Genomic DNA, 1,153,433 nt, shown 5'->3' with positions numbered 1-1,153,433 from the left:
ACGCATATACATAAACAAACTGTGATTTCAACAACACTCTTGGATGAAACAAAGTAAACTAGAAAGATTAGAAGGAAGGAGATGGCAAGTGGATAAAATACAAATGTAATAAAAATAAAGCAAGGGTTCCAATAACAATATGAAAGTGGAGTTCAAGGTAAGCTTTTAAGTAGGTAAAGATGTTCTTTGTTAGAAAACATACAATCCACAAGCATAGAACTTTGATGAGCATCTGAGAAGTGAAAACCTGTCCATGTACATTATATAAAATAAGTGCTTGGACTGATAAGGAGAAAGAGAAACACAGTCATAAACTTATTAAATATAACCTGCCAGCTTTTGATGAAGTAAACAAAAAAGGATGGAATGAATATATGCATATATGTAATATATATAGTTCATATACATATATTAAAAATAGAAGCCACAGTATGCAGAAAGTTGAAATAGTAGTAAACCTGTAAGCATTTAACATAGGATTTAAATACTTACAACATACATTTAGAAATAGAAATAGCCAGAAACACAAATTTAATTGAAAAATTTTTACATGGTTTTTGGTAGAGAAAGCAAACAAAACACTGGTCTGAGTAATATATTAACAGGATATATTTTATGTGTAACTGTATTTCACATCCTAAATCCTATATAAGTACTGCTCCTTCTTTTCAAGAGCCAATGGAACATTTTAAATGATTGCTCATATATCAAGCCATAAAAAAAAAACCAATAAATCCCTAAAAGTAGAAATAAATCCAGCCACATTCACTGCAATTTACTACTATACAACTACAAACTAATAACAAAAGTTATATCTTAACTTGATTTATTTTAAGGTATATACCTTCAAAGCAATTTTCAAAATAAAGAACATGCTCCTGCTTCTGTATATTGTAGTTATTGCACAACACAAAATATGAATTTTGAAAATAAACCTAAGAAAAAGAAATTCAAAAAGAAAAATAGGCATTCACCATTGCTTTTAAAATAATATATTTTACTTTCTCTAGGTTGACTCTTTGCCTTACCCAAAAGTTGATTCTACTAGTAATGTAAACTTATTTTTTCACAGATAAAAATAATGAAATTACTTAAAATGATTAGACTATCTGATTCTGATGAATCTTCTACCAATTTTGATTAAAATACTTGGAAGGCTTTGAAAGTAATTAATACTCAATTTTTAAAATTCTAAGACAGAAAGTCATTTTATTGCCAAGACCTGAAAGCTTGGTTTAGATCCAAATTCCTTCTAAAAGTTTGGTAGGTCTAGGATGGGGGATTAAATTATAATCATTTATGATTCTATGATGGTCAAAGAATAATGAATAATTTACCTTTCTTTATTACCTAGGTTAAAAAAATCTATACCAACAAATAAGACTTAGCCATTGTCTTTCTATCATATACAGAAACATCTATAAGCATCCCATGATTAAATACCCAAAAAATAAATAAACAAATAACTGTGCAAGGTGAGGGTATCTCTGAAGCCATTTTGAATACTGGGAAACACAATCTTATGAATACAGTGCTGGGCATCCTGCAGGGAAAATTAAAAAATCTTCCATATATAAAAAGCGTGGCTGGGAGCCAGACTGGGAGCAAGATAACGATCTTAACTCAGTCTAACATAGAAGCACTGGAATGATTGGGAACACTGTACTTAGACAAGTCTGTTACTTAGCAAATGGCAAACTGCTTGCTCTCCCATCCTTTTTGGATGAGTCAGCTGTAAAAAAGTCCAACATGGTATCTGTGAAAACAAAATGCCACAATATACAAGAAAGGAAGCATTATCTGAAAACTCACAGAACAGAAGACCTCTCAGAATGAATTACTAAGGAGTGTTCAGTAAAACTGGCCTCATCTTTGGCTATAGGTAGACACACTCAAAGAAAGAGTAGCAGCAAGGGTTTTCAGAGTATAGATTGAGCTGAAATGGGAAGTGGTGGGGGAAAGTTTTCGGGAATGAACATGCGATAATAGAATTTGAACTGGTGGCTGAAGAAAATAAAATTAACAGTGTGGAAATAAAATCAGTGACTTGGAGAACCATCTTCCAAAGAGCCACTGGAATGCAGAGTTAGGACAAAGAAATTTAGAATAAACATTCACTAAAAATAACAAAGTTCACTCATAAATCCATGTGCTGTGTGCTCTAAAGTACACTATATATATGAAAACAATGAGACTCAAGGAATCTAAATCACTACCTTGTAAGGCATAGATCTGGGATTTTGAACCCAACTTCATAATTGAATGGAGGGAGGGAGGGAGGAATGGGTGGGATAGAAAGATACTAACTATGTAAAATGGGTAATGATAGTTAAAATCTAAGAAATATTCTTGTTCCTAAGTGGAAAAATGAACAAGAACATTTGTAAAATGAGCATCAATAAATGTTATTATTAAAGAAAACCTACATGTGCTGGGGAAAACCCTAAATCACAGATCAAGATGAAACCATTTATAAACAAAATCTCTCCTAAGTAAACGGAAAAAAATTTTGAATTAGATTATTTCGGGTTTTGTTTTTGATCTATTTATTTTGTAAAAAAAAAAAAGTAAACCTTAAAGGTTAAGAGTAATATAATACCTATATACCCTTCAACAATTTTTTCAATGCATTTGCTATATGCTATCTCTCTCAGTCTCTCTCAGTCTCTTTTTCTGTCTCTAAAAACCAGGTCATTCATTCCCTTATATAACCAAGGTGAAATAAATGATCAAATTCAGGAAATTTAACAGTAGTAATAGTAATAATAAATTTCTTATTCAATTTCTCAAATTACCTTTTATAGGACTTTTTCACACATTTATGAACTAATCAAGGACCATGCATGGCATTTAGTTGTCTTGGTTCTCCAGCCTTTAAAATGCAAGAGTCTCTCATTCTTTTTTTTTGTATTTCATGGCATTGAGGTTTGAAAAGCACAGTTCAGTTGTTCTGTAGAATGTTCCTCAGTTTGGAATTTTCTCAGGGAGCACTATGTAAGCAATGCTGTGTCCTTCTCAGTGAGTCATATGAAGAAGTGAATGTTATCAGTTTGTCTTATTATTCATGAGGTAAACTTTGATCTCTTGGTTAAAGGTAGAGTCTGCCAGGGGCGCCTGGGTGGCTCAGTTGGTTAAGCGTCTGACTTTGGCTCAGGTCACAATCTCACGGTCCGTGAGTTTGGGCCCCGCGTTCGGCTCTGGGCTGATGGCTCAGAGCCTGGAGCCTGCTTCCGATTCTGTGTTTCCCTCTCTCTCTGCCCCTCCCCCGTTCATGCTCTGTCTCTCTCTGTCTCAAAAATAAATAAACGTTAAAAAAAATTTAAAAAAAGGTAGAGTCTGCCATATTCCTTCTTTTAAAGTTACCACTGTCCCTTTGTAATTCATAGGTAAACTGGGCATAGATATTTGAGACTGTGTAAATATCCTCATTTACTGGTTGTCATCCTACTATAGGAAACAGCTTGTCACCCCTCTCAACTTTATTGATTTTTTAATTTATTTCCTAGTAGTTTCATGGATCATTTATATTTAAAGGGTTATACTCCATTACTCTTTTAATTTTGTGGTTTTCATTGTCTCAGTTTGGGCCAGTGGGAGCCCAGTCAGCTACGACTTTCCTGGCTTTCTATTTATTTATACTTTAAGAATTGTATCCATGCTCCCATGCCAAAATTGTGGGATTTTTTTTAAGTTTATTTATTTTAGAGAGAGAGCATGCACTTGTGTAAACCAGGGAGGGGCAGATAGAGAGGAAGAAAGAGAATCTCAAGCAGGCTCTGTGCTGTCAGTATGGAACCCTATGTGAGGCTCGATCTCACTAACCATGAGATCATGACTTGAACCCAGATCAAGAGTTGGTTGCTCAACTGACAGAGCCACCCAGGCACCCCAGTGGGATTTTTTAATGACAATTTTTAGTTTTGAGGAAATCTAATTTATATATATTTTTTATGATTTTGATGTTTGTGTCCCAAGAAACTTTTGCCAACACACAAGTTACAAAGATTTTCTCCTACATGTGTCTCTAAAAGATTTATCATTTTTGATTTTATGTTCAAGTCTGTGATACATCTCAATATTTGGGCTTAGTGTGAGGTAGGGGTCTAGGTATATTGCTTTCTTGAAGGATATCCAGATTTCCCAGCCCCTTTTGTTAAGACTATTCTTTCTCCCATTGGATTGGTTTCATATCGTTGTCAAAAATATCAAGTGGATATATAAGTACATATCCATTTCTTAGCTCTCTATTAATTTAACCCATTTATTGATCCCCCTACCAGTAAAATAATTATTAGATCATCACATGCTGTAGTTAATCTTAAAGTAATGCAGTGTAAGTCTTCAAGCTTTGTTCATTTTTCTCAAGATTGCTTGGATAACGTAGGTCCTTTACATTTCCATATGAATTTTAAAATCAGGTTTTCTGGGATTCTGATAAGGAGTACCTGGAAGATATAGATCAATTTGAGGTAATATTGATACCTTAATAATATTTGGTCTTTTAAACCATGACTGTAGTTATGTTTCTCCATTTCTTTAGGGTTTTTTAATTCCTTTCAGTAGATAAATAAACTTGGCACTACATGTATTTTGTTAAAGTTCGTCTCCTATGGTGGCATCTAAAATTTCCTTCATCCTTAGCAGAGCTACTAGTGGTGTGCTTGCTTTATATATGTAGATCTGGGGGTTCAGCCAGGGATATCAGTAGAGTCAATACACAGGTTCAGGGGCTCCCCTTTCTGAATATCTCATTTTCAGGGCTATGTTCTGACTTTGGGGGAAGTGGTTGACCCAAATTTTTGCTTTCACTGCTTCTTGGCAGAAAGACTGTGGGTTTTCTTTTGGAGTTTTAACAAGGCTGTGTGACACAGATAATGACTTAACCCTCAGACTTAAAGCTGTAACCTCCAGAAACTCACTTTGTGCTCTTCTCTTTCTTCTAAACATCATTTTCCCTCTAGAATATGATTGCTTTTGCTCACTGCTCAGTGTCTTCACGTCATTGTTTACATTTTGTCTAGAGTTCATAGGTAGGATCTGCAAGAGCATTAGTGCTGCACACCTTACTTGGTCTTGCCACTTGAATTTCATGTTTGAATTGTGACCCTATGAACACTCAGGAGAAATGTAAGAGGGTATCTAACTACAAGTGAGGGCAAAGACCAGTGTCCTCAGGCTTCTCTTCTACAAAACAGAAAAGGATTGATCTCAGAATTTTCCTCAAATACCACATAGACCTAAACATGCATATCTAATCTGAATGTTGTTTCTGGATGGCAACAATATCAAGTTTACTTTGACACACATGGACTTTTACTATATCTACCACTGACACATTTAGGGAAAAAATCACTCGCACCTTGCTACCAAAGTGTGGGGCAAGCCTCAGTGGCATTAGCAGCTTTTGCCAGGTTGTTAGAAGGCAGAATCTCAGGCCTATCTCCACCCTAGTGAATGAGAAATTCAATTTTACAATATCTCCAAATACTTCACACACACTTTAAATTTGACAAGTGCTACTCTAGCTGTATCATATTTTAAATTTTAGGATGTGAATGTCATTTTTTAAATATTAGCATTTGTTTACCCAGTTTAGAAGTCAACTCAAAATAATCTGAAATGTAAAAATTATGCACAGATGCAATGTTTATCATAAAAATTGAGAAAAATGAATCCAGCATTAGGAGAAATGATGTACAGTCAGTCACTGAAATTTTACTTATGAAGATTGTGATGATATGGTAAAATATTTGTGATGTTATATTGAACTATAAAGCAGGAAACAGAAAAGTATATACAATAAAAATCTTAATCCCAGAAATAAATAATAATCATAGAGAAAATATCAGATGTAAATATTCTTCATATAGTGTTTTACTTTCCAAATAGTCATGCATTTTGAAATGGAAAATACATTTTTAGTAACTAAGGAAATGCTATCAATGAAATTTGCTAAGGGTAGATAATGTGCATATATTTCTTTAAGCCCTTTACTTCATGCAGATTATATCATTCTTCTTTAGGTGCTACATTCTTCCTGTCTACCCAAGGACATAGTACACACATGACTCAGTTTTAGTGCTGGTGACTAAAGCTTTCTATGCATTTCTCGATCGCTTTGTGATAAAGAGTGAATTCCACAACCACTCTGTGTGCCATTTCTCATGTTTGAGTAATAATAAAGTTTGATATGTACAACAGAGGCACATTATAAAAATTAATGAGCCCGGGACCCATGAAACCCTTAGAGCCTGAAAATGGGAAAGAACTGTTTGAATAAATGCAGCAAAGCTGTAGCATAAGTCCCAGTGTTGTAGAAATTCCGTGCTTAAAATTATTTCTAAAACCTCTCCAAAGCAAGGGTAAGTTTGTACTGCCCCACAAGGATCATCTATAAGCATACTCCTTATTTTTGGAAGTTTATAATCTTAGATAGATACTAAAGATTATGTTTATAAGGTTTGTGGCTTATGCCTAGTTTTCTAACCCTATTTTCTACGTTAACATATTGTTACTAATTTTTATTATGCTCACAAACGCAGTCTAAGCCTTTGTCCTGTCATCTACTCTGTTCTCCTTTGGAATCATGGACATCAATTACAGCCTACCCCACTGTCAATTACAATTATTGCTTGATGCTATGCAAGTACAAAAGATCTAATTGTTACCAATTTGCAGTTCCAATTACCTGGCCATGTCCTTGCCTTAAGGTACTTCATCTTACTGTCAGCTATGCAGTTGGCAGGAAGAGGGCATTTTACAGGATTTTTCCTAATATAAATATGAAAGGATGAATCATTGCCACGGGATCATACTGTTGTGATATTCCCAAATGTTCAATAGTTCAAGTCATTAAATGTCCTCATAATCAAAACCATCCAACTTTTTATCCTGAGAAGCTCTCTGATCTGTTTTATGGATATTAGCTATATAGCTGCCAAGTCCATTTCTAGGGAAGCCATATTGCTTAGTGTTTAAGAGGACAACTTTGGAAGTGGGCAAATCCAGGTAACATATACTGCCTGTGTTGTGTGAGGCAATTTAGTTAAACCATCTGTGCCTCAGTTTCTTCATTCTTTCTATCCTCCCGAATTGCCTAGTTCCTTCATGACCCCAGGGACGTGCTCCAATATGGATCCCCCGTCATTATGCGGATCTCAGCTCCAGTATTCTCTACTCAAAGAGGTCTTCCCCAAGACTTCTTTCAAATGTAGCTTCTCTTCTCACCCCACTCCACCTCCATTGTGTTCTATTCCGTGTTCCTTTTTTATTTTCTTCAGACATATGGGAAAATATTTTGTAAAAATGATGAGACACAATACTCTCTCCAAGTATGTTATGAATAATTTACTTGTTTATTTTCTGTCCCCACCACTCACTTCTCATGTTAGTATCATGAAAGTAGGAACTTATGTATCTTTACTTTGATAACCACTGCCCATTCCACTGAATACTAACAGGGATATAGCAGATGCTCAGTCAATACTTTGACTAAAGAATATAAAATGAGTAACAATTTTACCTACTTCATAATGTTGCTGTATTTTATTAGTTTTTTTTAACTTCTTAATAAAAACCTAGTACATGTTAAGCACTTGCAAAAATGTCATCACATACACACACACACCAAACACTTACGAGAATACTTATATATATTTTCTGTTTACTAGAATATATGCTTGAAGTTTCTAGTTATTAATAGAGAACCAGTTTCCTGCTGCATTTGCTCAGATATAACTCTTTTCCTGCCAATTCTTGGCTAAACAATCTAGGTTCCTAATCCTGCTTACAGACTTCAAAAATTTACTACAAAATTAAGATGGAGAGAAACACTGTATTGTCTGTTTTGGTTATAGACTGGTGTGTCTATCCCAAGAAGATGTAAGGAAACTTGGAGCTATTCTTCCTGATTGTGTGTGTGTGTGTGTGTGTGTGTGTGTGTATAAGCTACAGAGACACTCTTCAAATGTTTAGTCTAATATTTTTTAAAAAATGAATCGGGGCACCTGGGTGGCTCAGTCAGTTAAGCATCCAACATTGGCTCAGGTCATGATTTCATGGTTCGAGGGTTCAAGCCCTGCATTGAGCTCTGTACTGACAGCTCAGAGCCTGGACCCTGCTTTGGATTCTGTGTCTCCCTCTCTCTCTACTCCTCCCCTACTCACACTCTGTCTCTCTCTCTCTCTCAAAAATAAGTAAATATTTTTTAAAAAAATTTTTAATGAATCTTGTATTTACTGGGCTAGAAACAAGAGATACTAAGCCTGCCCACTGCATACTTTCTCCAATCCTTTCTAGTTCTTAAAAATATCCCCAGAGCAAACCCAGTTTATAAATCTCTGATTTAATGTAACCTTTCCACTTTACAGAGAAAGAAACTGTGGCCCTGAAAAGGTTATCACTTGTCAAGGTCACATATGATTGGTAAATAGATCAGGATTATTCCCAGAGTCACTAATTCCCACACCAGGGCTCTTCCTATTATGACTAGGTATGACCCTTATATTTCTGTGTATATATGATTTATTTTTTCATTCATTCAACAATTATTTATTGAATGTTCACCACATGCCAGGTACTCTGCTTGGCTTGGGATAAAGTGGTGAATAGGCAACCATAATTCTTTGTTCTCGAGGTGCTTTCAATCTTTTGGGGGGAGTGAGTCATTCAAAATATATATATTCACATATAAAATAATTTAATTAAATTCCTGACAAGGAAAGTAGCAGAAGATTCAAGGTCAGTGGCAACCTCAAGTTAATTTCTGAATTCGCCTCCCTCACACAACCAATAAACAACAAGAAAAAGTAACCACAACATCTTGTTGGAACCTCTAGGCAATTGCAGTGCATGTTATATGTAGAATTCTCTAGTTTTTTCTACCAGAGGTGAGCACAGGGTAGTTTAAAACTCCAAAAAACTTTTTTTTTTTGTTTTTGGTTTTGTTTTGTTGAAGAAAAGTCCAACAGGTTGCTGCTGATGGTGCCTATAGCCAGGGAAAAGAATCCTGTAGCCCTGGGGCTGCAAAGAGGCTGTGGGAAAATTAGTTAAGGTTTCTAAGTCCTTCAACATCTCCATGATCTTCCTGGGCTTCTTTTCCCAACCGATACCCATTGTCCTGGAGACAGAGCAGTTATTTCTGCTGTACTGCTCCACAATGACAAACTGGAAGTGAAGGGAATTTGGAATATCATGCTACCATAGGGTCTGCTTGGCTTTCATTTGCAGACTCAAAATCTATCTGATTTTCAAATCAAATCAAAGCAAATCTTTCTGATTTTCAGCTCTTTCTGACACTATCACCCCCAAGAAGAAGGCTAAGAGAATTTGAGGTGTACTGGTCGATCCTTGGGGACCCACCACTAAAACATTCACTTCATATCTCATTCTCTCATTCCAGTTCATGGAATAGGCATAATCTAATGGTGTGGCAGGAGAGGATGTGGAGAAAATGAGAGGTGCCTACTGACTATTTTCAATTTTTTTTTCTTATGTTTCTCTTCCCTCTGATGCTTGTAGAATTCTCTGTTCATCCATTCTCAGGGTCATCCCTTCTCTCAGGCAACAAATGTGAAACATCAGCTACCTTGATAGTGAAGAACAGCGAGCTAAAAATTCTTAGGGTTATATACAGAACATTTTTTTCATAACACATAGTATCTGATAAACATAGGGAAAAAGTGTGATTCTGCCAAAAGTTGCTCTCACTATAAACAAGTAGACATGCTGGAAACAAGCAAACAAAAAAAAAAACCCCTATTTTAATAGGAAAGCTTTGTTATCATGCAATCTAGCTAATAATTCTTAAAATAACATCAAGTAATTAAAAGATTATGGTGATAGTGGGGAGGAGTAAAATAGAAAAGAGGGGAGAGAAAAATAGACCAGATGAAGCCACTAGGGAGCCAAGAAAAATGTACTAAATGTATGGGGATTTGGGATAGCACAAATCTGACATTAAAAAAAAAAAAGCTATGAAAGAATAAATGATCCTGGGACAATTGGCTATTCATATGGAAAAAAGGAAAAATGGTATTCTTCTCTTACATAATACACAGATATAAATTCTGGGCAGATTAAAGCCCTAAAAGCCAACAAGTGAAGTTTTAAAGCTTTCCAAAGAGGATATAAAAAAAATCTATTTACAACAGGTAAAAGAAGAGAAAACATGAAGATGAGAAATTTGAATACATTAAAATTACACATCCCATAAACAGAGTAAGAAGATAAGCTACATACTAGATGAGATATTTATAATTTAAATAACCAAGAATAGTGAAAAAAACAATGAAAAAAACTAATGACCCAACAGAAAAATAAGCAAAGGCTATTGCATGAAAAAGTAAAGCCAAATAATCCATCCACATATAAAAAGATAGCATATCCTCAATAATGTTCATGGAAGCCAAACTAAAGTTATAATGAGATACCATTTCATGCCAAGATTGGCAAACATTCAAATTTCTGTACATGTACAGTTGTTAGCATGCAGGAAAGAGGGAAACCTTCAAGCTTCATCAGTGAGAGTGTCAACGGATATGGCTAATTTATAAAATAATTTGATTTGTACCTAGTAAATATGAAAATACATTTCTGCTACAACTGAGATAGTGTATGTTTTTAGATCTGTGCCCTAAAACAACTCTTGTATAAGGACTTATGGCGACATGGACAAGAATATTCATTTTAGCTTCCTTTTTAATAGCAGAGTAATTTACATAACCTGAGAATCTTTCAACAAAAGACAAATAAGTAAAATACCATTTAGTCATAATGTTGAAAAACATATATAAATTAAAATGAATTAGCAAGAATTACATGGATTAAAATGGATAGATTTCAAAAGCATAATGAGAAGGGGAAAATGAAAGTTGCAAAATAATGTGTTCGGTGTAATGCCAGTTTTGTATATTCAAAAAATACACACAAAACAATAGCATATATTGGTTATGGATGTGTACATATGTAGAAAAGTACCAAGATTTATATGAGGGTGCTACCCTCTAAGCATCCAATTCTAGGATTTCTGTCTATCCTCATTCCCCATGAACAGGTCTGTTCTGAGTAGGTCCACCAGAAGGAGAGACTTTACAGAGCAGGAATGAGGAGGTTAATGAGGCAGAGTAGGCAGAGATGGGGGAAAGCTCTGGGCCTGAAATGTTAGTGAACTTGTAATGTTTTATTTCTCTTCAAGCACAAAGCAATGTGATGCAAAAATATAAAAATATTAAGACTTGTAAAATCTGGACAATGGATAATTTGGCATATGTTTTCACTTTAACGAAAGTTTAAGAGCAGTTACTATATGCCCAGTACTAATTTGGGCCCTTAACCTATTAACTCAATGATCATTAGTTTTTTCTTATGTTTAAAATATTCTCTATTTAAGAATTGTTGTTCTCCTTTCCAAATCTTGAAGGATATTCTTGCATGATTTCCACAAATGGGAAGGAAGTTGAGGAGGGGAAGAAGAGACTCGTATTTTTATTTTTCTGTGTCTTTTGAATGGTTACAACTGGTTTACATTTCTTGGGAGTTTAAAAATAGCAAAAAAATTAATGTAATTGCATTTATGATAAATATTATTGAGGATTTGAGAATTAAAACAGTGATAAGGAAAACATTTTGTAAGAAAACCAGAAAGAAGGAGAGCATGACCAGACCCTATTGTCTGAAAAACAGTATGGAATTGTGAGAGACTTAAAAAAAAAAAAAAAAGAAAAAATGCAGATAGATGATCCCATGACATTATAGGATTATAGGTAGATGTGAAATATGGATAGCTCTACAATTCATAAAAAGTTTACTTGTCTTTTGAGTTGTATTCATGATCAAAAAGGAAGAAGAGTCTTTAACAGAATGTTTGTTTGACAAGAAATGGAGTTTAGAAATTTCTAGAGGGTAAGTAGGGTAGAAGTAAGTTAATGGAGCAGTCTTTTATATTTTGCCAAGCAACTTGAAATAGGTCCAGTGGGATTGTGGCATGGGATTCACACTGGAAACCTAGATTATCTTACCCGTTGGAATCCCTCCTAAATGACATGTTCATCAAGGAAAAGAGTTGACAAAATCTTTATTCCCAGCCCTGCCGTGATGATACTTGGACTCCCACTGAGCCAACGTGAAGTGAAAACTCTGAGAAGGAAATCTGTTAGCATCAATTAAGTGATAAAGCAGTCAAACTTACTGATAATGTGTGTGAGCATGTCTAACACATTCCTTCTTAATGAGGTGATCTTAGTTAATGCATTAATTACTTCTTTTAGGTCTTGTGTTGTAATGATAACAATATCCCCCAGAGAAATGCTTCTCCTTGGTCCGTGTAGGGTGTTTCCACAATAAAAGCAAAAATAATCAAAGCCATCTTCTCAGTCTATCAAGAGATACACACTTTTTAAATGATTTTCATTCAAGCGATATTTTCCAAGGTTTCTTCACAAATTTGGATTAGTCATCGAAGATGATTTTTTTTTATTAGAGAGAGGAGAGAGAGCGAGGGCTGAAAGAGAGAGGAAGAGAGAGAGAGAGAATCCCATGAGGGGCAGAGAGAAAGAGAGAGAAAGGGAGAGAGAGAAGTGGGGCTCACCCAAAGCAGGGCTCGAAGTCATGGATGTGGGACTTGAACTCATGAACCGTGAGATCATGACGAGCTGAAGTCACATGCAAAACTGACTGAGCCACCCGGGTGTGCATTGAAGATAAATTTTAGTTTACTTGTCAGCAGCTGTCATGCACACTGTTGTTAGTCTGCCAGGTGCTCTTTCTCGTTTCCTCCATGCTAACAAAGCCTCCTTTTATTGAGCTATTTATTTCTTACACACTTTGTTCATGTGCTTTATGACCGCTGATACCTGCTGTAGTTCTACCCTCACCCACCATCTCCTCAGCAACCTGTGCACTCCTATTTGGTGCAAGAGCACACTAACCATTTGTCTTAGACACCAATGTCTTAGTCATTCTTTCATCTGCTCCAGCAGGGAGCCTGTAAATGTCATTTCTTAGACTGTCATGTTGGGTGAATATTTCCAGTGAGAGCCACTAGATGGGAAATAAGGAATGGGAAGTTTCTGCTTTTGGTTCTAGCAAAGGAATTGGTGGCAAAGGGAATCTTCTTGAGACTATGTATTCTAGCAGGGTAAGTGGGACAGAGGTCTCTTAGGTTGTTTTTACCCAGTGTCAGAGACGCAATTTTATCAGGAGCAGCCCTGGGTTACACTGCCCTTCCCCTTTTGGTTCTCCAAATACAGGGCAATAGTGGCTTCTTACAGTTACTGGCCTCTGGGTCACGTCCCTGACCCCACTGCTCACTCTGCCTTTGTAACAGTTTCATTGCCAAACAACCTATATTTCTTTTTCCTTCCAGGGTGCTGATTGATTCTAGGAGTAATCCTACCCCACTTGACAGTGATAGGCTCAAGCATGGCCTCTTGTACATTTGTACCAGTGAGAATACAGGACACATTTGCGAGTGAAGTCTGGGTTAACTTTTAATCTATTTTTGAAGCAGTTTCTTTCCTGTAGCTTCTCTCTCTGGTTATTTCTCTAAACACTGTTGTGTTCCATTACTGTAGTCATTTCATCGCCCTCCTGAGTATTGAATGCACACACAGATGAGAAAACAGGATTCAAAGAACTCTAGGGAAAGGACACCTGACCAAGTGAATTTTGTCATTTCTGATATGAACCTGACTTCTGGATCTCCAATTATGAGAAGCCATAAATATCCTTATTTTAAGTCAGTATGAGATGGGATTTCTGTTACTTTCTGTTGGCTTACACAGCTGTATTCTACTACATGGATGTCTATGAAAACAGGATCTAGATGGCTCAGTACTTTGACATGTTACGTTGCTCTCCATGTCTTACGGCAAATACACAAGAATTGCTGTGCACTCCGTCTCTGGGGTTTTAGAACCTAGAGTGAACCTGGGGGCTTCTTTTGGAGTTCACTTGAATTCTAAAGATCTTTCTTATAGAAAATACCTTGAGAAAACTCAACTGACTATATTTGAAGGTTCAGGATAGCCAATGCCAGATAGTCCATCTTTTGGGTAAAGAAGACTGTTCTAGAACTTTCGATTCGGTGGCCCAGGAAAGGTCTCAGACATGTCATAGAATACCTAAGAAATTTAGAGACAAACTTTTTTTTCTTATTCTATTCTGGGTGACTTTTGAGAATTTAAAGTCCAAGTTTTTAAACATCTCACCCTGAAATATGTGTTGCATTAATGGCTCGACTTTATTTCCAGGCCCCCTTCAAAGTCCAAGGTCACACTTCTAGTCTATATCTCTCTTCGAAGCATCTCCTTGGTCTTATCGGTCCCTAATACTCCTGATTTCACTTTCTGAATTTCCTTCTATTCAGTCACTTCCATCCCAGTCATTGGATTTGTGTTAGCCAACTTCATCTCATCCTGGGACTAGCTCACTTCCTAGATAATCTTTGGCCTGATAATTATCTTTCTACCAATGTAGCCCATGTCTTGATGTTCATCCTATCCCCATGCTGACTTTGAATCAAAGTCAAATCCAAATCATTTGGAACCAGACTCCAGCTTGCCTTTCTACTCTTATCTCTCCCTTTTCCTGACCTCTCCTCCAGTTCTAATCCTTACACTCTATATATTTAACTGTGGGAATGCTCATTTATCATCAGACAACACATTCATACCTCTGTGCCATATCTCCTGCTGTTCTAATTCTCTGGAAAGCTCACTTTATTACATCCAATGAGATGGTGTTAATGTATACATTTAAAATCAATTTATTGAAAACTCTCTATGCTGAACACAGTCAAGGCACTAGGCATTTAAAATGGTACCTGCTTGTGCGTAACTCCATGGGAATAAATAACTGTATACAATTAAATACAGTACAATCCTAAGTACTGTGATAGAGCTGTGTTTGAATCCATAGAAGAGTAGGCATCAGGTATCAATTTGTCTTTCAGAATTAAATCTAAATACTACCCCATCCTTTGTAGGTAGTCCAAACCTCAGACATATTTCTCCCATTTCTGTATTCTCAGAGCATTTCACCCACTGTGCTCTAGCTTTTAGGGATAAATACAATTCCCTAAGCATCAGTTTCTTTATCTGAAAATGAAGATTAGAATAGTATATACCTGATAGAAATGTTAGGAGGATGAAATTGAACAATCTGTCAAAAGTACTTTAAATAGCATTTAGCATATTACTAAGTACATGTTCAATACACCTTTGAAAATACTATCTCTCAGTCTACATTGTAAACTTCTCAGGGGTAGAGAGTGTCTCATACACATTCTGTATTCCCCATTTTATCCTAGAGCCCACAAGGAGTAGTGTGAAAAAGAAAAATGAATGAAGGAATAAATGAATGAACTAATGACTCACACTGTAATGTATACACTATAATGTATACAGAGCAAGCCTTTTCAAACTGGTCTAGCTAAACTGTTCAGTGTCTGAACTATTGACATTTTATTTTAGTATGAGAGTTCTTTTCCCATTAATCAACTCTTACAGTAGAAAATGACTCTGACTTCAGGGACTGCTAGCAGGGGAGAATGTTAGCAGACCTTTCAGTAGCTGCAGTTTCCTTGTTGCCCATTAATGGATCAAGAGCTAATTCCCAAACTATTTTCAAGCCAACCTGGTAAGTACATAATATTTACTCAAGCGACACTAAGCCATTTGGCGTGATTTCAGCAGAAAAAAAAGGGCACTTTGTGGAAGAACTTGTGGTATGGATAGGGTTTGCTCATAATTGTATGGGTAATGCTTCTGTTCATCTCCTGATACAGAAACTAGGAAATAGTTCTTTAGAACTAACTCTGTTTAATATTTTGCTTATTCTTTCTGCTACTCTAAATGCAGATCTGAATGACAGTATAATCAGACAGAACCAAAGTATAATCCCAGCCAAGAAGGAGCAGAGGCGATTAGGCTGTGTAGATAAAGCAAATGAATTCTAGTTCATCTAAGAAAAAAATTCTTTGGGCTGCAAGACAATGACCACTTTTTTTGACAAGCAAGTGGAAGGTTTATCAGTGACAAATCCTTGCTTAGGTTTATTTTCTGAATCCATTTTGTTGCATTCATAAAGGGGAAATGCTGAGAAATGGAATTCCTATATTCTGTTCATAATGGCTTTCAAAGACGTTTCCATTCTTTAAAATCCATCCCCCGATGGGTGGAAAACTTTCACCACCCTTAGGCGTCTGAGTAAGACAGCAATTCCTTTTTCAATGTTATGAGAGCAGAGAAATAGTTTTAAATTAGAGCTTGCTTCATTTCAAAAGGAAATTTGTTTTGAAAGAGAATTTGTTTTGAAATGCAGTAATTTGTCACTTATGTGTCGCACCATATTTCTTCCAGTGGTGCAGGTGACCAGTGAAAGGGTGCTTGTCCAAAATGACCATTGAATTAAACCTCAAAGAATGGGAGTCTGAAAGTGGGAGATGACATGATTTGACCCCAAGTCTATGAAACGGACATGGGAGAACAAAGAACTGGGCGCAGGCGGTACAAGGGATGGTGGGGAGGACTATGTTACATGTTTACTCCAGTCACATAGTATCATAAATGTTTATGACAAGTCAGTGTAAGTGATGGTTAATTGCTTATGGCATTCAAACCAGAACCAACCTTACAGTAATCACCATGTTATTTGAAAGCTGCCTAACCATGAATAAAATTCTTACTTTTAAACTTTACTTCTTCGTTCTCATTCTATTTGTACATATCTCAGGATGTATCTCTAAAAGATTAGGACAGTTAAAAAAATTTAGCTGTAATAGTATTACCAAACCTGAATGAAATGACAATATTTCATAACTTCAAATAGCTAGTCAGTGTTTAAATATTCCCACGTGTCTAATAATTTTCTATAAATATGTTAGAATGAGGATCGGAGCAGCTGGGTGGCTAACTCAGTTGAGCGCCCAACTTCAACTTCGGCTCAGGTCATGACCTCGTGGTTCATGAGTTCAAGCCTCAAGTGGAGTTCTGTGCTGACAGCTCAGAGCCTGTAGTCTGCTTTAGATTCTGTGTCATCTTTTCTCTCTGCACCTCCCCTGTTCACGCTCTCTCTCTCAAAAATAAATAAATATTAAAAAAATTGTTTTTGAATGAGGATCCAAGTTATGATTGGCTAATACATCTCTGCAGTATCTTTTAAACTATAAATTACCTCAATTCGTTTTGCTTCCTTTTAAAAGATCCTCATTGTTGTCCCAGGCCCTGCCCGTGGTAAGGATTAACAAATATTTGTAGAATAAAGGATATAAGGCACCAAAAAAAGAAATCCTCCATTGCCCTGGCTTACGTTTTGAATATAATTCCAGAATGATTTTTTTTCTTTCTCTTTCGCTTTCCTGAACCCTCTCATTCACCTCTTTTACTCTGTTCTGTATGCTGCAGAGGCAAAGGAGGCCCCTCCATGCATGCTCACCAAGCTGATAGATGGTGAATCTCTACTCTGTTCCTCTTACGCCTCTCCCCCTGTCATAACTGACTGAATAAATCACTTTGTGTTTTCCGCTAACAGTAAGGACCCTGTGAACAACTTGAAGGCAGTAACCCTTCTTAATCTCCCTATCTCCAGCCTAAAACACTTTCCATCACAGAGTACACACGCAATGAACGTTTCTTATTGTTGATTAAAATCATAACTAGTGCCAATCCTTGTGGACAGATTTGAAGATTAAGGAGAAATGGCCATAGAAAAGTTAGCATTTTTCCTCATGTGTAGATTCTAGTTTTCACTAAATCATCATTGCCTGTTTGAACGACCATGTGCTTTCAGTTAAGAATGGCTGTGATTCCTTTTGAGTCTGGGTGCATGCAGCCATTTCCTAGCACTTTTTAATTAATTAACTCCAGTTTTACCTTTTGCAGAAAGGATGGTATTGTTGAAACTAGAGCAAAATAATACGTTCCCAGAGTGAGAATGAGCACCAGTACCTCAGAGGACAAAGCCGAGCTATGACTGCAGTTCTAAATTGGAGTTAGCTACAGGACTGCGCAGGAGTAAAAATAAATTCGCAGTCTGAGAAGTAAGACTACAATTCCATTTCTGATCAATAGTGAGGAGCCCTGCCAAAGCATGACTAAGGAGTCAAGTTACTGTTTTTAAACATATCCTTCTCTCCAGTCACTGTTCTTAGTGAGAAGCTAGTACCAGAGACACAGTGGTGACAGGTCACTCTTCTGTGGACCTCTCTTACTCCAGCTGTAAACTCCCCCCAAAATTTTTTTTTTACACTTTCTCACTGGAGCATCTGAGATAGGCACTTATAATCACAATTAATACATAGATTTCTCAAAAACTAAAGCTTTAAGGCATAACTTTTATTTATTGTTAGCTGGCCTCAAGGGTAAAAATAGAAGTAGATAATCCATCTAGATGACAAAAATGGAATGATGGTACAGATTCTAGCAAGTGCAGAGCTTAAAAAAAAAAATGGATGCTTTAGTTGCTCAGAGATGGCTGGCATGAAATGAATTGGGATTCAGCCTAGGAAAGTAAATACTAATGGACTTGAACAAGAAGGACTGGGAAAAAATAAGTATTTAGTAGTAAGAGGGTAACTGAGAAAGGGATGAACTAAAACCCTTTTAGATGCTAATAGAGTTAAGAATCATTTGTTGATCTTTCTTCTCTTTTTCCTTCCAAATATCTACTTTGTTTCTTGTTCTTTATTTTCACAATTATTCAGCCTATGATGTGGAAATATTCACAGTCAGATTAAATATATGAGCATTAACTCATTACTACCAATTCCTCCCACACCATTTATAAATATAATCTCGCAAACAAAATGGGAAATAAAGAGAATTGGATTCCTGTTGATTCAATCTAGCTGTAGAATAGATAGTTTGGTTAATAAATTTACTTCATTTAAACTATATTGGGATGAATATTTTTTCCCTAATTAGAATGTAATAATTTTTTTTTTAATTTTTTTAACATTTATTTATTTTTGAGACAGAGAGACACAGAGAATGAACGGGGGAGGGGCAGAGAGAGAGGGAGACACAGAATCGGAAGCAGGCTCCAGGCTCCGAGCCATCAGCCCAGAGCCTGACGCGGGGCTCGAACTCACGGACCGTGAGATCGTGACCTGAGCTGAAGTCGGACGCTTAACCGACTGAGCCACCCAGCGCCCAATGTAATAATTTTTTTTAAGACTCTGGAAAATAAATCAAGTATCACTGGCCATTTAAAAGCCATTTTAGGGGCGCCTGGGTGGCGCAGTCGGTTAAGCGTCCGACTTCAGCCAGGTCACGATCTCGCGGTCCGTGAGTTCGAGCCCCGCGTCAGGCTCTGGGCTGATGGCTCGGAGCCTGGAGCCTGTTTCCGATTCTGTGTCTCCCTCTCTCTCTGCCCCTCCCCCGTTCATGCTCTGTCTCTCTCTGTCCCAAAAATAAATAAAAACGTTGAAGAAAAAAAAAAAATTAAAAAAAAAATAAAAGCCATTTTAAATCAATTCTATAGCATTTAGAGCAACGTTTGAAGCAGATGCTATCAGGGCCTCTCTTATCTCTTTGTCTATCATGGAGGTCAAGGCCAAAGTCGAGGCCAATTTCCTGTTCTCTGCCTCACTTGGTCCACTCAGGGCAGAACAAAATTGGCAGAAGACTGGGGCGCCTGGGTGGCGCAGTCGGTTAAGCGTCCGACTTCAGCCAGGTCACGATCTCGCGGTCCGTGAGTTCGAGCCCCGCGTCAGGCTCTGGGCTGATGGCTCAGAGCCTGGAGCCTGTTTCCGATTCTGTGTCTCCCTCTCTCTCTGCCCCTCCCCCGTTCATGCTCTGTCTCTCTCTGTCCCAAAAATAAATAAACGTTGAAAAAAAAAAAAAATTTAAAAAAAAAAAAATTGGCAGAAGACTAATTTCCCCAAGAGTGACCATTAGCCAGTGATAAATGGGAAGTTGTGGATAAATACCCGGGCTTCCTAGCCCTTCACTGGGACAGTTCAGTGCTATGTTCTGCACCATCTCTCAGAATGATCTGGAATTATTTATAAGCTCAATGCCCTGGATTGCCTTCCCCCCTTCCATGTCTCTCTTCCCCACTCCCTTCCTGCACTCTGGAATCACCTCCAAATAAACCACCAGTATCCAAATCCTTGTCTTAAAGTCTGATTTCGTGAGAACTCACACTTGGATAATGGTTCTTCACTATTTTTGGAATCTCATCAGAAATGGCAATTCACTAAGTTTAAAACAGTGCTGTCTGGCTTCATTTATTCACATAAAAACATCATAGTTTTGCCCTACCAGCATTAGCATCTGCACTATGATTTACTCAGTAACCATTCTGAGTCAGTTTAAAATTGATTCACTTTTTAATTTAGTCTCTACTGTGGTAAAATTATGCATGAAATCACATTGTAATATGAGAGCAATACATTTTTCAAATGTTTGCTTATGTATCATCTAAAATGATACCAAGCTTTGCAAAATTCTGGCCTACAGTACAGATAGAAAACATTCATGTCTTCTCTATTACTGACCCATGACACCACAGGTGAGAATTCTGAGATAGAATACATAAAAGTTTTTGATGAGACGCTTGCTTCTCTTGGAGTGTTTGAGAATTCTGCATTTCTTATTGGATGATTTCATCTAGATTAAAAGTGTCTGAGTTATGAACTCCTACTCATCAGGAACCCTCTATGGCATTCTTTCATATTATCATCCTGTTCAGTGGCATCAAAAGGAAGAGATAAATGGGGTGATAATAGTAGTAATTGACACTCATTTTGTGTCTATGGAATTTCCTTAAGAATATATAAAATATAGAAAGACAGAGAATGCAGATATTTTGGGTGTATAGTCAAAAGACAAAATTTTCTTCTGTCATCTAGCAAAAGTCTTTATTATTTGGAAGGAGGGTTTTGTGTTTAGGAAGATATTGGTCTTCATAATACAACTCAGGACCCAAAGCTCATAAAACCACTTTTCCAAAGAGAATTAGTCTCTCATTTTTTTCCAAAGAAGCGCTCCAAATTTCTTTCAAGTGGTACAATTTGTATCTCAGTGATTTAATTGTCATTACTAAATTGTGAACCACATGTTGCTTGTTACCAAGAAATCTAATCTGTTTAATTCATGTAAGATTTTATGGCTCTATTCCTGGAGAGGAGTGTGTGTGTGAGTGTGTGTGTGTGTGTGTGTGTGTGTGTGTGTGTGTAAGAGACAGAGAGACACAGACACAGACACAGACACAGAGACAGGGTAGGGGAAGGAGAGGTGGAAATATATAATAGAATAATCAGTATTCATTGAAGTTACTGTGTGTGTACATGAGAGACAAGGAGAAAGAGAGACAGAGGGAGAAAGAGAGGGGGAACAGGAAAGGTAAGTGAGGAGAGAGGGGGATATCTAAGAGAATCTTTAGACATAATACATTGAAGTCACTCTGTGTGCAGAACTACAGAGATATGTGCAGACAGGATATGAAATTGTATAGATTATGAACATCTCTGGTTGATTAAATGGAATTGAAATACATTTTCTCTCTCATCTTGGAAGAGGCTTAACATTAAAAAACTAATCTTTTCTGAGATAAAGTTCATTAACACAATGATTATTCATTTGGCTTTTATAATGATATTGCTGCTTAATCACCAGAACATTGCTTCCTGTGCTCCGCGGGAACCAGCAGGAAGCACTTGAAGAGCAAGTCTTGCCGTTAATGTGACGGGAGAGGCACTGGTATTCTCACTGCTCTTTATTTCAAAAGTATAGCACATTCCTGCTCAGAAGTCTAAAACCTCTTGTCCAACAGCATGAGCTTTAAACTCCACATTACACACAGGATAAAGTTATATAACCCTGAAGCCTAAATCTTTGCCTCAGGTCTGCTGTTTCTCTTTGGGTTACACATAGTTTCTCTGGGTGGGGGGGATATTTTTATTATAAACCACTGTTTGAGATGGTTTAATCTTGGTCATTGCAGATACTGTGGTACAAGATTTGATATATCATTTGACTGTTTAGCTCAGTAAACAAAGACATGTACAAGATAGGACCAAATTATAAATCTTTAAAACTCTGTCGTCCTTGATGCACATTGAACCCACAGTGCACCACTAAATCTAAAGACTGGTATCTTTGCAATGGAATCTAAATGAAAATATAATCATAGGATGTCATAAAGACAACTGTTAGAATTTTTGTTTTTATTCACTAAAGATGCTTTTGAATGTAGGAATTGATAAACTCCCTGTAGGGCGCTAAATTATCAACAAGGTGTAAAATGCATAATTATCCACTAATACGCATTGCACAGTGTAGCAATAGTAGTCAGAGTTGTAAATTGCAAGCAATAGAAACCAACTCTGGATAATTTAAGCAGACAACAAATGTATTGAAAGGAATTTAGCTAATTCACCAAATTGTCCAGTGAATCAGCTTCAAAAGCTAAGCATAAACAAGGTGTGGTGGTAATGGTTATAGCTAAAACCAATATCACACTACAGAGCCACTTAAAAGAGGACAATGTGGAACTATTTCAAAGAGGACCAAACACTGGACTTCTCAGACTTACACTGGATGCCCACATAGAAACATCCTGGAAATGTGACATAATGGCCATGAAGACTGCCATGGACCACCATACTGGATTCTCCACTGTCTCTGCTTCTTCAGTTCAAAAGCTGAAGGGTCTAGTTCTGGAGGAAATGTGCTAGCCAGGCTTGACTATGTAATGCACTCAGGTACTTGCAGCAAAGAGACCAAGTGATCTCTGGCCTTGCCAAGAATCCCAAGACAGTGAATTTCCCCCAAAATATAAGGTTAGTTCAGACTTGATCAGCTAAAAGGTAACATCTCCATTATCCACCACCAAGTAAATCTGATACAATTACACATTTATAACAAGGAAATGCTTAACGAATATACTAATACTAATACTAATACTAATACTAATACTAATGCTAATGCTAATGCTAATGCTAATACTAATACTAATGCTAATGCTAATGCTAATACTAATACTAATTTAATCAGATTATTCAAAGCCTAGTTTACAATTTCTCAGGCAGCATAACTTGCTGGCCCACAAACTGGCCATATGTTCCTGCCGGACACTATATAATGTTCTTTAACCACATTACTCTTTTGGTCTCCTTCAGTCTGTCCACAGCCTTTCAGATAAGCAGAGTTGTGTAAAGAAATAAGAAGAGTTGAACAGGTACAGGTAGCATAGGAGATTGTTAAAGTACATTTCTGAGGACTCAGGTGTACCTTTACAATCTTAATTCAGATTTAAAAAGAGGGAGAAGATATATCCTTACCACATTGGTGATGTAGGTTGATCCTGACTTCACTACCCCTTCACAAGAAGAACTAACACCTTTTCATAACAAGACACCACTGAGAGAATTCTTGGTCCTACCCACCTTGTTCTTATGGGAGTAAGACTGAAGCACCTCCCTGCACCATGGAGACCAAGACAGACTGCTCTAGAAAATTAAGAGAAGCAGCCACACATTAGCCATTGCTCCTTTCCCCCCAGAACAATGCAGCACCACATGGAGAGGTCTCCCCTGAACTTCTGGTTCCTTAAGTAGGAAAAGAGAACCCTGGGAGAACAATCCCACTGGCATTGTGGGTAGCTTTGCGGGAGCCCCAGCTATGACCCGGTTCCATGGTAATTGCAGCAGATCCTGCACTGGTTCTACTGGACCACTGGAAATCAAACTGGAAATCAAACTGTGAGTGAGAAGGGCATGAGGCTTGCAACAACCGGTACATGGATCTTGGCAGATCAAGTTGATATCTGCAGCCCAAGAAGTAATCCCAACCAGCAGTTTTGCTCATCTACACAATCGAGTCTGACCAGGGAACTTGGGGAAGTGGGGGCAGAACTGCCTGATTTGGTTCCTCAAACCAAGAGTTTTGACAGCCCTAGACCCTCATTTATACATGCCAGGGAAAGGAGCTGAATCACAGCCCCACCTACTGTTAAGAATGTCTTGTGGCATGAAAAGATGCCCAACATCACTCATCATCAGGGAAATACAAATCAAAGCTCCACTGGGTATCACCTCACACCAGTCAGAGTGGCTAAAATGAACAAATCAGGAAACTACAGATGCTGGCAAGGATGTGGAGAAACGGGAATCCTTTGGCGCTATTGGTGGGAATGCAAACTGGTGCAGCTGCTCTGGAAAACAGTGTAGAGTTACCTCAAAAAAAAAATTAAAAATAGAACTACCCTATGACCCAGTAATAACACTACTAGAAATTTACCCAAGGAGGGGCGCCTGGGTGGCGCAGTCGGTTAAGCGTCCGACTTCAGCCAGGTCACGATCTCGCGGTCCGTGAGTTCGAGCCCCGCGTCAGGCTCTGGGCTGATGGCTCGGAGCCTGGAGCCTGTTTCCGATTCTGTGTCTCCCTCTCTCTCTGCCCCTCCCCCGTTCATGCTCTGTCTCTCTCTGTCCCAAAAATAAATAAACGTTGAAAAAAAAAAAATTAAAAAAAAAAAAAAAAAAAAAAGAAATTTACCCAAGGATACAGGAGTGCTGATGCATAGGGGCACATGTACCCCACAATGTTTGGAGCAGCATTTTCAACAATAGCCAGATTATGGAAGGAGCCTAAATGTCCATCCACTGATCAGTGGATAAAGAAGATGCAGTTTAGATATACAGTGGAATACTACTTGGCAATGAGAAAGAATGAAATCATGCCATTTACAGCATCGTGGATGGAACTGGGAGGTATTATGCTGAGTGAAATAAGTCAGTCAGAGAAGGACAGATATGTTTTCACTTATATGTGGATCTTGAGAAACTTAACAGAAGACCATGGGGAAAGGGAAGAGGGGGAAATAGTTACAAAGTGAGAGGGACAGAGCCAAGCCACAAGAGACTCTTAAATACAGAGAACAAACTGAGGGTGGATGGGCGGGGTGGGGGAGAGGGGAAAATGGGTGATGGGCATTGAGGAGGTCACTTGTTGGGATGAGCATTGGGTGTTGTATGTAAGCCAATTTGACAATATATTCATAAGAAAAAAAAAGAATGTCTTGTGGCTCTATATAACCTGAAGGGCTGCTGACAACTCATAGAAGCAATGCAGCCCAGCAGTGCTCAAGCTGAGAGGAAGTTGGGCAGAGCCAATAGTTTTCAGAGCAAAGCCAATGGCCCTATTAGTCAGGAAAATGGGCTGTGTTGCCTTGATTTAAGATAACAAACAGAGAGCTCTACCTTCTTTAGAGCTGCTTCTCTTGCTGTGCCTGGGCAGGGAATCTATTGCATAGTACCACTCCTTGCTGAATACAGCTTTCAATTCAGCCTGTCTGACCAGGGAACCTAACCAGAGCACATGGTAAACTGTGTAGCCCATTTAACAGCCCTATGAATAGTAGCACTTGAACAGAGAACGCAACCTGTGTCCTCCCCCAACAGGAGAGCAAATCTGTGAAACTTACCTAATGAAGGAATTCAGTGCACACTCTGGCCTGATTTAGGTACCCAAGCAAGGAGCTGCACAGGCTCCTGTTGCCTGGCCAGTGTAGGGAAGCTAATTCATAGCCCCTTCTATTCCTGAATATAGTACCCAGTTCCCATCATCTAGTAAGCCTGACCAGAGATTCCAGGCAACCATGGAACCCATCCTCACTTGGCTAGGGAACCAAGCCAGCAGTCCTTTCCAACTATTCTCAGCCAGTGGCACACACCCTACATTCCCAACCTCAGAGCTGAAACTGTTGCCTTGCCCCAAAATTGACTGTAATAGTAGGTCCCACCTGCCCGAGGACATTACCAGTAGACATACGCAGAAACCCAAACTGAGTGACCTCGTAAAGAAGCGTCTGTGCCAAAGCAAACATGTAAAGTCTGGAAGAGGAGCCCGATTACTCAAATGTGCAGATACCAATGTAAAGAATAAAGGATCATGAAAAATCAGGTAAATGTGACACCACCAAAGGAAGCTTCTAACTTTCCAATAACTGGCCCTAAGGAAATGGAAATTTATGAATTGTCAGACAAAGAATTCAGAATAATCGCGTTGAGGAAATTTAGTAAACTACAAGAAAACAAGACAGACAACTAAATGAAATTCCAAAAACAATGCATGAACAAAACAGGAAGTTCAACAGTCTTCAAAAAAACACCAAATTCTACAGTTGGAGAATACAATAACTGAACTGAAGAATTCAACAGAGCGTTTCAAAAGTAGACTCAATCACACAGAAGAAAGAATCAGCTACCTGGACAATAGGACATTGGAAATCACCTGTTCAGAGAAACAAAAAGAAAAATAATGAAAAAGTGAGGAAAGACAACAGGAGTTAAGAGACACAATGAGAAGGAACAATATTCACATTGTGGGAATTCCAGAAGGAAAACAGAAGGAGAACAGGGAGCGCCTGGGTGGCTCAGTCAAGTAAGTGTCTGATTCTTGATTTTGGCTCAGGTCATGACTGCACGGTCATGGGACTCCCATGTTTATAGCTGCATTATTTGTAATAGCCAAGACATGGAAACAACGTGAGTGTCCATCAATGACTAAATGGATAGAGACGTTGTGGTACACTCCCCACCCACCCCCCACACATATATATGCACTCACACCCAATGGAGTAGTATCCAGCCATAAAAAATGAGGAAATCCTACCACTTGTGACAACATGGATGGACTGTGAAGGAATTATGCCAAGTGAAATAAGGTAAACAAAAACAAATACTATATGATCTCACTTATATGTAGACACAAAAGCAAAAACAAAACAAAACAAAAATAATAGGAAAAAAAGATCAGATTTGTAATTACCAAAGGCAGAGGGTGGGGCCGAGGGAATTGGAGGAAGGTGCTCAAAAGATACAAACTTCCAGTTATAAGATAAACATGTTCGGGGGTGTAATGTACAGAATGGGGACAATAGCTAACACTGCTGTGTGATATACTGGAAAGTTGTGAAAAGAATAGATCATACATGATTCTTATTACAAGGTGGAAAATTTTTTTATGTTTCTTTTTTTTTTTCTTCCTATTGTGTTCATATGAGCAGATAGATGTTAGCTGTACCTATTGTGATAATCATTTGACAGTATATGTAAGTCAAGCTATCATGCTTTATGCCTTAAACTTATTAGTGATATATATCAATTATTTCTCAGTAACAATGGAAAAAATTTCCGTCATAAAAAGGGTGACATTTTAGAAAGAGGTCATTTAGAAAGGAGTCAGTATCTGTGTGTGTGCTGATCCCCATTTGATCATATTTAAGGCACTTCCAATTCTCAGTCACTGAACCTAAATGATTTTGGAATTCATGAAGAAACCTGACACCAGGGACATGCACTTTCATTATGGTGTTCCATTTCATTATTTTGCAAAACCCTGGTGAATGCATCTGACTCCCACAGAGATCTGATCTGAAAAACTCACATGGAGATGAGAGTGTATAGGCTGAAAATCAGAGAGAGGTCACTGGTGGGATATGAGAAGCTATGTTTTGACATTTGTCAAATGTTAACAAAACAATCCACATTAATCTGACATCTATGGATAGTAAAAGGTAACAGCAGGAGCAAATGAGGCATGGATAATCCAAAGCATGAGCTAATGTAAAATTAATTTATATTTGATTAGTAGAGACAGTATGTAATTTCTGCAATATCTATTTGCTTTATGTTTTCTTCTGCTTATGTTGTAATTGGGTGAAACTCCCTGAGTACACCCTAGCTGGGTGATGTGCAGTTAAACATTTTCAGTGCATAATGATTAACAAAAATTTTCTAGGTAGTGGAAATCGTATACTGTTTGAAATCATAGAAAGTCTCTTGACTAAGAAAATCTTTTGAGCAGAGACACTTTCGAAATAAACAGCCAGCAGTATTGGAAAAGCATGTGTATTAAAAGACTTGGGAACATGGTGTTTGGTGATAAGGAATCACTAAATTTAAAAAAGAATTTTGATGACAATTTTAGCTGGGAAACAGGCTGTTATTTGGTTGGGACACATTCCCTAAACTAGTCTGAGGCAAATATCACTGGCAGAAATTGCTGCCCTGGCCCTGGGGGCCAGCTTGTGGGAGACGCTGCGGTGCAGAGCGCTTACTTCAGCACCACGTGCACAGTGGACGCTCAATAACTGTGGAAGATGATGAGGTTCCATATTGATTTTTCAGTCATATCCAAACCCCCAGATAATAAGGAATGGAGCCGTGCCATCGCCTGAGCTTAAAGGACAAATTAGTACTGACAGCTGCAGGATTTACATGTTAACGTTTGTTTTCCCATTTACATGGAATCTTCCTTTGAGAATATTATTCATAGTAAATTTTCTGCCTATAATTTCAGATTAGCTAAACTTTAACATGACTTTGGCCCTCACTTTCAAATATGAAACACGGACACACATTCTGCTCTTGACTCGCATAGAACACTTGTATGACTCCAATCAAGTCACTTAGTCTTTCTTGGACTCAATCATTTTATTTGGTTAATGAATGGTGGGTAAGAGATAATTTCATCTAAGATCGCATTCAGCCATTTGGATTCCTCATTTAGAGTGTGATATTTTGGTCCTTTGGTATCACAAGAGTTTCAGACCAAAGGAAAGACTTTATTTTTAAGAAGCATCTAGATGTATTTAACTAAAGGTCAGAATTCTCAGCCAGATCACAGAATCACCCTCCCAAAATAGTACATGAATGTAACTCTCTATCCTGAAAAGCAGGTAACTAAACTCAATGAACTTCTGAGATCCCGAGGAGATCTTGTTATCTCAGTGTTGCTTTTCTTTATAGAAAGGGAGATGTTTATTTGCTGTGATTCATGCATTTAAAATTATTTGGAGCTAATATCCTTCTGTTGCTATTATGAAGGATTAGAAACTAAAATTTTTCATTTTAAATTATACACATGGAGTAATTCAATTAAAACTACTGACACTGTAGAAAGCTTGATAATACATATGGATAGGCCCATATATTTAACGGATTGACTACTCATGGATTATCAGAGTCATCCAGACTTTGTGTATCTAAAGCCATCTCTGCGTTCTTCCTGTTTTTTGTATCACCTTGGTACAGAAGGGGAAGTGCAATATGGCATATGTTATGTCCTGGGGAAGCCAGATATTTCTGGCAATAGCACAAAAGTTAAAGTTTCTTCATTCTGGGCTCATAGATGAGAATCTGAATAAGTTAAAAAGCATAATTATGTATACTCTCTAAAATCAATTAAGAAACACAGCTTATATTATTTGTACAAGCCAACAGATGATAACATATATACACTATGGGAGATCTGGGAAATAGGGCATAAATAGCAGATGCTTTGGGCCACAGTTGCATAGAAAATTCATTCTTCAGAGCAGCACTCAATCTGTAAAATCTTTGATGTCAGATTATGAACCTGCTATGTGCAAGATACTATGATGGGAAGGATATTGGGTTGATATCAAAGAAAGAGACAGGTTTGGAGAAGCTTAGAGTCTAAGAGAAAAGAGTAAAAGAAATTCAAGTCAGGATTTCCTGAGCTCTTTTCCATCTAACCCAGTCTCTGTAGGATTCCTTAAACACCATGCTGTCACCTAGTTTTTTGTTTTTTTGTTTTTTGGGGGTTTTTTGCTGGTTTACTCTCTCTAAATTATCAAGTCACTGGCAGTGGGTCAGTCCCTTCAGGCCTCTTCACACCGTCGTCTCATTACAAAGCCTTCCCTGACCACCTCACGCAAACTAGTAAAACTCATCACTTGCCTAGCCCTGCTTTTTCTCCAAGGCTCATATCACCATCAGTCAAACCATGAACTTGCTTTTTGATTTTTTTTTTCTTTTCTGTCTCCTCACTCTAGAATATAAATCGTATGGGTCCATGGACTGTTCTCTTTTGTTCACTATCCTCAATGACTAGAATAATGACTAATCCTTAGAAATTGCATTATCAGTATTTGCGGAAGGAATAAATGTATCTATGGTGAAATTCATTAACTAATATGCTTGCATTTATTGACATGGATGTAAAACATTAAAATATTCAAAGTTGAACTCTGATATAGGATTCCAAGTTCATTTTATTTTATTTTCAATAGTTTGTACTGTTATAATAAGCACACTTTATTTCTATGATCAAAAATTTTTGAAGTATTTCTGTTAAACAAAAATAAAGATCAATGCACTGCCTTGAAATAGAATGACACAGATGACCCACAGAGAGATTCACTCACATTTTTAATCATTTTCAGAGAAAATAATTCTGTCTTCTCCACCAAAGTAACCTATTCCAGCTTTAAACATCTCTTGTTAAAAGGAAATCTTTTACCTCATGTGCGTTTTCTCTGTTTTATTTTCCGTATGATCTGTCCTTTTGGTCTCTAATAATAGAAATAATCCTATCACAAGAAAATACTCCAACAATTTACTCTAAAAATATGTTGGTTGTATATGAGTATGAGATATGTATACATTAAAACCATCCAACAGTCCATAGTAAGAGAAAGATGTGTTTCATGGGGGAAAAAAAGAGTTTTAATTCAAATGAAAATATCATGTATGTGTTGGGAAAAACAGACATTTTTTTTTCATTTCTGTGAACGAATGCACAAGTGGTTGTCAGATTTTCTCTGAAGTCTAAGAACTAGTTCCTATTTTATTAGGTAATATTTTTCATAGAAGTTATTTAACAATACAGATGTGCATATGTGTATAAAAATTTTAAATAGATACTGGCTATATTCTTGTCTCTACCTTCAAGGAAGATAATGGTGATTTTTCATGATATTATTTTACTTTAAACAGAACAGGGATATTAATTATGTAATTACCATGTTTTCACCACTTACTTTTTTAAAGTAGTGACAGCTTAAAGTTTGAATTGTACATATATTCAAATCAAAACAAAATGTTGCTCAAAGAAATTACATTCCTTTTTTCTTCCTTAATGGAAGAATTTTATTTTTAATGGTATATTCCTTTTGGAATATTAAACCACTATAATAAGAAGGATGACTAGATAGGTAGGTAGATAGATAGATAGATAGATAGATAGATAGATAGATAGATAGATGATATATAGGCAGTCAGTTAATTTTCATATCTTGCTAGAAAAAATATAACTAATGGAGAATATTTTGATTGGTAGTTAAGTAGGTACATAAATAGATGATAGATAGATGAAAGACAGAGTTATCGCTAGAGATATATAGATACATGAAATCTATACTAGATTTCTGAGAAGATAACAAATTTTGAGTAGAAAAGAATTTATAGTATTATCTTCAGTATCTTAATCAAATGGAGAAAATATTTCGAGCGAAGTCATTAGAATAGATAGTGGATTAATGCTAGAAATAAGATATAGGGAAATTATATGATTATTTGTAAATGGTTGATATAGCTAAATTTGAAAATAAATGATTTCACACTGTGCTATGCCTAGCTCTCTAATAACTGAAACTCTACAGCAGAAATTCAAATGCAAATTATCCTTGATGCTTTTTGATTTTGTATTAAAAAGTGAGAACTGCATGAGTCCAGCTTTTATTTTTTTTTATTTAAAAAAAAATTTTTTTTTTAACATTTATTTATTTTTGAGACAGAGAGAGACAGAGCATGAACGGGGGGAGGGCCAGAGAGAGAGGGAGACACAGAATCTGAAGCAGGCTCCAGGCTCTGAGCTGTCAGCACAGAGCCTGATGCTGGGCTTGAACTCACGGACCGTGAGATGGTGACCTGAGCGAAGTCGGACGCTCAACCGACTGAGCCACCCAGGTGCCCCAGGAGTCCAGCTTTTAAATTAGCAAGATTTTTCTCATCAAACATGCAGATATAATAGCCAAAATTATTCAACTACCTTGTAAATTATTTACATATAAAGAAATTATTCTAAAAATCTATTCCCACCAAATGGGTGCTTATTATTTTTTTTATCTTTTCTTGTGCTGCTAGATTTTACAAATCAAAATTGATTGAATAACAAATAAATATTTCCTGCTAAATGTTTAGAATGTAGATTTGCAAGTGATTCCCCAAAACATTGACTGCACATAGTCCCCTTCCCAAAGACATTATTTCATACCTCTCACTAAGACTTGCCACTGTGAATGTAAATTTCTCAGGGTGTAATGACAGAGTACAAAATATACATATGAATATGGAGTCATCATTTCAACTCTGCATTGTATTGTCAGAAGTGTTGTCTTGGCATTCTCACTCACTCCCTATTAAATAGCTGTGTTACCATTGGCAATTGGTTCTCTCTTTTAAGGTGGATCCTGTGAGTGGGGGCAGCTAGTGAGATCTACCTTAACCATCGCTGCGATAATTAAGTAAAATAGCACATGGAAACCATCTAACATAATGCTTACACATAGCAGTCATTCAAAAAATTGTAATACTTTTCTCTACGAAGTTCTCTCCTCCAATCATACTTGTGAGTGATCCACCTACAAATGAATGCTGGACGAACTATTCAAAAAATTTTTTTAGTCTCACTTTGTTTATTGGTAAAATGAGGATAATTTTACATGCCTTTTTATGTGATATCAGGGTCAAATGAGAAAAAATATATGCATATACACGTGTGTGTCTGTACATCTATGAAAACGTTCTAAATAGTATAACAAACCATGCAACTTTTGAATCATTGAATGAGGTGATCTTTACGATTTTTTAGCATTTAGATCCTCTAATTCCATTACTTTTATATTATGATGAAGCTTGCTATTTTTGGAAGTTTATTTTTAAAATGATTACCTATTTTCTGTAACTTTACATTTATTTGGGGCCATCATTTTGTGTTTTATAAATGATTCCACCTCATCTTGACCCCATTGGGGCATTTAGGTATCTTGTCAGTTACATTAGAACTTCCTGACCAGTGTGGTTAATATTGATATCTTGGTAGTCCTTTCTTTGGTTCCTCCCATCCTCTTAATGAATACGCATTGCTCTTATCAGATGACCTGAAGAGATATGTACCCCGTGGATGCATCACCACAATTCTGTTTTAACTTCTGGAAATGCAGTACACTTGTGTAAATACATGAGTGTGTATGTGTTCGTATAAATGTATGAACATATTGTATACGTGTGTGTAATCCCGTGTGTCTGTACATTATTTCACTGATGTATTCAGCCTGAGTTTAATTATGCTGGTGTGTTCCTACCCAGACTGTATGGGTTCAAATCCTTGTTCTGTTACCAGTTACGAAACTTAAGGCAACAGCTTAGACTCTTTGTTACCCAGTTTTCTCATCTGCAAAATAAGGACAATAGTAGTAGCTGTTTTAGTCCATTTGTGTTGTCAGAAACCAACTGCCACACCTTGGAGCCAAAATACAATGCGAAGACAGAGTTTGGGATAAAGAGGAACAATATCTTCATTGCTTTGCTGAGCAAAGGAGGCTGCAGCAGGCTGAGGTCTTCCAAAAACTTCAAGCCCCCGGAGGAAGGGGCTGGGGGTTTTATAGGGAAATACAGGATCTAGCTGGTTTTGACAGGAATTGTGTCCATGCTGCCAGCCTCCTTTGTCCTTGTCATGTTTTCAGGTACTGGGTTCCTGAAACAAAAGGCTAAGAAGGGACAAGGAGAAGTTTGTGGAAAAGAGGAGAAAGGTTACTTAGTTTATAATCTAGTTGTGCTGGAACATTAGTGCAGCTATTTTGATTTTTGTTCAACTTCATGCTTTTAAGTGGTTTCATTTGCGCAGCTGTAATGAACTACTATCGCAGGATTTTTTGGCTCAATGCCCAGGATTCGTTGTCTTGCCACTTCGAAGAATTAAGAGGTGGACACAAGGTGAGCAGTGGGCAAAAGTTTATTAGAGTATAAGATCAGAAAGGAAGAATAGTGTGAAAGCTCTCTTTACAGAGAGGGCACACTTGAAAGTGAATGCCCATGACAATAGGCAAGGGTCTTTGTTTTATAAGTTCTGGTCGATCTTCCCTTCCCTTTCCCCTTGTTCCTTCTCAGGTCCTGCCTTTATTGGCTTGATAACTCTAGGTACTAGTTTGTCCATTCCTGATTGGCTTGATTCCATTATATGAGGGGTGGTCTATGGCCATATCATTTTTTATGGTCTACCACTTATTTTTAGTTAGATATTTTGATGGTCAAATTCCTGAGGGGAAGCTGAGGGGGAGTAGGTGGTGTCTGTTATATTCTTTAGAGGAACCTTAAGCCCAAAGGGGTTGGCTGTGGTCAGACCCTCCCAGCATTATTCCAAAATATGTGTTTCTTATATGGTTTATAAGCCACCCAGGGACATCAGGTCCTAATCTTTCCCTCTCTGCCTACTGAATCCTATCTTGTCCTATCATACTATCCTAGACTGAGTGGCTTATAAGCAACAAAAATTTACTCCTCACAATTCTGGAGACTGGAGGATGCAAGATGATGGTGCCATACAGGTTTGGTGTCTGGTGAGGGCCCACTTCTTCAAAGATGGCTGTCTTCTCAATGTGTCCTTACATGGCAGAGTGGGCAAGCTAGCTCTCCGGGGTCTCTTTAATAAAGGAGCTAGTCCCATTCATGAGAGCTCCATTTTCATGACCTAATCACCTCCCAAAAATCCCACACCTCCTAATACCACCACTGTGAGTTAGGATTTCAACATGAATTTGAGGGTGACACAAATATCCAGTCTATAGCAATATCTAACTCACAGGGTTGTTGTCAGGAACAAATACATTAATACATACGAGTCACTAAGGACAGTGTGTGCCTGGCTTATGGATCCAGTCAATATTAGTTTTGTTTTTTGTTTTTTGTTTTTTGATAATTATCAGGCACCTAATTTTTGCCAGAACCTCTCTTCCACATGGGGGAACAAAATAGACAAACTCTCTGCTTAGCTTCCAGTCCAGTGGCCAAGGTGGAAGGATACATAAAAACTAAACAGGTAAATAAGATAACTTCAGGTGTCAATGAGTGCTATGAAGGGAAAAGAACAGTCACACAGAAGTCATAAAGGCCTCTCTAGCTAGTATGGTCAGCAAAGGCTTTTCTGAGACTGGCACTTGAGTTGAATTCTGCTTGAGAAGAAGGAGCAGTCATGCAACAATCTGGCGGAGAAGTAATTTAGGGAATATGAAAAGCATATTCAAAAGTCCTGTATCCAGCACGAGCCTCAAAGTTAAAGAATCAGGGAGGAGACTATGGTGGCTTAATTAGGTAATCAGTAGATAAACTAATAGGAGAAGACAGGTCATACTGACTTAGAAGCCAGGGCTTGAAGTTTAAATTATATTCTAAGTAGAATCATGTATGTGTTTGCATCTATTTGTAAATACTTTTCCCATGTGACGAGAACACATCTACTAAGTGGTATCCAGTGTAGATTTGTTGTAGATCTACACGTGACAGTGACCCTGTTACAATGATTCTCTGGTATAGTATTATTTTGTTGTTGTTTCTATGCTGTGACATGCGTTGTAATGAGCCATCTGAGGAAGCTGGCCATCATTCTTTGCATATAAAGTTGAATCTCCTGCAGAAAATTCCCCCAGCATCTTAAGACACTGTAGTCTGAATATGATTTAAACCATTTTTTTAAACCTATAGATCGACAATCATCACTTTTAGCTCCTCAGGGTTCAGGCCGTTTGCCAAAATGACAATAGCTCTAAACTTATTGCTATTATTAGTATTAATAGCTCTAATAATATCTACCTGATGACTTCAGTGCTGAATTACCTCAGGGCTAGTGAGAAGTAATGAGCTAAAATGATCATAAAGCCCTTTTCAAATATTTCAGGTAATGCTAAATTATTACAAATGGAAGAGTAGATGTTACACATTCCCTATGAAACACCTGGTGTCGGCCAGATAAGAAGAAAGCAACATTAGCTTTGAAAATGGCATTGGAGGTCCGGGGGCTCAGATTATCCCGAAGTTTATTTTCAAAATCAGTGTTACCAGCTCCAGATTCAAAAATGAAATGAGAATCATTTATCTGGAGATAAGAGAGCAAGATGTTGCCATTCCAAATGTGAACAATGCCTTATTAGTTTTTTTCTTTCTTTTTTTTTTTCTGGCGGCTCTTACCATCTTCAGTAATTCTTCTCACCTGCCAAACAGCATGGTCAAGGTGTCATCACCAAATGCTCTCAAATAGGCCTATTACTAATAGCTCAGCCGGCAGCTAGCTACTAAAAGTAAAGTGTAATAGCACCCTGGTTGAAAGCAGGAACTAAAAGCTCTTTGCCTGCTAGATAGGGTAATGAAACAAATAAGCTGCCAGAGATTGGGGCAATAGAAATCTGGAGACTTGGTCTTAGCAAAACCAATTCCTGAATGTGGGGACACTCTACAGCTAAGGCTCTCTGTAAGATGGAATTAGTAATAGCTTCCTTGTCCATTCAGTTCTGATGAAAATCAAAAGAGGTAATGTAAGTAAACACCCACGTAAGGAAAAACTCACTGTTTCTTTTGAATTCTCACACTGCTTACTACCACACTGACAACCCTCTGACCCCAGATGAATGGGTTTTCCACGGCAAACAATTTTGAAACTAACTGCCTGGAGTTAGTGTAGACCCCACAGGTTAAGACCTTAGTCCCACCAGACAGCCCCCAACTTGAGATGTCAGTTGTAAGTAGTGGGTTCTCAGGTTACCCTCACTTCTGTCTGACTTGGCTACAAATCAGGGCTTCCCACAACTCCCTCCTGTTTCAGTCACTTGCTGAATAGCTCACAGAACTCAAGGGCACACTTAAGTACATTTACCAGTTTATTATATAATAAAGGATATGAGAAATGATGCAAATAAACAGCCATATGAAGAGATAATAAAGGCAAGGTCTGGAGGGGTCCGTAGTGCAAGAGCTTCTGACCCTGTGCACCACCCCCTGGCCTATAGATGTTTTCACTATCCCGGCCGCTGTCCAATCCTCCTAGTTTAAGAATTTTATGGAGGCTTTACCATGTAGGCATGATTCATTGTTGTCATATTCCTGCCCATCTCCCCTCTCTGGAAGAAGAAAGGGGGCAGTGGTCCTGAAAGTTCCATGTAGGAGCCCACTAAGAACCACCTCATTAGAACAAAAAATGTTCCTATCATCCAAGAAATTCTAGGGATTTGGGAGTTGTGTGCGAGACACTCCTATCACCCAGGAAATGACACTCATTTGGGAGCTCGATATCAGAAACGGGGGTCAAAGACCAAGTATTAGCTAGGTGTGTGTGTGTTTCTTATTATTTGCAGAACCCTTTGCAATTAGTAAATTGCTAAGTGTTTTTAACTATAAATTTTTACATGGAATATAGCATTTGAGAGTGTGTATGTTTTTAGGAGTCATGCAGTCCTTGCTTCCAAAGTTAGCTGTCCTTTGGATTGGCTCTTAGACCCTCAACAGTTTACGTAACTTCTCTCACTGTCATTTTTCTCATCTATAAGTGAGAAAAAAAATTAGTAGATGGGCCATAGTGTTTTAAGAATTCAATGAAATATATAGCGCCTAGCATATCTGGACTATAGTATACGATGGCAAACATGTAACTTGTTTTTATTATTGTTGTTGTTATAGAGACTTAAAGCAGAGGCATGACATCCTGATTACAGCCTTCAGCAGCTCACAAAACATTGTTAGTAACATGCATCAACTATTAGTGCTGAGGGCTCATATTTGAGTATGCATTAAAAATGCAAAAATTCCTAGAAATCATGATTCGTTTGTGTGGAGGAGCTTAAAAATCTTCGCTTTTAACACATACCACAGGTGATTCTGGTGTTTTAGAAACTATGTCTCAGAGTAAATGCCAAACTTCCCTTCCTACATCCTTCCTAAGACTTTCAGAGCAGACTCCTTACCATCAGGATATATTTTAGAAGAAGGGCTTGGCAACTAGGCTTGAGTGTGAATGGCATCCTCACTATTAACTCCAGAAACTTCATCTACGGCTTGTTTCTACAGTTCGTACACATTTTTAGCTTGTGGCTATCATGACTGAAGTACAAAACCGACCAACTTAAAAGCTTCTTGAATTTCTCTGAAGACAAGACCTCTGATTCATTAGAAGATAGAAATGATGGCTCTTTGACAAAAGGGGACTGGGAGAGAGGCCAAGAGGGACATATATTTATGTAGAGTTTTGTGTAAAGAAGCAGGGAAAGAGACCAAAAATAATGAATTTCAGCATCAAGTGTTCTCCACCCATCCAGCTTTGGGCTATACTTTGTTTACTGGTAACAAGAATGCCAGAGATGGGAAAGAACTGTGTATAGAAAGCCGCTTGGCATGGATACTGTCAGGTTTTACCATGGTATAAAGCAGTGGAGGTTGCAATTTTACTTTGTATAGATTGTGACTAAGGCAGGTGGACCCTCAGTTTCTTGCGATCATTGTCTTCCCCACACCATTCTGCACTGAAGACGAACATGTTATGAGTGTTGATGTGTAGGGGATTAAAATATTTTGGTTCTGTATAGTGTTCAGAAAAATGTTGTCTTTTCCTCGTTTTTTTGTGTTTTGTTTTATTGCAGGCAACATTCATCTGTCGTTTAATAATCATTTTTAGGACCTTTCTTTTTGAGTTTTCATCAGTAACTTTTCGTGTTCATGAACCTCAGTTGAACACGCTCACTTATCAGGAGTCATCATGTGGATACACCTTTGGACGAAAGATAGGCACCGGGCCCCAGCCGTTCTGTACCTGTTCACTGAGCCAGCCCGCTGCACTAGCTGCTACAAGACATGCTAAAGTCCATGGCTCTGCTTCCTGAAATTGTTAAGGCAGCAGCCTAGCATAGAGCTGGCTTTAGCTTTGGACAAAACTGGTCAAGCCCTGAACTGGCCTCATGCTAGCTTTATGACCAAGATCAAGACACCCATTTCTGTCTCAGGTTGCTCACCCATAAAACATAATAGCAGCACCCAATTCCTATGACTGCTGTAAGGATTAAATTAGATAATGGTAAATACATTTTCAAAATCACTCGTAATGTGTAATAGTGATTATTAGAAGTGCTAATAGTGCTGAGCATCTATAAGTGCTTATTAAATGTGCATCTTCCTGAGCCCCATCCAGACAAAAGGATCAGGACCTCTTATAGTGATTTCTACATGCAGTGTCGTTGAAGGTCATAGTGTCTATGCATACTATAGTTTGAGGTCATGATTTCTATGCACACTGTGGTTTGAGTTCATGGCTTCTGTACACACTATATAGTTTGAGACCAACTGAATTTTAGTATTTTTTTCTGATATAACACTTACATATCTTTCATGTCTATAACAGTGCTTGGCACATAGTAGTCACTCAACAAATAATGAATAAGAAATAAACAAATGAATTAATGAATAAATGTTAGTATTAGTATTAGTATTTCCCTTCCTGTTTTATTTGTGATTGCCCCTTTGCGAGTGACTAGACCACAAGAATTTAGATACCCTCTGTGTAGTGTTAGTGTGTAGAGATAGAGGGAGAGAGAGAGAGGGAGGGAAGGAGGGAGAGGGAGAGAGAACTAGGCAGAGTGGGAGAGGGAGAGGGAAAAGGAGAGAGATTATACTTATCTTTTTTTAAAATTTTTTTAATGTTTATTCATCTTTGAGACACAGAGAGAGACAGAGCATGAGTGGGGAAGGGGCAGAGAGAGGCAGACACAGAATCTGAAGCAGGCTCTGGGCTCTGAGCTGTCAGCACAGAGCCCGATGCAGGCTCGAACCCACAAACTTTGGGATCATGACCTAAGCTGAAGTAGGACACTCAACCAACTGAGCCACCCAGGCGCCCCGAGATTATACATACCTTAAAACCCGCAGGGGTGAATTCTTCTGTGTTTTTCTGGCTCCTTCTTATCTATCATATTTATCTCCCTTACAGCCACCCAGTACACTGAGAGGTTAGTACTCTTACCATCCCATTTCACATATAAAGATACCAAGGCTTGGAAACAAAATGGTCTTTCACAGGCTTTCACATACATCATTGAAATTCACAGCCAGGATTCTGACCCAGGCAGCCTCCATTCTGGATCTGTGTTCTAACACATTGCAAACTAGGATGCAGTATTTCTCCTTCCATAAAGACAGCAATAGAATGGTGATTGCTTTTCACTACCAAAATGAGAACAAAAGAATCCTAAGTATAGATTCTACATACTGTCAACTCACTTGTTCATTGAGTATTTTATGAGGAAGTACTATTTATCTAGCTATTCACAGAACTATTAAGCTTGACAGCTATCTGTTAGGCCCAGCTAGAAATACACAAGATATAGAAGGTGTCTGTTCTCACAGAATTGATGCTCTACTAGACAGTAGAGTGGTGTTGATCAGTACCCATTTTTAGTAGCCTTTTCATATATAAAGGACAGAGTGATACCAATGGTACTATGTTAATATTTTTTACCTTCATTTTGAAAAAAATATCAAAATGTCAGAAAATTTCCAAGAACCATACAGATAACCTCCACATAACCTTCACCTTCAGAGCTCATTTATGTTTCATCAGTTTTCCCAATGATGCCTTTTTTTCTTAAAATTCCAATCCCAGATCATAGGTTGCACCCATTTGTCATGTCTTTATAGCTTCCTTCAGTCTGGAATATTGTTCAGTTTTTGACCTATTTGACTGAGGCATTTCTAAAGATGAAAAGTATTCATTTTGGAGAATGCTTCTCAATTTGGGTTTGTCCAGGGATTCCACATCATAGACCCAGGTTATGCATATTGGCTGGAAGATCACACAAGTGATGCCAACTTGTCACTGAATCGTGGGTGGCGCAGCAGTATTGATCTGTCCCATTAGAGGTAGTGTTAGCTGTGATCACTTAAGACAGTGCCTGCAGGCTTCCTCACTGTAATATTACCCTCTCTGTGTAAACAATAAGGATTGTTGTGAGTAGAAACTTTGAGATTATGTAAAATCCCATTCCTTATAACACTTTCACCTACTGGTTATAGCATCTAGTAACCATTCTTTCCTGAGTTATCTTTTATGATGATAGCTGTCATGCAGTGACTTTCTATGTATGTCATTTCTTCTACATTCATTAACTTGGCATTCTACTCTAAGGAAAAACTTCTCCACTCCCTTTATTTATTAATTTATTTATATTTTGTAGAACCACTTATTCAATTGATCATAACCCACTGCTATAATTATTTTTATTGTTCATCAAATTGTCCCAGATTTAGGCGCACCTGGGTGGCTCAGTCGGTTAAGCAACTGACTTCCACTCAGGTCATGATCTCACAGTTTGTGGGTTCGAGCCCCACATCGGGCTCTGTGCTGACAGCTCAGAGCCTGGAGCCTGCTTCAGATTCTGTGTCTCCCTCTCTCTCTGACCCTGCCCCCACTCACACTCTGTGTCTCTCTCTCTCTCAAAAATAAGTTTAAAAAATGTTTTTTAAATTGTCCCAGATTTAGTTAGTGGCAGAACCTTAAATCTGGCTTTTATGTCTGTTTGACATGTCCCCATTTTCACTACTTTCTGGAACAACAAAATGCTGCAGCCCTGTAATCAGCCATTTTCCAAGAACCCCTGATCATTTTATTTTATTTTAAAGTTAATTTATTTATTTTTGAGAGAGAGAGAGAGAGAGACAGCAAGCAAAGGAGGGGCAGAGACAGTGGGAGACAGAGAATCCCAAGCAGGCTCTCTACTGTCAGCACAGAGCTCAACACAGGGCTCCAAGTCACAAACTGTGAGATCATGACCTGAACCAAAGTCAAGAGTAGGACGCTTAACCAAGTGAGCCACCCAGGCACCCCTCCCCTGATCCTTTTAGTAGATAATTTTTTTTTTTTTTTTTTTTTTTTAGAAACTAAATGCTAAGTAGGCTCATTGCTAGTGAGGTATTGTAGCCAGGGCCTTCCACTGGGCACAAACATTTATATCTATATTTATTTTGATATTTATCTTTATGTACTGAAATCAGGAATTCACACCAATAGTTTTCATTCACATCCGACAAAGAATATTCATTCTAGTTTTTTCCGTTTCCGTATTTGCCTCTCCCTTCTCCAAGTGAGAAAAGCACCCCTCCCCATTATCTCTCAATATATGTATTTATTTGCTCAATCCCCTGCATAAAATTGTTAATTTAAAAAATAAAACTACCAGTTATTTAACCAGCAAAGGTGGTTTTATTTGCGAATCGCAGAAAATTGCAATCTGGCAAAACCATAGGCGAGTCCAACAAAGGAGAGGAACATTATTTTATGGAGAAAGAGGAAGTTGGGAAGGATTGTTTTGAATGAAAGTCCATTGGAGAAAAGTAAGAGTTCAGGGGGATAATGATTTCTCATTGGCTGAGTTGCAGGGTTAGTCAATTTCCTGTAGAAAATGTGATGCGTGTCTTTCTCTCTGGGGGCCTGTAACTGAGGATTCTTTCCTGTTGAGGATTGTTCTCTAGGGGTCTGTAATTGACAGTTCTTCCTGTAATTCGCATTGAGTGGTCTGGCTCCCCCTTCCAGCCTCCCCTTCTAGCATTCCAAGTCTACTTTACTGAAGTTCCCGTTTATTAGTTTTCACACAGTTAACCTTCTGACCCCATTGGGCTGCTGCACAGCTGAGACACCCTCTTCATATGGGCCTTGACACCAGATGGCTGCCACTGGAATCTGATACCCACTTCAGCTGGGCCCAAACCTGGCTGCCTTTCAGGAAGAGGAGACGGAAAGAGAAGAGAGTAATGAAACAATATTATTGTTTATAAAAACAAATTATCACTATTATTTCCACTTAGGCAGAAAAACAAAAGAACCTAAGGGGTAAACTTTTATGACTGCTAATCTGGACCACCACAGCTGTCATTCCAGTAAACGCTTAGAAGTTAGTAATCTCTTCTTTGCCTTGTAGGCTCTATAAGGAGCTTTATGTGGGATGACTAATATAAAAACAAAGCATATCATTGTCCCAAGAGTCCCCCAAATGCTTAAAAGCACAAATGTTATGGGAGGGTAAATTTTAATCCAATTCATTACAATCTGGTAAATCATCTGATCTGAATCTACTAATTACATGAGAATCAATTTGTTGTAATAGTTTTCAGTAATTTCCTTAAAAGACACGGGAAGAGAGTACAAGGGTTGACTTAGGAAGAATAATGGGGCCTCTGTAATTAACTACAGACCACATAAACAGTCCCTTCACTACATAATTATATTTGTAATTATTCCCCTTATTCTTTAATTTTAAGTGAGAAAGTACAAATGTTGGAAAGCAAAGTGGTAAAGATGAAAGTTAGGCGTGGATGATGAGTTTGAGATTTATGTTTGGCGAGTGGATAGAGAAGTTTTTTGAACCAAACAGGAACTTAAGACTCCAGTGGTCAACTAATTGGCACGAATTAAAGAAAACCTGCTTAAGTTTTGCGTCTGTTTACAAACCATTTTGTTTTTTCCTCTTCCTTATCTTTTTAAATGAAACAAATAGCTGTGGCTTAAAGTGAATGAGATGGCTCCCGGGTGCAATTGTCTCCCGAGAGAAGAGAAAGGAGAGTCTTCAAGAAAATAAAAATGTTCATGCCTCCCTTTCATCTTTTGAAAGGTTATTTTTAAAAGTTAACTCCTGAAGAGAAACAGATGTGTCCAGAAATTAAGTATTCAAAGCCAGGCTGGGAGAAATTCTCTGTGCCTCATATAGAAATGGAAGAGGAGGGTTTAGTTCCGGGAACAATTTCTAAGAATTATTTTGAAGGAGATGAGGGAAAGGAGACGAGGGTGGGAGGGCTAGAGCTAGGACACAGCTCTTCAGTATGGTTTGCTTTCAACCACAATTTCCTTGATAGACTGTTAGGTTTGTCAGGACAAAATACCTGCTTTCTCGAGATAGTCCCATCATGACATACCCTAATGAATCTCTGTAAAAAATGTGGTTTCTTTCTGCTTTGTTTTCTTTATTTTCTCGAGCATATGAGATAATTTATTGCGAATATATCTTCTTATTATGTAGATATTTCCTCATTTTTAGCCAATGTCTCCTGGAAATCAGAGCACAATTTTCAGTGGAAAATTGGATCGGTTTAAGATGAGCTACTTTGAAAGCTAATTTAGAAGCGTACTTCTATGAAAATATAATCAGAAAAAAGTGATGCTTTTCTGTCTTAACAAAAGCAGCCATATTTAATCTACTTCATCATGCAGCATATGTCACAGAAGAAGGCAAGCCATAATTTGCCCATTGACATTTTTAAGGATTTCCTTTTGCTATCCCTTTATATGTCGCCATTCCCAAAGGTCCCAGATTCTATTTCCTGGTTCTTTCCTCCATTTTGTATCTCTTGTTCCACACTTGGGCTCACACGTATCCTCTGGCTTTCACCTGCGCACTGGTCATTTCTGCATTGTGGCGACCTCTCACCATGCTCCAAACGTGGAAGACTTCTCCAGAAAAATACGTCTCCTGTATTATTCCCCAAGAATGTAAACGTCCAGGTCAGGTTGGATGTTCTTTGAATGTCCTGTCAGTTCCTATAAAATTCTCCAAATTCTTAGTCAGCCTTTTTAGACTATTTTTTCTGATTGCATGCTAATTTTAACACTACACATCTCAAAAATACTTACTATCTTATCTTTTCTACATTCTTTCTACTTATTACCTGTGAGATTTAGGGCAAGTTGTTCAAACTCATTGAGCCACAATTTTCTCCTCAGTAAAAATGGACTTTACTGTAGCCCTCTATATTATTTAGGAGCACAATCAGCTGTAACAAAACTGTGCATAAACAAGTAGAGAGGTGATTGTTCCTACAACTCATCTCCCAGTTGCTAAATCTGTCATATTTACTACCAGAAGTATGTCTTTTTCCTAAAAGATTAATGTGGTTATTTTCCACAACTGCCAAAAAAAACCAAGTCCTATCTTTATGCTAAAATAAGATCATACTTCGGGCACCTGGCTGGCTCAGTCATTTAAGAGTCTGACTTGAGCTCAGGTCTGATCTCACTGTTTGTGAGTTCAAGCCCCACTTTGGGCTGTGGGCTGACAGCCCATAGCCTGGAGCCTGCTTCAGATTCTGTGTCTTGCTCTCTCTTTGGCCCTCCCCCACTCACACTCTGTGTGTCTCTCTCTCAAAAATAAACATTAAAGAAAAATTAAACTAAGACCATACTTCTTAATGTTCCTAGGAATAATCTAGTATGTCTTTACAAATATTCTGCAATTCAGTATCCACAACAGCTAACATTTGCTGAGCATTCTCCCATCTCTTGTTTGTTCAATCTAGAATGCATTTCATTCCTATCCCTACTTTAACATCTATTTGTGCATAATGCGTTCTTTCATCTCCAGCTCAAAAGATGATACTTCCATAAGAAATTTCCCTCCCTCTGAGCAGGAAATCATATGCATCAATTATATCTTTATTTAAGCCTAACATTAAAATAAAATAGAATCTAATGTTATATAAGAAGAAAATACGTGGTAAAATAAAATAAAATAACCTACCTGTTACTTACAAGATTTCACATACATAGGCACTCGTTAACATTTGTTGAATCATTAATGTCTTAGATTCTACCATATCTTCAAATATGAAATTATAATCATAACTATCTTGTGCTTCCAAGAGTGAGGAAAATTTGAAATGAAGATACTTTAAAATTAATTCATTTTTTAATGTTTATTTTTGAGAGAGAGAAAGAGAGAGAGAGAGACAGAGCATGAGCAGGGGAAGGGTAGAGAGAGGGAGACACAGAATCTGAAGTAGGTTCCAGGCTCTGACTGTCAGCACAGAGCCTGACACAGGGCTCAAACTCACGAACTGCGAGATCATGACCTGAGCTGAAGTCAGACCACTTAATCGACTGAGCCACCCAGGTGCCCCAATTCATTTTTTTAATTTGGATAAGTGTGGTCAGGTTTCTGAAAACAAATAACTGATATGGTATGTGTGTATGTGTGTGTGTGTGTGCATGTACATATTGGGGGGGGGGTTGTTTTCTACTTGAATCTTGGCATTAAATAGACATATTCTAGAAGGGTTTCTCTTGTAAGTCACAGATAAACTCTAGCGGAGGACTTTGTTTAACCCACAGTCAGGTTGGTTTTCTTGAAAACTGCACAGTATTTTCCTGAATGTCACTGTTATATTAATAATATAGTAACTAGTATTTTTAATGCTTTAAATGTGCCAGGCATGCATAAGTGATTTTCACATATCTTTAAAATATGAACCATAGTCCAACAACCAATAAGTAAATAAAATCCATCTAAATCATTATCACAGTCTCTCTAAAGGAAATACCAAAGAGAAGGTATATTTACAATAGAAAGCAAAACATTTAAAAAATTTTTATTTTCCCACAATATCACTCTCAGTATCTTATGCAATCCCTAGAGATACTCTCCAAGTGCTCTCCTCCCCCAGGGCCAGCTTTAAAATTCAGCTATCCAAGTCATTCCAACCAAGCACCCTCATCACTCTAATCTCCACCTTCTACCTTGTGTAATGTTGGGCAAATTATTTCAACTCACTGTGACACAATTGTCTCATCTGTATAGTGAGAATGGCTACCAGTTGTAATGAGGAATGAACTCAGTTGCAGGAAAAAGTAATCCATTGCTCATACGATCTGATTATCTATTTCTCATACAGCAAGAAGTCTGGTAAGAAGTGGTGCTTGACCTTCATTTGGGAAGTCAGTACCAGGGCCTATGCTCTATAATTTTATGGACGCTTCTCTCACTTTTACAAGATGGTTGCTGCATCTTCAGCCACCATGTCCATCTCGCAGGCAAGGGAAGAGAAGAGGAAGGGAAGGGGATTCCCTGTGAATCCCCAGTTGAGGTCCACTTATACCTCATTGTCCAGAACTGCAGTATGAGAAGATTGTAAGGTCAGTAGTTTCAATTGGCACATTGCCCCCAAACAAAATTCAAGTGTTCTCAATGAGAAGGAAGTGGGAAATAGGATGCTGAATAGAGGAAAGATCGTGTCTCCTACACTACCTTCAGGATTGTCATGAAGTTAAATGAGCTAATTTAATACCCATGCAATATTTATAAGTGAGCCCAGCAAATAGTAGCTGTTTTTAATGATACACCCTCTCTTCCTTCTCTTTCTGCCACAAGTAAAATCTTCTGCTGTTTTAAATGTAGATTGCCTTCTGATCTGTTTCTTTTGTTCACCCTTCATTTTTTTAGCAGTGTGTACAATAAGGCCTAGAATGGATAGGATACAGTACAGAGATCTTACAAGTAATTCTTTTCTAGGAAGGGCAAAGGAGTTTTTGAAAACTCTTTGCTTTTTTCTTTTTTTTTTTTTTTTTTTTGTTTGTTTCTTTCACACACTCAAAGGGGGAAAAAAAGTGACCTAGGAAACATCAATTTAAAATGCTCGTTTATTTAATACCTTGAGCTAGCAGATCAGAGTTAAAATTTGTTCTTCCCCAGTGGCAAGGTGAGGTAAAGATATGCATAATAAGACATATTAAGGTCATCAGCAGTGCTTCTAAACTTTGAAAATAAAAGCTTTTTGAAGTCTATAATTAATAAGCATTATGTTAATTAGGACACTTCAGTCTTAAAGGTTCCCTTCTTTACTTGAGTGAATCTTTGATGTGGTGGATCCCGGGAGTTCTTCTTGACTATTTTTTATTGTAAATTCCAGTTAAGCAAAACGGTTGTCTGTCACTACACAATCAGCTTATTATTCAAATCTCTCCCTTTTAATAAAAAATCAGACTACCCGCTATTATCAACTAAAAACAAATCTCCTATAGTCCATGGCCGTGCCTTCTTAATCATTCAGAACTGATGCCACTTGATCCTTACCTGTGGAAACAATGTCAGGCTAGGCCTCAGAATCATCCAGGTGCTTATGGGGAATTGAAGAACCACTACCCCCAAAACATGAATGACCCCACAGTCAATTGTAACACGTTGATACCAGAGCATAGCCACATTCTGATAATTGGGTTTTGGTCTTGTTACTGAGGCCAAAGAAAGCCCTGCCCTAAAATGGAGTTCCAAAAATCTGGTCGTTTTTTCATGTTTCTCCCATTTATAAGTCATTGTTTTGTTAACCTGACAAGAAATAAATCTGTTTAACTGTTTGATTTTTCTGAGACTGTGTCCATTCCTTTTATTTACCAAGTTAGCCATAGGAACAGAGGTCTTCCATTCAACCTCATCCCCGTGACCTGCTGGTGAACATCTTAGAGGCCAAGAGCTAGCCTGTCGACTTTCTGTCTGGCTTTGACAGACTAGCTGATTCAAACTCATCAGTCCATTGTAAGCAGAACTAAAAACTGGAAACACGGATAGAATGCCTATAATAGGTATTAGCAAAGCAAAGTTACACAGTCTTGTTAAAAAAAAAATAAAAGAACTAGTTTATCTGACTAGAACTCATATCTCCTCTTATCACAGTCCCTGTGATTATATTATGGTAATTTATAAAACCTGTTTTGTTCTGTTCCTTCCTATTATTACAGACCTGCCTGCCTTGATTATCTGTGCTCTGAGCACTATGTCCTTCATTATTTATTGGACAACTTCCAGGGTTTACCCCCAAGCCTGGGCTACCTTGAGCCGTCCATCCTAGTTTGGCTGGTGATAAGAATCCTTAAGGGATGAATGTTAAATATATTGCTTACCCCTAGAATTCATATTCAGTAGGTTTCAGTTGCAGCCAGTAATCTTTCTCTTTTCTCTATCAAATGCTCCAGGTGATTCTTATCTTTAGCCAAATTTGGAAGCAGTGCCCTAGGTGGTATGATTAATTACTGGTATGATTAATTACCATATCCTGACTTGTCCCACTTCTTCACCTCTCTAAGTCTACCAAGTATCCTACTTATTTTTAAGGCTGAAAGTTTAAAAAAGAGGTCAGAGAAAACATTCAAGATAATTTCAGTGATACTAAAAGTTTTATTGAAGAATTGATGTGTTTTTTCATCTTCAATGAAGTAAGAGTCATGCTATAAGGAAGTAGACCTCTCCAATGATCTTAGTGTTAAGATTAATACGCACTTTGTAGACTCAGCATATTGTCAAACGTTTAATATGTACAGTTTTCTCGGATTTGAAAACCACAATATTATCATCATGTTATCTGCATTTATGTAATGTTGTTATGTGTCAGCTCTGGTCTCATAACATCTGTGACGATAATCTGAAAACTTTGCAAGTGCTTGATTTTTCATCTCTCTATTTTCATGTAGAAATGAAGGTATAAAAGGGAAAACGTAGGTAAAAATGAGCCATGCTGGTAATATATTGTTCTTTTATTTTGCAAACATTTATTGAATGCATGTTGTATGTCAAGCACTGTACATATCTATGGTTTCACAGAAGTAAATAAGAGAAAACACAGTTTCTTACTAGAGTCCCCATAAGAATTTACACTCTCATATGGAAGAGAGAATTTTAAAAACTTTCTTTTTAAATTTATTTATTTGGGGAGAGAAATCATGAACAGAGGAGGGGCAGAAAGAGAGGGAGGGAGAGAGAATCCCAAGCAGGTTTTGCACTGTCCATGCATGGCCCGAAGCAGGGCTCAAACTGAACTGTGAGATCACGACCTGAGCCAAAATCAACAGTCAGATGTTTAATCTACTAAGCCAGTGCTCCCTTTTAAATGTTTTTTTTAAGTTTTTATTTATTTATTTTAATTGTACTTAATTTTTATATCAATATGCTAAGTTATATTAAGGGGGAGTTCAAGATATAATGATGCGATATATAATGGGGGGAAATGAGGTAGGTTAGGAGTCAGCGAAAGTTTCTAAGTAATACTTTGAACATATATTTTATCTCTGATTTTTACTTTTTTTCCTCAAATAAATAAAGGGGTTCTATTTTGTCACAAAATGGAATTAAGAAAAAAAAACAGGTTTGCGGTAACATGCTGTGATTGAGTGTCTCAGGAACAGGGCGGTTAATGCACAAGGACAGCCTCCAAAGCCAAGATGCTTTCAGTGTCACTGACTCTGCTGTAACAACTGTGGCAAACCCAGCTCTTTTCTTCCTTCTGTTTTGAAACAAGTGGCCAACTGCAGTCAGCTTCTTCACAGATAGTCAATAGAAATAGATATGAAAACTTTAAAAAAAGAGAATGAGAATGTCTAGGTAGGCGTATGTGTGATTTTTTTTTCATTTTTATTGGCTCTGTTCTAGATACGTGACTCTAGAGAACATCAGAAATAGCATGGTTGATCAGACAGTACCATTTCTGTTTCTACATGAATCCAGGGAGAGAAGTTACATTTTTTACATTTCCAACTGGACTCAGCACCTCTATAAGAGCATATGACTATAAATAATATTCAGGAAGAAGTAAAATTACTAATAAAATTACTAATAAAAATTAGTAATTAGCAATAAATTAGTAATAAAAATTACTAATAAAATTACTAATATTTTCTCATGTGCAATGGTCACTGGTTCCATTTTATCAGACTGTCTTGGACTGGGCTGTATATTATAACCAAGATGGGTACATATGCAGTTTGATAGCTATTAAGATTGGTCAGGATTTTATTTTTTAACTACCACTTCTATTAAAAGAAATCTATAACCAAACACAATTGTTTTGGGGGAAGAAGAAATGTATGCTCTTGTTCCTGAATTTAATTTCCAAAGTCAAAACTCTAACATGATTTAGAATATGAGCATGAACCTGCAAGTTTGTGATAGCTCTCAGAACAAGTTCAAGTTCAAATTTACATAACTACTACTTAACAACAACAGAGGACAGTGACTCCAAGTCTGCAAACCTGCCTACCTGGATTGATATGTCAGCGTAGTAATTTAGCTACTGAATTTATTTATTCACCAACTGGAGGCTGCTGTGTTTTAGGCACTGTGTTAGGAAAATGTGAACACAAATGAGAATAAAACTCAGATCTCTGCCGTGATAACATTTGTATTTTTGTCAGGAAAATGGATAATACACTAGACAAAGAAATACATATGCTTAAATAATTTGTGTGCATGTTATAGAGGAATTCAATATAGACATATTTGGAAAGGTTTGGAAGGGTCACGTAGAAAGGAAGGGAAAGGAAGGGACAGGAAGGGAAGGGAAGGGAAGGGAAGGGAAGGGAAGGGAAGGGAATGGAAGGGAAAGGAAGGGCACCATGAGACATCATAGTGCCATGGGTTTGAGGCTCATTGAGGAGATCAGTGTGTTTGGAGTTTAGGGTGGAAGAAGATGGTAGAAGGTCCAGCAGGGAAGTAGCCAGGAGCCAGATCACTCAGTGCCTCTGGATTTTATATAATGCAGTGTATTTCAACTGTGTAAAATCTTCTTAGCTGTTTGGGATTTATATAAGATAAAGTAAGAAATGATTATAGAGGTATGGGTTTATAAATAACTAAGAAACATGATAGTAGGTGCTATCAGTTGGGCTTCAGTCAAAGAAGTAACACTGCTATGATGCTATGAGTGATGGAGTTACTATTGAGATTAGACCGTAGGCAACTATGGGAACTGGTTAAGAGAGCTATGCAAAGTTGTAACCTTTCTCTCTGGGGTTGAGCTTAGGGTGAGGGAGAGCAAGGCCAAACTGGACCCTCTTGCACTGGTCTTTCACTGCCTCCACTTTTGACGATGGAGGGAATCTGTTAGATGAGGTGCATTCACATCTGGCCCAGAGCTCAGAAAACCCAGCGGAGAAGAGGTGGCAGGATCTAAAGAGGCCGAGGGGCTGAGGGCTGCCCCTCACCAACAAAGTGAGTTGGTAAGTAAGCAACAGTATCCATGAGCTGCCCTAGTGGCTAGCACCCTACCCTGACCTTCAGAGTGTACAAACTGGCTGCTGCTCCATTCAACTTCCTACATCTCCCAATAAATGTCTTCCTTTGATCTGGAACCACACAAAGGAAATTTGGGAAACGTGGCTACAGTTTAACTAAAGGTTATAAAAAACTGTTATGGAAATCCCTTTTAGTGATATGGCGAAACTATCTGGTGGTGGTGGTGGTTGTATATGAGGGTGTGTGTTTCAGGGAGCTTGTTCTTATAAAAAGAGATCTGATTCTTATGTGCTCTTTGTTCTTTCATTTTATTAGATGATAAGCTTTAATATTCATATAAACTTTTGTTTTGATAATGGATTGCACTATGAATAATCTAAAAAATGACTTTTCTACCAACTTTGCTTTGATTTACATGTAGCTCCAAGGTATCGAAGTTAAAATTTTAAAGTTTTTTTTTTTTTTTAACGTTTATTTATTATTTTTGGGACAGAGAGAGACAGAGCATGAACGGGGGAGGGGCAGAGAGAGAGGGAGACACAGAATCGGAAACAGGCTCCAGGCTCTGAGCCATCAGCCCAGAGCCCGACGCGGGGCTCGAACTCACGGACCGCAAGATCGTGACCTGGCTGAAGTCGGACGCTTAACCGACTGCGCCACCCAGGCGCCCCAAAATTTTAAATGTAAATTGTGGAAGACTGTTTATGATCACAATTGCATGATATTCAAGAACACACAGAATTAGATCTCAGAAAGTCTCAGAGCTGGAGGAATCTGTAGACCCAGTGGCTTTCAAATAATATTTTTTATCATAGATGAAAAGCTTTCTTTATGCAGAACCTAAAAATAAGGAGAAAGAAAAGGCCTAACAATAGTTTTGATTGAGGCAAAGGTAGGAAATTGAGTGACACCTGTCCTTTCCCCACTGTAGTCCCTGAAAGGGCTGCTCGGTAATAAACAGTTTAAATATGTGATCTTTCAAGGCTGCTTCTGTCTCATTCTCTCTCCATTTGAAGCAAAACTCTGCACCTCTATTGCAGCCTCAAGATACATGCAACCACATAGCACATAGGTGGGAAATGGTGGTTTCATTGAAAATTTTAAGTGGAGGGGCGCCTGGGTGGCTCAGTCAGTTAAGCGGCCGACTTCGGCTCAGGTCACGATCTCACACTCCGTGAGTTCCAGCCCCGTTTCGGGCTCTGTGCTGACCGCTCAGAGCCTGGAGCCTGTTTCCGATTCTGTGTCTCCCTCTCTCTGACCCTCCCCCATTCATGCTCTGTCTCTCTCTGTCTCAAAAATAAATAAACGTTAAAAAAAATTAAAAAAAAAAAAAGAAAATTTTAAGTGGAGAAGGGGAAGGAAGATCACTAGCCCTGAACACCAGTTTCTTTCTGCCATAAACCTCTTTCATCATTCCCAACATACCACTCCTCAAAATTTCTCCTATTGCACTGAATAACAATCATTATTAACAACTTAGTGACATAAATACTTTCAGTTAGTTTAAGCTACCCTCCTAAATAATAACAGCAATCATTTATTGAGTGCTTGGTATATTCTAAACATAGTGCTAATCACCCTTTTTTATTTCCAAAACAACTCTATTAAGAGGTTACTGTTTTGCGGGAACATGGATGTCTCAGTTGGTTGGGTGTCCGACTTTTGCTCAGGTCATGATCTCACAGCTTGTGAGTTCAAGCCCCACATGGGGCTCTGTGCTGACAGCTCAGAGCCTGGAGCCAGCTTTGGATTGCGTGTGTGTGTGTGTGTGTGTGTGTGTGTGTGTGTGCGCGCGCGTGTGTGTGTGTGTGTCAAAATAAATAAGCCTAATAAAAGAGATTACTATTTTTTAATATTTTTTGAGAGACAGAGAGAGAGAGAGAGCAAGCACATGCATGCTTGTTCATGAGTGGGGAAAGGGGACAGAGAGAAGCCCAAGCAGGCTTTGTGCTGTCAGTGAAGAGCAAAAGGTTGCTGTTATTATATCCTGTTTTATAGACAGATAAGCTGTGGCAAAGAAGGAGTAAGTAATCTGTCCAAGGTCATTCAGGTAATAAGTGGTAGAGGGAGGATACAAATCCCAGCAAATCTCAGGGTGACTTCTCCTTAAGAAAGTTAATTACCAAGAGATGTATTGTTACCAATCAGAGTTTTTGGAGGCCTTATGTTCTGTCAACTCAAGAAGACGCTCAAAGTATTTACCAAACAAAACCAGTCACCTCCTGGGGATTGGGAAAGAAGGGAATCATAATGTCTCTTGAAGAAAATACAATATTCCCTATGATGTTACAGCTGTTTGAAAACCACTAGATCCTCTGACTTTCATGTGTGAAAGTCAGAACTTTTCTTCAGCCAGTCATCAGCAGTCATCTGCTAAACTGAAGTGCACTGTGGAGAACTGAGTTTTCCAAATATGCTGCCAGCAACATCTACTGTCCCGTAAGCTTTCATTACAGTGCAAATTTGGCATCCCTTCTATCAAGAGATGTTCCCACCTCTTGAATCCCAGCAGGCTTGTGTGACTTTGGTGAAAGTAATACCAAAAGTCTTTCCAGGATAGCTTCCACCTAGCTCTCTTTTGGGACACTCGCTCTTGGAACTCAGCAGTCATTCTGTGAAGAAACCCAAAGTAGCCCGCACAAAAAGGTCACGTAGAGAAGCCATATGTAGGTGTTCTGTCCAACAGCCCACCTGACAGCCCAATCAGCAGCAGGTATCGACAACCAGACACATGAGTGAAGACGCCTCCAGATGATTCCTGTCCTGAGTGTTGAGCCATCCCAGCCTTTCTGACTAACCAGCCGAGGCCCCAGTCATTGCTGTACAGAGACAAGCAATCTGGGCTATATCCTGTTCAAAATCCCAGCTCTGTCTATAAGCAGGATACCAGGGTGTTTCATGCTACTAAATTGGGGTGGGGGGGTTGATATACAGTATTAGTAACTGGAACCTACGGTGAGGAAGCAGGTCCAAGGAAGAAGTGAACTCCCACCGTTCCTAGAACACATACTCAGTATGCTCTCAAAATGTTCACTGAATTTAACTGCAGCATAGCAACAAAGCCAGTATATCTCGGTAGCACCCTGTCTGCTACACCACAGTACTTTCTCCAATTAGGCTTAAAAGTAATAAAAAATAAAAAAGGAGATTTTGCTATGCCAGTTATTAAAATCCATGGTAACCAGGACCTTTAAATATATATACTATATGCTGCTAAAGTACTTGAAAATTGTTTGTTCTCATGAATAAGTTAAATACTTTTCCAAATATTTAATTTATGTTTTTAAAGTATTTCTTGGCTTTTTGTTCCCACTCTACATGCCTCCTACATTGATTTCTCACTCTATATTCTATATATTCCCTCTCTCCCTAGTCAAGAAGTTTTATCCAGCTTTCCTTTCAGGCTTATGTAAGAAATAGGTATAGTGAATATACTTTTTCAAACCTGGCATGCTTCTTGGTAACAGATTCTGCTATAGCTCCCTATCCCCACTGAGAATCACTGCCTTATGGCACTGCTTCAGAAATCATTTTTATACTTGTAAAAAGATAAATACTAGCTTACTCCCTATCCAAATTATGATGATTTTCTAATTAGTTGGGTCCAAATTAGCCATCCATTATTCTCTCCCAGATTCCCTGCCATCCTCTACTATTTCTGAACAAACACCAATTGTGCCAATGTCTTGAGTAGTGTCGATCTAAACTGAAATGGGTCCAGCTTCCTTCATATCATCACCAACTGTCTTATTAATTAATTAATGATACTGTGAATAATAAAGTACTAGTGTTGTTAAACCAGGAAAAAAGCAGTAGGCGGCAACAGCAGCAATTGCTGTGGCACCAGAGTAACTGTCAACTGGCTGGAAGGAGAAGGTGAAAATTGTCCGCAAGGCATTGCAACAAAGCAAGCAGGGGAATATAATAGCGCTTAATCTCAACTGGGGCGCAACGTCCTTGACTGGATTCTTTGGAGGCGAGATGCTCCCTCAAGTTGCTCAAGTGGAATTTCTTCATCTGAAACCCAAGGTTTTCACCATTCGATAATCTAATGAGGGAAGAGCTGGTTCCACTTGTGTTTGTGCAGAACACCTTTCAGAATTGGGGAATAAATGTAATTCATTGGGCAGGCCACACGATGAATTGGTTTCACAGCCTGCTCTGTCAGCTTTATGATGCTGAAAGTGAAGGTGGAACAAGAAGAGTGAGTATTCTGGGTAAAATACAGTGAGTAATAGGAAAACAACAAAGCCATCCCTGTTGAAAAGAGCTTTTACTCTAGAGTATTGAACAGCCACTTATTTTTTCCCGCCTCTAGTCCATGTGAACACAATCTGAGAAGACAGTCATTGCCTGAAATGATTGATGTTATTTTGTAGAGTTTGTCACCGTTACCACAAGTATGATCTGGATTACTTTGTTTGCTCAGCTGTTCCTGGCCCTGTTCCTCTTGCCTCAAACCAAGCAAAATGAGAGGTGCAGGGATCACAGGATCCATCAAGTGCCTGATGGAGCCCCACGTTCAGGCCTCCCCCCGCCTCTACTCATCAATCTTCATTGTCCTGGCAAGAGGATAAGGTCTGCGGCAGTACGTGCCACCCTGAAGCTGTGCAATATAGCGGTGCTTTCTGAGGATGCTCACTTACTGTGATTAAACATCCGTGTTTGTTCAAGGAGTGGGGTGAGGATGGGTAAGGGAAGGTAGCTGGCATTTTTAGTATCTCTTTTGTGAAAGGCACTGTGCTCTTTCTTTACATGTTTCATTATCCTGTTTAAACCTTGCAACAGTTCTTCGAAGTAGGGATCATTTTTGCATTTTACAGATGAAACTGAGGCTTAAAGATGCTAAATAATTTGACAAATGCTAATCAATTCCTAGTAGTTGAACTCTAATCTCCAAGAATATAGGCATCTTGCCAGCTTTTGCTCACCATTTTGTCCTGAGTGCCTAGCTTGGCACACGATAAGCGTTCAGTATTTGTTGCGTGATTAAGGAATTGATAAATAAATGAACAAATTAATTGGCAGAACAGGCATTTGTGCCCAAGGCTCTGATTCCATGATAGATCCATGTGACTGACAAAGCAAAGAAACAACATAAACTACATAATCAATGTACCTTGTGAGAGAAAAAGAGAAATAGAATTCATTATGAGTTGACCCCATTTACTGAACTTTTTCAGTTTGACATACTTTTAAATTTTTTTTTTCAACGTTTATTTATTTTTGGGACAGAGAGAGACAGAGCATGAACGGGGGAGGGGCAGAGAGAGAGGGAGACACAGAATCGGAAACAGGCTCCAGGCTCTGAGCCATCAGCCCAGAGCCTGACGCGGGGCTCGAACTAACGGACCGTGAGATCGTGACCTGGTTGAAGTCGGACGCTTAACCGACTGCGCCAACCAGGCGCCCCTACTTTTAAAATTTTTTAAATGTTTATTTTTTTTTTTTGAGGAGGGAGAGAGAAAGAGAGAGAGAGCGCATGCACATAAGTGGGAGAGGGGCAGAGAGAAAGGGAGACAGAATCTGAAGCAGGCTCCAGGCTCTGAGGTGTCAGCACAGAGCCCCACACAGGCTTGAAGCCACCAACTGTGAGATCCTGACCTGGGCTGAAATCAACAGCCAAATGCTTAACCGACTGAGCTACCTGGGTGCCCATTATGCTTTCCATATATAAACCACTGTGATCTTTGCAGGGTCTTCATTTATCATTCTAGTGGACTATGTAGTGTACCAGGCGCCCTGAGTTTGACGTCTTTTTGATGTGCAGAAAAAGTGCATGAGTTGTCAGTTTTTGATTTTATCTTTTGAGGTGTTGTTTTTCTGTGTGAGGTGCTATGGCTGGATGTTCATTATCTGGTCAGAAGAGTCGAGCTAATGTTGTAAGTAAAACATTTAAATTAAAACTTCAAATATCTCCTCAACTTATAATTAAATGTACCATATGGTTCTATTTTACTGAAAGTCGGGGCCTAATTTAATGTTTTTCTTTTTCAGCAACAAATTTTATTGGCTTGTTCTCAATCATTTTTATGTCAAGAAAACAATTACAAACAAGGCAATATTTTAAGATTATTAGACAGAAACAATCACTTACCTAGGGATAAAAATATTGGTTTTGGTGTGGATACGTCATTATTTAAGCTCATCCAAGAATAAGAATTCGTTGCTTAGCTTAACAATTGTTATGTCGTTGTAAGAAAGGTTCAGACTTTTCTCCAGGTTTCATCATCCTACTTTTTTAAATTTAATTTCAATGCAATCTGAGACAAAATGCTGATTTTTACAAATTTTAACAGATATGGTTCAGCATTATTTGGGGTGTCTTAAATGTCCAGCAAGCAGTTTATAAATACAAGGCCAACTTTTATCATCTGAGAAACTTCATATCTTCTTGTCAACGTTTCTAAGTGAGAAAGCGTGATGTGGAGAGTGCTAATTAATATTTAAAGAAAATAGTGTTTTATACAGGCAATTCCAATTATCTGCCCACTTTTTTCTAGGTCTGAAGATATGTTCAATGACCATAGTCAATCTCTTTCTAAGATCCATGTGATTAAAAATTATAATAATAAATCACAGTTTGTAATCTTCCCCACCAAATATATTTTAGGTACAATTCTTCCTCCAGACATTAGTCACCAACTATGTAGGTATATGTCAATATGCTTTATTGCCTAAAGTCCACATTTGTTCCAAACACTGTTGTAGCTTTTCTATCAAAGAAGTGAATATCCCAATCTCTGTCCTTCAGAAACACATAATCTAAGGCAGACACTTTCAAGGATCTAATAACCCCAAAAGATACAATGTGAAGGGGGCAAAATGACTGTCTTTCAGATACAATAAAAGTCATTGTGCATAGAGAAAGATTCCTATAAAATAGTTACTTCAACTTGTAAACAGAAAGTAGAATTTTGAGTGGTGAAATAATTTATCTTATACCCACATTATAGAATACTGTGCATATGTATTTAAAAAAAGGAGGTAGCTTCAAATTCAGGTACTAACATGGGATAGTCACCTAGACATATTAAGTTGAAAAAGCAAGTTATATTCACCCAACAAATAGGTAAGGACTTACTATGTACCAAGTACGTCTCAAACTTCTGGATATTTCAAAGAGCCAACAAAGTCCCTGCTCTCATTGAACTTATTCTACTTTAATCCAATATATGTAAAAAATAAAAATAAGTGAAAAGATCTATGTACATAAATCTGTTTATGTAACTGAGTAGTAAGGGTGCTGGAAGGACACACACCATATGGGTAAGTGGTTACTTCCAGAGAGCAAAGTAGGAGTAAGGAAGTGATGATGGGAACTTTAACACTATTTGTGTACTGAGGTATTATTTAAATATTTTAAAGACTGTATTCAAGTCTTACTCATACCTAAAAATAGAACAGTAAAGAGAAAAGTAAAACAAAAGAAATAAGCAGATAGGGAGTATTTTGCACATAGGGGATAATTTGAACAAGAGTTGAAGATGAAAATAAGAACAGGCAACTTTTCGAAGTTTACAAGGAATATGTCCCGAGAGTTCCCAGAATCCCGACATTTGCCAACAGAGGTAAGTTTGTCCTGAATCATGGATCCATAGAGAGTCACACAGGGTTTCCACAGTATGTAACATCATATCCCTAGTTTGCCACCATTTCAGTTTTCAGTATTTTATATCTCACTTGATGACTTGAAAAAGAAAGAGAGACTGTCATCTTGAGAGGCAGTGAGAAAGGTAACTCACTGAGTTACTGAGACATTGCAGTTAGGCTCTTGACCAGTTTTGTTACTGGATAAATGACTGGCTTTGACCATCAGCCTTGTAATGTTCGATTGGAATGATTCAGATTTGTACCTCAACAAAATGACCTATTACCACATATTAGAGTTATCTCAGGAATAGTCCCAACTGTGAATGTTGAATATGCCAAGTCACACACACTTGTCTACTCTTTAAAGAAGGAAGGAAGGAAGGAAGGAAGGAAGGAAGGAAGGAAGGAAGGAAGGAAGGAAGGAAGGAAAAGAAGAGAAGAAAAGAGAAAAGGAAAAGAAATAGAAGAAAGAAAAAATATTAAAACAGATTGTGTCTGGAAAGTATATCAATTCTGATATGGAAAGTCTCTTGTAGGGCCTGGCAGTAAAATGGAAGTGTGCAGGTACAATTGATAAATGGCTGCATGCAAAAGCAAGTTAAAAAGTGAAAAACATGTCAGTTACCCAGATGATATTGCTAGACCATGCCATGTGTGAGAACACCTTCATATTAGTGTTGGAGAGCAAAGACCTCTATTTCTAGCATTATGGTGTTGATGTCGGCCTTTTGTTTTGGCATTCTTGAAGAGAAGCATAAGACAAAAGATCAGATGGCAGCAATAAGCTTCATATGTACCCGACTAATGCAGAATTCTTTCCAGCAAGCTCGTGTTCAATATACAGAACTTGGTGCCATGGTGTGCAGAGTGAAATAGTATCTCTGTAGTTAAGAAGGTCTGTCTCAGGGCTCATTCCAAAGTGCTTTGCTTGTGGGAGAAATGAGCAGCCCTGGTAGAAAGCCATCTAGTTTCTGAGGCTGCCCCAGGACACAGAGGCTATGATCTACTCAGTGAGTCAAGTTACATCACTGTTATTCTGTGTAAGGCAAGGGCCTCGTATAAATATCCCGAATACATGTTTCTAGTCGTCCTGTGTCAAAATAAAGGTATCTGGAATGTTTTCTAAAACTAAAAGTTACCATTTAGCCACCTTGTAAATTTGCCTTTACAGGAATCAAGAATTTATGTGTATTTCCTCACTTAAACCATTATAATAAACACATTTTAAATTTTGTTCATTTTGGGGGAGATGCTTTTATACCATGGGATAAAATGAACAGCATTTTTGTAAGATGATTTTACAATAGTATCCCACATACGGTATATGGACAATTGAAAAACTGAAAAGGAAGCATTGGAAAGGCATTTGGGGATGTTGGAGAAATGACCTTAAATGGCATTTTAAATTTTTTTTTTCAACGTTTATTTATTTTTGGGACAGAGAGAGACATAGCATGAACGGGGGAGGGGCAGAGAGAGAGGGAGACACAGAATCGGAAGCAGGCTCCAGGCTCTGAGCTATCAGCCCAGAGCCCGACGCGGGGCTCGAACTCCCGGACCACGAGATCGTGACCTGGCTGAAGTCGGACGCTTAACCGACTGCGCCACCCAGGCGCCCCTTAAATGGCATTTTAAATACTCGTTCAGTGTATCGCCAAAACTGGTACTTTATGAAAAGAAAACCAAATTTTAAAACATTATTTGTTTTTTCATTTCGTCCTCTCACTTGTACTGTGCTGTTCCTAGAATATAAGGTAATTCTTTACCAGTAATGTGTTGTTGAATATGAAACCATTTCCTAATACTTTTTGTTCATATTATCAGCTCCAGCAATTTGACTCACCAACCACATATAACTAGATGAGAGAAGAGAATTGGAAGATATTTATGTGCGTTGTTAGTATGGGAAGTGCGGACGTATAGGTCCACGATCAAAATAGACTGGAAAGCCACAGTAGTGCACTATTGTGAAAGCCTCCAATGTTCCATTAAAATATTTCTTGTGGCTCAACCGGCCTTCTCCTTCCAGATCAGATTTCACATCATTGATACACAATCACCCTCACACAGCATGCTTTCTTCCAGCCACAGGAAACAATACTCACCTTACAACTTTTCTTATAATAATACTTTTCCCCCACAAACCTCCACAGTAATTTTTCAAATGCTTTGAATCTTCTTGGTGTTGTTGCCCTGGTAGAGAAAAAGTTTGATAGCATGTGAAAAATAGAAAGTTAATGGAATAATTGAAAGGTCTTTAAAATTTGATGGTATAAGTCCTCAAGAAAACTGAAACATCTCCTTAATATTATATTATAAATCATCGAGACCATACTACTGGGGAAAAAATGGTAGTAAATCTCATTAAATATTCCTTTCTAAGATGTGACAGAATGTTAATAGGATATTTTATTTGTTTAAAAAATCAGAACATTAAACAATAATTTCCTCTCCAACGACTAAAATATTTCAACAGCAGTATTGATATTATTCTCTTAATGTAAAGTAGAATTTCAAAGCACTTTATCCTTGCATTTATACAGGACAGTATGCCAACTAATGAACACAGTGATACAGAAAATGAAAACCATTACATTTTCTTGATTTTACTAGGTTAATGAGAGTAGCAATAAATATTTGTTGTAAGTCATAAAACAGATTGTCTTTGTTAAAAATTTCTCGTGAATTAGTAGTGAATTAAGCTAAGTATCTGCATGTTCAGTCAAGGGGAGAGATCAGACAATTTGTCCAATACTTTTGGCCCCTGCTAAAATGAGAATACTCACTTTGGGCATTCACTGATTAATAGTGCCAGAGAATCTTTCACAACTGTTATTTCAGTTAATCCATAAAAATAGATGTAAAGACATAAAATAAAATAAAGCAAGTATGTCAGGAGCCTGACAAGTGACTTGCGTTGAGCTCTTTTCTTTTTCCATACGTCTTCTGACTTGATTTAATCATCGGAAAATAATTTTGCTTGTCAAAGGAAGTTTGTGCATAATTATGTTTAAGTCTCAGATAGTTTCCCCATTAGAGACACATAAAGATTATTTATTAGCGCATTTCCATACTTAAAATGGATTAGCATATCAAAAGGACAGGCTGGCTATACAATGACTTTTCAGAAGCATTGTGTAATGCCCTCTTTTCATTTAAATATGCGTGTGTCATAAGCATCTACTGTGTGTAACAAACATGCCGTGATAACATGGGACGAAGGAAGGAATAGCTAACCATAAAGATGAATAAGACCTAACACTGGTCCCGACATAAAGGTGTTTTAAAAATGGAATAGTTCTGAGAATAACAATGGTTGCAAACTCAGTTTTTCTCATGAAGTAGAATTTCAAAATGTAAACTCATTTTCCTTTAAGCTGTATGTATGCTTAACAACTTGCGAAGAACCCTGCTAGTTCCGTGGCTTGTTAGCTAACTTTCTTGAAATAAAGACTTTATGGAAGAAACACATCTGTGCTCTCTTTAGTCTCTGCAACGCTTCCCATGATATATGGAGTGAAAGTATTAATACAGCAGCTGTGATGATTGATCGAGTCCCCATATTTACTGTGCACCTACTGTGTTTTAGGAACATGGTGTTCAGTTTTCAGTTGACTCATTTGCAACCTGTAATTTTTCTACCACTAATTAACTCTTTGAAATTAAAAATAAATCAACACACACAGGATATCCTGTTGTTGCCAGTTTCATTCTTTCCAAATTAATGAATATTTGAATATACCTAGATATCACTGAAATAATACATTGCAGTTCTTATGTTATTGCAAGTTACATCATTTGATAAAGCAATCTTGGGGGGAGATGTGAATTAGATTAAGTTGAGGAATGCATCTGTTTGCAGTAGGAGACTCAATATTATTTGAATACATTATTGATATTGTTGCCGATCACATAGTTGTGATGATTACATTGGGCAGTTGGACTTGTTCCAATGCTGTTATCTTATAAACTTACTGCATCCAAATCTAGTTACTCTGCAGTATTTCCTTTAATATACTATAATGTGTCTTTTCCTCTTTTTAACAGCTATGTTTTGTCCCAGTGTGAATATGATCTAAAGATCAATTTTATTAATCCAACCCCTTTCCCATTTTGAATGCTTAATTAAATTATCATGAAGTGTACTGTTTTCCTGTGAGAATCAGATTCATTTCCTTAGCCTTTCTCCTCAACGTACTAAATCTCTGAAATAGTCACCTTCATAGTATTTCCAAAACTGTATGTTTTCCAAATCTATTTTCTTTTCCTTAAGGAATTCCATAGCACATAATGACCAATCCAATACTTACTCTATGGTAGGTCAAATTGGTAATGATGCCCTCAATTTGATTTATTTCCTTTTTTGCTAGAAACACAACCAAAAATCCCTTCTTTACTCAGTGCCACCTCATATTGCATTGCATGTTTTGGAAATGTTCCCAAAATTTGGTTTTAGGTTACCTTTTTTTTTTTTTTTTTTTTTTTTGGTCATATGCTGACTATCCAGATGAATACCTTGCCTGATTGCACAGTGTTATAAATATGTTGGTTAGTTCATGGTGATACACAAGTGATACACATCTGTGGCTCTCTTGAAGCCCCCATTTCTCACTCAGAAAAAAGTATGACCTAAGCAGAATTAAATGACAACATAGAAACCACGGCTTAGTTTCATTTCTGAAGGAATGACAGGTTTTCATTTATTTGTTTTTTTGACTCGCACTTGTTAAGCTTTCTTTTTATAAACCTAATCACTGAGTCCGTTTAAACAACAAATAACAACAACAACAAAAAACAAATCAGTCATCTCACGAAGAAAACTGGAATAAATTAGCAATTATATTATATTTAAATATAGTAGTCTTTTGTGTCCTATATTTATCAACTTAATATCTTTTATGTAAGATCTATAGAACTTTCTTTAGTGATGGAAACGTTCTATGCATTATTCACTGACCCATATGTTTCTATTGAGTGCTTGAAATGTGGCTGATGGACATGAGAAACTCAAATTTTAACTTAATTTTTTTAATTAAGTTTATTTATTTTTTAATGTTTTTATTTATTTTTGAGAGAGGGAGAGCATGAGCAGTAGAGGGGCAGAGAAAGAGACAGAGACACAGAATCTGAAGCAGGCTCCAGGCTCCATGCTGTGAGCACAAAGCCCACTGCGAGGCTTGAACCTACAAACCACGAGATCATGACCTGAGCCAAAGTTAGAGGCTTAACCAACTAAGCACCCAGCCTCTCGGCCCCCGCCTTTTAAATGTTTTTCTTTATTTTTGAGAGAGAGACAGAGTGTGAGCTGGGGAGGGGCAGAGACAGAGGAAGACACATAATCTGAAGCAGGCTCCAAGCTCCAAGCTGTCAGCACAGAGCCTAACACTGGGCTGGAGCCCATGAACCGGGAGGTCATGACCTGAGCTGAAGTAGGATGCTTAACAGACTGAGCCACCTAGGTGCCCCTAAAATTAAATTTAAATGTCCACATGTGACTAATGGCTACTATATGGAATGAGAATATTAATATAATGGGTAATTCTGAAATTATTCTAATTATAATTTTGAAGGGGATTTTTATTTGTCTTTTAAGGAGGAATTATCTTAATCATTCTTTAAAATAATCACAGTCTCCCTTATAAACTTGTCTTAAAAATATAAGTGTTTAAACATTTGTAATACTAGAGCTTTCCTGTATCACTAAATTCTTATAACAGCCCACTAAGGTGTGTATTCCTTTAAACCTATTTTACAGATAAGCTAAGATAAACTAAACCAAGGCTTAGAAAAGTACTTTTCGTAAAGTCACATAGCTTTAACATAGCAGCACTTATCTGGAATTCATGTATTTCTGATTCCAAATTGTACAGCTCTTAACAGGTATTTTAAACTGCCTGCTGTTTTCCAAGTTTTGCTTTGTAGACAATCAAAAGACTAGAAATCACATCTTAAAATTTCCACTGACAACTCACGTGAGGCCATATATAAACACTTGCTATAGCTTTTTTAGAGTAAGGCTATCCACAGGTCTAAACCAAAACAAACGCACAAACTCCAAGTCTATATACATATACTTCTATGCAAAATCTTAAACAAAATAATAAATAAGCGTGTTTTAGAACTTTATTCTTTAAAATTTTTTTTAGTAAAAAAACACTTAAGCCTGCTCAATTAAAAGAAAAAATTGAAACATCTTTTAAGTCCATAGATGAGCTGGCAAGAAAGTAAGAAAAATCTCCTCCTGTTCAAACACAAAAGCGACAGAGCTGGGCAAGCATGGAAGGGACAGCTGTGCTAGTCACATATGCCAAATCCCAGTCGGCCCAGAGCTTTGCTACTCAAAGCGTAGTCTACACAGCATCACCAACCACATTAATTGGTTAGAAATAAAAAAGTCTCAGACCCTACTGGAGACCTGGAGAAACGGGATCTGCATTTTTCACATAATCTCCAGGGCATTTGATAGGAATCCACTTAAAAGACAGAGGTTACCTCTGAGGTTTTTGGAAGAGTGTGATAGAACTCTAACATTTATATACATGCATAAATGCATATGAAGGAAGGAAGCAAAGGAAGGAGAGAAGGAGTTATCACAAAGGGTAAACAAACAGAAATGATATCTGTTACAAGAAAACAAAAGTTCAACTGAACACAGCTGATATTTTATAGTGAACTGACTTAGAAATCTTTATTGTTTTCAATTTAGTTATGTTTCTTGGTTTCTTGGTTAATAGTGATGAACCTTCAGTGTGCTTTTGTAATCAATGTAATATAAAGATTAATGAAAGTCAGTTTCATCCGGAGGACTGAATAGAATAAACATTTACCTATCCCCTCTCTAAGCTTCCCCCAGTATCATTACCTCATCACTAAATAATCTGACAATATTGGCTTATTTTTCACTATATAAGTGTTTATTGCCTTTGTCAACTCAGTAATGTGCTCCACTATTAAAAACATAATGGAATACCCAAATTGGACCATCTTGAGTAAGATTTTCCGTGTATCACATGAACATAGAATTTTTCAATGGTAGTAAGAGCCAGAATCACTGAAAATGTTTTGCTTGTTTTTTAAAAAAAAATATTATGTAGGGGCGCCTGGGTGGCGCAGTCGGTTGGGCATCCGACTTCAGCCAGGTCACGATCTCGCGGTCCGGGAGTTCGAGCCCCGCGTCAGGCTCTGGGCTGATGGCTCAGAGCCTGGAGCCTGTTTCCGATTCTGTGTCTCCCTCTCTCTCTGCCCCTCCCCCATTCATGCTCTGTCTCTCTCTGTCCCAAAAAAAATAAATAAACGTTGAAAAATTTAAAAAAAAAAAAAATATTATGTAACTTTGTGATTTGTGATTAACCCCAGTAAATATGGTATTTATAATTCATATATCTTCATATTTTTCAATTTTGGAGATGAGCAGATTTTTCAAATGTAGTAATTGGATATTCCTTGACCTTTAGACATTGATTGATTCATAATACTTACCTGATTCATAATATTTACCATCAAGATTCTTTCTTCCTCTTTTACTTTTCAGAGGTTTCATACAATTCAAGGCCTATTTTAAACAGCCACATCCCAGGTTGAAATGATTTCTGTGGTCTGAATTCTTATTAATATGCATTATATCTATTATCATTTGGTCTTATGCACATACTACATAGGGGCATCCTTTCCATTGTCATCCTTTTTATATGATTCTGGTGAGGTTAGGTTTAGTGTTTATATTTCATTTCCCTCAATAGATTTATTCTAAAATGCACAGTTCTCTTATTGGGCTTTGAAGTAATGCAAAACATATAAGTCCTTCCCTCAGTCATTACAGGTAAATTATGTATAATTCCATTGATTTTTTCACTTTTATGCAATAGAACTGGGGAATTCTTACCATTAACCTAATAAATGTGCTCTTAAATGTAGCTAAGATTTGGTATTCTTTTTTTCTTTTTTTTTCTTCAATATATGAAGTTTATTCTCAAATTTGTTTCCATATACACCCAGTGCTCATCCCAAAAAGTGCCTTCCTCAATACCCATCACCCACCCTCCCCTCCTTCCCACCCTCCATCAACCCTCAGTTTGTTCTCAGTTTTTAAGAGTCTCTTATGCTTTGGCTCTCTTCCACTCTAACTTCTTTTTTTTTTTCCTTCCCCTCCCCCATGGGTTTCTGTTAAGTTTCTCAGGATCCACATAAGAGTGAAAACATATGGTATCTGTCTCTGTATGGCTTATTTCACTTAGCATCACACTCTCCAGTTCCATCCATGTTGCTACAAAGGGCCATATTTCATTCTTTCTCATGGCCACGTAGTACTCCATTGTGTATATAAACCACAATTTCTTTTTCCATTCATCGGTTGTTGGACATTTAGGCTCTTTCCATAATTTGGCTATTGTTGAGAGTGCTGCTATAAACATTGGGGTACAAGTGCCCCTATGCATCAGTACTCCTGTATCCCTTGGGTAAATTCCTAGCAGTGCTATTGCTGGGTCATAGGGTAGATCTATTTTTAATTTTCTGAGGAACCTCCACACTGTTTTCCAGAGTGGCTGCACCAATTTGCATTCCCACCAACAGTGCAAGAGGGTTCCCGTTTCTCCACATCCTCTCCAGCATCTATAGTCTCCTGATTTGTTCATTTTGGCCACTCTAACTGACGTGAGGTGATATCTGAGTGTGGTTTTGATTTGTATTTCCCTGATGAGGAGTGATGTTGAGCATCTTTTCATGTGCTTGTTGGCCATCTGGATGTCTTCTTTAGAGAAGTGTCTATTCATGTTTTCTGCCCATTTCTTCACTGGGTTATTTGTTTTTCGGGTGTGGAGTTTGGTGAGCTCTTTATAGATTTTGGATACTAGCCCTTTGTCCGATATGTCATTTGCAAATATCTTTTCCCATTCCGTTGGTTGCCTTTTAGTTTTGTTGGTTGTTTCCTTTGCTGTGCAGAAGCTTTTTATCTTCATAAGGTCCTAGTAGTTCATTTTTGCTTTTAATTCCCTTGCCTTTGGGGACGTGTCGAGTAAGAGATTGCTACGGCTGAGGTCAGAGAGGTCTTTTCCTGCTTTCTCCTCTAGGGTTTTGATGGTTTCCTGTCTCCCATTCAGGTCCTTTATCCATTTTGAGTTTATTTTTGTGAATGGTGTGAGAAAGTGGTCTAGTTTCAACCTTCTGCATGTTGCTGTCCAGTTGTCCCAGCACCATTTGTTAAAGAGACTGTCTTTTTTCCATTGGATATTCTTCCCTGCTTTGTCAAAGATGAGTTGGCCATACGTTTGTGGGTCTAGTTCTGGGGATTCTGTTCTATTCCATTGGTCTATGTGTCTGTTTTTGTGCCAATACCATGCTGTCTTGATGATGACAGCTTTGTAGTAGAGGCTAAAGTCTGGGATTGTGATGCCTCCTGCTTTGGTTTTCTTCTTCAAAATTACTTTGGCTATTCGGGGCCTTTTGTGGTTCTATATGAACTTTAGGATTGCTTGTTCTAGTTTCAAGAAGAATGCTGGTGCAATTTTGATTGGGATTGCATTGAATGTATAGATAGCTTTGGGTAGTATTGACATTTTGACAATATTTATTCTTCCAATCCATGAGCATGGAATGTTTTTCCATTTCTTTTATCTTCTTCCATCTCCTTCATAAGCTTTCTATAGTTTTCAGCATACAGATAAGATTTGGTATTCTTAAACTAAAATTGATGTACTGCTAGAGCTTATTGAAGACTTCAATTCAGTATTCTGTTAAGAACTTTAGCTGCCTCATGACACGTGGCATCGTTTTGAACAAGGAAAGTTGGAATTCCAGCAATTCTGAATTTTGCTTTGCTGTCATTATACTATTAGTGTTGTCCCAGGTTAGTTAATGTTTTGTTTTCTGCTGTTCTTGCTTCTCCATTAATATATTAAGTTTTATATTAAGTTATAAGTACATCATTATCAATTTAGTTTATTAATGTTGTTATATTTAGTTGTTATATTAATCCTACCATGAATAGTGTTACCTGCTACCAATAACAGGACTTTTAACACATTATTCCCCAATAACTAAACTTTAAAACATACAATACATTGCAGTTCAAAGTAGAAATTATTAAACCCAGTTTCTTAAACAAGTTTACCTGCAATGTCCCAAATTTTACTGGATGGACATTGTATGTCCTGTGAATTTATGCTATTTTAATATCTCCCAAAATATTTTCAAGGTAAGCATAATAAAAAATACTGGGGCATATTTACCTTTATAGGTTTAATTTATATTCAAAACATATAGAAGCACAGATTCTGCTCTCATTGAGATATGAGAGAAGATTCCTATATGATGCTAGCAACAAATGTATGGCACTTTATCTTTTTCTTCTCCGATTCTTGGCTACCCACAAGCCTATTTTTCACTGGAAAGCTCCCATGATCTTTTGACCTAAGGTGGAAATGAACAAATATCTTTGAGAGCCACGTATATCAAATTACATGAAGGGATTATACTACAAGACAAGAACTAAGCTCAAGGTATTTTCTTCATAATATCTAAAACTATACTGTGACCTATCAGGTGCTCCATAAGTTTGTGCTGGTGATTCAATTTGATCTCAAATATAGGAACAATACCTGTTCATATATTATCATTATTTATAAATTAATTCTGTGTTTGAAGAACTTAGAATCAAACCTAATTTTTTACAGTTATCCAATACACTCTTAGAGAGTAAAATTATAAACTTTGATAGACTTGTTTGGTTAGGTCAGATGTGGCAAATGAAAAAAAAGTGGCATAATTTCCTCTACAGAAATGACAAATGATAATTGCTTAGATCCCATTCATTTACTGTGTAGATGATACGTCCTAAATTTATACTATATGTTTATTCCATGGGATTTAAGTTGGAACCTTTTATAAAAAAAGAAAGAAAAGAAAAGAAAGAAGGACAGGAAGGAAGGGAAGGAAGGGAGGCAGGGAGGGAGGGAGGGAGAGAAAAAAGTGAGGGAAGGAGAAGCTTTATATCAAAAACACAAGATCCTTTGTTTTCTGCTTATCAGAGTCACAGATCTACTTAGGAGTGTAGTAAAAAGGAAGTGACTCATAGTTTCATTCACTCACAAAATGGATATCAGAAACATTTTATGTTTTACACTTTAATCCCAATTTTATTTGAAACTAAGATAAAGAGTAAAGGTGTGGACGCATCCCATGGAGACATACATCTTTTCCCTGGTGTGTCTTACCAATTAATGCTACTTGGCTTCATTAAACCACTGCAGTGCATCTCAAACTGACTTGCTTAAGAATCACCTGGACAGCTTGTTCATATAAATTCAGGTCCCCATCCTTAGAAATTCAGAAGGGGTTCGGTGGGGCCTCAAATATGCTTTTATAACAATTTCCAAAGTGCTGCCACAGGTAGTCAAAGAACTACATGTAAGTAACATTAAAGTCCACTGACACACAAGATGCTATAGATTATAATTCTTGGGGCACCTGGGTGACTCAGAACCTCTTGATGTAGGTTCAGGTCGTGTTCTCATGGTGCATTGAGTTTGAGCCCCACATCGGGCTCTATGCTGACAGCACGGAGCCTGCTCGGGATTCTTTCTCTCCGTTTCTCTGCCCCTCCTGTGCTTGTGCACCCTCTCTCTCAAAAATAAATACTTATAAATAAATAAATAATCTTATCTAAGAAACACTTGGCCATGCAGAACACAATGACTAGTTTATCATTAATAGTGATTGCTGTTATCAAAGATATTATTCTTGTGTAATCGAAAACAAGAGATGACCATTTATAGATGCATAAAATAGTAAAGAACAGAAAGAAAATACCCCAGTTTTCATTTCAGAATTTGATGTTACTGAAATTGCTTTTCTACCCACATGCTCTCAACATATATATTTAAGTATTTAATATTTGCAATAGCTATTTGGAAGTGGAACATGTCATATATTTTCTATAATGGTATAAACTAGAAAAAATAGAGATACTTTTGGTTAGATTTTCGCAACAATTTGGTTAATGTGCTACTTTTTAGAATTTAACAGTGCTATTTCATAAAAGAAAAGAAAAAAATATGAGTATTAAACAGTTTTCCCTGGCATATATCTCACATTTTTCCTGGAAAATGGCACCAGTAGCATTTTCCCCAGATTATGTTAGGAATTTAAGTTTGTAGATAGAAGGAAAGAGTGCCATCTACTGAATAAGCCGAATGCTTACTCCATGACAGTGTGCACATCTTGGCTGCCCTGACTTAACCTTAACACCTTAAGAAAAAAGTGGTTCAAATCTGTCCATAGGACTTTAAGAACAAAATACCCAGAAATAGTAACTATTTGTAATTTAGTCCTCTAAAGGACTCAAAATTGTTTATTTGTTTAAGTCATTGTGGAGTAATTATGTGTTATCATTACACGAGAATATTGGGATGCCCCACCTGTTGAATCCAAGACCAGAAGAGAAGTGAAAGTTAGGACTGTATTCTCCTGAATTTGTAGAAGGAAGGTGGGAGAACATATCCAAACCAGAATAAATCCTGTTTATTTTTTATTGGAAACTGTAAAACCACTTCATCTCCTCAACCAGGTGATAGTTTATAATATTCTATTCAAATTTAAACCCATTTAATCACAAAAATCCTCCAAACCTACTCTTAGTTCAGTTAATTAGTGGGATTCAGTAAAAACAAGTTTCTTCACCTAAAAATCTGATTTAACATATAACAAAGGCACTATAAAATAACTTTCTAGAGTATACATTCTGGAAATATTGCATGGATTCAAATATAGATCTGCCCCATGTGACCTACAAGGCTTTGCGTGATTATTTGTACCTCAGTTGCTAATCTGTAAAAGGCGGATTATAACTCAGAGCTATTATGAGAGAAATAAAATAATAAAATAAGTGCAAGTACCTTGAGTAAGCACTGGATAAATATAAGTTGCCACTAACATGTATCAGAATCTCTTACAAGTTATGTAACCCTGAGGAAATCCCTAGGGCACAACGCTGCAAAGCAAGATAACTGGAAGTCTATTCAAGTGTAATTCAATTTTGAAAATATAATAAAAATTTTAAAGGCTTTTCTCCACATTATATACACAGTTACTAACACTAAATTCAATAGTTTTTTTCATAAAATCTTGGCAGATATGTTGTCAGTCAAACTGGAAAAACCATTAATCATTTAATATGTTTATTTTATAATGTCAAATTAATATAACTGAATGAGAAACTTTACAGTTGCTATTCCTCCACCCCAAAAGTTTTTTGCACGGGGAGCTCTTTTCTTTCAAACACTGAAGTCAAACTGAATGATCTACGTAATATATTCTGAGGGTATTTCCACATTTCCTTATAGAGTTTTTTGTTTTATTTTGAATTGTTTATATAATATTCTACTCTGTTAAACCGATCAAAATTTAGCTGAAAATTCATTAGATAAATTATAAGAATTATTTTGCTATTTTATGAATAATCATGTTCAAAAACAGGGAGATAATTTCAAAATGGAAATATTAGCCTTTAGCGTAAATAATTGCTGGCCGTCAACAATCCAGGTTCTTTCCAAATAGCAAGATCAAGAGATATCTACGACAGTGACTAAGATATTTATTAGATTTCAGGCTGTTTGTAATGATGGCTAAAGCTGCTTAACATGAATCACCATGGCTTCTTATTGGTTTATTCTTTATTATCTGTAACTTAATACAGATATTTAATAATAACTTAATAGCATAATTATATAGCATAAATAATAGCATAAATTCGCATGGACTCTGTATGTGTGTGTGTTTCTGTATATCTAAATACAGATAACTGAATGAGAAATACAATCTTCCTGGGGCACTCTCACATTTAGAAGCCTCCCTCCAATGAAAATTCACACACCAAATGTAGCTTCAGTAAATAGGATATTTGTTCATTATCATGTAATTAGCATAAAGGGTGTTAATGGTGGCCTTTCACTGGTTGAATTGTTGGGATTCAACAAAGGTGGTCTGTCTGGAAAATTGTCAAGATGGTCCCATCCTTGCACAAACATGGTATAAGAACCTACAACTGTTGGCCTTTCGAACAGTGTCCTAACCTTGATACCTAACTGCTGATTATGACACTTTGGGTTACCTTGCTCTGACCAGATGTTTACATTTCTCCTGCCATTAGAAGATTGCTGAGAACATGATGTCATGCAGGAATGGTTGGAATACCTAACTGGACAGAAAGCTAGGACTTCATTGACCTTACTGGAAAAATGGGATGGGAATTATTGTGACTCTTTGCTATAAACATTTGAACAGGTTTGCTCTGAGTCCTGGGAAGGAATTTGAGGGGGATGGGATCTTTTTAGCTCTTGTCTCTCTTTCTCATAGTTGGGTAATATGGACTTTTACCAATCAGAAGAACCTTGTGTTTCTGAATTGCCACACTTGACTAAGCCAGTTATATATTATAATGTACAACTATCTAAGATTTAGGTTCTTGGAGGAATTTCAATGATCTGAATTTTTTCATAAGTGCTTACTTATTAAATGGAACTATAAATCTGATTGCCAGTTTTAGTTCTGAAAGATATAAGTCCAATTTGAGATTTTAACTTGATGAGAAGAAAAGTTTGTTTTTATCATGTGTTCTTTGAATTAGCTTTACTAATAATAATAGGTACACTAATAATATCTTTGACATTTCATCTATTATTGATTTTATTTTAGATTTTAAGAGTTTTGCTTTCTAACACATGAAATGCTTCAACAATGGCTTTGTGTTTCAATAAGAACATCATCTTTACAAAGCATCTTAACTACTGGTTCTTTCATCCATGTACAGTTATTTGGTTTGAGAGAGGTAGGGGAATGGATAGGAGAGGGAGAAGGGAAGGAGAGAGATTGAGAGAAAGATTAGTTATAGATAAACATGTCTAGGTCAAGGTGATTATGGATCACTTGGATCATTTTGGGGTGGATTCTCATGAGAGATATAAACTGAATACAAGAGACAAGACTGGTGGGACCACACCAGCTCTATATAGACTTTGTTAGAAGCTACAGGCATTGGTCCTGTTCTTTTAGTACCTATACAATAATGATATCTTATATCTCTTTTATAATTTTCAAAGGACTTTTTCAGTAAGATACTACTTGTTTTTTAATGATCTTGTAATGAGGACAGTTCAAAGATTTTTATCTATCTCCAGTGTCTAGAAGAGGACACTAAGTCACTGAGTAACAACTACATGCTAGAACTGGATCTTATATTAAATTTCCTGAATGTACCTCAGGGATCTTGATCCAATAGGTATGAACTGGTGTTCTTTAGGATCTTTATGCTTCTGTTGCTATTGAGCTAGCCCTATTTCCAGCTTTATATTTATATAGTCATTAAAGAAATAAATTAATCATGCCTTATTTCAATTCAGGATTCTGTTCTGAGAAGACCTAAAGATTTTCTGGTTTAATAACATTACCTCTGTGTAAATGTTGTCTACATTGTAGAGTTAACTATTTTGAAATGACCACAAAAAACAAACAGATCAAATCATCTGTGCACTCAAAATTATATTTATTCTTTTATGTTCAGTGTGTTCCAGCAACTGTCATTTGATGAGTGTATGGCTGTTCAGCTGCAGGAAAATGAATACTACTGATAAAAAATACATCACTCTTTGGATGTCTTTACCTGTCAGACTAAACTTTGTTAAATCTAGAAGTGTTTGTTTTTAATTAGGATATTCTGTATGTCTCCTGGTGTGCAGCCTTTTTGCTAAGGTCATGAAGAATAAGATAATGAAACGTCTAAAACGCTCATTATGTGTGCTAATTCCATTCATAACTCAAAGAAGTATTCATTATAATGTATCAAATGTCGTTTTTCTTCTTTTAAGAAATTGTTATATCTAGCATTTCATTCCCAGAAGTTCTTAACCCTTTCTATATGATTTCAAAGTCTCTTAAAAGGTTGATTACACAGAATAAGTGTCCCTGAACTCCATTGTTTGATCGAAACTTTTTTGTTGTTAGAGTTGTGGTAGAAACCTGAGTAATTTCTCAGCTTGCCCTTTTTCCACATTTCCTGACTGCCTTCCATTCAGAAATAAAAGTGTTTTATTTAAAAAATTTAAAAGACAGTTAATATTCAGTCTTCTGGTAACTTGAAGCATTCTGTTATATATAGCAAATTACTTCATCTATCAGAACTGAGTTTCCTTTTCCTTGTCTTAGTTGTATCTGAATCTCATTCATCTTTATAATTGGATTTTTTTCCTCTCTTTTCTCTTGGGCAAGCTCTTATGGAAGGGAAAAGAGGAATATAGTTGCTAATCAAGGCCATAGGATCCCTACACAGGCATCTTGTCCTGAATTGAGGATTGCTGACACAGAGAAAGTCCAGCCTAATGGATGTGGACTTCCGGATCCACCATTTACCATTTGAGTGACCTTGGGCCAGTTATTTTAAACTTTTCTGTGCTTCTATTTTCTCATATATAATAAAGAAGCCATAATAATATTTACTTCATATTAATATTCTAGAAATGTTTCTGGAATAACATTTAAAAAAGCTAGCCACATAAAGTTCTTAGAACAAATATCTGGCACATAGTAAGTGTATTAATTCACGTTAGCTAGTTTTACTACCATTGTCACTTTGCTGCTGATGAATTCTCTGTATCTAATTGACTTTATTTTCTAAACCATTCATGATACAGTTTATTGTGGCACCATTGAGAATGCTGCCGTCTTCTCAAACAGAAAGTAATTGAGAACAATTCAGAATAAATTAGACCTCTGAAGATATGTCAACACCTTCACTGGAAACTCATTTTCAAAACGCCTGCTACCTCTAGGGGGCTGCTGCCAGGTTAGGAGGCATTCTTTGGAAATCTATTTGTTTTTACATTCTTATTTTCTTTTAACCTGTCTGTTCAAATATTAAGAAGATTTTTTTTTTAAGCACATTAAATTTACCATCGATTTAATGGGTCAAGCCCATTGCAAGGTAGAAAGTACTTCAAATGTTGGAGTAGCATTAATTCCTCTACCTAGCTTTTGACAAGGCATCTTGGCCTGACAATTGAGTTAAGGGTAAAAGAAAGCTTTGGAATTCTGCTGTGTGGGTTCAAACATTGGCTTTACTCCTTTCTAACTGGGCCACCTCGGTTTCTTCATCTGAAAAATAGAAATAATAGTAGCAGTTACCTGTCTTTAGGATTATTGTAAAGAGGTGATGCAGGAAAACCACTTAAAACAGAGTGTGGCACACAAGAAGTTGTCAATATTTGGTGCCCGCAGTTATGTCAAGGATGATTTGTACTGTGCCAAATCTCAGTGAGGACTAGTGGTTCACAATTAGTGGAATATGCCAATCAGACCACTCTACATAGAGAAGAGACAGCCTTGAGACTTTCTGTCACCAAATCCACTTACAGATTGAAAAGAAAAAAGGAGTCCCAAGAACTGAGAAGAATGGCCCAGGGAGTATAGTAACTCTAGTTTGACCACAAATAGTTTTCTCACCTATCTCACTGTATTATCGTCTGTATGTGTGCTGCAACCATATCTGATTTATGTCAGGCTGCTTTAGACTGCCATGCAGAGCTGAGATTATGAAAGATGCAGGTCTGAGATTATGAAAGACTAAGAAATTTTGGACAAAAACCAATTTGAAGATAGAATGTAACTGTTTTTGCAAGGTAAATATTTTTCCAATTTCATTTTTTAAATATATTTATTTATCTTGAGAGAGACAGAGATAGCATGAGTAGGGGAGGGGCAGACAGAGAGGGAGAGAGAGAATCCCAAGCAGCCTCCTCGTTGCCAGCGCATAGCCTGACTTGCAGTTCAAATGCATGAAACCATAAGATCATGACCTGAGCTGAAACCAAAAGTTGGAGGTTTAACTGACTGAGCCACCCAGGCACCCCTCTTTTTCCAATTTTAGAAATCAGGTAACTTGTCCCCAGATTTTCTGTACTTTTTTTCCTATGATGATTTTTCAGAAATGCAAGAATTAAAATAAGGTTCTCCTACATGGATGGTTAGTGGAAGGTTCAAAAATATAGTAACTAGACTTTAATGAAATGAAAAAGTAGATTGTCTACACTGCCTTTCATCTTTAAAAAGTATAGGGTAAAAGAATTCTCTAGATCTGTGCCATCCATTATAGTAGCCACTAGCCACATGCACTTATTTACATTTTACTTTAAATCAATTAAAGGTTTAAAAGTTTAAAAAATCAGGGCACCTGGGTGGCTCAGTCGGTTAAGCATCCAACTTTGGCTCAGGTCATGATCTCGTGGCTCGTGAGTTCAAGCACTGCATTGGGCTCTCTGCTGTCAGTGCAGAGCCCACTTCTGAATCTCTGTCTCCTTCTCTCTCTGCCCCTCCCCTGTGCATGCTCTCTCTCTCAAAACTATGAAAGAAACGTGTTTTGTGTTTTTTTAAAGAAAGGTTTAAAAAGTAATTTCCTCAGTTGCACCAGCCACATTTCAAGTGCTCAGTAGCTGCAAGTGGCTAGTGGCGACCATAGTGGACAGTTCAGATGTACATACCCACCGTCAGAGAAAGGTCTGTTGGATGGTGCTTCTCCAGAGCATCTGAGAAATACTTACAATGACAACTAGTAGAGTAGGTTGCACAGTCAGAAGTACAATAGAGAAGTGTTCTCACAAAATGTGAAAATGGGCTTGCACCATGATAAACAAAATAATAGCCCCAACTCTTTAGAGAATTTAGCCCAATCCAATCATTCACTATGCAAAGAAGGGTCCATAATTTGTGATATGAGAAACATCTCCTAGGAGGAAGGAAGGAAGGAAGGAAGGAAGGAAGGAAGGAAGGAAGGAAGGAAGGAAGGAAGGGAAGGAAAATACTGCAGACTCCAAGGCGGGGAGAAAAGAAGGCAAAGATTAAAATAATTCTGATGTAGGCTCACCTGATTTTCTAATTTATTTACAAGCATCTTTGAAGTGTTTTCCACTTTCAGAGTCACAACAGGGGCTTTTCCAATCAATATTTATGTTACTTACATTACACTTGGAAAACAGGTAACACTTTCAAATGCTGATATATGTGGAACAAGATCATGTTGGCTCAAGACCGAGGCTATCCATAGAAAATGTCCATGTTGATATAATTCCACAGTTCACCATGATGAATTTTAAACAGGAGATACATTTTTATCTGCTTAGATTTTATTTTGGCAGTAAAATATCTAATGATTATTCAATTTGGTGTGAAGTATAAAATATCATTAGGAGTTCTGCATAAGTGCTTAGGAATTCAATCATTTTTTTTTAATTTTTTTTTTCAACGTTTATTTATTTTTGGGACAGAGAGAGACAGAGCATGAACGGGGGAGGGGCAGAGAGAGAGGGAGACACAGAATCGGAAACAGGCTCCAGGCTCTGAGCCATCAGCCCAGAGCCCGACGCGGGGCTCAAACTCACGGACCGCGAGATCGTGACCTGGCTGAAGTCGGACGCCTAACCGCGCCACCCAGGCGCCCCAGGAATTCAATCTTAACTCTGTCTATTGCTCTTTACTGTGGATCTAATTAATAACAGTAGTTTCCAGCCTTGAAGTCAAGAAGAAAGGTTGGGCACTTTGCCCTCACAATTCTGACCTTTGATAATAACGATAATCCTTATTTTGGAATTGTGCTTTAGAGTTTGCAAAATGCTTTCAGGCAGTGTTTTCACAAAAAGTGGTCAGTCCACTTACTTCTGAAACAGGCTCATCAAAGACAGGAGTTTCACCACCATTCTTAGCTTAGAAACATGGAAACTGATGTGTACAGAATTAAATTATCTATCCAGAAAACTCGTGGATATGAGCAAAACTCAAGTTTATATCTGCTCTGCCATGCCGCTTTCCTAAGCATCTTATAACCTGCACCAATTGCTACCAACATATTTTGGCCCAAACATGGATGAAGAGTAAAGAATAATGGGGGAAAGAAGCAAGAGAGGAAATGGGCAAAAATGAGAGACAAGCCATAACAATGTATACTCTTAAAAATAATTAGCATAAGGAGGGCTGAGTGTAAAATGCAATGTGATACTCTGAATGGGACCCTGAATCAGAAAAAGGGCAATAGGTAAAAACTAAGGAAAACTGAAAACGTATAGACTTCAGTTAATAATGATATATTAATATTGTTTCACTAATTGTAACAAATGAACCCTATTGTAGAAGATGTTAATAATAGAATAATGGGGTGTAGGGTACGCTAACATTTTTTGTACTACTCGTGCAATTTCATGTCACTCAAAATTTTTCTAAAATAAAAAGAGTATTTAAAAAAAAGTGTTTGGTTGGAGTATATACCCAAAACCTGTCAAGGTTCACAGCGCAAGTCTACAAGTTGCACTTGGCTCACTTTCTTGATTAAGGGAGGTAGTTTTCATTCCAGTATGTGATGTTTTCTTTGCTGATACTGTAGAATAGGTTTCTTGAACTAAGACCTATGGGCCAAACCCAGCCCATCTCCTCTTTTCATAACTAAGTTTTTTTGGAACATGGCCAAGCTCATAAATTTATATAATATGCCTGGCTATTTTGGGCTGCCCCTGGCAGAGGTGACTAGTTATGAGAGAGATCACATGGTGCACAAAACCTAAAATATTTACTGTCCAGCCCTTTATAGAAAAAGTTTTTGAAACACTGGTATAAAACATTAAATTCTCTGCTTTTCATTAACAGCTATTTATTTATTTATTGAGTGCCTACCGGGTGCCAGGTACTCTTCTATATGGATGGTGCTCAAAACAAAAGACTCTACCTTTTTTTTTTTTTTTTTTTTTTAATTTTTTTTTTTTAACGTTTATTTATTTTTTTGGGACAGAGAGAGACAGAGCATGAACGGGGGAGGGGCAGAGAGAGAGGGAGACACAGAATCAGAAACAGGGTCCAGGCTCTGAGCCATCAGCCCAGAGCCCGACGCGGGGCTCGAACTCACGGACCGCGAGATCGTGACCTGGCTGAAGTCGGACGCTTAACCGACTGCGCCACCCAGGCGCCCCAAAAGACTCTACCTTTGATGGTACCTCCAGAATAATGAAATAATGATATAAACAAACAGCACCACTGACAAATCATGCAAGATTAGTTCCAATAGCTCTGATACCAAATAGCTCTCAATAGCTCCAATAGCTCTCACTACCAAAACAGTAAAATGAACATAGCTGATCTACAGACTATTGTTGGGGGTTAAACAACTCATTTAGTTTGGGTCCTTGAGTCAGTGCTCTGAGATAGATCCTGAATAATAAGAAGGAACCAGATATGGAAATATAAAGGGGAACAGTAGTCCAAGCAGAATAACTAGAAGTGCAAAAGTTGTAACACAGAAACAAGCTTAAAGTTTAGAGTAAAGAAAAAAATTTTTTAATTTATTTTAATGTTTATTCTTGAGAGAGAGAGAGAGACACACACACAGAGCATGAGCAGGGGAGGGGTAGAGAGAGAGAAAGACACAAAATTCGAAGCAGGCTCCAGGCTCTGAGCTGTCGGCACAGAACCCAAAGCGGGGCCTGAACCCACGAGCCGTGAGATCATGACCTGAGCCGAAGTCGTACACTTACTGAACTGAGCCACCCAGGCGCCCCTAGAGCAAAGAAGTTTTGTCTTTAGACCTCAACTACTTCCAAAATTAAATATAACAAAATTAAAATAAATATACATCCCATATTTCTTTTTTCAATACATTTTTGAAAGGATTTTTCAATGTAAATAGCAAAGATTTTCATATTCTATGAGAATTTTGCTAATGAAATGAATGATTATTTTGCAAATATTCCCCATGAGAAAAGAGTAGCAATGGATGTTACTTTTTTTTTTAATTTTTTTTTCAACGTTTATTTATTTTTGGGACAGAGAGAGACAGAGCATGAATGGGGGAGGGGCAGAGAGAGAGGGAGACACAGAATTGGAAACAGGCTCCAGGCTCCGAGCCATCAGCCCAGAGCCTGACGCGGGGCTCGAACTCACGGACCGCGAGATCGTGACCTGGCTGAAGTCGGACGCCTAACCGACTGCGCCACCCAGGCGCCCCTGGATGTTACTTATAAAACGTTTGGCGTGTGACAATTTTCCATTAAGCCTTTAAATATTTTTCCCTCCTTATCCATGCTGGATAATATATGTATGGAGAATATATCCGTGTAATGAAAACATATCACTTTCCTTCCAAAGGAAGCTTCAAAAGTTTGACTACTATAATCCCAGTATGAAATACGGTTCTGTTCCCTTTCTCTGTTGGACTTGAAGACGAAAGAGCTAGAATGTTTCACAAAGGATGATTCATGCGACAGCAGTTCTGAATGATGCTGTTAGGTAAATATCCCATCACCTAATGATATTGGGCATTTCCTGATACCAGGAGAAACTAAACAATCTTGGTCAAATACAGTTTCTTTACTAGACCTATTAGCATCCTTAGCTGCTAGCATATGTTGTGAATCTACAAGCTGAAATTTTAAAGGTATAGAAAATACCCAGTTGTCTAGAACTCTGGAGAACATTATTTGAAAAATGGTGTTTTTGAGATTATCATTTGCATCTTTGGAGAACCCAATGAAATGTGATATTTTTACTGTGGTTTTATATATTCTGTTTATATTTATATTTATGTTTATGCTTATATTTATATTTATATTTATATTTCTGGTCTGAAATTCCAGACACTTATTGGCTAAAAATAAACCTGCCCCTTTAGTGTGAAAAAAAAAATCAGCAAGAGAGTTTTTTTCCCCAGATTTATTGGGATAAAATTGACATATAACACTGTAGGTTTAAAGTACACATGTGTTAATTTGATACACTTATATATGGCAAAATGATGACCACCACAGCTTTAGCTAACACCTCCATCATGCCACATGATTTGCTTTTATTTTTGGTGGTAAGAACATCTAAGAAATACTCTATTGGTAACTTTCAAGTATATAATACACTATTACTAACTATAATCACAATGATGTACGTTAGACCCAGAACTTATCTTGTAACTGGAAGTTTATACCCTTTGACCAACATCTCCCCACTTATCCCACCACCCAACCCCTGTTAACCACCATTCTGCTCTCCGTTTCTATGAATTTGGCTTTTTTAGATTCCACACATAAGAGATCTCATATAATATCTGTCTTTCTGTGTCTGATATATTTCAGTTACCGTAATGCCCTAAAGTCTATCCATGTTGTCACAAATGATAGCATTTCCTTGTTTCTCAGAGCTGAATAATATTGCATATTAACACACACACACACACACACACACACACACACACACCCTACATCTTCTCTATCCATTCATCCACTGACAGATACTTAAGTTTGCTCCATATCTTGGTTATTGTGAATAATGTTGCACCGAACATGGAAGTGCAGGTATCTCTTCAAGATCTTTTTTTCATTTCCACTGGACATATATCAGAAGTGGGATTGCTGAATCATGTGACAGTTCTATTCCTGATTTTTTGAGGAATCACTATAATGTTTTCCATAACAGCTGTACCAGTTTGCATTCCTCCCAACAGTGTACTTGGGTTCCATTCTCTCATCCTCTCTGACATTTGTTACCTTTTGTTTTTTGATGATAGCCTTTCTAACATGTCTGAGGTGATTGTGGTTTTGATTTCCACTTACCTGCTGAATAGTGATGCTCAGCACTTTTTCATATACCTGTTGGCCATCTGTATGTCTTCTTTGGGAAAATGTGTATTCATCTCCACCATTTTTTTTAATTGGATTGTTTGTTCTTTGCCAAAAGGGTTTTTTAAAACATTGATTGTGGGGGTGCCTGGGTGGCTCAGTCACTTAAGCATCCGACTTCAGCTCAGCTCATGATCTCATGGTTCATGGGTTTGAGCCCTGCATCAGGCTCTCTGCTGTCAGTATAGAGTCCCCTTCAGATTCTCTGTCGCCCTCTGTCTCTCTCTCTCTGCCCCTCCCCTGCTCTCTCTTCCTCTCTGTCTCTCCTAAAAATAAATAAACCTTAAAAAAATTTTTGAAACACTGTGAATCCCACTTACAGAATTTCTGATGCAGTAGGTGTTAGTGAGGTCTGAGAATGTGTACTTCTAACAAACTCCCATGCATTTTGAGATCACATTTTGAGAACTACTGATCTAGATACCATTTCTACTTCTAGGGTCATATTAATACGTGCAATTTTGGGGACGTGGAACCATTAGGAATTGGGATGTATCAGCAATTTTACCATCCTCTTTAATATCAGTTTCATTTTCCCCATGTAAAAAGTTAATTATCAAATTATGTGTTGCTTGCTTTAAATCAACCATAGATGAAGTAGTATGGAAGATAAAAAAATAAACAAAAATTGAGATGGCCTATGACACTAAGGGGTCAGACTTCTTACCTTAGGTATACAGTCTTGCTCGTTTTTCCTCCTTAGATATTCTCAGTTATAGGATGCTGAGGCTTCAGTGTTACTAAGTTGAAAGTGATACCAAATCCCCCTCAGACACTCTTGTCTCTAAAATATACACTGTGCTGTCTAAGTGTAGAGCTTGGAGAGGCAAGTAACTGTTCCCATACTCCAACCTCAGCCAACAGAAACATTCCACATTCAGCCTCCTGTTTTCATTTGTTCTATTCTCTCTGCTGGGTACCATCTGCTCTATCCCAATCACTATATGTATTTATATATGTTCCTGATGTTAATGAACAACTCATGCCCACTTGAGAATAGTTTTCAAATACAAAAAAGTGTCAGCAAAATAAAACAATACCAAAAATCCCACAAATTAAACTCAGCCATATTCTCAACACGCAGAGAGGACCAAAAGTAAGATTTTGGTATATTCCCTTTTAATTGCTTTTTAATCTAAAATATGTGTTAAGTTGAAATGTTTTCTATATTTATTGGCCATATCTGTTTCTTCTAGAAATGGAGTATTGTCCTTCACCTGTTTTGCTACTAGTGTGTTACTGTATTGATTTTAATTTGTAGATTTCTAATCAATCAAGGTTTAGTTTAATTTTCATGTTGGTTAAACTTATTCCCAATTTGTTCATATGTTACCCATACTCAGCCTTGTTAACCCACAAAAACAGTGGTTCCATGTGGCTCAACCTAATTTTTGGCTTTTAGTTTTGTAATGTTTCTGATGTTTAGAAATCTTAAACTTCTCACGCAGTTAAAAGTTCCTTTTGTAATTTTCCCTCATTGTTTATTAAAAGAGTAATTTACTAGTCCTAACTACCCAAGGTCATTTAAATATTCACCTTTAATTTCTTTGGTCTTTTATTACATCATTTTTATACCCAAGCAAATATATCCATTCAGTGAACTGGACTTAACATTTTTATCTAAGATGTATTTTTTCCTTCATACCATTTATTAAATATTCTACACCTTTCCGGTCAGTTTGTTAGATTTCGTTTATGGTGTCCTATTATAAATTAAAGTTCTTATGTACTCAATTATGATATTATTCATACAAACATTTTATTTCAAGGTTCTGTGAGCCGTCACATTTCTGTTTACGGATTTTGTGTCTGGTGTAATGCTGTTTCAATTAGGAAAGCTTTACAATAGTGCACTTCACCAGTTGTAATTAGCACACTTTTTCATATGTAAACATTTCTGAAATAGAGATGATTTTTTAAATTTTTTTAATGTTTTATTTATTTTTAAGACATAGAGACAGAGCATGAATGGGGAGGGGCAGAGAGAGAGGGAGACACAGAAACTGAAGCAGGCTCCAGGCTCTGAGCTTTCAGCACAGAGCCCAACGCAGGGCTCAAACTCACGAACTGTGAGGTCATGACCTGAGCCGAAGTTGGACACTTAAGCAACTGAGCCACCCAGGTGCCCCTGAAATAGAGATGATTTTTACAGGATGGCATAGAAAATCATTTTTTTTCTTTTTAGTGGTACATAAAACAATGGTGTATATTACAATAAATGATTTTTGTATTTGTCATCATACAGAGTATTTTCATATATGGCCAGACAAGAGTTCTCTCATTACTTCTTGTCAAATTGTATTTGTGTTCACTTATATTTTTATTCATTTCCCTTTGCTGTAGAGTCTCTTGAAGTTCATATTATTGTGAAAAGATATTTTTAATCTTGTATAATGCTTGTGCCTTCTATTTTACTGAAATAGTTTCTCACTGCTTTATTTTCATGTGTGTCTACTGGATAAATTGGTATCATTTTTATTTTTTAATATTTTAATATAATTTTATCTGTATTATTTTCTCTTGTGTGTGGCTCATATAGTTCTAGATTGGATTGTCAGCCAAATCCCATTGTCTTTACTTTTTAAAAAATTTTTATTTTTTTAAATATACATCCAAATTAGTTAGCATATAGTGCAACAATGATTTCAGGAGTAGATTCCTTAATGCCCCTTACCCATTTAGCCCATCCCCCCCTCCCATACCCTCTCCAGTAACCCTCTTTTCTCCATATTTATGAATCTCTTATGTTTTGTCCCTGATTGTCTTTACTTTCTAATAGAAGAGTTTAATCCTTTTCATACTTATTTTCATAAGTAAATCTTGTTTTATGCTTTCTGGCATTTGACTCTATTTTCTACCTTTTTCTATAGTAAAGTATTTTTTGTTCATAATCTTCAAGGATTCTGAAGTATTTCCTCTGGTTTTAAATTCCTTAAACAATTGCTCTTTGTTTTCATGATAACCTCCATTAATTAGTCTCTGTTATTTCATGAAATTATTCCATTTTACTACCTTATTATCTATTCACAAAAGGTGAGAATTTTGACAAGCTTGGACTTCTCTACTTTTTTAAAATTTACTCCTGTTCATTTGACAAAATTTGATTTTAGAGCCAAATCATGATATTAAATTATTAATATTTTAAACATCTCCCTTCATCACAAACTTGTGACTTTACAACATTTGATATAGTTACAGATCTTCCTTTACTTATGATGGGGTTACGTCCCAATAAACCCATTGTTAGCTGAAAATGTCATATGTTGACAATATATTTTATATGCATTAAGCAAGCTCAGAACACTTCATCAGCCTACAGTTGGGCAAAATCATCCAACACAAAGCCTGTTTTATAATAAAGTGTTACATATCTCATGTAATTTGTTGAATACTATACTGAGAGTGAAAAACGGAATGATTATGTGGTACCAAAGGGTTATAAATGTGTTGGTTGTTTACCCTCGTGGTGGGGGACTGACCAGGAGCTGCAGCTGACTGCCACTGCCCAGCATCATAAAAGTATCATACTGTATATTGCTGGCCAAGGAAAGATCAAAATTCAAAGTACAGTTTGACCAGGGGTGCCTAGGTGGTTCAGTTGGTTAAGTGCCTGACTTCAGCTTGGGTCATAATCTTGCAGTTCACAGGTTCCAGCCCCACATCAGGTTCTGTGCTGACAGCTCAGAGCCTGGAGCCTGCTTTGGATTCTCTGTGTCCCTCTCTCTCTGCCCCTCCCCTGCTCGCATGCTCTCTCTCTCTCTCTCTCTCTCTCTCTCTCTCTCTCTCTCTCTCTCCATGTGACTTTTGCAGGATTGTAACATTAAAAAATTGTTAAGTCAAATCATTATAAGTTAGGGAGTGCCTGTATTTAAATGTTTTCAAAATTTCTTAAATCTCCTAGATTGTAATTTTCTTCATTCCTGAGTTTTAAATTTTTAATCCTTTCTCAATAAGCTGTAATATGTACTTAAATCAATTTTAAAGAAATATTTTTAAGAGTGTGTGTGTGTGTGTGTGTGTACATTTTAATCACTTCTTTATCTGAAAAGATCCTCTTGTTGCCTTAACATATGGAGGGATATTTGATTTACATTTTTAGGTTTCAAATTTACCACAGCAAAATTCTGAGGGCTTTAATGCAATAAATTTACCTTTATGGGATAACTCTTGCACTGAAGAAGTCAGACCAATTGAAGTTTTTCCTCTATGCATAACCTACTTCATTGTCAGGATACTATTAAGAATATTTATCTTAATTATTCTCATTAGAATTTTTGGTTTGGTGAGGGTCCTTTTTATTTCCATTTTTTGGAATATTATGAAGCATTTTTTTATTTTTTTAATATTTCTTTCTTTTTTTTATTTTTTTAACGTTTATTCATTTTTGAGAGAGAGAGACAGAGCATGAGTGGGGAAGGGGCAGAGAGAGAGAGAGACACAGGATCTGAAGCAGGCTCCAGCCCTGAGCTGTCTGCACAGAGCCCGATGCCGAGCTCGAACTCACAAACTGCGAGATCATGACCTGAGCCAAAGTCGGACACTCAACCAACTGAGCCACCCAGGCGCCCCAATATTTATTTCTTTTTGAGAGAGAGAGAGACAGAGACAGAACGTGAGCAAGGGAGAGGCAGAGAGAGAGGGAGACACAGAATCAGAAGCATGCTCCAGGCTCTGAGCTGTCAGCACAGAGCCGAACCAAGGGCTTGAACCCTCAAGTGGTGAGATCATGACTGGAGCTGAGGTCAGATGCTTAACCGACTGAGTCACCCAGATGCCCCTGAAGCATTTTTATTAGAAGAGTCATAGTCTTATCAGCTGGGGACATTTTTCATCATTTTTTTTTCCTTTAATGATTACTTCCATCCTAATTCCTCTGGCTTCTTTTTTGAGAAAACCTCAAATACACATTTTGTATTTCCATTCGCCAACTTCCATCTGCTTCACTTTTTCTTTAATAGTTTTTTTTTTTTTTTTAATCCCCTGGTCTTTCTCCTTTGTTTCCAGGAATGAATCTCAATTGTGGGCTTCACATGAATGGTTTTATTTGCTGCAATAGTAGCTCTTATCTCTACTGTCTCTGATGCAAATTTTAATTATGCTTTCCTGATTTAATTTATGATACCTTATTTAGATCAGCTTCTTAACTTCTCAGCCTTTGGTCTATGTGTTTCATCTTGTTTTCTTTTCAGCCCACCCCCCTTCTGTTTCATATCTGACTGCCTGTACTCTCAATACTTGCTGCTCGCATATGCGTTGACACCACTTTTTCTTGCATCTTGGGGTTTAGTTCAAGGTGAAATATTTTAACATTTTCTTCTTTTTCTTTGATAAGTCATTTTTTAAAAATGTTCTTGGGGCGCCTGGGTGGCGCAGTCGGTTAAGCGTCCGACTTCAGCCAGGTCACGATCTCGCGGTCCGTGAGTTCGAGCCCCGCGTCAGGCTCTGGGCTGATGGCTCAGAGCCTGGAGCCTGTTTCCGATTCTGTGTCTCCCTCTCTCTCTGCCCCTCCCCCGTTCATGCTCTGTCTCTCTCTGTCCCAAAAATAAATAAACGTTGAAAAAAAAAAATTAAAAAAAAATAAAAAAAAAAAATAAAAAAAAAAAAATAAAAATGTTCTTCAAGTGAGCCTTCATAATGATATTCAGTTTTCCCCTTTCCCTCTGTGGCAATTAGATTTTAATAGAACACATGTTGTTTTGTTTTCCTTCTTGTATGAATGGAGATCTATCCTATTTACAGTGTTTACCAATTAGTAGGATGCCCTTGGCCCCAGCCACTGTCCATTTGATTATAAATTTAATCATCTTTTCAGATCTATATATAAAAAGTAAATTGATGTGCACAGTTCTTGGCCTTGTTCCCAGGGTCTTTTCTGTTGAAATTAAGAGGGGTGTCTTTCATCCCACACACAGGAGTTCTTATTAAATTAGAGATGTACATGAAAATCTACTGCATATATTTCCCACACAGCTTTTCTATCCTCTGCCTTAAACTACACTGCTTTATTTCTGAGAGCTACACTTCTCAGTACGCATGCATCCCTGTTTAAGGGCTCTCATACTCCTACTTTCTACTCCATTGTATTCTTGCTATAGGAAAGAAGACACAGACATTATTGAGATTACCTGTAAAACCAACGACTGTATTGAAAAAGGAAGAATGGATGTCTAAGATCCTAGAAGTTAGATATAGAAAGCAGACGGTGTAACTAAGAGAGAAAGAAAGAAGGAGAGAAAGAGAGAAGGATACTTAAGGAAAATAAAGTATCTTCTGATCTTTTTCAGTAGTGTGAGGATATTTTCTTTCATGAAGCCACCATTGTTTTTCTCAATTCAATTCCATCGACTTTATAGTTAGCAGAAATTCCTCCCGTTTTCTAGCAATAGGTTGTCTGTCAGTCTTCATTTGTTGTGATGCTGTGAGTTTTCCTGTGTCTTAATAGGTATTTTAGAGAGAAGTTCAGAGACACTGCCTGTAGGACGACTAGCCAGATGCCATTTTAAATGGAAGCCTGTTGTTTAGTTATAAACACAGGGGAGACAATTGCCCATGACAAAACATTGGATCCTTGTTCATTTTTCCCGTTCTGGGTTGATAGGATCCATACAGTGCTGTTTGGTTCCAGGGTCAAACATTGAACAAAATAAATTATGTTAAATCCTTGATAAACTCCTAAAAATCAAAATTGCATTGATTTAAATTTATTTTATATGTTACAAGCCTTTGACTAATATTGGCTCTAACTTAATATATTTGTGTACTTAATTATTGATGCTAAATGTTCATATTACTATAATTATATTTTGAACTTTTTCCTTATCCCCCTGAGATGTCAAAACCCTTGATTTCATTCTAAATCATTTTAAATCATCTTCCACATGTTTCAACATTCACCCACGCCATGGTTCTAAAACCACATTGTGCATAATTTTTACGGGGGGCTCTCATAAAGACATTCAGGTTTCTGGACATTACCTCTATAGATATAGATTGTGTAGGACCTCAAAATCTTCATTTATAATGAGCACACTCCAATGATATGAATGTTTGCTCCACTTACACTTTGATGGCTGTGGATGAGAATCAGGGAAGAGATTAAGGTATGATTTTTTTCTTATTTGTCTTGATATACTTTACCCTCACAAATGCATAACTATGCATTTCCTCCAGTGAAGACTATCTGTCCTTAGACTAGATTTTGTATGTAAAATCAATATAATTATAACTTCAAGAATTTGTGAAATATACACACAGATATCTCCTGGTTAGCTAGAGGATTTGACAGTTTGTTCTTACAGAAAAATAAACCCTTCATAATATTCCTCAAATGAGCATTTTTTAAAGTTTATTTTATTTATTTTGAAGGGGTGGAGGTGGGGAGAGAGAGAGAGAGATGGAGAATCCCAAGCAGGCTCCACACCCACCAAAAAGCCCAATTTGGGGCTTGATCTCACAAACCATGAGATGATAACCTGAGCCGAAATCAAGAGTCAGACGCTTACCTGGCTGAGTCACCCAGATTCCTCCAATATGCCTCAAATTAGTCTTATTAACTTCCTATAAAGAAACTAATTATCTGGGGACGCCTGGGTGGCTCAGTCAGTTAAGCATCCAACTTTGGCTCAGGTCATGACCTCACAGTTCATGGTTCAAGCCCCACATCAGGCTCTGTGCTGACGGCTCAGAGGTTGGAGCCTGCTTCATATTCCATGTCTCCTTCTCTGTCTGCTCCTCCCCCATTCACACTCTGTCTCTCTCTCTCAAAAATAAATATTTTTAAAAAAAATTTTAAAGATACTAATTATCTGATGAGCAGAAAAAGCATACTGCAATTTTAGTGTATTTAAGAGTCAGAAAAACTAAATTAAGATCCATCTATGTGAGCTTGAACCCACTCTGTTTTTTCATTTGTCAAATAGGGCTAATTTTACCTGCTTTACTCACCTAAGAGGTTTTAGGAAGGTCGAATAATACATATAAGTGAAAATACAAAATACTTTATGTACTGTAAATATGGAATACGTGAAGAATACTGTGTTAAATGAAAAGTACTTTATTACCACATCTACATAGCTTCAACAGAAGTTTCAGTAATTGTTATTTTTTTGAAACTAAATGATCAACATGGATTTACTGAGGATTATACCAGTAATAAAAACTAGGTATCTAGTATATAATAAGGAAATGTCTTCTTTGCTTTTCTACTTTTTAATTAATATATTGGTATTTAATACTCTAAAGTGTATTATGAGTTTTTCCAGAACTATTAAAATTGCATGCTTTTATTTCCTAGATAGGCTAGACTCATTAGGCTAATCGAATGCAACAGGTAACCATTACCCCTTGGATTTTTTTTCCTTTACTATCCTTGCACCATACTTCACTCTTTCAAATCTACTTTAATGACCTGTAGACTTTTACTCAGGTACTTCCTAATTAAATGTATTTTCAATAGCTATAGTTTTTATTATCAAATCATTCTTGATTCAGACTTTAGGCTGATAGTTGTTTCTTAATTGCTCAGGTTTTTTTATTTAATTAGCTTTAGATAGCAGAACAGATGGTCTCAGAATTTGTTTGTGCTATATCTATGTAGTAATATATTTTGGTTCTGTCTAATGGGGTGACTCTTCCTTTCTAAATTTTCTCATTAAACAGCACTCTTAGTTTCTCATTTTCTTTTTTTTTTTATTCAATTTATGTCAAACTTAATGTGAAATAAACATAAATTTTTCAAATTATAATCTTGGTCAAACTCAGAATCCAGTATGATAGCTTTTGATTGAATAGATTTAGATTCATATATTTAAGGTTATACACACCCAATAATATTAAGTCAATATAAGAGGAATCTTCTCCCAACCAATATGATACAATCAAACAATTTCCTAATAAATATTGGTAAGCACTTAATGAGTGCTGGACTCCATGCATAATATGATGAATCAAAATAAACAGTGCTCTGCTCCTCCTCTCTAAAGGGGCATGCAGTTTATGGATAAAGGGTGAACACTGTATATTAAACTAATTATCATATTACTGATCATATAATTACAAAATGTTACAAATGATCTGAAGAAAAGGAATATAATTGTATGAATGAATGCAATAAATAAGTCTAAGTAATAATAGAGGGTCAGAGATTTCTAGTTCTGGATCATCAGTTTCAATAAACTTGGTTATTGAAGAGGGTATGGAAAAATGTTCCAGACACAGAAGGCACAGCATATGTAAAGAATACAATAGAAGAGCATAGGGTGCATTTAGAGAAATGAAAGAAGTCCAGAGTGGTTGAAGCAGAAAAAGCAAGAGAAAGAATTTTATGAGATAAGTTTTAAAAAATTGAAATAGCAAGACATTTCAGGATAGAGTAAAAATTAGAGCCAATATCCCAAAAGTATAGCAAAGTTATTAGAATAGTTTAAAAGAAGTGCAATGTTGCCATAATTGCTTATGAAAAGATTACTTGGATAATCTCAACGTATAAATTAAGTTAAGCTGATACATCTATCACTACACACATATAAAAATGTTGGATAAATATAATACAAACTTCTAAAAAAAAAAGAAAATAAAAGAATATCTCCAAGATCCAGTAAAGAAGAAAGATTTCTTCATAAAATCATAAGAGGAATAGTAGCCTAGAAAAGAAGATCAAAGAACTATGGTTATTAAAAAGGGTATTGAGGAAACAGGTTGTCCTTGAACCTATGTGAGTCAAGGAGCTGGAATTTGTATAAAGGAGGAACATTGGAAGCCCTGCCCTCCTTATAAAAGGGCCTAGAACAATTCTAATTCCTGGTTAAAGAAGCTACATAAAAAATTAATGTAAAACTACTGATCAGACATTTCCACAAATACCATTGACTTCCATTATAAAAGATATAATCCCTGGGATGCTTGGGTGGCTCAGTTGGTTAAGCATCAGAGTCTTGATTTCAGCTCAGTTCATGATCTCAAGGTTTGTGAGTTTGAACCCCACATCCGGCTCTGTGCTGATGGTGCAAAGCTGCTTGGGATTCTATCTCTCCTTCTCTCTGCCTCTCCCCCACTTGTGCTTTCTCTCTCTCTCTCTCAAAAAAAAACACATTATTTTTTTTTTAATAAATAAATGAAAGATACAATCCCAACTTAAAAGGAACTTAATTAAAAAAAAAAAAGCAGATAACCTCTAATGAAGGAAAATTGCAACAAACTTGATGAGACTTAAATAGTAGAGTTAGGGGCGCCTGGGTGGCTCAGTCGGTGAAGCGGCCGACTTTGGCTCAGGTCATGATCTCATGGTCCGTGAGTTCGAGCCCCGCGTCGGGCTCTGTGCTGACAGCTCAGAGGCTGGAGCCTGTTTCAGATTCTGTGTCTCCCTCTCTCTGACCCTCCCCTGTTCATGCTCTGTCTCTCCCTGTCTCAAAAATAAATAAAACGTTAAAAAAAATTTTTTTTAAAAAATAGTAGAGTTATTTGTAAAAGATAACAAAATGAGAACATTAAATTTTTAAAAAATTTTTTTCAACGTTTATTTATTTTGGGGACAGAGAGAGACAGAGCATGAATGGGCGAGGGGCAGAGAGAGAGGGAGACACAGAATCGGAAACAGGCTCCAGGCTCTGAGCCATCAGCCTAGAGCCCGACGCGGGGCTCGAACTCACGGACCATGAGATCGTGACCTGGCTGAAGTCGGACGCTTAACCGACTGCGCCACCCAGGCGCCCCTAAATTTTTTTAAATATAGATGGAATAGAAATCATGACAAGAGAATAGAACACAATGGAAAAATAACACATGTACTCAAAAATCAATGGAATGTAGCTTCTAAAAAGAAAAATAAAATTACATTTAAAACTTAAAAATATTTAAATGGCAAATTATATGCTGTAGAAGAAAGGATTTTGAACAGGATAAATCACAAGATCCATATAGATCAAAGATAGAAATTAAAATATAAAATGTGGCAGACAAGGAAAATAGAATAAGTAGTGATCCCAAATAGAAAACAGGGAGAGAATAAAGAAGAAAATAATTGAAGAGATAATTGCTCTGAATTTTCTAGAATGTTCACGGAATAGATATTTAATTTAATGAAGAATGGCAAAGCCACTTAAAGAAATTAAAATCAATCACATAACCAGAACATGAGAGTGAACTTGAAGAACACTACAAACAAAGATGACTATATGGTATGTGGCTTGCCCAATATGATAGATGACGTGGCCTTTCACTGACACCAAGAACAATGGAAGTAGAGGAGATTACGGCTGGTAAGGTCCTCAACTCAGTCAGTTTTATGTGCCTGAAAGCCACTCATGTGGTGAAGCCTAGTAAGCAATTGAATATGCAGGTATGGATCTGAAAAGTGAGATCTAAGATAGAGATACTTAATTTTCACATGAATACATGCTAAATCAAGTTGTTTCTATGGGTCTAGCTGCCTAGGAAGAGGATGGAGATAAAGTCCAGGACTTTTTGGAACTGCATATAATAACTGATAGAAATAGAGACATCTACAAAAGAAACATGAAAATTTTTCCATAATGGAAGAAAATAAAGAAAGGGGATATATTTCCATAAAAGCCAATGCAAAATACTTAGAGAAGATATCCTTCTTCATTTTCCTATATTTGCGATGTTTAAGACCATCTCTGCATACCATAACATCATATTAGTCAGACATTCTTCTCTTGGCATTAAACGTTTAAAGGAACACACATTCTTAAATATATTACCATATGCGGATATCAGGGATTCTTCAGAAATATTGGGTATTGCATATGTTCACCTTATTTCTCTAGAGGTTTTAATAATGGCAATCTTCTAAAGCAAGGATCTTCAAGGTTTTCCTGTAAAGGAGCAGACAGTAAGTATCTTAGTTGTTGGGCTTCATAGGTTTTTGCTGAAACGACTCAATTTTGCTTTCGTAGCATGAAAATAGCCATAGACAATATATACAAATACTGAGTGTAGCAACTTTCAATAAAACTATTTACAAAGACAGCATTACTCCAAAGACACAAACATACGAGAGCATTAGCGTTTAGTATGGGACAGACCCTGAGCTTTCTTATATCTTCTTACTATGTGTAAATAACATTTGTATGCACAACGTCTGTTTTTATTTCCCATATTTCTGTTAGGTCAGAAAAATGTTTTGATATTAAACAGAAAAAAAAACTAAACAAAATATTAGATATAAAGAATGTGATAGGAAAAGATGGCTTTAATTAGAAAATAAGTACAAACCATATAAATAGTAACAAGAGAATATAAATAGTAATTTTTCAATTAAGGAGTATGCTGTATATATGGGAAAAGGGAATTGACACAGAAGGTCAATCTAATAAGAGCAACTATGAAAGAATTCACGATCCATGCAATAAAATTAAAGAGTCTTTTTTTGGAAGTGTCAAGACATTCAGAAGAATACTTATGAAGAGTTACGTAGAGGAAGAATAATAACAAAGAAGATATCCCCCCAAATAAAAAAGTATGTGCCTGCATATACGGGTACACACACACACACACATACACAACTGTAGTTTGGAGATATTGGAGTGGCTTATGAAATCTCTGCAGGACAACACAGTTAAAAATTAAAAATAAAAATGGATGGTTATGTTATTATTTTGAATTTTTTCAAATATTTATGTTAAAAAAGGCTAAATACATTAATATATCTTGTTTTGTCTCCTGTAATGAAATCACTAGAGTAAAATCAGTTTTTTTTTTAAAAACAAATTTCCAGGAAGAAGAAATAGATATACAGTTCTCTATTCCTCCCAGTATGTACAATTAATATCTTATGAATTATATGTAAAACATATAAAAGGAGACTTTCAAGGGTAGAGAGAAAGACAGACTGGCTAGGGACCTCAGGACCAAAGTGATAACATCAGTTGTCAAAAAAATCACGATAGTGTGTTTTCTAGGCATTCTTTTCACATCATATAGCCCAAACTTTTACAGGCTGAATAATCTAGCACCTGGAAATGACAAGAAGTACAAACAAATAAAATACAATCAAACAAAAAATAAAATCTACTCAAAAGCTGAAGGACCAGGGTCAGCCTAGCAAAACAGAAAACCTTTGGACAACGCGCTCTACTGTACCCAAACACCACAGTAAACAGTTGGGGCTCCACACATACCTACACCAGCAAATATGGAGTGGGTGTTCCATGCTCACCAGACATGGCACCCCAGCACCCCTCCCCCAACACCATCAGGATAGTGTCAGAAAAGTCTGAGGAAGGAGCCAGTAATTTCACCTCCATTGGGTGGTAAGTGGGTTCACTGCTTTCCACACACTGAAATGTCAATAGAGACCATGTGGGATCTATAGACTTTTACCCTGAAATAATGAGGCACCCCTCCTCACTGGGCTTGGGTAGAATCAGAAGAGTCCTACTGCACAGGCAGTGTTAAGAGGCCATCTCCCTGTGGTTTTAGTGGAAGCTACATGGGAATCATTAACATGGGACTTCTATTTATCCCAGCCAGAAAGGTATCAGTGGACACCTAGAGGGAAATTGGTACTCCCGCCTTAACCCGAGAGTAAAGATGCTTCCACTGTGGGTATCAACAGAGACCAAGGGGGAACCTAGATTTCTACTTCTCTTGGCTGAAATAAAGAAGCACTACCCCTTCTCCTGCAAATACAGTGTCAGAGGAAACCAGCTAAAATAGATTTAAATCAGATCCTGTCCCATAATCTAATAAAAATATGTCAAGGTTTCAGTTGAATATCACCCAACACACCAAACCTGAAAGATCTCAAACTGAATGAAGAAAAGCAATCAATAGATGCCAGTACCTAGATGACAAAGTTGTTAGAATTACCTGACAAAAACTTAAAGAAGCCCTAATGAAAATGTCCCATTGAGTAATTACAATCTCCCTTAAAACAAAGGAAAAAAAATAAAGTCTCCAATAAAGAAAGAGAAGACATAAATAATCAAACGGAAACTTTTGAAGTGTAAAATACAGTAACTGAAATATAAATTCAGCAGATAGATTCAACCAAAATGGAAAAAAAACAGAAAATAATCTATAAACTGAAAGATGGAATAGATATTAAGCCATCCAAAACCAAAAAAATATATAGACTGAAAAAAAGTGAACAAAGCTGAGGGGAAAATGCCAAGTGCAAAATGTTATACACTTTGTGATTCCATTTATACAACAAAAGATGAAAAAAATTATAGAAATGAAGAAAAAAATATTGGCTGCCAGAGGTCATGTGTGGGGTTTGAGAAGAACTTGTAGGAAGGTGTAACTATAAAAAGGTGACAGTGTATATTCTTGTGGTTGGAAATGTACCTGGGCTGTATTAATGTCCATATCCTGGTAAGAATACTATACTGTGATTTTGTAAAATGTTACCATTGAGGGAATGGAGTGCATGGTACACAGGATCTATCAATTATGTTTACAACTACATGTGATCCTGCAATTATCTCAAAATAAAATTTTCTCATAAAAACTCATTGGTGTCAAAATGATATACAGATTTGATGCAATCTCTACCAAAATCCCAATGTTTTTTTTTCCAGAATGGGAAAATATATATTAAAATATATATGGAATTTCAAGAGAGCCAGAAGAGCCAAAATATTCTTGAAAAAGAACAAAGCTGAAAGACTAACACAGAATTTAAGACTTATTCTAAAGCTACAGTATTCAAAATAGTGTGATACTTACATAAGGATAGAAAAATATATATCCATGGAATAATTTATTAATTTGGGAGCTCAAAAGTAAACTCTTACATCTATGGTCAACTAATTTTTTAGAAGGTGCCAAGACCACTTCCTGGGGAAAGAACACCTTTTCAATAAAAGGTGCTGGGAAAACTGGGAAAACTACATGCAAATGAATGAAGTTGGATCCTTACTTTGCACTCCATATAAAAATTAACTCAAAATATATCAAAGATCTCAATTTAAGAACTAAAACTAGAAAACTCTGAGAAAAAAATGTAGGGGCAAATCTGTATAACATTGGATTTGGCAATGGTTTCTTAAACATGACACCAAAGGCACATGCAAGAAAAGAAAATTTAGATAAACTGGACTTCATTAAAATTTTAAAATTGTATCAAAGGACACTCTCAAGGAAAAGATAAGATAATCCACAATATAGGATAAATATTTGCAAATCCTATATCTGGCAAGGGATCACTATCTAAAATATAGAAAGAACTACCACAACTCAACCAGAACAAGACAACCCAAGGAATTGAATAGGCACCTTCCAGTGTAGATATCCAAGTAGCCAGTAAACAAATGAAAAGATGCTCAATACTATTAGTAACTAAGGACCTGCAAATCACAATGAAATACTATTCATACAGCTTCAAGCCTATTAGAATGGCTATGACCCTCCCCACACACACCCCCCCAAAAACAAGCAAACATTAGCAAGTGAAGATATAAGAAATTGGATGCCCTATATGTTTCTGGTAGGAATGTAAAACAATGCTGTGGGGAAAGTTTTGGGATTCCTCAAAATATTAAACAGAACTACCCTATGACCCAGTAATTCCACTCCTAGATATATACCCAAAAGTACTGAAAACAAAGCCTCGACAGATACTTGTACACCGGTGTTCATAGCAGCATAGTTCACTGTAGTCAGGAGGTAGAAATTATGGAAGTGTCTGTCCACATGTGAAGGGATAAAACCTGTGGCGCAATCATAAAACAGAATATTACTCAGCCATAAAGAGATATGAAGTTCTGAAATGTGATACAATATGGATGAACTTCGAAAACATCATGCTAAATGACATAAGCCAAAGACAAAAGAACAAATACTGTGTGATTTTACTTACATGACATACTTAGAGTAGCCCAATTAATAAAGACAGAAAGTAGACCGAGCTTACCAGGAGTTAGGAGAAGGAGAGAATAGAGAACTATTGCTTAATGGATACCGGATTTTTGTTTGGGTAATAAAAATTTTGGAAATAGATGATAGCGATGGTTGTACAACATTGTGGATGTAATGCCGCTCAATTGTACACTTACAAATAGTTAAAATGGCAAATATTATGTTGTATATATTTTACCACAATAAAAAATCATAAAAAGAAAAAGGAAATTATGTCATTTGTAAATTATAACTATCACATGGGTTCTCAGTGCTGTTTAAATTTATTTATTTTTTTTTTCTTTTAAAATTTGTTTTTTCAACGTTTATTTATTTTTGGGACAGAGAGAGACAGAGCATGAACGGGGGAGGGGCAGAGAGAGAGGGAGACACAGAATCGGAAACAGGCTCCAGGCTCTGAGCCATCAGCCCAGAGCCTGACGTGGGGCTCGAACTCACGCACCGCAAGATCGTGACCTGGCTGAAGTCGGACGCTTAACCGACTGCGCCACCCAGGCGCCCCAGTGCTGTTTAAATTTAAAAAAAAAAAAAAGATACTCAGATTGACCAAAGGCTCTGCATATTCTCGCCTACTCTTGCATTATGCTCCTTCGTTTCCCACTACACCAGCCAGTTAGCACATGCAATCTACCAACCTCACTCCTGCTACTGGGCTCTATGTCTGCTATTCTCTATGCCTGGAATAAGAATGCTTCTCTCATTACTTTTATTTCTTCATATTTTCCTTTATATGTGGCTTGAAGAGTTTTACAACCCTAAAACTAAGTGAAGCAGTATTTATTTTGGTGGCCTTGGGAATTCACTGGTAACACTTGTCACAGTCACAATTTTTGAAATCTATTTGTGATCATGTAATGAATATTTGTCCTCTTTCACAAGAATACAAAGTCCATAAAGGAAAAAACCATGCCAGGTTATGTTCATTGCCAAATCCCAAAACTAGCACCCTGGTGGCTTGTAATTTAAAATAAATATTAGTGAAGTGAATGAATATAGTTTTTGTTATTATTTTTATACAATAATCTGCCCTGAGAAATCCCGTGCCATACCTAAGAATCCAAGGAAGTCAGACAAGCTATCATGTGATGCTTGAGTAGTTCACTTTGAATTGCACACTGATAACAGAGTCAGTATTTAAAATCCCACTGGTCCACTATCCTTCTACATTACAGATCTCACTTTGCAATTTACCAAGAATATTATAAATATAATACATCATAGCAGTGCCTGGGTGGCTCAGTCAGTCAAATCTCTGATTTCAGCTCAGGTTTGATCTCGCAGTTCGTGAGTTTGAGCCCCACGCAGGCTCTGGGCTGACAGCTCAAAGCCTGGAGCTTGCTTCAGATTCTCTGTCTCCCTCTCTCCCTGACCCTCCCCTGCTTGTGCTTGCTCTCTCTCTCTCTCTCTCTCTCTCTCTCTCTCTCTCAAAAATAAATAAACATTTAAAACTTATAAAATGTAATATAGGTCATACATTTTATATTGATATTCTCTTTGCTATAGTGTACCTGAGCAAAATAGTTTGTTTTTTATTACATGGGGTAAAAATTATATTAAAAAGAGACTTGATTCTGCATCCAGAATTGAAGTTGGGATTGGAAATGTTGTTTGACATGAAGTGTGCTAGTGCTATAAATGTATACTGTGTCTACCACTCTTATTCTCACAGTGTTGCCTCTTGACCCTTAACAAATAAAAAAATAAATATTGCAAACTTTGAAGAAGTGCGTAGTCAAATATTAAGTTTTAGTAATGGTATTCCAAATCCCTAAGTTCAGAGCTTGATCTCTTTTTTTACACTACTTTATCCTCCAAACCCAAAATAATGCCTAGAACAATGTAGGTGCTTCAAAAGAATGAATGGAGGGGCGCCTGGGTGGCTCAGTGGGTTAAGCATCTGACTTTGGCTCAAGTCATGATCTCGTGGTTTGTGAGTTCAAGCCCTGCACTGAGCTCTGTGCTAACAGCTCAGAGCCTGAAGCCTGCTTCAGATTCTGTGTCTCCTCCTCTCTCTGCCCCCCCCCCCCTGCTCATGCTCTGTCTCTGTCTCTCAATATTAAATAAATGTTTAAAAAAATTTTTTTTAAAAGAATGAATGGAAAACCAAACCTCAGTCTCAAGTAATCATTACTTTCTTTTCACATCCCACACTATACATCATCAAAATATTTCAAGATCATTCTTTCCAATTTATGAAGACATGAAGTTCTAAGATTCTTTATTTATCTCAAATGGTCCTCCAATTATGGCATCTTCTTTCCCGACTTAATTCAAGGGAGTTTGTTGCCCTCCAAACTCTTTCATTGGTCTTCTGAAAAACAACCTTCAGTATCTTCTGTTTATTAATAGGAATTTTCATTAAAACTATTAAGGTAGCGTATAGATTAGACTTGAGCTCCATGAAAAACATAAAAATCAACCACCAATAATTAGCAACCTTACATAAGCTTTGAGTCTCATCTAATGTATCTAATCCCACATCAGTAGGCTTCCCAAGACTTTGCCTAATGAAAGATTTTATCATAAGTCCATCAAAATGGACTGTGAGAGAGTTATTTTTTCCGTCATCCCTTCTAGGCATTTTAATCCTTTTCCTTTTTAAGAAATGACATTTTGCTTTGTTCTTTGATATTTTTTCAAAATTATGACCATTAGCGAAACTAGACAATAGCAGGAGCTAAGGACAAAATTAAGTGCTCAGTAAATATCCCAAGTGATATATTGATTTACTGTAGTCTTAATTACTCTGCACCTAACTACTGCTTTTCTCTTTCCAGTTGTCCAGAAATTAGGAAACCTTTAAAATAATAGTGTCTATGTGAGAAATTATTTCATCTAAATGTGACCTACTGTGAAAATTCAGTAATGTTATTATGCTTCCTTTTTAATATTTTAAAAATTTTAATAACTTTAATTACATTTTGTATTTCCAATAAATACATAATGAATTCTAGCATAGGGTAAATGGACATACTGTGGTCTAAAATAGGGGAAAAACTAATTTAGGAAGATCACATAATTTAGGAAACTGGTTATAATCCAATTTCTAGATAGCAATCTTTAATCTTATAATTATTTTTCTTTCAATTATTGTTTAAAGATCTGCTCCTATTGTGGGATATTGAGACAATAGCAGTAATTCAGAGAACAACCCGAGGGTTATAGGGAATTCCTGCATACTCCATGAATATGGAGTGAATATGAAAGGTATGGGAGCAAAACAAAAGATATAATAAAACACAAAGTACCATATTACTTAATTTGTTATAATAGTAAATTAGGATATCAAGAAGTAAGCTTGCGTAGGTACAATGGTAATATATCTAAATATCCAAAAATTTTCAATTTTATTATATAACAGATGGATCCCATTATTTTTTAAAATTGCAGATAAATTTGTTTTGTTTCTCCCAGTGGAGATTTTTGAGTATTTAATTAAAGGCCTCATTGCCCCATCATTAAATTCAAAGAAGCATATCTAATGTGAACACTTAAATGTAATGTCACTCATTAGTCTTTAATGAAGAGAAACTTATTCTTTCTCTAAAGAACAGCTGTAAAAATAGTATCTGTCACCTACAAAATTATATATTCCCAAGATTATTAATGTGCATTTAATGACTTTGAAATATGTCTTTGCAACAGTTATTATGCATGTTTCTTTTTTTTGGCTTCATCTGTAAAAGAGGTTAATTGAAGTCAGAAAGCCTGGAATTCTAACATACCCCAGGATACCACACTGAAGCAGAAGTTGAATCTTCCCAGATACTTAGAACAGATTTGGCGTGAAGCTGTCTGGCTTTCTATACCACACATTCTCTTATTGGTCCTGCACCTTGATGGCAGTTTTTCAAATTCCTTGTCATAAAATCTGTCATTAGACAGTTAAAATTCATCTGGAGCTCTTTTTCCTAGGATCTAGTCAACAAGAAGATTGATTTTAATGTCTGTGCCATTACCTGACTCTGCAAGATGGAACTCAGAGTAAGGAAGGTGGATTGCAGTTGATTCTCCAGTGTGATGTCATGCTCATTATCACCATTACCATTATCATCAACAGCAGCATCACATTCAGCACTAACTCTGCTATTCTTGAAAAGTGTACTTAGGTCTATTATATACTGAATTCCTAAAGTCTAGGTACTTGATTCACTGGGCCATGTTAGCACTCTAAATCTATTCTTTTTCTTTTTAAAGACAAAGCACTAATTCATTCTCCTGATACTCAGCCAAATACCTAGACAAAAAAAAAAAATTTTAAGGCAATCAATTGTCCATGCATATCAAATAGCCTTACGTCTGGCTTTAATACATTGAACATCTATATTTTTTATTGAACTTTATAGGTTTTATCTAGGAAATTTAGTGTCATGTAGGTACAACTTTGTTATGTTTTCAAGTATATTGCTACCTTGTTAAACACAGTTCATCATGAAGCAAAATCCAACATTAAGTACCACCTTAAAGTGCATCCAACATGCTTTCATTAGAGGAGCAACTAAAATATTTCATTGTAGTCGAATTTGCATATATACTTGTTCCATGGCATAACTCCAAGAATGACAAAATAGCATTATTCTGTTTATTTATTCATGCAACAAATATTTACTCAGTCTCTCTTGTGCCAGACATAGTGCAATGTGCTAGGAGTATAATACAATAGAGTCTCACATTTGTGTATATAAATACATGTATTTCACAAGTATAATTACGTGTCCTTCCCTTTGTTGGAAAAATGTTCTTTATACTCGAAATACTTTATACATTTTTTTACAACAGGAATGTGAACCAAAATAATATAAGCAAATGCATTGCTTCTGAAACTATTACCCACATTGAACAAAACTTAGATGTCATACATGGCTTTCATAATCCAACTACTGTGTACCACATTACATAGACATACATAGTGGGTATCCCAATACCCAATAAAAGGACTAAAGGAGTAAGATGAAGTCCCTTTGTTTTTAAAATAATTGGAGTATTAAATTTTTCTTGAAGCCACTTAGACACATGAAATTTTCCAAGACAAGTTAAAGTTGTATAGCAACCTTATTTAATTTAATTTATTAAATACTTTTGAAATAAATATTCTTTGCAAGACTGATCATCCTGAAAGCCTTCGTTCCAGTATCCTTCTCTGCCTTCCCCATCTTCCTAGACCTAATCAACTTACATCAAATAACCTAACATTTAGAAAATACATCTCATCTTTTCAGGGTCTGCTAAAAATTCACTTTCCCTATTAAACTTCCCTTGAACTACTGACTACACTTTATTTTGTCTCTTGTCTCTTGTTGTATATTGTATCTTGTTTTCATTTTAGATCATAATAATGCCTTCATTTCATTACATATGTTCATATTACATTTCATATGTTCATATTACATTTCATTACATATATAAAAGTGTTATTCTGATGCCTCAAATGTAGTTTTATTCAAAATATAATCCTACGTATAAAAGATAATGAAAAGCAATTCACTTGGTACTAAAGAAGTGTCCAAAAAGTTATACTTGTAAGCCATATAGAATTTTAAAAATCTTTACCCTAATCTTTGTAATATTGAGAGTTATACATATAGGATTGACAATGTAAAGGAACTGCGCTGGTCAAAAGTCAAATAAGTAAGCCATTGTAGGTTGTTAGAGATGATGAGATCATAACTGAAATGACTCACAGTGGGGCTGCCAACTAGGAAGGTGGCTGACAAAATACAATGAATTTTTATGGTTTGGAAAACAGAATCTCAAAAATCTTTATTAGCAAATAAGAGAAGTTTAATTCAAACCGACTTGGCCACGTCAGTGAGTCTAGGGACAGTCCTCCATCATGGCTGGATCCACATACTCAATGTTATCCAGAATTACATGCTGGTTTTGTGCTCAGCAGGGCTTTTCCCTTATGGTTGACCGTGCAACTCAAGATCTGTATTCAACCAGCTTAACAACCTCGGTAAAAAGAATCCTCTTTCCCAAAATTTCCAGCAAGAGTTACAGGATTAACTCTTATTCCCAAACTTGGGACACCGAAATTAGGACTAGAACTAGCTACGTTAAGTCTCCTGGGTATCCTAGAAGGTGGGGATTTGATCAGCCCCCTCTAAATGCAGGACTGAGAGTAAAGGCAGAAACCAAGGAGCTGTCACCAGAAGGGAAAGATGGAGGCTGGTCAGAGAAAACAACAAATGTGTCCTACCCATGACATGAAATAAAATATACCGTGGATGGATATTCTTGTTTTACAAAAGTTTTCATGCTAAAATACCAAATGGAGACCATAAGCTAAAAGGATACATCATCAATCGTCTACAGAAACTTTTCACGTTTCAAATTTCAGAAATTCACTTTCCCTTCTATTATATTTTCATATCAGCAGTATGAATTATATCTTTTGAAACCTTAGTTGCCCTGCTCTATTGACTAAAAAGAGAAACTAACTCATGTGAAGTAGCTTTTCTTTCTTTGTCTTTCTGTACTCTACATCCCTATATGCATATAGATCATATATATGGTGCATTTCAATTCTTCTCAGAGTGCCCATGAAGGACAGTGAGTATATATGGCATCACTTCAAAGAGCTCAGTGAATTTATTGAACTTTGCACTTGGCCTAATTTGTTTTCCATCTCTTACTTCCTCAGTGCTCTTCCCAGAATGAATGTGTGTGCACATAGAGCCTTGTATGTGTAAACATTTCCCTCTGACACCCCTTATGTGTGGAAATTTCTTTGCATTTATTTGTTTTCCTCCTCTCCTCCCCTCCTCTAAAGTCTGTCTCTACTGGGGCTCTGTTCTACAATCTCAGAGACATTCCTAAGTCTTTGCCATTTGTAAATGGACTCCAATTCAGCCCTGCTTCTTCATAAACTTATGGTTTTCTCTTACCCTCCTGCCATCAAAATCCTTTAAAGAGAGTCTGCTGTCAGTGTCTCTTACATCTAACTTCATTCATTTTTAAAATCTACCTTACAGTCTGACTTCTGGGCCCATCCACTCTGCTGAGTCTGTGGTCTTGTTAACACTGATTACAAATAACCTAAGAATAATGCCTTCATCTCTGTAATAATGTAATGTTGTAACAACAATTCCAACACCAGTAACTAACATTAATGCAACACAGGCTCTGGGACCTATGCTAAGTTTCTTACAAGTATTATCTCAGTACTTCATTTAATTTTCAAAACATCTTTAATAGGTAGGCCCTATTTTTTTTATTTTTTTTTCAACGTTTTTATTTATTTATGGGACAGAGAGAGACAGAGCATGAACGGGGGAGGGGCAGAGAGAGAGGGAGACACAGAATGGGAAACAGGCTCCAGGCTCCGAGCCATCAGCCTAGAGCCTGACGCGGGGCTCGAACTCCCGGACCGCGAGATCGTGACCTGGCTGAAGTCGGACGCTTAACCGACTGCGCCACCCAGGCGCCCCGATAGGCCCTGTTTTTAATCTCCACAGAAAATTGATGCTCAGAAATTTGAAGTAAACTGTTTAAGAGTGGCACAGCCAGGCTCAATCCCAGTCTCTTTATCCAGCCCTGTACTTAGCGCCTGTGTTTCTGCTCAGTACATTCTCTCTTAGTAGTCACCTTCCAATCACCTCTCTGGTTCTACCCTTCTAAAGAGGATATACCTGGGGTGCCTGGGTGGCTCAGTCGGTTAAGAGTCCGACTTAGGCTCAGGTCATGACCTTGCCGTTTGTGAGTTCCAGCCCCACCTCAGGCTCTGTGCTGACAGCTCAGAGCCTGGAGACTGCTTCGGATTCTGTGTCTCCCTCTCTCTCTGTCCCTCCCCTGCTCGCGCGCTCTCTCTCTCTCTCTCTCAAAAGTAAACATTGAAAAAATTTAAAGAGGATATAATCTCAGAAATTTTCAGTGATAACAAACTGCCAAGTATAATGAGTATTCTCTGTCCCAACCTGTCTACTTTTTAAACAATAACAACAGCATTGTAAAATTGTATCTATTGTGGGAAACATAATATCTGTTAACATGTTTCCTTCCCTTCAGATCAGGACACGTGGAATCCAAGGACCATTTCTTATATACTTATGTACATCCAGCCCAGGCACAAGTCTCTCAGTAAAGAATAGCTAAAGGAATACAGTGAATAAATGTTTTGTGTGGCATATCCTACAGCAGAGTTGGTTGTCAATACATGGGAGTTAGGTATCTGCATAGGCGTCTCAGTCCCAGTGCTAATTCTTGCTGTTCCACTCACCTTGTAAATAGCAATATAGCAATTTATTAGTCAGACACAGGCGTGTGACCAGTTATGTGATGATTGTTTTACCTATGAAACAACTTATGAGAAAAGAGAATGCAAACCTTGTGCTGCCTTCCTGCTACCAGCATTCTGCTAAGATTAAGGAGGCATTTTGGGAATTCCTATAAAGAAAATGATACAGGATTAAATGAGAAGGAGAAATATTCTCCCCCAGCAACTACTGTACTTTAAAAATGAGACTTCATTCGCAATCTCTTGGGTAACCAATATCAGTAAGAGTTGGAGTATGCTGTAGGACTTAAACTAATTTCATTCGTGTCAGAGATGTGACTTATTACGCAAGATATACCTGCTGTGTCGTTCTCTCTCTTACTCACTGATTTACTGTACAAGTTTATCAGTTACACTGAGGAGCCTGATCTCGCTTTCTACTTAAAACACACAGCAAGTCTGAACACTCAGAGGAAAGTACCCTGCAATTTGAGCCGCCACACTTTCCAACTGTACACAGTTACTTGATCTTGCTTAGATTCATAAGTCAAATGGAAGTCAAGAACAGAAGAGGAAGGAAAGGAATCAGAAACCATTCCTCACTGAACTAACTTCTAAGATCCTTTCCACATTCTGTGGAATATTGAAGTCCTTGAAATATAGTCACATTCATTTCTACCCAAACCAATAGTCTCATTGAGCTGAACATTCTTAACAACCTCTGGTTTCATTTTTGTGACACTGCACTGATAATGCCCCATTATGCTCCAGGTATCTGCTCTATTAAAATTTATATTTGCTTCTACTTGGAAAAAAAAAAGGCAGCAAGGAAAGGAAATTTGAGTTGTGTTACTGAACTTTGAGATGTGTTATTATTCATGATTAACTCATTTGTGTGGAGTTTAACTGAATTGTGTATCTTCACTCTAAACCTGCAAAGTCCATTTGGGTGCCAGCCCTCATTTTTGAGGTAAAAACAAGGAAATCAGTTCATGCATGCATTGCTGAATAAACAAAGACTTGTTTCTAAATTATTCCTAAGCAGATTCTACTTCTGGTTCTCACATTCACCTACATTAGTAATATGACCCTTTTACTAAGTACTGACAGCACGTAACTAGTATGGTAGTGCCTGAAATTCTAACGGATCGTCTGGTCTCTGCAGTGTTGGAAAGGAGGCAAGAGGTTTACGTTCTCTTTATTAAGGGGTTGCAATAGTACTGTACTTTGTAAATTCCAAGATTAGCTGCTCTAGAAAAGATAACAGTATTCCCAGTGTAGCGAGCTTAAATTTCTATTTGTCATAACTTTGCCGTGGTGGTCTGGTTGTTCTCAGCAGTAGATGACACGGGACATAGATGTACTGAGTTGAGGTGAGTTTCATCATTGTATTACTCGGAACAGAGTGTACGTCCCTCCATCCATCAATCAGCAAAGTACTGAGCATACTGCACTATGGGAGTTGACTAGAATGCAAAGATCTTCCCTACCCTCTGATAGAATTGTAATTGTGTTGAGAAGATGAGCAGTACACATATAAGAAAGAAATTCGGGGTTCCTGTGTGGCTTAGTTGGCTGAGTGTCTGACTCTTAATTTTAGCTCAGGTCATGATCTCATGGTTTGTGGGAACAAGGCCTGTGTTGAGTTGTGGTGCTGACAGTGTGGAGCCTGCTTGGAATTCTCTTTCTCCCTCTCTCTCTGTCTGCTACTCCCCCACTGTTTCCCCCCTCATTCTCTCTTTCTCTCTCTCTCTCTCCCCCCCTCAAAATAAATAAGTAAACTTCCAGAAAAAAAAGGAAAGAAAAAAGAGGGGCACCTGGTGGCTCAGAAGGTTAAGCCTCTGACTTCTGCTCAAGTCATGATCTCACAATAAGTGAGTTCAAGCCCCACATTGGGCTCTGTGCTGACAGCTCAGAGCCTGGAGCCTGCTTCACATTGTGTTTCTCCCTCTCTCTCTGTCCCTTCCCCTCTCATGCTCTGTCTCTGTCTCTCTCTCTCTGTCTCTGTCTCTCTCTGTCTCTGTCTCTGTCTCTCTCTCTCTGTATCTCTCTCTCTCTCTCAAAAATGAATAAACATTAAAAAGAAAAAAGAAAAGAAGAAAAACTCAGTAACAACATTAGGCAACAGATTATGTGCTGAGAAGTGATAGAGAGTAACAGTTATTGGACTTCCTGAGAGAAAGAGCTAGTTTTGAATATGTGGTATAACCAGAAAATGAGTCTAAAGTCAGGTTCAAAGTACAAGTCAGACCTTGATTCCTTAAAAGGAGTAGAATGTCATAGGTGCATGAAACCGTATGAATGAAAGGAAAGAGATGGAAATAGCAATTCTAACAGCTAACTTTTGGAGTGTTGAGTCTGTGCCAGGCTCAGTAGTAAATGTTTTGTGTAAACTCTTTCAGGGGGAAATTTGAGATGTAGTTGAAAGCGTTAAACAGTCAATAAGGTGACCCAGCTTTTATTCCTTGTTCAGTCACTATGAGATCTTCTACCACGCCAAAACCTTTTCTTCTGTGGGCCTCCATTTTTTTCATTCAGCAAATTAATAGCATGCACTGGGCAAGCATTCAGATTCCTCCTGCTCCAAATTCTATGTCATAAAGTCAACATAGGAAAAATAATTAATATTAGAATGAAAACAGACTGAAAAGTATTATTAGATGTTGAGTTTTGCACAAAGACACTCTGATCACTTAGTTGTTACATACTGCATTGAAGCCATTTTGCCACATCACCTCATTTTCTTTACACCTGAAATTTGTAAAAACTAAGGTACTGACCAACACTTATTTATGACTTTACCTAAGGGTAACCTTAGGTTACCTATAAGGAACAGGTAGCTAATGTAAATGAATAAATAATATTGCAGAGTGAGGATGGTTGTCTGGAGAGAAAATGCTCTGTCTAAACAGGGAAGTCACTCCCAGTCCCCAAAATTGTTAGTTCTGTGACAAGGATTTTGTGTCATCTGCTTTGCCATGATGAAGACAGGATTCAGAAGGATGAAGGCTGGATTAAGCTGTTCCTAATTTTAGGTTCTCTTCTAAGTACTTTTTTTCATCATCATATGACTCAATGCCGGAGATACATTTCCTATTTCCTATTTCAGGTACAAGGGACTTGAAGCTCAGAGAAGTTAAGTAACTGACCCCAATTTTTTATTCGCCTTGAGAAAATGAGAACGTGATGACAAATTTCAAACTCAGGATCATCTAGCTAAAAGGCCCTTTTCCCCCACCAATATCCAATGCTGCCCGGACAGGAAAGGAGTGAACAGACAATAGGAAATATAACGTTTGGCCATATTTCTCTATTCAAATTAAATTAAATTCTTGAATAAAATCTGACCGTCTTGTTCACATCAAAGAAATGGCGATATTATAAAAATGTATCACATTAAAGCTGAGAGGTGGCTATGGGAATGAATAAACCATAGTTCTGGGTCCCTCAGGTGGAAAAACTGACGTCTGTGGGTACAACACGATTCAACCTATGATCAGGATCTAGTTCATCTACTTCCAATTGCTTTTCCTCCTTAGGTACAGTCACTTGCCTGTTCTTTCCTTGTTGTTGTTCAGGTTGGTTCATGCATTTCTATATGAAACATTTGGTGGGATCATCAGAGTCTTGGTTTCAGGGTTACCTTTTTGCTGGCATTTAGTACTTACTTTTCTACATTTTAATGATTGTGTATTCCTTAATCTTTGTTTTATTTATGTGGCTTCCTGGCCTGCTGCCCATACCAGTCCGTGACCACAGCAAACCTTCCCACCAAGCCAGGGCCCCTGCTCAGTCTCATCCAAACCCACTTTACGTGACGACTTCTGTCCAAGCACCACACAGTCCAAAGAGAGTTCCACCTCCAGTAGGCTCCCAGGTGTCTAGTTTATATCAAAGCCTGTGACGAGAAAAAGAAACATTTTTATTTTCAAGACATAGTGGAAGCAGTCTCCAAAGGTGTATGAAGTTAATCCATCATTAAAATACTGAACTCTTTTTCCCTCATCAGTATAGTTAAGAGCTTTCCAGCATCCAAACCAGCCCACCTGTTAAATATCTCCAGCAGTCTGCTGCTGGGAGCTGATTTTCAGCACTGTAACAACTTTATAATTTGGACAACTTTAATCAAGATTTTTACCTTGGCAGATGCCATCTTTTTGCTTCAATTCCATACTAGGCCTTCTGACAGTCTGTTTGTTGAAGTTTTTGCCCTTTATTTGATCCCCAATGATTTGTTGTTTCCTGTGTTCCTCTAGATTAATATCTAACAGCTGTTTGTCTAGCATGCAAAACTCTTATATAATTAAGCCTTTACTCCTCTACACCATTTATTTTCAAACCTGGACTATATTAATATGTTCGGTAGTTTAGAGAAAGTTTTTTGGTTTTTTGTTTTTTTTTTTTGCTATAATTTCTTATACGTGCTCTAACATAAAGATCTACTTAATGGACAACAACATCCCATGGCCCGTAGGTACTAATATGAGTGCCATTAGTTGAAAGTGGAATGCATTCATTTTTAAATGTTTACAAAGAGTATGAATGCTAATGTATTTTTACATTAGAGGATTTATTCTTAGCATTTGGAATCATTTTACTTAATTGGTATCAGCTATTCTCACATAAATAAATGAACAAATAAAACTCAGATTGCTGGTCCCCAGTGATACAAGAGAAGCTGACTTCTGGCACCTTCCTAGACCGTGTTACTGATTAACACACTCACATCCATCCACTTAATGAGAACAATTTCAGCTGATACAACATGGTTTTGATGTAGAAGTTTAGACAAAAATGTATGAAGTTTGTTTCTTTTCGAAAACATCTCATTAGATATAATTAAGGTATGCAGAAAAAGGGTACTGAAATTCTATAGCTTATTACCCACCAAATATCTTAACCGTTCACAGATAAATCTCAGTAGCTAGGTTAATTCACCAGTCAGTTTAAAGCAGTTGGGATCATGTTGGAATTAGCAGCTTAGAGTTAGTATGCTGTCTCCCACTGGAAGCTTCTGATGTGAAACTAAATAAATAAGTAAATAAATAAGTAAATAAATAAATAAACAAACAAACAAATCCTCTTTAGAAAACAGTATATGGAAGAGGCATCTAGTTAATTATTTGGCAGAAAAATAAATTTGTCATGCTGTGAAGTTTGATGGTTAAATTTATCACAAAAAAAGAAAGTTTAAAGCATTAACAGGTGGGGGAACCTGGGTGGCTCAGTTGGTTTAGCATCCGACTTCGGCTCTGGTCATGATCTCACAGTTTGTGAGTTCAAGCCCTGCTTTGGGCTCTGTGCTGACAGCTCAGAGCCTGAAGCCTGCTCTGGATTTTGTGTCTCCCTCTCTCTCTGCCTGCCCCCCCCCCAAAATAAATATTTTTTTAAAAGCATTAACAAGTATATATTTTGGCTCAGGATTCAATGTGACTATAGTACAAGAAAATCTGTCTAGTTAGATCTTGTGGACTACCTCTCAAACACAGTATCAGGCATTATCAAAGATATTACCCAAATATCAGTCACTTATTCAATAATATAATTACGTGTTTTGTTTTGTTTTGTTTTTTTCTGAGCAGGAGTTAACTGTTTTGAGCCTATGAGGAGGTGATGAGATGCAGTCCTTAACTTTGAATCTTCAGGGAATTAACAAGTTCTTTTTTGGAACCCCTTTCTGAGTCCTCATTTATTTCAGTACTATGTCTCTTGCTACACATGCGTAGGTTACAAACTTGTGAATAGTCCTCCGCTAACGACTATTGCTAGCTATTGGTCATAACTACTGAAGAGACACTGATCACAAGGAATTCTTAGAAAATAGAATAAACTGGTGTATTGGATTTTCTTATTGGAAATATCCATGTGCTACAGAGTGTATACTATATGTGAAGCACTGTACTATGCACATATCATTTCATTTACTCTTTATGGTAGCCCAGGAAGCTGCACTCTCATGAACATCATCACTCCCACTTCAACTGTGGAAACTTGGTCTCAGAGGGATTGCACAACCTGCTCATAAAGCACCTAGAAGGTACTAGAGACAGGTTTTGAAGCTAAGTAGTTTGTCTTTACAGCTTAACCTCTTAATACTGTTCCATTTAAACTCTAGGTATTGGTATGAATAAATAGATTCATTTGAGTCAGATTGCTAAAGTAAATTAATGGCTGATTGCTCTGCTCAACCTACAGAAATAAACTCCATAAATCCCATGTATCCTTTCATTTTTTAAGATTTTACCGAGAGAAAATAGCTTCCAAGGCTAATCTCAGGTGATATGCAAAACTAGTTTCTTTCCTTTTTCAGATTTTTTTTTCTATTTTATTATGAAAACCCCAGGCTTGTACTACAGCGTGGTTTTTGCAGAATATTTAGTGCTCAACAATTATTCCATGTGCTCCCCTGCATTTCCCAGACTTCTTTTGAAATTATGCTGGGCCGATGTATGTAGTTTGGCCCATGGATGCTGACAGAAAGTGACATGTAATATGTCTCAGCTAAGACAGTCCATCCATTCCCCTGGTTCCCTGCAGTGTCCTTAGAAGCTGTATTTTTTGTGTGGCATGGCTACAAGATGCAGAAGGGCTGCCCAGTATTCACTGGAATGAGCTTATGTGAAACATTCTATTAAGTGACTGAGATTTGGGGGTAATCAGACCCTAACCTAATCTGACTAATGCTGAAGTTTAATTGCTCCTGGGTTAAAAATGGAGATATCTATCCATCAATGCATGTCTTTTCCATCACCTCAGAGACACTCTTCCTTGGAAGACAGAATTTTTTTATGTGTTAGCCGTTAGCAGCATGCCCAGAATCGGCCATTAGCCAGTGATTCCTAATAGCATGAACAACCCTCTGGGTTCTCAGTACATAGAAATTGGAGATGATGATGCGTGTCTGATTAGGAAGTGAGCTCATTGTCACCTGTAGCCTTTAGTATGTGGGTGGGCATACTGAAGTCTCTCTGCTCACCTATAATGAAAGGGGTGTGTAAATTTTCCATAGTAGTCACCATTGCCCCTCTGTTGAGACAAGTCATAAAAACCTGTGCTCCTTTCTGGCACAAGTCCAGGAAAACCAAAGACATTTGTTCAGAATCTTTGGCAAGAATGACTTTCTGTCAAAATTTCATCATGCAAAAATGTAAAATGAAAGTCAAGGCAAAGTAATGTTGCCATCTTCCCCCCTCCCCATTTTTGATTTTTTAAATGTTTATTTATTCTGAGAGAGTCACAGCAGGAGCGGGGGAGGGGCAGAGGGAGAAGGAGAGAGAGAGAATCCCGAGCAGGCTCCGTGCTGTCAATCTCATGAACCAGGAGATCATGACCTGAGTTGAAATCAAGAGTCAGACACTTAATCAACTGAGCCACCCAGGTGCCCTTCCCCTTCCCATTTTTATAGAAATAGGTCTTTTTTTTAATATATGGTATTCTGGATCTTATCAGTTTCAACAATCTGAAATGAAGCTACTATTTGAATAAAATTCTGTGCTGTTTGACTTTCTGAAATGTACTGCATCAGAATCAAATGTTTAGATTTAAGGAAGAAAGTTTAAAATATATCTCCTGGTTTTTATGTTATAACCTGGGACTTTACTAGAAGAGTGTAAGAAAGTATCTCCCCATTCTGAAGACCCAAAATTATATCTCCTAGTTAGAAAAAAAAAATCACATATTTAAAGGTCTCAATTTCAGATTATTTCTGAGCATTTCAGATTGTCTCACTACAAATAAATTCTACTTCATATAAATACTACATAAACTTAAAGGAACTATTAAATGCCAAACAACAATGGTATTGGACAAATCTGAGATCATCTATTCTGAGAATGTATCATCATGCCTTTCAAATTACCTCCAAATCCCACCTGCTTTCAGATCCTCAGAAGCTGGCTTTCTGTTTTGCTATGATTGCTCAATAGAAAATAAACAGATGGGGCTGAAAAAAATCCAGAAATACAAATGGGGTAGAAACTGCCTCAGGCTTTTGAACAGCATCAAAGTAAGGGTTGGGGCTTTTATTGTCATTGTTGTTGTTTTTTGTTTCTGTTTGACAAACAAATCTGGAACACAAACCTCGATATGGTTTATTTTCAACCACCATCAAGTGTTTTATTTTGTTTTGTTTCTCCTGAAATCCAAAGCTAATTTGGAGGTTTTCCTTTTCCTTTTTTTTTTTTTTTTTTCAATTCTGATGAGTGAATGATCAATGATTGGTATTTGGAAAGTATATTAAACCAGGGTTGGGGGTGAGGGAGAAATTTGTGCAAGACATTAGGATATATGGATTCACTTATTTCAGCATTGAAGAACTTCAGGGGCACTAATCTCATTAATTAAATTGCTTTCAAATAAAGGCCAGGTCCATTGACACCTGACAAAGATAAATTACGCCTAGAATAGATTTCACTTTTTCCACATAAGCTTGCCCTTTATGTGTTGACTTCCACATATGGGAATCTAAGTTAAACATATTTCTTTGTTTCTAGTACCCTATTTTCTACCTGCGTTTTTGTTTGTGCAACTTTGCCAGATAACTTCAGGTATAGGACTTTGAAGGGGAAACTGAAGGGCAGAGATAGTAAACGCTCCAGCCCTATGGGGGCACAGAGTACAGTTGCACAGGTTGTTTCCTGAATAAGGCACCAGTCAAAGGCATCAATCAGGACTTAAATCCAATCTGAGTTCTGTTCTCTAAGCCCCAGAACTCTTGGTGCTACATTGGTATGAATGAATAAGTTTTCCAATTAGTTCTACCCCTGGCTGTATTTATTTGGATCATCTAGAAGAAGTGTATTTTTCTGTCTCACACAAAGCTACCATATGGTCCTTGCAGTGCCCTGGTTGCTCTAAATCAAAGAAGTGAAAGTTGATGTTTTTTTTCACTCTCCACTTCTAAGGTTAACTATTATGGTACCATTCCAGTTAGTTCAGAAACAAAAGCAGGAAGGCCTTAACAAGTGAGGTTAAATTAGGTGGTTTTGAAATTCCGGGTCCAGTCTAACAGTCTATCAAAAATAGAGAATGACGACTGACACGTTGATAGCTGCGGGAAACTTTAGCATGGCCCTGAGAAGCAAGATAGTAGTTAAGGCCACAGGATTTGGGTTCGGACAATCTGCTCAAACTCTGGTCTTTCCATCGGCTAACTATATGTATGCAGCTATTTGCTACATATTTTTAGGACCCCATCTCTTTATAGGTAAAATTAGCAAGAATGCCTATCTCACAGAGCTAGTCAGTGAAGATTTATAATGTCTTAGTACATTTAAGTGATCCATTAAGGATGCATGGCCATTATACCAGTGTGAATGTCACTGTCATTATTGCAGGCTTGAATCTTGAATTCTAAATATGAATGCTAAAAAAAAGTGTATGTCTTCAGTCCTCACTATTTTAACTTAATCAGAATAAATGGACTTGGGATCAGGAAATCTGCATTTTTGGCACACTTATCACACGATTCTAATTAAACATTGCATATGAAAATGTCATAGAGGAGCACCTGGGTGACTCGGTTGAATGTCCAACTCTTGATTTCCACTCAGGTCATGATCTCATGGTTCATGAGATCGAGCCCCACATTGGGCTCCATGCTGACAGCAGTGAGCCTACTTGGGATTTTCTCTCTCCCTCTCTCTCTCTGCCCCTCTCCCACTCATGCTCTCTCTCTCACACTCTCAAATAAATAAACAAAAAAAGGAAAGAAAAGAAAGTGGCAGAGAGATAGAAAATTTGCCTCAAGATAGATTATGTGAATCATCCCTTTGTTTTAATAGATGAAGATACATACCCCTGTTAGCTTAGTCACTTTTCAAAAGTCACAGTTAGCTTTCCTACTCACCATTCTAAGTATCTTCCAGCATTTTGATGGGCTTCATCATTTAAAAGATCATTGCAGATTTATTCTACCCATCATGGAAAGATAAATCAAAGACAAGGCCAAGTGTGTTCCAGAGATATGAAAAAGCTGTTGAGTTTTCTTGTCCGAATACAACCACGCTGAAACGTGCCAGGCTTCTGCTTACACCTACGCTCCACCTTAATGTCTATTCAAATCTAAACTGCGGGCCACATTCCTGTTGTGGGTAGAACTGTGCCTTCCTCAAGGTCCTGCTCCTAAATGACATTTATGTACAATAGGCCATGATTGATAAGTCTGAAAATATATAAGTAAAATTGGTCAGTGGCCTCCAACTCTGGTTGTCTTAATGATTGATGTCAGGCTCTCCCAAATCTAAAGAAAAAGATCACTTTGCCATTGATTGACTAAGAGGCCAGGAGGCACTTTGTTGTGAAATTTTGTCAGGCCAATTTCTAATGAGCTGTCTGGTATAGAACTGGTATTAAACTATTGTAGATATGGCCCTGAAGATTAGAGATTTATTGGTCAGACTTACAAACACACCAGAATGAAAACAAACCAAATATTATTCTTCCAGTTCTACCAGTTGGAAAAATAAAGCTTAAAAACTGGAAGCAGGCTTAGAAATCATCTGACAAGTTCTTTAATGTTGTAGGAAGGAAACAAAGGCCCTGTAAAGTCAAATAATACATAGAAAGCCACATGGCAATATAGTGGCATATCTAGTGCAATAATAGCAATAATGCCAACTTTCACTCAAACACCTTTCTAGGAACTTTGTATCCCATTCGCTATTAAACTTCCACATTCCATTTGCAGTGAGCAAAGTACTCGGGATTGTTGAGTAACTTGCCAAAGATTCACCTACCTAGTACATCAAGAAGCTAAGATATGCACTATTATATTAGACCACAAACCATGATGCTTAAACCCAGTTCTAACTTTCCCTATACCAGCCTGCCCTCACTGCCCAGACTTCCAGTCTCCTGGTTTAGTGCACCTTTTTCATTCAAACTTTTCAAATTAAATTGATTTTGTATCTGAAATCTGGGTTCATCAAGGCTTCAAGAAACACTTTATTGCCAAGCTGTTTGATGTCAAAAAATGAAAATTGTAAGATGGGCTTATAAAGCCAGTAGACAAGAGTCCTGCAGTCCCAAATGTCACTGCTGTCATTTAGATGATTAGCTGACTTTCAGAGTGACATGAAGTTTAGTACCCACTTGGAGCATTACTTCTCAAAGGAATAGAAGGGGGGAATGAGATAAGGGTGTCTTTTAAGTGGCTGTTTTTGTAGCTGAGGGTTTTGATATAAGATAGAGACAAGTTGATACATACGCACACATAGGTATAAACACAGAGAGACAGATAACTGGCTAAAAGGAAGAGAATGCAAGAAGACCAGTGTAAGAAACCAATGAAATCACATGTGTACTTGCCATGGAGGCTGTAAGGGAAACTCGTTTTCTTCCTTGTACACCAAAAGGTCAGCAGGAGTGCAATCTGCTGCCTGTGTAGAAGCAGTAGCCGTTAAGAGGAGACTAAAACGGAGAGAGTATCTCCTGTAAGGTGCTATTGGAAAGCACCCATCCTGTGGCTGATACATCTGTATAGGAAAAATGACACCAGCAATAGATGCTAAAGAAAGCTTTTGGGCACCTGGAACTAATATTACACTGTATGTTAACTAACTGGAATTTCAATAAAAGTTTGAAAAAGAAGAAAAAAAGAATACTATTGGGGTCCTAACCTTGTGAATACAGGTGAAGTTCAAATACAAATCTCCTACTGATTAAAATTATTGTTGTTGTTGTTAGTGATTATTGTTATTATTTCACACATGTTAAATGTTAAAAATATTTGTGGCCTCAAGTTGCACAGATTTCATTAATTCAATCGAAGACTGTATAAATGCTATGGTCAAACATCAGAATGTGTATATCAAGACTATATTCCTGCCAAGAGTCATCTGACAACCATGTAAGGAAGACTAATGAAGAGAGAATTCCCTTAAAAATGGACGAAATCACAACAAGTGAGGTAGTAAGATGCAAAATGTTCTGGAGGCAGGAAAACGAAGGGTCCAAGTAAGGAAAGGAAGGTGATTTGGCAGGTGACTGTGACACCTGAAAGTAGTCTCAAAGCAATCAGACGATAGATATGGTAAAGGTGGGGTGATGCTGTAGGTAGCTCAGGGCAGGCTGGCTTCTATTCCCTGAGCAATGAGTAACAGTGACTGTTTTGAAGCAGCAGATTGGTAGGAATGAGACATCAAATGAGTTACCAAGTGCTGACCTAAATATTTGCAGATATAGAGAGAGAAAGTTTCAGGAGCACTAAAATCTGGCACAAACAGGAATGGTAATAAGGCCATACAGCATAACGAAAACTTAGGGGAAGATTTCTGAAGTCCTCTTCCTGAAAAATGAGTACCTTCACCTGCTAGAAAGCCAATGGCTACTTTATCAGTCTTTCCCTCACCTCAGTACCTCTTTCTACATCTCTCGAGTGGCCACGGATGCAAAGGGGCAGTGGGAGAGGAAGGGGGCAGTGCTGGTGTGCCCTGCATTCTAGGATGAAGGGGCGGTAGTAGGAAGTAGATGGAAATGACTAAAAGAAGAGTGAATCTGGGAGTTTTGGTATTTTTTTCACCCCCCCAACAAAAGAAAAACCAAGCACTTTTTCACATCAACAAAGAATAAAATTACTTCTGTGTTGTCATGTGGCCAGATAACATCAGACATCTCATCCTTCAAAACAGCACAGTCAGATTAGGCCAACAGTGGTTCAGTACCTGCCATTTGACCAGAGGTTCTACAAACAGATTAGGGGTTCAATCTGAAGATCTTAGTAGCAGCCACATGGCATGAAGCAATAAAGAATCTACCATCCCATTTTTACTTGAAACAGGATGAGAGGTAAACAGCTTCTCATGCAAAGGGAAGTATAGAATTAAAAAGTGGGGGATCTAAGAAAAGTTCGTGTGCCATAAAAAGGCTCATTTGCATTCATAATTTGGAGAAAATATACATATATACATATACGTATATGTATATACGTATATGTATATACACACACACACACACACACACACATATATATATATACACATACACAAGCATTTCATAAAGGAAAGAGAAATGCAAAACCAGGTTTATGTTCTGAATAGACTTTAAGGAGGTATGAAAAAGCAAAAATAAGAGAATATAGATGACATGAAATTACAGGTTAGAAGTATACGTTGATTGGTGAGATAAGAAAAAATGCTAGAATTGGGAACGCAAGCTGGTGCAGCCACTCTGGAACAGTATGAAGGCTCCTCAAAAAAACTAAAAATAGAGGGGCGCCTGGGTGGCGCAGTCGGTTAAGCGTCCGACTTCAGCCAGGTCACGATCTCGCGGTCCGTGAGTTCGAGCCCCGCGTCGGGCTCTGGGCTGATGGCTCGGAGCCTGGAGCCTGTTTCCGATTCTGTGTCTCCCTCTCTCTCTGCCCCTCCCCCGTTCATGCTCTGTCTCTCTCTGTCCCAAAAATAAATAAATGTTGAAAAAAAAAAATTAAAAAAAAAATTAAAAAAACTAAAAATAGAACTAGCCTACAACCCAGCAATTGCACTACTAGGTATTTATCAAGGGATACAGGGATGCTGTTTCGAAGAGACACATGCACGCCCATGTTTATAGCAGCACTATCAACAGTAGCCAAAGTATGGAAAGAGCCCAAATGTCCATCTACAGATGAATGGATAAAGAAAACGTGGTATATATATATATATATATATACACACAACGGAGTATTACTCAGTAGTCAAAAGAATGAAATCTTGACGTTTGCAACCATGTGGATGGAACCGGAGGGTATTATGCTAAGTGAAATTAGTCAGAGAAAGACAAATATCATATGACCACTCATACGAGGACTTTAAGACACAAAACAGATGAACATAAGGGAAGGGAAACAAAAATAATATAAAAACAGGGAGGGGGACAAAACATGAGGGACTCATAAATATGGAGAAAAAACAGAGTTACTGGATGGGGTGTGGGAGGGGCAACGGGCTAAATAGGTAAGAGGCAATAAGGAATCTACTCCTGAAATCATTGTTGCACTATATGCTAACTAACTTGGATGTAAATCTAAAAAAATAAAATTAAAATAAACTCTAAAACATAAATGCTAGGAAACTAAAGTTGAGCAAGACTGCTGGCAGTAAGGAGATGAACAGACATTGCAGAAAATGTTATTGCTGGAAGCAGACTGTGAGACGCTCTCTGAGAACAGACAAAAAAGGACAAAGGAATGAAAATGACAATACAAAAATTGTAGACAGCCAGGACTGAAAATGGGGATTCAGCCTTCAGCTAATGAGTCTTTTTAATCTATACAAATGGAACAGAAACAAGATTCAAACCAAGCAAAGAATGTTTTCCTGAGCTTCTTCTCGAGCTTTCTCATGAAAAATCATAACCAAATATTGGGCTGTAATAAAATTAGGTTGACATTGACTCAGTAATTTAGAATTAGAATAAGGGAACAGAAGAGCACTCAGAAAAATGATCCCCCAAAATAAAAAATTAATTAATTGATAAAGGTGATGTTCCAGGTTAGCAGAGAGAAGATGGGTTATTGGTACAATGGATTGTTTATAAAAATAAAGTTTGAGTTAAAGCCTCATATAATGCTGCATATGAAAATATATAACAGATGGATTTTAAAATTAAAATTTTAAATATTAAATCATATTTGAACTTGAAGAAAATATAAGTGAATACTTATACACTGAAGATATATCTAAATTCAAAAGCTGTTCAAAAAATCAAAAGATGTTACAAAGAAAAAAATTATTAGATTTGACTACTTGCAATCAAATGATTTCTTTTTTTCCCTAACCATTCAAATTTTTAGAAAAAATTGTCTATATTCTCAGGCTTTCTGGTCTGAATACTCTCTCATGAAGGTACTACAGCCTACCTTCCACGTTGATCAATATATCTGATTTTGCTGAGGTCACTAGTAACCAAAAACCTATTGGTAACCAATGGAAAATATCACAATCCTTTTCTTATTTAGTCTTCTGTAATATTTGACACCCTTACCATTCCCTCTATGTTGAAACTTTCTTGGGTTTGATGACTTTGTATTCACCTTGTTTTCCTTCCACTTAGCATGTCGGCTAGCACTGATGTCATTTTTCGGAAATTAGAAAAATGTGATTCTGCTGTGCTAATGCACAGAGCAGAGCACAGTAATTGGGATTGTAGTCACACTCACCCGTTTGAACAAATGCTCTTGTGCAGGACACAACCTGCTCATCTGTACATTACTGCCCTCTTACTGTATCTCTTTTTTGCTTATTTTAATGTCCCTTTGTAGATTTCAAACTACACTGCAGATTCTACACTGATATAATTTAATAATAACATTTTAGAAGCTGGAGTTTTTGCCAACTTTTAGAATTAAGCTATATGCAAAGAACTGAGGACTTGTAGAACAGAATTTAAATTACATAAGCTGTGGCTGATGGGGAGTGGGAGGGTGGGTGATGGGTATTGAGGAGGGCACCTGTTGGGATGAGTACTGGGTGTTGTATGGAAACCAATTTGACAACAAATTTCATATATTTAATAAATAAATAAATAAATAACATAAGCTCTGGAAATATGAAAAAACAGACAATAATAAAACTAACAAAAACTAAAAGGTAGGTAAAAGGAGTAAGTACACTATTTTACTCATGTTTCATGATGGGAAGTCAATATATATTTCATTAAATGTTATTACATCAAGAAAAGAAAGTAATAACTATATTACAGAAATTATAATAGTAACCACCAGGAGAATAAAAAAGTCAAACGAAAAGCACATATAGTAGTTGCTTCAGGGAAATAAAACTGGGGATAGAAGAGAGAAGAAAGATTTTTGCTTTTTATTTTGTACTGTTCAATTTTTTTAAACCATTACTTCTATAATAAAACAAAGTACATATGTCCGATTCTGATATTTATTAAGAAATGAAAAGAAAAGAACGAAGGTTGGATCAGTTGACCTTTAAGGGCCTCTTTTATCTTGAGAGTCTGTGATTCTATGATCAGAGATGCAGTTGAAGAAGATTAATCTTGCAGCAGTGTTAAGATGAATTGGAATGGGGAGACATAGAAGTAGAGAAGCCAATTACTAAGTTATTATAGCACAGAAGGTAGGAAAGTAATGAGGATCTGAACTGAGGTGCAGGCAGCAGGAATAGAAGGAAGGTTAAAGATGTGAAAGCCTTTGTAGAGGTAGATATATGTAATTTAGAAATTGATTGGATGGATGTACAGGGTTAGGAAGAAGGAGGTATTAAATTGACTATAAGATTTCAGGTCAGGGTGATTATATGACTGGTGGCATCATTAGCTGAAATAAGAGAGTCGAAGGTAGAGGGCATATTCCAATGACTAGGCCAAGCTGAGCGAGGCAAGACTGTAATTATGAGAAGCACCTTGATCATTAGCACATGGGGATTTAGGGGAGCATGGTGGTAGTCAAAAGGAATTCAGGCAGCATCTGAATTTGTTGAAGAGCTTTGCTCCTGCTCTCTAATCTGGGAGGACTGGAGATCATTCCTGAATGAATAGGAGTTTATTTGTACTTGGATATGGTCTACACTGAGGAAACCAAAAAACAAAACAAAAGCAAAAACAAAAACAAAAATTCTCTCTATTAAAAGAAACAAAAAGTATTGTGTTGAAACAGCTCGTCAGCATTATTCTATAGGCTTGACCTTATCATGCATAGCTTAAAAAATAAATAATATAATCGTATCTCACTTTTAAAAGTCTGTCAGACTCTGCATGAGTAATAAAAGTAATTGCTGCTGTAATATATCTGGTAGTATCAGAAATATACTCATTAGGCAGATAGATGATTGTCAAAAACATATGGGCACATTTGTAACAGTTACTCTTTCTTACTTTACTTAACTCACCAAAATTGCATGAACTGAATTTCCTGATTTCATGGAAGTAAATTAGACTATCTCCTGAGTTTCATGAATTCACAGCCATCCACTTTATTGGTATGTTTTGTTATATTTATACCTCCCTCTTTTGTATTGAATGAATTGAATGTAGTTTGCACCAAAGAAATGTTAAAATATATCATTAAAAATTATAGTTAACTGAAAATTAGGAAATGAAGAGAAATAATGCCAGCTGCTATTGTAAATGAAAACTGAAATCTCAATGGATTAACAAAACAGAAGTGTATTTCTTTCTCAAGTAAATAAAGGTTGTTTGGAATGGGACTAGATGTTTACTCCAGGCATTTATTCAAGCTCTAGGCTAAGAGAACGTTACCATCTTCAACACATTTTTTGCAAGGTCTCCAGAGTATTAACTTTTTATCAGCAGATAGGGAAGAAGAGAGATGATATTGCACAAGTTTTTATGGGCCAGACTTGGACGTGATGTCCCCTCTGTTAGCATTCCTTTGGCATAAACTCAGTCATGTGGTCACAACTAACTGCAACAGATGTTGAGATACAGTCCAATACCATGCCCTAGAGAAAAAGAAAAAGGAATTGGTTTGAAAATTGTTAGCCAATCTTTGCCACAGTTCACCCTGCTGATCAGTATCTGGTTTACTCGTCATACCTAACATAGAACACATCAGTCTCCTTCCCGGTCCCAACCAGTCTGTGCAGGTAGCTCGGTTTCTGAGGGAAGCACACATACCTCCGTGAGGACCTAGTATGGCTCCACCTATGATTAATCACCTATGATTAAAAAGGCAAAGTATTGGGGTGCCGAGTGGGTACGGTCGCCCGACTCTTGATCTGGGCTCAGGTCATGATCTTGCAGTTCCTGAGTTCAAACCCCACATCAGGTTCTGTGCTGATGACGTGGAGACTGTCTGGACTTTTGTCTCTCCTTCTCTCTACCCATTCCTGGCTTGTTCTCTCTCTCTCTCTCTCTCTCTCTCTCTCTCTCTCTCTCTCTCATCAAAATAAATAAATAACCTTCTAAAAAGAAGGGCAAAGTATCATGTACCACCTCAGCACACACACACACACACACACACACACACACACACACTTAAGTGGAGAAGAAGCAACAGAATGATCTTAATAAAGTCCTTTTACAAAACGAAAGAACACCAAGCAGTCACTGGTGTGCTCTGGTCTATATGTAGGTCATATGGAATGATATATGTCTATAATGCTAGATACCTTTGCCCTAGCAGTGAGTCAGTTTCTTAAGTACAGCCTAATTTTTGCTTTCTGAGGAGCCAGGGGGATTGTCATTGTTGTCTATATTCTCTGACCCTACCCCTACTGGCTTTTCCATGTTTTCTCCTATGCTTGGCCAGATCTGAAGTAGGTGATGAGAATGTCCTTCTCAGAGACTGGTCAATTCCCTCAATGTGCTTTCATCCAATTTTAACACTTAAGAAGTCAAACTTATATTTTTAGTCTAGATTTGCAGGTTTTTTCAAAATGCAGTACCTTCATGATCTTACTAGGCATCTGATTTAACTGGCTCTAGTCAGTTCCATGCTCTGATAGACTAACAGTTTTTTTCTGGGTCATAGTTTTTCAAGTGTGATGTTTTCATTCTTGTTTTTCTTCTTTATCTGCATGCGTCTTTTGCAAATACATATTGGCTATATTGAAGCTTTTTGGTTTAAGTGGGAAGCTCTGTATCAATTGGAATTTTGCTGCATAGTTGGGTACAAATGAATCTTTGTCAGTCTGAAGTTTTTCGATCTTACTTTCTGTTTGGCTTCTACTTTTTCGATCAGGTTTCTCAAATCTTGCAGAACCTTAAATTTCCAGACACTTTCTATTGTTTTTCTTTCTCTGTGAAACACAGCTAATTATCGTTCAATCTTATTTCCTCTAATACCAGGTTTTGCTCAGCCAGTAGAAACCAATCCTCACCAATGATACCATTTTTCAACCCCTTTTCCTATAGCCAAAATTTTTGTATACATATTGTCTGTCTTCAGGTTATCAGAGGCAAACAAATGCTTTGCCACTGAATAACTTGCATTTATATCTTTCTTGCCTCTGACACCAGTTTTTTTCTTGCTAACCACTAATTAACAGCTAAGCAAAGGATAACCTTGGAAGGGATGTTTAAAAGATGGCAGAGCCTATGGGATCCTGAATGTCTTTGTGAACTAGAACTCACTCTGCTACCTACCCCACATCTTACCTCACTAGAGCTTAAAAATGGGGAACAAAAGAAAAACACTCAGTGTTGGTTACACATTTCTTTAGTAATTAATAAAATAGTAGGCCCTGTAATTGATACCCTCTGAAGCCTTAGTGGCTTCAAACATTAGAAGTTTATTTATTGGCCATGTGAGATATATCTGTCGGCAGGGAGGTGGGAATGTGGGGTTGAAAGAGGCGCTCCTCTCTTCAATACACACCTTCAACGATGACCCTTGGCATCGTGAATCAGCAAGCAATTTGGGGAAGGGAGAGAAAATCAACAGTGGGTGGCCAGGCTGAACATGACACACATAGCTTTTACTTACATCTCGTTGATTCACATTAGTTATCTACCTGCAGAAAAGGCTGGAAAATAGCCTAGTTGTGCCCTCAGTAAGAAGGGAAAATAGGAAAAGGATAAAGCGACTGCCACAGATGCTAAATGATTTCTTTGATAGAGCATTCATATTGGATTGAGCTGCCCAACCACCAGGGTAAAAATGAAACATGTTACTTAGAAAAGAAATACAGTTCCTTAGGGGAGAAGAAGCCTTCCCTGAAAATAATTTCCACAGAAGGACTTTCTGTCTAACATGGAAACTTAAATAGGAACTGTTAAATGATATAGCAGGCAACGCTTTTGACAGGAGTCTTAAAATCAATTTAATAGTGTTTTTCATATATTTCACAAGACATTAAGTAGTAATTTGAGAATAGTTTTTCCCTCATTAGCAGGAGCCAAAACCCCCATTTTAAGAAGGATGTATACTATTTTATAGTGGCTTTGTAGGCATTGGAGAATAGCTTTGCCTGTTAATTGTTCTTTTCTAATCTCTTCCTTAAAGAGAATGAAATACTCTAATGCTTTTTCCTTGAGAGCACAAGAACAATGAATTTCTTTGAGCCTCACTTGGTCAGATTTATCTTAGCCACCATTCTGAAATCAACAGTTTCCAACCATGCCATTGACAACTTTGTTAGCATGAAGAAATACTCTTTCCTACCCCTGACTCAGACCACTGGGCATGGAGACACAATGACAACTGCTCAGAGGCCACAGGTGAAGACGACAAGTAGATAGAGGGAGCTTCATAGTGTAAAGAAAGGAAGTTATACTTTGGAATCATGGAGCCAGGGGCTCACAAGTGACCTGCATCCCATTTGACTTGTGTGATTTGGGCAATTCACTTCACTATTTTAAGCACCAGTTTTCTCAACTGTAAAGTGAAGATATCAATATTAGCACCCTCCTCTTAGGCTGTAGGAACCAAATGATTTCTTGTATGTAAACCACTGAGAACGAAGCCTGATAAAAAACCAAGCCTGATAACTCAATAAAGACTAGCTATTATTTTTGTTATTAGTTATTTATTGCTGTTAGAACGTGACTGGAACATTACACCTACCAAAAAATGTTAACCACCTTTGATGTTATTCCTTCCTTCTGATGTCCGTAAATGACCACATGTATCTGTTTCCATCCATCTTTATATATAAATCATATATCCCCAAACGATGCCAGATAGGTTTTGAATTTAGACTAGGAAAAAAAAAAAAATAGGAGAGTGCATTTTATTTAAGGTTCCAATTTGAAAGGAGGAAGTGAGGTGTCGAAATTCTTGAGAATAGAAATAAACATCGTGGTTCTTGAGTACAGTCTATGGGAGAAGATAAGGAAAGATTGTGCTATTACATAAAGCTAATATGATCAGTGGTTACAATAAAAGCACTTCCCAAAATTGCTTGATATAGTTCTCTTTTCAGAATTTCACGCCACTTCTGAAGATGAGCCATGAGTACAATAAAATCAGCTTTCCTGGTCTTGCATACAATTTTATTTGCCCATGGCTATCTGTAAAGCTAACAGAATCACAGTCTATTCTTTTCCTTTCAGAATCTTTGGATTATTCTGTTTTCCTAGTTCTTGTAAGAACTATGAGAAAAGCCATAAATAAGAGGACAAATATGGCAAGCAAACATTTACCATATGCAACACCCAAATATTAAGCCATATGCTATGTTCTGGTAGTATGTTCCATATTACAAATGATTTGTGTATTGTTCCATTTTATAATTTTAAGTACATTAGAATATTTTTTTATTTATTTTGCTATTTTCATACCATGAGACTTTCTTACTCCCTTTCTTTTTTTTTTTTTTTTTTAATTTACATCCAAATTAGTTAGCATATGGTGCAACAATGATTTCAGGAGTAGATTCCTTAATGTCCCTTACCCATTTAGCCCATCCCCTCTCCCACAACCCCTCTGGTAACCCTCAGTTTGTTCTCCATATTTATGAGTCTCTTCTGTTTTGTCCCCCTCCCTGTTTTTATATTATTTTTGTTTCCCTTCCCTTAGGTTCATATGTTTTGTCTCTTAAAATCCTTATATGTCGTACTTTCTGATATGCACATTCCACAACACAGTGAAGTAATTATTTCAAACAAAATAATTGAATTTCTAACTTGAATTCCTAATTTTCCTAATTTCTATATATGAGTACCAAAGTTAGGTTTTCTTAATGTTTTCCGTATTTTTAAACACACATCCAAAATGTGCATTTATGCTTCCCTCTTAAAACAGTATGTATATGTTCATCCAAGATAAACAATATCCAAGTGTATATTGAAATGTTTAAATTGTCTAATTTCAAATAATTCCTGTTTAATAGTGTCTGACTAATTTGAGTCTGAATTTCCCAAACTTAAGAAATAAAACAGTAGAAACTTTTTCTTCATGACATGAAAGAAGAACCTAATGAAATAATTATTTTCTCATCATTTGCGAAGGTCATTAATTAAGAAAGAATTATAAAAACATTTCTTTTGTGGGCCTGTTATGATTCACTAATACATGGTAATAAATTATCAAAATATTAATAAAGATCCTAAATCAAAAAAATTAGGATGTAAATAGATTCTTCTACAAAACATGTACGTGACTTAGGTAATTTATATAATGCCTCTGGGCCTCTGTCCCCTCACTTGTCAAACAGGGAAAACCACACTGTCTGTGGTGGATATGTTGACTGCTCATCTAGTAACTGTGTGCTTCCCCAGATTCTCTGCCCCCTACGCGCAGGCAGGTCATGTGGTAGCCATGGCCAATGGGCTCTTCTTAGTCAATTCTGGGCTAAAGCATTTAAGAGCAGATGGCAGCTCTCCGGATCTCTCTTTTCCAGATTTGGGGAACTGGGAGGCATGTGTTGAAATGGTGTCATCACAAAATTAAAGCACCATGAATCTCTGAGTCACAGCATGCCATAGAACTTCTCTGAAGATTCACCTGATTCTACATCAGAATTTTTTGTGTAAAATCACTGAGATTTGCAGGTTTGTATGTTGAAACAGGATAGAAATAAACTAGCTTGTAGGTTGATTTGAAGGTTAAATGACATGATACAGAGTATGAATTCAATAAATGATGTCAGATAGCAGTAATGGTCATTGTACACCTGGCCTCACCATGACTCTTTGGAATAATCAGAAGCACTGATTATCAGATGATAATGAAATTATCATCTTTGTACCAGAGGAAATTGAGGTTTCTCAGGGCCTTACCTATAAGCATGTGATAGAGCTGGAGTTCTAAGCTGGTGACTTTGTTAGCTGAACCTTGCATTCCCCACTACTACCATAACAGTACTCAGAGTTTAATGCATCATTATCACAATGCATCAAAAATTAACTGCCAGCATGTCTGGTTCTGACTGTCTTCCAACAAATATTAACACAAACTCACGTTGGCTATTTCTGCTGACCAAAAATCTGATGAAATAAAATACTTTACATAAAAAAAACCTTTTGTGGTATTTCAGAGAGGCATCTGAAGATAAACTAGTTAATTTTCTTAAATTTTACAAGTTATTGTTCCAGCCATATTTGCCATCCAAAGACTTATTGAAAATATTTTTTGTTGAGTTCCAAAAATTGTCCTAGGGAACCGACAATCTGTTTACTGTGTTGTTTTTTCCCTCCCAGCAATTACCTGTTCTCTCAGGAAACTTTTTTTTGGAGTACGTCTCCCTAACTAGCATGTCTGGGTCAGAACAATTATAGTGGTTAATTGCGATTGAAGAGCCTTTTTAGGCATCCGAATGGATTTTGAGAGATAAGTATTTGCTAGGTGGATGGGGTTCAAATCTGCTGAAACTGCAGCTTGCATCGTTCCAGGCCGTTATTTTTGGTCCACTGAATAACAGCTGCTGCCTATGGTAGTTGTTGAGTTTTCTGCTAAAGATCCACTTACTGGCACAAATAGTAAATGTTTGCCTGTGCTATTTTGATACATCTCCTGTGAGGCTCTGTTTCCACTTTTAAATGTGGATCACATATGGTGAATTGAAATATCTTTTTGTATGTAAAGCATATGTCCAAGGAGTAAACCAAAGAGACATAGTCTATGGCACTGTCATGTTCCATATGCCGTCTATATAAGCTATAATTTAATGAAAAATAATATAACCAGAACCACATCAGAAAAAAATTAAGTGCCTAGTTATTAACACTAATGAGTGGCAACATGGAAAGTAGACATGTGTAACGTATAGTAAATGCTGTTGCTCAAAATTTCATACAAAGCCTATATAAAATTATAAGACTAAAATAATAAGGATAAAATATATCACTAAAATACTGCAGTAAATTCTAATATACTTGAATTCTTAACAACTAGAAAATTCAGACACTTGACAGCCCTCCTGAATTGACAACTTAATTTTTATGAAACAAAATAATTAATGTATGGACAATAAGTCAGTTGATGCTTCAGATATGGATTCTCTGTATTTGGAGAACTTACGGATTGGTAGGATCAATATCATTTGTAGAAAAAAAAATATATGAATTTTGTAGAAAAACAACTATAATAAAGAAGAAAGAGAAATGTGTACTATGAAACAGCCTGATAGAGTACTTTCAGATTTTACTGACCAAGACTAGGGAGCTTTGGGGCCCAGCTGAGCTCTGCCGATAGTTATATGCCATTCCAGGCTAGTAAATTTGTTCCCTCTCTGAATAAAGCTTTCCCTTTTGTAAAGTTAGTGGGTCCTATGGACTGAGTTGTGTCCCCCATGCCCAACCAAATTTATAGAGTGAAGCCCTAACCCCCAATGCGATGATACTTGGAAGTGGGAACTTTGAAAGGTAATTAAATTTAGATATGGGTGGCACTCCCATTATGAGGTTAGGGTCCTTATAAGAAGAGGAGAAGAAACCAAGATATGCTCTGTTATTCATTCTGTCTTTCCCTCTCTCTCTCTCTTTGTCAATTCCCATCTCTCTCTCTTGCTCTCTTTGCTCTATGAAGACACAGTGAAGAGGTGCCCGGATGGCTCAGTTGGTTCAGCTTCCAACTTCAGCTCAGGTCATGATCTCACAGTTCATGAGTCGGAGCCCCACATTGGGCTCGGCACTGACAGAGTGGAACGTGCTTAGATTCTCTGTCTCCCTCTCTCTGCCCCTCATCCTACCCCCCCCCGACTCTCTCTCTTTCTCAAAAATAAATAAACATTAAAAAAAAAAAAAAGACACAGCGAGGAGGTAGTCATCTGCAGGAAGGAGGGTCCTCACCGGGGAATTGAATTGGCCTGAACCTTGAGCTTAGACATCTTAGCCTCCAAAACTGTGAGAAATAAATTCCTGCTGTTGAAGCCCATGGTATTCTGTTACTGCAATTCTAGCAGACTTATATGGTACATAAATTCAAGGAAGCTAAAAAGTTTTCCATTTGTGTACCATACTTTTCCTGTTGGTATCTAACAGTTTTTTTTCTTATGGCTCTGAAACATTAAAGACTCTAAAAATAAATCAAAATTAAAGTATGTTATATTCCAGTTTTTATTTTTACAGCATTTCATTTTTTAATTTGTCAAATACTTTAAAGTTGAAACCATCTATAGTTTATGTGATAACTCTGAGTAAAATAGAATATTTAATTAAACAGAACCTCTTATTCCCCAGGCATTATGGGATTTACTTGTTACTGAGTTATATAAAACCTAGTGATATCTCACCACAACACTTTGAATTAAGAACATCTTAATATTGTTCTCTCTAGTGTTCAAGATAATGAAGCAATGACTAGCTCAGGTTGTATCTTCTTGGCTCACAAAATTTTCACGCTGAAGTAGATATGTCAAAAAGGTTGGTATTTTTAAATGCGGTATATACATGAAAGAAGTTTTATTTAAACAAAGCATCCTGAACATAAGAAAAAGTTTACATGGGAATACTCTATTTCATTATATGATAGTCAACAATTCACCTTATAATGAATACCAAGGGTAAGGTAAATACTATGAGAACTTGTCACCAAACTTTTACATTCTCATTGAAAACTGTCAAATGATCTTAATTAAATATTAAGGAAGCACCTCAAAATGCAAATTCCTGAGGATCTATTTTTTGACAGCGAAATATTATTCCATTATATGGATATACCAGAATTCATTTTCATAAATCCTCGTTCCTGGTCATTTGGATTTCTTTTTTTCTTTTTTTAAAAAGATTTTATTTATTTTTGAGAGAAAGAGACAGAGACAGAGTGCAAGCTGGGGAGGGAGACCCAGAGAGGGAGGCAGAGAATCCGAAGCAGGCTCCAGGCTCTGAGCTGTCAGCACAGAGCCAGACGCAGAGCTTAAGCCCACAAACCACGAGATCATGACCTGAGTCAAAGTCGACACTTAACCATCTGAGCCACCTAGGCGCCCCTCTTTTATTTATTAGTTTTTTAATTTAGATTTGAGTTAGTTAATATACAGTGTAGTCTTGACTTCAGGAGTAGAATCCAGTGATTCATCTCTTACTTATGACACCCGGTGCTCATCCCAAAAAGTGCCCTCCTTAATGCCCATCATTCATTTAACCCATCCCCCTCCCCTCCAGCAACCTCCCCTCCAGCAACCCTCAGTTCGTTCTCTGTATTTAAGAGTCTTTTACGATTTATTTCCCTCTCTGTTTTTATCTTATTTTTCCTTCCTTCTGCTCCACTATGTTCATGTGTTGAGTCTCTCAATTTCCACACATGAGTGAAATCATATATCTAGTCTTTCTCTGACTTATTTCGCTTAGCCTAATACCCTCCAGTTCCATCCACATTGTTGCAAATGGCAAGATTTCATTCATTTGGATTTCTTTTAGCTTTTTACCATAAAATAAAAAGCTATAATTAACTTTGTTATATGCAAACATTTGCTTATTTATGTTAGCATATATTTTTCTTGAGTAAATCCCTATATTGAGATTTGCTGGATCAAATCCACATGTAGTGATGTTGAAATTTATAAAAGCAACATTGTCAGAAAATGAGTAATTTCATTTTTCAGTAACTGAATTCAACATAGCTCATGAGTTCCCATTTTATTTTATTTTTTTTTTTTTTATTTTTTTTTTAATTTTTTTTTTCTTTTTTTCCCAACGTTTATTCATTTTTGGGACAGAGAGAGACAGAGCATGAATGGGGGAGGGGCAGAGAGAGAGGGAGACACAGAATCGGAAACAGGCTCCAGGCTCTGAGCCATCAGCCCAGAGCCTGACGCGGGGCTCGAACTCACGGACCGCGAGATCGTGACCTGGCTGAAGTCGGACGCTTAACCGACTGCGCCACCCAGGCGCCCCTTGAGTTCCCATTTTAAAGGAGTACTTAAAATAATTACACATTAATTCAAAGTGTATTGGTCATCTGTTATTTAAAACTCAATCACTTTTGGGAAAGTAGTTAAATGTAAGATTCACCCCCTTCCCTTCCTCTCTCCCTCTCTGCCCTGACAGCCTGAATCCAAAGTGTGGGGCAGGGGATTTCTCATCATCCTGGCTTTAGTTCCATGTTGCCTTCGATCCTTTTGCCTATGTTGAGGTGTCTTTTCATGTCTAGTGTTAGGATGCCAACCCCTGTCTTTTCTGTTTCCCATCAGCAAAACTCATGCCCTCTGCACTTCTGGTCTAAACTTCAGGTCTATTTATTTCCAGTGTGCTTCTCACCATTTCTATCCTGATCCTTGTGTGGCTCAGAACTCTCACCTGCTTTCTTCACATCTGACTGAGACTCTGGGTCTCTGGTTACTTTGGAAAGTGAATATTGCAATGATAAAAGATCTTCCTATTTTGTATTTATTTAAGAACTGCTTTATTAGTCAAATTGTACATTTCATAGATGAATAATTTCAGGGTCAGTTTATGAAGGGATCACCAAGAAGAAAAACATATATATATATATATATATATATATATATATGTATATATTTGTATATATTTATATATATATATGTATATATTTGTATATATTTATATATTATATATATGTATATATTTGTATATATTTATATATAATATATATAAATTAATACAATATATATAATTATATTACTTTATATATTAATATATAAGTTAATATAATTATATATAATTGATTTTACTGCTTTTGTATTTTTTAAGTGATTAATCTACTACTTTTGTTATATTTATATGTACCTCTGAAATCTATTACTTCCTTAAGTTTCTTACTCTTGATAGTGGTCTTTCCTTTCCATTCAAAGAATTCTCTTTAACCTTTATTGTAAGACTTGTTTAGTGGTGATGAATTCCTTTGACTTTTGTTTGGGAAAGTCTTTATCTCTCCTTCTAGTGTCAGTGATAGCCTTGCTGCATAGAGTATTCTTGGTTGCAGGATTTTCCTTCCAGCACTTTGAATATATCATGCTGCTCCCTTAAAGCCTGCAAAATTTCTGCTGAAAAATCAGCTGATATCTTTCTGGGTTTCCCTTGTATGTAACTATTTTCTTTTCTCTTGCTGCTTTTATTTTTTTTAAGTTTATTTATTTATTTTTGACAGAAAGAGAGAGCAGGGGAGGGGCAGACAGAGAGAGGCAGATAGAGAATCCCAAGCAGGTTCTGCACTGTCAATGCAGAGTCCAATGCATGGTTCTATCTCACAAAATGTGAGATCAGGGCCTGAGCCAAAACCAAAAATCTGACCTTTAACCAACAGAGGCACCCAGCCGCCCCTGTCTTGCTGCTCTTAAAATTCTCTTTCACTACATTTTAAATATTATGTGTCTTGTTGTGGACGTCTTTGGGTTGATCTTGTTTGGGGCTCTCTGTTCCTCCTGGATCTGGATTTCCCTTTCCTTCCCTAGATTAGGGAAGTTTTAAGCTATTATTTCATCACGTAATTTTCTGCCCCCTTTTCTGTCTCTTCTCCTTCTGGAATCCCTATAATGTAAATGTTATTTTGCTTGATGTTTTGCTGAGATCCCTTATTATGCTTGATGAGCTGCTGAGCTGATTATTTTTTATTCTTTTTTTCTTTTTCCTATTCAGTTTGTTTCCTTTCCATTATTATATCTTACAAAACTATATGGTTGTCAGATAAAATTTAAAACACCCAGTCAAATTAGAACTTCAGATAAATGACAGATTTTTTGGTATGATATTTTAGTATAAATATGGATTAAAGACTAGTTAAACATGCAAGGAAAACTTAATTCAAGACTATTTCAGTGGAGGAGCATTTGAGTGGCTCAGTCGATTAAGCATCCAACTTTGACTCAGGTCATGATTTCACTGTTCATGGGCTCAAGCTCTACATCAGGCTCTGTGCTGACAGCTCAGAGCCTGGATCCTGCTTCAGATTCTGTGTTTCCCTCTATCTGCCCCTCCCCTGCTTGCACTCACTCTCTCTGTCTCTGTCTCTCTCTGTTTCTCTCAAAAATAAATAAAACATTTAAAAAAATTTTAAAGACTATTCCAATAGAGAAATACATTTGCAATATGCGAGAGAGGTTAGACTTAACTATATTGAAGAAAAAGACAAGAGAGTTTTTCAGTGCAGGGTGAGCTACTGAAAAAGTATCAGAAGACATTGAGGGAGGTTGGTCATGTGAATTTATAATTGGTGCTTGTGATAGTTAGGCTACTATCTTCCCACAGAAGCTGGGAGATAAAGGCCCTATCTTTTGTGATGATTATATTTCCAAGAGAAATCTCCCAGGTCCTTGAGAAAGATATTCCTGGGTTTGCAAGATTTATACTTCAAAAGGGAAGAGATAATTTACAATTGCCAGTTTCCTAGAATAAATGTTCTAAGAAAGGGAAGGCAAGGGTCTGAGTCAGGAAGAAACCTGTCTAAAGTTTACTGTACCTGAGGGCACCATTCAGACCATCTGGGTTGTATGTCCCAAATATTGTATGGGACACGATTATATTAAAAATTATTCGTTGTTAATCTATTTGAAATTTAACTTGGAATGCTATATTTTTATTTACTATATCTAGCAACTCTGTAAATCTAGCAAGTTGTCTGAGCTCCTTCAAAGATTATATAGAAAGAAATGTCTTTAAAAAGAAAAAAAAGCATCTAGAGGGGTGCCTGGGTAGCTCAGTCAGTTAAACGTCTAACTCTTGGTTTTGGCTCAGGTCATGACCTCAGAGTTTGTGAATTCAAGCCCCACATCAGGCTCCACGCTGACAGTGCAGAGCCTGCTTGGGATTCTCTTTCTCCCTCTCTCTGCCCCTCCCCTGCTCGCTCTCTCTGTCTCTCTCAAAATGAATAAACTTAAAAAAATTAAAAGAAAAGAGCACCTAGGAAACCTAATGAATTAGCTGTTTTCAAAATAATTTTGTTTTTATTTATTTACTTTGAGAGAAATGGAGAGAGTGTGAACAGTGAAGGGACCAAGGGAGAGAGAGAGAGAGAGAGAGGGAGAGGGAATCCCAAGCAGGCTTTGTGAAGTCACTGCACAGAGCCTGACACAGGGCTTGAACTCACAAAACCATCAGATCATGACCTGAGCCAAAGTTAAATGCTTAACTGACTGAGCCACCCAGGTGCCCCAAAAGAAATGTCTTCACTGAGTGCAATTATGCAGCTTTACTGTGCTACCTTAAAAAGGATTTCAGTCTTTTTTTTTTTATTTCAGTATTTTTATATCAATTCTTTGTTTATAGTTTTTTTGTTTTTGTTTTTATTTTGTTCCAGGTTTTTATTTAAATTCAAGTTAGTTAACATAAGGTGTAGTATTGGTTTTAGGAGTAGACCTTGGTGATTCTCACTTACATATAACACCCAGTGCTTATCCCAACAAGTGCCCTCGTTAATGCCCATTAGTGTTTTATTATTTTATTTTTCCTTCCTTTTTCCAGTGTTCATCTGTTTTGTTGCTTAAACTCCACATATGAGTGAATCATATGGTATTTGTCTTTCTCTGATTGACTTATTTCAGTTAGGCTAATATACTCTATCTCCATCCAAGTCATTACAAATAGCAAGATTTCATTCTTTTTGATGACTAACATTCCATTATATATATGTATATATACATGTATATATATACACACACGTATACCACTTATATGTATAAGTATATACATATATGTATATGTACATATACATACCTCTTCTTCTTTATCCATTCATCAGTTAATGGACATTTGGGCTCTTTCCATAATTTGGCTATTGTTGATAATGCTGCTATAAACATTGGGGTGCATGTATACATTTGCATCAGTATTTTTTTATCCTTTGGATAAATATCTAGTAGTGCAATTGCTGGCTCATGGGTTTAGTTCTATTTTTAACTTTTTCTTTTAATGTTTTGTTTATTTTGGAGAGAGAGAAAGACAGAATGTGAGCAGGGGAGGGGCAGAGAGAGAGCAAGATACAGAATCCAAAGCAAGCTCCACTTTCAGAGCTATCAGCACACAGCCTGACATGGGGCTCGAAACCACAAACCATGAGATCATGACCTGAGCTGAAGTCGGATGCTCAATGGACTGAAGCACACAGGCGCCCCTATTTTTAACTTTTTGAGGACTCTCCATACTGTTTTTCAGAATGGCTGCATAAGTTTGCATTCCCACCAACAATGCAAGAGGGTTCCTCTTTCTCTGCATCCTTGCCAACATCTGTTGTTTCCTGAGTTGTTAATTTTAGTCATTCTGACAGTTGTAATGTGATATCTCTTATGGTTTTGATTTGTATTTCCCTGATGATGACTGATATTGAGCATCTTTCATGTGTATGTTAGACATTTGTATGTCTTCTTTGGGGAAATATCTGTTCATGTCTTCTGCCCATTTCTCTTTTTTTTTTTTTTAATATTTATTTACTTTTGAGAGAGAGACAGAGTGTGAGTGGGGGGAGGGGCAGAGAGAGGGGGAGACACAGAATCTGAAGCAGGCTCCAGGCTCTGAGCTGTCAGCACAGGGCCCAATGCAGGACTCGAACTCACAAACTGTGAAATCATGACCTCAGTCAAAGGCAGATGCTTAACCAACTGAGCCACCTAGGTGCCTCTGCCCATTTTTTAACTGGGTTGTTTGGTTTTTGGGTGTTGTATTTGGTAACTTCTTTATAGATTTTATATACCAGTCTTTTATCCAATAAGTCATTTGCGAATATCTTTTCCCATTCCATAGGTTGCCTTTTAGTTTTGTTGATTGTTTCCTTCAGTGTGGAAAAGTTTTTTATCATGATGAAATCCCACTAGTTCAGTTTTGCTTTTATTTCCCTTGCCTCTGGCGACATGTCAATTAAGAAGTTGCTGTGGCCAAGGTCAAAGAGGTTGTAGCCTCTTTTCTCCTCTAGGATTTTGATGGCTCCCTGTCTTGTGTTTACCTCTTTTCATCCATTTTGAATTTATCTTTGTGTATGGTGTAAGAAAGCGGTCCAGGTTCATTCTTCTGCATTTCTCTGTGCAGTTTGCCCAACACAATTTGCTGATGGAAAAAAATATCTTTTTTTCATTGGATATTCTTTCCTGCTTTGTGAAAGATTAGTTTGCCATATATTTGTGGGTTCGTTTCTGGGTTCTCTATTCTGTTCCATTGATCTATGTGTCTGTTTTTGTGCCAATACTGTCTTGATCATTACAGCTTTGTAATACATCTTAATTGTGATGCCTCCCACCTTGCTTTGCTTTTTCAACTTGATTTTAGCTATTTGAGGTCTTTTCTGGTTCCATACAAATTTGGAATTCATTAGGAATATTGATCTCTAATTCTCCTTTTTAGTAGGGCCTTTGTCTGATTTTGGAATCAAGGTAATGCTGGCTTCATAGAATGAATTTGGAAGTTTTCCTTCCATTTCTAATTTTAGGAACAGTTTCATGAGAATAGGTGTTAACTCTTCTTTAAATGTTTGATAGAATTTCCCTGGGAAGCCATCCAGCCCTGGACTCTTATTTTTTGGGAGATTTTTGATTACTGATTCAATTTCTTTGCTGGTTATGGATCTGTTCAAATTTCTATTTCCTCCTGTTTCAGTTTTGGTAGTTTATATGTTTCTGGGAACTTACTCATTTCCCACTTTGTTGGCATATACTTGTTCACAATATTCTCTCATAATTGTTTGTATTTCCGTGGTGTTGGTTGTGATCGCTCCTCTTTCATTTGTGTTTTTATTTCTTTGGATCTTTTTTCTTTCTGAAAATTCTAGCTAGGAGTTTATCAACTTTGTTAAGTCTTTCTAAAGGCCAACTCCTAGTTTTCTTGATCTGTTTTACTGTTTGTTTGTTTGTTTGTTTGTTTTAATTTCTATATCATGTATTTCTGCTCTAATCTTTATTATTTCCCTTCTTCTGTTTGCTTTAGTCTTTATTAGCTGTTCTTTTTCCAGTTCCTTAGGTGTAAGGTTGGTCTGGGTATTTGAGATTTTCTTGCTTCTTGAGGTACACCTGTATTGCTATATACTTCCCTCTTATGATCACCTTTGCTGCATCCCCAGTGATTTTGGACTGTCCTGTTTTCATTATCATTTGCTCCCATGTATTTTTTTTATTTCTTATTTAATTTCCTGGTTAACCCATTTATTCTTTAGCCAGATGTTTTTAACCTCCATGTATTTGTGGTCTTTTCAATTTTTTTCTTGTGATTGATTTCAAGTTTCATAGCATTCTGGTCTAAAAATATGCATGGTATGATCTTGATCTTTTTGTACTTCTTTTTTTTTTCTTCTTGTACTTCTTGAGGGATGATTTGTGACCCAGTGTGTGATCTATTCTGGAGAATGTTCCATGTGCACTTGAAAAGAATGTGTATCCTGCTGCTTTAGGATGAAATGCTCTGAGTATATCTGCTAAGTCCATCTGGTTCAGTGTGTCATTCAAAGCCATTCTTTCCTTGTGGATCTTCTGCTTAGATAATTTGTCCATTGCTGCAAGGGGGTGTTAAAGGCCCCTGCTATTATTGTATTATTATTATTATTATTAACAAGTTTCTTTTTTAAAAAGTGTTTATATATTTATTTTGAGAGAGAGAAAGAGCATGAGCAGGGTAAGGGCAGAGAGAAAGGGAGAGGTGGAAGCCCAAGCGGGCTCCACACTGTCAGCACAGAGCCCAATGCGGGGCTTGGACTCACGAACCATGAGATCATGACATAAGCCAAATCAAGAGTTGAACACAACCAACTGAGCCACCCAGAAGCCCCTCAATGAGTTTCTATAAGTTTGTTATTAATTGATTTACATATTTGACTACTTTCAAGTTGGCCATATAATTATTTACAATTGTTAGATCTTCTTGTTATATAGTGTCCTTCTTCATCTCTTATTATAGTCTTTGGTTTAAAATCGAGTTTATCTGATATAAATATGGCTACTCCCACTTTTTTTTAATTTTCATTAATATTAAACAGGGTTCTCCATCCCCTCACTTTCAATCTGGAGATGTCTTTGGGTCTAAAATGAGTCTCTTGTAAGCAGTATATCGATGGGACTTATTTTTTTTAAACCTGTTCCAATACCTTATGTCTTTTGATTGGAGTTGGTTTAGTGTTCTCAAACTCCTTTAGTATTCACTTATCTTAGAAACTCTTTACCTCTCCTTCTATTCCGAATGACAGCCTTGCTGGGTAAAGTATTCTTGGGTGTATATTTTCCCATTTAGCATATTGAATCTATCATGCCACTCCCTTCTGGCCTTCCAGGTTTCTATGGACAGGTCTGCTGCTAACCTTATATAGCTACCCTTTGTCCCTACGTGGTTTCAGTATTCTCTCTATCTTTGTATTTTTCAAGTTTCACTATGATATGTCTTGGTGTCAACCTGTTTTTGTTGATTTTGAGGGGAGTACTTTGTGCCTCTTGGACTTGAATGCCTATTTCCTTCCCCATATTATGGAAATTCTCAGCTATAATTTGTTCAAATAAACCTTCTTTCCCTTTTTCTTGCTCTTCTTCTGGGACTCGTATGATATTATTGCACTTTATGGAGTGACTAAGTTCTTTAAGTTTACATTTGTGATCTAATAGTTTTCTTTCCTTCTTTTTTTCACTCATTATTTTACAAAATATTTCTTCTATATCACCTATTCTCTTCTGTTTCTTCCATCTTCATTGTGATTACATCTAGTTAGTTTTGTATCTCAATTATAGCAATTTTTATTTTGGCTTATTTTTTTTTATCTCTTCAGCAAGCATTTCTGTGGTGTCTTTTATGCTTCTTTCAAGCCCAACTAGACTGCTGTTCTGAATTCTTCTTCAGATATATTGTTTATATCTGTTTTAAGTACATTCCTGGCTATGATTTCTTCTTGGTTTTTCTTTTGGGGAGAATTCCTCAATTTTGTCATTTTGTCTAGCTTTCTGTCTTTTGTGTGTTATGAAATCTTGTTATATTTTCTACTCCTGCCACATTCTCTCCCTTTAATTGTGCAGACTGTTCTCTTAATCCTCAGATTGTTTTCCTTAATTAGGCACTTGTAACACAATTTTGAGGAATAAAGCAATAGCCAAATGAACAGTCCTCCAATCTCAATCCAGGCATTTGTCACCCAGACTCTTGCTGGTTCTCATTTTCCTGTTTTCTCTGGAGGGAGGACAAGAGCATAGTGCTGGTCTCCATTCCCACTGCTTTTCCCATGTGGACCTGTGCAGGACACACTTCCTCTTACTGCCTGTGCTCCTGGAGGGGCATCCTGTAATACAAAAGGCATGTGTGGGTGTATGGGAGGTTTTTCAGGATACCAGCTGGTACCAGGTGGCAACCCCACCCTACACACACCCCTTAGGGGCTCTGAGCACCCCTTCAGCTGAGCATCACCCAGGGGATGTGTGGCTTGCCCAGGGTACAGCCTCAAGTTGCCACTGCTAAGTGCTGCTGTTGCTGCCACTGCCATTGTGGGAGGAGTAGGTGGAAAGACACTGATGGCAGTACTCAGTCTAGAGCATCCTCACACTGCAGCTTTTCCAGGATGATTTCAATATTTTAGATTTGTTAAGCTTGTTTCAACAACATGTGATCTATCCTGGAGAAATTTCCAGAAGAATGTGCATTATTCTGTTATTGGGTGAAAAGTTGATTTGGTTTATAGAATTGTTCAAGTCAGCTATTTCTTTTTTGATTTTTCTGTCGAAAGGTTATATCCATTAATGTAAGTGGGATATTTAAGTTTCTTACTGTTACTATATTGCTGTCAATTTCTGCCTTCAAATCTGTCAATATTTGCTTTATATATTTAGGTGCTCAGATTCTTGGTGCGTATATATTTCTAATTGTTTCCTTTGTGTTGAATTAAACTTTTCGTCCTTATGTAATGACTTCCCTTGTTTCTAGAGAAAGTTTTAGACTTAAAATCTAATTTGCCTGACACAACATAGTCACCTTCTGCTTCCTTTTTGTTACCAATTGCATGAAATAGCTTTCCCCATATCTTTCCTTTCAACTTATGTAATTCTTTGAATCTCAAGTGAGTCTTCTGTAGACATCATAACACTGGATCTAGTTTTTATTCATTCATCCACACTCTACCTTTGATGAGTTTAATTCATTTACCTTTAAAATAATTCTTGATAAATGAACACTTATTATTGCCATTTTGTTCATTGTTTTCTGCCCCATTGTGTAGTTGTTTTCTTTCTCTCTTCTTGCTATCATACTTTGTTATTTAATCAATCTTTGTAGTGATTTCCTTTCATTAGTTTCTCTATCTTTTGTGTCTCTATTTTAGATTTTTTTCTTTGTGGTTAGCTTGAGGCTTGTGTAAAATATCTTGTAGTTATAACCACAATATATTTTATATTGATAACAGCTTAACTTCAATTGCATACAAAATCTCTGCATTTTTCTTGCTTCCCACATACACACACTGTGGGTTCTTATGGTTGGTTTGCTTCTTTTTGCATTGTATGTTCATTAACAATTTTTATCTTTTACCTTTTATATTAATGGTAAAAGTAGGGATGCCCGGCTGGCTCACTCTGTACAGCATGTGACTCTTGGTTTTCAAAGTTGTAAGTTTGAGCCCCACATTTGGTGTAAAAATTAATTTAAAAAATAAGAAATTAAAAAATAAATTTTAAAAAAAGGTTAAAAGTGATTTACACACCTCCTTTACAATATTACATTAATCTCTATCTGCCTATATTTACTTTTCTGTGTGAGATATGTGTTTCCATATGCTTTTACCTTGTTTTTTAGTCTGTTTTCATTTCAATTTAAGAACCCCCTTAAGAATTTCTTCTAAGACAGATCTAACAATGAAGAAAGAACTCCCTCAGTTTTTGTTTATCTGGGAAAAGCTTTATCTCTGTTTCATTTTTATTTTTTTTTTTAATTTTTTTTTGAAATTTATTTATTTTTGAGACAGAGAGAGACAGAGCATGAACTGGAGAGGGTCAGAGAGAGAGGGAGACACAGAATCTGAAACAGGCTCCAGGCTCTGAGCAGTCAGCACAGAGCCCGACACGGGGCTCGAACTCACATACCGCGAGATCCTGACCTGAGCCGAAGTCAGACGCTTAACCGACTGAGCCACCCAGGCGACCCTCTGTTTCATTTTTAAAAGATAATTTTCCCAGGTACATTGTTCTTGGTCAGCAGTTTTTTGGTTTTCTTTTTCTTTTTTTTTTTTTTAGTACTTTGAATATATCATTACATTCTCTCCTGGCCTGCAAGTTTTCTGCTGAGAAACTCATTGACAATCTTTTGGATATTCCTTGTATTTACTGAGTCATTTTTCCTTTGATATTAAATATTAAATATAAAAAATTATCTTTTTCCTTGATATTAAATAATGTGATTATAATGTGTCTGAATGTACTCTTCCTCAAGTTGATACTGTTTGGGAATCTTTTAGCATTACGAATCCAAGTATTTACTTCACTACCAAGATTTTGGAAGTTTTTGGTCATAATTTCTTTAAATAAGTTTTCTTCCCTTTTCCTCTCTGTTCTCTTACTGAAACCCCTATAATGCATATATTGAATCCATTTATGATGTCCCATAAATCCCATAGGTTTTCATTACTGTTTTTAAAACTGTTTTTTTTCTTTTTTCTCCTCTGACTAGATCATTTATAATGATGTATTTCTGAGTCCACAGACTGCTTCTTCTTCTTCTTGATCAAGTCTGATGTTGAAGCTCTCTATTGTATTTTTTCATTTCATCCATTGTATTCCTCCACTTAGAATTTCTGTGTAGCTCTTTTTTTATGATTTACATCTCTTTGTTGAACTTTTTGTTTTCTTCTTGTAGACTTTTTTTTTCTGATTTCATTGAGTTGTCTGTGTTCTCAAGTAGCTTTCTGGACTTTATAGCAATTATTTTATATTATATTATGTGTCAACCATTTCATAGATAGTCATTTCTTTGGGGTTGGTTACTGAGATATTATTGGTTTCCTTTTGATATGTCATGTTCCCTTGACTTTTCATGTTCCTTGTATCCATGTGCTAATGTCTGCATTTGAAAGGCAGTTACCTCTTGCAAACTTTATGAACTGCCTATTGTAGGGAAAGATCTTGACCTATGAGTGAGTATATATTTCTGGCTCATTGGGGTATAGTGTCTCCAGCTCTAAAGAGTTGTCACTTCTCTTTTCCTTTTTCCTTAATTAGACTCTTTAGTAGTTTATTATTTTCCTCCCAGTTTTTAAAAATTTGCATACAATTTTTGAAAGTTTCCATAATATTCATGAATTTACCTTTTTTATAGATTTTTAGTTACATTTCCTTCATTTTATGTTATTTTTCTAAACTTTTTTGCATCTGATGCTTTTTTTTTGCTCTCATTTTTCTTTTAAAAAAATTTTTAGTGTTTATTTATCTTGTTTTACTTTTGAGAGCGAGACAGAGCATGAGTGGGGGAGGAGCAGAGAGAGAGGGAGACACAGAATCCGAAGCAGGCTCCATGCCCTGAGCTGTCAGCACAGAGCCCGACACAGGGCTCAAACCCATGAACCGTGAGATCACCACCTGTGCCGAAGTCCGGCGCTTAACCAACTGAGCCACCTAGGTGCCCCTCATTTTTCTTTTTTAAAAAATCAATGTATGTTTCAAGGTTATCAGTTTCCCTCTGAACATGGTGTCCCTTGGGTTCTGATAGATATCACGTTTATTTTTTCTGTGTATTTTCTTCAGTTTCGGTCTTTCTTCTTTGAACTAAGAGTTGTTCAAGAGAGAGTATTTAGGGGCACTTGAGTTATTCATTTAGTTAAGTGTCTATGGGGCGCCTGGGTGGCTCAGTCGGTTGGGCGACTGACTTCGGCTCAGGTCATGATCTCGCGGTCCGTGAGTTCGAGCCCGCGTCAGGCTCTGTGCTGACAGCTTGGAGCCTGGATCCTGTTTCAGATTCTATGTCTCCCTCTCTCTGACCCTCCCCCGTTCATGCTCTATCTCTCTCTCTCTCAAAAATAAATAAACGTTAAATTTTTTTTTTTTTTTTTTTTTTTTTTTTTTTAGTTAGTTAAGTGTCTTACTCTTGATTTCAGCCCAAGTCATGATCTCACAGTTGTGGGATCAAGTTCTGAATCAGGCTCTGTATGAGTATGGAGCCTGCTTAAGATTCTCTCTTCCTCGGGGCGCCTGGGTGGCGCAGTCGGTTAAGCGTCCGACTTCAACCAGGTCACGATCTCGCGGTCCGTGAGTTCGAGCCCCGCGTCAGGCTCTGGGCTGATGGCTCAGAGCCTGGAGCCTGTTTCCGATTCTGTGTCTCCCTCTCTCTCTGCCCCTCCCCCGTTCATGCTCTGCCTCTCTCCGTCCCAAAAATAAATAAACATTGAAAAAAAAAATTAAAAAAAAAAAAGATTCTCTCTTCCTCTTCTTCTGGCCCTCCCTGCTTGTGATCTGTCTCTCTAAACAAAACAAAATAAACTGAGAGGAAAGGATTTAAGTAAAAGAATCTCTTTGAGACTAAGTTCATTATACATTCATAATTTTCTTTCAACATGATCAGGGATGTTGTGATCTGTCTCTCTAAACAAAACAAAATAAACTGAGAGAAAGGATTTAAGTAAAATAATCTCTTTGAGACTAAGTTCATTATACATTCATAATTTTCTTTCAACATGATCAGGGAATACTGTCTGTATAAATTCTCCCTTTACAAATTTATTAACATTTACCTAATGCCCCAACAGTTGTCCAATTTTTATGAATGTTTTATGTGCTCTTAAAAAGAAGGTCTTTTTCTCTTTATAGTAAAATGAAGCACATCAATATATTGTTAGTCAGATCGACCTTGTTAGTTAATGTTTATTTGGTCACCAATGCTTACAGTTTGTAAATTTGATTTGTCACAAGCTGATTAAGTTAGTCATCTACTACTCTATTTACAATACTCTATTGTATTTTCAGTAATTTTATCAGGGGCAACTTTGAGCTCTTGAATTACAGCCAATTTACATTCATAAGGTATATGCATGTATGCATTCACATGTTTATGTTATGCACAACATTTATGATAGGGGGTAAAGTTTTATAGATTTAATTTTATTTTTTCAAATTATAATGTGTGTATTATCAGTGAAGCTGAGTACTATAAAGCCATGTCATTCCTATTGCTCTACTATTTCTTTGAATAAAAAACAGTAAAGTTTTTCTGACCTAGAATATTAGAAAAATCAGGACCTTTTAAATATTTCTGTCAAGTTTGGAGTGCTTTCCACAGGACTTAAGCTTTTTTTTATAGCATTAGTTTTCAGAACAGTTGGCTTTTTCATGAGTAATTTAAGTACTAAAACCTGCCATATTTTAATATTTTCTTAGTGTCTGAAAGTAGGCTGACACTCCTCATACAATTTCTATAGAGAAGGAAACAGAGAGAAATTAACATCTTTCCTGACAATGAAAAATTAAATAGCCACTGGACTGTGAACTCAAATTATTCTGAAGAATTCAGTGTCTCCTCACTATATTTTGCCTTGTTCATCTCTGAATAAAAAGTGTGTAAGCAGAGTTTTCTAATTTTTATTATTCTCTAATTGCTACCCATTCCTAAAATCATACTAACATGCTTACTAAATCTTTAAATTATTTGTTCCTTTTTCAGACCCCCCAGCCAATCAATCTGTGTTATTTCCTTTTTGCAATACTGCTTTCTTTTTTTCCCCTAAGTGAACCTATTCCATAAAGTCTTTATGTCTTCAGATTTTCACTTCACTTCTCAGGAAAAATATCAAAAAAATTTATATTCTATTATTTTCACCCTGAATTTTTTTCTTGTATGATTTTTCCTCATATGTACACATTCTCTCATAAATGTTAAACTACTTGAAGGAAAGGAATATGTATTTCTACACGATGATTAGAACACTTTTTTATCCCAAGGGAACTAAAAAGGAAAACATGTATTGCTTTCATAATTACAGTTATATGCATCAGCTATTATTATTAGATTTTTCAAACTGGAAGAGAGATATCATTGAATCCAGGTGATTTCCTTACTACACAAATCTACAGCATGATTATTCAACAGCTGACTTCATCACAAAAAGAAAATTTTTCTACTTATCACTTATATTTTCCCCACAAAAGGATAATTTTCAGCTCTGTCCTCATTTTTTTAGTCGTTTGAGCTACAGATCCAGAGTGAAATCCATTTCATTTCTTGAGGACTACTGGGGTTTCCTCTGAAGTGGGAGTGGGTTAGGTGGCCTGAGAATGGAATTGTATTTGTATAAATAATGTGCTCTAATGGTGTACATGAAACTAATAAAATGTTGTTGCTTTCAAAGTATGCTGCCTGGAAAGCACAGGTGGGATTTGTGGATTCACTGTTTAAATATTTATGAAGCTATTTAGACATATTTTATTTATTGCAAAAATGTTTATACTATAATTATTTCAAGAATTAAGCTTCCACATGCTATCATGGGCTAAAACTAAAATCTGATTCTTCTCAATTATATCCTTCTATTACTAGATCATATCCAAGTATAATAGGGTGAGAATTCTTCAGTGGGTATTTGTTGCCATAAACCTATTGATCTATCTATTAGTCAATCAACTTATATTTTAAAAGCATCCTCTATGTGAAAGCTCATTGGATAGATCCTGGCAAATTGCAATATAGACTTACATTTACCACTTACAAAGATATAGAAGCTGGTATACATCAACTCATTTAAAACCCAAACCAACTTTGCAGTTAGGCCCTCTTATAATTCCCATTATACAGATAGGGAAACTTCCACTCAAGTCTATAAGCTTAAAGTTAACTTGAAGGCATAAATAAAAACTGACAACTTTTGGTAACCATCAGATAGGATTGAGAATCCATTCAAAATAAATTAATGGGATTTAAAAGAATAAATTATACAGCTAAGTGATTAAAATACAAAGAAATCAGACATCAATAAAGTAACTGACCTGTGGACTATATTCAGCCTTCAAGTAAATATTAGACATCTCATATTTTTTTTTATAAATTCAGTTAACTCTCAACATGACATAATCATTCATGTGAAGTGATCATAATGTGAAATCTTTCACATAAAATTCCAGATGTCTGGCTTTTCTTGCAAAAAGAACAAAACAAACAAAAAAAGAAATGAGAAGGTCTAGAAATATTTGCTTCCCATTTTCAGATGCCCACAATCAGTCTGATCTAAGTACTTGCTATCCACTTAACATGAGTATTTGCTCTCCATTTTACCATAAGCTTTACTCCTCTGTAAATGCCTCTTAGAGCCATGCTGTCGCCTTAAGATATTTAATCACCTTGCTTATGTTGTCAAGTGTGCTAAATGTACATTGTTTCTTCATTTTTTTTATGTCAACATTATTCATTAATACTGGGTGGCAGTAAGTTCATTCAGATGATTTTTGTTATCAGACATATGAAATGGATGGTCTCTCAGTTTTCCTGTCCAGAGGTGTATAGTTACATTTAGGGATGAATAACAGGACTTGTTCAGAGCAGGCTTTCAGTTAACTCCTTTTTTTTCGTTTTCCTACAAGTGTATTCCAATTTCTTTTATTTTAATTTTAAACACTTTATTTTATTGGATCTTTCTTCTTCTTCTGCTTCTGCTTCTTCATTTTTCTTCAGGGCATAGGGCAAGACACTATCTAGTCAATTTTGAAGCAATAAGTTTTTAAAAATGTAAAGTTAAGAAATATTAGCCTCTACTATAGTGTTTATAAGTAAAATAATCTTCCAATACCCCTGTTTAATTTTTTATTTCTTTGCTGTAAGTCACCAGAATAGAAATATAATTGTGGGCACTGAAAATAAATATGACCAAACTTTAAACTCAGTAAGATGACATATTTGATGCTCAAATTGTGAATGTAAATGACATACCACAGGCAGTTACCTTCCTTTCTCCCTGCAGACCACTAGGTAGAAAAGTTTGGGAATTTTAAATTTCAAGCTGCAGGATCTCAGGAAATCTCTACTGTCCATATCCGTCACATATACCTGTTGTAGTATACTTCTTTTCCCCAATCTATTTATGACATTCTCTCTGTGCACTGGTCTTCACATTTTCTCTTTTTGTGCTTCCGGTATGGTGATTTGTTGAGTGCTCACTGAGTTGATTATAAGGCAAAAGAGAATACAGGAGCAAGTCCTTTATCAAAAACTTCCATGGTCTTATTTATAAGCTTTCAGGCCTTATTATCCCTTCCTAACTTTTTTTTTTACCTTCGGCATTTAAGTTTCACAACATAAAAGGTAGCAAACATGCCTTTAAAAGATGCAATTGCAGGTGAAAACTTTAAGAGGAAAAACGCATATGAAGAAAGGGTGATACGGCTTATTTTGAAAGTGTGAATCGCATACTGGAACTGTTATACCACCAAACAAATCATGGAAATGCCCCTTTGGAGGTGAAAATATGATTTTCAGGAACGTGATAATAGTTTCTACAGAGTACAAAGAATATATCATTGAAAATTTGCTATTCCTTTTATTTCTCACTAAATACATTAGAAAATTGAAACTAAGATCATGTCAAAGAAAATAAAATTGATATCAATCTTTGATTTTTTTTGGTCAAAATTAAACCTCTGAATCCTCCTGGAAAAGAACTTTCTACCTACTGTGGCCATTTCTTAGTTAACTACCGTAAGTTGAGTGACTTTGCAATAGAGAAAACGTTGGTGGAGATAGCTGCCAATGAGGTGACTGGAGTAATGATTGTCAAGGTTGACTGCATACCAGAATCTCATGGGAGCTTCAGAAACACTGATGTCTTGGTCCCAGTCACAGACATGCTCATGTCATTGATTTGGGGGATAGCCCAAGCATCAGGCTTTAAAACCCCCAACTGATTCAAATTTTAACCAAGGTTGTGAACCACTGTGAAATGGAAACTATTTCCATTGTAAAAGAAAGGGGGAAAGGATAAAGAAGAAACAGAAGGAAAGAAGTCAGATTCCCTCTTGTCCTTCTGCAATTCACCCATATATATAGGAAAGAGGGAAAAGGTAACTTTGTTCTCCGTTGAAAGGATAAGTATTAAAGAGCATTTATACTTTGCATTAATTAAAATCTTTGATACAGAACAAAAATGGCAATTTCATATTGTTCAGCCCTTTCCATAATTGGCCAAAAAGTACAAATATATTCAAAGGGGTAAATGTATAGTGATATAAAGGATACTATATTAAATATCAAGCTTACTAATGTGAATAAAATATATAATTTTGTATCAATATTTTATAGTGCTTTATAGTTTACACAATGCTTTCATGTACAGTTTCTTATTTATTGATTGATTTTTTTCAAGTAACACAAGAGGGAAAGTTTATTATAGTGAAGGTACACTCTGGAGATAGGAGAGGGAAGGAGAGAGCACTGTGCCCCCTGAGGGTTGAATTTCCATATTTTTTTTAATCTTTTCTTTTTAAGTTTTTATTTTAATCATCAAGTGCCCGTCACTTGTCACATGGTACACTCTTTAATCCCCATCACCTATTTCACCCATCCCCCCAACAATCACCTCCCCTCTGGTAACCATCAATTTGTACTCTGTAGTTAAGAGTCTGTTTCTTGGTTTATCTCTCTCTCTCTCTCTCTCTCTCTCTCTCCCTTTTTCCCCTTTGTTCATTTGTTTTGTTTCTTAAATTCTACATATGAATGAAATCATACGGTATTTGTCTTACTCTCTCTGACTTATTTTGCTTAGCATTATACTCTCTAGCTCCATCCATGTTGTTCCAAAGGCAAGATTTCGTTCTTCTTATGGTTGAATAATATTCCATTTTATGTGTATACCTCATCTTTTTTATCCACTCATCAATCCATGAACACTTGGGCCACTTCCATATCTTGGCTATTGTAAATAATGCTGTTGTAAACATCAGAGTGCATGTATCCATTCGAATCTGTATTTTTTTATTCTTTGGGTAAATACCTAGGAGTGCATTTGCTGGATTGTAGGGTAGTTCTATTTCTAACTTTTTGAGGAACCTCCATACTGTTTTCCAGAGTGGCCGCACCAGTTTGCATCCTCACCAACACTGCAAGACAGTTCCCCTTTCTCTCCATCCTCACCAATACCTGTTGTTTCTTGTGTTGTTGAGGTTAGCCATTCTGACAGACGTGAAGTAGTGTCTCACTGTGGCTTTTTAATCCAGTTTGAATTTATTTTTGTCTGTGGTGTAAGAAAGTGGTCCAGTTTCATTCTTTTGCTTGTTGCTGTCTAGTTTTCCCAACACCATTTGTTAAAGAAACTATCTTTTTCCCATGAAATATTCTTTGCTACTTTGTCAAGGATTAATTGACCATATAACTGTGTGTGTGTTTCTGGTTTTTCTACTCTGTTCCATTGATCTATGTGTCTATTTTTGTGCCAGTACCATACTGTTTTGATCGCCTACAGCTTTGTAATATAACTTGAAGTCCAGAATTGTAATGCCTCCAGCTCTGCTTTTGTTTTTTAAGCTTGCTTTTGCTATTCAGGGTCTATTGTGGATTCATACAAATTTTAGGATTGGTTGTTCTATCTCTGTGAAAAATACTGTTGGCATTTTGATAGGTATTGCATTACATGTGTAGATTACATTGAGTAGTATAGACATTTTAATAACATTTTTTTCTTCTAATCCATGAGCATGGAATGCCTTTCCATTTCTTGGGGTCATCTTCAATTTCTTTCATCAGTGTCTTATAGTTTTTAGAGTACAGATCTTTCACCTCTTTGGTTAGGTTGATTCCTAGGTATGTTATTATTTTGAGTGCAGTTGTAAATGGAGTTGTTTTCTTCATTTCTTTTTATGCTCCTTCATTTTGGTATATAGCAATGCAAGAGATTTCTGTAGATTGCTTTTATACAGTTTCTTATTTAATTATCTCAATAATGCTATGTAGAAAAATGGAAAGTTATCCCCATTTTACAGATAAAGATACCAAAGCCAGGGAAGCTATGTGACATGTCAAAGGTCACACATGCTTAAAGTTGAGCCCGTAGTAGAGAAAGTCCAGTGACCTTATAGATAAACCTTGATCATTTAAACCAGAAATTTCTTATCCTTCAGTGCTTCTGTTCTCTTGGATAAAACTGGCTTCTGGGCTTAGGGATAATATATATTCTAGTAAAAACTCACTTGGATGTTCTCTGAGAATATTGAAGACATTCTGGAGAATGTTGAAGTCTGAAAAGATGTCTCTGTCCTCCATGAAACAGGATAGTACCACTTACATGATCCTTTAGGTAAAGAAAACCATAACTTTGTAAAATAACAAAATACAATACAGTCGTAATAGAATCTCCTTTGTTCCAGACTCATACTTGGCACTTCAAAGGCATTTAATATCTGAATTAATCTTCAAAAGAAACTTATCCCCATTTAACAGCAGAAACTGAGAAGTTCTGAGTTCTAATCTTGGATATGTCACCAAATGACATTGGTTATATGCCTCATACTTCCCAGAAGCTCAAGTCCCCAAGTAGGTCTCATCTAATTCTAAAAGTGTATATGAGCTATAATTAAAAATACAACTCTAAATTGCTGAGAATTTGGTTTCTGTTAATTGAATGCAGTCTGCATTTGCTGTCTTCCATTTCTTTCCTATCCCCAAATTGTCTGGTGTCAGAGTCCCCAGTTGTCCTTCAGTGAACCACCCTTTTTCTCAGTCTCAGCATCAGATTTTCAAGCAGAATTGCCTCCATCTCTGGCCCTCTAACTGCACCTGTGACTTCAGCCTAGTTAATCATATAATCTTTACCACAGTAATTATTCTATAGACAAAAGGTAGCCCAATTCTGGTCAGACATCAGAGGTAAGACTTATTTTTCCACACTTGTCCAAGAGAAGTTTTTTTTTTTCCTTTCCTGCTAAACTTGGAAGCAGAAAGATGTATGTATGGAGCTACTGTTGGCCATTTGGCCACTTGATGGACGTTAAGATTTAGACTAATAGATGTACATAACCAATGTACGGATTTAAAGTGTGACATGTCAATGTTTCTTGAATCCTTAACTCAAATTTTTCCTAAAATCTTCAGTAATATGAGTAATATTTTCATTTAAGTTAACTTGGTCTTTTCCATCACTTGGAAGTGAGAAAGTTCCAACTGACATTTTATACCTTAAAGGCATCCTTTATTGGCAGATGCAAGGCGTTTGGGTGATTATTATGGGTTTAGATCATGGATATCTATCTGACAGAGGACTTATTTTAACCTGGATTGTGGCAAAGCAGATGAATCACTAAGAAGCTATTTGTTATAAATGAAAGAATGTCTCATTCAAGTAGGATTAAACAATAATGGTAGTTAATGGCACAAGTAACTGTAAAGACTAAAGGTTCATCAGGATTAAGCTGGCCACCAATATTACAAAGACCTAATTTATTTCTATATATTTGCTTCACCCTTTGCAGTAGCTGTTTTCATCTTAATGCTGTTAGAAAATAGTCCCCATAAACTATAAGAGTTACATATTTCTTTGCTCTCTTCCTGTAAGTCAAGAGAACAGTATTCCCAATAGCTCGTTTCAAAGTGCAAGGAAGCCTCTTTCTCAGAAGCCCTCATTAAATATCTGCTCATATCTAATTGGCCCCCCTTGATTTTTATGCCCTGAAACTTACCTGTGGCCTTGGGAATTGTATGTGTTTATTGGCTTAAGTCGGGGGTGGGTTCAGCTTTACCTGAAGAGCAAAGGTTGAACACACCTCCAACTCAAGCCAATTAGCACATCAAATTCCTAGCCTACAGGTAAGTTTCAGGGATGTGATCCAACCTGTTTCAGGAATGATTTCTGTCATACTGAGCATTTTGGTTTAAACACAAATGTATATAGCTCAATGTCCACATTAACTACAAGACACGGGATTTCCTTTCATAAAGCATGCAAAATTGTATGAGTGTGTGCTCTGGTTTAGCATTTTCACTTCTTCCTGTAATTATATGTCCATTATGTAAATATTTAGTAGTCCTATTATATGTCAGGAACTATGCTTTTCACTAGGTTATTGCAGCAGGTCCATGGACCAAACTCTTCATTAAGTATCCTACAAAATCTCATTTAATTTTTAGAAAAGTTCTTTTAGAGTAGGTATTGGTATTACCTAGTATTCACATTACACAACCCAGTTCTAGATAAATCAAGCTAAAAGGAATTAATTAAAAAGAGATTAGAGAGACAACCAAATTGCTAGGATCTAGAGAACAGGTGTTGGAGAAGGAGGCAAAACATCTCTAGTGGTGTAGACTGCAAAAATCCCAATAGTCTCCTAAAAACAATGACTGTTTGGTATACCATAGTGCTCCTTGCAATAAAACACTTACAACATTGCAAATACTTTTATCACTTACTCAAGTGATAAAGCACCTGATTGGTCAAGTCAAAGTTATGTGCTGGGGAAGAAAAAGAATATTCAGATTCTATAGTAGGATGGACATGATTTTCTATTGAAAACTTACACAGTCAGGGGCGCCTGGGTGGCGCAGTCAGTTAAGCGTCCGCCTTCAGCCAGGTCACGATCTCGTGGTCCGTGAGTTCGAGCCCCGCGTCAGGCTCTGGGCTGATGGCTCGGAGCCTGGAGCCTGTTTCCGACTCTATGTCTCCCTCTCTGTCTGCCCCTCCCCCGTTCATGCTCTGTCTCTCTCTGTCCCAAAAATAAATAAAAAACGTTGAAAAAAAAATTTAAAAAGAAAACTTACACAGTCAAGCTCCAATGTGAGCTAGAGGTAGGCAGATTTGCATATAGGACATCCAAAGTCTGATAAAAATACCATGCCACAATTATTATCTTCATTTTGCAGAATGGTTATCTCTAGTTTACAGATGAAGAAACAGAGGTTCAGACCAAAAAAGTCATAAATTCCTTTATTCTGATAGTCTGTAAGAGTTAACCAACCTGCCATTGAATCAAATGACCCTAGTTTAGTATGTCTGAATTCCCGAGGTATAGGGCTTATTTCTGTTTGATGTCCTGCTTATTTCAACCTCGTTTTTAACTTCTGTGTTTTAAAGTTATAATGTAAGGATTTTGTTAGATTCATTCTTCTTCATATTTCTACATAATTTTGTTTCATAAGGTTTTTCTAAAGTCTATAAGTCATTAGTCAATTGGATTATCAAAAATTTAGCATATTTAAATCTCAGTTGATTCAAAGGCATGAATAGAACCAATATAGATACCCCTTATTGTGAGACAGGTATTTTCAGAATTAAATCCAAAAATATTTATTTGTTTCTTATTTAAGAATTATTTGAGCACATGTGATACTATACTTGATGCTATAAATACAGTGAATTATTAGAAAAGTGCTTGCAAGAGAAAGTAACTCAACTCATATTAGCTGAAGCAAAATAAACAAAAAATTAAAAATTGAATTTATTGGATTCAATTAACCATCCTGTGGCAGGAGCAGAATGGAGCCAGTGTTGGGATACCTTAATTCTAGAACTCTAATACTTAAAACCTCACTACCTCTGTCTTTATCTCTGTCTGTATCTCTCTAGCTGCTCCTAAGAGGATGGTTCCAGGGCCTTAAACACTTGGATTATATCCTATCAATCAGGAGGAAAAATACTATCTTCCTCACCATTTAGAGTTTTACAACTCCTTTATGGCTCATATGCCACTCTCCAGATTGATTACACTGATGTGAGCAATCTGGTTGAGGCTGTGTCACATACCAAAATCTGTGGCCACAATTAGCATGGTCTCCAAAAGAAATGTAGAAAAAAATAATCAAAACAGATATGTCTCTGTGCTTGTCAGAGCTTGCAGGACAGTATGCAAGAGAAATTGTTAAACAAATATAAATTACAATTAATTACAGTTGAATAAGTGCTACTCATAAGGACGAGACTAGAAAAAAAGTATTTAATGTATATAGTCAGAAAGGATTCTTACAGAAAATGATGCCTAAGATGATCTACAAAAAAAAAAAAAAAAACAAAGGAATTAACTAGATGAAGGGTATAAGAGGTTCCTAGGCCAAGGGGAAAAGGGGAAAAATGGAAGGTATAATGAAACCCCAAAAATATGTCCTGAGAGTCAAAGTTAAGATATTGAAAGGGATCTTACATAAACTTTAATAAGTTTTTTTAAACTTGTTTAAGGGTATGGAATACCTTATGTTTTATTACCTTTTTCATTCACATAGTTTTTAAATACATTTATCGAACAAGTACTATCATAGGCTCTAAGCTACTTCTGATAGTACTAGTACTGGATGACTTTAGGTAAACCATCGCCCTTCTTAGGACCTCCACTTATTCATTGTTATGAGAAAGGAATTGCATTGTACTAAAATATTTTTCCCCAAAACATGTGTCTCCTGCAAATAGTGGAGGCTTTGAGGCCAGTAAGTAGATTATCTGGGGGGAAAGAGCTGATTGGGATTAATGTCAGGAGTGTCATTTGATAAAGGGCTCTGAAACTTCACCAACATTAATATTTGTGTGTGTGTGTGTGTGTGTGTGTGTGTGTGTGTGTATATATTAATTTATACACACACACACACACATTAAATGAAGTGGGTAAAAAATTTATCAGAGTCCTTGTGAGGAAAAGTTCATTTGAAAAGACTAGTTTGAGGAGTTATACAGGATGGAGGTGAGACCTAAGAAATATGATCATGGAAGAGGAGCCTCCAAAGTGTCTTCTAAGAAAAAGCAGTCTATAACTGGAGGGCCTGTTTTTCTAATTTAAAAAAATTTTTTTTTTTTAATTTTTGAAAGAGAGACAGAGAGAGAGCGCACAAATTGGGGAGGGGAAGGGAGAGGGGGACAGAGGATCCAAAGCGGGCCCCATGTTGACAGAGAGCCCACTGTGGGGCTTGAACTCACTAACTGTGAGATTGTGACCTTAGCCAAAGTAGGACACTTAACCCACTGAGCCACCCAGGCACCTGTTGAGTCTTGTTTTTCTGATTGGGATCTGCTAATCTGTCACCAAAGGTGAATTATTTGTTCAGGAAAAAAAAAATCTAGGCTGAAAACTGCCAACAGCCATGCTTTTCCATCTCCATTTGTTTCCTACCCATACCTCAGACTATCTTCTAGATAAATATTGAAGAAATATTTACTGCATAATGGTTTGAAGGGTTGCTAAAGGATTAAGCTCTCTAGAATACACCCAGGCTTGGTAGAGCTCTAGGTGTGGAAGAATGCCTTCTAGATTACTGAGCATTGTACTTCATTTTACCTAAGGTAGCAGACAGAGGTGGGGCAAATCTTGATGCTCTTAAATGTTTGCAAAGTAGTTAGCATCAGATTCCAAGATGTGTGCACAAATCTGTGAGTTATCTGGTAAATGCAACATCATTCCTACACCAAGAGATCATTGAGAAAGAATTGAGATCCTGGCAGCATAGAGAAGATAGATGTGAGTAGGGGCATTGATGACCAAAGGCACCATTGCTGACCCTTGGAATGAATTTGACATCTCAATGCAGTAATATATAACCCAGAAAGTGAGAAGACTGCAGGTATGATCATGTGTTTCTAGGACAGTGGTAGACATAGAAGTGAAATGTCAATATTTATCTTTGCTGAAAGAACAGCAATTTAGGGTGTATCTGGGCGGGCTCATCAGGGGCAGTTGTTGTAAATATCATTTGTACTATTATATGCTTTCTGGAAAGGAGCACACACAGACTAATTTGCTTGTTCACTGCAATGAAAGGAGTCATCAGTCATTTTTAATCCAAATAGATCTCTTGTAAAAAACTTTTCCAGGGATAGTCTAATGACTCAAACTAAAACAGAATCTATAGCTAATTTTAGAATCAGTAGAGAACTCTGTGATTTCAGACATCTTTACTTAGTACCACTTTCCAATATAGTGGTCAGAAAAAAGAAATGTAGTTTGGTTGGTTTTGTTTGATTGCTTTGTTTTTAACTTGAAGAAAAGGTTGAAATCTATTTTAGATATTATCTATATTCTTATTGTTCCACAAAAGAACTTCATTTTGCTGTGTTTTCACAATGTTACCTCTCAATTATTAAAATATTTCAGTCCCTCCCTTCAGAAGAGAATAAATTGATAAGGAACATTCTAGACTATCAGCAGAACTACCTGGTTCTTTGATGCTGGTGTTTTTTTCCTTAGATAAGCTACTTTTACCTGTTTTAAGCCTAGTTTTTTCTTTTTTGTGGAACCTTCCTAATTCTCTGCAATCATATGAAAAATTGAAAAATAAAGTATCAAGTCATGTGTACATTTACTTGGAAAACAATATTGTCTTTAACATCAAAGACTGGATTTTGTATCCATCAATTTCTTATTCACTGTTTTGTATTGTATAAACAATAAATAAATCCTTGATGAAGATAATGATGATGAAGATGGTGATGGCAATAATCACAGTGATTATCAAAATCAGAATAAGGCAATGTATGGGTAATCATTTTCTAAACCATCAAGCTCTACAAAAATGAAAGGTGCAATGTTGAAATGGATCTGAGTTGTCATCAGCAATCATAGATTACTAAATTACTGATGTTAATATTATTCACATGTATATGCAACAATCTTTCATCACCTTATTTTGCAAGTATTCCAGGGTAAACGTGTGCCACCTGAGTTTTTTAGAACAAAAGAGAAGTAGAAAGTCATCAGCAATTTAGCAACCTCAGTATTATTAAAGTTGTTAAAACAATCAAATACAGACTTAAAAGCAGCTAAATCTGCTATGTTTGCAAGCTCAAAATGTTGCCTTTAAAAACTGCATATACAATGCTGGTTTTATTTTCAAAGGTCAAAAGAAGGACATAGTTTGCCCCCTGAACATTATTATTAACAGTTTGGGGAGTAAAATAACTAGAATATGTCACATACATAAATCAGAGTTATTGAATGTGTAATAAGTATTTTCACACCATTAGCATATTCATGCTGTCTGATGTTTGCCAACGATTCATAACTTGGGCTCTCAAAAAATTACCCAAGCATGCTACACAGAAAAGCAATGCAAAAGGTGGCGAGGAAACAAAAAGGTCAAAATAAAGTATTTCTACCAAATGGAGCCAGCATGTCTCAAAGCACTAGATTTGTAACAAGATAATCTGAGTTAAATACTTGAAAATGAATGCAGATGGAAGGACTGTGAATGTGGCCAGGGGCAGGAGATTTCCAAGTGTAATGCTCTCACATTACTTGTTATTGATACTTAACATATCTAAGTGCTGCAGAGCAGCTCCACACATACTCTACTAACATACATGACTCCTCAATCCCACAAATTGTCTATTGCTAAAACAGGGTAACACACACAGACACCCCCTAATAAACAGACATTGATATCTAGGTGAATGAAAGCTAATGAACCCCTTCAGAATTCTAGCAACTACAGGAATCTGAGCCTTAGGGACACTTCATTTATCAACAATTGTATGACAAGTCAATGGAGACCTAATGGTTTGCTAATGATTGCCCTTAAGACAAAAGACTATTGAGTCTGGGGTCCCAGCTAACAACTGTAATATGTATAAAATTTGTCTATACTTGTAACATAAGCCCACTATCTGTCCTGACAGATAGTAGCAGTGAAGCCTGCTGACCACTGGACTGATTAACTATGTTAATGTTCTAATCTAATGATTAGAACTGATACTAAACTGATGAAAAATATTGTTCATGAGGGGTGTTTGACTGGCTCAGTCAGTCAAGCCTGCAACTCTGGATCTCGGGGCTGTAAGTTCCCACACTGGGTGTAGAGAGGTCTTAAAAATAAAATCTTTACGAGTGCCTGGGTGGCTTAGTCACTTAAGCATCCAACTCTTGATTTTGGTTCAGGTCATGATCCTGCAGTTCGTGAGATCAAACCCTATGTCGGGCTCTATGAGATCAAACCCTATGCTGACAGTGTGGAGCCTCCCTGGGATTCTATCTCTCTCTCTCTGTCCCTCCCCTGCTTGCTCTCTCTCTCTCTCTCTCTCTCTCAACAAACAACCAATCACTTAAAAAATAAAATCTTTAAAAAATATATATTATTAATGAATTTAAACAAATTTTTAATGTTTATTTTTGAAAGAGACAGAGCACAAGCAGAAGAGGGGCAGAGAGAGAGGGAGACACAGAATCTGAAGCAGACTCCAGGTTCCTAGCTGCCAGTACAGAGCCCAGTTTAGGACTAGAACCCAAGAACCATGAGATCGTGACCTGAGCCGAAGTCAGTCTCTCAGCCCACTAAGCCATCCAGGTGCCCTGTTAATGAATTTTTTTAACACCTCCACAGAGCACATTTGGGCCTCCCACCTCATTAATAAAGTTGTTACAGAAGCTAACAAGCAGTACTCTTTGTTGTCAGGGTTCTCAACACTGGTAGATTTTTATACCAGTTTTTCTGTCAGTAACAGACTCTAGTGAAAATAACCATCATCAACAAATAAATAAGCCACTGATTTTATCACAGAAGTGAACACAGTCACAGTTACATGCAAACATGCTATATATATATATATATATATATATATATATATATATATTTCATGATATATATAATATTTCATGTTATATATGTATATGTATATATATGTATGTATATATATATACACATATATATATTTTATAGATAATCCTACAGATTCATTCAGGCTTCTCAGAGGTCAAGAGAGACCCAGAACATTTTCATTTTCTGACATCCCTGGCATATTAAAAATTAGGAAACATCAACACCAGGGCAACAAAATTATAAGATGTTTCAAATGTTTACATATAACAAACAAATGTCTGATGAAAGTTTTTCAATTCTGTCACTATTTCTGCAACTACATATTATATCTTTTTTGAAGATAACATTAAAAACTAATTTTAAGCCACTGCCTGATTGTGATTGCCAGGCGTGCCCTATGATATGGGATTTGTCTTTCAAATATGAGTGTAGTAGAAAGAATAATAGACAAATACTTTATGCAAATATTATTATATGGGAAGGAATAATAGATAGAAAATACTGTTTGAAAGTTTGAAAGTCAAAAAAAAAAAAAAGCCGAGGAAGAGGAATAAATATTTAAAGAATTAAGAACATAATATTTGAAAGTGACTTCTCATTTTTAATGATTCTCTAACAGTGTATCATGTATTGTGGTCATTGGAATACACATCCTGCAATTAGAAGGCAAGGACAGTGTATCAAGCACAGAAAACAAATATTGGACTTACAAAGACAAAACAGACATCACCCTATACCATGTCTTAGCACTACCTGGTATGTTGTGGATGCTCAAACAAATATTGTTATATAAATGAATGAATGAATGAATGAATGAATGAACGAACGAATGAGTAATATATGTTAGTCTTATTGCAATGCTAGGTAACAAGGTGATTTGGTTATTGCATTTTGTAGCCACACCTTTCCCATTTCCTGACGAACTTGGAGAATCTCCAGGACAGGCTGAGTCTCTAGTGCCTTTAATAGATTCTGTTTCTGCTGTGGAAGCAGTTCTTGGTTTGTTGGTCTAGCAGGAGCTTTTCAGTAGTAGTCTGAGGCTACAACTTTCATGAGATATGTAATCAATCTTACATCGAATGCACGAACTCTTGCTAAGGATATATATTACACGACCCTCTATTTGAATCCAATGCTTTGGGAGTACTATTCAACTTTCAAGACACAGTGAGCCAAGACTACATCTCTGTAGTGTTTCACTGCCTTCAGCAATGACCCAGTTATTATTCAGGGGTGGGTCTAAGGGTCCCTGAAAATATATTTCCCTAATGCTTGACACGTTTAAGATGATTAGCAGCAGACACATAGAACTCCTAGGAATTCATTGAAGATGGAAGTCAGTTTCCTCTGGCCTTCCTATGCCCAGACAACAGTCTGGGTGAAGAGCTCTGATGTTGATGTACAACATTCACATATCTAATATTCTGACAGATTAGAATAACATATAGCAAACAATATCACATTATTTGATTGAATTAAACTCTTTATTTCTTTCCTCTCTGCCAAGTAGATACTAACAACTGTAGTCCTTCATGCCTTAGGACCAAGCCACCAGACACTTGACACTCTCTCTTTCTCTCCTCTCTCTCTCTCTCTCTCTCTCTCTCTCTATATATATATATATATATATATATATATACACACATACATATTACATATATATTTGTAGTAATAGAATAATCACAAAAATTTAGAAAAATAGAATAATCACAAAAACTAAAACCCGTTCTGTCATACTTACTTCATAAAAAGTCCTTATATTTTAAAGGAAGTATAGTCAATTAAACAGTAGTCTCTGTCACCAGGAGAAACAAATATTAGAGAATTCTATACATACTGAGAAATAGTCTTTCAGCAGTCCCTCTAAGACTGATTTCAGAGGGCTGGGAGATTTCTCTTAGTACAGCAGGAAATGAAATTAGTCACATAGGCCACAGTAAAATATGCTTGTTTAGCACAAAACAGTAAGAAAAGGGTGGCAGTGATTCACCATGACGACAGAGAATGATTTTGGAAAGAATAGAAATGATAAGGAAAGAAGTCTTATTTGAAAGTATTTAAGAAGCAATTACAGACAATGAAGAGTAAAAAAAAAAATCAAAATAAATGATAGAGTAGTATGTAGTTGAAAGCTGATGAATAACAAATAAAGCTTATTCATGTAATAATAGGTTGCAGGAAAGTTGCTGGAGTAGAGTATTCTGTCAATATTAAGGAGAAGGACAAATACATTTATGCTTAGCTATTTGAAGAATAAATCCATGTGTGTATTTTTATCACTTCTCCAAAAGAATAAAAGGGTACACTTAGTAAGCAAGTTAGGGTTTTGTGGTCCTAATCAGGGTCAAATTTTTAATAATAAGTCGAATGCTAACATACACAAAAGGGCCCTGCACAGCAATAACGTGAGTAAAAAATGTGAAATACTCCTGAGTTGGTACAATTTCCCAACAAGTAAGTTATGCTTAAACTGTATTCAGAACTTAAATTACCAAGAGTAAATAGAAAATGCTTCTAGCTAAGGCTGTTTGATGATATCTTTAGTTGTAAATTTCTCAGAAAGAAGTTTTCTAATATGATAGTTTTCATTTTCTTTCCCTTTCTTTCTTTTCTTCCTTCCTTCCTTTCTTTTTTCTCGTTTCTTCTTTCTTTCTTCCTTCCTTCCTTCCTTTCCTCCTCTTTCTTTTATTTCCTTTTCTTTTCTTTCTTTTCTTTCTTTCTTTCTTTCTTTCTTTCTTTCTTTCTTTCTTTCTTTCTTTCTTTCTTTCTTTCTTTCTTTCTTTCGTAGAGAATGTACCATTTTCCAATGACCTAAATAAAGAACAACACTATTCTTCAATATTACTTTAAAACTAGCTCAGAAAATGTGCTGATCTCGACTTGTATATCCAAAATAACTTTAATACAAGAGATTTTAAGACATTGAATTAAAGACTCAAGAGATTATATTTTTTCAGAACTCAGTGTCATAACATATAACCAGATGCTCTGTGTTGTTACTTCCCTAGTGTTTTTAACTCTAAGAACATCTTTCATATGGAGAGTTCAGGTAGTATTTGAGTGCAGTTTGGTTCATGTCCCATAAGTTTTTCTAAGATAACGTGATAATTAACAGCAATCTAATGCATGGGATGTTGAGTCCAGAGTTTCAAATACATTCTTTAACCACAGCCTACTTTTGGTTTTTTGTTTGTTTTGTTTTGTTGTTGTTTTAATCTCTAAGGCAATGTTGCTAAAGAACAAGTTGAAAATCATTCAGGAATTATTTCTACTTCCATACTAAACTGTTTCCTAGCTTAAATAACTGCTATTATATATTGCCATTTATAATCCTAACCATGAAGTAAACTACATGGAACTTTTCTCTGTCTTACTCAATGTATAACAACCACACTGTAATTTTGGAAATAAACTGAGCTAATAATAAGTGTTACAAGCTTAAGGAGACTTGAGAGAATACTAATTACTGTGGTTTTAAAATTCTACATTCTCGGGGCGCCTGGGTGGCGCAGTCGGTTAAGCGTCCAACTTCAGCCAGGTCACGATCTCGCGGTCTGTGGGTTCGAGCCCCGCGTCGGGCTCTGGGCTGATGGCTCAGAACCTGGAGCCTGTTTCCGATTCTGTGTCTCCCTCTCTCTCTGCCCCTCGCCCGTTCATGCTCTGTCTCTCTCTGTCCCAAAAATAAATAAAAAACGTTGAAAAAAAATTTTTAAAAATAAATAAATAAAATTCTACATTCTCAAACCTCTGCAGAAGGGAACAGGTTGAAGGAGGAGGCAGGCAGTTGTGATTTTAAGACGCCCCTCATTCAAAGATATTATCAAACATCAAAATGCACCCACATGAATAAAATATTTGAAATACCTTTATAACTATATTGTTGACATTTTGTGGCTCCAAGAAATTCAGTTAATTTATTGCACGTGATTTCTCAACAATCATAATGCATATTTAGGAATTCTTGCAAATTGAAAAAAGTCTAATCCACACAATGTTCTCATAAGTGATGAAATTTTTATGAATAGTGAAGTTAACAAAATATGTTCACAAATAACCAGTTAAATATTTATTAATTTATCTTTTGAAGGTTTTTTTTTGGAGACTATATATGTTTTCCGGTTATTAAATGTTCTGAAGGTGCTAAAAGTTTATAGGCCCTAGGCCTGTGATTCCTAACAGGTAAAATGGATGTACTCTCATCTCTGCTTTAACAAGAGTAGATCACATTTGAACTATCTTACACATTGGACATTTAGTATAAAGCAATGTTTGGAGTTAGCCAACCACCAGTACAGATCTTTTTAACCTACCAAATGTCGAAACAGAAAAACAGGTCCCATTTTGAAATGAGAATTTAGGAGATCAGAAAAATAAGACATTTATGAAAGAAATGAGCTTATTTTTATGGAAAATTATAAAGTCATCACCTGGACATTTCATTTATTCATATTCAATGCAGTAGACTGCCTTTGCTCCAGAATATGTAAATTATCTTTGGGATTTGAATGCTGGCTAGCTAAATTACTTGGGGTATTTTTTTAAAAATCCAATCCAGACTTACTCTCCTACACTCTGTTCTTTATCATGAGGTTTCAGGTCCCCAAGTCTCCTGACACCTAAGTCTGAGGAGGTATAAGTGCTCTAAGATTAGCACAAGGCACATTTTTATCTCTATTAGAGTATAATTCAAATGCAGTATTTTGCACATAATAAATGCTGTGATTTATATTTTCAGTATTTGCAAGAAGTCATAAAACATAGTGCAGTATGTAATAACAGTTCAAAAAATGACCTGTAAGATGCAAATGATTTCCCAATGAAATCTTCCTTCTTCCTCACCTTAAGAACGTTAACACCCCTCCTAAATTCAGTGTGAAACCTAAAATATGACTTTGGATCATCTCACTCCTGGTTGTATTAAAGTGATACACTTGTGCTTTATTTTTATTTATTTATTTTTTTACTTATATTTTAGTTACATAACATGCAGTGCAATATTGGTTTCAAGAGTAGAATTCAGTGATTCATTACTTACATTCAGTACCCAAGTGCCCTCCTTAATACTCATCAGTCATCTAGCCCATCTCCCACCCACCTCCCCTCCAGCAACCCTCCTTTGTTCTCTGTAGTTAAGAGTCTCTTGTGGTTGCTTTTCTTCTCTTCTCTCCACCCCCCTTGCCATATATTCTTCTGTTTTGTTTCTTAAATTCAACATATGAGTGAAATCATATGGTATTTGTCTTTTTCTGACTTATTTCACTTAACATAATACATTCTAGCTCTATCTATGTTGTTGCAAATGACAGGATTTCATTCTTTTTGATGCCTGAGTTCTATATATATATATATATATATATATATATATATATACATATATATATATATATGTATATGTATATATATGTATATGTATATATGTATGTGTGTATATATATGTGTATATATGTATGTGTGTATATATGTGTATATATGTATGTGTGTATATATGTGTGTATATATGTATATGTGTATATATGTATGTGTGTATATATGTGTGTATATATGTATATGTACATATACACATATACATATACATATGCATATACATATACATACACACACACACACACCACATCTTCATTATCCATTTATTATTCGATGGATATTTGGGCTCTATACATAGTTTGGCTATTATTGATAATGCTGCTATAAACATTGGGGTGCATGTACCCCTTTGAATCCATATTTTGTAAATACCTAATAGTGCAATTGCTAGCTTGTAGGGTAGTTCTATTTTCAGTGTTTTGAGGAACCTCCATACTGTTCTCCAGAGTGGCTGCACCAGTTTGCATTCCCACCAACAGTGCAAGAGGGTTCCCCTTTCTCCACATCCTCGCCAACATCTGTGGTTTCTTCTATTGTTAATTTTAGCCATTCTGACCAGTGTGAGGTGGCATCTCTTCATGGTTTTGATTTGTATTTCCCTGATGATGAGTGATATTGACCATCTTTTTTTTTTTTTTTTTAATTTTTTTTTCAACGTTTATTTATTTTTGGGACAGAGAGAGACAGAGCATGAACGGGGGAGGGGCAGAGAGAGAGGGAGACACAGAATCAGAAACAGGCTCCAGGCTCCGAGCCATCAGCCCAGAGCCTGACGCGGGGCTCGAACTCACGGACCGCGAGATCGTGACCTGGCTGAAGTCGGACGCTTAACCGACTGCGCCACCCAGGCGCCCCGACCATCTTTTCATAAGTCTGTTAGTCATCTGGGTGTCTTCTTAGGAAAAGTGTCTATTCATGTCTTTTGCCCATATCTTAACTGGGTTGTTTGCTTTTTGGGTGTTGAGTTTGATAAGTTCTTTATAGATCTTGGATACTAACCCTTTATCAGATATGTCACTTGCAAATATCTTCTCCCATTTTGTAGCTTCACTGTGCAGAAACATTTTACCTTAATGAAGTCCCAATAGTTCATGTTTGCTTTTGTTTCCCTTGCCTTCTGCAACTTGTCTAGTAAGAACACAGGTCTTCTGTGGATTCGATGGTCTCATGTCTCACATTCAGGTATCTCAATCCATTTTGAACGTATTTGTGTGTGTGGTATAAGAAAATGGTCCAGTTTCATTCTTCCACATGTCACCATCCAGTTTTACCAACACCAGAAACACTGTCTTTTATCCATTAGATATTCTTTCCTGTTGATCCAAGATTAGTTGACAACATAGCTGTGAGTCCAATTCTGGATTTTGTATTCTGTTCCATTGATCTATGTGCCAATTTTTGTGCCAGTACCATGAAGTCTTAGTAATAGACAGTCATGACTACAGCTTTGTAATATAGCATGAAATCGAGAATTGTTAATGCCTCCAGTTTCCTTTTTTTTTTTTTTTTTCTTTTTCTTTTTTTAGGATTGCTTAGGCTATTTGGGATCTTTTGTGGTTTCATATAAATTTTAGGATTGTTTGTTCTAGTTCTATGAAAAATGCTGGTGGCATTTTGATATGCATTGCATTGAATATGTAGATTGCTTTGGGTATGATAGATACATTAACAATATTTGTTCTTCCAATCCATGAGCGTGTAATGCTTTTCTTTTCTACCTTTCTTTTGATGTCCATTAGCATGAGAGATGGTTTTCTATCCCCTTACTTTCAATCTGCAGGTGTGAAAAATGAGTCTCTTATAGGCAACTTATGGATGGATATTCTATTTTTTTAAATCCATTCTGATAGCCTGTTTTATCATTGGAATATTTAGTCTGTTTATAGTCACAGTGATTATTGAAAGATACAAATTTAATGCCTTTTTGTTACCCGTAGAGTTGGTGTTTCTGGTGATGTCTCTGGTCCTTTCTGGTTTTTGTTCCTTTGGTTTTTTTTCCCCCTCTACTCAAAGAGTCCCCCTTAAAATTTCTTGGAGAGCTGGTTTAGTGGTCACAAACTCTTTCAGGTTTTCTTTGTCTTGGAAACTCTTTATATCTCGTTCTACTCTGAATGACAGTTTTGCTGGATAAAAAATTCTTAACTACTTATTTTTCCCATTCACACATTGAATATTTTTTGCCACTCCCTTCTGGCCTGCCAAGTTTCAGTGGACAGGTCTGTTGCTAACCTTATGTGTCTATCCTTATAGGTTAAGGACCTTTTGTTCCTAGCTGCTTTCAGAGTTGTCTCTTTATTTTTGTATTTTGCAAGTTTCACTATGATATGTTGTGGTTTTAACCTGTTTTTCTTGATTTTGAGGGGTGTTCTTTGTGCCTCATTGACCCAAATGCCTGTTTCCTTCTCCAAATTAGGGAAGTGGTTAACTATAATTTATTCAAATAAACCTTCTTCCCCTTTTCCCTACTCTTCTTCTTCTGGGACTCCTTTGATATCTATATTACATCACTTTATGGAATCGATGAGTTCCCTAAGTCTACCTTTGTGATCTAATAGTTTTCTTTCCTTATTCTTTTTAGCTTCATTATTTTCCATAATTTTATCTTCTACATCACATATTCTCTCTTCAGCTTCTTCAGTTCTCATTGTGACCATATCCAGTCAGTTTTGCATCTAAGTTACAGTATTTTTTATTTCAGCCTGACCATTTTTTAGGTCTTTGATGTCTGTAGGAAGGGTTTCACTGGTGTCTTCTATGCTTTTTTCAAGCCCAGCTAGTAGCCTTATGACTGTTGTTCTAAATTTTTGTTCAGATATATTGCTTATATCTGTTTTGAGCAAGTCCCTGGCTGTGATTTCTTCTTGATGTTTCTTTTGGACAGAATACCTCCATCTTATCATTTTGGCTAAGTTTCTGTCTTTTACATGTTTTGAATGCTTGTTATATTTCCTGTATCTGAGAGTAATGCTATATTAAAAAGGGGTCATACACTGTCCAGCGCCTGGCACTTCAGGAGGTGTTTTTGGTGTATGTGGTGCCTTGTGCTATTGCATTTTCGCCACTCTTTCCCACTGGCCAGTCCTCTGCAGAGTTCCTCCTTGTTTGCAGGGAGTGTTTAGACCTTTAACCATGTATGTGTTGATTTGTTTGTCAAAATAAACCTAGAAAAAACTGAAAAACAAAACAGCTTCATTTAAAAGAGAGAGAGAAAAGGAAAAGGAATGAAAAAAAATAAAAAAGAAAATAAAAAAGAAGCCATACCAAAAAAAAAAAAAAAGTGGGGAGAGGGAGGAAATGAAACAAACAAACAAACAAAAAAACTATAAGCCTGCATCCAAAGGAAAGAAAAGAAGAAGAAGAAGTAAGCCTGTTCCTGTTTCTACCAGAACTACAGATGACACTTTGATGCATTCTATGATCAGTACACTTGGTGCATGCAGGTTATTGCCTCTGCTGGTCTTCTGGAGGAGATGCCATCTGTGCTGACTCAGAGTCAGTGCTGCCCCAGTAAATATGTGGTTGCCAGGCACAGGAAGGCAGGGTTTGGTGGAAGCAGTTCCTGCCTCCACTGGGGGCTGCCATGCTGCTCTCTGAAGTCCCACCTTGTTGGTGTTGGTGGCAAAATGGCGCCACCAACTCTCTCATGCCCAGACAGGGGATCTCACACACCCCGTGCTGTTCAGGAAGCCCTCTCAGAATAGTGAGGGCAGTCAGTCTGTCCAACGCCACAGCTGTCCTGCATCTTTTCTTTGGTGCATGGCTGAGATTCAAAACTCATTATCTGAAAGGACCTGGCACTGCACAGACCCACCCCCTCTTCCAGAGTAGAGACTCTCCGACCTGTATCTGATGTCCTTTGTCCCAGAAAAACAGTCCCACACCTGTGTGGTACATGGAATCTGTGGTGTAACACTGTGAAAAGCAGCAACCAGGTTATTTGCCCTCTTTGTATCCCTCTGTCCCCTACCTGTGAATGGCCTTTTGCTGGTGCCTATAGGGTGTTTTGTCCTTGGAGAGGCAATATACCCTCTTCCAAATGTACTCCAGGGAGGGGAATGTTCTTTCCCACTGTGACCCAGAAGATCCCTACAGAATGCTATGTACTCCCAGGATTGGGCCCTCCTTCTCCCCAGGAGTGTTTGCCACAGCTTGCTCCAGAGAAAGTCATAGACTTCCAAAATCTCAGTTTGAGCACTATACACTGTTTAAAAAAACAAAACAAAACAAAACAAAACAAAACAAAACCTGTTAATACTCAGTACCTCTCACTCCCCAGTCGATGGCTTAGAGAGGATTTCTTCCTGTGCTAACCCAATGCTGCACTCTCTCAACCCCTCTCTCTTTCTCTTCCTTTTGTTACTCCATGGGAAGGGTTCCTCCCCTCCAAAGCACCGCTTTTTTTCTCTCCCTGAATTCACTTTCATACACCTCACACTTGCCACACTGTCTCCCTCCAACCCTGGAGATCCTTCTGCCAGTTCTCAAATAAATTTCCTAGGTGTTCGAAGTGATCTGATCTCAATACAGCTGTGTTTGGGGGATAAGGAAAGCCCAGTGTTCCCTTACTCCTCTGCTATCTTAACTCCTCTCATCTCAGTATATTTGTGCTTTAAATATTCCTAAAAGAAAATTAATCCTTCCTAGAGTAAGAGAACATCGTCCAGAGGCTCTATAATTTTTTGTGCTCAATGTTCTGACCTCAGATTTACCAAAATGTTAGAAAAGACAATCAAGTGACAAAACACTAAGGATAAAAATACAGATTATAGAAACAGATCCAATATTGTTGAGAAATTGGGATTGTCACATGGGGATTTTATAATAACTATAATTGGGAAGGGAGGTATTTTGCATCCATTAAGGACAGAGCATGTTCTATCAGCTAAATCTCCCTTCAGATAACAATTATAAGTCGTCTATGAAAGAAGGGCATGACAATAGGTGAACTCTATTTACCCAAGGTTTCCTTAAGTGCACATCCCAGTTCATTATGACAAATACGAGAAGAAATCAGGCATAATGAGACAGGGCTGATGATATGGAAAATGGAGTTTAGGACTGCCAGAGTGGTGTGAAACTGAGGGAAAGGGCACCTGGGTGACTCAGTAATTGAATGCCTGACTTCAGCTCAGGTCATGATCTCACAGCGGTTTGTGAGTTTGAGCCCTGCATTGGACTCTGATGACAGCTCAGAGCCTGGAGCCTGCTTTGGTTTCTGTGTCTCCCTCTGTCTCTGCCCTTCTCTTTCTCTCTCTCTCTCTCTCTCTCTCTCAAAAAATAAATAAACGTTAAAAAAAAAAAAAGATACACAGAGATGGATGGACAAAATGAGGGAATACATGGAGAATTTCAAGAGAAAATGCAAAAGTTAAAGAATATTTTGAAATTCTAGATTTGAAAAATGTAATATTAAAAATGAAAATTTATTGGACATGCTTTACAGATCACTTGACAAAGAGAAAGGATCAGTGAACTGAAATATAGGGCAATAGAAATCATTCAAATTTAATTATAGATAAAACACAGAATTTAAAACAATGGAAAAGATTTTCAATAAATGATACTGGGGAAAAATGCCAAAATATTTTTTAAAAATAATCTAAACACTGATTTTAAGTCTTTGATAATAATCAACTCAAAGTAAATCATAGGTCTGTATATAAAATGAAAACCTATAAGACTCCTCGATGATAACATGGGAAAATATTATATGTTTGTCTAAGTCCATAGAGCGTACAACACCAAGAGTGAATCCTAAGGTAAGCTGTGGAATTTGGGTGATTATGATGTGTTGTTTTAAGTTCATCAATTGTAACAGAAATTTCTACAGAAACAAGATTTGATAGAATTTGTTTCCAGGACCCCCACACCAAAAGGAAATTTTATTTTCAGGTGGTTTGAAATAATTTAAGAATAAAAGTCTAAATAAAATTAAACATTAAAAATAATATTTAGAAGACTATTGTCTGTTTAAGCAAATATTTTAAAATATGTTGTAGGATTAAAAACATATGTAGAAGTAAAATATATGACAAAAAGAACAACCAAAAAGACAGTGGAGAAGAAAGATAAAATGAAATATTAAAAAATACAGTCAATCTAAAATGAGGAAACAGGGGTGCCTGGGTGGCTCAGTAGGTTAAGTGTCTGACTTCAGCTCAGGTCATGATATGCTGGTTCATGAGTCTGAGCCTCTTGTCAGGCTCTGTGCTGACAGCCTAGAGCCTGGAGCCTGCTTCAGATTCTATGTCTCCTTTCCTCTCTACCCTTCCCCAACTCATGCTCTGTCTGTGTCACTCTCAAAAATAAATAATAAATAAAACATTTTTTAAAAATAAATACAATGAGGGGCGCCTGGGTGGCTCAGTCGGTTAAGCGTCCGACTTCAGCTCAGGTCACGATCTCACCGTCTGTGAGTTCGAGCCCCGCGTCGGGCTCTGGGCTGATAGCCCAGAGCCTGGAGCCTGCTTGGGATTCTGTGTCCCTCTCTCTCTCTGCCCCTCCCCCGTTCATGCTGTGTCTCTCTTTGTCTCAAAAATAAATAAAAGTTAAAAATAAATAAATAAATAAATAAATAAATAAATAAATACAATGAGAAAAAAAAAAAACAGAGAAAAGATGGGCCAAGTATATGGTATGCTTAAGCTAACCAGGTATATAATTACATAAAATATAAATAGAATTATACTCCAGTTTAAAGACAGAAATTGTCCAACTGAATTTAGAAAAAGAGCTTTTTGTTTATATGAGATGCAGTTTGAGAATCAAAGACACAAATAAGATAAAAGTAAAAGGATAGGTAAAAATGTATTGTTATGGAAGAAGGAGGAGGAAGAGTAAAAAGGGAAGGTAGGAAGGAGGAACAAGAAAGCAACAAGAAGTGTTATCAGACATGAGTATCATGTTATAATGATAAAAGAATCAACTAAGCAGAAGGAGCTATTAGCTCCAAACGTGTATATATCTCATAGCAGAGCTTCAAAACACAGAACCATAAATGACAAAACAGGATGGATTTTTAAAATCTGCAATCATAAAGATAAGGATAGAAAAAATGTGTACAACACTGTTAACCATCTTGACCTTATTTATATTTATATCCACCAACTATAAAATGATAAAATTGTTTTCTAATACACATGGACCATTCACCAAGATAGACCATATACAGGGATTTATTTTTTGAGTCTCACTCAATAAATTCAAATAGATTAAAATCTTAGTATATTCTTAGACCCAAATGGAATTAAAATCATAATCAGTAATAAAAAGTAATAGGAAAGAAACCTAAATATTTGGTTATCAAACCACACACTTCTAAATAGACCATGGGTCAAAGAAGAAACCAAAATAGAAATAATAATTTTGAACTAAGTGGTAATGAAAATACAACACATCAAAATATGTAGATGTAACTCAAGATACACTTTTCAGGGAAATTTACAAATGTAACCACAAAATTACAAAGGTATATATTAAAAAGACAATTTAAGGGGCACCTGTTGGCTCATTTGGTTAAGTGTCTGACTCTTGGTTTTAGCTCAGGTCATGATCCCACGGATCACGAGATAGAGATCGGGTCCCGCATTTGGCTCTGCACTGACAGACAGAGCCTATTTAAGATTCCTTCTCTCTCTCTCTCTCTCTTTGTCCCTCCCCTGCCTGCTCATGTGCTCTCTCTCTCTCTCTCTCTCTCTCTCTCTCTCTCAAAAAAAAAAAAAAAACAAAAACAAATTAAACTTTATTTTTTTTAATATTTTTAAGGTTTAGTTATTTATTTTGAGAGATGGAGAGAGAGAATTCCAAGCGAGTTCCATGCTGATACAGCACAGGGCTTAACTTGGGGCTCAAACGCACAAACCCTGAAATCATGATCTGAGCCAAAACCAAGAGTCACATGCTTAATGGACTGAGTCTCCAGGTACCCCTAAATAAATAAACTTAAAAAAATATCAATGAAATAGAAAGTAGATGAGTGAAAGAAAAAAAAATCATGAAAGAAAATGTTGGATCTTTGAATAGATGAATAAAATTGACACACATCTATGAAAACTGATCAAAAACAAATAGATAAAACACAAATCACCAATATCGGGATTAAAATAGGGGATATGCCAATAGCTCCAACAGACATTAAAAGTATAATAAGGAAGTAAACATCAAGAAGATGCTACTCCCAACCAAATAATGAGCCAATGCTGAATGAACTACAAAATCATAACTTTTTCTGAGCCCATTAGAGCCCAGTTTTATGTAACTGAGTGAACTGAATCCCTGAAGTGCCAAGTCCCTCCAAGAAGAGATGGAACATGATAAACTATTTCACCTTTAGCAGAGCAAAGAAGAGGTGGCTGCCATTAAGGTGGGTTGAAAGAAAATAGCTAAAATTTTAGTGAATTGTTAAAGACAAAGTGTGGGTTAGCCTATGAGTTCAGATTAGTTTTGGCTCCAATCTTAATGGAAGTCTGTTCTCTGAAAGCTCTTTCCCTTAGGGCTCACTTAAATGCTCATAAGAAAGATTGTGGGCAAAACAAAGACTAGACAGGGAACTTTTAATGGCATACAGGAAGAAAACCTGATTTACACCTCCAGATCCTTTCCTCCACCACGTAAATAAGCCATAATCTATGGTGGCAGCAATATAAAATTTCCCAGCCTCCTGAAACCTGGCAAAGAAGCACTGTTTCAGGGGAAAGTATTAGAAGCAAATGGGGGGTGGTAGGAGACCCTTTCACACAGAATGTTGTACAGATAGAAAGCAAAGGTAAGAAACTGGTGCAGATGGTAGGAAACCCCTCTCTGCAGGAGACAGCCATGAATATAAAGCTGAGTTTGGCTACCACGGGGACATTGGGAAGGAACACGGAGGAAGCCCCAACAGTAGCCCTGGGCTCCCAGGATCTGCCTAATGAATTAACTGCTCAGTGCTGTGGAGATTTCATGTCCTGTAATCCATGGGCAAAAGTTACTCTCTTGAAAAAAAAATTTTAAGAAAATTTAAAGTGCTAATATAGTCTGAGTTTCACAAATTTTCCTGAAACTGCTGTTTTTCCCAAGTTTTAAACTTTTTTTTTGTTTATGCAAGACATTTTGAACAAGTTTTAATAAGGCATTTAAACATCTCTTTTCTGAAATACATATCTCTGTAATAATTGGAAAGAAAGCATTCCTTTTTTTTTTTAACCATTTCAAGTTCAGAGCTACATAATGAAATAAAACAAGTATATCCCTTGAAGATTTCTAGGTAGATGACTTCTTAAAATCTAAATCTCAGTTGAAATTGCTTTGCATTCGTTGATTGGAAAAGCTTCAGGGCTTCCAATTCAGTCTTGCCTTGCATTAAAATGACTGCAAATAATACATTTGTGGGTTACATTGAAAAACCTACAAAGAACATTTTTCCTTAAAAAGAAATATGCACTCATCTTCTTTAGAAGCATTTAGAAATCTTAACCATGAAATGCTGAAGTAAATGGCTGATTTTTTTTTTTTTACAAAAAAAACCCAACATGAATAAGATATATATTTTACATGAGAGATAACATTGGATGGTTTATATTATCACCAAATTCTAGTTTGTCTAAATAATTTTCCTAAAATAATCTCTAGTTTTGAATATACTGAAGAGGCAGCAGCAGCATGGCAAAATGGAGAGTGCTTGATTGGAGGCCACCTGTTCTGGCTTCCTCTCCTGAGTCTGTCACTAACCAGCTGGGTGACCTTGTTTGTCTCAGCTTTCCTGTGTGCAGTAAAGCATTGGGGTTATACATTATCGCTCTGGTTTCCCTCACATCTGAATTTTTTGTGTGTTCCACAATTCTTCTATTTCTGACTTTTCCATGGCCCTACATTTAACCCCTCTACTGCTGCCTTTAAGGGAAGTGCCCAGCTCTAGAAGCTGAGGCTTTCTAACTTACATTTGCATGATAATTGCCTGGAGACATTTATTTTAAACAGACTCCTGGCTCCACTGCCTTCACTAAAATTTAATAGATATGAGGTAGGGCCCAGGCATATGAATTTTTAACTATCATCCCAGGTGATTATGATCCAGTGGTCACAGATTCAAGAACTGTTTGCAAGCAGAATGTAGGGGAAACATAGGGGGCTCAGGACTTTCTAGTTTAGAAAATAAAACTGTTTCTCATCCTCTAACCTCCCAGCTAACAAAATATTCTCAAAGAATTTGCCTCAGAGAAAAGATCAAATCATCCTTTACTGAGATCTCAGAAAGATTTAAGAAGGTGATTAGTAGACCCTTTCAACTACGCAAAAAGAATTCCAAGTAAGGCTTTAAGAAGCCATCTAGCTTCATTGCACAAGAATGAGTGAAGAAGCCAAGGCTAGTCTCCTTGAGAATGGGAATCCACATGAAGGATGTCCAACCAATGTCTCACTTATAACACCAGACACGAGGAAGAGATCATCTAAAAATAGCCATCCCTAGTCAACCTTCTAGCTGACTTCGATCACGTAGTAAAGTAGCCAGGATCAGTAGAAGAAAAATCCAAATTGCTGACACTCAGAATCTGAGCCAAATCAAAGTGTTGTTTGAAGCCTGTAAGTTTTGGGATGATGATTTTATAGAGCAAAAGGTACCTGATAGAACCCCAAGTGTAGCCAGTATATTGTTTACATGTAAAGAAATATGGACATTTTCAGACAAGCAATGTATCAGAGAACTCATTAACAGCAGATCTCCATATAGGAAATTCCAAATGAATCCAGATAAACAAATAAGAGATGCAGAAAAGATGAAAAGAGACTGAAATGGTAAATATGTGGATAAATAACAATGAGTAATGACTGCATGTAATAGTTATAGTGCCTTAGTAGATTAGATAGATATATAGGCAAATACATAAGTCATATTAGATAGATAGAGGAGAGAATTAAAAATCACAATACTAATAGCAGTAAGTTTGGAGAGGGATAAATGGAGTTTAATGTTCTCAGGTTCATAAATTACTGAAAAAAATGTTAAACATTCTAAGGAACATAAACTTCATAAATCAGGGATGCACTTGTGATTTCTAGTGTAGCTTCCCAAAGATGGCTAAAAGATTGGGTAAATATCAAACTAATAGAAGAGGAAATTGATTGATAAAAACAATTAATCCCCCCCCCCCTTAAAAAAGAAGACAAGATGGGGGAAGGAAAGAATATACCAGAGGCAGGACAAATAATGTAGTGGATTTAAACATAAATATATCATTAATTTCACTTAACTGAAAAATTATTCTACTTAAAAGATAAAGATTGTCAAACTGGAATTTAAAAAATAAAATAAATCCCAATTATACACTAATTGCAAGTAACATGCCTTAAATGTAACATTACATAATGATTGTTAGCAGTCAGTAGTGTGGTTATCTTTAGGGAAGAGAAAAAAGTAGCAACTGTAAGGGGGTATTGGGATCTTTTGGGATGCTGGCAATATTCTAGTTCTTGATATATTTACTGGTTGCATAGAAGTCCACTTTGTAACAATTTATTGATCTCTGCTTTTATGTACTTTTCTCTATGTGTTTATTTCATAATTTAAAAAGTTAAAAAACCTATCCCATACAGGCCTTATAAAGATCAAGGCCATAGGGCACATAAGGATTATGCTTATTTTCTAGCACATCAAAACCACTTGATAAATGTGTGTAGATATTATTTTCATCATTTTTTTATACTTTATACAATCCAAGTAATTTTTACTCTGACAAGATCATTCGTTTTAAAAAATTTTTTTTTTCAACGTTTCTTATTTATTTTTGGGACAGAGAGAGACAGAGCATGAACGGGGGAGGGGCAGAGAGAGAGGGAGACACAGAATCGGAAACAGGCTCCAGGCTCTGAGCCATCAGCCCAGAGCCCGACGCGGGGCTCGAACTCCCGGACCGCGAGATCGTGACCTGGCTGAAGTCGGACGCTCAACCGACTGCGCCACCCAGGCGCCCCTGACAAGATCATTCTAATGTATATTCAGAAGAATCAGCTAACAAAAATCGTCAAAACCTATAGTGAAAAAAGAATATAAATGATCACTTATCCTAACAAATATTAAAATATAACATATATAATAATCAGTAAGAATAATACTGGCATAGGTCTCCAAGAATATAATGAATAAATAATCCATATGTATATTTAATTAAATACACGTCATATTTTATCAAAAAAAAACAAATTAGCGTTTCAGATTCATTGAAGAACAGACTTGTTAGAAAAATAGAATATGCAAGGGGTGCCTGGGTGGCTCGGTCTGTTAAGCGTCCGACTTCGGCTCAGGTCATGATCTCGCGGTCCGTGAGTTCGAGCCCCGCATCGGGCTCTGTGCTGACAGCTCAGAGCCTGGAGCCTTCAGATTCTGTCTCCCTCTCTCTCTGCTCCTCCCCTGTTCATGCTGTGTCTCTCTCTGTCTCAAAAATAAACGTTAAAAAACATTTTTTAAGAAAAAAGAAAAAAAAAGAGAAATAGAATATGCCTGAGTTGGTGTTGTATTTATTTCAGCAGCGAATGACTTATTGCCTGATACCCTACCTGGTCTACTTCCCCTGTTGCTCTTTCTTCAGTATGCTCTCATGGAAAGATTCTTTTTTCTCCCCAAGAGTTAGTCACTCTTTTATTTCATATTGGTTCTTCCCCAAAGCAGGATCTTTAAGTTAAATGTTTCCAACCACGTGCTGTAGCTTTAAAATTTTTTAGCATCTTAATTGTGCTCTTTTAATTAGCATTTTGTTTCACATAATTCAAAAGACAACCTAATTTCTTAGGCAAAAGTAGAATTGATAATATTATGGCTGAACTAGCATTTACAATGATATGGGGACAACGGGCTCATCATTTAGTAGATTAAAAAAATAGCTTAAAAATTAAAATCACCTATAAACTGAAATTAATGCTAGATGAACTAAAGACAATTATTTCTTATTTTTATGATTTAAAAAAATTTTTTTAACATTTATTTATTTTGGAGAGACAGAGGGACAGAACATAAGCATGAGAGGGGCACAGAGAGAGGAAGACACAGAATCTGAAGCAGGCCTCAGGCTCCAAGTTGTCAGCACAGAGCCCAACATGGGGCTCGAACCCACCAACTGTGAATTTTTAAATAAAAGCATAAATATGGTAAGAGAAAATATAGTTAGGATTTTATGTTCCCTTGAGATGAGAATAGAGGGGCTTTTTGGTGACAGCTTTATTGAGATATAGTTCACATACCATACACTTGTTTTTTAGTGTATTTACAGAACTATAAACATCACGAGAATCAATTTTTGAGCACTTTCATCATCCCCCAAATGGGCCCTGTAATCTTTCACCACTACCCCGTTATCCAGCCCTATCCTCCTCACCCCTAACACCCAGCCCGAAGCAGCCACTAATCTACTTTGCCTTCCTGGGTTTCCCTGTTCTGGACATTTCAAGTGAATGAAATTGAATAGTATGTGGTTTTGTGACTAGCTTCTTTAATTTATCATGTTTTCAAAGCTCATTTATCTTCTATCATTACTTCGTTCCTTTATATGGCCAAATAATATTCAATTGTATGGATCTACCACATTTTGTTTACTTATTCATTATTTGATGGATATTTGGGTTGTTTCACCTTTTTGCTTATTATAAATAATACTGCTCCAAACATTCATATATAGATTCAGTTACTGTACTTTTCAACTCCAGAAATTCCATTTGGTTCTTTTTTTTAATAATTTTTATCTCTTTATTGATATTCTCTATTTGATGAAACATTGTCCTCGTCCCTTCTTTTACTTCTTTAACCATGTTTTTCTTTAATCTTTTAAGCATGTTTATAATGGCTCTCCGAAGTCTTTTTTGCTTAAATCTGACATCTGGTCACACTCATGGGCACTTTCTATCGCTTGGCTTTTTTTTTTTTTCTTTCTGTTGTATGGGTCACATATTAGTGATTCCTTGTGTGTCATAATATTTTCTTGAAAATTGGCTATTTTAAAGATTTTATTTTTTATTTTTCTTTTTTTTTTAAGTAATATCTACACCCAATACGGGTCTCAACTCACAGCCCTGCGATAAAGAATTGTATGCTCAACTGACTGAGCCAGCCAGGTGCCCCTGAAAACTGGATATTTTACTTTATTTTATTTTTATTTATTTATTTATTTTGAAAGAGAGAGAGAGCATGAGAGAGCACACAAGCAGGGGAGAGGGGCAGTTGGAGAGGGAGAGGGAGAATCTTAAGCAGGCTTCCTGCACACCTTGGAGCCTGACACAGGGCTCGATTTTAAAACTGTGAGATTATAAACTGAGCTGAAATCAAGTGCCAGATGCTTAATTGACTGAGCCACCCAGGCACACCTGGATACTTAAAATGATATAATGTAACACCTCTGGAGGCTCCCCTTTTGCACCCCTGGATACTTAAAATGATATAATGTAACACCTCTGGAGGCTCCCCTTTTGCACCCCTGGATACTTAAAATGATATAATGTAACACCTCTGGAGGCTCCCCTTTTGCCTCAGGTATTTGTGATTATTGTTTTCTTGTTTACTTCCTTAGTCACTTACTGGATTATTATGAAGAAGTATCATTTCTTCCACAGTGTGAAGTATATTTTGCTTCTTACAGAGCACAAGCCTGACATGCACATAGTCACCTTGGATGACAGTGGTTTTAGGAGGGCTTTTTCAGTCTCTCTTTTCCCCTGATCACATTCAGCTGCTAAGCTCTACTAATTACCAGCTGATTTTTCTCTTGTTTTTAACATTGAAGCTTTGTTCCTACCCAAGGAAGGCTCTTCTTTGCTGTCTCTGGTAAACATATTGGCTTATGATTTACCTAATATCCCTCAGGAAGCAACCAACCTCCTCTTGTCACTTTCTACCAAACCTACACTGGTTTTGAGAGCACCCTTAGAATTGAACTTACTCACACTTTTTCAAATAAACTCAATGTTGTTCTTGTCTTTTCTATGTTTGTTTGTTTCCCCAGATACTATAGAAGCTCTCTATTCTTATGGCCTACTCCTCCACCAGGGCAAAATCTCTGAGCCATGGCTTTGGAAATGATTGTGGGGGTCACTGGTATGATTCTCTCTGAGTGACCCCTAGACTTAGAAGAGCTCTGGATGGTGGCAGGGGGTGAGGGGAGGGATTAGCATCTGGTATTCTAGACTTAACTGTCTTGACATGGAAACTCCACCCTACAAATATGTTGGGGCAAGGATGATTTGGTTTCTATTACTCTCCACCTGTCATGCCAGAGGTAGAATGTCTGCTATAAGAGTGAGGTCATGGTAGAAGAAGGTAACCCTGACTTCTCAGCCACATTCACCTGCCTTTTAGCTACTGCAATAGGTAGTTGGGAGTAAGACAAGAAATACTAAAGGCCTGTCCCTTCCATTAAGATACCATATCTTTCCATCAGGAGCTGGGTGGTGAGGGGGTGTTGAGGAATAAAGAGTCCTGTATTCTTAACTCCATCTGGAGTTGAGAGTTTAATCTGAACTGGGGTGTGGAGTGGGGGTGGGTATCATGATTCAAATGGTAGACTCTCACTCTTCTGAGTTTTTTTTAGAGTTTCTTGAATAAATGTTTCTCCATTTGATGTCATCCCTTAAAACCACTTCTAGGGACTTTAGATGTGTTTGTTGCAATCATTTAAAATCACTTAAACATAATTTCACCTCCCCTCTGCCTGTTTTTCTAGGTAGTTTAAAAATACGACATTAAAGATAGAAATGTAAGGAGTGATGTTACCAAGTTGGGGTGGGGGATCCCAGTCTCTGTGAGCTACAAAGATTGACAATTAGACAGCTATCCACAAACAAAAATAGCTCTGGGAGAAGTCAGGAGTCCACTCAGGAAGCTTTAGAAATGCAGTGGAACAAAAACTCTGAGAATAACTATACAAAAACATTTGGAAGAACAGTTTCAATTTACCAATCCCCCAGGCCAGCACTGCTCAGTGGTAAGAGGGAACTCCCCACCTCAAGAGTTCCCCTATCCAGGAATGGGAGGATGAAGTTAGCAAACAGTTCCCCCTAGCTTTGGGGTGCACTGCAGGATGCATCCGCTTTGGTTTCAACTGCCAAGTTGACTCATCTAAAGATAGCTGCAAACAAGAAAGACATGGGTTACTAATAATAGCCACACAAAAGGAATGACCATGGTTCTCTGCTCCTGAGAGGACCCCCGAAGTTTTTGCCACTGGAGAAACCAATGGCCAGCAGAATCACTATGCACCTCCTGCTGATTTTGCCCCACAGGTTTTTGCTGCCATAGACACCAGCTTCCTAAGTCTCTCTCTGCTCCCTCCCTCACATCCCACATAACCTCTGTGGCTGCACATGTAAGACACCAGCTTAGACCTCTCCATGGCGGATTCCCAAAACTGTGTGTGCACCCTTAGTTTTCCCCTGAGGCTATGCACATGTACGCTTCTGACCTAACTTCTATCACTAGCCTCCATTGCTCTGCACATGCCTGTGGTGAGATTGTGCAGCCACAGGAGTACATGCTGATAGCCATGACCCTTGCAACTGTTAGCTTTCCCACAACTGGCCCCAGTCTCTGCTGCTAGCCTTGGCTCTCGCCACTATGGGTATGTCTTTAGCAGGTCCCTTTGACAACACAGGCACCTGGAGATGGCCAGTGCAGCAAAGCACATCATTGGCTCTTGCAACCATAGCTGTCTGCCCTCGTCCTTCGCAGCTAGAAACAGGGGCACCACTGAGAACCTGACAGGCCTCAAACCTTTGCAGAGCCCCTGCAGCTCTCTCTAAGGATCGCACTGTTGGCCATGTAATGGACTTCAAGAGCTGAGTCAGTGAGACATTATGTCCTCCATACCAGTAGCTGCCACATACCGCTGCTCTTGGGACCCTGCGCTACTAGAACTGGGGTTACAGCATGCTCCAGGGGGGACCCAAGCATAGGTTAAAGTCTTTCCTTACTGAAATCAGTCCCTAATGTCTGGAAGACTATTTTTTCAAATGTGCAGACACCTATGCAAGACTTCAGGGATCATGAAGAATCAGGAAAACATGGTATCACAAAAGTAACATAGTAATCTTTCAGTAACTGATCCCAAAGTAATGGACATAAACAAAAAATAAAATAAGTGTACTAAAAATGCTTAGAACGCTACAAGGAAACACAGATACACAATTTACATAAATCAAGAAAGCAATACGAGGGGTGCCTGGTGGCTCAGTGGGTTAAGCATCTGACTCTCCATTTCAGCTCAGGTCCTGACTTCATAGTTTTGTGAGTTTGGGCCCTGCGAGTTTGTGAGTTTGAGCTTGTGAGCCCTTGTGAGTTTGGGCTCTGTGATGACTGCATAGCCTGATTGGGATTCTCTCTCTCCTTCTGTCTCTACCCCTCCCCTTCTCACACTGTCTCTGTCTCTCTGAAAATAAATAAATAAAACTAAAAAAATGTTAAAAAAAAAGAAAGCAATACACGAATAAAGTGAGAGATTCAACGAAGAGATAGAAAACATAAACAGAACCAAACAGAAATTTTGGAATTGAGGCAGAAAGTGGTCAAAGGGAAGAATTCAGCAGGAAGATTCAACAGCCGACTGACCCAGTCAAAGGAAGAATCAGTGAGTTTAGAGACATTATTCAAAATTATTCAGATAGAGGAGCAAAACAAAATAAAACAAACAAACAAAAAAAAAAAGAAAAGGAATGAAGAAACAAAGTAAATCTTAAATGTTCTCAACAGTAACAAAAAAAGGTAATTACATGATGTGAAGAATGTATTAATCTTACTGTGGTAAATATTTCACAATATGTGCATCTACCAAACATCCCATTGTATATTTTAAATTTATGCAATATTGTGTGTCACTTATATCTTAACAAAGCTGGAAAAAAGATAGAAATATAAAGAAAAGGTAATAAATTTGAGTACACAAGAATGTAAAATATATGTATATTTCTAAAGTTGGAAAGAAAACTCAAGGAAATATTAGCAACAGATAAAATAGTATTATCTTAAATATACCAAAAACTTTGGAAAATCTTTAGGATGAAGATTAGTGCTTAAATAATTAAATGAACAAAGCACACAAACTGGCATTTCATAAGATGCAGAAAACAAATGAGTATGTAAAAGTTTGACCCTACAAGCAATAAAGAAAGAAGAGTGAGAAACACTTTATGTCCACAAGTTAGAAAAGATATAAGTAGAATTATATTATTCTGTTAACAAGTTTGCAAGGAACTGGGAAAATATATCACTGATGAAAGAGTAACTTGATGCAAACTTTGGCAAAATAAACGTAATATTAAAAGTGTGCATTACTTTGCTATGTTGCGTTCAGTCTATTTAAAAATGTTAACAGAGTGTGATGTATGGTTAGTGCCTATGTGCATGTGTGCGTGTGTGTTGGTTTTAACGTACCCTCTTGCCAGGGTTAGTTAACTTTTGTAGTTCCCTAATCAAGAATATATATTCCAGACGTGGGTGGGTAGTTAGCATCGAAAAGCCTCTTATCAGAAACCATGTGAGATTCAATTAACTGTATTTAAGATCAATGATAAAAGCTTTGTTCATTGCATAATTGAAGGTAGCAATGATTATTCACTGGTAAAATGAGTGGTGCTCAAGATATGGGTTTGACCAGAAAGATTGCAGTGAATGTTGCTCTGCAGAACATGGGATGAGAATCTGGTGTGCTCAATAGTTTATATTCCTGGGAATGGTGTCCTATGCTTATGCTTGCAATCATTTCTGTGTTGAGCACTTTTCAGAGGATGTTTTGCTGGACTCCAATTAAAATGTTAACTGAATCTTGCCTTTGCAATATTGTTGCATTTGCCTCTAGGGAATCTTTCATTCAAAGAGTCATTGGAGAGCCTATAGGATACAGAGTTGGCACTTTGTTGAGCTCACAGTTGAATGATTGGTTTTTACATGGGCTTGCTCTGTTCTTACATGTGCAGAATTTAGACTTGAATCTTCTTTGATTATAATTTACTACATTGTTTTGAGGGTGTTGAGAATAAGACATAGAGCTGTCACCTACCTTTAGTTTTTGGATATCGTGAATATCTACCCCAAAGAATTTAATAATTAAAAATGAGGGGTCCCAAGGGCACCCGGGTAGCTCAGTGGGTTAAGTGCCTGACTCCTGGTTTTGGCTCAGGTTGTGATCTCATGGTTCATGAGTTTGAGCCCTGAGTCAGGCTCTGTGCTGACAGAGCTGAGCCTGCTGGGGATTCTCTTTCTCACTCTCTTTGCCCCTCCCTCCACCCTGTGCACACTTGGTCTCTCTCTTTTTCTCTCTCTCTCTCTCTCTCAAAATAAATAAACTTTAAAAAAATATTAAAAGAATAAAGAATGAGTGGAGCCTGGGTGGCTCAGTTGGTTGAGCATCTGACTTTTGATTTCAGTAAGGTCTGTATCCCAGGGACCTGGGATTGAGCCCTATGCTGGGCTCTACACTGAGCATGGAGCCTGCTTTAAGATGCACTCTCTCTCTCTCTCTGTCTCTCCTCTTAAATACAGAGAACTGAGGGTTGCTGGTGTGGTGTAGGGTGGGGGGATGGGCTAAATGGGTGATGGGTATTAAGGAAGGCACTTGTTGGGATGAGCAATGGGTGTAATATGTAAGTGGTGAATAGCACTAACTTATATTCCTGAAATCATTATTACACTATATGATAACTTCAATAAAAAAAAAATTCTCTCCCCACCATACTCTCTACTCCCTCCCTCTACTCCTCTCCCCCACTCATACTTGCTCTCTCTCTCTAAAACAAATAAACAATAATAAAGGATTTATGTAAAATATCACTTCAATATGTTTATCAAGGATTTACTTATCATGGCAAAACATACATGATTTAATATTGAACAATTGGTGGATAATTGATTAATTTTTGGCATATTCTAAAATGAAATATCAAGATTTTAAAAATTAGGGCATAGAAAACTAGTGATAGGGAAAAAAATTGAGGACACATTGTCAAGGAAGAAAATGATATTAAAACAATATGTGAAATATGAAAATAAATATTTTAGAAAATATATAATTGTGCTTATGTGGATATAGGATCAATTGTTTAGGACAAAATGAAAGATATATGATTAACTTTCTAATTTCTTTGTAACTCTTTCATCTCCAAACACCAGGGTTTATAAGAGAGTTGTTGAGGAACCACATGCATTAGTATCACTTGGTTTCTTTGCAAAACTCACATACCCCAAACTTATTAAATTTTTTTAAGGTTTTATTTATTTTTGAGACACAGAGAGACAGAGCATGAGCAGGGGAGGGGCAGAGAGAGAGAGTGAGGCACAGAATCCAAAGCAGGCTCCAGGCTCTGAGCCGTCAACACAGAGCCTGAATTGGGGCTCAAACTCACAAACCGCTAGATCATAACCTGAGCTGAAGTCGGACGCTTAACCGACTGAGCCACCCAGGTGACCCACATACCCCAAACTTATTAAATCAGAATATCTTGGGGGTGAATTAGCTATCTATGTAACAAATTTCAACAAAACATAGGATCTTAAACTAATAAACACTAATTGTTCTATTATTATTGTTATTATTAATTATTTTTCTCTGCCATCTAGGTACCTCTCAGTGGGAGTGTTTCTGGCTGAGGGTTTCTCATGAAGTCAAAGTCAAGCTGTTGGCCAGTGATTCATTATTTTAAGATTTCACAGGGACTGGATCATCTGCTTCCAAAGTCACTTACACAGCCATTGGTAAGACTCAGTAGGTCCACCTCTAAACTTATTCCAATGAATTCTGGCAGGTCTTAGTTATTTGCCATGTGGGGTTTTCCATAGACTGACTGATTTTCTTCACCATGTGGAAGCCGGCAATCTGGGAGAGTGAGCGCACTCAAGATAGAAGCCACAGTCTTTGTGTAACCTAATGTTGAAAGTGACATCCATCATTTTAATGAATCAATAATGGTGAATCAGTAAGTCTAGCCAACAGTTAAAAGGAAAGGAATTAAATAAGGACATGAATACTAGAAAGCCTCGATTGGTGGGGAGTATCTTATAACAATTCCTAACATGGGCTGGACCCTTAAACCTAAATTGTTAACAATGTTTATTTTTTTAATTGTTAACAATATTTGTAAAGGATACATATAGAAATCATTTATTTCCTAAATAGTTTTAATAGAACAAAAAAATTTGATAGGTAGAATCTGACTGATTAATTTTAGCCCATGGATTGGTTTCCTCTGCATCTAGCCTTCTGCATGGATAATTGCCAGTCTTATGTTACCTAAGATTACATTGTTTGGGGGTCAAGACCAGAAATCCAGTTTTCTCAATTCCTAAAAAGATACACTTTTCAGTTCATTGAGCTTCATCTTTGTTTCTCCTTAGTTTTGGAAATTATTCTACTTTGTGAACAACTACATGAATTATAATGTTGAACAATAACAAAAATACCAAAATCCACTTTGGAATCAACACAATGTGGCTGTAGTCTGTAAAAACAGATAAGTCCTATGTGATTGTAATATAAAACTTTTTTGAGGAAGCTGGCAGAAGACAGTCTTTGATAGTACAAAATACACCTTTTTCCTCAGAATAATGGGTTCCTAAAACAAATGAGTGTAAATTGAGTATCTGTAAACTGAATCACATACTGTATGAACTAATGTGGCTAGCCATTGAAAAGGGATTTTTCATAGTTATCTTCATTATTCACAGATTCCATATTTGCATATGTAAAATTTATTTGCCCTGCCTACTTGCCAAAATTCATTTGTAAACCCCAAGTCAATATTTGTGACACTTTTCCGTCATTTGTGGACACAGAATAGTGAAAAATTCCAGTTGCCAACTTTCCCCATTGAAGTCTACAAGTCTACAGGGATAAAAACAAGTGGTGCTTTATACCTGAAGATGATGCTGTGCCTTCCTGTTTTATCTCTCCTATTATAAAGCGGTGTCTTTTTGGCAGTTCATCTGCTGCCACATTTTTCAAAATTTTTGTGCTTTTTATGGTTATCTTGCTATTTGAAGTGGCCCAAAGTATAATGCTGAAGTGCTGTCTCATGTTCCTAAAGGCAGGAAGGCCATGTGCTGTGCCTTACGGAGAAAATGCATGTGCTGGGTAAGCTTTGTTCAGGCATGAGTATGCTGCTGGCTGTGAGTTCAATGTTAATGAATCAACAATACATATTAAATAAGGTGTCTTTAAGCAGAAGCACACATAAAACAAGGTTTGTGTATGGATTGTGAAAGGTTTGTGAAAAATCTTATCACCAGAGGGTCCCAGGAACCTATTTCTCCTAGGAGCAATGGTTTTAGTAGTTACTAATTCATTGCAGAAAGTTTATAAAACATAACTACCACACACAACGAAAATCAACTACCTACTTTTGCAAAGTAAGGACGTCTGGAACTTCTATTTTTGCATTTGTATGTAAAGAATCTAATAAAATCTGGAAAAAGTGTGGAGGGGAGCACAGCTGATTCCTAATTTCACTTCATTATGCTTAAATTCAGTGGGAGTCTCACAGCCACGTTTATAAAGGTGTTTTGGCTGGGGTGTCAGGCTTCTAGTTTACTTTAGCTCTGTCAGTGTGTGTCACAACCTGCTATGGCAATTAATGATGCTTTTGTGTGCTAATTATCATTATCCCACTATGCGGCCATTATTATTCTGATGCCCTTAGTTTGAAGCTCAGGCATCAATCAGTCACCTAAAACAATTGCATAGAAGGAAGCTTGGGAAAACTGGTCTCAAAGTCCTTACCTGAGCTCTGTTTTATTATATCTGTTACATAAAACTCTTTGTGACACAGTTCTTTAAAAAATACTGTTTTATCCACTTGATTAGAGTGAATTTGAAGGTAGGTTTTAAAATGGGGATAGGATAGAAGTGGTGCTTTATACCTGAAGATCTATCTAATCATCAAATACATTACAATAAACAAAATGACAAAACTAAGGTGCATATTATCTGAGTGAGGCACCCCTGTCATTGGATGACATTATTCAACTCATTTAGAACAAAGAGGGTGCTGTTTTTGAGTTTGTTTATATCCTACTGGATACAAAGTGTAAGAAGAAAATTGAATCAAATTAGATTGGTCAGAAGAGACATAATTCTTTTCCTGTGATGCTCTTTCTCCTTCCTCCTCCTATATTAAAGCCACAACTACTCCCCACCCCCACCCCCCCTCACCCCCCACTCCCCTGGATGTAGGGGGAAGGAATAACAAGAGCAGACAGGGAGATATCCTATCTGGAGTTTTTAGAACTGGTGCATGCTGACTCTAACCTGATGATGTATTCTGCCCATGTCTCCAAAAAGTCAAAAGCATTTTCAGCGTTGATTTCCCTTAAGAATTATCACACTTTGTTCACATTGGTTTAATGAGTGTAGGAGGTGACCTTGTGTCCACATAGATAGTGCTATATTAAAAGACCTGGAAGTAAAACCTCACATGTGTGTAAGTAATTATTTTAGGCGGCGTGATGGGTGGTGTTATTGTAGTTCTTTGCTTACATGCTACCTAGGCTACTGGGGCAGGAGACATTTTTCACTGCATTATAATGATGATTATTTGCAAATTACATGAGCACCAATAATTCATTCATGCACTGATACAGATAGAGCAGGGGATTCAGTGCAGTGGTATTGAACTTGTTGCTGGCAGCGTTAATTGATTCGTTTGGAACATTTCCCCCCACAGAATCCCAATGACAGCTTCCCTGAGCAAGAAACTGACACACAGCCAGGGTCCCAGATATGCAGGGACACACGTGTGAGGATGTCGTCTTACCTCCTGGCAGGGGCTGGTTGTCCTAAGAAAACTCTCCAATCCTGGGAGCTTCAGTGAGAGGCTTTCTATCTTGGTAGAGGTGTCAGTCTTTCCTGTGGGATTGAAAAAAGGGACTGAGTTATTTGTTGTATTTTAAACTAGCCACTGTTCTTCTCAGGGAAATGTTGGGGATATGGCTTTTCTCTGAAAATGTTGGGGACGTGCTGATAAAGATTAGCATTTGATCTGTGTGGCCCTATTGATGAAAAGAAAAAAAAATGCCTCTCATAATGTTTAACTGACATCCCCTCAACACGACCCAAATCTGTCTCTCCTGATACATAATGCCTGTCTTTCCAACTGCATGGTAAACAGTGGAGCAGATATTAAGTTTTGGTCATTTTTAGTTTCCCAGAACCTACTAGAATACAATGTGTTGCTTATAATAGATATAGAAGAAGGGTTAAAGGAAAGAATGAAAACAAAACTATTTGAATTTGAAATTTGGAAACACCGTTAAGAGACTTTGCCCTAAATCTTAATAAAACTTTGAAAATTGCTTCAATTTGTTGTCTCTGGGAGACTGTAACAGCCTACTTTATTCTTTTCTCATTGAAATTTCATTTCAAGTTTAAAGCATCACTCTTTTTTCTGAACATGTTAAGACTATGCATGTATATATAGGAATATTTTCTGGAGAATTCTGGCCAGGCATTTTTTTTTTTTTGTCACATATATTTTTACTGAAAATCATATGTGTAATTTTAAGTGACTAGGTGCAGAAAAACAATCAACCTAAAAGTCATTACATTATAAGTCGTGGTTCTGGCAGGAACACAAAAGCCTTTAGAGTGAATAAAAACAATTCATCTTAACTAGTTATTTACCATGGAAAATTCTTGCATTACCAACATTCCAGTATTGCAAAAGTGCCTGCATTGGAGAAACGCACCACATGGATGTGGGGAAGGGGACTTACAATATCTATCCAAATTTAAGCAATCAAGAAATCTGGGGAACAGTAACAAAAACCCTTTTCTTTAGCGTTAATCTCAGAAACAAGGAAAACCGAGGAATTTCAAGTGGTGAACACTTTGATCTCAAGAATAACACACCACCAATTCTGAATTTGCCCACTGCCTGAGCAGGAATGAAAAAAAAAAAAATCAAAACCATAAAACACAAAACTGTGTGACCAAGGTAGCTGCATGTATTTGTAGGAGTTGGTTGCTTACTCCAGTAGTTTAAAAATAGTTTTCCAGTTAACATCTTTTCCACATAATGGAGATGTCAGTGTAGGTTTACATGATTGTGTAAACGGTCAGAAGCTGTTTATGTAGCTCTGAACTGCTGAACGACGCACAAGACTGGGGTTCAGCAAAGCCCTTGGGGTTTTTTTTCCCTTCGGAGGAACCCGGGTTTCTCTTGGGGTTGCTGGAAATGCATGCCAATGAGTTTGACCCGACTGGCGTTCCTCTGCCTGTCAGACTCACTTTGCACAAAGTTGGTGAGGGGCTGGGACATTGTTACCCTGAGGTTTTGAGCTGGGGGTGAAGAGAGCCATTTCTGCGAGAAAATACTACAACATTCTGTAGAAATTTCGGGGTAACGTCATTGTCCAAAGCACATGCTTTTGAATAAACAAAGCTTTCAGTGCTTCCCCCCTCCAGCCCCACACACCACAAATTGATCCTTGTACTTCATCGCAACTGTTCTCTCCCCTTCACGCCCCCCCCCCCCCCACCCCCCGCCCGCTTGAAAGCACACTGTATGAGCACACAGGTCGGTAACACAGCCTGTCTGGCCAATGCCCTCTGCCTAAGGACAAGTAGGTAAAACCTTCCAAATGCCCTCTCTTCCGGCTTCTCAAGTTCAGCGTTGTCCCCCCCACCTCATTCTCCACCCCACCCCCCCGGATTCGCCGATTCTCAGCCCCAAAGCAGAAGTGTTTGTTTCCCTGGCTAGAGCGCCTTAAAGATTCCACGAATTCCCGGTCTGCGGGAGGCCCGAGGTTTGTGTACCGCGCAGGTCGCGCCTCCTTGTGCTCCTATACTAGGGTAGCCAAGGAAGGAGGCATCGCGGCTGTTATTCCCCATCGCTCAGCAGGACATCCTTCACACTCCTGCACCGGAACCGGGTTAATTGTCTTCAGGTGTTTCGAGTTCAGGTGAGGCGCCCTTTCGCGGATTTGCGCGCAGGGGCTGGGAGTCTCGTCTCCCGGCCAGGGGCGGGCAGGTGCTGCTGCACCCGGGCTCGCGCCTCCTCGGGCCGCGCGCTGCGCATGCTCAGCCCGGCTGCGCGCCGGCTCCCCCCGCCCCCCAGCGTCTCTCCTCTGCTCCACGCGTCTCCGCCTCCTCGAGGCTGGGGAGCCGGCTGCCTGAACTCCGCGGCGCCAGGTTTTTGGAGGCGCCGCGAGCGCTGGGAGGGAGCAGAGCGCGGCACCAGACCGAGCACCGGGTTCAACATCAGGATTGGTCGCAAGTAGGAAGCTTCGCCACTACAGCGGGACCCTCGGGCTGTGCCCGCGTCGCGCCGGAGGCTGTAGTGGGCGCCGCGCTCAGGTGCTGAGGGTAAGTGAGGCGCGAGCAGGCAGGGTCCGCTCCAGCCTGGGCGCCTGCTGCCCCGGGGCTTTCCGGCTCGCGGATTTTGGGGAAAGGGCATGGTTCTCGGAGGCTGCCTAGTGTAGAGGGGCTCCCTGGGGCTCCCACTCCTGCAGGGCTGGGCAGGGGCTGCGGGCCGTACTGCCATGAGCCGGGCAGCCCTGCGGGCGGGGCGCAGCCGGAACTGAGCGCCCTGAAGCCGGGAGTAGGCAGGGCACCGACGGCGCCACCTTTACCCCACGGCGACCCTTTTTGGTCAGAAAATAAGTTTGTTGCTCTGCCGGGCAGCTAGAGAACAAGTAGCCTAGACCGCATAATGCTTGGGGAATCGTTAGAATCCGCTCCTTCAACTGGTTCAGGCTGTTGCCCCTTCTCCGTGCGCCCTCGCTCCCGGCGCGCGGTTCTTGGCGAGAGTTTCCTTCCGATGTTGATACTCCGGGCTCCGATTGCCCGGCTGTGCAGCCCACGGTAGAGAAAGGCGAACTTGGGCTGTTATTTGAGGCGATTTAGGACTCAGGGGAACAGGGGGTCGGTAGCCGTGGTGGAGGGAGCCCTGGCGAAACAGATATGGACTTTGGAGGCGCCCACTCTGTGCCAGGCTCTGTCTGAGCGCGGGGGGTATAGCGGCGAATCACTCCGTCCGGGTCCCCGCTCTTGTGACACGTTACGTGGTATACCCAGGCTCTGCCCAGGGAGCTTGTCGGGGTGGCGTGAAAATTTCCACCAATTTCAGGGGGATTTGCAGTTTCTTTGCAATGGCAAAGACTACCGCCTCGTCTGCTCCTTCGACCCAGACGTCCACGAGATGTGCGCCGGGCACCCCACGGACACCAACCCGCACTCTGCTTCTGGAACGGAGCAGAGGGCTCAAAACCTGTGTGCATTTTCTCTTTGTGCTTCGTGTATACGTTGTTACTTACTAAAGGTGTGGAGTTGGGGGTAAGAAGACGCGAGCCAGTCAAGGAGTCTGATGCATGGGAACATTCTTGCAGCACAGCGGATCCCCAGCAAGGAGGCAGCTTCGCGCAAAGCGAAGCTAAGGAGGTTGGTTGCTGCTGGCTGGGGTCTTCAGATTTGCAGCGAAATGGCTTGCGGAGGTAGTGTAGGGCGAATCAGTGTGACTGATCACTCTGGGTGGGTGGTCTGCGTGGAGGTGGGGTGGTGGATCTTGGGGTGCGTTGGAGGTTTGTTTGCAAGGAGGAGCTCCTGGAAGGAAAGCTCCTGGAACTTTTTCTAGTTTTCCTGCTGAAATCAACATAGGGGCGGGGACATGTTTGTCGGAATAACTGTCTTTTGATTGCATGGGAAGAGTCTGCAGTTTCTTGTGATGGGAGCTTGATATTTTAAGGAATAATTCCATGTAATTGATTTGTTTAGTCACTCAGAGGAATAATTTGGAATGTGCTCTTATTTTTGTATTTTGAGATCTACGGTTTATGTCCTTTAAGGAGTGGGGTAGATTTGCAGCAGGCAGGTCCACGCAGAAGCATTTACATTCGGGCTGATGAGCAAGTTTGTTCTGTCTCTGCCCAAGTGAGTGAAAAAGAGCACTGTGTCAAGGAGATAGACCCCTCGAGGTGCTTTTTGTGGCATTCATGAGAAAAGTCACGTTTCTCCCATAACTTTATTCTTGCTCTCTTTGCCTTGATTTCATTCAAGACTTAGGTGACTGTCCACAATGCAGGGTGGGAATGTTAGGTTGCTAAGGATAAAAAAAAAAATTGCTTGGGAATATTGTTTTCGCCACCTTATAAAATGCTACTGATTTTTGTTTGTTTAAACCAACTTCAACTGCTCTGGATTGATGAGAAGGAATGGTAATGGTAAACCTCATTATTTTTCAGTGTGGATTCTGCCAGGTTGGAGGTGACCTGCATTGAGAAACTGACCTTTTTAAATTAGGGGGTAAGACTAATCAGGGAAAAGACCTGCTGTTTAAGGGTGCAGGTCAGATGCATGAAAATTTCAGCAGAGGCAGATTTTCTATTTTGCAGTCTTTATGAAAACAGCTTTTAGTTCCTTTAACTTGGGGGACTTTGTCTCCTTGAGTCAGCCTAGCACCTCTTTCTCTAGTCATTTCATATTGGTGGGACATTAAGAGTGAATAGAGAGCAAGCCTTTTAATGTTGGCTTTTATATCATCCACTGATTTTACCTAGTTCACTTTCTTTTTTTCTTTTTTTTTTTATTCAGAAGTAGGTTTTCTAATTATTTTCCCTGTAAGCACTAAATCTTTTGGCTGGAATTTTTCTTCTGAAAGGTACACAGGACATCTGTTACTTGAGTTTATTTCTTAAAAATAAAGGTAACCTGAGTGATTATACATTTCAGAAGAAAACTCCTTTATAGTTCCAAATAATGCCAAGTTTGATAATTGTTTTAACTTGTCGGATTCTTCTTGATTATACTCAGAGACATTGACATCATGTACTTTAGCTTTAATCTTGATTTTTATTTAAAGAATTTAATCGTTTGTGAAAACATGTTTTTATATGATTTTAATTGAATTAGTTTATTTTATTTGGTAAGCAGGGAGATGTCTGTATGCACAGATGTGGAAAGTTTTCTTGTTTTCATTTTCTGTAACACAGTATCTTAAATCTGAGGGGGGAGACCAGATTTATTACCTAGACTTACTGGTCTTTATTTTTTATTATACACTATCAGAAGAAAATTTGACCATACTCATTAAAATTTATTTCCAAGTTATACACATATACTGTTATATTCATATAATTATATTATAAAATATGTATAAAAAAGCTAAAGGATAAATAAGGCAAAAATTATGAGACAGAAGTTCTAATATTTTTATGTACTCCAGTGAATACAGCCCACTTTGGAAATCACTGATAGTTTGGGAGTTTTTACCTTTTCTTATCTCTGGCTTTGCCATTCACCATCTTTGATACAGTAGCCAGTTGGAAAACTGCTAGAAATCTGTGTCTCCTGTAACAGATGGGTTAAGAGCATCGTTTCCTGGTCATGAACACATGTGGATGGAATGAGGCAGAAGAGATGAATGTAATAGAGGGGTCATCCTGGATCTCCCAAATGGGATATACAGATGAAAAAAAAAAAGTTTAAATTTAAAGAATGAAGTTCCAGTGGTTAAAAAAGTGAGGAAATCAGTAAGAGTGAGGAAAAGAAAGACATTTTCCATGTTGCAGTATTGTGTGGAGGGTGGAAAGATGAAAAACCTTGGAGATTAACCTGGATGTGGCCCTACCACTTATTACATTCATGATATTGGACAGGATAGTTCCATAACTTCTTGGAGTTTTCGTTTCCTTAGCTATAAACTTTGATAACATTTATTTTGAGCCATCATGATAGGGATTAAACCTGAGAGTATAGGTATGGAGCTTAGTTCTGTTAGGTTGGGGAGGTTAACAGTTGTAACAAATGAATCAGAAATGTGTACTTCCTCCAATATGACATACTGTCATTCCTGTTAAGTCCCCAACTGGATGATCTTGGCAGCATTCCTCCAAGACTTCTGTCATCTTCAGCAGGGTCACTTCAGCCTTGGAAGGAGAAGGACTTGGAGAATGTTAATTGCTCAGACCTGCAGGTCTCCATATAACTTTTGCTTTCATTTCATTGGCCAGAACTCAGTTGTATGTGGGTGGATCTTACTATAAGAGAGGCTGGGCAATGTGGTACAGCTGGGTTTCCAGGAAGGAGAAGAAATGGTTGGGGGAACAGCCAGCACTTCTGACACTCTATCACTATAGGTGACATTTCCTCCATGTTCAGTAAATGTTACTTCCTTTTCCTTCCCCCAACCCTGGTTTTCCTGGCGGAAAAGCCAGGACAGTTATAAGGAAAAAGATAATAGAAGCAGTTAAAACATGCATAGTACTTATTATTTTTGAGATATTTTTCTAAGCTCTTTGCCCTGCTAGATCGGTATTATTGTTTCTGTTGTATATATAAGGAAAACTTGGTTTAGAGAAATTCAGTCATTTGTTCAACATAGCCAGTAAGTGGGCCCAGCTGGGATTTGAACCAGTTCTTTGGCTCTAGAGTTGATTTTCTTAACAGCTTCATTACACTTCTTGTTTATTCTTGCCTTAATACTTTTCTTGTTGTAGCCATTGGACTACTGTTTTCTTTTGGTGTGTATAAAAAAGCTGGAGGGAAATTAAAAATCCTAAAGAAGAAAAAAGATGATCTCTAATCTAACATTTAATGGGGTATAATTAGATATGATATAGCTTTATCTTGAATACCTACTTGGGTCAGGTATTTAAAGTAAGACTCTCGGGGCGCCTGGGTGGCGCAGTCGGTTAAGCACCCGACTTCAGCCAGGTCACGATCTCGCGGTCCGTGAGTTCGAGCCCCGCGTCGGGCTCTGGGCTGATGGCTCAGAGCCTGGAGCCTGTTTCCAATTCTGTGTCTCCCTCTCTCTCTGCCCCTCACCCGTTCATGCTCTGTCTCTCTCTGTCCCAAAAATAAATAAATGTTAAAAAAAAAAATTTAAAAAATAAAGTAAGACTCTCTATGACTAGGCTTCTTCATTTATAATTAATTTTCAGGATATATGCCCTGAATTATAACCTTTTTCTTAAACTTTCATTGTGGGAATCCTTGATTACCGTTTTTAAGCTGCAGTATATAAAGATAAATTCTTGTTAACTTCTTAGCCTAAGCACATATTCCTTCTGGCAATTTCACAAGTAAAATATTCTCCCCTCATCTTCCTTTTGATCAAAAGCATTGTTCTTCATCAACATCCCCAAATTCCAAGAAAGAAAATTCTTCCCTTGTTTTCTCAGCTTTGCAAAACTTTTTGAGTACTTACTGCATGACTAAAGGGACTTTTACTTGTAATCCTAGTGTCCTGTAAAAGAAAATGATCCCTTTGTTCTCATCCTGTTATGGTGTCCCAGTTATATTAGACAATTTGCCTCTTCTCACCTTTCTTGTGTATTTGTCCTTTGCAAAAATACCTCTTACAGTTTTGTTTACAAATAGCCGCAGTAGAAATGTGAGTTGGTTAATACTGAGAGTGTATTTTTTGCCAAGACCATTCATTTTCCAATATTATGGAGTCATTTTTTCCTTCTTGTTCAGTATGTATTTGTGGCATCTTCCCAATTAATTAATGACTCGTGTTCTCATCATGTAGGTGAACAGATATACTTGGATGCTTCTCAGTCACCTCTTTCTCAAAAGACCATGTTAATTTCCTTCTCATTTTCTCTGAACCTTTTGTTCTAAGAAATGTGCTTTATTTTTTTTTAAATTTACCTTGCATCCAAACTTCTTCACACCCGTGCTATGTATATATACATATATATGTGTGTGTGTTGTAAGTCCCTTTTTATGATTTAATGGGGTAGAAGGACAGAAAGGTTTAAACTTGCTTATTATAATGTTGTCAGAGTCCCAGTGAGTGAGGTCCCACAGGGCCTAGTGAAAAGTGTAACAGGTAAAGTCTAAATTTTTAGTGACTTAAAATACTTTCTACTTCTTGCTCATGTGGCATAGTTCAGTACTTAAGTCCTGATAAAGTGGCTTTCCATTGGGTCATTCGAGGAATCAAGTTCTTTATCCTTTTCCTGGCTTCGTCCTCCTAAGTCCCCTGAGTCCATATTCAGGCAAGGAGTGAAGAGAGAAATGTCCTGGCAAGTTTCGTAGGATGTTTTTATTTTATTTTTTTTGTTTTTTTTTAATTTTTTTTTTTCAACGTTTATTTATTTTTGGGACAGAGAGAGACAGAGCATGAACGGGGGAGGGGCAGAGAGAGAGGGAGACACAGAATCGGAAACAGACTCCAGGCTCTGAGCCATCAGCCCAGAGCCCGACGCGGGGCTCGAACTCGCTGACCGCGAGATCGTGACCTGGCTGAAGTCGGACGCTTAACCGACTGCGCCACCCGGGCGCCCCTCATAGGATGTTTTTATACGTCCATACTGGGAGTGGTTATCATGGCTTTTGCTAACACTGCATTGAGCAGAACTTTTTTACTTGGCCATTCCTCCCTGCAAGGAAAGCTAAGAAATGGAGTCACACTGAGTGCCCAGAAAAAGTGGTATGGTGAATAACTAGCAGATTTTCAACAAATGGTAAGTCACAGATTTCTAATAAATAAATGTGAGATTACTGGCCAATTCTCTATTTCTCTCACTTTAGGTATGGAGAAAGCAGTGTGTGTGTGTGTGTGTGTGTGTGTGTGTGTTATTTGCCTGATAAGTATCTATTCCTTTTCTTCCTTTTTAAAAATGTTTGTTTATTTGTTTTGAGTGGGGGGAGAGAGAGAATCTGGCAGTTCAGCGTCCGATGCAGTTGAAACTCATGAACCGTGAGATCATGACCTGAGCCAAGGTTGGATGCTTAACTGACTGAGCCATCCAGGTGCCCCTCTTTACTTCCTTTTAATGTTGGCCTTTGTTACTATCCCATTCCTTTGTTTTAAGACTTTGTTTTTTTTTTTTTTTTTTTAATTTTTTTTTCAACGTTTATTTATTTTTGGGACAGAGAGAGACAGAGCATGAACGGGGGAGGGGCAGAGAGAGAGGGAGACACAGAATCGGAAACAGGCTCCAGGCTCTGAGCCATCAGCCCAGAGCCCAACGCGGGGCTCGAACTCACGGACTGTGAGATCGTGACCTGGCTGAAGTCGGACGCTTAACCGACTGCGCCACCCAGGCGCCCCTAAGACTTTGGTTTTTAAGAGCAGTTTCAGATTTATGACAAAATTTACAGGGCTGTACAGAGATTCCTCATATGCTCCTGCTCCCAGACATTATCAACATCACTCACCAGAATGGTACATTTTTTACCCAACGTGAACCTAAATTGAAACACCATAATCACCCTAAGTTCATAGTTTACCTTAGGATTCACTGTTGGTGTTGTACTTCTATGAGTTTGGACACATAAATGTATGATGACATATTATCCATCATTATAATATCATACAGAATATTTTCACTGCCCTAAAAGGTCTCTGTGCTCTGCCTGTTCGCATCTCCCGCTCTCTCATTTTTAGTCCTTAAGGATATTCCATCGTTGGGTTCTATCCCATACTTAGTGCATATGGTCTGGGAGAAACTCTCTTGCCTACTGAAGGATTGAAACATGCCCTTCTACTTAAGAAAGAGCATTAGTTCTCCCTATCCACAATAATCGTTGCCAGAAAGGGCCTAGTGCACTGTGAGAATGACTGTAGAAAGGCGAGATCTTTTGCTGCTTATAATAAGTCACTTGGCATTCCCCTACCAAGGCACATATATTCATCGCTAAATCATAAAGTGAAAGCTCTTATTTCTTTAAAGTCTATCTCTGTAGAACTGTGAAGGGAAGTGGAAGTTAAAACCGCATCCTCATGCTTAATTTCTTTTTATAAGATTTATCCTGTTCCTTCCTAGATGATGTTTTCCTTTCCATTTGCACTTCCCTGTTTCCCCCTTTCAGATCTGCAGTCTAGGTGCCCACCCTAGAGCCTGCCAGTTGATTTTTTTGCATGTGTTTGTTTATATTGCCTTTGTGTCTGGTCTACTCTTGACATCTTTCTCCAGGGTGTTTATTACAGTTTGTGTAATGCTCAACTCAATTGTCATTCTGTTTAGCCTCTTTCAATACTATTAAGGCATAAAAAATGATTGCCTTTTTCTGTACAGACTCCTATTTTATTTTTTTTCCATGCCACTGATAAGACACCTATCATGAAAGTAACCAGCCCTCCTGGTTTTCCCAAGACTGAAGGGTCCTAGGATGCAGGAAGGTCAGTGTTAAAACCTGTCAAGTCCTGGGCAAATTGGGACAAATTCAGTGTCCTACATATTACATTGTAGTGTTATCTTGCTTGTCACTCAGTACCATGAGAGTTCCTGGAGACAGTGGATAAGGGCTTGGACTTTGGAGTCACACAGATTTCTTACCAGTCCTAAATCCATTTTGTGTAAAATGTTTATTTATATGAGACATAGAGAAAACTACACGCAAGACAGATAGAGCATGAGTAGGGGATGGGCAGAGAGGGGCTGGGGGAGAGAGAGAAGTCCAAGCAGGATTCTCAGTTGTCAGTGCAAGAGCCCCAGGTGGGGCTCAGACTCAGAACTGTGTGATCAGGACCTGAACTGAAATCAAGGGTCAGATGCCTGACCTACTGAGCCACCCAGGCGTCCCAGTCTTAAATCCATTTTGTACTTTGTGTAATTGTGTGTCATAGCAGGTTATCTACCTTTTCTAGATTTCAGGTTCATCAGCTGTATAATGGGATGATATGCATTTTGCAATTTTCAGATACTTAAAGGATATAATAAATTAAAATCACTTGTTTATTGATGGACAAATACTATTTGGATAGTACCTAAAGGCACAGGAATTTTCTGAATACTATATGTAATACTACTTGCAAAGTACTTTTAGTTCAGTGCCTAAATCCTAGTAAGCTTCCAATAAACATATTTCGATTCATTAATGATATTCATATTTTGATATCACATGCCTAAAACATGGTAGACATCAAAAATAAAATTAAGCTCAGAAAATACATGTTCATGGAGCATTAATGATATTACCAGGAATTTATAATAACTAGAGCAAACAAGTCCATGAGAGTAATTAGAAGATATTTGAGAAAGCAGGAATTGGCTGTGAGATTGGTTCTTTTTTAGACAAGGTTTGCATTTTCTGGTTTATTTAAAGCCAGAGTCAGCAGTTTTCATGTTTTGGAAAGAGAAACTATTTTCCATATTTGGACAAGGTCAGTTTCAGCTCATAGCAGTTAAAATGAGTATTTATCACTATTAACTAAATAAAAGTGATGTATTTCTGGGAAGGGAGTTTGGTTCATGAGAAAATGAGGATTAGGAGAGCAGAAGCCCTGCTGATTCCATAATGGTCTGGAGGTTTAAAAAAATGCATACAGAAGTCTCCTTTGTTCATACCCTGTAAGGTATCCTCTCCACCTTTGACTGGAACTTTTGTGTGTGAAAATTTGTACCTCGCACATTTGTCCTAATGGAGACCTTGATAATTCATATTGCCTGTGCCTTTTAGATTTGTCATGGAAATTTCCAGTGAGGACAGGTGTTACAATTGTGCTTATGCTGAGATCGGTCCAGTTTGGAGAAGAACAGTGAGCAAAAAATGACGTGACTCAAATCCCTAAATATGTATTCTGAGGCATGATTCTAGGCACATTTCCATCATTTTGAATTGTACAGATTTGTATTATTACCTATATTATTATTGCTCTTCAATTATCAAATATAAATATGAGTGGGTTTTTTTTTTTTTTGCCTTCATTATTAACTCATTTGATTAGCTGTTAGCCAGCTATTGATTCTAGGCTTTGCACAAATTAGCAAATTAATTACAAGTCCAAGGACTATTTTTTTACTGTATTTAATTAGATGAATGACATCCTTAAAAATAAAATGTTTACTCACGTCACATTTCCAATTCCTGGTAAAAATTATAATATAAACATGGTTGTCTACAATTCTTGGAACTAATTATAAATAGAGGTTTGTCTTTAATAATAGTTTTTTTTAAATGGGAATCTGTGTAAAAATAGTACTTCACCCTTTAAATAGGTGGCTAAGTTTGATTTACTTCTTGATGACAGAGGATCACCATGATGAACATAGGATAGTAGTCTAGACTAGAGCGTGCATGGGCCTTTGATTCAGACAGACCTAGATTTGTTCTGCCACTTGCCAGCTGTGTGATCTTGAACATGTTCTTAACCCTTCCCAAGGCATTTTTTAAAATCTGTGAAGTTGAATGTGCCTACCTTACAGAGATTCTGTGAACATTAAATGATAATTAAGACTAGTACAGTGTTCATGGCATATTCTAAGCACTAAGTGAATTTTCCTTATACTATAATCTTTGCAGTTTATAGAGAACATAGTACATGTAGTTGCTTTATATATTTGTTGAAATAAATAATGTTATACTGGTCTGTGTCCATAGGATCACATCAAGTGCAGCTGAGATACGGGTACCTGAGTGAACTCTGTCTGCTTTCTGATGCCTTTAAGAGGGTCATATTTAATTCCTTGCTTTGATGAATTAGCCATTTGTTGGCTGTTTCTTACTGTTTGTGAACTAGAAAATAAGAGATATACAAGCCATTCAAACTATATGTAATAATTTGACTAGATTCTGAATGAGGCTCTGAAGGACCTTTTCTTTTTTTCTCCTCACTACCCACCTCCCCACCCCACATCCACCGAACAGACTTTTTTTTTTTTTTGAGTGAGAGAGTAATACAGATGTTTTACATTTTCTGTTTTCTCAGTTTCACCTTTTCCTAGATCCTGACTGAGGAACTGAGAGGTAAAGTGTTAATGCAGTATAGTAGAAATAGAAAATTAACTGCTTTGATAAATTGTGACATGTGTTTGTGATACGCTTTGCACCAGAATCACATTTGTGAAGATTCCTGTGTTACAGGTGTGAAATGTTGACTGTCTTACCTGCAGTACAATAAAATTTGTTCAAAAGTCTGTACTCATTGTCTTTACTATACAAAGACATTCCCTTTTATCTTCTTCGGCACTTTTCCAGGTCTCATTCACCAGGTAGTAGATTCTTACCTAAAATTACTAGTATTTCCTCTCCATTTTCTTGTTTGAACTGGTCAGAGTTCGAGACACTGCAACAATTCTAGATATGATTAAGATGGTGGTAATGTCTGTATATGCACTGTATAACATAGATTATCATGGATTCATAGTTCCAATAACTCTGCTCACTTCTTTTATTAGTAGCAGTTCACCAGCGTATTGTCATTTGTATTCTATACATTCAATAACTGAAATGAAGTTTTTTAAATGTTACTGTGGCTCAGGGGCGCCTGGGTGGCTCAGTCGGTTGAGCGTCCGACTTCGGCCCAGGTCATGATCTCACGTCCGTGAGTTCGAGCCCTGCGTCGGGCTCTGTGCTGACAGTGCAGAGCCTGGAGCCTGTTTCAGATTCTGTGTCTCCCTCTCTCTCTCTGACCCTTCCCCATTCATGCTCTGTCTGTCTCTGTCTCAAAAATAAATAAACGTTAAAAAAAATTTTTTTTAAATGTTACTGTGGCTCAGAGCCACAGTCTTCTGTTGTTCTGAATTCATAAACTTTTACAAATTTTAGTAGTTTTCTTTAAAGTAGCATCTTAGAGTTGCCTGGGTGGCTCAGTCAGTTGAGCATCTGACTTTAGCTCAGGTCATGATCTCATGGTCTGTGAGTTCGAACCCCGTGTCGGGCTCTGTGCTGACAGTTCAGAGCCTGGAGCCTGCTTCGGATTCTGTGTCTCCCTCTCTCTCTGCCCCTCCCCTGCTCATGCTCTGTCTCTCTCTGTCTCAAAAATAAACGTTAAAAAAAATTTAAAAACATTAAAAAAAAAAAGTAGCATCTTAATTCATTGTATTAAGGTTAACCCTTTTTTTTTGAAGATTTTATTTGTTTTAAATTGCTTTTAATGTTTATTCATTTTTTGAGAAACTGCAAGAGTGGGGAAGGGGTAGAGAGAGAGGGAGACACACATCTAAAGCAGGCTCCAGGCTCTGAACTGATAGCACAGAGGCTGAGGGCGGGGTTCGAACCCACAAACTGTGAGATTGTGACCTGAGCTCAAGTTGGACGCTTAACCCACTGAGCCACCCAGGTACCCCTAAAAGATTATATTTTTATGTGATCCCTGTACCCCACTGTGAAGCTTGAACTCTCAACCCCAAGGTCAATAGTCGCATGCTCCACCAAATGAGCCAGTCAGGAGCCCCTATTAAAGTTAATTCCTTAAGAAAAGGAACATAATATAATGCATATCCCAAATGATGAATTCCATGTTTTAGGTTAGGATTCAGTCTACTGTTTTATGTGATGTAAAAGAGAGGCTATAGGTAGACTTGGTGATTCAGATTGCTTTGATGATTCAAATTCTGGCTCTACCACTATTATATATGTAGTATTAGCCTAACTTATATACCCACTCCTAGCTTTATTTTCCCATCTGTATGATGGGGGTATTGTTGCAAGGTTGTGAGACTAAAATTAGTTATTCATATATACACGTAGCCTAGTGCCAGGCACATAATTAGATCATCCCTTAAAATGCTGAGTTTCTTATTATGATCCTGTTGTTTTCATGCCTTTATTTGATAGGACGCCTATGTTGATGAAACATGTGAAAGTTATGATTAATGCACTTGAAATGTCATTCTTTTAAAATACTTAATAAAGTGATTTATGTTTGTTCCTGTGTCTTTATCCATGGATATATCTCTGTTGGCTGTGTAAAAGAGGAAGGCAACATCTCTATAGGATGTTGTTTTATGGTTGACTATTATAAGGAGCCACTGTATCGGAACTGAGATATGATTAGCACTATTTGAGATTTCACTTTGGAAAAAATGGTTTTGGCTGTGGTCAAGAGTCTTGTTTATTAAAAAGAATGAATTACTGAATAGGTTCTCATTTGTATTCTTTTTATTTCAGCTATAGCCCATCTTGCCATGTTGCAAAAGGATATGCTGACATGTGACAGAGTAGAAATATAAAAATGTTTCAAGTTGCTTTCAGTCAAATATGATTGAAAATTTTCAAAAGATTTACACATTTTTTTATTTGTAATAGTGACATTACTGAGAAATGAATTTCAGTGTCTTCTGGAGAGCAGCAGCCTCTCTATGAGTGCTTTGCATTTCAAAACTTAGCAAATGTAACATAATGACTGGTGTATTATTAATATGCCTACAACTAAGGAGTTTTACATATTTGAAGAGAAACGAGTTAGTGTTATTTTACTTCCTATTTGTATAACCATTAAGGAATGAAACATTAAGGTTTGTCTACTTCCTCCTTATACATACACACACACACACACACACACATATGTTTACTATGTAGTTTATGGGATTCAAATAATACTTTTATATAGTTTTGTTTACAATTGATCTTTTAATCTTACTAGATTTCTTAATTACTTTGATGATTCTTTCTGTATTTCTAACACATACAATAAGAACTTGTTTACTGGTTTCCATTGTGATATACATTGTCCCCCTACTATCTACTAAGTTGATTCACATTAGAATCTTAATTCACTGACAGATTTTCATCCATTACTTATACCTTATAGAATCTAAGTTGTGGCTTTGTTGTGGAAATTAGCCTGACTGCAGGTTTAATCATTAATGTCCTGGTACTCTCTGTCATTAGATTATTTCCCGAATGCATTGTGTACTACACCTCTGAATCTTCAGAGGACCAGACCAAGTATTTGTGAAAGTCCTAAAGGATACACTTTGAATGGAAAGGATGGTAGAAATCCTGCCATTTCTGTCTTCTTAGGCTTTTAGGTGTTAGAAAGCACTATAGAAACATATTTACACTGATGGATTACACTATCCCCAATTACTAAAATTACCTGGCTGAGTAAGTTAAGGGGGTATAGGGACGGTTTCTCTTATGTCTGAAAATAATATAATGAATTGTCCATCAGTTATTTCATTTTGCTATTGATCCTTGATGTTTTTTTTTTTTTTTAATTTTTTTTTTTTCCAACGTTTATTTATTTTTGGGACAGAGACAGAGCATGAACGGGGGAGGGGCAGAGAGAGAGAGGGAGACACAGAATCAGAAACAGGCTCCAGGCTCTGAGCCATCAGCCATCAGCCCAGAGCCTGATGCGGGGCTCGAACTCCCGGACCGCGAGATCATGACCTGGTTGAAGTCGGACGCTTAACCGACTGCGCCACCCAGGCGCCCCGATCCTTGATGTTTTGTACTCTATATCTCATTGACTAAGAACATCCATTCTATCAGGGCTTATGTATATAGTCTATAGTTTAGAAAAGAATATCATTCATAGAGGAAGTTTGCGCACAACCTTCATGCTATTGTAGTCAATAGATGGCATTTCCGGGTAACTTGTGTGAAAAATACAGGACTTTGGCTGCCATTCAGGCTTATATTCAGGATCTTCATTTTTTTCAGGTGATTTGTATTCACATTAAAGATTGATAGGCATTGATTTATATCATATTCTTAACTAACTTAAGTGACTAGTTACCTGATACTACGCCTAAGTGTCAAGTATATACTCAGCGTGCTTAATTATATGTTAAGAACCCAATACTACAGGATTAAAGATAGGTACAGTAAAGTTTGGTCAAAGGATGGTCAGAATCTATTAGGGTGGATACTACATACACACACACACACACACACACACACACACAAACACACTTTTTTAGAAATTCAGATAGAATACGGCCAACATGAATGGAGTAGAAAATGCTTTGGAAATCATTGTACGGAAGCTTTTTCATTTCTTGGGAATATGTTCTCATCATGTTCTTTTTGAAGCCCTTATTCGTGGAGTCTCTCAAGCCATTCTTGCTTATGCTGAGTTTAGCAACCTTGAGAACAATAGCTACCATTTTACCCATCATTGTAATTGATTAGCCTTTAGTGAATTTTTACACAGCCACTACTAAGGATAGATTTCTGGTGTAAGCACGCATGCGTATGTGTTTGTGTGAAAAGACATGTCACTTGTGTTTTCAAAAAGTTCTTTGTTTAGTATGAAAACTCAAATTACAATGTGGTGTGGGATATTATGATAGCACTTGTGTAGAGATTATGGGGAAGAATTCATAATTGAGATAAAGTGGAAAGATGGACAATATTTGAATGTTGGGTTTGGAAAGAACACTTAAAGAGGGTGTAGTGTATACAGTGTTATGGGTCATGAGAGAAAATGACAGAGAGTGACAAAGAGAATGACAAAGAGCTGGGTATGATATGAGTGAACCTTAGGGATGTGGGAGCATGGCAGCAGAGTCTTAGCATTATACAGTTTCATAGACTAGAATGAGAATGATGCGCCATGGGTCGGGCAGAGAACAAGTTGTGATTGTCATTTGTGAATCATAGAATTGTACGAACTAGCATCTGTAACCTGTGAGATAATTTGGAGAATAAGAGAAATTTGGACCATATTCTGTAGACCATGGACAGTCATGAAGTATTTTAAAGTGTCAGGATGACATCAGATTGTTAAATTTGAAAGTCTATCTGAATTTTGTGTGAGATATGAATAATGTATTTGGCGTAGTATGTAGAGTGGTATCCATAAGTTGTCTAGGCTTTTAGATGTATCCCTGACCTATGATTAGTTCTTATTTCCTATGCTAGTTCATGTTAATTATGTAGGATAACAGTAAACTGAGTACAAAACTGCATTTTCATTTTATTTATATGAAATATTTATACTTGTTTAATGTATTTTATTTCATATTTAAATTCACTATGCATAGGGATTAATAAGTGAATGGGGCTTAAATTAGAAAACCCAGAAAATGAGCAAACAACAAAGGTTCTTATGCATGTAATGAAAAAAATGCATCTCACAAGGTAATTAAGTGATTTTATATTGCAGTATGAAAACAATTGTCTTATGGATGTAGGTTACCAAGTGGGCAATTTCAATTAAGTATAAGATATTCTTTTCTTAAATACATTTTATTTGAAATATTAGAGGTTTACAGAGCAAGGTGTCCAGTGCCCATCTGCTATCCATCATATTTTCTGGCTTCATTTCATATCTCTCTCCTGTGACTGAGGTGCATTCCTTTGCATTTGCTGTCCTAAGATATTGTTGAAGGGAAATTAACACTGCTTGACAACATTTCTAATAAGTATTCATACTGTAGTGGACATATTTTTCTTTTAATCCACAGGAACAAGTCCACCTTCTCAACAGCAAAATTGCTTCCACTATTTTTGGTCTTGTTGGTTGATAAATCCCAAGTCCACTTCTATCTAGGAAGTAGTTGGGGAAGTTTTTCTGGTGACTTTCTCAGCTAGGCCCTTCCTCTGCCTCAGTGTACCAAATGTGCAGGCATGTGACCTGCACCTCTGAATGTTCAAATTATCAGCATCTGTCTCCTCATGTGGAATCTTGAGCTCAGTGATGTAGGCTGAAGAAATACGAGGGTTTATTTATATATATATTTTTACTTTGTTATTGTCCTGGCCTAACTGTCCAGTGGTATCTGCTCCTGGGGATTTTTGGGGCTGCTTGATTCCTTGTTTCTTTCTTCTGTCCTGTGATCTGCACAGATGCTTTTTATAAGGTCCCCTTTTTCTTAGGCTTTCAGAGTTGGTTATTCTTGTTGCTACCAAAGAAATGTAAAGAAGTTATTCTGGTATGCGCATATGTTTGGAGATACTTTTTATTTGCCACCTGCCTTATAATGTTATCCCATTATCTTTCTGTTGGGAACTTGTACACCACAGACACATAGGTTACCTTTTCAAGATGCATCATTTACTAGTTTGAGGCCTTTCTAGGAATTGGAAAAGTCATTCCCTTCACCAGCCTATGACATTTTCCACAGTTTACAATTGAGTACTCTCATCCCAGGGTTCTGTAGAATAGGGAAAGATGGCTGGAAATTTGGCATGCAAAACTTTCTGCCTTCCTTTTTTCACGTTTGGATAAGTGATATTATCCAAAAAGAGTTCTAACATTTCATGCAATTACAGACACTATGTTGATTCTTCATAAGCCTGTGTCTTTTATGAGTAATTCATGTAACATCATAATTCATAACATCAGCAGCCGCAAGTTCCCACCTTGGCATCTCTGATACTAATAAGTCTTTTCTACATAGGTCTTTCTGGAGGCTCTGTTATCTAGTAAGGAGCTAAAGCTTAGCTTTTGGGGCTTAGCCTGCAAACTTGCTACCTCCAAATATAGGAGTCTTGGTGTTACTATCCTTAGACCTAATATTTCTCCAGGGTGCCTTCTAGTAGCCTGAAAATAAAAGTCTCTGATGTAGCTCAGATCCGGCATTGTTAATTGAGTTGCACCCCAGGCCCAATGATCTTCTAATACTCTTTCATATATAGCCATTAACCACTAAACTTTTACTCACTTTCTTTTAGAAACAAGGCATTGTAGGAGGCCTATTATCAGGTATAAAGACCATTCCATGACCTTAACTTGGAAGTAGCAGAGGGGGCCATGTTTATGGGACTGAAAAAAAACTCTGGGGGGTAAGTGCTACAAAATATGATTGTGAGAAAAACCTTGGCACTTTGCAAGAAAATAAAGATTGACAGCCCAGCTCTAGAGGTATTGAATCAGAGTCTAGGGATGAATTTTAGGAAGCTATATTTTGAATATACTCCCCATGTGATTCTGATGTTCAGCCAGTTTTAGGAACTAGAGCATGTTCTGAAGAACACTAATTCTTCAAGATATAAATAGATTCCCTTTAAAATTTTTTCTTAGGAAATTTTTTTTCCTTAGGAAAATGAGCTTAGGAAGTTCTGGATTTTTAAACAGGTTTTTTTTTTTTTTTTTTTTTTTTTTTTACATTAGTACATCTCAGAATCTTTATGTGCTTTGTGAATACATGTTTCTGAAATTTATTTGAGTAATGTTGTAAGCTGTTTGGGTTACTTTTATCAGAGTACCATAGATGAAGTGCCTTGTAAACAACAGAAATTTATTCCTTATGGTTCTGAAGGCTGGAAAATCCAGGATCAAATTGCTGCCATATACAGTGTGTGATGAGAACCTACTTTCTTGTTCATGAGCAACCAGCACTGTAAACTCTGAGTCTTTTTTTTTAAACAGTTTTTTCTAATATGTATTTATATTTGAGAGAGAGACAGAGACAGGGACAGAGAGAGAGAGAGCAAGCGCACATGCAAGCAGAGGAGGGGCAGAGGGAGATGGAGACACAGAATCTGAGGCAGGCTCCAGGCTCCTAGCTGTCAGCCCAGAGCCCTATGGCTTAAATTCACCAGCCCTGAGATAATGACCTGAAGTTGGATGGTTAATCAGTTGAGCCACCCAGGCACCCTTGGTTGGGATCTTTTTAAAATAAAGACCCTACTCCTATTCATGAGCGCTCTGCCTTCATGGCCAAACACCTCTCAGAGGCCCAACTTTCATTTACCATCACATGGGGGATAAGGTTTCGACGTAAGAATTTTGGCAAACTTGCAGTGTCCAGTGACAGTCCCTGTCTCCTAAACATCTAATGGTTGTGGCTATCAGCCCTGGCAGCTCATTAAAATCATTTGGTTTAGTTGCTGTAGAATAAAGGTGGGTTCTGGGTAATGGAATTTTTTAAAAGCTTCCCAGATGATTTTCATTAAATGCAGCAAGTTTTGAGACCAAAGACAGAGTGAAATAGTCTTTGGAATATCCTTTAGGAAATTTTGTCCTACTGTGTGTTTCATATCATCCAGTTTTTTAAAAATGTTTCATGTGTGGGGTGGCTTTACTTAATTTACATATATATGTACATAAACATACACACTTGTGTATATGTATATATCTATAAATACATAAATTATGCTATAGTTTCCAGGTAGTTATTCAAATACCTTTATTTTCCTGATTATAATAGAAACTTCTTTTTAGGAAGAAATACGCCCAGTTATTGGAGACACTCTCTGAGAAAAAAAAAAGAAAAAAAATCTGTCTATATATCTAAATATATATCCAAAATATATCTATATCTATCTATCTATATATCTAGATATATACATGTAAAACATGTAGAGATTATATATCTATGGGTTGTCTAAGTAAATTCTAATTATAATGAGTAGCATTAATCGAATACTTAGCAATGTACTGGCAAGTTGTTAAATTCTTTTATTATCATTGAAACTTACCATCCTATGAGCTAGGTATTGTGATGAGAAAACTAAGAGATTAAATAACTTGATTCAGGTCATACAACTAGTAAATATCAGTACTTATGTCAGATCTCTAGTATGCCTGTCTGTGACCTAAAGCTTTAAACCAGTTTGAAATCCTGGCTGAGGAAGAGATTTTTATGTTTAATGATCGATATATGGCTAAAAGATGTCAGTATGTACACGCTTTCAGAACTATATTTTATTGGAGGGATGGTAAGTCTTCATAAATTATAAGGGTGTGGGAAGGTATTTCAGATGTTGAGAACCATATGAAAATAGGGTTTTCAAACAGAGATTGGCATATGCAGGTAAACAGAATTTTTGTAGTTACAGTAAATTGATAATTTGTGTAGGTAAATGATATTCTGAATGTGTTTGAATACTCAAAATTCAATGTATAAACATTTTTCATCAGTATAGGCTTTTAGGTATTGCTAAGCTTCTAGAAAATACTGTGTTTGACAGATTTTGTTATTCTGGCCACAAATTTAAACAAAGGGAAAAAATGATTTGACTATTGGCAATAAAACTTAGTGGATTTATGTATGGGTTCAATTGCATGCTTATTAGTCACTCAGAAAATGATGTTTCATTTTAAAAACACTTACCTTCATATGTTGTGATGATATAACAAGTTTTCAGTTTTTTGTCTTTCATTTTGCCAGATAAAATAAATTGGGTAAATGTAAATGACAGTACAGTGTTTTTAATAAAGTATAATGGCTAATCTTATGCGTCAACTTGGTTAGTTAGACCATGGTCCATATATTTGGTCTAACATGTCTGGGTGATGCTATGAAATTTTTTTAGGTGATAGTAACATTTAAATCAGGAGACTTTGAATAAAGGAGATCCATAATGTGGATAGGCTTCATGCGTTCAGTTGAAGGCTCTAAGTAACACTGACCTCCCCCAAGGAAGACTGAGAGTTCTTCCAACAGACTGCTTTCAGACTCAAGCTGCAACACCAACTCTTCCCCACATCTTCTGCCTATAGGTCTCCTGCCTACTCTGCAAATTTTGTACTTGATAGCTTCCATGATCATGTCAGCCATTGCCTTCCTTCCTTCCTTCCTTCCTTCCTTCCTTCCTTCCTCCCTTCCTTCCTTTTTCTTCTTCTTCTTCTTCTTCTTCTTCTTCTTCTTCTTCTTCTTCTTCTTCTTCTCCTTTCTTCTTCTTCTTCTTCTCCTTCCTTCCTTCCTTCCTTCCTTCCTTCCTTCCTTCCTTCCTTCCTTTCTTCTTTCTTCTTTCTCCTTCCTTTTTTTCATGTTTATTTTTGGGAGAGGGAGACATAGAATCCAAAGCAGGTTCCTGGCTCAGAGCTGTCAGCCCAGAGTTCGACGCGGGGCTCAAATTCATTAACCACAAGATCATGACCTAAGCCAAAGTCAGCCAGCCACTTACCTGACTGAGCCACCCAGGTGCCCCTTTGTAAGCCATTTTCTTAAAATAAATCTACTTGCCATCATATGTTTGAAGTATGAGGAGCAACAGATGACACCAAATTCTTCCATCTCCTACATTGGTGATATTTTCGCATGTATCGGGCAATTTCATAAATGCCATATAGAGTAAATAAAATCATAGAAAGTTCAAAATAGAATTTGTTGCTCCCTATGATTTTGTGGCATTATAGGTTTTCAGATGCAGCTTTGGTCTTCTTGTCAAAGTGGGATAATTTAGAAAAATGTGAGTGGGCTATTCTTCTACAATTCACTTCTTTCATCCATGAACCTATCATAATGAGTACTTCTAAGTACTAGGGCAACAGTAGGTCCTGTCAGTATAAAAGAAAAATGCCAGAAATGGACCCTGGCTTCATGGAGCTTTGATTCTAGTAGGGAAGACTATAAAAAAAGTTAATTAATACTTACATTAAAAACAAAAACTGAAATAGGTGTTGTGAAGTAGATGAGGGTTCTACAATGGAGAGTAATGTAGGAAGGATCTACCTTAGATGGCATAGTGAATATGAATTTTGAAGCTGAAACTTGAGAAGATGCTAATCCTACAAATAATTAGCAAAGTTACAGACAGTAGGCAAGGAAGAGGTTGATTCATAACTTGATTTGTTATTATGTGTAAATGATCAAATTGTGGTTGGTCAAGAAAACCTTAGACTAAACTGAGTGAAGGTGGATGTTGGGAGTGAAGGTCGTGAATAGAAGGTTGTAGGAAAATGTAACACTGGTAAAATGAAGTTAATTTAGGTGGACTCAAGTTTAAGAGTATTATAGAGAAAACCTTAATTTCACACTGGACTAGTTTTTAAATATGTTTAGCTTTCATACCCTGTAAATCATACATGAAGCATCTACATAATAAATAGCTTTTTTTTGTTTGTTCTTTTTTACTATGACTGTTATGCATATAGATTACTATCTAAGGCTGGCTTGTTGTTTGTTTTTGTGTTTTCTTTTTTAGTATGACTATGAATGTCATGAACATAGATTACTATGTAAGGCTGGCTCATGGATGCTTGTCTAGATCTTAAATCTTAGAATGTCATATTGTTGACTCGGAGGCTATCTCAATATCTGAAGTGTCTTGAAACTCTAGGCTTACCAACTTACTGAATTTAAAAATATGATTGTCTCTTGTGTTGTCTTTTTTCCTTTCCTCTTCTTTTCTTTCCACCCCTTCCCTTCTTTTGCCTGCCTGCTTGTTTGCTTGCTTGCTTTCATTCATTCATTCATTCATTCATTCATTCATTCATTCTCAAGTCACTACCAAAGGCTAGGAAGTCATTACAGCCCTGAGTATCATTTTCACTCAACTCAAAGAAGTTATATGGCTGTACCTCTTTGTCCTCCAGTCCTGTAGAATTGTTAAATAGGTTACTGTAGAACTTGTGCTATACAAGAAGCCTCTCACTGAAGAATAAAACAAATGTCAAACCTGTAACTTGGCAGAGATTCCATTTCATAGTTTGAAGAATTTAATGTATTGTCTACACTGTTGAAGAGTTAAGGTAATTATCCATATTATTAAAAAGAAAAAATCTGGTACTGATGAAAAAGTAGGGTCTGGGACCTTGATTGATTTGGACTGGCTATTAATGTTGTTTAATTTCCCTGGATAATGTCTGAACTTTCCATTTCAGTTTGCCTTTATAACCCTTTGTATTTTTTTCTTAATTATTTTCCTGTAAAGGTTATGTGTCTGTGAGTATGCATTTTAATAGTATGAAAGGGTATCTGGTCAAAACTAAACTTCCTTTCTGTCATCTTCTGCTAGCTGTTTCTCTGGAGTCACTGTTATTATTATTTGTTTAACTTTCCAGAGATGTTTACTTTTTATGAGCACATGTATGTTACTTCTTTAATTAAAAGGCAATATAAAAATTTATATAATGCATACATTATATATATATATATACACACACGCACACACATATATATACACACATATATATGCACACACATATATATATATATATAATATATATATATATATAATGTATATATACATAAACAGTGAATGGAATACCTTTCTTCACATGAAGGTGAATTTTAGATATCAGTACCCATCAGTCTATATACATAGCTATTTTTTGCTTGCCAATGACTACTTGGAATATTTATTTCCTTGTACCAAAGTTATAATACTGGAACCCTGTTCATTGTCATTTATGTTCTTGACAGGCCTTTGTTACTATAAACATTAGTTTTGTAGATATATGTGAATATACCTGTAGAATACATTCTTGAAGGAGGAATTGGAATTTCGCAGTCTAAAAGTAGTACATTTTGCATTTTTGACATTTATAGTTATTTCCAGATTGCCCTCCAAAGAAATCATCACAATTTACATTTTCCTAACAATGTCTTCATAACTTTTGAATTGATTTAGTATTCCCTCAGTGATTAGCAGAAGTTCATTCCATAATCTGTCAACATTAGTGATTTTCACAAAGCCTTATAAGTGATCACATACCTATGCAGAGCAGCTTATATTAGGCATTCTCGTACAAGGTCATGGTTGACTTCTGTTACATAGCTACACCTGCTTCCATGAGTATTTTCCCTGTTATTTTACATCATTGCAAGTGAGCTTTCAGAATCACATACATATACTGATCTTTACGTGTTAAAGAGGTCCTTGGTGACCAATATCCAGGCAGTTTTAAATGGTGCTTTGTCTAAAGGGTCCCTTTCTTTTTAATTTTAAATTAAAAAGAATTTTAAATTCCTTAATTTTAAATTCCCTAATTTTAAATCCCTTTCTTTTTAATTTCTTTTTAATTTTAATGTTTATTTATGAGAGAGAGGGAGGGAGGGAGGGGCAGAAAGAGAGGGAGACACAGAAACCGGAAGTAGGCTCCAGGCTCTGAACTGTCAACGCAGAGCCTGATGCAGAGCTCAAACTCATAAACCATGAGATCATGACCTGAGCCAAAGTGATGCTTAACTGACTGAGCCACCCACGTGCCCCTGAAGGGTCCCTTTCTTTGATTGATCCAGATACTGTGCTATTACTCTTAGGGGGATGCTCAGATACGTCTTCTTGTCCTGAATCCAGCAGTACTGTGTCCTCTCATACCACCCATGACCTGTTTTTGAAATGACATCTCCCAAGATTTATTGAGATGCTGCAGTTTCCTAGCACTACAATGACTGTAATTAGTCGCTGACATATGATGATTTATTGCTGGAGGTTTCCTTAGAAATTTACTTTGTGTGTTGGGGCTAAGAGATGAGTGTTGGAGTTTCAGATTTACAATTCTTGTCCTGCACCACTTAACACATCAAAGCTACATTTGGGATCACCAGGCAACTTGACACCATCTTGACTCGGTCTCCCAAGTAAAAATGAAATGTACAGCAATTAAGAGTGCTGAAGAAGGTACATGACTAGATTAATTCTTCTTGATTAGGCCCTGGTGAGTTTGTAAATAGATAAACAGATAAAAATACTTTAAGTTGTGGGCTAGTCAAAGCCAAGAACCTAGGAAGATTTCTAACAATTCCACAAAGACAAAGAAGCCAGAAGCCAGAACCTTAGACTATAAAGCATGCAGAGCAAGAGGAATCTCCCTGTGGCAAGGCTTGCACATAGAATACAGATTAGAGGGAAATGACTTAAAATAGTTCAGCAACATATTCAGTCTAAGAGTTTGCCAAAGAAGTCAGGTTAAATGTCCAGCCCAATGAAACATTTTGGAGAGGTGAGGTAGTAAGGGACAGGAGAAGGGATTATCCAAAAAGTATGAACAGTGTAGTAGTGAGAAAATGTCAATGTCAGCTTGCATTCACACTAGTTTTCTCAACCCCATTAACCATGTCATTAAAATCATCTTGGAATGTTGTTAAAATGGGGCATTTTTAGGTAACAGTGGCTTGGTAAATAGAGGATTCTTTTCTCTTTGAAGTCACCCTTTTCTCAAAGGCATTGTCTGCATAGATTTCTATTAAGACTTCTAGATCCCTGAGTTTTTTTTTTGTTAGTGTGTGTATGTATGTGTGTGTGTGTGTTTTAATTTTAAAACTCCCACCATGTTTAGGATTTCTTTCCTGATGGATATATTTGACATTGATTGTCCCTGTGTTGTATCAGAAACCCTTCCTGTAGTGTTATCTTATTATGACTTACTAAGACCTGTTGTCTTATTGACTCTGGAGTTGTGAATATAGCCATTCGCAGGTCTGAGTATTAAACAATTCACTGGCTTTTTTTTTTTAAATAAATAAATGCCCCGCAGGGGCACCTGGGTTGCTCAATCTATTAAGCATCCCACTTTGGCTCAGATATTGATTTCATGGTTTGTGGGTTTGAGCCCCACATCAGGGTCTGTGCTGATAGCTGAGAGCCTGGAGCCTGTTCTGGATTCTGTCTCTCTCTCTCTCTGCCCCTGCCCTGCTCATTCTCTCTCAAAAATAAGTGAATATTAAAAAAATAAATGCCCTGTTGCTTGATTTTTTTCTTTTTTTTATTAAAAAATTTGTTTTTAAATTTTATTTCTGAGACAGAGAGCATGAGTGGGGGAGGGGCAGAGAGAGAGGGAGACAAAGAGTCCCAAGCAGGCTCCAGGCTCTGAGCTGTCAGCACAGAGTCTGACGTGGGACTCAAACTCACAAACTGTAAGATTATGACCTGAGCTGAAGCTGGACACTTAACCGACTGAGCCACCCAGGTGACCCCTGATTTTTTTCTACTTTTTATTTTTTATTTTTTTATTTTATTTTATTTTTTTAATTTTTTTTTCAACGTTTATTTATTTTTGGGACAGAGAGAGACAGAGCATGAACGGGGGAGGGGCAGAGAGAGAGGGAGACACAGAATCGGAAACAGGCTCCAGGCTCCGAGCCATCAGCCCAGAGCCCGACGCGGGGCTCGAACTCACAGACCGCGAGATCGTGACCTGGCTGAAGCCGGATGCTTAACCGACTGCGCCACCCAGGTGCCCCTACTTTTTATTTTTTTAATTAAATTTTTAAAGCAGGCTTCACATCCAGTTTGGAGCCCAATGTGGGACTTGAACTGAGGGCTCTGACTGAGCCACCCAGGCACTCCAAAAATTCACTGTCTTTATGGAGTGTCCACCAATGCATATATGGTTTTGCTTTTGATTTTTTGAGGAGCTCACTGATTTCTATCTATTTAGAACCCTCAGGCTCTTATGAGCCAAAATGGAAAAAAAAATATAATTGACTGTGTTTTTCCTTTGTGTTCCCAAAGGATGACACTTTTCAATGTGTTACGCAGTCCTTAATATTAAAATGCTTAGTAAATGTATGAGTGAATTCTACTTTTGGTTTCTTTATCTGACACCTTTTCTTGTACTTTCTGGGCAGGAAGAAGTAGAGATCTGGGTTTCTAGTAGATTTATGCTTTATAATTAAGAAATATTGATTTAATAATTTTTTTGTCCTTTGGGCTTTGTTTAATCATTAACTAATAAGATTTACTGTGAACCTTGCAGTTCTATAGTCCTATACTTGATGGTGTTAGCTCCTTAGCACATAATTGTTTTGAATGGAATGATAATTAGGTTAATTAGATATACAAAACTAAGTGCTGTGTATGAAAAGATTGAGGGGAGGAGGAGAGACTGTAACTTTAAACATGGTTGAAAACTCATCAAGTAATGGCTTTCTTAATTTTAGATGTGCTTTGCTCTCCTTTGGTTGCAAGCAGTGGAGACTTATTTAAGTTCTATTAAGTAAGGGGAATTTATTGGAAGGTGAAATACAGAAATAAAGAAGAGAGAAATATCTTCCACATAGAAGGTTTGGATGTGAGTTTTGGGAAAGGTACACAACTGTAGTATACATGGACCTCAGCCAGCAGAAGGCAGTTCAGGACTAGAAGGTTATATGCGATTTTTTGACATTGACCTCATTAGGAGCATTAATAGTTGAAGGATCCTTATTCCACTGTTGTACACTGAATAAGATTTACCCATTCATTCTGTCTTGCTCATCTTTCTTATCTGTGTTTTTTTTTTCCCTCGGTCTTTTCCAGTGAATTATCTGCTTTTTTTTTTTTAATTTTAAAAAATATTTATTTATTTTTGAAAGAGAGACAGTGTAAGCAGGGGAGGGACAGAGAGGGAAGGAGACATAAAATCTGAAGTAGGGCCCAGGCTCTGTGCTGTCTGCACAGAGCCCGATGTGGGGCTGAAACTCATGAACCTCAAGATCATGACCTGAGCCAAAGTTGGATGCTTAACCGACTGAGCCATCCCAGGTGCTCCTACCTGCTTTTTTTTTTTTCATGAAAAGACTGGATCCCCCAGTTCTGGGAGCAGTGCCTTTGCTATGGGCTATCTTATCTGGTAGACTACTACCCTATGATCACTTACCCTTTACCGGGTGTCCACCACAGTCCTGTGTGGCTGAGGGTATGGCTTCATGTTCTGAGATAACGGATCAGAGAAGTCTCAGAAGTGTCTTTCTGGGGAATCATCCTTGAGAACCTAGTGGATGCCTTTTCCTCTTTTGTTTCTTTGTTTCTTTGTTTCTTTGTTTCTGTCTTTTCCGTATCTCTTTCTTTATCGCTGTCTCTCTTTCTCTCTCATCTCTGTCGACCCCCCCCCGTTTTTTTTTTTCTTAAGAACTCAGTTGAAAGAACTCAATATTTGATCAAATTAAATGGAGTGAAAGAGAGAGATGTTATATGATCCTAATATAGTGGGAAATTCAGGCTACCTTAACTATGTAATACTCAATAATCCTTTGAGAACAAGTACATGATTGAAACCAGTCTGTTTCCTCTATTCACTTTTTTTAATTGATAAAAATCAAGAACATTCCTAAAATATCAAAGAAGTTGAATGACAGATAATTTGAGTCTCAACTTTTTATACTCGTGCCAAGAGCTCACAACTCCACCAATTATAGAAGGATCAGAATGTATATTGGAAATATATGCTATGTTCAGTTCAGCTCCTCAGTTCCAACAATTCTTGCGCCTATGAGAGATGCTAGAGGTTTGGGCTAAATGGAAATACATTCATCATTGTTGTAGAACTCTGCCAGTGCTTAAAAGGTGCTACAGGGAACTATAACTCATGCACTGAATTAAAAGATTGTAAGCTCCACTGGTATAGCCAAAAGCAAGCTCAAAGTTGACTGGCATCAGATCATGAGTAGAAAATTACTTGACACTGAATTTTGTTCTGCCTCTGAATGCCATTCTTTCAAGCAGGGCAGGGAAAAGTTGAAGTTTATGCCGTTAAAAGATGTTTATTTCTATACACCCTATTTTTTGTTCAAATTGAAAGCTTTTGCAGAGTGTGTTTCAATGAAACTGTTCAAAGAAAGTGACATGTTACTACATGGGAAGACAAAGATAAAGTCTGTTTGGTAACGATTATACAGTCAGGGCTTTATCTACTTGCCGATAATTTGTGGCTTATTTTTAATCCTCTGCCATTTCCTTTCCTCATTGTTCCATTACCTGCTGATTACAACCCTGAGCCAATCAGTCAACGTTGAGTACTTGGTAAATTTTATTTTTTTTAAATTGGCTAAAAGAAAATACATATTTCAAAATGGACATATTGATAGTAGCTAATACTTATTGAATACTTATTATGTGGCACATTCAATATTTTAAGTTTAATGGTCACAGAAACCTCACGATGTCAAGAACTATTGTTACCACTGTTTGACTAATGAGTGGATTGATGCTTAGACCAAGTTAGCTAACTTGTCAAGGTCTCAGATGGTGAGTGACATATTCAGGACTTGGACCTTGGAAAACTGGGTCAATTTTCATCCAGTGTGGACATGATCACACTCTGAGATCTGCGTTCTACACTACTTTTATCTCCCAAACAAGCATATATCATGAGGAGGTCAGTTTGGCAAGGGGCAGCCTCCCAAACCATGAAGAATTTAGGATGGTTAGTTCACAGTGATGGAGACTCAGGGATTCTCATCAAGGGATTAGAGTAGAAGCCTTCACATATACAAAAGACTTTCAAGTGGAAGATCTGTTTTGCATCTGCACAGAGATAAGAACCAAGACATATTAAAGGAACCACAGGGAGGCAACTTAGTGGAATGGTCTTAAAATAAATAGATTGTTTCAACATGTAGTGAGATATCGCTAGAAATACTCAAAAATAGGCTAGATTTTGGTTTTATAGGTATCCTAAATCGATGGATTGATTTTGATGTATTATTGAGAAACATTATCCAAAATACACCGTATGGTACATTCAAGAAGTACAAACCATAATTTTCTAAGGATAAATATTTGAGAAATGCTTTTCTTGTCAATTCATAATATATATTAGAACATTAAAGGCCAATAAATTATTCAGGAAAACAAAATAAAAGAATTTCTCAATTTATCCCTGAATTTCTCAAGATTTTAAATTTATTATTATTTTAAAATAGAACAGAACTCTTCTTGTGGTCCTTGCTCATGCAACCTTGTTCTCAAATACTCATCTAAACCTACACAAAACAGTATTCTTTGGGTATGGATGCAGAGACCTTCTTTGGGTATTGGATGTAGCTATTTGTAATGAGAAACAAAAGAACTTCTGGTTTCCTTAGGGGATTTATGAGAAGAAATCAGTAGTTTTGGACAGTGCAGGGATGGATAAAGAAAGTTATTTTAGATATGCCATTTTGCATTCCCTTATATTCTCAGAAATAAGTGTAGATGGCTTTAAATTTCCTTTAGCACACATGTAAAGAAGAACATGTTTCTGGACTTTGATTTTAATTTCTTATAATGGGTCTTATTTTCCCTAGGTATGTTTCTACTTACTTAAAAACAGATGCTCTCTGAAAAATTCATGAAAACTGAAAATAAACTGGAGACTTTGGAGAGAAGCTCTTCACCCTGTTATTAGGTTGTTTTTAATGAATGGTCTATTGCATCATCTGCTTAGCACTTAACTACATGACCTTGAACACACTTCCTGGCTTTTGTAAGACTCATTTTCTTCATTTACCTACTTACTTAACCAGATTGTACATAAAATGACATAGCACATATCAGAGTTTGTATGAACAGATAGATCCTTTCAACAAATTTATATTGGTGATTTCATGAAAGAATATTGCAGCTTGGCAGATAGACCTGTTTTCCAAAATGAAGGTTTTTTTCACAACTAGCATTACGTGTAAATTTTACCTGTTATCATTTGCCTGCTCCCCAAAACCATTTACACTGTGAATTAAAATACACCTTAAACCTGGAGTGAATGGGTGGGGGATGGGTGAAAGAGGTGTTGGGGATTAAAGATAACACTTCTCATGATGAGCCCTGAGTAATGTATGGAATTGTTGAGTTACTATATTGTACACCTGAAATGAATATAACATTGTATGTTAATTGTACTGGAATTAAAATTTTAAAAAGTTAATAAAAAAATAAGATATATCTTAAGAATTTTTAAAAAGGATCTAAAAAACTACAGTGGAAAAATGATAGAGTACATCACAACTTTACTCACTGTCAGAATAAGGCTCTCCATATGCCCTTCTGGTTTGAATTGTTAAATGAAAATTCAGGTGCGTAAATTTAAAGATCAAATTGGCTTTATGTAGCAATTCATGATTTGGGCGGCATCCCATGTAGTAATAGAAAGGAACTCTGCAGAGTTGTAGAAAAGGAAGGGTTTTTGAAGGCAGAAAAGGGATGGGGAGAGGAAATTATTAGCAAAGAATGCACTGTTTAGGCAAGACCACCCTCCTAAGGGGAATGGAAGGGTCTGCCCTGTGGAATACCTCACTTATGCTGACCAGGTAATTCTGTTAAAGGTTACATTCCTGAAACTGCAGTTACGTTAGATATTTTTAAGTCTCGCTTTGTTGATAGGTGGTTTAACACAAGTGACTGTATTTTTGGCCTGCTTTCTCCTTTTTAACAAGTTAACAATTTTTATTTTTGTCATATGAGGATTTGTACATGTTTATCCTCAGCTTGACATTTTAATTTTGGAAATAGAGCCTCCCTATCTTTCGTATGAAGTTAAAATTTAGCCCTAGAGAAAAGATGCTGCAGTGGCTTAGTCTTTTATTCTGGAGCTCAGAACCATTGAGAGCCACATCTGACAGTATAGGCAAATGTAGCTTTCCCAGGTTGGGATTATAATTCAAATCTCTGATTTTTTCCAATTCTTTATGAGTAAGAGGATATGATATGACTGAACAGCAAGCCCGTGAGAAACCTACAAATGTGGAACCAATGGTATTTAATTCAGGTAATAAAATATAATTCTTAAACACACACTAAATTAAAAAGCCAAGATGCAGTTCTAATTACATGCCTTAACTGGAAGTACGATATTTGTAGAGTAGCTCATTCAATTATATGTAAATTTGTTCCTTCAGCACAATTTGCCTATAGAAGCAGTATTCAGTATAAAATGTTTGTTCGTTTTGAAATTGGCTTCTAGTATAACTTGTGGATGTTGATATAGAGTTGCATTTTGTAGGATCATTCACAGCTCTCCATAGCCACTCATCTCAGTGCATGCAGTTTTTATTTTAAATTCCTTTTTTTTTTTTTTTTTTTTTAGTATTTGAGAGAGAGTGCAAGCACATGAATGGAGGAGGAGCAGAGAGAGAGAGAGACAGAGAGAGAGAGAGAGAGAGAGAGAGAGAGAGAGAATCCCAAGCAGGCTCCATGCTGTTAGCACAGAGCCCACGATGGAGCTCCATTTCATGAACCCTGAGATCATGAGCTGAGCCAAAATCAAAAGTCGGATGCTCAACCTACTGAGCAACCCAGGTGCCCCTAAATTTCTTGAATAATAATAAATACGTCTGTACTCTTTTATTTGAAACCCTTGGGGTCAAGAGTGGTTTAGAATTGTACCTTTTAGAAAGGGTAATATGCTACCTGTGCTATGTGCCATGTGCCATTCCAATAGGGTTTTGGGCCACACCCAAGCATACTGATGTTTCTGCTGTGAAAGCAGAATAGTCACTTGACTGAGGTGAAGATCGCGAGGAGCTCCATTTCACTCAGGTCAGGTTTTGTTGTCAGTGGGTTTGTTTTTCACAGCTTTTTAGATAGAATTGCAAATAAGTATTTATGGACCTGTAATATTGAATGTCTTAGCTAACAATTATTGAGGAGCTTACAAGCCAGACATTGTGCTATACTCGTATCATCTCATGTAATCTTGGCATTTCTTTGAAGATACTGTTAATTTTGTTTTATGGATGAGGAACAACTTGATAGAATTTAAGTTATTTGCCTAAGGATACATACACCTAGTTAGGAAGTGGCAGAATCCTATTTAAACTGAACTAAGTTAGATCCCAGAGCTGGTGATCACAATGACTACAGTGTCCTTCCTATTCCCACCATTACATAGCTAGTGTATCTCACCTGTGAGCCGTAAACTCTGGCTTAAATCTGTACAAAGGGAGTTTATGGCAAAGGCATCACGTAGCCAGACTACCAGCCCCAGGGGATAACAAGGGTAAGGGATGGGTTTCATTAGCAACAATTAGTTGGCATTCTTTCTAGGACATTGCCACTAGAAAAAATGTGCTTCAAACACTGCAGTCCTTTTGCCACTGTGTTTACGATTCATATGTGGAAGAGAGAGGAGATAGTTGAGCATGTGCTCCCCTTAGCTATGGCAGAGCACAACATCTGGAATCCAGTGTGGGTGGAGCAGTGTTTCTGAGGAAAAATTGATGGCTGTTAGCAAAAGAAGGTGTGATTAATGTGGGATAGGAGGCTGCCCTGAAAAATGTCCACCCTATGGACAATTAATTGTAGATGAAATTAACATTTGGATGAAAGCTTAATTCATCTTTTTAAGTGTAATCTATTTTAACATTGTGATCTGACTGGTATGGGCTGAATATTGAATTTGGAATCTGACTACTTGGAATCCTGTCCCATTTTGGATAATTTCTAGGACACAGGTCATAGATTTATAATCAAAGAGCCTATTTCTTGTTTGTATTTTGAAACACTATCTCCCTAGTTACCCATTAGGCATTGTGTTAGCTAAGATGGCCCAAAGAGCCTCTGGAAATTTCTACCCTGTGTAGTTATCTCCCACACTGAATCTGCACTGGCTTTGTGCAATCAGTAGCTGCAGTGGAAGTGATGATGCGACGTCTGCGACCATGTCTCAAGGAGTCTTGCAGCATCCACTTATTTTATGGCATGTTTACTTTGGGGAAAGCCACTGCCATTTTAGAAGTCTGATGAATAATATGCTGTGAGGAAGCTCAAGCTAGCCATGTGGAGAAAGTGACTTGTGGTCAAACAAGTACTGTTCCAGCTGTCCCAACTGATGGGCCAGACATGAATTACCTTGGGCAACCCTGCCCAGCCAACCCATCAGATAATTTCAGTCTTAAGTGTCATCTGACTGTAATTGCATGGAAGACCCCAAGGGATAGCTGCCCAGCTGAGCCCATTTACAGAAATTTGAGAAATAATAATTCATGGTAATAAGTCATAGAGTTTCTGGGTGGTTTGTTATCCAACAGTAGATATTCAGAATCAGGTTTGTTATGAAGAAGAAGGGAGATAATGTGTTAAACTCCTCAAATGAAGGTGAGCAGCTGTTTTATTATAATTGTTTTCACAATCCCGAAACCAAGGCCTTTCTCCCTAATATCCTCAGAGGTTTCATTATAATTTGCCATTGTGATGAGGATAGTGATCATTCTGTATTCCCTGGACAAGTATAGAGAGTGAATATTTGTGGTTGGCTTGTGGCCAAGTTGGTCATTCTTTTTCCTTACTGGAGGAGTTTTAAAAATTCTATCTTTTCTTTATTCATATTTATTCATATTTATTTTTTCATATTATTCTTTATTCATATTATTCATATTTATTTTTTTCATGTGGATTTTTTCATGTGGATTTCCTACAATAACAGATCTTTATTGTTATGATAATAAGTATATGTAAAACATCTGATGGATCCTTCTTCTGGACAATACAGGGCTCATTTCTCTGTTTTTATAGACTATTTGTCTAGGAAACTATAGGGGAAATAAGATGTGTTGGATTTTGAAAAAGTGGCAGCAAGAGTCATAGAATAGTTGCCTGAGCAGCTTTCCAGCAATTGGAAAGGCTGCTAGAGTGAATGTCAAAGAGAAATTGGTTTTTTGGTGGTGTTACATGCAAGCAGATAATGAAATAAAGAAGAAAGAAGTAGGAGGTACACAGAGGGGAAGAAATGAAGGATTTGATATTGGAACACCAGAACAACCTGTAGTAGTTTGAAAGGGAGGGGTTGGAGGAGAGAGAGGAGGAAGAAGTAAGGGTTGGTTGGGACATCATCACCTAATGGGCGCGTTCCCTCCTATCTGATTAATTCTAGCTTTATTTAGTTTTTTTTTTTTTTTCTTTCTGGAAAAAGAAAAAAGGTGACCTGGATTGTTTTCTTTTTGCTGTAGTTGTTTGCAGTCAAAGGGCATTTTCTGCAAAGTCTGTTTTTCCTGGTATTCTTTTTTTTTATTTTTTTATTTAAAAAAATTTTTTTTTCAACGTTTATTTATTTTTGGGACAGAGAGAGACAGAGCATGAACGGGGGAGGGGCAGAGAGAGAGGGAGACACAGAATCGGAAACAGGCTCCAGGCTCTGAGCCATCAGCCCAGAGCCTGACGCGGGGCTCGAACTCCCGGACCGCGAGATCGTGACCTGGCTGAAGTCGGACGCTTAACCGACTGCGCCACCCAGGCGCCCCTGTTTTTCCTGGTATTCTTAAGTGTCATTGTCTCATCAAATATAGAGTCTCCGCACATACAGTGGTTGTTGCTAGTAGAGCGGACTAGAAGAAGATAATACTGTTTTGCAAAGAGTAAGTTACACATTCCAATGTTGATCTCTTCTCAGAAGAGAATAACTCAGAGTTTCTCCATAGCTTTTTAAAAAGCCTCTGATTTCTGTATATTCCTTAACTGTACAAAGACTTTTATTTCAAGGAAAATTTTACATATTGAACTTAGAATCTGAATACTTGGATTCTTATCTCAGTTTGGACAGTTTCTAGGTCTCAGATCATAAACCTAGAATCAAAGAGCCTGTTTCTTATTTGTAATCTGAAACAAGTACATTGTTTACATTATCCTTAATATTTACTGATTCTCTATAGAGTTAAAATGGACAAATGAAAGCCTTTGGGGATGAGAAATTTATATTCTAATATAGCAAAGTAAATATATGTGTACTGCAGCTTGAATTGTTAGATAATTTTAGGAAATTGTATGCCTGAGTTCATGAATTATTCAATTTAGGGTTACTTTCCTTTTCACATTTATCACTGGCTAGGTCCTTTAACAATCTTTTGATTTATTAAAAGTCACTTTCCAGAATTAGATTTAAAACCTTATTATTTTCTTATGATTTTCTTATGAAAATTGAGTATGTGTCTTATAAAGCTTGTATTTCTTTTCTATGACTTTGCCTGTGCTTTGGTTATGAATGATAATTTTTTAAGAACTGATGAGATTAAAAAAAAATTGACCTCATCTGATGCAGTAGCCTACAGAAGTAAAAGAACATTTTATGATCTGTCTTCACTTACTGGAAAGACAGTTGAGTTGGGGCATGCCCATCCTGACTTCCATTAGGAGGCAGAATACTTGCTTGTGTCCAGAGGTGTTCGATCTCCTGGTGGTCATTTGCCTCTCAATCCTTGATGCAGTTTTAGGAAAGTTATGCTTTTACAGGGAAATGTATCAGAATCAGCTATGAAACTTTTTATTAATAGAGATTCCCTGGCCCCACAACCAGGTTTATGAAATGAAAAAAAAAAAATCTCCTGGGCCTCACAGGTGATTTGAATTCATCCACAGTCTGGGTCAGAAAACTACAGACAGAACAGCAGGTTGGTGGATGATAGAATCTAGTCTGAAGCATAGGAAAGCTATAAGAAGAGAACATGGAGGCATCCTTAATTTAAGAAACACTTGGGTATTGTGATCTTTGACATAATAACTGATAAAACCTTCTGATATTTCTAAGACATATTTGTGTCCTCAGTTGTCCTGATGGTGCCTCTAGTTAACTTCTAGCATAGAGGGTCTCAGCCCAGTGGGGCAGTTTTGCCCAGTGAGGCAGTGTTGTCTCCAGGGGATATTTAGCAATGTCTGGAGACATTTTAGTTATCGTAACTATGGGGATGCTGTTGGCATCTAATGAGTAGAGGCCAGGGATACTGCTAAACACACTATAATGATCAAGAGAGTTCCTGTATTAGTCCAAAATGTCAACAGTGCCAAGGTTGAGGAACTCTAATCTAGTGAAGAACACTGAAATCCTTAAATAAAAGTATTGTGGGCTCCAGCATTGAAAATGGAGTTACGGACCAGGCAGAAGAACATTTGGATGGCCTGTGTGGACCTTGAGGAAGCTGGATGAGATAAGGAGAAAGGGAAGGCATGAAAATAGGCTGAAGGCTAGAGACAGAAGGGGGAACGATTCTAATGCATATTAAGATTTTAGAAAGGGGCATATTCTTTGGAATATGATTTCCTCACAAAGTGTCAGATAAAATAAAAAAGATAATACATCTTATAGTCTGAAAAAAACAAGGTGTATTTAAGATCAGCTTTAAGATAGTAAATCTTTTCTATCCTATACACTCTAATGATAATTTTGAACCTTGAAAACCAGAAACAAAAGAGAATGGTAGCATAAGTGAGTCAGAGAGAATATAATGGTAAATTAACATTCTGGGGTTGTTGTCACCAGAAGGACGCATTCAAGTAAGAATTGATAATTGATCAATTGATTATCAATTGATCAATTGATAATTGATGTTGTCTCTCTGGGGCTAGTAATGGGGCGATAGCGTTGGCAGAACTTTTTGTGGGGAGAGGTGGAGCTGGTCATTGCAGATAAAAGAGTAGTATGCGAACCATGTGATTTAAAATGCACTGTTTATTGTCCTTATAACTGCATCTCTAATTGCCTTATCTGTGTCCATTGTTCAGAGTGGATGGGGTTATCTTAAGTATGGGAAATGGTTCCTGGCTTCTTGTAACTTATGTCTAATTGGAGAGAAGAGGCTACTGCTGTGAAACAGCAGTAACCCATTGAAGTTCATAGTCCTTCACTCTTGTGATAAATACCTACTAATTTTCTCTTGGGGGATGTGCTGTCCCCCAATGAGTAGAGGCCAGGGATACTGCTGTCCATATTTGGTTTGTTTGGTCTGAGAGCTCTTGACTTCATCCCTGGCTTTAGGGTTGAGTTTGTGTTGTAGGCAGTATCTCAGAGACATTTGGCCATAATTCTCATTGAGGTATTGATCCATGATCTCAGGTAATCCATTGAGGTCTGGTGATGCTTGATGGTAATTATAAGACTTTGCTTTCTTTACTTCTATATTTTGAAGTGTGAGGATGTAATCTCAAGTTCTTGGCTATTATCTCACCATGCTGAAGGGAAGTACTGACTGAAAATGTGTTCAATTCAAAGGAGAAAGGAGCTTGGGAGACATAATATAGTTTGTGTTTCTAGATGAAGCTGTACCTGAAGCCACTTTCGTCACAGAATTTACTTATGTAAACAATTAGATTTTCATTTTGATTTTACCAGATTGTGTTGTATTTTCCTTTTTGATGACTGAAAAAATTACTGAACATACACTGATACAGGAGAAACTGTACAAGAAAGGGATATTATTGCCAAGTAATAACTCAAGCCTAGTTTTTCATACTCTATTAATTTAGTCTTTTTGAACATATTTATAATTTTCTCCTATCTTTAGATGTTTGTGTTTTAGTGAATTTAACAAAATGCACAGGTTCTCTCTGTTAATGTTTTATTTAAGGCACTTTTTAATATTTTTAGAGAATTATATTTCAGAAGTGATATAGTAATTTGCAAGATTATAATTCTTAAAAATTAAAGGGCTACTGGGGCCCTTGAGTGGCTCCATAGGTTCAGCATCACACTTCGGTCATGATCTTGCAACTCATGAGTTCGAGCCCCATGTCAGGCTCTGTGCTGACAAACTCAGAGCCTGGAGTCTGCTTCAGATTCTATGTCTCCCTCTCTCTCTACTCCTCCCCTGCTCACGCTCTTTCTCTCTCTCTCTTTCTAAAGTCAATAAACATTAAAACAAAAACTTAAAAAAGAAAAATGGCTACATTGCTTCCTTGGTGAAAAAGAAGAAGAAAGAAAGAAGGAAAGGAACCCAGTGTTCTGGGTGTGTAAACAGAGTCAATACATTTTATGAAACTTGTAATTAAAAATACCACTCAACACAATTGACCGTGTTTGTTTGCTTTTTTTTTATTAGTGTACTGTAGGAATTAGTTATAATTTCTGTTCTTAACCAACAACCCAGAATGAGTAAAGATAGAAATATATGGATTATCAGTTTGAAGGACTAAGTGCATGTCATTCTGCTTCATGTGATTGATGAAATGCAAAAGAAAAAAAATAGTCTTTAAATAGGACATCTGTGACATAACAAATTAGAATCTGGGAGAAGAAGAATATTTTCAGTGTCTAAATCCATTGAATCTAAATAATCGTGTAGATCATATTTGAGTTCAGATATAACTTAGATAAATTCTCTAGCCATGGCACCCATCTGTCAAAAAATAAAACGCTAGCTCTCACTTAAAATGGCTCTTTTAGACTAAGGTCATCAAGCTGTATCTAAAATGGACATGAAATGTCAATTTCATACGTTATAGTGGCACATTTCATATTGCTCTACTTAAGGTTATGTCAGCCTTACCCATAAAAAGCAAGTGATTTAGGTCTTACTCTAAATGAAGTAAGCAGAGGTACCAGCAATGGCACTGCTTTCCCACTGCAGACAAAGGGAATGTATGGACAGGCAGCATATGTCTCCAGTGTCCTAACTCTGGGACTGTGTGGTGCTCCAAGAAAGGATGTCTTCTCTTTACGTTTCCGTATTCGAATTCCCTGTGATAATTGTGGGGTGTGTAACTTTTTGAAAGATGTATTCAAAATGAGTTTTGTTGTCTCGAGTTGGTTCACTTGCTTGAGTTTTGTGTTATTTTATGTAACCTTATCATGTTGGGAGGCTCAGGAACATTCTGTACAAGGAAGATTGTGTTTGGGGAGCTATACCCATCATGGTTTTACTCACAAGTGGCAGAAGGTTACCACAGATGATTTAAGTGGAATTAAATGAAGTTTTTTTGAAGTGTATTCAATGTTGGAGAGTCAGTCTTAGAAAATGGCAAGGATCAGCGAGGCCAGGCAGGGATCCCCATAGCTACGATTTCCCGGGGAAACAGTGTTTTGGACACCAATGACTGCTCAGTCCTGGCTGCTACAGTGACATTGGATGTTCCTACTGGTACCACTGCTCCTGCTGTCCTTGAGACTGATTATTGCTGTCTTTGTAGCCACTGTGTTCACACCACTCCTAACATTTTTGCTTCTCTGAATCCCACTTGTAGTCCTGGGAACAGTGTATCTTGTTGGCTAAGCATGTATCAGGCATTTGTTCCCAAGCAGCAAGGAGGCTGGGGATGTGAGTAGTCTGCTATTTTGGTTTCTATAACAGCACTTGTCTCCAAATATATCTTCTTATGGTGGGGACTTTCCTAAAGAGAAGAGGCTTCAAATGCTTGGCAGCCAAAGAACAGGTAATTGTCACGGTATGGTATTTTGGGTAGAGGAGATAAGTTTTCTGGAAAGCGGGAGAGAGAGGAAGGTTTTTCTAGGAGACTTGGATACTGTATCTTTTTTCCTCCAACAGAAGAAGATGTGCCCTTCTGGCTATTGGGTTTTGTTAATGAAATAAGAGAGCCAGATCAAATGACTAAGCATTTATGTCACAACATACCTTGAAAGAAATTATACCAGTTGAAAAAATCTGCACCGATTAAAAGAAAAAGACTTTTATTGCAGTGTTAACCGTAATTGCTTTCAAATAGGTGGTGTCTCCTTGTGCTCTGAATTACATGTCAAATATTGGTATTGGATTTGACACTGTCACCCTATTTCCTGTCCACATTTATTTTCATCCATTGCATTTTGTCACAGCATTGGTATAGACCCAGCTTTGCAAAGATACGACCATCAGAAGGAATGAATGTATTGCAATCTATTGTTGAAAATGAACTCCCTCAAACTATCTTGAAAGTGGAACACAACTTTGGAACTACGGAGCTTCGTTGTTAGTGAAGTTCTGATGGGATGGTGATGGAAATTTGAGATAAGGGAGCTCTTCCAGCACTGCTTGATTGGGAGTGTGACAGCAGCTGGATGGTTCCAGAACAAAGAGATGGCAAAAGCTCTGCTACAGTGCACAGTAAACACTTTTCCTTGGTGTAGCCACCCTCCTTCTGTTCTGTTTCCTTTCCTAAATTGGGCATTTATCACAGATGTGTGCAGCCTTTTCTTGTTAATTCATGAAACTCACCTAACATACTGTAGCTTTTAAAATATATATTGACTCATGAACGGTACATCTTCTTACATGATTAGCAAAAAGATGAGTACCTTTGCTGCCCAGATAAGGCCAATAAAGATTTAGGTGTATCTGAAAACATGGTTCTCTTTTTTTTTTGGTACTGTGTATATTAGTACAAAGTTGGAGTTTATCTGAAAATTTATATTGCATTTGGAAAAAATACTTCCTTTTTTTTTTTTTTTTTCCATAGCTCCTTTTTCATTTGCCCTCTACTTGTCTATGCCTGGGTCTGTTATTTATGTGAGTCGACTGTGTCATTGTGATAAGAGTACTCTCTGTTTTTGTTATTTTCTTTTAAAGTTCTCAAGTTTTATAATTTACCAGCCTGACCAATCTCAGTGTTGAGTCTACAGGGTAGAGGATAACATGGCCCTCAAATTATCACTTATTTGTGTTTCAGCTGGAATAATAGTTTCTGGGAAAGTTGGGGAAATATTCCTAAAGTGTAGAGAACCTTAGCATTATAATACATTTCCTCTATTACAAAAGGCAGCTTTCTATTAAGTTGTCATACAGGGTGTTGTGGTGGACAGACCACTAGATCTTTGGCCCCCACCAAAGATCCAAATGTCCTGATCTCTGGAAAGAGGGAGATAAGAGAGAGAAAGAGAGGTAACCATGTCAGCCGAGGTCAGAGTGATGAGATAGCTGTCTTTGAAGGTGAAGAGGGCTACAAATGAAAGAATGAGAACCCCCTCTAGAAGCTAGAAAAGGCAAGAAAACGTATTCTACAAGACCCCTCAAAAGGAATGCAACCTGTCAACTGTTAATTTTAGCCTAGTGAGACCCATTTCAGACTTTTGACTTCCAGAACTGTAAGATAATAAATTCATATTGATATAAAGCCCTACATTTGTTGTAATTTTTCACATCAGCAATATGAAAGGAATTATAGGTGTGAAGTTGAAGAAACCATAGTAATGCACGCTCTAGAATGTTATGGCTCTCAAAGTGTCAAACTGATAACTATATAATCACCTTTACCATTCTCACGTTTCCCACAAGCAGAATTAATTATACCATGCTTCTGTTCAGGCATGTACTCTCACCATCATATACTTTTTACATGGAGTTCTGATGATTGCCTCCAAAAAGCTGAAAGCCTTTGGCAGATGGATCCAATTTATGAATCCAGCTTCAATAAATGTAAAGACTGAAATGCACTAAATCATTGCCTGTTAGTGCCTTAGTCAAGAACTAAGGGTGGGCATACAAAAATAAACCTTTGGCTAGTGGACCTTGCTACCATCAGTACATATTTCTTCATCCTGTTGTATTTACTTTATGACACTTTGTTTCTGTCATAGACCTGTTAATCATGTACACATAAACCTGTAGGACATTGTTTTGCTTTTCCATGGGGCTACAGCCAAGAATAGAAGCCAGGAATGTTCAGTGTGGATGCATATATCTTCTCCCCATATATGTGGAAGCATGTAGCTCTACAAATGACTACTATGAATATGCTGTTTGTTCATAAAAATATTTTGTAATCACTTCAAAATATACTACCCCCCTCCCTTTTTTGAGAGCTTGGGCCTTGAAATTCCTGCCTTTTGGATATTCTTTCATTTCTCACTTGAGTTTTCTTAATCATCACCTCCCTTACCAGTTTGGAAACTCGCACAGCTACCTTTGCACATGGTCGAGGATGGGGAGGGGAAGGGGAAAGAGTGGATGGGGAATGGCCGGGGAGGGGGATGAGAAAGGCAAAGGGGAAGCAGCAGCACTCAATAGAAATTAAGGGTTTGATTTCATGCATATGATGCATGATCTTAAGAGAGAATCCAGGAGAGGGGTGCCTGGGTGGCTCAGTCAATTAAGCATCTGACTCTTGATTTCAGCTCAGGTCATGATCTCAAGGTTTGTGAGTTTGAGCCTCGCATCGGGCTCTGTGCTGATAGCATGGAACCTACTTGGGATTTTCTCTCTTCATCTGTGCCTCTCTCTCTCAAAATAAATAAGTAAATTGGGGCGCCTGGGTGGCGCAGTCGGTTAAGCGTCCGACTTCAGCCAGGTCACGATCTCGCGGTCCGTGAGTTCGAGCCCCGCGTCAGGCTCTGGGCTGATGGCTCAGAGCCTGGAGCCTGTTTCCGATTCTGTGTCTCCCTCTCTCTCTGCCCCTCCCCCGTTCATGCTCTGTCTCTCTCTGTCGCAAATATAAATAAACGTTGAAAAAAAAATAAATAAGTAAATTAAAAAAAAGAGAATACAGGAGAAAGTTTGCATGTGGTTTTCAGGTTTTGTGGATGAGCTGCCTCTATTTTTTATGATTGTGAGTTAGTGAAAGTGTACTGTATTTCTCTGCTCCCCTGAAGAAACAAGATGAGTACTCTTTGCCCTTAACCTCCTTTTTCTCTTAACTAGATTCAAATGTATGTCCTCCTTTGTGCCTTCATTACATAGGTGGTTAATCTCAAGGTCACCTGAAGTATCAATGCTCATCCCCTCTGGATTGAACTCACCATACTGCAGTATAGCCACATATTTTCTGACCATCTCCTGGTACATCTTCATTGCTTCATTTTATAGACTGCATTTTTTTAAGGTTTCCCATTTTCTTTGTAACTTGGAATGAGCCATGACCAAATTAACAAATGAAATAATTCTGTTTATCTATGTTTTCTTCTTCCTTTATTTGCGGATTTGGTTCACAGTTGTTTTCACATATTTTTAAAAATGTTTTACTTTTTATTTTTTTGATGGTGGGGGGAGAGGCAGAGGGTGGGAGAGAGAATCCCAAGCAGGCTCTGTGGTGTCTGTGCAGAGCCCAATGCAGGGCTCCATCTCGCCAACCATGAGATCATGACCTTATCTGAAATCACGAGTCAGAAGCTCAACCAACTGAGCCACACAACTGCTGGTATTTTCATAGATGTTTTGATTGCTAATGAGGTTAAACTAAAGATTGTCAATTCTAGTTTTGTATAAACTATGTGACAAAACTCTATTAGGTTCATTAATGTTCATTTTTTATTTTGTCTTCACAAAAACTTCTACAAGGAGGTGAAAATATTCCCGTTTTAGAGATGAAGAATTCGAGGCTCAGAAAGTCACCAGCAGAATGCAGTTTTTCTTGCCTGATTGTTCTAGTTTGGACTGCCAGTACTCTGTTGAATAGGTGTGGTAAGAGAAGTACCCTTATCTTGTTCATGATCTTATAGGAAAATCTACTCTATGGCAATGAGTATAATGTTAGCTGTGGGTATATATACAGTATGTAGCTGTACTATATAGCCTTTATTATGTTGAGATATGTTTCTTCTGTGCCTAATTTGTTAAGCACTTTCATCATGAATGGATATGGAATTTTGTCAGATGCTTTTTCTGCATCTATTTAGATAATCATATGATTCATTCATTCTGTTACTGTGATGTATCTTAATGATTTGAGTATTTTGAACTATCCTTGCATCCCTGGATAAATCCCATTTGATCTTTGGGGTGCCTGGGTGGCTCGGTCGGTTAAGCGTCCGACTTCGGCTCAGGTCATGATCTCACGGTCCGTGGGTTCGAGCCCCGCCTCGGGCTCTATGCTGACAGCTCAGAGCCTGGAGCCTGTTTCAGATTCTGTGTCTCCCTGTCTTTGTGACCCTCCCCCATTCATGCTCTGTGTCTCTCTGTCTCAAAAATAAATAAACGTTAAAAAAATTAAAAAAAAATCCCATTTGATCATAGTGAATCCTTTTAATGTGGTACTGAATTTGGTTTGCTATTTATTGAGAATCTTTGCAAGTATATTCATCAGGAATATTGTCTCTAGTTCTTCTTTCTAATAGTATCCTTTTCTGGTTTTATATTTAGATAATGTGGCCTCATAAAATGAGTTTTTTATTTTTAAAAAATTTTTAATGATTTGTTTTTGAGAGAGAGAGAGAGAATGAGAGAGTGAGTGAGAGCAGGGGAGGGGCAACACAGAGCGAGGGAGACATAGAATCTGAAGCAGGCTCTAGGTTCTGAGCTGTCAGCATAGAGCCCAATGTGGGGCTCAAACCCATGAACTGTGAGATCATGACCTGAGCTGGACACTTAACCCACTGAGCCATCCAGGTGTCCCTGGTGTTAATTCTTTTTTAAATGTGTGGTAAAATTACCAGTGATGCCGTCTGGTTCGGGGCTTTTCTTCATTGGGTGATTGTTGATTACGGGATTCAATACCCTTGCTAGTAATAGGTCTATTTAGGTTTTCTATCTGTTCTTGATTCAGTCTTGGTAAGTTGCATGTTTCTAAGAATTGAGAAAGAATTATTGTTGTGTAGAATTATTCAGAGTAGCTTCTTATGATTCTTTTGTAATATCATAAGTATCCATTGTAATGTTTCCTTTTTCATTATAATTTTGTTGATTTGGCGCCTTTATTTTTCCCTTGGTTAGTGTAGCTAAGTGTTTGCCAATTTTGTTTCATTTCAAAGGGCCAACTTTTAGTTCAGTGTATCTTCTCCATTGTTTATCTGTTCTCCATTTCATTTATTTTTGTTCTAATCTGTTTTTTCCTTTTTTCTGCTAACTTTGGGCTTAGTATGTTCTTTTTCTAGTTCCTTAAGGTATAGAGCTGGATTGTTTATACCTTTCTTGCTTCTCAATGTAGGTGTCTATTGCCATGTACTTCCTTCCCTCTTAGAACTGCTTGTTAATGATTCTGGTTTCATGTGTTGTGTCCAGAGAAGATACTTGGTATGAGATCAGTCTTTTTGAATTTTCTAAGACTTATTTTGTGGCCTAACATACGGTCTTTTTCTAGAAAATGTTCCATTTTGCTTGAGAAAAATGTGTATTGTTCTATCATTGGATAAACTGTTCTGTGTATATTTGTTAGGTTCATTTGGTCTATACTCTTCTTCAAATGTACCGTTTCCTTATGGATTCCCTGTCTGGATGATCTGTCTGTTGTTGAGAGTAGAGTATTGAAGTTCACTACAGTATTAAAGTTTATTTCTTCTTTAGCTCTGTGAGTTTTATATATTTAGGTGCTTCATTGTTGAGCACCTAAATATTTAAAACTGTTACATCTTCTTGGCATATCGATCAAGTTATCATTATGTAAGGATCTTCTTTGTCTTTTTTTTTTTTTTTTTTTTTTTTACTAGTTTAAAGTTCATTTTGTCTGGTATGAATTTAACTACCTCTGCTTTTTGTTTGTTTACCATGTGCTTGAAATATCTTTGTTGTGTTCTTTTGTGTAATTACTACATGGTTTTTCCTTATGGTTATCATGAGACTTATATAAAATAGCTTAAACTTACAATACCTATTTTAAACTGACAACCTCATTAGAATTCATAAACTGTACATTTTTACTTCTCCATCTCACCGTTTTGGTTATTGATGTTACAATTTAATGTTTTTTTTTTACAGGGTGTAACTAGTAACAAATTATTATAGATGTTATGTTTGCTATGTTCATTCATTTTTTTAACTTCTAAATTAGAAGTGTAATTATGCATCAGTATTACTTATTATAGAATCTAAAAATGACTATACGTTTATGATTACCAGTGAGATTTATTCTTCCTTTTTAATATTTTTAGGATGTTAATTACCTTTCTTTTACTTTCACTCAAAGAACTATTCAGTTTAGCATTTCCTGTAAGGCAGGTGTGGTGGTAATAAACTCTTTCCTCTTTTTTTTTTTTTTTTTTTTTTAGTTGTTGGGGAAGTCTTTATCCCTTCTTTGTTTGGGAAGGACAGCTTTGCTCAGTCGAGAATTAATGGTTGACCTTTACTTTCAATATTTTGAATATGTCATCCCATTCTCTCCCACCCTGAAAAGTTTGTTTTGGAAAATCTACTAGTAGTCTCTTGGAGGTTCCTTTTTTATGTAACTTCTTTCTTTTTTGTTTGTGTGTTTAAAAATACTTTTTCTCTTTGGCAATTAAGTTACAATGTATCTTGGTGTAGCTATATCGAGGTTCAATCTATTCAGCATCTTTTGGGACTTGTGGATCTGAATGACCATTTCTTTTCCCAGATTGGAAGTTTTCAGCTATTATTGCTTTAAATATACTTACTATCCTTTCTTCTTTCTCTTCTTCTGGAATTTCCATAATGCAGATTTTTTGTTGTTGTTGTCATGGTTGTTGGTGGTGTGAACTCTGATCTTATAGGCTTTCTTTACTTTCTTCCATTCTTTTTTATTTTTGTTCCTCTGGGTGATTTTCAATGTCCTATTCTCCAGATAACTGAGTCATTTTTGTACAGGTCAAGTCCAGTTTTGAAACTCTCTCTTGTGTTCTTTTGTTCACTTACTTTGTTTTCTTTTGGTGGTTGCTATTTTCTGTCAAATTTCTCCTTTTTGATCATGCATTGCTTCCCTAATAATATCACTTAGTTACCTATGTTTTCTATAGTTCTCTACATTTCCTTAAAAGGATTGTTCTGAAATATTTGACAGTTCATAGTTATCCATTTCTTTAGGGTTAGTTATTGTGGCTTCATTACTTTTCTTGGGTGGTATCATGTTTACCTGATTTTTCATGATCCTTGATTCCTCAGGTTGATATCTATGTATTTGAGTAATTGCACTCCTCTTCTAGGCTTTACAGGTTTGCTTTGACAGAGACAGTTCATCACCAGTTAGGTCATTTGGGTTACCCTGTCCTTGGTTAGGCGGGGGTCTGCTGTTAGGGTCTATTTTGGGGTAATCTAGCTGTGAAGACAGAGATGGGGGCTGTGCTACTGGCTGAGAACAGATGGCTTGGTTTCCTACCCAAGTGAGGCTGTAGGTTGTGCTCTGAAATTTAGATTCTCTGGTCAGGCCTACTATTTGGGAGTATTATATTCAGTAGTTGAGAGGACTATGAGTTATCTTCCCTGCCCTTGCTGGGCAACAGGACCAAACGCAGGGCCTATACAGCTCATTGTTTGGGAACCTCAGTCCGGCCAATAGTACGCCCTGCATTCTTTGTCAGGTGAGGCCACTAGTTTCAGTCTGCAAATGGGAGAAGCCACAGGCTGTGCTGCCTGTTCAGAGTGCCACTGAAAGTAGGGCTGTTGAAAGGGCTCTGCAGCTTTCCATGTGCTGGGGTGGTTGGGTTTCCTGGTCAGACAGGCTGAAGGCTGTATTCAGCAATGAGTAAGGGCTATGAATTTCAGTCTCTGCCTGTAGAGAAGCAGGAGAAGCAGCTCTAAAGTCCATAAAACAATCTGTTTGTTGGTTTAAGCTCACCTATACCCCCACTTCCCTTACTGAACAGAGCCACTGGCTTTGTTCTGCTTTTTAGCCTGAGTGCTGCTGGACGGCATAACTTATAGGACTTACCACTGGGCCTTCTGATCAGATGGGGCCAAAAACACTGTCTACAACAGGTGGGGGCTGGGATTCAGCTCCTTACCTGAATGTGGGCAAACTGGGCTGTAGGGCCAGCAGAACTCCTTGTTTGAGGATCCAGATCATTCATAGCTGCACCTTGCTGAGTTTTCTGGTCAGAGTGGATTCCCCACTTGGTTCCGTAGATGGGCAAAAATGCTAGTTACAATTACTGTTTGTTCGCAGATAAAAACTCAGTCTGCCAGGATCCATGTGCTCGTTTTTGCAGGCCCTTCCCCACCTTCTTGGTTACAGTCATCTTCCTAGTGGTTGAGCCCCACATTGCCTTGCATCCCCATGGTGTGAGATCAGAGTAGTGGCTCTCACAAAGTGACCCAACATGCTGGGGGTGGGGATGTTTGTCCCCCACAGGCTCTGTCTTCCCACTAGAGGAACTGGAGGCTCAGGAGCGACCTCTCATCATGGTACTCTGCTGGCCTGGGGGAGACAAAAAGTAGTCAGTGTATATAGCTGCTTCTCTCACCATTCTAATGTTGTCTTTCTCATTCTCTGTGGTGCAGGGTAGGAAGGAATGTTTCAGCCTCACTGCCATAATTTTCAGTAGTATATTGTTCTTGTAGACTTGGTAGTGTTCTTGTGAGGGAGAGTGAAATAAGGGATGACCTAGGTACCATTTTAGTGATGTCACTTTCCAGAGTGTAATTTTGAACCCAGATTTTTTGTCTAAATCTTTATTCCTTCTGTTATACCTCTTTACCAATTTTATTAATAACCAGTATTTATTAAGTACATGCTGTGTGCTAGGCATTGTTCCTAGTCCTTTACTTATGTTCACTCAACTAATTCACAAACCTATGCACTGTTATTATCTTTGATTTATAGGAGGGGAAAATGAGTTCATGGTTGAGTGATTGCCCAAGGTTCTGTTGTTAATAAGTGCAGAATCAGAAACCCAAAGGATGTGCTGTGTCCTTTGGAGTCTGAGCTCTTGCATTGTGATGAGCCATTAAAGGTAAAGGTGCTAATTAAAAGTCAGCCGTGACTAATTTCAATGGGTAATGCAAGTTGATTTATACCATAATATTTTGGTGACTTTTCGGCCTTCTGAGATATCATACTTGAACTGTGAGTGGTATAAATGGGAGTTAGGATTTTTGAGCCCCCTTTTTTTGAGTTACTGCAGTAGTTGAGACTAAGAAGATAAACTAGAATTAGTTGTGAATAAAGCACAATCCTTTTTCTTTATTTTTTAACAACAGCCCTTGTACAAGGCCCTGGGATTGTTCTTAACACGGGAGATCTTAGCCTCCAGCCTTAAAATTGTTATTTTGCTTCTAGATTAAAAAGTCATGAGTTCTTTTTATCTGAAAATGTGCACATAGACAGCTTCCATGATAATCTTGATAGCCTCTCACTTTATTTGTGGCTACCTTATGGGTTTTTGTAGAGATTCTAGAAGGGAAAAATAAGTACATTTCCGAACCATTCGGAAGAATGGTTCCCATTGTAGAAAGTTCATTGACTGTACACACCATTCAAGGAATTGTGGGTAGGTGTGTAAAGGGTGGTTGTGGAGGTAGGTGTGGCACTTGATTACTATAGCAGTTGATTCCCTTCTGCCCACATGGCACTAAGGATTATTGAGGATTTGGGGTTGTATTTTATTGGTCTTTCTGTCCCTAGTTCATGATGCTAATGCTCATTTGTAAACCTGGAATTGGGGACCTGAATAGAAACAAGGCAGCGAGTGGCTGGCTGGTGTGGTATCCACTTGGTTTTGTTTGTTTGTTTATTTGGTTTTGCTTTTTAATATTTTATTCATTCATTTATTTATTTTTAAAGTGAGCTCTACACCTAATGTAGGGCTTGAACTTATGACCCTGAAATCAAGACTTCCATGCTCTACAGACTGAGCCAGCCAGGCAACCCTGGTATCTTCTTGCTAAGAGAGAAAAATCTGCCCAGGATTTCCTGGGACAGATTTCTCAACACTGAAGTTACTCTGTTCATGCCAAATTTATTTTACTTACATAAATAGAAACACATATGCAAGGGAAATTAGACAATACTATAAGGTTTTTGCACCATGATATACATCCCCTCTCCTTCCCCAGGAAAGCACTGCAGATTAAAACCATTTTTTTGGGGGGGTGGTCTCATGAGAGTAGATGTACAGATGGTTATCTCTGATGCTCTGGGTTTATTTTTCATAATTTTCTCCCTTAACAGAGTAGTTCTCAACCTCACATTTCCTGTGCTCATTTGGACATAAAATAGCAGAAAGGTGAAGAGAATCTCTGACCCACAAGTAAAATCTGTGTTCTCTTGTCACTTCATCAAATTAATTCTGGTGTCATTTTGTTTTCCCCCGGAAATAAATCACTGTTAAGCAATTCCTTATAAAGCAGCCCACACATTTATCACACCACCGTGATCTGAACCCATTTAGGGAATTTTAAGGTACAGTTGGTCATGTTGCTGGTCTAGCAAGTCTGGCCTTGTCACAGTACATCTCTCTTCACTACCCGTTCTACCATTAATCCTTCAGAACAGAGACTTCAGGCATTGCTACTTAGAGGCTTGGAAATAATCCTAAAAAGCACAATAGTATGGCAAGGGGAGACAGAGCTTTTAATTTTTCCAAGTTAACAGAGGATGCGAAGACTGATAGGAAAGGGCAGAAAAATTGATGAAACATCAGAAATAATGAGAAAATATCTTCAGAACTTGAGCTTCTGTGATTCATTTGCCTCATGTTTAGTTTGTTATGAGATTTAGTGAAAGAAACAATTGGCTTTTTGCATAAATCAATCATAGCAACCATTAAATATGAAATGTAATTTCAGTCATATTTTTTTAACATTTTCTAAGAGCTTGGTTTTCTTACTCCACACTTGACATATGGAGTATGGTATGGTCAATAGTATTATCATTTCCACTATCATTACAAGGGTATTTGAGGATTAGGAAGGTTAAATAATTTGACTGAAGCCATGGGTTGGGACACAAATTCTGGATGCTTTTATCACTGTACTAGAATATAATTTTTTTAAAAAGGATGCCTTGCCATTAGTTTTTTGTTTTTTCTTTAGCACTTTTGAGATTTGATAACTAAGGAAGTAGTTATTTTATCTGAATTTAGAAGTCATCAAATAGCTAAACTTGCTAAATTATTTTATTTATGATGTTTATTTTAAAAATAAGTAGTAATTTTTGTTTACATTTGAGGATATTCTAGAAATCAAGGACTTGTATTAATTATTGATTTTCTTTATTGTACTTTTGGGGAATAAAATAATAGACTGCTGTACTAATTCAGGCATCATATGACAAACATAGAGTAATTGCTTTTGGAATATTTGATTAGACCAAAAATTTATTTCCAAAAGTAACCTGAGTAATGTCCACCTAAGTCTTGTTTGAAGATCTTGTAGTGAGTACTGTAGCTTTTAAACTTAAATTTGACTCTAATGCCAAAAAAGTATTATCCTTTTGAATACACACATACAATTATATATATGACTAATATTTCAGAAAATATTGATTACCCTTTATATAATCAATGCTCACTGATATTGTGTGTTTTATCCCATTTCAAAATATATGCTGGTCCTGACCCACAATAGTGACTTTATAACTCGACAGTCATGATCTACGATTTGTAGTTTGTTCAGGTGTAGTGTGGTAGGTCAAAAATGAGGTGGTTTTTCATTCAGATACTCACTAGTTATGTGTCACCTATCAATCACATGGTGATACTCAGTATTTCTTTAGGAGGTTGCATGTCTGGGTACTTGGGAGACACTCAGTAAATGTGCATTTCTTTAGACTTTAGAGTTTTTACTTTTGTCTTTAATTATCATTCCATAGTATGGCAGAAAATGTCTTTTTGTTTGGGCATTCTAGCATGCTATTGGAGTTTTATACTCTTTGTAGTTTTAACTGTGTTTTTCATTTATTGGCCTTAAATGAAAACCAATAAAAATAAAAAATAGCAAAAAAAAAATCTTGTAGCAGTCTTAATAGATCAATGTTAAGTAATCCAGAAACCAGAACAGAATTTAGGGGTTCATTAATTTTTATGTGTCACAAATGGAAATGACTACTTGTATTTGTTAGTTATTTTTTTATGACCACTGTTTATAACATCTTCTAAGACTTTTTTTTTTTTTTTTCTTTCCCTTGGCCTCCATTCTTTTTAACCTTCCTGGCCCATTTTTTGAGGAGGTGCCAGCAAGGTCTTTCTCAGTCAAATCTTTAATCATGTTCTTTCCGACCTCAGCAGCCTTCACTGGCTCACTACTGTGTTTCATATTTGTCATATATTCGTCAGCCTGATTTGGAGCTCTCGTGAAACAAGACTAGCCTACCTTTGGAGTTTTATTTCCTTTCCAGTCTCTACTTTATGCATATTGCTCTGATCAGACAAGATAATCTGTCTTTCCCCAAATAGATATGACAATTTCTAGTCTTTGTGCCTTTCCTTATGTTTTACCTGGAGTATCCTTCTCTTAGTCTGTCTCTACTCATTAATAACCCTGCTCCTGTTTTCACATTTCATATCAGAGCTGTCTGTTGGATTGTGATTCTTGTAACTGATTCCATACTCACTCCCATATTACTCCAATGACACTGATTCTTCTGAAGCTCCCTCCTAGGGCCAGCTTTCTTTATTTCTTTTCTTTCTTCCCTCCCCTCCCCACCCCTCCTCCCTCCTTCCTTCCTTCCTTTCCTAACTTCCTTCCTTCCTTCTTTTTCTTTTTTATCTTTTAATCTCAACTTTACCTATAGATGTGTTTATTTTATTGTTTATAATATCACACTGTATAAACACACTTGAAATAAATGAAATGGACATACTCCTAGAAAAATATAATCTTCCAATTAAAAAAAAATATTTTCTTTCTGGCTTTAATGAGATATGACTGACATATAACATTGTATAAATTTAAGATGTACAATGTGTTGATTGGATACACTTAAGCATTGTAATATAATTACCACTGTAGTGTTAAACTAACACCTCCATTCCATCACATAGTTACCTTTTCTTTCTTGTGATGAGAAAACAAGATTTACTGTCCTAGCAACTTCCAAAACATCGTTGCTAACTATAATCACAACACTATGTATTAGATCTTGAGAACCCAATCATCTTCTAACTGGAAGTTTATACTCTTTGACCAATATCTCCCCATCTCCCCATCCCAGCCCCTGGTGACCACCATTGTAGTCTGTGGTTCTGAGTTTAGCTGTTTTAGATTCCATATAAAAAAGTGTTATACAGCATTTATCTTCCTCTGATTTATTTCATAGTGCCTAGGGCCCTTTTTCCTTCATATCGCAAGGCATATATAGTCTGTCTCAAGTTGGAAATATTTCATGGCTCCCATACAGATGATTGGTGGAGAGGTTTTATTTCTGAAGATAATTCACAGAGATCATAGTAGGACTAATAGCACTTCTGCAACTTAGCTTTAAATGCATAAATTTTTTCTTGTGCTATGACGGGGTAAAATTATCCAGTTGGTGTAAATCTTATTAGGCTTGATAAATGGACTTAATAATGATCAGATGATGAAATTAAATGAGTCAGTGAATGTTAATATCTCTCCTTCCATATAAATGTATGTCTTGAGATAGTTCCAGTATGTGGCATTTACATTATACTACGATGAATTAATAACATTTGGGTCTGAGAGAAGCAAAGTCAAAGACAAATGTAATTTTCTGTGAAATATATATTTAATACTTTTTAACATTAAGCCAGTTACCTTTGGGTGCCAATTAAACATTACACCCCTTCCTCCAGTGATTTAAATAAAAATATTTGTGGTGTCTATAGAGTGAGTCTATTAGTTTTCTTATTGCTGCCTCAAATGCCAGAGTATTGTAGATTTTCTTCAGTTCCATTGAGTTAGGTACATTTTATTGATTCTGCTATAATCTGAGAGATTTGGTTTTGAGATTGAGAGTAAACTGGGCAGATTCCACATTATGTCCACCATTGGATTAGTATATCAATGTTTTGTCTGCCTGGCTATGGCCTTCAAGTTTGGTTAAAGAGTACTAGTATTGTAAAAATCCCAGAATAGTATACAGTGGTTTTATGTTGCTCTGAGGGGTGTACACCTTGCATTTGGTTGTTTTATGCATAACACAGAATTGTTATCATGGCAAGTTCAGTGGCAACCTTTAGTCTGTAGAGGAACCTATTGAGAAGTGTGTCACTTGAACTTAAATTCACATTTTGAGATGAATGTATATATACTTCAGATGCTCCACTGCCTCAGAGTTACTGTGTACTTTAAAAGCACCTTTGGGTTTATATGATTAAGATAGAGATCTTCACAGTTAGAATGTAATATTGCCCTAGACCATGAAAAGTGTTGCTTGAAATTCTGTAGCTCTATGTGATTGATACCTTTAAAACAGTATGTTACAGAGATGCTATGATATATCATATGTATTTTTTAAATGTATACTTAGGAATGCGGTTAAGTTCCCATTTTTTTAAAGAACAGTGTAGGTTCTCAGGGAAAATGTGCCCTAAAATGTTCACTTTGGCATAAAGATTATTTCAAGTTATAAGTAGTAAAAACCCTGTAGATTCAGGAAAGGTGCTTTGCCTTTTAAAATAAATTTCTTTCTAATAGGGATATTTTAAACTAAAATTAGAGCCCAAAGATTTTATTTATATAAAGCATTTCAATAAAAGCCTTCTAATTCAACTTTGGTTTCTGTTATCCTTGAATATTGGTTTTCACAGGTCATTTGTAGGGACTAGGAGAAATTTTGGTCCCCTTTTCCTATGAAGGAAGGGTAGTAAATAAGTGATTAACCTTTTAAACTTCTCTGTGAATTTTGTAGGGTCTTTTAAAAGTGAAGATACAGGGGCTTCTACTTTAAAAGATTTTGCTGCTGTCCAAGAGAAACCAATTCTTTTTCAGTGGGGCATCTAGGATACACCTGCAATGGGCATTGCACATGAATGCCCGAAACTGGCAAAGCCTGATTATCAGTGCCTCAAAGATAGGAGCAAAGCAAGCTGATGGCTATTTTCAGGTGTTTTTGTTAAACTCATTTCCTGGCTTTTAGCATTTACATGAGCAGCCTGTATACTTTGAACCTAGAGATTAGGCCTGAGTGCTCCTTGTAACCCTTATAGGGAAAGGTAAATTAGAACAGACGGATGAGGCCAGATTTTAAGGGAAATTTATGTTGGATGTAGACTTTTGTTTCTGAGTCTTAAGCCTAATGTCTGTGATTTTATCTTGTCAAGGAAGTCCCTAAGGCTAGCAGTTAAACTACTAGGACAACTGAGCACTCTTTGAAATATATAAGTATATATACTCTCTCTATATCCATATATATACATATATACATATGTATATTCTATATATACACATGTGTATATGTATATATATATATGTGTGTATATATGTATATATATTTTTTCTTTTAATTTTTTTCTTTTAAATATATTTTACATTTCTTTTAAATTTAAAATATAATTTTTTTCTTTTAAAAAGCCCACTGAAAGGATGCATTGTCTGGCCATTGATGAGTAGGATCTAATAGTGACTCAAACCCGTAAGCCTTAAGGCTTAACCAAAGATCCAAAGAGGGCATAGGTGATACAACCCCACGACCCAATGTCTACTTCCAAAATTAGTCTAAGAAAGCAAAGACCTTTGTTGCACAGGCAGTGATGGTGTGGTGAAAATGGTGTCTCTAGTCTCACACAAAATTGTGAGATGCCTCTGGTCACAAGCCCTCTAGTCTATCATACCAGGTACACTGTACAGGAATGGGACTTTCCAGTACTATTGAGGAACAGAGTTTGAGACGACAAAGGTTCCTATGGGCTAAAACCTCTCATGACAAACACCCCTGAGTGAGAGGACAGAGTCAGTAAGGTAAGGTCTATTTGACTCCCACCAAAGTGCCCCCCCCCCCCCCCATGGTAGAGACCAAAGAGAGTATTCTCTGTCACAAAGCCAAGCTCTTAAGACACAGAACAAAACAGGGAGGGGAGGGGAACATATGCACATCGCCAGTCTTGGCCAAGCCTTGGATCTCTTGGAGCCACACTAATACTTAAGAGGGATATGCTGCAGGGTTGGAGACTTTGTTGTTTTACAGTGTACCTTGATGCATGGAAGTTTTCTTGAGATTGGTGGGTGACTGAGTGTCAATCTCACCCATTCCAGTGACCAACTTAGCCTTTCACAGAAGTCTTTTTGAGGTGGAGAGAGCTCTCACAGCTCTTAAGTGCTCAAGCCTTGCCCACTAATTTTGTGGCTTTGGCTTCCAATATGTCCCTTAGCAACAGCCTGTACCTCATGTGCATATTAAATGACATAGACAAAAGAATACAAGGACTGTATCTGGGAGGAAATGGATCACTAACCAAATAGTACTCTACCAAATTTCACCAAAAAATCACTAGGCCCAGGAAACAAGTTCCACAAATATTTTTTACTGCTAATGTAAATTTAGGAAGAGAGAAAAGGGCTCTCACCATTCTTGCTCTACAGGACTCTGCAGATGGAGGTACTAGGAGGCTTAAATGGTAAGAAATCTCATCTGCCAGCTGCTTGTGAGATGTCCCAAGAATCTCTCAGGTGAAGCAGTGTCTGGGGTCAGCAGTGTACAGCCAGTTAAAGTATCCTGCCGACTATGCCACCTGTCCAGGAGGAACACCTTCCTCTGCCCTGTGGTCCCTCTAGCTGGACTTGGAATCAAACTGAAATGAGACCGATTTCTGAGGAGGAAATCAAATTTAATAGGCGTATGTACAGGGAATCCTCTCAGACATGAAATTCCAAAGACAGGCCGCATGAAGTTTATATGAGCTAAGGAGAAGGATAGGGGAGAAAACTCATTAGCAGGGAGGTGAAAGGAGATGTTCAGAAAAACACGGTTGCCCTATTAAGCAGGTAAGTAAGTTCCTTTGGTAAAGGGGACCCCTGTTAATAATGCTCTTCTTGTTGGAGGTTCTTCTTTCCCATGTAAATTTAGGTAGTTACGGAGGCAGAACACTTTTCTGCCTCTGTTTGGTTTTTATCGCTTTTTTGATTTATTTTTTTATGTTTATTTTAGTTTTGAGAGAGAAAGAGAGACAGACTGTGAATGGGGGAGGGGTAGAGAGAGAGGGAGACATAAAATCTGAAGCAGGCTCCAGGCTCTGAGCTGTCAGCAACAGAGCCTGACACAGGCTTAAACCCATGAATTGCGAGATCATGACCTGAGCCAAAGGTGGCCACTTAACCCACTGAGCGCCCCAGGCACCCTGGGTTATCACTTTCAGCTGGAAATAAACTTTTTCTACAGTGGCACATTTGGGGGTAGACTGCCCTGGGCTTCTACAACAGTAATGCTTAAATTTATGTAAATTGATGCAGTGAGTTTTCCCCATAATATAAAATTTTTTAGTATTTAGTGAAATGGCAAGAACCAGTTGCCTTGTAGGTTACATTGTTGACTTACATGTTTTCACTTTGTCACGGTGACAACATAACAGGGGGCTTGACCCACTCTAGTCCAATAACTGGAAAGGATTTTCACAAGATTGTCAGGCAAACCTTTGAATCTCAGCACAAACTGAATATGGGATGAAATGGAGAAAGCCTTTTATTTTTTATGTTGTAAAGCAGAAGGACATATGCAGGATTAGCTTGGAGAAAATAATGACTTGGTTGATTCACATACATTTACCAGCTAATGTCTACATAGAACTAAGCACCATGCTGACTCATTGTAAGCCCTTCATATATTGGCATTACCCTTGAAGAAGCATGTACCATAGGAGTTAAGACCATGCTCCCTGGAGCAAAACTCTGGGTTTAAGCTAAGTGAGTTCAGATAACTTTTTAAAACTATCTGTACCTCTCTTTCCTCATCTCCATAATAGAGATAGAATAGGGAATTACTGCACAGTGGTTGTGGGAAATAAAGATACTAATGTATGAAAGCATTTATAATGGTGTTTTTAATAAGCAAGAAAACTAATAAAAATACTGGCTAAATGACAGTTATTTGTTACTTGTAAGGTATTCTAAGACTAATTCTTTTTTTTTTTAATTTTTTAACATTTATTTATTATTGAGAGACAGAGACGGAGCGTGAGCAGGAGAGGGGCAGAGAGAGAGAGGGAGACACAGAATCTGAGGCAGGCTCCAGGCTGTCAGCACAGATCCCGACTTGGGGCTCGAACTCAAAACCCACGAGATCATGACTTGAGCTGAAGTCGGATGCTTAACCGACTGAGCCACCTAGGATCCCCTCTAAGACTGATTCTTAACACAATTATATTTCTTAACATTCTTAGAAAATTAGGGTCTCTTCATTTCCTTGCTTTCTTTGGAAATTTGAAATTGCAGGTAGCTACACCCAAGTATAGGACATGTTTTTCTGATTCTTCTCCCTTGTTGGAGAAGCCTGTTTCCCAGGGATAGTCTGGTTATTTGTCTGCAGATCTTCCCCTGGGGATTATGTAGCAGCTACTTCAAAGCTATCTCAGCTTGCACTTAATCATTTGAAACATCAAATAACTTGTTTGTTCATTTTATGCATGTTTTCTTATTGAGGAAATTAGTTAACCTAAAATGAGTACCAGCAGCTGATTTTTCTTGGTTTTCCTCTTTTTATTTATTTATTATTTTTTTTTAAAAATTTTTTTTTTTCAACGTTTATTTATTTTTGGGACAGAGAGAGACAGAGCATGAACGGGGGAGGGGCAGAGAGAGAGGGAGACACAGAATCGGAAACAGGCTCCAGGCTCTGAGCCATCAGCCCAGAGCCTGACGCGGGGCTCGAACTCCCGGACCACGAGATCGTGACCTGGCTGAAGTCGGACGCTTAACCGACTGCGCCACCCAGGCGCCCCTTGGTTTTCCTCTTAAAGTAGTTCTCAAGCATGTTTATCTGGGAAGAGTGGGGCACTCTCCTATAGCTTTTAAGGATGATTGAACTTGGGAACATTCTGCTTAACCACAACACTCTTGTTCCCTCTATTTAATTTCTTAAAGCTCTCCCTCCCTTCTATGCAGTTATCATTTTTCTTTTACATTAGGTGGCCAAGATTTGTTTTTCCTCCTCTTTGAGGGAGGACCTTTATTAAGCAACTGTGTGTGTGTGTGTGTGTGTGTGTCTGTGTGTGTTGCTCTAGCCCACTGTCCACTGCTGAGTTGAGGAGGTGGTGATGAGTAAGAAAAACCAAGGTTCTGTTCTCATGGGGCTTTGAATCTCATGGGAGAATACAGACAGTAACAGGCAAATAAATGTTATTTTTGAAAGTTTGAAAGTATGATGAGTAAAATGAAGCAGGAAAATGGGCCAAAGATGCAAGAAGGGTTGTACTTCAGATGAAGTGACCACGGGCGGCCCCAGTGTTGAAGTGGTCTGTCGGCAGAGAGTGGAATGGTGAGAGGGAAGCTATCTGGGGAAAGAAGATTCCAGGCAGAAGGAACAGCCAGGCAGAAGGAATGATGAGAGGGAAGCTGTCTGGGCAAAGAAGATTCCAGGCAGAAGGAACAGCCAATGTCAGGGCTCCAAGGCAAGAAAGAGCTTGGTGTGGGTGAGAATGCGTATCAGTGACAAATTCATGTTTGTTGCGTTCTGGATTCCAGGGGATATTTTCAAGATGTTTGGGATATATACCAATGAATAAAATAAAATTTATTTTTCCTCTTAGGACATTTACATTGTCAGGCTGAGAAGATGGAAGGGGTTGGACCGGGGCAGAAGGGGAAGAAAATAAGCAAGCCCAACAAAAGGATTAATTATGTAGAGTATTAGCTGATCAGTGATATGAACAAAAAATAATGGGGGGAGGTTAGGAATATGGGGTGGGTGGGCTACAATTTAAAATAGTGAGTGTAAGGTAGCCCTTACAGAACAGGTGACATTCAAGCAAAATACTGAAGGAGCTAGGGGAGTTAGCTACCTGCGCCTAGGAGAGGAAATTGCCAGACATAGATAGGAACTAGTGGAAAAGTCATTAGGTAGCATTAAGCCTAGTTTATTGATAAAGTCTCAGGGAATTTTCTGAGCAGAACAGAGTGAGAGAGACAGTCGTTGAAAACAGGTTTGAATAGGTAATAAGTGGTATTTCATGTAAGGCCTTTAAACCACTGTCAGTATTTCATTTTGACTCTGAATGAAATGAGGTACCATCTGTGTGTGCATGGAGAGGAGTAAGTTAGGCGGCATGGGCTGCGCTGGAGGGTTAAAGCAGGGATACCTGCCTGAACAATAATGTAGTAAGCCAATGGTAAGACTGTCAGATTCTGAATATAATTTAAAGGCTTCTGGAGGTGCAGTGGAGTAGGTTTGGACTAGGTGAGTTTTGGATATGTCAACTGGGAGACATCTGTTACACATGGTGGTTAATGCTCCTTTGTCTATGGGCAGTGTGTGTATCCCCACTGCTGACTTAAGCTTTGTGGTGCAAATGGCTTTGGCCAGTGGGTCCTTAGAAATGAGATGAAATGTGGGATTTAGATGTTGGGCTTAGCCTCATGTGCTTCTGTCTTCATTATGAATAGAACTTCCCCTGGGTAGCTGGTGACCTCCCAGTTGCTTCCCGTGTGAGTGAGTGCAAGAGAAGCAGATCTGTCCCAGCTAAGTGCAGCGAGACCTACAGCTTGAAGCTGCCCTATGAGCCCACTTTAGATCTTCACACCCTTACTAACCTGCAGATCTATGCAAATCGATGGCTGCTTATAAGTCACTGAGTTTTAGGGCAATCTGTTACGCAGAAGTTTTATGGCAGTAACTAACCAATAGTGCATCTAAACAGTGGAGTGAAATAGGGAGTTGGATATAAGAATCTGGAGTTGAGAAGAGGTCTGGCCTGAAGATAGAAAGTTAGCAGTTATTGGCATATTGATGGTATTTACAACAACAGGATGAAATGAGATCACCATGGGAGTGAATGCAGTAGAGAAGGTAACCACAGATTGCATTACTGCATCATTACAAGATGCCAAGAGAGGAGCAACAAGCAGAGAAAACTGAGAAGGAACGACCAGTGAGGCAGAAGGAAAATAAGTTGCTATAAAAAGTTAAGTGGGTAAAAATAATATGGAAGAGGACAAGGTGATAAACTCTGTCAAAGGCAGGCAACTAAGAATTGGTCATTGTAATTGGTAACCTGGGGGCTGTTGTTGACCTTGATACATGCAGTTCCCAGGCAGAGGTGCAAGCCTGATTAGGAATGAGTTTGTGGGTAATAAGGAGACTACATGGAAATGGTGAGTAAGGTAACTTTCTGAGGAATTTTGTGGAAAGAGGATAGATATGAGATTAAATCCTAGCCCCATCACAGAGAGAATGGTATTGGGTTTTATTCTGAATGAGGTGGGAAGTACTTGAAGTGTGTGTAAGTAGTGATCCCTTTGTCTTTTAAATATTGCTCTGGCTGCGTTGTAGGGAAGGATGTGAGAAGAGCAGTCAAAGAGGCTATTTCTGTTTCCTAGATGAGAGATTGTGTTGGCTTCCACTAGAGTTAACAGCACTGGAGATGTATAAGTCATGCATAAATTGTCCAACAAGGTAATTGTATTAGAAAGACAGTGTGGGATCTTTAAGATTTTTAAAAAGTTTTTGGGACTGAATGAAAAATCACAAATGTACAAGAGAATTACTTTGTATAATTTATTTCTAGATGTACCTTATGTGAATAGTGCCTACTTGAAGCAATATGAGGTTATACTGGTTAATTAAATTTACATTCTGCCATTTTTCAAAATGGTAATCTGTTGTCTCCAGAAAAATGCATACAGTCATTGTTTTCTCCCTGAAATTCCATTCCACTCTGAACCATTCCAGTGACACTGGCCTATTTTGCTGGTAACATTAGAGACAGTTTCTGGTATAATGTCCTTGTGTGAGTTTGTGTGCAAAATAACTTTTTTTGAAAGGAAAATATTTCATGATCTTTACTTGGGGAGAAGGTTAAGCAACAATGAAACAGACTTTTACTCACTTATATCTTGGAGTTTTATTTATACGCTTATCAAGAATTGCTCCTATAGAAACGCTGAATAAATTATTTTGCCAATGGTGCTTTCAGTGGAGATTCAGATGATTGTCTGTGATCTGTTTTGCTCTTACACCACGGCTAGAGGTTCCCATGGGAACCACCCCCAATTCGTGGGAAGAGTCAAATTTAACAAACAATACAGAAAAGCCATTTAATCATCTTCTGTGTGATCCTTGAAAGAGCAAGAAATACAGAGGAAATTAAATCACTAGAATCTCTCTCTCTGTATGGGACTGTCCAGGGAAAAAAGTTCTGCTCATGGTAAATAAATTTGATGGATGGCAAAAAAAGCTCATTGTCCCAAATCTGACAATAACAAAACCTCTTCCATCATCTGCCTCTTTCTCAGTTGAAGTACCTTTTCAAAATTTGAATATTTTGGTGTCTTAGACTTTGGCATCTTGCCAGTCGTTTTCATTTAACTTGTTTTTGCCCTGAAAGGTTTGTTTCCAGGAATAGCTTAGGATTTTAATACAGTGAGCCTTATACATAATCTTCTCATCATGTTTAGAGGTTAATTTAAAACCTGGATTTCCCATCTCTCTCTCTGTCCCTCACCCTATCTCTCTCCCCCATCTCTCACTTTCTCTCTCTCCCCCCCACCCCCATGCTTACTTGCCTGCATTAATTAATTCCTGTATAGCGATGCATATTTGCTTCAGATATCTGTCTGGCTTTTCAGCTTCTGAAAGTGGAGGCTCTGTGTCTTTTATAGGGAAGTGGGGCACCGGATGCCACAACATATGCAAGCACAGATTATCTGTCCCTGGGAGGTAATTTTGTGAGTTGGGGTCTCCAAGGGTCAGCTACTCAGAAGAGTGATGATAAGGATAGAGGACACCTTTAAAGTCTCTATGTTATAGGATCCAGCTCCTTTCTCTTGTCACTGACTTGAATGACAACTAAATTTGTTTCTACCAGGTTACTGATGGCCATTGACTCCAACAGAGGGTCATTTGGAAGTGTCTTGGAGACCATGTACTCCTAGGCTCCACTTGATCTGCACCTGACTTTCCTCTCCAGGTTCATCATCTTCTCACTCTCTCCCTTGTTCTCTACTGTGAAACCACATTGGCAAGTGTCCTTGTGTTTGTGGTTTATTTCTCCTTAAATGCCCCTTTATAATCCCCATTCATCTTTATAATCTCAGTTTATGTGCCACTTCCTCACAAGGCACCCTCTAGTCTACATTAGGTTTCCCTGTATTGTTTCCTCACTGCATCTTTACTTTTCTATCAAAATATTTGACCTATTTATAGTTATGTTTTGTAGATGAGGTCCTACAAAAGGGGGCAGGGTTGTTACACTTGGGTTTGCTTCTTCTCTTCTTTAGTGACAGATACTCCAAAATGACTCCCCTTGAAAGCATATATGTGAATTTCCCCATAAGGGCAGGCCAGTAGCATGGCTGCCCCAGAAGGGGGAATATTGAGCCTAAAAGTAAAATATTTGGTATCGTTGAGAGAAGACATGGAATTTTAGATGGTACATGCCTGAACCATTCTTGCTCAGTATTTCCATGACTTGCTGGTGCCCAGGAGGTGGCTGTTTGTGGGAATTAAACAAACAAACAAACAAACAACCGAGCCATGATAAACTGGGAAGCGCAAGTACTGGCCATCTTTGATGAACTAAGCATTCAAAAAAAATGATATTGTCTTCCATACGCCCCGTGGAAGATGTACAAGGATCTATATACCAGGAAAAACCATTGCTGCAATGGCTTAACCTACCAGGCAGCATCCTTTAAATAGTGCCACCATGTGGCCGTACTTAGCAATGGCAATGATTGGATATCTACTCCCTGGGGTGGATGTTCAAGGACTTCCCATTATGTATGTGAGACATGAAGACAGAAATCAGAAGAATAAGAAATAAAACTGTATATGAACCCTGATTTAGGTAATAATTTGTTTCCATTGGAGTGTAAGATTCATTGTAGATTCTTATATAGATGAGGAGATGGAGGCTAAGAGACTCAGTCAAATACCTTATTACAGGATCACAGCATTAAGTGGTGATAGAATTAGGATATGAATATGTTAATTTTCTGGCCCCAGTTTTGTCAGTTCTGTGGTTGAACATCATGAAAAAAACTAGACATATTGCTGTGAACTATATTAAGCAGTCATGGTCCATTCCCTCATTAAGACAGCATGTCATGAATATTTTGGAATAGGTAAGTGTGTGTTCGTGAGGTGCTTATTTCACAAGCCTCTGAATCATTTTTTGGGGGGGGTCATTAAAATCTCTCATCTGTATGTCTGTACATCCTCTTTCCAGTTTCCCTAGTAATCTCCTTCCTTTTCTTTCTCCCTGCCTCTTTGACGCAGTTTTTTATGATTATTTATTTTCGGGGGGGGGGGTGGGTAGAGAGAGAGGGAGACACAGAATCCGAAGCTGTGACTGTCATTGGCAAGTGTCCTTGTGTTTGTGGTTTATTTCTCCTTAGTGCCCCTCTGTAATACCTATTCATCTTTATAATCTCAGTTTATATGTCACTTCGTCCGAAAGCACACTCCAGTGTACGTTAGGTTTCCCTGTCAGCTGTCAGCACAGAGCCTGATGTGGGGCTCGAATGAACCGAAGTTGGATGCTTAACTGCCACCCAGGCACCTCTGATGCATTTTTCTTTCACCACTTTCTTGAATAGACTTTTTTTTCTTTTTAAAATTTTTAATGTTTATTTATTTTTGAAGAAGAGAGAGACAAAGCATGAGCGGGGCAGGGGCAGTAAAACAGGGAGACACAGAATCCCAAGTGGGCTTCAGGCTCTGAGCTGTCAGCCCAGAGCCCAATGTGGGACTTGAACTCCCGAGCTGTGAGATCATGACCTGAGCTGAAGTTGGATGCTTGATGTACTGAGCCACCCAGAAGACACTCTTGAATAGATTTCTTTAAAAAAATTTTTTTAAACATTTATTTATTTTTAAGAGACAGTGAGAGATAGAGCATGAGCTTGGGAGGGGCAGAGAGAGAGAAGGAGACACAGAATCTGAAGCAGGCTGCAGGCTCTGAGCAAGCTGTCAGCACAGAGCCTGATGCGGGGTTTGAACCCACAAACTGAGATCATGACCTGAGCTGAAGTCGGATGCTCAACTGACTGAGCCAGCCATGCGCCCCTTGAATAGATTTCTAAGGAAAGAGTTTTGCTTTCTGATATGAAATTACTATCTTACGCATGTACAAATGGAAGAAAATGTTTTAGAAGTGAGATAAGTGTGATACGCACATATTAATATAAAAAATAGATTATGTGATGCCTGGCAGATAATCAAAGAGAGAATGGGGTAGGAATAATGATGGCTTCTTAGAGGAAGAGGGTTTTGAGATAGGAGATGTAGATACAGATATGAGATAGAAGATATAGATAAAAAATTTGCGACCCAGAGAGAAGTGAGATGGGGGGGAAGAACAAGGTATGTGTATTTGTTGGGGTTGAGAGAAGAGAGTTGGTAAGACTTGGTGGGATTAGTCACAACCAACTGAGGAAAGGATGGCTTAGGAAGAAATCTCTGGAATCAATGGAACCCTAAGCTGCCAAAGGACTGGTTCCTGAAGATCATTAGAAGAGCTTATAAAATTGCAAACTGTTACGGGTGCAGCTGACTGGTAAGGAATCTTCATAGGTTTTGCATGTATAAACTGAGGATTACCTCTGCAAAGTAACATGAGAAAGCTTTGGAATAATGTCTGGTTTCAAAATGTGACTTTATTGTTTACTACCTCGATGATTTTGGAAAAACTTTTTAAGATCTAAGACTCAGGTGTAAAAATTGTTTTTTCTGATGATAAAGTGAAACGTCCCATATGTCCTAGGGCAGCGCTGGTTCAGAGGAGGCGTCCTATAAACACTAGTTTTATATTTCAATACATAGTCCATCCAAACTGTAGTATTCATTAAGGTATAGTTTTGAATGAATGTTTTCAGTTTATCTTTACTTATTTAGTTCTTGACATAAACTTTCCCTTTGGATTCTCTCAGAAATTAATAGTCTTTCATAAGTAGGTGTAGAATAAATCATTGTTTTCATTCAAGAGGCATGATTAAGCACACATTTACATAAAATCACTCCCAGGAATCTATGAAAATGAATGAAAAGAACCCCAAATTAAGGAGGATGATTTCATTTATACTGAAATTAGAGTAGAGTCTCAACTTCATCCCCTAAATTACAAGGACTAGTGCTTGGATTCATTTTAGTAGAAGTTGCCAAGATTTAATTCACATGTTCTTTAATCTTGGGCATGCTGTACTACGTGGGAAATGAAAATGTTTGAAGAGCTTTCTAACAGCTCTGGTAAATTTCATGTTCCAGAAAATGGAGGTTATAACAAAAAGACCAAAGGGGGTATGTTGCTTTCCAGAAGTATTAATGTAAGAAGTGTAGACATGTGTCCAGAAGTCTACTGTCCTTCATTATTTGTCCATTAATATTTTAGTACATACATAGTCAATGTTTCTTAAAATAAAGTTCATAAATAATAAAGAAATAAAAGCTTTATTTAACAGTTTCTTACCATACAAATGTAGTTGTGGTCTTAGCAACTACTGAAAGAATTATGAAGGACAAATGGACCTGTTATACCAAAGACAACCATCAGAAAAGTTTGATTCTTACATGAAAATGGCTGGACAGATTATCCTCATTTTCTTTTCTGTACCACATGTGAAAAGAGCCTAAACTCTAAGTGGAGTGAATCATGACTGATACAGGGAAGTGAAAATGTCTATTCCAGCAGGAGCCACAAAGACCATCAGGCAATCTAAATAAGAGAATCAGACTAGTTACAGAATATATGAATGGCTGAATCTGCAGAGGCTGGAGCTGCTGCAGAGAAGGTATGTATGTGTGGCTGATCACTGCTCGTCCATTCTTGACATTTGTGAACTTGAAGTCGTTTCTTAAGACCTTCAATAGAATCAAGGCATCTTTTGGTTTTTCTTTGTTTGTTTTTGAAGGGGTTACATCTCCAGATTTAAAAATGTGGGGAACCAGCCCAACATTCTTTATAAAGCATGAGACACTGGAGGCAGCACTCTGCAGGCTAGATAGGACATTTCTGTGAGGTATAATTGGCCCATAGGCTTTCAGTTCAAAGCCTCTGAGCCTCATGTATGATGAGGGGATCCTGAGAGGCAGAGTGTAAAGTAGGGATGAAGTCTCAGATCACCGTCAGCAGTCTTGGCATCAAGCCTACAAAATTTCCTGGAGTGCTGATTAACTCTCTTAGCCCAAGACAAAATCTGATCAGGGGCTTGGTTGTGTAACAGTGATGCTCCAGAATTGATACTTTTAAAAAGGATCTTCCTACTGAGACGTCTGCTCCTCAGTATAAACACACTGCTTTCATGAATTTGAACTTTTTTTTGCGTTTTAAAAGAAAATAATATTTTTCAGCATATCCCCAACTATGCCTTCCTAACTCTTCCTTATGAACTTTCTTAATATTAAAAAAATGTATATGTATATGTATTTTTTATATATACATATAAATAAATCAAAGCAGAACACAAAACCATTAGGCATATTTTGCCCCTCTTGTTCTAGCATCTACCTTAGGTTCCTTATGAACCTATGATCCAAATGGTGATACAAGCCATTTTTGCCTGATCATTGGGAGATTGTAGGGGTCTCAGAGCGGTAGGAAATAACAGAAAAGGCAACAGAAGTTTGGTTTTGAGACTGTCCTCATGAAAGGTATCCAATTTCTCTGCCCTGTGGATTTCATATTAAATGGATTATCTATCTGCCAGGCACTTTCAACCTTCCCCCTTCACTGCCTTTCTCTGAGGACTATTGAAGCATTCTGTTTTGTGATGTGAGACATTTTTTTGCAGGTGATTTGTAGAATATGAGATCTGTAAGCAGCCATTAAAATACCCTATTTTATTTTTAAAGCAGTGTTTGAATGGATTATGTTTGTCCTACTATAATCTTTTTTTGTCAGTTTGACAGCTTTTTTTTTTTTTAAATGTTTAATCCTTTGACAAACCTTTACCCACATTTATGTTTAACCTTGGACCACCTGCCCTGGCTGGTATGTATGTGATTTGCTGTTAGGAAATGCATATTTCTTTTCCACTGTTATTTAACGTCAAATCTCCCCCAGACTGTTATTTTTCTTAGCTTTGCTTTCCCCTCTTTCTAATATATTATGCTAGTATTGATAAAGTTATTGAAAAATAATAGTCTATTAAATGCAGAGTTACCTAATTTGCTTGTGGAAAAGCCAAAGTGGGATGGGAAGGACATGTTACTAAATTGTAATTTAGAATTTTTATCATTGCGGGGTGCCTGGCTGGCTCATTCAGTAGAACATGCAACTCTTGATTTTGGGGTTGTGACTTCGAGCCTGATGTTGGGTGTAGAGATTACTTAAAATCTTTAGAAAAATAAAATTTGTATCATTGACCGTCAATCTCATGGTGTTCTGTCTATGACTCTATAAATATATGTTCTGTTGATTGTTAGCAGTGGAGTGCAATTTGGCAGTCATTTGGTCCAAAACCATCCTTTTGCTGAAAAGGCAACTGTGAAACAAGTAGGAGAGCTATCTTGGCCAAGGTCATACAAATGCTAGTGTTGGAATCAGGAGATAGCATTACATAGTGGTTAAGAGCTTAGGCTATGAAGGCAGACAAAACTGGGTTTGTGTCCCGGTTGGGTGACCAAGTATTAATTATCTTGCTGTGACTTCAGGCAAGCCAAATGACGTTTCTGAGGCACGGTTCCAACAATTTTAAATGGAGGTAACAATGGTACTCACTTCAGAGGGTTGTGATGAGGAGTAAGGAATAGAATCCACACCACCTGCATGGCAGTGCCTTGCCCATAGCAAGTCCTCACTGAGTTGTTATTGTTGTCACTGTCATGCTCCATATTCTGACCAGTAGCTAGGGTGATTTTATCACCCAGTTCTAGCAATGCTTCCATACCAGCTGAAGGCTTTCTTGAGGCCGTTCACTTCCTCAACAGACGCTAAGTGTGTGTTACCATTTTTTGAGGCCGTCTTTAAGTTGTTCAGCAATGTATATGGATGTATATTATTAAGTTTGCACCCCCACCCCGATTTCCATTTTTCACATTTGATTCATAAATTCAGTAAGTACGTATTGAGCACCTTCCTTCTGTGTACATGGTTCTGTACTTATATCTGATCATATAGTTGGGAGCGACAGGGCACAACAGCTATCCTCACAGAGCTTATGTTTTGGGGTGGAGGAATAGATTATAAACAGTTGTACTTGATTTATGATTGTGGTAAGGAACAAAAATGAGTATCAGTTACTATGAGTGAGTAAAAGAGGGGGTCAACATGGAGATTTGTAGGGCAAATAGGTTTTAGGTAGGCATTTGTGCAGAAAACTGTGTTTTGCAGAGACCCTGCAGAGGTGCAGGGAGAGAAAAGCACTGTAATTCCAGGAATGGATAGAAATTCATTGTGGCTGAAGCAAGTAGATGCTGGAGGTTGTAAGTGGAGAGGAAGAAGCCTAGATTATGAATTTTTAGGCTGTGTTAAGTTTTCTGGGTTTAATTATGAGGGAATGGAAGGTTATTGGAAGATTATAAGCATAAAATGTCATGAGCAGGTATTTTTAAAAGATCATTTTAGCACTTATGAAGAATAGGTTGAGGGAAGAAGATGAGAAACAGAGCTATTCGGGTTAGATGGTGGCTTGTAATGAGGTTTGAAGAGTGAGGGTAGAGAGAGATCTGAGAGGTGCTCAGAAGTCACAGTGAAGGACCTGGGTTTGTAGTTGGGGTGTTGGCAGAGGTGGGAAGAGGTGCCAAGAATGACTCCTCTTCAGGCTTGAGCTCCAGATATTATGCATATTGATATATGATCAGAATTTTCCCAGATGCAGTCTGAGCATAGAAGAGTGCCAGGTTCTGGCACAAGACTGACTGAAATGATGGACTGCACTGTAGAGAGTGTATAAGAAAAACACACTCCTGATGTGTGTTTCTCCTCCATTTTCACACTACTACCACACTGCAAACACATGTGGCACCAGATGTGTGGGGCTTTTCCCTACAGCAGTCATATGTCTGTGACACCAGTGGAATGCCCCACAGTTCATTTCTGACATCAGCCAGAGTCCACAGAGACCCCTCAGTTCTCCAAGACTGTCCCCTACATCAGACGCCGAATGCAAGGGGTAGTTTCCCAGGTTACCTACAACTTCTTTCCAATTGGGTGTAATTCACAGGTTCCCATGGATCCCTCCTTGGGTTTGGCCATTTTCTGGAATAGCTCCCAGAACTCAGTGACTTACTTATACTTACATTTACATTTAGTACATAATAGAGGATATGATAAAGGTATAGATGAACAGTTTGAAGAAGAGAAACATAGGGCAAGGTCTGGAAGGGCCCTGATTGCAGCAGCTTCTTTCCCCATGGAGTTGGGGTGTCCCACCCTCCCAGCATGGGGGATGTGTTCACTGACTGGGAAGTTCTCCCAAACCCTATACTTTTGGAATTTGTATGGAGGCTTCATCATGGAGATGTGTTGAATCATTCACTCAATCTCTAGGCCCTCTTCCCTTTCCTGAGGATAGGGGTTGGGGCTGAAAGTTTTAAGTTTCTAATAATGGCTTGGTCTTCTTGGTGACCAGACCGCATTCAGGAACTGTTCATTAGACTACCAAGGAATGTGCCATTAGGGGGAAAGAAAAAAAAAAAAAAGATGCTCCTACGATCTAGGAAATTTAGGATCTCTGTGTCAGGAACCAGAATTATAGACCAAAAACTAGAGCAGAAGATACTCCTAGTACTCTTATCAATAGGGAAATTACAAGAGTTAAAGCAGGTCTGTGTGAGGAACCATGGATAAAGACCAAATGTATGTTTGTTATTATAAATCACAGTGTCACAGAGAAAGAAGTAGAAGACTAAGTCATGATTAGAACATATTTCTATTTCAAATATGTTAAGTAATAAGACCATGAAATACAAGGGGTTCATATAGTAGTGCATTATGAGGTTTGTGTATGTTAATCAGAATGGAAGTATTCTTGTTTCATGTTGTTTTGATAGGTACAGTGTTCACTTACAGGAATCCCAGAAACTACTTAGGTCAATTATATTAATTAGTTTTTTTAAAAGTTTATTTACTTAGAGAGTGAGTGAGTGTTGGGGAGGGGCAGAGAAAAAGGGAGAGAGAGAGAATCCCAAGCAGGCTCTGTGCTGACACTGGGGCTCGAATTCATGAACCATGACCTCATCATCCCATGAAATGTGAAATTATGACCTGAGCTGAAATCAAGAGTTGGAAGCTTAACTGACTGAGTCACCCACGTGCCCATAAATCAATCACTTTTAAATAGAAACCTGGAATCAGTTCTTTAGTATAAATTGATTGATTGGAATGTTTGCTTCTAAAATTAAGCTGAAACCACTGCTGTTTGTACATAAGATATTGATTGTGCATCTTTTACCAGTGTCTTAAATTTCTTATTTTTTCTTTAGTTTTATTCTTTTTCAATGAGAACCTAAGCTTCAGACTAAATGTAGTGTAGGTGTGAATGAGGGCAAAATAAAAATACCACATAATTTGGTGTAGTTTTCTTATATACATTTTATTCATTTCAACATATTATGATTGAACTTGATTTGCACATGAATTCATTTTTGTTCATTGCCTTGAGGTTCCTATCTGAGAATTAAGTTTTCAAAATTCTGTTCGTTGTATTCAAAAATACTCGCTTTTAATGTTCACATAATGTACACATGTATATGTATGTGGATTTTTAAAAAAAAAATTAAAAATCTTTCATTGTGAAGAAATTTGAACGTTAGACCACACTGGCACTTCAATCAGGATTTTGTTTTGTTTTATTTGGGACTTTGGTTCTTTTTTAACTCTCTACAACATAATAGGGGGCAATTGTGCCCCACAATTGGGAAATGGTTAAGGGTCCCCATACACTTGAAATTTTGAGGTATATCGAAGGCTACCATTCATGCAAAAAAAGAAGTGTAGGTGAGTTGTTGTGACCTGTTTATTGACTTCACACTATTTGCCAAACTTAGGGAATGATGAAAGATACTCTTGTTATCTACAGGCCAGATGAACTGTCACAGTCTGTACCACCACTGTTTTGAGAAAGTTTAAAGGCACATATAGGAGATGACTAAATTAATAGACCAGTTGAGGTTTCCAGTGACACAAGGGCATGTTGCATTTATCTAACAAAAACAATCATGAAAAAAAATAGGGAAACTTTAAAAATTAATCAACAAAACAAAACAGAGAGAAAGAGAGAAAGGTAGGAAAAAACACAAATCATCCGCCTTAGTCAACACTGTAAATATCAGAAAGGATATTACTGGAAACCAAATTAATTAAGGGAGGTCTGGCAAAATGAGCATAACTACAAACAAAAAGATAGTTTATAAAGGAGATGAAACTGTAAGTCCTGGGGCTCATCTCATAGCTAATCATAGGGGTTTTAGAAATAGAACAGATATGAGGAAGAAGTATAAAGTTATAGATTACCATTTCCCCTAAGTGGAACTAAGTCTTGAATCCTTAACATTAAGTGAACCCACCACAGACTGGTGAAGATTAATGAAAATAAAACCTTTTAGACATATCATGGTGAAAATTTTGAATTCCAAGGACAATAATAAAATTCATAGAATAATTGACACACAAAAAAATAGTTTACTTACAAGGAAATGAGAATTTGTTACCTAATTTGTCATCTCTAACACAAAATGCTGGAGGACAGTGCAACATAACTCTGAGTGAAGAGTTATAATTCTGGTATTCTTTAATCAAACTCTTTGCACATACAGGAAGGGAAAGAGTACATTAAAAAAATTTTTTTTAATCTTTATTTTTGAGAGAGAGAGAGGGGGGCGGGGAGGGGACACAGAGAGACAGAGAAGGAGACACAGAGTCCAAAGCAGGCTCCAGGCTCTGAGCTGTCTTCACAGAGCCCTATGCGGGGCTCAAACTCTTGAACCATGAGATCATGACCTGAGCCAAAGTCAGACACTTAACTTACTGAGCCACCCAGGGGCACCAGGAAAGAGTACATTTTGATACATAACAGGATTCAAAGAATTCTATAAATGAATTGTTCCTAAAGGAGAGGGGGGAGGGGGGATAAGGGGGTGGGGGAGTTGACAAATAAAGAGAAAGAAAAAGAAAAAGAGGGGAGGGGAAATGTAATGAGGTACTATACCCAAACTAAAAATGAGTCAGAATATGTCATGAATGAGGAGGACATGATATAATGGTCACATATGCTGCCCTGGGCTGACTGCATTAAAATTCTGTCATCAGACTTTTAATGCTGATTCTTAGAGTCCAAAGTTAGGGATGAAATATATAAACTTGAGATAAGGCCTGGAAGTCTGTATTTTTAATAAGTTCCCCAGGTGACTTAACACCCAGCCATATATTTTTTTTAATGTTTATTTATTATTGAGACAGAGAGACAGAGCATGAACAGGGGAGGGGCAGAGAGAGAGGGAGACACAGAATCTGAAACAGGCTCCAGGCTCTGAGCTGTCAGCACAGAGCCCGATGCGGGGCTCGAACTCACGGACTGTGAGATCATGACCTGAGCTGAAGTCGGACGCTTAACCAACCAAGCCACCCAGGCGCCCCAACACCCAGCCATATTTGGTAACCTGTAAGAGTCCAGTAAATTACATAACTAACTTACTGTTGATAATGTACTCATGAAATGTTAATGTAATGGTTTAGGGAAAGTATTTAACTAGAAAGAATACAATGTAAATATTTTTTCCTAAAACTAAAATTCACCTTATATCAGAAGTAGGCAATGTGTACAAGTTAGAGTGAAAAGGGGAGGGTAGGGTGAAGGGATCACTGAACAGATGCCATGTGCTGTTCTTGAAGAGGGAGCTCTTAGAGACAGTTTAATGATTGAGCACTGATGTTGCATCTGTTTGTATTGTAAGATAATATGCTTACATATTTTAAGATAACTAAGTATAGTAGAGATAAGATGAAGAGATCTGTATGCTAGAGAATGGAATATAATAAACAAGAAAAATAAGTCTTTGATAATTTGAAAAAATTGGGGGGAAAGAAAGAAGAAAATATAAACACAAAAACTAAAATAAAGTGATAGAAAAGATACAAGTTATAACTGAAGGCAGTTAAATCTTAATTATAAAACAGATATTCTTATATCACATTAAAAGTATAATGCATTTACCATTTAAAAGAGGGCACATTTGAAGAAAATGGCACAAAATTATGAGGTTATTCACAATTACACAACTTACGCTTAGCATGGTTGAGCTTGTGGTTAAAAAATGGTTGTCAACTCATGGAATCAATGGATGTGCAAAGATATAAGAGCCTTCAACCACCATCACCACCCCACCCCCCCAAAAAAAATCAGGGTTAATTATACCATTATCACAGTCCACTTAATAAAGTATTAGATGGCACACATGAATATTTCTTTTTTTTTTTAATGTTTATTTACTTTTGAGAGAGGGAGAGACAGAGTGCAAGCTGGGGAGGGGCAGAGAGAGAGAGGGAGACACAGAATCCGGAGCAGGACCCAGGCTCTGAGCTGTCCGCACGGAGCCTGACACCGGGCTTGAACTCACCAACCATGAAATCATGACCTGAGCTGAAGTCGGACGCTTAACCAACTGAGCCACCCAGGTGCCCCGACGAATATTTCTATTGTTAAAAATTCAACCATTAAGCAAGATATAGTAGTATTAAACCCTTATGCACTGAAAAGCATGCATTAAAGTATGATGAATTTGAAACTTAAAAATCCATGGAAAAATTAACACAGTGCTACCAGTCTGGGAAATTTTAACATACTTCCTAGAATTGTATTAGAGAAATTCAATGTAAAAAGTGTAATGTGATTTTTGTTTTTACAGTTTTAAGCTCATATTTCTTCTTTGATAACACAAACTTCTACATCTTCTAATATCATTCTAATTTTATTTTTTTTTAAATTTTTTTAACGTTTATTCATTTTTGAGAGACAGAGACAGAGCATGAACGGGGAAGGGGCAGAGAGAGAGGGAGACATAGAATCCAAAGCAGGCTCCAGGCTCTGAGCTGTCAGCACAGAGCCGGACGCGGGATTCGAACTCACGAACTGCGACCTCATGACCTGAGTCGAAGTTGGACACTTCAACCGACCGAGCCACCCAGGTGCCCCTAATATCATTCTAATTTTAAATTAATTTAGTAACTAAAAGTAAACTAAAGCATTATAGTAACTTAATTCGTTGTTCACACATCTCTCCTCATCCATTTTGGTATGACCTTTTAGGTTATTGTAGTATGTACAGTTTCACTTTTCTCATTTGAGGATCACTGATTTGAATATTAAAATTAAGATTTAATTCAAAGGCATAATGTGAAAGTTCTATACTACAAGTGTAGCCTTTATAATCCTTAAAAATAGTGTTGTGGAATGTTCATGAAAATTTGTTACATAATAGACCTAAAAGAAGATTCTCATTAGGAGATTTAAGTTTCACTGATTACATTCTCTAATTAGAGCGCACTAGAACTATAAGTTGACAGGTAGAAAAGTAGAATTACTTGGAAATTAAAAGAAAAAAGACAACTTCCGAATGGCTCTTGGGTCAAAGAGGGAAGCCTAACTAAAATTTTGGCTATTTAAAAAAAAAAAAAAAGTTCAAAGATACTGGAGATACTCAATATTCTGATATGTGGTCAGCTATTTATGCATAGATATTTTAACAAACATTATTGCTTTTTTTTAAATATTAAAGATTGAAATTTAGTAAACAAAATATTTAACTCATGAAGTTAGAAAACAAATAGTAAAAATAGGAGAAATTAATAAAAAGTATTAGTAATGTAAAAATAAAAAATCAGTGAATTGTTTACCTACAAAATATATAGAATTAAACATAGCCTGTGTTTTGAAAAGACTGGTAAAATGAACAGCGAAACTTGTCATTTGTGATTCAGAAAAATGAGAAGTCCATAAATAGGTAATATTAAAATGTAAAATGGATAAGACCTTAGATATGTAATAAATTTTCAAAGTCACCAGTTATGGATATATACATGCAATCAGAATTGATGATTTTCTTTGAGAAAACAGTACCATATTTTTCAGGAAAAGAAAAATTCCCAATTAAATGAATAACCTGCAGGGAAAAATGCAAAATACTGTCTTAGATTTACTCTCAGTTCTGCAAAATGCACAGAATCAGCTGGTTTTATAGTTAAATGCAAGAAACAAAACAGATGAACATAGAGGAAAGGGGAAAGAGAGGGACGCAAACTGTTAAGAGACTTTTAACCATGAAGAACAAACTGAGGGCTTATAGAGGAGAGAGGTGGGCAGATGGGCTAAATGGGTTACCGGTATGAGGAGGACGCTTGTGATGAGCACTGGGTGTTGTATCTAAGTGATGAATCAAAATTCTACTCCTGAAATCAGTATTACACTATATGTTAACTATAAACTAAATAAAAAATTGAAACAAAAAGAAATAGTTCAAGAAACAAATCATCTCTAAGTAATTTAAGCACTTCAATTTTAAAACTAAAAGAGAACATTTTCTGTCTGATGTAAATGTTATGTTTTGAGAGGCTGAAATAAATATATTATTTGATAAAGCCTGCACCAGGTAACAACAAAATGTAGACCATTTTCCTTGTGATTGCTGATGTAAATATTAGTGAGTCAAAGTCAATATTACATTAAATGATATAAAGTTTTCAAATTTATTCTAAAAATGTATGAACAGATCAGTGTTCGGAGGAATATTAATGTAATTCATTACAATCCATGAAAAAGATAAATATTCCATATTCCATATTATTATTTTGGTAGATGTTAAAAGACTTTTGATAAAATTGAATAGGCATTCCCAAATAAAGCTCTTAGTAAACTAGAAAAAAATAAAGTAAAATGTCTTAGCAGGATTATAATTGAGGATATTTATGAAAAATAGTAGTAAACATGACAATTTATTATAAACACTAACAGCATTCCTTTTCACAATCAGAAAGGGACAGAAATGCCCCTTATCAGTGCTTAGTCAATAATGCTGTGAACGTTGTAGAAAGTAAAGGGAAACAACATTAAGAATTAATAATGAAGAGGGGTGCCTGAGTGGCTCGGTGGGTTAAGCACCCGACTTCTCTGGTCATGATCTCACAATTCTTGAGTTGGAGCCTGGTGTCGGGCTCTGTGCTGACAGCTTGGAGTCTGGAGCCTGCATCAGATTCTGTGTCTCCTCTATCTGCCCCTTTCCTGCTTACGCTTTGTCTCTCAAAAATAAGTAAACATGAAAAAAATTAAAAAAAAAAAGAATTAATAGTGTGAAGGGACATATTACTATTTTCAGATTATATTTGCATTGTACAACAAAAGTTTTACAGTTACTTATAAACTTTTAAAACTAATGAGTTTTATACCAGGTAACAGATCAACAAAACCAGGAGCTTATAACAATCAGAAGTGTGAAGGAAATAATATACATAGAAAAAACAAATAAAACATAGAAATAAGGGTAACAGGAAATACTCGAGCTGCATGAAAAAAGTATTGCCGTTTATTAAATAATATAAAACAAATGCTTGATTGACATATAAAGCACGCCCATCTTTTTTAAAAATAAATTTTAATTTTGTTTATATTTGAGAGAGAGAGACAGAGTATGAGGGCGGATGGGGCAGAGAGAAAGGGAGACAGAGTCTGAAGCAGGCTCTAGGCTCTGAGCTGTCAGCACAGAGCCTAACGTAGGGCTCGAACTCAGGAACTGTGAGATCATGACCTGAGTGGAAGTCAGATGCTTAACCGACTGACCCATCCAGGTGCCCCCAAAAGCACATCATGTTTTTACAGTCGAAAGAACTATCGTTCTAAGGATGTCAGTTGTGTGCAAATTAATACATAAGTTTATTGAAGTACAAATAAAAATCTCAACAGTTTTATTTACTTTTGTACTTAGATTTAGGGCAGGCTGAACTTAATCAAAATTTGATCTAGAGGAAATGTGGCTAGAAAAGTATAGGATATTTAGGAACAGCATTGTGGAAGAGGCGATATAGGATTTTATTAGATATAAAAGTGAATAAAGTGCTAAATAATTAAAAAAAACTGTAGAGTAAAAAAAAAATTGTGCAGATACAGATTAATAGAAACAATAAATTATAGTTAGAAATTTAAGAGTTAATTAAATGTCAAATGAAATGAATAGTAGTATGGATTAATGACAGATAATACAAAGGGCCCACTTGCTTATTGGACCAACCCTCCAAACAAAAAATTTACATTAGACTGAAATTTAAATATGAAAATAATTACACACTACTAGATGAAATATTAAGATATTTTTCACTTTTGGGGAAGGACCTCCTTAGCTTGATCCAAATTCAGGAACTATAAAAGAAGAAAAAGGTAAGTTTTCTTAAAAACTTAAATTCCGTAAGTTAGAAATTCCCCATAAACACAAAGTATAGGTACTAGGTATGTATGTATGTATGTATGTATGTATGTATGTATGTATGTATGTATGTATGTATTGTTGCTGTAAGTTTTGATTACGTGACAATTTAGGCACCTATGTATCTAACACAAAATTAAATAAAAATAGCACATTCTTACACAAGAATGTGTAAACAATTCTAACTGATGATGAGGTCAGTCTATATGATTGACTTAGAAAATGTTCATTACATTTTTGGAAGTAAACAACAGTTATAAACTTGGAGGTAATTTGTGATATATATATTTGTTTGTAATCTTGTGTCTTGTGTATAGAAAAAAAAAAGATGTGAAAATAAATACCAGACTCTCCAGAATGCAGTAGCTAAAATGACAAGAGTGGAGACTTTTAACATTAGTATTATTTATTTCTAAACTATTGGAAATTTATGATGAACATTCTTCATTTTAATAATTGGAATAAGTAGAGCAATTTCCATTTTAGATAAGAAATTAAGTGGGAAGTTACAGTCTATTTTCTACCTGTTAAGCAAGATCCCTAAGCCAAACTGTGATTCTTGGAGTTGTTCTGAATGACACATCCCAAAGTGCATAGAAGCATGCTCATTGTTAGTGTCTGTTCAGTAATGAGTGAAACATTATATCCAATTGCCTCAAATACTATAAAGGACAAGAACAGATCATATGTATATTTACTTAATTTACTGAGTGTCATATTCTTGATGTGTTTAGTGTTAGCATTGTCTTTGATACTCTTAACGTGACAAGTGTTTTTCAAAGTGTTGCCCTTGGATCAATAGCACCTGGGAACTTGTTAGAAATGCAGATTCTCAAGCTATCCCCCAGACTTTGTGAATCAGAAACTGCTACATCCTACTCCCAGAATCTGTGTTTGAAGAAGCATTCCAGTTGTTTCTGATAAGTATTAGTTTGAGAATCACTCCTGTGGAATGGAGTGATTTCCCCTGCGTTCAGGGGAAAGAATGATTTTTAGCAAGTCAAGTTTTATTATACGTTGATTTTTCCCCTTAGTATCAGAGGATTTATTGACAGTGATTAGAAAATTAATTGCTACAGGCCAGCCCATGGGGACCCTTGAATACATGGTAAGTTGGAGTTTTTTGTTTCTGCTTTCTTTTGGTAGATAGCATGACACCTGTTCTGTAGTAGTGTATAGTGGATTGTGGGGACTGACACTGGGGATAGAGGCAAGTTAGGAAGGAGGCTATTAAATAGATCAAACAAAAAATAACAAAAAACCTGTGTTAGATTTAAAAAATAGAATTGGAAAGGAAGAGGCAAATAAGAAAGATAGTGAATATGAGCAAAGGACTTGGTTACTGATTTGCTGTAGGGGCTAAAAAGAAACAAATAACAAAGTTTGAAATTTTAAGCTTAGGTGACAGTTATCATTGGGACTACAGATTAGAATGACTGTCAGTGATCTCTATATTGGGAGATTGTGCTATTAGTCATCATGAAAATGATTGGTTTGTTCAGATGTGTAAATTGGGGCTTTCAGTTAATCAAAATGGTGGTTAAAATTCCCATTGATTAGCATTAAAACACAAGAGAACACAGATACAGTTGAGTACTTTGCCAGACTCATCAAATATGATGGGCTAAGGACTCCTAATAGGATGATACCATGATCAAACACACCATTTGGCTTAAACAGAAATGACAACACAGGCATACTCTTCTAACTTGCTGATTAGAGATGGTACTAGCTTGTTGATGGATGTCAGCCAACACCTGGAATGGTTGGAAGCCAGTGCAGTAGAGCCTTCAGGAATCTGAATGATCGGTTAGTTTTCATCCCATAACCTAATTTACCTGTATTAGAGTTTATCCAGAAACCTAAATGCTCCTTCTGCAAAGTTTGTATAGTACTTCATTTACATTTTTTTTAAGTTTATTTATTTTGAGAGAGAGAAAGAATCCCAAGCAGGCTCCATGCTGTCAGCACAGAGCCTGGTGTGGGGCTTGATCTCCCAAAATGTGAGATCATGACCTGAGACAAAGAGTCAGATGCTCAACCACTGAGCCACCCAGGTGCCCCTCATTTAGATTTTTATTACAGTGATGATTTATGCATCTTGAGCAGAGCTTGTTACAGGATATAAGAGCTGTTAATGGCTATCAAGGGATAGATTTAATATTCTTGGAAGGTAGATCAGTGTGAACCAAGGTTTGAAGTTTGGATATGCCATGGCAGGAAAGTTAGAGGAATGGAGTAAAAAAAAAAAAAAAAATGTCTTTGCAAGTTCAAAGCCAACTCAAGTGTTTACTTCCTGAGAGAATTTGGTCTGACTTGAACCCTGGTTTGCATTTGTTAGACATAATAATAGTTATATCATAGGGTTGGTATAAGAGGTAAATGAAATCATGCCTATGCAACATTTAACACGGAATCTGCAGAAATAATTTCTCAATAAGGGTAGCTGTTGTTGTTACTATTATTTTCTTTTATAATGAAATAAGCCTTGAGAGTCAACTAGAAGCGTGCAGATTTTGAGGGGAAAGTGTACATCTTCAGTACATTTGACTAGAACTATCAGCCATGAGCTAAGAAAACGTTATTGAGACTATGTTTGTTTGGTGAATAGTTGTGTAGAGGACCAAGAAAGTCTTCATTCTTTTGGTTTTACTTTTTAAGGTAGAAGGGTGCAATGACTTGGTTATTCTAGAATGTACCATGTTGTCTTTTTTGTGGAAAGGGAGGCTACAATTGATCATTTAGATTAAACAAATAATGGTAAAACTATAATAATCCTTGGTGTATGTGGAAGCAAGCACTAGACCATTTCCCCGTATAAATATGTATAGGTCATTTTTTTTTAATTTATAAAAGTAAAGTACTTGGACAGGTCATTAAAAGTACCTTCCAGGTTTACTGTTCTATTTAAGAAGCCTCAGAATGTCATCAGTCTCCTAAACTTCTGATGGCTTCCTTTTCCTCTGGAGCCTTGAGTTTGTGTGTGTGTGTGTGTGTGTGTGTGTGTGTGTGTGTGTGTGTGTGATTTCTTGCATAGACTACCCTCACTTGACATTTCTAAACATAGAAATCTCTAATTCTTCAAGACCCAGTTTACAGTCTTTCTCCTTAGCATAGTAATTTCCCTTGACTGCAACCAGGAGTAAGATCTCAAATTCGGTAGCACTTTGGACTGCTATTATAGCATGAATTTCAAATGGTCTGGTGTTGTATATGTTTGCATATAAATCTCTTTTTATCTTACTACATTGTAAACTCCTTAAGAGAAAGGTGAGAATCAATTTAAGAACATGGGGAAGGGTGGGGCGTCTGGGTGGCTCAGTCAGTTAAGTGTCAGACTCTTGATTTTGGCTCAGGTCGTGATCTCATGATTCGTGAGATTGAGCCCCATGTTGGGCTCTGTGGTAACAGTGCAGAGACAGCTTGTGATTCTCTCTCTCTCTCTCTCTCTATCTCTCTCTCTCTCTGTCTGTCTCTGCTCTCTCTCAAAATAAATAAATAAACTTAAAAAAAAAAAAACAAAAAAAAAACATGGGCAAGGATTTGAAACGGAGGCCCCTGAATGCCATACTGAGGATTTAGCTTGGGTAGTGCTTGATACCAAATGGTGCATCTCACTAACCATGGTTTAACGAACCAGAGATGGCTCCCTGCCGCCACAGGATGGTGATCTTTAAAAAGTGGCTTGGCAAGAGCTCTGGCTCACTACTTTGTAGTTGCTCTGACCAGTCAGGCAAAATGGAAGAAATGATCAGAAAGTGGATTGGATGAAGCTGGAAGGTGTAAAGAGAGGGCAGTTATCAGATACTATGGGCAAACAGGACAGCATAAAGTCAAGGTAAAGAAAGTAGTTACTAGACGCACAGGAAGATAACTGGTCTTCTTTACCAACTTGTTTAGCTGTACAGTAAACCTTACTACTGTGACCTGAAAAGGTTGCTTATTCCTTATATATGGAAATAAAGCACCTAACGCGGCATCATTTTGTAATTTCTGTGATAGAAGGGATTCTCTCTTATGTTTAGTTTAAAAATGCCTCTCTGTAGCTTCCTTGTAAAAGTAGTTGGCATGCTTTCTGAAATCCTATAGAACATGCACTAACCCTCTGGCCAGTGATATGCCTTCTGGAATAGACAGATCTTTCAGCAATGGGGGGATTCCTGTTTTTTATAGGAAACATTACTAAGGACTTCATATCGTTCCTCTTTTACCACTATTCCCCAGTAAGAAATGGTATAAAACTTACTTTTTAAAAAAAATTTTTTTTAATTTTATTTATTTTTGAGAGAGAGACAGAGCGTATGTGGGGGAGGGTCAGAGAGAGAGGGAGACACAGATTCCGAAGCAGGCTTCAGGCTCTGAGCTGTCAGCCCAGATCATGACCTGAGCCGGAGTTGGGCGCTCAATTGACTGAGCCATCCAGGCGTCCCTGTAAAACTTACTTATTGATAGAGTTTTGCTAAGTACAATATTCATACTAACTGGGACCATGGTTATTTTGTGTGGCATATTTTACATTCACTTTTGTTTTAATAGTTATGTATCTATTATAACGTATATTAGGATATAGACCTAGCATGACAAATCCATGGTTTCTTAGATTCTCTTGGTTATGGCAGATAGGAAGTAAGCATTTAAATTTAAAATATTAAGGGGCTCCTGGGTAGCTCAGTAGGTTAGGCATCGGGCTCTCATGGCTGACAGCAGGGAGCCTGCTTGGGATTCTCTCTCTTCCTCTATGTCCCTCCCCTGTGCATGCTTGTTCTCTCTCTGAAAAAATAAATGAATAAACATTAAAAAAAATTTAAAATATTAAGTACATAAACAGCTTTGGTGATGTACCCATATGGTCAAAATAATGGAGGATGTTTAATGACTATAATTAAGAATTATTTGAAGAAAAAGTGTTACAAGATTAGCATGATATACCACAGGCAAACTGGAATAAGATTATCACCTTCATATTTGCTTTCTAAATTTATTGGATATATTCTAAGATATTTTATATACTTTGGGAGATGTATATTTATTTATTTTAAAAAAAATTTTTTTTCAACGTTTTTTATTTATTTTTGGGACAGAGAGAGACAGAGCATGAACGGGGGAGGGGCAGAGAGAGAGGGAGACACAGAATCGGAAACAGGCTCCAGGCTCTGAGCCATCAGCCCAGAGCCCGACGCGGGGCTGGAACTCACGGACCGCGAGATCGTGACCTGGCTGAAGTCGGACGCTTAACCGACTGCGCCACCCAGGCACCCCGTGGGAGATGTATATTTAAAAGTCAGTTTAAATGTGGGGCACCTAGGTGGCTCAGTTGGTTAAGTGTCCATCTTTGGCAACTTCAACTTCTGTCATGATCTCGCTGTTTGTGAGTTCAAGCCCAGCATGGGGTCCTCTGTCATTAGCACGGAGCCTACTTCAGATCCTCTGTCTTCCTCTATCTGCCTTTCCTCAACTCAGGGGTGCTCACGGTCTCTCTCTCTCAAAAATAAATATGACAAAAAAGTTTAAATGTAAAATAAAGAAATTGTAATCTGTACTGGCACTAATATTGCAAGAAGTAAATACCACAGCAAGGTCAGTAACATGAAAATGGACTTTTCTCTGAGTTTTAAGAATTTATTGAGAAGTTACTTTTGTGTTGGATAGAAGTCAATAGAAAATCAACAAAGAGTTACTTTTGTAGCTAGCATCCAAGAAACCTGCAGTCACATATAGATGCATGCAAGAATAAAAATTTAAAAAGTCACTTTCAAGAGAAAGAGGGAGATTTTTTTTCATAAATACCACTGCATACCCATTTCCATGTTGCATGTCAGATAATTACACAAACACAGATAAAAGCAAAATTGTGGTGGTGAGTAATTCTAGGGTGCATACCCATTAAGGGATTATGAAAAAAGAAAGTTTAAAGCAAGAATGAGCAATACTGAGTGTTTTTTCAAAAGAGCTTTTAAGTCAGATGTACAATTGAAAGTGTATAGTTTCATCATCATACCATTTTTATTACAGGAGAGAATTTCAACATTATCAGTGTGATTTTCACAGATTTTATTGATTTGGTAAAGTAACTATTAAATGTTGGTAATAACCTTCTACCTGGTTTCTCTACATCTGGTATCTTTTGTCTCTTTGATCCATCAGGTATACTACTGACATGTGTCTCCCTAAAGTACCTCTTGGATTGTATTCCTCCTCTGATCACACATCTTGAGTGGCTACTTTATGAATTCCTCCTCACATCTGAATTCTTCAGTGTTTGTGTGCTATCTGTTCGAAATCTACTTTGCATTTGTTTCCCTTTATTCTTGTGTTCGTTTACTTTTTATCTTCACATGCTGTATCAGGTTGTCCAGAGAAACAACCAGTGGGATTGTGTGTGTGTGTTAAGGAATATGTTTATTATGTATAATATACATATGTACAGTAAGGAATTGGTCCATATAGTTGCAGAAGCTGGTAAGTCCAAAATCTATGGGGTAGGATTTCAGGCTAGAAACTCAGGCAAGAGTTAATGTTGAAGTCTTGAGGTTCAAATGTGAAGAGCAGACTGGCAGGCTAGATACATAGACAGGAGTTGATGTTGTACTGTTTAATTTGAAATTTGTAGGGAAAGGTGGCTGGCTGGAAACACAGACAGAATTTTTATGTTACAGTCTTGAGGCAGAATTCCTTCTTTTCCAGGAAACCTGTTTGGCTGAGGCCCACCACCTTATTGAGGGTAGTTGTTACTTAAATTCAACTGATTATAGTAGTTGATTATATCTACAAAATACTTTTACAGCAATGTGAAGACTACTGTTTCCAAATAACTGGTCATCATAGCCTAGTTAAGTTGATACATAAAAGTTCACCACCACATATGCCATACTTTTTTTTTTTCCATCAGAATGATTTTTCGTTTTACATTTTCTGCCTTAGGTGTCCTTACTTGACTTTCCTAGACTTTAATACCCTTAAAGCCCTAGCTCATTTTCTTCTTCTATTGCAAAGCCATTACTGTTTACCTCAGCCAGGAATGATATAACTAAGACCTGTGACATTCTGTAGGAGGATGTACCATTTTTAAAGCATGCATTTCATGCTGCCTGGTATTGAATGTATTTGTGTAAGGCTTTTATATTGTATGAGAACTTTGAGTTTCTCGAGGGCCATGGTGGTAACCCACAGATCCTTGCATTTATTATATAATACATTGCTGTATACAAGGTGCTTACTATTTTTTGTTTTCTGAAGTGCCAGGGTACTATTTTAAGTCATTCTTAACCTTAAGGAATTCTAGCCTACAGTGGGAGTGTGATATAGCATAGTGTTTCACAAAGTGTGGTAGGCATTCTGTCACAGAGTATCATATTTTTATTAATCGATGCATACTAATTTTAATATGATTTAGAAAAAGTGGAATTAACATCAAACTAATAAATTTTAAGGTATTAACATTTAGGATGAAGTTAAAATGGAACTGTGTTACAGTTGAATCAATTATTAAGTCAGAGAAGGTCAATGTATAAGTATGGCACTATAATGAAATAGTATGTAAAGGAATTGGGTTTGTGAAATATTAATGTCATGTAATCCTAGACTGAAAATGATGAGATCTAAAATTATTTAGCTCTCTCACACTGTGTAATCTAAGCCATTTTACTTTTCTCATCCTCTGTATTTCTTTTTTACATAGCATTTGATCAATTTATCTTCCAAGTCTAAAACTAATTTGTTGCTTAGATCCCTTTAAATACACAATGCAGATGGTGCATGCAGGGAGAACATCTCTAACTGGTTGACTAACCCCAAATAGGCTATATGTATATTGAATGAAACAGGACCAAAAATTTTGCTAACAGCAGGCGCGGGGCATTCTTTAGCCTCGAACTGAAGCAGGTAGATTTATGATCTCATCTTACTTATTCTGTGACATTCCTGTTAAATGAATGTCCCTGATCTTCCTGCCATCCTACTCATATTTCTAATGTGCTCATAGCACTCCAAGGTAATCATGATCATTTGCAATTATAAATGTCCTGTTATCAATTAATTTGCAGTTCACCAGTAACCATCTGATTATCTCTAACAAAGCTGCAAAGGCATGGTAATTACATTGAAAGTAATTATCATGTAATTGCACGTAATTATTTGTACCTTATTAAGTGCTCACATGATTAAAATATTTCTGGTCAAATACGAATTATCCATGGGACAATTTTTTTTTGGGGGGGGGAATAAGAAAGTTTTGTTCCTTGTCTTCCCTTTTATAGATAAAGATGAGCCATCAAACTGACATTTCCATATTACCCCAAATAGGATGAGCTAGTAAGGAGAGGCGAATGTTAGATTTTATTAATAGGATTCTTCATACATCCAATGAAGTTGAGATAATAAACTTCAACTTTCAGCATGGATGAATGCTTTCCCTCCTGTAACTATAACAAAAAATATTACCCTATTAAGAGTATACACTATGAATGTCATTGAGGACAATGTGTTTTTCATGTCCAATACCTCCATTAGCAATTTTACACTGGACTTTTTTTCACAGAATTTTTTCTTCAGAACTTTTACTATTCATCTACTCAGTGTTTTTTTTTTTTTTTAATTTGCAAAAGCTTTATTTATTTTCTTTAAGTTTATTTATTTATTTTGAGAGGGGGAGGCGCAAAGAGAGAAGGAGAGAGAGAATCCCCAGCAGGTTCCACACTGTCAGCACAGAGCCTGATGCAGGCCTCAAACTCATGAACGCTGAGATCATGACCTGAGCTGAGATCAAGAGTTGGGTGTTAATGGACTGAACCACCCAGGCGCCCCTCATAAGCTTTATTTAGGATGGGGTGAGCTATATGTGTGATTGTAAAACCAATTCCTAAATTTGTCCATTTAGACATCCATAAAGATCAACTATATATATCAGCATGGTCCTTTAGAATAATATGTAAACCACATATCCAATTTAAATTTCTCTTGTAGTCACATGAAAAAAGCAGCAAGAAGCAGGTAAAATTAATTTTAGTCATATATTTTATTTAAAACAATCATTAACTCAAAAATTTTCAGTATAAAAATTATTAATGACTTAACTTTTTTGTAGTAAGTTTTTGAAATCTGATATGTATTTTAATTATAGCACATTTCATTTCAGATTAGTCACATTTTCTAAATGACAGAATATGACTTCCATGACTAGGTCATTAAAGACATGGCAGCTTTTGCCTTGCTCTCTTGGATCACTTGCTCTAGGGGAGGCCAGAGGCCATGTGGAGGCTTAAGGATGCCCAGACAGCGTCATGGAGATGTTCACATGACAAAGAACTACGACATAACGCCAAAACGAGCATCAAGTTGCTAGTCATGTGAGTGAATCCTCTTGGAGGCAGATCCTCATCTGAGTCAGGTGCCTCTCTGGATGACATCTTGACTGCAACCTCCAGAAACACCAGCTAAGTTGTTCCCAAATTTCTGACCCCAAAATTATGTGAAATAATAAATGTTTATTGTCGTTTTAAGCACACTCCCCAATTTATATACATTTCTGTTTCTCATTAGTCACATGTAGCTTGTGACTACCGAATTAATAGTATAGGTATATTGATTATATTGATCATATCTATGTGATAGAAATAGGAGTCATAATGTATAGTTTGATTTCTGATTTATAGGTTTTCTGTCAGTTTATATTTCATAATCTGGTAGAAAAAATACATTTAGCCTAAACAAACTCCTACTTTTTATATTAAAAAGTTTGCTAGAAGGATAGGAATAAAGCCAACATTTATGAACTGTTTTACTAGGTCATATATGATGCTAAGTACATTTATATTTATTACTTAACTTAATCTCATATAGCCCAAAAAGTTGTGTATCCTTACATTGCAGAGTGGAAAAGTGAGGCTCACAGAAAGTTTCACCTTATCAAAGTTGTATAATGAATAGTGAGCTGCGATCCAAAGTTAGCTCTCTTTGACAACAAATTTTGTCTTCTGCTTTTCAAATAAGAAACACATATTTGGGGGCCACTTGCTTATTTGGTAGTCCTAGCAAGAGGATTCTGAAAGACCCAGACTTTGCTAAATATTGTGTGACAGGTTTGATTAGAAAGGAGTTTCTTAAAATTATAATTTGATTGTTAGGTTTACTCTTGACCTTCTTATCCATTGAATTAAGTTCCCAATTCACTCTCTTTTATTGGACTCTCCTGATAGCTAGGCCTGGAACACTTATCTCAAATACAGCATAAATTGTCTTTTGATGGCATTTTAACTGAAAGTTTGTTGACTATCACACACAGTTACAGAAAGCCTACCTTTGGGGATAACTCATTGACTGACAGCAATGCCTTAGCAACCATCTGATTGTAGTTATAGAGGAAATTTACCTTGGATTGAAGAATCACATGCCATTGTGATTGACAGAGTCTGTAAGACAATCAAGGTCAAACCCAGAGTGAATTTAGTGTGTGGCTATAAGCATTGACAGATAAGTCATGTGTCAAATATTGCCTAGCCATCTGGTTACTGCTCATGATTGGACTGGACTCATTGTGTTAACATTTTATTGAGGGCAACTACATGGGGAACTTGTTTGTTTTCAGTTTATCAGTGAAAGATGTTTTATCTGCAACACAAAATGGTTCTGCTTAAAGTGAACCTGAAAATCCATCAGCTATAATGACTCTACCATGACCTTCAAAAAACCTGTATTTGGAAAATTGTCATAACTATGTTGTAAATTGTTTTTTCATTGTTTTTGATGCATTACTTAAAAAATATATTACATGCTGAAAATGGCACTCATGAATTGGTGCATAACTTCTTAAATAGTAATAGAAAACAAACTTGGCCACCCCAGGAGTTTTAGAAACCCCAGAATGTTGAAAGACTGTTAGCTAATCTGTATATTACATGTGTGGGGAGTAAAATGTGATGGGGTATCACTACTAAGTCATGCATAAAGGGACAGGTGACTTGTGTGAAATTCTGAAAATTCATATTCAACAAAATGTGTCAAACATCCTGAAACTCCACCTGCAAAATATTTGGTTTATTTTTGAGTACAAAAACGGAAAACTTAAGGGGGTGAAATCAAATGTTTATTGGCATTTTATACTTAGAATGGGGTTTCCAGTCTGATTATTAATTCAGTGTTATTTCCTTTTATAACTTTGCTGTCTTTGTAAATTAGTAAGTTTCAAATATAGTGCCTGACTGGCTTAAAATTAATGATAGAAAAGCCAAAGTTGCCTTTAACCACTTATGAATTAGTAATTGTCATTCTGTTTTTAACTACCATATTGTTCTAACTAGACTATCAAACAAACAAGCACACAAACAATGTGTCCTGTTGACCACAGGTTGAGCAAACAGATGTGGGCCAATCAAACATAAATTTTCAGAGAAGATAACAATAGCACCAGTTTTGGTGGTTTGGTAGTTATATTCCCATATACAAAATAGAAACTACATAAGCAAGTAATATGAACCAATTTTAGTTGGTGTTCTGTATGTCATTGCTCGTTCCTCTGCAAGAATAGGTATTAAATGCTTCTAGGCATTTACAGTAACCACAGCAAATCCATTCCAACAATGAACAGATTCTTGAGAAAACAGTAAGTTAGAACCAATAGGTTCCAGCAAAGTGTAATGTTATCATCAATTACATGATGTTTCATCATGTTTACACTTACGCTTCAGCATATTTGGGACAGTACTGCTGAGGTTGGAATCTCAGCAAGTATACTACCCTGGCGGGTGCCTGTTTCAGGATGGAGTGAGTGATTGCTATTTCTAACTGGAAAATCAATTTTATCAACTTTACTTTTCTAATTTTTTACACAGATTCATCTCTTTATCTCCCTACCCTCCTACCTACCTACCTTCCTTCCTTCCTTCCTACCTACCTACCTACCTACCTACCTACCTTCCTACCTACCCTACCTATTAGTTATTTACTCAAAGGCAACATCATAAATAAATTCACAATAACATTAAGTAAATAGAGGTGATAGTAAGTTGCTAATCATCTTTCATAAAGTGTGAAGATCCACCATTAGTCGTATCTTGTTTATCCCTTTATCACTAAATAGGAGATCCCAAGTTTTTATTAATAAACAGCCAGTATGTAATATCTACCATCTATATGCATTATGAACTATCTGAATTGGTGCTTAAAATTATTGGGTAGCCAGCCAAAAAAGCCATTTAATATGCAGCTCATTGTATATAATATGAAATATCTGAGTTAGTGTTTAAAATTATGGGTCAATCAGCCAAAAGGCTATTGAATATATAATTCATTATAACATTAGTAGAACCAAAATGTCTTCCTATAATCCAATTATTGGTGATTTGGGAGCTATTTTCCAAGCAAAATTTCCCCCTAAGTTTGTTTTTGTCTTTGTTGAGAACCGGCACTTTCAAGATAAAACCACTAACCCAGCATGTGTGTGTGTGTGTGTGTGTTTTTCCTCCTGAATAATTTTCTTCAACTTAAAATGACTGGTCCTAACAGCAGGTGCTTTCTTCTTTGTTTTGAATTATACTGAACATGCTTTTGGTGTTCACAAATACTGAAAAACCAACTATAAAAATGCTGGATAAAAAAAAAGCTATATACATATGGTTCGGAGATAAAATTTTAGCTCTGATTCACATATTCTAAAGAAGTGAGTCCAGTAAATCACATCACACATTCCATCTTTCAGGAAATCTTTGGATCTACTTTCAGAATATATCTAGAAACAGGATGCAGTCATAACATCTGACTGGTTAGCTCATTATGAGTAAAATAAAGTCTTTAATGCCTGTCAGTCCTATAGCTGTATGAAAATCATGATTTTAACTTCCTAACAATTAATTGTATTTAAGAGCTTTGGAAATCTTCAACTGAGATATTCAGTAGGTTCCATTGTTAGAACCAGCTAAATTTTGTCACCAAAAAATATAGGAATATAGGAAAATATGGGAAATTTACACCTACTCATGTCTTTACTCCTAGAAATAAATCTAAAGAAACATAGAGTTTTGTTGACTTAGTTTTTCTCATTTTAATTTTGTTATCTACTGATTCCATGGTGTGTGTTTGTTTGAGGTTTATTATTGGCCTGATAAGTTCTTCTTCATTAGTGACAAGAATGATTGGGAATTTTGTTTTATGGTCTGACCATTTGGCAGTCTCTGTGAGCTAATTAGCGGTTTATAGAGATCCGTTCTCTGTTGGGTGAAAGATGATAATCTGGTTTATTAGTCTTTAACTGTTGGTGTTCTTATCAATTTTGAGCCTAGATCATTTTTTTCCCCCACTGGGAAGGAGAGTAGCTCTTTGATATCTGGACTGTATATAACTGGAAATAATGACTATGCAACTAAAACCTTGGATGGGATGTCCTATTTGAGAATGATGCTCACTTAATCAGCTGAAGCTACCGAGATTATATAAACCTTGACTATAAATGTAGCAAAGACACTACTCTCTCATTAGAAGAAACCCGTATGATTGGGAAGATTCTTGGAAGGAGAAACTGAGAACAACCTCTTAAGAGAAAGAGCAGTTGAAATACATTTTGTCCACATGGACTGAAAATTTTCACTGAAAGATATTTCCCTCATAGGAGAAAACGGAGGAGGACTTTTCAGGCATACTTGAAATGACAGTCTCAAAAGACAGAGCCCAGAGCAGGAGCAGGAGTGAGCTGTGGTGTCTTCCATCTTGGACAGCAGCTAGTGGGGCTAGAATGGGGACACAGACTTCTTGGGAGGCATGGAAAGAGGATCCTTAGACAAGGTTGACTTTGATTGTTTCTAGGACATCAATCCCTATTTCTGAACTGCCTGCTCCTGCTCAAAAAATCCAGGCCCTTAGAATGTGCTTAAAGGTTGTGGAATGTGGCACTTGTCACTTTGCTTTGGTTAAGGGAGGAGGAAGGTCTGTAATTAGAGAATTGTTCAGCTGTGGGCGCTCCCTGAGCCTGGAGTTCTTTGATGCGTTGTCTGTGCTTTCTTGCCTGAAGTATATGCCTTAGATGCAGTCTTCTCTCCTGGATCAAGCCCATGATTGATGTGTGCTCCAGGCCTTCAGTGTCCATACTACCCAAAAGGCAACTCTGTTTTGAACAGAACCTGAGCTCTGCTCAGAGGCTGATACTGACTTGGCATTCTGCAGGGAACATTGCTGACTTTTCCCTTTTCTTGGATGAACCCACTGAGACAAATGACTCTTCCTTTCTTTGAATTGTTTTTTTGAGGAGCCTGTACCCTTTTGGGGAAGGTACTGTGATATCTCACTCAGCAGGTCTCTGTTGTTCGTCTCTTTTTGCAGAGTGGCCTTTTCTCTCTGGTGTGGAAGGTCCCCAAATCTGTATTACCTCTGGATTCTCTACTTGTTTGGGGCTGCTAGTGTACTGACTTTCTTCATTTGGATCTACATTAATACTCTAGATTTATCTTAGGGTCTGAAACTTAGAAGATCCATGCTCCTGCTACGCTAGAGTGCTTGCCCTCCCCTCCATGTAGTTATATAAAACATGGGAAGGTGCTGTGCATGCTTTGGGGGTGGGGCTGCCAGTAGCAGCCAAACTGAGTCAGGGTGGGGGCACTTTGGTGACACAGTTATGAGCGTGGCTCTGAGGCTCTACTTCTGTTTTAATCTTGAACTGAGAAGAAAGATGGTGTTTACAGTACATTTTCCCTATATTTTAGGTTATCAACAGTAATGGTCATGAGGATATTCCTTAGTTATTATAAACTTTAGATTACTTAGGTTCCCAGTTAGTATTGGGAATTTCTGAGCTCTGTGGCTCTCAGAATGTATCTCTTTCACTCTTCTTTATTTTTTGGCACTGTGGACTCTATAGCTGTTAACTGTACTATCTTCTTGGAACTACTGTCCCTTCTAAGCACCTCCAACTTTATGCCTCTTATCTTCACTCTCTGAGGTACGTCTATGTGATGGCAGGAATCTTCTGAGGCACAATTCCCAATCTTATTCCTAGGTTCAAAGTCTGTTCTTGCTAGATTGATAATCATCTCTGGGATACCCTGTTGGCTTCCAGTTCAGTTCTACTCTGCCAGGTTTTCTCTTTGTTGCAGAGTGTGAGGGTTGGAAATGTATTCGCCATCTTCTCTAGCCTGATGAGATTTTGTAAGATCATCACAAATATGAAAGTGGGACCACGTCATGATTCTGGCTGTGCTCACCCACAAGAGAAGATGGTCCAGGTAATTTAAAAATACCTGTATTCCCCAGCTCAGCTATTGAGTAAATCTGCCCTTGAAACATGGGTGACTGAGTAGGAAAATGTGGTTTGTTAAAAGGTCATATTGAGACCTTTACATCTAATACCATAGTTTTATGAATTAAAGGATCTTGAGAAGTAGGCTCCACTTTTGCCATTCTTGAAAGCAAATCAATTTGGCTTGTAGCCCCAAGCCTTGTTTCTAGAAAGGATCAAGGAAGTCAAAATAATTCTGACTTACTGAGAGTACCAAGTTTCTGATTTAAAGGAGATAATGGGACTTTTAAGGAGAGGGTAGCACAGAATGGCCAATAATCCTGGAAGGATGCTCACTCTCATGGATCATACCCCTCATTGATCTGTCTTTCCTTCTTGCCCAGGTATATGTTCTAGGTGTTTTCAGGATGCTGCTGGTGGAGATCTTCCTAGGGCCACTGGATAAATCCATGAGTGACTCAAAATCCTTTGTCTCCTTCTTAGCATAAGCTTCTGAGAGTGAGTCTTCATTGGATAGCTTTTTCAGCCCCTTCGTAGCTTATCTTTTGGGCCCGTCCCCAAGTTATGGCCTATACCCCTCCTCAGGTCATTTCTTAGTGGGAATTATCTGGATCCTCTAAGTAGAATCTTCCTGGGTGCTTCAGTTCAGTTTCCTTGAGATCACTTGATCCTTCAACACAGAGGGCTATGAGAGTCCTTATTGGCCTTTCAGGCTTGAGACATTTCTGGTAACTTATATTTAGGCTTAATTAGCGCCACAGTCTTTTGTATGATGTGGACTGATTCCTCCCTTCTTCTGTATCTGTTTTGAAGGTGACACAAAAGTTGCTTCCACTTTTCCTTGCTTAGAACAAATCCTTCAGGAAGGACTAGCCTGTAGGCTTGGAAATTCATGCTGTCCTGTGGGATGTTGAGAGCTGGGGGAGTAAAGGCTTTCTGAGATCTTTGGACCTCAGACGGTAAGTTAAGCCCACAAATTGTATAGCTGTTTCTGCCACAAATGCCATTTCAAGTGTAGAATTTCGGATTGGGTGAGAAGCTGCTCCTCTTTCTGGTTTTTACAGTGGTTATACAGACCTAGATCTGATTGGGAGACAGGCTTGAGAGTGGGCCTGGGCTACAACCAGAGTCACATGCATGTAAGAGCAGTAATTGAGGCTGAATTCCAGACAGGCACTGGATCTGGGCCTTAGTGTAGGGCAGAGGCTGCAGCTGAGAAAGCGGTAGGGATTCTTTCGCCTGCATTAGGCTTTGGGTGAAGATAGGTTTTACATTGAATAAGACAAAGGGAAACTCTCCTTAAGTACAGTTTCTACAGACCAGGACTATAGCAAAAAAAGCCTTCTTGTGTCTAACCAAGAGATCCTGGAAGAGCTGGTTCCATTTGTGCTGCAAATTATCACCCAAGTTCCTGGGATTTGGGAGAGGCTGTTTCTATGCATCTTCTCTTGTTTCCCTTCAGCTACTCTCGAAGCTTTGTAGGTCCTAGAGTATCATTTTCATCACATAGCCTTCTAATACAATTTGCCTGAGTTGTTTCAGGAATGGACCTCCTTCTTTACTTTTTTTGCCCAAATCTGCAAATACATTACCTTTATTACTGTGTATCTCTAAGTGGTTATTGACATATAAGCCAAAGATGAGGGGCTTACTGGCTTGCACATTTAGGGTATACCCAGAGAGGTCTGTGATGGATTGGGTAGAAAGGTGCTCTTGGAGTAGAATACAATGTGAGGAAGTGGGATGGAACAAATCCTATGCAGGTGTCCACCAGTAGGCTGATATGGAAGGTGTGGATCATACCTGGAAATAATAGAATGGGAGAAGGAAACCCCCTGAGAAACTCTGTAGAAAATCTCTCCGGGATGATATTCAGTAGAATGAGAAGCATGTCAGATTGATTTAAAGTGTCAGGTGGTGGTGCTGGAATAAGGAGGGCTGGTGTTGAAAGATACCAGGCAAGTCAATAAGTTGGATTCATGGAGGAGGTGGATAGGTGTGAGAAAATGGGATCCTGACAGTGAGGAGTCATGTGAGGCCATTGTCTTCTTAACTCTACATTGCCCCTGAAAGACAGGAAAAGATGGAGGGGCTGGGACCCATTTTCCACTCTATTCTGTCTAGGCCAGCTGGAAATGTTCATTATTCATGAAAAATACATTTTTCTACTTTGAATTGGTGGAGCTCTGTGTTCCTTCTGTTCTTTGAAGAGGATAAAAATTCATTTTTTAAAGTGGATAAAAATATTTTCCCATATTCCTTCTTTGGAAAACTCAAATTATGAAGAGCTCTCTGTAAGTGACCCTCAGGTAAATGTTGAATATCTAGTCTCTAGTTCTCTGCTGAGGATGGGTGTAGAATCTTAGACTTACAGAGACCAGAGCTAAGCTTTTACCATGTAATCAGAGGTTTATAGAGGCTGAGCATTGCTCTCTAGAACAGTCCGAACACAAAGGCTTGGACCAGCATCACTTCAAGTGGGAAGATGAAAATGGTATTCTGCTGTCCTGCTGGTATCTTACACTTCCTTACTAGTCCAATTCAAGGTCACATAATCAATGTTTTCGATTCTACCCTGGAGTCCTCTGTGAGTTCATGCGTGATCTTTGTCTGGAAGCCCTACACGCCACTCCGACCTTTGTCCTGCTCAACCTCTTCCACACACACACACACACACACACACACACACACACACACTCACTCACACACACCCCTTAGTAAAGTTCTGTAAATATTCCACATATATGCAGGTATTAGCTGGGTTCATCTTTATTCCTTGGACTTAATGGGTTTTACTTTACCAGTTCAATAGCCTTGAAAATCTGGATTTTTCCCAGGAATTTTTACTAATCCCTAGCCTTTCACTCTGTAAGAATCTCCTCTATTCTCATCTCAGGCTTCCCAGTGTAATGTAGTTCTTTTTTGGGGGGCATTAGCGTGCATATAGAACTCAATTCCCATGTCCCATTCAAGTTTACCCTGAATAAATATATTTTTATACACACAAAAAAATCAGTAAGTAGTGTAGCCTCTGTATTAAAGATACTATAAGAGGGATAAAACTGGAGAAAGGTGTGAGTATAACCCATAGCAAATAATTAGAAAAACCTCTCTTGGTCATTGTTTGCCATTCTTGTACTTTTTGGACTGCTTTGCCCTGAGGCCTCTCACCCCCCACCTTCCACCCCCCCAGTGCCTCATTAGGCTGGTCCCTCTCTGCAAAGACCTCTCTACTCCTTCAGTATTTAAAACTTTTTTTTCACATATTCATACTGAGCAATTGAGGTATGCTAAGACCTGGCTCCATGTTGCATAAATAAACACCTCTTGACTGGGGGAGTGGCCTAGGCCATCTGTTGGAAAATTAAATCCTTTAGGAGAGCAGTTGGAGTTACTTAAAGCAAGATGGGATTTATTTTGAATTATAACTATGGCTACTTTCTCTGTGAAACATCTACTGATTTTTCTCTTCTACTTTGTAACAAACAGGACAAAATGGTGTAATTCCGTCTTATGGGTTGAATTGTGTCCACTGAGAAGAGCTGCATTGAAGTCCTAACCTCCAGGACCTCAGAATGTGACTTTATTTGGAAATGGGGCCATTGCATACATAATTAGTTAAGATGGGGCACACTGGACTAGGATGGGCCCCTCATTTAATGAGTGGTGTTCTTTTAAGAAGCAGGCCATGTGAGGACACAGAGACATCCTAGGAGAATGCCATGTAAACAGAGGTGGAAATTGGAATTAAGCATCTGCAAATCAAAGAACTGCAAAGCTTTCCTCTGAACCACCAGGAACTAGAAAGAGAGCAGGAAGGATTCCACTACAGGTTTTAGAGCTGACACCTTCATTTCAGACTTCTAGCTTCCCAAACTGTGAGACAATAAATTTCTATGGTTTTAAGCCACGCAGTTGGTAGTACTTTGTTACAGTAGCCCTTGGAAACTAATTTGGTAGGTGAATGTAGGTAAAGGGTTTAGGGGTGTTTTTAACTGTCCTTGCAACTTTCAGTATGGTTGAAATTACTGCAAGATGAAAAAGATTTTTGAGATAGAAATACACACTTGCAACACTCAAAAATGGATGCCATTTTTTACCACCTTCACTTCGATCCCCTTGGTCTGAGTTACCTTCATGTCTCTCCTAGATTACCATAAAACCTTTTAATAGTTTCCTCTACCTTTATGCTTGCCCCACTTCCCAATCACTGCTAGTTTCACCAAGTGGGATGTATTTAAATTGTGTGTCAAATCCTGACATTTCTCTCCTTGAAGTCCTACAGCACTTCCTGTTTGTCTCTGAGTATAAGCTGAAGTCCTTAGAATAACCTACAAATTTTTTCATGATGTGGCCTTGTAATTTCTTCTTTTACTACTCCTTCAATTGCTCTGGTCCTGCCACATGACAGGCACAAACCTGTATTTTAACTTTGTACTCTTTGAAGCCTCTGATGGACTTACTCCTTTACCCCTTTAATTCCATTAAGTATTTGCTCAAAATACCTATCATTGAATTCATGTGGACCCTCCTATTTAATAGTGAATCCTCTCCTTCCCCCCAAATCCCTATATAGTTCTAGAACTTGTTAGCATGTTATGTTACCTTCTGTGATACTGTTTATATTGCTTATTAACCTTATGGATTGTCGTTTCACTGCTCCCATTATAACATAAACTCCTTAAGAGCAAGGATCTTTTGTTGTTGTATTTTGCTGTATCTCACTTGCCTAGCACATAGTGGGTGTTGAGGAAATATCTGTTGAATGGATGACATTTTAAATGTGATTGACTCGGGGCGCCTGGGTGGCGCAGTCGGTTAAGCGTCCGACTTCAGCCAGGTCACGATCTCGCGGTCCGTGAGTTCGAGCCCCGTGTCGGGCTCTGGGCTGATGGCTCAGAGCCTGGAGCCTGTTTCCGATTCTGTGTCTCCCTCTCTCTCTGCCCCTCCCCCGTTCATGCTCTGTCTCTCTCTGTCCCAAAAATAAATAAACGTTGAAAAAAAAAAAAAAATTAAAAAAAAAAATGTGATTGACTTAAGTCATACTACATACATTGGTAGAAAACTTTTAAAGTAAATGTAAATTTAGTCATCTCTTCCTTCTCTAGTTACCTATGAAATAATCTGTCCTTTTGTTTAAAAAATATATAGCTGTATGGGGTTCCTGGGTGGCTCAGATGATTGAGTGTCTGACTCTTGGTTTTGGCTTAGGTCATGATCCCAGATCATGGGATCAAGCCCTACACTGGGCTCTGTGCTGAACATGGAGCCTACTTATGATTCTGTCTCTCTGCCCCTCTGCCCCTCTCCCCTACTAACACTCTCACTCTCTCTAAAATATATAACTGTAATAGCAACTGTTTGCAAGTATGGATTAGTTGCAAATAGCCCTAATTACTTAGAGGAGAATTTTAAAATATACAATAAATACAGAATTCTTACTGCTTTCGGTAGAAAGCAGTTTGGATCTTCCATCACCCTTCAAATCTTGTGTTCTAAAAATAAAATGTCTTTTAAGAGGAGGTGCTTCCTTAGCCCACTCACATCGGTTCCGTTATTTTTTCTCCAGCCAATCTTTTCTTTCTCTGACATTCCTGTTCCAGGATATGGGAATATTATTATTAGGATGTTTTGGCTGCAAGTAAAAGCAAGCCCTAACCCACTAGGCTTAAAAATGTGCATCTTTATTATTTTACCTAAAAAGCTCTCAGTTAGACAGACTTCAAGGTTGATTAATCTGGTGATTCAGTGACTTCATCAGGGGACCGTGTTATTTTCACTCAGATAGCTTCAACGAACAGTTTTTTCTCCTATTAAGGAAGCAAAGAAACAAACAAAAACATACTGCCTAGATTTTATTTACTGTATGCAGACCTATAAATATTGAAAAGAAGAAAAGGGTTTATTTATGTGGGTTCCTCTTGGTCAGCAAGGGTGATCTTTCTAGAAGTTCTTCATAGACTTTTCCACATATCTTACTGGCTAGGATTGTGTCATATCCATTTATTCAAACTGGTCATTGATAAATGAAATGAGATGGTCAGAATCAGTTTATACTAGGGGGTGGCAAACATTTCCTGTAAAGGGCCAGATAAGGAATACTTTAGACTTTGCAGGCAACACAGACTTTGCTGCAGTTACTCAATTAGAGACATATATGTAAAGGAATGGCATGCTTTGTCTCAGTAAAACTTTATTTATACAACATATGGCCTGCTTTGCTGACTCCTGAAATAGACTAATATGGTTGATCCCTTCATCACATCCTCAGGTTTGAGGAGAAATCGTTGAACCGAAACAAAACCAGGGCTCTTTTTCCAATTAAGAGAAGGGTAATGGCTTTTGGATAAGCAACTGTGTGCCCTACAGAAGGTCCCTCATGTTAAGTTTGAGATTTTTTTTTCTATTAAAATAGAGATATGAAAAGATATTTTTAAAATAATTTCTCTATTAAGTAATCTTTACCCTCAACGTGGGGCTTGAACTCATGACCCCAAGATCAAGAGTCACATGCTCTACCAACTGACCCAGCTAAGCACCCCTGTAAAAAATAGTTTTAAAGACGCTAACAAACTTTTGGTTCAGCTTTGAGAACCAGGATGTGGTAGTTTTCTATCCCATTTAGTTCAGTTAGAGATGAATACTCAAGGAAGTAGTTATCAAATTTAATTCCTTTTAATTTTGCTTCCTAGAATATGTGTGTACTTTTTATAATCAGATCTAAATTTATCATTAACTCAGGAGTCACAAAAGGAGGCGATTCTATTCTATTAACTCTAGTGCCATTGGTGGTTTTAATGGATCAAAAGACATATGGTAAAACAATGAGTGCAGATTGCTGAGACAATTTAAAAATTTTTTTAATGTTTATTTATTTTTGAGAGAGACAGAGACAGAATGTACCGGGTTAGGGGCAGAGAGAGAGGGAACCACAGAATCCAAAGCAGGTTCCAGGCTCTGAGCTGTCAGCACAGAGCCCGGCGCGGGACTCGAATTCACCAGCTGTGAGATCATGACCTGAGCCGAAGTCGGATGCTTAACCAACTGAGCCACCCAGGCACCCCCTAAGTGAGACAATTTAAATATTACCACTGGAAACAAGTTATATAGAACGTGAGGAAGTATATATGTTAAGTAATGTTGAATATATTTTCTTTATATTTGCTTGAGCAACATCTCCTTCACTCATGATGCTATAAGAGTTATAGTATATGCATTATAATTTGAAAAAAAAATCTGATTTGTCAGGAATTTGACCTAACATACAAAAAATAAAAGTTTTGTTGTCTTATAATAACATTTGGAAATAACTGTTACTCTGGTGCTATGTATACAGCTTACAAGAAAAAATACTTAAAATAATTATTAAAGTATTTAAAAATATTTACAAAATTAACATCTGTTTAAACATTAGTTGCTAGTATAGAACAGGAAGTTAGTGACACCTTTTAAATGTTTAGCACAATTCTGGTTCCATAATATCAGGTAAACCTTTCACTGATAGGTGTCACCCTGGGGATCGCATGACTCGTCCAACCTGTGGAGAGTTGACTTCAAAAACAATGGTGGGCAATTTTCCAGTATTTCAAGGTAATATTGTAGTGACAGTCAGGTAGTTTGGCTTGAAGCATCCTCAAGCTCCTTATCGACTGACTTATTTTTGGAGATGAAGTGGTATGCTTAGAGACATGTTCAATTTTAATTGCCAGGGAAGAAAATAAGTCAACTTTCTCAGTGATTTATTGGTAACGGTTGTAGTATTTCCTGATGTATTGCTAGGCTTTTAGTAAGTACTCCAATGTGTTTGTTTGATCCTCTTTTGAGTGAAAACTTCTCCCAAAAATCTACAGATAGCATGGGAATAAGGAAGCAGGTCCTGTAATCAGTAGTATCTGTGTCTGATCCAACTTCTGAAGATAGTAATTTACACAGAGTTGCATCATCTATAAGTTATCTCCTGTAAAGGGAACAGGCTGGAATTAACACTATTTTTTTTAATGTTTATTAAAGACAGAGCATGAGTGGGGGAGGGGCAGAGAGAGAGGGAGACATAGAATCCGAAGCAGGCTCCAGGCTCCGAGCTGTCAGCACAGAGCCCGACGCGGGGCTCGAACTCAGGCTGTGAGATCATGACCTGAGCTGACGTTGGACACTCAACGGACTGAGCCAGCCAGGTGCCCTGGAATTAACACTTCTTTGCTGTTTTTCTGGTACCTTGCTTTGATGCTTCATTTAGAAAGAGATAGTTTGGGGGCGACTGGGTGGCTCAGGTCGTGATCTCCTGGTCTGTGAGTTCGAGCCCCGCATCGGGCTCTGTGCTGACAGCTTAAAGCCTGGAGCCTACTTCCAATTCTGTGTCTCCCCCTCTCTCTGTCCCTCTACCACTCCTGCTCTGTCTCTCTCAAAAAACTAAATAAACATTAAAAAAAAAAAAAAAAAAGAGATAGTCTGAGGTATGTATCTGAAGGGCTCAGGGTGGAGAGAACATAAATGGTGCCAGAGTGTTTTTTAAGATGGCCAACTGGATATTCTTGCTCTCCTGTGACCCCTACTATAAATACTAGTTTCTATCATGGACTTTGACTTCTTTCATTGACAGGATACTCTGAGAATATATTTGTCCTTTTATTCATTAGTTGCTTGGTAGACTCAAAGTAACCTTCATTCATTTGTTCAATAGAGAAAGTACTGAGCACTGACTTAATCACTTAATCTCTGATTTCTCTTCCATTATTTTTTGTTGGTATCATTCATTCATCATTCAGCAAATAATAGTGCTTACCATGTGCCAGGCATGAAAGGATGCAGACAACTGATCTTTGTGTGAAACTCTTGGCTTAGTTGACTATGGTGTCTTCTCTATGAATTCATCCTTTCTTCTGTGCTTTGTGCAGTGATCCACCCCTGACCTGTGAAAGACACTTGCCCTTGGAACTTTTCCATTAGTAAATTGAAGCATAGGCCTTCCTGAAGTTGTACCAACTTGTAAGAAATCTTCACAACTTAGCATCACTTCTCTAGTTCTTCCTACTGCAAATTGGCTATTCAGCCTCTAATGTTCTTGGTAGATTTTCCCGGATGCCCTGTTTACCTGGGTTCATCCTGTGTTATGTCATGAAGGTTGATGGTCCATTTTTAAATTCAAAATACTGTAGTTCCCTTTTCATACCTTCTTGGTTTGCTTGCTTGGATTAATTTTTTTAACAAAAGAATAACCAGAATAGAATATATCCGAATTATTCTACATTTAACATCTATTGAACGCATATAATGTACCAGGGGTGCTGATTCTGTGCCATAGTGTGCTACCTTTCTAGTAATCCTCAAAATAATACTTGAGGGTAGAAGTTACTTTCCTCATTTTATAGATGAGAAGTCTGAGGCTTAGAGGTTTTGTCACTGTCTCTTGTTAGTATATTTCATTAATGGTCAAATTTGTATTTGAACTCCAGGCTTTCTGGCATAAATGCTTTTGTCTTTTAAAGCCATCCTAAATAAAGTCTGTTGGTCTTGTGAAGAGATACAAGCTGATAGGTACATAGTTTTTAAAACAGAGGATTTTCTTCAATAATGCATGAATTCTCTTGAGGGAACAGTGTGGCAGACATTTTGGTTTCACCACATGGAGTTCTTGATTAGTGACAAATTCATACTGAACTGCAGATCTGTAATACTGTCATACAAGGTGGAAGACATAGTTGTCTTCTGAATACTCTTTTTAGCTTTGGATGATTTTAGGTTTTTCCTGTTAGCTTGGTTGCTCTCAATTTTATTGTTACTGATATATATATATATATATATATATATATATATATATATATATACACACACACACACACACAATATATACATACACATACATATACATATATATACATAATATATATACATACATATACATGTATATATAATATATATACATACACATATATATATACAAAATATATACATACACATACATATACATATATATCTTCTCATATCACAGCAAAATAAAATAATGCCTTTGAATGATTTATTGTAATGTTTGAACATGTAGAATTCAAACTCGTGCTAGTTTTCAAATTGGTATTATGCTGATTTTAGTCAGCACATGGAGAATATGAAAGTATTTGTAACATGATGATTTTTACTATTTACTAACTTCACAACAATTTAACTATGGTTGTGAAATCATACAGGGGTATGTTATATCAGAATCACAAAATGCTTGTTCTGATTAACCCTCCTCCCCAATTTTCATTTCAAGTATCTAAATTTATAAATAACTTCAGACCTCTGATTTTGCATGGATTCAGTCAAGAAGAAAAAGAGTATAGTCAAAGAAATAAAATACTCTTCCTCTTTCCTCCATACCCCACAATCATCAGGGACTTGCATAAATGTACTTGAGACTTAATTTGCTTCATTTCGAGCTTCATTTTCAGAGCGATTTCTTTTTCAGGCTTCCCATTACACTTTATTTGAAAACCAGCTCTTATCATTTTAGTCATTATTGTCACAGATTCCAAGTTCTTAAATTATGCTGATCACAAAAGATACTAGTTTTATGTTCTCATCTCATTCAGTGGCTGTTGCAATATCCCAGCCGAGGGCCACATTGGCAACATTCAGCACAGATGACAGCTTTTGTTCTGTGCAAGCACACAAAGAAATGGCTGGGGAAGCTGAATCACCATTTCACTCAGACAAGAAAGGAGCATCTCTCTGGGTCCTACAGCCCACGGCCAAGAAATGTCTGAATACTTAGAGCAAACATAAAGGCAATGTAATTAGCTCATAGTCTAGCTGGTAGTTTCCTCTCACTTGGCATCATTAATCCTGACCTCCTAAAGGCCAAAGTGTTAACAGGCTGCAGTTTGCTGAAATATATATTGACCTATGCTTTCTTCAAGATGCAGCTTAAGCTTGCTTCCTAAATGCAGACTTCTGTGATCCCACCCTGTTCTTTCGTTCTTTCTTTCTTTTACTTAATTCCTTCCTTCCTTCCTTCCTTCCTTCCTTCCTTCCTTCCTTCCTTCCTTCCTTCCTTCCCCACTGCTTCATGTCTTTACCAGTGTTTTGGCATTTCTCACATGTGCTTTTTAAAAAGTGTGTGTGCACACGAGCGCTCATACATGCACACATGATTCTGCCATGGATTGTAAGCTTTTCCCTGCAGACTCTACTGACCTTCCATCCCCCTGTCATGACCTTATTTCTATTATAATAATTGATAGCTTTGAGATCACTGTTTTTTAATACTATAATGGAAGAATCATGTGATTTCTGGTTCACAACTTATTAGTCATTAATTGATACTTTGATTCAGTATGCATTAATTGAGTGTCTACTTTGTGACAGATTGTTCAAAATGTTAGGAATATAGTGGTAAACAAACAGTCCAGCTATAGACAAGACATTCCTGTTATTCTGGAGTTTGCATTCTATGGAAAAGACAGAAGATAAATAACAGAGCAGGAGAAACATCAAGTAAGTGGTATGTAGGGAATTAAAATAGGAAATTTTTAAGTTGTAATTTTAGATTCTTGTTTAATTTAGCTGAGATCTGAAGAAATGGACTGTGAAGGTCAGGGAGAACAGTTTATGCAGAGACCATAAGGCAACAATCAAGTTGTCTGAAGAATGTGAAGGAGATCACTATCACCAGTGTGTTGGGTGAGGGTGAGATGCCAGGGAGATGAGGATGAGTGGTTTGGATTTTATATTCTTGGGTGGTTTTGGAGGTTTCAAACTGCAGAGTGGTATTATATGATCAGTATTACTCATGTGGTGTTTGGAGAATGGATTTGATAGAGAAGAGAGGTAGTAGTGATCCTAGATAGGAAATGATGATACTCACCCAAGCATGAGGCAGTTTGTTGGCAGTTATTCCTGGTAATGAACATGGAGATGGACGGATAGATTGTGGGATATGCTTGAGGTAGAGTTAAAGATTTTCTGAAGGTTTGGGAGGTTAATTACAGAAAGAAGTTTGTCTTTGCAAACTTAGATAAGTGGCTTAAATGTTTCTAATGGCAGGCCCTTCATAAAACCAGATTTATAGATACATCATTGATTCCCAGCTCGGGGTGATTTTGTCATCATTCATCCCCAAACTTGGGGACATGTGGCAATATCTGGAGATAGTTTTAATTGTTACCACTGTATATGGTGTTGATGCTACTAGTGACTAGTGGGTAGAGACCAGAGATGATGCTAAAATCTTGCAGTATACAGGACAGCTGCCTCAACAAAGAATCCTCTGGCCTCAAATGTCAATAGTGCCTAGGTGGAGAAATCCTGAAATACATTTACCCACTTCACAAAGAGATTGTGAGGATTAGCTGAAACAATATATTATAAAGCAGGATGAGAGTTTTAAACTCTGTACAAAGTGTTACTGATGCCTCGATTTTACAATGTCTCTTGGGATAAAGACAATAAATTCTCACAGTTAACTAATTTAAGGGACATCTTCTCCTGAATGAATGTGGTGCATTTTTTGACTGTGGTACTTTGGGTATTAGCCCCATCATGCTTCAGTAGAGTAGCAAAGAAGAAATGAAAATTATAATTTCAAAGTTTTTTTTCAACTCCCCTATAGGCACCATTTAAAATTATGTTGTAGAAAGGTTAATTATAAAATTCACTGGAAATAGGTTTCAAAGTAAACTTTTAGTTTTAAGATAAAGTGGTGGGTGGGAGAACAGGAAATGTCAGGAGGATTGTGCCACCTTTCCCCCTAAGAAATGACAAGGAAATTAAAGAGGCTGGAGAGAGAGTGGAGGCATGGATGGACTAGCCAGTTCTTCATTCCTTCTGTCTCCAGCAGTCAGCACCCACCACACCCAGGACTCTGCACCAAGCTGTTGTTAGCAACTTCGCACAGGACAAGACACCTCCCTCCAAGGAGTTCTGCCTCAAAATGAGGGGAACAAGTCTGCTTTACCTGCAATTCACTTCAAGAATACAATAAAAGACAGGTTAAGAAAAAAAAATACCTCAATGAGTTCTTAATTGGGTACAAGATAATGTTGGTAGAAGTTTAAAAGATTTAACCAGCAGTAAATATTCAAGGTAGTCATTTGAAGTAATCAATGGCTAGGCAGATTCATACATTAGCTGGCAGAGAATCACTTAATCAACAAATTCAAATAAATAAGAAGAGAATTAAAAATACAGAACTGAAAATATAGAGAATTAACAAAGTTGCTAATTACACCCAGGTACCTTATTCCTCCAGTCATTGACTGTTTAAACATTTTTTAAAATTGCTAAAAATAACTAGTTATCAAAAGATTCATTTCTTTTCAGAAGACCTCCTTACTTAGATTGATGGCCAGGTCCAGCAGGCAGCTAGAAAAAAGTACTAGAGAATGAAGTACTAGGAAATGACCCCAGAATAGAAAGTCTTGAGAATCCTTCAGCTGGCATATTCTGCTGGGGAGAAAATATTTTTTTTTCTTTTTTAGTCTTTATCACTTAAAAGTTCCAGACTTTTCTCTTTGCATTCAGCCATGGTATGATAGCATCTATCACATAGACAGTGAGCCACAATCATGATAATATGCTAAAACTGATATAATGCATGATTTTCTTTGTTTGAAAGATTCTTAGTTATCTTCTTTTTTTTTTTTTTTTTTTTTTTTTTTTTTAACATTTTTTTATTTATTTTTGGGATAGAGAGAGACAGAGCATGAACGGGGGAGGGGCAGAGAGAGAGGGAGACACAGAATTGGAAACAGGCTCCAGGCTCCGAGCCATCAGCCCAGAGCCTGACGCGGGGCTCGAACTCACGGACCGCGAGATCGTGACCTGGCTGAAGCCGGACGCTTAACCGACTGCGCCACCCAGGCGCCCCTCTTAGTTATCTTCTGATCCCAATCCTCGTCAACCTTCTCTACAGTCTCCTTTATATAAAATAAAATATATGAAAGTGTTTTTAGTCTTAAAGAGGAGGCTATTTTCAGTATTACCAACTAGGAGAAAAAGCTCTTAAGCCATATAGTAGAGTCACTTGTTAGAATGAGACATTCCTACAGGCATTTTTCTTTTGCTTTTTGAAGGAAATACGACTTTTTTTTCTGCCTTCAAAGAGCAGCTTCTATTTCTTTCTCTGGCTTTAGTAGCCATTAAGCAATTCTTCATTTTGAAGGATACATATAGATCCCCAAACATTTTCTGGTTGGAGAAAAACAATGCATGTTTTCAAGACTCCCTGACTTCAAGTTTCCTGGTTCTTATTAATAACATAACAGGATGATCACCACGATGTGTTGTCACCTATGCTTTCCTTAGAAAAAACATGGAAATAGGAGTTACAAGTATTTGTTCTAAGTTTAGCACTGTTAAAAACTACCTCTGTGGCCTTGGGCAAGTCACGTACATTGACTTTCAGCTTAAATGTAGGAATTTTTAAGTAGAAGGGGTCATTTTGTTAGGTGTATTTGAAACCTTCTGGAATGTAAGAACCATACCCACATGGATTTGAAATGAGATGGGATTGTTAGGACTTACTGAGGGTGGGTTTTTTCCAAACTCTCAGGCGATGGAACCTTTCACAGTCAATCTCCCAATATTTTTACATTACTTGTAATTCGTTTTCTTCAATTTGCAGACTATAGAAATTTAAGGTTCAGAGATGCTAAGTAATGTACTCAGGGTTACGTAGCTAGCTGCTGGTAGCACTTGGACTTTAAATGAAATCTGCTGGCCCACAAAATGGCTCCTTCTGCAGTTCATTAGCTGCTTATTTAATCTGAGAATGGCTATACCTTTTTAGTAACATCATTTATTACTAAAATATATACATATCTTACTATATATACGCATAAAAACTCAACAACCTTAGAGGGAATGTGCCTCAACATAATAAAGCCATGTGTAAGAAATCCACACCTAACATCATACTCAGTAATGAAAAACTGAAAGCTTTTTTTCTAAGATCAGGAACAAGATAAAGATGCCCACTTTTACCACTTCTATTCAACATATTACTGGAAATCCTAGCCAGAGCAATTAGGTAAGAAAAAGAAATAAAAGGTGTCTCAATCAGAAAAGTAGAAGTTAAAGTGTCTCTATTTGCAGGTAGCCTGAGAGTATGTATAGAAAACCTTAAAGACTCCACCAAAAAGCTATTAGAACTAATAAATGAATTCAGTAAAGATGCAAGGTACAAAAGCAACATCCAAAAATGAAGTGTTTCTATACACTAACAACAACTACCAGAAAAAGATATTAAGAAAATAATCCCAATTACAACTGAATCAGAAAACAAGAAACCTAGGAATAAATTTAAACAAGGAGGTAAAAATCTATACACTGGAGAGTAGAAATCATTGATTAAAGAAATTAAACAAAATACAAATAAATAGATATTCCTTGTTGATGGATTAGAAAAATTAATTTTGTTAAAATATCCATCAACCTAAAGGCATCTATAGATTCATTGCTAACCCTATAAAAATTCCAATGGCATTTTTTACAGAAAGAGAACAACTCATTCTAAAATTCATATGGAATGGCAAAAGACTGAATTGCCAAAGCCATCTTGAGAAAGGGGAACAAAGCTGGAGGCCTCATGACCTCATACTTCCTGATTCCAAACTGCATTACAAAGTTGTAGTAATCAAAAAAAGTATGATATTGGCATGAAAACAGACAAATAGATCAGTGGAATTGAGAGGCCCCAAATAAACCCATGCATACATGCTCAGTTAATTTGCAGCAAAGGAACCAAGAACAGACAATAGAGAAAGAATAGTCTCTTCAATACATTGTGTTGGCATGAGTGGACAGCCACATGCAAAAGAATCAGACCAGACCCCTATCTTATACCATATACAAAAATCAGCTGAAAATGCAGTAAAAACTTGAAAGTAAGACCTGAGACCATAAAACTCCTAGGGGAAAAACAAAAACAAACATTGGGAGTAAGCTGTTTGACTTTGGTCTTTGCAGTATTTTTGGGGGGGAGGGGGGTGGGGGGGAGGATTTGACACCAAAAGCAAAGGTACTGTAAGCAAAAATAAACAAATGGGACCACACCAAAGTAAAAAGCTTCTGCCCAGCAAATAAAACCACCAATAAAATGAAATGGGAACCTTCTGAATGGGAAAAATTATGTGTAAATAATTTATCCATTAAAGGGTTAATATCTAGACTGTATAAGGAGCTTACGCAACTCAGTAACAACAAAATATTAAATTGGGCAGATGAACTAAATAGACCTTTTTCCAAGGAAGAAATACAAAGGACCAAAAGGTAGATTAAAAGATGCTCAACATTACTAATTATTAGGGAAATGCGAATCAAAACTACAATGAGATACCATTTTATACTTGTTAGAATGGTCATTATCAAAAAGGATGAGAAATACCAATTGTTGGTGTGTAAAAGGTATCCTTGTGCACTGTTGATGGGAATATATTGATGCAGCTACTATCAAAAACAGTATGGAGATTCCTAAAAAAATTAAATACAGAATTACCATGTGATACAGCAATTCCACTTCTTGGGTATATATCTACGGGAAAGTGGATCTCAAAGAGAAATCTGTATTCCCATGTTCATTGCAGCATTATTCACAATAGCCACATTATGGAAACAACGTACGTGATCATCATTGGTTGAATGGATCAAGATGTGGTGCGTGCACACACACACACACACACATATACATACATACATACAGTAGAATATTATTCAGCTACTAGAAAGAAGGAAATCCTGCCATTTACAACAACGTGGATGGACCTCATGGGTGCTACGTTAGTTGAAATAAATCAGAGAAAGACCAACCAGCATGGTATTATTTGTATTACTTTATGTACTTCATATATTTTATCCTTTGTATATTTTTTAAATATATAACCGTAAATGTATATTTTATATATTGCTTTATTTTATTTACTGGTTAATGCTTTCTTATCTAGGACTCAGGGGATGTTCATTTATTGTATCCTTGAAATTAATATTTCCGTTGTATAAAATGAAAGGATTTGGACTAAATGATTACAAAATGACTAGTTGGTTCTTGACTGCTGGAGACAATATGTATCATTACCTACCATTTTAGCAATGCACATTGTGTACAAGATACGATGCTAAGTGCTCTCTCTGAGAAATGGTGTGCTATCATTATGGTGGTATGATGGCCGTGCATGTGGATAATATCCATAGTCTGCTTGTCCACAGATTCTTTCCTTCCTATCATATTTATGAGAGAAATAAATGCATAAAGAGAGGAAAAGAAAGCAAAATTGAGCACTTTATGTTAACCTGGACTTGGGCTAATATAGAATTGAAGTGTTATATTATTAACTGCATGGAAGGGTTCACTCTCCTTAAACTACTTAGTCTATACTTGGCCTAGTTTGGCTTGCTCAGTTCCATTCTGAGTGCATGCATTTCTTTGTTACATAGAGGGATCAGGTACCAAGTCAGCGTATCATCCTAGATGGTCATATTGAGAGAAAAGGGAAAATGTCAGAGCATATCTAGGTGCATTGACCCTCCACGCCCCTTGGAAGCTCTACCCACATGAGATGTGGCCCAATCAGTGCCCTAAAATTGTCAAATTCAGATCAATTTCCCTCCTTTTCCTAGTCAAGAAATAGGATTCTGGGCATAATCTCTTTACATAGGTGACAAAAATAACATAGAAGTTCAAACTATAAGCCCAGAGTTGCCTAGCCAGTAAGAACAGAAGCAGTATGTTGACTTGGTTATATATTAATATATAAAACAAGGTTTCTTCAAATTTCTTTCCTTTTTTCTTGGAATCTCTTCATAAATAAATAATTTATATGAGTGTCAGGCATTTATTTTACATCTGTATATTCAAAAGTTCATCATAAATGTAGCAAACGATTATAATTTTTAAGTTTTTGAATTTCATTGTAAATTCTGTTTTGTAACTTGTATTTTAAGTTTTATATTCATTCACTGTCGTATCCCATGAGGAGTTCTTATGGATACTTGGAAATGCAGAGAAGTGGTTATCTTTCAGGATCGTTGATGTATACACTTGAATAAATAGGTCTAGTATAATTCATATTTATTGACATATTCATTACTCAGCAAAAAATTGCATACATCTTTTTAATTATTCCCAAACTTTGAGTGCCTTCAAATCTTAACAATGAATTAATTCCTTTGATGTTATTATACACATTTAATGAAATTGTATGCAACTACACAAAAAAGCTTCTCTTTTGATCCTAAAAATAGGTAAACTGTTTCTTTTGCAATTGTAGAATCTGTTCACAGATTCTTTTTGGAGTTTTACACTTTTGTGTATTTCTGCTTTCTGTTTTGGTTAAGCAAAGTAAGACTTCTGGATGGCTTTTAAAATTCTACGCAGCCTTGAAAAAAATGCTTTAAATAAATAGTGTTTAATTAAGAAAAAACAATTACTTTTGAACCTTTTTCCTCCTTCCTGATTTAGGGCACAAAAGAAAAAATTTTTTTTGAGAAAAATGTGTTAATTTTTAGGCCAGGATTCTCAAAGGCATCACATTGGATAAAATTACCCTGGTCAGAGGAATATCAACCTGTCAGCTCTTGAAGAACCACTTGGAGTTTGAAATCGTAATTTACTGAGTAGATAATTGAGAAAGTTGAATTAGGGCAAGATTTCTGGGCCTAATAATATACAAATGTATCACAATTATCAGTATAGAATGCTGTGAAATCCACTTTGAAAATATCTCATTTGTATTCCAGTATTTATACTTAAATATTTACATTTATTTTTATTTACTGTTACTATTTTTTTTTAAGAGAGAGAGGGGGAGGGACAGACAGAGAAGGAGAGAGATAATCCCTAGCAAGGTCTGTGCCCTATGTGGAGCCAGATGCAGGGCTTGATCCCATGACCCCGGGATCATGACCTGAGCCAAAATCAAGTCAGACACTTAACCGACTGAGACACCTAGGTCCTTTGTCACTGATTTTTTTTTCTTTTTAATAATCACAATTTTTTTTTGAGTTTTTGGTACGAAAGGGGTCATAACAATGAATTATCTTTAGCAAGATAATTCCACAGTGTTAACTGTTTTTTCTTATGGACTGTTGAGTTTAAAACAGCTTTTTAGCCTTCTCACTGTACTTTTCAATATGTGGATGATTTTCTGTCATATTCAAGATATTATTTAATAATACAAAGTATTTCACATTTTGACATACCACTATTTTTTTTCTAATTATGAAAGAATACCATGAAAATGCAGAAAAGTATAATCGCTGGTTTAAGTGGGATTCCTCAACCTAATTTTAGATTTTTTTGATCATTTCAGGAGCCATACTTTTTTTTTTTTTCCAAGTGAAACTTCTATCAAAGACTTGCAATTTAATTATAGGGACTTCTATCACCCTGGTACCATTTTGGGCCTAAATGCAACATAGGATGTTCTTAATTATAAGCTCCCAGAGGGCAGGGGTTATATATGTCTCGTTCTCAATAGGCTAACACACTGTCAGGTGCATAGTGGCTATTCAGTAATGAATGACAATTATGATTATGCAGTTTAAAAATAGTCCCTCAGTTCTTTTGCCCTGGAGTCCAAATAAGAATATTAGAAACCCGGAATGAAATAGGAATAATATTTGTCTCAGCAAAGTGACATGTACATGGCTCTCAAAACACTGGCTGTTGGTTTTTTCTTTTTCAGAAACAACATTATTAAATAAACTTGTGTAATGAGTGGCTAACATGGTATATCCTATGCACGTAACTAAGGAAACAATGAATCAGCAGTTTTGAAAAATAAAAGTCTCATTTTGAGGAAATGTGAAGTAATTGAATACATCCCATTTCTTTGCATTTAAAGTACAGAGGTGGTGAATACTCAAGAGTATTCCAGCTATTCCATTTCTGTGTCTTAGTAGATAGGTATGTTTCCTGACAGGTGAGAATATTTTGCCTGTACTTGTTTCATAGATAGAAGTTCTCAGGACGTGCTTTTTCCTTGCCTGCACTCTCTTCCCTTCTTTTACTTCTCAAGTCAGTCATTGAAACAGGACTCTTGAGGTGAAATGAAGAAGAAGAGAAGTAATACCTCCCTGCTTCCTCTTGCTAAACAATAGGGAGAGATCAAAGGTAGGGTCGGAACCAGTATTGTCAACTTATAAAAGAGCCCGCTCATCATGTCTAACTTTATTTGACAGTATCTATACAGGCTTCTGTATCTAAAGATGATTTCATTGTCAATATGCAATCAGGCAGGTCAATGTTCATTTCATTTGTGAAGAAAACCACATCAAGCAAATTTCATTACAAAACCTAAAAATCGATATACATTTGCACCAGTGTTTTCTAAAAAATGAGTATGAGTACTGCTTTACCCTGAAATAACATTTTTATGGATTGGGTTTTTGACTAAAAGAAGTAGGAAGCCATATTTACTTTTGGACTATTATTGGACAGTATTTGATATTAAGATAGTGATACGAAGAATGACTTTGGAGCTCATTTTGTTTTGAATGTGTTTATTGGTCAGGCATGGTACCTATACAAGTTGAAAATGACTATGTAAAAAAATACTCCTATGTATCAACTGGTAAATGTCAGAACAGTACTACTACTACTACTTCATAGCTAGTAGTTGTTTAGTGTGCAGTATTTATGGACACTCTGATATGAATTTTCTTTTGATTTTTCATTAATTTTTATAACTCATAAGAGAGTACAATAGTGTAAGCTAAATGCTATATGTAGCACCTGCCACACAATAGATGTTTTTATTTCATCTAAGAGTTTAATACAATTTGTCCTTCTAGGTGTTGCCCACCATTTCACAGAGCTTTTGAGTCCTTTGCTAGGTTCTCTTCCATCTGACACAAGAGGGGGAGACAGAGAGATGGTTTTACATGAGCCAGACCTGGAGGAGGCATCTACCCCTTTAGCCACATTTTGTTGGCAAGAACTTGGTCATGTGGTACACCTCATTGCAAGGGAGCCTGGGAAATATAATCCAGGCCTGTGTGCAGGGGGGAGAGAAATTTAAGTTTGGTGAACAAGTAGCTAATCTCTTCCACAAGGGGGTGTTATTTCTCCTTTTATAGATAGGAAAATAAGACCTAAAGTTCAAATAATATCTGATATCATATACATGGTTAATGGTGATACCACATCTGTCTAAAAGTCTGTGTTTGTAATCATTGCCTTCTCATTAAACCCTGGGCTGTATAGTGAGCTACCTTCCTGTGATTTACCTTGGAATCACATAGTATCTTCCCAATGAAAAGATTAGCCAGGGAGATGCAAACTAAGCTTTGACTTTATGCTCTGTGTAGGGGCCTCCCTTAGACCTTGCTGTAGCTCCATTGACAATGCTGAAATCCTAAAACAGAAGTAATAAGTACAACTTTGGGGAAAATTTCAAGAACCAGCTGGCATTTCCTGTGCTAGCTCATTCTACTATCATGACAACACGTAGTGCTCCAGTTGGGAGCTGTTTTGTCAACCTTTGTCCCTATTGAGAGTGATGAGCAGGGTCCTTCTGCAGAACCATGGCTAGTGTGGAGTACGAGTGACAAGTAAAAATTTGTATAAGGCACTGAGTTTTTATTTTGTGGTGTGATTGTTACTGAAGCATAGCCTAGCCTTTTCTGAATGGTAACATAGTATGTCTGTCTTACAGGAATTTTTTTAGAAGTAAATAAATATGTCCATGTCCCTGTGTCTGTGTATCCAATGATATTTATTCAAGTCTTATTTAATAAGTATGGTTGAAATTTATGCTATAACCACACAATAGAATATATAGAACTCATACAACAGTTACAATTTAAGCCTGTATTTACCCTACATGAAAAGATGTCCATGATCTATGATTATGTCAAAAATGTAAGTTGACAAATACATAAAATTACATATATATGTTATTTCGTAATGTCAATAAGAACTTTATTCCCACTTTTGTGAGACTTCACAGGAAGAGAGCTGGAGGAGGTGATGGCATCTAGCACTATTCCTGATGTAGTTCCACTTACTGCCATCTTTTGCCTGAATCACCAAATAATGGTCTTCCTACCTCTGCTTTTTGGCCCCTCTAATCCTTTTTCCACACAATAGCCAGTGTGATCTTTGTAACAGATGTTTTGTGTATTTTTTTTCTCTTACTAAAAACTGAAAGTTTACCCTCAGTGTTACTATGAAAAGTCCATGTCTTATCCTGGGTTCCTAAAAAACAGAAAGAAGACACAGTGTTAACATTTTACTGGGAGGTGCAGTCCTACAACGGAGAGAGTGAGGACAAAGGGTGATGAGAAAGACAAGACGACACAGCAGAGAGGCGTGTTACCAACGTGGCCACTGCTTTATGATCTGCTTGAGATCAAGAATGGTTGCTTGACAGGGACAGCGTCTTTGACTGTGTGAGACATTCCTGATGTGTGTACACAACAACACATCTTAAAGGAAAGCACATCTCATCAGAAAGAGGAGCTGTGAGAGAATTTGTCTGCTGGCTCCTTCAGGTCTCCTGTAGGTAAACTCCCCCATGCATATGCGTTCCATCATCCAGGCCCTGTGAAGATGCTTAGGAGGTGGATTCCACATGTGCTGCAGTGAATCATCTGAATGTGAACTTAACAGTGGGTAGCAGGGATTTGGGGGCATGTGGCACTTGGCCTTCAGGAGGAAAAATCTAGTGGGCTCACATGAAATTTCACAGCAGCCACACAGGCTGAGGTAGAACAAAGTGGCAGAAGGTCCAGTAATGGGAGGGTAGAAAAAACTTTGAGCATGTAATGTGTTGTGTTGTGATGGATATAGTTGATCATAGTTGGGAACCTAGGTCCTGGCACACTCAAGTCCTTACTGGGTGTAGAAACAGGTTAGTTCTTGTTTCCTTTTCCTATCCCTTACTAATTTATTTAGGTTCTCAACTCTGTTTCCACCCTCTTTTGTTCTCAGTTCTTTCTTACCATCTTTGAATTGTTTGAATCTGCCTACTTCCTTCACCACATCAAAAGCTCAACAGAAGCAAAGCCTTTTTATTGCCCCCCCCAAAGGTAAACACAGAGTAGAAAAGCAAATAGTAGTTAATTGATGAATGACAGTGACGATATTTATTTAACAATTATCATATTTTAGGCAATAATATAATTTCTCTGATAATTGGATTTTCAAAGGCTTCTTGGGTCAGGTCTCCACTATTACTTTAGTTTGTTCTTTTTCTGTAGAGAACTAGATACATGTTTCCTGACATGAGTTAGAATCAACTCTTCTTTTAAATTCCCGTGTTAAAGGCATTCCAAAACCTGTTTGATATAAAAATAAATTTCTATATTGAAGGTATTTCAGATCTTGATTGAGGGGCACCTGGGAAGCTCAGTCCGTTAAGTGTCTGACTTCTGCTCAGGTCATGATCTCGTGGTTTGTGGGTTCGAGGCCAACATAGGGCTCTGTGCTAACAGCTCAGACAGAACCTAAAGCTTGCTTTCGAGTTTCTGCCTCCCTCTCTCTCTGCCCTTCCCCACTTGTACTCTGTCTCTCAAAAATAAACATTGAAAAAAAATTAAAAAGGGTCACCTGGTGACTCAGTTGGTTAAGTGTCTGACTTCGGCTCAGGTTGTGATCTGGCTATTTCTGAGTTCAGCCCCATGTTGGACTCTGTGCTGACAGGTCAGAGCCTGGAGCCTACTTTGGATTCTGTGTCTTCCTCTCTCTCTGCCCCTCCCCTGCTTGCGCTCTGTCTCTCTGTCTCTCAAACACACCCTTAAAGTTCAGTCTTGAACATTAAAATTGTCTGGGGACTTAAAAAACAGGAATGACAAAGGCTGACCCCAGGGATTCTTATTTAACTGACTTTAGATGCGAGCCAAAATGCAGTTTTTTTTTTTAATGCCTATTTTTAGAGAGAGAGAGGGAGTGAACAGGGAGGGGCAGGGAGAGAGAGAATTCCCAGCTGGCTCTGCCCTGTTAGTGCAGAGCCGGATGTGGGGCTCGAACCCATGAACCATGAGATCATGACCTGAACCAAAGTCAAGAGTTGGCTGCTTAACTGACTGAGCCACCCAGGTGCCCCCAAACACATATTTTTTAAATTGACCCTATTTGATGGCTATGTGTAACTGAGGTTGAAGAATTTTGAGAAGAAATCTCAAAGTGTGATCCGCAGATATTTGGGGATTTTTATGAAACTTTGTGATCATTGAAGCTCTTATGATATTAATACAGATTTTATTCCTGATATGAATAAATGAATTTTTCAGTTTCAAAGGCTTCTAGGTATGTTGCCAATATTAGCACCAATTTCATAAACTGTTTTGTTTGGTGTTGGTTAGCAAATTGGGACTCTGACTTACTAACTGAAATTACTGTTTTAAAATATCTGAAAAATCAAAGGATGGTTATAGTGTCAGAATTGAGAGATTTAGTGGTCTTTAGTTAAACTCACTCATTTTGTGGATGAGGAAGTTGAGACCCAGAGGGATGATAGAATACAACTAGTCAGATGAAGAACTGGGACTTTGAAGCTCCTAGCTGACAGTCTGGTACTCTTTGTTTTACCCTTGCCTCCAGGGAGCCTTGTGAAATATCATAGGACTTCAGACTTCAGTTCCTTTTGAGCCAGATCCTAAAAATTCTACCATTTGTTATTTAAACCCCAGTGCTAAGTTCTAATTACCATTCAGTAATTACTTTACAGTGAACAGATGTGTGTTATTTTCTAGAAGAAGAAAAAAAAAACTGAAATGTGTTCTACACCTGTACCTTCTGCAATGTTTCTCCACTGAGAAGTAGCAATCAGCATTAATGTATAAACTCAAGTTGCAGAGGTCTCAGATTTAGCTGATGCCAAGGCAGAGTGCAGTGTAAGGGTTTCTGTTGCCAATAGATCAAATGTTCTCCAGGCTCCCATCAGTGTTCCCAGTTGCCAGTCACCAAAACTATGTTTCCCCTTGAAAAGCAGGTTTTGTTTTTATGTGGTTAAGTGGTACCTTGGTGAAATGAGATGGTCCCTTTCTCATAGGAAATTATTTCCCTGGGAGCATCAGGTAACAAAAGTGTAGAAATTGAGGATCTATTTCTGTTACTATTTTGTTATATTGTACACAACTAAGATTACAGAATTTGGGGTGTGATTAGCAACAAACTACGTCAATGGACTTGAAGTATTCTTTTACTTTTTTGGGTGGAATGGGCTCATTGGCATGGCACAGCTCTTATGCTCAGAAGTGAGTTTAGAAAATGCCAGTAGGCTTGTTTCAAACTGGGATTCATTACGTCATGTCATGTGGCTGAGTATTGTTTGCTTCACTCAAATTTCGTGCTTAAAATTTTGCACTCTTTCAACCTGGGCTTTAAACTGAGTATCTACGATTATAAAATAGTGCTAATTAAAAAACAAAGTATTTGTTCAGTAGGTTTACTCCTAGAGACATGGGTTATATGGTTCAAATACATCAGGCTTCTGAGTGTGGAAATTGTTTTCCTTGTAGCTAAGGGATACAGGTACAAATAGTTGAGTTTAAGTCTGAATATTGCTGCATCCCCAAACAACCCAACACTTAAGATGAATTCATGCTTATTTCTAAATTTGGACAGTTGGTGAGTAGAATATAGTGGAACGTCTTAAATGGTATCGTCATGGCAGTCAGGCGTGATCAGATAGTTGTTCAGATTTATATTTGTTTAGTGTTGAACTTTTATCTTTCTTTTTTTCTTTTCAAAATTAGTAATGGTAGTAAATCAGGCAGTGTCTTAGATGGAAGAAGAAGGAATTTATGCATGACTGAATTTTGACATCATTAGTTGACATTAGAGTATAAATCTCCTAAAGTCAAAATTGTCAGTGTAAAAATTTTCACTCAGAGAAAAAAAAGCACATGAAATGAATCCATGATCCTGTGAACCATCAAAGCCTTAGGTAGGATAGCGTTTCTCCCTAAAGGGAGGGCCTTATGCTGCAATCCAGTAGGTACATAATAAATAAATTTCAATGTGTATAGTCTTCAATATAGTAAAATATAATCTAAGAGTCTGATTTAGTACTAATTTAAACTGTCATTGTCAGTTGAAAAGAGGAAGTTCTGCATAAGGGAAAATAATCTCTTAGCATTGTAATTCTTAAGAAATGTTGTATTTTAAATATATATAGTTATTTGGAAGATAATCCATATCCCACCCATGTATTCTTAACTTCTCTGGAAAACATGTTAATATTTTGCAGTGTTTGATTTACATCCGTTTTGATGACATAGAATCAAACCCTTAAATTACAGATACAAACCACCTACTTGCTCTTTTTCATCATGTTGGACAGAGTCATAGCCCACTATTCTACAACTCATTGGTGTATTATGGATGCTGCTTCTTTGACTTTTGTGACTTCAAATAAGCAGACTTGTACATTGTAGACACTTGGACCTATGTTCTGAAATGTCAATATTTATCCTCTGTTCAAGAGCCTGTCTCTTTGGATTTTACATTAAATGTAGGATTAAGACTTACCTGACTTCTTAAAGTTGCTCTTTCAAGGACTGAAGTTCAGCCCTTGGAATTTAGTCTGCTTCTTGGGACTTTGATGAATGCTACTGGGCTTTCCTGTAACATGATTCTTCATCCCCACGCTTTACCAACCCTCTCTTTTGAACTTCCTTCTTGTTTATATTAGGAAAAAGTTGCCCTTTATTTGTTACCATTCTTGCAGACAGTGTATTTTCTGACTAGGCTCCTTGTCACCTTTCTGGCCTTGAGGGTTGGTGTGGTTCCAAACGAGTTAATCTTGTTCCACTGTGGACTTTGCGGTTGATACCATTTAAGAAAAAGATTGATTGCCTGCACCTCTGGAAGTGATTTCATGCTGTTGGATCTGATCTTTTGTAAACTGTCAATTTTTTAACTTCTATTTTTCCTCCTTGAGAAAGGTTTGAAGGTCATAACCACTTACAGGTTATGATAATCACAGTATCTTCTTCACTGATGGGAACATCTTCTCTGTAGAAGACATATTGATGACAAAGCAGTAAATGACTGCCTTTTCCTCAAATCCCTGGAGTATATCAGAAAATTACAGGCCTAAGACAAACATTATGAAGGGAAAATCATCCTTAGAAAATGAAATTTTTGTCTTGGTTTCACAAGTAATACATGTTCATTTTAGAAAATTTAGAAAATACAGCAGTGCATAAAGAAGAATAAGTTAACTTTGAGTCATTATTTTTTCCTAATTCAGATATAAAGATAGCCATGTATATACTCATAGAATAAATACTTGAGTGCCTACTAGATATTAGGTGTAGAAAGAGAGTAGTAAATAAATTGAATATACATAGTCCACTCATGGAGCTTAAAGTCAGTAGAGGAAAAACCTAACCCATGAATATACACATGAAAACAAATTGAAAAAAAAAAAAGTGTGTGACTATAACAAAGAAGTATAGTGATAGTAGTTGTGATTGCGTGGGAAGGAAGAGTAGATTACAAGGGCTGACAGCGTGGGTGAAAACTAATTAGTGTATTGGGAAATGCCAGTATTTAGAAGAGAGCTTTTCAGCTAAATTTCGCAGGGCAAGGAATCAGGCAGTTGAAGATCAAAGCAGATCAAGGAGATGGAATTGGATGTGCAGAATATGTATGGATGTGAAAAGGTTTGGCATGTGGCTGTGGTTGGGAGGAGACCCCATCACTCTAATTATAGCTTTCTATGGAGGTGTTAAGGGGAGGTAAGAGTACAATAACTAAAAGTACAACACATTTTTTGATATAACCAGTTTGAGGTAAATTCAGAGTTTACAAAAGTACATTTTCAAATCAAATAGTGTGGTATATTTATATTAAAGAAATTGAGAATGTTGAATATACTGTCTTACAACTTTGTTTTAAATCATAAGTTAATTCTTATTTATTTATTTATTTATTTATTTATTTATTTATGACACATGTCCAACTGTGGACATGTAGAAACTAACAGATTTATAGGTCTTTTTCAGTTTCTTTCATAAGCTTTCTGTAGTTTTCGGTGTATAGATTGTTCTCTTTGGTTAGATTTGTTCCTAGGTATTTTATGTTTTTTTTGGCAATTATAAATGGGATCGATTCCTTGATTTCTCTTTCTGTCATTCATTCTTGTTGTTGATTCATTCTTGATTTTATATCCTGCCACTTTGGTGAATTCATGCATCAGTTTTAGCAGTTTTTTGGTGGAATCTTGTGGGTTTTCCATATAGAGTATCATGTCATCTGCAAAGAGTGGAAGTTTGACCTCCTCCTGGCTGACTTGGATGCCTTTTACTTCTTTGTGTTGTCTGATTGCTGAGGCTAAGCTTTCCAATACTACGTTGAATAACAGTGGCGAGAGTGGACATCCCTGTTTTGTTCCTGACCTTAAGGGGAAAGCTCTCAGTTTTTCCCCATTGAGACAGATTTGTAAATTGGCTTAGATATTTAGCATATAATTTTAAAATTCCTTATCTTCAGGGTACCTTGGGTGGCTCATTCGTTTAAGTGCCCAACTCTTGATTTTGGCTCAGGTTGTGGTATCACGGTTCCTGAGTTCGAGACCTGCGTAATGCTCCATGCTGACAATTCAGAACCTGCTTGGGATTCTCTCTCTGCCCCTCTCCTGTTCTCTCTGTCTCTGTCTTTGTCTCTTTCTCTGTCTCTCTTTCTCTCTTTCTAAAAATAAATAATAAATACACTTAAAAAGTTCCTTATCTTAAACTCTTCACCGTACATATTCTGATACACATATTTCTAGTATTAAGTCAAAGGAACCCTTTCCCCTGATTAGAAGGTAGAGTGAGTGTTGATATACAACAAAGAAGGATTGATCTCAATTTACTGTTCTTCTTCCCCAGATTCTCCAATTATGAATGAGGTCCTTCCATTTCTCATAGTACTAGGATTGGCTTATCAGATTGTCCTACAGCAACTTCAATTTTGCTTATCAGGACCAAAATGTGTGATCCTGTTTTCTATTTTTAGGGATTCTAGGAAGCTGTGCTTTGACATGTGAGATGTGAGGAGCATCTGTTATAGAGAATGCTAGAGTTGAAGGTGTTAAATGTTTAAAGAAATGATAAAACTTTGGGCTCAGCTTCCACCTAGGTTTACAAAGGGCTTGCATATACTAGAGAGCTAATTCTCTGCACGTTTCTATGAGACAGATTTAATCTTCCATAAATACCTAGATGCACAGAGATGGTGAGTTGGCACAGTGTTCATCTTTATATGTGTAGCTTGATGTTAACAGTAGCTTTGAAGGCAGAGAGTTGGTGATATGTATTTTAACCAGTTCCTAATTTTGGGCCTTCATCTATCTTGGCTATAGCTTAATACTTTTTTGTAGGGCTCCAAAAATACATAAATGTCTGAGATAATTTTGAATTTTCATACCCCAGTTACACAGAAAACTTCTAGAAATATATGTGAACCAGTCATAGAATCTGTCAGTGACCTGGACTTTATTTCATTTATTTAAATTTTCTTTTTTCTGGTATGCCTTTTTCACCTGTTACTGAAAAATGTCATTTGGCTTGGCTTTGCCAAAATCTATTTGGGTTATGGTGAATCTTCCAGGCCATTGCATTATTTTCATGTATATTATTTAGAGGCCTCCAGTTACCTACTGAATTATCTATTAAAGTACCTTTTCTAGAGCTTTGAAATTTGTGTTCCCTATATTTTAAGGCATCGTTCTTTGGATGATTCTTCAATTTTGGCCCATATCAAAAATAAAAGATAATAAAAATATGACTTTGTTTTAATTGGACAAGGTAATTTATATAATTTTTATTTATTTACTTAGAACTCATAATCATTATTCACATTTCAGTCTGATTTAAACATTTTTTTTTGTTTGTTTTGAGCAGAGTCTTTTTTTTTTTTTTTAATTTTTTTTTTCAACGTTTATTTATTTTTGGGACAAAGAGAGACAGAGCATGAACGGGGGAGGGGCAGAGAGAGAGGGAGACACAGAATCGGAAACAGGCTCCAGGCTCTGAGCCATCAGCCCAGAGCCTGACGCGGGGCTCGAACTCACGGACCGCGAGATCGTGACCTGGCTGAAGTCGGACGCTCAACCAACTGCGCCACCCAGGCGCCCCAGTTTTGAGCAGAGTCTTAAGCCATCAAATATTCCCAAATAAAAGATGGCATTTTTGAGAAATATAGACCTTATAGTTAATGGAATTAGGTTTCCCAAATTCATACCACATCTCTATTTATTTCTCTGTGATAACTTTTTTCTTACATCTAACACATTTCACACAGTGTGTCCATTTAATTTTATCTACCAGGAGACTGTTGTTTTACTGTGTTCAAGATGTCATTTAAATAAGTTGACCAGTATTTTACTACTTGGTTTTGGACAAATACAGGTACTCATTTCTTTTTTTCTGCTGTCACTTAAAATATGTCCCTCCTCTGGTATACTATTGTCTTAGCTCAGGCTGCCATAACAAAATTGCATATCCTGGGTGACTTAAACAACAGGCATATATTTCTCACAGTTATGTATATTATATCTGTAGTTAATAGGATGTTTATTAGAAACCTGGGTATTTGACAGAAAGTTGATTAAGCCAGAGTCGGACTTCCTACAAAATTTTATCTACCACTGTTGGCCTTAAATATGCTTCCTGTAAAAAAAAAAAAAAATGCTGATATGCCTGGAATTTTTGAGAGGGATTTTTACTCTGTCCTCTTGTACGACAAATGAAAACTGGAGTTAAAATGGTCATGTTGGTCCATGTTATTTGTTTTCTTAATCCCTGAAAGCTACTTCTGGAATTCTAAACCATTATAAGGGACTCTGACAGAAGTCAACCATGATGACCTAGGTATAGCATGGGGAATTTATAATGCCAGAGGGCTAATATAGACTGCATTTACACCTTTTATGCCCTCTCTTGCATTCTCTAGATACAAATTTTGGCTATCCTATCCTTCCTGAAAAACCACAAGAAGGCTTCCTACTTTCTTCTCTAGGATTGCTCTAATATTTGAAGCTTCCTGATAAACATGACCCATAGGGAATGGAGAATCAGTACATAAATATTACCCTTTTCAGTATTTTGAATTGACAGCTTTGAAGTTTATTTCACTCTGTGCTGCAGTGGAATTAATCCCCACTTGCCCATGGTGGTAACCAAATTAATAAAACACCCTTGGGGAGCGCCTGGCTGGCCCAGTTGGTAGAGCATGTGACTCTTGATCTTGAGGTTGTAAGTTTGAGCTGCATGTTGGGTATAGAAATAACTTAAAAATCAAATAAGTAAAAAAAATAAACACGTTGGATGAGTTTTCCTTTCTTAAGTTTTCCCTACCTCCTAGCCACCTCTTTTTCACCCCTACTCCTTCTGTTTTGTGGAATCTCTCCTAAAACTAAGTCAGTTGACAAGTCCTATTCTCCATGTACTTTTAAGGAGCCGTCAAGCTAAGACACATCGGCACTTAGAAATTCTAGGAACCTAGATAAGTTACTGAATGTCTCTGTGCCACAGTTACTTCATCTTTGTGGAGTAACAGGTGCTCACTATGCAAGAAAGAGTTGGTACGGCAGTCCTGACACTGAGTTGTTTTTGTGAGATTGGCCCTTGGCTGGTACTGATAGAATTTTTCTTCCTAATGGGTAAAGGTTGTTCACTATGCTTGGACTGTTAATACAAATAATGTGGTTTCTGCTCAACACCTTCTTTCCTGTAATATGGAATTTTGATAATTCTAGGCAGAGAGTATCTATGAGCCAGCTCTCTAACAAACAGACACTGGCACTAAGTCTTTAATAGGCTTCCCTGGGTGGAAATATTGCACACATGGTGATGAATTTTCCATGCTGGGATAAGCCCACCACATGGGAGGGGTAAACATAAACTTGCTTATGGATTCCTTCAGATTCCATCTGTATTTTTTTCTTTTATTCAATTGTGTATTCCTACTACACATTAGTAATAATTCTTTAACCCTAAGTGCAGCTTAGATGCTGCGTCCTGTGAGTGTTTCTAGCAAGTCTTTGAATGTGGGAGTCGTTTTGGACACCCTTAACAGACCTGCTGTGATTTTGTGAAAATAAAATAACAAGCAATAGAAGAGATTTTTAGCACAATGCTTCTAACCTAAGTGTTTAATAAATTAAGATTTGTTAAAGTACTTCCTGTCAGCTCAGTATTGGGTAGCAGTTGGTTTTGGGGTCCCTGGTAATCAGATTGACTGAGTGTATGGGTCCTATTAGAGTCTTAAGAGAGATAACAACATGGATTGGAGGTACTGGAGTTGAAATTCCGCTTACTAATGCTCAATGCAATTGTTTTGAAACCCTAGTTCTCCTCCCTCATCTTTTGTGCTGCTAATAGGAAATGTAGAGTACTAGCTAATGACTTTTCTATTTTTGTCTACACAGCAGCCTTCCCTCCCCGCCCCTCTCCCACTCACCACCTGCCCGAAAGTTTCCATTCAAAGCCATTGACCTGAACTGGTTCTTTACCTCTCTGAGTTGGCACCATTTCCCATTTGCAGTGACCTTTCTCTCCCATTGGTATGTTCACTTCTTCTTTTTTAAGTTTTATTTAAGTGATCTCTACACCCAGTGTGGCGATTGAACTCACAACCCCAAGATCAAGAGTTGCATGCTCTTACAACTGAGCCAGCCAGGTGCCCTAGCATGCTTATTTCTGACCACTCAACAGGACCTGTCTCACATCCTGTTGCTGGGAACTTAGGGCAGACTACTAGAATCCTATGGGTCTCTGCTATAGTTGAAAATTTTGGATGTGAGTGTGAAGATACGGATTCTGCATTATAACTTTGCCTCTATCTTTAAGATCTGGACCAAGTTATTTAGATTTCCGAAGGCTCTGTATGGTAATCTGTAATGCCAGTACACTTTAATAAAATAATACAATAATATTGTACATTAATACAGTTTATTTACTGGGGATTATTTCCTGGATTGGGGTGGGATGGAGGCCCAAAATGAGATAATACACTGGGAAAACACTGGTGACCCTAAGTGTGGCACCTATGTTTGCTGTTTAGTTCTTCCTTGCTGTATGGTTGTATTTTGCTGTTATCTTCTCACTTTTATTTATGTTTTATTTTGTTTATCCAAATAGATTGTAAACTTCTTGAAGGTTAGGGCTGCCATTTCTACATCATGACATTCCCTACGGTCATTAGCCAAGCGGTACAGTACTGTAGGGAGCTCGGTTAAGAATCACATCAAGTTTGTTGATGAGGACCTGGAAGTTCGGAAACAGTAGGTAATAGAGATATTTGGAAGAGAAGAAAACCCTGGATTGAGAGTAACCATGTTACATACAGAGCCAGCGCTAATGAAGGGGCAGATTTTCAGGATGATTATGGAAGAGTCAAATTTTCTACACTGCTGGTTAAAGACTCCTTCATTATTAGCTGCTTTAGAAATAAGTGCCCTCTTGCCCTGTAATTTTGTTCCATTAATTATGTCAGATGTTGGTGGTATTTGAGGCAAACAACCCTTAGATTTCCATTTCACCTTTATCATTGGCAAACATTTATCATAGATAGGACTTTTAAGTTCTTTAGATTTTTTTTTCTCACGGAAATCTAAAAAGAGCCAAACAGTAGTGACCTGTCTAAATGCACTTATTATAAAAAACAGTAATATAGACTACTATGCAATAAGTATTTTAGCCATTGCTTTATTTAATAAATATTTATGTAGTTCTTATGTGTCAGGTAATATTATAAAAACTTTACATGTTAATTATTTTAATCCTTCTAACACTTTGTGGTAACTATTACCATTATTTACATGTTACAGAAAAACTCAGGCATGGAACGGCAAGTAAATTATCTATAATTACACAACTATGCAAATGGCTAAGGATACAGAACCAAGTCAGTCTGGCTTTATAATATGCATCTATGTATTGTCACCTGTGTATTTAACAATTTGTACTTATATCCATCCATGGTAATGTTACTCTTTTGTTAATTGTTTGGGTGCTAAGTTGATATCATGACTCAGAAAACCAACCATCCTGTCTTGTGTATTTGTAAACTTCAGTGGTTAATTTATCTTTGCATTACTGTATTTTCAATTTCCATTGTAATTAAGTTTAAGTAAGCAAATGGGTGGGTTATAAAATATGGGTAGGCTAGAAATGCTTGGTAAATATCTCCAAACTCTAAGTTAATGTAATGAAAACAACTAATAGGAACCTTGAGAACACATCCTTCGGTGCTGTTGTTAGCTTGATATTCTTAGCAGAGCTGACCTGATATTCATTGTCTTTGTTCATTTTGCAGGTAATTCAGCATTGAAAGCATAAGATATGAAAAGGATGAAAAGATTATGCCCCACTTTACATATTTAACTAAATTATTATCCTTTGACCTTTTGACCAAACCAAATTCATCTTCTCTCTCCCCTGCACCTCACCCACTTTAATACTGCAGCACAGATTTAATGGATTGGGAGTCTGTGAGTAAGTAATAAGAACATGGAGAAGAGTGGCCAACATGATTAAGATTTTATTTGTAGCGTAATTCCATTATAATTAACATTATGTAACTGGAGAAATATGGTGTTTGCATCTCTTCCTGGCAGCTGTTTTTAAGTCAGTGGCAGAAAGGAGATTAAGTAGTAAATGAAGACCTATTTATTGAAATCGTGTTTGCATCTAGTGTTGTTGGATTCATTTGTTTGTTTCACAAACCACAGTTAATTTAGTATGGAAAATAAGCAATATGTTTTACAAGCATGCTAAGTAAAATTTGTTTGCAGTGCTTTGAAATACTGGTTAAACTTTTTACATTGGAGGTAAAATACCACTTAAAGGTCTACAAAATGGTAGATGTTTAAATAGACACAGGTTTATTCCACTATCCAAAAATGGACAAGCCCTGTGAAACCGTTTGTAAGCTGAAATGGCATAAAGTGAAGAGTGTCCCCCACTTTCTGAGTTTGAGTTCTGACACTTTGCTTTTACACAGACTTACGTTACTACCTGTTTTTGCTAACCAAAGGGAACCTGAAGAGGATTTTTGCTCTTATGAAAAAGGCCATTAACTACTAATGTGGGTAACTCAAACTTTGGGAAAGCTGGGGATACTTGTAATACTTTTTTCCAAAAAAGATCAACAGAATTTAAAGTTAAGTAAATAAAAATAACCATGGTTTTGTATGTAGAGAAAAACATTTTCAATTTGTTACAGTGATTTTTTTGTCTAAAAAAGAATTGCCAATTAATGATATAATCAATTCATGGAAATTCAGACTCCTGTAGCCAAGAGCTGGACAGTCTAGGGTCCTGTGGTCAAATCTGGCGTACCAGCTCTTTATGTATTGCCCACAAACTGAGACTGTTTGTTTGTTTGTTTATTAAAGTTTATTTATTTTGAGAGAAAGACAGAGTGTGGGAGGGGCAGAGGGAGAGAGGGAGAAACAGAATTCCAAGCAGCCTCCTCACTATGAGCACAGAGCCCAACGCAGGGCTTGAACTCATGAACTGTGAGATCATGACCTGAGCCAAAACCAAGAGCTGGATGCTTTTCCGACCGAGCCTCCCACATGCCCCTATTTTTTTAGATGGTTGGGGAAAAAAAAAAATCAAGAGAATAGATTTCTACATAACATTCAAATTTCAGTGTCCACAAATACATTATTGTAACATAGCCACACTCATTTGTTTATGTATTGTTGACTACTTTCATGTTATAACAGTAGTTGCAGAGTGCTGATACAGATTTTATGGCTTGTAAGGCTAAAAATACTTATTATTTGGCCATTTACGGAAAAGTTTGCAGACCCCTGCCCTAGCTATTAAAGAAAATACAAGAAAACTTGTATTTCTAATGAAGAAAAAACTTGTATTTCTAATAAAGAAAACACTATTAATAGTGATAATAACACTGTGGTAAGTGCTTTATATACATGATTTCTAATAGTCCTGGTATGACTACACTGTAGCTGAAATTACTTCCAGTTTACAGATTAGGACACTGAGGCTTTGATTTACTTGATTATAGCTGGGTTTTGAAGACAGCCTGTAACAACTTTTAATGTATATTGGCTAGAATTTAGATCTATTTAAAAATAGCACTGTCAGTCTTTTGAAAGCAGGATTTGTCTTCTATCATCTAATTAGTAGTTATTAAATAACATTGGGTTGATAGATTTGCAATCAGTCATTCCAGTGTATGGAACTTTTCATATGCCATATATTTATTTATAGGTATCTGCAGGGGAAACTTACTATTCCATCTTGATAGTAGATAGCAGAATCTGCTGTGTCCATATGGATTCTGCTTTTGTTCACCATATATAAAAAATGATTACAAATTAGTGCAACTTTTGAGAAATTCTAATACAGTGGTCTTGCCAAATTGGCCTGTAGGGCCTTTATTTAAAAATTGTTGCTACTCTGTAATTTACTGTAAGAAGAAAATAAATTGGCAAAGCTGATGGGTGCTCATGGTTATAGCTTACTGACGCAAGGTTCTGGAAGGAGGCAAGAAGGTATTGATGTTTTTTTTATTATTTATTTATCTCTTACCTCTGTCACTGAACTAGGGGATCATGGTAAATGATTATTATTATGTTAGAACTTGATGATGATGGGTTTGTGTGTCATTAAAAAGTGGTTTGAGAGGAAATCCATTTAACAGAGTGCTTAGGCTAACTTTAAACCTGGGGGAAGAGGTAACCACTATTTCCTCAAGAGCTTTCTGAAATCCAGTTATGACAAGACTTATTAAATGAAACCTGTTAGGGAAACTATATCTTAGTTTGCAGAAATCCTTGATGATGATGGGTTTCCAACTGGTTTCTGAAATCCAGATTAGGTAAACTATATCTTAGTTTGCAGAAATCCTTATGCTGGGGTGCCTGGGTTGCTCAGTTGGGCGTCTGACTTTTGCCCAGGTCGTGATCTCACATTTCAGGAGTTAGAGCCCTATGTCAGGCTCAGAGCCTGGAGACTGCTTCAGATTCTGTGTCTCCCTGTCTCTTTGTCCATCCCCCTCTTGCACTCTGTCTCTCTCTTTGTCTCAAAAATAAACAAACACTGGGTGTTGTATGGAACCAGTTTGACAATAAATTTCATTAAAAAAATGAACATTAAAAAAATTTAAAAAATCTTTAGGCTTCTTGAATGGATCCTTCAGAGGATCAAGGTTGTAATTACACAGGGCTAAATATTAAATTTTTAAAAATTTTTTAAAATTTATTTTTGAGACAGAGAGAGACAGAGCATGAGCCAGGGGAGGGCAGAGAGAGAGGGAGACACAGCATCTGAAGCAGGCTCCAGGCTTTGAGCTGTCAGCACAGAGCCCGACGCGGGGCTCAAACTCACAAACCGCGAGATCATGACCTGAGCCAAAGTCAGACACTTAACCAACTGAGCCATCCAGGTGCCTCACACAGGGCTAAATATTAGGAAAACAGCCTGTAAGATTCATATAGTTTCCTGGATACTTGAAAATAATTACTATTTAGACTTCCTTAGATACAGCTGATAGATTATAGGTAGATAATGCCTTCAGGACATATTTGTCTTTTAGTATCTTCATTGTCTATAACAGTGACTAAATAATAATAAATGTTATTTTGGCTAACATTTATTAAACACCATGTGCCAGGAGTTATTTTTTTTTCTAGTACATCATTAAGTGTCCACAAAACCTGCTAGTCTTAATAATTTATTCCAATATTACAGGGTTGGAAGGGCCACATAAAACACTCAAGGTGGCTGTGATCTTTTCCACTTTGCTGTATCGTAGAGCATACTCTAAATGTTTGATGAGGGAATGTGTAAGTATATGAAAGAGATCATTGTTATAAGGAAAACACCTTCATGTATTTTGAATCTGTTTTTTATCTAAAGTTTCTTTACTCTTAATTCTGTTACTATTACAGTTAAGTTTTTGAGAGATTCATTCTCTTTTTACTTGATTTGAAATAGAATTATTAGGAATAATCTAAGGTATGACTTGTCATTGAACAAATCAACTGCTGTCTGTTCTACTCAGCAATGTGATTGGCAGCAAAGGTTTGGTATTTCTGCTCCCATTAAGGTGAATTACAAAGAATCAGTTATTCCACATGTTGTTTGTTGAGCTAAAACTAAATGTTAATACCACATCAAATGCCATAGTGTGTATGGCTTAAAGAATTCCCATGTATACCTTAAATGATTTTCACAGGAATGGTATTGGTCACATAGACAGGACTTCTATAACTAAGAAAAAAGTCTCAGAGGATTTAAATGATTCGTCCAGCTAATTGAGCTGAAAACTCAAGCCTTATGACTTTAACACCAAGTTGGGCAATGCCTTTTTTTAAGGGGCAAGATCTGAATCCACATAATGGGAATCAGCAGGTCTTTACATGCCTAATCAAGATAGGATTGTAAAGATAAACAGCTTCTGCCCCTTTAGAAACCTACTTAGTCCCTGGAACCATCAAAGCACAGGTGCCTACAAAGGAACAAATAGAATGTACTACATCATAGATAGGTATGCACTAGTTCTGCACTAGTGGAAATATGTAAGCCAAAGGTATGATTTCAAGTTTGCTAGAAGTCAAAGTTAAAAGTACAGTGAAACAAGTGAAATTTTAGTTAACAGCATGTGTTCAAAAGTTTGTATCTACATGTATCAATATTAAAACAGTTCTGAATGAGATACTCTAAATTGATGATTGACACTACATCTTTAATGTTTACTAGGTACATGACAAAACACTCAATAGTCACATCTGGCCAGTGGCTACCTTATTAGACAGCACAGCACTGAGCAGTAGGATACTGAGACCAAGCTTTCCTGCTTAGATATGGAGAAGCTCTGAGAGAAAAGTAAGGGAAAAAGTTCTCCTGATTCATTCCTCTACATCACCCATAATTTGTCATTCAGACGATCTCCTTTATGTTTAAATTTAAATGTCTTTTCATATTTTTAACCTAACCGGCTAGTCATCTCACTGTTTGATATTCAATCATCTGATAAAAAATTTCTATTCTCAAGAGTTCTCTGAGGAAGCAGTATATCTGTGCAAGGAAATACATAAACATGACTCTAGTGATTGGAACAAAATTAGAAGATTCCTGAGGAAAAATTGCTGCTATAATTTAACAAATGCACCTCAGCAACAGCCAAGGCTCATGAGAAGCAAATTGGTTATTTTGGGTTAATGTCAAATGAATGTGCTTTCACTTAACATTTTTTTCTTTTTCTCATTCAGCTAAAATGAATGGTTGATAATGGTTAGGATGTAATTTAGTTACAGAAAGAGAAAAAAAGCTGGAAAAATTTTAAACTATGTGTCAACTTATTCAATCAATTATGTCCTAATAAAATTATATTAATTTTTATCAAGATTATGAGGATTTTGGATTTTTTCCTAATCTTTTAGACCTTTATTAATTCAAAATAAAATATTCCTAGGAAATTAACACACATGATTACACATTACTGCAAGATTTCCCCAGTTGACAAGGCTTACCAAAGCATTAAAGTACTCTAGATACTTTAAAGTTCTAGATACTGATATATGTAGTATACACATAAGGTTTTTTTTTTTTTTTACCATAATGAATGGAACATTCACTTGTCTGAAATTTTGTAGTGCTTCCTAAAATGATTAATTATATCATCATCTAATGACAATGACATGAACTACGCTACACATTTTGTTTTATATACTTGAAACAAATTATTTCATTTATTCTTCACTCTATAAGTAACTCTTAAAACGAGTAGCAAGTGCCCCAATGACTTTATGTTTCTAGACTGTATAACTCTAGAGAAGATATTTACAAGTAAAAAAAATTGCTTTTTTACTTTTTATAGATATTGGTAAATAACCCTCTACAGAATTTGTACCAATGGATCCACCCACTAAAAATAGGTATGTGAATGTTTTTTTTTTACCCAGTGCACTTACCAACACAGTGTAAATCTATTGATCTTTGCCAGTTCAATAGATGGAAAACATGAGGTGTCAAAATATTCTTTTTTTCAGTTGTATTTTCTGTTGTATTTGAAATTGAACCCTTATCATAGCTCTTATCATCCTCACATCTCAAAACAGCCCTACCAGGGGATTAGCAAGTTTTAAATGAGATGACTTTGTCAATGGAAAGTCATAAGAAAAATTGAGTGAGCTATGTAGGAGCTTCTTCACTTTGGCAGACAGGTTCTCCTTTTAAAAAATGGCTTATTTTTTTCTGAGGTGATTTCAGTGCTTTTGATAGAAATCTGTTCATGTCCTAAGAAGTTAATTAATGAGGCACCTGTTAGGAGCACTCAAACCATCCAAGGATGGCTGGCAAATCTGTCCACTGTTATTATATTTTTAAGGCTAAATGGGGGTTAAACTGAACATTTTGAAATAAGACAGTTATTAAATATATACCCACAGAAACCCCAAAGAGATGCTAAGAATTGATGGACTTTTATTTTTACTTCCCGGATTCTTAACTGATCCAGGAATGAAATCCACTGTTGACTCTTCACTCAATAAAATCATATGAATATTGAGTACTTTATTGTCTGTCAGTAGATGGCATTCTTGACTAGAAACATACTTCATAACTTCACTTCGTGGCCTCTCCATAACCTCTTAAGTACTTGATTAAAAAGCTTCTGCTTTGTTAATTTTTTCCCAGTCTTGTGATATATTCTATATTCTTTAGTAGCTATATGCATTGACTATTATATAGACAGCTCTTGTGAACTAGGCATGTACAATTCAGCATTAAATAATTGTCTTTGGAATAATACCACTTAAGGATTATTTCCAGTGACTGAGGACAGGTGTAGACGGCATGAGAAATGAGGTCTTTTGAGATATGGAGATCATTGTCTTTGGATTTATTCCACTGACCTCTCTGGTAAACCTTTTAATGGAGCAGCAGTATGACAAAATCATCCTGGAAATCATAGTTCTTCTGTCTTGCAGAGACTTGAAGGTCCTCTAGCACACCACTTTAATTTTATAGATGAAAAAGCTCATTTCTTTCCCAAGAAAGTTCTTGGAAGAGTTAGGACTCCTTGATTTGAGCCCAGTGATTCACCTTTCTCAAAATTACCCATGTCCTGTTTGAGCAAGAAGTGAAATATACAGCAAAGGTGGAAAAATTGCAATCACATGGAAAATCCACCTTATTTAGTTAGCGTTGGCAGTATTTCTTTACTGTTCCAGCCATCCCATATGAATCTTTGCTCTCTGAGGTATCTAATAGGCTTTCTTTGTTTGTGGATGATAATTTGCCAGCTAGCTTTTAGATTCTGAGATGGCAACCTTACCATCTGGTAAGAAAACCAGGATTAGATAGGTATTAAAATATCTTTTGTTGCTGTAAATAAGACTTAAAAACTTTATCAGCTTGTGGAATTTCTCTCCTTAGAACTACTCATACATATGCCTTTATTCCAGACCCTAGACCAGGAAATCTTTGACAGGATTTATGCTGATATATCTGATAAGAAAATTCATTAAATGCCATTTTAGAGAGATGAGAAGACTGAGCATGATACCTGGAGTTAGTAAACTATAAAATAAATTTATAAAATAATTTCCTTGAGCATAAGGCCAGATGCATTGTTGATTATGTTTGTCAGAAAGATCAGTGTGTTAGTGGGGTCCTAACAAAGAGCATATTGCTCTTGTCATATTTTTTTCTATTTTCCTTCTGTTGAGTCAGTAGCACCCATCTCGCTGTCATAAAAGCATGTGATTGCATTTTCAGTATTACCTCAGTCACTAATGATTCAGGCTTATGCTAAAAGAGGACCAGATACTTGTTTTCCTTGTTGCTTGAAGCTTTGACAAAATCTGTTCATTTGCTTTGAATAGTATTGCTCTGAGTGTATTTTTTGCTTGGGAAAAAAAAGGCTATAGTTATTTGGAAAAATTGAGTTTTCATCTATCTTGGCCTTTCTGTCATATTAATAAGATCTGCTGTCTTAGAACTCTGAGAACTAACAAAAGAACAAAGTGGTTGAGAACACTTATGAGTCTATACATTGCAGAAACAAAAGATTTACTTTGCTCCATTCTACTTGTATTTTGAATAGAGTTTGAATTGAATCATTATTGTGAATGCCATGAGATTTAATGGTGCTGTTATCAATTTGTACATTTATCCAGGTATAAAGGATTATACTTGCCAGGTAACCTGAAAGCTCCTTACATTAAGCAGCTTATTAATACAGAAGTTAGTTTTGATGCAGTCGCAAACCCGGGACCCTTACTATCTATGTAGAAGGGGAATATTTCATCTGGTATTTCAACATGCTACAGTAAATACTTAAAAAATAACTCAAAATTTTGAACAAATTAAACCTACTATATATCATTTTATTTTTTTTCATTTTTAAAATAATTCCTGTCATGTTTAAAAAAAATTCTTTAACATTTATTATTGAGAGGCAGAGACAGAGCATGAGAGTAGGAGGGGAAGAGAAAGCAGGAGACACAGAATCCAAAGCAGGCCCCGGGCTCTGAGCTGTCAGCACAGAGCCCGAGGTGGGGCATGAACTCAAAAACCGCGAGATTATGACCTGAGCTGAAGTCGGACGCTTAACTGACTGAGCCACCCAGGCGCCCCATTCCTGTCATGGTTTTTTATAAATGTTTGATTGCTTCTATTGGCTTAAAATAATATTTCTTCCTGATGAAAATTGTATAGGTCCTTAACTTGTCAGTAAGAGGAGCTTTGGTATCCTATATGATAAACACATGATGTATTTTGATTAATGGTTATGCCAACTAGAGAACCAAATTTCAATAAAATGGTCTATGTTTTAAATTTTGATGATTTAGAAGTCACAGGATCATGTAACACTGTGTTTATTCTTGGCCTATTTCATTCATTTACTATTGCACACATCCACTCACACCTGTCCCCCAGGGTTTCAGTGACCACTGTGAGAGAGGCACTGTACTAGGTGCTGGGGTACAAATATGAATACCATCTTGCTTCTGGTCCATACAGTTTAGTCAAAAGAGAAGTATCACTAACCAGTGTAAAATGTACTATAGGAAATACTGCGATAGGAGATGCAGAGGTAAGCCTTAATTCAGTGGAGAAAGGCTTGGAAAGTTTAGGTTGGTAGAGTTGAGTTTTGAGGGGTGAGTGCTTCCTTAGTTACGATGTAGTATAGATTCCATATATTGTCATGAAAATTTTGTGTAGCAGCAACATAATCCTCATGGAGTTACAGCATGGTGTCATTAGGAGAACTTGTCTGGTTCACATCATCTGGATCACTGCCAAGGCCCTGTAATTTAGTAGAAAGTACACAGTAGTTGGAGGTAAGAGGTCTCATTGTACCTATTAGTAATGCAACCACAGGCCAAACATGAAACCTCTTTTACCCTACTTCTAAGTCCGATAACTGGAGATAATACCAGTAGATACTCAATACATGATCCCCTTTGGACATTAAGTCAAACATTTATCTGGAAGTGTGCTGTAAATGGAAAAGCTTCATAAAATGAAACTTCTTTTATTCTATCCATATTCCACACCTACTAAATTTTATTCATTGAATTACATGTGAGGAATAAATAATTTTGTTTTGGTCTTCAAGAAGTAATTAATGCTTTACAAGTATCATTATTGGATTCCACCTTTTGTTTTGGGGCTCAGGAATAATCTCAAATATTTTTCTCAAGAATATAACATGTATATGTTCCATTCATACCATCATGCCTTAGTATGAATCGAGTATAGAAAAGATATGCCCCCAAACTATCATTTTTATTCACTTATTTTAATTTCAGTCACTAACACCTCTGGCATGTCAGGCTCTCTGCTAGGCACCAGGGATATGCAACATCGATGCCAGCATCATTTAGTTTACATTGCAGTTAGGGATGTAGTAATAAGTCACATAGACAGTCAGTGTTCAATGCTTTGAAGAAGCAAATGTTGTCCTGTGAGAGTATAATATATTAGGAGGACTTGACTTAGGCCTCTTTCTAATGCCTATAAAGTGAAGTTTAAATGGTGATCTACAGAAAGAATAGGTGGAAATGGGTTAAGGGAAGAATATGCCAGATGAAACAATATTATGTATAAAAACCCTTAAATGGGCAGGATCATGACAGATTTCAAGAACTGAAAATACTTTCTTCTATCTGGAGTGCAGAGGGTGGAGAATGGTGGAAGATACAGGGAATATTTGGCAAAAGCTAGATGATACGGGGATTTGTAGGCCTGTTAAAGAATTTTGGTCATTTTGCATGACTAATAGGAAGACACTGAAGCATCCTCAGAGGGTTGAAATGGATAGGGGCAAAAAGGATAGGCGGTGTCAGTGGTGAATGCAGTGAGAATGTTCTTACTGCTGTTTGAGGTATAAAATGATGGTAGGTGGAAGGGAGTTGGTGACAGAGATGTGGATGAAGTTAAATGGTCTGCATCTAGTGGTGGATTGACTACTCTTCCAATAGGTGAAAGAAAAAGATGTGTGTGACTCCTACCTCTCTGGCTGGTGAATTATGGTGGTACCATTCACTAGCAGCACTGGAAGTAGACCATTTGGGTTCAGGGGAGAGTTGGTATAAGAAATCATGTATTTGTATTCAGACATGTTGAATTTGACATCCCTTTAGAGTATCCAAATAGTGATATCAGGTAGCCAATTGGCTGCATGTATATAGACCTCAGAAAGGAGAATTTGAAGATAAAACATAAGTCATAGAAACGCAAATATAAATTTGTGTTAAGTCCAAACTATTATCAATATCACTTAGAGTTTAAATTTAGAAAAGGTCGGTGTTCAATTTCTGAGGGTAATAAAAGTGGGGGCATTTGTAAATTTTGGATAACCCTCATACCATTTAAAATTTTTGTGGGGTGCCTAGCTTTCTCCTTCGGAAGAGCATGGGACTTTTGATCTCGGATTCATGAGTTCAAGTTGGGTGTTGAGATTACTTAAAAAAATTAAGTCATAATTTTTAATTGTTGCATAATTTATGTAACCTTTAAATTTTAGATTTCTTGTTTTTAAAATAAATTAATTCTGATCTAAAAAGATTAGCAATGATTTTTAAAAAGATGGTGAGAAGGGAGATTTTATGTCGTTTACAAGGAATGAATATTAATTGTTGCTCTCTATGAGCTGAGGAAATTTTTCCTTAATTTCAAATGATGAGTTTTTAGTTTCATATGAAACTCAAATGTTTACTATAATGTGTACAATAAGCAAAACTATTAGTATCTCTTCTTTATTCTAGATATTTGGATATAAATCAGCTCTTAGGCTTTTTTAATAGATTTACTATGATAGTTTTCTAAATTACACAGTTTAAAGAATATCATGATAAAATCAGATCCTCTGTAATTCCCTGAGACACTTTTTTTTTTTTTTTTTTTTAGCATTGAAACATTTTATTCTAAAATCAGCAGTACTGGCATGCCACTAACTTAAAAAAAAAAAAAAAAGACCCAGGTTTATGCTGTATTCTAAAATCCATTTCTTTATTTGTAGGTGATGAGCAGTTGAAGTTGAGATGAATAACATATTTAGGGGTATGTACCCTTTGTTTAAATAAAAAGATCTATATGTGTAAAGTAGTTTATAAATTATCTTTTAGAAGTTGTACAAAAGTTTTGACTGTTGATAATAACTGAGACTACTTTTCCTTTTCAGTTACGGAATTAGTAAGTAGCTCTTTCTGTGTTAGTAATATATACAGAAAGCAGTAGCAATTATAATAAACTATAATAGGTTGTTTTAAATGTAATGTGTAGCCCCAAAACTTCATTTGCAAAAAAAAAATTATTATGAAATTCCATTTGCCACTGTATTATAAAATTCTACAGTTTTGGGGCCGCCTGGGTGGTTCAGTAGGTTGAGCCTCTGACTTTGGCTCAGGTTATGATCTCACGGTTCATGGGTTCAAGCCCCACATTGGGCTCTGTGCTGACAGCTCAGAGCCTGGAGTCTGCTTTGGAGTCTGTGTCTCCCTCTCTCTCTGTCTCTCCCCCACTCGAGCTCTGTCTCTTTATCAAAAATAAATAAACATTAAAAAAAATAAATAATAAAATTGTACAGTTCTTAAAATAAGAAAGTTAACTAATTAAATTTATTATCCAGATAACTCTAACGTACAATACATTTATTTGTTTTCCTATATATATATATAGGAAACACATATTGGTGTTTTTTATGCAAGTTATATTTTGTCATGTTAAATTCTAACATTGCCAACATGTGTATTTTGAAACCTACCTTACCCCTGTAAACGTTATCTCATATGTTGCCACTCTTAGTGATGGGTTGGCCCTTTCTTCAATAGGAAAATTCTCAATAAGCATCTGTTTTTCAATCTAACACCTTTGTATTTTGTATTAAGTTTTCTGTCGTTGCTCCTTCTAACGTAGTGCATGCATGATATACTGGAAAATTACCAGTTTGCTTGTTTTAGCAATGTATATTTTGGTAATTTTGTGGTAATACTGTGACTGGTATTTGCTTACCTAATTGCATGTAATCCTATAGCATTACAGAATTTAATTTACGGAGAAGACTTTTAGACTTAAAAAGGATTACTGGCCATTTAAGAATGATTATTAATCAGTATAAAATTGAGTCTTAACTACATTAATGCCTGTCTAACATATACACAGATATTTGCACAGACACATATACGGTACATACCTGATCCCATAGCAAAGATGTCCAAATTAAAACAAAGCAGATGGTATCCTACAGTCTTGGGCCATCAAAGCCTTGGGACAGGAATTTTCAAGGCAAGTGTTTTGAGGCTAATCTTGCTCTCAAGAGCTGTGAGATCTTAAGCAATTCAGTTTCCCTAAAGCCCACTTTATTTGTATGGTTAGTGGGATAAATCATACATGATTTCTTACATGACTTCTTCCCTAAAATAATTTCATTTCATAGTTGAAAAGCTAACGTTTAGAGGTGAATAATTTTGTATCAGTAACACTGTTATGAACAGTGTACAGGGTGCGGTAAATTTACTTCTTGGGATCGAACAGTGGAAAGGTGCAATTGATTCTTTGGGTATTCAGCAGTATTCTTGTTTTCTTCAATTTTGGGGTGGGGTGGATCTAAGAAAGCAAGCTTCCTTTCTGTGTCCTTTTGTCTTACCTGACATGGAGACGGAAGATTGACTCATATTGAAAGAATCTCTCATAACCTTGTTTGCTGAAGGTTATCTTTTATCTGATTTCTCTCTTCCTGGATAGGTTGCAGGCTGAAGAACATTAAAATATCTATTTTCCTAGTGGTTTCCTTTTCTAGATTTGAATAATTCACTTGATTCTTCTAAGCTACTTAGATGAAAGAGTGTTATCCAGGAATGCTAATTTTAGTTCCTTTTGTTTGAAATTAGAGAAATAAATGCGTTATATTTTTAGTCTAGATTGTAAGTCCTCATATCCTTTAATCTGCTCATTTCAAAAACTCTAAATAATGTTCAGGAACCTTTTATGTTGTGAGGTTAGCTATTTGCTTCCAATAGGTGTTTCTTTTTTGTTTTATTAAAAAAAATTTTTTTGAAGTGGGTAAATATGGGGAAAGATCCAGTTGAGTATTGGGCTTATTCCTCATTGAATACTTCTTTGTGTTCCATTCATATATTATTTTAAGCTCCTTATTACAAACATGACAACAGCTGATAAGAAATGCCTCCCTTTTTATACTAGAGGGGATTTTTATGAACCAGGCCAGAGACCAGTATATATCTTGGACCATTTTTCTTAATCTGAAATTCTGTGATTTTAATCAGATAGGTGAAATCTAAAAAAAATTGTCATCTTTGTAGATGAAAAATGGTAAGATGGTATCTATTTTATATGGATTAGTCTACATATGCAAGGAGTTGTTATTCACTGTGTAGAAAAATATATATATAACTCATCTGTAAAAATGATAACAACAAGCAGCAGAGCCTATTAAGACACTAACTTCATTTAAAATAAGAACGTAGTTTTCATCATGAGTGCCAGATATTAAAAACTATATTTTAAACATTTGTAAATCAAATGGGAATAAAATGTTCTTTGCATATCTAATTTTGTTACAGGCATTTTTTTTCCTGTATTTTATGAGACAAATCACAGGCATTACAGTTTGAAATCAACTTTATTGTTTTCATTGCATTTGCTATGTAGCTGTTGAATATTTGCAGTAAGTTTTAATGACGAATGAAGTGCATGTTTGATTATATGCCATTAGTAAAAATGTCTTTTTATGGCAAAGGGTGGTTTTCAGCATGGCCTTGACAAAGGCAATGTGCAAATGTGTTCTTTCCCATCAAAAGAATAGAAATCAGCATAAACAAAATTTAAAGGAAATATTAAAAAAAAAAACAGCAAATATTCTTTGTTAAATTATATCAACATATAAGTAGAGAGCATAGATCTACTTATTTTCAGAGGCAAGTGTAATACTATTTAGAAAAGTTGTAAATACCATAATTATTTTACTAAATTCCAATTTCATTACCTATTTTATTTTTTTATTTATTAAAAAATTTTTTTAACGTTTTATTCATTTTTGAGACAGAGAGAGACAGAGCTTGAAAGGGGGAGGGTCAGAGAGAGAGAGAGAGACACAGAATCTGAAACAGGCTCCAGACTCTGAGCTGTCAGCACAGAGCCCGATGCGGGGCTCGAACTCATGCACCGTGATCATGACCTGAGCCGAAGTCAGACGCTCAACTGACTGAGCCACCCAGGTGCCCCTTCATTACCTATTTTAAAGCTAAGTATAGCAGGGATTAGGTAGAGAGTTATAATGCTGACATGGAGAATGTTTCCACAGTTACTTTTCAGTTTTTCTAGCCATTATCTCATGTTTCTGAGACTCCTGCTACTTATTGCTTGCTATTGTGCCCAATATTTGATCCAGCCTTTATGCCTTTTACTCAGTTTCCTTTGTCGGGGATACTCCTGTCTTTCAGTCTTTACCTATCAAAGTTGGACTTACCTTTCCATGTCTAGTTTAACTTTTGCCTCTTTCACAAGGCCATCTAGATGCCCGATTGTCAGAACTGTCTGCTCAAGGTCATTGCTATCAACTTGTTCTTCTACTGCAGATCAGCTAAAGCATGTTCCCTTGTGATCAACATATTCTCTCAATGTTCATCTCAATTATCCAACTTGTTTTCTACTCCATTGGATAAATCATCTCACATCATCATGTATTTAACTTTGAACACAGTTCCTTATGTTGAGAAATACTAGAAAAATAAGAATGTCTTCATCTGTATCCATAGTGTGAGGTATTGGGCTAAAGACCTTGAAAAAATATACTGGTGCTGGAAAGAACAGTTATTTAAGGAATTAAATGAATTATATTTATTTTATCAAAGGTCAGGAGGAAATCTTCGATAGATATTATAAGGCAAGACTTGGTTTCTTTGACCCTGCTTGTTCTGCTTCTTCACATCTATCGAATATTAATAACAGCAGAAATGACAGCTATAATGGCCACTGTAGTTTCATAGACCTTACTGTAAGCATTCACACACTTCATCTTTTTTGATCTTCATGTCATGCCATGAGATTGGTGAGGCAGAAGTGAGACATTATTCAGATTTGGCCACATTTACTTGTTATGAGCTAATACCATTTTAACCCTGATGATGAAATCTAACTGTTCTTTTATTAAATGTTAGTCTAATATTTAATGTCTGTGGTCTCTTTGCATAATTTAATAATAAAGTTACTTCTGTAATCCAGAACACAATGTCATAATTTACAATTGTATGTCTTTTAAAGCAGATGTAATTATTTTGATCCAAATTTATGCGCTAGTGTCGCAACTTATAACCATTTCAGTTTCCTCTTCCTCTGGATGAAGGAATTCAAGAAGAAGTAGATCTGTATCCTAAAAGTAGCATCAGAGTGTGGACATTGAGAGTTAGATGCTGTCTATACAGGAAATTGGTTAATGTCCACACAGTTAGGCTAAGCCCAGATACCCGGACAAGACTGAACAGGAGGCAGGGAGAGTCCTGAAATGGTTGTCTTCAGTTCTGTGACCTCAGGCACTGCTTCCTGCAATTTTTCCTTTAATCTTCAGCTACACCCTAGGATAATTAGGAACTATAGGACCCAACCAATTACCCTTTTATATAAGCTAGATTGAGTAGGGTCTTTGTTACCTGCAATTCAGCATCCTGACAAATACAGGATGCTGACAAAAACAAAAATTGATATAACTGTGTTCTTTCTGCTCCAACTTTCCATTCCTGTTTTCCTTTGTCCTCTTCTTCCCTTTCCTTTCTTTTCCCCTCCTACTCTTGTTACATTTCCCTTCATCCCTTGTCCTTTCTCCTTCTTCCCCCCCCCCCCCCCCCCATTCATTGATCCAGGGATCCATCTATCCATGTATTATACTTTAGACTGCTTCCCACATGTTGATCTTTAAGCCAGGTCCTGAGGACAAAAAGATCTGTGACACACAGTCTTTGTTCTCTTTAGGATCAGGTTTCCTCTCCTTGCTTTTGGGAAGTTGGTATTTTGAACAGGGAGTTAGAGCGCCAGCCAAAAATGGGACAAAACAATAAAAAAGGAAATCCATATGTGTATATATATATATATAATATTTCAGTTAAATTCCTTAGTTTGTCATGCAAGTTCCTGAACACATTAGCCACAGTCTAACCTTGTGCTCCATCACCTCAATTCCCCACCCTTCTGTATGTCTTTATCCCTACACCTCAACTAATGTTCTTTCTTTGGATATGTTACTGACCTGTATCTGCCGTCCTCTTAAACGTGGTAAACTCATTTTTTGATACCTACCTCTGTTGAAGGTTACCTTTTTGAAGGCCTACTCCTTGGAAGCTTTTTCCAACTACCTGAGGCAGTGTTTGCCTTATTTGGTAACTGCCTGTATCTTTTTATTATGTCACCAACCACTCTGTGGGTTATTATTGTTATTATATTTTTATTTGTGAAATGAGACAAAGGCTCTGTTAGAGCAGGAACCTTTACATTCATCTTTATATGATCAATTTCCAGGCCCATGCGTGGGGGACAATGAGGGTTAAATGTTCATTAACCAAGTGAATAAATGAAGAAAATGGGAGAATGAGACACATAATCTAGTTCACTGTGGAAGGTAAAAGATAATGCTTTTCTCAAATATAAGGGCAAGATAAAGGTTCTGAGATTCCTGGTGCATTATACTTTTATTCTTTAAAAAAAATTGTTTTAAAACGTTTATTATTGAGAGACAGAGAGACACAGAGCATGAGCAGGGGAGGGGCCGAGAGATGGAGAGACAAAGAATCTGAAGCAGGCTCCAGGCTCTGAGCTGTCAGCACAGAGCCCGATGCAGGACTCAAACTCACAAACCGTGAGGTCATGACCTGAGCCGAAGCCAGACGCTTATCCGACTGAGCCACCCAGGTGCCCCTATGGTGCATTATTCTTAAAACCTTTAAGGTTTTACATGTAAAAACTTTTACATTGTTCAGACTATCATCTGATAAGTAATCATTGTTTCAAACATTTCTTATGACCTACATTCTAAAAGACTGTATAATCAAGAAGATGAATATATACTGGTTGCCCACATGAAACTTCTGGAAACAAAGCTAAAAGCTTTGAAATTCAGGATATTTAATGTTTAAAGTATGAAAAGATATGAACAACCCACTACAATATTTAATTTAAAAATATTCTGAAGTAGGGTAAGAGATGGACTTGATTGGCGATGGGTATTAAGGAGGGCACTTGTGACGAGTACTGGGTGTTGTATGGAAGTGATGAATCACTGAATTGTATATGTGAAACCAGTAATGCCCTGTATGTTAACAAAATAAACTTGAAGTAAAAAAAATATTCTGAAGCCAATTTGAGAAATACTATATATATTTATCTTCTACAGTATCCAAAATGTATGTTTCCATATTAAATACAGGGAGAAGTCCTGCAGCTAAAATCTCTTGTTGCAAATAGAAATGTTCACAAATTCTTTAAAAAAATTTTTTTTAATGTTTATTTAATTTTGAGAGAGAGAGAGAGAGACAGGCAGACAGACAACAGGGCACGAGCAGGGGAGGCACAGAAAGAGAGGGAGACACAGAATCTGAAGCAGGCTCCAGGCTCTGAGCTGTCAGTACAGAGCCTGACGTGGGGCTCAACCTCAATTACCGTGAGATCGTGACCTGAGCCGAAGCCTGATGCTCAACCAACTAAGCCACCCAGGTGCCCCTAAATGTTCACATGTTCTAAGGATAGAATGCTACCCTTTTTCCTTTGATAAGTATATTTCACAGAATGTATTTTGGAAGTTTGTGACCTAACAGAAGATAAAACCATAATCATTTATTAGAAAGGAAACGAGACCGATAGAATCCCAATTTATTTGTGATCTTAAGCTGCCATTTTAAGAAACTAAACCTTGGGCAAAATAGACATATTGATGCAGTGTTTATCATGGCTTAACAAACACTTTCTGAGTAGCTGCTTTGTGCCAGATACATTTCTAGCTATATCAAGAAGAATAAGACGGGAGGTTGGAGAATATCACAATTGACAGGTTCCCAGGTGATGGTTCTTATATTTCCAGAAAAAGGCAATGACAGTGTGTACATTGAGCATGATTCTTGTGCTATAGTTAATTTCCCAAAAGCTCTCACTGCATTGAAACTCATGTAACTATTCTTCAGAAGTATAGACTTTGAAGAATGCTAAAGGAAATAATTAGGAATATTGAGTTTTAGAAATGTACCATGTACATGTCTTTAAAACTCTTACTATTTTAGTTTAAAACAATAAAAATGCACATGTATATTTTTCTTTTCAAGAAATGACTGCATAGTAAAAAAATCTAAATTCAACCTAATACTTCATTTTATTACTTTGAGTCTCATTGGTCCTTTGTCATGAAAAATGATACACCTTTCAGCTACCTTTAACTAGGTATCCTATCATTAATCATAAACTGTCTAGGTATGCTGAAGTTTGCATATTTTGTTGGTGAATCAATATTTATATCCTAGTAGTAAGTAGAGTTGCGTTTTGAGAATTATTCTTTTCCTACCATATTTTCCTCCAACCTTACTAGCACCGGACAGATAGGTGTACATGTGCTTGTGCAGATATGGGTGTGTGCTCGATCTCTCTCTCTCTCTCTCTCTCACACACACACACACACACACACACACATTCTCAAACTGCCATGTGCTCTTACATGAACACCTTGCTGGATGTTAATTTTTCAGAATATTACTGGTCCTAATTATTTTCCTCAGGGACAAATAGGATTCTTAATCTCAAACTTTGTTAGGATTCTGTTTAATCACAGCTTTGATGTATTTTCTTTCCATTTATTCTGTAATTTGTACTCTGCTTCTCTTGGACATTCTCAACTTGCAACCATCTTCTGTCTCCCGAATTTTTGACATTTTGTGACTCAGACATAGTAAAGTGCACATAACCATGCAATCATTTACTTCATTCATTCAAAAACTTGTCATCAAGGCAGTGTGCTGGCTCCTGTGGGAATAATAATGAAAGGATTTTGTACTACCCCTTATCCCAAAAGGAAGCTTTTAATGGGGATTTTTTTGGCCATTTTATGTAAACATTTTTTGAATGACAAAACTGCTATTGTTGACATATACTTTAAGTAACTTCCAGATAGTTATTTTGGTTCTGGCCCTTAGTGATGCTGTGAATCATAGGCACATTTTTAACTGAGGATATTGATTTGAAGGTACAGCATTATTAGGATATACAGTGTTTTTTAATTCACCACATGTCTTAACAGTGTAATATATAAATACTATTTTAGTAAATAAAAATAGGCTGCTATTATAATTGCCAAAATGTTTTTCCTTTGACAGGAGAAAGGGGATGATGGATACAAAGAACTCTAATACAAAATAGAATATAAGCTGTGTTCTCAAAAGAGATATGGATGAAGTCTGATGAGGAATTCAGAGATACCAAAACTTACTTCTCCCTGGGAATCTAGGAAAAGGTTTTGGAAGGGATTGGCATTCATTTTGTTCAGGGGTATGGTTAGGATGGTTACTACAGACTAACTAAGTAATGCAAATTTAGATAGGAAGACATGCCTTGGGGCATGGATGTGTACAGCATATGGAGGGTATCAGTTAAGTACATCATACAATGTGGAGAGAAATGTGCCTATTGTGTGTGATACACAAGTACATTGTATTGTATACATTTAGTCACACGTCTCTTCTTTCTCTAGGAGGTACATTTGTGGAGATGCCTTTTTTTTAAATTAAAAATTATGCTTATTTTCAACAGAGAGAGAGAGAGGCACAGAGCGTGAGTGGGGGAGGGACAGAGAGAGAGGGAGACACAGAATCTGAAGCAGGCTCTGCACTGACAGCAGCAAGCCCAACGTGGGGCTCCAACACAGGAACCATGAGATCATGACCTGAGCTGAAGTCGGATGCCTAAGCTTAACTGACTGAGTCACCCAGGCGTCCATGCACAGATGCCTTTCTACCTGGCTGTCATACACAGTTTGGTTGATTAGTTTCTGCTTGTGTAGTAACTTCAATAATCCTTGAGTTATGCACTCTTCACCAGTCTTGATAGAGTGTTGAATGTTCAAAAGAAAAATTCCAAGAACCTATTAAATCATCAAATGCCATTGCATGTTTATGAAATCAGATGAAAGACAGTTTCTACATTAGAGCAAATCTACTTTCCTATACTTGGTTGAGGTTGTAAGGAGAGATTACTCTGCTTCCTTAAGAAGGTTAAGCTGTCATCTAGTTAAATATGGACTTAAAATAATGCTGCCAAAGCAGCTGCCTCCTGTGATTGATGATGATGATGATGGATGATGATAGTTTTGAAATCAGTTTTTCAGGGGAAATTGCTATTTTTCTACTTTGGCTGATGTTGTGGTCTGGATTGGGGATTTCTTGTCATATTAGGTATCTTTTTTGATTAAAAAAAGAAATTGCTAAGGACTGTATTCTCTATGATAAAATGGCTCTAAAATGGAGTATATGGGGCAAATGATTATAAGTTGTTCTATACGTATTACTTGAGTGACAGTAGTTATTCTGGGCTTCACAGTGTCATCTCATGGTGAATTGTGTTTAGGGGAACATAAAGCAACTCACTTCTAGGCAGAGAAGTGGCAGAAAGTATGGTATTCCAACAATATTCACATATATTGATAACTCAGTAGTCTCTTCATGCTCCTCAAGCTTATGCATTGGTTCCCTCTATTTGGGTTGCTTTTACTCCAGATATCTGCTTGTCTGGGTCCATTATTACTTTGGATCTCTGCTCAGATGTTGGACATATACATCACTTTTCACTCTCTGTGTTATGTGTTTATTTCCTTATTGTCTGTCTCCCCATCTAGGATGTATAGTACATGAGAGCAGAGATCAGTTTGTTCAGTGCTATAAACTGAAAATCTATAAAAGTTCCTGGCTCATAATAGGTAGATAATTAGTAATTATTGAATGATAAGCTGAATGAATTAATCTTTATTTTATACAGAGAGGACAAAGTCTTCAAAATATTTTTAAAAGCTAATTAGTGTTTGGTTGAGAGCCAAAGTCAAGCTTTTTGGCTTATTAACTTAACTTGCTTTTGTTTGTGTATGCACAAATGATACAAACAACAAACAGCCTTGAAAAAAGAAACAGAACATTCAGGGCTTGCTCTCAGGTGGACCATTTTTATATCTCATCATGTAGTGGAGAAAAGGAATCAATTTTGTTTACACAAAAATCGCTGGTTAACCTCTTTTCCATACCATTCCATTGTGTAAGCCTGAACACACACTGGTCTGAAAAAGCTATTTTCAGAAAGGGAAAAAACAAACAAAAACAAAACACAGTACCCCCCCCCCCCAGTATTTTTTAAAGGCCAATAACATTTGTATCCACTGGGTAAACATGATCAATCAAAGCTTTACAAGCTTTATATGGGCTGCTTCCTTAACAAATGTGTTTTTTGCCTTAGTCATTCATCATATCTGGAAGTCTGGATGATGAGCTTGAGCACTCTCTTAGGTTAACATTGAAAATAGCCACTTGGTGGATTTGTAAAGGGAAAAGCCTGTTAAAGTGTCAAACATTCTCTCCTGGCAACCTAAGCAGCCTATTGTAATCTGTGTTGTGTTGGGTTGATATGGTGAATTCAGCTCAACTTTAGGGGAAGGATTTGTTGTAACAGAGAAATCAGGTTATGAATGTGAAGAGCTAACATGCACATGTTGAAGGTATTCCGTTGGACCCTCCAAGTGCATAGGGAGGTATCAAATGAGACTGAAGGTACTAGCTAGCTGCTGAAAGCAGAATCATCTGCTGTGTTGAATAAACTACCCTAAAAAATGGTAGAGTGCCTTAAATAACCAGGTTATAAATAACCAGCAACCAAGTTGCTGCTGTCAGTATATCCCTACTTAGAGGGATTTGATGAACTGTTTACTGAGGGGGGAAAGGAAAGCAATGAAAAACCAGAAGTTGATTCATTGGAAGCAAACATGTGGCATTATATCCAGAGAGCACTTTGTATAAGGAATCTGGTGCAGTCATATGTGGTATCATGCTAAGACCTCTGAAATGAGACACAACACCAATTATATGTTGTTTCATGACTGTAAATGCTTTGTTTCCCAGCTAAGTTAGTGCTTATGAAAGACAGCAGATAGGTGAATATGGAGTTGTTTATCTTTTGTTGTAGAACTGGTAAGGCTTAAGCAAAAGAATCTGGGTCATTCATAGGGGCAAGTTTAGATCTTATTGAGGTCAAATAAGAACTTGAGGGAGAAGAGCAGCTGAAACCACAACATTGGGCAAAGAATTGAATGGAGGGACAAGAGGGTTATGGAAGAACTTGCAAATGAGGTCCAGTAAGTTCAAAAGAAATCAAATGGAAATTTGAGACCCTGAAAGTTCTAGAGGGGTCTTACCACCTTGGTTTTGATTTACACTGACATTACTGTGGTACGTCTTGGCATAGACACTTCCTTTAAAAGAACCCAGGAACATACTTAAACCATATCCCCTACATAATAAGTGTTTTTATAGAGCCCCACTTCTAGATATTTTATTCTTTTCAAGATCCTTGCAGAGGGAGTTTGAATAATTTCAATTCCTTCGTTAGCTGGGATGTATATCAGAAATGAATTTTATTTTTTTTTTCAACTTTTTTTTTTTTTTTTTTTTTTTTGGGACAGAGAGAAACAGAGCATGAATGGGGGAGGGGCAGAGAGAGAGGGAGACACAGCATCGGAAACAGGCTCCAGGCTCCGAGCCATCAGCCCAGAGCCTGACGCGGGGCTCGAACTCACGGACCGCGAGATCGTGACCTGGCTGAAGTCGGACGCTTAACCGACTGCGCCACCCAGGCGCCCCTCAGAAATGATTTTTAAAATAAGCCATCTCTGGGGCGCCTGGGTGGCTCAGTTGGTTAACCGTCCAACTTTGGCTCAGGTCATGATCTCGTGGCTTGTGACTTCAAGCCCCACGTTGGGCTCTGTGCTGACAGCTCAGAGCCTGGAGCCTGCTTTGGATTCTGTGTCTCCTCTCTCTGCCCCTCCCATGCTCATGCTCCGTCTCTGTCTCTCAATAATAAATAAACGTTAAAAAATAATTTAAAAAAATGCCATCTCTTAGTATCTCCTAATCCTGTTCCAGAGATGTGCAAGTTGCCCCAAAATGTTGTTTTCTTTTTTTTTTTAAAATTTTTTTTCAACGTTTATTTATTTTTGGGACAGAGAGAGACAGAGCATGAACGGGCGAGGGGCAGAGAGAGAGGGAGACACAGAATCGGAAACAGGCTCCAGGCTCTGAGTCATCAGCCCAGAGCCCGACGCGGGGCTCGAACTCACGGACCGCAAGATCGTGACCTGGCTGAAGTCGGACGCTTAACCGACTGCGCCACCCAGGCGCCCCTTTTTTTTTTTTTTTTAAAATTTTTTTTTTTTCAACGTTTATTTATTTTTGGGACAGAGAGAGACAGAGCATGAACGGGCGAGGGGCAGAGAGAGAGGGAGACACAGAATCGGAACAAAATGTTGTTTTCTACATGGGTTTTGGGTCTCTTCGACAGAAGGTGGCTCACTTGAAAACCTAAGATACCTTATAACTGACCCTTCTAATTTAACTTTTCTATATAAAAGTGTATTCATTTTTGTGTAGTCAATTAAAAATGAAAGGATTTAATTTCATGAGAGAATCTTAGATATGAAAGGGCTTTAGACCAGAGACAAGAAGGGAGAGTCAGTGTTTCCCTTTAAATGGCATAGCTGATTCACACACAGATTTTAGGATCATGGCCTCAGTGTACTTTGTCACAGGGAGAGTAGAATAGAGTGTTTAAGAACATAAGCTCTGTAGTTAAATAAGATCAGATTAAAAATTCACCATCATCCATGTTAGCTATGTGACCTTAAGCAAGTTACTTACCCTGTATGGCTTCACCATCTATAAAATAGTGTTATTAATAGCTTTTGTCTTATGAATTTGTTTTGAGGATTAAATGGAACAGTACATATAAAACTTAGCACAATACCTGGCAAAGCCTTAAAAAATATTCAGTACATGATAGTACACCTATATTGCATTTGTACTGTTGTGTAACAAATTACCACAGATGTAACTTAAAGTAACCCCACATTTATTATCTCACAAATTTGATGGACCAGACATCGGGCATGTTTTAGTTGAATTATTCACTCAGGGTTTCATAATGCTAAGATGGAAGTGTCAGTGGGCCGTATCTTCATGTGGAGGCTCAATAAGGGAAGTACCTGTTTGCAGACTTTTCAGATTATTGGCAACATTCATTCCCTTGCAGATGTGGGAATGAGGTCTCAGATCCTTGCCTTACTAACTGTCAGCCAGACTCTGCCCTCAGGACCTTGCCATGTGGTGCCCTCCATAAGCACCTTACAACATAGCAGCTTACTTGTTCATAGCAGAGCAATTTTTATCACTTCAAGCCTCTCCCTTCAGGAAGGGAGAGAGTTTACTTTAGTTCAAAACCATCCAAGAGGATATCTTTTTTGAATAACTCAGAACCAACAGATTGGGGGCCTCCATCTAATCACCTGAGTCATATGAAATAGTCTAACCAGGGGTTTGAAATCCATTGTATTCACTGCCACACCCTCATTAATAGGGAGGGTATCATATTGGTTGTGTACACCAAGGGACAGGGATCTTGGGGCCATCCCAGAATGCTGCCTTCTTCAGAGAAGTTTCATTGTTAGTTGTCATTAATTCTTGCTCTTATCATTATTATATTCTTGTATTTATATTCTATGTCTATTTATGTACCTCATTATATACTTTCTGAGCTTATGGTTGTTATGAGCTCTAAAGTGAAAAGTGTGTGATAGTAATGGAAAATAAAGGATACTATTTGGGAATCTTTGCTTATGAAGGAATCTACATTGTCTCTGTTTTGTACTGCATAATGATATTTAAAACATACTAAATGTTGTCCCCCCTGAGAATATGTGTATTATAATTCTTAAAATATTAGTAAGTTGTGAATGAAGACAAAAGTAGACAGTGATCAGGGAAACACAGAACATAATATTGAATGTTCAGTATAATACCTAGTAATTTAGAAAGTTTCACTGATTTTGCTCTAGTTCTAGTCAACTTAAAAAGAGGAGAGATTACTTTAAAAGAATAATTAGTAAAGGCACTTGAATATTTTACACATAAATATGAGGAAGAAAAGTTCTGCTTTAAAATGCTAATGTGTTGTCATCTATTTACACATTATATGAATATTTTCAGAATTCCTAATAGGAATATCTTACTTCTTGCTCTTGAAAAGAAGCTAATGAAAAGCCAGTCCTCCTGACCAGTTATGAAAATGTATTTCCTGTCCTATAAGCTATAATTAATTTCCTGATACACCTGGAATATGCCACAAGCAATTTGTAGTGGCATCAGTTAACATTTGGGAAGTTGGGCATGGCCATCTAGGATGTTAAATATTTGCTCCTGGAATAATGATAAAATCTATTGATAGTATATTCTCTAAGTATTTGTTAACAATAACAGCAAAGTTCAGGGGTACTCGATAAATGACAGAATATCTATTTAGATTCATTTTCCTCAATTCTTCTGATTTTTGTGTTTTCATTTGGTTCTGAACACTCACTTCTGTGAAATTTTGGAAATAGGGCTTTCAGGGCTCTATCACTAAAAGTCCCTTAGGAAATAAGTTTTTGTATCATCAAAGTCATTCAGAAGACTTTGGTAATAAAGTCATAGGGTCATTGCCTTTTCTCTATTTGGGATTAATGGACAGCAAGGAAATAAAATAGTACTTTAGCCTTTTACTCAGGGTGGCATGCTGGCAGAAATAGGTATTATTCTATTTTTAAAAGTTAGTTATTAATGTTTCTTGATTCACAATATATTATGTAGACAGATTCCATATTTCCCTGTTGTCATACATCATGGATTACATTGAAAAATAAAGTTGGTATAGTTTCATTGAAGCTATGCCACAAAGCATAAATATTAAAAAGAAAAGGTTGTTTTCCAATTTGATGAGTTGTCCAGTTGATACATTCTTTTTCCTCTGCTGTATTGTATATAGTAAAAACAACGGTTCAGAAAGTGAGTATGCCAAAATCAATTTCATTGATTCAAATGCATTTATTTTATTTTGGCCTAAGTGTATTCCAATCAGCACTACATATGTGGCAGTAAACTGTGATGTTTTCTATTCATACTGTACATTCGCATATACAGGAATTGGAAGACTGCTTTCATATAATAGGTGCTGGATACATAATAACTTAATGAATGAACAGATTATAGATATTAAAGCCAGTAGTGTCTAATGAAATGATTGACTTTATTTTTTCCTCTAATCTAGTTCAACTATAAAAATACTCTGGGTAAAGTTTTTGATCAAAACTTAATATGTAAGTTCCATTGGAAGTGCACTGGACTTCATTTTCAAATGAATCTTTAACAAAACATTTAAGTCTTTAAGTCATCTTTATTACATTTTTTTTAGTCTCTTGGGACCTTATTGCTTCAATAATTCATGACGTTTAGATATTTTTTAAACATGTTTCCACTTTTTTTTAGAATTCATGTGTCAAGAAAAATGAAAATTACTCTTCCCTGTTTTCTTACTTTTCTTGCATTCCTATTAATTATATTTTCTATATGTAAACAAGAAAAAGGAAAAAAAAAAAGATTGGAAGACATTCATTAGAAGTGAAATGGTACTGCTTGAAATAATGGTCAAATCATAGGTAATCACTTCTGTTATTCTCCTTATCTTTTAGAATAAAATATGTCCTTATTTTCTGGGCTTAATTGTAGATTTCTTATAGCTGATGATTTAAAAGCCCATCCACTAGGAAATGTAACTCAAATGGTTAAGTGAGGTAACTTAAATGCTGAATCCTTTCTAAGTAGCTACTGGCTTGATAATAGTATTTGATGATCTGGTTGGTTTGTCATCCAAAGTACAATGTAATATTTAGTTCCTTTTGAAGTCAATACCATTGTTGACTAAAGATGTCAAAAAACAAGATTGTCTTGAAAACTATTATTTCTTTGTCAGGGTGTTTTATCTTCATTTAGTCTTTAACCTTTTATGGTAATTTAGCATATTTTAAATTTATTTCTTGTCCCTTAGAGACCATTACATTCACAAAAGAAAATCAGACATAATGTGCAAAGCACGCGTGTGCACAGACACACACACACGTGCACACACACAAGTACACACACCTACCAGATTTAGTATTTGCATGTGTACTTTGAACCGTTTAAATGGCCATTGGAAGTAAGATCCAAAGAGCATTCTTAGAATCTAGTCTTACTAGTTTGGCTTTCTTTTAATTGAAGTTGGTCAAGGTGACTAGATTATCCTAAATCTCTAGTATACTTTGTATTGTGTCATGGTTCTAAGCACATTGAAGAATTCGGTCTTTGGTCAATGTTTTAATGTTTTTTTTTTTAATTTTTTTTTTCAATGTTTATTTATTTTTGGGACAGGGAGAGACAGAGCATGAACGGGGGAGGGGCAGAGAGAGAGGGAGACACAGAATCGGAAACAGGCTCCAGGCTCTGAGCCATCAGCCCAGAGCCCGACGCGGGGCTCGAACTCACGGACCGCGAGATCGTGACCTGGCTGAAGTCGGACGCTTAACCGACTGCGCCACCCAGGCGCCCCAATGTTTTAATGTTTTAAAAAGTGTTTGAACTACTTGCATTCCTGCTGCCTTATTTTTTTCCCCATTGGAATGAACAGCAACTTTCTTTCTGGTAGAAGTATCCCTATTTGTTTAAAAAATTTTATATGGGTGGATGCTATATTATTTATGAGAAACAAGATAAAAAATTAGAAAGGGATAATATATTCTAAACAAAGCAGAAAAAATATTCTGCTGTGTGATTTAGACCATAATTCTAGAATTTCTTTTATCTATCCTTTGATAAATTCATTGCTGGAGAATTCTGTTCACTAATTTTTCTTTATTTTCTTGAAACAAAATACAACTTCCTACCACTAATCTTTTCTTTAATGGAATTAGTTTGATCATAATCTGCCAAGATTTCTTACCAATTTAACATTTTCAAATTATACCTGTACAGTTGATATTGGTCTTGTTACTTTTCTGATATTCTGACTTGAGAAATTTCATTGAGGAACACCACAGATTGCCTTATTTTTCTTGTCTCAATAAGCATTTAGAAACTTCCTAATAAATAAGCTAGACATAGATAGTTACAGGATGAAATATATTATGTTAGAATGAAATCTTGCCTAAGAAAACAATTGGAAAATGCTTTACTCTGGTTTTAATCACCTACTCCTGCTAGATGCACCTTATTTGCTCACGTTTATGAACCCACCACCCATGCCATAATTGGCTTTGAACTTCCTGGATCACAAATCCTGTATGTAATAATTCCACTCACATAGTCTGTTTCTCGCATTTCTGGAAACTAATCTTTATCTTCATAGATACTTTGAACTACTATCTCATGTCTAAACCTGAGTTCCTGACCTTTTACAATTTTTATTTTTGATTTTTTGTTATTCATATATTGATTTGCTGATATCCCCCGCTGAAATGTGAGATTTATGACACCAGGAACCTCATCCATTTGAACTACCACTATTTCCCAGTCCTTACAGCATAGCTTGGCATAAGAGAGATTCTTGATAAAATAAAAGAAAATAAACAAGGATGTATGTATATACATATACATACATATACACACATATGTACACACACATACACACACATTTAAAATATGGTTATTAACATGTCATATGTGATTATTAATATCATAGCAGGTACGTGTGTACTCTGACACTGTTCTTTTTCCTTTATTATTTCATTTAGTGCTTGCAGCCTTATGAGGTTCAAGTACTATTATCCAAATAAGGACATAGAGACTTAGGTTAAATAATTCACCCAAAACTATATTGTACTAGTAAACTGATATTTCAGTGATAAGTCTAAGTTTCAGACCTTTTTTTCTTTTTAATTTCAGCCTTTCTTTTAACTCCTCTTCTGCACATGTCCCCTTTCTCCCCAACAACTTTATGGGGTTCAGCCATATGTTTGTTTTTGGACATCAGCCTAGTTTATTTAGCCAATTGTAACACAAATTTCTAGTTTACTAACAAAACATGATAACTGAGAAGGGAGATGTTAGTGAAAGTTGTCTTTAAAGTTAATGATAGCATACATTTGGACAGTGCCTTACCTTTCATAAATAGATTTTCATATGAATTCTTACTTATAATTGTATTACCAGTTGGAGAAACTGCTTTCACAGTTAAAAATGTTAAATGTTGGGGTGCCTGGGTGGCTCAGTTGGTTAAACATCTCACTTTTGCTTTTGGATCGGGTCATGATCTCACTGTGAGGGAGTTGGAGCCCTGTGTCAGGCTCTGCATTAATAGCATGAATCCTACTTGGGATTCTTTCTCTGCCCCTCCCCTTCTCAATGCTATCTCTCTCTCTCTCTCTCTCTCTCAAAATAAATAAATATTTAAAAAAATCTTTTTACATGTTAAATGCTATAGCCAAAGTCTGTAGGTGGTGGCTGAGTGGCAGACTAGGATTCATATCTTGTTATCTTTGTTTTACTTTCCATAGGTTACAGGGTGGTACTTGCAGAGAGTTCCCTTTTGTATAACTTACAGAATGTTTGGGCTTCCGTTTCTTGTCCAAAAATGGTGATAACTGTTCTTTTACTTTCTATTATATAATGCATCTCTAGGATGAAATCAAGGTTTCTCAACCTCAGCCTATAGACGTTTGGGGCTAGGAAAGTCTTTGCTGTAGGAGGCTGTGCTTTGTGGGGATAGCAACATCCCTGACCTCTACCCAGTACCATTCTCCTAGTTAGGAGAACCAAAAATGTCTTTAGGCTTTGCCTAAGTTTTTGCCTCCCAGAGGAAGCAAAATTTAAAAGTCTACATTAAATTAAGGTAATGAATGTTAAGATGTTTTGTAAATTTCCAAACATTCTCAAATTCACCATCATTTTAGGTTGAGCTTGGAGAGCAATAAAAATGCACTTCCATGGATTAAGCAACCAGGCAGAAGAGAAAGCAATGTATAGATATTAAGGACAAGAGCTGGCCACCTACTGTTTCTGCCTTGTGAAAGCTCACTCATCCGGATTTCTGCTATAAATTCCTTGCTTTTTGCATTATTCTAAGTCAATATTTAATGTTGCCTGTTAATAGGACTTCTCATTATAGATTTAAGTTTTCATTTCTTTATGAAATATTCTGCAGCATATTCACTACCATATGAATAATTAAAACTAAATTGTACTTGTCAAAATAAATGAACATAGCACATTTGGGGATAGAAAAATTCCCTAATTTTTTCCCACATGGTTTATTGCCTATTATTCTTATTTGTGGGATTTGATGCTATGTAGTGACTCAAAGTTATTATTCAGAGTTTCAGCACTTACGCTGTATTGGTTTCTGTTGAATTGAGAACATAGAAAATGCCAATTAAATTTAAAGGCCTGCATTTTGGTTTGTCTGTTACTTACAGAGTAAAAATAAAAAAAAATCTTCGGAGGCAGCCGCATCTTAATGAAGAACATGTTATGATCATGCTGCTAATAACATCTGTACTGATATTCATGAATGAGATTTTTTTGAAACGACACATTTATACATTATTTATATTATAGGCCTTGGTGGTGGAGCTTTGAGAAAGCTGTCCAGGAGATGAGTGTGAGCATCTTCTCTGTCACGAATTTTCTACTGTTTTATTTTGATGCAAGTTGCTACATTTACCATCTGGGATAGAAGTTTGAGGATCAACACCAGCTATTCCAGACTGCAGACATTCAAAAATTATATGGAATAGAGCAAATAGTGTAAGACAGCTTTGCCTCATTGCTTTTCCCTTTCAGTGGCATATCGCTCAGATGTAGAAGTTAGTTGTTTAATTTTCAGACAGAACTGTGTACCTTGAGAATGGCTGGACATCTTCCATTTGTACTACTTTTTATTATTGTCAGAACTGATCAAATAAATCTGCCTGAGTCCTGAGTGTGGGATGCATGTTGAAAGTGATTTTATTTTTGCCCAATAAGTCCTAAACATGCTGTCGTCTTCATTTTATTTTCCCTCTCCCATCTTGGAGTGCCTTTTGCAACTTGCCTCACAAATCACATTGTCTCTACTTATATTACTCAGGCCTTCTCCAGCTGGTAAAATGCATTTTTCCCCCTCAGCAAGATTCAGTTTTCCCTATTCTTATTCCCTGTATGTTTCCCTTCACTTTTAATGTGAAAATTGCAAACATATTTCTAACCCCTTCTGTGTGACACTTTCCATTTATTGAAAACTTATGCTACATGAAGTAATGTAGAAGAGATATCTAAAATGCTTACATCCATTTTCCGCTCTGTATCCCCAACTGGACCAATTTTTCCGGATAATTTTCCCTTTCTTTCCAATTTCATCTGCATCATATAATTCAGGAAACTAAAAGCATCTTGTTTTTTCCAGATTCATTCTGTGCTGCAGACTTTTCTAACAAAAACCTGCCAGAGACCACTTAGACTTCTGTGCAGTTTTATATAAGAGGATAAAAAATCGTCATGCTGGAGTAAGGCATGCAATCTGTTTGGGTACTGAATGAGAAGAAGAGTAGGTTTTATAATCTTGGGCTTGTCTTATAACCTCTCTGTGCTATATTCTTTTGTATATAATAAGAATTTGTTATCCTTTTCCTGCCCAGAGGATTTTTGAGGTTCCCAAATGTGAGGTAAACAAAGAGGTAAAATAGTTTTGAAGCTTCATAGTATTTTACTTCACAAATGTACTTTTTTCCAGAAACTTTCCTGATAACTATCCCATCAGACACATTAGAACTTAAATAACATTTCTGTTTTCATACCAAGTTAAGTGGAATTAGATTTGGATATAAGAAAAAGAAAATCTATGATAGCAGAGTATTAATAAAAGTTACTTGTTCTCTTTCAAGTAAAAGTCAGGGTAGTTAATCCAACATTGCTTTGGTGTTGCAGGATGTGAGGGATCCAGACTTTGTTATATATTGTCCTTGTGTGCATGCTCATAGGAGGAGCTTTGGTGTTTAGACACATTCTAAGCAGCAGAATGGAGAATGAAGCAATTATTTTCCATTAATGAAAGTAGTTGCCATACGGCTTCTCTCGTTAATCCCATGGACTTAGATTGCTACATGTGACTGTATGTAAGACTAGAAGCAACAGAGTCATTCTTGTGGCCATGTGCCCAGCTAACATTTGTCTTAGGAAAGAAAAGATTAGCACTATTTTTCTCATAAACACTAATTTTAATTTAAAAATACAATCTTTCTGAGTAGACTATGAAATACATATGGGCAGGGACTAGTATAGTACAATAATTTGGTGTTGGCAGTCTTTGTGGCAACAAATACTCATCAATAAATCAACAAATATTCATTGAAAATGTACATGGAGGGAGTATTTCCCTAAATGTGAATGGGACAAAAACTGAGGCTGATTTTCAACAAAATTGAAAACAGTTGTACCCAGCCATTCCTTTTTTACTCATTAATCACTGAACATCTTATGTGCTAAATACTGTAGTTAGATTAGTATAGTTTTCCTTACCCTGGCAACTGTAATACAACCATTTATCAAGACATGTTTTGGATTCCTCTTTGGAAATGACTTTCAGACTAATGTTTCAGGACACATAAGGGAAACATTCTCTTTATTACTAATTTTAAACCTTTAAACCTGCTTTTTTCATATTTTGCTCTGACAGCTTTTTGACCTCCTCAAAAAAATCCCATCTACTCCTATAGGATTATGATTCGGTCCCCTTGGAGGATTTTTAAATAAAGGCTGTTAGCTGTGATTGAGGCTTTCATACTTCTGAGACATGGTGTCTTAATGTCCTGGGATCAAATTAATTAAGTGTCTCATTTAGTGAGCACTGTTGTTGAAGAATTTATAATGTGTTCTCTGCAAACTGATTCATTGGTAAAGAACAGCATTGCTATTTTGAGTGTTATAGAAATGTCACAATATTAGACGCTTCTCAGAAGGATTGTTGAAGAGTTTTCACAAGGGGAAGGTCATTGGTAGTAACAATAGCTGCCATCACAGTCAAATGGTTTGCTTGGCTTGCGGTTTTAAGATATCAAAAGAGTATGGGCTGGTGATGAGAAGGTGATGAAATTGCCAAAGTTACTTTAATGTCTCTTCAAATAGAAGCACACAGTGGTGTGTGATCCACTATATTACTGAATTTTAAGAGGACCTCAATTAAGAATTAAGTGCATTTATTGGCATGGATCTGTCTTGTCTCATAGAAACAAAGATGGTACCAGGGGAATTTCCCTTTCAGAAATGTAAAGAACTACTGATGAGTGAACTTTGCCTGTGTCTAAAAGAGAGTATTGACCTCCTTTCCTGCTTCCTGTGCGAGACATGACTGGTGGGGGTGGGGTGGAAATTTAGTGTGACGGACACTGAAATAACCATTTCCTGAGGTGATACTGTCTTTCACTTAAGCAATGAGTAGGTTTTCTTTGAATTGATCTGTATGTGTTTGTAAAGGAAGCATAAATATCTCCTCTTCTCATAGGAAGAAGACTTTCAAAGGGCCATTTTCTTTTCTGACAAAGAAATTCATACTGGAGACAAATCAGCAATTTCACAGCTGGTTTGTAAAATCCTGAAATGATGTATACAAATCAAAGCAGGAGAGATTCATTTGGAATGAAAGGAATATTTGAATTGCATCCCACTTTCTAATAAGATATCGTTTCATGGTTCTACAGTATTATAAACATGCTATGTGTGTTATACATGACAATTCTGTCTTATCTGTGACTCAGGAACTTTTTGAGAATGTGACAGTTTGATAGCATAAAATCGTAGGAATTAGATGTAACTGTATCATCTAATCCATGTATGTCCCATACTTTGCTCACTAGTAACTGACCATGCTGATCCTCGCCTAAAACATTTCTTAAAATCTATGTGAAAACACTCATCGTTTCCTAAGGTAACCTGTTATATTTTTGGAAAGTAGTGGATTTTCTTACATAGATTGAAAATAATACCACTTTGTTTTGAATATGCCACCTCAAGTCGTATCAGACCAAGGCTTTCTGTCTTACATTTAATAGTCCTTAGGTGTTTCTGTACTGTGATCAAATCCTTAGAACCTGTTGACTCTTGGGGGAGGGTTGTAGCAATGGAGGTGATGAGAAGTGATCATATTCTGAATATATAGCAGCAGTAATTTGAAAGTATAATGCACAGGAATTGAACATGGAATCAGTGTGAGCTGTGAGAAAAAGAGGAGTCAGTGTTTTTAGTCTAACAACATTTCACTATGTGCTCAATGTACTGTGCTGGCTATTAAAATACAATCAAATATGCATTCTGATTGTTGTTCCATGCTCCAGATTAGGGATTTTCTATAAGTCTAAGATAATGTTTGCCAGACTTCTCTTATGGCCAAACCGGGGGTTCCCTTTCTTGCCTCCCCCAAAGCTTTAACTTGAGAGAGCAGTCTTACATACTCAGTATGGTTCAAGATTAGAGATTTAATATCAGTTTTATTTTAAGTCTAGAAATATACTTTGGAATATGCAATATTTACATTAACATGATTCTGGAGTACTTAGAATGAGGAAGTCTTTGATAAATTAGGAGGAGAATCATTTTTAGTCCAGAAATACTATATATACCTCAGTTACTGCCACAAAATTTTAAACTACCTTTAGAGCAGGAATTTGATTCTTCTATGCAATACCTGTTGTATAATAGGAACTTAGTACATGCAGGCTGAACTGTTGTTAAACTACAGCCAGAATTAGTAAGTGGACTTGTTATATAATTTAGATTCTAGTTAATGTATATCTGTGTCTATATCTATATGTATATATCTTCTGGGAGGAAAATAAAGAACTAGCCCTGAAAAAAACCTTAGTTCTTTATATTTTGCAACTCTTTTATCTACCTACTTTATTAGCTATGTTCATGCAAATAATGTATGCCTAAAGTCAAATGTGTAGGTTATGTGGTATTGGAGTCAACTGGTATATTTCAACCTTAAACTCTAATCTCTAGGATAAGGAGCAGTTGCTTGTCTCTAGTTGATACATGGAGAGAGGAAATTAGGTGGGTAGATATCTTGTGATAAACAGGTTTCTCCACCCATCCACAAAGTAGTAGGGAATTATTAGTGCAAATGTAACAGATGAACTAAATAGGCTTCTGTCTAAATGTGGATGCATTAGTTGCCCTGCCTATACTAATGCCAGGCTGTCATGGGAAATAAACCCAGGCTGAATTCTGCATGTGTATGTGTCCCTCAAACTAGCAAAGTTTTCAAAGGCGTGCCCTTCAAACAAGAACAGAAAAAAACCGCACATTGAAAGAATTAGCACTCAGAGGCCTTTGTTTAATCAATGGTTAGTATGGTGGTGATTGCACAAATTTACTACATTAAATTTAATCAGGAATGTTTCTGGCATGTGGGTGGCAAGCCTACTGATTAATTCATTTATATTCTGGAAATAAGATATGTTCTCCTGGATGAATTTCCACAGTTTGGCGATTCCACAGTGTGCATTTCAGCATCTCTAAATGGCTTCTTTGTTCACAGTCTCAGAGCCGAAGTCATGCTGGATGCTGTGTGCTTATTAGCTCACTATACCAATAATGACAAACAGGAAATGGCACCATTTTAGTTCATCTCTGGGAAGAACATCAAAGGAACAGTTTAGATGGCGTTAAACATTTCAGGATTTTGATACCACTCATTTGAATTTCCTTAAGAAACCCATTAGGAGAGGTAGGAGAGATCATGATAGACACTTAGGAAGAAATAAACATTTTTCACTGGGGTTCCTAAATTGGTTAGAAATGTCTGTAATGCAGATTGTGTTAAAACTATAGGATTTGGGGGCGCCTGGGTGGCGCAGTCGGTTAAGCGTCCGACTTCAGCCAGGTCACGATCTCGCGGTCCGTGAGTTCGAGCCCCGCGTCGGGCTCTGGGCTGATGGCTCAGAGCCTGGAGCCTGTTTCCGATTCTGTGTCTCCCTCTCTCTCTGCCCCTCCCCCGTTCATGCTCTGTCTCTCTCTGTCCCAAAAATAAATAAACGTTGAAAAAAAAAAAATTTAAAAAAAAAAAAAAAAACTATAGGATTTGAAGTAGAAAAAAAAACTAGATGGATCAGAGAGTTAACCCTGATTTAAATAAATAGAAAACAGAGAAGTGACAGTTTTTTAGGTGAAAAGTTAAATTATAGTAGCACTTTGAACTCAGGACTCCGATTTTGCTTACTGATCATCTTCATAGCCATTATAAAGCGTGTGTGTGTTGCAGGGGGTTGTTTCTAGACATTTGGGAACAGAAAGAAGTAAAGAATGTGTGCATGCCATATACATGAGATCACACTCTGTGAATAGTCATTTGGCCATCCCAGTGACGATGGGTCTGGAGTACTTGTTAGGCCCTCAGGGTCCCCTGCTTTCCTCATTTTCAAAGGTATTTCACAGATGACTCTGGGCAGGATTGCTGGAAAGGACTCTTAGTGTGTACTTTGTTTATGCTCCAGACAGTGACCAGGAGGAGAAAGAACATGGTTCATTATGATCATTTTCTGGCATTAACCATGTGATTTGCTTGAGGAAGACTGAAGTAGGCTGTGCTGGAAAATGTATCTGAGGACAACTCAGGGTAATTCCATTCCTTTGGACCTTTCCAAGAGGGAGTACACCATTCCCTCTTGGAACTCATTTCTTTTAGTCCAGCAGGCTCCTGAAGTGCAATACATACATATTTCTGTTTGGTATGCAAACCAGCGCTTATTAACATATGTGGGGTATTAGCAGCTCATAGGTATGTAGGCTATATCTGTTCTCTCTTAAAACAGTCTCTCTGAGGTTGGACATCAGTTTTTCTTCTTAGAAATGTGAGCGCTAATTAGGCCAGTTCTTACGAACTTCTTAGGAATCTATCTGCTTTTGGTGTTCAAGTGTACCAAAAAGAATGCAGATGATAGGAAAAAAAAATCTGGCCATGGTCTTGAATGTAACTCCTGTATCATGGCTGTGCTTATAACTCTGAAGATAGTTACATGGTTTTTGCAGCCACAGTGCTGAGTTCCCTGTCTCTGCAGTTACTCCCTATGTCATCTTACTCTACTTACATAACCTCTCTACTTCGATTTCTTCTTTTGTTAAACAGGGATAATAATAGCACATATATCACACATCAAATAGATAATAAAATAGAAAACTGAGAAATATATATGTATGTGAATGTTTCCTGTACCATAAAAATGGTATTAAAAATTAGTAGAGGGGGTGCCTGTGTGTCTCAGTTGGTAAGTGTCTGACTCTTAATTTCAGCTCAGGTCATAATCTTACAGTTCGTGAGTTTGAGCCCTGTGTCTCTGCTGAGTGTGGAGCCTGCTTGGCATTCTCTCTCTCTGCCCCTTCCTCACTCCCACTGTTAATCTCCCTCCGTCCCTCCCTCCCTCCTTCCCTCTTTTTAAAAATGAATAAATCAACTTAAAAATAAATTTAAGGGAAATAATTATTTAATAGTGAAGGAAAACCATTGTGGAATTTAAAACTGAAATAATCTAACTTACACTTGGTACAAAATAAATTCTAGTGGGTCTAAATTGTTCATGAAGAAAAATAAAGTGCTAGAGTTAAAACTTAAAAAAAAATAATGTAATCTGTATTACAGGTTTATCAAGAAAATGCAGGGAGCAAAAATTTATAATGTGCTATGTAATTATTCACCATTATTACTTTAATAAGAAAATCATTGCTTGGATTTTCTTATGTTAAGGAAAAGAATAGTTTGATTCCAGGTAGATAGCTAATTTAGACATTTTGTTCCTAGATTGTCCTGTTTATATCAGTGCTTCCGAGCATGGGCATCAGATTCTCTGCAGCAAAATCACCTAGTGGCATCTTGCCTCCAGCAAATGGCTTATTTGAGTCTATGTACCATGAGGCAACTATGCTTAACTTGAGAACCTGACCTTATATCACTGTCAAAGATTCATTCTTCAGTGAACAACTTTTTGTAATTCATAATCATGTCCTGAAATTGCTTTCTGTGTTAGAAGCCTAAATAATAGTTAAACTAATGTATTATACATTGAGTACCAAAAAAGTTATTAAAAATCATATTTTTGAAGAATATTTGAAAATACAGGATCATATTCACAAGATGCTAAACAGGAAAAAAAGCAGGTTACCAGGTTGCAAAACAGTATTTAAGTATGGTTCTAAATTAGTAATCATCAAAGAATTTTATAATCATGGAAAATGTTATTAAAATATTATAATCTATGGTAAATTTTAGTGAGTACTTTCTTGATTTGGCCTCAACATTTTCCAAAATGAAAATAACTTCATAGGTTTATTTTCCCTCAGTATAAAAGTAATAAAGTTCATTGTAGGTATTTCAAGCAAAACAGAAAAGCATACAAAGATTGTTAAAATCTTAATGATGTTACCTCCTCAAAATGACCATTACTGATCTTTTAAAAAACATTTGACGTGCAGATATTTATGAATTTCTGTATGCACCACTTCTTTCATTTTACCTAAATGCAGTTTGTCTTATCTACTTTTTTCCATTCTACAATGTCATGTGCACCTTTCCATTGCCAAAATACACTCATGTTCATTATTATTTGAACAGTCTAGTGCACTAAATAGATGTATGACAATCTCTTACTGATATATGTGTGTGCGCACACACACACACACAATTTCCTTTGTTTGCATTTTACAATTGGTACACTAAAACTCTAGTAAACGTTGTCAGTACTAATTTGAAGTATCAAAAAAGGTGTATAGGGGCGCCTGGGTGGCGCAGTCGGTTAAGCGTCCGACTTCAGCCAGGTCGCGATCTCGCGGTCCGTGAGTTCGAGCCCCGCATCGGGCTCTGGGCTGATGGCTCAGAGCCTGGAGCCTGTTTCTGATTCTGTGTCTCCCTCTCTCTCTGCCCCTTGCCCGTTCATGCTCTGTCTCTCTCTGTCCCAAAAATAAATAAACGTTGAAAAAAAAAATTTTAAAAAACAAAAAAGGTGTATAAAAAGTCTTTTTAAAAAGCCTCCTTAAAAAATATTTAATCTATTTAAATATTAATTAGGAATACGTTTAAAAGTGTATTTGAGCTCCTCAACTAGACAGTCAGATTTATAATTACTCATGGTACAACTATAATCACTCATTTATTGATTTTTTGGAAGTAGTATTTTAAGAATCTCAAAAACACTTAGTGAGCTTTTTTAAAACAACAACAATAGCACATTCCTATCTGGGTGATTCTGGCCTCCTTCCCATGAGGATGAGGTGATGACTGAATTGGAGGCTTTATTTTGTAACATTACCTGGTCCAATCAGAGGAAACTCTTAAGGTTACAGTCCTACCTGTTATAGAGGAGGAAGTTGCCTGGTACTGATGGAAGTCTATCAGAGTATCCTGTTATGGATCCTCAGAGATAGACTATGTGTGTGTGCCTAACACCAGATAACTCTCTACATATTGTGGCAGAAACTGGAATTATTCATTTTTATTTTTTTAAGTTTATTTATTTTGAGAGAGAGAGTGTGTGTGCATGTGAGTGGGGGAGGACAAGGGACTGAGAGAGAGAATCCCAAGCAGGCTCTGCAGGGTCAGCATGGAGCCTGATGCTGGGCTTGAATTCATGAACTGTGAGATCATGACCTGAGAGAGTCATGACTTCAAGAGTCAGATGCTTATCTGACTGAGCCTTATTTTTTAAGTCTTAAAAGAATTTTAAAGATTTTATTTTTTAAGTAACCTCTACATCCACTGTGGGACTTGAAGCCACAATCCCGAGATTAAGAGTTGTAGACTCCACCTACTGAGCCAGCCAAGTGCCCCAGGAATTATTTTTTAATATATCAATATAGGATATGAAATTTCTCTCTTAGATTGGCTGAACTAAGAAGGACAAATAAAAATTAAATTAGCCCGGAAGCTGTCTTATCCAATTTTTCTGCTGTATCCAATGCTGGAGTTCAAATACTGACCAGATTGTGAGATGCTATCCAGAAGTTGAAATTTTATTAAGGATCTTTTTAAAATGAATACAGTAATGGTAATAAACCATAATCTGTTAAAACGTGTATTGTTTTGCAATGACCATTTAAAAAGTAAATATTTTTCTGTTGGGCTCTTCTTTTATATTTCATAATTGCCTTTAAGTGTAGTATTCTGAAGACAGTATCTCCGTAAGTCCTGTTTTATATATTTGTGTTAATGTATATGTGTATGTTTATATCCCAAGGGAGATCATAAAAGGTTCAACTCAGCCTTCTTTGAAATGTAAACCAAGGGATAGATGTAGCAATAGGATGTATCCTTTAATTTGGTTTTCTTGCACTGTTGATGTCTTACGTGGAGACGTATAACTTTACCTCTTGGTCTCATTAGTGGTAATTACCATGACTGATGAGTGAGTTAAGTTGGGGACCGTGGTATGTAGATGAAAACAGGATTCCCTTGGTTGGAAGTCACTTACCCACATCCTCAAGACTAGCTCTAGGAAATTGTTTGTCTTAGAAATTTGGCTGAGCCTGCCAGATAAAGGAAATCCTTGACACATTTATGTGAAGGCCAGCTTTTTGCCTTAATGTTTTCTTAATAATAACATATATTATGTTATTAAATATGTTATCCAGGTTAATCTCGCCCTTGTAAAAACGGGATAATAATAACTCCCATGGTGTACATTTTTTCAGTCTAGCTATCCAAGATATATGAACTTTTTCTCCTTGCCTTCATTTAATGGACATTTTCATTGTTTTCCTATTCTACATAAACATAGAAATAAGAATCCCCTGGAAACTTGTGAGAAAGAGGAAAAAAAAATTTTTTTTGGAAAATAATCAGTTTGGATCTTAAGAAGGTAGACTTACTTTTCTATTCCTTCTCCAACCTGCAGAGGCCAATGCCATAAATTTAGCAATCAAGGAATCATCCTAGAAATTATTTGTTCTTGAAGTCTATAATTGTTTCAGAATCTGTGTTTGCTTAATTTTCTCCTCACAAAACTTAGATACCATTTTAATTGAGAACAATTTATTTTCAGAATATGTCTATTTACTTCTCTACCTCATCGGTAAATGCTACCAATCAATGAATAACCTCATTTTTTCTCTATTAAAGCTCTCCCACTGATAATCTCAGCACATTAGAAGGTCAATTATATGGACCTTGGAAAAGAAAGTTGAAAAGATATCCAGAGGGAAGGAGAAAAAATAGAGAGGGAAGCCAGACCTGAGAAGAGAGAATTCTATCCTTGAAACTAAGTTTACTGTCAATTGTTGTAGTGAAAATATTAAATATTAGCAGTACCAACCCATGTCCCTGTGGTATGGCTTATTAATTCTTTTGATTAGAACACAATGTTAGGAATTCAGGAATGGGGATTATACCTTATCAGAGTCTTAGTGATTTGTTTTCAAAATATGTCACAGGACACGGGGTGAGAGGTCAGAGTTTGGATAGTGTAGATGAATTAGTGCAAATTGAAGACCCTAACTGGAAAAACAACTCAAAGTGCATGTATTTCATAAATATTCCATGGAGGGATTAACATTTTTTCCTTAGGGAAACTAAACTAAGAATTTAAGAGTTACCTAAAAACTTTGCATCTGCATCATTCATGTTGCTTGTTAATTGAAGTCAGTAATGTTTAGTGTTGTTAAGTGGTTAATTATGAATACATCTACTGATTAGGTTCATATCAACTAGGCTGTGCAGTTGTAACACTGTACTATTTTCTGCACGCAGAATGTGAATAAACCGCTGTTTACATTGTATTTCATGAATTGTGTAGACAAAGCCGAATATTACATGGAGAGTGTGCCATTTATATGCTAATCGGGTTATATCCATTAGATACTGTTTTAAATGTCTTCAGTTTCTTTTGTCTTTAGTATCAAGCAATGCTACTTACCAAAACTTAAGCTCATGCAAGTTTCCCACAATAATGTCCTAAATGTTCCTTTCTCTGACTATTCTATTTATTCCCTTTTCTCAGGGATCAATACTGCTTTTGAACTCTTAGCAGTTAATAGTTATATGCAGTGAATTTCACATCTACTTCATGTTTATTCTTCTGACCAAAAAATTAAAATTTGATTTGAAAGATATGAAATTTCAGCAGAGTATAAAATCAACAATATTCTTAATAACTAAAATTAATAGTTGTAAAAATTCTATTATATGTTCATACAAACTGTGCTTATATTTTCAACTTATAAGAGTAATTAAATTGAATTCATACCATATGTTTGTATAACCTTTTTAACATTTGCATGTTTGTTTTGAATTTCTCTTTGCCTGATTTTAAAATTTAAAAAAAAATTAATTGACCAATGAAATTATAAGTATTTAGAAAATAGGACTTTTCTATTTCTTTGTGATCTCCATAGCATGGTACATGGCAAATAAAAATTCTCAGTAAATATCTTTGTGTGAATCAAATTTGGTTGTCTTCTAAAGTCATTTGTTCTTTTAAAAGTCATTGGTTCTTTTAAAATCTTTTTGGTCCAGCCTGGGTGGCTCAGTTGGTTAAGTGTCCAACTTCAGCTCAGGTCATAATCTCACAGTTTGTGAGTTGAAGCCCCATATTGGGCTCTCTGATTTCAGAACAGAGCCTGCTTCATGTCCTCTGCCCCCCTCTATCTCTGTCCCTCCCCCCTCTCATTCATTCATTCTCTCTCTCTCTCTCTCTCTCTCTCTCTCTCAATAAATAAACAAACTTAAAAAAAAATCTTTTTGGTCCATAATTATGGTGATACAGTTTAATACAATTGCCTTTAAAGAAACCATATACCTTATGGTGGTAACGCAAGGTGGAAATCTACCACTTAAAAAAAAAAGATTATTATACAAATAAATAGACCACAGAAGTGAAAATTTTTGGTAGGTTCAGTAAAAACAAACTCAAAAAGCAAGAGAGGAGGAAGGAGCTATGTGCTCTAGAACCCACTCTTTCACAGGGGATTTTGAAGGGCTATGAAAGTTCATAAAATCGCGGTATGCAAGTCACTTGAGAATATGATATACATCATTTAATTGTTTTTCTATACCTGTTAGAGAGGTGCAGTGTAAACATTTTGGCAGACTACCAGCCAGGTTAATAATAAACAGAATGCCTGTTGGGTTGATTTTTTAAATATGAGGAGAGTAGAGTGGCTTTTAAAAGTTAAAGCACATATAAGCTGTTGCTTGGTTCAAAAAACTTTCGTTGGAGTCAAACAAAAGTTCCCACTCAACACCTTACAGAAAAATACAGAGTGGAATGTGGTTTTAACACACTCTTTCTGCCATAAAATATTTTTATTTCTTATTTTACTTTTTTTTCCTGACTACCCCGTTTTGCCAGTGTTCATGGTATTACTGTATATCTTTCAGGGACTTTGTGTTGAATATTCCCATATAGAACACACGTGTATAATTATTCATCTTCCCTCGCAATCTCCTTTGTTGGTAGAATTCTCATTCAAGGTAGCATTATATACTTTTACTTTTCTCCTCCTCCTTGTTTGTCCTTTTCTCACTTGGAGCTTAATGATTATTCTCCACTTAAGGTGGGATGCACCTACATGGCTCATTTGTGCTTACCTCCTTTTTGTTTGGAGACTCAGCAAGTTCAGCACAATGCTATTTATTGAATTTATTTGTCAATTTCTCCTTCCTTGCATGGCTGAGTAATTCAATGGAATCAGCACAATAGCAGAATGCACAGGATAATGACATAAATTTTTTTTGACCAGAAAATTATAAATTAAAAAGAAACCAGATTTGAAGACCACATGAGAAGGTGGCAACTTTTACAGTTTGTACAGGTCTTTCTAGACGTATATGGCAGCACACTTCAGTTGTTTGATGGGCTACCTCTCAACTTTTCATTAAATGTCTAAAAAGATACACAGAAAGACATAAATTGGAAGCAAGATTATAAAATAAAAATGGGAATAGCCTATATCTAAAGCAGAAGTTACCCTTTAAATATAAACAAAAAAGATAACCTATAAAGAAAGAAAATTAAAAATGGTCTTAACTTTGTCATGTCACTAAATAGTAAAAATCAGCCTGAGCCCGTTTCATTCATGGCTTAATCTTGAAATTGGTTTAACAAATGCTTTCATAGTCTATGTATGCTAGAGAACACCAACATAGTAGCTGACTACTAATAAAGTAGAAAAATAAACTGGCCCAATATTAAATCAATCTGTTATATGCTGTAAGAAATTAGCAACCCTATTAGAAATAGGCAACTCTTCCTGAACAAGGTACTAAAGTCAGAGCTAGAATTCCACTGGCTTCTGTCCCCACCAAGGTCTGCTCCTGTGTGTCTATATCACCAAAGAAACTACATATCTTAGAAGACATCATGTTTGAGATAAATGATATAGAGAGAGGCATACGTGCTTAGCTGTAGAAATAGAAGTACTGTGCATTCTATATATATGTGGAAGTTTCTATAACTTCAAAGAAAAACTTTAAAATGTATAGCATAAAAGAAAGGATGTTAAATAGGATGGTTTTGAATTCCAAGACCTTGTGGTACTATTTAACTCAAGAAAACATTTTCTAACTTTGTGCCTTAGATTCGCAAAACACTTCACAATATTATTGTGAGAATTACATAAGTAAGAACTAAGTTTGGTGTTTGGTACATATAGTAAGCACTGGGTAGAGTTGTCACTGCTATCGTTTGTCCTTAGTTTAGGCTTACGAGATAATGAATCCCTGATAGCTGTGAAGATTGAGTTAATAAACCTGGCCCATCAAGTTAAAATTCAAGTTTAAACCTGACAATTGAAGTTGCTGACCTCAAGTGATGAACTCCTTTGTGAGCCAAATGCCTGGCCTAAGTAGATCTCTCCATCTTCAAATTTAAACAAATAAAAACAATCAAAAAACTAACTGAAATGAACAACATCCAAATGAAATTATTGGTTGAGGCAAGGGTCAACAATATTTAATGCATTGGTTTAAGGGGAGCTGGATAATTTTATCATGGCAAGGCACAACTACACACATGACTTTTTAATCAAAGGAAAAAATGGAAATTGTTGCAGTGAAGTAATGAGACACTTTTCATTGTAATACAGTAGTTAGGTATTGTATGTCCCTGATATGATGCAAAATATAATAGATGAACTCCATGATGTACTCAAGGCAAAAATGTTTTACTAACCCAAGATCATCACCAGATACAGGGAATAGAAGAACATTATCACAGAGACAACCAAATGACAAATGCGATGCTTTCTCCATGACAGTGGGCCAGAGCCCTTTAAGTTTGTGTCTGAAAAAGGGACTCCACTGTGTTATAAGGAACCAAAGGAACATAACAATATGTTATTCTGTGTTCTGAATGAGATACTTACTTGGTCAAACCATATTAAAAGGACATTTATGTAAATAGAGCCTGGTTTTGTAAACCATGGTATTCATTATAATAAGCAGGACTTTTCATTAAAATATCTGTAGGCACAATTGTGATAGATATTTTTTTATGACCTCCAAAGTTTCCCTTCCTATCTTCATATTTTCTTGATCACCAGAGAGAATATTCAACTAACCAATAGGCATTTATAAGCATAGTTATGAATCTAGGGCTCTTGACTAAACGAATATTTGAACAATTGCTTATTATTCTCTGAAAGGCTAGTATTAAAGAAGCAAGAGAAAGAGAGTGAGTAATCTCCTTGTGCCTTCCTTCTCACCTCTATCTTTTGGACCCACATTGTAAAATCTTAATTTGCCATCAAGGCACAATTGGAGGGTAATGTTCCTCCCTTGTCCCAGGTCCCATGTTTAGTGGCATTTGGAATTTAAATGCAGGCAGTCTAATTCCAGAAATCATGCTTTTAGCCAGACTCAGAATCTTTAGCTATTGACTTCATGTGAATATATGGCTGTAACCCTCAAGAACAGGGTGAAACACCAAAATAAAAAACAAGAAAACAAACTTTATTGTTTGTCGTGGAAAAACTCAACCTCTTTTACCTACTTTCTTTTTCAGCTTATAAGAACTTCTGTATGAAGTTTGGTACTTAGAACCCCAGCTCTCATAAAATTGTTCTCAAAGCCTCAACACCAGTTAATTTAAGTTCCTGACAGAAGTAGGAAATACTATGAGACTGACACACATGGTTTTTGTTCTATCACCTGGGGAAGGCACGTCACACTGGCATCAAACTCCAGCAGTGTCTGGGGAGTGACAGAAGCAACCTTTCAGACGTGGCACCTACTTGCTCGGTTAGTGAAAAGTTGAGATTTGGATGGCGTTTTCCACACTCTTGACAGTTCATGACATACTGATGGGATAAAACAGGAAGACTGCCTACTAAAAGTTTGCTGTGACCTAACAAGGAAAGTTAGAGAAGTCATTTTTGGTCACATAAGTGATTTCATGGCTTCGTTTTTAAAACTTGTCTAATAATTTCTAGCTTTTGTGATTATTTGGTACACCTCTACCATATTTTGATGCTTTCTAGTCCGACAACATGCAAAGCCAGTGTTGAGCTCAAGATCTGAAATCAGGCAGCAGTGTGATCTTAACCAAATTATTCACCTTCTTTGAGCCTCAGTCTACTAATAAATGAAGCAGGGGTGATGATAGTACATACCATATCCTGCTCTTGGGAGAATGAATAAAATTTCCAGCACTATAATGTTCAGTACATACTTACCACAACTACAGTGCTGGTCATTCCCCATGACGCGTTTATCTTAAGCCAAAAACATCTTCAAGAACATAGCAGTATAATGGTGTTTGTAATTTCTTGTTTTCTGTGTACATTGTAGCCTCCTATCTCTTCTGGCCACTAGCTAGCTATGTCTAAGGGAACACAGAAATCTTTGAGCCATCTAAAGCCCTCTGTCATACTTGACAATGCCATTATCTATCAACTGATAGATTTTTATTTTTCCTAATTCTTGATGAGCTTAGTTTTTTCCACATACTTACTTTGAGAAAGGTTTGTCTAACAACTTTATTGTTAGCTCTTTTCCTTTTTTTCTTACCTGGTTCGTATGTTCAGTGTAACTCTGTGAGTTGCTTCACTTGTTATGCCTCATTACTTCTCTGTCTAGCATCATCTTGCTCTATGGAGATAAAGGTTGATTAACTTGGAGCCTGATTCTAGTTTGGTATTCTTTTTGTTGTTGTTGACTGGTATTCTTGACTAACTTATTTTTTTGGCTAACAACTCTGACTCAAAAAGAATGATTTACATGTGTTTTAAATTTTATTAAGCCATCAACTTCAAACTCCCCACAGTTCCCCTGATAACCACTCATTTTTTCCTTTAGTTTTACATAAATTTGTGCTCCATTTTTACAATCACCCTTTGAAATTTTCTTATTTTCCCATACATTACAATATGTTAGTATGTTGAAGATAACTATTTATACCTTACTGTGTGGCAGATCATCTATATAAATTTTTAGTTTGCAATTTATTTTCTTGTGAATGCCTCTTTTACATTACCAGATGATTGGCCTGAATTTTATGAGGCCAATTAAATATAGCAACCATTAATGAAATTACTGAAAATGTATCAGTGTTGACAAACATTTAATTATTTTATTTAATAGCTGATTAATTGTAGTTCCATTTGTGTTTAAGGTATTTTCCTAAAAATATATAAAATGATATATGTAAATAATATATATCACATATAATAATATATATATATATATATAATGATATATAAAATGACTCCTTAAGCACGCAGTATGTATGTTTTTATGTTCTCTGGCAATGAGAGTAAATGCACACTGTTGTGATCCCTGTCAGCTAATCTGTGCTGTAACATGCTTTCTTGAGTTGTATTCTGTAGTATCTGTTGTTCACTAGTCTATGGCCTCTTTCTGGTGCTTTTTTTTTCCTCCTCTTCTTCTGTTTTGGAGAATAGTTTGAACAGACATGTGCCTGTGACATGATGAAACAAAGTAAGGCTAACACAGTGCTATTAAAATGCTGGTTTTAATAACATCTTGAGTTTCTTTCAAGGTGTTATATCCAAGAGAATTGGAAATATTTTTACAGAAAAAATTGTACACAGTGTTCATAGCAACATTATTTATAATAGCCAAAAAGTGGAAACAACCCAAATGTCCATCAGCCAACAAATGGATAAACAAAATGTGACATATCTATGAATGGAAAGTTATTCAGCCAAAAAAAAAATCAGCAAAGTATTCACACATGCCACAACATGAAGGAACCTTGAAAATATGCTAAGTGAAAAAAGTCAGAAATGAAGGCCATATGTTGTATGTCTTTATTTATGTGAAATTTTCAGAATAGGGAAATCCACAGAAACAAAGCAGATTAGTGGTTTCCAGGGCTGTGACAAGGGGGAATGGAGAGTGACTGCTTAATGGATATGAATTTCTTTTGAAAGTGATTAAAATGTTCTGGAATTATATAGTGGTGATGGTTACACAAGCTTGTGAATATATAAAAAGGAACACTGAATTGTACACCTTAAAATGCTTAAGTAGTACATTTTACATTATGTGAATTTTATCTGCATAAAAAATGAAAAAGATGTTAAGGTAGTTGGAAGATATAAAAATAAGAAGCCAATAGAATTAGTGGAAATGCTTTGACATTAGGAAGTCTAGATTTTAGGAGAGCAGATAAACATGGATGTGTAGTTACAAAATAGTAATACTAAATGTAGTATGCTTTTGGATAAGAAGCACTTATTACAAACCTTTGTAATGCTAACTCATTGTCCCAATTACCACAAATAGACTCTCTCCCCCTAAAAAACACAGTAATTATTCATTGCTAGAGTAGAAGAATGAAGTAGTGAGTTCTCCAATCTGTCACTGAAATAGATTCAGAGTGTAACAAATGCTCTGTTATGAGGAATGGACAGAAGAGAGGTTTATTGATATTGCATAGCTGAATTGGATATAAAGAGAGATTTCATTGGAGAGGTTCTATTTCAACTTTATTTTGAAGAATGCATAGGAGTTTTCCATGGTGTAGATATAGAGGGAACATGAGCAGTAAGAGCTTTCATTTTACCTTAACTCCTTTTTCTTTCTGGATTGATTAGTCAGTTCTACGTTGGGCCCAGTCATTCATTCCCTATATATAAATGAAATAGCTTACAATCATTATTTTGGGGTTTAGTTTGTAAAGTTCAGTTTTCCTACAACTTCGGCATTTCTGCTCAGGGGAGGCCATTAGAACATTTTTTTTAAACTACAAAAGCTAAGAAAGCATATTTCCTTGTATGAATTTTTCATATGCTCATTTGATGCATGTGTGCTCTCTGCCCCTTTGCCTGGCCTGAAATCTGCTTCTTACTTATCTAGTTCATCTCTTGCTATTTGCCAATGCAAATGCAAGACTAAAAACAGACTAAAATAGTAAGGGCATGTTGGCAATGTGAAAAAGGAAAGGAAACAAAGGCAAACAGAGTAAGTACTCAAAGAGGGAAATGGGTCAGGGGTGATAGATTGCTATATGAGGTTGAGGTGGAAGAAAAGAAAGGAAATGAGGACAGAGTTTGGAAAGAAATTAGAGTGATGCTTATAGGCTCTAAGTAGTGAAGGAGGCCGTTTCAGTAAGATGCAAAAGTTAAGTGTTTTCTTTTTAATTGAGTTGCAAGAATGCAGAACCAGTTGTCATTTGCAAATATATTTTGATTTAGAGCAGTTTCTACTATACATATGAATACTTAGCTTGTTTTGGGGTTGAGAGTAGCTTTATACTTTTTGGATCTCTTGTCATAATTTCCCCATTAATCCTTATAACCTTTAGGAAAGATGTTTTTTTTAAAAACCTGTCACCATTTTTTCATGAATCTTACTTGTACCGAATCTCTTGTGCTTGCTTAAAATGAAGCAAGTCATTATGTAAAGTGTAGTTTCAAATAATGTATAATGGGTCATCAAAGTGGGGGTCTGTTATACGACCATACTACTGAGGGATAGCTGAATATGCCACTGTAAAATGTGCCACTTTTGCATAAACATTATTTTGAGCTAAAGGTAATTGACAAGAAGCATTTATAAGAAAAACTTCTTCTCCCCCCCCATTTGCGTAAAAGTGGGCCTTAAACTTTCAAAGATGTCTGCTGTCCCCTCTCTCCTAGAACGGACAAAAGTTAATCACTAACTGTAGAACTTAGCAGCCTGGAGATGGCTCCAGAGGAATCTACATAAAAAACTTTATTGACTATATCTTATCTATTGTTAGTTTACCTACCTAGTGTTTCCCTTTGTCCTGTTATTTATCCACGTTTATCATCCTTTGTTTAAGATGCTATATATACCAGAGTTCTAAGCCACCTCTTTAAGTTACTCAGTTTTCCTTGGGTACTCCCCTGTACACATGAAGTATACATGTTAGTAAACTTCTGTTTGTTTTTCATTGTTAATTTGTTATTTACTACCTGGATCTCAGCCAGGAACTTAGAAGGAAATCATTTTCTGTCTCATACACTATTTTAATTTTCTATTGCAGAAAATTTACATAGTTTTCTTTGAAATCTAACTCCTGTAATAGAGCCTCTAAAATGGGCCGGCATCATTTCTGAGGATGTTCATTTTTAACAATAATAAGACTATTTCTGATAGTAGTGGGAGAGTTATACAACCTATGATATCGGTGGACTAGGAACCATGAAAAGTAATCTTTCAGAATCATACTATAATATGCAAAATAATATGAATACGTTTTTTAAGAAATTACATATATTAAAGTGGTTCGGATTATACCATGGAGAAGTCCTCAAAAAGTATATGGGTGCTTCAACAGTTATTATGATGTAGGTAAGAGAATAGTTTTAATTTTATTTTCTTATCTTTACTGTTTTTGCCAGTTTATCTAACATGATGTGCTTTCAATAATAACAAGAGTAGCAATAAATAATACACATTTAAAAATGAGAAGGGCTTGGAATACATAAAATTGAGGTTATTATCTTCCTATTGCAAAGGCAGAATATGGAATTAGGAAGTAGTGCTGACTGAGTAAACAAGTAGAATATGGAGTTTGTAGTTGTTAGGTTAAGACCTAGATCAGCTATAGTAAGATGAGTAAAAAATACATACTTCAAAGCTCATAATTAATGAGTTGTTAGTCTGAAAATTTGATGAATGGGCTGGGTAACCAAATGGTTTAGCTGGTTCAGTACTGTTGATAAATCTGTTTAATGGTATTGCAATTGATTATTCTGTCACATCATAGTTGCTCTAATGACACATTAAAATTATTGAAGTAGAAACATATAAAATTGCATTGGGGCATTAGGGTGCCACACAGCTTTTCTACCTCAGTCCTCTCCTGTATTATACCTCATTTCTTATATTCTGAGTACACTGCTTGATAAAAAATGAGTAACAAAGGAGAGATAGTCAAGTGAGGACTTCCTCATATTAAAAATATCTTTGCTTTTCCTATCCCATACTACGAAAAGTGTGTATTACTTTAGAAAACTAGGAAGCAGAACCAAGGTAATTCATCTATAATTATACCACCAAGAGATGATAACCATTTGGTTTTGTCCTTTTAGGTTTGTTTCTCCTGTGCTTATGTAGTAACATAAATAAGTAATTATGTAGTTTTCAAATGTTTTATGGCCTGTGTTTCCTTTATAACATGAACATCTGTATCAAACAATTTTATTCTTTATGATTTTAATAGCCAGATATTATTCCATTTAAGGATGTACATAGTTTATTTAACGTTTAATCCCGAGGATAAATTCTTTAAGCAGAATTGATGAATCAAAGAATAACTATATATTTTTAGTATTTATAAATTTCCATTAGGAAATTTGTACCAATTTGCATGTATATCTACCTTGCATTAAAGTACTGATTTACTTATGTCCTAAATAATTTAGGGTGGCATTTTTTTCTGTTTTATCTGCCATTGTTAAGACAAAATAAAGTATTATATCTTCTTTGATTCTTTTAGTAATTTAAAAAGTTATATTGCATTTTATATGTGTGTGTGTGTGTGTGTGTGTATCTGTATCTGTGTCCCCCCTTTCTCTATTTATCAGCCTGTACATACATACATACATACATACATATACCCACACATATGTATTAAGAATTTTAAAAACATAGTGAACTTGTATTTTGATGATGTGTTTGGTCTATACATTAATTTTCTTATGACAAGAAAATTGAGCACTACCTTTTCTTCAAATTTATAGTAACTATGTAAAAATACTGTGAAACATCAAAGGAAAATACCACAATCACACCCATCAAAGGTACAGTTAGCTTAAAAATACACAGTTATTAAACAAAGGCTGCATACACACATATATAAGCAGGAAACAGATAAAAATTATAATTTGTAAATAGGAAAACTGTCCTAAAATATATTAGGTGGTGTTTAGGTTAGCTGAGTCTTATAGTCAAAATATCTGATTGATATGTGAGTGGGGTGCATTGTAGCTAACTTGGTAATTAATTCATTTGTGTTTATGATAGAACATTTTGTTCATAGGATATAGTGGGAGGTATAAATATTTTGGATTATTCAAGGAGATCATCAAACATGTTTAGTTTACTCTGAGCATCATAATTTGAAAGGGACAGAAATGAATTAGAGAGTACTTAACGTAAGGGGAAAATATCAATCCAGGTATCATGAGAAATGTTTGAAGGAAACAAGGATGGTCTACTTGGGATAAGATTGAGGAATGGCACCTTTGTATACAAACACAAAGGGGCTATTTATGCAGATTAAATGGTTTGTTTATACATGTAGGCACAAAAAGGATTTGTATTTTTAAAAAATGAGGCACCATGGGGTGCCTGGGTGGCTTAGTTGGCTGAGTGTCAGACTTTTGATTTTGGCACAAGTTATGATTTCATCATTGGTGAGTTCAAGCCCCATATGAGGCTCCATGCTGACAGCTTGGAGCCTGCTTGGAATTCTGTTTCTTTCCCTCTCTGTCTCTGTTTGTCCTCTACCATGTGTGCATGTGCTTGCTCTCTCTCAAAATAAATAAATAAAAAAGAATTAAACATCTTCCCCCCAAAAGGAATGACAAGTTGTAATTGCAGTAAATATCATATAATAATATTCATATTTGTATCAAACATTTTCCAAAGGAAGTTTTTGGTACACTCTCTCACTGGACCTCTTTGTTCAGAGACTGGATATTGATCCAGCAAAGTTATTATAGAGATGATTTTATCATTTGATGATAGTTGAACTAGATTACATTTAAAACTCTTTCCAGCCATAAGATTAAATATGATTTTAAAAACTTGAACAACTGAGGAACTTTATGTTATTCTATCCATTGTAGCTCTAGAATGTAATGTATGAAAAAAGATGATATTTTACAACATATTTATAAATCTGAACTTTGAGATTGTTTGATGAGAACTGGGTTTTTGTCTTAGTGAACGTACTGAACTCTTTTTTTTTTTTTTAATTTTTTTTTCAACGTTTTTATTTATTTTTGGGACAGAGAGAGACAGAGCATGAACAGGGGAGGGGCAGAGAGAGAGGGAGACACAGAATCGGAAACAGGCTCCAGGCTCTGAGCCAGCAGCCCAGAGCCCGACGCGGGGCTCGAACTCACGGGACCGCGAGATCGTGACCTGGCTGAAGTCGGACGCTTAACCGACTGCGCCACCCAGGCGCCCCCGTACTGAACTCTTTATATTCATCTGATGCTCAGATTATAACTACAAGATGAAAAAGGTAATAAAATTTTGCTAAGTAAATTTTAAAATGAATAGGTTGAGAATTCAGATCTCATTCTGTTCTTCTCATATGAAGAACAGAAGATTTCTGACACTGATGGCAATTTGACAGAACAAAGACATTTCATAATACAGTAAGAATATTGATGGCAGAATTAGCAAATAAATTACAGTACATGTTAGTAGAAACAAAGTGGTATTGAGTTGAAAGGAAAATAAGAAAGGGAGGAAACTGGGAAAGATTGCACCATGAGAGATCTTCAGCTAGTTTCTGTTTGTAGTGGAATAGATTTAGCTATATACTAAATATAAAACAGAAAATATTTCATGTCAGTATGTGTCGTCAAATACGTGGAAGGATTGTAAACGTAATTGGAGTCTGAAAACCAGATTGAAAGGAAGCAACTCATTTATTGTTGGAAGATAGTTGGTAAATGTTGGACAAGCCTAGAAATAAGAGAAAGTGGTTTAAGTTATACTCAGTTTACATATTTTAAGTTCATGCAATAATGTAGGGAAGGTAGAGGAACTAGGAATTGCAAGGGATATAGTTAAATGAGGGTGGTCCAAACAAGTATTAAAGCTAAGTGGTGGGGTTGAAGGTACTCAGAACCATGTTAAGTCTAGAAAGGTCTTTAAAATCGTTTACTCCAACCCTGTAATTAATGAATGGAACTTAGCCTTATATTCCTGAGAAGTGTTCTTTCAATATAGACACAAAGGGAATTCATTAGAGGTGTCTGGGTGACTCAATGTGTTGAGTGACCCACTTTGGCTTAGGTCGTTGATCTCACAGTTAGTGAATTTAAGTGCATCGTTGGGCTCGCTGCTGCCTTCTCAGAGCCTATTTTGGATCCTCTGCCTCCCTATCTGTCCTTCCTCTGCTTGTGCCTTCTCTCTCAAAAATAAACATTAAAAAAAAGGGGAATTCATTAATTTATAAGATAATATATTCTATTTTTTTTTCAACGTTTATTTATTTTTGGGACAGAGAGAGACAGAGCATGAACGGGGGAGGGGCAGAGAGAGAGGGAGACACAGAATTGGAAACAGGCTCCAGGCTCTGAGCCATCAGCCCAGAGCCCGACGCGGGGCTCGAACTCACGGACCGCGAGATCACGACCTGGCTGAAGTCGGATGCTTAACCGACTGCGCCACCCAGGCGCCCCAATATATTCTATTTTTAAATAGCTTTTATTTATAAATGTAATAAATTATTTGATATATGTGGTAAATTATAAGCTATAAAGATGCAAAAAGTTATAAAGATACAAAAAGAAAAAGGTAAGTTACCTTTTGGGCAGTCCTACCCATGTTCAAACTCCTTTTAGAAAAAAAAAAACATGTAGGGGCTCCTGGGTGGCTCAGTTGGCTAAGTGTCTATCGCTTGGTTTTGGGTCAGGTCATGATCTCATGGTTCATGGGATCAAGCTGCCTGTCAGGCTCGGTGCTGACAGTGCAGAGCCTGCTTGGAATTCTCTCTCTCCCTCTGTCCCTCTCTTGCTCACGCTTTCTCTCTCTTGATAAATAAACTTAAAAAAATTTTTTTAGTTAGAAAAAAAATGTCTACACATTGATGGGCCAGTGACATCCATTTTTATTAATGTGTTAAAATTAGACTTGTAATCATAAACATAAGTAGGTGAGACAGGTGAAACTGGAAGAAAAGCGCAAAGTTTGGTAGTGGAGATGGCACATAATACACAGTCTGTTTTGACAGGTAGAAACTAGTGCAGGAGAAAGCAGGTGACGAGGATATAAGTGATAAGAAAAGAAGCTCATCAATGAGACTAGCATCTCAGTAGGGAGACCCCACACTGTCATAAACAGACTCAGTAAGCCTCTCTCTGTATTCTCTGGTAATTGCAGACAATTTATGTTAAATTGATTCAGATCCTCTTCTAAGAAATGGTGGGAGCATAGCTGATCTGAAGATGGAACTATTGGAGACAGGAAAAACACAAGGCAAATTGGTGAATGCCTCGGTAGAGGCTGGGTAGGGTAGGGGGACTGGAGACCAGGGCCCTTAAAACATGAGTTGAGTAAATATCATGTAGGACCTTAGCAGAGAAAGATGAGCATGGGTTAGACCTATGTTTTTATTGCTTAGAGATACCTTAGGTAAGTTACTTTACTTCTCTGCTCGTAGTATTCTCATCTATGAAATTGGGAAAATGATTATATCTACATCACAGGATTGGTGTAAGGATTAAATGGATAGGGTATCTAAAGCATAGAGCATTGTACCTGGCAATTCTGTGATGTTCATTGAATTGCTGTTATTAAGAATGAAATTAAGACAGGAAGCATTTGCTTTGATATGTCAACATTTATGAAACATGTACTGTGGTTGAGGGAAGTTGAATGAAATATGATGATGTTCATAGTCTTTCAAATCCACCTGGGATTTTTGACTTTGGGTGGCTCCCTGCCAACCTCCAAACACCTTTCTCTCACTCTATGTAAATATAAAGGAAATAAGATAATGAAGACCAGACTGCGAATGAATTTAGGATCTTCTTGACTATCATCAGTTTTTGTCCACTTTCTAATTGTGTTCTGCTTTCAGCCTTTATAACAAGATTCATACATGTATAAGTTACAGTAGTGGCTGAATAATTTAATAAAAATATTTGATTATAGAACTGTTCTATTTGGATGTTTGGCTAGAAAATTAAACCTACCTAATTTTAGAAACTTCACAGTGTAGTTGAGAGCTTTAGACTTTCATTGTTAGTATTTTTTATATTATCACTGCCTCTTTTGAGGTTTGACCTCTGAGCCAGCTACTTTCTGAGGTCTTGGAAGTTCTTCATCTAACATTGATAGAATAACATGGACTGGATTTACCCTTCTAACAAATACAATAACAAAAGTGGGGAAAAAAGAAACAATGTTTAGGTTGTAAACAGGCAGCATAGGGCAATCCCAGGAAAAAGGGCAGTAAATGAGTTGAGTATAGGATTGTCCTGGCTCACAACCTAGGGAGAGCTTCCAGGTCATAGTGCAGAAAGGTGGAAGCAGAAGGACCCTGAATATATCCACAGTAATTTTATTATACTGAGTTGTGTTTTATGGAGTTCATTTTAGGGCATTTTCATCTTTACACATGTAACACACTTACTGAGTACTTCATAAGTTCCATGGTTGCAGTTACAGACAAAAATCATGAATGATGATTTTGATGTAGAAAGTCTAGAAGAGAGAGGAGGACTATATATGAAACATAAGTAAGTGGACAAATGAATGATACATCCAAGAGACTGAAAAATATCAGTATGAGTGAAATCATGTGTTGAATCAGAATTGGGAAGAGATAACTGAAGAGAAAGAGGTGAGCTAGGCTACACCAGGTCTTAACAGCCGTGTTAAAGATAAAGGTATTAATGTGAAGCCAATAGAAGTTTAAGCAGGATATGATACCATTGTGCCTGTACAACAAATGTTTGAGGATGGCATCTAGGGTAATTGGCATTAAAATAATTATGACTTCACACAGATTAGATTGGAGGAAATAACTCATTTCCCTTTGAGCAGGTGTGAGCTTTAATCAGGTGTGAGCTTTGTTCAGTTTATTCTTACTGAAATAAACAGATTTTCCAGAGAAAAATTCAAGATTCTAATGGAATTTTTGTGTGATTCATAACTTCCTTTTGTGAAAGTTTTACATTGTATAATTAAATCACTATCTCACATTGAGCTGCATTTCTTAAAAGGAAAAGAACTCTGTGTGTTGAGAGGACCAGGCACTTTGGTCCTGACTTACATCATAGCTATGTTTTTGGATAACTGCATCCTTGGTCATTGAGGTATCTGGATCTCATCATTGCAAACATGGTGATTTTCACTCTTTAGTGTTCTTCTGCTTGGATCTTTGTACATGTTTTACCCTTCCCCTGTATATAACTATGTTAGATTTTTCTTGGTGGCCGAAAGTGTACTTGAGTATTATATTAGCTTCTAAACACTAAACATAGAACTTAGGCATTCAGTAAGTTCATTGAAATTTACTGAATCTTAGGGAGAAGTTTCAACCCATATAGGAGGCCTTTCATATTCAAGAATTTATCTCTAAAATTTTAGCATTATTTAAAGATGATAAATAATTTTTGTCGTGCTGTTAGACAAACAGTATCACCCTAGTTACCATTGGTGCCTATCCACTCCTTCTTTGTATATTTGAAGGAAAAAGTGGATTTGTTAAAACATTTCACTATGAACTTTAAGTTATTACTGTTGAATGGATACTAAGCTTTTTGGTTCTTTTTTTTTTTTTTTTGCTGTTGATGAAATATTTCATCACAGGACATCAGCTACTATAAAATCATTAAAGGCTTAATTCACTTAAGTCTTTATGATAAAATATTTGGAGGTCCCTGGAATTTTTCTGGCACTTAAGCGATTCTGTTTGTGTTGATTTGTTTTGAACTCTAATATTTTCATGTCTTTAAAAAAATAAAATACCAACCTTTCACTTGATTAAATGTTACAGTGTCTCGTAAAGGCTTATTCTCTATCTCACTTATAAAAAGTGATATTTGTATTGTCACTTTTTTTAATTTAAAAATTTTTATTTTGGGGTGCCTGGGTGGCGCAGTCGGTTAAGCGTCCGACTTCAGCCAGGTCACGATCTCGCGGTCCGTGAGTTCGAGCCCCGCGTCGGGCTCTGGGCTGATGGCTCAGAGCCTGGAGCCTGTTTCCGATTCTGTGTCTCCCTCTCTCTCTCTGCCCCTCGCCCGTTCATGCTCTGTCTCTCTCTGTCCCAAAAATAAATAAACGTTGGAAAAAAAAAATAAAAATTTTTATTTTAAGGAAAGAGCAAGCACAAGCAGAGGAGAGGGACAGAGAGAGAGAGGGAGACAGAGTATCTTAAGCACCTCAGCTCAGAGCCCAATGTGGGGCTCGATCCCATGCCCCCTGGGATCATGACCAGAGTCAAAATCAAGAGTTTTGTGCTCAACCTCCTGAGCCACCCAGGCGCCTCTGAATTGTCACTTCTATAGCACTTCTTATTTGGCAGCAGATTATTTTTTCCTGGATTTGTCTCTAATTTCCTGGATTTTCTCTAATGTGTATAAGTTTGTCTTTCTCACAACAGAATGAACTTCACAATAGCATAGACTTTCACTAGACTTCCTTCTGTCACTCAGTATTGTTTTGAGCACAGTATTAAGAACAGGGTAGATATACCACAGATATTTCTTAACTTGAATAAGTTGAATTTAGCAAGTTTTGTTTTGTTTGCTTTTTCAGGTATCATTTGTATATAGTAAAATGCTCACATCTAAAGTGTGCAATGTATAGACTTTTTAATACCCATTTAACTACCCCTCAGATAAAGATACAGAACATCTGCATCATTCCATAAAGTTCTCTTGTGTGCCTTTCTAGTTTTAGTGTCCACTACACCCAGTTAACCGCTTTACTGACTCACTATACCTTAGAGCATTTCTATGTGTTCTAGAATTTTTTATAAACAGAAACATACATTAATACTATTCTTTGCCTACCTTCTTTTGCTCAATATAACATTTTCAAATTCATGCGTGTTATTTCATATACTGGAAGTTTGATCTTTTAAAATTCCTGAGAACATTCTGTTACGTGGGTATGCATAGTATATTTTGCCGTTGTCTCATTGGTGGACATTTTGAATGTTTCTGTTTTGGGACTGTTATAAATGAAACTTATGAATATCTGGTACAAGTCTTTTTATGGATGTATGCACTCGTTTCTTTAGGAATAGAATTGTTAAAGGATAGGGTAAGGGAATGCACACACTCATTAGAAACTCTCAAGCTATTTCCCAAATTGTTTTTATAATTTTATAATCATGCCAACAAGTCATAGGAGTTACATTTGCTCTCATATCCTCACTAACATGTGATATTATCAGTTTTTTTTTTTTTTTTAATATTGCTATTCCAGTGATTGTGTAGTGGTATTGCATTGTGGTTTCATGTGGTATTTCATTGTGGATTTTTGTGGTGACCAAATTCTAATGGGCATATGAATAAGTTACCCATTTTATAAAATATTTTTAAATTTACCAGCACAGGATGTACTAGCTTTATTTCTCTGTGCCTTTGTTATTCATTTAAAAATGGAATTATTAGTGGTATGATTTTATTTTATTTTATTTTTTTAACATTTTATTTATTTTCAAGCAACAGAGACAGAATGCAAGTTGGGGATGGTCAGAGAGACAGGGAGATGGAGGATCCAAAGCAGGATCCAGGCTCTGAGCTGTCAGCACAGAACCCCACGCAGGGCTTGAACCCACGAACTGTGAAGTGACCTGAGCCAAAGTCGGACACTTAACTGACTGAGCCACCCAGGCACACCAAGAGTAAAGTAATGAGGAATTAGCATTTATTTAAATATTTTCATTTTAATGTCTTTATAAAATATTAAATTTAATCAAATAATCTGGTTAACCTCAGTATTCATTGAAAGTATTGGCAATATTCTTATTCTTGGGTTTGTGCCAGTTATGTATTGCAAACCCTTAACTGAACCTGGTGACATAAGACAATGACCAATTATTTGGCTTAGAAATTTGAAGATTAGCCATTTGGGCTGCACTCAACTTGTGTTTCCTCTGGTCTAGGATGCACTAATGGTCACAGAGCCGTTTCTAGTGGTTGAATTGCTTCAGTTAGTGGTGGCAACTGAGACACACATGTCTCATCACCAAGCCAATTACCCTTGTTTGTTCTTATGGTGGCTAGTTAGGACTCCAAATAACAGCATACAAAATACTTTGTATATAGTACAGTGGTGTTCCCAAGGCCAGCCCATATTCCAGGGCTGGAGAGCAAAACTCCAGAAGTTTGATGGATGATGTGAGGAACTATGAAGTTACATTGTAAAGGGAGTGGAGTAGAACTGTGATCTTTTTCAGGCTACCATGCCATTGTAAGTTTTCTTTCCTGAAAGCGTTATTCAAATGCTTGTTAAGAATAGGCTGTCTCTAATTCTTTCCGTAGAAGTTATTAAAGAGCATTAACATTTGTCCAAAAGCATGCTGATACCACTTTGATTTACCATCATTTAAAAGTAATAAATATTTGAAGACTAAAAGGAGGAGGCCAAGCTTAAATGGTTCTGTCTGGGAAAAATGATCTGTCTCAGGGAACATAAATACAAATGTTGCCAATTGACCATGACAAAATTTAGTCTAATATACATGGCAATACCAGCTTTTAAATTTCACAGGTCAGAGGGCAGAAGAAAAGTAAAATGGTACACAGATATTACAGCTGACAGGTTGTATATGCAGACTGGTGTTTTGTTTAGTTTATGTTACCACCTTTTGCCCTAAGAAACATATAATTCCAATGAACTAGAAAATTAGACTGTAAGGGAAAACTAACCTTTTGATTCTCTTGGAAGATAGTTGTTTTAGTATTGCAAAAGTTCTGTTGAGTTTATTTTAAACCATGTCACTTCTGTATTTTTTTCTGAAGAGAACTGAGTGGAATTTAACAAAGTTTGGGTAGAGGAATGAGGAAATAAAAAGTCTTCCCTTATTTCTTTGTGTAGTTTTCAGACTGCTTTTATGGTAATTCTCACCACCTAATGATCCTATTGACAAAATGTGGATTTAAATCACAGTATTAATTGGTTTAAGTGTTCTTTAAACATCAACTGTTATGTCTTCTCAATAAAAACATTGGATTTTTCCAAATTTGATAGATGGTATCAAATAATTTATATTATTTTCAGCTATTAGAATACACAGGATGCTTTGTGATTTACATGTAAAAAGAATGTAGGGCAGACTTTTCTAGTTTTATTAAATTTCCATGAGAAAGAAATCAAATCGTCTGTATAAATCATACTGTAGACTATTGTCACATGATGTTAAATATTGTGATGCTTTAATAATTACTTAAAATTTACAGAATATTTTAACGATTCTATGAAGAGTGTAAGTTGCTATTTTAGAAGGGAATGCAGTAAAAAATTCAAATCAGATACCACCTTCCAGGTGCTGCCTACTCTGACCGATTTATGTAAAATTGCAACTTCCCTGCACCTCTGTCCAGTTAAATCCTACCCATTTAATCCCCAAGGAATTTTGGATTTGTAAAATCCTATATCGTTTTCTTAGTTGTTATTTTTATTTCCAGGCTATCTACACATGAATCTAAGCTTCATGTGACCTTTGATTTTTGACTGTTAAGTTGAGGGATATATACTTAGCAGCTTCAACAGTGCTTGGCCCAAAATGAACATTTAATAGATACAGGATGAATCAACAAGTAAGTGGATAAATGGATGCATTTAACTTATCCGTAAAAGATAATATAACTAGTAATAAATCATCTTTAAATATATGTCCTATTTTATATTTAAAAATAGTTATAAATGTATAATTTTAACTTTAAGTGACAGGGCTGCTTCATCTTTTTAGTCAAATTAAAATGTAGTGTCAAACTTTTTCTTGGTATTTAACAGGCTTATTTTCAAACCTGGCTTTTGTCTCTGTAGTTATTACTCAGATAGAATTAGAATGTTATTTTTTTTTATCATATAGAACCTCATCTATTGTTCAACTCAACTAATTATTTAATTAACCTTGCATTCTGAGAAAGTAGTTTCCTAATTACATTCCGTATGTATTAACATGTCCTTGAAACAAATAGGAATTTAAAAAATTTGTTCCCTTTCCTCTTTTCCCTTCCCTCTTTTCTGCTGTCCCTTTCTCAGTCTCTATGTTATGTTGCCTTTCCCTTTATCTTATAAAACTTAATGGAGAATGAATTTCAAATTCTTTTACATTCATATTTAAAAAGCTAGTAATCCAGCAATCATGCTCCTTGGTATTTACCCAAAGCTGTTGAAAACTTATGTCCACATGAGTGTTTATACCAACTTTTTTCGTAATTGCCAAAATGAGGAAGTAAGCAAGATGTCCTTCAATAGTAAGAACTATGGTACACCCTGACAATGGGATATTATTCAGAACTAAAAAGAATGAGTTTTGGGGTGCCTGGGTGGCGCAGTCGGTTAAGCGTCCAACCTCAGCCAGGTCACGATCTCGCAGTCCGTGAGTTCGAGCCCCGCGTCAGGCTCTGGGCTGATGGCTCAGAGCCTGGAGCCTGTTTCCGATTCTGTGTCTCCCTCTCTCTCTGCCCCTCCCCCGTTCATGCTCTGTCTCTCTCTGTCCCAAAAATAAATAAACGTTGAAAAAAAAATAAAAAATAAAAAGAATGAGTTTTGAAGCCATGAAAAGACAGGGAGGAACCTTAAATGTGAGTTACTAGGTGAAAGAAGTCAATCTGAAAAGGCTACATAGTGTGTGATTCTAACTATATGACATATTGGAAAAAGGTAAAACTATGGAGACAGTAAAAAGATCAGTGCCTGGACCTGCAGGTTAGAAATGTTTATGTAAAGGTCTCCAAATTCTCAAAAAGGATTGTTGGAGAAATTTTGCACCTTTTATCTTAAACAGTACTTGTTTCTGAAAGACAGGAACCTTGAAAATAGCAACAACAAGTAGATGTTTATTTCGAGCCCAAATGGTGTAACTAACATTTCATTTATAACTGTTTGCTCTTTCCATTTAGCCCAGGGAAAGGATCAGAGTATACTTAGTCAGTGAACCTTACTGTTAAAAAAAAAAAAAAAAATTATCAGAGAACCTGAAAATTGCATGAGGGAATTGCCTGTTAGGGGGCTTTCAAATAGAAACCTGGTTCACCTGCAGAAAGTAACAACTTAGTGGGTAATCATTTTCAAAATATTGTTGGTCTTATTCCTCAAATCCGGATTTGGGCTAAGCCATCCTTGATATGTCCTTGACCCTTCACTGAATTCATTGCAAATTGAAATATATAAATCTACCAAATGTCTGATACTGAACATTAACTACCTACAGTAGTAATGTTGAAATCTCAACTGCATACAGATGTAATTTTAGTACCCCTTACTGGCAAATAAAAAATAAAAAAACCTTACAAGCAAACACTAATTACTTTTGTGATAGGGAGGAAAACAAAAATCCATACCAATTTAGATTATTATGGTCTGCATTATATCTGTCCGTGAATAATCTGTTTTAACCATTTATTAAGTTATAAATACATTTTTACAAATCTCGTTGACATTTAGATATTTTATAAAACACAGTAAATGCCAGAGAAAATTGAATTAAGAAAGCTTGTAATATGCTTTACTACTAGTTAAAAAAAAATCGTGGCTGTGAATGGTTCTGCTCTATATCGAGTATAAATCTGATCCCAGACCAGAGAATAACTTTTTCTTCTTTTTCATGCTGGAGGCTTTGACCTTTTTGTTGATAGCTGGTTTTTAACAGCTTCACCTTATGTTTTATTCCTTTTGATTTGTAAGAAATTTGATTATCAGCCTTGAGCAGAAGTCATAATCACAGAAAAAGGAGGCAAGTCATTTAGGGAATAATCCAGAGTCCTTTTAACAGCAGTGTGAAGTCTGAGTTTGGGTGACTCAGAGGCACACTATAATAAGCATTTGTATCAGACATCGGGCTTGAATAGATTTTGGCTTCTACAAGCACTACTCTTGGACATGTACTTTAAGCCACCATACTTGTGACTCAGGCTGGCTTTGCCTGTCTTAAAAACAACAACAACAGCAACAACAAAACACAAGTCTCTAAGCCATACAGTAAGCTTTAAAATTCACTTCTAGTTTTTTACAGATTGCAATCTACTTGACAGAACTAACCAGTAACAGCAAAGTATAGTCTGAAATTGATAAGAGGGGTGCAGTTGGAGTCACTAGTTATTAATCCTTCCAGTGTGTATATATTCTAGGTTGGAACTGGACTCATTCCTATTTATAGTGCCCTATGTGAAAGAAATATTATGGTTAAGCACGGTGAAGGAAGGGACTATTAATGTTGACTTTATAAAACTTTGAATGGTTTGGTTATGCAATTATAAATTAGTAAAATATGTTATGGGGAAGTCTTTAGTTTAAGTTAATTGGTATGTCTTTGCCAACGTCATTACAGTACTTATTTTTGGAATGCAATCTTATTTTCTCAGACTAATTCTCCTGTTTGGAAATCTGAGAACCAGATCAGTATAATTAGCTTCTACTCCCATCTAAGATTTCTCCATCTTCATTCCTTTCCTCACTGTAAGTGCATCAAAGGCAAAAAGGCTACCATTGGTGCTTACTGTGAATGCTATGGAGATACGAGTTGCTTTCCCCAATAAGGAGGAGTATTTAATGAAATGTTGGAATATGTCCTCCAAAAGCTTACTAGTCCATCTAGAGTTTTATTTGTCCCTAGCAATGCCAAGCAGACAGTATTTACCCCATTAATATTTAAGACTATACATGTGAATGGAATTCTGGACAATAAAGTACACATTTGTTGACACATAAGTTACATACAGTGGTAGGCAGCAGTTTTCAGGAACCACACTGGAAGAAGATGCTTTGGTTAGCTGTATTAAGAGCTTATATTTATTGTGTGAGACACTGTCCTAAAACCTTTACATATATAACAATTGTTTAGTTGTTAATAGCTTGAAGTATAAATGTTGTTATGATATCTGCCTTCAAAGAATGTACTGAAACTAAAAATAGTTAGGTAATTTTAGCATCACTCTAGAACTCCTAAGTAGTAGAGTCATGAAAAAAAAAATCCATGGTCTTCTAAAGAAAAAAAAACCGGCTTTATTGGAATATAATTTATATACCATAAAATTAACCTATGTGAAGTGTTCAACCTAATAGTTTTAAGTATATTCAGAGTCAATAATAATTATACTTATTGGGCGCCTGGGTGGCTCAGTCAGTTGAGTGCCCGACTTCAGCTCAGGTCATGATCTTGCGGTTTGTGAGTTCCAGCCTCACGTCAGGCTCTGTGCTGACAGCTCAGAGCCTGGAGCCTGCTTCAGATTCTGTGTCTCCCGCTGTCTCTCTGCCCCTCCCCTGCTTGTGCTCTGTCTCTCTCTGTCTCTCAAAAAGGAATACATGTAAAAAAATCTTTTTTAAATAATTATGCTTCTTTATCACCACAGTTTTAGCATATTTTTATGGCTCCATCCAAAAACTGTATTATACTCATTAGCTACCAGTATTTTTCCCCTTAATTCATTATCCTTGTCCCCCTACCCCCCAATCCAAGACAACCATTAGCCTACTTTCTGTCTCTCTCTGGATCTGCTGATTATAGACATTTCCTGTAAATTTACTCAGACAATACATGGTTTTTTGTCACTGACTTATTTTGCTTAGCATAATATTTTCACTGTTGACCCATGTAGCAGCATGTATCTATACTTCATTTTTTTTGCAAAAAATACTTCACTCTATGGATATTTAGTTGTTTATTAGTTCATAAATGTTATTTGATGCTCTTTTAACCACAAGTCTACTAGCTCTCTCACATTACTTATGGTTGTCTCCTAATAACCATCCAAGGTCTTTTGTACCTGACAGTTCAGATGACTCAGGTGAGTGTTTCAGCACTAACAAAAAGGACAGCTCTAAGCTTAAGGTTTCTGAGTCTTAGAGGCACCTCTGGTTCAAGCTAACTGTGAACCTCAGAGAATGGTAATAATAGGCAAGCAAGACTGGGTAGGAGCAGAAATACTTCTCTCTGTCTGCACTTTCAGTTCCTTTCACTTGAATCCTTAGCTCAAGTGCCATACTGTCTGAATTGCACAAAACAGGGAAAATATTTTCAGCAAGTTTTCAGAGCAGATTGGACCCTTGGAATTCTGTATATAAAGTATATTTTGTGTAACAGTAGAATATCACCTTTGGATTTTTCGTTTTCAAAAGATCGATTGTAGCACGTTTCGTTGAGATTAACTCAAATTTTCCTGTAAATATAGATTATATATTAGTAGGTGACATGCACAATGATATTCAGTCTATCTGTCTTTTGATGGCATATTGAAGACAGTATCAAGGCTGGATCATTTGGTGACATGATCTATTTGATAGAGTGCAGTTGGAACCATTGCATAAAGTAGAGAATTTCTCTTTCAAAATATTCTTTGGAAGTTCAGATGTATACACCTATTAATCATTTATATAAAATTAATGTTTTATTTTATGGTTTATGTAAATATTATGTAGCTAAGTTATGATGCTCAATTTTCCCTGTTACTAAAGTGTAATAGTATATTTAAAGAAAGAAATTTTTCCTTTAGAAATTTTCTCATTGGAAAATATTAGTTGGTTTATTAATGTATACTTTATATTGAATGAAACATGTTTAGAGTAAGATTCTATTAGTACTTTTTTGGATTTTATATGATCTTTGACATTGATTATGATTAATAAAGGACCAAAGGTAAGGAAGGGGTGTTGTATTACTTAGGAGCAAGACATTTAACATCTTCTTGTTTGAATTCACACATAATTTAGGTGAAACACTGGGGCCTTGATAATTAGGAAAATAATAAACGTAAAAAGTCAGCTTTATCATAGTGTGTGATCTGACCCAACAATTAGTGTGTCTGATAATGCCCCATAGTTTCAGTATGTGTGTTTGTTTGTTTGTTTTAATTTTGAGAGAGAAAGAAGGAGAGCATGCATATGCATGCAAGCAGGGAGGGGGCAGAGAGATCAGAGAGAACCCCAAGCAAGCTCTGTGCTGTCATCATGGAGCCCAACAAGGGTCTTTGTCTCAGGAACCCTGAGATCATGACCTTAGCTAAAACAAAGAGTCAGACACTTAAGCAACTGACTCACCCAGTTTATTTAATAAAAGTAAGTAAACAGAATAGCCCTTGTCTTTTATAATCTATGGTATGTGACTTTAAACCACTGTATTTCTTTGTGATAATCTGAGATTATATTTTAAAAAACCATGTGTCCCAAAGGAAAAAAAAAAGATGGTTGACCAATGTGGAAATTTATGCAGGTATTTACTTATTCATAAACAGCTAATAGAGGCATACCAGATGTTCTAAAAAGAAGAGGAGACTAATAGGGATGGTATGAGAGAGTTATTTTTAGCTTTATGTTTGCAGGTAGAATTCATTTATAGGACCATTTTTACAGTGCTGTTAGGTCCTTTACATTCATTTTATACCCAGAGCTGTCATCTGTTTCCAAATTTTGACACTTGAGAAGTAGCTATATGAATGGAACAGAATGATTACGAATAACCTACAGTTATCAATGCCAGAAATTCCTGGTTCCACTCTGGCCTGAGTAGTTGACAGTCGAGCATGGCAATACATATTGGGTAATGCACTTCTGTTCCAAGAGAGGAGACACATGTTTGACAGTTGAGTCAAGTGCTCTTACCTGGGAATTAATTGAAAGTTATTTTATACTATGTTTGCTTCAGGCAAGTCTTTAAGAATTTCTTTTCATTTCTTTTTGTGGATGGTTGTGACTGTTTGCTTAATATTTTGCATCAACTTGATGTTGCATTTGTAAGTAATGTAGTTTACCAGTTACTAGTTTGAGTGTCTCTGTTTTCCTATATTAATGTCCAAGTTTCTGAATATTGGATATTTCTTGCACTGTCCCTCCTTTTTATGTAGGCCAATCCACAAATACTGATACTCTCATAAAAATATTTTGAATTGTCTCTTTTAAATTGATATATCATTCATATACCATAAACTGGACTCTTTTAAAGTGTACAGGTCAGTGATTTTTAGAATACTCATGAGATTGTAAAATATTACCACTCTTTAATTCCAGAACATTTTTAAAGCAAAGAGAAACCCTGGATCCATTAGTAGCCACTCAACATTTGCCTCTCCCTCAGTTCCCTGGAAACCATTAATCTGTACTCTGCCTTTGTAGATTTGCCTGTTTTGAATATTTCACATAAATAGAATAAAACGATATATAGAGTTTTGTATCTGGGTTTTCACTCAGCATGATTCTTCAGTGTTTACGTTGTAGCATGAATCACTTCTTCACTCCTTTTTATGGATGAATACTACTACATTATATGAATATATAACATTTTTTATTCATTAACTTCTCATGGACATTGGGGTTGTTTTCATTTTTTACTGTTCTGCTCCTTTGAACATGTGTACTAGTTTTTGTAAGAACATGTGCTTTTATTTGTCTTGGTTATATACCTAGGATTGGACTTACCAGGTCCTAAGGAAACTGTGATGAACTTTAGGGGGAAAAATGAACAAAACTGTTTTCCAAAGTGTTTGTGCCATTTTACATTCCCACTAACAATGTGTGAGGGTCCCTGTTTCACATCCTTTACATTTCCGCAGGCATTTAAGACCAGCTTGTTAATTTCTGAAATAAAATCAACTAAAAATTTGATAGGGATTTGCATATAATCTACAGATAAATTTGGAACTGTTGCTGTCTTAATGATAGGTCTTGCAAACTATGAATATGGGATGCCCACCTTTTTGGTCTTTAAATTTTTCAGTGTTGTTTTAAAACTTTTAGTGTACAAATCTAGGACTTCTTTAATTAACTTTATTCTTAAATATTTTATTTCTTTAAAGTGTATTTATTTTGAGAGAGAGAGAGAGACAGAGAGGTGTACACATGCAAACAGGGTAGAAGAAGTGAGAGAGGGAGAGAATTCTAAGCAGGCTCTTTGCCATCTGCACTGACTGTGAGATCATGACCTGAGGCAAAATCAAGAGTAGGACGCTTAACTGACTGAGCCACCCAGTCACCCCATAAGTATTTTATTTTTAATGGGTTTTTAAATGAGCTGTTTATTTCATTTTAAGTTTGTTCATTGCTAGTGTATTAAATATAACTGATATTCATATATTGATTCTGTAACTTTGCTCTATTTTTTTTATTAGACGTAGTAGTTTGTTTAATGGAGTATTCTATAGAGTTTTCTGTACAGATTATGTGATCTTCAAATAGAGATAACATTACTTTTTCTTTTCCAATTTAAATTTCATTCTTTTGAGTAAGGGCCCTTGCTAGAACCTCCACTACCATGATCAATAGAAGTAGCAAGAGCAGTTATCCTTGTCTTGTTTTTGACCTCGTAAGGCAGGATTTCATTCTTTCCCTAATAAGTATGATGTTACCAGTGGGTTCATTGTGGATGGCCTCAATCAGGTTAAGGAAATAAATGCCTTTTTATTCTTGTTCCTTGAGTGTTTTTATCTTGGGATGGTGTTAAATTTTATAAAATACTTTTTGTACATGTATAAAGTGATCGTGTGGTTTTTGTTCTTTATTATATTAATATGCACTATTGTATTAATTGATTTTCATATGTTGAACCAACTTTGGATTACTTGAGAAACCAAAGGAACAGGTCATAAGTTCTTTTTATATCTTGCAGGGTTAGGTTTGTTAGTATTTTGTTGAAGTTTTTGTGTCTATCTTCGTACAGAGTTTTAGTCTTAGTTTTCATTTCTAGGGATGTCTTTGACTAGTTTTGGCATTAGGGTAATATTGGCCTCATAGAATGGGTTGGGAAGTTCTCTCTTCTCATGTATTTTATTTTTTATTTTTGTATTTAAAAAATTTTTATTTTAGATAGAGCCTGAGTGGTGAAGGTGACAGAGAGAGAGAGACAGAGAGAGAGAGAGAGAGAGAGAGAGAGAGAATCTTGAGCAGGTTCTGTGTTCAGTGTGGAGTCTGACACTGGGTTCAATCCCACTATCCTGGAATCATGACCTGGGCCAATATCAAGAGTCACATGCCTAACCAACTAAGCCACCAAAGTGTTCCAACTTCTTGTATTCTTTTAAGGAATTTATTAACCATTTTATAAAATTTACTAGTGTAGTAAATTCTGTTCCTGGACTTCTTTGTGGGAAGTTTCTTTATTATTAATTAATTTGTTTTACTTGTTGTAGGTCTGTTTAGAGTTTCTATTTCTTCTTGATGAAGTTTCAGTAGTTTATATCTCTCTAGGAATTTGTCCATTTCATACAGGTTATCTAATTTGTTGGCATACAGTTACTCATAGTATTCCCTTATAATCATTTTTTGTAATTCTGTACATTTGGTTGTAATCTTCCCTCTTTTCTTAATTTTAGGATTTTGAGTCTTATTTATCTATTTATTTAGTCAGTCTAGCCAAAATTTTACTGGTATTATTATCAAAGAACTAAATTCTGGTTTAATTGATTTTTCTTTGTTGTTTTTACTTTTCATATTTTACTTATTTTCTATTTAATTTATTATTTCTTCCCTTCCGCTAGTTTTAATTTTAGTTTGTTCTTCTCTTTCCAGCATCTTAGGATGGGAGGTCAAGTTATTGATTGGGAATATTTCTTCTGTTTTAATATAAGCATTTATAGCTTTCAGTTTTTGTCCAAGCTTTAGAGCTTCAGCTGTATACTACAGGTTGTTGAATATTGTGTCATCATTTTTATTCATCTCAAAATAATGTCTTTTTTCTGTCTTCTTGAACCCTTGGTTATTTATACGCATGTTATTTACTTTCCACAGATTTGTGAGTTTCTCATATTTGCTTTCGCTTTTAATTCTAATAATGTCCCTTTGTAGTCAGAGAACATTTTATGATTTTAGTTCCTTTACATTTTTGAAACTTGTTTGATGACCTTTTATAGTCTATATATAGTCTTTAGTCTAAGGTGTGTGTACAGGCTGTAGACCTTTTATAATTGAACTTAGGAAATGTTTCCATTTGCATTTGAGAAGAATATGTAGTTCTCTGTTTTGGAATGGAGTGTTGTATACATACTTCTTAGTTTGTTTATAATGTTATTAAAATCTTGTTGATCTTTGCTTAGTTTTCTTTACACTCTTGAAAGCAGGGAATTGAAGTGTCCAGATATTATTGTTGAATTGTCTAATTTTCCTTTCATTTCTGTCATTTTTCCTTGATGTATTTTGAGTCTTTATTGTTAAGTGCGTATAGGTTTGTAACTATATTTTCCTGGTGGATGAGCCATTTTTTCATTATGAAGTGTTTTCCTTACTTCTAGTAACATTTTAGTCTTTAAGTTTGATCTTAGTAATGCCAGTCTCGCTCTTTTGTTTATTTGCATGGCATGTCTTTTTCCATTCTTTTACTTTCAATCTATTGTGCCTTGCATCAAAGAAGTTTTCCTTACATACAACATATATTTTTGAAATTATTCTGCAAGTCTTTAGCTTTACAACGTGATTTAATGTATTTATATTCAGTGTTATTGATAATAACATGTAGGATTTATATCTTCCTTTTTACTGCTTCTTTAATATATGTCTTATGTCTCTTTTGTTTGTGACTTCTTATTTTTCCATTTCCATTGACATCCCTACATTCTACGCCTTCCTCTGGCAGGGATTCAATAGAATACCCTACCTGGCTTAAGCAATTGTTGCCTTTAGAAAATGGAGTTCTACTGATGCCACATCATTCAATATATCAAATAAAATGAAATTTTAGATTTTTTGAATTTCCTCACATTTTAAATTTTAGCAAATCAGATATTTTTTAACTTCTTATTTAAATTCTAGTCAGTTAACATATATTGTAATACTGTTTTTCAGGAGTACAATTTACTGATATATGACTTACGTTTAATGTCCAGTGCTCAACATAACAAGGGTCCTCAATACCCATCACCCATTTAGCGCATTTCCCACCCACTACCCCTACATCAACCCTCAGTTCTCTGTAGTTAAGAGTCTCTTATAGTTTGCTTCCCTCTCTCTTTTTTTCTTTTCCCATGTTCATCTGTTTTATTAATTAAATTCCACATATGAATAAAATCATATGGTATTTGTCTTTCTCCAACTAAGCCATTTTGGTTAGCATAATACACTCTGGCTCCATCTACATCATTGAAGAAGACAAGATTTCATTCTTTTTGATGGCTGGATAATATTGCATTGTGTGTGTATGTATGTATGTATGCATGTGTGTGTGTGTGTGTGTGTGTGTGTGTGTCCATGCACACACCACATCTTCAAAGAAGAAATATGTGGTATAATTCATTTTTAAATACATTAATGCAGACCCAAAAAGCTATATGTATTGAGAAAATAGAGTAAAAGACAAAAAATTTGCTATCTCTATTTTCCGTGTTTAGTATGTCTCAGGACCACCTGAAGTTTGGTATGCTTCTTTTAATATGTTATCTTCTCACATAAATCCTGCCTAATTGTTAAAAATGTATGAAATGACAATAATAAAAGCTTAGTTGTATTAAACACTTTACAGTATGTCAGGGACATGTATGTCACTTACTCATTTTATCTTATTGCAGGTGGAATATATGAAAATTTTGCCAGACATCATTTAACTACTCCAAGAGTAGATGTTAGAGTTTCTGGAACCAAATGCATGAAGGAGTAAATATCTGTTCTCTTCCTTGACACTATACTAAAAGGGAAGGGTGTTGGAGTAATAATCAAATGACTTGGCTTTAGTGCTGTCTTCAGTTAGTTTACTGGGCGTTTTCCAAGTTTTCCTCTCTTAGAGACTTCAATTTTCTGTTTCATAAAATGAAAGTATGACCCTTGATGACCCAAAAAGTCCCATATTATAGGTTAATGTTATTTGACAATGACTTGCACTCTGGAGCAATGGAGTCTATATAAGAAAATTTTCAGTCCTACAGGAGGTATAAGGGAGAAGCATTTTAGTTGCTGTCATGTTGTGGAATGTCTGTCATTCACTGTTCCTAAAAGCATAGTTCATGCTTGAACAACCACAAATTTGACTGTAAAGTCCACTTATAGGTAGATTTTTTTTCAATAAATACAGATTATAACTGTATTTTCTCTTGGGATTTTCTTAATAACACCTTCTTTTCTCTAGCTTACTTTATTGTAAGAATTCAATATATAATACATATAACTATAAAATATGTGTTGACTCCTTATGTTACTAATAAGGCTTCTAGTCAACATTAGGGTATTAGTAATTACATTTGTAAGTGATAATTAAGAAATTAAGGAGAGTCAAAAGTAGCACATAAATTTTCAACTGCCTGGGGTTATGTGCTCCTAACTACTGCATTGTTTTAGGTCAAGGTGTAGTATCTTCTGATTTACGAAGCTAGTAGAGAGACATTTATAACATAAGGGTTTGCATTCCACTTTTTCTTGGCAGCATATTCTGTCTCATCATACGCTGTCTTTATTTTTAATTTTATCCCATCATCTGTAGCTAATGTCTGACCTAATACTAACTCCATTACTTGGTCCCTTTAAAAATGGCTTCTCTTTACCCCAATGGCACATTGAGCCACTCCTGAGATTTCAGGAGTTCCTTGATATTTTATATAAAATTACCATGATTATCGTGGATATGAAGCCTTTCAACCCTCCACTACCTAGGACTTACTATTTCTGTGCTCTCGCTTGTTTTCCATTATTCTATAGAAATCAAAAGATTGCAGTTGAAATATAGAGAATGTTCTTACTGCAAGTGCTCAAGTGCACAAATCTGGTTAACTCTCAAATGATAGATCTTCAACCTGTCTTTCAAAGCTGTAATGTGTTTTGAAATTTTCACATTTGATTTATAAACAAAAAGCCTTCCTTGACTTTATCTTCCTGTTTTCACACTATTTTTCACCTTAAAGAATGAAAAATAACAGCTAAGGAATGTAGCCTAGGATAAAAACACCAGAAACAGAGATGCACACTAAATAAAAAACACACCTACCATTCCTCCTTGAAATAACATGAATGTCTTATTAGATCTGACAAAATTCAATGAATTTCTAATTGAAGGCTGTTTTTCCCTTCCTGATTGAACCTGTCTTGTCTAGCAATAGCAACAAGAATGAGTCATAGACTCTTCAGAAAGCAAGGCGTTACAGATTGAGTCGGTGATGGATTTTTTCCCTTGATTTGAAATAATACTCTTGCCTCTGTCTCTCTGTCAACCCTAGAGTAGTATTTTGATTTGTAATTTTATATTGATTTTAATTTGCATCATTATTTTCTTGAAACCATTGAAGAAATATATCAAACAGAAACATATTTGACAAGTAGCAGAAAGAAGCCTTTCAGTGGCACAGGAACTGTTGGGTTTTCTTTCTATTGATGCTTTTAAGGACTCTTTGCCAATCTACTTCTTATCATCTGAAGTAAAAGTAGTGCATAGAGTGTTACTTGAGACAGTTTTGACAGAGAGTGCTGCTGTACACCTGTGAGAACAAATGACTGATGCTTTTTTTGGTCACTCAGCAGGAATAGCATTTCAATAGGCTTTCTTCAGTGCGTGAACATTCTAAGGGGAGTTAGTAGTGTTCATTTAATCTACTGCCTATACAGCTGGCTTGTTTTGTCAAAGAAAGGCTTATACACATTTGTAACACTTTGGAAAACTGTGTGATTAGATAATTGTTTGCAAAATTGCTCTTATAAAAAGTAATTGAATAGAAATATGTTTTTAACGCACTGATGTTTCCTTCTGAAAACTCTTTGCCCTTCATTTAAAGATAACGGAATTTCAGGGCGCCTGGGTGGCGCAGTCGGTTAAGCGTCCGACTTCAGCCAGGTCACAATCTCGCGGTCCGTGAGTTCGAGCCCCGCGTCAGGCTCTGGGCTGATGGCTCAGAGCCTGGAGCCTGTTTCCGATTCTGTGTCTCCCTCTCTCTCTGCCCCTCCCCCGTTCATGCTCTGTCTCTCTCTGTCCCAAAAAAAATAAACATTGAAAAAAAAATTAAAAAAAAATAAAGATAACGGAATTTCTCAGTTATTCTGTAGATATTTATCTGATGTATGGAATTCAAAAGATCCTTAATCAAGGATGTATATCTGGTGTATTAGAAGCACTTAATAAATACACATTGAATGAATGTATGAAAACTAATTTTAAAAATGGGAAGGCTTCCAAGACATGAGAAAACACTTTTTTTAAGCTAAATGTAAAAATGAGGAGTGAATTTTGTGGTTGCTTTAGAATTGTTTCTAAATATTTTGGTTCTTACTTTTTCCAGGTAATGATACAGTTGTACTGCTCTAAAAAGTGAGGGGGGAAAAATGAGGGCAGACCAATTACTGTGGTCAATGGAATATGAGTGGAAGTGACATGAATCACAACTGGATGGAAGGTTTAAAAAACAGTGCCTAGATCTCCAGTTTTCCTTGCAGTTTTGTGGAAATTTTGGAAATGTTTATTGGTTCTACATCTTGTTGTATCCCTTTGTGTCATTAAAGTAGTGAAACAATGCCAACCCACATTCGACGTAGATCATATGAATGAAACAAAAAAGCGTTTTAAGGAATGATTTTGATGTTAATAATGAGCTATAACCTAGCTATTCTGGGTGATAGACAGCTCTTAATTATTGGCTAGTTTGTTACAAAAATCTACAGAAATTCTGTATCTCAGTGAGCCAGGAAAAAATCCATTTTGAGTGATCCTAAAATTTGTGCAATACAGTACTCACAATTTTCTGTGTAAAAATTGATGTGACTCAAATGGTTCAGTCTTTTTAAATAACAAAAACAGTGTCTTCTAGAATATTTATGGTTTGTAGTACAGATTACACTGTGAGAACACAGAACATAGTTTTTGAAAAATAAATTATTTTTCTACCAAATGTTAGCAAAACCTGCATTTTCAGATTAGTTGACCTAAGCTAGGTATTTTAGGTTCTTCTGGAGTTTTGGTTCGTTGTATTTGTGTATGTGTTTCTCTGTATTAATATAATAGGAAATAAGATTAAAAACTAGAGTCACATACTATTAAGAACACTAAGAAAAATAAAAGCAGTACATGTCAGACCCTATGAGGTAGGACCAAAATTGTACTTCCAGGCAAACACATAGCTTTAAATAAAATTTCATCACATATTATAAGTAAAGTAAACTAATATTTAACCTGAAAAGTTACAGAAGATAATAAATTAAAGCTATCAGAGTAAGGAACATAATGAAAAAATCATTTAATAATGCAAAACCAGAAAATAAATTATTTAAATCTAAGAGCTGTTATTTAAAAACAAGACTGTATAAACTCATGCAGAAAAAATAAAATACGTTCACTGAATTAGTTATTAATAATGGGACTTAATACACAAAAGGTTTAAAATACTAGAGAAAAGGATGGGTTTTTGAGAATTACAAATTAACGCAAGTGAAAGTTAATAAAATAATCCAGGAAAAAAATGTAAACTTGTCATATTTATCCGTGTTAGGATGACACTGGCTATGATCTTAACAATAAACCAGTTCCAATTAACAATGTGTAATTTCTTTCTTAACAAAATTGTTTCAGAGTACAGAAATAGAAAGCTGACAAATGTCCTTTATGCAGCTGTGTAATCTGACCTGATGCAGAGTCTGGGGTACTGAATAAATCTAAGAGCTTGTGGTAATGGTGGTGACGATTCTGAAACTTCTTATAGACTAGGGGCGTGCACAGTGCTATCATGTGAATGTTTACGTTCCCTGTGACATTTATATGTTGAAACTAAACCCCAAAGTGATGGTATTTGGAGGTAGGACTTTTGGGTGGTGATTAGGACTTTAGGGTGGAATCTTCAGGAATGGAATTAGTGCCCTTATAAAAGATTCCACAGGGATCCCGAATCCCTTTCATCATGTGAGGGTACAGTGAGAAGATTAATAAAATGCTGAAGTAGAGAATTTATTGGGATACCTCAAATGGTCTATTTTAGTTAGTTAGGAGTTTCCTTATGTATTTAAAAAAAGCTTGTGAATCTAAAATCATTAAGCTTGGATTTAAGTTTTGAACTACTAATGATGAGTGTTGGTTGTGTGACTCTTGGAGTACCCATCAGAAAACTATCGGTTATATTAATAAAATAATTTAGAAGATGTGAGTTATATATTAATAAAATAATTTAGAAGATGTGAGTTATCTTTTTTTAGTATTTTATTTTTTAGTGATTTCTGTACCCAACATGGGGCTCAGACTGACAACCCCCAGATTAAGAGGTGCATGCTCTACTGATTGAGCCAGCCAGGCACTCCTGGGTTATCTTTGACAGGACATAGAGTTTCCTTTTTTACGTCATAGTTTCATAATATTAATGGTTAAATCAATTAGCTTTAATAAACGGAAATAACAGTAGAATATCTTTTCAGTTGTCAATACATAGATATTAAGCACTAATGTTTAAAATCTTTCATTCTGTGTGTTCTCTCTGTACTAGTGCATCTGTTTAACAATCATATTTAGTTTTGAACAGGTCAACCCTTTTCAGGATGTATTTGAGGTCTGTCCTCCTACTTACCTATCTTAATTTTAAAAAATTGTAAAAGCTCAAATTAGACTAAATGACTGCTGGGAAAAAAATCTCAAAATGCAGGTTGGTGATAGTGTAAATTTTTCTAATGAACACATTAAAACTTGAGTTTACAATACCCTGACAGCCCTTTTCCTAACGGAATACTACAAAACAGAGGCATAAGCTATAGTCTATTGGGAAGTCATTTTTAACCACTTCAATTCATGCATGTGACATAAAACGTTTGTGTATCATGTCACATCTTCCTAGTAATATGTACATAACAGTTGCCTTTTGAAGGCTTTAATTTATCCATGGTTATCTTTTAAATGCATACTGTTGCAGACTTTTAAAGTAAGTAGCAAATAAAAAAATAACATGCAAATTGAGTTTGATTCAATGTATATCTTCCTTTAATTTTCAGGACCTTTTTCTTCTTCCCCATGCCTTCCTTTCATCTCACAAAAGACACACTATCACCTTCTTAATTACCTCTGCCTTAGGCACTTATTTAAACTGTGGGACTTATAGGTCACTCAACTGTAAATAGGTGTCATAGTATCAGTTTTACCTATTTGCTGGCTTGGTTGTCTGGGCCACATGGCAAATATTTCTCAAGCACACTGTAAGTTTTTGTATAAACGTGAGGAGTAGCACTGCTCTCTGAGTCTAGACTGGTCAGATTATCATTAAGAAGACAACTTTGTATTTCTGAACTCCGTTTAACAGTGGTACTGGTTTGTGAAGACCACTTGGAGTTTCATTTAATTATGAGGTTAACCTCATAAATTTATCTAAAGACCACATATGTTTATTTTTTAGAAGAAGCTAGCAACCAGAGGATTTCATCAAAATAACAACCAAAGTACCCAGAAAAATCAGTAGCACCTTTGCAGCTCCACTTCTTTATTCTCACCTAGACTAAGTGCTGAGCACAGTTGTAGAAGTTATCCTTCCTGGATTGCACCTGTCTCTCTCACAGACGAATCCCGAAGCGTGTTATCATATCCACCAGTTGAAGGTGCAGTGGATCGCTGAGATGTTTCTTTACGTATATTCTTTGGTCTCCTCTTCTGTTGTAATAGGCATAGTTTTCAGTAACTTTGGAGGCTTTCTTGTACTTAATCTGTCAGTTTTTTCGCATATGATGCAGCTGCTGGAAAAGAAATTGGAGCTGTTATACTCTGTGCTTTGATACAGTTTGTAAAATGCAAGATGGGAGACAGTAAACCAAATGCAGCATGCTAGTAATTTCTTTAAAAGGACTGATGTACCAGCTTTCAGACCTTTGGGCCAGGAAGCTGAAATCTTTTTTGCTCTGAGAAAATGAACATTGTTTCAAAGTGTTACCTTACTTCTGAATCAGGAGGATAGATGTCTTTGGTATGAATTCTTGGACTCATTTCCAAAGCCTTACTTTTTTGACTTTCTTTTCCTCATTGTTTTTTTTTTTTTTTTTATTTCTTGTTTTAAATCAAAAAATTTTTTAAATGTTAACCTTAGATGAAGTGATCTGATACAACAAAAGAGAGTGTTTGAGTATATTGGTATGTCATCATGTGAATAGATCCTTCACTATATACATAAAGTAAAGGGTATATGTGCTGGAAATAAACAGTATTGGAAGTATTTTAATCAGAAAGATAGCTTATGCTAGAAGAGCTAAACCTTCCTTCCAACAGGAATTGTCAAAATACAAGGATACAACAAAGTGTCATTGAACACATCAGAATTCTTCTCCCTTAAATAGGATGACTGTTTTCTTTCCCATTGAAGCATTTCTAGGATCAATACAGATTTTTCACATTCATTGCCTATTGTGTGAGAAACATACTCTATTTTAATTGAGAATTCTTAGGGGTGTGTCATACCGTCTCAATGTGCAGGTTTCCTTTTTCTTGTGTGTCTTTACTTTGCCTGTCTGTTTATGTCATGGAGAGGCTTATCAAACAGTTTCTACTGTAATAAAATAATTTTGTCCATCCAAATATGTCAACTTGCCTGTTAGTATTTTTAAAAATTTTATAATTTGGGTGCTCCTGGGTGGCTTAGTTAAGCATCTGACTCTTGGTTTTGACTCGGGTCATGATCTCCTGGTTTGTGGGTTAGAGCCCTACATCGGCTCTGTGCTGACAGTGTGGAAGCTGATTGGGATTCTCTTTCTCCCTCTTTCTCTGCCCTGCCCCAGTTGCTTGGTCTCTCTCTCTCTCTCTCTCTCTCTCTCTCTCTCAAAATAAATAAATGTTTTGAAAATTAAAAATTAGTAATTTTATTATATCTATTCAACAGGAGAGATTGAAGAGGAAAGTAAATTAGTATTTCTCAATATTTATAAAATGTTTACTCTGCTTTAAGCATTGTCCCAAATATTATATATAATATATATAAATTATGTAATTATATTAAGTATAATTACATTTAATATTAGCAAGTGTCATATAAGGGAAATATTATTATGATTTTAGACACCTGAAATATCTAGAAATAATCAAGAATGATAGCTAATAAGTTGGAAGAAGTGTGCCTAGAAACCATGTTTCTCTTGTCTGAAAGTTTATATTGTTTTTGGCTTCTTAAGAGAGAAGAGATTTCTTAAGAGAAACTTTGCAAAAGGAATGTCTTAAAAGAAAGTTGAACTTGTTCAAGCCCTTCATTTATATTAATAAAATAATTTTATAACATTTTATAATTTTCATATAAGTTCTCAACAGCAGTCTGTTCATCTATCACAATAAATCCCTATGTTGGGTATAATTATGTCTTTGGGCTTATTTAAAATGTTGGTCTTCTACAGTCTGTCAGTCTCAAAGAATGAAAGGAGACGATGTCTTAGGAACAAAAAAGTAGCTGGGATGAAAATCGAGTAGTTCGTAGGAGATATAATCTTGTAGTAAGAGTTAGAGTGAGGCTCTATGTCTCAGTCTGTGTGCTCTAGCACCCCTAGATCTTTTTTTCCTCATGTATATGTTATATATATACTTAATTCTATGTATTATATATACATATAAGAAGGTGGAACTTAATTATCTCATTACTCTTCAGGCTCTAAAATGTGCTGACAAAGTTCATGAGATGTGTTAATGGTGTATAGAGAAAGAAACTTAGATCAAAACTACTTGATAAAAGGTAATCCACACAGATTATAAAAAAAAAAAAGAAAAGAAAATCAGTGTTACAGGATAGAGAATCTTTAGATGACCAAATTTGTGACTTGTTTTCCAATCTGAATTTTAATAGTTGGTTTCCTTTACCTTTTCTTTTCCCATGTACATTCCATATCAACATAGAGTTAATGTACATTTGCTGTTTATCCCAGGTGGATAACTATAGTTCTTATAGTTGACCTTCATAATGTAACTTTATTGGCATATTAAGGTTAATGGCACATTAATTTTACACAAGACATGAGTCAGTATTCCATTTTAATTTACCATGTTAATAATGACTAGTGTTCTAAGTTGCTTGTGTCACGTTAGGCTGCCATAAATTATCCTGAAGCAAATATCAGTGTGAACTCAGAACCATGTACAGTGCTGATGTCTCAAATTATTAATGCCAGTGCAGATTGAAAAGAAACACATGGGTATACATTTGGTTGATAATTTCTTTATGCGTTATTATCACTCTTTTTCAGTAAGCAATTAGCATAAGTGCTCTCTGAGTTTACTTGTCCTAAAGGGAACAGCACTTATAATTAAGAATAATTACAATGCAACAGTAGAACTTTGTTTATAACATTCTAGATATGGTATAATTTCTGAAATATTTTATTTCAGTCAAAAGAGCCAACATTAGAATCTCAGGGGAGAGGTCTAAACGAAATGGTAGATAAATCCACGTGGAACCATGTTGGGTTGCTAAATTCTCAGAACGGAGTAAAACCGGGTAATTTGGGCACTGTCAAAAGCTGGCTGAGCAGGCTCCATTTTATAGCTCTCGGGGGACCCATTTTAATTCACAAGGCACATTAATTCTAAACTCCCTCATAAACACGTATTTGTTTGAAGCATTGTCCCAGTTGTGAAATGTGGCTTGGAACAATTGTAGATGGCATAGCCATAAAAAGCTTCAACTCAGGAGTCACGTAGATATGGGTTCGAAGTTCTCCTCCACCATTTATGTGTGGTGTGTCCTCATGAGAGTTATTTAAAACTCTCAAGTTTCCTTAGCTTTAAATGGAAATAATAACTTGTGCCCACAGAACTGCCATGAGAGTGTAATACAATAATCTTCCCAGAGTGACTGAGACTTTGTAAATATCTAAAAAATGTGAAGTTCTGCAAATGAGAAGTACTAATCTGTTTAAATAAGGTTTACAAAATTTGACTCTTTAGCATGCAATTATTATAATTTTTAAGAACCTGTGTTTTCAGTACCATTTTTTTTTATTTCATATTCTTATCAACATTAGTCGCTTTTTTTTTTAACTTAGCTTGTCACACCTAGTTTGTCTTTCAGGTATTGGTTCTATACAATCTAATATCTCAGTTTCCCATTAGTGAAACTACAGAATTAATACATTGACTTGGATGAGAAGGACATCTGTGGTCCCATTAACTTCAGAGTCATGTATGTCTCACTGTATCACTTAGCTGTTTGTGTTGTAAGAGAGAGAAGCATCTTATGATACACAGTAACATGATTTGACCTTGATTTTAACTTAACCACAGTCTGAGCTTCTTTGAAATAGAGTAGTAGTTGTGTTCAAAACCCGTGTTCATGACATGTAGTAGGGATCATGGATTTGGGGAGGCTACCTAGAGGGATGAAAGAATACTGCCAACACCTGTCCTGATGTGCTTTGTATGCTCTGAAAAATAAGTTAAATGCGCTAAGTGGCAGTGTTCATATTTATAAAAACTCTCTCTACCTGTGCCAGAAAGTCGCATAAGATCACATGAAAACATGTTCATTATATATTTTTTTATAATACTTTACAGCTGTCAGGCAGTGTTTTTAAATGAGCATAAATGATTCAAACTGTAAATTTAAAGCAGGGACTCAAATACTTGTATAGCAGTATTCATAGCAGCATTACTCACAATAGCCCAACATTGACAGATAAATAGATAAACAAAATATAATGTATACATATAATGACATATAATGAAGCCTTGAAAAGGAGTGACATTCTGGTACATTCTGTAACATGGGTGGGCCTTAAAAATAGGCAAGTGAAATAAGCCATACACAGAAGGACAGATACTAATATAAAATTCCTAAGTAGCTTACAAGAGCTACTTAGAATAATCAAATTCATAGCAATGGAAAGAAGAATAGAAGTTAACAGGGGCTGGGGAGTTATTTTTTAATGAGTGCCGCCTTTCTGTTGCGAATGATGAAAAAGTTGTAGAGACGGTTGCACTTCATGGTACTGAACTGTACATTTAAAAATAATTGAAATAGTAAATTTTACTTTAAGTGTATTTTACCACAACAACATATACTATAAAATTTTTAAAGAGAACCAAAATTTAGATCTTAAAATTCGAAATATCTAATTGTCTGACATGTGCTGTCATAATGTCTTTTTCTTTTAATGAGTAACTAGCTGTGTTTGTGAAATGTTTTAAGGGGATCTGAGCTTTAAAATGGAGAAAAATTTGAAGTCTCAGATTAGTGGATTTCAGATTAATGGAATACCATAGGATTATTGAAGTTCACTCTCCTGAGCACCCTAGCTCATCTCTGGCTGCTGTCATATGGGTCCAAAATTGCCATCTCAGTGGCGCAGAGCCTCAGCTTATGATAAGAAAAGATATTTTTCGTGCAAGAGCTGTCTTGCCTCGAAGGGAAGGATCTGGAATGACTGTCAATAACGGCAAGCACATACCTGAGGAATCAATCTCTCCCATTTTAATTTCATAGACATGCACCACTGGCAAGATGAGGATTACAGGATGAAGTCTCCTATAGGAATGCTGGCTGAGGTAACAAAATCAAGCCCCATTAGGCTGTCTCTGGAGCACAGACTGTAAATAGCAAGGGGAAAGAAAGACAAGAGAAGGGAAGTGAGTGAAAGCTAGAATCTGGGAGAATGTCCTCGCATGCATGCATGGCCTCATGGAGATTCACGGAACCTGGTAAACGAAAGCTCTGATCACTCTCAAAGTGCCGTTCTGCATTCTGCTTCAAATTTTATTGTATGCATAGAGAGGTTTAGATGTCTCTTTTTCTTCTATTTCTCAGAGCTCCTAGGTTGAAATCATCATTTATTATTTTTGCAGTCAGGGTGTGCCTCAAACCAAATGACCATGTTTTGAAGCTAAACAAATAATCCACCCATTAAATTTAGTTCTTCGATTCTTTGATTTCCTTCCTTCCTTCTCTCCCTCCTTTCTTCCCTCTTTCCTTCCTTCTTTCTTTTCTTTGCCTTTTTTTTTTCCTCTGGAACACTGTGGTCAGAGTAGCTATGGCGTTACAATTCTGATTTGAATAAGCAAGCGCATACATGCTCATGTATCTCTATATACTCTCATGTGGGCTACTTTAGTGCATTGACTCAAATTAAATTACTTTCAAGTGTGAATAATACAATATTAATATCAGCAGCTTTGGGAAATAGTAAAGTTTTGTGTTGTGCTTATAATATTGCCTGAGTGTTTTTGCAAATCTAAGTAGTGCATTGGCAATCCAGGGAGTGCTAGCCTTGGAAAATGGAAAATGATTTTTTGGGGACAGTTTTTATTTAAATTCCAGTTGGTTACCATACAGGGTAATATTAGTTTCAGGTAGACCATACAGTGATTACACTTCCATACAACACCCAGTGCTCATCACAAGTGCACTACTTAATCCCCATCCCTGTTTAACACATCTCCCACTTACCTCCCCTCTGGTAACTAATCATCAGTTTGTTTTCTATAGTTAAGAGTCTGTTTCTTTGTTTGCTTTTCTTTCTCTTTTTGTTTTCCCCTTTGCTCCTTTGTTTTATTCCTTAAATTTCACAAAGACTGAAATCACGTGGTATTTGTCTTTCTCTGATTTCTTTCATTTAGCATAATACTGTTTAGCTCCATGTCCTTGCATATGGCAAAAATTCATTCATTTTTGTGGTAATATTCCATTGTGTGTGTATGTGTGTGTGTGTGTGTGTATATATATATATATATATATATACACACACATATATACACACACACATATGTGTATATATACACACATATACATATACATATACATGTATATGTATGTATACACACATACACACACACACATCCCACTATATCTTTATCCATTCATCAGTTGATGGACACTTGGGTTATTTCTATAGTTTGGCTATTGTAGATAATGCTGTTATAAACATCAGGGTGTATGTATCTCTTTGAATTGGTATTTTTGTAGTCTTTGAGTAAATACCTAGTAGTGCAATTCCTGGATCACAGAATAGCTGTTTTTTTTTTTTGTTTGTTTGTTTTTTCTTTTGTGTTTTTTTTTGAGGAAATTTCATACTGCTTTCCAGATTGGCTGCACAAGTGTATGTGTTCCCCTTTCTCCACATCCTCACCAACACCTGTTGTTTCTTGTACTGTTGATGTTAGCCATTCAAACAGGTGTCAGGTGATATCTCACTGTATTTTGATTTGTATTTTCCTCATAATCAGGGATGTTGAGCATCATGTATCTGTTGGCCATCTGTATGTCTTCTTTGAAAAAATGTCTGTTCATGTTTTCTGCCTTTTTTTTTTAATGTTTGTTTATTTTTGAGAGAGAGAGTAAGCGAGCGAGCGAGTGGGGGAGGGGCAGAGACAGAGAGGGAGACACAGAATCCAAAGCAGGCTCTAGGCTCTGAGCTGTCAGCATAGAGCCTCACGCAGGGCTCGAACCCATGAACTGTGAGATCATGACCTGAGCCAAAGTCAGACGTTAACCAACTGAGCCACTCAGGTGCCCCTTCTGCCTATTTTTTCATTGGATAATTTGTATTTCGGGTCTTGAGTTATATCAGTTCTTTCTATGTTTTGGATACTAACCCTTTGTCAGGTATGTCATTTGCAAATAGCTTTTCCCATTCTGTAGGTTGCATTTTAGTTTTGTGGATTGCTTCCTTTGTGTGTAGAAGCTTTTTACTTTGAGGAAGTCCCAGTAGTATATTTTTGCTTTTGTTTTTCTTGCCTGAGGAGACATATCTAGAAAGAAGTGGATATGGCCAATGTCAAAGGAGTCACAGACATGTTCTCCTTTAGGATTTTTATATTTTAATCTTCAGTCCGTTTGCATTTATTTTTGTGAATGGTGTAAGAAAGTGGTCCAGTTTAATTCTTGTGCGTGTAACTGTTCAGTTTCCCCAATACCATTTGTTGCGGAGACTGTCTTTGCTCCATTGGATATTCTTTCCTGCTGTGTCAAGGATTATTTGACCATGTAGTTTTGCGTTCATTTCTGGGTTTTCTATTCTGTTCTATTGATCTGTGTGTCTGTTTTTTGTGCCATCACCATAGTGTTTTGGTCACTACGGCTTGTAATATAAGTTGAAGTCCGGGATTGTGATACCATCAGCTTTGCTTTTCTTTTTCAAGGTTGCTTTGGCTATTTGGGGTCTTTTGTGGTTTCATACAAATTTCAGGTTTGTTTATTCTATCTCTGTGAAAAATTCTATTGGTATTTTGATAGGAATTGCATTGAATGTGTAGATTACTTAGGGTAATAGAGACATTTTACTAATATTTGTTCTTCCTGTCTGTGAGCTTGGAATGTGTTTCCATTTCTTTGTGTTCTTCAATTTCTTTCATCACTAATTTAAACTTTTCAGAGTACACATCTTTCACCTCTTTGCTTGGGTTTATTCCTAGGTATCTTACTGTTTTTGGTGCAATTGTAAATGGGTTTCATTCCTTAATTTCTCTTTCTGCTGCTCATTATTGGTGTATAGAAATGCAACAGATTTCTGTACATTGATTATCTGGTGACTTTACTTAATTTGTGTATCCATTTTAGCAGTTTTTTGGTGGAGTCTTTCAGGTTATCTCTGTAGAGTATTATGTCAAAAAGTTAAAATTTTACTACTTCCTTGCCAGTTTGTATGCATTTTATTTCTTTTTGTTGTTTGATTGCTGTTGGTAAAACTTCTACTACTATGTTGAATAAAGTGATGAGAGTGGACCTCCCTGTCTTTTTCCTGTGTAGAGAAAAAGCTGTCAGTTTTTACCCATAGAGGATGATATCAACTGTGGGTTTTTCATATGGCCTTTATTGAGATGTGTTCACTCAAAACCTACTTTGTTGAGAGTTTTTATCATGAAAGGATTTTGTACTTTGTCAAATGCTTCTTCTGCATCTATGAAAAGGATCATATAGTTCTTATCCTTTCTGTTATTAATGTGGTGTACTCTATTGATTCATTTGCAAATATTGAACCATCCTTGCAACCTAGAAATAAATCTCAATTGATCATGACAAGTGTTTTTTTTTTTTTTCAAATATATTATTGAATTCAGTTTGCTAGTATTTTATTGAGAATTTTTACATTCATTTTCATCTGGGATATTGGCCTATAGTTCTCTTTTTTAATGGTGTCTTTTTCTGGTTTTGGTACCAGGGTAATGCTGGCCTCATAGAATGAACTTAGAAGTTGTCCTTTCTTTGCTATATTTTTTGGATTGTTTCAGAAGAACAGGTATCAACTCTTCTTTAAAAGTTTCATAAAATTTGCCTGTGAATCCATCTGGTCCTGGACTTTTGTTTTTTGGAAGATTTTTGATTGCTGTTTCAATTCCTTGCTGGTTTCATTCTGTACAAGTTTTCTGTTTCTTCCTTTTTCAGTTTTGGTAGTTTGTATGTTTTTAGATATTATCCATTTCTTCCAGATTGTCCCATTTGTTGGTATATAGTTTTTCATATTCTTTTGTAATTGTATTTCTGTGGTGTTGGTTATTATTTTCTCTCTCATTTGTGATTTTACTTATTTGGGTCCTTTCTCTTTTCTTTTTGATAAGTTGAGCTAGAGGTTTATCAATTTGTTGATTTTTTCCAAAACACTAGCTCGTGGTTTCATTGATTTGTTCTACTGTTTTCCTAGTGTTGTCATTTATCTCGGCTTTAATCTTTATTATTTCCCTTCTTCTTCTGGTGATAGGTTTCTTTTGTTCTTTTTCTAGCTCTTTTAGGTGTAAGGGTAAGTTGTTTATTTGAGATTTTTCCTGCTTTTGAGGTAGGCCTGTGTTGTTATATACTTCACTGTTAGGCTTGCTTTTGCTGCATCCCAAAGGACCATTGTGTTTTCATTTTCATTTGTTTCCATGCATTTTTAAAATTTTTCTTCATTTCCTGTTTGACCCATTCTTTATTTAGTATCATGTTGTTTAACCTGTAAGTACTTGTGATTTTTCTAAATTTTTTTCTTGTGGTTGACCTCTAGTTTCAGAAAAGGTGCATGGTTTGACTTCAAACCTTTTGTATTTGTTGGGGTCTGTTTTTTGACCTAATATGTGATCCATTCTGTAGAATGATCCATGTACTCTTAAAAAGAATGTTTATTCTAATGTAGGATCAAATGTTCTCATCTGTTAAGTCCATCTGGTGCAGTCTGTCATTCAAAGCCATTATTTCCTTGTTGTTTTTATGTTTAGATGATCTGAGCATTGATGTGAGTGGGATATTAAAGGTCCCAAATAGTACTGTGTTGTTATCCTTTAGTTTTACTGTATTTGTTATTAATTCTTTTTATGTTTGGATGCTCTCATGTTGGGTGCATAAATACATACAATTGTTAGAGCTTCTTTTGAATTTTCCTCTTTATGATTATATAATGCCCTTCTTCTTGTTACAGTCTTTGTTTTAAAGCCTAGTTGGTCCCATATGACTATTGCTACTCCAGCTTTCTTTTGATATCCATTTGCATGAGAAATGTTTCTCCACCTCATTACTTTCAATCTGCAGTAATCTGTCTAAAGTGAGTGTCTTGTAGGTAGCATATAGAGGAGTCTTATTTTATTTTCCATTCTGATATCCTATGTCTTGTGATGGGAGTATTTTATCCATTTACATTCAAACTAATTATTGATACATCTGTATTTATTGCCTTTTCATTACCAGTTTTGTCATTGTGGAGATTTTTCTCTGATTCTTTCTTGTCTTTGTCACTTTTGGTCTCTCCTTTGCATTCAAAAAGCCCACTGTAACCAGAAGGGCTGGTTTAGTGCTCATGCACTCCTTTAGTTTTTGTTTGTCTGGAAAACTCATTATCTCTCCTATTCTGAATGGTCACCTTGCTGGATAGAGTATTTGTGGCTGCTGATATTTGCAATTCAACACATTGAATATATCATGCCATCCATTCTGGCTTGCCAAGTTTCTGTGGAAAAAACTCCAGCTAGCCTTAAGAGCTTTCCCTTGTAAGAGACAGACTTCTTTTATCTGGCTGCTTTTAGGATTCTTTTCTTTATTGCTATATTTTGCAGATTTAATTACAATATGTCTTGGTATTGGCCTATTTTTGTTGATTTAGCTGGGAGTTCTCTGTGTCTCTTGGATATGGATATATGTTTCCTTCCACAGATCAGGGAAGTTTTTTGCTATTATTTCTTGAAATATGTTGTGCCCTCTTTTCTTTGTCTTGTTGTGGGACTCTTATAATACACATGTTATTATACTTGATGGCATTACTGAGTTCCCAAAGTCTCATTCTTCTTCTTTCTCTCTTTTATTCAGCTTCATTATTTTCCATTATTTTGTCTTCTAGGTCACTAATTCCTTCCTCTACTTCCTTTAGCCTGCTGTTCATTGCATCAGGTTGTTTCTAATCTCATTTATTACATTCTTCTTCTCTGGTTGATTCTTTTTAAGCTCTTTTATCTCTGTGGTAAGGGTCTAATTTTTGTTTTTTAGTCTATTCTCAGGGCCAGTGAGTATCTTTTTGATTGTTCCTGTATATTCTCCATCAGGCATGCTACTTACATCTATTTTACTTAGATCTCTTTCTGTGGCCTTGTCTTGTTCTTTCATTTGAGATAAATTCCTCTGTCTTGGTATGTTGTGTAAGTCTCTGCCTTCTTTGCTGTATTAGCAAAGCCAGTTTTGTCTCCTGCTCATGAAATTAATGGCCTTAAGAAGAGGAGGTCATATAGTACCCATGCCTGGCACTTGTGGGAATGTCTCTGGTGTGTCCTGCATGCACTGTGCTGTTGTGTTTTAGCTGCTCTGTCTTTCAGGCCAGTTGTCTGCAGAGGCTCTCTTTGTCTGCTGTGGGCAATGTTTGGTCTCTGGCTTGAATGTGGCACATTAAAAAAAAATTTATTTTAGGGGGGAGAGAGAGCGAGCAGAGGAGAGGGGCAGAAGGAGAGGGTAAGAATATTAAGCAGACTCCATGTTGAGTGTGCAGCCCAACATGGGGCTCAGTCTCACTACCCTGAGGTTTTGACCTGAGCAGAAATTAAGAGTTGGACAGTCAACTGCCTGAGCCACCCACTTACCCCTGAATGTGGCACATTTTAGCCGGATGTGCTCTAGTCTGCTTGTGAAATGAGATCTGATACCAACTCTACCAAAACTCCAGAACTAAGACCCTGCAAAACTCTGTGGTTAGGAGATGTGGTGGGGGTAAAGGTTTGTGCTGGTCTTCTGGGTAAGGGGCCTGCTGTGCTGGAACTTAGAAAAACCTGAATGAGAAAAGCATTCCCTCCAGAGCAGAGGAGGGTGGGGTTGGTGTAAGCATCTCTGTGTTGGTAGCAGCCAGTGTTGGTGTTCCACTGCTTCATGCAGGTGGCTCTGTGTTTATGCTTGTGGGCAGGGGAGGAAAAGGGTGGAAAATAATTCCTAAACCAAGGTTATTTCCTTGAGATGGACTTTTCATTCTCAGCACTATGGACATTTTGGAGTGGATAGTCCTTTGTTAGGGAACATATTCTGTTAAATGTAGGATGTTTAGCCTTATCTTAGGACTCTAGATGCCGCTAACACACCCTCTGCAACTAAACTAATGTCTCCAGACATGGTAAAGTGTCCTGTGGTATGGGAGGGGCATAACTGCTCCCAGTTGAGAGGCTCTGTCTAGAGTATGCGATGAATCCCAGGGCCATGGCATTGGTTTGGCTTGGAACGCTTAGATTTTCAGAGCAGAGTATGGGGTGAGAGTAGAGGAATGATGGGGAAAATAGTTAGACGATGTGTCTATAGTATTTTTCCCATGACGGTGCTTCCTGGTTTTTTTTTTTTTTTTTTTTAAGATTTTATTTTTTTAAGTAATCTCTACACCCACCATGAGGCTTGAAATCACATGAGCCAGCCAGGCGCCCTAGCATTGCTTCTTTTAAGGCAGACAGAAACTCCTATTTTATAGTGCACATCCTGTTTGTGTTCTGTGAAACATGAAATTTGTGAACACTATACTGCTTTCTTGTTAGTCAAAAGCATAAGGAGACAACTTTAGATGCGGCTTTCTTTATTTAGGGCAGGAATGTCATTTTTCTGGATACTACCAAGATTCTTTTGGTGTCACTTTTAATTGTATAATTGACAAATCCAGGGATTCACCATAAGCAGAGTTGAATCCAGGGGTTCAGGGTGGACTGTTTGAACTGTATTGGACTGTTTCTGTCTCATTGGACTGTTTCATTGGACTGTTTCTTTTTGTATCTGACCTCTGTTTTCCTGTCTATTGCTGGGACAGAGATAGTTGGCTCCCATGAACCTTGAATGTATTTCCAAAAGTAAAGAACTCACCTTTCCTAAGTCCATGGATTAAACTCAGGAAATATTTCACTCTGCTTGTGGTTTAGATGTTCTCTTGATTCAGGCACTTTTACAGGGGGATGGGTCAGCCTAGGTCAGCCAATACCTATCCACCCTTCCTTCTCCCATCAATTGTGCAACTCTGAAAACAGAATCACAAAGAATGATTCCCTTGCAAATCAGAGAGCCTTTGAAAAGAAAATTGTGCTGAAATTTCTGAATGAAAATCTTTCCCCCATATTTCCTCACATATATTTCCTAGGTCTTTTAATCTCTCTCAGGTGTTCCTTCTTTCTACTTCTAAGGTACCTTCTTAGTATAGTTCTCAAAGTCTAATCCAGGGAACACTGTGGGGTTAACCAAGATTTTCAGGTGGTTATTCATTTCAAAGCTTTTTTTCATAATACCAAGATTTGTCTCTTTTTTCAAGTTTGTTTATTTTTGAGGAGAGAGAAAGCATGTGCTAGCAGGGACAGGGCAGAGAGAGAGAGAGAGAAAGGGAGAGAGAGAATCCTGAGCAGGCTCTCTGTTGTCAGTGTGAGTTTTACTCAGGGCTCAGTCTCATAAACCATGAGAACATGACCTGAGCAGAAATCAAGAGTCGCATGCTTAACCGAAATACCCAGGTGTCACCCAGTATTTGTCTTTGTCTCAGTTTCTCACAAGTTTTCAGTGGACTTTTCCAGAGGCTGCATGACATGTGATATTACATAAAACTAAATGTAGAGAAAAATAGAGGGATCCATTTATCTTCAGTTGAGGCAGACCTTTAAAGGATTTGCGAACGTGTAAAACATGCATTGTAATCTCTCTCTTTGTTTTGTTTCAGATAATACAGTTATTTTTCCTTAAGATGTGCAATTTGTGTAAATATGGAGTGGATTTATTCTCATTGTTAAATGAATGAGTATTTTTAGAAGTTTCATTTTTAGTTTCTGTTACAGTAAATGTCAGTAGACAGAACAGAACCCATGTAAATAAGTTTTTTGACTCTCAAAAATTTAAGAGTGAACCTTTTAAGATCTCACTGGAATACTTAGAGTGCTCCTGATGTGTTTTCCACTCTGGCTTTTGGAACTCCAGTATCTCCAAACCCAGAAAAGCTGTGGAATCTGTTCATTTCAATTCCCCCAGTGGCTCTGCTCTGCTGGGCCTTGTGGAAACTCGCCTGGTGCCCTGCAATGTCGTGTTCAGCCGACAACTCATCTGGACCTCTATGCAAAGGTCTACAGATCCTTCTTTGGGCAGTGCCCTCTTTTTCAATATCTAACCGTGTGAATTCCAAACTGTATTAAATAGCCCCAAACTCCAATTTGTTTCACACAGCGAGACCACTGCTTTTGGTTTGGGCTTCACTTCTCTTTGCTGTGGCTTGGATAATGCCCACAGAAGTAGTCAGGAAAAACTAGGAGCTTACCTCATGTGTGTGCTTTCTCTAAAGGATCACAGCTTTATGCTGTCTGTTGTCTAATGCCTGAAATCAGTTTTTTCATATATTTTGTTCAGTTCTATAGATTACAAGGTTAAAGTAAGTGTGATACCCATTACTCTGAGGCCAAAATTAGAAGTCTTCAATTTTATCTATAGTTAGATATTTCTTTACAAAATATTTCTTTACTAATTTGTAAAGAAGTAGTAAGTCCTTTTAACATAGTAATAGTCCCTTCTTATAAAGAATAGTAAGTCCCTTTTTGCAAAAAAGGACTCATATGTTAGGAAACATATGAGAATTTCTCTTTCTACATTTTATATAATTTTAAATAATTGCTTATATTTAATTATATGTATAATTTAATAAGATACTAATACATGTTTATAGTTTAGAACTAAACATGCATAATTAGAAATGTTATTGTTGTGCTATTTTTTAACAGAAGTGTACTATCGAAAATGTGGAACTTTTCCTATAGTATTTGAACTCTTTTTTTTGAAAATTATAATGGTTCAGAGTGAAAAGAAGAAATATTTATTTTAGGGAATTAACCAAATCATTAAGGAAATATACTTTTGCAGATAACCACTATGAGGAGAAATTGAGCATTGATCCCTAAAACCTCCCTAGTCTGACATCTCAGTCATCAGGTGACTCGGTCCCTTATGAAGAGAGAATGAGACAGTGGGGTTTCAGTTGAAGCAAGAATAGGAATGGCTGCTACTATATTTGAGTTGGTACTATGTACTAGGCCCTGGGCAATAAACGTATCATGGCCTCTATTGTACAAATGCAGAGTTTGACACTAAGAATACTTTGCCTCTGGTCATAAATGAATAAATGAGGTAGTTAGGATTGAACCAGCATTTCTGTAACCCTAAAGCTTCTTTATCAGTTCACCAAGCTTTCTAGGATCTGGACTACACAAGGAACAGTTTTCTACCTACAAAGATGTGGAACACGAATATGGTTTTTCCAAGTGTTTCAAATGTTGCACTGCCTACCTTGGAGTTCAGTTAAGCCATAACCGATTTATAGTGAGCTAGGGAAATTTCAAGTTGGTATGAATTATACAATTCTCAGTAGGTGTGTGTGTGTGTGTGTGTGTGTGTGTGTGTGTGTGTGTGTGTGTGTGTTGTGCTAAGTTTCTTTCAAGAAAGCTAAAGAAATTTCCCACTGAGTGGGAAATATTTGCGTTCTTCACCTACTTGTGCATGGATTTCCAAATTGATGGCTATTTGCTTCAAAAGTAGACAGGAAATCAATCCTGGAAATTATTGTGTGTGTAGCTCAATTCACTACGTTGTAAAATATTATTTCTTTCATCTCCTTTATGTTGCTTAGTTGCTATTTCATTCTTCATGGTAATAGCAAAATATTCGATGATATTGTAAACACACACTGACCTTTAAGATTTGTTCTCAGGTTCAGCAGCCATTTGTTTCAGAGACACTTGGCTTTTACATCAGCAGGTCTCTTCCTCTTTGAGAAAGAAAATGAAGTCATGCTTTATATTTTACATTTTGTTGTGGATGTGTTTCCCTTCAAATATATGTCATTGTGTAATAAGTACTTCTGTCTTTAAAGAAAACCATGTTATAGTTCTCTTTCTGGACCATGAGTAACAGTGGTTATGGGAAAGGATGCACGTTCTCAGGTGCCTGGTGGGAACTAGTAACCCTCCTCCAAAGAACCACAATAAATACTTGTTTCTAGTGAAAATCAGGGGCCATGTTTGTAAACCCCATTCTAGGCTTTTACACCTAATTACTCATACAGAATTTCCCTTTGTATATACTGATTTTCTCCCAATTCTCGACATTTATATACCATGGTCATATTTTTTAACATAGGTACATAGTAGACTATCCTTTATTCTACTTAACGTTTCTGTAAATGTAATGAATTAAAAAAAATCAATGTTTATTTGTTTTGGGGGGAGAGAGAGACAGAGCATGAATGGGGGAGGGGCAGAGAGAAGGAGACACAATCTGAAGCAAGCTCCTGGCTGAACTGTCAGCACAGAGCCTGACGCCAGGCTGAAACTCACAAACTGTGAGGTCATGACCTCAGCTGAAGTCAGACACTTAACTGACTGAGCCACCCAGCACCCCAATCTAATGAATTTTTTAATTACTTAAAATTGTGCATATGAAGAACATTAATATCAATAATATGAATAGAAGAAAATACTATAAATGGAAATTTATATAATTCCAAAATAAATATACACATATTCATACAAATGTAAGTACACATAGATTTAAAATGTTCAGAAAATAAAAATAATAGTATGTACCACCAGAAGTCTTATGGCCACATTTTTGAAAACTGTGACCCCCTTGGGGCGCCTGGGTGGCTCAGTCGGTTGAGCGTCCGACTTCGGCTCAGGTCACGATCTTGCAGCTCGTGAGTTCGAGCCCCGCATCAGGCTCTGGGCTGATGGCTCAGAGCCTGGAGCCTGCTTCTGATTCTGTGTCTCCCTCTCTCTCTGCCCCTCCCCCATTCATGCTCTGTCTCTGTCTCAAAAATAAATAAACATTAAAAAAAAAAATTAAAAAAAAAAGAAAACTGTGACCCCCTATTATCCCTATTTTTCTGGTTTGAAGTTGCACTTCAGAGGCCTTACCATGGTTTCCATTATAGGTTTCCCCTGCTTTGTGAAAGTAGAGCGTTTCTATGAAATCTTTCATGGCCCTAATGGCATAAAGCAAAAAACAGTTACCATTAGTAGTTTTTTTTTAATTTTTTTAAATTTTTTTTTTAATGTTTATTTATTTTTGAGACAGAGAGAGACAGAGCATGAACGGGGGAGGGGCAGAGAGAGAGGGAGACACAGAATCGGAAGTGTGCTCTAGGCTCTGAGCCATCAGCCCAGAGCCCGACGCAGGGCTCGAACCCATGGACTGTGAGATCGTGACCTGAGCCGAAGTTGGATGCTCAACCAACTGAGCCACCCAGGCACCCCTACCATTAGTTTTTATAGAAAAATTTTGAGCATTCTCAGACCCCAAAAATGACTTCTCTCAGACTTTTCTGATAGCTTAGGACACATCTTGTTAACAGATGAACAAAATAAATCAAAGTGAACCACAAACTCTCTCGGTCACAGTTGTGTGTCAAAGCTACCATGGCTTGATGCTCACTGTAGTTCCTGGGAGGGAGCTTGGCGGTGTGCTCAGGGTGTGCACTGACTCCATAACTACCGAACGCAATACAAACACTGAACACTTTGTGCTTTTTGCCGTTCTTTAAATAAAAGCGAAATTCTTCAGATTTCTTTTGGTTAGGGAACACAGGCACTCTGCTAATGTAGGTCTTTCCTAAAAGTGAATTGGTGTAACATGAACTTTCAAAAAGCAGAGGATACCTGTGTGTACAAGTCGTGTATGGCCATGAACAGATTTTCTGTCTTGAGGAACCAGATTGTGAGCCCCTCAGGCCTGCCGGCAATGTTTCCTTCACCCTATGTTCCATTATGTCATTTACTGCATATTGTTATGCACTGTGTATTTAATTCATGCTCACCAAAGTGAGCACTTGCACAGCAGTCTCCAGGAATGAAGTCCACTGCCACTTATGAGAACAGAACAGTCCCCAAGAATAACCTCAAGGAATCAGTGATATCTGGAAAAGTTATGTAAATACATAGGACTTAGATTTCCTCTTCTATAAAATGAGATAATGAACTCTTTTATCTAGAGGTGTTTCTTTTTATTAAAAACAGCCACTTAAGAGAAAGATACCATATGTTTTCACTCTTCTTTGGATCCTGAGAAACTTAACAGAAACCCACGGGGGAGGGGAAGGAAAAAAAAGAAAAAAAAGAGGTTAGAGTGGGAGAGAGAGCCAAAGCATAAGAGACTCTTAAAAACTGAGAACAAACTGAGGGTTGATGGGGGGTGGGAAGGAGGGGAGGGTAGGTGATAGGCATTGAAGAGGGCATCTTTTGGGATGAGCACTGGGTGTTGTATGGAAACTAATTTGACAATAAATTTCATATAATAAAAATAAATAAATAAATAAATAAATAAAACCACTTAATAGCCTTTACTGTCTATAGAGCTCCTGGTAAACGTTAATGTATATAATCCTCATAACAGCTCTAGGAGACAATAAGATTGGTACCTTCATTTAATACATGAAGGAAATAAGGCACAGAGGGAGTAAGTAATTTCCTGATGGTCACTCAGCTAGAATATGGAGAATTGAGTTTTGAAAGCCATAGTCTGTACTCTATCACTACTGTATGCTGTATTTCTTCTTAGAGTATATGAAATTAGCCGTCTGAAAATATTTGGATTCTATCATTGTACAGTTACATGCTGTGATTTTTGCTCCATTTCAGTTGTCTTCCATCTGCTGGGCAGACATCTAGATTTTTCCTTTCCCTGAATTGGTAAAATTCAGATAAAGAGCATGAACTTATAGGAAATATCAAATTCTAAGTGTCCAATATATTTTTTTACGGCGTCACATAATGTGACACATTAGGCTGTTGTGGAATGTCAAGCATTGGCATAATGTATGTCTTGGAAATGCAGAGTGACAGGTTGTCATTATAACTGTTTCGATTTTTTGTGATAATGGTAAACCCTGGAAAATTTCATTTTCTGGTTTTGCACATCACCAACACATTGACATTTCCCCTGTTTTCCCAATGGGAGAGATAGAATTAAATGTAGCCAAACCTGATAATTTTCCTTAGTGGAAATGTAAAGGGCTAAGAAGCCTCCATTTGTATATGGGCTTCAATAATTTGAAGAGAATTATTTTCTTTCTGTATTTCTAGGATGTAGAGGCAGATGGAGTAGTTTTCACAGCACTGAGTCATTGATGTGAACACCTAGTGATACAGATGATTCAAATTATAAGTTAGGTGCGAATAGTGCCTTTGTTTAGAACAGGGTCCTGTGCATTATGGGAAGATTAGCAAGCATCCCTTTCATCTATCCACTAGATGCCAGGAGTAAACCACCCTTACCCCCTTTCCCCAAATTTGTATCACCAAAAATGTTTCTAGACCTTGCCAGAAAATTGCCTCTGGTGGATAGTCACTGACTTAGAGCAGTGGAATTTCTGGTTCTTTGTTGTTGTAAACTCCTAAAATTCATACCTTTGCACATATTTTAAGACTTTAGGTTGTTTTTAGGTCTTTGTCTCATGGGTCACAATGCCAAGTTTGCAGTTCCAAACATATTATGGCAAAGTAACTATTATGTATTCTCCACTAGCATAATCTCTTACAAAGTTAAGCCACATCACTGGCAGAACCTTTGAGAAATGATGCATTTTCACCTCATTTTAAGGTTTATGAAAGTAATCTCTCCAAATACTGGTAATATTAATATCTGACAAATATAGTGTTTTATAATTACAGGGTGCTTTTGAACTCAATTTTTGAATTTAATTTTCCTGGTAATTATTTTCTTAAAATTTGTTTTAATGTTTATTTATTTTTGAGAGAGAGAGAGAGAGAAAGAGGGAGAGAGGGAGAGAGGGAGGGAGGGAGGGAGGGAGGGAGGGAGGGAGGGAGGGAGGGAGGGAGAGGGAGAGGGAGTACAAGGGTGGAAGAGGCAGAGAGAGGAGGAGACACAGAAGCCTAAGCAGGCTCCAGGCTTCCAGCTGTCAGCACGGAGCTGATGCTGGACTCAAACTCACAGACCCTGAGATAATGACCTGAGCAGAAGTCTGATGCTCAGCCGACTGAGTCACCCAGGTGCCCCTAATTTTCTCAGTAATTCTGAAGAAAGTTTTAATTTACCCACTTTGTTGATTAATAAGTGGAGTCTTGAGAAGTAGTTTTTATTTCTTAGGAGGTAGAGAGATCAGAAAGTACCACCATTCTGAGTAATTTTAGGTGAGTTGAGTTTTCTTGCTGAATTAACCTTAAGTAAAGCTCTCCTCTTGTGTATAAACCTTTTTTATTCTATCTTTGAGAACAGTGCTAAGGATGCCTGCCTGTTTCTCCTGCTCTTCTATTTCTAAATCCATATACCACCATCTCCTATTTTGATGTCACTGGTTGTTTGTCTTGGGAGCTCATGTAGACTGGACCATCTGTCTATAGCCCCTCAAGTGAGCTGCTCTAATTATGTTACATAGGGACAACTTGTGAAGCTCAGAATCTCAAGTTTCTAACCTTACAATTGATAAGCAATGTAAGCCATTCTAATCACTATTGTCAATCCTTTCTCTGTCTTAAATAGATGCATAGATCTTTAGGCTGTTAAGCATCTTTGAGTCCTGTTTACTTTGTAGTCAAAACCCCAGAAATTAGTCTTCTAGAATATGGCTCTTCAAGCCAGAGTCCTCAAGGTGATGGTGCCTGTGTAACCTTGATATGAAACCTCCAACACTGTGTAATATTGTCATCTCAGGGAGAGCCACTCTTCATTAGCTTAAATTGTTAGCTTTATGTTTCAGTAGAATAAATACACATTTTCCTTACGGTAATGAGTTTTTTTTTTTCTCACTTTGTGAAAACTGCAGGGACCCTTGTTATCGAGAGATAATCATATGCTAGCAGTGCCACTTATTATGCCCAGTGAAAGTCCCAAGGATATGATTATCTTTTAATAACTCTAAAGCCTGTTATGTATCATGTTGTATTGTTGTTTACTTTGAGTGCGTGGGGGGAACCCATTAGTGATCTCTGTGGTTGATATTATTCATTGGGATAATGATAAAAGAATCAAATGACCATTTGTTTGTTTGTAGCTAGATTGCACAATAAGAAATGCATCCCACTTCCCACTGAAAATGCATATAAATGTAATCTCTAGCTTAGTATTAGTTCAGTAGCCTGGATGTTAATACTAAATTAACATCAAGCAAAGCCAAAAGAAATTTAGAAAATACACGTGGATAATTTAATGTCTTTGTGACCTTTACCTCCCACAGAAAGTTCAGGTTGGGTTTTAAATTCCTGTGGAAGAAGTAAACACCCGTGAGAAGAAAGTACTCGCTAATTCAGTGATGGAAAATGACATCAATAACTTAAATAAAGTAGGATCGATGTAAGGAAAATCCCTTTAAATGTAATGGTCTTTTAGAATATGGAAAATTACTGAATTTTTCCCCTCTCACTACATACCTTCCTTTCATGTTCAAAGAATATAATAATTTTGGTTTCACTTATTGAATACCTGTTAGAGATCAGATAATTGTCATGCTTTCTCTCATTTTATCTTAACTAGAATCTTGCAAGGTAGGTGATATTCTTCCTGTATTTTAGGTGGGGAAACTGAAACTTTAAGGGGTTAAATAATGTGCTTGAATTTATGTAGAAGATAAGCAGCAAAGCCTGTTCAGATCTCATTTCAGAGTCCATGTGTTACCTACTGATTACTTAAAGCCATGATAAGAAGGATGATCACAGTTAAAGGACCCTTGTGGCTGACAGTGGTCTTGTATATGTTTATTATTAGGTAGACACCTGCCTGACACTAACGAAAGGGAAAAAAGATCGCTAAAGTGATCAGACCACTGTCTTCTCCCCCTCCCCCACCCCCATCTTGCAACCAACGTCTGTGAGAACTGAAAGAATTCGGGATGCCTCAACTAGTTTTTTGAACATTTTAATTATGACTATTTTCGTGCTATCAACTGTCACTTGGGAAGGATTGTTTTGTCTTAAATAAATACCCAACACCGTTTTTACCTCTGAAGTATTTGGGAAGGGTCTAGATCAAGACCTTTTGTTCTCTAGAGTAAAGTCATCTGTTTTGACCTAGGCCATCCCAGCTGCTGCCTCTTTCTAGCTACATTTAGCCAAGAAGCTCTGCAGTCATTTGGGGATTTCTGGTTTCTTTGTATTGTAATAAAATCAATGTGTTGCTGATGACACCAGCTGATTTGTTCCAAACTCCTAGACCCATTTTGAACAGGGAGAAATTCATACATTTATTCATGCATTAATTTCCTATCCGCACATGTGACTTTTTGGGGTGTATAATAAAATCCACAAGTAAACTTTACCCATAGTTTAAGACTGTTACAATAGCAGGTAAATGGTATGGACTTAACATTGGAAAATTTAATAAATATTCAATGATGTTTAAAAATAATTAAATATTTTGTGCATATCATAAACTGGGCACTGTGCTTTGCATGGATTATCTCATTCTGCCTTCATGAAAATACTGAAAGGTACATACATAATTATTAGGCTCATTTTATACATAAGGAAGCTGAACTTGAAGGAAGTGAATGAAATGAAAGCCTTTCCTCTGGTTCTTATCCAGCAGAGGCTATTATCCCATTGCCTATAATGGATGTATGGTGTCTTTCCCTGTGTACAACAGCACCAAAGTAGCCAAGAATAATGCCAGGCACCAATACAACAGCACCAAAGTAGCCAAGAATAAAGGTGTATCTTTACACCTTTTCAAGGAATGGCATTGTGTAACTATCTACTTCATTCATCTCTGAGCATGCTGGCACATTTGAGGTGGAAACTTTTAACTAAATCACATTCCCCCCCTGATAAAAGAATATGACTGTTCAACATTTTTTCCAATGAAGAATAAGTAATTCCTAATTATAAAATCAAGAACTCCTCAACCTATCTAGGCATCATTAGAAGTTTCCTTTTAAGAGCAGTCAAGAAAACACACTGGAAATGGAATTAATTTTTAAGTTGCATATCCTTTACTTAGTTTTTAATTTGGATCCATTCATTCATTCAGCACATATTTAAGGAACACTTGTTTTGGACTAGGTTGTACTATGCAACTTCAAATTGAAGAATAAGACAAGATAAAACAGATGCATATTTTCCTACAATAAAAGATAAAAGATAGGTGTCTGGGTGTGGGGTGGGTGGTAAACATACTGTGATTAATGTCGAGCTAGAAACATGCTTTATATAACAGGATGATGAGATTCATTACATTCCTGAAATGCTGTGGTTTTGTAAAGAGGATTATTTCCAAAGTAATATGCTGTGACTTTTTAAAAATTGAAGTATAGTTTGTATATATTAGTTTTAGCTGTAGAACATAATGATTTGACAAGTGTATACGTTGCAAAATGCTCAACATAAGTGTAGTTCCCATCTGTCATTACCAAAAACCTTTTACAATATCATTGACTATATTCCCCTTTTTTTCATCTCCATGACGTACTTATTTTGTAATTGGAAGTCTGTACCTTTTAGTCCTCTTAACCTATTTCAACTAACTCTCTACTCAGAACCAGCAAAACCTAAACATTACCTCTAATAGGATGGCTAGTAACAAAAAAGGCAAGAACTAACAGATGTTGGTGAATAGGTAGAGAACAGGAGACATTTGTGCCCTGTTGGTGGGAATGTAAATTGACACAGCCACAATGGAAAACATTGTGGAGTTTCCTCAGAAAAATAGAGAAGTACCATATGATCCAGTATTTCCACTTCTGAGTATTTCCCTTAGGAAAATGAAAACACTGATTTGAAAAGACATATGCACCCCTGTGTTTATTGCAGCGTTATTTATAATAGCCAAGATGTTGAAGCAACCTAAGTGCCCATCAATAGTTGATTGGATAAGATGTGGTGTGTATATACACAATGGAATATTACTCAGCCCTAAAGTATGAAATCAAGTGAAATATGTCAGATAAAGAGAGACAAATAACATGATTTCATTTATATGTGAATCTAAAGTCAAACAAGAGCAACAACAACAACAAAATGCAAACAGTCTCAAATATAGAGAATAGTCTATTACAATTTTACATTTATTTCGATGATGTTTGTTTGGATGTTGGTGGCTATGTAGAGTAGGAGCTTGATTTGTCAGCAAATACCATGAAGTTAGGAATATTGTTCTGTTTCTTTTCCCAGTAACTATTTTGGAATAAATGAATAAATGTAAATATAAAATCTCTTGGTCTGTAAGAGTAAAGGAACAGCTGAGTATGAATCATATTTATGAGTCACGAAAATTTGTGTATATAGATTTTCTTTCAAATAGTGTTGTGGGGTGATTTCTGTTGTATGTTTTTTTTAAATATTTATTTTGAGGGATACAGAGTGTGAGTGGAGAGGGGCAGAGAGAGAAAGAGAGAGAGAGGGAGGGAAAGAGAGAATCTGCTGACAGCACAAAGCCCAACATGGGGCTCATGCTTTATCTTTTTATTACTCATCTACATGACTTACCCAGTTTCTTTAGGCACATAGCTGAACTTATATATTACGCCCAGAAAGGTTGCCTTCAATGGGCTCATTCCTTAACCAGCAACCATTTAGTTGCAAGTTACAGAAATCTATACTAGTTCAAGTGAAAAGAAGGGTTGTTGAAACCATATGCCAGGCAAAATGATTGTGATCTACATAAGAAGAGAAAACTAGGTAAAACCTGACCTCATAGGGATTTGAAAAGCCAGGAGATGCGGTTACTTGTCACCTTTTATTTAATCCCTTGTTTCTCATGGGGATCAGAATTAAGGGTGTTTATTATGCCAACCCTAGTTTTTTCTGAATGACTGTTTGATTCTCTGATTCTCTCAACAGACTAGTTTCTTTTACAATAATTTCACCTTTACTTGCCTTTATCTCTCATTGGTACAGTTTACAATCTCTAAGAGAGAATCCTATTAGGCTTAATGTGGGTCAAGCATTCCTCCCTGTTCAATTGCTACAGCCAATTAGTTTTAATTACACAGTACATAGGGCAGTCCTTTCCAGGACCTTTGGATGGGGCAAGTTCTTTAAGGTGCAAATATTGATTCAGAGACTTTCTTGGGATCAGTCCCACATATTCCTCCTTATGTTTCCAGCCCTTCCATCCTGCCTTCCATTCCTTTGGGCATTGTTCTTTGCTCCATCATAGCTAACAAGTCTGATAAATGTATTTGTGTTAGGCCATCTAACAGGTAATTTATTTTTGGCCAGTGTTTCCTCTGGGAGTAAATCCAAAAATCAGAGGGGTGAATTTAATGCTAAATATTTTAGACATTGAGAAAATATTTGGTAGTATGTAGTTTTTTAGGTGCTGACTTTCCTTTTTGTGTGTATTGTTCTTCATGCAACCATTTATAATATATGAGAATCTTTTACCACTGTTACTATAATATTACTACTGGTGTGCCATATGCTAGGTAGAAGCCTGAATACCTAAATTGCATTATGTTATTTAATTTTCAGTTGTTCTTTGTGGCTGAATAATGCTATTGTCCCCACTTTACAGGTGAAATTGAGGCTTATTTCAGTTAATGAATTGGTCAAGATCACATGACTAGTAAATAATTGAACCAGCATCCCATCTCAGGCAGCTGTCCTGGACCTTGGGCTTTTAAATAATAGGAACTTGATTATTGTTTCATGAATAAAGTTAGAACCCAATTTTTCATTTCAAATCTATATCCTTCATTTGGACAAATATAATATTACTTTCATTCTGTGAAGAATATGTGTGTGTGTGTGTGTGTGTGTGTGTGTGTGTGTGTGTGTGTGTCAAGTTTTGGTAAGATTTGAAAGGAAAGAATGAAACCTTGACCAAAGTTGTGTTTTTTGTTTTTTTCAGGATTATTATCATTTCAACTGTTGTTAATGATGTGTTAGAGTTGCAAATGATGCCAATAGCTATAAATAAAACTTTACCTTCTAATCAGTGGTTACTCTTAATATAAGAAAAAGTGAGGCTTTTAGGTACACATTGAACTTTGGTAGTCAATTCACATACATGTAGTTGGTGATTGACCAGAGTAAAATAAAACAAATGGTGATTTATTTATGATTCATTATTAACTTGAGTATAGGATTTTTGTCTTTTGAATAGGAAATACTTCCTTTCGTTTGTCATAATCATTTGTGGCACTTTATTTATTTTGAGCAAATATGTACTAAAGGACATTAAAAAAGATAAATTTCTGGATATATTAACAATATAAAAAAGACATGTTTGGTCCTTACCTTCTAGACATTATTGATATTAACTTGAAAGTAAAGGTAGTTAGGTACTTAATATATGATAAATTATTATAATCTTAGGAAGTGATATTGTATTTATGGCTAATCAGGAAAATATAATATTTCTATCCTAATCAATTATGCTACATTTGTATGTAAATTAGGTTAGACTTGTGTAATATATTTCTGAGTGGCCAATCTCTATATATCTACAGAAAATGATGTTTTTAATTATAAAAGAAATAAGACAGTTATTTTGCTCAGAAGTAAAATTATTTACCATAGAAAGTTGGTTAGAGGATGCACATGTTACATAAACATGAAGATATAAGTATATACATTTATTCTCAGTAATATTGTATATCTGTATTTTCCTTAGATGGACCCAGTATTGCTTCAGGGGAAAATACTCTCAGGCACAGAATTATTTCGCAATTAAAGTTTAACTTGGTGGCTTTAAGAGAAGGTATAATACCATATTTATGGAAAGAATGTTTTGTTTTTGTTACTGTTACCCTCATTCATATGACTATCAAAAACCACCAGATATTTCCTAGTTCATTGTTTACCTTTTCATTATTTTATAAGCTTTTGTAATATACTTTCTTTAGAAGTAGTCTTTTTTATTGAATCTGAACACCACAAAATATCACAGGCTCCTAGAGCCATTATACTAACAAAGAAAGGATAGAGTGCTGAACTGACTTTTCACAAGACACATAGCTAGTGGGAGACAAAGCAGAGAAAGGAACCTGGTATCCTGGCTCCTAATGTGGGCAGTTTTATCAAGGTGGACATTTATACCAACCATATTTATTTTTCATTTCCTCCTAATTTAATTTTAGAATGGCAGTAGTTAAGTATCAGCTGCACATAAGCTTATTTATACTTGAAAAGTGTATTTATTTGCGTATTTTTTATTTTTATTCCAGGAATCTTTGACCTACAATACCTCCACATTATGTGGTCCCAAGAACTTCCCTAAAAGGTAAGCTTCCCACAAAGGGAGATTTTCCTTATTTCACCTTAGTTTTTATGGAAACATTGATTAACATCCTTAGTTTTTATGGAAACATTGATAGCCTTTCCTTGCAGAGTGATACCATAAGATCATTTTTAATGTTTTTCTGAAGGTTGAAGTTAATGAAGATATTTACATCATGTAAATTAAGATTGACAATAGGAAATTGAGACCTTTCCCAAGTCTTTCTGGAGAAGATACTTGCGGTAGCTTTCCTGTGGTTCACATTAATTTGATAATTCAAAAACTTCTGAATTTGGGAAGTTTTGAATAATTCAAAAACTTCTGAATTTGGGAAACTTCTGAATCATGGGAAGACTATTGGGAATAAAGTAAAGGTTGTTGCATTTTTGCCAAATGGTTTTAAAGGAATGGGCATTTTATCAGTCAAATAAACACAAATACTTAGTTTCTAGGTTCTATAGATATTCAGGTCTTAAAATTGAAGCCTTTAGGGCTAAAACACAAGCAGTATAACTCATGGTCTGTGATAAATGCATTTTTTCCTTCATAAAATAATCAGATCCAAAAAGTCTCTGTTTTTACTTCCTAACACTGCTGTAATACAGTACCATGAGCTGAGTGGCTTAAGACAGCAGAAGTTGATTTTTTTCACAGTACTGTAGTTTAGAAGTGTGAAATCGAAAGGTAGGTAGGGTCTTACTCTCTGAAGGCTCTAAAGGAGGAATTTGTCCTTGATTCCTCTAGTTTTTGGTAGCTGCTCACAGTTTTTCGTGTTCTTTGATGTGTAATGACTTTACTCAATTCCCTCTTTGTCTTCACATAGACTTCTCCCCTGTGTGCTTGTGTCTAAGTTTGTATTTGTAATAAGGACACCTGTCATTGGATTGAGGGCCCACACTAATCCAATATGACCTTATCTCAACTTGATTATATCTGCAAGAACCTTTTTCCAAATAAGGTCACATTCATGGACCTAAGGGTTGTGATTTCAACATTTCTTTTTTATTCCCTAATATAGGGGATATATTATGTTAAAAGGTATAATATCTATTTCTTGATGGACAACTTATTTTCCAAGCAAGATAAAAATTATAATCTTACTTAATCAGTACAGGAGTTGATGACATTAGGTAAATATTAGCGCATGATTTTGACTCTTAGGGGAAGATTATTTTTAATACACTCAATAATAAAAAAATAGGAAAAAATTAATTTTACTTGTTTTCTTAGATATTTTTCGTAAGCCAAGATTGAGTAAAGTATTTTGACGAGTTAAGTATTGCTCTGTAATAAACTATTCCCAGATTCAGTTGCTAAAAACAGTAATTATTTATTACCTCTGATGAATCTTTTGGTTAGGTGTTTGGGTCTTCTGATATGTAACAGACTCCCCCAGTCTTGAATGGGTGTGTTAGTGTGTATGAGGTCTGTGTATAGGTAAATTAGGGGAAGCCTCTGCTCTGAATAGTCTCTAGTCCTCCAGGAAGAGCCAGTTCTTTTTCTCATTGTTATGGCTTTTTCTTATTCCACAGTATTCTGAATGTTCTTAAACTTAGTATTAGTTTCTGTTTTTATTTCCTTAGACTTGTTTACTTACAGTCCATCCCAGACAAGGTAGTAGGAGTGATCTTCCTAAAGCATTCCCTAAATCTAATCAGATTATCACAAACAGCTATAAATCTTCCATTGTTCCTTGTTTTTCTTTGATCAACTCCCAACTATTCGACATGGCTTTAGAAGGTTCCATATTATTTGACCATTGCTTACCTCTCAACCTTTATTTCTCCCCTACCCCACAGCTTCCTAAATACATTCCACTAACTTGAATTATAAAAAAAAAAAAAAAAAAAATGTTTAAATATGCCATTTTCTCCTGTTTTTACTCATTATATTCCTTCTTTTAGAAATATCATGTTCTCCCCACCCTGCCCCCTTCTCCCATCTTTCATCAACTCTTTTTGTTGCTAACTGAAAACTTAAAATTTGAGGAAATTTTCTATGGTTTTTCTTCTCTAGGTTAGTCTTAGGCTTCTTTCCAATGCCTATATCACTGTGGACAGAATGAAAATCACACTGTACTGTAATTGCTTGTTTGATTAGCTTACTTTTCCATCATGGATTCTACTAAGCCAGTAATGATATCTCTTTTCTACATCATGGTACTCAGTCTTCAGTAATAATCCTTGGGAAGAATGGGATATTTAATCACATCTTTTGTGTTCTCGTTCCTCTGTCTTTAAAGATGTAGAGGTACCTGGTTGGCCCAGTCAATTCAGTGTCTAGCTCTCAGCTCAGGTCTTGATCTCAGGGTCGTGAGTTCAAGTCCCACATTGGGCTCTGCACTGGGAGTGAAGCCTATTTTAAAAAAAAGAGAAAAAGAAAAAGGAAGTTTATGATGTTGACATCATACTCAGTGGCAGAAAGCTGAGAGTTTTACCCTAAAGATTAGAAATAAGATAAGGATGCCAACTCTTTTTACTGAACTTGAGCATAGTATTAGAAGTCCTAGCCAGAAATTAGACAAGAAAAAGAAATGAAAGGCATCCATATTGGAAAGGAAGACATAAAATTATCACTCTTTACAGATGACATGATTTTATATGTAGAAAACCATAAAGATTCCACCAAAAAACTGTGAGAACTAATAAATTGAGTAAAGGTGCAAGGTACAAAATCAATATACAAAAATCTGTTGTATTTTTATTCTCTAACAACTATTGAGGGGAATTCAAGAACACAGCCCCATTAACATTTGCATCAAAAAGAATACAATACTTAAGAACAAATTTAACCAAAGATGTGAAAGACAGATACACTTGAAAGCAAGAAAGAATTGATCATTAAAAAGTCTATACTACTGAGAGCAATCCACAAATTCAGTGCAGTTCTTATCAAATTTCCAATGGCATTTTTCTCAGAAATAGAACAAAAGAACTAAAATGTGTATGAAACCATGGAAGATCCTATATAGGCAAAGTGATCCTGAGAAAAAAGAACAAAGCTGGAGGCATCACACTCCTTGATTTCAGACAGTACTACAAAGGTATAGTAATCAAACACTTGAGTATTGGCATAAAAACAGACCATTGGATCACTGGAACAGAATAGAGGGCCCAGAAATAAACCTCCATGCATATATGGTCATTTTATGTCAAAGCAGTAAAAAATAAACAATGGAGAAAGGACAGTGTCTTTAATAAATAGTGTTGGGAACTATTTATTAAGCAGCCACATACAAAATAATGAAACTAAGTCAGTATCTTACATCAAATAAAAAATTAACTCAAAATGATTTAAAGACTTGGATGTAAGATCAGAAACCATAGAACTCCTAGAATATAACACAGGTAGTAAGCTCTTTGAGATTGCTCTAAGTGACATTCTTTTGGATCTGACTCTAAAAGCAATGGTTACAAAAGCAAACATAAACTATTGGGACTACATCAAACTAAAAACCTTCAGCACAGTGAAAGAAACAACCAACACAATTAAAAGGTAACTTCCATTTGCAAGTCATACATCTGACAAGGGTTAATGTCTAAAACATGTAAAGATCTTACATAATAATAAAAATAAAAACCCAGTTAAAATGAGAGGAGACGATCGGAATAGACATTTTTCAAAGAGGACATACACATGGCCAACAGGCACGTGGAAAGGTGTTCAACATCACCTATCATTGGGGAAATGCAAGTCAAAACCACAATGAGATATCATTTCCCACCTGTCAGAAGGGTTAAAATCAAAAAGACAAAAAGTAATGTTAACTAAAATTTAAGTTAAAAGAAAAAGACAAAAAATAAAAAAAAAACATTGACAAGGATGTGGAAAAAAGGGAACCCTCATGCACTGTTGGTGGGAGTGTAGAATTGTGCAGCCACTGTGAAAACCAGTATGGAGGTTTCTCACAAAATTAAAAAAAAATACCATAAGATCCAGCAATTTCACTTCTGGATATTTATCTCCCCCCCCCCCCACAATAAAGACACTAGTTTGAACAGATACATGCATCCCTATATTGATTGCAGCATTATTTTCAGTAGTCAAGATAGGCAAAGAACCTAAACAGCCATAGATGGATGAATGGATAAAGAAGATGTGGTGTGTATGCGTACGTATATATGTTATACACACACACACACACACACACAATTGTAATTCTCCTTGGCTATAAAAAAGAATGAAATCTTATCATTTGTGGCATCATGAATAGACCTAGAATGTATGATGCTAAGTGAAATAAGGTCAGAAAGAGAAAGACAAATACTGACTGCATAATTTAACTTATAGCTGTAATCCAAAAAACAAAACAAATGAACAAACAAACCCAAACCAAACCTGTGGATACAGAGAATAGATTGGTGATTACCACAAGGCAGGGGGCTTCTGCGAAGGCAAAATGGGTCAAATTGGATCAAGAAGTACAAGCTTCAGTTATAAAATAAGTAAGTCATGGGGATGTAACAGAATGGTGACTGTTGTCATTGATACTGAATTACTGAATTGCAAATCTGAGTAACTAAGAAAGTAAATCTTAAAAGTTCTCTTCACAAACAAAATACTGTAACTTTGTATGATGACAGATGGTAAATAGACTTAATGTGGTGAACATTTTGCAGTGTATATAAATGTTGAATCATTATATAGTACAGTAGAAAATAATACAATGTTGTATCTCAGTTTTACTTCAGTAAACCAAAAAAAGTTGGTGGACGTTTTCATAATTGAGACTGGAAAGCAGGAGGAGGTCAGGTTCTCTCAAATTGTAATGATGCCCTTTTTAGTTGTCCTTAAGGAAGGCCTTGCCACCACCTCCAGGTTCCCTAGCCTTTTGTCTTCCACCCCAAGTTGTAAAAGTGGTACTTATGGGTTAGAACAGCCTCAAAACAGACTTATTTTGGTTCACACATTTGTTCTTGTTTGTTTCTTTTTAATTGCAAAAACAATGTTTAAATTGTTGCCAGCACTTGAAAATTCAATTTCAGATAAAATGATGATTTCCAGATTTTCTAAGGAGAAATCAGAGTATCTTTCTATCCCAGGCTTACATTCCTAGATGGCAGGAGGGCTTTCCTGCAAGGCAGCTGCCTCTCCCTGCCTTCTCCCTTTTATCATGCCACTTCATTTGCTACTTATTTGGCCCTGACAGGCCCTTGAGTTCAGTATCCTCAGCTACACAAAGACTTCTGGATTGATGGAATGTGGAAGGTTAGCCTCCGAGAGTCTGTCTCTGGTGAACCAAAGATCATAGGTTCAGTGGCTGAATGGGCCATTTAGTTGTTCCTGTCATATATCTATCAAGTAAGTGAAAATAATTTTGGCTTTATGTGCAGAGTCTTTATGCTTTAAGTTCCTGCTATAATATTGGAGCCGGGTAAGCTGACTTTTCTGAGACTCATTTTTCCCATCGGCAAAATGGAGACTGTAATATCCTTCAAGGTCTTACAACATGTAAATTTCCTTTGTTAATACCACAACAGTTAGTCTAATGTACACGCAGAAGGAAAATAGTTAGTTTGTATTCTCTGGATTGGTACAAGTGATTTTCATCTTTTGTTAGATATTAATCGATTAAAAATAAGTTAGGAAAATTAAGTACTGATACATGCTACAAAAGGGATGAACTGTGAAAATAGTTTAAGAAGACAACACAAAAGTCCACATGTATGATGTTATTTATCTGAAATGTCCAGAATAGGCAAAATTATAGAGATAGAAATTGTAATAGTGGTTTCCAAGAACTAAGGGGAGAGGAGAATATGAACATACTGCTAATGAGCACAGAGTTTCTTTTTTTGGGTGATAAATTAGATAGTGGTGATAGTTGCACAACCTTGTGAGTATACTAAAAACCACTGAATTATACAGTGAATGGTGAATTCTATATGTGAATTATATCTCACTATAGAAATAGATTATGAAATACATGTTTTAAGATGACACAATTTCTCCTTCAGGTGTGGTGACTAAGGCATGTAGCAAAATAAGCAGACTTCTTAGGTTGTCATTCACATCAATACATACCATCTTCCCTAAAGTCCTGATGTGTCTTCCAAGGCCAAAGACCAAGTCGGGTTTCTAATTCTAAGGATTCATGGTTTAATATCAAAGTTATCAGTGATGGAGTCAGACAGTTGGGTAAACATTTAAAAGTTTTCAGTTTTTATCTCTGTAAGCCTCAGATTCGTCAAACTATAAAGTAAGGGTACTAATAGTCATTTTGCTGGGTGATTGCAAGAGTGAGGAAGAACAAATGTCAAGTACTGATCATAGTGTCAGTTATGAAACAGCCCCTCTATAATTTATACTTTTTAAATGAGTGTTACATGGTTGTAAATATGAGGCTATATTACATTAGGTTATTGGCAGCCCAGCTGTCTCAAGGTTGGTTCTTTTTCCTGTGTTAGCGTCTTGGCCAGAAAGAAAAGAATGGTTAGAATTTCTGCTAGCACTTAATGAATTTAATCAGCCCCTGAGGGACTTTTGATATAGCAGGGAAATTTTTTACAGAGAAACATGATTTTTATCCTTCCTATTTTTCTCTTGAGAGTTGACAGAGCCTTTCCTAGCAGAGGTAACATTACCTGTGCTGAGAGAAGAGTATTAACATACCATGAGGGTAATGTTAGAACAAAAAGAACACATCCCTGTGGCCTTACATTAAAATGTTTCTGTGTCTGTGGTTCTGAATTCAATTTAAATTGCTACCAAGAAAACACACTACTGCCTGAAAATGTACAATTCAATTTTTTGTCCTTTTTATTATTTATGATTTTTTTTTCCTTTAGACCATAGTGTTTGTTCTTTTTTAACTTTGGTTTTGTCTTTGCAAATTAAATTCATAGTCTGGGAATATAGAAGATGATTGAGTTATTCATGTAGTATCTTATAAATTGTAACATTAAGCAGAAACTTTTCATCTTAATTATGAAAAAGGCTTTATGAATTGTGTCATTTGACCCAGTTGCTATCGTATCCTTTTCTTTATGGATAATGAAAAGGATTATGCTATGGTGAATGGGTTGGAACAACTGGAAACTTTGGGGTCATTTGTTTTTTCAGTAAGTAGATAGGGATCAGACTATATGTCAGAATCTATATTAAGGTCTAATGATATGGTGGCAAATAAAATATATATGTACCCTTGACTTTGAGTTTGCTGTATCATAGGGATGGCAAGTAATAAACAAAATACTGATTGTATTAGATGCTATGAACAAAATGAAGAGAATGCAATGATAAACAAGTTATTGAATGAAAGAAAAGACATTGATGAAATAAATTGAAGATGATGTCACAAATGGAAAGATAATCCATGCTCCTGGTTAGAAGAATTGATATTATTAAATGCCCACACTATCCAGAACAATCTACAGATTTAATGCAATTCCTATAAAAATACCAACAGCATTTTTCACAGAGCTAGATAAACAATCCTAAAATTTGTATGGACCACAAAAGACACCAAATGGCCAAAGCAATACTGAAAAAGAAAAACAAAGCTGGAGGCATCACAATTCTGGACTTCAACTTCTATTACACATCTGTAGTAATCAAACAGTATAGTACTGACACAGAAATACACACATAGATCAGTGGAACGTAATAGAAAACCTGGAAATAAACCCACATTTATATATGGTCAATTAATCTTTGACAAAGCAGGGAAGAACATCCAACAGGAAAGACTGCGTCTTCAACAAATGGTGCTGGGGAAACTGGAACGCTGCATGCAAAAGAATGAAGCTGGACCACTTTCTTACACCATATACAATAATAAACTCGTAATGAATTAAAGACCTAAATGTGAGACCTGAAACCATAAAACTCCTAGAAGAAAACACAGGTAGTAATTTCTTTGACACTGGATTTAGCAACATTGTTCTCAATATGTGTACTCAGGCAAGGGAAGCAAAACCAAAAATAACCTATTGGGAATAAATGAAATAAAAACTTTCATACAGTGAAACCATCAACAAAACAAAAAGACAACATACCTAATGAGAAGAGATATATGCAAATGATATATCTGATAAGGGTTGGTATCCAAAATATATAAAGAATTCATACAACTCAACACCAAGACAACAAATAAACCAATTAAAACATGGGCAGAGGACCCAAATAGACCTTTTTCCAAAGAAGGCATATAGATGGCCAGCAGGTATATGAAAATGTGCTTTGCATCGCTAATCCTCAGGCAAATGCAAATCAAGACCACAAGGTATCCCCTGGCCCCTATCAGAATGGTTAGAATCAAAAAGACAAGAAATAACAAGCATTGGTGAGGATGTATAGAAAAAGGGACCTTCATGCACTGTTGCTAAGAATGTAAATTGGTACAGTCACTGTGAAAAATATCACAGAGTTTTCTCAAAAAATTAAAAGTAGAAATACCCTATGATCCAATAATTTCATTGCTGAGTGTTTACTCAAAGAAAACAAAAGCAGTAATTTGAAAAGATATATGCACCCCTATGTTCATTGCACCATTATTTATAATAGCAAAGATGTGGAAGCCACCCAAGTGACAATCAATACGTGAATAGAAAAGAAGATGTGTATACACACGCACAACTCTCTCTCTCTCTCTGCCATAAAAAAGAAGGATATCTTACCATTTGCAACATCATGGATGGACATAGAGGGTAAGCTAATAAATAAGTCAGAGAAAGACACATACCATATAATTTCTCTTATTTGTAAAACAAAACAAATGAATAAACAAAAAGCAGAATCAAAGCAACAAATACAGAGAAGAAACTGATGGTTGCCAGAGGGGAGGGCACCAGAGGGGGATGAAACAAAATAGGTGAAGAGTATGGGTAGGTACAGGCTTCTAGTTACAGAATGATAAGTCTTGGGATAAATGCTGCAGCAAAGGGAATACAGTCAGTGGTATTGTAATTGTGTTGTGTGGTGAGATACTAACTGTACAAGTCGTGAACATAGCATCATGTTTAGGCTTGTCACATCACTATTTTGTACTCCTGAAACTAATGTAACATTGTATGCGCACTATACTGTGTGTGTGTGTGGGGGGGGGGGATAAATAAAGTGGGGAAAAAAGGATGCATGATTATAGTTCTGCATCACTACTAACATTTTGTGTGACCTGGAGAGACTAATTTGATGAATGGATATCATTTCTTTCCTTTCCCCTTCCCCTTTTCTCTGTTTCTTTGTTTCTTGGTGAATTGACTTTTTGATCATTATGGAATTTTCTCTTTTTGTTCTCAATTGTGGTTTTGGACATAATATTTATTTTATATGATTTTAACATGACTCTACTCCTATATATAAATTATCATTTGCCGGGAAATGATACTTCTACTTTGTTCCTTATGTGTCATTTTAGGTGAGTCTCCAGTTAATAGCATTCAGGTATATTTTACCATTTGATTTTTTTCCTGCTTTTATCAAGGGATTTGAATATTTTATATATTTTTTAATGTTGAAATATTTTAACATTTGTTAATATCTAATTTTATGTTACTTTTTTGGTTGTTTCTGCATATTTCTTCTTTCCTACGTTCTTAAGGACTGTTTTTTGTTATTCCACTCTTCTTTCCTCTTTTTTTGCATTTTTCACTCTATGTCTATTTCTAATAAGTTCCCTAAATTTTGAATTTAGCAATGCTGAATTTAAAATCATTCTTAAATAAAACCAAAATTGTTTAACTGTAATCATACCACCCAAAGTTGTAAGTTATTGTTGTATAGATAAATGTAGTATTCAATTATATTTCATTTTCTTTGAATTAGTAGTTATTATGTTCAATATGGTCAAAAATTAACTTACACATATTTTCCTATATATTGTACCAATTTATTGTTGCACATTGCTACCAGCATCCCCCTTCCTTTGAGTTCAAGTTCCTTTTAAGATATCCATTAAATAGTTCTTTTATCAGGTTTTCTTAGTGGTAAATTCTGTAATTTTACCATGAAATATTATTCTTTACCATTATTACTGAATAATATACAAAGTTTGCAATTGCTAGTTGACAATTTTTCTTCTCAGTACTTTGAAGGTATTGTTCCATTGTTTCAACTTTTTATTACTGTAGATAATTACGTTTTCTGTTAGTCAAATTGATGTTCTTTTCTATGTGATCTGTTTTTCTGTGTGTGCTTTTAAGACTTTCTCTTTGTGTTTGGAGTTTTGCAGTTTCACTATTCATTTATTTTTAATTTTTCTTAAGTAATACTATACTTTCCAATCTGAAGACACATTTCTTTTTTTTTGGTCTATTTACTGGAATGTGGACTTATAATTTTTTTGTCTTTTACCCTTTTCTAAATATCTAATCACACATATTTTGCACTGCTTATCCCATCCGTAACTCCTTTCATATTTCTTATTTCTGTACATCTCCCTTTTGCATTCTGGGAAAATTCTTGAGATTCCTCCTCCAAGTTTTAAATTCCTTCTTCATCAGTGTCTACCCTGCCATTTAACTTTTTCTATCAATGAAGATAGCTAGTTTATGCTCCATTTGCAGACAACCCCAAGTCTCATGGGCTAAAACAACGTTTATTTCTCCCCCATGTTACATGACCAATGCAAGTTAACAGGCAATATCTCTTTATTATAATTACTCAGGGAATCATATTGATGGATTTGCTATTGGGGAATGCTTTCCTGATTAGTGAGGCAATTTAAGAAAATCTGTAGGATCATGAACTAGATCTGAGAGTTTCTTCCCAGGATCTGCACATCATTTTTGCTCACATTTCTTTGAAAAAAGAATTCTCATGGCTGTGGGTGACTACATAGAGGGCAGAAAATATAATCTTAATATGTGCCTGGACATAAAGGAGAACCAGAATATTTGTGAAAAGCACTTTACTGCAACCCTAAATGTTCACTGTGATTTAAAAATTTTGACTATACTATTTAAAAATTTTCTATAAGTTCCATTTAGGTTTTCTTTCTGGTTCTGTTTTTAGTCATAATATTCTATTATTTTTATTATGGGTTCACTTCCTTTATATCTGTAATCATTTTAACCAATTTTATTTTCTATTGAAGTTTATCAGTTTGTATTATTTTGAGTGCTTTTCTTGCATATTCTTTTTAATGTGCCAGCATATTCTTTTGGGTGATAGTTTCTTTTTTCTCATATAATTTGTAATTTTCTGTTTTGAGCGCACATTAGATTTTTCTTCCTGTGAGACTGCTTTGTTCCCTGTGTTGTAAAAAGCATGCTCTAAGAAGTGGCTTTGCTTTGCTTTTACCAAGGTCCTGGAATTTAAAGAGTCCTATACCATTTCTTGTGTTAATGTTCTATGTTTCATGAATATTATGCATTTAGATCATAAACTCAGGTTTGACAAACACTTGAGGTTACAATTTCTTGTAGAGGGCACATTGACCCCAGGGCAGAGTGTAAGATTTCCTACTAGTTCTTGAGACCGTTTTACATACCTTTTTTTTTTTTTTTTTTTTTTTTTTAGTTTGCACTTAATTTATGGGGTCCATATTTTATTTACAACTTTCAGTTCTATTTCTCTGTGGCCCACTGTCTAATGTGGCATTAGTACCTGGTGTACCACTTCTTGAACCAATAGCAAGGACCAGTGTGACTCTGAACTACCCCCACAGTAATTGAAACTTACTGTTTATTTAATCTTTGATTCCCCTGCTCCTTTATGATATCTTCAGGATTCTGTTTCATTTCTGTAAGCCTAGCAGAGTTTTTAAAAATACATTGTTTTGGTTATATTTTATTCATTTTTTTTGTCTATGTTTACAGGTGGGCATTAGTCTGCATTAGCCAAGTCCACAATGTTTTTAAAACTGGTAGTTTCTAGAATCAACTTTCTGCTCTGTAACAAAACATATTCAAATTATGTTCTCCATAGTGCTGTTCTGACTCTGTGACACATCTCTCTAAATGAACTATTAGGAAGAAAAAACAGATGAAATGTCCAGTCTTCTGTTTTGTTTTCTACTTCAGTATTAACCAAATGGGTGGTGTTACAGAAATTATTAAACTTTGTTGGGCTTAAGTTTTCCCATGTATAAAACAAAAAGTTGAGATTCGATGACTTAGATAAATGGATTCTCTTTTCAGCTAAACAAGTTTAGAAGAGACATGTTTTTAGGCAAGACCCTCCTTCATTTCTGGTATTCTAATTTTAATTATTTGATTATTTCTAGCTAATTTATTTTTAACATGTTACTGAAAAATTATGTCTTGGCTCCATTTAGTTTGTGATATTTTATGAGTAACTATGTTTAAAGGACCATCACTCTGTAGGTTAAATCTATGGATTGGTTGAAATTAGTTTGCTATTATAAAGGTCTCCGGAGGTGACATTAACATAAAGCATTTGTTGATTGCTATAGTGTAATTTTTCAAGAGACCTTCCAGAGTAAGTCTGTGTTATTTCTATCATCATACAAAAAAGAAAGAAAATAGGGTACATTTTTATCTGGCCATGTTTAAACTAAGACATATGGTAGCTTGTGAAAATTGCAAAACAAAGTCTTTAGAATATTTAGTACTGAATCACCCTTCTAATTGTGTATGTAGTGAAGGTACCCAGTTCACCCAAAACAGTCTTTAGAGTCTCCTACCTAAAAGTGGTCCCCAAACTATAGACTCCCAGGATTTGAGCGTTGCATTCAAAGATGTGCTGACAGATATTATCCAAAGGCCAATGAATTGCTGTCAGTTTCATTTTAGCCACATAAATTTTAAGGAAAAAGTAAAGATGATACATGCATCTGAAGATTGTACAGAGAGTTTATTGAAAACCCAGGCTTGCAAGGACCAATAGACTGTCTGCAAACTGTTAGCATTACTCTGATTTCACAGACAAAGGGACTGGGATAATATTACCCGGTGGAGACATTCACATACAAAGTGGAATAAGATTTCAGATGGTGTGCTGATGGTCCAATATAATGCACCAAGTACATTGAAACAAACAACCAGAAACAAGCTAGAGAAATTTGAGAAGCTTAAACTTGGGGATCTGTGCAGAGAAATTGAAAGGAACAACAGTCGACTTTATCTGCAAATGATGAAATCTCTTGCAACAGGAGGATGTGAACATATGTCTGGTAGGGGCAGGGCGTAGAAGAATTAGAGAAATCTACGTTTTTCCATTATGATCTATTTTGAAGTGAGACAGACTCTGTCTAAAAAGTCAAGGACTGAATGTGCCTTAGAGAAATGGTCGTGGTTATTTTACCTTTTAATCCACCTTTGAAATAAAAGATTAGAGGTAAGATAAAAGCTATCTGGATCCTTGCTGGAAGAATGAAGCTTTTAAAGGAGAGCCATAATTACAGCTATCTTCAAAGTTGGTGTATGCCAAGTCTTAGGGAAGTGCAGGATTAATCTTGTTGATAATGACAGAACCCAAGGTATCCCCAGCAGTGGTTCTTAAGGGCTTGAAAACCAAGGATTTGGAGAGCAGGTGGTTGGACACAGCTGCTGAATAATCCTCTTAACCTCATCTGTACTTCACAGGGAGAAAAATAGCAGGAAAATAAAAACCTCTACCAAGTGGTTGGTAGCAGTGAAGTAAAAGGAGCATCGAAAGTATACAAGGGCGGGGCGCCTGGGTGGCGCAGTCGGTTAAGCGTCCGACTTCAGCCAGGTCACGATCTCGCGGTCCGTGAGTTCGAGCCCCGCGTCGGGCTCTGGGCTGATGGCTCGGAGCCTGGAGCCTGTTTCCGATTCTGTGTCTCCCTCTCTCTCTGCCCCTCCCCCGTTCATGCTCTGTCTTTCTCTGTCCCAAAAATAAATTAAAAAATGTTGAAAAAAAAAAAAATTAAAAATTGGTTTGGGGGGCGCCTGGGTGGCGCAGTCGGTTAAGCGTCCGGCTTCAGCCAGGTCACGATCTCGCGGTCCGTGGGTTCGAGCCCCGCGTCGGGCTCTGGGCTGATGGCTCGGAGCCTGGAGCCTGTTTCCGATTCTGTGTCTCCCTCTCTCTCTCTGCCCCTCCCCCGTTCATGCTCTGTCTTTCTCTGTCCCAAAAATAAATTAAAAAATGTTGAAAAAAAAAAAAAATTAAAAATTGGTTTGGGGGGCGCCTGGGTGGCGCAGTCGGTTAAGCGTCCGACTTCAGCCAGGTCACGATCTCGCAGTCCGTGAGTTCGAGCCCCGCGTCGGGCTCTGGGCTGATGGCTCAGAGCCTGGAGCCTGTTTCCGATTCTGTGTCTCCCTCTCTCTCTGCCCCTCCCCCGTTCATGCTCCGTCTCTCTCTGTCCCAAAAATAAATAAAAACGTTGAAAAAAATAAAAAAAATTAAAAAAAAAAAGTATACAAGGGCAAATTTGTTCTCATGCTAATAATTTTGAACAAAAGAAGCACTTGCTGTAGAGAGGTGTGTACTATTATCAACTAAAGACATAATAAGTATGCCTAAATAAAGAATAAAACCGAGTAGGATTCTGAGAGTAGTAATTTCTTCAAGCACTTCTCAAGCTATTATTCACTGAGGACATAAATCCCTCTTAATATCTTGTCATTAATTTTTTGTTCATGAAATAGCTAGAAATGAATAGCTCTCAGTCAATATTTAATTGATACTTATAAATTGAACTTAATCAAAAACTATATGTGTCTTCTAAAAAAAGCCCAAACAAACTATATGTGTCCCTATCCAACAAAAAATTAGTCAAGGCAGATGTAACAGAAAAATGGGAAGCAAAGCAGGCACATGGCACCAGACTTTATGGAAGAGAGAGATAAAACTTCAATCATTAAGCCATTGACTTTCCTAGAATATTGGAGCAGTGACCAACTAGTTCTGATTAATCCTCCCTTTCCTTCAAAGCATGATGGAGCCTAAAAAGAAATGGACTAATATATACTTGTGTTTTTATGCACTAAAATAGTTCCACATCTTAGTAATCCTGGTTTTAAAAGTTCCTATTTTGAGTTTACTTCAAACATGTTGATTTTTGATGCTCAAGTTCTGTTTATTATGTGGGGAACCATACAGTATAACTCCTACCATGAAGCCAGATCATTTAGTGCTCAAACTGGAAAGAGTAAACTCATAGAACACAAGAAGTAAAAAAGGGCCTCAAGTAACATCCTGACCAGAAATTTCATCTTATGGTTGGGGAAATTGAGGCTCAGAAATATTTTAATGACTTGTCCAGAAGCACATGCTCACACAGAAGTCTCAATATTCATTCAGATGTATGTTTTCCGCCCAGTGCTGGGAAGTCTTATTCATGTGGAGAGTGAGAATTTACTTCCTCACATTTTTTCCCTCCTTCAGGGACAGAAGGAAGATGACCTTCCCTTAAAGACTTGAATGACATTGAGTTTTATTCAGCAGAAACAGGACCGTTTATATGCTTTAAAACATAAAGCAGTTCTCACTTGATGATGATGATGATGTTAACAGCTTACATATTTTGAGTACCTATGAGGTGACAGGCACTTTCCTAATCCTTATAAACATATTTTCTTTAAAATTTATAATATTTGGGGTGCCTCGGTGGTTAAGTCGGTTAAGCGTCTGACTTTGGCTCAGGTCATAATCTCATGGTTCGTGGGTTCAAGCCCCGCATCAGGCTTTATGCTGACAGCTCGGAGCCTGGAGCCTGTCTTGGATTCTGTGTCCCCCCTCTCTCTTTGCCCCTCCCCTGTTCTTGCTGTGTCTCACTCTGTCTCTAAAAAAGAAATAATTATTAAAAAAATTAAACTTATCGTACCCACAGGTAGGTTCTAACATCTTACTTATTTGATAAAAAATCTGAAGTTCAGAGTGGTTAAATAAGTTTCTCATTATCTCATAGTAAGTCTCTGGCAGAGGTGGGATTTAGTCTCAGTTCCATCTCGATACTAGGGCCAGGATTCATAATCACTGTACATACTCCTACAGGTGGGCAGAAACTCAGTGTTCTTAAACCTTAAGTGCCAATTAAGGGATTGTATACATAGGGTTCAAGAGGAACACCCACGAGGATGATGTCAGAATAGCTTGTTGCACCCCAAACTCTTACCTTCCACAAGGTGGTAAAGTACTAATGGGGACTTTGTGTTTGAAAATCTGATATTAACAGGAGACAGTTGTGCTGAGCTGCTTTCGGCTGGCACTGCAGAGAAATCACACTTGGCTGCAAAGAAGCTGTTGATTGCTTACACAGGTTTCTGTGGTATGCCAGCAATTCTTGCCAACCTGCTCTTCCTTATCAAAGAGCCAGTAGTTCCAAGTGAGGTGAGAATCCCACTTGACAAGCAGACATAAGCCATTTGGGGAAAATACAAATTAAAAGGCTCCAAGATAGAAATAGAAGCATTAGCAGCAGGAAGTATCTTGGGGATACATTGTGTCAGATTACATAGGGGAGTTGGGAGAATAAGTGAGTCACAGCCTCCCAGTAGATAAACCCTGCTGTGTCTGTAGTTGGGCAGCCTCAGAAGCTGTATTTGCTATATAAAGGTGCCAGCGCTACTTGAAATGCCCCCAAGCTAGCATCTGCTTAGTAACATCTTTGAATAATGCACAGTTTTCCTGTTTTTCAGGTCGCTTTAGCATTTGTTCTAACTTCTGACCTGTGAGTCAAAGCATTATCATGGAATTTTATCCATGTTTAAGGGTAGGAACACAGAAATGTAGAATTACACGTTTTGCCTTAATATCACCCATTAATCCAGTCGATGAAGCTAAAACTAAAATGTTGACTTCAAAGAGTTTCAGTCTTTAAAAATAGCATAAATATGGAGTCAGGGGGCACATTTGATCAATGTCTTAGCCAAGAAATCTCATTTGTGAGATACAGAAACTAGACCAAGCAAAAAGTTTACTGGTAGAATGGAAGAAATCTCACAGTACCTTCAACTCGAGTGCACAGCTGTGCTGACCTCAGGACAGACAAGTCAGGTACAAAGGTGTTACCTTTCTGTATTTCAAGGACCAGGAGGTCACTCACTGCCTGTGCTCTCACTCTTTCTCTTGTGCTTTCTCTCCCTCCCCCCACCCCCAGCTTCAGTCTTCCTCCCTCTCTCCCTCTTTCTCCCCTCCCCTTTAGTCTTCCTCCCTCCCTGTCTCTCTCTCTTTCTCTCTCTCTGCCATGCTGTTTTCTTTTCTTTTCTTTTTGCAGATACTTCTTCCTGCATCAGTATGTAGTCAGGTAAAATTGGTTGTCCTAGCTCTGAATTAACATAACTCATTGGCTCCCTTGTTCACATCTAGTTTAGTCACTGTGTCCAACTCAGAACTTACACAAAAAGATAAATATGCCTGTTCCAGTCACTTTGTGTTGCAAGGAGACACCAAAACTTCCATTTAGGCTTGACTGTGGCAATTGTATGCTTCTGAGATAAAGGGCTCTAGGCTTCTTATACAACTCAAAGCTTTCTTTTATTCAGCAAATTGTTGCGAATGTTCAGTTCTGATCTAGTTTAAATTCCAGTGAGAGCAGGGCTTATCCCTGGTTCATGTATAATATGAATACCTAGCACCAGAGGAACCACTTCCTCCTTGCCTCCTAGAACTGCCCTCAGTGGTTGCCTGTGTGCTTTTCATCTTGTTTCAGTCACTGCTTCTTGACTGCTCATCTTGAATCAAAGAAAATTTAATACAAGGCTCGGGGATTCCATTTCCTATTAATAATTTACGCTATTCCCAGCTACTGGTGAGGGGACAGATAGGGTGGTTACCAGCTCTGGTCAAAAAGTTATTACAGGCAAAATGCTTCACAGCTTAAAAAAATGGGGGACGATGTAGATTCTCTTCTTTGACTTTGCTTGTGTTGTATTGGGATTCTCATACAGAGTCATGACACTGAGGCTTTTCTTTCCAGGAAGCAACCTTAGTTCGTGTTGGCACCGCTCAGTTGGGTTCGTACCCAAAGAACTGAACCCCAAATGCCACATGGCATAGTTTTTTGTGTATTTCTTCTTTGCCTCCCATATACAATGATACACAAACATGTAGTCTGAGTAAGTGGTCTTATGTTATAAGGTCATGAGGGATGTTGTCACATACGCATATAACGAGGTTGCCTTGAGGTTTTTTTTCTTTTTTTTCTTTCCTTAGGGAGGGGACCCTACTACAGTGTGTGTGCTTGTGTGTCATATCTAGCTCTTAACTAAGCAGAATAAATTTTTGCAAGAGACATTTGAATACAGTTGAAGACTTGCATATTTTTGCTAGAAATTCCAAGACTGTCAACACAATCAGATTTATGCAGGCTATATGGCATGGTGCCTATTTATTATTACAACCTGATGTCTAGACCAGTATTTATCAAACTTAAATGTGCTCACAGATCACTTAGGAATCATGTTAAAAATGCAAACGATGCCCCAGTAAGCCTGGGTAGGGTGGGAAAGTTTGCTTTTCTAACAGGTTTAATGTTATCCTGGTGCTACCGATCCACAGACTGTGCTTTGAGCAGCAATGACATTAAGATTTTGTTTTTACATGCAGACTTACTAGATTTTTCAGAACAAAAGAGAATATGCTAACTTGCTATTGTGGACCTGAACAAAATGAATTTAAGTGTAGTGAGGTAACTTGCTTAAGGACAATCTGGTTTGTAGCACTGCTGGAATTAAATACTGAATTCTGTTGATTCTCCCAACCTCAGAGACTTACATATTTATTGTGTTGATTCCTTGCTCTTTTGTTCACTTCAGTAAAAATACTGCATAGATAGCCTTAATTCATCGTCACTGTCTGGTTTTCAGCTTGAGCAGGTACTTTAAACGTAAACATATACACAGAAAGACAGATTTATCTATTTATCAGCCAGACTTTTCAAAGTAAAGCCTAGGTTGCAGATAGATTGTTGATTGATACTAAAATTTTGACAGCTGGGAGTATATTTTCAGAAACCAAATGAGTAACTTGGGCTAAAGGGAACTCATCAGAATAAAACTCAGATATATTAAGGACCTTTCTAGTGAGCAGACTATGTCCTTTCTCAATGCAAACCTAAATAGCCTGTAATTTCAGTTATATGATCCTGCAACATGTAGTTTAGCTTTGAATAACTACTTTAAATAGCCATCATCTTCTTAATCCTTTATGTATCTGGTATCGTGCTTTAACATCTGTAAATTTAAAATACTGTGATACTGAAAGGATACTGAGTTTATCCTGCTTTACTTAGGGGGTTTTAAAATAACTACAGCTACTTTTGTGTCATAAAATGCCTGATTTCTACACTTAGCATTTGGTCTATAGACCTACTGTGTAACATGATCACTGTTTGGGAACATCTGTTTATCCCACATGTAATATTCTTATTTAATGTGAATGAAGGAAAGTCTTTGGTGGTAAAATCATTTCTTTGGGTTTCTAATAGTTTTCATAAGTTTTATCTTTGGGATACTTGCCAAAAAGAAAATAATATTTTTGTCTATTCAAGATGGTTATCATGGTTCACTTAATAGTCTAAGGAGCATTATGTCTTGGGAGTTGTATAACCTGGGCCAGGCTTACCATTTGAGCCTCAGCCTTTGTACTTGAAGCCATGGCATTTGGTAACGTCTAGCTTACCGGGTAATATGGATGAAGTCACAGCATATTTAAAATTATTTAACCAGCTTTTGGCATATTAAGTACACAGCAGATATTCTTTTCTTCTCATTCCCTGAACATTTAATAAATCTAGGAACATGATATAGCCAAATGATAATTCTCTTTATTTACCTCTGGCACCTAGAATGCTCTTGGATAACTGAAATAAGTCTTACTTATAACCAAAACTGCGCAATTAATAGTGTTAACTTGCTGTGGGAAAAATAAAGGAAACATACTTTCTAGAACCAGTTAAAAATGATTGTCGATGATATACTATTTCAGTTTTCCCACACCATTGCTTCCCCTGTTAGCATGTGTAAGTGAGAGCTAATGGTAAATAATGGTAACACAAATCAGAACTAAAGTACATAGCCATCTTTGATCAAGCAGCTGCAATGCTATTATTAATATCAATTTATTGGTTATATGTAATGAACTAATGTGTTGTAGTTTTGTTTGTGTTTTGTAGGAATCTTGTGGGTTTTTTGTTTTTTTTTTTTATCCTGGTATAGTTACTTGATCAGGGAGTGCAAGTCCTTGTTATAAAAGACAAGAGCATATGCAGAATGAAAAAATATGGCTGATCCAGCATAGGTCATATGTGCAAAACAGTGCATTTTTCTCTTTCACATTTATGTGAGCTCTAAGGAGCTCTATCTTTCAGTTGCAGTCAGATGTCACTGGTGGGTTTATTAATATGTCATATTTGCATCACATCATTTAATCATTTAATCATTCTGGACTTTTTCACCCCATCCAAGTCATCTTCTCTGAGTAAAATATGGTAAATATTTATTGGCAAGATTTTAATTAGCCAATGGAAGCTTTCAGATATAATGGAACTATAATTTTATTAGGTTCTTTGCTACATATGTACAACAGTCAGACACAATACATGATGAAGTGTTAAAACCTTGAAAATGGAGAGATTCTTCTTTAAACACAATAAGACTTTGTGTCTCTTTTATTGTATACCTGTATTAATCCTGCCCACCTAGGTTGGCCACTCAAGGAGAGCAAAGACTGTTTTATTATAGATACTCTATTTCTGTGGTATTCAACAAGGGACAGTTTTGTCACCCAAGAAATATTTGGCAATGTCTGGGCATGCTTTTAGTTGTCACAACTGGGGAGTGGGTGCTATTAGTATTTAATGGCTGGAACCAGCAATAATGGTAAACATCCTACATTGCACAATATAGCCTCTACCACTGAGAATTATTAGCCTAAAATGTCAGTTTGGTCAAAATAGGGAATCCCTGCTGTGTATCATATTCTTAAGTTGTTCTTGTTAACTCATACATTTATGCCTCATTATAAAGGGGAAATTAGTTATCTAGTATTTATGCAACCATGTTGGTATAAGAGCTGAGTAGTTAGGTTGGAAATGACATGCTCTGTATAAAACAGAACTATTTATCCAATAAAATATTTTCAATAAAATAGCTGAAGAGACAGCTTCTCATTTAGTCTTGTATGATTATGGCATTAGTGACTTCATTCAGTAATGTATATTAAACATTAACCTTACTGATAGGACTGGGGATCTTTCAGGGAACAGCATAGACACAGATAGTGCTGTCATTAGATCTATAATTTTATAGGTCTAAGAGAGATGTTGGATAAATATATAAATGCATATTCAATTTATAATTTAGATGAATGTCTTAAGCAGACACACAAGGTGATCAAAGAACTATAGGAGCATCTGAGAAAAGTCTAGTAAAAATTCCCATTTAAGTAGATAAAGGAGAAAGAGTAAGAGTTGACCTGGCCAAGGAAGAATTCCAGGCAAAATGAAGAGCATAGGTGAAGGTGTAGAGGTAGAAAGAGAATGTTGCATTCCAAGAACAGTAAGGTGTCAAATATGACCAATGTGACAATTAAGGAGAGTGCCTTGAGAATTAGGCAAGGCCCAAATCTACCTAGGTAGGATCTATAATCCATGTAAAGAGTTCATAACTTTATTCTAAATATAAGGTTAGACTTTTGAGACTTTAAGCAGGGGAGTGACTATGGTAAGATTTACACTTAAAGTCTAGGTAAGACAACTAGAGTCATTATATTCCAAGTTCCTACAGGAGCATATCTATAATATCTTAAAGATGAAAGTGCTATGGGTATCTGTATTGGAACCACCAAGGGTGGCTTACTCTCTCATATGTAAAATGCCCAAATATCCCCATTCTACACTCTTCCTTAGTGAACCAGGTTTGTTTTGTTTTGTTTTGTTTTGTGAAGTTGTAGAAAGACATCACTATTGTGTTAGTGAAGGAAGCAAGCCCAGCATTTTTCAAATGTCTTCTCTGTAACAGGGGCCAGAATGGAGGAAACCTAACATGCATGGGTTATTTACCAAGTGCCACTTTTAGGTTAAGCATGTCACATCTCTTCTTCCTCCAAGGGAAGTGCTGTTTTCCTCATCAGAAAAACTACATCTCCAGACGCCTGGCTGGCTCAGTCAGGAGAACATATGACTCTTGAACTCAGGATTGTAGGTTCAAACCCCATGTTGGGTGCAAAGATTACTTAAAATAAAAATAAAACCTTTAAAACCAAAAAAAGGAAACCACATCTCGGAAATGTTAAAGAACCCTACTAGTTTAAGACCCCTTAGGTAAATGTGATGAAAACTAATTTCTCTGTCTCCTAAACCTATACTTTTTTCCCCCTGCAACATACAGGAGATAAGTGATTTATATGTTCTGTTTTTAAGCATTACAATAACCATGTGAAGTGGCTGTTATTTTGCCCTCATTTTTTATATGTGGAACCTATCCAGGGTGTCTTGGTTAATAAATTTTGGGAAATGGAAGTTTAGATCAAGATCTGACTCCAGAACCCGATTCTCTTTTTGCTGAACACTGTTGCTGTCTCCAAACATCATCAAAGTCTAATATCTTTCCTCTTTTTATAGACTTCTTTGGAGATAGAGAATAACTGGTCAGCATCCTCATAAGAGAGACTTTGTTATAATTTAAAGTCATCTTCAAGGTAGTATTGATAGCAAGCTTCATAAAGCATGGAATGTAGTAATTCTGCCAACGACTGAAACAATAAATAGTAAGGTAACGCATAATCTATAGCCTTAATGTAGGTGATTTCCTACAAATAGAAAATAAATAATGCGTATTGCATATTTCGAGTTATATGATCGCTTCTTAATGATCACTGAAGAATGGAATATTTATAACAGACTAGGCAACTTTATGTTCCAGCCATCTAAGAGCCAGAGCTTTGCTTAAATGTGGTGCTATAATATTTCAGTGTTACTCCTTACCCTTGTGTTGTGTGGATAACATGGCAGACTTCAACTAAATTAAGTTAGGAAGTCAGGCAGTCCTGGATTTGAACTCTAGTGCTGAAAACCCAACTGACAATGTGACTTGAGCTTTTTGATCTGCTAACCCATCTTCTATAACATGGAAATACTTCTCTCAGAGTGGTTGCCAAGATATTTGTAACGTGCCTAGGACAGGGTCAGATAGTAAGCCAGTAAATCAGGAAGTGCCATGATATTATTATCATAGTTGCTGCACTTGTTCTTTTATTCTATTTTGTTGGTCTTCTTTCTATTTCCAGAGCCCACTAAGTGCTGGCGTGTCAGATGGGAAGGGCTGTTAACTGGAATCTTTGAGTGATGACTACAGAATTTCCATTTTCAAATCTCTAAAATGTTAGCCTGAGTTAGAGCATTTCAAAAGAAACTTCTAGCATGTTTTTGACAATATAGCCACTCTAGATCTCTTTTAATCTGGCTGAATCCCTGGAAGACAGTTAAATAGTTATAATTCAGGCCTAGCTTAAGAAACAAACAAAGTCACTGGATAGTATATTGCCTTTTGTTTTGGAAGCTGCAAATAAAAGGAAAAATTATGCAAAATGTGATCCTATGAATCTTGGTTTCCTGGTTATTGAAAGCAGCTATTAGTTATTCCAACAAAGTTAAAGAAAAAAATTCTATTATTACTATTTTTAAGAGAGACAGCTCCATGGTGAATCTAGGCCATTACCATGACAATACCAAGTCTTATAATTTCTTCGTGTATATGTGTGTGTGTGTTGGCCTGCCTCTAATATACTATTTTCATAGTCCACAAAATACTATGAATAATGGTGCAATTTAACTTTGTACTGTAGACATTTTTCAAACCATTTATTTGTTGTTTGGGGATAAGGAAGTTACAATACAGTGTTTAGTATATTGTGTGCATTTCACCTTGTGGCTTAAACACATTTCTAAAATTCAATTTGGAGAGATGCTACAATGGTTATTTAGTTTAATATTATTATTTTTTATGATGGGAGAAAAGACTGCAAGGGGATTTAAAACAGTTGTTTTAAGTATGTTGTAAGGTAACAACATACCCAGCATGTCTTTTCTCCTCCTCAATGTCAAGTTACCTTGCTTGGTTTAGTCTGGCATTTTCTTTCATCTGTACTTCCTCATTTGTTTCTAAGATGCATCTTCCTAAAACACAGTTATTCTTAGTTGCTTCTGTGGATAAAAATATTCCCCGTTACTTATAAAATAGAGTTTGAGGGGCGCCTGGGTGGCGCAGTCGGTTAAGTGTCCAACTTCAGCCAGGTCACGATCTCGCGGTCCGTGAGTTCGAGCCCCGCGTCAGGCTCTGGGCTGATGGCTCAGAGCCTGGAGCCTGTTTCCGATTCTGTGTCTCCCTCTCTCTCTGCCCCTCCCCCGTTCATGCTCTGTCTCTCTCTGTCCCAAAAATAAATAAAAACGTTGAAAAAAAAATTAAAAAAAAAAATTAAATGGAGTTTGATCTTGGATGTTTAGTGTTCTTCATGATCTTTCTTCACTTCACTTTCTCCCATCTTTCCTTGTTGTGTTTCCACTGCTTTTACTTCAATAAAAGGAATCTTAAGGATGTGGAATTACATTACATTCAGATGTGTGTTTTCAAATTTACTGCCCACTTAATAACGAAACAAGGAAAGAAAGACAAGGGGTAGAGAAAAAGAGTAAAGACGAAAGAACACACAGTGTGGTCATTTCTGTCTTATAACCCCTTAGTGATCCTGTTTGCCAAAGCATGGCTGAGATGAGGAGTGTGAATCTGTTCTCCTAGTCCCTCTGTTCTCATGTTGTGTGAACATCCTGCCATGCCCAGTATGATTCTTAAGTTTAAATAAAAATAATTAAATTGTTTTAAAAATCTTTGTTTATTTTTGAGAGAGAGACAGAGTGTGAGCAGGGGAAGAACAGAGAGAGAGGGAGACACAGAATCCGAAGCAGGCTCCAGGTTCTGAGCTGTCAATGCAGATCCAGATGCGGGGCTTGAACTCATGAACCGTGAGATCATGACCTGAGCCGAAGTCAGACACTCAACCAACTGAGCCACCCAGGCGCCCCATAAATATAAATAATTTTATACATTGTGCCCCTTAAACACAAGTCAAAAGTCAACTAGATATAGTGCTCTTTGGAGAAACAATGATCTATTCCAATGCTAAGGAAAAAAAAAAATTGAAAAATCTGTCTGTTTTGGACCTGTTGAAGGAAGCTAGAGTGTGTCCATCCCCTACATGGTAACTTCTTCATGAATAAAATTAGTTTTGATTGTATGATATTTTCAACTTATTCTCTGAGCCTTAACCCTCAGCTTGACTCTACTTTCTCTACTGGAAGTCTGTCTGTGTTTGGAAAGCCTTTTCCTTTGTTGGCTATACCCTTTCATGAGAAGTAAATTTAAACAGGTGAAAAAAAATCACATCATATAATTAAGTAAGAACTCAGGAAACTAATTTAATAAATGTGTAACTTTGCATGTAAACAGAGTCTTTTTATAAGTGATCCACAAGATATTAAACATTAGGATCTAAATTTGGGGATTTTGATCTGAAATCTATATCCTTTTTTCATTCATAATGCATTTTCCCATGTTACAGTGAAAGATGGGAGGGTTGCCTGGGTGGCTCATTCAATTAAGCGGCCAACTCTTGACTCCTGATTTGGCTCAGGTTGTGATCTGGCTGTTCATGAATTTGACCCCAGAGTCAGGCTCTGTGCTGGCAACGCGGAGCCTGCTTGGGGTTCATTCTGTCTCTCTCTCTGTCTCTCTCTCTCTCTCCCTGCCTCTCTCTCTCCCTCTCTCCCTCTCTCCCCCTCTCCCCCTCTCCCTCTCTCCCTCTCTCCCTCTCTCCCTCACTCCCTCTCTCCCTCTCTCCCTCTCCCCCCTCTCTCTCCCTCACTCCCTCACTCCCTCTCTCCCTCTCTCTCTCTCCCCCTCTCCCTCTCCCTCTCCCTCTCTCCCTCTCCCTCTCTCCCTCTCTCCCTCTCATCCTCTCTCCCTCTCTCCCTCTCTCCCTCAGCCCTCCCCTTGCTCTTGTGCTCTCTCTCTCTCCAAATAAATAAATAAACATTAAAAAAAAAGATGCGAAACAAATTCTACCTTGATAACAATCTCTGTCTCATAACTTGGATTCAAAGTCTTATCTTCCTGAGGTTTTATTGTCAGCATTGTTTTATGATAATGCCTACAAAATTTTAATGTCATAAATAATAATGACATAAATAATAATGACATAAATAATGTCATATTTAATAAGTTGCATTCATAGATTTTAAGTTGAAAGTAGTTATGATTATCCTTAGTTTTTTTTTTAATTTTTTTTTTCAACGTTTATTTATTTTTGGGACAGAGAGAGACAGAGCATGAACGGGGGAGGGGCAGAGAGAGGGAGACACAGAATCGGAAACAGGCTCCAGGCTCCGAGCCATCAGCCCAGAGCCCGACACGGGGCTCGAACTCACGGACCGCGAGATCGTGACCTGGCTGAAGTCGGACGCTTAACCGACTGCGCCACCCAGGCGCCCCGATTATCCTTAGTTTTTAGAAACACCAGATAATAAGGATATATGTACTCCACATGACGTTCCTTCAAATTTAGTATATGTGACCATCTAGCTATGTTTTCTAAAAATATTTATTCAGTATCTGTGTATATAGGGATATCTTGGTAGAAGACTAAATGACATATAATTAAAGAATAGTTTTTTTTTTATTTTTTTAATTTAAAAAACATTTAACGTTTATTTATTTTTGAGACAGAGACAGAGCATGAACAGGGGAGGGGCAGAGAGAGAGGGAGACACAGAATCTGAAATAGGCTCTAGGCTCTGAGCTGTCAGCACAGAGCCCGACGCAGGGTTCGAACTCATGGACCATGAGATCATGACCTGAGCCGAAGTTGGATGCTTAACCAACCAAGCCACCCAGGTGCCCCTGAAAGAATAGTTTTTAGCATAAAAATTAAACAAAAACAAAACCACCATAGAAAAAAGTACCATAGATTTACAGAAGAGAAATTATTGGATTTCTCAGTGTCATACTTTATTTTTCTTTGGGAAAACCTCCTGGATAGGACATGCATAATATTTAAGTTGCCTTTCCAGATTTTCTTTTAAGATATACAAAGGCAAATTATAAAGCCATATTTGAAAGCTTAAATTATCCCCCATCATATTTTTAGATTATTTTCAAGAATATATAACACAAACTACTCTTGAAAATATAACAAGCTTAAATATACTAATGTATAGTAGGTAAGCAAGGGTTGATTATCCTACTACTGGTGTAAAAATCTCACTTGCCCATGGGCTGAGTTGTTCTTTTTATTTTTTTCATAAAATTTTTCTAATGTTTATTTATTTTTGAGAGAGAGAGACACACAGAGTATGAGCAGGAGAGGGTCAGAGAGAGAGGGAGACAGAATTTGAAGCAGGCTGCAGGCTCTGAGCTGTCAGCACAGAGCCTGATGTGGGGCTCGAACTCACAAACAGTGAGATCAGACCTGATCAGAGCTGAAGCCGGAAGCTTAACCGACTGAGCCACCCAGGAGCCCCAATGTTCTTTTTTTTTTTTTTTATCATAGTGAATCCATTGAAATTTTTTTGTCTATAATTACTAAGAATGGTCAGAGTATTTGAGCCTTTAGCCTCCTTAGCCCTACTGAGTATCATTAAACTTACCTCAGGGTCCATAGTACTTATTTTTCTGTAGAACTTCTATAGAACTTGCAGATATGTTTAAGCAAGAACTGACTTAATGATTAACTGTGGTTTTATGATTCAGTATTTAAAAACATGCTAATATAGACACATGACCTCTTTTTCCAACCACCTATAATGAGATGTCTTTTTCATCTGTGTTTTCAGATAGTCTGAATTTATATATATTATATATAATTTATATATTATATATGTACATGCACATGTACATAAGTGGAGTTAAAACCATTCCTTTACTTGAACCACCCTTTTTTAACGTACTTAATCTGTAAGTTTTCGTGCTATTTATTTTGGTACTGTACCACTATATAAGAGCTAATGGATGAGTCACCATTATTGCCAAACCTATACATTATGAAGCCTATTCTCTAATAACTTTGAATTCTACATATTATGGATGGTTACTTAAGATATAAAATATGAATGGACTGGGTTTTTTCACATTTTCTTAAATAACAGAATTAATTGTACAGACTACAAGACTATAAGATCTTTGTATTATGAAATCACTTTTGCAATATTGAAGTGTAAGGTGGTTACTACAAAACAAGAAAACAAAATCTTCTCTGATTAACTTGCAGTCACACCTCAAGCATTATAAAAAAGTAAAGAGGAAAATCCTACTGTAAAATTGCATGGTGAATTAAACTTTTCTCTCTGTGTTAAGCTAATCATAAGGCCAAAGTAAGGAAATATGCCAATAAAAATAGTGTTTTGCTGAGTTTTAAAACATAGGCATTGTTCGCATTTCTTATGGTTTTTGCAAAGCTAGCATTTTAAACTCTTATTCAGAAAGCAGATAAAAATAATTTGATTGCCCCTGTATGTATTCTAATTATACTGTTACTACTGTTCCTGTGTTAAAGAAAAATCAGAGCCATTATTATTTAGCAACCTGTATTACACCCTCTAACAATTAGGTGACAAATGCTGAAATGAAGAGTAAGAGATTCTCCAAGGAAGCCTCAGCTGTGTAGGGATTAGCAAGAGGTTGCAGCAAGTAGAAAAGTTACCAGAAATCAGAAATGTTTCTAATTTTCAGCAGACTGTGATGACCCCTATTACACATAATTTCATTATCCTCTGAATTTGAGCCTATGCAACAGAATGCCCAGGCTATATTAGAAACCTGATACTTCCTTCCTCTTACTTGGAAATTTAAAAAAATGTATTTACATTTTCTTTTTTTTTTTTATAAATTTTTTTTTTCAACATTTATTTATTTTTGGGACAGAGAGAGACAGAGCATGAACGGGGGAGGGGCAGAGAGAGAGGGAGACACAGAATCGGAAACAGGCTCCAGGCTCTGAGCCATCAGCCCAGAGCCTGACGCGGGGCTCGAACTCACGGGCCGCGAGATCGTGACCTGGCTGAAGTCGGACGCTTAACCGACTGCGCCACCCAGGCGCCCCACGTATTTACATTTTCAAGAAAGCACAAGGTCCATCTCTGAGGTAGAGCCCTGTCTAGCATCCCATGGTAGAAATTATAATTCTTATCACAAATTTAAAAAAAAGAAAGAATAAATGCATTGATTTAGAACCAGCTTCCTTTTATCCACCCTAATACTTCTTATTATCCAGCCTTACTTCTTCTAAGTTAAATGATGTTTCCCTCTTGAAAATGTTTAAGTCTATGTATAATGTTGACACTGTTTTGGTACTGGGTGTAGTTGTCCACGTTGGTAGTATCTTTACACACTTCATTTTCCACAGAGCATATGATGTCACTGATATTGCAGCTACACAGTACCCATATACATTCTTACTGACCAAGTGCCCAGCCCTGTTTAATTGACTACCAGTACCTTTAGTTCTAGAACATAGGAATAAGTTGTTATTGTTGCTTGGGTTTTGTTTTTTCTTTCTCCTCCTCTTCCTCCTTTTGGTCTTTACATCCTCTCTGCTCTGTTTAGCAAACACTGGATTCACAGCCTGAGGCCAGTACTGAGGCCAGTACCTAGTACCCACCTCTAATGGGTGCCATAAAATACATATATGGTATTTAGTATCTTTGAAAGCACTTAATACAGGACCAACGTCAGTCATTCTGTGGTGTGCTTAAATGCATTTAAAAAACAAAAATAAAAAGCTCACTAAGAATATTATGTTGGAGAGAACCATTTGGTAACTGTGATTCTTTGATTTACTTGAAATCATAAAATGGGCATGAAAATGAGTGGCCAAAACAAAAACTAAGGTTAGAGTGTACCAGAGTCAAGTTTAATGGCATTCAAAGGAATGAAATGAGCATGTAAAAGAAGAGGGAGAGGTGTTAGAGTGATGAAATGACCCCTACTGCTTCTGTTCCTGTTTGATCTGACAACTTTGGAAGGATAAGTGCTTAATGAGACTATTTGATTCAAAACCATTTACATATTTTTCATCAGAGAAAGTGGTTCTGTAGATTATGGAATGCTTCTCTTAATCTGAACATGGTGGTAATCTCAAAGACAGCAATCCTTTGACATTTTTTAATAAATGAATGGATTATCTGATTAATTGCTTACCAGTGTCAATGTGTTTTTATCATAGATTCAAACAGTCATAGAGTTGTTGGGGGTTTATCCTGTGTTTCTCAATTGGGAGGTGAATATAGACTATTTTTCAAAATTCATGCTGGGTACCACATCTGCCTCTTGCTGTGAAAGAGGATCAGGCAGGCATTTGTAAAGACCCAGCTTCCTTGGCAAGAGTGATATCTGTCTGAAGGCCTGAAAAGCCTTATTTAAAAACAACAAGCTAAGGCATAGAGAATGTTATTGCAGTACTTAGGGATTTCATGATTTCATATTTGTATTGACTGAGATTTCAAATCCAACTCCCTGTTTGTTCTTAAACATAATTTAGATGCAGAAATGGGAAAACATGTGGAATGGTTTCTGATCTCTTCCATATCTTGGATACTGCATTTGTGGAAGAATTGTTTGATACCTGAGTTCATTCCTTCTAGTTCTTTGTATTCTTTCCTAATGCAGCAAAACATCTTGTCATTAATCTTATCAAGCCTGCCATTGCCCTTGGTGTAAAGACCAGCATCCTCTTTATGGCTCATGGATCCCTGCATGTCTTTCAAGCCATTATTTTATAGTATTTATCCGGGGCATTTATTACTTTTTAAGTCTATTCACATGTCACTTTTTAATAAAGCTTATACTTGACATCTTTTAAAATATTTCAGCCCTCATCTTCAATGCTCTATATCCCCTTTGCCTTTCTCCATTTTTTTCTTTTTTCCTCCTTTCCTCCAGTACTTAACACTGTGTCTGTCTTTGTATCCTAGAATATAAATACACAGAGGATACTAATTTTATTTGGTGACTGAAGTAGCTAAAATGTCTAGAAAAGTGCCTTACACATAGTAGGCTCTCAGTAAATATTTGTTAAAGGAATAAATATTTAATGAATGAATATGTTTATTTTATTATTTAATATTTTCTCTTCCACTAGACCAAATGCATGAGAATGGTAAAATGATATGTTGTTCACTTTTTGTGCTCAGATTATATCCCCAGTGTGTTGCATGTAATAGTAATGTGATACATATTTTTGAATGAATGAATTTACCAAGAAGAAGACTTGGAAGAATTTTAGTATTCACATGGCTGTTAAAATTTCCCTTTAATCCTCATAGAAGCAAAAAAGCTATCTGATGCTGACTTCCATTAAATAATTTTCTTTAGCAGGTGGTGATGTGGAGATAAGCTAAATAATCAACTGCCTGCAGTTATAGAATTTACAATACAGCAGTTGGCCAAGTCTTGTAAGCTTACAAATACCTGTATTTTCAGTGGAGAGATTAAAACCAGCATCTAATTTGTGGTATTTGGTTTAGACAAGAAGAATTTAATTTCATGTAAATAAACATCATGTTTTTTGTATCAGTGATGATGCAGGCTCTAGTAGTAAGGGTTTATGTTTCCCACTTAGAGTTAGGAAAGGTGCAGAAATGTGATCATTCTCAAAATAATCTTTTGGGAAATCCTCGTTCGGGGGTGGGTGGTAACAAGCACTTGCAGTAACCTTCTCTATCTGTCTGTCTGTATATTTTGTTAAGGACATGTGCTTCAGAGGCTTAAAACTTAAAAGACTAAAGCAATAATATGAACGAGACATAAATGGTTTTTAATTTTTGCTGAATGCACAGAAATTTGATAATTTTGTAAAGTGTTTTGAAAATAGTGGTTTTATATGATTGATCAGCTAATAGTTCGATGAACATTGTGGCTGGAAATACGTGATAGAATACAGGATCTAAAGGGCAATAAAATGTATGGCTAATTGGTACATTCTTCCTTGGTCAGCACAGGATGTGACACATACAATGCTAAAAGGTCCACAGAGGAAGTGTACCCATTCTTCAAAAACTCTAAATCAGGGACTTAATTGATATTTGACACCAAGTTCCAAGCCTTTATGTTTCTGAAAAACATGAATTTAAAAAGGCAACAATTTCAAAGGCAGTTCCACTGTCTTTCAGAGCTGGCTAACTGGCCTTCAGAGCCTGACCAGAAAGTTGTTTTGTTTTGTTTTGTTTTGTTTTGTTTTGTTTTGTTTTGTTTTGTTTTTTAAATCTCTATCCATTTCTGGAAAAGGAGAAAACAGGTAGGAGAGGACAGGAAGAGCATTTGAATAGAAGTCAGAAGATCTGGGGTCTAATGCCAGCTGGGCTATGGTAAATTGTTTGACCTTGGAGGAATCAGTTTAGTTTTAGGCTTTCCCCACCCCCACCCCCACCCATTTTTTAAGGTAGGGAGAGCATGGAGGTTAGAGGAATTCATGTCAAAGGCTCATTTAGTGATGGCACCTGTAGGAAGCAATGTTTTCTTACAGAATTTCAGAAAAACTGTGGCTTAGTTCCTGCATGGCCTGAGGAGAATCTCACTCCCTGAGGGCAGTAGCTGGTTAAAGACATAGAGACAAATGACATGACTTAATTACTCTGCTGGAAACTGTGTTTTCCTCTCTAAAATAGAAGACTGCTCTTATGTACTTCCCAGCAAGACTGAGTTTTCCAGTGGAATAAAGCACATAGATGTGTTTTGTAAACACTGAAAGCCAAGATAAAAATTAGACAAATGTGGATGTCATGATTATAAGCTAAACACTCTCCGAAGTGGATACATTGCTTAGATACTGCTTGATATCTTTACAAAAAATTTTAATGTTTATTTATTTAGTGAGAGCACTAATGGGGAAGGGGTGGAGGGGGGTGCAGAGGATCTAAAGCCCCGATGCGGGGCTCGTACTTGGGAACCTTGAGATCATGACCTGAGCCGAAATCAGGAGTCAGATGCTCAACCATCTGAGCCACTCAGGCGCCCCTTCCTTGATATCTTGAAGCAAGGTTTCATTTTTGTTTTTATCTACACCCTCCCTTTCCTCCAGACAAGAAGACAATTTTTAATATTAGACAAATTCTCAACTGGTATAAGCATGTATTAAAAATTTTGTATCTGTTAATAGCTTCTAAGTGGGACTTTGATGTTTGGCAGCAGAATGACAAAAATAATGTTTGGTGTCTAAAACAAATACTAAGTTGTGATTTTAGAGCTTTAATAATTATATTTGGACAAATAGATTGCATGTGAATATAAGATGCGGAAGCATTTTAAAGAATTTCAGTTCTAGAAAAGCTCTTTAAAGGTCAGCCTAATTAAGGCAATGTTTTTGAACCTACATAAAGTAGATGCTATTATTGGAAATTCATTGCAACAGCATAGAATGGCATTTCACTTACAGTTTAAACATTTTATGGTTAATTTGGAAAGCAAAAATGATCTTTTTTGGGGTTCCTGATCTCTGACTTAAATGACATTTTAATCAATAATAATGATTCCTCTGCTATGATTAGCAGAACTTTATTCTCTAGGATGTGTGGCACGAATAATTAAGCAGCTCTTTTTCAGCACCCCTAAAGGAAAGGTTTCTTTATCCTCTTCCTTTTTTTGTAAGTAAGTGCCTATCTAATTCAGCGAAAGAAAATGGGCTCCTGAGGCAGAAGGTGGGCATGGACATTTATTTACAACCTCCCATCCATAGGTCATGGAATGAATTGGCCTGTGAGGTAAATCTAGAATTTGCCAACCCTCTTCCCCAGACAGAGCTTTTGTTAGTGCAGGCAAGCTGTGCACTTCAACTCTCATACGCAGAAAGAAGGGTTGTTCAGTCCTGTCAGCTGCTTATATGAAGAGCCGAACTTTATCATATTGCCTGTCTCATAATACTGCCAGTTAAAGATCTGTAACTATGAAGTATTCTTCAGAGTAGGTACTTGTGACTCTGTTGTATCATCATGTAACTAGAAATCTCCAAAACTGTTGCTCACTTTTCTCCTATCTGTGGATAAGGTAGAACATCACATGTTCCTTATGGGCCATTGTAAAGTGGCAAGACTTATTTGAAAAAACAAGGCCGTGATTCTAATGAGAAATAATTATTGGAAGCAATAAAATATTTATGTGAGTCATTACATACGATTGACCATGAGGAAATTAAAAAGTCTTAAATGCCAAAACTATCATAAATGGCATCAGAAAATATAAATGAATGTTTAAATTTTTATTTAATGATTAAAAGAAAGATCACATTTGTCATGCCCTGAGATACTAATCCAGTGTCACTGGTTGAAATATTGATAAAATAAATGAGAAAAAGATTAATGACTTTTCCAAAATACTACGTCTATATTTAGACATAATTTAGCATTTATGCCATAATATATTACTTATTTTAGCCAGTGCAATGATTTGATTATTGTTACATTGAGTGATATAGTTTAAAAATTGAAAAGTCCATCTGACAATATACATAAAATGTGATGTCTTAAAAACTCATTGTGCAAATCTGTTCTAGTCCAAAGAGGTTTTATGAGATCGAGTAGTAAGTTTGAAACTGATCAACCAATTGGTAACAATAGGTGGTTTCTAGTATTTCTAAATATAGGCGGTGTCTTTTCCACAAAATAGAAATGGCTACCCACAGATATTTTCTGAGGTATTATTTTGTGTTGCCGAGGATATCTTTTAGAGAAGTGATTTATACACAAGCTCTGGCTTTCATAAAATGCCATGCTATTTCTATTTTCCTTCTTATGTCAGTCATTTTATCTCTTCCTCCTCCCTTCTTTTCTTTTGCAACCTTTTTTTTTTCCCTGCTCCACTCCCATACCCATCTGCCTAATGCAGAAGGAGATGGGTCATTTTGTAGATAGAAAATGTATTACAGTGGCCTTATTCTCTTCAGGGCCTTTCAATACTCAGTAATATGACTGCCTCAGCTTCTCCAATGAAAAAAGCCACACAGGTACATCAGTTAAGCTACAGATCCTATTCTGCCTTTTCTAGAGATAGAGGAGGCTGGGGATTGCTTAAACACAAAGTTCCTTCAATTGCTGAAAGGGACTGCCGCTGGAGCAAAATTCAACTCATCTTCCCAGGGGCCTGCCCTGTTCTGAACATCTCCAAACTAAAATGATTCTTCTTTTCTTTCTTCTTTATCAGTCTTCAATCACTGTTTTTATGTCATAAAGTGTCACCAGGTTTATGTGCCTGCCCACATTTCATAAAGTGAGAGGACATATGATAAAAATCTAAGAATAGCATCGTAAATCATCCGTGCCTCTGAATTGCTTGGAAATGTTAAATGCATTGCTTTTGGTCCAGATGTTGAACTCACCCCTTTTATACCAGCCTGACATATATCAATTGAAAAAGAAATAAGAGAAAGAGCAGCTGGTTTGACAAAACCTCTGCTGTTCACGTTCACCGTAATATTCGGTATATTTTCCATTCTTCTCTTAGTTGATTGTTTATGGAAGCAAAGAAAGGTGCCTTACCTTATAGGAAAGCTATTTTCTTTTCTTTTTAAAAAAAAGTTTATTTATTTATTTTGAGAAAGAAAGAGAGAGAGCAAGCATGGGCAGGGGAGGAGCAGAGAGAGAGGAAGGGAGAATCCCAAGCAGGCTTTGCATTGTCAGTGCAGAGTCTGACATGGGGCTTGATCTCAGGAACCATGAGATCATGATCTGAGCTGAAATCAAGAGTTGGATGCTAACTGACTGAACCACCGAGGCACCCTTGGAAAGCTATTTTCTACTACTCATGAAAAATAAAAATATAACAGAAGTATCCATTATTGTGTTACTAAGTGATAATAGAGTGCTAATTGTTGAAGAAGATACTCTAATTCTGGACTGTGTTGTGGGTTTCCACTGTGAATTTGAAGATACCAGTTATCCATGAACCGGATAGAAAACAATTTACTGTGTGACACTCTTCTTCTTTCTCTTGAACTATTTAATTACAATAGAATAATTCTTATTGTTTGTTGCCTAATCCAAATCAGAATGTTGACCTATGCGATGTTCCTAGAAAATGCTGAATAAATATTAGTGGTGGTAGTAATGATGATGCTGATGATGTATTTAATGGTGAGAACCAAGAGTTATGGGAGCACATAGAAAGTAGATTGCCTTTCCCTTTGGGGCAGGGCAGCTATGAGCAAATCAGGAAAGGCTTCAAAGAAGTGGTAATATTTGAAGTTGAACTTTGAAGTGTAAGTGCTTATATATCACCAAGCCATCATTGAGATAAAGTATTTCGGATGGAATAGGTGCTGTCCACAGTTGTGTTTTGTTTTGTTTTGTTTTTAAGTCATTTTGCCTTGAGAATTCCTATCTCTCAAGTCTCACATTTTCTTAGGTTCTGTATAATTTTGTGGTAGGGGGCATGTGGAGGTAAAAATATAAATTACATGTTTAACATTTAATATGCGGTAATATTTCCAGTTTCAGTGTTTGCTGTCTCCTTTCACCTTGGTTTTGTGCTGATCATGGATTGCTTCATTATTCCACAGTGTACAGGCATTAGCTGTATTACATACAAAAAAATGACTGAGAGCTCTTACCAGTTTCTCGATGCTATAGCCAGTGATTTTTTTTTAACATGAAGGTGGTATTCGTGCTGCCGATGGCACCTCTCTCTGACAGGAAGCAAATGGCTTGTATAGCACACCGTCTTTAATATAAATGCCATCTTGAACTGTGCTTCATTATACAGAGTATTAATAGAATGGTCGTACATGTGAGGCACAGTCTTTCTCTCTCTCTCTCTCTCTCCTTCACCCAGACACAGGTTGTTAAGTCACTGAGGGATGTGTTGTCCCTATGCACTGTTAAAGCTTTCCTCTCTGGAGATGTGATATCTTCACAGGAAAGGTCATGCAAGTTTCATTGTCTTTGCACACTAATACACAATTTTAGATTCGAGTCTCTTAAAAATAAAAAAGCCACCTAAAGAAGCTAAGAAGACAGTGAAACTGAAGGTTCCCAGAACATTTATGATGTATAAGTTTGCAAAATAAAACAAAACAAATAAACAAACAAACAAAAAAACCAACACAGAGTGGCTTAGTTCCATAAGCATCTGACTCTTGATTTCAGCTCAGGTCATGATCTCAGGGTTGTGAGATCAAGCTGCTTAAGATTCTCCCTCTCCCCTGGGCCCTCTCCAGCTCATGTGTGCACACACGCTCTCTTGCTCTGTATCTAAAAACAAAGGGCGGGGGGGGGGGGGGGGGGGGAGTGGCACCTGGGTGGCTCGTTCGGTTAAACATCTGACTTTGGCTCAGGTCATGATCTCACAATCTGGTCCATGAGTTCAAAGCATGCGTTGGCTCTGTGCTGACAGCTCAGAGTTTGGAGCCTGTTCTGGAGTCTGTGTCCCCCTCTCTCTCTGATCCAACTCCGCTCATGCTCTGTCTCTGTCTCTGTCTCTGTCTCTGTCTCTGTCTCTCAAAAATGAATAAACATTAAAAAAAATAAAAAAATAAACATCAGGCAAGCACAATGGTGGCACAGAAGAATGGGTTCTCAGAAGTATGAGTTCCTACCAGCTATTATGGTCAATGGTTTTTTACATTGTCTACAAGAAATGGAGCCGTTGCTTGATCTTTAGTTAATTGCAAAATAAGTGTGTGTGTGTGTGTGTGTGTGTGTGTGTGTGTGTGTGTGTGTGTGTGTGTGTATAGTGTAAAACCTGCATGCCTCAATGTGAATTGGGGCTTGTATTGTATGATTACCCATTGCATTATTTTGAGGTAAGATAAATGCATGTAATAAATTAGCCCCAAATGCATTGATTCAATAAAACAGAATTTTGTTTCTCAAGTTCCTAAAATTCCAGGGTGGTTCCATGTCCAGGACTGTGGGAGGGAGTTGGTCTTCTGCTCTGCATAGTTATCCAGTGATCAAGGCAGGTGAGAGTTTTGCCTCTTTCCAAAATGATTCTGGACATTACCATTCCAGTCAGAATGAGGGAAATTACTTGGTGTGGCTTGTGAGAGGTTGTGTAGCACAGGCTTTACTTCAGTTCACATTGTTTGGGAGTCAGTCACATGGCCTTTTTGGCTATGCATGACAAGCTGGAAAATATCATCTAGCTTAGGGGCCTGGATCAAGGGAAAAATGGATCTTCGTGAACAGGTAGAAATCTTTACTACTAGCACTCATTTATTTTTTCATGTAATACATTTTGGGACAGTCCATTTGTTAAGCATTGTGCCAGGTGCTGTGTTTCTCATTTCATTGGCCTTCTCCTAGTGCATCAGAGAAACAGCTAGTTAATTTGTGTCTTACATGAGAGAAATGAATTTAAAGATTCAGATAAAGCGTATGGGGACTTGAGACTTCTGGCTTGGCTCCTTTTTCTTTTTGAAAAGGGAAGAGCTACAAATAATTCTGGTAGTGGCATTATTTTTTCTTTTTCTGCCCTTTGAATCTTAATAAGAGGAGAATTTGCATTGTTATTAGTGTTTTGTAAGGGTGCATCTCTTTATTATTGGTTTTAGAGGAATGGAAAGTTTATACTATGGTTCAATAAAATTTTATTATTTTTTTAAGTTTATTTATTTTGAGAGAGACAGAGATAGCGTGAGTGGGAGAGGGACAGAGAGCAAGGAAAAAGAATCCCAAGCAGGCTCCACACTCCCAGCTCAGAGCCCTCTATGGGGCTCAAACCCAGGAAGCCTCAAGAGCATGACCTGAGCCAAAACTAAGAGTCAGACGCTTAACTGACTGAACCATCCAGGCACCCCTATGGTTTGATAAATTTTTAAACGTAAAGTACTTTATTCAGTCACCGACCATACATTAACAATTTGTATTGTCATATAGGTTATATTGTCATATAGAGCAGATGCAGCACTCCTGCTTCTCGTACTTCCCATTAATTGTCACTTTTTCTGACGCAGTAGACGTATGATGCTTGAGCCTTTAAATGGAATCATGGAATAACAACCAAAGGAGCATAAAGGATTGAGAAAGTTTTTCTAGTAATCAGATCATATAGCCTGTTTCTTTTACTTTATTTCTCTTTCTACCCCCCTTTTTTTTACCTTCTCCTCCTTTCTCCCTTCCCCTCCCTCTTGTCTCTCCCCTCTCCCTGTCCTCTTTCCCTTCCTCTTTCTTTCCTCCACTTTTTCTTTCTTTCTTTCTTTCTTTCTTTCTTTCTTTCTTTCTTTCTTTCTTTCTTTCTTTCTTTCTTTCTTCTCTTCCTCCCTCCTTCCCTTTCTCCCTCCCTCCCTTCCCCCTCGTCTCTCTCTTTACATCTCTCTATTCCTCCTTCTCTCCTTCCTTCCTACCAAATGGTTATCAATATGGGTAAAATATTTTAAGAAACATGAAGCTCTTGTGGGTTGAAGAACAAAAAATCTTAAGGCTACACACTGTATATTTTCCTCTCACTCTGGAAACTAACCTCTGATAGTACCTTGGACAGTTAATTTTATTAATGTTGTTGACCTCATTTTCCTAATTTAAAAAGTGAGGGTATTGTATCCAGAGTTTCACAGCTCTCTTTCAGCCTTGTGACTGAAGAAGTTTAGGACAGATCCACCCCCACCTCTGCTGAATATGCATGTGGATTATTTTGAGCTGAAGGCTCTTGAGACCCTGTGGGCTCAAGAGATACTTTGTCTTTACTTAACCACACAGAAGAATCTAAATTGGAGGTCTTTCCCAGAATAAAGGATATTAGCAGAAATAAATTTTATTTGACTGACCCATCTGTATATTAGGGCAAACATCTAATTACCAAATATCTGTTCTTACTGACCTTTGAAGTGTATTCCTTTCCTCTGAAATTCCCAACCACTAGCCTCTTCTCCTTGGTTCAGAATGGCATATATACCTCATTTTGCCTGTCTTGGAATATCCATGTGTATATGGATCCCCAGTATGTGAGCCTATTAAATTTGATTTTCTCCTATTAATCTGTCTCTTACCAATTTGATTTTTAGTTCAGCTACAAGGACCCTTGAGGGGACAGGAGTTCTTGCTCCCTGACATTGCCTAATTGCTATATTAGTATTAATTGTTGGTTAGGGGCATTAAGGTTAAGGCAAATAGGTTAAGACAGATGATTCTAAAATAAATACTGGGTGAGGAATGGGGGGGATATTATTTATTGTGAAAATCTTATCTTTGAAAACAGGCTGCTGGGATTTGCATCTCTTGTCATTACTCGATTGAGCTACGTGACCTTGGGAAAAATATATAACCTCTCTGAGGTGCAGTTTCCTCTTTAGCTTAAAAAATTATAGGTTATAAGATTATCAGCATCAAAGGGTCACAGTGAGAATTTAATTAGATACTATCTGTCACACAGCGTAAGTTATCAAAGAAACATTGATCATTTGAAATATCAATGTCCTTCCCTTTCCTCAGTCCATTGTGTTTTTCCTGAAGCTAGGGAAAGGAAGATGGGGTTTTCCAAAGTAACGCTTCTTTTTTTTATGTGAAATTTGGATATCACATGAAATCATCAGTGTATCACAGCCCTGGTGACAACATTAGAGTTTACATCCATGTCAGTTCCTGGATCTGTTTTTCTCTTTTGATTCTTTAAGTCATTTGGATAAAATATTAGAGAGCCCTAAGATCAGATGTTGAAGATTGGAGGCAGGAAATAGTTGAAGAAAATGAAATGAATCTGTTTTACATTTATATAGCTCTGTGGAACAGGTGAGATTTGGTATTAATTTGAATAGTAACGAAGCTTACCACTCTTGCAGCACCCTATATTTTCAGAACAGTTTTCAAGCTTTAGGTAGTTTATCTAAACATCACTTCAGTGGACTAAGTACACATGCACACTTTACGCCTGTGGACATCTAGAGAGCTAGCCAATTTATGGGAGTCATTTAATACACGGACTATTATCAAATTAAGGACATCCAGATTTTAGTTGCTGATCATGCATGCTTTGTGGTTTTTATTTGTTTATTTTTCTATTCTTAACCTATTTGACATTAGACTGAATAATAAACTCTGTCGATTTTAGTAATCCTATCTGCAAATGAGGAGATCTGAAAGAAAGAAGGGCAGGCTAGACATGTCTTTGTAACTTTAAAGACTTCTGGCAATTTTATGATTTCTAGATTCCTGATTTATAATTGACCAGCTGCAATAGGTATCATATGTGTTTCCTCTTTTTTTATTCATTGCTGTTGTATTCTGGAGTCCTGAGTACCAATTATTTTAGGATTTTTAGAACTTTGCCTTTGTTTTCTTTTATAGAGAGAGATAGACCCCAATATTTTCTGTTTCATAGTTGGTTTCTTGGCTAGACCTGGGAAGCAGAAAATGAAAAGACCTTCTTCATTTAGGTGTCTTAGATGTTACTCACTAGTTGGGAGGTTTTGGGAACACAATTTAAACTCTTGGAACTATGCTTGTCTGTAATATGAAATTAATAAATCTGAACTATGTGGTTATTGTGAAAGTTCTATGACATAAAAAATGTAAAATTGCTTCATGGTGTGTGAGAGTGTATGGCACATGATACATAATCGTTCTTTCTTAGTCTGTAGATTATGATGGACATTTGAAGACTTTGAGATTTATTTTATTCCAATTAAAATAAATATTTAAATCATTTAAAAATAATCTCCTTTAACACAGGCTTAACTATATAGTACCATTTTGATTTTTAACTCAAGACTTCATGCACCCCTTATAAAATATTGCATATTTCAAAAAAAATATATTGAGCTGGTTGGAAATAATGAGAAAACATATAGTATGGTATTTTTCACCAATACTTAGAAATTTTCCTAGCAAAGGAGCTTGTTCTGAAACCAAAAGTTCTCTTTAAAATTGTCTCCAATTTAAAAATATATATATAATTTCAAACTGGCAAGAAAGTTTATTGTTCTTTGTACAGCTTGTGGCAAAGATGATCAAAATGAGGGGACAGAGCCAGTTTCTCCTACACACAGAAAATAATGTCAGTTTGCCTATGGAGATAATATATATATGACTGTGATTTTAGCTAGAGTTAATGTTAAACCTGGGCCACTCCACAGATCTCTTTAAAAAAAAGATGTATCTTTATTGTCAATGGCTTAACTTTCTTTTCTTACACCTTTTGTGTTATGTTGATTTGTTTATCTGAGTTTAGATTTCTCACTTTAGGCATTGTTTACTCTTAACCATAATCAGTAAAACAGGAACACTTACTAAGTAGTACTTCCTAGTCTCTAGAAGGTTTATATTGAATCTTTATTCTGTACTTTTTTTTTTTTTCAACGTTTTTTTTTTTTTTTATTATTTATTTTTGGGACAGAGAGAGACAGAGCATGAACGGGGGAGGGACAGAGAGAGAGGGAGGCACAGAATCGGAAACAGGCTCCAGGCTCCGAGCCATCAGCCCAGAGCCTGACGCGGGGCTCGAACTCACGGACCGCGAGATCGTGACCTGGCTGAAGTCGGACGCTTAACCGACTGCGCCACCCAGGCGCCCCTATTCTGTACTTTTAAGTGATTATTATTTGAGTTCGAATTACTGGTGGATTAGAACCAAAAATAAAGAATGCCTGTCTTTGCTTCCAGATTGGGTACTTTCTAAAATATGTGTTTAAATAACACTAATGTGTTTCAGTTATCATCCAGTGTACAGTGCAAGAAGGATAGCATCATGTGACAAAGCTAAAAACATCTGGGTTGAAGCCAATATACACAGTTTCATTGACCACTGAAACTCTTAATAGACCTGACATTAAGTGTGAAAGTCCAAGAAGGGAATATATTACATAGCATTTCCCAGACTTATATGATCACAGACCCGAACTCACAAGATAATGATAATCTTATCAAATTACCTATCCAGCTTATGAATCTTCTTTATAATATCCTGCCGTGTGCTTGTCCAATCTCTGTTTAAATGTCTGCAGCAGTGAGTAACCACTTACTATTATGATGATGATGTTGATGACCGTGATAATGACAATACCTAAGTAGTGCTTTCTGCATTTCACGTTTGAGGAAACTGAGTCTTAAACTTACTTTCCTCATTTCATGTTTGAGGCACCTGAGTCTTAGAAGCAGTAGATAAACTGTCTCAGCTAAAACAGCAGATATGGAGCTAAATCTGTATTTTGATCTGACACTACCTGGTCCCAAGCCCATGAATTAAAAAAAAAAAAAAAATTAATGCTTATTATTTACTTTTGAGAGAGAGAGGGGCATAGTGTGAGTTGGGGAGGATTAGAGAGAGAGGGAGACACAGAATCCAAAGCAGACTCTAGGCTCTGAGCTGTCAGCACAGAGCCTGACTTGAGGCTCGAACTCATGAGTCACAAGATCAGGATCTGAAGTAAAGTCAAATGCTTAACCACTGAGCCACCCAGGCTCCCCACCCATGAATTTAATCATAACACTATATTCTCTTACTATATGTATGCATACATTACAGTCATTTGGTACCTATGATTGACTATGATAGCTTAATAAAAAAATGCATTCAGATCCTTAATTCACCATTTGGAAAGTTGTTGGTTTTTGAAGTCTGGTTTGAGAATGAGAATAAGATCAGGGCTTGAGGGCGGTTGGAGTAAGATAAGGCAATGAGTTCCTAACTTAGAAACTGTCACAAGATAAGGGCTCTGTAAACATTAGCCCCAAACCATTATTATTAGCATCGTTATTAATAAAATATTGAACAAGACAATCCTAAACCTAAGCCCGGTGTCCTGAGTGACCTATGCAAGTTTGGTAATTCTTAGTACCTGGAGAGTGAGGACTAACAACCCTAAATTAAGATGCTCTAGTCCAGTAGTGTTGTGCTGCCATTCAGTTCTCATCTTGCCTCTTGTAAAGTGATATAATTATTCGGAGCACATAATTTTTTTTCATTAGATTAAATCAGGTAGGGAGGAGGGGAAGCCAGAGGAATTTTCTTCCTGTTTAGATTTAATGTCACAGAATGCCAGGCACAGACACATTTATTATCCTTATTTTAATGGTTTTTTTTTTTTTTTTTTTCAATACCGTAGGTTGGGAAATCATGAGGTGGTCAAAAACATATCTGAAGTCAGAGTAAAATTCAAATGTCCAGCTGAATCAAGACTGAATCAAAGGCAGTCCCTTTGTGGAAATCTCCTGATGCTCTGAGAGTTATATAGGACTCACATCTGCCTTGCTGTTAGGGTAGGCTTTCAAGCAGTCTTACATACAGATACCTCTTTGGCTCCCATACCAGGAACCACTCAACATATTTTTATATGTGTGCACGCATGCCATTCTATGTTACATCCTTGGTTTCCAAATGGAAGGACTAAATTTTACTTTTTCCTTTTTTTGAAGTTTTTTTTTTTTTTTTTTAGTAGCACATTGCCTTACTCTTTTTTTTTTTTTTTTTTTTTTTTTAATATGAGTTACACAAAGCCCCTTTTACATTGCTGTAAGTTTGAGATCATTTGGACTGAAAGTCATTGTTGTTCCCTCGACCTTCACTCATATCCTGATTTCATGTCTGGTTTGGCTTATTACTGTAGTTTCCAAACTGGTCTCTTTCCATTTGCTGTTGCCTAGAACAAATTGATTGTCTTGCTTCTATCAGAGTGATCCATGGAAAATAAAAGGATATGATCACCTCCTTACCTTAAACCATAAATCACACTATTGTTAATAGGATTAACCCCACACTCTTTGCCATAACATGTGAGAATTTTTATGATTTGGTGCCTGCCTTACTCCCCAGCCACATTATCTCACTTTTGTGTACATTAATATCAAATCACAAATCACATACAACTCTCCCTCCACAACAAACATTGCCAATTCATAAATTTGTGTTTTATTTATGCTAGTCTTATTGCCTAGAACAGTCTATGAGCATTTTCCTGGCAGAGTCGTTGTCCTTTTCAGCACTGTTTTCTGACCAATTTTCGTGCTATGTTGTCCATGGTAGATGCTTTATTAGTGTGCTAGGGCTGCTGTAACAAAGTGCCACACAGTGGGTGGCTTAAACAATAGAGATCTATTCTGACATATCTGGAGGCTAGAATTCCAAAATCAGTGTTGGCAGGGCCATGCTCCTTTGAAGCCTGTCTGGGAAGACCCATCCTTGTCTCTTCTAGCTTTTGGTAACTTAAGACATACTGTGACTTGTGGGAACAGAACTTTAGTCTCTGCCCCTGTCTTTTCTTGGCCATACTCCGTCTGTGTCTGTGTGTATATCTAGATTTTCCTTTTCTTATGAAGACACTGATCTTACTGGATTATGGCTCATGCTAATGGCCTCATTTTAACTTGATTACATCTGCAAAGACCGTATTTCCAAAGAGAGCACATTTTATAGGTATTAGGGGTTTGGACTTCAATATCTCTTTTTGGGGGACACAGTTCAAACCATAACAATGTTTTACCAATATTTGGTAAGTTAATGAATATGTGTACGTGTACTCAGCTACCACTTCTGAGAAATCATTTTCTGTGTCCAAAAGAGAGGTGATTTCCTCACCTCCATATTACTGTAATTACATAATACTATACCTTGAAATAGTATTTATTAATTGTCCTGTCACGATATATTTGTTCATATATTTGTGTCAGTGGTTAGATCATGAGTTCCTCAAGAAAGGGCTGTGTACTACTTATATTCATATCTCACTGCCTAGCATGGTCCCTGGAAGGGTCAAACAGATGATTATTTTATTAAATCTCTGCTTTCATTCTGACTGGATTCTTTCCCCTTTTCCCCTTCAAAATTGCATTGCTGTCTGTTCACCCTTTTGTGATGGCATCAGACTGGCCAGGTGGTAAGGTTGTAATACTGAGTTGTATGATTCATAGTCTTTTCCTATGGGCCTTTTGTATTGTAACCACTTGAGACAATAAAGAATGCTTTACCATCAGGGGCCAGTTCATCTAACTGCCAATATCTCATCATACTCCAATAGTTTGGTTTCTTGGGCTTAGTTTCAATCATCGTTTGCAAAGTATGTTTATATTGCATTTAAAATATATGTTGGAAAATATGTTTGCATTTTTAACAATTTTTGGAAAATTTTATGTACAGGGATAACAGTAAACTTTTCACATGCTTAAAGCTAGAAGATTTCTAAGGAGATAGGAAAATTGCAAACCTGTTTCTGTTTGTAGCATTTAGCTAAAAAGGCTGACAGCTAAGGGCATATTTTACTTTTTAGAAACAAAGGGGAAATTTATCTCAAGAAATATTTCATTAAATAATATGTATCCCTCTCAAAAATTATTTGGGGTGGGTTTTAACTAAAGTCCATAAATAGGATAGTAAAAGATAAATTGGGAACTGAAAAATTACACTGAGCATAGGATATAATTGCCACAAGTATTTCAGATGAGAATTAACTACAGCTGAGCATTTACTTTTTTTTTTTTTAATTAAAAAAAATTTTTTTTTTCCAACGTTTATTTATTTTTGGGACAGAGAGAGACAGAGCATGAACGGGGGAGGGGCAGAGAGAGAGGGAGACACAGAATGGGAAACAGGTTCCAGGCTCTGAGCCATCAGCCCAGAGCCTGACGCGAGGCTCGAACTCACGAACCGCGAGATCATGACCTGAGCCGAAGTCGGACGCTTAACCGACTGCGCCACCCAGGCGCCCCCTGAGCATTTACTTTAAAGATTACCTCTTTCCTGGTGGTCAGTAAAGGAGAAACATAAAGCGTATATGAGTCATTCAGGTAGCAAATCCATGAGTAGCTCCCTTTTTCTTTCTCTCGTCTGCATCTTTGCTTCATCTTTATTTCAGTTACGACACAGTTCGTTTTTTGTTATATGTCTCTGAAGGCTTTTGGTGATCCAAGAATTGTGGTTCTACTAGTCTATGGCAGTGATGTCTTGAAAAAGTTTGCAAATCACCTTTAAAATGTAAACCTGGCAAGTAATTTCTATCATTCTCAAGGTGCAAATCTTTATTAAAAGTTAAAAGAAAAATATTTAAAAATAAAATTGGCGTAGAGGATTGCTGCTGTTGTGAATTTATTTTTTATCAAAGGAAACATAATTTCTGTTTTTTGTTTTGACTGTGATGTCAAAATAATAATAATAATAGTGGTATCTTCTTCCATTTTAAGACATTTGGATTAATTATTATTTGATAGGTAGAAGACATGTAATAATGGAAAATAAAACATTATGAAATTTAATTATGAATAATTTAATTATAAATATAAATGTGGATAGCTGGATAAATTTCACTTTTATTTTTATTTCTAAGCCCTTATCCAAAAGCCAGTTTTCAAAAAAGATTCTCTTGTTTTGTTTTGCTGTTTTTCCTGCAAGAGTTGTGATACTAGTTTTAAGGGATACACTTCCATTATTCTTCTTTATTTTTTATGTTCCACACATTATATCTGAACTATGTGTATCATCAGAAGGTGGAAAACAAAGAGCTCGTCTTCCCAAGAACAAAGGGTGAACCAAATTGATTTTAAAATTGCACTGTGCCATGCAAGCTGTTAAGGTTCTAGAAGAGTACAATCAGCTTCTCTGAAACATGGTTAAAATAATACTTAGGATCCATCATTTTTGGTGTAATGAAAATGTAGTATCATTAAGTATGGTGTTATGATTTTGGAAAAGACTTTTATGGTGAATTTAGTCAGAGCTAATTTTTTTTTAAATAAAATGAAACAGGATGTATTTTGGAAAGCAATTAGTTTTTTTCTTTTTTAAAATATTTATTTATTTTGGGGAGAACCCAAGTGGGGGAGGGGCAGAGAGAGGGAGAGAGGGATCTGAAGCCGGCTCTGTGCAGACAGGCTGACAGCAGTGAGCCCAACCTAGGGCTCGGACTCACAAACCATGAGATCATGACCTGAACCGAAGTTGGACGCTCAACTGATTGAGCCACCCAGGTACCCTGGAAAACGATTATTTAAATTCCCTCCCTGCGAAAGGTACTTAAAATGGAGAGTTAAATACTGAAAATATTTGGGACACCTGGTTAGCTCAGTTGGTTAGGTGTGTGATTCACGATTTTGGCTCCGGTCATGATCTCACGGTTCATGCGATCAAGCCTTGTGTTGAGCTCTGCACTGACAACATGGAGCCTGCTTGGGATGATCTCTCTCCCTCTCTCTCTCTGCCCCTCCCCCACTCATAAACATCCTCTCTCTCTCAAAATAAATAAACATTAAAAAAAATCTTTAAAATTTTTTAATGTTTATTTTTAGTGATACATTACTAAATATGGTAGTATATTACAAATCCAAATTCTACAAAAAATAAGCTATAGAAAAATGTGTCAAGTCAAAGCTTCTGTCTCTATAATCAGAGAACAAAAGAGCCGCAAAGAAGGAATTTCCAATACTGATGCACACTAAGTAAAAACCTTAAGTATACTTAAGTAAACACACGATATATATATATATATATATATATATATATATACATATATATATATATATGTATATATATATATAAGCTAAATTGATTTGACAACCAAAGCCTTCTGTTTTTCCTGTTAAAATTATTGTAGGTCACCTGAAGAGCTTATGGGCTCTACTTTGAGTGTAACACACACATTAAGTATATTCCATGCAGTTAGTGGTTAATGAATAACCTAATAACCTAAATAGGATTCAGAGGTTTTTTCCCCCACCTGACTTTTTTTTATTTTTTATTTTTTTATTTTTGGGACAGAGAGAGACAGAGCATGAACGGGGGAGGGGCAGAGAGAGAGGGAGACACAGAATCGGAAACAGGCTCCAGGCTCTGAGCCATCAGCCCAGAGCCTGACACGGGGCTCGAACTCACAGACCGCGAGATCGTGACCTGGCTGAAGTCGGACGCTTAACCAACTGCGCCACCCAGGCGCCCCCCCCACCTGACTTTTCTTGATGTAAAATAATGTTTGTAGAATTAGAATAGTTTTACAAATAATATAATAATAATAATAATAATAATGTTGGACATATAACTGAGACTTTATCAACCCACTTTAATTTCTACATTTTTTATGTATTTCTTGGACTGGGAAGTTTTGCTCAGAGAGTTGCTAAACCTCAGCTTTCACTTGTGTGAATATCTTCTAAATAGCATGAACTCCAAAATGACGTTTCTTTCTTCCAGAAGATTAATATTATTCTTTAAGTATATTCTTTAGTTTATATTCTTTAGGTTAGAGTATATTCTTTAAGTATATTCTTTAGGCTAGTATATTCTTTAGTATATTCTTCATAATGGTTATTATTTGGCTTAAAATTCTAATAACAGGTGTTCCTTACAGATTTTGAATAGCTGGACCCTAATATAGAAGCCAGCTTTAGTTTGTAATGGACTCAGTATTGACCTCCCTGCCACACTACCTGTAGGCTTCATGCTAACGTGATAAAATGGCTGGCATGGAGGATTGACTTTGTTTACTGGGTTGGATACCTCCCATATCTTCAAATATAATAACCAACAACCTATCCAAAAATACTGATGCATAAAAGTGAAACAGAGTGTGTAATAAGAGTGTGTTAGAAACATTTAGTGCATGCTTATATTAAGGTCATTCAACTCGTTTCCTGATTCAATCCATGCTAGCCCCTTTTATGACCATTTTTACAATTGTGTTATCTCAGGCTTACATGGCTGAGAGTCGTCAGTGAATGCCATATGTAAAGTCTCGGCAAACTGTAGCAAAAAATGCAAAAACTTTGGTGTTATATGAAGAATACAACAAAGTTATTGTATGAGGTCATAGAGCTAGAACAGAGCAAAATGAAGTACAAACTCATGCTTCTTAACTTGGGCTCCTGTTCTACACCTCAACTCTACCAATGTGGTGCCCAAAGAAAATACATATCAGGACCAATTAAGCCTCATTTTGGTGGATGGCCTAATGAGTAAAGGATAAGGCACAAGGGATGTTTACCCTGGTAGATTGGGAAAGATAACTGGCTACATAACCATTGCATGAGACTTTTGTATGATCCTAGCAAGGATTTTGATCCTGGGACTGCTTCTCCCATGAACTAATTGTTAAGAATGAAAGATCACCTCTGATCATAAAAAACTTTAGTAGCTAGCCTTTTCATTGATCTTGTGACCCATGAGAGTTTAATGTAAGAATTCTGATCCATCAGTTTTGGAAAAGTGGGAGTGAAGCCCATTTAGCTAGAGATTCTCAGTCTGCTGATTAGGTGGGTCAAGTATAGCTAATAGCTATATACTCCCTCCTAAATAATTGGAGGGAGTTGTGTTTTTTTTTTTTTTTAATTTTTTCATGTTTATTTTTGAGAGAGACAGACAGAGCATGAGCAGGGGAGGGGAGAGAGAGATTCAGAATCTGAAGCAGGCTCCAGGCTCTGAGTTGTCAGCACAGAGTCCAACATGGGCTGGAACCCATTAATCGTGAGATCATGCCCTGAGGAGAAGTCGGACACTCAACAGACTGAGCCACCCAGACACACCATGGAGTGAGTTTTTAATCAACTTTTTAAAAATCAACATGTGAATGCCATTATGGCTGCTTTTATTGAGCTCAGAATAGAACTTGGTCTTCTCCAAGTTGTATCCTACTAGTAATGCCAAGCTAAGAAAAATGTTGCTTCACCCCAAATCAAATCTTACCAGACTGTTTCTCACCTTCCCAGTTGTGTTTGGCTATTTTACCTAAAGACAAGTTGATATCAAGGAAGTATAAACACTTATTAATTTGTTCCTTTTGGTACATTCATTCCTTTTGGTACATTTTTGTTTTTTCATAGACTTATATGGGTTATATTTATTTTTGTCTATTCTTCTATACTTAGATAGAGAAATATAAGTATCTTTACTGGCAGATATGCAGTTAATAAAATATTCCATACTTGTGTGTATGTATGAGTCTGCCTTACTGTGAGATTATATGAGGTGAAATAATACTGAGAATTTCAAATCATATTACCTTCCCTCTTATTATCTTTATATAAATTGTGGTTTATGTAGAGTGTAAATACTATTATCTTCATCATCATTAAAACACATAGGTGATAAATGATCTACTTGAAGGATCAGGTAAAAGATAGGAAAGAATCACCATAAATCCACTCAATCACTCAAGGACAATAATTATAATTGTGAACTGAGGTCCTTTTTAGATTGAATTGTATGAGTCACAAACTGTTACCACCCTGTCACCATCACTGCTCTTGATCAGTTCATATATGTTACATATCAATTACATATTTTAGTTCGTATAACAACCCAAAGAGAACCTATCTATTCTCATTTTACAAATCAGAAAAGCAAGACTAAAGACTTGAATTTCGATCAGGGTTATGTATGGGTATTCATACACCAGTCTCTCTTAATCCAATACCCACAATTCCCATCAATGAAAGCTAAATTCTTAGCTATGCTAATGAGTATGAGTCTGTAAAGAAAGTATCACTTCATATACAGAAAAAGTAATATTATAATATTGAGAATGAAAAAAAAGACCAAAGGGAAGGACATAATCAAATCCAATAAAGGGTGGGGGGTGGGGTTCTAAAGGATGAGTTGGCAGGGCTTAGGGTCTTCATGTTAACAGGAACAGTATTTGATCAAAGATTCAGGCTAGACCTAACTGGGTGAAAAGATAGTGTTTTGTAGATACACTGTTGCTTTTTTTAAAAATGTTTATTTATTTTGAGAGACAGCATGCTTGTGTGCGCACTAGCGGGAGAGGGGCAGAGACAGACAGGGAGAGAGAGAATGCCAAGCAGGCTCCATGCTGTTAGCACAGACCCCCGCACGGGGCTGTATGTCACAAACAATGTGATCATGACCTGAGCCAAAACCAAGAGTCAGACGCTTAACCGACTAAGCCACCCAGACGCCCCTTTAGATGCACTATTTCAAAGACAGCTGAGGCTTTAGGCTTTCCGAAGCTGGAAAATCTTTTTCTTTTCTTCTATTAAGTCAAAGGCTACTTCATTAATTATTAATGAATATTGAGACTTAACCAATAAGCACATGAAACAAGTGCTCAACATCATAAGTTAGAAGAGAAATGAAAATTAAAACTATGATACAGCACCATATACCCAGTAAATGGCTAAAATAAAAGAGATTGACAGCAAAATATATTGGCAGATACGTGAAGCAACCAGAACTCACCTATATTTTGGGCAGGAATCTGAGGTGGTGCAGTTTCTTTGGAAAATAGTTTGACATTTGCATAAAAAGTTAAAATGAATCCACAATGTGACCTAACAACTATATTTATATACAAGGGTATTTATCCAAGAAGAATGAAAACATGTCCACAAAGAGCCTTGTGTTACTCTGTTTATAGCAGGTTGATGTATAATCACATAAAACTCGTAACAGCCTAGGTATCTCTCAATAAAAGAGTAGGTAAGTAAATGATTGCATGTTCACAGAGTGGAATACCATTTCAGCAACAACAAAAAAGCAGCAATGTTAATGAATCTCAAAACATGTTGAGTGAAGGATGCTAAGCACACAGTAATACATAGTGTGTGATTCCATTTAAGTAGAAGTCTAGAATAGGCAACAGAATCTGTAATGTAAGAAATCACTTCCTTTGAGGGCAGGATGTTGATTAAGAGGGGATATAAGGAACTTTTGGCATGATGAAAATATTTTGTATCTTGGTGGGACAGTGGATTGAAATCTATGTTTCATATCTCTACGGTTTGATAAGTACAGCTTTCCTTGGTAAAAATGGCCTTTGAAATGATTAAGTCTTACAGATCATAGGTAGTTTATGCTAAAAGAAACTGCTCTGTGTGAATTATTAAACACATCCAAGTACTCATGTGCAGATGAGCACAAAAACCCAGCACATGTATAGCGACTGGCCCAGCCTGAGCTGTTACCACATATGACGAATAATGAGATACAGAGAAGATTTAAGCCTGAATCGTCTTCTCAGAAATCCTGTTAAAGGCCACTTTTTAGAAACTTTGAGGTGAAATCCCCCCCCTTTTTTGTCCAAAGCACCCCTCATATGGAGTTTACTACCTGCTCCCCAACCTCCTGCAGCATCCTGTATTTTTTCTCTGGACATCCTCACTAGCCAGATGTTCATTCAAAATGATAATGTCATCCCTTTGAAAGGACTCTGCTCAAAGAGATAGAACTCCCATGATGCCATGACAAACGCAGCTTGTGCAAAGGCAGTACTAATTTTAAAACTCAAGTGTTATGTCTGTTTTTTTTTTTTTTTTTTTTTTTTTTTATTAACCTCTCCTAGAACTCTTCTGTGCTGTCATACATAAATCAGAGAATTATGAAAGAACTAGTCAAAGTGGCTGTTTCCTTCTAAGGCTGTAATTTGGCTCCATGAATTATTAATTATTAGACCGGTATGGCATCAGCTCCTCAGAACTCAATATAAATGTAAAAGGCATACCTTATCAGTTAGAATCTAAGGAGCTGAAGTAATGTAATTCTTACCATTTAGTGCTCTGTGGTATGTTACAGGGATGTGGAATATTCAACCCATGAAACTTTCTGAAATAAAATAGGAAGTAAAGAAGGTATCTTTTTTTTTTTTTATTTTAGTTACTAGGTTTGAAATTCAGTATAAGGAAGCAGATGTGGATTGCTTCAAGGGTTTTGATTGTTGTGAAGGATGCAGTTGTTTCATAGATGCTGAAGCAAATAACAGGACATGTAAAAGACTGTGGTTGAAGAAAACTGTCTGAAAGCAAAGCTTTGGAACATCTTGCATCTTTGCTGCTGTTAGGAGGAAATAAATAATGCACCAAGGATTGAAGTTATGCTAAAGATAAGTTCAGTATTTGTTGAAAGCAGACATCCGATTAGTAAGTATGTTATTTTTCATAAACGAATTATAGCTCTTCCAAGAAGCAAGAACTAAGAATATGTGGTCCTTTGGTTTTTGCTAGGATATTTAGCTTTAATACTTGATGAAGCTTTCCAGTCTTCTTTGGTTCTCTCTTAAATATATAATGCCATTTTATTTTAAAACCTTCTGCAGAAAAACATAGGAGCTTAAATTCTGTTCTTTTTTGCAAACACGAGATTAGTCTCATTTTATTTGCAGGATTTTTTTTAGCAATTTCTAAATATTTTAGAAGTTACCTCTACATATACATATATCTATCAAATTCAGACAACAATACTTAATCCATATGACAGATACCACATTGCTCAACATTATAATTTAAAGAAGGAAATTTCACTGAAGCTCTCGTCTATCTAATGATTTTGAATTGGTGGTTTTATCAATATAAATTCTAATATGGTAGAAATCTATGTTGTGGTTAGCTATGCTAAAGTTAATGTGTTATGCTTCAGTAGCTTAGCCATTTCTAAGAGATTATTTTAGAAATAATTATTTTGCTAAATCTCTGCAAACTTTCATATTATTAATAGAAAATTCAGTAGCTTTATTACTTTGAGTTCTCTGCAGTGATCCTTTTGAGTTAAATTGAAACAGACTACTTTAAAAAAAATAATTCTGTGGGGTTGCATTTGGTGCAGGAAAAATAGATAATAAATTCATTCTATAAAAAATGACTTAACTGTGAAAATGACCTGGGAGATAAAAATACCTTGATTATGCTCTGTTGCTTCTCTGTAGCAGTTTTAACAAATTGACAAGTTAAAATTTTGCTTGAATCCTATTTGACGTTCAAGTATTAAAAATAGAGATGCTTTTCTTTTTAGGCCAGAGAGGCTAAGTGTCACACATAGCAGCCCTTGAAAGATAAATGACAATGTATCAGAAACCATGAAAACTCTTATAATTTGAAGTATGCTTGAATGATAGCATATATATCTAGAGAGTTTCCTGAAAGACAGAAATTATATCACATAATTATATGGCACATTAAAACAACAACAACAAAATGATGTTTCTCTTTTAGGGTGAAATAATTCATTTTCTATTTTAAATACATCGTTTTATGTACGCAAAATTAGGGCCAAAAATGTATCAGAATAACAATTACATGCAATTGTTTCATTGTTAATATGCTACTGTTTTAGGCCCATTTACAATATTGGCCATGAACTATGATTAAAAATTTTGATAGTTTTCTGACTTTATTTTCTGTATGAGCAGTTGGCCCTTTATATTATCAGAAAGGGTTGGAAACTGTATAGATTTACTATAATGTGTTTACTGTAACACATAGGATTTTGCTATACAAAGTGTGCTTTGGTTCAATATTAAAGCAAACTTTTCTTTACAACTGATACATTTCCAAGATACACTCTCCGTCCCATCTCTCTTGGCCACTGTATTACCAGAATTTGAGAGTTCCTTGAAATCCTTGGAAATAAGATTGGATCTGGACTTGGTCACAAATAGGGTTCATTCTCCTTGTACTTTTGCTAACCAAATTTGACCCCCTACCTTCAGTTTAACCAGAGGTTTGCATTATGCATTTGGATTTTCAATGGAACTGTAGAGTATAGAGGTCAGACTTTTTCATGGGTCAGTTTTTTAGATGAATCTTAAGTTTTCAGTTATCCAGTGAAAGATGTTAAGTTTAAAATCGATAATAACTTAGCAACAGGACTGCAGTTTGGAGAAAAGCAATTCGCAGAGAGTATCCTTTGGCCCAACCCAGGCATTATTCTACTAAAGAGCTATTGAACTGGGGAAGAAAAACTATTCCTTTGGTTGGAGCCCCTGCTGTTCCTGCCCCTTATCTGTGTCAGTTTTTCTGGGATCACTTTCTGTTCTGATTTTCCCTGGCTCTGGGTTAGTCTGTGGGGTTGGTCTCTAGATTTCAGATCTCTGGCCCTATTCAGCCATGATAAGCATTTTAATATTGTTCACTTGCTAGACCCTGTCTGGTGCTGTCTTTAAGTTTAATTTTACTTATGTAAGTTTTGAGCCATTATAACTTTTGTGGCCACAGTTTCAAGACAGCTCTTTATGTACTGGATGATTTTTTTTTTAAATAAGAGATGTCTTAGAATCCATTTATTATTTCAGCCTGGCATTTGAAAGAGCTGATTTTGAAAATAAGCTGTGCTGCTTTCTAGCAGTTAATAGTTATATAAGTTCTCTGAGACTTTGTCTTTCCCTATTTGTAAATGAAGATATTACTAACTTACCTAATTTGATTATTGAGAAAATTGAATGAATCAATGCATATAAAATACTTAGTACTGCCTTGCATGTAGTAAATGCTCAATAAATTTATTACTGCATTCACGTATTGTACCAGCATGGTTTATGTTTTTCCAAATTCACTGCAATTAATTCTAGTTTAGAGTAATAAGGGATTTGGTCTGTTATATGGATTCTTAGTAGAGTAACCATGAATCTTATTTAAATGTATATTTATTTTTAATGAAGAGTAAAAATCAAATGGTTTCTGTCATTACCAACTCACCACATAATCATGCTGTGGTGGAAATCTACTTGTAAAAAGTAGCCTCCCATTTTTCTTCAAATAGAATCAATAAATGTGAGTGATTTCATTAGTTATGAAATACATCAAGGAGAAATGTAACAGCCTATATCTGGTAATATAATTTAATGTGGGCAGACAAACTGAGACTAATTATGGGGTTAGGTTTCCCAGGAAATATTTATATAATTAACTTCTACACTTCAAAAATCAGTCCTTCAAGGATTTCCGGATTCTGGGCCTTCAGTACAGTAGCACCTTCTCTCCTTCAAGACCTAACTTTTTCATAGAAGTTTCTTATAAATACCACAATGAAGTATTTTTCTTACTTTAAACATTTCTATTGTGACAAAACCAGAAACTCGTTTCTATATTATTTTGAATTTTTCTCCTTTTTTTCGTAATATCCTTTTTTTCCCCCTGAACTTCATTACAGGGTTTTAGAATCACATGTTTACCACTGAATCTTCCCCTGCCACCTGATGTGTGTTTGTGTTTCTCTAGATAAGTAGAAAAGTAATATAGCTCAACTTCTAACTGCTGCTTCAATAAGTTAAATAGATATAACATAGATTTAATAATAACTTGATGTTTCCAAAATAATAATAAAATATTAATATTTTCTACATGGCTGTATCTGTGCGATGGTAGAAAAATCATGTCTATTATAAAAATTAAATAGTTGGTAATATCTTGTGTCTCAAAGCAAAGAAACTATCTTTGTAATGAGTTTTATTCCAAGTTTTTCCACAACTACTTTGCAACTGTTTGAATTAAGCTGTATATAAGAGGATAAACACCCCGTACTCTTGAACTTTACATTTCATCTACTTCTTCTCCTTTTTTTAGAGAGAGAGAAAACGAGTGGGAGGGAGGGAATCTTAAACTGGCTCCACACTCAGCGCCGAGCGCAATATGGGGCTCAATCCCAGGACCCTGGGATAAGGACCTGAGCCAAAATCAGGAGTTGAACACTCAACCAACTACACCACCTAGGTGCCCCTCCATCTTTGCAGTCCTAAGTTAAGATATATTCTCCGCTTTTCTCTTCCTCCACCATCTTAAAATTAACCCCTTCTGAGGAAGCATTATTGAAGTTCTCTTGTACAATTTTTACATGATAGGTGTGAGTGCATCAAGAAACTAGCACAGAACATAGCACATGATAATCAATCATTTAATTTTAATTTTTGTGCCAGGTATGTATACCACATGTTACGATGAAAATGATCTGGCCGTTACCACTTTCATCAGTTTATATTTGGAATTAGTTTATTCTCCAAATTTTCCAAAATCGTGTTTTAAGAATTACTTCTTAGCTAGACTTTGGAGCGTCCGTTACATTATTTGGATCTCTTGATATTAGATTAGAAGTAGACCTTGGGGATCATGTAGTTCATTACACAAATGGGGAGATAGTTATCAAAAGGCCTTGGAATGAAGGTCACAGAGCTTGTTAATGGTGGAGCCAGATACAGAGCTCAGGTCTTCTGCCTTGTTGTTTAATGTCCTTTTTAGTGCAACATATTTCCTCAGAGATCAATAAACAGTTCCTTGCTGATATTCAGAAATTTCTCATATGTTTGTGGATAATGGAGCATAGTGGTTATTTTGAGTATTACCCCAGAAGTTAAGATAACAGAAAGTAGTTTTTACTTGCATATGCTTTTGTGTGTAAATTATTTCACAACTTCCCACCCTTTTCCCCTCTAAAGTAACAACAGGTTTCTGTTATTTCGGTTTTTCTAGTTTCCTCAAGTGGGATGAGGCATGGAGACTATCCAAGTAATTCAAGGGGAGGGAAGCAAATAAGAAAAAGAATGGTTTCATTTTTACTCACCTACCTACTGTGATGTTTTCTTCAGGGATTACAAATCCATTGCTTCTATAGTTAATAGTTTGCTCTTCAGATAAGCTGCAAACTTTGTAGAGGTTAAAACTTTCAACATACGAGTGTGGCTATTTGTTCACCACGGTGCGTTACCAGGTAAACTTTAACTAAAAGCCCAAGAGATTGAATGTTTTAATCCTACAGAAGCGGTTTTGTTCACCGGCAAAATAGTACCTGGATTTTGAGTATTTCTCAAGGGAGCGAGGCTGGGAATTTAAAATATGTTAGAGCTCCTCCAGGGGCAAAGAACATCTGCTGGACTGTAATCTAATAAAACAGAATTGGACAAAGATGAGGTCTCTGACATATGCTGTCCTGGAACTACACTTGAACAGCTCAAGCAGTTTTGCTTTGACAAACTGATTAAGACAACGGGCTTGTGGAAACTGCCTCACCAGGACAGCTGGACCCTGCCTTCCAGTTCTGCCCCCCAGCCCCCTTGCAGTTGAATTTGATGGGACTTTACCTTGTCTCAAACATACAGTCTAAGGGCCGAGCTCCCTTATCATTTCTGTTCGCTAGATTCTCCCATCTGAATTTAGGGATAAATATGAGGAATTGAGCCAAATGGAAATTGACTGAATGACATAGTGAAGGGGAATGTGGATTCAAACTTCAAAGGTTCAAATTCAAGCTTTTCCTCCTCCATCTCGTTGATTTTAAGCAAGCCTTTCAAACTCTCTTACCTCCACTGTTTTCTTGTAAAATGCAGCAATAACAATTCCCACCTTCTTTATGGTTTGAGGGATTTTTTAAAAAGAATTAAATGTCCTCAGAGTATTTGAAAGTTCATACCCTTTGCGGGTTAATGGCAGTTGCAGTAGTTCCCTATGTATCTTATTTCATGAATGGAGGAGGGCCATAGTTTGCTTTGGCTGCCATCACAAAATAACACAAACTAGGTGGTTTAAACAACTGTAATTTATTGTCTGACACGTCCGAGAGCTAGATATCTGAGATCAAGGTTTCTACAGGGTTAGTTCCTTCTGAGAGATGTGGACAGTCTGCTTTGGGCCTTTTTCCTGGCTTCTGGTGGTTTGCCGTCGTGGTTTTATGTTCTTTGGCATATAGAAGTGTCACCTTCCTCTTTGCCTACATCTCCATATGGTATATCCCCTGTGTGTATGTCCAGTATGCCCATTTTAAAAACACACTAGTCATACTGGATCAGGGGCCCATTCTACTCTAGTATAAACTCATTTTAACTCATTAGGTCACATTTTGAGGTACTGGCAATGAGGACTTCAACATACGAACTTGGCGGAGAGGGAGAGATACCTCAACCCTTAATAAGCAACATAGGAAAAATTTTTTTTTTAATTTCCTTACTTACTATCCTTTTCACTGATAGGAACATTTCAGATTGGCATAATGGTAGTCTGAGTCCTTCCATTCCTTCCTTCCTGCTTTCTTTAGAAGTCACAAACCACCTCCGAACACATTCACTTTATAATTTCAAAGTTGGAGAATGTGCAAAGAGATCAGTGTTAAAATGAATGTTTGTAAATCAGCCTTAAAATATTAAAAGTCTAGGCTAATCTGACTGCCAGCAACTATTTAGGTCAATTTCTGAAAATCAGTAATGTACCCAAACCTCATGACAGTTTTTGTACTTTCCATTTTCAAAAACTTACATTTACGTTATCTCAGTTAAACCCACATAAGCTTCTGTTTGCACCCATATTAAAGATGTGGAGATTAAAGTTTGGAGGTGATGGAATGCCTAAGTTCACTTGGCTAATGCCTGGGTTATATACAGCTTGGATTACATTTTATGAGAGATTACAAATCTAAGTCTTGAGTTCTTTTACTCTCTTTAGAAAATGGGTGTAGATAGGTTTGTGACCCATATAGGTCTCAAATAAAGACAAATGAAATTATAGAGTGGATCCTGTAAGTGCGAATTGTTTCACATAATACTATCTCAGTTTTTTTAAATTTTCTCACATCACATGTTTCTGTCTCATATTATCTATCACCAGTTGTCATTATGTCCGGGGCACTATGGCTCACATAGATTATGGAAAGAAATATTTCCTTTTTCTAAATCATTTTTCTTGTGTAGAAACCTCATGTGTTTGTTTTTATTGGTGCTGTAACAAATGATCACAAATGTAGTGACTTACAGGGCACCTGGGTAGCTCAGTCGGTTAAGTGTCTGATTTTGGCTCAGGTCATGATATTACCATTCATGGGTTTGAGCCCCATGTCAGGCTCTGTGCTGACAGCTCAGAGCCTGGAACCTGTTTCGGATTCTGTGTCTCCCTCTCTGCCCCTCTCCCGCTCCTGCTCTGTCTTTCTTTCTCTCAGGAAAATAAATAAACATTAAAAAAAATCTTTAAAAACAAATGTAATGACTTAAAACAGTACCCATGTATTAGCTCACAATTTTCATGGGTCAGGAATGTGAGTATAGCATAGATCTCTGCCAAAATTGTCACAAGGCTGAAAGCAAGGGTTCAGCAAGCCTCCTTCCTCTGTATCTTCTTTCCTCCCTCCTTTCTCTCTTCCTCCCTTCCTGTCTTTCCTTCCTTCCTAAGCTGTAGGGGAAAATCTGTTTCCAGGATTGTTTAAGCTGCTGACAGAATTCAATTCTGTGTGATTTTAGGATTGGGATCTCTGTTTCCTTGCTGGCTGTTGTCTGGAGTCATTCTTAGCTCTTGAAGTCTTCTTATATACCATGGCTCATGATCCTGTTCAAAGCCAAAAATGATGGGTCAGGTTTTTTTCACACCTCTCTCTGCCCTTGCCTTCTGCCTCATTTCTCTGGCCTCATCTTATTCACATACATCTGATGGACTCTTCTACTTTTCTCTTTTGCTTTTAAATTTTTTTTTCAACGTTTATTTATTTTTGGGACAGAGAGAGACAGAGCATGAACGGGGGAGGGGCAGAGAGAGAGGGAGACACAGAATCGGAAACAGGCTCCAGGCTCTGAGCCATCAGCCCAGAGCCTGATGCGGGGCTCGAACTCACGGACTGCGAGATCGTGACCTGGCTGAAGTTGGACGCTTAACCGACTGCGCCACCCAGGCGCCCCTCTCTTTTGCTTTTAAAGACTGGTGTGATTACTATTGGCCCAGTAATCATCCACAGTAATTTCTCTATTTTAAAGTTAGCTGATAAATAATCTTAATTCTGTCTGCAAAGTACATTCATAACAGGACCTAGCTTCATGTTTGATGGAATAATCAGGGAATGGGAATCTTACAGGGACATATTTAGAATTCTGCCTTCATATCCTGGTAAATGTTTTTTTGTATTAAGCATTTTTCAATATGCTCTCAAAATCATGTATTTGAGAATTTACAAAATACCTTCACGTTTCTTACCTTGCATTGTTTTCATGATATGTCTTGGGGCCGGAGATAATCAACCTATTTCACAGTTACAGAAACAAAGGCACTGGGCTTAAAAGTTTTTCTCAGATGTACTAGACTTGTAATTTAAAGCCTATTGGAGTTCCTGGCCCGTGTAAGGAACATCTGCTAGTCCTTAACCTGATTAAAGAGAAGGAGGCCTTTATTTTACTCTTCCTGTTTTAATTATTTATATAATTGACTTATTATTTCTTTATCCCTTCCTGACTTGTGAATCCTCACAGATTACAAACCAGATCCAGAATAGGTGAGGAGATTATTTGGGAGGGTAAAAATGCTTGGATTAAATACCGGGCTCTTTGGGAGTATAATACATATATTTCCAAGCTTTCTTTACTTGAGAGGACTTAGAAGCAATAATACTGCAGTAGCAATGGGCATGCCTAGCCTAGATCTTGGTATTTAAATGCCATTGTCCAAGGAATCCTTGGATAAGTGGCTGATGCCAGGGCTGTAGCAGAAAAAGTACAGATGAGCTTGGAGCAGCTTTGGCACCAAAGAAGTAAGGAAGTACTTAAAAGGATGGGGTCATGTCAGCACACAGGCACAAACATAGAAGAGCTCCCAAGGTCAAAGCTAAAAAACTAGAGCAACCCAATAAACTGGTATAATAGTGAATTGTAGCCCATAGAATCAACTGAATATCCAGGAGCCAATACTGAGATACATAGATAAATAGGTAGGAGAGAATACACAGGTATTTCTCATGGAGGAATTCAATTGTATAAGGAATAAAGAAGATGGATCATCATCATTAGGAAACCATGGGATTAATTGTCATAGGCAAGGCCAACTGATGGATTCTAAAACTGGTGGATAAAAGTTTGAGGAAAAACAAACTTTTCTTACTCCCAAAGGATGCCCCACCCCAAGTATTTATTCTTTATAAAAAGGACAGTTAGAGCTTTACAGTAGAAAAACTTGGGAGACACTATCTGAATGAGGTGGTCATGGTTACATCACTCATGCTGGGACACAGGGACCGTTATATATCCTGACATGATACTCTGAAGGGCACATCACTTTTATTCTTGAGAAAAATATATAGCCACAATCTAATCAGGAGAAGATATCAGGCACTATATAAAATTACTCAAGGGACAGTGTACAAAATTGTTTACTAGTACTCTTCATTATATTGTGTCATGGAACAGGAAAAGGACATTAGGAAAATACTGGTAAAATCTGAATAAATTTTGAAGCTTGTTTCTTGTTTTGATATTCACATTATATTTACATAGTTGACCCAGAGAAGGCTGGATGAAGAATACTTGGGAGTTCTCTGTACTATTTTTGCCATTTTTAGTCTAAAATAATTTTTTGTGAAATCTGATTCTTCTGCTGACTAGCTTTCTAATAACATTGCACACTTGCATAACCTCTTTAAGCTTCATTTTACATATCCTTAAAGTAGGCCTAACAACACAGAGACTGTTAGAGACACAGCATATGAAATATAACTTATATACCATAATCTTTAAAAGCAGTGGCTTCAAACTCATACAGATGTGGTATAAGTACTGATTCTCCCATTTAAGACTGTGTGACCAAGTAAAACTTAACTGTTTATTAAACCTCAGTTTCTTTATTTTTAGTACTTACAGACTTATTGTGAGTTTTGAATATGATACAGCAAGTAAGCATTTATCAGAGTGTTTAACCTATTGCTAATATTATTATATATTATTTTATAATAATACACTATTAACTAGTCATTTATATATTATATAATATTGCCACTGTTACATATTTATGTTTAAAATTCTCTTTAATTAGATTTTAATTATTGTGTGTTGACTCATGCATCTTTTTGAAAATGTGGTAAAATATATATAACATATAATTTGCTGTTTTAATAATTTTAAGTGTACAATTGAATGTCATTAATTACGTTCCCAATATTGTACCACCATCACCACTATTTCCAAAGTTTTTCCTCACCTCCATAGGGAATCATTAAGGAATAACATTCCATTACTCCCACCCTGACCTCCAGATAATGTCTGATCTATTTTCTGTCTCAGTGAATCAGCCTATTCTGTGTATTTCATATAAGTAGAATCGTATAATATTTGTCTTTTTGTGTCTATTCAGCATAGCTTTTAATTGGATTTCAATTCAGTAACTATTGCTCTAAACAGTATTTTCTATACTTGTATGATTTGGATGATCAGGAAAATATTTTGTTAATGTGTTGTTCCACAGGTTTTTGTTCATTTGCTTTTTTTTAGTTTTTAATTTATTTAGTATTTTGAGAGAGAGGGAGGGAGGGAAGGAGGGAGGGGGCACAATTTGGAGAGGGGCAGAGAGAGAGAGAGAGAGGAAGAGATCTAGGATCCCAAGCAGGCTCTACACTGTCAGAGCAAAGCCTGATGTGGGGCTTGAACTCACAAATGTAGAAACATGACCTGAGCTGAAGTCGGACACTTAGAAGACTGAGCCCCCAGGCGCCACTTGGTCATTTGCTTTTTAAATCTAATTTAATAAAGATTCTACCAAGACATTATATGTGAAAAAGTTCATCATAATGTTATTAAATGTAGCAAAATGAATTAAAACCAGAAGGGATTATAAGAAAATACTGCCTAATGATTTCTTGAAAGTAAGATAACGGGTAAATTTTATTTTTCTGTTTTAATTCATGTATTTGTTATTTTGAATATGTATTATTTTCCCAAAAGAAATTTATAAATATAAGAACAAATTTATTTGATCACCTGATCAGAACTGTTATATGTACTTAATTGTATAGCTAATATCTGAGCTAAAATGTTCAAACTACCTCCTAGAGTATTATCAGTCCTAATTTACTTGTGAATCAGCAAATAAATGTATATATGATTATACTAGGAGGTGAACCAAGACTGAGAAAAAAAAAAATGAATCTGGTGCTCTGGATTCTAGGACCTCATGTTAGTTTTTTGTTTTTGTTTGCATAAAGCAGATACTAAAAATCAAACATCTGAAGTGTTCAGTTCATGTGTTTGGTTCATGTGTTAGTATTTGAACCTGGTGGTTATAGATCAGCGTGATTAATCATGTAGCAGGTACATTTGCATGAAGAGAGAAGGCCCATGAAAAAGGAAGTTACTTTTAGTTATAACATGTTTAGCTCAAAACAAAGAGGAATAAATTTTGAGATTAATCAGTTGTCAAACAGCTTCTGAAAAATAATATATATCTAAAGAATCATGTTGATATTTGACATATTTTAGGGTTTCTTTTTTTTTCCTTTGTAAATCCATTTTACACACCACTTGATCTGTGGATCAACCAAGATCTGCTAACTTCTGAAAATAACTGCCGTAAATCTATCTCACTACATGGAAGAATGTCTTAAAACAGAGAAATATCATAAAACAAATACAGAGAACACTGGAGTGAGAGTTTGGTGGTATGTCTATATTTTAGTAATTTGAGCCTCGTGCCTCATTTGACCACATTTGTTGGACTTGCTTCTTCATCTGTCATATGGTATGATACCCCTCTTTTGATCATGAAAAGGTAAAAATAGGGTGATATGTAAAAATTGATACTCTAAATAAGTCAAAATGTCAAATTTTGATGTCTGGTGGGTAACAAAAGCAATTATAAAAAGTTGTCCTTATCTCTACAAGGGAGATTCTAAAAAGAACAAGTATTTTATTTATTAGTTTAATTTAATTTAATTTAATTTTATTATTTTGTTTTATTTTTATTTTTTAAGTTTATTTATTCTGAGAGAGAGGTGAGTGGGGAAGGGACAGAGAGAGAGAGAAGGATAGAAAGAATCCCAAGCAGTCTCCGCACTGACAGTGTGAAACCTGATGCGGGGCCCAAACTCAGGAACTTGTGTGACCATGATCTGAGCCTAGACCAGTAGTTGGACACTTAAATGACTGAGCCACCCAGATGTCCCATAAAAAGAAGTATTTTAAAAACCAGTATATTGAGGGGCGCCTGGGTGGCTCAGTCGGTTGAGCGTCTGACTTCAGCTCAGGTCACAATCTCACGGTTCGTGAGTTCGAGCCCCACGTCGGGCTCTGGGCTGATGATGGCTCAGAGCCTGGAGCCTGCTTCCTATTCTGTGTCTCCCTCTCTCTCTGCCCCTCCCCCATTCATGCTCTGTCTCTCTCTGTCCCAAACATAAATAAACGTTAAAAAAAAATTAAAAACCAGTATATTGAAAGGTTAATCACTGTAAGTGATAAATCTTCATGAAATAATCCATATGTGATATATCTAAATTATTGACTACCACACCACGAATAATATATGTGTGTATTTTATATATTCAATGTATGTATGTATCTGTATACTTCTACATACATAGGAAACATTTCTGATACATTTCTTTAAAATTACTTCATTTCTCAGCAGCGTGATAGCTCAAAAGGATTCAGATGAGCATTTTATAAAAAATACTGTTTTGGTAATAAAATACTTGAAACCAAGCAGCATTTATTTTTTGCCTTATTTTCATTCTGATCATAAGTAACTGTCTTATTTAAATAGTATATCACCAAATAAATATTTTCTGTGCAACCTATGAGGGAGTTTGGAGTAGGGCATTGTTGTACTGATATCCTTAGAGCTACATATCCCTTGAGACCAATTACAAAGGTTCACAAGGTTGTTTTTATTTTGCTTTTTCTTGATGCCTTTTTAATGAGGCCTCCCAGTAAACAGCAAGCATGATACTTTCTTGCTGGAGACCTGTCTGCCGCCTTCAACCATTTATTACTAATACATCTGGGAAATGATTTATAAATTAAATATTAGGAAAATGTACTTTAGGAAAAAAAAAGTAGTAAGAGGTATAATTTATAATTCTCATTTAGGGAAAGTCATGCCAGCAATTTGCTAATGGAAGGACACCGAGAGTCACTCTTGGAAACATGGTTGTGGTTTATATAATAAATAGAGGTTGTAGATGAAGGGAATCTTCAGTGTATATATTTGGGCATATGGTTCACTTCAGTAAATTGTTAAGACACAAGTTCCCAATTTTTCTCAGAATGACACACTGGAAAAGTAAGAAAGAATAAAGAACAAAAGACAAAAATACTGTTGATTAACAGCAAGTGAAAATAGCTTCATCATAGTATCGAATGTGATAATGTCACTGTCATCTCAGTTTGAATTAGAAGAGATTTTAGAGGCAATTTTAGAACAGTCCTGTCATTGTATAGATGGGGAGACTGAGACCATGCCTGTTTATAACTTACTGAAGATTTCATAATGTTAAACACTAAGCTTTGAACGTTATTTTCAAGACTTACTTTGTAATTTATTTTTGCACATATATGGTAGATTTTGTATCATAGAAAACTGCTCTTCAGCTAATCAGTCAGATTAGATCTTTGCATTATGAGAATATCTTTCACATCTCTATCATTAAAAGCAAATGAACTGTACCTGTGTTTACACACCTAAAATTTAAGGGGAGCAAAATTATAGCTTTGGGTTCATCTTCTCAAATCTTATGAATTTCAGGGAATTAAGGCACACTACTCATCTTGTAGATTTTATTTAACAAAAACGTTTTTTTCCTTTTTTTAAAGTTCTGAAAATTTCCAAGTGTCTTTTCATTCCTGCTTTAAAGGTTGCATATAATAATTTTAAATATATATAAAAGAATTCATAACTATGGACTCATAACTTTGTGGTCAACATTTATTTTCAGATCCCATTTCAATCTCTTTTATTTCATTTCTGCAAGAATATTTTGGCTGCATTTCAATATGAATTTCAAAGACATAAACATGTTTCATGAAACCTATTCTCTATTTGAAAGAAGAATGCACATATATTATCTATTTATACATTATACATTTATGAAAAAGTATGCATGTGTTTAAATATATATTTAATTTTTATTTTCTGTATGTTTAAATATTTACAAAAATATTTTTATCTAATTTAAAAATAATTTATCCACATACATTCCTATAGGGGCATTGTCTTCTTGCTCTTTTGACCTCTGAACTGATAGTTTCTGCAGGAATTAGTTCACTGGCATGGCTTTGTCAGCGTCTAGTCACCACATCATGATAGGATTCGATTGGATCACTGATAAAAATTCAAGTATTGGAGAAGGATACACTAAGTTAGCAATATCATAGTTTCATCATTTGGTAGTTTTATGGATAGTCTTTAATCTACTGTTGGCTAATGAGAAACATCAGAAATAAGTACATTTAAACATTTATCTGATTTAAATCATGTTCTTTTTGATAAAATGCTATCTTGGTAAGTGTAAGAAGACAAAAGACCCTCAAATGAACTTTGTGGGACAGACATTGAAAATCTGTGTTGACAGCCTGTCTCTGATTCAACCTTCTGACAACATTTACAGTTAGACGAGAAAAGTATTCTCTAAGAGTCAAAGTTTTTAGATAAAGATTGTTACAGAGGCATAATAATTCCAAAAGATTTCCATCTTCTAACAGTCTCTTGAAATTAATGAATAAAGACAATGGCCTTCTATTCATCTAACTACCACATCAGGCAGTAGAAATAGAAAATGATCTAAAATTAATCCCTTCTCTTGACAGTTGTGAAATGGTAATCTTCCATTTTTATCCTCTCAGAGGATATTTGAAGGTACCTTTCTTACTCTCCTGTTTTCATATTCTCTCCCGTACCCTCATGTATTATATAGCCGATTTCATTGCTGGTGGCCAAAATAAAACTGCTGTGGAAAACAAGGGCGAGGTAACTGGGGTTCTGCAGAATGTGTCAACAATGGAAGTCAACTTCAGATGTATTTTTGATGTTATTACTTTATAATACATGTCCTTTACTGAGATCTCAGAAATCAAAGACTAGGTCATTTCATTCATGTGAATACGCTTAGGGATAAATTAACTCTCTGTGTTTTCATATTTAAGAAGCTGTAATTCAAGATGTAGTGATATCTTGGTCAAACAAAACTAAATGTTGTTTTTACCAATGTGTGGTATTGATAAAGTTCAGAACTATTCCTTAAGTCCCTAATTAGTTTAGCTGTGCTTTTGTAATTTTGGGTGTTCAGAGTAAGCTCCAGTCTACCATTAAAATGGTGGTGATAATGTGACCAATCTCTACCTTATTATTTAGTTAACTTGCAAACTGACTTGGAGACACATATTTATTTCTGTACAAATATTGATTTATTTATTATAATACCTAAAAGCATAAACTAATAAAATCCTAATTAAGTACATTTGTTCTGGAGAAAGACAAGTTGCAACCTTAGATTACTCCGTTTAGTTTTATGGAACACCTTTTCAAAAGGTAATTTTATTTTAGAAACTGAGAGTTCCACAGTGCCCTTTCCTATCATTCACTAAACTAATTGCTTTCTTTTTTTTTTTTAATTCTAATCCTTCCCCCTCCCTCTTCCCTCTTCCCTCTTCCCTCTTCCTTCTTCCTTCTTCCTTCTTCCTTCTTCCTTCTTCCTTCTTCCTTCTTCCTTCTTCCTTCTTCCTTCTTCCTTCTTCCCTCTTCCCTCTTCCTTCTTCCTTCTTCCTTCTTCCTTCTTCCTTCTTCCCTCTTCCCTCTTCTTTCTTCTACTATGGAAAAGTAAGTCGCTTGGAAAAGATACTGAGTTTCTTTACTTTGCATATGTCATATAAATTTCATTGTTGTGTGCCTCTTTACCTTTGATTCTGCAGTAGTTGCATTTTAAGGCATATTTTTCCCTTTTCAATTTAAATACAACTTATACACTGTAAAAAAAAATCTGAAGTGTATAGCTCAATATATGTACTCATTTAACCATCACCCAGATCAAGATTAATCTCAGTTTTCACTGACTGAGGAAAGTTCTCTTTTACCTCTTCCTAGTCAGCACCTCCCTGTCCTGAGACATGTGCTCTTCTGACTTCTGTCACTCTAGTGATTTTGTCTGTTTTTGAACTTCATATACATAGGACCAGAAAAGAATGCATTTTTTTGTATCTGTCTTGTTTTGCTCCATGTAATATTTTTTGAGATTCATCCATGTTGTTACATGTATCAGGTGTATGCTCTTACCACTATGTCCTTACCCACTTGCCTGGTGATGGACATGTCTAAAACATACTTCCACATGTATTTCTCCTCAATTCTGTCAGTTGTTCATACCCATATGGGGTAGTGGTTTACTTTTCTATTTCTCATGCTATGAAAATTATTTTTAAAAACCTCAAAGCTGTGTTTAAATGTTCTTGTAATCTCAGAAACTATCTAGAAAGCATGATTGTAAGACAAATGATTTAATTATCTTGTGTATATCTGCATGGCATAGTTGTACCATGTGGCAAAATTCCCTCCCTTGGTGACCACTCATTTTCCTTTTTATATTACCTTTTATGCCCTACCCTGCCTACTTTCCAAAGTAGAAGTCCTTTGACTTTATTTTTCCTGATTTCTGAGAATCTTGCATATTTTGGCACCTAATAGATACTAAATGATGTTTGATGAATTGATAACATTTCACTTAAGGATTTCAGGTATTTCACAGAGATGTGTTCTCATTAAATATACAGCAAATACTTTATTATTGATTTAACATTATAATGAAAATGCTAATATAATTAGATCTTTTAAACAAAACACCAAAGGGAAAGGGTTAAATATAAAGGATTCCTTTTTTAATTGTCAGAGTTGTTTAAAATTATTTTATATTAAAAATACTATAAAATAAACTACATACTTTGATATTTTCCCAAGTATATGATCATTTTTATGATACTACTGGAAACTGATTATTGCATTGTATTGTTTTAATTTTTACAGCTTTTTGTTGCTTTTCTCTCATACTTCTATCATATCTCATTGTTTTTGTATTTATTTTTATACATATTTTTTATATTTACTGTCACTCAAACCTTCTGATTTTCTGCTTTTGATTTCCTTTTATGACATCCAGTGAATAACCATGTTAGAATCAGCATAAAAATTTCACTCTCTAAGCTGTCAAAGAATCAATTCCATGGGATTTAGTTTATGTAGTATATAAGATGTGTTTAGAGACCATTCCTACTGAACTGAGGTCAGATGTTAGCAGGGAGTACTTCTTTAGCATTTAATTTGAATTCAAAATAATCAACCTGTTCAGTACTTAGTTTAGAAAGAGCATTAACATTGACTAAATATTCACTCAATGCAGTTAATCAGAGACTCTCCATAGATAGTGCTTCTAGAAAGTCCATGTTTTTCCTCTGGAAGTCTCCCCTCATTTCCATATCCTGCTGTTTTCATTACAAGCATACATTCAGTTTCAACTGTAGATCCTTCTATTCTTATTTTTCTCTTTTACGTTTTATTTAATGTATTTACCCTTACTTTGAAGTTTGTACATTCTTTGTTCCAGGTATGTGTGTGTGTGTGTGTGTGTGTGTGTGTGTGTGTGTATAAAATAATAATCTTAAAAAAGAAAATAAATTTTAATATATATTTTATATATATTTTTATATATTATATATAAATAAAATTTTGTATATATATATAAAATATTTTTTAAAATTTTATTTTTAAATAATCTCTACACTTGGGGCTCAAACTTATAACCCCAAGATGAAGAGTCGTATGCCCCACTGACTGAGCCAGCCAGGCACCCCAATCCTTATATTTTTAATATCATATTCATTTTTAAATTTTAATATATATACATATATATATGAATATGTGTGTATAGTTTTTTAAATTTTTTAAATATTTATTTATTTTTGAGATCGAGCATGAGCAGGGGAAGGGGCAGAGAGAGAGGGAGACACAGAATCTGAAGCAGGCTCCAGGCTGTGAACTGTCAACACGGGGCTCGAACCCGTGAGACAAATCATGAGATCATGACCCGAGCCCACATTAGATGCTTAACTGACTGAGCCACCCAGGCACCCCAGTTTTTGTTTTTTTAACATCAAGAAATTAGACTTCTCAAATGTGGGTGTCCTAGGTCTTTTATGTTAAAATGAGAACATTGTACTTTCTCATGACTATACATCAATATTTGGTACAGTTTAACTGAGTTACTAAATAATTGATTACATTTCAGTAACAGATTTTTTCCTGCATTTATACATCTTTAAATTAGTAGTTAAGATGGAAAGCTCTGGAATCACACTGCTTGAATTTGAATCATAGATACTGTACATATTATTGTGTGGCTTAAAGCAATTTACTTAAATTCACTGGAACTTTATTCATTTATAAAAATGATTCTAGAACCTACGTCATAAAGTTCTTATGGTCATTAAATTAGGCTATACATTCAGAGAAATAATAAGCACTCAATAAATGCTAGCCATTATTAGTACTGTTCCAAGCACACGAATCATTTTTCAAAATATGTATAAGATTCCATATGATCATACATATATGTGTATACATATATATATAGTAAAAAATGTAATATGTGAATGGAATATATATATATAGTAAAAAAATGTAATATGTGAATGGAATTAACTTATTGACTATTTTCTGTAACTGAAATTACAAAGGGGCTAAATCTTTTCACTCATTTTGGTTCTTGTATCCATATTTTAGCTGATCCAAGGTGAAATGATAATAACAGCCATAGAAAAATTGCTTCTTGACTACAAATAATGAGATACTACAGTTTAAATTACTTCAACAATGGTGCTGATTGAATCATTTCTCATCTGCTTACTTTCAGAATCCAGATATTACCTCTAAGCATAACAAAAGAAAACTTAAAGCTCCCTTTTTGAAACACTAAACACTAAGCCTTTGCTGTTGGGCGAATGCTTTAGGTGTGAAAGAAAGATAAACATCGAATTTCTTGGACATAGAGGTGTCTCATCCTAGATTCTTTACCTTTGAAAAATAAAGTTTTCTTAATATGTTTCTCATTCTATAATGATTTCTGCATGAAGCTTTGAATATAAAAAATATTCAAATAAAGTTTCTTTTCTTGAGGACCTAGTAATCTTGGCTACAGTTGGGGATTTTGTTGTTGTTGTTGTTAAACATTTCACATTTGTGATGCTAGCAATTCAGCGTTTAGCCTAATCCCTATCTTGCATCCAGAATTATATCCGTGTTATTAAATGGGTGTCAAGGATGTCAGAGACTTACATCTCCCTCTTAACATGAACAATAGGATGGTGCCTGTAACATATTATTGATAAATGGCATGGAGACATGGCTGGCAGGTGGTAGATGTAAGAAAGTCCCAACTTGGGGAATTTCAAGTTTTTCTAATAATGTAGGATAGCTGGTGGGTGCCTTTGACATACCAGAGAAGTCACTTGAATTATTTATATAGGTGTTTTATCCTATCTATTAGAATGGAGCACATTTAGGTGTTAGTTTCTTCTACACTGCTTAGCATAGGACCATGTACTTATGTTCCACGTAAATATTTCTCAAAAAAATAGAATAAGCCTATTAGATTTAAAAAGGACAATGAGATAAAAAGGCTACTTTAAAAGAATATGAGAACAAATATGGCATATATGCATTAAAGTAATAAGTAAAATGATTCTTACTAAAATATTAATGGGCAGTTATGTTGGCTGAATATGTATGTATTCAAATGATTACACTTTTCTTTGTAATTGTATCATTTTTATTGTGATTATTTATTATTGATATTGATACTCAGAAATAAAAGAGTATACTTACAGGAGATTCAAAAGAAAACCTGAGAAACATTAAGTGTAGAAGATATCAATAAAGGTTTTAAAAATTAATTACAAAAAAATGGTCACATCTACACCTTCAGAGAACAACATTTTAAAATATTTAATTTTTCCGGAGTATGGAAAAAGAAGAAAATTCTTATTTTTTTTTTTATAAAGCCGTGATTACCATAATACAAAACCAAAAAATAGGTGCCAAAAACAGCACAAAAAGAACACTTCAGATTAGGTATTTAAGAATATAGATTCAAGAATCCTATTTAGAACCAGCAATAATTTATTTCTACATTTAAAGAAAAATATATAAAGGAAAATAATAAATGTTGAGTGAATTTTGTTAGAAAACTCTTCCAGTATTTTAAAAATGGGAACCAGTTCCCTCTTCATCTAAATCTTTATTGCCAACATGTTAAATGTAATACTAGTATAGATTTAGTCACTTTCTATTTTGGTAACTCGTTTAATGAGCACCCCAATCTTAATCCTGTAGATGAGGTATTCTGACTTCTCAGATGACATAAAAGACTGTCACCTAATCAGACATTTTAGTGTTAAATGTACTCTTCCATCTTTCATACTGAGAGCCCACTGTCTGTTATGTGGCCCCTATCCTTAGCCTTCTCAGTGTGAGTGGCCATTCCAGGATCAGCCATATTTTGTAAAGTATTGATTATGTTGGCTTGTAAAGGCCTTATAATGTTCTCCCCGCATCAAACCTGTGCTTTCTGAATGAGAGAACCATAATAGCTGTGAAGCCTCCTGGTAATCTATATGAATTTTATAGAATTGGAGTTTATGGATCAGCTTTGTAATAGTGCTGAGTTTCATTGGGCTTAACCAGGTGTGGGAAATTGTCAGGTGCTTTTATAAAGTCATAACATTTTCAGTAAAGGGATGTATTGGATCATTTTATAAGAAAGAAGAAAATGGGTTCAACACATCACATTATTTTTAGTCTAGTAATAAGGGAAGTAGTTTTGCTTGGTATACTTCTCCATATAACCAATGCTTTGCTTTGACAGTCTGCTAGACTAATTTCCTTTGCTTTTACCTTTTTCTTTCTTTTTAAAAATTTTATTCTTCTATTAATAACATAATTTCTATGGATTTAATAACCTTCCTAAGCACTGTGAAACTCCATTTATATGTTGTTGCTGTTGGCCTTGTTTACTTTTACCTCTTCTTTGAATTTTGTTTATAACTTATATTGGTATTGTCTAATTAGAGTTTTGGATTTCACCACATTTTCCTTCTTTAGTACCAACTCTGGAAGCTTAATAACCAACATTATAACCTATGTTGGTATTACTGTATTCTTGATATTTTTACTGCATGGATTTCAATAAAAGGTACATTAGGGGTGAGAATTATTTAGTCACTTATCATCTATTTAACAAGCATTAGATTCCATGTTTTGGGACTTTTAAGAGACATATACAATACCAGGATCCCATCCTTACACAGAAAACAATCTCGTGAAGAGACAAATTAAAAAAAATATTAAGCAAATGCTGATTTACATAATAAAAAAGAACTTTTTTTTTCAGTGAGGAGCTGATTCTCTCATAATGTCATTCTTTATCACGAGTCACTTAAACCCTCCAAAAAGAGTAAGATGATTAAATTTAAGAATTTATAGATTATGTCACTTTACATTCTGACTCTACCATGTATTGACTTTGTGACCTAGGGAAAATTTACTTCATTTGGCTATGCCATCAGAGTTTGTGTCTTCAAAATGGAGTAATAGAAATACCTGCCTAATGTGACATATGTGATATATAATGTGAATGTTCAAATGTACATAAATGATAGTTGGTAGTTAATTCACCCATCTTGTGTTACAGATGAGAATATTGACTTATCATAGGTAGCAGGATGCCCACAGCTGGACTAGCTTCCTCCCTTAGTAGATATATTTGTTGACTCTTACATGCTTCCTCATTTGAGCTCCCAGTTGGCTACTGATTCTGAAAAGACTATGTGATTTGTGATGTAAAAGTGGTGTCCTGACTTACTCCTGCATTGGGTTTGCTGCTTTTACCAGAAATCTCATAGTTTGATAACTAACCTGGCAGATGTGTCATAAATAATGGCTTCAGGTGCCTACTGTGTGACATGTTGCCCACTCCCTTTCGTTATTTATCTGTTCTAGACCCGACAGAGGCACATTTTGTTTCCATAAAACATACTCTCCATTTCTCCTCTTCCCTTCTCTTTTCACTGTTAAAGCAACTGTAAGTTTGTGGATATATGAGAATAAGCCCATCAGGAGTGGAGAGGATGTGGCATGTCCTGTCTAGGATTTATTTGTCCATAGTCAGATAGACAGTTGGTGGCAAATCAGGAGTAGAATCCAGTCCCTTGTTAATCCAATACAGTATCTGTTGTACCATGAGTCAACAAAGAACATTAACAACTACATTTTGAGCTGATTTCAGAGAACACACAGTCAATCCCACAATCCCAGTCAAGTTTTGAATTCAGAAATACTGAGTTTGCACTAAGCTCTTTCATGCTTTGCTTTGGGGTCTTGAGCAAGATGGTGAACATCTACTGCCTTGTCATCCTCTCGTGTTAATAACCTGCCAGCAGACTGCTTGGGAAGTGATTATTAAAACAAACAAGCAAACAACTAACAAACTGAGATTTGAGAAACCTCTAGCAAATAATATTTTGAGAGTATTTTCAAATACTAATAACTAAGACACATGGTTTACAACATAAAACTGCTTACAGCTCAGGTAATGAAATTACTACTGAATCATTAGCTACAAAGGAATTTCCTCCAGTAGCCAATGTTGCCTTCCTGCCCTGTAATACGCTGCTTACCATGGTCTAGTGTCAGCATAAAGCTATAGTTTGGCAATTGCATTTGTGTATTTAATAAAGTTGATAAAGTTTAATAAAGTTGATAAAGCTGAAATAAAGAATCAGTAAAGAGATTCTACTTTTGTAAAGCACATCCACTTTTAGCAAAAGGAAATCCTTCAACATTTCTGATTTATAGAAAACAGGATGTACTATATTAAGAAGAAATAACACATGAAATGATACCTGGGACATTGAATTGAGGAAAATAATCAATATCATTTTTAATCAGTGTTGGTCTGGAATGTGAAGGAAGGGAATAATTTAAACTGCATGATGTTTCTATCAGTGTTTAGACAATCTCAGGAGATGAAGGAATCCTTAGACCCATAGGATGAAAGAAGTTTTGAGTCTTTTTGCAAAACAAAGGACACTGATGCCCAAAAAGATAAAGGATTTCCTTTAGATCTTGTGGTAAAAGTAGACCTGTTTAAGTTTGCTTCAGGATTCAGAGGTAGAATTAATAGGTAGGAGTTAAATGGCTACATGGTTAAAATTTTAAAAAGAATTTTTAGAAATTGGATATTTCCATCAATGGGGAAAATGCTGCTTTGAATAATAGTGAACGTTCTGTTGTTGCAAGTGATCAATCACATTACATATAACCTCCTGACATGAACTATGTACCAAAATTCCATTGGATAGAAGTCTCAAATGGTCAACCTGTAAATCCTACTCTAATATAGAGTTCAGTGTCTTAAAATATTCAACTTCATTAAGATTTTATAAACTTTTAAAATAAATAAAGTTAATAAAGATCTTGGAATGTCCTACAAAAAAGTGAAGGTGTGGGTGGAAGGATTACTTCTGGAGATTCTCATGTATTCAGGATATAGCCAGCATTTATTTGCTCCTAGGCATGGGATGGAATAAACTGATCTCCTTAAGTCCCTTCCAGCTCAATGATTCAAAAAATTCTGGCATTTTAGTGAAATGCAATATGGATGACATAATATAACCTAGGAAATAGAAAAGTCTGCAACGAAAAGATAAAGCACTTATATGTCAAATAGCATTGTGTGAATAAATCTAAAACGTAATTTTGAACCAATTTTCAAAACTCCTACTAACAATCATAACATAGTGTCATGCAGAAGATGATGAGGAGCAAAGGATATGTTAAGGAAACGTGCAGATAACCAAATGTCTTCTTGTATTAAATGAATTCACCAAATCTTTAAAGGAATAATCATATGTATCCAAATGTGAGTGGTTTCCAGGATCTATGTCTATCTCCCTTACCCATATACACAAACATAAGCACACACATCAGCTCAAATATTTATTTCCCTTATGGTTTCAGGAAATTAAATGTTTTTTTTTAATCACTGCACTTGATGACCATAATTTTGAGTTGCAGGTTGAATAGTTCTAAGGTGTTGATTTTGCCAAAAGTCATGGTCGCTGGGCAGCATGGTGTTTGGAAGACAGCCTGGTGTGTAGTTTTGGAGAGTTTGTTGATACCTTGCAACAGTACAGGTAGTCATTATATCTGCATGCCTATAGCTGGTGCTGTTGGTACCCTGCCCATATACATCTTACTTTTAATTGTGTTCCTGAAGTCTTCCAACCACTAGTATCTGCAGCCATGTTCGTAAGGTCTCTTTTTTTCCTGGTATGATGCCAGATTGTGCTGCTCCTGTGTATAGCTGAGGTTTAAATGCTGAGGATTAATATCCTCTAGGAGTAGCCCTCAACCAGTGGCTCTAAGTGGTGCTGTATCAGTACCCCAGGACTCTTACTCTTCAGGTGGGATAATTCTTCAAGGTGTGTTTTACAGCATTTCCCAGAGGTTCTCTGTGAGATTGTCCAGTGCACTCACTGCTTTCATGGAATATTCTTTATTGGTTGTTCTCAGTACCCTATAGTGTTTCCTTACTTCTTTTCTGGCATTCCCTGCCCTTCCTAAATAAACTAGTTTTGTTCTAATACTTGTCTTAGAGTCACCTTCTGGAAGAATCCAATCTAAAAGACATCCTGCACACCCTGGTGGTAAGAGTAAGTCCTCCTGAAAGGGTTGATGGAACCAGCCCTTACTTTAGGGTGCATTACAATCCAGTCTCTGTTCAGCCACCTCATATCACCCTAATAATCAACATCTCGTAATAATCAACACCTTGTTATCAAGAGCTAGCAGGGAGTGAGCTTGAGGATATCCTTAAGAGGGTTTTATATGTTAAACTTAATTTTCTTTTTGTGCTTGCTAAAATACACAGCACAAGACAGCCCTTCAAGCCCCTTCATATCTTCACTGGGCATAACACTTGTGTTCTCACCAAAGTCTTAACATCAAAGGAAGAACAAACACAGAGCTCATTTACAGTGTAACTACTGAGTACTGAACATTTGCTAAGGCAAAATGCTAAGGACTTTATAACCTATATCTGGCATTTTAGTCTTTGTCATCTTTGGAGGTAATACTGTTATTCTCATTTTACCGATGAGAAATGATAGTCACAGAGAGATTCAGTAATTTGCTTGATACCTAGCAAGTAAGAGACTTTTAATATTTTTTAACTTTTATTTATTTTTGAGAGAGAGACAGTGAGAGAGAGAGAGCAAGCGAGCATGAGCAGGGGAAGGGTGGAGAGAGAGGGAGACACAGAATCCAAAGCAGGCTCCAGGCTCTGAGCTGTCAGCACAGAGCCTGATGCGGGGCTCAGGCTCAAGCTCACAAACCATGATGAGGTCATGACCTGAGCTAAAGATGGATGCTTAACGGACTGCACCACCTATGTGCCCCAAAGCGTTTGGACTTTTAGATGTCACTTATAAAACCTGGCATGTGAACATTGGTGTACTTGATCAATTTGTGCTCCTAACCACTAACTCATCCTGCCTCTGTAGCTAACTTACATGAACATTTTTTTTTTAATCTGTATTCTGAATATGGTGAAAAAGAGGAAAGGGGAAATAAAGATAGTCACTAGATGGCTCTCACCAAAGATAATGTTAAACAGACTTGGGGAGGGTTATTGTAGTTGAAGATCACTTTCCTGGGAAAAATAGGGAGAGCAATGCTGAATTTTTAGACCAATTTGTGTTACCTACTGAATCCTCTCTGTCCTTTGCTATGAATTCCAACCCCATTTCCATTCAATCATATCCTCTTTCAAACTTCTCCAATATAGAAACAGTTGTAATCCAGGGCCTTTGGTTTCAGTTCTGTTAACTGTGTATGTGTTTATAAAATAGGGAGTCTGAATTTGATAGTGTCCAAGGTTCCTTCCATTCCCAGATGTTGTCTTCTTCACTGTTCTTAGGAAACAGAGACCTCTTTTCATTTAAATGAGTTGTAATAGCGAGATCTATTTGGATTCCTAACAACTATATCAGGAAAACAAAGAAAGATTTGGATCAGTTTTTATAATTTAAAGCCATTGTTCAGCCAACTGGTTTCCCCTGCCAGTGCCACCTTCCCTATAGTTTCTTGGTATTTCTGATCTGAAGTGGGATACAGGAATTTATTTTAGCATTTCATGAACCTCTATACATATTCAAAGTAATTTAGAATTTTAGAGGCACGACTTCAGCTCATTGTCACAATGTTTAGAGATCTTTTGACATAAAGGGAGAGCTGTTAACATCCTGCTGTTCCTAGTATTTGTAAAGTGGTTTCAAAGGAATGATTTATCATGTGAATTGATAGAAGGATCATCAGGTAATGAGATAGATTTCCTGAAAATTAGTGAGTGCTGTGTTGTCCAGGAACTAAACTTGTTTTATCCTTATTTGCCACCTGTCCTGTATTTCTAGTGCCGAATCTGATTTCCTGTTCCAAGCTGGAAAAAACAGCATTGCCCTCTTTTTCGAATTGACTTTGGATTTTAGCATGTAAGGTGATGCCATTGTTTGTACTGAAATGAACTTTGAATGAACTCCTACAGTAATGAACTGATAACCAATAAAATAAATAATTGATTCATCTCAAAACAATCTAACTCCTAGAGGTGGAGTGCCTGAGAAGCTTCTGTTTAACTGCCCTCTAGAAAGCCTCTCAGGTTTTTGCCTTTCCTTCTTACTTTTTTTTCCAAATGAATGATTTTTGACAAACAGACTCCTAAGGGCAGTCAAGTGTCAAATACAAAGTTATGGCTGGTGTAGCTGCCTTTGGGATCACATGCTCCATTTATTCATTTTAGAAAGCTCAGATGCACAAACATGTGGTGCCATTTTGTGTGCCTGTCAGTTTAGTGCATTTAATGAACATTGATCATGCTCATTCAGACACATTTCTCCATCCTGCAAACAAGTCAGTCGTTTCTGAAAGATGTGGTAGAAACTTTCCTTTTCTGCAAACAGCCTCAGTGAAGTACTTAAAATAAATAAATAAATAAATAAATAAATAAATAAATAAATAAATAAATAGACTAAGACATGCCTTTAATTTCACTTAAAAAAGAAAGTTAATTAAAAAATTTATTTTGGTTTTATTAATATGAATCTAGTATTAAAGTTTGAATGACTTTGAAAGTCATTAGATGGCTGTATGATTATTTCACATTTTACAGCATTGTTCAAAAAGTTATTTTTTTGTTCTTTTTAAAGTTATTCTTTCAATTATAAAACTTCCCACTTGTTCATTTTACCATTTATAAATTGTGTTGATTACATTGATGAATTGGTGCCAGATTTATTATCCTACATTATAGTGAGAAAAATACTTTTTTCTTGCCATTTGATTTTTTCATTCTGTCAAAAATCTCATAAAAGGAATAGTGTAGCATCTTATAATTGGAAGACACTGTGTTTTTTTATGAGTGATATTTTTGTTTGCTATTCAGTTATTATTAGGAACAAATTTTAAATACTGTTCAATTACTTTGCCCAGTTAGAGGTGCATTATACTTAGAAATGATTTGTTCATAACTGTTGTGTTGGGAGATGGACCCCTGGGTAGCTCAGTCAGTTGAGCAGCCGACTCTTTATTTCAGTTTGCGTCATGATCCCACTGTCGTAAGAACTAGCCCCATGTCTGGCTCTGTCCTGAGCATGGAGCCTGCTTAAGATTCTCTCTGTTTCTCCCTCTGCCCCTCTCCCCTGCTCACATTCTCTCTTTCTCAAAAAAAAAAAAAAAAAAAATGTTGTGTTGGGAGAATATCCTAATAAGTTTTTGGAAAGGGCTAAGTACATTTACATTATTCTACATGTGTTGTTATTTCAATGTTTATATTTCTTTGGTTGAGTTTTTTTTTTCTTTCACCCTGGAAGAGTGTATAGTTAAAAAGACATATATGTTCAAATTATACTACAGACCCATGTACACAACTTGTGGATTTTCCAAGTTGCTGATGAAAATTAGAATTGAATCATAATGCCAAGAGTCTTAACTATCCAACTTTTAGACTTTGATAATCTTATAAATTAAATTGAGCATTCCATTCAGAATGCAGTATATCTTTAGGGAAAAAAATCTAGCATTTGTTTTTATTTTTATGAAACTATTAAAAACATTAAACATATTCATGATGACATATATTAAGGATCAGTCATTATAGCTTTCTTTGTCATGCAGGGAAACTGCATATAGTCTATCTATAAATAGAGAAAAGTTCTAAAAGTTATGATTCATATCAATAGTGGAATATAAACTCATCAAAAATTATAAGGCAGTATTTTCTGATAGAAGGGATGTATATGCATGTCCACAAGAAAAGCAACATATAGAATAATAATGGATATTATGTTCTTTATGTAACAAGTAAAAATAAAAATATACATATCTCTATATGTGTATGTAGATGCACAAAATAAGTTTTGAGAAAGAAATCTCTTCCTCTCTCTTAGAGAATGAGATGTAGAGCATTGAAAACAAGATTTTGATAAATATGTCTCTACTTTTCTTTACAAAAATAATGCATGAAACTGAATTTTGTGTAGTTGATAATAATTGTTTTTTTTTATTAAAAAAAAAATTTTCATGTTTACTTATTTTTGAGACAGACAGAATGTGAGTGGGTTAGGAGCAGAGAGAGGGAGACACAGAATCCAAAGCAGGCTCCAGGCTACGAGCTGTCAGCACAGAGCCCCACGTGGGGCTCGAACTCACGAGCTGTGAGATCATGACCTGAGCCGAAGTCGGACGCTCAACCGACTGAGCCACCCAGGTGCCCCAATAATTGATTTTTTTAGAGAAGAAAATCCATGAAACAAGAGGAATCATGATTAATCTGATCAACAAATATTTATGGCACCCATTCTGTGTGTCAGGTTTCAAAGTTGCCACTGGCAACACAGTGGAGACCAAAGAGACATCCTGGTCCTGAGCCCAAAGGTAAAAAGATTGATAAAAATGTTATATACATTATTATGTAGGAAAAGTACAGGGAGTTAGAAAAGTTTATAATTATCTGGTCAGTGAATGTTTTCTGAGGAAGGAATTCTTGCACCCATATCTGAAACCTGAATCAGGCCTAAGTAACAAGGCTATTCATGAAGATAAATTAATGGAATACTAAAGAAAAAGGTGAATAAAAATGAAGAGTATAGAGTATTTCTTAAGAAATAGGCCAGATTATCCAGTCTATCCAATTGGCTACAGTTAATCTGTAATGCTTTGCCATTGGCAAACCATCCAGAAAAATCAGTCACTGTAACTCTCACTGCACAAGCAATGAGCCAAGCATTATTGAAGCTAGTATATCTTCATTTGTTCATTTATGATGCACTATGAGACCTAGCCCACTTGAGCTTCAACTCAATGTTATTGGCATTATTTGGATAACTGAACATCTGTCATTGCCCAAAGACATACTAAAACATCGCCTGAATTAACTCACTCTCCTGGTCTTTCTCTCTTTCCTTCCCTGCTTCCATCCATGTGCTCCTGCATTCTTGCATCCAGTAAAAAATATATATGGAGCGCCTTGTATATGCCACATGTTAGATAAAGCAAACGTCCTTATGCTACAAGTTGATATTCAAACATTGGAATAAACACAGAATTAGTAGTAAGCTGCAAATAGAGATTAATTTTGTGAATATAATTACCGGGGAAGAGAAGGCCTAATTCATTTGGTATATTCAAGCAAAGTCTTTCTGAGAAGGTGGCACTATGCTGAGATTCTTCCATTAGAAAGATCAGGTATGGAAAAAGCTAAGGAAAAGTCATGTGCAAAACTCACGAGCTAGGGGAGAACTTGGGAGTGCTGGAGCGAGGAAACAAGGTGGATGTCAATGGAGGAACACACCTTTAGTTACACAGGGATCCAGCCCCAGGGTGGTACAGTACCTTGGGGGAAAATACTACCCAGGCATCCTGGAAGCACAGCCCTTACTGAGACAATGAAATATCAGAGTCTATTTTGTAACTTCCAAGGCCACACTCTTTCTCTTGGAATCGCTGAATCTTAGGTATAGAAGAAACTCTAAAGGTGATCTAATCAAACCATTTCCCTGTTGAATACACTTTGTGTTGGAGGTCTGAATAGCTGAAGTTATCTATCAGTAATTGGTTTTTTCTTCCTCTTTGACCCAATTTTCTGATTGATTTAAAGATTTAGCATTCTTTCCTTCACAAAGATGACCCTGAGTACATTAGAAGCACCATTCATGTTTACCCCTATGTGCTTTTAGATTATGCCTCCAATGCCTTAATAGAAAGCCCTCTTTACACTCAGGGTATCTGAATAGGTGGAAACATTAACAGAAGTTATTATTTTATGTGGCTCTCTTAAACCCTGAGACAAGGGAGATTAACCCTGTCTTAAAGCATTTCACGAAAGGGGCTTTTCCTACACTTTCTCCTGAAATCTATATTAGTGATTCTTCAAGATGTGTGATGTAGAGAGTTAAGCCAATTACCTATATAATTAAAATCAAAGAGCTTAATAGTGAAGTGAAACTCCTGGATTATCCTCACGGATGTTTACACTGCTAACCACACAGTTTCACCAAGTAATTACCAATTCGGTGAGGTCAGTGATAAAAAACGTGTACATAAATATATAGCTATTTACAATCTTGGGGCACCTGCATGGCTTGGTTAAGCTTCCAATTCTTGATTTTGGCCCAGGTCATGATCTCACAGTTTGTGAATTCGAGCCCCACATTGGGCTCTGTGACAGCATGAAGCCTGCTTGGGATTTTCTCCGTCTCTCTCTGCCCCTCCCCTGCCATTGCTGTAAATACATACATACATACATACATACATACATACATACATACATACATACATCTTAAAGAAAACCTAGCAGGTTATTCAAAATGACATATACATTAATATCTGCGTATGTACAATCTTTACAGTCTTTTAGAGAAAACATTTTCTATGTACGGACTCTTGTTTTCTTCTCACAAAACTTGGAGCACTACTATGATTTCTACCCCCTTGTAATTACTTTCTGGTTGTTGACCCAAACTGTGCCTTTACTGGCAAACTAAAAGTGTTGAGGCAATTGAAAAGCTAATGGAGGTTAAAAAGCCCTTATATCTCTATTACAAGCAAAGGCTAAACCCTTAGTAAATGTCTGTTGAGTGAAGTTGAATTGAATTAGTTTGAATTGAATTGCTTTGAGGTAGCTGTAGCTGGAACCAATTATTACTTCATCCTTTGGTCAGTGTTTTCAGCTGATTTTTCAACAATTATTCATTCAACCAACATTTTATTGAGTGCATACCTATTAAGAGCCAGGCAGAAACTCAGTTCAGGGCTGTGGATTCACAGATTAAATAAACACAGACCTTCATTTATAATTGCTCACAGTGTACAGAGGAAGATAATGTGCAAAGTGCCAACAGTTGTGCAAGTAGAGAGCTCTAGGGAGCTGTCGCGGGGATGAATAAATAAGATGGGAAAGGAGGTGATGAGGTAGGAGGAGAATCCTGGAGGAGATGACACCTGAATAAAGTACTGAGGTATCATCTTCCTAATCAGATGAGGCAGTGAATAGCATTTCTATTTAGGGAGGAAGAGGCCGTTTTAGTATTTACTCTGAAGTGTTTTCTAAGCTTTTATTAGCTCATTGAATTTTTCTAGAATCACTTTCTTTTGGTCTCTGTCATTGTGAATTGGACATAGAGTGTTGAAAAGGAATTCTTCTTGACCTCAGAGCTTGGTGAAGACGTTAACTGCAAAATATAGTGCCTTCATCTATTGTGGCTAATTACACATGTGCATGCACACACACTTTGTGTGTGTGTGTGTGTGTGTGTGTTCATTCTCACTGTAGGTTAATATTTCATACATATTTTATTTTAAGCAGCTTCATATATTTTTCCCATTGTGTAAATAAATATGTGCATAAGTTCATAGTTTGTAAATAAAATGTATATATTAAACTGAGAGTTTCTTTCCCTTTGGTGCTAGTTAGAGAATTTTTTTGAGGGGGGTTTGAGGGGCAGAGGGAGAGGGGGAGAGAGAGAATTTTAAGCAGCCTCCACACTCAGGACAAGGTCAACATGGACTTGAACTCACGAACTGTGAGATCATGACCTGAACCAAAATCAACGGACGCTTAACCAACTGAGTCACCCAAGTGTCTCTCATTAGAGATTTTTTAAGATAATTTTTTTGAAATATAAAATGGCGTACTTGGAGTTCATAGGTCCTGATGTTAAATTCCACTTGTATCATGTAGGAGAACAATGTGTTGCTAAGATTAATTTTTGCCTATTTAACACTTAAATGGTGGAAGGTAATCTACGTGAACCCTTAAAATTGAGTTACATAAAATGTGTTTCATTTGTAGATTTTGTTAAATATTTCTTCATCTTTAACATTTTCTCTGCTTTCTACCTGTTTTCATACAAATGGAACAAAAAGACAGAAAGCAAGGTGTCAGTGCACTAACAACATACATTTCCAAAGATGCTTATCTCAGAATATGGTAGTAGACCATTGGCTGGCTGAGCATTTTTTGCAGTAATGGCAGGTAGTGGTAGGCTAACGAATATAGCAGTGGAAAAATGCAGTAATGGCAGCCTAAGGAATTTAGAACACCGTCTGCAGGTCTGGTTTTCATTGGATGCACAGGGTGTTTTAAAAGGGGTGTGAAGACATTGGCGATTTACTGATTTGGTATACCTATGCCTCGTTGTTTCTCAAGGTATGGTTCACAGATAGAATGAGTATATACTGAATCTTCAATTCCACTCTTTAGAAAGTAACTAGATCGACACTGAAACAGTAAGTGTGAATCAGGATAGTTCTGGATAGACTGTGGCAGTGGTCTATTCCTAGACTGCAATCCCTAAAATTACATGAAATGTATGTTAAAATTGCACATCCTTAAGATTTACTTAAAAATTCCTGGGGGTAGAGTGGAAGTCTGCAGTATGTACTGTTCCTGGGAAGTTTAAACAAAGCAAGATAATTGCATATTAAAGCATTAGAACTTCAGACCAGTGGTTCTCAAAGTGTGAACCTCAGGTGGGCAACATTCCCATCATCTGATAACTTGTTAGAAATGCAGCTTCTTATACCCTACCGGAGATTTGCAGAACCAGAAACTGGGTATGGGACCAGGCAGTCTATTTTAATAGACTCTCCAGATTATTCTGCATACTGAGATTTGAGAAACATTGTTCTATTGAATCTAGCAAACCATTACCTTTCTGATTTATTGTTTTCATTACTTAGTATTATAATAATGTGATTTTTTTTGTAAAAAAAAATCAGGTGCTCCTCCCGCTTACATTCCCTCATATAGGTGATAATACAATATTATGCATTGTTGAAAGAACTGGAGAGGAGATAGGAATGTCTTAACTGGGATTATAGTCATCTGACTTTTCTTCTTTATAATAAGTTTTGGAGTGTGTGTGTTGTGTGTGTGTGTGTGTGTCTGTGTGAGATTCTAAAGTGGAAGATGACAAATCTGAATTGGATCACTAGTGAAAAGGAGTCATGGGACTGTGGAGAAGAATGATAAAATAGGGACAAATACTGACATGGTTGTTCTTTTGGAGGGCTTGGTTATGATTCTCCATTTCCAGTGCCTGAGGCGTTTAACACTGAGGTGAGCACAGAGACCCTCAAGTTTACCTGTTCTTTAGCACAACAACCTGACTTTTAAAAAAATTTTATTTTAAAAAATTTAATGTTTGTTTATTTGAGGGGGCGGTGGTGTGAGACAGAGGGAGACAGAATCTGAAGCAGGTTTCACGCTCTGAGTTGTCAGCACAGATCCCAGCGTGGGGCTTGACTCGCAAACTGTGAGATCATGACCTGATCTGAAGTCGAATGCTTAACCAGCTGCGCCGCCCAAGTAAGTGCCCTGGACCTGACTATTTTAAAAGCCATTCCTTTGGAAAAAAAAAATCTGTAGAGGTTAGTTTTTCCATTTTAGCCTTTAGCAGTGCCAAAACTAATGCTAGCAAAAGCCTCTGGCAATAAATGAGATTAACAAACCAAAGCTAAGAGAAATCCACAGAAGTTTTACAAACCTGAACAGCAGTTTTCTTTTCTCTCCATCAGTATTATATTTGCAGAGATATTCTTGGCATTCAGTCACGTTTGTCTATTTTTCCACCTCTTCTTTTCCTTTTGTATTGGCAAAGGTAGTTGCTGAAGAATTAAATGACACATTCCTCACATCCTGGGACTGTACTTGAAAATCACTCCTAGGTCTTTAAATACAAAGTATGAAATTTTGTGCTGTTGTGTGCCATTATTTAATTAGAGAGAATTAAATATTGGTAAATATTGTGAGCAGATAATTTGTGAATTATCTCCTTTAATACTCAGGAGCTACAGTTTCTCACTTCACTTTTAACATGTCTACATAAGTCAGAGCAGGTTATGATAAAGGAAACAAATGATGCATATATATGATGAGTGTGTTTGAGAATACTGTGTGTGTTTCTCTTTGAGTATCTGGATGTCTGTGTTACAAAGCCAAACATTCTGCGTTCTCTTTTTTTATTCCTTCATCCCTTCCGCAGGTAAAAAAGGAGGTTAAGTGGCTAGTTCAAGGCCCTTTATATGATTAACAGTTGATTCAGGATTTCAACTGGTGCTTGATGATACAGTATACCTACTGTGTATTCCAGGCAACATTCACTTGTGTGGGTTTTTTTTTAATTCATTTATAAAATAATACTATTAAAATCCAAATGAGTTACTGTATTTTACATTTGGTGATTACTAAATAAATGAGTGAGGCATCTGAATAAATTCAGGAGAGCAAAGAAGCCCAATATTAAGGTAGGTAGAATATGATTTGAACTAATAAACATATTAATACATATGATTCAATAAGTAATGTTTTCAAGGAAGGGAAGGTGTCTTATTTAAGCCTCCCAAGTGTTTGTGATCTGATTGAATCATTATTGCTTACAATAAGGTCCAAGGGAAATATGGCTGTATTTCCCAATATTATCTATCCCTAAAAGAGACTCGTCTTCATAGGGAGATAGTCTAACAAACTGAAGATAAAGTATAACCTTTGGGGGCCTCGTCTTCCACATATTTTATTCTGCGTAGTAGCAGGTAATAAATAAGGTATTAGGATAGATTTTCAGTTCACATGCAATTTTGATTTCTACAGTGGATTCAGCTGTGGCATTCAAACATAGTTTTGCAGGTGCAGAGAGAGTTATTTCACCCTCCAGTGTGACTAATTGCTAGTAATTGACTATAGGAAGGGGGTTGGGAAGGCTTGTCTCTAGATCTTCCCCATCATGTTTTGTGCAGGGTCCTTAGCAACATGGAACGGCAGCTGGGAACAGGATAGCCATTGAGAAATCATTAGCAAGTGTGCAGTATTCCAAAACAGGTGGGTCTCAGTTCAAAGAACAGCCTTGTGTGAAGTGATTTTTTACATAAATAGAAAACTCTGTGAAAACATGCTCTTCTAAACAATGCTTTATTTTCATATCTGATTCAATATCCATTTATAATTGGCTCTTACCACTATGGTAATTTTCCATCTCATCTCTTGCTTTTTTCCTCTTTCCAGTAACTAATGTTCTATAAACTAGTATTCAGTATGCCATTTAAAGAAATAAGGGGGAGGGGCACCTGGGTGACTCAGTTGGTTAAATGAGTCAGGTCATGATTTTGCAGTTTGTGAGTGGGAGCCCCAGGGCCCACATCGTGCACCTCACTGTCAGTACTTGGGATTCTCTCTCTCTCCCTCTCTCTCTGTCCCTACCCCACTCATGAATTTTTTCTCCCTCTCTTTCTCAATTTAAATAATAAATAAAACTTAAAGGAATATGGGGGAATTCACCAATATATGTAAAGAATAATGTATTTATAATGAAAGTACGTATTGAAGCATTTTCTATAAAATAAGAAGTTCAAGCTTTAAGTCATTTTTGCAACATTGTGAGAGCAGCATTGTGAAAGTATATGCTTCCTGTGTCATTTAAGATTATGATTATGATTATGATTTTTATTATTGTCTCTATTATACTTTTGTTAAATATAATCCAAGATCCAGGATGGGATTTATCAGGTGGTTACATTTTTATGACTGTCTAAAATGGCCAAGCCCTAACAAAAACAACAAAATACACCGTTTATGGACCATGGAGATTGCAGCAGATATAACCCAAAAGATAAGGTGGGTTGTTTCTAAGCATGAAATGAAGAAACCCCAGGTCTTAGCTAATATGGAGAATTATTTTGTTGTCTACAACACATCCTGCTGAGTTTCAGGACACTTTCTTGCATGGAAGCAGAATTACAAAACATTTTTCTTTTCTCTAATTCTTTTATGTCACATTCCTTAAATATTGAATGACTATAAACTTAACATTTATCTTACCCCTGTGTATCCGTTCCCCCCCCCCCCCCCCCCCCGCCCCACACTCACCACCCAATACACATGTAAAGCTTATCTCAGGAGACTTTTAGTCCAAGAAGGAAATGCACTATAATTTAGGGCCTTGGTAATACTTATCTTGGTTAATTTTATTCTATTAAATGGACTTTAAACTACTTGAGTAGTTTAAATAATGCCATCTAAATAGTGATATATCCATTACTACTATTTGTGTGATAGATAAGATCCAGAAGCTTATTTCCAGGTATGTGTATGAGAGAGAGAGAGAGCGAGCAAGCACGAGCAGGTTATGGGGGAAATGGAGAGAGGGAGAAAGGAGAGATATGGGGAATTGTCATACCTGTTTATGGAGGCTGAGAAGTCCCATGATCTGCCGCATGCAAACTGGAGACCCAGGGAAACCAGTGATTTAATTTAGTTCAAGTCTGAGGGCCTAAGAACTAAGTGGGGGCTGTGGTTTGAATCACAGTCCAAGGATTGGAGAAGTTGAAATGAGATGAAGTGTCCCCACTCAAGCCAGCAGGGAAGAACCATAATGAATAAATTACTCTTCCTCAGTCTTTTTGTTCCATTCAGGTCCTCACTGGATTGGATAAGGCCACTTACATTGGTGAGGGCTGTCTTCTTTACTCAGTCTGCTGATTCACATGCCCATCCCTTACAGGAACAGCTTTTAGACACACCCAGCAATAATGTTTTACCAGCTACTGGGTCATGCCTTATACCAACCAAACTGGTGCATAAAATTAACCAGCCCTGTGTGACTGATGGCAATCCTGAATTACAAAACATTTTGATATCCTTAAGGAGAGTGCACCTGTTTCTTTTTCCCAAGTCACATTCCTAAGTGAATATTTGCACTTTGAGGAAATAGATCCTATAGGGGAAACAATACTTTTAACTCTTTTTAATATTTTCCTTAAGAAATAGTTTACATAGAAGTTTATTTATGAAAAGTAATTTACTTAAGAGAACTCTGTAAGAGAGGGATGGTTTTAAAGGACAGCGTTGTAGGAGAGAGTTTCTTCTGACAAAACTCTTCAGTATAATTGATGAGTTGGTTCCATTCTAGTTCCTGGTGACCCATCCAGCACTGAGAAGGAAATGATGCAGGAAATGAATGTTGTGGTCTCATTTGTCAGGCAGGGCCACCAGTTTCTTGTAGGACAACTGACTTTCCTTCCATTTTTTTCTCATGCTTCCCCACCCATCCTTCTCCCCTTCAGTGTTTTTCTGTCCCATTAAACCACTAGAGTGACTGCCCTTTTGATAGCATGTTAGCATTAGTTCTTAAAGATCTACATTTGTGGGGCGCGTGGGTGGCTCAGTCGGTTAAGCGGCCGACTTTGGCTCAGGTCATGATCTTGCGGTCTGTGAGTTCGAGCCCCACGTTGGGCTCTGTGCTGACCGCTCAGAGCCTGGAGCCTGTTTCAGATTCTGTGTCTCCCTCTCTCTCTGACCCTCCCCCGTTCATGCTCTGTCTCTCTCTGTCTCAAAAATAAATAAACATTAAAAAAAATTAAAAAAAAAAAGATCTACATTTGTATTGGCCTTCAATAGCAAAGAAGACAAATTATTAAAAATCACAAGAGTTCAATAAGAAAGAGTATATCTGTCATTTTGATATCATGCCAAAGTATTTCCAGACTTAAACCACTTAAGTCAATTTTAAATATGTATTTAAATGTTCACCTAATTCACTGAGGCTGGCTCTCTGGTCAACTGGAGGACCACCATTTGAGGCCATCTGTAGTGGTAACTGCTCATCCAGAGGTATGGTTCCACCTTGTTGTTATTCTTTTCATTTAGGTTAGCAGTCAGTTTTAATTTCATTAACCAGTTTAATGTATGTATAACTTGATCCATTTGTAGTTTACCTTGTTTTCTTTTAGGTTTTAAGTAATGAAGGACCAAATTGGTTTACATAGTTTATGTGATAAATAAATGTGTGATTAAGTTTTGACATTATTTCCTTAGGAAACTCTAGCCTCTTCCAGGATTGCTCCAATCACTTTATTTTGTGCTCCTATAGGAACATTTATCTTTCCTTCATGGCAGTGTGATTTTGTATATACCTGTGTGCTCTTCATTTTTTTATCAAGTAGTTTTCACATGATGACTTTATATTGATACTTTTACCATGGTGAATATACTCTGAATAAAGTGTATAGAAACCACTGCTTTGTGAAGCTTATATTCTAGTAATCAAGACAAAAGGCTGGCAATGGGTGTTACAATGTCAGGTAATAAAAAGTACTTTACAGACTAAATTAAGCAGGGTAAAAATGGAGAATTGCCTAGGAGGGGCTGCTCTATAAGATTAAGTATGCTAGTTAGGAAATACCCCTCTGAGGAGATGATGTACAGTCAAGAAACTGAAAGACAAGAATCAACCAGTCCTGTGAAGATTAATGGGAATAGCTCTTTAAGCAGAGAGGGGAACCCTGAGGGGGACCCAATTTTAGAGTAAGGCCAGTGATGCTGGGTGTGGGTGAATGAGGGAAAGTGGTAGAAATGGGTATTATAGAGGCTGACACATCAGTCAAGGCCTTGTTGGCTGACGTAAGTTCATGTCTTATTTACTTATTTATTTGTTTTAAAGATTTTTTTAATGTTTATTTATTTTTGAGAGAGAGAGAGAGAGAGAGAGAGAGAGAGAGCATGAGCAGGGCAGGGGCAGAGAGGCAGACACAGAATCTGAAGCAGGCTTCAGGCTCTAGCTGTCAGCACAGAGCTCGACACGGGACTCAAACTCACAAACCGTGAGATCATGACTTGGGCTGAAGTCGGACGCTTAATCGACTGAGCCACCCAGGCACCCATAAGTTCATGTATTTTTTTAAAGTTCATTGGAAATCATGGTAGGATTTTAATTGGTATTTCATCTATTAGACCATCCCAGTTATATGAGGACAGAGTCCGCACTTAACTGTTACAGACCCAAAGCTAACACTTAATTCATATTGGATGGGTGAATGGATGTCAGACAAATGAATTAATGGCTCTCCAACCCTGTGGCTCTTTTACATAAGTGATGCTTTCAAAAAAGTAAGGCTTTTTGCTCATTTGTTTTGCTTTTCCTTTTTAATATCAGACTTACATATAGTGTAACTATTTGGTGTTGCCTTTGTATCCCTTCACAAATGTAAGTTTAAAATTTATTACATCTGGGGGCTCCTGGGTAGCTCAGTCAGTTAAGCATCTGATTGTTGATTTTGGCTTGGGTCACAATCTCAAAGTTGTGAGATTGAGCCCTGCATCAGGCTCTGTGCTGGCAGTGCAGACACTGCTTGGGATTTTCTCTCTCTTCCCCCTGCCCCCACTCACACCGTCTCTCAAAGTAAATAAATAAACATTAAAAAGTAAAATTTATTATATCTAGATAATTAGAATTTACTGAGTCTCACACCTTGAATGTTACATCCTTTTTCTTCCTTGTGCTTGGTTAAACAAAAAAAATCTGATTGGCCTGACGGCTTGAACATGATTGACTGTCCACTTAAGCATACTTGTATTAACATGTGATAACTAATCCTAAAGGATAATGCTAAACCAGATTTCCCAGTTCAGAGGTCAGAGGATCAGACATTAGCTGTTCTAAAACAATGAGATGGGATAGGCAGAATGACCACAATCTAGTTAATCCCCTTTAGGAGGTCTGTGGAGCCTGTATGTGTGTTAATGGGGTTAGAAACAGACTCCTTGCTGGGCAGAGGTGACCTGAGCATCCTTGCAATGTCTCTCTGAGGAAGAACAGTTCTATGAAATCCACGTTCTACTACCTGAAAGTATAAAAATGACAGCCATTTGCAGTTCTTGATCAGTCTGCAATATAGAGGTGAAATCAAAGACTTTATGGAGAATAACATTTTAAAAATCTTTGCCATGGTTGTCTATTCAGGGGAAACAGTGATTTAAAAAGAAAAAGTGAAAATTGGAACTTCTAATATCCAAGAAATGTTTAACTATGCCATTCAAGTATGTTTGAAATTCACATGCTTAAAGAGACTAAATTTAGATTTAAAAAATAAAAACAGTTGTGGCCAATTTCTGTAACAGGTCCATATAATATGCTCAAACATAATATGGTTGTATTTTTTAGTGTACCCAAGTAGACTGCTGTATGTATGTAACATTGAGCCCTGCCACTCTTGTATGAAAATAAACAAATGTGATGTTAATATGACTTGAGCACAGGGTCTGTTTTTCTCTTCCATAGCACTTTAGACCTTCAGAGAATTTTGTCACTGTCCCATTTAACTGGCATCTTTCTTAAAGGGCTGGTTTTATTCAAACCAATTATTTTCTAATTCTCTTCTTGATTTCTTTCCCTTGACTTCAGTAAGTCTCATATTCCCAGACATCATCCTGCAACTCGCTCATACCTTCAACCTCACTCCTTGAATTCAATTCAGAATCTGATTTGGAGCTAGTATCTCTGAGTGTAAAACACTTCCTGCTATAAATAAATTCATGGAGTTTATTTAGGTTTGATACTAGATGAGTCACATCAGCATATGTTTTGCTTCATGCTATCAGCTTCTCGTGGGTTGAGCTCTCTTCATTTTTTACTCTGAAAGTGACAGTGCTAAATATGTCTTGAGGGGCTAAGGCAGGCTCAGGAAACTCTCCTTTCTGTGACTATTGGAGAGAACCAAGTTATAGCGAGCCTAGTGGTTTAATGAAAGAAGTATAATCATTTTCCCTTTTAATTCTCCTTATTTTTGAGTGTCCTAGGTTAATAAACTAGTGGCTAGTAGTTAAGCGAAGATGAAAAATACCAACAACAAAGTAGTTTCATCCTGTTTTATAGATGAACACCTAAGCCTCAGGAGTAAATGACTTGTCCGTAGTCACAGAGCAATACAGTAACAGAATTGGGGTTTTAATCCAGGCTTTCAGTCTCTGAATCTAGAGTTTAAACCCTCCATGAATCTCTATCACTTGGCTTATGGTAAGTAAGCTGCCCATTTACCCATGGTTTAGGCATGTGTAGGACTGTGAGTATACAGTGAGCTGACAGCTTTTCATGAGGAAATAAACAGAAAATCCATTTTAGCAAGTTTGCTTACAGTGGCAGAACCTTTTTGTGCTTTCCCATTTGCAAGTCCTTGAAGAATGATCTAGCACCTACATTCAGAATGTAGGGATTTTTTTTTCCTGGTTTAATTTGGGATTGTGTTTCAAAATTGTAGGGTTATGGAGAGTCCCATTTTAATGTCAATGATTAGCATGTGTTTGAGTGCTTACTATGTACTGATTACAACTTTGTCTTTATCTGTATTAGCTCATTCAAGCATTATCCCAACCCAATGGATGTAGCCAATACTACCATCATTTCACAAATAAGGAATCACTGAGAGGTTAAAGAACTTACTCACGGTCACACAGCTTAATGTGTCAAAGATCCCCTGGCAGTCTGGCTTCAGAGCCTCTTGTAAAGGATTATCCTACACTACAGTGCTGGATGTTATCCTACTACTACAGTGCTGAGGTTCAAATGAGTTAAGTAGCTAGCCCAAGGCCATATATGTAGCAAGAAATAGGGTTGAGATTTGGACCAGCTTCACAGGATTCCTGAACCTGTTCTCCTTACCACTGAATACCTGAACTGAATAAGACCCCTTCAGTATATCGTATGTCACTGTTTATTATATAAAGAGCATCAAGAAGGTTGTGTTTCTGGCCCTTACTTCTCCAGTTATTGTGAATACCATGTACCCAAGCCTTTGTCAAGTTACCTTGAGAAAAATCCTCAATAAAAGAAACACCAAACCTAGAATCTTGGTATGTTTCTTGCTCATGGAAAATAACTGGTTGTCATATTATCTTTGACTTGCCCAAGATCACATGGCAAACTGTAATAAACAGTAGTAGTAATAATAATGACAACAAAATAGTTATTTAGTGCTTAAAATGCAAATAGAATATTCTAGGATTTATATATATATGTATATATGTATGTGTATATATATGTGTATATATATGTACGTATATGTGTGTATATATGTGTATATATAGTGTGTATATATAGTGTGTATATATGTATATATATGTATACATATATATACATATATACACACTATATATACACATATATATACAACATATATGTGTATATATATTGTGTGTATACATGTATTGTGTGCATACATATAAAATATATATATATATATATATACATACACATATATATACAGACACATTTGTGTGTGTGTATATATATATGTGTGTGTGTGTGTATATATATATATATATATATATAACATTTTTGGTATAATATAAACTTATCACATGTATATTATATATACTTATTTCCTTTGAAAAAAGAAATTTTAGACAAGGAATTTCAGTAACTTGCCTGAGATTACTTAACTCAGTAGGAGATGGAACCAGGATTCAAAATTAGATGGTCTGGCTCCAGAAGCTGCTTTTAACCACTAAAAAGGACCTAGTGTACTTTTTACTGCATGGGCACTTAAACATAATTACAATGTGATCAAGTCACTGCTAGTGTTTCATTTATAAAGAGATGCATAAAGCACCAAAAATAATGGCAAATGCAATTAAATGATGGCATCTGTTAATCAGGCACAGATTCTACCATATCAGAAATGGTATTTTACTTGGAGGGACCAATAACACTTAAAGAACATATTACAGCTTTATTAAAATACATGTGAGAGCGGGGCGCCTGGGTGGCGCAGTCGGTTAAGCGTCCGACTTCAGCCAGGTCACGATCTCGCGGTCCGTGAGTTCGAGCCCCGCGTCGGGCTCTGGGCTGATGGCTCAGAGCCTGGAGCCTGTTTCCGATTCTGTGTCTCCCTCTCTCTCTGCCCCTCCCCCATTCATGCTCTGTCTCTCTCTGTCCCAAAAAAATAAATAAACGTTAAAAAAAAAAAATTAAAAAAAAAAAATACATGTGAGAATCTGGCAGTCCATAGAGTGTCCAGCCACTGAAGGGATACTGCTGTCTCTGTGTATATACTATGTGTCTCTTAATCAGTAAACAAGAGAAAATTACTGCTGCCAAAGCTGTATATCTTTATATGACAGGGCAACAGTGTTTGCAAAGCAGTGGTGATTATAATGTTGATTTGTTCACTATCTAGGAATATTTGTGTGTATCTATGGCTGTGTGCTTATAATTTATCTTTGTAGGGTTAAATGTACATACATTTATGGAAGTTATGCATTTATACCTCTCAAGATAATTGTTTTATCCTATTGTGTATTTCAAAATTATTACAGCAGTGGTATAGTTTTAAAAGTAAGAGTGCTTGTCAATTGTTTATTTTCCAGAAATATGAAAACCTTTTAAGCTTAGGGAAAAGTTTGCACAAACACTCTCCCTTCATTTTATTGTCCTGTACTAGTACTGTCCCTGTCTGAATTTCAAACCCCATAATTTATCCTATTGGATTATTGCAATCACCTCCTAATTAATCTCTGTCTTCAGTCTCTCACTCTTAGAGTTGATTTTCTTTATCAAGACCTTTCCATTCCATAACCACAGGTTGAATGTTGTTGATGGTTTCTCATTGGTACAGAATGAAGCACTAATTTTATAGTTTGCTTATGCAGTGCAAGACATGTTGTAATTTAGTCTTGCTGTTTTAATATATTTTTGAGGTTTCAAATGCTTGATACTATCCTCTTTGCTTCACTAGTTGACTTCTGCAATAATGTGTCTTATGACACATCGCCTACCCCCACCCTCAGTCAACACATTACATGTGTCTCCCTTCAACATTGCTTTTGTGTCTAGTTGTTCTTAGGTGTAACTTGCCTTAATATATCTACCTTCCCATCGAAGGAACCTAAGCATAACCTCCTGAATATACTAGATTTTACGTTCATGCCTGACGGGTTGAAATATTGCTCACCAATCATAAATATTGGCATATTCTAATTATCTAGTGTCTTTAAGAGTTAGTGTGGTAATAAAGATATAATAATTATTTTTCTGTCATTCAAGTCCAACCAGTGTATCAGAAGTAGTAACTCCGCAAATACTCCCAAAGTTAGTGTTTATGACGAACTTCCCATACTTTAAAATGTTGCATTTATATGTTTACATTATATATTATTGTAATGTGCTTGTTTGTTTTCTGTCTTTACTATTACAGTTAATATCCATAAGAACATTACATTTTTGGTCTTTTTATGTATATCTCAAGACCTAGGGGAATGTAGGAGAGCTACTTTCACTATTATATATGTAATAATGAGATATATTTCATGAGATATATAACCATATATATAATTATCATATATGTAAAATCTATACTCAGTAAATACATTTGAATGAATTTGTTGAATCCATATTATGTTTTGGGTTTTATCACATGTATTTCAAATGTGTTATCCTTTTCAATTCTCTCAATCCAATATCAAAGTAGATACTATTATTATCCTAATTTTAACAATGAGGAGGTATAGGCTTAGTATAGGTAAATGTCTTGGTGAAGGGTACTCAGGTCATAAGTGGAAGTATCATCACGTAGATCCAGGCTGTTTGAAAGAAAAGCAAATGTCCTTAGCCATTCTTATATACTTCCCCTAAAATAACTGCCTTAAGGAAAATTTTGCATGAACATGTAGGAAGAATTATGCCCAGTGGGATTATGGGCACTAACAGAGTAAGATCAAGCAGCCATATGGTTCTCTATGAGGTGAGCATAGCCAAGCTCACATCATGCAGTGAAGCCTAGTGGTGAAATATAAGCTCAGGGAGATGTAAAAGGATTTAGTACCAAGTATGCAGCAGAAAATGTAGTGATCAGTAGGAAGTGTCTTTCATCAGAATCTGAGTAACCAGAGAACCATGGACCAATGTGTTGAGTTAAAGTGGTTTAATATGCTTATCTCTCAAAAAGGGGGAAACAAATGAGTATACAGGTGGATGGAAAAATAACCCACAGCATTCAGACACTATTTTCCACCGTTGGAGTAATAGAGAGATATATGTAACAACAGGCTTTCTTAGTTGCAAAAGAAAGAAACATGACTCAAATAAATTTGAAGAATTACCCTCCTTCGCTCCAGCATCTAAATTAAACACCAAAAAGATCTCAGAAATTTTGACTGGTGCATGGGGTACTGCCTTCTCTGTGTCATGTATCAGACCTTCTAATTTGACATCCCCAGAGTTACACAGGGATGGGAAAGATGGTTCTCTGAATGGATATTGGGCAAACAACACACGGGATTCTCTGTTTACCATAGTTGTGGCAGCTGTGTCACAATTATCGATCTAATAAATATTACTGAGTATCAACTCTGACAAGATTTAGAATACATCACTTCCTCTGTTAAGTCCATGCTGGTTGTCCAGCAGCCCAAATGTCCTCATCTGTTAACGGAGAATGATCCAATCTAATTTGTATAAGGTATGTAGATTAAATGAGAATGTAATGAAAATATTATTTGAGTGATGAAATACCATATAAATATGAGATGCTATTCTGTCATCAGTACCAAGCCACGCAAGACTGCCTTCCTATCTCCAGATGTCTTTACTTTAAATTCCCAAATCATTTTATATTCTTTTTTCCAATTGTAGGTGTAATTTTCACTTTCAAACAAAAATCACAGTTTTAAAAGAGTACATATTATATGATCCTCTGGTCAAAGAGTGATACGGGAGCTAAGGAAAGCCTAGAACCTTTATACATTGTAGAATGTATAGAATGATGTTTCAGACGTGTCATATTTCAAAGAATGAAAAACTAATAGAGGAAGGCATTGTTCTTTTTAGGATCAGTGCTTAAGGATCGTTTCATTGACTGAGAATAGAGTAGATTGGACTATAGGGAACAGGGAGTGTGGAATGAACCTGACGGGATGGGTCCAGAGATGCTATCAACAGGCCACAGACCAAACAGATGGAGGAAAAGTAGGAGCTGAGAAGATCTGAGATAAATGATAGAAGGTAAGACTATGATGTGCAGCCAAACATAGGAGAAAACCAAGAATATACCTGAAATTTTAGAGTTTGAGTTAGAAAAAACTGACTTGTTTCCAGGCATTCCTACTGTAATTCATTTAAAATAATGTATATTTTCTACATATGTCAAGATATCAGTCAAGTGTGTATGAGGGGTGGAGAGAGGAAATGTGTTTGCTTTTTCAGAAATTTTGGGGGCTATGCTAATTCTTGGTATTGCACATTCAAATAGTAGTTTGCTGACAGATTTAATATGGTAATTTGGCACTGCAATTCCTTGAAGGCATGAAGGTCTTTTCAATCCCACCCTGCCTCCTGTCAAGGTTTTTTTTTTTTTTTTTTTACCTTTACCAGGTAAGGGAACTCAGTCGAATACCACTCACGATTTTATTAATGAAGACTGAGTAACTCCCACAGTACAGGCTCCCTGGTAAAATGGAACTACTGAATTTGGCTTGAATGAAAGCCCTCCACCTCTAACTTTGAATTAAAGGTATCCTGTCCCAGGAAGAGTCTACCTGATTTAACCTAACCAGTTGCAGTCACTGATGATGGAGCAAAGAGAGAAAAGACCTGCTTCACATATCGAGGCTAGAACCACCCTGAGCTCAGCACACAAACTGTTCAAGAAAGAGAGAGCAAGAGAGAGATTCTAGGCATATCTTGGAGATAATGAGGGTTCAGTTCGAGACTAGCACAATAAAGAATTATTTATTGTCATATAAATAATCTTCACTGGGAGTACATTACATGGCAACAAACATTTTCTTTTCTTATCCATAAGAAGCAGCTTTTTATCCATTCAGGTTTTATTTATCATGGGACTGCAGCCCTTCAGTCCCATCCTCAGGCTCCACATCTGGTTCTCATTCTGTTGCTCTTTCCACCGGATCTACAGTTACTTCCTCCGCTTGAGACTTGAACCCCCTCAAAGTCCTCCATGAAAGTTGGAATCAACTTCTTCCAGACCCCTGTTTCTTTTGATATTTCGATCTCTTCCCATGAATCACACATTTTCTTAATGGCATCTAGAATGGTGAATCCTTTCCAGAAGGTTTTCAACGGACTGTCCAGGTTGATTAGAGGAGTCACTGTCTACGGCAGCTATATAGCCTTATGAAATGTATTTCTTTAATAATACTGGAAAGTTGAAATGGCTCATTGATGCATGGTTTGCAGAATAGATGTTGTGTAGCAGGCATGAAAACAACATTACTCTCACTGTGCATCTTCATCACAGCTCTTGGGTGACCAGGTGCATTGTCAGTGAATTGTAAAAGGAATCTTCTTTTCTGAGCAGTAGGCCTCAACAGTGGGCTTAAAATATTTAGTAAACCACATTGTAAACAGATGTGGTGTCATTCAGGCTTTGTTGTTCAATTTTTTTTTTTTTTTTTTTAGTGTTTATTATTTATTTTTGAAAGAGAGAGAGAGAGAGAGAGAGCAGAAGAGGGGCAGAGAGAGAGGGAGACACAGAATCTGAAGCAGGCTCCAGGCTCTGAGCTGTCAGCACAGAGCCTGACATGGGCTCAAACCCACAAACCATGAGATCATGACCTGAGCTGACGTCAGACGCTTAACTGACTGAGCCACCCAGGTGCCCCTGAGTTCACCATTCTTAAGTGGTCATGGTCTTTGGTGCCCTGTAACAATTACAATGGTAATGTCAAAGATCACAGATCACCATAAATATAAATATAATAATAATAATAACGATAATAATAAATAATAATAAAAATTTGAAATAGCACAAGAATTACCAAAATGTGACAGACCCAAAGTGAGCAAAAACTATTAGAAAAATGGCACCAAAAGACTTGCTTAATTCAGGGCTGCCACAAACCTTCACCTTGTTAAAAAAATAAGAAAACATTATCTGCAAAGTACAAGGAAGCAAAGCACAGTAACATGAAGTATGCCAGTACACAGACATTCCTTTCTTTCGAGGTACAAGAGAGGAGAGGCGCCATTGTCTTAGTTCTGTCCCCCAAAGCGTGAAGGCTATTAATCTCTCACATGGCCTAAAAGAAGAATGTGCAGATAAAGAGAAAGGATTTGGTTTGCCCCTTCAGAATTAATCAATTTTTATTTATAAGAATAGAGAAGAAATATCCTTAAGTAGGGAAATAAGAATGACCTTGAAACTAGGTATATTATTATCCAGATATGGATATAGTCTGAATTTAATTTTTATTAATGTAGATAATAGCTTACATGGGCCTTATGGCGACATTACTAGCTCTCTAAAATTTAATTAGATTTTTAGAGCTTCTGTTAATGTCTTTTGTAGGATTATACAATCTGGGACATCACCAGTAAGCTTCATACATTTTATTTTCATTATGATTTGAAGTATGCAGGAATGAGGTATTTTGCATGGTAAAACAGTTTAAATTTAGAGTCTTTACTTAAAATTAACCCCAGAAAGTTGAAATCAGTGTTCTTTTTTTGTACCAAATAATACAAATACGTGCTATTTATATGTATTTGTCTATCTTAAAAATATTTGTTACATACTAATATTACTGTTACATACCAGCATCAGCTACTTTTTTACCTTTTATCAAAATTGATTTTCTTATAATTAGACTGTAACAATATAAATGTATATATATACTCACAACAATTTTAAGATACCTGTTTTTTGATGCAATCTATTTTCTTTAATGTCTATATTTTTCTGAGTTTTTTGTTATGAAATGTTTCTTTTTTTTTTTTTCCTTTAAGTACTGGACCCTTATTGTTCATGTAATATGCCTTCCCAGTTCCAGCAAATCCTTTAAATTAATAGAAATGTCTGTTCAACTTTTTAGAGTCACCACAGCAATGTGCTAGACACTTCAGTAAATTTTAAACCATTTATCTCCTTCCCTTAAAAGCCGAAAGGCCAGGAATTTGGGGCAAGAATTAAACATCTATTTTATATAAGATACGCTCATAAGGGGAGAGAGAAACTATTGGTTTGTTGTCTTCTTAATGTTAGTCAAATTCTTAATTTTAGGTCACCTACTAAAAAGGTACATTTTTAGGTGACATTCTGTGGCAGAGTCTGGGAAAGAAAAATCTATCCATCATTGATAAGAAGAGGCAACATTCTATAGAGGGCCAACAAAATGGAAACAGGAGTCAGAGATTTATGTATGGGCTCTACTGTTGATTAGATGTTTGATTTGGAAAAGTCAGTACTTTCTCTGGCCCAAATAGAGTTCCCTATAACATGAAATAGTTGAGCAGGACATTCCCAGTATCCTTTTGAGCTCTAGCACTATAGAAAGTTAGTTATTGCAGGAACACCAAGTGTTACTTGCTTTGTGTATGCGTCATGCATAGTCACCCAGGCTTTGTGCAGCCATCTTCTGCTGTAATGGTCCTGTCCTTATATGCCTTATGGTGGCTTCAGAAAAAGATAGTTTTGGGATGGGACTCAGTCTGACTTGATTGCAACCTAGTAATTACAAAGTACCAATTAATCATCATCTATAATTACAGTATGAGCTTGTTACTCATTTTCCCTTAGTACATTACATTGGAAATGGGGGCCTTTGGGCAGAGGTTCATAAAACTTAAATGCATCCATATTTTTAGCCTTATACTTTTCATTGAATTGTTTATCTTTAATGATTGTCAGGCTTCTGTCCCTTTAGAATCAGTCATGTGTATTTATGCCCTTGATAGACTTCAAAGCTGGAAGGGATTAGAACATAAGGGAGTATAGAATAAACCATCTTTAATCAAATAGCTTAAATCATCATTTCACTGTGAAGATAAAATCACAACAAATACGAAACCATGGCAGGAAAAGGTCATGTGAAGTCCTTGGAGCTCTGAAACGTTCTCTTTGGTTTAGATGTTATACTGCCCTCGATCATTGCAGATATTCATGGTTGTACTTTACAAGGAATTTTTAATTTTTTTCCTGATTAGATCTTTGAATTTATTCATAGTGTTCATTTGAGGGAAATAAAATGATATACACTGAGACAGGTGTTAACATACTGTAAGACTTGATATATTTTGAAAAGAAATGGTAATGATAAATGACAGTGACCTAATTTGTGGAACAATCTTCTTGCATAAAATAATCTACTAGTTTGTAATTATGTGATTAACTTACCAAGAAAAAAAAAAAAAGTCAATCAAGTCCAAATCGTCAGGTTATAGAATCAAAAAATGTCTGGAACTTTTCAAATTAATCTGATACCAACAGTGAGATTTCATGTCAATTCTACACATAAATATTATTCAAAATATTTCTAGGAGAAAGATGTTCATTTATTTGGTACTAAAATTCAAAAGAATAGTCAGGAAAGAAATAGCAAAAATCTCAAAAAAAAAAGTAAGGTAGCTGCTTTTGGTTAGTTTTAGTGTTTATAAATCATGTCTGCATACATAAAACCCATATTACAAAAAATAAATGACATAGTGAAGTGAAGTGTAATCAAGTACCTTTTAAAGATGAGACACGTCCGTGATCACAAAGCCTTTCAAAAGTACAGCTAACATGTTTATTGTAAGCTTCATGTTCTTTTCACTATATCATTAAGAAAGCAAAAGTGAAAAATCCAAGGGATGTGGGTTCTGAAAGGTTTTTAGTACATTTATTTGACTATGAATTAAATTCAGAATTTACAAATAATACATGAGGGTCATAGATAAGTATGCCTAACTTGAAGGTTGCTATTAAAAAATAGACAAAGCTACAATAAATATGCAATGGGAATTATAGTTTGATTAGCATGCAACATCATTAGGATGATTTGACTTGAAAGCAATAAATTGTATGAGAATATATTTATAAATCCTAATTAAAGTTTAGAAGTTATTTGGAAAAGAAAAAGCACAATTTCATAGAGTGAATATGAAAAATATGGAAAATATTAAGTGATTTATGCATATGCGTTTCTATATCTTATAACATTCTAAGGAAGTATATATAATGAGCCCATATTGTAAGCAAGAAATTTGAGACTCAATTTCTTTACTGTTGCATGGCAAGAAAATGGCAGAGCCAGAATTCAAGTCTAAGGTATTACTAATTTAAAAGTCTATAGGCTTGTTGTCTACTTTATTAATGATCTTATCTGTATGCCATATTAACTGTCACATTAATTTGGTACTCAGTAAATACTTCATGACTTCATGACTGAATGGCTGAATGTGTGAACATTTAAAAAAAGTTATTGGGGGCACCTGGGTGGCTCATTTGGGCTCTGTATTGAGAGTGGAGCCTGCTTAAAATTCTCCTTCTGCCCCTTTCCCCTCTCTCTCTCTCTCTCTCTCACTCACTCTCACTCTCACTCTCACTCTCACTCTCACTCTCACTCTCTGTCTGTCTCACTCTTACTCTCTACCCCTCCCTCCCTGAAAAAAATTAAAACAAAACCTTTCTGGATCATGTTTATACTGAAGTGAGTTTAAAATAGAGCTATTACACTCAGGAGTAGGAGTAGTGGGCCAATAGGTAAGTAAGTAAGCCTTTTGGAAGTAGAAAAAAAAGAGTCTTGAGTATATTTGGTGATAAAAAACTAAAAGCATTCAAGCACACTGCATCTTAGAGACAATAAAATCAGCAAATACAGTGTGGAAATGAATGATCATTGCTGGATTGCTCAGAGGAGGTGTATGAGACTCACCTAAAGGTAGGGGTGGAAAGGGCTGCAGCTGAATGCAGCAGGGGCAGTGGCAGACAAATATGCAGGAACCAGTAGGCAAATTTAATATCAATAAGGAAGGATCATCAACCTGTGTTTGGCTTTGTAATGACCATTACTCTTCATTTGGGGTTATTGATTGTTCTAAAGGCTAGGACAACACATGTAATGACCTGTTACAGCCACTCTAGGTGAATGTCGGCCCTCTAAGATGATCATTATCTCCATAGGGTGATATAAATTATTGAGGTGTTGAAACTACAGTACAAGGAAGAGAGGCAGAACAGAGAGATAGTGAATCCTTGTCTACTTCTTGGTCTGTTTTGTAATGGAAGACACTCTTGCTTGCATGTTTTCCATAATAGGAAATCTTTTCACTAATCTTCATTAAAAAAAAAAAAAAAACAAAAAAAAAAAAACTCTGTGCCCAACCCGAGGCTCAAATTCAGGACCCCAATAACGAGAGTTACATGCTCTACTGACTGAACCACCCACGTGCCTCTCTTCAGTAATCTTTAGTTTAACCACTCTGGTAGTAAGTGAGGAGATGAGTACATTTTACTATTAAAGTTTTACAATTTTGTCAGTGAAGGAGGAGGAAACCTCCAAAAAAGTGTGAAAAATTAAATTCTGTGTTTTAATAAATTGTGTGCTTAGCCTGGCGTGTCTCTCTTTCTTGCCTCTTGAAGTAGTCATTGTTGAAGTGTATCCTTTGGGGTATTACTTTTTGTCCCCAAAGGAGAACTAGAACCACGTTTTGGAGAGAGGGCCATTGGTACAAGGTTAACAAAGTTAATTCTTGAGTCAACATCTAGTTAGCTAGTAGTGTCAAAACATAGCCACTGCGAACTTTAAAACTTCCCCTCTTCCTCTCTCTAATCCCCTCCAAATCAGTGTCAACAATTACATCTACTAAGTTCAGATTATATTTGTTTCTGATAAGCACCTACTGTCTGTTGGGACACTATGCTAGACACAGTATAGGCTAGTTATCTTATTTAATCCACACTACAGACTGGTTCCATAAACATCGCATCCCTGTTGTAAATATCAGTAATTGAGGTGAAGAGAGTATATGGAACTTTCCAACCCGGCCCAGATGTGAGCAGATAGAACTGAGAAATGGGCTTAATAAGTGTATAAGCCCATTCATTGATATTTCATTACAGCAGACCTGCCTGAACATGGAATGGGTTGCCTTATGTAAGGGAGTGAGATACCCATCCACAAAGATGAAGGAGGAATATGTCAACAGCTTATTTTTGTTATTCATTATTATAAATATTACCTTTTTTTCTTTACAAAGGTAAAATTCACATAATATAGAATTAACCATTTTTATGTGAATGATTCACTGGTGTTTACTGCATTCACTATGTTTATGCAAAGACCACTTTTGTTTTCTTCAAAATATTTTCATCCCCTTAAAATAAAACCCAGTATCCCTTAAGTGGTTTGTTACTCCTCATTGCTTCTTCTCACCCTAGCTCTTTGCAATTATCATTCTGCTTTTTGTTCTTTGTTGTTGTTTTTTTTTAATTTTTTAAAATGTTTATTTATTTTTGAGAGAGAGAAACAGAGTGTGAGCAGGGGAGGGGCAGAGAGCGAGACAGAGAATCTAAAACAGGCTCCAGACTCTTAAAAACTGGAGAACAAACTGAGGGTTGATGGGGGGGGTGGGAGGGAGGGGAGGGTAGGTGATGGGCATTGAAGAGGGCATCTTTTGGGATGAGTACTGGGTGTTGTATGGAAACTAATTTGACAATAAATTTCATATATTAAAACAAAACAAAACAAAACATTTTTAAATGAAACAAAACAAAACAAAACAAAACAAAACAAAACAAAACAGGGTCCAGGCTCCGAGCTGGAAATGCAGGGCTCCAACTCATGGAGGGCTCTGAGGCTCCAATGCAGGGCTCACACTCATGGACTGTGAGATCATGACCTGAGCTGAAGTTGAACGCTTCACCTGCTGAGCCACCCAGGTGCCCTGCTTTCTTTTCTTTGGATTTACCAATTCTAGATATTTTGTGCAAATGGAATCTTGCAAGACCTTTTGTGTCCAGCTTCTTTCACTTAGCATCAAGTTTTTGAGATTCATCCATGTGGTAGCATATATCAGCACTTCACTCCTTATTTTGACTGAAAAATATTCTGTATACCACAATTTATTCATCCATTTCATGTCTTGATGGACATCGGAGTTGTGTCTATCTTTTGGCTTTTGTGAATAGTATTGCTATGACCATTCACGTCTAAGTGTTTGAGTAACTGCTTTCAGTTCTCTGGGAGCTACATCTTTTGGATCATTTACTTTGTGCCAGTCACTGAACTGAGTGCTTTATATATAGGAACTCTGAGTTCACACAACCCTGTGAGGTGAATACTATTATTATACCTGTTTTACAGATGAAGAGACTAAGTCGTGGAGAGATTAACATACCTTGTATTTGATCACGCCTTGGGACTCAAAGACAAGCAGCCACATTCCAGAGTCTGTACACTATATTCTTTCTGTTTTGTGTCTTACCAGTTTCAGGCTTAACCCCCACAATTGCTTCAGGTGAACCATTTCTGATACCATCATTGCCTATATTCCCCCATCACCCTCTGATTTGTCATTTCCTTTTAACATGCAGAATCCAGTGTTAGATATAATATTTCAGGAGTAATTATTTCTATTATCATTACCATTGTTGATATTTTGGTTATGTTTGAAAGGTACGTCGGTGTTAGTTTTTGTAAAATACAATTTATTAGCTCCCCCCTTAAATAACAAAAATTACATAATGAAAAAACGAGTAAAAAACAAGCCCTAAATTTCACAGTGCAGAGTATTTCATTAAAAGTAAAGAAAATCAGGACTCCTGGATGGCTCAGTTGGTTAAGCATGTGACTCTTGGTTTCGGCCCAGGATCAAGAGTCGCATCAGGCTCTCTGCTGACAGTGTGGAGCCTGCTTGGGATCCCTCCCTCCCTCCCTCTCTCTCCCTCTTCTTTCTTCCCTCCCTCCCTCCCTCTCTCTCTCTCTCAAAATAAATAAATAAATAAGCTTTAAAAAAATAAGAAAATCACAGAACATTGCAAAGTTAGACATCCAAACAGTAAACAAATATGTAAAATTTGTATTATGACCTTTGTCTAGAAGACGACCTTATGTATGTTTTCAAATACATTTCCAGTTGTGTTCTGACACTGGTAGTATTCAGAGTCTTGTTAATTTCCTCAAGGTTTTGTTGTAGCTTGTATACAAGCTACATAGGTATATACCAAACTAGAACTAGTGAGCTGGTTGTGGATTAAAACTCCCAGGTACTGTCCTTATGATCTCTTGCCATGCCATGAGCACTATTCTGGCATACTGGCTTACGCAGTTGATTTTCTTAATGTAAATGCAAAACTTTCAATATCATTATGTAATTCATCAGGAATGTTTTGTCATGGTGCTATTTTCTCAAGGTAAGTTTACATCCCAAGTCTGATACCCATTTTGCTTATGGCCACTCTCAGTTGAGAAACTACAAAGAACTCTGACTTTTGACCATCCTGGAGATTTTTTCGTTTATTTTAGTGAGTGTATTTGGCATTATTAGTTTGGAGAAGATTTTTATCACCTTAGAAACATGTCTACTTTGCAGTTATTCCTAAAAGATTTCTGCTCAGACCAAACATCTCCAGCAGCCATGGAGTTATGCAGAGTATTGAAGTTGTAGAACCAAGACATCATTTGTAAGGATTTGGTGTGGAGGAATGAAGAGATATTCATCAAGTTTAACTATAGCATTTGAAACCAGAGGTTCTATGCAATTCTCAATTTGAGTATTGAATTGCACAATCTCGTGCTCAGTATAATTTATTATCTGAGAGAGGTGTCTGCATTAGTACCATTTGACCACATTTTAATCTCACTAAGCTGCTATGAATTAAACCAAATGGTAAAGTTATAATGTATGACTCCATTTCATACCAATATAAGTTAATGTTAACCGATAAAATGAAATGTGTTTTTAAAAAGTGAAATGTGTCTTACCTGACCCTGAGATACATATCTTCCTTGCATATAACAGTCCTATAATGTAAATCAAGGTAAGCTTTTTCAATAAACTATTTATATTGGAATAGAAATCCTTAATTATCAGGTATATATACTTGGTGATATCTTCATTAAGTCTGAAGATAGTAATTAAGCATTATTATGTATTCTCTTTTATAAAATGTTGATAGTGATCATTGAGGGGTGGACATGCTTATTAAAATTATGTAACTTACTAATGAGCTTTCCAAGAATAGATTTTTTTCCACCAGGTCAGTGCCCATAAATGTCTGTGGTTTCTTTACATAGGAATAAAGGCAAGCCAAATTGCAGTCTTGTTTTTATTAAGAGTATTTTATATAGGCAGAGATTCTTCTTGGCTTCCTTTTTAAATGGATTTTGTGATAGGAAGAAAATGCAAATGAAGTAATAGTGGTGCTCATAAATTTCTGGCCTGGTGACTATAATGCAGGGTTATTGGCTTTGCTATCAAACTTACCCAAGCACACTTTCTTTGTGTTAGTGACTTATGTAATATTGGATTTTTCATCTGTGCATTAGACTCTATAATTCTTATTCTTCACGTGATGTGGCTTGTATACCACCTTTTCACACACACACACACACACACACACAAACCATTCTATCCTAGCTGAAGCTAACAAGCGTTAGCATCATATTTCCGTTATACATTTTGAATCTAGTTAATGGATACCCTGTGGTTATGAAAATTACATACACTTAATACCTAAGGCAAGTGGCTTGTGGTCTCAGCAAATGCCTAAATGATGATATGCCTCCTTGGTGCTACAAAAGTGGTGTTAACACTTTCCTCGAAGCAATCATAAATGAGGATTGATCCTTTGTACATTTGAATGCACTCCTATATTTTTAACATTAATCTCCCCCCTCCCAATTTTATGAGTCATACCCATCTTTAAAAGGAAACGTTCCATAGGGATTATCCAGATACAGACACATTCCATAAAGCTTCTGAAAACATTCAAAAGAACTTGAAAACTGGAAAATGCACAGGCACTATGGGAATCATTCAGAGATGCCCCTACTTATCCCATTGCATTTGCAGTCACATCATTATTCCATCTGCAGTGTACCTCCAATGCTAAGTATATTTTGAACAAGTTATCTATGGCATTTCAAATTAAACCATAAAATTTTTTAGATGCAGAACTACTCCCATGGTATGGCAGATCAAGCTTTTCATCTTGACGTTACCCTTTAGGATTACTTTGTGATGGTTGTGGCAGAGTGGCGAGCAGAGAGGAAAGGAAACACCTTTGAGAGATGGTATTAAAAACATCTCAAAGCTCAAAAAGTATGTCTTTTACCAGAAACGTTCGGCTGCTACAAAAAGACTAGTTGGCTCCTGTCTGGCTGAGTAACCCAGTCACTGGGTCCACAGGGCAAGAAATAAGTGTCAGGTGATGACTTGATTTTTATGAGTTAACTTCAGTTTCTGAATCAAATAGAGCAAATATATAGTTTGTTATCACTCCCTTGTATTTATGGCAGTCGTCACTAATTTATTGCTGCTACTAATTTGTTGCTAATCTTTTCTGCTAAACTCAGATATGGCTTCATAATATCTCTCAATATAACCCTCAAGAAAGCCACTGTTGCTGGATCAGAGGTGTCACACGATATGCAGCTGCTCTGGGCGTCCAGCTCTGCGTTAAGTTATAGCCAGCCACATTTCTCTTCAGCAATCTCTGATAGGTCAATTATAGGGTTAAAGGTCTCTCACTTTTCATGGTACGTTACCCTGGTAATAGAAGGTCCTTGTATTTCTTATCCTATGTGTAGTTTATCCCCACAGTCATTCAATACAATCTTTTCTGATTTTCCCAGGTCAACTCTAACTCTGACTATTGTTTCTCAAGTTTATAGTCATCTTCCAAAAATCACTCCCTGAGATATTCTGACAATTTCTTCTTTGCACATGTCCTGCGAGAGATCTGGAAAGTCAGTAGAGATGAATATCTGTATTCTGGAACTCCTGGACGTTCGTATCATGGTTCCAACATATGCCTCATGCCATCAGTAGACTGAGGTCTGAAACTTTGCCGTGAATGTGACCTTTTTATGGCTCAAATAGTGAGGAGGAAAGAACAGATCCCTGCAGTCTATAACCACTGAATCTTCTCTATTTTCTTGATGTTCCTTGGAGTTGTCATGATGAAGATTATGGTTTTGTCTTTCTTAAGTGAAAAAAGGTTCATGATTAGTTCTGGCCTCTAGTGAGTGGAATTAATTGACCTTTACAGATTACAGTTATGGATGGTCCCCCAAAAGAGGATTTAAGGTAATGCTTTTCCTTGTAGATTAGACTAGTACATATATTTGGCAGTTGGTAAGAGGGAGAGAGCACTTCATGCATCTTCTGCTTGTAGAGAAAGACAGACATATATCTGTCATTGTGATGTCTCTGAACAAGGAAGATCCTTGTCATACCTAGTGAGCCCATTCCTTTCTGGGTGAAGAGTGAAATCCATCTACACAGTCTTGTGATTATTTATCTGAAAAGGATAGTAGCCCACCTTAGTCATATTCTGAGGACTCTCAAAGCCCTATTCAGATGGTCCTTATCCTTTGCCTTTTGAGGTATCCAGGTAAATAGGCCACTGTATTTACCCAAGGGAAGTCTAGACCTAATAGGGATGAAAGCTATGTAAATACATATGAGTTGGCTTCATGTTTCCTTTTCTACACATTCCACTGAGGCTACTCTTAAATGACTTATTTCGTCTTGCTTTTTGAGTTATTATGTACTTTAAAAGCTAGAAAGACTAATGGTAATAATAATAGCTGACATATGTTGAGGATTTACAGTGTTATTGGCTATTTTAAGATTTTTATCTACATCATTTCATTAATTCTCATAATAACCCCCCTGAGTTTGGTGTTTTATGGAATCAGAACACAAAGTTTCTGGCAAATTCAGTGATGTGTCCAAGGCTAAACAGTAGTGAGTTATGGGTCCAAGATTCCCACACCAGCAGTCAGATTCTAGAACCTGAATTTCTTAGCCACAATACTGCGCTGCATCACTAGTAAATGTTTGGTCTAGCCCCTATTGTATTTATGAGAAAACTGGGAACAAGGCTATTTTTGACTTGCCAAGTGGACATACTATTTAGCTAAAGACTTAAGACTAAAACATATGTCTTCATTTAAAAAAATAATAACAATAACAACAGCTAACTCTTTTATACTGCTTACTATATGACAGGCACTCTCCTAATGCTTTATACAGGTTCATTTACTCAATCACCTCAACTGCCTGAAGGAAGTACTATTATTATTCCCATTTACTTATTAAGAAACTTCTGCATTCTGAGACCAACTTAATTGCTTAAGATCACACAGCTGCCAGGTTAAGAAATTAGAATTCTAGCTCAGCCAGTCTGGTGCTAGAGTTTGTGTTCTAACCCAGTGGTTTGGAATGAGAAGAGGGTTTCACCTCCTCCTCCTGAGACATTTGCAATGCCTCAAGACCACTTTGATTGTCATAACTTAGAGAGGATACTACTGTAATCCAGTGGGTAGAAGCCAGGGATGCCACTAAATATCCTGTAATGCCCAAGACAGCCCCCTCACAACAAAGAATTATTTGCTCCAAAATGTCAATAATGTTATACCTACTATTCTAGCCACTATGCTGTGCTGTCTCTCTTTACCAGTATGATCTGGGTGGAAACATACAGTAGACACACCCTTCCAAATCAGGAAAAAAGACAGTAGCCTCCAGTGTTCATGCTCAGCTTAGTGTGTCTTTTATCATGACTACAATTCTAGGTTGGAATATTACATTTTTTTCAAGTACTTCATAAGGGTCAAAACTAGCATTGTGCCCAGCAAGAACCTATGGGGGCTCATTAATTATTATAATCAAAGCACAAACTGGCATGTTTAGATTTTGGATGTGAGAATGGAAACCCAGTTGGAACAGATGATGACTAGTGGTGATTTTGGCTTCAGTGAAGCAAAGCAACCACATTGTTATTTGAAAAAAAATCCATTATTTTGGAAAGTAAGAAAGCTAATGTTTTGGGCATTTTCTTTTCACTAAAATCTATTTTGCAGATTTAATATGCCTTTTATCAGTAGTACAGCTCAGTTACAGTAGAGGCAGAAAGTTTGAACAAAATTAAAAAGAGGAATAAAAATATTTTTATACCTACATTGTATATTTCTCACAAGATTTCCCAAATGTAATTATCTATGAATTTCACCCAGAAATCTTGAATTGTGGGAATCTAATGTTTGGTTACTGGCTACTCAGGATTCAGTATAAGTCCACTGTATATGTTACTTAGAGAGGTAGTCGTAAATTACAAGCAAGAGGAAATGTCCTTATTACTATTACCCAGGATTTATGTTGTTTATGATCATCCAGGTAATCACACATAGGACTGCCTGCCTACCCAGCCACCCTCCTTCGCTGTGTTTTCATTTAATAACTTTCAGTCTATTTGCTATGTGCTAGCTTTTGTGTAGACCACAAAAGAAATGAGATGCAACCTCTCCTTTCATGAAATTGCTAAGTCAAATAGAATTAACACACCTGACATGTAAAAATCTGTGAACCCTTAGGCTGGTGGTACTGATAATAGCAATTTCAGACAATGACATAGTTAAGAACTCTAGCTACATCTTGAAACATAAAGTGGGTATGTGCAGTCACATGGGCGTAAGGAACTGGATGGTAGGTGGAAAGAACAGCACGATAGAACATGGGGGCATTATTTGGCATTCCACCAGAAATACACTTTGGTTTTCCTTTCTTTTTTCTCTCCTCTCCTCTCCTCTCCTCTCCTCTCCTCTCCTCTCCTCTCCTCTCCTCTCCTCTCCTCTCCCCTCCCCTCCCCTCCCCTCCCCTCCCCTCCCCTCCCCTCCCCTCCCCTCCCCTCTCTCTCTCTCTCTCTCTCTCTCTCTCTCTCTCTCTTTACTTACTGTTTTTAGAAATAGGCCTTATTGAGAGACATTTTCCTTTATGGGTAAAAGCCCACAGTCTACATACAGTCAGAATTGCATTCAAATCCTGGTTCTACCACACAAGCTCTCTTCCTTTAGGAATATTATTTTAATTCTCAACTTTCTCATTTGTGAAACATATGTAATAAGAATATGTCTGATTATAAAATAGGCACATTCGGGGCGCCTGGGTGGCTCAGTCGGTTAAGCATCCGACTTCAGCTCAGATCATGAACTCGTGGTCCGTGAGTTCGAGCCCCGCATCAGGCTGTGTGCTGACAGCTCAGAGCCTGGAGCCTATTTCAAATTCTGTGTCTCCCTCTCTCTCTGACCCTCCCCCATTCATGCTGTCTCTCCCTGTCTCAAAAATAAATAAACGGTAAAAAAAAAAAATTAAAAAAACATAGGCACATTCAGGTAAATCATTGGGTACATTTGCATATCAGCTATTATTACTGCTGTTGACTCCTCACACTTTAGGGTTGATGCGATATAGTTATGAATTTATTCACAGGAGGGGTGCCTGGGTGGCTTTTTCTGTTAAGTGCCACACTCTTTGTTTTGGCTCAGGTCATGATCTCATGGTTCATGAGTTCAAGCGCCATGTTGGGCTCCATGCTGATGGTGCAGAGCCTCCTTGGAATTCTGCCTCTCTCCCTCTCTCTCTGCCCCTCCCCTGCTCACTCTCTCTCAAAGTAAATAAATAAACTTAAAAAAAAAGCATTTAAAAATTTACTTACATGAATCCACATAGTTATCCATACAAAACCATGTACCATTTTCTCTCACATGTCTTCCAGACTATAACAGTATCTATAGCAGTGCTGTTCCACAGAAATATAATGCCAGGAATATCCAATTTTAAATGTCTTAGTAGCCACATTAGAAAAAATAAAAATAAGCAATTGAAGTTAATTTTAATAATCTACTTATTTAATCCATATAGCCAATTGGTATCATTTTAACATAGAATCAATATAAAAATTATTGAGATATTTCATATATTTTTCCTATACTAAATCTCTCAAATTTGGTGTGCATTAATATAGCACATCTCAATTTATATTAGTCACATCACTGCTTCTGAAACTCAGCTATATTTGGGAACCATTCTTTTGCCCTTTGTTCTTAAGGAATGAAATTGCTAGCCTCACATGTCTTTGTAACTTTTTTGGTACTTAGAGATGATGACAAATAAAGTGTCTTGTCTGAATACAAACATCAAAATGTGAAAGACAAATATATAACTGGAGAAATAGAAGACAATATCTGTTAAATGGCCTGACAGTGTTTTAAATGCTTGACTTTAAGAGTACCGATAAATCCTTAGAGTATGCTTGTGAGGTAAAAACACATAATACAGAATAAACCCAATTTTCAGCTTCTCTGTGCCTCAGCTGAAATAAAAGCTTATGTGAGGACCTACCAATTTAAACTATAAAAGTTAAATGAATACAAGCCATCCTTAGGGTACAGGATAAACTTTTAGCACACCAACAGTTTTCCTTCACATAAAAAATAGTGTTTGGTATTTGTGAAAGGTATTTTTATTTTTATTTTTTTGGGGGAAAGGTATTTTTAAAAGAGGAATGAATTGCTTTTTGTTGAACTCTGCTTCTGGGTGTTCAGTACAATAGTGTGACAGTCGTGTGCTGAGGGAGAAGAGCATACTGCCTTTATGTGTGAAACTGATAATTTTATGACCTAGAACCAGGAGAACTCATGAGTTGGCTTCATTTTCCAAGCCTCATAATAGAATGCCTTGAACTGTACCTTATCCTGTCCAATCTTCTTTGAAACTATGTTTGCAACCCTAACTGTAGTTAGCCTTTCTTTTCTTCTTCTCAGACCATTACGTTTAATTGCTACATGAAGTTAACTGTCTCTAACTTATACTGAACCACTTAAGACAACTTCATTACTACTCTGCCCTAGCCATTCTAGGTAGTCGACTAACACTCTGGGTATATCTATTTAATTTTGTCTTTTAGATTGTAAGTTCAGCATTATAATTAACTTTCCCACTATATAGCTGGTTTTAAAAGAAATGCCTTATTGTGTTATTAAAACTCAGAATTCAATTCAGGAACCAAGTTTCTGCATGTATACTGAATGTGTAGTTCCTTAAATTTTTTTTTTAATGTTTATTTGTTTTTGAGAGAGATAGTGCGGGGGTGGGGGGAGGGAAGGAAGGAGGGAGAGAGAGAAAATGCACAAGCAGGGGAGGGGCAGAGAGAGAGGGAGACACAGAATCTGAAGCAGGCTCCAGACTCTGAGCTGTCAGCACAGAGCCCAATGCTGGGCTTGAACTCAGGAACTGTGAGATCATTACATGAGCCAAAGTCGGATGCTCAACAGACTGAGCCACTCAAGCACCCCTAAATGTAAATTTCTAAATGGTAAACTGGATTCAGGACTTGGATAATCTGTGTCTATAACTGGACAAGACACACATATTATTGGAATTTAATAAATATCGGGTGCGAGTGAATAGTCATAAAAGGAATGGATGCCATCTTTTTTTTTTTTTTTTTTTTTTTTTTTGTCTACCCAAAAGGTTAACCATCCAAGAAATAATACATGCAAGTTATAACCTTCTACAGATGACCACATAAACTACTTGGCTGCTTCTGAAAGGGGAGTTTTTAATTATTCCTGAAATAGCTTCTATAATTAAGTAACTTGTCTAATGTGAGAAAGAAAATGAAAGATCTACAGTGAAGGTCAAAACTACAGAAATTCATTGTGCTATATGTTTTGTTTAGTTTTATTTATTTCAAGCATTTTTTAGTACATAAAGTTGTTTTGTAGTTGAAGCTTTTATCTGATATATATATGTAATTTGAAATATATTGAAATATATGTGTGTGTATGTATAAGAATTAATGTGCACACTATCTTTATTCATTATTCTTCTTCCTCTAAAAGGCAGTAGTATACTTGTTTTTGAGAGAGAGAGAGAGAGAGAGAGAGAGAGAGAGAGAGAGAGAGAGATGGAGATGGAAAGGGAGGGGGGAAGGGAGAGGGAAAGAGAGAGAGAGAGACAGACAGACAGACAGAGAGAGAGAGACTGTGAGTTGGGAAGGGAAGAGGTAGAGGGAGAGAGATAATCTTAAGCAGGTTCCAGGCCCACTGTGGAGCCATTCATGGGGCTAGATCTCATGACCTAGTGAGATCATGGTCTGAGCCAAAATTAAGAGTTGGACACTTAAGTGACTGAGCCACCCAGGCACCCTGCAATATCTTTCAACTTTCTGAAGTCACAATAGAAATAAATCTATCAAAAACAAAAGTACAATATGTATCTGCTTCTATTAAAAACAAAAACCAATTGAGTAAGCATGGTATCTTACACATTGGGGAAAATAACTAGGTTTGGAATCAAGCATGGTTGCTAGCTAGCACCTGGTAGCAGAGTTTTTATTATAGTTTTGTCTCATTTTGTTTTGTGTCTGGGTTGGTTAAAGTGAGGTTCAAGATATGGGCTTTAGTATCACTTGATACAAGAAGTCTTCTTGTCCCAGATCTTAGTGTTTCTCTTCTTCCATCAGTAAGTATGTTTTGACTAAGGTTTATGAAAGGTACATAACACATATTAACTCATAGTCTAATAAAGGAAATGCAGCATAAGTGTTGGCAAGGTCTTAAAAACTATTACATCACTCACAGAGAAGGGAGATTGTGATAATGCATGCAAAGCATCTATGTGATGTTCTAATATTCTAGATATACGTTTTCAACCAAATACCCTACAGTTTTCAACCCACAGGCCATTGGGAAAATATACTCGTGAAGTTCTATGCTTGGGTAATTTCAGAGTTTACTTTGTGAGATACTCGGGAAGTCAAAATTTTACTTATTTGTGTACCTCAAGCAGTTCATTATGTTTGAATTCTGACAAACATAACTTGCCACTGAAGAAAACTATTCAATACACATGCCCTCTTCTCTTTTGGTCAGGATTGTCAACATGGCAAGCAAGAGAATTCATAGTTACTTCTTCCTTTGACTAATTACTTCTAAATGTTAATGTGGGACATGTTACATTAGGAAGTAGTCTTTTGGGTTTGTATTGAGACAGAAACTCTTATAATTCCCTTTAATTGAACCACTCTCTGTCCTCACACATGAACAAGTTGTCTTCAAGGAATGTTTAGGAATACAGGGAAGGCATAAGGAGACACTGTACATGGTTGAAGGGGTGGGGTGTGTGTGGGAGGGTCAGGGAGAGGGGTGAAGAGTATCACAAGGCAGACTGGGTTGGGGAGGGAGGGGTTGGGGAGAAGGAGGGAGAGAAAGAGAGGGAAGAGAAAGGGAGGGCAGGAGAGGGGAGTAGGGAGGGATGGCTGAGTGAGGCAAGCACAGGCACCACTATAGTCAGTCAAGCAGTGCTTAGCAAATTTTGCTGTGGATTGCAATCACCTGGGGACTAAGTACAATGATACTTTGGGATTCTACACACTTCCCAAAGAGGCTTGGATTTACTAGGTCTCAGGTTGAAATTGGGAAACTACATTTTGTCAAGAATCCCAGGACGGTACACCAAACTTGAAAAACTCTGCTCTAGAGGCAAAGGAAATATCCTACATTTTATTTACTTGTGAAAACAGCAGAGAATCCCAGGACTGATGGCTATTTTGTGACAGCTGCATTTATTGAACCTCCTTCTCTGGTGTGTAAACCACCTAGAAATGGCATCCCTATTAAGGCTTTAATAACTTTATTTTTAAATAATTAAGAAATATTATTGTTTATTTATTTTTGAAAGAGAGAGGTGCTGAGTGAGGTAGGGGCAGAGAGAAAGGGAGACACAGAATCTGAAGCAGGCTTCAGGCCCAGAGCAGTCAGTGCAGAGCTGGATGTAGGGCTCGAACTCAAGAACTGTGAGATCACCGCCTGAGCCGAAGTCAGCCTGTTAACCAACGGAACCACCCAAACACCCCAGGCTTTAATAATTTTATAAATCTCAAAAGTTGGATCCTGGAGCAGTTAAGGATAAAAGGGGGAAAAAATCTTACTTGTGTTTCCTAAAAAAATAAATAAATAAAAATTATATAGTGGATACACAGTTTCTCTTTGGGGTGACAAAAAAAGTGCCAGAAGTGAATAGTGGAGATATTTGTGTTACAATGTGACTTAATGCCACTGAATTTTATACTTAAAAAATGGTTAAGAGGTCAATCTTATGTATATGTTACTACTGTATATATTAAAACAACAGCAGTTTTGTTTACTCACTAACTGCTATTGAGAATTTTTTAGTAATTTGTGGGCATGGTTCTTGATGAGGACTTCAAAATCCAAACATCCACAAATATTAACTGTTCATTAATATAGAAAAAGTCTTTGGCAGTTTTTTGTTTGTTTTTTTCAGTTTCAACAAAGATCTGAAACATGAATGATGTTCAATTTGGTGTATTTTATTTTATTTCATTTTATTTTATTTTATGAGAGAAAGAGAAACCATGGGGAAGGCGGGGGAGAGAGACAGAGAGACAGAGACAGAGAGAGAGAGAGAGAGAGAGAGAGAGAGAGAGAGAGAGAGAGAGAGAGAGAGTATATCAAGCAGGCAGCCAGACCCACTGCAGAGCCTTGAGGCTGGGTTTGAGGACCATGAGATCATGACCTGAGCGGAAATCAGGAGTTGGATACTGAACCGATGGAGCAACCCAGGCACCCCCAATTTGGTTTCCTAAAAAAAAAATTAAAAGAGGGCACCTGGGTGGCTCAGTCTGTTGAGCACCTGACTCTTGATTTTGGCTCAGGTCACGATCTCAGAGTTTGTGGGTTTGAACCCCACTTTGGGATTAATGCTGAGAATGTGGAGCCTGCTTGCTATACTCTCTCTCTCCCTTTGCCCCTGCCCCACTTTCTCTCTCTCTCTTTCTCTCTCTCTCTCTCTCTCAAAAATAAATAAATAAATAAATAAATAAATAAATAAATAAATAAATAAATATTAAAAAAAATTAATAGGATAGCAATGACAGTGTTTCGCTTGAAACGTCTTCATTATTGGTGAAAATTTGGAAAGTCTCTTTCCGGAATTGGTCAATAGGGTCTTGATTCTTTCCCGATGTGAAGTTCTGTAGGGCTTCAGTTTACTGATGTAATTTAACATTTTGATAAGGAATATTTCACCTAGAATGAAGTATGCAATTCATATGTGGTAAGTTTTGGGTGGAAGCTTTAGTTATTTGAAAGTGACATGGCACATGCATTCACATTGTTATGAGCAAGGTCAAAAGCATCAAGTGTGCAAGTACTTTGTAATTGGCTGTCTGTCGGATATATCAGGAAATTCAATCTATTACCTGCACTTCAGTGCACTATACCAACACTACATGAAGCCATCAAAGCATAGGATGGCCTCACTAATCTCACTGTGGTAATTACTGCAGGTGTATCCTGATCATTTAAAATGGACATTCATATTAGGATGCATCATTCTGTTGAAATATTGAGGCCATTAAAGAGAATTATAAGAGAATTTCACTTTGAGTACTTGATGCAAAAGATAAAATGATTGTCACACAAATATTTCCTAAAAGTTCTGAACATCTAAGACTGTTGTCTTGGAAAAGAAGTTTGCAAATGTGAAGCAAAACTTAAGTATTCAATGCTGCTCTCATCTTTATTTTTATTTTTTACTAAGATCTACAGGAGTTATGGAAAGAATGCTTTAAAGCATTAAATAAAATTAGAAATTCAAAACAAATGAAGACATTTTCATTGGAGGAGAGGGGATTGCATTAATTTTTGACAGTAAATTTTTTGAAGCTCTGAAATGATTCCTTTCTTCAACTTCTTATTTGGAGTTTGCTGCTGTAGCAGAAAGTCTCTTGTTGCTATGGTATCTCTGAACATTGCTTTTGGCATTGCCTTTCACAGCCGTAACTGGTCATTTTAGAAGGGCATTATACATGCATTTTGACTATTGTTTCCATGTGAAGGCTGGGTTGTTTTGACATGTGTTATGTTTCAAAATTTAATTATTTACTTAATGCAAGACTCTACCAAAAATGAACATATTAAGTGAACTAAATAGCATTTATATGTTAATTGTTTTAATATCAGGAAAGGTTAACTATTTTCATTGCAGCTGTTATGTTTATTATGGGAGGAAGTGGAGGCCCCTTTGTTCTTTTGACAAAGCCCTAAATCTTTATTTCTTGCTTAAAAAAATTTATTTTTATTTCCAGCTGCCAAAGCTGTGATCTAATTTTAGTATTCACATATGGAGTAGATGCCAGTCTTGCCTTATTTAAAAATTCTTACAGTATCACCGATAGGTTGTTTCCATTGGCCAAAAGACTGAAGTTAGGCTATTTTTTGAGGAAAAAAAAAATCCTGGTCAGGCCCTGGCTACCAAAAATACCAAGTGTATGAGTATTGATAGGATTTTCCAAATTGGCACAGTTTTACTAATATAGTTACTTACTGAATCCTAAATTTAGTTTCTAGCTAGCACCTCTGTTGGCCCTTTCTGTAGTTTGACCTCTAGGTTCGAGACCTGGAAAACTGTGAATGCTAATTATATTTGCCTTTCAACAGTTAACCCTCCACTTTCCCACCATCTCCAACATATTTTTTTTAGCTAGGTCATAGTGAAATTGAATTCTATGTGTGAAATGCATTTTAACATAACATCAAGAGAAAGATTCCATTGTGGAATAGACTTGAAACCATATTTTTCAGCCTCTCTACTTATGTTTTTGTTACTCTTTATAAGTTAATGTCTCCAAGCTACTGTCACCTCAAATATAGATAATAGGATCTGGCTGGTGATGATAATATAAAATAGTATAGGTAAAGGTGGAATGCCTGCTAATTGGTAGTACTGTAGTAAGCAATACTCTTAATATTATTGTTACTATTATCATCATCTATAATTACCTAATAAATATATAAATCTTTTGGAACAAAATATTCTTTTTTAAAGCACAACAGTGTCATATTTTTTGGCCAAAACCAGACATGAACTTGGTTTTACGTGTCCTGGTCCCTCCTGCATGTAGAGACTATGCCCACTAATGAAACTACCTTTAATTTGCCATTCCCTCAGCTCCCACATGACAACCCATTATACTTTCAAAAAGGTTTGATAAAATTGGTATCATTTCCCCTATTTTACAGATGAGGGACTGGAAATCCAAAATAACCTTGGTCACTCTGCAAATGGGGCAGAATCATGCCCAGACACAATCTCTCCTGAATTCTAGTCCAGAGATATTTCCGTCACGTTGCTGCTCCTTATCAACTGAGCCCCTTCCTTCTTAAGAAACCAGATCACAGATAATTTTGTAAATAAGGCTAACGCTAGTATTTAATTTTTCTTATAAAAGGAAATAAAAAAGAAATAGAGTAAAGAAATACCAAATTATTTAAATCTAGGATTCTTATATTTGGACATCTCTGAAGACCACACCAAGAATTCATGGATGGTTTCCAGGAAGGTCTCCAAACCTCCATGAAATTGTGTGTTTTATGTTGCATGTTATCAATACATTTCCAGGACAGAGGGCATATCACGTTTGAAGTCTGTGACTACTTTTCTATGCATAGAAAAAGAAAAGGATATCACATGCATATGAGATAAGCAGATTGCTAGAGCAAGCCACCAGGGTATCACTTTAGGTAGGGGATATATTACATTAAGAAATGCAGACTTTTGTGGTGTGCTCTTGTGAATGGATTCTGCAGGAAGGACTACATCATTTGGAAATGTGTTAAACTGCAGAATATTTTGCCTTAGACAGTACTTTATTCTCCCTTGCTTGGGAGACAGTAGGTTAGGTGGGTCTAATTTTAGTTCAGAAGCTTATTACTAAGAGCAATGACCTAGGCTTGTTCTTTTTACCCTCTTTGCTGTCCTTCTTTTCTTGGCCGTTAGTTGTCATGCATCTCAATGGATAATCTCAAGATGGCTGTCATTACTCTAGGAATCATATCAGTCTTAAAAACAAGAAAAAATGGGGAAGGGGATACATCCATAGGCTCTTTCATATTCTTGTCATTTTTTATTAAAAAAGGGAATGTTTTTCCAGAAACGCCCCTCCCATATAAGAACTTCCTTATATTTCTTAGGTTAAACTGGCTCACGTGACTGTTTAATATCTGGCAAAGAGAACCAAGATTGCTATAATTCAGCAAGCCTATACATAACCCAGTACTGTGGCTGCGTTCATTGCTGCTCTGAAGAGAAACAGAGTTCTTTTGTCACATAAAAGGGTAGGCTGGCAGTTAGCTCACCAACCACCCATGTCTCACTTTATTTTGATAATTTTCCACAAATCCTGATAAGTTAACCACGTTTTACTTTTTTTTTGTTAAATTTAGAAATACCTTGTCATTCCTAAAATATTTCAACGTGTTAAGTAATAACCGCTTACTTAGTTCTTTGCCTCCTAAATATGGCAATTATTTTCTATATTCTACTTTTTAAGTTGGAACTATTCAGACCAAGAAAACATGAGTGATTTTATTAAGTAAGTGACAAAGTTATGGAAAGCCTTTAAGTGATCTTTTTGATTTTCCAGCAGGTGCTCATTCTAGCCATGCTAATTCGAACAGTGGTATAGCTGAACCTGATGCTATATTTATTACTTAATCTGCTCCCAGTTTTGTAGACTTTGCATCCTTTATGAAACTTTTAGGTTAACTTTTAAAAGGAAAAATGCATAAGATAATCTCAATAGTCTTTTACTTTTCTTGTCTGTCATACACTTAGAGGAATATTCTAACGCTAGGTCAGGTTAGAGCTTCATTTTGGAATTTATCAGAATACAAAATCTGCTCTTTGGAGGTATAGCCCATTTTTAAACCAGTTTTTCAGTTTACAGAAGCTGTATATACCTTGTGAGTGAATAGAAGAATAGACCTTCCATTCTCTTGATCCATCATTTCATATCTGTTGGCTGATGGGCTTAGTGGAAAAATCATTGTTTGAATTCCTGACTTATGAGAATCTAATTCCTAATATCTTTTTGAAAAATTAAGTAAGTTTTCACTGTCTGAATTTACTCATCTAAAGTGTGCTTATTCAGGGCATCTAGGTGGCTCCATTGGGTAAGCGTCAAACCCTTGATTTCTGCTCAGGTCATGATCTCACAGTTTGGGAGATCAAGCCCCGTTTTGGGCTCTGCACTGACTGGCAAAGCCTGCTTGGGATTCTCTGTCTCCCTCTCTCTGCCCTTCCTCACTAGTGCCCCCTCTCTCTCTTTCTCAAAATAAATAAACTTTTTTTTTTAAGTGTGCTTATTCACCTAGTGGAAGTACAACGATGTATTTGTGTTCATAAGTGGGATGAAATTTTTGACTGAAAATTTTTGAAATACATGTTTTTATACAGTTATTCACTAGTTTAACTATATAGCATGGGAGTAATATTGCTTTTCAAAGGAGTATGAAATGTTTTTATGATTAGTTTTATGTTTCTTATTTTTAGAAAACATGATTATTGGGTAGTTATCTTCTCTTTATTGATAAATTTCTGCTTATTCCATTTTTAGTTCCACATTTCATTTCCAAACTCCTGCTGATTCTGGAGTGGGTAGTAAATACTCCTCTTAGCTTCACAACTACTCTCCTTTCTGATCCTGTCTTAATATTGTGACTTTTTTTTTTAATACTCTTGTTCTGCTACCATGAGAGGCCAGCAGGCACTATAGCTCAGTCTCTGTTTCTCCCTGTTATGTTCTTCTGAAGGACTCTATTTTAACAGCTTTGCCCATAAGAAAAATGTGTTACATCTTGTCCACTTGAACTTGTGATAAAAACAGACTTGATCTGGCTATCTCTTTAGGAATATACAATACTCGGGACATTTGTTTTTGCAGAGCCTCTCAAGTGGAACTGTGGAAAATTTACAAAGTTTATCAGCACATTAATGGACAAGTGTTTAGGAGGCCCCTGAAAAGTATAGGGTTCTGGGATAGATGCTTTGAGAAATGCAAAGAAGGTACAATTCAGTGCCCTCCAGACACTGCCACATTTACAGGGGAAAGGATGGCATGTGGATATGAAAGCTAACCTGCATGTAGGACTCATTATGCGTTATTGGTGGAAATCATTTTTCTTGATTGAGTATGGCACCAGTAACAAGAACTCTAAGAATTCATAAGAAGTTCAGACCATTGTGAGCTAAAGACTAAAAGGTTACAGAATGTTTGACCTTGAAGAGGTCACCTATTTCTCTCATCTTACAGATAAAGAAAAGTCTCAAAGTAAGTCCCAGAGAGTAATAGTGATTTTCAGAGAACTACACATTTGTTACTGGCAGAAGCAGGATTTGTTTTTAGAGACCAACAGACTGGACTTATTCAGGAAGGCATGGAAGAAAAAAACAAAAACAAAGGGGGAAAATTGGGGAAGTGGGATAGGGAACATGAGTATGTTAATTTGCTAGCTATATTTGAAGAAAAATAAACATAAATCTCTCCATTATGAGGAGAGAAGGAAGATGGTAGAGAGCTAACTTTCTGCTTCCCATGGTCTTGCTTTATGTTCCCTAAAATGATACATCTTCTACAGCTAGAGGGGTTAATTTTTTTTTCTTAGAAGAGAGTGACATCTGTGTTTTCTCTTTTTAATCAGCAAACATTAGCATTTCCCTTCTGAAATAGTTAATTCTAGGAATAATGCTTGTTTAATCTTGTGATTGTGCTACATAAATGTTAAACTTGTAAATCATCAGGCTTTGTTGAATTGGAGGCCAACTGTCTCTCCAGAGGTGTAATGGTTCACAGTATTCCAAAACGAGGTGATAGTGGCATGTGCCAACATGGCAAATTAAGAAATCTCTCACCTAAGTGTTCTAAGCATTAGTAGGTCATGGCGTCAAAATCATTTGCCGATGAACTTTTGAATAACATTACCTGCATCTCGGGGGCGCCTGGGTGTCTGAGTCACTTAGGTGTCCCACTTCGGCTGAGATCATGATCTCATGGTTCCTGGGTTTAAGCCCCACTTCGGGCTCTGTGCTGACAGCTCAGAGCCTGGAGCTGGCTTCAGGTTCTGAGTCTCCCTCTCTCTCTCTGCCCCTTCCCCACTCGTGCTCTGTCTCTATCTCTCAAAAATAAACATTAAAAAAATTAAAAAAAAATTTACCTTCATCTTGTATTAAAGTCTTGGGGTTTACATTTTGAGAACTTTTATATAATGCATCATTCTAGGCAAAGCAGGATGTAATGCACATTTGAAAATCTAGTTATAAAAAGCTCAGATGTGGCATAAAATGTTTTGATGCCAAGAGTATTAAAGATGTTAAGTATTTCTTTAGCTACTTAAAATTTAAGTAAAAGGAAGAATCTTAAGTTTAAAAGTTTCTCCTTAGCTTGTCAACAGGTAAATTAAGAGTAAGTTTTACCTGAATGGTGAAAGAAATTATTTTGGAAATGGCAGAATGCAATAAAGGTGGTTATGTTATTAAAGCTAAGTTACCATTTGAGATAAAGTTGAAAACAAAGTCAGAGAGAACATAGAGCTTTGCAATGAAAGCAACAACAACAACAACAAAAATAGAAGTGAAGATTTAAACAGGCTACATTGCAGAAGAAATGCAAGATTTCTTCCAGAAACACGTTTGACATTAGAATACCCTAATTCTAATATAAGGAAAATGGTACAGAAAGAAAAATAAAATATTTTAGGTTAAATAAAAGCCTAAGATAGCCTGTTTTAGTCTTTGCACATTCTTTCCACGTTCCTTATAATGTACTTTGTCCTAGTTAATAGAACTTATATACATGCAACTAAAATATTTGTGAATTGTCACAGGTTGGGATGCACACTGTAGGTCCTCAGAAAGTGATTAGATTAATTGTAGTGAAATAATTGCATAGTCAGGTTCTTGAAGGAGAAATTCTTATACAATGAAAAATAATAATAGATAACCTTTATTGAATATTTGTTAAGTGCTGTTTAATTGATTCACTTAAGGAATGTGTACTGAGCATATTTTTAGGCAATTAGGATATATCAGTGAACAGGGCAGATGAATTATCCCTTACTTCTAGGAAGTGTACAAAAAAAGCCTTGTTTCTTGCCATGCCGGAACATAAGGCAGCTGCTCTCAAAGACAAGTGGGATAAGGACAAAGACCCGACACAGAGTCAACTTGCTGGGCTCCCCTGTGACCTCAAATAGAACAATTTATATGACCATTAATGACAATAATGGCTGCAATTGGTTGATGCAACAAAAATATGTAACAAAATCTGTTAATTCATAAATAATATGATAGATAGAATGATGATGTTCCCAACGATGTAAGAAGATAGATTCTGCTTATTATTCCCATTTACAGGTGAGGTGGATGAGATTCTAAAAGGGTAGGCACTTGGCCCCAAAGTGGCCATTAATAATTGGTATAGTTGGAATTCCAAACCCAGTGAGCTTGCTTTGACAGTCAAGGGTATTTTTTTTTTATTTTTTTTTTAAATTTTTTTTTTTCAACGTTTATTTATTTTGGGGACAGAGAGAGACAGAGCATGAATGGGCGAGGGGCAGAGAGAGAGGGAGACACAGAATCGGAAACAGGCTCCAGGCTCTGAGCCATCAGCCCAGAGCCCGACACGGGGCTCGAACTCACGGACCGTGAGATCGTGACCTGGCTGAAGTCGGACGCTTAACCGACTGCGCCACCCAGGCGCCCCGACAGTCAAGGATATTGATGCTATATTCTATATTCTCATGTTTAGTTCGTCATCTGACTTGTTCCTCTTCTGACAGGAAACAAATCACAGATACCTTAATTATTACATTTTCTGGTTCTGCAAGTCTCATTCTGAGTGTCTTCTGTTGAGAATTTCAGGTCAGGTTGAAAATTTCCAAATTAAAAAAAAAAAAAAAGATAGCAGTCACTCAATAGTTATTTTTATTTCTCCAGCTTTAAGAGCAGATCCACACATGCTTGTGTGTGTACATGTGTATGTTTCCTACTTCTGCAGTGCATTCCTAAACCTTGTTTTCTCAAGATAAGTGACGAAGGATGTCATTCAGACTGGATCTACAAGTAGCAATCTTCTGAAAACTGTAGACTAACAAGTGTTTGTGTGAAAATTCATTTGGGACAGTTCCATTTGATTTGAGATATATTTTAACCAAAATAGGTACTATTATCCCTACTTAAGGAAAAAAAAGGAAGAATAAATGCAGAATTTGAACAAAAATACTGCTATCAAGGGAAGATGTTGAAAATAAATGTGCTTTTTAATTTCTTGTTTCTGACATGTCTGATTTATTATAGAGCATAACGTTTTGTATTGTCACACATAAGAATGTACTCTGTGACTTGTGTCTATGTCTGTAGTTTAGTTATATAATTCAGCATATCAAATTACAAAAAAAAAGGGGGGGATCCTAGAGCCCCATCCACAGTCAAAATTGAAGTCATATGAAGAAACATGACACATAATATTATTTTTCAATGATAAATACTTTTGAAAAACAAGTTCTCTTTGATACAAGTGTTTGATAGTAAGTATGCTTAGAAATGTACTCCTAAGATCAGGTGGAAGAAATCTCACCACTCATCTCCTCCATCGTTTTGTTTGACAGAGGAGAGATGTGACCCTAAAAAGTTAAGCTGATTAGAGTCACCCACCTAATAAGTGGCAGAGTCAGGACCCAATTATGGTAGAGTTATCTTTTATCTTAATCTACTATGTTTTCTCATTTCTCCATCTCTACCAGTGGTACCACTGACCACTCTAGCCAAGTTGGAACATGCGTATCACTTTTGAGCATTCCACTACCTCTCTGTGCACATTCACTTAATTCCCCAGTCCTAGCTATTACATTTAGCAGATACTTGACTGTAGCTGCTTGATTTATCCCTAATACGTCACTATTACTATGGTAGCTTCCTAACTAGTTTTCTTGCTTCTAGTCTGGCTTCCTCAATTCCATTCAACAGAAATATTTCTACAGTGCAGATTTGATCATGAAATCACTGCATTATTCTTGTTTATATGTGGCCGTTACATAACAGGAATGAACCAGGAGACCAGAAGCTCAAAAGCACGGCATTCTTTTTTGTTTAGGACATCATTACAAGAGAAATGAAAAATTCAACTGCATGGAAATCTCAGAAATGTATAGTCAAAGAAACACAAACAAAATACTGTCCCTTCCCTTCCCTTCCCTTCCCTTCCCTTCCCTTCCCTTCCCTTCCCTACACACCCCTCATGACTCCCTATGCTTCATTGTATTACATAGGCAAGCTTTACTAGTTTCAGTCTGCAACTATCCAACATATGATTTCAAGGGGGACAGAAGGCAGGTATCTTTGTTTGTAAGTGCCTTGTTGACTGGCTTCTGTAGATGACTGCTCATACTCCTGTGTATAGTGTCTTCTTACACCACAGTTTTGGTGGCATATGCCACATTATATGGTAGACACATCCCTGCATCATCTGGACTCTACTGGCCTTGCTTTTGGCACTTTGCTCCCTCGCTGCTACCCCACACCTTTTGCTCTTACCATAGTGAGCTTATTTTAGTTATCCCAAAGTTGTGTTCTCCAGTAATGTAGTCACTAGCCACTTGTGACTATTTAAATGGAGTAGAATCAAATGAAATTAAAATTTCAGTTCCTAAATCACACTAGTCTGGTGTCAGATACTTAATGTTCACTAGTGGCTGGTGTTTACCCTATTAGATGGCACAGATTTTAGAACATTTCCGTCATCTTTTAAAGTTAAGTTGGACAGCAGTGCTACAAAGATTAGCGCCCTCTCTTACCTTTGCTCCTGCTCACAAGTCGGTTACTAGGCAACTGACTACTCTTATTTTGCTAAGCCAAACTTATTCACCTAACTCTTCCTTAGTTTCACAAGGAGGGGTTCTTTCCTCTAGGGCTATATGCCAGGGAACCTTCTCCTCTTCCTTCCGAAATTACCAGACTTGATTAGGTTCCCTTCTGCCATTCTTCATACATAGGGCTTCCTTTAGCATAACATTGTATCGCGTATGTTCTAAGGGTATGGTTATTTGTCTCTATCCTCTTGAACCCTTTAAACTTGTGCTTCTTGTTCAGTCTCATGTTTGGGGCATAAAGATTAGTGCCTGACAGTTTGCAAGCATTCTATAAATTTTGGATTAATTACTGGACTAATTAAAATATTTATTTTATTTGAAATAGGCAGATACTCCTAACAGAATAAATGTATTTATAATTTTTTATGAATTTAAGCTTTATTATTTGACTTACATTATAAAATTAGAAATTAATCTTCTTAGAAATTGGCCTTTAGAAAGTTACTCTTAAAGATTTGTTAGTTATATTAAAACTACTTAAGCTCCCACCATACAGTGATGATGGTGATGATGACGACGACAGTGGTAGTAATCTTCATCATAATTGTTATCTTCATAACAGGAAATTTAAAGAAAAATAACTATCAGCCTCACCCCCAGTTAAGGAAAAGGAAACTGCATTTAACACAGTCTGCTTTAGGACAATGCACATGAGAAGCCCATTATTTAATATAATTAGAGCAAATCAACTGTTCTCATTTTTCTGTGTTGCCTTCTAACCCTTGACCACATGAATATATAATATTACAGTTGCTTCCATAGCTAGGATAGTTTCTATTTTTAGTTTCCACATTCATATTTCATCATAGGTTTACAACTTGGACAATATAATTACTTTTTTTTTATTTTTTATTTTATTTTTTTTTTTAATTTTTTTTTCAACGTTTTTATTTATTTTTTTTGGGACAGAGAGAGACAGAGCATGAACGGGGGAGGGGCAGAGAGAGAGGGAGACACAGAATCGGAAACAGGCTCCAGGCTCTGAGCCATCAGCCCAGAGCCCGACGCGGGGCTCGAACTCACGGACCGCGAGATCGTGACCTGGCTGAAGTCGGACGCTTAACCGACTGCGCCACCCAGGCGCCCCAGACAATATAATTACTTTTAATGGTTGCACAATATTCTACCCAGTAATGACAATGTAATTTACTTCAAATTTCCCTTATTACTTTTTGGACAGTTAGACTCTTTTCAGTTTTTCTATTTTAAATAGCAGTGTATTTAATATTTTTACCTAAGCAGTTTTTCTTATTGAGAGAGAAATAATTTACCTTAGGCGAAGTTACTTTAGTTTAAAAACCTGTGGTGTTTATGGTATTTGAAAAATTTTACCAAATATTTCCTCCTTAGACTGGGGTCTTGTCACAATTTTAAATTCTTCTGTTAATTTGACAGATACAAAATGGATAGAAAAGATTTTAAAGCTGAGTATAAGGTGGGAAATACAATTTTTTATTGGAACACTATAGTGTTCTTTTAGATAACTACTATCATTTTGAAAAGAAACGAGTTCAAAGAAGAAAAAGGTGCCATTTATTTTACTCAGTTCTTTAAACGAAATCACTCACCTCTCATGCACCAAAGTTAATATCCCTTTTATAAACTCGAGTTCTTAGGTGTTCCTACTCGAGAGGGTAAAGGTGTGACTTTAGTGTCACATCACTATGTGGGAGAGGATCTGGTGAGCTCAAGAGCATAAATGAAGCATGTATTCATAGTTTAGCTTTGATGGAAGCAGTAGACTTATTTTTTCTCTAGAGACATTTTACATTATGTATTATTTTAAAACATGACAAATGATAATACACAGACATTGCAGTTCTCCCATAGACATTCCCTTCCATCTGTCTCCCATATCAATTATTTTTTATCATTACCTGTTTTTGTTTGCTTGTTTAATTGCCATGATTCACCTGTTTGTTGTTCAGGATGTTACTTCTCTGCCTGTTGTAACAATGATAATGTAAAAATAGCAATAATAATACCTAATTTTAACTGCTTTGCTAGTATCAACTCATATACGCCCCCAAATAACACTATCAGGTAGGTACTATTTCTGTCTCCATTTCAAAGAATGGAAAACTGACTCACAAGGTGGTTAAGTACCTTATCCAAAACTTCACTACTATTTAAATCTGGATAATCTGGTTTCTGACTTTCCTGCCTTTAACTTGTATGCTATGCAAAATGGATCAAGTATTTTTTTTTAATATTCCAAGTAGTTTCAGGTGAAATTCTGAAGTATTGGCTACAAAATTTATCAAAAGTGTTCTGGAAGACTAATTTGTAATGGTACTTTTAGAGTCTTTTCCAAATCCCCACAACAGCTAAGTTTGGAAGGCATAGGTAATAAATGGCTTGAGAATCAGTCTGGATTTACTCCAAATAAATCACAAAAAATTAATCTCCTTTTATGTTTGTTACTGGTACCCCAGGCGATTGCTTTAGGATGGGACAGCTGTCATTCAGCAAGATGCAGGGCAGAAATTGTAATAACATCCTTATGGAAAATATGGATAAAAATGAGTGGTTTAGATGATATTATAGGCATGTACTTTCTCAGATGCTTGATCGTTCTCCTGAAACTGGAGGCAGGGTAGGTTAAATATATTGGAATGGAGTTAGCCCATCTGGGTTCAGATTTTGGCTTTCCCACAGCAAACTTAATCTTTGAGTAAATATCTTAGTTTCTCCATGCCTCAGATTCTTGTTTCTACTATAAAGATGTTGATGTGTGGCATCCACCTCCTACATTTGCTGTTAAGTGTTAAAATGGGGTAATGTTTGTACCCTGTACACACAGTATACCCAAACAACAGTATACTATGCAGCAATTAAGAGACTGTTAATACATCTTATGTTATAGATATGCCTCAAAACAATGATGCTAAATGAAAAGACTGAAATGTATTGTATGCTTCTGTTTATATAATATGGGGAGATAAGGCCAAAAGAGAGAAAGAGAAAGTAGATTAGTGGTTGCCTGGGACTGGAGATGGTCATGAGGACTGATTAAGAATGGGCACAAAGGTTATAGATTATATTTCTTTAAGTATATTAAAAATTGTTGAATTGTACTGTTATAAAAAAGGTAAATTTTATGCTGTGTAAATTATACCTCAATATACTGTTAAAAAACGATACCTAAAAATATTTAGTATACTTAATCCTTATTAAGATCTTTTTTATTATTTTTATTAGTGTTTAGGACCCATCACTGAGTCTTTATCATCCACATTAATTAAAGTGAGGGATTCTTGGGGATATGCCATAGGACGCTGTATTTGGCTGGACTACATCAACATTTTATCAACTTTTTGAATGAAGACATACTTTCAAATTTGTGAATAACACAGCAGAGAGAGATAACTAATAAAAAGAACCCAGAACCAAGATTTGGAATTGTGTTGACATCCTGAAAGGCTGAGCTGGTACCAATAAAATGAAATTTAACAACAACAACAAAAAAATGTAAAATCTGGCACAAGCCAGTTTTCTTAGGCAAGCAAAAGAGATATTAGCAGCCGGCTTCTAAAGTAGTTACTACCCTTATAAAAAATGTGTTTGCCTGTAAGAAAGAAATCCCCAGAAAATGTCAGAGGGGAGTCAGGTCAAAATGGAGATTTCACATGTAAACAATACATTATGTTTTTGGTCGATGTTGGGGATATACCGATCTGGATATCCCATGCTTTATGTTCACATAATGATGGCAATAATATTTATAATGTATAATGATAAAATTCATCGCTTAAAATGTTGTAAGATCTGTGACAAATGCCTTATACACATTAGCCCATTTAGTACTTATAACAAACCTACAAACAAAAGAATATTTTTTATCCCATTTTGCACATACAGACCTGATCTTAATGAGCCTTAGTGAAATAGCTAGTGAATGCCAGCTCCTGTTAGGTAGCCGTCAGAATTCAGAGCCCATATTTTCAGTACTTAAGCTCTGTGATCTACCTTTAGAATCCCTTATAAATAAAATATAGTTCTTGAACTTCTAGTAAAGTGAAAATGGAAAAAACAAAGAGATACACAGCACATGCCCTTTGGGGGAGGAATCACTGATGGTTTGGCCAATACCAGGATTGGTTTATTTTGGCTCTGATCCTTTGGGAAGTACTAATTTCCATCACTGTGTTCTAAACTGTGCTACATCTAATGAGCTGTGTGAAAATGCTGAGGTATCAGGGGCTATGGCCATTTGAGCAAGAAGGCAGTAAACTCAGTAGGAACAGCTGCTTAATAAAAGGCTATTAGTAGGCCAGAAAACAAATAGGAGATTTTGCTGAAACGTATAATCTATTTTTAAATTACTTTGAAATAATCGCTTGGGCATTGATATGGAAGAGAATTATCAACAGTTGATGTTTTATAGAAAATACTCTACCTTGAAGTCTACTTTTGGATATTGTGTCCTATCTTATGTTCAGTAATCTGAAGAGAATGAAAAGGAAGTCACCATGTGTTTATGAAAAGTGTAATAGATAATGCATTGACTTGAAACCCTTTCATTTTCAAGAAGAAGGAAAATGCAGCCACACAAAGTTAGAAAAATACATAATTGGTGTTTTCTTATTTTAGAGGGTCATACACACAGGAGATCTAAGATCTAAGTTACTATGAGGTACAGTGTAGATCTGAGGATTGGGGTTAGAAATCCACCTGCTAGCTCTTTTACAGAGTGTATGTATGGCCTAAAAGTAGCTCTCAAATTAATTTTTAAAAATAGTGAATGAAAAATGTAAGTTCCCTGATAGATAGGTATCTTTTCTTATTTAGCTCTTAGTTCTATTTAAACATTAATTGTTACTAAATAAAATCCTTGTTACAGCTTTATCAAGAGGCTTTATTTTTTCCCCTCCATACCAATAAAGGAAACTTATGTTCATTATATATTCTGTCCTTTAGGATTTACCCCCCTTCCCAGCAGGACTTAAGTCTTTGTTCATCCTTTCCATCTTCCTGTTAGTTTGACAACAATCTATGACTAGAAAGCCCCACCTGTTTTAGAAGCTGTTTCTCTGGAATTGCTTTGTCTCTTCTTTTAAATATCCATAATGAACAAAGATTTCCTTCTTCCTCTGGAAAAGATGAAAACTAATACGGTAGTCCCCCCTCCTCCATGGTTTCACTCTCCATGGTTTCAATTACACACAGTCAGTCGAAGTCCCTGAGCAGATGATTCATGTCTGACTATCATAAGAAGGTCAAGAGTGGCCTCACGCTACATCACGATGCCTCTGTTGTTCACCTCACTTCATCTTATCATGTAGGCATTTTATCATCTCACATCATCACAGAAAGAAGGGTGAGTACAAGATACTTTGAGAGAGAGACCACATTCACATAACTTTTATTACAGTATATTGTTATAATCATTCTGGTTTATTATCAGTTGTTAATCTCTTACTGTGTCTAATTTATAAATTAAACTTTATCATAGGTCTGTTTGTATAGGGAATATCATGGTATACATAGGGTTCAGTACTATCCATGGTTTCAGGTATCCAGTGGGAGTCTTGGAATGTATCCCCTGTGGATAAAGGGGAGAGGACTACTATATCCAGATGATTTTACCTGTGGTAGTAATTTCCTTTACCTTTTTATCTTTTTGATCCAGAAAACAAGTTACTTTTAAGCCTTCCCCATTAAATTCTGCAAGTAGACATTTAACAAAATCAATCTGGCTCGTTTCTATAAACAGCTGCTAATTCTAGGTAAAACCCAATGTGTGCTGCTTGCATATAGGATTTTAACTTGCATAATGTGTTTATCGAAATCCTTTAGCATAGGAATGGTGTTTTCAGTTCTTAGTGAATAACAAGCAACTAGTAGCTTATCCTGAACACTCTGTCACATAATGATTCTGGATAATTTGGGTTTGGACCAAAGTTTTCTTGGTGTCTAATGGATGTTAGTAGAATGGGGAAATGGAATTTCTAAAAGACTGCCATCAGTTGCATGACAATTGATGATGGTAGTTATCAGTGCTCAGATTATTGCCACTAAATTCTTAACCTATAGAAGAGTAACATATATGAAGTGACTACTATTAAAAAATAGTAACAAAAATTTTTGTTACTATTGAGGGTAAAAATTTAACAAAATCCTTTTCCTTTGACATTAAATTCTCCCTTTCATTACCCTAGTTGTGTTAACCTGCTAAAGTGGTAAGACAGTAAGTAAGTAAAATTCTGTTGCTGGACAACATTGTTTTTGGTAAAAACAACATGTGGTTTGTAAATTGTATCTGCATTAAGAGGAAATATAAATGGCCTGTGACTACTAGATGGGGATGTGATGCTTTGGGCTTCTCTGGACCGCAGCGACTCTTATAACTGTGTATCCCTTGGAAGCAATTACTATGGAGTTGTTAAAAGAGGTGCTGGCTCCTTTGGGACATGAAACTTTTAGGCCAGGATGATTCCAGCACTTGCCCAATGTGACTCTTGCCTTCTGACACCTGACCTGTCCTCCACATACCTTCTTATATCTCCTGGTGAGGAGATGGGTCCTGGAAGGCCCTTGGTGAACTATTGCAAGGATGTTCACAAAAAGGAACTGCTACTGCCTTGCTGGCTAGCTGTATTTCTGAACTGTATTCTTCTGTGTAGCCTGATGTCATGTGTGGCCTTTCGGTCTTATGAGTCTCATGTCCAGAGGAATCTAAGAGTAACCTCTGGTACATAGTAAACACCTGAATACAACATTATGATCAAATGAGGGAAAAGTTTGGATGTTTAGATGACTTTATATGATGGTACAAAGCAATTGTGCACTTCACTAATTGGAATCACTGGTGCACTGAGCACAGAATCTAACTTAGTTCTTGTGGCTTTACACCCCATATCAGCGTTGGATACGTTAATTGATAAAACACCAAAAACCCAACTTAAAAACTGAAAATTGATACCTCATAATCATGTGCTTTCTTTGAGTACCAATATGGCTTACTGTTTTGTCATTTTTCCATAATAACATTTTCATTTGAGTGCAACTATAGAGGAATGGGTTAGCTTTGATTTTTGATCACTGGGGTACCTTTGACAGATTAACCGTCTTGCCATAGTGGGTCAAAATTAACCATTTGGAGGATTTTGCTGAACTTAAAGTTTAGGTTTTCTCCAGGCTGTTTTTCATGAAATCCCAAGATTATATAAAATGACATTTTTATATTGTTTGTTTTTATTTAAAACAGTTAAGGTATGAGACCCTCTCTTCATGTAAATCAGATACACATGTGTAGCCTGTTTGAAATCGGATACAAATGAGTCGCCCCAAATGCCTGCTGTCTTCTTTCCATTTTCTTCTCCTCTGGCAGCTTTAGAGCACTAGGGATCCATAGAAGACGGTTTTGTAAAAACACTGCTTTATGCAATTATGCAATTATTGGGGTTCTAGCTGGTGTGTTTTTGTTAATGACATTTCTAATCTAAAAATAGTTTTAGTTTATATAAGCATATTATTTCTGAACCTGACCCTTTTCTCAGCTTATTTGTGAGTAAGTGCACTGACTTGTAACGTATTGCCACTTCTTGGTGGGGGAGGGGCATATTGTTTAAACCTAAAAAATTAACAAGAAAGAATGTTACATATTCACACAGCAATTCATCTTCGTTTTCTCTCCCTTCTTACCATCCATCCATCCATGTATCCATTTATGCATCTACTCTGCAACAGTTATTTATGCCAGGGTATTTAGAGATGAAAATACATAGTCCTAATGTTTAGGAAGCTTCATGGTCAACTTTATTGTCGTAGGATAAATATCAACATTTTTGGTTACTCTTTACCATAGATGATTTCGTTCAAAGTAAAATAGTATGTGTGTGTATCTGTGTATATTCATAATGTAAATACATACAAACACATTAAAATGTGTTAGCATTTAATGAAAATTTTCCATTTTTCCCCCTCATACAGTAGATGGTGTGATGTCAAGAAAATTTAAAAGCTTTTGGCTGGATGTTGCTTTGATAGTGATGTCTTCTCCTATATCTTTGTAATTTTAGAAATATATCAAAACTCTTTTTTTACTCTTGTTTCATTTTCCAAATCTATGAGATTTGCCACATACAGAGAGTTGGAAAGAAACAGTATCAGCATTTGGCAGTGAATTCAGTTTTGCAAAAACAAGTGACATGTACCAGTAGGTTTTAGTTGTTCATGAAAATAAATTTATAGATTATATAGATTAGTAATACATTTGCAGTTTTATGGATTATTGAATTGTGATTCAGTGAATTGTAAGACGGCACATACATAGAAGATAGGTTTGACAAACCTGTGGGTCAGCCACATGTGAAAAACACTTCTATTTCCTCCTCTTCTTTGCATGTACCTTGCCAATTAACATCCCCATAGCAATTAAAACTATCTGTAATGATCGCTAATACAGATTTATTTCTTTGGGCATTAGCCACACTGCGCATTTTACAATTACTTACCCTTCAAGCACAACTTTTGACAATTATCTAAGGTGTTTAGATGGAGAGGCTTAACAGTTAACCATCTAAATTCACATTTGCTAGGAATATGTATAAAACGAGTCTGAACTTTGAGAGCTTGTGTAGTAGCATTCAATGCCAATGCTTCGTTTTCTCTCTGCATTAGTGCATTATCATTCTCTTCAATTGAAACGAATGCTTACAAGTGAGAAGAGCAACTAGCATAATGTTATTTAAATTGAATGCAGGCTCCATTTTTAATAATAGATAGTCTGGAATCATAGATAAAAAGGAATGATAAATAATACAATAGGACCCAAATCATTCATCTTTGCAACGTTCTACAGAGACATGTTGATTTCCATCAGATATTTTCCTGGCATCAGGTCTTGCTTTGTTTTTGCAATTTTTTTTTGTGAGTTTTTATGTTGAAATATTTTCCACATTAGCATGTATTGACTCATTTTATTTCTGGCAAAATATTGAAATAGCTCAGTTTAACGGATCGTTTGGGAGCTTTTGCCAATCTTGAGAGGATAAGAAACTTGTTGAAAATTATTTTTGCCCTCTCAACAAAAGACATTAGATGTTTAAGCATTCTAGAATTATCCATAGTGATTAAGGCTGTTCCTAGATCCCACCATAATTTTAGTACCAAACGAAACAGAATTTCCATCATTTGCCTAATTTTCCTTACTTGAGTGAAATTGAGGGGGTGGTGCCAAGGACAGGAAACTCACACTCTTAGAGCCACTGTTTATTTTCCTATCCCCTTAGCCTAGACCTTGGGTTCCCTGCTGGCTGAAATCTCCCATTTCCTATAGCTAAGATGAAGAGAAACACAAAAGTTATTTCTTAATTTCCAAAGTGCCATGTTCTGAGGACTTTAGTGAGTTTAAGGAGTAACTTCATGTGTCCAGTTTAGGGAGCATTATGTATTAATTTGTAACCCCCACACTCCAAAACAATGACAGTTAGTCACTCTTAAGGGTGCCTTTTGTATGTGTTGCTAAGTTTTAAAGATGCGGATAGAACGCATAATGTTTGTGCCTAGAATAACCACATAACCAGCTGTTGGGGAAATTTAGGGAACTTAATCTTCTTTCCCCTCCCTCTCCCTTCTTCACTCCTTTCCAGCTTTCCACTTATGCTTTCTTCATCTTCTCTAAGAAAAACTGGAAACGTTTCTTTAAGGAACAGGGACTATTCTGAGGAATATTGTTTCCATCCATCTTGCCTATTTGACCTTGATTGTAAAAAGAATATACGTGTATGTATCTAAAGTGTACCGTTTGTTCTGCCATTATATGTGTCTATGAACATCAGTAACCACATAGGCAAATGCTAAATAGGGGAATGTAGAAGTCATAATTGATCATATGCTATCTTCCTAAGCAAAGGTTGCTAAAATAGTAGGATTAAATTACCTTCACCAGGAAAGGAAAAAGCTCTCAGGTAACAGCTGCATAGACAAGAGCATTCTCAACTCTGTTTACAGGAAAGACAAAAGACAAGCATCTGCACACAGTGACTTTTTTCCCTAGAAGGGCAAACTCCCATCTGAGGGGAACTTCCTGCCCCTGGCATGCAGCACTTCCTCTGGGACCCACCTGAGCAGCTGCCCGACACACCCAATACCTGCTGCCTTCTTCAGGGTCTCAGCTCAGGAAACCTGCATGTCCCTTCTCATGTTTTTGTGTATTCTTAATCACAATTCTTATCCAGCCATGCTCAGCTGCCTGCATAGGTTATCCAAGATCATTTCTGAGGGAGGCACCAATAATTGTTTTTGTTAATGTGCTAGTTGTGAAGTTCCATGGATTTTTGGTGGTGATCTCCTTCAAACTTGTCTTCCCTTAAGCCATATCTTTAGTGCATAATTTTACAAAGTTTGAGGGTCTTTCACAAACATATATCTTGGAATGGCAGAAATGCCTGCTTTATCCTTTTTTATTCTAATAAAGAAACTTTTTACAGTTTCATATTTGTGTACTAAGCACCATTATCTATGAAAACATGTGGAAAATGCCTTGAACCCTGTTACAGTTAGGAATCATTTTCTCTTTGTGTGTATTAGTAAATGAAAATGGTATTCAGTAGGAAAAATCCCACACTAAAACATGAACATGAAGAACAATATCAAGTTTCCCATTACTGATCTAGACATCAATGCATTATTTTTCTTGGTATGTACAAACTTCTTTCTAAAGAACAAATGACAGGAAAAATTCAAAGCTTCCAAAAGGTAGGATCTTCTACATGAAAAATAGAAATATGCTTCTTCAGAGCCTAAGTCAATGTGGGGAATCAATGTAAAAATATATTTAAGGGTAGAGATTGTGTCTGATATTAACTTTTTTACCCTCTAAACCACCTACTACATGATAAATACTCAGAAAAAGTGTGCAGAAAACAACTTACTGTGGCATGAACAAATCCACTCCACATCCATCCATTCACTTATCATTATAAAGTTAGCTTTAAAAATTAAACAACCAATTAGAAAAATGTAACAGATTTAAAAGTCTCTTTACTAGCATGTCCTCCTTACCAGATGCCTTACTCACCAGTGGGTCAACAAATGAAATTTACACATGTATGGTAAAATGTCAACCATTGTTGAAAGTAGATGGTGACTATATTGGTAATTATAGTCCCTTTCCTGAAATTAAATTTTGTGAATGTGTAAGTACTTTTATGGTAAAATATTGGGAGAAAACAGATAATGTTGCCTAGGTCTAATAAAAGAGATATTGTTGGGGCGCCTGGGTGGCGCAGTCGGTTAAGCGGCCGACTTCAGCCAGGTCACGATCTCGCGGTCCGGGAGTTCGAGCCCCGCGTCGGGCTCTGGGCTGATGGCTCAGAGCCTGGAGCCTGTTTCCGATTCTGTGTCTCCCTCTCTCTCTGCCCCTCCCCCGTTCATGCTCTGTCTCTCTCTGTCCCAAAAATAAAATAAATAAACATTGGAAAAAAAAAAAGAGATATTGTTATCTAATATTTTATAGACCCTCATAGGCTTTTAAAAACATATTTTTAAATATTTTTAATCTTTATTTAGTTTTTAGAGAGATAAAGAGGTAGAGGCAAGCAGGGGAGGAACAGAGATAGAGATAGAGAGACAGAATCCAAAGTAGGTTCCAGACTCTGAGCTGTTAGCACAGAGCCCTATGCAGGGCTCAAACTCACAAACCACGAGTTCATGACCTGAGACGAAGTCAGACGCTTAACCGACTGAGCCACCCAGGCGCCTCTAAAAATCACGTTTAAACTTTGTATTATTTAGTTTGAACTATGTCATCTAATGCATCTTTTCATGTGTGTTTAAGATTTCTTTAGCTGTAGTTTTAGTATTTATGGTTTCTTAGATTCAGTATGATAGGAATGCCTCAAAAGGTATCTTTATTCCCATAATCCAAATCCTTTTGTTGGGAATGGACCTCACTTTGTCTTAAAGAATGAGGAGGTGAATCTTCCGTCATGGAGCAGACTGCCTGTCATGGTGCTTTACACTGGTATCCTCTCTGTGACTATTTTTGAACCATTTCAAAAGTTTATATTTTGTCTCACAAATCTATACTGTAGCTTCTCAGACAAGGGTTATTTTTAAGTCTTCCATACCTTATTTCCTACATGTGAATTAGAAAATGTGACAATTTAGGCTGTATCATGTTTTGGTTTTCATTGTTTTTTAGAAAATCTCTAGGCACCCTTCTAAATTTATTCAACAGTCACTGGATTGAAAGTTCCCTGAGAGAAGGAAATACTGCCTTCTGGGTTCCTGCCACAGTGCCTTGCCTACAGTTGGTGCTTAATAAATATTGTTGGAATTTAATGCAAGAGGTGGCTCATATGCTTTGCACGAGTTTTACATACTCTTTTACTATAACACCTTTTGTATTGCATTTGTGAGTCCTATCTTCTAAACATGTCCCAAATTTCAGAAAGATTATAGGTTAGGATAATGAGTCAGGTGGCTGGGCTTTGTCCTGGAAGCTGATCTCAAATCTGTGGAGGCGGTCTGAAGACACTAGAACAGAGATGTCATGACCAGTTGAGAATAACATGGGGGAGATCTTGTTCAGTGCTCCACGTTGGCAGAATGAGAGCAGATTCTGTTCCCAGGTATGTTGTTTCCATATCCCAGACCTGGGATCGGCCTTTCCTTTCCCTTGTGTTTCCTGTATTTCACAGATACATAGGTGACCATATTGTTGTTCATAGATATTTTTTCTTCTTTGGTGAGATAATTAAAAAGAAAAGTCATAGTCATTTGGCTCATTATTAAATGTTCTACTTAGTTTTCTATTTAATTCCTCTTTATGACACTCTGGGTCCTTCCGTTTAAGAACCTGCAATAAATGAAGGAGAGGAACAATGAAGCAGATAAACTTGGATTAGCTGTCTTCTTTGGTAATGCTCAGAAAGAATCACATGCCGGTACCCTAATTAACAAATCTGAAGTGTGCTGGCAGTTTATAGTTCTACCAATATTGTCTGTAGTCTTTTCCTTTCTGTCAGGTTTTATAGGAAGATGGCACAAAGACTGGTGGTTATATTGTTACACAGATTTAATTCTATAAACGTAAAAAAATTGATTACCCTGGGGGTATTAAGAACTGTTTCTACTGATTGAATATTTTACTTGCATAAATGATAGTTCTTATAAACAGCTGCACATTTTAATGTTAGAGTCTTAAAGTTCTTAAATTGTAAGCATAAATGTTTCATTTTGGTTGTGAATTTCCATTCCCCACCCAAATACCATAGTACCAAGTACCAAGGTGATAAATTGACATACACACTCAACTCCCAAGAAAAAGTTCTCTTTATTTTTCTTTATTCCTTATTTTTCTTTCTTTACTTTACTTTACTTTTTTTTTTCTGTGAATATCTGTTCTAAAATGATTGAACCCATGGGACTACTCTAATACCCTTTCAGAGTCCAAGCTACGCTATTCTCACATGTATGGGTATTTAACATAGCAGAAAATGACATTGCTCAGGGCATGAGGTGATGAGGTAACATTTTAGCTCTCCCGGAACCTTAGTGGCTGGAGGATACCTGAGGGGCACTCTAATCTCCACCTTCTCTTATTTTACAAATCAGGACACCCAAACCACACACAGATCTAGATGATGTTTTCTCATCAACTAGAAATCCTGTCTTCAGAATTTTCCTTCAGTGATTTCTACCACTACAGCTTAATTGTTGCCTTGAGTATTTAGTGTTGGGTTGTGATTAGGGCTCCACTGCTAGCTGTCAACAGTATCCATTCTTCCTTTGTTCTTCAATAATCAAACACTAGTATCATTTAGGGCATGAATACTGTAATTGTTAGTGTGTCTACAACCAACATGACCATGTAACTATGTCTTATGCAGTCTAATATAAGCAGAAATATTTGGAGGGACTTCTGAGAAGTCTCTTCAAGGAGAGATGATTTAGTTAGAAATTATGTTTTCTTGTCCTCCTGTGTACCTCCTTCTTTCCACTGCTGGGAATGCAGACTTGACTGCTGGAGCTCTAGGAAGCTATCATGAACCACGTAGTGATCTTGATTAATGTAATGCTAGAATAGTGGGGGGAAATGGGAGAAGAAACCTTGGCTCCTAATTGATGACTATGGAAATGTTCTAACAACCGTATATTGCTTGTTAGGAATTTTTTTTTTTCCCCTTGTGAGTGAGAAATGAACTTCTCTTTCATTTAAGCTGTTATTTTGATTTTTCTCTCACATGTCATTGAACCAGTTTGGATAGAGGGAATTTCAAATGAATAATGGTAATAAAAATGTAGAATTTCAGCAGATTAAGGAGGTATTACAAGAAACACTGGTCTAATGTCAGGAAAACCCAAAGAAATTCATAATATTGGAAGATTTACTTGCTTTCTCTATATCTTATATATTTTATTTGAAAACTGGGGGCAATGATAATAGCCCTACTACTGCTTCATAATTTTAAGGTCTCTAAAAAGTATAAAATACTTTTTATATGCAATATATTTTTATTAAAAATATTCCCTTGATCTAAAGCAGCATTTCTTAACTGGAAGTCTTTGAATTCATTGATATGTTGTGAAAAATTCAAAATGTGAATACGCTTTTTTTTTCTGCATAAATGGTCCTTTAAATCCTCAACAGAATCTAGATATTAGAGACTGTTGAGAATGGGACGGTAATATTTATTTAGAGGGGACCTCTTCTATTGGGGAGCAGCTAAAATGGATTATTTTAAATCCTCTCTTCAACATCGTAATCAACATTTAGTAACCATCTCTGGATATCTAAACTTGACAGATATTTCAAGTTCTCATTTCAAATACCACTTCTCCCTCAAAGCATTTTTTAAAGTGTCAAGTAGGAAATAATCTTTTCCTTTTCTCAGTTCCCAAAGGACTTTAATAAATACTCTCTTAAAATACTTATGTGTATGATTATACTTCTCCACTGGACTTCAGATTCCTAGAAAGCAAGCATCAAGTCTAGACCTGTTTTAAATCCCCAACCACTTACACGTATTGACTTATTCAGTAAATACTTGATAGATGAATTAATTCCTGAAAATATTTTTGTTTTAGTGGTGTATACAGTACATTTTTTATATAACCCTGCTCTAAAAAGCACACTTCAGCCTCTAAAAGTAATGGGATAGGAGGGCTTCAGATTGGATTCAGAGTTCAGCCATTGGAACATGGCACAGGGAGGATGCAGATGGCGATCCTCAGTGCATGGCTGAAATGGAGATCTTGTCAATTGTCTTCTGTCCCTACCCCTCCAGATGACAATGTGAGTTAGATTTGTGCATAAGCTTGCTCAGAAATTTAGATTTTAAAAGATATGAGCAATTTTCTATCTGGGAGATATGTATCGTTACCATACTATACTCTCTGTGTAGTACTTACAAAAGGAAGAAAACTTAATCACATCTTTCCTGTAGATACAAATTCAGCTTTTTCGTATTATCCAAAAATATATTGGCACTGCAAAATTAAGAAAGAAATCCGTTTATTGTTGATTACATCATATATGCTTTTAGAAAATTTTGGTTTAATTAAACTTGTTTTTCATCAGCTCATTTCATTCTTACTAGGATATTGTACATTCTTAGACATTCCAGGAAAAACCTATTGGGGAATTTAAGAGCAATGCCCTTATTTCCATGCAAAGTTTAGAATCACTTACAAGGCATATTTAGCAATCACACTAATTCAGATAAAAATACAACACTTAATCCTGGTGAAAGGAAAGTATAGCTTAAATATGTTGAAATAGTGACAATAATTCAGCTCTGAATTATACAGATTTTTCCACCCAGTTACTTGTATACCTGGACAACTATAGTTATTTCCAAAGGATGGGCACTGTGCTTCATGTTCAGAAAGCAAAACAGAAGGCACCCTTTCAGAAAGTATAGGTTTCTTTAGAAAGAATATGAGAAGGAGTTGAGATGCTTGCATCCTATTTCTTCTTCCAAACTCAAGGGAAAAGTCCATGTCCCTCCAAATGGGAACATATGGCATGGGTAGTATATGCTTCCTTCTCTTACATATGTATTCCACTGTGTTTCTGTACAACTGTTTAATGTCTCATTTTTTTTTTACTCATCAATAATCCAGAAACTTTAACAGACAGGTGTCTTCCCTTAATGAATCACATACAGCATCCTTAACTGGACATCCAAGATCCCTCCAAACTGGCTCCACGGTACCTAAAATATAGACTCCATTGGTTGCATTCCCATACCTTTTGTACCTTCAAATGACTTAGCTCATCAGTATGTCTTTGGAAAATCCAGAGTTTGGTACATTTTTATATATATCATAAGTGGTTCTCACATTGACAACATGTAGTGAATGACTTAGTGACCTCTGTTCATGAGTGTACACATGTAGAAACCCAAGCCATTTTAGTAAGAAGGGATTTGGGAATTGAACTGGGTTTATTCTAACAAGACCCAGATGAATGTATATACCAGCACTATGGCATATAAAAATTTCACGTTTCCTATTAATGTTGCCTTTAGTGATAACTTCTTTAATACCATTTTTATGATCTCACCAAGCGTATTGAATACTGAAGAGCCAAAACCTGTTATTCTCTGTCTTATGACTCTCTTATTTTTATAGAACACTTACAGAATCTATAATTATTGAATTTACTTGTTGATTACTTCTCTGTTGTCTTTCTCCCTCCCCAGGGTATAAACTCTATAATTGTTGTCATCTGTTTGGCTCACCAGCACACAACACAGTGATTAGTACCTAATAAATAATAAATATAGGTTGGATGAATGCATCTTCTCATTTACTTTCCCACTTGTTTTCTCTCCCTCTCTATACCTTTCCATGCTACCAATAATGAATTGTTCTTTGAATTAAAAACAGGTGAAATAATTTCAAATAATCCATTGAAATGTATTAAGTCAATATTGATAAAATGTTTATATAATGAAATTTGAACATGAAGCCAATTCATTAACTATTCCTAGTTTATTTTTTATTTTTATATTTTACTTATTGCAAGTACATATGAATGTGTATTACGTGGAATTTGATAGATGCTTAGAAAACATTGATTGCCAAAAAAAGAGAGAGAAAACATTGATTGCTTTTGTGGCAACATATTAGTTGCTAACAGTGCTAACAGGAGAGCAAATTTTGGGTTATATGGTAATTATAGTTTTCTTGTTTTGGAAATTAACAAAAGGTTTTTAAGAGTGGCTGTGTCATTTTATATACTTGCCAACAATGCATGAGTCATTTAGTTTCTCTACATTCTCCCCAACAGTGAATATTTCCTTTTTTTCTAACTTTAGTCATTCTGATAGGTATGTATTAAATCTCATTATGATTTTAGTTTGCATTTTCCTAATAGGTAATGAACATCCATTCATAATCTTATCTGTTTATCCTCAGTAAAATGTCTGTTCATGGTGGGCGGGGGCGGTTTGCCCATTTTCTAACCATTATTTCTTAACTAACTGTTTAGTCTTAGAGTCCTTCATATATTATAGATACTAATTCTTTAATGAATATGTGGTTTTCAAATTTATTATCTCAGTATAGAGTTTGTGTTTTCATTTTCTTATTTCTCTGAGCAAATGTTTTTGTTTTTTTCTTTTTTTAATGTGCTAAGGTCCAATTTATCGGTTTTTCTTTTTATTTACCATGCTTTTTGTATCAAATCTGGGAACTCTTTGCCCAGCCCTAGATCCTGAAAATTTCCTCAGTGCTTTTTCTAAAAGATTTATGGTTTTATATTTTGAATTTAAGTTCTCTAAAACATTGAAATTATTTCCTTATAAAGCTTGTAGGAGTAGGGAAGCATTATAGGCAAAGAATATATTTGTACAGAGAGGAGAAAATAGCATGGGGCTTTGAAGGAAGAGAGAAACATCCTGATTGATGAATGTGATATAAAACACAGGTCATAAGGCAAGGGATGATATTAGAGAGAGAACTTTGTATGAATTGGTAGTGTTGGGGTTTTACCAGGTAATTGATAGGGATCCATTGAAAGATTTTAAATGGGGGATAATGTGTTTAGATTTCTATTTTGGAAAGGGCACCCTGACATCAGTGTGGAGAATGGATTTCAACCAGGGCTTTTCACTTTTTATTCATTTCCAGGTGAAAAATGCTACAACAAAATAGAATGGTTTATAGATCAATAAATGGCACAATTTAAAATGTCTGAAAGGAACTCTTTGGCTCCTTAATATAGAGTGCATTCTGAAGAAGTTGAAAGTGATTCTACTCTGAGAAGTGTAGTATTTTTAACTTTCATAGATATGGAGAAGGGTGTCTCATTATTTAACTTAAGACATTACTGTGAAGAGTGATATCCGGGTTTACGCTATAGTTTCCCTCTTTCCCTTAAAAAGAAGTGGTTTATTTCATATTTTACACCTATCTTCATGTTTTCTGGAAATAGTAAGAAATTTTCATGAATAGTTTGATGAGTTGTCATTGGCCTTGGTCTCTAAGAAATCTTAAGAAACTTAGTATTTTCTGAATGGCATCCATTACCACCATTCTGATATTATGTGAGAGGATTGAGTGAGTGGATTAGGATCCTTTCAAAACGAAATTGGCTGATTATTGAGGTTTATGAATCCAGGTGTTTTGTAACCATCATTACAATAATTGATTGTTCAGTGTTCATTGGTGTATGCTAACATGACCTGGTAGAAGGCTCTTGGAGAAAATGATAGACATTCTCAAAGCATTCTCCAAATGCTACTTACTAGTTACAAAAATAAAATGATACCTTTATTTACTAGAGACTAGTCTGGGGAGTAAATTCAATACCATCCATAACAGGACAAACTGGAAATACCTACCCCTCATGCAGTACACTAAGAAGAGATGTCACCTATATGCAGAAAATATAGTAAATGACAGTTTTCTATCACAATTAGATTTCTTGGATTGGTTAATTAAATTGTGGTTATGGAGGTGAAAATCCTTGTTCTTTGGAAAAAAACATTATTTTGTGAATCATCACATCATACACTTCAAATAGCTTACAATCTTGGGGCGCATGGGTGGTGCAGTTGGTTAAATGTCCAGCTCTTGATTTCTGCTCAATTCATGACCTCATAGTTTGTGAGTTCTGGCCCTGCATTGGGTTCTGTGCTGATGGCACAGAGCCTGTTTGGGATCCTGTCCCTCCTTCTCTCTGCCCCTCTCCTGCTTGTGTGCATGCTCTCTCTCTCTCTCTCTCTCTCTCTCTCTCTCTCTCTCTCTTTCTTTCTCTCTCTCTCAAAATAAATAAATAAACTTAAAAAAATAGTTTACAATCTTATTTGTCCATTATATATCAGTGAAGTTGAAAAAGCATTATTTATTGAATTCTTTGGAGAATTATTTAAGGATAAAATTCCCAAATGTCTGCTACTTACTCTTAAATGATTCAGGAAAAGAAAGAAGTATAACAGAATGAGAAGGAAAGAGGGAAACGATGAGGAGAGGGAATAAAAGGAGAAAGCAGGGTCACCTGGGTGGCTCAGTTGATCATCCGACTCTTGATTTTGGCTTAGGTCATGATCTCATGGTAGTGACCTCCAGCCCTGTCTTAGGCCCACCATGGAGCATAGAACCTGCTTGGGATTCTCTCTTGCTCCACTCATTCTTGTTCTTCCTCTCTCTCTCTCTCTCTCTCTCTCTCTCTCTCTCTCTCTCAAAAATAAGCTTCAAAAAAAAGAGAAAGCAAATATCAAAATGTTTACATTAGTTCTGAGTCATAGTCATATGGGTTTTCATTACACCATTCTTTCAACTTCCCTGTAAGTTTGAAATTTTTCCAAAAAAAAAAAAAAAAAAAGAAAGAAAGAAAATCTGGCTGAAGGGCAATTAACATAATCAAGTTTAAACTGAGTATTCTATAATCTTATCCAAAGTTATTACATTTTATATGTTATTTTAGATCATTCCTTCCCAACAATTTCAAGGCTTAATACATTCACTTTAGGCCAATGTGTTTTATTTTTTTAAGGTTTTTAAAGTTTATTTATTTATTTTAAGAGAGACAGAGACAGCCTGAGTTGAGGGTGGGAGTGGGGGTGGGGGGGGAGAAGGGCAGAGAGAGAGGAGACAGAGAATCCCAAGCCAGCTCCACATTGCCAGCGCAGAGCCCAATGCAGGGCTTGATCTCATGAAACTGTGAGACCATGACCTGAGCCAAAACCAAAAGTCAAATGGTTAACAGACTGAGCCACCCAGGCACCCCTATACCAGCTTGTTTTAAAGTTACAAAGTTAGAATGACTGGTTTACTCTAAGCAAACACACCAAGGACCATTTTTGATTGTGAACGTGATTGGAAAAGAAAATATCGTCAACAAAGAAAAATAAATGTTCCGTGAGATAAAGTTTTAGAAAACTCAAAGCTGCCATATGTTAGCTATGAGCCCTCCGACATCTTATTCAGCCTCTTTGGTTTTCAGTGCCTTTATCTATGAAACAAGAATAGTAAAGACCCTTACCTCATAGGGTTGTGGTAAAGATTAAAGTAAATAATCATTGTAAAATGCATAACTGTTTCTGACACAGTCATCCAAAATAATGATAGTGTACGATTGAATATATATATATGTATCTGGACAGAAGTCCTCCTTCTGCATTCTGCACAGCTCAGAATTAAATCTGTGATGTCATTCCCCCCAAATCAGGAAAATTACAAATTTATTTTAAAATTGCAAAGACCTGAATAGACGTATTACTTAGCGTGAGTATGGATTTATACTGTAACATTACATGTGATTATGTGGCTATATCATTTAGATTACCTAGATTTTAGGTTTTTGGAATTAAAGGTTGCTTTTGCTTTATTTGTCATTTGTTTGCAATATTTCTACATCATATTGGTTTGATAGAGGATAGAAGGATATGAATTTAGACAGTGGTTTCCCTGAAAATAACTTTTAAAATTTCTACTTAAAGAGAGACTTGAATTCTGCCTTAATCTCTGATGCATTTTGTTCTAAAGTTAAGCCCGATCCTCTATATCTGGAAATGCATTTGGTGGGGTAGGGGGAAGAAAGAAAGAAAAAACATTAACCGATTTTCTGCAAAGCATGTAGGAAGGAAAGCAGGCATCTTACTCCTCTTTGTCACTCCATGAAATGTTAAGAACAGACTTCGCTTAGTGTAAGCAGTTACTCACTTTTCTTCTAATGTAACATCGTGGTAATCTTAAGAAATAGAGTCCTTTTTGGTTTTGGTTCTCTTACTTCTTGAACACCTTCTTCCTTATCCTGTTTCATCTGCAGCAGATCTAAGGGGAGTTAGTTTCTCTTTAAGAAACAAAGGTGAACTGAGTCCCCTCATGTAAAAGCCTGCAGAAGGCTTTTTGCACTCAGTGGAAGGTATGCCAAAGAATAAAATGAAAAACCTCTGTCATCTACCTAGCGCCTACACTCTCTGGAGGCAGCAGAAGAGCACAGCACCAGAGTTGAAGAGTCTACAGGGCACTACATTAGTGATAAAGCTGATTATAAATAATAATGACCTTAGTGGATGATGAGAAATGTGGTAAACTTTTTCTGAGCCAGACAAGATGATGTAGGGGATACAATATAAATGCATATAAAGTTTGTAAGGAAAGCAGATGCTGAGAAATTTTATTTCTCTCCCCAATAATTTAAATGGACAATGAATTTAGTAGGTGCTCAATAAATTTTTGTTCAATCAATAGACAAAAGGGTTTTAAAAACTGAGTTCCTAATTAAAGCCCATATTTTCATTTAATCCCAACTGTCTATTAAAACTACATGTATTTCAAGAATAAGATCATATTCCTGATATCGGAACATAGGAAAGGTTGTTCATGTGTTTAGAGTCAGAGAGATAGAAAGAAAACATGTATATAGAATTGCATGGAGCTCAACTTGCTGAAGAGTTGTCCCCCTTGGTTCCCATGGCAGGGTCTGGTGGGAGAGGGTAACAGATACCGAATTGAGACTCATTTTTATTTGTTCTCTTTGGTTTTGTGAAAAGGGAGACAGGGAGGAGAGGGCCCTAATGGCTACTTGCTAGGATTTGACTTTTTTACTTAGTGATCATGTCACTAGCCCTTTGTTCTAAGGTCCTGCTTGTTTGTTTGCACTGATAGGCTTTAAATTACAGTACTTTATTGGTTTTTGAACTAGTTTATTGTACTGAATGTGGTAACTTTTGTGGCAGCATATTGAAAAGTCTAAAGTGACTTTCCAGGCAAAACGGTGTTTTCTATTGGTACACATACTGGGTCACATCATTTTTTTGCAGGATTGGTGTGTCCTGTGCATTATAGGCTGGATGGCAGCATCCCTGATCTCTACCCACTAGATGCCAGTAGCACCCACCCACCCCCTCAGTTGTGACAGTTAAAAATCAGTCTTGGAAAGTGTTCTATCTTTGTTAGAAGGAAAATCAGAATCTTCTGAGTGAAATGATTTTTTTATTTTTAGATGATAAGAAAATGTGTGTGTTCTTTAGCCAATCCAATAAGGATAAATCAGTTCTTCCCCAAAAAAGTAAACGAGAAGTTCCACTTACAAAACATTTTTCTACAATTTTTCCCTCCCCCCTCTCTTGTTCTCTCCCTCTCTCTGCACACATACAGGCATGCACATGCACACCTTAAATTAATAGACATTTTTTGCTAAAGATTACTCCAAATGTCTGAGCATTTGGCAATAGATGAATATTGAGGCATATTACATTTTTAATCTAGCTTGTATGTCAATTTGATGTCATTGTGACATAATATTCAAAATGGGCTGTTTTTCTTCCCTAGGCTGTTTTAATTTTGTCACCCTGGTCTATTTGGGTCATTGTTACAGGAATCTGATTACTTCTTGGAAAATAAATTAGGCCATAGACTTTCTTGTGTGAATCTATACTTTTGTTTCGCTTCTCGATTATTTTATTATTGGCTCCATTGCTTTTGATTGGAAAAGAAAGTCCAGTCAAGCTGCTAAGATTATCATTCCAGTGGGTGCCCTGGGCAGTGATTTCTGAACCATTCATTCCTTTGAAATTTTGTTCTCAGCTGGAGAAATGTCACAGTTGTCTTAGCTTTTGACTCTGACTTTGAGCGAGAGAAGCAAGGAATAGGAAATAACACTTTCTAGAAGAAACAAGGAGCAGTTGTATGCACATCAGGCGACTTACTGCTGAAGATTTCAAAACATTAAAACATATTGATTAAGTTTCAACCTGTTGGGAAATTATTGCCATAACTTTCATTTTTCCCCTAGATTTGCTGAGGCTCAGAGCTGTATTTAACTTGCTGAATCTTGTATTTATGGCCAGAAAGAGACCTCAAGAGCCCCATTCCCCAGGTTCTTATTAGCCTTGACAAGAGTGTGTTAAAATTGCAGACTCCTCAGAGTCCCAAAGAGATGCCTTTTCTTGCAATTTCTATGCAAAGTCTAAAACAATCTCTGTGTATATTTTGGCTTCTGAAATAGATTCTGAGGTAATATATCAGATTATATTGTCTTTGTGAAGACACTTTCTTCTGTTTGTAGTTGCTAATCATTTTTCTATTTCCCTTCCTCTTTGCTATATTTATTTTGACATTAATGTTGGCTTTGACCTTAAAGGAAAAAAAAAACTATCAGACATTTCCCAGATTTAGGTTTTTATTATAAACCACTTCATATTTTAAATGATATGTCTCAGGGGAGAAATGTATGAAGAATTGATGGAAGTTAGAAATTTTTAGTTAGTAATTATCACCTACCATTAGAAACAAGTGCAAATCACATGATGTCAAGGTAAATCTATCACATATCATAATCAAAGATGAATCAAAGTAATTACTAGCCAAACAGGGATTGCGTAGAACTTAAAACCAATTTGACTATACCACTGAATAACCACTTTAGTATTTTAATTCGCTCCTATTTTCATTTACTTCAGCAATATGCTTGCTAATATGACTGAGATGCACAATTGGTATTTAACCTGTTTTTGTCAGCACCTCACATGATCTGCATGAAGTATATGTGCTAAAGTCTCAGTAATAATGAGCCAGATGAAAACAACAGACGTGAAATTTATGCCATTTTACATCTTATGCCAAATTGCAACAATACCCAACAAAATGAAGAAACAGGTTATCTTAGACAAATTGGATCGAAAATACTTATAAAAACATGTTTTTTAAATTTAATTTTAGTTTTTAATATGAAATTTATTGTCAAATTTGTTTCCATACAACACCCAGTGCTCATCCCAACAGGTGCCCTCCTCAGTGCCCATCACCCACTTTCCCCTCCCTCCCACCCCCCATCAACCCTCCGTTTATTCTCAGTAAAATACTTATAAAAACATGTTTAACCAACACAAAATTGCTCAAAAGTTAACTAAAATTTGTAAAGGTTTCATTATACTGATTCATCATCTTCCACTTTGTTTTATTGCTAATGACTATTGATCATAAATCTACTTGAGGCCTTATATCTGGTTTGGAATAACTGAGTCGGTAAAGGATATGAAAAGGTCTGGCAGGATGCATTTTACATGAGATCCTGCGTCCTTTTAGTGGGCTACTTTTCTGATTACTGAGTGAAGGATCATAAAAGTGTCCATTTTCCTTTTATTCCCCAAGGCCAGTTCCAAAACCCTAAGATAACTTGAGTTGTTTTGACCTTGATGATACACATTTTTCCACAAAAGATAAGGTAACTGATAATGTGAGAAGCCCTACCTTTCTTTACCTATGAATAGTAGGAGCATAAGAAAGGTGGAATAATCCAGTTAAATATGAAAAGGCTCTTTCCCCAAGAACTCTAGCTATTGGCTCATGAACACAAACATTTACCTGGACTTTTGGCTCTTTGTCCAGTTTTATTTTCAGGTAGACACCATTAATGTAGAATTAGATAAAATTATTTTCTACCTCATCAGTTTTTTTTTCTTTCACACGTTTATAATTTACCCACACTTCACAATCACAATGCCTCCAGTTCTCTAAAATAGCTGCTTATTAGCCAATTGATCATGAGACCCTCAAAGGTAACAGAGACCCCCATTTGGGATATTTTTTTACGTATACTTTTATTTTCATTCCTCTGGTTCTGTTAGAAGTGTAAGCTAATGGAGGTCTACTTTCTAGCTCTTCGAACATATAGAATGTCGTATCTGTGAGAGCCCTCAGAAGTCTGGACCAAGGCCCTGTTATACACATAAGAACACTAGGGCTCAGAAAGGAAAAATGTCATACTGTAGAACACCTGATTTTTATAGCAAGGTGAGGGTTAGAACTTGAGATTTCTGATTCCTTAAATTCCCCTTGTCCCTTTATCACATGGACTTACTAACTACTAGCTGCTATGTGGGTGTAGAACTTTAAATTACCGCATGGGTGCCTTGATCACTGCCTTTCAATGAGTGACACAAGAGAGGAGTCTCCTTTCTCTCACATGGAGTGTTTTACATCCCTGACTCAGATTTGCTTAACTAAAGTCAAACTTAAATAAACAAATGTCTTCAGGGGCTAGTGGGTAGCATATATGAGCAAAAGTGGGGTGGCACCGTTTGGTAAAATGTTCTGTTTAAAAATGTTCTCATTGAAATACTAAAATCTCTGTTTTGCCAAACCAAGCCTCTCCACAGGCTACAACTTTGCAGCTCTTGTCTGCATCACCACGTAGATAGGTAGTGAAGAACATTTTTTCAGTTATGTAAGCACAATCAACATTACAGTTACTTTTACCATACTTGGTGTCCCAAATACCGTGCCAAACCCTCTGCTTTGAATGCACTGGACTTCCAGTACTCAAGGAGAAGCATATCTTTGGGGATATAAAATGCCCCCACAGAGACCAGCTTTCGTCCAACTAGTCTCTCCAATGTCTAGACCTGCAAAAAATATACAAATGTATGTCTCATAAAATCCATAGGGGAAATGAGACTGCAGCCTGTAACCTTCCTGAGAGCAGCAAAAAACCCTAACAGACAAGCCAAATCACAGGGCAAATCCACCATATGTACTGAACAACCAGTGTAATTATGTTCTGTAGTTGAGGAATTACATAAATTGCCCATTGGGAAGGAAACCGTAATCTCTACCCCTCCCTTGAAATCTATAAACAGCTGTGTGAGTGTCTCTGTTTTTGAAAGGTTGAACACATTTGATCGGGGAACCAACTTGATTTCCTAATCAGGTTCAATGTGAGCAGAGCCAGTTAGAGATGTGTGTGATTCTCCCAGTGTGCGTCTTTGATTCATGCGCTAATTATGTCGATCCTTTGGGGAACACAGCCACGAAGCTGGGTCCTCCTTGATTAATGCTGGCTGAGAGCCATGCAGCACGCAGCAGAGAGCAGTTCAGCATCTCTAGTCCCAGCTGAGAATATGGTCCCATTATCTCCCAGCTGCCTAAGCAATCCATAAGGGCCTGTTCTGCCTGGATGATCAGTGTAGTGGAAGCAGGGACTTGCTGAGAGCTGAAATCTCTGTTTGATTTGCTGTAACATGTAAAGCGAAACTGGGACATTTTACTTTACAGTCTGTAAGTACCAGGTTTTCTTCCCCCCTCTTTCTCCCTAAAGCTCCATGGGAATGTGACTTTGCAAGCTGCATTTGATTTGGTGTTGCTCCGCTCTTTGTTGAAACAAGCTGGTGAGACAGAGTGTCATCTGTTTAGAGCTTGCTGTTTCTGTCAGATCTCTTTTATAATTGATTCATACAGGAAAATAAGAGACCTTTCAGAATGCTTTTATAGAAGTTAAAAATTATTGGTTTTGTTTTTAATTTGGAAGCATGGGCACATTGTCTTTTGTGCTCAGGATGGTTAGAGCTTATGTTTATCTTCTGTATCTCTGGCCATTGCAAGAAAAATGTAAGTAAAAGTAATGTGTATGTAAAGAGATCATCTTACGTGCACTTCTGTATCGAAGAAGCATGTGTCAGTATTTGCAGAATTTGTTTAAGAGTTTATTTTGTGGCTCTCTGCTGCCACTAAGAAAGGCAGAAACAGGAAAGTTTCTCTTGTTTTCCAGTTGCATGCTGTTTAGAAACTTTGCCAGGGGTGAGGGGGGGTGGGAGTAAGTATTAGGAATATTTGCAAATATAAACTCTACATCTCCTTTTTCATGCTTAAAGTCTGTGTTTCAAAATAAGAGTCTATTTCTTAGCTCTATTTTGTGTTTGAATGTGCCACTTTTGGTGAAGTAATGTTAATTAAAAAGCCAAAAAATATCATTTCAAATCTCAGTTCATTTATGTTTCATGTGTCTCCCAATGCAGTCTATCAAATTAATACTTGTTATCCATGCAAGAAGAATTGATCATAAAAAATGATATTAGAAATTAATATTGTTGATAATGTTTGCATGGTGTCTCTCAAATGATCAATGGCTTAGTGAAATTAAAGATTGTTATCACTATGGAAAGGGATATGTGGTTATTTTTTTTCCAGGTTTCCCTAAGCTAAATATAAATCACACTTTTCTTCCTGGATTGAACATAGAACAATTGAGCTGTTGTAAGAATAGAATTTGAATATAAGAGGCTTGAACAGTTTGAACCAATAGCCAGAGCTGAGGTGGACCAAAATGAACTTGAAATAATTCATAGTTGAAAAGGGGAATCAGAGTGCCCTCAGTGAGCTTGAGACCATCGAGCTAGAGGATCCCATAATTTCCAGAGTGAAAATACAATTTTCATGAATAGGCAGTAGGTCCCAAAGCAGGAAAACCACAGGCTGTGAAGTATAAAAGTGTCTCACTGGTGGGGACAGAGTATGTTCTCATTAGACTTGGTTGATAGGAACAATGCAAGAGAGAGAAGACGCAAAATAGATGGTTGTCTATGTGGGGTCAGACATTTTCAGGGCTTGAGGTTTGGAGGGAAAAAGTAACAAGCTAATAGAGAACGCTTAACATCTGGCCGGATGGAGCAAAAGCAGAATGGCTGTGTTACCTCTGGGTAGCGAACAATCCCAGGGCTGTCCTTGCAGAGAAGTCTGTTTCTGGAAAAAAGCAAGTGTGTTTAAGGATGTTCAAACACTGAAATCTGAAATGAAGGCAAGTAGTTTTGATGGTCATGTTTCCCCTAAACAAAAGAATGGCTTCATGTCTTCTTCCAAAACCAAGCTGACGTTTAAGCGTTGGTTCCTGAGGAAGCTTCAGCTATATTTGGAAAAATAAAAATGTTGGTGTTTTCTAACTAGTACAAGTATATGATCTTGCAGAGATGTTAACTTGTTTAAAATGATAAGAGACGGTAGTCTTGAATTCTATTTTTTTTTAGATAGTAGGAATTTTTCCCCTTTTTACAGGAGTATTTTACTGAAGTAGTTTAAGTTTGATTTTTTATTTTCCATTCAGACATTTAGAAATTTCATCTCCTATGATAAACATTTTTATGGCTGGTCACTACAAAGCTGTAAGAGGTATTTGCAAGATTTAAAGTGTGCTCCTCTTACTTTAGAAACGTTTTGATTATTTTCTAAAAATTAGGACACTCTCTCCCCAGTTGTGCTTAATCTGTAGAAAAGGGATTGGATGCTCCAGGGGTAGTTTAGGGTCTGGTCACTTGACAGATGGGGAAGCCAGATGGATGTCACATATACCTTGTAAGAGGTGATTTTAAAGCCATGGTGATTTATTTGGTCTTCAAAATAAATGTAAAGTGTTATAAAAGATAATAAAGGAAAAAAAAAGTCTTATGTCTCTGTATGTGTTTGCATGCATGCAAATCTACTCATCACCCTGGTAGGTGGTTTCTATGCTCTTCTGACTACGGTAACCCCTCATCACCGAGAAGGTGCTGATGTTGAACAAAGTGGAAGGAATCCTGACAAGGGACACATCAGTAGAGAGTAAAGCCCTTGGCAGGGTGTGCTTTGGGCCCTTGGCAAATGTTTTGTCTGTGCCCAGAGGTGCAGGGCTAAGCGCAAAGAGAACTTCACAACATCCTCAGCACACTTGTAAGCATGTCCTGTTTGCACACAAACTGCACTCCAGCCTTCCTTGACAGGGTGGATCAGAAAATGTGAGGTGCGGAAGAGACCTCTATAAACTCCCTCTACAATAACTTCAAAGTGAATATGATGGAACAAAAACTGAATTTAATAACCCTGAAAATTTTGACTGATTTTAAATGTTAACAAGCCTTGACTACTATGCATTGTCAAAGTATCCACTCAATGGATTATCAGTAATAACAGTTGAAGCTTGAGTTAAGCTTTTTCAAATTGCTGTGCAAGCTCTAATAAGCCACTTTACCTCTCTGTGCCTCAGTATTCCCCCTGTAAGATGAGGTTTGATTTATTATTTATTTATTTAATGTTTTATTTATTTTTGAGAGAGAGAAAAAGAGAGAGTGAGAAAAAGGCAGAGTACAAGCAGGGGAGGGGCACAGAGAGAGGGAGAAAAGAATCCAAAGCAGGCTTTAGGCTCTCTGAACTGTTAGCACAGAGCCCGACACAGGGCTCAAACTCGTGAACCTGAGATCCGGACCTGAGCTGAAGTCAGACACTCAACCATCTGAACCACCCAGGCACCCCAAATGAGGTCTGATTTTTAAGATGACTTTCGGGGTTACGAAAGTCTATGATCTCATGACACTTCATTCTAATCTCTCCCTCACTCCTGGAAAGCCCTTCAAATTGCCCAGGGACTGAGTGAAATGTGATATAATTGTCATCTGAAGCAAAATGTTACTGGGATTCTTTCCTTTCTTCCTTTCCTTTCCCTCTTCTCCTGTCCTTAATCCCTTCCTTTCTTCCTTCCTTTTTTCTTCTTTCACACTATCCCTACTCCCTCCCTTTCCACTCTGTCCTAGTTCCCTTCTCCCTGTTTTTTTATTATCGAGTTGTTCTAAAATCAAACAGAAACAAAGCTGGGAATGTCTGTTCTTGTGACTAATCTGTTTGCCGTCTACTCTTATGAGAGATCATCGAGGTATAAGGTGTATAATGGTGTCCTGCTCTGCTGTGTATTAACAATTACTTACTCGTAGGCATGTGTATACAGACAGGACCTGAAAGTTATGGATGTGTATCTTTGGGTGTATGGATTGCCCATATTAACTTTTAAAGTAAGAGAATAATTTATCTTATATTCCAAATTGAAGTTGATAAAATAGGATTTATCCAAATGTGTTAAGCTAACAACATTTAATTTAGAAATAAAACAAAATTTTCACAATTGAATGTACACTTTCATGTAGCAGGATACTAAAGAGCTTGATTTAAAAAAAAAAAAAAAAAGGAAGAAAAAATTTGAACTGAAGGATTTAATTTTTCCCCAAGAAATGACAGTCTTGTTTAACAACATGGAAAAGAAAAGCCATAAATGATTTCATTAATAAATAGAGTTGACCCTTGAACAACCCAAGTGTTAGGGGCTCTGACCTCCTCCTGCACAGTCAAAAATCCACATATAACTTTTGACTCCCCAAAAACTTAACTAATTGTCTGCTGTTGACCAGAAGCCTTATTGATAAATCAACATTTCATTAACACATATTTTATTTTACAGGTATTATATACTGTATTCTAACAATAAAGTAAGCTAGAGAAAATAATAGTTGTTAAGAAAATCATAAGGAAGAGAAAATACATTTACAGTACTATACTGTATTTATAAAATATAATAATAAAAACATATATAAGGGGACCCATGCAGTTCAAACCCATGTTGTTTAAGGAACAACTGTATATAACTAAGAAACATAATCAAGTGAGCAACTTTGTGGAATTTAAGTCAGGTAAAAAAAAAATTCGTGCAAAATTTTCTTGATGATACTTTTTTCTGTAAACTCAGACTGTTTATTGCTGGTAAGACTTTCGGTTAAAAAACAACAATCTGTGAAGTTACTAAACTTGCCACTAATGATCCTGGGGCTTCTTGATGTGCTCAAACCAAATTGTGAATAAATTTCCTTTGTGGATCATTACTACAAATATGAGAAGTACTACAAATATCAATTCAGAAATTAATTTAGCTTCAAGGATGGCAGTATTTTTGGGTTTTTTTTTCACTATTTCACTGTGAAATGAACTAAAAATACACATTAGATGGATAGCTGAGTGGCACAAAATAATTACAGACTAATATTCTTCTTAACAGTGGACAATATATATATATATATTTTTAACAACTAGTGTACTTGAAGATGGATGGTAAGTGCCCATTTAATGACAGTAAGAGCTTGGATTGGCTCCACTTCTTATTCCAGAAAAGAGTAGTGTTATGACAGCTTTTAAATGTAACTTGGAATATTACTTTTTCTCTCAAATTTTACCATTAGGAAATCCTGATATATGTGGCTTTCTATTCTCGAGTTTGAATACTAATGTTGCTCCTTATTGAACTTGTAGACTGTGTTTGATGTGATCCATGCAGAGTATAAAATTAATTTTCCAAATCTCTTAATATTGGGTAGATATCCTGGCTTTTGAGGCAGCAGGCCTTGTGGTAAGTAGAATCAGTAATGTGAAACAATTCCTCTGTTTTATAGTCGTGCATCCTTCCATGACCAAAATGATTTGTACTTATGGGCTATTTCTATGCAAAAAATTTAAGGGCGACAGATACGTTTGATAATTTGTGGCTTTCAAACACTTAAATATAAAGTCACCAGGCGGCTCCAGGGGCACTGCTTTCGGTTTTTAAACCAGAGCTTCTGATGACTTGAGATGTTCAATTCAATATCACTTAGTTAATAGCTCCAGTGGTTTATCAGACTGTTTCATTGTGTAGTTAAAAAGGTAGAGTTATAAATTGGATTTAGACATGGCTCTGGGTTTTGTACATGGTTTCACATGTCTTCACCTATCTTCCAGAGTAGGAATAAGAGTCCTTCTGCATATTAGCGTGAAATTTCTCTGTTGTTTCAAGGAAGGAACAGGATGATTTAATACAGAGAGGAGCTATTCAGAAAGAACTGCAAAGGAATAAAGTATTTCTATGGTTAGATATAAAATGCACAGCTACAGATTCTGAGGATATGACAGAATTTAGAGATGCTGCCTGTGCCAGGCAGTTGGCAAAGGGGACTAAAGGAGACAGATTTAAGTCTTGCCACAAGGAAACCCTATATCAAGGGATAGGAATTTGAGTTCTCTGGAAAAAAATGTAAATAGGGAAACAGAGGAATGAGCGTATTATAGTTGAAAGAGACCTGGCTTTCCTATAAAGGAAAATGCTACAAGTGAGGGAAACCTACCAAGTTTAAGGACACTGGGTCTAATTTCAAGATAGTTGGCATAGGTATTGTTACATTACTGTGCAGATGTTTAAGAAATTTAAATCAATGAAGAGATAGAGGGAAGAAGGAATACTCTTAGCTTTTAATGTACCGGCACAGCAAGATTTAAAAATATAATGATCTTAAATGAAGTGGGTATTATGATATCGGAGGACTGTCTTAGTTTAATGAAGATTTTTGGAGGACTATATATGGATATTCTGTTTAGTATGGTAGATGTTGGCACACAAGTGTATACAAATTGTGTAGCTGTTGGTATACTTGCTAGTGAATTTCCTTGATCCTTCTCCCAATGTCTGTGTTTATGATCTCCCCCTCCCAAAATGCACTTACACACCATTTATTTGTGTTACCCCAAACATCTCAGGACATGCAGTAGATGCCTGAATCCCAGAAGGTTGGTTTTGTTAAATCCGTTTGGTGGCTCAGGAGATAAATGTAAATGTAGGGTGTACTACTCCAAAGTAATGAATGGCTTCTTGAAATTATTCGACTTCATTTTTCTTCAACCGAGCATCATATTGAAAGTAAAATGTTTAGGTTTCCCCAACATTCAGGTAAATACCCTTATCTACTGGACATGACCCTATAAGTGAGTCATTCACTTATTTCCCATGGTCATTTGCAAGAACTTTACTTCCAAGCTGCTTAGAATTCAGTGCATTCGTGCACCTTTCAGACTGGGAGAGTTGCTCACACATAGGCATCATGTTTGATGCCAGAGGGGGAAACAACCACTATCTCCCAGAAAAGAACAAATTATGTGTTCAAACATGGTCTCTCGCGTCTTTATGATGTGTGTGTTAAGTGTGAATCTGATAATTTAAGGTGTGTGTCTCTTCCTCCTATCCAGCTTCTGGCTGTGTGCTCAAATTTAGTAGCAAATTTAGACTGACGCTTTTCTTCCCTTGAGTTCACCCTCTACCTCTCCCTGCAGGAATCCACAAGGGTATTCAGTTGATTGCTGTTGTTAACCTCTATTGTAGTATTATATTTCTTGCTGTAAGTACCTTTTGCAGCATGTGAGTAAATTTAAGAGATGTGAAACTTTAAAAATGACTTTACTTTTAAAACATCTTACTGAAATTATTAGGAGAAAAACAGTTTTTCAGGCTAACTGGTGTGTGTGTGTGTGTGTGTGTGTGTGTGTGTGTATCTAAGCTAAAATCTTTGCAAATCTTTATGTTCATCAAGAACCATGGTTGAATGATAACATTGGTTATAGTGGTGTTTTTTCCAAGTCATTTTCATATCATGTGAATAATATTCAGGATGTTTGTGTAAAGTGATGGAGTAAAATATTTCACCTGAGTAACGTTTTTGAGTTTGTACAAAGCAGTTTTCAATCTCAAAGTAATCTGTCATGTAGAGACAGGAACATGTTTGAAAGTCTGGTGAAGGCTCTGACAATTCCTCTAAAGTAACTGTTTTAATAAACTTTAGAGTTCACTTGGGAGTTTTTCCCAAAGTGTGCAACAAATACTTCTGGTGGAATATGTGATGACTTTAAGTACAAACTATGTAACTAGTAAATAAAATACATTATTTTACAAATACAGTTGCTTAGGACAAGGCTAAGGTATTAACTTTTTTTTTGATAAGCAGTTTTAGAAGTCATTCTTGAATGTAGCAGGACTTGTCTCATGCAAGTAACAGTACTGTAGGTTATTTCCTGTGTGCTCGAGAATGGCCAGCCTAGCAAACCAAGGAGACAGGGACATGAAAGAATGGAATTCCCGGTCTGGAAGTTATCTACAGATTGTCTCAACTGACTCTATTCTACTGGTCTTGGAGGCTTACTGAAGATAGAATGGCTGTCTAGTAGTATGACTAGGAATGGATCCTAGTGTTTCCAGAGCCCCATATGGTGCTCTTTCCCTGATAAGAGATTCACTCTTGAGTTATTCTTAAGATTTTACACACATTCAACAATGTTAGAACTCTGAGAGCCAGAGAATCCAAAAGTAAAGGCCTGTAGAAGCCAGATAGAAAACATGAATGAGTGGAGTAGACCAGGTGTCAGAAGACAGGGAATCCACCAGGTCATTTCAGAATAGCACCTAAGTGTCTCTCCTAAATGCTATCATTCTTTAGGATCGTGGGCCCAGTGTTGCCACATGTCACAAATTTTAAATATTACTACTTATTTTTGAAACGTTTGAAGCCAAAACATATATCACACCCATATCTGTCCAGTTTACATACTTTATTATAAGCCATTTGAAAGACTACTCACTGATGGGGGAGAAAACATAGGCTTTTACAACATGAGGTGGGATGTAGTCTACCTAAAAGATGAAAAGTGCATTTGGCAATATATGTGTGTACTTGTAGGGAAGAACTTAAGGGGAGAATGGAGCAAAGCACATTGACATTTCTGGAAAGCTTATTTTAAACTCTACAAATCCTCATGAACTGTCCATTAGTAGGGGTCGGATTTAAGAACTCCTCTTTGGGGTGCCTCGGTGGCTCAGTCGGTTAAGTGTCCACCTTCGGCTCAAGTCATGTTCTCACAGTCCGTGGGTTCGAGCCCTGTGTCCAGCTGTATGCTGACAGCTCAGAGCCTGGAGCCTGCTTTGGCTTGTGCTTTGCCTCTCTCTCAAAAATAAATAAACATTGAAAAAAAAAAAAAAGAACTCTCCTGTTTTACAGGTAAAAGGATGAGTAAATCACACAGAATTCAATATATAAATACATTTTGCTATACCTGAGTAATTTGGTTTAGTATACTACAATTACAGTTTTTGGTTTAATTAACTTGTAGTATTTTTATTTGAATTGGGCACTAACATTACCGCACAATTTATACCGCTTTAAAAGGAATAAGTTGATTATTTCTTTTCAGTTTTTAAGGTTATTTATTTATTTTGAGAGAGAGAGCAGGGGAGGGGCAGAGAGCGGGAGAAAGAGAAAATCCCAGGCCCCACACTTCCAGGTCAGAGCCTGACACAGGGCTCGAACTCACGAACCGTGAGATCTTAACCTGAGTCAAAACTAAGAGTCAGATGCTTAACCGACTGAGGAACCCAGGCACCCTTTTTTTTTTTTTATTAAATTTAACTTTTCTATAGAGTCTGGCTGAGCATGTATCTAATCAGACACGGGGAAATCTGCTGATGTTTTCATCACATTTGAGGGACAAAAAGAAGATGGTCTCATTTCTGGTTGTTTTGACTTCAAGACACAGCCTATATGCTATTTAGTTTCACAGAAGGTACTTTAGAAGTTGTATCAGTAAAGGAGCAAGGAGTACATGCTGTGATGCATAGGCATAGGCATTTTCTTTGGAGACCTGTGCAGCAAACAGCATTACCAGATTGGGTCCACCTTCACGAATGCTGGCCTATATCCATTCATTCACTTAGAAATTATATATTAAATGTCAACCATTTATCTAACCTTCTTCTAGGGTGTGGAGATACAGCAGTAAACAAAACAACCAAAAAAATTTTGCCTTTATCAAACTAAATGCATTGTAATTGGGCGTATATTGGTGAAGAAGAGGGAAGGGCATGTTCTGTCGGCCACCCTGGGGTATAGAGCAGCTCTGCTTTCTTTCCATCTCCGTTGCTTCCTTTAGCTCCAATGGCTCTTGTCTCCAGCTAAAAGTCATGTGTTCTTTAAGTTGATCCTATATAGACCATATAAAGGAGATGAACAAAACAATTTTCCAGATATTTTTGTGGACCCAGAATTATCTTGGCCTAAAATAGCCAATTTTTTGTTTGTTTGCTTGTTTGCTCGTGACTAGGTTTTTGTGATTAAACCACTGGTTTAGCACGGCAGCCCTCCCCTTCTTTTCGCTTCTCTGAAAAAAATTGGACCTCTGTCTACCTAACAGGTCATTCACAGATGTTTTCCTTTCCACTTGCCTAAAAGATTGAGTTGAACAAGCTAATTTGAAACCTATTTATAAACCTGTTGATACACCTAGATAGGGGTATAACTGTCCCTCCCTTGGATGTGTTCTCAAGTAGAGTTGAATTCATATGTGGGGAAGCATTTTGAGCTTTTTGGAACAAGGTGTTTTATAACTGCAAAGTGCTGTTAGTATTAAAGATAATAATTTGGAAGTAAATATTAAGGGGGCGCCTGGGTGGCGCAGTCGGTTGAGCGTCCGACTTCGGCCAGGTCACGATCTCGCGGTCCGTGAGTTCGAGCCCCGCATCGGGCTCTGTGCTGACAGCTCAGAGCCTGGAGCCCGTTTCCGATTCTGTGTCTCCCTCTCTCTCTGCCCCTCCCCCGTTCATGCTCTGTCTCTCTCTGTCCCAAAAATAAATAAACGTTGAAAAAAAAATTTAAAAAAAAAAAAAAAAAAAAAGGAAGTAAATATTAGGGCAACTAAGTGCCAAGGGGCTCTTAGTACACTCTTTCATTTCAATGTGTAAAAAGAAAATTGGTACTAAAATTATAGTGTCTGTCTGCTTTGTAATTTTTTTCCCAAAGGCTATTGACTTTTCTCTCCCTTCTAACTTCCCTTTGGGCTACACAGGAGCTTACCTGAGTTCTGAAGTAGCCAATTAGAGGTATTTACTGAGTAGATGACAGTTTTGCCTTTTTTTTTTTTCTCTGATTTCTGAGGTCTGAGAACTGTGAGGTGATTAATTGGGTGGGTGTCTGATGTCATTTTTTTCAGAGGCATAAAAGTGGTAGTGCTTCATACTGCAGAGAGTTTGGTTCTGAGGTTTGGTGAAGTGGTCCTGATCCCCTCCCAGGAAGTAATGGGAGGGATGATTGTTAATGCTCAGAGCCGTCAGACTCCATGGCTTTCCGGCTTCATTCCCTAAATTAACCACAGAGCACTCAAAGGTTTACTTCACCATTAGTGGGCAGGCAAATCATCTGTTGACATAACTGGATTTGGTAAGCGTATGGTTTGCCAAAGCAGCTATTATATATATTGGTTAGTTCAAAATGCATCACCTTGCCTACTATCACAAGAGAAGCTCTTGGCCTTTTCATAGTCTAGAAATAACTTTCTTTTTTTCTTAATTATTACATGTTTAATGTTTTCCTTGTTTTTAAAAGAATCCCATTATAGTTAATATACAGTGTTACAATTTATTTTCAGCTCTACAATCTAGTGATTCAATAATCCTATACATTACTTTGTGCTTATCATGATAAGTGTACTCTTAAGCCCCTTCACCTATTTCACCCATCCCCTTACTCACCATTCCTGTGGTAACCATCAGTTTGTAGCAACATCACCTTCTTGTGCAGAGTTCCAGCATGCCTCAACATTAAATTGATATACTATTTTAATGTTAAAGATCTGTATTCAGTATTAACAAGGTTGTTTCATTTTCCACAGAGATGCTAACAAATGATGCAGTCTTAAATATCAATTGATTTAGAATACCTCTTAACCTGACATCAATATGAAGGCTTTAGCAAAGCTCTCACAGGAGAAATCTGATGTGTTGAAATTTTAATTAATTTAGTAATACAACATGTATTTTGTTATATTACATTTCTTTTCTTGTGTTAATGTTACTTAATAGATATTGGTAATAAGAAATATATTATTTCAGTGTCCAAGAGTTCAAATAGTAAATAATGTCACTGGTGGGAAAATGCTCAACAGTGCTTCTGAAATACTAACAGATTCTGATTTAGTAGGACAGTAGTGAGGCTTGTCACAAGCCTCTGTATAAATACAGAGACTGTATTTATAATTAGCTCTAAGATGATGTTCATGTTGGGGATCTGAATCACATTGGAGAAATAAGAGTAAAGACCACTTTGAATTCCTTCTTCACACATTGAATTTTATAAGGAATTCTTTCTTGGGTATCTTTTTTCAAAAACTTATTCTCACTGTATTGTTATTTGAAATCTGAAAAGGAAATAGACTAGATCAACAATTCTATCAGCCTGTCAAGTTAAAAGTTGGTGTCTGATTTTATATTTTCACTGCTTTATGCCTTCAGTCTTTAGTCTTCTGTCCTAAATTGATCTGGTAGATCTTTCCCTGACACCCGACTCTTGTGGTTAGTTATATAAAGACACGTGAAGTAAAAAACTTTTAATGTTGAAATTAGGATAAATGTTTTTTCCAGAATTAGAGGAATTGAGATTTACACTAGAGATAGGACAGATAAGCTCCATATGGAACATTCTGAAGTATTATGAATGATACTATTGTTTTTTTGTTTATCTTTTATCTTGTAGTTTATGAAAGTGAAATGTGGCTTTTCTAATATATGCATGCTCTAGTTTCCTATACAGTGTTTATTTCCCCTTGGTAGCATTGCATATTATGTTGCTGCTAGTCGTGACAACTGTTGGGGACGTGAAAGTCCTTTCTTTTTTAAACTTTTCTCCATTTGTGACATGTTGACAGCTGTCATGGGAATGGGGAAAGATAGAGCAATTTTTCAGAGTCCGTGTGACTCTGAAATGAAAGTACATTTATTGCTGTAACTTAATGAAAGTTGCTTCATTGTGACACATGTCAGAGTCTTTGTGATGCAAGTGTGGAAGGATCTTTTCTGAAAGATTTATGCCTCAAGTCTGGATTTGAGCTGAAAGGACACGACCTTGGCTTTGAACTTACAGAAAGCCACCCCCTATAATAAAATCCAGAGTCAGTAGGAAGAGTCAGGAAGGGAACAGAGAGTAAGTAAACAACAGCACAGAAATTCTGTCTAAGAGGTGCATTTATCATGAACAGTGTATATTTCTTTAGCTTTATTTTACCCAGAATCCTTAGAAAATATGTGGATATTTAGATTGTCATCTGGGTACTTAGAAATCAGGATGAATGCCTGCCTTCTTTAATTTTCATCAAAACAATCCTTATTTTATAAATAAATATCCATTAACATATATTTCCTCATTTTGAAAGATTTCTGTCACAGTGCCACAGTACCCACTATGAGTTTGGGACATTGTTGAAAACATTGTGAAAATTAAAAAAAAAAGAAAAATTCTCAAACATTAATTAAAGAGCTTTTTTGAACTATTTATTCTTAATATAATTAACACATTTTATGAATCTTTCAGTGTTTTCAGTATATTCAGAGTTGTGCATCCATTACCACAAACAATTTTGGATTGTATACATCATTTTCAAAAGAAACCTGGTACCTATTAGCAGCCCCTTCTGTTTTCTCCTAAACCTTCCACCAACCATAGAAAAACACTCATCTACCTTTTATCTCTGATGACTTACTTCTCCTGAATATTTCATATAAATGGAATTGTTTTATATATGATCTCATAGGTGAACTGCCCCCTTTCACTCAGCATCATGTTTTCAGGGTTTATCCATGTTTATATATATTTCAAGTATGTATCAGTACTTCATTATTTTTTATTGCCAAATAATATTCCATTGTATGTATATGCCACATTGATTTATCCATTGCTCTGATAATTGGCACTGAAGTGCTTTAAACTTTTTTTTTTTTTTTTGGCTGTTGTAAGTAATGCCCATATGAACATTCATGTACAGTGTTTGTGTGGACATATACCTAGGAATGGCATTAATGGGTCTGAACTGACAATTTTTAACCAGTATATTTTTAAATTTCACCAATCCTGAAAAACAGTGGATTTTTTTTAAAAAAAGGAATTTGTAAAAAGCTATAAAAAATGCTTCCCAGTGAATATTTGACTAATCTAAATAATGTTTCTAATTTTTTAGTCTCTAGAAGATAAATATTTCCTAAATGTTTAGTCCCTCTTTCCAAACTCTAGTGGCACACCATACAAGGATTAAAGATTTGAATAACAAACAGTAAGTTAAATTGTCTATAAAAAATAAAAACAAAGAATGTATTCCCTCTACTTATTAGGAGAAGGATGCATGAAAGTTGAATAAAGAATAGTTATGAAGGGTTTCCCAGCTGGCTTAGTCAATAGAGCATGCTACTCTTGATCTTGGGGTTGCGAATTTGAGCCCCAAGTTGGGTGTAGAGATTACTAAGAAAAATAATTTTTTTTGTATTTTGTTTTCTTTTTTTTTAATTTATTTTTTTTATTTTTTAAAATTTATATCCAAATTAGTTAGCATATAGTGCACAAATGATTTCAGGAGTAGATTCCTTACTGCCCCTTACTAATTTAGCCCATCCCCCCTCCCACAACCTCTCCAGTAACCCTCAGTTCGTTCTCCATATTTATGAGTGTCTTCTGTTTTGTCCCCCTCCCTGTTTTTATATTTTGTTTCCCTTCCATTATGTTCATCTGTTTTGTCTCTTAAAGTCTTAATATGAGTGAAGTCATATGATTTTTGTCTTTCTCTGACTGACTAATTTCACTTAGCATAATACCCTCCAGTTCCATTCACGTGGTTTCAAATGGCAAGATTTCATTCTTTTTGATTGCCGAGTAATACTCCATTGTGTGTGTGTGTGTGTGTGTGTGTGTGTGTGTGTGTGTGTGTGTGTGTGTGTATACCACATCTTCTTTATCCATTCATCCATCGATGGACATTTGGGTTCTTTCCATGCTTTGGCTATTGTTGATGGTGCTGCTATAAACATGGGGGTGCATGTGTCCCTTTGAAACAGCACACTTGTATCACATGGATAAATGCCTAGTAGTGAAATTGCTAGGTCATAGGGTAGTTCTATTTTTAATTTTTTGAGGAACCGCCATACTGTTTTCCAGAGTGGCTGCAGCAGCTTGAATTCCCAAGATAAATAATTTTTTTTTTTAATATCTACGGGTGCCTGGGTGGCTCAGGTGGTTAAGCACCTGACTTCAGCTCAGGTCCTGATCTCAAGGTTCATGAGTTCGAGCCCACATCAGGCTCTCTGCTATCAGCCCAGAGCCTGCTTCATCTCCTGTGTCCCCCTGTCTCTCTCTTCCCCTCCCTGGTTCTCTCTCTCTCTCTCTCTCTCTCTCTCTCTCTCTCTCTCTATATATATATATATATATATATACACATATATACATATATATATATATATGTATATATGTGTATATATATATATATATATATATATATATATATATATTTATGAAATAATTTAGTATGCACTTAGGAAAAAAATCCATTTGAATCTCAGATCAACCCCTTTGGAGACTCAAGATATTTGCATTGTAGGATCGGCAACTGTGCATGAGCTTTGTCAACCATTCTGTAAAATCCAAAAGTTGCAGATGCAAAAATAGATCAAGTTTGTATTTTCTCATCCCTGACCTAAAAGGGCCAGTTGAAATAAGGAAACATAGGGCATGCCCATATTGGAGTTAAATCTTTACTGTGTATCACTGAATATGAGAACTAGATGGGAACCCCTATTAGAGAGGAGGCTGAATCAATGCACTGGGGATAGTGATGTTATTCATGCAGTGTGCACCTTGGAAAGCTGTTTGGATTGCTTTTGATTACCACTCCTGTGTATTTACTGTTTTGCAAGTATTCTATGGGGACTGCTTTTCTTTTTCCAATTGAAAATAGGTTAGAGGAAAGACATAAACATGTTAGTGCTTCAAACGGGAAAATATAAAGATAAGATACTTGCACACAAATTATCTTCCTTGACCTGAATGTTGAAAGATAATATGATAAAAGCAGCTGACTGAATATGAATATTTTAAAATTTGTATATATTTTTAAAATATATGGATGTCAGCTTTATTTAATATGCTCCAAAGTCAAGTAAACAATTATTTTACTTAAAATACAAATTATTGCCATGTGTCTATTATTTTTGTTATTTTTATTTTTTAGTAATCTCTACACCCAATGTGGGGCTTGAATTCATGACCACTTGATCAAGAGTTTCATGCTTTTTCAACTTAGCCAGCCAGGTGCCCCCACCGTGGCTTTATTATATATTGTATGTTGTTGTAAAGTTATTGAACACAAAGGAGAAAGATGCATTAGTTTACATTTTCCAGAATCTGGTCATTAATGTTTTGTTTGCTTTTCATTTTATACAGGCCAAGTTCTTCCACTTAATAAATATTACTACTAATAAATGTATAATCTGTAATACAATTGATATTGACCTCCAGCTTTCATGAAGGGTTAAAAATATGGGGCACTTGGGTGTCTCAGTTGGTTGAGTGTCTGACTTTGGCTTAGGTCATGATCTTGCACCTCCTGAGTTCGAGTCCCACATCAGGCTGCCTGCTGTTGGCACAGAGCCCGCTTCACATCCTCTGTGCCACTCTCTTTTTAGCCCTCCTTCCCTTGTTCTCTCTCTCGCTCTCCCTCTCTCTCTCTCTCTCAAAACAAATAAATGAACTTAAAAAAAGTTTGAAATGTCTATTCAGAGCTGAATATGACAGATAAACTCAGTAATGAAGAAAATGGTTGAGCAGTATCATTTAGTTGTATTTTTAGTGGTGATGGACGATATATACAGAATATCAAGTAGAATTAGAAATTAAAAATATTGTTTATTTTTGTGAGCTTCTCATTTATACTCTTCACCCACACTTTTGACAAATTTTACCCGTCTGGAACTATGAGTATTTTTCTCCAATTACCCACCTCCCATCCCATCCCATCTCCCCACATTCCTTTCTGTCCATCTTCTCAGTTCTGTCTCAAAATTTATTCTTGGAGACACTGAGAATACTCTGTGCCAGTAGTTCTTACAGTTTCTAGTGTTAGGAGAATTAAAAGAAGCTGGTATTTCTGCAGAATGTATGATAGTTTCTCCTAAGTCTTATGGCAAGTCGAAAGGACAAATCCTTTATATGGGTAAAATTTTCATACTTGGAAGAGACTGTAAAAGTAGGAGTCATTCCTAGCAACTGTATTTTTAAATCACAGTACTCAAAGTAGAAATTGACTAATAAAAGACATGGAGTTTTGTAAAGCCAACAATTTAAAACTCCTCGTATTGTACATAGGTAGCTAGAAGAGGAATCTAAACATATACATGTATTATTCTCTAATAAACTTGATTTACAAAAACATAAGTGGAAATCAGAGTCATTATTCATCACCCAACAAACCTTGTTTGACTTTTTAAAAGAGTAACTACAAGAGTCTCCATAATCTTTATTACATTCATCAGCTGTTTATATTTTGGTAGAAAAAATATATGTATCCTCCTGATTTGTTTTTTTTAATATCTCCATAAATATGCACATATGCACATTGGATGGGAGAGGACTATGGGAAGGCAGGTCATATATTGATCTGGAAAAAAAAAGTTGGCATTCATAGTCTCACAAGTGTTCTGAAGGTACTAAAATGGCAGAATACTAGAAATCAGGGAAGCCCATTATAATCGGTTTGTATAATCATTGTATAAAATTCCCGGTTTTGAGACCTCTTTCCATTGTTGACTTTCTTTGTTGACCTTGGCCATGTGACATGAACTGTTCTGGACTTTGATTTCTTTCTCAGAAAATGGAGACATTTGGATTGCTTTAAGATTTGTTCCAGTTTTGGCATTCTTTTAGAATGAGTCTGCTTCTAGCTGCAGTGTGGGTGTGCTAGGGATTGGTGCTTTCTCTGAGAAACTCCTGACAGAGATCTTAGCCATGCACTGTTGATGTGAACTCTGGTTTTCTTTCTGGTCATTACAAGTCCCTTGGCAATGTTGTGCAGCTGAGGGCTATGACCTAAGAGCCTTGGTCTTATTTCAACTTTTTATCTAAATGTGCTTTAAAGTTTTAATTGGTTGTACTGTCCTCCTTTTTGCTCCCTGTCCTGTCACCTTAGAAATGCATTTTAAGAGCTGCCATTTTACTCTTTAGGACTGGTACTAAATGAGAAAAAAAAAAAAAACAAAACTTTGACTTTTGTTGTCTTCTCCTTGTAGAAACATATTTGGAATTTGATGGGATAGGACTAGGTCATTGTGTGCACATGTGTTTAAAGATTTATATATCTTAAATGAAAAGCCGTGTTGGGGAGATGGAGATCTTCATATCTCAGCTTATTCTGTCTTGGCAAGCAAAGCAAACTTTCCAAGCCTTGCCTCATTTGTTAAATATCTATATGATAACAAGTGTTGGATCTTTTTTATGTCGTATCTGGTTCTCTTCTTGTGAATTGTTTCAAATCAGAGTAGCTGTCAATTTATAGATAATTTTTTAGTGTTATTTCCTAAGAGCTAGTTGCCCAAAGATGCCTTTCCATCTTGAACTTCAAAAAGGAGAGCAACTTTGTTAATATTGCTCATGACATAACTTCCCTCACAGTTGGATATGTAGCCCCCTCCTTTTAATTCTAAGTTCTTTCTGAAGCTCCTCCTTTCTCATTCAATAATTTCTGCCTTTCCCATTATATGTCTTTTCCTGATAACTCCCCTCAGTTCTAAATTCCAGTGTTGAATTCCCTCCCCCTTTTTTGATGATAGGCTTTTTCTTTGCCCTTTCTCAATGAATTAGTAGATTTTCATGTTTTTGTTGTTTTTTCTCATCCACTGGTAGGAAGGTATTCAGACTTTTGTTGGAGAGGAAGAATTCCCTCTTCTCTTCAAGATCCTTCTATCTGGACTAAGAATCAAAGTGACATTAGACAGATTAGCAGGAGAATATCAAATTTGGTAAGGTACCTATGAGGAATCTACCTTGATATGGAAATTCCAAGAGATACTTAGGCAACATGAAACTTACAAGAGCTAAGGAGAAGAGTAGGGGTCTGAGATACAAAGGGGAAAAAGACCATTAGCAGAAGGTGAGAGGAAATATTTAGAAAACAAAGTTTTGTCCTATAATATAGATATATTTTTAGGTAAAAAGGAATCTCTCTTAATAGCTCTCTTCCTGGTACATGCAGGCAGGTGAGGGGGAGGTAAAGAGCTTTTCCTGTACCTACTGAGTTTTGATTGCTTTTAACGGATATGATGTTCCTGCTAACGTGGCCCATCCTGGGGCCCCTACATAAGAAAGGGCTAATATAGAACTATTTGACAGCCTGGTAGCATGAAGAAATCTTGCACTTTACTGAGACTGTGTTTTAGAATACTTCTTCACTGAGCAAGTCCACTATATGTGCTGTCAATGACAAAGAAGAACAAGAAGTTGGTTTTCTGTGTCACAAGGATAAGCAATAGACAAAAGAGCTGAGTGCCAGCAGCCTGACCTTGAGACTTTATTATCTATAGGAAACTATCCAGAAGGTTCTCAGATAGATTGAGATGGTGAAGCAGTGCAGACCTACCTCTACTACCTTGTAAGTCAAAGGTGACATTTATGTATCGGGAAGCCTTTTAAAAACTATCTAGATCAATGGGTAAATTTCAGATCTACAAAGTTCAACTGGGTAGAAAGTTTACTTAAATGTATTTCTCCATCCCTGTTTTTAAGCCTAATCCTATTGGGTTTAGGCTGACTCAGATTCACAGAGCTAAAATCATTATTGGATTTCCCCAATGACTATTAGTGATACTTGATTTCATAAGCTAAGACCAATTTTTGTTTAATTCACTGTTTTTAAAGAGCTTGACTTGAAAATCAATGTCCTATGCTGAAAGCATTAAATTAGCTTTCTCAAATACATATCATAAAAATGTTTGACCCCATTGAGGTGAGGTCATATCAAAGTAGTACACTGAGTTTGAGCCCAGAAGATTTTTAAATGAATGTATTTTTAAGATATCAAAGCATAGCAGTTTTTCTAGGTCGGTGAAAATAGCTCTCTTCCTTCTCTGTCTCAGAAGTGCCATATTTGATACCACGCAAGTAGGTGTTATAGAACATAATGTTGAAGAGTCTGGGTCTAGAATCCTACTACATACTTTAGATCTGTGTTCTGGTGCTTGGACATGACCTGGAGAAATCTACTTAACCTCTCTGCACCTAGTCTTCTAATGTGTAAAAAGAAGTTAATAACTGTATCTACCATGTGGTGTTATTGTGCATATTAAGTGAGCACAACAGAATTATATCCTATCCACCACCTGGAGCCTGTGCTGTATGCTACTATAGCGTATGGAAAGATGTGGTGGATTTTAAATTTGGGGGTGAAAATTATCTATTACATGTATACATTCTCAAGAGGAAATTTAGAAAACCGTGTACTGTGAATTTCTGTACCCTATTTGGTATGGGTATCAAGGCCACATAGACCACTAGAATAGTGTCTCAAAGGTAAATAATTGCTTGAGTCACAGAGGTATTTGTAAATCCATTAGGACAGAAGATAAAGACTAGAACTGGTAGATCTAAGCTAGTGCCTGTGAAATCTAAAGGGTAATATCAGGATATAGGTCTTTTTTTTTTTTTTAATTTTTTTTTCAACGTTTATTTATTTTTGGGACAGAGAGAGACAGAGCATGAACGGGGGAGGGGCAGAGAGAGAGGGCGACACAGAATCGGAAACAGGCTCCAGGCTCTGAGCCATTAGCCCAGAGCCCGACGCGGGGGCTCGAACTCACGGGACCGGGACCGCGAGATCGTGACCTGGCTGAAGTCGGATGATTAACCGACTGCGCCACCCAGGCGCCCCCAGGATATAGGTCTTAAGATTTAAAGAGACAGAGTATTTAGAATCCTGGTATTTGTGAGAGACCTAAGTGTGTCATTTCCCCATTGGTCACCAGAGTTTTTCTGTTGTTTTGTTTGTTTGTTTCTTTTTTTTTTTTTTTTTTTTTTTTAAGTTTTTAGTTTAATCCCAGTTGGCATTCAGTGTTATATTAGTTTCAGGTATACAATATAGTAAGTCAACAATTCCATACATCACCCTGTGTTCATCAGGCCAAGTCACTCCTTAATCCCCATCATCTATTTAAACCATCCTCCCACCCACTCCCCTATTGTTTGTTTCTTTGTTTTTGCCGCTATTCAATAATAGCTGTCCATATCTGTTTGTTCATCTCCTTCTTGCCTCCTATTTCTCTCTGAATGTAAAAAGCTAGTGTATAGCTAATGAAAAGTGTTTATTGTTCAAATAATTTGGCATGGGGGTTGCTTGAAGCAAACTAAGACACTTCTTGGGGAATCTGATACCTCATGACCCAAGATACCAGATTCATCAATACCAATTGTTACATGAACCCATATCTTTAGAATGTTTAGAAAGATGAATTATAATTGCCATCTATTGATCCGTTTTTCCATCAATCTACTCATCCACCATCATAAATATTGTTTCATAGAAATTACTTATAATACTGTGTGGTACAAAGAAAATACTAAGTAGATATTAGTTATAATTATTGCCTATTCAAAATATACAGTATGCATATGTGTGGAGGGAGAAGCTGCATCTTTCTTTCAAACTTAAAATTATACAAATGTAAGAGATATACTATAAATAATACTAATAAATAATAAAATAATCATCATGTATTGCCAACACCCAGGTTAAATAGAGTTAAAATTTTGGCTTATATTTTTACCAGTTAGGATTTGTCTTTTTTGTTTTCTTTTTCATTCTTTTATTCATGCTAAATTTTCACCTCAGATGGAAAAAGCCAAGGCACCTGGCAGTAGGTCATTCAAGAGTCCAATAGGGAATGCTTAGTGTTCTCTTCTGAGCTCACTATTCAGCCAAAGTACCATTCCACTTGTGGAAGTGAAAAGGCTGAGCAGAAGGGGATTGGATGTGCATCTTTAATAGCACTCCTCCTGGTAGTAGAATGAAAGTCACTTCCTTCCCTCCTTACTCTCTCCATAAGTAAATGTTAGAGGTTGAATTATGTCCCTTGAGAATTGATGTGTTGAAGTCCTAAGCCCCAGTACATTAGAATGTGACCTCATTTGGAAATAGGGTTGCAAGTATCATTAGTTAGGATGATGTCCGAGTGGAGTAAGCTATATCCCTAATCTGATATAATGGCTGCACTTATAAAAACGGGAAATTTAGACACAAATAGATACACAGGGAGAATGTCATATGAATACTGAAGATATGCTGCCCCAAGCCAAGGAACTACCAGAATTGAGGAGAGAGGCCTGGAACACACCCTTTTCTATTATGTATAGAGGGAGCATGGCTCCTCAGACACCTTGATACCAGTTTCCAGAACTGTGAGAATGAATTTCTCTTGTTTAAGCAGGTCAGTTTGTAAACATCCCTGGTTTGTTAAGGCATCCCTGGTAAACTATTAGAGGAAACCATGAAATTTGTATCTTTCCCCAAATTTGTATAAACTCTTTTTGAACGACTTAGCTATACCTTTTGGATATTGTTCTATATCAATAAATTTGTTTCTATGTTGTTTCCAATAGTTTTAGAATGCAGTTGTCCCCCCCCCAAAAAAAATCCCACAAATGTTAAACTGTTCACGAAACAATAGATTAGTTTTATAACTTCTCTGTAACTTACATTAAAGTTTAAAATTATACATCCTGATTTTATCATCTGTTCAGATTCAAAGCTGTCATTCTTGTTAATTCTCTTAAGTGCTATTTTATGGTTTATATAGTTTATGTATAGTTCTTAATTTGGCTAATTTTTAAAAAGAGGACTGAATTATTTAACAAGTTTGATGTAATCCTTAATGGCAGTTATTTTTCTTTTGTTGTGTTTATCTAGTTTTTGCCCATGTACATATATATTTTTCATATTTCTAATTCTGATTTATAGAATATTACATATATATATGTATGGAATTTTCTGTATATTAAAACATTCTGTTTTCATATTACCTTTATCAAATATTTTGAATTACCATAAAATTTCTCATAAAATTTATATACCATAAATATTATTGACGTAGTTATTCTCCATTGCTAAACATTTAGTTTCCTGGTAGCTTCATTAAGCTTTTGGAATTCATGCTGTGGTACCTATGACTATTCTAAATAAAGAATAATACTTATCTATTTGAAAAGTAGAGCAAAGACTATGACGTCTTGTTGATTTCTGGTAATTATTTCCATAAGGATTATCCATAAGAAAAATAATATTGAAATTGATTAATTTAGGATGACTTTTTTTCCCTCAAAATTAGCATAAACTGGTAGATTAGAAAACAGTAACAGAGGGATAAGATTCAGTTCTAATGCTAAATTTTCATCATCATAATTTTAATTTTCATCAGAATTTTAATCAGAAATTTAATTTTCTCATTTCAGAATTTTAATTTTAATTTTGAATACATTGTGTACCTTATTAGCTGAATGCGTTAGCTTTTCATATGAACCTCAACTTATGCCATGTCTGCAACATAAAACTTTGTCTTTAGAATCCTTGTCAGTTGCCACTAACTTCTTTTCACATATGTGTCTTGGGGGAAAAAAGTACATTTTTCTTAGTTCACCAACTTTATTGTTGTCCCTTTAATCTGCACCTGAGATAATAATGTTGAGAACAAAAGTATTTGGAAATACCCTAGGTATAAATCCCCTAAGAGATTCAATATAAGAAGTGTATGTTATTTACACTTAGAAAATAAACTTTGACTTTTTGTCCTTCACCACATAGTCCTGATGCAAAAATCAATGAGGTGTTCTAGTTTCCCAAATGTGATTTCTTTTTATCTTCTTCACAATAAAAAGGAAACATGAAATTAATGTTATAAGTAAACAGATTCCCAAGCTTTGTTCCTGGATGCTGAACATCTACATACTCCAAAATGTAGGTAAAATCTTTGAAGTAAAATAGTGGCTTTTTTCTTCTGATACCTGATGTGAATGAATGGGAAAATTTTTGCATCATGAAATGCTATTTTGCATACTCTAAATTGTCACTGCTCTCGCAGCCCTTGCAGTTTAAAGCTAGGAGGGGATTTGGAGTTATTCTAATTTTTTTTTTTTGTAGATCCAATATCTATATTGAGAGAATGTCTTTAAACAAATACAGATCTTGTATCAAAACTGAAAGTGGCAGAGGAAGAGATAATATGCCATAATCTGCATCATCAGTGTGTGTATCTGTGAATATGCTTTGAGCTAAGAGATGATTTAAAAAATTGAGAGGTGCAAGAGCAGTCCAACGAAGGTAACATAAATTACTAGCCATGCAATTTCTTGGCCTCTCTTTATGAAGTTTAGTTTCTTTTATGATTCATTATGAATCATATGATTCATTTATTTTCTTTTATGATTCATCTACCTGGTAGATGTGGTTGCATTTTAAAATGCAACAGATCATTGTGGGTTACGTGGAGTTGCATCATTGCTTGGCACCACTCATCTGGGTTAACAGTGAGTTTAGAAATCCATTTCTCCTGGGCAGTGAGTTTTAATTTCTGTTGTAACAATAGAAAGTAGTCAATTGAGAGAGTAGACGTGTGTGGTTGTAAAGCAGAGAGGAGAAAAGGGGCTGAGGCTACAACTGTGTTTTTTCTGCTTCCACTCTCCAGGTACTGGATGTTACAAGTTAATGCTTACTGCTGTAGGTGGTTTCAGTGGTCTGATAAAAATAGCAGATGTTTCAATATGAAGTGTTCATTGTCTGTAGAAATTCTAAATGTAATTCTCTTTTTTAATTTTATATTAGTGTATTTTGTTGTATTTTAATTCCAGTATACAATTTTGTATACAACATTGTGCTTCAACAATTCCATATATTACCCAGTGCTAAAAAAGAATCATTTTCAAATATAACATAGTTAATAAAGTAGCCAATTCCATAAACATTTAGTTTGATAACTAATAGCAGCTCAAAAAATATTCAGGGCCAATTACAAGGAAAAGTGATTTTTTTAACAACATTTTCTGTATTTTATTTTTCTTGGTGCAAGCCTTATTAAGCTTGTGCTTCTGTAGCTTTCTGTTCATTTGCCCATTAACAAAGTAGAGATACTAAAACAATAAAAGAATAAAGTTGGAAGAAGGGAAATAGTCAATATTATCAATTAATATTGATGCACTTGATTTATTTGAGAGAACAGAAATATTAAAACAATGATTTAGGATTATAGAGATTTTAGGGGTGCCTGACTGGATCAGTCAGTGATAGCATGTGACTCTTGATTTCGGGGTTGTAGGTTCAAGCCCCATCTTATATGTAGACATTACTTGAAAGAGTAAAATCTTACAAAAAAAAAAAAAAAAAAAGCTTCTATTTTGCTGAGGAGGAAATTGTACCTATGTCTTTGCTTTGTGGTGTTACCTCCTAACTGTGGACAGCTATTGTCTAGAACTCTAGATCAGATTTAGGGTGTTTGGAGAATTGTTTGTATGTTGAAACTCATTTGAATTATGAAAGATCTCAAAAAGAATATCTTGAAGGAGCTCTTAAACCTGGCAACATTGGCAAATGGCAATTTGCAGATATGGAGTTTGGGGACTTCTAGGGTACTTCCCTTATTTTTGTTTTTCTGGAGTAAAGTGAGGGTATAGTAAGGAAATAATAGTAAGCCATACGGTCATTTGTGTGTCCATCATTTTCTTGTGCCAACAAAACTTCTCATGGAACTTTTATTAACATTATTTTGCAAGCAAATCAAGAAAAAAATAACTTTTTTCCAAATGAAGGAATTGGGCAGGATAAACAGGGTTGACTTAGAAATCACAAAGCATTTAGCATCACTTCCTTAGTATAACGGGAGATAAACTTTGGAATTGTAAAACTATTCACTGTTCAGGATGCTATTTACCCTACATCTGTCACATAGAATTTTCTCAGAATACTTGATACAAACTCTCCCAGACATTAAGTTTAAAATTAATTGGCAGTCAATGGCAGAGGGTAGAGTCACTTAAATTTGCTAAAGCAAGCACAGTGACATCTACCAGAATACATGTCACATTGTTCTCAGAATGCCAACGGCAAAAATATGTGCTGAGGAAGGCTGTACGGTGTGACTATGTTGGAGGCCTCCTTCAACTCTTAATTAGTTTGCAATGAGTGGAGATGCCATCTTGACTGGCTGTGAGGGATAGCATTAGGCCGGGCAGTGACCTTGGCAAGTCTAATATTTATGTCTGTAGAATTGAGTTTTAAAACTAAAGGACATTGCACAGGTGTTTCCAAGTATTTTGAGGCAGGAATGTGGAGACTATAGATCATTAAATCTTATTACCAGTGTATACAGTGACCAGTGCAGGACATACTTCCTGCAGGTATCAGCCTACCTTTGGGCCTGTAGCACCATACTCCTTGCCATCTAATACCATTTTAGCAACATTATTATTTTTTTTTTATTTTGAGCCTGAATATGCTGGCAGGTTAAATTATGGGGGGAGTTGTTCCTTCTGATAAATCAGCAAGGAAGCTAGACAAAAGACGGGGTGGGAAATCGCTGGCCTCTCAGCCACCAGCCTTATCTCCTGGATAAATGTGAAGCATGCAGTTACATTTGAGAATCTCTAATAGTCAGATAAGCAAACAAGGCTTTCTGTGAACCCAGGTTAAAATGTTTGATTATGAGATACAATTTAAGGCCAAAGGAAGAGATGCAGCAAAGAGAGAGAATAGTAGAGGAAGGGAATCAGAATCGCTGTAATGGACTAGCACCAAGAAATCTTCTGCAGAGGAAAAGTATAAACAAGAAATAATCTCCCAAACACAGGACTTAAGCCTCTACATTTTCTTTTTATTCTTAACGGTCTGCCTAGCAACAGCTGATATAGTACCGTTTTTGCTGAATGTCAGATTGAGAGCTCCAGAAGGTTTATTTCTGCAGGAGATTAAGGTACAAATATTTCCAGATTAGTTTCAGGGTGACAAGATCAACTCCCAGCATGAGGCCTCTGCCATCACAGTGATGCTTTGTGGCACTTTTTCTTCTCTTATAAATGAAGTGGCAAAATTGCCTCTTGAGTCAAAGGAAAGAAGTCAAAATGTTGTCTTGTTAGGTATCCTGGGGAGTGAGTGTCATGTTTCCTGGGCTGGATAGCAGGTCAGGATTTAGGAAGGGGACTCCATGTTCTCTGTGGAACTGGAAGGTCAGAAAACACCTGACCACCCCTGTGTTTCCCCTGTGACCAACAATGGCCTTGCGGGGAAAAAAAATGTGTGTGTGTGTGTGTGTGTGTGTGTGTGTGTATATATGTGTATATATATGTGTATATATATATATGTGTATATATGTGTGTATATATATATATATATATATATATATCCGCCCATTCTTTTATCACTGCAGTGAACGTGCATTGGGAGAACTAGAATTAAAATAATCGGCATTAACACTGGTTTATTTTACAGAGGGTCACAGCCGGATTGTGTACATGGCCATGCCATAGAATGTGCCAAAATCATTGTAATTTATTTATTAACTCCAGTTGCTCTAGGAAATGTATTTTTTGTCAGTTACAGAAAATATGTGGCTCATTGGCTATCATTAACTGGAAAAATAAGGGTGGATATATTCTGACCTGAGAGTAGAACACCAATCCTACTGCATCTTTAATAAAGAGCGCAACATCTAAACTGCTGTTTGAGATAGTCCTTGAGTGAGGACAGAGCTGTTCACTTGAAGCTCTCAGATTCAAAAGCAACCTTTTAAAATAAAACCCAGTGGAAACTCAATTAATAAATGAATAATAAAGCATGCTAGAGAAATAGTCCAAGTATGATCAAGTGTTTCCATCTTATGTTGGGTTCCATTCAGTGGGAACCTTGGGATTTGGGCCCTGAGAGAGGATAACAGTGAATAAGGGCTTAGCTCTGAATATTATTATGTGGAGATACCACAGGCCAACTGAAGTTCAGTGACTTCACGGCTTAATCCATTTGGCTATAGAAGGAATAACAGGGACCCCAAACAAGACAGTTCCATTGTTTCAGTTACACCCACCTCCATATGATTTTAGCTATGCAGAGAATTCAAGGGACATATAATGAGAAATACCTTGCTGTGTTCACAAATGGTCCAAGTCTGCCTTAAGAATCAGAATCATGCTTTCTGCATTCGTTAACACATCCTTTTCCTGTGTATGTTGAGTATTTAACGAGTGGTATTTCCTTAAGCCTTGTTCTAACTATATGCATTAGAAAGAAGTATCTTGTTGGTTCCTGCACATTGGACTTCTGTGTTCCTGTCTCAGTCAAGAGCTAGCTTGATAGGAAGGTGAGGAAAGGATAAGCCTCTCTCTGCTAAGTATTCAGCCTTGCATATTTTGGATTTACCTGTCCTTTTTCCTTTGAGGACATAGAGAATCCCTATAGTTACTTTATTAAATTATAAATGCAAAAACTTTTCTTGACATAAGTTACACTTTTTTGTTTACAAACTCAGTTTCACAAATCCTGGACCTAACATATTATCCTAATAAACCAGATTAAATCTAACTTTTTGACTTCACTTGCCGATATTTATGATTGTCCTGTGGAAGTGATTAGTGGTCCTTTGTTTAGAATTATTCATGGATTGGGCTTAAGTATTTTAGTAAGTGATGGGGACACACTTTTCCATGCCTTAGTTCTCCTTGGAAAAGATGAGAAGTAAGATTATCCTTTGGCAATTGTAACTAGAATGTGGCCATCCAAGTATATGTTTTATACAGGACTGATCCTACCAAAACCAGTTGTATAGAATATTATTGGTCATCAAGAAATTAGCAATAGATTTTAAGGATCTTTATATAACACTTTACTAGACATTATGGTGGGATACAGAAAATATGAGAATACAGACTATTTCTTGTCCTCATGAAATTCACAATGTAATTAGGAAAAGACAATAAATACTGTATGAACAGGGTGCCAGTGTAAGAGACAAATAGCTATTCAATTAAATACAGATGATGTCATAAAGCAACACTTATTTAAATGAATAGTAGGAATAATAAATGCTGGGGCGCCTGGGTGGCTCACTTGGTTAAGCGTCTGACTTCAGCTCGGGTCATGATCTCATGGTTCATGAGTTCGAGCCCTGCATTGGGCTCTGTGCTGAGAACTTAGAGCCTAGAACCTGCTTCGGATTCTGTGTCTCCCTCTTTCTCACACAAATAAACATTAAAAAAAATTTTAGAAATAATAAATTCTCTAGGAGAGTAGAAGAGGAAATGGTCATGGACTACCCTGGACTTCAAGGTAAATGGAAGAAAATGAATTTGAGCAGGATTTAAACAGTTAGTTTAAATTTAGAATTTAAACAGTTAGTCCAGAGTGGAGAAAAGAGTCCTAACATGCACACATATGAAAGCAGGGAAATTTGAAAGTTTAGGTATGATGATGATAATAGAAGTTATGTTTTTATTTAATACTTGATAACTTAATAACATAATAACTTAATAAAGTTAATATCAATTAAGTTTCACCACAACATGGAAAATAAATTAAGACATGACAATAGAAGGACTTATTCCATGACTGGTTGTAGGTGATAGAGGTATATAGGGAATTAGGAAGATACACATGGGGAGAAATCACTGATAACCCCAGGTCTTTAAACCTGGGTAACTGGAAGATCAAAGTGTAGATTTTACTGAAATATCAGGTTTATTTAAAGGGATGTTTTTGGGAGATGAAAGCACAATTTCTTTATGAGATGATTTTTAATGAATTGCATAAGATGATTCAAGGGGAAATATTCAGTGAGCAATTAGATGTTTGTGACCTGGAACTCCAGGGAGAAGCACCCTGAGAAAAACAAAGTTAAAAGTCCTGCTTAGAGGAGGTAGCTCAAGTCACTAGCGTGTATGTGAGAGCAAAGATGGCGGGCTGCCCTTGGGGACATTTTACCTCCAAAGGGTTAGTGAAACAAAGTGGGCTTTCACTTTTCTTATGTGGAAAGATAATCTATTAACAACCAGGTTTCTCAAGATACTAATCAAAGGTCCACAAATCCACAAGAAACAATTCCTTCTTTTCATAGGGACACACAGATTAAGTCAATTAGGAGAAAGGTAAAATAAAGTGACTGTGAATCTATGAGCTCCCTTTTTATTCCAGAGATCAGTGGAACATGTTACAAGGTTTTGTGTTGATTCCTTAAGAAGCCGGAAAAGGTATCACTTACTGGAGATTCATATCAATCAAGAAATCATCTGTGTGTGTTTTTTTCTGATATCTGATGGAATATTTTGAGGAAAGTAGGACTTCACCTAGAAAATCCTAAGTATGTGTGGATGGTAGGAGACATAAAATGTTTGTGTGTGTGTGCGTGTGTGTGTGTGTACATATGTATATATGTAAGAGTTTATATGCTTGAGTCTGCATAGGCCTGCGTGCATGCACACGCGCACACACACACACACACACACCATCTTTATTATTACTCCACAATGATAATGAATCAGGATGATTTGTAGTAGTCAAAAATATACAGACTTAAACTTATTCATAAACTTATGTTAGGACAAAGTGGAAGGTGGAGTAATTTGCTTATATCACCAGTATTATTTTGAAATAATTACGGAAACATTTTTGAGAAAAAAAAGACACTAACCACTTTCTTTAATAGTAATAGAAAGAGACATACCATGGAACATCAGTTTGTCAGGCATGTGAGGGTTTTGAATAATGCAGGAAAGGACATAAATATCTTCCCTAATGGAGATGTACAGATACATGTTGATCATCAACTCTTTCATAAGTATTTATTTCCATGCCAATTTCTATTAGAGGATTATTCACAAGCATTGTGAATGGCCAACTTTAGCTGGATTTACTGGCTTGCAACTGCTTTTTTTAGTTTTAGTTTTTTCTATAGTTATTAATAGAACCCCTCATTTGTAATCCACATGCTGTCTTCATTTTATTTAGGGAAACAGTAAAGCATCAGAGAGGAAATAAAAATGGGCTAAAGTGGATACTCAGAATTTCTTGTTACCTGATTCAGCATTGAAAACAGATACTCCTACCTTCTGACCAAGGAGACAAAATTTTCTGTCTTCACTATCTATTCATTAAAGGGAATGATTTTTTCAATATATAAAGTGAAGTGAAAACATACATAAGGTGAACTGAATCCTAAAATAAGTGAGACCAGAGTAAAGAGCACCGAGTCCCACTTAAATGGATTCATATATCTAGGTTTCAGTGGATTAAAACTCATGGTACTTTTACAAACATAACAAAATAGAAAGCAAGAACATTCAGGTGTTTGGTAGAAACCACTTAGAATAGTGTTTTAGGAATGCTGGAGATCAGGGAGAATTCCAGAGGGCTGACAGAACAATAATTGATGTTGTTCTGACTTTTAAAGATAGGTTAAAGAATAAATTCCATAAAATACAGATGTCCATCTTTTGCTAGTGATGAGGCATCTTTCTGCCCTGTGACTTAGTATACATAGGTTTGGAACAAGATGGGTTCTGAGTATGTTATGAGAGATAGAAATTCATAAATTATAGACTGTACCTAACCTCAGCAAGTTTACATCTCAATCAAGAAGTTAACATGGAATTGTAATATAGTTGGGATTTAATAAGTAACATTGACAAGATATAGAAAAGGTGCTTTATTATTCACTGCAGAAGTGGTAGCTTTGACCTGTGAGCATCTTGAAAAGATACCTGTTTGGAAGGTGATAGTTGAGAATTTCATTTTCAACCGTAGAGGAATGAAGAAAATAGTGAAAGCAAAGCTGTGTAGCCAGTACAATATGCAGTAGGCTCATGCATGGAAAACCCAATTTGACTGAAGCAGAGTTGAATGACAAGAAGATTGGGATCTGTGGCTGGAAAAGTCAGGTGGGATTTGACAAGAGAGGTCTTACAAGGTTGGTGAATTTCCTACAGTGTGTGAAGGAGCAAGGAGTAGGAGTCTGGAGACTGAAGTTCCAGTCTTGTCTCTGCCACTCACTCAGTGCATTTTCTTGAGGATCGTTTAATTTCCTGGCGATGTATTTTTCAACCTGTAAATGATGGTGTCCATTCGTGAACCAATGTGTCCTGTCACAGTGATTCTAGACAGAGTACTTTTATTCTAGGTTTGGGTTGGTGATCAAGTTATTGGTTGGACACCAGATGAAGTAGTTGACGACTTGTGTTTAGGAGCCATGTTTTGTAAAGCTTTTGTATCTGTAAGTAGAAGAATCATACTCATCCTGGGAGAATGCTTACACTATGAGAGATAATCAAGACCTGAATTCTCCCATGGAAATAGTGCATTGGATTTGTATATCCCAACTGACACTCATTCTGGGCATATTCTGTTTACAATATTGTATTTCTGGATGTATGATTTATTAGTTTATTTTTCTTCTTCATCACAGCCCATTTAGTTGAATTCATTTATGCCCGATCTTTTTGGTCATTTACCCCAACATGAAAAAGAACATAGAAAGCAGAGTTCTGTATTTCTAGTCAAAGGGCTGCTTTGAAACAAATATCAAAACTCCTATATGTTTAGGATTCTTACCATAAGGGGAAAAAAAAAGCTATCAACCTTTGCTTGTGAAATGAGCCTAAAAGCACTTTATAGCTTCTCCAGGGCATCGGATGTCAAATGTGATGGGTTTTAGCACATAGGGAGAAAGAGACCAGAGTCAAAAATTAGTAGCAGTATCTGTCCAATGTTGTTGGGATGTGGAAACTGGGAAGGATGAGGATGGGAGAAAAAAAAAAAGTATGTAAAACAGGATTTCAAACTAATTTTGCTGAATTATGGAAATAAAGAAAACTTATTTCTGCAAATAACTATCACCAGGAACTACTGCTAACTGAATTGTTTCTTTTCATTTCACTGTCTTTTAGTAAACTAATGACCAAACAGGCTGATTCTACCAATTTACAAAATAATGTTGAATATGCCCTGAACCAAACAAATATTTGAATTAGTTTAGTTGTATAGATTAACAATTGAGGAAACAAAAAAGATCATTTCTACTAGGAATTAAAGCTATGTATTGTATTTAACTATTACACCAGAATAAAAAAAAATCATTTCATCTGAGTATTCTATGTACTATACATGAATTGATGCTTTATTTAGATCAAATCTAGATCAAAAACCTTATTCTGCTCTAGGCCTGTGTGATCAAAATTAATCTTTGTAAAAAAATTAATCTTTGTAATTAAGTACTTTAGGTACTTTATCAGTATGATATCTTTAAATTATCAAATAAAGGTTCGGTTGTCTTTGGTAAGATTTCCAGTAGGTTAGTTTTTAAGTAAATTATCCATAAAATATTTTAAGTTATTAGTTTCAGACTTCTTTGTAGTAAATGTGCCTATATTAGGCACATTTAATTAGGGTTTAAAGCGGACAATCCAAACCTATTTTGGTCAGTTCATGCTTCAAAGTAGAAAATGCTGCTCGTCAGTCCTGTGTATAGGGAAAATGTGATGCTCTCCAGTTTTGTGAATCCTTTCTTACTGCATTTCTAGAACAACGTTGAAGAACACAGTGGCAGTGGGTCCAGCTGACAATTACATTGATACTTAAGAACAAAATATGACTATAAATTGGGGACAAGCAAATGTTTGCTATAAAAAAGTAGTGAGTATTTTTACTTTCCTGGCCATATGATCTTTGTTACAAACTACTCAGCCCTGCCACTGTATCACAGTAGCAGTCATAGACACTACCTTAATGAGTAGACATACTGGTGTTCCACCAAAATTTATTTACAAAAACAGGTTTTGGACTGGATGTGGTCCTTAAATAGCCAATCACTTCTATAGATAGCAGACATGTCCCAAAGTGAGTTCTGAGGATGAGATGAGATATTCATGAATGAAGAGGAACTTTGGGTCAAGCAATTCTGGGAAGCACCACCCAGAATACTTTTCCTCTTAGATAATTTCCAGGTATCTTATTGAAGGCCATGAGAAGTCTTGTAATAAAGTGATCTGTCTACTTTGGTTAATTCACTTTCCCTAAACAGATCTGGACCTTGGAATTTTTTATCATATTACCTCTATACATATTGGAGAATCCATGATATAGAAGCAAGTTTATCAGACTGATCATTTGATTACCACATAGGTCATCATATGCAAATCTTTATTGGAAACTATTTTTAAGTTTATTTATTTATTTCTAGAGAGACACAGAGTGCACGAGTGGGGAGGGCAGAGAGAGAGGGAGAGAATCCCAAGCAGGCTCCTCACTATCAACATGGAGCCAGATGTGGGACTCGCGTGGGGCTCAAACCCATGAACTGTGAGATCATGACGGAGCTGAAATCAAGAGTCAGACGCTTAACCAACTGAGCCACACCCAGGCACCCGTTTTGGAATCTTTAAAAAAAAATTTTTTAAATATTTATTTATTTTTGAGACAGAGAGAGACAGAGCATGAACAGGGGAGGGACAGAGAGAGAGGGAGACACAGAATCTGAAACAGGCTCCAGGCTCTGAGGTGTCAGCACAGAGCCCGACGCGGGGTTCGAACTCACGGACCACGAGATCATGACCTGAGCCAAAGTCGGACGCTTAACCGACCAAGCCACCCAGGCACCCCATTGGAATCTTTTTAAATCCCGAGCTAACTCACAAACTCTTGTCTACAAAGCTAGCCAGGGTAAAGTCCTAACCTTAACTACTTCTGAGTAATTTTCTGATTATTCTTTTCTTAGGTCCTAATCATACTACTTTTCGCTGGCAGTCTGAGCTCTTGGAGTTACTATACTTTTATTTTGTAGTTAAATGCATTATAGTTTAAATTAATTGACCATATATTTACACATGTACGTACTTTTGAGACACACTGGTGGATGAGATCAGACTCTATCTCTTCTGGGAATTTATAATGGCTAAAGGGGATAAAGACAAAAGTTATACAGTAAAACCTTGATTTGTGAGGTTAATTCATTCTGGAAACATGCTTGTAATCCAAAGCACTTGTATATCAAAGCGAATTTCCCCATAAGAAATAATGGAAACTCAGATGATTCGTTCCACAACCCAAAAATATTCATATAAAAATTATTACAATAATATAATATAATACAAAATAATAAAGAAAATAAACAAAAGAAAAGTAAACAAACTAACCTGCACTTACTTTTGAAAACCTTTGTGGCTGGTGTGAAGGAGACGAGAGAGAGGAGGGTTATTGTGTAGGACGACTTTCACTATCACTAATGGAATCACTACCATCTGTTGGCTCAGTGGAATCTTTTTCTGCATGGAGCCCATTGTATATACTCACACAGATGTTGACTACATTACAATATTAATAAACTCTTATATACTGTATTTAATGTAACTGGCAGTAAGGCAGCAGAGGAAAGGGTCTATATCTACAGGAAGCCTAACCTAGAATAAAGCAAAGCCTTCCTCAGCTTACTCTTATATGGAAAAACAAAGGAATGTCCGTGGGTTTTTGGAAGTGACAAAAAGTACACTAATGCCAATTGTGGGCACATTGCATCATTCTGAAAAATCACTGATTTCTGCCAAACATTATGGCCTGAGACCAAGCATCCGAGTATGGGAGACAATCATCCACAATCCTGAAGTGAGAAAGAGAAAGAAAAACCATTGGCTCATTTGTGATCATGTGACATTCAGCATCATGTACTACTTGTATTGTAAGACATCACTTGTTTATCAAATTAAAACTTATTAGAAATGTTTGCTTGTCTTGCGGAACACTCGTAAAACAAGTTACTTGCAATCCAAGATTTAACTGTATATACATATTAAATACTATATGTGACAACTTCTCTAATAAGAGAAACTTTTAATTTTGTCAAAGTACATAAGAAGAGACTAAACCATAATTACAAATCCAGAGAAAGCTTCCAGAGGATGTTTGTCTAAGCACAAATTTAAAGCTTGCCAGAGAAAGAGAGAAGAAGCACATACACAGATAATAAGGCAAGATTGCCAGGCTTATCCACCTAACCCACAATATAGCTGTAACGTAGATGTAGGCTGCAGAGATATAGGGGAGTTGAAAGAAACCCTTATTTCCTGGTTCTGTAAAATTATTGACGATAGGTGGAAGGTTGTTGAGTAGCTTGATCATATTTGCACTCTGATGTATATCTAGCGAGCTGGAATGCGGGGGATGAACTAGAGGGAGCCAGGCTGCTCAGGTATGGGACTTGCCTTAAGCTGCTACATAGCTTTCCATGGAATCTTCCATTGGTGACTTCTTGTTTCAGATTCTTCCTTCAAGCAGGTATGATACTGGCAGGCCTCCTATGTTATGTTAAGAAACCAAGACTAGGTGATATTTTCCCCTGAAACCATTTGCTTGCTATTGAAAACTTTAAACTGTCTTTTCATTTGGGCGTATTAGAGAAATTGTAAAGAGTGAATAATAAAAATAATTTTAGAATATTCAAAAGACACTCTATTACATATTTGTAGGTAGACAAAAATTGGCACCAAGAGGCCAACCTGATTGTTACACCTGAAGGAAATGATTGACTGTGAAGACAAACCTGGACCTTTTCCTTAGCAACAGCAATTAACCTAGAAGCGCCTTGCCTTAAATCTGTTTTAAGACAACAGAACTGGTAGGCATATAAATATACACACATATGATTACACACCCTGCTTTTCCTTGTGCACCTGTACTGCTTACTTGCAAATGCATGACGTATTTCTGGAGGTTATTTTCAATTTGAATGCAGTTTAATATTGTGTTCATTAAATGACAGTATATGAAGTATGTCTGCTTTATCCAGTCTGGCACAGTGAAGCACTTAAAAAGAGGTGAAGCTTTATTTTAATTTTTTTCTTTTATAGAACAAATTATTATGTGTTGACAGCTGGGCCCTGGGATATTGTATCTGTATGTATGTGTATATAATATATATGGATTATATAGTACTTATATATTTTATTCTGGCTATTTAACATTGCTTGGAAATGCAACTTCTAATATCCAAACTGAGGGTGTGGAGTTTTTAATTAGGGGCTACTGCAGTTGTCATGGAAGATCAGGTGTTAAAATCGATGGGACAAAGCCATCTGTTAAGGTTTAGGGGTTTGGACCAAGGAATGACTTCCATACAGGCCATGTTAATACCAGACAGAAACCATACATTTATTGTACATTTTTTTACCCCTAACCACTATTACCATGCTCATCATGGCTATCAGACTCATTCCTCAATTGTATGAATTTAAGAGAAAGCAGGATCTTTTAGGAGGAATGGATGCCAGAGAGTAGAAGTGATACAAGTCTACATTACAATCTGGTGCATATCCATTGACATCACCCCGAGCCCCACTTGAGGTCTTACTCTGTTAAGCTCAGAACACTGTTAAAGGACATACAAATATTTATTTCTGGTTGGTAAAATTTTGTCTTCCTTGCACTCAGCTAGATACTTGGATGACTATTTCATTGTATTTATGCAGGTTATTCTTTTCCATTCATCAAGGTTGCTGTTTCCCAAGGAGTTTTTCTGTTTCCCTCCAGTGGAGTTTCCATAAGGCAACCTGACATACAATCCGAGCCTGAAATGTGATGCTAGGAAAAGTCAGATAAAAGCTTATGCATATTTACAGTTACATAAACATAAGCACTGGGAGGACATATTTCATCAAGTTTTTTGCTACACTTGAAAATACTGTCCTGAAACTCATAGCTGAGATGTGGTTAGTGAGGAATTGAGAGGCAATAAAATAAAAACTTGAACTGTGTAGGCATGGACTTTAATAGAAACCATGGAATAGAGTTTTCTTAAGGTAACTTCAACTATTTAGATCTTTCTTTCATCCTTTGCCACATCTCTGAATCAGCCTCAGCCTCTGAATTTGTCACTAATTAGAATTCTTCTCAGAAATCCTTTTGTAGATAACACAAGATAGCTCTTCATTTCCACAGGTAACTGGAATTATAGTTTCCTGTACCAACAGCATGCCCAGACTACTAATTTAAGAGGAGAGTTTGATATAATGAAAAATGTATATAGCATTACAGCTATTCCCATTTTCCTATTTTTCTTCTGTCTTTACATAGATCTTACATTTTACTGCAAAGAGCTCACATTGATAGTCAATGAGAAATAAAGGAAAAACCTACATGCTGTTTTTCTTTTTAGTGTATAAGAAGCACAGAATTGTGGCATTATTCTTTTATCATTAAGAAATACAAGGTAAGCCTGGTTCTTTTCCTACCTTAATTTGACTGTTTAGCAGTCTAATATTAATTAAAGTGACACAAAATAACAACAGTGACAATATAAATTGCAGTCTGGACATGCACATAATGTTTTTTCACATAGTTTTTCCTCTGACCATTGTGTCTTTTTTTTTTTTAATTTTTAAATGTTTTTATAATTTTTTTAGGTAGAGACAGAGCATGAGCAGGGGAGGGGCAGAGAGTGGGGGAGACACAGAATCTGAAGCAGGCTCTAGGCTCTGAGCTGTCAGCACAGAGCCTGACACGGGGCTCAAACTCATGGAGTGTGAGAACATGACCTGAGCTGAAGTCAGACGCTTAACCGACTGAGCCACCCAGGCGCCCCACTCTGACCACTGTGTCTTATGTGAGCAAACTTTCATGATCTCTGAACTTCCCTCAGATATGACGCAGCAAATCATAAATATAACATCTACATGAGTATGAGATATGCACATTTATTTCTTGGAGGATAGCTTTACTGTTAGAAAAGCAAAAATTTTTTTTTTTCTAAAATCCAATTCTCAGGCTAAGACATGATTGATACAATTGGGGCCTTATTTTGAAATAATTATAAACATACAGAAAAGTTAAAAAGTTGGTACGGAGTCCCTGTATGCCCTTCTCTCTGGTTCTCCTAATGTGACCATCTTACATACCATCATATAGTGACCCAAACCAAGTAACTGACATTGGTACCGTACAGTTAACTAATAACAGCCCTTATCTGATGTTCATCAGTTTTTCTAATGTACTGTTTCTATTCTAGGATCGAACCCAGAATCCCACATGGTTTATAGTATTCACTTCTCAGGGTCCTTTAGCTTCTTAGTCTTTGCTTTCCTTTTGTGATTTTGACACTTTTAAAGATTTCAAAATATTACTAAGTTGTCTGATGTTTTCTAACAATTACAGTGAGGTTAGGCATTGTTGGCAAAGAAACCACAGAAGAATACTGTGGCCCTCTCAGTGAACCACTTGCAAAGGGCCCATTGGGCCAGTATGACTTATCAATGGTCATGTTAACCTTGATCACTTGATTCATAGAGGGTCGGCTGAGTTTCTCCCCTGTAAAATTAGTATTCCCACCCCCCACAGTGTTAACTTTAGACAACGATGTATGTATTTCCTCTTAACATATTAAATATTGTGTAGTCACCTTACTCTTTTATGCTCTGGTTTCCCTTCCTAGAAACCATTATGCAGGAACCTTACTTTGATTCCAACCAGTGTGCTGAGAATTCATACACTGTCCTTTGGAGATTCTCAGATAAAAACCACTTTATACTTGGAAATGATCACTCTATTGCATTTTAAATAAAAACATAAATAGAATGGCTAAAAGTAAATTGGCAGCTTGTGCTCATTTCACACCCAGAACTACAGGACATCTGTTATATATGTGACAGGCCAGACCTGAGATGTGGTTTTCTCAGAACCAACTAGTGTTTGTCCAGTTCAGTCTAAGTCAACCCAATTAAACAAAGAACATGTTGATCACTTGCTACCTATTTTGGTTATGAAACTAACAGGATGGATACCCTACCTTTTGATGAGTGTTACATAACACTTTTTAAAAATGGTCACATTCACAATTTCCGTTGCTGATATAAGAGCTAAAAAAAAAAAAGAGCTAAAAAATAATCCTGTGACATGCTAATGATTCTGGATCCATATGCTGTAATTCAGTCATTAGTTTGCATCCAATGATTAAGTATCCCCACCAATGCAGAGAAAGACAACCTTTTCAAAGAGGCTTACCAGCTTTAAACTTTATTTTTCCTTTTGAACGTCAGTGCTGTCTACACTGATATGATACACTGAGAGGAAATTGGCCACTTAATAGGTCTACAAGAAAGCAGGAGAAGGAATACCAAAGAATTAAGTCTCTCGCATTCCTCTCCAAGCTTCCATTTCCTCTTTGACAAATGGGAATTATTACATATCTACCTCCTCAAGTTATTGTGAGGATTAGATAATATATATAAAATCTTGGATAGAAACTGACATGTAGTAAGTACTTGAGGAAAAGCAGCTTGTCATTTTATCAGCGTACCATTTTTCATGCCTGAGGTACAGATTTTGGTGCAAAAGACAAATGCAGGTGATTGCTTGCTGAAATAGTTTTGTTTAATATGCAGGGACTTCTGATAAACTGTTCTATACCAAATAAGGATTCAAAAGAGTTTTTCAAATAATGAAGAAACATCCTATAATCTGCATGCTGTCCCAGAATAAAGGAAAATGATACTGAGGTGTGCTTCACAGGAAAGTAATCTATTCTTCAAGGAAATGAATTCATGGGTAAATAAACAGGAAAATGCACTAGAAGGCAAGCTCTATGAAGATGGGACTTTGTCAACTATATTTTGATATCCAGTGTCTAGTACCATGCCTGAAATACTGTAGCTGTTCAACAAATTTTTTTTAGATAAATGTCCTAATATAGTATTTATTTATGTAAAGAATAGCACAGGATCTAGAATGCACAGTTTACCCTTGCATGAGATGGAAAGCTATGAATATAGTTATAATATACTCTCATAGCCCTGAACAGGAGGGTGGTTTCATCCTCACAGATTCTTCTTACTATAAAGAAACTTCTAAGTTTCCCTTAGGTAAGACAAAGCCCTTATTAAGATTGTTATTATGATGTTAACAGTTTTACATGCGTTAGCTGATACACTTCTCTATAAACTTATAAAGTAAGTAACAATATCTCCATTATGTAGATGAAAAATTTAAGGGTCAGAAATAACTTTTACAGAACAATTCAGTTATTGGATATAAAAACCTGAGATTTGAACTTCGGTTTGATTCCAAAGACCATATATACTCTTGACTTACACTGGTGCACTTTCCTGGTTGTCTGCTGTTCTAACACCCTTAGAGTACTGTGTTACTTACTCTTCTGTAGAATAAAATAAACTTCATAAGAGCAAATTGTTTCTGGCTTATTCATTGTTGTATCATATTACATGTCAGTTACTAGAAGTTTAATTAATAATGTGTGAATAAAGGAGAGAGTGTAAAAGATTTTAGCCCCTTTATTTTTATAGCTTATCATAATTTGTACATTTATGCTTGCAGTCTTATTTCTGCTTCTGGTTAAGTAGATACAGACTCACTTTCAAGCTACTGAATATCTGATTTGGCTGTCCAAGCATTCGGCAAGCTGTGCATAATGATGAATATACTAGTAAGCTTTACTTACCCACTAAGTGCATCCAAGTAAAAGCTCTGAAAGTCATACGGTTCTTGCCACTTTAAATCTGACAGCTAATATATTAGGTATTAGAGTGTTTTGTGCTTACCTTTAGCTCTTCTTTAGTTTAGGTGATTAAAAAATGCCTGTTGCTGTCTATATGTGCAGCATGCTTCATTAACAGTGATTTATTTGGGAATTTAGCAGAATTGGCACTCTGCAGCACACCAGTGAGCAGAAGGAAAACAAACGTGAGATGGTTGCTAAAAAACCTATCCTGCTGTGATGGTAGGGGCCTTTAAAAAGTTTGCAAAGTTGACTTCCCAATACCCAGAAAGCAAGACTGAGACTGAAGTCTCTGGGCAGTTTCATTTCCCCCAGTCTTTCTCCAAATGCTCTCCTCTACCACTTAGGAAGGGTTGTGGTTTTCCCCATTGGTAAGTGTGCTTCCTTCATCCATTGCCTCCTAAAGCCAGAAGGTTCCACCACTTGTTATCTTTTCCCAACAAGTTTACCTACTCAAAACCCACACTCAAATTTTTCTAAGAAAATCCAGTTATAATGATTTTCTCTTATATTCCTTTCAACAACCCTGCATCATCCCTGTCACTTTACCAAAGAGAAAAATGAGGCCAACACAGGTTAAATGACTTGCCTGAGGTCAATAGCTAAATGGTAGAACTGGGATCTGAACCTGCCTTTTGTAATTCTGAAGCCGATGTTTTCAACCACCATAGGGAAGGCAAAGAAATTTTTAATTTTACATGCAAACCATATTGATATTGTTGTGTCTACTTGAAATGTTATGTTGAAAAGATTCTGGGACTGCCCTTGGGCTAAGCAGGAAAGAGTGCCATACTCAATTAGGTTTGCTTTCCATAGGAATGGGAAGGAGGAGAGCGCTGCCATGTATTTCCCTGTGTTCAGCTATGATCTACTTTTGTTCTTGTTTTTACTGTAATGAGAGTATATGAATATGGGAATTACATTCTAAGGGAAGGATGAAATATTTGAGAAGCAGTCTAAATAAGAGGAAAACACTATATACTTTTTACATGCTATAATTGCCTATTATTCTAATAAACCTGCATTGTAACATAGTGCTTAAATATCTATACTCTGAACTCAAACTTTCAGGGTTCATTTTAAGGGTATTGTAGATACCTACATCTTGATGGTAGTGGTGGCGTATGACTGCATGAATTTTAGAAATCTCATCAAAATTTACACTAAATTAATGCACATCAGTATATGCAAAATATACTTCAGTAAACTTGGGGGAAACACAGTTCACATCCTGTTCCCTATTACTTTTCAACTCTAACAAAGGACAATCTATTTAACACTTAAAATGAAAATAATATTGTCCACCTTAAAGCGTTCATGTATTTTTTTTAAATGTTTATTTATTCATTTTGAGAGAGAGAGAGCACAGGAGGGGTAGAGAGAGAGGGAGAGATAGAGAATCCCAAGGATGCTCCACACTGTTAGCACAGAGCCCAAAGCTAGGGTTGAACTCATAAATCATGAGAGCGTTACCTGAGCTAAAATCAAGTCAGACACTTTAAGCACTGAGCCACCCAGGTACCCCCTAAAGGGTTCTTGTAAAGATGATATGAGTTAATATTTATAAGAGACTACTACATAGACATAATAAATACTCTGTAGATGATATCTATTGTTTATTACTTCCTCAGTTTGTATAGTATATTCTACAATTACATTGCCTCCAACATTGTTTAATAGTTTTATCACATAGACTTTTATGTTCCTTGTTAACTACACATGTTATACTGGAAACTCACAAACATATAAAACATGTATATTTTACCCATTTATATTATGTATATTGTGCAATTATCCATATATATATATGAATATGTAATTACAGTTTTGAATACATGGCTTTCATGCTAGAAGACAGGTACCATTTTAGTTTATTTTTCAACTGAATTATAAAGTGTTCAGTATTGATATGTTGTAAATAAATACTTATTAAAATTGATGGTCTATAAGATTTGTTTGAATATATTGAAAGTATTAGATACCGTAGAATGTTTAGGATAAATTTGTGATAGATACTTGGAAACCTAAGCAAATAAAGAAGAAATTATTCACTCTAAAAAAAATCTCAAGTAATAAAAAAGGAAATAAAAGCAGTATACTCTGGGGCTTAAATGAAAAATTGTTAACCAAATTAAATAATATAACTAAATTCAGACAACATTGCAACCAGGTATGTATGCCTGTGTTTGTCCACTTGTGTCTGTCACTGGGACTGATTGTATAAGAGATCTGAATTACCACTATCCATAAAATAACAATACGTTAAGCCCCCAAATCAAGAAAGAGTAGTTTAAACATTTGTGTTAAATCAATATTAAGATAGTATATATGTATGTGTATATATATATATATATATATATATATATATATATATATATATACACACACATACACACCAGAAAAGTAACTTGTTTTCCCTGGAAAGTAGTTCCCTTCAGGGAGTAGAAATAAGTATTTAAGCCATGTTTATGTATTACTTTAATAAAAGTAAAGATTAAATAAAACTTGAACAGTAGCACAATAAGTGATTATTTAGTGGAGGCTATGAACAGTGAATATGCATTTGTGGCTTAGGATTAAATTTCCAGTAATAGCACCATACATAGAATTTAATTTTGTATGTTTGTTTTTGGTTTAAGTGAAGCTTTATTACTGTTATATTAGTTTTAGTTGTACAATATAGTGATTCAACACTTATTCACATCACCTGGTGCTCATCAGAACTGCACTCCTTAATTCTCATCACCTGCTTAATCCAAGCCCTCTGCACCCCATCCCTCCCCCCCCCCCCCCCCCGCCGGTTTCTCCCCTCTGGTAACCATCAGTTCGTTCTTTGTAATTAAGAGTCTGTTTTTTGATCTCTCTCTCTCTTTCACGTTTGCCCTTTTGTTTCTTAAATTCCAAATATTGGTGAAATCATATGGTATTAGTCCTTCTGTGGCTGACTTAATTTTGTTTAACATTATACTCTCTTGTTCCATCCATTTTGTTGCAAATGGCAAGATTTCATTATTTTTATGGCAGGTTAATATTCCATTGTATGTATCTGCCACATCTTCTTTACCCATTCACCAATCAGTGGACACTTGGGCTGCTTCCATATCTTGGCTATTGTAAAAAATACTGCTATAAAATAGGGGTGCATGTATCTCTTTGAATTAGTGTGCTTGTATTCTTTGGAAAAATACCCAGTAGTGCAATTGCTAGATCGTAGGGTAGTTCTATTTTTAACTTTTTGAGAAATCCCCATATTGTTTTCTGCAGTTGAACCAGTTTGCATTCCCATCAACAGTACGAGTATTCCTCTTTCTCCACATCCTCACCAACATCTGTTGTTTCATGTGTTTTTCATTTTAGCCATTTTAACAGAGGTGAAGTGATACCTCATTCCCTGATGAGATTTGGTTTGTATTTTCCTGATGGTAAGTGATAATGAGCATCATCTCATATGTCTATTGCCCATCTGAATGTCTTCTTAGGAGAAAGGTCTGTTCAGGTCTTCTGCTATTTTTAATTGGATCCATTGTTTTTCAGCTGTTTACTTGTTTGTATATGTTGTTTTTATATTTTGGATACTAACCCTTTATTGGATATGCCATTTGGAAGTATCTTCTCCCATTCTGTAGGTTGCCTTTTAGTTTTATTGATTGTTTCCTATGTTGTGCAGAAGCTTTTTATTTTGATGTAGTCCCAAGAGGTCTTTACTCCAGTTTGAATTTTTTTGTATGTGTGTATGGTATGAGAAAGTGATCCAGTTACAGGGTGCCTGGGTGGCTCAGTCAGTTCTGCATCCGACTCTTGATTTTGGCTCAGGTAATGATCTTAATTCTTGTAAGATCAAGCCCCATGTCAGGCTCTGCGCTGGCGGTGCAGAGCCTGTTTGGGATTCTCTCCTTCTTTCTCTCCTTCTCATGCTCCCTGTTTCAAAATTAATAAAATAAACATTAAAAAAAGTGGTCCATTTTCATTCTTTTACATATCCAGTTTTCCCAGCATCATTTGTTGAAGAGACTGCCCTTATCCCATTTCCTGTTTGTTGAATTTCAATTGACCATATAGTTGTGGGCTTATTTCTGGGCTTTCTATTCTGTCCTATTGATCTTTGTGTTTACTTTAATGCCAGTACCATACTGTTTTGATTACTATAGCTTTGTAAGATAACCTGAAGTCCATAATTGTGGCGCCTCTAGCTTTGCTTTTCTTTTTCAAGATTGCTTTTGTTATTTGGGGGTCTTTTGTGGTTCCACAAATTTTAGAGTTGTTTGTTTTTGTTCTGTGAAAAATGCTACTGGTATTTTGATAGGGATTGCCTTAAATGTATGTGAACATTACTTTGGATAGTATAAACATTTTAATAATAATTGTTCTCCCAATCCATGAGCATGGGTCTCTTTCCATTTCTCTGTGTCATTTTCAGTTTCTTTCATTAGTGTTTTATAGTTTTCAGAGTGCATGTCTTTTACCTCTTTGGTTAGGTTTATTCCTAAGTATTTTATTATTCTTGAGCACCACACATAGAATTTAAAAGCATATCTCATACAACTTTGCGGGATGGGAACATGCTGTAATCTGAGAAATAGTGCCATGCTCTAAATAGATTTGATGATGACAAAGCCATGGTGACTACCATTCATTTCACTAATTATCTTTCAAATAGACAACTGTTCTATGATATGATGGTGCAAGCCAGGCCTTCAAGGCTTCAAGATTACTTACAAGCATTCTAGTTCACCTTCCTCTTTTATTGGTGGAGAAATTTGCCAAGCAATTAAGTACAACACTGAACCAATAACCCAGTTATGCTGACTCTTAATCCAAGGATCTTTTAAAATACTGCACTGCAATTATTGAGATTACTTCAGTTTTTTGAAAATTGTCTCCTAAGTAATAACGTGTAAAGGTCCAACATCAAAGTAGATTAAGGTTTTATAAGGAGAAAGTGATTGTGGGTATATATTCTAAGAAACTTAAGAAAATTTTGAAAATTAGTGTATAGAAGTCTCTTGTCTCTCAGGGTGTATAAAATATATCCTTCAGTGACCACAATGATGAGATACTGGCTAGCTTGACTTTTATCTCCAAGGATATCTTTCTAATGTAATTATTGTATTTCTGGTTAGAATTGCCACAAGTGGCAGACATTGTTTTGTCCAAAAAGGCTTTAAAAATGAAGAAGATTGTCCACTTTAACTGACCCTCTCTTATTCCTCAAGGCCTTCTCTAATGAAGTTTTACAATGGATATAGAGTCCAAATCAGCCGATAGGTGATGTACAGTCTAAATGAGGGATTCCATCTTATGCATGCCTACCTCTTGGTAATTAGGTGGGGTTTTCTAAATGTATTATCCAGCCCTTTTATATTTTTTCTTCTTTACACTGTCCTCTCTGTTCTTTGAGATGCTTTGGAATGAGCAATCCAATGAGAGAAACCATGCAACATATGTTTTTTCACCATTCCTAAAGGAGACTTGTTGCAGTGTCCACAGAAATAGGGAAAGCATCAGGGACATAGAAATGGAAATGTGTCTTTTCTAGTACATAGAGTAAAAAGCTAAAACAGGGAGAAAAGCTAGTAAGCAAATTTGATTGAGTGATAGGATAGGAATTTTCACTCTCCAAGAAGAACCTGTAGGCCAGCTACCATAACCATAGGAAGTATGCATTATATGTATTACTCATTTGACATATAAACTAACTTGTACAGTCAGTAATCTTTTCTACCTGCTGAGTTGTTGTGCCCTTGTGGGTAGAGACCTTGACCTTGACTCTTTTCATTCTGCACATTACCATTTGATTAATGGGCACTCAGTAAATATCTGTTGACTGATTGAACACTAAGATTTGACTGTATGTCATTTTCCCTTGAATTGATTGGCAGATTGCTTTCTAAAGAAGCTAGATTTCTCTCTTGCTTCCAGTTTTGTTCACTGCTTCCCTGCCATTGTGATTGACTGCACCCCTCATTAGCTAATTGTAGAGTTAAAAAATGCTCAACTGTATAACTGGGCAATATGGATGATCCTTTTTAAAATTCCTGCCTTAAGAATGGCTGCCCTCTAAATAATAATTAGTAAGAAAACAAATGTTCATGTTGCTCTTACACTTGGAGGGAAACAAACTTACTCACATTTGTGCTGTTGTAAGAAGTTTGTGAATTAACTCTAGCGACATGTAGCCTTCTAACTAGATCTCAGCTCAGAAGCTTTACTGTATGAATGTTACACAGATTCTGCACTATTACTTACTCGTATCTCACTTCATTTCTGCAGAGGGACAAAATGAAAAGCAGAGTCAGAAAAGAATCATTATCAGAACTTTATGTCATGCTTTAAAAAACACATAGTTTATTTACATTTTTGTCACTGGGAGAAAAAAACCATAGGACTTTAAGTATGAAGACATAGATTTGAGTACTGGCTCTATTGATTTCTAGACATTTGGCCTTGGCCAAGTTCCACAGCCTCTCACAATCTAATTGCCAAAGCTATAATTTTTTAGAAGATAGTGATGCTTGATCTTCATGGTCCTTATGAAGGCTAAAATAAGAAGAGAATGTAAAAGCACATGGGATGTCCACACAGGATATTAGTTACATGTTCTTTTATTTACATACCAACTATTGACTGCATAGTCTATGCCATGCACTGTCCATATGTCTCTTTTTTTTTTTTTTAATTTTTTTTTAATGTTTATTTTTTGAGAGAGAGAGAGGGAAGGGACAGAGGGAGAAGGAGACACAGACAGAATCCAAAGTAGGCTCCAGGCTCTGAGCTGTCAGCACAGAGCCTGATGTGGGGCCTGAACTCACGAACCATGAGATCATGACCTGAGCCGAAGTCAGACACCTAGCCGAATGAGCCACCCAGGTGCCTCTCCATGTGTCTCTTAAATATCAATGAATAAATGATTCCCTACCTTCATAAAGTTTAAATTTCATTTGTGGGGGGGATTTTAACCTCCACCTAAATAATAATAATAGCTAATATTCACTTTCAAAACATATGTCAGTTGACCTGTATACCATACTTGTGAGAAAGATAGGGTTCATGCCACGATCCCCAATCTATAGACAAATATGTTTACAAAGATTAAATTGCTTTCCCCAAGTCTGATAACTGAGACGAACCAGAATGAAAGAATTCCATGTGTTTGATTCCAAATCCAGTGTTTTTCCAGTCTGTCTTGTTGCCATGAGGACTTGAAATTTTTATTATATATTGGAAGTATACTTAGTAATTAGAGAGTTAGTTAATTTGTTGACCAGAAGAGAAAAAGTAAATGGGGTAGAATAGATATTCTATACTTCTGAGGATTGCATTTAAAGCAAATCCCCATACTCCTAAATCAACCTTTTATAGGTCTTTTCCTTGTTAAGGGCATTCTCCTCATCCTCTTAGCCTTCAGATTCAAGTCCAAATTCTTTAGGATACATTCAAGCAGTTTGGTTATCAGGCCTCTGACTGGGCTGGGCGGGGCTAGGCTGTTTTTAACAAGGATGGCAGCTAAGTGTCAAGAACCTGAACTCAGTGCCTTGCATAAATTCTCACTAATTCTTCCAGTAAGCCTGGAAGACAGGTATTATTGCCACTATTTTACAAATGAGCCACTTAGCTGGGGAATGGGAGGCCCAAGATTAAAGCACAGTACTGACTTTTCAGACTTTGCTGCTTTCATTATCTTGTATTGTGGCAACTTGAACTCTAAATTCGCAGCTTCATGCCTCTGTGTTTTCCTTATTCCTTGGCTTAGAATTTCCTTCCTCCCTCTTATTGATCCTTTAAACTTAGTTCAACTGTTGAGGCCCTTTGGAGAGCTTTCTTGAAGCCCTAGCCCCACTGCCCCACAATTCAGTTAGATGATAACTCTTTTGCATCCTTAACACTTTGTACCTAATAGACTTATAATGTGTGTTGAACTGCATTATAATGACTGGTTTAGTTCCTTCTCTTGTCAAGCCAGCAGTGAGCTCCTTGAGGACAGGGCCTCACTTCCATTACCTCTGCACACCTAACACCTAGTACTATTTCTGTTGCACAATAAGCACATCTCCTTATTTGTTGAGCTGAATTAGAGCTACTTGCATACCAGCAGAATTTTAATTTAGCAGAGTGCTAAATCAAATAATTATATGATCAGACCCTGCACGTAGGTTCTTGAAAACCAGGACTCTTAAGGGAGAACTGAATCCTGCTTTTGTCTTAAGTACTTTACAGGGAGGTCTTTGGTATTACTGTTAGTGTAAGAGTATCAGAATTGTTTGAAGGGTTGAAGGCTAGAGGCATTTTGCTCTGTTTAGCAGTGTGTAAAAATAACCAGAGAATTCTCAGTTAATCTCCTTCCGGCTCAGCCAGAGAAAGCAACTGAGTCCTCTTTCATTGTTTGGCTTCCTCTGTAGGATTTACGAGTCTAATTCTTGGCCAAGGTCTCAAAGTTAGTGCTGAGTATACTACCTTTTGCTATAGCCACCTTAGGATAAACCAGGGAGAACTCTGAGCTTCAGGAGACATCTATTACCACCATAACTCTTGGCTCATCCTGCAGCTTTCTTTCTGGCTTTAGCAAAAAAACCCTGGAATTATGAAACTTTGTATCCTGTACCACAGTCCCACATGAGATTCATGAATCTTCAGCTCCATACAGAAAACGTGGTGCTCTGGCTAATACTACCCACTAGACAAATTACTGTCAATGACCCCATTATTTCTGATTAGTAAAGGTGAACCTTACTGTCTTCAATGTAAATAAATACCAATAGGATTCCTGAATTCCTTCATCCTTAAAAATTTACAGCTCTTAACACATACTGTAAATAGCATCATATCATGAATTAAATCTTTATCATGAAATTGGGTACATTTTCTAAGCTAATTTTAATTGCTTCAAGATACTGCTTAATCAATCCCCAGGTCTGAGATGACATTTCCCTCACAAAATTAATTATTAATACCCTGATCATTTGCTTAAGACATTAATAGTTTTCATTGATCAGCACATCCTGTTTATCTAAAATGGCCTAATCACCATGCATGTCAGAAGAGTATCTGAACATATCCAATTAGAGATGCCGCCTGCTTTCAGCCACATCAGCAGATCAGAAGTTAAGAGTCCCTTTTGTCTTCACAACATATTAAGTCTATCTTTATCAGAAACTTAGCTATTTGAGGGCACAAAAGAAGGATGAGTTCTCTAATGATGGTTCTTCACTTTCTGTTAGCTTTCTCATAAACATAAAGGCTTCTCAGTGATCATGTGGTATAAATTAATGCTAAGAGCCCTTGATTAACGAGCTTGTGCTGGTCCATTTTTTCATGTGAGCCTGTGTTTACTCATGGTGTTTTCCTTATGAGTGAGAGTGAGATGAGAAGCCCCAGGTTAGGGGCGCCTGGGTGGCACAGTTGGTTAAGCGTCCGACTTCAGCCAGGTCACGATCTCGCGGTCCGGGAGTTCGAGCCCCGCGTCAGGCTCTGGGCTGATGGCTCGGAGCCTGGAGCCTGTTTCCGATTCTGTGTCTCCCTCTGTCTCTGCTCCTCCCCCGTTCATGCTCTGTCTCTGTCTGTCCCATAAATAAAAACGTTGAAAAAAAAATTAAAAAAAAAAAAAAAAAAAAAGAAAAGAAGCCCCAGGTTATTATCAGATTAAAAATATTGGAGCTACAATAATAATAATATCTATTGTTTTATCATTTATCATATTTATCATAACATTTATCATAACATTTATCATATTGTTAATATCATTTGTATGGCACTATATAGTTTTCACTCACTTATTAAGTAGATATCACTTGAAACAATCTTGAGAGGGAGGGAGGATGGGGTGCATACCCAGGACCATGCAACTAGTTATAGCCAGGCTTGTAAAGAGATTTTGAGTCTCCCAGTTTCCTAGCGTTCTCCTTTATTTGACTAAATGATAGATAGAAAGCATCATGCTCATCTTTGAAACCCCAGTGGGAGCTCCTCTCTTTTATAAAGTCTCCCAGGCCGGAAAGTTTCCTCCTTCTTTCCCAATGGCATATTGTATTGCAGTTTTTTGAAATGTGCACAACTGCCCTCATTGGAGTAGGAAGAGATTCTTGATGCTAGAATTTTTGTCTGCATTTTGGCAGGTCCAAGTGCCTCACCTAGTATTTGGCAAGCAGAGGGTGCCCCATATATGCAACTGCATGGCTGGCTGGCAGTATAGAGGGAAAAGGGATGGGTGGATGAGAGCAAGTGCAGTAGAGAGTTCTGTTTTCTAAGGTCATGTTGCAAACCTTTGGCACCTGACAATGATTTGGCTTTGTTTGGTTCACACATTGTTTAAAAAAAATATTTTGAACTAATTCCCAGTATTTAAAACTTGGGAGATTCTCAAAGTGTCTGGGTGGTTCAGTCGGTTAAGCATCCAATTTTGACTCACGTCATGATCTCGAAGTTCATGAGTTCCAGCCCCGTGTTGGGCCCTGTGCTGACACCTCGAGGCCTGAAAGCTGCTTCAGATTCTGTGTCTCCCTCCCTTCTCTCTCTCTCTCTCTCTCTCTCTCTCTCTCTCTCTCTTTCTCTGTCTCTCTCTATGCTCCTCCCCCACCTTTCAAAAATATATAAACATTAAAACTTGGGAGATTTTTCAAAATACAATAATATTTGCAAATTTTCTTTGAAAAGGTCCTGCCACCCTGGTTCTGTGCACCATATGTTAGCCATTAGCTTGAGCTAAGGAATACCCTCCAGCTTCATACAGGACATGGCTGTGTTCTCCAGAGTGCCCATGTTTGCCCGCCTGCTTCACTCATACTTACTTAATTTGTAGCCTTTGGAATGCAGAACAAGGAGCCTTTCTTTACTACAGAGTTATCCTAATTTAATATTCCTGGATAATGGAAGAATCACTGTTGTAAATCATGTTCAGGATTTGTCCAAAAGAACCTCATTGCCAGCTACTCATAGTTGGTAGGATTTTTTTTTTTTTTGGTAGGCACAAGAGCTGCACATTTTACTGCATTTTAGAGATGAAACAGAACATAAGGAAAAAAAATGTTTAAATTATTAGAGTAGTTATAATTTTCCCACATGTAATTCCATTCCAAACCTTGGGAATTTTTCCTCATGGTCCAGCAGTGTTAACCCTCTCTTGTTCACTGACAGCTGAACTCTTCATGCTGACTTTTTTAGCATATTATTAATTTCGAAAATAAAGAAGAACGGGGACTGGAGAATAAGGGACTAGATAGGACCTTGTAAAGAAACATAGTTCATTCCCCTGCCTTTGGATTGTTTCACATCTAATCAGAACTATTCTTGTTTTCACTCAGTAGCCACAGGGACACATCAGCTCATCCCTGTCCAAATATTATTTGGAAGAAAAGGAAAGGAAGCTTATTTGTTTCATATCCATAATTTAACATACTTTTCTTTAATAGTACTTTTCCACAAGTGAATTTTATTTGTTTTCAGATAAAGACAAATTTGCAGAGACCACAAAAAGAAGTATCTGCAAATCTCATTGTGATGTTTCTTCTTTCCCACAGATTAAAGGTTGAACAAAACTTAAAAGAAGCAGCGATTCTATTCATTTGATACTGGACTTGAAACTCCTTTAACCTCAGAAACTGAAGATGAGGTTGCCATGGGAACTGCTGGTACTGCAATCATTCATGTTGTGCCTTGCAGGTAGAGTGTCATTTAAAAACTTTTTGATTTAAAAATGCTACTGTATTTCACACTAATTCAAAAGTGGGCCTTCGCTTTCGATGGCCATGATAAAATTGTAAGAGTGCGTGCTACGATGACTAGCATTTGCTGACACTGTTGAATCTGCTTTCCTGATGGTCTTTTAGTGGCTCTTTTCATGGTGTTGTATCCAAAGCTAGACACTGATGTTTCCACCTGTCTATCTGGTCCTTTTAGAGTCCTTTGAGCCATTATTTAGTTAGAAAGTTGTTATTTTTGCTCATCCCACTGCTCAATTGCACAGAGATATTGGGCAATAAAACTGATAACATAGTCTAGAGCCTTACCTCCTTTGATGTCAGCAGATAGAAGTTTATTTGGGTAGCTCTTTCAGTGTCTTTGTTAATATTACTCCATTTTTTCGTCCTCTCTTTCATTTCGATATACCTATAGTTAGCAGGAGCTGGAAAGTAAGAAGACAGGAGATTTTTTTACCATATGCCCATGGTCAACTAGTAGACAAGGACTTTAAAGAGTTCAAACATACTATTTATTGCTTTCTCCATTTTCTGGAAGGTATGAGCCTACCAGCCGACATACATAATTCATATGTTGATGGAACCTAAATCCAACATGCACTGAGAGTTTTCAGGTTGGCATGGTGGGCATCTTTCCAGGCCTTTCAGAGGGACACCTGAATATATTTGCATTTAAGACTTTTGGTTCACCATTACTCAGATCCACGAATTCATTCAAATAATGGTACTGAGTACCTTGCAAAGACCCAGCTTTGTTCTAGTGTCTGAGAATATAATCCGGAGCAAGTAGGACACAATTACTGCTCCCTTAAAGCTGTATTAGCTGAGTTCTATAGCTATATAGACTGAAAGCTTGATAGAACAGATTAATTGCAACTGTTACATAATTAAAGGTAGTAATAGTAATACTAACATGTATAGGTCACTTACTCCATGCCAGACACTATGCTAAACTCTTGTACTTTAGCTCATCTCATTCCACCATGACCACTAAGAAGTAATAACTGTTTATTTGTACTTGCATGTCTATTTTTATTATTATTACTGAAATGGCAAGAAGTTAAGAAACTTACCCAAGGTCACCAAGCCAGTAAGTGGTGAAACTGTTAAGTTTCTGACTCAAACAGACAAACTCTAGAATCCATAGTTTTGATTATTATAACATACAGTATTTTAGCTATATTGTTGGTTTGTCCAGTTCATGCTTGCAAATGTATTCTTGATATTTGGGGTTTCATTTTTACTGTGTTTTTTTAAACACGAACTCTCCTTCACTCATAAGTAATCCCCTGCCTTTAAATCCTGAACCTCTTGCGTTTGCAAACATCCTCACCATTCCCTGATTTTGGACATTTTGCCATCTAGCCATCTGTTTTAGCTTTATCACTTCTCTTCCTCATCTGGTCAGAGCCTAAATCATGCCATCCCAGCAAAGTACATCAGACTCTGTGCCTCAGTTGCTTTTCTCTAGTCTTTTTTATGGACTTTGACCCTCCTAAAAAAGCCTCAACTGAGTCATTCTGGCTTTAACTTCTAATGACTCTGGGATGAATGTATTCTTTAAAGCTGAAAGCAGTGAATTGATGTCGCAGTATTTGACTACAGCAATGTGCTTATTTAACCCACTGTGCTGAGTAGATGTCAAGAAATTAAAGAGTTGAAAATCGAGGAAGACATTAATCTCCTCAGTTGTGTTTTGAAAAACTTGGACTTCTCACTGAAGATGTGTACCTGTATCTTTTTTCTTCACTTAGCTTTTTGTAGGGCATCAGTATATTGATTGTTTTTGTGAGCCATTTTTGTGAACTGTTTCACATGGCATTAATATTCTCTTACCATATGCCTCCTTCAATGTAGGTAAAGTCAAGCTTTAATTAATGTTTTTGTTTTCTTGCTATTTGTCTTGATTTCGTTAATTTATATAGCACGTGACACTGAATTTTGAACAGATTTCTTTAACTGCTTTAGCTTCTCATCCTTTTCCTTTTCTGTACTTAGTTACAGCTTTCATGGTAAGTTTTTGGCAAGGAAAATATTTATGCCTATTAAGTTTACCATAATTAGTAAATCTCAAATGTGTCTGTTCCATAAGAAAGAAGATCCAAATGAATAAGCAGACTTCTATAAGAGATATACCTCGAGAGGACTAGTAATTACTTAATTAGCAATTAATAATTAGTAATTTATGGTACAGTGGAAATGTTCTCCTCTTTTGCTAAATACTATACTTAGTCTCTGAAAATAATTTTTTTAAGAAGAGGGGTGCTTGCCTGGCTCAGTAGAGCATGTGACTCTTGATCTCAGGGTTGTGAGTTCAAGCCTCATGTTGTGTGTAGAGATTTCTTCTTAGGAAGAAAGGAAGGAAGGAATTAAGGTAGGAAGGCAGGAAGGAATTAAAGTAGGAAGGACTGGAGAGAGGAAGGAAGGAAGGAATTAAGAAGGAAGGAAGGACTACTGATGCCAGCAGTCTGAAAATCTAGTCCCTGCAAAATTGGTTTTAATTATTCTGCCTCTTAATGAATTTAAACTAGGGATCACAAAACTCTGCTACCTGAAAGAACAAGGAAGCGAACATGTGAGTGAAACATTCTTCAAGGGATAGTGACTCCTACATGTAATAGAAGATGTTGGTAATTGTGGAAAACGAGAGAAAACATATCCTATTTAAATTACAAACCAGTGCCTGGCTCTAGTCCTTTATGCTAGGTCTTCTAGTTCTTCAAGACTTTTATGCATAAATCTCCTAATGTTTTAATATTGCCAACCCATTCACATTAATTTTTAAAATAAAAGGCTGCATGAAACCAACCAAATGGTCTCCCGTTTGCAAAGTTTATTTCAACCACTTGGTTTTTCTTTGTTATTATATACTTTGCCGAGTACACTACATGTTGGGGTCTCTGTACTAATAACTCTTCCTTTTGCCAAGAATGTTCATGCTCTAAATGTCCCTGTCACTTTCCCTCTAACCTTATTAAATGTCACTTAATTGGTGAGGCCTTTCTTGATGACAATACACAAATTAATATAAAGGAAAACAACTATTTTCTTTCACCAATATTTTATACCTCTCTTATTATTTTATTTTTTTCTAGAATTCTTATACATGTATGAATATCAGCATATTTTATTTGTCTTTATACTAAATGTCTTTCCACACTAGAATGAAACTTTATTAAGGCAGATATTTCTGTTTGTTTTTAGACCACTGCTATATCCCCAGCATCTTCAAAATGCCTAGTGAACAGTGCCATTCAATGAGTAAATAAATATATTTCAAACAAATGAATGCTGCATACTGGCCATTTGTGAGAGAGAGAGAGAGAGAGAGAGAGCGAGCATGAGCATACACATAGGTAACTCTTTCCTCTGGTACATTCCTTAACCAATGAAGTATGAGGAACAGTAACAAATACTGCAGCCACCTGTCATTTGGAAGGACAGTTATTAGTCACATTCTACACAGTTTCTTAGAAGTCCTCAGAAAGACTGAATCCCAGATGCCCACAGTAGTTTCTTCTAATTTTCCTTGCTTCTCTCCTGCTCCCTGGGATCATCTCCCAAATAAATGTTTCCTCCCCTCCCCAAATCCTTCCCTCAGGCTCTGTTTTTGAGGTAATCCAAACCAAAAATATGCACACACCAATTAATAGAGCAGTAGGGTAATATTGGGAAGAATAATTGGGAAGAAACCAGATAGGAAACATAGCTTTGACAGATTATTGAAGTGTTGACTATGATATATATCCATATATGTATATGTGTACAAGTACTGATATGAGTAAATATAATATGCCTTTATATAGATACATCTTAAGTAATATCTAGGTCCTAGAACCAGATAGTTTCACTATTAACCATCTCTTTTATTCTTCTTACTGTTAAGTAGTTGCATTATTAGCCAGATGCTGGGCAGGTCATATGTGCCTCTCTGGGATTCACTTTATACCTCTGTACAATGAGGATGTTAAACAGGTGGTCCCTAAAGTCCTTTTCAACTCAAAAGTTTTTGTTTTTAGCTATACACAAGGTTTGAGAAGCATAGAGATTCTGAGAGCATTAGAGCTAAGCTTCAAATTTTATTCAGCTAATATGAAATTTTACATATGTCCTGTGCCTTACCATGTGTTACTGATTCTGTTCACGTTGGCAGAGTTTGAAAGAAAGAGTAAAATGGCTGGTCCATTTATTTGTTCATGTGCAGCAAGAGGTGTGAAGACATTTCAATACCCTGTGTGAATGCATGAAAAAAAAATGCATGTTTGATGTATTCTCAGTTGATCTTGGTTCCAGGGAGGTTAAGTTTGTTCCCATCTCTGTGGTGCAGTTTAGCAATTTCAGCAATTATCTCCTTTTGAGAAGGTGCATCCGTTCCAAATGCAAGCATTTTATTGACTTGCTCACAAAATCCATGCTGTTGTCACAGCTGCATCTGGGGATAGGTAGTGGAGTAAAGGTCCTGTATAATTCAGGAGAGACCTATTCTAGGATTGGTAAGTGTTCACAAAATGTGGAGGAAGGAGGAGCCCTTGGTTGAATAGTTTAATCACATTCATGTCGCTTGAATCGATGACAATAAAATTGCCAATACCTGCAATCAGAGTCCTTGGAGAGAATGTTCAATTGTCTTCAGAAGGGATGTTAGGCTCAGGAAATGTCTTATCAGTAAGACAAAAGTAGACTGTCTATGGTTTTAGCTTATTCCACGGTAGGAGAACACAAATACACATTAGGAACTTCCAGTATTTGTTGATGTTGAACTCAGTTAACGTAATCTTTCCACATAATCAGAACATTCCAACAAAGTTGAGGATCATCCCTAAAACATCTTCCCTTCTTCATAATGCCCATATAGTCTCACCAGAATGGAGAGCACACTGAAGTTAGTTTCAGAGCTTATGCTCACAGTGCAGCCAGGTACAAAATTTGAGTTCTTCATATTCTCATATTTTTTTTGCAGAATAAACAGAATAATGGGCAACATTCAAATAGTTAACAGTTCTAGATAGAAATTAAACCTAGTACTGCCTCTGCTTTTGCAAAAGCTACAAGTATTCAATGATGATAAAAAAACAACAATTGAGTAAGTCTCAGTTTCCATATAGCTACTGCAAAGCATAGTCTTGTAGCGACCTGTTGTTTTATTGCTTCTTTTTCTAAGAATCTGGTTTGCCAATGCATTTATAGTCATGCTGACTGAAGCCAAAGAATGGATTTCCTGTTTCCTCTGTGCTGTCTTCTAACCATGGCCATTAAATGAAGCCAAAGCAGTAGAAAGATTTACCAAGAAAAGAGCTAATAACTACATTAAAATGCAGTGACTCTAGTGATGAAAATTCAGGAAAGGGATGGGAAGAACTATGCCCAGAAAATAATAAATAGCAAGTGGAAAACTCCTTTTGAATATCATTTTAAGTATTTAAGTACATTTCATGGTGGGATAATAAAAATGAGTAATGAAGATGTTGAGGTAAATAGAGAAACTGGCAACAGCTTTATATCCCCATAGGCATGGACATATAGTAGCATCATACACCCAAAAGTTCTTAGAAATATTCAATTTTAGACCACTCTGGAAGCAAAGTCATTAATGGCTTCATTAGATATGCTCAGCCAAGCTGGATGTCTTAACTATATAAAACTCTCTTACTGATAGAGTCTAGGACATGTATCTACAAAAACAAAAGAAAAGAAAAAAAGAAAGAAAGAAATTCTGTTGAATGAAACATATTAGGAAGAAGGGAAAAAACAGTTGAAAATCTAAATATAACCATGCATTTCATATCAGCTTGTGCAACAGTTTTCTGTAGAAATGTGGAATTAAGCCTAGAGCTTGAGGATAGCAGGTAAAAGGATAGCCTCTGGCAACTCCAACCTTGTCAGAAATGTGACCTGGGGACCCAACAGTGCTGGTAGTTAAGAGCATGGAGCTTTGAGATAAAATAGATAGGTTTGTTGTTTAAAAGCTGTGTAATCTAGCGATTCTATCTCCCTAAGTCTTTGGTGACCCCGCCATCTATAAAATGGACAGAATAAGTATATTTACCTCATTTAGTTTATGAGGATTGAGATCATGTATATGTTCTTCGTGCTTAACACATTGTCTGATACTTAGCACGATTCCTTGTGAGCTACTGTTCATTGAATGATTGAACACACATTTGAGGATCTGCCAGTGTGAAGCATCGCACTGTTCTCTAAGAATGTAGTTGTAAGTGAAACATAGTCCCTGTCCTCTTGGCCCTGGTGGTCATGATGATGATGACAATGACCATGATGATACCAGTATCAGCTTCTTAGCACACTGGTGTCTGGCCTTCTTCAGTGGTTGAAGATTGCATAGCAGAGTTTATAGCTCATTTGTTGCCCTTCCTTCACCTTTTTGCAACATGACCTCATCTTTAAAATGGGGGTTATAATAATAATAATGAAGAATACCTATGAAAAATTAATACCTAAATTGATTAAATCTGTATGTTTAAAGGTACTTAGTCTTGTAGCGACTAAGTCTAAGTCACCTAGACAAAGTGTTAGTTGCTGTTAATGTCATTATTAACATCATCACCAGCAGCAACAAACCAGTGGGCATCCATTTGCGTGTACAGCAGCCACAACATTTAGAGTCTACCTCCTAGAGGGAAGGCACCTAGAACAGTTGCCAGTTGGAGCCATATATCTGGGGAACTGGCCCCGGGAAAGTGCTGGGAAGGTTTTTGTGATGGGGCCTCCAGAAATTATCAAGTTGTAAAGAGATGAGGTTTCTAAAGAGAAAAGGATCTGATGGCTCAAAATGATGAAAGATTTCTAAAATAAATTTTACAGAACAAGAATAACAATAACAACAACAACCAAGACAAAGAAAGGTGCACATAAAAGTCCCTAATGAACTGTGATGGAATGTGCTGGTGTAAAGACTGTGTGCTGTGCCATACCCTTCTATTCTTCTCTCCCCCTAAACTGCTGTTGTTGATGTCAACCAGATACTTCATCCATATGATAAACAGAGTTTGATGAGGATATTGCCCCACACTGTTTTAATACTACCCTTAATCTGTTTATTGCTTGTTAACTATGAAATATTTGCTGAACAGTCTGTTTAGCAAGCCTATTAGGGGCTGGTGGCAACTACAAGAATAATGAGTGAGAATTTATCGAGCATATCTGTGCCAGATATAGTATCACGTTGTTGAGTGCAGTATTCCATTTAACCTGACAATAACCCATTTCCTAGATGAGGGGTTACATGTCCTGACTAAGGAAGCAAAGCAGTATTTGAATTTGAGTCTATCCAGCTCCAAAGCCTGGGCTGTTAACTGTGATGGTATGATATCTAATGACACCTAGTCCTTGTCCTATGGAGCTCACCATCTTGTAAAATACTATGAACCACTACTTCTCGGATGCAGTCCATGTACCAGCAGCAGCAGCATCACCTAGTAATATAGTAGAAATGTAGATTCCTGGGCCCAAGCCCAGACCTACAGAATCAGAATTTGTGGAAATGAGCCCCTCAGTGTTTGTTTTAGCAAGCTATCGATAAGATGCTGATGCTTTTGAGTGCTTGAGAACCACACTTAATGCTTTGAGAGGCAGGTAAGGCAGAAATTGTCATTATCCCAATTTTACATGTGGGAATCTGAGTGGTAAGTGACCTGCTCAAGGTTATATGCCTGGCATTGATGGCAAAGCTAGAATCCAAGCTTTGTGATTCATAACCTGGTGGCCTACTTTTCCCCCTGGTATATATGCTCTCTTTTCACTGAGTCTAGTTTTCAGAGCACCTTACTGAATACCTGCTAATACAAAGTAAGGGCTTTTTATGCTGAAGAGATGTCCTGAGTATTGAAATAATTAAATTTTTCTGCTTAGCCTTGTTTCACTGCCTGTGAACCACTACCAGGTGATACTGGCCTGTGCTCTTTATCTGTTTTATGATGTAATGAATTCAGAAAAGATGTTGTTCTTTAATTTTGAAGGGAAATAGCACTATGGGTAGAATCTTGGGAAAGCAGAAAATAAAAGAAAAATGTCCCTTGAGGCTACAAATATAGTATAATGACTCATCTTTTTGGTAAACAATAATGTACATATATTAGGTATGATTTATGTGCTTAGAGAGATAGGGGAAGATATTTTGCAAACCCCTAGTGGATTGTCAGGTTGTTTGGTCTTCTTAGAGTAATCCAGAATCCTTTCCCTTAAGGAAGAAAACATATCATTTTGTTTTGGAAAGAAATAATTCCAGGGGATATAGCTCACCCCTTCAGATATGAATTGAGATGTGTGTCCAGGGTTCTCTTTTCTGCAGCAAGGTTTGGAAAAAGGCCACAGAAGACTGACCCCCTCTAAAGCTTTTAAATTTGTGCTGAAGCCAGCCACAGTTAGCTATTGAGCACTTGACGTGTGAGTAGTCCAAACAGTTCACAAATCTGTAGTAGTTTCTTTCCTAGGGCAACTGAAACAAATTACCACAAAGTGGCTTAAAACAATATAAATTTACTCTCTTATGGGTCTTGAGGCCGGAAGTCTGAAGTCAAATGTTGGCAGGGCCACACTCACCCTGTAGGTTCTAGGGAAGAATCCTTCCCTGACTCTTCCTGCCTTCTGGTTTTGGCATCAGTCCTTGGCATTCCTTGTCTTATAGATGCATCACTTAAATCTCTGCCTGCACCTTCACATCACCTTCTTTCCGTGTTTGCCCTGGGATGTTGGAAACCTAATACAAAGAAAACATATAAAATACCTCTAGTCATTTTTATATGAATTACATGTTGAAATGAATACATTGGGCTAAACAAAACATTAATTTGCCAGTTTGTTTTTATTTTAATGTAGGTGCTAGAAAAATGTTAATTATATATAATGTGGCTCACATTATACTTTTATTGAATAGCAGGGCCATAGAAGGTATAGGAACTAACCTATTAATCCTTAGTTTAAAATTGTAGCTGAGGAGAATTCCCTTCTCTTTCTGTCTTTGTAGAAGTAGAAACCCCATGCTGGTAACCCTGAGCCTGAGGGGAAGTTGACTGGGAACAGGTGCAGAGGGGAGAGGTACAGAATGGAAAGTCTAAACTTTGGACTCAAAGAATGGGGTAAATGCTTTGTGTATCACAGTACCTCTGAGGTGCCTTTATAGAAGAAAGAATGTCAAAGTCTTCTATCCAGCAAAAACAGTGAAGTATTCAAGACCAGAGGAGTCTTTGAAAAGCAGAATTTCTAACAGAAAAATCAGCAAAACACACTGACCCGAATAGAAGTAATGTGTGCAGAAATGTATATAGCCGTATTATTCATAATAGTCAAAAAGTGGGAATAACCCATTAGTTGATAAATAGATGAACAAAATGTGGAGTTTTATTGGTGGAGTATTTCAGCCATAAAAAGGAATGGAGTACTGATACTCCAACAGGGATAAACTTTTGAAATATTCTTTTTTAAATGTTTTTAAAAGATGATTTATTTATTTTGAGAGAGAGAGAGAGAGAGCACACCCAGGCAGGATAGGGCAAAGGAGAGAGGAAGAGAGAGAATCCCAAGCAGGCTGTACACTTAACACAGCACAGAGCCTGATGTGGGTTCTAACTTATGAACTCGGAGATCATGACCTGAGCTGAAATCAAGAGTCAGATGCTTAACTGATTAAGCCACCCAGGCATCCCAACTTTTGAAATACTCTAAGTGAGAGAAGCCAGACAAAAAAGGCCATATTTTTTATGAATTCATTTGTATAAATTATACAAAACATGGAAATCTATAGAGACAGAAAGTAGATTAGGGTTGCCCAGAGGGGGACATAGGAGAGGACAGCAAATGACTGCTGTTGGGTATATTGTTTCTTTCAGGATGTTGAAGATACTCTGGAACTATGTAGTGATGACCGCACAACCTTATGAATATACTGTAAACTACTTGTTTTAAGTTAAGGCTGCAGTAACCACAGATTTGGTGGCTTATAAGCAACAGAGATTTTTTGCTCACAGTTTCTGTGGGCTAGAAGTCCAAGATCAAGTTTCCAGCTTCCTTATGTTCTGTTGAAAAAAGGTCTTCTTCCACATGGCAGATTGTCAACTTCTTTCTGTGTCCTCATGATATGATGGAAGTTGCAAATGATCTCTTTAGAATCTGTTTTGTCAAGGCATTCATTCTATTCATGAGAGTTCTGTCCTCATGACCTAATCACCTCCCAAAGCCCCTACCTCCTAATGTCATCACAGGGCTAGATTTCAACATGGGAATTTGAGGGGAAAACAAATACTCAGATCATTGTGCCATTTAATTGTACATTTTAAAAGGGTGGATTGTATTGCATGTGAGTTATATCTTAAAAAAAAAAAAAAAAAAAACCCTGAGAAGAAAACTAAATACTTTTGATATCTTATTAAACATTCCATTTTATTGAGAGAGCCTGTCTTGTTTTCAGGATGTCAGCCTTGCTCAGGGCCAACTTCCCATATACATGATGAACAGGATTACAGGACTGTGGACCTTTCCCGACTCCCTTATTTTAGGCAAGTGAACTAGTTTTGCCAAAGACACAGAGATAATTAGTGGCATAATCAGAATCCACGCTTCCCAAATTTTAATCCCAGTCTGTCTTCCACTGCTCTATTAAGGTACCTCCTAGTGTGTAAGTTTATGGACATTGGAGGTTTCATTCTAGCCCACACCCAAAGTATAGATTCTGTAATAAGAGAAAAAAACAAACAAACATACATCTCATCGGTGAGATGACTCTGTGATACTGGCTTCTTCCCTGAACAAGAGAGGGGCACTAATGTAGGTGGAAAGAGACCAACTGTGTGTGAGTGATCTTGAGGAAGCAGGATGAGCATTGTCATCAATTTTGTCCCATGTTGGCATTTCTAGGAAGCAGAACATCTCTTTATTTACTGCCTGTCTATACAAAACTGCCCGTCTATACTGCCTGTCTATACAAAACTTAAAAATCTACACTGAGTTTGTGATTAAACTTCCACCTACCTGAGGATTATGTCCCAAGCCAAAGCTTTGTAAATAGTTTTGATACAAAAAACTTTTTTGATACAAAAAAGTTTTCTGTCTTTTTGAAGACAAAAAGAGGAGAAATAGGAGAACTATTTTTTTGTTTCCTTTTTGATTTAAATAAGTTGAATTTTTAAAAATGTGGCTCCTAACAAATTTAAAATTACCTGTGTGATTTGCATTCTCTTTTTACTGGACTCGCTACTCTAGAAGTTGTCTCAGGTTTCTTTTCAGTCAGGTGTCCCAACCTTTTTCTTCAAAAGGCTACATAGTAAATACTTTAGGTTCGGGAGACCATACAGTCTCTGTTTTAACTACTCAAGTCTGCCCTTTGAGTACTAAAGTAACCACACACAATACATGTAAGTGTGGCTGTTTCAGTAAGACTTTATACATATGTAAAAAATGGTGTGTATATATAATCATACAAATGAGTATTGTGTTAAAATAATATTTTATACATACATCCAGACAAGTGTATTTATGCAATATATACAAATGGGTGTGGGGGGGGGGGCTATTTCACTGACAAAGTATCTGAAGAATGTTTGAAGTTAAATAGATTATTTGAAAGGTATGAACGCAGCAATGTTATTTGAACTACTTAAGTTAAAAGAAATAAAAATCAATATAAACTCCCTGGTGTCAACTCTATTGCTTCCACTTAAGTGACATCGATACCAGAAAGGAATTAACACACCTAGAGACGCATTCTGCTTGTTGATGTGGAAACAAGTGTCAGAATAAGTCAGGATAAATTTGAGATGCAGAAGAAAGCATTGCTCTTTTCTAAGGAACTTTGAAGATGAGTCTAGTAGTTGACCTAACATACCATTGTAGCAAATACACTACTTCAGCAGTCAGAGATTCACATATTTTCAAAGATGTGCTGTTATCCAGTCCCTTTCTCTTTGGGCAGGTGAGAAAACCAAAGAGCCAAAAGATAAATTCATTTGCTCACGTTCACATGTCTCACTGCTCTCAGAGCAAAGATGAAATATTGGGAATGTTTGATCGACTTTTATTTACTATTTTAACAAAATAGTAGTAATTTTTCCCAATTGGACTTGATCTTAATAGCTGTGTTTTTGTCACATCAAAACATGTCTATACTCTATGTAAATGGGCATGGAATTTTATTATTAAGAGTGTTTTAGAAATTTGTGATTGCCTCTGTCAGCTGTTTTCCCACCTGTGATAGTAGTTTTAGGTAACTTGGCTAATAAAACCCTGTAGTCTTTTGAGGAAGTGGCAAATAAATTTGGAGAAGAGATTAGATTGTTAATGTTAGATCTTTTGGTTCTTTTGAAAATATTTACCTATGTTTTATTTATCAATTTATTACCCTATATAATAACAAATTACTAAGCATGTACTATCTTGTGTGTACTGATAGATGTTGGGCATACCAGGATGTTTGTTGTTTGGTCCATGGATTTAAGGAGTTTATAATCTTGTGTGCGGAAACAATTTGTTTCAAACTAACGTGTCCTGAGAGATTTAAGTGAGAACTCCAGGCAAAATACAGTGTTTCCAATGAACCATACTGTTACACTTGCTTAAGACATTGCTTTGGTACAGCCTACAGTGGATAAGACCATGGTCCTGGGGCTGAGATAAATCTGGGTTCACAATCTGTCTTAAGTGTGGTTACTGAATTGCTTGATGAACTTGGTTAATTCTCTAACAAAGGAGGCTTAAAATATTTAGAACAGTGACTGACCTATAATCAGGGTATGATAATAATGTCTGTTGAAATCATTATTAATAACAAAGAAGCATGATCTTCTTCCTTTTTCCCACTGAATCCCAATGTATCCAAAACACTTGCATTTACTTTATATTCAATGGGTTTTGAATTACATAGAATGAATAAAGAAGACTGTAGTAGGAGTGTAACAGGAAGAGAATGCTGAAGTCAGGCATGCCTTCTAGCCTATCATCGATAAAACTAAGTAGGGAAAGTGATGGTGTTTAGTTTTGTTCTGAAGTTGACAAAAAAGGGGGCAGGTCATGACCTTATTCATAGGTAGGGATGGAGGAAGAAAACAAGATTGATGACTTTTTCTCTTATGTGATTATATTTTAAGGATAAATCTCTATTTTGTTCTTTATATAGCAATATAGGCACAAATGTATATAAGCATTTTTTTACCCAATCTATTGGCCAATCTGCTAATATTTGAATTAGAGAATTTTAGAAATTAAAGAGAATACTGTATCATTCATCTAACATTATCGTTACTGTTAATCATTATTACTTTACCTGACTTGCCCTATTTCTTACCGTTGCAACATGAAATAGAGTCCTACATTGCTTTATAACAGTAATAATAACACCAATAATTACTATCCTCTTCCTTCTCATCTAAATGCTTTGAATACATTATATAAATAATATTGGGTTCAAAGTAGGCCTAATGTGGCGAATATCATCACCTCTGCATTATAAGAGGGAGAAATCAGAGTAAGGAAGTGCATGAAAGTCATGAGGTATGGCTTCACCAGTAGCAGATATTTTCCTCCCTCTCTGTCCTGGTCATCATCATCCTCAGTCTTTACCAGGTTCCTTCTAGAGCAGCACTCTTGGTTTCATAGTGTCCTGTGCATAACCCCCCTTCATTAGCTTCCTCCTCAGTTATTGACAGGATACATTATGATGGACAAGACCAAATTAAACTGTGCAGATGTTACTTCCCAAATTTGCTTTATTTTTGGATGTAGCCACAGTATAGTGATCTCTGCTTTCTTTCCAAGGGGGAATCTTTCCCCCATTTTCTTTTCTTTTGAGTTGCCATCTTGGTTTTCCCTCCACTCCTTATGGTAATATACATTATCTCTCCCTCTGACATGAGCTGGGTATGTTCATTCTTCCTCCTACCTTCCTTTGCTTTTTTATTCTAATTATATCTTACCGTAGAATACAAATGTAAAACAAATGAAGTTGTCTTTAAGTACTCTTTCAAATTCCCAACTGTTCACCTCCCTCTGATTTGAAATTAGTGAAGTTATAATTTATTTGTTTAAAACTAAGCTAATGCATTCAAATATTCGAATGTGGTATGTACTTTGTATGTGCTATCTTCTGTGCTCCTTTTAGAAGATAGAGTGAAATTCACTCAAAATCTTGTCCATAGAATAAACTACTACCTTCCCCCCAGGAATTATAACAATTTAAAGAACAAAACAAAACTAAACAAAACAAAATAAATTTACTTCTCAGAGCAAAAGAGTAAATAACAAAAATTCAATAGTATTTGTCTGGGTCAACAGTTTTTGTCAGGACTTGATGTGATATACTCCAAAGAATTTTACTGAGAAGTTACGAACTGCTGATGAGAGTAGCAAACATGAGTTGCACACAAGTGATCTATGCAATGTAAAAATTGTCAAGTGAAAATGAATCCTCTCCTCTTTTTACTCTTCACAACTTTTGGACATCCTATTTGGAATGCTTTTCTCCCCAGTGGTGTGATATTTGTACAAAATACTTGGTTTTAATATAATGCTTAACTAGTAACATAGCCATATTTGAAGTGGATGCTCTAAATTTCTTGCATTCCCTTTATGATTTTATCAACTTGTTCCATCTTATTCCAGTAAAGATAAGGAAAGAGAAGAGGAAATTGTCAGTCAATTGCACTGCATAATTGTTTATGATTTCATATTATCTAAATTGATTACCAGTTCAGTAAAAGAGAAAAAAGTAAATACATAAAGATATGTTTTGTTCAGTAATTTGAGGTCACTTTTGAGGGGCGCCTGGGTGGCTCAGTTGGTTAAGCGTCTTGACTTCGGCTCAGGTCATGATCTCAGAGTTGGTGAGTTCCAGCCCCATGTCAGGCTCTGTGCTGACAGCTCAGAGCCTGGATCCTCCTTCAGATTCTGTGTCCCCCCTCTCTCTCTGCACCTCCCTAGCTCATGCTCTCTCTGTCTCTGTCTCTGTCTCTCTCTCTCTCTCTTCGTTCTCTCTTTCTCAAAAATAAATAAAACATTAAACGAAAAAAGTTTTTTAAAAAATCACTTTTGAAAAAAATGTAACTGTATGGGAATAAATGTTAAGTAATCACCACTTATTGCGGTAACCATTTTGCAATATATACATATATCAGATCATGTTGAACACCTTAAATGAATACAATATTATATGTCAGTTATTTGTCAATAATACTTTTAAAAAAGACACTCTTAAAAACATCAAAAAAACCCAAAAGCCTGAATTGTCCTCAGAATACTCTAATTCTGAGTCCTGATATTTTCCCACAAAAATAAGACTGTCATATAGTAGACAGGTTTTTAAGATACGCTGGCATCAACTGAGACTTTCTTCTTTAATCAGAAAAATTCAAAGGGAATTAATCAAGAAAGGAGTGAATTTATTCTTAAGTGAGTCAGTGTTATTTAATGCCTTGTCTCTCTATGATCTAAAAATTACCTCCCATACCGGTGTTGTGCATCCCTCATTTTAAGAAATGCTAATGCAGAAGGATGACATCTTCCAGCTCCCCACAGTGAATGTTGTAATGCCCCAACCTGATGCATCCAGTGCATCCTGGCCATATTGATTCAGATAAATCATATTTATATGTGTGATCATATTTTCTTCATTATTTTTCATATATGGAAAATCTGTTGGATTTGTTACCCCATGTACTATGTAAAAGTTTGTATAAATCATTTGTGGGCTCAGACATGTAACAGTACCACTACCTTGATGATTCAATTTAATGGCATTCAAAGGCTTTATAAGATAGGCAGTCTTCTTACTTACCTGTGGAGAATATCACACAATGAGTGACATGAAGGAGCCAGACTTCCCTGTGAATGGAGCTCTGGAACAGGGCATAGAATATGGTTAAGACTAGAGGTCCTTTAAGCACATTTTATTTTGAGAGTGCTGAGTAGTTGTGGCATTAGTTGTGTGGCATTTAACGTAGAAACCATTCTTAAAGTCTGAGGAAGCCCAGTTGGCTTTTATAAACATGACTTGTGCGTTTCCTTGGTTTCAGTGTCTTATCTTTAATATTCTTTGAAGTGCTTTTGTGTTCACTGATCTGTTTAAACTACAGTCTTCTTTCTGTTTTTAGCCATCTACTGCTATTATTATAATAATTCCGGTGTTTTAACTGTGTTTTTGAGTATAGTTTCTCCTTACACAGGACTATGTAAGCCATCTCTTCCCTTCACAAAGATAATATCTGGATTATGGATGTGTTAGAAGAATGCTAGTGTCATTCTTAACTTTTCCCCCCTCCATTAAGCAGTAGTGAACATTTATTGTCTCATGCAATTTGTTGTGTTGTGTTTTGATCATCAGGAATTTAGGAGCAGCTTATCTGGGTGTTTCTGACTCCAGGTCCCTCAGCAAGTTGTAGTCAGATGTTACCTGGAGCTACGGTGTCTGGGGGTTTGACTGGGGATGGAAGATGTACTTTCAGGTTGGCACAATCACATACATGGCTGGCAAGTTCATGCTGGCAGATGGTGGGTGGCCTCTGTTCCTCACCACATGGAGCTCCCGAAGGGGCTGCTTGTGTATCCTCTTGGCACGTGCCCTTGTTTCCTCCAAGAGCAGCTGGCCCAGAGAGGAAGCAAAAGGAAGCCACAGTGCCTTGTTGCAGACCATTGTGATAGAATGTCATTTCTACCATATTCTGTTTGTTAAAGTGAGTCACTATGACCTCGCCCCTCTTCAGGGTAGGGAATTAAGTTACATATTTTGGAAGGAAAGTGCGAAAGAGAAGTGGTTTATTTAAAACCACCACAATCTACTTTTCTTCATTGCCTATGCTTCCATTTTAGGCCAAACTCTCATCATTTCTTACTGAGATGACATGTAACACTTCTAACTGGCCTCTTCCTTGTCTTAATCTCTTCCATTCTTGATGTAAGAGCCAAGGCAATCATTTAAAAACAGAAACCTATCATATCATATTTCTTAACTTTGTGTGGCTTGCTCTTGCACATGGAATAAAATTTAAAGGACTTTTCACAACGTATAATGTCTTACATAAATGTCCCTGCCTTCTTCTCCAACTCCATCTCATGCAACTCTCTCCCTAGCTCATTAGAAATTTTAATCTTCTTGGGGCACGTGGGTGGCTCAGTCGGTTAAGCAGCCAACTTCAGCTCAGGTCATGATCTCACGGTTTGTGGTTTCAAGCCCTGTCAGGCTCTGTGCTGACAGCTAAGAGCCTGGAATCTGCTTCGGATTCTATGTCCCCCTCTCCCGCTGCCCGTCCCCCCTCTCTCTCTCTCTCTCTCTAAAAAATAAATATTAAAAAAAAAAAGAAATTCTAATCTTCTTTCCTTTTCTAACACATCTCATTCTCTTCCTGCCCAAGGGCCTCGCCCGATTGTCACTCTGTCTTGAATGATCTTTTCCCTTGTTTTTCTATGATTGGCATATCCTTTGGATTTCCACTTAAATACCTCTCCATCAGAGAAGCTTTCCCTGATGAAACTAAAGTAGAACCTTTCTACCATGTTCTTTTTGTTTTAATTTATCAAAATATAATTGACATGTAACAAATTCCACACTTCAAAAATGTACAATATGGCACATTTGATATACATATACAATTGGGAAGCCATCACCACAAGCAAAATAATGAATTTATCACCTCAAAAGTTGCCTCATGGCTCTTTGTGAAGAGCATCCTCCATTGTTTTCTAATCCTGTTTGTTCACTACAATGCTTAACACAATTTACAATTACAGTTACAATGCTTATTATAGTTTATAATTGTTAATTGCTCTTTTTTCAGTTTATAATACTTTACCTATGTGTCTCCCAAGTAAACTAAGTGCCACATAAAGAGAAAATGCCCCTGTGGAGTTCATTGCTATATTCCGTGGTCATGTTGCCTGGAAGTTTGTAGATGTTTGATTAATTTTTTTTAAATAAATGAACAATTAAGTGTATTATTAGCTGATGAGGGCCCTTAAAGAGATAGAGGTCAAGTGCTATAGTATAGAGAGGCATTTAACAGTGTCAGGGAAATGAGGATTCCCTTAGGAGTGTGTGGATTGATTGCATTGTAGCTTCCTTTTGAATATGAATAGGTTTGTGAATTTTAACACAGCAAGTAAAACCATTCTGAGACTGAAAAAGAGAATTAGGTGCATATTTCTAAGAGGTAAACAAAGAAAAACAAGATCTCAGTTGGACTGTCATGTAGGGTAGGTGGAGAAAAGTTAAGCGTTGAATGCCTTCTGTAGTAGTCTGGTTCTTTATTTCAGTAGGGGATGAGAGGCAGTGATTGAAGGTTCTTAGCTGGGTCTTGACTTCTGGTCATCCTGGCTTTCCTTCAGAACAATTAATAAGGTACTGGCAGATCAGAAAACGTGATTATCTTCCAAAGCTTTGTTTTACCTGTCTTTATGGTTTATATCACTCCTATTAAAGAAGAAAAGTTATAAATATGCAAATATCATTCCAAATATGTGTTTGAACTTCTCTAAAACTAAGGAGAGAATTGGTTTAATCATTCTCTGGAGTAGTCCATTTATAAATTGGTAGCACATCAATTGTTTGGTTTTAAGGTTTTCATAGCCTTAGAAATGTTCACACATATATTAGGAAATATATTTTGAGCACATCAGAATAGATGCTTAGTCCACATTTATTCTAGTATTTATTGAATTGTATTGAGTAGTTATAATTGGAGAACTGTGTATTGAAGAGAGAATCACTGTCTGAATGGGAAGTCTGAATTTGAATTTGGATATCTTTAAGCAGATTTCTTTCCTTTACAAGTCCTACTTTGAGCATATGTGGTACCCATTCACTATTCTCTGAGGTCATATGTTGGACATACCTGCACAAGTGTACTATATACAATAAGAAGAATAACAGATGTTTGGTCTGTACACTTCGTAAATGTGTGGTAATATCCATTTGATGTACCAAGCACAGTAGAATTCACAACTTTGTTTGATTTAATTTTATGTTTCAGTTGTTATCGACTAGTAGTATGGAGAACAATAACTAATAGGTAAATGGCATGATAGTGGAATGCCATATGCATTCACATATTTCTTGACAATGAAACTCTCAATAATATTTACTTGTTCATTTAGCACCTTCTATATGACACAACCTCAGCTTAATGAATCTGCCCCCATAATCTTCACAATTATCCTGATAAGTAGATATATTGAGATCATCCCTGTTTAACAGATGAGCATACTGAGGCTTAGGTAGAATTCATCCATAGTTATTAGTAGCAGAATTGAATTGAAATTTGAGTTTGTGGCTCATGAAATGATCAGGCAATGGTTATTGACTTGTAAGTTCATATGATGACAAATTTTTATTTGATTATAGTCTGGATTAGGTATTTTTAATAGAAAGAAACATGTCATATTTTAGATGGGCAGGTGAAGATCCCATAAGAATGTTCTGCTTCAGTGCAGACCCAGATGTGCTGAAAATATTTTAAGGAGTAAATTATGTGGGCTTTTGTATTTTTTTCATCTACTTCTGAATTGAGTACTTAGATCTAGTCTTGTCATATAGCTAAAAGTATTTGATAAAGCTTAACCATCTGGTATGAGCAAGAGAAATAGAAACTGTGTCAATATTATCATCACTACCTGAAGTAGTCCCACATATTCATTTCCTGTGATGCCCTAGTCAGTTCAAACATTTATACTTGTTTTTAAATAAAGTCACATATTTCAATAAATATTGTAATCTGCTAAGAAGTATATTATTTTTACATAAATAGATGTTTTCAGATAGTTTCATTATTGTGTACTTCAAAAATATAGTACCTGGAAGACCTTGACTTATTTTGGGAACAGCATGCAAATTGGGCTGCTTGAATATCCATTGGCACATAATCAAGATAAATATCTGTAAGGGGGAGATTATTTGGGGAGCATAATATAATCACGTTGCTTACATAGTTAATGATTCTTAATCTGACATTTTATTTGAGAACTACATTTTATTGGAGTAAGTTTGAACAAAGTTCTTGAGAAACTGTTTTCTTTTGAAAATTTGAAGCATTACTCATCAAGACCCTTTAGACCAGTACTGTGCTCAAGGTACATACATGCCCATCCCATTCCAGGAAAACATGCAAATTACTTGCTCCTCATAAATAGATAATTTGGTAGAGGATTATTTGCCTTGGAGTATCTGCTGGATCAGGATATAAGGATGGAGCTTTTAGAATTCTTTATTATTAGATGGATGAAGAATGGTGTACGTGTGTGTTTCTGTGTAATTGTGTAAGTATATAGTTGTGTATTTAGAGTAGGTTTTCTTAGTCATTTTCAAAGATACATATGATAAATTTTGCATATTCCTTACCACTCAACTCAGTCTGTTAGTGGAAACAATTGATATCTGATAGTAATTGGAAAAATAAAGGAAATTATAAAAAAATTTAACATTTTTATTTATTTTTGAGACAGAGAGAGACAGAGCACAAGCAGGGGAGGGGCAGAGAGAAGCCTCAGACACAGAATCCGAAGCAGGCTCCAAGCTCTGAGCTGTCGGAACCAAGCCCAGATTGGGGCTCGAACCCACAAACTGTGAGATCATGACCTGAACTGAAGTCGGACACTTAACCAATTGAGCCACCCAGGCACCCTAAAAAATTACAGGATTTTTAAAGAAAAAAGTATTTATCTCATTAGTCACAGTTCCTTCTCACATGGAGTGTGTGACCAGCCTTTAACCAGTTTGCATATAGAACTTGAGATGTGATCTAAGTTAGATTTTAGCAGAATAGTACATCTCTTCATGGTGACACTTCACTCTCTTTGCTTGTCTTATGATTTCATTGGCATATTTTTAATTAGCTCCTTCAAAACATCTGCCAATATTACATAATTTAAGTGTTTCTGATGCATTCTTTCTATTTATATCAGATACCAATAAGTTTTATAGTAAAATGATTTGGTTTTGGCATTTTAAAGATGGTTTTGTTCATAGTTTCTATGGCAGGTTCCATTTGAATCTATGTCTATCGTGTAGACACTAGGACAAGTTTCACAATGTCACACAGCATGGACTAGAGAACAGGATTTATTGGAAAACTTACATAGGTCAAGAGCAACAAAGAAAAGAGAAGGCAAAGTTCCCCTAATCCTTTTCGTCCCACCAAAAAATATGTCCTAGCCTGATTGCATTGTGCCTAGAGTGGTTCTGTGTTCCTGTCAAGGGTTCCTTCCCTCCAGTGGTCTGTCTACCTTGTCAGGAAAGACTAAGTAGAATGATTGACTCTTGGCCTGCTCTTTGTAGGAGTTCTAGAATACTAGCTCCAGCACGTAGAGACCTTTTGGCTCTATGAGATGTGATACTATCCTTTGTATGGAGTATAAAGCCCCTGCTTGCCTAATAAGCTGATCTTGCATTCAGCTTCTACTGGGAAAAAGTGCCGTGGCCCCCATCCTAGCTGGCATATGGTCGGTCCATGGACGCAAAGTGAGCTTCCATGGCTATTTTTAGGTAGTTCTGCTCTTTTTTTTTTTTTTTTTTTTAATTTTTTTTTTTTCAACGTTTATTTATTTTTGGGACAGAGAGAGACAGAGCATGAACAGGGGAGGGGCAGAGAGAGAGGGAGACACAGAATCGGAAACAGGCTCCAGGCTCTGAGCCATCAGCCCAGAGCCCGACGCGGGGCTCGAACTCACGGACCGCGAGATCGTGACCTGGCTGAAGTCGGACGCTTAACCGACTGCGCCACCCAGGCGCCCCTAGGTAGTTCTGCTCTTTTAAACTATAACAGTAGATTTATGTCATTTCAAGCAGGCAGATACAACATTTTCTCAAAGCTGGTCTACACAGAGTCTCAGCATTTAGTGGAAGGCTGACTGTAAAAACCATGAGAATTATTTATCATCAGCTATTTTAGGTAGGTGGCATTGCACTAATACTGGATTTTAAAATGAAGCTGTCATGATTTTCTCTTCTATGAGTTTATGACATGACATCATTGTCATAGTCTACATGTTTTTAACAAAAAATAGGACTATAGTATTTACCTTCATGTGAAGGTAGAATTAAAAGAAATAAATGAACGCATATGCTGACATATTTTACTTAATGATAATATTTTAAGGACCCTGCAGTTTGGTGGTAGATAGGATTAAATGTTTAAAATAAACCTTATAACCATCCTGATTTACTTATTTCCTTGGAGAGAAGCATATTAAATTATATATAATGCCCACATTGATTTACATATAAATTAATTTACTAAACAAATTACAGCTTACATATTGAGCTTATTTATTTAATTTTAATAGACTTGTAAAGTGGACGTTTTTTGTCCTCCAAATTCTATTTTTTTCATGAAGATAAAGGTATTCTGTAATTATAATATAATTATTATAATAACATTAGCAACAGCAATCATTTGTGGTGTGTTTTCTTGGTTGTGGGAAAGAAGCAAGTTATATATATGTACTTATACACACACGCGTGCACGCACGCACACACACACATTCATTTAATCTACACACCAACCCAGCAAGGTAGATTCTTTGATTATGTCTATTTTCCAGTTAAGGAAACTTAGAACAGTTCAACTCTTTACCCTGTATCATGCTGCTAGTGGAAGCAGGATTTGAAAGCCCCTTGATTTTTATCTCTATTCAGTACTGACTTATCCCCCAAAACTGAAAGACCATCTTGTAGATATAATTTTATTTCATAAATGTTATTTACTGAGGTTTTTTGGAAAGATTGGATGGTGAATCTACAGTGAGTTGAGTGTGTATCTGAATCCCAGTCATACCATTTTTTGGCACTATGTACAGGACATAGTTAAATGTTAAGAGAAAACGTTTCTGATAACATCTTATTGGAGGTTATCTCACTTGCACTATAGCAAATATGCATTCAAAAATTGTTTGTTTAGGGAACTCAGTGAACAAAATATCTTGAACTTTGTAGTGTTAAAGGGATAAAAGACCAGGTCACCTGGAAGCTTAGTTTGCAAATGCTTTGCTGCTATTCTAGGCAGCTACTGTCATTTCCAAGGCATTTACAAGGCAGTCTGCATTCTTTTGCAGCTAATGGTACTCCACTAATCTTCTTTCTTACCAGTTCCAGAGCTAACATTGCAGAGATTGTTGTAAAAATTACAGCAAAGCAATACTTTGTTATAAATTCAGTAAAGACCACAATACTGTGTTGCAAGGGACGGGACAGTGCCTCTTCTGAATCTGTAATGTGCCTTCTAGGTTCAGTAATAACAGTTTGAAGGAAATCTTGGGAGGTTTAAAGGGTCTTTGGCTGGGAGCACCTTATGTTTGAGGGAGAGAGCCATAGTAAAAAGTCATAAAAATACCAAGGCATTTCTATCCTGACATAGGGCTCGTGAGTCATAATTTTGTATAACTTCAGCATAGGACTCTAATAACATGGTGCATCTGGTGACTGCCTCCCAGCTGTTTCCCTGGAAAGGTGTAAAAGAAAGAATCAACAGCCTGAAGACATGAAAGACAACATCTGAGAAGTGGCGCTGAGTACCTGGAAAAGTGTAAACACAGTACAGACTTAATCTGAACCATTCCCCAGTGTATAGATGCACATATATCAAAGGGTCACCAAAGAGAAAATCGGACTTAATCAAGCTTGAAGTGTCAGAGAATGACTTGACAGTGTCCACCAGTCCCTTAAAACCGCCATTCTTGGTCCCCATCTAACCCTGTGACTTGAAAAGTACTAGGGAAAGTGAACACACTTGAACAACCTACATGGAGGAGGAAAGCTTTACAGCGTGTCACTTTTTTCTTCCCTTCCCCTACCTAATGAACTTTTTTGCATCCATCAGTTCTAATCAGGCAGCTGCTGAAATTTTTATTCATGCTTTGGTTGCCTCAAGAATTGATTTTTGTAATTCTCTTTTACAGCCTTCCCTTACCAGGCTATTTTGAGGTTGCCACATACTCTGAATTCAGCGGGTGCTTCAAGCCTGGCAGCTTCTTATTGCTTCTCTTCCGGCTCCCTTTAGTGACTCCCAGTATCAAACATGATTGCTCCTCCGATTTTAATTTTTACTTGCTGTGTCACCGAACAACCTTTCTAGTCCTATCACTGAGCCCAGTTGGCAGTGTTAGGAGCTCTGAGTAGTTACACACTCTGTAAACTGCAGTGGTATTAGCAAGTACAATTGCACACTCTGAATCATCTTACCCTTATTATACAGGAAGTCTTCTGGCTTATTTTAAGGGAGGAAATGCTTTAAAGAGGAAAGAGGGAAAAAAATCAAAGCAAACTGTGTTTGCCTCTCAACATTCTAATCACCAAGGATTGGAATTTTTAGGAACCAATTTCAATTCCGTGTTACCAGTTTAAATTGAATTTAGGGTATGTGTGTGTATGTGTACATATTCACATATATATTTTTTTAAATATGGCATTTGAAGTGCAATGAGGCCACCGCCCCTTCCTTGATTTTATGTGTGTATCACTTTTGCTCCATAATTCAAAAATACCAGGAAACCTATGTAGCTTTAATAGAAATTCAGTGAAATTAGATACTAAAGACAAATAAATATAATAGCTCCCAGCAGCTAAGTCCCTACAACTCATTTCAATTAGTTGATGTATTTATTTGTGCATGAAGAGCCAGGACAAAGGTACAGGACATAGGTACAAGTGTTGTCCCAAAATATATACATAAATGGGGAGATAAAGGTCTACTTTCTTGGTTTTGTAGCTGAACAAATATCCTTAAGCAGTTATTAATGGTAACAACTTTTCCCATTTAAAGAACATTTTCTTTTTTTTTTTTTTTTTTAATTTTTTTTTTTTTTAACGTTTATTTATTTTTGAGACAGAGAGAGACAGAGCATGAATGGGGGAGGAGCAGAGAGAGAGGGAGACACAGAATCGGAAGCAGGCTCCAGGCTCTGAGCCATCAGCCCAGAGCCCGACGCGGGGCTCGAACTCACGGACTCACGGACCGAGAGATCGTGACCTGAGCTGAAGTCGGACGCTTAACCGACTGAGCCACCCAGGCACCCTAAAGAACATTTTCAAATGGTTGTTTTTTTGTTTTTTTTTTTTTTTTCCCAAGGTTGCTTTTTTTTTTTTTCTTTCCTGGTGTTAGGAGTAATTTCTAGTCTACGGAAAATACATTTGCATCTATAAAATAGAATACATTATTAATAATAACAGTTAGCATTTACTGAGTATTTACTGTGTACCCAAGCCAGGTGTTTTGTGCTAAGTGTTTTGTGTGCAGTATCCTATTTTAGTTTCCAAACTGGCTTAGTCAGTGGCAGTTGTAGATACTCTACACACTCACAGATCTGGTTTTAAAGTAGACTAAGGAGCTTGTCTTGAAGCTGAGTGTTCATTTTAAGCACATAATTGTTCCTTGGTATATATGTTATAGATCAATATAAATAACATCTCCTAAAAATACCTCAGTCACACTGTACATAAGACCTGTAACCTATCTGTTTTCTGTTTAAGACATGTGGGTGCCATGGAACATGTGGTTGGAGGTTTGGCTAAAGCCTTTCTATGCCATTGCCTTGACATTGTCACTAATTGAAGGTTCCATTTTTTTCCCATTTTTACAAATGATGAAACTAAGGCCTTTATTAGAGTTTAAAATTTTTTTTAATGTTTATTTACTTTTGAGAGACAGTGAGTGAACAGGGGAGGGGCAGAGAGGGAGAGAATCAGAAACAGGCTCCAGGCTGTGAGTCGTCAGCTCAGAGCCCGACAGGGGGCTTGAACCCATGGACTGTGAGATCATGACCTGAGCCGAAGTCGGACGCTTAACCAACTGAGCCACCCAGATGCCTCATGGCCTTTATTGGAATTTAAATTATTTTTCAAGGTCATACAGCTGGTATATGGTGGAGTAAGTATTCTAAACTAGTTTATCTGAACACAGAATCTGTGAGCCATCATCTGCCACACAACACTGCCATCTCCAGTCCTCCTTGGGCAGTCTGTTTCTCCTAGGGACCAAATATATCCTTGTGTCATTTTCTTCATCATTTTGGTTAGTTTAAACTAACCGCTTTTTTGAACTACAAAGTTGATGGTGAGTAATTAGTCCGATGTGTGATGTTACTGCACAGAGTCTGAAGATACCCAGAAAGCCTGCTAACCGCTCAAAGCTTTGCTTACAGCAGTTTCTGTGTTATGAGCATCTTTTATAGAATGGTGTAGCGTTTATCAAACTTCTCTTGGTTAAAAGTTTGTAATGCCAGAGAATCTTCAGCTGGTAAGTCAAAGAAAATTGTTCCTTAGAGAAAATTACGTCAGCATTATTCATTATTGCATTAGAGAGTGTATTTTTGTCAATTCTCTGGCAGAGATCAAATTCCACAGAGAATTAAATGGAGAAGGAAGCATTGGTTACAAATTGGATGAGGTTCTGCCTTGTCTGAGGCCTGAGGTGGTTATTAGCAATAGTCTAAAATATCTTCTTTATTGAGATTTGGAGCTATCTGTTCCTCAAGTGGTAAAAATGCAGATCCTTGATTTTGGAATTCTACCCCATCTCTGTTTTAGTTCTTGGTATTCTTATTAATAGATAACATAGATAAACCACAGATTACAAGTATTATATGGTAATAATGTAACACAAGCAACAGAGCAGACTAATGTACCAGTTACTTTCTTTATGAAGCACAACATTTGCCCCTGAACATGCTAGTCCACATTTTGGGTGAGGGAAAAAGGAAGGTTTCAGTAAATGGGGTTTCAGTGAGCACATAAAGGAATACATCCCATAATATTAAGGCAGCTTAGTAAACTGATAGTTTACATTTCAGGATGGTTTCAGCGGCTTAATGAATATGAATATGGAGGGTGGGGGTGTTTTTCTGCACTTAATTGGCAATAATTTGTTGGATTCTTGAGTCCCTTCCCGTTTTTCTGTGCATCTCAGTTCTCTGCCAAATTATAATTGTCAGGTATTTTTTTTTTTCATTTAGGATGGAACAAACTTGTTGATATTCTTTTTGACTAGGAAGTGATATTTTAGATCAATATTAAATATAATAATTAAATAGTACCTGATTTTTCCCCATATGCCAAACATAGAAGCCTAAAAAAATTTGAAAAACAGTGTATTTCCTAATACTAAAAATATACAACATGAAGTTCTTTTTTTAAAAAAGTTTTTAGATGTTTATTTAGTCATGAGAGAGAGAGAGACAGAGAACAAGTAGGGGAGGGGCAGAGACAGGGACACAGAAACGGAAGCAGGTTCCAGGTCCTGAGCTGTCAGCACAGAGCCCAATGCAGCGCTCAAACTCTGAACTGCAAGATCATGAGCTGAGCCAAAGTCAGGCGCTTAACCGACTGAACCCTACAACATGAAATTCTGTGTTTGATTCAGAAGGTATTTGAGGATCTCCTAGTGTAGAAAACTCATTAGAAATTGTCAGCCTCTTATAACATTATGCAAGTGCCGATTTACAGAGATTTTTCTATGGGGAGAAGAGAAGATAATCAAATCTTCACTGAAACAAAATCCTACGGAAAATAATTCTGGTGCTCTGCTGATTTAAGTATCTAAATAAAATGGATTAGATACATAGAAAGAATGAACATGTAAGTAGTTGAGACAGTGGTTTCTAAATATCGAATTCAGAAACTTTTGATTAATGACTTACATTTCATGTCATATTGCTTAAAGATTTCTTTCTTTATTTCCTAGCCTTGAAAATGAAATGAGGTGTGTATGAGACTTCCAAGTGAATAAAAACAGCCCATTATGGGCTTGTATTTTCCTTCTGTAACAAAGCTCTGTCTACTGTCACAGAGCTGCTTAGAATGATAGGAAGGAGACACAGTATTTGTGCCCCAGCCCTTCCACTTAATAGCTATCAGTAAATCAGTTGGGACACACAGAATAGTCTAGCTGTGCTACAATTAAAAACAAAACAAAACAAAACAAAAACAAAAAACAAAAACACTTCCCAAGATTTCAGCGTCATAACACAGCACAAGTATGCATGTCACTAACATTACATCTTCCACGGTGATTTAACAGGGAACTTCTGCTGGGGGTGGGGGTCATTTAGGGGACCTGGGCTTGTGGAGGCTCTCTCTTCACACCTGCTTTAAACAGCATCAATAGTGGAAAGGAAAATGTGGCAAATCATAGAGGCTCTTTACATTTCTACCTGGAAGTGACATAATTTCTGTCACATTTCACCTGCTAGAGAAAATCATATGGTTAAAAGGAAAGAAAGTAGGATCCTATCATGTGCCCAGCAAGACATTATTAATGACTGCCACACTGTGATTTTCTGTAATTCGTTAGTATATCTGAGTTTCAATTTTTCCAATATGATAACAAAATTTAGAGGATTTCCCTGACTTGATCCCTTTTTTCCCTGGCCCTTCTTTGACCTTGTGTATCCTGTATGCCACAGTAAAATTTGTTTTTTCCATTCATTCAACAAATATTTTTTTGGAGCTTCTATGTGTCAGACCCTGGCCGAGCATTGGAAACACTGCAGAAAGCAAAAACAGGCAAAATCCCTGATATTTATGGATATTATATTCTTTAATTTTTTGTTTATGTTTTTATTTTATTTTTTGAGAGAGAGAGAGAGACAGAACAGAAGTGGGGAAGGGGCAGAGAGACAGGGAGACACAGAATCTGAAGCAGGCTCCAGGCTCTGAGCTGTCAGCACAGAGACTGATGTGGGGCTCGAACTCATGGACGGTGAGATTGTGACCTGAGCCGGTCAGATGCTTAACTGACTGAGCCACCCAGGCGCCCCTATGGATATTATATTCTAACAGCATTGACAGTAAACAAATAGACAAATAACTATGTCATATTTGAGGTGGTAAAAAGTTCTAAGAAGAATCAAGCAGGGTAGATTTTTCAAGGGAAAGTTCTCTAATAAGAATAAATGTGTAGACATCTGAAAGAAAGGGGAGAGAAAAATATGTGATTATCAGGAGAAGAAGCATTCTGAAATACGGAAGAGTAAAGGCAGAGCGCTAAGGCAGATTGCTTCTAGGCATATTTGAGGGAACAGAGAGAACCCAGAGTATCTGGAGTGCAATAGTGAGAAGGACTGTAGGAGGACATAGAAGACATGATCCGATCATGAAGGGCCCAATAGGCACGGTAAGGAATTTGAGCTTGATTCTGAATGAAGTGGAAGGATTAGAGGGCTTTGAGCAAAAAGGTGCCTTGATGAGATTTGAATTTTCTCTGACTTCTCTGCAGGAGATAATCTGTAGGACAGCAATGATGGAAGCAGGGAGCATGGTTGGGCAGCTATTGCAGTAATTCACGTGTATAAGATAGTGTTGGCTTGCACGAAAACAGTAGTGGCAAAAGTTGGAAAAGAGTTGCATTTTAAACTTGCAGCCATCATGGGGCGCCTGGGTGGCGCAGTCGGTTAAGCGTCCGACTTCAGCCAGGTCACGATCTCGTGGTCCGTGAGTTCGAGCCCCGCGTCAGGCTCTGGGCGGATGGCTCAGAGCCTGGAGCCTGTTTCCGATTCTGTGTCTCCCTCTCTCTCTGCCCCTCCCCCGTTCATGCTCTGTCTCTCTCTGTCCCAAAAAAATAAATAAACGTTGAAAAAAAAAAAAATTAAACTTGCAGCCATCAGATTTGCTAATGGACTGTATGGGAGATACGAGCTTACCTTGGCAATTATGACTGTATTTGCCAGGCATTTGTGCCACAAAACTAACCAATAATCTGTCAGGTGCTGTTCCATTATTGGGGTTACAGCAGTTAAATTTTCGTGGGGCTTAATTCTAATCAAGGGAGGCAAACAGTAAGTTAACTTGAGAAAATCATTAATGAGAAAATAGACATTAATGCTAGAAAGAAAATTTAAACACGGGTGTGTGAGTGACTTAAGTGGCCGGGTTGGACAAGGTAATCGGGCAAGGCTGGTGAGCTGAGAATGAAGCAAAGAGAAGTTAGACCAGAAGAGACTAGTGGGTCAGAAGGGTGAGTGCTCGAGTAGACACGCTGTAGTGCAAGGGTCTGTAGGCTTACTTGATAGTGACCTTATGGTCACTGTAATTTAAGGATAGCAGGAAAGGAGAAAGTGGTTCTGCATTGGCAGGGAAGTGCGTATGGGCCAGGTCACGCTGGGCTTTGTAGGCCAGGATATGAATTTCAGATGATCATGATTCTGTCGCAATAAGAAGTCATTGTAAGCTTTCAAACAGAGAAGGAACGTGAACTGATTTACCTTTTTTAGAAAAAATGATCCTTAAGGCCGGAGAATGGACTTGAAAGGGACTTTGGCAGTGAAACCATTTTGGACACTACTGTTTACTGGCTAATTCCACATTCCTTTCTTATCTTTATGCAGCCAGTTGCTGTTAGCTTAGTTTTTACAGTGAAATATATTCTCCTCTATGCCCCTGCCACTCAACATTCTTAGTGAATGGAATAATCTCCAAAAGAATTCTTATATAGCTCTGAGTTTACCTTTTAAACTCTGTATCTTAAAAAAGAAAAAAGTGTTCCATGGAAATGAAAGTTTTTCTGAGTATTAAATACTCACATACCACTTAAATAAAAGATAGTGAGGGGTGCCTGGGTGGCTCAGCCGGTTGAATGTCCAACTTCGGCTCAGGTCATGATCTCACAGTTTGTGAGTTCGGGCCCCACGTCGGGCTCTGTGCTGACAGCTCGGAGCCTGCAGCCTGCTTCGAATTCTGTGCCTCCCTCTCTCTCTGCCCCTCCCCTGCTCTGACTCTGCCTCTCTCTGTCTCTCAAAAATGAATAAATGTTAAAAAAAAAAAAGATAGCGAATATGGCAAACCCTTTCCTCTGCCTCTTTCCTTTTGCTGGTGTTGATTAAAAGTGATGACCTCCATGAGAACTTATCAGACTCAACACCTGCAAAACAAAATCCAGTGAAGAAATGGGCAGAAGACATGAATAGACACTTTTCCAAAGAAGACATCCAGATGCCCAAGAGAAACATGAAAAGATGCTCAGCATCACTCATCATCAGGGAAATACAAATCAAAACCACATTGAAATACCATCTCACACTGGTCAGAGTGGCTAAAATTAACAACTCAGGAAGTAACAGATGCTGGCGAGGATGTAGAGAAACAGGAACCCTCTTGCACCATTGGTGGGAATGCAAACTGGTGCAGCCACTCTGGAAAACAGTGTGGAGGTTCCTTAAAAAATTAAAAATAGAACTGCCCTATGACCCAGCAATAGCAATACTAGGAATTTACCCAAAAGATACAGGAGTGCTGAGTCATAGGGGCACATGTACCCCAATGTTTATAGCTGTGCTTTCAACAATACCCAAATTACAGAAAGACCCCAAATGTCCATCAACTGATAAATGGATAAAGAAGATGTGGTTTATATGTAGATGGAATACTACTTGGCAATGAGAAAGAATGTAATCCTGCCATTTGCAACAATGTGGATGGAACTGGAGGGTATTATGCTAAGTGAAATAAGTCAGTCAAAGACTGATATCATGTGTTTTCACTCATACATGGAATTTGAGAAACTTAACAAAAGACCATGGGGGGAGGGAAGAGGAAAAAATAGTTACAAACAGAGAGGGAGGGAGGTAAACCATAAGAGACTCTTAAATACAGAGAAGAAACTGAGGGTTGATGGGTGGGGAGGCAGGAGAGAGGGGAAAACGGATGATGGGCCATTGAGGAGAGGGCACTTGTTGGGATTAGAACTGGGTGTTGTGTTTAAGTGATGAATCGTGGGAATCTACTCACAAAACCAAGAGCACACTGTATACACTGTATGTTAGCCAACTTGACAATAAATTATATTAAAAAATAACAAAAGTGATGACCTCAGAGACTGTTTACATCTCCAGACCTGTGAATTTTACAGATGTTGGTGCTATGCTTTTTCCTTTGATTCCTGGCAGTGACATCTGTGTCTGAGTTTTATCAGCCCTCCCAGAAGCTCCCATCACAAGCTCTTCTAAATACAGTAAAACCTCGGATTGTGAATAACTTGTTCTGTGAGTGTTCCACAAGAAGTGCAAACATTTCTGATAAATTTTAGCTAGATAAATCAGTGATGTCTTGTAATATGAGTAGTATGTAATGCCGAACATCCCATGATCACAACTGAGCCAATGTTTTTTGAAATATGCTTTGATATACAATTGCTTTGGATTGCAAGTATATTTCCGGAATGACTTATGCTCACAACCCAAGGTAATTTAAAAAGCTCCTGTCCTATTGCACTGCTACCTTTCTTGTTGAGTAAATTTTTGGGACTTTGTGACTGCCATATTCTTCCAAGGCCTTTTACTTTGGGCACCTAGTTCAAACTTCTCTCTTTTTGCCAAAAAGTATCATGTGGGTAGGGAATAGAGTACACATTGCTACAGTCATTTTGTAGAGCAATTTTAACATTCCGTAAAGTTGAATATGTGCATACCTATAATCCAGCAATGATAATTCTAGATATACCCTAGAGAAATGTGTGTGTATATGCAAGAACACATGTGTGTAGGTGTTCACCAAAGCACTATTGGTAATAGCAAAGAGACAGAAGCAACCTAACTCTCCATAAGAAGGGGAATGGATACATAATCTGTTTATGCATGTAATGGAATACTAGATAATAAAATAACTACATTGGAGTTGTATATATTACTGAACATACCTGCAAAAATGTAATAATGAGTGGAAATAGAGAATTTCAAAATAATACAGAGATGTAATGCCATTGGGGCGCCTGGGTGGCTCAGTCGGTTAAGCACCTGACTTCGCCTCGGGTCATGATCTCATAGTTCATGTGTACCAGCCCCACGTTGGGCTCTGTGCTGACAGCTCAGAGCCTGGAACCTTTCTTGGATTCTGTCTTGTGTCTGTCTCACTGCCTCTCTTCCGGTTGCACACTGTCTCTCTCTCTCCCTCTCTCAAAAATAAATATTAAAAAAGAGAAGTAAGCTATTTCTTAAAATAAGAAATGTAATGCTGTTTATATACATTTCAGATACAAAAACGATACAAATACATATGTACATATATACAAAACTGAAAAAATACAAAACTGTGTGTGCATTATACACACATATTAATACATCGTTAATAAAAGTATAAAACATGCATGATAATGATACATACAAATTTCAGAAAATTTCTGGGAATAAAAGCAAGTAGGCGAGATAGAGAAGGCCTTAGCCGAACCTGTCATTTTTAAATGCTATGTTAAAAAAGAGATATATCTTAAGCCAATCGTAAAATATGATCATCGGTTAAATCTAGCTTTTGAGTACATGGTGTCATAATAATTTATGAGCATTTCTGTGATAGAAGTATTTAATAATTAAAGATATTAAATAATAAAAATATTGTAAGTCTTCTTACAGTTATTTTTCCCACAAGTCATATCTTTTTATTTTTAAATTTTTTTTTTTTAACGTTTATTTATTTTTGGGACAGAGAGAGACAGAGCATGAACGGGGCAGGGGCAGAGAGAGAGGGAGACACAGAATCGGAAACAGGCTCCAGGCTCTGAGCCATCAGCCCAGAGCCTGACGCGGGGCTCGAACTCACGGACCGCGAGATCGTGACCTGGCTGAAGTCGGACGCTTAACCGACTGCGCCACCCAGGCGCCCCAACCCCACAAGTCATATCTTGATCATTCCAGTGGGCTTTTTTTTTTTTTCCTGTGCTTCATACCATCTAGGCACATAACTGAGTTTTTGTTTTTTTTTTTCTAGTGAGTGACTGAATCACTTTTAGACATGCTGCTCCACTTTTAATGGTTAAGTTGTGTCTTCAATAAAATCACACTTTTATTGTACGATATAACCAAGGGATTAAAATACCTTGACTGTAGTGAAATTTGAGGTGTTGTTTCAGGCACTTTAATGACCGCATGAAATAATGATGCAGTTTTGAAGTTAGCATCAGATGAACATTTGTGTTTTGGGTAAGCTGGAGGAATTCAAAACAGAGAAGAACTGTTAAACCAGTTGCCCTAGCCCACTCATGTAAACCATTTGAGTACGATTAATACTAGACTCTTAAAAACACCAGTTAGTTTGAGTACAATGGATAGAAAAGAAAGTTGCAATGAACTGTGCAATTTCCCTGTTGTTCTACCTTTGGGAGATTTCCTGGGCAGATAATCTCTTTAGAGATGGGAATGCCTGGTGATGCTGACAGTGAGTATACAGTGCCCTTGCTTGCCTTTCCACATCTCCTAGTAAAATAATCAACAATAGAAGTTTAAGAAATCTTCCAATGCTGCAGCCATGTCATTGAAGCCATTGTGTGGAAAGAGTGATTTTTCTAGTAAGCTTTCTTAGAAAATAAATGTGTATTCTTCATGTACTGACAGATATAATGCAGAATTCCAAGTAGTAAAACAGCTACATGCCTTTATAAAATACGGGTAGTTCTCAAAAGTAGTATGTTCACTAGGCTAGCTCTTCAACTTTCTCTAAATAAGTTAAATCCTTAAATTAAGGATTACAAATCAGTTTTAGTTTGTACTCTTCAAAAGAACATATATCATCAGGACTTGAAAAACTGTGAGTTAAATATATTTCAGGTATATATATATATACATATATATATACATATGTATATGTATATATATACACACACACACACACATATTTCTGTATTATACACACATATATATAATCATGTGTTTGTCCCCTTTAAAAATCTAAAAATCTTCTATTTTTCCATTTTCAAATAACATTTTATCCCTCGCTATCAATGAAATGGTATTTTTAGACTTGTATAGCCTTACGTCTGGCTTTATTCTATTTCATTAACAAATACCATCACTGATTTTATATACACATAACTTTATTTTCTTCACCTTAATTTTGAGTATGCTTACCTAAACAAAATACCAATGTATCTTTGTGCTTTGAGGTTAGAAACAATGTCTTTCTGATTTCTCAGTCCTCACCCTAGCATAGTGCCTGGCACATGATAGGTACTTAAGTATCTGTTGAGTGGTTAAAGAAGCATCTGTATTACAAATAAATATTGAATATTACATTTTGCCCGATATGCCCCCCATGTTGTCTGCCACCCCCCATCCTACTTTGTTTTTCTCCACTGGTGCTAGAATGTTTATAGTCTACTTCTAGCTCTTTGTCTTTTGTCTTTCTCCTTGGGTAAAATGTACATTCCAAGAAGGCAGGGATTTTATTGTCTTTCCTGCTTCAGCCACCTGGAATATTGTCTGTTACACAATATGCGTGTTATAAGTTTTGAATCAATGCACAAATACAGGTTCTCAGTATGTTCAAAGCAGATTGTCAAATGCAAGGAATAGGAATCCTTCTTTAATTTTCTTCTCCCTAAATTTGTGTATGGAATTGAGTATTTTGAGTATTTCCTATAAAGTTATTTTGGATTCACTGCCTCTCTTCTATCATGGATACTGTTTTCAAATGTAGAGGTGATCAGTTTGATTCCTTGCACTTGCAGAAATTGACAACCTTTTGCATAGTGGCCTGTGGTCTAGGCAAGTTGTCTTCCACTCATGGGTTTATAATCTTTTTGCTGAAGGAAAAAACCAAAAATGTTAAAGAGCATCTCTGATAGGTTTGTTCTTATATGCAGAATGAGATAATATAATTTCTGGGGTTGCCATCCTGCAGCACTTTTTCTAAGTCTTTTGAAACCAGTGACTATTTTTACATTGCTCTTGCTATCCATGGTAAAGCCTAGGTCTCTGGCCTTTTGAGATGATTCAGCTCATCAGTTCTAACATCTCTTTGTGGTGGCACTGCTTTTTATGTGTACGTGTTTGCTATCCTTACCTTCTTTGCAACTATTTTCACTGAGTCATGTTTCAGCGCTTGTGGAAACTCATGACAACTTGTCATCTAGTAAAACCTTATGTTTTGTGCATTTTGCCATTATGGGGGTGGACTGGTAAGCTGTAAGTGTACAAATCTGTGTTGTAGCAGCAAATCTTAGGTGGAGAGGAAAACATGACAATGTTTTGTTGTGTTTTCTTTTGCTTTTTTATGAGTTTGCTTTTCTGAGAAACTTAATGATATCTCACAAGACTGATACCAGAATGTTTAAAAATTGGAAACATGCAGCCAAATGGGAGACCAGCCATTGTGAACATTTTAGTGTGTTGTATTTGAGAATATGGCAGTATTTCCCATTGCCAAAAAGAAATTGACATAGTACTCCACTAACTTGAAGAAAACACATTTTCAAGTACATGATGCAAGAAGTTACTTGACCTGAAATTAGTGCTTAAATTTGTGTTGATAGTATAAACATCACTACATAGTAATTGTTTTTGTTTTTTTCTCTTAATAGTTGCTTTCATCTAAATGTTATAATAATTATAATATGCTTTATATGTATTATGTCATTTACTCCATATTATTATCTTTTCAGATCTTGTGATTATCCCCATTTGACATATATTGCAAGCAAAGCTTAGCAATGTGTAGACAGGTATTAATGATGGATGGTGGCAGAGCTTATGTGCTTAACATTGTTAGGGTGCAACACTTCTTAAATAATCATATAACACTATGTGTGCAGCCTTCATTTTTTTTAATGTTTACTTATATTGAGAGAGAGAGAGAGAGAGTGTGTGTGTGTGTGAGTGAGCAGGGGAGAGGTAGAGAGAAAGAGAAAGGATCCCAAGCAGACTCATACTGTCAGTGCATAGTATGATGCAGGGTTTGATCTCACAAATAGTGAGATCATGACCTGAGCCAAACTCAACAGTTGGATGCCCAACCAGCTGAGCCATCCAGGTGCCCCTGTGTGTAGCCTTTCAAATCATGCAGAAGAGAAGGTTTCAAAGAAAAAGTCATCACAATACATGGGACAAAAAGTGGAACCTGTTAAAAATTCCTCTGTCTTAGATAAGACTCTTTTAAGAATGCTAATAGCCATGGGATAGAGGTAAAGACAGATAAAGGAGATCAACCAGTGAGACTGACAGCACCTCTCCAGTTTGAGCTCCAGGACTGTAGGGAAAATATAGGTGGCCTCTGAACATTGGTTGTTGGCTTTGCAAGAAACTGTGTTGCTAACTCTGCGAGGCAAGGATGGACCTGACCCTGCCCATCTCCAGTAGTAAGAAGATCCCACAACCACAACTGAGAGAAACAGATTGCATTCTGTTATTCTCTGTGTCCTGTAGGATATCACAGTCTTTGTTTCAGAACAGATTTTCAATGTCTATTGACTTGAATGTAATGAAATGAATGCAAACCTAGCTTTGAATGTCACTAGTGGTATGGTCTTGGGCAGTCAGTGTATTTCTCTGAATCTGGATTTCCTCATCTCCATAAATGGGTGATAGTTCCTAATTGGGATAACTGTTGTATGAATCTACTTTATGAATTTGAAGAGAAATTTTACTTGGATACTTTCACGCTCTTTCTGTTTCTTCTTTCTTGGGCTCTTTAGTGCCCACCTGGCTTGGACTTTGTTGTTAATACCCAATTAATGGGCAGAATACAGAATGAGAAGGATCATGGAAAAGTTGACTTATTTAAAAAAAATAATAATAATGTTTATTTATTCCCAAGGAAGAGAAAGAGAGAGACAAAGCACAAGTCTGGGAGGAGCAGAGAGAGAGGGAGACACAGAATCCAAAGCAGGCTCTAGGCTCTGAGCTGTCAGGACACAGCCCGACACAGGGCTCGAACTCCTGGACTGTGAGATCATGACCTGAGCCGAGGTCAGACGCTCAACTGACTGAGCCACCCAGGTGTCCCTGACTTATATTTTTAAAAGGCAGGAAGGTACTCATGAAAGAAGTGATGTAGAGGCAGAAGGGAAGGGTGAGTGCAGGTGAAGGCAGAGAACAGAACAGGAAAAGAACAACAAATTTTTGACAACCTGTCTTGAAAATTTAGGAAATACAGGTTGGTACAGAGACTTACTAAGGTGTTTGGCTCTCTTTTGTGTAGTAGACCCTGTCGCATCTGTACAGATGGCTGTGAAATTTTTAATTAAATTTCTAATGTCAGAAGAACTTTCCTTTTGAGTGCAACAATCCTATGGTATGGTGAACTATTAGGTGGTTTAGTCTGACTCAGGCTATATAACAGATGGAATATTATAAAGCTGCATCCACGAAGATTCCTATTAACTATGCCCAGATGATAACATTGTAATGGCTAAAAATGCTATCACATTTTTCATTGGAATCTACTGTTCAACCTAATGTAACCAAAAATATGTTATTACTTTTTTTAGAATTGGAACGCACATAGTTGTTTTGCAACAGTTTTGAAGTAGAGATATGGCATATATTAATATTAGTTTCACAAAGTAGGGAACATTATTATTGGTAAGGGAATCCCATGAGGAAGATAATGCTTTCAGCCAGTAGAGTGATATAAATAAAATATATTTTACAGATTCTTTGAGTTAGAGATTTCATGTGATAAGCTACATGTCTTCTTCTTACTCTTTAAAGAAATAAACATGTACTTTATGATGTCTTTATTAAAGATGAAAATAGAATTGTATGCCAACATATAGGCATTTAATTTAGTCACATTCAATGTTGCAAACATAAAGGAAAAGGTGAAAGAAATATTAATTTAAATAGCACAAGCGATTTTTTACACCATTTCACCCTAAAGAGTGTTAACCTGAGTGACCTTGAGATAGAAGTGAATCAGGTGGTCACTCAGCAAATCTCATTTCATTTCATGCCTGAGTAGAGGAAGAATCTTGGGGTATTGTACATGAGCAATGTGTTTCAAGATAAAATATTGTAAAAGTATATTTTGCATATTATAACTGAAGGCTGCGCCTACAGATCAATATTGCAGCGATATCACCCGTAACATAAGTGTTTTCTTTTCCTCCATTAATTTACTCTTTCATTCTGAGAGTTTGAACTTAGCTGTCGTAGAATCAGCTTGTGTACATCAGTTGTGTAAATATAGAGAACAAACTGATGGTTGCCATAGGGGAGAGGAAAGAGAACAGGCAAAACAATCAAGGTGAATGGGAGGTACAGGTTGTCAGTTAGTGAAAGTAGAAGTCATGGAAGCAAAAGGCACAGCATAGAGTCTAACCAGTGATTTTGTAACAGTGTTGTATGGTGACAGATGGTAGCCACACTTGTGGTGAGCCTAGCATGACATACAGAGATGTTGAATCACGCTGTTGTATACCTGCAATTAACGTAGCATTGTGTTACCTATACTAAAAGAAAGAAAGAAAGAAAGAAAGAAAGAAAGAAAGAAAGAAAGAAAGAAAGAAAGAAAGAAAGAAAGAAAGAAAGATGACTGCCATCTTTTTGCTCACATGGAGAGTCAGGTCCAGTGGAAAAAGTTCTATCTCTTCTATATTTTATTAGTGATGATGTCTTTGCCCACAAGCCCTCCCAACCTTTTGCTCCTCATTTATTTTTAGCCATAATTGCATCACATACCCAAACCAGTCCCTGGCAGGGAAAATGATTTGGTCAAATTCAGCAGTTGGGAATGGGCCCATATTGTCTGATGTATAGGGCCAACCACAGGAAAATATTAGATCCTGTTAGGAAAGAGGAAACAGAGTGACTAATGGTCAGGTAGGCAAAAAGGGTCTGTAGTATGTTCATTAGTATATTTGAAAGCACTATTTATATTACACATTTATACATTTATATTGCTTTATATACAAAAGACCATGTGCATTATACTTAACAGGCAATGGAAAGGCTTTTTGTAAGAGTAATTTTAAACTCATACTTTTGATGTGGGATTAATGCTAGAATGTAGTCTTGACATAAAAGGTGAGACTCAACTGTAATACCATTTTTCACCTTAGTTTACCATTTATTCTTATTCAGTGTCATAAGCATTCTTCTTGAAGGCAAATATAGAATCAGGTTTGCTGTTGTAAAAGTTTGATTAACAACTTACATGTTTTGGGTTTGTTTCTTCTGAGAAGAAGACCAATGTAGAATAACTGTACATTGAAGAAACCTCTCCACATCTATCCAGACCAAAATACTGAGGTACTTCCTATGTGCTTGCCATTCTAACCATTTTGGATAGATCAAAGGATGAGATAGATAAGGTACCTGTTCTTAAAGAGCTTACATTCTATTCTGGAAAGAGAAAATAACAAGATATGCTAACCAATAAAAACAATAAAAAATGAGATAGTGGAAAGCATTGTGAAAGCAGGCAAGTGGATGCCTATCTTAAGGGGTCAAGGAAGTCCTCTCTGAAGAAGTAACATTTAAGCTGAAATCTAAATGGTAAGAAAATGAAAACAAGGAGCCAGCCTGTGGAACCCCAGGGAAGTACAGGCGAAGCATGGGGAATAGCAGGCACAAAGATCGTCTGGTGAGAATGCACTTAAGATGCAGTAAGAAAAGGGGAAAAAGGGGAATGAGGTCAGAGGTCTCCAAGGGCCAGATCATGTGGAATTGTGGAATCAACTGTAGAAATGTCGATATTTATTTCAAACATAGTCAGAAGCCTTTGGGAAACTCCATATGAGAAGTGACAAAACAACTTACTGGATGAGGTATGGGGACCGTATTATAGGGAAGCAGTTGTACAAACGGTGGTAAAACCAAGGTGGTAGTGGTGAAATGTATAAAATATGTACAGATTCAAGATATTTTGAAGGGAAGATGTGGGAAGAAGTGAGGAAATGAGAGAAAAAGAATAATTTCTAGACATTTGGCTTAGGCTAGTTAGGTAGCAGAATTGTTATCTGAGATGGGTAGGAAGCAGGATTGCTGGGGAAAGGTGTCAGACAGAAAGAAGAGTTCTGTTTTGGCTCTGTTACCTTAGATAGAGATGTGTTTTGGGCATCCTTGTAGAAATGTCAGGTAAGCAGCTAGAGACATTAGCCACAAGTTCCAGGAAGAGACTGGGTCTGGAGATAATAGATTTGGGAGTCATCCGCATGTATAGATATTAAAGAAAAAAGAAAAAAAGCAGAGACATGCCCACACAGTTATTTTAATTAATTCCACAGAACATTCTAAAGTATAATTTAGATAACTGAAAATTGATGGGTACTTACATATTGAAACATTTGTCTTGAAAAGTTGTTGACAACATGATTTCTGAGAAATTAATTGATGACTCATGACAAGCAGTGATGGCTCATTTCATCAGAGTTTCCCTAAAAGCAAAGAAAGTTTTATATGATCAGCCTTAGCTTGGTTTGAAATGTGTTTTTGTACATCACTGTTTTGGGTTAGCAATAAAATTATCTGCTTTTGCTTCATAAATCAAACAAGGACACAATTGTTAAGTAGTCTATATCGTATTAATTAAGCTCTGAAACAAGGCAAGCATTACAGCCATTTATAACAGAGTATTGTATAAGTTGCTAATCAATGAGAAAAGCAACTAATTAACAGGCCACTAGTCAGCATTTTGAGCAGAAGTTGGTGACTTTCAGCTTAATTAAACCTTGCAGGTGTCAGTGATCATATGAAAGAATCTTTAATCTGTTTGTGTCGAATTCCCCTAGATCATTTTCATGTCTGCACATGTTTAAAGCCCTTATCTGTATTAAGGTAGAGGGATTTCAGTGTGTTAAAGCACTTGACATTTTTAAAAGCTTTCTTAACTAAATTGTTGAGATTTCTCTTTGATCAAGACAACAGAATGAAGTTCAAGAACTATTTTACACCCAATGTAATACCTGCTAAAAGATTAACTGAATTTTTAAAGCACTTTTATTGAAGCATAATTTGCATACCATTAAATTCACTTATTTTAAGTGTGAAATTTAATGGTTTTTAATAAATGTATAGAGTTGTACAGTCATCACCAAACTTTAGTTAGAATAAATGAAATTTTAAAGTTTGGGCACATTTATCCATGATGGTGTCAAAATTAGCTTTCAGAGAACAGATGCATCTAGGTTTTAGGAATGACCTATAAAAGAATTCGTATGCCTTTGCTTCTAGTTCTGAAATATTTCCATGAGTCAGCTAAAGCCAACATCCAAAACAGGAATCTAGGCGGGATGACTCAGACATCAAGAGTAATTAATTATTTCTTACATAATATTTAAATACTACAAATTTTTCTGTAATTACATTATTTGTCAAAAATTAAGAATCTTAGTTCTTCAGGGTGCCCTGATTTCTTTCTATGGATCGTTCTGTCATGGTTATTACAAGAAATATAAATATTCTTTCATAATGAAAATGTTCTCATTTCTTCTCAGTGTATGTACTCTTTGTGTTGAGACAGTGTCATTTTCAAAGAGTTGCTTAGGAAATGGTCAGACATTTATATTTGAGATTTCGATAAGTGTGCCTATCAAAAATATGTCACATTGAACACATTACATGAACTTATTTTGGATTTTGAAGAGATAGGTAGTGGTTTGCTGAATAAAAGTATCAAGTAATAATCATAATACCCTCGTCACTTTGTGTTCCAGGACATTTTCATAGCTATATGTTTTTTTTTCTTTTTTTTCATTTAATTGTATTTATTAATTTGAGAGAAAGAAAGAGAGAGAGAATCCCAAGTAGGCTCCATGCTGTCAGCACACAGCCTGACACGGGGCTCAATCTCATGAACGGTGACATCAAGACCTGAACTGAAATCAAGAATCAGACGTTTAACTGACTGAGACACCTAGGCGCGCCTATATTTTTTTCTTTTAAATTTTACAACAACCTATGGAATAGGCATTTATAGTGATCCCATTCCACAAACTTGGAAAACTCAGCCACAGAGAAATTAAGTAGTTTTCTCAAGGTGCCCCAAATAGGAAGTGGCATAGCTGGGATGATAAATGTAGGCATGTAGGAAATGTAAGAATTGGAATTAGAATTGGAATTCCTGCTCTTATTTTAGTATATTTTACTGGAAGTTTTGATTACTCACATTGTTAATATCATATGGCTTCAATTATTTAACACCTATAATATCTAACAAAGTTTTATATGGGAGACCAAATCTAATTTAAAAAATCAGAATATATTCTGAAATGCTCTTTTTTTTAAAGTAGGAGATATTTTCAGATACATTAACAATGTACTGTTATGTAAAGAATAATAATTTGGAATCTGGAGGCTTGGGTTAGAAATAATTGCAGTACCTTGTCAAATTATTTAGGCTCACTGAACCGGTTACCTGTAAAATAAAGAAGGTGTTTCTTGGCTGACCTAGTGCCTTTCTTTTATGTCTTCACAATAACAAGATGGTAGCCCTTATCACATTGCTTGGGAGTTGCTGTCATTTGAATCTCTTTCCATAGACAGTAAGCTCCTTAAGGACAGGGATCACATCTTTTTGTGTTTGTATCTTCATTATCATTTATGATACTTTCTGTCAACTCAGAAATACATTGCAAATACATACAGAAGTAAAGTTTAAAGGAAGAGATAATATATATCTCCCAAAGAGTTGTCACCAGGATCAAATATGGTAAATAACATTATGTTCTTGATCTCTTGCTGTCAGCTGTAGGTGACTAAAAACACCAATGTGGGGCTTCCCCTACTAGCAATATATATTGATTCATATGCCCAGATGCAACACAGAAGTAATATTGGGAGTACATATTTTCAAATAAATACTTTGAGGGATTGATAGCAACTATTCCACCATTCACTTTTGGGAAAAATATTTGTAGCATCCGTGTATGCCTTTATTTTCTGTTTCTGTTATCTCTTAAAATCTTTCACAATTGTGTAGGAAAGATGAAGGATGGTCATTGGATCACAGTTGTAAAACGATTCACATCAATAGGACTATTTGGTTAAGTAATACAAGAAGGGATAAGACCTGTTGAATCTATTTCTAGGGTATCACACAATATGTTGCAGTTGTTTGTTGTTTTTTTTTTTATATCTTTACAGAGAAGTATTTTTATTTGCCTGATGAAAAATATGAGACACCACACACTTTTTCCTTGAATTTTTTTTTGTATTGATCATAGTTTACCAGGGATGCACCTGCTTACATCTTCTCTGTTGACAAGACATTCATTTTCACACTGGTACTCAGAGCTTATGACTTTAACCTTTCAATTTTGGAATCTGTTTTTCCTGTGATAGAGACTATGCTCCTGTTTCTGTACCTGTTGCATTTTTTTTTTCTACCATGAGTATATTTCCAAATGTGTACTCACATAGTAATATGTTGTCTGTCCCATTCCCTAGAGACAGCAAAAATTGGAGGTAAGCCAATCATTCACTTGGTTGTACTAACATTGAATAATTGAGAGCAGGGCAACACTATACTATATGAAATCACATTTTACTTTTCACTTAATACAACTTTAGCTGAGCTCCTCTGGTGATGCAGAAAGTATTTCTGAATTTAAGATAGTTATTGATTTATTAAGGATCCCTGGAAATCTAAGCTACAGAATATGTGGGCTAAAATAATAACCCTATACTTTTATACCTATATAGGATTTAACTATATAAAATAAATATTGCTACAGGTTAAGTGTAATCATTTATAATTGCTTGGATTGAAGTGAAAAATCCGTTTACACAATAATGCCCTTGTGCATAGGATAAATAGGATTTAGGAAATCTGAAATTCTCACTGACAGAGAAATACACACATCACTAGCCTCTATAATGGCCCTGCACCATTATCCCTCCTTCTAAAGAAGGCATTTGAACTCCAAAACACCTCTCTTAAAAATTAAGGTTGGTTAGACATGGTTTTATCTTTTTGGGACTCTTTCCTAATGTTAACTAAAGCAGACTATATGCTATAAGGAAAAAAAAAAACTAAACATGAAATAAGAATGACTTGAAATCTAGAAAGTATATATTTGAACTTGGGTCCATACTGGACCTTGCTGCATCATAATTTCAACATTTATAAAATGAAATAATAAATGTGATATCTCCCTTTTAAGGTTGTTTAGAAGATTAAATGAGAAAACGGCAAAAAACTTGGCATGTTGTTGGACACCTCGAATGTTCTTAGTAAATTTCAGCAATTCCTTGTCCTCCTTCTCTTCACCTTTTATGTATATAAAAGTGTAACATGAGGAATGAGAGTCTGCCTAAGAACATTCTGGAAGGGAACATTCTGTTCTGCCTTTCCCCCTCACCATAATTTTTACTACAGTTCTCAGGTGTGTTTCACCCTATTTCTATAACTGTAAAAATACGTGAAGAGTTCTTAACTTGTATTTTATTAAAAACATAAAAATTTTAAGTGAAGAATGAGTAATGAACCTCACAGAGAACCAAATACAATTTATTATAGTCATATAATTTGCATTGTTATAAGAAACATTTTCACTAAGTTGTGACTCACTGTCCTTTCACAAAAGAATTTGTGAAAACCTGAAGCAGGGATGGCCAAGAGAATGATAAGCGTTCGGATACAACTCAGACATGACTTCTCAGTGTCTTCTCTGGTACCATTTATATGCCCTGCACAGGGCTTTATCCAGACCATTAGATGCTGCCTTGTTGCTTCTAGATATTCATACTCTTCATTGTGCTTTGCAAAATCACAGCCTTACCATGTATTTAAATGCAGGAGGGATCCCTTATGAGAAAGAGTGCTGAGACACTTTGGGTTTCATCTGTGCCCTAACACAAAATATCCCTTCCCTGGGACACCTGGGTGGTTCAGTCAGTTAAGTGTCTAACTCTTGATTTCAGCTCAGGTCATGATCTCATGGTTCTTGAGTTCAGGCTCCTCATCAGGCTCTGTGCTGACAGTGTGGAGCCTGCTTGGGGTTCTGTCTCTGCCCCTCCCCTGCTTGTGCTCTGTTTCTCCCTTTCTCTCAAAATAAATAAACTTTGAAAAAAAGTGGGGGGTGCCTGGGTGACTCGGTTGAGCATCTGTTTCAGTTTGTGGGATCGAGCCCTGTGTTGGCCCCTGCACTGACAGCATGGAGCCTGCTTTGGATTCTCTCTCCCTCCCTGTTTCTTTGCCCCTCCCCAGCTTACATGCACTCTGTCTCTCTCTCAAAATAAAAAAATAAACTTGAAAATAAAAATAAATAAATAAAATATTCCTTCCCTAAATACACTCTTGCTCTGCATGTCTGCCTTTTGCTTTACTGTTTCAAGGTTCTGCTTTTTACTCTATGCTCTGTACTTACTGTGGCTAGAAGAGGGATTTTATGCTTATTACCTTTTGGTAGAAAATAAGTAACTTCCACATGGGAATCTGGAAAAGGTAGACCTCATTGGACAGCATATAAGGACTTCATCCGGCCAGAGTAGCACTATGAGACACTTAGATGCAATAAACATGATGTTCCTCTTGTAACAATACCACAGCAGTTACAGGGCTGACAGTGAATAAAGTAGCTGTTCAATGAAGATTTGTTGATAATAGTTTCACATAAGTAAGGGTCTTAATGCAGATGTTAGATGACCTGTCATGACTATTACTGAGGGGCGATAATCTCAAAAATGTGTCTGTCTTTCGAAGGACATCCAGTTAGTACAACTTACTATGTTAGGAAAGTCATTTATTGGTTCTAATTCTGATGGTATAGACATAGTATAGATTTAGGACAAGTCCATTTTGAAAGAAAGGAGATGGCTGTAAAACCTGGAACATTTGAGCATTTAATGGACAAATAATATAGTTATTACTGTTGAGTGTTTTCATGTATGCCAGCCCCTATGCAAAATCCCTTTTATACATTGTCTTAAGATAGCCTATTCCAAAGCAACTATAAAAGGAGAGATGTTAATAAATCCATTTCTTGATGAACTAACAGAAGTTCACAGAGGTCAGTATCTCACCCAAGATCACATAGTTACAATGGAAAAATGAGAATTTTGAGCCCAGTGAACTCTGACTCTAAAACCAGGGCTCTTTTTTAAAAATTTTTTTTAATGTTTATTTATTTTTGAGAGAGAGAGAGACAGAGCGTGACTGGGGGAGGAGCAAAGAGAGATGGAGACGCAGAATCTGAAGCAGGCTCCAGGCTCTGAGCTATCAGCACAGAGCCTGATGTGGGGCTTGAAATCACAAGCCATGAGATCATGACCTGAGCCAAAGTCAGACGCTTAACCAACTGAGCCACCCAGACACCCCTAAAACCAGGGCTTTTAAAGAATGGATCTCCTAGTGTGAAAAGTAGGTCAGCTGAAGATAATGGGGATGTGTATCTTTTTATTTTATTTTATTTTATTTTATTTTATTTTATTTTATTTTATTTTATTTTATTTTATTTTATTTTTGTTTTTATTTTTATTTTTGTATAGTTGACACACATTGTTAAATTACTATCAGGTGTACAACATAGTGATTCAGCTTCTCTATATGTTGTGCTATGCTCACCACAAGTGTAGCTACATTTGTCACCATACAACCCTGTTATAATACCATTGACTATATTCCCTATACTGTACCTTTCATTCCAGGGACTTACTCATTCCATAACTGGAAGCCTGTACCTCCCACTTCCCTTCACCTATTTTGCCCATCCTCCCATAGCCCTTACCTCTGGCACCCATCAGTTTGTTCTCTATTTATAGGTCTGATTCTTTTTGTTTGTTAATTGATTTGTTGTTTTAGATTCCATATATGAGTGAAATCATTTGGTATTTGTCTTCCTCAGCCTGACTTATTTTACTTAGCATAATACCCACTGGTCCATCCATGTTGTTGTTATCTATTGTTTTTTTTTTAATTTCTCAGTATCATTTCTGCATTTATACATAGTAAAGTAATTTTTCTATAGCCATCAAAGAGTTACCTGCAAAGGAACGAGATCCATGCTGTGTTATGGAAGGCATATTTTCTTTCACCTTGAAAAATGGTGTAAAGCACTGTAGAAAGCTACTTCTCTGCTTTACCCAAATATGACAAAATCCCTTCATCTTCATTTTAGTCAAGGATGATATTCTGGTGGGCCTGTAAATACTGAATATTAGCTTTGTGAAGGATCATTTTTGTGATTAATTCTCTTTTATTTTCATTTTTATTCTCATGTTTTCTTTCCTGATTGTCTACCCCCTTGTTTTGTTCATTCATGGTCCATATATTTTTGTCATTTTAACTCTTCGTCCTGAAGCTCTGCAATCATTTCTGAGTTTTATGGATCACTGCACAGATATTCTTGTGGTGTGCTATTAATCCTTCTCCGAGCATACGGCCATTTTACCAAGGCTTTGGGATGATATTTAGCTGTTACTGTGGAGCTTCCTACTGGAATCTAGATAGAAGGGGGGCAGGAGAGGTCAGGGGATAGGTAAACATAAATCAGGTTTGTGCAAACAAGCATGATGAATGCTAGTTCCCAAAGTGCTCTGCCTTTTGTCAAACTTATATATTAGGAGAGGGGGCTGTGTGGCGTGAATGATGAATCATAAAACTGCTCCCTGGTGAAAGAGCAAGCATGGAAACTACTGCAGTAACAAGGTAGCTTGGATACATCATAGCGCTTGGGAATACAGAATGAAAAACAATGGTTATCTGTATCAGCCTGACTGAAACGGCACAGAGAGGAGAGCAGTGTCCCTGACTGGGAAACCCAGATAAGTCAGATGGGGGTGAGTGTGGAGAAGCAAACTAATATAAACTGCATCCAGCCTGCTTACCCAGGACCCACAAGTATAAAAAAATTTTTTTACAGAATCACTAAATTCTTTGTTCAGTAACCTTTCACTGAAATTTAGCAGTTCCTTCAATTATGAATGTAGGTGGTAATAACGGAATTATGACCTCTTACTGTGGTTTTGCAACTGGTAGAAATCATTGATTTATTTATATTGTATTGACAGTTATTACAAATATCTCCACACATTGTTTATGCATTTACTACTTTGAAATTTCAATAGTTATGATGCTCACTACCAGAAATACTTATTTTATAACAGAAGTTTACAATGTTTTATAATCATATTTGAGTATTAGTAATGCTCTGCATGTTATTTTATGCCTAAAATGTATTACTCTGAGAAAGCATCTAAAGGTCTCACCAGAGTATCAAATGGGTCCCTGACACACAAAAAAAGCTATGAACTCTTGTAGTAGACGTTGTTGTTAATGTTAGATGAGGTCTGGATTCTTAAGGATGTAACTCTTAAAAACTGTTTGAGGAAGCAAAAGTTGTACTTTGATATATTAGCTATGTACATGTTGCCACAATTCAGCATCTACTGTGAGTAAAAATTAATTTGTGGAGTAACGCCTAACCTTTGACTTGTCAAACTTTGCAACCTTGATGCCATCCTAGAACCATGCATGATTTTCAGGCTCTGTGCTTATCCATCCCCCGTTAACCTTTAGTTTTATTGTACAGGTAGAGTTTGCATTGTGTTTAAGAGTCCTCACTCTAGAATGGGAATTCTTCAATTAATTTTAGCTACACGACTTCGTTAGATGTGTGGTGCTGAGTGGGTTATTTTACATTTCTAAGCTTCAAGGTCCTCATCTGTAACAATGGGAATAATAACAATACCTACCTTCCAGAGTTCTGGAGAGGGCTAAATGAAAGATTGCACTTAGAGGATTAAAACAGTTATGAACACAGGGTAAGTGCTTAACACACAATCACCAGTATTATTTTCAGTACTGTAACTCTGTGTTTAATAAGAATTATAGTCTACCACCATCTTCCGCCTCCAAAGATGTACCAGGTCCCTAAAAACCCATGTACCTTAGCTGGATAGATGGATGCCATAAGAACAGACTTCCAGGATTTGGAGGACCCTGGTAACTTTTCATGTGATGGCTTATCATATAATGAGCCTATATTCTGTTTTAAAATTAGTTTCAGTAAATATTGGGTCAACATATAGGAATCCTTGTATGTGTAAGGTATAGAGTATAATAATAGAACATATACTAATGATGTCATTACCATTAATTTTGAAATTCTCAGCCTGCTACGTGACCCCAGGCTCTCCTTCCCTCATATGTAACCACTAGTCTGAATTTTGTTCATTATTGTATTGCTTGCTTTTGTAGCTTTTATCACATTATTTCCTAATATAAAATTTATATGAATGAATCGTATTGAAACTTATGACTTGTTTTTTCACTCAACTTAAGTTCATCAGATTCATCCATACCATTACAACTGACTATAATTCATTTTATTTTTTCCCTTTTCTATCATTTTTTATTGAACTAATATACCACAATTTATTATTCATTTACTATTGATTGCCTTTTTTTTGCTTTTACCAATAATGCTGCTATGACTATTGTTATACATGTTCTCTGTCTCTAACAAAAAGAATCATTGAGTTATGAGTATCCTCACCTTCAGCAGATAATTCAAAATTGGTTTTTAAAGGATCATTCTAATTTAAATTCCTACCAGCAGTGTCTAATTGTATCAGTTTCTTCACATGGCATTCATCGCAACGCTTGATACTGTCAGACTTTTGCATGTTGACAATTGATTGAACTTGAAATGATATCTCAATGTGATAGTATGTTGAAATTTTTATTTTTAAGTCTTTCTCTTCTTTGAATTGCCTGTGCACATCATTTAACAGTTTTGTAGGATTGTCTGCACTCTTTTTATTTTGAAGAAGTTCAATATACTCTGGATACTATCTTTTATATACATATATATACACACACACACATATATACACATACATTTACACACCTACATACGTGTGTGTGTGTGTGTGTGTGTGTGTGTGTACATATTTCCCCCAATAGGTTGCTTGCCTTGTTACTTATTTGGAATATTCTGCGTAAAATTAAGACATACTTAATTTTAATATATTAGAGTCTCTTAAGCTTTTCCCTTATGATTGTGCTTTCTGTCTGTATTAAAAATTGCAGTCTACTCTAAGAGTAAAATGGAAAAAATATAAAACCATTGCATCACTTAACAGGGCAAATTATGGCCTGAAGTAAGAGCAGAGTTGTCTTGGCTTGGAAATGGTTCTTGTTACATTTTTGATGTACGGCTACACTGGAAAATTGTGATTACTCAGATTATTTAGACAGAATCTTTAGTAAACAAAATTTTAATGTTCCTGTGGTGTTGACCTCCAATTTAACTTTTTTTATTCAAACGTCCTAGATGATAGAGATAGAAAAATTGTTACAAGAAGTAAGCATTGTGTTTGGGATTCTATTTTTCACATTTACCATGCACTTCTCACATTTACCTCATCACTAGGAAGTGATTCAAGGATAACACAGAGAACTCTGTGTTTCATTCTGTCATCTTAATGTTTGATATGTTCCTAGTCCGTTACACGTGGTCCGCATCCCCCACTCTGCTTATCTTATATAATTGGGCTTCTGCCTCACCTTCTCACTTGTCTGAACTTACTTTTGAGGTAGAATCCAACCATCTCCATTAGGCTGGAGATTTCCAGAGCTGCAGGACTTACCATGCTAAACACAAGCCCCAGGCAGCTAGAACAAGTTGGTGACCCTACTTTAAGGGCAAGAACTGTATATATATTGCATCTTTTTGGGTTGTTGCAACTCTTTTCACAGAGTTTGCACATCCTCAGTAGTTTAAAAATGTGTGTGGCATGAAGTTGGGGGGCACTCAGTTCTGAATTGGATCCTACCAGGTCTTATGAATTACGGCTTCTTTCCTAGCATATGATTTCATTAAGGTGTCGTTTTTCTTAAATATCTTTAATCTTTTTTTTCTTAATATGCTGGCATTAGGGTAGCAATAGGTTTTGTTTGCCAACAGGGTCTGTCATCCATATGAGTGATGTTTCCTGTAGCCAACATGTATTATTTTTTTTTCATTTTCAGAAACACATCACAGTTTACTAATTAAAATGGATTTATTATGAATCATAAGATTAACAGCTTAATAAACATCTTGCAGATTTTAATTGAAGATATTTACTTTTAATTATACCATCAAGTATCTCTCCTTAGAATCATAAAAGTGGTAGTTGTCAAGTTTTCCGTCATTGTCGAATTATCCTGCAGGTGACACTTTTGTGAATATATTTATTAGGGACTTGCTTCATAATGTAATTTGAGGGGTGGCTGAAAAGGCTTCTGTAGGCTGAAAGTATCTCTTCCTTTAACTTAGTGCGTACATTAAACTTCATCAACTTTGACCCATTCAGTCTGTTAACCCTTGTTCTACCCAGCACCCCTGCTAAAATGGGTGTGCTGACTCTGGAGGAAGCTTAGCATATTAAGAAGGTTTGGATGTACTCCTTTTAGCAGAAATTAGCTTATCAGCTGCTTTCCAAAGCAACAGCTTAGGTGAAGGGGAATTTGAATAAGAAGAATGAGATTATGAGATAGCAGGTAGAAAGCAGTTATCAACACTGAGAAGCAAAGAGGACAGGCCAGGCCACCTCTGCACTTTTAGAAGTAGGAGTAGGGCAGCTCAAGAGAAATGGCTCCACAGACTAACTTTGCTATTCCACAGTGTTTGGGTCTTGGAGCAAAAAAGAAGAAAGTCTTTAAAAGGTTTGATTCATGAGGATATTTTTCACTCCAGATAGAATGCAATGGATATCTGATGTGGTTTTGTGCCAATCTAAGTGACTATTGAGAAATTTCCAAATTTCTCTGATTGCCATCAGTAGGCAAAGATGAAGTGGGATTTTTTCCCCCCTGGTTGCCTTTATCAATGTCAGTGAAATGAGAGGAAGGCTCTCTATTCTTCCAAATTGGAAAGAAATCAGATCTGAATCCTGAAAAATCAGCTGAACATCCTTCAACCTTAGTTCCTCGTCTGATTTGTAGAGCCTAACAACTGCCTTATTAAAGGGAACCTAATCTTGTGATCATTCAGAATTGGGTATACCAAAAGTTTTATTTAAAAAAAAATCTCAAAATAATTCTTCTAAGTTGTGATAATTTGGAACAAGACAAAAAAAGTTCTTTAAAAACTCAAAATATAATTTTTCTGAGCAAGTCTTCCCCAGCTGTGTGCCTGTTAGAGTAAGAATCCAACTACTGGTACTGTAGACCGTCAGAATAATTTAATTTGATCACTTATCATTGGCTATAGTGATATTGTGTCTTAAAACATAACCAAAATAGGTATCTATTATAGACCGAATTGTGCCCCCCCCCGCTACTTAGAAGTCCCATATGAGCCTAAAATATTTACTTCCTGTATAACTGTATGTTACTAAAATATTTACTATGTATAAAAATATTTACTTTAAGGAAAATGTTTGCTGACCCCTGCTGTGTAGTGACCTCTTTGCCTCATAGCCCCAACACAGTCCCATACCTTATTGGTATATAAATCCTAAGTAATGCTGAGAAACTGTACCTTAATATTGTTAAATCTTTTGTAAAATTAATATGTCTGTATTTATCAAGGGGTGTGTGTGTGTGTGTGTGTGTGTGTGTGTGTGTGTGTATGTGTGTGTGTATTTATTATAGGTTAACCAAGTTACAAAAGGTTGTTTTTTTGTTTTGTTTTGTTTTGTTTTGTTTTGCATTTCCATCAGATCTCATTCATACTGGCTGATGTGAGAGTAGTAGTATTATCAGGTAAAGTTTTTAATTTCTTCTTCAGAAATTAATTAAGTATTGACAATGTTTTATAAGAGTAATGGCTCTCATGCAGTGTTTGATGCTTTATTTCTAGCTTTGTTATTACTGATGTTAGGAAGCCAATGTTACTAGGTCAGGAAATTCGCTTAGGGGTAAGAAAAAAAGGTAAGCAGTTACTCTAAGATTGAAATCCATACAGTGTGATGGGTTATTGTGATGAATACTTAGTTTTGAAAGACTTCATTTATTATGTAATAGCAAAATGCAGTTAGCAGAATGCTTCTGTCAGTGAACCTTACAAATGCTGTGGTTACCCCCAGAGATGTTCAGAGGCACTGTAAGAAGGGAGCAAATTTGACACTAAAAACAACATACAATCTAGTAAAAACAAAATATTCTGAGAGTTACCTTGTGCTATAGAAGACGCCTGGGTCTTCAAGAGCCTGAGGTTGGTCACTCCTCTCCATCATATAGTTCTTACACTGCTTTTGGCGACTTAATTATAGTTTTGATAATGAATCCCTATAATAAGGGATTCATATATAAATAACTGTGATTCATAAGTAAATACTTCAATTTTTATATATAGTTTTTAATCTGAGGAAATTTAACTAAGATGCACTAGAGAAAATAACCTTTCACACTAACTATACAAGAATCCAAACTCTGCAATATTTCAAAATCTCTTCATTCCTGAGATGCCTGGGTGGCTCAGTTGGTCGGTTAAGCATTCGACTTTGGCTCAGGTCATGATCTCACAGTTGGTCAGTTGGAGCCTCATGTTGGCCTCTCCCCCATTTGCACTCTCTTTCTCTCTCAAAAATGAATAAACATTAAAAAATTAAAAAAAAAATCATTTCATTCTTCTTTAGCTGCATTATGTTTACTTTCTCTCCTAATCTGTAATCTCATAAAAGACAAAAACTATGTCTTATTAACTATTTAATTCTCCCTAGTGCTTATCAGGTACATGGCCTACACAGTGCAATTATGATCTCATTCAGTTTCTTTTTAAAAACAGTGAAGAGATAAAATTACTTTTCAGAACCTTTAGGAAAGGGCCATGATGGAGAGGGATATATTATTACCTCTAACTAAATCCAATACTTCTGAATTTCCCTATAACATTGGGGGGAAAATGCCATTGAACATTAAATTAAGTATTTTTCTTATCCTTGTGACCCATGTTGTATGTAAAATATGCCCCTTGAGGCACCTAGGTGATTCAGTCGGTTAAGCGTCCTTCTTTGACCCAGGTCATGATCTCACAGTTTGTTAGTTTGAGCCCCGTGTCAGGCTCTGTACTGACAGCTCTGAGCCTGGAGCCCTTTCCTTCTGTGTCTCCCTCTCTCTATGCCTCTCCCCTGCTCCCTCGAGCGAGCTAGTGCTCTGTCTGTCTCTCTCTCTCAAAAATAGATAAACATTAATTTTTTTTAAATATGCCCTTTGACACACCAGAATCACATTCAGCATGGCATGGAGTGGCATGTAGAGCTCAAGGCTTACTCCAAGAACTTCAGGTTTATGCCACTCTTACCATAGTGCACAAAATCATTGAGAGCCTTCTGAGCTCTCATTCTAATTCCTGTAAATTAAATTCACCTGTGAGAACAAATCATTATAACAGGTGATGGTAATAGTAACTTATCGAGGTTTATTTTTAGCCCTTACTCTGGACCAAACAGGCTGCCTGCACTTGGAGAGTAATAATGCTCATGACACTGAGCAAGGTATATCATCAAAATCTTTGTTTTAGGGGTGATAAAGCTGAGGAGCAGAACAGTTAAGCAAATTACCAGAGGTCACTCTGCTAATGAGTGCCCCAAATCAGGATTTAAACACAAGAAATGCTGTTAACCACCAAGCTATACTACCTTAAGTATTCAATCAGTAAGTGTTGATTGAAAAACTACAAGTAATGAGAAGTATATGTATTTAATTGAAAACTTGTACAGTATCTAGCTTTTGTTTCAGAAGGTTGCTTTTTTGAAATTATTAACCTCTACATTTATTGTTTCTGTAGTCCAAAGAACAATTTAAGATATTGAAATAATCGGCCATTTTTACATAGGAATCTGGTCATATAAACCTTGGCTGTAGCCATCTGCCATCTTGCACAGATCCAGGAGCACTGTTTACAAAGAACACCATGTGAATGGTGCCCCCATTCCAGAATGGTACAGAGCAATCAGCACCCTGGCCTGCTTCTTAGTCATTGGATTTGTCAAAAGAATTGCCTTTATCACACAAAAAAGTTGTGTCTTTTTCACACTAGTTACATTCAGTGCTTTGCCTCCAAATTCTGCTCGTATATATACTTAATACACAGAGATGTCAGCTTGGTGAACTTTGTGCCCATTAATATATTTGTTTCTTGTGTTTATACAGAAATCCAAGCTTGATTTCACCATCAAATCCATTGTGAAAATTCAGTGTATCTTTTTTTAATTAGGTGGGGATTTCTCCAAAGACGCCTTTTGTGTCTATTGTATTAGTGTTAATAATCTAATCGTAACTATGGCTAATTCCAAAATGTCGCCCAAGTAATCACCATAGTCTGCTGCCTTTGAAGTCTTTGGCAAAGCAGAAGCAGTGTGTTTGTAAACTTGCTGGCATGAGGTTAATTCAGAAAGTCACTTGATCTGTGGCTCTTGACCTCAAAAACCTACTTTCTGGTAAGGAAGGAGAAGAATAAGGAGAAAAACATCTGCTCTGTCACTTGTCAGGAAATGAAAGGAAGAAATGAGATACACTCAGAATAAAGTAATAAAGCAGAAACATGAATTCTCTACCTAAAGTGCCATTACCTTTATAGACACTGTTCATACTGTAGATAAAGAAATGCTTACTTACTCTCTACAAATGGTATCCTATCCCTTACCATCATTACTCTTCATGAGGAGGTGGACATAGTTGTTGGAAAATGACTTAGATTGTTTCTAAGTTCTTTGGAGGATCTCATGTAAATTCATTAGTAACTCTGGAAGCATCTACTATGCATTTAAGTAATGAAAAATGTATTAGTTTCACTACACAAATGTATTAGCTTCTACTCTATAGTTAAATGAAAAATGTATTAGCTCTACATATAAATATATTAACATTCACTCTGGCATTTTTCTCTTAGACGTTACTCCACTTGAACTAGTCTGTAATGCAAACACTGCCTAAAGTCTCAATGTTGGAGAATTACACTTAAAAAAAAATCTCTTAAGTAGCAAAAAATATTCGTGTCTATGGTGGCATTTCTTTATTATGGAGAAAAAAGCATTCCTTCGTAAGAAAGTGCTGTTTCAGTACATATTTGCTGCTAGTTTTATGTAAGATGCCAAAGAAGGATATTATTTTTAAAAATCTATAAATGATTATATACTTTAATCATTTGAAATGTTTAAATCTAGAATTGAGAGATGAAGATACTGTCTTTGGTGGAAAGACATGGCATGAGCTGCTCAGTTATTGAAAAGAGGATGCACTTTACATAATAACTAAATATATACATCAGTAAGATATATCACTCTGCACTATCCAAGAAAATTTTTTTTTTAATTTTCACGAATTTCTTTCTTTTCTGTTAAACCATGTTGCTGTACTAAGTTTAAACCGAACCATTTCCTAACTGTTCAGTGCCACCACTATTGATAACTTTTAAAATGCCTTCCCTTCCACATACCCTTGATAAATAGCATGTTATATTTGATGGATTGATCTGGTAATCTCCAATGAAACGTAAAAGTAAAGTTAGAAAGAAAGTGTGAGATATGAAAATATAAATTGAAAAGTATGTTCTTGAAATTTTTCTGATTCCCACACTTTTTTTTTTCTCCATTAACATTTTAGTTGTGACTTACCGCCCGCTAAACTATGGTTTGGAAATGAACGATTCCAGAGCAAAAAAAGGTGTGCTGTGTATATTTACATACACACTTTTTATCCACATATAACTTCCATCCCATGTGTCGGCTTGCACCTTCATCATGGAATAACTGGATCTCAATTCGCCATTTGTTCTCTGTTTTTGGAAGCTCCCACAAAGGGCGGCTTATAAGTCCCCACGAAGGACTTGCTATGTGGACGGTCACTGAGAATCTGCCCTGGTCTTTTCCTACTGTGCTTTCTGGCCATGTTTTGAGCTTGCAAATTCTTTAATATTGATGGGAGTTGCCACCACCCTCAGGAGAATGAGGACAAGAGAGCTAATCCTAGATGTTGTCCGTACTTCCTATCATCAGGCATCAAGATGTATTTCATCCCTTCTCCTCTGTCTCCTCTGCGTTCGAACAACACTGAATATGTCTACTTAAGTTAGACATAGAAAGTAGGATAGTGGTAGCCCATTAGGGATTGCACAATATTTTCCAGAAGTCTGAGACTTACACCTGATAGAGAGACCTGCTAGCCTCAAAAAGAAGAAAAACCAGGAATTGCTTATCTCTATGCCTTAAGTTATCTGAGTTACTTGGAAATGAAGTGGTTTACAAAATGAAGAAAAGTCTTTCGTAAAGCATTTTGTTATTGGACAAGTTCCAAACTCTCAAGCCTAAACTCATACTTTTTTTTTTTTTATTTTATAACCACCCCGACTCCTCATATCAATGAAATCCAAACAAGCTTACAAAATCCTAACAGAATAATAAGCACAAGGTTTTAAAAAGCATCAAATTTTATGTAGAATATTTTCTATTTCGTTCAAATGCGTTTGGCTCTCTCCCCTAGGATGAAATGCCCTTTGCATTTGCTTTAGAATTAACAATACTTCCCCATACATATCTCTACATGGGTTTTTGATTGTTTTAATTATTTAAATGCAGGGCATAATTTCTATTTTCTTTACGTACATAGGATTAAAAAAAATAGTTCATAAGTTAGTGTCCTCCTTTGCCCTATTTCTAAGACAAGCAGAATTCATGTATTTTGGTTATTGTTGTTCTTCAGATTGTACAACACAAGGGCCCAAGAGCCTGAGGGCCCTATCATCCCAGGATTGGCCCCTACCTCTATGGGAGATATCACTAACCTTTGAAACCAAGTCTGCTGTCAAGGTCTCCTGGTATTTGCATCATTCTTGCCTCTTGCCATCCTGCGTCTTCAACTCCTACAAAGCCCTGGTTCTTGGCCACTCTGGAAATCAACTATAGTTGTCCATAGGCATGTGATAAAAGGGCTCTCTGCCTGACCTCTGATGTCCATCTAGACCTGTCATTTAATACTATGCCTACTCTTGCCTGAATACATTTCCTCAGTTAGTCCCCAACTACAGAGGTTGTCCTTACTGATTCTTCATCTAACACCTGATCTGAATTTGATCACTAATGTACATTTGGAAATAGAAAAAGCCAGAATTTGGAAGTCATACTTGGAATCAAAACCCATTGCACTTTTCAACTGTATGACCTTGGACAAATTCCTAATCCCTCCATCTATAAATTCTACTTTTACAATAGAAGTAGATAAATGATAGGTCTTTAATGAGTTATATGTGTGAACTGTCAAGTGCAGTGCAACACATATTGTAGGAATATAACAAATGATAACTTGTTTTCTTGCTTGACTTTAAATTCCAGTTCACTGGATAAATTTCTCCATTTGCTCCTACCTCATAGTGCCCATGTCATTTGGTTTCCAATTCATAACTCTAGATTCTTGAAATCTTTGAGCTGTCTCTGGATCCCTTGATCATGTTTGCTTCTGACACAGAACTCCAAAACCCTAGGAATTTCCTAAGTGATAAGAGCCATAATAGTGTTTTAATATACATAACAAACCCTCTCAAGCACACCTGAGTTTATGTTAATGAGGTGACTTTTGAAAAGCCCCCAAAGATGCTGCTGGTTGCTAGGGGAACCACCCTGTGATTGGAGAACTGGAACTTTCAGTCCCACCCTCCTGACCTCTGGGGAGCTGAGAGGGACTGGAGGTTGAATTGATTGCCTGTGAATGATTGACAAGTGAAGATAGGAGAAAGCAGCACATTCTGTGCCCTTTCCCCATATCTTACCCTGTGCATCCTTTTCATCTGGTTATTCTTGAGTTATATCCTTTTATACTAAATGGAAATCTGGTAAGTAAGATGTTTTTCCGAGTTCTGTGGGCTGCTCTAACAAATCAGTGAAACCTGAGGTAGGGGTCATTGGAACACATGATCTATAGGTGGTCAGTCACAAACATAGATGACAACCTGGACTTGCTGTTGGCAGTGGAAAGGGGGATCCCCTGTGATTTGATGTTGTGCTCCTGTCACCCAACATAGTTGTAGCAGTAAAAGGTTTTCATAACCATAAGTTCTAAATACACCTTAAAATTTTTTTGAGGAGAGAGAGGACTAGCCGGGGAGGGGTTGGTGAGAAGGGTAGAGGAAGAAGGAGAGAGAGAGAATCTTAAGCAGGCTCCATGCCCAGTGGAACCAGACTCGGCTCGAGATCATGACCCTGAGATCATGACCTGAGCTGAAATCAAAAGTAGGACGTTTAACTGACTGAGCCACACAGGTGCCCCTGCCTTAAGCATTTTTAAGCCCTTTAAATTTATAATGGAATTTTATTTGTATCAAATAAGAAAAAGCAAGTTGTACAAGTTGAAGATTTCTGAAGGAAATAAGCATTTGTTTCTCTTTTTTCACTTTCAGATTGTGCATTCGCACATGTCTTTATATGAAAAAAAGCCTGCAAAATCAATAAACTTTGATACTTGTTCATTATTTTTAACTGTAAATACAACTCTAAAGCCATAGCAGAGTGAATTTCTGTACATTATAACAAATGTAGTTGATGAAGCCATTTAGCTAGACATTATGGAGTTTGATGTCTTAATAGGCATCTCACATCCAACATGTTGACCTCATTGCCTCTTTTGCTCCCCTAAACCTGTTATACCTACAGTCCTTCCCATCTCAAATGATGGTAACTTTATCCTTCCCACTGTGCAGACCAAAAACTTGAGATTCCTCTTGAATTCCTTGCTTTCTCTCATATATTTTGGCCAGTCTATGGCTTTACCTTTAAAATATATTTGGGGGGTGGGGGGGCCTGGGTGGCTCAGTTGGTTGTGCGTCCAACTCTTGATTTCAGCTCAGGTCAAGATCTCAGATTCGTAGGATAAAGTCCTGTGTCAGGCTCCTAGCTAAGTATGGAGCCTGCTTAAGGTTCTCTCTTTCTCTCCCTGTATAATATATATCTCCCTATATATCTCTCCCTATATTATATAATATATATAAATATTAATGTAATTAATATAATGTATATGTATAAATGTGTGTGTATATATATACATATACACATACATATATATATATACATACATATATACACATACATATATATATACATATATATATATATATATATATATATATATATATATATATATTAATGTTCAAATCCAGCTGCTTCTTCCCCCCTTCCAGGCTCCCCTCCTGACCTGAGACATTGGCAAGCATCTCTCTCCTCCACTACTAAACTGTCTTCCTAACTGGTCTCCCTTTTGCTTTCTACATTGTCTTCTACAGTCTAGTTTTCCTGCTTCTACTGTCTACTCTATATAGGTCATTCTCAATACAGCTATCAGAGTAATTATTTTAAAAAGCAAACCAGAACATGCCATTCCTCTATTCCAAAACTTGCACTGACTCCCTGTTTTACTCTGAGCAAAGCCATAGTCCTCCTGACAGTCTGCACTGTGTGACCTGTAACTGCACCTGTACTGCCTCCCCTCCCATAACTAGCTTACTCCTCTCTTCCTGATTCTAGTCTTTCCCACCTAGAAACATCCCAGGCTTTACCCACGTTTATGCCTTGGCTCTTACTGTCGTCTGCATGATCCACTCTTTCCTCAGATAAATTATTGGCTAATTTCATCTCTTCTGCCAGCTTCATTCACATCTCACCCTCTCTATGAGACCTATCCTGAACACTACGTACCATACTATTGCCTATCACACTCATGGGAACCTTTATCCTGTTCCATGTTTTCTTTTTTCTATAACATTTATAAACCTCTCACATACTATTTGTTTTCCTTGTTTATTGTATCTGTTTTCCTCCTAAAATGGAAGCTCTTTAAAGACTGCCATCTTTGTTTTATTCACTTAGGTATCCCAAGCAGCGAGAATAATGCCTAGCACAGAGCAGGCTCTTAATAAATACTTAGTGAATGAAAACATGAATGAATAAATGAAACTTCCTGTCAAATAAATTCATTTTCATAAGTTTAACACATTAGTGTTTTGTTGGGTAGGAGGTTTGTTACTACTGCTATTTCTGTGAAGTTGAAATACAGAAGGGAAAATCATATCTCACCAGTTATCTGCCTTTGCGCAGATAAAGCCTAATGATTGAATGCTTGACTGAGTTAAACTGGTTGTTTAGACATTCTTTTAAATAATAGCTTAAGGGAAAACTGAGCTATTTGACTTCCACCCCCTCTCCCCTTACTAGAGCTAGAATTGTCAAAATGGCACACAATACACACGTGGTTTTTAAAGAACTTAGTTAATTGAATTCATTGAACCAAAAATACTCACAGTGAAAATCATCAACATTTATATGTAAAACAAAATCTGTTTTTGTCTGACTTAAAGAGGCTGTAGCTGGGGGCTAAAGGATTACAAACAAGTAGGAAAATCATCTGACATAGTTTTTTTCTGTTTTGTTTTGTTTTCATGCAAGCTTTCTAAACTCTGAAATGACAGTATTTGGAAATTCTTTACATGATGCTAAAGTGTGTGGTAAGTTGAAGCGTTCAAATTGAGTAACAGAAGGAAATCCTAACATATCATACATGAGAACTACCATATAGAAACAACAGAGCAAATGCTGAATTCTGTAAAAATGCTATACCTTGTAGGAAACCACAATGCTCTATTTTCAGAGATTTGGAAGGTCATTTATAGGTTAGCCTGGAAAGAATAAGATCTTCCGCCTAAAGGAGATAAGAATTTTTGTACAGGAATATGTCTAGCATGGCTTATATAATCAGGAAGTGGTGGGTTTGTGGAAAGAATAGGATGTGAAAGGGACAAAAAATGTGAAGAATCAGTGGTTCCCTTATACAGTTCTTAGGGAAAAGAAGGTCAGGTGATGGCAAATATTACTTGGAAACGCTTATAAAGCTAAACAGGGTCTGCCATATAAATAGCTAGATTCAAGAACAGCACTTAAATGTGTGAGTATACATCTATAAAACACATGCACATGTATGCTTATAACACGCACACAGTGTATGTGTATATGAGAGACACGAGGAGGATCCTTTATCAAAAATACTAGCATCATTATTAAACCCTTGATATCTCATTTTCCATTACTGATGGTAATTCCTTTATTGCTGAATTTTGGAAACAGAGAAGCCCTTGTAATGATGGAACTATTCCTGGGATTATATATCCTATCAAAACCTCTTTTTGAGTGTGTCACTTTTGTTAGGTCTCTTTCCTCTCTGATTGCAGGCAGCATTAGAGTGCTGGGTAGGGGGTAAGACAGGAAGAGAATAAGAGTGATTAACAGGAAGAAAGAAAAATTACAGGGTGGTCATGAAGACTTTTTTTTTTTTGATTTCTCAATTCCACATTGTCACAGCACTAAGAGGAATTCTGACAGATTGTTCATTATGAATCAGTGCATTCATTAATACCACCAAATAAATGTGATACACTATACCAAGTATGTGTTTTTTAAAAATGCAGTAAACACAACCAATTTTAAATGCTTTCATTTGCTTGGCCACTGCCAAATCATTCCATTAATTATGATAGGTGATTCCGCTATAGCAGGTGAGTATTAAAATCCCTTTGAATTCATCTATAAATAGATTTGAAATGACTTGTGTATATTCTGTTGATATCTCCCAGGGTGTAGGTATTATTCACATATTTCAAAGACACATGAAAGGAGGAGACACTTAGATTGTCCAGAAATCAGGCTTTGCTTTTAAAAAATCTAGGTTATTTTATTCATGACTGCAGGAAATACCTGATTAAAGTAATCTTGACATAGATGAAATAAATAAATTCTCCCATGGAGAATGTTAAATTCATCAACTTTGGTCCCATCCACCTTACCCACCCCCAATATTTTCAGTCTTACTGTTAAAATTGGTCACATTTTCTTTCCAGTTGATATTTTTACACTTCATCTTCAAGATGCACCTGGTTTGCATTCCTGGTTATATATCGTTACTCTAAACAGTCCCCCAGATTGTGGCAAAGTTTTAGCACAATGAGTTACAATGCAATTTGGTACCCTGGAGGTGAATTTTGAGATATTCTTTCTTTGTTGGTTTGCCGGATTTTATTTGATGCCAGCAAGGAAAATTGTTGAGAAGATAGGATTATATCATAACCTGTATCAACAGATGGAACTTTAAAAGCCAGTCAGATTGCAAGCCATATTTGTATTATGTTAAATAATATATTTAATTATATCAGTACTTCCTTCACACCTTAACTTCAGTGAGTCCCAAAATAAATTCACGAAAACTTGGGGAAGAAGACATTCTCATTCCTCAAATAAACTACATAAATTATACAAAGTATATTGTCCCTCTCTGGTGCTAATGGCTTCCATCCTGATCATATTTTATTTATGTGTGTAAACTTAGAAACAGGTATGCATGTGCATTTTCTTTGTATATTTTGACCAAATCTAAAACACTGAGCTTTCCCGTCTCTCACTGAGTTTCTCCCCAGCTTCTCTCCTTTTGCTCAGTGAGCACACATATATTTATTTCTGCAACTAGAAAACAAAAACTTTGTGTTTTTCCATTCCTCTGTCTTTATTTCTGCTATTTCTTCCTCACCTGTGTCTGTTAAAGTTCTGTCTGTACCTCAGGACCCAAGAGGCACAGTATGTTCTGATTGCTTGGACCCTGTTCAAAATCCACTAACAGACAGCTCTATGATTTGGGGCAAGTGACCCAGCCATTCTAAAACTGTGTCCTTTTTGGGAAAAGAGTGATGGTAATAGTATATACCTTCTAGGGCAGATGTGATTATATTGAAATAATCCCTTTTGAGCACTGTATACAATACCTGTCACACAGGAAGTGTTTAAACAATGGAAGCTGAGCTGTATCATCTCCATGGAGCCCTTTTTATCCTCACATGTTAATCTCTTCCCCTCAAGTGACCTCAAAGTGCTTTACTGTTAGAAACCTCTTACTGAATTGTGTTCTCTAGTCCAGTGGCTTGTGCACATGCCTGGCTTCTGTGTTACTGAGCATTTGCAGAGCTCCTACAATGCAGACACTGTGTCTGATGCTCAGGATATGGTAGTGAAAACACAGGCACAGTATCCCTGCTTACCTTCTCTCTGGAGAAGACAGATAATGAAAAAGTTAATAGATCAGTGGCATAATTTGAGATCGTGATAAGGGCTAGGAAAGAAATAAAAGAGCTGATATGTTACTGTTTTTGTATGTTTGGAGCTACATTACTAAGAGTGGAGTGAGACCACACTATTGCTTGAGTGCCTCTTAAGACCTTAGACTGTCCCTGTCTAAGGTCATAGGTATCCTATAAAAAGCTGCTGCAGCTACAGTTTACAGAACTTCTCTGGGAGCTCCTTCCTCCCTCTCATTCAAATTCATTTGCTCATTAAATCAGATTTAAACCTATTTTCTCCTTATATCTGATCACTCCATTGTCTCTCCCATTCTACTCAGATTGAGGCTACTGTCTGCCTGGCATTGATTTCAAGTTCATCCCAAGACACTATCACTAGCCTAGATCCTCTTTATGGTTCCATGTACTGTAGCTGGATAGCAGGAGCCCAGAGCCAGGACAACTGTTCCTTTGGTACCCTGCCTCCACACCTGGTGTTCCTTCTAGCCAGAGAGGGAAAAGTAGATAAGGAATCCCCTAAGGGTAAGTTCTAACTACTTCCCTGAAGAAAAGAACTTGGTCAGAGAAACTCAACAACAGTACCAGCTGTCATTGCTGATTTTTATTTTAGAGATTAAAAAGGGATTGACAACACTTGTCCTTATAATAAAGTAGAAAAAAAAGTTTCCTTTGGATAAATCATTCTACAGGCTTCTTTAACACAAGCTGTATAGATTTTGGTTTCTAATACGCTTACCATATTAACAGCTCTTTTCAGAACCTCTCCTGAGACTCAGAGCCAAGGATGAATGCTGATGACAAAGGGAGATTATACATGTCTCTCAACATGCTCATTCTGTCTGTCCACCTGTCTGTTGTCAGTTCATCTGTCCATCTCTCTGTCAGTCTCTCTCTCTCTCTTTCACTCATTTTAGATATGTTCTTTATCCATCTACTTTTCTAAAAAATACCTGTATCTAAACCTAAGAAGACTAAGGTGGAATTGGATTCCAGGGTTGCTTCTGTGGATTTGACTCGACATTGCCTCTTTGGTCTGTCTGTAGGAAAGTCACAGAAACATTTGGGCTCTCTGAACTAGGGTCAGTGAAAATGGATCTAGTCTTACTGTGGCTAACCCTGAGAATACTGGCTTGATATTTCTCTTTGGGTTATGTCAGTGCTGCCTAAAGAGGAAATGCAGTGTCTCTTCCTGACATTGAGAAAAGCAACTAATCCCTCATCTTGTATCTTGCAAACATCTAGTATTATTCTGCTTGTTCTCAAGGCACATGCTTCATGAATTAATGCCTCCTTTCACAGTTAAATATTCAAAACTCATTGAATATTTTAAAGATGGGTGGTAGCAGGGGTTGCTGAGTTATATTGAAAGCGTTTGATTAAATAGATTTGAGAGCCACAGCTAAATTAATAAAAACTGGCACACTTTACCCACTTTTCTTTCTTATTTTTCAGACATGAAAATTGCTCAGACTTTAAGTCTAGTCTGTGTGAAAGCATTAAGTGTTTCAGAAATCAACATGTTCTTATCAATCTATTGTGCTGGGGGGGGGGGGGTGGGGGAAGCCAACTTGTGACATTACTTCCTTATGTTCTAGAAACCTGATAATACCTTATTGTACATCAGGAGTATAAGCAGGTTTCATTACAAAGAGGTTCTTCTGACAAGATCTGTGAAGACGTTATGTTATTAACTTAGACGTCTGCACTTAACCAATATAGCTTTTTCAAGACAATTTTTGTTGGGCTACAGGTGGTTATTTAAGACAATCAATTTACATAGAACAATTTATTCTTTTTTCATGCTGTTAAAGCAAATTGGTATGTAATTAGATTTATATACTGAATAATCTCATTTGCATATCCAATTAATTCTTCCTATTTTAATTTGCTAGGGTTGAATTCACATTAGTAGTAAAAATAACACTTAAATTATCAAGGACTCAGATTTTCCTTTGCTGTAATTTGTTCAAGATGTTCCATTTAAAAATTGGTCCCCAGCATTCTTTTCAAAATCTATTGGGAATATGTGAAAAACTTTAGTTAAAAGTGCCCTTAGCCCAAAATCACAAACTTGTGGTTTGCCCTTTGTTCATGATACACAGGGAAATAGATGGTATAAAGCCACTTCCTGCCTCCTTACACAATAGTTTTCAAAACCAGGGGAAGTCAAGTTCCAGGTTTTTATCCTCTGACCTATTTTCACATTTCAGGGTATGTTTAAACACAGAAACACATTTTAAAATGATGTCTCTTCCTAAATGATTTGTACTCACTCTTCAGTTCTATCACTTTATTGTGACTTATCACTAAAATAGAAAACATATGGCAGCGGAATTCAAACACACCAGGGCTTAGTATTTGTTTCTCCTTTTGCTGACTCTCTTGTTGGGCAACTGACTTTATCTGGGAGTCAGTGTCCTCCTCTGTAAAAAAGAGAGTCCCATGTAAGGATGCCTTTTAGAATTACTATGATTTCAAAATGCATAACATGTGAAAGTATGTGCTGGTGTGGAGCTGGCAATAGAAGGTCACCAGTAAGTAGTTGTGTCTGGTCTGTACTCAAGATACATGAGCTCTATCAACCGTTCACTTTGTAAGACTCAATAATATTTTTTATTAAGGTCAGTGAACATTTATTAATGTTCATTTTCATTGCCAGACACTTAAAGTTAATGTTGGCTAAGCATTTTGTGTGAGTTACTTAGTCTGTCTATGCCTCAGTTTCTTCATTTGTAAATTAGGAATAATAAAGAGCACCTCTGTCATAGAATGGTGATTATAACTAAAGGAATTAGAACGTGTTAAACTGTTGGAATATTTCCTAGTACATAGTAGGTGGTCGATAAATGTTAACCATTGCTGTCATTGTTACCATCTTGAAAGAATATGCACACATATTACAGGTTTCTTTTTTAATCCTTGCCTATTATCTAGTGTATTAAGCCTGCCATATCAAAGTGCTATACACTGGAGAGGTTAAACAACAAATTTATTGTCTCAGTTATGGAGGCTAAACATCCAGAATTGGGATATTAGCAGGTTTTGGTTTTTCCTGAGGCCTCTCCCCCTGGCTTGCAAAGAGCTGCCTTCTTGCTGTGCCTACAGGCATTTCTTCCATGTGTGTATCCAAATTTCTTCTCCTTATAAAGATACCAGTTAAATTGGATCAGGACCTACATTTTAATTTAATCACCTTTTTGAAGGCCCTGTCTCCATATCACTCACGGTTGGAAGTTATGGGGGTTATAGCTCCAGTCCTTTGAATTTGAGAGAACGTAATTCAGTCTGTGACACCAACGTTGAACTTTATGTGTGAGAGATATCCTGAAGCTTTGCCTTCAGAACGTGTACCAGAATGTAAGCGTACCTATTTTCATAAGGTATTTAAAAAGCATATATAATCTATGCCTTATCTCAAAAATCTGTACCCTTTTTCTGTGGCTACAGTTACTCTTTCAAAGCCACGTGTTTCTCTTTTGATCCTTAGCCTGTGTGTCACAGTCACACAGTAGAAAGATCGTAACATTTATGGTTAAGAGACTTAGGTTTATGTGCTGGTTCGCTATTTATTATACACATATACATACTGTGTAAGTACACATATAAGAATTATGTATTATGTATAATTATGTAGGCAAGTTGTGTCACCTCTGAGAGACTTTCTTTTACTTACCTGCAGAAGGGGACACACAACCTCACAAAAAGTTATAAACCAAGACAGGGTTGGGAAAAGAACTTTGCAACTTCAAAATTTCTACACAGGTGTCTGCTTACTGAGAAAGAAATATTAATAACATTGCCTCTTTTGCAATAGTTGTTAGTTTACAGTTATTAATATTTCATGGCTTTAATGGTCATTTTAGGAAAGATATTTACTTCATTGCTAAAGCAGTAAGTCTACATTTAAATGCAGGTTTCTTTCTGTTTTTTTTTTTTTCTTAAAACCAGAAGACTGTGATTTGTAGTTGAAACTAAAGCAAATTGTAATGTTCTGCTGTATACCCATTTTAAAATACAAATCTTGCCCAGTCATCACTGAGTATATATAACAGCTGCTTAGCAAATGCTGTAAAGATTTTTTTTTGTTTTAGTCAAAATTCTACTTTCCCTTTGGAACCCCCATCTACATGTTATTTTAATGTCATCTACACTATTTAGAATGCCTGTATTCTGTGATCCTGTGTGTAACTTTCAAGTAGCCTACAGACATTTAAAAAACTATACCAGCTTCTTCATTTCAATTTGGAAGATAAACAACTTTTTGTACCTAAGACTAGAAAGGCTTAGAATTTTATAAGTTGGAACGATCTTAAACTAATCTAATTCATTCGTGATCCTGTTACTAGACCCTTTACATTAGAAAAGAAGGATACCAGAGTCTTTTATTACCAGAGATTGACTGGCCAAGTGTACAAAATCAACAAGACCAGTGCAGTCTTTTCCTTTGTCATGGTTTCCCATCAGCCTGAGAATGGATTCCCAAGTGGGTACTGTAGCCTATAGAACTGCTCCACACTACCACACCTCCCACGTCTTTATATCTGAGAGCCTCCTTTCTTGGAGTGGGGGAATAGGCCCAAGGCGGGGGGATAATTTGTTAGGATTCCATCTGATTCTTTTCTTCTCCCTGTGATCCCTTTATGTCTTTAACCCATGTGTTTCTTTAATATCTTTACTCCTCCCTTCTCTAAAATATTCCTTTGTCTCCTAGGCCATCTATATAGATTGTCGGTCATCCCATTCTGTCAGATTCATGTAGACCCACTCTTTTCACTTTGCCAAGAAAGACCTTCTACTGTCATATATCCTGGATGGTATGCTGAAAGAAAAACTCTCTTACCCTGATGGAGTTGTATTATCAAAGCCACCAAGAAAATTGAGAGCAGAAGAGAGAAAAACTTCTCCAACCACACATTTATTCACAAGACACAAATTTTATATGTGCCTGTACTAATTACCAAGAATTCTATCTAAAAAGGGAGTTCTTTCCTTGTGGATGTGCTAATTTAAACAGATGCTACCCACCCTGCCCCTGCACACCAAAATATGGTAAGTACTGGACAGAAAATGAACACTAGCTGCGATGCAGCTACAATGAGGCACAGTATCCAACCCAAATCCAACCCCTACTGGGGCCATGGTAGGATGTGAGATAGAGTGAAAAGAGGGACTTCCTGGAGAATGTGCTACTATTTTTAGATACAGGGAACTTAAGAAAGAAACCTGGGCAGAGGCCCAAAAGGTACAGGGACATGCCCAACAGTATGAGGCAAGGAAGTACTTGGTGCCAGAGGAACCCACACCTCAGTGTGGTAGGTAGTTGTTTATGGTACAGACTGATTCATTAGGTGTGAATTTGTTCTCCATCAAAGTATGCCTCCCAGACTACAACTGTATTATCACAGTCTGGCTATTGTTAAAAACATTTACTATGGATCTTCTCTTCTGGAATTTTCTTTATGGCTTTTGTTTTATTCCTCTGAATATTTAAACTATTGGTAAATCCTTTTCCTTTGAAGTTTGTATTTCATTTTTGGCAGTAGCTAGCTTTCTATTTTTAGAAACTTACTCAGAGGCAAGTCACAGTAAATGTCAGTGACCATGCTGGGTAACACTATTTTTGGTCAGAAAATGAATTGTGACTGTAAATTCATAAAGCTAATTTTCTTACATGGTTTATAAATCAGTTCTCTGTACAGTTTAAAAGAGGAGTGTGAAAACTCACATGATATATGTGAAAGCTTTTTTTAAACTGTAAATCATTCTATAAAATAAGTCCTTATTTTATTTGTATTAATTATTACATTATATTTCAACACACTGCTTTAGAACCCAATACCTGTTTTAGATCAACTTTGTAACTATTAATGTAGTTTCTTTAAAAATTGTTCATTTGGCTCAGGCGCCTGGGTGGCTCAGTCAGTTAAGCGTCCAAGTTCGGCTCAGGTAATGATCTCAGGGTTCATGAGTTTGAGCCCCATGTTGGGCTCTGTGCTGACAGCTCAGAACCTGGAGCCTGCTTCAGATTCTGTGTCTCCCTCTGTCTCTGCCCCTCCCCCCGCTCATGCTCTGTCTCTCTCTCTCTGTCTCTCTCTCTCTCCCAATAATAAGTAAACATTAAAATTAAAAAAATAATTTAAAAAATTGTTCATTTGGTGGTTTCTACCAGTCAATCTGTAGATTGAGCTCATTTCAATTTCAAATCTTGAATTGATAGGAAATATGTTAAGAGTATTATCAAATGAGGAAACTAAGGCTTAGAAAAGAGAAATAAGTAACTTCTTTAAGTTCACAAGGGTGGTAACTGACGGACCAGAGAATATAATTCAAATTTCCTGACCCAAAGTCCACTAATTTTTGTTCTCTCCATTCACGTAGGTCAAATGATGTAGCCTAAAACATTCCTCTTTTTCTCATTTTCTCTCCACAACCTCTGCCTTCTACCTCCATTAGCCTACACCAAACTGAGGCCCCTTTTTCCTTGTATTCCTTCCATCTGTTTTATGGTTTAAATAACAAGAAGACCTTCTTCTTGCTTGGTTATTTCCTTTATATACCTTCAGTTACTAGTTAAAAATGATGGACATAATAGGCACTGGATAAATGGACTTCTAACTTTAGTCAGCAGTTTTCTCTTCCGTAGGAATCAGCTGACTGGTTCTCTATGCCAGACCCAGGATGCAGTTTTGACTGAGTTATGAGTGGCTATGTAGGGCCAATGGCAGTTGCAAAACAAGTTTGACAATATTGATACTACATAGAAAAGTGGAGTTTGGTTGTTATTTCATTGTTGTTTGTTTTGTTTTTGGTTTGTTTGCTTTTGTTTTGTTGTCCTTGGTAGCTAAACTAACCTGATCATTGGCCTATGTCTGCTAATTTCCCCAAGGCCTTGCTTTCCTTCCTGAAAGCAATTAATTTCTGAATTTCTACTCAGGGGTTGAACTTTACCTTCTCCCTCTACCCCAAAGCTGAGCTACAGGAATTCAAGAGGGATCTGGACAGGCCACTGAAAAAGAGTTCTTCACTGCCTTGGCAACAGTCTGTTTGCCATCGCCAACCTCTTTGTTATTTGCTGAGAATATTGTCTAAGAAAACCCCCTCAAAGTTGGATGACTCTTAAAAATATACAGATTGCAAGGCCCCAGATGAAAATTTCAGTTATTCTGCTATGTTCAATATTATATTGTTTGTAATCATGGTGTTGAAAGAGCATAAAATTTTGGATTTAAATATATTCTTTATACTTCATACATTACTTCTCCATTAAACGTGCCAGGAAGTGGGGCGCCTGGGTGGCTCAGTCAGTTAAGTGGCCGACTTCAGCCCAGGTCATGATCTCGCAGTCCATGAGTTCGAGCCCCGCGTCGGGCTCTGTGCTGACAGCTCAGAGCCTGGAGCCTGCTTCCGATTCTGTGTCTCCCTCTCTCTGACCCTCCCCCGTTCATGCTTTGTCTCTCTCTGTCTCAAAAATAAATAAACGTTAAAAAAATTTTTTTAAAGTGCCAGGAAGTACTTACTACTACTTACATTGTTTTTAGGGGACATGTTTGCAGGAGATGGCCGGTCACGTTACCAATTATTTTCTTTTTGTCATGTCATACATGGATCTTTTTCCTTCATTTATTTTACATCCCAAAGTTGAATTTGTTGATAGAAAACATGAAGCAAAATATTCTGTTTGTGGAAACAGCAAGGAACGTACATGAGGGCAAGGTGTTTTTGCTTGTTAATTCCCTGCTACAATTTTGTTTTTGTTTTTAGTGCCGTAGGGCAACAAATTGGCAAGTGTAAATAACGCTCTAGCTAGTGTCATATTGTATTTACAGTCAGTTATCACGGATTAAAACATCTGTGGTGCTTCAGGGATTAGACTCACAATTTCTGTTTAGAATAATGGAAACTTAACGACTAATTGCAAACATAGGTTGAGTATACTTTAGCCTAATGTTGAAACAGTTCCCACCAACTTTTATGAAGTATATACGGATGGACTCTTAGGGATCTTTTTGTTTGTGTCGTATTTTATACTTGCATAAAGTTTGAAATTTTAATGTTAAAAAATGATATGGTTTAGAAACATATGACAGTCCTTTTTTTCCCCCGTGCTTTTTTCTACCTTGCATCTCTCTTTTTCAAAAGACTTAAGGCCAGCCTAAGGGTATTAATTTAAAGAATGAGCAAAAATGGCCTTATTCTTTCCCAGAACTTAGTCATTTACAAGCATTCAGCCCTTCCTTGCTATATGTACTTTATGAATGGATTTTTGTTTAGGAAAGAAACATGTTTGGGAAGGGTGTGGGGTTTTATTATATGCTGCTCTGTCACCCTCCCCCCAAAATCCTTTCTAATCCCAGTAAGTTTAGGTAAGAGACCCGGATTTAATTTTGTCAGAAAAATTAAAATATACAGTCCTTTCTGGAACGTTTGAGTCATAACTCTTTGCTTCTCCTGTTATCTACTTCATGGAGCCAGATATTGTGTCCCAATTAACTCAGGAAAAATTTGATCTGTTCACATCTTACATGCAACCTACACTCTGGAATTTATAGAATTTTGTGAATCAAACAAGGGAGCAGCTCACCCCAAAACTCAGATGGCTTTTTAAAAAACCTTTTCCCTACATAGTTATTTTGGATGAAATGTGTAGTCTACCGAAGTGCAAAGTCACACATGGTCACTTTCTATCTAGAATGTCACAACCTCTAAATCCTGAAATTTCAAGGAATTTAGAATATTTTTGCTCCTTCCACTTTGATACAGAATCTTCATGAGAAGCCTACCTGGCCTTTTGAATCATTAGCTTTGAAGAGAGTTCAAGAATGGGAATCTTGGGAGATTCATAGCTGTAACTGCACAGAGAAATCTTGTCTGCTAAAGAAGGTGCATGTGCACTATGGCATCACCCAGTATGTGTGTGTGCCTGGCTTTCTATTTTTAACATTTTTAATGACAGGCTGTCTCTTTGGTTCCATATGCCCTTCACCTTTCTCAGAATGAGATTGATAGTGGAAGTTTCTCTAGTGTTCTCATAAAAGTTGGATTAAGGGTCTCGAATCTGCTTAAACACTACAGCATTACCTCACATTCATGTAGTGGTCTCGCCTCTGTTTCTGTTTCCCGTTCCCTCTGTATTCTGACATGTAGGTCAGTTCACATTGGATCTGCTAAAAGTACAACACCATATTGAGATGCCTGACTTCTCTATAATACAGACAGGAAAAGAAGTCTGAAGAATTGAAACAGAGGATTGCACACTGCCAAAGCAATTTGAAGTGATGGAACATGAATATTTTGACATGAAATAGCCTACTACCTCTTTGCCAGAGGATGCTAAAGAAATGAATATGCAAATCACCACAGTGTTACCAAGTTTCTTTTGACTCTTGCTTTCAGGGCAATTCCATGTGGGTTATTAACTTTAAAATATTTGAGGGACTGTCACATAGAGGAGGAAACTGACTTGTTTGCAGTAGCCTGAGACCTTGGATACATGGGAAAAACCAAAGGCACATTCTACCTCAGATTTAGGATTTGCTTTCTCACAATTTGAGATATCTAAAAAATAGAATGAACATTTTGGATTGGAGAAGAGGAGAGTATTTTATTGTGATGAAAACGTTAGGATTGTGGCAGGAATTATTTATCTGTCAAGAATGTTCAAGAGTGTGAGCAAGTATCCTGTGGAATATTAAAAACAGAATAATTTTTTTAAGTTTATTTATTTATTTTGAGGGGAGGAGTGAGAGAGCAAGTAGGGCAGGGGCAGAGAGAGGGAGGGAGAGAGAATCCCAAGTAGGACAGTCTGCACTGTCAGGGTAGAGCCCAGTGTAGGGCTTGAACTCACAAACTGTGAGGTCATGACCTGAGCCAAAACCAAGAGTCAGATGCTTAACTGACTGAGCCACCCAGGCTCCCCAAGCAGATTAATTATAATTTAGGTTATAAGAAAGGGAAGATAGCCTTTTATTCCACTCAGTGATAGTAGACAAGGATCCACAAATATCTCAAGAAAGAAAAATGTATTCCAAGTCCGAAAAATTGAAGATAATTAAAAATGGATGTAAAAGGTAACCTAAGGATGATACTATTTTCCCCTGAAAAGAGCAGTGTGACCTCATGTCACATTGAATTGCCCAGAGGTGTCATCAGATTCCCTGTGCTTCTGTGTTCAGAGTATGTTTCCCAAGTTGTAATCAAGGGTTTGTTATTATGACTGTTTGAGGTTCAGTTTGTTCTGACCCCCCTAATTCTAGGAAGATAGCAGCTGTATATATTCCTCTTTTGAATCCCAAACTTTAGTACAGTGCCTGGAACATAATACGGACTAAGTAAATATATGTTAGATAAATTAATAAATTGATAGATTTTGACAATTTTATTGTGACAGTAATTTATTGGGAAAACAAGTCTCAAAGGGGAAGTCTAACTAATTAGTGTTTTGGATTTAGATGCTTCCCAGTCATCAATGAGTATATACATATAATGATAGGTTGCAAATGCTCTGTAGACTTGTTTTTTCTGCCAAAACACTACTTTGCCTTTGGAACCATCATCTACAAGTTATTTTAATATCATTTACACTATTTTGGACTGCCTGTATCTTGTGATTCTTTCAAACGGCCTGCAGATATTTGAAAATTTCTACCAGTTTTTTCATTTCGATTTCGAAGATGTGGCTAGAGGAGCAGTGGGTAAAACTCAGTGGGGATATACAGACACACATGGGGATAGGAATTCAAGTTTTCTACTTAGCTACCTTCCTTTTTCTGGGGTAGAAAGACTGCCAGTTTTATGTAAGTGGTTTTCCTCAGATTTCAGGAGAATGGCTCCTTGAGAGTTCTGGTCAGTACTTTTAAATTCAAATGAGCAAGCTCTCTGAAAAATCTATACATAACACAAAATAATTTAAGATTATGGTGGTCGTCTGATGTGATCTGGAACAGTTCACCTACTCCTACTTGGCAATAAAAATAGTTAATATAATGGGACAGCCAACTGTTACGGCTTAGAAAACTATTAAGGACTAAAAATAACTATATAGGTTAATGCCATGAAGTACTTGACCAGACAGGTGTATTTTTCCAATTCTGGGGGCAGAAAGTGTCTGTAAACATTCCTGGATGTCAAAAAAAAAAAAAAAAAAGAGTGAAAATGACCTCTAGCTTTGAGGCATTTAATGAAAACCTATTTTAAATTGAATACACAAGCCAAAATAATATAGGCTGTTTGATAAGAAACATTAGAGAAATCTATAACATGAGGCTTTTTATTATAGGTTTATTACATCAATCTCTCCAGTGGGTAATGGAACTTGTAAATATACTCTTATGTGGGAGTCTCCTTGCGGGCGTTTTATTCATGCTGAAGTAAGCACAGCAAACTTATTTGCTGTCAGGGTACATTGAATTTAAGATTAGTATTTATTTTGGTTCTAAGGAGGTTTTGCTTTTGTGAATTGAAAGTTGGATCAGCTGCATGGAAACAAGATGGGACTGCAGGGAGCAGGGGAAGTAAATTAGTTTTTTGTAAATATGCATTCTGTAAACCTAAGTAGTTAGCATGGGGCGCGCATGTGTGGTTTCTCAGATGGGTGAGTCGTGCATCGGATGTGTGTGTTTATGGCTCTGCGGTTTGGATAAAGAGAGAGACATTCAAAAGAATATGTTGTAGCCGTTCTTTTCCAACACAAGAGCTCTAGGGTGAAAAAAGATATAAAATAATAATAATTAATAATGAAGTATTTCTACAAGGGAAATTCTTAACCCCTTTTTGACCAGAGACTTTATTAATTTCATGGGAGCATGTGAATAAATAAAACCCTCTTAGGTCATCTGGCTATACTATAGTTTCCATACAGTGGACAAATAACATAAATAAATTATTCCAACTTATCCTGACTCTCATCAGGTAACTTTATCAGGTATAACTCAAGCGATGATAATGACTTGCCATAGAAACGATCCTAGAAGTATGACTTACTACTCATATACTAGGGGCCAGATTCATTGCCAAGTGACCTACATCACCACATTTGATACTGGTTAATATTTAGATGAGCTGATTTGTGTCAGGTGATTTTGAAAATAGGTACTACTGATAACTCATTTTCCAGTGGAGGAAAATTAAAGCTCAGAAAAGTAAAGCAACTTACTGAAGTTCACACAAATAAGTAAGTTGGCTCCACCTACCTCTATTGTAACGTCATTTTGTTATCTTCATGTTTGTGAGGCAGCATCCTTCGGTTTTCTTCAGTCCCTGGAGCCATGAGCATTTGTACCATCCTTTATTTCTTATAGACATTTCCAGTAAAATATCTCTTCATTTTATCTTAACTCATAATCTAAGAAGTGAGTGGTGTTATTTTATCTGAGGGATCTGAGACTATGAAAGATGGAGCGAGTTGCCCAGAGTAGGTAACTTTTCTTCATTTTAAGACTTTTTTTTTTTAATAAAAAAGCCCAAGGGTACCTGGGTGGCCCAGTCAGTTAACCAACTGACTCTTGATTTTGGCTCGGGTCATGATCTCACAGATTCATGGGATTGAGCCCTGCATTAGGCTCTGACAGTGCACTGACAGGGCTGAGCCTGCTTAGGATTATCTCTCTCCCTCTCTCTGCCTGTCCTCTGCTCACTCATGCACTCTGTCTCTTAAAATAATAAATCAATAATTAAAAAAACATAATAAGTAGGGGCACCTGGGTGGCTCAGTCGATTAAGCTTCTGACTTTGGCTCAGGGCACGATCTCCTGGTTTGCGAGTTCGAGCCCCGCGTCAGGCTCTGTGCTGACAGCTCAGAGCCTGGAGTCTGCTTCAGATTCTGTGTTTCTCCTCTCTCTGCCCCTCCCCTGCTCATGTTGTGTGTCTCTCTCTGTCTCTCAATAATAAATAAATGTTAAAAAAAATTGTTTTAAATAAGTAAACCAAAAAAGGCCGTACTTTCTTTAAGAAAGCATTTTGAAGTTTCTAAGGTTTGAACCCAGGAGAGGATCAGCTGTAAGTCATGAATCCATGATTTTAAAAAAGGGCTTCAAATTTTTTTTTTTAATTATGTACACACATGCACACACAGTCAATATTTCAGTTTTCATGAATTGTGTTTGATTCAGATTTCATGAATTGATTTTCAAATACAATTGGCCCTTGAACAACATAGGGATTAGGGGTACCAACCCCCCATGCAGTATAAAATCCATGTGTAACTTTTGAGTCCCCCCAAAACTTAACTACTTATAGATGATTGTTGACTATGCCCTTTACTAATAATGTACACAGTCAATTGACACATATTTTGTATGTTATATATATTATATGCTATATTTTTACCATAAAATAAATTAGAGGAAAGAAAACATTATGAAAATCATAAGGAAGTGAAAATACATTTATAGCACTGTACTGTATTTATCAAAGAAGATCTATGTATAAGTAGACCCACACAATTCAAACTCATGTTGTTGTTCAAGGCTGAACTGTGCAATTATAACAGAGAATGTTACTAGAAAATAATATTTTATTGCAGAATAAAATATCATAAGAAGTTTCTCAGAAGTAGTAACAGAGCAGGGGAAGGGAAAAAAAAGAAACAGGAGCAAAGAGTAAATCTGTAGTATCTTATAGACAAAACCCTAGTTTGCCATGAGGTTTCTGTTCTCTTATCTGCCATAATGATTAGTGAATTCTAATGCTGCTTACGTTAATGTTCCAGCTGTTTTTTAATTATTATTATCTACCTTCCCACTCGTTTAGTTTGGCTTCCTAAATATAAGATGATCAGCCTGAGACTGAGGACTTATTCTTTCTTATCTTTCAAGATTTTTCATGATATCTGGCGTATATTTGACATGCACAGTATTTATTTGATTGTTTTCCTGTGATATGGCAGTGGCTTGAAGTCATACTCCGTGTACATCATCTTTTTGAGAGATATTAAACATGACAACACATGAATTTCTCAAAATGTTGCTTTTGTTCCGATGTATAGAACTGGAAACCTTGTCAAGAATTGTTTGAACAGCTTCATTTTCTTAGCTGTACCTTATACATGGAATCCTATTTGCGTTTGTATTTTATTGGCTTTTAAAATAGCATGACGGTTTGCTACAAAATCACTGAGCTTTGGCAAATCTCTGTTTCTTTGTGTCCAGAGAAATTTACATTTCTTCTCAAGCTACTCTGACTGTGAACAATCTATCTCAGGAGTGACCTCAGTTCAGTTGTAAGCATCCAACATCCTGAATACTGTAAAGTCACAGTACTTATGGATTTTCCAAGGTGTATGAGATGCTTTATAAATGATGATAAAACTACAGTAGTATACTCAAACACTTTGAAAAAGAAATAAAGTTATAAGTCTGCAAGGGCTTATTTAAGGAAGATGTACTAATGTCGGGGGCGTTGGATCCAGCCACACTGTTACATCAAACAGGTATTTCATGTGTGAGGAGATAAAGCAGCAAACTGTATAAAGTAAACAGCATGTGTTCACCTTAGATAGCCAGGACATTTTACTTTGAATACATTTGCTTCCTGAAACTAGCATGCTGCTTTTAAGAATCTCTAGGCTGTATTGTCTATTTGACAAGTTCTGTATTTGGCCTGCTTCAGGCCTGTTTTAACCCTGTCAATAATCAGTGTGTACCCAGGCAAGTAAAACTATAGTATCTAGCAAATTAGGAAGGTGAATTTCAAACCCCACAGTCACTGCAAATTCCAAGGTCGAATTGGAATGACATTGAAATATCTTCTTTAGGGGATTATCCCTGCCTCTGTTTTGTCTTCACTAGTGATGATAATCTAGACTTGATTGCTTCCTCTTAGCATCTTCACAAGGAGGAAACACAGGAGCATTACTTGTGCAAGTCCAGAATGACAGGTAGAAGACTGAAGTTAAACAAGACTGCAGCCCCGCACGTCACAGCAGTAGATGTCAGAGGCGATTTAATCCCACGCTTTGCTTTGGAAAAACAGGGAACTGAAGCCCAAGTGGTAAGGTGACTTTTGCAAGATCACCACAAGGAGGCTTGCTGCCAGTTCTCTTCCTGTTAATAATTATGGCATGGAACGTTTATTGAGCATTTACCTATGCCAGGTACTCTACCAAGTTCTTTACATGTTTTAATTTTTATAGTTGAGGGCACTGAGATGCAGGGCCAATTAAAGAAGGTTCCCTACTATGTCATACTGACTACAAAACTCTCTTTAGTTGAGCCAATAACTACATTCTTTTCACCTCATTCTTAGCCAGACTGAGACAACAAAAGAAATGCACTGAGCATGATTTATTTTATCCTCACATCCCTAGTTCTTGTTCTGAGTGTTCACTCATGGCACAGAAATATCCCAAAGCTAGGCAACCCCAAATGAAGAGAGCCTATGGCATGAATATTCCAGAAACTCATCAGGCCCTGAATATTTAAGCTGGCTGTGTGATTTATGCATCTAGGATTGAAATAAACATTTCAGAGTTTCTGTGCAAGATTTTGCAATATTTATATTACTCAAGGTCAGCTCTTGTTCCACAATATGCTTTGTGGATTACTTGCCTCTCAAGATGTTCTGTACGAAAAAAAGCCTGCGATCAAATAATTTTTGGGGAAAAAAACTACTATCTTGATGAGGTTCATTACTATACAGAAGTTTAAGAATGACTGCAATAAGGAAACATTTTTTGTTTAATGTAGCATTTCTCAGATTTATTTTTTTAATTTTTTAATGTTTATTTTTGAGAGAGAGACAGAGTGCAAGCTGGGGAGGGGCAGAGAGAGAGGGGGACGCAAACCGAAGCAGGTTCCAGACTCCGAGCTGTCAGCACAGAGCCCAACGTGGGGCTCGAACTCACGGGACTTCAAGATCATGACCTGAGCCAGAGTTGGATGCTTCAACTGAGTCACTCAAGTGCCCCAAACATTTCCCAGATTTAGATAAACACAGAAATAAATACCCCTGCAACAACACACACACACACACACACACACACACACTTCTTGTTATAAAATTCCTAGTGTTCCTACAAATGGGGAAAGATATGTGAAAGGAACCTTAATTTATTCAACAAATACTTATCAAGTACATATATAGTGGATATTATGGTTGATGCTGGGTTATAAAGATCAAAGACCCAGTCCATGGGGTGAATAGGTGGCTTAGTTGGTTAAATACCTGAGTTTTGAATTTTGCTCAGGTCCTGATCTTATGGTTTCCTTGTGAGTTTGAGCCCCGTGTTGGGCTCTGTGCTGATAGTGCCAAGTGTGTTTGAGATTCTCTTTCTCCCTCTCTCTTTCTTCCCCTCCCCCGCTGGCACATATGTGCATGCTCTCTCAAAATAAATACATAAAAATTGGAAAAAAAAAAAAAAAAGAAAAGAAAAAAAGGTCCAGTCCATGACTTCATAAAGTGGGCAATGTAGTGAAGCGAATAGGCTTCCCAAGTACTGTTCCCATACTATTTAGCAAGTAGTATGATGCACAAAAGGACGGATGTGGAAGTAGAAATTAAGACCTTTCCTGTGGTGCCTGGGTGGCTCACTGGGTTGAGTGTCTGACTTTGGCTCGGGTCATGATCTCTCAAGGCTCTGTGCTGACAGCTCAGAACCTGGAGCCTGCTTCGGATTCTCTGTCTCCCTCTCTGTCTAGCCCTCCCCTGCTCACATTCTCTCTCTCTCTCTCTCTCTCTCTCTCTCTCTCTCTCTCTCTCTCTCAAAAACAAACAAAAAAAAAACATTAAAAGAAAAAAAAGAAATTAAGACCTTCCCAATCACTTGGTTGTTGGAGATTAGTGCTGATTGCTATATCGGATTATCCTTAAAATCTAAGGCTTAATATCCTAGAAATGTAGTTCTCACTCATGTAAGATTCAGTGAAGGAAAGTGGCAAGAACAGCTGTGGCCCAGTGTAGTCATTTAGGGATCCAGGCTAATCTTCAACATGTGACATTTCAAGATGTCTTTGGACACAAACATTCAGCCACTTGACAGGGAAAGGGAAAGGGACATTGTACAAGAGGAATTCACTGTCTGACTCTGAAAGGATACTTCCCCCCATGGGCCAATGTCTGGAATTCATTCACAGGCTACACTTAATTGCAGAAGGGCGCGGTCTGGTTCTGGGTCCAGGGAAAAGAAAAAGTGTTTAGTGAGCAGCTAACTAGTCTCTACCTCAATGGACATATGAAATTAAGCAATAGATGAAGAAAAATTGAATTCCAGGCAGAGGAAATAAACTATCCAGTGACATAAAGGTAGGGCAATCCTGGCACTGTTCATAAACACCAAATGTCTGAAATGACTGCAGTTGAGGTCACCTGTGGAAAATCAGAGCAAGATCAATTAGATAAACAGAGGCAAGACCATGCAGGCTGCTTATTTTATATGCTAAGCAAGTTGGATTTTAGTTCCTCAATGACGTTGACTTATTAAAGAGTCCAAGAAGTGTTACACTAGAATCCAAACAATGAGTCTGTAGAATAGGGATGCATGGTGAGCAAACAAGTAACTAATGGCATGGAATAAGGATGGATTCAAGACATAGCTGTAGGTAAAATAGATATGCCATGGGGATCCACTTAATGTGAAAAATGAGGGTGAAAAAGCAAGAGTCAGGATCTTTAGGGATGTGCACTGAAGTAGTTAGATATTTGGAAAGATAGTAAGTAGCATGGAAAGTTAATAGGGAGGGAGCAAACTGTATGGGTCCAACCCATAGCAAGGAAGTCTCTAGACGTTGAGATTTGAGGCTTTTCAGCATGTAGGACTCACTGAGGCATACAGAATGAATGTAATCACAAAGAGAATGTAGAGGCATGCAGAGGGCACACAACAAATTTGCAACCTAGAACTTAAGGGAAGAAGTTTGTCCATGGAAAGACTAAAATGGTAACAAAGAGAACCAAGAGAAGAAAGAATTTGCTAAAGGAAGGTAGGAAACAACACAAATGTACATCTGCTGGTAAATGCATTAATAAAATGTGGTATATCTATACAGTAATCTTATTCAGCAATAAAAAAGGAATAAAGGACACCTGGCTGGCTCAGTCAGTAGAGCATGAGACTCTTGATCTCAGGGTTATGAGTTTGAGCCCCATGTTGGGTGTGAGCCTACTTTAAAAAAAAAAAAAAAAAAAGGAAGGGAAAAAGGAATGACATACTGATACATAGTACAACAAACATGAATGAACCTTAAAATCATTATGCTGATTAAAAGACTCTGGTCATGAAAGACCACATATTAAATGATTCTGTTGTTTGAAATGTCCAGAATAACAAATCCATAGAGTTAGAAAGTAGGCAAGTTGTTACAGAGGTGAGAGCATTCGTTGGGGGTGGTGGGAGGGGGGTGGGGGTGGTGGTGGGGGGGTGTGGTTGGTTGGTAGTGGGAGAAAAAGAAATGACTATTAATGGGCTTTGTGGCGGAAATGATGAAAATATTCTTAAACAGATTGTGGTGATAGTTGCACAACTCTGAATATATTAAAAACTATTGAATTTTAGACTTAAAATATGTGAATTGTATGATATATAAATTACATCTCACTATAGCTGCCATTTAAAATAAAGGGAAGGGGACTAGCAAAGTCTTTTTTTTTTTTTAATTTTTTTTTTTCAACATTTATTTTATTTTTGGGACAGAGAGAGAGACAGAGCATGAATGGGGGAGGGGCAGAGAGAGAGGGAGACACAGAATCGGAAACAGGCTCCAGGCTCTGAGCCATCAGCCCAGAGCCTGACGCGGGGCTCGAACTCACGGACCGCGAGATCGTGACCTGGCTGAAGTCGGACGCTTAACCGACTGCGCCACCCAGGCGCCCCTAGCAAAGTCTTAAATACAGTAAACCCCATCTGTCTTCTAAGTCAGAGGTAAAATTCTATGATTTCTAAACCAATCATGTATTTTTTTGGTCCAAAAATATATTTAAATTTCTGTGTGAAAAAGACTTTCATTTTATTTAAAATTGGGCACATTCTTTTTTTTTTTATTTTTTAATGTTTATTTTTTTTACGATAGGGAGAAAGAGAGAGAGACGGAGCACTAGCTGGGGAGAGAGGTGGCAGAGAGAGAGGGAGACACAGAATCTGAAGCAGGCTCCCTCCTCCGAGCTGTCAGCACAGAGCCCAACGTGGGGCTCGAACCCACATACTGTGAGATCATGACCTGAGCCGAAATTGGACTCTGAACTGACTGAGCCACCCAGGCACCCCAAAAATTGGGCACATTCTTAAGTCACTAAGATCATTACCTCTGCCTCTGCCTTTCTCTTCCTAAAGAAGTGTAGATAGTCTGTGAATTAGCTTTGGGATTTATGATAAGTAGGTTGGAGACATTTTATTTACAATAAAAGACTTTTAATAACAAAATTAATAGCAAAGTTATCTTAGAAAATTTTGCACATAGCTATAAACATGTAGCCTCCTATTTTCCAGGGTTAGATAGTCAAAAACCACATCTTGAGCAATTCCTGGGATCCAAAGTGAACCTAGCCAAAACTTACCAGAGAAAAACATTTGTCATTTTACATGAAAATTCTCATTCAAGATATTCTCCACTTTTTTTTTTTTTTTTGGAACAACACAAATACCATAGTTATGCATTATTTAGTAACCAGCTTGCTTTGCGAAGGTCACGTCTGTGTTCTCCAAAACGTGATGCTTGGTATGCAATAACACAAACAGATTTGTTGTTTTAAAGCAATAGGATGTGATGAGTGAATCCAACTTTCTCTGAAAGAAAGATGTCTCCTTTCTTCTGCATTTGATTTGTAAGTGGGTTTGGCCTCATTAATATTTAACCGTCTTTTTAATCTGTATGTCAGTTTTTATTGCATCCTGCTTCTGGGGAGGTTTTCCTTTGAAATACCAGTAACACCCATCCTTTAACATCAAAACAAGGGCTGTCTCAGGGGGACAACCAGTTTTATTTCATCTCTAGGGATATAATTATTTTCTGTTTATCCACAATTCCTCAAGGGGCTGATGATGTAGGACACCCTTCTTGCAAGGCTTTGTATATCAGAAGAATAATCTGATTTGTTAGTGTTGCAAATATTAATTCAGATGATCTTACATCATTCTTGTACATTGCCTGTTCTTAACCAAGCTATGTACAAGCTCTACTTTTTTTATTATTATTATTAGCATTGTATTCAAGTCTTTAAAGCTGTGCTACTTGATTATTTTTAGGATGTTTTCATGAGCTTGAGTAGTTTAGGGAACAGTGTCTTAACTGTTGATGTGTTTTAAACATTTAAATTCATTTTTAAACTCGTAATAAAATAAATAAGAATAGGGAATAGAATTATACACAATCCTCTTTGAATTTTCAGTATGATCATACATAGTGATAAAGCTACAAATAGGAACTGAGAATTAATATCTCTGGAGACTGACATTGAAAAATCGAGCTTGGCATCTCTGCAACACGCTTGAACCTCTTTGATGTAGGTTGGTGATTTGTTTCCTGCTCACTTGAGATCTAGGTGAAAAAAAATGTAAAGTCTTAGTTTTCGTTCCTGATAGGAGAAATTCCAATGATAGGAGCCTCAGCCTGATTTGGTGACCACTATTGGCCTTCTCAGGAAAGAATATGAGGGTAGATCGGGTGGGATAGACTCAAGGTGCGGTCTCAGTCATTTCCCGTGGGACCCAACGCCACAATTTCCCACATTCTTCTCTAGCTGGGTGCCTGTACATAAGGAAAAAGAATAGGGTATGGAGGATATGTATCTGTTCACACCCTTAAGTTGTAACTGTGTCCTATGTGTACACAAATAACACGAGACATCAGTGAAGGGATACTTTCTTCTGCCTTTTCATGAAGGTCAGTTGTGGCATTGCTTTGATTCTTTAAAGATTTTATCTCCCTTGTAAACTGTATTATCCATTTGTGTAGATGCACTTTGAAGTTAGAATATAGCCTGCAAATATGAAAGGGCAAAATTATCTTAGGTGACTGACCCCCCATGAAGTTCAGACTCATCCAGGCGTCTGTACACCATTTGCTGTAACCTGCGCTGGTAACACACCACAGCCAACAGCAGAACAAATGTGTGACTTTCTTTCATGACTTCCTAGAAGAGGAATAAAGATGATTTATCTTGTTATCCAGGCCAATTAAAACTCTTCCTCTTTAGATTTCTCAATTCCGTTCACAGGCTATTTTTGGTATTAGAATAACTGGCTACATGTCCTTGGGGTTTTAATTTACTTCCAGAGTTTTGTTTTCATAGAATAGCTAGAGTCTTTGTAGCCATTGTTTATGATTCTACAAATAGGTCCTTATGAGTAAGACTTGATTTTTGAACTAGTATTAAGAAAATGTACATTTAAAAACAAAATAAAACAAAACAAAACTGTGTTTTAAGGAGTAACCGTTTTCCTTTCTAGATCATAGTACAATAAGTGGCCCTTTTTGATCATTATTGATTTTTCCAAAGTAAGTCATTGCTGATTAATTTTATCTGTTTCCATTTTTTTCTTAAATATTACTTGAGGCAATTTTATTACAAGGAATAAATTTTTTTTAAATATGTAACATATTTTAAAATATGTAACATATTTTTTAAAATATGTACTGTTGGTGGCAGAAAATACCCTTATTTAGCTTTGTAACAGTTAAAATCCATTAATTAATTCGGTAATAGTTATAAGAAATCTATGTACCAGCCAGCCACTGTTTTAGGCCCTGAGGTTCCATAAATGTTTAAGACCTGATCCTTGCCCTATAAAAGCTTTCATTCCAGTGCCCCATAAAAAACATAAATAGCTAACTGCAATGCAATTTGATAACTGCAGTAACACATATGCAAAGAACAGTGGGAACACAGACTTTCTGGTTTTCAAGTTGTGATAAATATTCTCTCCCATCAGCACATTATGGTGGGAAATGGTAGAATATAGTAATCCCCCTTTATCTGCAGTTTCACTTTTTGAGGTTTTAGTTACCTGTTTCACTTCTGTCAGCAGATGGCCCTCCTTCTGATGTATGTTCAGAAGTTCAGTAGTAGAGTAACACTATGTCACAATGCTTCCGTCATTCACCTCAGTTCATGTCATCACTTTAGCATCTCACATCATCACAAGAGGCACTTTATCATCTCACATCATCACAAGAAGAAAGGGAAGGACAGTACAATAAGATATTATGAGAGAGAGAGAGACATATTCACATAACTCTAATAACAGTATATTGTTATAATTATTCCATTTTATTGTTAATGTTATTACTCTCTTACTGTGCCTAATTTATAAATTAAATTCTATAATAGGTATGTATATATGGGATATTTCATAGTATGCTTTGGGTTCAGCACTCTCCAAGTTTGAGGCATCTTGGGGGGTGGTGGGTCTTGGAACATATAACTTCCCCAGATAGGAATAGACTACTGTATTTTAATTACAAATGCACAATCGGTAGTCAAATGACTTGGGTTTAAATGTCCGGCTTCACTGGCAGCTGGGTGACTCAGTCAGTTAAGTGTCTGGCTCTTGATTTCACCTCAGTTCATGATTTCACAGTTCATGGGATTGAGCCCCACGTGGAGCTCAGCACCAACAGCGAGGAGCCTACTTGGGATTCTCTCTCCCTTTCTCTCTGCCCATCCCATGCTCATGTGTGTGCATATGTGCTCTCTCTCTGTCTCTGTCTCTCTCTCTCCTTCTGTCTCTCAAAATAAATAAATAAGCATTTTTCTAAAAAATGTCTGGGTTCAATAACTAGGGAACACTGGGAAGTCATTTAATTTGTACAAGCTTTATTCCATAGACAGTAAAATAGGCATAAAATAGAGCCCTCTCTGATAGTTAAGTACATTGTTTCCATCTTCACATTATCACACCCAGCTCTAAGCCACCCTTAACCCTTGCTTGGACCACCCCTGCTGAGGTAGACTGCAGAACATTACCACAAAGTCTTCCCATCCACATGTGCACAGTTGTTTGCAATGTGAACTTTCCTGCCGCTCCCAGCAAGAGATGGACCATGTTTCTGTATTCTGTTTTGTGGCCAGCTTTGGCCAGTAGCAGAAATGATACCTAAGAGGTTAGCCTTTAAGTCTTTAGCCTTGCAGCTCCTGCCTTTGCCCTCTTGATTGTTGCCTTGTGATCACCGTGAAAGGAATCCAGTCTAACCAGCCAGCCAACTGCCAGACATTTGGGTGAAGCCATCTCAGACCTTGCAGCCCAGCTGACCCTCCACCTGAATGTAGAACAGGTGAACCCAGTTGAAAGAATGGCAAAAAACAATAAATAATTATTGTTTTCACCACTCAGTTTTGGAGTAGTTTGTTACACAGCAATAGATCCTTGAAGTACTTATCCCGTATGTTGCATGTACCCTAACTGGACAATTCTTAAATAGTAGATAGTGTTTATCCTTCGTTGAAAGATGCTTGTAGACCAAGGGAATCTAAATAGACTTTTCAGTCACTAGCCAATAAACTCTTCAGAGTCTGCAGCGCTCTGGGTTTTTAGACTAAACTTCTACCTGATGAATACCTTGTATATCAAATAATTTGAATCCAGTAACCGGTGATGACTATGTAGGAATTAACACACCAGATTCGATTGTGAGGCTTTTCTTAAATACCTTTTTAGTTGAGCAAATACTGTGTGAGAAGAGCAAATCTTAGTATCCCACACATTTACTATGAGCTTAGTGGCATATATATGTATATATTTATAAATGTAAGTTTTATATATATTATATATATATGTACATATCATGTATACATACATATATATATGTGTGTGTGTCTGTGTGTGTGTCTATGTGTGTGTATGTATAGATATAGATATAGATATAGATATAGATATAGATATAGATATAGATAAAACCTAGGACTGGCTTATCTTGGCAGGAGACTTAGGATGTTAGGATGTCTGGGAAGTAATATAGTCTTTATGAAGATAGGTTGAACATCATCAAACAGCATGGTTTATTGTGAGGTTTTGTTTTAAACATTTTAAGGGGTTGACTTCACATTCCCGGCAGATGGTGGTGGCAGCAGGCAGGCACTCTAGTCAATGAGAAATCAAAGTGAACTTTTAAAAGAGCTGATTCTTAAACTTGGAACAAAAAGGAGTGACTGTTAGGGGAAAAAAATAACAGGTTTTCTACAATGCATGTTATTATGTGCAAATCAAAAAATTGAGAAACTATAGAATTTGCAATAAATACAAGAATGTGTATTTTTACATCATGGAATTGTAAAGTATTTAATCAGTCTGTTAGGAGAGAACTTGAATTTTAGCTGTCACTAAATCTTTTTAGTACATAATAACTTAAGAAATGCAGACTAATGTTTTTGTTTGTTTGTTTGTTTGTTTGTTTGTTTTTCTAGCACAGCTTACCAGAGGTGTTTTCTACATGATTGTGGTGTTTATGTTGATGATTTAAAGTGGTGAAAATCACAGCGTATATTCTCTTAGCCCATTCCCTAGCATGGTGATGATTATCTTCTTATACTTACTATTCCTGTTACTAATGACTATGATTTTAATACAATTGTTAGAAAATAAATGATTCTATTAATCATTAAACTACTTTTTATAGATTTCTGAGAGCTTCAAAGCAAAAAAATGTATGATTTTATTAAGAAATTCGTATTCAATCCTGGTTAAAAATAATCTTCTTTCTCTTTAGTCATGTTTATGCTTACCTTGTCCTTAAAAATATTGAGTATAACTTCTCTTATCACTAGAAATGTTCCAGATTGTTCACTTTTATATTACTAAATAGCTGCTTAATAAAACCTAAACCAAGATTATATATGTCCCCTTTCCCCTTTAGTTATGTTTTTTATTTGTCTTTTAGTTTCATTTCTGCTCTATGGTAGTAGAAGTGGTGGTTTTGGTGGGGGGATTAAGAGAGAGACTATGTTTGCAGATAACCTTTCTGTTTTATTTGCTATGCTATATCTTGTGTTATCCAAGATTCTCCAGGCCATTTTTGCACGGTTGGTTTATCAGCATGAAATGGAATAGTTCAGGATACAACACAGCCCCTCCAAATGTCAGGCGTATGAGATAGCTAACAAACTTCATCAAATGCCAATAGTAGGAAAAGAACTATATGTCTTATGAACCAGACCCACTTAGTCTTTAGGACTATATGGCTTTTTGTATGCCTTAGAAAGTCAACAGATGTGATAACTCTCCAACCAACTGGTTTCCTTTCCTTAGTTGAGTGATCAAGGGAGTAAAAGTACAGCTGCCGTTTTGGCGGCAAAGGTACAATTTTACATTAAACTGAAAAAAGTGCACACATTTCACTGAAATGCCCTCTATATTTGTTTTGAATTTCAGTTCATTGAATACCCTGAAAATTAAATAAACACACAACAGGGCTTGCTAATATCTTCAATGAGGTGCTTAATTCCCCATCTTAATCAGCCATTTTCCATCCCTTTCCTCCTTCCTGCCTATCTGTCAAATGTTCCTTAATTAAGAATTATTCTTAATTACAAAGTTTATGTGTCATTTTATTTTAGAGGTAATTAATTAAATTTAACACTAATCGTTGGGGATATTGCCTTTTCTGCACACACATGGTTGCTTAATTATTGGAATACCTTGAATCCCTTGCCTGAGAGGAGTAGAGAGTATTGATTTGTTTTGTGTCTGGTATGTGGCAACTCATACTGAATAGGACAGAGACTCAGGCCATCGACCAGACAAAGAAGTCTGAAGCATTTTTTTCTCAACTGATAAAGGACAGTGAACAAATGCACTCTCTTAATTCAGTGCATTATGTGGAGTCTCTGAGGGGCAAGGAAGTGTGATGATTATGTATAAAATTCAATCTTAAAAAGAGTAGCCACAGTGAAGCTATTCTTTAAGGGTCCATGGATTCTTGTTTTAATGGATTTTCCAATGTTTGAATGTGTGGGATTATACTGAGGTCACTCTGAGTAGGTCACCAGGTTGGTGGAAGGGAAGATCCAGTAAACAGATGAGGAAAGGGATACCTTAAATCTTAGTTCCTTCTCTCCATATTTTCCCTTCCCACATTCTCAGAGAAACTAAATTCCACAACTAGATTATATACCTTTCCTTGACACCACTTATTCTTATTATAATTTAAATGCCTTTGGTTGATTACTTGATTGTCTGCCTCATTTAATAAATGAAGTCCCTTCAAGGGCAGAGATAATTTCTAATTTTGCTTATCATTTATTTGTCATTTGTTTAGTAATTGACACAGAGAAGACACTAAATAAAAATTTTAATGAATGAATGAATGAATTTTAAAATATCTTTTCTAGAAACTGTAAGTTATTTGACCTTTTTCAAGTAGTATGTGTCCATTATGTTTGCTGCCTCTCTGTTATTAGGTTCTGGGAACAAAGGATGGATGAGTAACAGCTAATCCCTGACTTCAAATACTTATAGTACAATAGAGGAGAAACATTTAATTATGCAGTTAAATACCATACAAGACATACTATAATACAAGCTCTAAAAGATACAGAAACATGTCCCTATGAAAACACATAGAAGGCAGAATTTCCATGATGGGCAAACCTTTACAAATGTAGAGATTATTTGAGATCTGCCTTGAAGATAGCTTGAATAAATGGAGAATTAGGGAAAGGGCATGCTGGGAAGAGGTAACAAGATGAACAAAGGTCAGGTACATAATTGAATATGATGTTAGCAAATTGTCAAAGATTAGAAGACATAATGGCACTCAAACCTGGAAAGGATCCAGTGAGAAGGGCATTCTCTGCCCTGCTGGCAGGAGTGCAAATGGGTAGACAATTTCTGGAAAGCAATTTGGGTATACATGTGAGAAGCCACAATATTTCTTCTTCTAGGAATCTATGTAATGATCAGAGATACGTGTAATTCTTTATGTTCAGAAATTTTTGGTCACATCATAATTAGCAAATACCATTAACAGCCTAAACAGCCTACAACCATTAACAGTTGTAGGTCAATGATTAAATAAATTATAAAATTTCTATGGAATGAAGAATTATGCAACCATCAAAAAATCATGTTTTTAAATAACATATAATGACATGGGAAGGTGCTTGGAATGCAGTATGTATATACTATAATGAAAATTGAAACATAAGCCTGGATACCAGTTTCATAAAAATAAGAATATATCCAGAGGCCAAAGGGAAATAATATAGCAAATGTGTTAATTTATTAACATTAATTACCTTTTGGTTGTGGGTTTACAGAGGCTTTCCATTTTCATCTGCCTGTATTTTTTTGTTGTTTTCTAGAGTTTCTACACTGGATATGTTGCTTTTATAATGAGGAAAACAAATATATTTGAAATCATGGATGTTACAAAGGAAATTGGTTAGGATAACTTGCAACTAAATGATAAAATGAACTGAGAATAGTTTTAGGAAATGAAGCTAGGGGTGCCTAAGGGTGTCTGACTCAAGCTCAGCTCAGGTCTTGATCTCACAGTTGTGGGCTCAAGCCCTGCATTGGACTCTACACTAAGCATGGAGCCTACTTAAAGAGAGAGAGAGAGAGAGAGAGAGAGAGAGAGAGAGAGAGAGAGAGAGAGAGAGAGAGAGAAAGAAAAGAAAAGAAAAGAAAAGAAAAGAAAAGAAAAGAAAAGAAAAGAAAAGAAAAGAAAAAAAATAGAAAATGAAGCTGGAGTTTTACAGGGTATTTAGAACCTCATATGGGTAAAGCCTGGTATTTGGTATTCAGAGTAACAAAAAAAAGTACATGATATGGCTGTCTACTCAAAGATTTTATAATCTTTGGAAGGATTTTGGGACGGTTAGATGTGTAATTTAATAACAACGTTAGGGGAGCCTGGGTGACTCAAGTTGGTTGAGCTTCCGACTTTGCCTCAGGTTATGTTCTCACTGTTCTTGAGTTCCAGCCCCATGTTGGCCTCTGTGCTGACAGCTCTGAGCCTGCAGCCTGCTTCAGGTTCTGTCTGTCTCTCTCTGTCTGCCCCTCCCGCACTCACTCTCTGTCTCTGTCTCTCTCTCTCTCTAAAAAATAAATAAACATTAAAAAAAAAAAAAAAAAAAACAATGTCAGGTAACAGTGGTAGATGTACCAAGGGTCGTGATTCTATAAATTGCCAAAACTGTGTTATAGAAGTTATAAGCTAGGTGAGAAATTAGCTTACTGAATAATTCCATAGAATTTCTAAGTGCTTTTTGTCATCTCCCAGCCATGTTTCCGTAGGGTAAGAGTGGTTTCACCAGCTATGCAAGGACTCATGGGCTCTGCAATCACCTACCATGGCAGCAGAGTCAGAGAGTGATGGCTAAACATATATAGGGTGACTGAGAAGGTGGTGAAGAGGAGGGTTAAGAAATGCTAGACCTTTATGACTAGGGATTCAGAAACAGGTAGATGCTACTCATTGGCCTTCTTTCCTCAATTATGTATCTCTCCAAAGGGTCCTACCCTAAATATCTAAAGTGTATAGGATATATTTTATCCCATATATGATGAACTTTAATTACACATACAAAATTATATGTGTACACACAAAATTATATGTGTATACATACATGTGTATATTCTGTATATGTGTGTATACATAAACATACATACATGCATATGTGTGTGTATATTTTAGGAATCACTCAGTTTCTATGGTGGTTGATTATATAAACATACTTAAATTGAATTACTATTTTTATTCCTTGTTGCTAACAATTTGCTTCATCCTAAATTACTGTTGAATTACTAGGATGGTCAAAAATATGTATATTGTTGTAATTGAAAATGCCTAGTATTTTGGAAAGGAACAAGAATTTGTTTGTTTTTTTTTTTTTTTTTTCCAGAGGCCTAAGAGAATAAACAAGTTTTTTTTTGAAAGTATTAAACCAAATTAAAAATATTAGGAGAATGAAATAGTTCTTAGATGTTCATTTAATATTTTTGGTTTCTTCTTTCAGTAAGAATTTTCATTCCCATTCACAAATATTTATAAATATACTACCAAGTGTAAAGCCACTGATAAGTGTTGCAGGAAAATACATTACAAATGATGGAACAAGAGTACTTGCAGTCTACAGATGCTGAGAATTCCAGTATAAATAAAATGCACTCCTTGACCATGAAACATTCAATGTGTTCTTGGAGGAGTTAGGAGATTAAAGGTGTTAATTTTGCCCTGAAGGCAATTCTAGCTGTTGACCTTTATGAGCTGATAATCAGGGACATCTTTTTGGATAAGGGAGCCCATGATTTAAGCTCCTGGTTGCAGTAGTTCTTAACTTTTTTGCAGTAGGTAAGGTTATACATCCCTCAAAGATGATAGATCTGACGAAAATGATCGCTTCTCACATCCAAAATTCACAGGCACATTGTAATTCAATTTAATAAGTTTACGGATTCTTTCCAAGTCAATCTTTGTGCATTTAGTTTACAAACCACTACTTTAATGCATAGTTAGATGCTCATGCACTGTGCTCAAAGCAGGCAAAGGGAATTTTAGGTGACTGAAAACACTAAGGCTAAATTCGTGAAATATGTATAGAAAATGGAGAGTAGCTGCATTTGAATACATGGAATTGGATAATGGAAGATCTGGGTTGAAACGTAGGGGGAATCACATCCCTAATTACTAAAAATTGCACCCTGTATCATATCATGAATCCATTTCCAAGAACAATAAAGCAACTGTTAATCGTCACTTAATTCAATAAAAGGGCCCAGTCTTCCTAGTTTCATTTCAGAGTTACACTTTTACAAAACAGCAGATTTTTTTTTAGGGGGGGAGGACAGCAGATTTTGCTCTTATCTTTCATAAGATGGTTTTCCTTCTGCTGACAGCATCCACGTATGTGTTTCACATTTTGTGAAACCACAGGAGAGACTGGGGACAGACTGTACCAGTCACTGACCCCATCATTCAGAACCATTGAGTTCTGTCTTACCACTTTACAGTGTGGGGACATTTTCTCTCCTTAGATTCCCTGTAAGTCAAAACTATCCAGCACCATTATTGTTATAGAATGTCCATCTCCCAGAATGTCAGAAACTCTTTACAACAAGAAATGGAATAGAAAGACAATGTTTTGCAGACTTGGGTATAGTTATTTTCAAACAGAAAGGGAAAATGACAAGAAGAGATTGAGTGAAGTAAAAGTAAAGATAAGGCTGCTGACTTGAAAAAATAGTCAAGACAAGATTGATAGACTTGTACAAAAACACATACCTTTCTCATGTATACACGTGAGCGCGCGCACGCGCGCACACACACAGGCACAGAGATGGTCTCAAGCAGCAACTTTTTTTAATGTTTTTTTTTAATATGAAATTTATTGTCAAATTGGTTTCATTATAACACCCAGTGCTCATTCCAACAGGAGGCAGCAACTTTTACAGTTTTGTTGATGATGTGATCTTTCTAATATTTTCAATGATAAAAATATAATTACATGCCCATTCTTGAACATGTTTTATTAAGTCCCTTTGAGCATATGTTCACCTGGTGATTAAATGGGTTAATACCTGAAGAAACTTAGAACAATGCTTGACACATGTGAACAGACTTCCCAGTGATTTTCATTATTATTGAGGTTAATGAAGACATTGATGGTGATGGTGGCTGACAATGGTAAAATATTAACGTGTTTATTCCTTAGAAGAACTCAGTAAGATTAACCTTGTTAACCTTTTGATAATTCAGCAAAGATAAACTGATAGCTGGACCTAAGTGCCAAGTCTAGGTGTTGTATTCTGACTGGGAATGTTCCAGTACCCTTTTGGGTGACCGATATTTCGTAGAGTTCTTTGAGGACTACTTGCCTTAGCATTACTTGTGTTATTTGTTTAAAGACAGACTCCTGGGCTCTATCTTAAACCTCCTAAAACAGTGTCTCTGAGGATAGGTCCTCAAGGCTGCATTTTTGGCAACTCTCCAACATGATTCTTAAGCACACTGAAATTTAAGAACCATTGTTCTATCCCAACTTGGAAATAACTCAAAATTACGTATCATTTACAGGATATGTCTTAAAAGAGGGCTTTCATTTGATGAGGACTGGTGGAGAACACCAGCGTTAAAATGTCTTTCACTTTCCTGCAATTCACAATATTAAATATTTATTCTTTTGGTTCCCCTTGTACCTATAGGAGTTTCCATTTAAAATTTAAATACTTGGGGAAGCCATTAACATCCATTAGCACTCTGTGTGATTTAGGGATTTGAAAGTCAGTCATTTAGCAAGACTTCAAGGGGAGAGGAAGATGAATGAATCCCATTGAGGACAATGAAGAGAAAAGGCAAGGAGCAGAGTAGAACAACCTAACTGAAGTATTGCAGCTGAGAATTCTGGACAGCCACAGAAATAGGAAAACTGGCTGCTGGGAAGCTAACAAGGGGAAATTATAGAAAGTTATGTAAATAAGTTTAAGATATAATGTTAGTAGGGTGGACCCCAATGACCAGTTCTCCCTGTTTCCTTCCCAGAATGGCCTATGGTAGAATCTGATGTCTGATCCATGTATTTAAAGGTCTAATGCCAAATGCAGACATCCTCGCATAAATCATGGGAGTAATAAGCATGAAAGCTGAACAAGTCAAACAAAAGTTAAAGCTAGATTTATCCAAATAATAGTAGTCAGCTAATTTTGTTTTGGCGATAAAAGTTTTCAGTTATGAATACTCTTCCCCCTAAATTATTTTTTTAATTTCTTACAAAATTTTCAGTTTTTTTTTTCTTTTCAATGGTCATAAGTAAAATAATTTAACAAAGGTTTATATCCATGTGACTTTCTTGTTATCTGTATGAACATATCATTGTACAGATTAAAGTAGTAAAAGAAGGGTCAGGAAAGTTCAGACAAGATGAATCGGGAGGAGCAGAGAAGAGAATACATTTAGCAATGTAATTAAGCAAGCCACTGCCTTGTTCAAGGATCGGTATAATAATTTGTACTTGTCTGAACTTGTGGAAAAGAAAGATTAGCCATACATTCTTGTGAAATGGAAACTATATTCATTTAGTGATGAGTTCTTCCTTTACATAGCCATTAGCTTTGGTCATTGAAATATACATAAACATCACTGTTATTAATCTGCCATGCTTTTCCTTCTATGTACATTATTTCCCATATGGTCTCTAACTTAAAATGCCCACACCATGAATCATCTTTGTCAGGGTCAAATAATGGGAATAAGTCTTATGGTGGAGTCTTATTGTGGAACTGAAGAAGGATGTCTGAAAGGAAGTAACTTAGGCATCACAGTCTGAGAAATAGTTTTAGGGTGAATATTTTAGGTATCTCACCTAGGTATTCCTTTAACTTATGACAGAAATGTTAAAAATTATCCTGAAATAGAAGAATGCATATAAACGCCTGAAGAAGCTAATAGAAATAGTATAATTCCCCCCCCCAGTACATTTTTTTCATCTAGTTTTATTTTGTTTCAGGAGGTAGCATCATCCCCCAAAGTCAGTAGCATTTGGTCTTCTACTGAGACAAGACCTGTAAAAGGGTCCTTTCAAAAACATGGCTCCTTTGACAATTATACAAGAATTTTAATGTTTAGAACTCAGGAAATAAACTTTATAGGTTGTGGTAGTGATTAAAAGGAAAGCTAAGTGCTTTTTCTCAGTTTATTTGGTTAAAGCTTAAAACTTACTGTGTTTTCCTTGATAGATGAAAGCCTTGTTTTCCCTCTGGCCCTTTGTTATTTAAGTTGTATCATAAAGGAATTAAAGGGCCCCCTTTTTAAGTTTATTTATGTATTTTGAGAGAGATAGTGTTAGCAGGGCAGGGGCAGAGAGAGGGTTAGAGAGAGAATCTGAAGCAGGCTCGTCAGTGTCCACATGGAGCCTGACATGGGGCTCGAACTCATGAACCATGAGATCATGACCTGAACTGAAACGAAGAGTCAGATGCTTAAACCCACTGAGCCACCCAGGTGCCCTAGGAATTAAAGAATCTTGAGGTGGATAGTGGTGGCTTTGGTTTACATCATTGGACGCTTCATAATGGTGTTCTGTTCCAGTTTCCAACGTCAGTTAGCAAGGTTATACTCTTTGCTTTGGGACAGTAGAAAACCCAAACCATAGACTAGCCTGATTTTTGTTTGGAGAAAATGAACCAGCCAATTCCTGATAACCCACAGTGCATGAATTAAAATAATTACAAATGGGAGTACACACAAAGAGAACTAAACTCTGTACAGAAAACTAACTCCCCACTTGTTTGTAGGAGGACAAAGGTACTTGTTCTGGAGTGGTGTGTGATTGCTGTTACGGAACAAGACCCTTAGCTTGAGAACACATTCATTAAAATAGATCGGTGCTGTAGGGGAAGCTAGCACTATGCATGATACATGCCGCTTTCATGAAACAACTTTCTAACAGGGTCTAACCCTTACATTAATCCAAATATACCTCCTTTTAACTTACACTTTTTGGTTCACTTTAACTGTATCCACAATTGAATTCTTGAATGCTGTGGGAGATAACAAATTGGCGCCACTAAAATTTCATGGTATCCAAGTGGAAATGCCTGGGAGGCCACTAAACATATGACCTGAGGCTTAAGAATGAGAGCCACACTAAAGATTTAAACCTGGGAGTCCTTAGCTAAGTGCTGTAAATGGATGCCAACGGGGGCACGACCTCATTTGGGAAGAAGACATGCTTTTAATAGAGAACTATGATTTTTCTTCAGTCTAGAGAGTTTCAATCTTTTGATTATCAGGTAACCTAACAGAAAAGTCTGACTTCTTTTAATGATGTGGAGACTTGTATTCCTACATGGCAGCATTAGGTTGGAACTGAGAAGTTGCCTTCTGTAGATAGGCCATAAGTTCTTTGGTTCTCAAAGCTTCCCACCCCTTACTCTTATATTGATGTCATCCATTTACACGTAAGCCTGTCACTTATAGACATTTGAATTTGCAGTTTCTAATATACAATAGTAAACACATAGTTCTGCCATTGATTTCATTCTCCTGTTAGTTGGATGGGCAATTTTTCACAATTTGGATGGGGGTTAAAGGTTTGGCTTCTTTGTAGGGTTGTTTGCCTCAAGTCATCAAATGTCCCAGTAGGAAGAAATCCTAGCATTTATTGAGTCAGCAATTTATTCTGTGAAAGAGAATATAAACCGAAAGAGTCAGGGGCAGTGATTTGCTCAGAGTTGTCAGTAAGTTTACATCAGAGTAATGATAGAACTCAGGTCACATGGTTCTTCTGTAAACCTTGTCATCTTCAGTTTTTAACATGTGCTGACTTTGGGACACCTGGGTGTCTCCCTCAGGTAATGGCCTACTCTTGACTTTGGCTCAGTTCATGATATCATGGTCTTGAGATAGAGCCCCACTTCCAGCTCTGGGCTGGGCATGGAGACTGCTTAAGATTCTTAGTCCCCCTCTCTGTCTTTGCCCCTCCCCTGCTTGTGAGCACAGGTACACGCATGCACACATGTGGGCTTTCTCTCTTGACCTCAGAAAAGTAAAAATAAAAAGCAAATGCAATAAAATTAAAAAAAACATATACTGACATGTTTGCTTTTAATTGAATAGAAAATTGTAGTACTTGTATCTGGATGAGAATAAAGAGAATACAAACATGAATTTGAAACCTGTAACTAATTTAGTAGCTTACTAAAATATGAAAATATGGTGTGTACATTTTTAAGGACTTGTAAATTTACTTAATGCAGTTGTGCTTTGAACAGTGCTTTTTAAAAAAATAATCTGCTTATTTCTACCTATTGAGAGAGAAATAGCTATTTCCTCAGTGTTTTCCTTTGGACCACACTGGGTTTTTTTCCCAACACAGTTCGCAATGCAGCCAAATTAAAAGGCCCACAGATACCGCCTTCCACCCAAGAATCAAAGGAATCATTTGGTGTGAAAGCTATGAGTTGTGCCAGGCACAGCACCAGCCAATTACTGATTACCCAAGCTGTATTTTATCATCCAGAATACATGGAATTAAAATAATTGCAAATGTGTGTATACACACAGAGAGAAATATATCATATGCACACAGCTCTCTTTGTTGGTGGGAGGACGAGGGATATTTTCTGTGGAGTGGTATGTGATACCTGTTATTGGAGAAGGTGCTTAAGTTGAGCCTGCATTTATTAAAACAGCAGATGAATGCCGGCAGCTTGATAATGAGCAACCATCCAGCAAGGTTAACTCTTCAACAAGGTTACTGTCGTGAATAGTCTCATCCCATTACCAGCTGAAAGATTTTCAGAAAACACACTTTTCCTGACTGTTTATCAGACTTCCTGCCCTTCACAGGTCTTTGTAACTCCCATTGGGAAGGCCTGGAGCCATTATCTGAGCCCAGGGCAGTGAGCTAAACATTTCTATGGCCCAGCCATGAGTCAGAGTTAAGCATTGAGAACATTGTAAAAGCTGGCAATCTGGGAACCATTAAACCAAGGAGCAGGGCCAAGATGAGGAGATAGAGTTCTTATTGAGTTCACTGTAGCACCTGAGGACCGTGTACTAAATCTTCCACAATTGAGACTAGAAGTTTAACACGACAGAGAGTTCTGGAACTTGCAGACTTAAACAGGTAACAATAGTGTATAAAACTTCATTTCCTTATTTCCTTTAAAGCAACTTATTTTTTACTCCAAAGCTGCATCTATTCTTTGCCAGGTTGGTAAGAAAACCGTATTTCCATTCTCACTGGAACCAACCCAGTCCCTAAAGTTGTACACAGGAGATGGGGAAGAAGGATATCTAAATTCTGGTCTGTTAAAGTTGCCATTGACATTCTTATTGTCAAAGCCCAAGTGAATATGGGAGCTCTCAGCTTTTTTGCCTCTGGAAAGGGAATCTATCCTAAGGTTATAACATCAATACCTTAGATAGCACCTCCCTAGGCACATTATGGAGTAACCCAGTGGTGAGGAGCACTGGCTTGGCATAGATGCTCTGCTCCCACATCCTTTCCTCAGTCCAAAGGGATCTTGCTTTTCTTCTTGTTTATGACTCTCACACCACCCCATTTGTCTGCATCTTGCTGGAGACTCTCTGCTTTTACAAGTTCTTTGCTATCCCTTTCAGGAGGGAGACACAGAAAGGGGGGAGCAGAAAACATTGTCTTCCCCACCCCTTCCTCAGGATACATTTGGCAATGTCTGCTACCAAACATATTCCAGTGTACCCGGGCAGTTCCATACAACAAAGAATTACAAGCCCCTAAATGTCAGTACTGCTGAGGTTGAGAAATGTGTCTGTGTGTCTTATTTAATGGGATCAGGCTAGAGATATTTGGAACTGATCATAAGAGGGAAAAATGAGGAGGATGGGAGGAGATGATACTAGAGAAGAATAAATTTGTGGGAGAGTGGTTATTCAGAGAGTCAGGATGAAGTGAACTTTCTAAAATCCACTCTGGGATTAGCAGCGGAGAGGCTGATGTATGAAGTCTGCATTTTTAATGGAATGCTCTGGCCCCAGTTCCTTCTTTCTCTTCACTATGAGAATTCAGTGGTTTTTTACAGAGACACTGAGCAATCCATACCTCCCTGTCTACTTCCAGCATATACATAAAAGTTCATATCAGTTTACTATTTCATATGTATTCTTTATGAAAAGCCCAGCATGACTGTGAGAGGGGTGTGTGTGTGTGTGTTGCCATTATGCCCAAACGAAAATTATATTACATGACTCCTCATTACTTTATATTTCTGTTGCTCAGGAACAAACTGAACATTTAAACTTAGAAAAGCAGTCATACTGGCCTATGATGTTTATACAAGCTATTAATTCCTCCTATTTTTTCCTTATAAACTTCAGTTCCTTTGATAAGCTATTAGAGTAATAGGTTTCCAAAATAAAGTTTCTGTTCCACTAACAGGAAGTATGTGTCCTATAGCTTGTGAATACTTTGCTGCAACTACCATCACAGTTAAATTATGTTCTCTCACAGAGGTAATGAGAAGCAGATTTGTTCTACTTTTGGTTCCATGCACCCTTCTCCACTGAATAGGCTCACCATGGGACAAAGTAGTCTAGGCCAAAGTCCCAACTACTTAAGTTAATCATTTCTCAGAAAAGTCATTCAGCATAATGGACTGAGCATGATCTTTAGGATAGTCCAGATATATACCCCTGTCCTAGCTATGAGGTTTTAGATAGGTTTTTAACTCTCCAAGCCTTATTTTCTAATCCGCAAGTGGGGCAATACTGCCAGCATCACGGTTGAGGCAAATTATCAGTATTAGATCTATGAGAGATACTGTGATTGCTTTTACCATTCTTAACAATATCCTCGTCATTTTCAAGGAGAAGATACTACCTGTCATTAAGTAATAAATCCATACTGCTACTCTTCCTAGTGGAGGGGTTAGCAGACTATGATCTATGGGGCAAATCTTCACTGTTGCCTGTTTTCATGCAACTCCTAGGCTAAGAATGGTTTTACAGTCTTTTTTAATTGTTGAAAAGATAAACAAATGAGGAATAATATTAATATTTCATACAATATGATAATTATATGAAATTCAAATTTCATTGTCCCTCAATAAAATCTTATTAAAAACATAGCTTTGCTCATTCCTTTATGTGTTGCCTGTGACTGTTTTCACACTATAGCGGCAAAATTGTAACAAAAACCCTTGCTCACGAGACTTAAAATGTTTACTGTCTGGACCTTTACAGAAAATATTTACCAACCCTGGCCCTAGAGAATACTCTGCAGAGAACATGTGAGAAATAGCTCCATCAAAAATAATCACCTTGGCCCTTGTTTTCATTAATGCAGGCCTTGCATTCAAAATCAGTGTTTATTTTTATGTATGCCATACCTTCATACATATGGCTTTTCTCTATCCATTGGCTGTTAACCTGACCTATCATATTATGTAAGTTTCAGCTCTGAGAGAATATGTGACAGTTTGAGACATTCCTGAAGCAGTTCTCAAAGTTAAAAAAAAAAAGAGAACTTCTCAAAGTTTATTTCTTACATGCCTCATTGACCAAATTTTAAATCACATTACCCATAGAATGCCTTCAGAGTGGTTAAAAAATCTACCCAATGGTTTTCAGAATGGGAAAATAACAAGGATTCAGAAACGTAATTTCATTTAGGGGTACCTGAGTGGCTCAGTTGGTTAAGCATCCAACTCTTGATTTCAGCTCAGATCAAGATCTCCTGATTTGTGAGTTTGAGCCCTCAATTGGGCCCCATGCAGATAGCACAGGAGATTCTCTCTCCCTCCATTTCTGTCTGCCCCTCCCCTGCTCATACACACTTACTCTGTCCCTCTCTCCCTCTCCCTCCCTTCCTCTCTCTCTCTCTCTCTCTCAAAATAAATGAATAAACTTTTAAACAAAAAGAAACATAATTCTATTTATAATGTGAAGGTTATGGTGGTGATTTTGATAGAGGAGGAGGAGGAGAAAAAAAAAAGATTAAGTTTTCCTCCTAATAATGAAATAATAGCACGAGAACTGTAATGTCAGTGACTCGCTTGGGAATCACTTGATCAAGGTACCAAGCTGGGTGTAATCAAGGTAGAAGCTCTCCCCCTGGGGTACTGAGAATAAGGAACTCACCAGAAGGTAGTAGTAACTCTTAGTTGCAAGGTCTAGTTTTTCCAAGATAATATTTCATCATGCTCTTTACCTGAAGCTATTGCCTCAGGGGAGTACACTAATTAGCATAGCTATCAACAACAGTAATGCATATGCATAAGTTAAAACCTAAGTATTTTGACTAGCAAATTGCCACATTAACTAGAGAGGGTTAGATGTACTTTCTTGGTGCCGTGACAATGTGCAAGTTAGAATAAACAATTATTAGAGGTTTTTTTTTTCCTGTTGTTTATAAGTGAGCTAAGCTAACCCAGGTATTTCCCATTGCAAACATATTTATGACCTTTGTTAGCACACCAGTATTTGTCAACATATTAGACAAGTGGATATCTACCTGCTAGAGTTGATGACATTTGTTCTTACTGCTCTGCAGAGCATTTAGGGGTGATGAGTGCCAACAGCCTGCACCCTTGTTACTGTCAGGGAGCAGAATGCAATCCAGTTGATTTTCATTTAGTGTGTTGCCTAAATTACATCTCCAATTCTTAAATTAAAGCTAAGTGGCACACTTGGACCCAGGAGAAGTATTAAGTTTCTCAGTAGGCAACTGGCAATTCTTTCTGCTTATTCACAAATATTTGAAGATGCACTCCCTTGACTAAGTATTTCTGCAAATAGCAGGAGGATAAGTTGGCATGGAAGCAGCTTTGCTTCTAAGGGAGTTTGATGTTCCCCTTTTGGAAAAACGATGAAAACCTACAGTGCCCAGTGCTTTCCCTCTACTACCTGTGCCCTCTCTGCAGATAGTTCCATTAATTTCCCTTTTCCTGCCAGCCTGTTTTCTCCTCTATGTAGTTCAGTGAATAGCTAAGCCTTGAGGATTAGGTCTGGAGGGAGGGAACACTAGTTCTATCGGTTGTTTTGGAATCCTTGGATATTTCCTCTTTTTCCTCTTCCTCTCTTTTATTTTTTTTAATGTTTATTTATTTTTGAGACAGAGAGAGAGCATGAACAGGGGAGAGTCAGAGAGAGAGGGAGACATAGAATCTGAAACAGGCTCCAGGCTCTGAGCTGTCAGCACAGAGCCCAACGCGGGGCTAGAACTCATGGACCACGAGATCATGACCTGAGCCAAAGTCCGACGCTTAACTGACTGAGACACCCGGGTGCCCCTCTTTCCTCTATTTTAATATGACAAAAAATTTAAGATTATATCTCCCAGAAGTTTATTGCTGTTTATTTCTTTGACTAAAACATCCTGCAACCATATATCCTGAGAAAATTTCTTTTTTAATACTTTTCAATAAATAATTTTTTTGTCATAGACACATTGACACATACAAAAGCAATTTTATTTAATCTTGTGATGACTTTGTCAAGAAAGGGAAATATCCTTATAGAAAAATTATGAAAAATCGGTAAAAATCATTAGTAAAAAGATGCTCCGTTTTTACTTCCTTACATTTCTTTATTGTAGATTAGAATTCTTATAAATATAGTTGTCTCCAAAGACTAAGTTGGTGCTTCTTTGATGCATTTCTGTTACTGATTTTTTTTAAGTTTATTTATTTTAAGAGAGAGTGTGTGTGAGCAAAGGAGGAGCAGAGGGGGCGGGGAAGAGTATCAAGCAGGCTCCACATGGTTACTGTGCAGAGTCTGATGAGGGGCTCAAACTCACGAAACTGTGAGATCATGACCTGAGTAGAAATGAAGAGTCAGATGCTGAAGTGACTGAGCCACTCAGGTGCCCCTGTTTCTGATTTTTTTTTTTAATTAAAAATCTTTGCATAATCTTCTTATGAAAATTCTCAAACATACATTTAAAAAATTTGAAATAATACCACTGGTGTGCCCACCAGCTAGATTTTACCTTTAACGTCTTTATATCCATTTATCTATCCATTCCCCAATTCATCCATCTGTTCATTTTGTTTTCTGATGCATTTCAAATTAAACTACAGACAACCATATACTTCTTTCTAAATACTTAGCCAGTATATTATTAATTTGTGTTAAATATTTGTTTATAGGTTTTTTTTCCCCCTTTGAGTTAAATTTGTATGTATTGAAATGTTCAGATCTTTAGTGACTATTTCTTGAGATTTGAGAAATGTATACATCTGTATAAACCAAACCCCTATTAAGATAGAAAGCTCCTTCCTGTCCCATCCAAATCTGAGTTGAATTTTAAATCAAATATCAGAAGATTGATTTTATAAGAGTTTCTTTACAACTCTTTGTAGAGCCAGGAGAAAACATCAGTTAAATTCACAGATTAATCCAGGGTAGATTTGCCTGTAGCATGACTTTATGAATATCCTTGCCTGGATTTCTCTTTTGAATATTTTAGTGACATTAGGCAGAATCTGCTTAACTGTGATGGGAATTATTATCTTTGTTCTTAGGGTTGTGTCAATGGATTATTGTCTTTGTTCTCTTGGCCATCTCATAGATATGTCTTAGTCATGGTATATTTTTCCAGTTTCCTGATTTTTGTCTAGGAGGTGTTTTCTTTTTTGTTTGGTTGTTTGTTTGTTTGTTTCTTTATGCTAACTGATCCTCAAATCTAAGTAGTAGGTAATCTGCTGTTAATAATATGTATATCCCCTGGAATTACTCTATGGAAGAGATCACTGCTCCTATCCTCTGAATTTCTTTTGAAGACCCAAAAATCCCAAACAGCACATGGTTTTCCCATGATCACATATCCCAGAAGTATTGCTAAACTTTGAAGGTGGGTGTTCTAAATACTGAGTCTTTTTAAATGAATAAATTTTCCTTTATTTTTTTTTTTAATTTATATTTGCCAGGCATGTGTTGGATCCAGATGGGATACAAAAGGTGAATAAGACACAATCTCTACCCTCTAAAAGCACAAGTATTTTGGCCAAAAATACAAAATAGAAATTTTCAATTTCTTTGTGTTTTAAAACTTTTTATTTTTAAGTTTATTTATTTTGAGAGAGAGTTTGTGAGAGAGAGAGAGAGAGCGAGCAGGAGAGGAACAGAGAGAGGGAGAAAGAGAGTCCCAAGCAGACACTGCTCTGTTAGCTCAGAGCCAACATGGGGCTTCAACTCAGGAGCTATGAGACCATGACCTGAGCCAAAATCAAGAGCAGATGCTTAACCGACTGAGCCACCCAGGTGCCCCTTCAATGTGTTTTAAATAGGAAAATGTGGTTGGTGCTGTGGGAGTGCCTATGAGTGTCTGTCAATACATCTGGGCTCTTAGGCAAGGACTTTGTAGAAGTCAGCTGAACTCTCGAAAGATGAGTAAATGTTAGCCATGAGAAAGGAATGGTAAGAGAAATTGCTCCAAGAAATGGAAGATTTATTTTGAAACAATATGTGCTATTCTAGTGTTAGGGAGAATCTGAATCAGAGAGACCCAGAAGAATGAACATCTTCCTGTCAAGAACTCTAGGAAACAACTCACAGGGGAAAATTCTCTGAGAAGCTCAGAAATCCCTCTGTGCACTGAGGGTCTTTCTCTCTACTTGGTGAGTTGCTGAGCCCCAACTTATCAAAGAGACACTTCTTAAACCTTCTACTCACCTTAGGGTTTCTGGGTGCCTGCATCAAGGACCTTCATGAGATAGTCTTGATCTAACTTCCTGGTTACTTTTCCCTTACATTTTATATTGAAAAGGTACCCAACTCTTAACTCTCCAGTTTTTACAGTTTCCTTCCAATACACCTTTGCTCAAGCCATCCCCCATCCCTGATATTCTCTCTCAATATCTGCATTTCAGAATTTCATCTGTCTGTCATGTCTTTCTCCCTTCCCCTGTGAGAAGCCATCTTGTATAAAAACTCCCTTTGCCCCTTTTAAAGTCAGACTCTGATATTTTGTTCTGCTGCAGCTAAGTCCAGCACAGCTTTTGGCACAAAGTAGGAAGTTAGTATATGTTGAATAAATAATGAATTCTACCTTATGTCAGTGTGTACTTTTAGACCTAGAGTTTCACTAAGGTAGGGTGTGTGTTCTGTGTATTGTTTTGTATTCCCAGAGGTCATAAAGGGCAGTGAAACAACTGAACAAACATTCATATGTACATACCAGGCTGTTCTATCAGAGCTGTAGTTTTGCATTGTTCTATTTACATATAGTAAAAGTCCAGGCAAGGTGTTGTTTTATCTTTGGACCTCAAAAAAGTTTCAGTTTTATATCAGTATAGTTCAGCCTCTTCTTTACTACCCATACTGGCTTCTAAGTGGACCATTTGTTGTTAATTTAAAATTTTTTTTTTCAACGTTTATTTATTTTTGGGACAGAGAGAGACAGAGCATGAACGGGGGAGGGGCAGAGAGAGAGGGAGACACAGAATCGGAAACAGGCTTCAGGCTCTGAGCCGTCAGCCCAGAGCCTGACGCGGGGCTCGAACTCACGGACCGCGAGATCGTGACCTGGCTGAAGTCGGACGCTTAACCGACTGCGCCACCCAGGTGCCCCTGTTGTTAATTTTTAAAAGAAATTCTTATAAATGATGCAAGGAAAGGAAATAAGGGAATGCCTTGACATAATAAATGTTCAATTTTAGGGAGATCATCTATGTCATGTATCCATCTTTTGACTACTTACTATGTGCTAAGCACTGGGCAATAACAGTCCTGTCCTCGTATAGCAATTTGTCCAGTACTGAATTATAGCAGACCCCAGAGAAAGACACAGGCATTTTCTGTCTTAACCTTTAAAGATAAGAAACTTTTTAGTGAATTAAAGCCTTCTGTCTACAGACAGCCCTAGTTATTGGAAAGTTCTTTATACTAAACTTTATATTGCCTCCATCTGCCTTCTCCCATTCATCCCTGTTTCTGCCGTGGTACTCTAGAATCAAGTAAGCTACTCTTATGCACAGTACCTTTTTCAATATTGAGGATTCATGCCATGCACTCTACCCTCTAAGTCTTATCTTTTTCAGAGCAAGTATGCATTAAAAAATGCAAAATAATTGTTTTTCCATAGGAATTGGTTTCCATATTTGCTGTTTTCTTTTCTTTAAACATTTGTTGTCAATTCTATGGACCTTGCTACTGAGTTTATTTTGTACAAGTCTGGTGATAGATATCCGATAGGGGGATTTCTGGGTGGTAGGTGTTGTAGAGAAGATGAACAGGGCATAACCTCTGCTGTCCAAAAGTATATGTATGGCAGAGAAGAGACAATCATTTTGTCAGATTATTTCAGTATGATAATGCAAATCACGTCAGGAATAAAGAAAGTACTGTGGAAGCACTCAGGAGGATAGTTTAGTCCTATCTGAGTTTTAGGGAAATATTTTTAGAGAAAATGTCACCAGAATTAAATCTGAAATGATGATCAAATGTTAACGAAAAGAGAGGAAGTAAGACTACAGGAGTTAAGGCCTTGAAGTAAAATGAGTAGGGGAGGTGGGGGTTGTGGAGACACAATAGTTATTTTAAAGAATGAAATATGGCAGAAAATAGGGTTCATAGGATATGCATGTATGTTTTATAACTATGTGTGTATATGAAGCTATATTCTGATGTTTTAATTATTAAATTTTGCCACAGTTTTCTTGTTAGAAATTAGAATTCTTGGGGCGCCTGGGTGGCGCAGTCGGTTAAGCGTCCGACTTCAGCCAGGTCACGATCTCGCGGTCCGTGAGTTCGAGCCCCGCGTCAGGCTCTGGGCTGATGGCTCAGAGCCTGGAGCCTGTTTCCGATTCTGTGTCTCCCTCTCTCTCTCTGCCCCTCCCCTGTTCATGCTCTCTCTGTGTCTCAAAAATAAATAAACGTTAAAAAAAAAATTAAAAAAAAAAAAAAAAAAAAAAAGAAATTAGAATTCTTTCTCTATGGCCAAGGATTTTAGCTAATGTATTAGCTTTTCAAGGGGTCATAAAGAATCAGCTCTAATGGTCATAATAACCTGCTCATAATGACCTCAAATGTCATAATAAATAATTTCTGCAAAGGAAAAGATTTAGGTACTGCATATTGTAAAAGATAGAAATCAGTAGCAAGTTGTTACAAGTACTACCTTAGTATGGAGGTTTGCCATTTGGGGATGCTTCATTATTTCTTTAGTCTGAATAAAGTAACATATTTGATTCTTGTTATGCTATTTGTATTAAAGGGGAAGGTTTTCATCTATTTCAGAAGAGTTGTGTCCCATGCACTATTTGAATTCTAGAAACCAACTTTTATTTGATGTTTTCCAACTTAAGATAGCTATTTAGTTAAATAATTGCTTTGAGTGGTCTGAGCAATTGTATAATCTCTGTAAATAGGAAGAGAGTTTTGTGAATTAAAAAATAAATTCCTCTAGTGTTCACTCAATATTGTATATCACTCACCTCGAAGCTCACTGTGCACAGTCTGTGAATGGTGTTTGAATTCATGGATCTAAATTCATGTTACAAAGAGGGGAGGGAAATGTAGAACTCACAGTACTACTTACCACAGAAAATACAACAAGCTATTAAGAACTTGTCTTTTCAATAACTTTGTAGTTTATTTAAAGAGGTAATGCATATGCTCATAAAAAGGTAGCCTACAATATTTAGTAATAGCTAAGTGTTCTGTATTGTGGAGGGGACATCTATAGTGTCCCTGTCTGGTGTCCACTTCCTCTGCTTTTATGACTGCATTTTAATTTTCTTTTGAAATATTATGCCTCTCCTATTTCCAATCCATTGGTGTTCCTCTGAGCATCCCCTTCTATCTTGAGACACAGATTTGACTGCTCAGAGCCCTTCCTCAACTCTGGCTGAATGTGTGTGGAAGAAGTGCTTACTCATTATAATGTGTGAGGTGGTAAAACGTAAGCCCAGGATGCCAGTGACCATCTTTGTGAGTACAAAGTAGAGACCCCCGAAAAATACAGACAACCAAAGACAATAGAACTTAGATTTTACAGTTATGTCAGCAATACATTTTTTTTCTGTAGCCAGTTTGAGTTGAATACATTGTCTTTTGTTTTATTAACCAAGATTCTCTAGAAGTACAGAACCAGTAAGATGTATGTATATACTGCAAGAAAGATAGTTATTTTAGGATACAGGCAAATGCAGATATGAGGACAGGCAGGTCTGATTTCTACATGACAGGCCACCAGGCTGCATCACTCTCTAGAACCAGAGGAGAGTTGATATTGCAGAATTGAGTCCAAAGACAGTCTGAAGGGAAAATTCCTCCTTCTTTGGGGATTTCAGGTTTTTGTTTTTGTTCCCCCCCTCCTTTTAAAACCTTCAAATGATTGAATGAAACCCATCTACTTTACAAGGGGTTATCTGCTCTAGTCAAACTCTACTGGTTTAAATGTTAATCATATTTACCACACATTCACATCTATCTAGACTGATGTCTGACCAAACAACTAGACACAATAGCTTAGCCAAGTTGACACATATAATTAACCATCACACTTGTCAATGAAAAAGCCGTGGCTAATCCAGACAGTAACTGGATGTGTCAGGAATCATCATGGATGGAGACAGTCAGGAGAGATTGCTAAGGGGATGTACTACTTCATGGTAAGTTAAAAAATTCATACTCTACTATTTTGTGTTTATAAAGTGGGAATATGTTTCTTGGGTTTGGGAGAATTGAATAAGCTAACATTGAATGCCAGTAAACAGAGACACCTAAATGTTCAATTTTTTTTCTTTCTTTTCTTCTCTCCTTTTTAAATTTTTTTTTAATGTTTATTTATTTTTGGGAGAGAGAGAGAGAGAGAGAGAGAGAGAGACAGGGTGTGAGTGGGAAGGGGAAGAGAGGGAGGCAGACACAGAATCTGAAGCAGGCTCCAGGCTCTGAGCTGTCAAGCACAGAACCCACAAACTACAAGATCATGACCTGAGCTGAAGTCGGATGCTTAACCGACATCCTCTCTCCTTTTTATTTGCGGCTCAGAGTAAGCCTGTTGCTGTACCTGAACCTGAAATTTTGAATAACACTTTATGTTGAGAGTTTCTGTTTTAGAGATTAACTGGTTTCTTGCTGACCATGTAACATTCCATGGAACTAGAGCTAGAAATGATCACAGAAGGAGACTTAGCCTTTCTCTACTCATTTTACACATAAGAAGCTATTCTCTGTGGTGATGACTTTTTTAAAAGAATGAGATTTGACTGCCCTGTGCTTTGCCAATCAAGTATTTACATATATTTTAAGCCACTACAGCTAGAACATATGTTTCAAATAATACTAACAAAGTTGATATTACTTATTCATGGTCTCATATCTATTGATCACAGTATTTTAGCATTCATTTAAGACATAAAAAAGTAAATATACATAAACATAACCATTTCTATATAGTTTTAGGAGACTGTGTTTATTTTTTTTTTTAATTTTTTTTTTCAACGTTTATTTATTTTTGGGACAGAGAGAGACAGAGCATGAACGGGCGAGGGGCAGAGAGAGAGGGAGACACAGAATCGGAAACAGGCTCCAGGCTCTGAGCCATCAGCCCAGAGCCCGACGCGGGGCTCGAACTCACGGACCGCGAGATCATGACCTGGCTGAAGTCGGACGCTTAACCGACTGCGCCACCCAGGTGCCCCTAGGAGACTGTGTTTAAATTGCAGTTGAGGAAATGGGTCAATGCTTAGGAGAATCTAATGATAACTTTTTTTTTTTTTTTTTTAAATCTCACCAAATCTAATCACTCGATCCTAAATTAAACCTTCTGGGTCATAACTTTAGGTTACCAGGGTCTCAGACTTTTATAGAGGGCTGTAGAATGGAGATATCTGTCATTGTTACTTTTCAGGAAGGCATCTCTGGTGTGGTTTTGCAATGGTTTCACACGTTACACTCCGTCTCCCACACTCTTCACTGTTCTTCACTCAGCTCCTCTCTGATTGTTGCACTGGGATTGTCAAATGCCACTTCAGACTAGATCTGTGTCCCCAAAAGTCATATGCAACTTTATAAAATAATTCTACCTGACATTTTCAAGTGCAACTCACTTGAACTCGTAAAAGTCAGGTATAAATTGAGAATGGATTTACACCTAAACTTTTTTGGTTGATTTTGGTATTTATTTGCACCTGACATTTGGAGAATAACTCAGTTGCCCTTAGAATTGGTCCCCTCATTGCTCCAAAGTGTGAGGAAGATGGGAGCAAGTGTCCAAATGGCTAGTACAGAATACTTGAGGTGAATTGTAGGCTCTCGTATTTACTGGGTTGTGACCAATTTGGAGTGGAAGTCAGCGATATGTGCCTTGAGTAATTTCACCAATGTGGCTTTCTGGTTAGAGTTGGATTCTGAATCACATTTGTTGCCTAAAGATGTTAATGATTACATGGCCTGGCCTAATGGACCTGATTCTTTACCAGTAATATTTTGATTGTTGACAATTTAGATTGTTGGGGTAACACAGCTGAATCTTTGCACAAATTCAGAGCATTCACACAGGCTTCTACCACTGGGTGAGTTGACGAAGCAGATGATGCCTACTCTCATAGTGAGTGCTATACCAAACAGATGGGATGGCAAGCTGTATGTGCCTCTGAGTATCTCCAGGTATGAACCTGTCCTGCCTACCCCAGCCATTCCTCCTCCATGAAGTATGCTACTAAGCCATAGAAGGATAACACAGGAAATAAATGTGATGCCTTAATCCAGTGCAACACAGTTACAAAGCCTTTGTGAGATTTTATTGTCCAAGATAAAATTAGAGGTGAAACAGCTGTAAAATTCAGCATACCTAATTTTCTCAACTGAAAGATAATAAAACTGTACTCCAGAAGGCTTAAGCCCCTACAGTTACATAGGTGGCAGAGATGAGGCAAGAGTCACAGTGTCATCCTCATAATAGAGTGACCAATGAATGCACTGTTTGGATCACAAGTGAATGTGAACTGCAGTATTCATCCTTTCCAACAATATAAAAATGTGGACTCTCACATACTGTTTGAACTCTTCCTAGATTTATTCTACTTCTCTGTATACATTCCTAGAAAGGAATTCTAACTTGGATTTCTAACTTGTAGAACTAATCATTTGTAAGTTGGTTTGAAATTAGCCTGTCATCTGATTGACTGAGACAGAGTTAAAATGAATTCTCTTAGGGAGGAGAAAAAAAAAAAAAAACAGTGAGAAAAGATTTTATCATCTTTATGGATCAATTCCAAGAGTATACTTCAGTTTAGTTATTAGTTTTCCCTACAGTATGAGATATTCAATTAAACCTCCCTTCAAATTGACTGTAAATTTCGATGAAAATGAAAGAAGTTCCATTTAGCAAACAATTTCTGTCAAAGAATCTAATAATGGGATGCAATAAGAATGATTTTCACCTGTGCACCTGAATGAGAATGTTTGGTCTGGTTTTTGTTTGGTTTGGTGTGGTATTTTTTTTCTTTGGTCTTTTTTTGGGATTTTTTTTGTCGTTATTGTTTCTTTGATTTTTTCCCCCATATTCAGTGTAGCGTTCCCAGAGTGGTTGGAATGCAGGATCACGGGGAATGTTTTATAGCAGTTTTCACCACTGATTTGGTGGGTCTTTGATTAAATCTTATACTGTACCTACATCATTCTCTGTTAAGGAGAAGTACTGGGAGATAAGTCATGTTTGATATTCATTCTTTCATTCTCACTAAAGCATGTACAAAATTTCTCATAACCTTTTTTTGTGACCTTGCTTGTAGCAACACATAATCACTTAACATCCATGGAGTAGCTGTAGGTAGGAATAGCCCACTCTGAAAAATTCTTGTGGTATGTCTTGAGTAGGGACTGATTCCTGGCACTGATCTAGATTCTGGAAATGAGAGATAATCAGTTATGGATGGTAATTAGTGTAACTTATGGTGTAATGCAGGAAATAAGGCAGAAATGAGGGAGGACATAAGTAAAGCAACATTCAACATGGCACAAAATCATGAGAATTGCTAGTGAAAAAACAGTGATGAACATCACTAGCCTGGAAGGTCCTGGATGAAAGAGCTTTTGAGCTGCAATTGAAAATGTTCTGGAGACCTGCCTACCTTTTGTTCTGCTATCTCTGTGAACGTTTCCCCCCTGGGGCCCTATAAGGAGGTAGGGATGGGGGAGAGCACCCACAGCATTCTGACAAATGTTTCCTAGGGCTAGACGTGAATAATAGTATCTGTAGTCCAACCTTACTTTTTACAGTCAAGATGACTGGGATTTAGCCAGGTTAGCAATTTAGTAATTAAGTTATAAAAACTGAAATTTCACTGCTGATCTTGTGATTCCTCTTTCACAGATGTTTTCTTGTTGAAATAAAACTTCTTTTTTCAGAATTCCTTGATTAGTTAGGATTCTTAGGATACAAGTAATAGAAGCTGACACAAGATAATATACACAGAAAAGGAATTTGTTGAAAAGTTAGTAGGAGTTCCCAGGAACTACAGAGGTCTTATAGAAGGCCAAATTCAGAAGACAAAAGCCAGATTAGAGTGAAAGGGGCACTTAACAACTCTATCGACAGTTTTCTCAAGATAGATAGTTATTGGAAAGAATGGGCTTCTAAGCTTTGTTGCTGTTTTTTCAATTTCTGTACTTTTTGTTGCTCACAATCCAAAATGTTAGAACATGTGTAATTAGCTTAGTTTGAATGGCATGCTAGTGCCCACCATTTACACACAGTGGTGATTTATATACCCCTGTGACAGCACCCATAAGTCATCATGCTAATTTCAGAGTTGAAGAAACTGAGGCAGAGAGAGTGTTTAATAAACTGCTTCAGATCATTGTGTGTGTGTAATCATATCATCTTTTCTAATATCTGCCATACTCTTCACATGACTATCTTCTTCACCAAACTGAAGTCCTCTTGGAGGGCACGAGTAGTTTTTATTCGTATATACATCATCTATGCCTAATATGGTACATACTAAATAGCTAAAAGAGAAAAAAATGTTTGAATAAATAAATTTAAAATGATATGGGACAATTTAAGGGTATATCGTAGTAGCTTTCATGAAAGGGGAAAAATCTACACTTCATAATTTGTGTAAAATTTTCATATCCATCAACTCATTTATTTTTTAGAAGGCATGCTTTAGTTAAGGGTATTATTATTTTTTTTTACATGAAACAAAATTTCAAAGAAGATGTAATTTGCCCCTATTGACACAACTATAAAAACTAGTTTTTAATTACTTCTGCCACTCCGCAGATTGATTTCCTAGGTGTTCCAAGTGATCTGACCTCAGTACAGCTGTGTTTGAGAAACTAGTAAAGCCCAAGGTCCCCATACGTCTCTGCCATCTTAACTCCTCCTTACAATTTTGTAAAAGGTTAATAACCCTACATCCAGCAAAATCATCAGCACCGTTTTCCAACAATATTTGCATACTTTATGCCTCTGTCACATTTTGGTAATTCTTGCAATGTTTCAGATCTTTTAATTATTACTATGTTTGTAATGATGATCTTTGATCAATGATCTTTGATGTTACTGTTGTAATTATTTGGGGACACCATGACCCATACCCATATAAGATGGCAAACTTAATAAATGTGCATTTCTCACTACTCCAGCTACTGATTGTTTCCTTGTTTCTTTCTCCTTGGACTTCCCTGTTCCCAAGATGTGTTACTATAGAAATCAGATCAGTTAACAGCCCTACAGTGGCCTCTACATGTTCAGGTAAAAGGAAGAGTCACACATCTCTCACTTTAAATCGAAGGTAGCAGAAATGTTTAGGGTTAGTGGGGAAGACATGTTGGAAGCCAAGATATGCCAAAAGGTAGGCCTCTTGTACCAACCAGTCAAGTTGTGAATGCTAAGGAGAAGTTCTTGAAGGAACTTTAAAGCGCTACTTCAGAGAACACAGGAATGATAAGAAAGGGAAACAGCCTTACTGATGATATGGAGATAGTTTGAGTGGTCTAGATAGAAGGTGAAACCGGCCACAACATTACCTCAAGCCAAAGCCTAATCCAGAGCAAGACCCTAACTCTCTTCAATTCTATGAATTGAGTGAATTGAGTGAAGTAAGGAAGGTACAGCTGGAACCTAGTAGAGATTGTTTCATGAAGTTTAAGGAAAGAAGCCATCTTCATAACATGAAAGTACATCAAACAGCAAGTGCTGAAGTAGGAAGCTTCAGTTATCCAGAAGATCTAGGTAAGATAATTAATGAAGCTGGCTATCCTAAACAACAGATTTTCCACATAGACAAAACAACCTTATATTGGAAGAAGATGCCATCTAGGATGTTCATAGCTGGAAAGGATAAGTCATTGCCTGGCTTTAAAGCTTTAAAGGATAGTCTGACTCTGTTGTTAGGGGCTAATGTAGCTGGTGACTTGAAGTTGATGCCAGTGCTCATTTACCATTCCATAAATCCTGGGGTCCTTAAGACTCATGTTAAATCTACTCTACCTGTGTTCTCCAAGTGGACCAACACAGCCTGGATGGCAGCACATTGGTTAAAAACATGGTTTACTGAATATTTTAAGTCCACATTTGAGAACTCAGAAAAAAGATTCCATTTCTTTTCAAATATTACTGATCATTGAGAATGCGTATGGTCACCAAGGAGCTCTAATAGAGATATACAATGAGATTTATGTTGTTTTTATACCTGCTAACACTGCACCTATTCTGCAGTCCGCAGATCAAAGAACGGTTTCTACACTCAGGTCTTATTATATAAGCAATACATTTCATAAGGCCACAGCTACCATAGATAGTAAATGTCTGTGATGGATCTGGGTAAAGTCCATTGGAAACCTTCTGGAAAGGATCCACCCTTCTAGATGCCATTGAGAACGTCTGTAATGCATGGGAAGGGCTCAAAATATCAACACTAACAGGAGTTTAGAAGAAGTTGATCACAACCCTCATGGATGACTTTGAGGGGTTCAAGACCTCAGCGGAGAAGTAACTGCAGATGTAGGAGAAACAGCAAAAGAACTAGAAGTGGAGCCTGAAGATGGGACTGGATTGCTTCAATCTTACGATAAAACTTGAATGGATGAGGAGTTGCTTTTTATGGATGAACAAAGGAAGTGATTTCTTGAGATGGAATCTACTCCTGGCAAAGATGCTGTAAAGATTAGAAATGACAACAAAGGATTTAGATTACTACATAAACTTAGTTGATAAAGCAGCAGCAGGGTTTGAGAGGCTTGGCTCTAATTTTGAAATAATTTCTACTGTGGGTAGAATGCCATCAAACAGCATCACATGCTACAAAGAAATTGTTCATGAAAGGAAGAGTCCACTGCTGTGGTGAATTTCATTGTTGTTTTATTTTTTTTTTTTCAACGTTTTTATTTATTTTTGGGACAGAGAGAGACAGAGCATGAACGGGGGAGGGGCAGAGAGAGAGGGAGACACAGAATCGGAAACAGGCTCCAGGCTCCTAGCCATCAGCCCAGAGCCCGACGCGGGGCTCGAACTCCCGGACCGCGAGATCGTGACCTGGCTGAAGTCGGACGCTTAACCGACTGCTCCACCCAGGCGCCCCCATTGTTGTTTTATTTTAAGAAATCGGCAGAGTCACCTGACCTTCAGCCATCACCACCCTGATCAGTCAGCAGCCATGAACATCCAGGCAGGACCCTCTACCACCAAAAAGATTATGACTTCTTGATAGCTCAGATGATGGTTAGCATTTTTGGTAATAAACTGTTTTAAATTAAGGTATGTACATTGTTTTTGAGACTCAGTACTACTGTACACTTACTACACTACAATGTAATGTAAACATAACTTTTATATATATACTAGGAAACCAACCAATTCATTTGACTCTTTTTATATGATATTTAAAGTGATATTCAGGGACGCCTGGGTGGTGCAGTCGGTTAAGCATCCGACTTCAGCCAGGTCACGATCTCACGGTCCGTGAGTTCAAGCCCCGCGTCAGGCTCTGGGCTGATGGCTCGGAGCCTGGAGCCTGTTTCCGATTCTGTGTCTCCCTCTCTCTCTGCCCCTCCCCCGTTCATGCTGTGTCTCTCTCTGTCCCAAAAAAAAATAAAAAACGTTGAAAAAAAATTTAAAAAATAAAATAAAATAAAGTGATATTCACTTTATTGTGGTACAACTAAACCTGAAGTGTCCCCAAGGTATGCTTGTAAATACTGGGCAAGAGAAGAAGAGACAGGAAAGAATGAGCCAACTATTCTCTCCAAGTTGAAGTTGATCTAAAACACACTTCTTTTCATTTTTCCTACTAATTCAAGACCTCTTTAAAGTATATGATGATATGAAAGATAAAATCATAGAAATAGAAAATAGGATCATACTCTAAAATTAAAATAAATTTTAAAAATACAGGCAAAGTTATCTCTAATGGAGTATAAAAGAGGGGTGCATGGATAAAATTGGTTAACCAGTGCAATGACAAACCTGGCATTCTTTGTTGGAAGAACCTGGTATAGGTTCTCTGGTGAAGGCAAGAATAGTGGTTCTCTTTCGCAGGCATCAGAATCACTTGGAGGGCTTGTTAAAACACAGATTACCATCCCCATTTCCATAACTTCAGTTTAGTACCTATACAGCAGAGCCTAAAATTTTGCATTTCTGGGTTCCCAGATGCTGCTGCTGGTGTGAAAACCATATTCAAAACTACTGTGCCAGAATACTGGGATCCCTTTCTTTAGAGCTCCGCCATCAACAACTCATGGGGAGAAGGGAAGATCTCTCACTAGTCCAGTGATATATGGGGTTTATTCTTTATTGTAGAGATGAGCATCATATACACTTAGAAAAAGCATGAATAGCTGGCCTCCTTTTTGGACTTTACATTGTGTGTGTGTGCGCGCGTGTGTCCGTCCAGATTACTAAAATATAGATTTGGATATGGACCATCAGATTGACTTTAAAAATGCATTATGGCCTCATATTTTTAACAGACAGGAACATTTAGAGAAAATGAAACGAGAAATGTCGAATAAAAGACTTTAATGTGTCATATATTTTATTAAAGTTGGCTATAGATAATGATAGTTGAAGTTTAAGTCTTAAGAAGACTGTGTTCCTTAAGGGACATTAATGTACATTTTCCTTAATCATCTAAAGTTGTATCCTAAAGACTATGAGCATTGATAGAATCAAAGATCACTGGAGCACTACATTAGGCATATATTAAATCAGAGTTCTGAAGAAAGTGTTCTGATTTCAGATATTATATGGCTTTATAAAACATTGAGTGTAAAGTTCCTACCTACCTTTCTGGAGGTGAGACATCTATTAATCTAGTAGAATAGTAAGATAATACATGACTATAGAAGTCCATTTTTAAATATGCTTTATATACTAGGGAAACCCCACTGACGTAATGCATTTGTATCACTTTTGTGCTCATAAATTCTCTGGTTTATACCCACTACTATGATCCATGAAACCTGCTTGATATTTGTCTATTCAGACAATATCCCATTGTTAAGTTTTGAGAAAATAGCAGTGTTGTTTCATAAGAAGGAATGATACCTATAGATGTTTCATTAATTATACAGTGCTATAAAATATAAATCAGCCTAGTGGAGTGGTTATGTTGATTTTTAGTGGTATTATTGCTTGACTCTCAAGTTATGTGTGCAATTCACTTTTCACAGCCGATGAGCAGGCCTCCTGGGTCATCACATCAGACCCTGTGCCTCTCCCACTTTACATAGTAACAGGGAGGCAGCATGGAAAGTTTCATTGTACATGAAAATGTAGCCATTTGTTAGGCATATGCTCTATCTGTGGTTATTTAATTTCATCCACCATAGTAAAATAATACTTGTATAGCCTAAGTGAGTAGGTAAATGGCTATTCACATACAATTCTTTCAATGTTTCTGCATGTTTGAAACTTTTCACAAAATGTTAGAAGAGGAAACAAAATATCATGCAGTGTCCAGAGCCAAACCACCTAAATTCAGATCCCAGCTCTTGTGGTATGACTTTGGGCAAGTCCCTTTATTGCTTTGTGCCTCGGTTTCCCCAATGACTTATTGGGTTGTGATAAATTTAAGTGAGTCAGTATTTCTAAAGTACCTAGAAGAGTAATTGGTACAAGGAAACAAGAATGTGTGTATTAAATTCAAAAAACTTGAGAATAATTTAATTCAACCTTCTTAATTCCAAAAGGTAATACAAATAAGTGTGTGAGCAGAGCATTCTTGGCCAGTTGATAGCACAGTCAGGTCTATAAATCAGGTTTCCCAATAGCAAGACCCGTATTATTGCTAACACACCAGAATTTCTCCTTTGGCAGTGGCAGAGAAAAAAAATGAACAGTTTTTGTTACTACATGCTTTTTCATTTAATTTAATATTGTTTGATGCTTTTAAGTAAATTAAAATGTTTGATTTTCACAAATCTAACTGGATTTCATGTGCTCAAATATTTGTACCTTAGATGTAATTTAAGCTATCAAGTATGGGACTAATTCAACAAATTAGAATATTTTTCTGTTATTTACTACATTGTAATATTGAGATGTAGTAGAATAAAAAAAAAAGATTGCTTGTTTTATGTAATTCTAGTCCATTTTTCTCTTGATTCTTTTGGGTGCTTAGAAAAGAAAATGAAAATTTAACAAATTGGCTTCAGGCTAGGAAGCTATTTAAATATGTTATCCTTAAGACCGATCCATATTATTTTATATTTCACAGTTGCAGTGGGTTAATCTCACAGTTACCATTCACTTAAAAATGAAAGTAGTAACAAGAAGTCAAAATATATATAGTAACTCTGGTCTTCCTTATCTTAAAACCTTAATAATTACCTTCATTACCTAAGACCAACAATAATGACAAGATGTCTTCATTTGTTAATAATACAGTGGCATTTTTAAGAAGGAAAAGGAGCATTTAACAGGAAATAATCATTTGTCTCCAAATACTACATAAAAAATAACCCATATTATTTATAAGAAATAGTTAATAATTATTGAGAGGGGTGATACTAAGGGACTTCTTAGGAGATTCTGTCCATTGTTGGAGGAGATACACTCTCCAGATTTCTGAGAATTAGGTTATCTACGGCTGGTGTGCTGGAGCTCTGGGAGATGAGCCATCACCTTCAGTGACAAAACTGTGAAGTTTTAATAAAGGAGCCTACCGGTTTGGGCCTGAGGCTCTAGCACTGTGGCTTGTTGTCCCACTCCATGAATATTCAAAGCCTGGAATCTGGAGACCTTCATGTATCTCCTGGAAAGGCAGTCCGTTTCCTCATTCCCAGGCAGTGCACGCATGCACATATACACACACACACTGCAGAAGAAAATGATAGACCTTTTTCTTAGTACAAAAACATTAGTATTTTATACTGAGTAAACAAAGTCCTTTTGTTGGAAATGTATATATAAAGAACCTCTCCATTCCTCATGTAAAATGTGCTAATAGCAGAACTTAAAGAATAAACCCTCTTGTTTGATATTGAGGGAAAGTATGTATGCATTTTAATGGCTATTACTAGTCACGCCTTCAGAATAAAAGGTGGCATATCTGTTTTAGATATCCCACATAATCCGTTCTTCCACCAAGTGAATTTTGCTTTGCTTATACCTCAGAGGCTGTGTTTTATACCATAGGATCACAAATACAGACTTCATATTAGAGGACAACCCAGCAAAAATGCATATTGCATTTACAACAGACAAACCTAATTTTATGGGTAGAGACAACCATTCCTTTTGGAATATGGAACATGTTCATAGTTTTTCGTTCTTTCCTTTGAATCTGCAAAGGTATTTACAATCAGTGTGGTATGTTTCTCAACCTTGGCTGTATACTAGAATCATCTGTGGAACTTTAAAAAAAACAGTGATGCTTGTGTCCCACTCCCAGATGAGGATTTGCTTGGTTAAGTGCAACCTGTGCACCAGGGATTTTTTAAAGCTCTCTTCTGTTACTGCACTGTGCTCTGGAGGATGGGACCAGCTGGGGCCCAGTCTCCAGAATTATAGTAAGTGTACCTAGTTAGCCTAAGCCCAAAGAAAGACTTAGACTGGATCTCCAGACCAGCCCCCTTCCCAGTTCTATAAAATGAACCATTTCACATATTTTAAAAATGTTTTAATAATTACATAATTATTGAAATTCAAAAAATGCATGTTTCCCCAATTGTTACTTATTGCTAACCACCCCTTTTGTTCATACATTTAATCATCGCTCTATAAAAATTCTTACCATTCTTCTGGAAAGTCATTGATAAAAATGCAATTATTAGCACTAGCTATAATATTTGGCCCTTGTTATAATTAGAACCACAATTAGTATTCACTAATATACTATCTAATAAAAGTGTCTGTGTTGTAATGCATCACAATCACATACTTTTTCATATGAGGGGTTTGGATTCTTAGTTATGCACCATGTAAGAGTGACTTTTGTTTGGGGACTTTCATTACTTGTACAGACCTCAGAAAACTCTAAATAATACATTATTTAATGACATCCATCTTGTATGGGGTATATGTAAAACCATTTACAGATTGCTTCTCTTGGCTAGACACAAATAGTGATTTGAGAGGGAAAAGAAAAACCAGTGAGGAATAATTTTAATTGTGCATTGTTGTGGCAATTTTATTCTGGCTTTTGTTGTATTTTAATAGTGACAGCTGCACCCAGAATTTCTTGTTTTCATAACTAGTCCAATTTCCTTTTCCTGAAAGCTCTGTGTAGTTGTAACCTGGTCTTTTGTTTTCCTGCTTTGACTAAGGAAATTAATTTTTTTTGTTACTAGATGGATAAAAGAAAAATGTTAAAAGGTGTCAATTGCATTCATTTTTTTAAATATGGAGAAAATGCCCAATCTTATGGTCTGTCTTCAACTCATTTTAGATAGAATTTTATTTTTCTGGCCACCCGTGGGTTTGTCACAAATTAATTAAATGCTCCATTTCTTTTATCTAATTGAAGCCATTTCTACCTCTGATGAATAATTTCATAAAGTTTGTTACAAAGGAAATGTGAGTGACTGTTTATGCAGAATAAACACACAGAACAGCTCTATTTCACCCTTTGCTTATGGCAGAGACTTTCCAGACACTCCCCTGGGAGACATTCCCTCTTCAAGGTCAATCTCTTCCTTTTTTTTTTTTTTACTTACATTATGAAAATGTGCTTGACCCCAAGCTTCAAAGCAGAGGGGTCAGCTTTACCTAGCATGTACACTGTGTATTAAATCAATAAAATGGCAGAGTATGAAACCAGTGAAATTTGGAATTGGATTCTATTGAGAGTCAGTCAGCCCAAAGAGATCTGATATTTTCTGAATGAACTGTTTGAAGCACCAGCCTTCAAAGTCATCCTTGGTTTTTGATGGTTCCCTCAGCCAAAGAAGTATCACATATAACATGAGGTCACAATTCCAGATGCCTACAGAGGGCAGGTAAGGACAGATGTAAGTGATGCTCATCAGGTAGATGATAATAGGTGGTGGTAGAGGCTGTGGCCTGGACTTTGTAGAATGTGTGGCTCATGTAAGACAGTTGGCATTTACTGAGTGCTTTCTACTTTCTGCCTCATAGGAATGCTGGAATAGTGTTACAAGAGCTTTCAGTGTTTTCAGAGGAGTTATAAGTCTGGATTTTTTATTTTAAACGTTCAAAACTAATTTAAAAGAGATTTTTAAATCTCCATGCCAGTAACATAACAAATATGTTTGGCTCAGGTTTAGCAAGGAACTTTACACTTGATATATTCAAGATCTCCTAACTTTTCTGTAAAAAGGAGGAAGGAGAAAGAACATTGTAGAATGAGAGGAAGTTTAGGATGAGGCCCTAGTCCCTGAAGATGCCCGAAGGGAGATCCCATCAACATTACCCTCCAGACTGGAAAAGCTAACCACAGAGAGCATTAGCATGACAGAAAGAAAGCTACTCATTTGGGACCGCCTCTTCATATACAAAGTCCAGTCACCCAACTTCTGAGTGTCAGAATTAGAACCAGACAGTGATCATAAGAAAACCATAAAACTGCTAGGAATCTTTGAGAGGATATGAATTCCAGCTCATTCTCTGGTAAAGATCCAAAGACCACCAAGGATAGCTAAGAACTTGCCCAAATCCTATCTCTAGTTAGTGACAGAGCCTATCTCCCAGTTGCATTTGGTACAAATATTTTCAAGCATATGAGTGCTCGTTGTTTTTTTTTTTTTTTTTTTTTCAACTCTCCCTACGATGTATTACAACTTTCAAAAGTGTTATTCATGGTATATTTCATCAGAAAGCTTCGTGGTTGATCTGCTTCTGGCTGTTAATGACAGATGAATCATCATGCTGCATTTACTGAATTATATAACCATTAAAAATGCAGTTTGTGGAGGCTCTGTGGAAGTGTTGAAAGTGCTTATCATTAGTGCAAAAGCCTGATATGAAATAATACATACATTTTGATTACTACTGTTATTATAGTTGAATTACAAAAAAATTGGAAGGAAATATACCAAAAGTAGCTGTTAAGGAAATGGAATTACATGTCATTTAAAAAATTGTTTTTTTCTGAATTGTTATATCTCTCGTATTATACTTTGAATAAAAAATAAATCTACAGCTACCAGAATCAATTATTATTTGAACATCTACTGAAAAGTCCAGGAATGTGCTAGTTTGTCATAGGGAGATAAAATTTCATTAGTTAGCCTCATCTATAAACTAGGTAATGAAATAAATATTGAAAGAAAGAAAGAAAGAAAGAAAGAAAGAAAGAAAGAAAGAAAGAAAGAAAGAAAGAAAGAAAGATGAATAAATCTACAAAGAGTATATGTTGGATTTCACCAGACATGAATTTTACTCTCAGCTCTGCCATTTAGTCATGTTGCCTTGGGAAAGGAACTTAACCTTTCTCAAAATCTCGGGTTTATCATTTGTAAAATCCGAAGGATAATAATGCCTTTCTCATGGTTGAAATGAGATAGTGCATGTAAAGCACTTAGTAAGGAGCCTGTCAGGGAGACATGTTCTATAAATGTCACCTATTATCACTACTATTATGGAACTTATCCTCCTTATAGAATGAATAATAATAGTAGCACTAGGAACCTAGTAATTATAGTAGTGATCACTCATTGTTGAAATGAGTGCCCACTAAATACCAGGTAGAGTGGTAGGACTACTACTTGATGGTTTCCTAAATTTTACACAATTCTTTAAAAAAAGTACTATTGCTAATGCTGTTATAAAGTAATATAATTATTAAAATAATATGTCATAATGTTATATTTTATTATATAATACAGTGCTATAATAATACTATTATAGGGGCACCTGGGTGGCTCAGTCAGTTAAGCGTCCGACTTCGGCTCAAGTCATGATCTCATGGTTTGTGAGTTCAAGCCCCACATCAGGCTCTGTGCTAATGGCTCAGAGCCTGGAGCCTGTTTCAGATTCTGTGTCTCCCTCTCTCTCTGCCCCTCTCCTGCTCCTGCTCTGTCTCTGTCTCTCAAAAATAAATAAATGTTAAAAAAATTAAAAAAAAAATAATAATACTATTATAAAGAAAGTAAGGCTTATAGAGTTTAAGTGACTGTTCTAATAACTTATAGCTAAAAATTGAGGAGCTAGGATTTAAAACCAGACTTTTATGATTCCAAAACTGAGTTATTCCCTCTGTTCTGCAGACAAATCTATGTGTAGTCTTAGAAAATGGCATGGCTCTACACAGTGAATGGCCAACTGGGGAAATATTGAGACTAGAGACATTTCTTCACTAGTTGGACTGCCAGGGAGTTAGATGCTATGCCAAAAAGGAACGTGAGAGTTGATGAGAAAGATAACATCTTTTAAGCTGCAGCTCTAGAGTAATGCCAGGTTGCCAAAGTCCAAAGGGAAAGCAAAGTTGAACAAGTATTTGCTCCCAAAGACAGAGGTATTATAGGAATCAATATGCAGTGAGAGAGCAGGCCAGGCTAATTACAGAGAGGACAGTGAAAATGTACTTGGCCTTGTGCTCATTCTCAATGTTAAGGTTGAGGGTTGTGTAGAGAAGTTAAATAATTTAAAGGCATGGGAAGAAAATGGACAATAATTGGGTTATTGGGGAAAACTATGACCTTTTAAAAATGCACTCCTTCAATTAAAATATTAGAATATATTATAAAGTTTTAGGAGATTTTAACATGGAAATATCTCAATTCACAAATACCGTGTAGCATGACTTTATTCAGCATTTTTTCCACAGAGAGATAAAGTGTAGTCTGACACCACACACAAGATGAAGAATAGATACTAGTAAAGCTACATGGCTGTGCTGAGGTGATGTTGGTACTACTCATTGGCGTCTTCACCCCACCCTCTCAGGGGTTGCAGTTTTGCCTCAGCAAAATCACAAGATGTCAAGCACAACTTTGGGATCATTTACAAAAATCAACATCTCTAACATTCATCCTTCAACACAAAGATTCTGTTATAATTAGAAGTCCTCCTAAACTCTACTTAGGAATCTTCACAGATCTTCATAAAGGTTTCTGGTACATATAGACAAACATATTATATTCAAATCAACAGTTATCATAGGATATGACCCCAGATCGAAGTATTCATCTGGACTTGCATCACACTATACCTACTTGTGATTTCCTCCATTCCTCACTGGTGCTGTAACCACTTCCTCGTATCTACATCCCAGTGACAGATCAGCTCTTTGTTTCTATGTTGAAGAAAGCAGAGATGTCATTGCAGAAATAACATGGTGAGTTTACCTGTCAATTTTCTTTTCTTTGTCAATGGTAAATTGCTTACTCATGAAGAAAACTGTTAGCTATAGTTCTGAGCAATTTTAATCTGTTCAATTTGTGACTGGTTAGTTAGACAAAATTAGTATCACACAATAAGACAACATAAACAAAATAATCATGAGACCACTTACAGAGGAGATGTGGCTCTTAAATTACACAGTTGTGACTTTAAAATAAAAGGAATCATTACATTAAGAATCAAATCCAAGTAAACATTTCTTAGGCCTCTTCCGTGTATCAGGTTTCATGGAGGTTTGGAGACCCAATGATTTTGCTTATGCACAATTCAGCTTGAGATAGTGTTTTAGACCCCTGTCTGTTGCTAAATGTTGACATTAGTCTACTCTGTATTCTGGGTTTTATGGAGTACTTTGTACATGTCATATTTCAAACATAAGCCTTCCAAATACAATTTCAAATTAATTTATTTTAAAACTAGGTCAAAAGTAAACTGGAAATTAAGGAAACTGGACTACATATTTTTCTTATCTACAAATATATTTTATTTACATGGACTTTGGAGATTATCAGAAAGATACTGGTGTGGGGAGAGAAAGAACAGGAAACAGAGAGGGAGACAAGATGAGACACAAAGTTGTTTTTGTCGGATTATGGTACATATGTTTCTTAGCATTTAGAGGAATAATTTGGAGGCTTTTTTTTTTCATTTTCTTAGCTTGAGAACTGTCAAACTAAATTGGATTCCTTAAAGATTTGTAGAATTTGTAGATCCATCTGTGTCTGATTCTTTGGTAGCTCTTGGACAACTTTCTACTCTGACCTAATTAGGTTTTACTAGTGTTAGTTTGGGACATTAATATTTTACTACTGATCATCCATTTGCATAGAATTGAAGCAAATAATCTCTTTGGATTTTTTTAATTTCTCAGAGTTTGTAGCTATTCATTTTCTATTTTGTGTATAGGGGCTTTTACTATTTTTTTATGTAAGACTGTTACACCATTTAACTCTTTGTTTCTTTAAATTAGGTGTTTAAAATCATTAGTCTGTTTACTAATTGATTTGTTTTGTGTGTATGTTTATTTCCTTCCCTTCATATTTGGTTGTTGTGCTTTTCCTTTGTTCTTTACTTACATACTTAATATACTTATACTTCATTAAATTAACGAACACGGATGTTCTTTGAAGCATTGCTTTTTTTTGGCTATATAGGTTTTATATGATATTTTTACTATGTCATTCTGAATTTAGCTTTCATTTTCATTTTCTACTTGATCTCTGACTGCTTTTAATTGCCCAGTGTTTTTTTTTCCTAGTTTGTAATTAGTGTATTCTTTTATTTGAAAATTTGTTGTATCTAACTAATACAGTCAATTGTGACTGTTACACAGGTATGTAAAAAAATGTTCATTTTTCTGTTGAGCATAGTGTTATATGTAGATATAGGTATAAATCTATATTTGTAGATATCATCTATTTATATCTATCAAGTAGGTATTGCTTAGAATTATGTTGGTTAGAATCCTGTGCAGTCTTTTTTTTCTCCATTTGAACTGTCATACCGTGAAAGAGACAAATCATTGTTTCCTAATATTTTCAGTATATTTCTTCCCACATCTCCTTTAGTACTTGCTTTGTAAACGTTGCTGCTATGTTATTTTTATACATATTAATAACATACCTTCTTTGTGGATTGAACCCCTTATCATTATAAAGATTTCTCCTTTCTTTGATTTTGCTTTGCCTAATACTAATATAGTGATAACTGATTTCTTTATATTTGCTTTTGTTGTGTGTATACTTATCCATTCCTTTATTTTTGACAAGCTTTGACTCTTACTTAGGAAGTAATTAGGTTTTGCATTGTGACTAAAATTGGGAATATATTTCTTTTAATAGTCCTTCCATATTTCATTAATATGAAGTCATAGTTTATTTTGATATGGTATCCATTTTTATTGTTTTTAAAAATATTCCCACATGTATATATTGGGGTTATTTTGTTGGTAGGTGTATTTTTTTAATAATTTAGAAGCTTTTACTTTTGATTCTAGTAATTATGTTGTTATATAATGTTAATCATTCATTTCTTAAGGTGGTGTTTTTGACTCCCTGCTGTGAACAATAGTGGAATTAATATATTTCTAGTTCTTGATTCCTTCTCATATGTATATATTTAAATTTTTTAATGTTTATTTATTTTTGAGAGAGAAAGAGAGAGACACAGTGCGAGCGCGGAAGGGACAGAGAAAGAGGGAGGCACAGAATCTGAGGCAGGTTCCAGGCTCTGTGCTGACAGAGGGGCTCGACGTGGGGCTCGAACTCTGGAACCTGGAGATCATGACCTGAGCCAAAGTCAGACAGTTAACTGACTGAGCCACCCAGGCGCTCTGTTATATATTTTATATAGTGTTTTTCTTTATATACTTTAATGTTAACATCGTATTAGCTTTAAATAATACCTTTTGAACATAAAAGATGAAGAAACCTGTGCACATATACTACCTCCTTTTTTTTCCTCTCTCTTGCCCGACTTGGTAGTCATTGATTTGCATGGTCAGGTTTGTAAAATTTCATTCTGTTGTATATAATTTCTCATTTGTTTTAGTATCACGTCCACAATTGTAAGGATTCCTTACAATCTCTAACCCTTCTGTGATATTTTCTCAGTTTATCTGTTGTTTGGCTGCTTTTATGATATTTCAGGAAAGGATTTTGAGATTTAGATTCCCTTCTACCATGTCTCTGTGTTGTCTTGTTATTCAGATGATAGTTTGAGTATAAAATTCTGGATTCACATTTTTTTCTTTGAAGTGTTTATAAATTGCTCTAGTGTCTAGCATTACATTTTGATTTACAGAAGTCTGAGGTGAATCTGTATTTTTATTCTTTTTAAATGATTTGATTGGATGCTTAAAGGATTTTTTTAATGTAATCTAGTGACTAAGTTATATCCCTATGGTCACTGTTCTGGGATTTTTGTTTCTGAGACATGAGTGCTTTTTAAATTCTATCCTAGGGGCGCCTGGGTGGCGCAGTCGGTTAAGCCTCCGACTTCAGCCAGGTCACGATCTCGCGGTCCGTGAGTTCGAGCCCCGTGTCGGGCTCTGGGCTGATGGCTCAGAGCCTGGAGCCTGTTTCCGATTCTGTGTCTCCCTCTCTCTCTGCCCCTCCCCCGTTCATGCTCTGTCTCTCTCTGTCCCAAAAATAAATAAACGTTGAAAAAAAAAATTTTTTTTAAATAAAAAAAAAAAATAAATTCTATCCTAAATTACAAATATAGATGATAAATATAAATAGATCTTAAATGATGTCTTTGAATCGTTTGGTTTGTTTCATTGGTATAATTGTCTTCACTAAGGATATCCACTGAGCAATATGTTGAAACTGCTGTACTATAAGAGACTCTTAAAAACTGAGAACAAACTGAGGGTTGATGGGGGTGGGAGGGAGTGGAGGGTGGGTGATGGGTATTGAGGAGGACACCTTTTGGGATGAGCACTGGGTGTTGTGTGGAAACCAATTTGACAATAAATTTCATATATTGAAAAAATTAAAAAAAGAATGAAAAAAAGAAACTGCTATACTTTAATAACTATAAAGTGTACCATTTTCTTCCTCGTCCTTTTCTTTATTTATAAGTTTATTTCTTTATTTTGAGAGAGAGAGAGAGAGAGAGAGAGAGAGCAAGAAAGTGTGCACACAAGGAGGGGAGGAAGATAGAGAGAGACAGAGACAGAGGGAGAGAGAATATTCCACGCATTCTCTGTGCTGTCAGTGTGAAGCCAGCTCTAGAACTGATCTCACAAATTGTGAGATCATGACCTGAGCTGAAATTAAGAATTAGATGTTTAACCAACTAAGCCACCCAGGTGCCCCCTTACTAGTCCTTTTCAGTTCTTTTGTGTGCGTGTGTGTGATAAATGATTCTTTGTTTATTTTGTTTTTGTTTCGAGTTTTTATTTAAATTCTAATTAGTTAACATATATTTTAATTTTAGTTTCAGCAGTAAAATTTAATGATTCATCACTTACATATAACACGCAATACTCATCACCACTGCCCTCCTTAATGCCCATGATCCATTTACCCCATATTTCACTTGCATAATACACTCTAGTTCCCTCTCTGTCATTGCAAGTGGCGGGATTGCATTCTTTTTTATGGCTAAGTAATATTGCATTGTGTATATATACTACATCATTTTTATCCATTCATTGGTCAGTGGACATTTTTAGTCCTTTTCAATTCTTTTTTTTTTTTTCAAAAAAAAATTTTTAAGTTTATTTATTTATTTTCAAAGAGACAGAGACAGCGTGAGCAGGGGAAGGGTAGAGAGAGAGAGAATCCCAAGCAGGCTCTGCACTGTCAATGGAGACTCTGACGTGGGGCTTGAACTCACAAAATGATGACATTATGACCTGAGCCAAAACCAAGACTCCGATGCATCACTGACTGAGCCACCCAGGCACCCCGTCCTTTTCAATTTTTAATCATTTTTTTTCCATTTTCTCATTTTTTCAAGTCTATCTTTGTCTTTTACTATATTCTTTCCAATATTTTCTCTTTTGTAGAGTTTCTAATTTGCACATATCTCCAAGATCATTTTAACTTATTTTACTACTTTATACTTTCCCAGCTTATATTCTTTTGATATTACAACATATTTTCCTGAGCTGTTGTATCTCTACATTCAGTTTATATTTTATAAGTTTGTTTCTTTATAAATATATTTACTACATGATAATATATTTGGTCACATTTTACCTGTTCTATGGCAGCATATTTTTGGTGCATACTCTTTTTTCAGTCATTCACTTTTGCTCTTCCATTCATCATTTTTTGTATTTATTTATTCAAAATATTCTTTACTTTTTTTTTTTTTTTTTTTTTTTTTTTTTTTTTTTACTGTTAGTATTACACATCTCTGAATAGGGTGAGTTCTTTCTGGACCACTCAGTACTATAAAAAGTCAATTTTATATTCCAAACTACCAAGTGTTCTCCTTTTGACTCAAGATTTTATAAGTAATGTTTTCTAGGCTATAATTCTTTCCAGCCAACAGAGATCAATAGTTATAGTGATGCTCACAATATGACAACATTCTTGCTGCTAAAACATAATTATGCCATATATTCATCTTCCATGTGATTCCATGTTTATTCTTACATTTCCTGTTTCTTGAGATTTTCTAAACAACCAATTTTATAGTGTCCTTAGTTTTATTTCATAAACCATCCTTTTTATTTCAAAAAAAAACATTATTTGTTGGACACCTTGCTTTGGAGAGCTGTCATCTCTTGCTTTGTCTGAAATCATACCATTTTTTTTTCTCGATCTTTATGAACTCCTATTTGACTTAAATAGCATTTGGCAGCTTTCTGCATAATTGTGTTTCATAGATTTCCATAATTATCCCCTGTTCTTGTCTTTGATAGAGCTTGCACTTCCTTCTTACATTCTTGTTGCTTTGTAGTGATTTCCAACAAGAAAAGAGTGAAGCACTGGCTTTATGTACCTACTTAAAACTGCATGTTTCTGAAGACCTTCTAAAGGAAGCATTTATTGAAAAGCAACATAATGAAGGACAAGGACTTGTGGAAATAAATGCATAAAGCCTTGATATATGTATACGAAAGAAAATTTTAGAACAAACAAATTTTATATTATATAGTCTTATAATTTGGAAATTTCTTCACAGTATCCTTATTTGAGGCAATTAGAGTATGGTTGAACTTGAATTTTTAACATCAGACAACTTTAATTTAAATCCTATTTTGCTACCTTAGTAATTAATTTTCTTCAGCCTTTATGTAAAAAGAAAATATCAATAGAATATATCTCACAAGATTGTTTTAAGGATTAAATGAGATACTTTATGTAAGGCACATTGCACAGTTTCTGTCTTAGCTAGGACTGCTATAACAAAATGCCATAAAGTGAGTGGTTTAAACAACACACATTTATTTTCTCACAATTCTGGGTGCTCAGAATTCCAGGATCAAGGTGCTGGCTGATCGATTTTCTGATGAGGACTTTCTTCCTAGCTTTCAGTCGGCTTGCTATGTCCTCACATGGCAGAGAGAGAGAGCATGAGCTCTCTAGTGTCTCCTCTTATAAGGGCATTGATACCCATCAGATCAGGACTCTACACTTTTGACCTCGTCTAATCTTAATTTACTTCTTTACTCCAAATACATCCACATTTGGAGTTAGAGCCATAATGTAGGAGTTGGGGGCGGGGGGTATGCAATTAATTCCCCATTACATTTTTAAATACACTATTAAATTTAATACACCAAATATATACTTGTTTAAATTTAACACAAAGGCATATCTTCTTTAAACATCACTAAGTTTTTTTTTTTAATTGAGATCAAACTCACCATTTTAATGACTTTGAAGTATGCATTTCACTGGTTTTTAGTATATTTACAAAGTTGTGCATCCATCACCACCGTTCTCTGGATATTGTTCAGAAGAGGCAACTTATCAGGCTTGGCTGCTGCATTTGAAAGAATTACTTGAAAGGCTAGCCCTTGTCTAGCATCTGGAAACTTCTATTCCTGTATGTTTCCTATTACCCTGAGAAGAATAGCTCACTGATCCTAAACTGTTTGCACACAATATTCTTTATAATGAATACCTGCTTTCCTTCTGTGAATCTATAAATTTGATATGTGCCACGAAGAGTCTGCTTGAATGACCAATGCCCACCAGAAATCCTGGGTGCTGAATCTTTCATGAATTTCCCTGGTAGATAGCATTTCAAAACATCTTGCTTTTGGATGAGTCCTCTGGGAAAGAGTTGGGAAACTTGTCCCTGGCTTCCTCAGGTCTTCACTCTGTGTGCCTTTTCTATTTGCTGATTTTGCTTTGTATCCCTTCACATTGTGATGCACTGAATCATACCTGTGAGTACTCCTGTGTGCTGAACCCTGTGAGTCCTCCTAGCAAATTATTAAACTTGGCGTGGCTTTGGGGACTCCTGAAATATGTATACACCTAGGAGTGGAACTTGTGGATCACTTAACTTTTGGTGCACCTCCAAACTGTTTTCTACAGTAGCTATGCCATTTTACATACCCACCGACAACACTGGAGGGTTCTAGTTTCTCCACATTCTTGTCAATACTGGTTATGTTCTGCTTTTGTTTGTTTGTGTGTAGTCTATTTGCTGGCTGTGAAGTGGTGTCTTATTTGATTTGTATTTCCCTTGTGTCTAATGATGGGAACATCCAATGTGCTTTTATCTGCCTTTATAAATTTATTTTTTGAGACATACCTATTCAAATCCTTTGCCATTTTTTAAAAATTGTGTTCTCTCATCATTGTTGAGTTACAAGAATTCTTTACAAATTCTGGACACCAGACCCTTACTAGATAGATGATTTGCCAATAGTTTCTCCCATTCTATGGCCCATGATATTTTAAGTCCTTTGTAGAGATTGCCTATAATTTTTATATTTGAATCATCATATTTTCAAATCACCCACTAGCCTTTCTTCAGCTGACAAAAATGACTTCATTTATATTATTTCCATATGCATATATTTTCACGGTTATTTTCTAACTGTAACTTTTGCTATGTTGATAGCATACTAAGTTACCTATGTATGTTCACCAAATATTTTACGTATCTCGTTAGTTATCTGTGAAAAGGTTGTAAATACCTTAGTTACATGCTGAAAATTTTGCCTAGGGTAGAAGCATATCAGCTGTCAATGTCAGCTCCTGAATTCCCTTTGAGGAAATGTTACCAACTGCTCAATTCCTACTTCAAAATGCCTTTTGGGTAAGATTCCAAAAGCTTGGTAACAAATAGTTCCTTCTCATTTGAGGGTAGTCATTGCCCAAGAAAAATAGTTTTATTTCACCTAATCTTATTATAGATACTGGCTTCTAACATTATAACCAATAGTCTTCTCTTGATTTTATGAGGATACATAAGAGTTAAGAATAGTTTTGGTGTTCAAAGTATATTTTCTTATAACTTTACTGCTAAGAAAGGACAAATTCTTCCTAATTATCACCTTCTTCCATAGTCACTTAAAAATTTTTAATTTCACTTCTGCAACTTCTCCAGCTCCCGAAATACCCCCAAACAACTATAGTTAACTTTTTACTTCTGAAGTTAATCTTTTGAAGTTTTCAAGTATAAGTCAAACATTACTTTGTGTGTGTGTGTGTGTGTGTGTGTGTGTGTGTGTGTGTGTGTGTGTTGTTTTTGTTTTTACTGAAGTATAATTTACATACAATATCCTGTTAGGTTCAGGTATACATCATAGTGATCCAGTATTTTTATACATTATGAAATGATCCACATGGTAAGTCTAGTTACCATATGTCACCATACAAAGTTATTACAATATAATTGTCTCTATTCCCTATGCTATATAATATATCCTCATGACATACTTATTTTATAGCTGGTAGTGTGCATCTCTTAATCCCCTTCACCTCTTTTGCTGCCCCACCTCCCTGGTAACCACAAGTTTGTTTCTTATATCTGTGAGTCTGTTTCTGTTTTTTTTTTTTTTTCATTTATCTTAGTTTTTAGATTCCACATGTAAATGAAATCATATGGTATTTTCTTTCTCTGATATATTTCACTTAGCTTAATATCCTCTAGGTCCACCCATGTTGTCCCAAATGGCAAGATTTTATTCTTTTTTTTATGGCAGAGTAATATTCATCTGTGTGTGTATTTATGGTTATAAATTAAATAGATATATAAGTAAATAGGTAAGTACATAAATATCACATTTATCTATTAATGTATTGATGGACACTTAGGTTACTTCCATATCTTGACTATTGTAAATAATGCTACAGTGAGCATAGGGGTGCAGATATCTTTCCAAATTAGTGTTTTGTTTTCTTTGGGTAAATACCCAGAAGTGAAATTGCTGCATTGTATGGTACTTCTGTTTTTAATTTTTTGAGGAAACCAAATACTGTTTTCCACAGTAGATGTACCAATTTTTGCTCCAACCAACAGTGTACAAGAGTTCCATTTTCTCCACATCCTTTCCGACACTTTTAGTTTTTTATCTTTTTGATGATAGCCAATGTGACATGTTCAAATTGCTATCTCATTGTAGTTTTGATTTGTATCTCCCTGATGATTAGGGATGTTGACCCTTCTGTGTGCTTGTTGACCATCTGTGTGTCTTCTTTGTAAAAATGTCTACTCAGGTCTCTGTCCATTTTTAATGAGGTTACTTACTTTTTAAATATTAACTTTTGTATGTTCTTTATATATTTTGGATATTAACTGCTTACTGGATACATGATTGGCAAGTATCTTCTCTTATTCAGTAGGTTGCCTTTTTATTTTGTGGATACTTTCCTTCACTATGAAAAAGCTTTTGAGTTTGATGTAATCTCATTTGTTTATTTTAGCTTTTGTTGCCCTTGCCTGAGTAGACTAGCCCAAAAAAATATTGCTAAGACTGATATAAAAGAGCTTACCTATGTTTTCTTCCAGTATTTCTATGGTTTCATTTCTTACATCAAGTCTTAAACCCATTTAGAATTTATTTTTGTAAATAGTATAAAATAGTGATCTAGTTTCATTATTTAGCTGTCCAGTTTTCCTATATCATTTATTGAAGAAGCTGTCTTTTCCTGATTTTATACTCTTGCCTCCTTTGTCATCATTTAATTGACTATATATGTGTAGTTTATTTCTGGGCTTTCTATTCTGTTCCATTGATACATGTATCTGTTTTCCTGTCAGTACCATGTGTTTTGATTACTATAACTTTGTAGTACAATTTGAAATCACGGAACATGATATCACTAGCTGTGTTCTTTCTGAAGATTGCTTTTGGCTATTTGTGGTCTTTTGTGGTTTCATACAAATTTTGCATTTCTTTGTTCTATTTCTGTGAAAGATGACATTGGAATTTTGATAGGGATTACATTGTATCTGTAGATGCTTTGGTAGTATGGATGTTTTAAAAATACTAATTTTTCCAGTCTATGAACACAGAAATATATTTCCATTTATTTGTGTCAAATTTAGTTTCTTTCATCAGTGTTTTATAATTGTCAGAAAATATCTTCAACCTCCTTGTTTAAATTTATTACTAGACATTTTATTCATTCTTATGAAATTATAAATGGGATTATGTTCTTAATTTTTTGTTGTTATTTGTTATTAGTGTGTAGAAAGTCAACCAATTTCTGAATGTTAGTGTCCTGTGACTACGTAATTCATTTATTGATTTTAATAGTGCTTTAGTGGAATCTTCAGGTTTTTCCAGACACAATATAATGTCATCTGCAAATTAATGGACACTTCTACTTCTTCCTTTCCAATAAGGTTGCCTTTTATTTATTTTTCTTTTCTAATTGCTGTGGCCAGACTTCTAATACTTGAAAATAAAGTCAATGAATGTTGAATAAAAGTGATGAGAGTTGGCATCCTTGACCTGTTTTTGATCTTAGAGGAAAAGCTTTCAACTTATCACCTTTGAGTATGATCTTAACTGAGTTTGTTATAGGTGGTCTTTATTATGTCAAGGTATGTTCCTTCTATAACCACTTTGTTGAGAGTATTTATCATAAGTGGTTATTGAATTTGATCCAGTATTTTTTCTACATCTATTGCCATGATCATATGATTTGTATCCTTTGTTTTGTGTATCGCAGAGATTGATTGTGGATATTGAACCATCCTTGCATCCCTGGAATAAATTACACTTGATTGTGGTGTATGATCCTTTTAATGTATTGTTGGATTGGGTTTGCCATTATTTTTTTAAGGATTTTTGCATCTATGATCCTCAGCGATATTGGCCTGCAGCTTTTTTTTTTTTTTTTTTTTTTTTTTGTGGCATCTGTGTCTGGTTTTGGTATTAGGGTAATGCTAGCCTCATAAAATAAGTTTGACAGCATTGCTTCTTTAAATTTTTGGAATTATTTAAAAAGGATAGACACTAACTTCTATAATGTTAGGTAGAATTCCTGTGGGAAGCTGTCTGGATGGACTCTTGTTTTGGAAGAGTTTTAAAATTATTGATTTAGTTTTATTTTAATTGGTCTCTTCATGTTTTCTATTTCTTCATGATTCAGCCCTGGAAGGTTGTGTGTTTCTAGAAGTATTACATTTCCTCTCAGTTTTCTAATTTGTATATCTAAAATTGTAGTAATCTCTTACCATTCTTTGTATTTCTGTGGTGTCAATTTAACTTCTCTTCTTTCATTCCTGATTTTATTTCTTTGAGCCCTCTCCCTTTTTTTCTTCATGATTGTGGCTAGAGATTTTTCAATTTCATTTATCTTTACAAAGAACTATCTTTTAGTTTAACTGATCTTTTCTATTTTTTTAGACTCTCTTTTATTTTTTTTTTTCAAATCTGATCTTTATTATTTCCTTCTACTAACTTTAGGCTTTGTTTATTTTCCTTTTTTAGTTTAGGTATAAAGTAAGATGTATTTGATATTTTTCCAGTTTCTTGAAGTAGGCCTATATGACTATGAACTTTGCCTGTAGAAGTGCTTTTGCTGTATTCCATGAATTTTGGAGCATTGTGTATTCATTTTCATTTGTCTCAGTGTTTTTTTAATTTCCTCTTTGATTTCTTTGTTGACTCATTGGTTATTTAGTAACCATGTGTTTAGGTTCTTGTTGCAGTTTCCTTTTTATAATTGTCTTCTAGTTTCATACCTTTGTGGTCAGAAAACATACTTGATATGGTTTCAGTCTTATTGAATTTATTGAGACTTGTTTTGTGGGTTAACATGATCTATCCTGGAGAATTTTTTATGTGCACTTAGGAGGAATGTGTTTTCTGCTGCTTTGGGATAGAATTTTCTATATATACCCTTTAAGTCCATCTTGTCTAATACGTCCTTTAAGGCTAGTGTTTCCTTATTGATTTTCTATTTGCATTATCTATCCAGTGGTGTATAGGGGAATTAAATACCTTCCTGTTATTGCATTAATCTCAATTTCTTCCTTTATGTCTGTTAATATTTGCTCTATATATTTAGGTGCTCTTATGTAAACAGCATAACTGTTTACGAATGTAATACCCTCTGCTTGGATTGACCCCTTTATTATGAGATAATGTTCTTCTTTGTGTCTTGTTTGTCTTTGTCTTAGTCCATTTTTTCTGATAAGAGTATTGATATACCAGCTTCTTTTTTACTTCCATTTACATGGAATATCTTTCTTCATCTCTTTACTTTCTGTCTGTTTAGATCTGAAGTGAGTCTCTTGTAGGTAGCTTGTAAGTGGGTCTTGTTTTTTGTTTTTTTTGTTTTTTTCTTATCCATTCAGCCACCATTTGTCTTCTATTGGACCATTTAGTCCATTTATATTTAAAATAATTGTTATAGTCATGTGTTTATTATCCTTTCATTAAATGGTTTCTGTTTTTTTTTTTCCTGTGTTTTAAAGTAAGTATACACACACACACATGCACAAATGCATACACACACAGAGGCATGCATACATACACACAAAAAATGATACTTCCAGATTGGAACAGGAATTTTTAACCTGAATTCTACGAATCAGCTGTCAGAGAAGTCTGTGAAACTCCTAAAATTTTATGTAAGTTTTGTGTGTATATTAATTCCTCTCCAACTTCCACTTAGTGTGTTCTCTGACAAAAATAAATGATAAAATGATAAAGTAGATAAAATCTAGTCACAAAAGTGAAATGATGTCTTAAGCCTGTCAAGATCATGGTTTTTTTCTTTGAATTTAGTTACTAAAGCATCAACTTGTCAGTGAATAGATGCCCAGTGAAGGAAGCATTGCCTGTCTTTGTTCATTATTGTATCTGAGGCATGTGGAACTGAACAAATGCTCAGAAAACATTTTTTGTATGAATAAATAAATGAATGAAAGAGAAAGAATTATTCTACAGAGTGACCTAACATTAAAAACACACTTCATAAAGGCAAGACTCCATTGTGAAATAGTAAATAGAATGAAATGTTAATTTTCATAAAAAACTCAAAAATTGATTTTCTTGATGGCCTAAACCCCAGCTAGTTCTCTCAAAAGATCTTGCAGAAGCACCAAATTCTCTTACAAATAGTAGTTGACAAGCAATTAGGATATTTAATTTTCTGGCTTGTTTTTGCTACATACCAAGTTATACTTGTTGGCAAGTTGTTTCCTTCATTCATTAACGTATTCATTAAGGATAGATCAGACATTGACAGCGTGGCAGAAAGAATGATAAAAATTGAGAAACAAGACGACATTGACTCAGGTTCTTATCTTCAAAGAGCTTACAAGGTATAGACAAGTATATAAAGTATTACCATAGTCTGGGTAAGTAAGTATAGTGTACAAAATGTTTTGGGAACAGAAGGGAAGGCCGTTTCGTTGGAGAGGATGTTTTATTGCCTGCCAAAATAGAGATTTCTCCTGTTTTTGTTCTGATTTCTCACTGCTGTTTTGTTTTTGTTGTTGTTGTTGTTGTTGTTGTTGTTGTTGTTTTTGATGTCAGGGAGATAGAAATGTCCTGACATCAAAAAACAGAAACCAATCAAAGGGATTTCTCTTCCCTTTATTCCGTTTTAAATGCAGACGTTACCTACATTCTTTCCATTCCTGTCTCAAGGTTACTTCTTTCATTTAGACAAGTATTCTGAGCCTGAATCTTGGCATTACTCATTCAGAGACCTGGAGAAAGATTGATGATAGGCTGTGTGCAATTTAATATTTGTGCCTTATGCACACAACCAGGCTACTAATTATGGAAGATGGGGGTAACGGGAGAATGATACAAAGTCCCCTTGTATTACTTTCCTTGAGGCAAAAATTTTGTGTCTTTGGTGATTTACATTCAGAAAAAATTTATCATACCTGGGCGACCGAAAGACAGCTATGTCTTCCTACCTACTAGAGAAACATTAAAGAGTAACAAGGGATTATTCTCTTCCTTATCCCCCAATACCACCACTCCACAAATCAGAGACTTTAAAGAGGGAATTTATAGATCTTTTGTGATACCAGGCACTGTTCTTGGCAGTTTAAAAATATTAAGATGTGGAGCACCTGGGTGGCTCATTTGGTTACACGTCTGACTCTTGGTTTTGGCTCAGGTCATGATCATATGGCTCGTGACATTGAGCCCCACATTGGGCTCCATGCTGTAAGCATGGATTCTACTTGAGATTCTCTCTCTCCCTCTCTCTCTACCCCTCCCCTGCTCATGTGCGTGACATCTCTCTCTCTCTCTCTCTCTCTCTCTCTCTCTCTCTCTCTCAATATCAATAAATACACTTAAAAATATTAAGACATTTGGGGCATTGTGTGGCTTTGTCGATAAAGCATGTAACTCTTGATCTCAGAGTCATGAGTTCAAACTCCACATTGGGGAATAGAATTTACTTTTAAAAAGTTAAGATGTTTAACACTCACATATAACCCTATAAGATAGGTGCTGTTCTAAGCTTCATTTCACAAATGAGCAAGCTGGGGCACAAAATCTAAGCAGTTTGTTCAGGCTCACCTAGAGGTAGAGATATGAACCTAGGCACTATTGCCAAGAGTCCATCCTTTTAATTCCTGCACTACAAACAACTTATGGATCTGGCATATTCTACAGAAAGAAGTTCTACAAGAAAATTCGTCAAGAATTACAGTTTCCTAATTCTATTTGCATCATTTGAAAGAGAAAAAGGGAAAAACATCATAGCAATGCCAGGGCATCCCAGGCCCCCTCAAGTGGATTTTTTTCTGCCTCACTTTGTCTATAAAATAATGATACAGCAATAATACCTGTTTCTGCTTATACAAATGTGGGTGGACGAACTCTACCGTGAATATAGCAGTGCTCATAAGCACTAATAAGTGGTATAGCCACTACCAGTCCTACTTAGCTTTTCTGAATGTTCCCCTGCTCAGCAGGCTCCAGGCACACTGGTTGCCATGTGCGTGTGTGTGCGCGCGCAAGAAAGAGAGAAAGAGAATGGAAGAGAGGAAGAGAAGGAGAGAGAGAAGGCGGGGAGAAAGGAAGAGGAAGAAGTAAAGCATAAAAGTATTTGTTTCCAGTAAACTAAGCATTTTCCTATTACTGGAGGGCTTTTGCAGTCATTGTTGCCTTTGGTTGCAGTGTTTGTTTACCTCCCAGATATGTTCATGATGTGTTCCCTCTCTTTCAAGTCTTGGATAAAATATCGTCTTCTCATGAAGACATCACTGGCAACTCTACTTAAAATTGCAGTATCCTCCCTGGACTCCCTATGCCTTTTCTTTTTACTTCACAGCATTAGTCACTCTTCAGAACACTGTATAAAATTCCTTAGAGTCTGCCTCCCCCAACCTAAAATGTGATCTGTCTTAGGATGTTGTGTTTATTTACTTTTACTTTTCTATCTATACTCAATGTGTTGAATGTGATCTAGCACATAGTAGGAACTCAGTAAATGCTTGTTGAATGAATGACAGATATTAACCCAATATCGCCTGTCAGTTACCTTCTGCTTAGGTGATGTTTTGCTCAGGCAAACAGGTATTTTTATTATAAAGGTAGATACTTATGGTTATCCAATTCTTCTCTGGAGGTTTGTGGGAAAGGATTTGAGTTTCATTTGCTAGTGAAATGAGGAGGACAGGTGGATGACTTATTCAAAGGGCCCAACAACTTAATGGCCATGCTTTTTACCTTGTCTTAGGAAAGCCAAGAAAACGTTTTTCCTCCTCTTTTGATAAACCTGTGAATTCAAGTCAATGGCATTTTCTGCTGCCATTTATCCCTTCACAGAGTTTTTGCTTTGTGTTTGCCCAAATCAGTGTGCATGCCATTTTACCTTATGACAGAATGACATAGAAAAGGCAGAATGCCCAATAATTAGATGCAAATTTTATGCTTGTCATTTTGAAAGGTTATGAATCCCCCTTTTATACAGTTTTCTATAGAGGATTACTTTAGGACAAAATATCCTTTCTGTACATCAATATGCTGGTAATTCTAAAAAAGAACAACTTTGTAATTTGAAAAAATTAGTAACAAGTGCAGCATATAATGAATACATTTATCCCTTCTGCTCTCTATTGAAAGGAAATAAACTTTCACTTATTTCTTCCTGAACCAAAGTTTGAAGACATAAATATTGACAAAATAGATTTCCTCCCTTCCTAAGAGATGACTCCATTATTCTCCTCCAGTATATTTCTAGGTACAAGTGGACCGTTTCTACTGTTATCCAAAAAACAAACTAGAGGGAACTGATGGTACTATGAAGAACATTCAATTAAATCTGAAAATCAGGATTCTTGTTAGAGCCCCATCATTGAGTATCCGTGTGACTTTTCATAAGCCATTTAATCCCTAAAAAACTTTGGTTCCTCATGTCAAAAATGGGGTGGCCTAAAAATCTCAAGTTACATTTGATGATACTGTTCTTATTCAACATATCAAAATCTCATTTGTTACTTGTTGGTGGTGATGCATAGAGAGTAATTGCAAGTGTATATCATGGTGTCATGGTGCCCCTGAGCAATTAGCTCTTCTCTTATAATACACCATGTTCCAATGCCTGACTTGCAGCCTATTATAAGTGAATTATCTCTAATCTCCTCTTCTTCCATCATCAAGTGAGGAGGAATATAGCATCAGTCAGTAGGGTTGTTGGTGGGGTGAGACAGGGCCTGGCAAGTGTTTTTACTTTCCATGCAGCCTGGCCTCATGCCCAATAATAGTAGTCATTATTGCCATTATTCTACATGTCTCTGTATAGCAGACATGGGGCCAGGGTGGGGGGGAGGGGTTTATCTTTAGAGGAAGAGAAAGTAGAAGTTAATTTGTAGTCTCCTAAGCATCTTTTTTCCAAAGCTGAGGACATCTCTGCCTAAGTTGAGTGATAATGCTTGTTTTCCCATCTCTAGCAGGACTACTGGATTTAGTCAGACAATGACATAGGACACAGTCTGGTTTGGGTTTTCATTTCAATCAAAATGACAGTGCCCCACCAAAGAGACTCATACACTGGAACCCAGTGCCTGCCATGAACTGCAACTCAATTTCGCCTCCTCCCCAGCTTCCTCAGGGACATCATGACAACCTTGTATCCTAAGCAACTATATGCAAAATAACTAAAGTACTTACACACCAGAAAGAGCAGCATACTAAATTCAAATTTAGTGGATCTTTCCTGTTAGAAATATGTTGTCAGAGTTTTGCTTGAACAGCTCCCAGATTACTCCCTTTCACGCTTCCTAGTGTGTATATATATATATATGTATATATATATACATATATATATATATACATATATACATATATATATTGACGCATTCACTCTGTTGAATTGAAAACCTGAAACATTTAAGGAAAGACAGACATGGGGTATTTCAGCTGCTAAAGAGACAGGTGCAAAGAATCATGAATATTACTTGAGGAGCCACAGTGCATGTAACATGAAAGTACCACCTGCAGGTGTTACGTGTTCAGGCAACTCAATATCAGGGAAGGAAGTGGGGAACCTAGGGTGTCATTGCGGAGATAATAAAACCAGCAAGTTACCCCAGAAGGCCTTAAAACAGATGGTTTCCAAGAAAATGCAAAATTACAACTGAGTGTAGAAGAGCCAACTTTGGTCATACTTTTGTTTTGTTGAGAATGAAGATACTTTGGTTCTGGGAGGCTTAGCGACATAACCAGGGAAAGAGTTAATTGTTTCTCCCAGTCACAGAGAAGCTTGGACAAATCTGGATTTTCTTAATACATAATAAGCAAAACATCAGGAGCCAGAGCAGGTTTGTTACAATCATTTACACCTCCTATTACAAAGAAGAATTTATCCCCATGGACAGACATAATGGGAAACACTCTGCTCACCCAAGCCAGAAAAGACAGGCATTTCCAGCATTTGATTAAGAGCCAAACAAATACTCTGTTTCCTTGGTTAAAAGTTCTAGTAGCCACCGGGTGCTTGAAATATCCTACTGTGGCTGCTGCCATTCTCTTAATTTTTCTTTATTAAATGGTGGCTCATGATTGTGGATCACCTGCATCTAAATAAGCTGAGATGCATAATTCAAATGTCTGTGCCCTACCTCCAGGTCTATCTAATCAGAATTTGGGGGGAAGGCACATGTAAGCTCTGCATTAATTTTAACTGGCTCCCTAAGAGAGTCTTTTTGCACATGAAGAACACATAAAAGCACATTATAAACATTAACACTGTTTTAGGTTAATTATCTCTTTAAAAGGCCACCATTGGGGTGCCTGGGTGGCGCAGTCGGTTGAGCGTCCGACTTCAGCCAGGTCACGATCTCGCGGTCTGTGAGTTCGAGCCCCGCGTCAGGCTCTGAGCTGATGGCTCGGAACCTGGAGCCTGTTTCCGATTCTGTGTCTCCCTCTCTCTCTGCCCCTCCCCCGTTCATGTTCTGTCTCTCTCTGTCCCAAAAATAAATAAAAACGTTGGAAAAAAAAATTTAAAAAAAAAAAAAAAAAAGGCCACCATTAAAGTATATGAATTTCAGCTAGAAGCTACACATCTGGGGAATAGATTAATATATTGTTATATATATATATATATATATATATATTTTTTTTTTTTTTCCCCCAAAAGGTAATAGTGTCCTGTGATGGGGAAGGGCATGGGAAAGACATGAAGACATGTCTTATGGGGCTTGTCATAAGTAATCGAAGTGACACAGGTCAAAGGAGCAGACTTTTAGGGAGCATTTGATCACAGGAGCAACCAGGTTGAGATAGAAGCATGAACATGAACAGTAGCTCCAAAGGGAAGATCTTTGCCTGCGATATTGCTGAGGGCCTATTCGTGTGCATTTACACACTCACATTTGGAGAGTGGCTGAAAGGAAATTGAAAGAAGAAAAGGAAGAGCAAAGGACATTAATTAACCCACGGATTAAACGATGTGTACTTTCTACGAATATAGTTTCGATTAAGAGTCACTTAGCTTCAGCTGTTAAAAGCCAACTCAAATTTGATTAAATAAAAGCAATAACTGGCTCACATATCTAGGAATCTTAGGGATAAAGCTTGCTTGGAACAGAACTGGTTCCAAAGCTCAAGTGATGTCATCAAAACTCAGCCTCCATTCTTTGGTTTCTTATTAGCTTCCTTCTGGTGCGTTAGTTCATTCTCTCTCTCTCTCTCTTTTTTTTAATTCTCCATGTGGAGGCCTTTGAAAACTCTAGGCTTTCTCCCTCCAAGCAATCCCAGACTCTAAAAAACCTTTTTTCCCCCTAGTAGTTTTATGAAAAGGCTTGAAATAGAATCTTACTATCCAAACTTGCATCATATGCTTGGGAATCAGTTTTCTAAGAAAATGGAATATTAATTGGCCAGGCCTGAGTTACCTCCTGCTCCTAACTTGGATACAAGATTTTAGTCTACCCAAACCACTTAGGCTACTAGGGCACTTGGGTCACCAAAGAAAAAGTGGAATGCCCTTACCTTGAAGAGAAGTGATGAATTCTGAGTAAGCAAAAACCATAGATATCTACTGTATACTTATGTTAAGAGGGAAATAGCATTTAGTGAATTAGTGTTACAGATATCTTATTCCAACTTCTTTAGCCAAAACCAATCTGTTACATACATATGTTTTTATATATTCTTATTTGCCATCATTAGTAAATAATGACTCATCCCCAGCTGAGTCTGGGTCAGCACTCCATAATCAAACAAACTTATAATTCTGTAGAGATATTCACACTAAGGCTATCATCTCATATCACTTAAGTTCAGTTTTTGCCCCCAAATTAGTTACAGAATATTTGCATTTGTTGAAAATTTATCTTTATTTTCATAATTGGAACTTGTTGTCACAGTCACCCATTTACTTATATGTAAAGGAGTAATGAATCCATTGTTTCTGAAATGCATCAGGATTTGGGGTCAGGGTCAGGAGTAGGTTGGAGTAGGTTGTGCTGAACCATTTCCCCTTGTTGATCTTTGCCACTCCTACAAATGCTTCCTTAAGCAATGCAGAATTTTTCTCCCCAAAGAGACCACTTTTATCTCCTAACACTTCCCCAGATCACCACCATTTCTAAGAGCTGGCGTTACATACAATTAGGTCCTCATTATGTGTGACACAGTGTATAATGGCAGCAGCACTATTCTATTAAGCAGGAAACAAAGAAAGAGTAGGAGAAGAGTTCACTTCTAGTTTGGATTTTCTTTCACTTTCTGCCTTCAAACATGTACCAGCTGTCAGCAGACTTCTCTGTTCCTTCCTGTTTAAAATGCTCGTGTGAGGAGGTTAAAAGAAGGAAGGTGGAAGAAAGGACAGATGAAAGAAGCATCTTATCCTTTAAGCAGGCATGGCTGTCTCCTCTTGTATTTGTTTTGCCTCTGTTCTATTCAACTGAGCAAGCAAATGGAACCAAGTGGAGTACTTATTCAATAAAAATACTGTGTGTTGGATAGTTTCACACATAGGCACTTGTGTGCGGCCTTTGAACATCCCTTGCTATTTATGTTATAAAGACTAACCATGCTAAATTGTATTTGTAATGATAGTTTGACAGCTGTCCAGTCATCATTTCTACAATCAGTAATTCATTTTAAAGGAATTCTCACATTCAAGAAAATCAGAGTATTTCATTTGTTTCTGATTTTCCGTAGGTTATTGCCCATACATTTTGTGAGTAATTTCAATCCACAGAGATGTTGCTGACCTTACAGTTTCTCGGCCAAAATGAATTTCCACAATCATTAGAAAGGTTAGAGGAGAAGGCTCCCAGCTAGCAGGATACATTGGACCCTGTGTGTGCTCTTCCTGGACCATTCTAGTGGCAAAATGAATAATGTGTCTCCCCATTGATGCAAGTGGTGAGAGGGAGAGAGTGAAATATGAGCATGACTCTGGGAACACACCCATCAAACCAGCATAGCAGAAGAAGTACCTCTTCTTTGTCCTTGGTGAGGTGGCTTTGGTCTGTAATCCAATAAGGCAACATGTTCCCACTGATTGCCCACATAGAGAGCATTTATGCTCTTGATCGGTCAAGGGCTCTACAGGATGCAGTGTAAAAGGTACAGCATGGCACGGCCACTTTGGTTTGCATCAGGATGCTTCTGTGCATGTATAATGTAATAAACTATCCTCCAGATGTAACCCAGATGTAACTCCCATCTAAAGCCACGGGCTCATGTCCTGAGCTTTTACTCAAACCCTTATGTTCCCTACTAGGTATCCTAGAGTTTACTTCTCAAATTGAGATTATTGCTATTTAAGTGTTTGTGCCCAAGACCAGGTGTTTAATCAAAAGCCTCTTTTGATGTCCTGGGAAGATTGACCCTCTATATTAGTCTGAGATTCTTGACTGTTATGGCAGAACTTCATATCTGCCATTAAGATTAAGGGCCTAAACAACCCTCAGGTGCAACACCTGGAAACTCCAGGGCAATTACAAGTAGAATTGAATCTGGTATTTTTAGTTTTCTATGATGAAATCATAGTATTGCATTTTTGTCCTTTCCCAGCAGAGTTGAGTCAGAGTTTTCAAGGCTTGAAAAATATTTCCAGCACAAGAGAAGTGCATTGACCTAAGGGCTTTGCTGGAGAAATGTGGCCTTTTACCCCATCCCACATGGAAACTACAGAGTGATCTAGCACACAGAACAAAACTCTGCAGGGTTGTTTTTCTTCATTGGTATCCTTAATTGGTTTAGGGCTGAAAGTCATCTATGCTCAATTTATAATGTGCAGTACTAGTTTTCAAACCGTAGAGTGCACAATAATGAACAGCAGTACTGGGCTCTGATAATAAAAATCCAGTAAGTTTGGCAGGGGCTCAAAAATCTGCCTTTCATCAACACCACCGGGTAAGGTGATATTGATGCAGGAGGTTTCTAGAACATACTTTGAGGAATAAATTTACGCGTAGTTTGATTTTTTTTTTTTTTTTTTTTTTGCAAACTTGCCTTCTATGAAATATTTATCTGAAGATCACACCTGCTGTCTGATATGGCTCAGCCCTTTAATGCCTTTCCTATCTATATTGGCTACCGTTTAGGCTGGTTTACAGATGCCCTATTTTAAAAAGATCTACAGTTAGCATCAGTGGATTCTTCCAATCTGTACCTACCCACTGGCTTGCTCCTTTATGCATGTTATCTTTTGCTGCTGACCTTTCACATGGAATGGGGATTTTGCTCTACACTTGCTCCACTATACTTGAACCCTGGGCCTCTGCCTTGCTTCCTGAAGTATACCATCACTTGAGATTCAGTCTTATTTTCCTCTTCTCAGTCTCAGAAAACCTAGGCCACCTCCATCCATTCCAATTTCTTTTCCAAGTTTGGCTTCTGATAGCCTGAGAAACATTCTGCTTGCTTGCCTGGGAGAGAAGTTTGGGGACATGTCAAAATGGGCCAAATTAATAAAAAAATTAAGAAGAAAAAAAAGAGTAAGATCGTTGATGTTTCAATGCTGCAGATAAAATGAGCAGTACCTCACTGTGGAAATGTGTTTTATTATTGTATTTCTTAGAGGATTATTTTATTTTTTAGGTAAAAATCATTTTTGTTTCTGTTACAGATATAGTACCTTTTTTAGCCTGTGACCTGGGAAAATACATTCAGGATTAAATAATCTCTTTAAAGTTCTGTGATATTCTATGCATCTCTTTCAATACTCCAAACATTTTAAGAATCGCCCTGACACTGCATTTTGTTTCTGGAACACTTACAGGAGGCAGCAAGAAGAAATTGGCTGACAAACATTGATTTTGTCTCCCCCTAAAAAATAGATTTTAAAAAGAAAAGAATAAATGAGGAAAGGAGTTTGAGACACACTTGTTGAGAACAGTGTTTTCTAATAACTTTCAGTATTTGATGAACAAAGGGACAGAAGGGTTAAGGGTAATCTGACCTTTAACTTAAATACATTTCTGGTCACGAAAGTTGTACTCTTTCTGAAAACCTATAGGTTTCCCACTCTTTGTTGAAACATGAAAGGGGGTTTTCCTTAGCTTAGGTCTTCTCTGTTCTCTTTGCAAATATACGGTTTACTCAGATATTGGTGCATGAGAATTTCTGTGTTAAACTTTCGGGAATGTAAGTAGTGTTGTGGAAGTATCCAATTGACCAATTGGCAGATAGTCTCCAAAGAGGGGAGAACCAGAAAATCATGATGTACCAGTGTTGGCATCTTCAGTAAATCCCCTAGGCTGGCCCTGAGATCAATGATCTGAAATCTGAAAGACTGTGTCTGGGCTGTTGGCAACCTGGCTTCCCTCTCTTTCTCTTCACCATGGTTTTCAAGAATTTCAAGAAAAGTAATTGCCTACTGCTCCTCTTAGAGATTCCTGATAATAATGTGAGTCCATTCCCCTAAATTCTTCAAGCTGGGTGAGTCACTAGTGGAGTTTCCACCCTTTGGGGAATCCACAAGTGAAAACATCAATCTGAACATCCTGTCACATAAATAAGATGAGATTCATTTCTTATAAACAAAGGGTAGTAGTTACAGCAGGAATATAATGTGTATCAAGTAAGGATAAGTTATCACCATAGGACAGTGGATTATTAGGTCACCTGAGCATACCTTTTCCTTGTCACATCAGTCCCTCTTCTTTGTCACATAGAACCCTTGGAAGCGTTCTCATAATTAGCTGTTGGCATTCAACTATATGGGTGTTTCTAAGGAAGTTTCAGTTTAGTTTCAACTTGAGTCCCATACTTTGACAAATCCACCCATTTCCTTGTGTGGGTCAGTTTTATCGGTTTCTGTTCCTGTCTTCGTGCCTCTTAGCTGCTAGTCCAAACATGTGCTAAAAGTCCTTCTCTATATGCTACAAGCAAAGATGTGTTGGTTTGACTTTGCCAGACAGAGAATGTTTAGGAGTGTGTCTAAAGCCAGTGTTGGCTGATTTCTGCTCTTAGGAAATGGAGAGCTAGGAACAAAAGGATCTGTGTTAGTTTTGAATTTCTAGTGTGCAGAAGAATCACCCAGATTGAACTAGGTTAAAGGCAAATTCATGGACCCTGGATTTTTCTGATGAAGTCATTTTGGACTTGAGTCTAAAAACACAAGCTCTGTACTTGCTCTATACTTGCACATACACAATTAAAATGCAGGTGGTCCACGGTCTAACTTGGAGACACCTTGCCTTATTAAAATCTTGCCCTCTTGTCATTTTCTGAGATGCTCCTTTATGCTGAAAATCATGGCTCCCCCTCCAATTGCATAGAAAAACTTAATATGACAAAGGAAAGGGGAAACTATACCTTATAGGTTTTACAAATGGCAGATGCAGAGTGCTTCGTATGTACCTTCAAACCTTTAAGACACACTTGAAAGTCACTTTGTCACTACTACAAAAAGAGCACACTTACTGATGTCTCCATCCATGTTTCATCTAAGAATGTCATTCTGAGGACTCTGTTTCACCCAGGTACCTTGAGGTTTGAGAGAAATAAAACAACCCTTTAACTCTTTTGTTGTCAAAAATGTTGGTAACTCTAGGCTAAATGTTTTGTAGTTAGGATATGTCTTCCACATCTGCATTGCTCAACTTTCTAAAATCTCTCCCTCCATCTTTTTGAAACCATGTAGCTCATGCTTGAAAAGCTATGGATTTTCTTAGATGAGAGCTAAAATGCTAATGTTGATTTACAGGCAGCAAGCTTGGTTAACCAAGAGAAAATAAAAACTTTGGATGTAGTGTGTTATTTATAGCGAATGCAAAAGCATCATTATTATCAATTCTTGTTACAAAATACACAGAAAAAATATCATTTTTGTTATTTAAATATGGCATGGATACATTGAGAAATAGTACAGATGTTAATCCACAGCCTCTCAGCTGCATCCTGGATAATCATTATTATGTTTCATTCTTATTTAGAATTACTAGTAATAGACTGTGTATTTCTGTATGAAATTCAAATCAGGGAACACCAATGAATTGAGATGATTGATAATATATATATACACACACATACACACACACACAAACACACACATAATTTTGGAACTGGGACAACAATAGAAATATTTCTCTCTTAGAGAAAAATCCACCAAGCATGCTGCTATGTTAGCAATCTTGATGAGTAACATTTGTTACTTAAATAGACATGCCAAAAATTCACATAATTTTTTGTATCTGAATTGAACTAATCCTTGACCAGTGTTTAAATTTGTTTTGAAAGGATCTATGTAATTGTGGAAAATCTGAAATGTAAATATCCGCAGTTTGAAGTTTCTGGCTTCAAACCACAAGTGTTAAAAAAAAAAGTCTGTTTGTGTACTTTCATTCTGTGCTTTAGAGTTCTTTGGCAGATCCTGTTTTCTTTGTGTAAGTCTCATTAACATGAGATTTTATACATGGAGTAAGGAGAGAGGATGGTGGATGTCTGTGCATGTAAGATATGGGACAATATTCAGGGATTATTTCCCATTCTTAAGTGTAGAAGCACTAACCTAGTCCAGTCCTATTATTTTAGAGATGAGAAAATTGAGGGCTAGAAAGACTAGGCGATGGAGAGATAAGTCATGGATTTAGTAGGTGACCCAAGGCATTGAATCTTAGCTCATGGTTTTTCTGAATTCATATCCTGCTTGGCTGTCCCCACTCCTCTATAGTAAAATAGAATTCTGTTTTGTCATCTTGTCTCCTTAAATTTTCTTCTGTCCCACCCTCAACATATGGATTCTTTTAAGTTTGGGTTGTAAGCCATACAAAAAATTACCTTACTTCCTGTCCTTCACCAAGATTCCCAGATCAGCTTTATTCTTTTTCCTCAGTCCTGATTCACCTACATGAATTTAGTGGCATCTAACCACCCATCAACAAAGGCTGCTTCTAAAGTTTTTCTAGGATAGCAGTTGCAATTCACACTGTTAAAAATAATCACACCTTAGTGGGGAGTGGATTCTAAGCTACAGGGTGATATTCAGTTTTACTTTACCTCATAGCCACTGGCCCTTCTATCTGGAAACTCATCAGGCAGTGCCTAAGTCAGCTGATTGAATAGATTAAGAAGTGAAAAGAAAATGACACTTAAATAGAACAAGTCCTTATTGATGATCTATGTACAAACTGCTATATCTGCTACATCAGAGCATACAAAAATGTGTAAGATATGGTTACACTCTCAAGGAGCTTACAGTTTGAAGCAGGAAAAAGAAAGCTACAAATACACTTGAAAGAAAAAGATAAGCTTCCACAGGGAAATATAACTGAAGAATCATGTGGTTAAAGGAAGAAGATAAGGGTCTAGAAAAGCTTTGTAGGTTAACAATAAAAAAGCAAACAAATAAACTTGAACTAGATTTTGAAGAATGAAAATCACTTTCATGGGTATACGTGGGGAGATGCATTTTGACTAACATTTATTATATGTGTACTCTAGAAACATATCTAATCTACATACTGCTACTTAAAGTATGGTTTGTGGATTACCAGCATGAACTTTACTGCTGTTTTGTGATAAAGTAAGTTTCATACATCTAGTTACTGTTATTGAGAGAATGCATTTAGAAAAATTCCTACATCATTGTACATCACTGAACTAATAATAATAATAATAATAGACTAATTTGGATGTTACTGAATTTGTGTGCTGAGTCACTTATGGTTCTAGATGTATGATACTTACACAGATATCCCCATGTATGAGTCCATTGTAGGTTGGAAAAAACAAACAAACAAAAAACAAACTGGTCATTTACCACAGAAAATTAGTGAGCTGTGACTCTACATTGTTCTTTACCTGCGTAGACAACTTAAGAAAATTTTATACGTATATTAGCAGTACAGAGCTGTGTCTCATTATTAAGGTATTTATGAAATCATCATTGCTTACTTCCAATTCTATTATCCATTAAAGAGCAGAGAAATTTTAACTTTGTGACATTAGACCGGATGACAGAGGCACAAAAGAGATATATTAGGAACAAAATGTGAACAAAGTAAAAGGGTGAGCAAAAGACAGAAGGAACGGTAACTAAGAGGAGAGGAAAGGAAATGCCATGCAGTTTTCTGGAAGTTGTTAGTAAAAATAAGTTATCAGAATGAAATAGAGTCTGCGTCTCTGCTTCACAATATTCCGCGAAGGATTAGTCTGCAATGGGAAACTTCATCTAAAGGCTGAAAGTAAATCAGTTGTGTATTACTATTTTTTGTTATTTTATCTTTCTTGTTTTCATTTTGTACTTGGTTCCTGTTATTGTTTCTCTTTGGAAGATGTTCTTTTCATTTTTGGACATTTTCTCCTCTCATTTCAGATGACTACACACTGCACGGCCCTGTTTTTATTCAGGAACCAAGTCACGTAATGTTCCCTTTGAATTCTGAGGAGAAAAAGGTGAAGCTCAATTGTGAAGTTAAAGGGAATCCAAAGCCACATATCAGGTTTGTTGTTTTAAATCTTATGTTTCCATGCATACCGTTTCTATTATTAAAATTGACCCGTACTTCTAATGACATAAAGATCTTTTAGACAAGCATCATAGGCTGTCCTGACATACTAAAGAGTTGATTGTGTTCTTGAAAAGTTGAGTGCCCAACTTCTGTTTCTGGCTATACCAGGAATTGAATATCCTATTTGACCCCCTCACTAAAAGCCTAAATATTCCTTAACATATTTTTTTTAAACATGTCTCAACAAACTGGTAAGAAAGTAAGAAATACTCAGAAGTAAAGAAATAAGTAGGTTTGGAACCCAGAGAAGAAAACTGACCCCCACAAGCAGTTTTCACCTTGATGAATTATGTGAACTGGAGCTTTGGATTTTGCAGTTTCACAGGGGATCACAAGACAAAGCCTAGAGTCGACTGAGAGGAGAGTGGAACATGAGAAAACCTCCCAGAATAGGCCTGGAACCCAAAGGCTATATACTGAAATAAGCTTGCCTCCCCAAAGAACTGTAAAGCAAAAGTAACTGCCTATTTCAAATTTTGGTGCTAAGTGACCTTTAAAGGTTTAGTTATTTATTTTGAGAGGGAGAGAGAGAGACGGAACAGGAGAGCAGGATAGGAACAGAGAGAGAGGGAGACAGAATTCCAGGCAGGCTCAAATCCAGGAAAAGTGAGATCATGACCTGAGCTGAAATCAAGGGTTGGCCTCTCAACCAACTAAACCACTCAGGCAATGCTGCTGCTAAGTGTTCTGTTGTTGTTGTTGTTGTTGTTATTGTTGTTTTTAAATTTTTTTATTTTGTTTATTTATTTTGAGAGAGAGAGAGTGAGCGAACAAGTTGGGGAGGGGCAGAGAGAGGAAGACACAGAATCTGAAGCAGACTCCAGGCTCTGAGCTGTCAGTGCAGAACCCGGTGTGGGGCTCGAACTCATGAGTGTGAGATCATGACCTGAGCTGAAGTCTGATGCTTAACTGACTTAGTCACCCAGGCGCCCCTGCTAAGTGGTTTTAATAGAAGATGAGACACAGCTGAAAGGAGAATTAGTAAATTGCATGATCTATCTGAAGAAATCATCCAAAGGCAGCAGAAAGGAGTAAAAAGATGCAAAGGGAGAGAGGCAGAGAGAGAGAAAGAGAGAGAGAGAAGAAACGAGGGAGGTGGGGGAGAGAAAGTGTAAGTGAAAGAGCAAAAGGGATTAATAGGAAATATTTACATAGTTTAATCACAGTTCCATAAAGAAAAGCAAGGGAGAATGAGGCAGAAGCAATATTTTAAGAGAAGGTTAAGAATTTTCCAAAGTTAATTAAAAATTCCAAGCTTTCAGGGCTTGGAGTGAGCCTGGCTGGCTCAGTCGGTGGAGCATGTGACTGTTGATGTTGGGGTTGTGAGTTCTAGCCCCATGTTGGGTGTGGATATTACTTAAAAATAAAATCTTAAAAAAATATCCCAAGCTATAGATTTAGGAAGGCAAATGAATTTCAAGGAGTTCAAATGAAAATAACGCCTCATCTAGAATTATTATAGTGAAACAGCCAAACACCCAAATCAAAGATGATCATAAAAATAGTTAAGTTGATAATATAGATAACCTTCAAGTAGATGGCAGACCAGACTTCTCAATAGCAACAAAAAACCAAGATGGAAGACAATATGCTGAAAGAAATTAACTGTCAAATTTCTGTGTAGCAGAAATACTTCTTAAAAAGACAACAAAGCAAATATGTGTTCAGGCATTCAGAAATTAAAGTTTGACTCCAGCAGGCACACTCGCTAAAGAAAATTCTAAAAGATAGAATTAAAGCAAAATGAAAATGATACCAGAGTACCAGAGATACAAGAACTAAAGATAGGTAAAGCAAGTGGTGAAGATTCGTCTTTCTACATCAAATCAATTGCAGTTACACTAAACAATAAAAAATAATTTTAAAAAGCACTGTCTTGTGGAGTTAAAAAAAAAGAAAAATTAAAATCCATAGCAATAATAGAAATAAGTTTTAAAAAGATAAACTGCACAATGGATGTATCTACATGGCGAAAAAAAAATAAAATTTGACCCCAACCTAACTGCATGCACAAATTTCAGGAGAATGGAAGACCTGCATGGGACATGGACTTTTAAAAGAAGATAGGCATTCATATCTGTGACTTTGGAGGCAAGGAAGTATTTCTCAAATATGACAGGAAAAGCACAAATCTTAAAAGAAAATATTTAACCTCATTAACATTAAGAACTTCTGTTCAACAGAAATACTGAGATGAGTAAAATTTCAAGCTTCCAACCGAAGCTTGAAGATATTTTTAATACATGTCATTGGCAAAGAAGTAATATCCAAAAATATATTTTAAATCCACACAACTCAAAAAGTAAAAAAAAAAAAATTAAAAAATTAAAAAAACCGAGTAGCCTAGTAGAAACATTACCAAAAGACTTGATTATGTACTTCTAAGAAAAGGAATATCAAATATCCATTAAATATGTAGAAAGATTATCTGTGCCATTGGTGAGCAGAAATAGACAAATTAAAACTAAAATGACACACTCTTCCAAGTCTACCAGATTAACAGAAATTTAGAAGATTAAATTCAACATCGTACAGATAGATTAAACCTAGTATGTTCATACAAGGTATCCCCAAGCAGTAATGAAAATGATAAATTATGGCTGCAGAGTGATGGATCACAGGAATGTAATTTTGAACAAACAAAGCAAGTCACAGAAGAATAGAGTATAATTCCATATTCATAAAGTTCAAAAGCAGGTCAGCTAGAGCACTTGTTTAAGGATACCAACATATTTAATAAAATCATAAAGAAAATCAAGGGAATGAGAAAGCCAAAATTAGAAGTTATAATTAACCATTCAGAGGGAAATGGCTAGAATCTAAATGGAAACAGGAGCCTTTAAAAGTAATAATACTACTTTTCTTACACACAGATCTTTATTGCCTCATGGTGTTTTATAATTGGGGCAGATGAAATTTTCTTCTGTCCAAGGTTCTTCTAGCTGCACTAAAACTTAAATTTACACGAGGCAGATTAACAGAAGATAATCAAATATAGTCACATGTGTATGAGGAATCCACACACATATGAAATTCCAGACAGGCAAAATGTGGTATATATGTCATTCTGAAGCAGAAGCAGGTAGGAGTCTGAGACTTCAAAGAGAAAGAATGACACAGAAATTAAAAAAAAAAAAACAAAAGTAAATGTTGGGTGAATAAGTGTTTGCCGGGCCATATAGAAACAGTAACTCTATATATCTTATAAATAGGATTTTGCCTCTATTCACATTTAATGACAATAACTTTAATAACCAAAATATAATAGTGTGTAAAACAAAAATAATATATAACATATATTAGGACAGGAAGAGATTAGAGTCATTAAGGATCTAGAGAAGTGGGATTTGAATTGTGATGCTGAGCTTGCAAAGTGGCACAGGGCAAAGGACATCTTATACAAGGTAAAGGATGGCAGTATTAGCATAGTGGAAATTATTTTAGAATTTAATTTGTGTGCCCATTCATTCATTCATCAAATATATCATCATGCATCAAACCACCCAGTGGTTTTCAAACTATGAATTTTAGGTACATGGAACTGGTTCAGCAATTAACCAGGGTGAGTAATTGCAGAACTTCTACTCAGGAGTCCACCATAGCAGCTCTCCTTTGAATTAGGGTATGGACTAGGAGTCTGAAAAAATATGTGGTCCAGGAAAGGTATTTCAACCACTCTATTAAGCAACGGTGATTTACCAAATGCCATCCTAGGTTTAAGATATTCAAAGATTAATAGACTGCATGTTCAAGTAGTATGCTTTTTGGAGGACTGCCTCATAGTAAGACTGCTATGCTGCAAATACTGTGTTGTCAGTGCTATAAAGGATGTCCAAGTTCCAGGGCATCCTGGAGGGAAGAAAGTCTACTTCAGGATGGAAGGTGGAAGGTTTTAGTGAAAGTTTCACAGAAAAGGAGACATTTAACTGTATCTAGAGGGTAAATATTATTTTGCTGTGTGGATATTTTGCCATAGGAAGTGCATTACTGAAATTAAAACCAAAAAAAGACCTCTCTAATGGACATGTAATTTATCATTCAAAACCAGGATAATTTTGAGAGTGAACACCACTGGTAATAATTATTCTAGGACAGCAGGTATAAAACCAGCACTATCCTTGGGCAAACCAGAATATGTACTTATTCTCCCTATAATATATTGAATTCAAGGTTTAATCAGATATTTTAAGATGTGTTATATAGTAAATAATAAATGCAAGAAGGAAAGGTTTCTACATACATAAATGATGAGTTAAATGGACCCATGCTTTAGTACATAGCCAAGTGTAAGTTCAGATGTTAGCCTTAAATGAAAACAAATTTTGCAGCAGAATTTGGCAAGTTGTTGCTTTGTTTTTCCTCCAAACTGTGACCTTTAATTAACATTGTTTTTGTAACATTGTGTTTCAAGATATAGGGGCCTGCTTTGTTATTTAAAACAAGCAGTGGAACAGAAACCTATTATGTTTTTAAAGATTGCCAGAAAAAGCAGAGAAGGAAACTTTTAATCAAATGCACCAGCAATTGGTTGCAGTGGACTGGGTTTTCCTTTATACCTTTGGCAGTTTCTCTGTAACATAATAGCCAGTTGCTACCTAGGAGCTAAAAACTCCCTCTTGTTGAAGGAAAGAGCAAGAGAAAAAATGGAGTGATCGGGTATTTTCAAACATCAGTCTAGCTAAACTTTTTCAGTGCTCTGGCTGACTTTGAGGGGGAAGAACAAATAGGAGAAATTCAAGGTGAATTCTCCGTGGGGATCTTCAGCATTAGGTTTTTCCTCAAACACAACTGACCTCTCTTCTTTGTATTATTCCCTCAACTGAGCCTTCTCTTTTCATTGTTTCCTGCCCCTCGATTTTGAAAGGATTGACCCAGACCCAGAAAAATTTAAGAAGTTTTGACTTGTGCCAACTTTCCTTGTATTAAAGTTTCTTAAGGACTTGTGACATTACTTACTGCACTCAGCTTCCCTTTCCAGACAGAAGGGACGTTCAAGTACTTGGTTGGAGTACTTTTGCTGTGAGGTTTGTATTTGATTTAGTTTGTAGACAAAAAAATCCAAGTCAGAAAGGTCTTGACCCTTCTTCCATGCCAAGTTGAAACCGTGAACAAAGCAAGAGGGGTTTACTACAACAAATTCCATTGATAGCTTCCCAGAAAAGTCGGGAAAATTGTACCTTCCAGAATGTCAGTGGGCATAACCGGACTCTGGAGAGAGTTAAGTTATGGTTCTGAAATGATTCAGAAATCAGTTTACGTGACTTACTAATTTATCCTGACCCTAGAGAAAATCTCCCTTTGCTCCATATGGGCATTTTCTTTATCACCAGTACATAAAGATTCTTCAAACATTGAAAATAAACTGTGATTTTTCAAGAGTGTTCTAGTATGGAATAGGATAAGGAATTCAAAGCAATCCACATTCAGTGGGAATGAACATTGACTGCATTGCAATAAAACTGGGTAGAGTGCTTTGTAATCTAGTCTCAACTGCATTTCCCAGCAAGCACTTTATTTTCTAAATAATCCCTTTTTCTTTGCTATTTGTATGTAAAAGCAGGCAATAAAGTAGATTAAAGGACTTTCTGCAGAGCATTTAGGTTGAGATGACTAGTGTAGACAAACCTACAGAGGTGTTCTCATTATTCCTACAACCACTTTTCTAAAAAGGCTCACATGGTCCATTTCTAAATTCCACATTCTGCTTGCAGCTCACATTATATTGCAGTTTCCTCTTTGAGTTCTTAGATTTGTCATATTAAATTGCTCAACTATCATTTGAAGTGAGAGTTATAGCCAAGACGTGATCAGCTGACTCAAAAAAAAAAAAAAAAAACTGTCTAGGGCAGGCAGTCATTTCTAGAGATTCATGTGCAGATAGACCTGCTAAAATATAACGCAGCTGTTCTCTTTTTATTGCTTATTACTTTCATGTCTGTGTCAGAACACAGAAAAAATTACTGTCAAGCTTAAAAACAATGTCTTTTTCTAATACCCATCTTCTTATAAACAAACACATAAAGAGCTATGTCCAATTTTGTGATTCTGACCTACCTTTCCTGCCCCTCATGTTTCTAAATTTTACAATTCAAAGACATGGATGTGAACAAACGTACACCACCATGCTGTGATGGGCTACAATGCTCATAAATTGTGTATGCTGAAAGCTAAAATATATCATAAAGAAGTACAATATTTAGTCAAGTTCCACAGGCATTTATTGAGGAGAGTGTCAAGGTCTAGGTTGCTAAGGGGACAATACAAAAGTGATGTAGGCAAATTATCTCTGGTGAAGGCAAATTCCTAACTGATGAAGCAGAGAGAATCCTATAGGAGACTGTGGAAAACTTTAATTAATTTTGACTATGAATATTGAAAAAGACTTCAATGGAAAAGGTGATTTAAAATTGACCCTGGGGTATCTGGGTGGCTCAGTCAGTTAAGCATCTTATTCTTGCTTACCCTTGATCTCAGGGTTCATGGGTTCGAGCCCCACATCGCGGGCTCTATGCTGACAGTGCGGAGCCTGCTTAGGACTCTCTCTCTCCCTTTTTGCCCCTCCTGCTCTCTCTCTCTCTCTCTCTCTCTCTCTCTCTCTCCCTCCCTCCAAAATAAATAAGTGAACTTAAAAAAAATAAAAATAGAACAAAATAGAATTGACCTTGAAGTGTGAAAGAGCTCTTGACACAGAGAAAAGGATCATCTTCTGCTTTTTTTGACACCAAATATCCAAAATCGTGAAACAAACTGAATTGTATGGTTTCATATAAATCCTTTTACATTCATTGAACACACCAGCCATAGTACTCCAGAATATTGTGAGAAGATACACAGTGAGTATGTAGGTATACATACACATTTTAAATGGCTTTTTGTTTGTTTTTTACTGATTGAAGGAAATAAAAATGAAAGTCTCTCATTCTTTAATCTTGTTATGGTTTTTTATCAATTTCCTTTGTGCTGCAGTGTTTTCTTATTTTTTGGTCTCCCCATGGGAATGCTTCTGTGGGACTCTTGATATTTTAGAAGCTTCAACCATGGCATATTTTCATTACCTGGTATTTTTGCAGAATTTGGGAGGGAGGGGAAAAGAAAAATAAGATACATAGTCAGTGAATTGTATTAGCTCAAAAGTTCCAAAGTATTCAAAGGAAGGCAATTTGGTTAAAATAAGCTCTCTTTGGAATGTTACTGGCTGTGGACAAAAAAAAAAAAAAAAAAAAGAAGGAAAGGAAGTAGATCTTGTTAGTAAAGCTTGGCTGTTTAAATGTGCACGTCCCAGGAAAATTTATTTATAGGGCCAAACAATATCATCAGATACAATAGATGATTGAAGTAAATAAACAGAAGAACAACACAGCTCTCTTTGCCTCTGTTACCTAATGACCTGATCTGCAGTTTACTGGAATGGTTGATTGATATTTCAGTGCCATTGACTAAGAAGATCTTCAAAGTGATCCATGATCAAGACTAGTTTGGCCCCTAAGACAGCTCTAGATCAATAGAGTTCCTCTGCTTTGCAGTCAGCCATTTCAGTCATATTAAGGACCAAATCAAAGCATCTCTGCAGCAATTTCATCAAATACTCAGCAATCTACCTGTAAGTGGTATATTCTGTCATCTGTAGAGACCCATTTAAAGAATAACTACAAACTAGAAAAAAGGACTTTTTCCGAGGAGCCCTATTTGAAGAAAGTTGTACAAGATGCTATGGGGATTTTAAAATAAAGTGTGTGTAGAATCAAGTAGCCACAAAAGCAAGTGTTAAAATTTTAATATCATTGCTTACTATAAAAGACATGCTCTTTCCATAGCACTTAAGTTGTCACCATTGCTGGGTAGAGCATTTCTAACTTTTTTTTTTTCTACCATGGTTAAAAAAAGTCACAGATGGTATTTCATGCTATTTATATAGTTTTTATATGTTTTAAATGATTCAGAAGTATTGATTAATATTACAAGGCTTTATCTACTGGCATTTTTATGCTATAGGTGGAAATTAAATGGAACAGATGTTGACATTGGTGTGGATTTCCGCTACAGTGTTGTTGAAGGCAGCTTGTTGATCAATAACCCCAATAAAACCCAAGATGCTGGAACGTACCAGTGCATAGCAACAAACTCATTTGGAACAATTGTTAGCAGAGAAGCAAAGCTTCAGTTTGCTTGTAAGTAGCAATTACATTGTGTGGAAATGTTACTCTGAATTTTTATACCATTAAGCCTTTAAAACAGTTTCTTTTAAAAACCAAATAGATTTTAATTTGTTGTATGATCTTTACCTTTTCTTCATATATGGGAAATACCTTGTTTATAGGATAAATTGTAAATCTAAGTGGAAAGCTGTATTCTGCTTTTATAAGGATTAAGACTTATTATATGATAGTTTGTTAGAGGATTCTCTGTACATATATAAATTCACACACACACAAATTTATATACGTATAAATTTACATACACAACAAAATAACACACATAGATACATACACATTATAGAGTGTGTAATAGTCATTTTGAGAAATGTTTAACCATAAAGTTTAGAGTTGCAACAAATTTTGCTAGTCTATTAATCCTATAATTCTCCTTTTTTTTCTTCTTTTATAGATTAGGAAAATTTTTAAAACAACTATAACAACAACAGTAAGCAGAGGCAAAGTGTTAACTTTTATACTATACCTTTTATATTTCCAGCTTAGAACATTTAAAAAAACAAATTGCCATCTCGTAAGACCATCATCTAATAAAAGTTCATGAGCATATGAAAGAAAGTGGAATTTAGAAATAGTAAGTTGAAAATAAAATCCACAGGGAAGAGCAGTGAGTACACATTTGAGTATAGATGCCTTTGAGGATTGATGTGCAGTTACATTTTTAAGGGTTTATGTATTTGCATATGATTATATATTTCCAGTATAAAATCCCAACTCATACAGCAGTGCATTAATGTCAAAGGTTTCATAATTACAAAGTCTGTTGGCAGTAACACTGTAGAATATTCTCATTAACAAAATCCTCTCTGGGAACTCAACATCAAATATATCTAATATTCAGTGCTTAATCTATTATTGCCGTCACGTGGCATTTTTGCTAGTTGAGAAATGAATTTTCTGAGTATTAGGTATATATAGGATTCCAAGATTATTTTGTTGGTGAATATCTCCTGATATCTTCCAAATATCCTTAGGTGTACAGAATAATAGAAGGATTATATGTGTGATTGAATGCTACAGAACCAAAATGTTTATTTCTCCTGGTCTAACGCAAGTCTATACTTATTTTTTAGGAATAGCAAGTGAATTCTGTTGGATTTATTTAAAAAAAATAAACACAGACTCATTGATTCTAAGAGTAGGGAGATCTCTACACTCAATTAAACTTGTACTTCTTTGATTTTTGGATTCCATAATATAAGAAAATTTTTAAGATAGCAATAGTAACAACAAAAATTAGAGGTTGACATAGAACTGCCAACTCTTGATTTTATAATTTATGGCATTTAAAAAACAAATCACCAACTCTTAAGGCTATCCTTTTGTAAAAGTACAGGCATTTCTATTACCAGAACTATCTAAAAAACAGAATATCATATTTGAGAGTGGTCATTTAATTAGATTCATTTAGCCTAGGAGAAAGCTCTATCACTCATTTTGTGGGTGGCTGAGTTGGCCTGAGGACCAGGGTTTGGAGTCCACCTTACTTATCCCACTTAATATATAATGTAGGTATCCTGCCACCATCAAAATCTGTGACTGAGCCTTAAAAATTCTAAAACTAGAGAGCTCACCTATTCATCACAAAGCATCCTGATCCATGGTAGACTGCTCTAGTTATTCAGAAGTATAAAAACAAACGCAGCATCTCTTTCATAAAATTTTAACTAAATGTCTAAATTTCCATCACTCTCACTCCCCATGCTTACTGTGTGATCCTGGTTAGGCTTCAAATATGTGAAAATACAATCATGTCCCTTCTTTCCTAATTGTTGTCTTCTCCAGGCACTTAATCTACAACCATCTTCTTCATATCACATCAATTTTTGTTAATTTATCTATCAATTTATGACCATATAGAAATGTATCTAATTCTACGCATGGGCCTTGACCTTTGCAGAGGACAGTGGGAGCAGTAGTATCCCACAATGTGAACTTCTTTTTCAATGAATGCAGCTGACATTGATATTCATCTTTTCTTAAAGCCCCAGTCTCACATCTTAACCTTACATGAACATACAGTCATGTAAAATCTGAGAATTGATTTTTTATGAATGCCTATTAATCTCTAGCTACCCAACCATGTTATTTTATTAACCTAAACTCAGAATATTATATTTACCCCTATTAAATTCACCTTCTGAGTGGTGACCCTTTGTTCCCTTACAGTTGAAATTGTTTTAAATCTTTTTTTTTAATCTGACATATTGATTGTCCTCCTACTTTAATGTCAGCAGAAAATTTGATAAGCATGTGTACGTTCAAATAATTGATATAACATGTTGACCAGGACAGGGCAGCATGCCAATACAGAATTTCCACTAAGATGAGATTGAACTTTTAAATCAATATTCTTTGCATACTCTTGTTCAATTAGCTACACATTTTCCCAAACATACTATAATTGAACCCCAGTTTTTCCTATGTGTTCTTAAAGCGGTGAGAATCTTTGCCACATGCCTTGGTGAAATCAAGATGTATTATTTCTTCAGCACCCCCCTCCTACCTGGTCTCTGTGCATCTTCTCTAGATCTTCTTTAACCGTTTATCATAAAACAGGCAAAGTAATCTTTTAAACATGCAAATGAGATCATTCCACTTTGCTATTTTATGCCTTCTACTGCACTTAGAATAAATTTCAAATTCATTACCATGGTCTCATTTTAATTTCTTGAAAATGAGAAACTATCTTTTGCACCCGAGCCTTGATAATTTCTTTTTTTTTCCCCCACTTTTTATTTATTTGAGAGAGAAACAGCGAGAGAGAGGGAGAGAGGGGCAGACAGGGAGAGACATCCCAAGCAGTCTCCAGGCTTACAGCAGAGCCTGACACAGGGCTCAATCCCACAGCCTCAGGATCATGACCTGAGCCAAAACCAAGAGTCCGTCCACTTAACCGACTGAGCAACCGAGGCACTCCAAAGCCTTGATACTTTCATTGCCCCTGTCTGATATGCTTTTCTTATGATCCTTCACATGCTCACGTCTCATGATCCTTAATTCTCAATTTAGGTATGACCTCCTAAGAGAAAGTTTTCACATCATCCTGTCTAATCTAAGAAGTAATGCACATCATTTCTATTCTTCTCTGCCGCTTTCCTCCTTCCAGCCCGCCACTTCTACATAACAGCAGCCTCTGTTTCATTAGTAAGGACTTAATACAAAATAGAATGATTTTGTATATTTTTTCTCATTTAATTGTTACGATAGAATCTACATTCTAAGAGAACTGAGTCTGTCTTTCCATCCTTCTATTTGCAAAGTGTAGGACACTTTATATGTATGAATAAAGGAATTCTTTTATTAATTGCTTCGTTAGTGACACAACAAAGAAAATATATGCATAAAATTGTTTGGGGGGGTGATGCATTTTTGTAAATCAAAACTCTTTATATTCTAATAATTTTCTGGAATCCAGCTTCTTGATCTTCATAGTTTTTAGACTTTTTTTTCTATCTTTTTTTTAAGATGTTGCCTTTATTCAAAAACCATTTTTTAATTGTTTAGAGTAAAATACTTTTCTTGAATGATGTAAGGTGAAGCATGACAATTACATCTTCTGAATGTTACTGAGTAACTTCATTCACCCCAAGAATTTTCATAATCAGTGAGGGAAATAAAAGTCTTTTGATCATGCTTACTGTACTATAGTATGCAAGTGAAAATATTTCTTCATTTTTAATCCTATAATTTTATGGCTGAAATAGACCTTAAAAGATTCTTGGCCTATATAATTTTAAAAATTAAATTGAAGATTGGTGGGGTGCCTTGGTGGCTCAGTTGGTTAAGCGTCCAACTCTTGATTTTGGTTCAAGTCATGATCTCATGGTCCATGAGATCAAGCCCTGCATTGGACTCTGTGCTGTCAGCATGGAGCCTTCTTGGGATTCTCTCCCCCTCTCTCTCTTCCCCTCCCCCAGTCATGCTGTCTTGCACACTCTCTCTCTGAATAAATAAATAAACACTTAAAAAATGAAATTTAAGATTGGAGTAAATTAATTACTCATTGTTATTTACACAGTTAATCAGTGGCTACCAAGGAAAACCAGCCTCTGTTTCTAGTTCAGTTTACCCTTGCTTGCCTCTGCTTAAGACTCCTTTTAATTGGGGTGTCTGGGTAGCTCAGTCGGTTGAGCATTTGACTTCTGATCACGTCATGATCATGCTATCCATGGGTTTGAGAGCCTGGAGCCTGCTTTGGATTCTGTGTCACCCTCTCTCTCTGCCCTTCCCCAGCTCATGCTCTCTCTCTTTCTGAAAAATTAGTAAACATTAAAAAAAATTTTTTTAAGACTCACTTTGATGTATAAGAAAACATCCCTTCATCTTTATCGAACATGTCATACCTTCAAATGTCATTTTCATACTTTATATAAATTTATCTATAGGACAATCTTACAAGGTAGACATTGTGTATACATTATTTTTAAATATTTTCACACTGCTTTTAGACAGAATTTTGTAATCTCTTGTATTTAGCAGTTTTTAAAAAATGAATTAATTTACATAACCAAAAAATCTCATTAATGGAGATGATGCCTCCGAGAACTTACCCCTCCACACCATTTTTTTTCATTCAGTATCTTCAGGATAAAACTCCTTCCTTATTAAAAAGGCACTTTTTAAAAAGGCATAGAATAATTTAAGTCACTGTTGATGAGATGTGGACATTTTCATGAGCATACATATTGTATTGCAATATGGAGCACGTTTTGTTTCTCAGGCCCCCTGCAGTATTAAGCCATTAGCAATCATTTCTCTTCCTGTCACAAGACTACCAATACCCCTTCTACTGTTTACTCCTTCTGTTATATCTAGGGCTACCAAACCTTATTGATTAATTTACCAGGGTCTACCCAGTGCCTGGCCCTTAGTGAACTTGCAATAGTAATAAGTGGATATATAATAAGGGTGGATGTTAAGATCATCAGGCTATTTTTGGGTCATGAGTTGAACCACTGAGTTCAAAGACTTTCTGATGACCCTTTGGAAGTGCTTTGTAAGTGGGTGCAACATTCCAACCTTGAGGTTATGTAGAAGACAGTTGACATCTTATTCCAGATAAGAATACATGTTGGGGCAGGAGGTCTTTGTTTAAGAGGAAAAAAAATACGTTCCTGTAGATAATGCATCAAACATGCCATCCAACTCCTGAAAACTTGGCCTCAGACTATGGATGGTCTCAATAAAATGTTTTAGGACTAGCCTTGCTTTAACTTCCCTTCCACCCAAGGAGAAAAGCAAGTTGAATCATTTTTAATTCTCACATAGGCAATTGAATCAGAAGATAATGCCAGTGGTGGAAGGAACTTTGTTGCATTATTTCCTCAGCTTAATGGTAGGAATATTTCCACACATTTTGTCTGTGTGGAATGAAGTGCTATGGCTCCATCAGCCTAGGTGCTCACTTCCCCAGCCAAGTATCCCAATCTAAATTTGCTTGAGAATCATTGTGCATGGTTATTCAGCAGGGCAGTATTTTTCTCAGACGTACTGACATTTTAAAAAAAATTTTTTTAACGTTTATTTATTTTTGAGACAGAGAGAGACAGAGCATGAACAGGGGAGGGTCAGAGAGAGAGAGACACACAGAATCCGAAGCAGGCTCCAGGCTCTGAGCTGTCAGCACAGAGTCAAATGCGGGGCTTGCACTCACAGACTGCGAGATCATGACCTGAGCGGAAGTCAGATGCTTAACCAACTGAGCCATCCAGGCGCCCCCAGGCATTTTTTAAAGTAAAATGCAATACACACTTACACACTTAGAAAATAGTCAAATAAGTATTAGTGTTTATTTTTGAGAGGGAGAGAATGCAAGCAGGGGAGGGGCACAGAGAGAGTGAGACACAGAATTTGAAGCAGGCTCCAAGCTCTCACTGTCCACAGAGTCCTACACGGGGCTTGAACCCAGGCATGTGAAATCATGACCTGAGCCAAAGTTGGGTGCCTAACCGACTGAGCCACCCAGGTGCCCCTATCTATTTTTTTTATTGTTTATTTATTTATTTTGAGAGAGAGAAAGAGAAAGTGAGGGCTGGGGGAGGAGCAGAGAGCGAGGAGAGAAAGAACCCCAAGTAGACTCCCCACTGACAGCATATAGTCCAACCCTATCTCTATCTCAGGAACATTGAGATTATGATCTGAGCCAAAATCAAGAGTCAAATGCTTAACAAGACTGAGCCACCCAATTTGGGTGCCCCCAAATAAGTATTTTTTTTTTAGTTGGCTGTGTGGATTTGAGAAGCTGAGATAACTATATTGCTTAAGTTTAGATGGAATGGAACGTTGTGTATTGTTCTAGTTCACTTTAGTTGTCCTATAAGGTTTCTAAAACTCAGACTTCTCGTCAGCATTGTGCAGATAACCATACTTACCTTTTAGGGTTGTTATGAAGATTAGATTATACAGCACATGCAAAATCCCAGAATATTTCCTAGATGAGAAACTAAGTATAATTGCTTCTCTAATTTTCTCTTCTCTATCCTCTTTTTCTCCCTTTTCTGTCTCTTTAAAATAAGAACAATAACCAACATGTATTTATTTATTTTTCTGCATTTTTTATCGTTTTAGAGAATATGATTAGACACTTTGTTTACATTTTAAAGTTGTGTGGGTTTTTTTTTTATATTCCCAAAGTAATATATAATGGAAAAGATATATATATTTTTTTTAACTTTTAATTCCTATTTTACCCATCCTCCCACCTACCTCTCTTCTCGTAACTATCAGTTTATAACTAATATTTATTAAGAGCTTAGGTGTAATGGATAAGAGCACAAGCCCCAGAGTTAAATTCCCTGGTTTGAAATTTAGCCCCTGCTATAACCCTGTGACCTTGGACAAGGTACTTCTCTCTGCATCTGTTTCTTTCTCCGTAAAATGAGGTTAATAACTTTACCTCCTTTGTTGTAAGGATCAAATAAATTAATACTGTTAAAATTCCTACGTCATTGTCTGGCACCCATGAAGGGTTTAATAAATGTTAGCTATTATTTTAATGTTTATTCTAATTTTACTAATCTGTATCTGATATTATGCTAAGAACATTGGAATATTGTCCCATTTAGTTCTCAGTATAACCCAAGATTTCCCTATAGATAAATGTATGTCAAGTATAAAAATGAGACTTGGAACAATGACCTGTTAGATAAAGATGAAGGGATGTTTTCTTATAGACCAAAGTGAGTCTCAAGCAAAGGTGAGCAAGGGTGCACTGAACTAGAAGCTGTGGCTGATTATTTTTATTCCATAGGTGATGAATCTGAGAATTAGTGAAATGAGATACCTTTCACCGAACATGAAGTGGGAGGAAGAGAACCCATAGACACCTGACCATCCATTACATGGGATTTGATATACCTGGTTCCCCCATGACACCTAAAACTACACTTTCCTAGTAGAATTTATCTTCAAACTATATATTCAAACCATGATTGGTAACATATTTCCTTCGGAAACACAAACTTGGATTTTTTGATGTGTTTTACAACCTTTAATATAATACATCCATCATTAATTTTTTGTTATTTTTAATTTTTTAGTTATATGCTTCCTTGATGTCATCATAATGTTGATTTACTGTTAACAACTAAAAGCATAATGCTGTATACTGCAATTATGCATATATTTGTGACTCTAATTTTAATATAATTGGTTTCAGGTTCCATAATGAGAATAATTAATAACAGTATTTCTGCTCTAAAAGTTAATATGCAAATTTCCAATTTATTATAAGTAGGTTATAAAACATTCTTAATATTGATATTTTATGGTAAATAACCCTGTGTTGGTAAACTGTATATCCCCAAGCTGTCAACGACATATTATTATAAGCTTTTTATTCCCATATCATTCCTCCCCTACATGTGAAAAGGATGCACTTTAATAAATATAGATTATTATGAACAGCTTCCAAGAGAATAATACAATAACTCTAGATTTTAGCCCATCAGACTTGATTGCTTCATAAATAGAGTTTGAGGCCTTCATTGTGGAAATTTAGCTGTTTTTTAACACTACAGATCTTCAAAACAAAAGACTTAACTTTATTTCATCATCTCAGGTTGTGGATGACTATAATTTATACATAAGTATCTCCAAATTGCTCATGGTAAAATTAAATTATGTAACGATATCCAGTCACCTGTCTTCTGTAGGGAAACTAGCATTGTCTTGGCCATGGGCAAGGTAGTGTTCTTTGAAGGAAACTCCTTGAGTGTTACCTATGCTGATCTCTGTTGGTACCTTGTCCGAGGTGGGAAAAGAAGCTAGATTGGTACATTATTCATACCCTGCGTATCTACCTCCTGAGCTTGTAGTAAGGGGAAGAAGATAGAAGACAGAAAAGATGATAAAAGAAGGATAGAGATAATAAGTGAAGGGATCCCTTAGGTGCAAAAGCCACTCCGTCCTGGCCTCTCGATGACCTCAAGCAATGTATCTTTAAGGGTAAAGTAACTCAATAAACCAATCCATTCCAAGGTTAATTTCATTTAGCTTTAGCAATTATGTGGCAGCCAGCATTTTTTATGGTGAAAATATTTCATTGATGAACAGCAGCTGATTAGATGGTCTCATTGGAATAGATCTTTCTTATTGCTGCTACAGTACGCCTTGTCTGATTTCACCTTAACTTGGGCACCCTCTGATAACTGCAGTGCTGATGGTAATAAAAATTAGAAAAAAATGTATTAAATTTAGAATGTTGTACTGTGTTCAAACTGGGGCTTTTGGCAACCTGGTTTTTTATCCCTTGATTATTGCTTCTATTCACAGTAAATTTCAAATATTCATTGCTTTTAATATTCAATAATTAGTTTATCTTTCATAGCCAAAGAATGAAATGTGCAGTCAATCAGAACAATGGCTGGGGGTTTGATAGATGGCCAAACCCATGACTGGCTTGACTTATTTTTAATTAGGAAGTCTGCTTAAATAGGCGAAGTTTTGTTTCTAAGCAATAAAATGTTGATGGATGACTGTTTGGATAAATAATTTGTGAATATTTAGATCAATTAAAACTTAATCAGCTGAGAAATATTTGGACAGTAAAACTGAAAACATTTATCAATGCAAGGCCTTTGATTCTTAATAAAGTAGTAAGTTTTCCTCATTTGAATAGTTAGAAGGATTTAAACCAAAACTTGCTGAGTTTCTGAAATAATTCTTTTAGTAGATCTGCCATTTAGTATAGTATACAATGACATTACTGGTGAGAATTGGTGTCTCTAGAAGATTTTATAGTGTAAACCTTAAGAACTAGTCAGATACGGCCATTCTGTATTGGTTCTTAGTGATGTGGGCAGTTGTGAGTTGTGGTACAATTAATCATTGAAATTCACAGGTATACAAAATAATTGTCATGTGTGTTTTTTTCTTTCCCTTCTACAAAACCTATTAATCTACAGGTACTAGTTAATTATGGCCATTACTTTGTTAGGTATTTCTCCTTCCACTTATCCACAGTCCAATTTGGGGTCTATATGACTGATAAAGGGGGCTGGGAACTAAATGAATGAAGTATATAGATTTTTAAATTTTTAATGTTTATTTTTTGAGAGAGAGAGAGAGAAACAGAGTGCATGTGGTGGTGGGGGCAGGGTGCAGAGCGAGGAGACAGAATCTGAAGCAGGCTCCAGGCTCTGAGCTGTCAGCACAGAGCTCTCTGTGGGGCTCAGACTCACAAACACTGAGATCATGACCTGAAGCGAAGTCAGACGCTTAACCTACTAAACCACCCAGGCTCCCTGTGAAGTATACAGATTTTTTAAAAATCAAGAGCATCCTAAGAATATAGTTCACCTAAAAATTAGCAACCAAGACCAGATGGGGATCCAAAGAAGCTTACTCAGACAATACTTAAGTTAGTAAAGTTAACAATTTACACTTTGTGCTTTAGTAAAAAAATAAAAAGTTAATGAAATGTCCCTTTTTGTTTCCTTGTTGTAATTTAGTCAACAAATATTAAAATAATTTTGATTGCTTTTCAAGTTTAAGTTTTAGATAATGAGGTACAAATCTTACCTTCTTGCACAGCCTTAACTGTGCTTTACATTTGACTGAAGTTTTGGTGCACGATCAGTTAGGTATTGCCATACAGTTGAAAAGAGGAAACAGTTTCTGACTGGGAGAAAATGCCAACTATAAGAAGTCACTCAAATGTCACTGTCCATTCTTTCTCAAGATTTTATATTTGAGAGGTTATATGATGTTATAGAACAGATACGTATTCAGTTATGGTTTAAAATTCCCAACCTGATAGACCACCTCTAGTGGATTGAGTGGTAACTTCCCAAAAGGTGTGTCCACCTAGAACCTGGAAATGGGACCTTATTTGGGGAAAAGTTCTTTTCTGGTATAATTCAATTCAGGATCTCAAGGTGAGATCATCTAGAATTAAGCAGTCGTACGCTCAATCCAGTGGCAATATAAGAGACAAAGGAGGAGAAGATACAAAGGGGAGAAGGCGATGTGACTGTGGAAGCAGAGATTATAGGGATGTAGCCAGGCAATGCCAAGGATTGCCAACAGCCATCAAGAGCTAGAAGCAACAGAGACAGATTCTCCCCTGGAGCCTTCGCAGTGAGTGCAGCCTTGCTGGTACCTTGATTTTAGACCTCCAGCCTTCAGAATGTGAGAGCATACATTTGTGCAGCGTTAAGCCACCAACTTTGTGGTGACTTGTTTACAGTGACCCTAGGAAACTAGTAGACTGGCACATGTGCGGTTCCTTCCCTATTCTCTCCTGACTACTGTCATCAAGGAAAAATGAAACCATTTAGGAAATCAGACTGAAATGAGGTGTTTTTGTAACTTAGCTGTATCAGGGAACAAAGTATTGAGAGGGATGGCATTGCATAAATGTGGGATTATCTGTGCAAGTTTTGTGTCACGCCATGTGTTTGCCTCTGGTGAGCATAATGGCATTTTGAACATTACATAGTATGATTTGATGGAATAATGAAAAAGACAGCTACATAATTCAAAAAGTTACCTTTTCTTCAGCACTTAGATCTCTTGCAATAACCCTCATAGTCCTTCTCTAAAACAGGCGGGATTGGTCCTTTCTTCATAAGGCAGCGATTTGAAGTGATTCAGGGTAGTCTGTTGGCCCCATACCCCTCTCTCTGGACTTCTTTTTTTCTAGGCCCTTTTGCCTGAATTTGACCCCTTTGTCTGGCACTCTAAAGCCCTAGAAACTAGCAATTATCACATTTAGAGTGTCTGACCTACCTGTGGCTGTAACAGTACCACTGTGGTCTCTCATGCATTGTTACCTTTCGTGTTATGACATTTCTTTCTGCAAAAATCCCCTGTGCTAGCGAGGGCCCGATTCCATTGTCTTCCTAGTCAGCACCTTTCACTGAGTAGGCTCTAATCTGAACAAGCCATTTACCTCCTCTCTGACATGTATTTTATGCACCACACCGGCTTGTTTTTTACTTCACAGCTATAATACGTGATCCCTTTACAGAACAAAGCATGCTTTAATGTTCAGAGGTTAAATCTCAAATTCAGGGGCATCATAAAAGGGTGTGTGTGTGTGTGTGTGTGTGTGTGTGTGTGTGTTTTCAAAGAACTAAATTATGCTATTAGATATTATACCATAGATTAAATTCTGTGCTAACCACTAAACCCTGACTGGATGATTCTGCAGCTCAGTAATTTATCCCTGATATATGTATTTAGGCTATGCATACTCCAGTTATGATCAGAGTATTAATTTGCTGCCAAACACTTGCATTGTTATTTACCATTAGCATTTCAGATTTGTTCATTTTTTCATGCATTTACTGTCCACCATCCCCTCCACCAAACTCAGTGCAGTTTTTGCTATGAATAGTCTGTTAACTTGGCTTCATAAAATATAGATTAATTATACCTTAAAGGCCCTCCTTTAAGTAGCCCACATTTATTTTACAAAGCAGTCACAGGCAGCATGAGGGAGTCGACAAATGGATTTCCTTATTTTTGACCTCAGTGATTACTTTGTTCTACTTTTTTCAAATGTTATCACCAAAAAAATGAGGGCAGGTATATATGCATAGGTGTGAATAAGTATTTGTGGAGTGAGAGACACTGAAGGAATATATGGATCAATGAAAGAGTATAAGAGAAATACAAGTGCCTTGGGTTTAAGGTATATGAGGTAATATCTTTTCATAAATATTCTATTCCATGAATTGGGAAGTATGTTTTTACATTTCTAAACCTGGGAGGTGCCCTCCATAAAGTTGTATATTAACTATAGTTTCTAATAAAAAATTCATTAAAGAATCATTGTTAGTTACTTTTCATACCGTGTTTTCTTTTGGTACCATCATGAGTATCAAATTTCAGAACATTTTTATCACCTTAAAAAAGGAACCCTGTACTCATTTATAGTCACTCTCCTTTCTTCCCATCCTATTTTCTGTCTCTATGAATTTTCCCATCCTGGACATTTTATATAAATGGCATCATACAATATGTGGCCTTTTATGACCTGTTACTTTCACTTAGCATAGCATTATCAAGGTTGATCTATATTGCAGCATGTATCAATATTTTATTTTTCTTTATGGTCAAATGGTATGCCATTGTATTTGTTGATGTAGGGGGTCCAACTTCATTCTTTTTTATCTTTTATAAATGATTCTTTTTCTTTTCCCTTCATTTTTTTTTAAATTGAGGTATAATTGACATACAACATTGTATTTCATGTGTATGCATAATGATTGAATATATGTATATATTGAAAAGTGATCACTACAATAAGTCTAGTTAACATCCATCACCATCCATAGTTGTAGAAAATGTTTTTCTTATGATGAGAACTTTTAAGATACACTTAGCCACTTTCATGTAAGCTATACAGTATCATTAACTATAGTTGCCATGTTGTCCATTACATCCCCCATAACTTTTAAATTTTATAACTGGAAATTTGTTGCCTTTGATTCCTTACACTCAATTTGCCCACCCCCCCCACCCTCCCTTGGCCCTGCCTCTGGCAACCACCAATCACTTCTGTGTATCTTTGAACGTGTTTATTTTGTTCTTTGTTTTGTTCCTTTTTTTTAGATCCCACATATAACTGAAATAATATTATATTTGCCTTTCTCTGTCTGACTTATTCTAGCAGAATGCCCTCAAGGTCCATCCATGTTGTTACAGATGGCAAGATTTCATTCTTTTTTATGGTTAAATAATATTCCATTGTGTATATACCACATTTTCTTGGTCCACGCATCTGTCAATAGACCCGAAGGATAGTTCCATATCTGGGCTGTTATAAATAATACTGCAATGAACACAGAGTGCATATGTCTTTTTAAGTTAGTGTTTTCATTTCCTTCAGATAAATGCACAGAAGTGAAAATTTTCAATCATATGGTAGTTCTGTTTTTAATTTTTTAAGGAATCTCCATATTGTTTTCCAAAGTGGCTGTACCAATTTACATTTCTACCAGTTTATTTCCCCTCCTGTCCACATCTTTGCCAAGACTTTTTATATCTTTTCTTTTTGATAATGGCCATCCCGACAAGTATGAGGTATTATCTCATTGTGCTTTTTGATTTGCGTTTCCTTGATGATAAGCGATATTGAGCATCTTTTCACGTACCTGTTGGCCATATATATGTCTTCTTTGGAAAAAAATGTCTGTACAGAATTGCCCATTTTTAAAAAAATCAGATTGTCTTTTTGCTTGGAGTTGTTCTTTAGATATTTTAGATATTTACCCCTTATCAGATGTATGATTTGCAAATATCTGTAGGTTGCAGGTGCAGTAGGTTGCCTTTTTGCTCATTAGGTTGCCTCATTCAGTAGGTTGCCTTTTTGTTGTTGTTGATGGCTTCCTTTGCTGTGCAGCAGATTTTTGGTTTGATGGGGTCCAACTTGTTTATTTTTGCTTTTGTTCTCTTTTGTCATCAAATTCAAAAATCCTCACCCAGACCTATGTGAAGGAACTAATTCTCTATGTTTTCTTGTAGGATTTTTATGGTGTCAGGTCATAATGTTCCATTTTACGTTAATCCATTTTCAGTTAATTTTTGTGCACGGTGTAACATGGTTGCCCAGTTTCATTATTTTGTATGTTAGTGTCCAGTCCTCCCAATACCACTTACTAAAAGACTGTCCTTTCTTCACTGTATATTCTTCCTACTTTGTCATAAACTAATTGACCTGTATTGGTGAGTTTATTTCTGGGCTCACTATTGTGTTTCATTGAGCCATGTATCTGTTTTTATGTCAATACCATACTGATTTGATTATGAGAGTTTGGTGATATAGTTTGAAATTGGAGACAAATTCTTTTGTAATGTGGATATACAGTTGTTCCAACATCATTTGTTGAAAGGTGGTTCTTTCCCCCGTTGAATGATTTGCACTTTGACCGTAACGCTATGATCAAAAATCAATTGACCATAAATATAGGGATTTATTTCAGGGCCCTCGGTTTTATTCTATTGATTGTTGTATTTTCCTTATGCCAGTACCACATTGTGGTGATTCCTGTAGCTTTGTAGTAAGTTTTGAAATGAGAGAGTGTCCATTAATAGTTTCCTAAGACCAATCATTCCTAAGACCAATTGCCCATTATCTACAGACTTCATTCTGCTTTCAGTATCAAATTGTGTGTTGTCTAATCTTAAATAACATCACATTTTGAGCCTTGACATTCTAATCCACTGGTTTCCTCACACTTGAGATGGAATTCATTTGTTCTTATTCCTCTTCCCAGGGTCTCAGTTCTAATTTTCCTCAAACAACCACTCAAACAAGAATGCTTGTGATTTCTTAAGAGCTGTCTCTATTTTACCACCCAAGCACAATCTAAATCCATTGAGGAGAAATATTTGTCTTTAAGGCAGTGAAGCTCTAGGAGAACTATTCAATTAGCAACCAGAACATTTAACAAAAATTGGGTGGCACATCCCCTTTCCTAACTCTTCCAGGAACGATAGGGAGATAATTGTACATTTGCAAAACTAAGTGTCCCTTACTGAGTTTTCTCAGGACAAAGAATACTCTTGACCCAAGGTTTGATTTTAAAATGTTAATTTTCCTATCTCCACCAGAGTACTTTATAATAAATCATTTCTCCTAAGTTCGCTTAGATCTTTCAATACTCAACTTGGCTTTGTATCTGCTATTCTCTGGTATCTACCACAAAAACACTGTATGACCTTGAGAAAGTTTCTACACTACTCTGAATCTTAATATCCTCATCTATAGAATGAGCATAATGATGGTATCTTGGAGTAATGAGGATTAAATATGTCTAGGAAACGTACCATGTTTGTTTATGAACATTCCTTTATCTGTTCGTGCATAGACTGTACATTAACATGTGAGTGCTCCAGTATTTATTATGAGGTACTAGAATTCAGTGTACAGTTTTGTCTGGCTCTCTAAATAGTCCATGTGTAACCAGAAAATAGAACTGGCTCCATGTTTCTATATTTTACTCAACATTAAACATGGCTCTTTGTATCTAGTAGATGTTATAAGATTTCTAGGATATCTAAGATGTCTAGGAAATTAAACTTCATTTTACTCTAACCAACCATTTATCCTACATATAATTCAACATCAGTAATCATAACCTGAGATTTTCTATTAAGTAAATAGCTATACTGTCAAAAATTGTTAATTTTTCTACATATTTGAAAAGTTAAGTACCTTTGGAAAACACCACCATATCATCCAAGTCAGTGCGTTGTGAAAAATTGAATTATCGATACTTAGTGTGGAGATTTCTTTTTCATATGTTTTATTTTCCTTCTTTCCATAAATAATTAAGGTATACCAACTAGGTAGTAAGCAACTGTGTTAGATGAGGAGGATTCCTCTGTGAACTACACAAATAGGAAGTTTGTATCCATCAAGGAAGACAGATACTGAACAAGTAACCAGCAGTGTGGTGAGCACTCAGAAGGTTGAAGGCCTTGAATTGTAAGGAATAAAAGACAGAATAAGCAGCAGCAGAGAGAATGGGGAAATAGTTTGAAAGTAGTATTTATTTGTAAGGTAATTTATTAGATATTGAAGGAGAGGGGTACATGGAAACAGCAAGGCATTTCAAGAGAGGAAAACACAGATATCATTCATTCATTCAGTTTTTTTTCTGAGTCTCCACTGTGCTGACCAGGTAAAGAAAGCAAGACCCATTCCTTCATTTTATAGGGTTTGCTTTCTAGTGGGGGAGGAAAATGTTCTTCGAGTAATATTGCGAAAAATAATCACCAACTGAGATAAATGCTGATAAAATGTCAGTGGTACTGTAACATTTGTAACAAAGAAAGTAAACATAGACAGAGGGTATTAAGAAAAACTTCACTGACGGGCTCCTGGGTGGCTCAGTGAGTTAAGCATCTGACTCCAGCTCAGGTCATGATCTCGCAGTTTGTGAGTTTGAGCCCCGCGTCAGGCCCTGTGTTAACAGCTCAGAGCCTGGAGCCTGCTTCATGTTCTGTGTCTCCCCCTCTCTCTGCCCCTCCCATGCTCATGCTCAAAAAAAAAAAAAAAAAGAAAAAGAAAAAGAAAAATTTCACTGAGGAAATGACTGTCAATGAGATCGGAAGGATAAGTAAAGATTAAAGGGGAAGCATCTTCCAGGCAGAAAACAAAGTATGTGCAAAGGTATTGTGGTAGAATAGTATATGGAACATATAGGGAAGTCGAAGTAGACCTGCCTGTGGCTGGAGAACACAGAACAGTGGAGTGAATGCATTAGAATAGGAGATGGTGATAGGGAATTATTTATTTATTTTTTCTGTGTTTTTATTTCAGGACTTATTTGGGTCACTATACTTAAGCATGCCGCTTTACTGGCTGAAGATTAGGAAAATTGTATATACTCCTATAAAAGATGTTCAGTGTTTCAAATTCTGTGTGGTGTTCAGTGCCCTGGGCTTTATATAAATGGAATCATCAGTTCCCAGGTCTCAAACCAGTCACCTGTAATAACTACAGAGGTAACAATTCATACTTGATTTGCATATGCCAGGTACTAAAATGTAATTTCTCCCTTACAATCCTTACCCAATTCTGGACACATGTATTCTTGATATTCCTATTTTGCAAAAGAGGGAACGGAGACGTGAGAAAGTTGTATAACTTGCCAGAGTTCACACAGGTGGGAAGTGGAAAAGCCAGGAGCTGATTCCAGGTTATTTAATGTCAATACATATTAATCACTACACTACACTGGCTCCCTGTTATTTCCACTAAGTGAAAATGCATCTTTGTCAGAGGCGATGATTTGGCCAAGAAACTCAGAACTGAGTTTGGAACATGATGCTAATGAAATAGCCGGACTCAATTTCTAAATGCCGTGTTGTTAAGAAACCGATACTTGCGTTCATATGTGTAAAGGCAAAGGTGTAGTTTGTTCATTATCCAGTAGTGGGCAGCCATGAGTGCAGTACAGAGAGATATATAAGATTTCAGTACCACTAGTATTATTTGTTATCCCCAGGTTTGTACACAGATATGAGAAAGATTGAAAATGCCAAGAAGTCAGCAAGAACCCACTTAGGTGGCAGTGCTTAGAGCAGATAGCTCACACAATGCCATTGGTGCTCTTTCTGTCCCGATTAAGAAGACATTTCTCCTGGTCCCCCTTCCTAGAGTACTTGCCTCACATGGTTATTCTAAGGAATAGAGAATAGCTACAAAATATCTGATGTATAGTAGAAATGGGGAACGATGTGTATCCATGTAGTTAGACAGCTAATCAGGTTATTACTTTAATAGCCCCAATGTGTTTTTAGTTTTGTTTAGCAGTTTTTAATAATCATCAATTAAATATGTTTAAGTATAATTAAATAGTGTTACATCATGGAGATTTTATATCTTTGCATAGCTGCACATAAGATCCTTTGTCTTTCTGTCTTGGGCTCTAGTTTTTTTTTTTTTTTTTAATTTTTTTTTTCAACGTTTTTTATTTTTATTTTTGGGACAGAGAGAGACAGAGCATGAACGGGGGAGGGGCAGAGAGAGAGGGAGACACAGAATCGGAAACAGGCTTCAGGCTCCGAGCCATCAGCCCAGAGCCTGACGCGGGGCTCGAACTCACGGACCGCGAGATCGTGACCTGGCTGAAGTCGGACGCTTAACCGACTGCGCCACCCAGGCGCCCCGGGCTCTAGTTTTAAAATAGGTGCCCATGGTGATCATACCATAGATTTATAAGGCAAGTGCCACCTGGAGAAACCTAATTCCTTCCTCCATAAATTTCCTTCATTGGCCAAAAAAATACATAAGCGCTTGTTAAATTTGAAACTGATGCAAAAACAAATATTTAGTGACTAGCTCTTCAGTAATGACACTGTACCCACATATATAGAAACTAACATTATTGCATACCAAGAAGGACAAACCATCAGCTTTAAAAAGAGAACACATTTAATGAACTTAGGGATTTGGGTGGTGGGAGAGTAGGAACCTTTCAGAATTTATCTCCTGTCTGTAGCTTTTCCAGTTGAATCCTACTTTTATTTTTCCCCAAGGGAAAATCACCACTTCTTCCAAATCCGTTCAAGTCCAAAGTCACAATAAGGTGCATCTGGGCAGGGGGGTGGGCATGCCGAGTTCAAACGTTCCATGCTTCTAGCATTCTGGTCCAGTATTGTCTTTTTCACACTCTCTTGATTTTCGTTATTTATCACTTTCATAGTTTTTGATTTTATCCATCAGTCTGTTTTGCTTGTCAACCCCACTAGAAAATCCACCAGTGCCTTGCTTTGTTCAATAAAGTTTTGTTGGGTTAGCAGGCCTAGTAAGTCACTCTACATGGAAACCAGGATCCCAAAGAAAAGCTGGGAGGAGTGGCAACTTTGAGATTTTTAACGTTTTAGAGATAAACGTGGAAAATAAATTCAGAGACCAAGATGAATGTCCTTTCTTTTTGGAAGAAATGTGATCGGGGGGAGGATGGAAATGGAGATCTCTCAAAGAATTTATTCATTTTACTACCAGGTGATTATCATGCATGTGACTTTTTGATCAGAGGTATGATGTAACACTGGATTGACAGTTCTCCTACTCTTACTGAGCTGCTGTCTTATGACTGAGTTTTAAAATAGACCCATTGGAGAGAGCCAAAGCATAAGAGACTCTTAAAAACTGAGAGCGAACTGAAGGTTGATGGGGGGTGGGAGGGAGGGGAGGGTGGGTGATGGGTATTGAGGAGGGCACCTTTTGGGATGAGCACTGGGTGTTGTATGGAAACCAATTTGACAATAAATTTCATATATTGATAAATAAATAAATAAATAAATAAATAAATAAATAAATAAAATAGACCCATTGTTTGCCTCAGCTAATCAGAACCTAGTTAGTATGTCTTGAAAAAGGAAATTTATGCAAGTGTTCTTTATTGCCTTTAAAAATTTTTCATTTTAGGGCTCCTGGGTGCCTCAGTTGGTTAAACATCTGACTCGTAGTTTAGCTCAGGTCATGATCTCACTGTTTGTGGAGTCAAGATCTGCATCGGCCTTGGTGCTGACCACCCAGAGACTGCTTGGGATTCTCTGTCTCCCTCTCTCTCTACCCATCCCCACTTGTGCTGTCTCTGTCTCTCTCCAAATAAGTAAATAAATAAAATAAAAATAAATAATTTTTCATTTAGTTGGACCATTGATAGAAAATAGAGATAATAATTAATTCATGTAATATTTCAAGGTGTAAAATGCAAGACCTATTGGAGAAAAGTTCCTGTGTGATAGTACCAAACTGGAAATCCCAGACATCTGAGCCCCTTACTACCTCTGATTTGCTCTGTGATCCATATCATAATAATGATAAGAAACAAAGTCTGCAGTGTGAGTTCATTGGTGGTAGCAACCTATCGTAATAGCCGAGCAAGGAACACCTGTGTAGACAGCAGATGCTCAGTAAAAGCTCTTAAATAGGCTGCCCTCTTAGTGTCTATGTATTTTTTTTCTCTTTAATTGGCTAGATAGAAGAAGAATTTAAAATATCGTCACATAGTAGTGGGTATGTGATGCCAATTACTATTTTCCAACCAAATGATGAAGTTAAAAAATATTTGCATATAAATGTTACATTGGGTTGAAGTTTTTAAATACTGAAATGTAGGTAAAATGGTCAAAGTGTGGCACTTGGAGATGAACCAATGTATTACATTTGTGGAGCCTTCATATTTATTACTTTGAGTGTCATTGCCATTTCCTGCTGGAAATTAAGCATCACAAATGCTTCGTTTGACCAGGTGGCCTTGCTGCCTTGAAAATGAATGGTGAATCCAGAAATATAAATTATAATCACATCATAAACATCCTCCTCTTACCCTTGGCGATGAAATAAAATAGTGCATTTTAAGCTTGTTTTGAAGGTTAAGCAGAAAATCTTGTCTTGGATAATTAATATTTCAATAAAAATCAATGTTGCTACAGTTAGCAGGTAGGTAATCTAGCTAATTGGCTCAATATTAAATTTGTTAACTATGAGTTGTCTTGTAGCTTAAATTGTGTTTGTAGAAAAATGGAAATCGGTGAGGTATTTACTGAATTTGTAGCATGTCTTGTTAAGCCAGCTGTAGAGAGCTCATGATACAAATATGGAGGACCATAGGAACTTGTCCTCAGATTGCTGCTAAAACAATCCTTGTGATTTTCCCTAACTGTTCTGTCATGGCACCAAATACTTTAACACTAAGGAAGTTTTTACCCTGCTCACAGAATGTATGTTGTCCCTTTCGCTTCACTCCTTCACTTTCTCCTTGGCAATCCAAGATGCCATTTTTACACCTTGGAAAAATAACTAATAGCTAAATTGTCTATACAATTTTACTATTTAGAGAGCATTTTCAAATCTCTTTCTTTTGATCATTACAAAAGTCTCATAAGGTGTGGTTTATCATCATGATCATCCCCATTTTATTCACTGTGGAATGTGCAACTCACAGATGAGAAACAGCTTCCTCTGGTACTTTGAGGTTTGTGTCACTGTTGTGACGCTAATAGTGTCAAACCCAGGAGTCAAAACTCAGACTTCTGACTTCAAGTCGTGATGTCTGTTCACCACACCACATTGCTATTTTCATTTGAAATGAGCTCCTTTCTTAAACCAAAGAAATAGACCTTTACTAGCTGGGTCTGACACCTGTCAATATTTTGTGAAGATACCTTCAAATGCTGGTTCCTAAAACTAGTCTAAGATGAAATTGTACTATGTATTTTCAGTAAGGCAGAGTTTAGATAAAGAACAGGTATTCTCCTGAAATTATGCCCTTCCTATAATTTTTAATGTTGAAAGTTTTTTTTGTTTTATGAATTGATAATAGTGGAAGATGGTGGAGGTAATGACAGTAACTTGTATTGAATACTTAGAAACATCTTTGTTGATTTTGTATACCTCTTTTTTTTTCCCTTAAAATTCTATTGCTTCATTAAATCCAAAGTCTATACACCAGCAGCGGATGGAAGGGGTGTCAGGTAAAAGTGCTTCTCTCCTATAGCTTAGTTCGTCCTTAGAAATCAGCAGCTGACTCAAGGGTACCAGCAAGACAAGCACACTTTCTGTAGGCCTCAATGCCCGTCATTATGCTATTCCCTGGAGGCCATCTCTTGGACCTCAGCACCTGTAGTATTTTCAAGGTTAGATTAATTATGTCCTGTTACTGAAGAAAACAAGAGTGGCTAATCCATCTCTTTTCATTTAGTTTTGGAGGCAGCTGTTGGAGATCTACAACCACTTAGGATGAGGCAACGTTGCCTTTTAAATCCTCATACCTCCCCATCCTTGAACCAGGCCAATATATTGTCCCTTCTTTCTGAGGGAGGAAACACATTGTACAATCCTTCTTAAGTCTGGCTCCGTCAAAGACAAAGAATCATAAAAGCTGCAGACTTTTGTGGAACATCATCTCCTTTTTTCCAGGTGTTTCATGCACAACTACTACACCTGCCTCCCAGCACTGACCCATAAGGATTAAGCAAAGTAAACAAAGACAAATTATCCAGAGTTAATCAATGGAGTGGACTCAGCAAAGTGATGTGAAATTCAAGTGTCATGTGACTAAGAGTTGCTGTTTGTGAAGCTGATGCAGTGGGAATAGCAAGACTTTAAAAGCAACACTCACTAGACAGTCAGTGTTCAGGGAGATTCTGTTGCCAGCTGAGGCACAGGCTGAGGGTCTCTTCTACCGAACATGGCAGATTGCCTCCAGAAACACAGGCGATACGTACCCTACTGGTATAGACAGTGTGTTTTATGGTGTTGTCCTTATTTGGGGGGGGGGGTTGCTTTTCTATTAAAATTTCAGATGAGAAGCAAATGTGCTTGTAAAATACTGCTTCTCTCTCACTGTACTGTCTAGAAGCGCTGAGTGTTCTGGAATTCAAAGAGCATGATCGAGTCTGACACATCTTCCAACGGTTTGTTTTCAAAGTCAGCACTTCAAGCAAAATGCATATAGTTAAAATTTCTGTGAAAATTCCCTTAAATCACGGGTATATGTGCCCACGTTAGGACAGGCATGTTTTTTTTTTCTTCACCAGAATCAGAACATGTAAGTAACCATTTCCTTGGTTTAGTATCAAATGAAAAAACTAGCTTGAATTCAGAACTGTGTTGTATGAAAAATAGATATTTTTAAATGCTAGAAAACATGGCAAAGTACTCCCTCTATGTGAAGCTGGTAAATAATGAAACTAAGTAATAACATAGATTTGGGTTCCCTATCTTTAATGCAGTATGGACATTTGACCAAGCAAGTGACATGATGGGTATAATTGTCCACATTGTTTATGTGGCTAGCTCTTATGTGGCACTTCTGCTACCCCACTGCGGAGCATCTGACAAGCTGTTTTACCTCTCTAAGCCTCAGTTGTATTCTAGGAATAACGGAGGTGATGTCAACATCAATGACTCCATTAAGGATCCACTGAAACAAAGTATGTGTGACTATTTCCTCCCAACTATAGAAGTAAGACATGCCATGTTGGAAAAAGAAAGTAGGCAAAGATCTAAAGAAGAAAAGTTACAAAGGAAAAATGACCAAGAGGGATCTTGCACTCTAGTGGGAAAGAAAGACAAAAGGTATTAATAAATTACTAGTTCCAGAATTAGTGCGATAAATGAAAAGACAGCAAATGTTATGGAAGCGTGAAGGAGCAACATATAAGCTACTCTGAAGTACCCAGTTGGCTCTGCAAAGAGATGATGGCGGAGCCTAGTCCTAACAGATGGTTGAAGAGGCCAGGAGAGTTGGCAGGGTGTTTCATGCAGCAGGAGCTGCAGAGGCAAGGAAGCCCAACATCAGAAATATGCAGGGCACATGCCAGTACTCCATATCTCAAGGTTGTCAAATATGAAGTGGGGAGTGACAGGCCTGGGGCTGGAGAGAGGTAAGGATCAGGTCAGGGAGGGTCTGTTAGATGTACCAATGAGCTTGATTTAGCCTTTTGGTGAGTGATGATTTTGAAGGGCTTTAAGAAGCAAAGTGACATAATCAAGTTTGTGTTTCACAAGTTGATTACTATGGCTTTATTTTGGAGGGTACATTTAAGGGACTGGAATGCCAGAGCTTAGGAAAATACTTATGATAGTGTTTATTATTCCAGGCAGGAAATGGTAAGAGTCTATCCTAAGACAAAGGCACTAGAATTAGAAAAGGCATATTTGGAAAATATTTATGAGGTGAAATCATCAGGGTTTGGTGGATGGTATGGTTGATGGTGGGGAGAGGGCATGAAGAGTATAGAATGACTTCCAAGTTGCTGTCTTGTATGGTGGGTTCCCATTGAGTGAGTTTGGAAGCAGGTTAGGGTTGGAGATTGGGAAGGTGGAAAATTTCAAATATACCAAGTTTTACGATATAGCATGCAAAGCTGGATACTTATGAGTGTGAAAAAGGCCATTATAAATCATTTTTCAGGAAAATAAATATAAACCACAACTATCTCAGGAAAACTAAGATCTAAAGTCGCCTTATCCGTAAGACATTTAAGTATGTATGTCTATGCTAATCAGGCTGTTGAATATATGAGGAAAATATATCTGCAGGTTTGAAGGTTTGCAGTAAGTAGACACAAGCATAAAGGTTAGAATTAATATCATGAGCGTGTATTAGATTACCCATGAGAGTGTATGAGAAAGAGAAAAGAGAAGCAGGCCAAGGCTACCATGGAGAACACTGGTGTTTAAAGGGTAGGCAAAGTTGAAAGATCCCATAAAGGAGACTGGAGGGGAGACACACAGGAGGTAGGAATTGTAACAAGGCAGAGAGCAAATGTACAATGCAGCAAAGAAATGAGAAATTAGATGAAAGAAACAAAAAATGCCTACTGGATCTAGCAACAGAGAGTTGAGTTTTGCCAGAGTGATTTCAGGTAGAATGGAGGACAGTATCCAGATGAAGGTGAGGTATGCATGGAGTGAAGAGTAGATGGGAAGGAAGGAGGTAGAAGAAGCAAGGGCACACTGAAAGAAGGAGAGAGAAAGACAGGGACATAGGTAAAGGAGTATACAATCAAAAGTTTTGCTTTATTTTTTGTTCAAATTGATAGAAATTGACTTATTTTAATAGACTGAAACCACAAGTTAAAAGATAAAATTTTCTTTTTTCTTTTTTTATTTTTTTAATGTTTGTTTATTTTTGAGATGGAGACAGAGCACAGATGGGGAGGGGCAGAGAGAAAGAGGGAGACACAGAATCTGAAGCAGGCTCCAGGCTCCAGGCTCTGAGCTGTGCAGCACGGAGCCTGATGTGGGGCTGAAACTCACAAACCAGGAGATCATGATCTGAGCTGAAGTTGGATGCTTAACTGACTGAGCCACCCAGGCATCCCAAAAGCTAAAATTCTCATTCATTAGTAGTACTGACTTCTTTAAGTTTTGTTCACATTTAAAGACAGTACTCTATTAACTCATTTCAGTTCTGTTTTACATGTCACTCTTTTAAGTAGATAGGGAGGGGAATCCACCATTCTTATTGGGCACTTTCATTGACACAGTGTTGCAGGATGATTTAAGAACACCTGGAAAGTGGAGGAAGACCTCAGAAAGGTGATGCACGTGTGATACTGAATGAAGAGGAGACTGAGCAACCTGCAGGCATTGAGGGCTTAGGTGGTTCCCAAACTTCTCGTGTTGGGTGATAACGAAGTTTTCATCTCAACTCAGTTGGGCTTTTGACTGAGACCAGTGCTAATCCAGAGAGAAATGTCAACGCCACTGCTCTGTGGTTTTTTGTTTTTTTTTTTTAACGTTTATTTATTTTTGAGACAGAGAGAGACAGAGCATGAACGGGGGAGGGTCAGAGAGAGGGAGATACAGAATCTGAAACAGGCTCCAGGCTCTGAGCTGTCAGCACAGAGCCCGACACAGGGCTCAAACTCACGAACTGCGAGATCATGACCTGAGCCAAAGTCGGCTGCTTAACCGACTGAGCCACCCAGGCGCCCCTGCTCTGTGTTTTCTATGTCAACCTCGTTCCTTTCTGATCAACCTACCATTCTCACAGCAATTCTTCTTCTGTCTTCCACATCGCTCTCATGTAAGTGCATTTCCCTTCTCTTCTCTACCTTCAGAGTGACAGTCGTTTTCTTCTTGTGCACACCGGAGTGAAGGAGGGACTCCTTTCCTATACAGATTGACTGACAAATCATGGTTACCCTTCACTTGGTTAGCTCTTGTCAAATGTAGATATCAAGTGTTATTTTACATATTTTGAGTTTTAGAAAGCCTTCTGGAATCACCAAACTTTGTCTTGTGAGCCAGACATACAAGAGGCAGGGGTAAGGCAGCAAATTAGAACATACGGTACTTTTTCATACTATCGAGTTTATCTCTTTGCTTTCATTTGGAAAGGGCTACAGAAGGGGTGAATATGAGAGGAGTTTTGGAACCAATGTGTGGCCAGAGAGTATGAGGCAACATCATTTGGTTTATAGGTGTTTATTCAATACTATTTTCTTATTTTCATTAACCATCCAGAACACACATCCAGTGTTTCTTGGAGCAGTTTACAAACAGCCTATTGTTCTTACAAGATTCCCAGGATTCTGAAGTCACTTCCCCTTTGACCATAGATTGAAGAGCTCTCTCTGGAAGTAGAGAAGGGCATTACAGCTGTGCAAGAGACTGGTTGTGCTTGTAAAGTTCACCCAGCCACCTGCTGGTACTCTTTATTCATCATATGCTCTGTGGGACAGTAATGCCTTTCCAGCAGGCATAAGTGATGGTTTGCTTTTGCATCTTAAAAGCATTAATCTTATATGATATGATCCATATGCTTTGTACAGTGACTGTAACAATTAAATGTTCACATGGATTCCTTTAGGGCACTGGTTTGCCTTGTTTCAAAATTCAACTACTGCTAATGTTTTTATTTCCATCCACTTTTTTGAGGATCTGTTTTCAAGCCACTTTTCTTCTGCTCCTGTTTTGTTCCCACCCTTGCCCTCTTCCCTATACAAACTCTTCTATTACATGTAGGGTACCTGTGGAAGTACACCATCTCTGATCATCCTGTAGAAAGCCACGTCCCACCTTTCAATCTCTGTAACGTTAAAAAATTTCCCAACAGATGGGGTGCCTGGGTGGCTCAGTCAGTTTAGCGTCCGACTTCAGCTCAGGTCATGATCTCGCGGCCCGTGAGTTCGAGCCCCATGTCGGGCTCTGTGCTGACAGCTTGGAGCCTGAAGCCTGCTTCGGATTCTGTGTCTCCCTCTCTCTCTCTGTTCCCCTCTCCCACTCATGCTTTCTCTCTCTCTCTCTCTCTCTCTCTCTCTCAAAAATAAAAATAAACATTAAAAGAAAATTTAAAAAAAATTTTCCAACAGAGCAGTAATGATCATACTTTCTGATCATTTGGTTCTTATTTCCTACTTTATTATCTATCCCCTTCACTATAATATAAGTGCCATGAGGGTGGGAAGCTCTTCTTTTTTGTTCACTACTTCAGTGATTCTAACACCTAGCATTGGACTTGACTCATACAGGCACTTAGCAAGTATTTGTCGATCAAGGTATTGTTCTTCAGGTAAAACTAACCACTTTGTGCCTTACATCTTGTACACATTTATATCTTATCATATTTATTGTGCAAATTTGCCCTCTCCCCTCAGGAGACTTGGTAGACTAAGAACTCTTTGAAGGAAGAGATTGTATCTTCCTCGTCTTTGATTTCTTAGTACCCAAGCTCTGTACTATACAGCCAGTGCTCCATAAATGTTTGATGATAATGGGTGTTCACTGCATTAAATTTTACTTAATAAGTTTGCTGAGCCCACTGGGTGCAAAGACCTAGGTTATCCCTGTTTGCTAACTGGAAATAGACACATTCTTCATTTGATCTTTTAGGTAAATGATGTAGAAACCAAAAAATATATGTAATATGTTGGAAATCTCTAATTTTTTATGCCAAGAGAGACATGATAATTCTGAGTTCAAAGATCTTTTATGTTTTTAAGAAAATTAAAAAAAATTATAGGGGCGCCTGGGTGGCGCAGTCGGTTAAGCGTCCGACTTCAGCCAGGTCACGATCTCGCGGTCCGTGAGTTCGAGCCCCGCGTCGGGCTCTGGGCTGATGGCTCAGAGCCTGGAGCCTGTTTCTGATTCTGTGTCTCCCTCTCTCTCTGCCCCTCCCCCGTTCATGCTCTGTCTCTCTCTGTCCCAAAAAAATAAATAAAAAAAAAGTTGAAAAAAAAATTATATAATATTTAAATAGAAATTATTTCATTCATGATTACTGATACAAAGGGAAAAATAAGACTACTCAACACCCTGTATTTATCTCAGGTTAAGTGTGGTTTGTTCCCTAAATTTACTGCAGAGGGATTAAAGATAGTAAGAGTTGTGGCTACAACTAATATTTCCAGTACTGTGTTTGAAGGCTGTACCAGGAAGGACAGCTGCTCGTAGACCTTTGGCTGACTAAGGTTTTGCTTCAGTTAATGTCCCTGACATCGATTACCCATTGGGGACCAGGCCGAGTGTACCTGACCCTCTCTGGCAGCATCAAAGGGCAGGAAGACCAATTGATGCCTCAGTTCAGGTTGCTCAGGTTACTCTCAGCTTCTTCAGTTACTATAAACTAAGTCTCCTTACAGGTGAGTGGCAGAGTGGGCTCTCCTGCTCTGCACTGCAGAATTTCCGACACATAGCATGTCAAAGGGCTTGCCCAAGACATCCTCAAGCAGGCAGTGCTAATGTATGTCCTTTTACACACACAAATTCTTTCCAACATGACCAACATATTTCCAAATGCTCCTAACCACATACTTGCATCTTTTTTTTTTCTATGAAAGCTCCTAAAATACCATGTATTTCTCATTCAGCGACCTAACATATTACTTTGTATTGTGGTGCAGTATTTTTTTCTGATGATGCCTATCTTCTAGTTTTAAGAAAAATCTATTCCAGAAATTTTTCGTGTCATCTGTATGTGTAAGAGAAAACCCTGATTCACTGTTTTAAAGATTTAAAGTTTGATTAATTGAATAGCATTCCTTTAGGCCAAACAATTTCTGTTCCCAAAGCATGAGCCACTAATATTATGATCTTTTAAGAGCAAATTTGTGCCTAAAAATTTTGTAAAATCTTGGACCTAAGACCACTCAAATTTCACTACTGTTTTTCCCTGTTTATAGCAGATCGAACCCTTTAAAATTCCTCCTGCTCTCCCTCATATCTATTATAAAAATTTTAATTTACTCCAGCCATGACAACATTTAATAAGTGCTGTTTCAGACAGGAAATGGAACTATTACAATGATGAACTCCTTTCCCCTAGTTATTAAACGAATCTGTTTTTATCATGCTGATTCTTTTCAACGTATTATAATGCACGAAATAACCAGGACAGTTGGGTTCAGTATAATGTGGGAGAGAGGAGACAACAACGCACACAATAATAGCTGACTTTTAATGAGAATTCTTTAGAGCTTTGACCAAGCAGATCCAAAATAATTTATCTATGATAGTAGCAAAAGCAAATTACTCACATTATACTGTTAAGGACTGTAGCAATATTCCCAAGGCTATAATGCTGCCTCTTATAGATGTGGTAGAATCAACTTTATAACTTTCACTATTAGTTGCTAAGAAACAAATTATAATTGCAGCTCAGATTCTTTACTGTGTTAGCCTCTTAATGCCCCATAGTGGCATTTCTTTACTTCAGAAGATTAAACGATCAACAAAGTTATTGTTTTAAATATAATTGACAATGAAAGCATTTTCAGAAAACAAGCCATGTTTGTGTGATTTTTCTTTGGGGGGCAGAGAGTTAGAGTAGCCATTTTATTGACATCAACACGTTGAAGTAATTGAGGCTTTGAAAAAATTCAGTGGCTTTCATTTCCAGCCATTGATTATTAATTAGAAGTCACTTTTGCTTTTTGTTTTTGAACAATTATGTCAGAGGAAAAGGGACGTAAAGAGGAGAAACTTTGGAGTCAGGCCTGTTACAGTTCATATGGTAGCTCTTCGACTTAGTAGATGGAGCTAACTTTGGGTAAGATATTTAATTTTCTCAAAACCTCAGTGTTCCCTTCACAAAAATGGATATAATAATAAATACCTTGCAAAGACAAATAACCAGGATTATGTATGTTTTTCTAGTTTAATCGAGAAATAATTGGCATACATCACTATATAAATTTAAGGTGTACAGCATGATGATTTTATTTACATATACTGTGAAATTATTACCATAACAGGTTTAGTTAACATCCATAATTTCATATAGATACAATGAAAATAAAAGAACTATTTCTCCTTGTGATCACAGTTCTCAGGATCCACTCTCTTTTTTCTTTTTTTAATTGACATGTAATTGACATAAAACATGTTAGATTCATGTGTACAAGGTAATGATTTGACATTTGTATACACTGAAAATGATTAACACACCAAATCTTGTTGCCATCTGTCACCATACAAAGGTACGTATTTTTTTTTCATATCACAGGAACTTTTAGATTTAATTTCTTAGCATCCTTTAAGGTTGCAATACAATGTTATGGACTATAGTAACCATGTTATACATTATATCTCCATGGCCTATTTTATAACTGGAAATTTGTACCTCTTGATCACTTCACCCCTTTCACCCATCCTTCAACCACCCACCCCCTCAGCAACCACCAATCTCTTCTCTGTATCTATGAGTTTTCTCGTGTCCTTTGTTAATTTTAGATTCCACATAAAAGTAAAATCATATGGTATTTGTCTCTTTCTGTCTGACTTCTTTTAATTATCATAATACCCTTAATGTTCATTCATATTATTGCAAAGGCAAGATTTCATTCTATTTTTATGGCTAATAGTAGTATTTCCACTGTGTGTGTGTGTGTGTGTGTGTGCGTATCACAACTTCTTCATCCATCCATTCATCATTGGGCACTTAGATTGTTTCCATGTTTTTACTATTGTAAGTAATGCTGCTAAGAACATAAGGGTGCAGAGATAACTTTTTGAGTTAGTGTTTTTGCCCCTTTTGGATATATTCCCAGAAGTGGAATTGCTGGATTATATTGTAGTTCTATTTTTAATTTTCTGAGGAACCTCCATATTGTTTTCCATAGTGGCTGCATCAATTTATATTCCCACCACCAGTGCACAAGGGTTCCCTTTTCTTACATCTGTGCCAGCATTTGTTACCTCTTATCTTTTTGACAGTGGCCATTCTAACAGGCATTACATGGTATCTCATTGTGGCTTTGACTCACATTTCACTTTTGGCTAGTGATGTTGAGCATCTTTTCATGTACCTGTTGGCTGTTCATTTATCTTCTTTGGAGAAATAACTATTCAAGTCCTTTGCCCATTTTTAAATCAGATTATTTGGTTTTTGGCTATTGAGTTATATGATGTCTTTGTATATTTGAATGTTAATCCCTTACGAGATAATATGGTTTGCAAACATTTCTTCCCTTTCCACAGGTTGTCTTGTCATTTTGTTGACAATTTCTTTTGCTGTGTGGAAGCATTTTAGTTTGATTTAGCATCACTACTTTTTGTTGCTGTTGTTGTTGCTTATGCTTTAGGTATGTTTCCAAAAAATCATTACCAAGACTTATGTCAATGAGCTTTTTTCCTATGGTTTTTTTCCTAAGAGTTTCATGGTTTCAGCTATTACATTTAAGTTCTTAATTTATTTTGAGTTACTTTTTCTGAAGGGTGTAAGATAGGGGTCAAATTTTATTCTTTTACATGTGGATATCTTGGTTGGATCTATAGATGGCTTTTAGTAGTATTGACATTTTAATAGTATTAATTAGTATTCTTCTAATCCATGAACATGGGATACTTTTCCATTTCTTTGTGTCTTCTTTGATCATTTTCATCAATATTTTATAATTTTCAGAGTAGAGATCTTTTATCTCCTTGGTTAAATTTATTCCCAAGCGTCTTACTATTTTTAATGCTATTGTACATGGGATCAATTTCCTTATTGCCTTTTTCAGAAAATTAATTTTTAGTGTATAGAAACACTGCTGATATTTTGCATTGTTAACTTTGTATCTTGCAACTTTGCTGAATTTATTAGTTCTAACAATTTGTTTTTGTTTTTGTTTTTTTTAGAGAGAGAGATTGCAAGTGAGTGAGGGACAGAGAGAGAATCCCAAGAGGGATAGAGAGAGATAGAATAAGAAAGGGAGAGAAGCAGGGCTTGAACTCAACCCAGAGCAGGGAGCGAGCTCACCAAAGTTGGGCTCAAATTCACAAACTATGAGATCATGACTCGAGTCAAAGTCAGATGCTAAACAACTGAGCCATCCAGGTGCCCAAGTTCTAACAGTTTTTTGGCTGAGTCTTTAGGATTCCTTCCTTCCTTCCTTCCTTCCTTCCTTCCTTCCTTCCTTCCTTCCTTCTTTCCTTCCTTCTTTCCTTCCTTCCTTCCTTCCTCTCTCTCCCTTTCTCTCTCTTTTTCTTTCTTTCTTTCATTCTTTCTTTCTTTCTCTCTTTCCTTCCTTCTTTTCCTTCTTTATTTCTTTCTTTCTTTCTTTCTTTCTTTCTTTCTTTCTTTTCTTTTCTTTTCTTTTCTTTTCTTTTCTTTCCTCTTGCCTGATTTATCTAGCCAAGACTTCTAGTACTATGATAAATAGGAGTGGTGAGTATGGACATCTTTGTATTATTCCTGATATTAGAGGAAAAGCTTACAGTCTTTCATCATGAACTATGATGATAATTGTAGTATGTATTTCTGACTTATACTCTAAGTATTATATATGAAAGTATTGTATAGGTGAATAAGATAAAACAAATTGCCCTGTAAAGCTACAATGTCAGGGCCAAGTTGAAACAGAATGATTTTAAATATTTTCAGTTCAAGCTATAGTAAGTTCCCTGTTCCTAATATTAGTGTCTTTACTTGTATTAGACATTTAGTGCCTTAACACATGGTCCTTTTCAGTGTAAGAAATCATTTGTGTCTGTTAGGCTCTATGAAACAAATTCCTCACCCCCACTCTTTTTCCCCAATAAGCACATTGTTAGGTTCTGGACCCACCAACCCTCATTGATTTCAATATGAACCAGTTCTTTTTTATGTTTTATAGTTGGGGTTCTGCCAGAGAATAAAGGATTTTTAAAGTAGTTTCTCCAGAAGATAATCTAGATTTCAAGCTCCTCTTAAAGTCATAAAATTTCTAGCAACTGTGACTACCATTGATGTCCTCTAGATGAGGGATATTCTTCTAAGTACTTTGACTTGTATGCAATAGGCAGTTTCATATCTGTAATAATAGGTTTTCACTTCCTGAGAAAGTTGTGATGCTGTTTATCATACAGAATTAAATAATCTTCTTTAGAGTTCCTGCATTATAAATTTTAGTTGGTGTGTATTCTTTGCCGATTTTAATTATCTCTCACACTTCCAAGCCCAGGTTAAGTAGGATATTTTGGTCTACATTTGAACACCAACTAAACACATGACACTGTACTAGGAACTCTGGAAAGCAGGGGGCAAATTAGATATGATCCTGAAAAAACCTCAAATGAGTAAGAAAAGGAGAAATAAAAAGAAATATACATGGAGTGCTCAGCCTCAAACAAGAAAGAAAGAAACCAATATGCTATAAGATCAGTCGAAATACAGTATCTTCCAGAAACCTAAACAAGGAATAAAGGTGCTTTTAATCTTAATTCCAGTGAGTTCAAACTTGCTGAATTCAGTAAATACCATTTATATCCTTTATTCTTCTATAACCTTCATTTGAAACTTCCTTTTAAAACTATGAGGAAAATACTCTGCCATCTTCTAAATTTATCATCATTAACCCTGTGAATATAAAACATTCCACAAACCAAAAAAAAAAAAAAAAAAAAGGAAAAAAGACCAAACAATAATAATATACTGCAAATCAGATCTAAGCTGTATCTTAAATATAAATGCCTGAGGAGAGCACACTACCCCGAAGCACTCTATTAACCCTTTTAGTCTTCCTTCCATGGAGCACCTTTTTATTAAATGGTTTCCTAGTAACAACAAAGAGTTAAACCTGTATATCCATAATTGATTCCTACCTTCTGATTGTATGGGTTTAAAATTTTTCTTATGGGGAGGAATACTCAGTTCATAAAGGGTCCTGCTTTCCTTACTAACAAATAATTAGCCTATATTCCAGAAAATTCTATCTGTTTCCCTAAGAAGTTATGATACACCACTGGGCAGGCAGGAGGCCAGGTGTCATGATTCAGTTCGGGGACCAAAAGTCAGTAACACTTTACTTTGAAAACCTTTTCAGTGCTCATTCCCTGTGGCTTTCAGGATAAGCTACTACTTTTCTTTATCTCTCTGCTCTTTAATGCATAATAAAGAAAAGAAAAGGAAGGCATGTATCCTAGAGCCCTGTGGTGAGGAAAAGCAACTTGATGTTTATGAAGCGCTTTCATGGGAGATCATAATCTTAGGGCAAATGAGTGACCTGGAATCAGTTTTGTGATTCTGTTAAATGTCCTGGCCTGATCCAAGAAATTACTTGACTATGTAAGAGATCGCTTAGAACACTGATCCAATTTCCTAATTATAAAGGCAAAGGCAATTAAGGCCTTAGAGGCAATGCATGCTGAAGGTCACAGTTGTTAGCTGAAGTCCCAATACCGTAATTAGGGCTTCCTATTCTCCATTCCCCCCATTATGTGTATGGTTTTCATACTGGCATCCCCTCCTGTGTGTCCAGAGGTAGGACATTGAGGTTTTCATTGGGATCCAAGGATTAGAAAGAAGGAGAGGGGGAAGTAGGCGCCAAAGGGAATAGAGAGAAGGTAATTATCTTTCTGTTCAGGATTCAGGCTCTTAAACTTTTTAAATTTTTTTTTCAACGTTTATTTATTTTTGGGACAGAGAGAGACAGAGCATGAACGGGCGAGGGGCAGAGAGAGAGGGAGACACAGAATCGGAATCTTAAACTTTTTACAACTTTTCTCTAGATTACTTGAAAATACCAGTATTTTAATCCTGGAAATTTGTAATGCTTAGAAAAATTCAAACCAATCTCATGTGTCCCATGTTATAAGACAGCATTTGAACTCAAGACTATAAAAGAGTTGTTACTTAAAAAAAAAAACAAAAACATTTTTGGCATTTTGAAATATCATTTTATCACTGCAGGAAAAATTACTGCTGTCCCTAATCCACCAGGTTGACATTAATGAATATTCATGATGAATCCATTCTCTAGTTGGTTGAACCCTATAATTTTCTTCCTTCTTTTTCATTTTACAATATTTGTAATAAAGGTGCCATGCATAATTCCTCTGGAAAGGTCAGTATACTCTTTGATTAACCATAATCCTTTCTGGTTTTCCGGGTGTATATTTGTCAGAGAATAGACTATTGTATCATGATTTTAAATTTTAGGCTATATACATTGGTTATGTTTATCTCATTGCTTGCTGAAATATTTACTTGCAGACATTTAGAAAATTGGGATAATAAAAAACCAGTGCTATTTATTGCTCTCTCAGAAGTTAGAAACCCAGACCCATGTACAGCCCAGGCAGGTAACATGAATGGGTAGAGCACCGAGATGGATTTAAACCCAATAGAAAGCCAAAAACTGTGCCAGCCCAGAGCATGTGTGCTCTCTTTTTATAGCATTCAATGTTTTGAAAGCATTTTAATCATTATATTCGGCAGGCACAACACATGTTGGGCTGATTCTCCCACCCTTTTGGTCCACAGAATTCAGCATATCAGTTTTCTGACTGACATGGCAACAAGGAAGATAAAAAAGTTGGTTCTGTCTCTTCTTCCACATATATATATATTTTTTTCTTTTTTTTGTTTAAGAATTCCCCCAATCTATAATCAGGTATATCTTCAATCTGCATGATGTTGTATCCATTTTTTCTTAATGAGAGTGACTCAGGATCCCTAGGAATTTGCCTGATCATTTGTAGGAAGTCTCTAGAACCAGATGGTGTAGGATCAAATTTTGGCTCCCCTTTATAGCTATATGCCTCTGAGCAGGTCCTTTACTCTGAATCTGTTTGCTCATTTGTGGAACAGTAATAACAGCACTAATGGTAACAACAACACCTAATCCATGGGGCAGTTGCAAGGATTAAAGATGTGACACAGGTAAAGTATGAGATAGTGTTTAGTTATTATTATTGTACTGTCCTCATTATTAAGTTACCATGCCTGAGAGATCTTAGCCCTAATGTGGTTGCCCAAGTGGATGCAACTCAGAGGTTTCCTTCTTGCAGAAAACAGAGGGAATCCCAAAAACAATGTCGGAATGTAAGGTGAAAAAGAAGCTAAACTAGAAAAGCCTTGGAAAGGTACATATCTGGTTGCAGTGAGTTTTTTATTCTGAACCCAACCCATGATTCTGGCTACATCAGACTAGGGAAATGCTTATGGTTTCCAGCCATTTGGTAGGGCTTACAAGTGAGGTAGCTTTTTCTCTCAGAAGGTGGAATTAATAACGGTGATGATTATGATAATAGGAGGAGTTGCCATTTAGTGCTTAGCATTTACCAGATGTCAGGTTACACAATTCACAAGCATAATCTCACTTCATATTTAGGGGGAGGGGAATCATTATCTCTTTTAAAAATGAGAAAGCCAATGTTAAGCCAAATGAAGTAATTTATCTGGAGTCACACAGTAAGTGGCAAAGTTAGAATCCAGACCAAAGTTTATCGGATTCTTACGTTATCAATGCTACCATCTCCCCTGGGCCAAGTTCTCTCTTCAGTATTTGTGGCCATCTGAAAGGATTCGCTATGGCATGGGAACATTCCCCTAGTGCCTACAGATTTGCAAAGCAGAACTCAGCTTTCATAAAAGAAGCTAAAATGAAGGAGGCATCGAGCCACAATAGATCTCTGGAGATCAGCTAGGCCAGCTTGCTTCTTTCCATCAGGTGAATGACTCAGCCATCTAAGACAGATGCTTACTAGTTTTTTTTTTTTTCCAAAAGACCTTCAAGGATAGTCACTTCACAACCTTCTCAGAAGGCAGAGGAGCAAAACTGGTCAAGCATGCAAAGTAAGGGCCTAAGTGGGCAGATGTGCTCTATGTGACTCGTCCCCCAGCTGACAAACTTACTGGGAGAAGTTCTGCTTGAGAACTTTCTGTTTAACATGCTACAAAAAACAGACTCCAAGTCTTGAGTCCAGAAAAATCACTTTGCTTTCCGTGTTTATTGTATGGATTTATCCAACAACTTTGGTTGTACCAGAGTGCATTTGATATTTATCATAAACCTGCGTACCTTCCACACTTTTCTCTTCCTGCCATCCATAACTTGTACATTTTCTTGACTTTTTTTCCCTTCCGTGGCACATCTGATCTTTGATGCAAATTCCACGCATGAAAGCGAGAAATACTTGATAATCAGCGTCTGCCACTACAAATTTGCAAAGGAATAAGTATTATTACTTTGGATTAGTTATAAAATTCAAATGTGACAGGACTTAGTTGCTTAGTTAGTATTTATCCTGCCTGCTAAATTGTAAACTCCGTATCACCAGATCTAACATAGTCTCCTAAACATATTATGTATTCAATGACAAAAGGAGAAAAGGAAGATGAAGGGTTGAGTCTCTATGAACTCCCTGTTTCAACAAGGATGAGCTACTTGACTTCTCGGAGATAATTACTAATAAGAGTTTTTAGAACACAACTCGCAGGATTTTTGTAAGAAGTTATGCAAACAGTGGTGGTGGTGTTAGTATTATCTATTATTATTTTCATTATGTAGTTCAGAGACCACTTTTCAAAAGATAAGGGAACTGAGGCTTGTACAAATGTTCTCCCCCCAAGTTCACATAGCAGAAGAATAAAAACCTAGTGCATTAGTTTCCTGAAACTGCCCTAACAAATTATCACACGTTTGATGGCTTAACAACAGAAATGTGTTCTCTCACAGTTTTGGAGCTTAGAAATCCAAAAGTTGGTGGGAATGCACTCCCTCTGGCAGGTATAGGGAGAATCTCTTCCATCCTTTTCCCAGCTCCTTGGGGGCAGCCCTGCCATTCCTGAGCTTGTGGCCACATCATTCTCATCTCTGCCTCTGTCTCCACATGGCCTTCTACCCTGTATGAATGTTTAATCTCCCTCTGCCTCACTCTTAGTAAATCTGACACTCATGAGTGAATTTGGGTTCTACCCAGATAGTCCAGGATGATCCTCTCATCTGAAGATCCTTAACTTAATTACATCTGCAAAGACCTTTACCTAAATATTTTCACACTCATAGTTTCTGGGGCTTCAGACACAGATACCTTTTTGGGAGCCACCATTTAGCCCACTATACCTGGTCTCCATGTATTTAGATGCTCCGTATGCCCTGCCAGTATGGATTCCTTTGGAATTCTTGCAATGAGAACTGTTGGACCCCTTGAATGAACAAAGTACATAGCTTTGTTGATAATGATTGTATATAATCTTTATTTTGAAGATGGGTCATCTGAGGAATCACAGTCTTCCCAGCTTCAAAGAAATAGCATTAATTTGCTTGAATATTAATATTGCTTTTAGTTTTGAATAGTATGTTTTTAAAGTATTCAAAACTATTTGAGCTATGCATTTTTTAGTTTGCAGCTGAATATGTACTAATTCAGACTGTGAACTGCCTAAGCAAAAGTGAATTAGCAAACGCACTTGAATTCTGGTACCATTATTGAGCTAAATGTGGAAGTCCTTCACAAAGAATCAGCTACAAAAATCATTTGCTATGAGACACCTGTCACAACCAATTCCTTTTACTTAGCAATCATCTCTAATATTAAAGGTTATTTTCTTTTAACTCAGGATCTTCCCTTCCCTGAGAGAAAAAAAGAAAGATACTTAGTTTAATTTCTTAGTTTTAAAATGAGTATCATAATAGTAAACCCCATAAAATTAACATAGGAGTATATGGATACTGTCTGTTTTTAAAAACCAGTTTCTGAAATGCCAGTATGCATGGGAACATTCCCCTAGTGCATAAAGATTTGCAAAGCAGAGCTCAGCTTTCATAAAAGATAGGGACTTCTCTGTCACACCACCAATGACCTGAGACATGTAACCTCCTTGGGGAAGTATTATTGTTTTCATTATGGTTGCTGGGGGGCAGCAAGTTCAGTTGCTGAATTATTTCCACATTACAGGCAATGAAATGAAGAGAGCTAACCTTGTATAAAACTCTGTCAACAGAATGCCAGAGTTCAAACAAAAAAACAAAACAAAACAAAACAAAAAAACTTCACAATTAGTTTCATCCTAAATGGAAACAGGTTTACTTGCTAGAAACATAGATCACACATCTCACTCCTGATTCCTATCACACTTCGGCTCTTTTCCCCCATACCTGTAAGAAGGCTAATCACTTTATCTATTCAGCAAGCCTATTAATCTCTGCTATTAACCTGCAAGACCTTGGCAGATGAGGTCCAAAAGCAAGTTTTAAGACCTCACTAGTATTATTAGTGATGTGACAATGTTTCTCCAACTCTTGCGTTTACCCATAAACATTTGGCTTATTTCCATCTGTAATGGAAAAAGGGATTTCGGTTTTATTTTACAATTTGGTTTTTTTTTTAATTGAAATTTAGCTGACACATGATGTTACATTAGTTTCAGATGTATAACACAGTGATTCAGCAACTCTGTACATAATGTTGTGACCACCACAAAGTGTAGCTGTCACCCTACAACACTATTACAGTACCATTGGCTATATTCCCTATGCTATACCTTTTAGCCCCACGACTTATTCATTTCTTTACTGGAAGCCCATATCACCCACTCCTCTTTTCCCCTTTTTGCCCATCCCCACACCTCTCCCCTCTGGCAAACACCAGTTTGTGCCCTATTTTTATGGGTCTGTTTTGTTTGTTTTGTTTTTAAGTTCCATATATTAGTGAAATCCTGTGGTATTTGTTTTTCTCTGTCCAACTTACTTCACTTACCATAGTCCCTCTAAGTCTATGCATAATATTGTCATGAATGGCAAGATCCCATTCTTTTCTATAGCTGAGTAATATTCCATTTTAATATATGCCAGCTTCTTTATCCACTTATCTGTTGATAAACTTAGGTTGCTTCCATACCTTGGCTATTGTAAATGATGCTGCAATAAACATAGGAGTGCAGATATTTTTTTGCATTAGTATTTTCATTTTCTCTGGGTAAATACCCAGCAGTGGAATTATTAGATCATATGGTATTTCTATTTTTAATTTTTTGAAGAACCTCCATACTGTTTTCCATGGTGGCTGCCCCAGTTTACATTCCCACCAACAGTGTACAAGGGTTCTCTTTTCCCCACATCCTTGCCAACACTTGTTGTTTCTTGTCTTTTTGATACTAGCCATTCTGACAGGTATAAAGTTTTTGATTTGCATTTCTTGGATGATGAGTGATGTTGAGCATCTTTTCATGTGTCTGTTGGCCATGTGAATGTCTTCCTTGGAAAAATGTCTATTCAGATCCTCTCCCCATTTTTAAATTGGATTATTTGGGTTTTTGGTCTTAGTTTGTATAAGTTTTTTATACATTTTGAATATTAACCCCTTATCGTATATATCATTTGAAGATGTCTCCTCCCATTCAGTAGATTGCTTTTTTCATTTTGTTGATGGTTTTCTTTCCTATGCAAAAGATTTTTAGTTTGATAGAGTCCCAATGATTTATTTTTGCTTTTGTTTCCCTTGCCTGAGGAGACATACCCAGAAAAATGTTGCTAAGGCCAATGTTGAAGAGGTTACTGCATATACTTTTTTCTAGGAGTTTTATGGTTTCACACCTTACCTTTAAGTCTTAATGTGGTTTGTGTCTATTTTTGTGTACATTATAAGAAAGTGGCCCAGTTTCAGGGCACCTGAATGGCTCAGTCAGTTAAGCATCTGACTTTGGCTCAGGTCATGATCTCACAGTTGTGGGTTCAAGCCCCACATCAGACTTTGTGCTGACAGCTCAGAGCCTGGAGCCTGCTTTGGATTCTGTGTCTCCCTCTCTCTCTGCCCCTCCCCTGCTTGTGCCCTTTCTCTCTCTCTCAAAAATGAATAAATGTTAAAAAAAATTTTTTTAAAGAAAGTAGTGCATTCTTTTCATTCTTTTGCATATAGCTGTTGAGTTTTCCAAACACCATTTGTTGAAGAGACTGTCTTTTCCCCATCATATATTCTTGCCCCTTTGGCTGTAGATTAATTGACTTCTGATCCATGAACATGGAATGTCTTTTGATTTGTTTGTGTTGTCTTCAATTTCTTTCATCAGTGTCTTATACTTTTTAGAATACATATCTTTTACCTTCATAGTTAAGTGTATTCCTACGTATTTTATTCTTTTTGGTGCCATTGTAAATGGAATTGTTTTCTTAATTTCTCTTTCTGCTACTTCATTATTAGTGTATAAAAATGTTACAGATATCTTTGTATTAATTTTGTATGTTGCAACATTTGTTACTTCTAATAATTTTTTGGTGGAATCTTTAGGGTTTTCTTTGTATAGTATATGTCATCTCCAGGTGCCGTGTTTCTACTTCTTCATTACAATTTGGATGTCTTATGTTTCTTTTTCTTATCTGCTTTCTTTATTTCTAGTACTGTTGAACTGTCATGGTGAGGGTAGACATTACTGTCTTGTTCTTGATCATACAGGAAAAGCTCTCAGTTTTTCACCATTGAGTATGATGTTAACAATGGGTTTGTTATATATGGGGTTTATTATGTTGAGGTGTGTTCCTTCTAAAACAACTTCGTTGAAAATTTTTATCATGAATATTTAATATTTACATACGTTTTCTACATCTTTGATTTTAGGATATTTGGCCCTTAATGATTGATGACTACCTTCACGAAACATAGTACTGCTTTAATTAAAGATGGTTGCATGGGGCACTTGGGTGACTTAGTAGTCAGTTATCATCCAACTTCTTATTTTTGCTCAAGTCATAATCTCACAGTTTGTGGGTTCAAGCCCTATATCAGGCTCTGTGCTGACAGCATGGGGCCTGCTTGGGATTCTCTCCCTCCCTCTTTGTCTCTCTGCCCCTCCCCTGCTTGTGTGCACATGACTCCACCCCCAAATAAATAAATAAACTTAACAAATTAGTTACAACTATTAAGAACCTAAATTATTTTCGGGGCGCCTGGGTGGCGCAGTCGGTTAAGCGTCCGACTTCAGCCAGGTCACGATCTCGCGGTCCGTGAGTTCGAGCCCCGCATCAGGCTCTGGGCTGATGGCTCAGAGCCTGGAGCCTGTTTCCGATTCTGTGTCTCCCTCTCTCTCTGCCCCTCCCCCGTTCATGCTCTGTCTCTCTCTGTCCCAAAAATAAATAAACGTTGAAAAAAAAAAAAAAAAGAACCTAAATTATTTTCTTTTCAGTTCTTGATCACTACTGTTTGAGGGGTCCTTTTTAGCATTATTTCCTATTTACATTTCCTAGGAATGATTTACTTGTTTCAACTGCCAAATTTCCAGACTTCGGTGATCACCTCATTTGCAGCTACCAGTATGGAATTATCTCATTAATAATGTGTAGTAAAAATAATAAGGAAAAACGGTAACCAGTTTTTGCCTTGATCATAGTGACTGAGTACACAATAAGGAGAGAACAGCAAAGTCATATGGAGCTTCATGTTATGGGAAGTTGAAAGGACTCATGTAACATTCAGGTAGCCCTTTCCTCTGAATGAGTCTTGGGGAATGAATAACTCACATTCACATCTGAGAAAAATGACAAACTGCTGCCTTTTCTGGGAGGTTATGAATAGTTGTGAATATCAAATAAAACTTGCTGTGCCACACATGTTGTTGTTTAGGACGTAAAGTTTACAACATAAAGAAATTTGCCATGTTTCAAATCTTCTGTATCTTTCAAATGTATTTTCCTGTCCATTCACCTCTTTGAATAGTTAAGAACAAATAATGAAAAACATGTCCTAAGTTTTATATTGGAATCCTCAGAATTGCTTAAGCCATTAAAGAAATATTTCACCCTCTGTAAATAATATTCAGTGCTTGATCTATCAGTAGAAAAATACTAGGATGAAGCTCTACTGTAACAGTTCTCTGTGTATCCTCACGAGGATGCTGATTCTAGGAGAGATTAACAGTCAACAGTTCACAGCCTTATTTTCTGCAGAACTGTGAAAATCTTTGATGCTATAATGTGCATTGTACATCCCATCAAGGAGATACAGTGAGCAGTAACTCCCAAACTTATTCCATGATAAATCCCCTTTTTGGTCATGGAAAAGCAGTTTTCTCAGAATAAACTTTGCAGTAACTGTTAGCATAATACAGTATATTGGAATGGGAGTGTAGTAAAAGTGTCAGCTTGGGTTCTTATCCTGGCTCTGCCACAAACAGGGCACTTCAAGCAAATCACTTGACAGCTCCAGGCTTCAATTTCCTTTGGGAGTGCAAATAAATGATGTCTTGAGTCCTTTGAAAACTTGCAATGCTATAATTCTCTGCCCGTGGGTAAGAAAGTTCTCATATAGTATCCACATTTCTATTCTACAAGTTTGATTATGTTCTGCTGGTTTCAGTGAGAACCATCAACCCCCACCCCTGGAATATTTAAATGATTCAATAATCTGAAAGCGGTTAATATTTTGGAAGTATCATAGTCATGAACAAATATTCCAAATTAGATTAACTATCAAAATTGAAACTGGCAGGCTGACACTTTGATATATACCTCAAGAAAGAGCTGGACAAGATTTTGACACACACAGTGTTTTGGAGAAAGTGAGTAGTTGAGGCAATAAAGGCCTAGAACTTTTCCTCATGGCATTTAGTTCAGCATCCACCCCTTCTCTCCAGGGTCTGGTGCTGAGTGGCTTCATGTACGTACTTTTTTTTTTTGTCCATTCTCGTTTGTTATTCTCTTTCCTTGTCTCCAAGAAATATGGAGGGAGACTTTTGTAATTGGGATTTCGTGGGATCCTAATACCTTCCCCCCCACCCCACCCACAACTCAGGTACCACTCCCAAAGGGAAGCAGAGGGGACTTTCTGTAATATATTTGTTAAATAGGTAAGAAGCTTGAAAGTTTTACTCATAGCAGTCTTACTTGAGAGTAACAGAAGGATATGTTTTGATTTAACTTTGTTTTGTATCCAAAAAAAAAAAATATATGATCAATTCAAAAACTAATCTGATTTTTAGAATATTTGATTGTAAATAATCTTTTTATTGCATCTAATTTTTATGTGTTCATTACTGTGGAAAATTTAGACAACTCCTTCTCAGACTTTTGAAAATTACTTTTCTAACCCTTTCATTAGTCACAGAAATAGCTGGAGAAAAGAACAGGTTGTTTTATAGAATCGTTCATTAGTGCTTTCTCGACAATTCAGATAAAAGAAGTTAGGTTTGTGTTTGGTTTCTTCTTTTAAATTAAATCCAAGCACATCTCAGGTTATGTACTTGGCTTTTGACCAAAAAGGGGACCTAAGTCACACTGTAACTTGCACATCTTATTTGGTAGCTTTCAACTTCATCACTGCAGTTCTTAGTAAAATGGAATTATTGAGAGATGTCTTTTATAGGATTATATCTGGAGATATTCTAGAAACCATACATTGAAAGCTGAGGAATTCATTAGTTTGGCTGACAAGAATTTGAGTTTCCTTAAAGCCAATCAAGTAGAATCTTTTGGCATCCCCTAACCTAAAAATACCACTTGATCAAATTTACTTTTCAATATTCCTTTTAATTCCATAATATGGTTTTTAATACACCCTTATTTCTCTGAGAAAAAAATGGAAATGAAGAGCTGGAGTCTAAAAATAAAATCCATACTTAATACACAAGCTAAATATACCCCCAAGTTTTCTCATTGCTACATTAATTCAATGAAATCTAATTTAGGCTAGCATCACCGTTCTGAATAAAGATGAGTATTACCAGTTCACATTGTGTTTCAGCTTCTTTCTTTAAGACTTATCAGAAGAAATGTTAATTGCTTAAGTTCATACATAATATCATGTGTTCTTTAAAGTTTTCTGGAAGAAAGATTAAAAGAAGGGTACAGATAACTTTGCATTTATTTTTAACTTCATCTTATTCTGTTGCCATATCCCCAGAGTATTTGTCCTGACTTCATATCATTCTCTAAGAGTTAATTTTTCTAAATCCAAATATTATTATGTTGCTCAACACATCACATCCACTCCAGACCTAAATTCTTACTATAGCTCTCATGGATTCTATTAGTGTTTCCCAGTAGTATATTATTAATATCTGGTTCTGTAGTATATTATTAATAAATGTACCTCCAGCAGCTCCTGGGTGGCTCAGTCGGTTGAGTGTCCGACTTCGGCCAAGGTCATGATCTCATGGTTTGTGAGTTCGAGACCCTCATCGGGCTCTGCGCTGACAGCTCAGAGCCTGGAGCCTGCTTCGGATTCTGTTTCTCCCTCTCTCTCTCTCTGCCCCTCTACTGCTCACACTCTTTCTCTCTTCATGCATGCAAAAATAAAAAAAATAATAAATTTTTTTTAATAATAAATGTACCTCCAAAGTGTACAGAGCTCAACTAAACTTAGGAAATGATGGGTTAAACAAAGTTAAACAAGTTTCTTGGGGCGCCTGGGTGGCTCAGTCGGTTGAGCGACCGACTTCAGCTCAGGTCATGATCTAACAGTTCATGGGCCCGAGCCCCACGTCCGGCTCTGTGCTGACAGCTCAGAGCCTGGAGCCTACTTTTGATTCTGTCTCCATCTCTCTCTCTGCCCCTCCCCTGCTTGTGCATTCTCTCTCTCACTCTCTCTCTCTCAAATATAAATAAACATTAAAAAAAAAAAACAGGTTTCTTTATTGTGTTTTATTAACCTTTTGTAACTAACACCACAAAATACCTTATTTTATTTTATGATATTTTGTTATTTTTTACTTCAAATGATATATTTATTTATTTATTTTTAATATGAAATTTATTGTCAAATTGGTTTCCATACAACACCCAGTGCTCATCCCAACAGGTGCCCTCCTAAGTGCCCATCACCCAATTTCCCCTCCTTCCCACCCCCCATCAACCCTCAGTTTATTCTCAGTTTTTAAGAGTCTCTTATGATTTGCTTCCTTCCCTCTCTATAACTTTTTCCCCCTTCCCCTCCCCCATGGTCTTCTGTTAAGTTTCTCAGGATCCACATAAGAGTGAAAACATATGGTATCTGTCTTTCTCTGTATGACTTATTTCACTTAGCATAACACTCTCCAGTTCTATCCATGTTGCTACAAAAGGCCAGAATTCATTCTTTCTCATTGCCAAGTAGTATTCCATTGTATATATAAATCACAGCTTCTTTATCCATTCATCAGTTGATGGACATTTACTCTTTCCATAATTTGTCTATTGTTGAAAGTGCTGCTATAAACATTGGGGTACAAGTTCCCCTATGCATCAGCACTCCTGTATCCCTTGGGTCAATTCCTAGCAGTGCTACTGCTGGGTCGTAGGGTAGATTTATTTTTAATTTTTTCAGGAACCTCCACACTGTTTTCCAGAGCGGCTGCACCACTTTGCATTCCCACCAACAGTGCAAGAGGGTTCCCGTTTCTCCACATCCTCTCCAGCATCTATAGTCTCCTGATTTGTTCATTTTAGCCACTCTGACTGGCCTGAAATGATATCTGAGTGTGGTTTTGATTTGTATTTCCCTGATGAGGAGCGACATTGAGCATCTTTTCATGTGCCTGTTGGCCATCTGGACGTCTTCTTTAGAGAAGTGTCTATTCATGTCTTCTGCCCGTTTCTTCACTGGATTATTCGTTTTTCGGGTGTGGAGTTTGGTGAGCTCTTTATAGATTTTGGATACTAGCCCTTTGTCCGATATGTCATTTACCAATATCTTTTCCCATTCCGTTGGTTGCCTTTTAGTTTTGTTGATTGTTTCCTTTGCTGTGCAGAAGCTTTTTATCTTCATGAGGTCCCAATAGTTCATTTTTGCTTTAATTCCTTTGTGTCAAGTAAGAAATTGCTGCGGCTGAGGTCAGAGAGGTTTTTTCCTGCTTTCTCCTCTAGGGTTTTGATGGTTTCCTGTCTCCATTCAGGTCCTTTATCCATTTTGAGTTTATTTTTGTGAATGGTGTAAGTTTCATCCTTCTGCATGTTGCTGTCCAGCTCTCCCAGCACCATTTGTCAAAGAGACTGTCTTTTTTCCATTGAATATTCTTTCCTGCTTTGTCAAAGATTAGTTGGACATACGTTTGTGGGAGACTCCAATTCTGTAGTCTCTATTCTATTCCATTGGTCTATGTGTCTGTTTTTGTGCCAATACCATGCTGTCTTGATGATGACAGCTTTGTAGTAGAGGCTAAAGTCTGGGATTGGGATGCCTCCCGCTTTGGTTTTCTTCTTCAAAATTACTTTGGCTATTCAGGGTCTTTTGTGGTTCCATAAATTTTAGGAGTGTTTGTTTTAGCTTCAAGAATAATGCTGGTGCAATTATGATTGGGATTGCATTGAATGTGTAGATTGCTTTGGGTAGTATTGACATTTTAACAATATTAATGCTTCCCATCCATGAGCACGGAATGTTTTTCTATTTCTTTGTGTCTTCTTCAATTTCCTTCATAAGCTTTCTATAGTTTTCTGCATACAGATCTTTTACATCTTTGGTTAGGTTTATTCCTAGGTATTTTATGATTCTTGGTGCAACTGAGAATGGGATCAATTTCTTTATTTGTCTTTGTGTTGCTTCATTGTTAGTGTATAAGAATGCGACTGATTTCTGTACATTAATTTTGTATCCTGTGACTTTGCTGAAATCATGTATTAGTTCTAGCAGACTTTTGGTGGAGTCTGTCAGGTTTTCCATGTATAAAATCATGTCATCTGCAAAAAGTGAAAGCTTGACTTCATCTTTGCCAATTTTGATGCCTTTGATTTCTTTTTGTTGTCTGCTGATGCTAGAACTTCCAACACTGTGTTGCTGTCCACAACAGCAGTGAAAGTGGACATCCCTGTCGTGTTCTTGATCTCAGGAAGAAAGCTGTCAGTTTTTCCCCATTGAGGATGATATTAGCTGTGGGCTTTTCATAAATGGCTTTTAGGATATTTAAGTATGTTCCTTCTATCCCGACTTTCTCGAGGGTTTTTGTTAAGAAAGAATGCTGAATTTTGTCAAATGCTTTTTCTGCATCGATTGACAGGGTCATATGGTTCTTATCTTTTCTGTTGTTAATGTGATGGATCACATTGATTCATTTGCAAATGTTGAACCAGCCCTGCAGCCCAGGAATGAATCCCACTTGATCATGGTGAGTACTTCTTTTTATATGCTGTTGAATTTGATTTGCTAGTATCTTGCTGAGAATTTTTGCATCCATATTCATCAGGGATATTGGCCTGTACTTCTCTTCTCTCTTTTTTTTTTTTTTTTTTTGCTGGGTCTCTGTCTGGTTTGGGAATCAAAGTAATGCTGGCTTCATAGAATGAGTCTCGAAGTTTTCCTTCCCTTTCTATTTTTTGGAATAGCTTGAGAAAGATGGGTATTATCTCTGCTTTAAATGTCTGGTAGAATTCTCCAGGGAAGCCATCTGGTCCTGGACTCTTATTTGTTGGGAGATTTTTGATAACTGATTCAGTTTCTTCGCTGGTTATGGGTCTGTTCAAGTTTTCTATTTCTTCCTGTTTGAGGTTTGGAAGTGTGGGTGCTTAAGAATTTGTCCATTTTTTCCAGGTTGTCCAGTTTGTTGGCATATAATTTTTCATAATATTCCCTGATAATTGCTTGTATTTCTGAGGGATTGGTTGTAATAATTCCATTTTCATTCATGATTTTATCTATTTGAGTTCTCCCTTTTCTTTTTGAGAAGCCTGGATAGAGTTTTATCAATTTTGTTTATTTTTTCAAAAAACCAACTCTTGGTTTCATTGATCTGCTCTACAGTTTTTTTTTTTTAGATCTATATTGTTTATTTCTGCTCTGATCTTTATTATTTCTCTTCTGCTGTGTTTGGGGTGTCTTTGCTGTTCTGCTTCTATTTCCTTTAGGTGTGCTGTTAGATTTTGTATTTGGGATTTTTCTTGTTTCTTCATATAGGCCTGGATTGCAATGTATTTTTCTCTCAGGACTGCCTTGGCTGCATCCCAAAGCATTTGGATTGTTGTATTTTCATTTTCATTTGTTTCCATACATTTTTTAATTTCTTCTCTAATTGCCTGGTTGGTCCATTCACTCTTTACTAGGGTGTTCTTTAATCTCCATGCTTTTGGAGGTTTATCCAGACTTTTTCCTCTGGTTGATTTCAAGTTTCATACATTGTGGTCTGAAAGTGTGCATGGTATGGTCTCAATTCTTGTATACTTATGAAGGGCTGTTTTGTGATCCAGTATGTGATCTATCTTGGAGAATGTTCCATGTGCACTCGAGAAGAAAGTATATTCTGTTGCTTTGGGATGCAGAGTTCCAAATATATCTGTCAAGTCCACTTGATCCAGTGTATCATTCAGGGTCCTTGTTTCTTTATTGATCCTGTGTCTAGATGATCTATCCATTGTTGTAAGTGTGATATTAAAGTCCCCTGCAATTACCACATTCTTATCAGTAAGGTTGTTTATGTTTGTGATTAATTGTTTTATATATTTGGGGGCACCCTATTTGGTGAATAGATATTTATAATTGTTAGCTCTTTCTGATGGATAGACCTGGTAAGTATTATATAATGCTCTTCTTCATCTCTTGTTACAGCCTTTAATTTAAACCACAAAATATTTATTTTACTTTATGATATGTTATTATATTATATATATTTATATTTTATTTCATTTTTGAGGGAGAGAGAGAGAGAGACAGCCTGAGTGGGGAAGAGGCACAGAGAGAGAGGGAGACACAGATTCCAAAGCATGCTCCAGGCTCTGAATTGTCAGCACAGAGCCCGACAAAGAGCTTCAACCCATAAACCATGAGAAAATGACCTGAGCCAAAGTCGGATGCTTAACCAACTGAGACACTCAGGTACCCCATAAACCACAAAATATTTTAAAAGTGTCTCTATGTTAGTAAGATTACTCTGTGGAAAACAGAATGCAATTCTAGAGTGTCAGCAATGTCTGCAGGATGACCCTTATCCACCTCTCTAGTTTTGTGTCTCTTATTTTTGTGCAGACACCTGTCGGTCATTTGATGACCACACTGTATATTTTTAATGCTTCTCGATCTTTGTGTATGGTGTCCCTTGTCAACCTTAAAAATTAACCAACAGAGGTTATCAAGTAACAAATGAGTTTATTCAGGAATAGAGTTGGAATCACAATCAGGATACAAAGTATGGTACAAAGTATAGGCAAGTCTGGAGTATAAAAGGGGAGAGCATACTTTTATAAAGGAAAGGAGGAAGTTGAGAGGGTTTGTTTTGAACAAAACTTTACTGGAGGGGCACCTGGGTGGCTCATTCACTTAAGTATTCATCTTAGGCTCAGGCCATGATCTCACAGTTCGTGAGTTCAAGCCCCACATTGGGCTCTGTGCTGATAGCTCAGAACCTGGAGCCTGCTTCAGATTCTGTGTCTCCCTCGTTCTCTGCCCTTCCCCTGCTCGTGCTCTGTCTCTCTGTCTCTCTCTCTCTCTGTCTCTTTCTCTCTCTCTCTCTCTCTCTCTCTCTCTCTTTCTCTCTCTCTCTCAAAAATAAACAAACATTAAAAAAAATTTTTTTTTAAACTTCACTTGAGAAATAGAGGAGTTCAGAGTATTGGCAGCTTGTCATTGGCTGCAGGCAATCAAAGTAGTGGCCATTTCTTATTGGTTACAGGTGAAAGCATCTTGCTGTTGCTGGATAGAAAGGAAATCTTACTTCTTCCTGCTGAACTCTGCAAGGTGTGACAGTAATAGTACATGAGCGCTCCTTGTTCATGACCTTCTGATTCCATTTTTAATGAGATTGTCTTTATTCATTCTAATGCTCTTATCCTGGCATTCTTTCCTCTCTTTTTTCTCCCCTTGAAATCTTATTTTTTTGAGGTCATTAGTGCATGTTATGTACTATAACTAACTTTCTACTGCAAGAAAACTTTCTACTTTGTATTCCCATAAGCACTTTGTTTACACATGAGCTAAATCTCTTGCAGTGTCTGTTTTGAATCAAGTAATTGTCTACATCTCCCCTACAAGATGAGGAACTGTTCAGAAGCAGTGGCTAGTCTTAATTTATCTTTATGTCTTTTGTTTCTTAGCACTCCACCAGACATGTAATGGCAGTCATCCTTGTTGAACAGAATGGAGTTGAATAACCACAAAACCATGTCATTCTTCTGCTCAGAAATCTGCAGTGGCTCCCACTTTCACTCAAAATAAGAGCCAAAACAGTGATCATCAAGGCCCTGAGCAGTCACTCACTTTCCCTGCCCCAGTACCTCCCTGACCCCATCTCTTAACTGCTCTCTTCCTCATTCATTACACTCTAGTTAAAGTAGGCTCCTGGTATTCCTCACAGAAGGGTTTCTCTTAAGCACTCACTTGGTCAAGTCTTTCACCTCCTTCAAATCTTTGCTCTAATGTAGACTACTTCCTCAGGCTTTCCCTGAGCCCATTATCTAAAATTGCAGCTGTCCTTCCAGCTCTCCCAGTCTTTCTTAACATGCTCTATATTTTGCTTCTCTCACAGCTTCACTACCTTCTAACATACTTTATAATTAAAATTTATCATATATATATTTTTTTAATTTTCCTACCTCAGCTAGCTAGATGTAAATGCTGCAAATCAGGTATTTGTCTGATTTGTTTATTGTTGGGTCCCAAGCCCCTAAAACCAGGTCTGACCAGTTTTAAGCACTTCATAAACATATGTTAAAGGAATTGAATAAATGAGTATGGTCTTCATCCCATTTTCTACTACAGTGACTTTGTGATGTCTGCTTGCCATAATACATTCATGCTGAATTTAGTAAGATCAGGGTAGCTTCTCTTGGCTTTTATTATTGAAAAATTGTTCTCTGCACCTCAACTGAGTCAAGCTGTGAAGGCAGTAAAACACTGCATCAATTAAAATATTCCAATTAACACTAATCAGGAAGAGCAATATTAATAACACAGCTGAACTGGGTTGTTAAAGTTTCACAGCCGCACATATCACCGTATGCACAGCATGTCAATTTCAAAACACAATTTGTGTTCCCTTTCATGAATTTTGGTAAAATAATAAAGACTTTCTTCAGAGGAGAAAAGGAAAGTGTTAAGAAAAAAAAGTGGGTCTGTATTTTAAAATACTATGGTTCTGCTCTTTGGTCAAAAATAACATTGCTTTCATCATCATTATGCTTAAGAACAACATTTCATGGCATATCCACTCCATCACAGCATTGAAATAGGTTTGGAGAGCCTAAGTGTGAGGTGTTATTCTTACCTTCAAGGAGCTTGCAATCTTCACTGAAAGTGTTTTGGATTCTAGACTCAGACCATTTACTTCTTTTTTTCAGCTTTATTGAAATATAATTGATACATCATTATGTAAGTTTAAGGTGTTGATTTCATACATTTATATATAGCAAAATGTGACTCCCATAGCTTTAACACCTCCGTCCCATCATACACTTCCCATTTCTTTTTTTGCAAAGGGAACATCTAAGGTCTACTATCTTAGAAACTTTCAACAATAGAATACTTTATTGTTAATTATAATCACCGTGCTGTATATTAGGTCCCCAGAACTTATTTGGATTGAAACTGGTGATTTATACCCTTTAACCAACATGTCCTCATTTCCCCCACCTTCCCCTGGTAACCACCATTCTACTTTGTTTCCGCGAGTTTGGCCTTTCCAAATTCCTCATATATGTGATATCAAATAGTATTTGTCTTTCTCCTACTGATTTCACTTAGCATAATCCTCCAGGGTTTATCCATGTTGTCACATGTGGCAGGATTTGCTTCTTTCTCATGACTGAATAATATTCCATGGTGTGTGTGTGTGTGTGTGTGTGTGTGTGTGTGTGTGTGTGTATGTTTATCTCTACACATACATATATATATCGCATCTTTATTCATTCATCTATAGGCAGACACTCATGAAGTTAAAATAGCATCTCAGATTGATATCTGCACTGCCATGTTTATTGGAGTATTATTCACAATAGTCAAGATACGGAAATGACCGTATCATTTACTTATTAAAAATTTAACTGTAAGGGGTGCCTGGGTGGTTCAGTCGGTTAAGCATCTGACTTTGGCTCAGGTCATGATCTCACGGTTTGTTCATGAGTTCCAGCCCCACGTCAGGCTCTGTGCTGATGTGTCAGACCCTGGAGCCTGCTTCACATCTCTCCCTCTCTCTCTGCCCCTCCCCCACCTGCACACATGCTCTCTCTTTCTCTCTCTCAAAAATAAATAGACATTATTTTTTTTTAATTTGAAGAAACCTTAACTTTGAACAAATCTCTAAACTTTTCTGAATTCAAATATTGCCTTCTGTACAGTGCACCTAGTACCTAATGCCATCACTGTCTACTTCACAAAGATGCTTTCATAATCAGATGAATTATTATGAGTAACTTTGTTTTTAAATTTTAAAAACAAGGACTATACCAATTCATAGAGACAGAAAGCAGAAGGGTGGTTGCCAGAGGCTAGGGGCAGGGGAGGGTGGGCATTGGGTGGTTATCCTAAACAGGTATAGAATTTCAGTTTTATCAGATGAAAATAGTTGTGGAAATGGATGGTGGGGACGGTAGCACAACATTAATAATGTATTAAATACCACTGAGCCGTACACTTAAAAATATTTAAGATGGGAAATTTTATGTTATGTATATTTTACCTCAATAAAAAAAAAGATGGGGAAAAAAATGTGCACACCCTAAGGAGTCCCTGTTGAAGAGCTACATTCATTTGGGTATGTCGTTCAGGTGACTTGGATAATTGGGATGGCCACAAAATTCATGAAAATTCAGCAGAAGTGAAGCAGTTCTACAAGTACTATAAAAATATAAGGAAACATCATTGGTATACTTGCTACTATTATTACTACTATGTCTAATAGTTTTATTGTTGCCACTGCTGTTATTACTAAACTATTACTCTTATTCCTATCATCATCATTATCGTCTTGTTCATAATCATCATTTTACCTGGAGTGTAGCCTAGGGAATAACATTTTTCATATCATCTTCGTTTAAACTCTGTGTAAGTTACTGAATATATAACTGTGACATTTATCAAATGCCAACAAAGTGCCCAGTCCTGAGCCAGTTGCTGGGTATACATTGACAATGTCTGAAATTTATCTGTAACCCCCAAATCAGTATTCTCAGCTCCTTTATGATCATCCGTGGACATGTGCAGAACAGCAAATACTTGAGTCATTCTACACACTTTCCCTGATGAAGCTGAACAAGGTGATGTTCTGCCTTCAGGTTTCAGCTCATCCTATAAACAAATGTCCTTTGGCAATCTACTTAGTGCCATGTTTTTTTGCTTTTTTGTGTGTTCTTTGTTGGTAATTTCATTGTTTAAAATAGCCCAAAGTGTAGTGTTAGAGTGCAGTCTAGTGTTCCTAAGTGCTAGAAGGCTGTGATGTGCTTTATGGAAAAAAAATATGCATGTTACATAAGCTTCATTCAGGCATGAGTTAGAGTGCTGTTGCGTAGAAGTTAATATTAATGAATCGACATTATATAGTAAAGTGTATTTAAACAGAAACACATGCGGCGCCTGGGTGGCTCAGTCAGTTGAGTGTCTGACTTCAGCCCAGGTCATAATCTTGTGGTCTGTGAGTTCAAGCCCTGCATCGGGCCCTGTACTGACAGCTTGGAGCCTGGGGCCTGCTTTGGATTCTGTGTCTCCCTCTCTCTTTGCCCCTCCTCTGCTTGCACTCTGTCTCTCTCTTTCAAAAATAAATAAACATTAAAAACATTAAACAGAAACACACATAAAACAACATATGTATTGATCATTTGATGGAAACATTGTGACTAGAGACTTAGAGAAACCTAATCATGTATTTCCTCCTAGAGACAATGGTTCAGTATTTGTTAATTCAGTGTTTGCTGCAACTTTACATGACTACCACCAATGATGAGAATTGATTATAGATACCTGATAGTGTGGTGCTATGGTTGGAAGCAAGACCTATACTTACATGAGAATAACAGAACTTTAATACTTTCATACTTTTAAAAAAATTTTTTTTTCAACGTTTATTTATTTTTGGGACAGAGAGAGACAGAGCATGGACGGGGGAGGGGCAGAGAGAGAGGAAGACACAGAATCGGAAACAGGCTCCAGGCTCTGAGCCATCAGCCCAGAGCCTGACGCGGGGCTTGAACTCACGGACCGCGAGATCGTGACCTGGCTGAAGTCGGACGCTTAACCGACTGCGCCACCCAGGCGCCCAATACTTTTAAAATATATATAGGAGAATACTCATATGGCTTTGGGATAAGGAAGAGTTTTTTAAATAAGAAAATGTGAATGTGGGGTGTCTGTGTGGCTCAGCCAGTTAAGTGTCTGACTCTTGATCTTAGCTTAGTTCATGATCTCACAGCTCATGAGATCGAGCCCCACATTGGGTTCTGCATTGATGGCATGGAGCCTGATTGGCATTTTGTCCCTCCTTCTCTCTGCCTCATACCTGCTTCTATCTTCTCTGTCTCTCTCTCTCAAAATAAATTAATAAACAAAAAAAAAAAGAATAAAAATATTAGCCATAAAGAAAAGATTAATGTATGCATAGGACTTAAAATCATCAAAAAATACCAAGAAATGAGTTGAGGGGAATCATATATGCAGAGAAGATATTTGTAAAAATATAATTGAATAAGAAAGGGTCCCAAAGAAATCCAGTGAGTCAGAAACAGACAAAAATCCCATAGGTGACCAGATAAATTACATGAACTAATATTTTAAGAATCAGGAAATGTGAGTGCCCCATGGAAAAAAAAATATTAGTAACCAAGGAAATGCAAGTTGGAAGTAATGAATTACCATTTCATGTACTATATTTGCAAAAATTAAAATACTGAGTGTTGGTGAGGAACAGCAGCCAGCAATGCTCATTTGGGCTGACAGGATTGAAAATTGTATCAACCAGTTTAGAAAACAGATTGTGTAACTGTCTTCTGAACTACTAAATCTGAACTTTTTTGGTACTCTTGATTATATATACTGTAGACCAGAGAAACATTTGAAAATGTGATCAGAAAACATGCCCTTATAGCAAGTTAGTTTGTAATAGCCAATAAAAAAAAAAAAATACCTGCGTGTGAACAGTGGAAAGGATATATAAACTGTGGTAAATTCTTACAAAGAAGTATTAAACCACAATGAAAATGAATGAACCACAGCTATAATCACTGAAGTTGACTCTCAAAGAAATAATGTTAAACAAAAGTAGCAAGTCTCACAGGAACATGCTTCCATGTTCACACAGTACACGTTACTTTTAAGACTAACTACAATATTTAGAAATACATATGTATCTGATAAAACCTTAAGAGTAAACACAGGGTGGTAAGCAGAATAATTAGTGTGGAGGGTACAATCCTGGAGGAATTCCCAGGGTCTTCAAAGTTACTGACCATGCTGTAAATCTGAGTGTTAAGTTCACAGGTGTGCATTTTATTATTCTTTGGACTGTGCAAAAAATCATTATACTTTTGCCTTTATATGTTTAATATGTCGCACAATAATAAATTTAAAATAAAAGAAAACATCAGGTTATCTGGAATTAGACAGTTGGGGTTCAAATTTGGCTATTACTTAGTACCAATATGAACTTAAGCAAATTGTTTGACTTTTCTGAGTCTCAGTTTGCTCGTATGTGAAAGGGACTATTTTAGTATCGACCTCATGATATTGTTAAAAAGAAGTACCAAACTTCAAACTTAACAAGAAGGATGTGAGCATTACTGTCATCACTTGAATCTCAGGATTCCTCAGCAAAGATCCAAAGTACCTTCATTAACTCACAAACTCACCAATTACACACACACACACATGCACACACACTTCAGGGACATTTAAAAAGTCTCTATCCTTTGTCCTGTTCTGTAGCATACTGATAACTATGGCTTCAGCTACAGTCTTTAAAGAAGTCTGTGGAAATTGAGTCCCAGAGTGAGGTTTGATGTGTAGAGTTTCTTGGTTCAGAAGAGCAACAGGGGTCATGCTGGAATCTTCTGGAAACTCTAGCAGAAATGTTATGAGGCAGAGACACACCCAGAAATGTTGGAATGGAAATGACCTCGGAAGTAACCTTGCAAAGATGGAAAGATGACATGGCAGTGCTGGCGTGCATGATGAGCCTGTAGTTGGATATGAGCTGGTCTCATATTTTTTTAAAAATGAGAGCACTAGTGATTTCGATGGTTCATGCAGTCTGGAACATGCTTCATGCTAGAGCTCTCATAAGAACCCACCATCACCTTGCAGTAGAGTGAAGTGCCCTGCACTGCCTATGTGCTTTGACCTGCATTAAAGAAAGTGGGGAGAATAAACAAGCCTGCATTGGGGAAGGAGAGGAAGCAGGTCATTGGTGCTGACGTAAATTAAACCCAAGATCCAAGTCTTTTGGTTCCCATATGCTTGGGTTCATCGTCTGTGCAAATGGAATGTTGACTGAATGATTTACCCCCAGCAAAAAGTACTTCCTTTCATCTCCCATGGAACCTTCTCTCTACCACTCTACAACACTGATTACTTCCTTTATACCTTGTATTGGAACTATTTATGTGCTTGTCTAATAGAGATTGTAAACTTCTCTTTTTTTTAATGTTTTAGTGTTTATTTTTGAGGGAGAGAGAGAGAGACAGAGCATACACGGGGCGGGGGGGGGGGGGGAGAGAGAGAGAGAGAGAGAGAGAGAGAGAGAGACAGACATGGAGTCTGTAGTATGCTCCAGGCTCTGAGCTGTCCACATGGAGCCTGACATGGGGCTTGAACTCATGAACCATAAGATCAGGACCTCAGCCAAACTCAGATGCTTAACGGACTGACCCACCCAGGCACCCCAGATTATAAAGTTCTTGAGGTCAGGGACCTTGTTTGATTTATCTTCGTACTCTGCAGACCATCTACCACATATGACACCATAAATAATATAAATGGGGAAAAGGGAGGAAGGAAGGAGTGATGAGGGAAGGAGCTCAGACTGAAGAAAGGATGGTGTTATGGACTGAATGTTTATGTCTCCCCAAAATTAATATGTTGAAATCTTAGTGCCCAGTGTGATGGTATTAAAAGGTGGAGCCTCTGGGAGGTGATGAAGTCATGGTCTTGAGGGTGGATCTCCCATGAATGAGATGAGTGCCCTTTTGAGAAGAGACAGGGAGGGCTTCCTGTCTCTCCATTCACCACTACGTGAGGATACAGTGAGGAGGAGAAAGCCATTTGCAAACCAGGAGGCAGACCTTCCCCAGACACCAGATCTGCCAGCAACTTAATCTTGGACTTCCCAGTCTCCAGAACTGTGAGAAATAAATGTTGTTTAAGCCACCCAGTCTGTGGTGTATTTGTTGTAGCAGCCCAAACACTAAGGCTGTAAGATCTCCCCAGCTCTGAAATTCTCTGGCTCTGTAAGATTTCTGAGGCAGGAAACAGTAACGCTCTCTCAAAGCAGCACATAAATTATCACAGTACTGGTTTGGTGATCGTCTGCCTTTAGGAAATCAGGGTATATTTAGTATGCCTGCTCATTTGTTTCTGCCATTTCTTCAGTTATTTAGAGTTATTTTGAGTTTTATGTTTGTTTTTGCTGGGGAACTGTATTAAACTTTTAGATGCAAAATGAAAATATTTATTAGGCTCCTCAGATGTTACCTGAACTAAGGTGACTTTAACTTCAGTTCTAAATAAGAAAGTACAAAACTATATCAAGACTGCTGTGTCACTTAGCACTACTTTGCACCCTTCCTGGCATTCTCTGTGGGGGCCCAGAGCTGAGTTGGCAGAAGGAGAGTGATTTATTCCTGTACATTTGGAAATAGAAGGGAAGTAAATAGATTCTACTTTTACATGATCTTCCTCTTTTAAAGGTTAATACCAATATTCCCTATCCTATTTTTTCTGTTTTTCTTTGTTTTCCTGCCCTTAATTTTCTGTAGCCCTTATCATCATCAAAGATACTGAGTATGGTTTATTTATTTTGTTAATGGTCATTCTATCCATGTTATTAGCCTCTTTGCGAAGAGATTTTTGTTTTGCTTTGTTTTGTTTTGTTTTGTTTTGTTTTGTTTTGTTTTGTTTTGTTGTTGTTCACTAATACATCCCCTGTGCCTTTAACGGTAGCTGACATATAATAAGTGCTCATTGTAGGCATATTATAGGTATTGATTGAATCTGTATTAGTTCTCATCTCCCTCAACAGTGCATTTAAAAGCAAGGGGCTTGAGTGATGGCATTTCCAAAAAGTGACAGGTTTACCACACTGCAGCCTTATCTCTGATTTCTCCCAGAAAATAAGTGAAACAGCATCCATAGCAAAGAACAGTGAAATAGCATCCATAGCAAAGTCTAAGTAGATGATGAATAAACACATAGCTTGCATGCATATTTGATGATAGTTTTATTTTCAAAACTGTAATGAGATAAAAATATATGGTTGAAGTTGCCAAAGCAACTTAAATTCAACATAAATAACTGCTGCTCTTCATCTGGGAATTTCATTTATATACAGAACTTTTTTTTATGTCCTTAAAAATTTTTAAGTGGTATACTAGATACAGCTTATGCAGCATCTAGTACCCCAAGGAATGTTTTTTCTCAAAGAAGGGAAACGAAAAGGGCAGAGAAATATCCTCTTTGAGCCGGTGATGCAACAAACCTGTTACTTCTAACAGCTTTGATTTCCCGAAAATAACTAGATGGCAAAGGGTGTCCAATTTCTTAGGAGCAGTGAATATAAGAAGGCTGGCATTTTTCTTTATGAGTCACCATTCACTCTTTTATTGGGTCAAAAATCCAAAACTGAGAATGTGGTGAAGACTCTTCGATTTGCTTTCAAAGCAAAACTTTATTGCAAAGCATAAGAATGTCAGGAAATACTGATAAAGTATGCCTCTCCCTTTGAAGTTAACAATCAGTGTAATTTCTTCTCAAGCTTCTTGGGAAAAGAAATCCCTACTTTTTTGGATACAAATAAGAGAATGTTTAAATATGAAAGCACCTACCTAGTTTCATTTTTAAGGAGGAAGTGAGAAACTGCCCCTCCTAGATATGGTACCCACTTCCACTTAGTGGTAGGCAAGCTTGAAGGTGAACTCAGTCCTCGGGCTTGTATCCTTAAAAGGTTAACAAAGTAAAAGATGTGGAATGAAAAAGTTTGAGATGAAAAGATTTCTTACACTTTAAAGCATGGTGCTTCACGACCAATTGTATGGATGGGTAGATTTGTGGTCTCTAGGGTTTGCTCATGATCTGTGGCCTATATATCTCCATTTAGTAATATGTTCCAAGGTTTTTCCTATAGATTACTGACTTCACGATGGCTTCCCGATGCATGCCTTTTCAGCATTTCTTCAGAGAATATTTATTCTAGTGTTACTTGAATATATCTGATTTGCCCTCTAGGATTGCCCGTTTTTTGAGAAGACTGGTACAATGAATTACAACTTGCTAATTTTAATTTTCAGAGGGGAGAAGAAAAGGCTATGAAGTAAAAATACAAAATGAAGAATCATGTTTCTTTCTGTCAAAACTGTAATGATCATAAGTCTATCAAATTACAGAATTCTCACACTAGATGAAAAACAGATAATTGTATGATATATCACTGACTAACTGATAGCCCTGATCACAAATAACAGACCCATGCAATTTGCATGATGTTTGATATTTTCATTATCTCAGGCATTTCCTGAGCCTCAGGGGTCAGTGGATGGAAGGGTATTTCTTATACCAGGTAGTGAACTTATTTCATATGCTGATTGTATTTCAGTCTTAGTCAGTGGATCTGTGAGCTTTTATATTAAGGCATGGTAGGTGGCTTAACTCCTTGATTAGAGATGTAGTCTTAAAAGTACCATCCACAGCATCCCTGGCCATCGAGCACCCATAGGTCTTTTTGTAACATGACCCTGTGTCATGTGGACAAATACAAGAAAGTTCACTTTAGGCCATCAAGTCTTGTTGACTCAGTGTTGTCCTCAGGAAGGGGATTGATGCTCAACAAATGCTAATTAAGTACCTAAAATGTATCAAACACTGTTTTGGGCACTGTGCTGCAAACTGATAAAGACTGAAAAGATTGCTGCCCCAGTGAATCTTCATCTTGGGGCAGGGAGTGGTGGGTAGGGGAGACAATAAACCAAATAGCATAGAAGCAAATCGTCTTTACAGATGGTGGTGACAATTGCTATGTGAGACATAATAATAAAGACGTGATGTGATGGAGAGTAACCAGAGCCAGGTGATGGTCTCCTTGAGATAAAGCCTCAGAGAATGCTACCCTGGAGAAGTGACATTTGAAATGAGTCCTGAATATGGGAATGATGAGCCAAAAGATGAGTCAAGTGCATTCCAAAGGGAACAGCAAATATGAAGGTCTTAAAACAGGGTTACCCTTAAAGTGTTTGAAGAACTGAAAGCAAAACATGTTTATTATGTTTAAGGAAGGTGAAAAATACAGGAAATGAGACTGGGGACATAGGCAGGGACCTATGTAGAGGTCCTTGATAGAGTACAATGAAGATTCCATATTTTATTCTAAAATGTACTAAGCCAAATCCTTTTCTGAAACCTTTGTTTCTGTTTCTGTTGTATAAACATGAAACCAATGATAGGGAATGCAGCTTCCTAACCATTAACACTCCTGAGTCAGGATGATATGCGAAAAGAGATGAGCTCCTGTAGAGAAAAATGCTGGTAATAATAGCTTGTATTTTAGAACACCTGTCTCCAAAGGAGAACATTATTTATGATGCCATATCGCACTAATCGCAGTAACCTTGTGATTTAGATAGGTACAGGTTTTTATGGAATACATGAAGAAACTCAAACATTTTAAATCGAGTTGTTCTTTGACTTCTTAAGTAGCACAAAGGTCTAGATAAAATAGAATATGCCCCCTCAAAAAAAAAATGAAGAAAGAGAAAAAAACTAATATGAGAAATAAAAAGAGCTACCAAGAGAGTCATACACTTAGAGCACAAAGGACAGCAAAGCAACCTTATTTTCTTGAAAAGTCAAGAAAATAATAGAAGAGGGGTGAAAAAAATGTGCATTTTAAATAGTCAACTATACAATCAACAAGTATGGTTTCATCTTTTAAATTGAATTCTATGTAGAAAAGAGGCTAAAAGCATACATTTTTGGATTAGGTAAACCTGGATTTTAATTCATTCTCTTCCTTATAGTAGGCCTTTGATCTTGATTGTTAATTTTTTCTTTGTATAAAATGGGATTAGTGATAATACTTACTTCATAAAGTTGGAAGGATTAAATGAAAGAATACATGGAAAGTGAGAAATTGAGTTCTTTATGGAAGCCAGTTAAAACTAGCATTCCTTTTTTTTTTTTTAATTTGCTAAATAGTATTTACAAAATGATTAATTTCCCAAACAATCCACAGAAGCCTGCTTAACACATAACAACACATTTTAAGCTCTTTCCTGGGTTTTGTGGCTGGAAACAGAAAATGACGCAGTAATGTAGTATAAGAGAAAGAGGAGTGTAACCTCCCCTTTTGCAAAATGCAAGATTGCTGACCCCAGGCAAATTTGTCTTTGGCAATCTCTACACACCTTTTCTCATCCTATTTTTTAGGTCATTAATCCCTTCTTGAGCTTTCTAAGCCCTATTCTACCCTCCCCATTACTTCATAGATAACATTTTCTTTTGTTTCTTTTTTGGCTAATCAAAACTCCCATTCAAAGAATCCCTACTGGGGCGCCTGGGTGGCGCAGTCGGTTAAGCGTCCGACTTCAGCCAGGTCACGATCTCGCGGTCCGTGGGGTGGCGCAGTCGGTTAAGCGTCCGACTTCAGCCAGGTCACGATCTCGCGGTCCGTGAGTTCGAGCCCCGCGTCGGGCTCTGGGCTGATGGCTCGGAGCCTGGAGCCTGTTTCCGATTCTGTGTCTCCCTCTCTCTCTGCCCCTCCCCCGTTCATGCTCTGTCTCTCCCTGTCCCAAAAATAAATAAACGTTTAAAAAAAAAAAAAAAAAAAAAAAGAATCCCTACTGCTCTTATTTACTTAAGAGGAAGCAATCTGATTGGATTAATTTACCCTTCACTGTCAATGACTACTGGCAAGACAATGCATTTGCAGCCATTTTGCTGAAATGTAATTTCTGCAATTCCAAAATAATCCCTAAATTATAGAGTTTTCATCTGACATGAGTAAAAAGGGTAGAAAAAAAATTCAGACATTTGGAGGGAGAACATTGTGCAGTCACAGTCAGCATCTGGGAGAGCTCCCACTGGCTCTTCCTTTGTACTTGGAAATAAGTGCTCTAAGAATTTTCATAGGGTTGTCCATAGTAGCAGCATTAGGGACAATGAAAGAACAAGGTCGTAAGTCAGTTCTATGAATGACTCATTTGTAAATTGAGTGTACATTAGCTTAGAAATATTAATAAAGCCCTTTGTTATCTATACAAAGATATCCAAGAAAGAGATTTGCTTTACTTTGCAATGTCAGACCATCGCCTAGCATCAGATTCTGGTCCCTTACTTTAGGGACCAACAAATTGGGGTATTTAATATTGGATGTTTAGCATAGACAAAGGTTTTTGTTTAGTTTTGTTTTACTTAGTTGTTAGAAAGATAAGATAGCTGACACGAATACTTGGAACTGAAAAGGAACTCAAAAAATATTTGCTGAAGACTGAATAAGCAAATGGGAAAGTTAATGACATAAGGAAAAGCAAGATACTGACAAACAAACCTATCAATATTTTATAATCATATATATATATATATATATATATATATATATATATATACACACATATATTTCAGTTTCCATTTATTTTTTTTTAATTTTTTTTCCAACGTTTATTTATTTTTGGGACAGAGAGTGACAGAGCATGAACAGGGGAGGGTCAGAGAGAGAGGGAGACACAGAATCGGAAACAGGCTCCAGGCTCCGAGCCATCAGCCCAGAGCCTGACGCGGGGCTCGAACTCACGGACCGCGAGATCGTGACCTGGCTGAAGTCAGACGCTTAACCGACTGCGCCACCCAGGCACCCCTCAGTTTCCATTTATACCCATCTGTTTACAACTAGTATGCAGTGTGAACTTATAAATTTTAAGTTCAATGAGTAAATTTATATAATCAATAAATAATAAAATGTTTCATAATTTATTTCTGTTTTGAAACATGTTTGCATACTTTGTAGAAGATAAACCTACATCCTATTTTAGTGTTTTATGAAAATGCTACCACATTTACATTAAAAAGTGGTACAAGCTCTCTGAGACCATATCATCATAGGTTCTTAAGGAAAATTTTCTGAATCCTTTATATGTGAGTATATCTTAATTTTAAGTCATATAAAGACTATAGTTCACACACTGGAAAGGATAAGGTAGCTGGCTTACTTCAGCTCCTATTCAGACTTGAAAACACAATTAAGATGAACAAAAATAGATGTATTTTAAGTCCTATTAGCATTTTTTGCCATGGTAGGATTGACTTGACCACTCTGGTGTTACTTTTTCTGGTGGAAGTTTAGACTCACAAGCTTTCCCCCAGTAAGTCACTTTCTGTATGGTTTCCTTAGATGCCAAGAAATGATAATGATAATGCTAACATTTATGGGCTACTGACTTTGGATCAGACAGTATGTTAAATGCTTTATATGCATGATCTTAATCTTCAAAGAGCTCTATGAGATAGAGATTTTTGTCCTAATATTAGAAATGATGAAAGTGAGGTTCTAGGAGATTAAATAACTCACCTACATTGTACAGCAAGAAAATAAGAGTACCAGATTTGTACTCAGGTTCTTCTCACTACAAAACCAGCATGTTAAACCATTATGCAAGTCTTCATCTTGTTATGTATTCTCACTGGGAAACCCAGTCACCTATGCCAGTTGTACTAATGGCTTCTTCCTTCTTCCTGAGTGGAAAGAATGTGACAAATGTGGCTTGCAATTCCTAAGGTTTATAAATTTAGACTTACTTTCAGTATGAGTCTCTAGAATTCAAGAAACCATGCAAATGTGCATCCACAAATGCATACACTCAGGAAACAAATGGCAGATTCAAGACCTAATTTTAAATATGCTACATGATAATCAATTTTTAAAGTTATGCTCCAAAAATACTCCTTAAAAAAACAAACGGTACAATCATCATTATGAAAATCATATTCATAACAAATGTATTGCTTGACCATTTTTCCCAGTTGGTATTGATTTCCTTATTGATTGCTACTTTCAAAATTGGAGGAAGCAATAACAAAGGATACTGGTGTTAGAAATTTCTTGTTCTAAGGCCACCCTGTAAGAATTAATAGAATCCAGGCTTACCCAAATAAGGAAAAACTGAATTGGTATTTTTTTAGCATGTAGTAAATAATACATGCATTAAAAATGCATGCATTACTTGCATGGTTTACTGTATCATTCTTCCTTTCCCCTTTTCTCCTGCCTCTTTGTGGATTCTTAACAAACCATGATGTGTGTTATGATCCCATTAACATCTTCTAGACATTTTAAAACTAAACTTACACTCTTCTCTGGGTGGTCCCACCCTGTAAATGGCTTCAGCTCTTCAGTGTTCAGTGGGTCATGGGTAGTCCCTTAGTGTTGGCCTACATGAGTTACTTTTTCTCACTTACTGTTACTTCTCAAAAAAATATATTGGGCCCTCTGGATGGTTTCTCTAGAGTACCTCCAGATATTTGTTGGAAGGTATCTTTTCCTTTCCTCTAGACATTTAATAACTTTACAGACAGGAAATATATGTAGATTTTCCCCCCTCACTCCCTGATTTACTCTGTAGTTTGAATTATAAGTATTTTCATATATTAAGACATTTTATTATTTATCGCATATTGCAGCTTTAAGACCTTTGTATGCTTTTACTCCCGCAGGAATTTAAATGCGAACTCATTTCCTCTATGCACTCAATATACATTCCAAGTTTCATAGCATATTTTCTAATTTCATTTAAAAATGAAATGCTGATATTACATTCCATAGCAGAATAAAGGACAATTGTTTCCACAGGAAAATATGATATGAAAACACATCTGCCACAAAATTGTGCATCCTTTGGCATATGATTTCTAGAAAAAATTATGTAAAATGCTGATGAATGAAATCAACACCGAAAAGTATAGCCACTTATTTTTTAAATGTCTACGAATCCCATGTCAGTAAACCATATACAGAGTCGGAAAAATAAGCTGTTGTGAAAAACCACAATACATGGATATTAATTCCTTGTCATACATATGCGTCGTTTATTCAACCATATCTTTAGTAATTGACTACATTGTTCAGCTACCTTTCATTAACAATGCAGCAAGCATGCTTCTTAATAGAGTTGTTTCTGATTGTTTTCTCCTCATTCAATTTCATCCTTTTTACCTACTGTTTAAAATCCCTACATTGAGTACTCACCCACAAGGAAAAGCAAAGAAATAGAAGATTTGGAACGAAATGTACCTACTCATTGCTTTGTGCATTGAAATGTGGATTTTCCTGCATAATCACTAAAGAGCTTACAATTCATTCAAAGATTTTTATTTTTGTCACTAAGCTGTTGAGTAACTAGTTTGAATGTTCTTTTTCACTAGCTTCCACTAAATCATTGGGGAAGCCATAGACTCTGGTGTTTGAGACCAGTAGCTTTAAAGGGAGACATATATAAATTTGTATTTTTCTGACCACTTCTTGGGTGGTGAAGATGATACTGAACCTCTCTGAACTTCACTTATATCACCTCCAAGTTGGAAATTTAAGTTATGATGGAACAAATGAGATCTATATGAAAAACACTTGGCACATGGTATGACCTCAATACATTTTGCAGGTAGATGCTATTATTGCTATTAGGTCAATGGTCATGGTAACAGAGCTTTATCCATAATATATTCTTACTATCTTGTAAAGTCTGTTGCCAATGATCATTACCCAGAACCAAGGCTTTGGAAATAAAGTGACTCTAAAATAATAATATGTGCAGGACTATTGCTGACAAAGGCCTGGCCATGAGTACACAAGCTTCAAAAAATACCCATTCACACCCATAGTTCTTTGATTTGTACAGTTACCACACTGCTAGTAATTAGGATCTGGATGGATAGTTGTATCTGAAAAGACCAGTTTTGGACATGGAATTTTTCCTTAAATGTGTGCATAAATATAGTGTCCTTTGTTTATCAGTAGCCATAGCTCTCTAGAATTCTCTCTAGAATTAATTTACTATTGGGAACACTCTTATAAATAGAATGATTGGATTATGACCTGCCACTGTATAACAACATTCTTTGGTGGACAGAACAAATACATTGAACACCAGATTTGTAGCACAATCTTTGTGTTTGGCCTTGTGCTTTTCAAGTACTATCTCATTTAATCTTTGCCCATGACTCTTACTTTAAAACAAAGCACATTTATTTGCATTTATTTATGAGAAAATGAAGACTTGCCGAAGGTCAGTTACACAGCTAATACATGGCAGAGTTGATTTCAAAATCAAATCTGTCCAAATGCAGTCTTTTTACTCACTATGTAAGTAGGGTTTGCCATCTGGAATTTGTATCAACTAACTACTAAGAAATATGTCCAAATATTTTCTCAAATACCAGATTAGTTTGATATATTCTGACTGCCCGAACCTTGTAGAACTGCATGAATTCATAAACTGAAAAGGAAGAAACAGGAATCCAGTTTTTCAAGCTCATTAAGGACAATTAAAAATCATTTAAGCACATTACATGTGCTTCTCATTTTTTCCCCATTTCTAAATGCCCCTCCTCTAATCAGAACCATGGTGGACTTTGCCTAGATAAGACTTGACCTCTATTACCTATTAGCCCTTAATTTTTTATGCAACTCTGGTATTGCGATGGGATGTTTGTATAAAAACTTAGATGACGTATTCTAAGAACCTGTATGCAGAAGTGACAATTCAGAATGATTCACTGTCACTTTTAGGGATGATGGTTTATAATATTAAACCATTTTCCATAATAAAGTTTTTTAAATGTCTCGTTTAATCTTTTTTTTTTTTTTTAATTTTTTTTTTAAACGTTTATTTATTTTTGGGACAGAGAGAGACAGAGCATGAACGGGGGAGGGGCAGAGAGAGAGGGAGACACAGAATGGGAAACAGGCTCCAGGCTCTGAGCCATCAGCCCAGAGCCTGCCGCGGGGCTCGAACTCACGGACCGCGAGATCGTGACCTGGCTGAAGTCGGACGCTTAACCGACTGCGCCACCCAGGCGCCCCACGTTTAATCTTTTTTGAAGGCTTCTCCGACCATTTCCTTGGAAGAAAATATCATGTCTTAGCCTTACGTGATGCTCATTGGATTAAAAGAATTTTATTACAACAGAAATGTTATTCAAGTTAGAGGATTTTTGTGTATTGTACTCAGTATGTCCTCCAGGTGTCCTGGTTCACACCTCAGCTCTGTCAGTCTTTGGCTTCCTATGATTAGGTGTTATCTGTCAGTCCTGCCCACTATACTCTCGGGTCCCTACAAGGCAGGCGCTGTGTTCTCACAGTGCCTATATCAAAGTCTGACAACCAAGTGATGTTTAATGACATTTTTATAAGTACTTAGTTGAAGAAAATAATGTATGCTTTTAAAATTTCCATAATTCCAGAAGTTGGTAACGAAGATATGTATGTGTCTAAATTTTCTTTGATATCCTGACCTCTCCTTAAAGTCAAACCTAGTTATAGAAGCATCCCGTTTGGGTTTTTTTGTTTTTTTGGTTTTTTTTTTTTTTTTTTTTTTTTTTGACTGCAGGAAGTCTGTCCACTTTATCCCCCTAGCTTCATAACTTACTCATGTAACCTTTAACAAACCTCATGGTGCCTCTCTTTTCTAGACTATAAAATGGAGACATTAATGGTAATTAATCCATATAATTGTTGTTAGAATCACTTCAGATAATCATCATGAAATACTTGCCAAAATGGCCAGCATGTAGGAAATAGTCAATAAATATTACTGATCTCCAGTGTGCACAGCTTGCCGCCCTGCAGAACATACTTGTTTTGGAATAATCTTCAAATCCAATAAGAGCTTGTGAAATCAAATGTTTTAGACAACAAAAAATGAAATGGCACTTAAAATACTTCTTGTTGAGAGGGTTTACATTTGGGAGGACAGGAAAAAATATTTTTTTAAACAGTAATATGTCTGTCACTTTATTAGACATATTTTTTACATTAACTCATTTTTATTGGCAACTGCTTGTTCGCTGACTCAAACTGTGATCTTTGGGTTTGTAATGTCTTATCTTTCTAACTATACCTGACCTCCTTGACAGAAGGGAGCTTTTTTTTTTTTCAAAACAGAATCTTGGACAGTACTTTATAAATATTTAAAAATATACACGTACTTTGAAACAATTATGTATATGTGCATATGTCTATTTGTACAGTGTATATGATGTGTGTGCATATCCAGAGAGAGTCCTATTCTAGTTACATATGTAGAGGGACATGTATAATTGCATATAATAGAATGGTTTGTGAAGTGAATAGGATTGAGTATCAGATATTATGAATGTCATTCCTGATAATATTTAATTACAAAAAGATGTTGGGGAAGTCACTTAACTTCATTAAACCTTGGTTTCTTCATTTAGATGTGCACCATCTAATAGGATTTTCTGCATTGATTTGAATGTTCTATTTCTCTGCTGTCCAATATGGTAACCACTAGCTAGCTACATGTGGCTGTTGAACTCAAAATGTAGCTAGTGTGGCTGAGAAACTGAATTATACATTTTATTTAATTTTATATGTTTTAAATATAAATAGACACATGTAACAGGTAGCTCCATTACAGTATACAGAATCAAGGATGACAGGACAATATCATGTGAAAAGAAGCTACACTGAATTTCCTTGATATGGGTGATACAATTACTGTTTCTCAGCAGAAGACTGTCCTCTTTTGAAATACTTAAATTCTCTCATATTATCTTAGGCCTTTACAATTTAAACTCTTTTTCCTTTATCTTTCTTAACAGATCTTGAAAACTTTAAAACAAGAACAAGAAGCACTGTGTCTGTCCGACAAGGTCAGGGGATGGTACTCCTATGTGGCCCACCAGCCCATTCAGGAGGTAAACTATAAGTGCACTGAAATGTGCACACTTTTCACTTCACTTGCTGCTATTTTGTTGTTGTTGTTGCTTTTTCTCCCCTTGGCACTAGCTAAAGGAAAAGTGTCATTTGCAGAGATTCTCTGTGTCAAGGAAGAATCATTGTCAGTGCCTCCCATAATTAAGATAGGAAAATACCAGATTCTGCAAATGTTCCAACCCAGTGCTATTTAGCTGGCACAAGGGGAAACACACCTGAGTCAATTGAAATAAGAATCCTGTTGCTTAGTAAGGCAATGTAGGTAAAACGACCCATGCTTTCTCCAACTCAATTGGTTTCAAAGATGGCCTTGCTTTATTTTGTCTCGTTTTTTTGGCTAGGGAAAGGATCAGATCCAGAACCCAAGTCCTCTGACCACAGAATCCAAGGTCACTTTGTAAAGACTCATAATGTCTACATCAGTTAGGAATTCATTTGATGTGTTTTTAAGTTTATTTTTTTCAAGTTTTGTTTAATTTCCACCTAGTTAACATATAGTGTAATAATTAGTTTCAGGTGTAGAATTTAATGATTCATCACTTCCTTACAACACCCAGTGTTCATCCCAACAAGTGTCCTCCTTAAGTAAATAAGTAAAAAGTAAATAAGTAAAGATAAATAAGTAAATAAATAAAGAGTAGGGAATTTGTTTGACTGCAAATAACTGAAAACTCAGCTAACACAAACTTCAACAGGCTTTATGTTGTTCTTACACGCATTTCCAAAGGTATGTATTCTCAAGCTAGCACCACTTCCTGAGGATGTCTTCCAGGATGCAAGTCCTTTCTCGCATCCTTCTCTGAGGTCCTTAACAGGTGAATGGCAAGGGTAGCAAGTGTGCAGTCCAGACAGGCAGAAATGGGAATAGGCAAGAACAAAAGTCCCAAGTCTCCCTCTCGGTTTGCATTTGTATTATGAAAGGTTCGCTTTGCCGGAAGACTTTTACCTACATGTCACTGGTCAGCTACAGTGGCAAGAGAGATGGAAAAATCAAGTATTTTGTACAGATAAATTTGATGGCCCTGAAAAAAATCGTAATTTTGTAAATAGGGAGACTATGGAACTGCAGTTTCTGCTAAAAGGACCAACGATAACTGAAAGGCAAATCTGACTTCCCATAAGGGGCACAGCAGTGTGGAGGCTTAATATATAATGCTGTCTATTAGGATTCTTCTAAAGTTGTGGTAACAAGATTGATAAACTCTGTTCTTGGGAATTCTGTCTCAAAGTTGAATTTGCTATCTGCTATCCTTGTTATTATCTTAATTTTCTCTTTGGCTTAACGCATGATGAAAAGACAAAAAAATTAAACTGAGAATTTGAAAACATCCTTCTATTTTTGTCCTGTGTTCTGAAGTTGTAACTTTTCATTTCTCATCTAATGCCCCAGCTAACCTTTGCAGCAGGAAGTAACAATTAGCAAGATAGCTGAAAAGACTCGTACTTCTAATATGATGGGTGTTAAAAGCACATGGAGGAGGCCTCCCTGAATCTAAACTGTGGACATGGAATTATTCAGGGTTCTGGGTTTTGAAGACTGGCAGAGAATCCAGGTTAAATTTCAGTAGTTTGTATTCTGAGAAATAGGTTTACTCCTTAGGACTTGAGTTTTCCCTTCAAATTAGCATCAGAATAATAAAATTTGGAGTTCTGACATGAGGTACAGCCCTAGCTCTGTTTCAAATCATTATTTGATATTGAGCAATTTTTTTTTAAATTTTTCATATCACACTGTTCTTATCTATAAAAAGATGAGATCAAAGGAAATCTTTCCGATCCCTTTTAGTTCTATCATTACATGGTAATAACTCAATAAGACTAAACATGTTTATTAACTAGGCTTGCATTATTGAAATCTGTCATTTATACAAAGAAATCAATTAACTGGACCTATATTTAGGTAAAGTGAAGTTCACTCAGACTGACTTTTCTCTTCTTACTATAAAATCTGACCAAGGGGTGCCTGGGTGGCTCAGTCGGTTAAGCGGCCGACTTCGGCTCAGGTCATGATCTCGCAGTCCATGAGTTCGAGCCCCGCGTCGGGCTCTGTGCTGACAGCTCAGAGCCTGGAGCCTGTTTCGGATTCTGTGTCTCCCTCTCTCTGACCCTCCCCCGTTCATGCTCTGTCTCTCTCTGTCTCAAAAATAAATAAACATAAAAAAATTTTTTTAAATAAAATCTGATCAAAATAAGAATGGAAGGTTTTGCTAATTTCTTCTGCAGTCTACGTTCACAACACTAAACTTTCATAACATGGCAGCAATTCCAAAAATTAATCTTGTAGGCTTATTAAGAAAAACAGTACCCCACTCCTCCCTGGCATAATGGTATCTTTGGGAAAGCCAAAGCACCTGAAGTGTTGCTGTGCTGCTACACAATGAGACACCTGAATACTTTCCCCTTCCCACAGAGAAATATATTAAAAATGTTCATAGACATCCCCTGAAATGTGCTTGTCTCTGCTGGCAGCAGTCAGCAGCTCTGAAATCCGGTTTTTTGAGCTGTGCTGACATTCCTGACAGTCTTGATGGTGAAAGACAAGGAAATAAATATTCTCATTATGGGCTTTATTAGAAACTGCGTGCTCAGTAACACTGTGGGCAAGGCAGGCAAGACAGGGAAATTTGCAAGAACGCAAAGAAGATCTTGAAAGTTGTAAGGGAGCATCTCAGACAGCCATCAGTTTGGGGCAGTGGAGTCACTGATGATCTGATGAAATACCCCCAGTTGTCAAAGCCCTCCAGTGCAAACTGTATAGCAGGGGTTCTCTTGTTGCTTCTCCAGACAGTGTTTCACCTGAAAGCTGGCAGAATCACCATGAGCCACTGGATATACCGAGCATTTTAGACCCAGCATATGGTATCCCAGTTTAATTTGTAACAGATCATGAAGAGGGAAGGAAATGAGTCAGCCTTTTATTGTATCAATGGGATACTGAGTAATGGCATGAAATCCATTGTAAAGGATGCTGCATGTCCTGTTTCAAAAGCTGTGAGGTGTCAGACTTTCTTAGGGTAACATAGAAATGAGCAACAATTAATCTATTTTGAAAAGCATTTCAGACAGCAGGTATTTCCAGGACTCTATCAATCACTTCATGTACCATCTTTGTTGTCTTTTGGTTAATAGAACAAATTCAGTTATGATGTCATTCCATAGATTCTACTATTCAGTTGTAGCACAAACACCAAACTGTGGAAATCACTGTGATGGACTCTGGTTGTCCGTGATGTCCCTTCATATTAGAAATAGAGTTTATTGAGATCCAGAATTTTCACCTGGCTTTCCATCACCTCCAAGGTCATTTGGCACCAGGAATTCAGGATTCTTAACCATGTTCTCATTAAGTAGGAATATGACTGAGGTACTTTGAGATTCTTCCTACCAGCGTACTAAAATTGTATTATTCATCAGTGAATTCCTCCTGAACTGTTCAGGGAGGTTTTTGTTCTCACCTTCCTTTTTGTATGTGTCACCAAGATCCTTGCTACTCAAAATGTGGTCCATGCACCAACACCATCTGCCTTACCTGGAAGCTTGTCAGAAAGACCATTTCAGGTTCCACCCATGGCCTACTGAATCAGAATTCACATTTTAATAAGATCTCCAAATGATTCATATGCACATTAAAGTTTGAGAAGCCCCAAGCTATTCTCTCACACACACCTCACTTCTGGCCACTGGTGGGCAGGAAGCTGAGGCATAATCAAGGCAACATGTTAAAGTCATGGGTGCCCAACCATTTCCCAAAGATATTTTGATTCCACAAATCTGGGGCAGGATTCCCAAAACTATTGTTTTAGAGACTCTGAGGCAGCACCACATTTAAGATCCACCCACGTTGATCACCTTCTACAAAGCCAGCCCAGAATCACACTACTGAGATGGAGTGCTTTGATTTCCACATCACCCAAACAGAAGGGTCGAGTACTTTTTATGTCAAATTCATATTTAAAAGAATTTAAAATAAAATATAATCACCTCAGGCTTTACCTTCATTTATTTTTGTGGATGTTGATAAAGGAGATGAACAATCAAGAAAAGACTGGCTTTTTCTCAAGTGTGTGTGTATCTTCAAAAGTAGCATTTTACATTTGGCCAGCTTTTTACTACATTACTGTTAGTGAAAGTATGGCTTCCTAGAGTATTAAAAATAAGCCACGTGATTCTGATTCTAAGATTATTTTCATTGTTACGGGTTTTTTAGAAACCAGCTATAATTGTCATCATTAGATGATTTTACACAGAACACATTTCCATTAAATTTGGATTCTGTTCACATGGCATGAGATGCAGGGACCTTACAACAGAGCATCTGTGGAGTTCTTTATGGTGTTTATAATGCTTTAGTTGCCATTATATTATCTCTGATCCTTACAATAATCCTATAGGAAGTAAGGACATGTATTTCATAGATAAGGAAATTGAAGCAAAGAGATTATGTGGGGTCACACACTAATCAATGGCAGGGTCAAGAGTTATCTTTGCCTAGAATGTGACCTTTTTTTTTTTTTTCCAGTCCAGGAGACAACACTGGAAACAGGTACTGGATTCTCTATGCTGGTGATTCTCTGGGCCCTGTCCCAGATCAATTAAGTGTGCCTTTCTTGAGAGGGGTCCTCTGGCATCCTTTATATTTTTAAAAGCACTATACATGATTCTAATCTGCCGTCAGGGTGCAAAATGTGTATCTCTGCATTACAAAATCAAGTAGATGTTGTCTCAGCAAAACCTCTCTATTTGCAAACCTCTCCAGGGTCCAGGAAATTTGATTTGATCTGGACATATCCACGAATATTATAACCCTGAAAGAAGTGTGCCTTCCAACAGCGTAGTTATTTCAGCTGGATCATTTTGTTTTTACTGTAGGACAGAGGAAAAAGCAGGAAACTGGGACACCAAATTCCAGGCCCAGATCTCATATTAACTTACTATGTGGTCTTGGGCCAATTATATAACTTTTCTGAGTCCTTTTGGTTTCTGTCTTCCCACACATACTGTTTCTATCATCAAGATGTCACCTTCAGGATCAGGCTCACCCAGTTTCTGTAATTTTGTTTAATGTTTATATATTTTTGAGAGGGGGAGGGGGATGGGGCAGATAGAGGGAGACAGAGAATCCAAAGTAGGCTCTGCACTGTGAGTGCTCAAACCCATGAACCGTGAGATTATGACCTGAGCCAAAATCAGGAGTTGGCTGCTTAACCAACTGAACCACCCAGGTGTCCCAGGCTCACCCAGTTTCTTAGTGAATTCAAACTATGCCAGCAGGTCTTGGGTCTGGAGTGATGTTGCTATGCTAAAATGAATGTCCTCTATGCCCAGAATAATGCTCAAGACATCCACATTTTGTCAAGCAGCCAGCTCTGCCCAGCCCCACTCCATGCCAATCCCCAACCCCAGCCCCATACTGGCTCCCATGCTTACTAGTTCTATATACCTTCAGACTTCTGGGTGCATCTTTATTTACTCCAAATACCAATTCATTTCACTGTAGTATAGACACTAAGTTTAGCTCTTTCCCTCACATTTCACCCAAAGATGCATCCAGATCCAAACCTGAGACAATAACACACTGTCCTGTGGGTCTTAAGTATTGCTGACATCTAGGAGGTTTACTTACTGTCCCCATATGCCATATCAGACTCCCTGGAAAATTAACATCAAAATGGCTGGGTTCTAGTTTTATCACCCTGTCATTTGGACAACTGGCCACTTTCTTCAAGAAGCGGCCCAGTTCCAGCTTTCTTTCATCCACATTTTAGGCTGTCCCTCTCTCCCTGTGTCTTTGTTCTCAGTGTAACTCTCCAATCTTCATACAGTATTATGTTATCCAAATAATATTTATATTTGCTCTATAAACCTCTCAAATATGTTAGAGTAAAAACATGTAATAAATGTGGTAGCAATTTGCACAGTTAAAATGCTGCATAAGATATGTAGGAATAAATTTAACCAAGAGGGTGAAAAACCTATACTATGAAAATTATAAGACATTGTTCAAGGAAACTGAAGAAAACACAAACAGATGAGAAGACATTCTATGTTCATGGGGTGGAAGAAAGATTCCATGTTAATATGTCCATACTATACAAAGCAATCTACACATTCATTGTATTCCCTATCAAAATACAAGTAGCATTTTTCACAGAACTAGAATAATCCTAAAATTTGTGTGGAACCACAAAAGACCATCAATAACTAAATTAATCTTAAGAAAGAAGAACAGTATCACAGTCTCAGATTTCAATATAGACTGCAAAGCTCTAGTAACCAAAACAGTATGGTACTAGCACAAAAACAGACACATAGATCAATGGATCAGTATAGAGAGCCTGGAAATAAACCCATTTTTATATGGCTATTTAACCTACAGCAAAGGAGGCAAGAATATACAATGGGGGAAAAGACAGTCTCTTCAATAAATGTTGAAAAACTTAACAGCTACATGCAAAAGAATGAAACTGGACCAATTTCTTACACCATACACAAAAATAAACTCAAAATGGTTGAAAACCTAAATATGAGACCTGAAACCATAAAACCCCTAAAAGAAAACATGGACAGTAATCTCTTAGACATTGGCCTTAGCAACATTTTTCTGGATGTGTCTTCTCAGGCAAGGGAAACGAAAGCAAAAATAAACTATTGGGACTCTGTCAAACTAAAAAGCTTTTGCACTGCAAAGGAAACCATCAACAAAATGAAAAGACAACCTACTGAATTAGAGAAGATATTTGCAAATGATATATTCAATAAAGGGTTAATATCCAAAATATATAAAGAATTCATTCAACTGAACACTAAAAACACCCAAATATTCCAACTAGAAAGTGAGCAAAAGACCTGAATATATATTTTCCCAAGGAAGACATTGACGTGGCCAACAAACACATGAAAAGACGCTCGATGTCTCTAAACATAAGGGAAATACAAATCAAAACTACAATGAGATGTCACCTTACACCAGTCAGAATGAGAATGACTGGTACCAAAAAGATGAGCAACAACAAGTGTTGGCGAGGATGTTCAAGAAAGGGAACCTTTGTGCACTGTTGGTGGGAATATAAATTGGTGCAGCCACTATGTAAAATGGTATGGAAGTTCTTCAAAAAATTAAAGATGGAAATACCATATGATTCAGTAATTCCACTACTGGGTATTTACCCAAAGAAAACAAAAACACTAATTTGAAAACATATATGCATCGCTATGTTTATTGTAGCATTATTTACAATAGCCAAGATATGGAAGCAGCCCAAGTGTCCTTTGATAGGATAAAGAAAATGTGGTGTGTGTGTGTGTGTGTGTGTGTGTGTGTGTGTACACACACATATATGCATGCATACATACAATGGAATATTACTCAGACATAAAAAAAATAAAATAAAATCTAGGGGCCTCTGGGTGGCTCAGTCAATTGAGCATCAGACTCTTGATTTTTGGGTCAGGTCATGATCCCAGGGTTGTGGGATTGAGCTCCATGTCAGGCTCCACATGTGGAGCCTGCTTGGGATTCTCTCTCTCACTCCTCACCCCTGCCCCACATGTGCACACATGTGTGCTCTCTCTCTCTCAAAAAAAAAGGGAGGGGGGGGGAGAATGAAACCTTACCATTCTTGATAACATGTATGGACCTAGAGGGTGCTATAGTAAGTGAAATATGTCAGACAGAGAAAGACAGACATTATATGAGTTCACTTATAAGTGAAATCTAAGAAACAAACAGACGAGAACAAAAACAAAAAAACCCCCACAAACTCATAAATACAGAAAACAAACTGGTGTTGCCAGAGGGGAGGGCTTGTGGACCATGGGTGAAACAGGTGAAGGGGATTAAGAGGCACAAAGTTCCACTTGTAAAAGGAATAAGTCATAGGAATGAAAAATACAGCATAAGACACATAGTCAATAATGTAATAACTTTGAGTGGTGACAGTAATTAAGATTATAATGGGGAGTATTGCCTAATGTATAGAATTGTCGAGTTACTGTATTATACACATGAAACTAATATAACATTGTAGGTCAACTATACTTTAATAAAAAAGCATATGTATTAGGGATCAGTCAAACATGGGTAAACTACCTTGTATGATGTTTGATATTTACATTATGATATCTATGGGAAATGCATGCTAAGTTTCTTGTCTAACCCAAGAAACTTTATGTGTTTACTTAAACAGATACTGCAATTCAGTGAGGAAAGGCTAACCTTTAGTGATAGGGTTATTAGTGCTACAGACTACTAGGTATTGTTTTGTTTTGGGGTGGATTTTGGTTTTTCTATTGGGGGGGTGGCATTAAACTGTCTTCAGACTTGTTTTCACTCTTTAACTCTACCATATTGCTTTGAAATATATGAACCTGGACTCTTTCATCTGAAATTAATGGTCTAGTTTGCCCCCCTTTTTTTTCTTCCCACTTTGCCAATCAGAGGAGATTTCAACTCATTAGATATTTAGTCAGCATAGAGTACTGTGAAACCGTCTGGAAGGCGATGATTTTCTTCATTCATTAAGCCTCCCCTTTTTCACTCATTGAGCAGAAAAAAGAGCCACATTGATCAGAGACTACTTGTTATAAACCCTTCCACACAAATGGCATGGTGGAGTGTTTCATTTTTGGGAGGATAGGCCACTAGGATGATTTGTCTTTATTACACAAATACAGGCTCCGTTTCTCACAGCCATGAGATCATTTAGCTCAAAGAAAGAATCGGCACCGGAAGCAAAGGAGGGAATTAGGTCTTGCATGTCTTAAAGAATGACTTGCTTGTCCCCCGTCAGATATGACTACAAGAATTACGGTTAGTATTTCTGATATCAGTCATCTCCACAATTAGTTAAGCTTATTCAATAATGCTACTGGCATACTTTTTGCCTTTGATTTTCCTGTCAGCTTTTTAAAACAACTTGAATGTTTTATGACTATACTTTTGGGTGCTTTAGTGTCAACAACTATGTACATATGAAGAGAAAAAAATGAGTGCATAAGTAGCAAAAATTTCCTTTTCATAGAATAATTTCTAAACCTTTTGTAGCCAACCACCAATATCTTAAATTAACCTGTATAGAGAATTGTTGGTTTGGGTTCTAAGAAGAGTTCCTCAGGAGTGACAGCCATATACTTTCTACCTAAACTGTTTTGCAGCCACAGCAAATCCATAAACTTAGAAATTAACTCAGCTACTTAGTAAGTAGCAATTAATTAAATTTCTTTGCTTCCAGTAGCCTAAAGAGAATCATTTAGTTAAGAAAAAAGTTATTCCAGAAATAAATTTCAGGAAATTCTTTTTCTATCTCTTTGTTTCCTCCTTTGCTTCTGTGTAAATGTTAACGTGTTCATTATTTGCCAGAAACCAAAGCATTTTAGTTAAATAACAATGGCCTTAATTACCCAGCTTCTCTCCTGACAGTTACTGTGCATTTAATTTACGGATAGGCACTATGTAAGAGTATTTGTGGATAGATTTATATTCAGGTTGGAAATGTCTGTTTTTAAACATAAAAAAATATCAAAGACGTTATCTCCAGGTTTGATCCTTAGAACTGGAGGCCCATTGATCAGTTACAGTAAGGGCCAAACACATTAGCACCAAAAGGAAATGGTATTTGGGAAGTGAGGTTTGATCCGTAAAGCTGAATGATCTGCAAACTGTGATCATTTCAGCAAAGCTCAATTTCATGTTGAGCTTTCTCTTTTGGAGTTGTCCGGTCCCAGAAAGCAGTGAAGGATGATATTGTGTGGGATCACAGGTGCTAGTTGGGATGTGAAGAGTCTGGAGATGTGAAAAGCTCATTACATATCCAGTAGAGTACTACCAGGGATGTACCAGCCAGAACAGAACAAATGATCAACACTGATCTTTCAATAACATGAACCTGGCTGAGCATTTCATAAATAATCCAGTGGGCAATCACTGCAGGATGTATGGGAACCATTCTTGTTTTAATGCCCACTGGAAATATACCCTACGAATCTCATCTTTTCAGCTGAGGAAGAAACAAGCAGCTCTTTAGATATGTTTTCAGCAACAAATTGATGTTTTGTCAGGTCATTGCATCATGATGTTACATTGAATTAAGCAGGATAATGGTGTGGTACATAGAATGAGGAAATGCTGTCTGAGTCCTGGAAATTTGGAAATAGACTCTGGTTGGGAGATCAGAAATTGAAGGCTCCATAATGTTCGGTACTATCAGGGATCTTGATCCTGTGAGTGTTCCATCACAAATAAGAAGTCAGCCATTTTCCTGATATATGTATTTTTCAACTTGTTCAGTTAGTTTTCAGACATTTAGGAAGAAAATAACTTAAGTAGGCTAAATCACAGACTTGAGAAAACTACATATTTGGGCAAGTGAAGTTTACACCCAAAAGAGTAAATTGTGGCAATTTGTCTAAAGATAGGGTTATAGTTTCTGATTCTATGTAGTATCAGAATACTGATTTCAAAGAAAATGATTTAATTAAGTGGTTGTATATTTATCAAGGATGAACAGTATGGATGAAAAACTTCTTTTAACCAAAACTTCTTTTAACTTCTTTTAACTTCTCTTATAGAGAGACCACTTCTGTCCATATAATGAACTAGAAGATATGTCAGATCTTTAATTCAGTAGCTGATTGGAAGAATGTTCATGATCTCATAGGTAGATACTGGCTGCTAACAAAACAAAACTGGGCCACCATGCTGTACTGAGAAAGCTCTTCACATCTCCAACTGTAACACACATCAGAAAGTTGCAGGTTAACACATTATCATAATCTTCACTGTCTAAATTAACCCCTGGAAAGGAGTTGTGTTATAACAACACTCCACAGGAATTCATAAATGCATATGGCAGACACAGCTGGAGACATCGTTGCAGTTGATAATGTAGCATTTCAGAAATATCCAAGGAGTCTCTACTTTGTGATGTGATTTGGAACGTGTATGCTTTCTCATTCCCTTAAACAGCACATAGACCAGAGAACACCTAGGAAATGCCAAAATAGTTTGGTTGTAGGTGTTTGAGGCCAAGTTCTTATCACTTTATGCAAACTTTTGCCTTTTGAAAAGACAAAATTTTAAAAATAAAATGTAGCTGATTTAAGTATCATATTTCCTCAATTTGTGGCTTCCACTTACTGTAAAACAAAGTAGGTATAACACAGCTCTGAAATGAACACATAAATATAAGAAAGACATTCCTACACCTTCTCATCTGTGAGTCCTGCTACCATTTGAATTTGTTCACTCTGTCCACAAGCCAGCATTCCTTATCAATGTACAGTTCCAGTTTATTTCAGTGGAAATGATTGTGATAAATGGGATTTATAATTAGGTCCTAATGAAGTATGTAAGTTAGGATTTCAGATCGAAGAGAATAGATTGCTTTTTAAAAATAAAAATATCTGACTTTGACAGAACCTCTCAGTTGCAAAGGCATTGGTATAGACGTGGCCAATATAGCAGTGAGCAAAAACAGAATGGTTCCCCTACCATAGACTTACAGGTCTGCTGAGGAGTTAGGGGGTATTCAGATAGTCACATTGGAATGTGTGCTTTTGGTTGTGGGCTGAGTGAACAACAGGGCTCAATGATCTAATCATGTAAAATATAGGCTTACCTTACAGATATTGTGTGTTTAGTTACAGACCACTGTAATAAAGCAAATACTGCAATAATGCAAGCCAAGTGAATTTTTTGTTTCTCTGTGCTTATAAAAGTTATGTGTACACTATACTGTATTAAGTGTGAAGGAGCAGTATGTCTCAAAAAACGATGTCCATACCTTAATTAAAAATGCTTTATTGCTAAAAATTGCTAACCATCACCTGAGCTTTCACGGAGTCATCTTTTTGGCTGGTGGAGGGTCTTGCTTCAATATTGATGGCTGCTAATTGATCGGGGTGATGTTTGCTGAAGGTTGGAGTAGCTGTGGCAGTTTCTGAAAATAAGACAGTGAAGTTTTCTACATCACTTTACTCTTTCTTTGGCTATAGAACAGTTAGAGACCGTTGTAGGGTTATTAATTGGCCTGGCTTCAGGATTGTTGGAAAGGAAATAGGGAGGCCAAAGGAGAGGGAGAGAGATGGGGAGATGCGAGCTGGTAGAGCAGTCAGAACATACACATTTATAAATTAAGTTCACCCTCATGTATGGGCACAGTTCATGGTGCCCCCAAATAGTTAACAATAGTAACATCAAAACTCAGTGTTCACAGATCACCACAACCCATATAATAATAATGAAAAAGCTTGAAATATTGCAAAACTTACCAAAGTGTGACACAGAGACATGAAGTGAGCAAAATGCCCTTGGAAGAATGGCACCTACAGAGTGGGTTAACACAGGGTTGCCACAGACCTTCAATTTGTAAAAAAGCAAGGTCTGTGAAGCACTGTAAAGCAAAGCACAGTAAAATGAGTTATCTGTTAGAAAGACATGATGTAACCTGGGAGAAACTTCCTTGCAGAAGTCACTCTGGAGCTCAGATTGGGAAGGATGAAAGGGTAAAGGGAAGGAATGGTATCACAGCCAGAACAACAATACATGCATCTGGAGTGGGGAAGGTTGTCTGGCCGTGAGAAGAAGTCATGTGGTACCCAAGAGCGGTGGGGAGAATAGTACAACTTTAAGACTGGGATATAGGCAGAGACTAGGCTCTGGAGTAGTGTTAAAGATTAGGGTGTTTTTCTGAAAGCAAGATGCTGCTGAAGATATTTTAAGTGAGATAGGGGATGAGTTACAGTGGAAGGCAGTGTTGAAACATGGGTTCTTTGTAGCTAAGGCTGATTTATTATTACCTAGCTTTTTGTGAAAAACAAAGAAAGAAAGTTTTAATCAGACTAAAAACAGAGTAGTCATCAAAAATTTATTTGAAGAATTACCTATAATTATAGCACAAATAGGCCAAATTGAGCAATAACCATAGGAGACTATCTTAATCTGTTCAGGCTGCTATAACAAAATACCACAGACTGGGTGGCTTGTAAAAAACTAATTTATTTCTCACAGTTCTGGAAGCTGGAATTCTGAAATCAGGGTGGCAGAATGATCAGGTGAGGGTTTTCTTCCCAGTTCATTACAGGTAATATTTTGCTGTGTCCTCACATTGGTGGAAGGGACTAGGGAGCTCTGTGGGGTCTGTTTTATAAGAGCACTTATCCCACTCATGAGGGTTACACCTTCATGACCTAATCACTTCCCAAAGGCCCTACCTGCTAATACTTCTACCTTTTAGGGGTAAGATTTCAAAATATGAATTTGGGGGAGACACAAATATTCATATTTGAGCAGAGACTCATGACTAAGCAACTAAATTTACAACGAGGAATGTGGGAAGGATGTCTTTAAAGTCTTTCTGCAATGGCCACATTGTATCTCTATATCAAATATATTTCTTTTTTTTATTTTTTAATGTTTGTTTGTTTGTTTATTTATTTATTTATTTATTTATTTATTTATTTATTTATTTTGAGAGAGAGAGAGAGAGAGAGAGAGAATGAGCACAAGTAGGGGAGGGGCAGAGAGAGAGAGAGAGAGACATAGAATGTGAAGCAGGCTCCAGGCTCTGAGCTGTCAGCACAGAGCCCTACACAGGGCTCAAACCCACAAACCCTGGGATCATGACCTGAGCCAAAGTCAGATGCTTAACCAACTGACTCACCCAGGTACTCCTATATTACATATATTTCAGTCCAGACATCTAATTTAAAGGTCTGATGTCCATCTCCTTATTATAAGAAAACATTTTTTCCTAAGGTATCCAGAGGAAGTGACCTACCGTGCTTACTAACACACACACAGGATACACCATCTCCCTGCTCCCCAAAGTCACTAGGAACCAACAGTTCTACTAACTAATGCTTTACAGAGAAAGAGGCTCACATGGCATATTGGGTGTGGACAAAGGAAAGGGGTTCTACCAGTTCACCGTGAAAGTCATAACTGAAACAATAGGGAGTTCTCTCTTAGTTCCTCAGAATCTTACTAAATTAATGATAGCCAGACACCAGTAATTTGGAAAGGGAACATGGCTATCAAATTGCTTTAAACTTAAGACTTGAGATGGGAATTCTGGGACCACCCCCCTACCCACCGCCATGGCCAGTTTGAGGGAATAAAGGGATACACCCACATTTGGTTGGTGAACCTAAGACCTGAGTAGAATCACAATGTTAACAGACTTAAATAAAAAATCTACTCCATTGTGGTCACCTAAGAAAATACTGATAAAGAGAGGCAAAAGGAGGGAAATGTCAACCATTGTCTGAGGACGCAAAACAAAACATAACAGACATCTCTGTTGTGCTTTCAGTCAAGACAAAGAAAACATGGATTCTATGAAGCAAAGATGCTACTATGAAAAGCCATCTGATGCTGATATAGACCAGCATTTAGAAGGACCTAACAAAGATTAGAAATGAAAGAATGAAAACCTGCAGTGCAGACACAATAAAAAGCCAAATGAACATTGTAGAAAATTGAGTTAGTGATAAGCATGGGTAACTAGATAAGCTTTTTTAAAGAATGCAAAAGGGATGTATAATGATCAGAAAGCTTCATAATAATGGAATTTCAGGAGTAAGGATCCAGTCTATATATCATCAGTATTATTGATAAAGATATTTTATCAGTTTGTACATACTATTTCATTTAATACCATGGCATACTTAACATTCTATACCAACACATCATCCTTTTATTTTTTTATTTAAAAAAAATTATTTTCAAATTAGGTAACATACAGTATACACAGTGTGCTCTTGGTTTTGGGGTAGATTCCCATGATTCATCGTTTACATACAACACCCAGTGTTCATCCTAACAAGTGCCCTCCTCAATGCCCATAACCCATTTTCCTGTCTCCCATGACCCTCCCCCCCATCAACCCTCAGTTTGTTCTCTGTTTTTAAGAGTCTCTTATGGTTTGCCTCCCTCTCTGTTTGAAACTATGTAAGTTCCACATATGAGTGAAAACATATGATATCTGTCTGTATCTGACTGATTCATTTTACTTAGCATAATACCTTCCAGGACATCATCCTTTTAATAGTAAATACATACTGCACTGTCCCCTCTTTGAGAGGGAATCAAAAGTTTTTGGTTTTTTCTTTAATTTTCTTTAACATTTATTTATTTTTAGAGACAGAGTGTGAGTGGGAGAGGAGCAGAGATAGAGGGAGACACAGAATCTAAAGCAAGTTCCAGGCTCTGACCTGTCAGCACAGAGCTCAATACGGGACTCGAACCCATGAACCACAAGATCATAACCTGATTTGAAGCCGGACGCTCAACCAACTGAGCCACCCAGGCTCCCCAAGAGGGAATCACAAATTTTTATGTTATTCTTTATTCTAATAATTAGAGGAAATATAGGTCAGTATATATAAAGATATAAAAACAGAATGCGTTTTTATCTTTTATGTAAAGGTATAAAAAAAAGAATGTTTTATATAAAGATATAAAAACAGAATGTGTACCTTCACAGTTAAAGAAATTGTAATCTAGCCAACCAAAGACTAAAGGTAAAGATGAGCAAAACAGCATGAATAAAAAACTCACAAAACAGATGACAGATACAAGAGTATATAGTATAAGACAGAAATGTAAAGAGATAAAACTTTCATATGAAACATGAGAGCATCACGTTCAGTTAAAACTTTTTTTGAGATAATTAGAATATAATGGCATTTATTTTTAAATAAAATATCTATTCTGGGGCGCCTGGGTGGCTCAGTCGGTTAAGTGTCCAACCTCAGCTTAGGTCATGATCTCACAGTTTGTGAGTTCAAGCCCCGCATCTGGCTCTGTGCTGACAGCTCAGAGCCTGGAGCCTGCTTCAGATTCTGTGTCTCCCTCTCTCTCTGCCCCTCCCCTGCTCATGTGTTCTCTCTCCTTCTCTCTCTCTCTCAAAAATAAATAAACGTTAAAGAAATTTTTTAAATCTATTCTAAGAAAATAGACTTTAAAAACAAAGATGGTAGATTTACTATTGTAGGACCAAGTATTATTTGTATGCAAAAGCATTAGTTGAGAAAAAAATTTGTTTTTTTTTAAGTTTTACTTACTTAAGTAATCTCTACACCCAAGGTGGTGCTCAAACTCATGCCTCCAAGATCAAGACTTGAATGCTTTTTTGACTGAGCCAGCCAGACACCCCATGAAAAGGTACTTTTATTATTAAGGTACACAAACCCCAATGAAGACATTCCAATTATGTTATTTTAAATTCCAGAAAACATAGGGTCAAAATTTATAATGCTAAATATTTGGAAATCCTAGATGAAATTACTAAAGCATAGTATTTAATTTGACAGGACAAGTATATACAAATAAGTATACAAAATATTTCAATAAGGTAATACCAAAACATATATAGTACTCCTCCCTTATCCACGGGGAATATTTCCCAAGACCCCCAGTGGATGCCTGAGATCACAGATAGTACTAAACCCTATATATACAATTTTTTTCCTATATGTAGATACCTATGATAAAATTTAATTTATCATTTAAGCATAGGAAGGAATTAATAACAATAACTAATAATAAAATAGTACAATTATAACAATATACTGTAAGAAAATATAAGCAAATGTAGTCTCTCTCCAAAATTATCTTATTTTACTGTACTAATCCTTCTTGTGATGATGTGAGATGATAAAATACCTGCATAATGAGATGTAGTGATGTGAATCACATAGACATTGTGACATCACATTAGTCCACTATTAACATTCTCACCTTACCACAGTTGGCCAGGGGTAACTGAAACCATGGAAAGCAAATATGTGCATGAGCGGGAGCTCCTGTATATATATGTTCCTTCCAAGTGCCCATGTAATGCTTATTGTAATTGATTACTTAATACGCCATGAAAAACATTTCAACAAGTTAAAATTGTACAGATCAGTCTTATTTTTTGCCATTATATAGTTAAGCTAGAAATTAGCTATAGATCAAGTTTATACAACAACAATAACCACATTTACAAAATATCAACCCATGCAAATGTCGATTCATTTTTCTAATTTCTGCTGGGTCAAAGCAGAAAGAAACAAATTTAGGGATGTTTCAAAATTTGAAGAAATGAAACCAAATACATCTACACTTATGAAATTTACAAATAGTGCATCTAGAAGCAAGTGAATAACTGAACTTGTTATTAAGAAATTCTGGGGATGCCTGTGTGGCTCACTTGGTTCAGCGACCAGCTCTCAATTTAGGCTCATGGTTTGTGAATTCAAGCCCCACCTCTTGATCTCAGCTTAGGTCATGATTTCACTATTCATGAGATGGAGCCCAGGGTCAGGCTGTGCACTGATAGTGCTTGAGATTCTCTCTCCCTCTCTCTCTCTCTTCCCCTCCCCTGCACTCTCTCTATCTCAAAATAAATACATAAACAGTAAAAAATAATTCTGGAAATCAAAATCAGTAAACTATTCACTTCAAAAAGGTAAAATAGAACACACACACACACACACACACACACACACACTAAGGGGAATAGAAGAAAAGAAGATAAAGGTCAAAATTAGTAAATTGGAAAATAGAAACCGTACACAAGAGATGTCTGAGAGAAGTTTTGAGAAGGAAAAAAAAATACATAAGTGCATTCCTCTCCAAATATAATAAAAAAAAAACAGAGAAATACAAATACACAAAATTAGAAATTAAAAAGAGCATACAATTTTGCATATAAGATTTAAAATCATAAGAGCAAACCACCCACAATTCTATGATCATTTGAACATCTAGATGAAATGAAAAATCTACTGAGACCACATAAATAGCAAAATTGAACCAAGAAAATATAGAAAATCTGAATAGACCATTTATCATGGGAGAATTGAAAGCTATCAAGAATCACTTTCTCCCAAGTACTCTGAGTCACAAATTTTATGAGATTTTTTTTTCAAAAATTTAAGGTAATAAAAGGCCATATTTCATTCTTTCTCATTGCCAAGTAGTATTCCATTGTGTATATAAACCATAATTTCTTTACCCATTCATCAGTTGATGGACATTTAGGCTCTTTCCATAATTTGGCTATTGTTGAAAGTGCTGCTGTAAACATTGGGGTACACGTGTCCCTATGCATCAGCATTCCTCTATCCCTTGGGTAAATTCCTAGCAGTGCTATTGCTGGGTCATAGAGTAGATTTATTTTTAATTTTTTGAGGAACCTCCACACTGTTTTCCAGAGTGGCTGCACCAGTTTTCATTCCCACTAACAGTGCAAGAAGTTTCCAGTTTCTCCACATCCTCTCCTGCATCTATAGTCTCCTAATTTGTTCATTTTAGCCACTCTGACTGGTGTGAGGTGATGTCTCAGTGTAGTTTTGATTTGTATTTCCCTGATGAGGAGTGACATTGAGCACTCCTCATGTGCCTATTGGCCATCTGGATGTCTTCTTTAGAGAAGTGTCTATTCATGTTTTCTGCCCGTTTCTTCCCTGGATTATTTGTTTTTCGGGTGTGGAGTTTGGTGACAATGTGATGGAACTGGAGAGTGTTATGCTAAGTGAAATAAGTCATACAGAGAAAGACAGATACCATTTGTTATCACTCTTGTGTGGATCCTGAGAAACTTAACAGAAGACCATAGAGGAGGGGAAGGAAAAAAAAAGTTAGAGAGGGAGAGAACCAAACCATAGGAGACTCTTAAAAAGTGAGAATAAACTGAGGGTTGATAGGGTGTGGGAGGGAGGGGAAAGTGGGTGATGGGCACTGAGGAGGGCACCTGTTGGGATGAGCACTGGGTGTTGTATGGAAACCAGTTTGACAATAAATTTCATATTTAAAAAAAATGAATAAACATTAAAAAGAGTATCTTAAAAAAATTTAAGGTAATTCCCTTACCAAATAATTTGTGTCAGAGCAAAGACAGGATCAGAAGCTACCAGTTCATTTAATGAAATGAATATAATCTTCTCACCAAAACCTGACAAAGCAAAAGCAACCTCACATATGAATGTTAGTAATAGTAACATTAGAGAGTGGATAATACAGGTCAGGCACAATTTAAAATTCTTTGCATATGTTAACTAATTTAATTCTTACAACAACCATAATAGTACCTATGTCCCCATTTTATAGATAACAAAATGCTTGAGACGTTAAGTAAATATGACATTCCTCAACAATTCATAAACAACATTTTTTGATATGTCTACAATATGAGGAAAAGTGTTTAAGAATACAGATAACTCTAAAAAGAGTATCTGCTTTAATCTTTCCAATATTTTAGATTAAAAATGTTTTAAGTTATCAAATAGAAGTGTAATGAAAAGTAGAAATATATTTCTGTGACAACTAACACCCAAAGAGGGTAGGAGACATGTAAGAATGAAACAATGCTGATAATTATTAAAGGTGGACGATACATGAGGGTTCATTATCCCATTATCTCTACTTTCATAATTGGTATATGCTTAAAAATATCTGGAACAGGAACTTTAAAATTCAGTGTATGTTGGATTTTTGTGAACTCCAAGGTTCCTTCTAGCTTCGATTTAAATGGTTCTCCATTGTTAATTACCTCTTTGTCCAAAAAAGCATTTTTCTGCCAGCTTTTGTGGGAGTAAGATGTTTGTTTGCATTGTATGGAGGAGTTTCTACAACCCATGAACATATGGGTATCTTGCAAATATATAACTATTTTATTATTCTCCATTTGAAAATTGGTCTGGATAGTCAAGTTAAAATAGCTGCCCTTCTACCCTGCTTTGAGAGATGCTTATCACTAAAAATGCCTGGATTGGCAATAATCCGCTTTGCTCCTGCCTAGAGCTGTTCTGAATCTCCAGTGGCAGGCCCTCGCCGTGTTACTGGGGCAAGTGTGCAGTGATGTGCATTAAATCTGCACTCAGCAATGCTCAGATGATGACTTTCTGCAGGGACTGAGGAAAATATACATATAAACACCCCACTCCCAAATGGCACTGTAGCCTAGTTAAGAGAATTGCTTGCGGGGAAGTGCATTATGCTAAGAGGACTAGTTCATTTCCAGGTTAGAAAACTTTAAATTCAAGTTGACATAGCTTCTATTTTCATTTCCATACTTATCTCAGCTGGGGAGATATGGCATTTGTCACTAAAAATCAACCAGTGAAATACAGGGAAGGGATGTTAAAGTCAGTGGTCCAAAGCCTGAAAGTGGCTGTGAGCTGAAACACATCATACTTTATTTTGTAGCAAATACCATACCAAATTGGCTTTCCACTGGTACACCTTCTTTTATTTTCAACAAAATCCCATGTACCCAGGAACAGTCTTTAACAGCAAAATGCAATTAACGTAGGTTTACTTGTGATATACCAGCATTCTAGACATCTCATAAACAATTAAGAATCAAGTCTGAATTAAACTCAGAGTTTCAGGGCTAAGTATGTCAGAGTAACACAGAGTATGTCAGTTTCCTGACAATGAGCAGCTTCACTCAACAAACCACATATAAGGGGTTTCCCTGTTAAGTCATATGTGGCCTCCATTTTAATGTCTGGGTAGATCCATAAAGCTTAAAGTCCAGAAGCTTTCATGTGATTATACTGAAGTTTTCAGAATGAGAATGAATCGGCTGGTTAAAAGGTAGAACTGGCTAAAACTGAAATTAATCCTTCATAATCCTGGCTTTAAAAACTCTCATCTGTGTTGTGTGCAGGTATCTTTAAAATGAGTCACAAGTAAGTGAAAGGGCTCCTCTGGACACCCTTTTACATTCTGTCCCACCATATCCCTTTCCAAAAGCAGCTGGGAAACAATCCAGGGTTAATTAAATGAAGAGTCAGTTTGCTTTCGTATACACTGAGTATAAGAAATAGCAAAGTTTTAAGAGTTTCTGTTGACAGGCTGATAGCATATATTTGCCATTCAGATCCTATGCCTTGTAAAAAAAATGAAGAAGAATTTGGGGTGTTGACCCTGGGATATGTAATTTATGCATGGCTCTTGTAAGCTCTTACCTCTTAATCACTCAGGAGCCCCTGCTCTTCAAGCAGTCTAATGATACCCTGCTGACTATCACTCTGCTTGCAGTTCTGCCTTCGTCACATCTGTCACCACCACTTCCCAAGGGGACTCTCTGAAAGTTGGAAAGTCTGACATCCATACATTAACTACCCTGTGACTTTCTCCATTAATAATGGACTGTCCCACCATAAGCCGTGAGCTTCCTCCCCAACACTGACTGCTTTTCTTTTTATGTGCCACTATGCCTGTCATCAGAGAGATAGCCAGAGAAAAGACATCTGGCATCTTTAACTCATAGGGGGTTCATAAAAATTAAAGCAGGTAGATTGTTCTCTCAAATGAAGTTCTGGAACTACTGAATGATGAATGCCGTGCTAATGGCCTCCTTCCTCTGGCTTGTTGACAGCCTGTAACCAGTTTTTGGTTTTTGGTTTTTGTGGTTTTATTTTTTTTTAATCGCATCCACACTGACACACACATCCTAAATTTTTATTTAACAGATATATTACTAATTGTTATGTTGAATACTCAGAGATGAAGCCCAATTATTTTGAAAATGTTCTTTCTTTCCATATCTGCAAAGGATTTGTCCTAAGATGTGAACTCAGTAGGTGAAGACTTGTTTTTCAATTAATTGTTAAAAAAGAATTATCTGGGGGCGCCTGGGTGGCGCAGTCGGTTGAGCGTCCGACTTCAGCCAGGTCACGATCTCACGGTCCGTGAGTTCGAGCCCCGCGTCGGGCTCTGGGCTGATGGCTCAGAGCCTGGAGCCTGTTTCCGATTCTGTGTCTCCCTCTCTCTCTGCCCCTCCCCCGTTCATGCTCTGTCTCTCTCTGTCCCAAAAATAAATAAAAACGTTGAAAAAAAAATTTTTAAAAAAAAAAAAAAGAATTATCTGAAGTCAGTCAAAATGGCCTTTAAGATTTTGGCTGGATTATTAATTTTTACGTCAGATGTCCATAGAAACTAGGGGCAGAAAAGAGAAAATTAGAAGCCCATAGAAGCCCACTGGGCCAGCATAGCAGGTTTTTGCTTTTGCCCAAAAAACAAAATAATGAACAAAGAGGTGACCATAACAGAAACGTGTTAGTCCCCTGTAGGTGAATGATTTTTATTTCTCTAAAGTTCATAAATATTGAGATGTTCAGTACTTCGCTTGACAGGTTACTTGTCAAGTTACTGTAAGAATAAATTACCTTATCCAGAATCTGGACCAGGACTCTAAACCTTTCAGAGACAACACTGAAAAAGCCAGGCGTGAGATAATAGGGAAGAGTGAAGGCTCTGGTCAACTAGAGACCATGCATCTCATCCAAAAGGGGCAAGTGATGGGTACTACCAGGCATCCAAGTGGGTGTTCTTAGGATATCAATGAGGCATTCAGACTGACCTGATCACCATGGAGCACACTTGGCACCCGGCAGGTCAGGACAGAATGCATCCCTAAAGAGCAGAACCAGGTTCTTCCCTTCAGCGGGAGTCCAGGAGTTGTACAAACAGCAATTCAGGGACTGATTTTTGTCCCTGCAGTCATATTTTAAGAGCAAAGAGTGTAGCCAAGCATGGAGCCTTCTGACTTAGAAGGTTGACGTCTTAAGTAGAAGCAAAGATCTCGTGTAGCTTCCAAAGTCCCCATGAGGAGCAAGTCTGTGATGAGAGTCACCACATTCAGGGAAACCCAACACACTGACTGCCAATCCTGGATTATTTTTACTGTAGCACTGTTGCCTGGTCACCTGGATGGCATTTTACCTTTATCAGATTTTCAGGATGACAAAGCCAGAAAGTTAACCTAAGACAAATTTTTTACAGAAAAGATAGAGTTTTAACATTCTACCTGCTGTTGTGATGTGGGAGTGTGAGATCAGATCTTCACTTTTCTTTTTCTTTTCCTCCTTCTCATCCTTTCCCTTCCTCCTTCTCTACCTCATCTCCTTCTCATCCTTCTTCTTTTGGAAAAGCTAGATATTTAAAAATTTTTTAAGTTTATTTATTTATTTTTCAAAAGAGATAGAGACAGCATGAGTGCAGGAGGGGCAGAGAGAGAGAGAGAGAGGGAAGAGAGAATCCCAAGCAGGCTCCTTACTGCCAGTACAGACCCTTACTTGGGGTTTGAACCCACAAAACCGTGAGAGCATGACCTGAGCCGAAACCAAAAGTTGGATGCTTAACCAACTGAGCCAAGCAGGCATCCCATGGAAAAACTACATTTTTTAAATACTAAGTCTCCCAATTTTTTTTAAAAAAATTAATGTTTATGTATTTTTGAGAGAGAGACAGAGAGAGAGAGAGAGCTGCGGAAAGACAGAGATAGAGGGAGACACAGAATCTGAAGCAGGCTCCAGGCTCCAAGTTGTCAGCATAGAGCCCAATGCAGGGCTTGAACCCATGACCTGTGAGATCATGACCAGAACCAAAGTCGGACTTTTAACCGACTGAGCCACCCAGGCACCCAAGTCTCCCAATTTTTAAATGAGAATACTAGAGTAAGAGTACTAGACCAGAAGACAGAAGACCTGGGTCCCAGGTTTCTGGCAATTAGCTGTGTGATCTACATCTGTAAAGTAAAAGAGTAAAAGCCTTGCATAAGGTCGGTGAAAAGCTGTTTCTATGATGCTGTTACTATTTTCTAATTGGTAAAGAGGTGATACTTCCTGTTCATATGTTCAGTACCAGGAAGCCCAGTCCTCTTACCTCACCTTTTGTACTCTCCTTTATCATGTGAAACCAAAGAGTGAGAATAAAACACTCAGAGGTGTTTTAAGCCTAAATGCCCATTGTTGGACAAGATTTCCCAAAAAAAGATACTAAGAAGAGTGATGCTAACTCTTATGGAATTTGGACCAACCTATCTGCTTTTCTTTGCATTGCCCAGAAAAAAATGGCTCAAAAAAAGTTATATCTGGGTAGATTTTGGATTTTAGTCCAGCTTTTTAGAGCACTGATATGTTAATACAGTGCAGAGATTATCATCTCTGCTACAATCCTAGTTGAAATTGCTTCATATTACGACCTTGTTATATCCTGTATTCTTTGAAGTATGCTTATGTTGCCAACTCTGTCATCATCACCAAGAAAATGTACTGTGGTGGAGAATTCCTGTACAAGTGAAAGAGAATAAGGATTAGTTTTATTTTTATTTTTATTTTTCTGCTACAATTTCATCAGTCTTATGGGGACCAAGTCAGGGATTCCATCTGTAACCAGCGATGAATAAAGGAATTTATCAATTCCCAAACGGGCTGCAACATCAAATCTGCATTTGGCCAATAGCCTAAGGATTTGGTTATTTGCTCAAACCTTTTTGAAGAAATCTTTTCATTTTTTGTGGGTCAGAGGCTCTTTGTTACATGGGAAAGGTATATCCACGAGGAACAGAAGGGAATAGGTTGAAAGCACAGTTATTAGAAATGTTCTCATTCATGATAACACAGGCATTTGTAGGAATTTCATTTTCATCCATTGACCACAATATTAAACATTTCACCAAGGAAATGTTCCACAGGAGATTTACTCTTAGGAATAGGATCTAATCTTTTATATCACAGTAAGAAGCTGATCAAAGACATTGAAAGCTAGCTATTAAAGGATTAACTAGGTCACATTGAAATATAAGATGTAAAAACAGAAGAACCTTTTCTATTCGGCTGAAGCTTATAAAAAAATTATAGAAACCAACCCCCCTCCCCATTTTTTTCAAGAACACGTTAGTTAAGAGAATATATTGAGACTTCATTCAACATTTAAAATTTTCTCTGTGAGACTTGTTGAAGCCATCTTGAGGATTACGTTCTTTGACACAAGGACAGTGGAAAGCCATTAGGTTTTAGGTAATTGTGTTTATAGTTTGAAAATATAACTCTCCTGAAGAGTGTGGGAAATGGCTTGCAGTAGGGTATGAGTGTGTAAAGAGAGACCAAGAGCATGGAAGTTGTAATAATCCAACTAGGAGATGTTGGTGTTTCTGTCTCACGTAGTGGCTGTGGCAATGGATACTTTTCTGCTTCCTCCCCTAACACAAATACAGAATCTCTCTGGGCCTGTAAGGTCAACCTCACCCATTTGTGCACTGAATTCTGTCCCCTCTCACCCTCTCAAAGACTGCTCTAGCCATTGTTTTTCTCCTTTTCCCTGCATTCAATAAATTCTCCTTCCCTGCTACATCCCTTCTATCTGCATTCAAACATGCAACAATACCTTCCGTCCTAAATAAATCAGAAAATCCCTTCACCCCCACTACCCCATTTCTATGCTCTCCTTTACTGCAAAACTGCACAAGAGTTATCTCTGCATCTTCTGTTTCAGTGACTCTTGCACATAGTGCCTCAGGACTTTTCCCCAGAATTGTATTTAAATAGTCTCATCAGTGATCTCCTATGGTACTACTGCCAGTGGTAAATTCTCAGTTGTCTCTCTATTCAGCCAGTCAGCAGCATTTGGATATAGTTGATCACTCTCAACTGGAAATACTCTCTTCCCTTGACCTTGGGCTACAACTCTCTTGGTACCCCTGTACTTCACTAGTTTCCCATTTCAGTCTCCTTAACTGGCTTCTTCTTACTTTCCTGTCATCTTCCCATCTTCTTTAAGTGAATTATAAGAGCCCTCAAGTTCAGGACCCAGACTTTGTATATAGGGACTTTGTATATATGTATATGTATATATATGTATACATATATATGTATACATATATATATGTATATATGTATATGTATATATACATACACCCTAATGATGTCATATAGCTCATGGCTTTAAAAACCACTTTTTTTTTTTTAATTTTTTTTTTTCAACATTTATTTATTTTTGGGACAGAGAGAGACAGAGCATGAACGGGGGAGGGGCAGAGAGAGAGGGAGACACAGAATCGGAAACCGGCTCCAGGCTCTGAGCCATCAGCCCAGAGCCCGACGCGGGGCTCGAACTCACGGACCGCGAGATCGTGACCTGGCTGAAGTCGGATGCTTAACCGACTGCGCCACCCAGGCGCCCCTAAAAACCACTTTTATACTTATGTTTCCCAAATGTCTATCTTCACTCTCCCTCCCTCCTAAATCCAAGCAAGACTCGTGTATCCATTGTCTGATCATCACCTTGCTTGGTTGCCTAATAGTCATCTCAAAGATAACATGACCAAACTTGAGCTTTGATCTTCTTTCTAAATCTGATCTTGCTAGAGTTTTCCCAGTTATAGGAAAGGGCCGCCCCGTTTATCCAGTGGCTCAAGACTGAAATTTAGGACATCACCCTTAATTTATTTCTTTTTCTTATACTACCATCTCATTTGTTAGCAAATCCTTTGCATTGTATCTTCAAAGTATCCCCTGTGTCTAACAACTTCTCCCCACTTCCACCACTAACACCCTCATTCACACTCCCAACACATCTACTTTGAATTTTGTAACAGCCTCCTAGCCATTCTCCCTACTTCTATTTCTACCCCACTCCATATGATAAAAGACAGAATGATACTTTTGAGATGTAAGTCAGTTCATGCTTCTTCCTTGCTTAAAACTCTCCAAAGGCTTTTACATCTGATTCAGGGGGGAAAAAAAACCCTAAAACTCCCCTCTTGGCTAATAGCCTCCATATAGCTGATCCCTGGAATGTCTTAATCATCATCCCCCTTCTCATTGTCTTGCACTCATACACTCTGTCTCAGAGACACTAAACATATACCAGCCTGCAGTGGAGTCTTTGTGATTGCTGTTCCCTTATCTTTAAATTCTCATTTCCCAGATACTGTATGGCTTGTACCCTTTCATGTAAGAACTGTGGTCATTTTCACTCCTTCTCTGATATTTTTAAAAGTACCATCTCTCTCATTGCTTCTTTTTCTTAGTCATGTTCGGTACCATGTGATTATGCTCCTTTGCAAGAACTCTCTGTATTTACAGATTTGGGGGATTTAGTGGTTGTATTTTAAAACACTTTATATTAAAACCACCATAGATTTATTATCCAGTGGAATTTGAAAGTAGAATAAATGTGTAATATAAACTCCTGGCTTGTAATAAACTGCTGTGGGATCTGTCTCCTGGCTCTTCAGAATGTGTGTTCTATCCTACTTTTCAGGTAGGGATACATCAGTGGAAAGTTAAAATGCACTATTTTATTTGGACTGGACAATCATCTATATCATGTAATTGAGAGAGACCTAGAAAACAATCTTCTCCATATTTCTTTGTCATTGGTCTGCCATCACACCTGTTAAGTCCCAACATCACTATCAGTCTTCCCTAATGGAACTAACAACAGTTAGAAGTCAGCCTAAAATGCTTCTATAAGAAGCCTTTGCAGAGACTTGAACTATAATTACATGGTCTAATAAGCCAGAGTCTGTTTACAGGGCAATAAAACAAAATATGTTGTCTTTTAAAGCACTGTAAAGGCTCTCTCAACCCACCCACCCCCCTCCCCCCTCTTAGCTAACTTTCTGGATAAAGAGATTCTCTCCATTCCTTCTTTAATGCACAATGCCTATTGACTGTGGCAAACTGTAGGTTCATGGCTTGGTAGGCTACACTAAAGTAAACCTATACCCTTCTGTTCCTCCCTTTTAAGTTGTATACTTGCCGAGAGTCAGTTTTTTTTTTCCCTAAACCTATTTATGTTAAATTGTACTTATATAGTTTAAATATTACATAAACTAATGAAAGGTAATGAAAAGGAAAGAACTGTCACTTCTACAAAAACAACTTGGAATCCTTTGAGGAAGACTTAATAAAGGCAAGTCAGTGAAAAATAAAGATGCTCTGGGCAAGATAATTATAAAAATTTAGGGGGGGGATCATTAAACTCTAGTAGGATTCTATTCTCTTATAATTTCACCGGTCTTTTTTTTAACAAAACCAAGTCTCAGGCATGATGAGTGTAGTTTAGGTAAAAATGATAACATCAGCCCTAGTTAACAGTCAACTTAAAAAAAAAAAAAGATAACACTCAAGAAAAAAAAAGAGGTGCCTGGGTGGCTTAGTCAGTTAAGCATTGGTCTCTGGATATCGGCTCAGGCCATGATTGCGTAGTCATGAGCCCCCGCTGTCAGTGCAGAGTCTGCTTGGGATTCTATGTCTCCCTCTCTCTCTGCCATTCCCTCATGTGTGTGCGGGCATGTATGTGTGGTCTCTCATGTTCTCTGTCTCAAAATAAATAAATAAACATTTTTTAAAAGATAAAAAATGAGAAGGCAAAGGGGTATATGGTTCCTATATCAAAAGATTGACAAGGGTGCCTGGGTGGAAGTTTGGTTAAGCATCAGACTCTTGATCTCACCTCAGGTCATGATCTCACAGTTGGTGAGTTCGAGCCCCACACCTGACTCTCCCTCTCTCTGCCCTTCCCTCCCTCCCTTCCTCTCTCTCTGTCTCTCTCTCTCTCTCCCTCCCTCCCTCCCTCCCTCCCTCAAAAAAATAAACTTTAAAAAATATTTACAAATAATACATTTGATTTTCTAAATAAAATTTATTAACGAATAATAAATACATAAATAATACCTAATAATAAACTTAATTGCATAAGATAAGTTAAGGTGTAAATATGGCATTTTTTTTTTTTGTGGTTTCCCACTTTTACTCCTTTTTTTTTTTTTTTTTTTTTAATTTTTTTTTCCAATGTTTATTTATTTTTGGGACAGAGAGAGACAGAGCATGAACAGGGGAGGGTCAGAGAGAGAGGGAGACACAGAATCGGAAACAGGCTCCAGGCTCTGAGCCATCGGCCCAGAGCCTGACGCGGGGCTCGAACTCATGGACCGCAAGATCGTGACTTGGCTGAAGTCAGACGCTTAACCGACTGCGCCACCCAGGGACCCCGCACTTTTACTCTTTAACCAACTAATTCTAGGTTCCAAGAGTGTAGGTCAAGAGAATTTTTATATTATTTGTAAACACCTTTCAAAAGTAGGGATTACATTCCCCTTATAGACATGTTAAGAATACTGAAGGAGGTGAAATATTCAGAACAATCCTTTGAGAAAAGTAAATTACTAGTCCCATTTTATACGTGATGCTTGGAGTAAATGACTTAGAGCTGACCTGTTAGGAACTAAGGTCTGCCTTACTCAGGGTTCCTACTGAGTTCTTAGGCTTGAATGCCTCTTCACACCTCTCCTACACTTCCCATTTATATCTTTTACAATGTAGATTTTTCAAAATAAACACCAACTAAAGACTGCTGAGATAATCATGTATTTTAATTAAGGGCTTCCGAATCCTTATGACATGATGATAATAGAAATGCCATGTTTATATATCCAGTAACCAGATCTCATATTTTAGGAGGTTTTAAGAGTATGTAGGACAGTCCCTTGATTTGGGAAATGCTGTTTATTAAATTCATCTCTTGGAGATTTTACAACTTAAGGATTTGGAGAAGTCCTGTAGTGAAGAAATGTACCCAACTTTTTTCAACCTGTAATCTCCCCAACATATTTGTCCACATAGTTTAACATATGGCATATAATGCCTCTTTAAATTCAATTAAACCAGTATTTCATGCATATGTGTTTTAAATGTTGCTTTGTAGAATGGGTGCTCATGTTTTTGTTTTTTTTTTCTTATGATCAGTTGTGTTTTTACAGACTCTCAACTTGTTGACCATAGTTCTCTGGTCTGAGTCTTTTTATTACATCCTTGTTCTCATTTCTTAATTAAGTCAGAAGGGAAAAGTCAAATGTTTCAAGAGATAGACTTGGCAGTTTCTTCTGATAGCTGAACCTTGGCACCCATCACCTTAGAAGTCACTAAGGGCCACATGCAATTCTCCACAAGCTGAGATCCACTAAAAACTAAGATCACCCCTTGTTCAACAGGTCTTGGTTAAGAAGCTTATGGAGAGCCAAAAAAAAAAAAAAAAAAAAAAAAAAGAAAGAAAGAAAAATTCAAACTCCTGCCACAAGCTGAAAAAGTACATCTAAGGTCAGGCATCATAAAAGAGGGTCAGCTAATCAGTGTTCACCTAGCAGTTTGTGATCTGAAGGGTAACAGGAATGCTAAAATTATATGTATCTTGTCCCTTATACCTAGCATTAGTATGTCTGTGTTTGTGAAGCTGGCTGAAAATAATTCTGTGCCACATGCCCTCCTTTGCAGAATAACCAAGCCATTTGCTGTTTACCGTCATTTGTGTCTGTCCTGTGCAAACGCATAGTGTGCTAGCACCTGGCCACCTAGTAAATAACAGATGAACATTGGCTGTCTATACTCAGAGCTTTTACTGAGAGGGACCTTCATTCATTCCACTCTTACTTTCTGTCCTGAATCATCATCCATCAGAGGAGATCAACTACAGAGATACTCCTAGAAAATACCAATCTGCCTGATTCCGCATCCCCATACTCTTGCAGAACTGACTTGACTACTAGAACAACTCAGAGTTGAGGTGACTTGCCCAAGTTCACACCTCTGACAACTGGTAGATGCAGCATTGTAACTAAACTTTTAGCCTAAGCTTTTAGATGATATGTTTTTAGTTAGAATCAAGCTAGGTAGACATCTGAGGAAGATGAATTAAAGCAAAGAAGCCAAGAATGCATTAGAGCAGTCCTGTGTTAGCAGAACTAGTCAGGGACAAGGGGGGTAATTTTTGCTTCAAATAGAATTAAAAAGGTAGAATTGGAGAACAAGTTTTCAGAAGTCATCATACAATTGGCCATTGGATATTTGTTGAGATTATATAACATTCTTCAATATTATGTCAATTGTCTAATTGCTTTGTAATCAACATCCTTTTTGTCATAAGTTTCAAAACCCAATTCAAATGAGCTTGAACAAAAATGAGAACATATTGGCATAAAATTCCCATTAGATGCAGCTAGATTTTAGTTCTCGAGTGATAGTTTTAGGAATCTGTCTATGCATGTTTTGGCTTTACTTTGCTTGAGCTGGCTCTCACTGTATGGTAACCCCAGCAAAAAGAGAGTGACTCATTCCCAGTGATTTTAGTACAAGCTTCAAAATTGACTTTCATGTGCCAGCTTGAGTCACGTGCCCATCCCTAAACTAATTATGGTGACTGGAGGTTATGGGGTGGTGCCGGATAGAAAATTCTGATTGGGTAGACACAGAACATGTGTACATTCCTGGAGCCAGAATGAAGAGAAGCCCAACTCATATAATAGCATCTACTGAGAGTGGGAGAGAAATGGTTCCTAATGAAAAGTCGGGGATGAGTTGACCAGGTGGGAAAAACTAAGCACCAAAAACAATCAGTGTCCAGTTGTTGTCTTATATGTATCAAGGTATGTTTGCAGTCCAGGATCCCCAAAGAGTTATTTCAGGATAGAAGAAATAAATACCATGAACCATAAGATTTACTGTCCTGGAAACATAAGCAGGATTCAGGAAACCTGATTCCCCTAAAACTATATCCCTACTTTATATATCCTGTTCTGTAGTGCTTAGAATGCCTGGTATATAATAGGCACACAGAAATATTTGTTGAATGAGTGATTGAAAACTAGACATAATGGATACAGTGTTTCAATTTAGGGTGATGAAAAGTTCTGGAGATAGATAATGAGTAATAGTTGCACAACAATTTGGATGTACTAATACCACTGAACTGTACACATTAAAGTGGTAAATTTTATGTGTATCTTGCCACAGTATAATTTTTTAAAAGAGAGAAAAAGCCTACACCTTGAGAAAGACAAAATTTTGAGGGCTTCTTTGGGCCTCTTGTTTTCCATTTAAGCCTGCTCTAGTCAGTCACTGGGCCTCAGGGGTTAGGCAGTGACCGGTGTGAACAGAAGCGGTTTCCACAAAGTGAGACACAGATATTAGCTGTCCCCTACTTCATTCAAGAAGAGCAAGGGGCACAAAATGATTTAGGTTCATGGAAATCCGGAAGATTTGCTTTAGGAATGCATGTATGAAAGAGGTTCACTCGCTTTTAAAACTGTATTTTCTCCAAGGGCCAGGCAAGTAATAGTATAAATGATTAAGATACTGTAGGCAAGGTAGAGATCCACATGATCCCTTCAAACAGGCCAGCCACTGCTCATCTTTGGCCACTTACTGCCTTGATGAGAAATGAGGTCAGTATTGTGTGGCCTTGTAGTTTTCCCTGAGGAGACTTAAATATGAAATTCTCTGTGAAATCTTTCAATTTTTGAATGTTGGCAATCATTGAAAAACACTTTAAGATAGTAAGCATGGGAAACAGAACAAAACTATTACACAGATCTGGCTCATCGTCCCCCACCTTGAAATAAATGTTGTAAATGTTCCCGTCTTTCTATTTATTTTCATTTTCTTCTGAAGCTCAAACTATTGTTCACTTTGCCACAAAACACAGTAATGACCCCGTGCATTTAGTGTATTTTACTGGATAGGGTGACTTGTGTGGTTAGAACAAATATAATCATTCCAGTTTTACTCTTTTTTTTATTTTTTATGTTTATTTTTAAGAGAAAGAGAGAGAGCAGGGAAGGGCAGAGAGAGGGAGACAGAGGATCCAAAGCTGGCTTTGTACTGATAGAGAGCTTGATGCACGGCTCGAACCATGAACCATGAGATCATGACCTGAGCCAAAGTCAGATGCTTAATCAACTGAGCCACCCAGGCGCCCCCAGTTTTACTTTTGAAACCACTGAGGCTTTAAGTAGAGTTACTTTAAATTTGCACCCAGATTATGTCATGAAACTTCAGGTCATTTCTTTGTTTCAAAACTCCCCACCAGCTTCTGCTATATCATTTATCAAGGTCAATTATTTTTCCCTTTCATCAGAGAAAGCTGAGTTTCTCAATTCCCCACAACTCCTTTGTTACTCAGATGGGAGAAAAAAAAAATCGTTACCTATGTGAAACTATAGAAGAAGATTTGTGTATTTAGATCTAATAAATTCAATAACCAGGGAATTTAAATCATATAATATTTCCCATCTTTCCAGAGATAGATAGACCTTTTTTCCTGAGGGAACTTTTAACTTAAGAATGTGTTTAAATCCCCCTGGCATGACGGAATAATCATTAATGTTTACAGTTGCTATAGCAACTAGAAATGCTGGCGATTGAGTAGGAAAAGAGCCTGAGAGAGGAAGATAAGCTGTGTCAATTATTGAACATCTGTCAAACATTTAGCCAATTTAAAGTGACAGGCAAAATGCTCAAAGTTGAAGGTGGGCGAAATGTATTTTTCCTAACATTCACTTAAGAACATCATTTTTGTATTGTTTTGCCACTGTTACAGAGGGGTAATTAACTTTTATTTTCATCCATGTAAAAGAGGTATTTTCGATGAGTAAGATATGTTTGCCTGTGTAATTTTTTATGCTCTAATAGTATGAATCCAAATCTACTGGATGTTGCTTTACAGTGTCTGAGCTCTTTTGCATACATTATTTAATTTAGTCTCATGGTAATGCACACATTTGGTAAGTAATATCCATTTTATAGAATTTTACATTTTATGGGAACAGAGAGGTGAAAAAGTGTGTTTCAGAACGTATGCTTCTTCATTCAGGACTCTCCTCTCCTCATCCTAGCCACTACTCATTTATGCAGAGGCAGCACCCTACATATTTGTCACATGTGTGTCCACTACCCGCTCTTGTACCGTGGCAGGCAGATCAATTATGGCTCCTTTTTCCTTGAGTACCACTGCATCCTCAAAACCCTAACGTAGCATTCTGGAGAGCCAATACCAATTAGGCAGAGCTCCCCAGTCAAGTTAAAATCTATTTGCAATCCCTGCCCAGTAATGATTTCTCACCTTTGCTTGGTGTTTTCTCGTTTACAAATAGTTTTCATGTATATGGTTTTATTTGGTCATCAAGCCTCTGAGGTGAGGGTTATCCCTTCTTTACATGTGAGAAAATTGAAGCTTAGAGAGATTAAGTGATTTGGCCAAGATCACAAAATGAGGTGCAGGACATCTCCTCCCTACTGCCTTTCAACTACACTATATGAGAAAAGAGCAGTAGGTGTAAGAACTAAGGTCATGGATTCCAAGTCCTGCCCTAATCACATGCTAATTACAAACCAAACCACACCAAACCAAGAAAGGTTAATGCCTCCCGAGGTACTTCTCCCTGCTCCTGAAAGGAGAGTAGTAGATAGATTTTCTCTGGGATACTTTCCTGCTCTCAGTCTGTAATGCATGAGTTCTAAATATAACTTTACTGCTAAGTTTCCCAATCACAGCATTTGTTTATTACCTACCATATGTTTATCATTGCCCCCCCTCCTCAACTTCTAGAAAGTGAGAGAACAAATTAGTTTTAAGTTACTATTTTGCTACTTGAGCTTATTAGCATGAATATACTAGTGCTACACAAATGGTCAGAAGATTTAATTTTCTGGGTTAGTTTTGCTTAATGCCAAGTTTTAAATATTCTCTGTGTTCCTCACTTTTCCTTTCCTGGAAAATAGATATTACATCCTAGAAATGAATCAAATGAATACTACAAAATGAAAATAATTTCAAAAAATGAGTACGACACTAAGATAAGATGTCATTGTAGTTTTATTAATCATAAACCCTGATCTGGTCTGTTAACATAAGTGGATGATTTAGAATGGATCTTTGCCATGAAGTTGAACGAATGTGTAGATGATCAGACAATTGTTTTCACAATCTTTGCTTTAGCAGTAATACCAATAAACATTAACATTTTTGAGTACTTGTATTTGCTATACACTGTGCTAATTGTAATTAAGCACTTTGCTTATTACAACATCGCCTTTGATCTTTTCAAAGTGTATTATTATCCTCACTTTTCAGATGAGGAAATTGACTCTTAGATAAGCTAAGTCACTTTCTGGGCCTTATAGAAGGGGCAAAGTTTCAGGACCAGAGAAATATGTCTAACTCCAAATACTAGAGTACATATTTGACTGGTTATAGAAAATACTCTTAAAATACCTTAGGTGAGGATATTTCATTTAAGCACACACACACACACACACAGACTTAGACATCAGATAGAGAACTGTGATGATCAGATGTTATTTTCCTCTGAAAGTTTTTCTTGAAGCTGCCCCCCCCCACTGCCATCTTTGCTGCATTGCCATAAAAGTGATACAAGAGTCATTGGTAAGAATCCACTATTTCTTTTTTTTTTAAATCCATTATTTATTTTATTTTGACACACGTACACACACATACACACACACACACACACACACACACACACACACACACACACAAAGCGCGCAGGGAAGGGGCAGAGAGAGAGAAAGAGATAGAATCCCAAGCAGGCTCTGCACTGTCAGAGCAGATCCCCACACGGGGCTCCATCTCACAGATCATGAGATCATGACCTGAGCCAAAATCAGGAGTGAGAGGCTTAGGCAACTGAGCCACCCAGGCACCCCAAGAATCCACTATTTCTAAGAGCTGGTAATTTAAAGAACAATTTTCTTTTAATTTTTAAGTTAATTTATTTTGAGAGAGAGAGAGAGAGAGAGAGAGAGCGAGAGCGCACAAGTAGGGGAGGGGAAGAGGGAGAGAGAGAAAGAGAAAGAATCCCAAGCAGGCTTTGCACTATCAGCACGGAGCCCAATGTGGACTCAAACCCACAAACTGTAGGATCATGACCTGAGCCAAAACCAAGAGTCAGATGCTCAACCAACTGAGCCACCCAAGTGCCCTGATTTAAAGAACAATTTTAAATGGTAGTGGGTAGTGGGATATTAGTATACAATGATTTTTCAAAGGACATTCTGAGGGGACACATGAATGATGGTAAGAAAAGGACATTACTAAATTGGAGAGGGGAGGTAAGCTAAGCCTCTAAGTAGGAAAAGAAATGACAAGGGTTTTTATTGGTTAAGACATTTAATCTAGAGGACAGAAACTCAGTGTCCACTAGGGAATTTTTTTAATGAACAGATTTACTGATTTTTTTTTTTAAAGCAGCTTACGTGAAAGACAAAAATGTTTCCTCAAAATTGATTTTCTCAAGTAACTCAGATACCACCTGCACTCACTTGCTTTGCGTATCAGCTCTCAGTCTTAGCTTCATCCTCTCAAATCAACTTGTCTCTAGCACATTAAACATGGGCATGAACACTTTGCTCACAGCCCCTACATCTCAAAACCTGAAGGAGAAAAAAAGGCCCCCTTTTGCAGGGATTGAATTTTAGAAGATTCTGATTGGCTGGCTTTTGTCATATGAGTCTTCCTGAACCAATTACTGTGCCTTAGGGGATGAGGTAATATGATTGGTCTACCTCAAGACTCATGCCCATTCCTACGGCCAGCCTTTGAGGAATGATGATTGGTTATCATGAGAACCAAAGGAAGAAGTATTGCCGAGAAGAGTAACTTACCTTTTATGGCAAACCAAATAGTAAAGAAAAACTCAAGGATGATTAATCATTCATCTGGTTCTATCCACCACATCTCAAGGCAGAATTTGACTATTATGGTCATTGAATATCTTTTATGTTTATAAAGGTACAAGTAAAAGTAAATTCTTCTCTTTGGGAAGGACAGATCTATTTTTAATAGACCACCAGGCCAAATGCATTTGTTATTGGTCTTACTTCAGCATTGGCAAAATGCAGACAAGAGACGGCAAAAAGCATCTCTGATTACAATGAAGACTAGTATTTGCTTGGCAGATTTGATTAAGGGTTAATTTAGACTCAAAATTTAAATGTCAGTTGTTTGAATTTCAGACCACATCTTTAATTGAGGAGGAGGAGGGTGTAGAATTGTTTAATAATCTGATGAAAAGGCTGTATATCAGTGACTTGTGTGGGAGTTGGTGACATTGCTTGAAAACTTGTTCTGTTACTCATATAACTGCTTGAATCCTTTTAAAAATGTAAATAATTATAGTTTAACTGACATTTTCTACCATTTACTCAAAATTGTTAATCATTCCTAAGAATGCCTTTCAGTTCCCACATTGAATATTTTTTCCTTTCTCCCCAGAAATTGCTAAGCTTCAGGTAATAAGACAGATTTTGATTATGTTGTGACAAACAGCACATATTCTAATAATGATGATGTGTGCAGCCTTTTCTTAGAAAATATCTTTAAATGTTGATATACAAGTGACCTGTATATCCTGATATTTCAAGATTTAAGTGGTCAGCTAGCTAGTTCCCTGATATTCTGAGCATCTCTTGAGTGCCATACAAGATTAGGTACTGTGGCATTCAAAAGCAAACAAGATGGTGGTGAACCCTGAAATAAACCCCACTGTAGTTATTTCAGCAAAAGGCCTGGCAACATCAGTCATGATAACCTCCGTGCCCACCTTGTTACTGGCTCAGTTAAGCTGAAAGGTGCCATTGCAATGGCTTCCAGCATAGGAAAAGAAATCTTTGCCTAGGTGTCAGCTTTAATCCTAAATCTAAATTCACTGGTTTTCTTGATGGTCTTAGAATAGATCACTTGTTTTCCTATGTCTCACTTTCCCTGTCCCTCCAATGGAACCAATCTTTATTCTGCGTATTTCCTCTACTTATTAGTAGAGGCAACAAATGAGATTATGGATACTCAAGTGTTTTGAAGTGTAAAGAATTAAACCAGTTGTGATTCTGCTCATGTACTTATAAGACGTAGCCTTACTTATGGGGCGCCTGGGTGGCTCAGTCGCTTGAGCGTCCAACTTCAGCTCGGGTCATGATTTCACAGTTCGTGGGTTTGAGCCCCGCGTTGGGTTCTGTGCTGACAGGTCGGAGCCTGGAGCCTGCTTCTGATTCTGTGTCTCCCTCTTTCTTCTCTCTGCCCCTCCCCTGCTCACGCTGTCTCTCTCTGTCTCTCAAAAATAAATAAATGTAAAAAAAAAAAAAGAAATTAAAGAAAAAGATGTAGCCTTACTTAAAATAGATTTGAAAACCTGGCTCACCAAATCCAAGTTTCCTTCCTTCTATGTGGTAATAATATCTTAGTCCAGGGATTAGTGCCCCCTTTGAGTAACTGCGGTTCTGGCCAGGCCACCCAGGTGTCATCTGGTTACCTGAGTTTTATTGGCACATGTCATTTAGCCTGTTGTGTTGTATGGGCTAACCATCTCTGCGTGCCTACCTCTCTGCTTTTACTGAGTCTTTTTTCCCTTAAGTATTTGGAAGACTATGAATTAGTCACCTTTTCTTACTGCCATTTTGTAAACTCAGTAAAACTGCATGTCAGAGAGTCAGAGATAAAAGGAAAGTTTTTTTAGAGAAAGGGCTTAGCCATTCTGATTTGAAAAATGTACATTCTGATATCATAGATTTTCTGTCCTTCTCTGATTTCAGTGATTCTGCTTTGCAATCAGTGGTCTAATGGAAGTATTGTATACTCTTCTTTATAGGTAACTTGTTTCCTACTAATGCTTTTGGCCTAGAGTTTAGTAATGAATTGGTGCTCTAGGAAACTCGGGACATTTGGAATTCCAATTCAGTTCAACTAATATTCACTAGCTGATTACAGAATGGGAGGGACAAAAGTGAAGCATATGTTCCCCTGCCATATGTATTCTTGTCCACAAGTAATTCTTGAATCTGGTAGCTGGAGAAGAGACAAGTAATTGAATAATTCTAATATAGGAAAAACAAAATTTTAATATGTGAAATAATGTGTAGTTGCCGCGAAGCAAAAGAGAAACACATGTTGATTTGGTTGATGAGCAGAGACCACATATATTTTTCCAGGAGGGAAGATGGCTCTTTGCAAAAGGTAGCCGTTGAGATAAGCAGAAGGCAGAAGGGCATCCTGAGAGAGTGACCAAGCCTAGGCAGGGAGATTGAAAAACATAGAGCACATCAGGGGATCAGTGACTGTTTTTCCACTTTACCTTAAGCAACTCTACTTAGCAGGACAAACATTTCTTAAAATATAGTTTTGTCGGTAAGAGCAAATCACAAAAAAGCTAAAAAACAGAGGTCTCAGCTTACAGCCGAGACAGGTAGGCATAGCCTTCCCATAGTGCCTTATCTTTGTATTTAAAGGTGATTTCAGAGAAAATAGATATGTATTATATGACAAAGTAATCAGAGTAATCAACCTCTCTGTTCTTTTGCAGAGCCTAGTTTGAAGAGTACTCCCCCAGAATATGGACTTACATGGAGAGAGGAGTAGGAAACTAAGACTAGATAATTTGAAGTCCTGCTTTGGAAGGACTTGACAACTATGTTGATGTATTTTACTTGATCCAGGTTGCAGTGGAGATCACAGAGGACTTGTGTGGGAAGGAGGAATGGGATCCAAAACTGCTCTTTAGACAAATTAATCTGGCAGTGGTGTGTGGGTTGGCCTGGAAAGTTGGCAAAATGGCAGGATGTTCTTAGGCCAATGACAGGTAATGGTGAGATGGGCATAGAAGCAAGAAATCCTGTGTAATTCTAATCCACAGGATTTGGATACTGACTGGATATACCTTCCGCAGCAATACAGCCCCCAAAATTTCTAGAGACAATCCAAGATCTGGCAGAAGGCCTTGTAGGAAAGGGATATAAGTTTTAAGCTGAAAGAGGTATATCTCATTTTTTTCAGCCCAATTCTCACCTGAGGAAAAGTGGCTTTCTCTCTAGAATGGGGCATTGAACTTTGATAGGTATCTTTTTAACCAGCATGCAGTTTTCACATTGTCTCAAGTATTTTATATTTTACTTTGGCTGTCAAAGGTATCTATGCTTTAAGGAATTAAAACTTACCAGATGAGCTTTGGATGTTGTATTTCAGTTCTTTATAAAATACGATAGTACCTTTGATTTCTTTAAATGCCAAATTTTTAACAAGTAACTGAAAGAAGCACCCTTTAATCCCAATGAACAGTATCTTTTTTTTCTGCCTCTCATAGTCCATTCAAACTATCGCAGAGAGATAGCCTTACAGGTTTGACTACGTAAAGAGGGCTGGACCACCGCTCATCACAATCGTACAAAGCTCTAATGTTTGTTCTGTGTGGTTTTGGTGTCATCCCTACCTTCCTTCCATCAAAATACTCCAATTAGCTTGTGCTTACTCTACAGTACCATTTCATGCTAGTAAGAGCATGCAACTAAGTGTCAATTCCATTTCTTTGCGTTTCCTCTCTGTATTTCAAAACAGGTCACACACTCAATTGCCAACTGAGCAATATGGGCCTGTGTAAGAAGTAGGGATTGGTAAAGGCTGTGGCACAATGGAGACCCCCAGCCCTCTCCTAAATGGGCAGCCGCTACCCAGCTCTGCCAGTTGTTTCCCTCATGGAATGAGAGACTAGCGTGTTTCTCTCTTTTAATGCACTGTTTCTCCCGGTGTGATCTCCAGACCACCAGCAGCAGCACCTGGGAACTTGTTTCAAATGCACATTCTTAGTCTCCATCCCTGACCTTCTGAATCAGAAACTGGGTGTGGAACTCTGCATTCTGTATGGTAACAAGGCCCTTCTGGTGATTCTGAGCTCACTCAAGTTAGAGAACCATTAGTGCAGTGGATGCTGTGTTGCACTTCCCTGATTTCTCTTGAGGACTGATAACTGAGAGCTGTGTTTGAGTTTCAAGAAAATCCCAATATCTAGATGTTCATGTGATTTTTGCTCTTTTTAAAGCCTGTGAAACCGTAAAAGACACGCATGCTTATGCAAGCTAAATCCATTCTGTGTGCCATCACTTTGCAGCCTCTACTCAAGAGTCTGAATGTGCTAACTTTGAAAAGAATGCTGTTCTGTTGAAAAAAATATATGGATTCTTTCCTTAGTGTATGAAAGTTTGCTGACACCAGACCTAGACGATATTTCCCAAACTTTTTTTACTGATATTTTTCTGAGAACAAAAGAGAGTCAGCATGTACCCCTGGGAATCTGGGAAAATATCCTGAAGCAGTGAACCACAAGCACATGGTTTTGTTGAAGCCTCGCCTTATACATTTATGATTTGTATGGGTTTTATATCTATTCCATCATATACTTATATTTGGCTTATGTTCAAGACAATGTGTTAAATTGCCCTCAAGTTAAATTCTTTAACTTTTGCCTACAAAATTTTAAAGAAAGTCTACACTCCAGAAAAGTGTCTAATTCACCCAGTAAGATAGAGGCAAGAAAACAAGAAGTAACCCATAAAAGGGAGGAGATGGTAAACTATACACAAGAGCAACATTTACAGGCTATATAGTTGACTCGAAGATGTCCCTTTTTCCATCTTATTTCCCGTACCTCCACTCTCACATCTGAGTGACCAAAGCACATGTACCAAATAATCATTGAGCGAAAAGTCAGGAGGCTTATTTTTAGAAGTGCCTGCCCCCAGTTTGCATGAGATTTGGCACTAGGCCTTTTCTAACCCTTGCCTCACACGGTCACCATTTCATTTCTCCTAAATCACTTTTACAAAGATGGTGAAGAATTTTGACCTTAGGTACCAGCACCAATTGATTGGAAGCAACTGCCTAAAGCACTGTATGGAGAATGATTGTGAATTTGTGTGTGGCATAGTCAGTTACTGTGTCAGCCATGGGTGGAGGAGTTAGCAGCTAGTGGTCCAGGTGACAGATACGTGTCACCCCTGCTCTATTCAGTACCAGTTACTATTGAAAAACAATTTCTGAATTCTGGGAGGTCCTGCTTGATGCTGGAGACTTGTCTAAACCAAGTTCTCTGAGTCACAAAGCATCCATGTTAGGGGTCCTTTCAGCCACAGGCATGATTTCAGCAACCTACATAGTATAGTGCCATGGCCAGCATTGTAATCATTCAAAGCCCATTAGTCTATGTCGTAATTAATAGAGGTATAATATCTGTCCTATTGTGGCCCTTCAGATTTCAGCTTCTCTTAGACACCTCTCTTCTCCTTCTGTTTCACTAAATGCTGTTGACTGTATGACAGTCAAATATGACTTTATATTGATCTTTTAGGGTGTTAGTATAATTAGAGGTTTTATCCAGAGGCATCTTCTCTGAGAAGCCAGAAGTCTGTCAGCCACTCCCTCTTGGGAGATCTCACAAATCTTTCATATGACAACACACTCTTCTCTTAGGCTTTCCCACCGCCTATTTATGATGTAAAATCACTAGTGCTGTTTAGTGCTTGACTTTTCTGGTACAATTCTTATTTTTTCTGGAATTACTTAGATTACTCCCAATTTATAACATCTCTCTTTTCCTAAGTTCATAGGAAGACAAAATACATATCAATCCATTTATAAGCAAAAAAAAAAAACAAAAAAGCAAAACAAAACCAAAAAAACACACAAAAACACATTCATTCTTAAAAGCTGACACCAACATGTTTAATGTTCAATTTTGCTCTTAGTTTAGGCAGGGAAACTGTTCTTTTTATTATTTCTATTTTTCAGATGAGACAACTAAGAAGTGGAAATTACTTTCTAGCTGATAAGCCCTGAAAGCCAAGACTCAATCCATATATTTTGACAACAAATCCAGGAATCTTGGAACTGGGTTATGCTTTCTCCCTTCTTGCCCAGGAAAACTACTAATGGGTTCCAATCCCTGTCTTCAGTTCCATTGCTTAGCTGAGCTCAATGATTTTGTGAGTTGGTGTTTGCTAAATATTTGGCCAAGAAGTAAACCAGTGAATATATTCATATAACCCACTGTATCTATAGAATCACTTAAGATACATTTTTCACATCTACCTGCTTAGAATATCTCAGTTTAAATTCAACTTCACAACCCTGTACAAAAAGTAGAATTAAGTATTGATAAAACTATCTGAAAATAAGGAGACTCTCATACTGTTTAAATAATTTATTAAAGTGAAAGTGGTTACAACATAAGGACTAGAATCCAGATATCCTGAGTTAATTCTACTATCTTTTTTCTACACAATACAACACAGCTTAATTGAAATAAATGTAGTATACTGTACTGTGTGTGTGTGTGTGTGTGTGTGTGTGTGTGTGTGTGTGTTTATAAAAGTTCTAGTTCTGTGGGTGCCTGGCTGGCTCAGTCAGTAGAGCGTGCAACTCTTGAACTTGGGTTGTGAGTTCAAGACCCACATTGGATGTAGAGATTACTTAATTTTTTAAAATTTAAATAAAAAGTTCAAATGTTCTGATTTTATCAATAACTACCTGTGTGATTCTTATCAAGCTACAGGGTATCTTTGGATCCCACTTTTGTCATTTGTCAAATTAAGATTTAGGGTTTGATGTTACACATGTAGAGTTGTGGAATTTTAATGCTAAAAGATACTTAGAGACCATCTAGTTGTACTCCCTCATTTACAGATAAGTAAATTTACAGATAAGGAAAACTGATCTTTTCTAGCTCTAAAATAAATTCAGAGAGGACCATATGGGTTCCTAACAGAATCAACTCTTGTGAATACTGTGACTACCCACCTACCAAATGTGTGGTTGTGATCCACGCATGTAGCTTCTCTAGATTTAAGTTTCCTGCTCTGTGAAATTCAAGGGGTCATGCTAAGTTTTCTTTCACATTTAAAACTTTGAGGATTAAGAAAGGCATCTTTGAAAACTGACATTTGTGCTACCCCTGGGACAGGACTCAGAATGTCATGAAGCATAACGTAAGTCTGGAAAGAAATTAGCATCAGGAACACGTTAAGAGCATCCATCCAAAGGACTCTGATCACAGGGTGAATTTGCTCAATGAATACTTAAATTTGAAAATTGCTTGATTGATGTCTTACTTGAAAACTAATAACCCAACATTCTTTGCTGTTGGCCCAAAAATATGGAAAAACGAACCAAGTAAGAGAGTGAAGTTTTGTTGTTCATTTCCTATAGATTTGGAGGCTACAAGCCAAAAAACCATCACTAGGTCCTTCTTCCCTAATGGATATCACATTATAACTAGTCTCAGCATTTTTCAATTGAGCATCAGAAGCTTCACAATCTATTAAACATTGTATTCCAAGTATCTGTTGACTGAGTTGTTACAAATTGCCAATGGGACAGGAACTGTCTGTCATTTCCAGAGCAATTAGTGTGTGAAAACTTATCAAAAGAAATCTGTCAAGTTTGAATAAGTATAAATACTGCATAGAAGTCCCTAAGGAAATCAAACTGAGTGGGATACATTTTTCCTCATTGCAGCACATTAGAATTTATTTTCTTTTATTTACTTGGCTCTGTTTTTTAGCATGTTGATAGCATGTCATTTAACCCAATGGATTAATGTTTTGCTCTGATAAAAATAGACTTTGCTTTTTAGAGGAGAACTAGAGTGTCTCCTTGAGTGATAAAGTAGTGGCTCCTTCCTTTCAAATTTGGAGAGCTCTTGTTTGCTTCCTGGAGGGAGCACTGGAATGGGAGTATGGCTAAAAGGACTCTTAGATACAGGTCTTCTTCGACTTAGGATGGGGTTACATCCCAATAAACCCATTGTAAGTAGCAATGCATTCACTTAGCTTAGCCTCCCATAAACTCTGAGAACCATCTGTAGTCTCCTTTGCCACTTTTTGACTCTGTGACCTTACCCTTTCTAGGCTTAAGATTTTTCATGTCTTTAAAACAAAGAAATAGAACAGGTGATCCACTGGGTAATTTTTAGCTTTACTGCACATTTTACCTGCACTGATGCCTGCGTTATCATTGTATTATACTTCTTATGCTCTTTCCCCCTTGTCCTGGAAAATAAAAATATACTGTTTACAAGAAGTGATATTTGCTATAAAAAAAAGAATTAATATCTTAGAGATGTCCCCCTTTCAGGAGGCTCAGCATGATCTCACCAGTGCACCAACCAAGATTTTTTGAATGACATTTGTATTTTAGGACTCAACAGTATTTACAAAGGTCACATGTTCAACTGATGTTAGTTATGATCTTTAACACCATCCATTTAAGACCATTTTTGGCAACTGTGGTATGTTCCTTTTTCTACACCATGGAAAATGGCCATAGTGTTATATTGTTATTATATTTTGGGAAGCTTATTATAATTTTAAATCAACATTTTGTTATTTTCTGTTGTTTAAACTCATTTAATGATCCTCCCAACACTGAAGTGATAGAGTTAATTATCTTCATGTTATACTTAACGTTTGTTGAATTGAAGTCATTACTATTTGTTCAGGGTTTCCCAACCTAGGTTTTGTGATCTATTAATAGATGTTTTAGAAAAATGGTATATATGTAGAGAGGACGAGGAGATTTTATGATCAGTAGAAGAGATTTTATTATCATTTTATACAGTAAGTTGGTATGCTTAAACTTATGCTCTAAGGAATTTGAGGAATCTTGACATATTAAAAATCTCTTGCAAGTTTTGAAAGGATAAATTTGAAAATCTATTAAAATTTATTTAATCTAGGTCTTCTCAAAGCCATTTGATCATGTAACCCATCTAAATTTAGGAGAGGTGGGAGGAAGAGAACGTCTGTAAACAAGAAATTAACATTCCAAGGACCACAGTTCAGGAAATGCTGCAGTATATGCTTAAGGTTGTTTGTATCTTCTCCTAAAGCACTAAGTCACTTATGTCACAAAAGCAGTGAAACCAGAATAATTAGCGTATTTTTAAGTAGCCAAACAGAATGTTAATTGGGTTTTTTTTTTGTTTTTACTTTTAAAATGGCTAACTTTTAATGATTTAGATGTGCTTATGATTCATAGTGCTTTCACATAAAAGAATCCTCACTACATACCTGCATCACATTTGTTATTATCCCTACTTGATAGGTTAAAAGTTGAAAGTGAGAATGTTTAAGTGTCATTCCTTATGTAATACAGGTTTAAATTTTGGTCTTTTTTTTAACTCCAATTAGAAAAATGACAAATTAGATGTCCTTTTTTCTTTCTTTCTTTCTTTCCTTTTCTTTTTTTTTTTTTTTCTGATATCCATGGTCCATACAACTTTCTAATTGCCTTGTCCCACAGAATTCAGCGAGGTTGCTATCACTGGCCACTAGCAACAATCTTGAGAAATGTCTTTAGAAAAAGAAAATACAGTTTTGTATATTTGATTACAGCTTTCCTTGGAGGTGTGGGTTGATTAATGTTGTGCTGGTAAATTACTTTCTAACTTCTACCTTGTGATTTTGGAGATGCTAATTTATACTTAAATCTCTCATGTAGCTAATTAGGGCATAGACAGTGTTCTCCTCATTGTTCATATGAGAACATTGATATGCTCAGAGATCTCTTGGTTTGCCCAAAACTCACACACAAATTGAGTGATCAGTACATAGTGCTGTGCTGTTTGCTCTGCTCTTTGTTAAAATCTCCTGTTTTTCATGGGTAAACAGCCATACCAATTGAACTTCCCCATGATCTCTTATAGGGGCTTTCCTCCCCCAGATTTTAGTTTCTTCAGGAAGTGACTAGCTTGCTGGGAAGCACTTGCTTATTTATACTGAGTATCCTCTTGACATCAGCATGGGGTTACTTATAATTACAGGCACATGCGTAAATAAAATGATTAACTATTCTCATATAAACATAATTATATCTCTCTAAAATAATACAGGAGGAAATGTTATAATCCAGTGATAAAGGGAAAGCAATCTGCATGACCCCTCCTTTGTATGTAAACAGTGGATTATTAAGGCAGAATATGTTTCCTGTTGCACATTTGGTTATTGAGGTCAATCACGCTTGGGACTCATCTAAGTATTAAACAACAAAAATGCCTTTATAGCAATTAGTGTTCTCTTTACAAAGCTGAAGCCTTTCTCCCATTTTCCAAGGACACTGCATACCTTTAAACTTCTGCCTAGAATTCTATTAAAGAAAGATATATAAGAATTCAGCCAGCTGGTTCTGAAACCAGAATCTTCTTTTGCATCTAGTTTTCCCCCTCCCCTACCAATGTAGTTTTTAAAGATAAAGTGGGGGCACATTAATCATTGCCAGTGCCTAGTATATCACTTCTCCAGCTTTGGACACATCTGGAGATCACACTTTAAAGGGAGGAACCATGGAATGCCTCGAGCTGAAGACATTTGATTTCCTTGGAGCACAGTGGTTCACTGCAGCAATTCATGCCAGCTCACTGTCAGTGAGGGTTCTTCTCAGAAATTGAAAGCATGGGATCACATATTCATTCGCAAAACATTTACCTAAGAAAAATTAGAACTTTGTAACAGATGTTTTCACGTCTGGCTGCCCATTACACAAATCCCACTGGCATTCTGGGATGAATAAGTATTGGCAAAAAAAAAAACGTTGCTCTTGGACTGCTGTTTCATACGCAGTCCCTTATAAATATAATAAATTTTTCAGCCAATATTTTTAGGTACACATTTACATTTGGGACCAGCCCTCCGGCCAGTCAGCATGTGTTTAGCAATTATTTGCTGCAATATTAAACAACCATCTCACTCAAATAATGGAAAAATAGTTCAACTATGCAAGAAAAGAGTAAGAATGTGTGTTGATAGTAAGAAGTTTTGGGAGAAGACTAAACTGAAGACCCAGAAATTATTCTGTACCTTCATAGGGCCAAGAGTTTGGATTTAGTTACTTTGTTCTCCAGTGCCAAAGTTTCTCAGTTGATGGAAAACTGTAAAATGTGTTGAAAAACACAAAGTACTATGCTGCACCATAACAATTATTATATATAAAATGAAAGAAGTGATCCAAATGGTTTTCAGGGTGGCTTCCAGCCTTACTGTATCAAAATTATAGACTGTCTGGGTCTATAATTTGCGCGTGAACTCAGTAAGTATTGCGCGGTGCTTGGCACATGCTTAGCAAACTATAAATGCTTATTCCCTTGGCTTAAAGAGGTTGGACTTGTTTTAATCAACTATCAGTGTGTTCTTTTTAGTTCTCTAGAGATAAAATCTTATTGACTGACAGTAGGAGTACTGGTAAAATATTTAAGGGATTGTGATCACTTCCTGTTTATATTTAGCAGGCTGAAAAAAATCAGTGGGCAACATGTGAATTTCTAACTTGCCCATTTTTTTCATGAATACAGTAGCATTCTAATGCTTGAAAACATTTTTGCAATGATGATTCCTTTGCTTTCAGAGCTCAGTTATGCCTGGATCTTCAATGAATACCCTTCCTATCAGGATAACCGCCGCTTCGTTTCTCAAGAGACTGGGAATCTGTATATTGCCAAAGTAGAAAAGTCAGATGTTGGGAACTATACCTGTGTGGTTACGAATACAGTGACAAATCACAAGGTCCTGGGACCACCCACACCACTAATATTGAGAAATGATGGTGAGTTTCCTAAGGGATTTTGTTATTCCCGTGTTTTGAGATCATATGTTGCATATGGAAAACTGTTATATTATTGGCATACAAACGCTGTCTAAATGAAATTTAAGAAAAGTTTAATGCTTTTTACATTTGGTTACCTATATTTGCTCCACTTGTGTAAGAAGTAAACCCATGAATCTGTTTGAAAACTAATTAGAAATTTAATTGCTAATCTCAACAGGAATGGAATGTGGATTTAGGTGAGTATAAATAACAAAGTGTTTCTTTTTCACTTAAAATGTATACACAGGCAGAATGAAGTAGAAGGTTGAACACCTAGCTCATTAATCAATTCTATGTAATTTAGTATTAAGTGTCCAGAAAGAAGTTTTAAATTATCCAAATAACTTCTGGATTTATGATACTAATGAAATAGTTCACACCACAATGAAATGCAGGAATACCAAGGCTTATTTGAGAAATAAATTTTAATTTCCAATACTTTTGTGAAAATGTTTCAAGAAAACATGTGATTTTCCCCTTAATTATCTGGATGAATGACATACAGTGTATGGTAATTCACCGTGTGCTTTTCAAAGGCAATCGTACTGAACTGTATGCCAAAAATCTAGTTCCACTATGCCTTTTCCCCACCAGGAGTCTTTTTATGAATTCTGTCCCCTCTTCTTGAGATGCTTCTCCTCCTCTGAGTCCCAGCCTTTCATTTGACTAAATGATACTGGCCTTTCATTTTCTTCAAGTATATCACTTTCTCCCGGAAGTTACGTCTGTCTGACTCCCTCCCCACTATGCTGCATCAGGTATCTTCTCTATCAAGTCCAATAAAGTCCATTGCTATAACCCCAAGAACTCTTAATTTTGTATCACAATTACCAGTGTGTTTCCCTGTCTCCCTAACTATAAACTTGCTATTTTAGAAGCACATGTAGTGCCTTGATCACTAGTATGTCTCCAATACCTATACAATACCTGGAACATAGGAGATTCTTAATAGATATTTGTGGAGTAAAAGAAAACAAAGCACAATTAAGTCTTTCAATAATGGCCAGTATAGAGATTTAAGCCGCCATGGTTAAATGTTTATGTTTCTATTCTTTTTAAATTCCATGCCCATCAAGTACACACTTGAGCCTTCCATTATGAACAGGAATTACTAGACCCATTGTACAGGTAAGGAAACTGTCAGACAAGAATGTTAACAACAAGCTTTTACTAGGTACTTAACTATTTGCTGGATGCTCAGAATTTTACCAGAATTATTTCAGTGAAACCTCAAGCAACTATATGAGGAATATCCTCTTTTATCTTTTATAGATGAATGAACTGGGGCTCAGACATGTTAAATAACAAACCCCAAAGCCACATACCTAGCTAAAAACTAATGGCTCTACAGTTCACACTTAGTTCCCACGTCTTGTTGATTCCAGAGCTAATACATTAATGCCTCAATCACTAGGTTTCATTTCATTACAGTCTACCACCTCTTACCTGAATTTGTACAACACAAACTTGCGGATTCAAGCCTAGAACTCAGATTTCTCTCCAAATATGTTCTTCTTCCCTTCTGTACTGAAGGGACTTTGTACCCAGGTACAGCTGTGAATATGAATTTCTTAGAACAGGATATTTGTAGACAAACCAACTTGCAAATAGGGTCTGAGCATCCTTACAGCATAAACCGTACTATGGAATTTTTTAGCAAATGATGTAGATTTGAATCATTCCTTTATTTACTCATGCATTTAACATGTATTTATTTAGCACTTACTATGTGACAGCCACTATTAGTGCAGTGAACAAGAACAATAGGGCCACTATCTCATTTCACCCACATGTTCTGGGAGGACACAGGTAAAAAACAAACATAAACAAAAACAAAAACCCAATTACTTTAGTACTAAATACAACAGTATGATAAAATACAGGTCCTATGGAGTGCAATGTCTACTTTAGGCAGAATTGTCACTGAAAACCTTTCTGAGGAGATGACATATGAGCTGAGACAATTCTAAGAAGTCAGCCCCTGTGATGGTCAGAGGGAGGAGCAGTGCAGACTGAGTTGACATCACATGCAAAGGCCCTGAGGCCTGAAAAAACACTGGGCATGTTCAGGAAGAAAAGAGAATGTGAGCATGGACAGAGCATAATGAGCAGGGTGAAGGTTGCTTCGAGTTGATATTGGAAAAGAATCAGTAGCCAGATCATGTTGACCATGGAAAAAAGCCTGGATTTTATCTCAAGGGCGATGAGAAGCCATTAGAGGATTTTATGCAAGATAGTGATGTATGTTTTGTAAAAGTTTCCTTAGCTACTGTGTAGAGATTGACTAAACAAGTGAGAGTGGTCGCTGCATGTCCAACTGAAAGACTCTGCAGCAATTCAGTTGGGAAATGGTGGCAGCTTGAACTAGGGAGTAGCAGGGGGAACAGAGAAGTGGATGGATTGAGAATCTGGTTTGCGGGTAAAGCTGCCCGAATTTGCCTATGCACTGAATGTGGGAGGTGTTGGAAGAGAAAATCAGGGGTGACACATAGGTTTCTGGTGTAACAACTGGGTTGATGGGAATGCCATTTACTGAGGTTTTACTGAACAGGGTTGGAAGGGGGAAATCCAAAGTATTATTTTAGTCATTATTTGTAAAGCCAAAAGCTTGACTTTTCTCTTGGCAACAGAAAGAAGTATTTGCTTTCTGCTGCTTTTGCCATCTCTCTGTCATAACACCCGTCTGATATATTCACATGTGCTTATCAGCTCGCCTTCTCCACCTCGCCGACATTGTGATCAAGCACAGATTGTAGGTTTCATCCAGCTTTGTTCTGGGGACCAGCACAGTGCTTGCCAGATGACACACGTTAAATTAATATGTTGGAATAAGATGAATTAGATTAAATAAAACTAAAAATTTTATCCATTTATAAAGCTATTGATGCTCTCTCTCCAGACCTAAGGATGAAGAAACTTTGTCAAAAGATGTGCTCCAATGGCGTTTTGTATAGAATTATTTAAAAATAAATCCCTCTGACCTCTGTTTATAATGCACTTACACCAGAATGTCTGTTCAGTGGTGTTATTATCCATTCAGGTGTCTCAAGTAACAAATGTAATGAAATATTGATGATTCACTAAGACCTAGCCCAGGAGACATGTTGCACAGAGTTGCTAGAAGGAACACAAATTCAGGAACATAAGAACTCCAGAATCATGGACACCTCAAGTTGGCAACAACTTTGCCTTTGCTTCGTTTTTAGATATATCTTGACTTGTGTAATATATCTTCATAGAGATGCCAAATGTTTTTGATAGAATGTTTTATCACAAAATTAGCAGAATAAGGATCTCATTCTTCAGCAATTAATGCCCATTCATTCTTAATTTCCATGAGAGTTGCATGGTGAAAATTCATAATATGTCTATCCCATTTGGGTTGGAGTATATAAAATGGATACTTGAACTATATTACTGAGCACAAAATAGGTTATTTAATTAGCTCTTTCTGGAGGTAAGAGAAAAAGGGAAATATAAATCAAGAAGAGATTGCAAAATAAAGATGACATTCTTATTAAAGTCTATTCCACAGGAATAAAATCAATAAAATTATCATTCTGTATGATCTTGTATTTAGGGACTGTATATTAGACTGATAAGTACAAGGCTGTATAGAATTTGTACAATCATTTTGTTAATTGAAGCTCTCCCAAAATTGCACATCCTCCTTCTGCCTCCGAAATGCAAATAAGCAAGGCAACAGAGTTTATTGCCTGAAGTGAACTAATTACCATGGCTAGTCATTTTCTCTGCTAAGTGCAGATGTAGTTTAAAGAACTAGATGTCCTCAATATTCAGGTTATTTCCTTGGAGTTCCAGCTAAGCATTTCTGGACTATGATTCATTGTTTCCAGCCCAAAAGGTGACAGTGAGTCATAAAGAGTGAACAGTGAACGTTGACTCAAGTCCTGAAAGGCATCAAGTGTGATGTGTCCCATGTTTATCCCACTGACCCTTTTTACCCCTTGTCCCCAGCTCACCACAAGTCGGCAAGACTTCAGTACTTTATGTTCCCTTCACACCCCCACACTGTTCACCTGGCTCACCCCTTCCTATGTCTCAGATTGTTACTGAAATGTAGAACAGGATGGTTTAGAGGTCAGACCTGAGGACTCTGGAACTGGGCTCCCAGGGTAGAATACAGCTGTGCCACCTATTAGCTATGTGACTGTGGATGTCAGTTTCATCTCCCTGTGCTCCGTTTTCTCATCAGTCAAGTGAGGATGATAGTACCTAGCTCAGAGGCTTATTTTCTGGGTTAAATTACAAATAAAGTGCTTTGATCAATGACAAAATAGATAGGCAGCATCAGTAACTTACTTACATAGATATACTCAACAAATTATATCTATATACTTAATATTTTTTAATGTTTACTTTTGAGAGAGAGAGAGAGTACATGTGTGTGCACGAGCAGGGGAGAGGCAGAGAGAGAGAGAGGGACACAGAGGATCCGAAGCAGGCTCTGTGCTGACAGCAGAGAGCCCAATGGGTGGGACTCGAACTGTTAGATCACAACCTGAGCCAAAGTCAGACACTTAACCAGCAGAGCCACCCAGGCACCCCTCAACAAATTATATTTTTAAAAACATTACATAGTGTATAGATAGTATGATCCTTCTTTTGTAAAGTATATGTGAATTAGGACGGAGAAGGTTGGAAATACTGCTCTTCAAAATGCTAACAGTGTTAAACTTTGAAGTATTTAACTTTCAGTGGCAAAATGTTTGATTCTTATTTTTTTTCTATTTGCTTTGTTGTATTTTCTAATTTTTCTACAATGACTAGAGATATTTTGAATTTTTAGAAAAACATTTGGTAAAAGGGTTATGTATAGATTATTGACTCTACAAGACACTTAGAGATCACCCAGTTTTCTATCTTTATTCTTTGACAAAGAAGAGCATTGAAAACCAGGAGAGTAAGGTGAGGAAGTACCGGGGAGAAATGCCCAGTGCTCTGTCGCTGTGCCATTTAACTGAGGTTCAGGAAAGCTGTTTTGGGCTCTAGATTAACAGATTTACCTTGTACCTTTTATGTTATGACTTAAATATTTTTAATATTGATAGTTCTCCTAAATAATGACATGTTGCTGTATAGTACTTACTTCCAGGAAGTATACAGTTGAGAGTTAATAGACAAATGTGAGAGAGTTTTATATCAGAGTTTATTTACCTAGATATTTTGAAATCTGCTTTGGAAAGATAATGTAACTTGTTGTGTGGGAAAGTGCACCTGTTACTTAGGTACCATGAAGAAAAGCAAGATTTAATTGAGAAAACTATATCATAATTATTTTTAAGACAGGTACTAAAGTCATCTATGGATCAATATTAGCCAACTGCTGGTTATTAATGATGATGAGCCTGCTCTATTATGAGCTTCCTAAACAGATATCAAAGGATTATCCCTAAATTTCTATAAACAAAGGTAATAGATTACCCAGACAACATTAACTACAAGAGAAATCATAGATTTAGGTGATAGTTATAATGGCTATTTCTTCTGTCTTTAATCACTACCCCCAACTCCTTCTAAAATGGCTGAAGAGGAGAAAAATTGGCAGATATTAGTACAGTCTTGGGAAAATGAGGTCAAGTCCATGAGGATGTTTATGTACATTACATTTATATATAATTGAGCAGGAGTTATTATATGACCTTTGCCTTTTCTCTCTCTTTTTCCCTAGGCTGGCTGGGGATTGGTTTGGCAGTCCTTTGTTTTCCTTATTAGAACCAAGACAGATTTTGAGCAGTTCATACCCAGCGTCTGTGGGATGGATCTGTGCTTTGTATGGTGGATATTAAATGTTTTCGAATATTATCTCTAATGATAACTCTAAATAGAGGAAACACTAAGGAACAGGGAATAAAGGGTTTATCTTATCTTAGAGTTTCAAAATCTCTCTCTTTTCTCCTTTTCTCTTTCTCTTCCATTTCTGTATGTATATACATTTACAAACATGTATGTAGGCTATGTTGTTTAAATACACATATGTTTTATACACAAGATATATATTGCCTTTGGAAGTTAAAATGTAAACTTCACTTTTCTGAATATTATACTTCCATGTAAAGTTAAATTATTTAAAATTTGTATAATCAGAGTAACTGGTGATATTTTTCTAAGTTCTCACTCATTTTTCCCAGCCTAATTTTATGTAGCCATGAAAATTCTGGGGTGCCTGGGTGGCTCAACTGGTTAAGCATCCGACTCTTGATTTCGGCTCAGGTCATGATCTCACAGTGGTGGTATTGAGCCCTGTGGTGAGCTCTGTGCTGAACATAGAGCCAGCTTGGGATTCTCTCTCTTACTCTCTCTCTCTGTCCCTCTCCCTTGTTCATGCTCTCTCTCTCACAAAAGAACCAAAAAAAAAAAAAAAAAAAAAAGAAAGAAAGAAAGAAAATGCTGAGCATGGTCAGCACTGAAGTATTTTAACATTCTCACCTGAAATCACCTTTAACCTAGTGGACAAGAGACCAGCTAACAACTTCAGTTTCCTGCAGTTTCACAGCAGGAGGGACAGAAATAGATGTTCTGGACATAGGGTTGAGAATGTCCCTGGGTGGTGCCAACCACCTTTATCTCTTTTGCCGTGGCCTCACCTCACCTGGGTTGCTGTGAAAGGGGGACAGGACTAAAAGTCAAGAAGAAAAGAAGCCATAGGAATCTGGGCTGCAGTCCCAGATCTACCACTAACTCACATGACACAATCGTGCCATTTCTTTAGCCCTCAGTTTTCTCAGCTATTAAAATGATTAATTTCTAATAAACCATATCTAAGGTTTCATCTAGTTATCCTCTAGGATTCCAGTCACAACTTTTGTACATTACCATACTCCAGTCTGAGTATTCACACAAGGCAGATAATATCAGATGCTAATCAACAGACAGATTGCTGTTCATTGGTTGGATTTCTCCCAATGCTAAAAACCAATCCTAGCACAAAACTAGGTGCATTCACTCTTTCTGACCGAAGTGGTCATTTGTGAGCCTTCACCTCTATGACTAATGGTGGGTCAGAAGACTGCATTCCCCACAAAGTTCCAAATTTAAGACCAAAGACTAAAAACTGGAACACATAAAACTAGAACATTCTGGAATATTATGTAATATTGATGCAGTGTAATGTATCCTCCGTTATGATATGCCATCTGTTGATAGTAGACTTTTGTAATATTGCCCCAAACTGGATTAGAACCTCAAGTGAGCATTAACAACCAGTGTGTGTCTTCATAAACAAAGCACCTTTATTGGTAGGCCACTTAACCTTGTGGGATCAGATCAGAAACCCAGTCATTAAGATCTTTTCTTTTTTTAATTGTAAACTTGATCTACAACATTTTATTGATGACCTAGTGTATAAACTAGCAAGGATGACACCTCTGCTTGGCAGTGGGTAGAAATACGTTCTTCACTCAGACATATTTCTTTGTTACTTAAGATCTAGAGTTTATACCAAAACACTTTGTTTTATTTTACTCTCACTTCTAATTGCAACTTTTGTGTGGCTTTGTCATAGCAATCATGTCTTGTTTTTAATTCTCTAACAACATCACAGTTGAGGATCTGTGGGCGTAAAACATGTTTTATGAGGAGAATATCTAAATGACTAAAGGATGTGAGATATTTTGCTAAACTGCCATTGCTAATCTGATTTAATAGTGTCTTAATGGCTCGGATATTTTGAAGGCTTGACAAGCTTAGAAACTTGGCAGTCAGCTTTAGACCCCTAGCACAGTTGTTCCATTTCAGGTCCATGTGGGCCAAAGGTCATTTAACTAGTCAGTTAGAAAGCATCTGTTAAGTACCCGTTGTGTGTGGCACACTATAAAATAAAAAGATGCACACTCAGCCCCTGAAACCCTACAGTCTTAGAGATTTCCAAATGAGTGAAGGCTCTAAAGTTTCGTTCTTATTGGAGTCACTGAATTGAGTTCCGGAAAACACATTTACAGACAGTAGGATTAGAAATGAATAAGGGAAGCAGAAGTGCCTAGCCTAAAATAAAGATGACTTGGAGCATTCATTTGATTATGCATTTAACCAACAAATATTCATGGAACACCTGTTGTATGCTTGTCACTAGGAATGCAGAAGTCTTTCTGTGCTAGATTATAGTCTAGCTGAGGAGCCTTACTGCAGTCTGAGGCAGGAGTGGGGCCACATTAGGGGAGAGTGGAGAAGTAAAGCAGGTTCATTTAAGTTTCTTTTGTAATAAGAGCCTGCAGTGGAGGGTGAAGTGAGATTGTGTATTAATTGTGCCTTGGAGGTGAGGAAATCTGACCTGGTTGTTGGGAATCAGTCCAAGCTTCCATCAAGAGTTGAGGAAGGTAAAGAATTCCTGGCAGTGAGGACAGAATTTGTGTAAATCAGGAGTCAGCAGACTCCCTCCTGCAGGCCACTTCTGCCCATGGCCTGTTTTTGTAAATAAAGTTTACCGTTTTGTCCATAGAAATGTTGGGTGTTCTTAGTTAATTCGTAGATACTTTATAATTTTTGTTGCTATTGCAAATGGTTTCTTATTTTGAATCACATTCTCTAGTTAGTTATTGCTGATGTACAGAAATGCTATTTTTTTGTGTGTGAGTCTACATTTGGCAAGCTTGCTGACATCTCTTGTTAGTTCTAATAGTTTGTCAATTCTATCAACTCTCTCAAACTTTGCTATTTTTCTCATTTCCTCTAAGCCAAGGGTCAACCAGCTTAGGGCTCAGGGGTCGTATAGCATACCATCTTTTTGTAAATAAGATTTTATTGGACCATAGCCATGTCCTTTTTGTTTACATATTGTCTGTGGATGCTTTTCAGCTACAGTGGCAGAGTTAAGTTGTAACAGAGACTGCATGGCTCATAAAACCTAAATAAAATCCATGTTCTCTGTCACTTTACAGTAAAACTTTGCCAATCCCTGACAACATGATAATATCTTTAAATATCTGAAGACTGTCCATCAAAAGACTTGTTTTTTTGCGGCTACAAAGACTTGAACTAGGACTAACATGCACAAATTAGAGGGAGAGAGAGAGAGTATTTTATTGAAGACCACATGAAGAACGTTTTAGTAGGTTTAACATAAAAGTACTTAATCAATGGAAGATGAAAGCTGGCTTTCTTTCACTTAAAAGAAGACGACCTTGTAATTACTTGTCCAAACTGGAAACTGTTAGCAAATTATTTCAGGATTTCAGGTAAACCAGGACTCTTTGAGTCAAACCCAGATGCATTCAGTCTACCTTTATAGGAGATTGCCTTCTGGAGTAACTCAAGTTATCTCTGCACTTTAATTATTGAGAAGGAAGCAAAGAATTCAGGTTTGAGGTCAAAATGTTTATTTTCACATCCCACAGATTTCTGAATACACCCTAAAACACCAAGTTTAAGAGGTGATGTACAGCCTTCAGTCTCTTTATTCCTCTCCTCCAGCATTGGGGAGGTTGTTGTTTGTGTCATCATTGTCTCAAACTCAGTGGAAATTCAGCTATTGGAGGGTGGAAGGTGGTAAAAGATTTTCCTTGGGTGGTTCCCTAGACCTCACAATGTTTCCTTCAACCAAGAACAAAACAAGTCTTTTTTAAAAGAGCAAAGTGTTAAACTCAGACAAAAGGATTAGTATGACTCATGAGATATTTCAAAATATGTGTAGATTAATGATCTGTATATGCATCATATGACAATCCACAAGAAAGTCAATGTGGGAACTTTTCATAAGATGATGTTTGCAATTTTTTTACTAGAAAATACCACTTTGTGGAAGTTGGTAAAAGTCCCTTCTGTGGTTTAATTTAGCAAGCACAGATTCCAGCTAAGGCAGGTGTTGGCAAAATGTTATGGCACGCAACTCTGCAAAGTGGCTTCTTTCTGCCAACACAGCGCTCTGCAAATTGTAGTTAAGTAAGCATGGTGTGTGGCTGATTTCTCTTTCATAGTCTGTAATTTGCCGGTTATTTTGTTAAATTCTATGTTCTTACAGACATCAGCATCACCTTAATGATTTTCCAGGTTTTAAAAGGGGAACAGTCATTGCCACAAGGTCACCTACAAGTCCAGACTCTTGATGGGCATTGTCACTGGTAGGATTCCATTAATACTCTCACAATGACTAGCTCATAAGAGAGGTCTAGCATTATTATGTTATACTTTTTGCTTTGACGTAACACTTCGTGGTTCCTACAGACATTCTTAAAGTGTACTCTGTGACCAGAAGCTTCAACATCACATGTGAAATTGTTACCAATGCACATTCTTGGTCTCCATGTCCACATTCTAAATCAGAAACTTAAGCCTTCAAGGTGATTTAAAGTTTGAGATCCACTGGTTTAGAAAAAGACCTTAGGAATTTCTAGCCATGTCTTCCTCAGAAAGTCAACTCTTTCAGTTATTCAGTAAACAATCATTGCCTACATATGCCTTGTTACCATGAAATGTGCTGAAAAAGAGGAGCCTACAGGTGTCATGAAGGTAACAACCAGGTGTACGTTACCCACATTGTGCCCCTATTGCTAGGTACATTGCCTGTTTTATGGTTGGTATTACATGAATATTTACTGCATTAATCCATCAGAATATAAATAAAGCTAAGCTCTTGACTCCTGATGTTTCTGATGTGTAGAATTTTAAGTGTTGTAATTTTTGCTATTGTTATGGTGGCTCTCTTCACAGAATGGAAAACACTGACGATGCATTTTAATGAATTAAGATTTCCTTTTTTATTTTATGTTTATAAATATGTGTCTAAGTGTCTCCAAAATTGAAAGCAAAAGTTGTCTCTGTAGGGAAATTATATCATGAATGAATGAAATCATGCAAGAGAAAGGGAATATGGCTGAGATTATATATTCTGGTTGATCTTGATTCTATTATATGCACTCTTTATTTTCACTTACCTTAGTGTGTGGACACAGCTAGGCCTTCATATATTCCCACCTTTTAAATAGTTTGAAGATGGAAAAATGGTCTGGAGCAATTCCATCAGTGGCCTTTCTCTTTCTGCCTAATCATTCTGTGAATCACCAGAGCAGCTGTAGACCAATTAAGTTCAAAAGTGTACAGGTGGTCAAAGGAATGACTTGAAAAATGTATTCTAGTTATAAGGAGCCTTTTGTTTCATAAAAAAATTAAAATGGCAACAGCTTTTTAAATTTAATGTACAAAATAAAGGCCAAAATAGTTAAAATGAAATAAATAGTCAAATAAAAATATGGCTTGTTTCAGATGTAACTCAATTACATAGAACAGTTCGCAGGTGTCTCCCCCACCCCAAGTGTTCATAATATAGTTGGAGAAAATTGCTTCCTTCATTTTTTTATGACTTTAATACTAGAACAATCTTTATATATAATGAAAATTCTTTAAACATCATGAACACTATGCCATCCCATCTCTGATCCATATCTTTATGTCCTGTAACAACTGCTATAAACACAGATCAATCTGTCTATTACAAACTCTGTTACTTGAATTTCTATAGCTGTAAATGAAGATCAGTGTGTATCAACCCAGAAATCATCCACATGACCACCTAAACAGCCTAGAGTTCATTTTAGAGAAAAACATGGTCTAAGTGAGTGAACTCATACAAGAAGCCATGATGATGATACTTTAGAAATGACTTTCATGGCTGGAAGGAAGTGCATGATTGACTTAATGGCTATTATGTGTCATAGGAGAAGGCCCATATTCCTACATTTTTCCTCCCTTCCACAAATTTCTACTCGTCACAATTTTTTTTACTATGATTTTTTAAATGTTATTAAATAATAATATTAACATTAACAGAAAGAGAGAAAGAGACCATGGGCATGGGAGGGGCAGAGAGAGAGAGAGAGAGAGAGAGAATCCCAAGAAGGTTCCACACTGTCAGCACAGAGGCTGATGTGGGGCTCAAACCTACGAACCATGAGATCATGACCTGAGCCAAGAGTTAGACACTCAACCAACTGAGCCACCCAATCACCCCACAATTTTTTTTTCATATGCCTGGTACTGAACTAGGATTTGTGAGGATTACAGAAAAAATTTGAAAGTCTTTCCATTTTTCGAGAAAGTGAAAACACAAAGAAAAAGAGATAACATATATATATAAATAGCTATAAAGATGATCGACAACAGTAATGCTGTTTGAGAGGGGCCCAAAATTTTATGTGTAAAATGACATTATTTATATGGCAGTAGTTTTTTGGTGAGTTTAAGTGAAAGCACTCCTCTGAAGGGGCTCCATTTGAGCTGAGACATGAAGCAAGAGAAAAGTTATCCGCCCAAAAATCATAGGAAGCATGAAAAATGAAAGACATTTCCACACAAAGACTTGCAAGCAAATGTTCTTAGAAGTATAACTCATTATCACTAAAAGTGGAGGCGACCTAAATAAATGCCCATTAACTGGTATTATGAGTTGAATTGTGTCCCTCAAAAAAGATATGTTGAAGATGTAACCCTCCTAGTACTCAAAATATGACCTTATCTGGAAATATGGTTTTTATAGGTGCAGTTAATTCAAGTGAAGTCATATCAGACTGCAGTTGGTCATTAATCCAGTATGACTGGTGTCCTTATAAAAGTACAATGGGAAGACACATAGAGAGAATGCCGTGTGATGACAGAAGTAGAGACTCAAGTGATACAGGTGTAAGCCCAGGAGCACCAAAGATTTATGGCCACCACCAGAAGCTAGGAGGAGGCAAGGGACAATTCTACCCAGAATGTCAGAGGGGGCAGAGCCCTGTCATCACTTCATTTATGACTTCTACCCTCCAGAACTGTGAGAGAATACATTTCTTTTTCTTTAAGCCATTCCGTTTGTGTCATGTTGTTGCTAATATGACCAGGACAGACATAAATAAGATATGGTATAACCATACAGTTGAATAGTATTCAGCAATAAAAATGAACAAACTACTGATAAATTTTGCAACATGGATGAACCTTGATCACACTATGCCAAGTGAAAGAGCCCAGATACAAAAGAACACATGGTGTATAATTCCATTTATATGAAACATCCAGAAAAGGAAAATTATCAAAGAGAGAAAGCAGATTAGAAGCTGCCTCGGGCTGGAATGGGTTCTGAGGATTGACTATAAATAGACATGAAGGATCATGGGGTGATGGAAATGCTGAAAAAAGTGGATTATGGCCATGACTTTGCAACTTGGTAAATTTACTGAAAATCTTTGAATTTGTACGTAAATTATACCTCAGTGTGTGTGTGTGTGTGTGTGTGTGTGTGTGTGTGTTTTAAGAAGTCAGGGGAAACAGTAGAGCTGAGGCACAGAGGTGTTAATGCTGTCTGGTCATTTAAAGGCCACTGTGAGGTATAGAGTGGTCCAGACAGAGGAAGGGAAAAAGGATCCTAGAGGAGTGGACTTTGAGTCTGGGCCTTGATAAGTAGGAGTTTAGGATGTCATCTCCTGATGACAGGGCACAGGACCATGCACACTGTCTCTACATTGCAGTGATATCTCACTTTCTCAGGACAAGATTGTGTGAGATATATTTTCTCCTTGGTATATCTTTCAGAGCTGGGTTAAAGAAACCTAATGCGTATGTAATGTTTAAAGAAAGAGAAGGCAGGGGGACCACCTGATCACTGCTAAAATAGCCTTGCCTGTTGTATTTTAACATTATTGTTTCATCTCCCTCCCACACATGATACACTGCAGTGCAGACTGTTATGATTTCCTGGGAGCACAAAAGACCTCTTTCTCCCAAAGCAATTCTTTTTTTAATTAACACTGCTCCTGGAGTACATAGCCACGCACACACACACACACACACACACACACACACAGCACTAAAAGGTGTTAACTCGTTCCTGGGCTGAGAGTCATACTACTGATATTTATGGGACAATGAGTCAACTGTATGGGCTGTTGGTTAGCAAGTTCAGCAGCTGTGGGTGAATGCCGTCATTAGCAAGTGCCACTTCTTTGCTGGTCTAGCTTTGTGGCAAATGCTTAAAGGAAGGCAAACCGGAATTTAAGTGGAAGGGAACCCAAACTGGCCAAAAAGGAAGGAGTGGTTTTGTATCTGAATGTGGCAACATGGATTTAATGTACTTGAATCTAGTTTTCCAGTGTTCTTCATTGCGGTGGTGAGAGGCCATAGTAAAAGAGGAATTGGGGACCAGATTTACAAACTGGAACACCAACTAGTTTGTTGTAAAACTAAAGACAAACTGCTTAACCCCTTTGAGATTACAGCCTTGCTCACAAAAGGGAGGGATAGATTAGAACCGATTTTAATTGCATTGGGGGGAGTGGGTTATAGTCCTTTTGAGAATAGATTGCTAGCTGCAGGTCCTCTCTGTAGGAAAGTGTTCATCCATGAATGCCAAGATTAAAAATGCTGAACTAAATTATTTAAAAGGCCCCTTCCAAATCCAACCTTCCCTGTCATTCTATGAAAGGAAAAAAAATCAAAGTTATGTTCAACTTTGCACTTTGGACCACATACTTCACAGCAAACCTAGCTAGACAGTTAGGTTATCTCACAGCATTGATTTTCTTTTTTGCACATTAGCAAAATCCCCTTGATGCTTCCCAAACATTGAAGCTGCAGATGAAAACGCTCACCTCAACCAAATGAGTAGAATCATTTCTCTCTGTCATTGTACCTGTCCCTGTCCATTCCTTGCTTTCACCTTTTCTTCTGAATCCCTCAGTCTTTTTTCCTATAATTATGGAAAGCCTAAAGGAGAGGTGAAATGAAGGATCCTATCATTTCTTAGTATGTTAGATAATTCCAAATTTTATATTGGCACAGCTGAATCAGAGATCACGGAAAGGACGAGACATTGAATAGAAATAAATGGATTTGATCAGTGGGAGATGGGGTCAAGAATGTATTGGTAAGAGGGGTGCCTGGGTGGCTCAGTCGATTAAGTGTCCAACTTGAACTCAGGTCATGATATCATGGCTGGTGAGTTCAAGCCCCGCGTCGGGCTCTGTGCTGACGGCTCAGACCCTGGAGCCTGCTTCAGATTCTGTCTCCCTCTCTCTGCCCTCCCCCGCTCATGTTCTGTCTCTGTCTCTCTCTGCCCCTCCCCTGCTCATCTCCCTCCCTCTCTCTCTCTCTCTCTCTCTATCTCTCTCTCTCTCCAAAATAAACATTTAAAAAAATTTTTTAAGATAATTTATTGATAAGAAATAATTGACTGGTTTTTAGTTATAAAGTATGGACTTCGTTTGTTAGGTTATGTTACCGTGACCACAATTGTACAATTTCCTACAATATAGGAAAGTGAGAGAATATGACCTTAAAGTCAGCATGCCTTTGGGAAGGTGGGTATGATTTAAAGATTGTTTTCTGTATTACTTCCTCCTGTCATTTTTACCTTGGTTCAGAATATAATGTCACTGGCATTTGATGTTACCTTCTCTGTACTAATTTATGATTAATTCAGATTGGTTTTGGAAGTGAATGATAAAGTAATTCGTAATTGAGTAACTGACTACTCAGATTTTTTTCTTACATAGACATAATAGAGCAGCAAGTATTTTGGTAAAGTACTTAAATTTTTTTTGCAGTATGTTTTCAAAAAGATCATTTATTTGATTTCTCTGGTGTCTGGGACTTTATCTCTCCCCTCCTTACATGGTCCATGACTCCCTTTTAAAAAAAGGTTTTTCAAGAAGTGAAGTTGTATGCACAGATAATTTGATCCTAGGCAGATGGTATGGCACTGTGACACACAATTTCCCCTAGCAGTAACTGGGAGAAGAGCCACAATTCAAGGCTGGTTAGAGATAGAACCTGCTTTAAATGAAGGAATTAATTGTGCACATAATGATGTATGAGAGCATCCTAAATTAACAAAAACACTAATGTATGTTTTAAAAGAGCCTCAAAGACTTAGTCCCTTTGTTTATTCACAGGGGTGATGGGTGAATATGAGCCAAAAATAGAAGTGCAATTCCCAGAAATGGTGCCGACCGCCAAAGGAACAACAGTCAAGCTGGAATGCTTTGCCTTAGGAAAGTAAGTCTGGTTTCTCTTCTGTCTTCTTCACCCTTCAGCCTGTGCGGGTGTAGAAGTTTATTTGCACTGTTCGCGGTGATGGCTTCTGAGGTGACTGAAAAGCAAGTCAGGCCTTTCTTTTTGTGATGCCACGTATGCATCTTTGATTCTGCCCTCTCACCATGAAGAGAGTACATGTAATGGCACAAAGGGGATTAGGCTGCCACAATTGACATGGCCACAAAGGAGAAGAGAATGGGCAATTCTGAAAAAGTATTTTCTTCTATTATTGTGACCTATAATGTGCATGCTGTCTAACCCAGAATGACAGGAAAACAATGGCCTTCATTTGAGGTACGCTCAAGCCGACTATTTAGAAAAATATGGACTTTCAGTCTGGCCCTAGTTTACAGAGGATGCATCAAACTTTTCTTGAATTTCTTTTTAAATTACCAGTCTCTTCTCTCTACTTTGGATTTTCTTCTCTGGCTAAGGATAGGGAAGATCGTATATTCTTTAAGAGAGTCTATTTTACAGACTCGCCTGAAAATTACTCCCAACTTTATTATTAAGTCTGTGGAATTATAGATAAGCCTAGTTGGGATCCAGTTAACGTTTCCATAGAGTATCTCTCAGAGGGCACAAAGAAAATGGAAAAAGAGATCAGTTAAGATTTTCCCAGTAACCCTAAAAAGGGGGGGGGGTTGGCATAAATGGTACACACTGTCATCTGAAATGAGAATTTTAGATCATCTATGGAATTTATTGATTGATGTAGATCTCTACACCCAACGCTATTTCCCGCTAACCCATTGCTAACTCCCTATCCTCTTCCTGCACCTAGATCATGGCTAAGGCAACAGCACTTGCTTGTGCCCAACCCCTGTATCAACATGTGATCTGTTTCTGTATATTTTTTGTGTTTACAGCAACCATAGAAGAAAGGTATTCCTTTTTATCACTATATTTTCAGCTCTAATAAAAAGATTCTTCTGGTTTCCATGGTTTTAAGTCAGGGCAGTATAAATTACACCAGTATCTTTACTTTGGTACCATACATATACTGGTAAATTTTTATGTCCTGAAAACTTATCACCTTAAATAAATTATGACATACCTGTAGGACTGAACACTGTTCAGACATTAAAAGTCAAATTGTAAAACAACATGTGAGAAATAGAAAATGCCCGTAATTTATTACTAAGAGACTGAAACCAGACTGCTAAGCAGCCTGGCCCCGTTTTTATCGCATGGCCCCATTTTTTATTTTAAATATATACATTGGGAAACCCAATCCAGGGAAAAGGTGAAAGCAGGTTAACTGGGCAGCCTAGATGTAAATTTGGTACACTATGCAAGGTGACACCTTGAAAAATGTTTTTTGAAGAGAGAGCAAAATTCTTGTTGTTCATACTTCAAAGGGGGTGTGAATTAAACTCTATTCATACTGCCTGAATGGCACTGGAATAAAAACAAAAGACCAAAATTGGGTTCCTCCAGTCTACACAAAGATATTTGGGTATGCATATCCAACTGCCAAAATACATCATCATTGCCCACTTAAGAGCAGGAAGACTGTGTCTAAGTATAGTTATTTGTAAAGGCCTGTATTAAGTGTGTATCTCATTAGATGTAAAGGCACCCGTAATGTACTTTTGATAGAACGCTTTCTGCATTTAGAGTTGGTGTCTGTTGAATGAACTTAAATTGTTCTAAAACAAGTATAGTAGAATTGATGGCTTTAATTTTTTAAATACCATCTCAGGTTTTCCAGAGAAGATTAGCAAGTCTTTAGCCTAATTACTTCTCTGTGTGTGTGTTTTGTGAAAAATAAATAAGTAAATAATTGTATCCCCTGGTAGGAAGCTGCAGTCTTAAAAGCTGTGGTTAGCTTGCTAAAGCATTGATTTGCAGACTCAATGATGCCCTCCTTGCAATTTAAGATGTGCTCTAACAGTTATGGTTGTAGGATGATAGATGCCATGAGAGTACATAAAGACCCCACAGATGGCTGCTTTCCTTATCTTTCTATTTTAAGTAAAAATTTCCCTAAACCACTGTCTGGTGAACTGCTGTTATCAGTTGGTAAGGTTCTAGAGAGAATGTCCCAGGAGACAGAAAGTAGAAACTGCCAGTTTCTTATTGCCTAACCCTTGAAACGGTACAACATCACTTCTGTCTTAGTTCAGTAATCAAAGTAGTCAAACAACACAGGTTCAAGACATAGGAGGGCCTGTACCTTGTATGAGAGGAATGTGAAAGAATTTGCACGCATCTTTAATCTCACACATTTGTGCGTGGACATTTTTATTTTCCTGTTTATGATGTGGAAAAAAGCATTTGTACTAAAAAGATATATAACAAGCATATAAAAATGTTTTTTAGTGTTACTATTGTATAGGAGATATATTACCTTATTTAAGGTTATGAAAGGTTATTTGATTCTAAGAAAAACACTTAATATATAATCACACTAGAAATGTGGATATGGCTAAAATCGTAATAGTGATACATGAATGAATGAACTTTGGGGAGTACTGTTTAGGGCAAGTTTATATGCTTAGAACCAAGAAGGAAGGGGTTATGGGAAGCATAGGTTCAAATAAAAGATATGGTTTTCTCTAATTTGATTCACTCTTTTTTATTCTATCAGTCCAGTACCAACTATTATTTGGAGAAGAGCTGATGGAAAGCCTATAGCAAGGAAAGCCAGAAGACACAAATCCAGTGGAATTCTTGAAATCCCCAATTTTCAGCAGGAGGATGCTGGTTTATATGAATGTGTGGCTGAAAATTCAAGAGGGAAAAATGTAGCAAGGGGACAGTTGACTTTTTATGGTAAGTTTGCCTTCCCACTTTATCATTTGTAGTTCTACAGACCTTGGTATTAAAAGCGTAAACCGGGGCGCCTGGGTGGCGCAGTCGGTTAAGCGTCCGATTTCAGCCAGGTCACAATCTCGCGGTCCGGGAGTTCGAGCCCCGCGTCTGGGCTGATGGCTCAGAGCCTGGAGCCTGTTTCCAATTCTGTGTCTCCCTCTCTCTCTGTCTCTCTCTGTCCCAAAAATAAATAAACGTTGAAAAAAAAAATTTTAAAAGCATAAACCAAGAGGTTTGCGTTCAGGCTTTTCAGAAAAGATTGTTTAGAATAGGACTGTGTAAAACCCTTGGATTGCTGCTAATTAGCATTCCCTGGGTGATTCTGGGTGTGGAGAGTAAGGGTGGGGGACAAGGATGTTGACGGAGCAGAGAGGAAGAAATTAGGCTGAGGTGTTTGGGAGATGGATATTAGTGTGAACGCACTTGCAAAGGAACCGTGTTTCCTCTTGCCATTAAGCTGTAAACTTGATGCAGGAAACATTTTGTTATTCCTTCTTCCTAATTTATTTTTTTTAAGCTGTATGCTTTTCTTCCTTAGAATTTTGATTTGGGGCTCATGTTAATTCTTTGTAATTGCTTCTATTTGATAGCAATTTAATGTGGTACCATGAACATTTCAAAATGCACACTCCCCAAATTTAGTTATCAGAGTGGAGCATGACAAATCTCTCTCACCCCAAAGACTTTATGTGCAGCTGCTCCTATTCCAATCAAATCATAGGCATTGATCCAAACATAATATAAATGTGAAACTGCTAGCACGTGGTCGTCAATTTAGCCAATCTTGGAAACCCTGTTAGGGTGTCAATTTGAAATCCAAAAAGGGATTTCACTGGATAGGCATTTTGAAGGCAAATAGAGTTCTGCCAAATTGGAACATGCCTGAATCCCATCTTTCTGGGCATTGAAAATAAATATTGTAGGTTGATAATTATTCAAGAATGGCTTAAATACACAACAATATGTATTGAAATACTGAGAATAGCTCTTTAGGCACAAGTTACAGCAAAAGTTTTAAATGTTCTTATTTTTTGCAATAACAGATACCAAAAAGTCTATTTACTTCATCAGTTCTTCTTCTAAAGTATTTTGGTTTTAAGATATAGCCAGATTTTGTTCATTAGTCATAAAACGTTCTTTAGAAACATGATTGGAAACTGAGTGGACATTTTGAGTATCCGCTACTTTGCAGAGAACTCTCTCACGTGACCCTCAGCATTTGGTACTTAGATACCTGATATATGTGGGGAGGCAGAAGAGCCCACATGGTTCTAGAAGGTATTTCACGTGATGACCTGGGCAACAGTTGTTTGAATAAATTTGCCCACTTCTTTAATCATTCATCTTTCTTCAGCAATCATAAAGAACTAATTCTACTCAAGCCAAATGACGGAGTTGATATTTGATCTTTGCCCTTTCTTACACTGTGATAGTTGATCCCGTATTTGATTGGTTAAGGGGCGCCTGGGTGGCGCAGTCGGTTAAGCGTCCGACTTCAGCCAGGTCACGATCTCGCGCTCCGTGAGTTCGAGCCCCGCGTCGGGCTCTGGGCTGATGGCTCAGAGCCTGGAGCCTGTTTCCGATTCTGTGTCTCCCTCTCTCTCTGCCCCTCGCCCGTTCATGCTCTGTCTCTCTCTGTCCCAAAAATAAATAAACGTTGAAAAAAAAAAATTTAAAAAAAAAAAAAAAGCAAAAGACGACATAGTTAACTGACAGGGAAAACATAGCACCAAGAGTTACACATTTGTTTAGTGAGATGCAATTGATGTATTTTTCAAGTGTTTAGGGCACATTTTTCTCACCAGTGTGATAATTATTCCTTACATGTCAGATAAGAACAACCTGAAAATAGGTTAAAGGCCAATGTTTTTTCTCTTTTATTAGTTGAATAGACTTTTCAATTCAGCTATGGTTATTGCCAAGTGTTATTTGAGTTGCTCAACTAATTGAATACAGTTATTTTCACTTCCATGGTTTTCTTTTAAGTGAAATATCTGTTTTCAGTATGTTATGGAGGTATGAAATGTTCTATAACCAGGAGTTGGCATAGTACTTCCTAGTGGGTCAAAGTTTTCCTCCAATGGAAAAAGAATACTCCAGAATTACCATTCTAGAGAATTGAATTTGTCACTGGCCCTCAGCCTTGTGCAGTAAAATGTTTTGTTTTGTTTTTTTCCCTTCAGGGATCCTGCCCTGGAGATGAAAATCAGATTCTACCAGTGTTTCCCTTTTAAATGGAGTTATCTGCATCCATGCATGGGGGAAAAAGCAGAATGAAATTTGCCTGCTTTCTGTAGATAACTCAGATTTTTTCTCAGTTGTCAACCACCCTTGGTGTTAGAAGCTTGTCAGATCAGTTGACTTTAATAGTGTTTGGCTGTTGTATCTATGTTTATTCTTTTGTTTTTCCTCAGCTAGCATATCAGTGACACAGAAATTATCGAACTGTTTTCATTGTCACAGGAGGGATTAATTATACAAAAGTGCTTGGCTGTCATTTTTTTTTTGCCTCTCATTTTTTTGGTCTCTATTGGGTTTTCCCAATGCTGAGTGCCTAATATCCAGCTGTCTAGATCTCCAATTTAAATGAGTTATTATAATTAAAATCACTATGTAGATCACAAAAGGGGAGAAAATAGCCTCAGTCACTTATCCATGAATGTTCTGCCTTTGTCGACAAGAGAATTTCTCACAGTGTTAAGATGTGCTGTGCTCAGGGATTATAAACCATGGGTTTGAGTTTAGAAGCTTGCTTCTCTTTTATGGTTCCAAGTTATCTCGTTCCGTTCATCAAAGTCTCCACATCAACCATGCGTATGCTAACTTCTGATCTGGCTTAGCAAAATGGCAGTTTTCCTCATCTTGCCCTGAAACCATTTAACCTTGCTCCCAAGGCCTGCTGGGCTTGATTCCATTGCTCCCATCTTCCCTGTGTCAGCATGATAGAAGCCCCTGTTCCTGGTTGGTGTGCTCCCACTCTACCTGTGTGTTTAGATTTGCATGTGCTACTCCTGTTTGATATGTGTGAGGAATTAAAACTAGTTCATATATAAAACATTTTACCCTACCCTATCTTCCCATTTTATTTTTGCCATGACTTATACTTGACCAGTGTGGTCTAGTCTTTGTTTTGTGTTTTATGGTTGACACACAATGTTACATTAGTTTCAGGTATACAATATAGTGACAGGATAAGTTTGTACATTATGCAGTGTGGTCTAGTTTTAATCTGCTGTTTCAGACATTTTTCAACGTAAAAAACTTTCTACAAATAGGTCTGTAATTTTCAAGAGTAAAATACAATGGGTCTTTGTTGCTAAAGGTAGAAATTTTCCAAAGTGATTTTGATATATTATTAGTTCAACAAATATCTTTTTTCATTGCCTACATATTGTGGTGCATCCCGTTGGATGATGTAGGGGCCGGCAGCATGAGGCAGTGAAAGAATTCACTGAAGGCAGAACAAAGGAGATACAAGCCTATTGCATACACTCCAAGGGAGCAGAGGGAAGGGCATCAAAAGAAAGACTGTCTGCCACAAGGCGGTGGTGAGGGGCTATAGTCATAGGGCAGAGTGGGGAAGTATGGGGAATGTATACAGCTTTCCCTTTTTCAGTAATCTTAGGAACTGTGACTGGTTGTAAATGGTCAGTTAGGGCCTATGGCTCTTTCGAGGTGATTTGCTTAATGAACCTGTTTGTATTCAGCTCAGTGGTCACTGTGGGCCCTTTTGCCTCAATCAAGTTTCCATTGCTCAAGGCTGTTGCCCAAAAGAGGCCCCTACACATATGGCAGAACATGTTAGGCACTAGGGCTGCAGGACAAATCCCTGCCCTCAAAGAGCTTATATTTTACTAGAAGTTGAAAGACAATATACTATTAAGCAAATAAATGAACTATAAAATTTCATATTGTGATAAGAATTATAATGAAAGTAATTAGGATGTGATAGAAAAAAAAACCAGGAGCAGAAGAAAGGCTTCATAAGATAAGGTCATTAGGGAAGACTAGTCTGAGATTTGAACTCTGAGCCAAAACTTGAAGGATGAGAAAGAGCCAGAGTTTTGAGGGAAGTACATTCCAGGCAGAAGGGAAGGAGTTGCAAAGGCCCTGAGACAGGAAACTACTTGACATGTTTGAGCTGCATCAAGGAAATCAATATAACAAAATCTTGGTGAGAAAGGACAAAATTGTTGAAGCATAGGAAAGCAACAGATTATGCGGTACTTTATGAGCCAGGCACAGAGTTTGGGTTTTATTTTGAGTATAATGGGAAACCACTGGAAGATTTTAACCAGGAGAGTGATTTAATATGATTCTTGTCTTTCGAAGACCACGGTGGTTGCTTTGTGGTGAATAGATGATGCGGAACCCAGAGCAAACACAGGACAACCGATCAGGGAGCCATCTAGGTGAGAGATGATAGTGGCTAGGACTCACGGAAGGAAAATGAATAGAGAGACTTGGATATATTTTGGAGGTACAACCGGTAAGACATTCTCATTCTAATGAAACCAGTTTGTAGATGGAACTGATTGCCAGAGTTTATGTAGCTGATTTCAGTTTACATAGTAAGACACAGAGCTAGGTTCCAAATGCCATGCTTGTTCCTTCATGCTGGAGGTTCTTGTACTTCAGTGTGCATCAGAATAACATGGAGAATTTATTAAAATGCTGAATATTGGGCCCTACCTTCACAGGTCCTGATTCTGTAGAGCTGGGGTGAGACCCGAGAACGTGCATTTTTAAAAAGTTGTATTTCAGGGGCGCCTGGGTGGCTCGGTCAGTTGAGCGTCCGACTTCGGCTCAGGTCACGATCTCATGGTCCCGGAGTTCGAGCCCCGCGTCGGGCTCTGTGCTGACAGCTCAGAGCCTGGAGCCTGTTTCAGATTCTGTGTCTCCCTCTCTCTCTGACCCTCCCCGTTCATGCTCTGTCTCTCTCTCTCTCAAAAATAAATAAATGTTAAAAAAAATTTTTTTAAGTTGTATTTCAGTAACGCTGATGCAGTTTGTCTAGAGTCCACACTGTGTGAACCATTACTCTGTGCTAAGCTGTATGCAAGTGGTAGGTAGAGTGAAACTGAGATTACATTACACACAGGCAAAGGTGTTCTGGTTCTCTACAGAGCTACATAGCTCTACAAAGCTTGCTGTCACATCAGGCATTGTAGCCAGTCTACACAGACAAAGTAGAATGAGGGCGTTAAAGTAATTACCTTTGAAGAAGGGAAAGGAAAGTACAAAATGGATTTAATTCACTTGATAATTACTCATTTTTTGCCTCATTGTGTCTGTATAGTCACTTCCTTTTTTTTTTCCACAAATAGACCAATAGTATTATAGTCATCATTTAGAAGAATGAAGTGTGAACTAAAAGAACCTGATATTTAATAGCTTTTGTGTAATTCCTCCTATATGTAACAGGTGTTAAGAGAGTAAAATCCTCTTCACCATTAGGAAATAGAGAATATAGTATTTGAGCAGGCTGTAATACATAGAATCCTGTCACGTTTGAGCTGGAAGGAACTACTACGGCCAACCCCTTGATTTTTATAAGTAAAGAAAATAAAGCCCAGAGACATGAAATAACATACCCAAAATCATAAAGTGAGTGAGAATCAGAGCCATGGCTACAACTGCCCTTTCTGTTATACTGCACATGTTATTTTTCCTGCCAATAAGACATTTTAATGCAGTAGATAAGGGGAAAATCCATTAATCATCCAGATACTTTTTCTCCATATTTTCCCACAACCAGTGTCATAAATGAAAACATCCAGATGAATAATTGGCTTTCTTTCTTCTTATTTTCTAAGGTAATCAACTGATTGAGTCTGAATGAGCTCTTTTTATTTTCCATTCCAAATTACACATATGGCTGTATGTCTAAACCTTGTATGCTATGGTCCTTTGGCTCAAATGGCAAAACTATAGGCTTGATGGCTGTGCGAACAGTGTTTGAGTATCTCTAACGTCATCAACAAGTGAATACAGAAGCATCATGCAGCACAGCATACTAATTTCCCCCTGGATATGCTACATGTATGTGATCTCTAGATAATATTCGGCCCTGCAAAGTGGCTTAAAGGACATAGTGACCAAAAGATGAAAACAACAGGTAAGGTAATTTCAGAGTAGACCAATAGTCTGTTTAATTGTCCTGGACAGAACTGATACTGAGACCCTCAGTTATCGTCAGTGCCACTAAAATGAAGCCAACAATTTTTGTTCTGTCTCTTTGTCTGGTAGTTCCACTAAATTGGCTTGCTGTAAATTTCAAGAGGTACATACTGAGAACGTACTGTGAATAAGGGTCAGTGGGAAGTAATGCAGAAGTGGGGACACAAGGTCCTTACCCCAAGAGAAGCTTCAGACTAGGGAAGAAAAAGTCACATCAATATATTGAATTGAAATTCAATTCAGTGTCTTCACTCGTTGAATTGAAATTCAATTCAATGTCTTCACTCGTTATTACCATAGAATGCAGAGGTACTGTTATAATTTTTATCCAGCAAGGAATACTGTTTAAATATACTTGTAGCAAGTTTTACATAAGTAGATTCATTTATCTGAAAGTTTCTGTGCTTATCTAAAGTAAGAGCTCTCAAACTTGTGGTTTCAAGATCCCTTTTCACCCTTAAAAATTATTAAATGCTCCAAAGGATTTTTGCCAGTATCTACCAGTATATCCCATATTAAAAATTAAAACAATTTAATTTAGTACTTTTTATTTTTTATTTAAAAAAAATTTTAATGTTTATTTTTGAGACAGAGAGAGCATGAGCGAGGTGGTTGGGGGCGGGGGGGGGGTGTGCTGGTGCAGAGAGGGAGGCAGAGAATCGGAAGCAGGCCCCAGGATCTGAGCTGCCAGCACAGAGCCTGACATAGGGCTTGAACTTGTGAACTGTGAGATCATGACTTGAGCTGAGGTTGGACGCTCAACCGACTGAGCCACCCAGGCTGCCCCTAATTTAATACTTTATTTTAAAATGACCTGTTAATGGGGCGCCTGGGTGGCGCAGTCGGTTAAGCGTCCGACTTCAGCCAGGTCACGATCTCGCGGTCCGTGGGGTGGCGCAGTCGGTTAAGCGTCCGACTTCAGCCAGGTCACGATCTCGCGGTCCGTGAGTTCGAGCCCCGCGTCGGGCTCTGGCCTGATGGCTCGGAGCCTGGAGCCTGTTTCCGATTCTGTGTCTCCCTCTCTCTCTGCCCCTCCCCCGTTCATGCTCTGTCTCTCTCTGTCCCAAAAATAAATAAACGTTGAAAAAAAAAAATTTAAAATGACCTGTTAACATAATTAACATATTTTAAGAAAACTGATTATATTTTTTCACAGAGAAATTAATAAGAAAAGAGGCATTGCTTATGTGTTTGCAAATCTCTTTAATGTCTGTTTTAACAGAAGAAAGCTGGACTCTTATATGTGCTTGTGTGTTCAGTCAGTCATGATGTATTGTTTTGGTTGAAGTATATGAAGGAAATCTCCTACAGATAGGTAGTTGGAAACAAAAAAGATGTCATGGGCTCTCTGAAAGAGACCTAGGGAATCCTAGTGGTCCTTAGACCATACTTTGAGAAACACAGGTCCAAAAAATGCTCACATCACCACTGATGGTAAGGTTGCACATGTTTTCAGAACCTATAGATAGAGCATGGGTGTTGGAGGCAAGCAGGCCTGCGTGCCCATCCTAACTGGACCCCTTTCTGAATTGAGACGTTACTATTTCTGTGCTTCATCTGTAAAATGAGGAAAATTCCATTTAACCTACAGGTTATTATGGGGTTGAGAAATAACAAATATAAAGTGATGCTGATGAGATACCCCATAAATACATAGTGTCAGGGCTTGGTGGTATTTTGCTCAGAAGGTGCATAGGGGAAGGAGCAGGAAGGGATAAAATCAACCCAGTAAGACCAGATTCTGAGAATCAATAGGTAGTGATTAAGTTGAAAGTTAAAGGGAAATTAATCCATGTTAGGCTAGAGTAATAGCTTGTTTTTTGTGAGCAAAAGTGGGCTTAGTGAACCAGCTGTAAGGCCTTACAAAAACAATACAAGTGATGGCACAAATCAAGCTGTTTGTGCCAAATGAACTGTATGTGTTCAGAAGGATTGTGATTGGCCGATCAGGGAAGGCCTCATGGAGGAGCTGTTTCTTCAGAGTAAAAACAGGTTAGGGATGGAGGGGAGAGAAATATTCCAAGAAGAAAAAATGATAAGAACAAAGATACAAGGAAGAACTGACTTATTGGACTTGAGGATAAAGAAGACCCTTATTTGATGGCAGCTATGTATTTTCTGGGCATAGTTGGAGAGAAAGTAAGAGAACTGGGTAGAACAAGATGGCAGAGTACTTTAAATATTAGCCTAAAAATATGAAATGGTGGTAATGTTCTCTTGGTATGTATAACATTTACAGTGTGCAAAACACATTCATAAATTTTGTCCATTATCTCACACAGAGACTTAATTCCTCCAGTCACATCTGTTGTATTTATTAGTGAATACCTATTAATAGAAATATGCTTGCTCTTGGCTGCCTTCACATAGTCAGCTTTTATCTTTTGTATAGAGTTTATCATTGTTACCTTTGAGAGGCTTGGCCTGATGATATTGTCATTTCCAGAAGCAAAAGTACAGTACAGAGGTGAAGAGACCCTAAGTAGGGGTGTCTGAGTGAAGCACAAATTAACAGAGAACCTGGGAGACCCAAGAATTCAGTTAGTTCAAGATACAGTCTCAAGGGGCACCTGGGTGGCTCAGTCGGTTGAGCGTCCAACTTCGGCTCAGGTCATGATCTCGCGGTGTGTGAGTTCGAGCCCCGCGTCAGGCTCTGTGCTGACAATCTCCAGGCTCCAAATCCAAGACAAGATTTAGATGGCTTCAGTGTAGTATTTTTCAAAGTGCATGTGTTGTTTAATCATCAAGTTCCTTTTTTTTTTTACATCAAATTCTCTATGTTTAAAACAAAGCAAGCCTTCTCTAGTTGAAGAAAATACCTCCCAAGGGACCTCAAAGCTTTGCAGAATTGAATTTGAAACCCCCCATAGTAGGATGCTTTCCTGCCGCCATGTGTTGAGTGGACGAGAGCCTGAAGTCAGAGGATGGGAGATGATAAACGCTGAACAAAGATCAAATTTGGACCCTACCTCGGGACACAGTATAAGTATTGCTGGTTAAGCTGGTCTTTCCATTCAGTGACTTCTGCAAATGGGAAGTCAGGGGTTTCAGAGGAGACTATAAGGATAAGTTGGAATACCCTCTACAGTAAGGTTTGAAAGTAAATAGTTCAAGTGCTAGTGCTGGGAACATTTGGTTTCAAGGTGAAGATAATGAGAATATATCAGTGATTCTGTGAACAATCCAAACTTCCAGTCTGGAGATAAGGATTTGGGAAGCAGCTATCCATATTTATATCCATATCCATATCCAGGTGGTAAATTGAATCCAAGTGATTATCTTCAGGTTTATAAAACCCACTACTAATAAACTTCTTAAGCAATATTATTAGTTAAACCTCTGTATTCCCTGGAGCTGATTCATCTTCTCCAAGACTATGTAAGTAACCAGAAATAATTTCGAATGGCCACTGGATCATCTTTGCAATAGGGATTTAAATGCTTTTCCCCAGCATATGCTTTCTTTTACATTTTTAAATTTCTAAGTTCTAAGGCTCATGATGGCATTTCTTCTTATTAGAAATTTTTGGTTTTGGAGAATCAGAGATCTAGGTTGAGATGTAGATTTGAGAATTGTTTGGCCACTGAGTTCAAATTCAATCCATCAGCAGTATAAATTCTTATTGGATATGATGCTTACATGATTCCATTGGCTGGAATACACAAAGATTTAGGTAATTTCTGGCAGTTATTTTATAAAAGATTGAAATGAAAAGATTGTTCATCTATCCAAGAGACTAATGGTGTCACAAGGTCAAATCCTACATAATCATTTAACCTTATATTTGAATTTGTAGCTTGAGAACAAGATGAGATGTTACAGAGAAGGAATTCTTCTGTTTCAAATCTTGAAAGAACATGAAAATAGATGGTTTAATACGTGGATGTGATTCATTCTGTTTAATACGTGGGATCTACATATATTACCCAAAAAGGCATTTAAATACAACTTGGTTTCTGAAATACTAGTGCTATACCAACCTGTTCAGGTCTTACTTAAGAGTTACTATTTATAAATGGAATCATAAAAGGTAGTTAAAACTAGATACTAAGTAATAAATACCTTAGACCCATATGCATTAGCCAACATATATATATATGTTATATATGTGTATATATATGTACATATATATGTATATATATGTACATATATATGTATATATACATACATATATATATGAAATCATGTTTTCATCATGCTCTAAAGTGGACCATTTGTTATCCAAAGACTTTGAACTAGGTGACCTGAAGAGATATGGAGAGATATAAACAATTTTCATCAGTCACAGACTGCATACAAGAAATTCACTCACTTAGATCTGATTCATCCAGTCTAAGTGAGTGGCAGCAGAAATCTTCACTGTGTGGGCATTTGCCCTATAGATCTGCAACTGGCATGTTAAAAAGTAAGATTATCTCATTCTTTGCCATTTATATAATATGATATTCTTTTCCTGATCCTGGGCCCTTGTCCAGGTATCACCTCAAAAGGAATATGTTTTTATCATTTCACATGTCTTCTATGAATTAATTTTACTTAAAAACAAAGAAAGTATATGATGATGTCTTACATCGGCTGAATTAGTGTGTGATTTCACCTTGACCAGCACAAATAACTACCAGTGAGCATTCTTGTCAAGCACCTTAACTTCCATAAGCCTGTTGGAAGAGACAAAATGAGCCCATGGAAGTCGTTAGTTAGAACTTTGCAAGGTGTTTGCAAAATCCTCTCAAGACTCTCCCTGCCCTGTCCCATCTCTTTTTTGAGTGTGGGATGTCAAGGCTTTGCTTCCATTCCAAGTTTCTATATTTTTGAAAGAAAGCAATGAATAAGCTCAAGTGTTGCAGGAAATCTGTGACATTGAAATCTCAGTCTTTGCACGTGGTTTTGATGTTTCCTTTTTGAACTACAACTTGACATTGCTTCATAAGTTACATTTGCCCTTCCATTTATTTTTCCCTCAGTCTCTTTGAAAAGTTTGGCTTAGTTGTTAATATTCCACATAGATTTCTGTAGCTTTTCTTGTTTGCTTTGTTTTCATGGACTCTGTGGGGGGTAAATATTCAGCAGGTTGAATGTGAAATCAGACACACAACTGCCGTTAGCCCTATCAGGGTTACACATCAAATTCTCCAAGCAGAGAACAGAAAAGGTATCTACCTTTTGAGCTCCCTTTGCATGAGCAGCAGGAAGATACAGAACAATGGCAGACTTGCAGCTCTTTCAAGGATGAAGGTTATAACCTTTCATTGAAATTAATGCTTGTTGATGTTACAACTTTTTTTTTTTTAAATCGACCCTTTCAGCCTCCCCTCCTATGCAACAATGCATCATCCCCATCAGTAGAAGATTTGTAAAATTGTGTTTTGCTCCTTGAAAAACATGCATTTGTTTGTAAATGGGAAAAGGAGAAAGCAATATTTATTCAAGGACCTAGAGACCTCTGCTGGTAAAGTGACTTGTTGAGTGTTTTTCTAGTTTTGTTTATTAGTAAGTAGGTAAGATAGACAGCTTAGCCTCAACACTAGTAATTTCCTTTTGAATTAAATTATAGATGATTTGAAGCCTCACTCAATGAAGATTCTGAGGTCAAATCAGACAAGAGACATGTTAAGAATATTGAGTAGCACCTTCTAATTAAATACTGATAACAATTCTAACTATTAGGTTTCTGTTGGTAGGCATTACCCTACAGAAATTGTCCTGTGAGAAGGAAACATTCCAGAATGATAGCTGTGGTTCTCTTCTGCATGAACTTTGGACTAAAGGTCTTCTACTTAAGTACATTTGCCATTACAGTTAACAATAGCATGAATTGTGCTGTAGGCAAAGCTTGGTATTTATGATGACATTTTATGGAATGTGGAATTAACATTGTCTTTATTGAGAACAAGGAGAAAAAAAGCATTTCAACTGAAGCATGAGAAAGGTGGCATAATTTGGGTAGTGGGAGTGGTGTAGGATGGTGGGCTACCTTGAATTCCACAGTGGTAGACTGTGGGCAAGAGATGATTTCCTATGAAAGTTTTGGTAAAAATCAGGACTCATTCAGAGATTTGGGGTTCTGGAACCATACTCTTGTGTATAACATTCTATCAATATAAAAGAAGTCAATAGTAAACAATGATGTAGTCTAGAAGGAGAAAGAAGTCACAAAATATATAGTATGTAGGAGTGAAGTGTATTAGTTAGCGAGAGACTAAGCTGCTCTAATAGAGAGACCCAAAAATACATTGGCTTAAAAAAAGTTTATTTCTTCCCCACATATTTCCCCCACAATCTGCTGGTGAGTCTGGGGCTACTTTGCTCTACAAGGTTATTCAAAGTCCAAGACTGATAAGTCTGCATTTTCATCCTTCGTAGCTTCTATCTCTGAGCCCAAGACTATTGCAGTTGTCACTTTTTTTTTTTCCCCCATCAATGGTATGGGGCAATGAGATTTCGGGGCAAGTATCTTTCAGTAAACAACTTGAAAGTTGATCTCACTACTTTCACACAGGTACGCTGAGCTTGAACTTAGTCACATGGTTACCTTCAATTGCAAAGCAATCTGGGAAACATAGTGTGTATCTAGGAAAACATGCTCCCAGCCAGAAATGGTGGGGCAGTGTGGGATATTTCTCCTACAAAAATGGTAAAAAATAGCTACTTGGAGGAGAGGGACAGTTAATTTGGCCATATGGCAATGCTGCTTTTATTTTCTGCCTTTAGCAATTAAAAGACCAGCCACATGGGCTGCAAAAACAGGACATTCAGAGTTGGACATAGAGTGGGTTGTCTTCTAAAAGTACCCCTGAACTCTTACCCAGCCTTGAAATATGCATAACACCTGGAAAAATGATTTTATTACAAGCCTACTTTTGTCCTTCGATTTCATGTGATAAAAATAGATTGAACATATACTGAATGTACATCTTTTCTTTGCTTTCTGAACTGCTATAGCTCAACCTAATTGGATTCAAGAAATAAACGATACACATGTGGCCATTGAAGAAAATGTCTTTTGGGAATGTAAAGCAAATGGAAGGCCCAAACCTACATACAGGTGGCTAAAAAATGGTGAACCACTATTAACTCGGGTAAGCCAACTGATGATAATCATATTTTAGTATTGACTGTAATGTTTCATGTGACCTCATTGTTATGGAAACAGGAAAATGATGAGTTATTTAGAAAATAATAAGCAACAAGTGTTAATAGCAGAAAAAGTGGAAGTGAATGCAGTTGATACATAGAAACTCCATACATCCAGTTCTTCAGCCTTGTTCAATTAAGCTTCTGTACAAAATCTTTGGTTTTCATAAATTAACATCTTTGGCTGTACAATTGGAAAGTCATGCAGAAAGTCTGGAACATGTAACTGTGCTAAGAAACAAATTTGTATGTGTTCTATATAAGAGAGAGTAAGACCTCCCAGCATACAAATTCTCCTCTCAATGTGGTTTTGTTATTCTCTTCTGTTCGTGGAGACTTCTGGACAACAACATGATGTCCAATAAGATCACCATCAAAACACCCATTCTGCCTCCAAACACGTAGTAATGACATATGCAAATGCAAGATTAATATTTCTGATGCAACAGAAATAGAACAAAAACTGAAAGTGATTACTGCGACTGGAGGCACTAGACTGTAGGCCTGAGGGAAGGCAGTGGTACCTGAGAGCTTGGCTTTAAAAAAGCAAAAATCCAGGGCATCTGGGTGGCTCAGTCAGTTAAGTATTGGGACTGCAGCTCAAATCATGATCTCATAGTTTGTGAGTTCGAGCCCAGCATTGGGTGAACACAAGTCCTGTTGTGGTTGAGCCCCACTTCTCTTTCTCCCTCTCTCCCCTTTCTGCCCCTCATAGGTATCTCTCTCTCTTTCTCTCTCCCTCTCTCTCTCTCTCTCTCTGGTCCTCACTAATTTGTGCCCTCTCTCAAAAAAATAAAAAAAATAAAAAAGCAAAAATCCTCTCTGGAGACAGGATACAATATCCTTGGAGTAAGGGCTTGGGGTGTGGATCTTCCCCACCTATTGCTCTCCGGTGAAAGAAGCAATCACACACAGTGGTGCAAGACAGGTGGAAAGTCTTGGGCCAGGATTCCCACTGGCTCTGGGCTGAGAGCTGCAGTAATTTGAGTGTCCTCACAGGTCAGGACCTCACAGAATCCATGAGCAGATCTGCTTCTGGACTGGTGACCCAGGGGATGAGGTAGAACAGCGACAAAACTGCTGATGGGAATAAAAACAAACAAAGAAAAATAACTCCTTTTCACAAATAAGCCTGTAAGCCAATATTCCAAAACATTTTCAAAAAGTTATTTTTTTAGAAATTTGAACCAAACAATAGAATGGTCTAACAAAGAAATAGGAATGAGTCTGTTTAGGATGCTGAAAGAGTTAAATAAAGAACTTATGTCTATGAAAATAAACAAGATATTTTGAAAAGTTAAGCAGACTGATTTTTTTTAAGTTTATTTATTTATTTTGAGAGAGAAAACACAAGTGGGGGAGAGGGAGAGAAAGAATACCAAGCAGGATCCGGGCTGACAGTGCTCCATCTGAATGCTGGGCTTGAGCTTATGAACCGTGAGTTCCTAGCATGAGCTAAAATGAAAAGCTATATGCTTTAAAAAAAAAAAAAAGCTATATGCTTGGGGCGCCTGGGTGGCTCAGTTGGTTGAGCATTCGACTTCAGCTCAGGTCAGGATCTCATGGTTAGAGTTTGAGCCCCACATCGGGCTCCATGCTGACAGCTCAGAGCCTGGTGCCTGCTTCAGATTCTGTGTCTCCCTCTCTCTCTGCCCCTCCCCCACTTGCACTCTGTCTCCCTCTCTCTCTCTCTCAAGAATAAAAGCATTAAAAAAATTAAAAAAAAATAAAAGAGCTGTATGCTTAACCACCTGAGCCACCCAGGCCCCCCCCACAAATAGACTTTAAAAGAAGAAAATGTTAATTTTAGAAATATGTAACCCCTGAAATGAAAATTCTATGCAGACTATTCATTTTGTTAGGGGGAAATGATAGGTTATAATAATGTTTAAAAAGGATTTGGAAGGTGTGATTCTCAAACATTTAACAAGTGCTAACCTATCCTGCCACTTCAAACACATTGCCTCATCTGGTATTCACAAGGAACCTTATGAGGTAAGTACTATTGCTATGCCCAATTTACAGACAAGGAACCTGCCTTGTTTGCCTGAGGTCAGAGCAGTTTGCCTAAGGTCATATCCATCTTTAGTAAGTAATAGAGCCAGGATTCAAATATTGAAGGTCTCCTGGATTCAGAACTAACTACCAAAGTTTGCCTGAATAAGGTTTTCAGAATTGGTTATATGGAAAATAAGACTTAAGGAAAAGGAGGGGGAGGGAATATGGCCCAAAGGGAAGAAAAGTCCAAATGCTCTTTGAAAATAAATACTTCAGTAGTCACTGTCTTTCTTTGTGTTTTCTAAAAACAGACTCTTAGGCAGACATTTGTGTTCAGGAGGTATGCTGGGAAAGCTCTCAGAGCCTCACCTATGAAGGAGTCAGAGAAGCCAGACTGGGCAGAGGTTAAACAGTGGTGCAGTTTCAATATAAGCCTACAGGGGGAGCTATGGAGCAGAAGGCCCTTCAGAGGTTCCCAAGTTAGAGGCAAAGGTTGGGGGGGGGGGGGATGCGGTTTGTACCACTGCACCAACCAGGCATTGAATTTGGGAAGTTCTTTCTGCCAAAAGCATTACCCAGAGAGAGGGACCCAGCTGTGAGCAGTCATCAAACTTAGCAGCTTAAAGAGTAAATACCTTGGTTCTGAAAGAGCATCTGGAAAGTATTATGAGAATCTCCTATGAGAGAGGAGACATTGACATAATACAGGAATGCTCATCTAAGGGAGCAGACCCTGACGACAAAGAACTAGGAATGAAGCAAGGGGAGGATGAGGAGGGCCTTAATAAGAATGAGGAACAATTGTGTCCAATTTAAACTTTTCCTGTGGTATTTTCCTACTGAACTCAAATGTTCCTGAAATTTGACATTTTACTCAGGCCCCAAGTTAAGAGGCAGGTTTTCATACTCAGATTTCCTCCACCGTAGGCGGCCCAGTGAAGAGTGCCTGCTGTGAGCAACGGTGGGTCATCAGTGCACACAAAGCAGAAAGGGGACTGTCGCCCTGTCACATACTCCTCTCCTGTCCCTGGAAGAGCTCCTGCTGACTCCATGACTCTCCCAATTATAAAAGCCAAACTCAAACCACTAAAGTGTAGGTACCCAGATAACCAGCATTTTCCTCAATTTTATTTAACGTGAGGGAACATGGGTACCTAGATTTGATCAGAGCCTAATAAGGTGTCTACCCTGCTAAATTGCAACCCTGCGGCCAATAGAAAACCAGTACTTCTTTTTATCTTATATTTTTTAAATGGCAGGTTCCTGGGGAGGAGGAGATCCTTTTTGGGACTTACAAAAATTGATAATTCAAATTAGGTATCCTCAGGCTGACAAATGAGAATGGTCTTTTGTTCAGTACACTAACTCTTCTTTCTTCCAATTGGCCTCCAGAAGATGGTCCTAAGCTTAGATTATGCCACTGACATCAACCAATATTAAATATTTGTCTCTGCTTCTATAATCTATAATATATAGATTACAATTCTCTTAACCTTCAAAGTGCTGCCTCCTCATAATCTGAATGTTTTAATACTCTGAACAGTAAATATGGTTGTATTCCCTACCCTCCTCCCCACCCCACCCCACCCCCCAGTCAGCACAAAGCCTGAGAGTACAAAAGCATTTTAAATTTCAAGTTCATCTATTTTAGAGAGGATATTAATCTGAATGGTTTCACTATTGAATCAATGAGAACTCCAGAGAGTCCTACAATTTAAATTCCATTTACCAACTGATGTACAAGGTTGTTCCATTTAGCATCTGACCTGCCACAAATTTAGTTGACAGATAAATAGATCATGTAATGTAAATTGCTTATATGATGGCTATTTTCTTCTCATTAAGCCCCTTTGATATAACATGTAGCAAAATTGCCTTAAGGTCTCAGTTGAGAAGGTCATTGTTTTGTGTTCCTCTTTTCTTTCACAGGATAGAATTCAAATTGAGCAAGGAATGCTCAACATAACAGTAGTGAACCTCTCAGATGCTGGCATGTATCAGTGTGTGGCCGAGAATAAACACGGAGTTATCTTTTCCAGCGCAGAGCTTAGTGTTATAGGTGAGTATTTATCCTGGAAAGGAAAAAAAAATTAAGTCACTAAACTAACACGTGTTTTGCTAAGCATGATGTTCAATCGAAAAAAAAAAAAAAGGTAAAGAAATCTTGAGACCAAAGATATTGCTCGAGGGAAAAGTAATGCATTCTCCAAGCAATACCAGGGACCACTTTCTTTTTTTTTCTTTTCAATATATGAAATTTATTGTCAAATTGGTTTCCATACAACACCCAGTGCTCATCCCAAAAGGTGCCCTCCTCTATACACATCACCCACCCCCTCCTCCCTCCCACTCCCCATCAACCCTCAGTTTGTTCTGTTTTTAAGAGTCTCTTATGCTTTGGCTCTCTCCCACTCTAACCTCTTTTTTTTTCCTTCCCCTCCCCCATGGGTTTCTGTTAAGTTTCTCAGAATCCACCTAAGAGTGAACACATATGGTATCTGTCTTTCTCAGTATGGCTTATTTCACTTAGCATCACACGTTGCTACAAACAGCCATATTTCATTCTTTCTCATTGCCACGTAGTACTCCATTGTGTATATAAACCACAATTTCTTTATCCATTCATCACTTGATGGACATTTAGGCTCTTTCCATAATTTGGCTATTGTTGAGAGTGCTGCTATAAACATTGGGGTGGGAATGCAAATTGGTGCAGCCACTCTGGAAAACAGTGTGGAGGTTCCTCAAAAAATTAAAAATAGACCTACCCTATGACCCAGCAATAGCACTGCTAGGAATTTACCCAGAGACCACTTTCTAAACCAGCCTCTACTGATGCTTCCAATGGGTAACACAGTTCCCTTGGCACCCATTTTTATTCCTCTGTCAACCACTGTTCTAATTTGAGCAGTTTCTGAAATGCTGTGGAATCTTGATATTGTATTGATTTGCTACAAAATTCAGCTTGGAAGGAAGAAGAGTTGACTTGGTTTGGGAAGGTTGCTAGGAATAGCTGGCAAAGTGTGTCTTGTTCTTCCATATCTGAATTTATCACTGTATAGGCAAGTGGTCTGCCCTCCAGCTACCTCTCACCATATGACCCATTTTCCCTGCTCTTTAGCTGCACTCACAGTATTTGTTCCACATCTTCACCTTCCTCCCTTCCTCCAAGGGCCACTGGAGCATACTGTTCCTTATGCTTGAAATGCTTTTCCTGCCCTTCATTTCATTAACTCCTTCCCTTCTTCCATCTTCAGATTCCACTGTGGCTCCCTCAGAACGTCACACCTGGCCCCATGCCCAGAGCAACTTCACCTCTTGCAGATTTTTTATTTGCCTTTTAATTGTCCTTTGTAACAGATGCCACTGTTGCATTTTACATTTGTTGTGATTTTTCTGTCTTTTTCTCCCATTGCATTTTAACTTCCCCATCATGTCAAGGACCATATTTGGTTTAAATCATTATTTTAGGGGCTCCTGGGTGGCTCAGTTAAGCATCTGATTGTGGCTCAGGTCATGATCTTGCAGTTAATGAGTTGCATATCGGGCTGGGTGCTGACAGCTCAGAGCCTGGAGACTGTCTTTGGATTCTCCCTGCCCGTCTCCCACTCATGTTCTCTCTCTCTCTCTCTCAAAAATAAATAAACATTAAATTATTTTTTATTTTATTCTCAGGACTTAATGCAACAGGGAAGCACATAGTATGCACTCAGTAAATAATGCACGTAGGAATGAATGAATGCGTTAAATTATGTGCTAAATGTGTTAAACAGTTAAGAGACTGTTTTTAAAAATGAGGTATGAATTAAGTAAATATATCATTGAAAGTATAAGGGCACCTGGGTGGCTCAGTCGGTTGAGTGTGTGACTTCAGCTCAGGTCGTGATCTCACAGTTTGTGGGTTTGAGCCCTGTGTTGGCCTCACTGCTGTCAGCACAGAGCCTGGAGCCTGCTTTGGATCCTCTGTCCCGCTCTCTCTCTCTGCACCTCCCTTGCTTGTGCTCTCTCTCTGTCTCTCAAAAATAAATATGAAACATAAAAAAAATAAGACAGTATAAATTAAATGAATTGGCAAACCTCTGGACATTTAAAAAAAATCCAGGCTATCAATTTGTATGTGTCCCATAGAAAAATCTTGGCTCTGAATTTGGGATTTATCTAAAGTACCTAAGTAGTAGTTCTTAGGGAGAGTGTAATAGAAAGATTATGAATGAGAGAAAAGCACACACCGGGAGCTGATATCATAAATTCTGATGATTTGACCAGTTTCAGAGTCCAAACTTTTTCTTCAGCAAGGTGTTGTTTCATGCCTAGCATGTAGAGCTTACATGGGCAGTAGATGCTCTCAAGATGAATGTACTTCTTCCCTGTGCAAGTTAACAAAGGAAGGAAAAGCTTCCATGACTGTTCTTGTCACCAAGTTCTTTAGCTTGGGCCAATATCCCATAAAAGACAAGAATATGTGAGAGTTCATGGCGCTGCAGCCCATTTCAGTGAAGCCTAAGGACACTCTGCATCTGGAATAAGCATGACCTTCTTGGAAGCTGCTACCTACCTCTCATTCTTTTAACACTGGGAACAATAATTCCAGCTTCCTCCAGGACAAGTACGATAGTTTCACCCTGTGCCAGTTGGATCTGATTCTTGGTAGTTTTAACTGACTCTTTTTGGAGCACAATTCAGCATGGTAGATTACTTAGGATTTTCTGCAAAAACAAATATGTTGTCCATTAAACATTAAGCCAACTAGTTAGAAGAAGAGCTAAAACTGAGGGTATACAGCCTAATGAATGAATCGCATTGTCCTAAGTCCCTCTAGATGAGTGCTTTCCAAATTTCAACTCTGAGAACCCCGTTACAATTTTAAAAGATTCTGTAAGTCCCTCTGTTAAAATAATAAAATTTGATAATAACAAATGACTGTACATCATGGCATATAATTATGAGGTAAGACCGAGAATAACTAGTCCCAAAAGCAGAGCTGGAAATGAAAAAGACTATCAGATTATTTTTATCTAGAGCACCTACCCATAACTGAAAACAATAGAGTGTATATGAGATGTGTGTCTGTATATCTACATATACATTTATGTATATATTCTTATGCATGGATGAAACATAACAGTTTAAAACAACTCCTTGCACACCCTTCTCCAGACCCTGTCCCCTCCTCCCACCAGGGTTCAAGGGCTGTGAGTTGGGAATCGCTGCTCCATCTTTTACAGAGATTTGTTTCAAATCACTTCCAACTGGAACTAATTCCAAATGAATTCTTGATCTGAGTCCTTTCTTAAGACTTTCTTACGTGCCCTGAGGTCAGCAAGCTAGAGCAGTGAAGATAAGAGGAAAATGCCTGAGAAATTATTTAACCATTCTGATCTCAACCATGTTGAATATGAGAACAATAAGGCATGTCAGGAAATGATACAGGACAAACAGTGGTAAAAATAGTAAAGGCTTCCAGGAATTCAGGAAAGAGAGTTTGGCTGATGCACTGGGATGGTCAGCTGAGCCTTGAACAGTGATTTATATTTGGACAGACAGAAAAGAGGACAAGGAATATTCCAGATCAGAGTGAAATGGCCTTAACAGAGGCTCAAAGTTATAAAACATCTGGATGGTTTCTTACACATAGAGAACCCTGGAATGTTTTCAAAAATTTTGACTCAAATACATAAAGTATATGGGCAAAGTTTTAGATAGATGGAAAACTTAATTAAGGACCAATTTTAGAGACTCTTGAGTAACAAGCTTAGAAGTTCCTTCTTTAATATTCCATTTTCTCTTCCAAAAAATCATATTAATATGCTCGAAGTGAATTGAAGGACAGTTAAGTGTAAAGTGAGTAAATCCCTGAAGTTCATTTTAATTGAATGAGGGAGAAGACATTTCACTATTTTAAAATACACATAAATTAATACTGGTTAACCTGGGTAAGCTATAAATATGATTGTGTTCCACAAGTCACTTTGTGTATTACAGAATAGTAATAATTTGACTCTTTGGGGTCAAATGACTGATTTGTTATTACCTTTCTTAGAATCATGGTGAATTTGAATAAAGAAACACAAGAAAACTTTAGTATCAGGAAGAAAAAAGTCAGTATGTTGGTTCAAGCTATTGATCAAATATCAGGATCTCCCAACATTAGAGAGGAGATTCCCTTTCAAGCTAGGTAATAACCCTAGAGTCATGAATAAGAGATGGTTAGGAAGCACATATTTGATAGGCTTTTCCCTTGGTCTTGTTTTATGTGTTCTGTCTGAGTATTTAATGTGTATGTAACATATCTATATTTAATGGATTGAAACTGCTAAATATTTAACATAGGTACTGGGTGATTTACTCACTGGATGGAAGAATAACATAGACTTTTACCTTGAGGTCAGTCTATTAGAGTAGGCCTGGTTTTGAGTACATCAAATAGAAAATGTCCTTGTTTGCGGCAACTGGGTGGCTCAGTCAGTTAAGCGTCCAACTTTGGCTCAGGTTATGATCTCACCGTTCGTGAGTTTGAGCCCCACATCGGGCCCTGTGCTGACAGCTCAGAGCCTGGATCCTGCTTCAGAATCGGTTTCTCCCCCTTTCTCTGCCCCTCCCCCACTCATTCTCTCTCTCTTTCTCTCTCTCTCTCTCTCTCTCTCTCTCTCTCTCTCTCTCTCTCTCTCTCTCCCCCCCTCTTAAAAATAAATAAAACATTAAAAAAAGAAAAAATCAAAAAAAAAAAGAAAATGTCCTTGTTTGTAATTGACCTGTCACCATTGATATGTTATTATTCCTCAAGGCATCTGTTCCCAGACTTTTTCTCCTGTATTAACTTATGTCGTGGAAGAGGTTAACTGTGTGATGTACCCCCGTGGACATCCCTGGGGTGCTGCACAATTTGCTGGGTGATGCCATCATTCTGTCCTTCTCTCCCACTCATGAAGGTATATTGGAATTGGGGTGAATACAGTCTGATAACCACGGGGAACTTGGATCTTCTATAAAATGTAATTTTAGGGATGCCTAAAGTTAGTAATTAAGGGGTGCCTTAACTTAGTCGGTTAAGTGTCAGACTTCAGGGCAGGTCATGATCTTGCAGTCTGTGAGTTTGAGCCCTGTGTTGTCTCTGTGCTGACAGCACAGAGCCTAGAGCCTGCTTCAGATTCTGTATCTGCCTCTCTATGCTCCTGCCCCACTTGTAGTCTGTCACTGTCTCTCAAAAATAAACAAACATAAAATTTTTTTTTCATGTAATTAAAAAAAAGTAAGTTACATATTTTCTTGGTAAAAATTTAAATTTTCTCCTGCAGCGTTTCTATTCATGTTTCATATCTGTGTCCACATGATCCTCTTGGTGTCAGGGACTGCTGATTGAATTGCCAACCTTGAGATTTTGTGTGATGCTCCAATTAGAATGCTTATGCTGTGTATATAATCATGGGGTAAGGACAAAGGACAACTGAGGTCCCAAAAGCAGAAGCAGGGATTGAGGTACCTCTGAGCCATTGAAGGAATATTCTCTAGGGAGAAGCCTATAAAAGAAAGCAAGATAGGAAAAGAGTGGAGGAGCTGCATAAGGTCATGGTCGCAGGCAAAGTTTAGCCTATGTCTTGTCCTAGAGAGGGATATCTGGACCATAAACTGCCTCTCAGAGTTATTCCTCCCTGGAGAAGGGAGACTGGCCTTTACTGAAATCTCTGTTTATCAGTCCGTCCCTGGGCTGCCGGTTAGGTGGTAGTAGCATGAGCAGTAGGGGTTGGGGTGGTGATGTGGGTGCAGATGGAGGAAAACCTCCCAATTTCCCAGGGAAGGGGGCAGCTGAGGTGGTAAGCAGCCAACACTCACAGCAGGTGGGGCCAAAAAAAAAGAAAAAAGAATCCATGTGAGGGTACCAACAGCATTCTCTACAGAGAACAAGTAATTGTACCAGGCTGAGACTGTCTGTACCTTAATGGAGAGTTAAACTAGTTTTCTAGAGTATCTTTGATTTTGAAATGGGATGAACTATCCTAAGAGCAAGTAAGTCTTTTGAATATGACCTGACTTTGCCAGGACTGCGTAATGGAACAGAAATAGGTTCTGCCTGAGGAATTTGTGTCTAATGCTTCTGTACTGTGAGGATTCTCCTGGCCTGTGTGGTAGAGGACATGTGACCCTGGAAGGACGCTCAAATACCATTAGGGAACTGATGGTCCAATTAAAGTGAGGTGGAGGCTTGAGCAATTATTTGGTTAATTTGGCATTTATCCAGATGATTGGCTCTCAAATTAGGAAAACATTAAGACTAAACTAAAAGTTATTTCACAGGGGCTTTCACAAGTGCTCATCTGCATCTGACTGATTTCTCAGCTGCCTCGTTGAGCCAGATTACAAAATAATCAAATGTGCCGAGTGTGATCAGCATCCAATGAGAGGACAAACACCTTTCTTACCCAGATGTAGTCATCTAGGCAGAAGCTTTACTAAAATTGTCTTGAAAAGGGAAAGCTATCCACCTGGATGTCAAATTTGAAATTTTTAACAAGTTACTACGTCTCCCTTTATCAGTAAAATGAGGCTGCCATTATGTACCTTATTGCCCAAACTAAGAGATCCCAAGTGCAACCTTTCTTAAAGTCTAGAAGTGTTTGTAGAATTATCAGACATGTTTGCTATTGTTAACTAGTATCCATACCAAACTCTTGCAGACGGCCACCAAATCATTACCAAACCCCTTTTCTGTGATTCTCACATTTTGCTGATTAAAATCATCTGGGGAGCTTTTTAATATCCTGATACCCTACCATCCTCCAAATCAACTAATTCAGACCCTGGGCCTAGGTCCCAGGCATTAGTCCTTAAAGTTGCCCAGGTGTGATTCTAGTGAACGACACAGTTTGGGAACTACTGCTCTAATTGATCAAATCAGAAGGCCATTACTTTTTCTACGGTATTCTCAAACTTTGCCATGCATCAGAATCACCTGGAGGACATGTTCAACTACAGACTGCTCAGTCACCACCCCCACCCCCCGAATTTCTGATACGGTAGCTGAGATGGGACCTGGGGAGCTGCATTTCTAACAAGTTTCTGGGTGATGTTGATGCTGTTGGTTCTCACACTTTGAGAAACACTGTCCTGAAACAGGAAACTTATCCTAGGGTGTGTGTGTGTGTGTGTGTGTGTGTGTGTGTGTGTGTGTGTGTTAAGTGGAGTACAATCTACCAGCAAATCTTCTGATTTGGATCAGGACTCTCAATCTGAAGTCCTTCTATAGAAGAGAAATATCAGGCATCAGAGGTTCCATCCATGGCTGAAGGCTCCATTTCACCAACATGGTGAGTAGAATTAGGCCTACAGAGTGACTTCACAGATTGCCATGGAAGGACGAAGCCAAGTTGTTGCTTGGCATGACTGGTGACTTAAAGCTCATTAAAGGGAGGGGTACCTGGCTGGTTCAGTCAGTAGAGCATGCGACTCCTGATCTCAGGACTATGAGTTCAGGCCCTATGTTCGGTATAGAGTTTACTTTAAAAGCCAACCAAAGGGAGACGTTGAAACCTGAGGGGTACATATTATGATAATTCCTTACATGAGTTCACCCAAAGAAATGCCTTCATTGAGCCAAAGTTGTATTTATTTTGGGAAAGAGTGGGGGAGGGGTAGAGAGTAAGGAAGAAAGAGAATCTCAACCTGGCTCTGTGCTGTCAGCACACAGCCCGATGCAGGGCTCCATCTCTCGAACTGTGAGGTCATGACCTCAGCCAAAATCAAGAAACGGACACCTAACCAACTGAGCCACCCAGGTGCCCCTGAGCTAGAGTTTAAAATGTGACTCAGGCATGCAGTCCAAGGCATCTCTGAGCAGTGTCACCATATATTGACTGTCCTACAACTAAAATCTCTCAGTCATCTGTAAAACTGCTGTGAAGGCATTATTCATTTAGAAGTCCATAGTTCTTTACCTAAGGAGATTTACAATAAACTTTTCTTACATTGTAGAACCAGGAAGAAAGTTTGAATCTTGTAGCAAAATTACTTATTTTCTTTTATCCATCGGTAAGAAATACGCTCTTCTTCTTCCCTCTGCCTACCATATTGACTTGTCTGCTTTGGCTTCCAAAAGTTCACTTTTCTGTGGCAAGTCTAATAATATTGTTTCCTACCCTTCCAGTATTTGACGTTAGCCATCCTCTAAATGCGTTTGTTACTTTATATCTTTTACCCTTGTCTCTACAAGTCTTTTTAAATTAGTGAACCAGTAAATGAAATGGAGTATTTTTTCCCCTCTATCACCTTCTGGCAACATGTGGATTCTATTTTGGTAGTCCAGAAGATGTTAGAATTGGTGTTCAAGAAGATTTAACAGTGATTTTCAAACTTTGATCCATGTATAAATTACTTGGGGATCTTGTTAGGTTTAGATTCTGATTTCAAGACCTGGGTTGGGCCTGAGATTCTGCATTTCTAACAGGCTCCCAGGTGATCACCAATGCTTCTTCTCTGAGGATCACATTTTCAGGGGCAAAAATTATAAAATTATAAGTTCTCAGGTCCTTCTCATGGCAGGTAGAGTTCAGGACTGTATATGCTTAATAAGCTCCTCTAGGTGATTCCTATGACCAGTTCAATTTAGGTGCCACAGGTCCAGAATCTGCTTTGTAAATCCTCTTGTTACCCCATCTTAAGCCGTCATGGCAGAGTTGCTTTCAAACTTGTAAGAGCCAATAGAATGGGGAGCCTGGATGACTTGGTGGGTTGAGCGTACAACTCTTGATTCCAGCTCACATCAAGATCCCAAGGTTGTGGAATTAACTCCAAGTTGAGCGTGGAGCCTGCTTAAGATTCTCTGTCTCCCTCTGCCCCTCCCCCACTCAAGTGCTTGTGTGCGCGCTTGCTCTCTCTCTCTCTCTCTCTGTCAAAAAACAATAAAAAGCCAATAGGAGTTGGAGGGCAGAATAATGACTAGGCTGTTCTGTTGTTATCACCACTATACATACAGTTAACCCGTGTTTCCATTGTTGAACCCAGTATTGACAGAAGCTCTATCAGTCATGTGAGACCATTTCTACCAGAAATAAAGCATTTGCACAAGCAACATTCCAGGTGGTATTTTTCAACATAAGCAGACAGTGGCTCTTCTGGGCTCCTAAAGAAGTGAATTTTATATTTAGTGTAAGGCAGGTTGCTCTTAATGAAGCTTTTTGAATGTGTTTAAAAATGCTCATAGCACAAAGGCAAAATGTGTGTTCTCTTTCCATGTTAAAACTCCTTCAGTGTAGGGGCGCCTGGGTGGCGCAGTTGGTTAAGCGTCCGACTTCAGCCAGGTCACGATCTTGCGGTCCGTGAGTTCGAGCCCCGCGTCGGGCTCTGGGCTGATGGCTCAGAGCCTGGAGCCTGTTTCCGATTCTGTGTCTCCCTCTCTCTCTGCCCCTCGCCCGTTCATGCTCTGTCTCTCTCTGTCCCAAAAATAAATAAACGTTGAAAAAAAAAAATTAAAAAAAAAAAAAAAAAAAACTCCTTCAGTGTAAGGAGTTACTGAAGTCACATGACGAGCAAGAAATCAGTCACTGCTGGGTGACATAAACATTGCTCATCCACACTCTATGTTCCTCTTGAGACTGTATGTCTAGGGCCGGGCATGTATAGCAGAAGCCCTTAAAACTGCTGTGATACCTTGACCCACACAGATGAGGGAACAAAATGAAACAATCAAAGGAAATGGAAGGGAGTCGAAGTTCCTTTCTTCTCATCACTGGGTTGTGAGCGTGCCTGGGGAGGAGAAAGGAGATTATGGTACTGCTTTAGGGTGAGGCTCAAAACTGGGGAAAGCTGAATTCCCAGGGTCCACTTGTCCTGTTAGCTTCCCATAAGAGTATGTTTCGGGGAAGTAAGGAAAAAAAGTTATGTGCCAAGGCTTTCCTACTGGCAGTAGCTGAATCTGTGTATCCTTCTCAGTATTCATTGACTTCTTGTTCTTAGCTTGAAATTGGCCATGACGGAAGTATTTACACCACAGAAATTGCAAGCACTAAAAGCTGAATTCTTTGGTGTTTTCTTTGAGAGCCATTTGTTCAATATCTACTATCATACCATCAGGTGGTTTCAGAGTAGTTTAAGAGTATAAACATCCCAGATTGTTTTTCTTGAGTAATTCTGCTTCATTATACGAAGGCCTAACTCTAGAAAGGATTGAGTGTCCTAAGCACAGGCCAGGAAGGTCAAGAAGTCATTTACAACGCCACTTGAAGGGAAGAAAGGGATGCGGTATCCAGGCAAAAGCATCATGAGAAGAGAATTTCCTGTTTGAACTGAATTCCTGAATTCTCTCCTACAACATATTTATTCAGCAAATACTGACTAAACATCTACTTTGTACCGAATGCTGTACTAGGTAAGGGATGTATAGATCCATAATACACAGCCTCTGCCTTCAAGGAACTGATGATGTAGTGATCGCTAGTAACAAATACTACCGTGTCTTAACCACTGGAATTCTAGGATTCTCACTACCACATTCTAATGACTCTCTTTTGTTCATTCAACAATAATTTCTATCTCATAAAAAAGTTACAATCAAGTAGGGCACTGTTATACTATGTACTACTTGTCTAACCAAGGACATGAATCTGTATAAGTGTTTACGACATTGTGCCAAATGTAGTAAAATATCACTAATTTGGACTCATGTAAGGAGGTTTACCAGCTGAAGCTCTTTAAACATGTAAGAATGATTTTTAGTCAACATGTTAATTCCTGTATAAGATATGATGTTCTAAAATGGCTTTAAAATGTTTTGCTTGGAATAAGAAAAAATTTTTCCACCCATGTCTCCACAGTTAATTTTTGTCTTTCCAAACTTTGTATAAAAAGAAAAAAGGCTAAGCCTGATCATACTTGTTGGCAGAAAAAGTGTTGAGAGATCTTGAAATGGTTCCTATGCTCAAAACTGTTTGTCAGTTACCATAGTGCCTGAAATGCCAACATTAAAGAAGTATTTCTCCTCTAGATCAGGATGGATGAGATACCACTACTCAGCAATAAAAAAGAATTAACTGTTGATACACACAACTTGGGTGGATCTCAAGAGCATTAGGCTAAGTAAAAAAAATCTCAAAAGGTCACATGCTATATGATTCTGTATATAAAATATTCTCCCCAAATGACAAAACTGTAGAGACGGAGAACAGATTAGTGGTTTCTAGGCATTAGTAAGGCAGGATTAGGCAGGAGAGAGCTGAATGTGGCCATAAAGGGGTTGCACAAGAGAAATCTTTGAGATGATGGAATGCTTCCATATCTTGATTTCAGAGTAGTTTTTCAAGTCTGCATTTGTGATATAATAACATAGAACTAAAGACACACATTGTACCAATGATCACTTCGCTTATTTTGATATTTTATCATGCTTACATAAGATGTAATCCCTGGGAGAAATTAAGTGAAGTACACAGGGCCTCTTTATCTTTGTACATCAATAATTATTTCAAAATAAAATTTTGTTCAAACCACGATGTATTTATTTGGCTCTAAAAAGCCTCCTTGTATTTCAGCATAAAGTCCCCTGATAAGGGTGGTGGTACTCGTGCAGATAGCAGAGAGGAGGAGTAGGTATGAAGTTGTTACTCTAGGAAAATATTGGGCTAAGTACTTTATGTACAATTCATGTATTATTTCATTTATTCTTCAAAACAACTTTGTATCAAAAAATATTATTATTTTGTTTTAAAATAACCTTCCCAAAGTAACAGGAGCCCATAAACCTAAGAGCCACCATGGTAGGAGGAGACCTGGGTAAGCAGGGTATTCAATGAATTAGACCAAAACAAGCAGGGCATTGGCATTAGGGATTTAGAAAGGAAACATTATGCTGATATTAGAATAGAAATAAATAAAAACTCTTACTTCAGAGTTTTGTTGAGTCTCCTTGTGAATATCATCCCTGATTAGGGCTGATTTTGAATCCGCTGGTCTGAAATAATGGCCCTAGAAAAAAGAAGATTCCCACTATAACGGGCCTTCTAGGTATCTACCCAGCAAGCCAGAAAAAGCTTAGGGGTTTAAAATCTGATACCAGTATTATCTCCCCAGTGGTGAAAACATTTCAATGAATGCATGCACTCTAGGTTTATTTTTATGGAATGATGAGGTAATAGTTAAAGATAATAGATAAAGGTTAACATAATCTAGAATTCTGAACTTCTAAAAGGGCCATACTGAATAGTCTCCATCAATTGGCAATGTTCCAAGTGACGTTTCTGCAGAATAACTGCAATAGAACTGACATGCAGAATTACCATTTCCTCTTCAATAATAGAGTAAAACATCACACTCAATATGTTTCCCAAATGTGACTCCCACTGCACATCTAGCTAAGGAGTTATTCTTGTTCTCTCTCTTGAAAAATGTTATGAAGACACAAATCTTCTGTTTTCAAGGGTTCTGTTGGCTACTTTAAATACCCTTGACATGTGACCAAGAGTCCTTTAATTCACTAAAACCAAACAGTTGAGAATTGCAGAGAGCTTCTTTCAGCCGGATGCTTCTCATAGATCATGTAATGTTAATAGATTAAAGACCATTGATAAATAATAAAAAGTTGCATTTCCCAAATGGAAGAGGTCCTACAACATGACTCGTTCCAACACTGAGAGAGCAGTGCCCTCTAGTAGTTGATGTAAGAAATATTATCCTCTAAGTACATTAAAGTTAGCAAATGAGGATTTCCCAGTATCAGAGCTACTCTCGGACTCAAGTGGGTAATTTGACAATTGATTTTACCTTTTCTGAGCTATTAAGAACCTACTGAAGTTTCACCTTCAATGTGTACTAAATTTTTAAGTGCCAGCAAAGGTTGGGTTCTAATAGTGCTCAACTGGGGACCTTACCAGTAACTTTTAAAACCTAATTTCTCTGTGAATGTCAAATTTAACAGGCTTCTTTCACTTAAATACAGGGTACAGACAGGAAAAAAAGCATCATCCCTTACACTTAAGGGCATCTTAGGTCCAACAGATGGTCACAAAATGGCAGAATGTTAAGCAAACCATTAATGAGTCAAGTATTCAAAAACTGATGAAGGTTTGATAGTTTTGTCCTAGAGAGCACTGCAGCTTAATGTGGCAACTGATAGATTTGCAGGTACAATAATAGAAGTAAATTAAGCAAATTGAGTAAACAAAGGGAAAAGATTTGAATTTATAATTCCATTTTTATTAGTGAAAGGTATTCAAAGCCACTCTTAATCTCTAGGATATCCAGAAGATAATAGGCACATAAACAGTACAGGAAAAATGTTTCTGAAACTGGAAGGCATGTTTTCTGTCTTCTGTGTGGCTGATACCATGGTATTTTAAGTCTCGTAAAAGCAATATATAGTTTTTTGACAAATACACCCATGTGTTGTGCACAGTTTGATTTATGTAAACTCATTTCAAATGCAATTGCAGAATTCCTCCTGAACAGATGAAAAATGTCTGCCTAAAGTGATAAAAATGTGTGTGTAGAAAGACACAGTTTTAAGAAGGGATTTTGATATGATACAAATTTGTAACTCTATTTCACAAAATACCCTTTTTCAAAAACTTCTAGAAATTTGATTTTTTTTTTTACATTAATATGTCAACACAGTGTTTACCTAAGATGAGAATGAGTCTGTTCTGCTACAAGAACCTTTCTGTGTTCATATTGGCACGTATGGGATTGGTAAATGGGGAAATGTGCCAGTATAACATAAATGCTGGCTGTGTTCATGGATTTCACAAGTGGTAGCCATTGACCACAGAGCCCACTAACTCAGACCAACACAGATAGTTAGCCAAGGCAAAACTATGTTACCCTCGATTCCCCTGACCCACATTATTCCTCTTGGCTCAGTGTGGCCGTGTATTGTAACACAGCAGTGCTTATAGCATGGTTCTCACGAGCCTTTCTGCAGGTTTTACTTGTTTCAAAATCTTTCCAGTTTTACTTGTTAGCTTGAGCTTAGCAGCCTCAACTCTTCCTTTAGTCTTTCATCAAACTATCTTCACACATACACACACATTCTGTTTTGTTTGTTTGTTTGTTTGTTTTTGTAGTATTTATTTGTTAGGAATTTCACTTGTCTTTTTTAATCATGCTAATACATTTACTCAAGTGGCTTGGGGGGGGGGTAGTTAATGTTTTTGTTACATAAATATTGAGTAGGTCTGTCCTGACCCTATCTTTTTTATAACACTATAATTTTGATTATGTGACTTTGCAGATCATACTAGGAATACATTTACCTCATTACAGCAGAAACATCTGTACTTGCACACTATTAATTACACTTGTCATTATAGAATTATGCTTCAAATTATAGACTCCCCTCATGAATCCAAGGTACACAGATCGAGATATCAATTGCCTACTAGATTCGTCTATTATTTACTTTCACCTTCACATAGTAAAACCAGCCCCATGCATATATTGCATCACCCCTTCCAAACAGTAACCTTCCCACTTTTATTTCTTTCTAGACAATTATAGAAAGTCTTTACACACTTAATAGAACACTTAATAAAAATTTAACTTGGTTTCACTGAGGTTTTGTTTTGTTTGTTTGTTTGTTTGTTTGTTTTTACATCACTAGTACATGGTTTGGGTACAATTAAGAAATTGAGGGCTGCCTGGGTGGCTCGGTCAGTTAAGCATCTGACTCTAGATTTCAGCTCAGGTCGTGATCTCACAGTCGTGGTATCCAGCCCCACTTTGGACTCCACGCTGGGTATGGGCCCTGCTTAGGATTCTCTCTCTCCCTCTCCCTCTGCCTCTCTCTTTCTTTCAAAAAGAAAAGAAAAAAAAGAAAGATAAAGAAATTGACCCCCATTCGCCCCACCCACATACATACACACTCACTCTCTGTCCTTCTTTAACTAATTTGTCTTTAGTATTTACATTTCACATTTAACACAATCTGAAATCTTAAATTCCATTAGGTCAAACTGCAGGGAATCATGGATATTAACTATAGTAAAGTTAAGCTTCCATGAGATGAATCCCCACTCCAAACAGATCCTAGATAACATTAATTCAGTTAACTCAGAAGAAAATGGAGATTTTTTTTCAGAAAGTCATCTTTTAAATTGCTTCTGAGAGGATAGATATATGTATCTGTTGTTTTAGGAAAGAAATAATTCTTCAATATTATTTCATAGAACCACCTGAGTTCTAAAATGAATTTGAGAACACTCATAGTAAGCATGGAATTGAGTTTTCTAAGAGCAAGCCCCAGTTTCTCCTGCATGAGCCAAGCATTGCGTTAGGGAATAGTAGTAGAAAGCCAGACAAAGCCCTTGTTTTTAAGGAGAAGGAAGTTCACAGAGAGTGGCGATATAGACATTTCAGCATGTTCTCTCATGGAGACATTCACAGAGTGCTAAGGGACAGAGCAGAGGCAGAAACTGTTATCCAAGACGGAATGCTTTAACCTACATAATCAAAAAAATGCCTTATGGATTTTCTGGTTTTGTCTTTCCCTTATGCTTCGCTGGAATTTAAAAATTTTTATTCATTTGAACATGGGATAATTTTTTTAAGAGTTCGTCAACAGCATGATGGAATGTTCTATATCTTGATCTTCATTGTGCAGTATGTCAAATTCATCAAGCTGTACACTTAAAACTGATGCATTTTACCATATATAAATTATACCTCAGTTTTTAATTAATCCATCAAAATGTACAATGCTACTTCCTTTACTTCAGAAAAAAATTTAACTTCTTCCCTTTGATGTCAAAGGCAACAACAAATGCATTGCAGAAAGAAAAAGCATAAAGCATGATCTAGTGGGATTTTTTTCTTCCATAATAATTAATATTTTATTTTCTCTATTCTCTTCCAGCTGCGGGTCCAGATTTTTCAAGAACCCTCTTAAAAAGAGTAACCCTTGTCAAAGTGGGAGGGGAAGTTGTCATCGAATGTAAGCCAAAAGCTTCTCCTAAACCTGTTTACACCTGGAAGAAAGGAAGAGACATATTAAGAGAAAATGAAAGGTACTGTCTTCAGATATTTTTAATATTTGATTAACCTATAATAATTTATTTGTTATTAACAGTTCTAGAGGGAGGAATTTACTGTCTACTGTTGATGAACTAAATGTTAATCAAAGAACTGAAGCTTTGGAAGAGGGTGGTAAATTAGCTGGTCATTATAATCTTCCTTGGTATTAAGATTCTAAAAAACCCTCCCTGCAGAGATTGCATGATCCCTGTTGAACACTGTCAGAGCTGCTCAAAGGTGAGCAGCTACAAAAACCTTCCTTAATTTTAGCCTAAAATTTGTTGATTAGCCCCCGTTTCTCCACCCTACTTCTTTTTGCTTAAATACTTTTGCTATGACAACCTTTCATATATTTGGTAATGGCTAGTATGTCCATTTGTTTCTCCATTTTTTAAGGCTAAATACGGCTAATTCCAAAGCTCATTCTGCACATAACTTAGTTTTGATTACTTTAATGACATCTTTTTGAAATGGCAGTTTCTTTTTCTTTCTGACATAAATTCTTTACTTGTGTATTTCCTTTTGTACATGAATGACATTTAGAATGCATGATATTTATACAGTGTAAATATATATGGGTTGTTTGGGGTTTTAGGTCAGATTGCACCACATGGCAGGTATCTCTAAGACCTTTTTTGGCTGTCACCCCTGTAAAATATCTCCCACCCCTTTCTGTAATCTATCAATCTGTTGGAAAATTGTAATTATGCATGAGTCTGTGTCACAGCATTTACTAGCTGTATACATAATGATTTTAATGGATGCTAAAGGTTAAGTACTCAAGGATGCAATGTGGAAGCCTGTAAAATGTATCTGTATCTACCCTTTACACCTGTACACCTTTAGATTTGCATATGCAAATTAGATAATCGCACTGATGATGTTGCCTTTATTAATGATTTTTGTAAACAAACTTGATATGGTTTATAGATGGTGCATTCACACACATATTAAATTCATAATATATATCCTTTCCTGATTCCTGTTATATTAACAAAGCAGTATAGTTTACTGAATATTGGCATGGTGTTCAAATTTGGAGCCATACTTGGAACTTGAAAACACAGTTTCTTATTTTTTAGTCTTCAGGTTTATTTTCTGTTTCACCACGTTGTTTCTCAGAATTAGGTCTGTAGATTACCTTTAATAGTTATACATTTACTTTGTTTATTATAACATAATTGAAGTATAACTAGCATGTACCATATGTATTGCCTACACTAAGGGTACTTTTTTAATGTTTATTTATTTTTGAGAAAGAGAGAGAGTCAGAGTGTGAGCGGGGGAGGGCTAGAGAGAGAGAGGGAGACATAGAATCCAAAGCAACCTCCAGGCTCTGAGCAGTCAACAAAGAGCCTGATGCGGGGCCTGGACTCACAAACTCCTATCATGACCTGAGCTGAAGTCAGATGCTTAACTGACAGAGTTACCCAAGTTGCCCCTAAGGGTACTTTTGTAAGTTTTAATTTAACAATGATTTAAAGAACAAGTACCTTAAAATAATACAGATAATGGACAGACATGTCAAAATCCATGAATGAATGAAGTTAGAGTAACATTACTGTAACACACATCTTTCAGTGGCTTAAAACAACAAGTCAACTTCTCATTCACATTGCATGCTCATCAGAGGTCTGCAGGTAGCTGTGCTGTCCTCTAAAACCAGGGCTTATGGAGTAGCACCCTCCTGAACGTTAGTATTGCAGAAGACAAAGAGGGGGGCCAAACATGCATAGGATCTTAAAGCTTTTGCCCAGAAATGAAACAATTCATTTTCACTCATGTTCTGTTGGCCAAAACAAATCATACTGCCCTTCAGGAGAAGTTATGGTTTATATATGCAATGGAATACTATTTGGCAATGAGAAAGAATGAAATATGCCCTTTTGAGCAACATGGATGGAACTGGAGAGTGTTATGTTAAGTGAAGTAAGTCATGCAGAGAAAGACAGATACCATATGTTTTCACTCTTATGTGGATCCTGAGAAACTTAACACAAGACCATGGGGGAGGGGGAGGGGGAAAAAGTTACAGGGAGGGAAGGAGGCAAATCATAACAGACTCTTAAACACTGAGAATAAACTGAAGGTTGATGGGGGGTGGTAGGGAGGGGAAAGAGGGTGATGGGCATTGAAGAGGGCACCTGTTGGGATGAGCACTGGGTGTTGTATGGAAACCAATTTGACAATAAATTTCATATTAAAAAAATAATAAATGATCATAAAAACAAAAAAATAAAAACATAAAAACATAAATAAAAAGAAATTTCAAAAAAAAAAAGAAGTTCACTCCAGCAAGGAAATACAATCTTCGTATGTCTCTAGAAGATAAAAGAAAAAAACCTATTATTTTGAACAGTATTAATGTCAGCTTAGCATTGCTGTAGCTTAACCATTGTTGCATACTGATTCAGTTACTTTTGGGGAAATGGTGTATCAGTGTCAAGAACTCTATTTGATAAGTAAATTTAATTGATTGTTTCTACCACTTGAGTTACCACAAAGCTTGTCTTTCTCCAGTTCTTTCTACTACCGATTTGATTAATAGGACTTGCATATTGCTTCAACATTTTTATGGCACTAAAGATGATGTATTTAAACTGAGGAAACTCCCCATCATTATCCAGTCTTGTTGTTTATCCCCTCCACCTCCAGAGTCACCAGGCATGACCCAAGCTATCAGTATTAGCCCTTCCTTCTCCCCATGGGTGCTGTGTTCTCACAGCTCTGTTCCTTCCTTCTACCTCACTCAGATTTTCTTAAGCAGAGAGGCTGATTTTGGTAATGTAAATGAATCCCAGAGCTGGCCAGGTGTAATGTAAAGGGGAATGATGGTGTGCCCTATCCAAGGGAGGTGCCTGCCGCTCAATTCTAGCATTATTGCTGCCAATTGGAGATGCAGGCCAGGTGCCTCCCTATCTTCTCATTCTTCAAGAGAACTAGAAGTCTGGACTTTTATTTGAACTCTTTTTATATTTTTAAATGTCAGCAACTAATTTTTAAAAATTTTAATGCTAGTACCAAATGGGCCATACATCCATAGTCCAAGTTTACTTCATGAGTCACTGGATTTTTAACTTCTGAGAAAGATATAAACTCAGCTGTACATCTTATAATTACTGAAAAAGGTGAAAAATAGGAAAGATCTTAATATGTTCTCACTGGCAGAGATGAAATTTTGCCATTTTTCTCCTTTTTTCTGATAAAGGAGAAAGAATTAAATAGATAAGGGAGCAAAACAATTCATGAGTGAAAAATTCAAGAATTCTTATGTTAGGAAAGAGTTGACATTGTTAGACCAACACAGAAGGCAAACTTCTTTGTGCCTAGTGACTTATTAGCCCTAATTCTCTTTTGAGATCTAGAATCTTAAGAATCAAAGGGCAGGGGCACCTGGGTGGCTCAGTCGGTTAAGCGTCCGACTTTGGCTCAGATCATGATCTCACAGTATAGTCCGTGAGTTCGAGCCCGCGTTGGGCTCTGTGCTGACAGCTCAGAGCCTGGAGCCTGCTTCGGATTCTGTGTCTCCCTCTCTCTCTGCCCCTCCCCTGCTCATGCTCTCTCTCTCTCTGTCTCAAAAATAAATAAAAACATTTAAAAAATTTTTTTAAAAAGAATCAAAGGGCAAACCTTTAACCTTTGAGTAAAAAGTTATTAATATCTTAAGTACAAAATACTGGTATAAACAGTGTTTTGGTGAAACAAAACTTAATGATCAAGCACCCTTTTTAGTAATGCTACCCCTTGAGTCTATGTTTTTACTTAGTCAAACACTATTTAGTACGTGATATTTAATTTCTTTTTTGAGCTAAGCAGCCACCTACAAACAAGTTCACACTAAAAGTATATGAAACAATAGTTTAAAATTTTAAGTTTTTAACTTATTTAATCATATAGTGATATTGTAGTTATCTCACTGGGTATAGATTCAGACATACTGGTTTAATGTTGACATGTAAACTATTTAAAAATACGTTTGTACGTACTTATTTTGGTTTTTCATGGCTTTGGAAATTTAAACCATATTCACACTGGCCTCCTCTATATGAAGCATCCAAATGAAAGAGTTAGCTTTGTAATTGTGTGCCTAAAACATGTCTTTTTCTCTTGTACATGTTTCCAGCTATCAGAATGTAGGCAATATCAGATATTTAAAACAAGGGTGAACTGTTAGTGCAAGTCCTTTAGCCTTCAGGAAAGGCCTCAAGTCACCGTCAAAGTAGCAAAATTATTTGGATTAATTGACCAATTAAGCCTTCTAAAAGAATAATGTTCATCATTTTGTTTACTTCTAGTTTCTAGACAGAAGGCACTTGAAGCAGATGAGATTGAAGTTGATCTATTAGAAACAAAAACATCAAAATACAAAAGTAGCAGAATCATTCATAAAAACCTAGGATCCTAGAATTATAAGGAGCCATAAAACCTTTCAACCAGAATGGACTCTTTTGGTGTAAGTTACAGAAATCCACCTCAACACTAACTTCAGCACATTGACTTGTACACCTGAGAAGGCCAGGGATGGACTGTAACCGAAGCTGTGACCAGCCTCAGGTGCTCACACAGTGGTATCATGTGTGACTCATCTGTGTTCACTCTATCTTCCAGCGGGCTCTCCTCTCCTGGTGGTAGGATGGCTGTCTGCAGCCTCATGCTTGCCTTCTTTTCTTAGGTTCTCCTAACAATTCCAGAATAGATTTTCACATAATTGAATACACCTGCCTTGGTCATTGTTCTCCCCTGAACCAATACATTCAAGGATCATGTAATACACTGTGTAGGAAAACATGAGGCATGCACTTATCCTAAGAGGGTGCATAGGGAAGCTCCACTTCAAACCACATGGGCTGAAAAGGGTTTCCCCAAAGAAAGAAAGGCAAGGTCCTGCTTCCAGAACAACAGTAAATGAACGCTGGGCAGACAACAATGCCAAATTCCTACTGTAGTTACAGGGCCCAGCTTTCATTCCAGGAATAGGGTTCCCTCAAATGGCTGGACCCTTATCCTTCCCTGATATATCTAATGATGGAGACCTAACTAATTGTTAGAATTTTTTTTTCTTCATAACCTGTATCCTTATAACTTTCACTCATTGTGTTTTGTTTTGCTTTTGAAGTTATATGATAAATCTCATTTTCTCCACCCCAGTCCTTCCCTTTATATACTAGCAGACTACTGTGATACCCTCTTTCAATTCTTTTCCAAGCCTAAATGCCCCTGATATTCTTTATATGGCATTATTTTTGCATTCTCTCACTTCCCTGATTGTCTTCTTCAATGTCTTTCTAATAGAAAGTGTGTCACCTATAATTAAAAGCAGTATTAATAAAGGGGATAAATAGCTTTATCTTATCTCTGTAGAAAGTATGATAATTACCATTATATGATGTATCTAAAGAGGAAAAATTCTCTTCAGTGAGCTTAGATTAGTAAGGCAGGCAAGTGTATAATGCATCATAGAAAGACCACTCACTCCCAAAGGTTATTTTTTTTTTTAATTATCTTCGTGCTTAAAGGGGTAAGTGTAGTTGACTGGAAAATTCACTTAGAGGAAATATTTTACTTCTCACTGAAGCTGAAGAAATGAGTGAAATGTTACTCTAGTTAACATTGTGTAAATAAAGACTTTGTGGCCTTACTCATGCTTGAGAATTTCCCTCCTTTTTTAGACACTAAGCTAATAGATTTTGTCAAGCAAATTGATAATAACCAATATAGATATGCCACTGAATGTTTCTGAAAAGAATCTGAAACCTACAGCCTGCATGTCACAGGCATGGTTTCAGAACAGCAGCATGGCTATTCTGTCAAACTAGCCAACTCCAATTTTGTTCAATGAATGAAGAATGCATTGGGTACTTGCCATATGCTAGGCCGTCTGCTTGGTGCTAGGGATAGAGAGAAAGAGGAGACATAAACCCAGCCCTCAAGATTCTCATAGACTATTGCAGGAACCCAGTAGCAAAATAACAATATGTTTCTCCATAATCCTAAGGCATATGTTATAAACGTGATGTACTAAGAAGGAACATTGGAAAATGTAGGCCAACAATGGATTGTGGAGGCCTTGCATTTTATGTTTGCAGAGTTTAGACTTGAACTAGAAGACCCTGGAGAAAATGAAAGGATGTTATGCAAGCAGTACATGGTCATACAAGTACTGTGAAGGGATTGCTTCACCTGCAACATAGAGAAGGAATCAGAGACGAGCAAGATTGGAGAGGCAGAGAGACCAGTTGTAGACAGTAGTCTAGGATGGAAATGAAAAGGATGACAATTCAGTCTTTTGAGAGTAAAGGAAGGATGACAGATGGGCTTTTAAAGGGTAAAATCTGAAAAGACTTAATGATGTATTAGGTAGAAAGATTTTATAAAGAAGGAGGAGTAGGGAAAGACTCCCAGGATTCTACCTTGAGCAGCTGGTGCCTGGTAGTGCCAATGCCACAATGGTTAGTCTATAAAGAGGAAGTCTGAGAGGGGAAGGTAAAAAGAGTAACATTAAAATGTTGAATCGGAGGTGCCTACAAGTAGAGGTATCACATTCACATAGGAATTCCCATTCAAGTATCGCCTATTTGGCAAAGATTTTTCCCACTAACCTGTTTCGAATTGTAAAGTCCCCATCCTGTTTATCTGCTTTATACTCTCCATAGTTCTCATCACCATCTCACATACTGTATATTCACTGTCTTCCCCACCCTCCACCCAATCAGAATGTAAATTACACAGGAACCAACAATGTATGCAGGTGTGTGGTGCATGCATGTGTGTGTGTGTGTGTGTGTGTGTGTGTGTGTCTGGCTTAAACAATATAACATCTTACAGTCCTGGATATCAAAAATCTGAAATGGGTCTCACTAATATAAAATCTGGATTCTCTAGTTAAAAATATGTTTCCAGCTTTCTAGAGAACACCTTCATTTCTTGGCTCAGCTCCCCACCCCCTCCATCCTCAAAGCCAACAAAGATGAGTCAGAGTTCTCACATCACATCACTCTGATCTCTTCTGCCTCCTCCTTCTTCCTTGTGATTACATTGGGCCCTTTGAGTGTGTTTTGTTCCATTCTGTAACAGTAGCATCTAGGACAATGCCAAGTATAGATTAAGTGCTCAGTAAATATGTCCAACAAGAAAGTTGAAACATAGGTCTGAGTTTAGGAAACTACTGAGACTTAGGTATCATCAGTAGATAGGAAGCCATGGAGTAGGTCAATTCATCCAGAGAGAGTTTTGTCAAATAAAACCATCTGTGAATTAAAGGAAGAAACCCTGAGGAAGAGCCCCATACACAGAATGGTGGAAGCAGAGCCTGATGGAAGGATTAGGAGAACACGCCTAAAGGGGTAGAAAAACAAATTGGGGAATGTAACAAACAAAAACCAAGAGAACAGAAAGATTCAAGAAGGAGCAAGTGTTTAGTGCTTTCAAGAGATCCAACTAAATAACAGCTCAAAGGTGACCCTTGGGGTTAGGAACCTTGATATCACCTTGGGCAGAACACTTTGAGGCCATGGTGGACCACTCTTAAAGACACAGTAATAGTATATAAACATCCATATTTTTAGGCATTTCTTCACATACTGTAATATATATTTAGGTTTGCCTGATCCCCACAGTCTAATCTGATCAAGTCTAGCAGTCTATGAGAATATTCACCCCAAATAGGAATAAAATTCATATTCATGTTTCTTGCCTAGAGACAATGAAGTCTGCCTCCGAGGTTAAATTAGATCATGGTCCTAATATGCCTCTTTTCCCAAAGGGCTTTGGAAGAGTTAAAATTCATGTAATACATGGAGGCAAATCCCAGCACTGGGCTACAAAAGTCCATGTGGTATTAAAGTGTGAAACCCTGGTCTGAAGATTGTGGCAGTCTGGGAGGCAGAGCAAATGTGATGGCAGGTATTTGCCCAGAAGGCCGATCGAATCCTAGCATGGAAAGGAAAGTTTATTGCTTTAGGCATTCTGTTTCTCTTCTGGAAACACAGTGTCTATATATGTGCTTTTAATGAGAAACCTGTGCTCAGGATATCTCTTACAGTTGCTACAGAGCTATACAGCTCGGTTATTAGGAATTCTGCCCTGGGGAACAATTATGTTATTGCAATAATTAGAGGCAGTTCATCTCCATAATAATGGAAATCCTGCCTTGGAGGCAAAACAACATCAAAGCAACATGAGCATCATTGCTCTAGATAGAATCTGTTGCCTTGCTTATTGGTAATACTATATCATTTTAATTTTGCATGTGCAGTTATAGAAACAGAGCTTATTCTGCTCTCCAAATTCAGACCTAGAACTTTCCCCTATTGCCTCAGTTTGTCTCTCCTAGAGCCATGGGCAAAATAGTTATGACTTTAAGCTCCCCTGAAGTGCAGTCGCAGAAGAATTTAGAGAGATTTGTTTTTAAACGTTTGTAATGATACGCAGGCCTAGTGTTGCAGGAGACTCCATGAACTTCTCGTCAGTCACTACCCTTTTCTCCCTCAGTATAATATGCCATGTTGTGTTATGGTCAGGGGTTAACTGATGGCCATACTCAGGCAGGGACTACTACTGACCTGTTCTATTTATATGGTCATGGTATTGGTTATGCCTCAAGACATGATTACAAGAAAACCAGATTTTTAAGTAGAAATATCTGAAATAAGGTCCCCAATATAAAGGCAACACTTGATAAAAAAATTTTTTTACAGGTGTCTCTCATAGTATTCCTCTTTTTTTAGTCAATCTCCCTTCCCTGTCCTTGTTTCTATCCTTATTATCTCTTGTATGGACTTTGCAACCATTAAACAAACCCCCTAACTGGTTTGTTTGGAACCAACCATCACTCACATCTTCCACAAGATGCAACTTCCTATATCACATCTCCAATAAATTCAATCCAATAAACATTCATCACATACTTCCTTGGTACAAGATGTATTTGAGATTATGAGCATAATGTAATTTAGGGGTTCTACGGGGGTCATAAGAAAATGGCTGAAATTTCTATAGTGGTTTAAAGGATAGAGACTTCCAATCTTATTACAGTTACAAATTTTATTTTTTTAACAATATATAAAATAAAATTCTATAGTCATCAACATACATATACATATGGGTATTTTCATATACATAAATAGGAAAAAGCCTGGAAGGAAATTTATCAAAATGTTAACAGTGGTTTCCCTGGGAGTTGGGACTATGGACTTTTATTCTTTCCTTCTGTCCTTCATTTCTTTTTTCTTTTAAAGTTATAAATTTTATATTTATGAGTATGATTATTTCAATGATGTTCATTTTCCAAACAGGCTGAAAGGGCCATGAGGAAAAGTGCCGTTTGTGTTTGAGCACACTGGATACCCCCAGTTCCTGATACTGTGCCTAGGGTACTGTAAATACTCAAGGTTTTTTATGAAATGAATGAACCAACCATCCAAACTCATCTGATTCTTGGTAGAGTATGGTGGAGAAGGTGGTGATGGGCTATTTTAATGGAAGGAACAGCCAGAATGAAACATATTCAAATGGAAACTAGGGATGAATATTTGAACAGAGGGAGATAAGGCTGGAAGATTTCTGTGATTCAGGCTTTGAAAGGTATTGCCTGGGGGCGCCTGGGTGGCTCAGTCGGTTAAGCGGCCGACTTTGGCTCAGGTCATGATCTCACGGTCCGTGAGTTCGAGCCCCGCGTTGGGCTCTGTGCTGCCAGCTCAGAGCCTGGAGCCTGTTTCAGATTCTGTGTCTCCCTCTCTCTGACCCTCCCCTGTTCATGCTCTGTCTCTCCCTGTCTCAAAAATAAATAAAATATTAAAAAAAAAAAAAAAAAAAAAAGAAAGGTATTGCCTGGCAAGCCAAAGAGTTTGCGCCTCACTGAGGAGCATATGGAGTTAGGGAATGATTTTGGCATGGGTCTCCACACTTGCTATTAAATTGTTTCCTGTCTTTGATCAATTGAGTTCAGTGTGTGTACTCACATAGCACGTGTTGTGATTTACTGTGCACCCATCTGGGAAATCACTTGACCTTCATAGGGCAGTGTTTCTCCATCCCTAAAGCAGAGATCCAGAGATTGTTTCCAAATTCAGGTCTGCAGACCAGGGCTAAGCTGACTGCCACGGAACCAACAGAGGTACATTTAAAAATGAGAATCCCACTCTTCATACCCAGAGATTATTTCTAAGGAATTCTTAGATGATAGCCAGGGGTATGAATTTGTTTTTACATTTCCATGGTGATTCTAATGTAGAGCCAGGTGTGACACTGCATCAGTGGCTTCCCATTGATCTCAGTACAGATAACCCATCACATGACCAAGAAGACCTCCACAGTGGTCAGGCTCCTACCTCACTGTTGTATCTGCTGTCTCACTTACTTGCCTTCACATTTGCTTCTTGAGCTATGTGGGCCTCCTGTCACCTCTTCAAATGACCTTACTCCTGTGACAAAGCCTTCAAACATGCTGCTCTCTCTGCCTGAAATGCTTTTATCTAAGGCTCGACAAACTACAGCCCACAGGCCACAATCCAGCCTGCCACCTGTGTTTGCACAGCCTGCAAGCTGAGAGTGGTTTTCCATTTTTAAATGGTAGAAAATAAATCAAAAGAAAAATTTTGTGACACATGAAAATTAGATGAAATTCAAATTTCGGTCTCCACAAATTAAGTTCTATTGGGCACAGCCATACTCATTCATTTACACATTGTCTCAGCTGCTTTTGAACTACTAGGGCAGGATTGAGTACTTGCAACAGAGACTTCCTGGCCCAACAAAACCTGAAATATTTACTTTCTAGCCCTTTATAGAAAAAAGTTTATCAACCCCCAATCCAACTCATGGCACATTGCTAACAATGTTGGGTATTAAAACATCTTTCTAGTAATAGGATGTTCCCTTTGCTTGGTTATTTTGATATTATTATTTTGGCTTTATTTTGGTTGACTGTGCCTTTTACTCATCCTTTGTGACTGAACCTTTTGATTGAATTGTAACTTCCACTGAGCCCATCTGATGCAAAGTAATATGTAAGTAAATTTGGTTGGAGATGTGTATGTGCTCCCTTCTGTCTCTGTCTAGGGCAGTGGGTCCCAATTTATACTGGGAGAACTTCTCTTCATACCCCCAAAGGCTTGTACTCCCTGGAGAAATCAGAACAGGGGAAGGTTTAAGGGTGAAAACACAGAGGGTGAATGGTGGTGGGGATGGAAAGGAAGGTATAAACCTGAATCTCTTCCCCAAATTTCTGGAAAACCAGTAAAAGAAAGAAGTGATAGGAAATCTTCATTCCTGGTTGAGGATTGTGGTTTACCTAGACTGTTTTATATAGGGGTTTTCATTTTAATTTTATGATTATAAAAATTATAAAAGTCTAGTTCAGTTGAAAGAGGAGAGAAGATGGCGATTATGACTTGCTTCCTAAGGTTTTATAAAATTCAGCTATTAAGACAATATATACACACTTATAATAATTTGGAAACCACCAGTGAAGTACACGTTAACACAACAGAACCCAAACAAAAGTACACAGCAGTGCTTAGGGAACACACAAGGAAGAAACTCTTGGAGTCAGGCAGGGTCTAGCAAAATTGACTTCCCATAGGATGTGAGTTTAAGCTGTTGTTAAAGAAAATGATCCACACGGAGAGGCAGAGAAGGAACAAGTAAGTCACCACGTTGGAGCTCACGCACATGCATGATGAAGTGATAGACATGAGCGAATGCTATACAAGAAATGAGGTAAGAGGATCCAGCCAGATGGAAGGCTTGGGATCTATAGAGTTTAGATGGGAGAAATGGAAGAATAGTCAATAGGGAGGTGCTTCAAGTTCTTTTCTTTTCTTTTTTTTTTTGGGGGGGATGCTTCAAGTTCTTAACAAGATATGATTAACATTGCAAAAAATGTTAAATATAAAATAATAGTGACAGAAACACTGATTCAGCTTGGCTATGAAGAAGTTCAGAAATCTCTAGCAAGTAAGTTGAAATGAGACTTTGCTCTCCTTTTGTGTCACTAGTGCATTCATGAATAAACCTTGGGCTTTGGGAATCCTTGGGGATTTGGGATACTTATTACTTTGGCTCTTCTCATATATTTTTTGGTTATCTTGTGGCCATCATTTTTATCCCATTTTTAAAAATAATAATACTGGTAGTAGCAACAACAATAATAACTAGCTTTTTTTTCAGTCTTTTTGATACCTCTTCTAAACATTTTGTATATGTTCTCTTTTAGTCCTCAGAAAATCATTATGAGATCAATCCTGTTGTTAACCCTAGGCCCAAAGAGGGTGTTTACCATGCCTCAGGTTGCAAAGCTCAATGGTAGTTTTAGAGCTGGGATTCAAATCCAAGTATACTCATGCCAGAGGCATGTCTTTACCAGCTTTGCTGGAAGAAGGAACAGGCATTAGATGCTTCTCTCTACTGCAAAGAGAACATGAAATCTGGTGATAAGTTAATAAATTATTAGTAAAAATAAAGAACTGCTTTCATTGCCTCTCTTTTGAAACAGTAGAATATTGCTGGCACCTTTATTTATTTTTGTATTTAAAAGAAAAATTAATGTTTATTTTTGAAAGAGAGGGAGAGTATGAGAGCCTGCTCGAGCAGGAAAGGGGCAGAGAGAGAGGGAAACACAGAATCTGAAGCAGGCTCAGGGACTTGAACTCATGAACCAAGAGATCATGACCTGAGCTGAAGTTGGTCGCTTAACCAACTGAGCCGCCCATGAGCCCCTTGCTAGCACCTTTAATGCGGATAAGGTGACTGCTCAAAAGAAGCTTTTACTGTTATTTGTTTTTTATTTTTAATAATAAATTGCAGCCTTCATATCCACGCATTTATAGTTTCCTGGGAGGAAAGAGGCATGGTCTGATTTCAGGGCTGGGTTAGAACCATCTAAGACCCTTGGAGAAGAGGTAAATTAAGTCCTTGAACTACCTCAGCAGTGCCTTTGTTCAGAGAAAATAGCTCTGTAGCATCAAATGGATTTAAGTGATCATGAAAATATTCAAACCAAAGTGGCATGTAATTAAGAGCAATTAGAACTGAAGTGATGTGACTGGATATTAAAACCAGACATGCAGTGTTTGTGCCTTCTCAGTAGACACAAGGCAGATAATTTGGGCTCCTCCTAACTTTGTCATCTCTAGAAATAAAATCTGCTAGACTGCTCAGATGTATAGATGCTATGTAAATATTGAAGGTCTGGGATCTTATGTGATGTTTGACCCTGTGTTTCTGTTGTATAGTTTTATCCTCATATTTCACTCACATATATGCCAGAGTTAATTAGATCTCTACTAGTAAATATCCATCATGGTGTTGCTAAATCCCTTTTGCCAAATGATCTAATTAGAGTAACACTTGGCTCTCTATATAATTACAACATATGGCACCTAGAGGGTACGTATAGTAGAATTATAGGTTTCCTGATGAGAAATCCAGGTGGTGGGTAAAAGACTCTATTAAACTAAGTTGGTGTGTATGTGTGTGTGTGTCTGTGTGTGTCTGTGTGTGTGTGTTTTAATATATACAATTCCTCCTACTGTCCCCAGAATGGGAAATATTTTGTAATTCAACTGCCTTTCCCACATAAAACAACATAATTATATCATAAAATGGGAGTTTTAAAATTTAAAAGAAAGCAAATAATTGATAGTATTAGCATAAATTATTTAATCCTCCATGCCTCTAAAAAGTACCATGCATAGAAAGTCAGCAATGCTGAAAGCTCTCTGTAAATAAATTATTCGATGGGACATAGTCCTCCCTTCGAGCAAGATCACTTACCGAAATGGCTGCTAAATACATAACAAAAATGGGACTGAATCCTTTGGCCAACCAGAATAAGGGTCTCTTCATGCCTATTTATAATCTCTGGAAGTAAACAAACCAGTATGGACAGATGATGCGTTCAGTTTCGGTATATTGAATTTGAAGGGCTTATCATGTGGTGGTATTTTGGAGCCCACTTGCATAGGCTTCAAAGAGCTGATTGGACACTTTTCTTCCTAGGTCCCTATTCAGTGATGTCACATTGGTAGCTTGACATTGACCAAAGTGAGAATGCTTATACCATGAAAATTGGCACATATCAGGACATTTTTATCCACAGAGAAGCAATGGTTAAACATTAAGCAGCACATCATTATTTGTGGGACATTGTGCAGCCAGGTTGGAGTTTGTGGGACAGATCAAGACTAGAAACATAGTTTTCCAGCTCATCTTCCTTGAAGTGATGAGGGTGAATAAGATTCATTGAGAAAAGATAGAAAAACTAAAGAGTTATGAATTGTGTCAAGTGCATGAGAGAGTAAAAGAAACCAAAAAATTCATCAGAAAACTAAGAGGAGAAACAGGAAGTTGGAGTTTTGTGAAGTTCTAGGTGAGAGAGTATCATAATAGGCAGTATTGGACATTGTCAGATGTCACTGAGAGGCCATAAAGAATGAGGACGACTAACTGTATATATTTGGTCTGGTGGTACTGAAGTCAAAAGTAACCTTGAAATAAACACTCAACAAGAGCAAAGAGCAAAAGCTCTACTGGTTGGATGATAAGCAGCCGGGTGCAGTAACTACTTTTTGCAGATGTCATGTAACCAAACGAGGAAGCTTAGATATGCTGGAGGAGAGGGACACATTTGTGGCAAGGATCTTATTCAGATGAAGAACATTGGGGCATATTTATAGTCTGAGGAATTCACACTGGGAAAGTAGGAGTTAAAGATGTAAGCAAGCAAGAGGAGATGATTGTCAAGGAGACAAGAGAATATTGGATCTGAAATAAATTATTGTGGGAAAGAAGGATGAACTTGTCTTCTTCTCTGACTTTGGGGAGGAAGAGAGGGTGGGTAAGGGCACAGAGAGATAAGTATGAAATGGAATGTTGAGGAATTTCATGTAATATGGCCTTGATCATGATATTGAAAAAATGAGAGTGAAGGTCATCTTTTGAAAGTGTGAACCTGGGTGGGGGTCTTGAGAGAAAGGGACATCTGGACTGTCTTTTATGATCAGTGGGACAGAAATTAAATAAGATTTGGATTGTGCTTTTTATTTTCAGTTGCTTTCACACATGTTGACTTTCCCACATATTGATTTGCTCTAAAGGGTTTCATTCCAAAAGAGGTGGTTTGTTCCAAAGGATGCATAAAGTTGTTAAAGAAAAAATGAGGCTTGACTGCTGTTAACACCAAGAAAAATGTTTTTCAGGTGAATTCAATATGTCCTGACTCAGAAAAAATAAACAGTGTACTTTAAAATTACTATAGCCCTTTCTTATTTTCTCAAGGACTCACTCCTTCAGCCATCCTGCCCTTTCCTAGATTGTCACACTCTCCCTCCTCTTTCAACTGTTGGATAGTTCTGGTCAGCATATCTTTATCTTTCTCATTCACTTTGCCTCCTTTGCTCTCTTCTACCTCCACTCTGTCTCTAAACAATCCCATCCTCTCCCATGGCTTTAAACACCATCTACGCTGACATCTCCCAAAGTACATCTTCAATTCATTATTTGCCCTGAGCAATTTGAGCTTAATGTGCCCAAAAGAGAAATTCCTGCCACTGCCCTCTACCCTAAAACCTATTCTCCCAGTTACAACACCTCCTTCTTGTTGCTCAAGACGGAAACCTAGAAGTCATTCTTGATTTCTCTCTTTCAACATCCCATATATCCAGTGCATTAGTAAATTTAGTAAAGTCTACCTCTGTAGAATATATAGAAACTATCTCCTTCTTTTCCATCTGTACTGCCAAATGCCCTGGCCCAAGCACCATCATCTCTTGTTGAACTACTGCAGCGGCCCCATCTTAGTCCGTTTAGGCTAGTATAACAAAAATACCATAGACTAGGTGGTTTAAACAACACACATTCATTTGTCATAGTGCTGGAGGCTGGAAATCCAAGATCAAGGTGCCGGCAGATTTCACTGTCTGTTGCGGGCTGGCTTCCTGGTTCATAGATGGTTGTTTTCTCATTGTGTCCTCACATGATGGAAAGAGAGAGGGATCTCTCTGATGTCTCTTTTATAAGAGCGTTAATCCCATGCATGAGGGCTGCACCTCATCACTTGATCACCTCCCAAAGCCTCACCTCCTCATGCTATCACATTGGGGAGTTAGGATTACAACGTAGAATTTTGAGGGGGCTTGAACATTCAGTCTATAATACCCACTAACTGGCCACCCTGCTTCTATACTCACCTGTTCTCTGTACCACAGCCAGAATGGTCTTTTTAAAACGTGCATCAAATCTTATCACTAATCTGAAGGTAGAAATTAAGCTGTTGACCATGATGTTTAGGGACTACATGATCTGGCTCCTTATTGTGTTATTTCTGGGTTTTGTTTTACTAGCCTCCCCCTCACAGATCTTAAGTGCCAAGATGTCTAACGTCAGGTGTATCTTCTTTCCCGTTAGACCACCAGTAGCCTACTTGCCTCTTCAGTTCCTTCTTTGTAATTTGTAATTACATATCTATTTCTTGTTTTACTTGACTATGACGTATCGTTCCAAACTGGTGTGTAAGCTGGATGAGGACAGGACCTGTTTTTATTCACCACTTTTTATCCAGTGCTAGCATAGGAATACCACTGAGAGATATATTCAATCATTGTAGAATAAATGAAGAAAGGAATCAATGAACTGACAGTTTGCCTGATTTCACAAAGGATTTAAGGTTCCCTAGAAAAACAATACAAGCAATAGAAAAGACAAAAGTAAATAATTTAGAGAGTGGGAATGATGGGAAATTATCAGTAGAACACCCAAAATGTCAGAAAAGAAATTAGTACATGGAAATACATTCTGTATGATTCACAGATCTGAATGTAGCTGTCTTACTACCTAAGCAAAGAAAGAAATATAATTAAAAGAGGTATAGTGTTTATAAGATTAAAAACAATTATTTTGCCTTATAGGGGAGTCTTAAAAAAGTTTCTCCATGAGACACTATTACTATAGTAGATATAAAAAAAGATTTCATAGATGTGACAAAAGTTCCATATAGTTGGCAAATTATATATTGATGAAGGGCAAGTTAATGAATTCATTTCTGTGAGATGGGACCAACTATATAGGTGGGTTGGTTACTTTTTTTATGGAGAGGCTTGACCCAATGATAAAGTTTTAAGTTTTTACAATGCTGGTTCCTGGCGTGGCATTGTGGGGCAGAGATGGGAATGATACATTTTGTATAATGCACTATTCTGTGATCAAGTAAGTTGTTAAGTGTAGGGTCTAGATTTCAGACTTTCTCAGAACCTTTGAGATGTTATTTGCATTGAGAATTTCCAAGAATTCTATTTCTCAGATTTACTTGGGAATGAATCTTATTGCACAGAATACCTCAAAGGATTAGGGTTTCAGGAGGAAAACATCTTTGGAAAACTTTGATCTAAATGAATGTATATGTCCATTTACTTTAGAAATTTCATTATGGATTGTCATGGCCAGGGTTGTACTAAGGGTTGACTAGAAGAAAGTTTAGTATTGTTATTACTCAGAAGAATGTGAGAAGCAGCTGTTCTGTATTACCAATTTTGCAATGCCCATTTAGACCAGGTCCATACTATAAAACAGGCCAAAGAAAATCATCAAAACACATGGTGGGATGCTATCTTTAATATAGTACAAATAGGCAATTCTCACATGGGTGTGAGAATCAGTAGACAGGATTTTTAAGCATCTAGCCCCTAACTGATTCCTGTCCACAGAGTCAAAGATAGGGAAAGCTGGGTAAAAGCTACAAATAATCTCAAATTTTTCCAGACCTGTTTTCCCACAAGAACATTAGGTATTATACCTGAATAGCTGAACCAGCAGCTGAAAGCAGACCAGCTCTTTCTTTTTGGAATAATAGTGTGAATGACTCAAGCCTACAATTAGCTAAGGGAAAACAAAGCTTTACTCCTAGTTTCTTCAGGCGTGAAGAGGCTGAAGTTGGAACACAGGATCACTCAGCAATTTCTCAGCGATTTCATTTTCCTCTTTACTTTGGCATCCAGAAATTCATGTTGATTGATAAATACTTGGCTATAAAGACAAAGATATTATTCAACTCATTACATTATACATTTTTAGGATCCTAGAGGGTATTCATAATGCTCACAAAGAATTCTCTACCAATTGGCTTCGAAGTGTTTGCTTTGTCTGTAAGGAAGGCACATAGTATATACTTTGACTGTGGATATATGCATTTGTATATGCAATTGTGTAATAATGGATTTATGGCCCTATTGTAATAAATAAACAAACAAACAAAACAAAACAAAACATCGGAGCCTGGGTGACTCAGTCGGTTAAGCATCCGACTCCAGCACAAGTCATGATCTCAGGGTTGGTGAGTTTCAGCCCCACATAGGGTTCTGTACTGACAGCTCAGAGCCTGGAGCCTGCTTCAGATTCTGTGTCTCCCTCTCTCTCTGTCCCTTCCCTGCTCTCACTCTCTTTCTGTTTCAAAAGTAAATAAACATTAAAGAAAAAAATGTTAAATAAAACTCAAGATTGCTTAGTGTTTCGTTACTTTTTTAAATAATTTTTTAATGTTTACTTATTTTTGAGAGAGAGACAGAATGTTAGTGGGGAGGGGCAGGGAGAGAGGGAGACACAGAAGCAGGCTCCACTTTTGAGCTGTCAGCACAGAGCCCGATGCAGAGTTTGAACTCACAATCCATGAGATCATGACCAGAGCCACATGCTTCACTGACCGAGCCACCCAGGGGTGCCCCCTTAATACTTCATTCCTAATCACCTTTACCTCTGTTATTCAAACAACCATAGTCATAAGGCAAGAACATAGCCTTAAAAAAATGAATTTTGTTTTGTTTTGCTTTGTTTTATTTTTGCTGCAAACCCTCAAACATCACACCTGCTTTATTAAATTTATATTAATAGCAACATTTTGAGGTAACTACAGTAGAAATTGCACTTTCCATTTTATTATTGGAAGCACTATAACATGGAGTGAAAAAAAAATTGAATCCAAAGAGAATTTTAAAGCTAAGAATACTGTCCAGTCTAGAAGTCAGTAAGCTTGCTACTCCTCTGTAAGAGCACATTGATTTGCTTGCGAATGATTTCATAGCCAACACCCATAATGGTGACATTGGAGCATTTTATCATTTCTACTTCTCCATGAAACCATTTAGTATTTAATGTGATTTTTATTTCATTGAATACTGAACTCTGTTAAACACCTACCAGAAACAAAGCAAAACATAAGAAAACTATGTATAAGTGAATAGTTTTACATTTCAAATGATATTCAACCCTATTTAACAAATATTTGAGGCAACCAAATTGAAGTAAAAAAAAATAACAGGAATGGGAACACTCCCTCGAAGCTTGTTGGAAGCCTGTATAAGGCTTCCGTCTTACACTGCATATCCTGAAATAGACTCGGAGATGGAAAGTTGCATGCAGAAGGTTTGCTGGAGCATGATCACTGGGGTCCCATGTGTGAGGAAATGAGATAACAGCGCTGAGCAGGTGGAGAAGCTACCCTTCAGAGCACTTGCATTTGAGACTTCAGCCAATCCCATTATCCCATTGGGAACTCTGGTACTGGACTGCCCTTCAGAGTGGTTCCATCTGGAGGCAAGGAGGACTGGTCTTAGAAACCCTGGATCAACCAGTCACAAGCCTCAGCCCAACACCTGGAAGGGAGACCAGTAACCTTATCATAGGCATTTCCCCACTGTAGAGGGCACTTCAGCGAGGGACATGGATGCAAAGCTGTCAACAACCAAGACTCTTGGGCAGAGTTGGGGAAGGTAGTGCATTGGCCCTGAGGAAGGAAACTGGGTCATGTACTCTGATGTAATTAATTATAAGAGAGACTGTGTGTCACTTAACATGAGAGGAATGTTTGAAACTATTTGTCATCATCATAAAAACAAAACAAACAAATGTTTATGTTAGCCTAAGTCTTACACAGGGTGCCCAGAGGAATTTGCTGTGCCTTTCATTTCATAGTCAAAGCCTAAGTTGGAACTGAGTGAAAGTCTTTCTTAGATGAGAAACAAAGTATGATTCCTCTGCCTGATTTCATTTTTTCAACACATTCCTCTTAAGCAAACTCAGGGAGTCACTGACACTGTACCCTTAGGGACTCTCTCTCCTCTGAATTCTTTCTTCCTTCTTTCCCACAAGACCCCTCTGGCTCTTAGAGCCCTCTGTGTACCCCTGCCTCCTAACCTTTACCTCTCTTCTTGAATTTTGTCTGAAATTGTCAGTCATTTCATTCCTTTGTTTCCCACCAGATGAAGGTATAAAAGATTTCTGGTTGATACAGAAGGCAGAAAAGAGGAGGAAGGATGGAGGGAGGGAGTTACAAAAGAAGAGAGGGAAAGGAAGCCATAAGACAATCAGACTTTTACACTGGACCACACTGGGACCACCTCTTAGCCTAGTCCCATGATTTTTTGTGCAAATAGTGAGGATGTTTGCTCTGGTTTGACTTGCATGAACAAAGTCCCCTTTAGTTAGTCTAACTGGGTATATGACCCTTGTCAAGAAGGTGGGTATCTGTCAAGCCTAAAAAAGAAAGTTGAAAAAAGAGGAAGAAGAACCCATTATACAAACGTGACAACATGTACTCACATTCATTTGGAGTGTTCCCAAGTGAGGAAGAAGGTTTGAATGCTGGAAATGTTTTCTACCAGTCATGTATGTAAACCATAGTAAACAAATGATGTATAGAGTCTGGAGAGTCCCATCTTTCTTGGAGGAAATATATCTTTTCATGGGGCTTATGTCATCTCTGGTTCTAGGTACTTTAGGGTCAGATGAAGCATGAGAGATCAATTGGCCAGTGGTTTTCAACCTATTTATACCCCAGCATACCTAAGGGCTGCAACACATCCCTATTGCCCGAAATGGTTCATCACATACTTATTATAGGAGGAAGAGGGAATGGGAAAGTGGTGGAGGGAGGGGGCCTAGGAGTTTATGATGTATAAGAATCACAGGCAGGATACAATTTGAAAAATGCCTCCCAAACATTCTATCATGCATCCTTTTTCTTTTTTTTAATATTTTTAATTTATTTTGAGAAGAGTGCAAGTGGTGGAGGGGCAGAGAGAGGGGAACAGAGGATCCAAAGCAGGCTCTACGCTGCCAGGCTGACAACAGTGAGCTCAGTGTGGGGCTTGAACTCACAAACCATGAATCATGACCTGAACTGAAGTCTTAGGCTCAATCCTTAACTGACCGAGCCACCCAGGTGCCCCACACATGGCTTATCAACCTATGAGAATGACTGGTTCTGCCAGCACTTGTGTTATACATTGAGGAGGAAATTGTGGTTAGATGAGTCATAGCAGGTCTCACAACAAAGTACTGGCATGTACATTCTCATGTAACAGTATGTCAAATTAAAGAAACCTCTTCCCATTCTTGGTTTAGCAATAAAGATTACATCAAGAATAGTATATAGAATCCCAGAAAGGTACGTACCATTTGAAGGTCCCAAAAGTCATCTAGCCAAAGGTTCACTGAATCTGGCTGGCAAAATGGTTTTCTTTGGCAGACACTATATACTAGCCAGCATCATGTTTAATTTTCTTACGTTAGGTTCTAACCATTAAAATTTGGAATATGTCAGGGCATCTAGATGGCTCAGTCGGTAGAGCGTCTGACTTTCAGCTCAGGTCATGATCACGCAGTTCATGAGTTCAAGCGCCACAATGGGCTTGCTGATGTCAGCCCACAGCCTGCTCCAGATCTGCTGTACCCCCTCTCTCTACCCCACCTCTTGGGCTCTCTCAAAAATAAATAAAACATTTTAAGTTTTTTGGAGCATGTCTTATTTTTAAAAAACAGTAACAGGGGCGCCTGGGTGGCGCAGTCGGTTAAGCGTCCGACTTCAGCCAGGTCACGATCTCGCGGTCCGGGAGTTTGAGCCCTGCGTCGGGCTCTGGGCTGATGGCTCAGAGCCTGGAGCCTGTTTCTGATTCTGTGTCTCCCTCTCTCTCTGCCCCTCCCCCGTTCATGCTCTGTCTCTCTCTGTCCCAAAAAAATAAATAAACGTTAAAAAAAAAAAATTTAAAAAAACAGTAACAGCCTGAATTTCTATAGGCAATAACTGGCCAGAGCTAAGAAATTTACCTTTTTACCAAGGCATGAAATCTCCCGTTGGCCACACAACTTTGTCCCTGATATTAAGATGTAGTGTCAGTTGCCATTTATCATTGTTCTTGCATTATTGTTTTCCTTACGGTAGAGTTAAAATAAAAGCCACATATTTCTGGTATCTATTTCTCTATCAAAAAATGAAAATAAGAAAGCTTGACCAAAGGGCTGCACTTTTCAAGAAAATGTGGAAAAAGAGAAGGTTTTCTTATGAATGGATGAATAGCCTCTTTTTCAAATATAAGCAAAACTTGTCATGAAAACTTATTCTCACCTGCTTTCATTTATATTATCACCCACTAGCCCCTGTAGGTAAGGACATTTGTAGATCTAGAACTAATTCTGTACCTTTATGTTATCAGTGATAATTTGAAGAACAGGATGGTTTGGAATCCCTTGGACTAGGTGTGGCAGTCTAGCCACCAACCTGTTTTCTGACATGCAGCACAGTGTTCTTTTCTTTTTCCCATGAATGCTTAAATACTAGAATTTCTGTATTGTGCCTTCCCTGGAGAGTCTGCTAATCCACTGGTGTTTCCCCCTCCTCTTTCTCTCTGTTTCATCTGTCATATTGACATGCATGACAGCTTGTCAATTATCCCTCTTTCCAGATTATATTAAAATCTGAGTGTAAGAGCTATATCCCGATCCCTCTTCCATTATAAATACCAGGCATCTAACAACACCCAAGTGAAGGTTTTCTCTGCTGTTTTTCCTGAGAAGGTGATTGTCAGCCTAACTTAGTGCTTGATAGATAAAACAGAGAATTAAACTTGCCTTTTAAACTAGGAAATTATTTTATTCTAACATTACTGTTCATATTAAACTCCTGTGCCATTAAAGCTGCCTCTTTTAAATGAATGTGCACTGGGTACATTGTTTATTCAATTTAATTGTAGGCGGGAAAAACTTCACACAAGGGAAATGGTTGTTTGAACTGGTTTTTAACAGTCACCAGCCATGTGAATGAGTGTCCAATTAAACAGTGGCTCACTAGGACTCGTATAATAGTAACATCTGTTATCTTAATTAAACAAGTTACTATATAAAGGCACTTTCATGGCTCACTTTGTTAGAGCAGGTTCTGACCTAGAAACTCAAGGAAGGTTTCTTCTCTTTGTGGGATTTGGTTGTCCGTGGTGTTCCCAGTTGGTCCCATTATGTTTTAGACCTGACAAATTTGTGATCTGCAAACATACACGTATGTTCAAGCCTACATAGCCTGGGGAAAGGAGGGAACCAGAGTTCATGATGCAAAGTGGAAGAAATAAAATAGGAAAAACCCTGAGTAGGAATGCTTTATATTCATGGCAGCCTACTTGGGTATTATGACTTAGAGGAACAGTGTGGTGAGGAGGGGCAAGTGATGCAGAAGGGAAAGTGAACAAATATACATTTATTCTCTTTTACTTGCCAGGCACAAAGGAAGACCCTTAGCTACAGGTACTGCCAGTAGTCCTGTATCAGTATCTTTGAAATCCAATAAGCTTTAAAAAACCAAAGTGTTTTTTTCTTTTTTTGTCTTTTTCTTACTATTTTTGTTTGTTTGTTTAGTCACCTTTGCAGCAAACTCATTTGGTGGCAGAAATAATCACATATTGGATTGTGAGGTATCATGTCAGACTTGTTTGGAAGATACTATGTAAAATAAACTATAGTATAATTTATAGTATAGTATAGTATATATAGACTATATACAATACATAGTATATGTAGAGAGAGTATGTGGTATATAGTAAAATAAATTATAGTATGTTTCTAAGATAAAAATTATTGAATGCTAAAACACAACTTTCCTTGACGATTTTTGTTAAGTTGTTATGTATTAGACCATTTAATTTTTTAAAATTATTTTTGAATGAAAGGGAGTGGGAGTTGGGGAGGCAGGCAAGGGGAGAGAGAGAGAGAGATTGATTCTCAAGCAGGTTCCATGCTCAGTGCAGAACCTGACATGGGGCTCTATCCGACAACCCTGGGATGTTGACCCGAGCTGAAATCAAGAGCCAGAAGTTAAACTGAGCCAGCCAGGCGTCCCTGTATTAGACCATCTTAAAGAAGATAAACTGAAGCTCAGTGATAGTGAATATCTTGCTTATGGATAGACAGCTATTAAGCTTCTCTAGTTGTTTCCTGTTGACTTCAAACCAAGTTTCTTCTTGCCACAGTGTGGAGTGTTCTTCATACCCAAGCCTCCGCTTGTTTCTCTGACCATATCTGCCATTTGCCCTTAGCTCTAATCCCAAAGGATTTATAGCTAATCAAAGACATACATTTTTTTTTCCCTGCCTCAGGGCCCTTGCACTTGTTTTTCCCTCAGACTAAAACACCCTTCTCGCTGAGCTTCCTTGTCCAACTCCCTCTCATCCTACATCTCAGCTGAAATGCTACTTCATTCACAACAACCTTGCTCCTTTGTGGCAACCCCAAAATGATGATATCAGAAAGAGTTGGGAGGGGCGCATGGGTGGCTCAGTCGGTTAAGCATCTGACTTCAGCTCAGGTCATGATCTCATGGTTAGTGAGTTCAAGCCATGTCAGGCTCTGTGCAAACAGCTCAGAGCCTGGAGCCTTCTTCAGATTCTTTGTCTCCTTCTCTCTGCCCCTCCCCCCATGCATGCATGCTCTCTCGCTCTCTCTCTCTCTCTCTCTCTCTCTCTCTCTCTCAAAAATAAATAAACATTAAGAAATGTAAAAAAAGAGTTTGAATATTATGAAATTTATTTTATCTGCATAGCGTCAAGTTTTCCTTTTTCTCGTAGAAACATCTCAGTCATCCTCTCAGGAAGTGCCTTTTCCCATTGTTTGCAATCTTCTTGACTCTGTCAGTTCAGGTGATATTTCCTTCCTGTGCAAGGGGCTGGGTAGGTGCAAGCTGAGACAACCAGATTCTCTCTCTTCAAGAATCAGAGCTTTCCTATGGGCAGAACATGGTAGAATAGTGTCGTTCTGATGGCGGCTCCCTGGAAATCCTGCCCCTTAAATTCTACGGTAGATCCCTAGAGTTTCTATTGATTGCCCTCCTTCCCAAGTACTTTTCAGCCTCTCCAGTTTATGAGCTCCCACGTATCCTTCCAATAGGTTAACCAAAATCTGTTTCAGTTACTTATAAGCCCCAAACCCTAACTGATACAGGCAAACAGAAGTATAATCTATAATAGGATTTTTTGTTGTTGTTGCTTAAATCTGCCTCAGAAAAATAAGAAGCTGCTCTTTAATGGCATTTAGGTATTAACCTAGTTCTTTAAAATGATTGCTCTTGTCACATTTGAAGTAGACAACTTGCTAACTTGAGTATCTATAACCTTCTTTGGGCAATTTGAGACATTTTGCTTCAGAAAAGCATTTGCATTCAACTTTACCAGTTACCCACCTGTTTAAATACCTCACCCAGGAGAATGGGGTTGTTGAACATGTGGAGTTGCAGGATTCCCTGGAATTAAAACAAATGCATCTCCTCCAGAGAGCTCTCTTCTCTAGAAGGAGAACACACACTAGAGTGTGATGCTGCCCACTCCCATAGGCATGTGCTTGGAGTTCTGGCTACGACGCTGAAATCTGTAAAGTTCTTTGGATGAAATCTTTTGGCTGCCTTTGTGCAGAGTCAGGTTGTCTGGCATCTGTATCCTCCCAAAATGAGTCATTGTACGTCTCTGCTTCATTGATTCTCGCTGAGGGAGATTTGGACAATGGGCCTGAACCTGCCAAATGAGTTCAGGAAGTCCCTAACACATCAGTAGCTTGTTATATAAGCATCTTGTGCTCAGCAGTTAGACCTGACTCTGTCTGTGATGAGCATGTTCCCGTCTCAGTGACAACCAGATGGGGTCCTTTGCCCGCTTCTGTGCCTGGCATTTGAGTTCAGAGAGGCTGAAATAGCCCTTATTTCAGCAAAATGAGTGCCTGTTGCCCTGACAGCATCGAGATGGCATTGGGGCAGAATATCAAAGTCAACATGTGACTCCCCACCGAGGCTCTCATTTGAGCTCCACTGACAGTTGCTTGTAGGTGTGGAGGAAGAAAAGATGCCCCAGTATTCTTGGATGAATTGATTTCAACTCTAGGTGGAGGCCTTACTGAATCCCTAGATGATCTCATCTTTATTCTCAGAGCTCATGCACTTTTTTTTTTTTTATAGTCTTTGAAGTTGCCTTTGCTGGTTTCAAATCTGCCTCATGGAGAGAACACACTTATCTATCTTGGTCATTGTATCTCAAGCACTTAACACAGTATTTGGCACTTAATAGATACTACATACAAATATTTATTTGTAACTTTTCATCAGGAAAATTTCATTACTTCATATGTGTATATGAGAACAACAAATGTGCCTTATCTCTCTCTAAAAGTTGTACTACTTTCATTGCAAATCATTTATTGCAAGTGCCGTAATTATAATATGTATGAACGTATGCCTTTAGTAACTTTAGCTCTAACATGCTATTTTTTTTTAATTTTTTTTAACGTTTATTTATTTTTGGGACAGAGAGAGACAGAGCATGAACAGGGGAGGGGCAGAGAGAGAGGGAGACACAGAATCGGAAGCAGGCTCCAGGCTCTGAGCCATCAGCCCAGAGCCCGACACACGGGGCTCAAACTCACGAACCATGAGATCGTGACCTGAGCCGAAGTCGGACGCTCAACTGACTGAGCCACCCAGATGCCCCAACTAACATGCTATTTTAAAAAAAGAGTTTTGTTTTGGAATGCCAGGAATTTAACACCCAAACTAGCCACGTGGGTCATGGATCCCTATCCTGGGGGATCTTGAGCAAATTGGTGAACTAAAGGAAACTTTATAGACGTAACATGAGCTAGGTCAAGACCCCAAGGGTTCCCAACCCTATACCCAGGTGCCTGGCAGGTTTTGGAAGTCACCCAAAGAGATCAGGTTGCTAACCCTGGCCTGAAGCCCCACACCCTAGAGAGAAGTCTGGCTGCCCCTGCAGCAGGGAGCTTCTTGAAGCAGAGTTAAAAGTCCTCACAAACAGAGAAGGAAAGAGAAAGAGCTTAAGAACTACTGTTTTCCAAACCAGCCTTACCTATAGACTTAGTCAGATGGTGTCATGGATATGGATGGGGCCTGGACTCACAGCTTCCCATAGTATTTTGAACTCAGTCCCAGACTCTCTTGCAACTTCACACAACTGCAGTGCCATGGAATGGACTACATCTAGTCCATTCCGTGGACTAGATGTAGTCCATTCCATGTAGATGTAGATGTAGGGAATGGATTGAGAGGTCTAGTTTTGCCATCTATGTAGCCTTGAGCAAGTCACTTATTCCCTGTCTTTAAAATGGACTTACTAGGGGCACCTGGGTGGCTCAGTCAGTTAAGTGTCCGACTTCAGCTCAGGTCATGATCTCATAGCTCATGGGTTTGAGCCCCACGTCGGGCCCTATGCTGACAGCTCAGAGCCTGGAGCATGCTTCAGATTCTGTGACTCCCTCTCTCTCTGCCCCTCTTGCACTCGCACTCTGTGTGTGTGTCTCTCTCTTAAAAATAAAAAAAACATTAAAGAAATTTTTAAAAATTTTAAATGGACTTACTAATACATACTTGTGATGTTCTGGGGACACTTCATTAGATGGAAGAGTGCTTTATAAATGGTAAAACACTGTGGAGATTTTATTCCATAGATTTTAGATCTATATGTACTTTTACAAAAATGAAGTTACAACATGCCTGTTTTATAGTTTAACTTTTTGATTTAAAATATATGGTAGATATAATTCCATAATGTAAATGTTTTCATTTCATTTTTAATAGCTCAATTATATGGCATATTACGATTTTGTCAATTCATTACAAATATTTATTCATTTTCAGCATCTCAGTGTCTTCTTCAGAAATGCTGTTTAACTTACTAGGTGCAGTTTGCATCAACCACAGTAAGACTCTAGGATTCTGATCAGAATTGCGATAGTAACTAGGGGAATTTCCAAGCAGCCATATTTTGGGCACTTCCACCAACATGATTACTGTAACCATTAGCATTTATCAAGTACCTAATATGTGATAGGTGTTTTACATACATTTTATACTTGAAGGAACTGAAGTTCATTAGCATTAATTAGCTTACTAATAGCCTTACAGGGTAAGTGACAAAACCAGGGTTCATGTGTAGATTTATTTGACTTCAACACAACCCCCATCATGTCTATATCCCATGTAATCTGAAACTCAACATACCAAGATCCAACCTCTCCATCTCACCTTTCCCTCAAATGTGTCCCCACCACACATTTCTATGAAAGGTACCACCATCTAGCAGACTACCTAACCAAACACCTTCCCCTCCACTGCTGAAACTGCTCGTTAAGGTTAATGAACTGTGATTATCAAATCTCATGCTCAGTATTCATTCTTCAACTTGGTCTCAGCAGCAATTAATGCAGGTAGTGGACCAATGCTCCCATTTTGAAATTCATGCTTTACTTGCTATCCAGGATATGGGTTTTCCTTCTACATCCTGGCCACTCCTTCTCAGTTATCTATCATATTCTCATCTTCTACAGCCTGTCAACTGACCCAGTGCCCAGTGTTTAGACCTCTTCCCTGTCTGTCTCCCCTTCCTAGGTGTCTTATCTTTGTTTAGTCCATGTCCTTATAAACTATCTAAATGCTGACCAAATCCAAGTTAATATAGTCAGCCCAGACTTTTTTCCAAGAACTCCAGAGTGATATGTTTATATAGTCTATGCAACATCTACCTAGGTTTTTGCTATCCATCCTACTGACAAAAGTTCTGACTCCAGTATGTAAACTTTTACCCCCTCAGTGAAAGCTACGAGAAAGCTGTCAGGCTTTGTTGGGACTATTGATTTGAATGACATCTTCTCCAAACCACCTTGAGGAATTCATTGATTAATGCAGTCACTGCTTCATCAGTTATTTCAAATATTTAGTAACAACATCATGTGCCAAGTACTATGCTAAGACTGAAGCTAAAAATTTTAGAACCATTTATCTAAGCAATAAGTAATTCCAAATTAAATTGATAACTTCAGAATTATCTTTTAAAGTGTTTCCATAGTACACAGGAAGACTTTTGAATCACTCATTCCCGAATTCACTTTTCAAAAATATGCATAATCCTTTCCAAAATTGAGATTTATTTGGATGTCATAAAAGATAATTGCCGCTTTATAAACCTGACCTAAGGGAGATTGAGTTTTCATTCAGAAGCCTTATCTTGATTGCCTACACATCACCCAGCGTACTCTGGTCCGTCTGCTTGATGTCATTATGTCAGCTTGTCTTCTAGAAAGAAGGAGGAAACTTCACCAAAATGAACAAGGCCTTCACCTTCTCCCTTTGGGTTACATGAGGAAGCTCTTTATGAGAGTTGTCCCCCCTGTACCCATTGGGAACTTGCAGAAGATCAATTACTACAGATGGACAGTATGTCTGGTCTTTCTCCCTGTTTCCACATATTAAATTGTCACTATGTCAAATGTCTTGTCATCAAATATAGTGCTGCAAGGAAATTGCAATTATATTTATCTGTTTTTTTCTTTGACCTTTGGATTTCATTCAGTCTACAGAGAATCCCTGTAGGTGGTTCTGAGAATATGTGTCATCCAAATCAATAGGGCCCACAACACCTGACTCCTTCCTCTGTTCAGTGAGGGGGAGGTCCATTCATGTATTAGAATCAGAACTTTTTATGCCTAGGATGGATAGCAAAGACCTACGCCTTCAGTGCATTTAATCTTGTAATAACTTTATAGTCCTGCAGTCTGGCTCTAGTAAGTAATTACAATACCATATGGGGTTTTCTAGTGTTTTCATCCTCTGTGCCTGTACTAATTCTGAGCTTCTGTCTCTGGATGGTTTTGTTTAGATTTTAAAATCTTGGCTTTTGTTCTCTAATTATTTTCTCTCACCATAAGAATCCCTACTGTCAGAATTCAGTAGGTTGTAAAACTAATGTTTAACAATAGTCCCTCTCCCTACCCACCCCCCATCACCTGGAATATTTTGAGGGGATGCGTGGCAGTTAACAGCAGGTAGGTTCTCCAGCAGTGCAACCTCATTTTAATATTGGCTAAAACAGAACTAATCAAGAAGGCAAATCTGCCTTGAAAAGCCTTATAAAACATTCCAAAGTTAAATGGACCATTAAAAAATAGTAGGCAGAGGAGACAGCCAGGTGCTCACCAAAATCTAATAGTTGAACTTTAAAAGTCACACATAATGAGCAGACTAGATGCAAAATCAGCCTTAAAGATAAAATATTTCCCAAGAATCAAATCTAAACTGCATGTAAGTCTTATTTATTAGCATAATAAATCACCATAGTGAATGATTCCTGCATGGATTAGTCAAGTGGAGTGTACTAGACCTCTTCTCATTGCAAGTGACAAAATAAACGCATGCTCACCTTTTCTTTCTACCTTGTTGACTTTTTCTCCTCCCAGCGAAAAATTGGCTGCAGCAGCTCCAGACCTTTTTTTTTTCTCAGTATATGAAATTTATTGTCAAATTGGTTTCCATACAACACCCAGTGCTCATCCCAAAAGGTGCCCTCCTCAATACCCATCACCCACCCTCCCCTCCCTCCCACCCCCCATCAACCCTCAGTTTGTTCTTAGTTTTTAAGAGTCTCTTATGCTTTGGCTCTCTCCCACTCTAACCTCTTTTTTTTTTTCCTTCCCCTCCCCCATGGGTTTCTGTTAAGTTTCTCAGAATCCACCTAAGAGTGAAAACATATGGTATCTGTCTTTCTCTGTATGGCTTATTTCATTTAGCATCACACTCTCCAGTTCCATCCACGTTGCTACAAAGGGCCATATTTCATTCTTTCTCATTGCCACGTAGTACTCCATTGTGTATATAAACCACAATCTCTTTACCCATCCATCACTTGATGGACATTTAGGCTCTTTCCATAATTTGGCTATTGTTGAGAGTAGCATCTCCAGACCTTAAGTCTACAGATATTTAATTCCAGAAGGGAAGAGTAGGAATCATTTTCCAGAAAGTCCCAGAAAAAGTCTCACTACAGATCATTGACTCAGATTGGGTCATGTGATCATCCCTAACCAGTCACTGTGGCCAGAAGAAATTAAATTCTGTGATTATTACAAGCCTGGGTCCAATGTTTCACTCCAAGGTTTAGTAGTGAAACCTAAGAAAATCATATGGCCGAGACTAGAAGAGGAGTGGGTGTTCAGATGGCTATTATTGGATATAGAACTAGTTGATGCTGGGCACAACTGTCTATACAAGAAGGTATAGTCTAAAATGGAAGATAATGTGGAGAAATTTGAACCCAAGTGTATGCTGGTGGGAACATAAAATGGTACAGCCACTATGGAAAACAGTATGGAGGTTTCTCAAAAAATCAAAAATAAAGTACCACATGATCCAGCAATTCTGCTATTAAGTATATCCTTGAAAGAATTGGAACAGGGACTCAAAACAGGTTAGCTAGGAAAAAAGAGAAAGAACACAAATTACTAATATCAGAAATTCAAAAGGGGATGGACATTAATAGGATAACTAATACTGTGAAGAAGTCTTTACCCACAGATTTGATCAACTAAATGAAATGAGCCTATATACTTGAGGACACAATTCACCAAAACTTACACAAGAAGAAAAGACAATCTGAATAGGCCTATATCTATTAAAGACACTGAATCAATAATTAACAACCTTCCAAAACAGAAAGTGTGTTGCCCAGATGCATTCACTGGTGAGTTCTATCAAACATTTCAGGAAGAAATTATACCAATTCTCTACAATCTCTTTCAGAAAATAGAAACAAAAGGGTTACCTCCTAAATCATTTGTGAGGCTACCATTACCCTAATACTGAAACCACACAGAGATATTGCAAGAAACTACAAACCAATATCTCTCACAAACATGAACACAAAAATCCTCAACAAAATATTATCAAATCAAATCCAAAAAACATAAAAAGAATTATACACCACAGCCAAGTGGAATTAATTCCAGGTATGCATAGCTTGTTCAACATTTTGAAAATCAATTAATATAATCCATCCTATCAATAGGCTAAAGAGTAAAAGTCACACAATCCTACCAAAAGATGCAGAAAAAGTATTTGACAAAATCCAATACCCAGTCATGATTTAACAAAAAAACAAACAAACAAACTCTCAGCAAACTAGGAACAGAGAAATGCTTCCTCAGCTTGATAAGGAATATCTACCAAAAAACTACAACTAACATCATAGCTAATGGTAAGAAACTAGAAGCTTCTCAGTAACATCAAGAACAAGGCAAGGATCTTCCCTCTCATAACTACTTTTCAATATTGTACTAGAGATCCTAGCTAAGGCAATAAGACAATCTGTATAAAAGGTATACATACTGAGAAGGAAGAAATAAAACTGTGTCTGTTTGTATATGACACAGTCATCTATATGGAAAATCCAAAAGAATTGTCCAAAACAAAATAAAAAACAAAACAAAACAAAAATACTCCTGCCACTAATAAGCCATTATAGCAGAGTTGCAGGATACAGGTTACAAGGATACAGAAGCCAGTTACTTTCCTGTGTACCAGCAATCAGTAAGTGGGATTTCACATTGGAAACACAATACCATTGACAATAGCACACAAGAAATTAAATACTTTGGTGTAAATCTAATAAAACACGTACGAGATCTACATAAGGGAAACAATAGAAGTCTGATGACAGAAATCAAAGAAGAATTAAATAAATGGAGAGATATTCCATGTTCATGGATAGGAATACTCAATATTGTCAAGATGCCGATTCTTCCCAGTTTATCTACAGATTCAGTGCAACTCCATTTATAACACCAGCAAGTCATTTTTGGGGCAAGCTGATTCTAAAATTTATATAGAGAGGAATAAAACCAGAATAGCCAACACAATGCAGAAGGAGAACAAGGGTGGAGGGTTAACAAAACCTAAACTTCAAGACCTACTCTAAAACTACAGTAATCAAAACAATGTGGTTTTGTCAAAAGAATACACAAGTAGATCAGTGGACCAGAATAGAGAGCCCAGAAATAGACTTGCATAAATATAGCCAACTGATTTTTGGCAAAGGAGTAAAGGCAGTACGCTGGAGCAAAGATAGTCTTTTCCACAAATATTTCTGGAACAACTGGACATCTACATAGAATAGAAAATAAATCTAGATACAGACCTTATATTCTTTACAAAAATGAACTCAAATGGATCATTGACCATTTCTGAGGTGCAAAACTATAACTATAAAACTCCTAGGAGATAGCCTAGGAAAAAATCTAGATGAACTCGGCTTTAGCTATCACTTTTTAGATATAATATGAAAGGCACAATTCATGAAAGAAATAATTGATAAACTGGACTTCATTTAAATTAAAATTCTTATTCTGTGAAAGACAATGTCAAGAGGATGAGAAGACTAGCCAATGACTAGGAGAAAACATTTGCAAAACACATGTCTGATAAAGAACTGTTATTCAGAATATACACAGAACTTTTAAAACTCAACAAGAAAAAAGAACAACCCAGTTTTAAAAATGAGCCAAAGACCTTAACATACAAGTCACTAAAGAAGATATGCGAATGGAAAATAATCATATGAAAAGATGCTCCACATTATATGTCATCAGAAAGATGCAAATTAAAACAACAATGAGATATTAGTACACTACAATGGCCAAAATCCAGAATATGACAACTTTAAATTTTTTTTTTTCAACGTTTATTTTATTTTTGGGACAGAGAGAGACAGAGCATGAACGGGGGAGGGGCAGAGAGAGAGGAAGACACAGAATCGGAAACAGGCTCCAGGCTCTGAGCCATCAGCCCAGAGCCTGACGCGGGGCTTGAACTCACGGACCGCGAGATCGTGACCTGGCTGAAGTCGGACGCTTAACCGACTGCACCACCCAGGCGCCCCAAGAATATGACAACTTTAAATGCTGGTGAGGATTTGAAGCAATAGTAACTCTCATTCATTACTGGAGTAAATGCAAAATTGTGCGGCCACTTTGAAAGATGATTAGTGGTTTCTTAGAAAACTAAACGTGCTCTTATCAAATGATCAAGCAATTGCACTCCTTGGTATTTACCCACAGGAGCTGAAAACTTATATCTACACAAAACCTGCACACAAATGTTTATAGCACTTCTATTCATAATTGCCAAAACTTGGAAGCAACCAAGATATCCTTCAGTTGGCGAATGGATAAACTGTGGTACACTCAGCCAATGAGATATTACTTATTGCTGAAAGGAAATAAGCTATCAAGCCATGAAAAAACATAGAGGAACATTAATTAAGTGTGTATTACTAAGTTAAAGAAGCCAATGTGAATAGCTACATATTGTGTGATTCCAACTATATGACCTTGTGGAAAAGGCAAAACTGGGGAGACAATAAAAAGATCAGTAGTTCCCATGGTGTGACACCGTGGGAATTCACCAGGGTAACTGAGACTGCTGAGTTCTTCTAGCAGCCAGCCTAGCATCTTCCCTGCTGCCTTGGCAATGTGCTCCTTTAAACTTTACTGTAAACAATCTGCATTTTTAAAATTATCCCTGTCATTACTTCCTCTGGTGCAACTGTGAGTGATAAAAGGAAGCCAGATATTAAGTCTATCTCAAGAAGCATATAAAATATAAGCCTTATAATACAATATAGAAAGCAAGAACTCCCTTAAGAAACACTGAAATCCAAGGTTGCAAGAATGCAAGGGGAAGCGGAAAAAAAAAAAATTCAAGCTGGGAGAATCAGAGAAGTCTTCATAAAAGGGAGAACACCTAAGAGGTGCCTTACATGATAAAGAAGCAGTACATTTGTGTAGGAGGGTATGGTGAGGTATTTCAAGCATTCCATGAGTAAAGTGGGAAAACTAAAACTATAGCTAGGGAATCTGGATTTTATGAACTTCCAGATTCCTATGTAACTCCTGAGCAACTGGCATAAAGATTAAAAAGTCATTTCATTGATGAGTTATTTTGTCCAAACAACTTAATTGACAAAAACTGTGTCCCCAGGGAACAGAAGTATCGGCAGATATTTTGATATTCATATACTTACAGACAAGACATACATGTAATGAGAGCAAGTGAGGCATTAATTGAAATCAGAGCTCTCAGTGTCTCTGCCAGAGCCTTTCCCTGGATCATAGTGTGTAAAATATATACGCACTTATGGTTGGCTATAAACTATTCCTTTGTGCACTAGAATAAATATCATTACAGGAAACTGCAGCAATATCTTGACATCAAGAAAGAATATAATCCTTTGAAGTCCTTTTAGGTCAAGGAAATTAGCTTCTGGGAGAAATATATTAAAAACAAGGAGTCAGGTAATATTTTCAGAGAAAATTTTCGGAAGGCAGTATATTTTCAGTTATGTCCATGATATCTATAGAGTACCTGTGAAAAGCTCTTTAAAATTACGAATACCTAATCATATTTCAATATGATGGGACCAGAAAGTTCTCAAATCTACATAAAGTGTTTGTGAATTCTTCGAAGTGGTTATAATTCTGATAGTCCTTTTCACACTTACTCCTCTCAACTTATTGTGTGAAAATCATTGAGGAGCTTTCTCTTGGTTTAGAATTGTTATATGAAATCTATTTGTTATTCTTAAATAAATCATTCGTAGCACTAGATTTAATACTGAGCCCATCCCACATTTAATTGGGAGAACTGATCCTTTATTTTGGGACCCATGTTAGTTTCTGAGTGACTGGTTTGTCAGAGAGAAATCTTTAACTCATCAGAAATTATTTGGGATCTATAAAAATCCTCTGGTTTCTTCCAGAGGTAAATTTCCCCAAAGACTTTTAACACCTATTAATTCTTTGTCTCACTAGTTTTGAGAGCATGCTGTCAGTTCAGAGGAAATATATAAGAAAATGTTAAAACCAGCTTAAATAACTTTCTAGTTTTATTTAACTCTGGTATAACTTCAATGAAAATATTTCAAGTCAGCATTTCAAATTCAGCTGCCAAGGCTCAGGTAATATTTCTTGGACTCAATCATATGGGCATGAAACACTGCAGCTATATCTTCAAAGTCCTTTGAAAATCTGTCTCATGATATCTTTGGAAGAAAATATTCCGAAATGAAATGAAGAACTTCATTTTCAGCTGAATTTTCTTTACATCTGTCACCTTCTTAGGTGTGGGTTCTGAATTTTAAAATATTTCTCTTTTTGAACCCATGGAGATTGTAAAAGGCTACATCCTTAGTGAAAATTGGTTTGAGATAATTCCCTCAGAAACTTTTGTTGAGGTGTGCAGTTGTCACTTTGGTTCACATAGAACCAGGAGGATGTAATATGTAATAATGACTAATGCCCCTTTAAAATATAGAGCTTCTGTCTTCTCTTGTTCACAGATATTTAAATGTCTTTAGGTACTTTATGAACAATCCCCATACTTTAAATAGATATAAATATTCATTTTTGGTAATAAAATACCTCTCTCAAAAATAAACAAAAATAATTGAAGCAGCTTACATTACAAGCTATATTCAATAAGAGTTTTAAAATAGAACATTTAGACCACTTAGATGAAGGGAAATACATACATTAATAATGATTTAACAAAGTAAATATTGATATTTTGAGCTTCCTAGCATTGTAAGCCAAAAGGGAAATCAGTGAGCTAATATGAAATTCATTATCTGAAGAATATTTTTGAAAAGACACAGTTTTCTCTTGATATTAATTTGTTACTTGAATCCAGTAGCAGACTGACTGCAGTAATGTCCCCAATTTTTTACACTTGCCTATAGCCATGTGTTTTGGCAATATCTTCCCACTTTGAATTTGGGCTTGACCGTGTAACTTGCTTTTGCCAGTAGAATGTTAGTGATACTCATGCAAGCAAATGCTTTAAACATGCTTGCCCACTGGAGCTTTTCTATCACCGCTTTTCAAAAACTGTCACTACCATGCAAATAAAATAAGGGAAGCCTGCTGAATGAGGAAGAGACACATGGTACAGTCACCTCTGTCCCCCCAGGCAACATTTAGCTTATCCATAGACTCATGAGCAATAAAAATGCTTGTTGTTGTAAGCAACTAAGCTTGGGGATTATTGTTATGCAGCAATAGCTAACTGATATAGATTGCTATAGAAGGAATATTTAATATCCCAGTGCAAGACTGTGTCTTGCACAGTAGTTTTTCAGAAACTATAGAAATATCTTCACTGTAACACATGACAGCCCTGAAGAGCATATCTTACATAAAAATAAAAATACTTTTTATTTGCTTCATTGCTTACTATATAAAATGTTATTGAATCCCTGCTGGAGATAGCATACTCACCTCTGAACCAAACCATCTTGTCATTAGAAAACAGCCATCCTTTCAGTCATGCACAGCAACTCTGTTTAGTGGCTGGGAAAGCAAAGGCTATTCTTACTCTCTCCAAGGCTGTAAATGAGGCCTGGAGAGGATGAAATTTCCAGATGGTGGTTTATACATGGTGTCCTGCTCCGAGGATGAAAAAAAGCCATCTGCACAAAATAACCTTCAGGAAACATTTTTATAAAGGTAAGTTGGTCTAGAAAGCATGTCCTAACTTTTTCAATCCATTTGATACTTGAAAATTTTATATTTCTACTTTTAATGGCAATTCCCATAAAAATCCATTGTCTTTTTCTTCTTCATCAAAGTCTATTTCAGCTGGCAAAAACATGCCAAAAATGATTAATTTGAAATTTTAAGTTATACGAAAGGTGTCACTTGAATCCCAAGAATTATTGCACCTCTGAACCTTAAAAATCATTTGGGCCTTCCTCCTCTGATTCTTTAATTCCCTTCAGTAAAAGCCTAACTTGTCTAGCTCTCTTCTGCTAAAAATACTGCCTGTAATAGAAACTCATGGCCTTACATGGAGAATAGTCCCCCTTAGGGAATTTTTATTTATTAAAGTATTTAAATGTTTATCCATAAATAGAGTTTTTATCATTTAGTTTTAAGCCAGCTCCTGGTGTGGCACAGGAGAAATCCAAGCTTTCTGTTCTGTTCTATAACACTCTTCCAAATATTTGAAGACAGCAGCTCTCCTAGCCTGATATTCACCCAAGTCCTTTGTTTGCCAGGCTAAATGTGTCAGCGTTCTTTGGTTGCAATTAACAGAAATAACTCTAGCTAACTCAAGCAAACAGAAATTTTATTGGAAGGCTATCAGGGACTTAGAAAATCCATGGAAGAAGCAGGTTTAAAACTAAATGGGCCCAAGGTAGCTCTCTGGGTCGAGGAAACAGGAAATGCAGAAGCTGTTTCTTTACAGGAATAGTTTGATCAGGCTGTCACTGCTGACTTAAACTCCAATTATATTCAGGCTCTCTGTCCTCCTATTCTAAAGGAAAGTACTGATAAATATTGTGGTATGGTCTCAAGGCACAAGGGAGGAGGAAGCCCCTGACTATAGCCCACCAGATAGAATCCAATGGGAAAAGATGTCCTTAAAAGAAAATGAGGGTGCTGTTAAAAAGGGACAATGGATGCTAGGTAGTCAAAAAACAGCAACAGCAAAAACAGATGTTGAGCACCATTTTTTCATTCCCATGTGAACAGGCTTTGGGACCCATCTCTATCCTTCCCACACATGATCTAACATCCTGGGATGCCCTCTTCTTGGACAGTGTTTAGTATTATCAACATCGAGTGGAGTTGGGCTTTCCCTCATTCTGGAGTCTCTGTATGTATTAATGCAGCCTACAATTATGTTCGCCTTCTTGGCAATCTCATTATTCCATTGACTCATGACGAGTATAAATCACCTGAAATTTAGTAATTTCTTTCCTCGCTGTCCTCTAGTCTGTACCATATCTTCTTTCACCATGATCCTACCTCTTTCTCTGTGAGAATATATTCTCCTGCTTTCTCTTACCTCCTGGTTTCTCTCACCTAGCTCATTCTTGCTTCAGATCTCAGAGGCATGTATCACTTAGTAAGACCCTATTCCCCTTATTTAAACTCATATAATAAATACTGTGTACTTATCCTTTGTCGCAACTAATGTCATTTTACATTTTTGCATATGATTGTTTGTCTTCACATTGGTATAGAAATAAAATCTAAATTTTCTCACAGTTCATGTGTTCAAGCCCCCATCAGGCTCTGCACTGACAGTGTGTAGCCTACTTAGGATTCTCTCTCTCCCTCTCTTTCTGCCCCTCCCCCACTTGTGCGCACTCTCGCTCTCTTTCTCTGTCTCTTTCTCTCTTTCTCAAAATGAATTTAAAAACATGAAAAAATATTTAAAAAGAAATAAAATCTAAATTTCTTACTAGATGACCCAGCTGAGCTTTAGCAACCGAACTTATCTCTTACCCCTTCTCCTCCCCTGCCCTTACTTCTTTCTGTTCCTGGAAAACACAAATCTATCATATTAGTGTGTGTCTTTTATTCTTAGCACATATTGCTCAATGGAATTATCACATTCATGTATTTGCCTTAGTGTTTATCACCTCCCTCCTGCCACTAAAATATAAGTTCCTGGAGAGCAGTGACATTGTCTTATTTACTGCCATATGCTCAACACCCTTAAGACTTCAGGGCCCACTGTAGACACTCAAGAGCTATTTGTTGAATTAGTGAATGTGAGAATAGTTACCCAGAGGGCAAATGGTCTTCCCCCAAAGACCGTAAGTTCTATGAGGTCAGAACCTCATTAGCTTGGCTCACCATTGCCTTTCTAGTGCATTGCCTGACACACAGTAAGTTCTTATTACAGTTCTGTTTAATGAATGGAAGAATGTCATGTTTGCACTATTAATGCTTTTGGACCTTCATAGAGACATTATATTTACCTCTATTAACTATCATTTAATATTATATTCAGCCTAATGTTCCAGGTGATGGGTATCACTTAGGAATTTAATTCTGTCATCCAAAATGTGGTGTCTGCCTCATGATAAGACCCAGACCGATACACAATATATCATCTATCACTTTCAACTTTGTGCTGTCCAGAAAGCAATTGGCATGTTATCCTTGCCCTCACCCAAGTAATCAACAATCTCACTGGAGAAATTTGGCCACCACCAAGACTGAATCTACATAAGACAATTGGACGAGGACTAGCAATTTTCTAGTCCCATCAATTAGTTATGAACATCTAGTGTGAATGAATCAGACTTGTGTTTCCCACCAAATTGGCTTAGTAACTCTGTTGACTCCTTCATTCATTATCCTCTACAAATTGGGAGACTTGAGTTGAAATTCCAAACCTGCTAATAAGTAGTTTAGTGTTTCTCTGGCTTTAAGGAGCATGCAGGTATCTAGGAATCTTATTAAAATAAATATTTTGTTTCAGAAGGTATGGGCTAAAGCCTGAGATTCTTCAATTCTTACAAGCACCCAGATATTACATGGCTGCTGATCCATGGACCAGACTTTGAGTAAGGAAATAGATAATCCTGGCTAATAATAATGTAACACCTAACTTATGCAAGTGTAGCACTTTGCAGCTTTCATTCAAAGCACTTTTTTGTAAATTAATTTTTAAAAATCCCTACAATGACCCAATGCTTCATTTATAGATAAAGAAACCAGGTTTGGAAATGTTGTAATTTATCTATAATTCATTATCTCCTTCATAGCACCACTGAAAATTTAACCTTCTTACTTTAAGAACAGGGATTGTTCCCCCTTACACACTGCATCACATCACCTCTCTGGGCCTCATTCATTAGTTCATTCAAAATGAATTTATTTATGCCTCTGTGCACATCAGGCACTATCATAGGGACTGAGGATACAGGGACTGACTCAAAGGTCTTACTGTGTTTTTGGACTTGAATGTCCTTTCCTAACAAGAATATTCTATGATTATATTAAAGTGTTCCATATTTACAAAATGTAATTATAGGATGAAAGCATTATTTTGAGCATCATCTCCTACCTGCATGGCCTCAAAATTAATAAATGTAAATTTAGCTGATTATAACCTCCATATAAAACTTCTTCCCACATTCTTTGTCTGGTTGCAATCAAGCATCTCTGAAACTTCATTCATTCTCCACTCACATCCATCTCCTAATTCTCGTTCTAAATTTTCCTCCCGTGCTTTTTTTTTTGTGGTCATCCTGACCATAGTTGCCTTAGTTCATGTTCTTTGCATCTCTTGTCTAGTCTAACAGCATCCAATAGCAGTTTCTGTAATAATGGAAATACTCTATATCTGCTCTGTACAATATGGTGGTCTCTTGCCACATGCAGATAATGAGTACTTGAAAAGTAGCTAACGCAACTAACACACTGAAATTTAAATTTCATTGTATTGTAATTAATTTGAATTTAAGTAGACACATGTGCTTGGTAGCTATCTCTTGGACAGCATACTTCTGTACTCTAGTGGGAGTTTCCCACTAGGTTTCACTGCTTTCCATCTTGTACTCAGATTTGTTTCCTCACTCATTCATTACCGTGATCTTTCTAAAATACAAATCTGGGGGCGCCTGGGTGGCTCAGTCTGTTAAGCGGCTGACTTCAGCTCAGGTCATGATCTCACAGTCCGTGAGTTCGAGCCCCGCGTCGGGCTCTGTGCTGACAGCTCAGAGCCTGGAGCCTGTTTCAGATGCTGTGTCTCCCTCTCTCTGACCCTCCCCCATTCATGCTCTGTCTCTCTCTGTCTCAAAAATAAATAAACGTTAAAAAAAATTTTTTTAAATAAGTAAATAAATAAAATGCAAATCTGATGGTATCCCTTCTGTGCCTTCATTCCTTTTCCCTAGTATAGTCTTTGCTTCTATCAAGACTTACAGGGCTCGTTGTGACCTAGGCCCTTGCTGAATTCTCCAGCCCCCTTTCTGACTCAGAGTGAATGCCTGGTCAGTACCTATTGCCTTTCTACATACTCTCCTTTCCACATAGGTATTTAGCTCCTACATGTCCTTTAAGAATCAGTGCATGTTGGGGCGCCTGGGTGGCTCAGTCAGTTAAGCAACCGACTTCGGCTCCTGTCATGATCTCACGGTTCGCGGATTCAAGCCCCGCATCAGGCTCTGTGCTGACAGCTCAGAGTCTGGAGCCTGCTTCGGATTCTGCATCTCCCTCTCTCTGTCTCTCTCTCAAAAAGAAATAAAGATTAAAAAATTAAAAAAAAAAAAGGAATCAGTGCAAGTCTATGAAAAACTTTTTCAATTCATCCCCATCCAGGACCTCTGCTATATGTTTTTACGATACCCTACAAATATATATATCCCCCAGTTAACCACATTATCTATCCTGTCTGTTATTTACTCATGGTGATGGTGGTGGGATTTTCAATTTTAACCAGACTGTGTGTTTCTTGAAGGCCAAGGACTATTTCTATTCGTCTTTATTGCCTAAGAACATGATTGGTAAGCACTCATAGGCTCTGAATACATAAGGTGAGATGGAAAGAAGGAGAGAATAAAGAAAGAAAGGAGGAATTAAACCAGTTAATATAAATATTTTCTTTTTAATCTTGGCTGTCCACTGTTTGGGAATTTCAGTTTTCCAGCTAACTTTATCTACTAACCATTGACAGCTACTGTAAATCCAAGTTGGACATATTTTTTTGGATGGCTTTCCGATGAACAAGTGATATTTTGAATTTAGGTTGACTGTACAAAATAAAAGACAAAAACTATATGTCTTCTCTTCATACCCAGATTGTTTCAATAAGCCAAGTTGTTTTTCCTTTTGCTACAAGTCTGAATCTGACTATATGGACTGGTGATGCAATCATGGACTTTTAAAGCCAAAAAACAGTCCAGCTCCATCATGGTTTGGAGGAGGAGACTGTATGTCTTGCTACTGATAAGTCAGTAAATGAGTGGTGAAGTCAGTCAAACCTCTTATGTGTGGGCACTCATTCTAAAAGTTGAAGTCTGGGAGGCAAGGCATTTAGTTTTACAAATACCAACTTCAGAAGAGTTCATCAAAAAACATAACAATGATTTTTTAATAGATTCAACTTAAAACAAAAGTTACAAAGACGTGCTGTCTATTGTACTTCATGTTGTGTCAGTTAAAAGCGGGGTGCGTCATCTGTCTTTGAACGATGACCATTTTCAGTTGGAAGGTAGGGAAGTCTGCCTTATCTCAAAAGCCCATGCCTTTGGGCTTCTGTTCAGATGGTATCAGCTGGAACAAATAAGCTGAGAGTGCATTTACTGTTTTTCTGCACTAATCTCAAGAACAGTTCCAAAAATGGTTTGTCAGCAGCCGAACTGAGTGCAGAATCTATGGGCATGTACATATTTCTCCTCAGAAGAAAATCACTTTCTAAGTTTCTTAGAAGTTGATTACAATATGCTTTTTTTCCCCTCCTCGAAAGTTAGATAAGTATCAGAATTTATCATTTTGTACTTTGAAATGTATTCCTAAACAGATAAAGAAGTGCATCAGCACTGAGAAAAATGTGGAAAGGCCAAGCTAAATGTGTAGAGGATATGATCCCTCCAAACAACTCTGTCTCATGTAGACAAAGTGAGGTGAAGAACTGAGCAGTTATCCAGGGAATTTGTCTGGTCTGAGTCATAAACTTGACAGTTCAGATATCCCCTTCCCAAACAATTCGTGCCTGATTTTTCTGAAAAACTAAAATAGCAGTAACAACAAAGTTTGAACTCTGTATATTCTGTCATAAGGCAGAAAAGGCTTTCAATGGTAAGTCACTAAAAGGGAAGTCGAACCCTTATGTCTCATACAGTCAAGATCATTGTGAACTCTTAATACCAGCCACTTTTCAGAACAACTACCCAGTAGATCCACCACCACCACCACCATAGAGCAAACGTGTTTTAGTGTAACCTCTCTGCATCATTACTGCACCATGTTTTGAACACAAAGCAAGTTACAGTCCGCTGAGGAGGTAGATAAGACAGTGGAACGTAAGAATCAGCACTGTACACCCTCTCACCAGTAAGACTGTATTTGTCACAACATTTTTGGTTGCAGATGATAGAAACCCAACTTAAACTCGCTTACAAAGGATTTTTAAACAATTTTGTTGCAGTATAATTTGTATACCATAAAATTCACCTGTTTTAAGTGTACAGCTCGATGAGTTTTAGTAAATTTACTGACTTTCTCAAATGTAACCATAATCTAGTTTTAGAGTATTTTCTTTACCCTTTGAGGAGAATTTACTGGCTCATGTATCTAAAGATTCTAGAGTTTGCTCTATGGTCTATACAAAATATCACAAAGACTTGATTTCCCATGGTTTCTTTCTTGGGCAAAATATTCTCCGGTATGAATGAGGGGTAACCCTTGGCAGATCATTTACCATTTTAGTAACTAGCAGAAAATGTTTACCTCTTGTCCAGTTTTTTTAGCAAATGTCTTAAGACGACTCTCATTTACTCTGATTGGCCTAGAGGAAGTCACATGCACACCCCTGAACCAATCACTTTAATCAGGAGTATGTGATATTCTGACTGTTCATGCCTGAGTCACATGAATACCACAGCATCTAGGTGATGGTGTTATTACCACCCAAACTATGTGGTCTGAGAGTGGAGAGACAGGGCTTCCCAAAGGAAAATCAAGTTTATTAGGAATGGGTGCTAGATGTTTCTAGCAGGCTCATAATGGAGGTCTACTCCGCAGGAGAATTCAACAATCAGAACAATTGTTGCTTCTTTCCTTTTGAATTCCCTGAGATGCCTTTTATATAGCAAGTGTTCTGGAAATATCTGCAGCCTGATAATGTTTGTGCTAAAACACAGCAGACCAAAATGAAGGAATCTGTGTTCCCTTATTTTATTGTTTGGGAAGCCTTTACAAAAACTAGGAAGATGACTAATATGCTTAAAAGATGATAATTTGGGCCTCATAATATAAGAAGCTACATGGGTACCTGATGGTTAGGAATAGTTGGATACGTGTAGGAACTTAAAAGCAGGTTGCAACCAGACTCTTGCCCTGCATTTCGTCTTTCTACTATGTAGAAAGTTGCCCTTTCTTAATGCCTTTTTCTCAGAAGAGTGACCCTAGTGAATAACCTGGAGTTAATTCAATGGTATAACATAAGGTAGCAGGGAAGCTAGCAAGCACATTGTAATTTATATCTGCCAAACATTTTTTTCCAAACTATATACATCTTTATATATAACATAAAATAATGAGAAATTCCAGAACCTTTGGAATAAATAACTCAATAGCAGTGTACATCTTGGAGTATACTGCCTGTAGAAAGAAACAGTTGAAAATTGCAAAGAAACAAATTTATATCTTAAAAGCAAATTTTATACTTAATTTCATGAAAGGAAAATGATTGACAGCAAATTTTGGCATCTAAAGAAATTTTATTTTCCAATGACTTTTAAAGTTTTCTTTCTTGACAAGGAACTTCAGGAATGGCAAGGTATTTCTTTCTTAATTGCAATGTGACTATTAAGATGCTGTAAAAACTTGCAAATTAGGTTGTAAATAGCAGCAATCAAAGCATTAACTCTCTTAGCCACATTTCCTAAGGTGCACTTATTTTACGCTACAGATAGATATTAAAAAATAAACCTAAATGCTTACCTAAGAAGTCCAGTTTCCTATTTTCCAAGCACAATGGTATAATTGTGGCTCTAATTTATAGCATACTTTGTAGGGTTGCTGATTAATTATACAGACCTCCTGATGTTTTTTATATTATTTTCAACTTTGTGTCTTTCTGTTCTTTGACCACTACAGAGAATATCCATAAATCACTTATTACTAAGGTTACCTCATTTAAAAAAAAATGAATTTGCTATTAGCATCAGGTTGCTCATATATCGCTGTAAGGGTTCATAATCTCTCTGTTTCTTATTTTCGGACCCCCCCACACACACACACACATTCACTCACTCCCAGGCACAACACTTAAAATAACGCTTCTCATAAGTAATTGTCTGACTTTTAGCATCAACCCAAGGCAAACATGTCTAACAATTCTGTATCACTTGGCCTGAGATCTAGGACACCTCAACAAAGCAACAAAGTGTACTTTGTTGGGCATAATATTAGCCAACCTAATTCTTTACCTGATGAGAGATCTCCAGTTTGAAAATAATTGCAGCGTATTTGATTTGTTGCTTGAGGTTATCAGTATTTTCAGGATTACTATATTCTTTTCATTATTCCTTTGAGTTTAACATTTACACGAAATTACTGAATTTTCCAAGAGATGTGGCATACTGATTATTAGGGAAGGATTTGCCAGAAAACTTTTTTATACATACATAGGACAAATATGCTCAGATAGTATCCTGCCCCCTCTTTTTTTTTACTCTAACTAGGTAATATTCACAGTGATCTGTTCTCTTCAACACGCCTCCCCATATATTCTTATCAAACTCCCCTTATCACTGTCATATCTAGATTACTGTGTTCCGCCCCTCAACCGAGACACCTTTAATTATAAGAGCTTCCTGCTCCTTTCTTAAGTTCTTCACTTTTTCTGTCATCGATTTCCCCTTGGAATTAAGAAAAGGTCCTTGCAGATTTTGGCTATTAAATAGGAGAGGACACATATATCAATTCCTTAAATGTTCTGTCATCATGAGAATTATTTATTGAAACCCATTACCTGTGTGATTTTATAGTTCTCTTTAGCTGGTTTGTCTGAAAAGAAAAAAGGCTCTTCCTTGAAAAGAAATAGCTTTCTTTTTCATCTAGGGGAAAAAATAGTACAACACCCAGGTCCCTGTCTACATTTTTCACATGACACTTGGTTACTTATTTGTTGAGAGAAGAGAGGATTGCTACAAGGACTTGGCTTCATCATGGAAATTTTCTCCCATATAAAATAGACCTGAAGGTACAGAGCACATACAAATAATCCCCATGGCAAAAAAACACCCAAGTATTAACTTCAGCACATAGAGTCCTTTTCCCGAGGTTTATAGAAAACAGTAAATATAGCTTTACGCACCTTCATGAATCAAACTTTTGGTGACATCTCTGTTTACTCCAGGACATTGATTTCTCTTTACAGTTTTGTGACATGGAGAGGCTTTAGGAGAACTATAAACTGAAAAACAATGTGCATAATTGCATTTGAGCAGGGGCAAGGGTAGTGGATAATGGTATAATCGACTTCTGATTGTTAAAGAGATCTCTGACTTCCACCCACCCACCAAAAAAGCTTAGAAATTAGGGTGTTTATCCCAAGAGGTATGCACCAGTCTCTCTCAAATTGTCAAGACTAAATGAATTTTAACCCAGTAATCAACATATTTACTATATGCCTGTCTGTATATAAAGGACTAAATGAAATGATAAGGCAATAGAAGGAATTCTAAGACTTGGACCCTGATGCCTGGAAGTTGTTTGGATAGGTGGGGTGATGGGATATTGTCAGTATGTGATAAATGCCATGTGAGTAGATCTGACAGCTTCAAAATGTCGTGAATTTGCAATAATGGGACCTGCCCAACACAGTTTGATGGCCCACTTGTCGTCATTGTGTAAAAGGAGCTTTATGTTGTGAGCATGGTTGAAATAGGTGTGTGTTTAACAAAGTAGAAGACTTGCATGTCTATAAGTACTCGGATAATCTCAGGCAGCTCACGGTATACAGACATTAAATGGCAGTGAATCACATAGTTCATTTTTACTCCTCTGAGGACAAGGGAAAGTCAGTTTGGTCCTAGTATGTATGAAGACTTTTGAAACCCTGGGTAATACCCCTTTGCCAAATAAAAAGCAGACTGTTAGCTCAATATCCTGGGAGATAACCACACCCAACTAGAGTGTAATACCTTGGGTATGTTTTTACCATATTTATTTCTATGGTTGGTATATATCGCGAGTGGTACTGGTTTCTATCTATATAGTAGCAATATGATGTTTTCTTTATTCAGTTACTTTAATTTTAACCTTTGAGCCACTTAAACAAAATACTATTAATTATGATAATGCACAAAACAATAATAATAAAAATGATCATTGTAGCTAACATTTATTATGTGCTTACCATGCACCACCACAGCTACAAATGTTTCACAACCATTTTCACATGTAACCTTCTCAAAAAAACCTATGAAATAGATGTATTGTTATTATGACCTCATTTTAGAGATGGCAAAGCTGGAATCTGGAGAAGTTAAGAGACTTTCCTGAGTCACAAATCTAACAAACATTGGGGCAAGGATTCAAGGATTCAAGTAGTACATGAGCAGGGCAGAAATTAGGAGCATGCCAGGGTGTTCAAGAACGCTTGTACTGAATGACCAACAAGGCAATCCTGAGTTTCTGTTCTTCTGCAGAAGGCCAAAATACTAAGTGCAGTTGGTGTTCAAGGTAGGGAGGGCCTTTGAGAATTTTAGCTGGACCCTGACTACGGTGTACTATCACTAACATGCAGGAGGTAAGAGATTCCACTTTGATTTCCTCACTTAGAAATGTTATAAAGTTCTGGGGTGAGTGGTTGAAACAAACAGACCATGATCTTGCAATTCCCAAAGGGTTGAAAGTTGCGTCCATAATAAAATGACATGTTTTTCTAGCATGGCCAGTATTGCTGTTTGTATTGTAGAAATGTCCCCTGCTTACCAAATTATATAATCTATATAGTGGGCCTCTCTTTCTAATGATTAATATTCTCTTCTGGGCATTTTAGTTACTTAGGGGTAAGGGAACTGTCTATGATTGCAACTTCAACTTATATTTTTATACATTCTTTACTTTTGCTTCTGCTTTCACACATTAGTGTGAACACATATTTCTCAATATTAGAAAAGGCTATTTTGACAAGTTTAATTAGAAAGCAAAAAAATGTATTTAATTATAAGCAAAGGTGTAATGGCAAATTTAAGGAAATCCTCTTAAATGTGGTTATAATGTTTTTTGCCTTTTGTTTTATTTCTTTCTTACACCCAACAACAGCATGGGATGGCATGGTAGAAAATGTACAGGCTTTGTAGTGAGATCTTAGTTTGAAACCTCATTCTTTACTGACTACATTGACCTTGGACATTTTAATTCACTTTCCTAGATTTCATTTCTCTCATCTGAAAAATTGGGATAATAATGCTTCTTGGGATTACTGTGCAGTTTAAATGTGATAATGGTGCAAGCGTCCAATGGCACCCAGTAGTGTGAAATAGGTGTTTGATAAACTTTCTCAGTACCTTGCCATGCACAACACTCGACGTGGCGTACTTACAGCCATCCCTCTAGGTCTTCTGGTCTGCTTCTGTGCATGTCTTCTTTGTTTCCAATTATGTCTAAAGACACCTTCACTTTGCTATTAAATTATTCTTTTACTAGCTGTTCTAGTGTCCTAAGAGATTGTTATATAAAACATTTTGAGTACCTTGTAGTTTAATAATAAGATTTTTTCTCATTATACAAGTAATATTACTTATTATGATGCTTTGATAAAAACACATAGAGGTGTAGAGAATAAAATACTGTATTACTTTTCTGTCCCTACCCCATTCATCTTCACAATGCCCTATAGATTTATATTGAAGTTGGCTCAGGTGATAACAGTTCTGGAAGAAAGGAATTCTAAATCTTGTATTAATGGAGATGCAGATCCTGCATAAATTAAAGGTAGCAATTTAAGAAACAAATTTTAGACAGAAACATGTCCTTTATTTCTGTCTTCCCCAAACATGGTATTTGGGGTGTTTTTTTCCTTACAATGTCAATAAAGAAAATTTCAAAGTCATATCCACCCAAGGAAAATATTTACCACATCTGTCCATACACTGTGTCACAAAGAGTAATTAAAATTACCTCCACAATTAACTCTGTGATTTAAACACTCAACTATACCTGGGAAGACAGTCCCTTCTGGGTTATTTTGCGAAGCTTTTAAAACTATCGTTCAGGGGAAGTTAAAGTTGGATCAGACCAGGTTAAGCAAACACAACTTTATTGTCTCTTTCAAGCAGTGCTGGAGGCAAGGGCAATAATAGGATCTGAACTGCTGGTTGTTCTTCAAGCAGACTGGAATACACAGGTTGTTCAGTGGTTTATTAAACTCAAATCTTACAACAGAAAGCAAATTATCTCTAAGGGAACTTTGTCACCAAGGTGTCTGTTCAATAGCAATGTCTATTGCTGCCACCGAGACTACACAGAAAGATCAATGACAGGTTGGCCTGAAACTGCCCTTGAAGTAAGGATCTTCCCACTGACCTTCATTTAAATTCGTAATCCAAAACCCTCTTTTCTCAAGATGGGGAGAAAAGCCATCTTCTGGGGCTCTCAGTTGACTCTGTATCCACGGCACAGTCTTTGTACAAATAAGGATTATTCCCTGTCTCCATTAGGCTGAGAATTTCCATGTATCTTTTAAAATTCAGTATGTAAACTCTGGCAAATCCCAGTTAAAAGTTTAATCAGGGTTCTCCAGAGAAACAGAACCAATAGCATATATAAGAAAATATTTATATAGGAATTGGCTCACCCAGTTATGGAGGCCAAGAAGTCCCACGATCTGCTGTCTGACAACTGGAGATGCAGGAAAGCCTGTGATGTGATTTAGACAGATTCCCAAGCCTTTGAACCAGTGGAGCTGATGGGTATAACTCCTAGTCCAACTCCGAAGTTCCAAGAACCAGAAGCGCTGATGTCCAAAGCAGTAGAAAATGAGTGTCCTAACTCAAACAGAGAGAGCAAATTCACCCTTCCTCCTTCCTTTCAGGCCTTCAAAGGATTTGATGATACTCATCCTTGGCGAGGGCAATCTTCTTTACGAAGTCTACTAATTCTAATGCTAAGCTCTTTTAGCAACACCTTCAAGACTCAGAGAAAATAATGCTTAACCAGCTATCTGAACATCCCCTAGCCCAGTCAAGCTGACACAAAACTATCACCAAAACAACAACAACAACAACAAAAAATACTAAAGTAAAAATACCTTTAAATTTTATTAAAATAGATAGCCAAATTCTAATGAAAACAAGTGTTTGTTTTTGTTTTTGTTTTTCCTTAAGAGCAAAGTTTTGCTGGGTTGTTTTTTTGGTTTTGGGTTTTTTTTTGGGGGGGGGTTGGTTTTCTCGGCTGTTTTCTATAGCACACCAATGCCAGTTCATCTTCCAGGCTTTTCTTATTTCTCAACTGGCACAAAGCCAGGAATAGCTCTGCCAAGTCAGGATGTCTTCACCTCTGTTGGTCACAGGCTAATTCTCCAGTTGATAGGTTGAATATACAAATCTTTATCTATGTCTCTTCATTGCTGCTTCATTCCTTCCAAGTTTAGACTGTTTCATGGGTGTTGAAATTGTAAAACTGTTGTACTGCCGTTGCCTCAAGGACAGGTGAAGACAGTGCCTGTCTCACAAACAAGATGGCTTTCATAAAGAACTTCTTAGAAAACCGTATGTTGCCATTTTGGTATAGACCTCCTCTATATAATTTTGACTATAATTTTAATATCAAAATAAGAATTAATTGGCCTGTGTAACAACAACAGAAAAAGGATTGAATGGAAGATCTACTTTAGTCCAACAAATTAAAAAAATTGGATCACTCATATGAGGACGTTAAGAGACAAAACAGATGAACATAAGGGAAGGGAAACAAAAATAATATAAAAACAGTGAGGGGGACAAAACAGAAGAGACTCATAAATATGGAGAACAAACTGAGGGTTACTGGAGAGGTTGTGGGAGGGGGGATGGGCTAAATGGGTAAGGGGCACTAAGGAATCTACTCCTGAAATCTTTGTTGCACTATATGCTAACTAATTTGGATGTAAATTTTAAAAAATAAAAAAAATTAAACAAAATTATAAATTGAAAAAATGGATCAATTAAAAGAAGAAATTGAAATTGTAGGTAGGCCCTAGTTTTCGTTTTCCTATTGTACTTTTATATTTTTATACAGTATCCATTACTACACCAAAACTGACCTTTATACTGCACATTTGACTGTTAATATTTCACCTAAATAACAATAATTTCAAGTCTTTTGAAATGTAGCTACTGTTGGGGAAAAGGATCAGGCCCCATGCATGAGAGGGTGTTGGCTGGTGAGCATGAGCGAGGTGCTAGGCCCGTGGAATCAGACACACTCCTCTGCATCACATCCTCTTCCCAACCTCTAGGACTGTAGAGTAGGCTCTGAAGCTGCTACCTCAGCCCAGGTCAACAGTCATGGTAGATTTCCTTTCTTGATACTGTATAGGTTAAATAATATTACCCTAGGGGCACCTGGGTGGTTCACTTGGTTGAGCATCTGACTTAGACTCAGGTCATGATCCTGTGGTTAGTGAATTAAAGCCCCACATCAGTGTGTCAGCACAGAGTTCACTTCAGATCATCTGCTCCTCTCTCTCTGCCCCTCCCCCATTTGCACTGTCCCCAAAAATAAATATTAAAAAAAAAAATAGTACCCCCCTAAGGTTCATGTCTACCAGCAACTTCAAAAGGTTAGCTTATTTGGAAATAAGACCTTGCAGATGTAATTGAGTTAAGATAAAGTCAAACCAGATTCAAGTGGGTCCTAATCCAATGACTGGTGTCCTTGTAAAAAGAGAGATATTTGAATATAGACACATGTGCACAGAGGGAAGACGATGTCAAGAGACACACAAGAAGAATGCCATGTGATGTTAGAGGCAAGAATTCAAGTGATACATCTATAAACAAAGGAATGCCAAGGACCAATGACTGTCACCCGAAGCTAGGAAAAAGGCAAAGAAGGATTCTCCCTCTGAGCTTCCAAAAGGAACCAGTTCTTCCAGCACCTTGATTTCAGACTTCTAGGCTCCAGATCATAAATTCTTGCTGTCTTAAGCCACCCAGTTTGTGGCACCTTTCTCTGGCAGCCAGAGAAAACTAATATAATAAATACCCTGTTCCCCCTCCTGCTCCTTGCTTTGGTCTCTGTGAGGTGTTTCTGGTGTGGGGAGAATCCAAAAAGGAGGAAAATGTAGCCTGTAGCCTAAAGGCTACCCAAAAGCCCTGTTCCCTTTACTCAGCACAGGGTGATAGTTTAAAGTAATCTAAAGTGATCTCAAAACCCCACAGGAATAGGGTAGAGACATTGATGAGCTCTTGGAGCCAAGGTAGGAGCTACAGAGTCCAGTGACTGCTTAAAGGAGCTACTGCTTTTCCCCTCTAGCTCACTGGTGCCCTACAGGAGTGCTGTGTGGTAGTATCCTATTTTCCCATTAATCACAACTAGCTAGGAATGGGTTTTTACATGAAATCTCCGAATTATTTGGATTAAAAGAAAATTCGGGGGCACCTGGCTGGCTCAGTCGGTAAGCATCCGACTTCAGCTCAGGTCATGATCTCAGTTCACGAGTTCGAGCCCCGTGTCAGACTCTGTGCTGACAGCTCAGAGCCTGGAGCCTGCTTCAGATTCTGTATCTCCCTCTCTCTCTCCCCGCCTCTGCTCCTCATGATCTGTCTCTCTCACAAAAAAAAAAAAAAAAAAAAATTAAAAAATTCAATGCAGAATGATGCACACACATCTGTAGCTAGGCAGTCCTTCCTTTGACTTAAAAATGAGGCCCTAGCTGCCTGGCAGACATGTGCCTAGCCGGATACTGTGTCTTAAGGTATAGTGACCCCTGGTTTAGGGATGTGTGACTTAATTGCCCTCATTCTAGTACATCACTGTCAGCCCTGGGGTTACGAATCCTATGCCATCTCCACCATTCTGCCTGTTGGCTTGAGTTCAGAAGTAGCAGTACTTATAGTAACCATGTTTCAAGCTTTAGAATATATTTTAGCCCTCCAGGAGTGTTAACCTCTTTTGTAATGTGTAAATCTGTTCTTTCAAATAGCAAATGTGTTTTCTGGAACTCCTCATGTGTAAGAGAAAAGAGAAGCCTCTTATGACCCTTTGAAATTTTTTTAACTATGCATGATTTTCTTTTAATTTTTTTTTAACGTTTATTTATTTTTGAGACAGAGAGAGACAGAGCATGAACGGGGGAGGGGCAGAGAGAGAGGGAGACACAGAATCGGAAGCAGGCTCCAGGCTCTGAGCCATCAGCCCAGAGCCCGACGTGGGGCTCAAACTCACGGACCGCGAGATGCTGACCTGAGCTGAAGTCGGATGCTTAACCGACTGAGCCACCCAGGAGCCCCTAACTATGCATGATTTTAAGTGATTTATTTTGTCCGTGTTCTAACACTATTAAAGATGACCTCGGGGCACCTGGGTGACTCAGTCGTTTAAACATCCAACTTCGGCTCAGGTCAAGATCTCACAGTTTGTGAGTTTGAGCCCTACATTGAGCCCTGCACTGACAACTCAGAGCCTGGAGCCTGCTTCAGATCCTGTGTCTCCCTCTTTCTCTGTCCCTCCCCTGCTCAGTCTCTCTCTCTCAAAAATAAATAAATGTTAAAGAGGACTTAAAAGTTAACAGAGGGTGCCTGGGTCTCTCAGTTGGTTAAGCGTCCAACTTCGGCTCAGGTCATGATCTCACAGTTTGTGGGTTTGAGCCCCACATCGGGCTCTGCGCTGATGGCTGTTTCAGATTCTGTGTTTCCCTCTCTCTCTGCCCCTCCCCTGCTTGTGCGCTCTGTGTCTCTCTCTCTCTCTCTCTCTTTCTCTCTCTCTCTCTCTCTCTCTCTCAAAAATAAATAAATAAATAAACATGTTTAAAAAGTTAACAGTTTGAACCCTCCATTGTGTGGTTGAAAGGAAATTATTAATCCCCAATACCCCCCTTTGCAGGAGGGGAGAACTGATTTTCTCAGTTGTACCTTAAAGGGTTTTACTTACAAAGTGAGTGTTTCCAGACAGGTGAGGATGCGCCTCGTCTATCACCAGCAGTTGGGCTTCCATTGCAGAACTGCTTTCAGAATCATGGGTCACCATTTGGGGATAACCCTTCTCTTTAGGGTGATGGAATATTGTGGAGTTGGCAGCTTTTGTCATCCGTTACTAAAGCCCCCAAAAAGAAAGGATCAGCATTTTTAAAGGTCCAGTGTCCCCAGACTGGTTTTGATTAATAGGACTGACAAGGTCAGCTCTTCAATGGCCATAACCCAGAGCCTCATATTAAGAAAAGAAAGATTCAATTTATCTCATAATTCCAGACATGTTCCTATCCTCTGTGGATCTGAAATCTCTAAATGAAGTGGAGGAATAACTGCTTCTCTATGCAATGTGCAATTTATTGTGTTGTGAATTAGATGACCTCTTTTCATGTAGGGAAAATGAAGTCCTATGTCACATCTTTATTTTTACTACTTGCTGCTTTATCATTTTTGACTTTTCTCTGATACTATCAATGATTTAAAAGGAGCCTACAGGTAGGTCAGGGCTAACCTGTTCTAAGCCAGGAACAGATTTACATTTTCAATTCCTTTTACCTAACTCTATCCCTATTCATGAGTATTAGAAGGAGCTCAAAGTTCATTATCAAGCTAATAGCTATGGGTCAGTCAATAGTCTGAAACAGGAAAACTGAAATGAAATGGAAACTTTGAAATCTCATCAAGAAATAAACGTAAAAATACAACTGTCCTTGGATTGGATTCAGGCACTATATTCATGGAAAAAATGAATATAGAAATACTAGTCCAAAAACTCCTTTTCTAAGTTGGTATAGAATCCAAATTGAAAGGAAGCAAGTATCTAAACATTTGTGTTGAGTTATATTTCAAATGTTTCTCACGTTAGTCTAAATTAGCACCCCAGGGACAAATGCTAGCTTTATGCTAATTACACACTTATAAAAATCCCATAAATTCAAAGCAACAAGTCATTGTATACTTGTATACTTTATCTGCAGAAATAAATAGCAAAAAGTGTATGATACAGCTGTATATAAAAGAAGATCAGGTCACTTTTTTCAGACTCAGAAATACATGGTCATTCCTCTATAATTGAGTTAACCAGTCTTCTGGCAACAAATTCTAAAGAAGTAGCTGTCAACAAATCATCTGGTGAATTTATTCTCTCCTCTCCACTTTCACTACCACTATCTCCTGAACAAGTTCACTAATTTCTTTAAGATATTGGGATCTTCCAATTGCAAGGGATTAAAACCAAATTTCTGGTATCTTAAATTATTGACTTGTGTAACTGGGGCATCCAAAGGAAGCTTCTGGCTTAGCCATGATCAGAAACAGGGGCTCAAAGAGGTCATAAGTTCTCTCCTCTCTCTCTCTCTCTCTCTCTCTCTCTCTCTCTCTCTCTCTCTGCCTCCTGGCCTCTGCTTGTCTTCACTTGACTTCCTTTAGGCATGCTTCCAGTGGTGGGTAGGATGACTGCTAACAGTTCTAGATTTCCATCTCCAAATGTAATCATTCAATAGAAAGAGATTGTTTCCTCAAATAGCTCCTGGTTTTGCTAGCATGCCTAGCCCTAAGCCAATCACTGCAGACGGGGGAACAGGGTCTCCTGATTGGCCAGGCCCTGGTCCTTGCCTATCTTTATACTGTGAATAGCATGGGAAACAGATTCCCTACCGGCAAACGCAGTGCCCTTCCTAGTATGCATGTATAGAGATGTGTGTGTTACGGTATTTAACACATTGACATCATTTCTAGGTACGTAATTATCTAAGGTCTTTCTGCTTTATGTAGGCCTGGTGCACAGGGGGTGTTGAGTAGATATCTTTGAATAAATGAGGCCAATTTTCATCCCCTTCTGTAACTACTTGATGTTGCCCACATGCTTCATTAAGCATAATAATGTTTTATAGGATTTCAGAAGGGCAGAACTACTTGGTAGTAGTCTTAGCCTTAACACAGTCCTTTGTTAATATCTGAAACAATGGATTTAGGAGGCTACAGAATTTTAGTTTACAGAATATTTGGCTAGTGCACTTATATGGCACATTTCAAGTGCCTGGCATTGGTGTCAGCACTGCATATCTTTATAACACCTTGGGAAATCATTACTTTTATTATTCCATTATCTAAATAAGGACACTTACATACAAAGATAATAGTCACACAGTTCATAAGTGGCACGAGGCTGATTTGTGCTTAGACGGTATAGTTTCAGAGTTTATGTTCTCAATCAGCACACTATATTGCTTGGATAAGAAGGTGGTTCAATCTCACAAAATTCCATGTTATATCCACATTTGGATTATAGCTAGGAAAAATAAACAGTCACAGCAATAGGGTATAATTTAATGACAGATACTAAAATTTACTCCTTCTACAGATTATCTCCCTCACTCACCTTTTCCATTGTCCAGAGTTTAAGTCTTGGAGGCTTAGTTCTTACCTCTTTGGTAAAAAAAAAAAAAAAAAAAGTGGGGCATGGGGGGATATTAAAACACTTAACCAATGTCAGGCACTGAAATATTAAAAATGAGTAGTTAGTTTGTCAAAATTACTTTGTCATTTAACAAAGCTTAAAGGAAATTGGATAAGGAAGCTTTGAGTATAAGGGGCAAAGAGAGCCTTGAGAGAGATTGTGTAGAGCTAGCTGGGTCCCATAGCTGGATAGCAACAATATGTTGGGTGCCTTTTGTGCAATGGATATACCATCATTAAGGATTCAGGGATGCAAAGGACAGTGGGAAATGGGAAAAACATTTATACAGCACTTTACAATTAGTAGAACCTTTCACGTATCTCATTGTAGAAGATAATCATCATAGTAACCAGTGACATTAAAAGAAGAAAAACTAGGGTGCCTGGGTGGCTCAGTTGGTTGAGCCTCTGACTTCGGCTCAGGTCACGATCTCACATCTCATGAGTTCGAGCCCCACCTCAGGCTATGTTCTGACAGTTCAGAGCCTGGAGTCTGCTTCGGATTTTGTGTCTCCCTCTCTCTCTGCCCCTAACCCACTCGCATTCTGTCTCTGTCTCTCTCAAAAATAAACATTAAAAAAAGAAGAAGAAGAAGAAGAAGAAAAACTGATGTAGACCAGTAGCTCTCTATTGGGGATGATTTTTGCCCCCACGGAACATTTACCCATATTTGGAGATATCTTCGATTGTCACAACTTGGGAAGAGAGGCAGAACGACTAGAATGCAGTGTGTATGGGATAAAGATAGTGCTAAATATCCTTCCAGGACAAAGAATTATGTGGTCTAAAATGTCACTAGTGCCAAGGCTAAGAAACCTTAGCTTGGACATAAGTAATTGGGTCAGGTCACATACTTAGCAAGAATCAGAGTCAAGGCTAAGACCAGGTGATCTGATGACAAACTCTTTACTTGTTTTCTTATTCATATCCTGTTGGCATTAAACACTATTATACAGGCAGTGGTTTTAGGTTTTTGGAAACTACCACTTGAAATGGTAAAATTATTAACAGGCCTTTGTGCTTTGAAAGAGTCACCTCACCCCTTAGTGTTTAATATGCTCCAGATGTATGTTACCTCATGGAAGATGACTCCATATCCAAAACACAAATGTCACCTTCCTTACTGAGATGTTCTATGTTGGCATTTCACAATTTCCAGAGAATCGTTTTATAAATAGGAGTATGATTAACTCATTTAAAGCTATTTTTGTGATTATTGAGGGAATTAGGATTTAATCACCACTCTATTTTTATCAGTACATCTGCTCTTGGGCTAATGGGTTATCATATGGTCTTTATTGAGCAACTGTTATGTGCGTATTATGGTGTGAATGAATAAAGGGCCTCCTTGTCTGCCTCTTATATATTGATTTGGGAGGACTCAGTTCATTTGTGTATTGACCTCAGTTTGTCAGATATAGTAGTTGGAGTGCAAAAAGCAGGCTGACTTAATTACTATATTAAGGAAAAGTATGTTCAGAGAATGTCCCATTTTTTCCCATATGCACAAAAAACTAAGTAGGAGGACAGTTTTAAAGACGAAAGAATAACAGCAACAAAATGACTGCCTAGTACATACCAGGAAATGTGCTAGAAATCCCACTGACCTTATCTTACCTAATTCTTGCCTCTGATCACACAGGTAGAGCTGACAGCACTGGAATTAGAACACCCATCCTTCTGATTCCAACATCCTATATAGGGTGCGTCTGCCTTCATACCTTCTTATCAGCCTGAGAGTCATCAGGAAATCTGTAGCTGCTCCATCCCTAAGGGCCTTCATGAAAAGTATATAGAGCATTTTCAAACCAGTATATTTTAATCTTCACCTGTGGTTTTAAAATGACTAACCAAAAATTCTATTAAGTGAAGCTGTGACCAATCTAGACCCCTTGTTTCAAATATTTGTAAAGAACTCTATTAGGGCTAGCACAAGTGCACAGTGGTTTAGCCACTCTGAATTCTTATAACATATTACTGATTTTTTTTCCCTAGGATATTTATTTATTTACTTATTCACTCAGTCACTTAGCAGATACTTACAAGGCATCTACTGCAGGTTATCCTAGGCACTAGTTCCTAGAGGTTAAGTCATAAGATAAACACAGTCTTTGCCCACAGAGAAGCTCATGTGCCATATGGTAAGACAGCTAACAAGTAAGCAAGACTTCTAGATTGTGTTTGAGATGAAGAAAAAAAGTGGCTGCAAGAAAAGAGAATAACAAAATAAAACAAATCCACTTTAGAGATATGAGTCTGTAAGAAAAGAGCTGCCTCTGAGTTGAGGTCATGAGAGGGTGTGAAGGTGGTAGCTATGTCCTGGTGTAAACGTAGGCAGAGCAGCAGATAGAAAGGCCCTGAGGTGGGAAAGGGTCCCAGGCGCTCTAGGGACTTTCAGAAGGCCAGTGTGCCTATAGTTCATTGAAGGATAGAAAGATTGGAATGAAATCAAGTAGGCAAGAGAAAGGCAAAGGCCAGATCCTCCTGGGTTATAGAACAGAATTTATTCTGAGTGCACTGGGGTGCAAGGAAGGATCTTTAAGCCTGAGAGAAGATGTAATCTGATCTATATTTTAAAAGATCACCTGATCACTGACTGAAGAATAATAATACATCTGAGGGGCAAGAGTAAAAATAGCAAATCATATAAGAGGCTGTTTTGATAGAGTAGATGAGAAGGGGGAAGCAGAAGAGATAGAAATGGGTGAATTTGAAGGATAAACTGGAGGTTCAGCAGACATTTACCTTGAATGGGCCACCTGTGTACATTTTTTTTAGTTCTCTGACTGGTGTCCCAGCCAGGCTACGTGTCCTGTTCATGTCTGCACCTTCCTCTGCTGCTTAGTTCTGTTGAAAACAGGGTTCTCTACAATCTTTCCTGTTCCAGTCTTGTGTCTCTCAGTGAATGTGTTTCCTTCTCAGGTGGTAGACATTTGTCACAAATTGTGGGCCCTGAGATGTGCCATCCCCATTTGCTATTCTGCCATTGTCATACCATCTTGTGGGATATTTTAATTTATTTTTAATTCAGTTCTTGCATTTCATTAAAAATGTATTGCCTGACATATTTCAGCAAATATGCTTAATAATAGCTCATTTAAATTTAAGCCACTCATCTAGAAGAAAACATTTTTAAGTTAATTAATTAATTAATTAATTTGATGTTTATTAATTTTTGAAGCAGAGGGGACAGAGCATGAGTAGGGGAGGGCCAGAGAGAGAGAGAGGGAGACACAGAATCTGAAGCAGGCTCCAGGCTCTGAGCTGTCAGCACAGAGCCTGACACAGGGCTCAAAACCACAAGCTGTGAGAGCATGACCTGAGCTGAAGTCAGACACTTAACCCACTGAGCTACCCCAGGCGCCCCTTAAGTTTATTTTGAGAGAGAGAGTGCATGCATGCACGCTAGCAGGAGAGGGGAGAGAGAGGGAGAGAGAGAGGGAGAGAGAGAGAGAGAGAGAGAGAGAGAGAGAGAGAGAGAGAAAATCCCAAGTAGACTCTGGGCTAGTGCAGAGCCTGATGTGGGGCTCAGTCTCACAAATCACAAGATCATGACCTGAGCAGAAATCAAGAGTCTGACGCTTAACCAATTGAGCAACCCAGGCACCCTTAGAAGAAAACATTTTCAATGAAAATGAAATGGCCAATCAAGAGATTTTTTTTTCTTATACCTCAGCTGTTTAAAGACTAACATGAAGGGTGCCTGGGTGGCTCAGTTGGTTAAGCGTCCGACTCTTGATTTCAGCTCAGGTCATGATCTTATGGTTTTGTAGGTTGAAGCCCCGCATCGGTCTCTGTGCTAACAGCATGGAGCCTGCTTGGGATTCTCTGTCTCCCTTTCTCTCTGCCCTTTCCCAACTCACACTGTCTCTATGTCTCAAAACTTAAAAAAATAAATAAATAAAGACTAATGGTGATCTACAATAAGCCTTCCCTATGCATAATGTGGTTAGAGATGCCGAAGACAGAGAATGGTTACAACCTATCTAATGTTTCTAATTTATTCCAACAGAATGTTGGGATCGTTTTACCAAGATAAGTGTTAAAAGTACTAAATAAGTCATATATCTTAATTATATTTATGTGTCTATAGATAAATACCCTAAATAAAGATGAGGCTATCAAGTGATATAGCCATGAGTTAGAGTTTGAAAGATGACGGAAATAATTTTCAGTTAGTCATATGAGTTAAACTTACCATTTTTGGTTTGTTTTAATTTCAGAATTACCATTTCTGAAGATGGAAGCCTCAGAATTGTCAATGTGACTAAGTCAGATGCTGGAAGTTATACCTGTGTAGCCACTAACCATTTTGGAACTGCTAGCAGTACTGGAAACTTGGTAGTAAAAGGTAATGACTAACCCAGAGAACACATACATTGATATACATGTTTTCATTTCTAGTATTGCCATCTTGGGTGTCAGGATGGCTGAGTGGTCTAGGGAGCCAGACTCTAATATTGCTATCTATAGAAGTGGCATCATTCATTTTAATATGTACAGATATTACTGTGTTGCTAAATTAATACATCATGCCAAACATGATATGATTAATGATTCTTAGAGAACTGTTGGTAATGAATATGATTGAAAGGCTATCTTATTTCAGCATCATCCAATACAATTTTGAGAATTACAGCCATTGTATCCATTATACTATTGTAACTAATGTTATCTTCAATCCTTTAATTAAATTTCTTTCAAGTCTCTGTAGATTTGAAATTCATGTCTAGGAACACTGTGCTAACAAATTAAAAACCCATGACTCAAATACTATTTTTAGCCAACATTGTTTAAACAATGACATTGGCTATTTTTAAAAGAGCTACTCTGGTTATTCAGAGATATGGATATGGATTATTATACCAATAAAGGGCTTTGATCACCTCTGTGCTTTTTTAGTCACCCTGCCAACCCTCTCAGTTTTGAGGAAATAAAATTTTCCACATAACCTTAGTCTGGGTGCTTTGTAGTATATGACACAAATTCCTTTATGCCCTTAGCACAGCACATGATATGAGTCTATTCTATCACCCGATTGATGGGATGCGCTGAAAGTACTAAATTGCAAAGTATGAGATTTTAATTTACATTTTATTTGCATTTCTATTATTTCCTGGCTTATAGAGTCATAGAATTTTTGAGTTGAAAGGATCTTGGCAATGGATGATCTGACTGGGGAAGATAAGGCTCAGGTTGGTGACTTTCTCAAGGTCACTAGTAGTGGAAGAGGGGTGTTAATCCAGGACTCCTGTACTAGGAAATATTTTTAATTCTGTTTTCTTTTTCTATAATAGATTTTTATAAAATAGATTTTTTTGTATAATAGATATAGATGGGTCACATCATATTATTTCCTTCTTCTTCTTTGTTGCTCCTTCTGTGAAGTAAGATAGCCTAAGAAAAATAAAAATATCTCTCTATCTCAATTGTAATTTAAAGAAGAAAGATAACAACTATCCAATTGCCTATTTTGGGGTCATTGGAAATTGGAAAGATACTACCATTTAGAGAAGGCTTTTTATTCAAAACATACTTATCTATGCACACAGAAAAACTGGAAGACCAAGAGTCAGAAGTAAATCTGTATTTAGATTAACTCCACTATTTCAGTCTGTAAATTAATCACTCAGATCAATAGCATGGGCATAGACTATCTGTGCACTTGATTTCACAGGGCAAAGAGAAAAAGAGGTTAGATAATATTTGTAAATCAAAATTCCAGCTAGAGGTCTTTGCTAATTTATGGCTTTCTCAGCTGCAGAAGGAAACAGTGGTCAGCTAGGACCAAGAGGAATCCCAAGGTTTCAGAGCTGGTTAATGGCAGAGCTGGGACCTAATTATAGATTATTTGTTAGTTATAGAGATACAAGAGAGTACTAGGCAGTAGTCTTAGGTAGTGATTAAGAGACTGGGCTTACAGGCAGAGAGATCTGGCTTTGAATCTCATTTTTCTCACTTACTAGCTCTGTGACCTTGGACTACATAATTAACCTGTGTTGGGATAATAGCAGTGCCGACTTCTTAGAGTTGTTTTGATGACTGTGATAATCCATGTTAAGTGCTTAACATAATGTTTGGCACTCAGGAAATATTAGTAGTTGTTTTGTTGTTGTAGCTTATATTTGAATAAAATGGCTGCACATACATTCTGAATCTTGTTGAAATGAACATTTTTGAAGTTGCCACCACCAGCCCATTAGAGTAATTAGCAAAGAGAACTGCTGAACCTGCCATCAAAAACATGCCTGAGAATGTGAAAGATTATAAACACCTAAGGCTAGAAACCACTTTTTGCTGTTCTATATTGCTGTTTTTGGATGTTTTTATATGTAGTTACAAGTTATGTCCTGTGTTTGATAAGCCTTGATTTCCTTGGCTTTCAAGATGGTGGACAGAAAGGAGTGTCCTGTATTTCCCATTAGAGTTCATATTCCAGCCATACAACCAGTCCCAGGACACTCCATCCCCAACCATCCAGATGGTTCTCTGATGCTTGTGCCAAATCACAGCACAAAACTTGCCAATAAACCAGTTATGAAATATGCCATATCCACCCCATGTTTGGGATGGATATAAATGTTGCTGAGGTAGGAACATCCACCTTTTTTAAGAGATTAAATACTTTATTTCTAGACTTCTCATTAAATGCAAATGGTGATTTCCCAAGTATAGTGTAAGAGACAGTTTTAGACTTCATACTTTCACTGTTTTTTGTTTTTTGTTTTTTTTCAATAATTTGTTTCTTACAATGTGTATTAGGAAAATACTAGTTTTCCGTTCATGGCAATGATTAAAACAAAAAAACAAACCTCCTTTTAAAATATGTTTAAGTAAAGGGATGCCTGGGTGGCTCAGTCGGTTAAGCATCTGACTCTTGATTTTGGCTCAGATCATGATCTCACGGTTCATGAGTTCGAACCCTGCATTGGGCTCTGTGCTGACAGTGCAGAGCCTGCTTGGAATTCTCTCTCTCTTCCTCTCTCTGCCCCTCCCCTGCTCCTGCTCTCTCTCTCTATCTCAAAATAAATAAAAACTTAAAAAAAATAAAATGTATTTAAGTAAAGAAGTGAGCCAGTATAAAGAAAAATGTTAAGTATGTGTTATTATTATGAGGCAATACACAAAATCATAAAGATGGGATATGAAGATTGGGAAAGATGGTACATTGGCATTTTACAGGATAGTTTTAGCAGACTTATGGAAAGGATTTAGAGGGACATATGACAGGATCAATACCTGTTTTGCTGAGGCACATGGAACACTTAAAAACTAAAATGTCCTGATATAGGGGGGAACGAAAAAGACTGTGGCAGGAAGAGCCTGGTAGCCTGTGAAAGTGGAAGGCCAAGATCTGTAGGTATGAGCCCTGGGTCATTGGCTCCCTGCCAGGGGGAGTTCATTTGTTTAAAAGCCAAGCTCTTTCTGGGCTTGGCTGGTGGTGCTCCATTGCAGTCGGTTTTTCTGCAGAGGTTCTCTGCTTCTTTTATTATTCTTATAGGTGAGAAGGGGGAAAAAAGAAATATGAGTTTTATCTGGTCCATATGTTCACAGAAGTTAGCAATCCTGTTACTTTAGGTAAGGTCAGAAGGTATTTGAGAGAACATTTATCTCCCGTTGCTTGGTTCTGACTCCCATTAGCATTAATGGGAAGTACATGTGTGTGCATAGGGGCATCCAGACCACCAGGTCGCTGTGAAGGACATTAACATAAACCGAGAAATGCAATTTAGAAATCTGCCCCATAAAGCACGATAAAGGCAGAGAAAACCATTCTGAACTCCATGTGAACTGTGCCAAGTACTGAATCGCACATCATAATGCTTCAGCCCTGTACCTTTAATGTAAATGTAACAGTTTAGCCTGAAATATGACTGAGCACTGTATTTTAATTCAATTTTGAGGTCTACAAAGGGACTAATTTATCAGAGAAGGTGTTCTCTAACCTTAAAATGTGCTTGTATTCGTTTTGATCTCCTCATACGTAGGATTAAAACACCGTGAAGGTCAGACATCAGAACACATCTTCCCTAACCTTTTTATAATAATTCTGTCATTAACAATGCTTTTAAAATCCAATTCTCTTTCTCCTCACCCCCACCACTGTGTTTTCAAGGGAGGCAGGAGATAGTGTCAAACACAGGGTCAGTAAGTAAGCGGGTGGGGGAGAAGGAAGGGATAAATCCACTACAGCAGGTACAGGAGGTTTAAAATAAATCTCTGGCTGGCAACCATAAAATGGATAAATATTCAGATTATGCATGAGCAGGCTTCCAAACTGCAGAATTCTGACAGGTGCCCAGGGGGCTCTTGATTATCATCCCATCATCTGAATTTCTAAATTTTACTGATATTATTTTTTAAGCTAGTTATAGTATATTTGGGATTTGGTTTGCTGTTTAATTTTAAACAAGAACAGTTCTCATGTCAGACCCCTGAATCCTACCAGAAAGCATAATATTTGACCTTTCAACCAAGAGGAGCTTTAGCAATTGTCGACATCATTAAAAACTATACAGAGGGCAGGCTGCATTTGCATGCAATATTGTACTTACTAATTCATTTTTATCTCTGTAGCAGAGTAAAAGGCATGCCGTTTCGCATGATACAGTGTCTTTGCTGTACAGGTTTCATATGAGAGATATTTTTAAGTAGCACTCCTAAAGAAGGGCAACTTAGCGTATTTGTCTTCAATGTAGTTCAACAAGATAACTATGGTTATAGCAACCCTAGCTCCTATTGGCAACCTCCAGGCATGAAAATGAAGTGCAAGGCTTTAAGCTGTGGATGTTATTATCATAGTTATCTTGCTGAACCACAACCAAAATGACCTTGAGTAAGTCTACGGCTGGTGATTCCAGACTATACTTTGAGAAGCTCTGTCCTACATCAAAGAACTTTGCACATGCCGCATCGCAAGTGAAAGTTCATTAGAATGTTAGCAGAAATATAGATTTCCAGTGCCCTAACCTAATAAATCTAAGTCTTTAGGGATAAAGAAAAAAAAACATTTTTATTTTTTTTATTTTTATTTTTTTTTATATTTTTTTTCAACGTTTATTTATTTTTGGGACAGAGAGAGACAGAGCATGAACGGGCAAGGGGCAGACAGAGAGGGAGACACAGAATCGGAAACAGGCTCCAGGCTCTGAGCCGTCAGCCCAGAGCCCGACGCGGGGCTCGAACTCACAGACCGCGAGATCGTGACCTGGCTGAAGTCGGACGCTTAACCGACTGCGCCACCCAGGCGCCCCAAAAAAAACATTTTTAATAAGCACCCTACTTGATCTTGATATATATGCTATATTTTCAGGGGTTGGCAAATGATGGCCCATGGGCCAAAGCCAGCTATCTGTTTTTGTACAGCCCAGGAGCTAAGAATGGTTTCTATATGTTTCACTGGATGAAAAAAATTCAAAAGAATAATAACAATTTCAGACATGTGAAAATGTTATGAAATTCATATTTCAGAGTCTGTAAATAAGGTTTCAGTGGAAGACAGCCATGTCATTTGTTTACATATTGACTGTGGTTATTTTTATACAACTGCAGAATTCAACAATCATGACGAAAACCATATAATATATAACTGCCTACATAATTTTCTCAATTTTGCCTCTTAACCAGCAAAACCTAAAATATTTGTTATTTGCCCTTTCCAGAGAAAAAAAAACTTACTGATCCTTTCTTTTATGAGTTTTTTATTTCCCTAGACAGACCTTCAATACTTGGTCTGAGGTATAGCCTTGCCAGGTTATGCAGTACTGGGAATTTTGACATCCCCTTGAGTCTGATTACAAGCTAAAATTGGTGGGGTTAGTTCTTTTACAAGACCTTAACCTTACCCCAGTATCAAAAGGGTTGACCTAGTACTTGGATATAAGTTAAAAATCCAGAGAGGCAATTGGATCATTGATTGAGAGAGAGGAGAAAAAAAAACCCTTGGAAGACACTAGAACAATGTATTCGATCTGATTCTCAAGGAATGAGAAGGCCTCACGCTGATGGAACCAGACAATTAGGCCAGGGAGAGTCCTAAAGCACAAAATGTGTCAACTGGGGTTTATCAAGATACTTATCTCTTCCTGAACTTTTCACTGTCACCAGCCTAAATCATTTGAACTGTTTCACATTTAGTTTACCCATGTCTCTGGCTGCAGGTTGTTCTTTTACTAATAATTTGTTTTTTTCTTTTTAAGTTGCCCTCTATACACGTTTTACCCTGTTTTCATCTGAATTTTAAAATATTTCTTAATAGATCAAGAAATAAAATAATTTTTAAAAATTAAAAATAAATAAAAAGACTTATTTTTGTTTTCCAGATTACATTTTTTTTCAATTCAGTGCACAGAATTACTTTCATAATAAAAAAAAAATTGAACTTTAACTATCTTTGATAGAAAAAAGATTCTCAGTAGAATTTAACTAAGACCTCAAATACTTGGGGGCATCTGGGTGGCTCAGTCATGTAAGCATAGGGTTTTACCTCAGGTCATGATCTCATACTTTGTGGGTTCGAGCCCCGGGTTGGGCTCTGTACTCACAGCTTAGAGCCTGAAGCCTGCTTCAGATTCTGTCTCCCTCTCTTTCTTCCCCTCCCCGGCTGGTGCTCTGTCTCTATCTCACAAAAAGAAATAAATGTTAGAAAATTAAAAAAAAAAAAAAAAGACCTCAAATACTTGTAACAAGAAAATTCTCATTTTCCATTCCTGCAAAGGGAAGACGCTCCTGTGGCTTAATGAACATTTAGTTGATGCTTTCATTGCCAGAATGCTCAATGTCCAACCCGTCAAGAATTTATTTACATTTAGAAGAAAAGATGTTATCAAACACATACATATAACAGAAAGGAAATTCTTACCAACACCAATGAGTTTCTACAGCATTTCTACAATATTCCATGTAAAATACATCTGTTTTTAACTGTACGACATTGAGAAATATCAACCTATCCATGCATACCATGACTGACACAATAATGTAGAGTCTTTTCACTTGGAACCTTTTTTGAAAATGAGTTTGAAACAGCCCACATCTTCTATGTAAAATTATTCAAGGCTTTATCCATATTTGACTGGGGATCAGTCAGAAATCAGTAACCAGCAATGACATTTGGCTGCTAACCCACAACAAAAGCTTTTAACATTGGGCCCTTATAACAGAATACATTTCAACCTAATTAAGTGTCTTCCACTGGAACCAATTATTTCTAGGCAATAATTAAGGGTCTTTCTAATAGGATTAACACGAATTTTGACCCAAGGCACCCAGAGTAGGAAAAGTTTGTTGTTAGAAGTGCTAAATGCTAATTATGTTAGGTCCCCTGGTAGAAGGACAATGGCCAGAGTATTTCAATACTAGATCCTGTTAGATATGGAGACCTGCCACAGTGGAGTTGGCAACAGTTAAGTAAGATAGGAGAATCCTAAAGAAAAGTTAGATAAGTGTGCCTCTTGTTCCTCCTGTGTTCACAGAGCATGACATAACCTGGAACTCTTTATACCAAGACATGAAGCCAAGATCTTGATGAAACAGTGTAATATTTCCCCTGACATTCCTGTGAGCCCTAATGAGGGCCACATGGACGTAGCAAATAGTGTGCCTTTAGCAATATTAATGGATAGAATGATTCCCCTTTTGCCCAATTCTTTCTGTAAAAGATCTTCTCACGTTTTATAATGCTAAGATTTAATTTTATTAAGATTGCATACCGAGACAGTCTACTCTGACTGCATCCTGCCATCATTTATCTTTGGTCTTCTTCATCCTAGGAAGTAATCCCCTAACTCTTGTGTTCCTATGCCAACTCTGCCCTTTCATAGGAAGGCATCTATGCCTAGGCAGGCTTCACATTCTTGCTTTTGATATAAAAGACACACTGCAGGCCAAGACTTTGAATAAAATTTCAATCTTACTAGATTGCTAATAAGAAAAACGCAAATGTAAGCACAAGTGTGATAGGATTTTTTACGTATGAAATTGGCAAAAGATAAACATCAAGAAAATCTTTTGTTCATGAGAGTGTGGACAGTACTCATACACTCACTATAAGTAGGAATGTAAACTAGAAGAGACACCATAGAGAGAAGATAACATTGAAAAGTGCAATCTCCGTGGCTTGGGAATTCCATTTCTGGGTATCTGCTCTAGAGGAAATTATACATGTTCTGAGGTACACTTGCAAAGATGTTCATTACATTGTTTGTAATGACAAGGGAAAAATACACAAACAAATTAAAGAATAATACATGTGGTATTATTTCATATAATGCATGTAATATGCTTTAATATAAAATTAGTAATAGGAAATCATACCATATAATATTTAAACATAAAAATACATGTTCAGGATAAAAATTAACTCATGGTATTTGTGAGAGAAGGGATCTGGAGAGAGGTTATATGAAAGGACTTAAGCTATATTGGCAATATTTTACTTGGGTAAAATTTTCATGTATATTCAGAGGGGAAAAGGCTGTAAAAAATGTTAGAGACTGCTGATTCTAGAAATGGGAATATGAGTACTGCTGATTTGTTTTTGTTAGTCATCTATGTATAATATCTCAAATTAAAAGGAAACGCCAGGTCAGAATTCTTGTGCATGGTAAGATATCACAGTCAAAATCATTCAGATAGTGGATCCAAATTTCTATCTCTCCTCCTGATATTACAGAATAGATAAAAACCTTATTGCTAATGATATTTAACCTTTTTAATCCAAAATTGTCTTTTAAAGAAAAATCTCTACTGTAGAATGAAATAAATGGTTTAGTTCCTAATAAATACTCAGCAATCAAAATAAATAAAACAAACAAACAATAAAGGCAAACAGAATATGACTCTTTGGCTTCATTAAATGTGAAGCACATAATTAATTTCTTTTCCGGCAATTCAAAGAGACTTGTGTTGTTCTGATTCAGTTTAATTGAACTTATTACCACAAGCAGATAATAAGAAGAATATTGAAGATATCCATCTGGCTTGCACTGAAAACCTCACATGTTTCATTCTTCATGGCTGTCATAGGCCGTACTAATTGCCTCATTTCAGCTCTTTTACAATCAGTATGATTTAGCTATTAATGTGATAAAATTCTTACTCGAGAGGAAGTTGATATTAAAAAGCATAGATCTCTGGCCTACCTCTGCTACCACTACTGAACCCATCCCCAGCATTATTAAAGTTATATATTTTTCAAATACATAAATAAAAGTCCGTCTCTTTCTTGTGCGTATCTTTTTAGGTTACATCTGTCATCTTATATCTTGCCATAGAGCTGTTTCCCGCTGAAGGAAAGAAATGGTTTATGTTGAGCTTTTCAGTTCATAAAATGTTTAAAGATCAATGTGGTTTGTTTTCAGCTGTGGTATGTTTTCTTTTTTATAATTTCCAAAGCTGAAATGGATTTTAAATGGCTAATTGTGTAGTAAATTAAAAGGAAAGTAAAATCAAGCACTTTTATCTTCTGTTCCTAAATATCAGAACTTCCTGTGGTTTGTCATGAAGACTGGTTGGTTTTATATGGACAAGCTCTCCCAGAAGCAGAGGGGTGTGTGTGTGTATGTGTGTGTGTTAAATCATCCATCTCCTTTTATTTTAGAGATGGTCCCATGGGGGAAGCCAGCATTTGTTCCCAATTCCAAAAAGGAAAGTTTGGTCTATTACAAACCCTGAACCAGAAAAGAGATGTGTCAGAAAAATTCATGAGTGATTCTCACCTTCGTTTCTTGGCGTTTGTTTTCTGTACCAGAGGCAGGAGGGGGTTTTGCTGTCCCAAAGGAGTAATGCCACCAAACCATAATTGAATTTCTCTGGCTGTCATAGGCAATCAAATCTAAGAAAACCTCCCAAAAGACTGTAGGCTTTTAGGTTAAATACGGAATCTGACCAGGATGAAGGCAAGTTAATTAACATTTCCATCATTTCTCTCTGATTTACTCTAGCAAGATTCATTTCTAAAAGGTTAAAATGGTTGTCTCTTTTATGCAGCCATTTGAAGAGCCAGAAGTAGGTTACTAGCTATGGAAGAAGAAATGTAAGCAGAACACTTAGAGCAACAGTGGCTTTTTACATGGTCTTCTAGCAGTTCGATAATCACTGTGCAAAAGTGCAAGACATGTTATTAAATGAAGATTAACAATATCCACTTTGAAAGCTGCCCATACTAGAAAACATGTCACCTATTGCCATATTAACTCCCCCCTTCTGTCTCTTCAGAAGTAGAACTGCTTATAAATGTAAGTCAAGCTTCAATTTTTCCAAGAGGAAGATCGACAGGGTCTAATCAGAAGTGCCTTCTCTTTCATATCTATTTTCATAAGGCTTACCCACATGTCTTGTGACATATATCTGTCTCTGTTGGCTTTGTCTACAATACAAATAAAATAGCTGGTCACAATGCTGTTGGCACTAGTGCTTCTTAATGGGTGAGGCAAAGAAAAATTAAATTATACAGACCAGTATAGTTGATGAGAAGACAATCTGATATAGTCCAAATATGAGAGAACAGTGAAAAGCTACAAATCACATACTTGTCACCCTCCCTCTGTGACACCACGGGCAACAGGCCAAAAGCATCAGAATTGCCTATTGGTTTTTTTTAAATAAATGCACATTCTTGAACTCTCCCCTGCTCTGATGAACAAAAATCTCCAAAGGTGCAACCCAGGGATTTCCATTTTTAGTAAGTTCTCCGGGGAATACCTGGCTACAAACCTAAGAGCTCACAGTCTAAGAGTAGATACTCATAAGCAAAGAGATAGAGCTTTGTTGAAAGTATAGAAGGAACAGAAAGGAAGGAATGAAGAGGAGATTCACTGAGGGGATAAAAGTGATAATTGAACTGGGAACTAAGAAATGAATAAGAGCTCACCAGGTTACAAAATATAAAGGTAATATCAGGCAAAAAAAATTTTATCTAGTAGCCAAAGGCATAAAAGTTCCCAGCGTGTTTAGGGAAAAACCAGTGAAAAGATGAAATGAGAACATGCCCGGAAAGGAGGCCCCTGAAACAATCTTGGCCATATTTCAGGAACTGTGGGCAATAGAGAGGCAAATATTTTGATTTTCTTTTTAACGGAAAGAAGACACATTCCATTAACTATACATATATGATCTTGACCCCAACTTGATGGGAAATTTTACATTTTCTAAGAGGATTTAGAAAGAAAAGTAGTTATCACAGCATAGGATGTTTTAAATACTTTTTTAAGTATGTGATAATCCATATTATTTGTAGAAATATTAGGAAAAAAGTTAATCTCATTCAGAGAGATCCAATTAAATATTTTTTTACATTCTTTTACAGAATTACATCTAGGGGTGTGTGTGTGTGTGTGTGTGTGTGTGTGTGTGTGTGTCTGCGTGTGTGTGTTTAAGTCTATATTTGACCCTTGAACAATGCAAGGATTAGGGCTACCAACTTCTGTGCAGTCAAAAATCCAAATATAAGTTTGACTCCCCCAAAACTTAACTACTAATAGCTTACTGGTTTGTGTTTTGTTTTGTTTTTTTTACTAATACCCTACTCTTGACAGAAAGCCTTACCAATGACATAAACAGTCATTTAATACATATTTTGTATGTTGTAGGTATTATATAATGTATTCTTACAATAAAGTAATCTAGAAAAAAGAAAATGCTATTAAAAAATAATAAGAGGAAATACATTTACTGGATTGTACTGTGTCAAAAAAATCTGTAAATGGACCCATGCAGTTCACTCCTGTTGTTCAAGGGCCAATTGTGTATCTATCTGTCTGCAAATCTGTTAATAGATATCCTCATACAAAAAGATCCTGCTATGGGTACCAGGTTGGCTCAGTGGGTTGAGTGTCAGACTCTTGATTTTGGCTCAGGTTATGATCTCACAGTTCATGGAATTGAACCCTGTATAGGGCTCTGTACAGACACCTCAGAGCCTGTTTGGAATTCTCTCTCTCTCTCTCTCTTTCTCTCTCTCTCTTTCTCTCTCTTCTCTCTCTGCTCCTCCCCACTTACTCTATCTCTTTCTCTCTCTCAAAATAAATAAAACTTTTGTGGAAAAAAAAGATCCTACTGTACACACAGGGGAGAGGCGGAGAGCAAGAGAGAGACACAGAATCTGAAGCAGGCTCCAGTCTCTGAGCTGTCAGCACAGAGCCCGATGTGGGGCTTAAACTCGTGAACCAGGAGATCATGACCTGAGCCAAAGTCAGACACTTGACTGATTGAGCCACCCAGGAGCCCCCTGCTACTGAAATTTCGTATCAGTGACACATGATGTTACCAATCATATCCTGATCACATGAATTATTAGAGAATAGATAAAATGACAGAATCAGTATTCAAAATTACCATATAAGATAATCATATGAACCAAATGTAACAAGCCTAATTTAATAGTAGCAAATGTAAAGATTTATACTTGGCCCCCAAAATCAGGAAGAGAGAGAGAAGTTTTAGGTTATGCTGTGTGTTTAAAGTTTTAGTTGACTCTAAGATCATTGCTGAGTTGGCAATATTCTACATTGTTTTGAGGCAAATTAGATCTATAATTAATAGAGTATCCAAAATAAGAGAGGGGGGAAACTACAGTAATACTGATGAAAATACTGGGAAAGGACTATGTTTTTATTTCTAGACTGACAATAAAAATTTGAAATCAGCCTAGAGGAGGACAGCTGGGGTGATGGTAGGAGGTACAGCTAAAGGAACTGGGAGTGGTGAGGCCAAAGAAGAAGACCTGTGGAGGGTGGATGAGAGGAACGGTCAGTGTTTTCAAATATTTGAAGAACTAGCACACTCTATGTGACGTCAAAAGGCAGTACCAGAATAGATGGGTGGTTAGCATTAGAGCAAAGGATATTTTTTTGTATGTTCAATAAAAAGAAAAAGGTTCAAATACTTACACCATGCAAAAGATGAAACTCGTGATTTTTCCATTATTGATAATGATCACTACCAGACTGGACATGTGCCCTAGGGAGACAGTGCAGAAAGTATGCAGCCATCAGGTGGAAGCATGTGGTCTGAGTGGCCTGTAAGGGGCATTTTCAAGTAATGTTAACGTACTGGCAGCCTACTTGGATGACTTTGTAAACACTGACCCATATGTACCTCCCAACTCTGAAATGTTCTCACTCTGCAATTTTGTAGTTTTAAAAACTTATTTCTGCCCTATGTGTCTTTCTACCCCTGAGCAAAGCATGCCCCGAGGTTGAATTCTATCATGTTGACTTAATGTTCTTATTGCAGAATCTCTCTGAATTTTTTTCTCCCAGTCTGAATTTATTCATAATCAGCAATGCAGTATGGGTTGAAAACATTATTATGCTAATTATGGATAGTGTATTCCTAAAACAGAGTCCAGTAAAGGAATCTCTTTTCTATTATATGTTGGAATTTGAGGGAGTTCACTAAATAATACTTTTATCTATTGACTGAGGTTGAAAGCCACTGAGAGGTAAGTCAAGGTGCTGAGGCAGATGTCAGCTGAATGTCAGCTTTATCATGATAGAGCTGATGGAAGGGAATGTGGCTAGATACATAGCAATGGCAGGCTCCCTAATGCTGAATTCCAGGTTTGATAGACTTGCACCACTACGAAACGTATTGAATGGGATAATCAACCCACTATATGTGTTTATTTCACACTTCCAGGAGAAAGTATGGCACAGAGCCAGGAATTCTTCCCCTACCCCCAGACTCACCATTGGATGAGATGGGGGGTGGGCAGGAGAGAAGGGTGGTAGGAAGGATCAGCAGTATTCAAATGTCAGCTATAGCCACAGGTTACAAAGTGTTGGCTAATTTGACTTGAAATCACAGTTTTCTTTTGTTTGTCTGTGAATCAGGGTGCCCTTAGAGTGGGGAGGCATGTACTCTCAAAACCGACCCCAGACCTCGTTGTTCCTTATTGTCTTATATCTCTGGATCACACATGATACTGCCAGGCCCTCTTTGAACTTCTGACTTAACGCTATTAAGTGGGTCTCATCATTCTGTGGAAAAGGCCACGCTTTTGATTATTTTCAACTATTAACTTATTAAGTAGATATAAGTTGAATATGATGGGGATATGAGAAGATTGTAAAAGGGAATGTTTCAAATCTTTCTGTGTGTAATTCTGCCCATGATTCTTTTTCGGATCTGCATTTTACTCCCGCGTCTATACCATGAGATTATCAGGGTGAATAGAAACTCAGTTATCTGAATGGACACAGTCTTCTCAGGAGCAGCCAGTGGTTAATTGGGACAAGAAAACACAAGTCATTATCTTTGAGAAATCTGAAGCAAATTGAGGCAGGTTGTCACCTCTCACCAGGAAACAAATTAGTCCTGTCTTTAAAAAGACTCTGCTGACTGGGGATTCCTGTCAACTGCCACAGAAATAAGGAGAATGTGGATTAATGGTACTAAATAGTGGTCATGAAACACCCAGAAACCCATTTTCTTATTTTCATGAATATTTCTAATTGATTTGACTAGTGTGTTTGACAAAATTTGTGCTAAGTTTTAGCTGCAGAAAATCAGGGTGCCATCCTTCAGCCGAAAGAGTTAGTATACCAGTCTGTTTGGAAGAAGCTCTGTGTATAAAGGAAAAGCCATAAATTATAAACAAAATAGCTCTTTCCCTTAGCTAACTAACATTTTGGACTCCCTGCCAGCCTGGGGGTGATTGTAGCACAGAGAGAGAGAGAGAGAGAGAGAGAGAGAGAGAGAGAGAGAGGGAAATAATACAACACTAACACCATGCTGGGTTATAAAGGTTGTGAATAATATAAAACTTGAGAAGATATGACCTACTTTTTCTGAATTGTGTGAATATGGGAATGATTGCAGTCTAGTGGAAAAAACAGTGAGCTGAGTTTCTGCCATCCTGGGTTCTGGTCCCAGCTCTGTTACCAGCCAACTGTGGGACATTAAGCAGTGTCACTACTAAATATGATTCCAGACTCCAGTTTTCTTACCTATGAAATGAAGAGCCTTGAACAGAGAGAGTTAAGACCTCTTGCAGTTTTAAAGTTCTATGGTTTCATAAAGTAATACTTAGTTGGAATAAAGCCTGAAAGTCCTCTAAATTCCAGGGTTTTTTTTTCTCAACAACAACAACAACAAAATCTTTCCAAAGGTACTGTAACTCAGGCTCCCAAAGGAAATGAAATGATGTCTTCCATGTGCAGGAGATTTGAATTGTATGAGCATTTATTTTACATGAATTCAGTGTATGATCCCTGAAGGAAAGAGAAGAATTACAATTTAAGTGGTGTAGACAGTTTTACCAAGCAGTTGATCCGTAAGTACTTATGAGATAAGGATCTGAAAGGACACTGGGCTCAGTTTACCACATTCGTCATATACTTCTTAAAATATGATCATCTTGCCACACTGAATGGGATTCTAGTGTTTGATGACATGTTGATTTTACAATATAGCCACCAAACACAAGCCAGCCACTTCATGTGGCTGATAGCCAAAGAAAGAGCTGGAGATAAACTGGCACATTTGGATACCATATTGATTCTAAGGTGGTAACTTCCTGTGGGATTTTTAGGGCAATTTTCAGTATTTCCCTTAAAAAGTTTGACTTTAAAACTGAGCCCTATGTAGATATATCAGAAAGCATTTAAAACTTGTACATGAATGTTCATAGCAGTATTACTGTTAACAGCCAAAAGTGAAATCAACCCAAATGACCATTAGCTGATGAATGGATAAACCAAATGTGGTCTTTCCATACAATGGACTATTATTCATCCTTAAAAAGAAGTAAAAAACTGATAAATCCCAACGATACATAAAAGAACCTTGAAAACATGATGCTCAATGGAAGCCAGACACAAAAGGCTACATATTGTATGATTTCATTTATATGAAATGTCTACCACAGGCAACTTCATAGAAATGGCAAGTAGATTAGCTGTTGTCAGGGGATGAATGGAAGAGAGAATTGGGACTGACTCCTAAATAGTACCAGGTTTCTTTTTGAGGTCATGGAATATTATGAACTTAGATAGTGGTGATGGTTGTGCAAATAATAAATATGCAAAACCTACTAAATTGGATATTTTTAAAGGGTGAATTTTTGCTGTGTGAATTATATCTCAATATAAAAAGAAAAAAATAAGTAGTGATCTTTTTGTACTCTAAAAAGAAGAAAGATAAAGAAAAGGAAGGAATAAAGTGAATTTTCCAGCTGTGATCCAGGAATCATAATTTCTAGAGCTTGACACATTCTTAAGGATCATCATCTTAATGATTCTCACTTAGGGGCTTCTCCTGATCCCAATTCTACTGTGATAACAGCCCTCCATCTACTCCCAAAGACATTGTTAGGCAATAGTGCCACCATAAGTCTTCCCTTCTGTAACCTCATAGACTCTTGGCACCCTTCTTCTCAATTCCTGTGACAACATGTCAGATGTTAAGAGCATAGTATTTGAATAGAGAGGATTTCTGGTACATCCAATATAATCCATTTGTTCCCTTCTCTACTAATACATTGTAGGGGGAATACTGTGGGCTTTGCAGGTAGACAAACCAGGTTCAAATCCCATAATCACTTAAAAGCTGTTCAAAGTAAACTTTTGTAATATGGGTATAACAGAACCTATTACATAGGCTTTTGGGGAAAACTAAATTAGAGAATGTATTTACATTAATTAGTATATATCTGATTTCAAATTTTTATTTCCTTCTCTTTCTCTGGCTACTCTTCAAAGCCCACCAATTGAGAGCTCCATATTCCATAAACTGCCATATTCGATAAACATCTTGTCTATGCCATTGCGTATTTGGCTTCAGGAATAAAGTCTTTTTGCCATGCTGTTTCTATCTTACCCTCTTAGTTACTTAGAAAATTAAATCAGATGGTGCTTTAAAGTACTTGGTACGGTATTTGTCCATGTGGTAAGTGTAGTATAAATGTTAAGTATTGTTATTGTTTTCATTATTGTATGGACTGGTAATTCAAGGTGTGAAACCTCTAGAAAGTCTTCTGTGAAATTCTCTAAGCAACCCTACAGCAGTAGCAAGCATTGCTGACTGTGTCACTAGGTTGAATTGACTACGTGCCATCTTTGTGAGACACAAGGAGAAGAAGCCATGTGTTGGGCTCTGGATAATAGAAATCCCACCAGTTCCATTGACCAAGACAACCCTTAGTGCCAGGGTACTGCTCCAACTGTGCTGAGATAACCTTCATCTTAGCTTATGTGGCTTCTCAGCCTGGGTGATCTTGACCAAAATTCACAATTTCTCTGAGCCTCAGTATTTTTATGTAGGAAGTAAGGCACATCAGCTTCGTTTATTTATGTATTTATACGTTTTCTATTGTTCTTGTTTTTTGGCCAATGGGCTTTCATAATGTATATGCCTCCAGAATTAGGATGTGTTTCTGTGTGTGTGTGTATGTGTGTGTGTACATGTGTATATGAGTGTATTTTTGTCTTTCATATTATATTCATACTATTATTATAGTAGTATGTATCCAAGATAAGACCCAATAGCCTGTGCCTCCTTCTGCTGTACCATGTTGCCTTCCAAAGGAGTTCAGCAAATTTTTATTTTTAGAGTAACAGCTGAGAAAATTAATGTTAACAGGCCAGGGAAAAGTAGAGGTTCTCAGTGGGGCACAGTGAAAGGGGTATGGGCTTTGCTGTACTACAGCTTGGATTCGTATACCAACTCTAGCCCTTCTGAGCAGCTCTGTGATCTGGGGCAAATTAATTTTTAGGAGTTTGGATTTCCTCCTCTATAAAATGGAAAGCCCCATGTGTTGCAAGGATTAGAATTTTCTCTGTAAAGCACCATTCTCTCTGTAAATGCCTCTGGCATTGAGTAGGTACCTTTAAATGATATTCAATATCATCAGGCTTCTCTTGCTTTCACTGCCTGCCCTTCCCCATTGCCTCCATGCCCATTTATCCAAGAGAAGTGACTGAAAATGCTTAACTTTGTATCCTACTCTGGTTCCCTAAAAATGTACCAAAACTCCAGCAGTGTTGCTGTAGCAGCACTGAGGTCTGAGAGATTAGTCACTCTCTTTTACGACGAGGTAAATCATTACTTTATATCTACTTCTTATATTTATGTTGTTTACCATTGTGCATGTATTATAAAACCCACAAATCAATGCTCTCAGCAGGCGAAACTGTTCAAACCTGCAGAATGTCTTGTTTTGTACTAGGTTTTGACAAACCAGTATCTGCCTGCCTTGAATTCTGTTTTCTGAGGGAGGGTGATTTGGGCAGCTGGGGTCTGTGATTGATCTCTGAGTGACTTGTGCTTTATCAAGGAGCAGATATGATTTCCCATGTATCTGATTAACCTTCTCTGTAAGATTGCCATCATTTCTGTAATGCCAGAGGATTATTCTGTGCTTGGAAAGATGGATATCAGCTCCTTTTAATCAATAGCCTACAAAAGGTGTCACCTGGCTCTGCCTGGGCTTATCTATAATGTCTGACTGAAAGGGTGCTGTCATTTGTCAAATAACCTGGTTTAATTTAAAGCACCTAGGAAGTGAAGTTGCCTTTATTTTAAAACAATATGCAGAACAATACATTAGGTTAGTAAAATGCATGCTTGTTTTCTGGATGATACTCTGTTAGAAAGAGAGAATACGAAGGAGGTGAGATACTCCCTTATCCATCTCCATTACCCAGGACTGACTTGGTAACAAATATATTCTCGTGGGCGTAAGAGAGGAGCAGGGAATACAATAGATTGTGTGCCAGCATACAAAAATGATGAAGTATCACTAGGCTGTCATACACTTTTTCATCCAAACTAGGGTGAACAGGATGCTATTGATAAGCCAGGACAATACATAAACCAGGACTGTACTGGGGAAGCAAGAACACATGGTCACCCGAAGTCCTACCATGCTAGTGTTGAATAACTGGGTCATTTGGAGTTGATGGCGTTTCTGTGGTGTACTCCCCTCTGGGTTCTCTGAGGAATGCCCTTCAGGTTATAAACTAACCATCTCTTATTACTGAACCACATATAGGATGCATAGATCCATATTTGAGGTAACAGCTCCTACCAAGAGAGCAGAGCTGTTAATTCTTGGGACTAAATCTTGCATTATCTAAATCAAGTTCAGACACTTTCTGTCTGCACTAAGGTCCTTTTTCATTGGCAGTTTAGGGAAAATGCCACTGCTTCATACTGAAATCTCGGCCTGGAGACAGAGTGAGTCAAGCAGAAAACTGCCATTCTCCCAAATGAACATTAGGTGACAGAACAAGAAATCTGTCAGGCTGCAAGTTTACCTGCACAGATCCTCCAAAGTAAACGAATCAGAGTTGAATTTTTTGAGACTCATAACAACAGGCCAAAGAAACAGGTTTTACATTGTGAAAACTTGAGGAATCATAAGTAAAGGTTGACAGTAGCCCCTCCCCAACTCATTCAGTACATTGGAGAGGATTAAAATACACAATGCTGGGGGCTCCTTAGCTTGGACTTTGAAACCTCCCTTCAAATCCTGATTTCTTCACTTCCTCTCTAAGTGTCTGACTCTACCTTTGTAAAATGAGAACAGTGCCCGCTTTTAGGAGTTGCTATGAGCCTTAAGTGAGGTGGCATTATGCAGAACACTAAGCTTATGGCCTGTCACATAGAGATACTCTGCAAAATGATAGGCTTTTTGCCTTCTAGAGGCACCTAGGTATCCTGTCATAGTTAGGAACACCCGTAGATCCAGGTGAAAACTTCCCTGTGCTGCTAATTTTCTGAGCCTCAGTTTCTTCATCTTTGAAATTGGGGTACCGATGTCTATCTGACCTTAGTTTGTTTTCTCAGTTTTAACTTTCCTCCATAGATGTATATAGACAAGGAATTAAGAATGAAATAGTTCTAAAGGACTTAGCATGAGAAACATAAGCACTTACTCCCTTTTTTCCCTTTCTCAGAGGCAACCACTTTCAACTTGTTGGGCTTTTCTTTTTTTTCTTGGTTTTGTATTGATTGTCTTATCTTTATATAAAATCTTTATCTCTCCAGGTGCCTGAGTGGCTCATTCAGTTAGGCATCTGCCTCTTGATTTCAGCTCAGGTCATGGTCTCACAGTCCATGTCAGACTCTGCACTGAGCATGGAGCCTGCTTAAGATTATCTCCCTCATGCTCTCTCTCACTCTCTCTCTCTCACTCTCTTGCTTCCTGCCCCTCCTCAGCCCACACACACACACACAAAAATTACTTATAATATGTTTATATTTCTTGATTCTTCAATTTTAGGGATTGTCTTTTGACTTATTATAGAAAATGAGTTTTTAACTCACACATGCCCATCCTGTTCTTATAAACAAATCACAATTCTGATTAAGTTTTAGTCCATAATTACATAATTATGACTATGCAGTGCTTTTTCCAAGTAAGCAATGAAGTAAGGATTACTTCTCCTTTCTTTTTTGGTGCATCTTTTTTATTTCCCTACTATCTTTCTGTTTGTTTACTAAGTTTCTATGTACATGTTACCAATTCAAACCCCATACTTTGGATACAAATGCAGAAGTTTTTAGAAATATGATTAAAAACATACTATATAATATCCATCTAAGATGATTCTTCACCATTTTCTTGGGAATTCCTCTCAAATCTTTCTTATTTTGGATTCTTTATTACCTAAGTCTTATTTATTCATTCATTTTTTGAAGCATATCCTGCAGTGGTTTCCTGAAAAGCACTGTACTTCTCTATAATTTTCTTTCTTTTACTCTTACACTTGATGATAGTTTGGCTGGGAATAGAATTTCTGGCTAGAAATAATTTTTCTTCTGAATTCTGAGGGTATTGATCCACTGTTTTACAAAGTCCAGCATTGCTATTAAAAGTCTGAAATAATTCTAATTTCTATTCCTTTGCATATGACCTGTTTATGTTTTTGTTTTTCTCTGTCTCTCTCTCTAGACATGTATAGACTATTCATCAGCATTGTTCTGAAATGTCATAATATTGTCATTATGTCTAATTGTGTCTAATTCATTATGTCTAATCCAATTTCCTCTTCTCTGATTGATACTGAATAAGCCTATTTAATTTGGAAACATATGTGCTTCTGTTCTGGGAAATCCAGAGTTGTATTTGTTGAAATTTTATTTCTTTACTTTTATTTACCTGTCTTCTTTATATTGAGTGGTTCTATAATTTTCTCTTTTATCCTTCCTGTGTTTCATGTCTTTGTGTTTTTGCTCTATATTATAGAACTTTCCTAGTTTTCTTTTCCAGTTACTTTCATCTCAGTCATTGCCAGGCAGGCAAAGGCAAATGACCAGGCTGCACATACAGTGTACCTGCTGAAGCAGCATTTCCAGGAAGAAATTCGTGGAGACAATAAGCAGCAGTAGGAATACAAGATGCCCCATTGTCCAGGCATTCTGGAGCAACCCACAGAGATCTAAAAGGCAACTGTCAGATGACAAAAGTGGGTGTTGAACCTTGGGCTATAGAGGTTCAAGCTGCAGGATTATGGAAGCACAGCCTCTCTCTTAACATGATCTGCAAACTAGAAACCAAATCTGTGGCTGCTAGCATGTGAGCAAGTGGCAGAAACATCATGTCAGTGTTTACAGTTGGGGAGATACTACCCCTTTACCTGGCAATATGGGGGGGGGGGGCTGGGGGACAAGTGTTAGGGTTGAATAGAATTGATTGCCTTAAACTCTGGGCCGTAGCTAGCTAGTTTCCCTGGGGCAGGGCATAAAGCCTCCTCTTTTTCCAGAGGCCAACCTATGGGTGATTAGTCTTACACAAGTTAATCTCTACCTCTCAATTATCATGCCTCGAACTTCTAAGAACTCTCTTTTAGTCTCTGAATGTTCCTTATCTGTAGTATTGTCAATGCATTAATTCAATATCTCTTATTTATCTTAAAATATTAATGATAGATATTCTTTACTTGCTTTAGACTTGATCTTTTATGTTAGAAGCTGTCCTCAGATCAGTGATTCTTCATTGTTGGCTAATAGTCAAGAAGGAGGCACTAAAAAGGAACTTGAAGCGATGAACCTGTGGGTGAAGTTTATTAACTATGCATTGAATATGACTAAGCCATTTCCTTGGGGAATCTCCCCCCACACACACACACATACACAAAATCAATATTTTTAGGTGTTTCTTTTTGGATTGATCACAGTCCCTCGAGAAAGAGTATTTAATCTTCTTGGAGGACAGATATGTCATTGCCTTTTTTCTAGGAGCCATATTGAGGAAGTAGGTTGGGAATCTCAGCTTTCCCTATATAAGTATTTATAAAATCCCTGCAATCCTCTGTTGAATCTGGTGTCATCTGGCTCAGAGACCTTTCTCTGTTATCTCCTCAGAGAGAAAAATCTCAGTATACTTCCGAGGTAAGGAGGTTAGTCACCCGGCTAAATGGAATGAAGGAGAGGATCTGGGGACTTAATTTATTCTGAACAACATTCATCCAGTGTTCCATGTCCTATACTTCCAGCGGAACCTGATGCAACCAATTCCTGAATCTCTGAAGAATATTCTAAAGAATAAGCCAGTCTCCTTCTTGCATTTCCCTACTGCTGGCTCAGTATTCAGTCTTCCTGTCTGTTAACCACATACTTTCTTCCCAGCATCCCCAATTTTAGTGGTTATACCTCCCAACTCTTCTCTCTTATGGGCGTAAGCCTTTAAAAAAATAATAATTCCTGGGGCGCCTGGGTGGCGCAGTCGGTTAAGCGTCCGACTTCAGCCAGGTCACGATCTCGCGGTCCGTGAGTTCGAGCCCCGCATCGGGCTCTGGGCTGATGGCTCAGAGCCTGGAGCCTGTTTCCGATTCTGTGTCTCCCTCTCTCTCTGACCCTCCCCCGTTCATGCTCTGTCTCTCTCTGTCCCAAAAATAAATAAACGTTGGAAAAAAAAAAAATAATAATTCCTGTACTTTTGTTTAAAGAAGTTTTAGAGAGTTCCCAGAATCCTAATAGAGTTATTATGCAGAGGAACTGAGATAATTTATGGAAAGAAGCTAGCACAGTGTCTGACACATAATCGTAGTGATTATTTTTGTTGTTTTTTTATTATTTTATTCTGGTAAAATTATCCCTGCATGTAATTTTTTTTGTGTGTGTGGCTCTTTATGCCTAAATAACATTAAAAGAGAAGGCCCTATGAAATCAAGACCTGTATAATTTATATGACTTATTAAGGTCCCATTGCCACAGTTCTTAGGTTATCTATATGAGGATGATTATTTAGACTGAGCTTGTGAAAGAAACAGGGTTTGAATGTGCATAACACCTAGCCTCTAACATGATGGGGATTCCAGATCTCTTGTCATCATTATGCAAGTACACTTCTCTACTGGAATCCAGATCTCACTTACTGGTAAATTCTACTGACTCCTTTTGAAGAATGAATTGCCCCTAGAAGTTTGGTGCCCTGCCTCCCCACATGTGTTACAAGCAGTATGCCTCAGGGTAACCCTGTGAGGTAAGCGATCCTACCGTGTCTGTGGGAATTTGTGCTGATGCTCCCAAAAGCAATTCTTAGTCCTTGTGTGATTTCTGGCCTCTGGAGAATTATAAAATAGAAGGCAATAGGGGAAAACAACAGTTTCAAAAGATTTCATGTTTTAAAGCCAAAGATTTCACTAACCTAAGCTTTGCTCAGACCTTTCATGTCCCTCAATGAAGTATATTTTTGGCTATGCCCCATAAACTACTCAAATAATCCATTAAGATAGCTGTAGAAATCAGCATAGCAAACTATCAGTGAGCTAGTTTAGTTATTCACCGGTTATTAATCTTCTCAGCTCAGGGTCATATTGTCCTGTCTTCAGCATTTTTCACAGTGTCTGATGATGTCCAGAGAGTTAATGGAGGTCCTGCAATGTGGATACAACAAGCATGATAATCTCTTGACTTGATGTCATTCCGGGGATCGTCTTCAAACTTGGTGTGTTGCCCTGGCATATGAACAGGAAAACACGTGTGCTATTTATCTGGGTATTTGTACACTGTTCTGGCAAAGAAATGTCTATGGACAATGATAATGTCCTTATGATACTTTCACTAGCAGCAAACTGTTTTCAGCATCTGCTATCCTTTTTAGTAGCTTTCATTTTTACTTCCTCTTTGGCTTCCTTATAAATTTGAGGCAGATTTTGTCATTACTTAGAGACCCACAATATTTCTTTGAAGATTTATACAGACATTTTTCTGTAACTAAATTTTGTTTTTCCCTTCTCCAATCTTTGCATGTTTGGGGAAGCTGTTTCTCTCTTAAAATTCCTGCAGTTACAACATATGAACCTAGGTACAGTTGAGCTCAAATGATGATGTGATGATGATAGCTAGCTTGTATCAAACGCTTAAAATGTTCCAGGAATATTACATACAGAATAGGACTATCACAAGCTAAGAAACAAATTAACTGATTTACAAGTTAAGTGACCTACCCCATCATCAGTCAGCTAATACTTGGCAGAGCTAAAATTTGCATCCAGATAGTCCTAACTCCACAGCTCGGTTCCTTAACCTGTAAGAATCTGTTTTTTGGTTTATAAGAGTGGCTTTCTACATAGAATATATACCCTCTTGCTACCAGAGTCTAGACAGCAATTTTCACTTTTGATGGGCATGGTGCAGGTATCTATCTATATACCTGAAAGAGATTCCTTTACTTAGGATTTCTTTCAACAGAAACATCACTTGTGATCAGGTAAGGTGTTGTCAAGCACTGTAAGGATTTAGACATTTACATGGAATGAAATATGGAAGCAGCTTTGTTTCTGCTAGACTCTTACTAACAACTAACATTTATTATGTGCAAGCTCTGTTTTCAAAACTTTATTATTAATTTACTCATTTAATCCTCAAAGTAGGAGGTATATGCTGTCCTTCCCTCTACATCTGGGGAAACTGAGGTATGAGAAATGATTCCCCTCAGGATCAACAGAGTCAGTAAGTGGTTGAATTAGAATTAAAACTCAGAAAGTCTGGCTTCACTGTTCACATAGTTAATCCCTAAACAAAACTGCCTCTCATTCAAGGGGTCCAATTTTCCAATATATAATACTTTGAAAAGAATTTTTGTTTTACTTGGAAATGTTTTAAATCCGTGTGTTTTTGCTTCCTTTTGAGCTGGGCTGAGCCTTCGTTTACGGAGCTGTGTTCCATAAATAACCAAAACATTACTACCTTTGGGAGCATTTGATAATAAAGTCTGACGATTCCTTTTTGGCTTTCCCAAAGCTGCTTCTTGTCCTTCTTCTCTTAAGTTCTTTTTTTCGCCTTATCAAGCTTGGCTCCATTGAATTCCTGGGGTTTTTTTCTCCCTCTTCCTAAGTCTTGAGTCCTACGAGTACCTCTGGTTCCAACACATCATGTCATGTCACATTCTATCATAATAAAAGGAAAATTAAGCAAAGCTCATTTATACCTAAACATTGGCAGCAACTCAAACCCCTCTTTCACAATGAATTAAAACAGGCAGTGAGCTGCAGTCATAGTGGAATGGAAATCAGTAACTTACAGGGCTTTGCAGTCAACCACACTGGAGGTTGAATTTTTTTTTTCTCCCTCTAATGAAGTCTGTGACCTTGGGGAATATATTTAGCTTCTTAGGGAACCTTGGCTTCATCTTTTATTAAATAGTGACAATAATGATACCTATATCATAGGGTCATAAAGTGTAACTGCTGGTGATTTATTCATTCTACAGAGATTTATTGAGCACCTATTGTGTCAGTAAGTGCACTATGTACAAGGTATCTGTGCTGAACAAGAAAGACTTCTTCTCTGCCCTCACAATGCTAACATTTCAGGGAGGTCATGAATGCAGCTATTTAGCACAGATCCTGGCACATATAAACACATAATATATGTAAACTGAAATGATGATAATAACTGTAGAGTTCAGCTATGGTTGGCCCTCATAATATTAGCACCATTTCACCAGGAACTTGAAGTGATAATTCCAGTCTATAGGAACTAGGCATGCATAGGAAATCTCCTTACTCTCTATTTTTTCTCCTCATATAAATAATCTACTAGATAACCACAAAACAAAAGGGAAAATGTAATAAACAGAATACTTAACCACCTTGATAAATGTACTGCAACCTTAACCCTTAGTTAGAGTAGTAAAGGTAAACATTTTAACAATCTCTTTTAAATCACCTGCATTAAGTATTCCATTGACAGCTTTCCAGAAATAATAAATGAATGTAACCTCTTCCAACACCAGGAGCAATGGTCACCTTCATCATTAGCAAAGAGTAGTGCTGTCTCTTTTTATCGCACAACCCTACAGATGTTACATTTTTTCTACTCGTGTTTTACCTTTTCCTGTAGCTAGTGGTTTAATGATTCTTTTTTCATGTGCCACCTTTCAGATCAGTTTCACAATGACTCCTCCTCCTGGTTAATTTTCCAGTGACATCCTTTCCTTTTGGAATGTGCATTTATGCAGTCCTCTGACTTGAGAAGGCAGGATATTGTTGGTGCATGAAGTGCCTTTGGTGTCTTTGGATTTAGCTACTAGCTTGAAGCATCTGGCAATCGAACATAAGCTCCAGTACTTGAGCATTCATGCTTGAACCAGAAATTACTTTGTCATCTTCACTGGCTTTTATTAAGCAGCCAACAGCTGTCTTGGAGCTATGACTTACTACAGTGAGCTTTTTCCCTTAGATTGTCACCCTCTTCTTATCCTCAAAATAAGTTTCTCCTTTTCCTTTCTTTCCCAAGCAAATCTTTGGCATCAAGAGTAACAGTAATAATAGCATCTCACACTCGTGTAGCAATTTATGGTTTATGAAGCATGTTACAATCCATTGCCCCAGTTTGAATTTCGTAGTCATCCTAGGATGCCAAATACCATCACTTCCAAATTACAGATGAGAAAACTACAGCTGAGAGATGTCAAATGACATCTTGGTGGTTATAAACCTAATCAGTGTTATCTGGCCAAACCTGAAACTAGGTTTTTAAGACACTACATAGATTGTTTTATACATTTCATCATGCTGCTATTTTTAGCAAAACCTTTGTCAACATCAATGCATCACTAAAAGAAGTGTCATTTATTCTATGAGAAATAATTGCCAGCTAGCATCTTTGAGATAAGCTCCAGGCCTTGGCTTCTTTCCAACTGAATGTCCAACTTATTTCTGACCCTGCAGCATTGTTTGGTAGCCTCCACCCTGGATAAAAATGGCAGAGTATTCTACTGGCTGCCATGTTGTACAAGTGAACATTGTTCACTGTATGAATGGTAGTCTCTAGCGATGTACAAAATTGCATGTCCTAACATGGTAGCCAAATGCAAGACAATCTCTTTGAGCCTGTTTGCTTCCCTCCCTAATGCAGAAGCAACTCCCATGGGGGTCAGTCTTAAGGTACAAGAGAATGGTGGAAATGGATAAGAAACTGCACAATGATCTACAACTGCAAAGGGCCCTGTACCTTGTTTATCTCACCTGCTCTAACAAATAAATGAATTGATTTTTTTTTTTTACATATCTCTATATGAGTATTGGTCTATTTGATGCTGCAGTAATTTGCAAAACTGTTCACTCTTTTGTACCACAGCTCAGAGGGACACCCAAGGGACTTGGCCTGAGTCATGCGAGTAATACATACATACTTGTCACAACTAGGTCAGAGTCTTGTCTCTCTATTTTCCCTAATAATTGTGAGCTCTTAGATTCTAATGGATAATCTAGGAAGTGAGTACATTTCCTGTAAAGTTTTAAAAGATTTATTGAGGAATGGACATTTGGATGCGCGCGCACAACCCTAGGGGTTTTTGTGTGTTTGTTTTAATTCAAGTAATTTGTTTCTGGAATGAAGAAGTAGTTATTTTTTTTTTTTTTTTTCAGTTAACCAAGGCCTAGCCAGAATATTGTTCCTCTTTTTGCCTTTAATAAATCCCTTTCTAAAGTATCTGACCAATTTTTAATGCTGATCTTCACTCCTCATTTTTAGATGACATTAGCACCAGAGTGCTTCCCTTATCATCATGGCAAAGCCCAGCTATCATTGTAGAGGACAATCAATGAAGATGAGGGAAATGTGGGACTTAGGGTCAAACGAGCACTGTGGCTTAAATTCCAAGCACCTTTTAGGTGGGAGTAGCAAGATACAACTTATCTGTAAATGACTGTATTTACACTGATACAGCTTGCCTGGCCAAGGTTTCTATTTTAATATCCTGAAAACCACAAAATGGAATGTTGCTCCACAAAAGGATGCCTTTCACTTTCCAAGAATTGTGTGACTGTGTGCCTTCTCTTTCTGTGTGAGTGTCCTTTATTCAGCATATGATCTCTTTGGTGTTTTGGAGCAAGGGACTCTGCTGCTCTCTGCCTATGTCTTTCTTGCTCTGTTTCTCAGTATTTTCTTCTTCTCTTCCTGTCTCTGCTTTCCCATTCTCCCCCTAACCCACTCTCTTTTACGTAGATTAGGTCTGAGTTTTAAATTCATTGATAAATGTTTAGATTTTTATGTCCCCTGTACCTAATTTAAAAGGCATGAAAACTTGTAAACATCTCTCTAAAAATAAAACAAGTTGCTTTATACTTCTCTGACCCTCAATTGATTTTTTTTTCTTTCCTCTCTGGGTCAGCAACTCTCAATAGAAAGAAAAGTTTCCCTATCTCTGGTGTGGAAGATTGGACCAAATGTGCAGTGACCCTCAAATCTACCCCCAGAAAGTAGTTCTTCCCAGAAGAGTGTGTTTTCCAGCTATTTGCCTCCTTCTCCTAAAAACGAAGGGCACTAACAAAATCTTAATCGAAGACTCTCCTAGTTTTCTTTGTCCTTTCTTTAAGTTTCATTGAATATGCATACAGCTCACACTCTGTAGAGCGCACTGCAGCAGAGAAAGAACCTTCGTTAGCTAGATGATGTCTTATCTGCCATGTGTACATAAGGGGCATTTCAGCAATTGCAGGGGCCTAGGAGCTATTAATAGTTGTCCATCCTGAAGGGTTTCAGGAAAAATTTCACTTAGAACTTTAGACAAGCCCCCAAACAAGCTAGTCAATAGTGACTCAGACTGCTAGGGTGGGTGGAGTTGTTTGCTTTTGTTTTGCAGAAAGCTTTATAAATCAATCCTTCCTGCATCGAATAAAGGGAGGGTCACTAATAATGTCTACAAAGATAGTTAATACCCTCTATTTTAAGCTTCATATGCTCCTCAGCGACCTTTTCTCCAATCTATAAGCAAACAAAGAAACACTGCTTTAAAATGAGAAATATTGCCTCTTTCCCAAGATGCAGAGTCCTTAAACTGAGGAATTTGAAAACATGTAGAAAATTGCTGACAGGAGCAGGATAAACAGAAAGGAGGGATGCTTTCTCTTTTTGCTGAGGATTCAGCACCACCTACTGACCAGATACTGATCCTTCTTCATGTAGCAAGCTATGAATGGGCACTTGGTTGTTACTTTGCATGTAATGACAATGGAAGGCATTGTCTATGGAATTCATTGTCCTTGTCTCAAGGTGTACATTTCATTTCTTTTGCAGTTTAAATAAATATTCTCTTACCTTGTATCAGTAGATACAACCAGATGTCCATCAGGTACAATAACGTATTCCTTTAATCAGCAAAGACCTCATTGTGCCATTCTTATGTATTGTCTATAATAGGATTTACTTTATTTCACTGACACTAATGGGCTTTCTTTGGGATCCTTTTGCTCAGCGACTCGTAAGGGAGAGTTACTCATGTAGAGTAGCTGAAGAAAACAGACCTGTAATCCCTCCTTCACAAACAGAAAGAATTCTAATTATTATTTGATGAGAATGTTTCTCCATGGTTGAAAGATACCTGTGGTTCCAATTTTTCATTCTTTTTTTTTTCAATCTCCTGTTGCAGAAAAAAAAGTCATAGAGTAATTTAACTATACCTTAACCTGAACATACAATTGATTTGTCAATGAAAATCTTTTCCAAGAGTCTGTTTAGATCATTCCTTTTCAGTTGTAAAGAAAGCTTCACAAAGAAAATGTAAGAGGGTAAATTTAGCATATCCCCTTCCTTTGTTATTGCTTGCCGCTTTGTTTGAGGAGTATCCTCACTCATAGAGGAAGCTTAGACTGCAGAAAATTCTTCCCATTTAGATAGACATCCCAGCTGAGAAACCCTCCTACTAAAACATGGCACAAATCCCAAACCCGGGGGTTTGTTTTCCCTGGTAGCAGGTGAAAATAAGAGGAAATGGGTTGACCATGAATAATTTTAAGACATATTATAACTGCTTTATTGGAAAGCAAAACAGGGGTGCCTGGGTAGCTTAGTTAGTTCTAAGTGCCGACTTCAGCTCAGGTCATGCATGATCTCACGGTCTGTGAGTTTGAGCCCCGAGTCGGCCTCTGTGCTGGCAGCTCAGAGCCTGGAGCCTGCTTCGGATTCTGTGTCTCCCTCTCTCTCTCTGCCCCTCCCCCACTCGCAATCTGTCTCTCTCTGTCTCAAAAATAAGTAAAAAATAAACATTAAGAAAAACAAAACAAGACAAAACAAAACCATATGATTAGTTGTTGTAACCAATTTGGAGACCTGAAAGGCAACCAACAGCATTTGGTGTCATAACGAAATAGGTTCTCTCTGCCACCCATTTTGAGCAGCAAATCTCATAGGGTTGATTATCATTTAACTGCTCATCTCCCAAGTACCTCTACTTTACCACCCTCATTTGGCTTGTGCATAGCAGTGTCCATTTGTTGCTGCCAGGCTTATTAAACTGCTCTGTCTTGTGTTTTTTCCCTCATCCTTAAAAATAGACTGGTAAGCATTCTGCTCAAGGGTGCTTTGTCAATTGCTTTACAAAAGGCTCCCATTTGTTCTCAATCCGACTGGAGTCAGAATTTGCCTTGTGTTTTCTTCTGATGTCATTTATCAAGTTGCACAACTTGTTCAAAGAACCAGGTCGCCATATTACGTGGTGGTACTTTTTGGCATGAATCGATTAAAAACCTTGACTCGTGAAAGTGCCCTGTGCCATTGCTGTGTTTTTTTCCACTATCTAAAAAGGGCAGATTTCCTTGTCTTCAACCAAGATAAAATCTTTGTTTCATTACTTCTTCAACTGGTTCCCTTTCCCTTGTTCATACAACAAATCATATTTTGTGTTACCAAAAAGAGAGGTAAGATAAAGAGAAAATAGCCTATGTTTAAAATTTTTAAAATTTTCAATTTGTAGAGATAGTTGCTCACTAGAAAACAAATCTTAATGAGAAATAAATGTCTAAAAGAAATCATACACATCTAAAGAATTTCCAAGGAAACAATAATTTATAACCACAATGGAGAGGTGGAAACAAATACCAAATGTGTAGATGCCTAATGTTATCTAGATGATGATACATTGAATATATATTATTTCATCAGCATATTTGGGCAGTTAAAGCTGTTTATGCCTAAAGTCAGAGAGCATGGGTCACAGCTACTGCCGGGAAACTGGGGGAGGTGAGGAATCTCTATCCAGATTTAAGAACTTTTTCTTTATTTTTTAATGTTTTTATTTATTTTTGAGAGAGAGAGAGAGAGAGAATGAGTGGAGGGGGGGCAGAGACAGAGAGGAAGACACAGAATTGGAAGCAGGCTCCAGGCTCTGAGCTGTCAACACAGAGCCCAATGCAGGGCTCAAACCCACGAACCATGAGATCATGACCTGAGCCAAAGTCAGATCCTTAGCCAACTGAGTCACCCAGGCACCCCTAAATTTTACATTTTAAATGCTAAAACAATCTAAGTCCCATTTCTCTTCCATTCCATTCTCTTATTTTCCTAAATCCCTTCCATTCCCAACACAGGGGAGTCTGCATAGTAGCTGAAGATACAGGGCAGTAAGATGGGTTGGAGAGCTGTATGGAGACGTGGGTCTTTGGGCCCAAAATCCCAGGACATGGGATAGTTTTGAATGTGGGCGCAGAAATGCTGGGCTGAGGGGACAGTTGACAAAGTTGGGAATTGGTTAGGCTGAACAAAAAATAAAGTGATTAAGCAAATAAGTAAATGATTTTTGGTGTCTTGTTTTCATTTTTTAAATTTAAATCCAGTATAGTTAACAAACAAATTTATGTTAGTCTCAGGTGTACAACATAGTGATTCAGTAATTCTATACATTACTCAGTGTTCATCACGATAAGTGTAATCATCACCCATTTCTCCCATTTCCTCCACCCACCGCCCCTCTGGAAGAAACTCCATCAGTTTGTTCCCTATATTTAAGATTCTGTTTCTTGGTTTGTCTTTTTCTTTTTTTTTCCTTTGTTCATTTGTTTCTTAAAATCCACATATGAGTGAAACCATATGGTATTTGTCTTTCTTATACTGACTTATTTCACTGAGGATTATACTCTCTAGCTCCATCCATATTGTTGCAAATGGCAAGATTTCATTCCTTTTTATGACTGAATAATATTCCATTATATATAGCTGCTACAACTTCTTAATCCATTGATCTATGAATGGACACTTGGGCTGCTTCCATAATTTGGCTATAGTAAATGCTGCTATAAACATTGGTGCATGTATCCCTTTGAATTAGTGCTTTTGTATTTTTTTTTTCAACGTTTATTTATTTTTGGGACAGAGAGAGACAGAGCATGAACGGGGGAGGGGCAGAGAGAGAGGAAGACACAGAATCGGAAACAGGCTCCAGGCTCTGAGCCATCAGCCCAGAGCCTGACGCGGGGCTCGAACTCACGGACCGCGAGATCGTGACCTGGCTGAAGTCAGACGCTTAACCGGCTGCGCCACCCAGGCGCCCCGGTATTTTTTGAGTAAATACCCAGTAGTGTGATTTCTGGATTGTAGGGTAGTTCTATTTTTAACTTTTTGAGGAACCTCCATATTGTTTTCTCGCTGGCCCAGTTTGCATTCCCACCAACAGTGCATGAGGGTTTCTTTTTCTCCACAACCTTGCCAACACTTGTTGTTTCTTCTGTTGTTGGCTTTAACCATTCTTACAGGTGTGAGGCAATATCTCATTGTAGTTTTGCATTTCCCTGGTGATGATGAGTGATGTAGAGCACCTTTTAATGTGTCTTTTGGCCCTCTGGATGTCTTCTTTGTAGAAATGTCTGTTCATATCTTCTGCCCATTTTTATTTATTTTTTGGGTGTTGAGTTGAAATAAGTAAATGTTTTGAGGGTAAGATCTAGAAAAAATTATAGATGTATATGTGTATTATGCATGTGTAGGTATGTGTGGGCACTCAGCTCAGGTCCTAGAATCAATAAACACATGGTGTCCACATCTTAATTTATCAAAACCATCTTCCACTAAAAAGAACCAGTCCTCCCTACAGAAATTGCTGTTTTAAGCACTACAGCAAAGTGTAAGATGTGCGTGGAACATCTTACTGGGCCAGAAAGTAAGGAACTATTCAACAAATGAGCATAATGTCACAGGGACATAAGAGCCAGCTTAAAAGGACTCCCACTGGCCAAGATGGGTACTATTTGATCATCAAAATAAGTAACAATAGTAATGTCTTACCACCCAAATAGGAAGCCAAGAGTAAACAGATGAATGAATGAATGAATGAATGAATGAATGAATAAACATGAGAGAGAGAGAGAGAAGTTCTTCCTTAAAGGAAAAAGTCATCCACTGCATGTACAAAGAATGATGGAAACAGACTTGCCATTCAGCAACCATCACAGAGGTGGTTGCTTCAAGCAAGAATATTTAACAGATCGTAAGTCTGTGGGTAAAGGTTTGATGAATATCAGAAAATTGGTACAGTTTCAGAATACCCCCCCCCAACAAAATTCTAATCAGTTATACGGAGGGAAATTGTTCAATACGAGGTAGAGAAACCAGAAACAGCAACATGACCAGATGATCAGGGTTCAGATGATCAGTGTGAAGATGAGTTCACAACACATCACCTGACCCAATGCACTTAAAAGATACACCACAGCATTTTAGCGTTGGTCCTGCTGAGAATATACGATCTAAATCAGGTCATGAGAAACATCAGCTAAATCCAGGTTGAGAATAATCCTACAGAATGTAAGGCCTATGCTAAAAGGCTAAAGAAACGTTCTAACTTGATGGAATCTTAAGAAGCATGACAATTAAATTCAGCACACATTCCTGGATAAGGTCCTGGACTGAGAAAGGTAGCATATTTTGAACAAGATCTCGATTACAAAATGGTGATGTACCAATTTTGAGTTCCTTATTTGGAGAGTTGTGTACTGTTAGGAAAGTGTTCTTGTTTGTGAAAATACGTGCTGGAATGTTTAAGGGTAACGAGATCTCTTGTATGTAGTTGCTTTCAAAGGGTTAAGCAAAAGGCTAATGATAGTGAGTAAACATTATATATTATAGATAATATCAGGTTTATTTATTATATATCATTACATGCAAGAAAGAAAGGAAAAGAAGTAAACAAATGCAGTAACATATTAACAATGGAGGGGTCTGTGTGAAGGTAAAAGAATCCTTTGTATTTCTGGATACTTTTGTGTAAATTTGAAATTATTCAGAGGTAAATTGTTTTTAAAATAAATTGCTTTTTACAAGCAAGAAAAAAATAAACCCTAAATGTCGCCTTAGAGGCAAAAGTCAGTAATGAACACAGAGGAAGAGCCAGAGTATATAGAGTGAATGAACCCTTAGGTGGCTCCTTTTTTGTGTTCTATGTACATAATAAGAAAATCAGCACAATACCTTCCCAATCTACAGCACTTCAAGGTTCAGGGCCTTATGTTTATCATTAACCAATATCACCATTCACAGTTTGTCAACAACTTATCTTAACCAGCCCTCATGAGTAGGTACAGAGCTAGGCTGCAGGGATTATAAAAGTATAGGATGTGGTCCCTGACCCCAAGGAACCTGATTGTAGGGGAGAAACTGAATATATGTAAATGATAGTCTTCAACAATGCTCAGGTTTAATGTTGAAGAAATAAAATAGTTGATGCTGACAAGCTTCACTAAAGGAAAGGATCACTAGTGAGTAAGGTGGTCAGGGAAGCATCCGTCTTCCGAGCTCTAATAGGCTTTATCCAGCCTCGCTGGCCTTCAGTGTAACCTGACATATCTTCTCTAATGGTGCCTACCTCTACTAAAATACTTTCAGAAATGGTGATTCATGTTTTCCTGAGGCAGCCCATTTCCCTGTTGAAAAGGTCAAATTATTGGAAAGTTCTCTCTTACACAGAGCCAGAATATACCTCTTTGTACCTTGTACTTTAGGGCAACACAAAATAAGTTTAGTTCATCTTCTGCCTATAAAGCCTTCACATATTTGAAGACTACTCTCCTATCTCCTCTAATTTCTCTTTCTGTTTCAAACATTTTGTTATTTTAGCTGTTATAGATTTATTAGGTGCTTCACTACCCTACGTGCACTAATCTGCCAAGGAAGCCAAAGGCTGTTCCTAGCAAGCTGTGGTCTCATTAATGCAAAATACAACGGAACTTTTACCTTTCTAAGATGGAATACCACACGCTATTTGTGCAACTTAAGATCACATTCGCTTTTTTTTTTTTTTTTTTTTTTTTTGGCAGCTTCACAGACCCTGTTGACACTGAAATGTTCTAGTCTTTTTTACATGAGCTGCCAATCCAGTGTTCCTCCAGCCTGTACTTTTGTAGCTGATTTTTTTAAGGGTAACCTTTTGCCTTTATCCCTATTACATTTCATCCTAAATGAAAAGAATTGGTCTAGCTTGAAATCACTGTGAATTTGGACTTTCATCTCATGTTTAGGGTATTCCTTTTAGATGTGTGTTTTGTGCAGAATTGATAAATATAGTTCATCAGACACAGGTTTTATTTTTATTCCAAAGATGAGACCAACTAAGAGTGCGCTTCATCCCTAGGATGCTACCTCCAGATTTATCGTGAAAATTAACCAACCATCTTTGTTGTAGCATTTAACTATTAAAAATAGCTCTCTGGCCATTCACCCTGTGTCATTTGAGGGGAGCTGTCAGCTTTGACTACCTCATGGTTTTGAAGAATCCCATGTTTAAAATTCCATCTATAAAAATGAATTTAAAAAAGAAGACACAACCTAACTAAAAGGCATCATCAAAACCATTATAGTGAAGAAATTCACTAACAAAAGGAAGAATGAAGAGGAATAAAACACACATTAAGTACTTTCCTGGTAGTCACCAAGTGAATATCTTGGCACTGTGAATGAAAGTATTTATCAACTGAAATGAAGGAAGGGTTGGTATTGTATAGGGGAAGCAAAATCAAAATAGAATTCTTACCCTGTGGACTCACAGGTACTTGTTTTTACAAATAATAAAAGCCCTGGATCAGAAAGCTTTTCCATCAACAATGAAAGTCTGAATATAATATGACTTGGATAATAATGTATGCATCTGTTGACCTAAACATTAACAGAATTGAACATAATTGTCTCTCTCGTGGTTGTCATGCTCTTTAGAACAAAGCACTTAGTTTACATTGTGTCCTCTATTATAGAAAACAATGTAGAACATATATTTATTTTATTTTATTTTATTTTATTTTATTTTATTTTATTTTATTTTGTTTTATTTTAGGGGGGTTAAACACTTGGTAAATATACACATTTCAAACATCATTCTTCTGGAGTTCTGAATTTATCATTCTCTGCAGGTTGAACCAAGAGCAAGCAGCAAAGTTTAGGTGTGTTGTTGGTCATGTTTATTGTTGGTATTTAATTATATCCAAATCCAGACATCAATTCACATCTTGAGCCCTAATTGCCTTTGAGAGTTCTATGCACAGAACAATAGCTGGAGTGACTCTTCAGAACAGAAGTCGTAAATACAGGTTCTTCCTCATCTTGATGAATTAAAACCCAAGGAGGGGAGACAGTTTTGTTTTGAAGAAGCCATCTGTTTATTTGTGTACAGCGTTTGTATTCAGATTTAAGGAAATTAATCAAGTGAAAAGCATCAGAATTCACAACATAGAAAGCAAGAGTACTGAACAAGCATACAATTTCAGAAAACCAACTAGATAATGAGGTTTCAACCTCGTTAGTTTAATTTTCTCTAGTCCCAAGGAGACCTCTCTGGTGTGTATATACTGCATGGCTTGCTTTGCATTGATTCTTGCTGCTTGAGGGCTCAGAACATGAATCGGTGACAAGTGTTAAGTTAATGAATTAGCAGCTGTCAGCCCAGACTGTACCAGCATAATCCTTGATTTAGGGAACTTTTCTAGTCCTTGGTTAACAGGCCACTGAGTTCACTGATAATAAAATCTGTCCCCAATCCATACATGTGCATAAAGGGATGAACATTTCTTCAGGAAACAAATGTCAATTAAAAGTGTGAGCCAGAATTGCATATGACTCTAGGCTTTGGAACATGTGCCAACTCCTTGTTGCTCACCCAGAAGTTGTCAGAAGTAGGGAGCGAAGACATTTTTATGGTCTTGAGCCTGGACATTTGACTCTGCTGTCAGAAGTCTGGTGTGTAAGCTTAGAGCTGGAGCCAGCATTTTAGGCATAAAGTCATTGCTGTTTTTTATACTTTGTTAAGGTAGTAACTTCATTACTCTTGCAATAAAGCCCTCTGAAACTGTCTTCACCCCACATCCTTCTCAGAATTTCTTCTGCATTTAATTCAGTTCACTATTGAATTAAGCAAGAGTACAAATTGCTGTATTATGCCCTTAGACTTGTTCTCTGGATGATTCGTGAATGGATATCATGTTTTCACCTAAATGAAAGGAGGCAGCTTAGCACAGTAGATAGTTCCTTAACTGCTATTAGGCATCAGTTTCCCTCATCCGTTAAGTAGAGATGATAATAGTACCTATTTCTTAAGAATAAATGAAATAATCCATGTAAAGTGTTAATACAGTGTCTGGAATGTAAGTGGCTCACTTCATTATTATGAATGCTTTTATTCCCTCATTCTTTTTTATATCTCTTTTGGTACCAAGACATGGTTATACCTACAATACACACTACACAATTGGTGGATGATAAATCAACAAATGAATGAAGGTTCATTAAGATAAGAACCTAAATTGTGAAATCAGTAGACAGCTAGTTAAAGGAAAATTAGGCAAAAGCTTGCCGAATAAAAACCATACACACCTATGATTTTAACCAGGAATCACTCATTCCAGTTTCCATTTTATAGATGAGGAAATTTTAAATTTAAAAGTGAGAATTATTCTAAGATGTTTTGCTCTCAATTCGTTCCCTCATTTAAAAATCTCAGTCTGGGGCGCCTGGGTGGCGCAGTCGGTTAAGCGTCCAACTTCAGCCAGGTCACGATCTCGCGGTCCGCGAGCCCCGCGTCAGGCTCTGGGCTGATGGCTCAGAGCCTGGAGCCTGTTTCTGATTCTGTGTCTTCCTCTCTCTCTGCCCCTCCCCCGTTCATGCTCTGTCTCTCTCTGTCCCAAAAAATAAATAAACGTTGAAAAAAAAAAAAATTAAAAATCTCAGTCTGTATCTATAGCTGCAGGTCAGTTAATCAATAGAGCAAATTTTGATTATGTAACTTGTAAAGCCTCAGATTTTAAAATAAAGGATTTTACCTCCCATTACCTCTTATCTGACAATGCCTGTTTGTACCTGCTCATTTCGTGGACATCACTCATACAGCAATGAACGAAAACACACCAATCTATTTATGATCTTGTCCTATTTTTGGAAAACAGCAAAAGGATATCTCAACCCGAGATAATAATCTGTTTATGGACACAGACTTTCCTTTTCTAATGACTTGAGATGTTTGCTTTCCATGGTTGGATAAGAAGAGGGCAGAAAAACTCTTTTAAATACTCTCTTTAAAGAAATTTAGTATGTGTTGTTAGAAAGTAAGGCCCATCAAACGTGTTCTATGAGATATCATTTCAAAATTTCCAGCTGAGATTTTAGTTGGGGAGGTACACTTAATTAATATTTATATACCCCACAGCCTGAAATACAATCCTGTGAGTATTGAATGGTATTAATATTTTTTCATTGTTTTGTTTGCTTTTGATTTGTCTTCTTTTTTAAAAAAATTTTTTTTCCATGTGTATTTATTTTTGAGAGAGAGAGAGAGAGAGAGAGAGAGATTGCGAGTGGGGAAGGGGCAGAAAGAGAGAGGGAGACAGAGTCTGAAGCAGGCTCCAGGCTCTGAGCTGTCAGCACAGAGCCCAACGTGGGGCTCAAACCCACAGACCATGAGATCATGACCAGAGCAGAAGTTGAATGCTTAACCAACAGCCATCAAGGTGCTTCTGATTTGTCTTCTTTATTATGGTTTGTTTGGCTGATTTTGTCTGATTTGGTTTAGAGCGGAGAAATTTCTGGAATATGGCTGAATTCACAATTTCATTCTTTAGGTACTTATGTGACCTTTACGTTTAATTCAAGTCGCTTTCCACCATTTTACTCTCTGACAACATTTATGAAATAATGTTGCAGTGGAAAAATAAAAGATCATTGGCATGTGAATGTAGTATTGGGGTTTATAAACTGTCTCAGCTACACAAGCCCATTTCATTTTCAATTAAAATCATAATGTAAAGGGTAAATTTAGAAGTGAATTTGTTCTTATTTTAAAGATGTAATCTACATATACAAATATATATAATTTTGTCAATGAGTTCATTACAGAATTTTTATGTTACATTTATAATAAAAGTTGCTAAACTGTCTTAGTTTCAAATAGGCTGAGACTATAAACTTAATAGTACATGATGCAGATTATAAAAATATGTGGATACAGAAATCTATATCATAGTAAGCAGAGGAAAAAAGATAAATCATATGTGTATCGTGTTTATAATAATGCAAAACAAAACAACTAAAAAACTATAAATCAAGAAGACAGAGGAAAATAATATCGAAATGAAAATAGAGGTTTTATCTGGACAGTAAAATAGTAAGTAGGATTTGTTTGGTTTGGTTTTGTTGGTCCCTTCTTTTAACTTTCTTGAATTTCCTAAATTTCCCATACTAAGCATTTATCACTTTTATAATAGGGAGAAAAAAAGCCAAACAAACTTGAAATTAACATGGCTTTTCCCTGTTTGTACTCAACTGAATTACTGCTTTCTAGTGACACTGGGGAGATATGAAAACCTTTTTAAAGAGGCAATTTCTGAGCAGGACTGCCAGAAGTGGGCCCTTCCGTGAGTGTCTTCTGAGATCTAACCTCAGTGCTCCCCAGCTGAGTTTTGTTGCTCTGTGAAGGTTCTCATAATGAGTGTTTTCATCTTTTCATATTAAAAATGACCTCCTGGCCGGAGTCTCAGCTTCCCAGATGACTGAGGTTTGCTGGTCACAGCCTAAGAAAAAATAAAGCAAAACTACTTAGTGTTTTATCCTGCTCTTGGATCCTGCATTTTATTTCCACACAAGCTCTCAGGCTTTGTTATTTGTTTGCCCTTGTTTTCACCCTCCAGATCCAACAAGGGTGATGGTCCCCCCTTCCAGTATGGATGTCACTGTTGGAGAAAGTATTGTTCTGCCATGCCAGGTAACACATGATCACTCGCTGGACATCGTCTTTACTTGGTCATTTAATGGACACCTGATAGACTTTGACAAAGATGGGGACCACTTTGAGAGAGTCGGAGGGGTAAGTATTAATATCAGACTATCTACGGGAAATTCAGTATGCAACTGAACTTCTCAAAAGTGACTCAACTTGTTTAGACTAACATGAAAAGAAATGTATGGTTATTCTGTGATCATTTTGTTCAAGCACCTTATTTTAAGAAATTCTTGGTTAATTCCTGCTCCGTTTTGCCTGATCAACATGGCTCCACTTACTTAGTGGAGCCTATATGGCAGTCCTCGTAACCCTCACAGCAATGCTATAGGCTAGTTATTCCATGCTATGTATGAACGAGCAAACTGAAGCTCAGGGGAATTGTATGGCTTGCCTTGGCCTCAAAGCCCTAAATTGCAGAACTCAGCTTTAAGGTTCAAAACCCAGGCTCTGTGCCCCATACAGTACCATATATCATGGCACCTGGTTAAGAAAAATATCTTAAGAATACTTTACTCATGTGTTTTTAGGCAGCTGATTAAACTCCCCTTGAAGCCACATCACTGCGACATTAGGGCTCTCTTTCTTGAATCTGAAAGTCTGATCAGAGTATTTATTATCCAGGTAATTTTGAATTCAAACGTTTGAATTTTCAAAAGCCTTACTTCCCATAAAAATACATACTACCATTGAACACATGCCAAGATGAGGTTAAATCTGGAAACAATTTGTATTTATCACACTTGTTCTCAAAAAATTTTGGGGGGGGCTACCACAGTCCTACATGCTCACTAGTAATGAAGATTCACTCTGACTGCCATTCTTATGGAGGGTCCAACCATAAAGCAGTGGAAAATAAGAATGAGGCTATGATCCGAAAAGCCTTCCCCAGCCCCTGCCATAGGAATCCAATGTGCCCGCTTCATTTTGCCTCACCTCCCCCTTATGTTGAGAATAAGTGGGCTAGTTTATAAAATTATCCAGATGATAGGTTGAGGATCTGCTTTCCACTCGACCATATATATTACTACTCATGTTAATTACTTGACTTACATTCTTGCTGCCTTTTCAAATGATGTCTCTCACAGAACACCAAGAGTTATTTGAGCATTTTGTCCATTTTCCCAGATATCATATACAACTGGTACTATTTTGGATACGTAGGAGAGAAGTTAGATTATTCTATCTGTGGATGCCTTGGGTCATTAGGGATTCCCTCTTGGAACCCTGGTTGAGAAAGGCTGTATGAAATTGCCAATATTAAGCATTATGGACTTCTTTGATATGATGCAGCTTGGAAACCAAGTGGGAGAAATATTAATTTCACAAGGGCATTGAAGATATTAAATACCTTCGGGTCTAGAAAAGTTCATAGCCCAATGCCTACCACAAAAGAAGTATTTGATACATTTAAATAGTTGTACTAATTGAAGGAAGAGTAACATTGATGTTAATAACAGGAAACTATAAATTGAGAAAACTTTTCATAGATTAAGCAGAATATTCATTTTCATACTAAGACCAATGTCTTGGGCAGGAGAGATGCTAAAAATATTATCTCCCAGAACAGCACAGGCACCAACCAATTAGAACAGCTGCCTGACTCATTGAAATAAATGCCCTGCCAGTCAGACACATGAGGACTTTATGCTGGACTGGCTGTTGATCAGCCAGGGCTGAGGCACAGGTGGAGACAACCCTAATGGAGTCAAGCTCTAATGACCACCTTCCGTAGAGAGCTCTATCTGTGGAATCACTCTCGTTAGCCTTTCCTGTGGGAAATGCTTGTCTGTTCTGTGAAACTCTGCTAACACCAATCAGTTATTGCTAATAAGTGCAAGATTCAGGACAGCACTACAAATTGTGAGAAATAAGTATATTAGCTACCAGGATCGTTCATGTCTGTAGAGGTAGGACTTGTCAATAGAAAAGGTAAGGAAGCAATTCTGAAGTCAAGCCATTTTGCAGTTTCTGCTTCCTGGGTCAGCATAGTGGAGGTTATGCTTGGGAGAGCCAGCCTATAGCAGTTTTTGGAAAAGCTGTTATTCCATTGTCCTTTGACAGCCTCCAAGTGCTCTGTCAGAAACAGAACAGACCACAGCAAACAGGGGAAAATAACCTGGTGCTGTTTTGTTCATTGTGGTGGGAACATGAATGTAGATCTCATTGAACTGTTTGATCTGGGTGACTTCAAAGGAAAAGAGAAAGTTATTGTGGTCTCCTTGTGTGAGACTCTTTCCTCAATCCTGACTTTATTTTTTGTCTTTGTTTCAGTTTTACTTTAAAAACACAACTCTGGTCAAAATCTGTAAACAAAGACAGCACATTCTGTTAATACTTTGCTGTACTCTGAAATTTCCAGGCTATAGCTAGTCTCCTCGGCCCTTAAGCCCTTGGTGAATAAAATGGATTATTGGCACAGTGTATACATTTCCTTAAAACAAATACAGCTTTCTGTCTTCCCTGCACGTGCCCCCTCGTGAGGCATATTTTCTGTTGAAACCTATACTCAAGAGTCCTAACACAGGAATGTCTTGGGTAAAGAAGTACCAATAATGGTGGCGATGATGGCTTTTGTTTGCAAAGTGCCTGCTGATTTATCAAGCACTTTCATGTATATAGGCTCTTTAATCCTCACAGAAAACCTGTGAGATAGGGTAACAATTATTATCCTGTTTTACTGAGCAGTTATAAAACTTGATTAGTAAATACAATCTGAATGAGAACCCAAGTGTTAAAAATAAACAGATTTCAGGTAAAAAAAAAAAAAATCACAGTTCTTCTTGAATTAGATTTAATACCTTTGACATGATCGCTCATGGTCATCAGTAATACCAATTTGCACTCTGTGCTTCACAGTTTTTAGGATTTCACGTACATGTACAGTCTCGTTTGATTCTCACAACCTCACCTAGTCAGTGAGCTAATACCCAGAGACTTTCATGAAATCACAGCCCAAGATAGCTGAGGACCAACCATCAACTTTCCCTTCACTGAATGCTCGAGCCTCTCTTCTCAACCTATTTACAACTATTGGCAGTTCCAGGTCTTCCATTGTCCTGGGTAAATTTGGGATGTGTTGCTCTAAAACAAAGGGAATTAAGTACACCTTATTTAGAATGAGAATAAGGTCTTTCTGGATGGTAGAGTGGCCTGACCTTATGGGTTCACATCCCAGCTGTGCCATTTACTACCTGGTGACCTTAGGTAAGTCATAGAACCTCTTTGTGCTTGAGTTTCTTCATCTGTAAAGTAAGGATAACAAGAGCACTGACCTCGTAGAACATGTGAGTATTCAGCTTTAATATATGGTTCCCATATTCTAATACTATTAAGCATTATCCAACATTATTGTCATTTGGAAGAACAGCAACAGGGCCAAAATAACCTATGTTATCTTGTTATCCATTGGGAGGTTAGAAGTAAGCATAGCTTCCTGAATCTGGCCTGTAGAGAGCACTTATATGCAAGCCACCTGTTCTCCAAGCTTTTGAATAACCACCCTCCAAGGTGTAGCCATGTTCTTTGGTTAAAATGCCACCTTTGCGATAACCTGCAGAGACATCTTGTCATATTTATTAAAAGTACCATGCTGGTGGATGAGTAGAAATATTTCTGTGGCACACAGACATCCATACTGGGATGTAATCAGTCCTATTCATCTGCTAATCAAACTTGCATTTGGCATTTGAAAAACAAATTAGCAGCATTCCACACTAGGTGATGCTAGATTTCCTTAGAGAGTCTGGTCCTCATAATCTTTTAATTCAAATCTGGGAGCAATCAAAATGCTGGCTATGAGACAGAGTTGTGCAGTAAAATGCAGATGCCTCCAAATGTGGGCTTGCCTCCCCTTTCTAAATATAGAGTTCCAAAGTATTGGAATGCTAGTGAAGGCTTCAGGCTCAGCGCATATCTGAAGCAACCCACAGGACTAAATCGAGAGCCACCGTAAGTAGTTTAAGTGCTTCCAACATGGGTGCAAACTGCTCCAGAGACCCAGAGAAGCCACATACCTGAGGTCTTGTCTAAGGTGTGTCCTGAAAATGTTGGCGTTTTTATCTCTCAAGCAGGCTCACATATTCTTAATAGGCTATGGCTTGCATCACTAATGTTTTCATCAGCCAGTGTAAAATAAATCCATTAGTCACAGTGTCCTTCATGTGATAATGATATTTAGAGCTCATTAAAAAGTAATTGTAGCCACTTTCCCCTACTTTATCAGCAGGATTCAGCTGGTGATTTGATGATCCGAAACATCCAGCTGAAGCATGCTGGGAAATACGTCTGCATGGTCCAAACAAGTGTAGACAGACTGTCTGCTGCTGCAGACCTGATTGTCAGAGGTATGTGGAATTCTGGTTTCTGTTCTTGAAACGCTTTTATGATATCTACCGCTGCACAGATTTCTAAAAACCTCACCACTTGAGAATTATGGAAGAAAGTCAGGTAGAAGCTGAACATTGTAAACAGTAGTTAACAGCCTACAGAAGTTCTGTGCGGATCTCTTTTTCATAGGGGTATCACCAGAAAGTGCAGAGCAAATCCGGTTACTCCATACTGAAAATAACTCCTGTGAGTGCCCCGAGTGCCCCGATTTATGGCTGTTGGAGTTGATATGACCTTCTAGAATAATTTTGGATTAACAAAAGCAAATAGTTTAAAGAAGGATCAAACTGTGCCTTTTGATGTTTCATACGGGCTAAGCCAAATTAGTGATTTAGGGCACTGATATAACAGTGGCTTCAGAAAAATCACCACATTTTCTCAGTTCCCTTTTTTCCCTAAAGTTAATAGTTCTATACAGTTCTTAAAATATGCCTTTAGAGGAACTGCCCAGGATATAGTAAATAAGCTGGAGGCCGATGACAAATGACAAAATGACATTTGTGAGATTTTCTTGAGCACAATCAGCATGGCCTAAGTTCAACCTAATGGCTACACAGGCCCTGCCTGAGCCCCAAGAAACCAGTTTATAAAGGAACAGAAGTAAATGGAGTTTTAAGAAATATTTTTTTAAGTTTATATATTTTGAGAGAGAGAGAGTGCGCACACGTGTGCGCACAGAGGAGAGACAGAGACAGAGGGATAGAGAGAATCCCAAGCAGGTTCTGCGCTGGCAGCACAGAGCCCGACATAGGGCTCCATCCCACAAACTGTGAGATCATGACCTGAGCTGAAATCAAGAGTCAGACATTCAACCAACGAACCACCTAAGTGCCCCAGAAATATTTTTATATTGAAATTAAAATCTTTGGGAAGCAGGATACGTACCAGAATCAAACCGATGCATGCACAAGGCTTTTCTAAAGTATTAAAAGTGCCTTTTGATGTTTCATCTGGGCTAAGTCAAATTAGTGATTTAGGGCACTGATATAACAGTGGCTTCAGAAAAAGTATTGAAAGTAAAGCCAAATCAGAACATCAAAATACTCTCTTGTCTAGCACCTCCTTCATCTGAACCCTAACTATTGGTGTTTAGGAATCTCTAGCCAGCAGAGTTTTGAGTGCAAGCATACAAAACTCCAGGGGAAATTAGTTGTGGAGGCAGGGTGAATCCGAGTGCAGGGTGAACAAGGTATTGTGGGAAGCAACTGAAGTGTTGCTGTGCCCTCTAGGCATAACCTGAGTGGGGGAGATGTGTGGGAGTTAGCTACTTAAACTCATTGTCAAGAGAGGTTAAAGAAAAATAGCTTTTCCATCCTGTCTGCTTTAGTTCCTCTTTAAATTGCCTACAAAAACCTTTCTGTAGGTAATGGTACAGATAAGAGTCAGATAAGAGAAAAAAAACTTGCAACCTGGGTTGAGCTGCCCATTGAATAACTTATAGAAACGTGTTTATTTCCACTTTAAAATACATGAGAGCTGATTTGCTCTACCCCTGGGGACAAAAGAATTCTGTTGCTGAAAATTTATCCTCTATTTAATTAGGATAATGTTCAGATCAGCAGTTTAAACACCAATAAATTAGACTAATAAATATTTAAATCAGTAATACTTGAAGTTCTTAAATGATATTGTATACTTCATTTCACAGAAAATAACATTAAATACCAAGAGGAATTTGCAAACTCAGTCTAAAAGAAAATCTAGTCTAATCAGTTAATAAGGCCAATAAATTAATATGCCATTTTAAACCATAATCTTTCCTTTTATTTCCTTTAGCTCTGCTCTTGCAGCTTTTCTGCATATTACAGAAAGGATGCAGAAATGCATTCCACTGCCCTGTAAGAGATTTGTGTATCTGAAACTGGTAAAGCTTTGAGTCTCGGCTCTAGCTTCCTTGATTCTCGGATACCTGCTTTATTTAGTCTGTTGCACTAAGACAGGTGGAAAGGTCATTCATCCCTGGGAGAGCAGCAGAATCACTGTTCTCACACCAACATTCCCTCTTCTGTTGCCTGTGACAGAAACATCTGTGGGCCCCTGGCCATGTGAACATTTTGTTCAGAGGATAAACATTTGCTCATTTTGTCATTTTGAAAGAGTGACCCAACTTCCCCAAGACAAAGTTGGTAAACATTCTGTGAGGTCATATCTCCACACTGGTCAGGAGCACACAGCGTCAACAAAGCTTGAAAGTACCATCTCATCTCCAATGGCCAAGTTCATACACCCTTTCATTTCCTTTATTTGGTTGACAGCAATGGGCTCAGATAATTCCTATCAATTTAATTTATTGAGGAGTTTGGAGGGGAACACTTTTGTGCTTGTGTACTTTGATTTTAAAGGCTCTGAAAAGAGCACCGATTGAAATGGGGGTGGGGCATAGATCTAGGATAAGAAAGCTAGTGGGAAACAAGAAGATGGTACTGTCTTCTGGACTTTATCTGGTTAAGACCAAAGTTTGCCTCCGCTCTATCCAGGTGGCATTAGACTGACATGTTCAAATGTCACCATGGAAAATTAATCAGTTTCAGCATACAGATTTCCAGACCTTTCATTCAGGAGTAGGAGGGAGAAGCTAAATTTAGTCTCACCTGTAGGTCTATAAAAATGATTTTTAAAAAAAGAAAGAGAAAGTTAGGACATCATAGGAAGGGTACAAGAGTGAATCTCAGAACAAAGTCTTACTTCAGGAAATTACATTGAACTTTTCAGCACTCTGCTAGACGTCTCTTTCTTCCCTGCCTGGTGACCTGGCCCAGTCATATTTAGCAGTACACTTGAAAGCTCTATGGGGCTGAACAAAGCCCTCCTAGGAATATCTCCTTAATCCCTCCTTAGGGACATGAGATTTGTCATCCTGTCTCCCTCACAATCACCTCCCTTCCTGAGGTGGTCACTTGTGCCTTGCCACAGATACATTTAACTGCCTACTAAGAGCTTTTCTGTTGGAATCTAGGACAGCTCCGGGTCTTTGCTTGGGCTGTGTTGATATTTTGTTTTTGCCTACTGCTTTCCATCCCTCTACTTATTTATGATTTCCAAGCCTTCTTTTAAAACTGATTTCCTCTTGCCTCCATGGTTTAAGTACATGGGCAGAAACAATGAACATCAGGAAGATAAGTGGAAAAATAGAGATATGACTTACGGAAACTGCAAATGAGAGAGAGTCTTTAGATTCCAGCCCCGTCCTGAAGTTCCAATGAAAAAGCCACAGTCTGGTGACTCTTTTGAGCACTGGTCATTTTCACAGCAGCTCCCTTGCATACAAGCGTGTGTTTGCATATGATGCGGGACAGCAGCGGGGTTAGTAATTACAGTGCAGCAGGAATGGGAATGTAGGAGCAGTGCTGCGACCACCAACATTCTAAAGCCCTCTCTGCTCACATCCGCAGCCTCAGTGGTAGAAATGACCATTTCCAAAAGACTCTTATCTTCATTTATCACTACTCTATCCACAGATAACACTGCCTGACCCATACCAGAAACCTGTAAACATATGATAGATGAATTAAGGAATTTGGACTTCTGTGGTATCCCAGTATTCTCTCCTAGCATTTGGAACAGATACTCTATTTTAATTCTTTGTTTACCTATTTTTTTTTATTATACAGTGAGCCCCTAGAAAGAAGGGGCCATGTCAGTGCGCCTGGGTGACTCAGTGGGTTAAACATCTGACTCTTGGTTTCAGCTCCAGTCATGATCTCACATTTCATGGGTTCAAGCCCCGCATTAGGCTTTGTGCTGACAGTGCAGAGCCTGCTTGGAATTCTCTGTCTCCCTCTCTCTGCCCCTTCCCCCCATGTCTCTCTCTCTCTCTCTCTCCCTCCCTCAAAATAAATAAACTTAAAAAAAATGAAAGAAAGAAAGAAGGGGCCATGTCTCGTTCATCTCTGTAGTTACAGAGCCAGAAGAATTCTGGACACCCAAAGAGGTATTCAAAAGGGAACTGACAAGTGATAAATCTGTGAGTGGGTGAACAAATGGTTGAATGGATCAGCTCTGCATTCAATTAAGCAATCATTTGCTTGGACATTTGAACACACTGCTCCCTTCTGAGCGTCTTGCTCTTTCACAGGTCCCCCAGGACCCCCAGAGGCTGTGACCATAGATGAAATTACAGATACCACTGCTCAGCTCTCCTGGAGACCCGGGCCTGACAACCACAGCCCCATCACCATGTATGTCATTCAAGCCAGGACTCCGTTCTCCGTAGGCTGGCAAGCAGTCAATACAGGTACCATATTGGATGCCTGGTGCTGGTCTTTCACAGGGGCTTCTGAAACTCAGCATAATGGACAAAGCACTGTGGCAGAAACCAAGGGCCACCTAGGTTCTCATTCAGACACAACTACAAATGTTTCCTAGACCTCATCTAATGGTACTATCATTCATTTAATGTTTTTTTTTTTATATCAGCTCTTTGTTTGTTTTTTAACTTATCCTAAGCAACAATGTCTATCACATGATAGATCTGTATGTTGGTTATATTTTTTCTTAACATACATAATAAAATACATTAGTTGTAAAAATAAAATGCATCAATCTGCTTATTACCTAAAATTATCTGTGTACTATTAATGATATACTTTGAAAAGCAGTGGATTATGCTAGTCTACATAGCCTTTGTAAAAGTTTATATAGTGTTCTCAAAAAAAACAATAACTAAAGACTGCCTGGAGCCCCTTGACTTGCTGCCCATTTTTATTTAGATAGCTAAATTTGGGCATAAAGAGGTATGAGATTTTGTTATATTAAAAAGTATGTCTGTGATGCCCTTAGATGTTGGGGGCTACACACGTACTACACTGCCTGGCTTAGCATGTGCCTACCCTACACCGGCAGGTACAGGTAACCTGTTGAACCCCACTCATGACGGGGATCAGGGATTGCAATTATTCCCCATGAACAAGGAATTCCCAATAAGCGCAGGTCATAAACTTGTGTTGATTAAGCCCCTGCCCTTTGTACACATCGCCTGTCACTACTACAGATTGGATGGTTCAGCGAGGCCCTCAGATCTGCCCCACCAGGTAGGCCCATGGCCCTGGTGGAGCAGAGCCCTGAGAAGATTGTCAAACTTGAAAAATAAAGGAATGTGAGTTGACCATACCTTCCCTGCCCCCCCCCCCCATTGACTCTTTTTGTTATTTTATCTAGGTTTCATTTGAGGAAAAATGGACAAACAAGTAGTTTTTGCAAGCAAGATACACACTCTTCTAGTTCCTAAGAGTTGGCCGTGTGACCTTAATGTCTTGAGGTAGAAATACATGGAGTGATAGGCCTGGTTTTCTGCAATTCAGATGAATCCTACTGATTTTCACAACCTCTTTTTTTTTTTTTTACTTCAGCTTATCCAACCTCAGAAATGGGTTTGTGTGTTTCCAGCTCATTGATTTTCTTCTGAATGTCAAAAGTGCTTAGGAAGGAAAGATACGCAAAAATCTTAAAGTTAGGGGATCATTCTAGCCCTGACTCTGCTAATCAGCACATCTCTATACAACTATGCATCTTCCTCTTCTGTTAAATGGGCATGATAAGATTTGGTTATGACCCAAAAGAGAAATGATTGTGAAACTTTTTTAAAAATAGGAAGTACTACAGAAATATAATGAAAGAAAAGAGGAGGATGAAGCTGCCGCTGCTGATGATAGTGATGGTAAAAAAAGAAACAAACAAAAAAAAACACTAGAATTTGTTGAACCCTTGCTATGTGCTACATGATATGCTCTGCTAAGTGCTTTTCTTGGATTTTCTCAACAGCATTGTGAATAGATATTGTTATTAGCCTCATCGTATGATAGGGAAACCAAAGCATGGAAAGGTTAAGCGACTTGCCCAAGGTCATTGGGCTACTAAGTGTCGATTCAGGTTTAGAATCCAGATGATCTGACTCCAGAGCCCCACTTTTTACCTTTGTAGGCTAGGACTGTGTAATTGTGGTATAAGGAGGCTGGCAGCCACCGAATCCTAGTGACCAGTGTGATGGCCTCAGCTTTGCCACAGGGAACCTCCCTTTGAATCTTCTGGGCCACATGGGAAATCTTTATTTATTTTTTTTTGTTTTGTTTTATTTTTTTAAGTAAATTCTGTACCCATCGTGGGGCTTGAACTCATGACCCTGGAGATCAAGAGTCGCATGCTCTAGTGATTGGGCCAGCCAGGTACCCCTCATGTGGGACATCTTTATGATAACCAGTTTAAAATTCAAAAAGTTGTTCAGTGAGCATGGAGGCAATGTCCAGAGCTTCATGGCTTATGGTGTCAAAACAGTGGGCCATGTCCTCTTGGGAGGGAGCCCTTCTCCAAATACTAGTAGGTGAATATTGTCAAATTCTCCCTCTCTGACTTCTTTTTTGTGTGCTTTGTGGCCATTCCTTTTGTGGTTACAGATTCTTTCATGAGATAGGTTAGTACAGCTCACTGTCAGCAATATTACGGAATTGTAATATTGTAGATTCATTATTATGTTAAGTTATAGAGCTTGGAACACACGGACAAAGGAGCATATCCAGCGCAATCTTGAATGAGTAACAATCTTTATAAGGCGCATTTTCCTCATCTGTATAAATAAACACAGCAATTTTAGTTTACTCATAGAATGATTGTAGAAATTGAACAGTGTGCCCAATACTATACGGTAAATACTGAAAAACGTGTCAGGTAACAACAGTCATGATTACAGTCAAGCACTTTTGGGCCTTGAATACTGTAATGTCATCTGCTGGTGTCTCATTTGAACTTGTTAGTTTAGTATAGAGAGTTCTGGGATGACTTGCTTGTAACAGCTGCTGTACAACTAGTCTCAGACCACCTACAATGCCCTGCACACAGTAACAGTAATCATGACGGATGGAAGTTCCTATCTGCTTAACATGGAATCCTGTAAAGTATCTCCACCTTTTGATGTCTTTCAGTGCCAGAACTTATTGATGGGAAGACATTCACAGCGGCTGTTGTGGGTTTGAACCCTTGGGTCGAGTATGAATTCCGCACTGTTGCGGCCAATGTGATTGGGATCGGGGAACCCAGCCGGCCCTCGGAGAAGCGGAGGACAGAAGAGGCTCGTGAGTAGTATCCAGGACACGGAGAGTCTGTGCCAGTGGCTATTATTCCTTAGGAAAAGGCTTTGAATTCTTCTTGCTCTTCAGCCCTAATGAGGCTCTGTATTAGCACCCCCTTCCCTTGAATGTTCGTAATGATCAGAAACCAGACCGGCAGATGCTCAGTTTATTGAGTTCAAGAGTTAAGTTGTCACTCATTCCTGGGTCTCCTTGTACAGGGAGAGACACTCTGTGCTTAGTTCTTCCAAACACCACCTCTTCCTTCAATGGTTCGTTTGTCACCAAGATTCTTCAACCAGGATTTACTTTTTTAAGGCACACCCCACATTTCAAATGAATTCAACACACAGAAATCACTCGTCGCAAGGAATAAGTTCTTCAGAAATATTTAGTAAGATTTTTTTCTTAGAGTATAAGCCATTCCTAGAAGCTAAGATTCAGAACATTCTGCTCACTCATACGAGGCCAGTATGTATGTGTAGTATGACCCTCTGTAAGCACAGCTTAGAATGAGCACAGGGAGGGAATAACATGAATTCATCTGCATTGGTTGTACATTTCCTTCTCTCATGTAATGTGGGAGGCCTAGGTGTGGGTCTTTGTAGAGTCCCCAGCTGTGATAACGCCAAATGTTTGTTGAAAGAATAATAGCAAGGTCCTTGAGCAGATGGGAAGTCTGACCCTACTCTTGCACAAAACTCCATCTAGACCTATTTCATTGGCTTTAACCAAGGGAACACACCCAGACACCAATGGGGTGTTTTGTTTCCCTGATGATAATGTAGCTAATCCCCATGCTTTCTTCCCCCCCACCCCTCCAAAACTGTAATTTAATTAATTCCTCTCAGCAATCCTGGGGAGGAAGCTAGCCTAATTTCCCCTCTTTTACAGAGAAAACTGGGGATCAAAGAGGTTAAGCACAGTGAGCCAGGGGTCAACCTATGTCCACCACTTCCTTCAGCACCCAGCTCAAAACTCACCTTCCTCCGAGAAGCCATTAGCCCATCCCTACTCTGAGCAGCCTGCTACTTCAGAACGCCACTGCACTTCTCCATTCTCTCTGCACCGTGTTGTTCTTTATTGTCACCATTCCTCTGTATGTTCTGCATGTGCGCTCTACCTCAACTAGATTGTAAGCTCTGCACGGGCAGAGTGTGTATTGTCTGTCTTTTGTGTATCACCACATGGTTAATAAATGCCTATCCAAGCACTAGAACCAGAACCTCTGTCCTTTCCTCCTACCACTGAAGCTTGGCCTCTAGGGACGGAGCTGAACAATTGGTCAGACATGTCACATAACATGCATATCTTGTTGAATGGGAAACAGGTAACTAATGGCAATTTCCATGGTACGTTTCACTTCTTTAAGCTGATGCTTTGGGCCACTTGACCACACTGTTTCTGATCTCAAAAGACAAAGATATATGTTTATCAGAGTATTTTCTTAAAGTGAGTCACTTCTGTCAGGCAACCTTCTTTCCTCTCATTTGCTTTTAACACCAGATATGACTTGTTTTTTTGTCTCCTGCACAGTCCCCGAAGTCACCCCAGCTAACGTCAGTGGTGGCGGAGGCAGCAAATCTGAACTGGTTATAACCTGGGAGGTAAATGAATCATGGAACAAAAGGAGTATACATTAGCCTAGGCTATTTTTTTTTCTCTATGTTAAACAAATAGAAGAAATTTTCTCTTCTCTTGTTAAGAGCTGAAATTTACTTGAGTGCAAACACCCCCTCTCACATAGCTAATTGCCAGCAAGAAAAGGTGGCACTTGCCCATCAATTGTTGAGTTAAGTTTTAATTTGATTTAACACAGAAAAAACAATCATGAAATGGAAGACCACACAAGAAAAAAAAAATACACACACACACACACACACACACACACACACACATATATATAGAAAGCTGGTTCAAAGAAAACCAGTTTTCCTTTCTTCCTGAACTGATGCATGGCCAATTGATATAAAATGTCTGCCAGCAATAGATTCAGTGTACCAGCACAATTTCCTGGCATTTGGCTTTGCTTCTGGAGTCCTCTTTTATAAGGTGGTTTTTAAACAACTTGGAGGTAGGTTAGTCACCAATTTATTAAAAATTGATTTTGAGAAATGAGATTGGAGTTTTAGAAAGGTTCTTAATGTTTTTGGAAGATTCTAGACATTACCCCCAAAGTTAAAGATCTTGCATTTAACCAAAGCCCCAGCAGCGAAAGAAATCACCCCCTCCAGCCTCACTCCTCATTTCTGAGGGGGAATAGCTTTTTTGAGCCAAGACGGTCTTCTTCAACGAAGTCTTTTGCCTGTTTGGCCCTGGAGGAAGATTCTTATTGGATGGTATATGTTGGAATGTCGGTTTCTAGATCAACTGTCCAGTGACTTTCATTTGCAAGAACTTCAGAGCTGGGTCTCCCCCATCAAGAAGCCAGGCTCTCCACTGCAAATTCTCACTGGGTTTTTTGTTTATTTGTTTGTTTGTCTGTTTAACCTACTTCGATACCTCATCCATACTGATGGCAAGCCCCAAGCCTAATACTCTTGACAAAACCCAAAGTAAGATAGGTGGGGAAGAATGTATGTATAAGATTGTGGGAGGTAGGGTAAAAGAAAACAATTGTAGCATTTGAATCGAACTGCTGTGATTTCTGAAGGCTGCCTCCCTTCTTTCCCAGACGGTCCCTGAGGAATTACAGAATGGTAGAGGCTTTGGCTATGTGGTGGCCTTCCGGCCCTATGGCAAAATGATCTGGATGCTGACAGTGCTGGCATCAGCCGATGCCTCCAGATACGTGTTCAGGAATGAGAGTGTGCGCCCCTTCTCTCCCTTTGAGGTTAAAGTGGGCGTCTTCAACAATAAGGGAGAAGGCCCCTTCAGTCCCACCACAGTGGTATATTCTGCAGAAGAAGGTATGGCTTATGCTGCCTATATATTTGTTATTTGTTCAGTTCTGAGATGCTGCTGATTTTAGGACTGAAGTGTTGACAGGCTCTCCTGAATCTTAGTCAAGTCATTTGGCTTCCCTTTGTTCTTTTGCTCTTATTTTCATAATCCAGTGACTAGGACTCTCACCTATGAGAAATGCTGATTAAGAAGGATGTGTATTATGGGTCGCCTGGGTGGTTCAGTTGGTTAAGCATCTTACTCTTGATTTTGACTCAGGTCATGATTTCATGGTTCATGAGTTTGAGCCCTGCATCGGGCTCCATGCTGACAGTGTGGAGTCTGCTTGGGATTCTCTGTCTCCCTCTCTCTCTGCCTCTCCACTGTTCGTTCTCTCTCTCTCTCTCAAAATAAATAACATTTTAAAAAAGAGATGTTTAAAGAAGGGTGTGTATTAAAGGATTTGCTAGCTATGAAAACTTGGTGTTGAACTTAAGGAATCCTGTGTTGCTTCCCTTCCAGCTACCCCCAAATTTAGAAATCAAAGACTTTGTCTTTACCATTTCTGTCACAATTACCTTCTAGCTGTTAATCATAGCTCTTCTATAAAATGAGTGTTAGTGTCCTCATCACTAAAGGCTGTAATATAACTATGGATTATTTGCTCGTTGGAATTTTAAAGTTTTTTAACTTTTTTTTTTTTTTTTTTTTTTTTTTTTTTTTTTTTTTTTTTGAGAGACAGAGACAGAGCATGAGCAGGGGAGGGGCAGAGAGAGATGGAGAATCCAAAGCAGATTCCAGGCTCTGAGCTGTCAGCACAGAGCCCGACACCGGTCTTGAACTCCCTAACCATGAGATCATGACCTGAGCTGAAGTCAGCACTTAACTGACTAAGCCAACCAGGCACCTCAATTTGCTCCTTATAATGCCAGTATCTAGAAGCTGTTCTGATGCAGTTGATAAAGTAATCACTTTTTCCACACTCATCTGCAGAACCCACCAAACCACCAGCCAGCATCTTTGCCAGAAGTCTGTCTGCAACAGACATTGAAGTTTTCTGGGCCTCCCCCATGGAGAAGAATAGAGGACGGATACAAGGCTATGAGGTAAGCAAGAGATATGTGCCTTGGGTCTGGGAAAGATGCACCCCTCAGTGAGAACTTCAACATACACTCTATTGGGAAAAAGACTCAGATTCCCATTTAAAAGAGGGATTTGTTAAGGCTTCTAGCAGATACTTATTGAACCACTGACATTCTACACTGAAAGCACCCTTTTCCTGCTTTTCCTACTCCAGAAATCTTTTTCAAAATAGATGCAGATCTAAGAATTTATAAGAAGAATGGAGAAATGAGTTTTGACTTTTGATACACCCAGTATCCAGTTGGACTCAAAACAAATGTGGGGGAAAGGTGAGAAATAGCCAACAATGGTTGTGCCCACTTTCGATCTCACTATGAAGCTGAGAACGGAAAGGGAGCCCTTCATACTGCCCAGGAGTGCTCGGGGCATACAAAGCCCTTGGCTCTGAAAGCTCTGCTTATGAGTTGGTAGGAAAACATCAACTCCATCATCAGAATCTGCATTTTAAAGATCAGATGAGGCGCCTGGGTGTCTCAGTGGTTTAAGCATCCTACTTCACCTCAGGTCATGATCTCGCGGTTCAGGAGTTGAGCTCCACATCTGTCTCTGTACTGACAGCTCAGAACCTGGAGCCTGCTTTGGATTCTGTGTCTTCCTCTCTCTCTGCTCGTCCCCTGCTCGTGCTCTGTCTCTCTCTCTCAAAAATAAATACACATTTTAAAAATTTAAAGAAAAAATAAAAAGCTGCTACCATTGGAAATATCTCTAATAGGTATGATTCCCACAGTCTTCCTTTTTATTTTCTCAGGTTAAATACTGGAGACATGATGACAAGGAAGAAAATGCTAGAAAAATACGAACAATTGGAAATCAGACATCAACAAAAATCACCAATTTAAAAGGCAGCGCGCTGTATCATTTAGCTGTCAAGGCATATAATACTGCAGGGACAGGCCCGTCCAGCGCAACGGTCAATGTGACAACCAGAAAGCCACGTAAGAACATTCTTGTTCAGAAATATTTTAGGGATTTCATCAGACATATCCCAAGTTCATTCCCCATCCCCACCTCCCAGTGATCATTTGCATACTAATTGGTATCATTATGTGTATTCAAATTTACCTTAGCATTTTAACTGAACCTTTCCGAATACCATGCAAAATTCATTGCTCCAGAGGACAGAAAGATAAATGTTTTTCTCTTCATTGGGAAGGGCTACTTCTTTTAGATATAAATGTTAGGCGACCAAGTGAATCTTTTTCCATTTGCAGTGCTGTATCTCGTCAGATTTTAGTGACCTTGAAGACACATATTAGTGCAATAGCCCATTAAATTGCCTCCACTCTTGAATTCTAGTAAGGAGATATTCCTCAGAATCCATTGAGACTTAATAATCTGTGACTTCGTATATCTTAATTTTTTTATAGCACCAAGTCAACCCCCCGGAAACATCATATGGAATTCATCGGACTCCAAAATTATCCTGAATTGGGATCAAGTGAAGGCCCTAGATAATGAGTCGGAAGTAAAAGGATACAAAGTGGGTAATTTCTTTTTTGCAGAGGCTCCTAATCCTGCTGTTAGTGAGAACAGTCTCTTCACACAAAGTCATATGAACTATGTTCTCACTTTCCCTGATGATGCCTCACAGCCTCTCTAGGAGTCCCTGTCCCCAGAGTGGTTTGCTCTGAGTTTTATAAATGGTCCGTGGCCACAGGCCAGAGTTAGAGATTGCCTAATCTGATTCTTTGGACTCAGGCAGAGTCTTTCAGAAATGGTTGAAGAACCTATGGGTATGTCTTCAAAAACTCAGGAAAAACCGCATCTGTAACATTTCTCCTGTCAACTTTGTTTTGTTCTTGTCCTGGTTGTCTTTTTTTTTTTTTTTTTTTTTTTATCAACAGTATTATGAATGGTTAATCATTTTTATTCCTGTTCCTATAATTAGGGAGATTTATAGAGAGAAAAAGAAACCAGGGAGTTTTTAGACAATTCATTTGTCTGCTCCCATAGTATTAGTCTGACTTTATTTAGCTAGAAAAGAAAGAGTGTTTAGCCTTGGTGCCACAATTAACAGGAAGTGTTACTGTCTTGTTTTGTGTTACTTTTAAGCAATGTGTGGGGCAATGCAATGCAGGGCAGACAAAACTGGCGTGCAAGCTGTGGTGTGTGGCATTTTTGCAGGAAGTGTTGAGAGTAGCATAGAGGCAGTGCTGTCAGGAGCTCATGAAAGGACATGGGCCTGTTGGAAAGTAGTTGATCAAAGCACAGCTGGAATTAGGAGTGGATGTAGTGGTGGTAGAACCTTGGGTAACATGAGTAGAGAAGAATTCAGGAAAATGCTCCCTGTCACGACTTCCTTTTCTTTCCTTCACGTGGCACAGTGATTTGTATTCTGCCAACAGAGCAACATTGCCTAGAAACTCATCTGCAGAACTTTTCCTGTGTCCTTTTATAAGAGCAAACTCTTCTGGAAGGGTCTTCTAGCATAAATTAGGAGGCCCACATTTTGGTCCTCTATTAACTCTGTGACTCTAAATCACTTAACGTCTTAGGGCTGCATTTTCTCTTTTATTAAAGGAGAAATTTCCTAGTATCTTCATTTTTCTCTGAACTTTTACTCTAGACGTTTCAGTTGGGCCATGAAAAAGGAAAGAAGATAGGCAACTCTCTGGGAAGGAGTGTTCCAAGCACAATGAACAAGATGTGCAAAGGTCCTGAGGTGGACACATGCCAACATGATGCAATAGGAAATAGTGGAGACTGTGATGAAATAGAGATTTTCTCATTGTCCAGAAGAGGCAGTGGATTCTGGGCTCTAGCCTATTATTACCAAACAGTGTGTCAATATCTTCTAATTTTTTTAGTAGAACCCAAAATTGTTTCATGTATAATTTGGGGGGGGGGTGGTAAATGTTGACATCTAACTCAAAATAAAATAAAATAGTAAGATGAAATAAACACTGTAAGAGCGAAACACTTAACATATGCAGGTCAAATGTGACCCACGGACTGTCAGTTTTCTACTAATGAACCCCCTTGTTTTGCATTCATGAAGACAGAGACCAGAGTGGGGAAGCAATTTTCCCACACAGATGGTGGCCAAACTAGACTGAGTTAAGCATATAGGCTATTGACCCAGACCACCTACATTTGAATGCTAAATCTACCACTTACTGTTCATGGTACCCTGGGAAAATTGCATAATATCTTCAGGTCTCAGTGTCCTCATTTTTGAAATCAGAGTAATAACAATGCCTGTCTCAAGAGGTAACCGTGTTACTACTTACAACATACAGTGTTCTCTGGCCTCATTGAAGATGTCAGACAGATCCCTCCAAAGCCACAGTGAAGTTGCCCAGGGCCAGGTGTCACATAACATGGTAGAAGGTGGTGACAGATCTCTCGTTGCTTATGAGGACATCTCCAGGCTCCAAGTATATGTCTGTGTCAGTGAGGTGGGAAGAGGTTCTCTGCCAGATTCTATAGATTATGTTTTGAATCGAAGCATAAGCCAAAATAGCACAGTTAGGCGCTCTGATACCAACCACCGCCTCATCTTTCTCTCTGCTACAGTGGTCTCGAAAACCAGACCACTTGTGTGTGGTTGTAGCCAAAGAGTGGAAACAGCCATACAACATAAAAACACCTGAATGTCGTTTGTTGTAATATACAGGGAAACAGGGGCGCCTGGGTGGCGCAGTCGGTTAAGCGTCCGACTTCAGCCAGGTCACGATCTCGCGGTCCGTGAGTTCGAGCCCCGCGTCAGGCTCTGGGCTGATGGCTCAGAGCATGGAGCCTGTTTCCGATTCTGTGTCTCCCTCTCTCCCTGCCCCTCCCCCGTTCATGCTCTGTCTCTCTCTGTCCCAAAAATAAATAAACGTTGAAAAAAAAAATTAAAAAAAAAAATATACAGGGAAACGGTTTGGGACGCCCAGTGAAGAACAAGGAGCAGAGAAAATGCACTTTGAGGGATAGGGGAAGGATGTAGCTGAGAGTCGTATTGTTAGTCTTGATTATGGGAGCATCTCAGTGATTTAAAAATATCCATGGACCACAGCTGCAAGAACACAAGCACAGAACTGTGCACTAAGGCCATCCCTGAAGGGTCACTGAAGTCCAGGTCACAAGGCACACCTTTGGGAGGCGGTAATTTCACTTTCTTTTTGAGTACTGATGGTCTGGACACTTCATATATTGATCTACATTTAATAAGAAAATCAGAGATCCATTGGCTCCAGTTCAGTGGCTCCTACTGATTCTTGGGGAAAAACTCATCATCTTTGATAAATTAGGACACATCTCCACTTTGATGTTTCACCAGACATTGAGAAATAGACTATAACTGAAATAATGTCAGGTTGTCTAATGTGATAAGAACAAAGTTTAAATTACTCTTACTTTTCACGTAAAAGAAGAACATAGAGTGTTGAAGCACAAAGTAAGCATTCAATAATGTTTGTTACTGTTATCATTACTCCCATGAATCCACTCTTTCTGCTTTTCTTCTGCCCTGGGTTATATGAAATGCAAGCACAGCCTTCAAGTCAATCAGCCGAACCAAGTGTTTGGTGTAAATAAAGGTTTTACAGGCTCTTATTTAGGTTCCAATGCAGTCCCTAATATTACAAGACTGATAAGCAGTGCTGATAGCAAGGCTGCTTTTTCCTGGAAGTGTTTCTTTTGGATTTATATTTGAAACTGGTTGAAGTCTCTGTGCTCTGGCAAGGACCAGAGGTAAATCAAAGAAGCAATTTATTCCTCAAAGCCAGATGTGCCCTTGCATCCCATCAGCCAGCCCGTGTTCCTGAAGGGCCGTGATGAGACGCTTTGACACTCCTGAATGTGCCTGAGGATTTATTTGAGCCTGATCATTAGCGAGGGGATGCTGAGTTTGATACAACTGATGTTCCGGAGAAGGAAGGGGACACTTATGAATCTTTCCACCTTAAGGAAATTGTGTTTTCCACCATGTATTAGAGAGATATAAATTAAGGTGATGAAATGCCAGGGAACAAATGGGATCTATACCATTTTAAGGGAATTTCATGAATTTTACTTGTGTTTGCTTTTTATTGCAGTAGTAGAGTGGCCTTATGTCCCTAACTTCAGCAGGTCAGAATTTTGAAATGTGAGCAAATCTTATGGTTCTCAAAGTGTGGTTCCTGAACCAGAGGCAGTGGCATTATTTGGGAAAATGCAGATTTTCAAGTCCAACGTCAGACCTACTAAATCATAAACTCTGGGGTGGGGTCTAGTGACCTGGGTTTTAACAAGCCCTCTAGGCAATTCTGATGCACCCTCAGGCTTGAGGACCCCTAAGCGAATGCAAGATTTACAGCCACATTAACATCACATCAAACTCGTTTTAAGTACCGCAGCCTGGCCCCTACCTCTGTAGCATTACCTCTGGAGTGGAGCCATAGCAGGCTTCCTGGGCCTCCTCACTTCTGCCAATTTGAGCTGGATAACTCTCAGCATGGAGACTGTCCTCTGCATTCATTGCAGGCTGTTTTGCAGCATCCCTGGGCTCCACCCAATAAACAGTAGCACCTGTTGTGACAACCACAAATGTCTGCAGACATCACCAAATGCCCCCTGGGGGAGAGGAGCAAAATTGTTCCTTCAACCCTCCCACCCTGTTGAGAACCCCTGAGCATCAGTATTTCTCATGTTCCCCAGGTGTTTCTACCACACAGCCAAGACTGAGGACCACTGATCTCACCCAACCCTATGTTTCTTAACTACCAGCAGAAACTGAAGGTACTGGATTGTAGTGATTTAAGAGTACGGGTTAGGAATTCTCACTAGCTCTGTGACATCTTCCGGCCTCAGGCTCCTCATCTTTGGCAAGGACTAATAATGCCTGTCTTGTCAGACTGCTGTGACAGTTAAACATGGTGATGTCAATAAGGGACCTAGGTCACAATAAACATCAGAAAGTATTATCAGCACAGTCGTTATATCCAAAACAGTAGATGCACTTGTCCAGGCTTTTAGATTTTGTTTCTAATCATAGCTGATGGCAGTCAGAGTAGGAAATACCAGGCAGGCAGGTAGATGTGTTTTCGGGAGACCTAGTTGGGTACCTTGTCAAATGAGCCACAGACCCAGACCCAGGGGAGGCCAAGAAGGGAACCATGCATGAATAGGACCAGTGAAGCTATAGACACTTCTGGAGTGACAGTGACTGCCACATAATACCCTGTTTTCCACATAGCTCAAAAAGGGGTCTCAGTGCAAGGAAAAGGGGGTTCCCGCCCTTGCCTTTTGGAAATCTCTCCCTGTGCTGAAATGTGCTTTCTCCAAAGGATTCATGGTGATAATAACGTATGATGCCTTCCTTGTGCTTCTCACCTTTGCCACGTGTGTTTTTTATCTCTTGTTCCCTTTAAGCCTTCATAAATACTATGTCTTACATGCTTCATTTGAGCTAAGTCCTTCACTTACAGTCAGTCCTTTTGCAACCTTGAAAACACCCCAGAAAGGTGGGTGTCATTGTTTCCATTTTACAGATGAGGAAAATGAAGCCCAGAGAGGTAGTGAGGACTTTGGTCCTCTTTCTAGTGGCCAAGTTGATTCCGATGCCAGAGCCCCTCATGTATAACTGAGCTCTGTACCTCCTCCAAGAGGTATTCATCTTCCAGGTGTATTATCTGAGCCTCCAGAGGTTATGTGAGGCCACATGGCGTGGTGGGTGACTCATGCTAACCCCATCCCCATGCTGCAGTGTCCTGTAAACTCTTTCCTCATCATGAAATGGTGGCTGCAGACGTGCCCCTGGGTATAAATGAGCCTCCCAAGTGCGTGCGGGCAGTCTGACAACCTCCGTGTTCCCACATTTCGCTGGTGCCCAGAGGTGAGAACGAATGAATGCTCCATCTTTGGGGCTTTTGTGAGGACAGCAGGTGACACCTGTTCTTTCTGCATTGGCAGGTCTTGTACAGATGGAACAGACAAAGCAGCACATCTGTCATTGAGACAAATAAAACATCAGTGGAGCTCTCTTTGCCTTTTGATGAAGATTATATAATAGAAATTAAGCCATTCAGTGATGGAGGAGATGGCAGCCCCAGTGAACAAATTCGAATTCCAAAGATATCAAGTAAGAGTGTGTTTTTCCTCCCTTGCCCCTCCCTGCTGTAGCTCCTAAGCCTTGCGAATGAGTCCGGGCTCAGACAAAGTGAAGCCCACAAAGAAACTCTTCTTCAAAAATGGGCAGTGCCATCCCCTTCCATCAGACAAGTGATGTTCACTGATCACAGGCGGTTTCACACAAAAAGATGATGTGACCAGTTTTGACTGATTTTATCAGTTGCCAATCAAAAAATCAGATTAAAGCAGCCCCAAATCCATCACACAGGTTTTCCCTTGTGGACCTGTGTGGTGTGCATCTACAACAACAGCGAAATTGCAGCTTAGAAAGTTAAAAGCGTGAGTCACTCAGGAGGAATAAACAAAGGGGTCTTTAAAGTGCTGTAGCAATTTGTCTTTAGCAGAACCATGTAACTCAATGTCTGTGGCTGAAAATCTTTTGAACTGGGCACTATTTTGAATGTGTGTATATAACGTGTACATAAACACGCAGGTCCATGTATAGCGAAGATTATCTCTGTTGACAAAGATTGTTGAATAATATGTAAGAATGTTCTTTTTTGAGCAAATATATTCAATCCTGTTTTTTAAGCACTATGTTTGCAGATATCTCAGCAGCATATTATTTTTTATTGTTGTATGATTTCATTTATTAAAAAAATAGAAAAGGCAAATCCATAGACACAGAAGTCAGATTAGTGACTGGTAGAGGCTGGCCAGTGGTGTGAATTGCAGCTTAATGGGTACTGGGTTTCCAGTTGGGGTGATGAAAAAGTCCTTGACCTAGATAGTGGTGCTGGTTGAACAACATTGGGGTATACTTCATGCCCCTGACTCGTTCACTGTAAAATAGTTACAGCGGTAACTTTTATAACACATATGTTTTACCACAATAAAAAAAATTGCAGTTAGAAGTCTTAGTGTAGATTTTCATTGGCTTTTGGATTTAACTGCCTGGAGATAAGGGGTTCAGTGCAGGCTGGAAATATAAATTTTCAAGCCATCAGTGGCAACATAATATTTTAAATCATGGACAAAATTCTCAACATAGCGTCCTGAGTTTCAGCCCCTCTGCTAGGTATCCATCACATTATTTTTCAGATGAGGAAAGGGTCTAGTGTGTGTTGCTGATAGCAACTTATGGGAAGGCACTCACTAAGCAATTTTCACTGCATCTATAAAATTTGGATGCTTCCCATCAGAAAAGAAAATGTTCATTGGTCATTTAACCCTTCTCCTGAATAAGCATTTGCTAACATGGACAAATACAACAAGACTTCATAGGGACCCTGAAGCTGTTTCAAGCTATGCTCCCAACTCAGGATGATTTGCCAATTTCCAGATAAAGTTTATGTTTACTGCACCCTTTTTTCAGGTGGACACTAAAGGCATTTTTATCTTAAAAAACAGCAAAAACAAAAAACCTGGGGAGAATTGGATTCTATATCTCACTAAAGCAAGGGCTCTAAATTCTGTTGAAAGGAACCAAATTTGTGGAACCTGAGATGTGGAAGTAATCACCAGGCCACAAAAACCTGAGATTGGGGTTTGTCTGGGGGTCAGTTCATCTCATTTTGTTAAAATCTCACTTCATACTTTCTTATCATTATAAGGATTGTCATTGTTGTTCTGTTGTTGTTGTTTAGACCAGTGATTCTTGGTTTAATTCATTACAAAAACGTATCTTAAGCAATTAAATTGATATAATTGATATTAGATAATAAGGATGTGACTGTGAAAAAAAAAACAACAAGTTCTCTTCCTCAAAAGATTGTCCATTTTGTTGGTCAAAGACCTTACAATTTTGGAGGAGCCTCAAACAACAGCTGGTAGCCTGTTAACTATGAAAACTGGAAGACCTGTAAGAAAAGGTGTTATGTGAAAGGATTGAGATTATTCTGGGGGAAAAAGGGGGTATATTTAGACAGATGTGGATTTGAATCCCAATTCAGCTATTTACTAACTCACTGCTCTTAGACAAGTTTTCTTACTTCTCTGGATCCTAATTTCCTCATCTGTGAAAGAGTGTCACAATACCAGATTGCTTAAGGTTTTTGTAGGAATTAAGTGTCACAGTGCCCTGTGCCCAGCACAAAGGTAGAATTCAAAAGGGAGCAGCAACTTTTATTTTGCTGCATCACTGATGTAATAGTTATTAGCAATGTTATTAGTAATATTGAAGTTTCTTCTTACGTTAGATGTGGACATCCTCATGAAATGCTTTCACAGAGGTCCAGAGATGTCCCATAAGGTGCTCTTAGGTTCCTAGGTAGGTAGTCATAGAACTGATGTTAAAAAGTCATTAAGAGGGGCACCTGGGTGTCTCAGTCGGTTAAGCATCCTACTCTTGGTTTCTGCTCTGGTCATGATCTCACACTTCATGAGTTCAAGCCCTACATCAGGTTCTGCGCTGACAGCACAGAGCCTGCTTGGGATTCTCTCTCTCTCTCTCTCTCTCTCTCTCTCTCTCTCTCTCTCTCTTTCTCTCTCCTTGTCTCTCTGCCCTTCCCATACTCTCTCTCCTTCCCACTCTCTCTCAAAATAAATAAACTTAAAAAAAAAACTAAAATAAAATAAAAAATAAAAAGTTACTAGGAAATTGTTATTTCTGGTAGAATCTAGCCATTTCTACTGTTTCGAAAAGTGCTGTGGCCTTGCTTTCCATTGTATCCCGGGCAAGGCGATACTGAATGGAATTATTCTGTCTTTCCAGATGCCTATGCAAGAGGAGCCGGGCCTTCTACTTCGAATGCATGCACACTGTCAGCCATCAGTACGATCGTGATTTCCCTCACAGCTAGGTCCAGTTTATGACAAAAGTTATCTAAAGGACTTGCTATTTATAATATAAGCAACATTTAGCTAGTTGTTTTGAAGACACCCAGTACTAAGTAATATTGTTGTTCAAGTACATCTTATTACTGGAAAAAAAAAATGTTTTTTGCTTCTTTAGGAATGGCATTATACAGTACTTCCTCAAAGCAAACCTAGCTTTGTCTGAAGTTTCTTTGGAAACTCTGCAATGCACTGAAGACATCTGTAATATGATGTTACCAAAGCAGTTTACATATGTCCTTATATGCATATTTTTTATTATATATTTAGTGTTTTATAGAATTTTTTAAAGTTAACATGAAATGTAGATATTAATTTTTTCCTCTGCTGTAAAATGCTATGGGCAACACAATCATACAATTATTATTTGAAAATATTTCCTTTAAAGAAAAAGTTTGAAACTCATATTGATAAATAAATTATAAACTGTACAGTTTTACAAGGATTCAGTGGCAGAACAGCTGAAGATTTGGTCTGGAACTTAAGGCTGCGATGTGTAAATGACTCTTTGGATAGTTAACACATTGAATCAAGTCCTTTTTGACATGTACAATATGTTTTCCCACCCTCTTGTGAATTTTGTTGTTCAACACAACTTGAGATGGTTTCAGGAATGGTTGTGAACTAGAAACCTAAACTAACTGCCCAAGAGGTACCTTGTGCAATATTCCCATCCCTGAATTTAGCATTGTACAGTAAGACTTTCTTTTCACTCAGCTAAGTTAGCATTGTGTCTGTAGTAGCATTATCTTAGGCATTAAATTTGAAGTTACCTATCCAGTAGTAACATAGACCAAAAGTTACTATAGTCAACCAACTCTTTCAAAGGATAAAAGATAATTTTACTATCTTTAACTGTATCTGTCTTGAATGTACATTTTTTAAAAAGGTAATTCTCTGTTGTTGGATTCATAATTTCTTTATATATGTGTATCTCTTTAATAATAGAGCCCTTCTTTTGAATCAAAATCATGTATGGAGTTTGGCACATTTCTCCTATTTCAGCAGATAGTTGCTGCGAAGAAATTTTTCACGACACTACAAAAGATCTTTAGTATAACTGTATGTTATCTTGATGATTATCCTGTTTTGCAGTAAGTAGCTTAGTTGCTTTATAAGCTTTACCTTCTAAGTCTTAAAATCACATATTGGAAAATTACAGTATAAAAAACCACCTATTCTTATGAAAAGAACTATTTGTTATAATGGGGGAGGTTTTGTAAGCAGCTGACACTTGTGGAACAGTGCATATAAAAGGCAATGAAATTTTCTATAAAAATTTTCACATGTGAACACTCTGCCACCTTTTATTCTTTCTCAGAGAGCTCAAATTTGCCTGTAATTTGTCATTTTTTGCTTACAAATAATATAAGTTAACTTTTCAACCTTCTAACTCTATTTATCCAACAAGGTCCTGTCCTAATCAGGATTCCACTTGTGTAAAAAATAGGGTGGTAACCAGAAAAAAAAATTATTGTCAGTATTTCAAGCTGTGTTCCTTTCTTAGTTTGATATGGTTACTTCTATGTTAAAATAAAACAAAACTTAAAATCACACACACAAAAAAATCAACAAAACAATAAAATGAATGAAAAAAAAATGATACCCCAGGTAGTTCCCGACCCCAGTGTAAATGATATTTACCAGTGATCTAGCATATGTAATCTTTTTTTAAAGGTATTGTTAATAAATATTCTGTCATTTGTAAAGATACTTGTCTTTTGGGAGCATTTTTCCTGCCTGCCTGTCAGGGAATTTGTTAGCTCACCCTTGTGCTAGTCATAATTTGACATGACAGAGGGACTCCAAAGTCTCTGGCCATGATTCAAAGCTAGGTGACTCAGAGTATCCCTTTGGAATTGACAACCCCGAAGACACCATTTCAAATCCTCTTTGCAAGCAGAGAGGGTCATAATCCACAAATAAATGTCCTGAAGATCAAACTTGAATATTTCCTCTTGATTACCTAAGTCTTTTGCATATTTAACCTATGGATATCTGTTGTTTTAAGCTTTCCTCAACCCCATAGCCAAAAGGATAAAATCTAAACTTGATCGTTTAAGGCCCTTAATCTAATAACAACTTAACTTCGTACCCAGCTACACTGAGCCCTCACTGGCCCCTGAACACTGCTTGCTTTTGATCTCACCTCTGTGCCTTTTGATGTATGGCTGACCCCTCCTGACATGCCCTCCCCACCCTTATTTCTCACCCAATTCCTGACTGTCCTAGGGTAGCTCCAGCCCCAGGCGTCTGCGAAGTCTTCCCACACCTCAGCCCTTTAGGATGTCCTTCCTCTGGGTTAGCTACAATCCCTGTCAATACCACTCATTTAGTAATTAATCAGGTACTACTTTTGGAAATCTCTTGTACTGTTATCTTGCATTTTAAGTTAACTCCTGTATTGTTACTTAATTTTCCTTGTACTTATGCCTTGTCTTCCCAGCTAGATTGTAAGCTCCTTGAGGGCAGGGACTTTGGTCTTATCTTCCATGTACTCTCCATAGTGCCTAGCACAGTGCCTTGCAATAAATAATCATTGATTAATTGAAGGGGTCTTTGAAGTAGCATTTTGCATCAGTTGCCTGCCTATGTACCTTAGTGACCCAAACAGAGAAGACCGTGTCACTATTTTTGTTAGGTGGTGAAAAGCATTAGAAGGCCTGGCTTCAAACTTTATGCTTTGAAAAAGTCCTGTTATCTCTCCGCTTCATCGTCTGGTAAATGAGGACCTGGATTAGCTGAGTCCACCTGAGCTGAAGGTATTTTAGAAAGTGCTTCATAGACACCTTCACCCACACGTGTCTGATTTCTTTGGCTTCTGTGTTTGTTGTTGCAGGTTGGGTTCACTGTTTGCAAGCAACAGAAAACCACTCTGGCTAAATTGAACAAACAAAAAGGAATGACACCGATTAGGTCACATGAGCCAAGAAAAGGCTGAATGACCAAGCCTTGATGACAATAAGAACCAGGCTATGCTAAGAACCAGACCACAAGCAACTCTGAAAAGTCTATTCCAAGTGCTTTTTTGGGAATAAATTGGATTTGTTTATGAGTTTGATACTACTCTGTTCTATATGCAAATTCCTAGAAGAGTCTGATCTGTCCATTTTGTGTCTCATAGCCAAAGCACCTTGATCACATCAAACCTGCACTCATAGCAAAGTAATAGCTTACTAAAGAAAAATTGAGGTGATGTTTCCACAAGATGGGATGATAGATACTGGGAAGATCTAAGCAACACACTTTCTATGCTTAGCTATCCGAGGGGACTTGCCTGGACCGTAGTCCCAAATAATATTCTCAGATGGAGTGTATTACTACTTGAGACAGTGACTCTGAAGCAAGAGCACTAGAAGGGGCCTATTTGCTTTGGTTGTTTAACCTTTTCAAGTGCTTACTTTTACCCTTACTCTTACCTTCTTTTTGTGTGTGCAATCTACCTGTGATTTAACTGTGTAAAAGAAAACTCTCTGGCCAGATAATTGGGTTCTCTCAATGTTCCTGAATTTTTATAGAGCTTCCACACCCTATGTACAAAACAGCATCTTTGCATGGAGGCAGAAGACATGAATGATAAATTTCATTTCTCAGGTGAGCTCAGAATTCTTTCAGCCTGTGGGATGGGGGCTACTATAAGCTTTCTATCTGAAGATTGAATGACTGAGTTTTTCCTACCATCAGATTTTTGGTTATTTACATCCGAGAAGCAATGTTCAATCCTGATTAAACTTTTCCAGTTCTTTCTCACCACCCTGACCTTGTTGCAAAGTATGCTCAAAGAACATTGAATGTTGAGTGTTGAATTATAAAAAGTACATAAATAGTACATAATTACCTACGAAAATGTCATGTAATTTTTAAAGTAATTTAATGTAATGCAATCAACCACCAGGTGATTTTTGTGCACTGTATTGGATTATCCATGCCACTGTTCTCCTCCATTAACCCAGATAATCAAGAATTGACTGTATTTTCCTGTTGTTACAACTAAAACAGTTCTCTATCCAACCACGGTGATTGGAGGAGCAAGCCTTTTCAAATCAAAGACTTACAGTCGATTTCTAGGCACACCCAAAATTACTCCATCACAAAATGAAAGACACTGGGCCTGACACAGGCAGCTTAATACAGTATATAAGAATACAGATTCTGGAGTCTGACCTCCTGGAATGCATTCTGACAATTGCTATTTATCATATAGGATAAGGTTTGTAAAGTCCTAAATGCACAGCTCTCTAAACATTAGCAACTATTTTATAGATCAGTTATTGTTCATTTTCTCAAGTGACTAAGATAGTCATAAAAACCAGACAAAAAATATACAGGTTTCCCATAGAGAAAATGTGTTGAGCTCAACATACATGTCCATTATCATCTTGTGTTTAAATATTTTCACATCTTGGGGCGCCTGGGTGGCTCAGTTGGTTAAGCATCCAACTTGAGCTCAGGTCATGATCTCACGGTTTGTGAGTTCAAGCCCCGTATCGGGCTCTGTGCTGACAGCTCAGAGCCTGGAGCCTGCTTCGGATTCTGTGTGTGTGTGTGTCTCTCTCTCTCTGCCTCTCCCCCACTCATTCTGTCTCTATCTCTCATAAATAAATAAACTTAAAAAATTTTTTCAGCATTTTCATGCCTTAAAAATATAAATATTTAAGTATTTAAATAATACAATTAATAAAATTAAGATATTTAATAATATTGATATTTATAAAACAAGTTAGGCAGTAGGGTCCTCACTGAGATGCCAGCTTTTCCACAAAGGCTTCCTCAGTTTCTCCATCTGGTATGGACCTCTTGTTTCTCTGACTTCCAGGGCGCATCATCAGTACCCTCATGTATCTATCATCCCATTAGCTGGTCATTAAATCGCTTCTTCTTCCCACCAGACAGACCATTTTAGGATTAGAGTCTGGTTGTAATTCTTGAGTGGACTTCCCAAGCACCAGGCCCATATCCCACCATCTCTATCACTAACAAAGCTAGAGGGAGGAGAGTCTCTGACATCACTTCGGTGATTTGCTCAGCCCCTGCCCTCCTGCCAGGGTGTGAAAGGAGGCCCCTTTCCCCCCTGTGCTAAATGAGCCGTGCAGACCAAACATTCCAATTCCACGACTCCCGTGTAGACTGCAGTACTCACCAGAGATCACAATTTAAACTCCTCTGTCCTTTATCACCAACAGTTATGGTCAATTGTAGATTAGTAGTGCTCTAGCAATATAGAACACACTGAGAGAAAGCTGGGTTTTTTTTGTTTGTTTGTTTGTTTGTTTGTTTTTTAAGTCAACCGTATAATAGATCTGAGTGTCTGGAATCTTCAAGGCTGAGGTCACTTAATGTGATAGTCCAGTAGCTATAAATGGGTCTTTGGCTACATCTTTTACCAATTGTTACGAACAGCACAAACTGTACCAGGAAATGTGTATGTCCTAGGATTTTAACTAACAAAGAATAATAGTTTAATTTGTTTTTATAGTTTTGGAAGTGCTCTTCACACTAAGAAGCGGGAGATGCCGGTTTTATTCCTTTTTCATTTATGAAATGGAGGTAAGGAGATGGTACTACCAGCCCAAAGTGACAGAGATGATTAGAAACTCAGGACTAGAATTTAGAACTGTTAATTCAGTTCATCTCGGCACCTAGAAATTAGCCTGTAGTGAGAGAATGAACAAGAGAGAGTTTAAGTTCAACTAGAAACCAGTCAGGACACTGAGTAGGCAAGAGGAACATGGTGAGGTCCAAGCCGGGCACATCCAAGGCTGAGACGTGGGAAGTGAACAAGTCGTGAATGATGAGCAGACTCAGGGCACAGCCATTTGGAGGAGCAGGTCCCTGAAGTGGTTTCGGTCGGTCATTCAGCAAGGGACTAGCAGTCCCCTTCTGGGTTCTAGGCACAAGGGAGTCCTGTGGCAGTCAGAAAGTGAGACCCCATGAGAGCCACAGAATGAAGGAGAGGAAGACACCCGAGGCCAGTGTGAAGTCGCCTGATTTGGAGTCAGACTGTGGGTGGGGAAGCTAAGGGACCAGTACTGGCATTTTGTCACAGTGTGGAAAAACAATGATAATAATAGCTGACAACAATAATACTTCTGGTATGTACCTGTCTCTGTGCAAATCGACCTGCTGGTTTAGTTACTATTTATTCTTCATATTAGACACATGGGGAACAAAGACTAAGAGGTTTAGAGGTGTTTCCCAGGTCACAAAGCTAATAGAGATGCCAGGAATTCAGATGCTGGTTGGTTGACTCCAAAATGTTAGGTACATAGGTAGGTTGATAGGTAGGTGCATGGATGGATAGATATTGGTTCCTCTACGGCAATAAGAAGGAAGTAAAGTGGTGAGCTTCCCAGGAGGTTGTACATGGGCTGTTAAAAAGTGATCAGGGGGTCTGAGCCAAGATCCCAGGTATAAGATTCCCTCAGAGAAACGTCATATAGCTCAGCTGTGATTTTTCTGCCCCAAAGTGGTCCAGCTTGGCTATTTTTTTAAGTGTTTATTTATTTTTGAGAGAGAGAGAGACAGACAGACAGACAGAGAACAAACAGAGAAGGGGCAGAGAGAGAGAGAGACAGAATCTGAAGTGGGCTCCAGGCTCCAAGCTGACAGCACAGAGCCTGACGCGGGGCTCGAACTCACCAACTGCGAGATCATGACCGGAGTCGAATCAGACGCTTAACTAACTGAGCCTTCCAGGTGCCCCAAACTTGGCTATTTTTCTTTACTGCAAAGGGTGTTTTTTGCTCGTTCGTTGTACTGGACTTTCAAGCGTCCTCAGAGCCATTTTTCAAATAGGCTGTCCTGCAAGTTCATAGTTGCCAGATAAAATACAGAAATCCAAGTTAAACTTGAATTTCAGATAAAAAATTAATAGTTGTATAGTGTAAGTATGCCCCATGCAAAATTTATCTTAAATTCAAACTTAACTGGGCTTCATCTATTTTTATTTGCTACATCTGGCAATCTCATGCAGGGAGGAGGATTCATCCTCATTGAGGTAATTAATTTCTAATGAAAAATTCCAGGATCTGGGGCGCCTGGGTGGCTCAGTTGGTTAAGCGGCCGACTTCGGCTCAGGTCATGATCTTATGGTCCGTGAGTTTGAGCCCCGCGTCGGGCTCTGTGCTGACAGCTCAGAGCCTGGAGCCTGTTTCAGATTCTGTGTCTCCCTCTCTCTGACCCTCCCCCATTCATGCTCTGTCTCCCTCTGTCTCAAAAATAAATAAATGTTAAAAAAAATTTTTTTAAAAAGAAAAATTCCCCGATCTGACTGTTGTGTTATCAGGTCTCTCAAGGTCCATGGTTCTGAAGTGTGCAGGCAGGGGAATTCCAGAAATGTTTCAAAGGGGTATAAAAATGGGCTTGTCGCCCAGAACACAACCATAGCACAACTTGGGAAAAAGTTATGTGGTTGATGTACCACTTATCACTCTTTAGAACCAAATATCTGAGACCAAATAACCGAGAGTTTGAATTGGCCCAGTTGCTCCTCTTTTATCTGTCAACAATTAAGATGTCGATTGCTTTCTGTGTGTTCAACACTTTTCTGGGCACAGGAAATCCACAGAAAATCAGATTAAGTCTTTCCTCTTCATGATTCATTGGAGGTGATTAAAATACACACTTATTTGAAAATGGTATGAAACATATAAACAGATAAAAGTGTGAACAGAATTCCGGACCCAAGTTTCTTGCAAAACCAACTTGTAACAAGGTTAAGTTCAAACACAACAAATTTTTTCACCACCACCTCCCCTCCCCACCATAGAAAGATTTTTATGTGATTAAACATATTTCTCAAATCGATTGCTTTGCTTTAAAATTAAAAAAAAAAAACATAAGAAAAAGAGAAAAAAAGAAAGAGCACACTCAAATGTAGCATTTTGGATCCATTAAGCTATGTACAGATAAATATTGGCCCACAGTCCAAACCTGGCTCATTGCCTGGTTTTTGTAAATAAAGATTTATTGGAACACAGCCACTCTCATTTATATACTGTCTGTGGTTGCTTTTGTGCTATAATGGCAGAACTGAGTGGTTGCAGCAGAGAACAGATGGCTCTCACAGCTGAAAATATTTACTATATAGATCTTTAAGAAGAAGCTTGCTGACCTTTGAACTATGACGGGGATACTTTATTGTTGATTTCTTTCCAGCAATTGCCCCACCCCCCCAGGTTTATATCTTCTTTCAGTTTGTCACTGACATCTACAGATCGTTGCTTTTAATTTTAATGAATGAAACTAATCTAATAACACACCTTCATGGTGAAAAGAATCCACTAGAACTTTAAAACAATACTCATGGGCCACGTGGGCTAGTTTTGTTGCACCTGCCACCCATTTATCGAGGGTAGTGGTACCGGCTACGAGTAGTAGTACAAATGGGTAGTACTGGGTGATGGAATTTCAGCAAGAGCTCTGCAGAGCCCAAGAGATGTCCACCTGGTGAGGCAGAGAGAGGCATTTCTGGAGCAAAAGCCACACCAAACGTGAGTTCTTACTATTTCATTATTAAGCTTTGGTGATAATGTAATTTCTGGCTGTCACCATACAGCTTTAATAAGTGAATCTACCCATTACAGCTCAATGCTCTAGAGCTAAATTGAATATACATAGTTTTCTGTTCTGATACACTTTTAAGAAATGCCCTTTGTTTTTCATTGTTCAGCTAAATTCAGCCAATTCCAACTCAGTGGTTAAGTACACGGTCAAGACATTGTCCTTGACCTCAGCGTGTTTCCACTTTAAATGAGACAAAAAAATTTCTTTTAAATAATACAGTAAACTGTAAAATAGAATCAACCAGAAGTTCCCTGGGGAATACAGAGATTTCCTGGTGGCACAGGACTGAGACTTAGAAGATAACTGTTAAGGGGTGCCTGGCTGGCTCAGTCAGTGGAGCACACAGCTCTTGATCTCGGGGTTGTGAGAGTTCAAGCCCCTGTTGGGTGTGGAGATTACTTAAAAATAAAATCTTTAAAAAAAAAAAAAAAGCATCATCCGATGAAGAAAAAGATTGAAAAGGCTTTTTTTTTCCACGAGAGAAAGCTTACACAGAGGGATGGAGGGAAGAGAGAGCATGGTGTTTGTTATGGAGGGCACTCCTTGGGGCTGTGACTGGGGAGCTAGTAAGGAGCTGAGCCCCCTGGGACTCAGCGTTGAAAGGAGCTTTAACTTGAAGGTGATGGAATTATCCGAGGACTTGGGACGGGGGTGAGGTAGGCAGATGTGCCTTTTATGTAGGTTTTTCTAAGAAAGGCAGTCCTGGAGGCCAGGATTTTAGTTGCATTGTAATGGTCCTAGCTGAGAGAAGATAAAGACAATGTTGAGTACAAAGAACAAGAAAATTTGGGGGGGGGGGAATGAGAAAGGTAGTCCTGTTCAATTTGTGGACTTACACAATTCACTGTCATCTGTGTTAAACAGTTCTCATTCTGAAGTGAATTTACATTCTCATATATTACCTAAAACAGAAGAATACTGGAAAAAATATGATTGTCTTCTGGTTCAGTATAATATTATTTAAAAAATGGCTTTCAAAAAGTTTGTGTCCTGGAACTTTATTTGCAGGGTGTGGAAGCAGGAATAATGACACAGTCACTGTCACAAAGATCCTTGGGTTAACATGAAGTCCTGTTGTCATTAGGATTTTCACCTTACCTCATGCCACCAAAGATTGTTTTTGGTTCTCTGTTCTCGCTTCTAGACACCTACTTTTTCTTTAACAGATTAGCACCTAAGGTTTATTAATTCCACCAACAGATGGTCCTGACACATACAAGTCTCACCATGAAAACGTTTGGATTTTTAATCAGGATGTTCTTTGCCCATGTGGAATTCTTGCCCAGGCTGCATAAATATCTTGAGGCCTTGAAACATTTCAATAAGCCTCAGATGGTTGTGCTGTTGGCACACTGAACTTCCCCTCCAGACTTCCCAGCACTTTCCCTATGCTGCACTCAAAGATTTCCAACTGCCAAAGAAAGACATTGGACTAAAATCCTTCCTGGAAAGGATGTCTTAGAGGAGCAGCGTTTGTTCTGAGCGTGTGACTAAAGGTTTTTTAGAAGACAGCTGGCCCTCTATCCTGTCCTGGTGGGAGATGGAAAGAGCTGGGTGCCAATGTCTAATCAACCTGTTGACGAGGGTATTTACTGTTAAGAGAACGTTCACACTCTGATCTGTCTTGACAAGGCTAGTGAAAACTGTACAGAGCACTCAAAACAGGCCACATCCAAAGCCTAACTTCTTTTACATGGCTCTTGATACGTCACAACTTAGACACATCATCAGCAAAGAGGAGCCTAGGCTATACCAGCCAGATGATCAGGCACACGTGTCTCCTGGTTATTTCCAATCATGTTCTCATTAGACACCCGTCTTCCTCTCCATGATATTCTAGGCCTTGGTGATCTCTGCCAAATATCACTCAGTTCCGACTATGTGCAAGGAACTGTGCCAGGGTTGAAAGAGGGTTTAAGAGGGTCCAATACTCCTAGACACTGCACATAAAATAAGTTGCACATGAGCCCCCATCCTCCTGAAGCACACAGTCTAGTGGGGAGACATCCAAACTGTGAATCGTATAAAGTACAGTGTAATAGCTCCAGCAGAGGGGCAAAAGCCCAGAATGAAAACCCAAGGGCAGGATCAACAAAAGTCTACTTTTGAAGGCTTCACGGAGAAGGAAACATAGGATATGGGTTTCTAAAACATGGGTAGGAGTTCGTAAGCTGAGCAGTGAGGAAGAGGAAGGTCATAGTCCACTGTGGTCTACACTTTGTTGCCCTTGAAACATACCAAGAGTCAGATGGTGGTACTGGCTTAGTACCTCGGTGATGGCTGGCCAGTAAGGTCAAAGGAGGCATCTCTGAAGTGAGCACCACACCCAACAATGAAGAACCTGCCAAACTGGGGACAGCATCCTTCTTCTCTTCCAGCCTCGTAGCAGAGGCAGTGGGCATAACCCTAGGTTTCCAGGCTCTAGTTTGAAAGAGATCAGAGAAGGAGCATTAAGCCCCAAAGGGGGCAATTTGGGGCAGGACTTTTCCATCACTTATGTCTTCAACGGTTGGTTTTCAAATTTTGGTATTCATCAGAAATACCCAGTGCTGCTGTTTGTGATGTGTGGCTAGGAAACCAGCATCAGCATCACCTGGAAACTTTCTAAACATTTAAAAAAAATTTTTTAAACATTTATTTATTGAGAGAGAGAGACAGAGCATGAGCATGAGCATGAGCATGGGAGAGGCAGAGAGGAGGAGACACAGAATCTGAAGTAGGCTCCAGGCTGTCAGCACAGAGCCCGGACGCAGGGCTCAAACTCACAAATCACCAGATCGTGACCTAAGCCGAAGTCCGCCGCTTAATCGACTGAGCCACCCAGGTGCCCCATCACCTGGGAACTTTCTAGAAATGCAGAACCTCCTACCCCACCCCAGATCTACTCTATCACAAACTGAGGATAGGGCCCAACAATCTGTTTTGATGATGCCTCCAGGTGATTCTAAGGCACTAGCAAGTTTCAGAATGCAGGTTCTTGAACAGCATTCACAGAGATAGTGTACAAGTCAGGTAATCACACATTTTGCCAGTGATGGCAGAGCACCTCCATGGGCTATGCCCTCTAGGTCCTACTGCTAAGCAGACTCCAACTTTATTCCAGCAGTCCCCTCTGCATTATTGGGATCACTTGGGCCAGGAATTCAACCCTTCATTATGCATTTTCCTTAGTGACTGCCCCTGTAAAAGGAGGCAGTAATACAAACAATGTGGGTTTCTCAGGTTTAGAGATGATGTGTGTAAAGTACCTGGCATAGTTGCTAACACTTGGCCTCTTAGTTCAGGCTGCTACAACCAAGTACCATACTCTGGGTGGCTTATAAATAACAAACTTGTTTCTCAGTTCTGCAGACTGGTATTCTCTGTTCAAGCTGCCAGAACGGCAGGGTTCTCAGGAGAGCCCTCCTACTGCTTTCAGAATACCAACTTCTTGTATCTTTACATAGAGGAGAGAAAACTCTCTGGGGTCTCTTAAAAAGGGCACTAATCCCATTCATGAGGGCTTTACCCTCATGACCTAATCACCTCTCAAAGACCCCCCACTTCCTAATACCATCACACTGGGGTGTATAGTTTCAATATGAATTAGAAGGGGATGGGCATAAACATTCAGTCCATAATACTTGGAAACAGGCAACAACTGACAGCTGTCTTACTGCTCTGCCTGTTGTTCTGGGTCCAACCTGCTGCTAGTTTCAATTGATGGTTACCAAAAGAGCACCCTCTGGAAGTATTTGGTAGTTAGTCAGTGTGCCCCATTATTGAATCCAGTTGACTAAACCAACTCTGGGAGGCATAAATCATCCTACAAGAGGATGTCTAGATTGGGATGTTTGATGGAATGTTTGTAGAATGTCTTTGGAACCTAAAAGGCTAGGACTGATACAGAACTACTTGAACAGCACCCAGGAGTTGCTCTTAAATCTTTGGAAGCAAGCATCTCTTGCAGAAAGCTCATTCTTGATTGAGCAGTCCCCTTCCCAACCCAGTTCTGCCTTTCTCAGTATGTTCTTGAATATCAATGCTGTCTTCAAGAATACAATCTCAAACAATATCCTGTTCTCTGTTTTGGTTTGGAGTGATATATTAGCTCTTCATGTTTTTAATGAGTTTGCTTCAAATCATGCTTCCTCAATCATAGCTATAGAATTTGAGATCATGCTTCTCTCCCTCTCCTTCCCCCACTCCCCCAACACACTACTTGAGACAAAAAGTATTCTATAAAACAACAACAACAACCCACCATGGCTCCCACTTGCTCTAGCTTTAGGAAAGACCATCTCAAATCTAAGTTCATAATTAACTCCAGGCTGGTGCAAAATGCTTTCTTCCTGATATTTTAGTTGAGTATTACCATTGGCAGCTTCACCTGTAAAACCAGCTCTGCCAGTTGACATCAGCCTTAAAAACTGACTCGTGTACAAAAGTTTGAGGTAAGTAATGTAAATCATAAAGACTGGCAGGTGAGGAGTTGGTACCCTGTAGAGTGGGGAGAAAAGACATGGCAGAATGATCAGATTAATCCATCACCCTGAGTGAGCAAGGAGTTTTTGATGAGGCATGTACACTTTTAAAAGATTTGTCTGAGTGTATTGCCTTGCAGCTAAATTGAGTGTTCAGTAAATTCTGAACTCTTCTTAGCCAAGAAACAACAGTTCCTGTTCTTCTTATCGCTGAGGCATGTGAGTGTGAGCTCATTTCGAGAATGCTGCAGTGCCAATCAAAACACAGAATCTTCCAGGGCCTCAAATCCAGGGTCTTCCACATAACTTATGACTTCAATTTCTGTTTCAGTGGAAACAGTTTTCTGGAAAACAAAACATCCCCCCTTAGATGTCTTTTAGCACATTTTTGGTTCTCTCAAATTTCTTTACAATTGGTTTTGTAAAGTGTATCTTGCTTATAAAAATGGTAAATGTTCACTCAAGAAAATATGGAAAATATAAAGAAAACATCAACTTACTTCCCAAACACAGCCCCATCATTTCTCTTCAGACTTTTTTTCTAGGTACAAAGTTATATTAACAGGTAAATTAAGGTAAATGGATAACTAGCTTTATAAATTGCTTTCTGTGTAATATGTGATATTTTAAATTATATATTCTTGGGCTGCACCATTGAATAGATCCGTTACTTTCCATTTATGGTTTGTTGTAGTCCCCTTAAATTTGGATATGTGTTTGTCTAATTTGGGCTATTATGAAGATGTTAATTAGAAGCTTTGTGACAGAAACCACCTACAAGAGGTATTTATCTACGTTGTTTATTCATTCAACACATTTTTAATACTTCCTGTATCCTGGACATGGCTCTGCATTGAGGATGCAGTGACAAAGAGATGTGCTCTCTGCCTTATGTGCTAGAATTTTAAGGGTTTATAGTCTATTTAATTTTGGAAAGAACCCTCTCTGGTTACCATTGTAGAAATAAAGAACAGCTGGAAACTGGTATCTAACAAATTTAAAACATGGGATGCAATTTTTTTTTTAATACAAAAAGCCTTCTATTTTTTAACTGAGCTTGAGAAAGGCTGACTTCTGCCCCTCCCACCTCTCCCTGCCAGTGTCTGCCTCTTGAATGTTACAAAGCAGTCTCTGACTTCGGTCTGGACCAGCAAAAACTTGCTTAGTGAGAGCTCTGGGATAGCAGATACCCTCCAAATCCCAGGACCCTGGGTACCCACACCAAGCTCAGAGATGCAGGTTGTAATTAAAAGCAGATTTCCTTTGCCACTCACCAAAGGTGTCCTAGTGGGATGCAAAACTGTCCTTGCCAATAGCACTAATGGGTCCCCTCATCATCCTTGGGGAGAAAGCCCCAAGAGTCAGTTGGAAGGGCTTCACCTTTGGAGATACAAGCTGGGCCACTGTTTACATATTCTTCCAGGTGGAGAATTTAGGCTATAGGGCTGACAGTATGGGGCAGTGCTTCATTTTCTAGGTTGCACTTACTGTCTTTGTCTCTGTCTCTCTGGTCTTTTTTTTTTTTTTTTTTTTTTTTTTTTGGAACTCTACAATATGAGAAGAAAGTAAGTTGTCCAGAGGAACCTAGCAGTGCTAAGTTCTGACATTAATCCTTTGCTTATTTTGAGACCAGCTTGTCAAACCCAAGTTGTTATTTATTTGGTACACATGACTTGATTTTAATTAACAACACACCACAAGCTTCCACAATGAGCTTGTAAGCCAGTTTCTTTCACCAACCTCAGAATATTGAAGAAAATCTTTGGGGGGCTCTATAGGGAAATGAGATACCGGCATTAAGATGTTTCATTAAGAGGCCAAGACAAATGACTTCAGTGTGCTGCTGAAATCAAATGTAGTTTATCAGGGATGAGAATGTCACAGCAAGGAGGGATTGACAAATTCAGATGAAACAAAACAAAGTTTCATACCAGGGTCCACTGTTCTTCTGGAAAACAAAAGCAAAGCCCCGTTCCCTGATAAGGAGTATAAGATGGAACTGAGAACAGAGTGGTTCTTCTGCCTGACTCAATTCTTCGCTTGACTAGGTTTGTAACTACTATGGTCTATAATCACTCCAAACACCCAAACTGAAAACTCTAAATGTCACAGCTTATTGAAAAGATCCATTTCAGTGAGTGTTTGACCCTTAACTGTCCTAGAAACAATCACCAGTTATTCACCCATGAGTCACTCGATTAGAAAACTCGATTTGTTAAGAACATAGCTTGGTATGTACGTCAAGGGCCTGTGAACTATAGCCTGAGGGTAGAATCTGGCTTATTGCCTATTTTGTAAATAAGTTTTACTGGCCAGAGACAAGCTCATTCATTTGCATATCGTCTTTGGCTGCTTTCATTGTGGTCAATGGCAACATTGGATGGTTGAGATGAACCATTTGGCTGTTAGGTACTCACTATCTGGCTTTTTAGAAAAAGTTTGCTGACCCCTAATCTGAATAACCACTCCATTTAAGGACAGATTTGACCAAGTGTATAATAACTGTACACTGAGAATCACAAAACATTGCTGAGAGAAATTAAAGAAACCTACACAGGCTGATGATACTACATGTTTGTGTTGTATGATGATGTCATGTTTGTAGATTAGGAGACTCATCTCCCCAAGTTAACCTACAAAATAACACAATCCTAATCAAGGTCCCAGCAGCTTTTTTGATTAAAATTGATAGAGTTGCTCTAAAATTGATATGTGAATGCAAAACACCTAGAATAACCAAAATAACTCTAGGAGAAAAAATCATATTTGGAAGCCTTACACTACTGGATCTCCAGGTTTGCAATAAAGCTATAGTAATCAAGACCATGTTGGTATAAAGGTAGACAAACAGATTGATGAAAACAAATAGATGGTCCAGAAGTAGACCCACACATATATAGGTAACTGATTTTCAACAAAGATGCCCAGACAGTTGACTGGGGAAAGGATGATTTTTTTCTTCACGAACTGATGCTAGAACAATTGGGTAGCCATAGGTAAGTGAGCATTCAGTTAAGTCTAACTGCTCTGAATGGCAAATAGGGCCTAAGGAAATGCATACTGGGGCAAGTCACTTGCCTTCTCTGTGGTTTTTTATATTAAGGGACTAGGACAAATTTCTGCGAAAAATGTTATTAATTAGGGTACCCATGCGCAAAAACACGGATTCTTATAACATCAGAGCTAAACAAGACATTGGACCATCTCATCTACACATAAAAAGAAGTCATGGGGTTGAAGGAATTGCCCAAACCCAATTAAGAGATCAGTGATAGAAAAAAACTCCAGTCTGACTGGTTAGGACGCTTATAACTGAGCAGGGCCTTCCCAATATTCCCAGACAGTCACGAACATAACACAACAGTGAGCCAAAGGGTATAAAGACCAAAACGACATAAATTTGGCTAGCACCCTAGGTAATCACTCTGCCTTGGAATATGAAAAACCAGTAACCTGACAACCAGTCCATGGAGACCCATCCCTGGGCAGATCGGACCCTTCATAAGAACCTGCAACATTACCTCAGAGCTGACGATGACAAAGAAATCTTGAATACTACTTTTTGGTGCCGGAACTGGTGGAAACAACCTGGTCCATAAGTGACCTCTGAAGACAGAGGAAAGCAGAAAATTGGGTGAACAAGAGTATCCTTGCTTGTCTTTCAGTATCTACTCTACAAATTGACCTAGTTAATCTCAGGACCTGCTGTTCTATAAATTCAAAATCTTTATTGACCAAGAGTTATAAATATTTATGTTGTAATATTAGTTGGGGCTGTGATGAGGCTTCTGAATCATCTAAGAAAGACATAATAGTAAGTGCTTCATGTTGGTCTGTTTCCAAGCCTAATTTCTGAAAATGGGTGATTTGCAAGTGCCTGGTACCCCACTGCTAAATACAGTGCTGGCTGCAGGCCCCTACCCAACTGTGCCAGCTCGCAGAGTTCTTCCTCTCCTTGGAAATGCCACCTTCCAACCCAAAGACCATAACATTTATAATAATGAGGCTTTTTTAAAACAAATGTTTATTTATTTTTGAGAGGGAGAGAGAGAGATAGAGCATGAGTGGGAGAGAGGAAGAGAGAGAGAGAGGGAGGCACAGAATCTGAAGCAGGCTCCAGGCTCTGAGCTGTCAGCACAGAGCCTGAAACAGGACTCGAACCCACAAACTGTGAGATCATGACCTGAGCCAAAGTCAGAGGCTTGACTGACTGAGCCACCCAGGTGCCCCAAAAGCTAGGCTTTTTAAAAGATAAGTAATTTTCAGGGCACCTGGCAGCTCAATTCATTAAGCCTCTAACTCTTAATTTGGCTCAGGTCACGATCTCACGATTTGTGGGATCAAGCCCCACATCAGGCTCTGCGCTGACAGCATGAAACCTGCTTGGGATTTTCATTCCACCTCTCTCCCTCTGCCCCTCCCCTGTTCACTCTCACTTATGCACTCTTGGTCTCAAAATAAATAAACATTTTTTAAAAAACATAAGTAATTTTGTAAATGATGAAAGGGCTAAGATGGAACATGTTCTTAAGCTGCCTAAATGGCACTTCGCCTTACGGAATGCCAACATGGTTGAGGAGTTCTTATGGGGCCATTTGCAGGCTCTAGGATTGGTCACCAGATCTGTATGACATTTCAAAGGACCATCAGCCACTGAGGGGCCAGGTGAACAAAAGGCAAGTGTAGGACTTGGCACCTCATAATTGGGGATCATAACATAGGAAGCACTGGAGTGATTTCAGTCTCTGGTGAGCTGTATTCCTTTACCGAAGACATAAAAGGAGTCTGCTAGTGGCTCTACTAAGACATCCAAATGCTGAGTGGAAGGTGGCAAAGGAATCAAAAGAACATGAATGTAAAAGCTTCACAGAAATGAAAACATTGCCAAGAAATTCAAGAGGGGTGTGTAATGGCTGAGGGCTATGTTGTGGTCTGTCCAGTTTCTGTAAATCCCCTAAGGATGTTTCTCCCTTTTTAATGTGGTCCATACTCATCTTGGAAATGCTGTCAAGAAGACACCAAAGCATTTCAAATTTGATCTGATAACAAGAACCCTAGTGGATACACAACAAAAGTGTGAAGATTCAATTCTCAGACCTCATTGGAAACACCCAAATATACAAAAATACTTAACGTTTTACAGATGAAGGAGAAAATTAACAAGATGAAGCAGATGGCCGCCATAAGCACGATAAGAAACCATTCTGTGGAGGGCTTCTGGTCATCACTTCCTGAGGGAAAAAGAAAGAAATCAGAGCTAGAATCTGTTGTAAATATGCAACATGACTAGACGCAGGCATCAGAAAGCTTGGGTTTGAGTTGCAGGTGCTGGGTGGTGCTGGGCAAGTAGCTGAGCCATCCTGAGCTGGAGATTTCTCATGTGCATGAAATGAAGCCACTCTTAATATTGAATCATTGTGTAGTCAGCAGATATTTATGGACTACACTTGATGTATTAATGACTCCTGAATCCTGGAGCTTATCAGCTTTTAGTGGGTAGTAAGGATGCTTTTTAGATGGAAAAGCTACAAAACATAAGCCCTCTTGATAATGTAATTGCATTACAATCAAAATAATATACAAAGTTAGAAACTCAACTTTTAGAGGAAGTGAGGTCCGGAATAATACTCAGAGTTAACCCTAAAGGCATCAGACTCTGCTAAAAGTACTTTGCAGTCTTAATTATGCTCAACACCCCTTAGCATTATTCCCACTTCACAGATAGAAAAGTAGAAGAAAATTGCCATTAAGTCAGTACAGAAGGTATAAATATATCACATGCCATCTTATTCTCTAATTGGATTTGCTTCCAGTCTGCACTCAAAGACAGATTCTTCTATCAGTTTTGATGACATCATGGAGGTGTGTGGTTATTTTTAAGGTACTGGAAATGCCTTCAGGAAAACTCAACGTCCTTAACCACACAGTTTTTAAAGAGGTAATGCACTTGTTAAACTGCCTGATTCACTTCTAGAGAATAAGACAAAAACTGCATTACCTCCCTGATATGCTTCCTTTCTGTGGGAGAGACCACTCACTAATTCATTCCTTTCTTCACGTGTTTAACAGATACTTATCAGAACTCTCATTATGTGTTTGGCACTGAACAGGTTGCTGTGAGCTGGGGTAAAAGCACACACGTGGGCTCTCCCCTTCTGCTACTTAGATCCATCAAAGAAGAAAGGCTCTAAGCAAACAGTGACACAGGTAATGACTTAATGCCAGCTGTGCTAAGTGCACGGGGGGTGTTCAAACCAAGCTGCACGAGGAAAACCAGGTCCCAACCCTGAGTTTGCCATTAATCGTTTCTTTTATAAAATGAAAAGTGCCTAAGTGGAACTTTGAAGTGCTTGTAAATACTCTAAGACTCCCAAAAGCTCCAACATACTTCAAACTCAAAACATTCAGTGTATCAAGAGGGAGAAATGTCTCGAGGATTTAATGCCAGTGACTCCAACTTTGCCTTGATCTCTTGCTCTTTTTGCCTCCTGAGAAATCTTATTTGGGGTTTATCTTCTACTTCCCCAAAGCTTTAATCTCTCCTTCATCTCTTCCCTTCTGCTTTCAAATATTCATAGAGGCCTTTATCTTGAATAAGCCATAAGTCCTTTATCTTTGCTCTGCCATCGCTCCCAACTATCATCAAATTACCTTCCGACTTTATTTCTCAGCCTAATTTCTTGAATAAGGGATTCAGGCTGCTTCATTTCCCCATCTCAGAAACTGTTTACTTGCTGGCGGTTGCCTCCTAGTTGAATCCAAAATACACTCCGTTTCTTTTTCCAACTTTATTTTGCTTGGCCTCCTTCCTGAATGTCACACCTGATGACTACTCCCACCCTGAAACCGAGTCTTTGGTTCTTTGACCAAAATACTCCCCTTCCTCGGTGGCATTTCCTTCTTCTCTCTTTAGGTCCAGTTGACCCTCTCAGCTCAGCCCTGGGCCCGTGGGTGTTTTCCAGGACAGTCTCTTGTTCCAGCACTGGCAAGCTGGTTGAGCACAGCTGCATCGTTTAATCCCACGTGTTCTTCTCCCTTGTCTTTATTCCTGGCCCAGCGCCGACACACAGCTCAGCTTCTAGATTTGAAACTTCCCTTGGGTGAAACCCACTTAGATGTTTCTCCAAGCTGACAATGTTGCACACTAAGTTCACACGCTTCTTCACATCAGAAGGACTTCTCTCACTGACTTCCCCATGACGGTCTCCATTCTTCCAAGTTTCCATACTGGGATCCTTGGAAGTCACTCTGATTCTTCCTGTTTTCTACAGCCCTGCTTCCTTTCTCCATTGACTCCTGGTACACCATCACATCCTAACTTCTCATAAAGGCAAGAGATCATGCTTTTGTCTCATGCATGCATCCTAGCCTAGCATGGAAACCTGGGTCCTATTCTCAGCTTGCTGTGGAGTTTGCCCTTGTGGGGCTCACTTCCTTCATCTGTAAAAACAAGTGAGTTGAGGGGCACCTGGGTGGCTCAGCTGGTTAAGCGTCCGATTTGGTTTCAGCTCAGGTCATGATGGTTCGTGAGTTCAAGCCCCTCGTTGGGCTCCATGTTGACAATGTGGAGCCTGCTTTGGATTCTGTCTCTCTTCCCTTCCCCTGCTCTCCTCTCTCTTTCTCTCTCAAAAATAAATAAATTAAAAGTTAGAAAACAAAGTGAGTTGAAATACATGACCCTTAACATCTCTGCCAAATCAGCACCTTTTCCAATACCACTGACTCCATCCAGGCCACTGTGATTTCCTGCGTACTTACCTTTAACAAAGTTGATTTTAGAAGAGTAGTCCTCTGTATTGCTGAAGGTTTGAAAATTGTAAAGTATAAAATCTAAAAACCAGCAGTCATCAGAATTAATAGCTTACTTTCTGTACATATTTTCCTTTCCTTTCCTTTCCTTTCCCTTTCCTTTCCTTTCCTTTCCTTTCCTTTCCTTTCCTTTCCTTTCCTTTCCTTTCCTTTCCTTTCCTTTCCTTTCCTTTTTCTGAGTGCTCCTAGGTACCAGAAACAATTCAAGGTGCTTACCATATATTTAGTGTAATTCTTACAACAATGCTTTCAGATGGGCACTCCTATCCTCACTTGGCAAACGGAGAAACTGGAGCAGAGAAGGGCAGTGTCAGTCAGCTAAGGACACCACTAGCAGGCAGAGCCCAAATCCAAGCCTATGACTGGTTGAACAGTAATGCTCCCATCACCATGGTGCAAGGATCCCGGTCCACTCTTCATCATCCCCAAACTGAGGACATATGATGTAAGCAGAAGCTCCACTTAAAACATCCTAAGCATTTCTCTATGATTGTGCAATCTCCTGAAAATCATCTTCCCAGCTGGATACCACTTCCCTGCAGGGAAGCAGTTTCACTGTTGTGTCCCCACTGTTGGACATAAGCTAAGTTGGAGGCTGTGGTCCAACAGAAGGGGGCTGCGTTGCAAGGGAGTCATTCTCCCTGATATTCCCTAGGCTGTGGTTGGGACTGAATCACTTTATTAAACACCTATGACCATAGTACTTTTTTTTTTTTTTTACCTTTTAGGTATTTATATGTATTATTTTACAAAGAGGCGTTGGTCACAGTAAAATAATAAAAAGAGAGAGAGAGATACTCAAGGAGGCAAAACTTTTATTTTCCCAGATGCTATAGACACTGAAAAGTTCTAGGATTAATATTGCGTTGTCTGGGTTGTAACTGAGTGCCCTATTAAACCTAGTTTTCATTGCACTTGCTCATAGCTAATGTAAAGAGCAACAGGGATGAACTAATGCTGTCACATCGAATTCTGTCTGGCTTTATTTCCCAATCTGATGTCCTGAATAAGGGATTCTGCCTGCTTCATTTCCCCATTTCTGAAACCCACCATTCCATGCTCTTAACCATTACTCACGTACCCTAATCAGTATATTCAGTAACTCTAGAGTCATACACGGAATATAAATTTAGCAAGAGGTAGGTCAGCAGAAAAAAAGTTACCCTCTTTACCAGTAGGCTTAACAGACAGATCAAGTTTGGGTCCTACAGAAAGCAAGAGCGGTGTTGTAAATATTATCAGGGTCGTACACTCAGTGCCATTTGTGTCTCAAATTGTGAAACACCTTGTACCCTGATATGTCAAGTGCTGATAATAGTACCGTTCACTTCTGACCAGGATTACAAAAATCTTTTCAGTTAAACTATTCCCTGATGATTCACTTCAGTTCTCACTTTGATAAACAAAGTTTTCCACTGAATTAGCAAAAATACAAAGGCAACAGATTTTATTGGATTCAATCAAAAAAAGTTATCGATGCGTGCAAGGTACTATGTGGGAAGCAAAGTCATGGTCCCTGCCTGGAGGGAGTTGGCAAATTACTAATTTCTCCTGGCCTGGCTTCTGCAGTGTCCCGATGTGCTTTAGAATGACTCCCTAACCACCAACTGAGAACAGAACTAACCCTCAGAGAACAGAGCCAAGGTCAGCTTTACTGTGAAGAAAACATAAATAGGCGGGTAAAAGTAGTACAAGAAAAAGCTTTCACATACTCACCGCCAAATGGAAACTACTTGTGGATTATCTACTGTTTAATTATTAATATGAAAACCTTGAGTACATTTTATAAATAAGTGAATTAAAGTTAGCATCTACTCTGATTTCACTGAAGGTAGAAAAAAGGCAACAGGTTCCAAAGACAGTATAAATCCTTTGGGTCAAAATCATAAAAAAGAAATTTTAATACTGTAAAAGTTGGGAGGCCCCTGAAGGTACCGTTAATTTGAATTCTGGGGTCTCTGGCCTTGGAAATTTTCTTAAGAAAAAGGGTTTCCAGATAACTTGAATCTTTTCTCTGACTCAAGGAGAATGCCTTTCCGACCCTAAAACGGAAGCCACAGATGTTTCTTTTCAAAACACTGAAGGGCACTGCTATTTAGTTATGCAAAGATGTTTTAGAAAGAGGAAGTCACAAGGCCTGTCCTTCTAAGGAGGAGAAGCCCTCCAGACTGTCCACCTCATTCCTGGATGCTCTTCTGACATTGTCAACTGAGAGCATTCAGGAACTCCGCCCTCTGGTTTCTGGTGGCCTTGGCTTCTATCATTTCGAACATCTCAACCATCTGACCCTGAGAATAAGCCAGCAGTTGAAAATTCTGCTGTTCTGTGACCCGGGAGTGTGTGGGGTAGGGCTGGGATGGCATGGTGGCAACCCAGAGGGAAGAAAAACGTAGGCACTAAACCTGACTTCATCCCATAATCTGCCTCTAGCTGCCTTGGGAGCTTTGTCAAATGGCTTCCCTCCTGGTGCTGCAGTGCCTCTTGCTATAGAATTCTGTCATCTGTGTAGTTCATGCTAATAACTCCTAAGAGGGTCAGTTTGGTTTGGGGGCTTGCTCCACCTTAAAGTGTCCATACAAGTACTATGTTCACTGCTTCCATACTGATTTTGAGTATGACTTTAGACTCAACAATAGGTTTCAAGGGAAAAGAGCTAATGAGTAAATTGATGGGACCCTTCCAGTGAGGCAGTCCTGCTCTTGGATCATGACACTGGCGGGTTCTGGGAGAAAGCAAGTAGCACCAACAGATGCCAGGTAATGTGGAGGATTCCCATGCATTAGCCTATGAAGCTGCCTGTGGCTTGCCACTAATTGCAGGGAGAAGCTGTGGCATCACCATAAAGGAGCACCCCAAACCAGGTAACTGGCTCCCAATGCAAGCAAAAGACCAAAGCAAACCTTTTAGGTGGGTGAGTTTTCCCAAGCAGCTGTCAAGGGGACTGTGGCGCTGCCTGGTTTAGGGAGAAAAAAGAGGGGGAAAAAGACTGTGGCTTTACCTGGTTTAGTGAGCTAAAATATGGACAGGAAATGGAGACCATATGCATGTGTGCAAATCTATGTGTTTAGGATCCGCTAAACACTGCAGTACTCTGCTAGATCGCTGCAGTACTGTTCATCTGCGTTACCCCTCATAGGACTAGACTTGAAGGAGAATAGAGAAATTATGGTTATTATTCTCTGTTTCACAGGCTTTCCGCCCAGCACTACCAAGCACCCCGGAACTGTGGTTCCTGTAAGGGGCTGCGGAGTCTGTTTTGTTAACCTGCTAGCAAGTCCCATTGAAAGCTGGCTGCGCTCATCACATAAAAACAAGAAATGAGGGGGTGAAGAGGTGTAATCCTGGTTCTGTTATTTGCTACTGAGGTGACCTTGAGCAGGATGTCCTCTCCAGTATCCACTGCCTGCTTTGTAAAATGGGGATAAGGACTGAATGAGTTGGTAGAGGCAAAGTCCTTGGCCCAGTGCTAGTACATAGTAGGTGCTTCACAAATACTAGTTACAATCATTAGACATGTTTATATGAGATCTGAAGAATCAAGATGATTTCCCTAAATCATCAAAGCAAGACTAAGACTCAAGTGCTGTCAGAATCTTCAAAATGCGGAGTAATAAGCTCAGCCCTGGAGGGGAAAGGAACACACCAAATAATTGAGATACCAGATAAATAGGCACATAAGGCATCCAGGCTTCTAACTCTCAGGGATCTAGGTTAACGTGAAATTATTTACAACTTGGTCATAAGCTGGACGAGCATCACCCTTTCAGAAACCACAGCCCCCACTGCCCATCTTCCTGCCTCAGTTTCCCCAGCTAGCACCATGACCTATGGGATGATAAAGCATGGCAGAAAGAATAGGGTGAGGAACCAATCATGTGACTTGGTTCCAGGCCCATGTGTACTACTTCTGTGCTCTGTCACTGGGGGCATTTCTTTAACTTCTCTGCATCTTTTCTCACATAATCTGTAAATCCATGTGATTAGGAAAATTCTTTGTTTGTGAGAATACACAAGATAGCACACACAAGAACAGGCCTAGCAAAGTACCTGGCTCAACAATTGTCTCTCCTTCCTCTGAGCTGTTGTCCCATCTGATGGCCCCATCGTGGGGTGGGATTCATGCATGGAAGGGCAGTGTGGGCACCACTAGAGGTGGCCCTCCTTGAAAACACAGTAGAAAGTGCCTGCTCCTGACAGTTGGGGACAGAATCTGAAAGCTTGCCTCTATCCCTCCTTCAGGCCACAGGGGTCATCCAAGGGGGAGGTGGTCCTGCCCACCCACCCACTGAGAGCAAATGGTGGGACTGCCAGCGTTTGAAACCACAGGAGCCTGGATTGAAGGACACAGTTGACTGGACAGACTACCATGTTTACCAACTTGAAATCCCCGATTTGCAAAGAAAACCCCGAATCCCCATAAGTTCTCTCAGCCTCAGGTGAGCCCGACTGGGTTTTTCAGGTTAAGTCAACTATTTTTTTTTTTTAATCAGTTTTGTCTGTATTAGTCTCTTCCCCATGAAAATTTTAGCATTTGCAATTTTTTTTTTTCACAGGCCAAGGGCCATCTAATTTGGCACCTCTGCTGTGTTTCTTCTTCCTGTTTCCCATTGCTAGTTTTCTCTTTGTTTCACCACAGTGTGAGAATTTAAAAAGAAAGTGTGTGGTGACAAAACAGAAAATAAAGGAGGAGAGAGTGCAGGAGGTGTCCAGGGCTGAGGGTGGGGCTGCAGGACTTGACCTTGGCCTTGGATCCAGGTGACCTGGGCCCATGTAGGTGTGTCCTCACATATTCACAGCCTGTTAAAGCCAAGTCGAAGGACAAAGACAACAAGAGTTGCCTATGGGAGGGGCGCCTGGGTGGCTCAGTCGGTTAAGCGGCCGACTTTGGCTCAGGTCATGATCTCGCGGTCCGTGAGTTCGAGCCCCGCGTCGGGCTCTGTGCTGACAGTTCAGAGCCTGGAGCCTGTTTCAGATTCTGTGTCTTCCTCTCTCTGACCCTCCCCCGTTCATGCTCTGTCTCTCTCTGTCTCAAAAATAAATAAACGTTAAAAAAAAAAAATTAAAAAAAAAAAAAAAAAAAAAAAGAGTTGCCTATGGGAACCTTGCTTCCATCTCAACCCAAACTCTCAAACACATCCCTGATATTCTGGCCCAACCTATTTTCAGGCTGAAGGCTGGGTCATGTGGCCTGAAGAACCAGTCCCCCCCACCACTGCCCCATATTGTGACAGGAAAGCTAAGGCCAGGATTTCCTCTAACTCATCTTGTAGAAAGCGATGCCTCTGAAGGCAACAAGCGTCCTCTCGGCCTTGACCATCTTGAGGACTGTGGGAAACTTTGCTCTACTCCCGGAGGTACAAATACTACATGTCTCAAGCCTAAAGAATCTTAAAATAAAAATAAAAAAAAAAAGGAAGAAAAACATTTTAATTGGTACCTGGTATTGTCATGGCATAGATCCCAGACTTCAGATAGGGCTTTCATTGAGATGGGGCAAAGCCCAATCGCTGGTTTCCAGGGCAATGTCTGTGATTGGGGTTAAGACCCGTCTCTGATAAGCAGGTCTCAGAAGGACTCAGCCTTTAACAGTGACATGGCTGGGAATTAACGCAGGGTGGACTCACCTAGCAAACACTCTTTTCCACAAGTAAGGATATAGCTGAAGGGAATTTTATTTTTATTGCTTTTTTCATGCATGGCTTGTGAGCTTCATGGAGCACGGAGGAGGAGAAAGATGATGGACTGGACTGCAGGACATGGAAGGCTTCAGTAGAGCAGGGTCAGGATAGAAGAGGTTTTGGTAAACAGGAGACGGCAGAGATAAGAATCCAGGAAGTTGAGAGAAAGTTTTAAAAAGGAGAAAGAAAGAGGTGTGAAAAGTGGGAAGTCAGCTCTCAAGATAAGATGGAGAGGCCAAGTGGAGGAAGAGCAGTTGATAACGAGCACTGATAAAATGAAACCGCTATTTCCATTCGAAAACAAACAGGTTTCATGTGCTGGGAATCCTAGCACAGGAGGGCCCATCTGGGGCTGAGGTTTGGGGCACTTGCTGGCTCTACCCCCTCACCACTATCCCCTGTACCTCTTGGCCATCCAGGGACCTTGCCAACCCAACAAGACCCGCCGTCTGGTCTCCTCTGCCCTCCTTTTCTCAGTCAAGACTTACCTTTCCTGTGTCTCGCTATTTAATAACCTTGGGCCATCAGGGGTTAATGAGTGAATGGAATGTATTCCACTTCACTGATTGACCAATATGTCACTTCTTTGAGACAATTAGCCATTAATAGCCACTTCTGGGCTGTTTGATAATTACTGATTTATTTAATATCTCTGGTTCTCCATTTCCTTAAAAGAGATGGAGTTAATAATACCTGTGAAAGAGGTGATATTGGAGTTGGGCTGCTGAGTGAAAATGGAAGGGGAGGGCTCCAGGTGCCATACACACAAGGTAGGAGAGGAGGAAGGTTGTCTAAAGGAAACGAATGTAGCAACAAAACTGCCTGATAGACTGCAAGCCAAGTATAATTATGGTTGCATCCCCAAGGGGTAAGGAAGAGCCATGCAATGTGTCCCAGAGGGGCCCGGACTTCCTATTATGTTTATTAATCATCTTGATGAAAATGGAAAGTCTGCATTGATTAAATTCACTAATGATCCTAAACTGAGCAGGGGAGTAAATTCTAGAAACGATGGATTTGTAAGGTGAATGGTAATATTAATCAGCTCATCTTATGAAAAGGGTGGCAGTAAATGAAATGGGATTTGCCATAGATAATGGCAGTGAGGCATATACCTGGGGGGGAATTATAATGAGCCTAGTTCCAAACTAGGAAGCTGTTATTTAGGAAATAATAATGGGAGGAGAGCTCTAAAGTGGAGAGTGAATAATAAATTAAAAACAAGCTCAAAATAAACTGTCATTATGGATCACAATTTCACTCTCAGCATTTTTGTGGTGGGCTGAGGGAGTGTAGAAGAACCTTGGGGGTGCAGCATAGACATCTTGCAGGCCAGGAAATGGGGACGCACAGAGGTTAGGCATGAGCGACTCATTAGGGGTGGCAAAACCCAGGCACACTCCTCACCACTCTGTGCCCTGCAGCGGTGACAGGAGATCGTCACTCCTGAGACACCTACGTGTAACACCACCCTCGAAGTCTGCTCAGATCACCCGGCTTGTGAGGAGTTGTCTTTTGCCATCTCTAGTTAGGGTCCTAGAGCTAGACACTGGCAGAGCCATGACTAAAACCTAAATTTCCTGATTCGTCTTTGCTTAGTCTGTAAGTTCTAAACTGCCCACCGTCAACACTGACCTGAACTACACAATTCAAACGCTCAGAAAGCAGAACTGGTGTCTTACCCTGGGTTTCTACCTTGGTTTCCACCACGTTCATTTGAAATCCTTGGACGGCATTAAAAAAAAAAAAAATCTCAAACTCAGAAATCTCAATAATTTGGGCCCAAGTTATGTGCCCCTGGGGAATAACATACACCAGTTTTTTTCATTTGTCCAAATGCAAGTAATGAAAATTAAGCTTTGATCACAAGCTTTTGATAAAATGAATAATCTTGTTAAAAATTTCCTGGGGCTCATAAATGTTTCTTCTGTTTGTTTTGCTCTTGGTAAGCAAAGTGAATTTTCTTTGTGCAGAAGCAGCAGTGTTGAGGGGGGTCCTGTGTGTGTCGGGTCTGTTGAGCAGGTTGGGGCATCAACCTCGGGAGGAGGGTAGGGAGGGAAGACTGGCCTTGGCAGAATTAGGAAGTGGGTGCAGTTGGCCCAGTCTTGGTTCCTTTTACCTCCTTTGTTGCGCCTCTTCCCAGGAAGGCTCCTGCTGAGCCCTGTGGGGTGATTTTGGGGGCCATCCCATAAGGCTGTGCTGACTGGGTGAAATACAAGTGCAGGAGGTGCAGTTCCCCTTAACAAACTCTGCAGCTCCGCAGGGCCAGCCCCACTGAAGACTCAGAGTAACTCTGAAATTCTCAGGCCTCTCCTCATGTCTCCCAGTCTTCCGTGGAAATCTACCTGAGGCGCTCTAACCTGACTCACGTCCACAGAGCCTAATGGGTCACTGCCCAGGATTTTCCTAAAGAGCCACCCATTAGCCTAAGTGAATGAATTAAATGGAAAATTTTACAATAGGCCTGGAAGAAAGGTCTCCTTAAGGATGCTCTTCAAATGAGCATTGAATAGCCCATAGGAAGAGTGAGAGGTAACATTCACATGCTTGACCCTCCATAACCACGAAGATAGGTCCCAGGATCTCATAATTGTGTAATTTGTTCAACACCTTGCAGCTTGCAGAATCCTGCCACTCCAAGGCATACTGCTAAGAGTTTGGGCCCTACGTTGTGTCAGCCTCAGTTTGAATCCCATATCTGCCACTCGCGCATGCAGAGTTAAACAAATTGCCTATACTTTCCAAAACCATTTTCTCATCTGCAAGTTAGTGCTGTTGATACGGTTAACACAGGTAACTCATGTAAAGCATTTAGCAGTGTTTGGCAAACTGCCATCAATAAATGTTATCTGAGGCCATCGGTTTTTAAGTTCATAGTACCCTGGGAGGTGGGTGAGGTGTATATTATCTTCTTTGTCCTGGGAACCCATGCAAAGTCATAGAGAAGCGATTTGTCCAAGGCTATGAGGTCAGTATGTGCCAAAGCTGGGTGTTAAACCTGACCTATCTGGCCAAGGTTCCAGAGTTCCTTCCGCTGTTCTACATTCTTATAGATCTTATGCAGCACTTAACCACATATGTCCACATCCTCAGGCTACATGGTTGCAGTACACACAAGAGATCTATTAGTTGTTTTTCAACTGTCCACTTCTGTCCTAAAAGGTCTCTGGATACCCAGGACACCCAGGTGGTAAGAAACACAGGCTGTGAATTTTCTATCTTCAAGCTGCAAGGCCACATCTCTAGGTCATGGGATTGCCATCTGGAGCTGAGTAAGCATGGGAATGTCCCTCACTTCCAGAGCATCCATGGAGTACTTCATTACCCTTCACAGACTCCACAGACAGATACGGTGATCTTCTTGCAGAGTAAACTAGCGATTTTAGTCATAAAGGAAAACAGCTGCAGAACACAGAAGTCCAGGCTACACCCAACCCTTCTGGTCCCCTGTGTCTGTTATGCTGAAGGCCCAGGAATGGGTCCAGATTTTGCAGGCCCTGAGTTGCTTCAATTTTGGAACTTTCTTTAAGCAAAGAAACAAAAATATGAAATCAAAGTAAGCTGTGGGAAAAATGTAGAGATGGAGCTTAGATTAGTAGTTGGCAGGGGTTAGAAATAGAGACACACAACAGAGATTGTGTTTATAAAGGGCAACGGAAGGGATCCTTGCAATGGTTGCATAAACCTGCAAATGGGGTAGAATTGCATAGCGCTCAATACACAAAAGCATGCATATAAAATTGATGAAATCCGAATAAGATCAGTGGTCATTACCAGTGATAATTCTGGTTGTGATCTTGTACTATAGTTTTGTAGGCTGCTACCCTTGGGGTAAAGTGGATGAAAGACACATGAGTTCTCTCTGTATAATATCTCGCAACTACATGTGAATCTACAATTATCTCAGAAAGCTTAATTATTAAAAAAAGAAAAAAGGATAAAAGTAGAATCAGATAATCCAAAAACAAGGCGAGGGGGAGTGGTATGGAGCTTTAGCAAGGCTCATGCTAGCAAGATGCTTGAACATGTAAGCTTTGTTGACTTAATGGTAAATCTGTCTCTGGTCAAAAAGGCAGTAGACTGACAGAAGATCAGCAAGTTTAGATCGCTAAGTGAATGTGTACACTTTCCAGGATCATCTGCTTTAACCATGAGGAAGGTCACTTGCTTTAAAATAAACAGAAGATACTTACCCACGTATACAGGTTGACTCCACTCGCTCCAAAACCCCATCTGTCTGCACATAGAACTCACGGTGGCTCTCACTTGAACGGAATACTTAGAAATATCATCAATTATTGAGATGAATGCATTCGTCATCAGTTTTTCTGTCTGAATGGAGAAAATAGCATTATAAGACTCTCTGGACACAAAATTTAAGAAATGCCAGTTACCAGAAAAGAAGGTCATACATAAGTAATCTCACTCGCTTTTATGTGACCCTTTTAAAATCAACAGGACCCACATTGCTGAGTTTATTCTAGAATGCTTCAGTAGAGATGTGTCACAGTTATCCTTCAGGGGAATATGATCTTGTAATCAAAATAAATAAAAACTCATTGGTAAGTTCTGGATGATTTACCTGGGTCTGTTTAAGGTTTCCAAATTAAAAGACTGGGGTGGCCTATAGCGGAACGCATAATCCCCCTCATCTTGTCCTTCCATATTCTGTAGCCAGGTTAGTAAACAATATCTGTTGGTTTCCATCTTATTCAGCAGGCATCAGCAAACTAAAATGTGGGGGCCGGTATGGCCTGCTGTCTGTTTTTGTAGGGCCTGCAGGCTAGGAATGGTTTATACGTCTCTAAATGATTGAAAAATATCAAAAAGAGTATTTCATGACACACGAAACTGAAATTTCAGTGTCCACAAATAAAGTTTTACTGGAACACACCCATGCCTATTTATGTATTATCTATGGCTGCTTTTGTTCCACAATGGTAGAGCTGAGTAACTGTTACAGAAACCATATGGCCTGCTAAGCCTAAAATATCTGGCTCTTTACCAAAAAAAAAAAAAAAAAAAAAAAAGCAAAACTCCTGATCCCTGATGTGCAGGAAGATCTCAAACAACTGGAGCATAGGGGAAAGGAAAGAGCAGAGTCATTGAATCTAGGAAAGGCTGGGTTTGAATCCTATACCCCAAACTACCTGCTGGACAACTTCCTTGACTTCTCTGAGCCTCTGTTTTCTCATCTGTAAAGTAGGCAAAGCAGCACCTAAGCATGGATTATTGAATTAAATGGAATTGCCCTTGTAATTCCAAGTTTAAAGATGTACTAGGTTGAATCCTATGAAAACTGCCAATATTCAACCCACTTTTGATGAGCAAAAACAGCAATATTGGTTCAATATAATAATATGTGCTTAGTATTAATAAATGCTGGTTTGTTACAGGCAACTTAGAGTTACATAGTCTGGTGTTGAAACAAGGCTATTGTCTCACAAATGAGACTGTCTCTGATATTCTCTCTCCCGGTCAGTGTTCACACCACTCAGCTAATCCTTTGGGCCCCAAACCAGAGATGTGCCCATGACACCTACATCTTACATTCTTCTGTGTGTGTTTCTCCTTTGTTCACCCTGCTCCACGACCACTGCCTGATTTATCTTGTTGTGTTTCGCTTGGACAATTGCCATAGCCATTAACCCAATGTGCCTGTCTCCACATGGCCCCTCCACCTGCATCCAGATTTCATGCTGTTACCAAAATTATTCTTTGATTTTGCAGATGTGGCCAGAGTTCTGAATGAATAAAACTCTTCAATGGCTTTCAGCACCTATGGCAATGGCTTTAAAAAGAGAAACCACTCCTTCCCCCCACCCCCCAAATTCCAGTCATTCTGGGAGAAGTCACAGTGTGGAATCTAGAGTTACTATTCCAATGTTGGCTTTATGTCCAGGCCAATTCATTTACTGCCACTTGGCTGAAGGAACCATGCTCTTTTAAGCCTTTGAGTTATGCCTTCTGCCTAGACCCCCTGCCACTTAAAGTGTGGTTGGCAGATTGGTGTGGGTCAGGAGCTGTTTATTACTGATTCTCAGTGAGGTAAACACAGGAATAGAGACAACAATTTAGGGGCTTTTGTAGCAATGTGACATTGCCACAGCATTCTAGCCCATGAATGGGTGTGTCTCTGGGCATATTTGATTTCCCTAGCATTTCATTTTTAAGCTATTTTCCAAAAGAAACAATTCAAAATTAAATTAGAAATCTAATTAAAAATTAGGAATTACAAATTAAAAAAAAGAAGGTCTTTTAGCATTGGTATTTTGGGAAGCACTGGCTACAAACTACCCATCCTTCATGATTTCACTCAGTTCTTCTCAGTGGGGGCCCTAACTGGTTGCTTTGCCCACCCCCTCCTTTGGACCCGTATTGGCCCTTCCTCTGAGGTGGTGAGTGTGTCCACTGGACTAGGCCCCTTGATGGCAGAGACAGTATCTTATCTTTTTAACTCCCACCCCGAAACCAGTGGGTAAATATTTGTTGAATCAGATTGGATGGAATTGAATTTGCTTTGCCCACTGTCACTGAGACATGAGTTGTAATCCCAACTTCCCTACAGCTTTGCCAGCTTGGTGACTTTGGGCAAGTGGCTTAATCTCTCTCTGCCTCACTTTCCTGTGTAATGGGGATGATAATTACTTAATGCAGTTCCTGGGAGGAGGGAATAAATTAGCATAATAAAGGTTGACACATAGTTGATGTTTCATAAATGCTGGCTTTCCTCTCAGTTCCTGTCTCTTGAACTCTTTGTCCATTAGTGCTTATGAGTATATCTCAGTTGTGGTGAGATACATAAAACAGAAAATTTATCATCTTAACTACATGTACAGTTCGGGAGTGATGAGCACATTCGCACTGTTGTGCACCCACTCTCCGGCACGCTTTCATCCTGCAACACCGAAACTCTACGTTAAACAACAGCTCCCCCATGGCCCCTCCTCCCAGTTCCTGGAAACCATCATTCTACTCTCTGTCTCTCTGGGTTTGACTACTCTTGGTATCTCACATAAGTGCAGTCCCACAGTATTTGTCTTTTGGTGGCTGGTTTATTTCACTTAACGTAGTGTCCTCAAGGTTCATCCAGGTCGTAGCGTGTGTCACGATCCCCTTCCTTGTTAAGGCAGAACAACAGAGCCCTGTATGTATACACCACAGTTGGTTTATCCATTCATCATCTATCAGTGGACAGCTGGGTTGTTTCTTCCTTTTGGCTCTTGTGAATAATGGTGCTATGAACAGGGATGTACAAATTTCTCTTTGAGACCCGACTTATAATTCTTTTGGATATAAACCAAGAAGTGGAATTGTTGCATCACACGATGATTTTCTTTTTGATTGTTTGAGAAACCTCCATACTGTTTTCCATAGTGGCTGCAACTTTTCATATTTGCACCAAAAAATAGTGTTACTGTGTTTTTTATGTGATCCTTTGTGCTATTTTGAACCAAAAGTATGTCCTTTCAAGACCAAAAGCCAGTAAAGCTTGGTTTATTTTTACAAAACTTGGGTAGACACGTTACCTTTGACCTTGTTAGTTCCAAGCTGTAACCACAGCTGTTACTGAATATAATTTTTACAGTGTTTCTAAGAGAATGCTACTATCAAATATTGGAACGATCCAAAGAATTACCTGGAAATAATTTTTCCTTGTGTTGTAAATTTTCACTTCATATTCAAAGCAGTGAATTGGAAAGGCAGAAACTGGTTTTTCCCACTGAATTGAAAGACAGGTTCCTTCAATCTCTGCTGTGACATTCACTGGAGGATTAATGCGATCTAGGTTAGAGAATAAAAGGTCAGTGATCTAGACTGATCAATCCAATCCACTCACACTCCCCAAGGCATTTCTGAGATACAATCTTCTCAAGGATCTACCTTCAGGTTTTAATTAACTGATCTCCAAGTCATAGGACCCCAGTGGCTCACAGATGACTCTCATAGTTGTAGTACTGAAGAGATCCTGCCTCTAATCTTAAAGGATTCCTATTCCAAATCACACTGAAGGGTTGAGTCCCTTTCCGCTTCAGCTCATTCCAAGACCCATCGCACCATCCCTGTTCCTCAAGCTGGACCAAATTAGGTAAACCTGACCCTAGAGAGAAACCCTGGAGCTTCCACAAAGCACTGCCCCTACTAAGCAGGTGTGTGGCTCTGGGTAAGAATCTCCTCATTCTGAGCTTCAGTTTTGTTTCATTTTGTCTCGTTTCAGTTTGTTTGGGGCGGGGGGGGGGGGGATGGAGTGGTAAGGTTCAATTTTCTCTGCATAAAAAGAATGGGCCACATTTGTCTAACAATTGTAGAGCTCTTTCTCCTGAGTTATCACCTGATTATCTCATAGCCTTGTGATGTGGGTAGAAATTATTTTTAAGCGAGTGCTCTTGTCTCAGGCTGTGTGACTTAGATCTCACAATTAATGAATCATAGGGACGATCTAAGAATGGGATGTATTGGTTCCTGAGCCTCCCATTCCCTAGGCAGAAAAATTTTCACCAGGAATCTATTTCTTTTAGTAGTATGAGGAATTTATCTCTAATAAACGAAAATCATACAGGAAAATGAATCCCTGTGGTCTGTACCAGGTTGTGCCCATTTTCATATTAGTATTGTTTCCCATGTCCTCCTCAGCATAGTTTATTACTTATTTTTAGGAAAGGGACATTTTTAGGTCATCTGAGAAATACACTGTTGAATAGAATTATATAACCTATTTTGTGAGCTGGTTCTTTAAACCAAGTTATATACTTCATTTGATAGAGATATAGATAAATCATGTCCCTTTAAATAACACCTTGTCTATTTATAATTATGTATCATTACGAGGCATTGTTCTAAGCACTGTAGAGTTCTTAACACACTTAGTTCTCACAAAAATTTTGCAGGAAATATTAATTGATCCCCATTTCTTTCTGATGAGAAGACCGAGGTACAAGGCAATGACCAGCTTGTCTACGGTCATTCAGCTAGTTGGTGGTGGAGCCAGGACCTAAGCCAAGGCAGCCTGACTCCACAGCCCATGCCAGTAAATACATTACCGCTGAAATCTTGAGGGTTAGTAACAAGAATGCTGCGTGAAAGGCTCCTGATGAATTTCATTAATACAAGCATCTAGGATGAAGGAGACTACAGTATTTCTATTTTGAGAATGGAGCCAACGAAACCTTAAATAATATGCTGACATCTGAGAATCCCTATGCTGAGAGAGACATTTTAGGACCACCTGGAGGAGACAGACCAACATGGCAAAGGGTCCTAAGAGGAAAGCATGAGAAATTGGGGGTGGGGAGCTTGGGGAAGAGAAATCTCAGGATGAGAAAGCTTGCTGTATTTTGCTAGCTCTGAGACCATCTTGTGGGGAAAGGGATGAGAATTATTTGGAGGTACCACTCCATCACAGCACCAGAAACTTCATGAAATGAGTCAGAGCTGAAAAATGAAAGGGATACTCCCTTCAGCAGTGGGTTCACATTCCCTGGTTCAGTGATTCTCACATGGTGGAGATTCTGTCCCCCATGGGACATTTAGAAATGTTGGGAGATATTTTGTTGTCACAACTGCAGGGAGGATGTTACTGGTCCAGTAGGAAGAGACCAGGGATGCTGTTAAAAATCCTGCAAGGCACAGGACAGCTCCCACCAGACAGTTACCCATCCAAAATTATCAGTATTGCTGAGGCTGAGAAAGCTTGCCCCTGTGATTGTCAGGCAGGGGACAGATGATCACTTAGGGCTGAAAATTAGTCAAACCACGTGATCTTTATAAGCCCTTCGAAGCTGAGATTCTGCGATTTGGTTAGTCCAACTCTGAGTTAAGTCTACCTTACCGATTGCATGAAGAGCAAACAGCTGATCAAAAGGCTTGATTGGAGCATGCTTGCTTGAGCCATTAGCATGCACTGCGAGTGCCTCACTCCCTCTGCTGCTGATAAAAGTCTTTGGAAACCAGCATGCAGTATTTCTGTTCAGGGTGTCTCTCCTGTACTCCTGGCATTCTTCGGTCCAGGAGCCATACCTAAATCAAAATGCTCATAAGTTTTTAAGGCTATAGGAAAGAATGCATTTACTTAAGTAAAAGTAGGTACTCACCTATAGTAGAGAAAATACTGTGTATCCTCAGGGGCATCCTTGCCAGCTAGCCAGGAGCAGTGAAGAGAAACTTGGTATGGCCTTAAGGGAGTATGATTATTCACTGTGGTGTTTGTGGTACATGTTAAATTCACAATCGAGGTTCCAGGAGACCCTAGATGGTCAATAAGATGGCCAAAAATAAGAACAAAATGTTGCCATGACAGTCTTTAAATCTCGTACTTCCTCTGAAACTGTAGTGATTGGGAAGGTCTTACCATGAAAAAGTAATTGTTATCACACATTGATAGAAACCTATTTGCAAAGGACCAGCTCACTGTGGGATGAAGCTAGGATTATAAAGTCTGAGTTTCTAACAATAAAAAACCTGTCAGGGCACCAGGGTGGCTCTGTTGGATAAGCGTCTGACTTCAGCTCAGGTCATGATCTCACAGCATGGGTTCAAACCCTGCGTTGGGCTCTGTGCTGATAGCTCAGAGCCTGGATCCTGTTTCCGATTCTGTGTCTCCTCTCTCTCTCTCTGTCTCTCTCTCTCTGCCCATTTCCCATTCATACTGTCTCTCTCAAAAATAAATATTAAAAAAAATTTTTTTTAAATGTTCTGTCTGGTGTGCCTGGGGGCTCAGCCGGTTAAGCCTCTAACTTTGGCTCAGGTCATGATCTTGCGGTTTGTGAATTCAGGCCCCACATTGGGCTCTGCACTGACAGCTCAGAGCCTGGAGTCTGCTTTGGATTCTGTACCTCTCTCTCTCTGCCCCCCTCCCACTTGTGTTTCTCTCTTTCTCAAAAATTAATAATAATAATAATAATAATAATAACCTTCTGGCTACTTGGGGCTAAGGGGGTGTACATGTGGGATATGCTTGTATGAAAATTTAACTACAATAGATTGTCATTCAGACCTTGGTGCCCAGCAACCTTGGTATTATAATACCACATCTTTCCATAGCTAACTGTGACACTTTAAGCCCTACTTTTCTGGGCCTCAGTTTTTCCACCTGCAAATGACAGAGTTGGTAGAGGAAGGTCTCCAGGGCCACTTCCATCCGAGAATCATGGGAGTCATTGTGTTGCATCATGCAGATGTCATGAATAACACAGATTGCTGCTTGGAAGGAAATGTGTTCTGGCAACACAGCATCATAACAACACTTCTTTGGAGATTCTGTGCACACTTGCGTGCTGAAGGCCTCTTCAACATGCAAAGATATTAGAGAATCTTGTGATTTTCCACCATACCCATCACGTTACATTCCTTTCTGAAGATGATTTCTGAAGATCTCTGAAGATCGTTTGTCTGGAAAGCCTTGTTTTCATTTCAAACTGCATTGTCACCACATTAACTGGTGCTGTTCAGAGCACACTGTGCTGACCCTGGTCTTGTGGTTGCTCAGAGGAGGGAAGAAGCACTTTGGGCTGAGGGTCGGGAAGGACCTCATCAAAGTGAGAGCCTTTTGACTGAATCTCAAACAACAGAAGGGGTCTCTTCCCCTTAGTTTAAGTCAATTGTGTGATCATATTTATCGCTGGCAGCCAGTGTAGTTCAAGGGGGAGAAGAAGACAGGCCCCTTTTGTCTTCAGTGAAGTTAGAGAAAAGGGACATTGGCTATGGTGTATTATTACCATGTGCTGTCAGAGATGTTCACTTGTATATATCCATATACAACAAACATACATAATTTTGTGTCTATGCCTTGTAGTAAATGTACTGTCCATGCACTAAATGACCAGATGCTCCATGCCCAAAGTACAGTTTAGACTCTTCCTGCAATGTGTTTGTCTCTCACCTCTCTTCCTAGGAATTATTTGGTATGAATTCAATTTGATTCAAGGGAGAATTAACTTTTCGTTAGTGTCAACGTGTAGTGGCATGCTCAGAGAATAATTAGAATCGCAGAAATGTAATTCTGAAAGCTGCATTACTGGTAGAGTCCTGTTACTTACTGAGACCTGGAAAAGCACTCTAACGTAAGACACACAAAGGTCTGTATCCTGTGTCTACTGTGGATCAGTGTCTGTACTTGGAATCATGGCCATTGTGAATTGGCTGCTATCTGGTCTAGGCCACATGTTATAATGAATAAACGGGAAGATCTTTACAATGCTGCTCTCAGTCACTGGCACAGTTCTGGAGGTATGTTGCTTTTTCATTCAGGGATGTGACAAGACAGTGGTTGAACGATGACGTATGGGCCAGACTGGCTAAGACAAATTGTTAGGAGGAGCACTCACATACCCTGGGACTTGGTGATCCTTCTCTCTTTACTCTGTGTGTGTGTGTGTGTGTGTGTGTGTGTGTGTGTGTGTGTTTCCAAGGGTTTAATCACAAGTATCACTGATTCTAAGTATTAGAAACCCCAGTTTTCCACAAAAGGACAGTATACAGACATTGGGAGCTGTCTTCTTTCTTCATGGCAGGTTGTTCAGTCTTGTGGTTTCTATGAACCATCAGCAGCTTGCTTCAATTTGGTATGAAAAGTCATAGCATTCAGAACATACACACACACACACACACACACACACACACACATAAACATATATATGTACTGCTTGTTCTCCTGGCTGTAATCAAGCATGAGACACTGTCCCTGCTCCCAACAGGCTCCTAGTCAGAGGTGGCAGGATATAAATCTATTTGTGAAAGATAATGTCATATGTGCCAAATGAATAACACAGCCCATGAATGGGTTCTGGGGAGAAAGCATTCTTCAGTGTATAGGATGAAAAGTATAAGGGCTTTATAGAGGAGGTACAACTTGATCTGGGCTTAGACATATGGGAAGGATTCAGGAAAATAGACAGAAGTGAATCCAGGAAAGCAAAGCCTCCTGGCAAGAATGAGCTGTCAGGTGGGGGTCAAGGTTAGAAAACTATCTGAGAAAAAACTGAGGAATTGTGTAGGGTGTGGTTGGAAAATGTCTCAGAGAGACCTGATGGGTCCTGAGTTCCCTGATGACCCTGTGACCTTTGGAGCAGGGCAGTGATAAGTGTAAGCTATGTTTGCAGGGGTGCAGCAGATGGGATTGGCAGGTTATGACAATAAGAAGTGATCACAGCCTCAGGACGATGAGGAGGAGGAAGGACGCTTGGCAGGAACTGCTGACTGACTCCAGAAAAGTCACTTGTCCAACTTTCACCACACCTGCACCGTCAGGAATACAACAGGAGGCCATTAGGAGCCTGCCTTACCAGGTGGGGCTTTAAGTTCAGCAGAAACCCAGCGGCTTGGTGGGAGGGGCTGGCCGTTCCAAGGGACCGTCTGCACACTTGCTGAAAAGCCTTTATGAAGAACGATTACCCGTTTGCTTTCAGTGTTCCTGGTTTCATACTAAAAATAAACCCCACAAGTCATGATACATAAAAGGGAAAGAGCATTCAGAGAGCTATTTTAATCCAATAGGCATTTTCTTCCACTTTTTAAATGGCACATAAATGAAACGCAATTAAGTACTTTGGCTAGAAAAAAAAAAATTAGGCCCGTGGTTTCACAGGTATGTAAATGCTTATCCTCAAAGTCATTGAGTGATGAAAATATGCACAGCTTTTTGCACACCATTTGTACCTCAACAAAGTCTGATTTTAAAAAATAAGCGCCTATTTGGGATTCTCTCTCTGCCTCTCTCCTACTTGCACTGTCTGTATCTCCCTGAAAATAAATAAACTTTATAAAAGTACAATAATATAATAATTCCTCAATGATACATGAAGACATCCTTATAAAAACAAAAAACTGTAATTGAGGCACACATTTACTACAATCATCATCTCTAGTGTCCTAGTCTCTTCCCCAGAGGTAACTTTCTAAAAGAAAATTCTCTAGAATTCTGTGTTGACTGAAAAAATAGTTACTACCAATTGCTTCTCTCTTTGTTTGATTTTACTGAGCATCTCCTAGGTATCAGGTGCCTTCACGTATGCCCTGTAGTGGGATACCCCAAAAGTGCATCTCCCAGACCTAGAGTGGTTGCCCGGATTTGAACTTGGCCTCTCTGGTTAGGCACCCGCTGCCTCCCACCTTACTCCAGCACTCTCTTCTCTTTTTCTCTTTGTCTATTTTAAAGGGCACATAAAACCCATATCAAATTCTTTTATCTTCAAAGTGACTAAACTTTCTTTGCTTGCTGAGAGAATCGTGGCAAAGTTAGAATGTTCTGTGCTGCTGTTGAATGCTAACCAACATGCATGGTACCAGATCAGGGTCTTTTCAACAGACACCCTACTCGGTTGGGCACATGCCAGAATACCCTTGAGTCAATTCCCACCCCCCCCCCCCCGCCTCTCTCTCTCTCTCTCTGTAACTTAGAATTTCATTCAATAGGGAAAATGCAGTCAAAATGAAAACTTGCCTCTAAATAAAGACAGCTGTCAGAACAAATACTTACGTCTTCTTCTTGTGGAGCATTTATTCTCACATGATAGCCTAGCTCTATATTCACTGGCTCTTGATCAGGATTTGATTCCCAACGCAAAAGAACTTGGGAAAGGCCAGTAACTTTGATAGTGAAGTTGGTAGGTGGGAGAAGTAAAGCTGTTGATGAAAAGGACCAACATGATATTCAATTGTATGGAAGTAGCACTTTTAAATTTTAAAAACATTTTATTGTATAGTATAGGATTTTAGGATTATTAGAATATATAAAACTCAAATAATGTTGGAAAAAGTTGCTTTAAAACTGCTTTTAACTCATTATCTTTCTAATTTTGCCCAAGTGTTTACCTATAACATATATAGGCATTTTACTGAAAAATGAATATCTCAATATTCATTATAACTATACTTTTCAAACTGAGGGCCATTTATCTATTAATTGCCTGGGGAAATTTATTAGTTTGTGGCTAGAATGTTTTCAATGACATGGAAGAAAATAGAAAATATCAGGGAGCTTGAAATATAATTACTGTTCCGTGAACCTCTTGTTTCCACTACATGAATCTACTTAAATATTTGTATATGCACTGGTTCGTGATGTACAATTAATTTATTTCTCATTATGATTCAAAGTCAAAAAAATGCGTGAGTGAAATTACACATTTATAGAAAAGAGGGCTCTTTTTTCTTTAATGAACCACTCTGTTTTCAAAAGAAAAGCTTTCCTTTAAACTACCAAATCAATGCCTGTTCATTTTAGAAATTTGGGAAAGCACAGGTGAGTAAAAAGAAAAATTGCCTAAAATCCTGCAGCTGAGAATAGTGTTAACACGTGATATATTCATTACTTTTTGTCCTTGGTATACATTGATACAACTTGTTAATTCCCCCCCCTCCCCCCCCCCCCCCCCCACAAAACTAGGACAACATTATACATACTATTAGGAAACAGACTTATTCATTTGCTAAATGGTTCGGATGTTTCCACTAACTTTTAATATTTAAGAGCCTTCTATAACTCCTACTTGATGCTTGCTGCATACAGCCTTGCAGGGTTCTGTCTAGATTAGCTGCCCATTATGTTACATAAAATCAAATGTTTATTACCTTAGTTGCATGAGCCATATTTCAACTACTCTGTAGTCACTTGTGGTTAGTGGCTACTACATTGGACAATGTATATATAGAATGGTGTCATTATCATAGAAAGTCCTCTTAGACAACACTACTTAGGGACCATGTGACAATTTTCTTTTTCTTAGACTCTGTCAGTACACCATATCCATAGATCAGTAAGTTTCTGAACCACACACGGTGGAAGGTTTTTATTCTTTGGTTATGAGGACTTGTAACCATCCCCTTGTATGGGAAGGCATTCCATGTGTGGTCACCAGCTCCAGCTTTATTCCATAGTGTCCCATAATGCCTGTACACCCACACATGGAATACGATTCCTCCTGTAGCATAACATTTGCATTCCAGCCAACTTTGCTTTCTTAAAGTATAGCATGTTTTGGGGCGCCTGGGTGGCGCAGTCAGTTAAGCGTCCGACTTCAGCCAGGTCATGATCTCGCGGTCCGTGAGTTCGAGCCCCGCGTCAGGCTCTGGGCTGATGGCTCAGAGCCTGGAGCCTGTTTCCGATTCTGTGTCTCCCTCTCTCTCTGCCCCTCCCCCGTTCATGCTCTGTCTCTCTCTGTCCCAAAAATAAATAAACGTTGAAAAAAAATTAAAAAAAATAAATAAAGTATAGCATGTTTAAAGAATTGTATTCTGATATGAATAAATATTCTCCTTTTAAAAAATCCACACAGAATTTCCTAATTGAGGATTATTTGGGAGAAAATAATGTCATCATTTTTGTGATGTATTTTTGTAAAGAAACGCTACTGAACTTAATAGATGTTACCTACATTTTTTATCAGAAAGTGAGTCTGCTCTCAGTATCACTGTAGCCCCCAAGAGAATCAGTAATGCAGGTGCCATGATAATCACATCCTGTAGGAAACAGAAGGATGAAGATCCAAATCACCACCTGTTACCATTTTTAAGAAAAACTGGCAGTTACCTTTTAACATAAAATGTAGTCATTTGCCCCTTTGACAAACAGTACTGAACAATCTGTTATGTGCTAGAAATACAAATATGAATGAACAAATCTTGAGTTTTATCCTTAAAATGTAGATGCATAGTTGGAGGGCAGAAGGAAATGTAAGTGATTAATTGTAGTCCAGTTAAACATTGTTGCAATAAAGGTGTGAATGGAGCACAACAGGGGCACATAGATTTCTGAATTGACTCATGAAGAAATATCTAGAGTGACAGAGAGGGCAAAGCCAGAAGAGCAGAAATTATGTGGGAGAGGTATTGAGCGAAAGACCACAGCAGATCTTTGAATAGTAAAAACTCCTGGGCACAGTTAATCAGACTGAAAACAAATACCATAACAATTTTCAATAATGAGTATTTAAATATAGGCCCAGAAGCTTAAGTCTAAAAGAATTCCAATGTGGGAAAGAAAAAACTTTGTATCACAAACCTGCAATAAACTTCTGGTACTTTGAGCTGTGGAGAGGCTGAGTTTTCTGATGAATCTACGTGGGGGCAGGGCATAAAAGGAATGAGAAAAATACTTACAGGTCTGAGGAAAAATAAAAACCCATTTCCACCTACTTGAAATAACTGGACAATGAAAATGAGAGTAGAAATGTTCTAATAACTCAGTGCAGCGGTCTGGAAAGAGTGGGTATCATGCCAGCATCTTGTTTTACAAGTCGTCAAAGAAGAGATTTGATCCCTTATTGGGATCTATAGGTTAGAAATCTTGAGTGTTTCCTCTGAAAACATGGAAAGGCATTTTTCATATGAACTGGATTTCAAGGCATAATATCCACAGCTTTCCCCTGTTGGCAAAGCACTTCCTCCTATTCTCTCACGAACCCCTTTGATTCAGTGGGTGGCCCACAAGGCTATTGACCAATTTACAGTGAAGAAAAGGAGTCCGAAAGGTTAACTAATTTGCCAGTGGTCAAACAGCTAATAAATGATGGAATTTAGACCCAATCTTGGGTTTTCTAACACCAAAGCCTATGTTCTGCACTAATTTAAATGACTTCTAGTTTTCAGTTTAAAAATTTATTTAAAAAGGGACTCAATCAGAAGAGCATGACTCTTGATCTTGGGGTTGTGAGTTTGAGCCTTCCACTGGGTATAGCAATTACTTAAAAATAAAATCTTAAAATATTTATTTAAATGGGTTGGTATTTTGCAAATATAATGCTGGTAGAACCACAGAAGACAGTCTTTGTCTAAGTAGCAAAACAACCCCCAAAACAAAAACAAAACAAAACAAAAAAAACAAAAAACTATTTTTTTAGCTTACTATCTAACCAACTTACTACTTAACTTACTACTATCAGTCTTAACTTGGTAATGAAATTAGTAAAATATCACAGTATAAAAGATAGAGACAGCATACAAATCCTTCAATTTCTTTTTCAAATAAAAAATATTTGTGATAATAATAACTTCTTTTACTCTGATTCCATACTGGGTAGAAAAAGAATTTTTAAAATGGCAATGACCATAAAAGCAGGTATTTTAATACTTTAACATTTTTTAACAACTAAAAATGTTAATGAGTTAAAGGGAAGCATTAGTAATTTACTGAACCTGAGAAGCAAAGATGCAAAAATAAAACCAAAAAAAAAAAAAAACAAAAACGCTTTAACAAACAACACTGTTTGCTCTGCAACTTGAGAAGGTCATGTCTTTGAAATGTCAGCACTTCCTGAAATGATATCGTATATGCTCTAACTTTGCACTAATTGTCATTAATAGGAATTCCAGGTCAGAAAAAAAATGCAAAATTGATATTCCCTAGTGACTTTTACTGACGGGCAAAGTAAGTAGTAGGTTGTAACCAAACGCCTATATTTGCCCTTTGCAGTTAAATAATTGACATGATGAAACTGTTGATTATCTAAGTGGGGGAGATAATTGAATATTTTACATGACCAAGAACCTTCTCTTCGGATTTGTTGTGTACTGATTGTATAGCTGCTGAAAACAGAATTACTTTTCATATTTGATCACTCACAAATTTTTCAGTGGTTAACTTTTTTGCTATAAAACAGCCATACACTTATTTCCACATCTCATTGTGATAGTTTCTGTTCAGTAAGGTGATGCTTTTGAAGGGAAATCACTTGTCATATAAACACAAGATACCCCAATAGAAGTCTAAATATTAGTGAGAATGACAATTTTTTGTCAGCTAGACAAATTCCCCTGAAGACTGGATATTACTGGAGCTTCAGCAATTGATGTATTTTCCACAATCCTGTGTGTTGTCTTCTGTTCCCTGAAAGCTCTTCCAGCTTCTGTCCATGGCCCCTGAGTATTTCTAGTCGCACGCATAGCAATTAGCCTTTGTAGAAAAACAACCCACATCTCTCTGGGCCATGTCTCTAATACAAAGATACATTGTTCAATAGATGTCAACTGGGCAACATATCATTGTACAAGAATAGAGTACATCTTATCTTAAAAAATACATCAAAATGACAATATGATCAATTACTTCTCATGGCTGCCAATTAAAATCTACAAGAATACGATCAAATTGTTAAAATAAGATTCAGACTAAGCGGAATGAAGCAAACATGGATTGCCTACCTACAATCCTCATAAATACAAGCTCAGCCTTGTAGACATATGATAGGCTACTCGTTCATGTGACATTTCATCGAGTCAATGTAAAATTCCTCGAGTGCTCTCTAAGAATCTGGCTTCTGGTAAGTGTTAGATTCTTTGAAATTTGGAAGAAAACAGGAGTACAACCTGTCACACTACAGATGTTTCCAGAGAGTTGGGTCAAGTTTTGGCAATTGGCAATGGATTTCCCCAGTGTTCCTAAGAATTGGTCAAATTCTACCGAAGTTCAGACTTAAACACACTTTCCCCTCTTTGTTCCTTTTCAACTTATTATTGTTATTTTTTTTTTTTTGCCTGGGACATTTGTCTTTAACCAAAGTTGTATATGCAACCCTGTTTTTAGAGCATTTTTGAGTCATTTGTGGTGACATTTAATTCCAGACTCACGCTCAGTGTACAGAAATTGAAGAGTAACTGAGAGGATTCATGCTCTGTTAGGCTCTTAAAAGTAGAGAGTTGACTTTGTACTTCCTCTTTTTTTTCCTGTGCAATGTAATCAGCAATAAAACTCATTGAGGGAGGAAGAATAAATAAATAAACCAAGGTGTAACATGCAAATGGCACCTTTAGCCCTTAGGTATAATGCATTACCCACCCCACCGCCCAATGAAAAACTGTGCAGGCTTCCTAAAAATATAAATGAGTTATAAGGATCCCATATAATGCATGATTTTTTTTTTTTTTTTGGATTTGGGTGAATTGTCTGAAGTAGTCATAAAATGTAACTCATGGGTTCAAATTGTTGCCCTATCTTTTGCCATAAACGATCTTTTGCCAAGGTAGAAATGGTGTTACCAAAATGAGCAGATAGAAAAATAAGCAAGGAGGACTTTGCTGCTAATCTCCCAATGGTGATTAAATGTCTGCCATCTAATCGCCCGTGGTGTGATGTGTCATCCCACATCCAGGATCCCCCCTCCCTGGGCTTACCTGCCTCTGGGGATCCTCTTGTTTCCAATGAGCGTGCTCAAGAGCAGAATTCAGGGACTAGGTCCATCCTATCGGTGCATTCAGCTGCAGCCCCAGCACCTAGCACAGTATCAGGCACAGGGCAGATGCTGAATGTGTCTGGCCCTGTATATAAAAGAGGCAAATTAATACATTAGCCTCACCAAGTCAAGCTCTGTAGGGTAAAACCTAGCATGTGGACAAAATAGACCACAGCAAGGCAGGCTGGGCGCATGTAGCAAGGATGGTCCATTTGTGGGAGGTGTGATACGTTTGGTACCTTGCCTAAAATTTCCCTAAGCAGCATTTCAAGTACCGAAAACAAATGAGGTGATTTGATGTTCAAATCTTTATTATGTTTTGAAATGCAAGCTTTTAACCAATAGCTACATACATTTATATATTTTTTCAATACAAAGGAGGACATAACCTTTCGTACAAAATAAAAATTGTACCAGGTAGTGAAATTTTTGGCATGATAATTCATTAAACTGGGTATCAAACACATTAATCAGTAATGGCTTTGAAAGCAGTCACTGTCATGTGTTTATAAATGTTAGGCTCATAGGGTACTGAAGGATTTTGATTTTTCTCTGTTTATTAAATTTTTTCTTCAATCCATTTCTTCTGTGTGTGTGTGTGTGTATACATATATAGTAAGTTTGTAACTTTGAGTAAATAGTTCACAAAACCGAGTGAGGTATTTCAGCTCTTTAGATTTCAGCTATTTCATTTTTTTGTACATTTTATATCAAGTCAAACAATCTTCAAAATCCCAGAACCCCCAGGAGAAACAAAAGGCTGGATGCCTTCAGTTAGATGCAATGCGATCTCCTTTTTGCAGCTGTTTCTTAATTTGTAGCTTTCTTAATTAACTCTGAAACTTCCTCACCAAGATATTTAATTAAATCCTATGCCCTGTTCTCCAAACTCATGTATTTTCTGAGAAATCTTGGCAGAGTATATATTTTCATTTTAATCCCTACAGTGTTTGCGGCAGTGGCAAAGCAAGGCCCTGTAATAAGTATCAACAAAACCGTAGGTGTTTTGTTAGTATGACTCGCCTTGCCATGGGTTTGCCCTACCCAGCTACTTGGCCAATATACAAGAATAGAACGCTGTACTCAGAATCAATATGACCTGCCTGATAGACATTGTATATAGCACCATTATTGGTTCTGTCTCTGCTAATAATAGTTATGAGGGTTTTGTTTCCCCTTTTTATTTAAAAATTTGCCATATATTTATAAATTATTATTTCTCACTTTTCTTATCCCCCTCCCCCCACCCCCACGTAATGAAATTGTTAGGAGGTGGAGCACAGGGTCATCTTGGAGGGGAAAAAAAGGCATTTACTCACTTTGCGATGAATCAGCCTTGGATCCCCACTTGCTGAGAAGTGCGGTGGCCATGCCATCAGACGCAGCTGCAGGGGCATTGAAAATGAATCTTATCTCTAGCTGCACTTTTTGACTTAGAGGAGGTTCTTCTTTATTGTTTCATCATCAACAGCTGTAATGGTTACAAACTCACAGGCAGTTGGCTTCACAAAGGGAGGGAGACAAGGCTCCTCTCAGTATAGATCCAGGAGCATTTGTAAGAGCAATGAGGGGCCAACCCTAAAGGAAACTCCCAAGTGAAAGAAATGAAAGAAACTCTCTTGTGCAGATAGCCACTATCTGATAACGGTCTTGTCTGCGTTTTCCTTCTCCTTCCAGATGTTTGGCTCTGCTCAGGAGCTGAAATGAACATTTATTCCTGGGTGGCAAGGTAACCAAGTTTTCGGCGGGTACTCTCAAGCATTGCGTTCCTAGGATCTTTATATGTTTCATTCAGCGAAGGTATGTATTGTGCCCTGGTCACCTACACAAGTCCAGGCACAGAATATGACAAAAAGAATGGCGCCCCAGGAACAGGTCTTGCTTCGTGCTGAGCATTAGCCCTTCCCTGCGTTGCTAGCAGGTCCTGTGCCTGCAAGTACATGTGTGTGCGGGGGAGGGGGATCAGGGGGAGGGGGGTCAGGGAGCGTTTCTGGGTGTCATAAACTGTTGGCAGCTGGAGCCTGGCTTGTACAAATGATGACAATGGCAGTGTGGGCCTGCGGCAAGGCCCGGGGCCTTCTCCCTCCCTCCCCGGTTCCCAGCAGGGCACCTCACTGTCCTCAGTATGCTTTAAGTAAACTCGGTTGCTTTTTCCTTTTCTTTGTTCCATTTCTGTCCAGGAATTTTGAGGTGACTGACTAGCAACACTAATTTAAACAAAACAAAACAAAACAAAACAAAACAAAACTGTGGCCCAGGGTGTGTGAATGGATAAGAAAAGCACTTATCGTGTTTAGCATCTGAGCCGGATACTAGTCGTTGCCTTTGTAAGGGGACCTCCAGTCTTACCCCAAGGAGCTGAGTGATGATGGCCTGTGAAAAGCCAATGCAGGGGGAGTGGGAAATAATTTGGCAATTGCCAGGTGAGATCAATTCTGTGTGCAGGGTGGGGAACCACAGGTTCCCTGAACGAGCCTTCCCAGGAGGCTCAGTGTTTATGATGAGTAAGGACGGTGAGTGGGGTTCTTAAGGTGCCCGTTGTAGCAGTTGCCAAAATGAAACTGGACCAATCATTATTGGATGACCTAAAAAATGTGATTTCCTCTGGGGAAAAGGAAAGTGGCAGAAGGAACAGAGCGAGATCCATTTATTTGCTAAGAATTCCCCAGAAAAGTTGAGGTGGAGTATCAGCCTCTGACCTCCTCTTTGATGTCCCACACATCTAATTTTAGGTGTAGCATACTTGTCACTATAGAAGCCCTAAGAATAGTTATTAATAATTGTGAGGGCCATGGTTTCTGGCCTCCAAGTTTGCTTTCACGTTCTGTTTCTTACATTCATTTACTCAAGAAGTATTTACTGAATGTTGCGGCTGCAGGAAGTTTTACCTCAATACCCAGGATTCGTTGTCTTGCAGCTTTGCAGAATGAATAGGTGGACACAGAATAAAATGAGCAGCAGAAAGGGTGCCCGGGTGGCTCCCTCGGTTGAGCGTCTGGCTTCGGCTCAGGTCATGACCTCGTGGTTTGTGGGTTCGAGCCCCGTGTCAGGCTCTGTGCTGGCAACTCATAGCCTGGAAACTGCTTCAGATTCTGTGTCTCCCCCTGCCCCCTCTCTGCCCCTCACCTACTAGTGCTCTCTCTGTCTTTCAAAAATAAATAAATGTTAAAAAAGAAAACAAAAAAAATGAGCAGCAGGCGAAAGTTTATTACAGTATAAGATCAGAAAGGAAGAACAGTATTAAAGAAAGCTCTCTTTACAGAGAGGGGGCATTTGAAAATGAATGTCTGACTATAGGCAGGGTACTTTGTTGTATAGGGTTTGGGTCGGCCCCCTTCCTTCCCCCCTTGTTCCCTCTCAGGCTCTACCCTTATTGGCTAGGTAACTCCAAATGCCTAGTCAATCCTTTTTGATTGGCTCGTTTCCATTGTATGAAGGGTGGTCTATGGCCATACTGTTACTTGTGGGTCATATGTCTTATGGTTTACTTATTTTTAGTCAGGTTTTTTGTTAAATTCCTGAGGGCAGTCTGAGGGGGAGTGGGTGGTGTCTTGTTGCATTCTTAAGAGGAACCTTATGACTGAGAGAGTTTGCTTCAGGTCAGATGTTCCCAGAAGAAATGTTGTAAAATATGTGTTTTTCCCCACCTGGAGACCTTTAAGCCCTAGCCTCTCCCTTTCTGCCTATTGATTCCTATCATACTGCTATGCACAGTTCCAGGAACTGTTAAGGATATAAAGAAAATTAGATCTGGCTACTACCCTGGATACCATCTTCTTGGATATATGATCCTTTATCAACTCTACCAATAATAATTTTTAAAATGTGCTCACATTTTGTCTCCATGTCCTATTTCTACTTTAGCCTGAAGGAAAGTGAGGACTTTGTAGAGTTTACTTTTTGTGGCAACAATTTTCTTCCTTAGAATAAAGTGTAAATGTCTAAAAATGATATGATGGAACATGTGTGAAGAATCCCCCAAATTGTTTTTGTTGTTTTTTTTTTTAAGTGAAATCCAATCTATCTGTATTCTTTTATTTTATTTTTTTTAATATTTATTTATTCGAGCGTGAGCAGGGGAGGGGCAGAGAGAGAGGGAGACAAAGAATCTGAAGCAGGCTCTAGTTTCTGAGGTGTCAGCACAGAGCCCAATGCAGGGCTCGAACTCATGAACCATGACCTGAGCCCAAGTCGGAAGCCCAACCGACTGGGTTTAGCCAAATAGTATAGGTGAAAATATGAATAGGATAACAGGAGCTCAGAATTCAGTGGCTCCACCTGGGAGCCTTGTTACTGAAGCTTACTGAGGGTATGTATTGCTAGGAATCCATTCCATGGAAATAAGGTGAATTGTAGACCAAGATGTATTTGAGAGAAAAAGAGTGAAATTCATGGTAGCTTTACTTGTAAAAAGTAATACAGGGATGATAGAGAGATAGCTTTCAAAGGTTGAAAGATGTAGATAATAAGTGCTATGGAAAAAGGTTAAAAACAAGAGGAGAGCAAGTGTACACAGATAGACAGATTTTTTTTATGATCTCATTTTTTGATCAACAGACCAAACTGATAGGAGTGGTTATCTCTAAGCGGTAGGTTATTAGTTAGCTATTGCTACAGAACACCCACCCACAAACACCACAGCAGTAAACATTGATAAGCATTTGTTTCTTGCTCAAGTGTCTGACTTTTGACTAGAGCCTGGCTAAATTTGGCTGGCCTCCAGATCGTAGAGTGGGGTCATGTGCGTTCGAAGCATCTGTCCTTCACTTGGAACCAGTGGCTACCCAAGGCAGATCCTTTTTACAGGTGATAATGAAAGTACAAGAGAGCATGACCAACTGCACAAGGCTGTTTCAAATATCTGCTAATGTCATATTCACTGACATCACAAGAGTCAGAACAGAATACATGGCCACACCCAGGGTCAAATGGACTCAGCCCGCAGTATAGTCCACCCACATGATAAGGCCATAATAAGGGTGTGGATGTATACAACTGCTAGCCAGCAGTGAAGAATGGGAACCAATGATGGGGTGCCTGGGTGACTCAGTTGGTTAAGCTGCCAACTCTTGATCAGGTCATGAATTAATGGTTCATGAGATTGAGCCCCACATCAGACTCTGTGCCAACAGTGGGGAGCCTGCTTGGGATTTTCTGTCTCTGTCTCTGTCTCTCTGCCCTGCCCCTGCCCGGTGCTCTCCCTTTCTCAAAATAAATAAGTAAAATTTATTAAAAAAAAAAAAAGAATTGAAACCAATGGTGTATCTACTGTAGTGGGATGAAGATATTCTTTAATTTCTTCTTCTGCTCCTGTATACACAAATATTTTATTCTGTATAAATGGAGGAGAATAAAGCATTAGAGACATGCAGATCAATGGAGTAAAACTGTGAGTCCAAAAATAAGCTCTCACATTTATGATTGATTGATTCTTGATGAGGATGCCAAAATAATTCAATGGAGAAAGGAACAGTTTTTTGACAAATGGTGTGTAAATATGCAAAAGAATGGTGTTCAAGCCCTACCTCATACTATGTTCAAAAATTAACTCCAAAGAAATCAAACACTTAAAAGTGAGAACTAAAACTATGAAATTCTTAGAAGAAAATGTAGGCATAAATCTTAACCTCACATTAGGCAGTGGTTCCTTAAACATGACCCAAAATCATAAGCAATGAAAGGTAGATACATTGGGCTTCAGCAAAATTAAAAGTTTTTATCCTGCAAAGGACACTAAATGAAAAGACAACCCACTGAATGGAGGAAAATATTTACAAATTACATATCTGGTAAGGGACTTGTAACCAAAAAAATACAAGAAAACCTTCTAACTCAACAATGAAAAGACAAATACCCCAATAAGACTATGGATAAAGGATTTGAGTGGATATGTCTGCAAAGAAAATGTACCAATAACCAGCATATACATGAAAAGCTGCTCAACATCGTCCATTGGAAAAATGTAAACCAAAACCATAAGGAGGTAACTCTTCACATCCACCAGGATGGTTAAAATAAAAAGGACAAATAATAGTGTTGTTGAGGATGTAGAGAAATCAGAACCCTCATAGACTACTGGTGGGAATGTAAAATGGTACATACACGTTGGAAAAGTCAGACAGTTCCTCATACGGTTGAACAGTCACTATATGACTCAACAATTCTACTTGTAGGCAAATACCTGAAAGAATTGAAAACTGAGATTCCAAGTTCTCAAAAATTTGTGTGTGAATATTCACAGCAGTGTTACTCATAATGGCCAAAAAGTGGAAATAACATAAATGTCTGTCAACCAGTGATGAAGAATATGTGGTATATCCATCCAATGGAATGTTATTTAAGCAATAAAAACAAAGTACTGATAGATGCTGGAACATGGCTGATCCTCGAAAACCGGAAGCTAAGTGAAAGAAGCCACTTCACAAAAGACCAAATGTTATATGATTCCAATTACATGAAATGTCTAGGATAGGAAAATATATAGACATAGAAAGATTAGTGATCACCTAGGCTGGGTAGGGGGAATGTGTACCAATAGGAAGTGAATGCCAATGGCCGTGGGGTTTCTTAGGGGGTAAGGAAAATGTCCATAATTGATTATGGTGATGATTGCCAACTCTTCGAATAAGCTACAAACCATTGAATTATATACTTTATATAGGTGAAGTTTATGATCTGTGAATACATCTCAATAAAACTGTTAAAAAAAAAAAAAAAAAGAAGACGCCCTAACGAGATGTAACTAGAATCCTAGATAGGTATTAGAAGAATTCCAGCATAAAATCAATCTGTAGATTTACCATGGAAAGCTAAAATTCACGGCATGTCTTTAGTGAGTAAAGACTCTCAGCAGCTGAAGCATCATGAAGTGTTAGTAACCTGTTCTTTTTTTTTTTTTAACTATTGCTTTTATTGCTTTTTCACTTACACTGAGATATAATTGACATAAAATGTTATATAAGTTGGTGTACAACATAACGATTTGTTGTGAGTACCTATTGCAAAGTAATTTTGCAGGGACCCATTCTTTGCTTGCAAAGCCAGATACAGGAAATCAACCAAAATGTGAAACAAATGAACCATACAATTAAGCTTACTTTATGAATGTAAATTACTATTCACTTTCAGTCAGAAGATAACCTACTTCATGCCTGAGGCTGTGGATTGCTTTATACATTTTATCATATCACAGCCCTATAAACCTATTCTACAGATGAATCAACTCGGAGAACTTAGCACAGCTCCATTGTGATGCTCCCTACAGTTACACTGCCCACAATGGCAACACTTCAGTTGTTTAATTGTCATAATTATTTTAAAAGAAACAATATAACAAATAGTAAGGACTAAATATCTTACTTGGTTGAGGTGCAAAGAAGAGATTCCTCTTGAGAAATTCCAATTATTTTAGGTTAAGTCTGAATATGATTTCCTATGGGAAGACTTCTCTGACTCGACTCTTTCCCTCAAGTGTTCATTCAACAGCTAAGTCTATTTTATTTCTATACTATACTGAATATTATGTTTATATCTCTGTCTCCAACACTAGACGTGAAGGCAGGCCTTAACTTGATCTTGCTTGGTTTTGTCAGAATCCATCATAATATCCAGTTTTAAGGAAAGAAGAGGAAGTTTGTGTTGTTACAATAGGGAATTCTGTGTGATTCTACATTTGAAGGTAGAAATGCAACGAGAACATCATAAGGAAGCTGGTTTTAGACTCTTCTTGGTTCTGATCTGAGGCTGCTGCTAAGTCAGAATTTTGAAGGTGATTATTCACAGTCTTTACCCTTGGGCCTCTGTTCTTTTAACTATTATTGAAGTCCCATCTTTTAAAATTAATGACCCAGTATGAAATTTCAGAACAGCTAAAATTGATTTGTCTATTTACTTACCTCTTTTAAATGTAAAATAAAATTGCATTTGTGTGTAAAATCCCCCAGCACCAATGAAAATGGCGATTCTACATTTTCTGAGAAATCTCTTTATTTGTCCTCTGGGAGATCTTAAACTTTAGTTGGCTTCTATTAAACTTTTATGAGAACAAAACGAGTGGATGACTTTTCCTTCAAAGAGGTAGTTTCTATTGTTTCAAAGAAACAACACATTGTTAAAACAGAACATGTCTTTTAAACAAATTACTCAGTGTTGCTTCCCAAAAGAAGAGGGTGGGGGTGGGGGAGGAGTTTGAGGAGATAACCAGCATCATTCCCAAATTGCATAATCTTAAAATTAGGTCAAAATTTTGTTATTTATTTATTTATTTATTTATTTATTTATTTATTTATTTATATCCAAGTTAGTTAGCATATAGTGCAATAATGATTTCAGGAATAGAATCCAGTGGGGTTTTTATCTGACTTGTCTGAATATTGCCTCAAATATCTTCCTCAGGGGGCCTGAAGTGCTATTATAAATTATTATCTTTATGTGAAGCATTATTCTCCTTTCACTGTCCTGTTTCAAAATGTAGATACTCCTTGGAGCAGTGATGTATTAAGGACACTGACACCATAGGTCCTGGAGTTGGGCGCTGGCAGGTGGGGTAGGGAGCTCTGATCTCAGGGTTATCACTCTGCTATTTAATGGTTTTTAACCTCTGCTCAGCCATGTGTTTTTAATTGAAATCAAATCCTCTGCCTAAAACCAGAAATAGGAACAAATGGAGCAAGGAGTTAGCATATTAAGGTCGACACAGTCAATGTCCCAAGTTGACCAGCCAGTCATTTTGTTCTGGCTTTCAAGATGGACAGAGGGAAACACCTGACGCTGGAAAGGACCAAAACCAAAACCAAAACAGATTCTCCCCACGTGCCTGCAGAAGCAATGCATCCCTGTGGATCCATTTCAGACTTGTGGCCTCCAGAACTGGGAGACAATACATTTTTGTGCCAGGTCCTTCCAACCCATTTTCCATGCTGCTGTCAGAGTAGCCACGTGAAAATAGAGTAGGTTTATGAAAACCCCTACTTAAAAAACCTTTAATGTCTTTATATCATCATTAAAATGAAGTCCTAGTGTCATCCTGTGAAGGGCCCAGCCCTGCATGATCTGGTCCTGCCTGTTTCTCCAGCTTCATCATGTGCACTAGTGATTCTGAGTCAGAATGTCTGAGTTGAGAATTTTCCTTGTGTTCCTCACTACCCATGTGACCTTAGACTAATTAACTTCTCCCTGCCTCTGTTCCTCAGTGGGAAGTATATCATTGGATGTTCCTCAGGATTAATAAGTTAATACGATGCCTGGTACTGTTTAAGCATAGTATAAATTACTAGGTAATCTCATCATTACTATGAACATTCACACATGCCATTGGCACATAGTAGACACCAAATAACATTGAATGAATGAATGAATGAATGAATGAATGCAGTGTGACATTCACAAGTCTTTCATACACCCTGTTACTTCTCTATGATTTGCAGACATGATTCAGTTTTATTTTTATTAAAAAAATTTTTTTAAATGTTTGTTTATTTTTGAGGGAGAGTGAGAGAGACAGAGTGTGAACAGGGGAGGGGCAGAGAGAGAGAGGGAGGCACAGAATCCGAAGCAGGCTCCAGGCTCTGGGCTGGAACTCATAAGCAGGGAGATCATGACCTGAGCCACCCAGGCACCCCAGAGATGACTCCGTTTTAAGGGAACACAACCAAAACTTAGATGAACAGAGACAACCAAACATTTGGGAACCACATTTTCGTTCCTAGATATATAAACTGGAATAAAAATATTTGATTCACTGTAAAGAAAAATGAAGGCCATCTACTCCTGACGGAATATTTAACCATTGCGATACATACCAACCAACATTAATGGGTTTTCAAGCCAGCATTGATAGCTAAGACCTGAAGTTTGTATATACAATAAATCTAAAATTTTATCTCATTTTCTTTACTTTTTAATAATCCGTTGCCTTTTTAAAAAGTTTATTTATTTACTTTGAGAGAGAGAGAGAGAATGCATGCATGAGCAGGGGAGGGACAGAAAGAGAGGGAGAGAGGATCCCAAGCAGGTTTCAGTGAGGAGCCCATTGTGGGCCTTGAGCCCACCAAGCATGAGATCATGACCTGAGCTGAAATCAAGAGTCACATGCTTAATTGACTGATCCACCCAGGAGCCCCAGTAATCTGTTGCCTTCTAACTGAAGAATAATACTCATGGCTTTGGTGTTTCTATGGCGTAACAGAAACTTGCCCATTCCTAACAGTCCCCTGTGCTCATATTCACTTTTGGGTAGGTACTAGACAATAAGAATACTTCCCATGGGATTTTCATGTAGTAAATGTCAGTTCTGTCAGTTCCTTTGCAGGTAAAGTTCTATTTCCCTTAGGAGAGATAATAGTAAACATCTTGTATGCAGGGGAGAGAATATTTGGATTGCTTTGGCTGTCCTTACCAGTGTCCTGGAGTGGGGTGTTGAGGGGCATTCTTTCTACAGAGTTCTCTTCTGCTTTAGTTTAATGGCCTCAAAGTTCTTCATTCTACCTTCATATGTGAATGCTTTAAGAGTTGAACTTATTTGAATAAGCATTTCTTGGGAGGCTAAAGTATGTTTTTTAAACTTTCACTTTCTAGTTTTTGGCTAATATATGGAAAGAAAATAGTTTGGTCAGGTTTTTTCAGGTATAATTTACATACAGGAAAGTTTACCCTTTTTTAGTGTACTGTTCCCGTGTTTTGACAGAGACAGTCAGGAAATCACCAGCATTATCAAGATATATAACATTCCATCACTGGCCCCCAAATTCATTCATGCGACTTTGTAGTGAACCCCTCCTTCCAGCTCCAGTTCCTTGAAGCAAATACTCTTTTTTCTCTCTCTGTGGTTTTGCCATTTTCAGGATGTTACATGAGTAGAATCATTATGTAGCCTCCTGAGTCTGGCTTTCTTGATTTTACATTTAGATATATTGTTGTATATATGAGGAGTTAACTCTTTTCTATTGCTAAGTGATACTTCTTTTTATGGATGTACCACAGTTTACTTATCCATTTATCTGTTGGAGGAACTATGGCTTATTTCCAAGTTTGGATGATGATCAGTAAGGCTACTAGAACCATTCACACACATTTTTTTAGTGTAAACGTATGTTTTCATTTGTCCCAGCTAAATATCAAGGAGTAGGATTGCTGGGTTGTATATTGAGTAGGTATAACTTTATCAGAAACTGCCAAACTGTTTTCCAAAGTGGTTGTAGCAGTTTGTATTCTCACCGATGGTGTATAAGGTCCCGTCAATCCACATGTCACCAGCACTTGGTATTATCAGGTTTTTGATTAAAATATTCTAATAGGTACGCAGTGACATGTCACTGTGGTTTCAATTTGCATTTCCATAATAACTGATGAAGTTGACTATCTTTACATGGTTGGTTGACAACCTTATAGTTTCTTCCGTTACAGTTATTCCTACGTTATAATCTATATCTCTATAATTTTAGAGATACTATTAAAATTAGAATTTATTTATAACTATTTGCTGCTACTGAATAAAAATACATGTGTTTTCAATTATTAAATGTGAATCCTAAGACCTTGCTAAATTCATTAACTCTAATAGTTATGTTGATTCCCATATAAACCATTATGTCATTTGAAAACAGTGATGCTTCTTTCCTGATTATTGTATCTTTTATGCCTTTTTCATGCCTTATGTTAATGGTTATGAAGTATGGTAAAATGTTGAAAAGAAGTCATTAACTGGGCATCTTTTTCTTGTCATCAAGGGAAAAGTAGTCAGATTTTACCATTAAGGATGATAGTTGTGGGACACTCGGGTGGCTCAGTTTATTAAGCGTGTGACTTTAGCTCAGGTCATGATCTCAGTCCTGAGTTCGAGCCCCATATCTGGTTGCTGTCAGCACAGAGTCCACTTTGGATCCTCTTTCCCCCTCTCTCTGACCCTACCTGCTTGCACTCTCAAAAATAAACGAACAGTAAGTATGATAGTAGCTATACATTTTTCATAGATGCCCTTTACCAGATCAAGGATGTCTTCTAATTTCAGTTTTCTGAGAATAATCCTCATTAATAAGTGTGGAATTTAAGTGCTTTTTCAGCATCTATTGGGATGATATAATTTTCTTTTTTGGTCTTTTAATATGGTAAATAACAATGATTGGGTTTCAAATGTTAAATCCACCTTGCATTCCTGGGATAAACCAAACTTGATCAAAATCCAATTTGCTTGATTCAGTTTTCTAATATTTCATTAAATATATGTGTTTCTAGATTCATGTGGCTATTGATGTGTGTTTTTTTTGGTAATATCTATTTTAGGTTTGTTATCAGTGTCATGCTGGCCCCAAATAAGAGGAAAAGTGTTTCCCCCTCTATTTTCTGAACAATAATTGTGCAACATTGGTGTTATTTCTTCCTTAAGTGGTTGATAAATCTGACCACTAAAACCATCTGGGCCTGGAATTATCTTTGTGGGAAGTTTGTTGAACAAACTTCAATTTCTTTCAAAGTAAAGGACTATTTAGATGTTAAATTTCATCCTGTTTCACTTTTGATGCATGCTTAAAAGAATTTGTCCATTTCATCCAGTGTCAAATGTGTTGACATAAAATTGTCCATAATCTCTTCTATTATCCTGTTAATGTCTACATTTCTATAGCGATATGCTCTTTCACACTGAATTCTCTGTATTTTTTTCTTCAGCCTAGTTAGGATATATGAATATATATATTTATTGCCATGTTAAGGAGCATAAATCAATGCTTTGCCTTTGAATGGCAACTTGGAAAACTGGTTCTGTGCTTCTCAAAATGGGATAGTTAACACCCCTGAAGAGGTCTGATCATTGGAAACCACAGAAATACCATGGCATATGAATTTTTCTACGGAAATTAAGTTATTTAAGGTGATGTTAGAAAGACTATGCTTAAGTAAAATCTGCATCATATGTTTCATTTTTAAACGTAATTGGGAAATTTCTTGGAAATGTCCTTTTTTAAGGATTTGGGACTTAAACTCCCACTCCTTTGCCGCTTTATTTACTCTTCTACAGCCCTGGAAAAAAAGAGAAAATCCAAGAGAGAACCCAAGAAAGAATCCAATCCAAGTTCTTCACTTTGCACCTGCA

The 1,153,433-nt window shown here is 37.2% G+C and overlaps 2 protein-coding genes across 11 annotated transcripts; one reads left to right on the top strand and one right to left on the bottom strand.

The window, feature by feature from the left end:
* The first annotated feature begins 192,545 nt into the window (after positions 1 to 192,545).
* CNTN4 (contactin 4) lies at positions 192,546 to 1,096,221 on the top strand. Of its 8 annotated transcripts, none has more exons than XM_086697563.1 (25): positions 192,546 to 192,773; positions 330,758 to 330,798; positions 425,548 to 425,603; positions 634,412 to 634,553; positions 788,478 to 788,604; positions 796,666 to 796,841; positions 866,398 to 866,493; positions 914,301 to 914,498; positions 930,419 to 930,521; positions 933,154 to 933,338; positions 946,500 to 946,636; positions 950,619 to 950,748; positions 966,520 to 966,670; positions 1,028,134 to 1,028,261; positions 1,068,238 to 1,068,413; positions 1,072,552 to 1,072,672; positions 1,076,791 to 1,076,949; positions 1,079,630 to 1,079,779; positions 1,081,310 to 1,081,380; positions 1,082,448 to 1,082,682; positions 1,083,650 to 1,083,762; positions 1,084,548 to 1,084,734; positions 1,085,167 to 1,085,279; positions 1,090,676 to 1,090,844; positions 1,093,548 to 1,096,221. In XM_086697563.1, exons 4-25 carry the CDS (start codon positions 634,499 to 634,501, stop codon positions 1,093,646 to 1,093,648), a joined length of 3,081 nt encoding a protein of 1,026 aa, XP_086553689.1. In that variant the 5' UTR covers positions 192,546 to 192,773; positions 330,758 to 330,798; positions 425,548 to 425,603; positions 634,412 to 634,498; the 3' UTR covers positions 1,093,649 to 1,096,221. The 8 variants fall into 8 exon arrangements, with proteins under 8 accessions (XP_086553689.1, XP_086553696.1, XP_086553688.1 ...); XM_086697564.1 differs by lacking the exon at positions 192,546 to 192,773 and adding an exon at positions 198,748 to 198,877; XM_086697570.1 differs by lacking the exon at positions 330,758 to 330,798 and having other exon boundaries at positions 1,072,555 to 1,072,672.
* A 5,031-nt stretch (positions 1,096,222 to 1,101,252) lies between these two features.
* On the bottom strand, positions 1,101,253 to 1,145,161 carry IL5RA (interleukin 5 receptor subunit alpha). Of its 3 annotated transcripts, XM_086697577.1 has the most exons (14): positions 1,144,973 to 1,145,161; positions 1,141,666 to 1,142,044; positions 1,140,288 to 1,140,431; positions 1,137,181 to 1,137,235; positions 1,136,555 to 1,136,639; positions 1,134,658 to 1,134,803; positions 1,133,465 to 1,133,603; positions 1,130,276 to 1,130,429; positions 1,130,014 to 1,130,201; positions 1,127,824 to 1,127,969; positions 1,124,378 to 1,124,516; positions 1,111,832 to 1,111,928; positions 1,110,219 to 1,110,303; positions 1,101,253 to 1,107,041 (listed from the first exon to the last, which is right to left on the bottom strand). In XM_086697577.1, the coding sequence occupies exons 5-14, from the start codon at positions 1,136,625 to 1,136,627 to the stop codon at positions 1,106,955 to 1,106,957; spliced, it is 1,254 nt and encodes a 417-aa protein (XP_086553703.1). In that variant the 5' UTR covers positions 1,136,628 to 1,136,639; positions 1,137,181 to 1,137,235; positions 1,140,288 to 1,140,431; positions 1,141,666 to 1,142,044; positions 1,144,973 to 1,145,161; the 3' UTR covers positions 1,101,253 to 1,106,954. The 3 variants fall into 3 exon arrangements, with proteins under 3 accessions (XP_086553703.1, XP_025777484.1, XP_025777490.1); XM_025921699.2 differs by lacking the exon at positions 1,144,973 to 1,145,161 and having other exon boundaries at positions 1,141,666 to 1,142,256; XM_025921705.2 differs by lacking the exons at positions 1,137,181 to 1,137,235; positions 1,144,973 to 1,145,161 and having other exon boundaries at positions 1,141,666 to 1,142,258.
* Between the last annotated feature and the right edge of the window lie 8,272 nt (positions 1,145,162 to 1,153,433).

Source organism: Puma concolor, chromosome A2 (genome assembly GCF_028749965.1).
Source record: "Puma concolor isolate L17-30 chromosome A2, mPumCon1.1.hap2, whole genome shotgun sequence".
In the NCBI taxonomy this organism is placed as follows: domain Eukaryota; kingdom Metazoa; phylum Chordata; class Mammalia; order Carnivora; family Felidae; genus Puma; species Puma concolor.
This window is presented reverse-complemented; position numbering and strand designations above follow the sequence as displayed.

What these genes read in the sequence shown, in the direction of transcription:
- IL5RA (XM_086697577.1), bottom strand. Translation starts at nt 1,136,627, where the DNA reads ATGGCACCTGCATTACTGATTCTCTTGGGGGCTACAGTGATACTGAGA. An exon ending in GTTTGCTCTTCATGCAATCG is followed by an intron (nt 1,127,970 to 1,130,013) that starts GTAAGGTAGACT and finishes TCTCTAACCTAG; the next exon opens with ATCGCATTAATCCTCCAGTG. An exon ending in TTGTCATCGTCAGCTCTGAG is followed by an intron (nt 1,107,042 to 1,110,218) that starts GTAATGTTGCAG and finishes TTTGTTTTCCAG; the next exon opens with AAAACTGTTTCCACTGAAAC.
- CNTN4 (XM_086697562.1), top strand. Translation starts at nt 634,499, where the DNA reads ATGAGGTTGCCATGGGAACTGCTGGTACTGCAATCATTCATGTTGTGC. An exon ending in TGGAAACTTGGTAGTAAAAG is followed by an intron (nt 1,028,262 to 1,068,237) that starts GTAATGACTAAC and finishes TTCACCCTCCAG; the next exon opens with ATCCAACAAGGGTGATGGTC. An exon ending in ACTTTGAGAGAGTCGGAGGG is followed by an intron (nt 1,068,414 to 1,072,551) that starts GTAAGTATTAAT and finishes CTACTTTATCAG; the next exon opens with CAGGATTCAGCTGGTGATTT.